The sequence below is a fragment of the Cetorhinus maximus genome, chromosome 1, assembly GCF_964194155.1.
Source record: "Cetorhinus maximus chromosome 1, sCetMax3.hap1.1, whole genome shotgun sequence".
In the NCBI taxonomy this organism is placed as follows: domain Eukaryota; kingdom Metazoa; phylum Chordata; class Chondrichthyes; order Lamniformes; family Cetorhinidae; genus Cetorhinus; species Cetorhinus maximus.
Genome location: NC_135879.1, coordinates 168,530,624 through 169,684,056, shown reverse-complemented (window position 1 = coordinate 169,684,056; position 1,153,433 = coordinate 168,530,624). Strand labels below are relative to the sequence as shown.

The 1,153,433-nt window shown below is 43.1% G+C and overlaps 11 protein-coding genes and 1 long non-coding RNA gene across 27 annotated transcripts in view; 5 read left to right on the top strand and 7 right to left on the bottom strand.

Annotated features, from left to right (window-relative positions):
* The first annotated feature begins 18,089 nt into the window (after positions 1 to 18,089).
* LOC144689932 (granzyme K-like) lies at positions 18,090 to 36,450 on the top strand. Its single transcript, XM_078557486.1, has 5 exons — positions 18,090 to 18,201; positions 25,596 to 25,758; positions 29,325 to 29,475; positions 33,307 to 33,570; positions 36,120 to 36,450. Exons 1-5 carry the CDS (start codon positions 18,105 to 18,107, stop codon positions 36,300 to 36,302), a joined length of 858 nt encoding a protein of 285 aa, XP_078413612.1. The 5' UTR covers positions 18,090 to 18,104; the 3' UTR covers positions 36,303 to 36,450.
* A 46,535-nt stretch (positions 36,451 to 82,985) lies between these two features.
* On the bottom strand, positions 82,986 to 157,221 carry LOC144669964 (cell division cycle protein 20 homolog). Its single transcript, XM_078532674.1, has 7 exons — positions 156,729 to 157,221; positions 134,564 to 134,686; positions 125,654 to 125,835; positions 116,506 to 116,600; positions 111,851 to 112,082; positions 85,424 to 85,549; positions 82,986 to 83,114 (listed from the first exon to the last, which is right to left on the bottom strand). Exons 1-7 carry the CDS (start codon positions 157,219 to 157,221, stop codon positions 82,986 to 82,988), a joined length of 1,380 nt encoding a protein of 459 aa, XP_078388800.1.
* A 2,908-nt stretch (positions 157,222 to 160,129) lies between these two features.
* On the top strand, positions 160,130 to 179,126 carry LOC144685363 (putative glutathione peroxidase 8). The gene is made up of 3 exons (XM_078549770.1): positions 160,130 to 160,391; positions 160,733 to 160,994; positions 177,700 to 179,126. The coding sequence occupies exons 1-3, from the start codon at positions 160,188 to 160,190 to the stop codon at positions 177,861 to 177,863; spliced, it is 630 nt and encodes a 209-aa protein (XP_078405896.1). The 5' UTR covers positions 160,130 to 160,187; the 3' UTR covers positions 177,864 to 179,126.
* A 142,685-nt stretch (positions 179,127 to 321,811) lies between these two features.
* mcidas (multiciliate differentiation and DNA synthesis associated cell cycle protein) lies at positions 321,812 to 332,567 on the bottom strand. Its single transcript, XM_078549736.1, has 5 exons — positions 332,397 to 332,567; positions 328,913 to 328,982; positions 327,089 to 327,318; positions 323,989 to 324,099; positions 321,812 to 322,494 (listed from the first exon to the last, which is right to left on the bottom strand). The coding sequence occupies exons 1-5, from the start codon at positions 332,448 to 332,450 to the stop codon at positions 322,030 to 322,032; spliced, it is 930 nt and encodes a 309-aa protein (XP_078405862.1). The 5' UTR covers positions 332,451 to 332,567; the 3' UTR covers positions 321,812 to 322,029.
* Positions 332,568 to 359,615: 27,048 nt separating this feature from the next.
* ccno (cyclin O) lies at positions 359,616 to 364,163 on the bottom strand. Its single transcript, XM_078557366.1, has 3 exons — positions 363,636 to 364,163; positions 362,916 to 363,101; positions 359,616 to 360,627 (listed from the first exon to the last, which is right to left on the bottom strand). The coding sequence occupies exons 1-3, from the start codon at positions 364,059 to 364,061 to the stop codon at positions 360,151 to 360,153; spliced, it is 1,089 nt and encodes a 362-aa protein (XP_078413492.1). The 5' UTR covers positions 364,062 to 364,163; the 3' UTR covers positions 359,616 to 360,150.
* Positions 364,164 to 398,715: 34,552 nt separating this feature from the next.
* Positions 398,716 to 409,135, bottom strand: LOC144685355 (uncharacterized). Its single transcript, XR_013577713.1, has 3 exons — positions 409,079 to 409,135; positions 399,255 to 399,309; positions 398,716 to 398,795 (listed from the first exon to the last, which is right to left on the bottom strand). It is a non-coding gene; the product is annotated as an uncharacterized LOC144685355 (long non-coding RNA).
* A 3,348-nt stretch (positions 409,136 to 412,483) lies between these two features.
* dhx29 (DEAH (Asp-Glu-Ala-His) box polypeptide 29) lies at positions 412,484 to 573,737 on the bottom strand. Its single transcript, XM_078549709.1, has 28 exons — positions 573,486 to 573,737; positions 563,879 to 563,958; positions 545,842 to 545,955; positions 544,695 to 544,824; positions 542,613 to 542,752; positions 535,069 to 535,218; positions 533,943 to 534,069; positions 531,642 to 531,803; positions 531,373 to 531,544; positions 501,718 to 501,841; positions 495,712 to 496,296; positions 493,587 to 493,730; positions 493,004 to 493,180; positions 491,025 to 491,165; positions 488,142 to 488,286; positions 480,948 to 481,068; positions 461,134 to 461,218; positions 460,417 to 460,505; positions 459,970 to 460,098; positions 446,998 to 447,073; positions 444,133 to 444,357; positions 442,130 to 442,266; positions 438,173 to 438,263; positions 437,578 to 437,901; positions 432,278 to 432,409; positions 425,133 to 425,229; positions 416,900 to 416,961; positions 412,484 to 412,612 (listed from the first exon to the last, which is right to left on the bottom strand). Exons 1-27 carry the CDS (start codon positions 573,649 to 573,651, stop codon positions 416,906 to 416,908), a joined length of 4,119 nt encoding a protein of 1,372 aa, XP_078405835.1. The 5' UTR covers positions 573,652 to 573,737; the 3' UTR covers positions 412,484 to 412,612; positions 416,900 to 416,905.
* A 4,984-nt stretch (positions 573,738 to 578,721) lies between these two features.
* On the top strand, positions 578,722 to 736,529 carry mtrex (Mtr4 exosome RNA helicase). 3 transcript variants are annotated; one of them, XM_078549716.1, is made up of 27 exons: positions 578,722 to 578,841; positions 594,252 to 594,392; positions 596,479 to 596,545; positions 599,723 to 599,785; positions 601,625 to 601,737; positions 607,928 to 608,102; positions 609,866 to 609,956; positions 612,623 to 612,747; positions 620,973 to 621,071; positions 623,404 to 623,506; positions 635,793 to 635,924; positions 657,038 to 657,117; positions 660,097 to 660,207; positions 661,592 to 661,693; positions 663,280 to 663,405; positions 671,629 to 671,779; positions 680,448 to 680,620; positions 681,349 to 681,417; positions 689,601 to 689,729; positions 692,189 to 692,299; positions 692,505 to 692,693; positions 695,695 to 695,858; positions 709,150 to 709,255; positions 718,196 to 718,252; positions 725,645 to 725,807; positions 734,561 to 734,665; positions 736,189 to 736,529. In XM_078549716.1, the coding sequence occupies exons 1-27, from the start codon at positions 578,744 to 578,746 to the stop codon at positions 736,239 to 736,241; spliced, it is 3,096 nt and encodes a 1,031-aa protein (XP_078405842.1). In that variant the 5' UTR covers positions 578,722 to 578,743; the 3' UTR covers positions 736,242 to 736,529. The 3 variants fall into 3 exon arrangements, with proteins under 3 accessions (XP_078405842.1, XP_078405852.1, XP_078405847.1); XM_078549726.1 differs by lacking the exon at positions 635,793 to 635,924; XM_078549721.1 differs by lacking the exon at positions 718,196 to 718,252.
* plpp1a (phospholipid phosphatase 1a) lies at positions 736,393 to 848,468 on the bottom strand. 3 transcript variants are annotated; one of them, XM_078549751.1, is made up of 6 exons: positions 847,832 to 848,468; positions 803,994 to 804,145; positions 794,267 to 794,547; positions 766,513 to 766,570; positions 742,651 to 742,827; positions 736,393 to 736,905 (listed from the first exon to the last, which is right to left on the bottom strand). In XM_078549751.1, exons 1-6 carry the CDS (start codon positions 847,887 to 847,889, stop codon positions 736,780 to 736,782), a joined length of 852 nt encoding a protein of 283 aa, XP_078405877.1. In that variant the 5' UTR covers positions 847,890 to 848,468; the 3' UTR covers positions 736,393 to 736,779. The 3 variants fall into 3 exon arrangements, with proteins under 3 accessions (XP_078405877.1, XP_078405871.1, XP_078405883.1); XM_078549745.1 differs by lacking the exon at positions 803,994 to 804,145 and adding an exon at positions 814,645 to 814,799 and having other exon boundaries at positions 847,832 to 848,451; XM_078549757.1 differs by lacking the exon at positions 847,832 to 848,468 and adding an exon at positions 814,645 to 814,783.
* Positions 848,469 to 859,136: 10,668 nt separating this feature from the next.
* slc38a9 (solute carrier family 38 member 9) lies at positions 859,137 to 942,689 on the bottom strand. 5 transcript variants are annotated; one of them, XM_078549684.1, is made up of 15 exons: positions 942,675 to 942,689; positions 911,768 to 911,935; positions 907,722 to 907,851; positions 905,041 to 905,162; positions 904,870 to 904,933; positions 904,614 to 904,707; positions 902,880 to 903,050; positions 902,442 to 902,501; positions 895,714 to 895,911; positions 891,774 to 891,881; positions 889,070 to 889,176; positions 884,694 to 884,807; positions 873,095 to 873,243; positions 866,824 to 866,913; positions 859,137 to 861,228 (listed from the first exon to the last, which is right to left on the bottom strand). In XM_078549684.1, the coding sequence occupies exons 2-15, from the start codon at positions 911,860 to 911,862 to the stop codon at positions 861,063 to 861,065; spliced, it is 1,668 nt and encodes a 555-aa protein (XP_078405810.1). In that variant the 5' UTR covers positions 911,863 to 911,935; positions 942,675 to 942,689; the 3' UTR covers positions 859,137 to 861,062. The 5 variants fall into 5 exon arrangements, with proteins under 5 accessions (XP_078405810.1, XP_078405807.1, XP_078405814.1 ...); XM_078549681.1 differs by lacking the exon at positions 942,675 to 942,689 and adding an exon at positions 916,185 to 916,205; XM_078549688.1 differs by lacking the exon at positions 942,675 to 942,689 and adding an exon at positions 908,600 to 908,780 and having other exon boundaries at positions 911,768 to 911,918.
* Positions 941,895 to 1,110,974, top strand: ddx4 (DEAD (Asp-Glu-Ala-Asp) box polypeptide 4). Of its 7 annotated transcripts, none has more exons than XM_078549653.1 (19): positions 941,895 to 942,057; positions 1,011,963 to 1,012,059; positions 1,012,156 to 1,012,210; positions 1,030,834 to 1,030,911; positions 1,037,112 to 1,037,231; positions 1,039,200 to 1,039,295; positions 1,041,253 to 1,041,318; positions 1,043,362 to 1,043,418; positions 1,048,555 to 1,048,593; positions 1,055,084 to 1,055,226; positions 1,060,133 to 1,060,285; positions 1,061,031 to 1,061,185; positions 1,066,690 to 1,066,819; positions 1,067,698 to 1,067,864; positions 1,074,424 to 1,074,569; positions 1,075,913 to 1,076,012; positions 1,087,636 to 1,087,906; positions 1,088,226 to 1,088,333; positions 1,110,641 to 1,110,974. In XM_078549653.1, exons 2-19 carry the CDS (start codon positions 1,011,991 to 1,011,993, stop codon positions 1,110,725 to 1,110,727), a joined length of 2,040 nt encoding a protein of 679 aa, XP_078405779.1. In that variant the 5' UTR covers positions 941,895 to 942,057; positions 1,011,963 to 1,011,990; the 3' UTR covers positions 1,110,728 to 1,110,974. The 7 variants fall into 7 exon arrangements, with proteins under 7 accessions (XP_078405779.1, XP_078405759.1, XP_078405794.1 ...); XM_078549633.1 differs by lacking the exon at positions 941,895 to 942,057 and adding an exon at positions 983,931 to 984,090; XM_078549641.1 differs by lacking the exon at positions 941,895 to 942,057 and adding an exon at positions 983,932 to 984,090 and having other exon boundaries at positions 1,037,127 to 1,037,231.
* Positions 1,110,975 to 1,130,730: 19,756 nt separating this feature from the next.
* Positions 1,130,731 to 1,153,433, top strand: part of LOC144685179 (interleukin-6 receptor subunit beta-like) — a 154,408-nt gene continuing 131,705 nt past the window's right edge. Inside the window, exon 1 of one of the 2 annotated variants that reach the window (XM_078549626.1) lies at positions 1,130,731 to 1,131,608. The gene's annotated coding sequence lies outside the window, so the exon portion shown is untranslated. The remainder of the gene's footprint in view (positions 1,131,609 to 1,153,433) is intronic. The other variant, XM_078549625.1, reaches the window with a different exon arrangement.

The window sequence follows — 1,153,433 nt, the reverse complement described above, 5'->3', positions numbered from 1 at the left end:
TGACTAACCACTTGGAATGAGCACCTATGATCAGTAGAAGCATGGTTCCAAGAAAAGGACCGATGAAATCTCTGTGCAATCTCACCCAGGGTCTACGAGGCCACTCCCATGGGTTTAATGGGGCTGCCACCAGCAACTTTTGTAGCTGTTGGCTTTGCACACAGTGTTTAACCACCTTCTCAATAGCGCCGTCCATTCCGGCCCCCAAAGATTCCCGGCCACCGACTTGAGACAGGACTGGATCACGATTCATTCAGTTTCTTATCTGCCTGGCACAGACTGGTGAGGGATCCAGGAAATTCATCACTAATCCGAGCTCTTGGGGCATTGGGACATTGCTCATTGTTCTCCGGTAAAGGAAGGTGACTGAGGGAATCGGCATCTGCCAAATGAATCCCTGGTCTATGCACAAAGGTGTCTTTATATGCCGCCTAAATTAGGGCCCATTTTTGAATTCATGCAGAAACTATGGGAGGGTTAGCCTTTTCCACACTAAACAGGCCCAAAAGTGGTTTATGGTCTGATACTATCGTGAAATGTCGCCCATGAAGGTATTGGTGGAGTTATTTTGCACCAAAAATAACCGACAGATCTTCCTTTTCGATCTGAGAATATCCTTTCTCAGCTGTGGTAAGTGTCCTGGTACACACAGCCTATCGGCCTCTCTTGTGAAATAGTATCACTCCCATTCCATAGGGGGACACATCGCAGGTTAGCACCAATTCCTTTGTCAGGTCGTAGTGCACTAACAAATTTGAAGAGTGCAGGAGCTGTTTTACTTTGATGAAGGTTTCTACTTGGGGTGACTTCCAAACCCAACGCTGGTTTTTCTTTAGCAGTGAATGTCGAGGGGCTGGAACCGTTGATAAACTTGGTAGAAATCAGCCGTAATAAGTTACCATCCCGAAAAATGATTTAAGTTCTGAGGTGTTCTTGGGTGCAGGTGCCTCTCTGATTGCCTTAACCTTCTCTTCAACAGGGTGTAGCCCTTGGGCATCTACCCGATGGCCCTAATAAATGACTTCATTTGCCTGCAAAGTGTATTTTTCCTTCTTTAGCTGTACTGCTTCTAAAAATCATTTCATGACTTCCTCTAGATTAGCCAAATGTTCCTTTTCCGAGATCCAGTTATTAGTACATCACCCAGGAAGACCACAACTTGAGGTAGTCCTTGTAGCAAGTTCTCCATTGTCCTCTGAAAAATGGCACAGGCTGAAGAAACACCAAAGGACAGGCGTGTGTATTGATATAACTCTTTGTGGGTATTTATGGTCACAAGTTCTCAGGAGACACCATCCACTTCCACTTAACTCATGTCAAGCTTTGTATACGTTGACCCTCCTGCTAGTTTGGCATAGAGGTCTTCAATCTTGAGAATGCGGTACCTGTCCAGTTCGGCTGCTCTGTTGACCGTTAGTTTATAGTTCCCACAGCTCCGGGCGGTCTGTTCTGCTTTTAGGACAGGGACTATGGGTGCTGCTCACTCTGAGAACTGAACCGCTTTTATGACACCCAGCCCCTCTAGCCAGTTGAACTCAGCGTCGACCTTCTGTCTCAGAACGTATAGTACCAGTTTTGCTTTCAAGAAGCGTGGAGTTGCTTCTGGGGCTACGTGGATCTTGACCTGTAGGCCTTTGATTTTTCCCAGTTTTTCCTTGAAGGCGGTGTCACTATTTTAGCAACTCTGGTAGTCCACCTGCTCGCAACTGGAAGATTTTGGACCGGTTTAATTTAATCTCTTTCAACCAATCAAGACCTAGAAGGCTTGGTTCTTCACCTTCTGCCACCATCACTGGTAGTTGTGTCATTTGGTGTCTATAATGAACAGTTACTCTGGTGATACCTTTTACTTGGATTTCCTCACCTGTGTACATTTTCAACTTGGCAGAACTTTATTCCAAATTTAATTGTTGAGCACCTTTATTTAAATATCTGAAAGTGTGTTCTCCTATTACAGTGGTAGAAGCACCTGTGTCTACTTCCATTTTTAAGGGTTTACCATTCACTTGCAATGTGACAGTAATTGGCTCTGTCTTCCCAACTTTCATGCTGAATAAGGAATAAATGTCAGAATTGATTGTTTCTGGTCTTTCACACGATTTACCTCATTGGACTTTGTTGCCTGGAAGCCTGTTTCAATCTCGCTTTTCAATGTTTCAATATGTATACACCTTTTTAAGTTGCCAAATGTTGGGAGTATTATTGTTTCCATGTCGATAAAAATTATTTTTCAAATTTGCTGCTAAACTGTTCCCTCTAAATTTTCGGTTAGAAGGGGCTATTTCCCGCTTTGCAGCAAAGTCCGGCTTTTCGCGCCATTTTTGGTTGACTGTTCCCGCCCAACTAGGAAAACAGCACCATTTTGTGCACCTTAGATCGCTTGAGAATCCAACGCTTTCTCTAACGCTTTCTTAAAATCAAGATCCACTTCAGCCAGCAATCTTCACTGAATAGCATCCTCTTGCATGCCACAGACCAAACGATCCCTGAGCATATCATTCAAGGCTTCACCGTAATCACAATATTCCATTAGTTGTTTTAATTTTGCCACATAGGTAACAATGGTCTCCCCCGGGGCACTATTCCCTGAATTGAACCTGAACCTCTGCATTGTGACGGAGGGCTTGGGTTGGAAACGTCCCTTAATGAGGTCCACTAATTCACTGAAGGTCTTCGAATCAGAGGCACTGGGGGTCATCAACCTTCAAATTAAACTGCAGGTCTTGCTCCCGCAAATACTCAGGAGAATTGCTCTCCTCTTTTTCTTCCCCGATGATTTTGTTGGCTTGAAAGTAGAACCCAAGACATTCTATATATTGAGGCCAGTGATCTCCGGCTGGTTCAAATGAATCAATTCTGCCATACTATGGCATCTCAGATGAGTATATCTTCCTTTCTTTTTAATTATCTTAGATACTCACAATTGCTGGGCAAGGGACAGCACTGGATCTGATTTATCCTCGTCGCCAGTTTGTTGCAGAGTTGATTTTCTAAGCAGCTTTTCTTGGTGGAAACATTGAACTTTATTTACAAAACAACAGCAGCAACTACATGTGTGCATCAAACTCTATGGGCAGAATTTTCTCGTCGGCATGCAGGGGTGGGCCCCGCACGCCAACCCATAAAATGACACATGGTGATGTCGGGCGTGTGTCCTGACGTCATCATGCGCCATCGCGATATTTCAGTGGGTGGGCGCACGATGATCTCTGATGCGCACTCGCCATTAATTAACGGGTCAGTTAAAGCCCTTGAGCCACTAATTGATTGCGATTTTTTGGGGCCCATGCGATATTCAGATCGTCGCACGGGTGCAACGGGCAGACGGGTAGGCCACATTTTTAAAAACCTCACCTACGGGCGGGATAAGAGGAGTGAGTGGGGTCGCGAGTGGTCTTTGGTTTACATTTAATGTTTAATCTTACTCCTACTTGCTTGTGTGAGCAGGGATACTTCAAATCCCTTCACAGCTGCTTGGGCAGGAATAACAGGCTTCAGGTCAGGACTCTGGAGTAAACATCATTCTTGGGGCCTTGCTGGTTTCAGGAAGCCTGCCCTTACCCTGGAAACAGGAGTTGTGCTTTCTACTGGAGGCACCTCCTCTGAGGAAGAAGGGAGGGACAGAAGGCAGAGGAGGCCGGGAATCTATATTCAGCCTCCAGGGGAACCACCTTTGGGAGGAGAGGTGCAGGCACAAGGGGCACAGGGCCAACAGGAAGTGCAAAGTGGAAGGGGCCGCAGAAGATGCCACTATCCTGCTGCCAGGTTTTACAGGCGGTGATGCAACTACCTCAATATGCCTGAGGTGCAGTGCCAAAGGATGCTCCATCTCTCAAGGGGGACAGTGACTTTCATTTGTCAGGTGATAGGCCCTGAGATCTGCACCAACGGTGTGGGTGGGCGGCCCATGCCAGTGGCGTTGAATGTCATGGCTGCCCTCAACTTCAATACCTCCAGCTTTTTCCAGGGGTCGGTGGGTGATATTTGTGGAGTGATGGTAGAGGGATGTTTCTGTGACTGGAAATCTGTTTGCAGTGGGCTTCTGCAGGGCTCAGTGCTGGGGCCCTTGCTGTTTGTGGTGTACATAAATGATTGGGACTTAAATGTAGCAGGTATGATCAAGAAGTTCACAGATGACACAAAAATTGCTAGCATGGTAAATAGTGAGGAGGATAGCAGTAAACTGCAGGAGGATATCAATTTACTGGTCAGATGGGCAGAGCAGTGACAAATGGAATTCAACCCGGATAAGTGTGAGGTAATGCACTTGGGGAGGGCTAACAAGGCAAGGGATTACACTCTGAATGGTAGGACCCTGGAAAATATCGAAGATCAGATGGACCTTGGTGTGCGTATCCACAAATCCCTGAAGGTAGCAGGGCAGGTAGATAAGGTGGTTAAGAAGGCATATGGGATACTTTCCTTTATTAGCTGAGGCAGTTCAAGAAGGCAGATCCCCACCACCTTCTCATGGGCAATTAGGGATGGGCAATAAAAATGCTGGCCTATCCAGCGACGCCCATTTCCCGTGAAAGAATTTTAAAAATGTCCAGTTCAATTCCAGTGTAAATCCAGGCCATATCCCCACCAGTCACTGCAAAAGGCATTAGGAGGCAAATTCTGCTTCATCAACTGATCAACTGTAGTGACAGTACCTCAGGCTGTCCTTCTACACACCCATCAGATTACACAAAAGCAGGTCTCTTTGGCACTGCAGGGCCTGGCCAGGAATTGTCATAGGTGAAGAAATCTAAACCTACTTAAAGGTTTATTTCCTAATTTCTTGTAATTTTCACAAACAGTTAATTGTGAAACGAGCGCCTCGTAAATTTCAAACACACAAAACTATCTATTGCAAACTCATGAAGTGGAAGCACAGCAGGGAGAAAAGGAGCAGCAGAGACCCCAGATAATAATGGCAAAGGAAGAGAGCACAGCGATAGCAGCAGTGGTCCGAGAGCACAATGTGAATAAAAGGGGCAGCAGAACTAGTGAATCCAAGCACAACAAAAAATATTCAAGGTGTGACCTTTTGGAACAGTTTGGAGGTGATTGGTTGGCACTACTATTTGGATTTGCTTTTTCATCTCTACATTAACTAAGAAATTTAGTTTGTAGTCTATTAAGTTTTGGTTTGGTAAGGTTTAAGTAGGATTAAGACTAAGGTAAGTAATAAATTTCTATTTCTGGTAAATTTAGATGGTAGTCCAAAAAATAGCTACATGGCAGGCCACCTCAGTCCCTTTGAAAGCACATCCTGTTTCGTGTGGGAACACCAGGACACTACTCCCAGACAATCACATATGCAAGAAGTGTCATCAGCTGATCGAGCTCCAGGTTTTGGAGCTTGAGCAGCTGATGGTATCATTGAAATGCATACACAAAGCTGAAAGATATGTGGATAGTATATTTCAGGAGAGCACCCTGCAGCTCAAGGGGGCAGGCAGAGAGCAAATGGGTGCCAGACAGACAAAGAGGGCTATGCAGGAACTGCAAAAGTCACCTGAGTACATCTCAGTCTCTAACTAATTGGTGAGGGTGCTGGGTCCCCTGGGGAGTGCAGCCAGGCCCAAGGCTACTACACCCTAGGGGTGAAATCGTCCCAGATTTGTAATAAGTGCAGTAGCGAGTGGGTAAAACATAATCTTACCCAATGGCCACAATGGCGGGTTTTCATGCCGTATCTTCCCAAACCCGCCGCATTAGTTATGCATTCGCCAGAAACACTCTGTTTAGAGCCTGCCCACCACGCTTTCACCTCGTCGCTTCATCATGCCGGGTGCTATATTTAAAGTCCAGTCATGTGCACACATCTCCATGCTTCCAGCCCATGACTACTGCAGTGAAGATGTCCACAAAAGGCAAAAAGAATCCAAGTTTAGCAATGCGTCACTGGAACGCCTTTTGGATGCCGTGGAGGCCCACCGCAATATCCTCTAACCCCGCTCTGGCTGCAGGATAGGCAGCGGAGTGACCAACCAGGCTTGGGAGGTAGTGGCAGTGGTGATCAGTGCCAATGTTGCACAGAAGAGGTTGGCCACCCAATGCAGAGAGAGGATGAATGATCTCATCCATGCAGCCAGGGTATGGCAACCATCTCATCACTCTAAACTCACTCACTCAAGCCCATCACACATTCACTGGCATCTCACCTGCTGCCAGCACAAGGGACATCAACACCCATTCTCACACACACACCCTCACATATCCATCTAGCGTCATCTCCTCTAGACATTGCCTCCTCAGCACTCACCATCTTGTGGCCACTTGCACAGGTCAACATGTTTTTTTTTATTCATTCATGGGATATGGGCATCGCTGGCTAGGCCAGTATTTATTGCCCATCTCTAATTGCCCTTGTTCAGAGGATATTTTAAGAGCCACCACATTGCTGTGGGTCCAGAGTCACATGTAGGCCAGACCAGTAAGGACGCCAGATTTCCTTCCCTAAAGGACATTAATGAACCAGATGGGTTTTTACAACAATCGACAATGGTTTCATGGTCATCATCTGACTTTTAATTCCAGATTTTTATTGAATTCAAATTCCACCATCTGCCATGGGTCCAGGTCCCCAATGCATTACGCTGGGTCTCTGGATTACTAGTCCAATTACAATACCACTATGACCCCATTACTCCCTGGGTTACATTGCTTCCTCCTTTGTCCTGCAGCCTTTTCCCTTACCTGGGCCACTTCTCCCCCTTCGCCAAGCAAGCCCTAGCCCTGCAGCCATTGAAAAGCCACCCCTGTATGGCTGATCTGGTAGGTAAAGACCTTGTTGTAAGCCCCCCTAAAAGTGATGTGGTGCTGTCTGTGAAGCCTGGCATTGATGTGTGCGAGTGCTGACCAAACCAACCTCGAAGTCCCGAGCGAAGTGCAGCTCGCCAGGTGCACGTCGCTTATGTGCTGTTGTGAAACACGTTGGCGTGTTTTCCTGCCGACGTGGGTGAATGATCCAGTGGTGGGGGACGATTCCAGCGGGGCCTAATAATGATTTGCTGATGTGTTGCAATGAGATCCCCAACATCCAATGGTGGAAGATCGCGAACTGCTTTTATGCCGTCGTGAAGCCAATCGCACTATATTGTCCACTCATGCCACCAAACACACCCCAACGCCGGCGGGCATGAAAAATTCCGGCCTAGGTAGTTCAGCCGGTCAAAGGCAGGTATGCTGAGGCGTGGCGGGAGGTGTTGAGGAGGTGTGCAGGACAGGAGTGTTGGAAGGTGTTGAGGAGGCTGTAAAGAAAGCAATAGCGATTCAATATTTAGGTGAATAGGTAGGTATATCTGCAGCTGCATAAGTAACTCCAGTATACCATGATGCCTCCCTGGTGCCGGGTATAGGATGCCAGTGAGTAGGTGCGGAACATTTTGTTTTGCGAGGACAGCGGTTCTTTGGATTATTAATTTGAGGTCTGTTTCACTGATAAAGACACTGATGAGACAGAGCAGCCAAGCCAGAGATCAAGGATAAGTATGATTCCAATCACCTTCGAGTGCATATCAACTGAACTGGTTTTAAAGTGGTTAAAGTTTGCCAGTTAATGACAGATATAACCAACCAGTTCGCAGATCAGGTCCAATACAAACATTTATTGAACAAATTGTATTAACAGACATCTCAGAATCACAGAATCACAGTGCAGAAGAGGCCCTTCCGCCCATCGAGTCTGTACCAACATGTGAGAAACACCTGACCAACCTACCTAATCCCATTTACCAACACTTGGCCCATAGGGGGACAGTTGCTCCCTATCCACCTTGTCCATGTCCCTCATAATTTTGTACACCTCGATCAGGTCGCCCCCTCAGTCTTCTCTGCTCCAACGAAAACAACTCAAGTCTATCTAACCTCTCTTCGTAACTTAAATGTTTCATCCCAGGCAACATCCTGGTGAATCTCCTCTGCACCCCCTCCAGTGCAATCGCAACATGGTTCGATGTTTAACAGGCTCAAAGCAAGATACATTTTAATTGAAATAAACTTCCCATAACAGAGGAATTTCCTTCCCTCAAATTGTATTGTAAAGTGCTCAACATGACGATGACATTCTTGGGAATATTTTACAGGCCTGTGCAAACACAGCCGAGTTTCTCAGTGATACTTTATCATACACGGAGCTCATGGGGTTGGATATCCAATCAGCTACTTGCAACTGTCAAAAGTGTCAAAAAGAACTGTCAAAAGCAACTGTCAAGCTGTCAAGGAATTTAAAGCTCCTGCCCTTTTAATCTTAGAAAAAATGACTGGCATGTTTAAAAAAAACATTGCTTGCTATTTCACTCTGTTGACATAAGCTTGAGGGTGACCATTACTAGATTAGTGACTTCGCAACCTTTATTATCATAGTGTGGTGCCTTCCATTTTACAATTTGATTGGCAGCTGCAATAGACACTTAGGACTTAATTTTATTTGATCTCAGCATGAGTCTTGATGTCTGCCCATGGTAGATGCTGGGTGATTTGGCATGGTAGGTGTAAGGGTAAAGGGTAATGGGTGGGAGTTGTGGGTTGGCATGAGTTGGCACTATATGGCATAGGGATTATAAAGGGTTGGGTACAGGGGCATAAGTTGTCATGGAGGATAAGAGGGGCATTGGAGTGTGTGGAGGGGTAAGGGGGTATGAAGGGTGAGGGCAGGAGGGCTGTTTTGTGTTTTATTGCCTTTTCTAAAATCTTGGACACAGTGCCCGAGTACAGAGGTAGGCATTCTGCCCAGTCCACTGCCGCACCCAGCAGCCTCTGACCTCGATCACAGGGTGGTGGACATGACTCCCAGAGAAACTCTCCACCCTGGAATGAAAATCCCCACTTCCTGGGCACTTTCTACTGGGTTTGTGGAGCCAGAAATGTCCCAATTCTGCTCTCTCAACCCAGGAGCAAAACCCCAGGCCATTGTAGTTAAAGAGGAGGAGCATGAAATATTGGATGGGATAAACATAATGAAGGAGGAAATATTAAGGGGTTTAGAAATTGGATAAATCACCAGACCTGTATAGAATATACCCCATGCTGCTAAGAGAAACAAGGGAAGAAATAGTGGAGACTCTGATCATTATTTTTCAATACTCTCTAGGTACAAGTGTACCGCTGCAGGACTGGAGGAATGCTAATGTTGGGCTGTTGTTTTAAAAAGGAGGAAGTGATAGCCAGAATAGTTACAGGCTAGTCAGCCTAGCCTTGGCGGTGGGAAAATTGTGGGAAACACTTCTGAGGGACTGTATAAATTGTCATTTAGAGAGTCATGGATTAATCAAGGACAGTGAGAGTGCGTTTGTTAAGGAAAAGTTATATCTGACTGACCTAAATAATTTTTTTGAGCAGGTTAACAAGGAAAGCCAATGAAGGTAGCCTGTTTGTAGTCCACATGAATTTTAGCAAGGTTCCTACATATGAGCTTACGGATTAGGAGCAGGAGTAGACCATTCAGCCCCTCGAGCCTGCTCCGCCAATAATCATGGCTGATCTGATTGTGGCTTCAACTCCACCTTCCACATACCCCCGATAACTTTTGACTCCTTTGTTAGTCAAAAATCTATCCCCCAACTTAAAATATTCATTGACCCTGCCTCCACCACTCTCTGGGGAAGACTCTTGACTCTCTGAGAGAAAATATATCTTCTCATTTGCGTCTTTAATGGGAGACCCTTTATTTTTAAACTGTGTCCCCTAGCTCTTCTTTCGTCCACAAGGGGAAACATCCTTTCAGCATCCACCCTGTCAAGTCCCCTCAGGATCTTTTGTTTCAAAAAGATCACCTCTCAATCTTTCAAGCTCCAATGGATACAGGCCCAGCCTGTACAACATTTCCCTGCAAGATAACGCACCTCCCCATCCCAGATATCAGTCAAGTGAACCTCCTCTAAACTGCTCCTAACACATTTATATCTTTTCTTAAATAAGGAGGCCAAAACTGTACACGGTACTCTAAACGTGGTCTCACCAACACCCTGTGCAACTTTGGCAAAACATCCCTAATTTTGTATTCCATTCCTCTGCAATAAACAACAACATTCCATTTTCCTTCCTAATCACTTACTGTATCTGCACACTAACTTTTCCTGATTCATGTACCAGGATACCCAGATCCCTCTGCACCTCAGAGTTCTGCAATCTCTCTCTATTTAAATAATGTGCTGTTTTTCTAATCTTCCTGCCAAAGTGGTCAAGAGCACATATTCTACATTGTACTTCATCTGCCATATCTTTGCCTACTCACTTAACCTATCCGTATCCCTTTGCAGGCTCCTCATGTCTTCTTTACAACTTACTTTCCTACCTACAGTATCTTTGTGTCATCAGCAAATTTAGCAATCATACATTCAGTCTCTTCATCTAAGCCATTGATATAAATTGTAAATAGTTGAGGCCCCAGCACTGATCCTTTGGCTCACCACTCATTACATCTTGCCAACCTGAAAAGACCCATTTATCCCTACCCTCTGCTCCCTATAAGCTAACCAATCCTCTATCCATGATAATATGTTACCCCCTACACCATTGTAAGATTTCAGAGTTTGGGGCCACAGATACCTAAATAGGCAGTCAACTAGTCATAAGTAACTTTAAGATGGTCTATTAAGTTAATCGAGAAACAACAGTTTAGATATGATGCATTAACTAATTCGACAGAAAAAAGTATACGACCCATGAAAGTTGTGGTTTACTAGTTCCAGACAGCAGACAACAGTTGGTGCAGAGTGTGTTGATCCCACCATCCTCCTCCTCCTCGTTCAACTTAAGAAGTTGGCTACCAACAAATACAGCAACCTCCCCAGCACCCCAGCAGTATACGATCCCGCAGCAGTATACGATCGCTCAGCAGTATACGACCCCACCAGAACCTCCCCAAATATACCCTTTCTGGGGAGCTGGTAATTTACCCAGTGTCAGTCACCTATTCAAACTATTCTGACCAATGGACACAGAATAGGTAGGGTGTCAGGGTGGCTACCACTCACAGCACCCCCTCCCTTCTCCGTCATCCTGCTTGAGATCAGCTTTTTGGGTTACATCATGTTGAGGCTCATTTTCTCATGCTTTCTGAACACTTGCATAATAAGGGGGTGCACAGGACACTATCTTAACAACTTAGGAATGTCAACATGGCAGTCTGAGCTAAGTGACCTTGTCTGTTTCTATGGGCTGTTTAAAAATTGTTGCCTTTTTTGAAAGCTTTTAGGGGGTGTTATATCATGCAGAAAATATCTGTTTATTCAAGGCCTCAATTTCCTACATCATGAGCTCTTATTTTACGTGGTAAGCTTTTATGTGGCACATTGTCAAATGCCTTCTGGAAATCTACAGATTCCCCTTTATCCATGTTGCTTGTTACTTCCTCAAAGAATTCCAATAAATTAGTCAAACATGATTTCCCATTCACAAAACCATGTTGGCTCTGCTTGATTGCACTGAGATTTTTAAGTGCCCCGCTATAACCTCCTTAATAATAAATTCCAACAATTTCCAAATGTCAGATTTTAAGCTAACTGGCCTGTAGTTTCCTGCTTCTGCCTCCTTCATTTCTTGAACAGAGGAGCCAGGAAAACAAGGAAATGGCTGAGACTTTGAACAAATATTTTTACCTGTCTTCATGGTAGAAGACACCAAAGGCATCCCAATAATAGTACAAAATCAAGGAGCAATAAAGAGGGTGAAATTTAAAACAATCACTATCACAAGAGAATAAGTACTGAGAAATCCAATGGGACTAAGGCTAACAAGTTCTCTGGAGTTGATGGCCTACATTGAAGGACCTTTAAAACAAGTGGCTGCAGAGATGGTGGATGTGTTGGTTGTAATCTTCCAAAATTCTGTAGATTCTGGAAAGGTCCCAAAGGGTTGGAAACCACAGATGTAACACAGATTCAGGAAAGGGGGAAGCAGAAAGCAGTTAACTATAAGTCAGTTAGCCTATCATTTGTCAATGAGACTGGAATCCATAAGGAAATAGTAGCGAGATATATAGAAAATCATAATTCAATCAAGCAGAGTCAAAATGGTTCTATGAATGGGAATCATGTTTCACAAATCTATTAGAGTTCTTTGAGGATGTAACAAGCAGGGTGGATTAAGGAAAACCAGTAGATGTAGGGTTTTTGGATTTCCAAAAGACATTCAATTAGGTGCCACATAAAATATTACTACACAAGATCAGAGCTCATGGTGTTGAGGGTAATATATATTAGTCTAGATAGAGGATTGGCTAATATGGAAGAGAGATGTGATAAATGTGAGGTTGCAATCTAACTAATGGAGTACCACAGGGTTCAGTTGAGGGCCTCAACCATTTACAATCTATATTAATGGCTTGAATAAAGGGGCTGAGTATGTTGAAGCCAAATTTGCTGACATTAAAAAGATAGCTGGGAAAGCAAATTGTGAGGAGGACACCATGAGTATCCAACTGGATATAGAGTGGTTGAGTGAGTGGACAATCTTTTAGTAGATGGTGTATAATGTGTGAAAATGTGATATTATCCACTTTAGCACAAAGAATAAAAAGCAGAATATTTTTTACGTGAAGAGCAACACCAAACGCTGCTGTACAGAGAGTTCCAAGGGTCTGTGTACATGAATCACAAAAAGTTAGCATGCGGGTACAGCAAGTCATTAGAAAGGTAATTGGATTGTTGGCCTTTATTGCAAGGGTGATGGAGTATATAAGTACAGAAGACTTTATACATTTGTACAGGATGTTGGTGACACCACACCTAGAGCACTGCATACAGTTTTGGTCTCTAGGTTTAGGAGAAATATACTTGCATTGGAGGCAGTTGTGAGAAGGTTCATTAGGTTGATTCCTGGGATGAAGGATTTGTCTTATGAGGAAAAGTTGAGTTGGTCTGGCCTTTATTCATTGGAGTTTAGAAGAATAAGAGGGGATTTCATTGAAATGAATAAAATTCTGTCAGGTCTGGACAGACTGGATGCAGGGATGATATTTCCTCTGGCTGGGGGGTCTGGAACAAGGGGTCACAATCTCAGGATATGGGTTAAGCCATTTAGGACTGAAATGAGGAGAAACTCCTTTACTCAGAAGATGATGAACTTGTGGAATTCTCTACCACAGAGGGCTGTGGAGGCCAAGTCACTGAATATATTTAAGAAGGAAATAGATAGGTTTCTAGAGTCGAAAGGCATCATGGGGTATGGGGAGAGACCGGGAGTATGGCATTGAGATGGAGGATTAACCATGATCATATTGGATGGTGGAGCAGGCTTGAAGAGCCAAATGGCCTACCCCTGCTTCTATTTCTAATGTTTTCTATGCTTCCATGTATTTTAAGTGCCGGAACCTGCAGGAATACAGACCAAGAGTTGGAAAGTGGGATTAGGTTGGATACCTCTTTTTCGGTTGAGACAGGCAACACAATGGGTTGAATGGCTCCATAGAAATCATAGAAATTTACAACATCAAAGCAGGCCACCTCATATTGTCTATCCCTAATTGCCCTTGAGAAGGTGGTGGTCAGGAACCTTCTTGAACCGCTGCAGTCCATGTGGTGTAGGTACACCCCCAGTGCTGTTAGGAAGGGAGTTCCAGGACTTTGATCCAGCGACAGTGAAGGAACCGCGATATATTTCCAAGTCAGGATGGTGAATGACTTGAAGGGGAACTGGCAGGTGGTGGTTTTCCCATATGCCTTCTGCCCTTGTTGTACTTGGTAGAAACTGAAGGTTTGGAAAGCGCTGTCGAAGAAACCTTGGTGAGTTGCTACAGTTCATCTTGTAGATGTTACACACTGCTGCCACTGTGGCATCAGTGGTGGAGGGAGTGAATGTTTGTGGACGTGATGCCAATCAAGTGGGCTGCTTTGTTCTGGATGGTGTCAAGCTTCTTGTGTGTTGTGGGAGCGGAACTCATCCAGGCAAGTGGAGAGTATTCCATCACACTCCTGACTTGTGCCTTGTAGCTGGTGAACTGGCTTTGGGGAGTCAGGAGGTGAGTTATTCGCCGCAGGATTCCTAGCCTCTGATCTGCTCTTGTAGCCATGATACTTATATGGCTAGTCCAGTTCAGTTTCTGGTCAATGGTAACCCCCAGGATGTTGATAGTCGGGGATTCAGTGATAGTAATGTTTTTAATGTCAAGGGAAGATGGTTAGGTTCTGTCTTGTTGGAGATGGTCATTGCCTGGTACTTGTGCGATGAAAATGTTACGAGCCACTTACCTACCCAAGCCTGAATGTTGTCCCATCTGGACAACCTGGACAGAGCTTCGATGTAAACAGGCACGGACTGCTTCATTACCTGATGAAGTGCAAACAGAACTGAACATGAAGGCCAGAATTTTCTGGCTCCGTTGGCGCGGGCATCATGGCGCCAGGGAGGGGTAGGGGGACAATATGATGAGAAGGCTAAAATTCGGTTTCATGCTGGCGTGTAAGCACAGCGGGATCATCATGGTGTCCGCCATGGCGGAATGCCAATCCCACTGGAGGCCAGCATGAACCCACTTTGCATCCCAATGGTGGAATGTAAAGCAAGGCCCGACCGGAATATCCATTATGCCATCGGGAAAACACGTCGGCCCAGAACATGTCTGGACAAGTGTGACGTGCAGAAGTTGAGACTTACCGTTAGGGCCTTGCTGAGGTCACGGACATCTGAGGAGCAGAAGATGATGGAGCCCGAAAGATAATGAACCCTGGAGGGACACCTGCATTGCATGCTGGGTGGATTCGCTTGGACACGGCTCTGCCATGAAGCAGCTCTTGGAAGGTGGGAGGTCTCCTCTGACGTCTGGGGTCTGCTTTGAGGCATCACGGTCTTGGCCATGGGCTGCGGTGAGGTGGGGGAGAGGAAGGTCCAGCTGTGAATGGGAGAGGGAGGTGTACCAGAGGGGGCGGGGGGTGAGGTTGGGAGGTGGAGGAGACAGTACGGGGAGGAGGGTGTAATGGGGGAAAGTGTGGAAAATGGGGAGGTAGGTGTAGGGAGGAGGAAGGTGTAAGGGAAGAAGTTTGGAGCGGGAAAGGACTTTGGGGGGAGGAAGGAGTTTTGGGGGAGAAAGGAGTTCGGAGTGGGGAAGGAATTCGGGGGGAGGAAGGAGTTTGGGTCGGGAAAGGAGTCCAGCGGGGGAGAGGAGTCTGGGGGGAGGGGGGAGTTTGCAGGGGGCAAGGAGTAAGAGTGCTGTGGGAGTAAGGGTGGAGGAGGGAGCAGGGGGATGATATCCAGGTGAACGTGCAAGGGAGGGCTCTGTGGAGTCAATGACTGCCTCCTGGGGAGCGAACTGAGGGCGGGCGTGGTAGGAGGGAATGGTGAGTATGAGAGAGGACAGAATGAGCAGGAAGGGTGTGAGCGTGAGGGTGCAATGGTAGCGGTAGAAGGGACGGTGGAGACTTGGAGGCAGACACGGACCCTGGGAGTGGGAAGGCAGAGGCCGGGGAGGTGGATGTGGATGGGGGTCGGATTCTCAGCAAGGTAAGGAACGTGGACGTTCAGCTGTACATCCTGGAAAGACAAGGGTCCTGGTTGGTAGGTGACAGTGGGGATGTGGAAGGTGATGCCGGAGGGTCAACAGTGATGGGGTAAAGGACATGGTTGACTGGGGGAGGGGAAAGGATTGGGGAGCTGAGCAGAAACGTGACGACTCAAATCAAGGAGAGGGGCCTCGTGTTGGATGGGCACAGGTGCTGCATGGGAGTGTGATCATTGGGTGGGCGGAGATGCAGCTCAGCTCAGATGGAGAACTGAAAGAGAACCCCAGCAGGCAGCATTGAAAATGCTCGGGACATTGGGGTGAAAGTGAGGAGGAAAGCTCCGCATGCGTGGGAGAGTGCTTGCATGAGGCTCTGAAAGGCCCTGATACGCACACACTTCTCCCTCCAGAATCACTTGTGGTCCGGCTGTGTGCAGCTGAACTGCTAGTGGTGGGGGGCGGGGTGGGGGATGCATGGGGAGGCCTCGCAAAGCCTGTAAATGAAGCTCAAATACATCATTACACATTATTCAATGTAAGTGAATATATTTTCAGATTATAATGTGACAAAATGTCTTCACCCATGCAACCACTTGTAATCATACATTCTTAACTTTTCTGGGCCTACTACTTCTTCTAGGTGCTGCTCTGACATCCACAGGAGGGGTGGAGACAGCCTGTGATGACTTCAGCGTAGGTCCTCTGGAGAGCTGAGGCCTGGAGGGCCCCGGTTTGCTTTGGCTGTCCTCCTGAGGGCCAGCTGCTCCCTCTGTGGTGACAGAGGATGAGGTTGAGGGGGTCACAGGCAAAGGGGACTCGGAGGGAGAGGACAGCCTCTGAGATTCCTGTGTGGATGGCCCGGTTCTGTCCAGCTGCGGTCCTCCTCCCTTTCGGTGCCTGAGGGCCCCGGCCTGACTCTTTGAAGGGAAGGAGCACCTGGACGGACGTCGACCCGCATGCCACTCTGTTGAGGGCTTCCAACAATTCTGCGTGATGTTCACCCGCCTTCTGCTGACTCTCCACGATGAGTTGGAAGGCTGAATCCAGAGGCTCGTCATCTGACTCGGACCTCCCAGGATGAAAAATCAGTAAGAACTGGGAAATAAGAGTACTGACCCAAACTGTTTCTCCCATTGGGCTCACAGACACCTCTTCCCCAGCAGTCCTCCGAGTGCCGGGGAGCTCAGCTGAACCTGCCTCCTCCTGCTGCAGACACGTGTCCATGTGAGTTATGTGTCTCTGCCCTGGTGGAGGGTGTGGGTAAGCACTGTGATGGATCTTCCAGGCTGCTTATTTCCAGCTCTTCAGTGGAGGAAGTGTCCTCTTGGCTGGTGGCAAGGACCCAGATGGAACTGAGGGACTGACTGGCTGAGGACATCAGTCACTTGGCAGAGCTCCCTGACAAGCAAAGTAGAGATAATTAATGCATAGCAGCAGAGTCAATAGCAGGAGAGAGAGCACTCACATTTGCACTGAGAGAGGATATAGGATCCTCAGTGGATTTTCACTGCAAACTTCACCATCGCCACAGGCACTTTCCACATCCTCAGCAGTCAGCGCGATGGCATGCTCCTCAAAGTATGTGAGGGGCCTAACGTGGGCCACTCCATCCCCAGTCTGGGACCTCTCCCTGCTGTTGTAAGCCAGCTTTTCCTGCATGAAAATAGGTGGAGAGAGTGTGAGCAAGACACATGGTACAGTGTGGAGTGTTTGTGTGGTGAGCAGAGACATGGACAGGATGAGGACATGAGCTCCAGAGGATATGAGCCTGATGGAGAGGTGAGGGTGTGTGTGAGAGTTAGTGGTGTTGTCCCTTGAGGTGTGGGGTCCCTGTGGATGTGTGATGGGTTTTTGAGTGTGTGAGTTGAGAGTGTTGAGGTGGTTGACTTGCCCTGGTGGATTGGATGAGATCACCCATGCTCTCCCTGCACTGGCTGGCTGACCTCCTCTGTGCTCCGGTGGTGCTGGCCGCTGCTGCAACTGCCTCCCAGGCCGGATTGGTGACTCTGGTGGACCTCTTGTGGCCAGAGGGGTGTTGGACAACATCGTGGCAGCTTTCCAATGTGTCCAGCAGGTGCCCCAGAGAGGCATCCTAAATTTTGGGGGGGCTGCCATCTTCTTTGTTTTCGGTCTATGTGCCACCTGGAACAGTCCAGGTCTGTAGACAGGGAGTAGGCTGCGCTCTGGTGTGCTTTGGATACGGTGCCTGGAGTGAGGAAGCGCTGGGGTCACAGCGTGGCGGGTAAATCCGAGCCCATCTGCCAGCAATCCAGTGTGTTCTCCGTGAATGCATAATTAATGAGGTGGAACACACCGGGAATGGGACGATATGGCGTGAAAAGCCACCATTGTGGCCGGCGGGAAGAACATCCTTTTTCCCGCCCACTCCCACACTTTGGGTAAATCTGGGATGATTCTGCCCTAAATTTTGCATATGTGTCATGAGAATGTTTCATTGAAAAAATCAAGTTCTGTATGAAATGATAAATTCTTTCAAGAACCCTCAGTGAAACACCAGTTTCCTCTTACTGATTCCTTAATATTGGTTACGATACTCTGGTCAGCTTTGGGCGTTGTCATGTGGCTTGAAGATTCATAATAGAAAGAATACATATAACTTCTTAGAGATGACATCAAAGGGAACAAACCACACCCCTTTGAGTTTATTATAAATTACATGAGAACTTCACTTGTAATCACAAGAGAAGCTACAATGAAATCATTGCAAAGTGCTCTGTTCATTTCTTTGATTGTGGTTTCCCTAACTCCAACCTGTAAGTAACAAAATAAGCAACTTTAATAATATTTAAATGGTAATGAGTATTTTTGAAGCGTTTTGCAATAATTAACTCTCAACATCTAAAAAATTAATATTTATTCCTTTCAATATTTATTACAATAGACATCTACTTCCCTTTTGATGTACTTTTATTTCTTAACATTTTAGGAAGCACAAAAATAGTTTTCTACCAAAGTAGCAAATCTAAGAATCTTACAGAAAAAAATATATTTTGCTATCAAACTACTTGATGACATTACATACCAGAACTAAGTTGTTGCTGTCTGTTTACCGATTGAGTTAAAATAGTAGATTTCACTCTCCTGGGGATAAATTTAACTTTGCATGATGGTGTAAAACAAGTGATGTGGAATTAGCAATACCTTACATCTCATCATATTACATATTCCATTGAACATTGACAATACGCCCAAATGCATTTTTAGACAGAAGCCTGAGCCCGGGAGCAGTGTCAGCTACCCCACCAGGCCAAATCTCCCGGAAAGTGGATCCAAGGGCAGGAAAGGCCCTGACAAGAACTTATTTTTCTTAGGTTTCATTGTGGAGCACTGAGGAGTGCCCACCTCCCCTATTCTGTTCACCTCCCATCGCTGTTCTCCACCCAGCCCCATATCACTTACCTATCAGTGACCATGCCCATGGGTCAACAGTGACTGAACAATCATTGGCTGCCCTTCTGCACCTACATACAGCTGGTTTTATTGCTGCCTACAGCTTGAGGTAGCTGTGTGTTGGAAAGAGAACAACAAAGGAAAAATAAACAACTAGGACTTTGCAACTGGCCTGTTCTCCAAACTCACAGTCTGACTCTATTTACCTGCCCAGTCTTCATACCGAATGTCATGTATTAGCTTCTCATTCTGAACTGAAACTAAATCACTCTGACTTGTGAGCACTGGGAATGAACATATTTGAATATGCTTTAAAGATTAACTTTTTGTACTTATTTACGGTATGTGGACATCATGGGCAAGGCCAGCATTTATTCCTTATTCCTAATTGCCCTTGAGTAGTGCTGGTGAGCTGGTTTCTTGGGCCGCAACATTCTGAGTGTCAATGATACTCCTACAGTGCCGTTATTTCATGTCAGGATATTGTGTGATATAATGGGGAACTTGGAGGTGATATTGTGATTTGTCGAAAGGACAGGCAAGAAGGAAAGGGTGGTGGAGTAGCTTTGTTAATATGAGATGGAATAAGTACAATAGCAAGAAAGGATCTTGGATTGGAAGATGTAGAATCCATATGGGTGGAGGTAAGAAAACAAGGGAAGAAGACACTGGTGGGAGTAATCTATAAGCTACCTGACAGTAGCTATACCGTAAGACAGAGAATAAATCAGGAGATAATGAGGGCATGTAAAAAAGGCAGAACATTAATCATGGATGACTTTAATCTTCATGTAGATTGAGAAAATCAAATTGGCAGATGTAGACATGAGCAAGAATTCATAGAGTGTATTTGGGATGGTTTCTTAGAACAATATGTTGTGAATCCAACCAGGGATTATGCTATTTTGGATCTGTTAATGCGCAATGAGGCAGGTTTAATAAATGATCTCAGAGTAAAGGATCTCCTAGGAAATGGTGACCATAATATGGTAGAATTTCGCATTTAGTTTGAGAGTGAGAAACTTGGGTCGGAAACAACTGTGTTAAACTTAAATAAGGGTTATAACAATGGAATGAGGGCAGAGTTGACTGGAGTGGACTAGGAGAGCAGTTTAACAGAAAAGACGGTTGATGAACAATGGCAGACGTTTAAGAAAATAGTTCATGACTCTCAACAAAGGTATATCCCAGTGAGGAAGAAGGATTCAAGGAAGGGGATAAACCAACCATGGTTAACCAAGGAAGTTAAGGACAGTGCCAAATTGAAAGAAAAAAAATACAATGTGGCAAAGATTAGTGGTAAGCCAGAGGATTGGGAAAGTTTTAAAAACCAACAAAAGATGACCAAAAAAATAATAAGAGGGAGAAAATAAACTTTGAGGGTAAACTAGCAAATAAGATAAAAATGGGCAGTAAGAGCTTCTTTAAATATATAAAAAGGAAGAGAGAGGCCAACGTGAACATAGGCCCCTTAGAGAATGAGGCTGGGGAAATAATAATGGGGAACCAGGAAATGGCAGAGGAGTTGAATAAATACTTTGCTTCAGTCTTCACGGTAGAAGATACTAATAGCATTCCGAAAATATGAAATAATCAAGGGGCAAAAGGCGGGGAGGAAATAAATACAATAACTATCACTAGAGAAAAAGTACTAGGGTAACTAATGGGGCTAAAGGCTGATATGTCCCCTGGACCTGATGGATTGCATCCTAGAATATTAAAGGAAGTAGCTACAGAGATAGTGGATGCACTGGTAGTAATCTTCCAAGAATCCTTAGGTCCTGGATAAGTCCCAGAGGATTGGAGAATGGCCAATGTGTAATCCTTATTCAAAAAGGGGGGGAGACAAAAAACAGATAACTATAGGCCAGTTAGCTTAACACCTGTCATTGGAAAAATGTTGGGGTCTATTATAAAGTGTGTAAGAGCAGAGTATTTAGAAATACATAATCTAATCAAGCAAAGTCAGCATGGTTTCATGAAGGGGAAATCATGCCTAACAAATTTATTAGAATTACTTGAGGAGGTAACAAGAAGGATAGATAAAGGGGAACCAATCGATGTAATATATTTGGATTTCCAAAAGGCGTTTGATAAGGTACCACACATAAGCCCACTTAATAAGATAAGATCCCATGGTGCTGGGAGTAGTACATTAGCATGAATAACTAATAGAAGACAGAGAGTTGGGACAAGGGGGGCATTTTCCGGATGGCAGCCTGTAACTAGTGGAATGCCACAGGGATCAATGCTGGGGCCTCAATTATTTACAATATATATTAACAACTTAGATGAAGGAAGTGAATGTACCATAGCCAAGATTGCAAATGACACAAAAATAGGTGGGAAGGCAAGTGGCGAGGATGACACAAGGAGCCTAAATAGGGATATAGACAAGTTATTGAGTGGGCAAAAACTTGGGAGATGGCATATAATGTGGAAAGGTGTGAGGTTATGCACTTTGGCAGGAATAATAGAGGAGCTGAATATTATTTTAATGGAGAAAGACTGCAGAAGGCTGCAGCACAGAGGGATTTGGATGTCCTTGTGCCTGAAAAAGCTAACATACAAATTCAACAAGTAATAGGGAAGGCAAATGAAATGTTGGCCTTTATTTCAAAGGGAATGGAATATAGAAATAGGGAAGTCTTGCTAAAACCATACAAGGCACTAGTTAGGCCACACCTAGAATACTGTGAACAGTTTTGGTCCCCTTATCTAAGAAAAGATATACTGGCATTGGAGGCAGTCCAGAGAAGGTTCACTAGATTGATCCCAGGTATGGAGGGATATTTTTTATGAGGAGAGGTTAAGTCGGTTGGGCCTGTACTCATTGGAGTTTAGAAGAATGAAAGGCAACCTTATTGAAACATATAAGATTCTTAGGGGGCTTGACAGGGTAGATGCTGACAGGTTGTTTCCCTTTATGGGAGAGTCTAGGACCAGAGGGCATAATCTCAGAGTAAGAGGGTGTCCTTTAAAAACAGAGATGAAGAGGAATTTCTTCTCTCAGAGGGCAGTGAATCTGTGGAATTCTTTACCACAGAGGGCTGTAGAGGCTGGGTCGTTAAGTATATTCAAGGCTGAGATAGACAGACTTTTAATCTGTAAGGGAATCAAGGGCTATGGGGAAAAGGCAGGAAAGTGGAGTTGAGGATTATCAGATCAGCCATGATCTCATTGAATGGCAGAGCAAACTCGATGGACTGAATGGCCTACTTCTGCTCCTACATCGTATAGTCTTATGGTCTTGATCCCATGCACCTGCTTCCCTTGTCCTTCTAGATGGTCCAGGTTGTGGGTTTGGGCAGTGCTGTCAAAGATGCCATTGCAAGTTACTACAGTGCATCTTGTAGCCAACTTGCACCAGAGTTGGAGGGAGTGAACGTTTATGGTGGTGGATTAAATGGGTTATTTGGGCAAGATGCTGTTAAGCTTCTCGGGTTTTCACGAAAGAATAATAATTTTCATAATATTATAGTGATTTATTGTAAAAATAGGTCAATAGTGGGGTTTGGATAGTTTTTGTCTGTGTGTGTGTGTGGGATGTAATTGAATTGGAGACAATTGGTCTGGAGGCTTTGATAAGCTAGGTTTAAAATGCTAAATATCTAAACATGGCTGAAGTCTTGGAAAGTAAGGTGAGGAGAATTTGCATTTTTAGATAAAGCAGGGTAGTTTGAATTTCAAAGAGATGGTAGATGGTACACCTAGCCAAAGAAGTTAGGCCAAGCAGTGTGTTTATTTTTGCCAAAGGTTACTGATAATACTAGCACCATGAAATGATTTATATTATGAGAAAGGTAAAATTCCAAAGACATATGGGAATAATGGGGTTTACATTAAAAGGGAGAAACATGTATAAAAGAGAATGAGGCTATGTGTCAAAAAAGGCATTGTGAGATCTACCAGAAGTGTGAAAAGACTCCAGCATTTGTGCATTAAGCCTGCTGTCTACAGAAACCAAAGCTGGGAAAAGCCACTTTGAATTCTACTGTCCAGGGTATTGTGTTAACTTGCTGGCATCTGTTTAAATGTTTTTTTTAATTTTTTTATGGTTGCCTTAACGGGGGTATAACTGGAAGCCAGGTTAATTAGGGGTTTTAGGAGTTATTATAATAGTAATTTGTAGACTTATGGATGTGCTTGAAATCTTTTCTTTTGTCATTAAAGGTTTAATTTAGTTTTCTAAAAATTCTCTAACATCTTGGTGGACTAATAATTTCTGAATTCAGGGCACACATCTCAAAATAAAATACAAATTGCAAAACCATTGTGACCATGTGATCAAGTTTCCCTCGTGGATTTGATCCACCTGGCACACATCATCTGCCACATTATGACATAGGTTATGACATAGTGTTGTTGGATTTGTACTCATCCAGGCGAGTGAAGAGTATTGCATCACACTCCTGTCTTACGCATTGTACATGGTCCAAAGGCTTCAGGGAGACAGGAGGTGAACCACTCACCCCAGCATATCGAGCCTTTCATGTGGGCTTGTAGCTGCAGTAATTATGTGGCTGGTCCAGTTCCATTTCTAGTCACTAATGATCCCCAGAATCACAGAATCACAGAAATTTAATGGCACAGAAGGAGGCCATTTGGCCCAATGTGTCTGCACCAGCTCTCCGAATGAACATTACGACCTGGTGCCATTGACCTGCCTTTTCCCCTGTACCTTTGCACATTGTTTCGATTCAAATAATCATCTAATTCCCTCTTGAATGCCTCGATTGAACATGCCTCCACCACACTTCCAGCCAGTGCATTCCAGACCCGAACCACTCGTGGTGTGAAAAAGTTTTTTCTCACGTCACATTTGCTTCTTTTGCAAATCACTTTAAATCTGTGCCCTCTCATTCTTGATCCTTTTATGAGCAGAAAAAACTCCTCCCTATCTACTCTGTCCAGCCCCCTCATGATTTTGACCATCTCTATCAAATCTCCTCTTAGCCTTCTTCTCTCCAAGGAGAACAGCCCCAATCTCTCCAATCTATCCTCATAGCTGAAATTTCTCATCCCTGGAACCATTCTTGTAAACCTCTTCTGCACTCTCTCCAATGTGTTCACATCCTTGTAGTGCCCAGAACTGTACACAATATTCCAGCTGAGGCCTAAAGAGTGTCTTACAGAAATTCAGAATAACCTCCCTGCTCTTGTGCTCTAAGCCCCTATTAATAAAGCCCAGGATACTATATGGTTTATTAACTGCTCGCTCCACCTGTTCTGCCACCTTCAATGATCTATGCACATATACACTCAAGTCTTTATGCTCCTGCACCACCTTCAAAATTTCACCCGTTATTTTATATTGTCTGTCCATGTTCTTCCTACCAAAATGCTTCAACTCACATTTCTCCGCATTGAACTTCATCTGCCACCTATCTGCCCACTCCACCAACTTGCCTATGTCCTCTCCTCACAGTTCACAACACTCCCAAGCTTCATATCATCTGCAAACTTTGAAATTGTCCCCTGCACACCAAGATCCAAAGCATTAATATATATCAGGAAAAGCAAGAGTCCCAATACCGACCCTTGGGGAACTCCACTACAAAACTTTCTTCAGCCTGAAAATATTCATTGACCATTACTCTCTGCTTCCTATTTTTCAGCCAATTTTGTATCCATGTTGCTACTGTCCCTTTTATTCCAAGAGCAATAACTTTTCTCACAAGTCTGTTGTGTGGCACTGTATCAAATGCCTTTTGAAAGACCATGTACACCACCATCAACAGTATTACCCTCATCAACCTTTTCTGCAACCTCTTCAAAAAACTCCAGCAAGCTAGTTAAACATGATTTCCCCTTAAGAAATCCATGCTGGCTCTTCCTTATCAACCCATATTTTTCCATGTGACTACTAATTCTATCCCGAATAATTGCTTCTAGAATCCTGCCCATCACTGAAGTTAAACTGACTGGTCCGTAATTGCTGGGCTTATCCTTACAACGTTTTTTGAACAAAGGTGTAATATTTGTAATGCTCCAATCCTCTGGCACCTCCCCTGAGTTGAGGGAAGACTGAAAGATTATGGCCAGTCCCCCTGCAGTTTCTACTCTCACTTCTTTCAATCTCCTTGGATGCATCTCATCCGGTCCCGGTGCCTTGTCAACTTTAAGTACCGACAATCTATTCGAAACTTCCTCCTTGTCAATTTTGAACTCAATTCTGTTGATGGCGGGGGTGGGGGGAGGGGTCAGTGATGGCAATGCTTTTGAATGTTAAGGGGGGCGTGGTTAGACTCTCTCTTTTTAAAGATGGTCATTGCCCAACACTTCTGTGATATGAATGTTATTTACCACTTAGCCCAAACCTGGATGTTGTCCAGGCCTTGCTGTGTGTGGGCACAGACTGCTTCATTATATAAACAATTGTAGTAGAACTGAAACTGCAATCATCACCGAACATCCCCAATTCTGAACCTACCTTGGAGGGAAGTCATTGATCAAGTAGTTAAAGATGGTTGGGCCAAGGACAGTACCCTGAGGAACTCCCACAGTGATGTTTTGGGTCTGAGATCACAACCACCTTTGGTATGACTGAAGCCAGCGGAGAATTTTACCCCTTACTCTCATTGACTTCAATCAGTGAAATAAGGCTTGATGTCAAGGTCAGTCACTCTCCCCTCACCTTCCTTGAACATATGATTCCTTCTATATTCACAGTTGTAAAGATGTACATACAATAATTCAGTACTCATTTAAACTCATAAAACAGTCTTTCAGTATCTTCTATATAATTTTAATACAGATAATGGCGTGGAAATTATCGGAGGCCACAAAGTTAAGCCCCATTCAAAACCTTATATGGCATCTTTCCAACTTTACTACAAGAGAACGAAGAGCTATGAACATAACTGTGGAGGGGCTCTGATCAGAAGTAGATGGATACTGACTGCAGCACACTGTGAATTGTAAGTTCTAGTGTGTACATGTGTATGTGAAACATTGCTATGATTATTAACTTTAGTTTATAAACTGCTGAGCTCCCATACCTAGGCAACATCAAATAATTGCTTTCAAACATTGACGTTACAACATTATTGTCATATTTCTTTAGGATATTCCTTGATATGATAACAAAAATTAAATCTAATTGTTTACTTTGATTGATGATTGTTAGATTACAAGAAAATCATAGGGTGGGATTTTCCAAACTCCCTGGTGGGTTTAATAGCGGTCGGGGGTGGACAATATGGAGGGAGCTGAAAAATTGGTTTCCTGCCAGCGTAAAATGAAGGCAGATCTTCTACTCCTGCCCACCATGGCGGGTCACCATTCCCACCAAAGGCCAGTGGGAAACTGAATTGTATCCCATTAATGGGATACTGACAAAGGCCTGACCAGAATCGCCACCCCCGGCAACCCCCCCAATCATCTGCATCGCCAGTAGGAAATCACTCCGATCCAGTTCACATCTGGACCAATGTGGCGTGTACATGTTGGCACTTACCTGAAGATGGCCTGGAGCAGCTTCTGGGATTTGGGGTTGAAGATGGAGGCCTCTGGCGACCAGAACCTAGAACAGCACATGCAGCAGTGGTGTCAATGAATATGTCCTTGGGGGCAAACTATTCAGAGCCTCATGGGGGAGATCTCGAGATGCTGCATGGGAGTTGGGTCATCGGAGTGGGCGGAGATTCAGGTCATCTGACCTGAACAACTGAAGGGGAAACCCAGCATATAGTACTTACAATGCTAGGGCCTTGGGACAGATGAGAGTGTGAACGCAAAAGCTCAACATGCGCGGGAGGCTTCTTACACATGGCTCACAAGGGCCTGGCATGACTCTGGGGGACGTAGGGTGTCCCTCAGAAGATGGTGGGGGCTGGGGCTTGGGGTGGGGCATGCACAGGCTTAAGGACTATCACAAATAGAAGACATCAGACATGATTAAAGTGCACGTGAACTTTATTAACAGAAGTGCGATAAGTTTAACAATGATAGTGTACCAGTGCAATTACATCTGAAATCACAACTTCTTCATTTTTTTTTTCCCTACTACTTCTCCTAGGTGCTGCCCTGACATCCCAAGCAGGGGTGGAGGCAGCCTTCTGACCAGTTTGCCCCGTTACCTTGGATGACCTTGGCAGGTGCCCTCTGGACACCCAAGGCCTGGAGGGCCCTAGCTTACTTTAGCTGTCCTGCTGTGGGGCAGATGCTCCCTCTGCAGTCACAGAGGATGAAGCTGAAGGGTCACAGACAAGGGGATGTGGACGGGCTGGACACCCTCAGAGAGTGCTGAGTGGAGGCCCCAGGGGTGTCCAACTGCCCCATCCATTTGGGTGCCCGAGGCTCCTCCCTGACTCCTCGAGGAGGAGGGGCACCTGGAGGGAGGTGGAGGTGCCCCAACTCCTCTCACGTAGCCACTGTGAAAGTTTACCCATGGCTACGATGGAGTGCAGGTCTGCGCACATCTCTGGCAGTGTCTGCTGGACCAGGGTCTCCAAGGAGTTCACCACCCTCCCCAAGGAGACCTCCATGCATGCACCACTTCATCAGAGTGTAGGCAGACAAACTCTTCCACCTTGCATGCCACTCTTTTGAGGGCCTCCACCACCTCTGCCTGATGATGCCGTGCCTCTTGCTGCCTCACCAGCTTCTTAAGGGCAACCGATTCCAGAAGCGCCTCATCCTACTCGGATGTGGCAGATGCCTGTTCCCCAGCAGTCCTCCGAGTGCTGCTGAGCTTGGCTGGGCCTGCACCCTCCTCCTGCAGACACATGTCCATGCAGTGACCACCAGAATGTGAGATCCTTCCTAAACTAGATCCGATACCCACCGAGCTGTGTGTCTCTGGGCTGGTGGAGGGTGCAGGTGACTGCTGTGACACTCCTACAGGTGCACTTCTTTCCTCTGTGGTATCTCCGAGAGTGAGTGTCCACATGAGCTCCAAAATGGAGGAACATGTGACCCTTAGGTTTCAACATGACATGCATGACTCCTTACTGGATGGAGGCCGTCCACTGACCTCTCCATCTCCCCAGGCTCTGTCCCGTTTGACCCCTGCCAATTGAGCTGCCCACTCCTCGAAGTATGTTCAGCTTTTGAGGTGTGGTCGACCCCCTCCCGTCTTCTCTCTTTCCCCCTCTCCTATTATGGGCTAACTTACCCTGCACAAAGAGAGAAGGTGAGGTTGAGAACAATTGGGTTTCAGCAATTTTTCTCATACTACCAGTCTTACAAATAACCCACTGGGTTGTTTGCCATGTGATTGATGCACTGCTGGTTGTCCACAAGGGTTTTGGGGCAGCTCCCTCCAGAGCAGTGAGAACATGCAGATAAAAGGAAAAGGCTCATCGAGGCATGTCATTAGCGGTGTTTGCTGGTGTCCTCATCACCTGATCCCCTTCATCCCCTCCCCCCACCCCTCCCAGACAGCATATGACATCTCTATGTGGAACGGACAGGGACCCACAGTGGCCTCTCCACCAGCAGACTAGATGGACTGCAGTGTGACTATGAGGCATCACCTTACCATGTTGCCACTGAGGCCCATGTCTCCTGTACCATTCAGTGAGGTGAGTGTGAGCAGTTGAGGGTTCACTTACCTTGGCGGAGCAGATGAGCTCATTCATCCACTTCCTCCACTGCAGGGACTGCAGGGCCATCCCTCAGTGAGCACTATAGGCACTGACTCCCCTGGAGACATCCTCCAATGCTGGGTTTGTTTCCCTGCTGAGCCTCCTCCTCCTATCCTCTGGATAGAGGACGTCCTTCCTGGTCTCCACTTCGTACAGCAGGATCCCCACGGAAGCATTGCCAAATTTGGGCACTGGAGCTCCCTGTCCCCTTGGGGCCATCTCCGCCCTGAAGGTTGGATCAGTTGATGTCTGGGCACCTGTTAAATACGGCCTCCATATTGAATGGCCTCCTTCTGTGCTGTAACAATTCTGTGATTCTGTGATCTCCATCTGTCTACGCTTTTCTTCACAAAATACTAAACCACAGCACTTATAGTAGAGATCAAAAGAAAAAAATGTCATTACAAGAAATTTGAAGTAAAAACAGAGAATTCTGGAAATGCACAACAGGTCAGTCAGCATCTGATAAAGAATTCCACTTAAATGCCAACTTTTTGGGTACTGACTGAGCTGCCATTTAATCCCAACAATTTGTGTTTTTATTTATATAATAATCTGCCTTACTGTGTGTTTGCACGAAATGTAGAAGCTTTTCTTACATGAGGGAGAAGTGTATAGAGGGATGCGGGAACAGAATGGGAAGAGGTCGAGTTGAAGCAAGTTCATTTGGAGTATTAACACCAGCGTAGGCCAGTTGAATTGAGTAGCCTTTTTCTGCATCGTAGATTCCTAAGAATGAAAACAATAATAAATAGTAAGGGTTGATTAATTTTTTTTTCAGCTTGATACTCTTACACTGTTTGAAAACCTTATTGTACTTATTCTTCTGAATTTTTGAAAATTGTCCTTTTTAATGAAAGCAAAGGATAATTATCTCTCTTTCTGATTAAATGCAGGAATGCTGTAAATCAACAACTTCGAGTAGTTCTTGGAGCACATTCTCTTTCACGGAATGAGAAGAGTCAACAAAAAATTGTGGTTGAGAAGCAACACCCCCATCCACAGTTTAACAGAAAAACTACAGAAAATGACATCATGCTACTCCAAGTATGAATTTTATTTCTTTCATTCTGGTTTGTTTGTAATATTTAAAACTATTAATTTAGAAAGACAGCGGTGTTTCATTTCACAGAACAGTAACAGCTTTACCTCTTCAATCTCTTTGAGGAGAATTAATGGAAAATACTTTGTGAGGTCCGCCAATATTTTTATTGGTTAAAGTGCTGTCAAAGATTGAGACTCATTGAGGCATGCAGAAGATTACAGTTCTTGCGATGCAGTTCTTCACATGGGAGTGTTGATAATGAGTATCAGCTAGCTGCTTGACCCCGAGGAGTTATCACAGTTGAGCCTCAACTTGTCTTCATCCTGATCCTGTTGGTTTTCAGCAATGGTCATTTGATAAGAATTAGGTGCCATTGTCTTTTACCAACATTTTCACATCAAGCCACAAGACCAACTCTGATTCAATGAGGAGTGTAGGGGAGCATTGCAGGAGCAGCCCCAGCCATACCTAAAAATGAGGTGCCAACTTGGTGAGGCTACAACACAGGGCTACATGTATTCGAAACAGTGGAAGCAGCATGAGATAGACAGCTAAACTGTCCCACAACCAACCAATCAGATCAAAGCACTGTATTCTTATCACGTTCAATCATCAATGATGGTGAATAATTAAACAACTAATGAGAAAATTGCCACATCTACAAACATCCCCATCATCATTGCTGGTAAAGTCCAGCACATAAGTGACAAGGCTGACATTTTGTAACCATCTTCAGCTAGAAGAGCTGAGTGAATGATTCATCTTGACCTCCTCCTGAGGTCATGAGCATCACAGATCCCAGTCTTCAGTCAATTTGGTTTACATCACGTGATTAAAAAATAGAAAATACAGAACATGCTAAGTACGGAAAAGGTTGAAGATTTGTGCTCCAGAACTAGCCACACCCCCAGTCAAACTTTTCCAGTACAGCTACAACACTGGCATCTAACTGACAAAGTTGGAAAATGCCCAGTTAAGTCCTGTCCTCAAAAAGTAGTCATGAGGCCATGAAGTCAATGCGGCACAGAAGGAGGCCATTATCCCATCGAGTAAATGCCAGTTCTCTAGAGAAATCCAATCAGTTGCAATGCCCCACTAGTTGTGACCTAACCTGAGCTTCAAAAACATTCAGCATAACCTCCATGCTTCTGTATTCAATACCCCTATTTATGAAACTGAAGATCCAATATGCTTTGTTAACTATTCTCTTACTATGTCCTGTCCCCTTCAAAGATCTATGCACATGCGCACCCAGGTCCCTCTGTACATTGACATTCTTTAAAATTGTGTAATTAAGTCTCTACTGACTCGAGCTCCCGATCCCTTCTGCCAACATACATTACCTCATATGTCTCTGTATCCAATTCCATCTGCCACTTGTCTGCGCATTCTGATAGCCTATCTATGTCCAGTTGCAGTTATTTGGTATCATCCTCACTGTCTACCAAATATCCAATTCCCGTATAATCAATAAATTTCGAAATTTTACTCTGTATTCCAATATCCAAGTCAAGATGGTGAGTGACTTGGAGGGGAATTTGCAGGTGGTGATATTCCTATCTATCTGCTGCCCTTGTCCTTCTAGGTGGTAGTGGTCATGGGTTTGGAAGGGGCTGTCTAAGGAATCTTGGTGAATTCAGTGCATCTTGTAGATGGTATACACTGGTGCTCCTGTGTGTCGGTGGTGGAGAAAGTGAATGTTTATGGTGGTGGATGCAGATACAATCAAGAGGGCTGCTTTATCCTGGATGGTGTCAAGCTTCTTGAGTGTTTTGGGAGCTGCACTCATTCATGCAAGTGTAGAGTATTCCATCACACTCCTGACTTGAAGCTTGTAGATGGCGGACAGGCTTTGGGGAGTCAGGAATGAGTTACTTACTGCAGAATTCCCAGTCTTTCATCTGCTTTTGCAGCCACAGTATTTATATGGCTGGTCCAGTTCAGTCCCTGGTCAATGGTAACCCCTAGGATTTCATCATATTCTCTATCTCCCTCCAAAAACAGTGTAAATGTTGATCTATCTTGCTAGTTATGCCATTTGAGGAAATTCCTTGCCAGTGTGAGCAAATAATCCTAACCAATTTATCTATTCTATCCCCATATTCCCTCATTCCCTTTTCCTTCATCTACCTATTCACCCTAATATTGAAGGTCAGAATAGTTTCTGTTTCAGCCACTAAAATTGGAAGTGAATTTCACAGCCTCACAACTCTCTATGTAAAGACGTTTCACCTGTTTTCACTTCAAAATCTTTTATATTTAGTCTTATTCTGGAGCCCCCAACTCTTGGAAAGATTCTGCTTCTGTAAAACTGTCTGATTCTTTCAAAATTCTAAATGCTTCTATCATGTTGTCCCATATTCTTTCTAACAAAAAGGTACCAATTTGTCAAGTCTTTCTTCACATTTGTAGTTCCTCATACCAGGAAGCATCCTAACTCTTATGCTGGGTTTTTGTATATCAGGGGAGATTCTGATTGTGATGTCATGGTAACATCATTAGAATAGTAATCCAGAGGCCCAGAATAATGCTAATGTGGTTTCAAGTCCCACCATGGCAGCTGGTGGAATTTAAATTCAATTAATAAAATATGTAATTGAAGGCTAATCTCAGTAATGGTGATAATGAAACTATTGTCGATTGTTGTGCAAACCTATCTGATTCACTAATGTCCTTTGGGGAAGGAAATCTGTCATCCTTAGCTGGTCTGGCCTATGTGTGACTCCTGATCCACAGTGATGTGGTTGACTCTTAACTGCCTTCTGAAATGGCCTGGTCATTTCAGGATCCAAGACAGTTTCTGGGCAATTAAGGATCGGCAAGAAAATTCCAGCCTTGCCAGTGACACCCAGATCTCATGAAAAGATTTAGAAAAGACACATGGTTCCTCTCCATATTGTATCTTCTCTGAAACCTCAATATACTTCCTGTGCCCATTACTGTACATGGTTCTCTAATTGAAGTCTTACAGCTCAGTAATACCCCTTGGGCTTTATTTTCTGTAACCCTTGTGATAAAATCTAGAATTCCATTATCTATTTTTACCTCTTGCTTTTATTTATTTTCACCACTTGATCAGCCCAGAGTGCTGTCTTTAATGTCTCATGAACCAAATCTTTTCACTCTTCCACAGAGCCACGCCTACTTGCATTCAAATAGAATTCCAGAAGTATTTTTTAAAACCAAAATGTATCACTTAACGCTTAACTAACATTGAATTCAATCAGCCACTTTTTACCCAAATCCCACATTCCTTTCAATGGTTTCGAAAAAGAATTGGAAAATGCTATCTATTCCAAACCACCATACATACACATTGCCAAAGGAGAGCCAATGATAGATATTAAAATGCATTGACATAGTTACCCACATGTGGATGAAAAGAGTAAATACATCACACATACAGATCAGGAAAACTCAAGTATAAAGTTCATTACTGCCAGCTGGGACAGTGGTTGTTAACCTATAAAAGCTTCAAGCACCCTTAGAAAAATAATCAACTGGGGATCCTGCTCCAGATTGGCCAGTGATTCCTGCTGTGCAGATGTTTGATGAGAATTGGGTTGGGCTGTGTTGTGGTACTCCACACAACAGCAATCACCATCACGGTCCATACATGATGAACAACATCTGGAGAGCCATAGCAGAGGGTGGTCAGTGCCTATAGAACCGTTGCCTGATCCAGGTCAGAGTATTCAGTCCAAGTGGGGAAGCATTTTCGAGGCAGGTTCCTTACAAGGAGAAAATTACAGTCCTCCTTTGGAATATATCAATACTGTAAGATCTTCATGTTTTGAGGAGCAAAATTATTAATTTATTCTAATTGACCACAGCTGTCCAATGATGCAAAGATCAACAAAGATGTGGAACTGCTCCCACTACCTCAAGATAAGCATGCAGATGTGGAACCCGGAACATGTTGTACAGTGGCAGGATGGGGAAGATCTAATTCTCCATCTGACACACTTCGAGAAGTGATGCTATATGTTACAGATCGCAAAACATGCAACAGTAAGGATTATTACAATCGTAAACCTGTCGTAACCGAGGACATGATCTGTGCTAGTGACAGCAAAGGTAGAGAAGATACGGCCCAGGTGAGTGTATTGTGTTAGCTGCGATCAGTGAAAGTAACCTTGAAACTTTTAGAATTTCTGTAAAAACCCATGGGTTCATTAACATATATTATTGAAGGAAACCTGTTGTCCTAACCTGGTCTAGCCTGTATGTGACTCCAATCTCACGTCACCAAGGTCGAATATTAACTGCCCCTGAAGTGACCTTGGAGCCACATCAAAATATCATCAAAATGCTTCAAGTAGGCAGGCCACCATACCACCTTCTCAGGGCAACTCGGCACGAGCAATGAAGAGCTGCTGGCTTCTGACTGGCTGACGGCTCTCGGTGTTTAGGATTTTCACTCACAGGGTCCTTGATCCTGGAGAGGTTCTCCCACTATCCAGTTATCTGCCCGACTGGTACTTAATTTGATGGGCCTTCCCGAAAAGAGGCTCTCTTCAGCTCTCCAACTGACAGATGAAACCTTCATAAATTACCACCCAATTTGTTCAATAGGTGCATGAAATCGGATTCAATAGAGGGTCTTTTAAGTAGAAGAAACATTTAAGATGTTCAGCCAATTTCTGTTAAAATAGTCATCTCAAATAAATGCATGACATATAAGAAATAAACGTCATGACTGCAAGAGACTGACGGACACTTGTCATATCATAGAATCATGGAAACTTTTAACACAAAAGGAGGCCATTTGACCTCTCATGTCTTTGAAAGAGCAATCGTACATTGTCCCACACCTCAGCTTTTTATCAGTAATCCTGTAGCTTCCTCATCCTCAAGTACCTGTCCACTCCCTTTTCAAATTATTTAGGGAATCAGCTTTCACCATCTTTCAGATGGAGTATTCTAGGTCCAACAACGCTGGATGAAATAAATTCTCCCCATCTCTTCTCTAGGTCCATTGCTAATGATTTTGATTCAATGACCTCTGGTTATTTCTTTGTATTCTTCATTAAACCCCTCATCATCTTAAAAATCTCTACTAGATCACCTCTTAACCTTCTCTCTTCCAAGAAGAACAATCCTAACCCCGGCAGCCTCTCCTCATAAATGAAATCTCTCATCCTTGTAACATCCTGGTAATTCCACCTCTGCACACCTTATAAGGTATTTACATTGTTGCTGAAGTGTGGTGTCATAACTGTCCAGCTAAGTCCTTACCAATGCCATATAATGGGCAGAAATTTTTGCTGAGCGGGCAGGCGCGCGCCTGACCCACTCGAGCGTAAAATAACGCGTGATAATGTCAGGTGAGCATCCCAGCATCATCCCGCACTCACGCAATATTTCAGTCGGAAGGTGCATGCTAAACTCGGAAACACAGCCGAGGGCAATTAAGAGGGCAATTAAGCCCATTAACGGCACAATAAGCAGAGATTTTTCACTGCCTGGCCAACGTTATGGTTGGCAGGTGGGCAAATCAATCAGGCAGCCTTAGCATTTATCAGGAAACTTCATCCACGGGCGGTATGAGGTTGCCATGATAAATTAAAATGTTAATTAAAAATAAAATAAAAATGTTTAAATCTCATTTCCAACATGTGCCTGCTCATGTGACAGAGTCACATGAGGGAACATGTTTACCTTATTTTTAAAATCTCTATTTGTAAAGTTATGATCTCTAACAAATAAAGCACCCAGGCTTACTATCAGACAGACTCCAGAACAGCTTCCTTGACTCACCCTTCATTTACCCTAAACTTAAACCTATGGTACCAAAGTATAATAACCTTATAAGCCAAAAGCTGTGGTACTAAAACATTTTTTATATTCTTTTATCGGGTGTGGTCGCTGCTAGCAAGAGCAGCATTTGTTGCCCATCCCGAATTGCACTTGAGGAGGTGGTGATAAGCCACCTTCTTGAAGAACTGCAGTCTATTCTGTAGCAGTTTGGTATAACTGAGTGGCTTACTTAGCCATTTCAGAGGGACAGTTAAGAGTCAACATTACTGTGGGTCTGGAGTGACATGTAGGCCAGAACAGGTAATGATGGTGGATTTCCTTTCCTAAAGACATTAGCAAACTAGGTGGGCCTTTATAACAAGTAACTCTAGTTTTACAGCACTAGGCTTATATTCCAGATTTTATTAATTGAATGTAAATTCCACCAGCTGCCATGGTGTGACTTGACGCATGTGCCCAGGGTATTAGCCTGGCCCGCTGGGTTACTGGTACAGCAACATTACAACGACACCACAAACTCCCCTCATAACATAAACCACACAATCATAACAATTTAACTACATTAGCAAAAGGAGGAATGGGCTGTTAGATTGTAAGGGCTGATTGTAGCAGCAACTTCAACAGTGGGGTTGGTTAACGACTGGATGATATATTTGATAGCAGGATATGAGAGGGATGATAGGATATGATATTTCCTGGACCGACCGGACTTTTTGCAATGGCATATTCCAGGCGTGTACATTCAGATCTTCTTGTAAGTCTTAACATGTGCATAAATATTGAGTACAGCTCAATTTGGCATGAATATATTACAAACTAAACAGGTTCAAAATTAGTCAATTCCTGTTGACATCACCTTTCCCTTCTTCAATTTTTCTTCTTCCAGGGTGATTCAGGTGGTCCTTTAATATGCAACGGTATTTACAAAGGGATTGTGTCATACGGCCCTAGTAATCCAACTGCCAAAAAGCCTGGGATTTACACGCTCATATCGAAGAAATACCTTGACTGGATTCAGAAAATAATTGGCGTCCAAACTTACAATACGACGACTGAAGGATTGTTCTGAGTGTTGTCTCACTGCCATTCTGTGTTGCTTTAATAACTTGCTGAATTGCTTTTCTCAGAGAAAGACCAGCATGCTTTTATCCATACCTTTAGTACATTGTGCAGCATTTATTACAAAATATAATAAAAACCTGAAATGTGAAATTCTCAATATGAAATTTGTCACATTTCATTAATTAAATCCTCAGTCAGGGTTATGTATTATGAAAGTGGGCTGAACTCTTCTTGCAAGTAAGTGTGATTCTGAAATGAAATTTCAGTGACAGGGCAGACTCACTTTGTATGGTATACTGCACTGCTGAGGATAGGAGATATTAGGTTTTTTTTTATTTATTTATCCTTTCATGGGATGTGAGCTGGCAAAGCCAGCATTTGTTGCCCATCCCTTATTGCCCTTGAAACAAGTGGCATTCCACACCATTTCAGAGGGCAGTTAAGAATCAACCATACTGCTCTGGGTCTGGAGTCACATGTGGGCCAGACAAGGTAAGGATGGCAATTTCCTTCCCTAAAGCACATGAGTGAATCAGATGGGTTTTTACAACAATTTATTTTATGGTTACCATAACTAGCTTTACAATTCCAGATTTATTGCTTAAATTTAAATTCCATCAGCTGCTATGGTGGGAAATGAACCTATGTTCCTAGATAAGTATTAACCCAGTGACATTACCACTGCACCACAGTCTCCCCTATTGAAGCAGCTTGTAAACTTTGAATTGAAGCTGTACCTTGCAACACCAGCAGGTTAATTACCATTTTTGGGAGTTAACAGTTCTTCAATAAATGTCCAGATTCTCAGTGCTGTGAGATCGAGTGGCTGCTCCCAGTCTAGCAATTCTCCCAGCTTTAACAGAGGTGTAACATTTTCATAATAGCTAGATGCTTTCTTAGGGTTGCTAATCCTCCCAGGTTGGGTGGAAGTCTCCGGGAATGCAGTGAGCAGCTCAGCAGATCTTTGTGCTTTCAACTTCCCATCGCAGCTGTGGGCCTCTCACTCTGTGGCCTCATCAGATGCCATGACCAGGGAGCCTTCAGCTCACTGACATCATCCTCCACCTACCCCCACCACTATCCCCACTACCACAGAGAGCAGGAAGAATTGGGAGGCCCAGCAATTTAAGGAATGGGCAGAATTGGGAGTCAAGACCAGAGTAAGACTGGGGAATAGGGGTGGAAGGAATGGGGAGTCAGTGAGAAAGTGAAGAATCAGGATCAGGTGATGGGGAGAGGGTGATAGGTGGCAGTGTGATGTGATCTCTGTAAAATTATAAAGGAAATGATTAACGTGGCACTGGTGTGATATGTCAATGACACATATCAGAAATTCAGCCGCACATTAACCTTGACGATCAACGCAGACACGCAATTTACCTCCTAATAGCACTGATTTTAATGATTTTAAGACCGAGCAGGTGAGAGGGTCCCTGGATTGTTTAGCAGTGGCCGAGATGACTTTTCACCACCAGCCCTCAAGTAAATAATGCTGAAGCCGCTCCCACCCAGAGTTGGTGGGAATGGTATCAAAGCTAGCAAGCAGGAGCAGGAACTGGGATGGAAGCTGACTCCACTAGAAACTCTTCAAAGCAGTCCCTGGTAAGGTGAGCCGGGGAGTGCGGGGTGGAGGGGGGCGTGCGGGGTGAAAGGGGGGAGTGAGGGGTGGAGGGGGGAGTGCAGGGTGGAGGGGGGGCGTGCGGGATGGAGGGGGGAGTGAGGGGTGGAGGGGGGAGTGCAGGGTGGAGGGGGGAGTACGGGGTGAAGTGTGGGAGTGTGGGGTGGAGGGGGAAAGCACTCATGCTTCCCTCGACCCACAAGAAAACTTACCAAAGCTTTATAAATTAAAAACTACCTGGACTTCTTCTGGCCTGTTGCTGTTTATATATATTTCTTCTGGCCTGATGCATCATTATACGCGTCGGCAAGCGGGCCCTGCCCCCTGCTCGCCAAAGGAAAAATTCTGCCCTGTATTTCAGTGTTAAAATTACATTAAGGCCTATGATATATCATTGAGGCTCTGCAAGCGGCAAGTCGTCTCCTTGCTCCCAGAAACTGAAATCATGGGGTGTTTTGAAATTTTCCTTGACCGAGCCTCAGCTTTTTAAGATAGAGAATTCCAGATTTCCATTGTCCTTTACGTGAAGAATAGCTTCCTGACATCACCACTGAAAGGCCTATCTCTAATAAGTTATGACCTCTTGTCTAGGCTCCCGCACCAGAGGAAATAGTTTCTCTCTATCTACCCTATCTAATTCTTTAATGATCTTACATACCTCAATTAGATCACCTCTACTCAAGGGAAGACAAGGCTAGTCTATGCAAAAGGACCTCATAATTTAACTTTTAACATTTTTAGGCATGTAATATTCTGGTGAATCTGCATTGCACCACTTAATCCAAAAACAATGGGTGGAATCTTCCATGTCGCTGGAATCACCATCAGGTTGCCACTCCACTCCTCTTACCCTAGACTGGAGCTGCGCCTGCCTTACCCAGCCCTCTGACCCAGGCCTACTGAGAAATGTGCAGCGCAGCTGTTCCTGGAATCCATTTGTACCAGTCGGAGGAAGTGAAGCCATGCCCCTTTTTTACAGCACTAGCTGCTGTAAACCAGTAAGTTTAAAGGTCACAGCCACTTTGACAGGAGAGAGGTTAGGAATCCTGCAGTGAGTAACTCACCTACTGATACCCAAAGACTGTCCGCCATTTTTTATTTATTCATTCACGGGATGTGGGCTTCGCTCGCTAGGCCAGCATTTATTGCCCATCCCTACTTTCCCTTGAGGTGGTGGTGGTGAGCTGCCTTCTTGAACCGTTGCAGTCCATGTGGTGTAGTTACACCCACAGTGCTGTTAGGAAAGGGGTTCCAGGATTTTGACCCAGCGACAGTGAAGGAACAATGATATATTTCCAAGTCAGGATGGTGAGTGGCTTGGAGGGGAACTTCCAGATCGTGGTGGTGTTCCTATCTATTTTCTGCCCTTGTACTTCTAGATGGTAGTGGTTGTGGAAGGTTCTGTTGAAGGAGCCTTGGTGAATTCCTACAAGGCGCATGTCAGGAATGTGATGGAATACTCTCCACTTGCCTGGATGAGTGCAGCTCCCACAATACTCAAGGAGCTTGACACCATCCAGGACAAAACAGCCGCTTGATTGGCACCCCATCCACAAACATTCACTCCCTCCACCACCGATGCACAGTAGCAGCAGTGTGTACATTTACAAGATGCCCTGCAGGAAGTCACCAAGCCTCTTAACACCTTCCAAGGCACCTTCCAAAGGCCTACAGCAAATAACCCAAACCAACAATGTCAGTGGAAAAGAAGTTAGAAATCGAGTGGGATCCAAAGGGACTGTTAACTAGATATCTAGGTGAAACGAATCAGAAACTCAGCAACAATGAGAGAGAAGGAGTGGAATCCTGATCACCCGACTGGGAAACAGTGAGCATGGTAGAAAAAAAGAAAAGAAACAAAAGGAAGGAAAGGCCGCTTTGTTAATAGCCAGGGTTTACTGAGATCTGAACAAAAGGTGCAGAAACACATCTGCTGTAGCTAACACTTACCCAGTACTCCCAACAGCCCCACAAAATGGGACCAAAGGCCCAGATGATCGGGATATAAACAGTGAGGTGTATAATTATGAAAAGGACAAAGAAGGAAAATATCTGCCTCCGTCATATGACGGTGCCGTTGGAATGGCACCAATTAAAGTAGCAGTTGGACCCAGACCCCTGGATGCCCAAGGCCAACCAGGACCAGTCCGACAAAGAACAACATATGTCCTGTTTCCCCGAGTGACAAAATCAACTTATTGGAAATGTAGACAAAACTGACCCCCCCCCACCACCACCAGAAGAATGAACTCTTTTGGGACAAATTGAGAGAAATGCAAATAACCCACCAATTACATAATCAGGACATAACCGGTCTAGTACCAGCTAAAATGTCTGAGACAAAATGGCAGGAACTAGGTGATGGCTTAAAGGACGGCACCTGGTGCGCGGCCATCACTCAGACCACCCAAGAGTCTCAGACAGGGTTTGATCATTTTAAAACAGCAGTGACTACCGCACTGGGACTGGTGCCAGTGAATTGGGGTATGAGAATGGGAGTAACACAGAATAAAGGGGAACCAGCACACGACTATGGGGAGAGAAAGTGGACATCCTATATAGTACAGTCAGGCGTACAAGACCCACCAAAGAACGATGCAGCATTCTTAAAAATGTTTAAAGATTGACTGAGCAAAGCACATCAGGATGTAATAGGGACAGGACTAGTCATGATGCAGGATTACGACTCCTTAGTTAGATGGGCTACGGACATGGACAATCAACAGAAGGTTAAACTAGCCACAGCAGAGTCAGTGGCAGCGATAGCAAAAACTGGAGGAAAAGGTGAGATTTGCTATAATTGCAACCGTCCAGGGCATAGGAACAATGAGTGCCCATACCCCGAAAAATGGCAATAGGAGAAAGTGTGGGAACTGTAACAAGACCGGCCATGAGGCCAAGGCCTGTTGGTCAACCCGGGGAGGCAAAGCAAGACAGGGCCCCAAACAACAATCGGTCCCTCCAACTGGACAAACATCCAGTATGGAGGTTATGAACAAAAACCAACTGATCAGGATAATCAAAACCCTGCGTCAGAAACAATAGGTAGCAGTGGGTATGTGAGAACCCTGAAGGGACAATCTTAGGAATAGATATACTGAGTGAACAAAACTTATTAATAGATGTTAAAGACAAGAGAGTAATATGGAGGGACCTAGGGGAAAAGATCCAAAGTCCAGGTGTGGCACAAATATCCAGTGCGAAACCCCTAAGCCGGAATTGGAGCAAAGACAGCAAGTGGGGACCACCGTGTGAGGCGATAGACGGGGTTTGGGCACAATCTAAACAAGACTGCAGACTGGTAAGGGCGGAACCGATTAAGATACCAGGGCCGGAAGACCGAGCCCATAGATAATACCCAATAAAACTAGAGGTAAGGGAAGCTATGCAGAATATAATGGCAAATCTAGTAGAGCAAGGGGTGTTGAGAGAAACCATTTCGACAACTAATTCCCCTATATGGCCTATAAGGAAACCAGACTGATCATATCGACTGACTGTCGACTATACTGCCCTTAATAAAGTAACCCCACGAGAACACCCCACAGTGGAGAGTCCTTCCACAATATTTAACAGATTAAAACCCAAACACAGAATGTTCACAGTCTTGGACGTTGCCAACAGGTTCTGGTCCATACCTTGGATGGCGAGTCACAAGAAAAATTCGCATTCACAGTGGAAGAGAAACAATGCACTTGGACCAGAGTCGCACAGGGATTCCATAACAGGCCGAATATATTCCACCGTGTAATGAGTCAAGCCCCGGAAGGACTGGATTTGGCAAAGTGCCAAAGTGCATGACTACAATATGTAGATGATATACTGACAGCCTCGGAGAATGAAAAGGGACACGGGGGCACTCTAATATGCACTTTGCAGGCCCTAAAGGAAGCAGGATTTAAAGTAAATCCAAAAAAGGCATAATTGGGACTACCACAAGTTAAATACCTGGGACATGAAATTCGTCAGGGTTGTAAGATAGTCCCCCAAGAAAGAAAAGCCACCATCAAAAACATGCCAAGACTGATAACCATCAGAGGAGTGAGGAACGTGTTAGGGCTATTTAATTACTGCAGAAACCTTATACCAGATTTCATGGCAACCATGGAGCCAATACAGCGAATAGTAAAGGGAGGAAGGCCGACAACAGGAAAGGTAGAGTGGGGACCAGGACAGGATAAGGCCTACATAGAGTTGAAGGCCGCCCTGATATCTGCCCCCGCCCTTAGATTGTCCAATATGTCCCGACCATTCCACGTTCATTACACTGTGGATGGAAAATTCTACAATGCAGAAATGTTACAGGGGTATGGCGGGGTCATGAGGCCAGTAGCTTATTATTCCACCCAGCAGTCCCCGGTAGCCCCACGTATCGCAAGATGCATAGCCGCATTAGACTGTGCAGCATGGGCAGTCCGAACCTGCAAGCCAATAACCATATCAGGACAGTGTTGCACACGCGACATACACTGGTAGAGCTGCTAAACACAGGGAAATTAAAATCTGTCTTCGACAGTGGAAGAGCTGCATGGGAAGCAGTCCTAATACCTAAAGATAGGCCAGTTCAGATAGTGAGGGATATTAGAGTAAAAGGCATATTAGCGGAAGGGGAGACACATGAGTGTCAGGCCACAATAGACAAAGAAGGACAAGAGACAGTCTCAGAAGAACTCCTGGGAAACCCTAACTACACCTTTTATGTGGACGGATCTCGACGTATATATATATACAGAGAACCACATACAGGTTGGGCAGTGGTAACAGGAAATGGTGAAGTGGTAGCCAAAGGGGGGCTGGAGGGAAGTGTCTCAGCCCAGGTGTCCGAGCTGGCTGTACTCACAGAAGCCTTGAAACTGGTACAAGGAAAAAGGGTTAACGCCTATACAGAGGGCCGATATGCTCTCGGGGCGGTACATGATCACATGATAGCTTAGAGTAGGAGAGGATACATCACCTCAGGAGGAGGACACATAAGGCACGAGAATGTGGTGAGAGGATTGGTGGAGGCAGCACAAGGGCCGGCAGAGGCAGCCGTGATTAAAATTAGAACCCACCAAAAGGGAGGAGCAGAGAGGATATATGCTAGCGGACGAGACAGCCAGACCAGCAGCTGAGAAAGAAACACCAGCTCCAGTTGCCGCTGCAGCAATGGGACCATGTGAAATAAATATTACAAATATACAGGATGAAGCTAGTGTGGAGGAGCAAGAACGATGAGCTAAGAAAGGAGCAGTTAGAGGAGAAGATGGGGTATGGAAGGAAGATTTGTGGGTAATATCCCCAGATTGTATCCAAACAAACCTACTAGAAATCTATCACAGTCCTGACCACAGTGGGTGCCAGGCAATGTATGATAGGCTAACAAAGGATTGGTGGTGGAACAGAATGGGGAGAGATGTATCCAAACACTGCCAGCGATGCATAACATGCAGACAGTACAACCCCGGAAAGCTAATCAAAGTTAAAATGGCCCACCAGTCAAGGCCTAAAGGCCCATGGGTAAACCTTCAAATGGATTTTACCGGGCCCCTGCCTAACAGTAGGGGCAAGAAATACTGCTTAGCAGTAATTGATCAATTTACCAGGTGGGAAGAGGCATTTCCCATCTGAGACTGCAGTCTAAATACTGGCATACGAAATAATTCCCCACTGGGGAAATTCGCTTACAGATAGACTCAGACCAAGGTACTCACTTTACAGGGAAGGTTATGAAGGAAGCCTGTAAATTGTTAGGAGGCCAACAGAGATTCCATGTCCCATATCACCCACAAAGCTCAGGTATGGTCGAGCGAATGAATAGAACTTTAAAAACTGCTCTGGCAAAAGCTATTGCAGAAACAGGACAAGGATGAGTAGATGTCCTCCCCTGTATACTCATGCGCCTACACGCAACACCCAACTGGACAACTGGACTGACCCCATTTGAGCTAATGAAGGGACATGCTATGTAACTACCAGAAGGAATATGGGCTGGTGCAGAGAAAGTAGAACCAGTAAGGGACCGTATTAGGAACTATGTACAACAATTAGATAACCAACTACATGTGTTGAGACAGGAGGTGAGAGTACAACAAGACATCCAAGATCAGGAAAGAAAGAATACGGGCAGTAATGAACCCAAGGCAGGGGAGAGAGTATATGTACGGGTGGCCCCCAAATGGGTAGGGTTCGCCCCGAGGTGGATAGGCCCGTACTAGGTGATGATGACCAGAGATACATGCGCTTGTGAGGATATGAAAGGAAAAGGGAGATGGAAACATTGATCGCAACTAAAACGTTTTACTGATCCACAGGACCAAGGAACCATGGACCCGGCACAACCAAAGAAGAAGCCGTGTAGCCTATCATGTGCGTCGGCTCTTTATCGAATACAGTTTTAGCTGATTTTGTTTTACAGAACTGACTAACCAACTGGTGACGGCCAGAGTTGTGCTTATCCCCAAATAGTATGGCCGCCATGAAAGCATTAATTTGGCGAGTCTGATGATCGGAACAATTCTCACAACAAGGGCAACAGAATGGGAAGAAATGGAATGCAGACCGAGATCCCCCAAAGGTGACTTTAAAACGGGTTTCACCTTGTCAACCAGTTACAAGTGTGAAAAGCAGGAGAAAGAGTGTTATACATGTAATGGTGCATGGGTAAGCTTGAGTCCAACACCATGTGGGCTGTGTAAACTGGCTAATGCTACCAGTATGATGAGATGCACACGAAAGCAGCACGTACGGGGCCAAGTAGCAGGGGGATATGCTTGGGCTGCGAGGACGGGGTTATAAGATGGACTAATGTATACCGTGTTACAACATCCACCCCTCGACAATAACGTGGGTACACACATCGTCAACCATGACTATACCAATGATTACATCAACGACGAGGACAACACCGTTATGGTACCCAGAATTGACTCTTGGCCCACTAAATGGACTGGTATTATTTATGGATTGTACCGGTATTGCTGAACCTAACAATGTTACAACGGCCTAGGTGTGGCGAATTTGACGGTATTAAGAAATTGTATGAAAGACTAGCAAAGGATATAATCAATAAGGCAGCCGATGCCACGGGTTCAACGAGGTTTAGAGGGCATGCTGCATTCCACCGCAGGGCAAAGAGAGGTTTAATCAATGATGTTTTGACAGGAGTAAATACAGGAATGTCCTTTGTGAATGCGTTAGACATACAAACTGTTCAGTCTAGTGGGGAATGGCTAAAGTGGGTACTACAGGGGTTAATGGAGAGAGGAAATCAAGCCGCCCAGACAAGAGTACGGTCAGGCACCTGGACAGTTACAGACTTGTTAAAGGGATAAGGGTAATAGAAAGTCATGCTGAGATTATTAACCAACTGAATGACAGAAACCTGGAACAGGCTGAAGCGAGAGAAAAGAGAGACCTATGACACGCTTGTAGCCAATGGCTAATAGGACAACTAAGACACAACAAGGCTCAGATCAAACAAGGTGAGGTGCCCAAATGGATCAACAGTCCCTATCTCCATGACCTTGCAAAGCAACCGGGTTTGGTGAATGCCTGCATTCTCAAAGGTATGACCAACGTCTACCCGGTGATGCAAGGCTGCACAGCAAGTACTAGCCCGATGGTGGGGGTGGTACTCATTATCCCCATGGTCAAATCAGGTGTTCAACCATATCCTCTGTGCCAAGTGGACAACATTAGCCTGATCCGAGGGGAAAACTATTTTAGGTATCACACAACGGACATCTATGCCATTCAGAAGAATTAGAGGAGTATCCCTGAGTGGGTCTCACCGGAAAGGCAGCGTAACCACATGGCCACATCCTGCAGGCCAGGGCACAAAGGATGAGCATGGTTATAACAGGACAAAAGGATGTATGCTGGAAGTATCCCACACCGATCATCACTATGCCCGCTCAGGGTACAGAGGCCAAGGGGGGATACTGTGTCACTACCACTGAAGTCGAATATCAATACACAGACCTTAGTGTAATATCACGATGCCAAATTTCTGCTTTAAACCCCAGGTCCCTGTTACTATTGGACAAACTAGACTGGTGTATATAAAATCGAGGGAGCTAGTTACTATAAAAGTTACAGATCAGATAGGCAAGGGCCTGGAACAACATGAAGACTCCATGGGGACGCCTATTCCCCACTTACCTGAACACTTACAAGAAATTAAGGAGACTTGAGGCAGAGTAGTGCAACGATACCATGTTTTGAAACATGGCCTAACGATTTTGAAGAAAGATATGGAAAAGGATCTAAGGGACAGAACTTAGTGGGACCAACTGTAGAACTGGAGAGTAAGTGTTGAAACCCACCCTTGGATCAGAATTATCTCCCACATCTTGGTAGTGTTACAGTTACTGTTAGCTATAGGTTGGGGAATCGCAGCCTGTGCAGCATGTAGGAAGAAACAGGCAAAGGAAAAAGCAAAGGCCTTGCTTAAGGAACAGCAAAACTTGTTGTTCGAGAACCAGTATCCAGGAGTATTGTAAGATATAGGATACATCCCAAGTCCTCCAAACTGTGTGCCTGATCACCACAACAGCGCAAAGGACCCGGGACATCATAGGATTAGGTTGGTTTACTTGGGCAGGGTGGCCAAGTACCAAAAGAGGGGCCTGAAGTAGGCCTTTCAATCTTTACAGCAATTATGGGGTTAAAATGGTTCCTGGATGCTAAACTTATAGAGTATCACAAACATCTCCTAAGGACATCTTGCTGGATGATTGGTGCTTAGCACCCACTTTGATCCAGCAAGCCTGTTCTGGACAGACCTGCTTAATGCTGATGTTATTTCCACAACTGAAACCAATGGATCCTACCAAGATGAGTTGTCCCTGGTTCCCAAGTTGATCTTTGTGTGGCGGATTTCTCTCCTTCCGTGACAGGGGTGAATGGATGTTGTCTGGGGCCATTTGGTTGTGACAATGGCCTCCTCCATTTCCTAATGAGATTACATGATGGTGGTTATCCTGTGTCATTGTTGTGATGTCCTAAATTCCAGTCCTTCTTAATGGTATCAGTTCTGTTGTAGATGGCACTGTGATTGTAATGCAATTAGAATAGTATTTAAACTGCTTGGAACTCTGTATTGTTAGAGAAGTCTCCTGGTTTACCATTTGAGATCGTCTCCCCACCGGTGTAAAAAATAAAGGCTGCTTGATGTTTGAACAAAAGGCCCCGTGTTGAGTGTTGCTTTAAAAAAGTCCACAACAACATTTCAATATTTACACATGTCATGAAATTACAAGTTCAGTCTTTCAGTTGGTTTCCTGATCCATGTGGAACGCCGCAGCTCCATGACTTCTGATTATTTGGCAGGAACTACATTCTCTGGAACTGTATTAACTTCGGTTACCTCATTAGGCACAGGCAGTCCAGTGTCCTCCACTCCGACAGAGACATTGGGCAGGCTTTCTTTGGTTGAGCAACTTCAGCAGGAACCACTGGTTCAGCAATGGTTACAGGTGGAACATCATTTTGTTGGGGTATCTCCTTTCTTCTTAAATGATCCACATGCTTACAGGTGATCCGGCCCTCCACTTCCATGTGGTACGGCAATGGTCCAGTCACAGAACTCACTTTACCAGGTAACCACTTCGGTCCTCCACCGAAATTCCCTATATATACTGCTTCTCCAACAGTAAATTGTTGCTCACAACTATGCAAATCATGAGTCGCTTTTGGTTCCCTTGACTTTTCTCCACCTTCCCCCCCCAAATTGGGAAGTAACAGGCTTAGTCTTGTTCAAAGACGGCGCCTCATCAGTAACTCAGCAGGTGACGTTCCTGTTGTAGTTTGGGGGGGTTGTGGAAGTGAAATAGGAAACAAGCAAGTTTAGTTTCCAACGATTCACCTGTTAACTTTTTCATTCCCGCCTTAAAAGTTTGTACTGCTCTTTCCGCCAGTCTATTAGGTGACGGATGGTACGGTGCAGTCTTCACGTGGTTGATACCATTCTGGCTGACAAGGCTTTGAAATTCAGCACTAGTTAATGCAGTGCCATTATCTAAGACGATTACTTCTGGCAATCCATGGATAGCAAAGCTTTGGCATAGTTTTTTCTATAGTAGCGCCTGACGTTGGCAACTTAACCTCATGAACATCTAACCACTTGGAATGAGCATCTATGATCAGTAGAACCATGGTTCCAAGAAAAGGACTGATGAAATCTCTGTGCAATCTCACCCAGGGTCTACCAGGCCACTCCCATGGGTGTAATGGGGCTGCCACCAGCAACTTTTGTAGCTGTTGGCATTGTACACAGTGTTTAACCACCTTCTCAATATCGCCGTCCATTCCCGGCCCCCAAAGATTCCCGGCCACTGACTCGAGACAGGACTGGATCACGATTCGTTCAGTTTCTTATCTGCCTGGCACAGACTGGTGAGAGACCCAGGAAATTCATCACTAATCCGAGCTCTTGGGGCATTGGGACATTGCTCATTGTTCTCTGGTAAAGGAAGGTGACTTAGGGCATCGGCATTTGCTATATGAATCCCTAGCCTATGCAAAAAGGTGTCTTTCTATGCCGCCTAATTAGGGCCCATCTTTGAATTCATGCAGAAGCTATGGGAGGGATAGCCTTTTCCACACTAAACAGGCCCAAAAGTGGTTTGTGGTCTGATAGTATCGTGAAATGTCGCCCATGAAGGTATTGGTGGAATTTTTTTTACACCAAAAATAATTGACAGATCTTCCTTTTTGATCTGAGAATATCCTTTTTCAGCTGTGGTAAGTGTCCTGGATACATAGCCTATTGGCCTCTCTGTACCATCATCCATCTTGTGAGATAGTATCACTCCCATTCCGTAGGGGGACACATCGCAGGTTAGCACTAATTCCTTTGTCAGGTCATAGTGCACTAACAAATTTGAAGAGTGCAGGAGCTGCTTTACTTTCATGAAGGTTTCTACTTGGGGTGACTTCCAAACCCAACGCTGGTTTTTCTTCAGCGTTGAATGTAGAGGGGCTAGAACCGTTGATAATTTACCATCTCTAAAAATGATTTAAGCTCTGAGGTGTTCTTGGGTGCAGGTGCCTCTCCGATTGCCTTAACCTTCTCTTCAACGGGGTGTAGCCCTTGGGCATCTACCTGATGGCCCAAATAAATGACTTCATTTGCCTACAAAGTGTATTTTTCCTTCTTTAGGTGTACTCCCGCTTCTAAAAATTGTTTCAGGACATCCTCCAGATTAGCCAAGTGTTCCTTTTCCGAGATCCAGTTATTAGTACACCGTCCAGGTAGACCACAACTTGAGGTAGTCCTTGTAGCAAGCTCTCCATTGTCCTCTGAAAAATGGCACAAGCCGAAGAAACACCAAAGGACAGGCGTGTGTATTGATATAACTCTTTGTGGATGTTTATGGTCACAAATTCTCAAGAGGCATCATCCACTTCCACTTGAGTCATGTCAAGCTTTCTATACATTGTCCCTCCTGCTAGTTTGGCATATAGGTCTTCAATCTTGGGAATGGGGTACCTGTCCAGTTCGGCTGCTTTGTTGACCGTTAGTTTATGGTTCCCACAGATCCGGGCGGTCTGGTCTGGTTTTAGGACAGAGACTATGGGGGCTGCCCACTCTGAGAACTGAACCGCTTTTATGACACCCAGACCCTCTAGCCAGTTCAACTCAGCGTCGACCTTCTGTCTCTGACGTATAGTACCGGTCTTGCTTTCAAGAAGTGTGGAGTTGCTTCTGGGGCTACGTAGATCTTGGCCTGTAGGCCTTTGATTTTTCCCAGTTTTTCCTTGAAGACAGTGTCATTTATTTTAGCAGTTCAGGCAGTCCTCCTGCTCACAATTGGAAGATTTCGGGCCAGTTTAATTTAATCTCTTTCAACCAATCATGACCTAGAAGGCTTGGTCCTTCACCTGCCACCATCACTGGTAGTTGTGTTGTTTGGTGCCTATAATGAACTCTGGTGATAACTTTTAGTTGGATTTCCTCACCTGTGTACATTTTCAACTTGGCAAAGCTTTCTTCCAAATTTAATTGTTGAGCACCTTTATTTAAATATCTGAAAGTGTGTTCTCCTATTACAGTGGTAGAAGCACCCGTGTCTACTTCCATTTTTAAGGGTTTACCATTCACTTGCAATGTGACAGTAATTGGCTCTGTCTTCCCAACTTTCATGCTGAATAAGGAATAAATGTCAGAATTGATTGTTTCTGGTCTTCCACACGATTTACCTTATTGGACTTTGTTGCCTGGAAGCCTGTTTCAATCTTGCTTTTCAATGTTTCAATATGTATACACCTTTTTAAATTGCCAATTGTTGGGAGTATTATTGCTTCCATGTGGATAAAAATTATTTTTCGAATTTGCTGCTAAACTATTCTAAATTTTCGGTTAGAAGGGGCTATTTCCCACTTTGCGGCAGAGTCCAGCTTTTCGCGGCATTTTTGGTTGACTGTTCCCGCCCAACTAGGAAAACGGCATCATTTTGTGCACCTTAGATCGCTCGAGAATCCACTGCTTTTTCTAACGCTTTCTTAAAATCAAGATCCACTTCAGCCAGCAATCTTCACTGAATAGAATCCTCTTGCATGCCACAGTCCAAATGATCTCTGAGCATGTCATTCATGGTTTCACCGAAATCACAATATCCCATTAGTTGTTTTAATTTCGCCACGTAGATAGCAATGGTCTCCCCTGGGGCTCTATTCCCTGAATTGAACCTGAACCTCTGCATTGTGACTGAGGGCTTGGGTTGGAAACGTCCCTTAACGAGGTCTACTAATTTAAAAGCAAAATACTGCAGATGCTGGAAATCTGAAACAAAAAAAAATTGCTGGAAAAACTCAGCAGGTCTGACAGCATCTGTGGAGAGGAAGACAGAGTTAACGTTTCGAGTCCATATGACTCTTCATCAGAACTAAAGAGAAATAGAAATGAGGTGAAATATAAGCTGCTTAAGGGCGGGTTGGACAGGTGGAAGCTGGATAGAAGGCCAGTGATAGGTGGAGGCAAAGGAGAGATTGCCAAAGATGCCATCGGCAAAAGGTCAAAGGGGTGTTGACGGTGGTGATACTGGCTAAAGGGTGTGCTAATGGTGACATTAAGAGTAGAAAGCAGGATGAGCAAGTGACAGATGGCCCTAGTGGGGGTGGGGTTGGGGAAGGGGATCGAAATAGGCTAAAATGTGGGGATAAAGCAATGTGGAAATAAATTGCAAAAATAATAATAGAAATAGGTGGGAAAAGAAAAATATATATATTTTTAAAATTTATATAATAATTATTAGAAAAAAAGGGGATAAAAAAGGGGTGAGGATGGAGGACAGAGTTCATGATCTGAAGTTGTTGAACTCAATATTCAGTCCGGAAGGCTGTAAAGTGCCTAATCAGAAGATGAGGTGCTGCTCCTCCAGTTTGCGTTGAGCTTCACTGGAACATTGCAGCAGGCCAAGGATGGACACGTGGGCATGAGAGCAGGGTGGTGTGTTGAAATGGCAAACGACAGGAAGGTCTGAGTCATGCTTGCGGACAGACTGAAGGTGTTCCTCAAAGCAGTCACCCAGTCTGCGTTTGGACTCTCCAATGTAGAGGAGACCGCATTGGGAGCAGCGACCACAGTAGATCAAATTGAGGGAAGTGCAAGTAAAGTGTTGCTTCACTTGAAAGGAGTGATTGGGTCCTTGGACAGTGAGGAGGGGGGAAGTAAAGGGGCAGGCGTTGCACCTTCTGCGGTTGCATGGGAAGGTGCCGTGGGAGGGGTTTGAAGTGTAAGGGGTGATGGAGGAGTGGACCAGGGTATCCCAGAGGGAACAGTCCCTACGGAATGCTGACAGGGGGGGCGGGGTGAAGGGAAGATGTGTTTGGTGGTGGCATCACGCTGGAGTTGGGGGAAATGGCGGAGGATGATCCTTTGAATGCAGAGGCTGGTGGGGTGATAAGTGAGGACAAGGGGACCCTATCATGGTTCTGGGAGTGAGAGGAAGTTGTGAGGGCAGATGCGCAGGAGATGGATCGGACACAGTTGAGGGCCCTGTCAACCACCATGGGTGGAAAACCTTGGTTAAGGAAGAAGGAAGACATGTCAAAGGAACTGTTTTTGAAAGTGGCATCATCGGAACAAATGCGACGGAGGCAAAGGAACTGAGAAAATGGGATGGAGTTCTTACAGGAAGCGGGGTGTGACGAGCTGTAGTCGAGGTAGCTGTGGGAGTTGGTAGGCTTGTAATAAACATTGGTGGATAGTCTATCATCAGAAATGGAAACAGAGAGGTCAAGAAAGGGAAGGGGAGTGTCAGTGATGGACCATGTGAAAGTGGTGGAGGGGTGGAAATTGGAAGCAAAATTAATAAATTTTTCCAGGTCCAGATGAGAGCATGAAGCAGCACCGAAGCAGTCATCGATATACCAGAGAAAGAGTTGTGGGAGGGGGCCTGAGTAGGACTGGAACAAGGAATGTTCCACACACCCCATAAAGAGACAGGCATAACTGGGGCCCATGCGGGTACCCATGGCCACAACTTTTATTTGGAGGAAGCAAGGCGAGTTTAAGGAGAAACTGTTCAGTGAGAGAACAAGTTCAGCCAGACAGAGGAGAGTGGGGGTGGATGGAGATTGTTCAGGCCTCTGTTCAAGGAAGAAGCGGAGAGCCCTCAGGCCATCCCGGTGGGGGATGGAGGTGTAGACGTCCAGTCCGTGGTGAAGAGGAGGCGGTTGGGGCCAGGGAACTGGAAATTGTTGATCTGATAAAGGGTGTCAGAGGAATCGCGGATGTAGGTGGGAAGAGACTGGACAAGGGGAGCAAGAATGTAGTCAAGATAGCAAGAAATGAGTTCCGTGGGGCAGGAACAGGCTGACACGATCGGTCTGCTGGGACAGTCCTGTTTGTGGATTTTGATTAGGAGGTAGAAGTGGGTTGTCCGAGGTTGGGAGACTATGAGGTTGGAAGTGGTGGAGGGAAGATCTCCAGAGGAGATAAGGTCAGTGACAGGCCTGGAAACAATGGCTTGATGTTCAGTGGTGGGGTCATGGTCCAGGGTGAAGTAGGAGGAAGTGTCTGAGAGTTGGCGCTCAGCCCCTGTGAGGTAGAGGTCAGTACACCAGACAACAACATCACCACCCTTGTCAGCAGGTTTGATAACAAAATCAGGGTTGGACCTGAGAGAACAGACTGCGGCAAGTTCAGAAAGATACAGGTTAGAGTGGGTGAGAGGAGCAGAGAAACACGAGGGATGGAACTTCAGTTGGAATCCACGTGGGGTAAGTCAGAGACGGAGACAGTCACTCAGGAAAGAAATATGGTTGTTAAAGCGAGTTTTAGTAAACACCTTGTCAAACACCAGGAGAGAAATGGAAAGCATTGAAGATGAACAGGGCAAAAGAGACAAGCAGAAATCCTGTCAGAGAGAAGAGCAGTACTTCTTCAAGGTAGGCATTCCTGGAAGAGAAGTGGCAGTCAATTAAACACTAAGATAAAAGCAAAATACTGCAGATGCTGGAAATCTGAAACAAAAACAAAAATTGCTGGAAAAACTCGGCAGGGCTGACAGCATCTGTGGAAAGGAAGACAGAGATAACGTTTCGAGTCCGGATGACTCTTCATCAGAACTAAAGAGAAATAGAAATGGGGTGAAGTATAAGCTGTTTAAGGGGTGGTTTAACAGGTGAAGCTGGATAGAGGGCCAGTGATAGGTGGAGGCAAAGGAAGGACTGCCAAAGATGTCATAAACAAAAGGTCAAAGGGATGTTGACGGTGGCGATATTAGCTAAAGGATGTGCCAGTGGTGACAGTAAGGGTAGAAAGCAGGATGAGCAAGTGACAGTTGGCCCTCGTGGTGGTGGGGTGGTGGGAGGGGAATCAAAATAGACTAAAAGGTGGAGATAAAACAATATGGAAATAAATTGTAAAAATAATTTACTACAAATTCTACTAATTCACTGAAGGCCTTCAAATCAGGGGCATTAGGGGTCATCAACCTTCAAATTAAACTGCAGGTCTTGCTCCCACAAATACTCAAGAGAATTGCTCTCTTCTTTTTCTTCTGCGATGATTTTGTTGGCTTGAAAGTAGATCGCAAGACGTTCTATCTATTGAGGCCAGTGATCTCTGGCTGGTTCAAAGGAATCAATTCTGCCATACTATGGCATCTCAGATGAGTATTGCTTCCTTTCTTTTTAATTATCTTAGATACTCACAATTGCTGGGCAAGGGACAGCATCGGATCTGATTTATCCTCGTCGCCAGTTTGTTGCAGAGTTGATTTTCTAAGCAATTTTTCTTGGTGGAAACATTAAACTTTATTTACAAGACAGCAGCAGCAACTATATGTGCGCATCAAACTCTATGGGCAGAATTTTCTCATCGGCGTGCAGGGGTGGGCCCCACACGCTTACGTGTAAATGACCCACAGTGACGTCGGGCATGCATCCTGATGTCACTGCACACTATCATGATATTTCGCTGGGCGGGTGCGCGATGTTCTCCGATGCGTGCCCATCATTAATTAACAGGCCAGTTAAGGCCCTTGAGACACCAATTGACGGCGATTTTTCGGGGCCCGTGCGATCTTCAGATCGTCGCACGGGTGCAACGGGCAGACGGGTAGGCCACATGTTTAAAAACCTCACCTACGGGCGGGATAAGAGGGGTCAGTGGGGCCACGAGTGGTCTTTGGTAGATATTTAATGGTTAAACTTACTGCTACTTGCCTGTGTGGGCAGGAAAACTTCAAATCCCTTCACAGCTGCTTGGACGGGATTAATAGGCTTCAGGTCAGGACTCTGGAGTAAACATAATTTTTGTGGCCTTGCTGGTTTCCGGAAACCTTCCCTTAGCCTGGGAATGGGAGTTGTGCTCTCCACTGGAGGCACCTCCTGCAAGGAGGAAGGGAGGGCCAGAAACGGGGAGGAAGCCAGGAGTCCACATTCAGCCTCCGGGGGAACCACCTTTGGGAGGAGAGGCGCAGGCACAAGGGACGCAGGGCCAACAGGAAGTCCAAGGCGGAAGGGGCCACAGAAGACGCCACTATCCTGCTACCAGGGTATACAGGTGGCGAAGCAGCTACCTCAATATGACTGAGGTGCAGTGCCGAAGGAGGCTCCGTTTCTCAAGGGAGACAGTCAACTATATCTATCAGATGATTGGCCCTGAGACCAGCTCTGACTGTATGGGTGGACACCCCATGCCAGTGGCGTTGAAGGTCATGGCTGCCCTCAACTTCTATGCCTCCAGCTCTTCCCTGGGGTCGGTGGATGATCTTTGCGGAGTCTCTCAGTCAGCTGTCCAAACTTGTGTCAAGCAGAAGTCAGACGCTTTATTCAGGCATGCATTGACTTTCATTCACTACCACTGGGACGAGGCCAGCCAGACACAGCGAGCCAGAGGCTTCGTGGCCATTGCTGGCTTCACCCACATCCAGGGTGCAATAGACTGTACACATGTGGCCATCAAGGCGCCAGCAGGTGAGCCGGGTGCTTTCATCAACAGGAAGGGCTTCCACTCCATGAACGTGCAGATAGTGTGTGATCACAGGATGCTGATTCTACAAGTCTGTGCAAGTTACCCAGGCAGCTCCCACGACGCCTACATCCTCAGACACTCACAGGTGCCGAGGCTCTTCAGTGCTCCAGCCCGGCTGGTTGGATGGCTGCTGGGTAACAAGGGCTCATGATGCCCCTCCACTATCCAAGAACAGAGGCTGAGCAGTGGTACAAGGGTTGTGGTAGGGAGAACCATCAGTCTTCTCAAGATGCGCTTTCGATGCCTGGGCCATTCAGGGGATGCACTCCATTACCCCTCAGATCGTGTGTCGCTGATAGTGGTTGCATGCTGTGCTCTTCACAATCTGGTGCTGGAAAGGTGGGGGGACACAGTGGAGGGAGAAGGTGTAGATGCAGATGCTCCAGCTGCACATGATGATTCCAGCAATGAATCCGAGGTTGAGCACGCACAGGAGAACACTGAGGAGATGGACACTGACCCGGGCATACTCCAGGGAGGCAGGGACACCTGGGAGGCTTTAATCCAATGACCTTAACCTAGCCCACCACTGATGGGCCTCCAACACACGCCAGGGCTGCAGGCTCCATGCTCGATACCTGAGATCAACATCTGCCTGGTTAGGAACATTAACTATGTGCCTTGTCAATAAAGCTCAATGACAAACAAGTCACTCATAACATCATGGGTTCCCGTACACCTGCAGAAGTTAGGAATCACCCTGGCCATCACCCCAGTTGCCACAGCCTCATTGGACCCCACAGTCACTGGCAGAGGGGTAGAGGAGCTGCTACCCTCATCTGGGGCGCCCTGAGAGGAGCCCGCAGAGACGACAGGCAGCTTGTGCACTGACATGAGGTCGCTAGGTCGCTTTGGACCTCCCTGCTCACATTGACGGACGGGCACCTAGCTGGGATACTTGGTGCCCAAACCAGCTCCCACACTGACACTAACCAGCCGAAGTCAATGCCACTGTGAGGACTTGCAGGTCCGAGCACAACCCCAGGCCCTGATTGTTCTCCTGGAGGAGCCTCTCTATGAGAGTCGCCACTCTCTCCATGGAGGAAGCATTGCGCTCGGCCATGAGGGCCAATGCATTGCTGATGCTCTGCATGGACTCCTCCATCATGGAGAGCATGCCACGCATTCCCTCATGCATCTCCACCAGATCCTCCCGCAGACCCTGCTGCACTTCCAGCATCTGCTGCCTCAGGGACAACTCCATAGACACATCATCAGCCACCGACTGAGCATGTTCCTGGTCCCCTGCAGTCTTCCAACTGCCGGCGCCCTGGGCACTCTCCTGTATCTGTCTGCAACTCAAGCGAGGGTGAAGTGCCCTCACCGCTCTACCCCAGGACACTAGCTGATGATCTAATCCCGACCAAGGTGCTATTATCTGCATTGGTGCCTGCCTGGCAGAGATTGTATGATGCTGGTGCTTGCAATTCTTCTGGGCCCTCAGGTGTTAGTGGTGGATCCTCTGCCTCCTCCTTCCAGCCCTGCTCCAGTGATGCTGAGAGGAAGAACAAGGACCATTTGATTAGTTCAAGTTGAGTCAATGTCAATGTGCACGCCTGTCCCCCAGATCAGTATGTGCTCATCCTTCCATTATCAATGGTCAACCCATGTTGGAAGCTTCAATCACTGAGCATTCAGCAGTGCCATGGTTGCTGGGACACACATGGTGACCTCAGTGCACGGCAATCTTACCTCCCCGTGGCACCCCAGCCTCACTGCCACTGGTGGACCTGGGTGCATGGCACCTCTCCAGCTCCAGAGCCTCCTGCTCATATCTGGTTATAATGGCCAACTGTGCCTGGCCTCTGCCAGTCCGCATCCACTCTGCATTATTGTGTGCAGTCTTCTCCTGAAAAGGAAAGAGGAGCATTGATGAGTCCAGCCTGTACCTGGATTCCCATCGCATCCTTGCCACCCCCCCCACCTGAGTTAGACATTGCAGGGCTCCAGTGCTTTGTAACCCCGCAGCTGCCGCACACTCACACCAAGCAGCCAGAGCTGACCCCCCTCGCCCACATGCTGCCTCCATCACATTTGCCACCACACAGTTTAACCTTGCAAAGCAGGGAGGCACAAGCACATGGAATGCCAAAGGCAGCAGATGGATTGGTGCCCCGCCACCTGGAAGCTCCCTTCCCAGTATGTCAGCAGCCTGACTTTGACATGTTTCGGAGTTCCAGCACTGTGCCCAGGTGCAGATCCTTGAGGTTGCCCTAAAACAGTACTCTGGGTGTCAGTCTGCATGCAGCAGGTGCAGAACCCAGCTCAGCACAACCCTCTCAGGGTGAACTAGGCATGGGCAATAAGTGCTCGCCCACCCAGCGAAGGCCACATGCTGTGAATGAGTCAATGCAGCAACTACATTCAGTTGGGGGTGGGGGGAAGCTTACCTGCTGTGTTAAGTGACCATTGCCAACATGGTGCTCACCCTTCCCGAGCACAAGAGTTCATTGAAACGCTTGAGGCACTGAACCACATTGTGCGAACTCACAATATCTGCCACCTACTCCCAGGCACGTTTGATCATGTGTTGGGGGGGCCTCCTCCTCCCATCCCTGGGAACGAGGACCTCCCGCCGCGCTGCAAGGACAGCACGGCACTCATCCAAAAACATAGAAACACAGAAACATAGAAAATAGGAGCAGGAGTAGGACATTCGGCCCTTCGAGCCTGCTCCGCCATTCATTATGATCATGGCTGATCATCCAACTCAATAGCCCGCTCCTGCTCTCTCCCCATATCCTGTGATCCCTTTGCCCCAAGAGCTATATCTAACTCCTTCTTGAAAACATACAAAGTTTGGTCTCAACTACTTTCTGTGGTAATGAATTCCACAGGCTCACCACTGTCTGGGTGAAGAAATTTCTCCTCATCTCAGTCCTAAATGGTCTACCCCGCATCCTCAGACTGTGACCCCGGGTTCTGGACTCCCCCACCGTTGGGAACATCCTTCCTGCATCTACCCTGTCTAGTCCTGTCAGAATTTTATAGGTTTCTATGAGATCCCCCCTCATTCTTCTGAACTCCAGCGAGGGGCACAGTGCCCTGCTGACCTGCCCTCCTGTCTGGCCTGCTCACCAGCAGCCTTCTGGGGAGCACTTCTGCTGGCCATGGTTCACAGCCTTTGCAAGGCTGCAGGAACGCTCTTTAAACAGGCCGCCGGGTCACCATTGGACCTGGTGGTCATTGCAGTCCCACTACTGCCAGTCAACTCCCGCTGTCCTCGGGAGCCGCGTTTCATGCTGGGTGGGCCTTAATTGGCCCACCCAGGTAAAATGGCGACGCGGAGCGGATCCTGGGCGGCGATCAGCTCCGCACCTGCCTGCGCCCGGTCCCAACCGGCCCACCCAATGGGGAGAAAATTTTCCCCTATAATTAAAGAAGAACTCTCTTCTTAGTGGTTCCCCGCACTGCTAACTCATTGGTTTACACAGATCACGTGATCTTACAACACAGGATTATTCTTAAAGGTACAGTCCTATGATTAGCAAAACTATAATTACTACACTGGGGTAGTCAGGTCAGGGCAGGGTGGGGAAGGTAGTCAGCAGTTGGGGGTAGTCAGGTGGTCGGGAGGGGTTGGGGGCAGTAAGCAGGTGGGGGGGTATTAGGCAATCAGGGGGTCTGGGGGGAAGTAGATGGGTTGGAGGTGTAGTGTGGTATCAGGGTAGTCGGGGGGGGAAGTTGGAAGGATGTCGGTGGTTAGGGGGGTAATAGGAGGGGGTGGGGGTAGTCAATGGGTGGGGGGTGAAGTCGCGGGGTGGAGGGGTAGTCAGGGGTCCATGTGAGGTGGGAGGTAGTTGAGGGGTCAGGGGATGGTCAGAGGGGTTGGTGTAGTTGGGGGGTGAAGCGATGTAGTCAGTGGGGTTAGTCAGAGGTCGTCAGGGGGTCCAGTCATCAGGGGGTCCAGTGGGGGATCCTGTGGAGTGAGGGATGGGGGAGTGCGTATGTTCAGTACCATAGCTACCCAGGAAACAGAAGTGGTTTTAATCCTTCCAACTTCTCCTGGATAACTGTTCTGCTAAGAGAGTCAGAACTATCTGAAGTGTCTGACTGAAATTAGAGTATCGGAGGGTTCCAGGCACAGGGTAATTGCCCATTGGAAGTTTGAATTTCCCAGGCAATTTTCATGCAGTCATTGGCTTGAGGACTTCCAAGGGGCCCTCAACACATCTCCTGGGGTAACTTCACATGTTAAATGATTATAAATTACAGGCACTGTTAAAGCTGAAATGTAGAATCATTGTTTGTAGAATAAATATGACATGTTTGGTATGCATATCACTGACCTTCTGTGCAATCTAAATGGCTGTTGCTGAAAGCTATGCGGCTAGAATAATGAGACCTTGCAGCTAAAAACAATTTTGTATCCAATTAACTGTTTGACCATATTAAGGTTCACTCAAATTTCAAAGTTTAGACATTATGACTGCATATTGGAGGTGAAAAATCTAAATTTTAAGAAGTTACACATTATGATTAAAACTGAACGCATATGAATCATATTTAGCTCTTGTAATCAAGATGAAAACAATAATTTATCTCTAGTGCTTGGTCCTCAGTGGGCCATTGAGAGTGCTATAACCTACTTATAGATATATAGGCTTCATCTGTGCTGAGGGCAGATTGTTAGGTGGGAAATGTGAACATGTAGTTAGAAAAATCTTAACAAAAGTAATGAATTTAAAAGCCCATTAAAAGCTGATAAGTTCATTGTTGAAAATTGTACCTCTTACCACATTTGTTGCAGGACTGACTCATGAAGCCCAGGTTTGGTGGGTTTCTTTATACCTCATATGTTTATCTATAGAAAGCATTGAAAACTACTTGCTACTTAACATCGTATGACAATTTAACCAAGTGATATTTCACAGAGCAAGAAACATTGCAAACAACTCTGCGGTTTTCCAACCAAAAGGATGACTCATTGTTCTTTCAGATGCTAACAGACATATTTACAGTATTTTCTGGTTCTAGTTAAAATTTCTTCTATCTGTGTTTTCTCTTAAAGTGCTGAAAAATATTTTGGGATGACTAAATAACTGCTGCTGGCTTAATTGGCAAAACATGCCATTAACTTGAGTTATTTAATGGAATATTTTTTAAATTGTGATTAAACAGGTTTTTAGTCACCCACTATATCCCAGCATCAACTCAATTACATTCCTGTGAAGCTCCCTGGGATGTGTTTTTATGTCAAAGGTTTTGCATAGTAGTTGTTGTTAATTAACATTACAGATGACGGTTTAGTTAGTTCCTTAAGCAAGTAAGCAACGCTTTAATGTTGTTAATTATTCATAGATGATACGAGATACAGAAGGAAACTACATTTTGTCAGCCTTTTGTCTGAAATTCACATTTGCAGACATACGCCACACACTTTACAAGTATTTTCAATATGGGCATTGAGTAAACTGATACATTTATGAAGGAACAGAACAAAGTGAAGGAAGAATACAGGAGAGAAGTAAAATGGTGCTTAAATGGAAAACCAGAGCTCACACTGTGCGCCACCAGCGTCCTTAACCAGAGCTGGTTAGAATATTAACATGAGACAATAGAAAGCAGCATAACAAAAGAAATTAAAGACATTTAAGACACACGGAGTAGAATTTTCTACCTGCGGGGTGGGCAGTGCGGGCGCGAGTGGACGCGGACCCGCCCATGATCGGGTCCCCACCACCATTTTACGCAGGTGGGCCAATTAAGGCCCGCCCAGCGTGAATTGCGGCTCCTGAGGACAGCGGGAGTGGGCGGGCAGCGGCGGGACTGCAATGATCACTGGGTCCAATGGCGACCTGGGGGCCTGTTTAAAAAAGCTGCTGCAGTCTTTCAAAGACTGCGTATCATGGCCAGTGGAAGGGCCCCCCAGAGCGCTGCTGGTGAGCAGGCCAGGCTGGAGGGTAGGGCAGGGGAGCACTGTGCCCCTCATTTTTCTGACAATTGCCTTGCTGCCCTCCTTGAGGAGGCGGCGCACCTGGATCCAGTGTCACAAGCGCTTCAACGACCTATTGCACTCGGGAAGGGTGAGGACAATGTTGGCATTGGTCACTTAACCCAGCAGTTAGTTGTTGATGCACACTCCAACAGTTGGCGCATACCTCCCATACCCCTCCCAAGTCTGAGTGGAGTTACTGCGTTGAATCATTGACGGCATGTATCCTTCGCTGAGTGGGCCAGCAGATATTGGCCGTGCCGAGGTCACCGCGAGAGGGTGGTGAAGAGATGGGTTCTGCCCCCACAGCATGTGGTACACTGAGACCCACATTACAGTTTTGGGGGCAACCTGGAGGAGCTGCACCTAGGCACAGCGCTGGAACTGGAAAACATATCCAAGTCAGGGTGCTGACATGCTGGGAGGGGAGCTTCAAGGCAGCGTGGCACCGATCAATCTGCTGTCCTCTGCGCTCCACATGCTTGTGCCTCCTTGCTATGGAAGGTTAGACCGTGTGGTGCCTAATGTGATGTAGGCAGCTTTTGGTCAAGGGGGTGGGGGGAGTGATGGGAGACAGACCTGGCATCTTTGTGTGAGTGTTCGGCAGCAGCAGGGTGAGAAGACACTGGAGCCCTGCAATGTCCCACTCTGGTTGGGGTGGGCCATCCACAAAGAGAATCCAGCACTAATCAATGCTCTTCTCTCCTTTTCAAGAGAAGAATGCACATAATGCCGCCGAGTGGGTGAGGACTGACAGAGGGCCGGCCCAGTTGTCGATTCTCAGCCGCTTCAAGCAGGAGGCTCTAGATTTGGAGAAGTGCCATGCGCCCAGGTCCACCAGTGTCGGTGAGGCCGGGGTGCCACAGGCAGGTATGTTTGCCCAGCACTGCGGTCACCATTGTTCTCCCAACAGCCATGGCAATGCTGAATGCTCAATGATTGAAGTTTGCAACATGGCTTGACCATTGCTTATGGAAGGATGAGCGCATAATGATCCGGGGGACAGGGATGCACAGTGACATTGTCTCCACGTTAACTGATCCAATGTCCTTGTTCTTCCTTTCAGCAACAGCGGATCATGGCCGGGAGGAGGAGCAGCAGGGGCCCCCTCTCACACCTGAGGGCTCTGAAGTCACAGACTCACTAGCGTCACACCATCTCAGCACAGATACTAGCACCTCGGTGGGAATTAGATCATCGGCTAGTGTCCCAGGGCACAGCAGTGAGGGCACTTCACAGTCACTGGAAGAGCTGGCAGAGACAGAGAGTGTCCATGGTTCAGCAGTTGGAGGACTGCAAGGAACCAGGCACATGCTCAGTCGGTACCTGATGTTGTGCCTCTGGAGTCATCCGCAACGCAGCAGGGGCAGGAAATGCGGCCGGGTGTGCGGGAGCATCTGTGGGAGATACATGAGGCTATGCTTGGCTTGGTCTCCATGGTGGAGGGGTCTACACGGAGCATCACCAATGCAATGAGCCACATGTCCATCTCGTGGAGAGACTCCTCCAGGAGATCCATGAGGGCTTCCTGGGGATGCGATCGGACCAGCAAACCCTCACATCGGCATTAACCTCAGCTGGTCATTGCCAGTGTGGGAAATGGTCTGGGCACCAGGTTTCCCAGTTTGGTGCCTATCCATCCATGGTGAGCAGGGAGGCCCGAAGCGACCTCACGTCGGCGCAGCAGCTGCCTGGCGCCTCTGCTTCTTTCAGGGCGCTCCGGATAAGAGCAGCAGCTCCTCCGCCCCTCTGCCAGTGACCGTTGCATCCGATGAGGCTGCAACAACTGGGGAAATAACAGCTGTGGAACTGCCCACTCCCTCCCAGGCGGGGCCAGCACAGGCTCCACGGGCCAGAGGACAACCGCCAAGGTCATCAAGGCCAACAGGACAGCAGAGTCAGCAGCAAAAACAAAAAGAAGACAATGTATGGCTCATATGACTCGACTCGAAACGTTAACTCTGTCTTCCACTCCACAGATGCTGTCAGACCTGCTGAATTTTTCCAGCTATTTTTTGTTTTTGTTTCAGATTTCCAGCATCCGCAGTATTTTGCTTTTAAATTAGCAGAGTCAGCAGGCTGGCTCAGATGCCACTCCCAGCGATGAGGCAGCACCAAGACGTAGCACCCAAAAACGTAAACATAAGGCACCTTAGGCACAACACGAGTTTATCACTGGTACTTTTGTGTTGGCCCAAGATGAGGTCTTTATGAGTTGGTGTGATTTTTAACACCTTTGTCATTTTGTTTTCTCAATTCCCTTTGGCTGTAATATTAAATTCAGATATGTCACCATGTCTGAGGGTGCCTCTTTTCTTCTGCAGGTGGATGGTTACCAATAATGTTATGAGTGATTTGTGGGACATTCAGCTTTATTAACAAGGACCTTAGTTAATGTTCCGATCCAGGCAGATTTTGCATTCAGATATCGAGTATGGAGCCTGCAGCCTAGGCTTGTCCTGGAGATCCATCTGTGTTGTGCTAGCTAAAGGTTTGTTGGATTAAAGCCTCTTGGGTGTCCCTGCCTCCCTGGAGTATGCCCGGGTCAGCGTCTACCCCCTCTGCATTTCCCTGTGTGTGCTCACCCTCAGAATCACTGCTGGACTCATCGTGTGCAGCTGCAGTCACTGCGTCGACGTCTTCATCATCCACTGTGTCCCCCTTTCCAGCGCAAGATTGTGGAGAGCGCAGCATGCAACCACTATCACCGACACACGATCTGGAGAGTACAGGAGTGCGTCCCCTGAACGGTCCAGGCATCGGAAGCGCATCTTGAGAAGACCGGTGGCTCTCTCCACCACAGCCCTTGTGGAGGCGTGGCTCCTATTGTACCGCTACTCAGCCACTGTTCTTGGACGGCGGAAAGGCGTCATGAGCCACCTTCTGAGGGGATAACCCAAGCCGGGCTGGAGCACTGAAGAGCCCCGGCACCTGTGAGTGTCTGAGGATGAAAGCGGATCTGAGGATGGGAGCTGCCTGGGTACCTTGCACAGACTTGTAGAATCTGCATCCTGTGGTCACACACTATCTGCACGTTCATGGAGTGGAATCCCTTCCTGTTGACGAAGGCACCGGGCTCACCTGCTGGCGCCTTGATGACCACATGTGTACAGTCTATTGCACCCTGGACACAGGGAAGCTAGCAATGGCTGCAAAGCCTCTGACTCGCTGTGTCTGGCTGGCCTCGTCCCAGCGGTAGTGGATGAAAGTCAATGCACGCCTGAACAGGGCATCTGTAACCTGCTTGACATAAGTGCGGACAGCTGATTGGGAGACACCGAGCCCTGGAAAGAGCCAGAGGCATAGAAGTTGAGGGCAGCTGTGACCTTTAGAGCCACTGGCATGGGGTGTCCACCCACACAGCTCACGGAGATCTCAGGCCCAATCATCTGACAGATATAGTTGACTGTCTCCCTTGAGAGACGGAGCCTCCTTTGGCACTGCACCTCAGACATATTGAGGTAGCTGCTTCGCCACCTGTATACCCTGGCAGCAGGATAGTGGCGTCTTCTGCGGCCCCTTGCACCTTGGACTACCTCGTGGTCCTGTACCCCTTGTGCCTGTGCCTGTCCTCCCAAAGGTGGCCTGGAAGCTGAATGTGCACTCCTGGCCTCCTCCCCCTTCTAGCCCTCCCTTCCTCCTCAGAGAAGGTGCCTCCAGTGGAGAGTTCAGCTCCCATTCCCAGGCTAAGGGAAGGCTTCCTGAAACCTGCAGGCCCAAAAAAGATTCCTCACTGCAGGCCTGAAGGTTCTGAGTCCAGTCCAAGCAGCTGGAATGCATTTTGAAGTATTGCAGATCACACAGGCAAGTATCAATAACTTTGAAAAATTAATATTTGACAGAGCACACTCGCGACCCCACTGAGCCCTTTTATCCCACCTGTGGATGAGGTTTATACAAATGTGTCCTACCCGCCTACCCATTGAGCCCGTGCGCCAACCTGAAGATCGCACAGGCCCTGAAAAATTGTCCTGGATTGACACCTCAAGTGGCCTGTTAATTAATGGCGGGCACGCATCAGATATCATGGCGCGCCCGCCCAACGAAATATTGCGATGGCGCACGGTGATGTCGGGACACTCGCCCGACATCTCTGCACGTCATTTTACGCATCGGCATGCAGGGCCCGCCCCCCCCACACGCCAACGGGAAAATTCTGCCCATGGAGAGCATGTGAATAGCCAGGGAAGCAGAGGTGGGGGAGAATGAAAACAGGAAAAGGTGGCAAAACAGAGCAAGTTCCAGCAGCTCAGGAATTTAAGCGCTCCAGGTAATATTTCCCCTGTGCCCGATTTTCCATCCTGAGAATGCCTTTCCTGGTCTGATCAGCTTAATAAGATGGCAATGCACAACCTTGATGCACCCAATTAGAATCACCTAATCTATCCTCCCCATGGTGGCCTGCTGCGAAAATCTTGTGGTACCAACAGGAAGCGAACAAAACGTAGTGCAATTGTTTGACAACACAAAACGGTTTCAGTGCTATGATTGTTTATCAACAATGCAAAGAGTGTAAAATACTGATCTTGCAGTGCACAGGAAAATCTGCATATCTTTTGAACACTTTTCAAGATCAGAAGTGTATATATTTTGTATGGCTGGGGAAACGATTATAGTTCAATGTCGAGGTTCACAGTGCATTCAGCAGCTTCACCTGACACAGTGTGAATGATCGTGGTGTCACCAGGAATGGATCTGCCAGAGCAGGAGTTCAGTATGTGGCTGACCGTCTGACTTGGATGGCCACACTCGCAAATTGAGCTGCTCCTCAGGTTCCACTTGTCCTCTGCCTGTGCAGTGCCCATTCTGGGCCCAAAGGTTGGTCCCAGACTAATCTTACACCATTGCTTCTGCAAATGCCTTGCATGGAATGTAGTTGCTTCTTCCATACACTTGTCATCACAGCCTGTCTGGTCTACATGGTGACGTCAGCATGTCATAAGAATAAATGGATTTTTTTTCTTCTTGCATTTTTAAAATTATTTTTTGAATTTATGAGCCCATAGCAACCAACAGAAGTTGATGATTTTTGACAAGCTCCCAAACCTATAACATCTCATCACTTGTGTGAAAAAAAAACTACAGAAGAAAGTTATAGAAGATGGCAAAGTAAGATGGTGCGTGCCAGATGAAGTTTGGTCCTGGCATCCTGCATCTCTTCCATGTCTTCCCTGCAGTACTCCTCAGTGAACCACATCATGAAGCCCTTTCAGCTTTACTGAAAGTGAAATGTAACCATTATCCCTGAGGAAACTCATCTTTCTCTAAATGTTGATATAATTTTAGGATCCTTCATTGCCTTCTTGTTCAAAATATTCTGGCTCCCATAGATAAGCTTTGTCTCCAACAATCTCTGAAGAATCTTATTTGGCTTTGAACTCTGTGTAACAGGCATAGCACAGTAAACAGAAAACATGTCTTTAGATTTCTTTAGCCACAGAATATATCATGTACCTTTGAGCATGCTCATATAATTCAAAATTCATACAGTAACTGAAATGTCCGAGGAATACTCTGGTACAAAATTTCAACACTCGGAGTCCAGATGCAATATTCAAGTGGTTCCTTTATTGTGCATGCGGGGAGTAAACACTGGACAATCCAGGTGCTTCTCCACTGAGGTTCAAATGAGCAGAGTTTATATATTTTTTACTATCAGTTACAACTTAATGGTATTAGTTAGACAAAGGCCACAGCACAATGACCCCCTGGTGGGCTGATAATTGAGTACTTGTACAGTAATTGCAGTGCAGAGACTAAGCATTGTCATTTGGAGATAGCAAAGAATGTATGTTTGTCCTATACAAATGTTTAACGGGGGGGCTGACTGGATGTGGTTCGAGGTTATCAGACGGTGTTAAATGGCCTTCCTCATTTCTTGATCGAGTCATCTCGTGTCCCCACCCGTGTGTCTCCCATTTCCTAATTGCAAATTTACAGCTGAGCCCTTTGTACAAGTTTTAGCTTTCATGTAAGGCTGTGATTGTCTGTGTATGCTTCAGCACCCTAGCTGCTGGTCCTGGCTGGCACTTTAAAATAAATCCAAATTTTCTGCCTCTTCAGTAATATTAAAAAAAGACATTGCTGGAAGCTTTAACAACCAAACAAATTTATTGAACAATATAAACAAAAAAATAAATAACATTAATCTGATGCATATTAATACATATCTGATAAATATTAATACATATACATTTTAGGTATTACATTATATTAGCTTCACAATAGGAAAAAGTGACAGTTTTAAAGCTCTGTGCTGAACTAACATCTTACAATTGTTATATTTATAACCCCACAAAGTATGGGCGCTGAAATCCATAGTCATCTGGGACACCCTGGTTATAAAGTGATCCGACAAGTTGGGAATTAGTCTGAGGCCCAGCCGTCATCATCATTCTAGGGTTCTTGCTTGGGACAGAGTCTCAGCCCACCCAAAAATGAGGCCAATGTTAGAAGGGGTGAGGCCAGAGGGGAGATTCCCAGACTGGACTTGTCACTAGCCTGCTGGCATCAGTGGGCTGGTGACCCAAGTGAATACAAGCATACTGGCCTGATGAACCACAGATGTGGAGCCGACATGAGGAGCCAGGCCTAGGATATATAAATCCTGGAAGATTTTTTAAATTGTTTGAAGATTTTCCAGGCCCATTTTTAAGGGCTTTTCTAGAAGGATCTCAGGAGCAGGATTCCCTGCTCCATTTTTCATCCTTCCTGTTCTGGTGGGCACCTCAGTTGTGCAATACGTGGCACAGGAGCCATAAGACATATTAAAATGAGGTGACTGTCCCCTGGCCCTGCATACTTTGGCAGACCAAAGGCTGGAGATTACAGCTGGCATACCCTTGTACTTCTACTGGGGTGTTGGATTCTGAATGCAAGAAGTTTTAAATGTTTTGGGGATAATTTTTCTCTTTAATAATTAGCTGTAAAATACATCTGGGTAAATTAGGCCCAGAGGATCACAGACCAAAAATGTACCCTGCCCAATTGTCTGTGTATTCATTTAAATAATCACTAAATCAGTTGGGCTATGTACTGTCATGCAATTCAATTTTCTAACTGATTTCCACAGAGTGTCGGCCATGACTCAGTTGGTAGCACACATGCCGCTGACTCATAAGGTTGACAGCTCAGGTTTCACTCCAGGGCTTGAGCACAAATATCAAGGCTGACACGCCATTACAGTACTGAGGGAGTGTTACATTGTTGGAGGTGCTGCCTTTTAGTTGAGCCGTTAAACCATTTGCTCAGGTGAATGTGAAAGATCCCTTGGCACTATTTTGAAGAGGAGCAGGAGAGTTGTCCCTGGTGAACATTTATCCCTCAATCAACGCCACAAAAAACAGATGCTTTGGTTGTTATCACATTGCTGTTTGTGGGAATTTGCTGAGCACAAATTATCTCCCAAGTTTCCTACTTACAACAGTGACTACACTTCAAAAAGAACTTCATTGACTGCAAAGCACTTTGAGGTAACCGGTGATTGTGAAAAGCACTATATAAATGCAAGTATTTCTTTCTTTTTAATGTGGTTCTCTAATCCTAATTATTAAAGAAAACTAGCCCCATTATTTATTTTCTGAATTAAAACAGCACTATCAAGCTAAAGCTAGACAGAATGCTTCAATTTTGTTATGGATGTGTCTAGTGAAAATGACCCATGCTCCAGTGCATCCTGCACGGCTGGCCCATCAGAGCATGTGAATGAAGTAATTTCTCCTCATCTCAGTCCTAAATGATCCTGAGACTGTGGCCCTGCCCAGTGGAAACAATCTCTCAGCATCTACCCTATCAAGCCCTTTCAGAATCTTGTAGGTTTCAATGAGATCTCCTCTCATTCTTCTAAACACCAGAGAATATAAACCCAATTTACTCAGCCTGTCATCATGGGACAACCCACTCTTTCCAGGGACCAATTTAGTGAACCTTCACTGTACCATCTCCAATGCAAGTATATCCTTCACACAGTATTTCAGATGTGGTCTCACCACAATTGTAGCGAGGCTTTGTTATTCCTGCACTCCAATCCCCTCACAATAAGGCAAATGGCATGTTGGCCTTTAATTGCTTGCTGTACCTGCATGTTAACTTTCTGTGTTCCTTGCATGAGTACACTCAAGTCTCTCTGAACATCTACATTTTCAAGCTTCACGCCTTTCAAAAAATATTCTTTCAAAGAAAAATGATAGCAGCTATTTTACGCCAAAGAAACAAGAATGATAGATTTCACAAGCAACATGTATTTTTGGAACAGTAGTGACTATTCTAGTACTTCAAAAAATTAGTTTATTATACGAACTAGTACCTTGTCTTTGGGGCTGGATTTTATGGGGGGTGGTGGTTGGGGCATATTGCTCATCCCCTTTTTAGAAAAGTTGTTCACAAACAATGATTGACTTCAATAAACATTGCCCTGCAGGCGGCCTTAAGCTGAGCGTGGGACTTCTACTCCTCAGGGGAAGGAAGTCCTGCCCTCGAGAGCTGCCGGCCAATCTGATAGGATGGCAGTCCAGTAATCCCAGCAGTGGCAGAAGCAGATAGTGGCCTCTCTGCTTGGACTACAAGGGAGTCCCCAAGATGTGTCATGGATGCTGGACTAAAGTAAGTCAGGGCTTTTTGGGTAGGGTGGGATCAGTATTGTGAATCCTCAGATTTGATAGTTTGTATTACAAAGTCTGTTTTGCGTCCAGCTTCTGTTCACTGGCAGTGAGACAGCTCCATAAACAAACTGTTTCATCAGCCGCTGCTGAAAACACAATGTTGCCATCAGGACTTAATGCCAGATGCAGAACTCTCCCTCTGTGACCTGCAAAGAGAGAATATGTAGTATGTTGCCATCTTTATTCCATGAGTGAGTTCTATAAATTAACCTAAATCACAGAATAGGGGACCACTTTGACTGCAGGTATGATGTGCTTGCATCCGCTCATGGACCTTTGTTCACTGACATCCAAATGACAATTAAAATAGCTCCCTTTGGCTTTCTTATGTTTTATAAGTTCTCAAGTAGTCCAAAGGATCATATGGTGTTACAACAGAAAATGCTGGAAATATACAGAACTTGCTTGTTAATATTTCAGGATTATACTCTTTATCAGTACTGAAAACCAGAAGATAGGCTTAACAGATTGAAAACAAGACAAACAAGGAAAAGGGAGAAGCAAAATGTCTTCTAACCAGAGGGAGTTACTAGGAAGAATGACCTTCCAACTGCACCGCCAAATGTGAGGCAATGTCAAAAAATTAATGGAAAGAGAGAAACTGCAAATAGTTAAGAGTTGAAGAAAAACAGGAGTTCCATACAAACAAAAAGAAAAGGCAAATGCAGTGGTCTGTAATGAAAACAGGAAGTGCTCGCAAAATATAATGGGCCTCCTAGTTCTAGGGAGAGGGGGAAACAGGCCTACATGCTCCTGTTTCCTTTCTACTTTTACAAAGCACAAAGGAAGACAGAGGCCTAGTGTCAATGCCACTGGATTAGTAACCTGCCGAGCAAGTTATAATGCTCAGGGGGCAGGGGTTCAAATCCTCCATATGGCAGCTGGTGGAATTTAAATATAAAAATTGAGAATTGAAAGCTAGCCTTAGTAATGGTGACCATGAAACTATCATCAATATTCATTAAAAACCCATGTGATTCACTAATATCCTTTAGGGAAGGAAATTTGCCAACCTTACTTAGCCTGCCCTGTATGTGACTCTGGGCCCACAGCATTGTTGTTGTCACTTAACAGCCATGCCTTCTGAAATGGCCTAGCAAGCCACACTTAGAGATGAGCAATAAATGCTGGCCTTGCCAGTGATTCCCACATCCTATCAAATATTAAACAAAAAAACTAAATGAAATGGCAGCTTATCATTTAATCATCAATTCTGAAGAAAAATTATGGGCAAAATGTTAACCTTTCTTCTCTCTTTACAAATGCTAACTGACCTGCTGTGTTTCCAGTATTTTATTATTTTATTTCAGATTTGCATGCTTTTGCTTTACTGTCACAAGAACACAAAAATAATTATACGGGCCTGCAGTAATAAAGGTGTGAAAGAAAAACACGGTGAAGTTATCATCTGATGGTAATCTCACATGTCATGCATAACTACAGTGCTTCAACTAACTTTGTGTTCAAAATTACATTCTGCAATTCGTTTTGCTGCCGAACTGAAATTATTTTGCATTGATGCATGGGCTAGAGGGTCTGGTAGGCAATTGGTGAAGAAGTGACTGGGAGGTGTAAAGGTGACAATCTGAAGAGCAGATGAGTTCGCAATCAGGAAGGAGATTACACATAGTGGGGTGGGTGCAACAAGTGGTGGCCAACAGAGGTTTGTGGAATTTCCTACATTGGTAAGCTTTTGTTTAAAACATACATTGTTGGTGGCAGCCTGGAATATCTTAAAGGCTGCTGGTTAGAACATATGTAAACTCAACTCTGCATCAACTACATCAGAGCAAGCCAATCTGATAATGGAGGCACCAATTTTGTGTTCATCCATATGCAAAAGGCCTAAGACTCGTTTCATGCACCTCTTTTGGTAATTATGTCAGCAAGGTGGCTGACACTCCTCTAGCACCATATTAGAGGTTTTGACACCTATTTTAAGGACCTGTAAAACAGATGTACCAAATTACCTAGCAAAAACTGCTAAACTACAGATGTCAGTGTTTTTAATGAATTTATGGGAGGTGGGTGTCGCTGGCTAGGCCAGCATTTATTGCCCATCCCTAATTGCTGCCTTCTTGAACTGTTGCACTCCATGTGGTGCAGGTACACCCACAGTACTGTTAGAAAGGGAGTTCCAGGATTTTGACACAGCGACAGTGAAGGGACGCCGATATATTTCCAAGTCAGGATGGTGAGTGACTTGGAGGGGAACTTCCAGGTGGTGGTGTTCCCATTGATCTGCTGTCCTTGTCCTTCTAGAAGGTAGCGTTCGTGGGTTTGAAAGATACTGCCTAAGGAGACTTGATGAGTTCCTGCAGCGCATCATGTAGATAGTACACACTGTGTGTCGGTGGTGGAGGGAGTGAATGTTTGTGGAAGGGGTGCCAATCAAGTAGGCTGCTTTGTCCTGGGTGGTGTCAAACTTCTTGAGTGTTGTTGGAGCTGCACTCATCCAGGCAAGTGGAGAGTATTCCGTCACACTCTTGACTTGAGCCTTGTGGATAGTGGACAGGCTTTGGGGAGTCAGGAGGTGAGTTATTCACCACAGGATTCCTAGCCTCTGAACTGCTCTTGTAGAAACAGTATTTATATAGCTCATCCAGTTCAGTTTCTGGTCCATGGCAAACCCCATGATGTTGACAGGAAAGGATTCAGCAATGGTAATGCCACTGAATGTCAAGGGGCAAAGGTTAGATTCTCTCTTGTTGAACATGGTCATTGCCTGACACTTGTGTGGCACAAATGTTACTTGCCACTTATCAGCCCAAGCCTGGATATTGTCCAGGTCTTGCTGCATTTGGACATGGGCTGCTTCAGTATCTGAGGAGTCGCAAATGGTGATGAACGTTGTGCAATCATCAACAAACATCCCCACTTCTGACCATATGATGGAATGAAGGCCATTAATGAAGCAGCTGAAGATGGTTGGGCCTTGGGCACTACCCTGAGGAACTCCTGCAATGATTTCCTGGAGCTGAGATGACTGACTTCCAACAACCACAGCCATCATCCTTTGTGCTAGGTATGATTCCAACCAGTGGAGAGTTTTCCCCCTGATTCCCATTGACTCCAGTTTTGATAGGGCTCCTTGATGCCACATCCAAATGCTATCTTGATGTCAAGGGCAGTCACTCTCACCTCACCTCTGGAGTTCCACTCTTTTGTCCATGTTTGAACCAAGGCTGTAATGAGGTCAGAAACTGAGTGACCCTGGCAGAACCCAAACTGGGCGTCAGTGAGCAAGTTATTGCTAAGCAAATGCCGCTTGATAGCGCTGTTGATGACCCCTTCCATCACTTTGCTGATGATCGAGAGTAGACTGATGGGGTGGTAATTGGCAGGGTTGGATTTGTCCTGTTTTTCGTGTACAGGACACACCTGAGCAATTTTCCACATTGCTGGGTAGGTGCCAGTGTTGTAGCTGTACTGGAACAGCTTGGCTAGGGACGCAGCAAGTTCTGGTGCACAAGTCTTCAGTACTATTGCCGAATGTTGTCAGGGCCCATAGCCTTTGCAGTATCCAGTGCCTTCAGCCGTTTCTTGATATCACGTGAAGTGAATCAAATTGGCTGAAGACTGGCATCTGTGATGCTGGGGACCTCTGGAGGAGAATGAGATGGATCATCCGCTCGTCACTTTTGGCTGAAGATTGTCGCAAATGCTTCAGCCTTATCTTTTGCACTGATGTGCTGGGTGCTCCATCATTGATAATGGGGATATTTGTGGAGCTTCCTCCTCCAGTGAGTTGTTTAATTGTCCACCACCATTCATGACTGAATGTGGCAGGACTGCAGAGGCTAGAACTGATCCGTTGGTTGTGGAACCGCTTAGCTGCATCTATCGCTTGCTGCTTATGCTGTTTGGCACACTAGCAGTCCTGTGTTTTAGCTTCACCAGGTTGACACCTCATTTTTAGGGATGCCTAGTGCTGCTCCTGGCATGCCCTCCTGCACTCTTCATTGAACCAGGGATTGACCCCCTGGCTTGGTGGTAGTGGTAGAGTGGGGGTATATGCCAGACCATGAGGTTACAGATTGTGGTTGAGTACAATTCTGCTGCTGCTAATGGTCCACAGTGCCTTGTGGATGCCCAGCCTTGAGTTGCTAGATCTGGTTGAAAACTATCCCATTTAACATGGTGGTAATGTCGCACAACACGATGGAGGTTATCCTCAATGTGAAGGCGGGATTTCACCTCCACAACAACTGTGTGGTGGTCACTCCTACCAATACTATCATGGGCAGATGCAAATGCAGCAGGCAGTTTCGAGAGGATGAGGTCAAACATGCTTTTCCCTCTTGTTGGTTCCCTCACCACCTGCCGCAGACCCAGCCTAGCAGCTATGTCCTTTAGGATTCTGCCTTATGTGACTTATGTATATATGTATAAACACCTGTGAATTGACTTAGAAACTTAAGTAAATGTAGCCAGTGTAAAATAAATCAATCGGTATAATTTTTGTCCATTATGTTAACAGTTACAGCCTTAATAAAATAACCCACAGCATTCAAAGAAAATGTCAATTTGCCATCTTTCCCAACGTTAACGGATCCTTTAAAAAATTCTAGAAGTCAGATTGTGATCCACATTTTTGCCAAAAACAAATCAGTTCTTCCTTGCACCATATCCTATCTGTGTACCAAATTTCACTGAAGTTCATCCAGTCGTTTTTGAATCATAGCGCCAGATTTTCACCTCCCGAAGCAGGTGTTGGGAAATTTCTCAGCTTGGCTGGTCACCTCAGGAAAAAGTGCAGCGTCAAACCCGATTGCTCTGGGGGAGCGGGTGCAGGATGGAATCGGACCCACCATTCTGGATACAGATCGGAGGTGGCCACAGATCGGGGGTGGCCACAGGAGTTGCCAGGTTCCGAGATGGGCTGTTTAAAAGGTCCACCTCGGTTCTCCAGGACTTTATCTCAGTTGTTAGCTTATGTCTTAAGCCCTCCAGCCTTCATCACTCACACATTTATCCCCCACTCACTCCCAATGCTATCTCCATGCCCCTATGCCAACTTATGCCAACTCATGCCTCCCACCCGCTGCCCAGGGTCCATCATACCCTCCATGCCAACCCATACACCCACTCGCCCCAATGGCCCCTTATATCTTATGCCAACTGGTGCCCCCCCACCCCCCACCACCACCCCCCCCACCCCACCCCCCCCACCATGGCTCTTCATATACCCCATGACAGCTCATAGCATTTCTATGCCCATTCACCCAATATACACTCTGTACAGAGCCAATTAACCCTATAATAACAATGGCATGTGTGGAAATGCTTAACAAAAACCACCATTTTTAATTCTCTTAAAGAAAAACTGCTGCTGCAAAAACCCTATAAGAGTGTCAATCAACCAGACTTTTAAAGTATGAATAACCAAAATTATAAACATTTGACACCTCTTTATTTGTGTAAATAAACATTGAGCCAGTGACAAAATAGATCAAAGAAGAAAAGGATTGTAAAGCTGTCAATCAAGCAATGTATTCCCTTCTGTGCACCTGTTTCAACAAAGTAAAGCCTTTATGGAAGTCTGGGCTCTTGGCCAAGCCTCATTATGCATGAATCATCTCAAATTTGTACTAAGTGCAGTAGCTGGCGGGAAAAAAGGCGCTTAATCCGCCGGCCGCAATGGCAACTTTTAGTGCCGTATCTTCCCATTCTCACCTCATTAATTATGCAGCCACAGGAAACTTGCTGGTGGGCAGCCTCCAATTTGCCCGCCATACCATTACCTCGCTGCTTCCTCACACAGGGCGCCATATCTAAACTGCAGCTATGCAACATTTCTCAATGCTTACAGCCCAGGTGAAGACGTAGCCCTGAAAGCAATTAAGAGCGCAGACACATCCCTGCGATGCCTTCTGGACACCGTGGAGGCCTGCTGCGATCTCCTCTACCCCCACTCTGGCTGCAGGACACCCATCAGCCTCACCACTCCGGCTTGGGAGGCATTGGCAGTGGTGGTCAATGCCAATGCTACACACAAGTGGTTGGCAATCCAATGTAGGAACAGATGAATGATCTCATCCATGCTGCCAGGATAAGGCAACCATCTCATCACTCTAAATCCACACACTCACCAAGCCATCACACATTCACTGGCGTCTCACTCACTGCCAGCTCAAGGGACATAATCACTCACTCACTCACAAAAATCATCACATCTCCATCTGGCCTCATCTCCTCTGGAGTCTACCTTCTTCAGCCCTCACCATCTTTAGGCCACTTGCACAGATCAACATGTGCCCCCACACACACCCTGGAATACCTTCCTTCCCCAGTACAGCTCTCGTCCTGCAGCCTCTTCCCTTGTCTGAGGCCACTTCTCCCAGTTCACCAAGCAAGCCCTAGCCCTGCAGCCAATAAAAATTCACCCTGCCTTACAGTTGGTCTGGTAGGTAGAGACCTGCCTGTGAGCCCCCCTAAATGTGATGTGGTGCTGCCTACGAAGCCTGGCGCTAATGACCTCAAATGCTGCTGAAGAAAGGTAGGCAAACAAACCTTGAAGTCCTGAGCAAAGTGCAGCCCGCCAGGTGCACGCTTATATAGTTGCGAAACATGTCAGCGTGCAATCACGTCAATGTGCCCAGGTGATCCAGCATGGCGGGGATGATTCTGGCGAGCAGAGCTTATAATTAGTTGCAAATGTATTAAAAAGATCTTCCCGATATCCAGTGGCAGGAAACGCGGCCCACTATTGACAGGGGGAGCAGACAATCGCAAACTGGTTTCACAATGGCGCAAAACTGATTTTTAGCCTTCTCACCATATTGTCCGCTCACGGTCGCCATGACGCCCAGTACCAACGGGGGACGAAAATTTTGGCCTATGTGTTTTTTAAGCTTTTTGAGCATTTATTGAGGCCAAGAGTCCATGTAAATTGTTGTTTATGGCATCAGGTTCTGAGAGAAAGCATGGCTGGGATTGAGAAACAACAGTGCATAGTGGCAACTTCTTTCCTGGAGCAGAATTCTGGCATGCCAGGAATGGAGGAGCCTGAAATTGGAGTCAACCTGTCTCTGCCAGGTTTTCTCCCCATGAAACCTGCCATGATATCTTTTGGAAGAATGTGGGGCTGGGGAGGGTTTTGACAAGGACATCATAGAAATCCATTGATTCTTTTATGGCCAGCGGTACTGGGAAGTATCGGTGTTAAGCTTCATGTCATTTGTTTTCTTATTTCATCAGTATGTCTATGACCTCCCCTAAATCTGTTAATATCTATCACATTATTACATTTCTGAGTTTTGTGTCATCTCCAAACTTTGAAATTGTGCCCTGTATCCCCAAGTCCTGGTCATTTTTGTATCCATACTGTCACTGCCCCTTTAGTCTTCAATTTGCTAACAAGCAAGTAGCTAAATCAGTGACATCGGATGACATGGGGAATTTAGCAAGTTACCTTATGCCGGGGATTAGCACAAATAGAGGTTATGGCTTCATCATTCAACTTTCATTTTATGATTGCCTACCTAGTAATCAAATAGCAGTGAGTAATCCAGATGAAGATGAATAGGTTTATTTTATCTTTCACAACAGAATTATAAAAGTAATCAAGTTTATTTTGCTCTCCTTATTATCTTCCCTTATGACAGTCCCGCTTTAATGATAATTGTGTGGTACAAAACAGGTTAATTAAAATGTTGCACTGGTTTCACAGTGTAGTCTGTATTGCAGGTAAAAGACACTGGGTCTGTGAAAGGTCAAAGTGTGATTAAAATATGCAGTGTTAGTTTTCTAAAACCTCTAAATGTTCTTCCTTTTAATATAAAACAGATTTTTTTAAACTGAGTTCCAGCAAGCTGCTCAGATTTAAAAAAAATGTTGGCTTCATAGAAGCATAGCTATCACCCAATTTATTCAGGTTTTGTGAAGCAATTTTATTTATCTTCCCTCAAAGAGCTTTATATTTTTGTAGATTTGTAAAGAAAATATGGCACCAGTGCTCAAATCAGCTGATCTCTACCATTAATACTGAATTAGCTCATTGAGTTTTTTTCTGGCAGTCCTGGTGACAGTTCTTGAGGTATTAATTGTGCATATATTAATAGTGCCAAATATTAATAGGGCTGTATATTAATAACACTAATATTTATAGTGCTGTATATTAATAATGCAGTAACCCATTCTGCTACAGCTACAGCTGATTGCACATGCAGCAATGGTAGATTTCCCTGGGAATGATGAGCCTGAATGTTTGCACAGGTGGAGAGACAAAAATGGCCACGGAGGCACGAGTCTGGAAGTCCCGCCCTGGAACCTGGCCCCCACCATTTTCGGGGGCAGGGAGGGTTCTAAATTGCATGTCCGTAGTTCACAAAGGCAACTGCTCTTGTTAAAATGCTGCTGCCTCAGTCAGGTCTGATGTTGCTATGGGATGTCCAAAACTTGACTTGTGTACTTTAGACCTGGTAGGAGAAGATCTAAACTTACTTGGAGAGGTAAGGTAACTTTTGGATATGGCGCCGAGCCACCTTTTGGAGAGGTAAGGTGCCCTTTGGGAGAGCTCAAGTGTCATTTGGGATGGTTAAAAGTAGACACAAACATGCATAAAAAGTGTCAAGAGAGCTGTCAAGAGAATTGTCAAAGGGAGCTGTCAAGCTGTCAAGAAATTGAAATCTCCTGCCCTTTAAATACTTTTAAAAATTGTGTGCAATGTTAAAAAAATCAGTGTTTGCTATTTCACTTTTCTTGTTGTCATAAGATTGAGGATTGCCATTATAGGGTTAGTGCTACATGACTGATTTCAAAACCTATTATTGTCACAGCCCATGACTGTCACACACCGATGACTGTCGGTTCACAGTTTGATTGACAGCTCCAAGTGCCTATAAGGGATTTGAAGTGGAATTGTGAATACAAATGCTTATTTTTAAAAGGAATTAAAGGAAGTCAAAAGTAGTAAATGGGTTTTCATAAATGAGAGTGTTTTTTGAAATTGTGAATTTATCAAAAGACACTTAGGAACTTTATTTAATCTCAGCACGGGTCCTGAGGTCTGCCCATGGTGGATACCGGGTGTGTTGGCATGGAGGGTGTAAGGCCAAAGGAGGGCATCAGTTGAAATGAGTTAGCACTAAGTTTGCATAGGAGCAGTTAAGGACTATTGGGCTGAGTTGGGGCATGGGTTGGGTTGGAGGGTATGAGGGATAATGGGGGTTGGTGGAGGGGCATGAGGTGGCATTGATTGGCATGGATGGGGGGCATGAAGAGTGTGTGAGGAGTGAGGCGTTGTGAGGGGTGAGGGCTAGAGGGCTGTTTTTTGTTTTATTCCTTTTTCTCATAGCTTCGACAAAGTGCCAGGGCACCAAGGCCGGCCTTTCACCCAGCCCACCTCTCCACCCACCAGCCTCCAAACTCTTTTAAGGGGCTACGGCCACAAATCTCATTTTCGCCCATCCCATCCCCACAGAATGAAATTCCAAACTTTTGGAGCACTTTCTCCCGAGTCTGATTTGCAGAGCTAGGAATTGTCCCGACTCTGCACTCCTGACCTGGAAGCGAAAATTCGGGCCTAGGTCCTCAGGGAAGAGAGGCAAAGGCTGGGGGGAATGGGAGAAAAAGTAGGGAAGTAATGAAAGACAAAGTGCTGGATTTTACCAGCCTTCTAGGGATGGGCTGGGAGACAGGGGGGTGCATAAAATTATAAGAGTGGGAGGGGGATGGAATGCCCATTCGCTACCTGCTGCCATGCCATTTTGCCAGTGATGTGGAAGGGGGCCAAGTGAGCCACCAACTACCCTGGCAACCTCCCAACAGGCCCTGGTGGGGTGGGGGGTGCCAGTCATGGCAATGGTTACCTCCCGTGGAAATGACCATCCCTGTAGGAACAGCACCACCTACCCCCTGCCAACTGCCCCCCTCCCTGCCCCCCACCACCCCTTTCCACAATCACTCCCTGAGAGACCCAGCCACTTCCACCCCTCCACCCCTAATACCATGGGGGAAGGCATCCTTCCATTGTTCATCTTGAAGGTACAGGCCAAGCAGTGACCACTGCTCAGGATGGCACTGAGACTTCTTAACTATCAGCCCTCTGGGTTTAGGAGGAGGGGAGGGAGGGGGGTGTGGGGGTTGTGGGGGTGGGGGTGTGGGGAGGTGGCACCCTTTAAAGGGACAGTAGCCCTGGCAGCAACCAATTAGTTGTATGATGCCTGTAAAATGCAGCCATGGGTCCTGCAAGTGGCCAAGTCAGGGTCGCCCCCAGTTTTCGGGCCCATCGTCAAGACCCAGCCATGAGAATTAAACTGCAACCTTTTTTTTAATCCAAGGCTCCATTTCAATATCGTCTGAACAAATGATGTTGTGTGATTTAAAAACAGAAAATGTTGGAAAAACTCAGCAGGTCTGGCAGCAGCTGTGGGGAGAGAAACAGAGATAACGTTTTGAGTCCACATGATGCTTCTTCGGAGTGGGGAGCATTGTGTGATTGGTGCATTTTTCAAATGAACTTTGACGAGGTCCCTCAGTTTAAATATTTTAAACATCTGTGGTGCAGCCGCTCACTATGTGGCAAATTGAGACAATTAATTGCCAAGTGAGGGCCATTTCCCACCCCACCATCATTTCACTCTTGTCAGGAGGGCCTGCTGCTACATGGAGAGGCCATCAAGTAAACCCTGATAGCCAACTGGGGGGGGTGAGTGGGGGGGGGCAACCCACCTTTACAGCCACTTCATGGCCCACGAAGAGACCCACAAGTGGTAACCCTGTGGTTAGGCCACCCACGGCAGAATATTCCACCCGCACCAAATACCAGGCCTCCCTGTGTGCCTCCAGCATGGTATGAAAAATACTTCGAGGGTGAGATATTAGTGGTCACTTCAGGGCCCTTCCCGGCGCCACTGGAATTCTAATGGGTAGTGGAGAATGAGCGCTTTGCCACCTGAGGAGGCTGGCCATTAAAGCCTGACAGCCTCCCTAAGAGGCCATACCCAGAGGCAAGAGTCATTCTTGCTGGAAGAACTGCCTACCCTCACTATCAGCCCCCTTCCAGCCTGCCAGGGCCTGCTTGATTGAATGGACCCCATTTTCACTCAGGCAAGGGCCCGCATTGTGTGACTTATGATTTTTTAGAGTAGATGTAAATGCTCGGAGACGGTGGGTAAGGTCTGTATAACTGGGGGAAGGCAGTGGTGTAGTAGTATTGTCAACAGATTAATATTCCAAAAACCTAGGGTAATGCTCTGGGGACCCAGGTTCGATTCCCACCATGGCAGATGGTGAAATTTTAATTCAATAAAAATCTGGAATTAGGAGTCTGATGATGCCCATGAAACCATTACCGATTGTCATAAAAACCCATCTGGTTCACTAATGTCCTTTAGTGAAGGAAATTTGTCATACTTAACTGGTCTGGCCGACATGGCCAGGCCCACAGCAATGTGCTTGATGCTTAAATTCCCTCTGAACAAGGGTAATTAGGGATGGGTAATGAATGCTGGCCTAGCCAGTGACGCCCACATCCCATGAACAAATATTTAAAAAAATGTCAAGTTATTTAAATCCCTGCCTTTTAAATTTAAAAAAAAATGTCTGTTTCTCTGAGTTGAAACAAATCAGTGTTTTCAGTTTCAATAGCTGTTTGTTAACATAACCCTAAGTGCTATCATTATAGTATTGTGACTGCTTGACTGCTTCCACAACCTGTCATTGTCACAGTGGGAGGCTGTAAATTCAGTTTGATTGACAGCTCCAAGAGATTATCAAGGGATTAGCTGTCTTTGATGTGGTGTTTTGAATATAATTTTTTATTTTTATAAGGGTTAAATACTTGAGAGGATTTAAATGTATTGAATGGGATTTTATCAATGAGAGTCCTTTTTTATATAGTGAAGTCTGTAGAACTTTATTTCATCTCAGCATGGCTCCTGAGGTCTGCCCATTGTGGATACTGTGTGGGTTAGCATGGAGGGTGTAAAGGCAAATTGTGGTGGGTGGGAGTAATGGGTGAGCATGAGTTGGTACTAAGTTGGCATAGGGGCTATAAGGGACCATGAGGATGAGTGGGGGGTCATGTGTTGGCATGGAGAGCGTGAGGGGCCATTGGCACTTGGTGCGGCCATGAGTAGGCATGGATGGAGGATGGAGAGTGGGTGAGGAGGTGTGAGGCAGCAGGGCTAGAGGGCCTGATATTCAACCACACAACTTGGATGAAGTCCCAGAGTACCAGAGCAGGTCTTTTTAACAGCCCACCTCAGCACTCAGCAAACCCCAGCACACACCCGCAAAACCACCACCGCCCTCCCGCCCCACCACCACCGGAGAAAGGATCCATTTTTCCCCAAGGCAGATATGGCGAGGCAGGAAATTTCCCGACTCAACACAACACAGGAGCGAAAATCCTGGGCATTTTTTGTTTAAACTATGCAGCATTGTCACAGGTCTTATCATAGCAATCTTTCACCAATTCTGTACAATAGGCAGTGGCTTTTCATGCCCAAAGTGACTGCAGGCTGAGTGAATATTGTCAATACTGTGGTAAATATTCTGAATTACAGTGTGATGAGAGGGATGGAGACAAGGTGAAGATTTCAACCCAGAAAAATTCCCCGGAAACTATTGGATCCGGCTCTATTTCCTGGTCCTTCTGCTGTGCTCCCACTGAAGTTATGGCTAAGTTACAGAAGCGGGGATCCCACCTGGAAAGGCCCAATCCTTTCAGAGTCCAAATATTTTAAGTTATAAAGATTGAAATACTCATGGTAAAGGAAATATAATTTAACATATTTGAAGACTTTTAATTGAACAAAAATAAAGGCTGTTATTTTCAGGTCCTCACCGAGTACATCAGAAAATTGTGACTGTCTGACTTATATTAATTTTAATGGATGGACAATTGTTTATAATTTTCCCAGCTCTTCTGCTAGCAAGACACTTTGCCATAAGCAAAGACTTGGAAAATCTAGCTTAATCACCCAATATACTGCTGAGAGGCCATAAAAATCTATCAGTGTGGTTCTTGATATATTTAGATTTTCATGCAAGCTATAAGATGGTCAAGTCATACCTTTCAGGTCAGCTGACTTCATAAGAGTTGGGTAATTCCAGACAGAGACTTGGTGTTTGGGAAAACCATGGCCAGTTACTAGCTCCTTGTATTGTGATAACCAGAGCAATGAACAAATCTGAAAAAACAAAAAATCAATTCGTATCAGCGTTGACTATTTTATAATTTCGATGTCAGCCTGAATGTTTCACCTTTCTTATCTGTCGATAGGGAACTTACAGCTGTGTGCATGACCTAGGCCAATTTTAAGGCCAAGGGGTCATTTGAAAACTGTAAGCAGTTTCTGCTGGACAGTCTGACTGAAAAGGAAACTAAATTTTGTTGGAGCCTTCACGCTGCCTGTGAAGCTTTTTCAAAACACTTTGCATCAACCTCAAAACAATCCACTACTTGGACAATAACCACACAGAAAATGCAGGGAAAAAGAAAAATATGCCTCTCCCCACTCTGTACTTCTGGCAATTCAGTCATTTCATAGATGTGTTGAGCCTTTACCTTCCCTTCTCTGAAAAAGTGACAGCTGTGTTGCTGCAACAAAGGGCTGAAGTGACTGATTGATTAGTGTTTGCTCAACTCACCCATCTGTCAGTAGCATTGGCTTGAAATCAAACTTCAGTATAAAAATTCAACGTGGTGATCACTTTAACCACAAGTCAGGCTATCTCTGCAATGGATGTTGTTTAACATGAAACTCCCAGAAATAGCACAACTTGGTAACTACCACCTTGCTGAATCATAGATACTGAAGTCAGATCTTATCCAATATGCCCAAGTTGTTGGGCCTGTGTCATATGATGTGATCATATGATGTTATTCTTTGATTTCAGCTGTCTGACATGATTATGTCCTTGTCTCTCCTAGCACTGCGTGAATTCCTCTTCATTTTCCAAATCCAATGCAGCCATTGGCAGGCCTAATGAAATGCCCACATTTAGCACTGCTTGCAAATGCAGGGGCAACTGGTGATAATAGGAATGCTGTTCTGGGAAGTGTGCACCAAAAGCGTGCCAAATCAAAAGAAACCAAACCATGGGAAAAACATGAATTAGCTCCAGTGTACCTGGATTGTTGTCAATACTTCAAAATGCATATCTCGCAAATGTAACAACCTAACCTCAGATGGTGATGTACCATTACCACAATGACTTCAGCTGTTCAGGGGGAGGCCCACATGACCTCAGGGCAACTAGGGTTGGGTATTAACTATGGCTTTGCCAATGTAGACCACATTCTGAACATTTTCAGAAGTTCTTCAACAAACAGTTTGATTTGGAAAAACAGGAGCAGAACTGCAAATCAACAAAGGAAATATGACATTGGATGATTTTTCAACAGTTTGCACAATTCTGTGGGGTTAGTAGGAAGGTGCTACATAGCACTGCCTCAAGAGCATTAAAAAATTTGTCCTGTGCGATTGCAAGTTCCACAGGGTCTGTACTGCTGGCAAGGGGTCATTCAAAGTTCCACACCATGGAACTTGAATTCGAAGACTATATGATGCCACAGCTTGACAGAAAATATTCCAGGTATTCATTAATATTGCCAGCACAATTTTGATTAATGATTACATTATTTAGTATTAAAATATAACTATTAGGAGAAGTGGAGCCAGGGATTGCTAAATAAATATTGCAATTAAACTTGTTATGTGGTTGCAAAATACCACCAGTTCATTTATGTACACACATAATACTCTGGTTGTAAGTAGGAACATTTTCAAAGACATTTTTCATACACATGATCAACCATTAAATGCATACACACAGTCATATATGTGCAAACCTCAAAACCTACCAAAGCTGACCAATACTCTCAAAAAGGCTCATGACTCAAAAGCAGCCATTTATGCTGGCCTGTGACATATGGAAGTACAGGGGGAAAATGTCCACGTGTATGAGGTCAGCAGCTGTTACAGCAATGGAAAAAGATTTGTGCCCACCATTGATCAGGAGAGGTATTTACACAAGACTTTCTGAGGTCAGCTCAATGAGGTAGCAATGACCATAAATTTTGTGTTAATGCCTGAATGCTTGAAAATTAGAGTGCAGCCTTAAAAAAGAGGGAGCAGTCTGCACCGCCTGAAAAACAGAATACTTCACTGCACACGCAGCAATCTTTAATGATACACCAGGACTCTATGTGCCAAGCAACCAGACAAGGCAGCAGGTCATGGTACCAAGCCAGAAGAGGCCAGAACATTTCTGACTACATTACATACAATGTAGAAAGTTCAAACTCTCTAGAGGAGATGCATTAAGGAGACACAGATTCCTGGCTGTCCATAAATAAAATTCTGCCATGTGATCTCGCTATTTCACATCAGAACAAAATCAATGAACAATACTTCAGATTCCCCTAATCGCAAAACATGATCACAAAGTTAAATGCAATACTATGTCCCTGTTGTACATTATCTTATTATCTCACTTGTGATTTTGTATCCACATCTCGAATACAGCTCCCACTCTTTGTGTCCCAAATACGCAAATGGCCATCTTTCATTCCTCCCCCAACAGCAAGTATTCCAGATTGCCAGGGGCACCAGTTCATGGCCTATTGAAAAGGAAATTCAATTATTGTTAATTAAAAGATTAATGTTTTTGCCCAACCACTAGCTTTTCCTGCAACTGAAAATACAAATATATCTACATTTATACTATCAGAATTATGCACTGGATCTTTGTGCCAGTAATCCATTTTAACCATGGATTAACTTGGCATCCAGTAGATAAAGCAATTTTCTAGAATGCTTTTCTGCCTATATGGACGGAATAGGAAATCATATCTTCAGTAGGGAGGTGTTATAGAGATTCGGTGGTGGGGTTTAAATATTATATGCATATTTTAGTTTATAATCCCCAATTTCCTCAGGTCTGATGTCACTCCCTACGATTTACCCCAGCAATGATTCCGTTTGTCAACATTAGAACCTTTGAATGGGGAAATGATAAACTATTTTACAGCAGCCGCCGGTCTCAGCACCTCTGGTGACTCATAAGATAAAGGCACAAGGTAGTGTTGTGAAAGCTACAGGAAAGTACAGCTCATAAAAGAAAAAAAGAATTGGAAACTTTAGTCTATTTTCACTTTCTTTCTATGTTGCATCTGCATCCTGCACCATCAAGGTCAAATCTTAGTTAACCATGTTCTAAGGAATATGATCCAGAAATTGCTGACGCTCTCTGACACTGGGCATGTAGCAATTGCTGCATGAGCTCAGAGATCTGCTGCTGCAGACTCAATTTTCTGACACTCAATGGTCAATGCAAACATGTCGTCATTGGATACACTGAGGACCCATGATAACCTACATATCTACGCACTTCATGAAGATACCTTGCCATTCATCTGTGTCTAACTTAAAAATGTTGATAATGTTTGCCTGACCTCCCACTAGCAACAAGCTCTCACAATAATCAAACCCCACTTATTCATTTCACGTAAGAATTAATTATAGACAAAACTCCTGTCCGACTGCACCTCAAGGCCAAACTCCTTCTAAGGCCAAACTCCACCTGAAACTGAATTACCACTCAGGCTAAACTTCACACACTCTCGGTCTTTTGCATATCACTAGCAGCTGAGATTTACTACTCAGTTCAAGTTCATACTTTGCTTAAACAATAGTCCAACTAAACCTACAAATATAAGAATCAGGAGCAGAAGTAGGCCAATCAGCCCCTCAACCCTGCTCCACCATTCAGTAAGGTCATGACTGATCTGATTGTAACCTGCAATCTGCATCCCACCGACCGCCGATAACCTATCACCCCCTTGCTTACCAAGAATCTATCCACCTCTGCCTTCAAAATATTCAAAGACTCTGCTTCCACCACCTTATCAGGAAAAGCTCCAAAGACTCACGACCCTGAGTGAAAAAATTTTGCCTCATCTCTGTTTTAAATGGGCGACCCCTTATTTTTAAATAGTAACCACTAGTTTAAGATTCTCCCACAAGAGGAAACATCCTCTCCACATCCACCCTGTCAAGACCCCACAGGATCTTATGTGTCTCAATGAAGTCACCCCTCACTCTTCTAAACTCCAGCAGATACAAGCCTAGTCTCTCTAACCTTTCCTCATAAGACAACCCACCCATTCCAGGTATTAGTCTGGTAAACCTTCTCTGAACTACTTCCAACGCATTTACATCCTTCCTTAAATAAGGTGACCAAGACTGTACACAGTACTTCATATGTGGTCTTACCAGCGCCCCGTACAACTGAAGCATAACCTCCTGACTTTTGTAATCAATTCCCTTCGTAATAAATGATAACATTCTATTAGCTTTCATAATTACTTGCTGTACCTGCTTACTAGCCTTTTATGATTCATGCACTAGGACACCCAGTTCCCTCTGCACCTCAGAGCTCTGCAATCTCCCACCATTTAGATAATATGCTTCTCCTTTATTCTTCCTGCCAAAATGGACAATTTCACATTTTCTCGCATTATACTCCATTTGCCAGATCTTTGCCCATTGACTTAACCTATCTATATCTTTTTGTAGCCTTTTTAAGCCCTCTTCACAAATTACTTTCCAACCTATCTTTGTGTCATCGGCAAATTTGGCAACCATCCCATCCATCCCTTCACCCAAGTCATCTATATAAATTGTAAACAGCTGAGGTCCCAGCACTGATTCCTGTGGCACACCACTCTTTACATCTTGCCAAGCTGAAAAAGACCCATTTATGTCTACTCTCTGCTTCCTATTAGCCAGCCAATCTTCTATCCATGCCAATATGTTACCCCCTATACCATGAGCCTTTGTTTTCTGCAACTCCATTTTCCTTCCTACCCTCTATACCCTTTGACTCCCTTGTCAATCAAGAATCTATCAAACTCAGCCTGGGGAAGCTTTCACCACTCTCTGGGGAGGAGAGTTCCACAGACTCATGAACTTCTGAGAGAAAATATTTTTCTGCATCTCCATCTTAAATGCTTGCTTGCTTTTGCTTATAAACTGTGTCCCCAAGTTCTAGTCTCTCCCACAAGGGGAAGCATCCTTTTAGCACCCACCCTGTCAAGTCCCCTCAGGATCTTATAAAATGGCCTCTCATTCTCCTAAACTCCAATGGATACAGGCTCAACCTGTACCTCATAGGATAACCTCCCCCACCCCAGAATCAGTACTCTGGATATGATCTCACCAATACCCTATACAACAGCAGCAAAACATCCCTACTTTTATATTCCATTCCCCTTGCAAGAAATGACAACACTGAATTTGCTTTCCTAATCACTTGTTGTACCTGCATACTAACTTTTTGTTATTAACGTACCAGGACGCACAGGTTCCTCTGTATCACAGACATCGACAATCTTTCCCCATTTAAGTAATATGCTGCTTTTTTATTTTTCCTACCAAATTGCATAATTTCACATTTTCCCACATTATGGGCGGAATTTTCCCAAAATTGCACTAAGTGCGGTAGCGGGCAGGTAAAATGGAGTCCTACCCACCAACGAAAATGGCAGGTTTTCAGGCTATATCTTCCCCAGCCCACCTCATTATTTATTCATTCCCAGAAAACACACGGTTTCCATGACGGGCGGGCTCTCATTCGCCCGCCCGCCATCACCCATTGCAACACATCGAGGTCAGCACTGGCAGGATGGCAGCCACCATAGAGACCTTGGTCCAGGATGTCACTCCTGCACTGCTGCGTGGGCTTAACTCCATCACTGATGCCACAGTTGGCCTCCAACAGTGTGTACGTGAGAGGGGTGCTGGGCAGCTCAATCTCACTCCAGCTACCCCTTCTGCTCACGGAGTCAGCCAGGGGCCCTAGGACACCCATAGCGAGGAGGGTCAGCAGGTGCACACTCCGGGGCCATCCACCCAGGTGACTCTGGGAGTGACCGGCCCATTCAAATCCCCTCTTCCTCTGACCTCCGCAGCTCCAGCTTCACAGGCTGAGAAGAATTCCACTGCCACACAGCAGGACCCCGAAAGCAGGCCAGGGCCCACCAAGTCTCGGTGCTCCAGAGGACACCCGTCAAAGTCATCACAGACAGGGCAGAGCAGTCAGCAGGCTGTATCCACCTCTGCTGTGGATGCCTGGGGAGCACCAAGACAGGGTTAGGAAAGTTAAGTAAAAGTAGTTGCACAGCCTGGGCATGGGTGTTGATCACTTGTATATACTGTTCACTATTGTCAATAAACTCCTAAGAATGTCTCCCTGCCTATGACTCATTGTTTTGATGAGCAGTGTTCTTGTCACTCAGATGTGAAACCTTTCTGCACAAGATAAAAGGCAGGTGTCTCAGTCCAGGGCCTCTTCCCTGTGCTTTGTGCAGCCTTCAGACCACAGTGATGGTCCAGCCTCACACTCCCTGGAAACATTACTGATGCCTGTATCTCGGCAGTGCTGGTCATTGCTGCCAGAATGTAGTGGGCAGGAACCACAGAGTTCTCTCATTCTCTCTGTGTGCTCTCAGCACCTTTAAGGTGGGGCTGGCCCCCATCACACCAGCATCTATGACCAGTGATGCTGTGCACCAGGTCCTGTGGGTTGAGATGCTGAAGGTGGATACAGCATCAGATGGGTCTAAAGTTTCATGGCTGCATCTCTGAGATGGCCCTGATCATGGAGTGCAAGCGAGCTGCCCTCAGCCAGACAGGAGCCAGACATTCTCAGAGGCTATGTGAAGATTTATGGAGTGTCCTCACTGCATGTTGTCAGCATCCTCCTGCGATTGAGTGACTATTAGGGCCTCCACTGCATCCTCATGACAGGGGCATTCTCACAGATGGTATTCACGCTGCCATAAGCCAAAGTGGAGTCAAACATTCACAGATTCAATGTGAGGATCTATGGGGGCACCTCACTGCGTGTCGTCATCATCCTCCACAAATCTGGCAGCTATGAGGGCCTCCTGAGTGCGCCTGCCTTGTCTAGCCAGTGCGAGAGCCTCATCCCCGTCATCGTCACCACCGAGGACCCCCTCACCCTCATCCCCGAGGACGTCCTCCTCATCAGAGGAGACGTGCAGCTCCTCCATCTCCTCCTCATCCAGCTCCTCTCCCCGTTGAAGCACCAGGTTTTAAAGGGCGCAGCAGATGATGACGATGTGTGACACCCTCTGTGGACTATATTGCAGGGCTCCACCAGACTGGTGCAGGCACCGGAACCACATCTTCAGCATCCCGATGGTCTGCTCCACCAAGTTGCGAGCTGCAGCATGAGCCCCATTATAGCGTCGCTCTGCTGCAGTCTGAGGCCGCCGCATGGGTGTCATCAGCCATGGCCTCTGCGGGTAGCCCTTGTCCCCAAGGAGCCAACCCTGCAGCCTCTGTGGACCCTGGAAGACTGCAGGGATCTGCGAGCGACTCATGGTGTAGGCATATGCACACTACCTGGAAACCGTGCGCACACTGCAGGATGCGTTTCTGGTGGTCGCATACCAGCTGCACGGTCAGTGAGTGGAAGCCCTTGCGGTTGATAAAGTCCACCAAGTGTAGAGATGGAGACCTGTGCGCCACATGAGTGCAGTCAATCGCACCAATCGTTAGATTGGTGTTGTTTTAAGTTTCTCCCTCCCTTTCATCTCGTGAAACACATTTATTTCTGGGATGTTATTTGTGAAGACAGGGGCAATATATCTGTTTAATTCATCTGCCAATTTCCTTATTTTCCATTACTTTTTATTCATTCATGGGATGTGGGTGTCACTGGCTAGGCCAGTATTTATTGCCCATCCCTAATTGCCCTTGTTCAGAGGGCATTTAAGAGCCAACCACATTGCTGTGGGTCTGGAGTGACATGTAGGCCAGACCAGGTAAGGACAGCAGATTTCCTTCCCTAAAGGGCATTAGTGAACCAGATGGGTTTTTACAACAAACAACAATGGTTTCATGGTCATTATCAAACTTTAATTCCAAATTTTTATTGAATTCAAATTTTACCGTCTACCATGGTGGGATTCAAACCCAGGTCCCCAGAGACCCTAGGTCTCTGGAATACTAGTTAGTGACAATGCCACTATACCACCGCCTCCCCAGACTCACTCTCTAGAGGACCAATGTTCATTTTACTTATTCTTTTCCTTTTTAAATGCCTGTAGAAACGCTTTCTATTTGTTTTCATATTTCTAGCTAGCTTTCTGTCAGACAATTTATCCCTCATTTTTTTTAGCCATTACTCACTGTTTTTTATATCCTGTCCAATTTTCTAACCTGCCAGTAACCTTTGCAGAATTGTATGCTTTTTCTTTCAATTTGATACTATCTTTAACTTCCTTAGTTAGCCACAGATGGCACATTCTTCCTCTCGAGTCTTTCTTTCTCACTGGAATGGATCTTTGCTGAGTGTTACGAAATATCTGCTTAAATCTCTGCTGACTTATCCCTTAACTTAATTTCCTAGTTCACTTTAGCCAGTTCTGTCATCATACCCTCATAATTGCCCTTATTTAAGTACAAAAACATTAATCTTAGACCCACTCTTCTCTCCCTCGAACTGAATGCAAAATTCAAAGATGTTATGATCACTGCTACCTAGGAGTGTCTTCACTGTGAGACCATTGATAAACCCTGTCTTGTTGCACATTACCAGATCTAGAACAATCTGCTCTCAGGTTGGCTCTAGCATGTACAGTTCTAAGAAATTGTGTCGAAAACACTCAATGGACTCATCTTCCAGGCTACCTTTGCCAATCTAATTAGTCCAATCTGTATGTAGCTTAAAATCACTCATGATTATAGAAACATAGAAACTAGGAGCAGGAGTAGGCCATTCGGCCATCGAGCTTCCTCCGCCATTCATTATGATCATGGCTGATCATCCAACTCAATAGCCTGCTCCCGCTTTCTCCCCATACGCTTCGATCCCTTTCACCCCAAGAGCTATATCTAACTCCTTCTTGAAAACATACAATGTTTTGGCCTCAACTACTTTCTGTGGTAGCAAATTCCACAGGTTCACCACCCTCTGGGTGAAGAAATTTCTCCTCATCTCAGTCCTAAATGGTCTACCCCATATCCGCAGACTGTGACCCCCTGGGTTTGGACTCCCCCACCATCGGGAACATCCTTCCTGCATCTACCCTATCTAGCCCTGTTAGAATTTTATAGGTTGCTATGAGATCCCCCCTCATTCTTCTGAACTCCAGCGAATATAATCCTAACCAACTCAATCTCTCCTCACATGTCAGACCCGCCATCCCAGGAATCAGTCTGGTAAACCTTTGTTGCACTCCCTCTATAGCAAGAACATCCTTCCTCAGATAAGGAGACCAAAACTGCACACAATATTCGGGTGTGGTCTCACCAAGGCCCTGTATAATTGCAGCAAGACATCCCTGCTCCTGTACTCAAATCTTCTGGCTATGAAGGCCAACATACCATTTGCCTTCTTTGCCGCCTGCTGCACCTGCATGCTTACCTTCAGCGACTGGTGTACGAGCACACCCAGGTCTCGTTGCACATTCCCCTCTCTCAATTTATAGCATTCAGATAATAATCTGCCTTCCTGTTTTTGCTACCAAAGTGGATAGCCTCACATTTATCCACTTTATACTGCATCAGCCATGCATTTGCCGACTCACTCAGCTTGTCCAAATCACACAGAAGCATCTCTGCATCATAGTTCACCCTCCCACCCAGCTTTGTGTCATCTGCAAATTTGGAGATATTACATTTAGTTCCCTCATCTAAATCATTAATATATATTGTGAATAGCTGGGGTCCCAGCACCGATCCCTACAGTACACCACTAGTCACTGCCTGCCATTCGGAAAAAGACCCGTTTATTCCTACTCTTTGTTTCTTGTCTGCCTATGTCTAAGAAACATAGAAAATAGGAGCAGAAATAGGTCATTCGCCCCTTCGGGCCTGCTGCACCATTCAATATGAGCATGGCTGACCCTCTATCTCAATGCCATTCACCCACTCTCTCCCAATGCCCCTTGAAACCTTTTGTATCTAGAAATCTATCTATTTCCTTCTTAAATATATTCAGTGACTTGGCCTCAACAGCCTTCTGTGATAGAGAATTCCACAGGTTCACCATCCTCCTAGTAAAGAAATTGTTCCTCATCTCAGTCCTGAATGGCCTTTCCCATATCCTCAGAGGGTGACCCCTTGTTCTAGACCCCCCCAGCCAGGGGAAATACCATTGCTGTATCCAGTCTGTCCAGCCCTATTTTCAATGAGATCCCCTCTCATTCTTCTAAACTTCAGTGAATACAGCCCTAGTCAACCCAATCTGGTTGACAATCAGACATCCCAGGAATCAGCCTAGTGAACCTTTGCTGCACTCCCTCTATGGCAAGCATATGCTTTCTTAGGTAAGGAGATCAAAACTGTGCACACACTCCAGGTGTTATCTCACCAAGGTCCTGTACAGCTGCAGTAAGACATCCTTGCTCCTGTACTCAAATCCCCTTGCAATGAAAGTCAACATAACATTTGCTTTCTTAACTGTTTGCCGCACCTGCATGCTTGCTTTCTGTGATTGGTGTACAAGGACGCCCAAGTCCATTCGTACATCAACATTTCCCAATCTATCACCATTTAAATAATGCTATGTCACTCTGGTTTTCCTATGAAGTGAATAACGTCACACTTATCCACTTTATACTGCATCTGCCATGTACTTGCGCACTCACTCAACTTGTCAAAATCATCATGAAGCCCTCTTTGCGTCCTCCTCACTGCTCACATTCCCACCTAGTTTTGTGTTGTCAGCAAACTTGGAAATATTACATTTGGTTCCCTCATCCAAATCATTGATATATTGTGACTAGCTCGGGCACAAGCGCTGATCCCTGCAGTACCGCAATGTTCACCACCTGCCACTCTGAAAAATACCCATTTATTCCTATTCTCTGTTTCCTGTCTGTTAACCAATTCTCAATCCATGCCAATATATTACCCCCAATCCCATGTGCTTTAATTAACACACTAACCTCTTATGTAAGACTTTACCAAAAGCTTTCTGAAAATCCAAATACACCACATCCACTGGTTCTCCTTTATCTATTCTACTAGTTACGTCCTCAAAAAAACTCCAGTAGGTTTGTCAAACATGATTTCCCTTTCATAAGTCCATACTGACTTTGTCTAATCCCATTGATATTTTCTAAGTGTCCTGTTACAGAACCATAGAACCATAGAAAAGTTACAGCACAGAAGGAGGCCATTCAGCCCATCTTGTCCATGCCAGCTCGAGGACACCCAGGTGCCCTTTCTAATCCCACCTTCCTAGAATTCTCCAACAAGGGAAACAATTTTAACCCGTCCACTCTATCTATTCCCCTCATAATTTTGTACACAACAATCGAGTCACCTCTCAGCCTTTATCACATCCTTTATAATAGACAAGCATTTTCCCCGCTACTGATGTTAGGCTAACCAGGCTCTAATTCCCTGTTTTTTTCCCTCCCTCCTTTTTTAAATAGCTGGTTACATTTACCACACACCAATCTGCCAGGGCTGTTCACGAATATACAGAATTTTGGAAGATGACAACCAACACATCCACTATTTCCATGGCCACCTCCTTTAGTACTCCGGTATGTAGATTATCAGGCCCTGGGGATTTATCTGCTTTCAGCCCCATTAATTTCTCCAGCACTATTTTTTTACTAATGCTAATTTCCTTCAATTGCCGTTTCTCACCAGACCCTTTGTTCCCTAGCATTACTGGGAAGTTGCTTGTGTCTTCTTCCGTGAAGACAGAATCAAAGTAGTTGTTTAATTGCTCTGCCATTTCCTTGTTCTCCATTATAAATTCTCCCCTTTCGGGCTGTAAGGGGCCTACTTTTGCCTTCACTAATCTTTTTCTTTTTACATACTTATGGAAACCTTCACAGCCTGCTTTTATGTTCCTTGTAAGTTTACTCTCATGCTGTATTTTCCCCTCTTAATCTCTTGATCCTCTTTACTGAACCCTAAACTGTTCATAATCCTCAAACTTGATACTTTTTCTAGCAATTTTATATGACTACTCTTTGGATCTAATACTATCCTTAATTTCTTTTGTTAACCATGGTTGGGCCACTTTTCCTGTTTTTTTTTGTACCAGAAAGGAATGTATAACTGTTGAAATGCATTCATTCGTTCCTTAAATATTAGCCATTGCCTATCCACCATCATGCCTTCTGATGAAGTTCCCCAATCTATCATAGCCAACTCAGCCCTAGGTCCTTCGTAGTTTCATTTGCTTAGATTTAGAACACTAGTTTTAGGTTGGGCTACTTCACTTTCCATCCTAATGAAGAATTCTATCATGTTATGGCCACTCTTCCCTAAAGGACCCTGCACAACAAGTTTATTATCTCCTCATTGCACAATACCAAATCTAGGATAGTTTGTTCACTAGTTGATTCCTCTAAAAACCATCTCATTCACACTCCAGGAATTCATCCATCACAGTATTATTGCTAATTTAGTTTGCCCAGTCTATATGTAGATTAAAGTCACCCATGATTACTGTAGCACCCTTGTTACAACCATCTCTAAGTCCCTGTTTAATGCTGTCCCCTTCCTTACCACTACTGTTTGGAGGCCTTTGGACAACTCCCACTAGTGTTTTCTGCCCCTTGTTGCTACTTAGCTCCAACCAGGCTGATTCTACATCTAGATTTTCTGAGCCAATGTCCTTTCTCACTATTGCACTGGTTTCATCCTTAACTAAGAATGTCATCCCACCTCGTTTTCCTTTTTCCCTGTCCTTCGTAAATTCAAATGCCCTTGGATATTCAGTTCCCAGCCTTGGTCACCCTGCAGCCATGTCTCAAATCGCAATCATATATGGCACACATTTATATCTATTTGTGCTGTTTATTCATCTACCTTATTGTGAATGCTCTGTGCATTCAGAGACAGTGCCTTTAGTTTTGTCTTTTTAACATTTTTACACATTTTTTTGTACTTTTCTACTTTTGCTTTCTACTTTTCTGTCTTTCATTTCTATCTTTGTTTCCCTCTTGGGTCTCCCTGCTCAGGTACCCAACCCCCTGCCACTCTAGGTTAAACTCTTCCCCACAGTACTAGCAAATGCTCCTGCGAGGATATTGGTCCTATTCCTGCTGGGGTGCAACCCATCCAGCTTGTACAGGTACCACATTCCCCAGAATCAGTCCCAATGCCTCAGAAATCTAATCCCTCCCTCCTACACCATCTTTCCAGCCACGCATTCTCTATTCCTGATCTCGCTGGCACGTGACACTGGGAGTAATCCTGAGATTAATACCTTTGAGGTCCTGCTTTTAATTTATTTCCTAGCTCCCTATATTTCTGTTTGCAGGATCTCATGCCACTTTTTACCTATGTCATTGGTACCAATATGGACCACAACTTCTGGCTGTCCATCCTCCCACTTCAGAATGTCCTGCAGCCACTCAGTGACACCCTTGACCCTGGCACCAAGAGGGCAATATACAATCCTGGTGTCATCTCTGCAGTTGCAGAAAGGTCTTTCTGTTCCCCTTGTGATAGAATTCCCCATCACTATTCCTCTCCCACTCTTTTTCCTCCCGCCCTGTGCAGCTGAGCCACTCATGGTGCTACGGACTTGGTTCTTGCTGCATTCCCCTGAGAAACTATCTCCCCCAGCAGTATACAAAACAGAAAATCTGCTAGAGAGGGAGATGTGCCCAGAACACTCCTGCACTACCTGCCTAGTGCTTTTACTCTGTCTGGTACTCACTCATTCCCTTTCTCCCTGGGCACTCTTTACATGCAATTCGACCACCTCACAGTACCTGCTATCCAAAAGCTTCTACAAAAATCTCTGCACAAACTCCCATTATTTCTTCCTGTATACTCCACCCTACAGTGTGGTTAGTGATTGGAAGCCTATAAAACATTCCCACAGGTGACTTCTGACTTTTACTATTTCTTATTTATACCCAAACTATTCTTATCTTGATCTTTGGAACTAAGATCATCTCTCTCTACTGTAATGTCATCCTTAATTAACAGAGCTACCCCTCCACCTTTTCCTTGCTTCCTGTCCTTCCAAAATGCCATGTACTCTTAAATATTCAGGTCCAAGCCTTTGTTATCTTGCAGCCATATCTCTGTAATAACTATCAGATCAGACATATTTATTTCTATTTGAGCTTGTCAATTTATCTGTTTTGTTACAAATTCTATGTGCATTCAGATACAGAGGCTTTAATTCTGTCTTTTTACTATTTTTGCAATCTCTGGTCTTATCTGCTGACACGCTCTTAATATTGTACACTCTATCCCTTCCTGCCACGTTCTGATTATCACTTCTCTATCAGAATGCTACCGAGAAAACTCTGCCGCAATGCTACCAGAGAATAGCTAATCTCACTCTCTGTAACCAATCGATTAAACTAAGCATATCAACCATCTATCATATCTATGTCCCCTGGTTCTAGAATTCTCCATCAAGGGAAACAATTTTATCCTGTCCACTCTATCTATTCCCCTCATAATTTTGTACACCTCAATCGAGTCACCTCTCAGCCTTTATCACATCCTTTATAATAGACAAGCATTTTCCCCGCTACTGATGTTAGGCTAACCAGGCTCTAATCCCCTGTCTTTTTCCCTCCCTCCTTTTTTAAATAGCTGGTTTATATTTGCCACACTCCAATCTGCCAGGGCTGTTCACGAATATACAGAATTTTGGAAGATGACAACCAACGCATCCACTATTTCCATGGCCACCTCCTTTAGTACTCCGGTATGTAGATTATCAGGCCCTGGGGATTTATCTGCTTTCAGCCCCATTAATTTCTCCAGCACTATTTTTTTACTAATGCTAATTTCCTTCAATTGCCGTTTCTCACCAGACCCTTTGTTCCCTAGCATTACTGGGAAGTTGCTTGTGTCTTCTTCCGTGAAGACAGAACTAAAGTAGTTGTTTAATTGCTCTGCCATTTCCTTGTTCTCCATTATAAATTCTCCCCTTTCGGGCTGTAAGGGGTCTACTTTTGCCTTCACTAATCTTTTTCTTTTTACATACTTATGGAAACCTTTACAGCCTGCTTTTATGTTCCTTGTAAGTTTACTCTCATGCTGTATTTTCCCCTCTTAATCTCTTGATCCTCTTTACTGAACCCTAAACTGTTCATAATCCTCAAACCTATTACTTTTTCTAGCAACTTTATATGACTACTCTTTGGATCTAATACTATCCTTAATTTCTTTTGTTAACCATGGTTGGGCCACTTTTCCTGTTGCCTTTTTTTGTGCCAGAAAGGAATGTATAACTGTTGAAATGCATTCATTCGTTCCTTAAATATTAGCCATTGCCTATCCACCATCATGCCTTCTGATGAAGTTCCCCAATCTATCATAGCCAACTCAGCCCTAAGTCCTTCGTAGTTTCATTTGCTTAGATTTAGAACACTAGTTTTAGGTTGGGCTACTTCACTTTCCATCCTAATGAAGAATTCTATCATGTTATGGCCACTCCTCCCTAAAGGACCCTGCACAACAAGTTTATTATCTCCTCATTGCACAAAACCAAATCTAGGATAGTTTGTTCACTAGTTGATTCCTCTAAAAACCATCTCATTCACACTCCAGGAATTCATCCATCACAGTATTATTGCTAATTTGGTTTGCCCAGTCTATATGTAGATTAAAGTCACCCACGATTACTGTAGCACCCTTGTTACATGCATCTCTAATTCCCTGTTTAATGCTGTCCCCTTCCTTACCACTACTGTTTAGAGGCCTTTGGACAACTCCCACTAGTGTTTTCTGCCCCTTCTTCTGCCCCTTAGCTCCAACCAGGCTGATTCTACATCTAGATTTTCTGAGCCAATGTCCTTTCTCACTATTGCACTGGTTTCATCCTTAACTAAGAATGTCATCCCATCTCCTTTTCCTTTTTCCCTGTCCTTCATAAATACAAATGCCCTTGGATATTCAGTTCCCAGCCTTGGTCACCCTGCAGCCATGTCTCAAATCGCAATCATATATGGTACCCATTTATATCTATTTGTGCTGTTTATTCAACTACCTTATTGTGAATGCTCTGTGCATTCAGAGACAGTGCTTTTAGATTTGTCTTTTTAACAATTTTACACATTTTTTTGTACTATGGTTGCTTTCTACTTTTCTGTCTTTCATTTCTATCTTTATTTCCCTCTTGAGTCTCCCTGCTCAGGTACCCATCCCCCTGCCACTCTAGGTTAAAGTCTTCTCCACAGTACTAGCAAATACTCCTGCGAGGATATTGGTCCTCTTCCTGCTGGGGTGCAACCCATCCAGCTTGTACAGGTACCACATTCCCCAGAATCGGTCCCAATACCTCAGAAATCTAATCCCTCCCTCCTACACCATCTCTCCAGCCACACATTCTTTATTCCTGATCTCGCTAGCACGTGACACTGGGAGTAATCCTGACATTACTACCTTTGAGGTCCTGCTTTTAATTTATTTCCTAGCTCCCTATATTCTGTTTGCAGGATCTCATGCCACTTTTTACCTATGTCATTGGTACCAATATGGACCACAACCTCTGGTTTTCCATCCTCCCACTTCAGAATGTCCTGCAGCCACTCAGTGACACCCTTGACCCTGGCACCAAGAGGGCAATATACAATCCTGGTGTCATCTCTGCAGTTGCAGAAAGGTCTTTCTGTTCCCCTTGTGATAGAATTCCCCATCACTATTCCTCTCCCACTCTTTTTCCTCCCGCCCTGTGCAGTTGAGCCACTCATGGTGCTACAGACTTGGTTCTTGCTGCATTCCCCTGAGAAACTATCTCCCCCAGCAGTATACAAAACAGAAAATCTGCTAGAGAGGGAGATGGACCCAGAAGACTCCTGCACTACCTGCCTAGTGCTTTTACTCTGTCTGGTAGTCACCCATTCCCTTTCTCCCTGGACACTCTTTACATGCAATTCGACCACCTCACAGTACCTGCTATCCAAAAGCTTCTACAAAAATTTCTGCACAAACTCCTATTATTTCTTCCTGTATACTCCACCCTACAGTGTGGTTAGTGATTGGGGGCCGATAAAACATTCCCACAGGTGACTTCTGACTTTTACTATTTCTTATTTATACCCAAACTATTCTTATCTTGATCTTTGGAACTAAGATCATCTCTCTCTACTGTAATGTCATCCTTAATTAGCAGAGCTACCCCTCCACCTTTTCCTTGCTTCCTGTCCTTCCAAAATGCCATGTACTCTTAAATATTCAGGTCCAAGCCTTTGTTATCTTGCAGCCATATCTCTGTAATAACTATCAGATCAGACATATTTATTTCTATTTGAGCTGTCAATTTATCTGTTTTGTTACAAATTCTATGTGCATTCAGATACAGAAGCTTTAATTCTGTCTTTTTACTATTTTTGCAATCTCTAGCCTTATCTGCTGACACGCTCTTAATATTGTACACTCTATCCCTTCCTGCCGCGTTCTGATTATCACTTCTCTATCAGAATGCTACCGAGAAAACTCTGCCACAATGCTACCGGAGAATAGCTAATCTCACTCTCTGTAACCAATCGATTAAACTAAGCATATCAACCAACAGTGAAGGCACCAACTAAATAGGTTTAAAAAGCTCTTGGTGTTGAAGTAACTTAATCAAAATTCAAATGCAATTAAAAGAAATAAATGAAAATGGACTTATTTGTTTTTGAATCACTCCCACTGAAAGGAAACCCATACTCCTTTGGCCTTTCACACCTCACTAGCTGTAGTACCAAAAAGATTTACAAGGTTTGAATCCTGATCTGTGCTGAGTTAAACTGGGACAATTGTGGGGATATTATTGGCCTCAGTGTTGCCGGTCTTTGGAAGGAGAAGAAATATTAGCCAAGAATCAATTCTTGACTCAAGAGCAAAGTGCTGTGGATGCTGGAAAGCTGAAATAAAAGCAGAAAATGCTGGAAATACTCAGCAGGCCTGGCAACATCGGTAGTGAGAGGATCATGTTTCAGATCCCTGACCCTTCATCATAAATGATTTCTGTCAACTCTTCTGACGAAGGCTCACTGACCTTAAATGGGCTGGATTTTCATCACCTGATGGGGGCAGCACCGAAGGCAGGCAGGCCCAGAACTTCCCGTTGGCACAGTCCCACTTCTGGGCCCTTTTTCAGGAGGCCAGGTTGAGGAGGGGATGACCACAAGTGGCAGATAGACACTTAAAGTGTTTAAGGGGCCAATTAAGGCAGGTGGGCCCCCTGAGGTGGCCGAAACGCAGCCAATGAAAGGAGTCCAAAATGTCAAAATCACGACCATGGGTTCAGAACGAAAAATTAAGTTAGTGGCGTGGCGGTGGTGGGTTAGGCCTCACTGTCCCATGGTGGGATCCTACTCATAGTACGTTTAATATGAGTATTCATAACATGCAAAACTTCTTGAAATTAAGTCCTACATTCAAGATTAAGTCAGCAGCACACAGGAATTTCATGGTAACTGGTTCACACTTGTTTAAAGGTGGTGTGCACCAGTCAGCTTTGTGCAGTTGTATCTCGGGTAAGCAATTGTTTTGGTTGAACTCTGTGGCACAAGAGAGGGGAGCAGGAGAATGGCAGCTTACATGGAGGGTCAGAACCAGCAAGTCAGGCGTGAGAAGGTGGGTGAGGAGTTTGGTTGGGGGTGGGGTTCATGGAGGAGAAGAAGAGGGCTCCGAGGGAGGACAGAGGGTGGGGTCAGGGCATGGAAGTGTGCAGTGGGAAGGGCCTGATGTTGAATGCGGGGGGCGGTGGGGGTTGGTGGGTGCAGTCAGTGAAGATAAATGAGGGGCTTAAAGGGCGGAGACAGTACTGTCCGCATGTGGGTCCTGTGGGCCTAACTCAGGGTGCTGGCTGGCAGAGGGAACAGCGGGAGTTTGATCCAGTTGGGGGGACAGATCCAGTCTGAGGTAGAGATATTCAAAGGTCTTACAGGGCGGGCCATGGGCTCTAACAAAAACTCGAAGGATGATGCAGGGAGGATACGACAAAGGAGGGTTCTCACCAGCCAATAACTGAAGCCGCAAGGCCAGCAGCAGGCAACACCATAGGGGAAGGATGGTCAGAAGGCAACCATCCAGGGAAGGCATCAGAGAAGAAGGTCACTGGTGCATCAGTGCATCTTCAGGACATGAGAAAACTAACTCCAGGTATCCGAGAGACTATGCCAGAGATGCCTGAGGATGCCTCGTGAAGCAGTCACCAAAATCTGCCAGATCCTGCAGCAAGGCCTGCAGCCACATGGATTTGGCAGCAACTCCATGCCTGTGGCCTTCAAAGTGACCACGATGCTCAAATTTTTCACTACCTCTCAGGGCTTTCAGGGCTCTATGGGCAACATGTGTGGTATTCCACACACAGGTGCAGGGGTGACCAATGCCCTCATCCGTCATACCAGTGGGTATATCAGGTTCACCACAGATGATGACAGCCGGGGGCCCAGGGCCCAGGGCAATGGGCTTTGCAGCCATTGCTAGTTTCCCTAGAGTGCAAGGGATAATTGACTGCACACATGTTGCCTTTAAAGCTCCCTGGGAATAGGCAGCAGCATAGGTGAACCGCTAAACCTCTAAACGTCCAACTGATCACTCATATATGTTGCAGAACTCACAGCTTCTTCAGCTTTTCGAAGCCCCAGCCCAGATTGACAGCTGGATCCTGGGTGACAAGGGTTATCCCCTCTAGACCTGGTTGATGACACCGGTGAAGTGCCCCCCACCTCCCCCCCACCACCCCCCACCCCCCACCCCCCAGCAGTGGAAGAAGGTTCCAATGCAGCCCACATCTTGACCAGAGCCATCGTCGAGCAGATCATCAGCATGTTAAAAATGTGCTTCCACTGCCTTGCCAAGTCAGAGGAGCTCTGCAGTACATACCACACAGAGCTTTCCGGATAGTTGTGGAATGTTGTGCACTGCCATATGACATGGCAAGCCCTTACATCAGGACAACAGGGAGGAACAACACTCCTACTCAAATGAGGATGAATATGATGAGCCCTAGGAAGAGGAATGTGCATGAGCCTCTAATGCATGCCTGAGACACAGAGACACAGGGATACCAGGAACAATCCCATCTACACGAGATACCCTCAAGTTTGAGGAATCTACACGACCATTCTCCCATGGTCGGGACAGGTTTGCCTACTTGGGTTATCTACCAACCCCTGCCAGCCTCCCTCCCAGGGGCTACCTCTGAACCTCCGTTCTCTACCACCTACAACAGCAAGGGGAGTGGACATGTATCACCCAGGAGGACAGATGTGCCAGTGGGCATACATAAAACAGCCTATAATGACCAAAATCTCAAAAGCTGCATTTACAGATCATTGACTTTATGTAAGGCAGTTCAGATGTCCTTGTGTAACGTAATCTCAGGCAATCTCCTTGACACTGCATATAAGGGAGTGTCTGCAGAGCCCCCACCTTCCTCTAAGTCCCATAGACTGATGGCAAACACACAACACCTTAGTCTCCTACACAATAAAGGAGACATCTGACATTCCCCTGCAGCCAATGTATGCCAACCATGAGACACGCCAGTACAATCAGGTCTCTGATTAAACAAGCGCCTAAAAAGGATAATGATGCATACATGAATAAAGTAGAAACAATATATTGGGCAATATTTGCATGTGAAAAGTGAAGTGAAAACACCCAAGCCACCTTTGTGCTCTCATAAATGTTTAAGTTTTCATTTCCTATCACCATGTCTCCATATGAACCCAACACCAGCAGCTGAGGTGGAAGCAGACTGCTGAGTGTGATGCCCTATTGCCTGTGATGACGTTGGCCTGCATCCTCTAGACATCTGAGGCCTCGAGAGCTCCCTCTTACTGGGGATGTCCCACACAGATGCAGGGGCAACCTCTTTGGATCGCTTCTCGGCCTTTTGGCTAAGATCAAGTGTTGCAGGGGCGACACCATGGTCCTGCCAAGGCAAGGTCGGGATGGAAGGGCGATAACCAATCGCAATCCAAATCCATACCGTGGGTTACCTATCACCGTCCGAGTCACGGTGAACCACAGCGAAGGAGGATCACCTATGGATCGGGGCTTCTTCACCAGGAGGATCCTGTTGAAGGCGTGCGGCTTCCAAGCTACGGAGATCTTCACCCTGCATGACTCCCGCAAAGGCGGTTATTTTGACGTGACGTTCAAGCGGGTGGCAGACTGCGTCCGGCTCCTGAGGGTGTTCGAGGAGAAGAGAGACCTGCCGGAGATGAAGATCCTGACGGCGGAGCCGCACTTTTCTCTGCCGTTGCAACGGGAACGTGAGGTGATGGTGCATGTGTACAACCCCTTCGTCCCTGTCGCCGACGTGGTCACCTTCCTCACCAGGTACTTCGATAAGGTGGGGAGCGGCACCGAGATTCGAGACGACTTGGGGATCTGGACAGGCAAACGCCTGTTTAAGGTCACGCTAAAGACCGATGGTAAGGGAGCCATTTTCCACCCTCCTTCCAGTTTCGCTATCGGGGGAAACCGTGGCTACCTGGTCTACGCTGGGCAACCCAAGCATTGTCGCTCATGCGGCAAGGCTGGTCATGTGGCGGCCAACTGCAGCGCCTCCCTCTGCAAGATCTGCAAACAGGAAGGGCACCAGACAAAAGACTGCAAACAGGCCAAGTGCTGCAACCTGTGTGGCGAGGCAAGTCACCTCTACAGGACCTGCCCCAAACGCTGCCGTACTTACGCACAGGCAGCCAAAGCCGACCAGGGGGAAGCAGAAGAAATGTTCCGTGTCACTCCAACCACCAAGGCCCCCAGGGAGCTCAACGGGACAAAGGAGGACACAGAGAGAGACAAGGTGGAGAAAGAGATCGAGGCAACAGAGAGCCAATCAACAGCACTACCCCCTGAACCTCCCAGTCCTCAGGACAGCGAATCAATGGAGGAGGAGGCAGCAGTGGAAAAGCAGCAGGGGGAGTAGCGGACGGTGAAGAACAAGAAAAGTAAGAGGGAGCGAAGAAGAAGCAAAGGCGTTTCCCAGAGAAGCGGCAAGAGGCGTCTCCCATCCGACACGGATGACAAGGGCAGTAGCTCTTCGGATGATGAAGTGCCAGAGCGGCACCGACAGAAGAGGCGGCAAAGCTCCAGGGCGTTGGAGGACGAGACACCCGAGCTCCAGAAAATTGGAGACAACAAGGAGACCAGCGCACCCCAACTTTGCCTGCAACCTGAGGAGGCCAGTGCACCACAGCCCCTGGAATCTGGGAGCAGTGAGGCAATCATCGCACCCCAGCTCCAGGAAGCCGGGAACAGCAACACCCCAGAGGGGGTGAGTTTTGGAGAAGCTTCTCCAGCAAAGGTCATCTCAAAACCCGCTCTCTACGTGAACCTCCAGATGCCACCGGAGCAGAACACGGCCAAGGAGATCTACCTCAGCCCATCCAAAGTGAAGGAATTTGAGCTCACTACGGGTATGAAGGAGCAGACTAAAGGTCTGGGACTCTCAGAGACAGTGGGTTTGGTAGGAGAATAAATGCTTTAAAATGGGTTTAAAGATTGTATCCATAAATGTGCGTAGCATTAAATCTACTACGCGATGTGTTGCGACCTTGGACTACCTAGCCAAGGTCAAAGCTGACCTGTTGTTTCTGCAGGAGTGTGCGATACCGCACCTCAGCTCCTACAGGCAATGGTCACGATGGTGGTCCCATGGGCCATCGATCTGGTCGGGCGGAAACGACTCTCGTTCCTCCGGCCTGGGTATTCTGCTGCGGGGAGGCAACTTCACCGTCTCCGAGGTCAAGGAGGTGGTGGGCGGGCGACTCCTCGTAGCAGACGTAATGTACAAGAACGCTCCACTCCGGTTAATTAACGTGTATGGCCCGGCACAAGGGGCTGAGCGGCTGGAGGTTTTTCAGCAGCTCCCACTGCTGCTGGCGACCTCCAGGCCGGTCATTCTGGGCGGGGACTTCAACTGCATCATCGATGCGGCTGGACGATCCGGCAGGGCCGGCAGCAGATTGGACGCTACGTCCAGATCCCTGATGGAAACAGTTAAGGATGCCAAGCTGCACGACGTCTTCAGCAACCCTGCAGATGGAGCGCAGCGTAGATACACCTGGTCGCGGCCAGACGGGTCCATTCGTTCCAGGATAGACTTCCTGTTTGTGTCCCGTGCATTCACAGTCAGATCCACCGAGGTCAAGCCGGTGTTCTTCTCTGACCACTGCCTCCTACTGGCGGACTGCCACTTGGAGAAGGACCTGAGGGTGGGCAGGGGGGCATGGAAGCTAAATGTGCAACTGCTGACCCCAGAGAACATTGAGGAGCTCAAGAGGGATTACAAAGGTTGGAGAACCGTGAAACCCCTCTTTGAGTCCCTGACACACTGGTGGGAAGCGATCAAGGGAAACATCAAGAGGTTTTTCATCCTCAAAGGCACCCAGAAAGCTAGAAAGGAACAGAGGGAAATGTCCCGACTCCAGAAAAACATGCAGAATCTGCTCCGGCTGCAGTCGATGGGGGTCGATGTCAAGGAGGAGCTCCAAGAGGTGAAGAGCCAGCAAGCCTCGCACTTTGCCTCGGAGGCCTCCAAGATCATCTTCCGTTCCAGAGTCCGCTCCGTGGAGCAGGATGAGACGTGCTCACGTTTCTTCTTCCAAAAGGTACACAGAGAGAGCTCTGTGATCAGCAGACTGAAGGAAGAAGACGGCTCAGTAAAGTCATCACGGTCCGACATTTTGAGGATCAGCAAATCCTTTTATGCCGGATTGTATGACGTGAAGCCCACGGACAGCACGGCCTCCCAGTCCTTCCTGTCCTCTATCACGGAGGTCTTAGACGACAGTACGCGGGAGAGCCTGGACAAACCGCTAACTCCTGATGAACTGACTAAGGCCCTTGAGTCCTTCGAGAAGAGTAAAACTCCCGGAAGCGACGGCTTGCCGGCGGAGTTGTATTCGGCTCTGTGGGACTTGATCAGCCCAGACCTGCTAGAAGTGTACGAGTGTATGCTCCTGGCCGGTAGTATGTCAGAATCCATGAGGAAAGGCATCATCACCCTCATCTACAAGCACAAGGGGGAAAGGGAGGAAATTAGAAATTGGCGACCCATTTCACTGTTGAATGTGGACTATAAGATTCTGTCCAAGGTCATCGCCAATCGGGTCAAATCCGCTCTGGAATTGGTGATTCACCCTGACCAGACCTGCACTGTGCCAGGCAGGAAGATCTCTGACAGCCTCGCGCTGCTCAGAGATACGATTGCCTATGTACAGGACAGGGGTGTGGATACCTGCCTCATCAGCTTGGATCAGGAGAAGGCCTTTGACAGAATATCGCACACCTACATGGTGGATGTGCTCTCCAAAATGGGGTTTGGGGAGGGAATTCGAAATTGGATCCAACTGCTCTACACTAACATCAGTAGCGCAGTCTCAATCAATGGGTGGGAAACAGATAGCTTTCCGATTAAATCTGGAGTCAGGCAGGGCTGTCCTCTCTCGCCTGTTCTTTTCGTGTGTTGCATAGAACCCTTTGCCGAGTCCATCAGGAAGGATCCGGGCATAAGAGGAGTGACGATCCCAGGCAGTGGAGGCACTCAGGTAAAAGCCTCCCTGTACATGGACGACGTCGCCGTCTTCTGCTCGGATCCGCTGTCGGTGCGCAGACTGATCCACATCTGCGACCAGTTCGAACTGGCCTTGGGAGCCAAGGTAAATCGTGGGAAGAGCGAGGCCATGTTCTTTGGGAACTGGGCTGACCGATCCTTTGTCCCCTTCACTGTCAGGGCTGACGGCCTGAAGGTGCTGGGGATATGGTTCGGAGGGACCGGGGCATGCGTTAGAAACTGGAAGGAGCGAGTGGCTATGATGAAAAGGAAACTGGGCATGTGGGAGCGACGCTCCCTCTCCATTGCGGGAAAGAACCTGGTCATCAGGTGTGAGGTACTCTCGCTGTTGCTGTACGTGGCACAGGTCTGGCCCATTCCAGACTCCTGCGCGACGGCGATCACTCGAGCCATCTTCCGCTTTATCTGGAGGTCGAAAATGGATCGTGTCCGCAGGGACGCGATGTACAAGCCTCTAGATAAAGGGGGAAAAAACGTGCCCAACATCGCCCTCATACTGATGGCCACCTTTGTGTGTGGCTGCATCAAGCGGTGCGTAGACCCTCAGTACGCAAACACCAAGTGTCACTACGTGCTGAGGTTCTACCTGTCCCCGGTGTTGCGAAGGATGGGTTTGGCCACGCTGCCGCGGAACGCTCCAAGTAGTTGGACCGTGCCGTACCACCTGTCCCTGGTGGAAAAATTTATGCAGAAAAACACCTTTGACCACAAGTCCATCAGGCAGTGGTCAGCACGTAACGTCCTAGAGGCCCTGAGGGAAAAGGAGAGGGTGGACCCTGTGGGATGGTTCCCCGAGCAGACTGTCAAAGTCATTTGGCAGAATGCCTCATCGCCAGAACTTTCCAACAAGCACCAAGACGTAGCTTGGCTGGTGGTGAGAAAGGCCCTCCCCGTCAGATCCTTCCTACACGCCAGGAGGCTCACCCCCTCTGCACGTTGCCCTCGAGGTGGCTGTGGTGGGGAAGAGACCGTTGTTCACCTCCTTGTGGATTGTGCCTTTGCAAAGAAAGTCTGGAGAGAGATGCAGTGGTTGCTGTCGAGGTTCATCCCGAGCAGTTCTGTGACACAGGACTCTGTGCTCTACGGGCTGTTCCCAGGGACACACACCGAGACAAACATCAACTGCAGCTGGAGGATCATCAACTCGGTGAAAGAGGCGCTTTGGTCTGCCCGAAACTTGTTGGTCTTCCAGCGCAAAGAGTTGTCCCCGACCGATTGTTGCGGACTGGCACAATCCAAAGTCCAGGACTACGTGCTGAGGGACGCACTAAAGCTTGGGGCAGCTGCCGCAAAGGCGCAATGGGGAAGGGTCGCTGTCTAAGACCTTTCTACCACAGCGCACCGAGAGACTGGGAACTGTTTAGAGCCCCTCAGGCTGTACAGATCAAAATGAAAGGCTGTAAATGATTGTAATATTGTTTGTACTGATGCACCTGGTGATACATTTTGTAAAAGTTTAACCTGGATTGTACCCTTGTAATGTTGTTTTTGAAATGGTTTGGAATGTGATTGAAGATATTTTATGAATAAAGTATATTTTTACAAAAAAAAAACCTCTTTGGTCATGCCTGCTGGAGGCTTTGGGGTCAATGGCAGAAGGGGTGAGAAGAGGCTGCTCACAATGGGAGCGTCCTAAGAGGAAGTCCCCTCCCGGGCAGCCAGCAAATGCTCCTCCTCCATCTCGGTGAACAATGGCACCTCCCTGTCTCACTGAGGAGAAGGGGCACCTAGAAGGAGGTCAAGGTGCCTCGTCCCCCTCTGGCCTAGCCACTGCTGTTATAGAGCACATGGATGGAGCCATGTCACTCCAGCCTCACTGTCTCTCTGTTCCCCAGCTATCTGGAGGGCATATTCCTCCATAGAAGTGAGGACTTTGAGACCAAGCACCGGTCTGCCCATCTTCACCCTTTCCTTTTGAATATGGGTCTCCTGGCCCTGCAGGAGAAGGTGGAGATTTTGTGACTTGACAAATGCCAACTGACCCCGTTGTCTATACACATCCCCATTACAAATACTGGACCATTGATGTGTTGCTTTTTATCCAATTGCTCACTTAAGCTAAACTGTCACATGCGTTGGCCTCAAGCGCCATGCAATCCTGAGGCTGATCAAACGTTCATCTGCCCAGCCTAGCTGCACACTTGCACAAGTACTTAGCCTGATGCCCACAGGAGAGATAATCCCATGCCACCTGGGCGGATTGAAGGAGGTCATTGACCCTTTTCTGGCACTGCACCTATGATCTTGGTTGGGCTCCATGATTGCTAACCTCTGCGATTTCTGTCCAGGCTGCCTTGGTCAGGCAGGAGGGTATCATGTTGCCATCGCTCAGGGAGAGCACCTCCTGCCATTCCCTGATGTCCTGGATGAGAAGCTGCAGGGAGGCATCACTGAGCCATGGGGCCTATCTTTGTCTATGCTCTGACATCTCGAGTTATACTTGTATACTTAGATATGACTGGTGGCCGGGGGTGGTGGGGTCCCAGGACGATAGATTTTAATGAAGGGGAGAGTGATAGGGGATAAATTTGAAGGGGGCTGAGGGTTATGGAGAGTTGCAAATACAGATTGACAAAACTGCAGACCAAATGGAGATGGGCATTGAACCTGTGGCCTTGATGCAGGACCTCCCTGCTTGTCCAGGCGGTTCTTTTATGGCCAACCCGGGCCTGCTGAACTGTCACCTGACAGAAGGATCCTCCATGGAAACTCGGCTCCACCACGCATTTACACGTGCTTTACCTGCCCACCGCCGCCCCTTTAAATATTTATATGAATCGCTTGGATGCCGGTTCCCAACACAAAAGCAGGAAGGGGTGCCCTCTTCCAGTTCCACCATCAGGAACAATACGCCACTAATTAAATTCTGCCCTAATTCTGTCTCCACATTTCCTGCTTTTATTTCAATTCTTGACTGCTGACCAGCGATCACAACTGAAAATGCATGTGTGTTAGAAAAGGGCAGCGATGGGATGGTTGAATCCCCATGGGTTCAACATCCTCCCAACACAATATCTGGGTCCACCCAAAAATAAATGGTCATTTGAGCAAGTTCCCTGAAGTAGCCCCTGTTAACCTGTATCCATTACTTTCGGGAGAGTAGGGGGAAGGGGAGAGAACTGTAAAAAAAAATTATAATTCTGTTATTGAAAAAGCTTGGGTTTTTGTGCAGCTTAACACTTCAGGATGCCAGTAGTACATTTATTCCTACAATTAGCTTGCATTAAAAGTCATATCGTCCATTAATTTAAATTCCGATCATTTGAAATTAGAGTTCTCTACTACAACTTAACTGAATGATCAATAAATAAAGAGAACAGCTAATGTGCCTTGGTATTTAACTTACTGGCCTGTAAAATCAGCTGGAGCTCTCCCAGTTTCCTGCTATATTTTTATGTGGGAGGCCAGTGGAACCCTCAAATATAACAACCATTTTCAGACATTTGTGCCATTTCTCTTAGGGTTCCGCAAGTCTCGCTGAAGTTATGGCAGGAGCTGTTGAGGACACCTGTGGAATTTTCAGGCCACTCTATTTAAAATAGCAGGAAAGGTCAAACGGACTACAGTTTACTCAAAACATTCAATGGAAAATTTAGCTTTGAGCAACCAACACACAACTGCTTCTTATAGATGAGGTTCTGTCACTTCTCAGTGTCTCAGAATTGGAGAACGTAAAAGCCGGACACAGGATATTTGACCCACCAAGTCTGCTCCAGTTTCTGAATGAGCTCCCCATACCTTTAATACTCATTTTTTCAAGAAACTATTTGATTCTCTTTTAAATAATCCTGCCCCCAAAATTGACAGTGTTGCCAGCCCCTCAACATATTTGAGAAGTAGGAAAGGTAAGAAGGAAATACTTGACTAGACATTTTCACAACTTTTTTGAGTAAATTTTGTGTTCATCAAGGTAAAGAATATTAAGTGAGAAACACCCTCCTGTTTGGGCATGTAGTTTTAAAATCAAGCATTATACAGTGATGTGCTGTGTAGATTATTTACAGAGTAAAGTTCACTTTCATCTTCCCCAACAACGTGCCTTTAGCCAACCCAAGAACTGTGATATTTTTCCATTATCATTTAGTAGCTTTTCTTGGAGCCTCTGTGAGTGAGGTTGCCTATTGTTGCAAAATGATGATCAGTAGCGCACTGCACGATCATCCCTACTAGGAATATAGACCGCTTACATATAACAAACAGGTAAACAAGTTGAGTGGATTTGATTCCAAGCCCCAGAACTAAAAAAAGCTCCAAATATACCACCCAACCACTTGAGAAAAATTTATACTAATTAAAGTTTTAAACTGATAGGCAGCATAAGACAGAAAACATGAAATACAATTCACAGTTAAGCAATATTCACCTTTACAGCTGATTGTTGATTATTAATGGTCATGTCTGGTTTACTGTTAACGTTGGCTCCTGGATCATTGAGCCAGATATTCAGTAAACCATCGTTGCCACCACTAGCAAGAAGCCTGCCATCTGGTGACCAGCTGAGGCTACATACTTGGGAGTTGTGACCACAGAGTGTTCCGACATGGTGTTGCGCAATTCTTACATCATGATGGTGAATAAGTCCAAATCGGGAACCACTGTAGAAAATAAATAGATGAAAATATATATGAAATGTTTTTATTCCTATATCTGCAAACTTCAGCAGTTATTTACGAAATGTGAAATCCCATTCCCAACATACCTCTGAAGAGGCATATGGACTTGAAACATTAACTCTGCTTCTCTCGCCACAGATGCTGCCAGAACTGCTGAGTTTTTCCAGCATTTACTGTTTTTATTTCAGATTTCCAGCATCCACAGTATTTTTCTTTTATTTATCTCAAAAATTGTTTCATATTTCAAATCAAAATGCATAATGTAAATGGTGCAAATTGATTTTGTTTACATTAGCTCACAGAAAGCCTTCAAGTTCTAAATTTAAAGCCAGAGTTTGAACCACAAATATTAAGATTCAGATTTAAATCCCCTCATTATCTGTTCACTCTGACAGACTCCATCCATCTGATGGAGAGCTCAATGTATTACATTTACAGCAAAGAAAGAGGCAATTTGGCTCCAGCAGTGCCTATGTTCCAACAAGCTTCATTCACATTACTTCAGTTCACCCTAACAACATATCTGACATGTTGCCGCCCATAACCTGCCCTGGTTTTGGTAAATAGAATGTAAATGGTTAATAGATGGGGATCGATTTTCAATTGACTCTTTAATTGGCGGATGGAAGGCTCACTCTATTGTATCATATCTACCTGAAGACAGGAGAAGGGGGAGGATGAAAATCATCCCTGTGAAGTAGAACTTTGGGTTGAAAAGGTGGGATGGTGGTACTGTCAGTGTGTTGGAAACCCTACATAATCTTGATTTCCACATTTAACCAGTATGCATTTGGGGGTGTGCAGGAAATCCCCGTAGCATAATTTGCAGAGTGGCAATTGAATGAAGGTTTAATAGCCAGTACATGGGTTTCCCAAGCTGTCTGATACTCATCTGTCAACAAGGCAAGAGCATAGCTGGAATTGACAGGCAGGAATACCTTTAAATAATGAGCTATGATTGCTGCTTCCTTGCCTAAGTGAAAGGCTTTTGCTCATGGGACATGTACTGCTTTGGAGATCATTTCTGCCACCTTGGACTGTTTTGATTTTGATCTGCACTTCCCTGCTGTCAGCCTTTGCTGCAGCATGTGAACAGCTTAAATAATTGTACTTTGGATCTCCTATGAGAAACAAGAGTAACATCAGTGACACCAACAACAGCATCAGCTCCCTTCTCCCCAGCCACTTCACAGGACAGAGGAGATGGACACAGAGCTTCAGCTCAAAGGAGGTAATTCTCTTAACTGGGTATGCAGGTGGAGGGGATCAGCTTTCTGAACATGACTGAGCACCAGTGTCTCAGGAGGTTCAGACTTTCTCAGTAGGTCATTGCTGACATCTGCAGCCTTGAGGAACAAGATCTTCTTCCAAAAGGGCCAGGTGGGCATGTGTTGTCAGTGGTCATCAAGGTCACCTCAGCCCTGAATTTCTTCACTTCCAGCTCCTTCCAGGGGTCTGCTGATGACATCTATAGGATTTCATAATCTGTTGCAAGTCTGCCAGGGCTGCCAATTATGTCCATTTTGTTACTGATGTGGTTAGTCAGAATGAGAAGGCCCTCAGATTTGCTGCAATGGCTGGATTCCTACAGGTACAAGGGGTCATCGACTGCACACATGTGGCAATCAAAGTGCTCTCAGATCCTCCTAGAGTATTTGGCAAAAGCGATCCCACTCCATTAATGTTCAGCTGGTCTGTGACCACTGGAAACTTTTCATGCATGGCTGTGCAAAATACTCTGAAAGTTTCCAAATTGCCATCATTGTGCACCAGTCAAATTTCCCACAGATCTTCACTCCTTCAAACAGAGAAGGTGGGTGGCTCCTTGGATCAGGATATGCCTGTGAGGATCCCTACAACTGATAAACAGGAAAGATACAGCTGGAGCCACGCAAGCACAGGAAGACTCATAGAGGATGTCATTAGCTTGTGGAAGATGTGATTCAGGTGCCTTGGCAGATAAGGGGGAACCTTTCACTCTGCACCAGTAAAGGTACCCCTCGTGGTAGTGGTCTGATGTGCCTTGCATAAAGTGCAGCAGAGAGGCCCAGAGTTTCAGGAGCAGGAAAGTGAAGATCACTCTGCATCTTTGGAGGAGGACATGGAGGAAGAGGAGGAGCATAGTAGGAGGAGGAGCCTGATGTGGCCAGTGACCTTGTAGTTGCTCACCCAGTTGCCAAAGATAGCTGCAACGGATTCATGCAGGCATAATTCAGCTAACCTGAGTCTGTTATAACATATGAGCACAGTGAGACTTGATGGGGAGAACCCACTGGATGCCCCCCTCAGAACACACTGCATTCCCACAGTCAAGAATCCCTCCATCTTATTGACATCTACTGCACATCTTCCACTCTGGTCATACTATTTTCCTCAAGGTTGATGGCTACTTGGCAGGTGAAAGGAAACAATGGAGATGACTGGAGATGGCATTGGAGATTTGAAATAAAGTTTATGGTCTGTTAACATTGACAATAAAATTGACACAGTGACAGACTAGCAAACACCCAAGTGATTTCCCTTTGGAAAGTGCAAATTCTTTCTCTTCCTTTTCCTATTAATCCCATATGGTGCTGCCCCTGTAGTTTCAGCAGAGCTAGAGGCAGGCTGCTCGTTCCCTACTCCCTCATTCTGATGGCTGAGATACCCATGGAAGACTAAGAATTATTGGCTCTTTGAGCTAGCAGAGATTTTCAGACAAAAACACCTGTATCTGATATGAAAAAAAGATGTAAGCATTTTAGGGTTTAACTATCAAAGGACCAACATCCTAATGCTCAATGAAGAGTCGTACGGACTCGAAACATTAACTCTGTGCTCCTCTCCACAGATGCTGTCAGACCTGCTGAGTTTTTCCAGCAATTTTTGTTTTTGTTTCAGATTACCGGCATCCGCAGTATTTTGCTATTATCCTAATGCTCAATTCGGTAGAGAACCCAGACTGATGCCACAGAGGCAAGGAGGGGATTGGAATGTAAATGAACCCTGACCTAATGAACCCTGACCTAATGAACCAGTATTTGAAACTATTATCCACAATGATCTAAGTCAAAAGCAATTTGTTATCTCACTTCCGTTAGAAGTTAGCATTCACAAGAGATAAGGTGAAAAACTGTGTTCTTGCATATAAACCATGGGTGGTTTATCACAATCAATGCAGCCACAGACCCAACTGGACAGGAAACCATACAACCTTTCACAGCCTGAGGCCTGGGTCTAACTCCCTGAATCTCTCAGTCAAACATAGCTTGTGTCTGGCAAGTGGCCCAATTGAGCGATCACTGATGGTAAGTGCTTAGTAGAGGGTGTTAGGATGATCAGAGGTGGGAGGGAGCCTGAGATCTGTGGAGGCTTCCTTGTAAGACCCAGAGGACTTTGCCATGCAAGCCTGCGGTTAATATCACCAGATGCCTATTTTGATATTTTCTCCCACACTGTCCCCTGCCCCCACCCCACCCCCACTAGGGCCATCTGTCATTTGCTCATCCTGCTTTCTACTCTTAATGTCACCATTAACACCTCCTTTAGCCAGTATCTCCACCATCAACACCCCTTCAACCTTTTGTCTATGACATCTTTTGCGATCACTCCTTTGCCTCCACCTATCACTGGCCTTCTATCTAGCTTCACCTGTCCCACCCCCCTAAACAATATATATTTCACCATATTTCTACTTCTCACTAGTTCTGAAGAAGAGTCATATGGACTTGGAACGTTAACTCTGGCTTTCTCTCCACAGATGCTGTCAGACCTGCTGAGTTTTTCCAGCAATTTTTGTTTTTGTTTCACCAAAGCCTGACCTGCATATTTAGAGCAAGGACCAACTGCCTTCCCATTTGCTTCACAATAGCAGATTAATATTGGGATCTGTGTGAAGTCAGCAGGGCAGTAGGTTGCTTGTCTGTCTGCCTGCCTGTCTGTTCAGTTAACTTTGCCTGATGTTATCAGAGTACATAAAGCACCCTGGGCTTGAAATTCATGATAATCTTTCCAATAATATGAAAATGATAGCGCAAATCAATAAGATTTGTACAAAACTACATGTGCACAGAAGGGGTGGAAAATTCTAATTACACTTTCCAAATTGGTTCAAGCAAACATAATATTTAACTTGCAAAGCAGTTTTTTACAAAATGGAGAAAAAGTCAAACTGAAAGTGTATTTTTATTACTTTAATTTAAATTTTAGTCCCAGTTTCTGTTTTTCCTCCCTGGAATTGTCAAACAGGAGACCTATTCAGTAGCTATGTGAATCTGAACAAAACTACGTTTAATCTAATACATGCAATAAAACCCCCAAAAATTCTAATAGTCAACTTCTACCTGCTTCGTAAAGTTAAGCTTGAAGCGTATGAATACATATAAGTTGAGATGGTGATTGTGCAGCCAGACTGCGAAAGACATACCTGCTAAGAATGTAGTCATTCCAGCTCAGAGCACCAACCATTGAGCTATGGCTATGCATATTACGTAATTTCTTCTTAGTCTCAACGTCCCACAACTTGAATTTAAAAAAAATGTGAAGAAAATTTATCCAATTTACCATGAGCTGACCTTTTGCATTCAAGATATACGATGACAATTATCAATTTTTTCACTTCTCCTCTTATTCCTCTTCTAGAAGGTGTGGCCTATAATTGCAGTATGGTTCCATGTATGCCAGCAGCATTCTTATATATCCACAGGTGTCCATTTGTTAAAAACTGTTACATATATACATATAAATATATATGGGTTAGCTGGTATAGGAACAAACTTTACAGGCCTCCATCACAACCTATCCATTAGTAGATTGAACAGAGAAAATCCAAGTTTTGTAAAAATAAATATTTGCACACATGGGGCCAAATCTAATCTGCGAGGCGTCGTTCCCAAAGGCAGAAGTGGAAGTTTGCGTCACCTCCTCTTGCATATCAAGAACCACCAGACACACACCTGCTGAGTTTTTCCAGGTAATTCTGTTTTTGTTTTGGATTTCCAGCATCCGCAGTAGCTTTTAGCTTTTTGTTTTTATCTTTGTGTTTAATTGACTGCCACCCCTCTTCAAGAAATGCCCTCTTTGAAGAAGTACGGTTCTGTCCTCCGACAGGATTTCCGACTGTCTCTTCTGCCCTGCTCACCTTCATTGCTTTCCATTTCTCTCCTGGTGTTTGACAAGGTGTTTAGTAAAACCCGCTTTCACAGCCATATCTCCTTTCTCAGTGACTGTCTCCGTCTCCGACTCACCCCACGTGGATTTCAACTGAAATTCCATCCCTCTTGTTTCGAACCCACCCAGGATTACAGGTATCTCCGGGACATAAAACGTTTCTCGGACTGCTGTTCCCGTCGCATTCTGAGATCCACACTCAGTGCCATGCGCTGCCATATGAACACACTCGACCTCTCCCTCCAGCAGCACCGCCGCACCCTTTTTCAAAGCTGCGCGTGCCCCCAGTTTCATTTTATTCTTCGCCTCATCCGTCGCCTCAACAAGAAACTTTTTCTCTTTCTCTCAAGTGCTAAGGAACGCAAGCTCCAACAACTCATCGACTCCAACACCCATCTGGGACCCTCCACCCCTCCTTGTCCCTCCGTCCTCACCCCATCTTCCAATCCCAGCCACAGCCGCGTATTCACTATACCCCCTGACCTTCCCCTCTACGATGCTGAACGTTCAGTGCTCAGCAAAGGACTTAGTTTCATACCCTTACGCCCTCATCTCAATGAATTTCGGGCTCGGCATGATGCTGAACTCTTCTTCCGCCGTCTTCGTCTCCGTGCTCACTTCTTTGGGCAGGAGTCCTCTCCCCGTTCAACGGATCCTTTTACCCACCTCCAATATTCTCCCTCCACTTGGACCCCTCCCTCTGGATTCTTGCCTTCTCTTGATCTTTTCATTGAGAACTGTCGGCGTGACATTAGCCGTCTCAATTTCTCTGCTCCTCTCACCCATTCTAATCTGTCTCTCTCTGAACTCACTGCACTCCGTTCTCTCAGGTCCAACCCCAACATTGTCATCAAACCCGCTGACAAGGGTGGTACTGTTGTTGTCTGGCGCATTGGCCTCTACCTCGCGGAGGCTGAGCGTCAACTCGCAGACATTTCCTCCTACCTCTCCCTGGACCATGACCCCACCACAGAACATCAAGCCATTGTTTCCAGGACTGTCACTGACCTCATCTCCTCTGGAGATCTTCCTCCCACAGCTTCCAACTTGATAGTCGCCCAACCTCGGACAGCCCGCTTCTACCTCCTACCCAAAATCCACAAACAGAACTGTCCTGGCAGACCGATCGTGTCAGCCTGTTCCTGCCCCACGGAACTCATTTCTCGTTATCTTGACTCCCTTCTCTCTCCCCTTGTCCAGTCCCTTCCCACCTACATCCGTGATTCCTCTGACACCTTACGTCACATCAACAATTTCCAGTTCCCTGGCCCCAACCGCTTCCTCTTCACCATGGACATCCAATCCCTCTACACCTCCATCCCCCACCAGGATGGTCTGAGGGCCCTTAGCTTCTTCCTTGAACAGAGGCCCCAACAATCCCCATCCACCACTACTCTCCTCCGTCTGGCTGAACTTGTTCTCACACTGAACAATTTCTCCTTTAACTCCTCTCACTTCCTCCAAATAAAAGGTGTGGCTATGGGTACCCGCATGGGCCCCAGCTATGCCTGTCTCTTTATGGGGTATGTGGAACATTCCTTGTTCCAGTCCTACTCCGGCCCCCTCCCACAACTCTTTCTCCGGTACATCGATGATTACTTCGGTGCTGCTTCATGCTCTCGTCGGGACCTGGAAAAATTTATTAATTTTGCTTCCAATCTCCACCCCTCCATCATCTTCACATGGTCCATCTCTGACACTTCTCTTCCCTTCCTTGACCTCTCTGTCTCAATTTCTGATGATAGACTGTCCACCAATATCCATTACAAGCCTACCGACTCCCACAGCTACCTCGACTACAGCTCCTCACACCCCGCTTCTTGTAAAGACTCCATCCCATTCTCTCAGTTCCTTCGCCTCCGTCGCATCTGTTCTGATGACGCTACCTTCAAAAACAGCTCCTCTGACATGTCCTCCTTCTTCCTTAACCGAGGTTTTCCATCCACGGTCGTTGACAGGGCCCTCAACCGTGTCCGGCCCATATCCCGCGCATCCTCCCTCACGCCTTCTCCTCCTTCCCAGAAACATGATAGGGTCCCCCTTGTCCTCACTTATCACCCCACCAGCCTCCGCATTCAAAGGACCATCCTCCACCATTTCCGCCAACTCCAGCATGATGCCACCACCAAACACATCTTCCCTTCACCCCCCCTGACGGCATTCCGTAGGGATCGTTCCCTCCGGGACACCCTGGTCCACTCCTCCATCACCCCCTACTCCTCAACCCCCACCTATGGCACCTCCCCATGCCCACGCAGAAGATGCAACACCTGCCCCTTCACTTCCTCTCTCCTCACCGTCCAAGGGCCCAAACACTCCTTTCAAGTGAAGCAGCATTTCACTTGCATTTCCCCTAACTTAGTCTACTGCATTCGTTGCTCCCAATGCGGTCTCCTCTACATTGGAGAGACCAAACGCAAACTGGGCGACCGTTTTGCGGAACACCTGTGGTCTGTCCGCAAGAAAGACCCAAACCTCCCTGTCGCTTGCCATTTTAACACTTCACCCTGTTCTCTTGCCCACATGTCTGTCCTTGGCTTGCTGCATTGTTCCAGTGAAGCCCAACGCAAACTGGAGGAACAGCACCTCATCTTCCGACTAGGCACTTTACAGCCTTCCGGGCTGAATATTGAATTCAACAACTTTAGATCTTAAACTCCCCCTCCCCCCATCCCCACCCCGTTTCTTCCCCCCCCCCTCCCCACCCCCCGCTTTTTTTTCAATAATTTATATAGATTCTTCTTTCCCCACCTATTTCCATTATTTTTAAATCTAAAACTAAAACCTTGTTAGCCTTTCCACCCCACCCCCACTAGAGCTGTACTTTGAATATCCTGTCCTCCATTCATAATTAGCACTTTTCTCAGACAAAACACCTCTTTGACCCTTATGTCTGTGACATCTTTTGATTATCTGCTCATCTCCACAATCACCACACCACACCCTCAATGTCTCTCTCTCCCCCCACCACCCACCCCACCCCACCACCTTAAACCAATTTATATTTCTCCCTTCTTCTAACTATGCTTCAGTTCTGCCGAAGGGCCATGAAGGCTCGAAACGTTAACTGATTTCTTCTCTGCCGATGCTGCCAGACCTGCTGAGTTTTTCCAGGTAATTCTGTTTTTGTGTTGTACACAATTTAATGTTAATTTTAAAGGGCAGTGGCAGCCACATGGGGCATATGCGATCATCTGCTGGGGGCAGGCAGAAAGTGGCTGATCCCACCATCAGGTGGGTACAGTCCTGGGCAGGCCAAAGAGAAGCCCCCAGGGCAAGCATGCAAGCTCTGGATGGTGTGAGTAGGTCAGTGGGGAGGCAAAACTTGCAGATTTGGAAGGACATTGTCTGGAAGCCAAGACTTCATCCCTCTTCACAGCTCTAAATTTTCCCATCATTCACCCTCTCATAATCATATATCATCTGCTGGGACACCCCATCACTCCCCCGACTCGGCAAAATGTCTGAGGCGAAGGAAAGAGCGGTGAACCCCAGGGTTTAATGATGCCTTCCTGCAGGTTTCCTTCTAGGCTGTCCAAGAACAATGGGAGGTGCTCTTCCCTAGTGATGTCAACAATAGACCCTTCCGTCTGACCATGGTGGCCCGGTTCGAGGTCACAGAGGAGGTGAGCAGCCATGAGGTCCAGTCAAGATCCTGTGTCCACTGCCACAAGCAGGTCAATGACCTCCTTTAATCTGCAAGGCTAAGTTGCACTGTGGTGTTGCATCAATGGGGCTCTCATGAATGCATCAAGCAACGTATCTGTGCGAGAGAAGAGAGAGGCCAGGCAGGTGAATGCCTGTGGAGCCTCAGTACCACATGATGCTTGATGCCAAACCATGCGACAGCCTAGCTTGAGAAAGAGAATGGGCATGATTTACAAGTGACGGGCCAGTAGGTGTCATGTAGATGCATGCAGGCAAGGGAGATAGGTCTCTCTTGGCCTGCCACTAAATCTCCATTTTGCCCTGAAGGAGAAGCAAACTCACAATGGCAGATAGGGGGCCAAGACTGGTAAAAAGTACAAGGTCTCACGATTCTGACCACAGGAAACAGGGCAGCCCCATCTCATCAGTATTGGTGAGGCTGGGGCGGCCACACAGCCTCCAGTCTGATGTCAAGACATGGGCACACAGGAGACGCACATGAGAGTGTGATGTGTTCATTGACTGCTGAACCTTAATGTGTTTTTTGCATTCTCCACTGCGGATCCTTGCAATCCAGAGCTGATGTCATAGGCAACACACGAAACAGACAGCTCCACCTATGAGGATGAAACCCAAGACCCAGAGAATACACCGCCACCTGCTTCTCCAGCACCCTCCGCCAGCACAGTGACACTCAGGCAGGTCGCGTGTATGTTTGGAGGAACATTTTGGCGAGCACATCACAGACAAATCCCAGCAACTGAAGAATGCTGTGAGAAAGGAAATCGTTGCATTAGAAGAAGTTCAGAGAAGGTTCACTCGACTCATGCCTGGGATGAGGGACTTTTCTTATGAAGAAAGGTTGAGCAGGTTGGACCTATACCACTGGGTTTTAGAAGAATGAGAGGTGATCTTATTGAAGCATATAAGATCCTGAGGGGACTTAATAAGGTAGATACCAGTAGGGTGTTTCCTCTTGTGAGGGAGACTAGAACTTGGGGACACAGTTTAAGAGTGAGAAGTCACCCTTTTAAGATTGAGATAAGAATTTTTTTTCCTCTCAGAGCATTGTCAGTGTGGAATTCTCTTCCCCAGAAAGTAGTGGAGGCTGGGTCATTGAATTTATTCAAAGCTGAGCTAGATAGATCTAATAGACAAGGGAGTTAGTGGTTGTGGGGAGCGGACAGGGAAGTGGAGTTGAGACCACAACCAGATCAGCCATGATCTTATTGAACAGCAGAATAGGCTTGAAGGGCTGAATGGCTTACTCCTGCTTCTAAGTCCTATGTTGTTATGTTTCTGACCAATGCAGAGGGCCAGGCCGCAAAGTCACAGGGCTTTGGTACCACCATTCAGTTCTCCTGAGTGCAGGGGTTGATTGACTGCATTCATGTTTGCTGGAAACATTGCAGGAAACAGCCAGCAATATACACCAATTGGAAGGGCTTCTACTCCTTTAATTTATAGCTGTTCTGTGACCACACACAACAGATTATGCAGATCTATGCTGTTTCCCAGGAAGCTCTCATGACTCCTATATCTTATGCCACCCTCAGCTCACAGAGCTCTTTGAGGACCCTGCCAAGTCGACCTGAGCAATCATGGAGCAGACATAGGGTTGCTGAAAATGCGCTTTTGCTGCCTTGACTGGTCAGGCGGAGCATTACAATATAACCCACAGAGCACATCCCTGATTATTGTAGTATGCCTTGTAAAGACATGGAAGAGCTGCACTCCAACTCAGATGAGGATGATGCTGAGCATTCTGAAGAAGAGGTCATGAATGTTAGGGCACTTTTCTAAGATGAGAGAGCCATAGAGAGACATGCCAGGGATGGCTGAGATAACTTGATTTTAACTTGTTTTACACAAATGTGAGGCACCTAAATGACCAGCATTCCATCACCTGTGACCATAGCCTGCTCAGGGTAGACGCCCACCTCTGCAAGTCACCCGCTGGAGCAAACTTCAAACCCCTATCCTCTACCTAGAAGGGTGGTAGTCAAGATGAGGTCAAGATGGACAAGAATCTAAAGAAAAGGTCATAGCAGTTGTTGTGACATCTGTCCAAGTGTGCAGAAGTTGTCCTCAGGAACAGTCTTCACTAGAGTTTGTGTATGATAAAGGTTCGCTTACCTTGCCCCTACCATGTGCAAGTCCTGCTCTTGCTCCTGTTCAGGCCCACCCCACCGCAAGAACTCACCATCTGCTTTACCTTTGCTGTTACTGACAGCTAGGTCTGTGAACATTCTCCTGTTCCCATTCCCCTATCCCCTTTTCCTCAATGTTCAACAATGACAAGCGCTCAACTATGAACCAAATGAGCCACCTCATCTGGTGCCTGCCACTTTTCACCAGTTGTAACTCAGGTGGCACAAGCTTCCCATTTGGCACTGACTCAACCTTGAAAGTATGACTTAATTTCGAAAGTATTCATGGAATGCAAATATATGGAAAATAGGTTCTGGTCATTGGACACTGTGAATCCTGACCCGCCACTGTTATGCTGCTGACTTAATTACAAACATACGAGTTAGGAGCAGGAATAGGCCACTCGGCCCATCAAGCCTGCTCCTCCCATTCAATAAGATCATGTCTGTAACCTCCCACTTACCCCAATAACCTTTCACCCCCTTGTTTATCAAGAATATATCTACCTCTGCCTTAAAACCATTCGAAGACTCTGCTTCCACTGCGTTTTGAGGAAGAGAGTTCCAAAGACTCACTACCCTCAGAGAAAAAAATTTCTTCCCATCTCTGTCTTAAATGGGTAACCCATTATTTTTAAACAGTGACCCCTAGTTCTAGATTCTCCCACAAGAGGAAACATCCTCTCCACATCCACCCCGTCAGGACCCCTTAGGATCTTAAAGGTTTCAATCAAGTCACCTTTTACTCTTCTAAACTCCAGTGGATACAAGCCTAACCTGTCCAACCTTTCCTCATAAAACAATCTGCCCATTCCTAGTATTAGTTTAGTAAACATTCTCTGAACTGCTTCTAATGCATTTACATTCTTCTTTAATCACCTGTGCTGTACAACTGAAGCATAACCTCCCTACTTTTGTATTCAATTCCCCTCACAATAAACAATAACATTCTATGAGCTTTCCTAATTACCTGCTGTACCTGCATACTAACCTTTTGTGATTCATGCACTAGGACACCCAGATCCCTCTGAATCTCAGAGCTTCTTTTTTATTCTTCCTGCCAAAATGGACAATTTCATATTTTCCCAAATTACACTCCATTTGCCAGATCTTTGCCCGCTCGCTTAACCTATCTATGTCCACTTGTAGCCTCCTTAAACTAAACCCGCAGTCAGGAAGCCAAGGGCGTGATTTTGAGGTCGCCGGGCTGGTGTGGCAGGCAGACCCGGGAGCGACTGGGAAACGGGCCGCTGCTCACGATCAGCCCCCAACCACGATTTCACGCTGGCTGGCCAATTAACAGCCAGCCAGCATGAAACACGCAATGAAAGGCTCAGCGCTGTGGGATGGGGGGGATGGGAGGACGGCGAGCGCTGAAGTCAGTGTGGGCGTGGGGGAGTGCGCAATGAAAGCTCCCTGAAGAGAGAGAGAGTTGCCTGAGGGAGCTGAAGAATTTTAAATCCTTAAGTAAAGATTTTAAAATCTTGGGAAAAAATTCCACCCATAAGAATCACTCACCTAAACATGTTGATGGTAAGAGTTCTGCCCAAACATTTTTATTTTTTAAAATTGATATTCGAAACCTCATTCCACCCTTGGATGCGGTTTTCCCAAAAATCCAAAGGCTGCCTGGCCGATTTGCCTGGCCACAAACCGTAATGTTGGACGGGCAGCGAAAAATAATTCATCAATTAATGGCCTTAATGGCCGACTCTTGCGCGACCGGAATATCGCACGGGTGCACGATTAAGTCGGGACGCTCGCCCGATGTCATCGTGCGCTATTTCACTCTCGGGCATGTCGAGGGCGTGCCCACACGCCAAGCGGAAAATCCTGCCCCAAGATTTTGGCTCCCGCCTGATTAAGTCAACCATGTTTCCTGCTTCTGGTGGCCCATTAAATTCTGACCATGGAGGCTGAATTTCTGTAAGCCACCAGCTGCACTCCTGTGATGCAAGTTGAAGGGAACAGGCCTGGTTAGGGTGGACTATCCAGTGCAACCCTGGGGTGGTTGGTATCCACTCAGAATCCATTGAAAATCTGCAAAGGGCCTGGTTTGAGGCAGCTTTCATCCATCCCAAAAATGGCTCCTGATGTCAGACAACCAGAGGTCAAACGGGGAGAATTCTCCCTCCAGGAATTTCTTCAGCCCAGGCCTCCATACCACTGAGTGGCCTTCACGTCAGAATGAAATAAATAGAGTCGACCTCTCCTGACTATGCAGAATTAGCTATCCATTGCAAAGGTGGTTCTGTTATCATTTATATGGTGGCAACACTTATTATTTGCCAAATAATAATGCAGCAATTTATTGCGACAGGCTGCTGCAGTGGTAGAAGTGGGGCCCACCTGAAGGTCCAGGTATGGGGCCTAACTTTGAACCCCTCCATAAAAAGCCAGCAGTTGTATTTCTATCAGTCCCCTTAGATATTGTACAATTACAATGTTACACATAATCATTCCTGTTAGCGTCTCTAGTTTATTTCTTCAAGCCAGAATTTATTACATGTGACATTAAAGTGTGTTAAAATTTTGATTAAAACAATGTTTCTATTTGGTCAGTCAAATCAAGTGAAAAGACAATAATTAATACCCTCTTACCTGCACATCAGCAGTGCTGGTTCCAATTGCAAGACTGTTTCTATCCTTAATCCAGGCAACTGATGAGATGTATCCTGATTTCACACCTATAGCCTCCTGCACCCCCTTCTCTGGGTGCCAAAGATACACTGCATTGGATAGAGCAATGGCTACCAGATTTGCAGCGCTCCAATCAACCAAGTTAAGATCTAAAAAATATAATGCAGAATGGTGTAACAAAAAAACCTACATTTTATATAGGGCCTTTACCATGGAAAATGTCCCAAGGTAGTGGACCTTAGGGGAGGTGATGGCATAGTGGTATTGTCACTGGACTGGTAATCCAGAGACCCAGGTTAATGCTATAGGGATTCAGGTTCAAATCCCATCATGGTAGATGGTGAAAATTGAATTTAATAAAAATCTGGAATTAAAAGTCTGGTGATGACCATGAAACTGTTGCTGATTGTTGTAAAAACCCATCTTGTTCACTAATATCCTTTAGGAAAGGAAATCTACTGTCCTTATCTGGTCTGGCAAACATGTGACTCCAGACCCACAGCAATGTGGTTGACTCTTTAAATGCCCTCTGAACAAGGGGAGGCAATAGGGATGGGCAATAAATGCTAGCCCAGGCAGCAATGCCCACATCCCATGAACGAATAAAAAGAAGTACGCAGAGGCTTGAGGAAAATGGGCACTGAGCCAAAGGAGGGATGACTAAAAGCTTCGTTGCAAGTAGAGTTTAAGGTGGTTCTTAAAGGAGCAGGCCAAGCTTGAGAGGCAGAAGGTTTGAAAGAGAAAGATTCCTCGAAAATGGGACCCAGGCAGCAGAAAGTATGGCTGTCTATGATAAGAGGCAAGAATCAAAGAAAGAATTTGGTGGGTGTTGTCAGGTTAAAGAAATTAAATAAATGAGGAGGGATGAGGCCATTGAGGGATTTAAACTCAAGAATCAGAATTTTATATTTAAGGAGATGGAAGTTGGACATAATGCGGTTTTCGATGAATAGGAATGATGGATGAGTGTGACGTATTTTAGGATAGGATATGTATAGTTCAGTTATGACTAAGAGGTCAGTCAGATGTATTTTTAGTTTTATAGACTGCTATATTCTCAGCAACTACTAGATTCTGAAATTTCACTGGGGTTCTCATGGTCTCCCACTGTTACTCCCGCAGATAACAGACAGAACTCCCAGCAAGACAAAAGAGACCCAGATTAGTGGGGTTAAGGGTCCCTTCCAGAGTTACAGTGGTAAACTTGGGGAACCCCATTGGAAATTCTGGGCCTCTGTCAGTTAATAAGGGGGATAATTTTCCGGTCAGCGAGCAGGGGCGGGGCCCGCTCGCCGAGGCATAAAATGAGGCGCGGTGACATCGGGCAGGCGTCCCGACGTCACCGCGTGTCATTTAGGTTTTCAGTTTGGCGGGCACACAGCCGAGTCAGCTGCGTGCCCACCAAACTGTCAAAGGCCTACTAAGGCCTGTTTAAAACTAATTAAGTCAATGAAATGAGCTGCCCGTCCAACCTTAAGGTTGGCGGGCAGGCGAAGAGCCCAGGTGGCCTTCACATCTTAGTTAGACCATCCAGAGGCTGGATGAGGTTTCATGAAGTGTTTATAAATTAAATAAATTTTTTAATTACTGTTCCTTGACACGTCCCAGCTCATGTGACACTGTCACACGAGGGGACATGTCTTAAAATATTTTCAATTCTTTATTGAAATTTTTGAACCTTAAACAAGTCCTCCTGAGGCACCTCTGTGCACGCGCGAAAGAGCACAAGCCCGGACTCAGGGAATCCCCTCCCGCCCGCACAGGGAGCACTCAGCACTTCCGGGCAAGTGTCACGCTGGGTGGGCCTTATTTGGCCCCCCCACGTAAAATGACGGCGGGCACCCGATCAGGAGCTCCTGCCCGGCCCCTCACAGCCCCCCCGACGGGGGGATAATTCAGCCCAAGGTGTCTGTAGTTAAAATAATGCCTATGAAGATCATTAATTAAAACCTGCCTAAATCCAGATCAATTCTTTTCACCGCTGTGTTCAAACATTCCATTATGTTAATTATAATAGGGTTTAGCACATATAAATGTCTCTAACAATCTTTTATCTTCAAGAAGGGAGATAAATCATGCTGTAGAAACTATCGAGGTATTTTTCTCTTGTCCATGACAGAGAAAAAAAACGACACACACATTCTCCTGTGGCTGAGGAAATCTCCTGAGGGACATGGGGAGGAATTTAATGTCCCTGATGGGTTTGACTGCACAAGGGCATTTAATCAGGCAGGAGGGTGGCAGGTGGGGACCCCACTGCCTTCCCGTCTCCACCCCGATTAAGTCCATGATGGGAAGGCATCATCCCACTTTTAGGGCCTGGAATTAACCCAGGGACATATGGCGGACTCACCATGCAGGGGACAAGGGGGCAAATATGTGCAAGGTTGTTTGTGGGCACAGAGAGTGGGGGGGGGGGTCCCTCATTCAAACACACTCAGTACCTTAACGAGGGACATGGCCGCAGGAAGCAGGGGGGTTGCTGAAAGCCACTCACCTGTCCATGCTGCTGACTGCCATCCGCCCTCTCTCCCACAACCCCAACCCCGTGACTTCCCTCACACCATCACTCGCCTGTGGCCTGAGATCCAGCAATGATCCTGGGCCTTGGGTAGGTGTAGTACTAGAAGCAGTCACCAGCTCCCCTGTGGCTGGCAGCTCTTGGCGGTCGGCGCTTTCACCTCCAGGGTCCTTGATCCTGGGGAAGAACCACTGCTGTCCACCATGGCACTTAACTCGGCAGGCCTTCCCTAGCCCAAGACCCCCATCCCAGCCATTAAATCCAGCTCGCAGTATGACTGTAAAGCCTCCAGGAGAAACTCTGACATAGTATTTGCTTCCAGATAAATCCATGAAAAACATCAAGAGCAACACCAGAAACCCTTCTTTGTATTCACTGACCTGACCAAAGCATTTGACTCAGTGAATTGCAAGCTCTCTGGATTGTGCTCCAGACATTTGGATGCCCAAGAGCCTTCATTACAACCCTGAAATTGCTTCATGGTAATACACCACAACTGTCTTGAGTGGGAGATCTGAAACAGATGCCTTCAAAATTTGGACTGAGGTCAACCAAGGCTGTGTGATAGTCCCCACACTATTTACAATCTACCTGACAGTGGTTATTCACCTCAAAGATCAACTGCCCTTTGGCAACATTATTAAATACTGTCTAGATGAAAATGAGGGGAGGTGGTGGCATCGTGGTACTGTCACTTGACAATACCACTCTGCCACCCGGGTTCAAATCCCACCATGGTAGATGGTGAAATTAAAAGTCTGGTGATGCCCGTGAAACCATTGCTGATTGTTGGAAAAACCATCTGGTTCACTAATGTCCATTAGGGAAGGAAATCTGCCATCCTTACCTGGTCTGGTCTACATGTGAATCCAGAGCCACAGCAGTATAGCTGACTCTTAAATGCCCTCTGAACAAGGGCAATTAGGAATGGGCAATAAATGCTGGCCTAGCCAGTGACACCCACATCTCATGAACAAATATTAAAAAAAGAATAATGAGCATCTCAGGACATTTGGAATGTATCCTTTGGTATATATTTGATCACAATTTTCTGTTATCACTTCTAATTCCATTTCTTCAAAGGCTTTCAGAGTGCTCTGTCATTACTTTATCTATGCCTGGAGCTTTTCCTGTACTCCTTAATTTCGAAGTATTTGTTACCTCTGATACCATAGGCCGGGATTTTCCATGCCCGCCAGCGTCAGGTGTGTTCGGTGGCGTGAGCAGACAATATGGTGAGAAGGCCAACAATCCATTTCACGACATCATGAAACCAGCTTATGATTGTCCTTTCCGCCGCCAATAGTGGGCCACGTTCTCCAACACCGGAAATTGGGAACCTCGTTGTAATACATCAGCATATCATTATAAGGCCAGCTCGCCAGACTCATTACCCCCGCTGAATAATCCTCCCAGGTCGGCGAGAAAACACACCGACGTGTTTCACAACAGCACATATAAGACGTGCACCTGGCGGGCTGCACTTCGCTCGGGACTTCAAGGTTTGTTTGCCTACTTTCCTTCGGTCAGCACTCACAATCATCAGTGCCAGGCTTCACAGACAGCGCCACATCACTTTTAGGGGGGCTCATGGGCAGGTCTCCACTTACCAGATCAGCCATATGTGGGTGGACTTTCAACAGCTGCAGGGCTAGGGCTTGCTTGGGAAGGGGGAGAAGTGGCCTCAGGCAAGGGAAGAGGCTGCAGGACAAGGGCTGTACTGGGGAAGGAGGGTATCCCAGGGTGTGTGGGGGTACATATTGACCTGTGCAAGGAGCCTCAAGATGGTGAGGGCTGAGGAGGCAGCCTCCAAAGGAGATGAGGCCAGATGGAGATGTGAGGGCATGTGTGTGACAGTGAAAAATCTGATGCTACATTCTATCCACTTTTCTGTAGGCCTCACAAACCTGGATAATAAATAATAAAATAGAGGCCTTTGAAATGTGGATGCTAAGATGTATGCTAAAAATTCCATATACAGACCATAAGAGCAATGAAGAGGTGCTTGAAATTGTAAGAGCAGAAAGAACTCTAAAAAGTGACATCCAGAAATGAAAATGTCAGTGTTTCAGCCATTTGGTCAGAGCTGAAAAGCTACAGAGCTCTTTTCTAGAGGGCAAAGTGGAGGGCAGCAGAAAGAGGGGTTGACCTAGACACGGTTGGGTGATGGGCATCACAGGGTGGTTGCAGAAGAACTACAGTGGATGTGTGAGGATGACACAAGATACACGCGTGACATATCACGACAGCAGATATCCAGGCAGGAGTAGCTACAAGCAGTGCAGCAGATGGAAAACTCTTTAACCTCAGCTGACTCTGTGCCAAAACTAAACTGACCACCATAGACATACATGATCTACAGTTTGTGGGTGACTGCAGTGTCGTTGCCCACTCTGCACCAAGTTTTCAAGTCACTCCCAGTCTCTTCAATTCAGCATACATGTCCTTGAATGTTGCCAAAACAAAACTCATATACCAACCCAAACCTGGTCAGCCAAATATTCCAACCCCTCATATATGTTGAAAGAGAGACTCTGAAAGTTGTTGAGCACTTCCCATACCTAGGCAGCCACCATTGATGATAAGATCCAACACTGGATCAGCTGCATTAGCTCAGTCTTCTACAGGCTACGGCAGTGAGTGTTTGACAACAAAGACATCCACAAGTCAACAAAGTCCTAGTGTACAGAGCAGTTGTCGTCACCACACTCCTGTACTGCAGTGAGATCTGGACTGTGTGTCAGCGACACATAAAAAGAGCACTAGAGAAATTTCATCAGCAATGCCTCTACCACATCCTCTAGATTCAATGGGTCAGCTGTCAAATGTTTGTGTTCTTCTGGAAGCCAGCTCGACAAGCATTCAGGCATAACTCCATAATGCCAGGTCTGAATTTCACAACTCTCAAAGGGCCAACATTCCAGGGGAGACAAAGAAAACTCTGAAGCTGTCCTTGAAGTGCAGCAGCATTACTATTAATGAGAGGAGCTTGCAACAATTGTTCAAAATGGTGACAATTTCATCAAGCTGCATCATGCTTTGAGTCACGATGTTTTAATGATGAGGCAGAACAGTAGCAGAGAAGGAAAGGAAAGAAAGCAAATCCTGCACTCTGGATGTCACTACCTTGTGAGACATCCTGCCCCATGTGCCCAAAGATCTTTGGGAGAATCAGCCTGTTCAGTCACATGAAGACCCAAGGCAGAAAATTAAAACCCTGAGTAGACGTCATCCTCAAATCGAGAGACAGCCGACAACAAGAGCAATTGGCTTCTTAGGCTAATTAGACTTCCTTTACAAATTTCCAATGGCTCCCTCCATGCCCCATTTTCCCTTCTGCCCTAGGTAAAGTGGGTAAAACAACTTTGCAATGAAAACCAAAGTATGAATGACAGTCCAAAATAGGATTCAAATTTTTATCTTCTGGTCAAGAACCAGACATTCTAATGTGACAATACCCAGCCAGTCAACATGTTAATCAAAAAATAAATAAATACACAGCCTGCAGTTTGACAGACAAACACTGAGAAGTTTGAGAGGACACTATAACTAAAACGTCTTATTGGGCAGAATTTAGCCCTTGATGGGCGGGTGGGCCCCACCGGCTCGGCGGCAGGCGGGTAGCCGAACTCCGCCGCCGAAACGGGCCCCGCTGCCATTTTGAGTGGGCGGGCCAATTAAGGCCCGCCCAGTGGGCTGCCCGACGGGAAGTGCTATGCGCTTACTGTGCAGTGGGGGGAGGGATTCCCCAACTGTCAAAGAGCGCACTGCTCCCTGAGGCAAAGTGTTGTCTCAGGGATATCACTGACAGTTCGATAAACTTAAAAAATAGAAAAATAAAAAAATTATTAACATGTCCCCCTCTTATGACAATGTCACACGAGATGGGACATGTTAATAAATATGACTAAAACTTTATTAAACTTCTTAAAAACTGACATGAAACCTCATCCCGCCAGTGGATGAGGTTTCATGTTTTTTCAGAAGCCCGCTGAGGCTCCTGGCCTGCCCACCAGCCTTAAGGTTGGACGGGCAGGGCCTTTAATTGCCTTAATTATCCTGTCAATGGCCTCAATTGGCCATTGACAGGTTGGCGGGCGGACAGCTGATTTCGCTGTGCCCCCGCCTTCCTGAATATTTAAAATGGGCGGGGAACCCCCGACGTCATCCCACATCATTTTTGTGTCGGCGAGCGGGCCCTGCCCCCAACTCACCGATGGAAAAATTCTGGCCATTGCCTTGGAATGTACGGCAGCCTGTTGCTCTTCCCTCTATGCCTTACAAAATAGATTGGAATACGCTCCATGCTCCAAGACTTCAAGGGTAGTGGAGACTTTGTGGTTGCTGGCAGTGATATCACAGCATAATGGCAGAAAAACCATCCCATCAAGGAGACTAAGTGAATAATTTTGTGATCAGGCAACAATTTCCTGCTTTAATTCTCTCTACAAGGCGAGAAAAGCTGCTGAAGAAATTGTAAACCACTTTTCTGAGCAAAAATTGGGCTTCAAAAACCTGTGGTATCTCCCTGCCCCCAATTACTATCTAACATAAGGAACACAATTAGCCACAAGACATGTCACTTCCAGAAAGGCAGCCTACAGAAATGTCATATACAGAATGCACTTAATGAACCTGTGGCAAGGCCTCCATGGGCAGCAAACGGTTTACCTCTCTGAAATGGTTGAAAGTAAGTTTGCTGAATCCTTTCTCAGATACACAGCTGTGAAAAATATTTTTCTAATCTCTTAAAAGCTGATATTTCAGACAAAGTTTGTGCATCAAAACTTGTGACAAAGTTTGTGTATCAACGCTTGTGAATTCAACCACTTCCTGGTTTGACAAGCCATGCAAGTAACCCACCGGGTTTAATTTCTAGAAGATTGAATTAAGTCAGGTGCAGTTCTGGTGGAAATGGCTGAATCAATGAGTTAGCAGCTTTTTGCCATATTATCATGTCATTTACATACATAATGAATTCTACTGGAATTTTAGGGCAGGTAGAAGATCTCAGGTCTTTCATCCAAATTTCAGCAACAATGCCAGAACGACACTCATTTTGCACCAATTAAATAGAAAATGTTAGATATAGATTATTTGCTGTTGTAAGGTTCCATGATCATTGGTTGCGTTTCAGTACATCATCTCACATTATTCTTGTGTGAGCCTTGGTGGTGACTGTTGTAAGAAGATTTGACAGACAGGACATCACAGATAAACTTGGTACCATTCTCACACAATGTTCCCACAAACTTATAGTTTTCTGCAATGGTGGTTGAATAGAAATCAGGCCTTGGCTGGTTTCTACTGATACTGGTACTAAGATTAGCTAACTAAACACAGGCTGGATATACAACCTGTGTCCTTTCCACTGAATTATTTGGAGTTCTAATAAAGGTTATTATTATTTATATATTATTAACTATTCAAATGTGTTTATAACTGCTCATGCCAAACATAGGGGCCAGTTAGCTCAGTTGACTAGAGTGTGGTGGAGAATAACACCAACAGCAAGGGTTCAATCCCCATACTGGTTGAAGTTGTTCTTGGGGCCTATCTCCTCACCCTGCCACATAGTGACAACATGGCATAAGCCATGTTAAGCAATCCTTGGTCTATGAGGACCTTAGCTAGAGAGAGGCACCAGGCATTCTTCAGGTCATTAGACATACATTTGGTTCTTGACAGCAGCAGAATTTATTTTGAATGTTTTTTGGAATAGCAGTCATTCCACTTTATTGAATTATCTATTTCGGTGAATCAAAACATTGTGAACTAACATCCCTTAAGAAAAGGATTTTACTTTGTGAACTATTTTACGATATTGTATTCAAATAACTGCAACAAAATTGAGTAAACCAGACACATTGTAATGCTTCTCTTTTGACACATATTTTGGATCAAATCCAATATTAACTGCTTCCTTGATGATATCTGAACCATTGTGTTGATAAAATTACCTATTTGTAGTCTTGAGATAGTACAACAATAGTCAGTAGTTAATTTTTGAAAATGTTGATACCTATATGCAAGTTCCTCAATAATATTATTATTGTATTCTCATTAATCTTTCCCAGTTAATATTGCTACTGGATCTGGCACTGTTCACAGTACTTTTCACAACAGCTAAGCTATAGAAGATTTGGTCCACTTTTTCAAGCATCTTTACACTTCCAGAAAGAAATGAACAAATCCCAGAGGGAATAATCTAGTCATTTTCTACTTTCAATGAAGCTTGGAATATGCAAAATACAACCTCAAAAATATATGATTCCTAAAACAATAACATTTATTTTAAACACAGAGAGAGCATCTAAAAATGTTTGTAAAGCCCAGAAATGAGCAAGAATACTTACAGTAATCATCCTTCATACCTGGTGCATCTAAGACTTTCACAGGGATCAGAGGTATACTTCGTTTGCTTTTTGTGCCTTCATGTTTACCATGAAGAAAAGCATCGCCTAGGTTGTTCTCGTATGCTGAGACAAAGAACAGGAATTTCAACATTATTGCAAGGACCTCACCACGCTGGAAGTGCGTGTGTGCATAGCACCTTCTTGTCCAGTCACTGGCCTGAAGAATGACCAGTTAGATAGTTAAAGGCAATCGATACCTATTTTAATGGATGATAAACTAACAACTAGAAATTCATCTTGGGTGGAAGCACAAAATGCGCAGTGTCAAATGGGCCACTTGTTATATGTCCCACCCAATATTCAATTCCAGGATATTGGGCAGGTGTACAACAGGTGGCCAATGTGATACCACTCAGTTTACACTATCGCCCAAGATGAATTTCTACTCTGTATACTCATATCAGCATTGGGAAGAATATTGAGTTCAAGATGCACACTGATTCAAAAATCAGGATCCTGAACATATCGTGGCTTTGAAAACCTTGTCACGGGCAATCATTGTGCTCATATGATATCATGCAGTTTGGTAAGACTTGTGAGAATCTAGCCCGAGTGGCAAAACTGAGCAGCCATTCATTCTGACTGGCCTCATTGGTTGAGAAGTACACATAGAACCCTGCCCTGGCGAACATGGCATTGACCTAATGCTGGAATTGACTCACACGATTGAATATCTATTATTATGACAGCATTACTCAGGGAATGTAACAATACATCTGCTTGACCTTTAAACTGAATATCATGGGGGCGGTGGGGGGGATGGTGTTGAACTGAAAAAACGAAATGGGATTGGTGGTTGGTTAAAAGGGTTGAAGCTGCCAAGATGTCTAGAAGCTGGCAGCAACCTGTCAACTTCCACCTTTAAGTTTAGCACGATCTGCTGTGCTTGCGAAACCACAGCAAGATAGGCGGATTGGCAGTTATAATGTGTGAAGTGCTTATTAAAAGCAATTTTAAGTCAGGATTTGAACTTTAACACTGGGTGTACAGGTTTTCCGGGTTTCGCGGAACTTTCCAGGAAATCAAGGTGAGAGTACAGCATGAGGGAGCTGAACAAGTGACGAGCAGTAAGTCCATGAAATACTGAGAACTCATATCTCCATCCTTGCCTGGGTTTGAAGGGCTTTTGCTCACAGGACTTGGTCTGAAAGTGTGCTTGCAGTGCTTTGGAGATCATTTCCAACATTGGAGTCTAGCGCATTTGAGCTACATTTTCCAGCTGTCAACCTTCAGTTCAGTATGGGAGCCGCTTCTGCAGCTTTACCTTGGACTTTAGATGTGAATCAAGATGAGCAGCAACAACAGCAGCAGCAGCAGAAACAACAATAATAGTAACAGCAGCTGGCCTTCTCCACAGCTACATGTTGACCATAAGGCCATAAGACCATAAGACATAGGAGCAGAAATTAGGCCATTCGGCCCATCGAGTCTGCTCCGTCATTCAATCATGGCTGATAAGTTTCTCAACCCCATTCTCCCACCTTCTCCCCGTAACCTTTGACCCCCTTACCAATCAAGAACCTATCTATCTCCCTCTTAAATACACTCAATGACCTGGCCTCCACAGCCTTCTGTGGCAATGAATTCCATAGATTCACCACTCTCTGGCTAAAGAAGTTTCTCCTCATCTCTGTTCTAAAAGGTCTTCCCTATACTCTGAGGCTGTGCCCTCGGGTCCTAGTCTCTCCTACTAATGGAAACATCTTCCCCACGTCCACTCTATCCAGGCCTTTCAGTATTCTGTAAGGTTCAATCAGATCCCCCCTCATCCTTCTAAACTCCATCAAGTATAGACCCAGAGTCCTCAAACGTTCCTCATATGTTAAGCCTTTCATTCCTGGGATCATTCTCGTGAACCTCCTCTGGACCCTCTCCAGGGTCAGAACATCCTTCCTGAGATACGGGGCCCAAAATTGCTCACAATATTCTAAATGTGGTCTGACCAGAGCATTATAGAGCCTCAGCAGCCCATCCCTGCTTTTATATTCTAGCCCTCTCAAAATAAATGCCAACATTGCATTTGCCTTCCTAACTCCCGACTCAACCTGCAAGTTAACCTTAAGAGAATCCTGGACTAGGACTCCCAAGTCCCTTTGCACTCCAGATTTCTGAATTCTCTCCCCATTTAGAAAATAGTCTATGCCTCTATTCTTCCTACCAAAGTGCATGACCTCGCACTTCCCCACGTTGTATTCCATCTGCCACTTCTTTGCCCATTCTCCTAACCTGTCCAAATCCTTCTGCAGCCTCCCTGCCTCCTCAATACTACCTGTCCCTCCACCTATCTTTGTATCATCTGCAAACTTAGCCAGGATGCCCTCAGTTCCTTCATCTAGATCATTAATGTATAAAGTGAAAAGTTGTGGTCCCAACACTGACCCCTGCGGAACTCCACTAGTCACTGGCTGCCATCCTGAGAAGGACCCCCTTACCCTCACTCTCTGCCTCCTGCCAGACAGTCAATCTTCTATCCATGCTAGTACCTTGCCTCTAACACCATGGGCTCTTATCTTACTGAGCAGCCTCCTGTGTGGCACCTTGTCAAAGGCCTTCTGGAAGTCCAAGTAGGTAACATCCATTGGCTCTCCTTTGTCTAACCTACTCATTACCTCCTCAAAGAATTCTAACAGATTTGTCAGGCATGACCTCCCCTTGATGAAACCATACTGACTTTGCCCTATTTTACCATGCACTTCCAAGTATTCTGAAATCTCATCCTTAATGACAGAACTGAGGCGATGGATACAGAGCTCCAACTCAAAGGAAGCAATACACCCAGCACAGGGTATACAAGCAAAGAGGATCAGTTTTCTCAATCTGACTGAGCAACAGTGCCTCAGGAGGCCCAGTCTTTCATGGAAAGCTGTTGCTGGCATCTGCAGCCTCCTGGAACAAGACCTCCTTCCAAGAGGGCGAGATGGACATGCATTGCCAATTCAATGTCTGCCAAGGCCACCACTTATGCCCATTTTGATATTGGTGAGGCCAGTCAGACCCAGAGTGGTCTTTTGCTGCAGTGGTCGTATTCCCACAGCTGCACGGCGCACGCTTTTGGGTTGGGACCCCAATGTCAGGGTCAAATGGGAGCCCAGAGTCCACACTGCATGGGAAACAGTTGCTCAGCAGTGATTTTCCCTGAATTGGCCAAATCGTGGCAAGAGGGTGCGCTTGCCATCCAATTAAGGACAGCGGGTAGACTCTCGAAGCTGGAGGGCCAAGAGGAGGCTCTGCTGCATGGAAGGAGCTGCAGCCTGCCAACGTAAGTAAGTCAAAGAGTCTGCACCTCTATCTTGAGAAAGTTTACTATTAAAAAATGGCCAGAGCTGCTGGGCCGCCATTGTGGAGGGGGGTGATGTGGGGAACCTCCACAGGGGACCTGCAGTCACAGCTGTGGCCAGGTGATCAGGGATGGCATAAAGCCTGCCTGAAGCAGTTGCACCCCCTCCCCCCACCCGCCACCCCCAGAGGCCACCTCCAGGCAGCTGACCTGTCCCTGATGTTACAGGGAACCAACAGGTTAGCTGGAAAACTCCAGTCAACCTCTGATAATTGATCTTAATTCGTCATAAACTTATCTTATTTAGCCACCCACTGTTTGTAGGAAAATTGCCCAGGGGCCGTATGGTGCCAACAAATGGCAGCCGGCCAGTGGTGCAAATTTATGCGCCTTCCTGCAGGCAAAACTTCTACCCAGGGAGTCAGTGCCCCATGTGTGCTGTTAATCCAGGTGCCCTCAGATCATCCTGGAATATTTATCAGTCAGATAGGATTCCATTCCAAATGACCACCAGAAGGTTTTCTTGTACATCTGTTCAAGGTCTCCTGGAAGCTGCCACAATTCCTTCAATCTGCTTCAGTAACATCTCTCACAGCTCTTTGTATCTCCAAACAGAGTGAGCCGATGGCTATTGGGAGACAAGGGCTACCCCCTGAGGATGTGGCTCATTGCACCTGTGAGGAGCCCTACCAAAGCTGCACAGGAAAGATGCAACCAGAGCCACATGGGCCTGAATTCTACCCTCGGGGTGTGCCCGCAGTCAGGTGTAAAACCCGCTGCCAGCCAAGTTCGTGCTGTGAACCCAATCTTACACTGGATGGCCGATTAAGGCCCGCCCAGCGTGAAACGCGACTGCCAGATGTGTTTTCCATGTGGGGCGGGAACATGTCGGACACCGGGTCCAATGGGCACTCGGTGCAGTGTTCAAAAATGGAACGGGCAGCTCCCTGAAGGCTGCCAGGGGTTGTGGGGGTGGCTGAGGGAGCTGTCTGGAACCTGTTCAAGGAACGTCCTGCTGTGCAGTCATGGCCTCAGCATGGTCACGGAAGGCAGGAGGGCAGGGGGTTGGGCACTCTGCCCCCCCATTTCTCAGGTGAGTGCCTGGGAATGCTGGTCGAGGAGGTCAGAGCCAGGTGGCACATCTTAATGCCAAGAGATGGCAAGAAAAGGCCATCCCACCCGGCCAAGAATGCCTGGATAGAGATCACCGCCCAGGCCAGTGGGCATGACGTGGTGCGCCGCACATGGCTTCAGTGCTGCCAAAGGTTCAATGATCTGCTGCTGTCAGCAAGGGTAAGTTCAATAATGGCATGGACCTGTGCGGAGAACTTTAGTCGGGTGCCCATTTCTCAGAACGTTCAGGGGTCTAAGAGTGTGTGTACCAACTGGCACTGAAGCCTGCCCTGCCAAGGCTGAGATGTCAGCACAACTGGGCTCAGGGAATTGCAGGGTGAGTTGTGCCACAGTGACATGGCCCACATGAAGACCGGGTTGGGGGGGGTGGGTGGGGGGGTTGGGGAAACTAGGAAAGGACCCTCAGGGTAACGGAGCAATAATGAGGCTATTTTTCCCTGTCAGGAGAAGAGCAGTCATGCTGCTGTGGAGCGCCACAGAGCGGCTGAGGAGTGGAAAATCTGTGCATCCTCATGAAGCACGAGAGCGATGTACTGGAGCTGGAATGCCACTGGCTGGCTCACTCCTCCAGTCGCGGTGAGGCAGGGGTCTCGGATGAAGGTAAGAGTGCAGGTGACAGGTGTGTGTGCAGTGGGTACTGGAAATATAACGGGCTCCTCTCATCAGAAACTGAACTGTCATAGCCAGAGAGCCCATTGAAGCTCCAATGCAGATGGCACCATGCAGCAGGTCTCCACTGTTTCCTCAGCCTGCCTAACATGCATGGTCAAATGCATTGATCTCTTGCCTTCCTCCCGCAGATGCGCCATCCGCAGGAGCCGCCGGTGACCCCGAGGACACCCCATTGAGTTCAGAGGAAGACATCACACCCACACCAGCATCACACCATCTCTCTAAACCAGGCACCAGCACAGATACTCACACATCTGTGGGTATTAGCTATTCGGCTCCGTGGGTAATGCACAGCAGTGAGGGCACATCACGCTCGCTTGAGGAGCTGGCAAAGGCAGAGAGGTCCCAGGGAGCCAACAGTGGGAGCACAGCTGGAGACCAGGACCATGCTGCGTCCGAGGCAGATGGAGTCGTCCATCCAGCGGCAATAAACGCTCTCCCAGCCAGCAAAGCCCACATCCCATGAAATGAATTTTTAAAAAACGAAGCTGGATGTTCAGCGGGATGCGCGGGGAGAACTGGTGAAGATCCATGAGGGTCTGTGTGCCATGGTCTCTGTTACGGAGGAGTCCACGCGGGGAATGAATTCTGCGTTGACCTTAACACCGAGCACACAGCATCCTCCATTGAGAGATTGGAGACTGTCATGGAGGGGCAACTTCAGGAGCAGACTCAGCAGTTCCTGGGGTTCAACTCGGACCTGCAAGACCTCACACAGATGGTGACCTCAGGAGCTCACTGCCAGTGTGAGATGGATGAGGCACCTAGTCTCCCTGCTAGGCTCCCATCCATCAATGATGAGCAGGGAGGTGCAAACGCACCTCACGCTGGCGCACGAGCTGCCTGTCGTCTCTATGGGCTTCTTTCAGGGAGCTCTGGACAAGGGCACCAGCTCCTTCGCCCCTCTGCCAGTGGCCACTGCATCTGATGATGCCGCGATGACTGAGGAGTGCCCAGCCAAGGGGCTGGATGCACCCTCCCAGGCCGAGTCTGCTCAGACTCCGGCGGTCAGAGGACGACTGCCAAGGTCATCAGAGCCACCAGGAGACCAGAATCAGCAGGCTGCCTCCAACGCCACTGTCAGTGAGAGGGGGGCACCAAGATGCAGCACCCGCAGACATAAGTTGAAGCCGCCTTGAGCACAACAGGGATGTGTCATGGGTGACATGTTTTGCATTAATTATTTTGACTCTTGTGTTATGGATGGACACTTTGTTGATTCTTTGTTCATGTGAAGTACCATAAACATTTATCTGTCTTAAAACATCCCTGGTGCCTCCATGAAGGTTCCTGTCCTCTGCCTCAAGGTCCTCACCCTGCACCTCCCAGGCTCTTCCTCTGAGCCATCACTTGAGTCACCCTCCGTGGCCTGTGGAGCTGCCTCGCTTTTCTCAGCCTCCAGTGGGTCCCTCCTTGCCAGAGCCAGGTTGTGCAGTGTGCAGCATGCGACGACAATGAGGGAGACATGCTCTGGAGAATGCTGCCCCTGACCGGTCCAGGCACCTGAAATGCATCTTCAACAGCCCACTGGTCCTCTCCACACCGCCCTTGTGGAGGCATGACCCCTGTCGTATCTCTTCTCAGCCTCGGTTCTTGGGTGACAGAGTGGGGTCATCAGCCACCTCTTCAAGGGACAGCCCTTGTCACCCAGAAGCCATCCATCCACTCGTTCTCACTCTGCCTGGCTCACCTCATCTGTCCGGAAGTGGGTGAACATGCGGACATGTCTAAAGATGGCATCAGTCACAACTGTTTGCAGCTGATTGAGAAACACCACACAGATCCCCCACTGAGCCCTGAAAAGATCCGGAGGCAGAGAAGCCTGAGGGCCACTGTGACCTTCAAAGCCACCGGCATGGGGTGCCAACCGATGCAGTTGGAGGTGAAATCCAGACCTATCATGTGACATATTGCTGTCATTGTGTCCTTGGAGAGGCAGAGTCTCCTGCAGCACCGGACCTCGGAGATCTGGAGGCAGTTGGAGCGCTGCCTGAACACTCTAGCCACTGGATAGTGGCAACTTTAACGTGGCCTCCCGCTTTGACCTCCCTGCTGGCCCTGCACCAACTGAGCCCCTCTTAAAGGCCTGTCCCTGGGACACTGTCCACGCCCACCTGGCCTCCACTCCCTCCTGCCCCTCTCTTCCTCTTCAAGGAGGTTCCACCAGTGGAATACACTATCCCCATTAGATGGGGTGCAGAGGTGCAGAGCCTTGAAAATGAAGGAGCTCCATGCTCCAATACTCAGGGGAACCTTCCAGGGAGGATGAGGACCTGAGATGCTGAAAGGCAGACTTGAGAATCAAATGAGATGCCAAGGAACTCTGGGACAACTCTGTACCCACACAGCAAAGGACTGGCAATGACAGAGAAAGTGCTGCTGCTCCAGAAGCCTTTTATCCCTCCCGTGGATGAGGAAATGGTTAAAATGTGAATTCCACCCACCTGTTTTGCCTGTGCGACGAGCTAAAAATCGCACGGGCAACATAAAATCTTGGTCAATAGGCTTTTTAATGGCCTTAATTGGCCCTTCAATTGTCAGCGGGCGCTGCTCCGACTCCCACGCACGCGCCCTCCGACCGCAATATTGCACAAGTGCGCAATGACATATTGACACATGCCCGACATCTTTTTGCACAATTTTAGGTGCGTTCAACTTGGGCGCTTGCCTGACCTTGAAAAATTCAGGCCATGAGAACAAAGGTGACCACTGAAAAGGCCATTTGATTGCTGAAAAAAGATTCAGGTGCCTGGACAAATCTGGAAGCTTCGTTCAGTATCCACCAGCAAGGTGGTGGTTCACTGTGCCTTACACAACACAGCACTGCAGAAAGGACTGGAGCCACAGAAGGAAGAATGTGCGGACCACTCTGCATCTATCAACAAGGGTGAGGAGAAGCCTCATGTGACTGGGATGCCTGCAGCCACTTACCTTGCTGCCAGAGAAACCTGTGACGGGCTCATCAGGCATGGTTCTGATAACCTGAGTATGTGAAGCTACATGGCACAACAATGCTGAAACATATGCTCCCACAACACAAATCCTTCTTAGAGTCAAAAATTCCTCCATCACATTTAGTCCCTTTGCTCAGTCTCCACTCCGGTCACACCATTCTCCTGAAGGTTAATGGATTACGGTTCATGGCACTGCACCTTGATTTCTCAGTTCGTGTAAAATTAAAGGCTACACACTTTAAAGTCTAGATTTTAAAACTTTAAACAATTTCTAATAATTTCTGAAACCTGTGAATGTTTACTCCATAATTTTCTTAGCCCATGTGCACGATATAGGAAGCATAAGTGCTTTTACATCTCAATAGGTTATCTCTTTAAATAGTTAAAACAACCAGAGAAAATTGACTTAAAAGAAATTGAATCTTGCTCACTGAAATTCAATGATCTGATAAAGCTTATCCCTTGTAATCTTCTGCAGTTTTGCAGAATAAAAATAATTTACTCAACTCTATCTTGTGGGAAATGGACTGATACAGATAATGAGGTTTCTAATCCTGCGGTCAACAGAGTCACTTGCCTCATGAAGTAGCTATGGCAATTAGAAGAAAAGCCCACAAGACTGAAACAAACCATACCACATAAATTATCTACAGTCTGCAAGAGGAAGTAGTGCATCTTGACCAATAGTCTTGAAGATCATGCGCAAGATTATATAGTTGTTATTTTCATTCTGTTGCTACTTTTTTCCATTCCACTCCTCTCCCCGACTGTGTACAGCTCCACCCAACCCCATGCAGCAATTATGACCAAAAGGAGCATGAAGCGCTAATCTAGAAAATTCATAAAAAGCAAAGACTAGCTTTAGCATTACAACATAATACTGAAAAACAACATCAAATAATGATTAAATGTCTATTCTAGGGGAATCGGACCTGTTCCTGGAACAAAGAAAACTATTCTGAAGGAACAGCCTTCACCTGCACTAAATGGCACTGAGGGCAACTGAAACAATGGGAGAGGATTTAAAATAATATGGCAGAAAGTGGAACGGTCTAGGTTTGAGAGTAGAGTGTGGGAGAAAGATTAATAAAGTTAGTGGGACAGAAACTATCGTTTTAGTTGAAAATATTATCCAAGGAGAAAGAAAAAGAAAGAGGTTGTGAGGTAGTGGAAGATAAACACATCCTTGTTGAATAGGTAAGAGATACAAAAAAAATTATCCAATAAAAATAGGAAAAAGAATATGAGATTAAGGACAGCCAAATGGGAATATAAAATTCCCTATGTTTGGGGAAGGTTCCGTTAGATTGAAAAATAGCAAATGTAACTCCTTTATTCAAAAAGAGAGGGAGACAGAAAGCAGAAAACTACAGGTCAGTTAGCTTAACATTTGTCATAAGGAAAATGTTAGAAGCTATTATTAAGGGTGTTATAACAGGGCACTTTGAAAATTTAAGGCAATCAGGCAGAGTCAACATGGTTTTGTATAAGGGAAATAAGAATGTCAAGAAAGAATAGGGCCCATTAAGGACAAAAGTGGCAATCTATGCGTGGAGCCGGAGAGCATAGGTGAGGTTTTAAATGATTATTTTTCATCTGTGTTCATTATGGAGAAGGATGATATAGGTATAGAAATCAGGGAGGGGGACTGTGAAATACTTGAACAAATTAGCATTGAAAGGGAGAAGATATTAGCGGTTTTAGTGGGCTTAAAAGTGGATAAATCCCGAGGTCCAGATGAGATGTATCCCAGGCTGCTATGTGAGGCAAGGGAGGAGATTGCAGGGGCTCTAACACTAATTTTCAAATCCTCTCTGGCCACAGGAGAGGTGCCAGAGGACTGGAGGACAGCAAATGTGGTACCATTATTCAAGAAGGATAGTAGGGACAAACCAGGTAATTACAGGCCAGTAAGTCTAACATCAGTGGCAGGGAAACTACTGGAAAAGTGCTGAGGGACGGGATTAATCTCCACTTGGAGAGGCAGGGATTAATCAGGGATAGTCAGCATGGCTTTGTCAGGGAGAGATCATGTCTAACAAATTTGATTGAATTTTTCGAGGAGGTGACTAGTTGTGTGGATGAGGGTAGTGCAGTTGGTGTAGTCTACATGGAATTCAGTCAGGCTTTTGACAAGGTCCCGCATGGGAGAATGGCCAAGAAGGTAAGAGCCCATGGGATCCAGGGCAATTTGGCAAATTGAATCCAAAATTGGTTTAGTAGCAGGAGGCAGAGGGTGATTGTCGAAGGTTGTTTTTGCAATTGGAAGCCTGTGACGAGTGGTATACCACAGGGATCGATGCTGGGACTTACTGTTTATAGTGTACATTAATGATTTAGACGTGAATATAGAAGATATGATCAGTAAGTTCGCAGATGACACAAAAATTGGTGGTGTTGTAAGTAGTGAGGAGGAAAGCTTTAGATTACAGGATGATATAGATAGGCTGGTAAGACGGGCAGAGCAGTGGCAAATGGAATTCAATCCTGAGAAGTTTGAGGTGATGCATTTTGGGAGGACTAACACGGCAAGGGAATACACAAAAAATGGTAGGACCCTAGGTAGTACAGAGGATCTGAGGGGCCTTGGTGTACATGTCCATAGATCCCTGAAGGCAGCAGCACAGGTAGATAAGGAGGTTAAGAAGGCATTTTTTTTTTATTCATTCACGGGATGTGGGCTTCGCTGGCTGGGTCAGCATTTATTGCCCATCCCACCCTTGAGAAGGTGGTGGTGAGCTACCTTCTTGAACCGCTGCAGTCCATGTGGTGTAAGTACACCCACCTGTGCTGTTAGGAAGAGGGTTCTAGGATTTTAACCCAGCGACAGTGAAGGAACAGCGATATATTTCCAAGTCAGAATGGCAAGTGACTTGGATGGGAACTTCCAGGTGGTGGTGTCCCCATCTATCTGCTGCCCTTGTCATTCTAGGTGGTAGTGGTCGTGGGTTTGGAAGGTGCTGTCTAAGGAGCCTTGGTGAATTCCTGCAGTGCATCTTGTAGATGGTACTCACTGCTGCTACTGTGTGTCGGTGGTGGAGGGAGTGAATGTTTGTGGATGTGGTGCCAATCAAGCAGGCTGCTTTGCCCTGGACAGTGTCAAGCTTCTTCAGCATTGTGGGACCTCCACTCATCCAGGCAAGTGGGGAGTATTCCATGACATTCCTGACTTGTGCCTTGTAGATGGTAGACAGGCTTTGGGGTGTCAGGAGGTGAGTTACTCGTCACACGATTCATAGCCTTTAATCTGTTCTTGTAGCCACAGTATTTATATAGCTAGTCCAGTTCAGTTTCTGGTCAATGGTAACACCCGGGATGTTGATCTTGGGGAATTCAGTGATGGTAATGCCATTGAACATCAAGGGACGATGGTTGGCTTCTCTCTTGTTGGAGATGGTCATTGCCTGACACTTGTGTCATATGAATGTTACATGCCACTTGTCAACCCAAGCCTGGATTTTGTCCAGGTCTTGCTGCATTTGGACATGGACTGCTTCAGTATCTGAGGAGTCGCAAATGGTGCTGAACATTGTGCAATCATCAGCGAACATCAACATTTCTGACCTTATGACAGAAGGAAGGTCATTGATGAAGCAGCTGAAGATGGTTGGGCCTAGCACACTACTCTGAGGAACTCCTGCAGTGATGTCCTAGAGCTGAGATGACTGACCTCCAACAACCACAACCATCTTCCTTTGTGCTAGGTATGACTCCAACCAGCAGAGAGTTTTTCCCCTGATTCCCATTGACTCCAGTTTTGCTAGGGCCCCTTGATGCCACACTCGGTCAAATGCTGCCTTGATGTCAAGGGCAGTCACTCTCATCTCACCTTGGGAGATCCACTCTTTTGTCCATGTTTGAACCAAGGCTGTAATGAGGTCAGGAGCTGAGTGGCCCTGGCAGAACCCAAACTGGGCATCAATGAGCAGGTTATTACTAAGCAAGTGCCGCTTGATAGCACTCTTGATGACCCCTTCCATTACTTTACTGATGATCGAGAGTAGACTGATGGGGCGGTAATTGGCCACGTTGGATTTGTCCTGCTTTTTGTGTACAGGGCATACCTGGGCAATTTTCCACATAGCAGGGTAGATGCCAGTGTTGTAGCTGTACTGGAACAGCTTGGCTAGGGTCACGGCAAGTTCTGGAGCACAAGTCTTCAGTACTATTGCCGGAATATTGTCAGGGCACATAGCCTTTGCAGTATCCAGTGCCTTCAGCCGTTTCTTGACATCACATGGAGTGAATCGAATTGGCTGAAGACTGGCATCTATGATGCTGGGGACCTCCAGAGGAGGCCAAGATGGATCATCCACTCAGCACTTCTGGCTGAAGATTGTAGAAAATACTTCAGCCTTATCTTTTGCACTGCTGTGCTGGGCTCAACCATCATTGAGGATGGGGATACTTGTGGAGCCACCTCCTCCAGTGAGTTGTTTAATTGTCCACCACCATTCACGATTGGATGTGGCAGGACTGCAGAGCTTAGATCTGATCCGTTGGCTGTGGGAGTGCTTAGCTCTGTCTATCACTTGCTGCTTATGCTGTTTGGCACACAAGTCATCTGTGCTATAGCTTCACCAGGTTGACACCTCATTTTTAGGTATTCCTGGTGCTGCTCCTGGCATGCCCTCCTGCACTCTTCATTGAACCAGGGTTGGTCCCCTGGCTTGATGGTAATGGTAGAGTGGGGGATAAGCCAGGCCGTGAGGTTACAGATTGTGTTCAAGTACAACTCTGCTGCTGCTGATGGCCCACAGCACCTCATGGATGCCCAGTCTTGAGTTGCTAGATCTGTTCAAAATCTATCACATTTAGCACGGTGGTAGTGCCATACAACATAATGGAGGGTATCCTGAATGTGAAGGCAGGAGTTCATCTCCACAATGACTGTGTGGTGGTCACTCCTACCGATACTGTCATGGACAGATGCATCTGTGGCAGGTAGATTGGTGAGGATGGGGTCAGGGATGTTTTTCCCTCTTGTTGGTTCCCTCAACACCTGCCGTAGACCCAGTCTAGCAGCTATGTCCTTTAGGACTCGGCCAGTTCGGTCAGTAGTGGTGCTACTGAGCCACTCTTGATGGTGGACAGTGAAGTCCCTCACCCAGAGTACATTCTGCGCCCTTGCCGCCCTCAGTGCTTCCTCCAAGTGGTGTTCAACATGGAGGAGAACTGATTCATCAGCTGAGGGAGGGCGGTATGTGGTAATCAGCAGGAGGTTTCCTTGCCCATGTTTGACCTGATGCCATGAGACTTCATGGGGTCCGGAGTCGGTGTTGAGGACTCCCAGGTCAACTCCTTCCCCCCCCTGCCACCGACTGTGTACCACAGTGCCGCAACCTCTGCTGGGTCTGCCCTGCCGGTGGGACAGGGCATAACCAGGGATGGTGATAGTGGTGTCTGGGACATTATCTGTAAGGTATGATTCCGTGAAGATGACTATGTCAGGCTGTTGCTTGACTAGTCTGTGAGACAGCTCTCCCACTTTCAGCACTAGCCCCCAGATGTTAGTAAGGAGGACTTTGCATGGTTGACTGGGCTGAGATTGCCGTTGTCATTTCCAGTGCCTGGGTCAATGCCGAGTGGTCCGTCCAGTTTCATTCCTTTTTTGTGTCTTTGTAGCAGTTTGTTACAACTGAGTGGTTTGCTAGGCCACTAGTCAACCACAGATTGGCCGGGTTGTTAACAGGGAGGTTGAGTGTCTTGGGCTACAGGAAGATATAGACGGGATGGTCAAATGGACAGATAAGTGGCAGATGAAATTTAACCCTGAAAAGTGTGAAGTGATACACTTTAGAAGGAGTAATTTGATAAGGAAGTCTTCAACGAACAGCATGACACTAGGAAGTTCTGAGGAACAAAGGGACCTTGGCATGTGTGTCCATAGATCTCTGAAGGCAGAGGGGCACCTTAGTGAGGTGGTGAAAAAGGCATACAGGACACTTGCCTTTATCAATCGAGGCATAGATTACAAAAGTAGGGAGGTCATGTTGGAGTTATATAGAACCTTGATGAGGCCACAGCTGGAGTATTGTGTGCAGTTCTGGTCGCCATATTATAGGAAGGATGTGATTGCACTGGAAGGGGTGCAGAGGAGATTCACCAGGATGTTGCCTGGGATGAAACATTTAAGTTATGAAGAGAGGTTGGATAGACTTGGGTTGTTTTCGTTGGAGCAGAGAAGACTGAGGGGCGACCTGATCGAGGTGTACAAGATTATGAGGAGCATGGACAGGATGGATAGGGAGCGGCTGTTCCCCTTAGTCGAAGGGTCAGTCACAAGGGGGCATGGTTCAAGGTGAGGGGCAGGAGGTTTAGAGGGGATGTGAGGAAACATTTTTTTCACCCAGAGGGTGATTGGAATCTGGAATGCACTACCTGAGGGGGTGGTAGAGGCAGGATCCCTCACAGCATTTAGGAAGTGCTTAGGTAAGCACTTGAAATGTCATAGCATACAGGGCTACAGGCCAAGTGCTGGAAAATGGGATTAGAATAGATAGGTGCTTGATGGCCAGCACGGACATGATGGGCCGAAGGGCCTGTTTCTGTGCTGTATAATTATATGATTCTAAATCATGTTTAACCAACTTACTGAAGTTTTTTGAAGGAGTCACACGTGCTGTGGAAAAAGGGGATAAAGGTGGATGTACTGTGCTTAGATTTCAAGAAGGCATTTGATAAGGAGCCACATCAAAGGTTGTTGTGGAAAGTAAAAGCTCATGGTGTAGGGGCTAACATATTGGCATGGAAAGAAGATTGGCTAGCTAACAAGAAACAGAGTAGCCATAAATGGATCTTTTTCTTGTTTGTGGGATGTAACGAGTGGTGTGCTATAGGGACCAGTGCTGGGGCCTCAACTTTTTAAAATTCATGTAAATGGCTTGGATGAGGTGACAGATGGTATGGTTGCTAAATTTGCTGATGACACAAAGATAGGTTGGAAATTAAATTATGAAGAGGACGTAAGGAGGCTACAAGGGGACATAGATAGATTAAGTGAGTGGGCAAAGACCTGGCAAATGGAGTATAATGTGGGCAAATAATGGCAGGAAGAAGGAAAAAGAAGCATGTTATTTAAATGATGAGAGATTGCAGAGCTCTGAGATTCAGAGGGATTTGGGTGCCTTAGTGCACGAATCACAAAAGGTTAGTAAGCAGGTACAGCAGGTAATTAGGAAAGCTAATAGAATGTTATCGTTTGTGAGGGGGATTGAAGTAGGGAGGTTAGCTTCAGTTGTACAGGGTACTGGTGAGACCACATCTGGAGAATTGTGTACAGTATTGGCCTCCATATTTAAGAAAATATGCAAATGTGTTAGAAGCAGTTCAGAGAAGGTTTACTACACTCATACCAGGAATGGGCAGGTTGTCTTATGAGGGAAGGTTGGACACATTAGGCTTGTATCCACTGGAGTTTAGAAGAGTTTGAGGTGGCTTGATTGAAACCTTTAAGATCCTGGGCAGTATTGACAGGGGGGATGTGCAGCAGACGTTTCCTCTTGTGGGAGAATCTAAAACTAGAACACAATTTATAAAAATGGGGTCGCTCATTTAAGACAGAGATGAGAAGAAATTTTTTCTCTCAGGGTTCATGGGTCTTTGGAACTCTCTTCCTCAAATGGCAGTGGAAGCAGAGTCTTTGAATATTTTTAAGGCAGAGCAAGATAGATTTTTGATTAAGAAGGGGGTGAAAGGTTATCGGGGGTAGGCAGCAGGTTATGATCAGATCAGCCATGATCTTATTGAATGGTGGAGCAGGCTTGAAAGGCCGAGTGGCCTACTCCTGCTCCTAGTTCATATGTTTGTCTGTATGTAGTGGATCATATAAAAGCAAATAATAAAAAAGCAAGAACTTGCATTTATATAGCATCTTCCATGACCGCCCCCCACTCCCCCCCTCCCCCCCCCCCCCCCCCCCACCCCCACTCTGCCCACCCCCCTCAAAGCACTTTACAACCTATTAAGTACTTTTGAAATGGAGTCACTGTTATACTGCAGGAAATGCAGCAGCCAATTTGTGCAGAGCAAGGAACCACAAAGAGCAAACACTTTTAAAGGCATTAAAAAAAAGGTGAAAGGTTAGTTAGAGGGTAGGACAATTTGGTGATAAATGAAGGAATTAAATTGTGGAGGATGAAGGCATGGCAGAGATATTAAATAAATTACATTATTTTTACAGATATGGATGGAAGTGTGAATATTGGTGTACAAGAAGACAATATGAAACTATTGTTAGAGTTAACTGTCGAAAAGGAATTGGCTCTGAAAAAATGAGCAGAAACCAGGGTGAATCAGTCATCGGGCCATGATGGAATAAGTCAGTTGAAAGGAGGCAGATGTAACAGCAGTGACTTTAGTCACAATTCATTCCTCATTAAACATGCAAATTATACCATGGGACTAGAAAACAGTTGATACAACATCCTTATTCAACGAGGGATGCAAAGATAAACCAGGTAACTATAGATAAGCAAACTTAATACAGCTATGGGTTCATTCTTAGAACCTATTATTCAACATCAAATTGGTGAGCATTTAGAAATGTATGGGTTATTTGAAGAAGTGGCTGAGGGCAATGCAGTAGAAGTAGTGTAAATTGGTTCTCAGAAGAACATAAGAACATAAGACATTCAATGAAGTTGTTAGCAAGAAGCTTGTTACAAAAATTCAGGCTTATGGTACAAGAAATATAACACCATGGTTGACAGAGAAAAAACAAACACATTCACAGAGCAGACTGTGTAGATTCTTCAGGGATAGACAGCACCATGTGCTGCTAACTGCCCTTTGAAGCAGCACTATGCAAATTAATTTTTTCACCAAAGAGTTAGGGTAAATCAATGACTCGCAGATTAGGACAGCAATGTGGTTGACTTTTAACTGTCTTCTTAAGTGGCCCAGTAAGGCATTCAGTGGCATTCAATAATTAAGGATGGGCAACAAATGCTGGTCTTGCCAGCAATGCCCCCATTGCTGTGGGCCTGGAGTTGAGACTGGTTAAAGACAGTAGATTTTCTTCCTTGAAGGATACTCACGAAGCAGATGCATTTCCACAACAATCCAGTAGTTACATGGGGTGGGATTTTCCAATCCTGCCTGCCACTGGAATCGTTGCAGGCAGGATGGCAGATTTGACAGACCAGCAAAAGATCCGTTGACTTCTAGCAGGAATTTCCGGTCCCCCAGCAGACGGGACCAGAAAATCCCGCCCATGGTCACTATTAATGACGCTAACTTTTGATCCAGATTTTTTTAATAGAATTTAAATTCTCCAGCAACATGGTGGGTATCAAACTCAGTCTCTGGATGCCTGCATCTTGTGAATTAATTGATAAAAACAAGAATAGTTCTTCATTTTAAAGCATAAATGATGTTGGAAACAAACAGATTAAATAATGGCATCAGCTTACCTTTACAAATTTTGCCACATTTTCTATTGATGTTCACAATTCTGGACTTGTTCAAGCTGCAAGACATCACTTTCTGGGATTCCTATTTAAAAATATGTTTTTTAAAAATGACAATGAACATTAGTTTTAGAAATAAAAACAGAAAATGTTATAAATATTCAGCAGGGCTGGCAGCATCTGTGGAGAGAGAAACAGAGCTAATGAGTCAAGTTTTCAAATGGCCACTGAGGCAGGGCAGGAGTTGGGTGGGCCCACAGTTTCCCGCCACCGGTTGGCATGCCAGTTTACTGGTTTGTTCCCACCTCCAGGCTACTTTTGAACATCCCGGTTTGGGGAGGGTAACCCATTGGGTATCCTTAAGAGCCTATTAGGTCCACGCTGTTGATGTCAACTGGAATTTTCCAGTCAGCAATCGGGCCCTCTACTGAGGCCAAATCTAGGCCGAGGGATGGAGGCAGCCTCCTGGCAGCTGACCAGAGGGCCGGTGCTCTGTCATTATCATCGAGTCCCCCGACAGCCTCAATACCACAGGGCTACAGCTGCAGCCGCGGCCTAGCCTTTGGAAGGGCTGCCCCTCCAAGGTAACAGCTTGGCAGTTGTGGCTTCTTTGTATGCTGAAGTTTTAAAAAAGTCTTCAGAAGGTGCCTCCATCCTGAGGTACTCTTTCTTTCACTTAGCTACACTGGCAGCTCCTACTCTGACAGTGGGACTGCCGATCTGTCTGTGCTGGAGGGCCTTCTATTGACCGTCTAGCCTTGGAGATCATCCTTCATCCCTAATTAGACGGGCTCCTGGAAGCGGCCAGTAAATTGGCCATCTCCTCAAAAATTGTCCCTCCATCTGCGGTTCTGGGTTTCCAATCTGGAATTCAGCTCAGTGATGGATTCAGAGCACTGGAATGAAAATTCAGCCCAACATTTTAAATCTTTCATAGGAACTAGTTTTAGTAGCACATGCTTGTAAATCATACCCAAGTGCCTAGAAATTGCCGGACACAGGCAACATGGGAACCGGATCATTTAGCTCCTCAAACCTCTTCCAGGAGATCATTGCTGATTCACAACTTTTGCCCCACATCCCTTAATTCCTCTGGTTACCAAAAACCTATCAATGTCAGATTTAAAATTAACAATTGATCTATCATCACTTGCTGTTTGCAGAACAGATTTCTACCACACTTTAATTGCACTCCTGAAAGGCCTAGCTCTAATTCCTAATCCCAAATTCCCCAGCTGTTGGAAATAGTTTCTCCCAATCTCCCCTATCTATTCCCCTTAATATATTGAAAACTTCAATCAAATCATCCTTAACCTTCGAAATTCCAGGGAATACAATTTTGGTTTGTATGACCTCTCCTCATAATTTAACCCTTGGAATCCAGGTAACATTCTGGTAAACCTACACTGCACCCTGGTCAGTATATCTTTCTAAGGTGTGATGCCCAGAACTTCTCACTGTACTCTAGGTGCGATCTAACCAGGGTTTTGCATTACCGTAGCACAACTTTTACCCACTTGAATTTTAGTCCTCAAGTTATAAAAGCCAGTAATCCATCAACCTTTTTGATTATTTTCTATACCCATTCGTGACATTTTAATGATCAATGTACCTGGATCCCCTAGTGTCTTTGAACCTCCAAAAGTCTAGCTTTTCACCATTTAGAAAGTGCCCTGTTTTATCTTTTTTATTTCCAAAAAGGATGACCTCACACTTGCCTATATTAGAATCCATTTACAGTTTTTGCCCATTTATTAATATCTCTGTAATAAAATCTCTTTTATGCTTCCATGATCTTTTTGCAATTTTATGCTTCTATTTAGCAACATGAGTATCATGCTAGCACCTGGTGTGATTGCATCAAATTCCTCTGCTATTTTAACAAAGATATCAATCTAGTTATTCAAGTTTTATTTGGAAAGAAAATTATGCAAGGCATAAATCGAGTATGCTGACCTCAGCCCTGTCATTCAAAGCTCTGCATCTAGATTGCTAGGTCATAAAATGTATTTCAAAACAAAATAATTTTTATTATGTACTTAAATCATTGTCAGTTTTATGAACTATTATGTAGTTTTTAAAACATATGGCTTGAATTAAAGCAAAGAAGATAGACATTTGCTAAAATAAGTCACATCATCAATATGGGTGTGTTACTTTGTAAGACACTCTATGTTGCCTACCTGTTTTGTTACAATGTAGCTATCTTCCTGATTGTTTAAAAAGTGGTTGGCAATGCTTCGGATTGATTGCTTCTCTTCAGGGAGGCATAACTTGGTAAAAGGTGTTGCAGATACTCTCTTCCTGTTTGCAGTCTCTGTCATTTTGGTCAACAATAAAAACAAAAATAGTTAACAAGCACAACTATGGACACAGTCACAAACTAAGACAGGGAGATAATCATTTCTGGTTTACTTTGAACAAATTAGTTTTAAAAAGCAAAATCTATGTCTATAGCTATTCTGTATGTTTATCTTTTTGTACAATAGTGACCTGAAAATAAGGCTAAGTGAAGACAGGGCAGTACAGTGAATTGTACGTTGGTATCCGCGATTTGGATTAAGTCCGGATAGGATAAATTAGATGAAAGTCCATTCTGTCTGATTCAATATGAACATGGGCTAACAGTCCAAACTGGCCTTGTTTTGGTGCTAACTTTGCAATCTGAGTGTACATTATAAAGTACAAGTTGATGTTGGGCCTAAGACACATTCATGTGGCAGAGTAAAGGGAACTTTATCATGTTATGTTAACCTGTGCATGCATGATGCTGAGTCTGGATGCCTGAGATAGGAATGTGTTCTTCTAGCATCCCTTGTATTAATAAGTATAAGCTTCAGTACATGCATTTCTTAAAGAAATGTTTAAAATAAATAATCCATACTTTAAATACTTGAACATTGTTTAACAGTGCTCTAAAGATAAAAAGAGCTGTAAATAATGACAAGTAAATGCAATTGTGCATATTGTTTGCCTTTAAAATATTGTTGTCTAAGAATGGACTCAAAAACAAAGTTCTAAACTGCATACACCTGGCACCATATACGGTTTCTTTAATTATGAGACAGCTTTAGGCAATGTCACAGTTTGATCAGTTATTTTATTATTTCCTTTAAAAAATGTTCATGATACAGTGATTAGTTTTCAGGTGCATTATTTATTTAAGAACAAATATAAGTGGAATAGGAAATAGCTGGGTCAGTTAGTTTTGCTGACTGTTATCTGAAAAGGAAGAATATACAGGGTTACAGGGAGAAGGCAAGAGAATGGCACTGAGTGAATTGCTCATTTGGAAAGCCGGTACAGACATGATGGGCCGAATGGCCTCCTTCTGTGCTGTAACAATTCTGTGACTGCTATGATGGCCATTGATGACCAAGGGTGGAAGTCCACTGGTCCTCAGTGCTGGATGTCCGATATGTAGATGGCAGATTACATCTAATCTGAAAAATTAATGACTAACTGGGTTAGTTCAAGTTTATATATTCCATACAGCAGGAAAATGTTGTTATATATGTTGTTATTGCACCACCTAGCTGCAGCTTTATAGTAAACATTTCACTAAAATTAGTTCTCTTTGGGATTATGGGATTATTTCATTCCGTAAGAATCTAAGTTTAATGTGTAACACATAGTGCAGAGAATGTTTCAAGGCACTGAGGAATAATATTGGAAACTGTGATTGTTAACCTAAGGTTTATTATTGCTTTAGACCACACTAAAGTTTGTTATTCTTTACAATCCCTACATGCCTTTGTTTTCTTGAGAGCTTTCCACTTTACTTGCTTTCTTAAAAGCAATAACGCCTTGTTATGACTCTTCAGGCATCCTCCAGAACCTTTTCGGTGTAGCAAGTATTCAAGCATTGAGCCATAACAATATTGGGAGACCATTAGGTCACATTTTTTTAATAGACATCTAAACTACCAGTAGGGGGCGGTGTTGGATAGCAAACAGCTAGGAAGCCCAAAGATGAAAACAATTACTGCAGCCCTGTGTGTAACAACAACTCATCTGAAATCAGCCAACTCACTGCAAACTCGGAACATAGACCTTTCAATTTTTTTTTTTCTCTTTGGTACATGTGGCTCTCATATAATTTCTAGTGATAAGTTACCTTAGTAATTAGGAAAAGAAAAAGTGTTGGGGAGAAACTGTGCAATTTAAATTGTTCGATCACAAGGCCATTCTGATTGGGCTGATCGGTCGAAAATGGGATGGGACCTGAATCCAGAGTTTCCACCCCATTCGTAAAGTTGCTGGTAATTGTGAACTAGGGACAGGTGCTGCTTCCTCAAACTTCAGCTATATTCAAGCAACACAAAAACAAAATACTGTGGATTCTGGAAATCCAAAATAAAAAGAAAAATGCTGGAAATAGTCAGGAGGTCATACACATCTATGGAGAGAAAAAGCGATAACCTCCTAGACATTATCCTGGGAATTCATTAGATGTACCTGTGTGGTCTGACATAGAGGAAATACATGCCAGATTTATAGTTTTTATTATATTAAAATATAAACAGATAAATTAGGAAACAATCCCTTCTGCAACACACAAAAATGTGTTCACTTTTATTGCTGTTTTACATTTCCTTTTAAAATATATATATATATATATTTATACACACACAGTTAAAGTATTACAGAGCACATACCTGGAGTCCCACAATGCCCTGGACATGTTGGCTGAAAGTCCACTTCCCTGTTTGTAGGGAGATTCAGTTTGGCTAAATTCTCCATATCTGTCTCTATCTCTGTTGCTTCCTTGAACCCAGGCCCAGTTTCTGCTCCTGGTCCTGTTACTGTCCTAGCAACAGTCACAGGTTCAGTTTCATTCTCTGCTCCTGCAGCACCAGTCCCACCCTCAGCTGATATCAATGTCCTTTCTTCTGCCTGTATCATTATCATTACTTCTACACCAGTCCCACATCCATCTTTTGCTGGTCTCTCTGTTGCTGTCACTGCCTTAGCCTTAGTTGCTGCACTTGTTAATGTCCCAGTTCTAGTTCTGCTTTCCGCCTCTATTACAGTCACCACTGGAGCTCCATTTGATGCAGCTGAACTTCTGCATTCTCTCCTGTGTAAATTCTGCCAACTTGCAACAATAGGACTGCTACTGGCAATCGGACTCGGCAGCTCCCATTTCATCCTGTTCCCTGTTGTATTAGTTTTGAATAAAGAAGTCGTCAGCTTTCCTCTTTCTGCCACCTGCAAATCAGTAGAGAGAAAGAGAGGGAATGTGTGTCAAAAGGAGATATAGGCAGTTCTGATTAACATGGAAAATTACAATATTGAGAGTCTTTAGGAAACATTTTGGGAGTTGCAAAAAGACAGCAGCGATGCACATTGTGACCTCTAACATAACCATAGGTCCTGATAAATACAACGTTAAAGGCACTGGAACAAAGAGCATAACGTTGACGTTGTGATTTCATTCCTTCTCTATTACACCATAGCACTTTTCATAACCTGGAACAGGAATCACATGTGCAGGGCCTTCCTGGAGCTTGAGGTCTGGGCAATTTTAATTTGCAAGCTTCATTTTAATCCTTCCTCACTCGCTCCCCTTTAAAACTAACAGGGTCAACATAGAGGATAGTGATGAGGGTGGGGAATCTCATGACTGCAGGGCATCACCAGCAACCCAAAACAACAGGCCCCAGCAAGATCAGTGCAGAAGACAGTGGGGGTGACAGGGGTGGGGGGCCGGGGAAGGAAGGGTGAGGGTGGTGGAGGTCCAGGATGATCACAGCCAATGGGGAGGAAAAATCCAGGACAAAGATGGCCTAAGGTTTCCTTGGAAATTCCTGCTCCTCCTGGCCCACAGGCAACCTTTCAAAAGACATCATTGATTAAAGTATTTCCCAGGGACTCTTCAGGCCTGCTCCTGCTTGCCATACAAATATGCCTGGTAAAGAATTTACCCAAATTGCTGAGATAAGCATCAGAACTGCCTACCTGTGAGGCACCAGCAGTTTAAAAATAAAGATATGCTTACTCGTTCAGTGTAGCTGCCCAACAAATGCAAGCTATACCCATGGCAAGTCATTCAATTTGGTGTAATTTTGACTTTGTGTGATAGTGTAAAGTGGTCGATATTGACTCATTTGTTATACAGCTCTCCCGATTTTCATTTCTATTGACTTCACTCAAAATGGAGATCAGGAGAAATGTATAAACACCAGCTGATTTGATCTTGCCCATTTTACATTACTGTCCAAAAGTCAAAATAACTCCAATCTTTAGTTCCCTTCAGCATTTCAGCGCAAAGGTATTTTGTTTAATTGCTCCTAGGGATGACAAAAATCCATACAGCTCACAACAAATCCTATACAAGAATCATGTAAAATAAAATGAGACAAACCCACCCAAATTGATTTCTAATAACCTGAATGGAGTAAGTGCATCTTCTTCAAGGCCCAAGGAGGCATCAATGTGATCATGAAGTGGTGGAAGTGCTTTGAGATTTGTCCAATACCACTCTATACACCACAGCAAAAGACTACCATTGCTGATGAAAAAATACAAATTCTACTTAGTCCACTATTATTTATTAACTAATTATATAAGTGTATCTATTGCAGTACATATGGTGAATGGTCTCAGAATTACAAAGGTATTTCACCTGTGGGCAAAGCTGGGAACGTTGAATTCTGTGCCTCATCGATTGCAACTGGACAGTACCTAACATTAAATGACAGGCTTAAACCGTACCCTTACTAATCCATTGGAGCTCCACTCCTTAATAAAAGACAATGCTGCTGCCTCCCAGAAGGCAGGGAGCTGAGCAAACAATATTGCAAAATAACCGGTGCAGTCCGAGTTCAAATAGCTATATTTTTTGAGGGAAGGGAAATGTTCGAAACAAATCTAAATCCGACAGAGTGCATCCTTGATTTTGTGAAGGTGGGCCTGCAGCCAAGTGCAAACGGAGGTGGCCTGTCAGAAATGTAACCGCCGCTCTCTGTAAATCATGATCAAATGTAGAAAGATGTACTGAAGGAGCAAACAAACGTATGCTCCCAAATTACAGCAGCTGATCATCCCAAACTTCCAAGATTTGGAACAGAATCAATTAAATGTAGATGAAAATGTTTTTTTTACTTGCTTCACGAGATGTGAGTATCATTGGCATGACTAACACATTTCCCTTGAGAAGGTAGTGGCGAGCTGCCTTCTTGAACTGTTGCAGTCCATGCGGTGTAGGTACACCCATAGTGCTGTTAGGGAGGGAGTTCCAGGATTTTGACCCAGCGACAGTGAAGGAATGGAGATATATTTCCAAGTCAGGATGGTGAGTGACTTGGAGGGGAACTTCCAGGTGGTGGGGTTCCCATCGATCTGCTGCCCTTGTTCTTCTGGGTAGTAGAGGTTGTGGGTTTGGAAGGTGCTGTCGAAGGATCCTTAGCAAGTTGCTGCAGCGCATCTTGTAGATGATACACACTGCTGCCACTCTGTGCCCATCATTGAGGGAGTGAACGTTTCAGATGGTGGATGGATTGTGGATCAAGTGGACTGTTTTGAGCTGGATGGTGTCAAGTTTCTTGTGTATTGTTAGAGCTGCATTTATCTGGACAAGTGGAGAATATCTCATCGCACTTGTGACTTAATTGTGTCTTGTAGACATGTAGACAGGCTTTGGGCAGTCATACTGATTTACTGGCTACAGCATTTCCAGCCTCTGATCAGATCTTGTAGCCACAGTGTTTACATGGCTGGTTCAATTCAGTTTCTGGGTCACCCCCAAGATATAGATACTGAGGGATTCAGCTCTTTTGTGTCAACATAAATGAAGCTATAAAATATCTAACAAATGGAATAAAGTGAAAGATTATCTTTAACTACACTGGATATTATTTTGATGAACTGTACAAATAGATAAGTCTCAGTCTGGATTTAGATTTAACTTGTCTTTTCCCCACATCCTGCGGGAACCGAAAAGGAAGACCCGGGGTGTGAGGCCAATGACATGACTTGGTGCACACTGGAACTGTAGCTGAATATCCCAATTTGCCATGTATGCTATCCCCTCCCCTCTCCTCTCCCAATCCCCTCCCCCCGGACAGTTGGATTTACAGTCCGCCCAGTTCCACTTCTCTTTCTTTCCCAGCACAATGGAGTCAGTGCCCGCTTTCACACTGAAATTCTGGACGCCTAAAGCCCGAATCTTTGCTGTCTTCACTTGCATGCTGCTCTCCCTGGCTGCGCTATGCGTCCTGCAGTTCAAACTGTTCAAACCCAAAAACAAAGACTTCTATTCTTTCCAGGTCCTGAGTTCCAAAGGGAAGCTCGTCTCCCTGGAAAAATACAGAGGCAAAGTGAGTTGCATCAGAAACTTGACTTCGTTGCATTTTAGAAGGAGTTTTTACACTTTAGTCGTTCTTTATAGAGTGGAGTGTGTAAATCTGTCAGCACTTGCTTTTATTTCATCACTGTCTGTTTAGTGTGTATGAATGTATTGTAGAAAGTAAATTAACGTCTGCATTTTCTTTCCAGTCACACCCATTACTTTGATAATAAGATTGATCTTTTGGTCGTGTTAAAATGCCCCTTTAGGATCTATTGCCCTGCATTGGCAGCAGCTATTGCTGTTAAAGTGTCGGTCGGCTTTTGCATCACCAGTGAGTGGATGTTTTGTTTTGTGCTCCGTCCCCTCCAGGCTTCTCTAGTTGTAAACGTGGCGAGTAACTGCGAGCACACAGACAAGAATTACCGGGCCCTGCAAGAGCTGCAGAGGGAGCTCGGGCCCATGCACTTCAACGTGCTGGCATTCCCCTGCAACCAGTTCGGAAAATCAGAGCCCGCCAGCAACTCCCATATCGACAGCTTCTCCAAAACCAGCTTCGGAGTCACTTTCCCCATTTTTGGCAAGATCAAAGTGTTAGGGAACGAGAGTGAGCCCGCATTTCGCTATCTCATAGGTAAGGCAACTTCAATCATACTAAAGCATGCCTTGTATGTCCACCAAAGAGTTTGGAATAAAACAATAATTTCCTTTGCCTACCTCTTCACAAGTTAAACGGTTTTTTTTTTTATTTCTGTCGTATTTATGGAAAAAGCAGTGCAAAACCAATGTACTGAACTTTAAAATCCATTTAACTGCCTGTCAGCTGTCTCTGCTGCTTCCCCTTTTTCACCAAGACAATCTCACCCAGGTCCCCTACAACTCTACTGCAAAACTCTCTTCAAATAATCAGAAAGGCTAATGGAATGTTGACCTTTATGTCCAGAGGACCAGAATACAAGGGAGTAGAAATTATACTTCAGCTATACAAAGCTCTGGTTAGACCACAACTGGAATACTGTGTTCAGTTCTGACTTTAGGAAGGATATCATGACCTTGGAGGGAGTGCAGTGTGACTCCAAGGGGTTAAATTACCAGGAAAGATTCCACAAACTAGGGTAGTTCTCACTAGAATTTAGATGTTAAGAAAGTTTTTTATTCCTTTATTCTTTCATAGGATGTGGGCATCAGTGTAAGGGCAACTTTTGTTGCCCATACCAATTGCCCTTGAACTGAGTGACTTGTTAGCCATTTCAGGGGGCAGCTAAGACCTACATTAATATGGGTCTGGAGTCACATGTAAGCCAGCCAAGATAAGGATTTTCTTTCCTCATGGACATGAGTGAACCAGATAGATTTTTGCAATGATCAATAATAGCTTTGTGATCACCATTACTGAGGCTGGTTTTATATTCCAGATTTATTAAGTGAGTTCTAGCTGCCAGAGTGAGATTTGAGCCCATGTCCCCAGAGCATTAGCCAGGGTCTCTAGATTATTAGTACAGTGACATTACCACTATGTCACCATCTCCCTTAATTTAACTGAAGTTTTCAAGGCGTTAAAGGGAACTGATAAAGTAGAGGGATAAGCCTCTGCAGGTAGGGGAGTTGAGGACTAGGTGACATAGTCACAGATAGACTCGATAGGCCTACTCCTGTTCCTATGTTCCTTTATTTTTCTCCAATCCTCCACCAATTCCAAGCTCTTCTCATCAATGAGACTTGTCTCCAGCTCCCTCTGCTTCATTTCTATTAAACCCCAGTGTACCTTCCTGGCTGCCATGCTAGCTGATGTAGTAAGACAATAGCAAAATACTGCAGGAAATGGAAATCTGAAATAAAAACAGAAAATGATGGAAAAACTCAGCAGGCCTGGCAGCATCTGTGGAGAGAGAAACAGAGTTAACTTCCTCAGCTCCTAAGAAAATTCATACAGACTCAAAACATTAACTCTGTTTCACTCCACAGATACTGCCAGACCTGCTGAGTTTTTCCGGCATTTTCTGTTTTTATTATAGCTGATGTAATAATTGGTTCCCTCCCTTCAGACAGTACCTCTCCATTTCAAAACTATTGTCGTTACAGTTCACTTCAAAAAACTAAGCTCAGCTCCCTCTTACTTCGCTAACTAGCATCCCTTTGCTAACCTCTTTTTTCCTATCCTAGGTCCTTAAACATGTTGTTGTCTCATAGATCTGTGTCCATCCCTCCTTGCTCGAATCTAGCCAGTCAGGTTTCCACTCCTCCCATAACATCAAACCAGCCCTAACTTAGGTTACAATTGGTACCCTTTATAACTGAGAAAAGTGCACCATGTCTCCTCATTTACCTTGGCCTTTGATACTGCCGATGACACCATCCTCCTCCAGCACCTTGCTGCTGAAGTTCAAGTTCATTTGACTACTGTCATTTATTTCTAGTCTTACTCTCCAGAGTCAGAGAATCTCTAAAAATGGCTTCAAATCTGATCCACACACAGTTACCACGAGAGATATTCAAAGATCCATCCTTGGGCCCCTTCTTTTGCTCATCTAAATACTTCCCTTTGGAGATATGATTGACAGACATGTCCACATTCACATTGATGACACCCAGTGCTACATCTTCAGTGCCAAATCTTTCCTTTGGCTTGTTGCCTATGTTCCTCATGCATATGAAGCTCCTTGGGATGTTTTTCCATGTTAAAGATGAGTTGTTAAAGGCCAGCACTGGCAGCCCTATCTTTAGCTATGTAGACCCTTAACTCTGGCATTCATTCCCTCAGCTTGTCCACCTCTGTATCTCTCTTCTCCTTAAAATCTACCTCTTTGGCCAAGTTTTTGGCTACCTGTTGTAATTACTTACTCTATGACCCAGTGTCAAATTTTGTGTGATAAAGCTTCTTTGAAGCACCTTAGGATGTTTTACTATATTAAAGGTGCTAAATAAATGCAAGTTCTTGTTGTTTTTCCTGGCCAATTTATTTTAAATGAGTTAACTCCTCTTAAAATAGTGGAACGAGGAATTTGGAACAAGCACATTTGATATTTATGCAAAAACATCGATGACAGAATTTTTTTATATTAATATTTTTAATGTAATCTGAGAAAAATGTGTCAGAAAATACCATGGTTTAATTTTAATTTGTGAGCTTCTGTATGATAAGGTACCTACTAGAATAACTGTAAACTACTAAATGTCATGTGCAAATGAAAGACCCCAGTGAACAATGTAGCTGTTGAAATAAATGGCACAATGAATTTTGATTTTTCTGTGTAATTACAACTCAGTCGATCAAACCTTTATCAGCAGCTTGATATTTTTACTGGTTAATCTGGTTGGAAAGACACATATAAGACAGATCTATGGGACAGCTAGATCTCTTCCATGATTAAAATAATTCCCATTATTCACACATCCGCATTATTTGATTCCAGAACAAAAATTAAATCAGTTAAAATAAATGCTTCATGTGACACTTTAATTTTGCACAACCTGAACATCATAAAGCCAAAGTAATCATAGAGGATAAGTATGGGTGGGCCATGATATATGATTCATATCCCACAGGTGAGCTGACCCAACTCAATAACAAGTTTCAGAGCAGACTATGGTGAGCATTATAAATGAAGGATACAATCATTTCCAACATAGCCTTCTCCGTTTATAACATGTGTCAGATGGGTCATTAAAAGGCTAAAAAAAAACCTTCAATGGAAAATAAGCTGATGTAATTTTAAGGGGGTTTTGCTAATGTCATTGTGTAACTATTTTTATTCCAAATTGTAATGTTATCTCCTTGAAATGCAAATTAAAATGCGCAGAGAACTAAGTGAGAGAACTAAGAATCAAGTGAACAAAACTTACAGGCCAACTTAGATGTCTGTGAAATCTCCAATGACTATCACTAAGCATTTTCTGCTTCCAGCTGTAAGCTTTTGCACATCAACTGTAGACAAGAAATCCCATGGAATAATCATAATTTATGCCAAACAGGGCTTTCAAGGCTGCAGTAATTTTTAAAAATTCATTTACAGGATGTGGGCATCACTAGCTAGGCCAGCATTTATTGCCCAAACCTAAGTGCCCTTGAGAAGGTGCTGGTGAGCTGCCTTCTTGAATCACTGTGTAGGTACACCCACAGTGCTGTTAGGATGGGAGTTCCAGGATTTTGACCCAATAACAGTGAAGGAATGGCAATATATTTCCAAGTCAGGATGGTGAGTGGCTTAGAGGGGAGCTTCCAGGTGGTGGTGTTCCCATCTATCTGCTGCCCTTGTCCATCTCGATGGTAGTGGTCATGCATTTGGAAGGTGTAGCCTAAGAAGCCCTGGTCAGTTCCTGAAGTGCATTTTGTAAATGATACACACTGCTGCCACTTGTCATCGGTGGTGGAGGGAGTTAACATTTGTGGATGGTGTGCCAATCAAGCGGTCTGCTTTGTCCTGGATGGTGTCAAGCTACTTGAGTGCTGTTGGAGCTGCACGCATCCTGGCAAGTGGGGAGTATTCTATCACACTCTTGACTTGTGCCTTGTAGATGGTGGACGGGCTTTGGGGAGTCAGGAGGTGAGTTACTCGCCGCAGGATTCCTATCCTCTGACCTGCGCTTGTGACCACAGTATTTATATGGATGGTCCAGTTCAGTTTCTGGTCAATGCTAACCCACAGGATGTTGATGGTGGAGGATTCAGTGATGGTAATGCCATTGAATGTCAAGGGATGAGTATTAGATTCTCTCTTGTTAGAGATGGTCATTACCTGGCACTTGTGTGGCATGAATGTTACTTGCCACTTCTCAGCCCATGTCTGAACATTATCCAGGTCTTGCTGCATTTGGACATGGACTGCTTCAGTATCTGAGGAGTCGTGAATGGGGCTGAACATTGTGCAATCATCAGCGAACATCCCCACTTCTGACCTTATGATGGAAGGAAGGTCATTGATGAAGCAGCTGAAGGTGGTTGGACGAAGGACACTACCCGGAGGAACTCCTGCAGTGATGTCCTGGAGCTGAGGTGACAGACCTCCAACAACCACAACCATCTTCCTTTGTGCTAAAGAAGACTCCAGCCAGTGGAGAGTTTTCCCCCTGATTCCCATTGACTCCAGTTTTGCTAGGGTTCCTTGATGCCACATTCGGTCAAATACTGCCTTGATGTCAAGGGCAGTCATTCTCACCTCACTTCGGGAGTTCAGCTCTTTTGTCCATGTTTGAACCAAGGCTGTAATGAGGTCAAGAGCTGAGCGATTCTGGCAGAATTGAGCATCAGTGAGCAGGTTATTACTAAGCAAGTGCCGCTTGATAGCACTCTTGATGACCCCTTCCATTACTTTACTGATGATCGAGAGTAGACTGAGGGGGCGGTAATTGGCCAGGTTGAATTTGTCCTGCTTTTTGTGTACAGGACATACCTGGGCAATTTTCCACATAGCCGGGTAGATGCCAGTGTTGTAGCTGTACTGGAACAGCTTGGTTAGGGGCACAGCAAATTCTGGAGCACAAGTCTTCAGTACTATTGCCAGAATATTGTCAGGGCCCATAATCATTGCAATGTCTAGTGCCTTCAGCCATTTCTTGATATCACATGGAGTGAATCGAATTGACTGAAGATTGGCAGCTGTGATGCTGGAGACCTTGGGGGAGGCCGAGATAATTCATCCACACCCGGATGAAGATTGTTGCAAATGCTTCAGCCTGATCTTTTGCACTGCTGTGCTGGACTCAACCATCATTGAGGATGGGAATATTTGTGGAGCTTCCTCCTCCAGTGAGTTGTTTAATTGTCTACCGCCATTCATGACTGGATGTGGCAGGACTGCAGAGCTTAGACCTGATCTGTTGGTTTTGGGATCACTTAGCTCTGGCTGTCATTTACTGCTTATGCTGTTTGGCACGCAAGTAGTCCTGTGTTGTAGCTTCAACAGGTTGACATCTCAATTTTAGGTATGCCTGGTGCTACTCCTGGCATTCCTACACTCTTCATTGAACCAGGGCTGATCCCTGGCTTGGCGGTAATGGTAGAGTGGGGGATATGTGGGCCATGAGGTTACACACTGTGTTCGAAAGTGCCTCATGGGTGCCCAGTGTTTAGTTGCTAGATCCGTTTGAAATCTATCCCATTTAGCATGGTGGTAGTGACACATAATACGATGGAAGGCATCCTCAATGTGAAGGTGGGACTTCATCTCCACAACGACAGTGCAGTGATCACTCCTACTGATATTCATGAACAGTATAGTACCTACAGCAGGCAGGTTGGTGAGGATGAGGTCAAGTATGTTTTTCCCTCTTGTTGGTTCCTTCACCAGCTGCCACAGACCCAGTCTAGCAGCTATGTCCTTTAGGACTTGGCCAGCTCAGTCAGTGGACATTGAAGTCCCCCACCCAGAGTATATTCTGTGCCCTTGCCACCCTCAATGCTTCCTCCAGGTAGTGTTCAACATGGAGGAACACTGATTCATTAGCTGAGGGAGGGTGGTACATGGTAATCAGCAGGAGGTTTACTTTCCCATGTTTGATCTGATGCCATGACCTCATGGAGTCTGGAGTTGATGTTGAGGACTCCCAGGGCAACTCCATCCCAACTGTATACCACTGTGCCGCCACCTCTGCTGGGTCTGTCCTGCCGGTGAGACAGGACATACCCAGGGATGGTGGTGTCTGGGACATTATCTGTAAGGTATGATTCCGTGAGGATGACTGTCAGGCTGTTAATTGATTAGCCTGTGAGACAGCTCTCTCAATGTTGGCACTAGCCCCCAGATGTTAGTAAGGAGGACCTTGCAGGGTCGACAGGGTTGAGCTTGCCATTGTCGTTTCCAGCATCTAATTCAATGTCAGTTTCATTCCTTATTGACTTTCTAGCAGTTTGATACAACTGAGAGGCTTGCTAGGCTATTTCAGAGGGCAGGAGTGGGTCCGGAGTCACATATAGGCCAGATCGGGTAAGGACGGCAGATCTCCTTCCCTAAAGGGTTTTAGTGAACCATTATGACAATTATTCATTTCATGAATAATTTCATGAATTATTTCATGGTCATCATTAGACTTTTAATTCCAGATTTTTATTGATTGAATTCACATTCCACCATCTGCCATAGTTGGATTCGAACCCAGGTCCCCAGCACATTACCCTGGGTCTTTGGATTACAGTATTTAATTAACTGGCTGGTCCAGTTCAGTTTCTGGCCATATAAATATGTGGAATAATCATACTGAAAAATACAGGATCAGAAATAACTACAGCCCATCTCCACTTCCTCAAATATTCTCCCTTAAATGTTTTACCCTATAATGTCTCAACTAACTCCTAGGCTAGACTGCCCCTTAACTTCACTGGCCTTTGTGCAAAACTATTACGCTTAAACCATGTATGCACCTTCTCTCTTCTAAGCTTAAGTCCATGTCCTCTAGTTCTAGAGTTTTGGATAATCTCAGAAATTTTATGAGGTTCAAATTATCTATTCCCTTAACAATACTTGACTTTTATCTCAGTTGAACTTTCTTTTCATCAGAATAACCATTTCCAGGATATTCCACCTCTATACATTGGGGTGTATTTTACAGGGGAGGCGGGACTGCTCGCCCCACCCGCCTGAAAGTAAAGTTGGCCAGAAGCCAAGTCCCTCTGTGCCAGCCCACCCTGCAGCCATAACACGCTGCAGACAGGCTAAATTGGTGAACAATGAGACTTGCATCCCTTACTTCCTCGAGAAAGTCCTACCCTCGGGACATGCTGGCAAATCCATCGCTCTCAGCAGTGCCGGAGACAGTAAGGCACTGCTGGGACTGCAGGAAGAAGGCCAAAAAGGAACATGGCTGCTCCAAGTAGGTAAGTTTGAGTTTTATGTCAGGGCCAAGGGAGGGGAAGAGTGGGGTTGAGCGGGGGCCCTGATGCGCACAGTGCACCCCCTAATATGGCGATCCCCATTCCTTCCCATCTTTGTTCATGCAGGCCTTTAACGGCCTGCCTACCTCTGCCCAATTGCCCATGCCAACTATGTTATGGCATGGGCAGTGTATTATTTAAGTCAATAGGCTTGTTACCAAGCCCAAATGACCCTTAATTATTTATTCACACACGGCAGGTGGGCTGCCAATTTCTGTGCTCACCCACCTAGCACATTATGGGGGTGAGTTCGGGGGTGGGCAGGCAGGTGGTAGGCTAGCCACCAGACATACTTCATGTGTCCCCACTGCCGAAAACAAATCGAGCCCATTACTTAAATTGCCTCAGCTGGTGGGTGTCAGTTTTGTTGCCATTTGTTGTACAGCCTCCAATGCCTGGATAATCTTGCTGTAGCGCAGCAGCAGAATTGTACACCGTACTTCAAATGTGGCTACACATGTTCGGCTTGAATTTATGTTTAATTCCTCTGGCTACACAAAATCAGACAACTGGCACACTACAGTACCAGTTCAGTTGGCTATAAATGTTGGGTCTCTTTGGTGCAGCCTTGGCAAACAGAGTGCAACTGAGTGCAGACTTGGGAGTTTGGTGAGAGAGTTCAGTGAAGTGTGGGGGGAAAGAGGTGTTTGTTTCCTTTTTCCATCTTTCTTACTCCATAGGAATTGGTTCTTGCTCTCCAACTGGGGAAGGGGTGAGTTAATATTAATCATTAATATTTGGTGAGTACCTGGTGAGTGGCTAAGGTCTGTTCTATTCCTACGGTTTAAAATAGTGTACAAATTGGTGGTAAAGTTAACAAAATACATAGTAAAGCAACATAAATAAATGAATAGTATAAGTAAGTAGTTATTTAAAACACATTAAGGATGGTAGGACAGGTGATGTGTCAAGGCTGCAGCAAGTGGGAGCTCCTGAATAACATTGTGATCCAGGAAAACACGTCTGCAGTAAGTGTTGCGATTTGAGGAAATTCAGCTCAGAGTCATTGAGCTGGAGGCTGAGCTGCAGACATTGCGACACATCAGGGAGGGGGTAAGTTACCTGGTTGCTTTGTACCAGGAGGCAGTCACACCACCTGCGATAGGGTCTCCTGATTTGGTCAGGGGCAGGAGAGTGAAACTGCAAGTGAGCCAGGTAAGGGGACCCAGAGGGCAAGTGAGCAGGAGTGTGAGCCTCTGCAATTGTCCAGTAGGTTTGAGGTTCTCTCAGCTTGTTTGGATGAGAGCGTGGGTTGCAGGGTGAATCAGCAAACAGACCATGGTACTGTATTACAGGAAGCCACTCAGGTGGGGTGAACAAAAGGAATGTAATGGTAGTAGGGGACAGTATAGTGAGGGGGATCGACTCTGTTCTCCGCAGCAAAGAGTGAAAATCTAGACAACTGTGTTGCTGCCTGGTGCCAGGGTTCGGGACATCTGCTCGGTCTGGCGAGGAACTTGCAGTGGGAGGGAGAGAATCTGGTTGTCGTGGACCATGTAGGTACCAACGACATTGATAGAACTAAGAAAGAAGATCAACATAAAGAGTATGAGGAGCTAGGTATTAAATTGAAAAGCAGAACCTCCGGTTTGTGGGGCACTGGCATCAGTACTAGGGAAAGCGGGGGCTGTACTGTTGGGGTGGTCTACAGCTGAACTGTGCTGGGACCAGGGTTCTTACGAATCACACAACTAGGGTTTTATTCTAAATATTGGGGGCAAGGAATCAAATGTGGAAAGAAGTGGTATATCAAAGAGTAGAGACAAGGTAAGAGAGGCGAATAGTAAAATGGGAAATGAGGGTTGGAGAATGGCACAAAATATCAAGATGTGATGTCACAAAGATTACAAAAAGACTAAACTAAAGGCTGTTTCTGAATGTGCGAAACATTCATAACAAAGTAAACAAATTGATAGCGCACATTGAAGTAAATAATATCTGATAGTCATTACGGAGAACTGGCCTCAAGATGACAAGGACTGGGGTCCTGAATATTGAGGAGTATCTGACCTTTAAGAAAAATAGGAAGCTAGGTAAAGATGGAGGTGTAGCATTATTAATCAAGGATGACATTTGTGCAATAGTTAGAGATGACCTTGGTTCAGCGGATCAGGATGTAGAATTGGTTTGGGTGGCGATAAGGAATAGTAGGGAAAAGAAGTGACTAGTGGGAATGGGCTGCAGGCCCCCTAACAGTAACCACAATATAGGACAAAATATACAAGCTGAAATATTGGGTGCTTGTGATAAAGGGACAGCAATAATCATGGGTGACTTTAATCTACATTTTAACTGGAAAAATCAGATTGACAGTAGTAGCCTGGATGAGGAGTTCATAGAATGCTTTTGAAATAGCCCCTTAGAGCAGCAAGTTCTGGAACCGACTAGAGAACAGGCTATATTAGACTTGATATTGTGTGATGTGACAGGAATATGGTTGAATTTTACATCCAGTTTGAAAGAGGGAAGAGTGAGTCTAAAGCTAGTAATTTAAACTTAAATAAGGGCAACTATGTGGGCATGAAAGCTGAGCTAGCTGAAGTGAACTGGGATACTAGGCTAGAGGATAGTTCAATAGAGAAACAGTGGCAGACATTTAAGAGGATATTCCAGAATTCTCAGAATAAGTACATTCTTACTATAAAAAAAATTCTAAAGGGAGGACCCACCATCTGTGGTTAACTAAAGAAGTTAAGGAAAGCATCAAACTTAAGGAAAGAGCATATAACTGCGCAAAGATGTGTGGCAGGTCAGATGATTGGTCAGAATATGACGAATGGCAGAGAGTGGCTAAAAGATTATGTAAATCAGAAGAAAGAAATTAGAGTATGAGAGGAAGCTCGCTAGAAATGTAAAAACAGATAGCAAGAGTTTCTACAGGTATCCAAACAGGAAAAGAGTAGGTAAACTGAGTGTTGGTCCTCTAGAGACTGAGAATGGAGAATTAATAGTAGGTATAAGGAAATGGTGGATGAAATGAACAAATATTTTGCTTCTGTCTCCACCATAGAGGATACGAAATACATTCCAGTAATAGCTGTAAATCAGGAGGTGGAAGGAAGAGAGGAACTTGGTGAAATTACAATCACTAGGGAAGCGGTGCTGAGCTGAGCAAACTGATGGAGCTGCGGGCTGACAAGTCTCCGGGTCCCGATGGATTACATCCTAGGATCTTAAAAGAAGTGGCTAATGAGATAGTTAATGCGTTGGTGTTAATTTTCCAAAATTCCTGAGATTCTGGAAAGATCCATCAGACTGGAAAGTAGCAAATATAAGCACTCTATTCAAGAAGGGAGGGAGGAAGAAAACTGGAAACTATAGGCCAGTTAGCTTGACATCTGTTGTGGGTGAAGGTATTCGAGTCGATCATTAAAGAGATTATAGCTGGGCGCTTAGAAAAACACACGGTAATCAGGTAGAGTCAGCATGGTTTTTTGAAAGAGAGGTCATGTTTAACCAAGCTATTAGAGTTCTTTGAAAGAGTAATGTGCTGTGGATAATGGAGACCCTGCAGACATACTGTACTTGGATTTTCAGGGGGCATTTGAAAAGTTGCCACATCAAAGATTATTGCAAAAAATAAAAGCTGCTAGTGTAGGGGGTAACATATTGGCATGGGTAGAAGATTGGCTGGCTGGCAGGAAACAAAGTATGCAAAATTGGGTCTTTGATTGGCAGGATGTGACCAGTGGGGTCCCACAGAGGTCTGCTCTGGGGCCTCAACTTTTTGCAATTTACAACAATTCTTAGATGAGGGATGTGAAGGCATGGTAACTAATTTTGCAGATGACACAAAGATAGATAAGAAAGTATGTTGTGAAGAAGACATGGGAGTTTGCAGATGGGTATAGATAAGTTGAGTGAGTGGGCAAAAATCTGGCAGATGGAGTAGAATGTTGGAAAAAGTAAAGTTGTTCACTTTGGCAGGAAGAATAAAAAAGCAAAGTATTACTTAAACAGAATGAATGCAGAATTCAGAGATGCAGAGGGATCTAGGTGTTCTCTTGCATGAGTCACAAAAAATTAGTATGCAGGTACAGCATGTAATCAAGGGGCAGAATTTCCCCCCCCCCATTGGGGGGATTGGGTCCGCGCCGCCATTTTACATGGGTGGACCAATTAAGGCCCGCCCAACGTGACGTGCGCCCGGAAGTGCAGAGTGCCCCCTGTGCGAGCAGAGGGGAGGGGGATTCCCTGTGTCGGTGTCTGCGCTCTTTCGCTCATTTGCGCAAAAGCGCGCAGAAATCTCCCTGATGAGGCATAGAGCTGCCTCAGGGAGATTAGTTTAAGTTCCCAAAATTTTAATAAAGAGAAGAAAAAATTTTAAGACATGTCCCCTCATGTGACAGTGTCACATGAGCTGGGACATGTCAATGAACTTTAATGAAAAAATTATTTAATTAATAAACCCTTCATGAAACCTCATCTCGCCCGTGGATAAGGTTCCATGAAAAATGCAAAGGCCGCCTGGGGGCCTGCCCACCAACCTTAAGGTTGGACAAGCAGCTCAGTTTATTAGTTTAATTGATATTTAACTGGATTTAACAGGCCTTTGACAGTTCGGCGGGCGTGCAACTGACTCAGCTGCGCGCCCGCCGAACTGAAAATCTAAATGACACACGGTGACGGGACACACGCCCGACATCACCCCGTGTCATTTTACACCTCAGCAAGCGGGCCCTGCCCCACCTCGCCGAGCCGAGAATTCTCCCCAAGAAATCTAATGGAATGCTACCCTTTATTACAAGAGAAATTGAACATCCAAGTAAGGATGAAGATGGTAGTAAGGATTTTCTGGATGAGTGCAGCTCCAACAACACTCAAGAAGCTTGACACCATCCAAGATAAAGAAGCCCGCTTGATTGGCAACCCTTCCACAAACATTCGTTCCCTCCACCACCGATGCACAGTAGCAGCAGTGTGTACCATCTACAAGATGCACTGCAGAAATTCACTAAGGCTTCTTAGGCAGCATCGTCCAAACCTACAACCACTACCATCTAGAAGGACAAGGACAGTAGATACACAGGAACACCACGACCGAGAAGTTCCCCTCCAAGCCACTCACCATCCTGACTTGGAAACATATCATTGTTCCTTCACTGTCGCTGGGTCAAAATCCTGAAACTCCCTCCCTAACAGCACTGTGGGTGTACCTACACCACAGGGACTGCAGTAGTTCAAGAAGGCAGCTCACCACCTTCTCAAGGGCAATTAGGAATGGGCAATAAATGCTGGCCAAGCCAGCGACGCCCACATCCCGTAAATTAATTTTTTTAAATGTTGTGCTTCTGTTATACACAGCATTGGTAAGACCACATCACTGAGTGGAGTTTTGGTCTCCTTATTTTTTTCTTCATTCATTCGCGGGATGTGGGCTTCACCAGGTTGACACCTCTTTTTTAGGTATGCCTGGTGCTGCTCCTGATATGCCCTCCTGAACTCCTCATTGAACCAGGGTTGACCCTCTGGCTTAACAAAAACAGAAACAGAAATACCTGGAAAAACTCAGCAGGCCTGGCAGCATCGGCGGAGAAGAGCACAGTTGACGTTTCGAGTCCTCATGACCCTTCAACAGAACTAAGTAAAAATAGGAAAGGGGTATCAGCTTACATTTCACCCCTCTCCTATTTTTACTTAGTTCTGTTGAAGGGTCATAAGGACTCGAAACGTCAACTGTGCTCTTCTCCGCCGATGCTGCCAGACCTGCTGAGTTTTTCCAGGTATTTCTGTTTCTGTTTTTGTTTTGGATTTCCAGCATCCGCAGTTTTTTGTTTTTATTTTTGACCCTCTGACTTGATGGTAATGGTAGAGTGGGGGATGTGCCAGGCCATGAGTTACAGATTGTGTTCCAGTACAATTCTGCTGCTGCTGATGGACCACATGAGGTCCCACAGCACCTCATGGATGCCCAGTTTTGAGTTGCTAGATCTGTTCGAGATCTATCCCATTTAGCACAGTGGCTGTGCCACACAACACAATGCGGAGTATCCTCAATGTGAAGGCAGGACTTCATCTCTACAACAACTGTGTGGTGGTCACTCCTACCGATACTGTAATGGACAGATGCATCTGCGGCAGCCAAATAGGTGAGGATGAGGTCGAGTATGTTTTTCCCTCTTGTTGGCTCGCTCACCATCTGCCACAGACCCAGACTAGCAGCTATGTCATTTAGGACTCAGCCAGTAATGGTGCTACTGAGCCACTCTTGGTGATAGACATTGAAGTCCGGAGTACATTCTGCACCCTTGCCATCCTCAGTGCTTCCTCCAAGTGGTTTTCAACATGGAGAAGCACTGATTCATCAGCTGAGGGAGGGTGGTACATGGTAATCAGGAGGTCTCCTTGCCTGTGTTTGACCTGATGCTGTGAGACTTCATGTGGTCCAGTGTCAATGTTCAGGACTCCCAGTGCAACTCCCTTCCGACTGTCCGCCACCTCTGCTGGGCCTGTCCTGCCGGTGGGACAGGACATACCCAGGGATGGCGATGATGGTGTCTGGGACATTATCTGTAAGGTATGATTCCATGAGGGTGACTTTGTCAGGCAATCTCTGAGACAGCACTTCCACTTTTGGCACTAGCCCCCATATGTTAGTAAGGAGGACTTTGCGGGGTCGACAGGGCTGAGTTTGCCATTGTCGTTTCCGGTGCCTGGGTAGTGGCTGGGTGGTGGTCCATCCAGTTTCATTCCTTTTTTTGTGACTTTGTAGCAGCTTGTTACAACTGAATGGCTTGCATAGACATTTCAGAGGGCATTTAAGAGTCAACCACGTTGCTGTGGGTCTGGAGTCACGTGTAGGCCAGACCAGGTTAAGGACAGTAGATTTCCTTCCCTAAAGACCATTAGTGAACCAGATGAATTTTTACAACAATCAACAGTGGTTTCAAACTTTTAATTCCCGATTTTTATTGAATTCAAATTCCACCATCTGCCATGGCGGAATTCGAACCTGGGTCTCCAGAGCATTACCCTGGGTCTCGGGGTTACTAGTCCAGCAACAATACCACTACGCCATCACCTCCCCTTTAAGGGCAGATGTACATGCGTTGGAGGCGGTTCAGAGGAGGTTTACTAGATTGATGCCTAGAATGAATGGGTTGTCTAATGAGGAATGTTTGGACAGGCTGGGTTTGTTTCCACTGGAGTTCAGAAGAGTGAGGGTTGATTTGATTGAAGTATATAAGATCCTGAATGGTCTTAATAAAGTGGATGTGGAAAGGACTTTTCCTCTTGTGGGTGAGTCCAGAACTAGGGGGCACAGTTTTAAAATTAGGGGTCATCCTTATAGGACAAGGAGGGAGGAAGGGATAAACCAGGGAACTACAGGCCAGTCAGTGTAATCTCAGCGGTGGGGAAACTATTGGAAGCAATTCTGAGGGACAGAATTAATCTACACTTGGAGAGGCAGGGATTAATCAAGGACAGTCAGCATGGTTTTGTTAAGGGGAGGTCATGTCTGACCAATTTGATTGAATTTTTCAAAGAGGTGACCTGGTGTCTAGATGAAGGCAATGCATTTGACGTAGTCTACTTGGACTTCAGCAAGGCTTTTGTTAAGGTCCCGCATGGGAGACTGATAACGAAGGTAAGAGCCCATGGGATCCAAGGCAATTTGGCAAATTGGATGCAGAATTGGCTGGGTGGCAGGAAGCAGAGGGTGATGGTCGAGGGGTGTTTTTATGACTGGGTGCCTGTGTCCAGTGGGGTTCCACAGGGACTGGTGTTGGGTCCCTTGCTGTTTGTGGTATATATAAACGATTTAGACTTGAATGTAGGAGGGTTGATCAGTAAGTTCACGGATGACACAAAAATTGGAGGAGTGGTAAATATTGAGGAAGATAGCCTTAGATTACAGGAGGATATAGACAGACTGGTCAGATGGGCTGATCAGTGGCAAATGGAATTTAATCTGGATAAGTGTGAGGTGATGCACTTGGGCAGGACAAACAAGGCACAGGAATACACGATGAACGGTAGGACCCTGGGAAGTACCGAGGATCAAAGGGACCTTGGTGTGCATGTCCACCGGTCCCTTAAGGTAGCAGGACAGGTCGATAAGGTGGTTAAGAAGGCATATGGGATACTTGCCTTTATTAGCCGAGGCATAGAATATAAGAGCAGGGAGGCTATGCTGAAACTGTATAAAATGCTGGTTAGGCCTCAGCTAGAGTATTGCATGCAGTTCTGGAATCTGCATTATTGGAAGGATGTGATTGCACTAGATGGAGTGCAGAGGAGATTTACCAGGCTGTTGCTTGGGCTGGAAAGTTTTAGTTATGAGGAGAGATTGGATAGACTGGGATTATTTTCCTTGGAGCAGAGGAGATTGAGGGGGGGACATGATTGAGGTGTATAAAATTATGAGGGGCATAGATAGGGTAGACAGGAAGGAAGTTTTCCCCTTGGTGGAGGGATCAATAACCAGGGGACATCGTTTTAAGGTAAGGGGCAGGAGGTTTAGAGGGGATCTGAAGAAGAATTTTTTCACCCAGAGGGTGGTGGGAATCTGGAACTCACTGCCTGAAAGGGTGGTAGAGGCAGAAACCCTCATAACATTTAAGAAGTATTTGGATGTTCACATGTGATGCCATGGCGTACAAGGTTATGACCCTAGTGCTGGAAAATAGGGCTAAAATAGTTAGGTACTTGTTTGACCAGCGCAGACTTGATGGGCCAAAGGGCCTTTTTCTATGCTGTAGACCTCTATGACAGCGATAAGGATTTTTTTTTCACTCAGAGGGTTTTGCGACTTTGGAGCTCTCTGCCTCAGAAGGCAGTGGAAATGGGGTCATGAATATCTTTAAGGCAGAGGCAGATAGATTCTTGTTAGGCAAGAGAATCAAAGATTATCGGGGTTAGATGGGAATGTAGAACTCAAAACACAGACAGTTCAGCTATGATCTTATTAAATGGCAGAGCAGTCTTGAGGGGCCAAATGGCCTACTTCTGCTCCTATTTCATATGTTGGTATGTTTAATGTTTGTTTCCATGAGCTCTCCACAAATGCTCACAGATCCTGCTGTTCTGTTGTGTTATGTAGCCTAGGACCATTTAGATTATATTCCCACTGTTTATTTCCCTTCCACAGTCTCATGAGCTTGTGTGTGTCCATAGCAGTTATCATTCTGCACTCATCAGCCTCTTTCCCAACCTACCCAGATCCCCCAGCTTCCTCTTTCCTATTTGAATAAATGCTCGTTCTTCCCAGTTTGGTGTCATCCATAAACTTAGCTTTGTTTCTTATCTCCTTCTTCAGATCATTTATATATACTGCAAGATGCAATGGCCACAGCATTACTCATTTTGGTTCGCTGTTAATGACCTCTTGCTATTTTGACACTAGTCAATTGCTTTTTCTGGTTTAGCCAATTGTAAGTTGATCTCAGAAGTTTGCCTCCTGACCTGTACCTTCATAGCCACAAAAACTAATTATATGCATTGCTTCTTTTGTTTAAAAAAAAAACTTTAGATACTACAAAGATGGAACCTCGATGGAACTTTTGGAAATACCTGGTTAACCCAAGGGGTCAGGTGACAAAAGTCTGGCGAACTGAAGATCCCATGGCAGCCATCAAACAAGAGGTGTCAGAATTAGTGGCAAATATCATATTGAAAAAAAGAGACGAATTTTGAAAAAGAACAGCTGTGTCTGGCAGCTACCTCTTGCTATGAATTTCAAAAAGAGTCATCAGACTTAAAGCTCACAGACCCTGTTGCTGTTTAACTTGGCAGTGAACTTCACTGAGATCCGAAATATCCAAATGCATGAAAGTATTGTGGGATCATATTGAATATTTAAATCTAAAATTATTTAGTCAGGTGATCAGCTTTTCATACAGTTCCAAATATTTATACATACTTTAGTTACAATGGGAATAAGTCATCATTTTACAGTGAGCTAAAAACCCATTGAAGTTCACATGACCTGCTTTGCTAAATATATATATGTCTCATAATACCTTTGAAAGATACCATTCCAGCATTGAGGTCATTGTGAACTGCTGTGGTAATCCTAAAGTCAATTTAAATTGTTTATAGGTGTAAAATAAGATAACCACTAAGAATGAACAGATTACCTTTTCCAATTGCAATTGATGTTCAATGCATTTACAATAGTATAAATCAGCTATGGTTTCAAATGAACACCTTTCAGGTCTCACATAAGTAAATGCATTGTATGCCTTTTGTTTAAAGGGACACTGGAGTGTTACATACATTGGCTCAGATCCTGCAACAGACAGATTAATGTCACAAACCCTAGATTACAAGTCACCATATTGGCTACTGGAAATCATTGCAGTGAAGCAGATGTGCTCCCTGCTCCAGAGGACACAGTTTATTTGGCACGATTACCTACATTTCTGGAAAAAAAAAGTTAATAGCAAACATTGGTTGATAATATGGCCATCAATGCATAAGTAAATGCATCATCATTTGCAATGCAGCATGGAAGTCATCTTTTTTTTGGATGACAATTCCCCTTAAATATCTAGATACACCAGTTAAGTAATAGTTGTTCACAGTTTTTGCACGTGTTACCATCACACCTGATCACTGGGTTTATGTTCCACACCACTGCAACATTAATTTTCAGATTGTACCTTCATATTTTAATTCATGCAATCTAATTCATTCATACCTCTGCACTATTACTGGTACAGTGCTAGTTTAATATCATATTTGTACACATTCCTGTGTGTGGTCCAATAATTTTTATTATTAGTTCCAAGACTGACAGTTTGTGTACCCAAAGAAAATCTTCAACTTAAGATCTGTTCCCTTCAGCACTTAAATAAATAAATACAGGCTAGGGATATTCCGATTCTGTAAAGTAAACCTTTGTAATGCACTCCTTATGTTATGACACTATCTCAAAGAGAGCACTTTTTTCACCGTAATTCTTGTATTGTCCTTTTTCCTATGTGATGCCAACGCTCAATAAGTCATTAGCTGTGTTGTATATTTGATAAAATAGCAACTAGGCAAGTGTGAAAAAATTAATGCACATTCCTAGTGTTCTGATGATTTTCATTAACTGCTGACATTCCTCACACTTGTGATTTATGATTTAAGGACCTCATGTTTGTAACAATTCAATTTGGATGAATGATTTATCAGTATCAAAGAAACAAAATTATTCCTAGAATGTGCTTCATATCACATGGTCTGAGGAGATTTTCTCATGATTGCAATTGAACCTGATTATTCTGTCAGCTGTGATACAAGTCGGGGTCAGTTAGCTCAGTTGGCTAAAAGGCTAGCATGAGGATCCAATTAATGCCAACAGCACGGGGTTTTATCCCCATTCTGTCTGACATAGACTCAGGGCCAACCTCCTCACTCTACCCATGGTTAAAAAATCATAGCACTCGGCCTTGTTTCAGCAAATAATTGCCAAGGTCTTGCCTTTGGGCAGAGATCGCAAGAAGAATGAACAACTGCAGCATCCCCAGGCTCTCAATGTAGCTAATGAAGCACTTTGAGCTTGCTGGGCAGTCACTATTTGGGAGGATTGGGGAAAGGCCAACACACTACTTGTGTCTATCTTGAGATGACAAGAGGTTTAGGAACCGCTCCCACCTACCACCACCCCGCCGCCATCACCATCCCTCTCCCCTCCCTCCCAGGAACTGCTCTATTATCTCCATGTCTATTTTATTCCTTTCCTCTTTCACTGTTACTCTGCAAATATCCCTTACATGTTACTTTGTTACTCCTGAATACTCTATCTGTTGCTCTTCCCTTAGTATGGTCCTTTCTTCTAATCTACACTCTCCCTGGTACTTTTCTGCATCTATTAATTTCTATCTCTGTTTCACTCTTCAATACTCTCCTCTGGACCCAAGCAATGAAAGATTGCAAGCAGAAGGATAGTCAGGGCTGCCACTGAAAGGATAGCTGCAAATAGAATAAGCGGTTGGAGCCAGCATTGGTGGACATTGAGCTTGAAGTCATCAGTTATGTGCTGGCCATTAATCTGCTACACATGCACGTGTATTGTTAACATTGACCCTGGATTACAGAGATGAGGATGGGTATAGTATAGCTTGCTTAACTGAGAGGGATGTGTTCAGGGTTGGGACTGTTAACTTTGATGGGAGCAAAAGGCCTCAGGATGGTGGAATGAGTAAGTTGGTCTATAAGGGTATGATTTTTCTTTGAATTTCAGGTAAATTACTGTGGTTAAGTTATGGACTTAATGCCATATTGAATTTTGAGAAATTAATTAATATGATGCGCTCTGTATTCAGAAGCTTTCACTGCTTCTGTTCAAAAACAACAAATGTGATTGACATTTCAGTACCCCAAATATTAACTGTGATGATATAAAAAATAGAAGAAGAACTCTGAAAGGTGACACATTTCCAGTTTATTAAATAAAAGGTCAAATATTTGATCTGAAGAAAAATCTCTCTGTGGCAGCCCTGTTGTGCAGGATTCTGTTTGGAGGAATGGTATTTTAATGCATATCACAATGTGACTCCTATCCTTGAGCTTTGTATAAAATATCTTCAAAAATCAATAAACATACTTTATTTTGAATGTTTGTTGTGTTTTGAGTAGTATCATTGGTGTGAGCTTGTATTGCACACTTATCAATACACTGTAGGAGATGTATACTAATATGCTCCAATTTCCATGAACAGAATTGATCCTGCGACTGTTGCAGTGTTATCAGATTGCCTGTCCAATATCAGGGTATCTGTAAGCCAGAGCTTCTTCCTTCTTGATAGTGGGAAGACCAAAGTCATCCTTTCCAGCTGAAACTCGTGCCCTAGTCCCTGATCTTACTCCTTACCAATGTCACTTAAACTCAGCCTAATAGTGTGCAACTCAGCATCCTACTCAGCCTTTATCTGAGCTTTTAATTCCATCTAGACTACCATCAACACAGCCTACTTCCACTTCACATACATCACCCAATTTCTTCCCTTCCTCAACCCTACTGTCACCGAAACCCTTGATCTACAGCTATGATTCATCTAGACTCAACTTTTCTGATACCTTCCTCATTGGCTTTCAGAGTTTAATCAAATAAAAAATTCATTTTATCAAACCTCCATTGCCCACATATTTTCCTCCTCCAAATCTCTTCACAGACTTTCTCATTCTGGAATCCTCAACCTCCAGCAGCACTTATATAGGACAATGGTGAGGCCACACCTGAGGACTAGAGCAGGCTGGAGGGGCTGAATGGCTTACTCCTGCTCCTTGTTCATATATTTCCATCTGTTTACCTAAGGAAAGACACACTTGCCTTAGAAGGAGTGCAATGAAGGTTCATTAGACTATTTCCTAAAATGAGCGGATTTATTGCCCATCCCTAGTTGCCCTTGAGAAGGTGGTGGTGAGCTACCTTCTTGAACCGCTGCAATCCATGTGGTGTAGGTACACCCACAGTGCTGATAGGGAGGGAGTTCCAGGATTTTGACCCAGCGACAGCGATGGAATGGCGATATATTTCCAAGTCAGGATGGTGTGTGACTCGGAGGGGAACTTCCAGGTGGCTGTGTTCCCATCTATTTTCTGCCCTTGTCCTTCTAAATGGTAGTGATCATGGGTTTGTTCGCCACCTGTCTAAGAAGGACCCTTGGTGTATTTCTGCAGTGCATCTTGTAGATGGCACACACTGCTGCTACTGTGCGTCGGTGGTGGAGGGAGTGAATGTTTGTGGATTGGGTGCCAAACAAGCGGGCTACTTTGTCCTGGACAGTGTCAAGCTTCTTGAGTGTTGTGGGAGCTGCATTCGTCCAGGCAAGTGGACAGTATTCCATCACACACCTGACTTGTGCTGTGTAGATGGTGGATAGGCTTTGGGGAGTCAGAAGGTGAGTTACTCGTCACAGGATTCCTAACCTCTGACTGCTCTTGTAGCCACAGTATTTATATGGCTAACCCAGTTCAGTTTTTTATCAATGGTAACCCCCAGGATGTTGATAGTGGTGGATTCAGTGATGGTAATGCCGTTGAACATCAAGGGGCGATGGTTGGATTCTCTCTTGTTGGAGATGGTCATTGCCTGACACTCATGTGACGCAAATGCTCCTTGCCACTTGTCAGCCCAAGCCTGGATATTTTCCAGGTCTTGCTGCATTTGGACATGGACTGCTTCAGTATCTGAGGAGTCGCAAATGGGGCTGAACATCCTGCAATTATCAGCAAACATCTCCACTTCTGACCTTATGATGGAAGGAAGGTCATTGATGAAGCAGCTGAAGATGGTTGGGCCGAGGACACTACCCTGAGGAACTCCTGCAGTGATGTCCTGGAGCTGAGATGACTGACCTCCAACAACCACAACCATCTTCCTTTGTGCTAGGTATGACTCCAACCAGCGGAAAGTTTTCTCCCTGATACCCATTGACTCCAGTTTTGCTTGGGCTCATTGATGCCACACTCAGTCAAATGCTGCCTTGATGTCAAGGGCAGTCACTTTCACCTCACCTTGGGAGTTCAGCTCTTTTGTTCATGTTTGAACCAAGGCGGTAACGAGGTCAGGAGCTGAGTGGCCCTGGCAGAACCTAAACTGGGCATCAGTGAGCAGGTTATTGCTAAGCAAGTGTCACTTGATAGCACTATTGATAACCCCTTCCATTACTTTACTAATGATGGAGAATAGGCTGATGGGGCAGTAATTGGCCAGGTTGGATTTGTCCTGCTTTTTTTTGCAGTATCCAGTGCCTTCAGCCGTTTCTTGATATCATGTGGAGTGAATCGAATTGGCTGAAGACTGGCATCTGTGATGCTGGGGACCTCCTGAGGAGGCCGAGATGGGTCATCCACTCGGCACTTCTGGCTGAAGATTGGTGCAAATGCTTCAGCCTTTTCTTTTGTACTGATGTGCTGGGCTCCCCCATCATTAAGGATGGGGATATTTGTGCAGCCTCCTCCTCCAGTGAGTTGTAAAAAACTATCCACCACCATTCACGACTGGATGAGGCAGGACTGCAGAGCTTAGATCTGACCTGTTGGTTGTGGGATCACTTACCCATGTCTATCACTTGCTGCTTATGCTGTTTGGCACGCAAGTAGTCCTGTGTTATAGCTTCACCAGGTTGACACCTCGTTTTTAGGTATGCCTGGTGCTGCTCCTGGCATGCCCTCCTGCACTCTTCATTGAACCAGGGTTAATCCCCTGGCTTGATGGTAATAGTAGAGTGGGGGATATGCCAGGCCATGAGGTTACAGATTGTGTTTGAGTACAATTCTTGTGCCATAAGGAGAGATTGAGTGGATTAGGTGTATATTCCCTGGAGTTTAGAAGAATGAGACATGATCTCATTGAAACATTTAAAATTTTTAAAGGTGCTTGGCAGGATAGGTGCTGAGGAAATGTTCCCCATGGCTGTGAGGTCTAAACCACAAGGTCACAGTCTCAGAATAAAGGTTGGCTATTTAGGACTGCGATTAGGAGAAGTTCCTTCACTAAAGAGTTGTGAATCTTTGGAATTCTATGTCAGAGGTGTGGATGCTGAGTCATTGAGTATATCCAAGAAGAGGTTAATAGATTTTGGGTACTGAAGGGAATTCAGGGATATAGGGATGCTGCTAGAAGATGGAGTTGAAGGTAGAAGATCAGTTGTAAGGCAGAGCAGGCTTAAAGGGCCAAATGGTCTACTCCTGCGTCTAATTTTTGCGTTCTTCCACATCCCATCCCTCACTCCCTGCTGTTCCAATTTTGATCTACTACAAACTCCTCTAACTCTGCTTTTCACCACTTTCCTTCTATCTGGCTCTGGTTTTATGCCCAACCAATTTCTATTGCTGACTGTTGTAGCACAGGTCTCCAGCACCTGGAATTCACATCAATGTTGAATTGTTTTAAGCCAGCAACAGGAAGGACACAGATACCACCTGATCTTTTTAATTGCTACTGGCCATACTAAGTCTAATAAATGCACTGCTCAACACAACAGTATATTTTGTGGTGACATCATCATGCAAAAACTTTGGGCAGAATTTTCAGGTCAGCATGCAGGCGTGCGCACAACCCGCTCGAGTGTAAAATAGCGCATGATGATGTCAGGCAAGTGTCCCAACGTCATTCCGCACTCACATGACATTTCAGTCGTGGGCACTCGCAAAAGTCGGAAGTGCACCCGACGACAATTAAGAGACCAATTAAGCCCATTAAAGATGTAATTGTCCCCAATTTTACATGGTCCATCCAACCTCACAGTTGGCGGATGGGCGAACGCATTTTTCATGAGACCTCATCCAAGGGCGGAATGAGGTTTCCGATATTAAATTAAAAAAAATAAAAATCCATGGACAAAATTGTTATCATGTATATGTTCAGGTGACTGTGATGCTTGGACATTTTTGTTCTGATTTTAAAATCTTTGTTTAACATTTTTGAAGTCTTCAGCTCCCAGAGGCAGCACTCTGCCTTCAAGAAGCTTTCATTCCGTGCTCGCCCGTGCCAGTGCTTAGGTCAGCGCCCACCCTCCTCCTGCCCCCACCCCAGCAGCCCTAAGCATTTCAACGGGCGCTTCACGCTGGCTGGCCATTAATTGGCCAGCCAGCGTGAAATCGCAGTCCGGGGGCTGATAGCAGTCGGTGGCCAATCGCAGTCAGCGGCCTGTTCCCCAGCCACTCCCGAACCCACCGATCATGCCCACCCACCGACCTGAAAATTCTACCCTTTGTTATTATCCTTGTAGTGCCATCTTGATTTAAGATCCCCTACTGCACCATGGAAGCACTGAACAATGTATTGTCAAACCAATCTAATAAAAGCAGTGTCCTTTTCTTTCAAAAAAAAAATTATACACATGCACACTTGGAGAATATAATGGTTAGCCTTGAGCATGTGAAGGGTATTGGGCCCCCACAATACAGCCAGCTTACAGTTGCCAATTAATTATGGGAAAGTGACTTAGCCTATTCATTGAGTCCCAGGGAGCAACGCAACAGCAGCTCATGGAACAGTTTGGGCCATTTTACATTGTTAAAGGTGCTATATAAGTTTAATTGTTCAGTTGTGAGGACATGAGCTGATGTGGCAGTGCATGTAGCTGCTGATTCTTGTTTTGCAGCCAGCTATCATTACACTGCCTAATCAATACACATACTCCTGTTTGCTCCTCATTCATTGTTCTCGATAAAGCCCCAATACATAAATGTTATTGTGAAAGTAGTTTGCTCTTTAGTGGATATCTGTCAGTTGTAGACATCTGCTGTGAGGCATCCAGCTGACCAGAGGCAAAGGGACTTTATACAAAAAACAGTGAATAAAAAAGCAGAAAAATTAGTTCTATAATAGTTACCAAACTCTTGACTGAAAATCTTCACTAAACTACTGAGCAATTTGTTTTGTTGTTTTGCTCTTAAATATTGATCTGCCATCAATACAGACTTGACTCCCCAGTCTCACTGAGTTGGAATTCCACTGCAATATTAGTAATGAACAGTTTAATCATTACTCCCTTACATATTATTTTAATTAAGCCACTACTCAATTTAAAATAAATGGCAAACTCTTTACTAAAGTAGTCAATAATAGAATTTCATGCTAACATGTTCACCAATATCACACAATGGAAATTAATTTTCAAATGTAGGTGCCTGGTAGAGTAAGTATGCACGGTAGGAGGGCAGCAGTAAGTTAACCGGTGTTATAGATAGATACAACCAGCTAACGTTACACTGCCTTACCACCATGCACAAAATGTTTAAAACATCACTTGTTCTTATGGTTTCCCCCTGTCTTGAAACAACAGAGGCACTGACCATGGGGCAGGTGGCAGGGTACTTAGCCGCTGCTGTCTAAACAATATGCAGCCAGCTAACTGCACACTGCCTGCCTGACTCAAGTATTTCAAGATAAATATTCAAGCTTAAAGATGCTTCAGAGATTTGTGTCAAAAATATTTTTTCACAATCATGTTCCTCTAAATAGGATAAAGGCTAATCTAGGACCAGATTAATAAATTTTATTTATGTTGATGGCAGGAGAGCAGATCAGTAGAATATCTCTCAGTCTAGATATGTATATGCATATACAATCCATTAGCTCATGTGTACGATCTCTGAAAGAATATATATGAAAGATTTCACAAAAATATCAACAGCATAAACCCGATTACTACTAACAAACATACAAAATAAAACAGCTCCAACCACAAGTAACGCAAGCTATATGAGGGGGCAAAAACACAGAGAAAAATGTTGTGGCAAATTTCAGGAAAAACTCTGAGAAATTCCTTCTCAACTTCTATGGCAATCAAGCAAGTTATCCATGGCACATCACCAGACATATGTAAAATACTCCCCAGGGCCTGAATTTTTTGGATAGCGGGGTCTCCCTTTCCGCCATCCAAAGAATTGACGGGGAATAGATCCCCGCCAACTCAGAGTGCCCCGCAGCCAATTCACGCTTAAATGAGCGGTGGCTGCAGGTGAGACTTTTGCCCCTCACTCGGGAGGGAGTCCTGCCTTAGAGAGTTGCCAGCCAATCAAGAGCTGCACTGGACTGAAAAGGAAGTACGCCAATTAGCTTGAGCCTAAGCCCCCTAAGACTGGAGGTCAAGGTAAGTTTAAGGGGTCACAAGGCGGGGAGAGTAAGGAAGGCCTGGTGGGGTGGGAGCACAAAGGAAGTGATCACAGTGTCGGGGGAATGGCTGGGGGAAGAGATGTCCAGCACACTGGACCTTAAGTGGGGGGCACCCACAGTCAGAAAGAGGCGCTATGCCCTCCCCACACTCACCCCCAACTTCCCACCCGAGATCTAGACCCGTTCCTTTATGGGCTTCCTCCACGCCAGGTAAATCTTCCCATCAGCCTAAAAATTGAGGTTGGGCAGCAAACAGCCCTTAAGTAGCCAATAATTGGCCACTTAAGGGCCTCAGTTGGTGCAAGGTTGGGCTTTCCGTCCGAGGCCTTACCCGCCCCAGCATAAAATCACACCGTGATTGGGGTGGGCAGGGAGCTGGAAGGAATCCCATTCCTTCAATTTCATGTTCCCCCTCTCCCCCGCCCACCCCAATGCCTAAAAGTCCAACAGTGGGGGAGCGTGAAATTCTGGCCCAGATATCTCCCAACTGTCTCAGGGGCATAGAGCTATATTTCCTACATTACGACAGTGACTACACTTTAAAAGTAATGCACTGGCTGTAAAGCATTTTGAGATGTCCAGTGGTCATGAAAAGTGCTATATAAAGGCAAATCTCTTTTCTTTTTTATGCCGGACCAAAATCAACCAATTCTATCCACTGGGCCAGCTCCTTTGCCGTAACTGTGCAATAGGAGATTGGCAAACTACCCACCACAACCATTCCCCATCCGTCTGTCTGGAGGAAAATGTGTAAAGTCTGCAACTGCTCGTTGATACCAGCTCTCCAGGGGTTCCCAAAACCCCACCTAGAGGTTAATGACAGGAGATCAGGACCACCTACCTGCAGAAATTCATGGCCCGTACATTGTCTCTTATTGTTAATGCTTCCCAATTTGATTGATGTAAATGTGTTTCAATTGATTTTCAGTGGCCAAAAATAAAATGGAATCTCAAATACATTGGGCACATTGTCAGTACAATCTATGATAGACAAACACTAACCACAACAAGCGCTTGCATAGGGTTTCCTTAGGTATACAGTTACTAGTGCTACTGCATTTGAGGGAAGAAAATCTGATCATAGAAGACTACTTCTCACAATCCAGGTTTTAGTTTGATGACTGGGGATAGGTTTTGATGGGATCTGTGGAGATGTCTATTAGTTGCATAGTACCCTCCAAGGAAGATAAGCATAGATTCAGGAGAGACAACTTGGGAAAGGATTGTAAAATTCAGTTTAAAAAAAGACTATTCCTAATGTAATTTCAGGACACAATAGGATCACAGGAGCACAGAATGGTTACAGCACAGAAGGAGGTCATTCAGCCCATTGTGTCTGAACTAGCTCTCCACAGGAGCAATTCAGCTAATGCCATTCCACTGCCTTTTCCCTATAGATGATAATTATGTGGGAAAGTCCGTTTTGTTAGAACATATAAAGAGCTGAGATGTTTCAGATGTGGCTCTGAAGTCATCAATAATATTAGAAAATTGAGGTTCTGAAACGTTGAGCTAGATTTTCATTGTGCAGTGGTACTGGGCGTGGAGGTAGCCTGTGCCAGCAAATTTCGTGCTACCGGTCTCTTGGCATAAACCGCTCTCCAGCCTATTTTGATCAGGGCTACTTTGGGGTTGTGACAATTACTTACCCACCAATAACAGATAGCCAGTCAGACCAACTAAAGTGACCCTTCACACACATAGCCTAGAACTTCCCCCTGCTAAAGCCAAATGATGGAGGCAGCCTCCCAGTGGCAGGCCGGGGCAGGGAGAAAGGATGCCTCGTTTAATATCGCCCCCACCTCCCCAATTCGCAGCCGCAATTGCCAGAGGGCCACAGCTGCGACCTCAAGTCATCCTGTGGAGGACTCCCCCTCCACAATGCTGACCTGGCAGCTGTGGGCAAATTTCATTTTTAAACATTGAACAGTCTTCAGAAGGCAACCTAGAGGCACCGCCTCGGTACCCCACCTACACCCACCTCTTCCAGTGAAGCAGCTGGCCGCCCAGACACTTGGGTGCTCTGCCTGGCCCTCCCAGTTGTGGAGCCTGCCCACCGTCCTTAATTGTACACGGCTTACTGAGACAGTCTCTTAACTGACCACCTCCTCCAACATCTCCCGCGGGGTCTCACTGCAGGCATTTCCAGGTTCCTGACCCACATTTCATCCTAATCTTGGGATTGGGACTCGGGAATTAAAATTCTGCCCGTTGATTGGTTTTACGGTGCAAAACTGTCCATAAGTAATTAGCATTCTCTCTTGTATTTTGTTCTGGCTTTTCTGTAAAGCAGTAATATAAAGCAGCCAATTGGAACTTACTTGCTATACCTCCACTGATGCCTCATTTTTGTGTTAGTGAATGAGGCCTTAATCAAATTGTTAGGTTCTAATTGGAGAGTGTATTTGAATTGCATTTGAAACTGGATGAAAGTACGGTGCAGTGGGTTAGAGCAGGACCCTTTCATATCACATGCCCAGTTTGAATACTGTTCAGGAAGTATGGTAGCCTTCTCTCATTGACAACAACTAGGTTTCTGCTATCACTTTTGTATCATGCCAGAAGTTGCAATCTTAGCTCTATTTTCACAGAAATGCAAATACAAATATGCATGTTCACTGCTTACTCACTCTGGGGTTAGTTAAAGAGCTCTTCATTAAATTTATGTATGGGGTGCTAGTCACTGGCTAACTAAGTTGGGAAAATGCATATCAGTGGGCTGATAGGGCAATAATGTGGAAAAAGTGGCCTCACTACCATTACTCCAATATACATTTGCCTATTCACACTACATTTGTGGCATTGGATTAGTGCAAAAAAAGGGATGATGCAAAAGTACAATGTAACAGCACCAAAAATGAACTGAGGCTGAGCAGTCTCAATTCAACTCCAGTAATATTGAGAGAAGAACTTCATTCAGAAAAGTCATAGCGTGGTACTTGACATTGATGATTTGAACCAGTAGATGTTCTACTGAAACTGGCTTTAAGGGACATTGTAAGGGAGTGCAGGAGAAGCATTGTCCTATATCTAAACCATATTATATCTATCTCCTTCCCCGTATCCCCGGCCCCAGTGCGTTTATGTTCACATAAAGTAGCACAAAGCGTTCCATTGCTCTTGATTGGCATTGCTCAGTGTGATAGGATTAAATTCACTGAAATTGAATTTGCTTGAATCCCTGGTTATAAGCAGGCTTATTATATATTGCAAGTTCCAAACCCTGTACTCAGCCTTTCTTAGACCTATAGCACTTTGGTACGATAATTCCTTTATTTGACTTTAAGTAATTATCTTGGAAACGAGTTTATGTGTTACATTAGGGCCAGAAGATCCTACTTCAAATCAAGTCCAGGTGGCACAATTTCAAAACTTCTATCATGCTGAACTGAAGTCAATAGATGGCCAATGAGACAAAATCTATTTGAGTTGTATTTTAGTCAAATTGCTATCTAAAGTCTCTGACTAATAATCTACCTAATTACATTTTAAACACAAAGGTGCAGCAAGTCAGTGTGTCTTTGAAGACCGCTGATGATGAAGTGCTCTCAGATGCAGCAGTGTGGAGTGTAGCTAGCAGCTGCTGACCTGTCAAACACAACAGCCAGCTAGCAGTACACTGCCTAACCGCCGCATCTTTCTTATCTTTCTTGCCTTTCCTTTCTTTCATTTTAAATCTGACACCATATGTCTTGTTCTTCTTTGGAAGTGGGTTAAGTGCTTCACAAATTTTGCATTTTTAGGCAAAATTTAACACAATACTTACAACATTCTAATTTTTTAAGCTGTTGGTTCATTAATATCATGCAGGCTTGTAATAAGCAGTTGATGGTATGTACTAGGGAATAATAACAAGGCATAATGTCTTTCACACCCTGAAAATTACACTTTGAGTAAAGCTGTAGTAGTTTCTAATTCTTAAAAGTGTCAAACTGAGATTTCCACCCTCAATCATTTGCATACATCTATGGTTAATATATATAAACTGCAGAGTTGGCAAAGGCAATTTAATTCAGTATTTGTTTCATTTGACCTTTTAATGGCAGGTTTAATTAAAGTATGAATGGCCTTGGGGCTCCATATAGTTGCTATATGATGATATCCATTTTCCACCCTCTATAAACTCAAACTCGTCCAAAACTCTGCTGCCTGTAGTCTAACTCATACCAAGTCCTGTTCACCCATCAATCCTGTGCTCGCTGATTTACATTGTCTCCTGTTCCTGCAATTTTAAAATTATCATCCTTATTTTCAAATCCCTTCATGGCCTCACCCCTCTCTATCTCTGTAAACCCCTCCAGCCTGACAACTCTGGCTGCATCCACATCCTCAATTTTAAAAGCTCCACCATGAGGGGCTATGTCTCCAGCTACCTGGGTCCTGAGTTTTGGAATTCAGTCCTCAATCCTCTCCACCTTTCTATCTCTCTCTTTCCTCCTTGTGAATTAGAAAATGGCTCAGCTTCACTTATAGTGTAAAATCCATGCTGTTAAAACCTAGCTTTTTCCCAAGCTTTGGTTACCTTGCCTAATTCTCCTTATGTGGCTCTGTCAACTTTTGCTTGGCAATGCACCTGGGAAGTGCCTTGTGCCGTTTTACCAATTAAAGACACCATATAAATGCAAGTTTTCATGTTGGTGTTGTTGAAGGATTAACAACTGTGATTCAATCCTTACAAGCTGATAGTGATGCTATGCAATTGATTATCTATATATTAGTGTGTGATCTTAATATGTTTCTATTGCCAACTTGATTAGCAATCATTTTATGCCCCAGTTCTGAAGATATGGATAAAACGTTTGGCATTCTAAAAGGTACCTTAAACAGTCGGTGTACATATTGCTGTGAACTCCACTTTGTTTCGTTGGCAAGTTTCTTCATTATTTTCTCCTGTAAAATTAAATAATGGTAATTTACACAAAACATGATGTTTTTTGTATTTTGTGCAGCCAAGAGCTCAAAATGGACAATGTTTTTTTTTCTCATTCAGTAACTTGTTTTTTTCTGCATTTTTAAACGAGGGTTATTTACTCACATACCGTAATAAATTAGATTTCTCACTCCAAGCTGTAAATGAATGTGAACGTCTAAAAAATAAACGGCCCTATTAACTGCAGTACGCTCTTTGTATCTACTTTGTTTTTCAATTACCATCGCTTACCCGAATTTTCACCCTCTCTTCCAGCCCAAACTCCGAGATATTCATTTCCCAGTCAGTACCATGTGTCAACTGAATACGGTTAACATTAAGTGACACTTACCCATTGCATCTCCTCTCCTGTCTTGGTTTTACGGGAAAAACATCTTTCTAATTCCCACTCCATTCTCCGACAGAGAAAGTTAACTAGGGTTAAAATAACTATATTAAAAGAGATTAAAAGAAATGCAATCCTTGCAATTTATCTCAAAAAGATCCTTTTTCTCTGTCTTTTTCTTTCCAGTATAGCCAAGTGCATTACTTTTACTGACTGATTATGCACTGAGCCCTGGATCAGTTCCTTCCCTGAATCTCTGCCTCTCCGCTTCTGTTTTTAAAGCTTTTTTGAGCGCCGGGGTGAGCGGGAAATACCCAGCCTCTCCCCTGATAGGTGGAAAGTGGGGAACGCCCCCACTGCTGTGACGTCGACCAAAGGGATTCCCTCACCGAAAGCCGCGTCCCTGGCTGTGGAAATGCGCCCTCATCGAACCGATGAGACAGTCACCGGCCCGCCACTGGCAACACAAGAATGGCGGGGCTTGGAAACAGAAATAATGGACAGGGACAGAGGGCAGTTTAAGGCGGGAAGAGGGGCGGAATGGGAGGACAATAGTATCAGATAATTTAAACAAAAAGCAATTTAAGACTGATTAACTGCATCAATATACTGAATATAGGAAGTATTTGTTTCAATAGTGATAAGTGAACCTCAAAATAGTTACCCAAACTTTTGGATCTTAAAAATCATACAGTTAATAGGTCCAATTGGATAATCTACCCTTACGCAAACAGAATATTGTCGTGCATCTCCCGCACAGATAACTCTATAATAGGTTTATCGTTATTTCGGAGGAAGAAGGTGCATTCATCAACCGTTTGAATTCATTTTTCACCATACTAACAGTTCAACTGTTAGATATAACACTTATAAAACTTCAGAGTGTGTTGCTCACAACAAGAAATCTGGTCTGAAGAAGAAAATAACTTTCTTCAGGGGCGGGAATGTGAGTGCAAGCGATAATTTAGAACATTCTGGATTGAATTTTGTTTCAAATTGTTCATTGCACGTTTAAAACTGAAAATAAGAAATGGACGTTAAGGAAAACAATTCTGTTAATTTTTCATGTAACGAATTCAAGCTATGGGCAATGTGACTTTACTGAACACCAACAATATGTTTTACTTCTACCAATAACGTGAAGTCCTGCGATTCAATGCTGCTTCCCCATTAAACGCACCTCTGTATTACTGCAATACAGATTCAGTTGACAGTATTGGATTGAATGAATTGTAAGATCACAGAAATTTTAGATAAATAATAATAGTTGCTCTGGACAAATTCGTGATTGATTTAAATGGAGATTGAAGATGAGCGCGAAGTTGAGTTCCAGGGGCGCCAGATTGTTAGTTCACCAGAGACCAACACCGCAGTGTGACCACAGCGGGAGCTGATCGGAGCAACAGGCGAAATATTGTAATACTGTTTGACACAAACTTGATTGTGTACTGTTTTTTGAAAGGCTAGCAGTAGCGTTTAATTCTTTGCTTAAGGAAACATATCACCCTCCTTTGTTTCAATTATTCCATTTCTTAATCACTGAGATAAGTTTCATCTTAATTCTTGACAGTCCGATTTTTGAGCCAGCCTATTACTGCCAGCGTTTGCCTTTGAACCCTCTGGCATTAAGATAAAAAGCCAAAAAGAAAAATGCAGGTTATAGACTTCTGAAATAAAAGCAGAAAATATGCATAAGAAATATATAGCGGAGCCATTTTATGACTTTGTGAATCTTGTGCTCACCAAGGACCGCGACTCGAGCGAATCAAGTCATATGTAACTTCCATAACGTTGCTTTCTGTTTTCAATCTTCCTAAAGTGCTAAATTGTGTGTGCGTCTTATTTTTCAGGGGAGATTGCTGTGCAGGTTCCCTTTAGAGCATTGTATGCAATATTGAGAACTTCTTTTTGGAAAGGACAATAGAGCCATCCAAAGACATTCAGTGTTGATTTACAACAACCATTTGTATTTATATGTCGCCTTTAACGTAATAAAACGTGGGGGAAATAATCAAACAAAGTATAATACCCAGGCACATAAGGAAATATTGGGGCAGATGACCAAATGCTTTGTCAAAGAGGTGGTGTATTTAAGGGGCGTCCCAAAAGAGGATGGAGAGATAGAGAGCTGCAGAGGTGTATGCAGGCACCCCCACAGTTTGAGGCTTTGGCAGCTGAGAGCAGAGCCACCAATGAGGGACCGATTAAAATAAGGGATGCTCATGAGGCCAGGATTTGAGGACCTGAGATATTTTGGAGAGGATTATTATGATTTGGAAAACTTGGAAAAATAGTGGAATGAAATTCCCATCGGAACTTTCAAAAGAAAACAGGACAAGTATCTGAAGAGAACTCATTTGTAGGGTTACAAGGGGAAAGGTTGGGACAACTGGTACAAAGAGCCAGCACAGGCCTTTTATGCTGTAAGATGATTCTAATATGAATGTAGAGATAAGAATGACCATTCAATCTGTCCAGTTTGCCACATTCCTCTGGTTCATTAAAACTGCGCTACAAGAGCACGTTAGAGGGTTGCCAGCCTCCTGAATTCTTAAAGTCTACCGTCTACAAGGCACAAGTCAGAATTGCGATGGAATAGTCTCCATTTGCTTGCATGACTGCAGCTCAAGAAGCTCAACACCATCCAAGGCAAAGTAGCTCATTAGATTGGCACCTCATCCACGCAGTGGGTGATGCACTCTGGCAATTCACCAGAGCTTGCTCCACAGCATTTCCCCAAATGGCAACCTTGACTGCATAGAAGGACAAGGGCAACAAGCTCATAGGAACACCATCACCTACAAGTTCCCCTCCAAATCACACACTATCCTGACTTGAAATGATGTCGCCATTCCTTCATCATCACGATGTGATGGTGGAACTCCCTACCTAACATTATTCTGGGAGTACCTTACCACATCCCTGTAGCATTTAAAGCAGGCAGCTCACCGCCAACTTCTCAAAGGCAACTAGGGATGGTCAATAAATGCCGGCCTTGGTAGTGACATTGTCATCCCTTGAATGAATGTAAAAAAATGAAAAATGCACAATTCTTATTTCAGTTATGGATTTGCTGTTAAAAATGGACGGCATTTTCCAGTCCTCATATTCATTATGCATTGTGCTTTCCTATCGATGGTCAGTTGAGCTTAAGTGTATTTGTATTTTATTTAACATTTACGGTAGCCTGCCCTTTAGTATTTTATTTAACATTTACGGTTGCCTGCCCTTTTAAAAAACGGAGTAACAAGGACACTAAGATAAAAATAAAATGCTGCGGTTGCTGGAAACCTGAAACAAAAACAGAAAATGCTGGAAAAACTCAGCAGGTCGAACAGCATCAGTGGGGAGATGCTGTTAGACCTGCTGAGTTTTCCCAGCATTTTCTGTTTTTGAACAAGGACACTAAACTGTTTTCTGAGTGCTACTATTCCACACAAAATGAATTTCAAAACCACGATTCTGTAGGTATAAGTGATGTGCTTTCTATACTAATTAGCACCATAAATTTGCATTTCTATATTAGCAATTCCTTTGCATTCTTTTGACAAACTTATAATGTTGCTCTTGGTCATTCTCGGGACACTTGAGGATCTGCAAGAAGGTACGAGGCGACCTGGTGGTCATGAGCTGCCCGTCTTGTTGGCGGACTTTCTGTATTTGCTGGTTTACGACCAATTTGTGTTGATGTACTGATAAAGCTGTGCACTAAGAATTACTATTTTCTCCCAAAATAGCACCATTTGGATAACTGCTGTTGTCTTTTAAAATTTCTTAGCATTTCCAAGGGGGTCCCCACACGTGTTAAATATGAAAATCATTGCTGTGAGAATTGGCGGCGTGAATGTATGAATACAAATAACATTTTCATATAGTGTTCTGCCTACCGGACAAAGTTTATTTTTTAAATGCAGCTGGTGCATGGTGGTCACATTGGAATAGGCAGAGAGTGGTCTGAATTCACAGCAAACAGGAGACCATTCAAATTGATATTCCTGGGAATACAGAGAAAAACACAGACCCGGTCAACATGACTGAAGGGAATTTAATCCAACGAAGTACAAATACGTGACTAGTAAAATTGCTTATTGCATCATGACACGGAATGAAAAATAGGAATTAAAGAGCTATTCAGAGTAAAATATTTGCAGATGTGTGCTGGGTCAATATATTTTTAAAGTCCAGTCGAACAGAATATTACTGGTACGTTCTCGGAAGGTCTCGGTTCAACCGTTGAAATATCAAAAAGCAAGTGGAAATCTGGCTGTTTGGAATAATGGTTCGGTCATTTACGGTTGTCACTTATTCCAACGTATTCAACCTCATATAATTTACCCAGAATTAAGTAAAACGAATTTTAAGTTTCATTTAATGTTCACTTGCTCCTAATCATTAAATAGTTTTGTAAACATAAATGATTTGGTGGTACCAGATATTATTCAAGTGGGATTTTTTTCTAGGAATTAAATAACAGTTTAAGATTGCTGTCTACAACTGAACAATAACTACTTTATCATGAAATGTCAAATACCTTTTATTGTTAAACCTAACAGCTGCAACTCCACCCAGCCCTGCATCCCTGACAGATCATTCTCGCTTGGTGGCACTGTGGTATTTCTAACTGAACAGCTCTGAGCCCTCAATTCACGAGAATAAGTGCCACAAAAGCCATTGATGTACCGTAATTCATCAATCTCAAAAGATCCCAAATTCTTCCCAATCCAGCATTCATTTGTTAAAAGATCTCCTGATAGTCACCTCTATTACTTTGCTTGCAAGTCTATTTCAAACCTTGGTCACTATTTGCACAAAGAAGAATTTCCTGATGTCACCTCTAAATTTACTGAATTTAACATAATATTTCGTATCTACCTATACACTGTCATAACAAACCTGTATACCTCTTTAAAATAATCCTTCAGATGCCTCCATCCCAGGTTAGAAAGCCAAGTTTTTGCCTGTCGTTCCTCATAAATTAGGCCTTTAACATTAGGCATGAGCTTGATTGTCTTGCTTGTTCTGGTCCAGATGTCTTCCAATTTGAAATGTTTGAGATAACAACTATAGTTTTCAACACTATTTTCAAACAGCTCAAACCTACAATGTTTCAGGGTCAACCTGAGGAATGAATAAGAAATCAGATGAAGAGTTATTTTAAATGAATATTCATTGGAAGACTTATTAGTGAGTGGGGTAAAGTATATGGATGCACCAAGGCTCAGTGTTTAGACCCTTACCCTTTCTAATTTACATTAATGAATTGGATTCCAAAACTCAATGCAAAGTAATCAGATTTGCTGATCAACCAAACAAACTTGACAAATTTTCATTGAGTGTTTGAACATCAACAAATCAAAATTCCATCTGTAATGGAAACAGATTTATCAATGATGAATTAAAAACAGAAAATGTCAGAAGTACTCAGCAGGTCAGGCAGCATCTGTGGAGAGAAACAGGCTTAACAATTCAGATCGATGACCATCACAACCTGAAACATTAATTCTGATTTTCTCCATGGATGCTGCCTGACCTGCTGAGTATTTGCAGCATTTTCTGTTTTTATTTCATATTTTCAGCATCCACAGTATTTTCCTTTTATGTTATCAATGGCTTGCTTGGATACTTAAACATGATGTTGGATTTCCACACATCAGATATTCAGATGACAAATAAAAATCAAAGGTATACAGTAATTATTATTTCTGTTAACAAAAGCTGCAACATTGTGCTTTTGGGTAAATTCATCTTGAAGTTTCTAGAAGTTGCAGAAATTAGAAAATGCTCCAAAAAGGAAATATATTGTATAGCTTTCATTGACTCATTGCAGTCCGCATTGGTTTGGATTTCATGCATGTCATTTCAATTCATGTATCCTTTAGTCCATGCAGGCAACAGTACAATGTTTTGAACATGTCTGAACTTAAACCTGTGTGCCCTAGTCCTGTACCATCAGCTAATGGGAACAACTTTTCTCCGTCTAGCTTATCCAAACCTCTCATAACTATGTACATCTCGATCAAATTTCCCATCAGTTTCATTTGCTCCTAAGGAAAACAACCCCAGCTCCTCCAACCCAACCTTGTAGCTAAAATCGCTCATCCCTGTAAGCATTCTGATGAATCTTCTTTACACTCTCTCAAAGACCTTCACATCCTTCCTAAAGTGTGGTTGCCAGAACAGGATGCAATACTCTAATTGTGGCCTAACTAGAGCTTAATCCAAGAGCAGCATAACTTCCCTGCTTTTCAACTCAGTACCTTGATTTATGAAGCCCATAATCCTATATGTTTTGCTAACAACTCTCAATATGTTGAGCTACCTTCAAAGATCTGTGTACATGAACACCCAGATCCCTCTGGCCATGCACACTCTTTGGAACTTAAGTCTATACTGTCTCTCCCTTCTGCCAAAATGCACCACTTTGCACTTTGTTAATAAATTCTATCTGACACTTGTCTGTCTATTCTGCTAGTCTATCTATGTCCTGTTGAAGTCAACTGGTACCATCCTCACTGACTGCCACATCTCCAAGTTTATCATCAACAATTTTGAAATTTTATTCTGTGTTCCAAGATTCAAGTCATATATATCAAAAACATAGTGGTTCCAGCATTGAACCTTGGAGAACACCACTGTCTACCATCCTTCAGTCAGCAAAACAACCATTTACCACCACTTGCTGTTTTCTGTTCTGAAGCCAATTTTTCATCCAAGCTGACATTGACCCACCTATTCCATGAGCCTCAATTTTGCTAACCAGCCTCTTACATGGTATCTTGGAAAACATGTTCCTAAAATACATATAGATAATATTCATTGCTTTCCTGTCATGAACCTTCTCTGTTACTTCATCAAAAAAAATCAATTAGCCAAGCAGAATCTGTGTTTTATTAATTCAAACCTCTCAAAGTACCAGTTGTTTTTTCCCCTGATTATTTCATCTAAAATTTATCCACCGCTGATGTTAGACTGACCCACCTGTAGTTACTAGGAATGTCCTTATACCCTTTCTTGAATCAAGGAGTCACATTTTCCTTGATCCAATCCTCTGACACCTTCCATCATAAGTAAAGTTACAAAAAGCCTTCCACTATCTCCACTCCGACTTCCTTGAGCAACCAGGGATGCAAGCCATCCAGACCAGGTAATGTATTCACTCTAAATATAGCCAGTCTTTCCAGTAAATGCTTTCTATCAATTTTTACCCTATCCATTACCTCTACCACCTCTGCTTCCAGCAATATCTTGTCAGCATCCTCTTCCTTAGCAAACATTGATATAAAGTATCCTCGCCTTCTCCTGTGCACCTTCTTAGGCATAAAATTGGGTGGCATGGCATGGGCCACTGTGCCCATTGCTTACCTGCCTCCACTGGAATTTTACCAGTGACTGTGTAGGTGACAGGTGGCCTGGTACCCTTGGACCAATTGAGGCCATTAAGTGGCCAATTAGCGGCCATATAAGGGCCTCCTCTCTCCGTCACTGGTATTTTACCTGTGGCTGGGGCTCCATGCCACATGGCCAAGCTGTCAAGTAAACCTCGGGGACTTCCTTCTGTTCAGGCACGCTGCAGCCAACAGAGGCCTCCTGCAGTGGTGATTGCCACCCCCACTATTGTTCCCCCCAGCACCTGAGCAAACAATCGTGGCCCCCAATCCTCTTGTCTGACTGGCTCCAGCAAAGCTGTCTCAGAGTATCTCAGTGTCCAGCCTTCAGTGACTATCCCCATGGGGAGGCTAACTGCAGTCCCAGCAGTGGCTTCTGCTTCCGGTGGCACTGTTGGGACAGGAGAACTACTGGCCAATTGATTGGCTGGCAGCTCTCGGAGGCAGTTCTTTGTCCCAGATGGGGGCAGGAGCCTTGACCTGTCTCAATTAACAGCCAGCCAGCCATAAACCCAGGTCAGGGCTTCGTGGCCTTGCAGAGGCAGGCTTCCCCATGATTGTTCAATTAGGGAGCATCCACGAAAAGCGCCAGCCAATTTTTTTGTTTTACTGTATTCCCTGTCTTCTTCGTCAACCAAGGAGACCTAGCTTTGGTTACATAGAAAATTATAATTATCTATGCTACAATGTTGAGTAAACTAAATAGAAAACATTGCATATAATTAGGATATTTATAACATAGTAATTATTTAGAACAGAAAAGAGTTCATCTAGTCCTTTTTAACTTATCCGCCACAAAGACTAGGACTCTGCTCCACAATTCTGATAATCTCTTTCTAAAATCACTACCCAAATTTCTAATTCCTTTGCATTGGTCATAGAGGTCTACAGCACAGAAAAAGGCCCTTCAGCCCATCAAGTCTGTGCCGGTCAGACAAGTACCTAACTATTCTAATCCCATTTTCCAGCACTAGGCCCATAGCCTTGTTTGTCATGGCATCACAAGTGCACATCCAAATACTTCTTAAATGTTATGAGGGTATGTGCCTCTACCACCCTTTCAGGCAGTGAGTTCCAGGTTCCCACCACCCTCTGGGTGAAAACATTCTACCTCACACCCTCTCTAAACCTCCTGCCCCTTATCTTAAATCTATGACCCCTGGTTATTGATCCCTCCGCCTAGGGGAAAACTTCCTTCCTGTCTACCCTATCTATGCCCCTCATAATTTTATACACCTCAATCATGTCCCTCCTCAAACTCCTTTGCTCCAGGGAAAATAACCCCAGTCTATCCAGTCTCGCCTCATAGCTAAAAGTTTGGACATACATAACTTAAATACCACTAACTGTATCTCATAATCAACAAATCCTACTCCCAGCAAAAGTACTTTGCTGGAACCAAATTCTCCATGTGTGTGCAAATTTCAAAGTTCCCTGTTAAGCACCCCACTCAATTGACTGGCAAAGCACAAGAGGCAACATGAGAAAAAGCTTGTTTATGCAATGAATGCTTAGGATTTAGAATCTCCTGCCTGAAAGGGTGGTGGAAACAGATTCAATAGTAGCTTTCAAAAGGGAGTTGGGTGAATATAAAGTAGAAAAAATTGCTCACATTTGGAAGGTGCTGTCGAAGGAGCATTGCTACAGTATATATCTTGTATATGGTACACACAGCTGCCACTGTGCGCCAGTGATAAAGGTAATGAATGTTTAAGGTGGTGGATGGGGTGCCGATGAAGCAGGCTGCTTTGTCCTGGATGGTGTCAAGCTTCTTGAGTGCTTTTGGAGACGCACTCATCCAGGCAAGTGGGGAGTATTCCATCACACTCCTGACTTGTGCCTTGTAGATGGTGGACAGACTTTGGGGAATCAGGAAACGAATTACTCACCTCAGAATTGCCAGCTTCTGACCTCCTCTTGTAGCCACAGTATTTAGGCCTAGTTAAGTTTCTGGTCAATGTTAACCTTCATGATGTTGATGATGAAGGATTCAGCTCTTTGCTGTCCCACAGCACTCCTGCTGGCCCCTGCTATCCTGTAATCACATCCTCTTCCCCACCTCCCCCTTCTCCACCCCATTCCATCCTGGGCTCACAGAAACATAGAAACACAGAAAATGTACAGCACAGATTCAGCCTATCGTGCCAGTGCCAGTCAAGAAACACCTATCTAGACTAATCCCAAGTTCCAGATCTTTGTCCATATCCCTGTAGGCTACGGCTCTTCAAGTGGACATCCAAGTACCCTTTGAAGATGATGAGGATTTCTGCCTCTACCGCCCTTTCAAGCAGCGGGTTCCAGACGTTCACCATCACCTGGGTGAGAAATATTCCCCTCAATTCCCCTCTAATCCTTTGGACAATCACTTTAAATCTATGCCACCTGGTTGTTGACCTCTCTGCTAAGGGAAAATAGGTCCTTCTATCCACTCTATCTAGGCCCCTCATTATCTTGGAAATCTCAATTAAACCCCCCCCCCTCATTATCCTCTGTTCCAAAGAAAATAACGCCCAACTATCCAATCGTTCCTCATAACTAAAATTCTCCAGTCCTGGCAATATCCTTGTAAATCTCCTTTGTACCCTCTCTAGTATAATCACATCCTTTCTGTAATGTGATGACCAGAATTGCACATAGGACACCAGCTGAGGCCTAGTTAATGTTTTCTACAGTTCTAGCTTTTCTCCCTGCTCTTATATTCTTTGCCTCGGCTATTAAAGGAAAATATTCTTTATGCCTTCTTAATCATCTTATCTACCTGTCCTACTACCTTCAGGGATTTGTGGACATGCACTCCAAAGTCCCCCTGTTCCCCTCATTTATCCTATCATTTATTGCATATTCCCTGCCTTGTTTGCCCTCCCTAAATGCTTTACCTCACACTTTTCCAGGTTGAATTCCATTTGTCACTTTTCTGCCCACTGACCAGTTTATTGATATCTTCCTGCAATCTATAGTTTTCTTCCTCACTATCAAACACACAACCAATTTTTATAACATCTGCAAACTGCTTAATCATGTCCCCTATATTTATATATATATATATATATATATATTTAAATATACATGTATGTATGTATGTATACATGCCACAAAAAGCATGAGATCAAGTACTGTGCCCTGCAAAACCCCACTGGAAACAGTCACAAAACACCCGTCTACCATTACTCTTTCCTTCTTGCCATTGAACCAATTTTGCCACCTTCCCATGGATCCTATGGGATCTTACTTTTCTGAAAGTCTGCCATGTAGGACCTTGTCAAAAGTGTTGCGAAAATACATGTAGATTACATCAAACGCACTACCCTCATCAACCCGCCTTGTTTCCTTCTCAAAAAAAGTCAATCAAGTTAGTCAGACCTAACTTTTCCTTAACAAATCTATGCTGATTGTCCTTGAGTAACCTGTGCCTTTCCAAACAATGGTTTATAGTGTCACTCAGAATTTTTTCCAACAACTTGCCCAGGTTGAGGTCAGGCTGTCTATAATTACTTGGTTTATCCCCACCTCCCTTTTTTAAACAATGTTACAACATCAGCAATCATTCGATCCTCTGGCATCACACCTGTAGCCAGAGAGCATCGGAAAATGATGGTCCATTCTTTCCTCCTTTGCTTTTCTTCTTAACTACAATATCTGCATCAACCCCTTTCTTTGAAGACAGACACAAAGACCGGGATTTTCTGGCCCTGTCATGGCAGGACCCGCCGCAACAGCGGCCCAGCTAAGAGTCCATTGACTTTCAGGGGACCGGACAATCCCAGCAGCAGGCGGGCCAAAAAACCCTGCTCAAAGTATTCATTAAGAACCATGTCCACATCTTCTGCCTTCATAAACTGTTCGCATTTTTGGTCTCCAATAAGCCTTAATCTTTCCTGAGTTAGCCTCTTACTCTTTATGGAGTCCATGCTTTATACCAGCAAGTATATGGATTTGCCTTGACTTTACTTGCCAATATCTTTTTGTGCCCTGTCTTTGCTTTCCTAATTTTCATTTTAGTTTCATCCCTACACTTCCGATACTCCCCTTGGCTTTCTGCAGCATTAAACTCTCAGTAACTAACATAAGCTTCCCTTTTTTGCCTTTTCTTACTCTGTTTGCTCTTTGAAATCCAAGTGGTTCTAGATTTGAAAACCCAACCCTATATCTTTCTAGAAATATATTTGTTCTGCACCCGCTCTAACTCCTCCTTGAATACCTCCCAATGCTCTGATTTATCTTCATGTAGGCAGTACCTTCATCCTGTTTGCCAAATCAAATCTCATCTCAGTAAAATTGACCTTCAACTAATTTAAAACTTTTATTCTTGGTCTATCTTTCTCCTTTACCATAACTATGCTAAATCTTATGGTCACTACCACCAAAATACTCTCTTGCCAGTGGGGCAAGAGGCCCAAATTGGATCAGACCATATGGGTGAGCCAGTGACAAACATTGCAACTGCAAAGGCAGCTATTATTAATATGAAGTCAAGGCCCAATTTTGGGCTAGCATTGAGCTTTGTGATTCAAGCATGTAATGGAATCATGGCATCAGTTATATGCCCAATAGCCAATCATCACAGATTTCTATCCCCGGGTCTCCTGTCTGCCCATGTTTACAATTTCTGTTCACTATTTTAAATAAGTACAATATTTTTTTTATTTGTTCATGGGATGTGGGTGTCACTGGTTGGGCCAACATTTATTGCCCATCTCTAATAAACAAGGCTTCCTCTTGTAACCACGAGTGAAGAGGGAAGAGCCTAGTGCCAAATCCCCATTTGCCTGACAGCAAGAAGGCCTTTCTCTGACAAGGCTTCGGGGTCCATGTCCTTCTGATCGAGGTCGACCTCAGATCAGACGTGCAACCCCTTGAATTTAAGCATATTACTAAGTGGAGGAAAACAAACTAATTTAAGCATTTATCCACAAGTAAATAAAGGAATGCTGTTTAAAAATTGTAATAACTATATTTTTTTGTTTAATGGCATGTATATTGATGTTATTTGTAAAAAGAACTCACCTATCAAACAATCCTCCACATAGTCAAACTCTGGGTTCAATGGCCAATGTAAACAGACTGTTCAGTGTCAATGGCATTTTCAAGCTTATAAACCAGAGGGGAGATGTAAATTGTCTGATTCAATGCAAATAAAGTTTGGTGATAACACAGTTAAAATCATCTACATTTTCAATGGAGTCAATATAGTCTATTGCATTAACTTTTTTAAATATTCTACATTTAATTAACCTTTCAATTATACAGAGTTCAATTGTTGCTTTTCCGTTGAAACTGTTGAAAATTAAATAGAAAACCAAACAACTTCAGGAAAAGGTAGTAAGAATGAATTATAGAACCTGATGGTGCTTCCCTTATACAGCAGATGCCACTGCCATATGGTACCTTATCCAGTACTGCCCTAAGTCTTAGTAATTACACTGTCTAATTCACATGCCAATTAACGATTTTATTTCTCTTCCAACAGATGTTTCTTACTTACAATACTAGCACTTTTTTAAATTGTCAAACACAATAGCAGACATCAGTTTTAGTCACTTAAATGTGAAACATGCAATATAAAATTGAATGGAACAACTGAGAATAACACTGAAAGGGAATACTAAATGGGCAACATTAGAATTGAGGTGTCTCACGTATTCCTGAAGCAATATAACACACGTAACCAGTTATCTTTTAAAATAATACATGGATGAGATTATATTAGATCACTACTGATACAACAACAATATTGTGAATGAATATCATTCTGTTGTGTCTCCCTTCTCTCCACCCATAGTACACTCACTTAAAAGTCATATTGCAAATATGTACGGTCTGCTTCCCATTCTGTCTTTATGACCCTGTCACACCCAGTAAAGATACCATATTCATAACTTTCAAGACATGGACTCTAACAAATGTAGGCTGTTTAAAAATTGACTTTAAATAGTGAACAATGTGTATCAAAGATGCCCACCTAAGCTCAGGTGACCTTCTGTGATTTGTGCACGAACAAAGAATTAACTCAAGTCTGAACATGCTTCTGGAAAGTTTACAAAATACAAATGGCCATGGGTGGAATGTCCTCCCTTGAAAAGACATGCAAAATGCGAAACCACTTGTGGAATTTACAGTCCCATTGTCAGGGTATGAACAGGAACTCAAAACCAATAGACCACCAGACTCAATGGGCAGAATTTTCTGCCTGTCAGGCGGATGGTACGGGACCGGGCGCGGGTGGGTGCGGACCCAGTCGGCACCCCCGAACAGGTCCGCTCCGCCATTTTACATGGGCGGGCCTTAATTGGCCCGCCCAGTGTGACATGTGCCTGGAAGCACTGAGTGCTCCCTGTGGGTGGGGGGGGGGTTGGGGGGTTGCCTGAATCCGGGAGTGCGTTCTTTCACGCATGCGCGCAAAATAGCACAGAAATCTGCCTGAGGCACAGAGCTGCCTCAGGGAGTTTAGGTGAAGTCCTGAAAATTTTAATAAAGAAAAAATAATTTAACACATGTCCCCTCATGTGAAAGTGACACATAAGATGGGATATGTCTATGAATGTTATTAAAAATTTTAATAAAACTTTAAATACATTCATGAAACCTCATCCTGCCCATGGATGAGGTTCCATGAAAACTGCAAAGGCCACCTGGGCTCTTTGCCTGCCCGCAAACCTTAAGGTTGGACGGGCAGCTCCATTAAGTGTTTTAATTGTTATTTAAATGGCCTTAATAGGCCTTTGACAGTTCGGCAGGCACGCAGCCAACTCAGGTGCACACCCAACGAACTGAAAATCTGAGTGATGCACGGTGACGTCAGGACGCATGCCCGACATCACCGCATGTCATTTTACGCGTCGGCGAGCAGGCCCCGCCCCCGCTCACCAACCCAAAAATTCAGGCCAATGTTTCCAAGCTTGATACTTAACAAAGAGAGCTGCAGAGAACCCAGTTTACTACAAGCAAGTGTGAACAGCCACCATTCAGCTTCCATTGTATAACAATGGCTTCTAACCTCAAATTATTTATGTGGACAATAGAAGTATTGATCATGTGGTCATATGATCAAAACTGAATTCAAATGATAAATTGTATTACTCCAAGAACCAGTGAGAGACAGATCAGTCTGGAAAACAACAGGACACAAGAGGGATGATTCCTCCAAGAAGAAGAATAGAACTGTGCGTGAACACCAGTCAACCCAGGCAGTAAGAAAGAGAGGGCTAACTTATCTTCACCCGCAAATGTTTGTCTTAAACTTGGCCCATCTTTGTCTGGAAACCCAGAGGCTTCCAACTTGCATTCACCCAAAGAACCATGAGAGAGAACCCAGCCAGGCCTGCAATGTGTGCATCTTAAAGGACTGAAATTCGAACATGTGATTTATTTCTTGTACTCTGCTAGTAATCTAAATGCAAGCTTTGTCTTTAGAATCAATCTTTACTTGTGTGTGTGTCTGTGTGAATGAGGATGTGATGTGTTTCATGATGTTTACGTTTTGGCACGCTGTGCGAAAAAACATCATCTTTTCTTCTGGTTGAACTAACCTGAAAGCCTGCTTCGTGTTTATTACAGAAAATGATGACACTCAACAGGTTTAAAATACTCCCTTTAAAATATCTTGCTACCGACAACTGAGAGGTGAGGAGAAAGGGGAAAAGTTATCCATCTCTCTCCCGTCCATAACAGGCCCCCCACACAGATCTACTTTATCTCTTTTACAGCTATCTCTATCTCTGATCCTCTCCATTTCTATGCCCCTCTATTTCTTTCTGTTATCTTTCACCCCCTCATTTTCATCTCACCCACACATTAGGGACCAATATAGCTTTTATTGTTGCTGAAAAACAATAGATTGTGAAGTGGCGGTCTATTTTACACCTCATCTGATTTTCTTCTTCATTGATTTCAGTATTTTGTCCAACAATATATGTGAAAGTGACTCCATAGTGAGCTGGAGCCAGATTCAGGACACTAACTACCAACAGCTGTGATCTGGGATATGAGGACCTTTCGTCTGAAAAGCAGGTAGTTGGGAGCTGAAAGTCAAGATAGGAGAATCCAAAACAATTATCAGGAGGGTTTGTAAATGGGCAGGTAAGCAACCCAACTGCCTGTTTATAGCAGGAGGTTTCTTAAAAATAGATCCCATGCCGGATGTACAGCCCCAATTGCAATTTTCAGGTATACATGGGCTGAGTGTTTACCACACATACTCTGCCCATTTGTGCCAGTTCTTGAGATGCTTAATCAGCTGGAAGTCAGTTGAAATTGGTTGTAGAAACTTTTTTTTAAATTGTACAGTCTGTTGAGCACATAGTGCCACCTGCCCCAACCCCAGCAACGCCCCCACCGCCTCTCCCTCAGAATCTCAATCTCCAGGCCTGACCAGGCAGCAGGCCCAGCTTCCATCAAATGATGAGCAGGAGAGCAGGGTGTCCACAGCAGCCGGCAGCATTAAAAAGGTGCCTAAACCAATAAACATTTTGGTTCTTCCAGTGTTGGCTTCAGGTGTCGCACAGACTTTATACCCATTCGGGAAAAAGTCTAAAACTATGAACCAAATGGTCAACAGAACCATAAAGGTTTGTTTCACAGGAGAAGGTCACTTGTCTGCTTCTCTGCTGGAATAACATCAAATTGATTCCACTGCACCACTCTCTCCCTGTAGCATTGACTCTTCCTCTCCTTAAATCCAATTTTTGTTTAAAAGAGAAATGGAGCTATATTGTTACGGGCTTCAGAACATTGAGGTCGAGACCAAATGGGGATCCCAAGCCCACATTTGCCAGTAGTGAGACTTGCTTGAGGAGGGTGGGAGGAGGGTCAGTGGGGGGAGTGCAAAGCAGTCCAATTCTCTTTGTAAACAAATATCTCCTACCCTCTCTCCCCATTCTCTTAATAATAATTTAAAATTGATAACGTTTCATCATTGACTCCCCAATCAGAGGAAATAGTCTTTTTTTTAACACACTTTGATAAAATTCTTCATAATTTAAAAAATAACCCTAAATTGTCTCTAATTTTCTCTGTTCCTGGAGATATAGTTCCAGTACATGAAGTCTCTCCTTATAAGTACAGTCTCTGATCTCTGGCATCATCCTGGTGTATCTACTCATTATGTTTTCCGTGGTTTTAATGCCCCTTCAATAATGGGGGCTACAGAGGCACACCAGGGGGAGAAATGTGTTGGTATAACATCACTTCTTGAAGTGACATGCAGACTTACGTCAATTCCAAGGGAGCAGGCAACATCAGCTACCTGCAATTCTTCAATTATATCAAAAATGCAGGGCTGCACAAAGAAATTTCTTTCCATATGTCATCTAATCGATATTTTGCACTAATTCAGCGTTACTTCTTTAGTCTTGAATTCGACAACTTAATTTATACAACCCATTTTTTACAGCTTTGTCTACCTCTGCTCATACTTGCAGGAATGTTGCTCTCATAACCGTAGTAGTATTATTAACCCAAACACAAAGCATAAAGACAATATTGCTAAAAATGATACAACTGATATTACTGTTATAACTGTAATCAAAGGAATCTTTTCCAAACTTTGACTTATTTCTGAGAGGATTTTAAATGAACTTTTCAGAATTCTGCAGCACCCATTGATACCAGATTTGTAATAGGACATTTGTTCTCAAATGTCATCCAATGGATTGTGTTACACATCCAAAGCAAAACCACTCAATCCCCAACCTTCTCATGTGTCATTCTGCACTTCATTGTGAAAAGCGTGGGGCACATGAGACAAGGCACTCCTCTTACACTGATAAATTTGGTACCAATTTTGTGATATCTTCCACTCTGCATCCCAAACTAGTTTCTTCTATCTGGCACCTGCTATGATTTGTTTAGCCACACCTCTAAAGCCACAGAGTTTACGTACTGAATGTAAATAATGTTATTTTTGGGAACAAAATAAAACGCAATTTCATATGAATTGAACTTCAAAACGGAATGCATTACACATTTTATATTTTACGCGTATTTGTTATAAATTGAATCAGCAAGTATTCAAATACAATGGTTGAGTCGGGAGGAAGTGTCAGAAACAATCCGTGTAGTCTACTCTGCAGATAAAATAAGTTAGTGCAAATGCGCACGCTTCAAAAAAATGTTTATATGTTTATAAATTTATGTTAATAAATGTTGATGTGTGTTTAACTTGGAAGGGATAATTGCAATGCAGTTTGTGTTCTTATGAGTTTTAACAGATACGCTCAACGATTTAATTATTTCGGGTAAACTTATTAAGAATGGAATTTGGTCCTTTATTAATATAATGCAGGCAAGAAGTTATACTTGGAGGAACGCTGCCTCCCCTTATATATTTTATTTAGTTGTTGGCTTGAGATCTGGACTACCTTTAATTAAAGTGCCACCCATGACCAAAAGGCCATATACACCCACTTTGCGGAAAAAAATTTCATTCCATCCATTGAATCGGGTTTAATTTTGTCAATTCAGCATTTATTTTCCTCCTTTTGTGTGTGTTTCTCCCTGTCAGAGTCCCTCGACCTCACTTTCTGTCCCTCTGTTCTCTCTTGCGGCACCGTCTCTTGTCGCGGAGGGCGGGCTGCCGCTGTGGCGGGCGGTTCCCCTAGAGACAGGCGGACTCTCCGCGCCCAATGCAGCTTTTGCGCTCCCGGGACCGGGAAAGCGAGCGGCGATCGAGCGCCATTGCTGCGTGCTTGGCGCTATCACAGCACCGCTCCAAACTGTCAGTCCTCCACCTAGTAACAAGCAACGCCTATCAGAGACAGAGAGAGAGAAACACAACAATACGGAAAAGAAAAATACCCGTTGTAAATTTGCTAAACAATCGCATTTTTGTGTGTAATTCGGTTACAGCTAACTTGGGTGTAGGCAACTGAGGTAAACAATTGGTTCAAGGTTCATTTTGCACTGGTCAAAGGTGTCGCAATAGCGTGGACTAGTAGTTAGATATCAGCCTCGAAGCACTTACAATGATAAGTGTTTATGATTATCGATCTACCAGTAAATGCCCTTTACTCCAACGAGATTTTTTGCTCTTTTCAGGGGAACTTAATTTTGGAGAATTCCCTTGTCAGATATGTGGAAATGAACCATTTTAATCTCCATACTTCAGTTGCATTGTTCATTATATTTGGACAGTGGTGGGTACAATTGCAGCTTTGCTTAACAACTCCCCCAAATTAAGTTTGGCACAACCAGTGCCAATGTTTATGCTCCACATTTAAATTCATTCATGGGATGTGGGTGTCACTGGCTAGGCCAACATTTATTGCCCTTGTTCAGAGGGCATTTTTAAGAGTCAAACATGTAGGCCAGACCAGGTGAGGACAGCAGCTTTCCTTCCCTAAAAGGCATTAGTGAACCAGATGGGTTTTCATGATAATCAGTAATAGTTTCATGGTACCCTTTATTCCTTTCTCTCTCATATGCTTGTCTAGATTCCCCTTAAATCATTAGGCTTTTATTTTGTTTATTGAATTCAAATTCAAATTCCACCATCTGCTGTGGTGGGATTTGAAATCAGATCCCCAGAGCATTACCCTGGGTCTCTGGATTATCAGCCCAGTGACAATACCACTATGCCATCACCTCCCCACTTGAGCCTCCTCCTATCTTTCCTTGTCTAAATCTGTCATCTTATCCTCTATTCCTTTCTCTCTCATATGCTTGTCTAGTTTCCCCTTAAATGCTTCTAAACTATTCGCTTCAACCTTTCTCTGTGGTAGCGAGTTTCTCCTGAATTCCCTATTGAATTGCTTGGTGACTATCTTGTATGGATGGCGTCTAGTTATTCTCTTCTCCACAAGATCCACTCTGTCAAAACCTTTCATAATGTTAAAGACCTCAATTAGGTCACCCCCTCAGCCTTAAGATAAAAGAGATCAAGCCTGTTAATTCTTTCCTCATATTTATATGCACGATTTTCTGGTACCATCTTTGTAAATCTTCTCCGCGCCCTCTCCAATGCCTCTGTATCCTTTTTATAATATGACGACCAGAACTGTTCTCAATACTCTTAAATACAGTCGACCTGAGGTTCAATTCAGGTTTAGAATAATTTCCCTATTTTTCAATTCTATCCCTCTAGAAATAAAGCTTAGTACTTCTTTTCATTTTTTGCTAGCCTGTGGCATAGCCTTTAGTGATTGGTATATTTGTACTCTGAGATCCTGTTGTTCCTACACCCCAGCTAGACTTGCACCATCCAAATAATAAGTGACTTTCCTATTCTTCCTACCAAAATGTGCTACCTCATATTTATCTGTGTTGAACTTCATTTGCTAATTATTTGCCCATTCTGCAAGTTTATTATGCCATTCTGTAATTGTTGCAGCCCTCCTCAGGATTGACTATTGGGTGTCATCTGTTAATTTAGAAATTGTGTTTCTGATTCCAAAGTCCAAATCATTAATATAAATTGTGAACAGCAGCAGTTCCCGTACTGATCCCTGTGGAACACCACTTCCCAACTTCTGCCATCTTGAGGGTGGAAATTAATGCATCCCTTGGAGGCGGACTGGGAGCCGGGGGCGGGGGGAGGGAATGCTGGAACAGAGCGGTATGGGGAGGAGACCCTGTAGGGTTCCCAATTTCCCCCAAATTAATTTTGGGGCAGAAAGGGTCGAGGACAGCCTTCCGTCTGGAAGCTAATTGGCAATTTAAAGGACATATCCCCCCACCATTGGTAGTGTACTAACAGCAGATAGGGCCCTTGAGGGTATGCCTATAACCTGATAGAGATGGGATTTCCTCCTTCTCTGACATCCTGTATGCAATGGAAGGAAAAGCTAGTGGTAAATGAGGAGCCTGGAGGAAGACATTCATCTGACCTTTACAATGACACCCCCTGCACCCACCCCCCTCCCCAAACCCAACCCCTTGCTGAGGCATCCCTGACTGGTGCCAGCAATCCCACCCAACTTACCTGAGGTCCAGGGCTGCAGTAACGATCTTCATCCTCTGGCCTACTGCAGTATCGACAGTGGTCACTGCTCCAGTGATGCTGCTGGCACTGGAGAACTGCCCATCTCTAATGGCTGGAAGCTCTCAGAGGCAGGACAACTGCCCCGTGCCAGAAAATGCAGTAGGAAATTGCTCCTGGTGGAGCTGGGAACTCTGATGGCAGCCAGCAAGCTGACTAATTGGAACCTAACCTGGACGGAACTCCTGGAAATAGCTGCAATGGAATTGCCATTGACTTTTCAGCCAATGAACGAGCTCACTGCCATGGCCATTAATTCTACCCTGAATGACTACCATTTACTTACGTTCTCTGCTTTCTGTCTTGAAGCCAGCTAGCAATCCATTTTACCACTTACCTCCTGACTCTGCATTTTTTGACCTTATTCATTAGTCCATTATGGGACACCTTATCAAAGGCCTTTTGAAAATCCAAATATATTACATCTACTGCATTGCTATTGCCTACTCTCTCTGTTACCTCCTCAAAAGAATCAAAGGTTAGACAAGCGAGATTTTTCCTTTTGAAATCCATGCTGACTAGTCATTATTAAATTCTTCTTTTCTAGCTGCTCTTCTATTTTCTCCTTTATTGCAGATTCCATTATTTCTCCTACCACCAATGTTAAGCTGATTGATCTATAATTTCCTAGGCGTGTTCTATCCCCTTTTTAAATGTAGGAATTAAGGAAAACAGCCCCAACTTTACCAATCTATCCAGATAGCTGAAGTGTCTCATCCCTGGGTCCACTCTTGTAAATATTTTCTGCATCCTCTCTAATACCTTCAGGTCCTTCCTAAATTGTGGTGCCCAGAATTGGACATAATACCCCTGCTGAGACTGAACCAGTGTTTTATAAAGTCCACCATAACTTTATTGCTTTTGTACTCTATGCCTCTGTTTATAGGGAAAGCTTAAGCAGGTTAGGCCTATACTTACTGGAGTTTAAAAGAATGCGATGTGATCTTATTGAAAGATATAAGATTCTGAGGGGGCTTGTCAGGGTAGATGCTGGAAGGATGTTTCCCCTCGAGGAGAAATCGAGAACTAGGGGGCAGTTTCAGAATAATGGGTCTCCCATTTAAGGAGATGAGGCGGAATTTCTTCTCCCAGAAAGCCATTAATATTTTGAATGCTTCACCCAAGAGAGCAGTTGAGACTGGGCTATTAAATATATTCAAGGCTTAGTTAGATTTTTGATCTACATGAGAATCAAGGGCTTGGAGGGTGAGGCAGAAAAGTGGATGAGGCCATGATCAGCCTTGATCTTATTGAATGGTGGAGCAGGCCTATCTCTTATGTTCTTATAAAGCCTACGCTTCTGAATATCTTATTAACCGCTTTCTCAATCTGCCTTGCCACATTTAACGAATTGTGCACTTGTACCCTTAAGTCCCTTTGCTCCTGTACCCTCATTAGAATTGTATCCTCTATTTTATATTGACTTTCTTTGTTCTTCCTATCAAAATATATCAAATCATACTTAACATTAAATATTCATCTGCCACGTGCCCATCCATTCCACAAGCCTGTGCATGTACTCTTGAAATCTATTTGTATCCTCTTCACAGTTCACAACATTTCTAATTTTTGTGTCATCTGCAAATTTTGAACTGGTGCCTTCACACCCAAATCTAGGTCTTTAATATAGATTAAGAAAAGCAGGGGTCCTAAAACTGACCCCTGTAGAAGCCCATTCCTCCAGCCCAAAAAATAACCATTCACCGCTTCTCTGTTTCTTGTCACTCAACCAACTTCGTGTCCATGTTGCCATTATTCCCTTTATTCCATGGGCTTTAACTTTGCTGACAAACTGTTATATAACACTTCATCAAACACCTTTTAGAAGTTCATGTACACCACATCAACCACATAAGCCTCACAGTCACCTCATCAAAGAACTCAAAGATAATAGTTAAAACATGATTTGCGCTGAAGTAATCTGTGGTAGCTTTCCTTAATTAATCTACGCTTGTGTAAGTGACTATTAATTTCTAAAAGCTTTTCCACCGCCGAGGTTAAAGTGACTAGCCTGTAGTTGCACGGCTTATCCTTACAGCCTTTTCTGAACAAGGGTGTAATATTTGCAAATCTTCTGTCCTCTGGCATTTTCCCTTTTCTGCTCTTATATCATTGTTAGAAAAGGTTAAGCCTTGTTCAATGCGGTGCAATTGGGTTTTAAAGGCCTTCTGATTAATAGCTATTGCTGAACAACCAATTTTTAAAATATTCTTTGATGGGGTGTGGGCATTGCTGACAAGGCCAGCATTTGTTGCGCTTCCCTAACTGCCTTTGAACTGAGTGGCTTGCTAGGCCATTTCAGAGAGCAGTTAAGAGTCAGCCACCTTGCTTCAGACCTGGAATCACATACAGGCTAGACTGTGTAAGGACAATATATTTCCTTCCCTAAAGGACAGTGGTGAACCAGAAGGTTTTTTTTACATCAATCAATGATGGTTTCATGGTCACCATTTCTGAGACTTTTTAATTGAATTTAAATTTCACTAGATACTATGGTGGGATTATGAACCCATATAAACCAGAGCATTAGCCTGGACCTCAGGATTAGTAATTCAGTGACATTATCACTATGCCACCATCTCCCCCTAATTTGACTTTGAAGAAATAATTTTATATTTATGGAATATTGTTACATGTCACCATTGTGATTAATTACTAGATTTTTTACTAGATTTTTAAAATAAATTAAAGCTTGTTCATGATATTTCAGCTTCTACCTTAACCCATGTGTATGTCCCTGTCTTTATTTCACTCTCGGCAAAATTTTTAAAGAGTGTTTTGATTATTTGTGCTTTTCATTTCCTGGCTGGCTGTCTGTAAGAACTCTTTAATGTGATCGACTGCTAAGGCAGCTTAATGACATCACTGCAGCTCCACTCTGGGAATCCTATTAAAGGTAACTGCAATCAATTACACATGAGAGAGGCACAGAGATCACTAGGTAATCTGTTTTTATACAAAGATTTGTTTTTCCCTGTTGTGTTTACCACAACATCCACTTGTTAAAAATAACATACTATTATGTTGTATTTACAGTACAGAAAATGATCAAATGTCAGCACATTCTAGAGCCAACCAGAGAGTAGGCTATACTAGACCTGGTATTGTGCAACGAGATAGGGTTAATTCATGACCTCACAGTGAAGGCGCCCCTAGGTAGCAGCCATTGTAATATGATTGAATTTTACATTCAAGGGTGAGGACAGTGGGTCCAAGAGTAGTATTTTAAAACTTAAATAAGAGCAATTATGAGGGCATGAAAGAGAGCTAGCTAAAGTGGACTGGCAAATTATATTAAGGGATATATTAATAGAAATGCAGTGGCAGACATTTAAAGGGATATTTCAGAATACAGAGAATAGATGCATTCCAACGAGAAAGAAAAATTCCAAGGGGAGGACCCACCATACGTAGTTAACTAAAAAAATTAAAGATAGTATCAAACTTAGAGAAAAAACATATAATTGTGCAAGGATGTGTGTCGGGTCAGAAGATTGGACAGAGATATAAAAACAGCAAAGAATGACTAAAAGATTAATGAGGGAAAAATTAGAGTACAAGAGAAAGCTAGCTAGAAATATAAAAACAGTAAGAGTTTCTAAAGATATTTTTAAAAGAATTAATGAAGTGAGTGTTGGTCCTGTAGAAAGTAAGTCTGGGGAATTAACAATGGAAGATAAAGAGAGGGCAGATGAATTGAACAGGTATCATGCATCAGCCTTCACTATAGAGGACACAAAAAACACCCCAGAAATACTGTAAGTCAGGGAATAGAAGAGAGGGAGGAACTAAAGAAAATTACAATCACCAGGGAAGTGGTACTGAGCAAATTGTTGGAGCTGCAGGTTGACAAGTCCCTGGATCCTGTTGGACTTCATCCTCAGGTCTTAAAAGAAGTGGCTAGTGTCATGACCATGGATCATAGCCCAGAATTACTTACGGACATATTGACCTGTTAAGTAGGACGTGTGTTTTTTTTAAAATAAGGACCTACAAGCAAAAGCTGGCTGAGACTAAAGTAGCCACTTGCAGGAAATTCCTATGTGCATTACTTGACCAACTAGTCCAGAGAGAATGGAATGACGCACCTAAAATGGTGTGACAAGGCCTGCTTCAGACAGAGGCATTTCAAAGGAAATGATACAATGCAAAAACTGAACTGTAATCCCCTGTGATTGCAGAGAAAATGAAAAATTATTACCATCCCAGCTGAAACCACCACCTGTTGAGTTATATTCCAGACTATGGACATGAACTGAGTTGAAAAGAAAACAGACCTGGGCGAAAGATATGTTTGGTTTTTCCCTTCCAGGAATACACAAGAAAAGGGGTTAAAAAGCCAACTGCAACCATAGTTCTTTGTGCTCGTTTTGGTGTTCTGTTCCGGTGCTAGTGTGTGCTGTGAAGGTTACAGCTGAAGAACATCAACTAGGCATCCTTGCACTTACAGGTAAAAAGTCCTTTCTCTCTGATTCCTGGAAGCAAGTCACAAATCCGCAAAGCCATAGTCAAAAAGGAAACAGGACAACTCCTTTCAGCTAACCTGCAGAACTAAGAATCTCCAAATCCATTGCTCAACTGCCAAAGTCAGCTCTAATGGAATCATCTAACTTAACGGCCGCAAAGTTTCACCATCTACTCCTCACGGACAAGCCAAAAGACTGATTCGTATACATTTTTTTTAACCTTTATTTTTGGACTCACTTCTCATTTCTAATCTGTGTATATGTGTGTTGCATTTTTCTTGTGTTTTAATAACTAATAAAGTCACCCCTTTTTTTGACTCAAGAAAGCCTGGTTTAATTGGCTCCTTTTAAAACATAAATACATTTGGACTGGGAAAAGATATCCATGAGGGAAGGGATCCTTTTTAAATTAACCTTTTTGCGACCAACCAAGAAGATTGAATAAAGAAGGGGAGTCAGTTCATCCCACCTCACCCAGGAGCATAACACTCGGGTGCCTCGTCCGAGATCATAACAAATTGGGGGACCTCGCCCAGAACAGGTTGTAACACTAGTGAGATACTTGATGTGTTGGTTTTAATTTTCCAAAATTCCCCAGATTCGGGGAAGATTCCATTAGATTGGAAAATCGTGAATGTAGCTCCTTTATTTAAAGTAGGAGGGGAGACAGAAAGCAGGAAACTACAGGCCAGTTAGCTTAACATCTGTCATAGGGAAAATGTTAGAATCTATTACTAAAGACATTGTAGCAGGGCACTTAGAAAATTCAAGGTACTCAGGCAGAATCAACATGGTTTTGTGAGAGGGAAATCATGTTTAACCAATTTATTGGAGTTCTTTGAAGAAATAACATGTTCTGTGGATAAAGGGGAACTGGTGGATGTACTGTACTTAGATTTCCAGAAGGGATTTGATAAGGTGACACATCAAAGGTTACTGCGGAAAATAAAAGCTCATGGTGTATGGTGTAACATATTGGCATGGATAGAAGATTGGCTAGCCAACAAGAAACAGAGAGTTGGCATAAGTGGGTCATTTTCTGGTTGGCAAGATGAAACAAGTGGTGTGCCACAGGGATCAATGCTGGGGCCTCAACCTTTTTGCAATTTATATAAATGACTTGGATGAAGGGACCAAAGGTATGGTTGCTAAATTTGCTGATGACAGAAAGATGGATAGGAAACTAAATTGTGAAGGGAACATAAGGAGGCTACAAAGGGATATAGATAGGCTAAGTGAATGGGCAAAGGTCAGGCAAATGGAGTATTATATGGGAAAAAGCGAAATTGTCCATTTTGGCAGGAAGATTAAAAAAGAAGCATATTATCTAAATGATGAGAGATTACAGAGCTCTGAGATGCAGAGGGATCTGGGTATCCTAGTGCATGAATCACAAAAGGTTAGTATGCAGGTACAGCAAGTGATTAATAATTAATAAAATGTTATCATTTTTGTGAAGGGAATTGAATATAAAAATAGGGAGCTTATGCATCAGGGCATTGGTGAGACCACATCTGGAGTACTGTATACAGTGTTGGTCTCCTTATTTAAGGAATAATGTAAATGCTTTGGAAGCTATTCAGACAAGGTTTACTAGACTAATACCTGGAATAGGTGGGTTGTCTTGCGAGGAAAGGTTGGACAGACTAGGCTTGTGTCCACTGGAGTTTAGAAGAGATTGAAACATATTGGATCCTGAGGGATCTTGACAGGGTGGATATGGAAGGGATGTTTCTTCTTGTGGGAGAATCTAAATCTAGGGGTCACTGTTTAAAAATAAGGGATCACCCATTTAAGACAGAGATTAGGAGAATTTTTTTCTGTCAGAGGGTTTTGAGTCTTTGGAACTCTTCCCGAAAAAGCAGTGGACGCAGTCATTGAATATTTTAAAGGCAGAGCTAGATAGATTATTGATTAGCAAGGGGTTGAAACGTTACTGGGGGTAGGTGGGAATGTGAAGTTAAGGTTACAATCAGATTAGTCATGATCTTTTTGGATGGCAGAGCAGCCTTGAGGGGCGGAATGGTCTAACCCTGCTCCTAATTCGTATGATTGTATGTTCATATTTGGTCCAACAGGTCCATGCCAGTATCTTTGATGCACACAAGCCTGCTCCCACCTTCCTTCATTTTCTAATGATCCATAGATCAATAATATTTTTTTAAAAGATTAATTTCCTAGCAACCAACAGAAATAGCTGAAGGACAAAATTTCACATTTTAAGCCTTTTACTGTAACAAACAAAATGAAATCAACATAAATCAAGTACTACTTAACTGGCAACTAACACATCGGACTATAAAAAGGATAATGGGGCATTAACTAACTAACAAATGCAATCCAGATACACATTACAACTCTTTTCACTGTGCACTGCACTTCTGACAGATATATAGCATTGCAAGATCCAGTCTCAGCATCCCAGCAGGCTCACTTCTCCCATCCATGCCAGGTCAAGTTTTCCAGTGTCCTTCGAAAATTGTCCCATTCAGTCTGAGTATTCCAGAAGCGACTTCCACCAGCAAGGCCCACCTTGGAGACTCCTTGCTCCTTAAAGCTCCATAAGTCTCATCTGTGCTTCTTTTTCATTTCGAACAGAGAACCGGCTCTCATTAGCATACTGCTTTGCTGCTAACACAAATACAGTTTTTCCTTGCTCTTCACAGCAGCTGCATTGTCTCTCTCTCTCTCTCTCCCCCACAGTTTTTGTGTCTCTGAAAAGCAGCAGTCCCTTTTCTGTATCAAGGTGTGAAAACTGCCATTTGATTTTCAATAGGTTTCAGTTTGGTTTCTTTATCTTGACAACCAGATCACACCGGCTTGTCTCTGGGCAGAAATTTAGTATGACCACCATCACTCCATCCAGAAAATTCGTTTCACCTTAAGTTAAGGAGACATTTTAAAACATGCATCTTGTGAAGTCCCACATTCATTACAATATAACCCATCAACATATCCTCCTTTTCTCCCTTGTGTGTTTATCTAGCTTTCTTTAAACACATCTATACTAATCACCTCATTCAATTACTCCTTGTGGTAGTGTGTTACACATTCTAACCATTCTCTACATAAAGCTCTTCTGAATTCTCTACTGGGTTCAATTGTGATTGTGTTGTTATCATTTTCAAAATTACAACATTTTACAGCTTTTTTTTCTTTTTTTTCAACAATTTCAATATGTTGTGCACCAGCCCAATGACTCCACCAAAACAAAACCTGCATTGTATAGATCTCCAAATTCTGTAGCATCTCTGTAAATAAATGCAAACCAGCCCAGCAGAGGGCAGTGGAAATCTATATTTAAATACTGCTTGGAAGAAGACCAAAAATAATGCTGAATTTCATTCGAATGGGCTTCTGGTAAGAAACCCGCTGCACCAAGTTAATTTCCTGTCTGGCTGAGGCATCAGAGGGAGATTGATTTTAATCGCTAGCCCTTACTTAATTGGCTCTTGTCCACCTCCCATCCGGAAACAAGTATGAAGAGAATGGTTCTTCCTTAACCGAGGTTTTCCACCCACGGTGGTTGACAGGGCCCTCAACCGTGTCCGGCCCATCTCCCATGCATCCGCCCTCACACCTTCTTCTCCCTCCCAGAACCATGATAGGGTTCCTCTTGTCCTCACTTATCACCCCAGCAGCCTCCGCATTCAAAGGATCATCCTCCTCCATTTCCGCCAACTCCAGCATGATGCCACCAGCAAACAAATCTTCCCTTCACCCCACCCGGTGGCATTCCTCAGGGATCGTTCCCTCCGGGACACCCTGGTCCACTCCTCCATCACCCCCTACACCTCAACCCCCTCCCACAGCACCTTCCCATGCAACCGCAGAAGGTGCAACACCTGCCCCTTTACTTCCCCTCTCCTCACTGTCCAAGGGCCCAAACACTCCTTTCAAGTGAAGTAGCATTTCACTTACACTTCCCTCAATTTAGTCTATTGCATTCGCTGCTCCCAATGCGGTCTCCTCTACATTGGAGAGACCAAACGCAGACTGGATGACCACTTTGCGGAACACCGTCAGTCTGTCCGCAAGCATGACCCAGACCTCCCTGTCACTTGCCATTTCAACACTCCACCCTGCTGTCATGCCCACATGTCCGTCCTTGGCCTGCTGCATTGTTCCAGTGAAGCTCAACGCAAACTGGAGGAACAGCACCTCATCTTCCAACTAGGCACTTTACAGCCTTCCGGACTGAATATTGAGTTCAACAATTTTAGATCATGAGCTCTCTCCTCCATCCCCACCCCCTTTCCGATCCCCCTTTTTCCCAATAATTTATATAGATTTTTCTTTTCCCACCTATTTCCATTATTTTTAAATGTATTTCTATCCATTGTTTTATCTCTACCTTTTAGCCTATTTCAATCCCTTCCCCCACCCCACCCTCACGAGGGCTATCTGTACCTTGCTCGTCCTGCTTTCTACCCTTAATGTCACCTATTATCACATTCCTTAGATAATATCACCACCTTCAACACCTCTTTGTCCTTTTGTCTATGACATCTTTTGGTTATCTCCACCTATCACTGGCCATCTATCCAGCTCTACCTGTCCCCCACCCCCCCACCCTTAAACCAGCTTATATTTCACATCTTTTCTATTTTTCCTTAGTTCTGTTGAAGAGTCATGCGGACTCGAAACGTTAACTGTGTTCCTCTCCGCAGATGCTGTCAGACCTGCTGAGTTTTTCCAGGTATTTTTGTTTTGTTTCGGATTTCTAGCATCCGCAGTTTTTTGCTTTTATCTGAAGAGAATGAGAAGTGGCTGCAGGTAGATGAAGATCAGGTGACTGAGGGCCACCTGCCTGCTTCCACGTGAATGGTGGGGAGGTGGTTTTAGGAGGATCCTGCAGGAGGGAAGTGTATCTAAATTCATGACAGGAGAAAGTATTAGATATATTTGAAGGGCCTTTTGTCTCTGCAGGATGGCTTCTACTTAGTGGAAAGGTCATGGTTTCTTCCAGGCAGATTAGGTTAAATGGACCCCTTTTACTTAATAAGTCTGTTTAAATAAAAAAACACAAGGTTTCATCAGACCTTCCTGATATTTCAGGGGTTAATGCTTCTACACAGGCTATTTCATCAGGAAATTGATGCACTGCACCAACCGTCTGGCAAATGCTGGTAGGAGTCAGAAACTGCCAGGGCTCGAATGTGTCAACCGCGGCTCAGTGCTAGCACTGTTGCCTCCGAGCCAGAAAGTTGTGGATTCTAGAGACTTGAGCACATAATCTAGGTTGACACTCCAGTGCAGTACTGAGGCTGACACTCCAGTGCAGTACTCACTGCTAATACCATCTTTGAGATGAGATGTTATATATACCAAGGCACCATCTACCCCTCAAATGGACATAAAAGATACAAACATACGAACATTTGAATTAGGAACAGGAGTAGGCCATTCAGCCCCTCTAGGATGCTCCGCCACTCAACAAGATCATTGCTTATCTGATTGTGGCCTCAACCCTACAGGACACCTACCCCAGATAACCTTTGACTCCATTGTTAGTCAAGAATCTACCTGCCTCTGCCTTAAAAATATTCAGTGACCCTGCCTCCACAGGTCTCTGGGGAAGGGGGTTCCAAAGATTCATGACTTTCTGAGGGAAAACTTTCTCCTCATCTCTGTGGGAGGCCCCTTATTTTTAAAATATGTCCCCTAGTTCTGGTCTTTGTCACAAGGGGAAACATTCTGCAACATCTACTTTGTCAAACGCACTCAGAATCTTGTATGTTTCAATAAGATCACCTCTCAACCTTCTAAACACAAATGGATACAGGCCAAATCTGTCCAAACTTTCCTTGTAAGCTAACATCCCCAGGTATCTCACTGAAAGATTTCACTGAACTACACAATGAAGAGCAGGGGAGCTCTCTCCAATGTCCTGTCAATGTTAATACACAACAACATCAATTATCTAGTAACCACCTCATTGCTGTTTATGCTGTGTGCAAATTGGCTGCCATGTTTCCTACATTACAGCAGCGATTACATTTCAAAAAGCACTTAATTGACTGTAACGTGCTCCGGGATGTCCTGAGATGGTAAAAGGGGCTGTGTATATTCATATAGTCTGGGAGTTCATGCTTGACCTTGGAAGGAATGGAGCCTCTGAAAGTCCTTTACAAAGCCAGTGACACAACCGAGGTGAGCTGAGGGCCTGGGCCGAGGATGGGGGCTTTGTAAACTGGGAGCTTCTGGCTTCCTTGGCCACATAGGTACTGGGCATATAAGACCAGCACACTAAGTGAGATGAGGTATACCAATTTCCCTTTCTTCAGGAGAGACCAAGACAACCGTGATTCTTTGCTCTTCAGGAGGATTCTACCTGCACAAACTGACCAACCTCCTCCTAGGTTTCCATGAACTTCAGCAGTCATTGGTAACGTTTTGCTGTGACCATGATCCCAGCTTTATTGCAGGAATCATGCCCTGCAGATGTTTTTTTTACAGTCCACTGTTAGCTGGTGTGACTTTTAACAGTGCACAGGTCTGATTTTTTAAATCTTTCTAATTTCGTTCTTTGTGTCACCCCTACTGAACACAGTAGCAAACAGTGACTGTGGTACCTCAGGTATGGGGCGTGGATACCTTGGTTAAGTGAAGTTAGCAAGTGAGTGTTGGCAGTCTATTGAATCATGGCAGTATCATAGCCAAACCCTGACTTTTGTGACATCTACACACTGGGCTTTTTACAGCAAGGCTTGCTGGATAGTGATCAGGACCAGGAATCATGGTTCATATTCCCCACTATTGCCCAGGGACAAGGAAGACAATTGTATTAGTTCAGTGCCATTCTGGCTAAAATCCACCCATATGAGGGATGAAATCTGGAATAAAAGCAAAATACTGCAGACAAGCCTCCCTGACATGTATGGTTCAATACCATAATGTATAGATCTTTTACTCACTGAGCCTAATGGCAAGCTTATGCTACACTATCATCCTTTGCACAAAATATGCCTCTTCAATTGTGATACATGCATATGTATCAATAAGTGTTTATGTTTTAAGCTATGTACTGATGGGGAGGTGATGGTGTAGTGGTATTGTTACTGGACTAATAATCCAGAGACCCAGGGTAATTCTCTGGGGACCCAGGTTTGAATCCTGCTATAGCAGATGGTGAAATTCAATTCAATAGAAATCTGGATTTAAAAGTCTAATGATGACCATGAAACGATTGTTGTAAAAACCCATCAGGTTCACTAATGTCCTTTAGGGAAGGAAATCTGCTGCCCTTACATAGTCTGGCCTGCATGTGACTCCAGACCCACAGCAATTTGGTTGACTCTTAATGCCCTCTGAGCAAGGGTGATTAGGGATGGGCAATAAATGCTGGCCTAGCCAGTGACACCCATGCCCCATGAATGAATTTTTAAAAAGTATGTTCCTGGTTTTGTTGGTGGTGAAACTATGTGGTTTATTTGCAGTAGATTTACCTAGAATTATTTAATTGTTCTGTTTTTGGAATTAAAAATTGCCAGTGCAATTTGATATTTTTATTGATTTATCTGTCAAGTGTGTTTATGTGTGTTAACAATGAGTGTACCCATTGGGCTGTGTTAAATTCATCAGATTAAATTTTGTTTGCAGAAAAAAGTTTTAGTCACTTATGCACTCCACAGTTGCACACACTGCCAGTTATCCAACCATGATAGCCACATCAGACAAACCGATTACAAGACACTCTCTGACACACTTTCATCTCTCTTGACTGACAAGATCGCAACCAAAAGCAGGAGGAGCTGACCGAAGGGGAAGCCGGCACACCTGCCTGCCCTAACTTCCATGAAGGAGATGCTGCTCACAATTATAGGGATGCCCATTCCTGTGGCCATGGCCAGCAGCAGCGCTGAAACCATGGAAGATGACAGTATCCTCATTCCTCCTTCTCACATCCCACTTCCATCCCTTTCACACTCTCTTCTGATTTACAAGCTGCAGATGGTGTAAACATGCACCTCTTGCTTTCATCACCCCCCAACCCACCCCCACCCCCATCGTCAGACCACAATCTTAGGCTTCTGCCCTTTTTCCTTTCAGATAACCAGGAGCTGCAACCTGAGCACGCAGTGAGGAAAGCCAAGAAGAGAGTGATGATGAAGACAAAGTACCATCACTCGATTTCACACTCGTAGCCACCAACTCAGGTACTGACACAGCATGTATCTTAGAGCATATATCAGAGCTAGGATCTGCATGTGGTGAGACACTAGGCACAAGTGGGCTGCAGCCAGGACAGCGGGGGCAAGGATAGCACAGGTGCCAGCTTGCTGGAGGAGAGTCACAGAATGGTTACAGCGCAGAAGGAAGCCATCCAGTTTGTCGTGTCTGTGTTGCCTCTCCAAAGGTGCAATTCATCTAATGCCATTCCCCTGCCTTCTCTCCATGACCCTGCACATTCTTCCTTTTCAAATAATCCAATTCCCTCTTTAATGCCTTGATTGAACCTGCCTCCGCCATAGTCTCAGGCAGCACATTCCACTACTCTCTGTTTCCTGTCAATAAGCCAATTCCGTACTGTTGTTACTGTTTCTTTTATTCCACAAGCTCTAACTTTGGTCACAAGTTTGTTGTGCGGCACTTTACCAAATGCCATCTGGAAGCCCATGTACAGCACAACAACAGCATTACCCTCATCAACCCTTGTAGGACTGAGGCCTGCAGCCACTAATTTTTGCGATTTTTGTACTTTTGCATTTTATTTCTGCTTTGTCCTTGATTTTAAGCCTATATTGAATATTTAAAGTTATTTTGTACTGAATCTTACTTTGTAGACATTGACCTAAACCTAGCTAACCTAGTGATTGTGCTTTCATTAATTAATGAGTAATACTCAATAGTGACATGTTTCCCCAAGACTTTGTTTTCCATATTGGCCATCTGGTGTTTGGCCTACATTTTTGTTTTCCCTTTCTAATCCGGACTACTAAAATAAAAGTTTTTTTTTTATTCAGAAGCCCTTTTACTTACTGCATTGGACTACAAGCCAGGACAATGAATGGCCTTGCATAGGGTGGTCAACTATAGTGTGGTCATCAGGAGATCAGTTTGATTGATGGACATACCACCTAATTGATGACAGTTGGGAAGACACCATCAAAAGATGCGTAAAGCAACATGGATTGTGAAGTCTGAAAAGCCTTGCAGAGCCTGTGAGGAGAATTGATAAGGACGTATTTTACCAGACCTTTTTTGAGAATGTCTGAACAAGGCCTCGAAAGGCTGGAACAGAGTCAGAATTTTGGCTTAAAGGGATACTATTTCCAGGATTTGCTGCTGCAGCTAGAGTGGAACAGTCAACCACTGGAGACTATGGGAGGAAGGGCCAGGAACAAAGTGACTGACCATAGTGTCCACCCGTTGTAAGGTTATTCAGAGACTTGGTAATGTATGTACAAAAGGAAAATTTACCAATTTAGGTTCCTGTCATGGAACAGACTAATTTGGGGTTATTGAGGATCTGTCATGAAAAGATTAACATTGTAATATAGTATATATCTTAATATAGTATGTATAGTATGTAAGTAGAGTTATCTTTCTTCTTTTCCTTTAATATATGAAGTGCTTTCTCCTTTAAATAAAGTTATCCTTCTTTTTTTTTACTTCTTTCTCTTTTTATATTATCAATTATAATTGTCATGTCATTATTATAATTATTATCATTATTCAATATTCAATAAAATTGTTGTATTAACACATTACTTGGCATTGTCACTCGTTCCTGTTACATCCAGAGTACGAACCTAAGTGAAACTCCAAAGGGACTCTCACACCCCTTACACCCTCTCTGTTGCTTCAATTCCAGAAAGTTAGTTAAGCATGATGTGCACTTAACAAATCCGTGCTGGCTTTCTCTAATTAACCTGCATTTGCCCAAGTAAGTATTAATTTTGTCTCAAATTATTGTTTCCAGAAGCCTTCCCACCACCGAAGTTAAATAACTGCTGGCAATCATCGGTGGCATCCATAGAGGTGGCAGTGACCTTAGGAAGCATTGATCAATCGCCTTGATAGCTGAATAGCATATTCAAATGCAGTCAAGTGCCCACCCACATTTTATTAGCAGGAAGTGCAGGTCAGCCTGAGAGGAAAGAGGTAGACAGGGATGATGGCATTGGGAGCTTTCCATCAGCACCCCCGACAGAGATACAAAAGTTGACTCCTGACTTGCCCTGCGCAGATGCAGGTGGGCAGTCTTTGGCTGGGCTCTCACAGTTTCCACAACCCAGAACATGCCAGTGCATCTAATGTGTCAGAAATTAGAAACAAGCAGCCTGTTTCATGCTCTTGTGCAGCCACACCACGTATAAATAAGAGAAAGAGGAGTTGAAACAGTCTTAGTGGTGCAAAGGGATTCACTTGGGTGCATCTTTTAATGTTAATGATAAATGATAAACTTTTATTTCAACGCTCCATGTCTCCTGAGAAGTGTCATGGTGTTGTTTATTTCCCATCCCACATGGAGAGGCATGAGGCTCTTGGGTGGCAATGCAAGATGGAGAATGTACTGTGATGGTGGCTCCTCACATCATTTAGCTTTGTTTCCAGGAAAGAGGTGATGTGTGCACCTACATTGTGAGCAACAGGCAAAGGATGGCACGAGTGCAGTGACGCACAAACTATCCTCATTTGAAGAGTGTCTGGATGAGGGCGTTGCAGACTTCTCTGGCATGCAGATCTATGGTAGGGTCTATCGTAGGCACTGCTGGGTGGTCATCTTTGGCTTTGCTCCTCCTCCTCATCCCTCCTCCCCCGCCTTCCTCCTCCCCATGTCAAGTTATATGTTTTGTGATGCCTTCCAAAAAAAGCCTTCCATCGCTAGGCTGGTTAGGATTGTGGTATCCTGCAGATTTCTGCGGCTGAGCCCTGGAAAGAGCCGAACACATTAAAGTTGAGGTCTACACTCACCTTGGCTGCCACAGGCAATGGATGGCCTGGCCCTACAGGCCTTAGACCTTACCCCATGAGAGTGCAGAGCTCAGTGACAACCTGACATGAGAGCCACAACCTTCGAAGGCACTGCTGCTCTAACAGGTCAAGGAACAGACCCTTGGCCTGTTAATCCTGTGCATAGCGTGGTGCCTTTTACTGGTTGCAGCCTTTCAATCATCCCCTCTGCTGCACCCAGATGCCTGTGTTTGTGTTGTATGCTGCAGCTGTTGCTCCAATGGTGGTTACTGCCACTGGCTCTATGAATGCTGGGCTACAGAATGCTGTAGTTCCATTCTACCTCAAAATACGTGGAATCCATGTCCCCATGTAAGGTCACAGGCTTAAAGATATTTAGACATCCAACCGTCTTCAATGAAATGGTACCAGTTCCTTTTACTGAAAACTATCCACAGTGTATTATGTTGCCCTCAAGGAGTTGCGCCCCTTAGCACTAGACTTTGACAACAGGTGTCCTATGGCGTGCCACTTTCCCCCTTTATATTGCTGACTTCATGTCGGCTGCAGCTCTCAATGATCTTCCGCTGTGCACTCGCCTTCTCTAATTTGCTGAGTTGTTGAAACAGTGTTTGACCCATTGGGAAAGGGCCATTGCAGGTGTAAAATTGTACTTTGCTGGCATTTTAATTGGCTGTGCATTTCACCCACGGTGGTTCCTGACTTCACTGACAAACCATCCCTGGGAAATCCGGAGGGAGGCAGGAAGATGTCAGAATACCGGCCCACGACCTTCTCAAGGGCAATTAGGGATGGGCAATGAATGCTGGCCTAGCCAGTCACAGCCATATGAATGAATACATATTTTAAAATGCATTTTTTGCAATTTTCCCATCCTGCCCACCCTGCTCCCACCTCCATCTGTCTGGAAGAATGCCACCTTATGTGATAGGGCACTCCAAGAACTGAAGTGAGGTCAGAGTACTGACATTTATCCTCGGATTCCTGGAAACATGGACTTATGGTGGGCGTAAGGAAGAAAAACCAGAATCTTCTCTATTGGGGTTAAAATATTACCAGTGCTTAAGAGCTTCGACAGTAGTCAACAATATCCTTTGTTCCTATCATGATCACCATTCTCAAGAATAGTCTCATTTTTTTATGCATGCATGCAATTTGGGCTTTGTTGGCAATGCCAGCTTTTATTACACATTCCTAATTGCTCTTGAGAAGGTGGTGGTGAGTCACTTCTTGGACCATAGCAGTCTGTGCGGTGAACAAACACCCACAGTGCTGTTGCAGAGGGATTTTCAGATTTTTACCCAGCTACAATGAAGGAATGGTGATATAGTTCCAGGTCAGATTAATGTGTTACTTGGAGGCAAACTTGCACCTACTGCCCTTGACCTTGGAGGTGGTTGAAGTTGTGGGTTTAGGAAGTGCTGTTGAAGAAGCCTTGGAAAATTGCTGTTGTGCATCTTGTAGATGCACAGCAGTCGTGATGCAGCAGCAATGGAAGGAGTGAAAGTGGTGGATAGGGTGCCAATCAAATGGGCTGCTTTGTTCTGGATGGTGTTGAGCTTCTTCAGCTTCTTGCCTAGAACTGCATCCATCTAGGCAAGTAAGGAGTATTTCATCACACTCCAACTTGTGTCTTATGGATGGCAGACAAACTTTGGGAAGTCAGTAGGTGATTTGCTCTCTACAGAATACCCAACCTCTGATCTACTATTGTAGCTACAGTATTTATGTGGCTAGTCTAGTTATGTTTCTGCTCAGTGGTGAGCCCCAGGAAGTAGGTAATACCGTTGATTGTCAAGGGGAGGTGGTTAGACTCTCTTTTGTTGGAGATGGTCATTGCCTGGCACTTTCATGGCACGAATGTTACTTGCCACTAACCCAAGCTTGAATGTCCTCCAGATCTTGCTGCAAGCAGGTATGGACTGCTTCACTATCTGCAAGTTGAAACTGGAACTGAACTCTGTGGAATCATCAGCGAACATCCCCACTTCTGACCTTATGATGGAGGGAAGGTCATTGATGAAGCAGCTGAAGATGGTTGGGCCTAAGACACTACCCTAAGGAATTCCTGCAGCGTTGTCCTGGGGCTGAAATGATTGGCCTCCAAAAACCACATACCTTTGTACTAGGTATGACGTCAGCCAGTACAGAGTTTTTTCCCTGGTTCCTATTGTTTATTCCTAGGGCTCCTTGATGCCACACTCAATCAAATGTGCCTTGATGCCAAGGGCAGTCACTCATCTCACTCTGGAATTCAGTTCTGTAAATTTATCCTTTCATGGGATGTGGGCGTCACTGGCAAGCCAAGCATTTGTTGCCCAGCCCTAATTTCCTTGAGCTGAGTGGTTTGCTCAGCCATTTGAGAGGGCAGTTAAGAGTTAACCACATTGCTGTACATGTAGACCAGACCAGGTAAGGACAGCAGATTTCCTTCCCTAAAGGGCATTAATGAACCAGAAGGTGTTTTTTTTACGAAAATCAGCAATGGTTTAATGGGGCAGGATTTTCAGCTCGGTGTGCGGGTGCGCGCCCAATACACCCGAGCATGAAATAGCACGCGATGACTTCAGGCGAGTGTCCTGACATCATTGCGGATTCGTGCAACATTTCGGACAGCGGATGCACACAAGTGTCAGCAGTGCACCCGCCAACAATTAAGAGGCCTATTAAGGCCCTTAAGCAACTCGTTAAGTAGGAAATTTTGCTGCCCATCCAACCTTACGGTTGGTGGGTGGGCGAATAGTCCAGGCGGTTTTTGCATTTTTAGCGGAACCTCATCCACAGGCGGGATGAGGTTTCCAACAATGAATGGAAAAAAAAATTTTAAACTCATTTTTAACATGTCTCTCTTCATGTGACTGAGTCACATGTGGGGATATGTTTATATTTTTTGTGAAATCTTCATTTTAAAAATTTTCAGCTCCCTGAGGCAGTTCTGTGCCTTCAGGGACCTTTCAGTGAGTGCACCCTTTCAATGCTCGCACTCCTCCCACCCCCACCCCGGCAGCACTGAGGATCTCAGCGTGTGTTTCACGCTGGCTGACCGTTAATTGGCCAGCCAGCATGAAATCGCGGTTGGAGCCTGATCATGGGTGCCGAACCATTTCGCGGCTGTTCCTGGGCTCACCTGTCGTGCCTGCCTGACAAGGGGAAAATCCTGCCCATGGTCACCATTACTGAGACTTTTCAATTCTGGATTATGAATTGAACTCAAATTCAACCAGCTGCCATGGTGGGATTTGAACCCTTGACCACAGAAAATTAGCCTGGGGCTCAGGATTATTAATCTAATTACTAGGCTATGCCACAGTCTCCGCCAAAAGTTCCTTTGTCCATGCTTAGACCCAGGCTGTAAAAAGGTCTGGAGTAAGTGGTCCTGGCAGAACCCAAACTGAGCATCACTGAGCAGATTCTTGGTTTAGCTCATGAGCTAAATCTTGGCATCATATTCCATACTGCACCAGAACTCCAAAATGACACAGAGTACTCAGGCTTTCTTGGAATAATATTTTGTTTAATCCATCCATAATTTCAAGGGTTTTCATTAGGCTGTGAGGAGATACCAAATCAGAAACTCTGAGAAGATCTAAATTGGACAAAGTTGTCCAAATATGATAAAATAAAGAGCATCCTCATAAATAGTGATGGTAAAGACATGAAAAGGAAGAAAACAGCCCAATGCCTGTGTGCAATAATATTTGAACTGTATTGATATTAGCTTCTGTGGCAGTATGTTAAGAAATACCTCATCTTCGTAGCTGAGGAAAACACAATAAAATTTTGAGTTTTTGAGGGGTTCATCAAATTGTAAGAATGCCTTCAAGGAATAGAAATATAGCAAGACAGTTTGCAGATCAACCGACCATTACTTAATTACAAATGTTAATCTAACATCCATTAAAACGATCATACATCAGCACAGTCCATTCAAAATATGTGGATAATCCCAATGTCAACATCTCCCACGGTATTTTCCATTTCAACAGTGCCCACATTTATGTGCACCACCTGTTATGCTCGTAGGTGGAGCTGTGATCGACCTGTATACATAAAAAATGTATAAAGTAACAGTAGATTAAAGCAGCCATGACTTTGAAAGTCCACAAGAGCCGCAGGCCAGAAGCCCCCCCGGCAGTGAGTTTCCCCGTGGCAGGGCCAACGAGTCATTGAAATCTCCGTTCACATTGGCGGGACCGGAAGATCCCGCCGGCATGAGGAGCTGGAAAATTCCGGCCACAGTGACTGCTTTTCACTATGGCGGGAATTTTACAGCCCCCGGGTAGAATGGCAGACAGGGTGTTTAAAATTGTGCACCACACCAGATGTACTATTCCAGCATCCTATCTGCACTTGTTGCAATTTTACCAGCAGCGGGGGAAATGTCAGGCAGCCCACTCACCCAATTAATGAACACTTCAGGGCCTTGACTGCCACTGCTGGGATTTTATCCACGTGGGGGCAGGGAGTTGTCACGTGTCCTGTCCGCAGTGTGAAACCTGGTGGACTGGTGCCTGGGCAAGTGTTGGGGGGGTTGCCTCTCCATTTTGGGACCCCTATGCCCATCGGAGGCACCTCCAAGCTATTTCACACCCTCCTTTTCCTTTTCCCCCCTGCCCTGTCCACACCAGCACCACACTCCCTCACCTCACTGCCAGCCTGACCCCAGCGAGACACCAGACTTATCTTAAAGTCCAGACTCCATCATAACTCGCTTCCCTCTGGGACTTGCTGCAGTCCCAGCATTGGCCACCTCTCCTGGTAGCACTACTGGGACAAGGGAGCTGCTGACCATTTGATTGGCCCACAGATCTCAAAGGCAGGACATCCTCCCAGATGATGGTGGATGTCTCACCCTGAGACAATGGCCTTTAAGTGGCTGTGGGGCAAGCTGGCCAAAACACCCAACTTTTACCCAGGTGTTGGGGAACCCACCCCCAGTGTAAAGTTCAATCTTATATTTTGCTCTTAGACCTACTTGAGCGCTAGAGACACCAGAGGCAGAGTTTTACTTCCACGAGCGGGTGCGCGCCCGACCCGAACAGGTGTAAAATTGCGTGGGATGACATCGGGCGAGCTTTTCGACGCCATCACGCACCCATGCGATATTACACTCGGCGAGCACGCGCAGCAATCGGAAACGCGTCCACTGACAATTAAGCAGGCAACCAAGCCCATTAACGGGGCAATTGTCAGTGATTTTTCATGGCCTGTCCAACCTTATGATTGGCAGACAGGCGAATAAGCCAGGCAGCCTTTACGTTTTTGATGAAACCTGATCCAAGGGTGGGTTGAAATCTCCGTTAAGAAATAAAATAAAACAAAATATCTCAGGACAGCAGTTTTATGAGGTATGCTTTCAGGTGCTTGACTGTGCTGCATGGACATTTTTTTTTTCAACTTTTTTGTGCTTTATTTTATTATTTGCAGATCTGCAGCTCCTTGAGGCAGCTGTCTGCCTTCAGGGAGTTCTCTCGAAGCGCTTACCCGCACCAGTGGTGATGTCGTTGCCCCCCCTCTTCCAGCCCCAACCCTGGCAGCGCTGAGCTTTTCAGCGCACATTTCACTCTGGCTGCCCGTTAATTGACCAGTCATCATGATATCGCGGTCGGGAGTCGATCGCTGTCCAGGGCCCATTTCCTGACCGCTCTCGGGCCCGTCGATCACTTGCGCCCAATGAGGGAAAAATTCAGCCCCAGTACCACTTGGCTGTATTGTGATTTTATAAATTTTCTTGGAACATTGTGTAAAAAGTTGGATACTGGATGTGCATCACACTGACATGGAGGTACTGCTGACCATCATGAAGTACCTGAAACAGATGGCAAGGACCATGGTGAAGTTCATTGCGATCCTATCTTTGAGAGTAATTAGGAATGGGCAACAAATGCTGGCCTTGCCAGCAATGCTCACATGCCATGAAAGAATTTTAAAAATGAGAATAATTCAACATAATACCGCCAACAGCTGATAAAAGTGGAAGTGTCATGAACACCTGCCTGCCCCATGACAGAAAGGCCTCAAGAACAATCAATGCATTCAGTGTGGATCCAATCCTAAAGATCTCCTTCAGGCTTTGAGCGACCACTTGGAAAGAGTGATGGCAAGCCCGTTTCCAAGGGCTTACAGACATCATTGCACAGACTCTGCAGGACCTGACTGATACAAGCAGGTCTGCCCTTCCCCTGATAAGTGGATATTCAGATCTATAAAAAGTGGTTTGCTTACATTTATGAAGCTATCCTCTCTCTTAAAAACAGTGCCTGTGACTTTTTCAGCCAGTCCCCTCAGATTCTTGTGCATGGCATTGTTGTGACATAGGACCATGCTGCCCATATGCAGTGATGATGCAACCTGCTGAGGAACCTACCCAGGACTCAGAAACCCTGAGATAAGGGCCAACTCAGTCCCAAGAGTCTCCAGGTACCACAGTGCAGCCAAACACCACTGGATAATCATTGTGATAAAAAGGTGCACTTTATGGTATAGCAGGGAATTGTCCTCCCAATCCTACCAGTAATCAATGGGAATGAAAATCAGACAACTTTGAGAACAGACAGGAGATCCGCTTTGCCAGTTTACTACCCAGGCAGTGAAGGTGAAAAATGACCTTGAGGCACATTCCCTCCCACCCCATTGTGATGAAGAACATTGGAAAAGTCGAGCAATTAGGCCTACCATCATCTCATTGGCCTGACCAGGATCCCACCCCTCCTGCTGCTATCCACACCTTCCCTCCATGCCAATTGCATTAGGGATGGAGTAGGATCTGGGGAATATTCCTTCTTTCCACTCTAGTCAATACCATTACAGTTGTCACCATGTAGTAGATGGCCATAGGCCCCAGGAATCATCAGAGTTCACCCAATACAAGGACAGGACATTATTGTAAACTCCACTCGATGCTGTTGTCCCCAAACACTTTACTGTTGAAAACTCCAATCTCAGCTTTAATTGGAGCTTTCAATCCAATCTTCAGCTCCACTTCTGGCCTGGACAGTCAGGTACCCTTGTGTGTCTTTTTGTGCTGTAGCAAGTGGGATTTTCCTCCCTATGCAATATAAGACTCCCTCTTGAAGGTGGAAATCCCTCTGGGAGCCTGCTGCAGATATATAATGAGTCTTAATGCAGGGAAATTGATCTAGGCTGGGGCAGATACAGAGTGAATGATGATAATCCTCCCTTGCTGGATCCATCCAAATTCTCCGCATGAATTCTGTCCTTTGATTTTGTGTTTGAGATGTTCTTTGGGGTTGGTTTGCAACAGGAGACAGAGAGATAGAAAATTGTTGGCACCTTTCGAGCACAAAATAGCAATGTGGCCTCAACATATGCCTAAACAAAGAGATCTGAGGCCGGCCCAACATTTAGGTATTTAAATCTGGTACACCTTACAGATCCTCTTGTTATATGCTGACAACAGGTCACTTAATGTTGATTCTAATATTAGCTTAATATTTTGTTAGATTCTTTGCATCAATCAGGGAGCAAGTCTTGGAGGGTTTTACCTTTTGAAGGTTTTATTTATTGATGTTTACCTCTCACATGAGAATTTTTTAAAATTCATTGGATGTGGGCATCACTGGCTAGGCCGGCATTTATTGCCCATCTCTATTTGCCCTTGTTCAGGGGGCATTTAAGAGTCAACCACATTGCTGTGGGTCTGGAGTCACATGCAGGCCAGACCAGCAGACTTCCTTCCCTAAAGGACATTAGTGAATCAGATGGGTTTTTACAACAATCGACAATGGTTTCATGGTTATCATTAGACTTTTAATTCCAGATTTTTTTTTTAAATCAATCCAACATCTGCTAGTGGTAGGGTTCAAACCCAGGTCCCCAGAGCACTACCCTGGGGATTACTAGCCCAGCAACAAGACCACTACACCATCGCCTTCCCTTTGCTTGGGAAAGCCCATGACAATTGACATTGTACGTAGCTTGTTGGAAGGAATGGATCTAACAAACTTCAGACAGAATCTATGGAATTAAGTATTTGTTTACGTTGTCAAACTCACCAGTGAAACATCTAATGATATTCCTTTTGTGCAGCGCACTCAGTGGGTTATTTATTTCCGACTACTTTTTACCGATATCCATATGTCAAAAGTTTATGATTATTCCAGTGTCATTATGCCTTATTTCAGGGGAAATTGGGTCAGGGCAGTTGATTCTTTATTTCTGACTGCTTTTTATAAATGTACACTGTAATGACTTGAGGTATCGGACAGGTTTCAACTAGAAACAGATTACTTTATTACAGGGAGCTTTTCAGATGCTACATACTTGAACCAGGTCCTCGATAAGAAACCCATCCCCAGATTACCCATGCTTAGGACTCATTGGTTGGAGCCTCCAAGATTAATCATGTGACCACAGATAGACAGTAGGAAAGGTCATACCTTCAATTACTACATACACGTTTCTCGCGCCACTTCAATTTTGTGCAGGTATCAGCTAAAGCAGTGATTTAGTCAGGTGATACCACATGCTATAATTCCCATCAGTTCCATCTCCATTACCTTAGGACTACAGCTTTAGCCATTTATGCCCATTGTCCAGGGGTTCTGCTGATTTCCTGCCAAATTCTCCCAGCAGGAGAACAGGATAAATCCAGAACTAACATAGTCACTTCTCTTCAACAGTAGACTTTTAATCTGTTAATCAATTTGTTTTAGCAGAGGCCACATGTGCTGAGGACTTTTATGTGCTTTGTTTTGCCATTGTCAAACTTCAATATAATGCAATCCTACCAACTTTCTCACTGTGTTCATATTGTACATAAATTGTACAGTTAGAACTTGCCATTCAATATGCTTCATGTGCCTATTTGTAAATCAAGTTAGCAGTGGTTCCAGTCTGCAAAACTTTGCTTGCATGGTAATATCCACCACTCAAAAATACTTTTGAAGAACAATGCACATCCATGTTAAGCAAATGGATGTGGGGTAATGGTTAGTCCTGGAAATGCATTTCTGCAAGGTTAGGATACAGAAAAAAGCACAGCTTCTGTGATGAAGAGGCAAGGGTTTACTTGTAGAAACAACTGTTACATCTGCAGGAAAAGACAATACTGAAAATCCCTGACTTGTATAATATCTGTCTCATGGTATTAAATACACACTAAGGAAGAATAAGCTTTCACTATGACCTTCAAGAGAAACATAATTTAAATATTTCATTGGAACATGTAGCTGAGGAGCATGACATTTGATTTGTAGTGGGGCACTGGTGGCTGACATTAGAAGCAAAAGTTTGAGGTAAGATGATGAGGGTTTCTAAAGGCTGGTTGTTCTATCTAGATAGTTATAATGTAAGGATACTGATGTCACATTCAGAGAGCTAGCTGAAATGGCAGTTCCAATTCCCTTGAATGGGTAGAATTTGCTTTGTCAAAACTTATATTTTATATATGAGGTAATTTAATGTAACAACGTCACCTAAATGTTTATTTTCTATTGCATTATTTTGTGCAAATTAGTTTTAATCTGTAAATTTAAATTACATCATAACATTAATACATCCTAAAGATATTATAATCAGTTTCTCTTGCAAAATGGTGAAGAAAAGTATAGCAAACTAAGGGCAAAATAAAAGAAACAATTATCAACCTGGTAAAATATGTTTATATTGTATGGAAACTGTAAAGTTTAGCCCTGTTTTCTAGGAGAAGGAGCAGACATTTCTTTCACCTAGGGATAAGGGGAAACATTTGTTATTCATTATCATTTGTACACAATAACAGTTTGAGCAGCTAATATAAATTTGTATATGTGTGGTACAAATATGTGTAAAGAAAGAAAGTTTTGCATTTTTATTATGCTTTTAAAGACTAGTGGGCATCCCAAAGTGTGTTTGTATCAATGAAGTACTTTTGAAGTGTAGTCACTGTTGTTAATGTAGGAAACATAGCAGCCAATTGGCGCACAGCAAGCTCCCACAATCAAAACTTTGGTAATGACTAGATGATTTGTTTTTAGTGTTGTTGATTGAGGGATAAATATTGATTAGGTCACAGGAGTTAATTTTCTTACTGTGTATTAATGTTTATGTGTACATCAACCTCCATATGTGCAGTTGACAGCATATTTGTGCAGAAACAGCAGGGCCATTTACAGCGAGAGAGTGAGAGAGAAACAGCAGAGTCATTTACAGTGAGACACAGTGAGAGAAACACCATGGCTATTTACAGCGAGATAGTGTGAGAAAAACAGCGTGGTCATTTACAGTGAGAGAGTGTGAGAGAAACAGGGTGGCCATTTACAGCAAGAGACTGTGAGAGAAATACTGTGGCCATTTACAGCAAGAGAATGTGAGAGAAACAGCGTGGTCATTTGCAGTAAGAGAGTGTGAGAGAAACAGCGTGGCCATTTACAGTGAGAGACTGTGAGAGAAATACTGTGGCCATTTACAGCAAGAGAGTGTGAGAGAAACAGCGTGGCCATTTGCAGTAAGAGAGTGTGAGAGAAACAGCGTGGCCATTTACAGCGAGAGTGTGAGAGAAACAGTGTGGCCATTTACAGTGAGAGAGTGTGAGAGAAACAGCGTGGTTATTTACAGCAAGAAAGTATGAGAGAAACAGCGTGGTTATTTACAGTGAGAGTGTTAGAGGAGCAGGGCCTTTAACAGTAAGAGAGTGAGAGAAGAAAAGAGTGTGAGAGGGAAAAGAGCGCAGAGGGCAGCTGATTGGTGAGTAGGATTGGTAAGTATTGTTAGTCTTTAAAGTAAGGTATTTAGTTTGTGTTTAGATATCTAGTCTTTTTTTCTCTTTTTCTTAAAGATAGTTTGTTAAGTATAAGATCGATACTGGTGTGTATAAAAAATAATTATAATGAAGTCTAAAAAGCGGGGATGCTAGAGTAATTAATTAATAAAATGAATAAAATAAGATAGCGAAGGCAGGATTTGAGATGTGTTGCTACTGCAGCATGTGGGATCAATGTAACAAAAAGGAGGGAGAAAAAAAACAGGTAACGATAGGCCAGTTAGTTTAACGTCTGTCACTGGGAAAATGTTGGAGTCTATTATAAAGGAAGTAATAGCAGACCATTTAGAAATACATAATTAAATCAAGCAGAGTCAACATGACTGCATGAAGGGGAAATTATGCCTAACAAATTTATTAGAATTCTTTGAGGAGGTAACAAGCAGGATAGATAAAGGGGGACCAGTAGACGTAATATATTTGGATTTCCAAAAGGTGTTTGATAAGGTACTACACATAAGGCTACTTAATAAGATAACAGCCCATGGTGTTGGGTTAGTATATTAGCATGGATAGAGGATTGGCTAACTAATAGAAGACAGAGAGTTGGGACAAGGGGGGCATTTTCAGGATGGCAACTTGTAACTAGTGGAGTGCCACAGGGATCAGCGCTGGGGCTTCAATTATTTACAATATATATTAATGACTTAGATGAGGGAAGTGAATGTACTATCACCAAATTTGCAGATGACACAAAAATAGGTCGGAAGGCAAGTGGTGAGGATGACGTAAGGAGTCTAAAGAGGGATATAGACAGGTTAAGTGAATGGGCAAAAACTTGGCAGATGAAATATAATGTGGGAAAATGTGAGGTTATAGAAGAATAGAGGAGCTGAATATTATTTAAATGGAGAAAGACTGCAAAAAGCTGCAGCACAGAGGGATTTGGAAGTCCTCGTGCATGAATCCCAAAAAGCTAACATACAAGTTCAACGGGTAATAAGGAAGACAAATGGAATGTTGGCCTTTATTTCAAAGGGAACGGAGGATAAAAATTGGGAAGTCTTGCTGAAACTATACAAGGCACTAGTTAAACCACACCTAGAATACTGTGAACAGTTTTGGTCCCCTTATCTAAGGAAAGATATACTGGCATTGGAGGCAGTCCAGAGAAGGTTCATTAGGTTGATCCTGGGTATGGAGGGATTTTCCTATGAGAGGTTGAGAGGTTAAGTAGGTTGTGTCTGTACTCATTGGAGTTTAGAAGAATGAGAGGTGACCTTATTGAAACATATAAGATTCTTAGGGGGCCTGACAGGGTAGATGCTGAGAGGTTGTTTCCTCTTCTGGGAGAGTCTAGGACCAGAGGGCATAATCTCAGAGTAAGGGGTTGCCCATTTAAGACAGAGAAGAGGAGAAATTTCTTCTCTCAGAGGGTAGTCAATCCGTGGAATTCTTCACTGTAGAGGGCCATAGAGGCTGAGTCGTTAAGTATATTCAAGGCTGAGATAGATGGATTTTTCATCAGTAAGGGAATGAAGGGTTATGGGGAGAGGCAGGAAAGTAGAGTTGAGGATTATCAGATCAGCCATGATCTCATTTTATAGCGGAGCAGACTCAATGGGTCAAATGGCCTACTTCTGTCCTACATCTTATGGTTATGGTCTTATGGAAAAAGCCAAGACATAGACAAGAGGATGAGTTCCAAACCATGTTCTCACCTCACTGTCCGTTGTAATTTCTTAATTATGTGGCGATGACTGCTCCAAGTCACCTCTCGCATTGCTCTCGGTGTTGAGTATACTTTCAATTTCCAGAGGTAGCGCATTTATTGCCCATCCCTAGATGCCTAGAGAAGGTGGTGGTAAGCTGCCTTCTTGAACCGCTGCAGTCCATGTGATGTAGGTACACCCACAGTGCTGTTAGGAAGGTAGTTCCAGGATATTGACCCAGCGAAAGTGAAGGAACAGCGGTACATTTCCAAATCAGGATGGTGAGAGACTAGGAGGGGAACTTCTAGGTGGTGGTTTTACCATCTATCCAAAGCCTTTGTCCTTCTAGATGGTAGCAGTCTTGGGCTTGGAAGATGCTGTTAAAGGAGCTTTGCTGACTTCCAGTAGTGCATCTTGTAAATGGTACACACAGCTGCCACTGCGCGTCAGTTGTGGAGAGAGTGAATGTTTGTGGATGTGGTGCCAATGAAGCAGGCTGCTTTGTCCTGGTTCGTATCAAGCTTCTTGAGTATTGTGGGACTTCCACTCATCCAGGCAAGTGGGGAGTATTCCATCACACTCCTGACTTGTGCCTTGTAGATGGTGGACAGGCTTTGGGGAGTCAGGAAGTGAGTTACTTGTCACACAATTCCTAGCCTCTGACCTGCTGTTGTAGCCACAGTGTTTATATGGCTGGTTCAGTTCAGTTTCTGGTCAATGGCAAACCCCAGGATGTTGATAATGGGGAATTCAGTGATGGTAATGCCATTGAACAACAAGGGGCAATGGTTGGGAGTAGATAAGTAGATGGAGTAGAGATTACAAGGAGGGGTGGGTACAGAGTGGTAATAAGCTGAGGGTGTGGTGATTGTGAGCTGTCAGAGACAAAATAAGTGCATGGGGGTTTGGGAATATTATGGAAGAGGTCTGGTTACAGCAGTTCTGAGCATGAGGAGCTACAATTGAAGAGGGCCTTCAGTTGCAGGGGGCAGATTGATCGCAAGTATGGAAGCAGGTTAGTTTGGGGTTCTAGAAAGAAACATTCCTGCTCCTTGTGTGGAGGAGGTGGTGTAGTGCTATTGTCACTGGACCAGCATTCCAGAGACCCAGGATAATGCCCTTAGGACCCAGATTCAAATCCCACCACATCAGATGGTGAAACTTGAATTTAAAAAAAATCTGGAATTAAAAAACTGATGATGACAAAAAAGCCATTGCCAATTGTCATAAAAACCGATTTGGTTCACTAATGTCCTTTAGGGAAGGAAATCTGCCATCCTTACCTGTTCTGACCTACATGTGACTCCATAGAGAGCAGCAGTAGGTCATTTGGCCCTTCAAGCCTGTTCCACCATTCAATATGATCATGCCAGATCCTCTATCTCAACACCATACTCCTATATCTCCCCATACCCTTTAGAGTCCAGAAATCTATTTCTGTCTTAAATATATTCAGTGACTTGGCCACCACAGCTTTCTGTGGTAGAGAATTCCACAGGTTCACCACCCTCTGAGTGAAGAAGTTCCTCCTCATCTCAGTCTTCATAATTATTAATCCTGAGTCTGTGACCCCTTGATCCAGTCCCCCAGTCAGAGGAAACATCATCCAAGCATCCAGCCTGTCCATCCCTGTCCGAATTTTATATGTTTCACATGTGGGTCCAGACCCACAGAATTTGGTTGACTCTTAAATGCCCTCTGAATAAGGGCAAATAGGGACTAGTAATAAATGGTGGCATGGCCAGTGATGCCCACATCCCATGAACAAATAGAAAAAACAAACAATGCTGGAAAGGCATTTACCTATTCCAATGCTCGCTGATGACTTGTGCCCTGAATGCCCATTCGGAACAAGAAATGCAACATAGCATGGATTGCTTATCATCTGCATGTGGTGACATTGGTCTCATCATTAGCACCAAAATGACTGAAGCCATGTACCAAACTGCACCACAAAAGCAGCATGTGAAGCTCTCTATCACTGTTAATGATGAAAGGCTTGAAGCAGTTAATAAATTTACCAACCTGGGCAGCACCCTGTCTAGAATAGTTCACATTGACAACAAAGTCAACATCAAAATAGCGAAAATCATCATTGCCTTTGGCAACCTATGTAAAACTATCTGCTACTGAAGAGCTGAAGAAGAATTCGTCTCTCAAAAAAAAGTGATGGTATACCAAGTAGTTGTCCTTTCTTATAAGCTTGTGAGGAATGAACAGTTTACTCCAGACATACAAATGAGCTACACCACTTTCAATTTCCTGAGTTTTTTGAAGAGGTAACAGAGAGGATTGATGAGGATAATGCTGTTGATGTGGTGTGCATTGACTTCCAAAAGGCATTTGATACAGTGCCACTCAATAGACTTGTGAGCAAAGTTATAGCTCATGGAATAAAAGGTACAGTAGCAACATGGATATAAAACTACCTGAGTGACAGGATTCAGAGAGTAGTGGTTAGTGGATGTTTTTCAGGCTGGAGGAAGGTTTGTAGTAGAGTTCCCCAGTGGTCACTGTTGGGATCCTTGCTTTTCCTGATATATATTAATAACCTAGACCTTGGTGTACATGGCATAATTTCAAAATTTGCGGATGATATGAAACTTGGAAACATTGTGAACTGTGAGGAGGATAGTGTAGAACTTGAAAATGACATAGACAAGTTGGTGGAATGTGCAGACAGGCGGCAGATGAAGATCAATGGGGAGAAATGTGAAGTGATTTATTTTGGTAGGAAGAACATGGAGCGACAATATAAAATAAAGGTTAGAGTTCTAAAGGGAGCGCAGAAACAGAGGGACCCCTTGGTGCATATGTGTATGTCATTGAAGCTGGCAGGAAAGGTTGAGAGAGTGGTTAATAAAGCATACAGTATCCTCTGCTTTATAGTGCAAGAAGGATATGTTGAACTTGTATAAGACACTAGTTCAGCCTCAGCTGGAATATTGCTCCCAGTTCTGGGGACTGCAGTTGAGGAAGGATGTGAATGCTTTGGAGAGTGCAGAAAAGATTCATGAAAATGATTCCAGGGATAAGGAACTTCAATTATGAAGATAGATTGGAGAAGTTGGGACTGTTTTGCTTGGCGAAGAGAAGGTTGAGAGGAGATTTGAGAGAGGTATTCAAGATCATAAGGGGTCTGAGCAGAGTAGATAGGGAGAAACAGTTCCCACTCATGAAGGGATCGAGAAAGAGAGGGCACAGTTTTAAATAATTGGCAAAAGAATGAAAAGTGATATGAGAAAAAGCTTTATCACATAGTGAGTGGTTAAAGTCTGAAATGCTTGCCTGAGATTGTGGTGGTGGTGGGTTCAATTGAAGCATTCAAAAGGGAATTAGGCTTTTTTTATTCATTCACGGGATGTGGGCTTCACTGGCTGGGCCAGCATTTATTGCCCATCCCTAGTTGCCCTTGAGAAGGTGGTGGTGAGCTGCCTTCTTAAACCGCTGCAGTCCATGTGGTATAGATACACCCACAGTGCTGTTAGGGAGGGAGTTCCTGGATTTTGACCCAGTGACAGTGAAGGAACAGCGATATATTTCCAAGTCAGGATGGTGAGTGACTTGGAGGGGAACTTCCAGGTGGTGGTGTTCCCATCTATCTGCTGCCCTTGTCCTTCTAGATGGTAGTGGCTGTGGGTTTGGAAGGTACTGTCTAAGGAGCCTTGGTGAAATCCTGTGTGCATCTTGTAGATGGGACACACTGCTGCTACTGTGCGTCGGTGGTGGAGGGAATGAATGTTTGTGGATGTGGTGCCAATCAAGCAGACTGCTTTGTCCTGGATTGTCAAGCTTCTTCAGTGTTGTGGGACCTCCACTCATCCATGCAAGTGGGGAGCATTCCATCACAGTCCTGACTTGTGCCTTGTAGATGGTGGACAGGCTTTGGGGAGTCAGGAGGTGGGTTACTCGTCGCATGATTGCTAGCCTCTGACCTGCTGTTGTAGCCACAGTATTTATATGGCTAGTCCAGTTCAGTTTCTGGTCAATGGTAACCCCCAGGATGTTGTTAGTGGGGGATTCAGTGATGGTAATGCCTTTGAACATCAAGGGGCGATGGTTGGATTCTCTCTTGTTGGAAATGGTCATTGCATGACACTTGTGTGGCGCAAATGTTACTTGCCACTTGTCAGCCCAAGCCTGGATATTGTCCAAGTCTTGCTGCATTTGGACATGTACTGTCTCAGTATCTGAGGAGTCGCGAATAGTGCTGAACATTGTGCAATTATCAGCAAACATCCCCACGTCTGACCTTATGATGGAAGGAGCATTATGATTGATGAAGCAGCTGAAGATGGTTGAGCTGAGGAACCACCCTGAGGAACTCCGGCAGTGACGTCCTGGAGCTGAGATGACTGACCTCCAACAACCACAACCATCTTCTTTTGTACTAGGCATGACTCCAACCAGCGGAGAGTTTTCCCCCGATTCCCATTGACTCCAGTTTTGCTATGGCTCCGTGATGCCACACTCGGTCAAATGTTGCCTTGATGTCAAGGGCAGTCATTCTCACCTCACCCCGGGCATTAAACTCTTTTGTACATGTTTGAACTAAGGCTGTAATGAGGTCAGAAGCTGAGTGGCCCTGGCGGAATCCAAACTGGGAGTCAGTGAGCAGGTTATTGGTAGGCAAGTGCCACTTGATAGCGCTGTTGATGACCCCTTTCATTACTTTACTGATGTTCGAGAGTAGACTGATGGGGCGGTAATCAGCCGGGTTGGATTTGTCCTGCTTTTTGTGTACATGACCTACCTGGGCAATTTTCCACATTCTGGGTAGATGCCAGCATTTTAGCTGTACTGGAATAGCTTGGCTAGGGGCACGGAAATTTCTGGAGCACAAGTCTTCAGTACCATTGCTGGAATGTTGTCAGAGCCCATAGCCGTTGCAGTATCCAGTGCTTTCAGCCATTTCTTGATATCACGTGGAGTGAATCAAATTGGCTGAAGACTGGCATCTGTGCTGCTGGAGACCTCTGGAGGAGGCCGAGATGGATCATGCACTCGGCACTTCTGGCTGAAGATTGTTGCGCATGCTTCAGCCTTATCTTTTGCACTGATGTCCTGGGCTACCTCCATCATTGAGGATGGGGATATTTGTGGAGCCTCCTCCCCCAGTGAGTTGTTTAATTGTCCACCACCATTCACGACCGGATGTGGCAGGGCTGCAGAGCTTAGATCTAATCTGTTGGTTGTGGGATTATTTAGCTCTTTCTATCACTTGCTGCTTATGACATGCAAGTAGTCCTGTTTTATAGCTTCAACAGATTGACACCTCATTTTTAGGTATGCCTGGTGCTGCTCCTGGTACGGCCTCTTGCACTCTTCATTAAGCCAGGGTTGATCCCCTGGCTTGATGGTAATGGTAGAGTGGGGGATATGCCAGGCCATGAGATTACAGATTGTGTTTGAGTACAATTCTGCTGCTGATGGCCCACAGTGCCTCATGGATGCCCAGTCTTGAGTTGCTACATCTGTTTGAAATCTATCCCATTTAGCACGGTGGTAGTTCCACACAACACGATGGAGGGTATCCTCAATGTGAAGCCGGAACTTCGCCTCCACAATGACTGTGCGGTGGTCACTCCTACCGATGCTGTCATAGATAGGTGCATCCGCGGCAGGCAGGTTGGTGTTGCCCAACCCAACTTTAGCCATGTCCCCCTTGAACCCCTGTCAGGCCTCTTGTGCATTTCAAATTATCATTGCTCCACCATTGGTGGCCGTGCCTTCAGTTGCCTAGGGAATTTCAAAACATGGAATTCCCTCCCTTTCACCTCTCTGCCTCTCTATCTCACTTTCATTCTATTAGACACTTCTTAAGACACTTCTGACCAAATTTTTGGTCATGTGATCTAATGGGGGAAATTTTACGGAGGCAACAGGGGGTCTCAGCCATGCTGTAGAGCTGGTAGAGACCCACGCTGCCTCCTTCGGGATGGACCAGTCAACTCGATGTTACAAGCCGATCAGGCACTGAGATGTCACCTGTGGGCCTTCCACAGGATCAGGACCCTGGGGGCTGGAAGTCCCTCCTGCCGAGAGCTGCTGGCCAGTTAGAGGCTGGCAGCTGCCTTGATAAGCAGGTGAGGGTGGCTGATTTTCTTCTCTAAAGGACATTAGTGCACCAGATGGGTTCTTATAATAATCCAATTTAGCAGAATTAAAATATAGTAGTGACTTCCCAGGCCAGCGGAGGCAGGCTCACTCCTGGCTTTCTAGCCCATTGTGTGGGGCCATCACTTCTGCGTTCAATCCGGCCATAATTTGTACCTCTATATATTCTATTCCTCTAGATACCAACATTCTCTTAGCCTTTGTTATTATTTTCTGTCCTTTGACTGGGAGGGGTGGGGAGAGAAGGAGGCCCATGGTTATAGTTTTGCCTCCCAACCTGATTCCAAAATTACCCAGGACAGATCCATTTTCAACTCACTGAAATTGGGCCTCCTCCAATTAAGTATCTTTACTCTAAGTTGCTCCATGTCCTTTTCCACCACTAATTCTAAACCTTATGACTATCACTGTTTCCTATATTTTCCCCTCCTGTCATTTGATCCACTTAATCCACTTCATTCCCCAGAATGAGATGAAAAATCCTCCTTCCACATTGAGCCAGAACCTCAAGAACTGAGCAAGAAAATTCTCCTCAACACACTTCAGAAACTCTTTCCCTTCACTGCCTTTCAGAACAGTTTGAGCTCTGATAAAGGGTAATCGATCTAAAAAGTTAATTGTTCCTCTCTCCATAGATGCTGCCAGACCTGCTGATATTTCCAGCATTTTCTGTTTTTATTTCAGATTTCAAGCTTCTGCAGTACTTTATTCTTGTACCAGAAACAAGGTACTGTCTGACTGGAAATGAGGAACTGCAGCTCCTGACCACAAACCATAAAAATGCACAACAGCGATTCAGGAAGGGATATATGGTGAGGTGCTAAGCAGAGATAAAATACCCCCTTACAATATGGGATAAAATTGAAAAATACACAGGGTTTGTAAAAGGTTCAGGGATACAGTGTAACATAGGAAAAATTATAGGAAAGTTAAAGTAAAATCAACTTTCAAAAATAGATTTGATTAACATTGTAATACATTACATTGAAGTATAGGGCATATGAAAGTTTAATATCCTTACTAAATATTATTTTTTTACTGAAACATTCTTAAAATATGGGTGCTTCCAAGATAATATAAAGATATAACTGTCTTCATATATAAATTGGAATTTTATTTGCTCATTTTTGTTCTAATAATTTGAACTATAAATATAACATTTTGAGTCACCTTTATGTGCGGCTTAAGATAGTACTTATCAATTCCAAGCCTGTAATAATACTCAATGTTTACTTGAAATGTGACTCTAGTTTATATGTTATCAAATCAGCTTGTACTTAATACCACACCAACATGCAAAACATCTAACAATAAAGAAAGATGTAAGTATACACATGATTAAGGCTTTGACTGTGACATGTGAGCCCAGAAAAGCAGTATATGATGCCCAACAGCATTCTTCACATGTCACAGGATTTTATAACAGAATTTACAGAAATCTAGTTAGCGCTCTTGCTGAATATGTCTTTGCAAGCTGCTATATAAAATAAAGCCTCTCTAAAATATTCATTCTGCCAACTTACAGTCGGGATTTTGTTTTAATAATACTAGGGTGAACTGTATAGAACACAATCTAGTTTACTGTAGTTAAGGACAATATTAATATCAGTACTGGTAAAAACCTAATTGATTACTTAGGGCAGAATTTTTCCGTCAGCAAGCTGGGGGCGGGGTCCGCTCGCCGATGCGAAAATGACGCAGGATGATGTCAGGCGGAGCCCCCGACGTCACCACGCCCCATTTAAATCTTCAGGAAGGCAGGGGCGCAGCAAAATCAGCTGTCTGCCCGCCGACCTGTCAATGGCCAATTGACGTCATTGACAGGGTAGTTAAAACAATTAAAAGCCCTGCCCGTCCAACCTTAATGTTGGTGGGCAGCCCAGGAGCCCCAGCGGGCTTCTGAAAAAACATGAAACCTCATCCACCGGTGGGATGAAGTTTCATGTTGGTTTTAAAAAACTTTAATAAAGTTTTTGTGATATTTATTAACATGTCCCATCTCGTGTGACATTGTCACATGAGGGGGACATGTTAATGATTTTTTAATTTTTCTATTTTTAAAGTTTCAAAAACTTTCAGCGACCTCCCTGAGGCAGCACCTAGCCTCAGGGAGGTGTGCGCTCTTTCGCACGCATCCACGAAAGAGCGCACTCTCGCATTTAGGGAATCCCTCCCGCCCCGCACAGGAAGCGCATAGCTTCCTGTCGGGCATCACGCTAGGCGGGCCTTAATTGGCCCACCCACTTAAAATGGCAGCGGGGCTCGTTTCAGCGGCGGGGATCAGCTCCCTGCCCGCCGCTGACTCGGTCGGGCCCGCCCGCCCACCAAGGGCAAAATTTTGCCCTTATTTGCAGATTGCAGAATTTAATTGTTACTATTCTATCATTTGAACTTGCATTACCTCGTGAATATAACTGTTGGCAATGGAGCATTTTCCTTTAACTTTAAATGATTGATGTGATTGTTACTATGATTACCGGCACAATCTTTACCATCAACTGTATAATACGGCACAATCAATCTGGAGTATTAAACCAGCAGGGTAATGAAGAACATTGCTGGGAGTTTGGAGTCTGACTCTCAGCTATTTGAGAGCACCTTCCCATGCAATTGCAGAAGGTACAACACCTGCCCCTTTACCTCCTACCTCCTCACCGTCCAAGGGCCCAAACATTCCTTTCAGGTGAAGCAGCGCTTCACTTGTACCTCCCTCTATTTAGTCTACTGCATTCGCTGCTCCCAATGATGCAATCTCCTCTACATTGGAGAGACCAAACGCAGACTGGGTGACCGCTTTGCAGAATGTCTTCGGTCTGTCCGCAAGCATGACTCAGGCCTTCCTGTCACTAGCCATTTCAACACACCACCCTGCTCTCATGCCCACATGTCCCTCAGCCTGCTGCAATGTTCTAGTGAAGCCCAACGCAAACTGGAGGAACAGCACCTCATCTTCCGATTAGGCACTTTACAGCCTTCTGGACTTAACATTGAGTTCAACACCTTCAGACCATGACCTCTCCCCTCCATCCTCACCCTTTTTTTATTCCCCCTTTTTTCAATATTCATTTTTTTTTTTATCTTTATTTTTTTATCCACTTATTTTTATTTTTATTTATTTTCATTTTTATTCATTGTTTTATCCCCACCCTTTATCCTATTTTTGATCTTTTTCCCACCACTGTCCCCTTCCCCCACCCCACCCCCATTAGGGCCATCTGCCACTTGTTCATCTTGTTCTTTCCATGGTGCTTACCCTTGTCCTGCTATTACCACATTCTGCTTTCTGACCTTCATGTCACCATCAGCACCTCCTTTAGCCAGCACCACCACCATTAACACCCCTTTGTCCTTTTGTTCATGACATACCTGTCAATCTCTCCTTTGCCTCCACCTATCGCTGGCCTTCTATCCAGCTTCACGTGTCCTACACCTCCTTAAACAGCATAAATTTCATCACATTTTTACTTCTCTTTAGCTCTGAAGAAGGGTCAGACAGATTCGAAACGTTAACTCTGCCTTTCTCTCCACAGATGCTGTTAGACCTGCTGAGTTTTTCCAGCATTTTCTGTTTCTGTTTCAGATTTCCAGTATCCGCAGTATTTTGCTTTTACTTCAACTCTTTGGGTCTGGAATCGTAAATCTATTAAGCTCTTTCTTCCTTGTACTGAGTCACATTTACAACACACAGCCAATCTTTCAAGTTAATAAATCATTGTGCTTAATTTACATTGCAATTTACTGGTAAACTATTATTAAAAGGGCAAAAAAATTCATTCAAATTTGTGTGAAATATTTCTCAATGCCTTAAAATCAATTGTTGTAACATTCCAAAAAATTCCTTGCTTTAGTGAGAGGGTAATCCAAAATCACCTGGAGTGAAGTGGCCGCTTAAACTGTATAAATAACATGTGGTAGGCCATTCCAGCTGTGGACTGTACAATTTGTGCATAAAACAGAGGGAGAAGATTCATACAACAATTTTTAAATGAGTGGCTAATGTGGACAGCATTCAGGCACAGAATGAAGTGCTCTGCATAGGGCCAGGAGCCAGAGGATAAAATTGGCAAGGGGAAGTGGAATCCAGGAAAAACTGTCTGACCTCAGATAAGTGCTACAGTGATCAATGAATGTGTCCAAGAATAAATTCAAGCTGCAATATGGGAAAGTAGGCCATTTATATACATATATCAGTGAAAATAAGAAATGTCAGAAATATTTACATAAATACATTTAACCCAAATTAATCCAGTAAGTTTTAGAACCACAAAAGGAAGCAATGAAAGTAATGAAGAACTCTGGACCAGGCCAAATGGAAAGATTGAAGACTAAATACTATTGTTCACATAAATATTAGGTAACGCCATGGTCAGCCAATTCTTGAGCAATCTGTAGGAAAAGCGCTTTATACTCAGGTACTTAGGACATTTTTGTAGTAATTATCAGACAAGTTGAGGTTGCACCTGAGAGAAGTCTGGCCAACAGTGAAGTCAAAAAGAAGGCCAAGATTAAAGTCTGTGCTAGAAAGAAGAAGGCAGGTAGAAAGAAGATACAGAATTACTAATAGGGCTTTAATTCCGGCAGCATACAAATATACTTTCGTACATAGGCCTGGCAATTAAATCTCAAACGCCAATGCCCTTAGTCATTTGCCTTTACAAGAAAATGATGAGCACGTCCCAGTTCCACAAGAACTTGTTTTACTGTTAAATTCCTTAGATTTCTCGCTGGTATGTACTCGACAGATCAGAGACTTGGCAAATCAGGACCCAGTCCTATCTCAAGTATGAGAACAAGTGCTACATGGTTGATCACAGGAGCCCATATTTGGTTAAATAAAACCGTACTTTAACAGAAGACATGAAATAACCAGCCAGGGTGGCATCTTATTGTGGGGAGCACGAGTGATAGTTCCTCCAAAGGGAAGGGAGCCACTTTTAATTGAACTACACAGTGCCCATCCAGGAATTTCCCGAATGAAGACCATAGCTATCTATGGTGGCCTGGGATGGATGGCGAAATACAGAGTTTAGTAAAGCACTGAGTGCAATGTCAGCAACTGCAGAAGTTGCCAGTGACAGTTCTGTTACACTTATGGGAGTGGCCAGGTAGAGCCTGGGTGCAGTTACACATTGATTACATTGAACTTTTCCTGGAAACAATGTTTCTGCTCGTTGTCGATGTCCATTCAAAATGGTTGGACATAGATGACGTGAAGTCACCAACGTCGGCGGCTACAATTGAGAAACTATGTCAGAGTTTTGCCATTCAAGGACTAGCCGAAGTAGTCATTTCTGATAATGATACGGCATTTAAGAGTGCTGAGTTTCAACAGTTTATCAGCCTCAACGGCATCACTCATGTGAAAACTGCACCATACCACCCTTCCTCAAACGGAATGGCCGAAAGGGCAGTTCAAACGTTCAAGGCAGGCATGAGAAAGCTAACTGGAAATTCCTTGGCAAACAAACTAGCACGCTTTCTTTTTCATTACAGGACTACTCCTCACACAACAACAGGTGTCACACCTGCGGAGTTATTGTTGAAACACCATCTCAGGACGAGATTGAGCTTAATAATGCTGAATTTAGAGGGGGAGTTGGAAAGGAGTCAGGGAAGCCAGAAAACTAGACATGACTGGCATAGTCGCGAGAGGAGATGGACATGGGAGAGCCGATATATGTGAAAAAATTTGGGGAAGAACCAAAGTGGTTACTGGGTAAAATAAGTGCGGTGACTGGACCTCCATCTCACCACATGGAGGTGGAAGGCCGGATCATCCATAAACATGTGGACCATTTACGGAAGAGAGAGACAAATCATCAAGATATGGTTCCACCAGTGATCACAACTGGGCCTGCGTTTCCTGGTGAGGATACTCAACCCAGGACTGACATGTTTGATGTTCCTGTAAGAGTTGAGGAAACAGAACTGCAAATGCCCACCGAGGTACCTGATATTCAGGCAACTCTGGAAAAAGAGGTTCCTGATAAAGAATCTGAAGTTGTGGAGCTGCGATGTTCCACACGCATCGGGAAACCACCTGAAAGACTGAACTTGTAAATTCCTTACCCAGTGTAAATATTACGTTGCCTTGAAAAATATGTACTTGTAAATGTTATATATATAGCTGAGCTAAAGGGGAAGGAATGTAGTAATTATGGTTTCATTTAGTGTGTAATGTACCTTTAGGAATAATACTTGTTAGGCAAGATCACATGATCTGTAGCAACCAATAGGGGAGTAGCACGGGCTACCTCAGCAGTCGGTATAGAGATAGAGTTGGGGTTGAATGCATGCGTGTAGCTACTGCTGAGTTTATTGTAAATAAACTTAATGTTTTCACCCAAGAAGTGCCTGCAGATCAACTCTATCATTAATTGGACAACTCGGCCACCCTACAACAATTTTCAGTCCACAATGTCCTGTCATTCAGTAAATATTGGGTTTCTCTTTTGAGAAGCACGTTGCTCACAACAAAGAGCATCAAGGACAAATGGATACTTCAGATGAATTTGGCCAGAATTTTACACCCACCACCCCCCTCCCTCCCACCACTAGGAGTGGGCTAGCAGGTGGGGGGGAGGTGGGGCATAAAATCAGGTGACATGGCAGGGGCTGATGCAATGCCTTTTGCCTACCTGCCTCCACTGGAATTTTACCAGTGATGGGGGGAGGTCCCATGCCACAAGGGGAAGCTGCCAGCTCTGCCATAACTACATCCACCCTGTCATTCTCTGTAAGAATTTTCTAAGTTTCAATGAGATCACCTCTCATTTTTTGAAGCCCTAGAGAATACATGCTCATTTTCCTCAATTTTTCTTCATAAAACAATCCCATTATCCCAGGAATCAGTCTGATGAACCTTCATTGCATTCCCTCTATGGCAAGTTTATCCTTCCTTAGATAAGGAGACCAAAGCTGTCCATATACTCCAGGTGCAGTCTCACCAAAGCTCTATACAATTGGAGCAAGACTCCTGTACTCAAATCACCTTGTGATGAAGGCCAAAATACCATTTGGCTTCCTAATTGCTTGCTACACCTGTATGCTAGCTTTGAGTTACTCATGAACAAGGACACCCAGGTCCCTTTGGACATCAACTCTTCCCAACCTATAACCATTTAAGAAATAGTCTGCCTTTCTGTTTTTTCTATCAAAGTGGATAACTTCACATTGATTCACATTATATTCCCCCTGCCATATTCTTACCCACTCATTTAGCCTGTCCACATCCCCTTGAAGCCTCCTTGCATCCTCCTCACAACTTATATCCTCACCTAGTTTTGTGTCATCAACAAACTATGAAATATTACATTTGATCCCCACATCCATAGTATTTATATAGATTGTGAACAGCTGTGGCCCCAGCACTGATCCTTGTGGTACTCCACTAGCCACAGCCTGCCATCCTGAGAATGACCCATTTATTTCTACTCTCTGTTTTCTGTCTGTTAACCAATTCTCAATCCATATCCGTATATTACCCCCTATCCCATGTACTCTAATTTTGATAACTAACCTCCTGTGTGGACCTTTTCAAAGGCTTTCTGAAAATCCAAGTGCACTACATCCACTGGTTCTCCATTGCCCCACCCCTTCTCACCAGCACATGCCCGACTGGCCCCGGTGAAACCAGCCCACTTACCTTGGTGTCCGGCCTCTAGACGCTTCCTTTGTGGAGAGATACGTGACAAGAAGGTGCCCCTAAAAGAGGAGCGGGTTAAGTAAAGAGAAAATATTGAGAAGTTTAAAGCAAAGGCAAGTGTATGAGAAGCGATAGTGAGTAGATTACTAAAAGAACTGGAGGAGGAACAGGAATGTCAGAAAAGGGATAAGAAGAGTTCAAAAAAGCAATGGAAAGATGGTACAAAAACAAAAATAGCTGGAAAAACTCAGCAGGTCTGACAGCATCTGTGGAGAGGAATACAGTTAATGATTCGAGTCCGTATGATTCTTCATCAGAACTAAAGAAATATAGAAATGTGGTGAAATATAAGCTGGTTGAGGGGACAGGTAGAGCTGGATAGAGGGCCAGTGATAGGTGGAGGCAAAGAAGAGATTGCCAAAGATGTCATAGACAAAAGGGCAAAGGGGTGTTGACGGTGGTGATATTAGCTAAGGAATGTGCTAATGGTGACATTTAGGGTAGAAAGCAGGACAAGCAAGTGACAGATAGCCCGAGTGGGGGTGGGGTGGGGGGAAGGGATCGAAATGGGCTTAAAGGTGGCGATAAAATGATAGATAAAAATAAATTTTAAAATAGGTGGGAAAAGAAAAATATATTTTAAAAATTATAAATTATTGGAAAAAGGGGGATCGGAAAGGGGGTGGGGATGGAAGGGAAAGTTCATGATCTGAAGTTGTGAACTCAATGTTAAGTCTGGAAGGCTGTAAAGTGCCTAGTCGGAAGATGAGGTGCTGTTCCTCCAGTTTGTGTTGAGTTTCACTGGAACATTGCAGCAGGCCAAGGACGGACATATGGGCTTGAGAGCAGGGTGGTGTGTTGAAATGGCAAGCGACAGGGAGGTCTGGGTCATGCTTGCAGACAGACTGGAGGTGTTCTGCAAAGCGGTCACCCAGTCTGCGTTTGGTCTCTCCAATGTAGAGGAAACCGCATTGGGAGCAGCGACTGCAGTAGACTAAATTGAGTGAAGTACAAGTGAAGTACTGCTTCACTTGAAAGGGGTGTTTGGGCCCTTGAAGGGTGAGGAGGGGGGAAGTGAAGGGGCAGGTGTTACACCTTCTGCGGTTGCATAGGAAGGTACTGTGGGAGAGGGTTGAGTTGTAGGGGGTGATGGAGGAGTGGACCAGGGTGTCCCAGAGGGAACAATCCCTGCGGAATGCCGCCGGGGGGGTGAAGGGAAGATGTGTTTGGTGGTGGCATCATCCTGGAGTTGGCGGAAATGGTGGAGGATGATCCTTTGAATGTGGAGGCTGGTGGGGTGATAAGTGAGGACAAGGGGGACCCTATCATGGTTCTGGGAGGGAGAGGAAGGAGTGAGGGCAGATGCGCAGGAGATGGGCCGGACACGGCTGAGGGCCCTGTCAACCACCGTGTGTGGAAAACCTCGGTTAAGGAAGAAGGAAGACATGTCAGAGGAACTGTTTTGGAAAGCGGCATCATCAGAACAGATACGACGGAGGCAAAGGAACTGAGGGAATAGGATGGAGTCCTTACAGGAAGCGGGGTGTGAGGTGTTGTAGTCGAGGTAGCTGTGGGAGTTGGTAGGCTTGTAATGAATATTGGTGGACAGTCTATCACCAGAAATTGAGACAGAGAGGTCAAGGAAGGGGAGGGAAGTGTCAGTGATGCACCATGTGAAAATGATGGAGGAGTGGAAAGATGGTGCCTTATATAACAGTACCTAGAGAGTCAGTTAGTGGATAAGAGTAGGGAAATTGAAGCCTGGAGAGAAGATGTGCACAACCAGAAGCAGCAAGTAGAAAAGGCAGAGAGAGATAATGTGGATGTGAAATCACCAATCAGAATATGAATTCAAGATTGAGAAGGAAACCCTAATGCCCCTCAGGGACAGGTTTGGTACCAACTGGTTAATGACATACCAGACAAGTTAAAAGGAAGAAAAGAAAAAGGTTAAAGAGGACCACAGCAAAAGTTAAAATTTTTGAGAAAGGAATAGACAATTGCAGTGTGTGTAGTTGGAAAGCCCCTATTGCAAATGAAAGACTTTTTTACAGTATACATGAGAGGCTGTGTGATTTGTGGAAGGTGTGATTCTTGTGTTTGCATGTCTGTTTTAAACATTATCTGTGTGTCAGCTTCACTGTTCTATGCACAGAATTATAAGCTGTTTAACCCTTTGTAGTCTTGTCTTATTTTGTTGTTTGTTCAATGCGTGTAAATATTTATAATATCGGTGAGATTTTAAATTGGTTCAAACTTTAAATTTTTCCTCGGGTTCAAGATCTGAGGATAGCACAAAAATTGGCACTTTGAGTTTATAACTCATTATAGGAATCCATATTTCTAGGCTGCATAGAAATATGAAAGTGTGAATTTGATTACTGAACGTGTCCATGTCAGTTTAAGATTGTGCATCCAGATTTGGAACTGGGACGAAAAAACAGCTTTTGACTAAAGTGAAATTGTGGATCTGTGGGAAGGAGAAATGTTCAGTGGAAAGTTAAAACATGAGAGTTGTAAGCATGTTTTAAAGGAATGTAAAATTTATGTGGGGATGTTGAAATGTTGAGCCCGAGTCAGTGTTCTTTCACCCCTTTTCATTATGTGCTTACACTCTCCCAGATAAAAGTGTTAAATATTTTGCATGACACAAACCGTGATCTTGAGAGTTTGAATTAGAATAGAGGGGGATAATGCTGATAATTTTAGGAATTGGGAACTGGTTTATGGGAAAGGGATAAATCAATCTATATTCTTAAGGGCAAAGTTAGAGCTCTTGGAATAAAAGGGACAATAGCAACATGGATATGAAATTGGCTGAGTGACAGGAAACAGAGAGGAGTGGTTAATGATTGTTCATCCGACTAGAGAAAGTTTTACAGGGGAACCCAGACCTTGGTGTACAGGGCACAACTTCAAAATCTGTGGATGTCACAAAATTTGAAAATGTATGAACTGTGAGGAGGATAGTGTTGAACTTCAGAAGGACATAGATAGGATGGTGGAATGAGCAGGCAAAGGCAGATGAAATATAACACAGGAAAATATGAAGTGATTCATTTTGGTAGGAAGAATGCAGAGACACAATATAAAATAAAGGGTTGTCAGGAAGATATAATAATTATCACAATGTTATTGGAATTTATTGTAAAATAGTTTAATAGAGGAATGTGTCTATGCGTGTGTGTGAGACTTAATTGGATTCAAGGAAGCTGGTCTGAAGGCTTTGATGTAAACATGGTAAATATGTGGAAAGTTTAGAACGTAAGATATAAAAGGACATTTACATTTTTAAATAAACCACATTAGATTGTTTTCAAAGGAGGGGTGAAATGTGTCACCTAGCCAGGTGAAGTTTAGAAACTGTGTTTATTTTTCCTAAAGATTACTGGTAAAATTTAGTGTTCTGAGAGATTTTTATTTTCAGGAAGGTAAAGTCCAAATACATAGTGAAACAATGGGTATTTGCATTCAAAGGGGAAAATATGTATAAAGGAGCAAAGACTGTGTGCAAGGGAAGGCAAGATTCAACAAGCGTGAAACACCTTCAACCTGTATGTAACAAATTGCTGCCAATAGGGACTGAAATTAAGAGAACTCACTTTGAATTTGACTGTTCAGGGTATCGTTTATTTTGCCTGGGTCTTTTAAAAATGTGTCTTACTGTTGCCTTTAAGTAAGTGTAACTGGGAGTCAGATTAAGGAGGGGATCTAGAAGATATCATAGTAGCAATTTGTAGATCTATGTATGTATTTAAAGTCATGTCTTCTATTAATAAATGTTCAATCTAGTTTTCTAAAAACCTATAAGACTTGGTGGCCTTACTACTTCTGAATTCAAGGAACACATCTTGACATTTATACAAACTGCAAAACACGTTGTGGCAGTTGTTTTAAGTTTCCCTTTGGAATTTGAACAACTCAGCATTTACCATCAGCTGCGCAGGGTACAATTTAAGGAAGGGTGCAGAGGGACCTTGGTGTATGTGTGCATAAATTATTGAAGATAACAGGACAGAGTGTGAGGACAGTTAATAAAGCATGTGACATCCTGAGCCTTATAAATAGTGTCATAGAGTACAAAAGCAAGGAGGCTATGTTAAACCTCTATAAACATTGGTTTGGCTTCAGCTGGAATATTGCATCCAGTTCTGAGCACTACAATTTAGAAAGGATGTGAAGGTATGGGAAAGGGTGCAGAAAAGCTTCAGAAGAATGATTCCAGGGATGAGGGATTTCAGTTATGCAGATAGATTGGGAAGACAAGGTTGAGAGGAGATTTGATAGAAGCTTACAAAATCATGAGGGATCTGGACAGAGCAAAAAGGGAGAAACTGTTCCCAATGGTAGAAGGATCAAGAACTAGAGAGCAGAGATTTAAGGTAATTGACAAAAGAAGCTTTGGTGGCATCAGGAAATACCTTCTAAGGCAACAAGTATTTAGGATCCAGAACGCACTGCCTGAGAATGTGGTGGAGGCAGATTCAATCGGGAGATTCAAAAATGAATTGGATCATTATCTGAAAAGAAAAATGTGCAGGGCTACAGTGAAAAGACGGAGGAGTGGCACTAGGTGAGTTGCTCTTGCAGAGCCAGTACAGATCAATTTAACTATCTTCAATTTAACTATCTCACTAACTGTATGTTGAAATCCCAACTTTCAAAATGGTTGTCGTTAAAGCGTCATGGGTCGCCTTGGTCTGTCACTCAGATGGCAGATCCAAAATGAAACAGTGAGCTGAGGCTGCAGACCAGGAGTGAGCATTCAGGCGAATAAACACCAGATGAATCCCACCCACCAGTATGCCCAAGGAAGTGTGTGTTGAAAATACAATCAGTTGCTGCTGCCGTCAACTCAGTCATCTGCACATTCATTTTTAATTGGTGCTTAACAAAGGGTCACTGAACAATGCAAAACCAGGAAGTTTCAATTAGAATATTGAATTCAATTTCAATTTAGGTGCAGAAAACAAAATAGTCCAAAAAATGGATTACGAGAGAGATATAAAAGACAGAAAGAAAAAGTCTTTAAAAACTATTTTTTTTAAAATTTTTTTAGATCTCCATCAATAATTAAACCCTGAAGGAATGAAACTGCACACATGAAAAGATAATTTTCAGTGTCAGCAAAGTTGGTTGGCAATGATTAAGCCTTAGCACACAGTATAAAGGATACATTGGAATGGACAAACCTTAGCCTTTTCTGGTACGTTTATTTCATATCTATGAGGTAAGTATAGGAACTTCCCACTGTTTAATGTATTTGAATAGTAAGTCAGACAATGAAACTCCGATTTCACATAGCTTGTGGACGATGAGGGCATCTTCCTCATTTCCTCGTTAACTGTGCAAGTGCAGTGGCCAGAAGTCCCTGAGCGATTTCCAGTTAATTAACAGTGAGCACAGGTTTTAAATAACGCTGTTATTTCTCCTGAAAATTTCGGCCCAATATCACCAACGTTATACTATCACACAGTTATCTGTCTGACCCGCTGTAACAACTGTCATACAAGGGAAATATACCCAACAGCCAAACGCAGCACAAAGAAAGAGGGCAGAATCTTCCCAGATTTGCACTAAGTGCGGTAGGGGAGGTTGAAAAGGTCATTTTACCCACAGGCCGCAATGATGGGTTTTCGCGCCATATCATCCCCTTCCCGGCGCGTCCTCCCTCATTAATAATGCATTCCCGGGAAACACGCCGGATAGCTGGCCAGGTGGCCTCTGATTCACCTGCCCCACCGTCATCTCAGGCCTTCACTAATCTGGGCGCCATATTTAAAGGGCTAGCACTCTCTAACGGATCGAGAGCTGCTGGAAAGTCATGGCTGCCGAAGGGAGGAAATATGCTGCCCCCAAATTTAGTGGTGCCTCCCTCAGGTGCCTACTGGATGCAGTGGAGGCCCGCTATGAAGCTCTTTACCCCCACTCTGGGTGAAGACCAGCAAGCAAGGCCACCAATCCAGCATGGGAGGTGGTGGCAGCGGTGGTCAGCACCAACACCCTGCAAAACAGGACAGCCACCCAGTGCCGCAAGGGAATGAATGATCTCTTCCATTCTGCCAGGGTAAGTCACTCTTCTCATCATTCTCAACTCTCACACTCACAAACCCATCACGCATCCTCACTGCCAGTTCAAGGAACATCACCATTCGTTCACACGCACACCTTCATCTGCCCCTGGATCGTGTCCTCATCCTGTCCATGGCACCACTCATCACCCACACATACTAGGCATCATTCTCATCTGACCTGATAGGCATCCTGCTTACACTCTCTCCATCTGTATTCATGCAGTACAAGCAGTACACACAACAAAAGGGTAAGGTCGTAGACTGGAGAAGGAATGCCCAACATCAAGGTCTTCATGGACTTTGAAAACAGAGCCATCCAGCTGGCTGGTGATGATCTGGACCATTCCTTTGCTGACGGTGAGGTCGGCGGTGCTCAACCAAGTGAGGATCCAGCAGTGCAACATCCATCAGACAACCATGCTGTGAGTGAGTTCCCCTGTTCCGCAGTCCCTTGCCATGCACTAATTATCTCTCCTTGCTTTCGCAGGCACATCTGGGAAGTAGCCAAGGGGGTCCATGAGCCAGATCCTCAACTCAAGCCCCAGAGACAACTCGGAAGAAGAATCTGATGACACCGTAATTGAAGACCTAACACAGTGTTCACCCACACCCTTCACCAGCGCAGAGGCGCGCACCTCGGTGGGACCTAGTTCGAGAGTAGCCTTGGGGTCACAATCTGGTGAGCACATCACACTGTCTGATCCACAGCTGGCGGAAGCAGAGACTTCCCAGGAGTCTGGCACTCAGAGGACTGCTGGAGGCCAGAAATCTGCTGAGTCCGAGTCAGATGAGGAGCCTCTGGACTCGGTCACACCTCAGTCGCTGGAGCTACAAAGGCAAGCTCAGGAACATCAGGAAGGGATGTCTGCTGCAATCCTCAGATTGCAAGGCACGATGAAGGAGTCTGTCCATCTTCAGTCTGAGATGATAGCGCTGGCATGCCAATGCACTGGGATCAAACAGGTAGGATGTCAGCTGCCATGGAGACCTTGGTCCAGAACATTGGTCCTGCACTGCTGCGCGGGATGAACTCCATCGCAGATGCCATAGTTGGCCTCCAACAGTGTCAGCATGAGAGGGGTGTGGGACAGCTCAATCCTACTCCAGCTTCCCCTTCTCCTCAAGGAGTCAGCCAGGGGCCCTTGGGCATCCACAGGGAGGAGGATCAGCAGGTGCACACCCCAGGGCCATCCACCCAGGTGCCTCCGGGAGTGTCCGGCCCATCCGAATCCCCTCTTCCTGTGACCCCAGCAGCTCCAGCTCCACAGGCCGAGGAGGGTGCCACTGCCACACAGCAGGACCCTGAAAGCAGGCCAAGGCCCTCCAGGTCTCGTAGCAGTCAGCAGGCTACCTCCACCTCCGCTGTGGATGTCCGGTGAGCACCAAGACCTAGCGACAGTGTAAGGAAGGTTAAGAAGATGTAATTGCACAGCCTGAGCATGGGTGTTAATCACCTGTACATAATGTTCATTATTGTAAGAATGGCTCCTTGCCTATGGCTCCTTGTTCTGATGAGCAGTGTTCGTGTCACTCAGACGTGAAACCTTGGTTCCTGCACAAGATAAAGGCAGATGTCTCAGTCCAGGGCCTCTTCCCTGTGCAGTGTGTAACCTTCAGACCAAACTGATGATCCAGCTCCAGCTTCCCTCTCACTGGACACATTACTGATGCCTGCACCTCGACGGTGCTTGTCATTGCTGCCAGAATGTAGTGGGCAGGCGTCACCGAGTTCGATCATTCTCTCTGTGCGCTCTCTGCACCTTTGAGGTGGGGCTGCCCCCCATCTCTTCAGCATCTGTGACCAGCGACAGTGTGTTTCTGAAGGTGACAGGTGCTGAAGGCGGACAAAGGATCAGGTGCGTTTAAAGTTTCACGGCTGCGTCTCCATGATATGACTCTGATCACAGAGCACAAGTGAGCTGCCCTCAGCCAGACAGCAGTCAGACATTCACAGACGCAATGTGAAGATGAGTGGAATGTCCTCACTGCATGTCGTCATCATCCTCCTGGAATCTAGTGACTATTAGGGTCTCCGCTGCGTCTCCATGGCATGAGCCTGAGCGGTGAGGGTATTTGCGCTGCCATCAGCCACACAGGAGTCAAACATTCTCAGATGCAGGGTGAGGATGTCAGGACTGTCCTCACTGCATCTCCTCATCACCCTCCTCAAATCTTGCGGCTGTGAGGGCCTCCTGAGCGTGCCTGCCTCATCAGGGCAGTGCGATGGCCTCATCGGCAGCGTCCCCTTAGACGTCCTCCTCATCAGAGGAGACGTGCAGCTCTTCCATCTCCTCCTCATCCAGGTCCTCCTTCCTTTTCGGTGCCAGGCTTGTGAGTGCGCAGCAAGTGACGATGATGCGCAACACCCCTGGGGGACTGCATTGCAGTGTTCCTCTGGATCTGCTGAGGCACTGGAACCTCATTTACAAAATGACTATCATTTGCTCCACCAAAGTCTGGTTCAGACATAAGCCTCGTTTTACCATCGCTCTGCTGCAGTCTGAGGCCACCGCACTGGTGTCATCAGCCACATCCTGTGTGGGTAGCCTTTATCCCGGAGGAGCCAACCCTGCAGCCTCTCTAGACCCTGGAAGATGTTGGGGATCTGAGACCTGCTAAAGATGTAGGAGTCATGGATGCTCCCTGGGAATCATGTGAAAACTTGTAGGATGCATTTGTAGTGGTCACAGGCCAGCTGAACATTCAGCAAGTGTAAGCCGTGCAGTTGCCTGCCTTAAAGTTTGTTATTAAAAGCTGGAGAATTCAACCACAGTACTATTGTTAACATCAGGGTGTATCATGATCCAGATAGATTGGTGTGAAAGTAAATGCAAACAAAATGAACAGTAGGTAAACACAAATTCTGTACAGAGTCTCATTTTGAATGTATTTTATCATTTTATATAAACACGAAGGCTGGGATTTTCCGTGCCTGCCAACGTCTGTGGTGTTCGGTAGCATGAGCAGACAATATGGCGAGAAGGCCAAAAATCAGTTTCATGACATTGTGAAACCAGTTTGCGATCGTCCGCTCAGCCCATCAACGGCGGGCTGCATTCCTCACCATCAGACGTTGGGAGCCCCATTGTAATACATCTGCATACCATTATAAGGCCAGCCTGCCAGACTTATCCTGCACCCCACCACCCCCCACCCCACCCAGCGGATCATCCACTAATGTCGGCAGGTAAACACGCTGACATGTTTCACAACAGCATATATAAGGCATGCACCTAGCAGCCTGCACTTGGCTCGGGACTTTAAGATTTGTTTACCTACCTTGCTTCAGTCAGCACTTGCAGTCATCAGCGCCAGGCTTCACAGACAGCACCACATCACTTTTTGAGGGTGCTCACTGGCAGGTCTCTCCTGCCAGATCAGCCGAATGTGGGTGGACTTTCAATGGCTGCAGGGCTAGGGCTTGTTTAGGGAAGGGGGAGAAGTGGCCTCAGGCAAGGGAAGAGGCTGCAGGACGAGGGTTGTACTGGGGAAAGAGGGTATCCCAGGGTGTGTGGGGGGCACATGTTGACTTATGAAAGTGATCTCAAGATGGTGAGGGCCGAGGAGGCAGCCTCCAGAGGAGATGAGGCCAGATGGACATGTGAGGTTGTGTGTGAGGGAGTGAGTGGTGATGTTCCTTGATCTGGCAGTGTGTGAGATACCAGTGAATGTGTGATGGGCTTGAGTGTGTGAGTTTAGAGTGATGAGATGGTTGCCATACCCTGCTGACATGGATGAGATCATTCATCCTCTATCTGCTTTGGATGGCTAACCTCTTGTGTGCAACATTGGCACTGATCCCCACTGCCATCGTCTACCAAGCCAGAGTGGTAACGTTGCTGCCCCTCCTGCAGCCAGAGTCGGGTGGAGGACATCACAGCGGTCCTTTACAGTGGGTGCTTGAGGGCTGCAGTCTTCTTGCCTTTCGGGGCCATGTTTTCTTTGCAGCAGTCCTGGGCTGGAAGCACTGAGCACGGCTGTACTTTAAATGTCGAGCCTGGCGTGATGAACCGGCGAATCGGAGCTGGCTCACCATGGAAAAGTCGTGTATCCCAGGAAAGCATAATTAATGTGGTGGGTTTGGGACGATACAGTGTGAAAAGCTGCCATTGCAGCCAGTGGGTAAAGCGTCATTTATCCCACCCGCGACCACACTTAGTGCAAATTACCCAAGTTATTGTGATTTAACAGATTTATTCTGAAGATGAGGTTAAGCAATATTCTAGCAATATTTTGTTACAGTGGTATATTTATACACAGCAAGCACGAAAGCATTATTTATTGCACACTAGAACACATTAAAATAGACCAACCCAATTTGTTTGCACATCTCATTATCTGGGGTCCTTATGTGGAAATAAAGTGATTCCATTCTTTTCGTCTTATTGGAACACCAGAGTTGCCCTTCACTCTGCAATTAGTGTTTGCAGTTTTGCTGTTAATGACAGTTCACCCGCTCAGTGTTAGCTCATCTCTTTCCATTACAGGTGGGGCTTCAGTCTAAAATTGCCTGATCCACACAATGAAGGACACCATTTTCCTGAATTGCACCCAAATTGCAATGACTTAAACCTGCTTGTAATTCTGGGTTTAGGGCATTTGCTTATATCAGCTGCTGCCTGAACATAGGCTGGGATACCATTTCCACCAGGGCCTTCCGGGTGCTGCAGTTAGAAGGCCTCCAGCACCAATTCCTGTACCTGTAAAGATAAAGTGATATATTAGTGAAGGGATTTACCTGGGGTCCTGATGATGTTGCTGCCTATTCATCATCTCCAATCCTTTGATCAAATAGAGGCTGAGTGTCAGGTCCAAGAAACACTTCCAAATTGGTAACAACAGGATGCTGATTCAATGTTAGGGGGGAAAGCAGGAGGGACAGAAACACCCCTTCCTGCTCCCCCCAACCCACCTCCCCCCACCCCCCACCCACCTCCCCCCACCCCCCACCCCTTAACAAGCAGTTTTTAGCCTGCAGCTATTTTACATGTAGGCACTGTGCCAGGTATCCTGCAGTAGAAGCATTGCAAATCCAGGGCCAATATTGAGTGGGCGGTGAGCTGGTAGGAACTTTTTTCCCATAACCTACCTGACGTTAAATGGGGTAAAAGTGAAGAGTTATAGAAAATTCATGCGGTGAAGCACACTACCACCTCACCACCTCAACTGGGATCTTTCTCCCCGCTACCCGACCAAGACACTGTAGGCCATTCCTTCCCCTGGCACTGCATGCAAACAATGGCACAGGCACTGTGTCAACACCAACAACAACAACACCTTGCATTTATATTGCACTTTTAATGTAGTAAAATATCCCAAGGGTCTCCAGTAGAATTCCCTCCAGCTGCCCTGTTAACCCTGCCGCTTCCACAGCCAACATTTGCAAGTGTTGGAAGGCCGCAGGTGGCAGTAGTAAAAGCCCAAGTTTCCCCATTGGAGAGAATGGACCTTATAGCTTCCTCTCCCTCCAAAGTGGGCCCAGCATTTACCTGCTAAGGTCTCAGCCTCCATCCAAGACCTTCATGGTGCCATGATCTAATCATCAAAACTTTTCTGCCTCTTTAAGTGCTGCAGATCACGCTGGCAGGCTCCCTCCTGTCAGCAGGTAACCCACTTGGAGCCTGTTGTGCTTATGGAATGAACTCCAAACCAGGAAAATGAACTGGGGTGGATCAGGTTGGCCAGGGAAATGTCCTGTTCTGCTGGAACTTTGCCAGAAAAAGCAGATTCCAGGGCCTGAAGTCATAGATTCCTGCCCATTTTTCCTGTGCTCAGCATTCCCTGGCAAGAAAGCACAGGAAAATCAGCCCTGAAGTCAACTGATACCAGTAATCTCCTTGGGGGAAATATAGGCACACTCATTGCCATTTGCACACTTTCTTCTCCCAGCCTTAACTACCAGCAAGAGGCAATTGTTTATTTTCTCCAATTTTCTCTTCTCCTATCCTGAAGTGTTGACTCACAGGGAGGTGCCAGTGTCCCTGTGCTAACTTACCTGAGTATTCCTTGCAGTGCAAAAGGCTTAGGCAGTGAAGGCATCTTTCAATGACTTCCAAAAAAAGTTAATTTGAAGCTAACCCGGTGGTACAATGCACAGGACTTTGGAGCTTGGGTCTGATATTTAACAGGATGATAGGAAGCATTTTCACACCCACCATTCCCCATCTGCTAAGATTTACCATGTTGCCTGTGCCACCGTAGATAAAGTTGTCGAGAAACCCCTAGTCCACATAGGGAGACTGACCTGAAGGAAAACTTCCCAGCTTAACTGTTGTTCATCTCCTATGGCCACAGATCTGAGGAGTTCTTGGCCAGAATTTTCACATCAGTGTGCATGACCGGGCCCCTAACGCCAACACATAAAATGATGCATGGTGACCCGGGCAAGTGTTCCGATGTCACAGCGCACAATTGCGATATTTCGGTGGGCGGGCACGCGATGATCTCCGTTGCACGTCAACCATTAATTAACGGGCAGCTTAAGGCCCTTGAGGCACCAGTTGATGCTGATTTTTCGGGGCCTGTGCGATCTTCAGGTTGTTGCATGGGTACAACAGGCAGGCGGGTAGGAGACATTTTTATGAACCTCATCCACAGGCGGGATAAGAGGGGTGAGCGGGGTCGCAAGTGATATTTGTTAGACATTTAATGCTTAAAGTTACTGCTACTTGCCTGTGTGAGCAGGAATACTTCAAAACTCTTCGCAGCTGCTTGGACAGGTGTCAGGTCAGGACTCTGGAGTAAACATCATCTCTGGGGCCTTGCTGGTTTCAGGAAGCTTTGCTTACCCTGGGAATGGGAGTTGTGCTCTCCACTGGAGGCACCTCCTCTGAGGAGGAAGGGAGGGCCAGAGGGGGAGGAGGCCAGGAGTCCATATTCAGCCCCCAGAGGAGCCACCTTTTGGAGGAGAGGCGCAGGCACAAGAGATGCAGGGCCAACAGGAAGTGCAAAGGGGAAGGGGCCGCAGAAGACGCTACTATCCTGCTGCCAGGGTTTACAGGCGGCGAAGCAGCTGCCTTAATATGTCTGCGGTGCAGTGCTGAAGGAAGCTCCGTCTCTCAAGGGAGACAGTGAACTCCATTTGTCAGATGATAGGCCCTGAGATCTGCGCCAACTGTGTGGGTGGGCATCCCATGCCAGTGGCACTGACGGTCATGGCTGTCCTCAACTTCCATGTCTCCGGCTCTTTCCAGGGGTCGGTGGGTGATCTTTGCGGAGTCTCCCTATCAGCTGTCCGCATTTGTGACAAGTAGGTTACAGACGCTCTGTTTAGCCGTGCATTGACTTTCATCCACTACCGCTGGGACCAGGCCAGCCAGACACAGCGAGCCAGAGGCTTCACAGTGATTGCTGGCTTCCCCTGCGTCCAGGGTGCAATCGACTGTACACATGTGGCCATCAAGACGCCAGTGGGTGAGCCCGGTGCCTTCGTTAACAGGAAGGGCTTCCACTCCATGAACGTGCAGATAGTGTGCGATCATAGGATGCTGGTTTTACAAGTCTGTGCAAGGTACCCAGGCAGCTCCCATGATGCCTACATCCTCAGATACTCCCGGGGCTCTTCAATGCTCCAGCCCAGTTTGATGGATGGCTGCTGGGTGACAAGGGCTATCCCCTCAGAAGGTGGCTCATGAAGCCTCTCCACCATCCAAGAACAGAAGCTGAGCAGTGGTAAAATAGGAGCCACAGCACCACAAGGGCTGTGATGGAGAGAACCATCGGTCTTCTCAAGATGCTCTTCCAATGCCTGGACTATTCAGGGGGCGCACTCCAGTACCCCCCAGATTGCTGACTGTGGTTGCATGCTGTGCTCTTCACAATCTGGCGCTGGAAAGGGGCGGCGCAGTGGAGGAAGAACACGTAGACGCAGATGCTCTGGCTGCACACTATGAGTCCAGTAGTGAGTCCGAGGATAAGCACGCACAGGAGAACGCTGAGGGGGCAGACGCTGACCTGGGCATCCTCCAGGGAGGCAGCAACACTCAGGAGGCTTTAATCCCTCCACAGCAAGCCCACCACAGATGGACCTCCAACACAAGCCAGGGCTGTAGGCTCCATACTTGATACCTGAGAGCAACATCTGCATGGTTAGGAACATTAACTATGTGCTTTATCAATAAAGCTCAATGATAAACAAGTCACTCATAACATCATGGGTACCCCTCCACCTGCAGAAATAAGGAATCACCCTGAGCCTTGTTCACATATCAAAATTTAATGAATTAACAAAATGAGGCAGAAAATAAAATGAATGCAAAGGTGTTATTCATGACGCCAACTTGTCATCAACTAATAGCAGGGCAACATAAAACCACCAGTGAAAAACCCGTGGTGTGCCTAATGTGCCTTAAGTTTACATTTCCAGGTGCTAAGTCTAGGTTCTCCCCCCTCGCTGGCACTGGCATCTGAGACAGCCTGCTGACTCTGCTGTCCTGTTGGCTTCGATGACCTTGGCAGATGTCCTCTGGCCCATGGAGCACTTGATGACCTCGCCTGGGAGCGGCCAGTTCCACAGCTGGCTTCTCCCCAGTCGCCACAGCCTCATCAGGTCCCATGGTCACTAGCAGAGGGCGGAGGGGCTGCTACCCTCATCCGGAACGCCCTGAGAGGAGAGACAACAGGCAGCTCCTGCGCCGACATGAGGTCGCTTCAGACCTCCCTGCTCACCATTGATGGATGGGCACTGAACTGGGATACTTGGTGCCCAATCCATCTCCCACACTAGCACTGACCAGCTGAGGTCAATGCCGCTGTGAGGGATGGCAGATCCAAGCGCAACCCCAGGAGGCCCTGACTGTTCTCCTGGAGGAGCCTCTCCACGAGAGCCGCCACTCTCTCCACGGAGGAAGCATGACGCTCGGCCATGAGGCTCATTGCATCGGTGATGTTCCTTGTGCCAGCACGGGCACCATGCCAAGCATTGCCTCATGCATCTCCACCAGATCCTCCCGCAGACCCTGCTGCACTTCCAGAATCTGCTGCCTCACGGACAACTCCAGAGGCAAATCATCAGCCACCGACTGAGCATGTACCTGGTCCCCTGCGGTCCTCCGACTGCACCATGGGCAATCTCTGTCTCTGCCTGCACCTCAAGCGAGTGTGATTTGCCCTCACCGCCATGCCCCAGGACACTAACCGATGATCTAATTCCCACCGAGGTGCTAGTATCTGCACTGGTGCCTGCCTGGCAGAGATGGTGTGACAGTGGTGATTCCATTGGTTCAGGGCCCTCAGGTGTGAGAGGTGGCCCCTCTGCCTCCTCCTCCCAGCCCTGCTCCAGTGATGCTGAGAGGAAGAACAAGGACATTTGGTTAGTTCAAGTTGAGGCAATGTCAATGTGCATGCCTGTCCCCCAGATCAGTATGTGCTCACCCTTCCATTATCAATGGTGAACCCATGTTGGAAGCTTCAATCACTGAGCATTCAGCAGTGCCATGGTTGCTGGGACACACATGGTGACCTCAGTGCACGGCAATCTTACCTCCCCGTGGCACCCCAGCCTCACCGCCACCGTTGGACCTGGGCACATGGCGCCTCTCCAGCTCCATCGCCTCCTGCTCATATCTGGTTATAATGGCCAACTGTGCCTGGCCTCTGCCAGTCCGCATCCACTCTGTGTTATTGTGTGCAGTCTTCTCCTGAAAAGCAGAGAGGAGCATTGATGAGTCCAGCCTGTACCTGGATTCCAATCGCATCCCTGCCACCCCCCCACACCTGAGTTAGACATTGCAGGGCTCCAGTGCTTTGTAACCCCGCAGCTGCCGCACACTCACACCAAGCAGCCAGAGCTGACCCCCCTCGCCCACATGCTGCCTCCATCACATTTGCCACCACACAGTTTAACCTTGCAAAGCAAGGAGGCACAAGCACATGGAATGCAAAGGGCAGCAGATGGATGGGTGCCCCGCCACCTGGAAGCTCCCTTCCCAGTATGTCAGCAGCCTGACTTTGACATGTTTCGGAGTTCCAACACTCTGCCTAGGTGCAGATCCTTGAGGTCGCCCCAAAACAGTACTCTGGGTGTCAGTCTGCATGCAGCGGGTGCAGAACCCAGCTCAGCACAACCCTCTCAGGGTGAACTAGGCATGGGCAATAAGTGCTGGCCCACCCAGCGAAGGCCACATGCTGTGAATGATTCAATGCTGTAACTACATTCAGTTGGGGGTGGGGGTCCGGGAGTGGGGGGAGCCTACCTGCTGTGTTAAATGCCTTCTGCCAACATGGTGCTCACCCATCCCGAATGCAGGAGGTTGTTGAAACGCTTGCAGCACTGGATCCAGGTGCATCGCACCACATCATGGGAGCTGACTATCTCTGCCACCTCCTCCCAGACACGTTTGGTCAGATGGGGGGGTCTCCTCCTCCCATCCCTAGGAACAAGGACCTCCCGCTATGCTGCCACCTCCTCCAGGAGCGCAGCTAGGCACTCATCAGGAAACCGAGGGGCACACTGTTCCGCTGCCCTACCCTCCAACCTGGTCTGCTCCACTGCCCTACCCTCCGGCCTGGCCTGCTCCACTGCCCTACCCTCCTTCCTGGCCTGCCCCGCTGCCCTACCCTCCAACCTGGCCTGCTCCACGGCCCTACCCTCCGGCCTGGCCTGCTCCGCTGTCCTAGCCTCCAACCTGGCCTGCCCCACTGCTCTACCCTCCAACCTGGCCTGCTCCGCTGCCCTACCCTCCAACCTGGCCTGCCCCGCTGCCCTACCCTCCGGCCTGGCCTGCCCCACTGCCCTACCCTCCGGCCTGGCCTGCCCCGCTGCCCTACCCTCCGGCCTGGCCTGCCCCACTGCCCTGCCCTCCGGCCTGGCCTGCTCCACTGCCCTACCCTCCAACCTGGCCTGCTCCGCTGCCCTACCCTCCGGCCTGGCCTGCTCCGCTGCCCTACCCTCCTTCCTGGCCTGCTCTCCAGCAGTGCTCTGGGGAGCCCTTCAGTCGGACATGATAAACAGCCTTTGGAAGGCTGCCTGCGCTCTATTTGAACAGGCCACCGGGTCACCATTGGACCCAGCGGTCATTGCACTCCCGCCACTGCCCGCCCACTCCTGCTGTCCTCAGGAGCCGCGATTCATGCTGGGCGGGCCTAAAATGGTGGCGCAGAGCCGATCACGGGCGGCCATCGGCTCCGCGCCCACTCCCGAACGGTCCACTCGATGAGGAGAAAATTCTCGCCCTTGACTTTGTGAGGTAGCGAGTTGAATTTGAAGTCAATGAAATAAAAGCTGAGCTGCCGACTCACTATCATCCGCATTACACTACCACCCAAGGTCAAGGCTGGGATTTTCCGTTCTGGGCCGTAATCCCGTGGCGGAGCAGGAACCAGGAGCGCTTTCCACCATGGAGGCCAGTGGGGATTCGCACCAAATCATGTGATGCTGGTCTAATTAATTATGCAGTCAGGTGTTTGCTGACATATTGCGCGACAGGGCGGGCTGGATGATGTGTGTCCCACCATCATATCCGGATGTCATATTTAAAAGGCACCCGGACATCAACTTCTCTGTCACTAACCCACCGTGGAAGGAGGAGATGGCCCGGTAATCCCAGGGAGCTCCAGCCTGCAAATTCAGTGATGCTTCCCTCGAAGTGCTGCTCAATGCAGTGGAGACCAGGAGGGGCGTCCTGCCCCCCGAGGATGGAAGGAGGAGGCCGAGCCATATGACCAACTCTGCATGGAAGGAAGTCACTGGGGTGGTCAGAGCCCGTGGCCTCCACTGGAGGACTGCCCTGTAGTGCAGAAACAGATGATTGACCTCATCCACACTGCCAGGGTAAGTGAACCCTCAACTGCTCACACTCACCTCACTGAATGGTAGAGGGGCCAAGGGCCTCAGTGGCAAGGGCACCATCTGTGCAGCCCTTGCATAAAAGCACTCCTCAGTGTTATAAGGTGATGCCTCATAGCCCCAGTGCAGTCCATCCAGTCTGCGGGTGGAGAGGCCACTGTGGTTCCACAGAGAGCTCAGATGCTGTGTGGGTGGCGGGGGTCGGGGGGAGGTCAGAGTCAGGTATTGAGGGCACCAGCAAGCACTGCTAATGACATGCTTCTGTGAGTCTTACCCTTCTTTCTACAGGGGCTCACCGCTCTGGAGAGTCCAGCCATAGAACCCTGGTGGACAACCTGCATCAATCACATGACACACAACCCAGTGGGTCATTTGTAAGACTGGAAGATTCCTGAAACCCAATTGCTCTCAACCCCCATCTTCTCTCTTAGCGCAGGAAAAGTTGAGGCACAACAGGAGAGGTGACGGGAGGCAGCCAGCCTGACCTGAGGAACCTTACTGTGTTCGAGGAGTGGGCAGTCGAGCTGGCAGGGGAGGAGCCGGACCGAGCCCGTGCAGATGGAGGGGTCGGCGGGCAGCCTGCATCCAATAAGGATCCATGCATAACGTGAACCTAAGAACCTAGAAGCCTAAGGGCCATGTGTTCCTCCCTGTTGCAGGCAGCTCATGCAGTCTCTCACTCTCTCCTCCATCACTTACAGGTGCCAGCAGGAAGGGGGAAGGCCAGAAGAGGAAGCCCTGTCCAGCAGTACCTCCAGCCCACAGAGGAACAAGGGCATTGGGGTGGATGAAGAAAGTGCACCTATAGAGCCGTCACAGCAGTCACCTGCACCCTCCACCAGCACAGAGACACACACCTCGGTGGGTAATGGATCTAGTTCAGGCAGGGTGTCACATAATGGTGGTCACCACACAGACACATGTCTGCAGCAAGAAGAGGCAGGGTCAGCCCAGCTCACTGGCACTCAGAGGATGCCCTGGGACCTCCACTTAGGACTCTCTGGTCCGGCCCTTCGTAATCCCCCTTGACTGTGACCCCTTCAGATTCATCCTCTGTGACCTCAGAGGGAGCAGCTGCCCCACAGCAGGACAGCCAAAGTAAGCTGGGGCCCTCCAGAGGACGCCCACCAAGGTTATTCAAGACAACAGGGCAAACTGATCAGCAGGTTGCCTTCACCTCTGCTGTGGATGTTGAGGGAGTACCTAGAAGAATTGGTAGGGAAAGCAAGATTAAGAAGGTATGATTTCACATGTGGTTGCACAGGTGCACTATGATTGTTAATGTTCTTACACTTTTGTAAATAGGCTACACTTGCAGTTCAATGAGGTCTGATGTGGTTTAATTGCGATTCGTAGCCCTTAAGCCTGTGGGCCCCCTCCCCCACCATCTTCAGGGGTACACCCCAGGCTGGGTCTATGTTCTCTAGAACCAGGCATGTGCCAGGAGGCCAGGATCTTTTCCAGGGCCTTTGTGAGCCAGCTGTAAGAAGCTTCCTGCACAAGCTGAGCCTTTACCTTTCACACAGCATCTGTTGAAAAGCCTCAGCATTGTCAGCACTACATACTGGGGTCCCCTTCAGGTGTCCAGTTGAGTCGACCTGCCACTCCGCCCACCCCCACTGACCCACCTCCCATGCAGCATCTCGAGATTTCCACCTCGAGGATCTGGATAGTTGCAAACAGCCAAGGTGCTTGTGACTTTTCAGGTTGATTCTAACACCTTCCAACCTCCCCCCATGAGCTACACGCTCCCCCCAACCCCCATAACCATTAACCCTCCTGGAGTGACCTTAGACCTTCCCCCCAGTGACCCTACAACCCTCCCCCATCACCCTGCAGGTAAATGTCCACGTCCTCTACCTTCCCAAGGATCCCATCCCTACGACAATATACATGCCCCCCTCATCCTGCCTATCCCCAGGATCTGGTTTTCCTTCTGTGTCCCTCCAACAACCCACAGCGTCCCTTCACTATCATCACAGGACCCCTCATCCTCCCAGCCTACTGGCTCCCATTGCTCCATTTAACCCTCACCATCCCTTCCTATCAACAATTTCCTCAGCATGCCACCCAGGGCTCATCAGTTAACAACATGGACCCCTCCACCCCCATGCCCATTCACACCTGCACACCCCCCGATGCCCATTCACAACTGCACACCCCCATGCCCATTCACACCTGCACACCCCTCATGCCCATTCACACCTGTACACCCCCCATGCCCATTCACACCTGCACACCCCCCCATGCCCATTCACACCTGCACACCCCTCATGCCCATTCACACCTGTACACCCCCCCATGCCCATTCACACCTGCACATCCCTCATGCCCATTCACACCTGCACATCCCTCATGCCCATTCACACCTGCACATCCCTCATGCCCATTCACACCTGTACACCCCCCCATGCCCATTCACACCTGCACACTCCCCCATGCCCATTCACACCTACACATCCCTCATGCCCATTCACACTTGTACACCCCCCATGCCCATTCACACCTGTACACCCCCCCATGCCCATTCACACCTGCACACAGCCCCATGCCTATTCACACCTACATACCCGCCCCATGCCCATTCACACCTGCACACCCCCATGCCCATTCACACCTGCACACCCCCATGCCTATTCACACCTACATACCCGCCCCATGCCCATTCACACCTGCACATCCCCCATGCCCATTCACACCTGCACACAGCCCCATGCCTATTCACACCTACATACCCGCCCCATGCCCATTCACACCTGCACACCCCCATGCCCATTCACACCTGCACACCCTCATTCCCATTCACACCTGCACACTCCCCCATGCCCATTCACACCTGCACACAGCCCCATGCCTATTCACACCTACATACCCGCCCCATGCCCATTCACACCTGCACACCCCCATGCCTATTCACACCTGCACACCCTCATTCCCATTCACACCTGCACACTCCCCCATGCCCATTCACACCTGCACACACCCCCATGCCTATTCACACCTACATACCCCCCCATGCCCATTCACACCTGCACACCCCCCATGCCCATTCACACCTGCACACCCCTCCCTGAAGAACAGTGATACGGCCTCGAAACGTTAACTTTGTTTTTCTCTCCACAGATGCTGTCAGACCTGCTGAGTTTTTCCAGCATTTTTTGTTTTAGTTTCAGATTTCCAGCATCCGCAGTATTTTGCCTTTATTTTATTAAAGCAGATTGAAGCTGGTCGTGTCTGCATCACCACTGAAAAGCCCCTTGAATTTAGACTCAATAATGCATTCTATCAAAGGTTAGAAGATCTGATGACAGATTATGTAAGTAAAAAAACTGTTGAAAGATTACAACCAAAGTAACAAAACAAGCCTGGCTGATTTTTCCTTTGCATTTTTAAATAGTTGTTCACTCATGTGTAAAAGCAAAAGATAAATGGTCACTAGCAAATATCACAACAAGTAGCTCAAACAAAACGGGACAGAGTTTCTGCTTTGAGTGCAATCGGTAAATTGCAGCCAAGGTGTGCTTCAAATTGCATTGGTTAGATTATACTTCAAGTTGTCATTAGAATTAATTTGCTTAATCACAAACATAAAGGGGAGTGGGGGGTCTGGGTGGGAACAGGTGCAGGCGGGGGCGCAGCTGATCGTCGTCCACGATCGGCTGTGCACCCCCATTTTACATGGGCGGGTCAATTAAGGCCTAGCCAGCATGACGCGCATCCAGAAGCGCTGAGCGCTCCCTGTGTGGTGGGGGGATGAAGCAGAGTCGGGGCCTGTGCTCTTTTGCGCATGTGCGTGAAAGAGCCCTGAAATCTCCCTGAGGCACAGAGCTGGGACATGTCTATGAATTTTATTAAAAATTTTTACTGAAGTGTGAAAACCTTCATGAAACCTCATCCCACCCGTGCATGATAAATGTGAAGGCCGCCTGGGCTCTTCACCTGCTCTTAAATCACTTTAATTAGTTTTTAATTGGCCTTAACAGGTCTTTGACAGTTCCGCAGGCACGCAGCCGATCAAAATGACGCACGGTGATGTCGGGATGCACGGCCGACATCACCGCGTGTCATTTAACATGTCGGTGAGCGGGGCCCACCACCACACGCCGACCCGAAGATTCTGGTCAAAATCTTCTATGGCCAGTGCAGTTGGGCAGTGTGATAGAATGCAAATGTTTCCTTCTTTTTTCTATAGAACGGTATTCGTTGATGCGTTTAAGAGTGGTAACCTGATGCAGTTTTATGAACATAGCTAAAAGTAGACTAATCACCTAAAATAAGCATTTTTAATATGTCCTGTCCCCCAACTGTGAGTAACCTATTTTAACAGCATTGAAAATTACTTAAAAGAACTATACTGGGCCATTAATAGTTTCATTGATGTTCTCTAGTCAGTTTCTCAGTAAATTAAATACTTTTGATATGAAAATACCTTTAAAATGTGCCTTCTAGTACCTGTGGACTTAAGAAAATAAATTTGAAGGGCCCTTCCTGAACGAGTAAATCGGTGGAATCTCATACTTTCAACCTGAGAGCATGACCGGATTTTTGAGTGTGACCTGACCTGAGTGAACTGAATCATGAACCAACCTAAAAGGTCACTGTTGCTGGGTCAAAATCCTGGAACTCCCTTCCTAACAGCACTGTGGTTGGACCCACACCACATGGACTGCAGCAGTTCAAGAAGGTAGCTCACCACCACCTTCTCAAGGGCAATTAGGGATGGGCAATAAATGCTGGCCCAGCCGCAAAGCCCACACCCTGTAAATGAGTAAATAAAAAAGAAAAGCAGAAGCGTAAGTGGTTTTGGGCATAGCTCACAAAACTATTTCACTAAGTCAGCCGATTTTGCCTGGTTATGCTGATATAATTAGCATAAACAAGCAGAAACTCAATGGGAATTGTTCTGTTGCTTAACTGCAGATTCTAGAACATTTCAATGTATTTTCTTTTAATGCATAAATAGGAGTCACAGGAAATACATATTTTTTAATTCAGCTGATTGTAAATAGAAATCAAAGGAAACTATTTTATTTAGGCATCCATCCAAATGCTTTAATAATAGCACAGGTGGCTTAGTGATTTTTCATTCCATTCAGGATTAGCTGAGGTTTCAATATGAAATGTGTGGCCATTTAAAATGTGGCATGGAATGTGCAACTGTGCCAAGAAACTCAAAGCATTCTCTTACAAGCAGCACGAGGTAAAGGAACATAATGGGCAGAATTTTCAGGTTGGTGTGCGGGCACACGCCCGATCCGCTCGAGCGGAAAATAGCATGTGATGAAGTTGGCAAGCGTCCCAACGCCATCCTGCGTTCGCACGATATTTTGGTCGGTGGGCGCACACAAAAATCAGAAGCGCGCCCGCTGACAATTAAGAGGACAATTAAGCCCATTAAAGTTCCAATTGTCCCCAATTTTTCAGGGTCCGTCAAACCTTACAGTTGGCGGACGGGCAAATCTGCCAGGTGGACTTTGCATTTTTGATGAAACCTCATCCAAGGGCAGGATGAGGCTTCCGTTATTAATTTAAAAAAATTAAAAATGCTTGGACAGAATTTTTCATCATGTATATGTTCAGATGACTGATTCTGATGCGTGGACATTTTTTCCTGGATTTTAAAATCTTTCTTTATTGGTTTGAAATTCTTCAGCTCCCTGAAGCAACTCTCTGCCTTCAGGGAGCTTTCATTGCGCGCTCCCCCCACCGCCCGCGCTTACATTAGCGTCTGCCCTCCTCCCGCCCCCACCTCGGGGGGCATTCCATGAGCATTTCAGCGCGCATTTCACATAGCCTGGCCATTAATTGGCCAGCCAGCGTGAAATAGCAGTCGAGGACCGATCGCAGCAGTCCATACCCTAGCCGTTCCCAGGCCCGCCAATCGCGCCCACACACCAACATAAAACTCCTGCCCAAAAAGAACTAAATGAATGTAAAATTCGAGAGAACAATATTTAAAAATTATAATGCAATTACTTTGAGTTCTAAGGGCTGCACCTCGTCAGAAGCCAATATTTCATTGTCCTCTCTCTGGTAGTCCCTTGAAATGAGGAGGACACTTGCTACGGAGTACATCCCATAGCATGAAACTGCACATGAAGTATTTTAATGTGGTGAAGCTGTTGTGCTGCAGCTACCACATGGTTTGCCTGAGCAGGAGACTCTCCCGCTATCACCGCCTGCCATATGCATTTTGGAAGGGTTTGCAGGTTGATAATCAACCTGTTATGGCCACATTATGACCACACCTTCCATGGCTATCGAGTCCCAAGCTTGCTCAGAGGTTTGCTACCACTGCAGCACAAGACCTTCACTGTCCTCTAAACTTACCACCGAAGTATTGGATTTATCAACAATGTAGGCCTTAACATGCCCTTACTCCATATAAGTGGCCAAGGTGGTTTATGTTACTGGACTAATAATGCAGTAAGTCTGAATTAATGATCTGACGACATGAGTTCAAATCTCACCACAGTGGCTGGGTAATTTAAAAATTCAATTAAATAAAATTGGTAATTTAAAAGCTAGGAGCAGAAATAATGTCCATGAAACTGCCAATTGTCATAAAAACCCATCTAGCTCACTAATGTCCTTTAAGGAAGGGAATCTGCTGTCCTTACCTGGTCTGTGCACATCAACCTGTTCTGTTTGGTTTCTTGACCTCACAATAGTACTCCTACATAGAACTTACCTCCAAGTTAAAATCCAGGTCAACATGTAAGCATACATCATCTGGGTGGCTGGCATTGGAAGTAAACTTGGCATTTCCTTCGGATGGCAGGTGATGACTAGTGGTGTACCGCAATGATCAATGCTTGAGCCCCACCTATTCACGATATATATAAATGACGTGGAAATATTGCATTTGGTTTCCTCATCCAAGTTTACTGATGACACAAAGCTGGGAGGGGTTGTGAATTGTAGGAGGATGCAAGGAGGCTTCAGGGCAATTTAGACAAGTTGTGTGTGTGGGCAAACACATGCAGTATAATGTGGATAAATATGAAGTTTAATGCTTCGGTGTGAAAAACGGAAAGGTAGAGTATTATTTAAATGATGATATATTGGGAAATGTGGATATACAAAGGGATCTGGGTGTCCTTGTACACCAGTCAATGAAAGTAAACAGGCAGGTGCAGCAAGCAATTAGGAAGGCAAATGGTATGTTGGCTTTCATTGCAAGAGGATTTGAGTTCAGAAGTAGGGATGTCTTACTGCAGTTATACAAGGCCTTGGTGAAACCACATCTGGAGTATTGGGTGCAGTTTTGGTCTCCCTACCTAAGAAAGGATATACTTGCCATAGCTGGAGTGCAGCAAAGGTTCACTAGGCTGATACCGGGGATGGCAGGACTGTCGTATGAGGAGAGATTGGTTCAACTGGGCCCATATTCACTAGAGTTTAGAAGAATGAGAGGGGATCTGATTGAAACGTACAAAGTTCTAACAGGGCTAGACAGACTAGATGCAGGGAGGATGTTTCACCTGGCTGGGGAGTCTAGAACCAGGGGCCACAGTCTCAGGTTATGGGGCAGGAAATTCAGGTCAGAGATGAGGAAAAATTTCTTCACTCAGAGGGTGGTCAACCTGTGGAATTCTCTACCACAGAAGGTGTGGAGACCGGGTCACTGAGTATATTCAAGAAAGAAATTGATAATTTTGTTGGATATTGGGGCATCAAGGGGTATGGAGAGAAAGTGGGAATATGGCGTTGAGATAGAGGATCAGCCATGATCATATCGAATGGCAGAGCAGGCTCGATGGGCTGAATAGCCTACCCTGCTCCTAGTTTCTAAGTTTGCCCCTTGCTACATCTAATTGGCCACAGGGCCAATGCATTGATAAGACGACACTATACTGTGCTCTTAACAGGATCAATCTTGTATACTTTGATGGTAAAGAGTTGGAATTTTATGCCTTCCCAGCCCCCAGTAGTGGACTGGCAGGTGGAGTTGCGACATAAATTGAGTGCATGGTGGCAGGATAGGTTGCTGCTGCCCGTACACTGGTGGCGTGGCTGTGGACTCAGCTTTTCAGCTGAAAGCTGGATGGAGAGATCCCAGCTGACATGAGATGTGCGATGTCAACCCAGACATGGAAGTCTGTGAAAGGACTTTCAAAAAAATCATGCTTCAGATGTACTTACACATTGGTTCATGATTTGTTGGAGCAGGCATCTCACAACATGATTTGTTTGTTAGATTTCTTTCCTCACACTTCGGCTCAAGCACATTGCTGGGTGTGCCAGTTGGTAACACCAAACAAGGGCAATGGAGCATCTGGGACTTTCAACAATGGGACCAACAGTCTCTCACCATAGCCAATGAAATTTAGGAGGAAATAAAGTGAATTTGAGTCAAATTTGATGCAGAATAAGGAACTAAAGGGAGGGAATGAAAAATTGAATTAGGAGGTAGAAAGAGTCAGAAAGAGAAATTAGACTTTTTAATTTTTATCTTTTCATTTTAAAAACTTTTAGGAACGATTTACAACCTGCAGTTTGAGATTCACCAGGATGTTGCCTGGGATGAAACATTTAAGTTATGGAGAGAGGTTGGATAGACTTGGGTTGTTTTCGTTGGAGCAGAGAAGACTGAGGGGCGACCTGATCGAGATGTACAAGACTATGAGGGGCATGGACAGGGTGGATAGGGAGCAGCTGTTCCCCTTAGTTGAAGAGTCAGTCACAAGGAGACATAAGTTCAAGGTGAGGGGCAGGAGGTTTAGGGGGGATGTGAGGAAAAACTTTTTTACCCAGAGGGTGGTGACGATCTGGAATGCACTGCCTGGGAGGGTGGTGGAGGCGGGTTGCCTCACATCCTTTAAAAAGTACCTGGATGAGCACTTGGCACGTCATAACATTCAAGACTATGGGCCAAGTGCTGGTAAATTGGATTAGGTAGGTAGGTCAGGTGTTTCTCACGTGTCGGTGCAGACTCGATGGGCCAAAGGGCCTCTTCTGCACTGTGTGATTCTGTGATTCTGTGATTCCACAGTATCAATTGTTCCCTATCCGAACCTTCAATGTTGAGTGAATTGCAGGAACATAAATCTTATAATTAAAAGGATCTTTATAGCGTTAAATACCAGGCATAACTTCCTTCAGTGAATCTAATTTATTCAAAATGAATTAGCAATCTCTTGAAAAATGCAGCACCCTTGAAACTCAGTTGGTGTGGGCGACAATTCTTGTGTGGCGACAGGTGGAAACGTACAAATTGTTTACCAATTTGTGGTGATTTGTAATTCATGGGGCATCTGTTCCTCTCCATAAACTTCTGCTTTTTTTACACATGATGCTCCTTAAGATCTACCTCTTTGACCAAGCTTTTGATCATCTGACCTCGAATCTCCTTATGTGGCTCGGTGTCATACTATGTTTCATATTGCTCCTGTGAAGCATCTTGGGATGTTTCATTACATTAGAGGTGCTATAAAACTATGGCTGGGATTTTCTGGTCTTGCCCACAGCGAAACCCATCGCGGGTGGGATGGAAAATTTGGCAAACCGGCAAGGAGCCCATTAACTTTCGGCAGAAATTCCCTGTCCCGGTTGTTGTTGTTGAATGTTTTCTTGTTTATTAACATCTTGCCTGCTGTAGGTGGTAGGTAAACCCCAGAATTTTTTGATTAATTATATTACTGTTGTTTCTCTGACAGTTCATAAGGTTGTGTGAATTATTTTGTAATTTTTGACTGAAAACAGCGTTCATAGTAGGCAGGTCTCCAGAACAATAAACAAATTAATCTTAACAAGGGCTTTGCCTACATGAAAAGAATATAAAGCTGGAGCTGCATTTTTAATGCTATATTTAAACAGCTGTTCACAGTTTCAGTAACTGTCAGTAAACTGTGTACATTGGATTTATACATTTAAATCAATGAATTTTACTTTCTAACGCTTCCAGGTTTCTTGGAACGGCTTTTACAAAATCCTTCAAAGTTTGGAGATTGTTCATGCAACCTATCAGCAAGGATCGATTTTCATTCTATTTCATTAATTGTTTGATGACTTAACGAACCTGTAGGGCTGATTTTCAGCTTGTCACTTGAGCTTAAAACTGACAATGACAATCCTCAATGGAAATGAAACTTGGCAGCTTCTATAATTGGCAGCTCATCAGCAACATTAGTTTTACACCTGGGCAGCAAGTTAAAAATCTACCCTTGCACCTTTTTCAGGTACAACCAAAACCGAGATCTGAGGGTTTTTTTTCAAAGTGTAATGCTTTTCTTATCCAGTGTGTTCCCAAAATGGCTTTTCTACTTTCTAGAGAACAGTCAATTCATACAGCCAACAGGAAGTATGTGAAAATGCATGATTGGATGAATTCTACTCTCGGCCTGGCCGGAAGCAGATGTAAAACCTGCTCCTGGCTGCGTTCGCACTGTGAACACAATCTTACGCTGGGTGGCCAATTAAGGCCCGCTCAGCGTGAAACACAACCACCAGATGTGTTTTCCATGCGCGGGGGTGGGAACATGCCGGGTGCCGGGTCCAATGGAGTCCCAGCGGGGTGTTCAAAAATGGAATGGGCAGCTCCCTGAAGGCTGCCAGGAGTTGTGGCTGAGGGAGCTGTCTGGAAGCTGTTCAAGGAGTATCCTGGTGTGCAGTCATGGCCTCAGCACCTGGTGGTCAGGGAAGGTGGGAGGGCAAGTCAGGTGGGCACTCCACCCCCCATTTCTCAGATAAGGGCCTGGGAATGCTGATCAAGGAGGTCAGTGCCAGGCGGCATATCTTAATGCCCAGGGACAGCAAGAGAAGGCCGTCCCACCTGACCAAGAAGGCCTGGAAAGAGGTTGCCGCCAGGTCAGTGGGCACGACGTGGTGCGCCGCACATGGCTTCAATGCCGTAAAAGGTTCAATGATCTGCTGCGGTCAGCAAGGGTAAGTTCAGTAATGGCATGGACCTGTGCGGAGAACTTTAGTCAGTGTCCATTGCTTGGAACGTTCAGGGGTCTAAGAGTGTGTATGCCAACTGCACTGAAGCCTGCCCTGCCAAGGCTGGGATGTCAGCACAGCTGGCCTCAATGCATTGCAGGGTGAGATGTGCCACAGTGACACAGCCCGCCTAATGCCCAGGTGGGAGGATGGGGGAGGGAAACCAGGAAAGGACCCTCAGAGAGACGGAGCAATAATGGGGCTATTTTGCCCTGTCAGGAGAAGAGCAGTCATGCTGCTGCGGAGCACCGCAGAGCGGCTGAGGAGTGGAAAATCTGTGCATCCTCATGAAGCACGAGAGCGATGTACTGGAGCTGGAATGCCACTGGCCGGCTCACTCCTCCATTCACGGTGAGGCGGGGGTCTCGGATGAAGGTAAGAGTGCAGGTGACAGGTGTGTGTGCCGTGGGTACTGGAAAAATAACGGGCTCCTCTCATCAGAAACTGAACTGTAGTAGCCAGAGAGCCCATTGAAGCTCCAATGCAGATGGCACCATGCAGCAGGTCTCCACTGTCTCCTCAACCCGCCTAACATGCATAGCGACTATGATGATTGAATGTGCTGATCTCTTGCCTTCCTACCACAGATGCGCCATCCGCAGGAGCCGCCGATGACCCCGAGGACCCCCCATTGAGTTCCGAGGAAGACATCACACCCGCAACAGCATCACACTGTCTCTCTAAACCAGGCACCAGCACAGATACTCACACGTCTGTGGGCATTAGCTATTCAGCTCTGTGGGTAATGCACAGCAGTGAGGGCACATCACGCTCGCATGAGGAGCTGCCGCAGGCAGAGAGGTTCCAGGGAGCTGACAGTGAGAGCACAGCTGGAGACCAGGACCATGCTGCATCCGAGGCAGATGATGAGCCTCTGGAGTCGTCCATCTGGTGGCAGATGCTGGATGTCCAGTGGGATGCGCGGGGAGAACTGGTGAAGATCCATGAGGGTCTGCGTGCCATGGTCTCCGTTACGGAGGAGTCCACGCGGGGAATGAATTCTGCGTTGACCTTAACACCGAGCGCACAGCCTCCTCCATTGAGAGATTGGAGACTGACATGGAGAGGCAGCTTCAGGAGCAGACTCAGGGGTTCCTGGGGTCACATTCGGACCTGCAAGACCTCACACAGACAGTGACCTCAGGAGTCTCCCTGCTAGGTCCCCGTCCATCAATGGTGAGCAGGGATGTGCAAACACAAGCTTCCTGTCGTCTCCATGGGCTTCTTTCAGGGAGCTCTGGACGAGGGCACCAGCTCCTTCGCCCCTCTGCCAGTGGCCACTGCATCTGATGATGCCGTAATGACTGAGGAGTGCCCAGCCAAGGGGCTGGATGCACCCTCCCAGGCGGAGCCTGCTCAGACTCTGGCGGTCAGAGGACAACTGCCAAGGTCATCAGGGCCACCAGGACAGCGGAGTCAGCAGGCTGCCTCCAATACCACTGTCAGTGAGACGGGGGCACCAAGATGCAGCACCCGCAGACATAAGTTGAAGGCACCTTGAGCACAGCAGGGGTGTGTCATGGGTGACGTTTCCTGCATTAATTATTTTGACTCTTGACTTAGGGATGGACACTTTGTTTGTTCTTTGCTTGTCCATGTGAAGTAACATAAACATTTATTTGACTTAAACGGGCTGAGTTGTCTGGATGGTAATGAATTGGTGCCAGATGCAGCGCAGGCTTGTAAAAGTGTGGTGTTGTGTGGTGCTGGTGTTCTGGGTTGGGTTCTCACTTATTGATTGTTGCAAACGAGACAGTGCCATTGGCTTGACAAGGCATCGATGCCTTGGATGCCCAGCTGAAGATTCGCTGGATCAAAGCATCCCTGGTGTCCCTGCCTCAATGAAGGTTCCTGTCCTCTGCCTCGAGGTCCTCACCCTGCACCTCTCCAGGGTCTTCCTCTGAGCCATCACTTGAGTCACCCTCTGTGGCCTGTGGAGCTGCCTCACTTTCCTCAGCCTCTAGTGGGTCCCTCCTTGCCAGAGCCAGGTTGTGCAGTGTGCAGCATGCGATGACTATGAGGGAGACCAGTCCAGGTATCTGAAGTGCATCTTCAGCAGCCCGATGGTCCTTTCCACTGCCACCCTTGTGGAGGCATGACCCCTGTTGTATCTCTGCTCGGTCTCAGCTCTTGGGTGACAGAGTGGGGTCATCAGCCAGCTCTTCAAGGGATGGCCCTTGTCACCCAGGAGCCATCCATCCACTCATGCAGGAGCCATGAACAGCCTTGGTACCTGTGAGTGCCGCAAGGCGTAAGCATAATGTGAGCTCCCAGGGTAACAGGCACAAACTTGGAGATCTGTGTCCTGTGGTCACAGACAATCTGAACATTCATTGAGTGGAACCCCGTATTGTTTACAAAAGCACCAGACTCACCTGCTGGTGCCCTGATGGCCATGTGAGTGCAATCTATTACACCCTGGGTATGGGGGACCCCAGCCATTGAAGTGAAGCCTCGTGCTCTCTCTGCCTGGCTCGCCTCCTCTGCCTGGAAGTAGATGAACATGTGGACATGTCTAAAGATAGCATCAGTCACCAGCTTGACACAACTGTGTGCAGCTGATGGAGAAACAGTGCACAGGTTCCCCACTGAGCCCTGAAAAGACCCAGAGGCAGAGAAGCCTGAGGGCCACTGTGACCTTCAAAACCACCGGCATTGGGTGTCCGCCCATGCATTTGGAGGTGATTTCTGGACCTGTCATGTGACATATTGCTGTCATTGTGTCCCTGGCGAGGCGGAGTCTCCTGCGGCACTGTGTCTCGGACATCTGGAGGTAGTTGGAGCGCTGCCTGAACACTCTATACACTTCATAGTGGCTTCTGCCCTTCTGTGCCTTCCTGCCTTGACCTCCCTGCTGGACCTGCACCAACTGAGCCCCTGCCTCTCCTCTTAAAGGTCAGTCCCTGGGACGCTACCCATGCCCACCTGGCCTCCTCTCCCTCCTGCCCCTCTCTTCCTCTTCAGAGGAGGCTGCACCAGCAGGATACACTATCCCAATTAGATGGGATGCAGAGGTGCAGAGCCTTGAAAATAAAGGAGCTCCGTGCTGCAATACTCAGAGGAACCTTCCAGGGAAGATGAGGATCTGAGATGCTGAAAGGCAGGTTTGACAATCAAACGAGATGCCAAGAAACTTTGGGACAGCTCTGTACCCACACAGCAAAGGACTGGCAATGACAGAGAAAGTGCTGCTGCTCCAGAGGCCTTTTATCCCTCCCGTGGATGAGGAAATGATAAAAATGTGAATTCCACCCACCTGTTTTGCCTGTGCGACAAGCTTAAAATCGCACGGGCAACATAAAATCGCGACCAATAGACTTTCTAATTATCTTAATTGGCCCTTTAATTGTCGGTAGGTGCTGCTCTGACTCCTGCACACGTCCGCCAACTTCAATGTTGCACATGTGCACGATAACGTTGGGACTAATGCCCAAAGCCTTTTTGCGCAATTTTACATGCGTTTGGGTCAGGCACGCGCCCTACCTCGGAATGCAAGATTTCAGGCGAATGAGTTTCAAAAGTTTCATGTTAATATTGTAAGGTTGAAGCTTGAATGGAAATGGATACAAGAAAAAATATCAACATGTTTGTGCACAAGTCTTCCCACAAAAAGCCGTGAGCTAAATGACCAGATAATTGGAATGAAATTGGCCTTTGGTGATAGTCCAAAATGACTGGTATAATAGCTATTTCACTTGGTGTGAGAGGTAAAATAGATAAACATGGGAACATAGAACTTAGGAACAGGAGTAACCCATTCAGTCCTTCAAGTCTGCTCCACTATTTAATAAGATCATGGCTGACCTGGTTGTGGTCTCAACTCCACTTTGCTGTCTACCCCACCCCACCCCATAACTCATGACTCCCTCGTCTACCAAAAATCTATCTAACTCTGCCCTGGATAAATTCAATGACCCAGACTCCACTGCTTTCTGGGAAAGTGAATTCTACAGACTAATGACCCTCTGAGAGAAAAATAATTCTCCTTTTCCTAAATTTCTTATCTAGTTTGTATTGTATAGAGTGAAACATTTGTTTTTTTTAATCGCTTTTAAGATCATTTCTTTATTTCCCATTTCTTGCTTCCTCCACACATCGTTGACTGAGCTTTTTTTAATTTAGGTTCAGAGTATGGGTGTCGCTAGCAAGGCCAGCGTTTATTGTCCATGCCTGGTTGCCCTTAAGAAGGTGGTAGTGGGTCTTCATCTTGATCCACCCTGATCTGTGTGGTGAGTGTACTGCCACAATGCTGTTAGGTAGGGAATTCCAGAACTTGGACCCAGTAACAATGAAGGATGCTGATGCATGTCAAATTCAAGATAGTTTGAGAACTGTGGGGGTGTTGGGTGGTGGTTCTTGGAGGTGGTGGTGTTCCCATGCAATTGCTGCTCACTCATCTAGGTGGTAGAGTTCAAAGATTTGTAAGATGCTGTTGAAGAAACCATGGTAGCTTACTGCAATGCATACTACAGATAGTACACACTGCAGCCACAGTGCACCAATGGTGGACGGGGTGCCCGTCAAGTGGGCTGCTTTGCCCTAAAATACACTTTGTTGTGAATATATGAGAATTTCAATGGCGATCTTAAACAAATCTTTACTTTTCTTGCAGTCTCCTCAATATCAGTGCTGACTCTTAATTACCTCCACAACTGAAGCTGGGTAAGATAACGTTTTGCCCGTTAGCCTGTTTGTCTGTAAATGATATACAAAAAAGCTAAGGGACAGATTTCAACAAAACTTTGTACTCAGAAAGTGTTGGGTTCAATTGTTCCTCCTTCGCTCAGTCTGAAAGCATGACCCAGACTTTCCTGTCATTTGCCATTTCAACACACCACCCTGCTCTCATGCCCACATGTCCATCCTTGGCCTGCTGCAATGTTCCAGTGAAGTCCAACACAAACTAGAGGAACAGCATCTCATCTTCCGATTAGGCACTTTACAGCCTTCCGGACTTAACATTGAGTTCAATAACTGCAGACCATGAACCCTCTCCCCCATCTTGACCTGTGATGCCAGGTACAAGGGCTGGATGTCCCAGTGATTGGCTGATCGAATCAAACAGCATATTCCTTTGATTGTTCATATTGGTCAGAGCACAGACAGTAGTCATCCAGCCTGTGTTTGCAAAAACTGACTGTTAGATGTGATTCCACATTGGGGCAGCACTTGCTGAACAATCCTGAGTGTGCTAATAGCGACATTGACACTGAATATAAGATAATCAGTCAAGCTCATAACATGACTCATTTACACTTGCTAGAAGCAACATAGGTTCATAATTCTCTGCAAACATGATGAATATGTTCAAACCTTGCATCTTTTTTTAATTAGCTGGAATTTTGGGGAGCTTATATTTCCCCATTTCTTTCTCCATGGTAATGTCTCAACCTATCAGAGATGATTTGCCAACCAATCAGCACCCTTTTCTCCTGTAGTGTAAATTGTTGTGACCATTTGAAACTTGGCATTCTTGCATTTGTCCTGATGAGTGCAAGATAAAAAGCCTCAGCAGCATGCCTCTCTTTTCTCAGCAATATTCAAGACCTCTACTAACAAAAGAATATATCATTGCTAATGCATTTTCAAAAACAAATGGAAAAAAAAGTTTGCCAAGTTGTGCCCCTTTAAATAATATCAGCTATTGAGTATATCACATTGAATTAATGAGTGTTCACTCACTAGTGAAAAATATTGGTTATCCATCTGTGCCACAGATGTGTAGGAGTTATCCAGCCAGCATCATTCAGAGGTTTATATTTTCCAGAAAATCATTATTCTCTTTCATGCATCTAAACAGCACTTATTTGCAGCCATAAATTTTCTAAAACAAACATGCCTGATTTTTGTATTTGAGCAATTTTTAACTAATCAGCTTAAAAAGTAACTGCTTAGAGAAAGCTTCAAAAAGCATCTTCAATTGGTTCGTTAGTCTGCGCTAGCCTCTATAGAATTATAATTTATGCAATCATACAGATGGTGATAGAAGTATTTTGGCAGAAGTATTTTGTTCAGCTGCAATTTTTGTTGGGTGACTGTTCAGGGCCATTCACAACTCCTTAGATACTGAAACAGGCCATGTCCAAATGCAGAAAGATCTGGACAATATCCAGGCTTGGGCTGACAAGTATTGTCCCTTGACATTCAATGGCTGAATTGCTGAATCCCCAACTATCAACGCCCTGGGGGTTACCATTGACCAGAAACTGAACTGAACTAGCCACAAAAATCCTGTGGCTACAGAAGCAGGTCTGAGGCTAGGAATCCTGTGGTGAGTAACTCACCCCTGACTCCCCAAAGCCTGTCCACAAGGCACAAGTCAGGAGTGTGATGGAATACTCTCCACTTGCCTGGATGAGGGCAGCTCCAACAACACTCAAGAAGCTTTACACCAACCAGGACAAAGCAGCCTGCTTGATTGGCACCCCTTCCACAAACATTCACTCCTTCCACCACCAACACACAGTAGCAGCAGTGTGTACCATCTACAAGATGCGCTACAGGAATTCACAAAGGCTCCTTCGACAGCACTTTCCAAACCCACGACCGGTACCATCTAGAAGGACAAGAGCAACAAATAGATGGGAACACCACCATCTGGAAGCTCCCCTCCAAGTCACTCACCATCCTAACTTGGAAACATATCACCGTTCCTTCACTGTCGCTAGATCAAAATCCAGGAACTCCCTTCCTAATAGCACTGTGGGTGTATCTACACCACATAGATTGCAGCAGTTCAAGAAGGCAGCTCACCACCACCTGCACAAGGGCAATTAGAGATGGGCAATAAATGCTGGCCCAGCCAGCGAAGCCCACACCCCATGAATAAATTTTTTTTAATTATTATTTTATCCAGAGTCAGTGTTGTTTATCGCTGCTGAAGAAATACTTAAAGAATTACAGGGGTTGAAATTGGTCTAAGCCAACAGCATGAAACAAACTCATAGCAACTTGGAAAGCTGAGTTTTCACCATGTCCATCCTCCTTTCCACTCAATTTCACAGAACGTTAGTTTAAACTCCTTTTGGACACTTGTTTCCCAAACCTCACTGTTTCATTTACTTGTCTGATATTAAAAATCTTGGCAATATTTTCCAAGTCAATGGAAAATAAAAACTGGCATGGTAAAACATCGCCTGCCATTTTGCTACATGCTGTCCCATGCTGCTGGCAGAGACCAATTTCACCTTCGACAAGTTTCCAACAAGCGATCATATTACTAGAAGAAAATGTCCTCATAGGGCATAATGGCAATAACAAAGCCTCCTTCATCCCCAATTCAGGCACTTTTTTTCACAAGTCCAACAACGCAGTGCTCCCTCAGCTTTGCACCAAAGTATCAGCCTGGGCTATCTGTTAAAATTATAGGAGGTCATTTTGACTTTGTGCAAGCTATTGGTAAAATGGGTGATAGCAAATTGGCAGCTTGTTTTACACCTTCCCTGATTTCTATTTCCTTGGACTTTTATTTCCATTGTCTTCAATGGGAGTAAAATCAAGAGAGATGTCACTACTAATTTTCTAACACCTTTTTCTCCTGAAATTAATGTTTTGTTGCGTGGTGGGGATTTAGATGGGGTTGCAGGATTGCCTAATCTTCCAAAGTATGCTGCTCAAGTCCGTGGTCTCTTTAACCATAACTGTTAATCTACAGCAAGAATTTACACATTTGGACCACCGCATGAGTTTGGAGCTTTTGTCTCTTCCAGCTCTCTCTTACCTTTCAGCCATGTGATCTGACATTATTATTACATCAGCATCATGTATGCTTCTGATATTAACTATTTATTCTACAATTAACATTGGATTTAATTGTGACTATCTTATATTTAGTATCTGTAGCCTAGCACACCCCCACAAGTAGAAAGATTTTCTCCATATCTACCCTATCAAACACTTTTGAATGCCTCCAATCAGATTTCTGCCTCACCATGGTATCGAAATGGCTCTGACCAAAGTCACCAAGGACACCCTAGGCGACTGTAACCATGGTAAACCATCCCTCCTCATTTTTCTTGACCTAATTTCAACTTTGAACTCAGTTGACCACACCATTCTATTCCAGCACCTCTCCACCAATGTCCAGCAGGGTGGACTGCACTTTCCTGGATTATATTCTTATCTGTCTAATCATAATCAGGGAATCATGCCCTTATCTTACTGCACCCGCACCATTACCTCTGGTGTTGCCCCAGGATCCATTCTTCATCGTCTCCTATTTCTCATGCATGCTGTCCCTCAGCAACATACTCCAAAGACACAGGGCCAGATTGTATTCTCCCTGCCAGCTATATTAACTTTCCCGCCACCTACCCACCCATTGATTGATCAGTCTGAAATTTTATGGAAGGTGAAGGAGGCATCAGGGGGCCAGTCCACCCATAGGCCTGTTGAGGCCCTTAAGTGGCCAATTAATGGCCACTTAAGAGCCTTATCCCATTCTGCCAGTGTTTTACCCATGGCGGGGGCCATACAGGTAGCCCAGCAGCTTTAGCTGCATGGGCTGGTGTCAGGTAAGAGCAGGACCAACTTTTTGAGTCCCATGGGCTGATCGGAGATACCCTCACTCAAGGTTATCCCTCCTTTAACCCTTACCTTAGCCAGCTGAAACTGACCCCGCCATCCCCCTTGTCAAGACCCATGACCCTGGACTTACCTGGACTCCACGATGTGATGGGACTGCATGTAGTCTCAACAGTGGCCACCACTCCCAACTGGTGCTGTTGCAACTTCAGAGATGCTTATCATCCAATTGGCCAGCAGCTCTCTAACAGGAGCAATAGTCTTGCCTTAAAGCAATTAACCCTACTCCCAACCTTAAATTGCTGCCGGGATCATGGGTGGGCTCCCTCTGACTTTTTAGTCCAGTGGGCGGGGACCAAGCGCCCCTTAAAATCCAGCCCCACAGAGTCAGTCCTCACTTGTACACTGGCAATACTCAATTCTAGCTCCGATGTTCACTTCTCTTGATATCTCCATTGTCTCTGAACTGTCAGGCTGTTTATCAAACTCCCATTACTGAATGAACAGAAATTTTCTCCAACTAAATTGCTCTGCTGAAACTCAGCTACTGCCAGAACAGTCTGTCCCAGCTGTTTGCCTGACATTAAGGGGGAGGAGTGAATGTGCAGATGTGCTGACATTCTGCGAGAGGCCAGCACACGCTATATCTATCAGGCCACTGCCACTCCCTTCAGGCTGGGTCTTATCATTTCCAGTAATCTGTGGGAGAGCAGATCGCAGAAGATGAACAAGCCTTTCAAAGCCCATTTCTACTTACTCCACACATCTGTCCAAGGTGGATGCTTGTGTCTCCATTCTGGAGCTCAGAGTCTGCATGGCAGTTGTTCAATCTTCCACAAAAGCTGCAAAGTGAGCTTGCATGGACCCCTACTCTGACGTCCTAGCTGTGGTGCCCCAGAGAATTCCAATTAAGGACAGCAGCCTGCCCCTAAGAGTTGTCCAACCTGAGGGTCAGCAACTGAGCCATGCCACTGATAGTGGTGGCCATTGCAGGGTCTGCACCTGCAGGATAAGGGGGGTGCCCCTTCATGGGCCATGGAGCACCTAAAAAGGAGGGCCAGCCCCCCACCCACCCCCTCAACGCCCCCCCATCCCACTGGAGCCATTGGGAGGGCAGCAGCGGGCCCTCCTGATGAAGGGAAAATGCCCGTGGTGGCAGGAAGTGGGCCTTAATTGACCTTTCCTGCTGCTGGCAAAGTGGCATGGTGGCAGGCAAAGGTTAAGCACTTCCAACACCTCCCTGTGCCAGCCTTCCTGCTGCCTAGTCCATCACCAATGTGCCCAGAATATTCCAGCCATGGTTTCCAAAACTTTCCAGCACTGCAAGTGACCTTGGCTTAAGTATGTGTCTGTTGTAGGATAATTAGTCGAGATTGATTTTTATGATTAGTCAACAACTCCATTGTATCTGTATCATGCAACTACCAGGATTGTAGAAGGCGAAACAGATGAATATTGTTTTTTACGCTTAGCAGTTTAAATGTTTTTTAAAAAGAAGTGAAGAGCATTGGTGCTTTTGTGAAGTAATGATCATCTTTCTACATCAAACATCTGGGATGATGCTGCTGCCCCGAACCTATTCAGATATCTCTGTCCTGACTTGCATGGAACTGGGCTTTGGAGGCTTCTGTGGACGTTTAAGATCAATAATTCCCTCTTGAGCCCTTGTTCCTCCATTAGGGCCCTGGAAGGATGCATCAGAATATGCAGCAGCTAGACCTTCAACTCTTGTCTGTGGGAAATGCTATCGCTTTAAGAGGCACATTTGCACTTTGAATGGAGTTGAGGAACGCGGCAGAAATGCCATGGGCCAATTTTACAGGTGATTGGGAAGGCAATACGCTTTTCAAATGTCAGTGAGGCCCAGGAGTTGAAATGGTCCTGCCCAACACTGACAGCTTCATGGAGGCCTACTGCGCTTCCAACCACCCCCACCCCAGGTTAAAAACCTACTATCCCTAGAAAAACAAGGGTAGTCTTTTTTGGGAAACCCACCACCTGCAAGTTCCTCTCAAAGTCACCCACATGAACTTAACCAACATTTATGACCTGAAAGTGATGCACATTATGGGTTTATGAGGCCATTCACTGCTTTTTACCGCTACAAAAGCAAAATACCGTGATTGCTGGAAATCTGAAATAAACAAGTCCGGCAACATGTGTGAAGAAAGGGAGAGATTTAACATCTGAGGTAAATGACCTTTCATCAGAACTGAGAAAAAGTCATCGACATGAAACATTGGGCAGAATCTTGTGCACTCGCTGGTGGCGAGCTTGGAGGAGGGAAGGGCGTATAATTCGGCAGAATGGTGGTATACCAAAACCCCGCCACCTTCCTGCCTTCACCAGAATTAAATCCTGGGAGTGAAGGCCCATGGTCGATCTTCCTGCCGCACCGCTTATTGAGGCCCTTAAGTAATTGGCCATTTAACGGCCTCATCCCCCTGCCACTGATTTCAGCCTAGTGGTGGGTGGGCCTGTCAGCATGCAACATGCAGAACAGGTAAAACTACAGTCAGCTTGTCACCTCCTGGGGCGACGGGCGGTGGGTGGTGGGGGTTGGGTGGTCCCTCGATCAAAGACACTCAGTGCCTGATCAAAGGTCTCAACATCGAGAAGGGAGAGTCCCGCTGAGAACCACCCCTGTGCCCTTGCTGCTGACCCCTCTACACCCTTCTTCCCACGACCCCCACTCTGCAAAACCCCCTCCCACATTACTTACCTGTGGCTTCATGATCCTGTGGCTCCTGCCATAGCCACCATCTCCCCCGTGGCGCTGATCAGCACAAGAGCTGCCGGCCTCTGATTGGCTGGCAGCTTTTGGCAGGTGAGATTTCTGCCCCCGGGTCTTGATTCTAAGGGAAGGCCTAGATTCTAGCGATGGCCTCGCCACTGCCTTGGCTTGGGTTTGACAGGTCTTCCCAGAAAGTGACAACACGGGTCTCTCACCAGCTGTCCAGCTGGCAGGCAAGGTCCCTGATGCCTCAACAAGATTCCACCTTTAAACTCCATTTGTCTCTCCACAGAGGCTGCCAGACCTGTGGAAAAAGCATACAAGATGAGCAGCTGGTTGGGCAGAATATGAAGAACGGCAGAGAATGACTAAAAAGTTTATCAGGAGAAAGAAATTAGAGAGTGAGAGGAAGCTAGCTAGAAAAGTAAAAATGGATAGCAAGAGGTTCTACAGGTACTTAAATAGGAAAAGAGTAAGTAAAGTGAGTGTTGGTCCTCTAGAGAGTGACAGTGGGGAGTTAATAATAGATAATGAGGAAATGGCGGAAGAAATAAACAAATATTTTGCTTCTGTGTTCACCAGAGAGGATACAAAAAACATTCCAGTAATAGCTGCAAATCAGGAGGTGAAAGGGAGAGAGGAACTTGGTGAAATTGAAATCACTAGGGGAGCGGTAGTGAGCAAACTGATGGAGCTGCGGGCTGGAAGTTTCCGGGTCCCGATGGATTACATCCTAGGGTCTTAAAAGAGGTGGCTAATGAGGTAGTCAATGCACTGGTGTTAATTTTCCAAAATTCGCTGGATTCTGGAAAGGTTCCATCAGGCTGGAAAGTAGCAAATTTAACCCCTCTATTCAAGAAGGGAGGAAGGTAGAAAACAGGAAACTATAGGCCTATATAACTATAGGACTATATTGACGTCTGTTGTGGGGAAGTTGTTAGAATCGATCATTAAAGAAGTTATAGCAGGCACTTAGAAGAGGTCAAGGCAATTGGAAAGAGTCAACATGGTTTTGTGAAAGGAAAATGATGTTTAACCAATTTATTGGAGTTTATTGAAGAAGTAACATGCTCAGTGGATAAAGGGAAGCATGTAGACGTACTATACTTGGATTTCCAGAAGGCATTTGATAAGGTGCCACATCAAAGATTATTACGGAAAATAAAAGCGCATGGTGTAGGGGGTAACATATTAACATGGATAGTAGATTGGCTGGCTGGCAGAAAGCAGAGAGTCTGCAGAAATGGGTCCTTATCGGATTGGCAGGATGCGATGAGTGGAGTCCCACCAGGGTCTGTGCTGGAGCCTCAACTCTTTACGATTTACATCAATGACTTAGATGAGGGGAGTGAAGACATGGTAGCTAAATTAGCAGATGACACAAAGATAGGTAGGAAAGTATGTTGTGAAGAAGACATGAGGAGGTTGCAGATGGATAAAGATAGGTTGAGTGAGTGGGCAAAGGTCTGACAAATGGAGTTTAATGTGGGAAAATGTGAAGTTGTTCACTTTGGTAGGAAGAACAAAAAATCAGAGTATTACTTAAATGGGGAAAGACAGCATAATTCTAAGTTGCAGAGGGATCTAGGTGTTCTAGTACATGAGTCACAAAAAGTTACTATGCAGGTACAGCATGTAATTAAGAAGGCTAATGGAATGCTATCCTTTATTATGAGAGGGATTGAACATAAAAGTAAGGATGTTATGCTTCAGTTATACAGGGCATTGGTGAGACCACATCTCAAATACTGTGTACAGTTTTGGTCTCCTTATTTAAGGAAGGATGTAAATGCATTGGAGACGGTTCAGAGGAGGTTTACTGGATTTATACCTGGAATGAGTGAGTTGTCTTATGAGGAAAGGTTGGACAGACTGGGCTTGTTTCCACTGGAGTTTAGAAGAGTGAGGGGTGATCTGATTGAAGCATACCAAGACCCTGAAGACAGAGGGTAGCAGTGGAAGGGTGCTTTTCTGAATGGAGAGCTATGACTAGTGGAGTTCCGCAGGGATCAGTGCTGGGACCTTTGCTGTTTGTAGTATACATAAATGATTTGGAGGAAAATGTAACTGGGCTAATTAGTAAGTTTGCAGATGACACTAAGGTTGGAGGAGTTGCAGATAGTGAAGAGGATTGTCAAAGGATACAACGGGATATAGATCGGTTGGAGACTTGGGCGGAGAAATGGCAGATGGAGTTTACTCCGGACAAATGCGAGGTAATGCATTTTGGAAGGTCTAATACAGGCAGGAATTATACAGTAAATGGCAGAACCCTTAAGTGCATTAACGGTCAGAGGGATCTGGGTGTACAGGTCCACAGGTCACTGAAAGTGGCAACACAGGTGGATAAGGTAGTCAGGAAGGCATATGGCATGCTTGCCTTCATCGGCAGGTGTATTGAGTATAAAAGCTGGGAAGTCAAGCTGCAGCTGTATAGACCCTTGATTAGGCCACACTTGGAATATTGCGTGCAATTCTGGTTGCCACATTACCAGAAGGATATGGAGGCGTTGGAGAGGGTGCAGAGGAGGTTTACCAAGATGCTGCCTGGTCTGGAGGTTATTAGCTATGAGGAGAGGTTGGGAAAACTCGGATTGTTCTCACTAGAGCGACGGAGATTGAGGGGTGACTTGATAGAAGTTTACACAATAATGAGTAGCATGGACAGAGTAGATAGTCAGAAGCTTTTTCCCAGGGTGGAAGAGTCAATTACTAGGGGACATAGATTTAAAGTGAGAGGAGAAAACTATAGAGGAGTTGTGCGGGGCAAGTTTTTTACGCAGAGGGTAGTGAGTGTCTGGAATTCGCTGCCAGAGGAGGTGGTGGAAACAGGTATGACAATGGTGTTTAAGAGGCAGCTTGACAAATACATGAATAGGATGGGAATAGAGGGATACGGACCCCGGAAGTGCAAAATGTTTTAGTTGACGGGCAATATGATCGGCGCAGGCTTGGAGAGCCGAAGGGCCTGTTCCTGTGCTGTACTTTTCTTTGTTTTTTGTTCTTTGTTCTTTGAACGGCCTTGACAAGGTGGATGTCGAAAGGATGTTTCCTCTTGTGGGTGAGTCCAGAACTAGGCAGCACTGTTTTAAAATTAGGGGTCGCCCTTTTAGGACAGAGATGAGGAGAATTTTTTTCTCTCAGAGGGTTGTGCGGCTTTGGAACTCTCTGCCTCAGAGGTGGTGGAAGCGGGGTCATTGAATATTTTTAAGGCAGAGGTAGATAGATTCTTATTAGGCAAGGGAATCAAAGGATATCAGGGTTAGATGGGAATGTGGAAATCGAAACACAAGAAAATCAGCCGTAATCTTATTGAATGACGGAGCAGGCTCAAGTGGCCGAATGGTCTACTCCTGTTCCTATTTGTAATGTTCTATGTTCCATTTGTCTCTCCACAGATGCTGCCAAACTTGTGGAGTGTTCCCAACATTTACTGTTTTCATTTCATTGTCTTTTTACTGTTGTGCCCAGCTTAAAAAAAGCTTCTGGCTGATAATGGCTTGAACCTTTCTCAGATATGTCTCCTATGGGACAGGTTTATCACATCCCATTGGCATATCAGCTGTGCTTAGATCTTATTGTGACATTACACATGATTGCAATAATCATTAATCTTACACTGTAATTCTCCTATTCATAATCCAATAATTACTTGGTCATTTAACCTATTCCCAGAACTATTTACTAATCTGTTCTTCACACTTAAGTGACCCGGCTGTTCCAGTATACTGTTACCACTGCCTTTCTCCCAGTGGGAGTATATCTCTCTCCCTCAGCTACTTTACCTCAGCGATCTCACCTGGTTCATGATATGGCAGGAGCTGCATGATCTAAAGCCGCCGTTTCCCTTTTTCCAGGAGTGCTCCTATCTTTCCCAGTTCTTCACCTTCTCACATCATTTAAAATTATTCTTGACTTCCAATTATCTTCCTTCCCTTTTTTTCATGCTGGGAGAAACTCTATTTTGAATCCCAAAATCAACCCTGTTAATCTTTTCATCCTAGCCCTTTAAACCCACCCTCCCCACATGTTTCAGTTCCCAAATGCCATAAATCTACTGTGAACAAAGATCCTTTATAATTCGTATTTTGGCAATTATTCCTTTATTACTCGTTGCAGAAGATTATTCCTCCATATTTTATTTCTTCTTTGATTTCAAGTATCCTCACTTTTGCCGACTTACCATTTTGTTTATTCATTGTGTGGCCTTCGACCTTATGTGGCTAGACGAATGGCAGCTATCAGATCATTAAAGTCCTGAGAGGCAGCAGCTTACATTGCAGCCCCCAGAGTCTGAAAGTTTGTACACAGGCCTCTGTTCATTCTGTCCTTAGCTGCTTTCAGGGCCATAGTCTGAGCTTCTGTCAAAGAGGAGACACCAATGGCTGGTTACTTCTTTAGGATAGAAGCTGCGGGAGATTGCAGTGAAGCTGCCATGTCCATTGATGCCTGCAATAAAATAACAGCTGCCCTCATGTTGCTAAAAATAAAGGCTATAGACTCCAGTCATAACTGTCAATTGCCACATATACTCAGAGACTGACTGCGCAGAATGCAAACAGGTTTCTTGCTTTTCAAAGAGTCTTCTTTCCATGATGCTGAGCCATGAACAATCTTTATCTTTGGCCTTCGCCAGGAAGGTAGCACATTCCTCCAGCTCCCTTATGCTCTGAAAATCAGTCAGAGTTATATTCTTGCTAACACTATCAAATTTTGCCTGTGTAAAACTACCCCAGCTGTTTCCTGGGAGTGAAAATGCAGTAATTAAATAATTTCCCTTTACTGTACCTTTCACAATATCCCAACACGCTTTATGATCAATAATGTACTTTCAAAGTGTAGTCACTTGTAATGTAGGAAATGTGCCAGCCAATTTGCTCACAGCCAGGACCCCAAGCAGCAATGTGATAATGCCCAGATAACCTGTTTTAGTGATGTTTAGTTGAAGGAAATATTGGCCTATACATTTGGAGAACTCGTTTAGTCTTCGTCGAAATAGTGCTATGGGATCTTTGACGTCTCATCTGTAAGATGCAATTCTATCAGAAAGATGAAAGTTTACTGCCCTGAAACATTAAGTGTTTCTCCCTCCACAGAGTCAACTGGACTTGATGAGTATCTCCAGCATTCTCTGTTTTTAATTCAGATTTTCAATATCTGCAATATTTTGTTTTTGCATTTGTGTTTAATACACTACCATTTCTTTTCCAGAATACCCTCCTTGAAGAAGCTCTGCTCTTCACTCCGACAGGATTTCCATTTGGACTGGGTGAGAGCATCACTGTAATATTACTGGACTAGAAATCCAGAGAGCAACAATAATACTCCAGAGACATGGGTCTGAATTTCACGCTTGGCGTGCGCGCCAAGTCGGCAGGAGCGGAAGTGGATGTGGAATCTGCTCCCGGCCGTGGTCGTATTGCAAACGCAATTTCGTGCTGGGTGTCCAATTGAGGTCTGACCAGCATGAAACGCGTCTTCTCAATGGTCAGGAAGGGCTGGGCGGGGCTGGGAGCCTGTCGAGTACCAGGTCCAATATCAACCCGGCAGGCATTTTAAAACGGCAGAGGCAGCTCCCTGAAGGCTGCCAGGAGAGAATCTTTGGGGTCTGTCCAGGAAACCATTTCGAACAATGACCTCACCAGCAGCTGGAGAAGTCAGGCAGGAGAGCAAGTCAGGTGGGCACTCGGCCCCCCATTTCTTGGACGAGAGCCTCGCAGTCCTTGTGGAGGAGGTCGGTGTCAGGTAGGACACTCTAGTACCTAGGGATGGCAGGAGGAGGTCACCTGACCAAAGAAGCCTGGGAGGAGGTGGCAGCCGAGGTCAGCAGCCACAACGTTGTGCGGTGCACATGGGTGCAGTGCTGCAAAAGGATAAACGACCTGCTGTGCTTGGCAAGGGTGAGTACCGAGTTGGCATGGATGAGTGTGGAGAAGTGTTCAGGGCTGGCCACCCCACCCCACACCCCACTGCGGAGCTCAGCGGTGTTAGAGCCTGAGTGCCAACTGTGACTGACACAGGCGCCAGCCAAGGGGGTGAGCCCCTGGCTGCTTGGCCTGAGTGCCTTGCGGGTCAAGGGCCACGACTCGGGTGTGCCCTGCAAGGGGGGTGTCCAGAGCTGGCGGGGGGGGTGGTTGCCAGGCTGTAATGGCACTGCAGGTAGAGGGTGAACAAATCAATGCTCCTTGGTTATTTCAGGAGAAAAGAACCCATAACACCAGCAAAAGGACTAAGATAGGCGGAGGCCCCCCAAACCTCCTCATTCTGATGAGGTGCGAAATGGATGCTTTGGAGCTGGAGAGTCGCCACCCACCTCGCTCAGCGGTCATGGAGAGACAGGGGGTCTCTGATGAAGGTAAGAGTGCAGTGCACAGAGGTGAGGGTGTCAGATTGTGCAAATATTCTTGTGTAGTCTCATCATTAACGCGAACCTCAAACCTGGAGACCCCATTGATCATTGAAAGACGATGGCACCATGATGCAGATCTCCATTGTCTCACCAGAGTGCCTGGTATGCACAGTGACAGTGTGATGACTTAAACTGATGACATGTTGTTGTTCTCCCCTTGAATCGCCAGCTCACCCACGAACGCAGGAGCCCGAAGAGCCACCCTTGATGCCAGAGGGACCACCTGGCTTTAGATGCACCTGCGTCACAACCGCTCTCTGCACCAAGCACCAGTTCAGGTACCAGCATCTCGGTGGGCATTAGATCGTTGGCTACAATGTTGGTACAGAGCAGTGAGGGAACTTCACACTCACTTGAAGAGGAGGCAGAGGCAGAGAGTGCACAGTGTGCTGCAGTCAGAGGATTGCTGGAGGCCAAGATGATGCTGATTCAAAGACAGATGATGAGCCTCTGGAGTCGCCCATTAGGCAGCAGATGCTGGATGTCCAGCAGGATGTGTGGGAGGATCTGGTGGAGATCCATGAGGGTCTGCATGCCATGGTCTCCGTGATGGAGGAGTCCATGCGGAGCATGAGCACTGTGTTGACCCTCATGGCCGGATGCACTGCCTCCTCAATGGAGAGAGTGGCGAATCTCGTGGAGGGTCAACTCCAGGAACAGAATAAGGGGTTCCTGGGGCTGCGCTCGGACCTGCAAACCCTCACGCAGGCATTGACCGCAGGAGGTCAGTGTCCGTGTGGGAGATGGATGAGGCCCAGTATCCCAGCTAGGTGTCCGTCCATCAATGACGAGTCCAGAGCGACCTCACACTGGCACACAAACTGCTTGTCGTCTCTGCAGGCTCCTCTCAGGGTGCTCTGGATGATGGCAGCAGCTCCTCTGCCCCTCTGCCAGTGATCCTGGCATCTGATGAGGCTGCGATGACTGGGGAAAGGCCAGCTGGACACTCCCTCCCAGGCGGAGCCAGCACAGGCTCCTCGGGCCAGAGGACAACCACCAAGATCATCAAGGCCAACAGGACAGCAGAGTCAGCAGGCGGTCTCCAATGCTGCTGTCAGTGAGGGGAGGGCACCAAAACGTAGCACTCGCAAACATGAGTTTAAGGCACCATGAGCAGAAGAGGGACAGTTCACAGGTCAGTTGAAAAAGAGCGCGGAGAGCGTGGGGGAGGTCATTTGAAAAAGAGCGCGGAGCTTGAAGTGAGGTCAGTTGAAAAAGAGCGCGGAGAGCGTGGGGGAGGACATTTGAAAAAGAGCGCGGAGCTTGAAGCTAAAAGGAGGGGAAGCTAAAGAGTGTGAGCGGCCAGTGTGTGAATTGCCCAGTGAAGGAGTGGAGCTTTGAGGCTTTGGCTCGAGAGGCTTCGGCGAGCAGAGGCTGAGGACGAACTTGCTCCCAGTGAGGTAGGGCCGGGTAAGTTCCTTTAAATAAATTAGGAGTAGGTAATGGAGGCAGCAGTTGGGGCAGTCGAGTGCTCCGAATGCAGCATGTGGGAAGTCTGGGACAGCACAATTGTCCCTGATGACTACACCTGCAAAAGGTGCATCCAGCTGCAGCTCCTGAGAAGCCGAGTTAGGGAACTGGAGCTGGAGCTGGATGAACTTCGGATCATATGGGAGGCAGAGGCAGTAATAGACAGGAGTTTCAGGGAGACAGTCACCCCTAAAAGTCAGGAGGCAGGCAGCTGGGTGAATGTCAGGAGAGGGAAGAGGAATAGACAGAAAGAGCAGAGCACCCCTGTGGCCATTCCCATCAACAATAGGTATACCATTTTGGATACTGTTGGTGGGGACGACCTACCAGGAACAAGTTGTAGTGGTCGCGTCTCTGGCACCGAGACTGGACCCTCAGCTCAGAAAGGAAGGAGGGAAAAGAGGAGAGCAGTAGTGATAGGGGATTCGATAGTTAGGGGGACAGATAGGAGGTTCTGTGGGAGAGATCGAGAATCCCGGATTGTCTGTTGCCTCCCTGGTGCCAGGGTCCGCGATATCTTGGATCGAGTTCTCAGTATTCTCAGGAGGGAGGGTGAGCAGCCAGATGTTGTGGTCCATGTAGGGACCAATGACGTGGATAGGAAGGAGGAGGAGGTCCTGCAAAGAGAGTTTAGGGAGTTAGGTGCAAAGTTGAAGGACAGGACCTCCAGGGTTGCGATCTCAGGAGTGCTACCCGTGCCACGTGCTAGTGAGGCTAGAAATAGGAGGATAATGCAGCTAAATACGTGGCTAAGGAGATGGTGCAGGAGGGAGGGCTTCATGTTTCTGGACAATTGGGCTCTGTTCCAGGGAAGGTGGGACCTGTTCCGACGGGACGGTTTGCACCTGAACTGGAGGGGGATTAACATCCTTGCGGGTAGGTTGGCTAGTGCTGCTCCGGGGGGTTTAAACTAGATTTGCAGGGGGAGGGGAACCAGAGTGTTAGAGCAGATAGTGAGGTGGAGGAGGATAAAGGTCAAGCGAGGAATGCATGTATAGACAGAAATCAAAGGTTTGTACGTGATAGAAATGTTCTCAGGTGCATCTATTTCAATGCAAGTAGTATTGTCGGAAAGGCAGATGAGCTTAGGGCATGGATTGGCACGTGGGATTACGACATTATTGCTTTTAGTGAGACTTGGTTGCAGGAGGGGCAGGACTGGCAGCTCAATGTTCCGGGGTTCCGTTGCTTCAGACGTGATAGAGGGGGAGGGATGAAAGGGGGAGGAGTGGCATTACTAGTCAGGCAAAATATCACAGCTGTGCGTAAGCAGGACAGCCCGGAGGGCTCGTCTACAGAGGCCATATGGGTGGAGCTGAGGAATGGGAAAGGTGTGACCACACTAATAGGGTTGTATTATAGACCGCCCAATAGTCAGAGAGAATTGGAGGAGCAAATCTGCAGAGAGATAGCAGACCGATGTAAGAAACAGAAAGTTGTGATAGTAGATTTTAACTTTCCACATATTGACTGGGACTCCCATACTGTAAAAGGGCTGGATGGCTTGGAGTTTGTCAAATGTGTTCAGGAAAGTTTTCTAAATCAATATATAGAGGTACCAACGAGCGAGGATGCAATACTTGATCTCCTATTAGGGAACCAGTCAGGTCAGGTGACAGAAGTATGTGTAGGCGAACATTTTGGGTCCAGTGACCACAATGTCATTAGTTTTAAGTTAATTATGGATAAGGATAGGTCTGGTCCTCGAGTTGCGATTCTAAATTGGAGAAAGGCCAATTTTGTGGAAATGAGAAAGGATCTAGGAAGAGTGGATTGGGATAAGTTATTTTCTGGCAAGGATGTGTTCAGTAAGTGGAAGGCATTCAAAGGCGAAATTTTAAGAGTGCAGAGTTTGCATGTTCCTGTTAGGATTAAAGGCAAAGTTAACAAACATAGGGAACCTTGGTTTTCAAGTGATATTGGTGATCTGGTTAAGAAGAAGAAAGAGGTGTATAGCAGGTATAGGCAACAAGGAGCAAATGAGGTACTTGTAGAGTATAGAAAATGTAAGAAAATACTAAAGAAGGAAATCAGGAAGGCAAAAAGAAGACATGAGGTTGCTTTGGCAGATAATGTGAAGGTAAACCCAAAGGGTTTCGACATGTATATTAAGAGTAAAAGGATAGTAAGGGACACAATTGGTCCCCTTGAAGATCAGAGTGGTCAGCTATGAGTGGAGCCTCACGAGATGGGGGAGATCTTAAACAGTTCTTTTGCATCAGTATTTACTCAGGAAGCTGGCATAGTGTATAAGGAAGGAAGGGAAACAAGCGGTAGTTTCATGGAACATATAGAGATTAAAGAGGAGGAGGTGCTTGCTGCCTTACAGCGAATAAAGGTAGACAAATCCCCCGGGCCTGACATGATATTCCCTCGGACCTTGAGGGAGACTAGTGTAGAAATTGCAGGGGCCCTGGCAGAAATATTTAAAATGTCCTTAGCTACGAGTGAGGTGCCGGAGGATTGGAGGGTAGCTTATGTTGTTCTGTTGTTAAAAAAAGGCTCCAAAAGTAAACCAGGTAATTACAGGCCACTGAGCCTGACGTCAGTAGTAGGTAAATTATTGGAAGGTGTTCTGAGAGATCGGATATACAATTATTTGGACAGCCAAGGGCTGATTAAGGATAGTTAGCATGGCTTTGTGCGTGATAGGTCGGGTTTAACGAACCTTGTAGAGTTTTTCGAGGAGGTTACCAAGAAAGTAGATGAAGGAAAGGCTGTGGATGTTGTCTACATGGCCTTTAGTAAGGCCTTTGACAAGGTCCCACATGGGAGGTTAGTTCAGAAGGTTCAGACACTTGGTATCCATGGAGAGGTTGTAAACTGGATTTGAAATTGGCTTTGTGGGAGAAGACAGAGAGTGGTAGTGGATGATTGCTTCTCAGACTGGAGGTCTGTGACTAGTGGTGTGCCTCAGGGATCTGTGCTGGGACCATTGTTGTTTGTTGTCTATATCAATGATTTGGATGATAATGTGGTAAATTGGATCAGCAAGTTTGCTGATGACACTAAGATTGGAGGCGTTGTGGACAGCGAGGAAGGCTTTCAAAGCTTGCAGAGAGATCTGGACCAACTGGAAAAATGGGCCAGAAAATGGCAGATGGAATTTAATGCAGATAAGTGTGAGGTGTTGCATTTTGGAAGGACAAACCAAGGTAGGACATACACAGTAAATGGTAGGGCACTGAGGAGTGCGGAGGAACAAAGGGATCTGGGAGTTCAGATACATAATTCCCTGAAAGTGGCATCACAGGTAGACAGGGTTGTAAAGAAAGCTTTTGGCATACTGGCCTTCATAAATCAAAGTATTGAGTATAGGAATTGGGATGTTATGGTGAGGTTGTATAAGACATTGGTGAGGCCAACTTTGGAGTATTGTGTGCAGTTCTGGTCGCCTAATTACAGGAAGGATATCAGTAAGATTTAGAGAGTGCAGAGAAGATTTACTAGGATGTTGCCGGGTCTTCAGGAGTTGAGTTACAGGGAAAGATTAAACAGGTTAGGACTTTATTCCTTGCAGCGTAGAAGAATGAGGGGAGATTTGATAGAAGTTTACAAAATTATGAGGGGTATAGACAGAGTAAATGTGAGTAGGCCCTTTCCACTTAGATTAGGAGAGATAAACATGAGAGGACATGGCTTTAGGGTGAAAGGGGAAAGGTTTAGGGGGAACATTAGGGGGAACTTCTTCACTCAGAGAGTGGTGAGAGTGTGGAACGAGCTACCATCTGACGTGGTAAATGCGGGCTCACTCTTAAGTTTTAAAAATAAATTGGATAGATACATGGATGGGAGAGGTCTGGAGGGTTATGGACAAGGTGCAGGTCAATGGGACTAGCGGAATAATATTTCGGCACAGACTAGAAGGGCCGAATGGCCTGTTTTCTGTGTTGTAGTGTTCTATGGTTCTAGGTGATCTTCTGTTCTGCCATGTTTTGTTAATATGTTTACTGGTGTGACCATTAACACCAGATATTATTCTGTTCATTTGATGTGACTGCCAACATGATATAAATGTTGCTTTTGTCTTAATGGCCTGAGTATGCTTCACTTGTTTTGTAGGCACAGGGCACGTCAGTATCTCATGCTAGACGTGAGTGGCTCTAAACTTTATTGCACAGGCACTGAGTGGACTTTGGGTTCAAAGGAAAAGAGTCACCTCAGACATCCAGGATGGAGGCAGCAGCCCTGGCGTGAGGTGGAAACAGATCTTTGGCAGCCTAGCTGAAGGGGCATTGGATCAAGGCGTCCCTGGTGTCTCTGCCTCCCTGGAGGTTACCGAGGTCTGCCTCCATACCCTCAGCATTCTCCTCACTGTGCTCATCTTCTGACTCACCACTGGATTCATCCTCTGTGGCCTGTGGAGCTGCATCAACATCTTCCTCCTCCAGTGGGTCCCCCCTTGCCAGAGCCAGATTGTGGAGAGCGCAGCATGCAACCACTATCAGTGACACCCACTCTGTAGTGTATTGTAGTGCTCCCCTTGAATGGACCAGGAATTGGAAGTGCATCTTCTGCAGACCTATGTTCCTCTCTATCACCGCCCTTGTGGAGGCATGACTCCTATTATAACACTGCTCTGCCACTGTTCTTGGGTGCTGGATAATGGATAATCCTTGTCACCCAGCAGCCATCCATCCAATCGAGCTGGAGCAGTGAACAGCCTTGGGACCTGTGAGAATCAGAGGATGTAAGCATCATGGGAGCTGCCTGGGTACCTTGCACAGACTTGTAGAATCTGCATCCTGTGATCACACACTATCTGCACGTTCATGGAGTGAAAGCCCTTCCTGTTGACAAAGGCACCGGGCTCACCTGCTGGCGCCTTGATGGCCACATGTATACAGTCAATTTCACCCTGGGCGCGGGGGAAGCCAGTAATGGCCGCAAACCCCCTGGCTCACCCAGCCAGGCTGGCCTCGTCTGCACGGAAATGAATAAATGTCATTACCCACCTGAACAGAGCTTCAGTCACCAGTTTGACGCAACTGTGGACAGCTGATTGGGAGACTCCACAAAGATCCTCCACTGACACCTGGAAAGAGCCGGAGGCATAGGAGTTGAGGGCCACTGTGACCTTCGGCGCCACAGGCATGGGGTGTCCACCCAGACAGTTGGGGCTGATCTCAGGCCTAATCATCTGACAAATGGAGGTCATGGTCTCCCTGAAGAAGCGGCGCCTCCTTTGGCATTGCACCTCGGACATATTGAGGTAGCTGCATTGCTGCCTATAAACCCTGGCAGGAGATGGTGGCATCTTCTGTGGCCCCTTCCGCCTTGGACTATCTGCTGCCCCTGCGCCCCTTGTGCCTGCGCCTCTCCTCCCACAGGTGGAAGCTGCATAGGGATGCCAGGCCTCCTCTCCCTTCTGCCCCTCTCTTACTTCTCAGATGGTGCCACAAGAGGAGAGCACAATCCCCTTTACCAGGGTAACAGAAGGCTGTCTGGTACCTGGAAGGACCACATGGTCAAAATCCTTCAGAGGCCTTGGAGGCAGCAAAATGAGTCCTGAAATGATGCCGAGAAATGCTAAGAATGAAACTCAGAGCTGAGATGAAGCTGTCAAGTTCAAATAAGCAGCCAGCAGCAAACTACCTCCTAAACATCTCATTAATAAATTTATCCCGCCTTTGGATGAGGCTTCATTATAAGTGGGCTGCCTGCCTGCCAGTTTTGCCCGTGCAACAAACGCGAAATCGCACAGGTAACATAAAATCGGGATCAAAACGTTAACTCTGTCTTTCTCTCCACAGATGCTGTCAGGCCTGCTGAGTTTTTCCAGCATTTTTTGTTTTTGTTTCAGATTTCCAGCATCCGCAGTATTTTGCCTTTATAAAATCGGGATCAATTGTCTTTTTAGATTGGCCCCTTTAATTGTTGGCAGGCGTAGCTCCGACACCCACGCGGGGCCGCTGACCTGAAGATTGCTGGTGTGCTGAATGACGTCGGGACGCTCACCCGACATCATCTTGAGCTACTTCACATCCCTTCGGGTCGTGTGCGCATCCGCCCGCCAGGCATGAAATCCTGGCCATGAGTTCAAATCCCACTGCGGCAGCTGGAGGAATTTAAATTCAATTTGTTAATAAATCTGGAATAGAATGCTAGTCTCATTGATAATGATCTTGAACTGCCATGTTGTTGTCCAGGTCTCAGCACTGGACAACTGATGCACTGAGCGATGCTGGCTTGGTAAATTCGCGGTTTGGTGTTCTCAGTCAGGTTGCTGGTTGTTCCACACTCTCTCTCTCAGCTTGGACACGGCAGCTGCAGCTTTTGTGATGTGTTTGTTGATTTCAGCATCAGTGACAGATTGCTAGTGATTGTGGAGCCGAGATAGGTGAAGCTATCAACACCCTCCAGCGTCACATTATCAATGCTGATAGATCCATAGATGGCACTGTGGCAACATGTGTCTTCCTGAAGCTGATGCTCAAACCTCGTCTTTACAGGTGTGAGAGACCCTGTCCATTTGCCACTGAAGGTGTTTCTCAGTGTGGAATGTTAGCATGGCAGCATGAGTTTAGAGCTACTCTCTGATGAGGATCTGGCGCACCTTTGTTTTGGATCTCAGGTGAGCAAAGCTGAACAGCTTTCCATCAGTTCTGGTATGTAAGTAGACACCCTCTGTGATTTTTTTTAATTCTTTAATGGGCTGTGGGCATCGCTGGAAACGCCAGCATTTGTTGCCCATCCTCAACTGCCCTTAAACTGAATGGCTTACTAGATCATTTCAGAGAGCTGTTGTAAGGATGGCAGATTTCCTTTTCTACAGTGAACCAGACAGGTTTTTACAACAATCAATGGAAGTTCCATGGTCACCATTATTGAGACCAGCTTTCAATTTCAGATTTTATTATTTGAATTTAAATTCCACAACGGCCATGGTGGAATTTGAACCTGCCTCCCCAGAGCATTAATCTGGGCCTCTGGATTACTAGTCCAGTGACATTACCACTATTCCACCATCATCCCTGGGGAGACATTCAGAAGGCATATGACAGCAACAGAGAGAGAAATATACCAAAGAATGTTGATGCCAGTGTCACTGCTGATCTCAGATGGTTCTGATGCTGCCCAGTCATAGCTGACCTTACCCATCATGTTGTCAATGAAAAGAGGAGATCACATTGGGCAGCTTTGGCGGGCAGCCAATTTTCTGCAGCAGCTTAAATAGACCATCTCTGCTTACATGGTCAAATGACTTGGTGAGATTGATGAAGGCAATAGATCGGGCAAAATTCCTTTGATGGTGGGGTTTCCTACCCTGCTGCCTGAGGAATTGGTGGGGAGCACTCGAAGGAGCGTAAATTGACTGGAGGTAGGACTTCCATCCATCACTCAGGCAGAAGTCCCACCTCCAAGAGCTGTTAGTCAATCTGATTGGCCAGCAGCTCTGTAGTCCGAGCAGTGCCAGCGGCAGCAGTGGCCAGGATTTGAACTTCACGCAGTCCCCAGATTCCAAGTCCAGGGCCAGGTAAGTGCAGGGGTCTTACAGCAAGGAAGGGAGAAGAGGCCCGATGGGGGTGGGGTGAGGGGGCTGGGGCTCTTGATAGAGAGGCTGGGAGGTGAGGGAGAACCTGCGAGGTGTCAGAACTTGGGAGGGGTGGGTGCCCAATATTAAAAGGGGGCCCTTGTGGCAACCCCCCGACTCACACCCGAGGCCCGAGCAGGGTGACCTGCCGGGTTTCGCCTTCCCCCCACCCTTGAACTCCTCCTGCAAGCCTCCAAATTGAGGCCAGGTGGGAAGCAGCCATTAAATGGCTAATTATTGGCCAGTTATGAGCCTCAGTTAGGGCAAGGGAATGCAGGCCACCCTAGGCCTTATCCGCCTCTGCAAAATTGCAGACAGATTGGAGCTGGGCAGTGGGGGGGTGGGGGCGGGGGGAGTGGTAGCAGGATGGCCACCCAGGGAGTTTTACAGGCTCTCCCCCTGCAAACCCATTGGCAGAGGATCGCAAAAATATGCCCATAGTTGACTCCTTTGTTCATGTCATTTCTCTTGCAGCTGCCAGACTGAGAAGATCATGGGCAGAATTTTTCCCTTGTCAGGCAGGTGTGCGCCCAACTCGAACGGGAGAAAAATAGTGCACGATGATGTCAGGCGAGCGTCCAGACGTCATCTTTTGCGCGATATTTTGGTCTGTGTGTGCGCGCGAGAGGTGGCAGCGCACGCGCCAACAATTAAGAGGCCTATTAAGGTCCTTAATCAATTAATTGAATTAAATTTTTCTCTGGCTGTCCAACCTTACGGCCTTTGCATTTTTTGCGAAACTTCATCCATGGACAGGATGAAATTTCGACCATTGATTTAAAAAAAACTTTTAAAACTCATTTTTAACATGGCCCTGCTCATGTGACGGAGTCACATGAAGGGACATGTTTTCCTTAATTTTAAAATCTTTATTTGTAAAGTGGGAAATCTTCAGCTCCCTGAGGAAGCCCAGGGAGATTTCACTAAGCGCACCCATGCGCATTAGCTGACTTCCGCGCTCGCCCTCCTCCCCCCCCACCCACCCAGCATTTCAGCGGCCGAGGCCCAATTGTGGGTGGCAGTCAGTTTTGCAGCCACTCCTGGGCCCACCCGCCGCGCCCAACCAACGAGGGGAAAATCCTCCCCCGTGTGTGATAATCTGATGTGCAATATAGCTTTAAGAAGAATGTTATTAACGAAGATCACATGATCTTAGTATCCAATAGCTGAGTAGCCTGGACTACCTCTGTGGTTAGTAGTCTGTCGTCAGTAGTTAGTAGTTGAGGTAGTGTAGAGACAGAGTTTGAAGTGTGAACACATGTTTAGTTGCTGCTGAGTGCCTTTGTAAATAAACATAGTGTTTCTACCTATGAAGTGTCTGCCACTCAACTCTATCATTAGTACCAAATCGGCCACCTCTTACAACAAGCACACGAATAGTGTCTAGGATTGAACAAACTGGCGATGAGGATTAAACAAGTAAACAGAAGAAAACAAGAGAAACAAAATTGACACTATTCCTCACACAGGAATTATAAGTCGAAGTTCCGTTCAAGTCATCGAAATAATCCCCTCACAGCATGCCGCAATTCGGAAGAATTGATCCTTTCGATTCAGCAATGGATGATTGGTTCCACTACATTGAGTGTCTCTCGTTCTTTTTCCAAGCAAATGAGATTACGAGGGAAGAGAAGAGAAGAAGTACATTCTTGATTCGAAGTTTGATGACACCCAATGCCCCAGACTGGAGAAATGTTGATGTATTAGTGGACCTGGTGAAGGGCCATTACCAATCAAAGCCCTCAGTAACGATGCAAAGTTTCAAGTTTAATTCAAGAATTAGAGCCTCGGGGGAGACTGTTGCAAGCTATGTGGCAAGTTTGAAGCAATTAACGGAGCATTGTGAGGTTGGTACATCCTTAAACGATATGCTTAAAGATCATTTAGAGTCAGGTGTGAATGAGGACACAATTCAGAAGCAATTGTTATCCGGAACAAGTTTGGATTTTAAGAAGGTGCTAGAGATTGCATTGGCAATGGAAAGTGTAGTTTGAGGTTCGAAAGCCATACAGGGCATGAAAAATGGTGCCGTCCTCCACATCGGGCAGGAAGCCCCAGCCAAAAAGGGCACGAAAATGCAAGACTCTGCCGAGGGGCAGGAAACAGCCCCGCTAGCAGGAAAATGAGAAAAATTGACTTAGCAGCGAAAACAAGGGGTAATATCAGTAGAGGTGGAAGCAAACAATTTTTCAACGATTAGCACTTTAAAAAAATAGAATGTTTTTATTGTCATAAAAACGGACACATAATGAGACAGTGTAAAGAAAGAGCCAAGTAGACTTTTAAACAAGAGAAAAAAACCAGTGAGATCTACAATGTAGAAGAGCCTGAAGCAACAGATTCAGATATTTATTTGTTGCAAAATTTGAAGGTTTGAAAAACAGAACCAGTCTATGTAACAGTGAAAGTGAATGGCAGCCCTGTTTGAATGGAAGTGGACACAGGAGTTTCCACTACAGTAATTGGGGAACACACCTCCAAATATCTGAATAATGGCGAGCATCAATTAAATTTAGAAGAAACAACTGCCCAATTAAAAACATACATGGGTGAGGGCATCCAAATCAAAGGCCTAAAAAGATTAACTGTTCATTATGGGAACCAATCGGTAAAGCTACTCTTGATAGTAGTAGCAGGTGAGGGGCCAAGCCTCCTAGGGCGAAACTGGCTGAAGGAGATAAAGTTGGAATGGGCTGAAATTTTCCAAAAGTACTACAAAAGTACACCACAGTCTTCAAGGATGAACTTGGGAATATCCAGGGGCTTCAGGCAAAAATTCATGTGGATCCAGAGGCAACTCCCTGATTCATGAAGGCCAGGCCAGTACCTTATGCAATAAGAGAAAAGATCGACACCGAACTGGACAGACTAGAAAAACTGGGCATTATACAACCTGTGCAGTCCTCAGAATGGACAGTACCCATAGTCCCTGTCCTTAAACCTGACCAGAGCATCCGTATTTGTGGAGACTACATATTGACGGTTAATAAAGTGGCTAAGCTGGACAGACACCCCATACCAAATATCGAAGACCTCTATGCCAAGCTGGCAGGTGGAACCGCGTAAATGAAGCTTGATATGAGAGATGAGATATGAGATATGATATTAGAGTTAGATAATGCCTCCCAGGAATTTGTCACAAAGGGTTGTACCAATATACTCAATTGCCTTTCATGTCTATTCAGCTTGTGCCATCTTCCAGAGAACAATGGAAAGCTTAATGCAGGGACTGACCCAGGTTGTAGTCTATTTAGATGATGTTTTGGTGACAAGATTCACTGAAAAAGAGCACATGGTAAACTTAGAAGAAGTCTTAAAATGTTTCTTGCAGGCTGGAGTACATTTAAAAAAAGAATAGTTCATGTTCCAAGTGAGGGAGGCAATCTATTTAAGTCACTGGGTAGATTCACAGGGCCTCCATTCTTTTGAGGAGAAATTGAGAGCCATAAGAGAGGCACCTGCACCAAAGAATGCCTCAGAGCTCAAATCATTCCTAGGAATGATCAACTATTATGGGCGGCTCTTACCAAATTTATCTACAGAACTGGCACACCTACATTATCTATTCAAAAAGAACCAATGTTGGCGTTGGGAGGCACCCCAGAAAGGAGCTTTCAAAAGGATCAAACAACTGTTGCACTCGTCCAACCTATTAGTACATTATGCCCAAAGAAAAGAATTGGTGTTGACATGTGATGCATCCCCCTATGGAGTGGGAGCGGTGTTTCCCATCAGATGGACGACGGCACAGAACAGCCTATTGGTTACGTATCAACAACGTTCACCAAAGCGGAAAAGGGATACTCGTAGATCTTGGCAGGACAGGGTCACCATGTCAGAGGCCCTGGGTTTTGCTAATTCCATCAGTATACGCTCACTGCTGAGCCAATGATATCTGTGCTGGCTCAGCCATGCCTATCAGATGGATAAAGCCATATACTCTGATGACAGTGACCACTGTCCACTGGCCACTGGAGCACAATATCCTGGGCGTCCATATCTCTGCTACAAGGACAACTGCAAGCGAGATATGAAGATGGCGGACATTGACACCGGGAGACAGTCGGTGATGGCTATGACCTCTGGAGGCTGACTATTTGGAAAGGCATTGGAAGAGGAGCTCAGATGGCTGAGAAAAGGGCCCATGGAACACAGAGACCAGTGAATCATGCACCTTCTCAGCACACTGTCTTCCTCTGTAGCAAATGCAGCCAAGACTGCTATGCCAGAGTGGGGCTTCTGAGCCACACTAGATGAAGCTTAACACAGGGTTGACCACCACAGTGCAAACCATTTCCTTATGAGACAAAGACAGCCAAACACTGGAAACTACCGGATTGTTGTAAAAACCCATCTAATCCGCCAATGTCCTTCAGGGGAAGAAAGATGCCATCCTTACCCAGTCTAGCCTATATGTGACTCCAAACCCACATCAATGTGTTTGACTCTTCACTCTCCTCTAAAGTGGCCTAGGAAACCATTCATTTATACTGAGAGTCAAACACATGGACTGCACCAGTCCAAGAAGGCAGTTCATCACCACTTTCTCAAGGGCAATTAAGGATGGGGAGAAATGCTGGCCTTGCCAGCGACACTCACACCCCAAAAACGAATAAATCAAAAAAATCAGGGACTCAGAGGTACTAAAGAGAAGTCTTGGACTGAATTTTCACTTCGGAAGCGGGAAACAGAAGCAGGCACTATTTCAACGCCTGAACCCTTCCCCTGGGGGTATCAATCACTCACTGAAATTTTGACTGCTGTGGTCCCTTGGTTGGCATGGGGACAGGTTCCCTGTCTAATTAAGGGCTGAGCAGCCTCTCAAAGCTGGAGGGCCAATCAAAGGCATTTCAGCTTGAGAAGAGCAGCCAGTTCCAGTAGAGGGTAAGTAAAAGTGTCAACTTGAAGACGCCCTCTCACCAAGATTTTTAAAAGCTTAATTAGAAAACAGAAAAAGCAGCTACATTGTCACTGTGGAAAGTGGTGGGGGCAGGGGGGTGGGGGTGTTGGTGGGGGAGGTGGGAGGGGCTCCCTCTACAGAGTGGCCTTTGGCTGCATCAGCACCCAGGCTGGCAAAGAGGGCCTGTCACCGGGTGTCCATCCCCAGACGGTTACACTGCTCCCATCATGCCGGAAAACTGGAGGCTCAATAGAAAGTTCCAGTCAGCCTCCTTTACCCCTAGTTAACAAAGCTCTTATGAGCCTAATTGACTATCTGCCTTATATCTGCGATCTACTGACCAAAAATGGCCAGTATGGGATTATGGGTTGGGAAACAGGCAGTCTGGCCTCACCAGTATTTTCGTGCCCCGTCCATCTGCGTTCCCAACCTCGGCAGGGCCTGAAAATTTAATCCCTTGTGTGTAATCTCTCTCCAATCTTCCATCCTGTTCTTGGGGTCAATGAAATAAGAAAGAATTTAATGAACCAGTCAAACCCACTCCTTCCACAAACCATGTACAATCTATCTTATAAATTCTTCTAATTTCATGCCCTGGTCCCAATAGTGATCAAGCAAAGCTTCAAAATAGTTAATTACCCCCTCATCCCTACTATTCAAACCAGCAGCACTTGGACCATATGCCTCTTAGAATATTTGATGATCTCGGTTAGCCCCACCCCCCATACCTGTCAACCTGGTTCACATGCTTGGGGAGGTGGTGGCATAGTGGTATTGTCACTATAGTGTCACTGGACTGGTATTCCAGAGATCCAGGGTAATGCTATGGAGTTCAAATGCCTGGGTTTGAATCCCACCATGGCAGATGGTGAAACTTGACTTCAATAAAAAAAAAATACGGAATTAAAAGTCTGATGATGACCATGAATCAATTGTCGTAAAAATCCATCTGGTTCACTAATGTCCTTTAGCGAAGGAAATCTGCCATTCCTTACCTGGACTGGCCTACATGTGACTCCAGACCCACAGCATTGTGGTTGAATTTTTAAAAGAACATATACTGCCATTCCTTCACTATCGTCAAGGAAAGATCCTGGAATTCCGTACCTAACACCACTGTTAGAGTACCAACCACAACAATGGCTTAAATTATTCAAGGAGCATGTCCACCACCACCATCTCAGGAGGCTGAACTAGTAATTGGGATTAAATGCAACTATACCTATTCTAATCATTTTTAAAAATATCCTAAGTCTTGTTTGAAACTCATTGCTGTCAAACATCTGTCCTTTCTTTTTGCTTTTATTGTCCAAATCAAAAAACAGGTGTACATCTGCATCATCTATTCCTCTCAATGTTTTAATGATCTTCTTTCCGGTATTCCCACAATATCACAAATCCTGAAGAACTTACAAAATGTCTGAAAGGTCAATGTTGGCAAAAGAAAACCTCGATACACATTAGTGGGAATAATTGGGATCATTCTAAGCATCCAGTCTTCAAATAAATCAACATGTTATGTCATGTTATGTCAGTGTCACATTCACTACTACTATATTTTTATTGTGCGATCATTGGACATGGGCATTGATGGCAGGGGCAGCGTTTATGTTGCATCCCTAATTGCCTTTGAGAAGGTGGTGATGAGCTGCCTTCTTGAACTGCTGCAGTCCATCAGGTGTAGGTGCAGCCACAGTACTGTTAGGCAGGGAGTTCTGGGATTTTAACCCAATATGTCAGGTATATGAAAGTGTCATTACAATCTCTGAGTGTACCTAGCCATCCAAACTTTCTTTCTGACAAAGAAATGAATGAAAAGCTAAGCAGTGACATTCACCAAATATCGCTTTCCAAATATAGTTTCTTTGCTACAAAAAGCAAATACAGTAACACAATTAATCACAGGCAGCAGCATTTAAACAGGTGTACAGTATAGAGGAGCATTGTGTGGTTTTTTAAGTAAATGCTGTTGAGTCAAAGTAAGTTACTGTCCATTTCTAGTTTACTACATTTGACTTTAGTTTCTCTTGTTCAAAAAAAATAAAGGCAAGTAACAAACTTTAACCCAGAATGAAACAGTGTTTAGAAATGATTCTAAGGCTATTAGGTTGTTAACACCTAAAACTACTCTTGATCGTTTATTATTGTACAAGGATGTGGCTACACGAAAAGCACAAAGAAATCCTCATTTATCTCCTGAAGATACTTTAACTATGTGCCATGCATATATTCATTTTCCGTAAGTTTTGTTTAATCTTTATGACATGACTGCAAACACGTAGAACCGATTCCTTGAAAACTCGCTAAATGCGTAACAAAACACAGCACACTATGAAACATATAGCATTCCAGAGCACCTCACGTGCTATTTACTATGAAATTAACTTCCTTTGAATCCCAGATAATTCTTGTAATTTTCTGTTAAAAATGTTTTAAACATCTTCATTGGCTGTACTGCACTTTGAGATGTCAGCTGGTTGTGAAAAGCACTTTTTAAATGCAAGTCTTTCTTCCTTTCTTTCCGTCTTTTCTTTTGATTACTCATATTTGGTGGACTGTGGGAATCAACAACATTTTGGATATTAACATAACGTTTTAAAATAGTGTGATGAACACACAAAATTTGACTAAATAAATGTCAAAAACCAACAAATATCCAATTTACAATGGGCTGTGAAATAATTAACCTTTCCAAAGTCTCAAAAGATTCTCCCCAAAATCTCCTCCAGCAAGACAGGAATTAGTAGTTCATACTTGTAGGTATTGAGTTTTCTATCAATCTACTTAACTTATAACTTATTTCATTCTTAAATTCAAAGTCCCAACTTGCAATTTGAGAGTAACAATGGCTAGATATAATTATGATCACAATGGTAGCTAATAGAAGTGTTGATGTACAATTAAAATAATTTTTCAGTTGACACCAACAGTCTTATATCATGTGTCCTCTATATGAGTAATACAGTAAAGTTAATCAGGCTATTGTATGCTACCCCTGATCCTTAGCATCCACATTACCGGCTGTCCAAATGTTGATAAGAACAGGTTTTGTCGCATGCTAACAGGTAAGCAAACAGATGTTACCATATTAGCCCTGACAGTGTCAGTTCAGTTGATAGCTCTCTCACCTCTGAATCTGAGCATTGTTGTTCAAGTCCAACTACAGATACTTGAGCACAAAATTTTAGACTGAGGCTTCAGTGCAATACTGAGGGATCACTGCATTGTCAGAAGTGCCATATTTTGGGGTGTTAAAACCAGGCTGACACTCAGTGGAGCTGCTGGTAGGTAAGTTTGACACTGACCTTTAGGGAGCTGAGACGAACAACGAAAGGAAGTTTTGGCTGCTGTTTTCCCAAATTCCTCCTTTCCGACCCAAAGTAAAGTACACAAAGGGCTTTTTGAAACCCAAATCCGGGCACCTGCCTCACTTGCACCATTTGAAATCCTTATGTATGAACATATAAATTAGTAGCAGAAGTAGGCCATTCCGTCCCTCGAGCCTGCTCCACCATTCAATAAGATCATGGCTAATCTGATTATAACCTCAACTTCACACACTGCCCACCCGCCACCCCCTCCCCCCACCCCAGCCCCCTAATAACCTTTGGCTCCCTTGTTAGCCAAGAATCTGTATACTGCTGCCTTAAAAATATTCGATGAACCTTCCTCCATCGCTCTGTGGGGAAGAGAGTTCCAAAGATTCAGACACTCTGAGAGAAAAAAATTCTCATCTCCATCTTAAATGGGAGACCCTTTATTTTTAAACTTGGTCCCCTGGTTCTAGTCTCTCTCACAAGGGGAAATGTCCTTTCAGGATCCACCCTGTCAAGTCCCGTCAGGATCTTATATGTTTCAGTAAAGTCATCGCCAATCTTCTAAACTCCATTGGACACAGGCCCAGCTTGTGCAACCTTTCCTGATAAGATAACCCCCCATTCCAGGTGGCAGTTGAATGAACATTCTTCTTAGGCATTCCCTCGGGGTTGAGGATGACTTGCTTCCAGTCCAGTTTGATAGGTTCTGAGATTGCTGATAAGTCTAGTGCATGATCTGCAGACTGCCACATGTGGGGCAGGTGGGTTTGAAATATTTGTGTTGGATCATTATCCTTTAGAGGTGAATGATGAAGACCAAATGTGAATGAAAACAAAATCAACATATAGACAACTGAAAGCAACACAATAATAAATGAAGTGGGAATGTGAAGGAACTATCATGGAAATTGTTAATATATGCTTTCCACACACCACTGCTGAGAATCACCAATATCAGGTTGTGTATAAATCATGATTTTGAGTAATTCATGTGATTTCGAGTAATTCAAAGTTGGAAAGGAAAGTAACTGGAAATTAAAATCCAGGATGATGAGATTAATACTTAGAAACACATGAAGATTAATTTCCCTCTACAAACAAATCATATTCTTAATGCCTTTTAACATTTACTCTCGTGAATTTTGGAATAGATATCTTGACAGAAGCTGAACAAATGAGCTGAAACTCTGTTGTGTCATACCAGTGACAAATCACTCAGTGAGTTTGATCAGACACACCCCTGTCTACCAGTTAATGAATACATTTACATTTGGTTTTTGACTCCAGTAAAGCAACAGTGAGATTTCACAAGAATCTGTTACACATTAATTACTAAAATCACACATCAGGTACTTCACCCCCAAGGACTCAACATATAGCATTTTCATGTTCTATTTATATTACTGTACTTATATTACTATATTACCACTTCACTTCCTGCAAACCTGGAATCGTGGGGTGGGCTCGGTAACAACATTGTTTTATTCAAAGGGTTATTTTGGACAGTGTGCTCACCATCATACAATCAGATAATTGCAGAGGAGGGAGATCAGTCAACCTTAATTCAATGAGCACCAGGTCAAAATGAAGATAAAAGCAAAATACTGCAGATGCTGGAAATCTGAAACAAATCTTAATCTTAAAGAGTCATGTGGACTCGAAATGTTAATTCCGTCTTTCTCTCCACAGATGCTGCTAGACCTGCTGAGATTTTCCAGCATTTTCTGTTTTTGTTCCAGGTCAAAATGAACACTGATTTCTTGGGGTAGTTACGTTTTACATTTACCAAATCCGATGTTGAGCTATTTGTGTTTTCCCAATTTAAGGCTGATTGAAGTTTTCTATTAAAGTAACTTCATCTTTTCATTTTTTTTTATCTCTACATAAAACAAATTGTCCTCCTTCTCAAGCTAACTTAATGGTCTGGAGCACTCCTGTTCCTCCTTCCCCACAAATTTAAAAGAGAAAGGTTTTGTGGTCCTTTTGTGCCATGGCATACTGGTGTCCCTTGAAGGACCATGGGGTTAGGCTGCTCAATGCCTGATACAAATTGGACGAGTGCTTGTGACACACATTCCACCCATTTATACTTCAGAATTGCAATTGAAGTCCTCCAGTGTCACAATATTCCAGTTTGTATAATTGAATAGTCTCTCGCATAAAAGAGTTTGCTGTGCGGTTGACCCATTTATTTACAGGCCTACCTAACAATTACATCTGGGAGGCCTGTATGTCAAAGTTACCCCATTCCCTCCACCCCCCAGCACCAGTGATTTCAAACTGACAAACACCCATTTTTCAAATGAGACACAGGTGTTCAGCAATTGAAAAATTGTCCACATTAACTTAACTATTCTCTGCACAGATGCTGACTGACCTGTTGAATGTTTCCAATATTTTTTGTTTTGATTACAAATTGCCAACAGCTACAGTTTTTTGTGCGTGATCTGTATTTGATTGGCATTCTTTTGGCGTAACTCATAACAATTTTCCAACAATTATAATTGCTCAGCAAACTATAAATTTGGGCAACTATGAATTGTGGCATTTGATAAAGTGCCACATCAAAGGTTATTGCAAAAAATAAAAGCTCATGGGGCAGGGGGTAACATATTGGCATGAATAGAAGGTTGGCTAGCTAAAAGGAAGCAGAGAGTTGGCATAAATGGGTCTTTTCCTGGTTGGTAGGATGTGATGAGTGGTGTGTCACAGGTGTCAGTGCTGGGACCTCAACTTTTTACAATTTATATAAGTGAAGGGACTGAAGGAATGGTTGCTAAATTTGCTGACGACACAAAGATAAGTAGGAAAGTAAATTGTGAAGAGGACATAAGGAGGTTACAAAGTGACATAGATAGGTTAAGTGAGTGGTCAAAGATTTGGCAAATGGAGTATAATGTGGGCAAATGTGAAATTGTTCATTTTGGCAGGAAGAATAAAAATGAAGCTTATTATCTAAATGGTGAGAGATTGCAGAGCTCTGAGATTCAGAGGGATCTGGGTGTCCTAGTGCATGAATCACAAAAGGCTAGTATGCAGGTACAGCAGGTAATTGGGAAAGCTAATAGAATGTTATCGTTTATTGTGAGGGGAATTGATCACAAGAGTAGGGAGATTATGCTTCAGTTATACAGGGCACAGGGCATTGGTGAGACCACATCTGGAGTATTGTGTACAGTATTGGTCTCCTTATTGAAAGAAAGATGTAAATGCATCAGAAGCAGTTCAGAGAAGGTTTACCAGACTAATACCAGGAGTGGGCAGGTTGCCTTATGAGGAAAGGCTGGACAGGTTAGGCTTGTATCTACTGGAATTTAAAAGAGTAAGAGGCGACTTAATTGAAACCTATAAGATCCTGAGGGGTCTTGACAAGGTGGATGAGGAGAGGGTGTTTCCTCTTGTGGGAGAATCTAGAACTAGGGGTCACTGTTTAAAAATAAGGGGTTGCTCATTTAAGACAGAGATTATGAGAATTTTTTTTCTCCCAGAGTGTTCTGAGTCTTTGGAATTCCCTTCCTCAAAAGGTGGTGGAAGCAGAGTCTTTGAATATTTTTAAGGCAGAGCTAGATAGAATCTTGATTTAAAAGGGGGTGAAAGGTTATCGGGGGTAGGCAGGACTGTGAGGTTGAGGTTACATTCAGATCAGCCATGATATTATTGAATGGGGGAGCAGGCACGGGGGGCCAAGTGGCCTACTCCTGCTTCTAATTCGTATGTGCGTACGTTCATGTGTTCATATGTAATTTTGGAGTTGTATTGATCGCCAATGCTGTATCTTTGTCTACTTGCACCAAGTCTTGTAATTTATTGTAAACTTTTATCATGTACAAATCGTGAGCTGTTTCTTCTGTATTCAAGTGTCCTAGATGACATGTACAGAAGTAAAAGAAAACAGACATGAATTTTCTCCTCAGAATAAATTGCACTGACAGTTTGTACTTCTTCTGTTGTTTGAGGTAGTTACACTGCAAATCTATATGTAGCCATTGTGTTGATAAGCAAACAAAATCCAACTATTCACAAAACAGCCATATACAGGAAATGACATTTTCTTTCTACGAGCTGTGTATTTTAAACCCTGAAGGATGTAGCTAGTTGATTGCTTCAGTGCATATATCATTTGCTATGAATAAAAATGAGACAATAAGCTAACATTTCCATTTGTTGCGTCATATTTTAATACAATATATACATACAAGGAAACCACATTTATATATAAGTTTGAAATATTTGTGACCTGAAATATAATGCTTGTTGGGGAAGATTACATTTTCTAAGTGCTGGCAGTGCAAAGGTGTTGCATGGAATTCTTTCATGTAAGGTATTTGCTAAAGTACAGTTAATGAAGTCTCCACTGGTCAGTGTAGTTAGCTGATCATCCCAATCAACTGGGAATCCATCGAAATTTGAAACCACCTTTGGGAGTCCTGGTGGTAAATGCATTACCCTGAGGAAAAGCTAATGTCCTTATTGTGCAGTGATCACGAATTGAAGTTTTGAAAGACACATCATTATCCAGCTCACTGGTTTCTAAACTGGCTGCATTGCAAGCCAAAGATGTTTGAAGCCCATTGAAACTTCCATACATGTTGATGGTTTCCTGGCTTTCATTATAACTGGTTTCTTCTGAGCAGTGGTTTGCTCTGAAATGTTTAGAGTCTTTGTCATTCAATGTTTGCAAGGCTACATTGCATTTTTCTGAGATGTCTCTTAAAATCTCATCCACTTTATCACAGTCCTGGTTGTCAAAGTATGTGCCCTCCACTCTTTGGCGCTTAGCTGAGGATTTCAAGGGAAAGGTCTCAGACATGGTGTCGCTGCCATTCTGGCATTCTTGCTTCATTAGCTTCTGGTAAAAGATAGAAGTAAAAATTCCTTAATGAGTTAGTTGCTTTAGGCATCTTGCTTACAGTTGCACCCTACCGTATATATGCGACGGATACTAAGACTTGACAGTTACAATGCTGTAGTTCATCAGTGAATTAAGGTGATCTTATAAACCTTTAGGGAAAAGCTTGTGGACCAATACCACTTGACCACCTGTGTTGTTGCTCATGGACACAAAGTCTGTAGGACATAATTAAGTCTTGAACAATAGTGAATTGGCAGCTGTTTTATGCCCGGGCAGATTTTCTTTCCATTGACTTGGAAAAGAAAGTAGCACAAATTATAAAACAGGTTGTTTCACCAGCACCACCCAAGTTTGACTTCAACCGCTGTGTCTCTGGTCCTCTCCATGCTCTTATTCTTTCTATCTTGCTCTTGTTATTTTTTATTGCTGCATAAATCAACTCAAGCTCAAGACATATTTCTCCTTTACAAACTGTGTATTGTTCTATATAATATATCGAAGTATGATGATGACCATTCTGGATATTTTAACTGGTGTTTGTCATAGCGAATGTGATGAATGATCGACTCCTGTTCCTGTACCACTTGATTAACCCAGAAGTGGGTGGGGGGAGGTGATGGTGTAGTGGTATTGATCAGTTTGCAGTTATACTATGGCCAAGCGTCCCAAATCAGTAATTGCCATGTCAATTTACAGCTGGAAGTACGTTGTTTACATTGCCTTGCTGCAATTCAGAATTTCAAGCTTGAGAGAAAGCTTTAGGCAAAAATGCTTACAAACATGTGCAGATGTCTACACTTGAATGGTAAATTTTAACATTTTTGAGTGCAGGACACTGTAGTTTCTGAGTAAGTGAAACGTCCAGAAACACTAATGATAAGCACTTTTTAAATCCAGTTTAACACCACTATGGTGTGGAGTCTGTACAATGTTAAAATGTAAGTGTGTGAGACTGCCTCTTCTAGCAAGATTCACAAATTCCATGGAGTCAGGTAAGAAAGAGAGTTATGGTGTTGCTTTTGGCAGCAATGTAGCAGTGGCTGCACACCTGCACTCTAAGGTTCCTCCTAAGTCACCAATAAAACATGTTTGAAGTCCTTCCCTAATCTGTAGTTACTTTGTACTTATGTTGCTTAAAAGAGCAAAGAATGATTTCTTGTGTTTACTTTCACCACTGGATCAATTGTTAGTTACAAATGCAGTGTAAAATGATTGGTAGCTGTGATCAGAGAGCTTTCTGAAGGCAGAGGTCAGGTTTTGATGTGCTAACTGTGCTGCTATGTTGTGAGAAAGAGTCTGACTAGTACAGAAGCCAGTACACATATCACACCCTAATCTCTAACTCAACAGGTTCCCAAAGTCTTAAACACAAGTGGGTCCTCAAATTTGTGGACTCCATCACTTCTTGACGCAGACATGTGCAAATATGCAAATAAATCATGCTCCTGTCATGAAAATGGGAATTACAGTGTAAGCATTTATAATACTTACATCAAGTATAGATGCCAAATGTTTTGCCTTACTGGCAAGTTCTTTCAATTGAACATTCCTTTCCTTCAGTGACACGATTTCATATTGTTTTCTCTTTAAAGTGACTTGCAGCTGCAATAGAAAACATGAATTAACCACAAAAGTGAACATTCTACATGATGAGAATATGATCCATCTCATTATGTTCGGAGATCAGAAATTTCAATTTCACTTTAAGTTTCTTTGACAATCATGATGCAAAGGTAGAATCATAGAATGTTGCAGCACATAAGGAATAAAAACAGAAATAGCTGGAAAAGCTCAGCAGGTCTGACAGCATCTGTGGAGAGGAAGACAGAGTTAACGTTTCGAGTCCGTATGACTCTTTTGCCCTGCAGCACATAAGGAGTCCATTTGGTCTTCTGCTCTATGTTGTTCTTCTAAAACAGCTTTCCCTTTAGTCTCATTCCCTTGCCTTTCTTTGTCTCTTATTTTTTTCAAATATTTATCCACTTCCATTTTAAAAACTATTTGGAATTCTGCTTCCGTCACTCTTTCTGACAGAGGATTCCATGTCTTAACAACTCTGTGTAGAAACAATTCAAACTTTCCCTGCATTTTTTTGGTGATGATCTTGAATTTAAGGTCTCTAGTTACCAACTCATCCTTGTAATAGAATTAGATTTTCCTGATTCACTTTAGAAATATCTCTCAGAATAGAAAGCCTGCAGATCCATAGAAGTTTAAGGCATAGAATGATACCCTCAGCTCATCATGTCTATAATGTCAAAGAGCCAGCTCTTTGTTTGAGCTATCCAAAATTAATCCCACAGCCTCACTATCACCCCATTGTCCTATATCTTCCTCTGCTTCAAATGTTAATCACTTTTCCCTTTAAAGATACAATGGTCACTACCTCTATATAAAGTTCTCCTGTTATCTGTCTTCACCGTCTTAGAAATAATTATAAGATTATGATCCCTTGTCAACCCCTCCCTAACCAGAAGAAATAGCCTTTACATATTCATTCTACCAAAACTTTTAATTTTAAAAAACTTCATTAGATTTCTTGTTACCTTCTTTACTTAAATTGATATAGACCCAGAATTTCAAGTCCCCTCTCATAACAATAGTTAGCCCACATCCTTTTTGTAAAACCAACCACAATATTCGAACTGTAGATTAACCAATGTTTTATACAAATTCAACGTTATTTCTTTACTCTTCTACTCCATGCCTATTTATAAAACCTAACCTTTGATGGCCTTTTTATAGCTTTATCTACCAGCACTTGTGCAGTTAGGGAATATTTGACCCCAAAATTTCCCCATTCATTCACAGTCTTCAGCATTTCCATTGAGTGTATAATCAATGTTTCTACCAAAATGTATTACCCCACACTCATCACTTAAAATGCAATTTAACAACTGTCTTCCATTCCACTAACAACTTTATGCATTCTTGATTTTTTTAACAGTGATCTTCAATGTTTGTCAAATACTACTCCTTTGTTATCAGTAAATTTCAGAATAGTGTTGACTATACCCATGTCTAAATGATATGTACATGTCAACAAATAATATGGACCCAACACTGACCAATTGGGTACATCAGTCCCAACTCTATTCCAGTCCCAGTAACACCCTTTTACACCAAAGGATTGTCTTCTGCTTATCAACCACTTTCTATCCTATTATATTCTTACTTATGCCAAACTTCTGAATGTTCTGAGACACTTATCAAATCACCCCTGAAAAAGTGTATACTACATCTACTGAATTCTCTTTTTCTAACTGATTACTCTTTAAAAAAACTCTATTAAACTGGACTGACAAATCTTGCTTTTAATGGATCCACGCTGAATATCATAGATTACCCCTTATATTTCTAAATGCTTCCTGATCAACTCAATCCAGATACTTTTCTGGCATCTGTTTTTAACATTCTTTGTTTTACCAAAAAGAATTTAGAGGGGTGACTTGATTGAAGTATATAAATTTGCATTATATAAGATCCTGAATGCTCATGACAAGGTGGACATGGAAAGGATGTTTCCTCTTGTTGGTGAGTCCAGAACTGGGAGCACTGTTTTAAAATTAAGGGGCACCCTTATAGGACAGAGAAGAGGAGAACTTTTTCTCTCAGAGGGTTATGCAATTTTGGAATTCTCTGCCTCAGAAGGCAGTGGAAATGGGGCCACTGAATATTTTTAAGGCAGAGGTAAATAGGTTCTTGTTAGGCATGAGAATCAAAGATTATCGGGGGTAGATGGGAATGTAGAACTCGAAATACAAACAGATAAGCCATGATCATATTCAATGATAGAGCAGGCCCGAGGGACCGAATGGCCTACTTCTTTGGTGTTTGTGTGTTTGCCATCACCTCGATTTCACTTCTCAAGTAAGCTGCTCAAAACTGGATTTAATATGTTTCTAAGTAGTTGAATGCGGTATGATCACCACATCAGGTTCACTCTGTACACTGGTGTTACTACCATTTAATGATCATCAGCAAAAGTTTAAAAAATGATGAATGGGCTTCAATATAACTCCAATTGAGTTCCTTTTGTAGATGAATATAAATAGACTACTGTTCATTTGTGTTCTGTTTTTAAAAAAAAACATAATTTTATTTAATGAACAGAGTTATAATTTGCGTTAATTCTGCAAGATCATATTTCACTCAAATATTTCCAGTAGAAAGAGAATACAGTCGTTGTTGCTCAACAAAGCTAGCCAGTCGTGCTAAATATGTGAAATTTGTATATACACAGATATTTAGCAAGGACCAGCTAGCTTTCATAATAAGCATGATCTTTTTTTAAATGATTCCTTCTCGAGATGTGGGCATTGCTGACAAGGCTTGCATTTATTACCCATCCCTAGTTGCCCTCAAGAAAGTGGCGATGGGCTTTCTTCTTGAACCTCTACTGATGTTATGGTCAGGAAGTTCCCATAATAGTGTGCATGAAATATATACATCCATTGGTTCTTTAACATTTCATACAAATGATCTGATAATTGCCCAGTATTTGTGAATCTGAGTTGCTATTGTACAGTCTTTTTGTTATTATGAGAAAATCTGGCATAGCAGGAGAACTATTTCTATATATTTTTCTTACATGTTCATTTTCCTCCAGAGCATCTCCTAGAGCTTTTTGATTTTCTTCTGCCACATCCTTCCAAAATTGCTCAGGCGACTGTGAGTTGTCTGCCTGCAGATTCATCTCCATCAGAGAATCGTGCACACCCGGGATTGAGGACGAAATGCATGCTTCGAGATCAGACACATAGTCAGAGAGTGGCAGTTCTACATCAGTCATGGACATGGGCTGCATCAAAGATGATGGGTCTGTGGACAATAGCAAAAGTAGCTGTAACATACAGGATGTTTGGATTGACAAACAGAGGCATAGAGCTTAAAAGCAAGGAAGTTCTGGTGAACTTTTAAAAGTCATTGGCTATATCTCAGCTGGAGGAAGTACTATGCTCATTTCTGGGCACCACACTTCTGAATGAATGTCAAGGGCTTTTTAATAACAAGAAAACCCAGGTTTGGAACAAGGGGGAAAAATCATGAGATGCTAAATTTTATCCACTTTCCTCTATTCCTCAGGAATCTGGACAATAAATAAAGATCTGTGGAAGAAAATAGAGACCTTTGAAATGTGGATGCTAAGACGTATACTAAAAATTCCATATACAGACCATAAGACCAATGAAGAGATGCTTGAAATTGCAAGAACAAAAAGTAGATTGGAGAAATTGTTTCCACTGCCAGATAGTCAGTAACACAGGTTTAACATAACTGACAAAAAACGCAGCGGGGAGATGTGGAGAATTTTTATACTCAGCCAGTGGTTATGATCTGGAATGTGGAAGTGGAAGCAGATTCAGTAGTAACTTTCAAAAGGGATTGGATATCTACTTAAAAAGGGGTAAATGCTGGATTCTGGGGCAAGAGCAGAGGACTGTGACCAATTGGATGACTATTTCAAAGAGCTGACACGGGCACGATGGGCCTAATGGCCTCCTTCAGTAATGCGCGATTCTATGAAAATATTGTTAAGAAAGATCGGTTACTTTTTGTGCCCGTTGTTTTCTAAACATACCGCTAGGGGCATTAAGGAGGTCCAGTGACGCTTGTGCTGGGGCTGAGGCGCCGGAACAAGAGGAAAATGTTTCTTTTCTGCTTGGCTTGGAAATTGACTGGGCAAACAGCACCATCCGGAAAAAAAAGCTTTGCGTCGATAAATGCACCGAAGTCGCTGTTAGTAATTGCGCATTGCATTTGTTGGTGGTTCCATGGCAGGAATTTGCCTGAAGTAGCAGACCACATGATGTCCCTCTACACACTTATTGCAGCTGAAATTGTGGACAATTGTGGCTTCACCCCAGTATCGGTCCAGTGGGCAGGTTGATAAACAATTCGCACCTAAAGTATTCGAAAGGTCTCCTTTGTTCTACAATAACTAATCGCAATAATGATTGTACCCTAATCAATGCCGAGAGTGCTCTGCGTTCCTCTCTAACTACAGGGTTTCGTGAAATGCTTTGAAAGGAATGTGTGTGATTGAGTAAGGTGCGTGTCGTTTGTGCTCCCGGATTATTTTAACAATAGTTTAAGTTTCTGCGTAGGAGTGTGCTAAGAAAGATCAAGGTTAATTGGAAATAGTTCTGTAATATTTTCAGAAACATCTCCTTTAAACGACTTTCATCACCTTAATGTTCTGACCTTTGGAAAGCTGACATAAAATGACCGCATTTAATGGATCAGCAAGTTCAGGCATGCTGTGGGTTTCTTTATGGAAACCGTGCCCATTGTTATATCTTTCATCAGTGTGTTCCTTTGTTTGCTATGGTAACGACTGATGAGGACATGGGAACAGCATTAATGTGAAATGACGATTCCGCTAAAACTGTACAATGACATTAAATGTACTTACCGCACATTATCATACCAACATCCTTGAAATCCTGCAGGTCAAACTCCGATGTTTCTTCCAATGATTGATTCTGAAAAAAAAATAATTCTTGGTAATGAAATCGCATCCCTCAAAAGATGATTACAGTTTACCCCCTGGTATCATTTAAGACAAGGGAGTTTTAAAGTGGTTTGTACGTTGTAAGGTATATGTAGTCAATGTTAATTAAATTGTTGTTTGTGTCAAATTCCTCCCCATGGTTTCCAGATCCCATCATAAATTCAGCCAGCCCTCTCTGCCACCTCCTCCAGGCTCGATTTACCCTTTAACAAAGACAAAAATTGCTGGAAAAACTCAGCAGTCTGCCAGCATCTATGGAGAGAAGGACAGTTTTTTTTTGTGGAAAAATAGACTTTATTCATAAAATATCTGAAAGAACATTACAAAACATTTCTAAATGACCATCACAAGAAGTGCAATCACATGGATCACGTGGCACTTCAATACAATCAATGAATATTACAGACATTTCAAATTATTACAGACAGTCAGACAGTGCAATGGTATTGGAGTTATCAACATACATCATGTTGCACTCTGAGGTGCTTCAATACAATTGTGATACATTTAGTGTGAGTTAACATTTCGAGTCCGTGTGACTCTTCTTCAGAACTAAAGAGAAGTAGAAATGTGGTGAAATATACACTGTTTATGGGGCATGGGATGGGTGAAGCCGGATAGAAGGCCAGTGATAGGTGGAGGCAAAGGAGAGATTGCAAAAGATGTCATAAACAAAAGGTTGAAGGGGTGTTGATGGTGGTGATACTGGCTAAAGGAGGTGCTAATGCTGACATTAAGAGTCGAAAGCAGGATGAGCAAGTGACAGGTGGCCCTAGTGGGGGTGAGGGGAGGGGACAGTGTGGGAGAAAAGATCGAACTAGGCTAAAAGGTAGGGTTAAAACAATGAATGTAAATAAATATTTTAAATAATAATAGAAATAGGTGGGAAAAAATATATATATACAAATTTAAAAATAAATATTGAAAAAAAGGGGATTAAAAAGGGGTGAGGATGGAGGAGAGAGTTCATGATCTGAAGTTGTTGAACTCAGTGTTAAATCCAGAAGGCTGTAAAGTGTTTAATCGGAAGATGAGGTGCTGTTCCTCCAGTTTGTGTTGAGCTTCACTGGAACATTGCAGCAGGCCAAGGACGGTCATATGGGCATGAAAGCAGGGTGGTGTGTTAAAATGGCAAGCGACAGGAAGGTCTGGGTCATGCTTGCAGACAGACCGAAGGTTTCCGCAAAGCAGTCACCCAGTCTGCGTTTGGTCTCTCCAATGTAGAGGAAACCACATTGGGAGCAGCGAATGCAGTAGATCAAATTGAGGGAAGTGAAAATGAAGTGCTTGAAAGGAGTATTTGGGCCCTTGGACGGTGAGGGCCACAGCTACCTCGACTACAACTCCTCAAACCCTGCTTCCTGTAAGGACTCCATCCCATTCTCTCAGTTCCTTCGCCTCCGTCGCATCTGTTCCGATGATGCCACTTTCCAAAACAGTGCTTGTGACATGTCTTCCTTCTTCCTTAACCGAGGTTTCCCACACACTGTGGTTAACGGGGCCCTCAACCGTGTCCGACCCATCGCCCGCACCTCTGCCCTCACATCCTCCTCTCTCTCCCAGAACCATGATAGGGTCCCCTTGTCCTCATTTTTCACCCCAGCAGCCTCCACATTCAAAGCATCATCCTCCGCCATTTCCAGCAAGATGCCACCACCAAACACATCTTCCCTTCACCGCCCACCCCCGCCCACCCACCCCCCCCGGCGGCATTCCATAGGGACCATTCCCTCCAGGACACCCTGGTCCACTCCTCCATCACCCCCAACACCTCAACCCCCTCCCATGGCACTTCCCATGCAATCATAGAAGGTGCAACACCTGCCCCTTTACTTCCCCTCTCCTCACCGTCCAAGGGCCCAAACACTCCTTTCAGGTGAAGCAGCGCTTCACTTGCACTTCCCTCAATTTGGTCCACTGCACTCGCAGCTCCCAATGCGGCCTCCTCTACATTGGAGAGACCAAACGCAGACTGGGTGACCACTTTGCGGAACACCTTTCCACAAGTATGACCCAGACCTTCCTATCACTTGCCATTTCAACATACCACCCTACTCTCATGCCCACATGTCCATCCTTGGCCTGCTGCAATGTTCCAGTGAAGCTCAACGCAAACTGGAGGAACAGCACCTCATCTTCCGATTAGGCACTTTACAGCCTTCCAGACTTAACACTGAGTTCAACAACTTCAGATTATGAACTCTCTCTTCCATCCTCACCCCTTTTTAATTCCATTTTTTCAATATTAATATTTTTAATTTTTATATATATATATTTTTCCCACCTATTTCTATTATTATTTTTTAAATTTATTTCCATTCATTGTTTTATCTCCACCTTTTAGCCTATTTCAATCTTTTTACCCGCACCATTCCCTCCCCCCACCCCACCCCCACTAGGGCCATCTGTCACTTGCTCATTCTGCTTTCTACTCTTAATGTCACCATTAGCACCTCCTTTAGCCAGTATCACCACCATCAACACCCCTTCGACCTTTTATTTATGACATCTTTTGCAATCTCTCCTTTGCCTCCACCTATCACTGGCCTTCTATCCAGCTTCACCTGTCCCACGCCCCATAAACAGTATATATTTCACCACATTTCTACTTCTCGTTCGTTCTGAAGAAGAGTCATACAGACTGGAAACATCTGCTTTTCTCTCCACAGATGCTGTCAGACCTGCTGAATTTTTCCAGCAATTTTTGTTCTTGTTTCAGATTTCCAGCATCCGCAGTATTTTGCTTTTATGATCTACCGTTTAATCTGGACTACCTCTATTCCACTGTCTGTGGCTCAACACTCTTAGCCTGACCCTCTGGAACTATCTCCTTAAACCTTCATACCATTCTCCCCATTTTCTAAAAGCAACTCCTTGAACCATGCCCCCTAACTCATAAGAATATAGGAAATAGGAACAGGAGTAGACCATTCGGCCCCTTTAGCCTGTTTCTCCATTCAATAAGCTCATGGCTGATCTTCCTGACTCATTGCCGCTGGCTTGCACGAAACACCATCGAATGTATGTTGTATCAAAATCCATACAATAATTTCTGCAAAAACTGGGCAAGTTTCTGTTGTGTGTATGTTTATGTGTTTGTATATAGGCTCAGGTGGCTAGCTTATGGTCCAGAACAGCGCGGGTTCGCTTCCCGTTGCGGCTGAGGTAGACTTGGGAGCTGCCTCCTCGCCCTAACCCCTGGAAGTGGAAAGCAATGACAGACCCCTACTGCCAGGATAAACCGCTCAGGTTGAAGCTTCAACAGACAACGAGCCATGATCCTGCCTCTGGGCAAAGCACACACACCATAACATAGGCGTAAAAACTTAAACGTATATTAAACAGAACCCTAAAATAAGTGAAAAAAATGCATAAACAAACATACCTGGAATTCAAATCCCCACTGAGGAAATTGCGTGTAACAGGTTTGAAGCGCCATTGGCAGAGATGCTGGTGATCGCTTATTTGTCTACAAAAGAGTCTGTTAGTGCTTGTAAATAGCACCAGCCCAAGGCAGACTGTCTGCTCTCTCTCTCTGCTCACGTAAACACAGCAGCAATGAGCCTGGGTGAAACAGCAATACTCCGAGCAGCAAAGATTAAACTGATCTGAGAGTGCTACAGTAATAAGGACCTGCAAATAGAACGAGTCAACCTCAAAGTGATCAGTTCCCTAGGGCTGTGTCCCACAGTGAGACTGAACTCGGTGTTGAGCAGTATCTATCTGTACACATATTGTTGATCAACAGTTTGAAGTGCTGCAGTGGTCTGGGTTGATGGCATTGGACTGCACGCGTTTCACCGACTGCCACTCGTCTCCACAGCAGCCACTGTATAGCCTGCTTCATCTCAATAGGCCGGCCACACGAGCCAACCACATTACACCTGGAGCCAGCAAATACCTTCACACCGAAGCAGTCAAAGATTAACCCGGCCTCTGTTCGTGAGGCTTGGCACTGATTCCAGGAGCATTTCAGCCACACCCCAGAGCCGTGTGTGCCCTGAAGCAAACTGTCTAAACAAGGAAGCGCCCGCACCGAGGGCGTACGGTCCAATTCATTCTGCCCAGAACTTCTAGTTGTTTTGTCAAATTTTGGTTAATTACATACTCTGTGAGAAGTTCAAATCCATTCAGTTTTTTCTTCCCCCGCGCACCCTGGAGCACGAGCTTTGGAACACGCCCTTGGTTATCACAGGGGCTGATGTACTTTCAGCCGGACACCATTTTCTGGTCGGCTTCAATCAAAGCGCGCTCAGTCCTCCTCCGAGTGTCACCTCTGCCTCCAATGTGTGTGCAGCTCCTCCCATGGATGGTGTTTTTAAAATTCACTCTGGGGATATGGGCATTGTTGGCAAAGCCGACCTTTAGTGTCCACCCCGAGTTGTCCTTAAGGTAGTGGTGGTGGGTCTTTTTTCTGGAACCTGTGAAGTGAAGGTACTCCACAGTTCTGGTAGTTAGGCTGCTGCAGGGATATTGACCCTTTGGGGATGTGTCCCAGAATGGATGGTGCCAAACTTGGAGCAGACCTTGGAGGTTATGGGCTTACCATCCACTCGCTGCCCATTGCCTCCTCTGGGTGGTGTAAGTCACACAACTTGGGGCAGTGCATCCAAACAATAGTATGCACTGCAGCCAGGCTACAGCTGCTAGTGGTGGGAGTGGTTCTATTGTCCTGGTCAATATTGAACTTTCTAATGAAAGGGGGTGCAGCCGAGCTGAGCTGAAAGCAAGCATGTCAGTGGTTGAGCCCACTTAACCTCAACTGCTCATTTTTAACATGGAAGCCAACCAGGAAGTTGGAAAATATTCTTGACTTGTGTTGAAATTTTTAAATAATCCCTGCAATATTCTGCACTCCTCTTCAGATGGGGCAAGCTCTTCTTTACAAAGACAGCCCTGTTCGAGTATCCATGCTTCAGGGTCAGTGTATACAATGACTGGGGACAGACATCAGGACTGCACCCATTCTATCCTCACCAGACATTCTCATCTGCCTTCTGGACTACAAGGGTCAAGCTGATGCTAATTGTAATGTTTTTGCCATCTAATGGAAAAGATTAGAGCATGAATAACATCAATCCTAATGGAGCGCCATCACCTTCAGTCTAATGGGTTAAGTGCACTAAATGATGTGAAACTGAGCTATACAGACACAGACGAACAGAGAAGTGAGAGGTGATGCATTTTGGGAGGGCTAACACGGCAAGGGAATACACAATGAATGGTAGGACCCTAGGAAGTACGGCGGATCAGAGGGACCTTAATGTACATGTCCATAGATCCCCGAAGGCAGCAGCACAGGTAGATAGGGTGGTTAAGAAGGCATATGGGATACTAGTCTTTATTAGCCAAGGCATAGAAGATAAGAGCAGGGAGGTTACGTTGGAGCTGTATAAAATGCTAGTTAGGCCACAGCTGGAGTACTGTGTGCAGTTCTGGTTGCCACAGTGTAGGAAGGATGTGATTGCACTGGAGATGGGTGCAGAGGAGATTCACCAGGATGTTGCCTGGGCTGGAGCGCTTCAGCTATGCAAAGATACTAGATAGGGTAGGGTTGTTTTCCTTGGAGCAGAGAAGGCTGAGGGGGAACCTGATTGAGGTGAAGATGCAGAAAATTTGGATTTATTTTAAAGTGCCAGCCAGGACCAGCAGCTAGGGTGTCAAAGCATACACAGACAATTACAGCCTTACATGAAAGCTAAAAACTTGTACAAAGGGCTCAGCTGTAAATTTACAATTAGGAAATGGGAGACACACATGGGCGGGGACACGGGATGACTCAATCAAGAAATGGGGAAGGCCATTTAACACCGTCTGATAGCCTCGAACCACATCCAGCCAGCCTTTTGTAAAGAACAAACAGACATTCTTTGCTATCTTCAAAAGGACAATGCCCAGTCTCTGCACTGCAATTACTGTACAAGAATACAATTATCAGTCCACCGGGGGGTCATTGTGCTGTGGCCTTTGTCTAACTATACCATTAAGTTGTAACTGATAGTAAAAAACATATAAACTCTGCTCATTTGAACCTCGGTGGAGAAGTGCTTGGGTTGTCCAGTGTTTGCTCCCTACATGTGTAATAAAGGAACCACTTGAATATTGCATCTGGACTCTGAGTGTTGAAATTTTGTACCAGAGTATTCCTCAGACATTTCAGAGGAATACAAAATTATGAGGGGCATAGATAAGATAGATAGGAAGAAATTTTTCCCCTTAGCAGAGGTGTCAATAACCATGGGGCATAGATTTCAGGTAAAGAGCAGGAGGTTTAGAGGGGATTTAAGGGAAAATATTTTTGCCCAGAGGGTGGTTGGAATCTGGAACACACTGCCTGAGAGGCTGATAGAGGCAGGAACCTTCACAACATTTAAGAAGTATTTAGATGAGCCCTTGAAACGCCATAGCATACAGGGCTACGGGCCAAGTGCTGGAAAATGGGCTTAGAATAGATAGGTGCTTGATGGCCAGCACAGACACGATGGGCCAAAAGGCCTGTTTCCGTGCTGTATAACTCTATGACTCTGATCTAGGCTAACTTGTACAATTTCAGCCTGGAATAACATTAGACACTACAAATGGCATCAATGTACTTTGGGTTAGTATAAAGAAAGAATCTAGGGTTCCTGTTACTGATTGATTCAGTGACCCTTACTGAAAACTTTGGGAAGTGAATGTCAAATGTGGATAGAATGCAGCTCACCCTTTCAATATGTTCTGTATTTTGGCCGTCACAATGGAATTAATTAGGCATATCATCGTTTAAGTTTTGTTATAACCACAGCAGATGTTAATTGCTGCACAAATCAAATCCCAGAAGGAAACTTGGTTTACGGGCCATACCCTTTTCTTTCTTGTGTTCTGAAAGCAAGAATAAAGTGTACTGATCTCAGCAGCAAGCAATCCAGTAACACTTCTGGGATTTTAAAAATTATAAGTAAAAGTTTTCTTAACAAGAATGAAAGAAAACCTAAACACACAAGATTACACTTACACATTTAAAATTAGTCTTATAAAACATTCCCCCAAAAAGACTCTCTACTTGGTCAGATGCACAAGTAAACACCCTATAGATGTTTAACTATAGAAATCCAGTAATGTTACCCAAGGCAAACTGCTGTAGCTTTAATAAAGGCATACCTCATGTCCTCTTAAACTCTCTCCCACTCTGCTGTAGAAATCCAAGGCTTTAGAACGAGATTGCTTTGTGTAACCCAAGGCTTTTCTGGATTGACTGGATGGCTAATTCAAACTGCATCTTCTCCCTGCCTAGACCTGCAGCTAGACCTAGCTTTCTACAGTAACTCTAAAATATCTTTTCCCCCCTTTAATCTCATGTTCCATTGTTCTCAGACCTCTTTGAAACTCAAATACTTCCAAATATAAAATCTTTCATGTTTCTATTTCATCTCTGTTTTTGCGTCAATAAAATGTAATATACCCTCTATTTACCTATGGAACTCCTGCAAGATGCAAACATGTTTCTTTTCACCTCTGATTTCCCTTTGATGTTCAGAAAAACTCTCAACTTATCTAAAAATGCAAATGATCGATCCAGCCTATTCACTTGTGCCGCAAACCTAACGCCTCTATCCTTTCATATCTCAAACCTCCCAGACAACCTGTCTTCTAGTAACCTTCCACAGCTTAATTAAATCATTTACACAAACACAGAGACACACAGTCTTCTTCACAGAATAACATAATTTCCCCAGAAATATTTTTTAAAATAACATCCATTATCACAGTTCACAGGTGAAGAGTCGGTGCTTGGTACAAATAATGGAAGTTAACTATCCCTGGTGGATATGTACTGATGGGAGTCACCCAATTCAGCAAAAGGAAAATGGAATAATCACTAAAGCAATATCCCTCTTGTTGTTGGGATTGAAATATTTTATTGCTATTATGCTTGGCCTCAGCTGTTTTGCTTTCTTGCAGATAGCTTCTTCCCCCTTTGATAACCCTTTCAATGTATTTTCTTAGATTCATCTCAATGAGCCCTTTCTGCTTTTCCCCTGTAGGATTTATAAAGATACTTTTCTTCTTTCTGTCACTACTAATTTGTTTTTTAAAATCCATTCATGATCACATTTGTTTAGTCCAAGCTTGTGTTTCACCTGCATGCTTGGCATTATACTTTTAAAGGTGTTCCACATGTTTTCTACTCAGGTGTTGTTGAACAACCTGCCCCAGTTTATTTGCTTTAGCTGTTCCCTCACTTCATTGAATTTAGCCTTTTAAAGTTTCGAGCACCTGGTCTTAGGTATTACTGACTCCCAAATCATGTTGAACTTTATTACTTTGTGGTTGTCCCTGTGTGCAGCCTTCTATGTCCTTGTTTGTGTCATTAATGGAAAGCATATCAAAATAGGTGATCCTTCTCAATTCACAGGATCAAGAAGCAGTCATGCATTACTTTATCAACTGTACCTCTTAGCCACTTGAGATCTTCCAGTTTATATTAGGTTGACTGAAGTCTTCCATTAAAATAACTGCTTTTAAAATTAGTGACAAATTTACTTATATATCTCAATAGGCTACTAACATTCTGCATTTTGATTTAGGATTTAACCACCAATAAATCAATAGAATCGTGAAGAGTCCTTTACAAGTTTCCAGCTCATAAAATTGAAATAGGCCATCCTAGTGAAAAATAATATGAATCCAAATAGAACTGGATTGTTTCGATTTGGGCCTCACAACATGGGTAATGCTCCTGGACCTACACAGGGTAAACCTCCAACCAATTGTCACAATAAATGTTGTTGAAAGTTATTAGAATGATACAATACCTACTTAACTTCCTCATTTTACATATTGCTTTCAGGTTTATTTGTTAATATTAGTAATAAGAAAGCAATAGAAATAGAATAGCAATGTTAAAAAATTTGAATCTTAAGTACCTCTCTGAGATATCCTACTTTATTTAACTGCATCATAGTCCTGAAACTTCCCAATTATATAATACTTTTGTCTCAATGGCGAACTAACATTTGACTGCAACTCTATATGGAAATAACGTAGTACCAGTTAGATTGTAGTGAAATTGTACACCAGTTAGTATAAAACACAAGATCTGAAACATAATGAAACAATTTGGCTCATTCTCTAAGAGTCCAGTTCCTGGATATTGTATCTTTAGCAACAGAGAGCTGGTTATTAAAACAAAAGTATTGACGCGTGGGTAATGGAGCGGTTCTGCTGTGATATCGGCATTTTTTTTGCAGATTGTTGTCATACTAAACTAACTTGATGATATCAAAGCAACCTTCTCCCTAACTACATTCTGTTGTGAAATATATGGCTGCTTCTAGATATAAGCTGACAGAGGATTAACAACACAATCAAGATGTTTTTAATGTTATCTGCAATCAGATGCATTTTTTTTACATTTGTTTTGAAAAAGCAGATAAACAACTAGTTATGTTTTTAAGGAGTTGGCCCTTTTGGAGTAAACAGAAGAATGTAGGGACAAAAGTTCATTTGTATGAGCCTGTTCTTCCCTTTCAGTTACATTATGGATGATCAGTATCGTAACTTCATTCGTCCACTTGTTTCCAAAACTCTTAATAACTTTGCCTCACAAAAACCCATCAATCTCAATTTTGAAATTTTCAATCGACATAGTCTCAACAGCTTTTTGGAAGTGAGAGCTCCAAATTTTCACGACCCTTTGTGTGAAGCGCTTGAATGCCTGACTGGCCTAGCTCTAATTTTAAGGTCATCGTCCTTTGTTTTGGACTTACATAAAAGGAAATAGTTTCTCTTTATCAACCCTATCAACTCCTTTAAGTGCCTTAAATACCTCAAATTAGATCTCATTCTTTTATTCTCACAGGACTACAAACCCAGTCTATGCAATCTGACCCCACAATTAAAACAAAATTGATAGTCCATCAGATATATACAATCAAATGGAATGATTAGAAAATTGAAAAGCTAATATGGTCTTACTGACTTTAATTAATACCTTGGAAGGAAATGTGAAGTGATTATATAAAGATTAATGGATAACTTTGAATGAAATCAAGCGGTATATAATTATCACCTGAACTTGAATATGACTCTTCCAACTCATCCATTTTTTTAGTATTTACATGCTTAGGAGTCAGTGAAAGTTTTCCTTTTCCTATCACTCTATCCTTTTCCTTGCTCAGTCTAATGACAAGTCTAATGGTGAGGCATCAACCATTAGGCTGCTCTGTAAATTTATATAGGATGCTGAAATGATGGATAATAAGTTAGGGGCCATATTTTAATACAAAGTATTTCCCCTTCACTAAAGTACTAAAATATATAACATTTTTATCTTATACCAAAGTTGGTTCTTAAGATTTAATACAATCAATATATACAATATTATGTAACTTAATGAAATGAGTTCTGATTAATATTAAGCTTCACATTCAGTTTGCCAATGGCATATGAGCCCCTTTGATTTTGAATTGCATCTTGATAATAATATTTTTGATGAATCGCTGTTATAGTGCCTGGCACATACCTTATCCTTGATGTTGATAATCAGCTTTATTAAAGTTCATCTACAATATGAAACCTCTACCATGCAATGGGATTAACTTGGGATCTTGACAGCAACAAGAAAAGCCAAAAGGGAATGTTATTTAGAAGTAACATTAAATTGTTCAGGATATAGCTTTCACTAACTTGAAAGCTTTAATTTGATCTCAGTTTCAATTGATGTTCCTAAATGGATGCCTGGCTCTTACTGCTGTAACTGAATTAAGGCATTCTGATTGCAAGTTGTAACTCACTGCCAGCAACTATGTCCTCCATAGATTATCACTGAGCATGTTATAGATACCATAAGTATAATTTGTATTTGTTTAGTTATTAGTTCTAATTAACTTATTTCCTCATAATGAGAGCAATGACAAGCATAGTGGGATCCTTCTCAACTGGTAATTTAGGCTGCTTCTCAAATCTCTTGAGATGGCAAAGCATGTAACCTTAAAAATCCTCTTTCAACAAGCATAAGGAACTCAATTAATGGAGTGTTTCACCTCAGAAGAGAACATGCTATAGTTGTCAAAAAGTTATGCTAAACATTTAGATCTGACACAATAATGTAAAAGAGTTATGTACTCATTTCCACTGCAAGAAGGAAAATAAACAGTTCAGTTTTTACTGATGAATTTGAAGTTACTAATGATAAGTTTGAATTTTGTTAAAAACATGAAATGTAACTTCTGAGGATTGTTTTTGTTATACAACTTATGCTTAATTTGTCTTATATTTTATATTGATACCTTTGTAAATGTTATTCCTGATACCCAGTGAAAGGATTTTCAAAAATAGGTTAAATGAAACAAAAAAAACCATAAATGCTGGACATCTCAAAAACAACCAGAGCATACTGGAGCTGCAAGTAGATCTGTCAGCAGATCTATATCCAAAACATTAATTTTCTCTTTAAATGCAGAAAAACCTGTTGTATAATTTCAACATTTACTGTTCTTATTTACATAGGAACATAGAAAATAGGGGCAGGAGTAGGCCATTCAGTCCCTCAAGCCTGATCCACCATTCAGTGAGATCATGGCTGATCTTATGCCTCAACACTATTTTCCCGCACTATCCCAATATCCCTTGATTTCTTTAATATCTCGAAATCAATCAATTTCTGTCTTGAATATACTCAATGACTGAGGCTCCGCAGCCCTCTGCAATATAGAATACCAAAGATTCACCACTCTCTGAGTGAAGAAACTCCTCCTCATCTCAGTACTAAATGGCCTACCTCTTACTCTGAGACTGTGCTCTCTGGTTCTAGACACCTCCAGCCAGGGGAAACATCCTTCCTGTATCTACCCTGTTCAGCCCTATAAGAATTTTGTATGATTCAATGAGATCGCCTAAATTCCAAAGAATACAGGCCCAGTCTCCTCAATCTCTCCTCATAGGATAATTCTACCATCCCAGGCAACAGTCTGGTGAACCTTTGTTGTACTCCTATGGCAAGTATATCCTTCCTCAGGTAAGGAGACTAAAACTGTACACAATACTCCATGTGAGGTCTCACTGAGGCTCTGTACAATTGCAGCAAGACAGCTTTACTCCTGTACTCAAATCGCCTTGCGAAGGCCACCATACCATTTGCCTTCCTAATTGCTTGCTGCACCTGCATGTTAGCTTTTAATGACTCATGAACAAGGACACAGGTCCCAATCTCTCACAATTTAAGAAATAATCTGCATTTCTGTTTTTCCCACCAAAGTGGATAACTTCACATTTTTCCACATTATATTCCATCTGCCATGTTTTTGTCCACTTACTTAGCCTGTCTAAATCCCTTGAAACCTCTTTGCATCCTCCTCACAACTCACATTCCTACTTAGTTTTGTATCATCAGCAAACTTGGAAACAGACATTTGTTCCTCACATCCAAATCATTGATAATAGATTATGGATAGAAGGGGCCCAAGCACTGGTCCTTGCGGTACCCTACTAGTCACAGCCTGTCAACCTGAGAATAACCTGTTTATTCTTACTCTCTGTTTACTGTCTGTTAACCATTCCTAAATCCTTGCCAGTATATTACCCCCAATCCCACAAGCTCTAAATTTGTTTACTGACCTCTTGTGTGAGACTTTAACGAAAGCCTTCTGAAAATCCAAATACACCACATCCACAGGTTCTCCATTCTGCTAGTTATATCCTCAAAAAAAACTCTAACAGGTTTGTCAAACATGATTTTCCTTTCATAAATCCATGTTGATTCTGTCCAATTCTTCCATTATTTTCTAAGTGTCCAATTATCACATCCATTATAATAGATTCTAGTATTTTCCCTATTACTGATACCAGCTTAACAAGTCTATAATTCCCTGTTTTCTCTCTCCCTCCTTTCTTAAGTAGTGAGATTACATTTGCTACCTTCCAAACTGCAGAAACTGTTCCAGAAAAAATTGAATTTTGAAAGATGGCCACCAAAGCATCCACGATCTCTACAGTCACCTCTTTCAACATTCTGCGAAATAGATCACCAGGTCCAGGAGATTTATCAACTTTCAGCCCCATTAATTTCTTTAGTGCTACTTTTTTACTAATACTAATTTCTTTCAGTTCCTCATTCTCGCTAGTCCCTTGGTCCTCTAGTATTTCTGGAAGGTTTGTTGTATCTTCCCCTGTGAAGGCAGACACTAAGGGCTGAATTTTCCATTCGTCGGGTGGGCGGAGCTGACCCAATCGCAGGTGGGTGCGGAGCCGATCGCCACCGCCGATCCAGGCTGTGTCGTCATTTTGTGCGGGCGGGCCAATTAAGGCCCGCCCAGCGCACTTCACACTCCCATGGAGAGCAGGATTTTTAAAATTGCGACGGGCATGTACAGACCGCCAGTTCCAATGGGGAACCAGGAGACTGTATAAATAAAGGCCAGGCAGCCTCCTGTAGGCTGATCACCATGGCCAGCTACAGGTGCAGGGGGTCTGCACAGCAGGTTCCAGTGGAGGGAAGGCCAGAGGAGGAGGGAAGGCCAGAGGAGGAGGGCAGGCTGCAGGGTAGCCCAGCAGGGGGCCAATGTGCCCCTTGCTTCCCTGATGCCTGCCTTGCTGCCCTTCTCAAGGAGGTGGCAGCACGGCAAGAGGTCCTGTTTCCCGAGGATGGGAGGAGGAGGGCCCCCCATGTCATGAATCAGGCCTGGCAGGAGGTGGCGGGGGTGGTCAGTTCCATGGATGCTCTCCGGTGATCATGAACCCAGTGCCGCAAGCGCTTCAATGATTTGCTGTGCTCTGGAAGGGTGAGTGCCATGTTGGCCTTGGCCATTTTACCCAGCAGGTAGACTTAGCCTTTGAGGCCCCCCCCTCCATATCTTAGTGTTGTTACTGCATTGAGCATTTGGCGCACGCTGGGTGGGCAAACAGGTAGTGACCATGCTTACATCAGCCTTAGTGGTTGAGGGGAAGATGGGTTCTCCCCACAGCATATGTTGGTGTTTGTCGCATTTGAGTAGCATGGGGGCAACCTGAAGGGGAGGCAGCTAGACACATACTCAGAACTCCAACACATATCATATTGATGGTGATGAGATGGTGGAAGGGGAGCCTCAAGGTGTTGTGGCCAAGAGCCATCTGCTGGCCTCAGTGCCGCACCTAGTTGCGCCTCCTTGCCATGGGCGCTAAGACCCGTGTGTTATTCAAAGTGATGGACGCCAAATGTGTCCAAGGTGGCCGTTGGGGGAGGGGGTTGGGAGCAGCCATACTATCTTCTGGGGACTGATCACCAGTAGTGTGGACAGGAGCCACTGGAGGCCTCAGCTGGGCCACTGTGGTTGGGGTGTGGCGTGCGCGTGCAGAGTACATGAGCGATCAGCCCCAATAAATGCTCTTCTCTGTTCTGCAGGCGAAAACTGCGTACAACATACAAGAGCGTTTACGCACTGGTGGTGGCCAGGCCATGCTGCACACACTGACCCACTTCGAAGAACAGGCCATGGAGCTAGAAAGGAGCCAAGCAGCCAGGTCGGCAGGTGTCAGCGAGGCTGGGGTGCAGTGGCCAGGTATTTGAGGCCCACAGTCCCATACACTCTGTCTCCCCACCATCCAATTGCTGCAATCGTTAATGCAGCAACACTGCTCATTCACATAATGATACAGTCAGACATGTGGGTCATACACAAAGGTCCCTCGGCCCCTTGAGGATATGCGTCTCTAGCACCTTCCAAAGTCACCTTATCCTATTTGTGACCACTATTCCCATGGCCTAACATGCCATGGCATCGTTGCTGCACGTCCAAAGACTTATTGCATCTTCGGAGGGTTTGTACCTCCACCACCCTTTCAGCCACTGCGTCCCACATTACTCTGTCCAAAAGGTCCTCAGCACCTCACCTGTCAACCTCATGGCACTCAACTTAAATAAATGCCATCACGTTAGTCATCCCTACACCAAGGGGAAATGTTGCCTTCTGTCCACCCGGTCTATGCCCCTCTTAACGGTATGAAGGTCAATAATGTGACCTGTCAATCTCCTGTGATCCACAGCAAATGTCACAAGTGTTTGCAATGTTTCCTCATCACTCCAACTCTCCAGGCCAGCATGCATGCTGGTCAGGAACCTCTGCACTCTCCCCACTCCAATGCCATGAAGCGCAGGTCACAACTGAGCGCAGAAGTGTAGCTGTGGCCTTGACAACGTTTTCTGCACTTGCAACACGACCTCCCTTTTCCTACATTCTATTCCTCAGCTAATAAAGGCAAGTCTGGCTTTTACCTTGTTAAACGCCTTATGTTCCTGTTCTGCTACCTTAACAGGTCTGCCCAGCAAGGTCCCTGTAATTGTTCTTACTTCCCACAGTCCTGCCATTTCTCCTGTATTCCCGTACCTTGTTTGTCTTGCCCAGGTGCATAACCTCACACTTATCCACACAACATTCCATGTGGCATTCCTTAGGCCATCTGACCAGCTGTTTGCGCATGTAATGTTTGGGCCTCCTCTTGACTATTTACCACCCCACCAATGTTCATCTCCTTAGGTTCTTGAAGTTTGAGAGCATTATGAGCCTGGGGAGGAAAGGGATGAATGGTGTTACTGACTGAAGGCTAACTGATCCACTGTCCTTGTTGTTAATTTCAGCATCACCACCGCAGGGCCGCCAGGAGGATATCCAGAGTCCCCCTTCCACACCTGAGGGGCGTCAATTGGCACAAACATCACATCCTTTCAGCAAGCCAGGCACAAGCGCAGTGACTACCACATTGGTGGGGAATATAACGTCGGCTAGTGTCCCGGGGCACAGTAGAGAGGGCACTTCGCAATCGCTAGAGGACATGGCACGGACAGAGAGTGCCGATGGTGCCAGCAGCCGGAGGACTGCAGGGGACCAGGCACATGCTGAGTCGGGCAGTGATGATGTGCCTCTGGAGATGTCCGCCATGTAGCAGCTGCAGGACAAGTGTCAGGGTGCATGAGGGTGTGCTTCACTTGGTCTCTGTGGTGGAGGAATCCAGGGAGAGTGTCAGTGATGGCATGAACCTCAGGGCAGAGCTTCAGGCTTCCTCCACTGAGAGATTGGCGACTCTCATAGAGAGGGGCTTCCAACGGATTGATCAGCATCTGATGGGGTTACGCTCAGACCTGCAAACCCTCACAGCGCTAATGGCCACAGTTGGCAATGTGGGAGATGTTCTGGGCACCAAGTGTTGCTGCTCGGTGCCCATCCATCTGCAGTGAGCAGGGAGGTCCAATGTGACCATACGTTGGCGCAGCAGCTGCCTGTCGTCGCTGCGAGCTCCTCTCAGGGAGCTCCGGATGAGGGGAGCAGCTCCTCCGCCCCTCTGCCAGTCAACGGTGCATCCGTTGAGGCTGCGACAACAGGGGAGGTGCCAGTTCTGGAACTCCCAGGTGGGGCCATCACAGGCTCCACAGGCCATAGGACGGCCACCAAGGTCATCGAGGCCAACAGGACAGCAGAATCAGCAGGCTGTCTCACAAGCCACTCCGAGTGATGGGGCGGCACCAAGATGTAGCACCCGCAAACGTAAGCATAAGGCACGTTAGGCATTCCACGGGTATGTCACTGGTGCTTTTCTGTTCCCTAGATTAGGGAATTTATTTTTGTCAACGTCGGAGCAACGTTTTGTCATGTTTTTGATGGCACCATCTGATGGATGGGAATAAAGTCCACATGTGTTACCATGGCTCCTTTGTGCTGCATTTGTATGTTTCACAGACATCTTATGAGTGTTTGAGTGGACATTGATGTTTCTGTGCTAAGCCCTTAGTTGCAGCTGATGAGGTGGAAGATTTAGCACTTAAGTGCCACGTATGGATGCGCCAAGCAATGCTGGTCCTGCAGATCCATGTGTGTGGAGCTAGCTGAAGGTTCGTTGGATTAAAGTGTCCCGGATGTCCCTGCCTCCTTGGTGTAATAGCGGGTCGACGTGCTGCCCCTCATCATCGCCCTGTGCTTCCTCATCCTCTGAACCACGGCTGGATTCATCATGTGCAGTCTCATCCACTGCGTCAAGGTCTTCATCGTCAACTGCATCCCCCCTTTCCAGCGCAAGATTGTGCAGAGCGCAGCATGCTACCACTATCACAGAGACGCCACCTGGGGGGTACTGGAGTGCGCCCTCTGAGCGGTCCAGGCGTCGGAAGTGCATCTTGAGAAGACCGATGGCTCTCTCCACCACAGCTCTTGTGGTGCCGAGGCTCCTATTGTAGCGCTCCTCAGCTTCTGTTCTTGGATGGCGGAGGGGCGTCATGAGCCACCTTCTGAGGGGATAGCCCTCGTCACCCACCAGCCAACCATCCAGCCAAGCCAAAGCACTGAAGAGCCCCGGCACCTGGAAGTGTCTGAGGATGTAGGCGTCGTGGGAACTGCCTGGGTACCTTGCACAGACTTGCAGAATCTGCATCCTGTGATCACACACTATCTGCACGTTCATGGAGTGGAAGCCCTTCCTGTTGACGAAGGCACCGGGCTCACCTGCTGGTGCCTTGATGGCCACATGTGTACAGTTTATTGCACCCTGGACATGGGGGAAGCCAGCAATGGCCGCGAAGCCTCTGGCTCACTGTATCTGACTTGCCTAGTCACAGTGGAAGTGGATGAAGGTCAATGCCCGTCTGAACAGAGCGTCTGTAACCTGCTTGACACAAGTGTGGACAGCTGATTGGGAGACACCGCAAAGATCACCCACCTACCCCTGGAAGGAGCCAGATGCATAGAAGTGGAGGGCAACTGTGAGCTTCAGAGCTGCACACAGTTAGGAGATATCTCAGGGCCAATCATCTGACAGATATAGTTGACTGTTTCCCTTGAGAGTCGGAGCCTCCTTCGGCACTGCACCTCAGTCATATTGAGGTAGCTGCTTCGCCACCTGTATACCCTGGCAGCAGGATAGTGGCGTCTTCTGCGGCCCCTTCCACCTTGGACAGCCTCTTGGCCCTGCGCCCCTTGTGCCTGCGCCTGGCCTCCCAAATGTGGCTCCCCTGCAGGCTGATTTCCAATCCTAGCCTCCTCCTTATTCTAGCCCTCCCTTCCTCCTCAGAGGAGCTGCCTCCAGTGGAGATGTCAGAACCCATTCCCAGGCTAAAGGGAGGCCTCCAGAAAGCTGCAGGCCCGATAAAGATTACTGTCTGCAGAGTGCTGAGCTGAATCTTCAAAGTACAGAGAAAGCTGCTGGAAATCGATCTGAACTGCTACCGATCACACAGGCAAGTTTAAAACACTTGCTGTAATAAATACTTCACATAAAACATTGACAACCCCACTGAGCCCACATATCCCGCTTGTGGATGAGTTTTGTTAAAAAGTCACGCACCCGCCTGCCCGTTGCACCCATGCGCCGAGCCGAAGATTGCACGGGTGCCTCAAAATCGGTGTTGATTGCCGAGTTAAGGGCCTTAACAAGCCCTTTAATTAATGGCGGGCGCACGTCGCACTTCATCGCGCACCTGCCCAGCTAAATATCGTGATGGCGCGTGGTGACGTAGGGACATTCGCCCGACATCAGCGCGTGCCATTTTAAGTGCTGACGTGCGGGGCCCGCCACCCGCAAGTCATCCAGAAAATTCTGCCCAAAGTATTTGTTTAGTTTCTCTACCATTTCCTTATTCCCTATTATAAATTCTCCTGACTCTGCCCGTAGTGGGCCCCCATTTTTCTTTCCTTTTTACAGACCTATAGAAGCTTTTACAGTCAGTTTTTATGTTTCTCACTAGTTTACTTTCATATTCTAATTTCTCTTTCTTTATCAGTTTCTTGGTCCTCTGCTGAATTCTAAAATGCTACCAATTCTCAGGCTTACTACTTTTTTGGCAACTTTATAAGCCTCTTCCTTTGATCTAATACAATCTTTAACTTCTCTTGTTAGCCATGGTTGGATCACTTTTCCAATGGTTTTTATGTCCCACAGGAATGTAAGTTTGTTGTAAACCATGTATTAATTCTTTAAATGCTAGCCATTACCTGTCTACTATCATACTTTTCAATGTAGTTTCCTGATCTACCCCAGCCAATTTTCCCCTCGTATCTTCAGTTTCCTTTGTTTAGACCCTACTCTTTGATTGAACTACATAATTTTCAAATTTAATATAAAATTCAACATATTATGGTCACTCTTCCCTAGAGGTTCCTTTACAATGAGATTATTAGTTATCTCTTTCTCCTTGCACAATACTAGATCGCTAATAGCCCATTTTCTAGTTGGTTCCTCAACATACTGTTCTAGAAAAACCATCTCTAATGCATTCCAGGAATTTGTCCTCCACAGCATTCATGCTAATTTTGTTTAACCAATCAATATGTAGATTGAAGACCCCATGATTACTGTATTACCCTTGTTACATGTGCTTCTAATTTCCTGTTTTATACCATGCCTTACATTACCACTACTGTTTGGTGGCCTATAATCAACTTGTACCAATGTTTGCTGTCCCTTGCTGTTTTTTAGTCCCAGCCAAAATGATTCTACATCTTGAGCTTCTGACCTAAGATCCCCTCTCACTAATATACTGACTTTGTCCTTTATTAACAGTGCTACCCACCTCTTTTTCCTTTTTGCCTTCCTTCCAAATGTCAAATACCCTGGAATATTCAGTCCCCGCCTTGGTCACCCCAGAGCAACATCTCCGTAATGGCAATTAGATCATACCTGTTTACTTCCATTTGACCTGTCAATTCATCTACCTTGTTGCGAATGATGTGTACATTCAGATAGAGTGCCATTAATTTTGTCTTTTTATTATTTTGCAATCTCTAGCCTTATCTGTTGGTGCACTCTTATGTTTTTATGCTCTGGCCCTTCCTGCCACAATCAGATTATCCCTTATTCCTACCTTGCTCTCTAGCCTTGTCCTGTCTCTTTAATTTATCACATCTTCTCACACTTGATCCCTCACCCCCACTATTTAATTTAAAGCCTCTATACCACTCTGGTTACACAACTCACTAGAACATTGTTCTGAGCAGAGTTCAGGTGAAGACCATCCCAATGGTACAGCTCCCACTATCCCCAGTACTGGTGCCAATGTCCCATGAATCAAAATCCATTTCTCTCACACCAACCTTTGAGCCACACATTCATTTCTCTAATCTTATTTACCCTCGTGCTCGTGGCTCAGGTAATAATTATTACCTTTGAGGTTTTGCTTTTTCATTTACCCCTAGCTGCTCATATTCTCTAAGCAGAACCTCTTTCCTAGTCCTACCTAGGTTGTTAGTACCTATGTAGATCACAACAACTGGATCCCCACCCCACCTCCACACCCACTGCAAATTCCTCTCCAGCCCTGATCAGATGTCCCAAACCCTGGCACCAAGCAGGCAAGACAGCTGCCTGTTCTCGCTCTCAGCTGCAGGGCACTATGTCTATCTCCCTTACTATACTGTCCCCTACTACACTACATTCCTATTAATACAACCCCACTTGAATGGCTTTTTGCACCACGGTGCCTTGGTCAGTTCATTCATTCACCCTGCAGTCCTTGCTTTTGTCCACATAGGCTGCAAGAACCTTGAACCTGAACTAAATGTTCAAGGGCATTTGATATTTAGGAAAGATAGGCAAAAAGGGAAAAAAGGTGGGGTAACGCTGTTAATAAAGAATGAGATCAGTGAGAGAGGATCTTAGATCAAAAGATCAAGATGTAGAATCAGTTTGGGTGGGGCTGCAAACAGCAACGGGAAGAAAACATTGGTAGGAATTGTTTATAGGCCACCAAATGGTAGTGGTAATGCAGGGCATGGTATAAATCCGGAAATTAGGGGTCCATGTAGCAAGGGTAATACAGTAATCGTGGGGGATTTCAATCACATACAGTTGCTAAATGACTTACTGGCACATGCACAGTGAAATGTGGCATAAATATGAGAATAATCATTCTGTATCTATTGTATCTTACAACAAAATTGTACTTCTATTCATTGTACCATAACTGGTTTTACTATCAACCTTTTCTTTTTGCAATTACTGGATCCCAGGAATCAAAAATTCAAAATCACAAAGCTACATTTAAATGTAATGGCCCTTTATCAAGCACTGTTCCTATTTATACTGTTCACCGTGCACGGAATGGATATTTCCCTGATGACTATCATTAGCTGAACAAATTACAGAATCACTGCATGGATTAAGCTGTTAAACAGTCCACTTAGAACGCAGTGACAATAAAACTTAACATACAGGGCTAATTTTCCTCTCCCATCACCACTAGGCAACAGTGAAGAACAGCGCCTCAGCAGTACACTACACCTATGAGAGACATAAAGAACCCAATGTTTTCTACCATAGGCACAGGTCCTCCCTTGGCAGGATCTTACACTGGGAATAAGTGGGAGGAAACAAGATTTTAGCTGCAGGCATGACAAGCCTGTAGTGGCATTCCTGGCCACTAGCCTTTCCACAGCTGCTGGACAGCAACAGCTAGAGGAGCTCTACATCCAAAACTTATGCTGTGGAGGAAAGCACCAGTAGAAAAAGATATCAGCAATGAGTTTCCATGTTTAGGTTGCCACTGCCCCCATCCACCACCCAGACCCTCAACAGCACTGTGTGAACACCCCAGAGACAGTTGCAGCAGAAGGCGAGGTATACCAGCTATGAACTCCACCTGCCACCTCATTTCATTACTAATGTTTGCACCTAATTCAAGTACACACCTATTCACTGCTCCTCAAGGTAATACTGGAAATCCCAGTACTGGTGGAGATAAAGACCTGGCATAAATGATTCCCTATCCCTTTTCATTTTCATTGTTTCTGGAGGATGAGTGATCCAAAGGAAATTCACCTCATAATGTTTAGGAATTTGAATTTTTCAGTTTTACTGTCCCATGTGCCTTGTGTGTTATGCACTATAGACCGATAATTTTCCTGTGACATATAGACAAAACTAGAAGATGAATGATAAGTCTTTTTGAACTCTGATGAGTGTTCAAATTATAATCTTCAAAATATTTGAGCTCTTACTATTGTACGTGGATTGGAATGAAGGACCTATGACTTGTCTGCTCAACTATCTTATGACAATTTAAGTTTAGATGTTATTTTCAAGCTGAGTGTAACATCAACATTAGATATAATGTAAAAAACAGCCTGCAATAGAAAGGAATTAGGCTAAAGTTCTCGAAACTAAATTTCATTTGGTTAAATTTATTAACCTACTTCATCACTTAACAGCTTTTCTAGATGGTGATCCTCAAAGCCAAACATTTCTAACTGACAAAAACAATAATTTCCATGAACGAGAATAAAGGCACTTATGCAGGAGGGTCGAAAGCACTTGATTTTGTTTTTTTTTGTCATGAATTCCATAATTTGAACATGCATAATTAAAGGTAATTAAATATTCTTTCTGAAATGAACATTGTAATCAAAACATATTTAGAAATGTGATTTCTCACAACATCTGTATAATCTGTAGAACAGAATTTTTTTTTTTCTAAATTTAAATAATATGATCTGAATAATTCAACAGAATAAAAGATGGAAGCAGTACCCAGTGGTCTGTGCACATACTTGAATGTGCATACACACAGAGAATAAAGCATTCACAAACACAGAATAAACCATTTACTCTCACACATACACAAACACACACAGGATAAATCAATCACTTACACAGAATAAGCCTACTGATGGGTGATTCAACATTTAGCAGAATTGATAGGTATTTCTGCGGCTGCAGATGTGAATCCAGAATTGCCTCCCTGGTGCCAGGGTTAAGGATGTTACTGAATGGTTGCAGAATACCCTGAGGGGGGAGGGTGAACAGTCATGGTCCACATTGGTACAAATTACAGGGATGTGGCCCTGCAGTCTGAATTTAGGGAGCTACATAGGGAATTAGCAGGCAGGACCTCAAAAGTAGTAATCTCCAGATTAAACCCAGTACCATAAGCAAGTGAGTATAGAAAGAGGAGGATAAAGCAGATGAAGGTGGGGCCGGAAAAATGGAGCAAGAACGAGGGCTTTAGATTTTTGGGACATTGGGACCAGCTCTGATGGAGATCAGACCTGTAGAGGCCGACTGGTTTTGTTCGGTGTAACCTATAGTCCACCAGCCAGTAGGAAGGATGTAGAGGAACAATTCTGCAAGGAAATTGCAGAGAGGTGCAAGAATTATAAAGTAGTTATAATGGGGGACTTTAATTATCCAAATATAGACTGAGATAGGTGTAGTGTAAAAGACAGTGAGGAGCAAGAGTTCCTAGACTATATACAAGAGATTTTTCTACAGCAGTATGTTTCCAGTCCAATGAGAAAGGAGGCGCTACTACACCTAGTTCTTGGGAATGAGGTGGGCCAAGTGGATCAAGTGTCAGCTGGAGAATATGTAGGGAAGAGTGATCATTGTATCATAAGGTTTAAGGCGACCATGGAAAAGGACAAAGAACAATACAGGGTAAGAATAATTTTGTTTTATTATTCATTCACGGGATGTGGGCTTCGCTGGCTGGGCCAGCATTTATTGCCCATCCCTACTTGCCCTTGAGAAGGTGGTGGTGAGCTGCCTTCTTGAACCGCTGCAGTCCATGTGGTGTAGGTTCACCCACAGTGCTGTTAGGAAGGGAGTTCCAGGATTTTGCAATATATTTCCAAGTCAGGATAGTGAGTGACTTGGAGGGGAATTTCCAGGTGGCGGTGTTCCCATGAGTCTGCTTGTCCTTCTAGATAGTAGTGGTCGTGGGTTTGGAAGGTGCTGTCAAAGGAGCCTTGGTGAATTTTTGCAGTGCATCTTGTAGATGGTACACACTGCTGCCACTGTGCGTCGGTGGTGGAGGGAGTGAATGTTTGTGGATGTAATGCCAAACAAGCAGGCTGCTTTGTCCTGGATGCTGTAAAGCTTCTTGAGTGCTGTGGGAGCTGCACTCATCCAGGCTAGTAGAGTATTCCATTACACTCCTGACTAGTGCATTGTAGATGGTGGACAGGCTTTGGGGAGTCAGGAGATGAGTTACTTGTCACACGATTCCTAGCCTCTGACCTGCTCTTGTAGCCGTAGTATTTATATGGCTAGTCCAATTCAGTTTCTGGTCAATGGTAACCCCCAGGATGTTGATAGTGGGGATTCAGTGATGGTAATGCCATTGAACATCAAAGGGCGATGGTTGGATTCTCCCTTGTTGGAGATGGTCATCACCTGGCACTTGTGTGGAGCGACTGTTACTTGCGCTTGTCAGCCCAAGTCTTCCTTAGACTCAGGGTTGGTGCCGAAGGACTTGAGAATTGTAGATGTTGCACCCTTGTTCAAAGAAGGGAGTAAAAATAAGTTCAGCAAATACAGGTCAGTCAGTTTGACTTCAATGGTGGGAAAACTTCTAGAAACAATATTTCGGGCCAAAATGAATAGCCACATGGACAAATTCAGGTTAATTAAGGAAAACCAGCATGGATTTGTTAGGGGAAAATCGTATTTGACTAAGATGCTGGAGTTTTTTGAAATGGTAACAGAGAGGGTTGATGAGAGCAATGCTGTTGATGTGGTGTGCATGGACTTCCAAAAGGCATTTGATACAGTGCCACATAACACACCTGTGAGAAAAGTTATAGCTGATAGAATAAAAGGGACAGTGGCAACATGGATACAAAATTGGCTGAGTGACAGGAAACAGGGAGTAGTGGTTAATGGATGTTTTTCAGGCTGGAGGAAGGTCTGCAGTGGAGTTCCCCAGGGGTCAGTGTTGAGACCCTTGCTTTTCCTGATATACATTAATGACCTATACCTTGGTGTACAAAGCACAATTTCAAAATTTGCAGATGAAATGAACCCTTGGAAGCATTGTGAACTGTGAGGAGGATAATCCAGAATTGGGGGAATGGGAGGTGAAGTCCAATGTGGAGAAATGTGAAGTGATTCATTTTGGTAGGAAGAGCACGGAGAGACAATATAAAATATTGTAACTCTAAAGAAGGTACAGAAGCAAAGGGACCTCTGTGTATATGTGCATAAATCATGGAAGGTGACAGGACAGGTTGAGAGAGTGGTTAATAAAGCGTACAGTATCCTAGACTTCATTAATAGGGACATAGAGTGCAAGAGCAAGAAGGTTATGTTGGAAATTGTATAAGTCACTAGTTCAGTTTCAATTGGAGTATTGCATCCAGTTCTGGCCACTGAACTTTAGGAAAGATGTGAAAGCATTGGAGAGAGTGCAGAAAGGATTCATGAGAATAGTTTGTAACTTCAGTTATGAAGATAGATTGGAGAAGTTCAGACTGTCTTCCTTGAAGAGAAGGTTGAGAGGAGATTTGATAGAGGTATTCAAAATCATGAGGGGTCTGGACAGAGTAGATAGGGAGAAACTGTTCCCACTCATGAAAGGATTGAGAACCAGAGAGCACAGATTTAATGTAATTGGCAAACATAGCAAAAGCAACATGAAGAAAAGCTTGCAGCGAGTGGCTAATGTTTGGAATACTGTGCCTGAGAGTGTGCTGGAGGCTGGTTCAATCAAGTGAATTAGACTGTTATCTGAAAAGGAAGTGTATGCAGGATTATGGGGAGAAGGTGGAAGAATGGCACTTGGTGAATTGCTCATTAGGAGAGCCAGTGCACACACGACGGGCCGAATAGCCGCCTTCTGCCCTGTAAAAATTCTGTGATTCTGTAAAGCTACTTACTCTCACACAAAGAATTAACAACTCAGTCATTCACACACTCAGTAGGTTTGCTATTTATTCACATACATTATTATACATACACATTCTCCTATTCATATACTCTCACTGCTTATACATACACTAACTGGCTCACACACTCATCCACACACTCATATACAATCTCATTCATGCATCTTCAACTATTTAGTGCACTCCCTTACACATACAACTTTTATTCATTCACTTATGCACACACACACTCACAATGCACTCTCTGATTAACACTCATCTACTCATTCAGACTTCCACATTCGTTCTCATTTTAGCTATTCAGACTCTCACTATCTCATTCATTCACAGAATCTCTCACACACACAATTACTGGTGCATTCGCCAACTCAAGTATTCCCATACACTCATTCGCTCTCAGACAGCAACATATTCTAAAAATAAAAACAAAAAGCTAAAAGCTAAAAGCACATATTCTCTCGCTCACTCACACACGATAAAGACGAATGAGAATAATCCAGCCGCGACACACACCTGCGGAGCGGGTTCATTTGAAGATTCCTGGTGTAGACCTGATGTGCAATCAGCCAAATCCTGCCATACCGTTTCATCTATAGTCACGAATGCTAAAAACAAAGCGGTCTGAGTTTTGAATAAAGATGACACGATGTACATATGTGTGTCCAAAGGATCGAATAAAACTGCTGCCTGTACCTGAGTCTGGTGTATTCACTGTTGCTTCGGAATAAATGGTCACCTGCGAGGTCGACCCGTGGACCTTGTGGTGATCTTTCTGCACATCGCAGGGGAATAGCTATTTAAAGAGAATAAAAAGCAGTATTTTTTATAAATATAATTTAAATATTAAAATATGTATATTGTTCAAATGCATCAATAATAAGCATTCAGAAGCGTACAAAGACGGAGAATTGAAATTAAAATATCAACTCTACATTAAATAGAAGAAATGTACTGATTGGAGAATTGTCCGTTTATAACTAACCTAAGATGATATTAAAACGGCAAGTTTTCCTAAAACAATTCCTATCACCATGCAGTAAGTTAATTGTTAATCGGGCAGTTTACTTATACAGAAATATAAAGTATAACTAATACCCCAACACTGACAACCAATTTGAAAAGAGAAATCGCACTTGACTCTCCGATGACTAAACTCTTCACTAAGGGACGATTTAAAGATTCGCTAAGTAGGGGTGTGTACCTTTTGATCAACTTTTGGTTGTTTTTTGCCAGAAGTGCGGATCGGCAACTCCACCATCCTGTTCGGGTAAATTTCTCCAAAGACTTTTCTTCCATTTTGCATTTCCACTGGCTTTTCAGTTAAAACAATATAAGAGAGATATATTTTCACTTCTATTTAGCATCAATGAATACGATTTTTTTTACTGTGTTATATACTCTGAAGGCTTATCAATTATGCTTGGTAAGTTGATCATTTATGTTTTAAATGACCTAAAGCTAACGAATAAAATGACTGTCGGTTGGAACGATGTTGGTCTTATAGCAGGAACATGCACCGTTATTTGCTTCACCCAATCAAACCCTTCCCATTCCGTCTCTACGGGACTAGCGTCCCTGGAGATGCTTAATTGTAGCAGAAAGGAGCAATTAATGTCCTCTCCAAACAGGCAGAGGGAGCGCCAGAGGTGGCGCCTTAAAGACAAGTCAATCTGTGCACGGCCAGAGCGCTACATTTAAACTGCCACAGCCTCCAGAGACCATTCGTTTCCTTAATCTGCTGTAATACTCCGCGTTGCGCCCTTTTCTCACCCATTGGCGCCACCTCAACTGTAATTTTACACAACTGGACAAATGTTCAGAAATGCAGCCCTTAACGAGGTCCGACGTTAAACCCAAGTCCCTTGTTACATGACAGCGCGAAAAGCGTTTGTACTTTCAGCCCCGAGAGATCGGATCATGGTGATCATCGTAAAGGGCAATTACCGAGCTTTGTCAGTCTGACAGAGTGATATTAGTGTGGACACTAAACAATCCCGCCATGAAAGTACTTCAGAACCTAATATATGTTGATTTAACACAGCCAAATGTTAACGCTTTCAAGACAGTGAATAGTACAAATGCGTATTATCGAGAAGTTATTAATTATTGCTATTAAACTGCATTATTATTTGGGAAAATGATATTTTTTCTTATTGTAATACGATTATGTTTACGGTGTGTCCTTTTAAGGAGTGGTGGATGTGAGATGGAAAAAGGGTTCTTTTAAAATAAAGTACTGGCTGTAATGTATGTAAATAAACACAAAAACACTTCGAATGATTTAAGATGCTGATTTAATGTTTTGCTGTGCAGGAGTCGGGCTGAGCCAACACGTGTACAAAATGAGGAACTGATTGAATGTCAATAACAACTTAGTAATGTACCTCGGGGGTAACTTTTATTTGTAAAGTTGTGTTTACATGAAGTCCATTAATATTAAATGATAAAGGTGAGAGAGAGCTTGTATTTCTGTGGGTTTCTATTTCCTTTGGAACGGATAATAATTATTAAAATTTGGAAGCAATCTCTTTTTTATTATTATTTCCTTTATATATGGAAATTATTGATCATTGGTATTTGAATGGGAAGTAAATGAGACTGAATCAGCCTGCTGCAATAAAGCCTTTCTTTAATCAGGTATCAACATGACAAGAGCAACAGGAGAGCTTTAGGAACAGGAGTAGGCCATTCAGCCCCTCCAGCCTTCCCCGATATTCAATTAGATCATGGCTGATTTGTGCTTCCATTCCATTAACACACCCTTACTCCATATCCCCTGATATTCTCACCGAACAAAAATTTAGCTCAGCCTTGAAAGCTCCAAATGTCCTAACATCCACACAATTTGGAGGCAGAGAGTTTCTAGTATCTTTATTTGTGAAAATGTGCTTCCTTGTTTTGCTCCTGAATTTAAATATTATGTTCTGATGAAGAGTCATACGGACTCGAAACGTTAACTGTATTCTTCTCCGCAGATGCTGTCAGACCTACTGAGTTTTTCCAGCTATTTTTATTTTTGTTTCTGATTTCCAGCATCCGCAGTATTTTGTTTAAATATTATGTCCATTAGTTCTTGATTCCCCGCCAGAAGAATTGGTTTAAAATCCTTTCAAATCCTTTTATCAAATCCTTTCTAACATTTTAAACACTTCGATCAGGCTATACCTTGATCTTGTATGCAGGTGAATATAAACCAAAAGCAAAATGCTGAAGATACTGAAAATTTAACATAAAAACAGGAAATGCTGTAAATTCTCAACCGTTGTGGCAGTATCTCCGGAGAGAGAGAGAGAAGCATAGTTAACGTTTCGGATCTTGAGCTTTTACCAGAACTAGGAGATTGAACATAAATAAATAGAAACCAAGTTTATGCAACCCGTCCTGGTAATTTAACCCCCTAAACCCCACTATCATTCTGCTAAACCCACTCTCAGTTCAGAGTTGGTTCTAACTCTGGCTTGTGGAAAGTTCAAGAATGGTCAATGGGACAAATACTGATTTTTTGTTTAAGGATACAGGGATAATGATTTTCATTCTGTTTGTCAGCAGCAAGGAAACTCTGGGAGAACTGCCAGATTTCCCAGAATGAAGTAGGTTCTATTTTAGCAGTTTGACTACATATCCTTAGTGAGGGAAATGAATTATTGGGAGGTGAAGAGCTTTAGGATATCCTTTGGATGAGATGGATAAATACAATTCATTTCTTTGCATCTATGCATGATTACTTTATGCCGGCTGTCTGTTTGCTATTTTTAAAAAATATTTTACAGTAGTTTATACTAATTACTTTCCATTTATTTGTGCTCCAGTCTAAAATAAACCTGTTTGGATTTATCAAACAACCATATTGTACAATGATTATAAATGATGTGGTATTACTAATATTGTGGTTGACAATTATGGAAAGGTTTAAATATGAATACATACAGGATGGTCTATATAGATCTTGTCCAGATTTCAATTTGTTTATCTATCATTGAAAAGCTGTTCCTTAGCTTGAGTTCTTCTCAGTTTAAATTCTATTTCTGAAAGGTGAAACTTAAAATAAGGACAAAAACTCAATGCTCTGAAGAAGTCATATGGACTCGAAATGGTAACTTTGTTTCACTCTTCACAGATGCTGCCAAGCCTGCTGAGTTTTTCCAGCATTTTCTGTTTTGATTTCAGATTTCCAGCATCCACAGTATTTGGCTTTTACAAAATTCCAATTACCTGATACGTCAGCAGGAAATAAGCAACCCAGTATGGGACTGAGCTATACAGGTGAGGAATGTCCAAGGTTCAATTTCTGAGTTTCCTGATCACAACTAGGCTGCAGTAGATGCATTATAATGCTCAGTATTAGCACTTAGACCCAGAGGTCATAGATTGGGTTCAAATTCCAATCCAACAAGTTGAGTACAAAATCGAGTTCTGGGAAAGAGCTGCACTGTTGGAGGTGTTGTCTTTCTGATGAGACTTTAAAACCAACGTGTTGCACAATTTTGAAGAGCAGGGGAGTTCTCCCTTGTGTCCTGGCCAATATGTATCCCACAACCAATATCACTTGCTCTTTGTGAGAACACGTGTACAGGTTGACTGCGTGTTTCCGACAGCAGTGACTACACTTACAATGGCCGCAAAGGGCTTTGGGACGTTGTGAAAGCTGTTTTATAAAGGCAAGGCATTACTTACATAGAATTGAGTGTAACATGAAGGAAACACAACACAATTTTTCCATTCGTGATTGTTATCTAGAAAATGGCAACTTTGGTCTGTACAGTGAATGCTCACAGCCTTCCCACTGACATGGTTCACATGTGAAAGATGACTACATAGGTGAGGTGCTAGAGGGCTCTTCAATGAACCAATGTCTTCAGAGGAGAAGGAGAAAGTCAGCAGGGAATGAATACTCGACGCAATCACATTTATGCAGCGTTAAGCACGCAATCAATTAAAGGATTGGATAAATGGACCGATTCATTTATTGACCCAGATTTAGTCATGAACACAGATGAGAACTGGAGGGATTTGTAAACAAGAAGCATTTATTAGTCATGAGAAGGAAACTGGGCTATCAAACTAAATAAATAATTAAATGCTTAGTGAAATAAATCCATAGTGCCTCGTGAATTCAACATCTTAAAATAAAATATAAAATACATACAGTCGCCATGTACACTATTTACAGGTTACAGTACTTTTTTGCCATAGTAAATGTCAGTGCATTTAGGTTGGATGTGGTTTCACTTGTTCTAAATTAAGTGGGTCAACTTCTAAATTGTTGTCATCAAGTTTCGGTTATTTCCTCCACCACCCCTGCATTTTAATGGCATATTTATCATTCCTATCTACATGCAGTAAACAATCTGACCTAACCACAGGTTCTCACCTAAACTAAAGCTATATTCCATAAATGTAAACTAACCACCACATCAATTTCCATGTATTTTCTATACCTGCATTTAACAATTTATTCGAATCGGATGCAATTTTATTCGGCTAACATTGATATAATGCTCTGTGGGAACAAACGTGACCGGGGTGTAACTGCGAAACATTTCATAATTCAGCGCTGAGCTCATTATCTGTCGGCCCAAAGAGCTGGAAGGGGGCCAGTGACTCTTCGTTCAAAGCCGCCAGCAACTTCAGTTTCGCTACACAGTCCTCCAACACGCAGGGCGAGTAATCGCTGAACTCTAGCTGGAATCCTTCCTTGGGATGTAACATACGATCGGCCAAGCTCAGGGCAGAGATGGCCAGCAAGGAGGGCGGGTAGCTGTTGAAGGAGTAATCGGCGAAGCTGAGCTCAGCAAGGCGCCTGGCTAGGCGTTCAGCGCTGACGGCCCGGCTGCGTGGCTGCTGATGCTCCACCCTCGTGTTGGTGAAATAGTCCAAAAAAAAGTCCACACTCGGTGCAGCCAGCTCGAAGTCGAGTTTGATTAGGATGATGCACTCCAGGTTCCGGAGCTGATCACCAGTAAAAGCATCACAGCAGAGGGAAAGCAGCTGTTTAATTTTGGGAGGGTGAACTTCAACCTGGGGAGATGGAATAAATAGAATCAGATGAAAAAAAGCAACATGTTGAGCTTCCGCCGTTATTTAGTCTTACTTCAGGATTTGAGCGCACGCTTCAGCAATTTTCTGAGGGAGTGCTGTAATTGTGATTCAGATGAGGCCTTAAACCCATGCCCTGTTTGCCAACCGGATGGATGTAAAAGATCCCATGGCACTCTCTGAAGCAGAACAGGAGAGGTTCCCCTGGCCGTCTGCTCAATATTCTTTCCTCAACCAATATTACAGAAATCAGACTAACTAGTCATCTATCTCACTGACTGTTTATGTGTCTGTTCTATGTCCGAACAAATAATCAATGATTATTATTGCAGATGATACAAAGATAGGTGGAGGGACAGGTAGTATTGAGGAGGCGGGGAGGCTGCAGAAGGATTTGGACAGGTTAGGAGAATGGGCAAAGAAGTGGCAGATGGAATACAACGTGGGGAAGTGTGAGGTCATGCACTTTGGTAGGAAGAATAGAGGCATAGACTATTTTCTAAATGGGGAGAGAATTCAGAAATCTGGAATGCAAAGGGACTTGGGAGTCCTGGTCCAGGATTCTCTTAAGGTTAACTTGCTGGTTGTGTCGGTAGTTAGGAAGGCAAATGCAATGTTGGCATTTATTTCGAGAGGACTAGAATATAAAAGCAGGAATGTGCTGCTGAGGCTTTATAAGGCTCTGGTCAGACCACATTTAGAATATTGTGAGCAATTTTGGGCCCCGTATCTCAGGAAGGATGTGCTGGCCCTGGAGAGGGTTCAGAGGAGGTTCAGGAGAATGATCCCAGGAATGAAAGGTTTAACATATGAGGAACGTTTGAGGACTCTGGGTCTATACTCGATGGAGTTTAGAAGGATGAGGGGGGATCTGATTGAAATTTACAGAATACTGAAAGGCCTGGATAGAGTGGACGTGGGGAAGATGTTTCCATTAGTAGGAGACACTAGGACCCGAGGGCACAGCCTCAGAGTAAAGGGAAGACCTTTTAGAACAGAGATGAGGAGAAACTTCTTTAGCCAGAGAGTGGTGAATCTATGGAATTCATTTTCACAGAAGGCTGTGGAGGCCAGGTCATTGAGTGTATTTAAGACCGAGATAGATAGGTTCTTGATTGGTAAGGGGATCAAAGGTTACGGGAAAAGGCGGAAGAATGGGGTTGAGAAATTTATCAGCCATGATTGAATGGTGGAGCAGACTCGATGGGCCGAATGGCCTAATTTCTGCTTCTATGTCTTATGGTCTTATGATTACATTTCAGAAGTAGAAAATTGGCGATGAAACTAGTTTGGTAATGAACACAAATTGGACATCTGGCTAGATATAGCAGACTATTAAAACGTTGTAGTCTCTACGCTCATTACAAATGCAGCTTCCTGCGGAGAACGCGGGATTATGGAATCACCCTTATAATGTTTCCTACAGATATGAAAGTTATTTCATGCGTTGTTAGTTTTCACTTAAGTATGGCGTGATCAGGTGACACTTCATGTCATCACTGTTCAGTTATGATTCAGTGATGTTTAATGAGGTATTCTATTGCCTTTCATGTTGTTGCCTAGTGCTAAGCTGTCGACAAAAAAAGTTCCAGGCTTCCCACAGTGTATCTGAAATAAAAACAGAAAATGCTGGAAAAACACTGCAGTACTTTGCTTCCCTCCCCACAATGTACGGCTCGGTGAGTAATGCTGCCGCACACCAATCAGGAAGGCCCTGGTTTGATGTCCTTGTTGGCAAGTTAGCTGATCTTAGCTGGGATGGTGCTATAGGGGCATTTTATCTTGTGTTAGAGAGGAGGTCACAGTATAAATTCCCATTCCGTATTCTAATCTAATGGCCTATCCGCAAGGTATCCATGGATGTCAAGTCACCACAACACTCAGCTCATTGGGAACATCCATCCTCGCCCTAGCCACCAATGTCTGTGCTCCGTGGCTAGGCTGGCACATGAAAACTTGCCCTCTGGGTGAACTACTGCTCTGCCCATGGAAATGTTCCCCACTATGAGTATGTTCAGGAGAGAAAGCTGGCGGAAATATCCCAGTTATTTGTGGGAAGCCTAAACCACCACGTTAGACTCAGATCTGTAAATGGAAGGAGCAGGTACTCCCATAGCTAAATCAGAATTGACACTTTAATATTGCTTATGACCAATATTCAGTCGATTTTAAGCTCCGTGAAATAAATGACGTGCATCTTTTATTCTGATTGATTTGACTTGCTGTTTTAAAGAGGGTTTCAGGAGCGGGCGCTGGAATAAGCCACTCACTTGTTTGCATGCAAGGAGAAGCGAAGTTACCCCAACAAGTTGGAAACAATCCGAAGCCACGGGGGTCGTTTGAAGGAAACGGTCCATGATGTTCACAGTGAGGCACATAGATTCAAAGGAGAAGTTAAAGTACCTGTGAACCGGGATCAGCCAGCTCACCAGTTTACATCGGTCTTCTGCAGTTACCTGTGAGGAGACAATAACATACAGAAATATACATCCGGAGCGACAGGTTTGTCATTAGATATTCATTCTAATATAATGGTGCCTCTTTCGTCTGTTGCAACTTGTCCCCTTAAACTGCGGAAACCTCTCAGTCCTCCGAGTACAGATTCCGTCCTTCCAAACTTCGGCTGTGGGGATAAAACACTTAAGGTGAGTGTACTTGTGGCTACCCTGCTAGTGATGGGAGCAAACTGTGCCAATGAATCAGGAATTTCATATGACGGATGTACTGGGGCAGTGTGGAAATGTTTGAATTACAAGTGACTGGATGTTAGTGCCAGCGATGGTAGCTGCACTCGTGTCCGCCTCTGTAAACAGTGTGGTCAGCTATTCCATTCAATATAAGGTAAGCAGGCCAATTGTAAAAGCAGCTTACAACACTTCTGATATAAACAGTATTTGCAGTAATTATATTGGGCCATAAGAAATTCTGCGCTAAGCGGTTGGTTTTAAGGGCTGTCGAAATACTTCCATCGATTTGATGTTATTTCTTACCTGCGGCTGACGTGCCAAGCAATTCCGGGGGTGAAATTTCTTCTCAGATCCTCGATTAAGATCGTAACATTTCTCCCCGTATTCTCTAAAAATGTGTAAGTCAAGCTGAGTAGTCAGCCCGCGGGAGGGCCAGCTGTTTCTAAGAGCGGGACTGGCACAGTCTGCATCTGAGAGGCTCGAACAAGGTGACAGGTCAACACAAATTCCGCTGTCACATCGGCTGGATGCTGGGCTCAGTTTTCTGTATCTTGGGCTCTTGGGTCTTTTAACCGGCGCTCTGACACCGGCGCAGCCAGGGATGGTTTCAGCCCTGTCTTCGGGAGTAACATCCTCACTCGCCGCGTCCCGACGCTTCCTTTTGGCGGGGCTGTACTGGCTCAGCAGCGGCTGCCGTGAAGGCTCTTCGCCCATAGCGCTGGCGACCATGGTTGCAGTGCCGGGGATCTGAAAGGCTCGGTTCTCATTCTGAATCCTACATCTGGCTCTGGGCAGCTGCAGCCTCGCGCGTTATTGGCCCGTCCGCCTGGAAAGTTGCCACGTTTTTTTTTTAATTTCACGTCACCCTGGCGCTGCAGGGTGGCAGTTTTCCCGGTCAAATGACCGCTCATCGTTCATTCCCCACCCATCCCCCCCTCCCTCCCTCTCGCCTTGGCTGGGGTGTAATATCCGCGGCACGCGCCCACCTGTTGCATGGCAACGGGCTGAGTTGTCAATTTCAGCTGGGCTGATCTGCCCAGCAGCAAAGCTCCCGCATGCCCCCGATTGGACCTGTAAGAATTCCGACAGTTTCTGCTGTAATCGAAGCACCAGAAACACTTAACAACCGGCACCTTGTTTCACAGACAAATGCAGACAAAATAATCGCGGGGTGACAACACCAGACAAAGTAATCAGGATGTAAACAATGATCAAATCGGTGCCTCTGTCAGCATGGGAGAGAGCGATAAGATCAAGCCAACTGTAACGGCGATCAAGTACCAACTGAACTTCACCCAGGGAAGCCGCGGAGACAGAAATGCACTGAATCTTCTAAACAAATGCTCCTGGTCATGCAAATGTCATGAGATTTTTAAAAAAATTTACACTGTCCAATATGTGGAAAGGATTGTCAGGGGGGAAAATCTGAGTAAGAACGAGCCTTTAAAGGTGTGTGAAAGTTTGAGGCTAGATTTTCTTCAGTGTATCACAACTTTAACTTTAACATAAAGATAAAAAACAAAAAACTGCGGATGCTGGAAATCCAAAACGAAAACAGAATTACCTGGAAAAACCCATAACTTTAACATCACGTCTTAAATAACATCGGATAAATAAATAAACCAGAAAAAGCATATTAAGACTAGCAATATTTTCAATGCCGAGGCCCAAATAGCAGATGCAGATTATTTCTGATTTTCAAATATCGCCGTACATTTAATCTCAATAACTCTGAAGGGACAATCCACACACTTTTCCAAGACAAAGCTCCCACCAACCTGGCCTGCTTCCTGTAAAGTCATTTTATTACCTGATGCTCATGCGAGGATATTTGCATTAAATAAAATGTTAATAGATGTTGAAGATTGTGCTTTGCATGATATTTGGTATTTGTTCTGAAATTCGTGATTTAGAAGGTATGATAATGAAATAAACACTGAGACAATGAGATAAACGCCTACTCTACACATTTATAAATACAATATAATGGGGTTCCAACCGCCTCTAAAGTATGCATTGTCCGTTTCGCGAGTCTATTGAAATTGGAGTTCTGTTGTGCTGACAGTTTCCACCATGCCATACTCAAATATATGGAATAAAAGAGGAGCGGGAGTTGCCGCGCTGAACTCGGCGAAGGAGGGCTCCCCTGGGGAGTGATGTCAGACGCCAGGCACTGAGAGTCGCAGTTTCTCTGTACAGTCAGGCTGCAATCCGAGCCGAGACACATTCCAAACAAACACATCAGGACCTCAGCAGTAGAGCGCTAACTACATACTGCACCATTAACGCTTCACCGAGTTTATGGGATTAACAGCCAGTCAGTGCAAAGGCAACCAGCACAAGCTGTTCTCTCGCTGAAACGGAAATGGTCGATCAAGTTTTTCCACCTTTCACTACAATTCCTATTTTCATGTAATTGATCTAATTTGCTACTTCGAGCGTTGATATAATTCGTTTTAACTTTTGTTTTGGTTTGGTTTTAAATAAAACGTCACCAATTTATACCTTGATGTTACAATATTGAAAGTTTAGGCCTATTCTACTTAAATGCCCTTTAATAATCCTCGTTTTACATCCAATAAACGTCAACTGCAAAAAATAAACGGGTACATTTAATCTTCAAGTGTCGTTATTGTGTAACTATAAAAGTGGCTTTTGTAGAATAATAGAAATTAGAGGAAAATGGACGCCTATAGCTGGCAGTGTTCTTGGAATAAAATAATTATTTGTCCAACAAAGAATAATTTGTAAAGACTTTTGAATGATTTTGATAAGTAATAAAGAAATCGCAGTTACATGCTGGTACATAAATGTGTGATAGAATATTTATTTAAATTGTGACATTTGAAAACCATAAAAATACATGGACCGATTTGTAATTTCAGACATTTTCTTGGGTATCAATCTTTCCAGTAGTTTCTGTTTATATTTCAGATTTCCAGTATCTGCAAGATTTTACCAGATGTGTCAGCTTTGGCTCAGGGACAGCTGCTCACCTAATTCAGACAGCTGTGGGTCAAAGCCCCACTTCAGAGATTTAGAATCCGAGAATGATACAGCACAGAAGAAGGACATTTGGTCCATTTTACCTGTGCTAGTTCATTGCTAAAACTATCAAATTAGTCCCACTGCTCTTACTTCTTACTTCTGTAACTTTTTTCCCCTTTTAAGTACTTATCCAATTTCTTTTTGAAAGTTACGATGTCTGCTTTCACCATCCTTTCAGCCATTGTATTCCAAATCACAACAACTCAATGTGTAAAAAAACATTCCTCATGTCTCCTCAGCTTTTTTGACAATCATCTTAAATTTGTGTCCTCTGGTTGCTGACCCTTCTGTTACTGGAAACAGTTTCTGACTCTCCTCTTAACCTTTTCAGCACCAAGAGCAACAACCCAAGCTTCTCCAGTCTTCCCACATCATCCCTGGTAATACTCAATGCCTCTCGAATGCCTTAACATCCTTCCTAAAGTGTGCCCAGGATTAAACACAATACTCCAGCTGAGGTCTAACCAGTGTTTTATAAAGGTTTAGCATATTTTCCTTGCTTTTGTATGCCATTAGTAACAGCATTCTCCACTTGTCCTGCCACCTTGAAAAATGTGTGCACTTATTCCTCTAGGCTCTATGTTCCTGCACAACATTTCAAATTGAACCACTTAGGTTATATTTTCTATCCTCATTTATCCTACCAAAATGTATTCTTCTCGGTGTTAAATTTCATTTGCTACATGTCAGCCCAATACACGAACACAACATGTGGGCTGAAAGTGCAATGCAATACTGACAGAGAGCCGTGCTGTCTGAGGTGCCATCATTTGTATGAGATATGAAACCCAATTCCTGGCTGCCTTTTAGGCAGACATACATCATTTCACACTACTATTTGAAGAAGATCAGGGGAATTCCCCTTGTTATCCTGGTCAATATTTATACCTAAAGCAGATTATCTGGTTATTCCTGTTTGTGGGGCTTTGCTTTGTGTTAATTGGCTACTGTGTTTCCTACATCACAACAGTGACTGCACTTCAAAAATATTTTGTTGGCTGGAAGTTTCCTACCATTGATCAGGAGTATCAACATCATCATATATTTCCATCTCCAGAATATTGCTCAACTTTGCTCTTACTTCAGTTTATCTGCTGTTGAAACCTCAATTCATACCTCGAGACTTACCTCTCGACTTAAGTATTCCACAGGCAGGATGAGGTTTCCAAAAGAAAATAAAAATAAGATCAACATTTTTTAATTTCATTTATAATATGAGGGAACATGTTTTATAACATTTTAAAAATCTTTCTTTCTAATTTTTAAAACTGCTCATCTCCTTGAGGCAGCTCTGTGCCTCAGGGAGATTTTCAAGCATGCATGCACAAGGTTCGTGCTCACCTCCCCCCCTCCCCCGCCAACACAGGCAGTGCTAAGTGCTGCCGCTTGCATTTCACACTGGGTGTGAAATTGCGGTCCGGCCCCTATCGCAGGCAGTCCCTATCCTCCCCTGCCGAGCCTGCCCAACAAGAGCAAAATTCTGCCCTATGTCTTCCTTGTACCAATTCCTGTTCAGCCATCTCCAATGTGTTTACTGATCTACATTGGCTGTCGGTTAATTTTAAAATTCTCATCCTCGTTTTCAATCCCTCAATGGCCTTTCCCCTCCCTGTCTCTGTAATCTTCTCCAGCTGAATAAACCCACTAAATCTCTGAACTACACCAGTTTTGGCCTCTTAAGCACTCCCTATTTTAACACTCTATCTTTGGCAAGCATCCCTTCAGCTGCCTAGAATTCCCTTCTTAATTCTCACATCTCTTTCCTCCTTTAAGATGCTTTTTAGGTTCTCTTTCCTCCTTTAAAGTACTTGTGTTCTTGTGTCAAAACCTACCTCTTTGAATGAGCCTTTGGTCATCTAGACCAATATCTCCTTGTGTGACTCGGTGTCAAATTTTGTTCCACAACACTCCTGTAAAGTACCTTGGGATGTTTTGTTACATTAAGGGCACTATGGAAATGCAAGTTGCTGTTGTTAAAGTACTGGAATGTCCTGGACTCATGAAAGGCATAATATAAATACAAAATCTTTCATTCAATGTATTTTCATTAATTCTGCCCCTCTATAATCCAGAAAATGCATTATTGGCTATTATCTGCTCTTGTCATAATTGTATTATCCAAGGATTAGTTGCAGCAATTTGTTTGCTGTATTTATAATAGTTTTGTGCTATCATGTCATTCTCTTTGGTGTGCCAGAATATTAAATACAGAAGTTTCCTTTTATAGCTTAAAGCAACTCAATAGGTCCAAGGCACAATTTGGTAAATACAAAGTGATGCACTGCAGAAATACAGTGAGCAAAGTCCATTATGGATTAGACATCTGTTTTAATGACGCCTCCTGAAGAAATTTAATAGTCTTTTCTTGCTTGAAATACCAAATCCTTGATAGTACACTGAAGAACAATTTCCCTTTTTTCTCCTTCCAACATGCACTTTTTATCGCTGAGATACTTACAAACTCAGCAAAGACTATTAGAAGCTCCTAGCCTTTCCCATTGTCCTGGAAATTTTCAATTACTGTCTTTCCCAAACAACGAGAAATAAAACCATAAAAAATGTGACTAATGTTATCCAAAGTACGCAGGAGATATAATGCTTGCTGGCTCTTCCTCATTTACATGTTGCCTTTTGGTTGCATCATCCACATTGATAGCAGCCTCCAGACTCTGGCTTCAGCCTACCTTTGCAATGGCATCCAGCTTTATTTCACCTCTCAAGCCCTTCAGTCCAACTTTAGCCTCCTGAGCAACCCCTCTGCCTTGCTGCCTACTATTTGTTGCAGAGCCTTTGACTGTTCTTGACCTACTTTTTATTATTCATTCACAGATGACATACGATGACAGCAATTCTCCTGGTAGGAGTAGCTACAAGCAGCAGCATGAATGTGGGCATTGCTGTCCAGGCCAGTATTTATTGCCCTGAGAAAGGTGCTGGCTAGAACCAGTGCTGTCCATGAAGTACACCCATGGTGCTATTAGGGACCAAAGTTCCAGGATTTTGACTCAGTGATGGTGAAGGAACAGCAATGTATTTACAAGTCAGGAGGGTGTGTAACTTAGAGGGGAACTTGCCAGTGGTGGTGTTCCCATGCATCTTCTGCCTTTGCTCTTCTGAATGGTAGAGTCACAAAGAGCCTGTCAAAGAAGCATTGGCGAGTTGCTGCAGTGCATTTTGTAGATCGTATTGCAGCCAAGGTGCTCATGTGGGGGATGGAGTATCAATCAAATGGACTGCTTTGTCCTTGCTGGTGTTGAGCTTCTTGAGTGTTGATGAAGCTGCACTCATCCAGGCAAATGGAGAGTATTCCATCAGACTCCTGGCTCTTGTCTTGCAGATTGTGGACAGGCTTTGGGGAGCCAGGAGGTGAGATACTTGTCACAGAATTCCCAGACCCTGACCTGCTCTTGCAGCCACAGTAATTATATGGCTGGCCTAGTTAAGCTCCTGGTCAATAGTGACCCCAGGATGTTGATGGTGGAGGATTCAGCGATGGCAATGCCATTGATTGTCAAGGGAAGGTGGTTAGATTCTTTCTTGTTGGAGATTCATTGCCTGGCACTTTTGTGGCACAAATGCTAATCGCCATTTATCAGCCCAAACCTGAATGTAGCCCAGGTCTTGCTGCAAGTGGGCACGGAATGCTTCAGTATCCGAGGAGTTGTAAATTGAACTGAAAATTGTACAATCACCAGTGAATATACCCATTTCTGACTTTATGATGGAAGTAAAGCAGCTGAAGATGGGTAAACCTAGGACACTACCCTGAGGAAAATCCTGCAGCAATGTCTTGAGGCTGAGATTATTGGTTTTGAATAACCACATCATCTTCCTTTGTGTTTGGTATTTCTCCAGCCAGTGGAGAGTTTTCCCTCTTACTCCCATTTACTTCAATTTTGCTAGGTTTCTTGATGTGACACTCAATCAAATGCTGCCTTGATGATGTCAAGGGCAGTCACTCTCACCTCACCTCTGGAATTCAGCTCTTTGGTCCATGTTTGGACCATGGCTGTAATGAGGCCTGGAGCCAAGTGGCCTGGACAGAATTCCATCTCTAAACTCTTTCATCTCTCTTCTTCTCTCCCCACCTTTAAGAAACAACTTGAAATCAATTTTTGATCAAGCTTTAAGTTCTCTCCCATAACTAACTCATGGTGACAGTGTGGTTTTTTTTTTAATCTTGTAAAAACCTCTGTAAAGCACTTAGGTCATTTTTCTGCACTAAATATATAAATGTCAGTTGTTTATACTAACAGCAGAAAAAATGAAAACAAATTTGAAACAGTAATGCGCATGGGTCTATACCTCTGTGAATACATGTGGTTTTTTTTAAAAGAAATGTCTCCATTTCTTACTCAGGCATTACTTAAGATAGGTAGAGGAGAAAGCACTGACAAAGCTGACCAAGGGAGGGCAATATCTGTCAGGAAAGTCAATAGTAAAACCCCTCACAACATCCATAACCTGAAAGCAGAAGTCAGTATGGTTGAATTACTCCCTTTAATTCATCATTTGCTTTGTACAAATGATAATCTCACAGTGATGATGCTGCAGTTAACTTAATCGAAAACAATGGATAGCAAGGAATGTTATGAAACTAATCTAACTGCAGGTTATAGCAATGGTTCAAAACTCAAAATTACATCAAAAATTGATTTCAAGTTGTTTCTTAAAGGTGGGAAGAGAAGAAGAGAGATGAAAGAGTTTAGCGATGGAATTCCGTCCGGACGACTCAGCTCCAGGCCTCATTACAGCCTTGGTCCAAACATGGAATTACTCAGAATTACAGAATTCTATTCTGAGTCGATGAATACTATTTATTTTGAATGTATTCCAGGCCTATTTAATTTCCATTCAAGTTTCAGGCAGTTATCGAGTATGTGATTATTATAAGCATGTTCATAAACATGTGCAGTGACCTATAAAGAAAATATTGCCTCAATGCAGCCAGATATCAATTCTACAAGTTTATTGTGAAAGTGTCTGCTGCTCTGTAGAAGATATTAGAAATCAATAATTCATACATTACATTACTTAATATTTAATAATCAAGCAGAAATGTTCAAATACATATAAAATTGGAAACCAACAAATCAAGTGGCATCCGTCCATCTCGGGAGATGATGGACTGTGCCCAATGTTTATATGTCACTTCTGAATTGGACATCGTCTGTTGTGGCTGTGGAGGCCGATTCATGAGTGGCAGTCCCTTCCGCAGCTGGCACAGATGAATAACGTTGGCTGGAGGTCGACTGATGTTTTTTCCTTCCAGCGGGCTCTCTTTTCCGCACAATCTGGTTATCTCTTTTGTCCTCTGCTTTTTCCACACCCTTTCTGACTGCTTGTCTCCAGAAACTCCAATCAGCAGCGAGGAGTCCCCATGCATCGACTTCTACCCAGGTCAACTTGAGGTCTCGCTTTTCTACGTCCTTGCATCACAAACATGGGTGACCTGCTGGTCTCATGCCGGTAGCAAGCTCGCCATAGAGCATTCCTTTGGGGAACTGGCCATCATCCATTTGGCTTACATGACCCAGCCAATGGCGACACCACTAACTTAAGAGTGCAAACGTGCTGACAATCCCTGCATGCTGGTGTACTTCCATGTTCGGCACTCCGTTCTGTCAGGAGATGCCCAAAATAGGCAGCAGAGGTGGAAGCTATTCAGCCACTGTTCTTGGCTTGCATAAATTGCTTACGCTTCGCTACTGTAAAGGAGGGTGCAGAGAACACAAGCCTGGTACACATGGAGATTTGCATTTTTGGTGAGTATGCTGTTGGTCCACACTCAACCTCTCTGCAGCCTTGACAATCCTGATGCTGATTTCAGCATCAATGGACAGGTTGCTGGTAATTTTTGATCCAAGGTATGTGAAGCTGTCGATGACCTCCAGAGTGAGGTTGTCAGTGTTGATGGAAGGTAGAGTCTCTACGCCCTGGCCCATAACTTTGGTCTTCCTGACACTGATTGTTAGTCCAAACTCCTTGCAGGCCTGGGAGAACCGATCTACAAGCTGCTGCAAGTGAGCTTCAGTATGGGATGCCAGTGCGGTGTCATCAGCAAACAGCCACTCATGGACACTTTGGTCTTGGCGAGTAACCTTGTTAAGTTGAACAGCTTTCGTCAGCTCTGGCATATAGGTAGGTACCTTCATCTGAGTCACTGAAAGTGTACAGTAGCAGCATGGAGAAAAATATACCAAAGAGTGTTGGTGCCAGAACGCAACCCTGCTTTAGCGCACTGCTGATCATGAAAGCATCGGATGCACTGATCCACTGTAGTTGACGGAACTGAGCATGTTCTCATGAAAAGAAGAAATTACACCCAGGAGTCCAGACAAGCAGCTTATTTTCTGCAGCAGTTTAAAGTGTCCAGCTGCTGACAGGATCAAAGGCCTTGGTGAGGCAATGAAGGTAATGTCAGCACTACTCACAGCAATTCTCCTGTAACTGCTGAAGTGAGAACACCATGGCCACTGTCGATCTGCCAGCTCTGAAGCCACAATGAGACTCAGGGTAGATGGGTGACACCAGGATTTGTAATTTGGTCAGAGCAATGCAAGCAAAGACCTTCCCCAAAATACTGAACAAGGAGATGCCTCAGTAATTGCTGCAGCTACTATGATCCCCTTTGTTTTTGTACAAGATTTGCAATATTGCAAATATCATACGTCTTGTGGCACAAATCTTTCCTTCGTGCAGACACAAAAGTTCACTGAGATGCTGCAGCAGTGTCTGTTTTCCACCTTTGATGGTTTCAGGTGGAATGCCATAGTTTCCTGGGGCTTTAAGACTGGTCATGGCTGGACTGGTCATTGACCTTTTTGAGCTCTACAATGATGGGCCCGTTGTTCAGCTCCTCCATAACAGGAAAATCTGGAAGGGCGCTGAGAGCTTCTACATTCTCCGTGCTGTAGAGTCCGTGGTAGTGCTTCACCCACCTTTCCATCTACTTGCTAGGTTCAATGATGATCACCCCTGCCTCTTCAAGGGGGATGAGTTGGTTGCTGCTGGGTCTATTGCTTTCCTGATTCCTTCATACATCTCTTTAGCATCCCCTGATCAGCAGAAGATCGCATGCTGCTGCAGAGTTTCACCAGTATTAATTGGCACAGTGTTGAGCAGTCTGTTGAGACTTGATTCTGGCAGCTCTGGGAGCATCTAGATTAATCAATTTAATCAACAATTAAGTAATAAGCATAGCATGTCACTAATGATGGATTAGTAAAGTATTTTTCATTGGAGCACAAGAGTCAACAATTAGGACCTGTGTTAATTTGTGTCTTCCACCACCTTGAATATATTTTTAAATATATATTTTCAAGATACGTATATCACTGGCTTCTTTTTGAACTGCTGTAGTTTGTGTGGTGAAGATCTTGTTATTCTTTGTTGTGGTTTGATAGACCTCTTCAGAAAGCAGTCAAGAATCAACTATGCTGGTGCTGATCTGGAGTGCAGGCCAGACTGTGTTAGTTCATAAGTTTCCTTCCATAGAGAATGTTAATGAATTAATTGGTGGTCTACAACAATGTGAAGCTTTGTACGATTACATGCCTTGAGATGATAATGGTGAGCTGCCTTTTTGAACTGCTGCTGCCTGTCATGGTGAAGGTACTTCCACAGTGCTGTAAGGTAGAAAGTTCCAGGATTTTGACCCAGCATCAATGATGAACAGTAATATGCTTCCAATTCAATGGTGTGACTTGGAGGGGAGCTTGGGGGGTGATAATGCTCCCATGCTCCTGCGGTGCTCCTTTTCGGTGGTAGAGGTCATGGGTTCGGAAGGTGCTGTCAAAGAAGTTTTGGTGAGTTGCTTGCAGTGCAGCTTTTAGATGGTGCTCATTGCAGCCTTGGTGCGCCTGCAGTGAAGGGGTGAATGTTTAAGATGGTGGGTGAAGCACCAATCAAGTGGACTGATTGTGTTGAGCTTTTTGAACATCATTGCAGCTGTACCCAACCAGGCAGTAGACCCAAACCCTAATCTGATAGCCATGGCATTTATGTGGTTGGCTCAGTTTAGTTTCTGTTAAACATAGAAAATAGGAGGAGGAGTAGGCCATTCAGCCCTTCGAGCCTGCTCTGCCATTCATCATGCTCATGGCTGATCATCCAATTCAATAGCCTGCTCCCGCTTTCTCCCCATATCCTTTGATCCCTTTCACTTCAAGAGCTACATCTAATTCCTTCTTGAAAACATACTACTTTCCTCAACTGACCTCAACTACTTTCTGTGGTAGCGAATTCCACAAGCCCACTACTCTCTGGGTGAAGAAATTTCTCCTCATCTCAGTCCTAAATGGTCCACTCCGTATCCTCAGACTGAACCCTGGTTCTGGATTCCCCCACCATCGGGAACATCCTTCCTGCATCCACCCTGTCTAGTCCTGTTAGAATTTTATAGGTTTCTGTGAGATCCCCCCTCATTCTTCTGAACTTCAGCGAATATAATCCTAACCAACTCAATCTCTCCTCATATGTCAGTCCTGCCATCCCAGGTATCAGTCTGGTAAACCTTCGCTGCACTCCCTCTATAGCAAGAACATCCTTCCTCAGATAAGGAGACCAAAACTGCACACAATATTCCAGGTGTGGCCTCACTAAGGCCCTGTATAATTGCAGCATGACATCCCTGTTCCTGTACTCTAATCCTCTGGCTATGAAGGCCAACATACCATTTGCCTTCTTTACCGCCTGCTGCATCTGCATGCTTGCCTTCAGCAACTGGTGTACGAGGACACCCTGGTCTCGTTGCACATTCTCCTCTCTCAATTTATAGCCATTCAGATAATAATCTGCCTTCCTGTTTTTGCTACCAAAATGGATAACCTCACATTTATCCACATTATACTGCATCTGCCATGCATTTGCCCATTCACTCAGCTTGTCAAAATCACACTGAAGCATCTCTGCATCTTCCGCACAGCTCACCCTCCCACCCAGCTTTGTGTCATCTACAAATTTGGAGATATTACATTTAGTTCCCTCATCTAAATCATTAATATATATTGTGAATAGCTGGGGCCCCAGCACAGATCCCTGTGGTACCCCACTAGTCACTGCCTGCCATAAAAAGACCCGTTTATTCCTACTCTTTGTTTCCTGTCTGCCAACTAGTTTTCTATCCAACTCAATACACTACCCCCAATCCCATGCGCTTTAATTTTACATGCTAATCTCTTGTCGAAAGCCTTCTGAAAGTCCAAATAAACCACATCCACTGGCTCCCCCTCATCAACTCTACCAGTTACATCCTTGAAATATTCCAGTAGATCTGTCAAGTATGATTTCCCTTTCATAAATCCATGCTGACTCTGTCCGATTCTGCCACTTTTTTCCAAGTGCTCAGCTATTAAATCTTTTATAACGGACTCTAGAATTTTCCCCACTACAGAAAGTAGTTGAGACCAAAACATTGTATGTTTTCAAGGAGTTAGATATAGCTCTTGGGGCGAAAGGGATCAAAGGGTATGGGGAGAAAGCAGGAGCAGGGTATTGAGTTGGATGATCAGCCATGATCATAATGAATGGCGGAGCAGGCTCGAAGCGCCGAATGGCCTACTCCTGCTCCTATTTTCTATGTTTCTAAGTGCTAAGGGGTGGCTGTTCATGCAAACAAGGAGCAGGAGAAGGCCATTCAGCCCCTTGAGCCTGCTTTGCCAATAAGTAGAATCATGGCTGATCTGATAGTAACCTGAAAACTGCATCTCACCTACTGCCAATAACCTATCATCCCCTTGCTTACCAAGAATCTATCCACCTCTGCCTTCAAAATATTCAAAGACTCTGCTTCCACCACCTTTTCAGGAAGAGCGTTTCAAAGCCTCACAACCCGGTGAGTGAAAAAATTTTGCCTCATCTGTTATAAATGGGCGACCCCTTATTTATAAACAGTGACCCCTAGTTCTAGATTCTTTCGCAACAGGAAACATCCTTTCCACATCCACCCTGTCAAGACCCCTTACGATCTTATATGTTTTAATCAAGTAGCTTCTTACTCTTCTAAACTCCAGTGGATACAAGCTTAGCCTGTCCAACCTTTCCTCTTAAGACAACCCACCCATTCCAGGAATTAGTCTGGTAAACCTTCTCTGAACTACTTCCAATGCATTTACATCCTTCCTTAAATAAGGTAACCAATACTGTACACAGTACTCCATATGTGGTCTCACTAGTTCCCTGAAGCATAACCTCCCTACTTTTGTATTCAATTCCCCTCACAATAAATGATAACATTCCATTAGCTTTCCTAATTACTTGCTATACTTGCATAATAGCTTTTTGTGATTCATGCTCTAGGACACTCAGGTCCCTCTGCACCTCAGAGCTCTGCAATCTCTCAGCATTTAGATAATATGGTTCTCTTTTATTCTTCCTGCCAAAATGGATAATTTCACATTTTCGCACATCATGCTCCATTTGCCAGATTTTTGTCCACTCACTTAACCTACCTAAATCTTTTTGTAGCTTCCTTATATCCTCTTCACAGCTTTCTTTCCTACCTATCTTTGTCTCATCAGCAAATTTGGCAACCATCTATTCATCCAAGTCATTTATATAAATTGTGAACAGTTGAGGTCCCAGCACTGATCCCTGTGGCACACCACTCGTTACATCTTGCCAACCTGAAAAATACCCATTTATGCCTATTCTCTGCTTCCTGTTAGCCAGCCAATCTTCTATCCATACCAATATGTTACCCCGCTATACCATGAGCTTTTATTTTCCGCAATAACCATTGATGTGGCACTTTATCAAATGCCTTCTGGAAATCTAAGTACAGAATATCCACCTATTCCCCTTTATCCACAGCACATGTTACTTTCTCAAAGAACTACAATAAGTTGGTTAAACATGATTTCCCTTTCACAAAACCATGTTGACTCTGCCTGATGACCTTGAGCTTATCCAAGTGCCCTCTATAAGTTCTTTAATAACAGCATCTAACATTTTCCTTATAACAGATGTTAAGCCAACTGGCCCACTTTCTGTCTCCTCACTTTATGAATAACAGAGTTACATTTGCTATCTTCCAATCTAGTAGGAACTTACCCAAATCTAGGGAGTTTTGGAAACTATCTCAATAGACACTTCTTTTAAGACCCTGGGAGGAAGAGCATCAGGACCCGGGCACTTGTCAACCTGCAGCTCCAACAATTTACTCAGTGCCACTTCTCTGGTGACTGTAATTTTCCTGACTGCCTTCCCAACTTCCATTTCCTGGTTTATAGTTGCTTTTGGGATGTTACTTGTATTCTCTATTGTGAAAACTGATGCAAAATACCTGCTCAATTCATCTGCCATCCCCTCATTTTCCATTATCAATTCCCCAGACTCACTTTCTATAGGACCAATGCGCACTGTGTTAACTCTTTAAATATTTACAAAAACTCCTACTATCTGTTTTTATATTTCTGGCTAGCTTTCTCCCATACTCTAATTTTCCCTCCTTATTAGTCTTTTAGTCGCTCTTTGCTATTCCTTATATTCTGTCCTATCTTCTGATCTGCCACCTGTCTTTGCTCAATTATATGCTTCTTCTTTAAGTTTGATACTATCTTTAACCTTTCTAGTTAATCACAGATGGTGCATCCATCCCTTGCACTTTTTCTTACTTGTTGGAATGTATTTATTCTGTGCATTCTGAAATATCCCCTAAAGTATTAGCTACTGCATCTCTATTGACCCTTAACCTAATTTGCCAATTCACATTAGCCAGCTCTGCTTTCATGCCCTCATAATTGCCCTTATTTAAGTTTAAAAACTTAGTCTCAGACCCACTCCTCTCTCCCTCAAACCGAATGTAAAATTTAATGATATTATGGTTGCTGCTACCTAGAGCCACCTTCACTATGAGATCATTAATTACTCCCACCTCATTGCACAATACCAAGTTTAGTATAGCCTGCTCTCTGGTTGGCTCCAGAACATGCTGTTCCAAGAAACTATCCCAAAAACATTCAATGTACTCCTCAGCTAGGTTATCTTTGCCCATCTGACTTTTCCAGTCTATATGTAAATTAAAATCTCCCATGATTATCACCATGCCTTTCTGACAAGCTCCAACTATTTCTTCCTTAATGCTCAACCCTACCATGTGGTTACTGTTAGGGGGCCTATACACAACTCCCACAAGTGACTTATTGCATTTACCATTTCTCATCTCTACCCAAACCGTTTCCACATCCTGATTTCCAGAATTTGGGTTATCCTTCTCTATTTTGCTAATAACATCATTAACAAACAGAACCACCCTCCTTTTCCTCACTTCCTGTCCTTCCTATATATCCTGCACCCTTCAATATTCAGGTCCCAATCCATATCCTCCTGCAACCATGTCTCTGTGATGGCTATCAAATCATAATTATTTATTTCTATGTGCACTCCAAGTTCATTTGTTTTGTTTCAAATGCTACGTGCATTCAGACACAGAGCTTTTAGTTTTATCCTTCTATTCTTTTTATAACTTCTAGTTTCATCTGTTGATTGACTGTTAAGATTTGCACACTCTATCCCTTCCTGTTATGGTCAGTTTTTCATTTCCCATAATAATACATTTTTCTTTTGCCTTGTCTCTGCTTTGATTTACCACATCTTCCCAAATTTGATCCCTTGCCCCCACTATTTAGTTTAAAACCCTCTCTAGTTCCCTAGTTATGTGGCTCGTAAGAACACCGGTCCCAGCACGGTCCAGGTGTAGACCGTCTCAACGGTACAGATCCCACTTTCCCCAGTACTGGTGCCAGTGCCCCACGCACTTGGACCCACTTCTCCCACACCAGTCCTTGAGCCACACCTTCATCTCCCTAATCTGATTTGCCCTATGACAATTTGTACCTAACTCAGGTATTAATACAGAGATTATGACCTTTGAGGTTCTACTTCTTAATTTGGTGCCTAGGTCCTCATACTGACTATGCAGAATCCCCTTCTTTGTCTTGCCTATGTCTTTAGTACCTACATGGACCACGACAACTGGGTCCTCCCCCTCCCACTGCAAGTTCCTCTCCAGCCCCAAGCATATGTCCCACATGCTGGCACCAGGCAAACAACACAGTCGTCTGGACACTCGCTCTTTGCTGCAGAGAATGGTGTCAATCCCTCTGACTATACTATCCTCTGCTACCACTACATCCCTTTTTGCTACCCCCACTTGAATGGATTCCTGTACCATGGTGCCATGGCCAGTTAGCTCATCCACCGTGCAACCCCCACTCTCATCCAAACAAGCTGAAAAATCTTCAGACCTGTTGGACAATAATAAAGGCTGAGGCTCCTGCCCTCTGAATCCCCTTACCTGCCTCACTTGCAGTCACACTCTCCTGTCCCTAACGACTGATCAAATCAGAGGACCCTGCCCTAAGAGCTGTGACTGTCTCCTGGTACCAAAAATCCAGATAAAGTATGTGCACTACCAGTTTTGAAGATTTTACATATTAAATTAAAACATTTATTAGTAAAATAAAAGAAAACTCAAATACACAAGATTACTGTTACACAGTTAAATTTAGTATTATAACATTTCCAAAAGATTTCTACCGAGCTAGACTTCCAAATAAACACCCTTTTCCAGGCAACAGTCCAAATGGGTTCTTAATCTATAAAACATCTGGTAATATTACCACAAGGCACCCACTGTTGCTATATGGGAGGTATTTCACAGCTTCTATCTCCCGCTCACTCAACAATGCAATTCCAAGGCTTTTAACAAAACCTTGCTCTCTGGAACAAGTAAACACCTCTCTGGGGTGGCTAGAGGCTGCTTTTCCCAAGTTTATCTTCACACAGCCCACCTTTCAAGATCTCACATGGCCACTCACCTGATACAGCTTTCAATCTCTCCTTAAATATTTTTTCTCCCCTTTTGATCTTTAAATCCATTGTTCCAAACTTTCTTCGAAAGTTACCTTTCCCAGAATATAAAAATTGTTCATGTTGTCATTCTGGCCAGCACTTTGAGGAAAAATAAACTTAATAACTTTGCCTTATTTATTTATGATTTTGCCAGTTGTAAAACTTCCTGTTACGCCTCTGCTGAAATCCAAATAGCTAACAATTCACTCCTCTCTTATCTCCTAATGCAAATTCCCGTTCACATTGTATCTACTGAGGTCTCATCTTATCTTGTCCATCACCATTTCAAAATGGCTGCTTTTACACCTAACCCCTTTGATGTTTTAAACTTTGCAGTCTGACTGTCTTCAGTTTAATTCAATTTGTCATACACAGACACACAAACAAACATACACACGCAGCCCCCACAACTGCTTTAGTATTTCCCATGGTAATATTAAAGAAAAAAATGATATTCCCTTTACACAATCCATGCTAATATGTTACCTCCTACACCATGAGCATTTATTTTCGCAATAACTTTTGATGTGCCACCTTACCAAATGCTTTCTGGAAATCCAAGTACAGCACCTCTACAGGCTCCCCTTTATCCACAGTGCATGTTACTCCTTCAAAGAACTCCACTAAATTGGTTAAACATGATTTCCCTTTCACAAAACCATGCTGATGCTTCCCGGTTACCTTGAGTTTCTCTAAGTGCCTAGCTATAACTTCCTTAATGACCGATTCTAACACCTTCCCCACAACAGATGTCAAGCTAACTGGCCTATAGTTTCCTGTTTTCTGCCTCCCTCCATTATGGAATCTTTCCAGAATCAAGTGAATTTTAATTTCCTGATTAATCTTAGTCATTCCTTGCCGTTCTTTATATTCTGTCCAATCATCTGACCTGCCACTCATCTTTGCGCGGTTATATGCTTTTTCCTTAAGTTTGATGCTTTCCTTAACTTCTTTAGTTAACCACAGATGGTGGGTCCTCCACTTAGATTCTGGCCTAAATCTTGCTTTTCTGCATTTTACTTCATGCATTAATTGCTGTTGCTGACTAGGACTTTTGAGTTGCCCAACCAGCCCCACTTCCCAACCCTCCCCTACCCAACACCCTGACCACCCCCCATACTTTTCTTCATAATTGCTATGGGGGATCCTAATATGCTGCATAATTGAGTTGAAGAGGAGCTTTTGAAGAGTCAGCAATGAAAGTGGCATGATTCCTAAATCATTTTGATCTCACACATCACTACTCTGGGACTTGCAATTGGATGTTTCAAAGGACATAGGATATCCATCTTTGCTGCATCCACATCATAGGATAGGCATAGACACATCATAACAAGAAGCTCTTTTGCTAGCAGGAATCACCTGCTGGACTGCACCGCACACTTGCATCAGGGAAGTGACAACAACAATGTTTACAAGGAAATATCAACTGGATACAATGCTCCTCCAGCCTTTCAACCCTCCTCAAATTCTAAGTTCTGCTGAGAGGGTGCTTAATCTGTGGAGCTCTCTTCCCCAGAGGGCAGTGAAGATTGGGTCATTGAATATATTCAAGAATGTGTTAGATAGATTTTTGTTTGGGGGGCAGACAGGAACGTGGAATTGAGGCCACAATCAGATCAGCCATGATCTTATCGAATAGCGGAGCAGGCTCGAGGACCGAATGTCCTACTCCTGTTCCTAATTCTTGTGTTCTTGCATTCTGACTTTGGCCCCTTGTGCATCATCCTCCCACTGGTGACTGTTTTCAGCTGCCTCAATCCCACATCCTGGAGCTCTCTCCAGACTCAGAAACTTTGCTGGTGTCAGCAGCAGGTCAAATCAGGTGGATGCAAATCCTTGAAACATTAACCCACATGCCAGTCAAAGAAAGCAGAGATGATATGCTGCATAAAAGGGAGTGGAAACCACTGACCGTACAAAACCAGATTCATCAAGTCAGACAAAAATTTTTAAAACTCTTCATCTCCTTGCAGAGTCTGATTGGAATGGAGATAAATGAATAGTATTACATTGCTACTTGTACAGAACTGCTATAATAGTACTTATCACAGTCCACTGGATATAATGGGGAGTAGAATAGAGTTTTTGTTCTCAACAGCAAGTGTTGTAGAGGGAAGTTCAAACACTCATCTGGTAAATGCCACTAAGCTACTATTACGACAACAAAATAGCTGCCCCTTTCTCTTCCAGTTTGAATCCAATGGAAAAACTTAAAAGTGGCTCTCTGCACATTCTTATTAGAATGCCAAAACATCTTAACTGAGAAAGTTGAAGCTGCTTTGAAATGCATTATATATGATTTCACAGTCAAGTATATTAAAAATAATACACCCTAAAACTGGACTGCAACTGAAAAAAAAAGCTGGAGGGTAAATGTGGTACTGGCAAAGTTTGCTGATTTCAGTATGTATATAACATAATCATCAAGCAACTCATTTTTCATTTGATTGTAATTTTAGCACCAATTTATCATCATACAACATGGCAATTTGCATGCCATTCTCACCTGTTCTCTGATTCTGACCCAAGTTTAACAACTATGTGTATTTGCTTTCTAGGCCATTTGCTTGACAGGTTAAGGGCAGGGTGCTTAAGCAGCTGAGCATGTGCTGCAGGGTTGGGGCACTGAAGTGAGTTCTGGGACAAGGAAAGCACATATGTGGAGAGGGTAAACGGAGTGCTGAGGGATCGTTTAAACTAGAATGGGGATAAGGAATGTCTAACGCTGGGACTTAGGAGAAAACAGGATTGTGAAACCATTGGAATAGAATCAGAAGATTTAACTGAAATAAATAGTGAAGATAAATTAGAGGAGAAAAGGAAACAAAGATGTCTTGAAGTGGTCAGAGAATAAACACTCACTGTAGAAGTCATAGGGCAGGATTTTCCAGTCCTAGTCAGGCCCCCTCCCACAACCCTTTTCTCAGTACATCGATGACTGTTTTGGTGCCGCTTCATGCTCTCATCTGGACCTGGAAAAATTAATTAATTTTGCTTCCAATTTCCACCCCTCCATCATTTTACATGGTCCATCTCCGACACTTCCTTTCCCTTCCTTGACCTCTGTTTCCATTTCTGGTGATTGACTGCCCACCAATATTCATTACAAGCCCACTGACTCCCACAGCTACCTCGACGACAGCTCCTCACATCCAGCTTCCTGTAAGGACTCCATCCTATTCTCTCAGTTCCTTCACCTCCGTCGCATCTGTTCCGATGATGCCACTTTCCAAAACGGCGATTCTGGCATGTCTTCCTTCTCCCTTAATCAAGGTTTCCCACCCACAGTGGTTGACAGGGCCCCCAACCGTGTCTGACCCATCTCCCGCACCTCTGCCCTCACACCTTCCTTTCCCTCTCAGAACCATGATAGGGTCTCGCTTGTCCTCAGTTTTTGCCCCATCAGCCTCTGCATTCAAAGCATTATCCTCTGCCATTTCCGCCAACTCCAGCATGATGCCACCCCAAATGCATCTTCCCCTCATCCCCCGGCGGCATTCTGCAGGGTCCGTTCCCTCCAGGTCACCCTGGTCCGCTTCTCCATCACCCCCAACACCTCATTCCCCTTCCCATGGCACCTACCCATGCATTTGCAGAAGGTGCAACACCTGCGTCTTTACCTCCTCCCTCCTCCCCGTACAAGGGCCCAAACACTCCTTTCAGGTGAAGCAGCGCTTCACTTGCACCTCCTTCAATTTGGTCTACTGCATTTGTTGCTCCCAATGTGGTCTCCTCTACATTGGGGAGACTACACGCAGACTGGTTAACCACTTTGCGGAACACCTTCACTCAGTCCTCAAGCATGACCCAGACCTTCCTGTCGTTTGCCATTTCAACACACCACTCTGCTCTCATGCCCATATGTGCATCCTTGGCCTGCTGCAATGTTCCAGTGAAGCTCAAAGCAAACTGGAGGAACAGCACCTCATCTTCCAATTAGGCACTTTACAGCCTTCCAGACTTAACATTGAGTTCAACAACTTCAGACCATGAACCCTCTCCTCTATTTTCACCCCCTTTTTTCAAAATTAATTTTTATTTTTTATTCACTTATTTTTATTTTTTAATTTTTAAAAATGTATTTTTTATTTTTATTCATTTATTCACTGTTGTATCCCCTTTATCCCCCCTTTTTATCTCATTCTCGATCCTTTTTTCCCCAACACCGCCCCCTCCCCCACCCCCAAAAGGGCCATCAGTTATTTGTTCATGTTGTTTTTTCAGTTTTTTCCCTGTTCTGCTATTATCACATTCTGCTCTCTTAGCTTTGCCACTCTCAGCACCTTTTATAGCCCGCACTACTATCATTAACACTCCCTTTGTCCTTTAATTCATGACATCTTTTGTCAATCTCTCCTTTGTTCCCACCTATCACTGGCCATCTATCCAGCTTCACCTGCTCCACCCCCCTTAAACAGTATAAATTTCATCACATTTCTACTTCTCTTTAGCTCTGAAGAGTCATACAGACTTGAAACGCCAACTCTGTTTCTCTCTCCATAGATGCTGTCAGACCTGCTGAGTTTTTCCAGCATTTTCTGTTTTTATTTCAGATTTTCAGCATCCGCCTTATTTTGCTTTTATCTTAGGATTTTACCCTCATTGGGCGGGCGTGGCAGATGGGCCCAGGAGTGGCTGCAAAACTGCCCGCCACCCACGATCGGGCCCTGACCGCAATTTCATGCTGGCGAGCCAATTAAGGCCCATCCAGTGTAAAACACAGCTCTGCGCTGGCTGGGAAGGGCTGTGGCGGGTGCAGGGCTTTTCAGCCCCGGGTCCAATGGCAACCCGGCAGCCAGTTTAAAAACACCCAGACAGTCCCAAAAAGGCTGCCAGGGAAGGACTTCTGTCAGCCATTCAAACGATGGACTCGAGTGCGACTGCAAACACCAGGCGGGAGGGCAGGTTGGGTGGGCGCTCAGCCGCCCGCTTTTCTGATGAGTGCCTCGCTGTCCTTGTGGAGGAGGTGGCTGCCAGGAGGGACACCTGCTGGTGAACCTAAAGATATGGGAAGAGGAGGCCACCGCACCTCACCAAAAGGGCATGGGAGGAGGTGGCAGCCCGGGTGAGCAGCCATGACGTGGTGTGGCGCATCTGGGTCCAGCACTGGAAGCACTTCAATGATGTGCTGTGCTCAGGAAGGGCGAGTATTGTGTTAGCATGGGTCAGTGTGCAGAAGCAATAAGGTCTGGCCATCCCCCCGTGGACCTCAGAGGGGTGCTAGAGTCTGAGTGCCAACTGTCAATAACACCGGAGCTGGCCAAGGGGGTCAGGCCCTGGCTCCTTGGACTGAGTGCCTTGGGGCTGGAGGGCCACAACTCGACTGTGCCCTGGGAGGTGTTCCTCAGCTGGGGTTGGCCAGGCTGCAGGTAGAGAGTGGACTAATCAATGCTCCTCTGTCCTTTCAGGAGAAGATGAGCCATAGCCAAGCCAAGAGGGCATGTACAGACAGAGGGCCGCCCACCCTGCTGTTGCTCACCAGGTATGAGCAGCACGCCCTAGAGCTGGAGAGCCAGCACGGTCCCCATGCAACCGGGCGTGGAGAGGCGGGGGTGCCAGATGAAGGTAAGAGCGCAGTGCACAGAGTTGAGGCTTTCGGATTGTGCAACCATTCTAGTGTAGACTCCTCATTGATGGGAGCCTCGAAACTGGAGTTCCCATTAATCATTGGAAGACGATGGCACTGTGATGCAGATCAGCATTGACTAACCAGGGTGCCTGGCATGCGCAGTGGCAGTGTGATGACTTTAACTAATGACATGTCCTTGTTCTCCCCTTTAGGTTCACCAGCAGGCGTCCAATCTGCAGACCCTGAAGAGCCATCCCTGACACTGGAGGACCACCGGGCGTCACTTTCACCTGCTTCACCCGCTCTCTGAACCAGGCACCAGCACAGATACCAGCACCTCAGTCAGCATTAGAGCAGTGGCTGGTATCTCGATGCACATTGGTGGGAGCACTTCACAGTTGCTTGAGGTGCAGGTAGAGGCAGAGAGTGCCCAGGGCGACAGCAGTCGGAGGCCTGCTGGGGACCAGGACAATGCTCAGTCAAAGGCTGATGATGAGCTAACGGAGTTGTCCATTAGGTGGCAGATGCTGGCTGTCCAGCGAGATGTGCGAAGGATCTGGCAGAGATCCATGACGGTCTGCATGCCATGGTCTCCCTGATGGAGGAGTCCATGCGGAGCGTGAGCACTGCGTTGACCATCATGGGTGAGCGCACTGCCTCCTCCATTGAGAGGGTGGCGACTCTCGTGGAGAGGCAGCTCCAGGGGTAGAATAAGGGGTTCCTGGGGTTGTGCTCAGACCCGCAAACCTTCACACAGGCACTGACCTCAGGTGGTCAGTGTCAGTGTGGGAAATGGATAAGGCACCCAGTATCCCAGCTAGGTGCCTATCCATCAATGGTGTGCAGGGAGGTCCAAAGGAACCTCACATTGGCGCACGAGCTGCCTGTTGTCTCTGCGGGTTCTTCTCATGGTGTTCCGGCAGCACCTTCCATTTCCTGATTTACAGCTGCTTCTGGGATGTCACTTGTATTCTCTATAGTGAAGACTGATGCAAAATATCTGCTCAATTCATCGCCATTTCCTTATTTTCCTTTATCAATTCTCCAGACTCACTTTCTATAGGACCAATGCTCACTTTGTTAACTCATTTCTTTTTAAAATATTTATAGAAACCCTTACTACCTGTTATTATATTACTAGCTAATTTTTTCCCATACTCTAATTTTCCCTCCTTATTAATCTTTTAGTCATCCTTTGCTGTTCCTTATATTCTGTCCAATCTTTTGGTCTTCCACCTATCTTTGCACAATGATATACTTTTTCTTTAAGTTTGATATTATCTTTAATCTTTCTAGTTATCCACAGATGGTGCGTCCATCCCCTGGACTTTTTCTTACTCGTTGGACTGTATCTATTCTGTGTATTCTGAAATATCCCCTTAAATATTAGCCACTGCATCTCTGTTAACCTATCCCTTAACCTAATTTATCAATTCACATTAGCCAGCTCTGCTTCCCCTGCCCGCCCCCGCACAGCCTCACCCAATGGCGGGGGGGGGGGGGGGGGGGGGGGGGGCGCGGCGGGGAGATAATTCCCTATGAGATCATTAATATAATCCTATCTCATTGCACAATACCAGGTCTAGTACAGCGTGCTCTCTGTTTGGCTCCAGAACATGCTGTTCTAAGAAACTGTCCTGGAAACATTTTATGAATTCCTCATCAATGCTACCTTTGCCCATCTGACTTTTCCAGTCTATATGTAGATTAAAATCTCCCATGATTATTGCTGTGCCTTTCTGACAAGCTCTCATTATTTCTTCCTTTATGCTCAATCCTACCATGTGGTTACTGTTAGGGGCCTATACATAACTCTCACAAGTGATTTCTTGCCTTTGCCTGGAAAGTAACCTTTTCACCAAGCATGTGCTAAGCAACAACCATCTCCAACAAGAGAGAATCTAACCATCTCCCCAAAACATTTAATAACATTATCATCGCTGAATCACCACCATAAACAGCCAGGGGGTTAACATTGAGAAGTACCTTAACTAAATCTGCCACATAAATACTGTATCTACAAGAACAGGTCAGAGGCTGGGAATTCTGCTGTCCACCACTTACAAGGCACAAGTCAGGGGTGTGATGGAATACATCCCATTTGCCTGGATAAGTGCAGCTGCAACAACATTCAAGAAGCTTGACACCATCCAGGACAAACCAACTTGATTGAATGGCACCCCACCTACCACCTTAAGCATTCACTTACTTCAGCACCACCAGACAGTAGCAGCAGTGTGTACCATCTACAAGATGCACTGCAGGAATTCACCAAGGCTCATTTGACAGCACCTTCCAAAACTGCGAGCCTCAACCACTTAGAAGAAAAAGGGTCACAGGCATATGGAACAGCCCCACCTGCAAGTTCCCTTCCAAGTCACTCAGCATCCTGACTTTTAAATATGATGCTGTCCCTTCACTTTTGCTGCATCAAAATCCTGGAACTCCCTCCCTTGCAGCACTCTAGTTGTACTTGCATCACCAGGACAGCAGTTCAAAGCGATGGCTCACCACTGCCCTCTCTAGGGTAATATGAAATGGGGAATAAATTCAGGCCTAGTCAGCGATGTCCACAAGCTGTGAACAAATATTTTAAATATGTATTTACCATTGTGTAATTGTCTGAGGTGTTGTAATGCCCGCAAATCAAAATACCGCTTCCAAGGTCATTTAATTCCAATAGCATAGAGATATCATTACCTTTAAAAGGCAGATATCATGTTTGTTTTAGATAAAGAAATGTGTAGAGACGATGCTGTAGTCATTTAAGACCACCCTTCACCAGTGTGTCTTTGTCTGGAACTTATCAGATAGATGATAGAGTTTGTTTTATGATGAATGAAAGCTAGAAGTTATGAAGCTATACGTAATCTGCAACAGGATTTAAAGAGGCATTGTCAGGGGTGTTTTCTGGCACTAAGGGCAGAATTTTCCGCTCCAGCCAGCAGCGGGACTGATGGCGGGCAGAGGCACAAAATTTGGAGTGATGGAAAAAGTCAGTTTCTTGCTGGCAGGAAGATAGTTTGGAATTTTGTTCTCCCGACTTCCATGGCAGGCTAAAGGCTTTCCCGCTGATCCATGTTGGAAACCATATTTGCATCCCTTTGCATCTCATGAATTCTCATTAAAAATGCAACTCACCTGAATTACATTCTCCCTCCAAGTTTAACTCACCAGTAGATAATTAGAATGGCCGTCTGTAGGTGGTGTGCACTTAGCGACCTTCGCTTTACCAGCAACTTTGAGCTTCTTTCGCCTACCTTTAACAGCAATGCTGCGAGGTCTAGGTGCTTGTCAGGAGCTGCACCAAGGCTGGTGCACGGGAAGCAACAGTGAGGAAGGGGAAGACAGAGGCATGACTGGGGACTGTGAAAGCGTGAGGGGAGCACGGGAGGGGAGGGGAAAGGCAGGGGCATCATTGTCGGGAGAGAGAGTGGAGCACGGGAGGAAAGAGGGGAACACAGACGCATGGCTGGGTGGGGCAGGGATTGGTGGCATTGTCAAAGATACAGAGGTTGGTAGTGTGAGACAATCCTGGGCCTGAGGCCACGCTGTCAGGGTTGATTCAGAAGACGGTCCTGGGGCTGAACGGGACTCTGCATGGCACTCATGTCTTGGCCCCAATCCTGGGAGGGGGAAGCTCTCTGGGCAGTGACAGTCAGGCACAGCATGGTGTCCAGGGTGTGGTCAGTCAGTTTCAGACGTTGGTCCTGGGGGCTGGAGAATTCATATTGGGCAGCAGATGGCACAGTCACCATCAGAAGAGGCATCTGCATCCTGGAAAGTGGGGGTTGGTAAGTCATGGGGGTGTATTAGATGGTCTCACGGTGGTGGTGGGGGGTCCCTGACAATAACAGTGCATGTGGCCTCAAGAAGGGGAGGGGTCAGGCTGACAAAAGGCATGGGGACATCTGCATTAAGTGGTTCGGTGGGGTAGGACAGGAATATCAACATCCATAACGAGTGGCTCCAGGGGGAACATGGTGAGGCAGGAGAGTGATCGGAGGAAGGAGAATGTGGATGTGGTGAGGTATGGAGGATGATAGGAGAACTTGGGGATAAGAGGGGAGGTTGAAACCGGTCACCCACACAAAACGCAGCACCATCATAATGAGCAACAGCTAGGAATAACGCACTTGAAAACTAACGGTTGAAAAAAAAGTTACCCAGGGAGGGGTCTGAGGGAAACAAAAACAGAAAATGCTCGAAAAACTCAGCAGGTTCAGCAGCATTTGTGGAGAGAGAAACAGAGTTAACGTTTTGAGTCTGTCTGAGGGGTCTGCGGTCTCTGTGGGATGAGTCAATGGCTGCAATTTTGGGCCAATTGAGGGGGCACCCTAATAATTATCAGCTCATAACATGCAGATCGTGACCCAGCTGAGATCTGTTAATGTGTCAAATGTCGATTGAAGGAGTTTGGCATCGTAACTCACGGAGCACATTCATGTGAGAATCCGTGAAGGCTTGGGGCACCATTTGATTTGCTCTGATTGCCCACACGTCTGTCATAGAGGCATGGAAAGAGGGAAGGGCACAGTGGCTGGTTTACAGTTAGTGGGGCCCTGTGCTCAGCTTCATTTTTGGCATTCCACCACCCAACTCCGGGACCCGAAGGCAAGAAAAGACACAAATTGTTCAGTGTTTCATTATAAAAACATGCCTGTATCATGGAGGGATGTTCTCACTGGGGATGTTGCATATATCCACTGTTGGGGATGGACTGGGACAAAGGGAGCAAACACTGTCCGGTCCTGCACAAAATAGTGTGAAGAACAAGAAAGGATGGAGAAAGGCATTTAAAAGACAAGAAATAATGAAACATGGAATTTCTTGGTTTCTGATGATTCAGCTTGAATTCAAGCCTTCATTCGTAGGAATGGAGAATTGTAAATGCAGGGTTAAATCGATGGGTATTCGCGTGTCTTACTATCACTTCCAATTTATCAAATGCTCTCCCTTTAAGTGTGATTGAAGATTTGAAAGTCCCACTGGGTTTCAGCCTTTCTTCACCCCAAGATGGAACAAGGTCGTTAACACATTTTAGGCGTCCCGCGCAGTTTGTTGTTTTTTTCTGCAGTGTTCAGAGAATTTGGTAGGGTTTTTTTTTGTATTCCAGGCCCCGGGATTCAGCTATTGCTAAAGGCAAAACACTGCCCGGCAGCCGCATCTCCTCCTCTGCTCTTCAACTCCAACTGCCTTACAGGCTGCAGCAAAAAGAAAGCGGACATTGCAGAATGCACTATGGAAGTTAATGAGAGCAAAGGAAACGGCCCTAAATTTACTCCATTTAAATCTGCACAGTTTATTCTTGAGAAACCAGCAAAATGCTTACATTTGTGGGAGTTTCTAAAAATATAAAATATTTAAAAAATAAAAAAAAAAATTGAATTAAATAAAAATACATATTGAAGCACCGGGACATTTGTCGAAATGCGGATGCAAGGTAAGCGCATTCAAATTTCAACAAATGTCCCGGTGCTTCAATTTGCATTTTTAGAAACTCCCACAAATGTAAACACTTTGCTGGTGTCTCAAGAGTAAACTGTGCAGATTTAAATGGAGTAAATTTGGGGCCGTTTCCTTTGCTCTCATTAACTTCCAAAGTGCATTCTCCAATGTTCGCTTTCTTTTTGCTGCAGCTGTAAGCATTAGATTTGAAAAATGATGTGCTGCCCACTGGATAAACGCACCACATTTACAACGATACTGTACCATCTAGACAGCGACACTCCAAACTGGACAGGCTCTGCTAGGAGCTGCAGTGAGGGTGCTACTTTTATCCTGTGCCTTTCCGTCCATGGAACGGAATTCATGTGAAAACCTGAAACATCAAATAGGTTTCAAATTTAGGCTGGCAAATGCCCTGATATTCCAAATGTATCTTGGCAAATATCAGCTCCACTGTGTGTTAAATGTGATATTTTAATCCGACCTACTGTTTTTGGGGGCCTCCTGTCGTTTGGGGGCATTGTGTGTTTCATTGTAAATCTGATCCTGGAAGGTGGATCAAACAAGGAAGGGGCCATGGCTGCTGCACATAAGCAACAAGCTCAAGACAAGGCTCCACATTATCGTTTGAATGGTCATAGTTTATAGGGCAGAAGTATTTAGGTGAGCACTTGAAATTCCATAGCACACCGGGCTAAGTGCTGGAAAATGGGATTAGAATAGATGGGTGGCATGGACATGATGGGCCGAATGGCCTGTTTCTGTGCTGTATATTTCTATGACTGTATGAGGGCACAATGCTTGCAGTCATGAAATTGGTGTAAAGCTGAGCTAGTGTCGAGGCTACAGGAAGCTGGCTGAGGTTAAGAGCGCATGGCTGTATTCACCCAGATTAAAGCCTCTTAGTGAATGCTCAGTCATGTCGGAGCGGTATGCTGAGCCACCTGTGAACTTTCAGGGTGTGCTTCAGCTGCAAGTGGTGGCCTGGGGATGCCATGTCTGGAATGAGGGCAGGCAAGGGCTTCACATTAACTTCCTGGCTTGGCGATGGAGGGAGAGCATTTCAGGGTTAGGTGCAATCATGTCTCTATTCTATTTGTCCACAGAGACAAGGAGGAGTGTAGAATGCAGGCTGCAGGAAACACTGCCTTCTTGTTAGGTTTGATGCGAGTGGGGAGAAGAAGGGCCTATTGTAGTTTGGCATAGCTCAGGGAAGACTGTCATCCTGAGGAACAAGAGCCAGTGGGGCCACAGGAAGACCCAGATGCTGACAAGGAGGGACCAAATCACAGAGACTTTGGCACAACCAAGGGTGTACAGAAGTCACTTCTCATTCATGGAGCTGAGCAAGAGGCTGTGTCGCAGACACCTTCACTTGTCAAGGGATGTGGTGGATAATATCTGCCACATTCTCCATGTGGATCCCACTCCGCATGGACTGGGAGGCCAACCAATGTCAATCGCACTGAAGGCAAATGCTGCACTCAACTTTTTTGCAAGTGGATCATTCCAGGGATCCACTGGTGACCTGTGTGGAATCTCAATCGTCCACTCAAATATATAAGGGAGGTGACCAATGCCCTTTTCAATAAAGCACACAATTTATGTGCAGTTCACCATGGATGAAGCAAGCCAAGGTTCACAGTGATCTCCAGTTTCCCACAGGTGCAGGGCGCCATCGGCTGCACACATGGTCCTTAAGAGTTCCCTGGCAGCAGTCATTAAAATTTATTAATAGAAAAGGATCCCACTCTCTGAACATGCAGTTGCATCATCTGCTTCCAGTGATCACAGATCATGTCTGTATGAGGTGCCCTGGGATTTCACACAACTCTGACATCCTGAGTCACTCACAGATGCCACAGATCTTCGAGGGCCATTAGCGCATTCAGGATTGGCTCTTCAGTGATAAGGGGTACACCCAAAAGACGTGGCTAATGACGCCCATTCGTCGTTCCTATTGTGCACCTGAGGAGAGGTACAATGTGGCACATTCTGCAACAAGATCCTCAATAGAGCAGACCATTGGCATGTTGAAGGTGCATTTCAGATGTTTGGACCACTCAGCCAGGGTGCTCCAGTACTCTCCACAGTGTGTCCTGCATCATCATGGTTTGCTGCGCCATACACAACCTGGCGCCGAAAGCTGGGGGGGGTGGGGGTATGGAGATGAGTTAGCTCATGGGGAGTTGGAGGTCCAGGTCTCCTTGGACAAGGATGTGGAATGGGATGAATTCAAAGATGTCGAGATTCAGACAGGGAGAGGCCATTGCCTCTCAGTGACAAGTTTTCAGGGTGAGTAAGGTTAAGACTAGCTGATACGAGTGCATTTCTCCTGTTTCTTCAATGTAGGGTAGACATTAAGACCTTCTTTGTCATTCTCAACATCTCAGTGAAGCTCATCCATCTCAGAATGAAGTCACATTCATGCATCACAATGGCTTCATCCTTAGAAGGCTAAGCACCCGAGGGAGCGTGTGGCTGTTCTATAATGGGATAATCACTCCACCAGAGCTCAATCTAAAGCAAGTAGACATGGTGAAGCCCTTTCAATCATTCTGCCAGTATTTCACTGGGCATGGCAGCCTTCCCGAGGCAGGAACGCTACTGCAAATATCAATGCACTCATGGCAGAATGCCTGGAGCATTGCAAGGCACCTCAAGAAGCAAAACCATCAGTCACTGATTATCTCTTGACTGTCTGAAGACAAATCTAAATCCAGACAGCGACATCTCACTAAATGCCACCTCTCATTCATGATTAATGGTCAGGCCTCATCCTGGTACTGAACCCCCAGGATGACATCACTCTTCAGGAAGTTGTGATCTGTCACTTACTGCCTGATGCCCTTACGAGTGAGAGAGTTTGGAGTGAGGAGAAGGCTCACTTATCCTGGTTGAGCAGGTCAGATCAGATCATTTATCCTTTTCTGGCACTGCAGGGCGGTCTTTTTTTGGGGTCCACAGGTGCTGACTTCTCTTTTCCCAGGCCAGCGTGCTCGTGTTTGTGTACCTCCCACACATGATGGACGGCTTGGAGGAGTCTCTCCAGGGACGTCTTGCTAAACCGTAGTGCAGATGGTCTTGTACTTTTGGTCAGCAGGCCAATTGAGGCATTCTTGTGGCCCACACCTGGACCACAGCGAGTGAATGTGTGTGTGGCTGCCATTTAAATATAGCGCCAGGACTTTCGATCCCATGAGGTAACAGCAGAGCGGATGAATCAATGCCCACCCTGCCAGAGATTCGACGAGCTCCTGATTGATGCATAAATAATAAGCTGAAAAGCAGAACTGGTGCGAGAACCTGCCCTGCCACCTAGCGGGAATCATGTGCGCCCACACACAGTCTCCAGAATGGAAAATTCCACCCTATATGCCAACAAAGCAAGATGATTTGCAATTTTCAAAAAGCACAGTATATATGAGGCATCCCAGTCTCTTAACTGAAAAATCTAAGTAAATCTGTGTAAAGTTGTGGTGTCATATTTCAGTGCAGAATAGGATGAATGAGAATGGGAGTTGGGAGCACTGCACTGACATGAAGAACACAGTGACTTAGACGTTCCCGAATTCCTGCCTACCAAAGTGCACCCCTGGCTTTGACCAGTGTTCTAACTTTGAAGTAATTGAAATATTGAAGGCAGGCTCACCTCTTCCGGAATGGAGTCTCATCAATTGGATGGCTAGTTTCCAGTTGTAGGGCAGAAGCCAACCGCAATGCTCCTTCCAAATGAGTCAGTTATTTTTATAAAATTAGTTTTTTTTCTCAGCACAGCAGGACATTTTATTTGGAGCTCTGAGAATGACTGCATACGGTTATGCTTTGCACAACTGTATGTTGACAAACTGATGTTTACTCTATATCTGGAAAATGTATAATAATTGATTGCTGCTAATTATTTAGATGAATAATTAATTTATGATTGCATATTCTAGGAAATCATAGTGTAAAAATGTTCACAATTGTTTTCATATTTGTAAATGAATTCTCCATCGAGTAGGTTTCATATTTTCAATGCAGCATGTGCCCAATTTTCTGACATATGCAAAGAAAAAATAGCTCGTGTCAACCACAACCACTCCCAGGTGACAAAGAACAGATACAGAATAAAGTTTCACTTGTTCTATATGAGCATCATATCTCAACCATAACTTCCAACAGTCCCCGCTACAATGTAAATTTTCAGTTTCCTACCTCGACCATCCTTATGGCTTCTGACTGCATCTGCCAGTTTTGTGGCGTGACTGTCTTCCCAGATACATTGCAAAGAATGTCAAAATTTACTTTGAGTACTTCAGACATGCAAATATAGATACCTAAAATGAGTCAGAGTAAACCAAAGATCTGAGTGGAGCTTGAATATGATGAATTAGTTCATCCAGCAGAACACACACACACTCATGCTGCACTGATTCTGTATTTGTAAGATCCAGCTGAAGTTGCTTTCGAGTATCTGGGTTACCTAAAATAAAAAAAGCGTGTTTGTGGATGGTGAAGTGCATTCCTGCCTTCAGGGAACCTTGTTGTTGTAGAGTACTTAATACATTATTCTCCTTTTGCTGCACCTTTTTTGTGGCTTTGAATGTTTATATCTGTTGCTTCTTTTGCAAAATCAGTGAGATGTGGTGAGAGTGACTGCCCTTGACATTAAGGCAGCATTTGACTGTGGCATCAAGGAGCCCTAGCAAAACTGGAGTCAATGGGAATCAGGGGGAAAACTCTCCACTGGTTGGAGTCATACCTAGCACAAAGGAAGAGTTGTGGTTGTTGGAGGTAAATCATCTCAGCTCCAGGACATCACTGCAGGAGTTCCTCAGGGTAGTGTCCTAGGCCCAAACATCTTCAGCTGCTTCATCAATGTCCTTCCTTCCATCATAAGGTCAGAAGTGGGGATGTTCGCTGATGATTGCACAATGTTCAGCGCCATTTGTGACTCTTCAGATACTGAAGCAGTCCATGTCCAAATGCAGCAAGACCTGGACAATATCCAGGCTTGGGTTGACAAGTGGCAAGTAACATTCACACGACACAAGTGCCAGGCAATGACCATCTCCAGCAAGAGAGAATCTAACCATCGCCCCATGACGTTCAATGGCATTACCATCACTGAATCCCCCACTATCAACATCCTGGGACCATTGATCAGGAACTGACTCCCCAAAGCCTGTCCACCACCTACAAGGCACAAGTCAGGAGTGTGATGGAATACTCTCCACTTGCTGGATGAGTGCAGCTCCCACAACACTGAAGAAGATTGCCACCATCCAGGACAAAGCAGCCTGCTTGATTGGCACCACATCCACAAACATTCACTCCCTCCACCACAGTAGCAGCAGTGTGTACCATCTACAAGATGCACTGCAGAAATTCAACAGGGCTCCTTAGACAGCACATTCCAAACCCACAGCTACTATCATCTAGAAGGACAAGGGCAGCAGATAGATGGGAACACCACCAGCTGGAAGTTCTTCTCCAAGTCACTCACCATCCTGACTTGGAAATATGTTGCCATTCCTTCACTGTCACTGGGGTAAAATCCTGGAACTCCCTCCCTAACAGCACTGTGGATGTACCTAAAAAAAAATGCCCAATCTCGTCTGATCTCGGAAGCTAAGCAGACTCAGGCCTGGTTAGTACTTGGATGAGAGACCGCCTGGGAATACCAGGTGCAGTAGGCTTACTCCAAAAGAGGTACACCACATGGACTACAGCATTCAAGGCAGCAGCTCACCACATCCTCAAGGGCAACTAGGAATGGGCAATAAATGCTGGCCCAGCCAGCGAAGCCCACATCCCGTGAATGAATAAAAAAGTCGGTAACCTTTGGTTCTTGACCCTTCTGCAAGTGGGAAGAGTTTCTTCCTGTTCACTCTTTCCAGGGCCCTCATAATTTTCAGCTCCTCAATTAAATCTCCTCTTAATCTTCTTGAGGAAAATTTGAATGAGTTCCCAAAGCCTGTGTACCTTTGGTGATGGCATTTGCCATTTTGGAGTTCTGATATACTGCAGAATAAATCTATTTTTTTGTCAATCTTGCCTTTTGCCACCATGTTTTCTTAGAATAATTATGTTAATAAAATTTCCAGTAAATGAAGTGCTATTTAGTGTCAGAAATGTTCCTAAATTTCAAACAATTGATTTTCAGGGATTCAAATTTAGAGTAAAGCTGACCTTTGCTCCTTGAAAGTTGTGTTGCATTCAGCTTGTGCTCATTGTCTGAAATGGATACGATACCTCTGTCAATAATTGCCAATTACAGCACTTAGGTTTCAACTGCACACAAGATCATGTTCTAGGTATATTTTGTCAGTTGATAACAGGTATGGAACTGCTTGAAAAAAAAATCTGTAGCTTTTTTCAAATGGTGATATTAATGTGTATTTTCTGGTGTATATATAGCACACATGGACTGATGAAGCTTGCTGCTATTTTTAATCAAAGGTAGAAAATTTTAGAAATACGTAAAAGGTCAATCTGTACCTGGAAGAGAAAGGGTTAACATTTGAGATCTGATACTTCATCAAACTAACACTCACTGCATAATCTGCTACTGAAGTACTGTACTTTAACTTGTTCAAAATTGTGGAACTCATTGATGCACTGTCTCTCTTTCTTCCAATGGCTGTCAAGCTTTGCAACACTGAATGACTGCTTCTCAAATACCAATTGTTTTCAGCTTTAGTAGAGTTTGGAGTTATTGCTCTTTACCTTGTTTTCTCATATAAAATTGGTTATATCCAAAGTGTTATTTTTTCAACAATGAGCATTTATGTAGAGCTTTCAATGTCCTTCATGGGAGCATTATTTTTTTTTAAAAATAAGCCACACAAAGAAGGCAGGAAACCAAAACCTACCTCTTTGACCAAAGTTTAAGGAGGGAAGAGAGGTAGACAGGCAGAGGTTTAGGGTGGGAATTGCAGAGTGTAGGGCCTTGCCAGCGGAAGGTACAGCCACCAATGGTGGAGCAATGGAAATTGGGGATTGGTAAGAAGTCTGAATTGGAGTAGTGATATCTCAGAGGGTTATAGGGTTGGAGGGGGTTACAGAAATACAAAATGGCAAGGTGGTGGAGAAATTTAAAACAAGGATTAGAACTTAAAACGGAGGCATTGCTTAATCGGGGTCAATGTAAAAATGCAAGCACAAGGGTGATAGATGGACTTGACGGGAGTTAAAATATGCGCAAAGTTTTGGATGAGCTTAAGTTTATGGAGGATGGAAGGTGGGAGGCTGCTCGGGGGTGTATTGGAATAGTAAAGCCTAGACGCAGCAAAGGCATGGATGTGCAGATGAGCTGAGGTGGGGTGTGGAATCAGATGACTCCACAATGGTGGAAGTAGGCAGTCTTCGTGATGGCATAGGTAAGTGACTGGAAGCTGAACTCAGGGTCAAATACGACATCAAGGTTGCGGACAGCCTGATTCAGCCTTGGACAGTTACTTGGGAGAAGAATGGAGTTGGAGCGGGGCAGTGAACAGTGTTTCTGGTAGTAACTAAAGATAATGGCTTCAATCTTCCCGATATTTAGTTGGAGGGTTCTGTGAATAAGAAAAGAGGTTTGATCAAAAATGAGGCTTATAGAATGGGGAAAATAATGCAAAAACTGAACATGAACATTTGAACTTGCATGTATATAACACACTGAACCAATTAATTACTTTTGCTTAAATAACAAGTGACTTCAAAGTCTGGTAATTTAGTACAGCAAGATCCCACAAACAGCAAATGAGATAGTTAACCATGCACTCTGCTTTGGTGATGTTGGTTGAGTGTTGAAAGTTAGTCAGCACGCCAGTAGCACATTCTCCTCATCTTTGAATAATGTCAAGGGATCTTTCATGCCCTTCAGTTTAATGTCCTGCCATCCTTATTTGTTTCAATTAATTACTTAATTATTTTATTCAATTACTTATTTTCTTTTATGTATTTTATTAATTTTACCACAAATTCCTGTACTATTTTAAACTTTAGGAATAGAACAGATCTTAACCACTCACCAGAAGTTCACCAAACAGCTAGTTTCTTCCCCTGTAGTAGAGCCAGAACAAATTCCTACAGGGTGAAAAAGTTAGAAAAAACAAGTGAGTACCTCCCCTCCTCACCAAACTCTAGCACTCCATTGAGGTCACACTCAGTGCCCTCTCACAGCTTTTCATCCTCACAGCTTATTTTCTACATAGCTTTTTATCGTCAGCAAACTTATTTACACAATGCTTCTTCATCTAATTAATTAATATAGATTATAAATAGTTGAGGCTCCAGCACTGATCCTTGCGGAACTCCACTAGTCAGAATCTGTCAACATGAAAATGCCACATTTATCCCTACTCTTTGCTTCCTGTCCATTAACCACTCCTCTATTTATGTTTATTACTCACAAATCCAAAGGTCATGATCTCTGGATTATTATCTGAGCCATGTGCAAATTGGTATAGGACAAATCAGGTTAAGGAGATGAATGTGTAGCTCAAAGCATGGTGTGGGAGAAGTGGGTTCTGGTTCGTGGGGCACTGGCACCAGTACTGGGGAAAGTGGGATCATTACTGTTGGGACAGTCTACACCTGAATTGTGCTAGGACCAATGTTCTTGCAAGGCGCATACCTAGGGAAGCAAAGAGGTCTTTAAACTAAGTAGTGGGGCAAGGGTATAAATTTGAGAAGATGTGGTAAATCGAAGAGTAGAGACAAGGCAAAAGAGAAAGGTATTATTACGGGAAATAAAAAACAGACCGTGACAGAAAGGGATAGAGAGTGCAAATCTAACAGTAAATCAACAGATGAGACTATGGGGTTATATAAAGAATAAAAGGATAAAATTAAAGGCTTTGTATCTGAATGCACGCAGCATTCAAAACAAGACAGATAAGCTGAGAGCGCACATAGAAATAAATAAATACGATTTGATAGCCATTACAGAGACATGGCTGCAGGAGAACATGGATTGGGACCTAATATTAAAGGGTCTCGGATATTTAGGAAGGACAGAAAGCGAGAAGGTGGAGAGGTGGCTCTGTTAGTTAATGATAGTATTAGCACAATAGAGAGGGATGACCTAAGTACAGAAAACCAGGAGCAGCATTTTTCCTCCTGTCTGAGGGGTGTGTGGGAGCCGGCAGGTTCCCAATCGGCGCCCCCGATCAGGGGCGCGCCACCATTTTACCTGGGTGGGCCAGTTAAGGCCCGCTCAGCGTGATGTGCGCTCCCTGTGCAGGTGGGGGGAGGGAGAAATTCCCTGAACCAGGAGGCAAAGTGCCGCCTCCGGGAGATCAGTTGAAATTATAAAACATTTTTAAAGGTTAGAAAAAAATTTCCTGACATGTCCCCTCATCTGACACCATCACATGAACTGGGATATGTCCATGACTTTTATTTAAAAATATTACGAAAATTTTAAATCCCTCATGAAACCTCATCCCGCCCGTGGATGAGGTTTCATGCTTTTTTGGAAGGCCGCCTGGGCTCTTCACCTGCTCGCCAACGTTAAGGTTGGGTGGGCATTAATCATTTCAATTACTTTTTTTTAATGGCCTTAATAAGCCGTTGACAGGTCGGCAGGTGCGCAGCCGAGTTGGCTGCGCGCCCGCCAAACTGAGAATCTAAAATGACGGGGGGAGATGTCGGGACGCACGCCTGATCTCACCCTACGTCATTTTATGCGTCGGCAAGTGGGCCCCGCCCCCGCTCACTGACCGGAAAAAGCTGCCCCAGGATTTGGAAACAGTTTGGGTAGAGATGAGAAATGGTAAAGGCAAGAAGTCACTTGTGGGAGTTGTGTACAGGCCCCCTAACAGTAACCACATGGTAGGATGGAGCATAAAGGAAGAAATAATGGGAGCTTGTCAGAAAGGCATGGCGATAATCATGGGAGATTTTAAGTCTACATATAGACTGGAAAAGTCAGATGGGCAAAGGTAGCCTAGGTGAGGAGTTCACAGAATGTTTCTGGGATAGTTTCTTAGAACAGCATACTCTGGAGCCAACCAGAGAGCAGCGCTATACTAGACCTGGTATTGAGCAACGAGATGGGGATATTTAATGACCTCAGAGTGAAGATGCGCCCAGGTAACAGCGACCATAATATGCTTGAATTTTACATTCAGTTTAAGGGAGAGAGGAGTGGGTCTGAGACTATGTTTTTAAACTTAAAAAAAGGGCAATTATGAAGGCATGGAAGCAGAGCTAGCTAATGTGAATAGGCAAATTAGGTTAAGGGATTGGTCAATAGAGATGCAGTGGCAAACATTTGAGGGGTTATTTCAGAATACACAGAGTAGATACATTCCAACAAGTAAGAAAAAGTGCAAGGGACAGACACACCATCTGTGCTTAATTAGAAAGGTTCAAGATAGCATCAAACTGAAAGGTACATAATTGTGCAAAGATAGGTGGAAGGCCAAAAGATTGGACAGAATAAAAGGAACAGCAAAGGATGACTAAAAGATCATTAAGGAGGGAAAAATTAGAGTACGAGAGAAAGCTAGACAGAAATATAAAAACAGATAGCATGGGTTTCTATAAATAATTGAAAAAGAAATGAGTTAACAAAGTGAACGTTGGTGCTGGAGAATTGATAATGGGAAACAAGGAAATGGCAGGTGAAGTGAACAGGTATTTTGCATCAGTCTTCAATATAGCGGATACAAGTAACATCCCAGAAGCTGCTATAAATCAGGAAATGGAAGGTAGGGATGAACTCAGGAAAATTACAATCACCAGAGAAGTGGTACTGAGTAAATTGTTGGAGCTGCCACATGGACCACAACAACTGGATCCTTCCCCTCCCACTCCAAGTTCTGCTTCAGCCCTGAGGAGATATCCAAAACCCTAGCACCGGGCAGCAACACAGCGTTTGGGACTTGCACTCAAAGCTGCAGAAAAATGTATCTACCCCCCTAACTATACTGCCCCCGACAACTACATTCCTTTTTACTCCCCTTACTTGAATGGCTTCCTCCACCATGGTGCCCTGATCAGTTTGCTCATCCTCCCTGCAGTTCCTGCTCTTGTTCCCCCCACATGTTGCAAGAACCTCAGTCCTTGCAATTGTCCTACAGGTTCAAGGTATCTCCATTGCTACTTTCTGGATCCTCATACCTTCCTCATCAACACCCTCCTGTTCCTGACCAGGAACCATATCTGAAGTACCTACCACAAGGAGTGTGACGGCCTCGTGGAACTAAGTGTCCAGGTAACTTTCCTCCTCCCTGATCTATTTCAGTGTCCGAAGCTTGGACTCCAAGTCATCAACTCAGAGCCGAAGTTCTTGGATCTAAAGACATTTACTGTAGATGTGGTTGTCATGGATCACACCGATATCCAGCAGCATCCACATGTTACAGCTGCAACACATCACCTGCCCTGTGATCTTTACTGTGTTTAATTTAAATAATTAGATTTCAAGTTTAGTGATCAACTGTTGTCATTTGTTCTACTAAGTAGTTTAGCTAGTTAAGCTATACATTTAACGCACTACTTATATTTCCCCAGTACCGATTTAAACTACTGCATTTAGAAGGATAAAATCTTAAAAACTCACAAAACAATCACCTACCTGCACACCTGACTAAAGCCTTGAACACTCACCAACCTCTGGAGGCTGAAAAAAATATAAAAAGCAGCACCTCCACCCCACCTTTGCACCAAAAACCTGTGAAATCGAAGCCTATCTGTCCTCTCAAGTAGACGTAGATCTCATGGCACTATTCCAAAGATCAAGGGAGTTATCTGTTGTGAACAAAAACAAAAATACCTGGAGAAACTCAGCAGGTCTGACAGCATCTGCTGCGAGGGATACCGTTAATGTTTCGAGTCCGAATGGCTCTTAATCAGAGCTAAGGAAAAATAGAAAAGAGATGAAATATAAGCTGGTTTGGTGGGGGGGACAGGTAGAGCTGGATAGAGGGCCAGTGATAGGTGGAGATTGCCAAAAGATATCATAGACAAAATGACAAAGAGGTGTTGACGGTGGTGATATTAGCTAAGAAATGTGCTAATGGGGACATTAAGGGTAGAAAGCAGGACGAGCAAGGGACAGATAGCCCCTAGTGGGGGTGGAGTGGGGTGGGGGGGGGGGAGGAATCGAAAATAGTTGGGAAAAGAAATATATATATAAATTATTGGAAAAAGGGGATCGTAAAGGGGGTGGGGATGGAGGAGAGAGTTCAAGATCTAAAGTTGTTGAACTCAATATTCAGTCCGGAAGGCTGTAAAGTACCTAGTCAGAAGATGAGATGCTGTTCCTCCAGTTTGCGTTGAGCTTCACTGATTCACTGTTGTGTCCTGGCCAATATTTATTCCTCAATCAACATCACAAAAACCAGTCTAGCAATCATCACACTGCTGTTGAGAGCTTGCTGTGTGCAAATTGGCTGTCAAGTTTCTACATTAGAACAGTGATTACACTACAAAAGCAATTAATTGACTGCAAAGTTCATGGCATGTCCTGTGGTCATGAAAGGCACAACATAAAAGCAAGTTTTTATTTTGGTTAAATGACAAGTTGCAACATTAATAATAATGGACTGCTTAGATTGTATGACAGTACTTTCTATGCAAATCTTAATGACCTGACGAGTTTCTAAAGTCATAGGGCAGGATTTTGCCCTTGGTGGGAGTGCTAGGTGGGGGGAGGTCAGGAAGCCGACCGCCTCCTGCAATTGTTACCACACCGTAATTTTACATGGGCGGGCCAATTAAGGCCTGTTCAGTGTGGAACGCAACTGACAGTGCTCAGCCTGTGCGGGCAAGGGGAGGAGGGCGAGCGGGCCTAGCATGAACTTGACGCTTGCGTGCGAAAGAGCGCTTCAATCTGCCTCAGGGAGATGAAGCGCTGTTTAAAAAAACTTACTGAACAGAAATGTCATATAACATGTCCCCTCAGCTGTCACACGAGCAGGGACATGGCTTTAATTCAAGTGTAAAATTTTTATTTTATTATTTGCTTTAGGAAACCTCATCCCGCCTGTGGATGATGCTTCCTAAAAAGTGCAAAGGCTGTTTGGCGTTTTTGCCTGCCCGCTAACTGTAAGGTTGGACGGGCAGCATAAATTTGAACTTAAGTACCTTTTTAATGGCCTTAATAGGCCTTTTAATTGTCGGCAGGCGCACTGCTGACTCAGGCGCCTGTCTTCCGAATGAAATATCACGGCACTACACGATGACGTCGGGACACTCGCTTGACGTCATCGCACATCATTTTATGCGCGGCCCGGTTGCGCACGCGTCCACCCGCCGAGCTCAATATTCTGCCATAATGTCAAAGTTGGTGCACGTTTTTTTCTAAAATATTCAAATATGAATTAGATATTTTGACAATTTGTTGCCAAATTTACAAAGAAACTGAGTCAGTTGGCAACTTTTCACATTATTTTGAAGATATGGGATATTTATTTGCGGGAACTACCAAGGTACAGTGGTGCATTAATATAATTATTCTCCAAACTCGTTTGATATTAGTTGTAAAATGAATAGTCAAATGTTTCCAAATGTGTGAAAAACTAAGATTTCTTCTGGAATTCCAGTGTTAATCTGCCACCTACTGTTATGAAATTAACAGTAACCCTATGCCATTCACCAGTACTGAACTATCTGAGGGCTTTGGTATTTGATGCACTCAAAATAATACATTAGGAACAGGTGTAAATAAAAACCATAGCAAACTAGGAGAGCACACTTAATGTGCTTTTCCATGACAAAATAGAAACATAGGGAAGATTACATGGGTATATTGGTACTGCTCAACATATATATTAAAAACAATGAGCAGTAATATTCCAATGATATTCAATTTGTAGGCAGCACTGTGAGGGTCATATTACGTTAACACATAAGTACAATGTGGTTTACTCATCCTATGATAGCCTATCTCAATAACCCTCTAAATCTGCCTTCCTTAAACTTGGGAGAATAAGTTTGAGTGCAGTAAATTGTAAATGAATGTAAATGAAGTAAAATGAAAATTTCAATAATATTAAATCTCCTGTGGTCCTCTCTATAAAATGAAAACAAAAGAGGAGAACATCTTTCTCAGGCAGTCCGATCCTGCAGAATGCCACCTCATTCAAATTCTGACTAACTGCAAAAAGGTTCCCGATAACACTTTGGATGAGTAGTGGCTCTCAAATCCACCAGCAAAGGCAGCAACAGCAAATAATATGCCAAAATTACCAAGATGGAATGCCCTCCTCACACAGAATTAGCATGTATGGATTCTGTGGTACTCCACTTTGAACCTCATGCAAAAGTGGCAATTGACCAGAAATCAAGCAATTAATCCTACGAGCTGGCAGTCTTGACAGACATAGTTGCTAGGTTGGGTCTGCAGCAGGTGGGGTGAGGCAACCAACAAGAGGGAAAAAAAAAATACTTGACCACATCCTCACCAATCTGCCTGTCTAAGATGCATCTGTCCATGACAGCATTGATAGGAATGATCACTGCACAGTACTTATGGAGACTAAGTCCCATCTTCACACAGAGGATATCTTCCATCGTGTTGTGTGACACTACCATTGTGTTAATTGGGGTAGATTTCAAAACAGATCTAACATCTCAAAACTGGGCATCCATGAGGCACTGTGGGCCATCAGCAACAACAGAATGGTATTCAACCATCATTTGTAACCTCATAGCCTGGCATATCCCCCACTCTACCATTATCATCAAGCCAGGGTATCGGCCTTGGTTCAATGAATAGCGTAAGACGGTATGCCAGGAACAGCACCAGGCATACCTAAAAATGAGACATTAAGCTGAAGCCACAACACAGGACGACTTGGATGCCAAACAACGGAAGCAGCACCAATGGATCAGATCTAAAGCTCTGCAGTCCTGCACATCCAATCGTGAACGGTGGTGGAAAATTAAACAACTAACCAGAGGAGACGATACCAATATCCCCATCCTCAATTACGGAGAACCCAGCATATCAGTGCCAAAAGTCAAGGTTGAAGCATTTGCAGCCATCTTCAGCCAGAATTGCTGAAGCCAAATGGATGACCATCTCTGTCTCCTTCTGATCCTGATGTCCCAGCATCACAGATGCCAGTCTTCAGCCTTAATAATGAAAGCAAAATACATGGATGCTGGTGGTCTGGAACAAAAACAAAGTGCTGGAAAAACTCAGCATCAGTGGAGGGAGAAATAGAGTTAACGTTTCAGTCCAGTGCGACTCTTCTTCAGAGTGTTCAGCCAATTTGATTCACTCCATGTGATATTAAGAAATGGCTAAAGGCATTGGATATGGCAAAGGCTATGGGCCCTGGCAACATATCCCAGCAATAGCACTGAAGACATGTGCCCCAGAACTAGCCACACACCTAGCCAAGCTGTTCCAGTACAGCTACAACACTGGCATCTAGCTGACAATGTGGAAAATTGCCCGGGGTTGCCCTGTCCATGAAAAGCAGGACAAATCCGACCGGGCCAATTGCCGCCTCATCAGTCTACTCTCGACCATCAGCAAAGTGATGGAAGGGATCATTGACAGTGCCATCCAGAGGCATTTACTCAGCAATAACCTGTTCACTGATGCTCAGTTTAAGTTCCGCCATGGCCATTCAACTTCTAACCTTGGTTCAAACATGGACAGAAGGAGCTGAACTCAACCCTGTCCATCATCTACAAGCTACAAGTTGAGAGTGTGATGGAATACTCTCCACTTGCCTGGGTAAGCGCAGCTCCAACACTCAAGAAGCTCGACACCATCCAGGGCAAAGGAGCCCACTTGATTGGCATTTTACCCACCACCTTAAACGTTCACTCCTTTCACCACCGCTGCAGTGCAGCAGTGTCTACCATCAACAAGATACACTGCAGCAACTCACCAAGGCTCCTTCAATAGCACCTTCCAAACCCACAACCTGTGACTTCAACCACCTAGAAGGAAAAGGGCAGCAAATGCATGGGTACACCACCACCTGCAAGTTCCCCTCCAAAAAACACACCATCTTGAATTAGACTTAGACAATATTTCTGTTCCTTCACTGTCACTGGGTCAAAATCCTGGAACTCCCTCCATAACACCACCATGAGTACGCTTGCACTACATGGAGTGTAGTGGTTCAAGAAGGCAGCTCACCACCACCTTCTCAAGGTTAATTAGGGATGGGCAACAAATGCTTGCCTAGCCAGCAATGCCCATATCCTGTGAACAAATTAAAAAAAACAAATTCTTGGCCTGGATGATTCACAGAAAAGACTCAACAATTTTCACTCTTTCAGATTGGAGCAGAACATGAGAAACAGCATAACATAAACTGGTGTATTTGGTTTTCATTTGCATCTCTTGTAGCACTTTGTGTTGGAGTTATACCTAGCACAAAGGGAGATGGTTGTGGTTGTTGGAGGCCAGTTATCTCAGCTCCAGGACATCACTGCAGGAGTTCCTCAGGGAAATGTCCTCAGCCCAACCATCTTCAGCTGCTTCATCAATGACCTTCCTTCCATCGTAAGGTCAGAAGTGGGGGTGTTCGTCAATGTTTGCACAATGTTCAGCACCATTTGCGACTCCTGAGATATTGAAGCGGTTCATGTCCAAATGCAGCAAGACCTGGACAATATCCAGGTTTGGGCTGACAAGCGGCAAGTAACATTTGCGCCTCACAACTGCCAGGCAATCACCATCTCCAACAAGAGAGAATCTAATCATCGCCCCTTGATGTTCAATGGCATTACCATCACTGAATCCCCCACTATCTACATCCTGGGGGTTACCGTTGACCAGAAACTGAACTGGATTAGCCATATAAATACTGTGGCTACAAGAGCAGGTCAGAGGCTAGGAATCCTGCAATGACAAACTCACCTCGTGACTCCCCAAAGCCTGTCCACCATTTACAAGGCACAAGTCAGGAGTGTGATGGAATACTCCGCACTTGCCTGGATGAGTGCAGGTCCCATGACATTGAAGAAGCTTGCCACCGTCCAGGACAATGCAGCCCGCTTGATTGGCACCACATCCACAAACATTCACTCCCTCCACCACCGACACACAGTAGCAGCAGTGTGTACCATCGACAAGATGCACTGCAGGAATTCACCAAGGCTCCTTTGACAGCACCTTCCAAACCCACAACCAACCATGTAGAAGGACAAAGGCAGGAGATAGGGAACACCACCGCCTGGAAATTCCCCTCCAAGTCACCCACCATCCTGATTTGGAAATATATCGCCATTTCTTCAGTCACTGGGGCAAAATCCTGGAACTGCCTAACAGCACTGTGGGTGTACCTACACCACATGGATTGCAGTGGTTCAAGAAGGCAGCTCACCACCACCTTCTCAAGAGCAACTAGGGATGGGCAATAAATGCTGGCCCAGCCAGCCAAGCCCACATCATGTGAACGAATATTTTTTTAAAAAAGCACCCCGGGTTTCTTATCATAGACAGCATTTATAAAGCATTGTGAGCTCAATTAAAATTAACACTTCAACAAAAGCCATGTCCAGGTCCCTTTGCAAAAAAATGTGACAGTAAAATCCCTCAGCAACCTTAGCTATTTGCATTAAACTTGAGCATACAATAGCGAAGTAGGTAAATTATTTCCAATAATGCATATGCTGAGATGTCTTTTCATGTTTGAACATAATATTCTCACCTAATTACCTCTTCTCCCATATTTTGCAAATTAAGTAGAAAAGTATAAGCAAAGAACTAGTCTAGAAATCAACCAAATCAAGATGACTAACCAAAATGAAGCTCTCCTATGCAGCAAAATCTAATGGCTGGCAGTGGAATGAGAGGGAATAAATAATGATCCAAAAGATGGTGTAACTTTGAATAAACTCTACATTTTTACAATAACCTTTACAAAAAATTTACCAACATTGGAATTGGCTATTGTTTTAGTTATGTTTGCCCAGTTTTTCTTCATGGCTCTGCATCATAGGAAAAGGGAACAAATTTCCCTTATAACCCTGATATAATTACAATTATTGAAAAGGCAGTTGAGAGGAAGAAAGTTTATTAAGAAATAAACTATAAAGGCATTGTACGATAATCTCAAAATTATTTTGTTTTTTAAAAGAGCAATTTCTAAAACAGATCTTACAAGTAGTACACAATTTTTAAGTGCCCTCGTGCTAATCAAAGTAGTGTGACATGACACCTCTTGCATGCAATCTCTACTTTTCTCTACATCAGTTTCTTATGCAGTCCTATGTTTAATTCTGGATTCATCTAGATTTTATCCAAAGTCCCTGTTATGCAAAACTTTATTGAGAATTTCTAAGTTAACTAAACCTTCATTGGCACATCCACCATATACAGGTACAGGATCTCAAAACCGGCAACCTTGGGACTGAGTCATTGCTGGGTTTCAGATCTTGCAGTTTTCAGGTCAGGCAGTTTGGGCTGAGTCAAGGGTCACTTGGACTACTCAAAACTCAGGAAAAGCCAGGCATGCAAAGCTGATAACTAGTAGTTGCGCCACTGCACCGATGCAGCATGTAGCCAAGCAAGCTGGTAAATTATTTTACTCATCTAATAATAAAGTCATTTGGTAGTACAGAACTACTGCTGAAAAAAGGAGTTTTTTGTTGAAGCTTTTCGTCTTGCTCTCATCAGGACAATTCGCAAGATAATGCCAATGTCAGAAAAATCATCAAATTTATACTGTATGAGAAGAGTGCTGATTTGTAGGCAAGTGGACTCTGATTGGTAGAGGCATTGGCATGGAGAATACACCAGTTGATGGTGACTGACAGTTAATCGCCAAGGGTTGTTTTAAATTTAAACCAGGCAGCTCGATTCTGATTGGTCAAGACATTGCCCTGGTGAATGAACCAGCGAATGGTTGTCACTTATTTTGTTTAGCTGAAACCGGTGAAATGTGTGTACATGCTCTTTCTGTCTGCAAAGAACAGGGCCCTGTATATTAATATATGTAGCTTCCAGTACGTGCAAATGCGCCACACTGCAAGTCCGACTGACAATCTTAATTTGATTGTCAGCGTAATTCTTAGCACACTGAGGATTATTTAGCAAATGTTGTCCAATCGCAGAATCACATCTAATGTTGGACACTGTTTCTGAGTTTTGCAAGCACGGGCTGGGTGGGTACTAGAACTAGGGATCACAGTTTAAAAATAAGGGGTCGCTTATTTAAGACAGATAAGGAGAAATTTTTTCCCCTCACAGGATTGAGTATCTTTGGAACGCTCTTCCTCAAAAGGCGGTAGAAGCAGAGTCTTTGAATATTTTTAAGGCAGAACTAGATAGATTCTTGATTAACAAGGGGGGTGAAAGATTATTGGGGGTAGGCAGGAATGTGGGGTTGAGGTTACATTCAGATCAGCCATGATCTTGTTGAATGGCGGAGCAGGCTCGAGGGACTGAGTGGCCTACTCCTGCTCCTAATTCTTTTGTTCGCATGGTCTATGCCTTTCCCGTTGCGAACAGTGGAAGGGAGAAGGCCAAATGGTTGAGCGAATTGTTACAACCAGTTTTGAGCAAGTTTTCCAGATATACGGTGAAAGGTTCCTTCACATTTGCAAAGACCATACAGGACTTGCATACCGACAGCAATGCTGTGTCCACATGCTCATCTGACATTGCTAGCCTATTCACCAATGTTCCATTTAAGGAAGCCAGATATTTGCGCTGCAGCACTATATCATGGCAATCTAGATCTGCGATCATTGCGTGAATCAGTATTCATCGAGTTTATGTACTGGGCAAGTTGTACAGTTGAGTTCACCTTTAATGACACCATGTATGCCCAAACAGATGGTGTTGCCATGGGATCCCCTCTAGGCCCAGCTCTCGCAAGCATCTTTGTTGGGATCCATGAGAAACGTGTCTTCAATGGAATGACACCTAACCTCTTACCCCTTGCACATTTCCGATATGTAGATGATATGTTTGCAATATTTAAATCTTCAGCTGCATGTAATAGTTTCCTTGCATGCCTTAATGAGCTCCATCCTGTGCTCAAATTTACCTTGGAAATGGCGCAGTGAAATGACCACCCTTTCCTTGATGTACCAGTTGAGAAATCTGCCACGCATTTCTCTACCACGGTCGACTGCAAGCCTACCTTCACTGGCCAAAACACATGTTGAGATTCTTAACAGTTCTACATGGTATAAGATTGGCCTTATCCACAACTATGTAAATAGGGTCTGAGCCATTTGCTCACCTTGCAAGCTCGATGCTGAAGTTGGGCACATCAAAGCCATTCTACGGAATAATGACTACTCTGATCAGATAATTTCACACTGTATATCGCGCAAACTTGAACGGGCCCAAGGCTGTCACTTTTGCTCCTAACAAGTGCCCAGTCTACCACAGATCACCCTGGAAGGGCAAGGTATCTCAAAAATTTGAGCAAAAGGTGAAGCTTGCTGTTTCACACTGCTATTATGTTGTAGCAATATGAGTGGTATTCACCATTAAGTGTGTTGCCATCAAGCCAAAAAGACATTCAGTCTATCACACAAATGAGTAATGTGGGATATGAATTTGTGCCAGTATGATGCTAGGTATGTAGGCCATACATCCCACAGACTGGAGAGTCATATCAAACATCATGTCCCTTCCGCTGTTTGCAACAAGGGAGGTACAGACAGTACCCAACCAGCCAGTGCTTGCAAAACTCAAAACAGTGTCCAACATTAGATCTGATTCCGCGACTGGACAACATTTGCTAAATAATCCTCAGTGTGCTAAGAATGACACTGACAACCAATTTAAGATTGTCAGTCGGGCTCGTAGTGTGGCACATTTGTATGTATTGGAAGCTACATATATTAATACAGTTTTCAGACAAAGAACATGTACACATATTGCTCCTGTTTCAGCTAAACAAAATAAGTGACAACCATTGGATGGTTCATTCCCCTGGGCAATGTCTTGACCAGAGTCAAGCAGCCTGGTTTAAATCTCCATAGCAACAACTCTACCAATCAGAATCCACTTGCCAACCAATCAGCACTCTCCGCTCATACAGTATAAAATTTGCTGTTTCTTCTGACAGTCATTTTCTTGTAAACTGTCCTGATGAATGCATTGAATAATAATTAAAATTTATGGAGGGCAGCTTTTGGATATCACTGGTTTTTGGAGAGCTGGGTTTGAGATGCTGTGCCTATACTTATCTGAAACATACACAAAACAAAGACATTAGTTTCAGGACAGCACATTTCCTTCTGGCTGTCTTTTGTTCTTCCACAGTTTTGCTCCAGGTTAGATTTCATTACGTTAGCTGTCACTTTTAGGCTAAGAGGCCTCATTCAGTTTTGTTGTCCTTTTTAAATATTTATCTGCTTCCAGTCCTGTGATACCTCATCAGTGATTGCCAATCCTTGCACAGTTATACCATCATATAAATGTCTTCATCTTTTTTTCTTCAGAACCCTAGGATAAATGCCAGGACATGCATTAGTCTTCAGTCCCCTTAGTTTATCAAGTTCCTTTGTTATGCTATTTCAATGAGTGTGGAATAAAAGCTGGAAAGCTAGTAATATCTTATGCTGTGCTTTATTCTTTTTATTGAATTTATACAAAATATTCAGTCAGAATTTCACCTTTTTTTATAACTTCAATGCCACTGTAACATGATAATTTCTTTTCTAGCTGCTGTCTTCCTGTTAGACATCAACAAAACCTGGAATTTAGATCAACTTTAATAGGCTGAAAGAAATTTCAGTTTTACCTTCAAAAATTATTTTTTTTACATCTTTCCCAAATCATTAAGTTAGAGAGAGTCGATAGGTTGTAAGTGATCTGTTGGAAGGAGGTTTGTTGCACCAAATGGCATTTTCTTACTTAGCATAAATTAGATGGAGATTACAGAACTTTGACAAGGTCGCTTGGCTCCCTTTCTCACGAAAACACCACCAATGTGGCACTTACATTATCAACAGTAATTGGTACTGCATTTTATTTGCATATTGCAGTTCTGTGCTATGAACACAGTCACAGAATCACAGTGCAGAAGAGGCCCTTCGGCCCATCGAGTCTGCACCGACACGTGAGAAACAGCTGACCTACCTACCTAATCCCATTTACCAGCACTTAGCCCATAGCCTTGAATGTTATGACGTGCCAAGTGCTCATCCAGGTACTTTTTAAAAGATGTGAGGCAACCCGCCTCCACAACCCTCCCAGGCAGGGCATTCCAGACCGTCACCACCCTCTGGGTAAAAAAGTCTTTCCTCACATCCCCCCTAAACCTCCTGCCCCTCACCTTAAATTTATGTCCCCTTATGACTGACCCTGCAACTAAGGGGAACAGCTGCTCCCTATCCACCCTGTCCATGCCCCTCAATCTTGTACACCTCGATCAGGTCGCCCCTCAGTTTTCTCTGCTCCAACAAAAACAACCCAAGTCTATCCAACCTCTCTTCATAACTTAAATGTTTCATCCCAGGCAACATCCTGGTGAATCTCCTCTGCACCCCCTCCAGTGCAATCACATCCTTCCTATAATGTGGCGACCAGAACTGCACAAAGTACTCCAGCTGTGGCCTCACCAAGGTTCTATACAACTCCAACATAATCTCCCTACTTTTGTAACCTATGTCTCGATTGATAAAGGCAAGTGTCCCGTATGCCTTTTTCACCACCCCACTAACATGCCTATCCGCCTTCAGAGATCTATGGACACACATGCCAAGGTCCCTTTGTTCCTCAGAACTTCCTAGTGTCAGGCCGTTCATTGAATACTTCCTTGTCAAATTACTCCTTCCAAAGTGTATCACTTCACACTTTTCAGGGTTAAATTCCATCTGCCGCTTATCTGCCCATTTAACCATCCCATCTATATCTTCCTGTAGCTCAAGACACCCAACCTCACTGTTGCCAATCTTTGTGTCATCCGCAAACTTACTAATCCTACCCCCCACATAGTCATTTATGTCGTCATACAAAATGACGAATAATAGGGGACCCAGTACAGATCCCTGTGGTACGCTGCTGGACACTGGCTTCGAGTCACTAAAGCAGCCTTCTGTCAGCACCCTGAATCTCCTACAACTAAGCCAATTTTGAATCCACCTTACCAAATTACCCTGTATCCCATGTGCATTTGCTGCCTTTATAAGTCTCCCATGTGGGACCTTGTCAAAGGCTTTGCTGAAATTCATATAAACTACAACTGCGCTACCCTCATCTACACACCTGGTCACCTCCTCAAAAAATCCAATCAAATTTGTTAGGCATGACCTCCTTCTGACAAAGCCATGCTGACTATCCCTAATCAAACTTTGCCTCGACAAGCAGAGATAGATTCTCTCCTTCAGAATTTTCTCCAATAGTTTCCCTACCACTGAAGTGAGACTCAATGGCCTGTAGTTCCCTGGCTTATCTCTACAACCCTTCTTAAATAGCGGAACCACATTAGCTGTTCTCCAGTCATCTGGCACCTCCCCCGTGGCCAGTGAGGAATTAAAAATTTGGGTCAGAGCCCCTGCAATCTCCTCCCTTGCTTCCCTCAGCAGTCTGGGACACAAATCATCCGGACCCGGAGATCTGTCCACTTTTAAGCCTGCCAACACCTCCAATACCTTGTCAATCCCTATATCAATTTGCTCAAGAACCTCGCAGTCTCTCTCCCCAAGTTGGATACCTTCATCCTCATTCTCTTGGGTCAACAGAACTAGATGTGATGCATCCAGGGATGTTGAGGGAAATAAGAATGGAAATGGTGGAGATATTGGCCATAATCTTCCTTAGATACAGGGGTGGTGCCAGAGGACTGGAAAATTCTAAATGCTGCTCAAAAGAAATGTAAGAATAAACCCAGCAACTACAGGTCAGTTTAACCTTGGTGATGGGAAAGCTTTTTAGAAACGATATTGAGACAAAATAATAGTTACTTGGACAAGCACAGATTAATTGGAGAAAGCCAGCATGGATTTGTTAGAGGCAAATCATGTTGAGAGTTTTTTTTATCCTCATCAACCATCTGTTACCTGATAATGTGGTTGATATGGTGTATGCCTTCCAAAAGGCATTTTATAAATTGCCACATAATAGTCTTGTCTGCAAAGTTGAAGCTCATGGAATAAAAGGGTCAGTGGCAACACAGATACGAAGTTGGCTGAGGGACAAATTGTTAAGTGAGGAGGACAGTGATAGGTTTCAAGAGGGCCTGAGCAGACCAGTGGATGGGCAAGCATGCGGCAGATGAATTTAACACAAAGAAATGTGAAGGTGCACATTTTATCAAGAACAACGATGAGAGGCAATATAAAATAAAAGGCACAATTCTAAAGGGGCCGCAGGAACAGTGAGACCTGTGCGTACATGCGCACAAAATCATTGAAGGTGGCAGGGCAGGTGGAGAGCATGGTTAAAAAGGTATTCAGGACTTTGGGCTTTATAAATAGTGGCATAGAGTGCAAAAGCAAGGAAATTTTGAAGAATATTTATAAAACTCTGGTTTGGCCTCAACTGGAATAGTGTGCCCAATTTTGGGCACCACACTTTAGACCAGATATGAAGGATTTAGATAGGGTGCAGAAAAGATTTACAAGAATGGTTCCAGGGATGAAGGACTTATGTGGATAGATTGGAGAAGCAGGGGTTGTTCTCCTTCGAAAAGGTTGAGAGGAGATTTATCAGAGATATTCAAAATCATGAGGGGCGTAGACAGAGTAGATAAGAGAGGAACTCTACCCATAGGCGAAAGGGTCAAGAATCAAAGGGCACTGATTTAAGGTGATTAACAAAAAAACTGTTATATGCAGTGAATGGCTAGGTCTGGAATGCACTGCCCGAGACTGTGGTGGAGATGGGTACACTCAGGGCTTTTAAAAGGGAGCTGAATGAGCACCTGAAGAGAAAACATTTGGAGGGCTATTGGAAAAGGGCATGAGAGTGGGACTAGCTGAGTTGTTTTTGCAGAGAGTTGGTGCAGACACAATGGGCCAAATAGTCTCCTTCTGTGCTGTAGTCATTCTGTGATAAAAATCCCACCAGAACTCTTCAATTTGAATGCTGCTTATGGTCTAACATTTTTTCAGCGGCAATGAATGAAAATGTGTCTACTATAAGAAATATTGCTAGAAGCAGAACAGGACTAGCATCAACCTAAAATCAAGTCAAAATACCGCAGTTGTTGGAGATCTGAAATAAAAACAGAAAGGGCTGGAAAAACCCAGCAGGTTTGGCAGCATCTGTGGAAAGAGAAACAGAGTAAATGTTTCAAGTCCAATATGACTCTTCTTAGGAACCCCAAAGAGGAGGCATATTGGACTAGAAAAGTTAACTCTGTTTCTCTCTCCACAGATGCTGCCAGACCTGAGTTTTTCCAGCACTTCCTGTTTTTATTTTATAAATAACTCTGGCCTGTGCTATACATGAACCAAGAATATTCAATGTTTGCACTAAGGAATATTGCAAAAATGTGTTACATCCTTGATCCTAATAAGTAAGTTAATTTTTAAATAAAAGATACACTACATCATTGGGATTGAAACCTGTCGACTTAGTAAATCAGTAATGAATAAAGCAACTAAAAAACTCAACAGCTTCACCAATGGCAGCAGTGCAACATTTATTAGCATCAAGCATTATATGGATTTTAAAATAACATCTGCAATGTTCAATGTAATCATTTAAACCTAGACTTTGTGAGTTAAATATATATTACTTTTTACCATCTGTACATAGATATAGCAAGGCATTAGGGAATCATACTTTATTTCAGTCAGCACGCTCAGTCTTGATCAGTTCCATAATTATCTGTATTATCTCGTCATCTGAAATGAAAAATAACAATTCCTTAACAAATGTATATTTTTTAAGTCATAGCCTTAACAAAATACATTTTGAAAAAGGTAACAACAAATTAACTTTCAAAATCATATTCATGAATTTTGAGGGGGGATTCTCTTGACGTCTTGGCTAATATTAAAGATGGCGATCGAGCCATTTAATTTCTGTTTGCAGAACACAAATTGGCTGCAAAATTTCCTATATTACAAGTGACAACACTTAAATCGGCTCTAAAGAGCTTTGGAATGCTCAGAAGTCACGTATGGTGCTATATAAATGCAAGCTTTTCTTTTTAACTTCACACATCATGCTTTTGCATGCACTTTCTGTAAACTTCCTAAAAACAATATCCAAGACCAACTTCCACAGACCATTCAAAAAGTGCACTGGACTGCTTTTTTTGGAATTCATCTACTGTGAGGGAGCTATTAGTCTGTGTATGTAATCTTGCTTTTGTATATCACACAGCTTTAAATTACTTTGCCTCATTACATTAGCATTTTTGATTATTTTTTGTAGCAATATGCTAGATCTTAGTTGTGTGTATGAGAACAACCAAATCTCTACTGCTCTGCAGCTCTTGGTTTCTCACCATTAATAAAATACTGGTATTTAAATTTATGTTTCTCAGGTCAAAATTCTCCACATTGTACTCTATTGGCCTTTGTTGTGTCAATTTATTTAATCTGTCTACATCCTTTGCAAATTCCCACTCCCTACCACCAACTTGCAGTGCCTCTGAACTGAGTATAATTTACAAACTTGGATATGTAATTCTCTATTCATCCAAGTTACTAATAAATATGCTGAAAGGTTGAGGCTCCAGTAATTTACAACTGGGGACATAAATACAAGATAGAATACCAAATATAATGGGAACAATTTACAGGCAGAAATTTAGAAATATAAGGAAACCGCCCGGTCAAACTTATATTGAGTTTCAGAGAGTAAAACAGAGTAATTTTGATCGGTGGATACGGGCAGTAAAAGTTAGAGACAACAAATGTAGCTCTTAGAGAAGTAATTCCTTTGGAAGAATTTAAAGATTCAATTCCTTCGGTAGTGAGAATTCATGTGGAGGAACATAGGGTTAAAACATCAAGGCAAGCAGCAGAGATAGCTGATGATGAGTTAGTTCATAGATCTAAACCTTTTTCTCATCACCCTTTTAAATCTGAGGTTAGAAAGTGGGAAGGTGAAAGGAAGGTAGGTAGTCAAGGAAGAGGAGGAGTAGTTGCAAATTCTCAGGAAGTTCTTTCTCAGGCCAGAAAGGAAGGTGCTGAGGGTAGGAGTGAGACTTGAAAACTAAGGTGTTTTCATTGTAATAAGGTGTGGCATACAAAGTCAATGTGTTGGAAGTTACAGGGAAAATCTTTTGCAGTAATTGGAACGCAGAAAAGTTCTGGAGATAAGAGTACTGTGGGTTCAGAGATCCAGGCATAGGAAAAATCAGTGGTTTAAGAACATATGAAATAGGAACAGAAGTAGGCTGGATAGATAGAGTGGATAAAAGGCACTTTTTCCATTAGTAAAGGGATCAATAACCAGGGGGCATAGATTTAAGAGAAGAGGTAGAAGGCTAAGAGGGGAGTTGAGGAGAAATTCTTTTACCCAAAGGGTGGTGAGAGTCTGGAACTCACTGCCTGAAAGGGCGGTTGAGTCAGAAACTCTCGTAACATTGAATAAGTATTTAGATATTCACTTGCGTTGCCATAGCCTCCAGGGCTTTGGGCTAAGTGCTGGAAAATGGGATTAGTGTAGTCAGATCTTTGTTGACCAGCGTGGACAAGATAGGCCAAATGGCCTCCTCCTGTGCTGTAAACATCTATGAGTCTAGGCTCTACGAGTCTAGACCATCCGGCCCCTCGAGCCTGCTCCGCCATTCAATAAGGTCATGGCTGATCTTGTGTTTCGATTTCCACATTCCCATCTACCCTCCCATAACTTCTAATTCACGTTATCGGGGGTAGATGGGCATAGGTAACATAGGAAGAATCAGTGATAGGTAAAGAAGTGGGAATGTGTTCACAGGTTACAGAAATATTTGAAGATTTTGTATGTGAAGGGGAAGTCTTTCCATGTGTACAGGGTGGAGCAGACAAAGATATTAAAATTTTAAGAGACACAGGTGCTAGTTGTAGTGGAACTCAAACCCTCTCTGATTCCGCAGCGACCACACGAGACTCAGGCTTCTTTAAACTGATTTTATTCAAGCATATGCAAGGGAGCTGCAGCCATTCCATAAAATGACGACACAGCTCCCCGATCGATTACATTTCATTACTTTTGTACTTTTTCTTATGTATTTGAATTCATTTGAATACATCAAATCAGTAACCGACATGCCGGTACCTGATTATCTCTATCCTATTGAGTACATAAACATGTGATTATGCTATCCAATCACTCTAAAGCATGTATACATAATTATATTATTCAATCAGAATCAAGGCACGTATACACGGACCTTGGTTTTGTAACGCAAGACTGTCTGTGTTTCATCAAAGCCCCCTCTTTGTCCATTGTTCATCTTCCCATATCTAAGCTAAAACCATTTGCCCCATCCCTATCTGTCAAAGAGCACACTTAATCTATTCTTGATGTCATGCTTTTCTTCTCTGGTCTAACTCTCAAGGCTGTGCAAGGTTCATTTGGCAATCTTCAACTGCCAATGTGCTTAGTAGCACTAGCTGCCTGGAGGTTTTAAGTATTTTCAGCAAATTCTCACTTATTCTCTTTCAATACATTTAATTCCTCCGAACACTTGTCAATCCTTAATGTTATGGGATAGTGATATTTGTTGTTCAGAAGGAGTATTGCAGGAAAAAGTGATAACAAGTGGGATTCATGGAGATGCTAAACCTATTGCATTATGGAAGTCAAATTTAACAAGTGGAACAGGTGAGGTGATTGTTTGAGTAGTGGAAAAATTGCCCATTGCAGAGATTCAATTTATTTTACGTAATGATATAGCTGGGTCACAGATGTTGGTGATGCCTACTGTAGTGGTGCATTCAACAGCGGTGTTGTGCAAAGAGTATACTGGATTGTTTCCAGATTGTGTAGCAACGAGATCACAAACTCTCAGGTTAAAACAGGAAGAGGAGGAAAAGATGCTGATATTCAATTAGCTGAAACTATCTTTGATAAGATTGTTCAGGGAGGGGGAATGAAGCTGAAGTGTTTAGTTCAGTTAAATTGATAGAGTTACAGCAGAAGGATCCATGAATAAAGCAGTTATATCAGACAGTTTACTCAGAAACAGATGCGGAATGTATTCCATAATGTTATTACCTTAAAGGTAGTGTGTTAATGAGAAAGTGGAGGCCATCTCATGTTTTCGCAGATGAAAAATGGATGGTAGTGCGTCAGGTAGTTATACCATGTGAGTTAGCTAAGGAACATTTAAAGATATCACAGCAGGTGATGAAGGCAAAGGCAGATAAGAGAGCCACAGCTCATAGTTTTGTTGCTGGGGAACGTGTTAGTTTTATTACCAGTACTGGTTGAACCATTAAAGGCAAGGTTTAGTGGGCCTTACAAGATTGATAAGAAACTGAGTGAAATAAATTATTAAATAAATACTCCAGATAGAAGAAAGCAGAGGGTGTGTCATGTAATTATGCTTCAAAAGTACTTTGACAGGAAGATGACCAAAAGGAGGTATTAGTGGTAGTAGATAAAGAGGAGGTAGAAGTGGAAGTTTCTGAAATAGATATTCCTTTAATCAAATTGGATAATGAGGGGGTGCTTAAAATTTTTAAATGTAACATTGAGTTACTTTCAAAGTGATTTGGAGAAGCTATTGCAGGCACACGAAGCTATTTGTAGGGAGGACAAATTTAGCTACACATGATGTAAATGTTGGTGATTCAGTTTCAATAAGGCAACATCCTTATAGATTAAATCCAGCAAAATTATCACAAGTACAGAAAGAAATCAAATTCATGCTTCAAAATGACATCATTGAGTCTAACTGCAGGAACTGGAGTTCGCCTACTGTGGTGGCACCGAAACCGGATGGAATATAAAGACTATGAACAGATTATCAAAAAGTGAATGCAGTGACAAAAGCGGAGTCATATCCTATTCCACAGTTGGAAGATTGCATTGAGAAAGTGGGACAATCAGAGTTTATCACAAAGATTGACTTGCTGAGAGGGTATTGGCAAGTACCGTTATCGGAGAGAGCAAAGGAGATATTGGCTTTTGTGATGCCAGATGAACTATATCAGTTTAAAGTTATGCCATTTGGTATGAAAATTGCACCAGCAACATTTCAAAGACTGACGAACAAAGTAATTGCAGATCTGAGCAATTGTGTTGTTTATATTGACAACTTGATGGTTTTCAGTCAAACATGGAAGGAGCATTTACAACATCTGAAAGAACTGTTTGATCGACTGCAAGAAGCTAATTTGGTGGTGAACCTAGCTAAAAATGAATTTGCAAAAGCGCAAGTTACATATCTAGGTCAAACCATTGGACATGGTAAGGTAGCTTTGAGAGGTGTGAAAGTCAAAGCCATCATGAATTTCCCCATGGTTACAACAAAAGGGAAGTTGAGATTTCTGGCATGAGTGGAGTTTACCAGAAGCTTGTACCAAATTTTAGCAATGTGGTTGCTCCCAAAATTCACTAAGTTCTGGCAAGGGCCCAGCAGATTGGAAAACCACAAATGCAATACCTCTATTCAAGAAAGGAGGGAGACAGAATGCAGGAAACCATACACCAGTTAGCCTAACAACTATCATTAGAAAAATGCTAGGATCCATTAAGGAAGTAGCAGCAGGACATTTAGAAAATCAATAAAATTTCAAGTGGAGTCAACATGTCTTTCAGAAAGGGAAATCATGTTTCACAAATTTATTAAAGTTCTTTGAGGATGTGACAAGCAGAGTGGATAAAGGGGAACAAGTAGATATAGTATATTTGGATTTTCAAAAGACAATCGATAGGGTGCCACATTAAAGGTTACTATACAAGATAAAAGCTCATGGTGTTGGGGACTATATATTAACATAGATAGAGGATTGGCTAAGAGTTGGGATAAATGAGTAATTTGCAGGTTGGCAAACTGAAATGAGTGGAGTGCCACAGGGAACAGTGCTGGGGCCTCAACTATTTATGATTTATATTAATGACCTGGATGAAGGGACCAACTGTATTGTAGTCAAATTTGCTGACAATGCAAAAATAGGTACCAACTCAAGTTGTTACGAGGATACAAAGAGTCTGCAGAGGGATATAGGTAGGTTAAGTGAGTGGGTAAGTATTTGGCAAATGGTATATAATGTGGGAAAATGTGACGCTGTCCACTTTAACGGGATGAATAAAAAAGCAGAATATTATTTAAATGAAGACTTCAGAATGCTGTGATTCAGAGGGATCTAATTTCAGTCACAAGAAGTTTGCATGCAGGTACAGCAAGTAATAAGGAAGGCAAATGGAATGTTGGCTTTTTTTGCAAGGGGGATGGAGTACCAAAGTGGGGAATTCTTGCTACAACTGTGCAGGGCACTGGTGAGATCACACCTGGAACAGTTTTTGGTAACTGGTAAAGGGAGAAAATTGGAAGAATTCCCCACTTTTCTTCAAATAGTTCATTATCATCCATCTTAAACCACTAGAAGAGGCAGTTTAATGTTCTGAAAAGCTGCATCTTCAACAATGCAGTGCACCAACACCTACAAGTACGCCTACAAGTTTTGGTCTCCTTACTTAAGGGGAGGATATGTTTGAATTGGAAGCAGTTCAGAGAAGGCTTACTAGGTCAATTCATGGGATGAAGGGGTTGTCTTATGAGGAAAGGCTGAGCATGTTGGGCCTATAGTCATTGGAGTTTACAAGAATTAAAGATGATGTATTGAAACAAGATTCTTAGGGGGGCTTGACTGAGTAGATGCTGAGAGAATGTTTGCCCTTATGGGGGAATTTAGAACTGGAGGGCAGAGTTTACAAATAAGGGGTCTTCCATTTAATCTTGAGATGAAGAGGAATTTCTTCTGGGTGCTTGGACTTAATTCTCTACCCCAGAGAGCAATGGAGGCCTGGTTATTTAATATATTCAAGGCCAAGTTAGACAGTTTTTTGATCTCAAGTGAGTCAAGGGTTATGGGTGGCAGACAAGAAAGTGACAAATCATCCATGATCTTATTGAATGGCTGGGTAGGCTCTTATCTGCTCAGTTCTGAGTGCCACACTTTAGGAAGGATGTGAACACATTGGAGAGAGTGGGAAAGAGGTTTACAAAAACGATTCCAGTGGTGAAAAACTTAAGCTGTTAAGATAGATTGGAGAAGTTGGGACGGTTCTCCTTCAGAGATGGCTAAGAGGAGATCTGAAAGAGGTTATCAAAATCACGAGGGTGCTGGACAGAGTAGATGGGGAGAAGCTGTTTCTGCTTGTAAAAGGATCGGGAACGAGAGGGCACAGATTTGAAGCCATTTGCCAAAGAAGCAAATGTGATGAGAAAAAAACCCTTTTCACACAGCGAGTGGTTCGGGTCTGGAATGCGCCACCTGGAAGTGTGATGGAAGTTCAATCGAGGCATTCAAGAGGGCGCTAGATGATTACTTAAATAGAAACAAGGTGCAGGGTTACAGGGAGAAGGCAGGAGAATGGCACTGAATTATAATGCTCATTCAGAGAGCCAGTGCAGACACAATGGGTTTCTTAAGATTTTACACCATTCTTTGAACTCTCTGATCTTCTTGACTCGATTCCAATTTGCATGTGGCTCAGGTAGTTATTATAGATGAATACCCTTGACATTCTTGAAGCTCTGCTTCTTATTTAGACCCCAGCTCTTCAAACTCGCCATAAAACCTCATTCCTCATCCTACCTTTGTTGTTGGCTCCCACATGGAGCACGACAAGTGGATCCTCTCCCAGTCCAAGGCCAGAATTTTACATGGATGTGGTGGCTCCACCCACTGGCCAGGAAGTTGGGAGCAAGCCTGCCTCTGCTGGCCCTGGAAGCCACGACTGAATCTTGCTCCGTTCATGCAATTAGTTCCCTGCAGTCATGGCTTCTGCTCCTCTGAGGTAGGATGTCCAACCTCCAAGAGCTGCCAGCCAATCAAAATCCCTTCAGGGCTCTGCCACTATCACTAATCTCCTCTAGCCCCACAACCCTCAGATATCTGCACTACTAATACTGGCCTCTTATGCGTCCTCAATTTTAATCACTCCACCTCTGGTGGTTGCACCTTCAATTGCCTAGGCCCTAAACTCTGGAATACCTTCCCTAAACCCCTCTGCTTGTTCAGCTCTCTTTCTTTCTTAAAACCACTCCTTAAAATTCCTCTTTTGACCAGGCTTTTGGTCATCTGACTTAATATAACTTTATGTAGCTCCTTGTCAAACTTGGTATTATAATGTTCTTGTGAAGCACCTTGGGGCGTTTTATTACTTTAAAGGTGCTTTAGAGGTTGTTTTTGAGTGAAAACCACAGAACTTCCTTCCAAAGAGAATTATGGTGACACATTCACCACATGGGCTGCAATAGTACAAGGCAAGGGCAGCTAGAGATGGGGAATAACATGCTGGTATTGCCAGCCACACATGTCCAGAGAATTAATCGTTAAAAAGGACTTATGAAAGAGGAACAAATGCTAATCCCAATGCGCATCACCAGCAATACCTGCAGTTCTTAGTGGTTCATATATGCTTCTTATTCATAAAGCTTCCACTCATTCAGTAAGTAAAGAGCCATTGTATCTTAAACAAAAACAAAATACTGCGCATGCTGGAAATTTGAAGGAAAAACACAATGCTGGAAATGCTCAGCGGGTCTGGCAGCATCTGTGGAGAAAGAAAAAAGTTAACGTTTCAGATCAATGGCCTGTTATTAGAAACGTAATAGGTTTTAAGCAAGTGAAAAGTAGGAGGCAGTAAGAGACTATTGTTATAATCATGATCTGGGGAATGTGTTATGCAGCGCAAATTAAAGCTAGATAAAAAACAGGAGTATGAGAAGGAATAGTTTAGAAGTTTGCCATCAGTGCCTAGATTCTCATCTATTCAGGATTGGAGGGCATTCACATCAGAAACAATGCCAACAAATAATCAACATTCAACATACAAACAGATGCACAATCTGCAGAAACAGGATTCATATCTTCTCTTAAACAAAACAATAAACTGAAATTACCTTCAATTGACATTTTTGGATCTTCAAGTTTCTTCAGCAGAACAGATTCAATTAAGGATCTCAGTTCCTTAAAAATGATTCCTGTCCTTACAGGAGCCTGCAAAATTAGAAATTTTTAACAATGAAATAATACTGAAAATTTCATTTAGTTATAAACATAGATTAAGTCTGGGACATTTCTACCCTAAGTGCAGTAGCGGGCAGGTAAAATGACGTTTTACCCACCGGCCGCGATGGCGGGTTTTCACACCGTATCATTGCGAACCTGCCACATTATTTATGCACTCCTGGGAAAAACGCCGTTTCCATGGTGGGCGGGCTCTTGTTTGCCTGCCCGCCAGCACCCTGCCGCTGCAGCACGTCGGGTGCCATATTTAAAGTCCTGCCACAAACACACATCTCAGTACTTCCAGACCACCAATGCTGCACAGAAGACATGGACCTGAAACTGAAGACGACTGCAGCACCCAGGTTCAGCGACACCTCCCTCCAGCCCTTTTTTGATGCCGTGGAGGCCCACCGGGATGCCATCTACCCCCACTCTGGCCGCAGGGCGGGCAGCAACAACACTAACCCGGCTTGGGATGTGGAGGCAGCGGTGGTCAGCACCAACACCCTTCAAAAGAGGGCAGCCACCCAGACCCGCAAGATGATAAATGAATCTCTCCTCCATTTCGCCAGGGTAAATCACTCTTCTCATCACTCTCAACTCGCACACTCAAACCCATCGCACATCCAAAGGGCCCTCACTCACTGCCGGTTCAAGGGACATTCGCTCAATCTCACTCACCGTCATTGTCCTCATCCCTTCCATGGGACCACTCACCACCTACACACGCCAGGCTTATTTATCATCTGGCCTGGCAGAATCCTGCTTACACTTCCTCCGTCTCTATTCATGCAGGAAAAGCTGGCACACATGAGGGCAAGGTCATAGACTGGTGGCGGTATGCCCAAAATCAAGGTCCTCACAGGCTTTGAAAACAGAGCCATCCAGCTGACTGGCGAGGGTCTGGACTGGTCCTGTACTGATGGTGGGGTCGGCGGTACTCTACCAAGTGAGGGTTCAGCAGTGCAACATCCATCAGACAACTATGTTGTGAGTGATATGTCCTGTTTCACATGCCACTGCCATGCACTAGTTACCTCTCCTTGCTTCCGCAGGCACATCTGCCAAACAGCCGATGGAGTCCATGACCCAGGGCCTCCAGTCAAGTCCCAAAGAAAGCTCTGAAGAGCAATCTGGAGGCACCCTCCCTGAAGTCTTCTCACAGCGCTCACCCACACTCTCCACCATCGCAGAGATACACACATTGGTGGGACCTAGCTTTAGAATAGGCCCGGGATCACAATCTGGATCACCGTCCGATCCACAGCAGGTGGAGGCAGGGACTTAGCAGGTTTGTGACACTTGGAGGACTGGAGGCCAGAGGTTTGCTGAGTCCGAGTCAGATGACAAGCCTCTGGACTCGGTCATGTCACAATTGCTGGAGCTTCAAAGGCAAGCTCGGGAACATCAGGAAGGGACACCCATTGCACTCCTCAGATTGCAAGCGCGATGGGGGAGGAGTCCGTATGCTTCCACTCTGAGTTGAAGGCGGCTGCATGCCAACGCAACAAGGTCAACACTGGTAGGATGGCTGCCGCCATGGAGGCCTTGGTCCAGGACTTCGCTCCTGTACTGCTGCGCGGGCTTAACTCCGTCACTGATGCTATAGTTGGCCTCCAACAGTATGTATGCAAGAGGGATGCCGGGCAGCTCTATCTCACTCCAGCTATCCTTGTTCCTCAACGAGTCAGCCTGGTGCCCCTGGGCACCCACAGGGAGGAGGATCAGCAGGTGCACACCCCGGACCCATCCATCCAGGTGACTCCGAGAGTGTCCAGCCCATCCGATTCTACTCTCCATGACCTCAGCAGCTCCAGCTCCACAGGTGGAGGAGGGTGCCACCTCCACACAGCAGGACCGCAAAAGAAGTCCAGGGCCCTCCAATCTTGGCCCTCCAGAGGACACCCGCTAAGGGTCATCACAGACAGGGTGTCGCAGTCAGCAGGCTGCCTCCACCTCCGCCGTGGATGTCCAAGGCGTAGCGGCAGGAAAAGGAAAGTTATGGGGAGTTAGTTGCACCGCCTGGGCACGGGTGTTAATCACTTGTACATACTGTTCACTATTGTCAATAAGCTCCCAAGAATGTCTCCCTGCCTATTACTCCTTGTTCTGATGAGCAATGTTCTTGTCACTCAGATGCGAAACTTTTCTGCACAAGATAAAGGCAGGTGTCTCAGTCCAGGGCCTCTTCCTTGTGCTCTTTGCAGCCTACAGACCAAAGTGATGGTCCAGTCTCACACTCCCTGGAATATGGAGACAATGAAAGCTTTAAGATAATAAATGATACAATTTTTTAGTGTAGCTTCCCTCCCAGTTCATGGAGAAAGCCCATTAATAGGCGTGTCCTTTTAGATGAAAGTGACATTTTCTGTTGCCTGCACCTCAGCAGTGTTTGTCATTGCTGCCAGAACGTAGTGGGCTGGAACAACAGAGTTCTCTCGTTCTCTTGGTGTGTTCTCAGCACCTTCGAGGAGGGGCTGGCCCCCATCTCTTCAACATCTGTGACCATTGATACTGTGCTCCTGAAGGGCTCAGGTGCTGAAGGTGGACAAAGGATCAGATGCTTCTGAAGTTTCATGGCTGCGTCTCTATGATATGACCCTGATCACAGAGCGCAAGCAATCTACTCTTGGCCAGACAGGAGTCAGACATTCTCAGAACCTATATGAAGATTTATGGAGCGTCTTCACTGCATGTCGTCATCATCCTCCTGCAATCAAGTGACTGTTAGGGCCTCCACTGCGTCTCCATGACAGGAGCACACAGAGTATTCACGCTGCCATAAGCTAGACTGGAGTCAAATGTTCACAGATGTGATGTGAGGATCTATGGGGTCATCTCAGGTGCACATCATCATCATCTTCCACAAATCTAACAGCTATGAGGGCCTCCCGAGCACACCTGCCTCATCTTGCCAGTGCAAGGGCCTCAACCCGTCAGTTACCTCCGAAGACTGCCTCACCCTCATCGGCATCCTCCTCATGGGAGGAGACCTCCAACTCCTCCATCTCCTCAGTCAGCTCATCTCCCTGTTGGAGCGCCAAGTTGTAAAGGGTGCAGCAGATGACAATGATGAGCGACATCCTCTGCAGACTGTATAGCAGGGCTCCACCAGACCGGTCCAGGCACTGGAAGCTCATCTTCAGCATCCCGATGGTCTGCTCCACCAAGTTGCGAGCTGCAGCATGAGCCCCACTATAGCGTTGCTTTGCTGCAGTCTGAGGCCACCGCATGGGTGTCATCAGCCACGGCCTCTGCGGGTAGCCCTGATCCCCGAGGAGTCATCCCTGCAGTTTTTGTGGGCCCTGGAAGACTCCAGGGATCTGTGACTGACTGAGGATGTAGGCGCCGTGCACACTCCCTGGAAACTGTGCGCACACCTGCAGGATGCATTTCTGGTAGTCGCACACCATCTGCACATTCAGCAAATAGAACCCTTTGCAGTTGATGTAGTACACAGTGTGTTGCGACGGAGATCTGAACGCCACGAGTGCGGTCGTTCGCACCCTGCACCTGTGGGAAACCCGAGACCTGAGCGAATCCAATCACTCTTGCATCCTGGCTGTCCTGGTCCTGGGCAAAATGCACAAAGTTGTATGCCCTCGCAAAGATGGCATCCATGACCTCATGGATGCATTTGTGGTTGCAGGCTTGAGAGATCCCGCAGAAGTCACCTGTGGAGCCCTAAAAGGAGCCACTGGCATAGAAATTGAGCACCGTGGTCATTTTCACGGCCACAGACAGTGGATGCCCTCCATGTCCCCGTGTTGCCAAATCCTGCAGTATCTGGCAGATGTAACCGACCAGTTCCCTACACATGCGCAGTTTTCAGTGACACTGGTTCTCGGTCATCTGCAAGAATAAAAGGCGGCGTCTATAGATGCTGGGTGTCGCTAGCACCGGCCTGCAATGGCTCATTGGGGCTCTTGGGCAGCGTGTGCAGAAGCCCAGCCGCCCCTTCTTCCTGAGGTTGTTGCTCCTGCCTCTGCGTAGCCAGGAACCTCAGTTGTGCTTTCCTCCATCGTCTTCTAGCTGTATGCCTGATAGCTTACAGAGCGTCTTCATCAGGCTCCATGATCCTAATGTTGTACTCCTGCAGGATGAGAGACATGAGGTTAGCATGGGTGTACTAAGAACCTGTCCTGGTTAATTGTGACGGTCCCTTATTGCTTCCCAGAGAGCGCTGGCCACCACTCTGGTGGCCTGAGATTAGTGCGCTGCATGGCTGCCCTGTTAGCTTAAACCATGGGGGAGGCTGGTCCAAACCAGGATGCTGACATTGCAAGGGGCTGAAAGTGCCTCCAGCAGTGACTGCTCCCTGGCCAGCTTTAGCGAGAAGTGCAGTCCCCCAACTATTCTGCAGTCTACTAAAATGCTCATGAATTTGCAGTCTGTGCTGGGTAGGGGGAAGCTCCTGAGCACTTGAGTGGGCAGATAAGCTGGGAGCCTGACCCAATCACATCAATGTGGCTGCACCTGGACTGTCTCAGTTTCAGAGGAATCGTCACTTTATACAGGTTTCCCTAATGCATGACCACTTCCTTCATCCACCTTATCCCCCATCCTGAATGCTTGTGCACTATATTCAATGGCAGGGCTGCCCTTGCCCCTCCCACCACCAGTCGTCTGAACGGCAAGGCTGCCCTTACCCCAACCCCTGAGGCTTGAAGTCCAACAGGCGGCCCTGGCGAGTGCTGCACAATGTTATTGTGTGCTTACCTCCAAGTTCCCCTCAAAGCACAGGCCGCCAAGTGCATGCCTTTTAAGTGTTGTTGTGAAACACATCAGCATGCCTTCCTCCCAATGTGGATGGATGATCCAGCGGGTCGTGTGTGTGTGTGTGTGTGGAGGGGGGGTTGGTGGTGGTGGTGAAGAGGAATGATTCCAGCAGGCTGGTCTGATAATGATATGCTGTTGTATTACAATGAGGCTCCCGACGTTCGATGGCAGGAAATGCAGCCCGCCATCGGCAGTTTGAGCAGACAATTGCGAACTAGTTTCCTGCCATCGTAAAACCGATCGCGCCATATTGCCTACTCACGCTACCGATCATGCCCGACGCCAGCGGGCATGGAAAATTCCATCCCTAGTGTCTACAAAAGTTTTGAATCTAGTCTCTAATTATAATTGTAACAACAACATCTGCTTGAATACTGTCTCATGTCACCAACTTCCCCACCATCCGCAGTGACTAGTTCATCACCCACGGAACTTCATGCAGAAAATCAAGGTCAAATGGAACAGTCTGGTCAAGAAATGTGAGAGGGTGGAGCATATTAAACCAAAGCTGTAATGTTGGGGAAAGGGAAGGGAGAGGCAAAGAGAGGAGAAGGAGAGAGGCAAAGGAACGGAATAAGGCAGGAGGGGAAGAGGATGGAGCAGGAGAAAGGCGAGGAGAGGCAAAGAGGCAGAAAGGAAGGAAGGCATATATAAGTAATAATTGGAGAACTGTACCTAAATAGGCAAAGATCAACACTGGTTGCACAAATGGCAAATTCAAAACAGTGAAATGTGAGGTAGCTCATTTTAGTGTGAAAAGCAAGGAACTATTTCTTGGCAGTTTAGGAACTAAAAGGGGTAGGGGAACAGAGACCTGGGAAAACAAACATATGAATCAGTACTAACAAAGAACAGGAATAAAGCACTGGGATTAATGTTTAGAGGAATAGAATGCAAAAGTAGGGAAGTGAAGTTATACTTAAATGAGATCTTGATTGGGCCTCACTTGGACGACTGTACACAAGTCTGGTTTCCATATGACTAAAAGAATTGCGAAGGTGGAATGGGAAAAGTTTGAGGTGAATATTGCAAATACATTTAAGACGAAGCTACATAAGCATGTGAGGGTGAAGGGAATATAGGACTATGCTGATAGAGTCAGATGAGAAAGGATGGAAGGTGGCTTGAGCATGCTTATATTATGTTCTGAATACAAATGGAAGCATGTACCTCATGGTAATTTCATCTAACTGTGGTTTGTGGATTTCAAACTGGTGTCATTAACCACAATTCAATAGCACATCCCCTGGTCACCAGAAGCCATCCACTTAGATTAGGTATTCCATTAAACAATGGTAGCACAGTTGACTACAAAAGATAAATGCATCTGAACAACTTTCAGGGTACATTTTCTCCACCTAGATGTTGTGTTGCTGATGGCCACATGAACCTGCACATCAACTGAATGGAAACAGAACATGCTGATTAGCAGCAGTGGGCCATTTGGCTCCTCTATTGATAAGATCGCGGCTGATCAGATTGTGGCCTCAGCTCCACTTTCTTGTCTCTCTCCTCTACCTTTTGACTCATATGTACATTCGTATGTACTTCTCAGTCCTGTAGGACTTGTCATCCTCTCCAATTCTGAGGGCAAGAGAAATTTCCAGGGAAATCCTCATCCTATCCTCACCATTAGGTGCTTAAGTATAAATTGGACTTTTTTTAATATAAATTCCACAAGGTGGAAGAAACAAAGTAAAATTGAAAAAATAAACAATGCAATAAAAGTGACATCTCACAGAGACTCACAAACTGACTAAACAACACTAGAACAGTACTGCATACAATTGCAAAAGGCTTAAGGGAAAATAATCTTATATTTGTGCAGGCCACTTTTTAAAAATTAAGGCAGCAAGGTAGTGGGGTGGGAGAGGTAGGACACGCTAGTATTCACGGCTTATGCCAAAGGCACGACTGCCAATGATGCAGCTAAGAAAATCAGGGGTGCACCACAAGCCAGAACTGGAGAACCACCGAGATCTCAAAGGATTGTAGGGCTGGAGGCGATTTTAGAGATAGGGCAGGGTGAGGCCACTGAAGGATTTGAAACCAAGAATGAGAATTTTAAAATCAAGGCACCAGGAGCCAATGGTGGTCAGTGAGCAAAGTTGTTGATGGGTGAATGGGATATGGTGAGAGTTAGGATATGCGCAGCAGTGTTTTAATTGAATTCAAGCTTATAGAATTATATTAGAAAGAGTGCTAAAAGTTGATTTTCCATGGAATTCAGCAAAGTACATTAAATAAACATTTTTACCTGGAAATGTATCCATCCATCAACTGTAAGTAATCTTTCACGGTGCATCACCTCTATATCACCACCAAACAGCAAGACTGGAAAAGGTGAAGTCAGAGTTGTCTCTCGCACATATACCTTGCCATATTTCACCTAATTTGACAAAAAGAAATGGATTAGTCCCATTATTAAATAGCTGTCAACAAGAGGATCTCTCTTCTAAAATCTAAAACTCAGCTCTTCAATAATTAAATGGCAACTTAAAGCAGACTGAGTGCCATTTACCCTGTAAACTTGTACTGTTTATAAAAATATTCCATTAGAGTTGTATGCTGTTCCACGATCATAACATATGACAGAAACATAAAATTACAAAGACATATTGATACATTAAGTGGATGGGCAAAACTGTAGCAAATGGATTTCAAAAAAGACAAATGTGAGGTGCCCAAAATATAGGACACGTATTCTCTTAATAGTGTAAAGCTAGAAACAGTGGAGATCCAAAGAGACTTTGTGGCACGGTGTGGGGCGGGGGGGGGGGGGGGGGGGCTGTGGTCCAGGTACGCAGATTATTAAAGTGACATGAATGGGTGCAGAAAATAATCAAAAAGGCTAATGGCCTTCAGATCCAGAGCTAGAAGTCATGCTTCAGCTACACAAAGCCCTATTTACAACACACCTGGTGGACTGTGAGCAGTTCTGGGTACCACATCTTAGGAAGGGAATGCGGGCCTTGGAGAGTGTACAGTATACATTTTCCAGAATGGTAATTTAACCCCTGTAATCCAGCTATAAAGAGGGATTATGCAGACTAGAGTTGGAATTTAAATGGCTAACTTGAACAAAGTTTTCAAGACATGAAGGGGAACAGATCGGGTCGATAGGGAGCATCTCAGTTGATTGGGGAATCTAAGATTGGGAGCATGGTGTAAAAATTAGAGACAGACCATTTAGGAGTGAAATTAGGAAACACTTTTACATTCAACAGGTGGCAGAATTTTGGAAAACTCTTGCAAAAACAGCAACTGATGCTAGATCAATTGTTAATTTTGAATCCGAGATTGCTAGATTGTCATCCAAATACATTAAGAGATGTTGGGCAAAGGTATATTTGGGTATAAAGGTATATGAAATCGATCATGCATAATCAACTGAATGACAAAGAGGCCTGAGGGGCTAGATAGGCTACTCCTGTTCTTGTGTCATCAGCAGGAAATTATAAAATTGTCAGTAAAATATTGCCAAAAAGTACATTTTTAAAAAGTGATAAAACTTAATGACAATAACCCATCTGCACAAGATCAAATTAAATGCTCCTACTGAGCAGTTCATTTCAATTACAAAGCAATACATATAATTGCTTTAGACATGGAACATATTAATTGTTCTGCTCCATTATAACTATCAACTGTCATGATTAGCAGTTTAAAAATACTCAGGATACGTCAACACTTACAGAAAAAATCCTTATCAGAACTTATGCACTGCATTGAATCATTGTACTACAGTAAAGAGTCAAAGGGGCTGAATTTCTAAAGATTCACCTGATTGTCTGCTGTACTTCAGAAGTGCTGTACAAGCTCCGGAAAAAAAGCTGAAATGCTCGATACACTTTGTTTCTGGAATTTTGACTATATTATTGCTAAATCTGCGTCTATTATCAGGCATTTAATGTATTGATACACAATAACACAAGTCGTATCTATGTGGTGCTACTCCTATGAAAAATTCTACCCAGAGCACTTTACTATAAAAGAGTGGTGGACATCAAGCAGGAAGGAAAGAATTGAGGAGAAGACATTGAAGCCATAATCAGAGATAGTTCAGTATTATTTCAATACTGAAACAGCTTCATATTTAGGGGGAGATGGTAGAATAGTGGTAATGTCACTGTACTAGAAATCCAGAGGCCCAGGCTAATGCTGTGGGGACATGGGTATCCCGTCATGGCAACTGATGGAATTTAAACTCAATAAATCTGGAATAGAAAGCTAATCTCAATAATGGTGACCATGAAGCTATCATCAACTGCCATTAAAAGCTCATCTGGTTCACTAATGCCCATTAGGGAAGGAAATCTGCCATCCTTACCTGGTTTGGCTTACATGTGACAACAGACTGACAGCACTGTGGTTGACTCTGAACTGTTCTCTAAAATGGCCTAGCAAGCTGCTAAGTTCAAGGGCAATTAAGGAAGGGCAACAAATGCTTGCCATGAAAGAATAAAAGGTAAAAACACATCAATATTAAACTGAGTGAGAGCAGGCAAGCCAGCACATATTGATGTTGGTCTCAAACCTGGATAAATGGGAAGGGTTAGCGACTGGAAGGGCACTAAGCTGTAAAATCACCTACCAAATCCAAACGATGGTTGATGTGAATGGAAATGGCACCCACGCGAGGTTGCACCCTGCAAGCAGCATGCAAGGTCCCTGCCCGAATGCTGTGAAGAATGAACGAAGGTTGCCATCTATTGACAAGGATGGCTAAAGAAGGAAGTCCAAAGGAGAGGTGAAAAGGTGAATCAACTTAAAATAGCAAGTCTAAATGTCAGTAGCCTGAGAAGGAGAAGCAGCGAAGTAACTGATGGCAAGAAAAGGAATACAAATCATGGTTTTCCAGGAAATAAAGTGGAAGAGCAGTAGAGCAAGAAAAATTGGCAGTGGATATAAACTTCACTACAATGGAAAGGATGGGAGAAGAAATGGTGTTGGAGTAGTAGCATACGAAAAAATGAAGGACAAGATGCTGGCAATGGACAGAAACAGTGACAGAATCAAAGTAAAGCTAAAAACTGGGGACAAACTGTGGGACATAGTCCATTGTTATACACCACAGAGCGGGTGTGGGTCAAAGGGGAAAAAAAGAATTCCAGGAACAGATGGGCAATGGATTTCAAACAATACCAAGCAGTGTCGGACCAGTGGCGGCAGGTAACCTAAATTTATATTTGGGGAGAGGACAAACAGCATACAAGGTTATCCATGCTGGACATGATTCTGGAGAAGCAAATGAAGAAGGAGCCAACATCCTGGAGTTTGCCACGTCATACCAACTAGTAATAATAAACAAGTGGTACCAAAAATACAAAAAACGTCTATAACCAACAACAGTGGTGGTAGAGACACACAGCTGGACTATGTCATGGTTAGAAGAGAACATGCAAAGGAAGATCTTCCCAAACAAAGCACTAATTACCCAACAGTGTTGACGGCAGAGCTGATTGCCAAGAAAACAAAACGATAGAAGACAAGAGACAGGACATGCAGTGGTGGAATCTCAAAGATCTACAAGTGAAGGAGGAATTCAGAGGGAGGAGAAGGTGTGAGGGCGGATGCGCGGGAGATGGGCCGGACACGGTTGAGGGTCCTGTCAACCACCGTGGGTGGAAAACCTCGGTTAAAGAAGGAGGACATGTCAGAGGAACTGTTTTTGAAAGTAGCATCATCAGAACAGATGCGACGGAGGCGAAGGAACTGAGAGAATGGGATGGAGTCCTTACAGGAAGCAGGGTGTGAGGAGCTGTAGTCGAGGTAGCTGTGGGAATCGGTAGGCTTGTAATGGATATTGGTGGACAGTCTATCACCAGAAATTGAGACGGAGAGGTCAAGGAAGGGAAGGGAAGTGTCAGAGATGGACCATGTGAAAATGATGGAGGGGTGGAAATTGGAAGCAAAATTAATAAATTTTTCCAGGTCCCGACGACCTACCCTAACCTTTCCCTGGCTACCCTCTTGCTTTTTACATATGTATAAAAGGCCTTGGGATTTTCCTTAATCCTGGTTGCCAGTGACTTTTCATGACCCCTTTCAGCCCTCCTGACTCCTTGCTTAAGTGTCTTCCTACTTTCTTTATATTCTCCACGGGCTTCATCTGTTCCCAGCCTTCTAGCCCTTACGAATGCTTCCCTTTTCTTTTTGACTAATCTCACAATATTCTTCGTTATCCAAGGTTCCTGAAACTTGCCATACTTATCCTTCATCCTAGCAGGAACATGCCGGTCCTGAATTCTTATCAACTGAGGTTTGAAAGCCCCCCACATGTCAGTTGTTGATTTGCCCTCAAACATCCGCCTCCAGTCTAGATTCCTCAGTTCCTGCCTAATATTGTTATAATTAGCCTTCCCCCAATTAAGCACCTTAACCCGAGGACTCCTGTTATCCTTATCCACAAGTACCTTGAAACTTACTGAATTATGGTCACTTTTCCCGAAATGCTCCCCTAGTGAAACTTCCACCACCTGGCCGGGCTCATTCCCTAATACCAGGTCCAGTATTGCTCCTTCCCTAGTTGGACTATCTACATATTGTCTCAGGAAGCCCTCCTGGGTGCACCTTACCCTATAACCTTGTGACTAAGGCAGCTGTGGCACAGCTGACACACTAATCAATAATTTATCGGAATGAATTATATTTTATTTGTTAGAAACTAAACAAAATACTAAGGTGAGAGAAATAAAGGCACAAAACAGCAAAATAACAGTTTTTCTAAAGAGCCTTGCAATGTTTGGCAGGAAAATCAGCACCTTCAGCTCGTGAGTGGGAATGAGGTTCAGTTTCATGAATTTAACCAGGTATCTGTGTGAGATGACTGCGGCACGACTTGAACCTTCAACCCTCTGATAACATCACGATTTATACTGAAGTCAAATGCCTCATCCATTAGGCCATACAACTAACCACTTAATGCATCAGGCATTTCACTTCACGCCTTGATGATGTGTAATGACATCATCCACGCAGGCATAAATCGATACTGACCGTTTTCCATCTGGATACTATGGAATGAGGTCAGCGATCATCCCGCGTATGCAAGGATCACTGTGTATGCACAGAGTGATCTCGGTTGCCATCTGTAATGTCAGTGGCCATCTCAGCAGCAGTGGCAACACAGTTTCATGAATAACAGCTGCTAGGGGGATTAACAAAAGATGTGGAAAATGTGCGTATGATCAAGGCTGCAGGTAGTACAGCCTTAGTGAAAGGGAATTAAATCAATGAGAGATGGGCCAATACATTAACTCTCTTATCAATGAAAAGAGAACAGTCCTAGCTGCTGCAAATCAATGACTGACAGCCAGCATCAATCTGGAAGAATTTAGAACAGTACTGAAAGGATTGAAAAACAGCAAAGTAGTGGGACTCGGTGAGATGTCAGCAGAAGGGAACACGAAACGTTAGCCGGAGGAGATAAGGCAGTGAGATGACTACCATCACTAACAAAATCCTGGTGGCAACCTGGAGAGAGACACATAAGAGCTAGTCATCCTTAAAAGCTCACAACAAACATAGACACAAATATTTTTATTAATGATTTACCTTCTCCTTGTATAAAAGCCAGCCATTGGTCTGCAGATCCCTGTTGACAGATGAAGGATGCAGTTGTGCTTTACCTTGTGCAGTTTCTACAGAACAAATCACCTTGTCAGTGATGTCCACTGATGGAGTGTAAATAATCTTCCCAATATTGTCATACAGTCCTGCTGTTAGTACAGCTTTAAGAAGGGGGAACTCCTTTTCTAAGCTCCTTTTAGGGTGTTCAGCCCAGGGCTCTTTACTGCAACTTTGATGCTTAGTTCCTCTGGTTCTTGGTGACACAAAACCTGCTGTTTCCATCAGCTTGATGAGTTCTTGTTTGATATCCTGCAAGTTTATTTTTGATGAAACATATCATAAGCCATCATTCAAGTGGTTATACATTACAATTACAATTTCACCAATAAAATTCAGATAGAAACATGTCCTTCAAATAAAAGCCAAATTAAAAAAAATCAAAATTAGCATTCACTCTATAAATTTCCAATCCTTTGTCAACACGAGAAACCTTCAAGATCTGGAAGGATACCAAATAACAACATGAAAGCCTTGAATGAAAGCCACAAATTAAGCATTTAATTAAAAAAAAAACACAAACCTCCATTGTTAGAAGTGCAGTCCTACTCAGGAAATGTTTCTTACAGTAAGTCATTTCAGCACGATATCCATCACATCTTATATTCTTCCATCTTAAGATGCAAACACATATTTAAATTTAGGTACAAAAATATAAAGCTAAATTAAAAGAATCTAATGCACATACTTCAAGCTCTAAAATTCAAAACATTCCTTTTCTATGTTTAATGAATAATGGACTGCACACTGACAGACTAGTTGTAACATTTGTGCCACAACACAGGGGGAAGCACTTTTGCACATGTGCAGATGCAACTACAGTGAGAGGAGTTGGTGTTGCATCCACTGCATGCACAAACCTAAAAGTGTGCCTGAAAATAAAAGGCCAGGATAGCAAAGCCATGATAGATTAAGTGGGGAAAATGCCAATAAGAAAAAGCAGTGCCAGCAACAATAATTGGTTCCCTAGGTGCTAAATCCAGATGCCTTCCAAGGAATGTGTCAGCTTCAACGTTTCATTCTGCAACGAACCATATTTGCCAAAGAGCAATGCCCAAACTATCTCGCCCAAAAGTTTCTCACTCAGTTCAGAGTACAATTCATTTTCATCTTAAATAGAATATCAAATAAAATTACCCAATGTGGAACTCAAAATCAAGATACTGAGATTAAGAGTACCATGAACTACTCTCTTAATATTATTCATTCACGAGGTGTGGACTTCGCAGGTTGGACCAGCAATTTTTGCCCATCCCAGCCTTGGTGAATCCTGTAATGCGTCTTGTAGATGGTACACACTGCTGTCACCGTGCATCGGTGGTTAAGGGAGTGAATGTTTGTGGATATAGTGCCAATCAACTGGGCTGCTTTGTCCTGGATGGTGCCAAGCTTCTTCAGTGTTGTTGGAGCTGCATTCATCTGGGCAAGTGGGGAGTATTCCATCAAAATCCTGGCCTGTGCCTTGTAGATGCTGTACAGGCTTTACGGAGTCAGGTGGTGAGTTACTCGTTGCAGGATTCCTAGCCTCTGACCAGCTCTTGTAGCCACAGTATTTATTTGCCTAGTCCAGTTCAGTTTCTGATCAATGGTAACCCCCAGGATGTTGATAATAGGGGATTCAGTGATGGTAATGCCATTCAACAGCAAGGAGCGATGGTTGGATTTTCTCCTGTTGGAGATGGTCATTGCCTGACACTTGTGTGGTGCGAATGTTGCCACTTGTCAGCCCAAGCCTAGACATTGTCCTGGTCTTGCTGCATTTGGACATGGACTGCTTCAGTGTCTAAGGAGTCGCAAATGGTGCTGAACATTGTGCAATCATCAGCAAACATCCCCACTTCTGACCTTATGGTGGAGGGAATGTCATTGATGAAGCAGCTGAAGATGGTTAGGCCGAAGACACTACCCTGAGGAACTCCTGCAGCGATGTCCTGGAGCTGAGGTCACTGACCTCCAACAACCACAACCATCTTCCTTTGTGCTAGATATCACTTGAACCAGTGGAGAGATTTCCCCCAATTCCCATTGACTCCAGTTTTGCTAGGGCTCCTTTGGTGCCACACTCGGTCAAATGTAGCCTTGATATCAAGGGCAGGCACTCTCACCTCACCTCGGGAGTTCAGCTCTTTTGTCCATGGCTGTAATGAGGTCAGGAGCTGAGTGGCCCTGGCAGAACCCAAACTGGGTGTCAGTGAGCAGGTTTTTGCTAAGTGCCGCTTGATTGCACTGTTGATGACCCCTTCCATTACTTTACTGATGATCGAGAGTAGACTGATGGGGCAGTACTTGGCTGGGGTTGGATTTGTCCTGCTTTTTGTGAACAGGACACACTTGGGCAATTTTAAACATAGCCAGGTAGATGCAAGTGTTGTAGCTGCACTGGAACAGCTTGGCTAGGGCCGAGGCAAGTTCTGGAGCACAAGTCTTAAGTATTATTGCTGGAATATTGTCAGGGACCATAGCCTTTGCAGCATCCAGTGCTTTCAGCCGTTTCTTGATATCATGTGGAGTGAATCGAATTGGCTGAAGACTGGCATCTATGATGCTGAGGTCCTCCGGAGGAGACAGAGATGGGTCATCCACTTGGCCCTTCATGCTGAAGACTGGAGCAAATGCTTCAGCCTTATCTTTTGCACTGATGTGCTGAGCTCCTCTATCATTGAGGAGAGGGATATTTGTGGAGCCTCCTTCTCCAGTGAGTTGTTTAATTGTCCACTACCATTCATGGCTGGATGTGGCAGGACTGCAGAGCTTAGATCTGATCCGTTGGTTGTGGGATCAATAGCCCTGCCTATCACTTGCTGCTTATGCTGTTTGGCATGCAAGTAGTCCTGTGTTGTAGCTTCACCAGGTTGACACCTCATTTTTAGGTGTGCCTGGTGCTGCTCCTGCACTCTGCATTGAACCGGGGTTGATCCCCAGACTTGATGGTAATGGTAGAGTGGGGGATATGCCGGGCCATGAGGTTAGATCATAGTTGAGTACAATTCTGCTGCTGCTGCTGATGGCCCACAGCACCTCATGGATGTCCAGTCTTGATTTGCTCAATCTGTTCGAAATCTATCCCATTTAGCACAGTTGTAGTGCCACACAAAATGATGGAGGGTACTCTCCATGTGAAGGTGGGACTTCACCTCAGTAACGACTGTGCGGTGGTCACAGCTACCAATATTGTCATGGACAGATGCATCTGCGGCAGGCAGGTTGGTGAGGTTGAGGTCAAGTATGTTTTTCTCTCTTTGTTGGTTCCCTCAGCACCTGCCGCAGACTGGGTCTGGCAGCTGTGTCCTTTAGGACTTGGCCAGCTCCATCAGTAGTGGTGCTTCCGAGCCACTCCTGGTGATGGACATTGAAGTCCCCCACCAGAGTACGTTCTGCAACCTTGCTACCCTCAGTGCTTCCTCCAAGTGGTGTTCAACATGGAGGAGCACTGATTCATCAGCTGAGGGAGAGTGGTACGTGGTAATCAGCAGGAGGTCTCCTTGCCTAGTTTGACCTGATGCCATGAGACTTCATGGGGTCCGGAGTCGATGTTGAGGATTCCCAGGGCAACTCCCTCCCGACTGTATACCACTGTGCGCCATCTCTGCTGGTGGTTCAGGGCATACCCAGGGATGGTGACGGTGATGTCTGAGATATTGTCTGTCAGATATGATTCCGTGAAGATGAATATGTCAGGCTGTTGCTTGACTAGTCTATGAGACAGCTCTCCCAATTTTGGTACTAGCTCCCAGATGTTAGTAAGAAGGACTTTGCAGGGACGACAGGGCTTGAGACTGCCATTGTCGTTTCTAGTGCTAGATCGATGCCGGGTGGTTCGTCTGGTTGCACTCTTTTTTTGAGGCTTTGTAGCAGTTTGATACGACTGAGTGGTTTGCTAGGCCATTTCAGAGGGCATTTAACAGTCAACCACATTTCTGTGGGTCTGGAGTCACATGTAGGCCAGGCCAGGCAAGGACAATGAGTTTCTTTCCCTAAAGGGCATTAATGAACCAGATGAGTTTTTACAACAATCGACATGGTCATCATTAGACTTTCCATTCCAGATTTTTATTGAATTCAAACTCCACCATCTGCCATGGCGGGATTTGAACCTGGGTCCCCAGTGCATTACCGTGTGTCTCTGGATTACTAGTCCAGTGACAATATCACTACGCCACTGCCTCCCCATCACGCTGTACAAGAACTTGCTCCACAAAAACTTGACAACTTCACAACTCTGCCTGAAACCTTACAAGTGGTTGCCCCCCCAACACTGGTCTGAGCAAGAAGCTTTTGGACTAGGTCGTTTAGGCACAGTTTTGTGGTCTTCAGAGTTTTTAAAGCAACTTTTTAAAACTTCACCAAAGCTCCTGCTACCCACCAAGCAGAAAGGCGTCAGGAACAGTTGCACATGTGCTGGAGGCCGCAGTGCTTTGTGTACACAACCATTCCTGATGCCTTTCTGGTCAGAGGCAGGAGTTTCAGTGTTGTAACATACCCTAAATATGCATTGTAAACAGTGAGATGATCTGAATTAGCCAATGCCAAAGCTGCTTTTGCAAGGTTAGCTTCTTCTTTTCCATTTATTGGAGTAACAAAGGGAGATTTCTCAGTCATGGCTGCAGCAATAGTTGCCTGGAAAAAAAGTATAATTTTGTAAGCCTTATTTGATCTACATTGTAAATAGTTTCAGTAAGCAGAACAAGATCACACAACAAGCATGGGTGATGGGGAACCTTCCATACTGTCAGTGCCCGTCAAAAAAGTATGTTGCCCATGACTTCCAATGCTGCTATACTAATTTACATCAACATAGTGCCTGTGACATGGCCATTCACAGAGGCTCACGAGAGAATGAATGGATGTCAAGACAAAAGAGGTTTGGAGGAGTGACCAAAAACAGGGTCAAAGATATTGACTTTAAGGATCTTAAAGGAGGAAAGAAAGATGGAAAGATGCTATCAGTCCACAAGTATGACCTTCCTGTCGCTTGCCATTTCAACACACCATCTTGCCCTCATGTCTGTCCTTGGCCTGCTGCAATGTTTCAGCGAAGCCCAATGCAAACGGGGGGAACAGCACCTCATCTCCGATTAAGCACTTGACAGCTTTCCGGACATAACGTTGGAGCTCAACAACCTCAGACCGTTCACTCGCTTCTCCATCTTTACACCTTCTTTAATGCACTCTTTAAATTTCTATTTATTCATTTTTAAAAAAATTAATTCACCCACACACACGTTTTTATCTCCTTTTTTTTATCCTTTTCCCCCAATGCCCCACCTCCACCCCCATTTCTCCTTTTCTATGTTGTGCTTTCAGAGCGCTGACCCTTGTTCGGCTATTAACACATTCTGCTACCTTACCTTTATGCCACTATCAGCACCTTCTTTAGTCTTCAACACTACCATTAACACTCCCTTTGTCTTGTGTCCATGACATCTTTGTCAATCTCTCCTGAGTTCGCACCTATCCCTGACCTTCTATTTTGCTCCACCTCCTCTTAAACAGTATAAAGTCCATCATATTTCTACTTCCCTTTAGCGCTGAAGAGTCATACGGACTTGAAACATTAACTCTGTTTCTCTCTCCACAGATGCTGCCAGGCCTGCTGAGTTTTTCCAGCATTTTCTGTTTTTATTATGGAACCTTTAAAATGGATGAGACTTGGGGCCTGAAAGCATAACCACCATTTAGGTCAAAGGAAGGGTAGGGCTGCACCACAGGTTGAAGGAACAGAAAGTTTGGTGAGAGGTAAAAGGGCTTTAGGGCCAGAGGAGGTGATACAAATAATAATGGATAAGGCCATTAATACAAGGATGGGAATTTTAAATCTCGGGGCTTGGTGGACCAGGAATCAACAGCAGTCAATGTAAACGAGAGGTGAATGAAGCTTGGCACAGCATAAGAAATGGGGAGCAGCGTTGAGGATGAGTTGAAGTTTATGGAAGGTTTAGGAACAGAGGTACAGTACAAAGTAATAATGCCTAGAGGTGACAGATGCATGGTTAAGGGTTTCAGCAATAGATGGGCTAAGGTAGTGTTGGAGGCAGATGGCGTTACACAAGCAGAAGTACGCACTTGCTTTGTGATGAAGATAATACAGAACAAGCTGTCAAAGCGTTGAAAAGTCTGATTTGGCATGAGACAACAGCTAAGGAGTGGCATAAATTTGTTGTGAAGGTTTTTTGCATTTGTATTTTGTAGCAGAGGTTGAAGACAACTGATTCAGTTTTCCCAATTTTTAAATGAAGGAACTTATGTTTCATGTTTGACTGCCTCACTGATAAGCAACCTAACAGCATATAGAGACAGTGATGAGCAAGATTCCCCACCGCCAACAGTGTTAGAAAATTGACCAGATGATCAAATCCAACATAAAAAAAATTGGACAAATTACTTGAGATAATTTGTCTTAATATTTATTATGATTCTCATAGGTTTTTAAAATGTAAAACTGAATTTGGTTTAAAATCTTAATTTATTCCTCAATCCACTTACCACAGGTTCCAAACAGCCAAAAATGGCACCAAAAATCAACATTTTCCCAATTTTCACATTTACTGGAAGCGTAGCAAGATGTTGACCTAATGGAGTCAACTTAGCTTCGCTGATTTCACAGGCTCCTATTTTCTTCAGCAGGTTCATAGCATTACTAATGACCTGGAGTTGTGGTGGATCTAAAGCTCTGGCAAGAAAATCTTCTGGAGGCCCATGATTGCATTTCTAAAAATAAATAAGAAATGGTTTAGTAAGATCGCAATCTGTAAGAAAGTTATGTACGAAATTATAAAACTAATGCATGCCAACAAGTGATGCTAGCTATTTGTCATTTATTGTAAAAAGGTTGATGAGTTACAGGCGCAGATTGCTATATGGAAATATGATGTTGTGGCTGCAACAGAGACTGGGCTCAAAGAAGGGCAAGACTGGGTGCTAAATATCCCTGGATACAAGATGCTCAATAAAGATAGGAAAGGAAGAAAAGGAGCTGGGGTGGCAGTATAATTAAGGAGGGCATTGCAGTGCTGGAGAAAGAGGATGCCCCAAAGGGATCAAGGGCACAATCTATTACACTAGAGCAAAGGAACAAAAAAGGTGCCATTACATTGCTCAGTGTCGTCTATAGGCCACCAACGAGTGGGAAGGATGTAGAGGAACAAATTGGCAAGGAAATCAGAGTACTTATAATGGGGAACTTTGATTTATTCAAATATACAGCAGTGTAAAGGGCAGAGAAGGGCAAGAGTTCCTAGAGTGCTTTCAGGAAAATTTTCTACAGCAGTATGTTTCCAGTCCAATGAGGAAGAAAACACTGCTAGACCTGGTTCTTGGAAATGAGGTAGGCCAAATAGATCAAGTGTCAGCAAGAGAAACTTTTGTTTTACTCATTCATGGGATGTGGGCATTGCTGGCTTGGCCAGCATTTATTGCCCATCACTAACTGCCCTGAGAAAGTGCTGGTGAGCTGCCTTCTTGAAACGCTGCAGGCCCTGTGGCGTAGGTATACCTACAGTGCTGTAGGGAGAGAGATCCAGGATTTTGACCCAGCAACAGCGAATTCAGGATGGTGAATGGCTTGGAGGGGAACTTGCAGGTGGAGGTATTCCCATGTGTCTGTTGCCCTTATCCTTCTAGTTGGTAGTGGTCATGGATTTGGAAGCTGCTCTCAAAGGAGGCTTGGTGAGTTCCTGCAGTGTATCTTGTAGATGGTACACACTGCTGCCACTGTGCGTCAGTGGTGGAGGGAGTGAACATTTGTGGATGGGGTGCCGATCAAACAGGCTGTTTTGTCCTAGATGGGGTGAAGCTTCTTGAGTGTTGTTGAAGCTGCACGCACCCAGGCAAGTGGAGGGTATTCCATCACACTCCTGACTTGTGTCTTGTAGATGGTGGACAGGCTTTGGGGAGTCAGGTGGTGAGTTATTCACTGCAGGGTTCCTAGCCTTTGACCTGTTCTTGCAGCCATAGTATTTATATGGCTAGTGCAGTGCAGTTTCTGGTCAATGGTAACCCCCAGGATGCTGATCGCAAGGGATTCAGCAATGGTAATGCCATTGAATGTCAAGGGGTGATGGTTAGATTCTCTCTTGTTGGAGATGATCATTTCCTGGCACTTGTGTGGCGTGAATGTTGCTTGCCACTTGTCAGCCCAAGCCTAGATATTGTCCACGTCTTGCTGCATTTGGACATAGGCTGCTTCAATATCTGAGGAGTCACAAATGGCGCTGAACATTGTGCAATCAGCAGCGAACGTCCCCACTTCTGACCTTATGATAGAGGGAAGGTCATTGGTGAAGCAGTTGAAGATGGTTGGGCCAAGAACATTGCCCTGAGGAAGCTCTGGAACTAAGATGATTTACTGCCAATAACTGCAGCCATCTTCCTTTGTGTCAGGTATGACTCCAACTAGTGGAAATTTTTCCCTCTGATTCTCATTGACTCCAGGTATGGGGTGACCTTACTTGTACTTCACCCTGCCATTTGCTTTTTCATGGGCTACTTGTGAAGTTTTGAGCGCAAATTCACCTGCTGCCCTCGTGTATTTTGAACCCTGGTTTATGGTAGACATTGCCACCACTGTGTGTTGGTTTTGGAGGGAGTGAATTTTTAAGGTGGTGGATGTGGTGTCGATCAGGCACGCGGCTTTGTCCTGGATGCTGTTGACATTCTTGGGTGTTGTTGGAGCCGCACTCTTCCAGGCAATTGGAAAGGACTCCTGACATCAGACTCCTGACTTGTGCCTTGTAGATGGTGGACAGGCATTGGGAGTCGAGAGGCGAGTTGCTCGCTACAGAATTCCCAGCCTCCAACCTGCTCTTGTAGCCATTGTACTTACATGGCTAGTCCAGTTCAGTTTCTGGTCAATACCTTCATCACACAACTGCAGTGGTCAAAGATAGCTCACCACTATCTTGTCAAGGGAAATAGGAATGGGCAATAAATGCTGGCTTTGTAAGCAATGCCCACATCATGAATGAATCGTGCGAGTTTTGTTGTAGGGCTAGGTTAGTGCAATGGGCGATAGGCTTAGAAAGAGAAAGAAAAAAAATGCTTCTTAGCATGATTAGGATCCCACAAACATTATTACATACAACTGAACTTGTTCTCCAACATCTAATGAGATTCTCTTCCCAACTTGGCTTTAATTCAATCAACTAAGGAGAGACATGCACACTTCCTGTCATCATTGACACCACCCAAGCAACTACTGCTCCTTAAAGCTCTAGAATTTAAACAGATTATTCAAACTTTCTTTACATGTACATGCTTTAAATCTATTACAGGCAGTGATACACTGGCTGCAAAGCAAAGAATCCGCTCAGCAATTATTAAAACTTTTAATTATGTATAAGAAATTATTACCATGATATGAAGGCAAAGTTCTTCCAGCGGCACTCGTAAGATTTCTGGGACAGAGTAATCTATGAAACTGTCGTACCTAGAGAAATAAAGCAACCTATATTATTCCTTAAAAATATGGTTCCAGACATAAAATTAAAACAGCTTCATTAATAAGTGTATGTGCATACAGGAAACACTAAGACTAATCCCAAATATTAAAAATATTTTCAAAGCACATAAAAGGCTTTCAAATGGACTGCAAATAAAAGCACATAAATATCTTGAAAGCAAAAATACAAATTGGTTTCAATAAATTACAAACAAATTACTGCTGACTGAATAATACCCACAGTTCTAATGAAAGGTCACAACCCGAATCATTAACTTTGTTTCTCTCTCCACAGATGCTGCTAGACTTGCTGAGTATTTCCAGCATTTTCTATTTGTATTTCAGATTTCCAACATCTGCAGCATTTTGCTCTTGCCTCAGCATATCTAATCTTTCCTCACAGCTAAAATTCTCCATTCCTGGCAAAAATCTCTTAAATCTGCTCCGTACCTTTTCTGGTGCGATCAACTCCTCATACTGAGGTGACTAGAACTACTAGCTAACTAAGCTTTAGCCTAACTAGTGCTTTATAGAATTCTAGCATAATCTCCCCATTCTTATATTCTATGCCTCAGCTAATGGAGGAAAATATCCCCTATGCCTGCTTAATCACCTTACCTACCTGTACTGCTAACTTCAAGGATCCATGGATACTCACTCCAAAGTCCTTCTGCTCTTCTACTCTTTTCAGTATATTGCTTTACTGTGTATTTCCTCGCATGGATTGCCCTCCCCAAATGCATTACCTCACACTTCTCTGGATTGAATTCAATTTGCCACTTGTCTTTCCAGCTGAGCAGTCCTGTAGTCTACAACTTTCATCCTCACTGTCAACCATACAGCCAATTTTATGGATCTTTTCCAAACTTATTAATAATGTCCCCTCTATTTAAATCTTCATCACTGATAACATAAAAAAATCATTTTTGGATCCAACTTCTCACTTTGTCTTGGATCCCTAGGCTTTTAATTTTTCTAAGCAGTCAACCATGTGGACCTCATTTAAAAGCCATGTTGAAATCCACATAGATGACATCAAGCGCACTTACCCTTATCAGCCCTCCTTGCTAGCACAAAAAATACAATCAAGTTAATAATACTTTATTAACAAAACCATGCTGATTGCCCTCGATTAATCCATGCCTTTCCAAATGAAGGCTTATGCCTCTCCTCAATGATTTTTCAATTATTTTCCCACCACTAAGTTTAGGCTATCTAGAAGGACAACAGCAGCAAATGCATGGGAACACCATCACCTGCAAGTTCCCCTCCAAGCCACACACCATCCTGACTTGGAACTGTATCAGCGTTCCTCACTTCCCTTCCTAACAGCACTGTGGGTATACCTATGCTGGATTGCCTGCAGCGGTTCACGGCAGCAGCTAATCAAGGGAAGTTATCCCTTGCCTCCTGGTTACATTATCACACTGCTATTTGTGGGGCCCTGCTGTGCTCAAATGGCTCAATGTTTTCTACATTACAACAACAACACTTCAAATGCACTCCATTGCCTGTGAAGTGCTTTGAGACATGCTGAGGTTTTGAAAGGCTCTATATAAATTCAAGCCTTTGTTTTTTTCTTTTGTGAAGACAAGACACAAAGTATCCATCGAGGACCCTGCCCAAATCTTCCGCCTCCAAACACAATTTAGCTTTTTAATCTCCAATAGGCCTACTCTTTCCTTAGTTTCCGCTTGCTCTTATCATTAGAAAAGATCTTTCATTTGCCTTGATCTTATTTGTCAATATCCTTTCATGCTCTCTCTTTGCTTCACCAACTTACTCTTTAATTTCTCCCCTGCAATTTCTGTACTCTTCTAGGTTTTCTGCATTACTGAACTCTCAGTAACTGACAGAAGCTGACTGTTTTGTCTCATCTTACCCTGTATATTCTTCATTAGAATAACTCATTCTTTAATGACACAATTTTACCTGAAGGCATACAACCCATTTTTGAGAGAGAAACAGAACCAACATTGGAATTTATGAATGGTAACAAAAGCAAGACTGCCAACTTGCTGTTTTTAAGCTTTCAAGTTGGGGAAAAAGCACAACACAAGAGGTCATAAATAAATACTTATAATGGTAGTTATCAACACATTTAATGGGAGAAACTGTGTGGTGCAGTGAGTCCGACAGAATTTTCTGGCACCTGGGTTAAAAACCAATCCATATTGATTTAGGGTACAATAGCACAGTGGTTATCTTACTGGGTTAGAAATGCAGAGGCTTAGCTGGTGATGGGAGTTTAAACCCCACCACGGCAGTTAAAGAATTAAAAAAATACAAGTGGAGCTGTAGCTCATTGGTATAGTGTTACCATCTAATATATAGAGGAATGGCAGGACTGCGCCGACCTCTGGAGTGCACACCTTATTCCATGCGGAAACTGTAAGGCATTTCATGACTCTAGATAATCATACGTGGAGGAAGTGTCAAGCCCAAGTTCCAGCTGTCAGGACTTGAACAACAGCTGACATCACTCTGGCGCATCTGTGAGAGTGCAAGCTTTGTGAATCGCACATTTGTTGGGTGACCACATCTATAACTTAACAGTATGCAGGGAGAGGGGAAATGGGTGACCACCAGGCACTCAAGTAGTAGTAGGCAGGTAGTACAGGGGTCCCCTGAGTGTATCCCACTCCCCAACCAGGATTCAGGTCTGATGAAAGTGATAGTTCATCTGGGGAATGCAGCCAGAGCCAAGCCCATGGCATCACAGCTGCTCAGCTCGACAGGGGTGCACAAAGACGACGAACAGCAATAGTCATAGCAGTTTCCATAGTTAGGGAAACAGGCAGGAGTTTCTATGGTCGCTTATGTGAATCCATGTTGCCTCTCTAGTGCAAGGCCAAGGATGTTACTGAATAGCTGCGAAGGACCTTGAGGGGAGAAGGGTGAACAGCCAGCGGTTGTGGTCCACATTGGTACCAATGACATAGGTAGAAAGAGACATGCCATCCTGCAGTCAGAGTTTAGGGAACAAGGTAGGAGATTAGCAAGCAGAACCTCAAAAATAATCTCCACATGACTCCTGGTACACCCACAAGCAAGTTTAGAAATAGGATACAGAAGATGATTGCATGGCTGGAGAGATGGTGCAGGAGGGAGGGGTTTAGATTCTTGGAGCATTGGGATCAGGTCTGGGGATGTTGGGACCTGTACAGGCCAGATGGGTTGCACCCAAATAGAGAGCCAGGACAAACTGCCTTGATTTGCTAGGGCTACTGGAGAGGTTTGAAACTGACTTGGCAGCGGTGTGGGAACCAGTAGGCAATACTACTGAGGAACACCAAGGTGCAAAGAATATTGGGAGAGACATTTTGCACTAGAGTAGAAAATAGCATAGCATTAAGCGTGCTCAGCATAAGAGGGAAAGTAATGAAGCTTGAATTAGGGCTACAGTGAATGTCTTTGAATGCGTGGAGTATAGTAAATAAGATTGGCTTGTTGCAGAAGCAGGTAGCCACACGGAAACAAGATGTTGTGATCATAACCTGGATCTGGCTCAAAGAAGGGCAGGACTGGGCATTAAATATTCCTGGATACAAGGTGTTCAGGAAAGATAGGAAAGGGTCGGGGGTGGGTACAGGAGGGCAGTATTGATTAAAAACATTGTAGTGCTGGAGAGAGAGGATGTCCCAGATGGGTCAAGGACAGAATCTATTTAGCAAGAGCTAAGGAACAAAAACATGCAATTACATTGCTCAGTGTAGTCTATAGGCTGCCAAGTAATGGGAAAGATGCAGAGGAACAAATTTGCAAGGAGAATTATAAAGTTGCTATAAATGGGGGACTTTCATTTATCCAAATATAGCCTGTGATATTAGTAGTGTAAAGGGTAGAGAGGGGTAAGAGAGTTTCTAGTGTGTTCATGAGAATTTTCTACAACAGTATGTTTCCAGTCCAATGAGAGAGCAGGTATTGCTAGACCTGGTTTTTGGGAATGAGGTGGGCCAAGTAGAACAAGTGTCAGCAGGGGAACATTTAAGGTGCAGTGATCACTGTAACAAAGTTTAGGTTAGCTATGGAAAAGGACAAAGAATCATCCAGAGTAAAAATAATTAACTGGGGGAAAACCAACTTCAATGAGCTAAGAATGGTTAATCAGTAGAAAGAAATTAGAGTGCGAGAGGAAGCTAGCTAGAAATGTAAAAACGGATAGCAAGTGTTTCTACAGGTATTTAAAAAGGAATAGAGTAAGTAAAGTGAATGTTGCTCCTCTAGAGAGCGCGTCAGTGAGGAGTTAATAGTAGATAATAAGGAAATGGCGGAACAAATATTTTGCTTGTGTGTTCACTATAGAGGATACAAAAAATATTCCAGGAATAGCTGCAAATCAGGAGGTGACCAGGAGAAAGGAACTTGGTGAAATTGAAATCACTAGGAAAATGGTACTGAGCAAATTGATGGAGCTGCAGGCTGGCAAGTCTCCAGGTCCTGATGGACTAAGTCCTAGGGTCTTAAAAGAGGTGGCTGATGAGCTGGTGTTAATTTTTCAAAATTCGCTAGATTCTGGAAATGTTCCATCAGATTGGAAAATAGCAAATACAACCCCTCTATTCGAGGGAGGGAGGCAGGAAATAGGAAACTATAGGCCAGTTAGCTTGACATCTGCCTTGGGGAAGTTATTAGAATTGATCATTAAGGAGGTTATAGCTGGGCACTTAGAAGAGCTCAAGGCAATCGGGGAGAGTCAGCATTGTTTTGTGAAAGGAAAATGTAACATGCGCGGTGGATAAACAGGAGCCTGGAGGCGTACTGTACTTGGATTTCCAGAAGGCATTTGATAAGGTGCCACATCAAAGATTATTATGGAAAATAAAAGTGCATGGTATAGGGGGTAACATATTAGCATGGATAGAAGATTGGCTGGCTGGCAGAAAGCAGAGAGTCTGCATAAATGGGTCTTCTTCAGATTGGCAGGATGTGACGAGTGGAATCCACAGGGGTCTGCACTGGGGCCTCAGCTTTTTACGATTTACATCAATGACTTAGATGAGGGAAGTGAAAACATAGTAGCTAAATTTGGAGATGACACAAAGATAGGTAGGAAAGTATGTTGTGAAGAAGGCATGAGGAGGTTGCAGATGGATACAGATAGGCTCAGTGAGTAGGCAATGATCTGGCAAATGGAGTTTAATTTGAGAAAATATGAAGTTGTTCACTTTGGCAGGAAGAACAAAAAATGCAGAGTATTACTTAAATGAAGAATGGCTGCATAATTCGGAGGTGCAGAGGGATCTAGGTGTTCTAGCACATGAATCACAAAGTTAGGCTGCAGGTACAGCAAGTAATTAAGGCAGCTAATGGAATGCTATCTTTTATTACGAGAGAGATTGAACATAAAAGGATGTTATACTTCAGTTATACAGCGCATTAGTGAGACCACACCTCGAATAGTGTGCGCAGTTTTGGTCTCCTTATTTAAGGAAGGATGTAAATGCATTGGAGGCTGCTCAAGGGGGTTTACTAGATTGATACCTGGAATGAGTGGGTTGCCTTATGAGGAAAGGTTGGACAGACTGGGCTCGTTTCCACTGGAGTTTAGAAGGGTGAGGGGTGGTCTGATTTAAGTATACAAGTTCCTGAATGGCCTTGACAAGGTGAACATCGAAAGGATGTTTCCTCTTGTAGGCGAGTCCAGAACTAGGGGGCACTGATTTAAAATTAGGGGTCACCCTTTTAGGACAGAGATCAGGAGAAATTTTTTCTGAGGGTTGTGCGATTTTGGAACTCTCTGCCACAGGTGGTGGTGGAGGCGGAGTCATTGAATATTTTTAAGGCAGAGGTGGATTGATTCCCTTGCCTAACGAGAATCTAAGGTTATCGAGGTTAGGTGGGAATGTGGAAATCGAAACACGAGAAAATCAGCCATGATCTTATTGAATGGCGGAGCAGGCTCGAGGGGCCAAATGGTCTACTCCTGTTCCTATTTCTTATGTTGTTATGGATCTAGCCCAGACAAATTGGAATCAAAGATTAGCAGGCAAAACCATAGCCAAACAATGGACTGTCATTAAAGAGCAAACAAATCCAGAGCTCCCTGGGTGATGAAAGAGATGCAGAAGATGAAGCAGCAGAAAAAGTGTGCTTATGACAGATGTCAGGTGGGTAATACAATGGTAAACCAGGCCAAATATAGATAGCTGAGAGCAATTGAAAAAGCAAACAAGTGAAGCAAAGACAGAATATGAGAAGTGGCTGGCAGCTAACTTAAAAGGGAATCCAAAAGTCTTCCATAGACATATCAATAGTTAAAGGGTGATAAGAGGAGTGGGACTGATTAGGGAAATAAAAAGGGGATTTAGTGTGGAGGCACAGGACATGGTTAAGGTATTAAATAAATACTTGACATCTGGCTTTACCAAGTGGTTTAAAATTGCTAAGGGTATATTGGATAGGCTGTTAGTACTTAAAAGTTGATAAGACACCAGGATTGAATGAAATGCACCCAGGCACACTGAGGGGAGTGACAGCAGAAATTGCAGAGGCACGAGCCATAATTCTCCATTCTTCCTTAAATTCAGGGATGGTGCCAGAGGACTGGAGAATTGCAAATGTTACATCCTTGTTCAAAAAAGGATGTAAAGATAAGCACAGTAACTACAGGCCAGTCAGTTTGGGGAAGCCTTTAGAAATGATAATTCAGGACAAAATTAAGAGTAACTTGGGCAAATGTGGGTTAATTAAGGAAAGTCAGCATGGATTTGCTAAGGGCAAATCATGCTCAACTAGCCTTCTTGAGTCTTTTGATAAGGTAACAGAGGGTTGATGAGGGTAATGCGGTTGATGTGGTGTACATGGATTTCCAAAAGGCATTTGCTAAAGTGCTGTACAACAAATTTGTTTGCAAAGTTAGAGCTCATGGAATAAAAGGGATAGAAACAACATGGATATGAAATTGGCTGACTGACGGGAAACAGAGTAATGGGGAACGGTTGTTCTCCGGACCGGAGGAACGTTTAAAGTGGAGTTCCCCAGGGATCATTGTTAGGACTCCTGCTCTTCCTGATATATATTAATGTCCTAGACCATGATGTACAGGCATAATTTCAAAATATGCAGATGGTACATAACTTGGGAAGTATTGTCAACAGTCAGGAAGGCAGCGTAGAATTTCAAAAGGACATGGACAAACTGGTGGGGTGGGCAAACAAGAGGCAGATGAAATTTAATACAGAGAAGTGTGAAGTGATTAATTTTACTAGAAAGAACACAGAGACACAATACAAAATAAAGGGTACAATTCTAAAAGTGGTACAGAAGCAGAGGGACCTGAGGATTTACTTGCATAAATCATAGAAGGTGGCAGGGCAGGTTAAGAGAGCAGTTAATAAAGCATACAGCATCCTGGGCTTTGTCAATAGGGGCATAGAATACAAAAGGTCAAATGAGGCTTTCAAAAGGGAATTGAATGATTACCTGAAAAGGAAAAATTTGCAGAAGTATAGAAAAAGGCAGGGGAGTGGTACTAGGTGAATTGCTCCTTTAGAGGGCCAGTACAGACATGTCAGGAAGATGGCCTCCTTCTATGCCATAACCATTCTATGAGTGATATCACAGGACAACGGGTAACAGGTGGGTGAGAATCAAGGGTTACTTTCTCTAAACTAGGGCAGTGCGTTAATCTAGAAAGGGTGGCTAATGTAACCAGTTAAAAAAATTAATACAACTGCAAATAACCTTTGAATAATTGGACAAAAGGGGAGGCCCAAGAGCAGAGCAGCACTGAGTCTGGATCAAATGGGAAGGGAAAAAAATCACCAAGTGACATCACAGGCCAAGAAGTCATGTGGGGAAGTCTACTGGTAAGCTTTTATATTAATATAAATTAATCAACTATAAAGAAAGACAGGAACAACTCATTACTATAAAAACTAAAGCTAAGTTGTTAACTTATCATGCGTTACAATCAGTATTCAAGTAATGAACCAAATTGAGGGGATAACATTTAAATTAAATAAGGGAATAGTAAAGGGTTCTAACTTGTTCAATGATTTAAAATCTGAGGTATATAAATCTTAAGAGTTAAGTAAAACATTTAAAATTAACTCCCCATAAAATAAAGTGAGCTTGGTACAGGGCAATCAGCTGATTGGTGAGTAGCTGATGAATCTTTGTTAAGTCTCAAGTTTCCTTCTGTTAAGTTAGTAAATAGTTGAATAAATATAGGCAGGGTAGGGCAACTTAGTCCTGTGAAATGCGCATCCTGTTCCATGTGGGAGCTCCAGCACACTTCGCATGACCTGGAGCAACTTGAGCTCCGGGCTTCAGAGCTTGATGGCAGCAGGTGTCACTGTGGTGTGTTTGTGAGGTTGCATTTTTCATCGATAGAACTTGCTCGATGTGGTCACCTCGCAACTTCAGGATGTGCAAACAGAGAGGAAATGGGTGACTATCAGGGAGACAAGGAGGACAAGTAGGTAGTGCAACCGGTATTCAATACTGACTACTGGCGAAAGAGATGATTCCTCAGGGGAGTATAGTCAGAGCCAAGTCCAAGTGCTTCCCACCACGGCTGGCTCAGCACTACAGGGGAGCCAGGAGGAAGATTGGGAAAGCAATAGTGAATGGGGATTCTATAGTTATGGGGACAGGTGCCATTTCTGCAGCCACAGACGTGAATCCAGGATGGTATGTTGTCTCCTTGGTCCAGGGTCAAGGATGTCACTGGGCAGCTGAGGAGCACTTAAAGGGTACCCCTGGGTGTACAGCCAATGCTTGTGTTGGTCCATATTGGTACCAATGACATAGGAAAAAGGGATGAGGTCCTGGCAGCAGATTTTAGAGAGCCAAGAAAGAAATTAGCAAGCAGGATGCCAGAGGTCGTAATTTCTCCATAGGCCGAGTATAGCAATAGGAGAATGCATTCTGGAGAGATGATGCAGGAGGAAGGGCTTTAAATTCTTGGAAGACTGGGACTGGTTGGGGGGGAAGATAGGACCTGTACAGACAAAACAGTTTGCACCTGTACAGAGCCAGTACCAATGTCTTTGCAGGGTGGTTTCCTCATATCAGCAGGGAGCGTTAAAAACTAGTTTGGCAGGGGGGTGGGAACCAGGAGCTAACATTACAGAAGAAAACCAAGACGCACAAAGAATTGTGCAACACAGGCAGCCAACCATATTAAGAAATAGTCAAGGATTAGGTGGGGGTCAGAGTAACAGGAAATGCAATAAGGTCTCAATTAGGCTTAAAATGCAAGAATGTGTTGTTACAAATATGTATATTATAGCATTTTTTTTTAGTGATTTTAATTGTTAAATGTAGGAGGTACAAGAAAGCTTGGTCTGGATAACTTATCAAACAGGCCTAGAGTTGCATATCAAGGGAAAGTCTCAATGTGTTGCTGTGATAGTGGTGAGAAGTCTTCACATCTAGGATTATCGTGGCTTCTCTGAATAACCCTTGAGACAGGCTTTCTGTAGGCATCTCAGAAGGTGGTTTGAATGCTGTAAACCAGGAGGTTTAAATTATTCATGCAATTTCCCCAGATCAAAGGAAAGTTTGAAGGCACCTGGTAAACAAAGGATGGTTTGAAAGATAAAAGCAAAATGCTGCGGATGCTGGAAATCTGAAATAAAAACAGAAAATGCTGGAAAAACTCGGACCTCTGAAGAAGAGTCATACGGACTCGAAACATTAACTCTGTTTCTCTCTTGGTAGATGCTGTCAGACCTGCTGAGTTTTTCCAGAAATTTGTTTTTTATATTGATGGTTTGAAAGTGTGCATATACTTTTCAGGTCAAAGGATAAAAGTTAAACATAGCTAATCTGCATTTCTGTCTGGGTACAGGCCATGTGTCATGGGCCGGGGGGAGTTGGGGGGGTGAAATGTGATTAGGGAGTTTTTTTTGCTTTCATGTGTCTCTACTGTTTTCACAGTCTGTTCGGCAGTCAACCTGGGAGCAGCTTGCAGAAGGCAGATGGATCTGCTGCCAGCCAGAACAAGGAGCACAGGGCCATCAGAAACCAAGGGTGTTTCTGATTTGGAGTCAGTACGCAAGGATGCAAATGAGGCCTATGCTCAGGCTAGGGAAATCCAAACTGGAGTATTTAAGTAGGGCTAGAGGGTGAGGGGGGAAATTGTAGTACAGTGATAGTGTCACTGGACTTGCAAAAAAAAGAGGCCCAGGCTAAAGCTCTGGGGACATGGATTCAAATCTCACCAAGGTAGCTAGTGGAATTTAATATACAGTAAACGGCAGAACCCTTAAGCGCATTGACGGGCAGAGGGATCTGGGCGTACAGGTCCACAGGTCACTGAAAGAGGCAACGCAGGTGGATAAGGTAGTCAGGACGGCATATGGCAAGCTTGCCTTCATTGGCAGGGGTATTGAGTATAAAAGCTGGGAAGTCATGCTGCAGCTGTATAGAACCTTGGTTAGGCCACACTTGGAATACTGCATGCAAGTCTGGTCGCCACATTACCAGAAGGATATGGAGGCATTGGAGAGGGTGCAGAGGAGGTTTACCAGGGTGCTGCCTGGTCTGGAGGTTATTAGCTATGAGGAGAGGTTGGAGAAACTCGGATTGTTCTCGCTAGAGCGACAGAGATTGAGGGGTGACTTGACAGAAGTTTACAAAATTATGAGTGGCATGGACAGAGTAGATAGTCAGAAGCTTTTTCCCAGGGTGGAAGAGTCAATTACTAGGGGACATAGATTTAAGGTGAGAGGAGAAAACTTTAGAGGAGATGTGCGGGGCAAGTTTTTTTACGCAGAGGGTAGCGAGTGTCTGGAATTTGCTGCCAGAGGAGGTGGTGGAAGCAGGTACGATAGTGGTGTTTAAGAGGCAGCTTGACAAATACATGAATAGGATGGGAATAGAGGGATACGGACACCAGAAGTGCAAAATGTTTTAGTTGACGGGCAATATGATCGGTGCAGGCTTGGAGGGCCGAAGGGCCTGTTCCTGTGCTGTACTTTACTTTGTTCTTTGATTCACCTAGCCAGGTGCACGTGGGAGAATCCCCAAGGAACCCCTCACCTCAGAAGACAATCATAACAATGTGAACGCACGGAATGTGGCAAATAAAGTTGTTGAGCTAGAGCAGCATTGGAGCATGATGGTGTGGCAATAATAGGAACCTGGCTCAAAAGGCGGCAAGGCTACGTACAAAATATTCATGGATACGAGGTGTTTGGGAAAGATAGGGAAGAAAAGAAAGGAGGGATGGCAGGATTGATTAAGAATAATATTAGTGCTGAAGAGAGAGGGTGCCCTAGAGGGGTCAAGGACAGAATCTTTTTGGTTAGAGCTCAGAAACAATAGAGGGGCCATGCTGGGTGTATTCTATAGACCTTTAACTATTGAGAAAGATATGGAGGAGCAGATTTGCAAAGAATTACAGTGAGGTGCAAAAACAACAGAATTGCTATCATGGGGGGGGGTGGGGTGGTCTTTAATTATCGTAATATGACTGGGATAGTAACACTATAAAGGGCAGAGAGGGAGAAGAGTTTCTAAAGTGTTAGTGAAGTTGAAGCCCATGGAATAAAAAGGACAGTGGCTGCATGGATACAAAGTTGGCTGAGTGACATAAAACAAAGTAGCAGTGAACAGTTGACTTAGAGACTTGAGTGCGCAGAAAACAATTTTAAAAGCAGATGACACAAAATTTGGAAACATTGTGAACTGTGAGGAAGGTAGTGCTAATGGAACAAGTGGATACATGGCAGATGAAATTTAATGCAGACAAGTGTGAAGTGATACATTTTGGGAGGAAGACCAAGGAAAAACAGCATAAAATAAAAGGATATAATTCTAGAGCAGAGGGACCCAAGGATATATATGCATAAATCGTTGAAGGAGGCAGGGCAAAAAGTAGTTAATATGGCGTATGGGTTCCTGGGCCTTATAAAAAAAGGCATAGAGTACAAAAGAATGAACCTTTATAAAACATTGGTTTGGCCTCAAATGGTTCAGTGCATCCAATTCTGGGCAACACACTTTAGGAAGGACGTGAAGACATTACAGAGGGTGCAGAGTGGATTCACAACAATGGTTCCAGTAATGAAACTTCGGTTATTTGGATAGAGTGGTGAAGCTGGAGCTGTTCTCTTTCCAAAGAAAGGTGAGGAGCATTGATAGAGGTGTTCAAAATCATAAGGGGTTTGGACAGAGTATATAGGGAGAAGCTGCTCCAGTTAGTAGAAGCAAAGGACAAAGATTTAAGGTGATTAGCAAAAGAACCAGAGACGATATAAGGAAAAACTATTTTATGCAGTGAGTGGTTAGGATCTGGAATGCACTGCCTAGTAGTTAGAGTATCTGAAGAGAAAAGATTTTCAGGGCTACTGGGAAAAGGCAGCAGGGTGGGATAAGCTGAGAAGCTTGTGCAGAGTTGACATGGACACGACAGGCCAAATGGCCTGCTGTGCTTCTTTCATTCCATGATCCCATATTTTATAGAAAAGTATGATTTTGAAATCACAAAAATTTATAAAATAGTTTGTAATATATAAGAATCGTGAAAATATGCTATATTTTGTACAGAACCAACTTGTAAAACCACCATCCCGGCCTCAAAGCCAAGCCCCCATTTCTGAAGTCTGTCCCAGGAACACCTCTAACTACCCAAGTGTCTAGTTATAAGAAGCCAAGCTTATCCCTTCCTTGTTTGAATTCCAGCTTCTCATCCTCCTTTTGTTCCCTGGCCCTACGTCTTCCTCCCCTTCCCAATGAATACTTTGGTCCAACGCTCCATTTCACACACAGCAGATCAACTTGCCCTGGAGCAACACTATAGGAGACATGCTAGGTTGTTAAAACTACAAACTTCAGAAAGTAACCAAATAATTTCTCACTACTAAAATTTTAGATAAAAAAGTACTTCACCATTTGAGACATGAGTTATGTTAGAGATTTTGAGTATTCACCTTTCTTGTGTATACAAACGAAAACAGAATCCCTCTCTGACACGCCCAGCTCGACCCTGCCGCTGAAGAGCATTAGCTTTGCTGATAAAGGTCTCCACCAATGAGCTCATTTGGCTACTTTCATGGTACCTACAAACATTTAAAATACATATACATTTATACAAGCAGGTAGTCATTTTAAAAGATTTGAAAGATATTCAGTACTCGGATAATTTAATATTGATGTCATTCAGTTGCATATGTTATGTAATGCAGAACAGATTACTATTTCATACTTCAGCCTTTTATCTGATGACTAAAATGAGAATTGCTCATAATTATATTGATTTGTAATACTGACAGATTTTAAACATAATTAATAACTTTTATTGAACTACCAAATCTGAAAGGCACTTCTAACTTAGCCTCTAGTTAAAAGGTTGACAAATAACCAGGTTGTAAACAAACCTGTTTTCTTTAGTCTTTCCAGAATCAATGACGAAAACTACATCAGGTATTGTGATACCTGTTTCTGCAATGTTCGTTGCCAGAACGATCTGTAAAGGAATAAACAATTAAGTCAACAGCTATGAAGGATTTAATTACCTATCCCACTTTGAGTTTCAACTTATACCACCTTTCTGCAGCAATGAGTTCAGTAAATAGAAACTTGACAATAAAATACTGCATGATTTGCTGAAAGTTGTACACCTTTTCAAACACAGAACTAATACTGTGACCATTCGTGTCCATATGTCAACACCCTGGGGGTTACCAATGACCAAAAACTTAGCTCGATCATATAAAAACTGTGGCTGCAAGAGCAGGTCAGAGTTTAGGAGTTGTGCAGCAAATAAATCATCACCTTTTTACGCATGGTTACCATCTGAAGAGGGCAGTGGAGACAGATTCGATTTTAGCTTTCAAAAGAAATTGGATAGTTTTCTGGAGAGAAAAAAAGGTGCTGGGCTATGGGGTATTGAGAGTGGGCCCAGCTGAGAAGCCAAATAACTCCTCTGTGCTTTAAGCATTCTAAGATTCTATGGCGCATTTGCAGTCATTAATAATCATTAAAACTTTGATATGCTGTTACTCTTTATGCCACTTCAGTTCTGAAGACTGGAGGAACCAGGGCTCTGTCACTGGGATAAAATGTTAAGAAGGATCTGATAAAATAAGTCTTACCTTCCTGACCCCTTGAGGTGGAACTGTGAAAGCTGCAGCTTGATCTTGTGATGAAAGGATGGAGTGCAAAGCAATCACTCTGTATCTATAGATTTAGCAACATGAAAACAAATTTTGAATAAAGATGTAATTTAAAAAGAAAGTCAGATGGCTACTCTGCTCAGGCTATCAAGCTCATCCAAGAGATAATAAAGCTCACACGTAGCAAGACTTGGACAGCAACTTGCTAAGTAGCAACATTCACACCACAAGAGAGCCAGACAATGACCATTTCCGACAAGAGAAAGTCTAACTACCACTTCTGGGATTATCATCGCAAAATACTGGGCGTCATCATTGGCCAGACACTTAACTGAGCCAGCCACAAAAATACTGTGGCTACAAGAGCAGGTTAGAAGCTGAATATTTCACCTTCTGACTCCCCAATGCCTGTCCACAAGCACAAATAAAGAGTCTGACAGAATACTCTTGTCTGCTCCAGCAACATGGTATGATATAGTCGGGATTACAGAGACATGGCTGCAGGGTGAACAGGGATGGGAACTGAATATCCAGGGGTATTCAGTATTTAGGAAGGACAGACAAAAAGAAAAGGCGGTGGAGCTGCATTGCTGGATTAAGAGGAAACTGACGCAATAGTGAGGAAAGATATTAGCTCTGACGATGTGGAATCTGTATGGGCAGAGCTGAGAAACACTAAGGGGCAAAAAACGTTAGTGGGGGTTGAATATAGACCCCCAAACTGTAGTGGTGATGTTGGGAATGGCATTAAACAGGAAATTAGAGACGCATGCAATAAAAGGAACATCTGTAATTATGGGTGACTTTAATATGCATATAGATTGGGCAAATCAAATTAGTAACAATACCACAGAGGAGGAATTCCTGGAGTGTAGATGGGATGTTTTTCTGGACCAATATGTTGAGGAGCCAACGAGAGAACAGGCCACCCTAGACTGGGTATTGTGTAATGAGAAAGGAATAATTGGCAATCTAGTTGTGCGAGGCCCCTTGGGGAAGGGCGACCATAATATGATAGAATTCTTCATCAAGATGGAGAGTGACGTAGTTGATTCTGAGACTTGGGTCCTGAATCTTAATAAAGGAAACTACGATGGTATGAGGCGCGAGTTGGCTATGGTGGATTGGGAAACATTACTTAAAGGGATGACGGTGGATAGGCAATGGCAAACATTCAAAGGGCGCAAGGGTGAACTGCAACAATTGTTTATTCCTGTCTGGCGCAAAAGTAAAACAGGAAAGGTGGCCAAACCATGGCTTACAAGGGAAATTAGAGATAGTATTAGATGCAAGGAAGAGGCATACAAAGTGGCCAGAAAAAACAACAGGCCTGAGGATTGGGAGCAGTTTAGAATTCAGCAAAGGAGGACCAAGGGATTGATTAAGAAGGGGAAAATAGAGTACGAGAGTAAGCAAGCAGGGAACATTAAAACTGACTGTAAAAGTTTCTATAGGTATGTGAAGAGAAAAAGATTGAAGACAAATGTAGGTCCCTTACAGTCAGAAACAGGTGAATTTATAATGGGGAACAAAGAAATGGCTGACCGACTAAATACATACTTTGGTTCTGTCTTCACAAAGGAGGACACAAATAACATACCAGAAATGTTGGGGAACACAGGGTTTAGTGAGAGGGAGGAACTGAAAGAAATCAGTATTAGTAGGGAAACGGTGTTGGGGAAATTGATGGGATTGAAGGCCGATAAATCCCCAGGGCCTGATAATCTACATCCCAGAGTGCTTAAGGAAGTGGCCCTAGAAATGGTGGATGTATTGGTGGTCATCTTCTGAGATTCTATAGATTCTGGAACAGTTCCTACAGATTGGAGGGTAGCTAATTAAACCCCGCTATTTAAAAAGGGAGGTAGAGAGAAAACAGGGAATTATAGACCAGTCAGCCTGACGTCGGTAGTGGGGAAAATTCTAGAGTCCATTATAAAAGATTTAATAGCTGAGCACTTGGAAAAAAGTGGCAGAATCGGACAGAGGCAGCGTGGATTTATGAAAGGGAAATCATGCTTGACAAATGTATTGGAATTTTTCCGAGGATGTAACTAGTAGAGTTGATGAGGGGGAGACAGTGGATGTGGTTTATTTGGACTTTCAGAAGGCTTGCGACAAAGTCCCACATAAGAGATTGGCGTGTAAAATTAAAGCGCATGGGATTGGGGGTAGTGTACTGAGATGGACAGAAAACTGGTTGGCAGACAGGAAACAAAGAGTAGGAGTAAATGGGTCTTTTTCCAAATGGCAGGCAGTGACTAGTGGGGTACCACAGGGATCGGTGCTGGGACCCCAGTTATTCACAATATATATTAATGATTTAGATGAGAGAATTAAATGTAATATCTCCAAATTTGCAGATGACACAAAGCTGGGTGGGAGGGTGAGCTGTGAGGAGGATGCAGAGATGCTTCACTGTGATTTGGACAAGCTGAGTGAGTCGGCAAATGCATGGCAGATGCAGTATAATGTGGATAAATGTGAGGTTACCCATTTTGGTAGCAAAGACAGGAAGGCAGATTATCTGAATGGTTCTAAATTGAGAGAGGGGAATGTGCTACGAGACCTGGGTGTCCTTGTACACCAGTCGCTGAAGGTAAGCATGCAGATGCAGCAGGCGGTAAAGAAGGCAAATGGTATGTTGGCCTTCATAGCCAGAGGATTAGAGTACAGGAACAGGGATATCTTGCTGCAATTGTACAGGGCCTTGGTGAGACCACACCTGGAATATTGTGTGCAGTTTTGGTCTCCTTATCTGAGGAAGGATGTACTTGCTATAGAGGGAGTGCAGTGAAGGTTTACCAGACTGATTCCTGGGATGGCAGAGCTGACATATGAGGAGAGATTGAGTCGATTAGGATTATATTCATTGAGAGTTCAGAAGAATGAGGGGGGATCTCATAGGAACCTATAAAATTCTAACAGGGCTAGACAGGGTAGATGCAGGAAGGATGTTTCCAATGGTGGGCGAGTCCAGAACCAGGGGTCACAGTCTGAGAATATGGGGTAGACCATTTAGGACTGAGATGAGGAGAAATTTCTTCACCCAGAGAGTGGTGAGCCTGTGGAATTCGCTACCACAGAAAGTAGTTGAGACCAAAACATTGTATGCTTTCAAGGAGGAGTTAGATATAGCTCATAATGAATGGCGGAGCAGGCTCGAAGGGCCAAATGGCCCACTCCTGCTCCTAGTTTCTATGTTTCTATGCCAAAACCGTCGAGGACAAGGCAGCCATTTGACTGGTATCTTGATCAATCACGTCAAGCATTCACTCCCTCCATTACTGGTGCACTATGGCTGCCGTGTGTGCCATCTACAAGGTGTACTGTAATAACTTGTCAAGGCTTCTTTGACAGTACCACGCAAACACCCAGCCTCTACCACTTGGAGGATCTAGGAAGTAGGCACAAGAGAACAAAACACCTGCAAGGTCTCTCCAAACCATGCACTATCCTGTCTTGAAAATATATTGCTATTCCTTCATTATCACTGGATTAGAAGTTCTGGATCTCCCAATCTAACAGCACAGTGGGTGCACCAGCAGTTCAATGCAATGGCTCAACACCACCTTCTCAAGGGCAATTTGGGATGGGCATTAAATGCTGGTCTTTCCAGTGACACACACATCCCATGAATGAAAAAGAAAAACAGCAGAGATAATTTTCTTCACAGACACGCTTTACCCTCTACACTACAACACACTCATTCCACCTTTCCCCATGCTTCCCCGATCAATATTACAGCACACTCAATTCCGTGGCCCCAGCAAGTTAAATATATCATTTAAAAAGTATTGAGGTGTTAGGTCAACTTGTGAACAAGAAGCATACGCTGATTTGTGAGAGAGTGTCCAGAAACTGATCACAAGATGTTGTCTATGAAGTTGAGAAATCAAAGGCCAGTTGTCAGTATAGGTTGAAAAATTTTAATAACAGACAATAAACAGAACTGACTTAGTATAGGGAAACCTAGAAAATTTGGACTGACAGTAGATATAGCCAGCCAACATAGCTAAGCAATTAAAGAAATTTGCTTCACAGATGTGAAAATATAAACAGAACATCAGGATATAAATCATTAACACAACCTCTAAGTATAATACACTGGTCAGAACTCATGCAATTTTGGGCACCATGCCAATGATAAAGACGATATAGATCTTGGACTCAGTGGTAGAATACTCGCCTGTCAAACGGTTGTAGATTTAATCCCCTCTCCAGTGGACTGAGTGCACAATTTAGGCAGGACTCCATTACTGAGGGAGTGCTGCACTATGGGAGGTCCCATCTATCCCCCAGGGGATAAAAGATTCCATAGCAGTATGCAAAGAGAGAAGTTCTCACAGTATGCTGAATAAAGAGTGCAGAGAGAGAGATGAGAACAATTAAAGAGCACGGAGAGAGAGATCGAGATACCATTAAAGAGCACGGAGAGACGAGAATTCATTAAAGAACGCGAGGGGGCGAGAGCGTGGCGAGACTTCATAAAGAGGCGCGAGAGGGTAAAGAGCACAGAGAGCAGTTGATTGGCGAGGAGGATTGGTGAGTATTTCGAGTCTTTAAAGTAAAAGTAATGTCTTTATTTTGTGTTTAGGTCTCTAGTTTTTTTTTTCTTAAAAATAGCTTAAGTACAAGATTGATACTGGTGTAAAAAAAATTCCAATTAATTGTAAAGAGCAGGGATACAAGAGTAATTAATTAATCATTTGAATAAAATATGATAATGATAGCAGGACAGGTGATGTGATCCAGAGTGAACACATCTATAATAAGTGTTTGTAGGTCGAGGAACTTTGGGTCAGAGTTAAGGAGCTGGAGTCTGAGTTGCAGCCATTGCGCCAAATCAGGGAGGGGAACGTTACCTGGACTCTTTGCGTCAGGAAACAGGTCACACCCCTCGAATTCAGTAATTCAAATTTTGTCTTTGATCAATGACAGGAGGGTGTGACTGCAGATGAGACAGGTATGGGGACCCAGAGGGTAGCGTTCGAGGAGCCTCAGCCCCTGCAATTGTCCAACAGTTATGAGGTTCTTGCAAGCTGTGTGGATGAGAGCAGGGACTGCAGGGAGGATGAGCGCGCTGACCACGGCACCGTGGAACAGGGAGCCATTCAAGTGGGGTGGAGGAAATAGGAATGTAGTAGTGGTAGCAGACAGTATAATTAGGGGGATAGATATTGTTCTCTGCAGCCGTGAGCATGAGTCCTGGAGGTTGTGTTGCCTGCCCGGTGCCAGGGTTAAGGGCATCTCCTCAGGAATGGAGAGGAACTTGGAGTGAGGGGGGAAGGATCCAGTTGTCATCATCCACATTGGTACCAATGACACTGATGGGACTAGAAAGGAGGTTCTGCTGAAAGAATTTGAACAGTTAGGAGCTAAATTAAAAAGCAGAACCTCCAAGGTAATAATCTTAGGACTACCTGAGCCATGGGCAAACTGGCACAGGATAAAAAAAGTCAAGGGTTTAAATGCGTGGCTCAAAGATTGGTGTGGGAAAAATGGGTTTCAGTTCGTGGGACACTGGCACTAGTACTGGGGTAGAAGGGTGCTATTCCAGTGGGACGGGCTTCACTGGAACCATGCTAGGACCGGTGTCCTGACAAATCAAATTAATAGGGCTGGAGAGAGGGCTTTAGACCAAATAGAGGGGAGAAGGATTCTGGAGAGGGGATACGTAGGGTTACAAAGCAGAAGGATATGGCAGCATTGCAGGGCAGCCACTGAGGTAATGATACCCAGAGTGTGACAGGTAGAGAGTACAGACACGAGAGGGAGGGAGAGAGAGAGAGAGAGCGTGAGAGCACACACGAGAGGGAGAGAGAGAGAGCGCACACGCGAGAGGGAGAGAGAGCGCACACGCGAGAGGGAGAGAGCGAGCGAGCGTACACGCGAGAGGGAGAGAGAGAGCGCACACGCGAGAGGGAGAGAGAGAGAGAGCGCACACGCGAGAGGGAGAGAGAGAGGGCGCACACGGGAGAGAGAGAGAGCGAGAGAGAGAGAGAGAGCGCGCACACGTGAGAGGGAGAGAGAGAGGGGGGAGAGAGAGCGAGAGAGCGCACACGCGAGAGGGAGAGAGCGAGAGAGCGCACACGCGAGAGAGAGAGCGCACACGCGAGAGGGAGAGAGACAGCGCACACGTGAGAGGGAGAGAGAGAGTGCACACGCGAGAGGGAGAGAGAGAGAGAGAGCGCACACGCGAGAGGGAGAGAGCGCACACTGAGAGGGAGAGAGAGAGAGCACACACGCGAGAGGGAGAGAGAGAGAGCACACATGCGAGAGGGAGAGAGAGAGAGCACACACGCGAGAGGGAGAGAGAGAGAGTGAGAGAGCGCACACGCGAGAGGGAGAGAGAGCACACACGCGAGAGGGAGAGAGAGAGAGAGAGAGCACACACGCGAGAGGGAGAGAGAGAGAGAGGGAGAGAGGGTGCACACGCGCGCGAGAGAGAGGGCGCACGCGCGCGCGAGAGACGGGGCGCACGCACACGCGAGCGAGCGAGAATAAGAAACAGCAGCAAAAAGGGTTAAAGGGGGAAAAAATGGCAAAAAAGCTAAATTAATGGACGTAGTATTCGGAACAAAATAAATGAATTAACGGCACAAATAGAGGTTAACAGTGTGATCTTATAGCCATTACGGAGATACGGTTACAAGGAGGTCAAAGCTGGGAACTAAATAGTCGGGGTATGTGACTTTTCCAAAGGACAGGCAGGAAGGAAAGGGTGGTGGGGTAGCTTTGTTAGTACGAGATGGAATAGGTATTAAAGCAAGAAATTATCTTGGATCAGAAGATGTAGAATCCAAATGGGTGGAGGTAAGAAATAACAAGGGGAAGACAACACTGATGGTAGTAATCTATAGGCCCTGTGACAGTAACTATTCTGTAGGACAGAGAATAAATCAAGAGATAATGAGTGCATGTAAAAAAGACAGTACATTAATCACGGGTGATTTTAATCTTCATCTAGATTGGGAAAATCAAACGGGCAGAGGTAGCCACAAGCAAGAATTCACAGATTGTATTCGGGACAGTTTCCTAGAACAATATGTTGTGGATCCAACCAGGAATCAGGCTATTTTGGATCTGGTAATGTGTAATGAGGCAGGTTTAATGAATGATCTCAGAGTAAAAGATCCCCTAGGAAACAGTGACCATAACATGGTAGAATTTAGTATTCAGTTTGAGAGTGAGAAACTTGGATTGGAAACAACTGTGTTAAACTTAAATAAGGGTAATTACAAGGAATGAGGGCAGAGTTGGCTGCAGTGAACTGAGAAAGGAGTTTAGCAGAAAAGATGGTTGATGAACAATGATTTATTTAAGAAAATAATTCATGACTCACAACAAAGATATATATGAGGAAGGATTCTAGAAGGAGATAAACCAACCATGGTTAACCAAGGAAGTTAAGATTAGTACCAAATTGAAAGAAAAAACATACAATATGGCAAATAGTGGTAAGCCAGAAGATTGAGAAAGTTTTAAAAACCAATAAAAAATAACCAAAAAAATATATAAAGAGGGAGAAAATAAACTTTGAGGGTAAACAAGCAAGTAATATAAAAACGGACAGTAAGAGCTTCTTTAAATGTATAAAAAGGAAGAGAGGCGCCAAAGTGAACATAGGCCCCTTATAGAATGAGGCTGGGAAATAATAGTGGGGAACCAGGAAATGGCAGAGGAGCTGAATAAATACTTTGCATCAGTCTTCACAGTAGAAGACACTGACTGCATTCCAAAAATACTAAATAATCAAGGGGCAAAAGGGAGGTTGGGGGTCGGCGGAAATAAATACAATAAATATCAGTACAGAAAAACTACTAGGGAAAGTAATGTGGCTAAAGGTCTATAAGTCTCCTGGACCTGATGGGTTGCATCCTAGGATATTAAAGGAAGTAGCTGCAGAGATAGTGGATGCACTGGTAGTAATTTTCCAAGAATCCTTGGATTCTGGAAAAGTCCCAGAGGATTGGAAAATTGCCAATGTAACACCCTTATTCAAAAAGGGAGACGACAAAAAACAGGTAACTCTCGGCCAGTTAGCTTAACATCCGTCATTGGGAAAATGTTAGAATCTATTATAAAGGTTTTAATAGCGGAGCATTTAGAAATACATAATATAATCAAGCAGAGTCCGCATGGCTTCACGAAGGGGAAATCATGCCCAACAAATTTATTAAAATTCTTTGAGGTAATAACGAGCAAGGGGAACCAGTAGATGTAATATATTTGGATTTCCAAAAGGCGTTCGATAAAGGTACCACACATAAGGCTATTTAATAAGATAAGAGCCCATGGTATTGAGGGTAGTATATTAGCACGGATAGAGGATTAGCTAACTAATGGAAGACAGAGAGTTGGGATAAGGGGGTCATTTTCAGAATGGCAACTTGTAACTAGTCGAGTGCCACCAGGGTCAGTGCTGGAGCCACAATTATTTACATTATATATTAATGACTTGGATGAAGGAAGTGAATACACTATCGCCAAATTTGCGGATGGCACAAAAATAGGTGGGAAGGCAAGTGGTGAGGATGACACAAAGAATCTATAGAGGGATATAGGCAGGTTAAGTGAGTGGGCCAAAACTTGGCAAATGGAATATAATGTCGGACAATGTGAGGTTATGCATTTTATCAGGAAGAATAGAGGAGCTGAATATTATTTAAATGGAGAAAGACTGCAGAAAGCTACAGCACAAAAGGGATTGGGGGGTCATTGTGCATGAATTTCAAAAAGCTAACAAGAATGAGAGGCGACCTTATTGAAAAGTATAAGATTCTTATGGAGCTTGATAGGGTAGATGCTGAGAGGTTGATTCCCCTTGTGAGAGTGTCTAGGACCAGAGGGCATAATCTCAGAGTAAGGGGTCGGCCATTTAAGCCAGAGATGAGGAGGAATTTCTTTTCCGAGGGTAGTGAATCTGTGGAATTCTTTAAAGCAGAGGGCTGCGGAGGCTGGGTCATTAAGCATATTTAAGGCTGAGATAAACAAATTTTTAATCAGTAAGGGAATCAAGGGTTATGGGGAAAAGGCAGGAAAATAGAGCTGAAGATTATCAGATCAGCCATGATCTCACTGAATGGCAGAGCAGACTCGATGGGACAAATGGCCTACTTCTGCTCCGACATCTTATGGTGCTGGTCAATAATTATCTTCCAATCAACTCCATTTAAAAAAGACATTATCTGGTCACTGTGCTCAAACTGGTTGTCATATTTTCCTACATTACAATTATGACGACACTTGGAAAGTATTTAAATTTGCTGTGAAGCACTCTGATGCATGCTAAGGACACGAAAGGCACAATATACACACAAGTTCTTTCTTTCTTCTCTAACAGACAACTGAAACCACACACTTTTCAAAAAACACAAGACAGAAGTACACAGATATTCTAATGAAGACACTGTGGTTAGTCACATTGCACATTATGCACACCGAGGTAGTTGGCATGCTAAGGAATTAAGTTGAAGAGACGCATGTGTTTTGGCTGTGTTAAGGGGACTGTGCGCCTTAAGACTCACGTAAACATGACATGAACTTACATGGAATCATCGGGGGGGGGGGGGGGGGGGGGGGTTGTAAGCTTATGGTCCCCCTTTGACTTTCCCCGAGGGGTGATAGGACTGTGTCCCATATACGCGGGTTACATTGGTTTCCAGAAATGATTTTCCAATCCCTATTTCCCACAATTCCTACATATGTCTCATTTATGTTTGCTGAGAGAAGGCAGACAAAATCATCCAGCTAACAATGACAGCTGCGCTTATCTATGCATGCAGGAAGAGAAAAAATCAGTGCTTAATGGATAAGTCAGGTATAAGTTCAGGTTTGCAATGATTGTGGTGCCAATCAATGGACAAATGTGTGTCCATAATGGGTCAATAGGAAGCAGAGCCAGGGCATCTGCAGCATTGCACTCCTCTCCCTCAGCTCCTCCATTATTCTTGCCTGGGGAGGAATTTGTACACAATAATGGGACGTGGCAAAGAACAAAATATGCTGGAAATACTCAGCAGGTCTGACAGCATCTGTGGAGAGGTAAAGCAGTTAGTTTCACATCAAGGATCTTTCTTCAGAACTGCAATGTGGTATATGTTTGGTCCATAATTTTGATCTGACCATTGCACATTCTGCTGCAGGCAACATTCACAAGGGTTTGTATCTATGCCACTCCACATTCTTCCCATGTCACCTGTAATTTTAGATCTTGCTCCCCAGGTTTCTTGAAGATTGTGTTTTTCTTGATCACGAAACAAACATGGTGAAAATATACTTGTGGGAATTTGTATTCATCTTATAGTCAGAAAATTAGAGGTTCAATCCTTGGATACACAATCTAGGCAGACACTTCAATACAGTATTAAGTTTACATTGTTTTAGATGGTGTCTTTCAGCTGACATGTCAAACCCAAAGCCCTGTCTGTTTATTTAGATGGTCAAAGATCTCATAGCATTGTTTGAAGAGCAGAAAATTGTCCCAGTGTCCTGACCAACATTCCTTCAACGTCACCAAAGATAGAGTATCTGGTTATTCATTTTATATGCTCATTGGTGCATAGTTATGTGCAAATTGGCTGCTCCTTTAACCTAAACTTCAAAAGTAATCTACTGGTTGTATAATGCTCTGGGACTCCCAAAGATGTTAAAGGTATAACATAATTCCAAGCTCTAGCTTTTTAAGGAATTTCGGATTGGAAAAAGGTATTCTCAAGTAAATGCAAGCCTCAGTCCAAGCAGGAAATAGGGCAATTACCAGATGTTTCTGGGTCTTTGTCAAGCTTTTCATGACATCTTTGAAGTGCCAGCTATGCGGGAGGAAATGGGAAGCCTTGATCTGTGTTCAGCCAGGGTTATGGGACAAGCCCAAATCCAAACCATAACTCCCTGAAGTGTGACTGCCCAATAGTGTCCGACATATCAAAGACTGAGCCCTCCATTCTTGCTTGATTCAGAGATTTTGAGAGTTTACTGCCTGACCACAGAAGCCTGGATAAGAGTGCTGAGTCTTAAAGCAGCTGCACTAGTATTTTGCCTAGTACAAACTGAAACCAGTCAAAGAGGCAGGGAATTACTGAGAGATCTTCTCAAGACCATTATGGAACAGGTTGTGCTGTGTTATCTTATATGCTGAACAGGAAAAACAGGCAGTTTTGTAGAGTTTAGAATTGCTGCTAGATATTAAAAGAGGGATCACAACCACAGAAATGCACAAGTCTTGTGGATATTTTATGTTCTGATCAAGAAACATGCCGTTACTTTTGGAGGCGTTTATCTTGCATTCGCAACTGAATTTTTCGTGCAGGTTTCTGGACGACTAATCCAGTAGCATAACCCTCTACACTACCATCCACTTTGCAGCCCCCGTATATGTTATGAAACTCAAATTTACCTTAATGTTGACCGCAGAGGTCAGGAACTCCAAGTCCCAACAAACCTTGGGACTTTCTGTGCATACTCAGACTGGGAATAGGCTGCACATGTGCAATTCAGCAGATCTGCATCTTTAAGCTGTTCAGGCCAGGGCAGGCCCAGTGTGCCTGTGCATAGAGAGTGAGAGAGAAAGGAAAAATGGTGCAAAAACCCAGGTCAGGTGACCGGGAGCAAAGTGCCATGAAAGACTATTGTCCCAGGCAGAGGACAGGGAGATACCCTAGAAGGAAGCCCCAGATAGGAGACAGAGACCAGGGACAGAAACAGATCCCATTTAAGGAAAGAGAGGAGCAGAGAAACAGGCTCAACTGGAAAAGGGCTGCATGGGGCAGACTTCAAGTGAAGGAGCTTGGTGACTCTGTACTGCAGGCTATTGGGGCAAATGTACCCCTTTGGAGCAGTAGCATTCTGCTCAGCGCAGCTGAAGATCTGAAGTTGTGCCTGTAATTTGGTGTTTGAACGTATACTCAGGGGTCCAGCATAATAGAATCTGAGGAGCCAACACTGAAACCTATGAGATCACTGATGCCGTCCGGGTCTGATAATTGAAGAGGGCTCAGGAGGAGCCCTGAAGATCCAAGGACACAACGGAAGGTTCCAGGGAACAAAATCTCAGGAGACAAGACTGAAAGCCTGCCAGGTGGGCTGTCGAGTTGGAGGGACCTTTGGGAGAGTTCCAAGATTAGAACTTGGAAGATGAAGACTGAATCCCTCTTGAGAGGCAGTTTCAGCAAGATTGGTTGATTCAGTGTTACTCACGTCTGGGTGGGTTGTTGAGAAATCCATGGACTCTGTCTTGGCACATCTGCCATTTATTGTTCAGTGTCCAACCACAGTTTGCCTGTTAATTCATATGTGCCTCATAGTAGTTCAATGTTAGAATATAAGATAGATATTGTAAATTGTTATATCTTTCTGACCTTCTGTAGCAAAGTTTATTTTTATTTATTCAAAACCCATGGAACCTTCTGGCTTTGTTCCATTAGCAATTGTCTTAAATCTCAAACTTTATCTACTTTATTGGTCCCTAGGTGAACCTTACCAATGACTTGGGAGTATGGCCAAGGATCATAACACATATCAACTCCAATCTAAAGACTGCCTGTTTCACCTTCATAATATTTCCTGCCTTAGCCAATAATTCTGCTGTAACCTTCATCCATGCATTTGTTGGTTCAGCCTTGAATAATCCAACACACACTCTTGGCTAGTCTCATATCCATTACACACTGTAGCCTTAAGCTCATTCAAACCTTTGCTGCCCATATTCTATTCCTCATTATGTCTTTCTAACCTACATCGACTCCAGTGCCTCGAATTTAAAATCATCTGTGTGTCTGTTTCTTCACTGACTCAGTCTTCATTACCTCCAATCTCCTTTGGATAATAGTTTTCTCTCCATCCCTCTAACGCTGGTTTCCTGCACCACCCCTCTCCCTTGGTCCCACAATTAACAGCTATATATTCAGCTGCCTAAGCCAAACAATATGGAATTTTCTTCATGGACCCCTTGATCTTTCCAAAGTTTTAAGACTGCTTAAAAACTGCCTCATTTATCAAATTTTTGATCGACCCATCTAATAACCCTGGTTATGTTGAATTTATTTTTGTGATTACACTTGTGAAAGTTATGGAACGTCTAGTGCAAAGAAAGTAGAAACCTTGTAAGTTTGATGGGGAATACATGGGCTTGAAACTACTTATACACAGAATCTTGGCTTGGGAGTCTCTAGGTAATCTGTGTTCTGCCAATCAACCTAAAATGTACATGCACACAGTTGCTGTTCAAATGCAGTCCAGGCATATGGGTGGGACTAGATAATGGCCCACTCCACTTGCCGGTTGCATCAACAGAACCTACAAGATCATTGAAAGATGGTGTAAATGGAAACTTAATCAAATACAGTTAAGAAAAAAGATACAACACAACCCATATACAACCAGGGTGGCAGACCAAGAGGCACAACTGGTCAACTCTACACCTAGTATTTCCTTTTATGGCAGATGTTTCTTGGCATATTCTCCTCTTTCCTGGCAAGGTGGGTGACTACTCAGAAAGCAAACATCAGCCCTATGTTTGGTCATTGTGAGTGTGAGGTGAAGTATCCCACAGTCCTTGTAGGGTTGTATTGCTCTTTCTCAATCACTAGCACCATGAAGCTGCAATGGATGTTTCCTGGACAGAGGGAGGAGCAATGTTTTTACTTTTTGGCAAGATGCAAGCTACTTGAATTGCTCGCAGTGGGGTTGGGGGGTGGTGGCATGGTGGGAGGGGAGAGAAGGTTAGAGACCCACAGGGTAAATTTTCCTGTACTTGACTTCGTTTGTTCAAGAATTGAATATTCACATGACAAAGGCCTAACGTGTTGTGCAGCTGTGCAAATGGGGGCTCAAGTTTTGTCAAGTCTATCATGTTGTCCACATTGAAAGCTCTCCTGGACAAACACTGGTCTGTTTTCCTTCAGGGCGCAAAAGATACTGAACATATTAATGCAGTAGCCCTGGTTATCAGTTATCTTTGAGGTGATTTCCCAGACTGTCTTTAATTTTAGTGGGTTTTTGGTCATAGAGGGGTGCTTGACTCCTGCTTCACTTATGGGCGGAATGGTTAATGCAGAGAGGGATATTGCTATTGAACCATCTTGTATATCATCACTCCAGGGGATATTTCAGGGGGCAATGTTGTGTGAGGTATTTTTAGACTCTCAATTATAAGACTCTGATATTTCTCTCCACTGTACCTGGTGCTATGGGAAGAAAATGAGTGTAGAAACATAATGTCACATCTAAGCTTCCTTTACACTATCCTCGACTTCAAGACATGGGAAGAACCTGGGCTACACAACTGCACAGGCCCAGAGCATCCATGGAAATGAGACATGAGAAAGAAATCCACTCTTGCCTCAATTTCCTCAATCACCTGGTGACGCTGCGTGATATCTCCACTTTCTAACTGCCTCCCACACTTAACAGTGCAAACAACTGATCGAAACAGTTCATATATGAAGCTGGTTTCACTGTTGAGTTTTCATCTATTGTTAATTATACAAAACAAAGATGGAACTGCTAAGGAACTTACTTTAAGTAACAGAACGAAGCCTGCAGTTGTCAATCATCATGGGTGACAGCTAACATGGAGCTTCCTGCATTTTTCTCAATACTGTTATGATCCCAGCTGATGTCTTGACTGGACAAGTCAGATTCCAGAGTGTAACCTGGCTTGATAGATCCTAACTTTTGTTTTATCAGAAACCATGGAGATAAGTTACTGAACAAAATCATAGGAGTCTGCTGATGAACTTCTAATACAAAGAATAAAGTATTTACTTAAACAAGAAAAATGAACTATGTTACACCAGGCAAAAAGGTTGGAAAGATTTCAACACAAACACAAGATGACGATTCAAATTCCCACTATTCCTTTATCCTAGCAATATCTTCACAGGCACATAAACCAGTGCAGTGTTACACAAAGGCACGCTTAGGACTAGCACAGTTTATTCCAGTGAATTCCTGAGCATTCACTTGATGTTTCTCACCCAACTTGTATCTTTCCCCCTAGACACCAAAAACTGCACTCTAAACTCACTGTTTCAACTGCAGAGAAAACAATTGAGTTCACTAAATTCAATCTTCCACTAGCACCTCTGCTAAACTGATCACTTTACCGAGCCCTATAACTGATTATTCAGTTAACTACGTTTTTTCTTTACTCATTCATGGGATGTGGGCTTCGCTGGCTGGGCCAGCATTTATTGCCCATCCCAAGTTGCCCTTGAGAAGGTGGTGGTTGTGATCTGCCTTCTTGAACTGCTACAGTCCATGTGGTGTAGGTACACCCACAATGCTGTTAGAAAGGGAGTTCCAGGACTTTGACCCAGCAACATTGAAGGAACAGCGATATATTTCAGGATGGTGAGTGACTTGGAGGGGAACTTCCAGGTGGTGGTGTTCCCATCTATCTGCTGCCCTCGTCCTTCTAGATGGTAGTGGGTCATGGGTTTGGAAGGTGCTGTTGAAGGGGCCTTGGTGAATTCCTGCAATGCATCTTGTAGATGGTACACACTGCAGCTACTGTGTATCAGTGGTGGAGGGAATGAATGTTTGTGGATGCGGTGCCAATCATGCTGACTGCTTTGTCCTGGATGGTGTCAAGCTTGAGTGTTGTTGGAGCTGCACTCATCCAGGCAAGTGGGGAGTATTCCATCATTCCCCTGACTTGTGCCTTGTAGATGATCGACAGGCTTGGGGAGTCAGGAGGTGCGTTACCCATCGCACAATTCCTAGCCTCTAACCTGCTCTTGTAGAGACAGTATTTATATGGCTAGTCCAGTTCAGTTTCTGGTCAATACTAACCCCCAGGATGTTGATTGCGGTAGATTCAGTGATGGTAATGCCATTGAACATCAAGGGGCGATGGCTGGATTCTCTTGTTCGAGGTGGTCATTGCCTGGCACTTGTGATGCGATTGTTACTTGCCACTTCTCAGCCCAAGCCTGGATATTGTCCAGCCGTTGCTGCATTTGGACATGGACTGCTTAAGTATCTGAGGAGTCGCGAATGGTGAACATCGTGCAATCATCAGCAAACATCCCCATTTCTGACCTTATGATGGAAGGAAGGTCATTGATGAAGCAGCTAAAAATGGTTGGGCCGAGGACACTACCCTGAGGAACCCCTGCAGTGATGTCCTGGAGCTGAGATGACTGACCTCCAAAAACCACAACCATCTTCCTTTGTGCTTGGTATGACTCCAAACAGCGGAGAGTTTTCCGCCAGATTCCCATCGACTCCAGTTTTGCAAGGGCTCCTTGATGCCACACTCTGTCAAATGCGACCTTGGTGTCAAGGGCAGTCACTCTCACCTCACAAATTCAGCTCTTTTGTCCATGTTTGAACCAATGCTGTATCGAGGTCTGGAGCTGAGCGGCTCAAACTGGGCGTCAGTGAGCAGGTTATTGCTAAGCAATTGCTGTTGATGACCCTTTCCATGACTTTACTGATGGAGAGTAGACTGATGGGGCAGTAATTGGCAGGGTCAGATTTGTCCTGCTTTTTGTGTACAAGACATACCTGGGTGATTTTCCACATAGCCGGGTAGATGACCGTGTTGTAGCTGTACTGGAACAACTTGGCTAGGGGTGTAGCAAGTTCTGGAGCACAAGCCTTGAGTACCATTGCCGGAATATTGTCAGGGCCCATAGCCTTTGCTGTATCCAGTGCCTTCAGCTGTTTCTTGATATCTCGTGGAGTGAATCGAATTGGCTGAAGGTTGACATCTGTGATGCCGAGGCCTCTGGAGGAGGCTGCGATGGATCATCCACTCAGCACTTCTGGCTGAAAATTGTAGCAAATGCTTCAGCCTTTTCTTCCAATAGCCTTGAGCTTTTCATCTCAGTGAACTTAAAATCCCCATCTTCTCTCTCTAACACACTGAACACTCCACAATAAAACACAGGTGCGACCAAAGCACATTTCCATAGAGTTAACAACCCACCCAGACGTTTGTCACATTGTGAGCCAACCAATCTCACAAACTTTGTCTTTCTCACAAGGGTTTCCAATCTCCACATTTGAAGAATTCTCACCTTGGAATTCTCTCTAAAAGCAGCCCCGCTCGGGTGGTTTCAACAATGGCCGACCTCGGAGGGTTTTAATCTCACCTTCCAAGATTCCTTGCCCCTGGATTTACAACTACACTCAAGCATCACCTTCCAAGCACAATTTCAGATCTTCGGCCGTGCCAAGCTGAACACCACTGCTTCAAAGGGATACCTTTGCCCCAGTGGCCTGCGGCATGCAGTCACCTTCTCTCAAGCCCAGCTTCACTCCAAGTTGACTCACTGCAGCTCTTTCTTTAATTCTGAACATATTCCTCTGCTCCTTTCTTTTAGCTCAACTTAATTGGACCTCTTCCTATCCTGTGTTCATCCCTTACCTGGGATCACCTTTTGGGACCTCTCCCAGTCCCCCTCCCGGGTCCTTCTCTCTGGGACACCTACTTGGTAATGGTGCTCCGGTTCATGTCATCTGACCTGCTTTTCACACCCTTTGCCCTTCCCTGCTTCTGTGGAGGTGCACAGGACCGGTTCCCAGCCTGAAGGTAAAATTAACAAACTGCGCATGTGCAGCCATTTCCCAGCTGACACATGCACAGAAGACCCAAGGCTCATCAGGAACTGGAGTTCCCGACCTCTGACTTCAGATTAAGCTAAGTATTTCAGTTTCATCACAATATATATGACGTGAGCAGCTGATTGAAGCTAGAACCACAGAAAGGTCAGAACGGGAAATGGCCGCACATGCGCCATTTAACTTTACCTTCAGACCAGGAACCGGTCCTGCGTAGAAGCAAGGAAGGACAAACGGTGCGAAAAGCAAGTCAAATGACATGTACCGGAGCGCCTTTACCATGTCCCGCTCCCCGGGAGGAGGGGGACAAAGGAGAGGTCCCAAAAAGTAGTCCCAGGTAAAGGAAGGAGACAGGGGACAGGAAGAGGTCCAGTTAAGTTAAGCTAAAAGAAAGGAGCAGAGAAATAGGCTCAGAATTAAAGAAAGAGCTGCAGTGAGTGACTCTTAACTGCACAATGAAGTGGCCTACAAGGCACTCAGCTGTATCAGGCTGCAGTTTAAGGAGGCCTGCCAACGCATCATAGCAACTTGGGATGGGTAATAAATGCCAGCCTAGTCATTAAGGTCCACATCCTCAGAGTTAAGATTTTATTTTTAAAAAATCAGTATACTGAGCATGCCACAGAAGACTACACCCCGCCCAACCCAGTTGCTAAATTCTCAATTCTTTACAAAAGCCACTTGCATGAGAAACAGTAGGTCTGGAATGTTCACCGGATTTAGTTATCTAAGGTCTGAATCAGAGGAACAACTCAGTTTAAATATCTTACTAACAGGCATCAATTTGTGTTATCTGTCTTTAGAGAACAGGCAATCACAGATAGCATGAGGCACTGGCATTCTTCAAACCATAGGCTGAGCAGTACAACTCTATGAAATAGGAATACAGGTGTCCCCCATTTAAAGTGCACTCTCACAGCGCATTTGCATTTTAGCACTTTGTTAATTATGGAACCCTGAATAGTGCTACCTTCATTTTCGTTTTAGTGTGGTTACTGCGCATGCACCAACAACCACGTGCTCAGTCTGGTTTTTTAAATACACACTGCTGTTTCACTTGCCAACTGTCCCGACCCCCTTAGTCCCTCTGTTCACCATCACTCCCCTCACACACTCACTTGCTCCCTTCACCAACTCCCCCGCTCTCTATGCCACTCCCCTATCCAGATTCTCCTACTCCCTCCCTCTCGCTCTCCAGACATGCTCACTGCTTCACTCTCATGACCTCCTCACTCCCTTCCACTCACCACTTCTCTCTCCCAACCACCTTACTCTCTCCCACTCACCACCTAGTTCTCCCGATCCCCTCAGTCCCTCCCATTCACTGCCCTTCTCAGAGAGCTTGGGAGAGGGGCAGCAAGGGGGTTGCGATAGGTGATGCAGCAAAAGAAAAGGAGCGAGCCGGATGGAGTGAGGGGTGGAAGTGGGAAGCAGCAAGGGTAAGTGAGGGAGAGAGAGGCGGGAGGCAGGAGGCAGGAAGCAGCGAACAGGAGATAAAGTTAGTGAGGGTAGTAAGTTAGTAAGAGGAATATAAGCCAGTTGAGTTTAAGGCAGCCAATAGTTCTTTAATGTAAAAATTACAGGTCAAGATTGTTGCTGTTACTATATGCTTTCTTCTGGGAAAGTGATTTGCATTTAGCACATTTTTGTTTAGCATACTGTTATTTTTTGAGACGCATTGGGAGTGCTAAACGAGGGAGAGCTGTACATTGCCCCATTCTTGTTACCACACCATAGACATGCATTATATTCCACTGAACAATGATTCCATCGGTTGGAGATTCAGAGTTTTTGCTGCAACTGCTCATCTCCTTGTAACACAGTCAAGGTAGGCACTAAGATGTACAAACTTGTTTCATGTATTCTGCCTCTGGACAACATAATCCTGCGGTACCCTATTCAGCTATGTGGCAGAAATCTGCCTTCAGCACAACAGAAGGACCTATGTAGGGCTAGTTGCAATGTGTCAGTCACCTAGATATTTTAGATACACGTTCACGGCCCACCCTTCCTCATCTAAGTGGCTTTGGGAAAGAGATGTAGGTTGAATAGCTGGTGAAATAAGCCTTACATACAGCACTATAATTGGACATGTAGAACACCAAGATGGTTAGTACTTAACAATTCTTGTGTAAGTATTTCTTAGAGTGCTAATCATCAAACTAAACTTTAAAATAATCAGGCAATTCAAATATTTGTCACAAATTGAGAAAAAATTGTACCTTTTCCTGTCTCGGAACCTTTTGTCTGTCGTTAGAAGATCATGAAGTTGTTGAATATAAGCCAGACCTGGTAAGAATACTAACACTGCACCATGAACTTCTCTGAACGGGGCACTTTTTTCTAAAAAGAAATGAAATTCATCAACTCAAACAAATCATTATATTACAATACATTGAAAGTTCTGGCCAACATCAAGGTTTGCATGCCAAATTTATTCTCTGCTGTCACCTCCAACATCCACACACATCACCACCCCCCTCCTCTAGATGCTGTTTCTCAACATCACCACCTGCAGGCAAGTGGTCAGCTTTCACATGTACAATGATGTCACTCAGCTATACTTAGCCATCACGCCTCTCAATCACATCCATTGTGTTAGGCTGCATAGCCAAAATCAAATTTTAGCCAAGTCACATCTTCCTAGTCAACATCCAAAAGGCCAAAGCCATTTTATTCAACGTCCACCACTATCTTCACTTCCTTGTCACTGTTTTCATCTCATTCACTGTCTCGTACTGAAGGAGACTATGCATAACCTGGGCATTCTGTTCGACCACGGATTAAACTTTAAACTCTACCCATCACCAAACTAATTCCACCTCTAACATCTACTAATCACTATCCACACCTTAACCCCACAGACACTGAAACCATTGTACTTGCCTTAGTCAGCTCTACACTTGGTTACTCTTAATGCTTTTCTTCTTGGTTTCAAGTGATCCTTAAACCTCAACATATCCAAAAATCAGCTACCCTGATTCTGTCCCTGATAGGTTAGATGGACCATAAAACATAGGAACAGAAATTAGGCCATTCGGCCCATCGAGTCTGCTCCACCATTCAATCATGGCTGATAAGTTTCTCAACCCCATTCTCCTGCCTTCTCCCCTTTGATCCCCTTACCAATCAAGAATCTATCTATCTCAGTCTTAAATACACTCAATGACCTGGCCTCCACAGCCTTCTGTGGCAATGAATTCCATAGATTCACCAATCTCTGGCTAAAGAAGTTTCTCCTCATCTCTGTTCTAAAAGGTCTTCCCTTTACTCTGAGGCTGTGCCCTCGGGTCCTAGTCTCTCCGACTAATGGAAACATCTTCCCCACGTCCACTCTATCCAGGCCTTTCAGTATGCTGTAAGTGTCAATCAGATCCCCCCTCATCCTTCTAAACTCCATCAAGTATAGACCCAGAGTCCTCAAACGTTCCTCATATGTTAAGCCTTTCATTCCTGGGATCATTCTCGTGAACCTCCTCTGGACCCTCTCCAGGGCCAGCACATCCTTCCTGAGATACGGGGCCCAAAATTGCTCACAATATTCTAAATATGGTCTGACCAGAGCCTTATAAAGCCTCAGCAGCACATCCCTGCTTTTATATTCTAGTCCTCTCGAAATAAATGCCAACATTGCATTTGCCTTCCTAACTACCAACTCAACCTGCAAGTTAACCTTAAGAGAATCCTGGACTAGGACTCCCAAGTCCCTTTGCACTCCAGATTTCTGAATTCTCTCCCCATTTAGAAAATAGTCTATGCCTCTATTCTTCCTACCAAAGTGCATGACCTCACACTTCCCCACGTTGTATTCCATCTGCCACTTCTTTGTCCATTCTCCTAACCTGTCCAAATCCTTCTGCAGCCTCCCCACCTCCTCAATACTACCTGTCCCTCCACCTATCTTTGTATCATCTGCAAACTTAGCCAGGATGCCCTCAGTTCCTTCATCTAGATCATTAATGTATAAAGTGAAAAGTTGTGGTCCCAACACTGACCCCTGCGGAACTCCACTAGTCACCGGCCGCCACCCTGAGAAGGACCCCCTTATCCCCACTCTCTGCCCCGTCAGACAGCCAATCTTCTATCCATGCTAGTACCTTGCCTCTAACACCATGGGCTCTTATCTTACTGAGCAGCCTCCTGTGCGCCACCTTGTCAAAGGCCTTCTGAAAGTCCAAGTAGTTAACATCCATTGGCTCTCCTTTGTCTAACCTACTCGTTACCACCTCAAAGAATTCTAACAGATTTGTCAGGCACTTGGTATTTTTCTCTCCACTTTCATGTGTTCATATGTGGTTACAAGCAAGCAACCCAAGTGTGGCATAGTAAGTATAGATACTTCAGTACCACAATCAGGTTAATAGCATGCATTTCAGCCTCCTCAGAAACTCAATCATGCCATATGTATAGATATGCCTTAGTATGCATTCCATGTGTGTCTGTTGAGATTTATCATGCTGTCCAAACCCATCCACTTGTTTTCCACAAACCCTTACAGCACAAGAATCATGAAAAATTGAACAAAAACAAAAATACCTGGAAAAACTCAGCAGGTCTGACAGCATCTGCGGAGAGGGATACAGTTGACGTTTCGAGTCCGTATGACCCTTCATCAGAACTAAGGCATATAGAAATGAGATGAAACGTAAGCTGGTAGAAAGGGGTGGGACAGGAGAGCTCGATAGGGGGCCAGTGATAGGTGGAGGCCAAGAAGAGACTGCCAAAGATGTCATAGACAAAAGGACAAAGGGGTGGTGACGGTGGTGATATTATCTAAAGGATGTGCTAGTGGGGACATTAAGGGAAGCAAGCTAGTGGCAGATGGCCCTAGTGCGGGTGGGGTGCGGGGAAGGGATCGAAATGGGCTAAAAAGGTGGAGGTGAAACAATAGATCAAATTAAATTTAAAAATAGGAGGGAAAAGAAAAAATATATATAGTTGTAAAAAAAATTATAAATTATTGGAAAAGGGGGGATCGGAAACGGGGTGGGGATGGAGGAGAGAGTTCATGATCTGAAAATTGTTGAACTCAATATTAAGTCCAGAAGGCTGTAGAGTGCCTAGTCGGAAGATGAGGTGCTGTTCCTCCAGTTTGCGTTGAGCTTCACTGGAACATTGCAGCAGGCTGAGCGTCAACTCGCAGACACTTCCTCCTACCTCCCACTGGACCATGACCCCACCACTGAGCATCAAGCCATTGTTTCCAGGACTGTCACTGACCTCATCTCCTATGGAGATCTTCCCTCCACAGCTTCCAACCTAAGTCTCCCAACCACGGACGGCCCGTTTCTACCTCCTACCCAAAATCCACAAACAGGACTGTCCCGGCAGACCGATCGTGTCAGCCTGTTCCTGCTCCACCGAACTCATTTCTTGCTATCTTGATTCCATTCTCTCTCCCCATGTCCAGTCTCTTCCCACTTACATCCGCGATTCCTCTCATGCCCTACATCATATCAACAATTTCCAGCCTCCAGGCCCCAACCACCTCCTCTTCACCATGGACGTCCAATCCCTCTACACCTCCATCCCCCACCGGGATGGTCTGAGGGCTCTCCGCTTCTTCCTCGAACAGAGGCCCGAACAATCCCCATCCACCAATACCCTCCTCCGTCTGGCTGAACTTGTTCTCTCACTGAACAATTTCACTGGAACATTGCAGCAGGCCAAGGACGGACATGTGGGCATGAGAGCAGGGTGGTGTGTTGAAATGGCAAGCGACAGGGTGGTCTGGGTCATGCTTGCGGACAGACCGAAGGTGTTCTGCAAAGCAGTCACCCAGTCTGCGTTTGGTCTCCAATGTAGAGGAGACCGCATTGCGAGCAGCGAATGCAGTAGACTAAATTGAGGGAAGTGCAAGTGAAGTGCTGCTTCACTTGAAAGAAGTGTTTGGGCCTTTGGATGGTGAGGAGGGGGGAAATAATGGGGCAGGTGTTACATCTTCTCCGGTTGCATGGGAAGGTGCCTTGGGAGGGGGTTGAGGTGTACGGGGTGATGGAGGAGTGGACCAGGGTGTCCCAGAGGGAACGATCCCTGCAGAAAGCCGCCGGGGGGATGAAGGGAAGATGCATTTGGTAGTGGCATCATGCTGGAGTTGGCGGAGGATGATCCTTTGAACGCGGAGGCTGGTGGGGTGATAAGTGAGGACAAGGGGGACCCTATCATGGTTCTGGGAGGGAGAGGAAGGTGTGAGGGCGGATGCGCGGGAGATGGGCCGGACACAGTTGAGGGCCCTGTCAACCACCGTGGGTGGAAAACCTCGGTTAAGGAAGGAAGACAGACATGTCAGAGGAACTGTTTTGGAAAGTGGCATCATCAGAACAGATGCGACGGAGGCGAAGGAACTGAGAGAATGGGATGGAGTCCTTACAGGAAGCGGGGTGTGAGAAGCTGTAGTCGAGGTAGCTGTGGGAGTCGGTAGGCTTGTAATGAATATTGGTGGACAGTCTATCACCAGAAATTGAGACTAAGAGGTCAAGGAAGAGAAGTGTCAGTGATGGACTACGTGAAAATGATGTAGGGGTGGAAATTGGAAGCCAAATTAATAAATTTTTCCAGATCCAGACGAGAGCATGAAGCAGCACCAAAGCAGTCATCGATGTACCGGAGAAAGAGTTCTTGGAGGGGGCCTGAGTAGGACTGGAATAAGGAATGTTCCACATACCCCAAAAAGAGACAGGCATAACTGGGGCCCATGTGGGTACCCATAGCCACACCTTTTATTTGGAGCAAGTGAGACGAGTTTAAGGAGAAATTGTTTAGTGAGAGAACAAGTTCAGGCAGATGGAGGAGAGTAGTGTTGGATGGGGATTGTTCGGGCCTCTGTTCGAGGAAGAAGCGGAGAGCCATCAGACCATCCCGGTGGGGGATGGAGGTGTAGAGGGATTGGACGTCCATGGTGAAGAGGAGGCGGTTGGGGCCAGGAAGCTGGAAATTGTTGATATGATGTAGGGCGTGAAAGGAATCGCGGATGTAGGTGGGAAGAGACTGGATATGGGGAATGAGAATGGAGTCAAGATAGCAAGAAATGAGTTCTGTGGGGCAGGAACAGGCTGACACGATCGGTCTGCCGGGACAGTCCTGTTTGTGGATTTTGGGTAGGAGGTAGAAACGGGCCGTACGAGGTTGGGAGACTATGAGGTTGGAAGCTGTGGAGGGAAGATCTCCAGAGAAGATGAGGTCAGTGATAGTCCTGGAAACAATGGTTTGATGTTCAGTGGTGGGGTCATGGTCCAGGGGTAGGTAGGAGGAAGTGTCTGCGAGTTGTCGCTCAGCCTGCTGCAATGTTCCAGTGAAGCTCAACGTAAACTGGAAGAACAGCACCTCATCTTCCGACTAGGCACGCTACAGCCTTCCGGACTTAATATTGAGTTCAGCAATTTCAGATCATAAGCTCTCTCCCCCATCCCCACCCCCTTTCTGATCCCCCCTTTTCCAATAATTTATTATTTTTTTTTACAACTATATATATTTTTTTCTTTTCCCTCCTATTTTTAAATTTATTTTGATCTATTGTTTCATCTCCATCTTTTAGCCCATTTCGATCCCTTCCCCCCACCCCATCTGCACTAGGGCCATCTGCCACTAGCTTGCTTCCCTTAATGTCCCCACTAGCACATCCTTTAGATAATATCACCACCGTCACCACCCCTTTGTCCTTTTGTCTATGACATCTTTGGCAGTCTCTTCTTGGCCTCCACCTATCACTAGCCCCCTGTCGAGCTCTCCTGTCCCACCCCCTTCTACCAGCTTACGTTTCATCTCATTTCTATATGCCTTAGTTCTGATGAAGGGTCATATGGACTCGAAACGTCAACTGTATCCCTCTCCGCAGATGCTGTCAGACCTGCTGAGTTTTTCCAGGTATTTTTGTTTTTGTTTAGATTTCCAGCATCCGCAGTATTTTGCTTTTATAATCATGAAAAATACTTAATTATCACCATCTATACTTAACCATGCAACTTTTAATCACATTCATGTAACAGTTTGAGATTTTTGTTGAATGAAACTTGGGTAAATGCAGGTTAATTATAGAGAGCAAGCATGGATTTGTTAAGGGCAAATTGTTTCAGCTAAATTGCTTGAGTTTCTTGATGGTGTAACAGAGGGGGCTAATGAGGATATTGCAGCTGATGTGGTGTACAGACTTGCAAAAGGCAGAGTAATGGTTAATAGTTGTGTTTTGACCTGCAGGAAGGTTTATAGTGCAATTCTCCACGGATCGATGTTGGGACCCCTGCTCTTCCTGCACATATTAATGACCTAGGCCTTGGTGTACAGGGTGCAACTTCAAAATTTGCAGATGATACAAAACTTGGATGAACCATGAGGAAGATAGTTTAGAATTCAAAGGGTCATAGACAGGTTGGCAGAATGGGCACACAAGTGGCAGATTAAATTTAATGCAGATGTGAAGTGAGTCATTTTGGTAGAAAGATCACGGAGGGACAACATAAGAAAGAGTACAATTCTAAAGGGGGTTCAGGAGCAGAGTGACCTGGATGTATAGATTCTTGAATCATTGAAGGTGGCAGGGCAAGTTGAGAGCATGGTTAAAGCAAACAGCATCCTAGGCTTTATAAAAAAGGATGGATAGTACAAAAGCAAGCAAATATAAAACATTGATTCGGCTCATCCAGTTCTGGGCACCACACTTTAGGAAGGATATTAAGGCATTAGAGAGAGTGCAGAAAGGATTCACGAAAAAAGGTTCCAGGAATGAGGAACTTGAGTTACGTAGATAGATTGGAGAGGTTGGAGCTATCTTTCTTGGAGAAAAGAAGATTGAGAGGAGATTTGATAGAAGTATACAAAACCATGAGGGGTCTCAACAAACTGTTCCCCATTAGTAGAAGGATCGAGAACAAGAGTGCACAGGTTTAAGGTATATGGCAAGAGAAGCAATAAAATCTTTTCCACAAAGTGAGTGGTTAGGATCTGGAGTGCACTGGTTGAGATTGTGGTGGAGGCAGGTTCAATTGAGGCAGTCGAGAGAATTGGATCATCATCTGAAAAGGAAGAATGTGAAGGGCTACAGGGAGAAGGCGGATGAGTGGTAGTAGGTGAATCATTTCTTCACAGAGTCAGCTCAGGGACAATGGGCCGTATGCCCTTCTTCTGTCCTGTAACCATTCTATGATTCTAGGAATAATTTAAGATGTTACCATTATAGCACTTCAGAAGTGACCATAACATGTAAATGTTTTCATTTGTGTACTTTTTTTTTTGAAAAACCAAAATTCCTTAGTTTTCAGTAAATATTCAGAGATTTCAAAAAGTGTGACTATTGGAAATCAAATAAAAACAGAAATGTTGAAAACACACACTTCATTAGTAAGCATTTGTAAAGAGAAACAAGTTCATTGTGCAGGTGTAACTTTAGTTGGGTCACTACAGGAATTTTCTTTTTCACCTACCCAAGAAATTAATGAGCTCCAAGATGAGATCCACATTTATTTTAGTTGGATGCATGTACTGAATAGCATGACAAGTACGACTACTGTACTTTTCAAGGTCAAGTACCAAATTATGCTCAGGTCTTGTCCCTTTAACAAAATATTCCTGAAATAGATATGAACAGTGACCAGTTAGAGAGCAGATATGACCTTTGAAGAGGGAAAGAGAGGTAACAAGAGATTTCAACAGTCAAAACTTTGAAAATTGAAATTTTACAATGTCTCAAACAACTATTTCCAACACAAGGTTATTGTCATGCCCAGTAAAAGTATGGCCTACTCATAACTTTGGAAACATGAATTGTAATCAGTGTGGAATCTTCTGGAACTGGCTTTTCTTTCAAAAATCAACATTAAAAGGCTGCAAAAGATGGCCAAGAGTTACCTGACTTGATCTGTGGATTCAAACTACTACACTCTCAAAAGAACACATTCCAGACTAAGAATTGTCATTACTCATCTCCTGAAACCATCCAAAAGGTGTTTTCTGACTTGAATGGGTCATTGTGAAACTAAGACTGTGATTGTCTTAAACCCCCCAGGGTAAATGTGTGCAAATAGCCCAGGCTATGGATAATCCACTGAAGCACAACACCATATTCTCTGTGAGAAGTCGCATGGTAAGGCAGCCAGTTGGTCTCCCTTTTAATCTTAAGGGCTGTCTCTGCAAGACACAACAACTTCAGAAACACAGAGAGGCAGCAACATCTACGCCTTATGACCTGGAGAATGCAACATTGCAAGGTCGCTAAGCCTGTTCTTTTTAAAGTCCACCAATACAGAAAACTGACTTCATAATAACAAGACAAGTAACAAACGTTATGACCTGCAGAAAGTCCATCTCTTTGAAAGAATCCTGTATTGTCTCTGGTATTCAACTTCGACTATTGAATTCATCTAGCTACACTTCAGGAGTGAAAAACCTCTTCTTCACCAGGCCTGGCCTGCACTGTGTGTTTTCTAAGAGCCAACCACGTGAATTAGGAACTATTCTTTTGTTTATAACTTATAAAAGTGCACTATTCTCTTTAACTGTATTTTTCTCAAACATATGTTTGTGAGGTGAGTGAGTGACAGTGTTAGCTTTTCAAGGTGAATACGTGAAAATATAATTCTCTATTCAAATCCATTTTCAAATCCATGAAGTTTGCTGCTGGTTATTCAAATTAGCCACACACACAAAGGTTAAAAAAAACACCTCTTCCTTTTCAAAACACACACTGATTATGGACAGTAGGTGAAGGGGAGGCAATGTCATGGTGGTATTGTCGCTGCGCTAGTAATCCATAGGCCCAGGGTAACGCCAAATCCCGCCACGGCAGATGGTGGAATTTGAATTCAATAAAAATCTGGGATTAAAAACGTCTGATGATGACCATGAAACCATTGTCCATTGTTGTAAAAACCCACCTGGGTTCACTAATGTCCTCTGGGAAGGAAATCTGCCGTCCTTATCTGGTCTGGCCTACATGTGACTCCAGATCCACAGCAATGTGGTTGACTCTCAAATGGCCTCTGAACAAGAGCAATTAGGGATGGTCAATAAATGCTGGCCTAGCCAGCGTCACCCATATCCCATGAATGAACAAAAAAAAAATACAGGGGTTTTTCCTCTCTGTAACAAGATGCGCATGAAGATTTTTGTTTTTGCATTATCAAATAAAATACAGACATCTTAACATAACAAATCATGGTTCTACAGCTCAGTAGATTCAACTTGCACAAGTTAATTATATTTGTCATATGTGGCTGGATTTAACTGAATTTTGTAGGTCTGTTCTCAAGAATGCAAGTGTCCAAAGCTTCCCATTACTCATTCAGTTCAAACCACCCTGTCCAGAAGGATACCAGAACCAAATCAGAGAATTTTATCCCTAGCAATAGACTAAATCTTTTACTTCCCACTGCAAAATCAAGCTGGCTCATTAACAGCATCTTAGAATACAAAGTGCAGTATAAGATCTAACTTAACAGACTTTGTTTTCTCTTCTGTCACCAGGCATGTCACCTTGATGTCAACTCAATCCTAAAAGGGATCCTAATTATTTTCCTCCTCCCTCAAAAACATGATACTTAACAGCTGGCCATTAGTCAACTAGAATACAGACATATTCTAACATATAAGATTCTGAAGGGTCTTGACAGGGTGGATGTGGAAAGTATGTTTCCTCTTATGGGAGAATCTAGAACTAGGGGTTACTGTTTAAAAATAAGGGGTTGTCCATTTAAGACAGATGAGGAGAATTTTTTTCTCTGAGAGTTTAGAGTCTTTGGAACTATCATCCTCAAAAAGTGGTAGAAGCAGAGAGTCTTTGAATATTTTTAAGGCAGAACTAGGTAGGTTCTTGACATGCAAGGGGGTGAAAAGTTACCATGGGTATGCTGGAATGTGGAGTTGTGGTTAAAAATCAGATGAGCCATGAATTGAATGGCTGAGCAGGCTCTAGGGGCCGAGTAGCCTACTCCTGCTCCTAATTCATATGTTCATATAAATGTCCCTATAAGAATTCATTCTAAATATAAATCTGTTAATTTAGATGAAATTGTAATTAATTTTGTCTGAATAGTGACTGTCAACAAAGCGAAGGAAACTGAGAAAACTTCCTGCTTGCAATGTGAACTTATCTAGCCAATTCTACCAACTGGTATAAATTCCAGTTGAACTGTTATTTATACTATCCAGCTGTATGACTCAATTTCACCCATGGTCATGTCACTGGTTTAAAACAGCTAAAATAAAAAAGACCTCCTGTTCTGCAACGTCTATAAATATATGATATAGAATACTGCTTCAATTACATTTAATACTATATGCATTTAGGTCACAAACCACTTCTAAACAACCTGATGCTGAAAGGTTCTTCCTCCTTTGCCAGTGACAGACAGATTGACTTCTTCCTCCTCCTCCAAAAATTGTTGACAATATTCAGAATCCTTTTCCAATATGTAGCCAGTCTCTTCTACCACATCTTCCAAATGAAAAACCTACATATAATTAGGAGGGAATTTAAAAGGCACACAGTTGATCTACATCTTGAAACTAAAGTTAAATAGTATGTGCAATAGTTCAGAAAATGAAACAGAGAAAGTCCACAACGTAATTAATACCAAAAACAAACCATTGCTAAAAATGTGGAATAATTGGTGTGTCAGGTTACACAAATGTGCATGTATGCAAATCTTTAAATAAATAAGGCATAAAATAGCTTATAGTATACAAGTATTTTTTAAATACTGGAGAGATTTTAGTAGTTAAGTGTAAAACTGATCTGATGTAAATGTCAGAGTAAATGACATAATTCTTGCTATGTTGTTTGATAGGATATGTATGATAGACATAACTTAGATAACATTGTTATTATTCAATGGCACCCTAATTTTCAAAGATGGACACCAACATGTGATGTTTAAAATTGAACTCGATGCAATTAAAATAATTCATTAGAAAGCAGTTGAAATAAACAATTTGATAGGAAAACTACATGATCTGAGTGTAGTCAATGACGTTGAAAAAAGATATGCAGGTGTCACAAAGGACTGGCAAGGTACAAGACTAGCAAAACCATGATAACAGTCGTTGCAGTGTGTGTCCGAGAACATAAGGGCTCCTATCAGGATCGGCTAGAAGTGAAAACGAATTACTGACTGTTCCTGTTTATTTCCCTTGAGGTATTGTCTGGTCATGCTTTTAATAACATTCCCATTCAGATGATTACAATGGTGTTGATTAAAGTTCAGTTCATTTTATGTTTTCTATGGTGTCTTGAAAGGTTTCTGTCATATAAATCTAAAGCTTTTATCATAAATTTTGAGGTAAATTTATGGGAGTTAGTTTTTAAAAAATGGAGAGTCTATGCAAGCATTAAACAGGTAATGCATATTCTCCTGGGAAAGTTAGCACAAACTTTGCATGTGCAATAAAGTTTGGTTGTTCAAATTTTTACCCCTCATCATGAATGTTACATGGCAATCTACTTCGTGCATAAAAAAATGGCAAAAATTAGGAGTAATTTTCAGCAGTCCTACATGATAAGTTCACAAATTTTTAGCATCTATGAGATGCATGTTACATGTACAAGCTGATGTTTGAATTTGGAGATATTTAAGAGATGGTGATGCAGATGTTTATAAAATACGCGATAAAAGAAAGCCGTTTGAAAGACAAAGCATAATGATTCCCAGTTAATGAATAGGGAGGTAATTGAAATCTCCATAATTGGAGGAATGCGTGAGATTCTATTTAGGAAAGCTTGATCATACAATTCATGTTACAGTTCCAAAGGACATTCTATCAGAATTGAGGGCTTTTAGAAAAAATGATTATTGTATGCTTAAGGTCACTGGAGAACACCAAGTGATGACAGTTACATAACGTAGGCCGTTTGTTACAAGGCAGTTTTTGCCAAGAAAAACAAACATCTTTTTGCTTTTTCCTGTTATGATCAGATTATGGAAGAATTTTATAAAGCTCTTGCCCACTTGTTTTAAAGAATTTTAATTTTAATCTTCTTTATCACAATATTCTTCACCAGTATTGTGAAAATACTCATGAAAGTGAAACATTATGTTCCCATTATAATAAAAACAGAAAATGCTGGAAAAACTCAGCAGGTCTGGCAGCATCTGGCAGAGAGAAACAGAGTTAACGTTTTGAGTCCGTATGACTCTTCTTCAGCATACGGACTCGAAACGTTAACTCTGTTTCTCTCTCCATGGATGCTGCCAGACCTGCTGAGCTTTTCCAGCATTTTCTGTTTTTACTTCAGATTTCCAGCATCCACAGTATTTTGCTTTTATCTTATGCTCTCATTCTTTGTTCTCACCTCTACTGGATAAATTCTCCCAGGGATATTGATAACGGGACAGTGTCCAAAGTACTTTGCAAACTTATCACTGTCCACAGTTGCACTCATCAAAACTAGGTTTAGATTGGGACGCTTTTGCATTAACTCCTTCAAGATGATTAACAGAAAATCTGACTGCACACTCCTCTCGTGAACCTGCAACATAAAGGGACAATCAGGAAACGGGTTTTTAAAACAGGTTAAAGCAAATAATTTTCATCTAAGACTTATACTTGAAGCATACATGGCAATATTTTGCAGCAATGAAAAACCAAAAATTAATGGATGAACAGGGAATTCTTCTAAATTATTAATTGATTCCTTAGCTTAAAACACCAATCCTATTTTGAAAAGTTAATGAATTAGGCATGTTGCAAGTGCATATCCCCAGCATTTCAAGTGGATAAAACCACCATGTGGTCTAGGACTGTACCAAGTTCTATCCTTTAGTTACAACGCTTGGAATTCAGGATTTGCACCTAACCTACACTGAAACTGCTCCAATCATCAGAGCATAGTGCATTTTATTACACAGGAATAAAGTACAGCAAAGTTTACTTACCTCATCCACAATGACATGAGACACGCTGGTAAGAAGCGCATCTTGCTGCAGTTTCCGCAGGAGGACACCAGTGGTACAATATAAAAGCCTGGATGATTCTCCAACTTTTGTTTCCAGTCTGATTTGATAACCACAAAGAGAATTCTGCAAATTGAGGCATTAACCCAAATTACAAAAGCATGCTTCTTCGTAAGAATACGGTTTTCAAGATACAAGTAACTCAAAGCACAAATCTAGCCCAGAAATTATAAAATGTTGTGTATGCTAATACCAAGTCCTCTCAAGAAATTGACAATTTGCCTATCATGAATCCTACTCAATTGATACTCTTTTGCAGGAAGCAACCAACCTGGGTAAAACTCGGAAATCTGTCATCGAGTCTTTCAAAAACAGTTGAGCAAAACAAAATATTCAACTTAACCAGGCTGTACATTTTAAGTACAGAAAAAAAATCCAAATGGTAACTTTCTTTCAGGTTACAAGCATGTATTTAAAGGATTGCTGATCTCAATACAAGCACTGCGACCTTCTTGGAAAGCAGATTTTGTACCTTTGTCACAAGACGGAAGTCTGAAAAAATAACGATTCAAAGAGTCGGCTGGATTATTTTCTGTGATTACACCATCGACAAAGTGGCAAGAAGAATTTTTTTTTAAAAACAAACTCAAATATAGAACCCGATCAGTATGGCAACATAAAACAAGAATGGAGGTCATTTGACAAAATTCTGACTGTGACAAATGGGAGATTTAATATATTAAAATTTGAGATTTAATTGGCTTCAATCAGTAAATTCAAAGTAGCCCATATGAGCTCTCTTTTTAGTATTTTAACCGTATCCTCTGGAGCTACAATTCCTAACTTGCTGCCATCTATGAATTTAAAAACCTAGGAGATTATAAAGCGAGGTCTCAAACACTTACCTCTAGGAACAACTACTGAAAACCCAGCCTCTTCTATTTTGTTCACGGTCCCTGCATTACTCCTCCTTTCCCTTCAGTCAGTTACAAATCCACATCCATGTTTTACCTTTGAAACCCACTGACAATTTATAAAAAGGAGCCCCAACATGAAGCAATTTATGAAAGCATCTTTGGAACTTGAGGTACATGGCATATCATTTTCCTCGGCAATATGAGATATCACGCTCTTTAAAAGAAGTGATGACCAAAAATGTTGTCCTCTGGAAGCTGGCCTGTCAAATTTTGTATGTTTACTCTTCTATTCCTTTGTTTCAGATTGCTGACTTCATTTACTATTTCTTTTCAGGTTTTGTTGAGCCCAGGAAACTACTTATGAATGACGGTAAAACATTTAGTAGGATTTTAACAATCAGCCAATAATTCAGTAGACAAAGCCATAATGGGAAAATAAAGTGTGTAAGCCAATTGAAAGTCAGCTGGATTTCATGCCAACACCAACTGAAAAGTGTAGTTAAAGTCTATTGAATTGATAACACTTTAGACTAATTTATAAGCAAATAAACTGGCGTAGAAAGAAGAAAGTGGAGGATTTTAATTACAGGTACACATTTGTGTAATAAAACTGGAGAAGGTTTATTTGTATAGATGTACGATTTTTAAAATATTTGGACTTATTTAATTCTATATTATAATCCTGTATCAATTTATATTCCTCTAAGTAAATTTCCTTTGAGTTTGCTATCGAAAGAATCTAGTCTTACCTTGTGGGTTTAAGTCTTGTTCAAACCTTAATCACTGGTGAATTGGGTTGATTCCAATTAGGAACCCAACCAACAATTCTTTTGAGCTTTCACTCTTGTTCCTTCTGAACTCCAAATACTCCCTTACACATTCCTGCATTGAAGTCAAAACCCATGGTAGTCTTCTGTACTCACTCATGCTTTACCAGCAGCAATTGTGAAACTCCTAACCTACGTTAGCCTTCTTTCCTCCTATCATCTTAAGCCCAAACATGTCAGCACTTAAATCACTACTTGAATTTGTCTCATCATCTTTATCATTTTCTGCTTTGTTAATGCAGACACCAAGGACCTTAACCTTGGTTTCTCAATTAAAATAAAAAAATACAGCTCCAAAATTAGGGGTTAGGACCATTTTTTTCAAAATGACCCACTTCGCCTCTGAAATAGGTTATCTCTTACTTTTCCTCCAGGACCTTCTTCACAACCAAGTTCCTCACAAACCCTGGTTGCCAGGCTCGCTGCTGAAATCCTTCGAGGTTGGGTACAAATAATATTGCATTTTGTAGTCTCACTCGATAGTAAATCTTCCAAAAGGAATTGAGGAATTTGAGTACTCTTCCCGCTGCCTGTTTCACCTGCTACAACCACGACCCGATGCCTTCTCAGAGTTTCAAGTATTTGCACTCTGTGTTGAAAGACAGGTAACAGTTGCCTGTCTTTCAAAAGCTTATGAAATTTGACAGAACTCTGCAAGTTTTTTAAAATAATCTTTGCTGAGTCCAAATTATCTGCTCTCTCCTTATCAATAGATAGGTTTCTGAAGTCATCCTCAGTTATTAAATTCTCCCAGGAGTCTTCTGCATCATCTGCTGTTGATGAAATACAAGTGGATGGTTTTTGTTTTAGTGTGTTTAACAGTCTGGTGATGAATTGTTCTCGTGGTTTATTCCTTTCTATCTGCCTTTTTTCAGTTTTCTTCTTCTCAGCTTCACTCCAATCAATCCACACTTCCCTATATGTAGGTGGGAGCAACTGATGTATTGCCTGAAATTTTTGAAAAAGAAAAAGGGCTAAAATCTGATGCATAGAAGTTCGAAGTAGTCATTCTGCATGGTTAAGAATATACTTATCTCATTCAAACACCAAGGACAAAAAAGTGTTCTTTTTAAAACTTCACAATTCATAGCTTCTGACATGTTTGCTATTTTGCTATTCCCTTAATCAGACAAAATATGATGAAATAGGTAGACAACTGACCACACAGTTGTGAATACAGGGGCAAAAAGCTCAAAAAAATATTTGAACACCAGTGTGAAGGAGAGGACAGGTACTTCCACAAAATCAGAGGGAAAGTAACCTCACACTGATTTTGTGCTTTTCAATGGTGGCTGGTTACAAAACAACATGAACAGTCAGAGAAAATTACCATCTTACTCGAGCAGAAGCCCAGTGTCGTGAGAAAAGTTACAGTAAGAAGACAGACAATACCTCAACAAAACAAAATTTAAGACAAATGGCCTGAACATCCCAAACTGGTAAGAAAAAATAGCTAATGTACTTACTCCTGGCAAGTGCTCAATGAGCCTGGTTGTACGTGATCATCTGGCATTTGAACGTGTCCATTAGAAGCAGTCCATGTCCAAATCCAAATGCAGCATGGCCTGGACAATATCCAGGCTTTGGCTGATAAGTGGCAAGTAACATTCAAGCCACACAACTGCCAGGCAATCACCATCTCCAACAAGAGAGAATCTAATCACTGCCCTTTGACATTCAATGGCATTACCATTACTGAATCCCCTATTATCAACATCTGGGAGGTACATTGACCACAAACTGAACTGGATTAGCCGTATAAATACTGTGGCTGTAAGAGCAGGTCAGAGGTTCAGAATCCTGCAGTAACTCACCCCAAAGCCTGTCTACCACCTACAAGGCACAAGTCAGGAGTGTGATGGAATATGCTCCACTTGACTGGATAAGTGCAGCTCCAACAACACTCAAGAAGCTGGACACCATCCAAGACAAAGCAGCCTGCTTGATTAGCACCCCATCCACAAACATTCACTCCCTCCACCACAGTGGCAACAGTGTGTCCCATCTGCAAGATGCACTGCAGTAATTCACCAAGGCTCCTTAGATAGCACCTTCCAAAACCATGACCACTACCATCTAGGACAAGGGCAGCAGACACATGGGAACACCAGCACCTGGAAGTTCCCCTCCAAGCCACTCACCATCCTGACTTGGAAATATCGCTGCTGCTTCACCGTCACTGGGTCAAAATCCTGGAACTCCCTCCCTAACAGCACTGTGGGAGTACCTACATCACAAAGACTGCAGCGGTTCAAGGAGCCAGCTCACCAACACCTTCTCAACGGCAATTAGGGACGGGCAATAAATGCTGGCCTAGCCAGCAACACCCACATCTCATGAATTTTTTTTTTTTAAATCAATTCTGCAGTGCTTCGTATACGACACTTCCAAAACTGAAGCAGCCCATGCCAGCTAACACAAGGGCCTGAACAACATACAGCATGGAATAACATGAACAAGTAATACTTGGTAATGACCATTCCAATAAGACCCAAATGCTTCCTGCTGACGTGCAAAGGAACCACAAATCAATGAACTCCCCATGATCAACATTCTGGGAGTCACCATTGACCAGAAGCTTGACTGGACCAGCCTTATCAGCATTATAATTACAAGAGATATGCAATACTTCTCAGACATCAACAAGCTTCATTTCAGGAGTATGAACAAGTATTCACCACTCACCTAGCTGAATGAAGCGGCAATAATACTAAAAAAAAAACGACATCTTCCAGGGCAGAGCAGTGCTGTTATGTGGAGAGACTAGTCAAGTTGGGTTTGTCCTCCTTAGAACAGAGAAGATTAAGGGGAAATTGAACAGAGGCATTCAAACTTATAAGAGTAGACAAGGAGAAACTATCTATTGGTAGTGGGTCAGTAAGCAAAGGACACGGATTTAAAATAACTGGCAAAGGAACAAGGAGAAATGAGGGGTATTTTATTTGCGCAGTGAATGACATGTTCTAAAATGTACTGCCTGAAAGGATGATGGAAACAGATTTAATCCATGCCTTTCTAACAGCAGTATACCTACACCAGACGGCCTACAGCAGTTCAAGAAGGTGGCTCACTACCACCTTCTCAAGGGCAAATAGGAAATGGCAACAAACGATGACCTAGCCAGCGACACTCACATTCCATGAAAGAATTTTTTTTTAAATCTACAGAACTGGGAAACTAATCAACCTATGTCACCTTCAATCAAAAGCCAAAATGACTACAACTTCTGAGCTTCAGTCTGCAGATGACACTTTTGTGCGTGCTCACTCAGAAACTGAGCTCCAGGTCATTGTCAACTTTTACTTTGAAGCATATAGAGAAAAATTAGCCTTTCACTAAATGCACAGAAAACTAAGGGTCCTCTTCTAACCTAATCCCACACCACATCACCTTCCTGCATCGATTATCAACAGCAAGAACCTGGAAAACGTGGATCATTTTCTGTATCTCGTGATCCCCCTCTTGATGAAGGCTGACAGCTCAGCCTTTGGCCAACTGAGGAAGAAGACTATTTGAGGGCTGGGATCTCAAACCAGAGACTAAGGTCATGGTTTACTGGGCAGCAATGATTCTCGCTCTCCTATATGCTTCATAGACTTGGACAACCTACAACAGGCACCTCAAAGCATGAAAGTACCACCAAAGTACCACCTTCACACAATCTTATAAACTCGGTGGCAAGAACAGCGATCCAACAGCAGTGTCCTCTCTCAAGCCAACATATCCAGCATCGAGGCACTAATCACTGAAAACCAACTCTGCTGGATGGGACTTGTCGTTTGTATGCCTCATACCAGACTCCCGAAGCAACCGTTCTACTTGGAGTTGGTTATGGCAGGAGACTCCCAGGATGACAGTGGAAATCCTTTAGGGATATCCTCAAAGTATCCCCAAACAATTCAAACATTCCCGCCGACTCATGGGAGTCCCTGGCTTGCGACCAACCAACCAAAATGGAGAATGTTCATTCGGGAAGGCACCAAACACAGTCTGCAGCAAACAGGGGTGAAGTTGAGGCATTGGAGAGAGCACACAAACCTCCAAACCTCTCACCTGCCCAATAAGTGGCAGAGTCTGCAGATCACGCATTGGGCTTATCAGCCATCTCAGAACGCATCAAACCAGATTGGAAGCAAGTCATCCTCAATCCCGAGGGACTGTCTAAGAAGAAGAAGGTAGAATAAAAGCAAAATACTGTGGATGCTGATATAAAAACAGCAAGTGCTAGAAACTGGCAGCATCTGTGGATAGAAAAAGTGTGTTAATGCTTCAAGTCCAATATGACTCTTCTTCGGAAAAAGGTGGGAGCAGATTTAATAACTTTCAAAAAGGGATCGTATAAATACTTGGAAAGGGAAAAAAATTGCAAGGCTACGGGGAAAGAGCAAGGAGTCAAACTAAATGGATAGTTGTTACACAGAACCAGCACAGAAACATTGGGACAAATGGCCTCCTACCATGCGGTAGGCTTCTACAATTCAACGTCAATGAATTTCACCTGCGTGCTACCCTCCAAGTCACATACCAATCTTGACTTGGAGGTACAGCATCATTCCATCATAGTTAGTCAGTCAAAATTCTAGAATTCTGCGGATAACATCATTTTAAATACATGAAAGACAGCAGAAGTTCAAGGTGGCCAGAAACCCATTTTTAAAAAAAGAACAATTAGTCATGGGCAATAAATGCTGCTTGCTTAGAGACACCCATATCCCAGGAGCAGTATTTTTCAACTTTGGCCTCAATACACCCTTCAAACAGCCTTTCGTTACACATGACAAATTATCATATGAATTGAGGCAATGGTGGTTATTAACCCCTAACTACGTTACCAAAAAAAGTGATAATTCTTGCCACACAATTGCATGTCATTTTTCTTTTTAAAAACAGCTTTTTGGCACAGCAAATTTATGTATTAAATGACTGCACCATGAGTGATACAATTAAGACCAATATCACATCTCTATATGCATTTTGAAAAGAGCAAAAAGGGCTGGGTGGAAAGGGAAACCCAAGAATACAAGTAAAATGATACTGTCCATTCATTGCCAACAGTACTTTGTTTATGCAGCCGGGCTGTGATCTGGACTGCTCTGTACCTATGTGCTTACACATAGACAGAGTTCTGCCCTGCCACTAAGTTTCAAATATATCAAGAACATTGGCAGGGTTTCCCCACTAACACAGTATATCTTAATTTGCATACTAAGAGCTGACTTAAATTTATGTAGGTTCCAAAGCACCCTTTGAGTAATTTGTAAACGTGTCTGAACACTGGCCAGCATGTATTCTCAAATCCAAGCAGTACAAGATGCCCTCCTTCAGGGAGATCTCTCAATGCTCCCTCCAGGGATACACTGCAATTTTCATGTCATTACACAGCACTCCAATAAAGAGTTTGGGTGGGGGGAGGGGAGCAGGAAGGCAATTCTAATTACTATTATTTTAACAGGATTAAATGTTTTGTTTTCTCACTTAAACAAATGGAACAAGGCCAGCAAGCTGAAATTATCTCAAAAAGGAAATCAAACAACCTTTACAATTTCCATTGATTTTTCTAAGATTTAATAATTGCCACCGCTTGCAAGCAATCAAGGAAGCGCAAAAAACATGGTCAAAGCAATATATGTTTACTGAAGCATTCCAAAGTTAGTTCAATACTGTCAGGATTGGTATTTCCTCAAATTAATATTTGTTCACATGAGGCAATACAAGTTCAATTATTTTTCCTCAAAAAATATAAGGAAATGAAGCAATAGAATTTAAGAATCTTCTTTTTAAAAAAATACTTGAACAGGAAAGAACATTATAAAGTCCAATCATGATTTTGTGCACTTCAACTGTATTTTTGATTACAATTTTTTCTTCTTCTTACTCTTTCTCCTTTCCTTAAAATGTTATCTTCTGGTGATGTTTTGTTCCACAAGATACTGGGCACTCTTCAGTACTTCACATTAGTGTCCACTCATCTAGATCATACCTGTTAGGCTACTTAGTCATTTAGGAATGACAGTGGGCAGCACAGCTAAGTCAGGTTCTAACTTCACTTAACATCCACACATGTAAGTACATTTTTTAAACTTATTCGCCACACAGCAATCAAAAGGAGGAACTCTGTCTCTGGTTGTCTCCTACTTCCTTGCCCAGAGGTGCTCAGACTATCAATGCTCCTCGAGGAAATCTAGGTGAGTGGGCACTAAGGTGAAGTGCTGAAGAATGCCCAGCACCTGTGGAACCATATATCACCAGAAGATAATATTTTGAAGAGAATCTTTCCATTCCTCCAGGCATGGAAGAAAAAATATGCAGGCTTCTCAATGCATTAACTGGCAAATGCATAATTAATAGATGTTTAATGTTTCACCTTACCTGTCCTCTGACTAAATGCCACAGGGCCAATGTAGATGCGAGATGTTGGGCCTGCATGGAATCTTCCGTGAGAATTGTGGGACATACTTCCAGGATTCCATCCTTCTGCCTATTTATTTTTACACTGAATAAAATAAAGGCAATATTTAGTGGCAGGTTTATGCCAATGTTTAGTGGTGGAAAACATCTGCATTTTGACTGCTAGCTCAGCACTTTCACCAATTGAAATTCCTTCCCTTAGACTATTCTTGGGAAAGGGCACATCATAACTTAGCCAATAGACATACCAACCTTGATTTTTTACTCTAAATAACAACTAAATCTCCCCATATAAATATTACTGAATAAATAATGCTAAGTCATCATATGTAAAGGCAAGGAAATTCTGTTAGGAAATATTGCAGCTTTCTCCACTAAACAAAAAGTTACAATGATTAATGAAATTACAAAGCAAAAATCACATCAGCATCTGATAACATAAAAAAGGTCAATATGTTGGATGGAAATGCTTCATTTGAACCAATACCATACTGAACAATATCAAAAGGGGAGCAGAGAAATATCTGCACAAGTCCATTATAAAAGATTTAATAGCTGAGCACGTGGAAAACAGTGGCAGAATCAGACAGAGTCAGCACGGATTTATGAAAGGGAAATCATGCTTGATAAATCTAATGGAATTTTTTGAGGATGTAACTGGTAGAGTTGATGAGGGGGAGCCAGTGGGTGTGGTTCATTTGGACTTTCAGAAGGCTTTCGGCAAAGTCCCACATAAGAGATTGGCGTGTAAAATTAAAGCGCATGGGATTGGGGGTAGTGTATTGAGATGGATAGAAAACTGGTTGGCAGACAGGAAACAAAGAGTAGGAATAAACAGGTCTTTTTCCAAATGGCAGGCAGTGACTAGTGGGGTACCACAGGGATCGGTGCTGGAACCCCAGTTATTCACAATATATATTAATGATTTAGATGAGGGAATTAAATGTAATATCTCCAAATTTGCAGATGACACAAAGCTGGGTGGGAGGGTGAGCTGTGAGGAGGATGCAGAGATGCTTCAGTGTGATTTGAACAAGCTGAGTGAGTGGGCAAATGCATGGCAGATGCAGTATAATGTGGATAAATGTGAGGTTATCCATTTTGGTAGCAAAAACAGGAAGGCAGATTATTATCTGAATGTCTATAAATTGAGAGAGGAGAATGTGCAACGAGACCTGGGTGTCCTCGTACACCAGTCGCTGAAGGTAAGTATGCAGGTGCAGCAGGCAGTAAAGAAGGCAAATGGTATGTTGGCCTTCATAGCCAGAGGATTAGAGAACAGAAACAGGGATGTCTTGCTGCAATTGTACAAGGCCTTGGTGAGACCACACCTGGAATATTGTGTGCAGTTTTGGTCTCCTTATCTGAGGAAGGGTGTTCTTGCTATAGAGGGAGTACAGCGAAGGTTTACTCGACTGATTCCTGGGATGGCGGGACTGACATATGAGAAAAGATTGAGACAATTAGGATTATATTAGCTGGAGTTCAGAAGAATGACGGGGGATCTCATAGAAACCTATAAAATTCTAACAGGACTAGACAGGGTAGATGCAGGAAGGATGTTCCCGATGGTGGGGCGAGTCCAGAACCAGGGTCACAGTCTGACGATATGGGGTAGACCATTTAGGACTGAGATGAGGAGAAATTTCTTCACCCAGAGAGTGGTGAGCCTGTGGAATTCGTTACCACAGAAAGTAGTTGAGGCTAAAACATTGTGTTTTCAAGAAGGAGCTGGATATAGGTCTTGGGGAAAAAGGGATCAAAGGATATGGGGAGAAAGTGGGAGCAGGCTACGGAGTTAGATGATCGGCCATGATCATGATGAATGGCGGAGCAGGCTCAAAGGGCCAAATGGCCTACTCCTGCTGCTATTTTCTATGTTTTTATGTTTAATGGCAATGCAGGTGCAGGGTGGGCTAATCAATGCTCCTCTCTCCTTTCAAGAATAGGCAGCCCACAATAATGCAGAGAGGCTGCAGACTGGCGGAGGGCCGCCCCACCTTCTAATCCTGACCAGATACAAGCATGAGGCACTGGAACTGGAGAGGCATCACACGCCTAGGTCAACCGACAGCGGTACGGTTGGGGTGTCACAGGGAGGTAAGATGCAGTGAACTGTTCTCAGAATGTCTGTTATTGCAACCATTCCACTGTTGTCTGCATATTGATTTTAGCCTCCAACATGGAATCCCCATTGATAATGGAAAGACGAGGGCACCCTGATCCAGGTGCCAGGCATGCACATCAACAGTGTAACCACTTCAACTAAACATGTCCTTATTCTTCCATTCAGGCTCACCAGAACATCCTCAACCTCAGAAGCCTGAAAGAACACCGCTCACCCGAGGGCACGGATGATCTGAATGCACCAGCGTCACACCCTCTCAGCCAGGCAGGCACCAGCGCAGATACTAGCACCTCGGTGGAAATAAGATCATCGGCTAGTATCTCTGTGCACAGCGGTGAAGGCACCTCATACTCACTTGAGGTGCAGGTGGAGGCAGAGAGTGCCTAGGGCACTGGCAGTCGGAGGACTGCTGGGGACCAGGAACATGCTCCTAATGATGTGCCTCTGGAGTCGTCTCTGAGGCAGCAGATAGTGGGAGTCCAGCAGGGTGTGCGGGAGGATCTGACGCAGATACATGAGGGAATGCGTGCCATGGTCTCCGTGATGGAGGAGTCCATGTGGAACATGAGCAATGCAATGACCCTCATGGTCGAACGCACTGTCTCCTCCATGGATAGAGAGGCGACTCTCATGGAGAGGCTCCTCTAGAAGCTCAATCAGGGCTTCCTGGGGATGCACTCGGACCAGCAAGCCCTCACACCGACAATGACCGCTGGTGGTCATTGTCAGTGTGGGAGGTAGATTGGGCACCCAGTATCCCAGCTGGGTGACCATCCATCAATGGTGAGGAGGGAGGTCCAAAGCGACCTGACATTGGCGCATGAGCTGCCTGGCGTCTCTGCGGGCTCCTCTTAGGGCGCTCTGGATGAGGGCAGCAGTTCCCCCACCCCTCTGCCAGTGACTGTGGCATCCGATGAGGCTACGGCAACTGGGGAGATGCCAGCCATGCCTGGCCGCTGCCACCCAGGCAGGGCCAGCACAGGCTCCACGGCCCAGAAGGCTCCCACCAAGGTCATCAAGGCCAACAGGTCAGCAGAGTGCAACAGGGGGAAAAGCACCTAGATGTAGCACCCGCAAACACAAATATAAATCACTTTAGGCACAACAGGGGCTTATCACTGGTGTTCTTTCTTTGCCCCACTTATAAGTTATTTTTAAGTTGCTGTGATGTTGAACACCTTTACATTTAATTTATGTATGCCAGGCTCCAAAGCAATAAGTGTGTTTGTTCTCAACAAGCCTCTGGGTGCTTCATTAGTTCTGCAAGTGAAGGAGAGCCCATGATGTTATGAGTGACTTGTCTGTCATTGAGTTTTATTGAAATGGCACATAGTGCAAGTTGTTGACCAAGCAAATGTTCCTGTCAGTTATCAAGTATGGAGCCTGTAGTCCTGGCATGTGGTAGTGGTTCATCTTTGGTAGGCTAGCTGAATGAGCCTTGGATCAAAGCCTGCCAGGTGTGCCTGCCTCCCTGGAGGTACCCAGGTCAATGTTTATCCCCTCAGCGTTCTCCTGAGCGTGCTCCTCCTCAGATTCATTACTGGACTCATCGTCTGCTGCCAGAGCAGCTGCGTCAACATCATCTTCCTCCACTGCGTCCCCCCCTTTCCAGTGCCAGATTGTGGAGAGCGCAGCATGCAACCAATATCAGTGACACACAATCTGGAGGGGGGTGCGGTATTGCAATGCGCCCCCTGAACGGTCAAGGAATCGGAAGCGCGTCTTGAGAAGACTGATGGTTCTCTCTACCACTGCCTCTGTGGAGGCATGGCTCCTATTGTACCGCTGCTCAGCCTCTGTCCTTGGATGGCGGAGAGGCGTCATAGGCCACCTTTTGAGGGGATAGCTCTTGTTGCCCAGTAGCCATCCATCCAGCCAGGCTGGAGTACTGAAGAGCCTCAGCACCTGGAAGTGTCTGAGGATGTAAACTGCCTGGGTACCTTGCACAGGCTCGCAGAATCTGCATCCTATGATCACACACTATCTGCACATTCATGGAGTGGAATCCCTTCCTGTTGACGAAGGGTCCCGGCTCACCTGTTGGCGCCTTGATGGCTATATGTGTGCAGTCTACTGCATCCTGGATGCAAGGGAACCCAGCAATTGCAGCAAAGTCTCTGGTTCACTCTGCCTAGCTGGCCTCATCCATGCGGTAGTGAATGAAAGTCAATGAATGCCTGAACAGAGCGAATGTCACCAACTTGACAACTGTGGACAGCTGATTGGGAGATTCCACAAAGATCACCCATTGACCCCGGAAAGAGCCGGAGGCATAAAAGTTGAGGGCCACCGTGACCTTCAGCGCCACTGGCATGGGGTGTCCACCCACACAGTTAGAGTTGATGTCAGGGCCAATCATCTGATAGATGGAGGTCACCGTTTCCCTTGAGAGGCAGAGCCTCCTTCGGCATTGCACCTCAGGCATATTGAGGTAGCTGCATCACAGCCTGTAAACCCTGGCAGCAGGATAGTGGCGTCTTCTGTGCCCCTTTACGCCTTGGGTTACCTGCTGGCCCTGTGCCCCTTGTACCTGCACCTGTCCTCCCACAGGTGGCTCCCCTGGAGGCTGAATAGGGACACCTGGCCTCCTCCCCCTTCTGGCCCTCTCTTCCTCCTCAGGAGGAGGTGCCTCCAGTGGAGACCACAATCCACATTCCAAGGGTAAGGGAAGGCTGTCTGATACTTGGAAAGCCCCAAGTGTTGTGACTCCTCCGGAGTCCTGAACTGAAGCCTGTTATTTCTGTCAAAGCAGCTCTGAAGCGAAATGAAGTTGCCCAGTTCACACAAGCAAGCAGCAGTAAGTAATAATCTAAAGTTTTAACAACTCGCATTAGCGAGCCCGCTCACCCCTCTTTTCCCGCCTCTGGATGAGGTTTTTGAAAATGTGGCCTACCCGCCTGCCCACTTCAGGGCATTACACAGGCGGAAAAACGCACAGGCTGCGCAAAACGGAAATCAATTGCTGCCTCAAGGGCCATAACTGGCCCGTTAATTAATGGCAGGCACGCCTCCGTACTCATAGCGCGCCCACCTTCCGAAATATCACGATGGCGCATGGTGATGTCGGGACACACGCCCAACGTCACCATGCGCCATTTTACGCGCATGTGTGTCGAGCCCGCCGTAAAATGTAAAATCCTGGCCCTAGGATGTGAAATGTGCTGGAAAGATTAAATGTCCAACATTAAAGAGGCAAAAGAAGGACAAAACAGTCAAAAGAGCTCCAAACTGAAAGGCAGATAGAAGAAACAAGCAGAGAAATAAGAGAAAAGGCCAAGGGAGAGAAATTAAGGTTTGGTGCTGCTTTAGAGTGCTGCAGAGTGCCAAGGAGTAAAAGAGCTGTTCCTAAAGTTTACATTAAATTTGGTTGGACCAGTGTAGAAGGCCAAATGTTCCAGTGGAAAAGAGAAAATAAGTGGAAATAACAAGCAGAGACACGGAAGGGTCACATAACAGATAGATCATAAATGTTAGCCAAAGTTGGCAATTAGACCGCTATTGTGGAGGGAGTGACCGGCAGCAGCAAGCACTCGGATCCAGATTAGAGAAGGTACATGTAAACCACTCCTAAATGGACCCTCAATAATTGTATGGCAAGAAATATAAGGCCAAACCAAGCAGGGGCAGGAAATGTATCACCTGCTCTAACTCCTCCCCGCCACCCAGGATCCCGAACATCCCTTCCAGATGAAACATGCAATTTACTTATATCTCTTTCAATTGAGCATCAATATCAGGGGGTGGGGGGCAGCTATCATTAAACTTAATCGGATGAGCCATATAAACACTATGGGTACAAGAGGAGGTCAGACTGGGAATTCTGCAGTGAATAATTCACCTTGACTTTCCAAAGCCTGTGCGCCATCTACAAAGCACAAATCAGAAGTGTGATGGAATATTCTCCACTTGTCAGGATGAGTGCAGCTCCAGCAACACTCTACTTGACACCATCTAAGACAAAGCAGATTATTTGGGCAGCACCCCATCCACCACCTTAAACATTCATTCATTCACTCCAACATTGGTGCACAGTGGCAGCAGTTTTTACCATATACAAGATGCACTGCTCAACTCACCAAGGCTCCTTTCAAACCCACGACCTCTACCTCCTTGAAGAAAGACTGCAGCCGCATTAGAACACCACCTCCTGCAAGGTCCGTTCCATTATATCACTGTTCCTTCACTGTCACAGAAAAAAATTCCTGGAGCTCCCTTCCTAACAGCACTATGCGTGTACCTACGCCAAATGGACTCCAGCAGTTCAAGGTGGCTGCTCAGCACCGCCTTTTCAATAGCAATTAGGAATCAGTAACAAGTGCTGGCCTTGCCAGAGTTGCCCACATCCCATGAAAGAATAAATACAAGTACAGAGGCAGGGCAAGTGAGAGGGGAGGAAAAAACAACAGGGAAGGTCCACGATAACGTGTAAGGCAGGAGAGAATAAATGACAAATGAGAGTTTACCGTCACCAGATGGACTTCAGTACCTCACTGTCACCTTCAAGGACAATTAGGAATGGGCAACAAAAGCTGGTCTTGCCAGCAACACTCGCGTGTCATGAAATAAAAAAAGTATGCTGTATTTGGTGCTCATGATATGATCTCTGCTACATTGGGGAGATCTAATACAGATGAGTGATCAGTTTGCAGAACATGAATGTTCAGCCTGCAAGCGTGATTCCAAGGTTCTGGTCACCTGTCATTTTATTTCTCTACCCCAATCCCACTTTGACTTCTTTACAGCCTTCATTACTTGTCATGGAGTTCAACAAATTCAAACTGGCTGCATTTGCTGCCAATTCCGCACATGCGCAGCCGCCATCTTTATAGGGGCAACATGTAGCAGGGCACATCACTGGCCCTGGAATTGGAAATACTACAGTGCTGGCAACAGCAAGTTAACACTTAACAATACCCTCCATGCACAACTCACCTGAAAGCTCAGAGGGCTGAAAAGAGCAAGTAGCAAATGGGACCCACTCCGCCATCTCATCTTCACCCATAAATCCCAATTAAAATGACATCACGTTGGTGTCTTTTTTAGAAACTTAGCAAAAAGTGCAATGAGAAGAAATGGCTTGGGGGGTGAAGAAGAGAGAGAAAGCAGGAGAAACAGAGACAGAGAGGCTGAGGAAGTGATCAATTGCTTGAAATTTCAGACAAGCCATTTAATTAGTTCAGAGGGATGGTCCAACTGGTTGCATTTTTTTTTTGCAGTATAAATCATTTTGGGGCTACATAGGCAATGAAATAATTATTAATTTTGAAGACTGCCGAAAAGAAGCCATCACCATTCGAGAATGGATTTGTTTCTCCTGCAAATGACACCATTGGATTCTGTGCACACGCTGACAAGTCTGCATGTGCGCAAGCGCTGTCAATAGCCACCCTGCATTGGCAAGAGTTAGTGTTTCAAATTATAACCACTGCTTCCATTTTTCAGACAGTAGCTGTTAATGATGACTGATGTTTATGCCTCCTCTAGCCCCACCTTTTGTTTCTCTGCCAGATTAATTCCTGGGATGGAGGGATTGTTTTACAAGGATTAAATAGACAGAGTCTTTATTCTCTGAAGATTAAAAGAATGAGGTGATATCATTTAAACATACAATATCTCATGGGGCTCGACAGGGTAGACACGGTCTCAAAATAAGGGACAAGCCACTTAAGACTGAAATGCGCATGAATTTCTTCACTCAGCAGGTGGTGAATCTTTGGAATTCTCTGTCCCAGAGGACTATGGAGGATCAGTCGCTGAGGATGTTCAAGATGGAGATGGATAGATTTTTATATATTAAGAACATCAAGGGATATAGAGATCAGCCATGATCTCATTAAATGGCAGAACAGGCTCGAAGGGCTGAATAGCCTACTCCTGCTCCTATTTCTTATGTTCTTAAAATGTACAATTACCATCCCCTTTTTCCTCTGCATCATTAACCCTTTGTCATTTAATCTCTCCTACCTTACACCCTATTAGAGACATTCTCTTTTGTGCTTTCATGGGATGTGGGTGCCTCTGGCAAGGCCAGTATTTGTTGCACATCCCTAATTGCCCTCGGAAAGATGGTGAGTTGCCTTCTTGCTGCAGCCCATCTGGTATAGGTGCACTCAGTGTTGTGAGGAAGGAAGTTCCAGGATTTTGATCCAGCAACATTGAAAGAATGGTGATATAATTCCAAGTAAAAATGGTGTGTGGCTTGGAAGAGATCTTGCATGTGGCGGTGTTCCAATGCGTCTGCTGCCTTTGTCTTTTGTAGTGGGTTTGGAAGGTGCTGTCGAAGGGACCTTGGTGAGTTGCTGCAATGCATCTTGTAGATGGTACACACTGCTGCCACTGTGTAGTTGTGGAGAGAGTGAATATTGAAGATGTTGGGATGGGATGCCAATCAAGCTTTGCCCTGAACAATGTTGAGTTTCTTGAGTGTTGTTGGAGCTGCGCTCATCCAGGCAAATAGAGAGTATTCCATCACACTCCTGACGTGCCTTGTAGAGTCAGGAGGTGAGATACTCACTGCAGAATGCCCAGCTCTGCAGTATTTATTTAGCTGCCCCAGTTAAGTTTCTGGCAATGGTAACTCCCAGGATGTTGATAATGGGGGATTCAGCAATGGTAATGCCATTGAATGTTAAGAAGAGATGATTAGATTCTCTCTTGTTGGAGATGGTCATTGCCCAGCACTTGTGTGGCACGAATATTACTTGCCATTTGTCAGCCCAAGCGTGAATGTTGTCCAGGTCTTGCTGCATTTGGACACAGACTGCTTCAGTATCTGAGGAATTGCAAACGGTGCTGAACGCCATGCAATCACATTCCCAGTTCTGACCTTATGACAGAGGGAAGGTCGTTGATGAAGCAGCTGAATATGGTTGGGTCTAGGACACTGCCCTGAGGAACCCGAAACAATGTTACAGGACTGAAATGATCGACCTCAGACAACCACAACCATCTTCCCTTGTGCTAGGCATGACTCCAACCAGTGCAGAGTCTTCCCCGATTCCAATTAATTTCAGTTTTGTTAGGCTCCTGGACGCCACACTTGGACAAATTATGTCAAGGGACATAATTGAGTCACTCTCACCTCACTATGGAGTTCAGTTATTTTGTCCATGTTTGGACTAAGACTGTAATGAGGTCTGGAGCTGAGTGACCCTGGCTGAACACAAAGTGTTACTCCTGAGCCATGGCTGATACCCTCTGGTATTCACGGTGCTCTGTCCCCTGTGGTATCCACACTCTCCATCACAGTGACATCTGCCTGACATGTTTGGCTCTGATGGCAATCTTGCTTCCTTCACAATTGTGCACCACTATGTTGGTGACCGCTGCTAGTACTTAGACTCCTGCTCCAGAGCCCGATGTTTACACGGTGCCACATGTAAAACTGTTACTGGAGTGGCTTTGTCACCACCTCCTGCTCCTGTCTACCAGGCCACATGGGCAGATGCTGCGAGACATTTCTGAACAGTGCATTTCTGAAAACCACCCCCCCATCTAAATGGAAGGACGTGCGAGCTGGTCTCCGGCAATGATTACAGATGCAAGTGCCTGTATGGCTGGGCAGCTAAAGAGTAAGCAGCCCCTGACTGGGGAACTGAAGCGTGTGCGCATGTGGCGAGGGCATGATCAGACCCATTTGCACTGCCTTCAAGGGCAATCATCTTGGTCTAACAAATGTTGGCCATTTGACTGAGGGTGAACAGCATCTGCAATACTAAATCAACACTTCCCAAAGAGGAGGAGGAGGAGGAGAAGAGAAAAAATCATTATACAATGACACAGTGCAGGTGGGTGTTTTGGCCCAACATTGCAACACTTTGAAAGAGCTTTCAAAATTAATCCCACACCTCCTTCCTTTTGCCCCATTGACCAGAAAACATATCCTTTTCAAGTATTTATCCAATTCCATTTTGAAAGTTACCACTGAGTCTACTTCCACCGCCCTTACAAATCACAGCAACTCGCCAAGTGAAAAACTCTCACCTCCCTCCAGGTCTTTTGCTAATCATCTGAAATCTGTTCTCTGGTTATTGACCCTTCCACAAGTCGAAACATTTTCTTCCAATTTATTCTGTCAAAGCCCTTCATAATTGTAAGCTAATGTTTTCAAATCTCACTGTAACTTTGTCTACACAAAAGGGGTGGAATTTAATGCCCTCCCTCGTAGTGAGGTGGTGGAAGAGGCTACGTGTAATAGGGCAGATGGGTTCCACCATTCCGACTAAGTCTGTGACGTAAAGGCCTGTGGATGGCCTTACCGCTCTGCCGCCAATTGAGGCCCTTAAATAGCCAGTTAATGGTATTAACCCAGCAGCAGACAGGGGGCTCGCCATGTGGGGGCGTGTGATGAGCAAACCCTGGCGTGACTGCTTGTGGGTTAGGGGTGGGGTGCTTGTTCAAAGGCACTTCTGTCTGTTTTCAGGACCTGGCATCAGGAAGGGGATCCCGCTGAGAGCCATTCCTCCTCCCCCCATTGCTGCCAACTTTCCCCTCAACAACCCTCACCCTGTGACGCCCCACTCCTACCATCACTCTCCTGTACTTGGGTCCCTCCTCAATCCAAAGCTTCAGGTTTGTCATACCAGCAGCAGCCATCACTTCACAAGTGGCACTACTGTGTGCAGAAGAGATACCAGCCTCTGACTGGCCAGCACCTCAGTGGGCAGGGCTTCTACCCACAAGGTCCTTGAACCTGGTGTTTCGGAATGGGGGTTGGGGTGGTCAGGGGAGGCCCGCCAGTGGCCTGTCAAGTGCCTAAGTGGCACTTAATTCTGTGGACCTTCCCTAAAGAGTGGCTGTGGGGCTCCTGCCAACCCTCCAGCCAGGGTGCTAGACCCCCATCACTTCCATTGAATCCAGTCAATGACCTTGCCTTAGGAAGATAGGAAATAGGGGTAGGCCGCCATTCATTCCCTTGAGCCTGATCCCATTTGCCTGCACTATCACCATATCCCTTGATGTTTTTAATATCTAAGAATATATCAATCTCTGTTTTGAATACACTCAATGACTAAGCCTCCACAGCCCTCTGGGGTCTTAGTCCTATAGGCCTATGTCTTATTCTGATGCTGTGCCTCCTGGGTCCAGCCACCCCCAGCCAGGGGAAAACATCCTTCCTGCATCTACTCCATGATCCCTCTAAGAATTTTGTATGCGTCAATGAGATTGCCTCTCATTCTTATAAACTACATTTTTATCCAAACTGTCTGCAGATCTCTCTCTCTCATCTCCACTGTCTGTACTTTTTTTTAAAAAAAGATTTCTTTGCTGCATTTCACTCTGGCTGTCAACCTACCACAGCTACTGACTTCCTTCCTGACCAGAATCCTCTGACCTCTATTTTCAACCTTCCTTTTCCAACCTGGATTCAACCTCTGGGCTTGAGTCACCAATTCCAGGTAGACGAGGTAGCATTGGCCACTGGAGATTATTTCTGATCGCCGATTCTCTATCCTAAAGATGTTCTTGCTTTGTATAGCTCTCTCTTGTGCCTATGTAATTTAAGGTTTTTTTCTCAAGCCATAGGCATACATTAGCCACTACCCTGGATTCAAAAATCCCACGCATCCAGCTCTTTTCACAACTGATTTTGCATTTGTCCATTCAATCCAGCCCAACGCATTTTTCTTTGAGCAATATGCCCTCCCTCCAATCCAACCAACTGTAGGGTTGCCACCTGAGTCAAAATCACAGCCTCCCTCTAATATACCTAGAGCACCTGTCACGACTTGTCACTGACTCTCCCACAGCAGCAATCTGACATATTTCATTTCCTGCTCTTGGTCTCAAATCCCCCCAGTTCAGTCCCCAACACCCTTTAATTTCCCATTACCCTTCTCCCCAGATCGATGAACAGACTATCTAATCCTGGTCAATCAAGTATGTCTACACCGAACACTAATAATATGACTCCTCAGCTAAACATAACACTGTAGCATTTATCATTCATGGGACAGTGCAAAAAGGTGTAGATTAAATTTCGGATGAAGCCACGAGAAACACTTAAAAAGAATGGAAGATGCAGAGCTAAATCTCCCCGCACCATGGTGGGAGGGACAGGATTGTGGTTGCGGGAGGTGTGTGGAATAAGAGGGGGATATCAGATAATTGTGCCAGGACTCCTCCCTACCGCATTCCTGCCATCAGGAGTGGGATGGAAAGTGAGTCAGCTAGCCGCTCCATGGGGGGCAAGCATCTAATTTGCATAGTTAGTGCCTCAAATGAGGTGATTTTGCAGCTTCTCTGCCATTTTGCTGCCGGAGTGGCCCCCATCACGTGAAGAGGCTGCCAAAGTAATGGAGGTGGCCTCCTTATGGCAGGCCGAAGAGCCATCGGAACCAGAGGCTCCAATGCAACCAAGGGGAGACTAAATTAATAAAAGGCCATGATTATGATCCAGTGGAGGAGCTTCCCCTCCACCCCAAATAACCTAGCATTCTATATTCCAGCTATTTAATTACTGATGTGCAGACCAGTGAGTCCGCTTTCATGTTAAGTGCCCTCGCAGTCACCTGCCTGCATCAGTTGCACCCACCTCTACCCATGGAGCTGGTGAGGCTCTAGAGCTGCCAGCACATAAAAGCCCACCATCGAGCTTAGAGATGGCCAATTAAGAGGCGGTGTCCCAGAAGATTCCTGAGCCGAACTTGCTGCAGTCACGTGCAAACTCATGATTCCAATTCAGTCTCGACGTTGGGATTCCAAAGCTTGTGGGAGCATTCTGCCCACTACTAATAAATATCCAACTCATTGTGACAGCTCTGTCAATTTGAACTCAACAGGGACTGCAATCGAATTGGGCTGGTTGATTTATTTGGGCAGAGGAAATGTTTAATCAGTTTGACCAAAAGCTGATTCTGGAGCCAGTTTTTATTTTTAAAAAGTCATTTTTTGGGTTTTAGGCAGCTTGTGTTCGAAGGAAAGCTGTGAAGGCCTCAGAAGAAGCCGTGAGGTATGAAAACCAGAAAGGTGGTAATGAGAGGTCTTATTTAAATCCAGGTGAAGCACTGAAGTAGAACAGAGATAAGTTGCAACCAATGAACCATAAATTGGATCGTAACTACTGCCTTTAAAAATTTACTTTACTGTGGAAGATAGCGGTTTTATGAATGAAATCCAGCCTCGACTCACCTCGTGTTAACCTTGAGAGAGACTGAAGTCCATATGCAAAGAGGAAAGGATTTGCTCCAGGTCACAAGGAGGCGCCATTGATACATTCCTGAATTATCCTCACATTCACGCAAATACGGGCACTGAGTCAACTGTATTTTTTTTAAATGCTTAAACAAGCAATTGACACCACTGAATCAAGAAGATATTTGTAATAGCAACAGTTTTTCTTGTAACAAATTTGTAGCAGTTGCACACAATCATCTAGATAGGACCGGACCAAGATTATAAATAAATAGTGACCTGTTAATCACCATTCCTCTTTTACATTCCCAATAACCCATGTTTTTTTGATAAGAGTCACAAATTTAATTAATTTCAAGCGATTTATCTACCATGCTTATCAGATTTCTTTCCTGATACACATCAGTATTTCTTTTTTTATTCATTCATGCGATGTGGGTGTCACTGGCTAGGTCAGCATTTATTGCCCATTCCTAAGTGCCCTGGAGAAGGTGGTAGCAAGATGCCTTCTCGAACCGCTGCAGTCCATGTGGTGTAGGTACACCCACAGTGCTGTTAGGGAGTTCCAGGGTTTTGATCCAGCGACAGTGAAGGAACAGCGATATACTTCCAAGTCAGGATGTTTAGTGGCTTGGAGGGGAACTTCCAGGTGGTGGTGCTCCCATGTATCTGCTGCCCTTGTCCTTCTAGGTAATAACGGTCATGGGTTTGGAAAGTGCTGTCAAAGGAGCCTTGGCGAGTTGCTGAAGTGTATCTTGTAATTGGAACGCACTGGTGCCACTGGGCGTCAGTGTTGTAGGGAGTGAGTGCTTGTGGATGGAGTGCCAATCAAATGGGATGCTTTGTCTGGCTGGTGCCAAGCTTCTTGAACGCTGTTGGAGTTGCACTCATCCAGGCAAGTGGAGGGTATTCCATTACATACTTGACTTGTGCCTTGTAGATGGTGGATAGGCTTTGGGGAGTCAGGAAGTGAGTTACTTGTCGCATGATTCCTAACCTCTGACCTACTCTTGTAGCCACAGTATTTATATGGCTAGTCCAGTTCAGTTTTGGTCAACGGTAACCCCCAGGATGTGGATAGTGGGTATTCAGTGATGGTAATGCCATTGAAATGTCAAGCAATAGTTAGATCCTCTTGTTAGCAATAGTCATTGCCTGCAACTTGTGTGGCACGAATGTGACTTGCCACTCGTCAGCCCAAGCCTGGCTATTATCATTTGTACTTGGACTGCTTCAGTATCTGAACAGTCATGAATGATAATTGTGCAGTCATCAGCAAACATCCCCACTGCTGACCTTACGATGGAAGGAAGGGCATTGACAAAGCAGCTGAGCTTAGGATGCCACCTTGAGGAACTCCTGCAGTAATGCTCTGGGACTGAGGTGATTGACCTCCAACAACCACGACCATCTTCTGCTAGGCTAGTAATGGCTCCAAGCAATGGAATCACACCAAGCATTTTTTACATTAAACCTATAATCCTTCTGTTTATTTTGTTTTCCTCAGTGCATGATTTTATACTTATTTACATTAAGCAGCATGTGCCACTTGTTGGTCCATTCCTCAACTTTCCCTGCAGTTTGTCCACATCTTTGGCATTAACCACCCTTGCTATTCTGTCATCTTGATCATTCAAGGGCTTGAAGAGGACTTGCCCCAGCAGCAAGCATACTAATTTTCTTAATTATTTTTCAATGATAGACCACATAAAATAGCGAATGCAACTTCTTTATTGAAAATGGGAGGGAGACAGATAGCAGCAAATTATAGGCCAGTTAGCTTAACATCTGTCATAGGTAAACTGCTAGAATTAATTAAAGACGTTATAGCAGGGCACTTAGAAAAATTCAAGCTAATCAGGCAGATTCAACATGGGTTTTGTTAAAGGGGAATCATCTTAAGCAATTTATTGGAGTTCTTTGAAGAAGTAATGTGTGTTACAGATAAAGGGTGGATGTATTTAGATTTCCAGAAGGCATTTGATAAGGTGCCACATCAAAGGTTATTGCAGAAAATAAAAGCTCATGGTGTAAGGGGTAACATGTTGGCAATGATAAAAGATTAGCTAGCTAACAGGAAACAGTAGGCATAAATTGGTCATTTTCTGGTTGGCAAGGTGTCACAAGTGCAGAACCCCAGAGATCATTGCAGAACCACAGGGGCCAGTACGGAGGCCTCAACTTCTTAAAATTTATGTAGTTGACTTTGATGAAGGTATGATTGCTAAATTTTATGATACAATAATGAATAGGAAATTAAATTGTGAAGAGAACATAAGGAGGCTACAAAGGGACATAGATAGGTTAAATGAGTGGTCAAAGATCTGGCAAATGAAAATGTGAAATTGTCCATTTTGGCAAGCAGATTAAAAAAGCATATAATCTAAATGGCGAGACTGCAGAGCTCTGAGATGCAGAGGAATCTGGGTGTCCTGATGCATGAATCACAAAAGGCTAGTATGCAGGTACTGCGAGTAACTGGGAAAGCTGATAGAATGTCATCACTTATTGCGAGGGGAATCGAAGACATAAGTAGGGAGATTATGCTTCAGTTATACAGAGCACTAGTGAGACCGCATCTGGATACTGTGTATGGCATTGGCCTTATTTAAGGAAGGATGTAAATGCATTAGAAGGTCAGAAAAAGTTTACTGAACTAATACTAGGAATTGGCAGGTTGTCTTATGAGTAAAGGTTGGACAGACTAGGCTTGTCCCCGCTGGAGCTTAAAACAGGAAGAGGCGGCATGATTGAAACATATTAGATCCCAAGGAGTCTTGACAGGGTGGATGTGGAGAGGATGTTTCTACTTTTGGGAGAATCGAGAATTAGGGGTCACTGTTTAAAAATAATGGATCACCCATTTAAGACAGATGAAGAGAATTTTTTCTCTGAGGGTCGTGGGTCTTTGGAACTCTCTTCCTCAAAAGGTGGTAGAAGCAGTGTCTTTGAATATTTTTATGGCAGAGGTAGATAGATTCTTGATAAGTAAGTGGATGAAAGGTTACCAGGGATAGGCAGGAATGTGGAGTTAAGGTTACAATCAGATCAGCCATGAGTGGTGGAGCAGGCTCAAGGGGAGGAGTGGTCTACTTTTGCTCCTAATTTATATGTTCATGGGCTGAATTTCCCTCACCCCGTTGGGGGTGAAGTTGAAGGCCGGGCGTGCACAGGCACGCTTCCAATCGGCGCCCCCCACATGGGTGGGCCAATTAAGGCCTGGCCAGCATGATGTCCGCGCAGAAGCGCTATGTGCTCCCTGTGCGGGCGGGGGGGGAGCCCCAAAAGCGAAAGAGCGCACTCATCTCCCTGAGGCTAAGTGCAGCCTCAGGGAGATCGGCTCTAAATGTTAAAAACCTAAAAATAGAAAAATAAAATTTTCCTAACATGTCCCCTCATGTGACATTGTCATCTGAGTTGGGACATGTCCATAATTTTTACAAAAACTTTATTCAAATTTTTAAAAACCTACATGAAACCTCATCCCGCCCATGGATGATGTTTCATGTTTTTTCTAATTCGCACCGGGCCTCCTGGCCTGCCCGCCAGCCTTAAGGTTGGATGGGCAGGTCCTTTAATTACTTAATTGACTGTCAATGGTTTCAATTGGCCATTGACAGGTCGGTGGGCACGCAGCTGATTTCGCTGCGCCCCCGCCTTCCTGAAAATTTAAATGGGGCGGGGTGACGCCGGGAGTGCCGCCCGATGTCACCGCACATCATTTTACGTGTCGACCTTAACTGCATCCATATTTTAACAAAGAATTATATTAAATTGCTCTAACATGAGATCCCATTTTATCACTTAATCTATATCTCCCTAAATATTCCATCAACAGGTCCTTGAAAACTCATTCTAGAATTTCCACTTGTGGAGACAAATAAGGGCATTACATTTGCTACTCTACAGCATTCAACTATGTCTTATGTCAACATGGTTAAATGCTTTCCTGCTCACCTAGTGCCCCTCTGTTGCCAAAAAACCCCATCCTGACCTAGGCATGTACTTCAACTGCCATCCAATATTTCACTTCTCACTATCATCTACCCTTCCCTTCTTGAGATCCTTGAACATTAAGTATTGACAGTATAGAAAGAAGCCACTTGGCCAATCAGGTTCATACAGCACTTATGCACCACTCGAGTCTCTTCCCACCCCTCTTTGATTATTCCTTTATCCACAATGTGCTCATCTAATTTTCCCTCGAATGCATCACTTAATTTGCCTCAATTATTCCCTGCAGTACAGAGTTCCACAATGTAACCACTCTCTGGAAAATAATTTTCTTCTGAATTCCCTCTGAAAATATTAGTTTATGAACTTATATTTATGGCCCCTAATTCTGGTCTCCCCTGCAAGTGAACACATCTTCTCTATATTTACCCTTTCAAATTCTTTCATAATCTTCAAGAGCTCCAACAGGTCACCCTGCCTTACTGTTTTCTGGAAAAAAAGAGCCCCAAGCCTTTCAATCTTTCCCAATGGGCAGAATCTTTGGTATTGTTCTGGAAAATGTTTTCCATAGCTTCCCCAGTGTTAGTCCAACCTTTTCACAATCTGGAGGTGAGAACAACCGTTCAATGTTCCAAATCTAATCTATCCAGAGTTCTGGACAAGTTTAATATTATTCCTCTGCTTCAACATTCTGGCTGACTAGAAACAAACCTCATTGCTGTGTTTACCATTCAAGAGCCTTATTGATCTGTGTATCTGTATCCTCTTTTCCCCTACCCCATTTAATTGTGGCCTCTTCATTCTTTTTACCAAAATATGCCATCTCACACTTAGCTATATATTTTCATTTGCCAATCATATGCCTATTCTGCCAGTTCATTATTATTTTCCAGTATATTATTGCAGTCATAGAAACATAGGAAATGGGAGTAGGCTATTTGGCTCGTCAAGCCTGCTCCACCATTCAAACAGATCATGACTGATCATCTACCTCAATGCCATTTTTCCCCCACAATCCTCTTAGTCCTTGATGTCATTCATGTCCAAAAATTTATCAATTTCTGTCTTGAACATGCTCAATGATTGAGCTTCCACAGCTCTCTCGGGTAGAGAATTCCCAAGATTCACCACCCTCTGAGTGAAGAAGTTCCTCCTCATCTCAGTCTTAAACGGCCTGCCCCTTATTCTGAGACCGTGTCCCCTGGCTCTAGACTCACCAGTCAGGGGTAACATCCCACCCACATCTGCCCTGTCACGCCGTGTAAGAATTTTATAAGTTTCAATGTGATCACCTCTCATTCTTCGAAACTCTAGAGAACACAGGCCTGTTTCCTCAATCTTTCCCCATAAGAAAATCCTGCCATCCGAGGGATTAGTCTAGCGAATCTCTGTTGCTGTCCTTCTATGGCAGGTATATCCTTCCTTAGACAAGGAGACCAAAACTGTACATAATACTCCAGGTGTGTTCTCACAAAGGCTCTATACAATTGCAGCAAGACATCTTTGTTCCTGTACTCAAAGCCCCTTGTGATGAAGGCCAACATACCATTTGCCTTTCCAATTATTTTTACACCTGCATGCTAACTTTTCGTGACTCATGAACAAGGACACCCAGGTCCCTCTGGACATCAACACCTCTCACCATTTAAGAAATACTCTGCCTTTCCGTTTTTTTCGACCAAAGTGGATAACTTCACACTTATTCACATTACATTCCATCTGCCATGTTCTTGTCCACTCACTTAACCTGTCCAAATCCACTTGAAGCCTCCTTGCATCCTTCTCAGCCCACATCCCTACCTAGTTTTGTGTCATCAGCAGATCTGTAAATATGACATTTGATCCCCACATCCAAATCATTTATATAGATTGTGAACAGCTGTGGCCCCAGCACTGATCCTTGTGGTGCCCCACTAGTAACAACCTGCCAGCCTGAGAATTACCCTTTTCTTCTGCACTCTGTTTTCTATTAACCAATTCTCAATCTGTAGCAGTATATTACACCCAATCCCATGTGCTTTAATTTTATTTACTAACCTCCTGTGTCCTTACGAAAAACCTTCTGAAAATCCAAGTATACTACATCTACTGGTTCTCCTTTATCTATAATAAAAGTTACACTCTCAAAAAACTCCAACAGGTTTGTCAAACATGACTTCCTTTGCTTGGGTCCCTGTGAATAGAAATCCAGAAATTCAGCCTTTTGCCATTTTTAAAAAAGTGGACTTTCTGCTGAACCATAAAAGATGGCTGCGACCAGTCACATGAGCTACAAGAGCAAAAGAATTATTTTCAGCCTGTGGAATCTCGCACCTCATTGTACAGGCCCTTTGTAATCAATGACAGCAGAGGAATTACAGATGAACTGGATCCCCAACCTGAACTATCAAAAAAGAGAGAGATTGAAACTCATTATATCAGAAGAGATGCTAACTTGTCTCTCTCCTAAAGGCAGAATAATAGAATACTAGCCAAAGGCACAGAAACTGTTTGTTAAGCTACAATTAACCATTAATGGGCCATGTCAAGTGACCCAAGCCTCTAGCTTTTAGACAGTTTTAACATTACATCTTTGGCCTCACAGGCAGTATGCTGTTTGACATTCAATAGGTGAACCCCGCAAGCGGCATTTGGCTGAGTATGGCATCAAGGAGCTCTTGCAAAACTGGAGTCAATGGGAATCAGGGGAAAAACTCTACACTAGTTCGTGTCATACCTAGCACAAAGGAAGATGGTTGTGGTTGTCGGAGGTCAGTGATCTCAGTTCCAGGACATCATTGCAAGGGTTCCTCAGGGTAGTGTCCTCGGCCCAACCATCTTCAGCTGCTTCATCGATGACCTTCCTTCCATCATAAGGTTAGAAGTGGGTTTGTTGATGAGTGCACAATGTTCAGCACCATTTGAGACTCCTCGGATACTGAAGCAGTCAATATCCAAATGCAGCAAAACCTGGACAATATCCAGGCTTGGGCTGACAAGTGGCAAGTAACATTCACGCCACACAAGTGCCAGGCAATCACCATCTCCAACAAGAGAGAATCCAACCATCACCCCATGACATTCAATGGCATTACCATCACTGAATCCGCCACTAACAACATCCTGGAGGTTACCATTGGCCAGAAACTGAACTGGACTAGCCATACAAATACAGTGGCTACAAGAGCAGGTCAGAGGCTAGGAATCATGCGATGAATAACTCACCTCCTGATTCCCAAAGCCTTCCACCATCTACAAGGCACAAGTCAGGAGGGTGATGGAGTACTCCTCAATTGCCTGGATGAGTGCAGCTCCCACAACACTCAAGAAGCTTGACACCAGCCAGGACAAAGCAGCCCACTTGATTGGCACCACATCCACAAACATTCACTCCCTCCACCACCGACACACAGTAGCAGCAGTGTACACCATCTACAAGATGCACTGCAGGAATTCACCAAAGCTCCTTCGACAGCACCTTCCAAAACCTTGACCACTACCATATAGAAGAACAAGGACAGCAGATAGATGGGAACATCACCACCTGGAAGTTCCCCTCCAAGTCACTCACCATCCTGACTTGGAAATATCACCATTCCTTCACTGTTGCTGGGTCAAAATCCTGGACCTCCCTTCTTAACAGCACTATGGGTGTACCTACACCACATGGACTGCAGCAGTTCAAGGCAGCAGCTCACCACCACTTTCTCAAGGGCAACTTGGAAAGGGCAATTAATACTAGCCCAGCCAGGGAAGTCCACGTCCCATGAATGAATAATGAAAAAAAAAACTCCAGGCAAAACAACAGCCTACTCCTCGAAGTCTGTCTCCGCTGGAAAATTTCCTACCATCACCTGCTGAACTAACCCAGTCTGTGTGTGTACCTACTTCATCTGTGGTATCAGTACCAACTGTCAAGTGAACTTGACGACTCCAGTCTTCAGCCAGCTGAACTGTAGCTCCTATGTCAAAGAATTCCTCATTGGATTTGGACACTGGAAATCACGTGAACTAATATTAATTTCTGAGATTCTTGTACTGTAACTATCCATTGTTGTAAAGCTCTTTTTTATCCCTCCTCACTGTCTGTATAGTGCAGTGGGAAGTTGCAAACACTCCTTCAGGTTTTTGAATGTGAAATAAACTAATCTGAGTTAATCATAACGCAAGTTTGCTGTGGGTTATTAGTAAACTAGATTACAGAGGGTTTGGGAAAACATGTCACCGCATACTTTAAAAATAATACAAAACACTTTCTACTTACCAAAAGGTGGTGAGAGGAAATAAGTGCAGTTTGCCTGTTTCTCTCCTGTCCCTAACACTATCCATAGATCCATGTTGACTCTGCTCATTCATATCATTATTTTCAAAGTGTCCACTTATCACATTCCTTATAACAGACTAACATTTTCACTACTATTGATGTCAAACTAACAAGCCTGTCATTCTCAGTTTTCTCTCTCCCTCTCTTCCTAAATAGTGGGCTACATTTGCTACTTTCCAGTCTACAGGAGCCTTTCCAGAATCTATTGAATTTTGAAAGATTACCACCAATGCATCCACTCCCTCTGCAGTCACACCCTTGAATACTCTGGGATGTAGATTATCAGGCACAGGGGATTTATCAACCTTCAATGCAATTAATTTTTCAAGTACTACCTCTTGAATTTCTTTCCATTCCTTATTTTCACTTGATTGAAACCTTTAAGATCCTGAGGGGTCTTGACAGGGTGGATGTGGAGAGGATGTTTCCTCTTGTGGGAGAATCTAGAACTAGGGGTCACTGTTTAAAAATAAGGGGTCGCTCATTTAAGACAGATGAGGAGAATTTTTTCCTAAGGGTAGCAAGCCTTTGGAGCACTCTTCCTCCAAAGGTGGTGGAAGCAGAGTCTTTGAATATTTTTAAGGCAGAAGTGGATAGATTCTTGATTAACATGGGGGTGAAAGGTTATTGGAGGTAGGCAGGAATGTGGGGTTGAGGTTACATTCAGATCAGCCATGATCTCATTGAACAGCAGAGCAGGCTCGAGGGGCGGAGTGGCCAACTCCTGTTCCTAATTCGTATGCTCCTTGGATCCCTAGTCTTTGAGAGATTTTCTGCATCTTCCTCTAAGACGACAGACAAATTATAGTTTAGTTTCTCTACCATTTCCCTAATCTCCATCATAAATTACCCTGTCTCTACCTGTAATGGGCCCACATTTGTCCTTGCTAATCTTTTCCTTTTCACATGCCTAAAGAAACCTTTACAGTCTGCCTTTATGCACTAGCTTGCATTCATATTCTCTTTACCTTTTTTAAAAAAAAATCTGTTTCTTGGTCATCCTTTGCTGGATTCTAAATTGCTCCCAATCACTGGGCTTACTACTTTTTCTGGCAACCTTACAAGCCATTTCCTTTGATCTAATGCATTTTTAACTTCCTTTGGTTAGCCACGGTTGATTCACCTTTCCTTTTGGGTTTTTGTGTCTTAGAGGAATGTATATTTGTTGTAGACTATGTAATACTTCTTTAAATACTAGCCATTGTTTGTCCACCATCAAATCTAAGTGCATTTTCCCAATCCATCATCGCCAACTTGCCCCTCATACCTTCATAATTTCCTTTATTCAGATTTAAGACCATAGTTTCAGAATGAATTATATCACTTCCAAACTTGACATAAAACTCTAAAACATATTATGGCCACTATTTCCTAATGGCTCCTTTAGAGCAAGGTTATTAATCGGCCCTTTCTCATTAGTTAATACTAAATCTAAAATAGCCCGATTCCTAGCTGATTCCTCAACGTAATGCTCCAGAAACCCATCTCGCACACACTCGAAGAATTCATCCTCCAAAGCATGGGTGCTAATTAGGTTTACCCAGTCTATATGTAAATTGAAATCACCTGTCATTACTGTATTACCCATGTTACATGCAGCTCTAATTTCCTGATTTATACATGCCCAACATTACCACTACAGTTTGGTGGCCTGTAAACAACTCCCACCAATGTTTGCTGCCCCTTGCTGTTTCTCAGCTCCACCCAATCCACCCAAACTGATTTGACATCTTGATCCTTTGATCTAAGTTCCTCTCTCATTAATGTACTGATCTCGTCCTGTATTAACAGTGCTACTCTACCTCCTTTACCCCTTCGTCCATCCTTCCTAAATGATGAATATTCTCAAAACTCAATATTCAGTGCCGAGTCACAGTCACCCTGTAACCACGTCTCCGGAATGGCAATTAAATCATACCCATTCACTTCTGTGTGTGCCTTCAAATCATCTACCTTATTGCAAATGCTGCATGCATCCAGATAGAATGCCCTTAAATTTGTCTTTTTAAAATATTATTCTGCATTTAATCCTATTTGATGCTTGCCTTCATTTCGTATAGTTTCTAATTTGGCTTATTACTTTTCTACTTCCTATTAGCAGTTTTGCTTCCTTCCAACCCAAGCTCCCTCTCAGGTTCCCATTCCCCTTGCCAATTTACTTTAAACCCTCCCTAAAAGCACTAGCGAATCTCCATGCAAGAATGTTAGCCCCGGTCCTGCTAAGGTGCAACCTGTCCAATTTGCACAGGTCCCACTTGCCCCAGAACCAGTCCCAATGCCTTCAAAATCTGATGCCTTTCTTACACAAATTCTCCAGCCACGTGTTCAATTGCTCAATCCTCCTATCCCAATACTCACAAGCACATGGTACTGGGAGTAATCTGGAGATTACTGCTTTTGAAGTCCTACTTTTTTTATTTCTTTCCTAACTCCCTAAAATCTGCTTTCAGGACCTCAACCCTCTTCCTACCAATGTAGACCACTATCTCTGGCCATTCACCCCCTTCCCAAAGAACGTCCTGCAGCCGTTGTGACATCCTTGACCCTGGCACCAGCGAGACAACATACCAACCTGGAGTCATTTCTACAGCCACAGGAACGCTTGCCTGTTCCCCAAACTAACGAATCCCCTATTACAATTGCCCTTCCACTCTTCTTTCTCCCTTCCAATGCAGCTGAGTCACCCAAGATGCCACAGACTTGGCTCTTGCTGCATTCCTCTGAGGAACCATTGCTTTCACTAGTATCCAAAATGGAATACCAGTTAGTGAGCGAGACCGACTCAAGCGACTCACGCATTCCCTGCCTGGTTCTCTTAGACTGCCTGGCGGTCACCCATTCCCTCTCTATCTACACACTCCTAATCTGCGGTATGACCATCTCCCTAAACACGCTATCCACGCGGTTCCCTGCCTCACAGACGCACCACAGTGACTCCAGCCGCTACTAGAGTTCCGAAACCCAGAACTCAAGCTCTTGCAGCTGTTGACACTTCTTGCAAACGCATTTTCTAGGGCACATGGTGACCACGACTTCCCACATTCCAATCATCAAGCTGCCCTGCCATACCTTAACTTTACAAGCTATTTGTTATAAGTAGAATAACTTACCAGTTACTCACCAATCAGCCTCTTCCAATTGCAATGCAGTAAGAACCAAATACTGGAGGGTGAAAACCTTCCTCATTCAAACTCCTAGCTTCTCACTCAGTTCAAGCCGCACTGTTCCTGCTCTGTATTAACTATATTCAGCCAACTTGGTGTCAATCGACAATGTTGAAATTATACATCAGATTTGAGTCCAAGTCATTTACATACATGGTGAACAACAGTGGTACCAGCATGGATCCTTGTGAAACAGCATTTCTCACCATTTGTCAATTTCAGTAACTAATTTTAACCCCCTATTCTGTTTTTTGTTTTGTAGTCAGTTTGCTATACATTCTTCTACCTTCCCCTGACTCCATATGTTCGGATCTTGATCTGAAGTCTACTATGCAGTACCTTATCAAAAGCTTTTTGGAAATCCAAATATATTACTTTTACTACATTCCACTTATTTTAACTTGTTACTTCATTTAAAAAAAATCAATATGGTTCGTTAAGCATGACCTTCCTTTTTGGAATCTGTGCTGACAGCTCTATAATACACTGTAACCTCTCCAGTCCAGAAATCTGAAATCCAGAAACACCAGCAGTCCCAATTTTTTTTCAGCTGAGGGGTCGTTGAGATTGCTTTTGGGGGTCACAATCTTCCCCTCCTCCAAGGTTGCAATGATGCCTGTGGTGACGACCCAGTCCGGAGGTTCAGCAAGGGCTGCCGGTGAGCCCAAAGGGTTCTTTAACCTCAGGAAACAATTAGATCTGAATACTGTACTGGTCTGGGATGTTGTGTGCTGATTTGGTGCAGGCAAAGATAACTCAGTGATTGGCTCATTTGTCTGGGCTGTGTGGGAAAAGCCATGTGTTCATGCGGTTGAGCTGGGAAGGCAAATGGCAGCTTCAAACTTTGCTCATCTGCCTGCCATACAAGCTCCTTGCTGTGGGCTGGCAACACTGTCTCATAGGCACTGGAAGCTAAGCCAAAAGTGGGGGAAGAGGGGCTGATTACAGAATATATGGGGAGACAAACTGATTGTGCGCATGCTTGAGTGCATGCGTATGCAGCAAAAAAGAGAGAGAGAGAGAGAGAGAGAGAGAGAGAGAGGGGGGGGGAGGAGGAAGAGAAAGAGAGAGAGAAAAAGAGAGAGAGAGAGAGAGAGAGAGGCTGGTTACTGTGTGTGTGGGGGTGGAAGGGGAGAGGGCCAATTATAGGAGCATAGGACTTAGGAGCAGGAGGAGGTCATTCAGCCCTTCAAGCCTGACCTGCTATTCAATTAGATTGTGGCTGATCTGATTGCGGTCTCAAATCCACTTTGCCGTCTGCCCCCCACAGCCCTCAGGTGCGTCTGTGCCTGTGTGGTAAAATTGGGTCACAATGGAAAATAGTTTGGGAAGCAGAGAGTACAGATTATTTAACAATTTGAGATAACTGCAGCTGTCTTCAACTGTACGCTATGAATGCATTGGGGTTTACAAGCCTTAAAGAATATAAAGAAGTGTATTGCTTAACTGCTGACAATGCTCAATTTTATTCTGGACCCCTATGCATTGGTGCATCAGCCCAAGTGTTCAAACAAATTGATTTGAAAATGTGTACTTGTGTAGCTTTACACCACTTATGGCATGTTTTATGTCTCAGGTACGTACTCATATCCGGTTAGGCATTCTAACATTATTCTATAATCCAGAAAATTCTGAAATCTAGAAATGCCTTGGTTCCAAGCATTCTGGACTGGAGAGGTTATTGTGTATTTTCATTTTCTAGATGCTTTACTATTACATCTTTGATTAGGGTTCCGTTCTTTAACCTACCATCACCATTCGCAGACAATTAAACAATTAACTGCAGGAAGAGGATTCAAATATATCCCCATCCTGAATGAAGGGGGAGGCCAGCGTATCAGAGCAAAAGAGGACACTGAAGCATCTGCAACCATCTTCAGCCAGTAGTGCTGGGTGGCTGATCCATCTCAGCCTCCTCCTGAGGTCCCCGGCATCACAGATGTCAGTCTTCAGCCAATTCGAATTATTCCACGCGATATCAAGAAACGGCTGAACACTGCAAAGTCTATGATCCCTGACAATATTCCAGCAATAGCACTGCAGACTTATGCTCCAGAATGAGCTGCATCCCCAGCCAAGCTCTTCCAGTACAGCTACAATATTAGCATCTACTCAGCAATGAGGAAAACTGCCCAACTAAGTTTAGTGCACAAACAAAACCAGGAAAAATCCAATTTGGCCAGTTGTAACCCCAGTCTACTCTCGTTCATCAGCAAAGGTGTCGTCAGTGCTATCATGCAGCTCTGACTCAGCAACAGCCGACTCACTGACTCAATTTGGGTGCCACCAGTGCCACTCAGTTCCTCACCTCATTACGGCCTTGGTCCAAACAAAAAAGCTGAACTCCAGGGGCAGGGCACTTGACATCAAGGCAGCATACATCCAAGTGTGGTAAAGAGCCCTATCAAAGCTGAAGTCAATGGGAGTTAGGGAGAAAACTCTCCACTAGGTGGGAGTCATACCTAGCACAAAGGAAGATGGTTGTCGTTGTTGGAAGTCAATCATCTCAGTCCCAGGAGTTCCTCAGGGTAGTGCCCTCGGCCCATTTTCAGCTGCTTCAATGACCTGTCTGCCATCAAAAGGTCCAAGTAGGGAAGTTTGCTGATGATTGCAATGTTCAGCACCATTCACGACTCCTCCGATACTGAAGCAGCCCATGTCCAAATGCAGCAAGACCTGGGCTGACAAGTGGCAAGTAACATTCACGCCACACAAGTGCTGAGCAATGACCATCTCTAACAAGAGAATCTAACCATCTCATTTGTCCTTCAATGGCATTACCATCACCAAATCCCCCATATCAACATCCTTGGTGTTACTAATAACTAGAAACTGAAATGGACCAGCCATATAACTATTATGGCTACAAGAGCAGTTCAGGGACTGGGAATTCTGCAGCAAGTAACTCACTTCCTGATTCCCCAAAGCCTGCCCACCATTTATATAGCACAAGTCAGAAGTGTGATGCTGCACTCTCCATTTGTCTGGATGACTGTATTTCCAATTTATTCAAGGACAAAGCAGCCCACGTGACTGGCACCCTGCCTCACCCCCCATCCACCACTGGTGCACTGTGGTAGCAGTGTGTACCATCTACACTGCAGCAATTCAACAAGGCTCCTTCGACAGCATCTTCCAAATCTGTTACCTCTACTGCTTTTAAGGAGGGTTATAGGACAAGGACTGCAGATGCATGGAACACCACCACCTCCAAGGCCCCATTCCAATCCACCATCCTGACTTGGAACTATACTGCCTTTCCTTCATTGTCACCAAGTCAAAATCCTGAACTCCTTTCCTAACAGCACTGTGGGTGCACCTATACCACATAGACCAAAACTGTTCAAGGTGGCAGTTCAAGGGCAATTAGGGAAACGCAACAAATACTGGCCTACTCAGCTATGTCCACATCCTGTGACATAATGAAAAAAAAGGGGGGTCAGATTTAGGTTTGGTGCAAAAGGAAACAGGAGCTCCTGGAGGCAACATGCGAGCTAGCTAATACAGCATAAAACCAGGAAAGTTGCATGAATAGCTCAGAGGTGCCAAAGAGTTCTTGTGGAAGTGGTCAAATCATGAACAAGGGTGTTATTGGTTGGTCAGTTGAAAAGGAACTCTGGAGAGGACCATTGTGACCCAAGGGAGAAAAGGGTTCATAGAAGTCTTCCTTGCTGATGACAATCGCACCAACCAAACTCAGGGGTGAAAGCCATTGTCAGATAGGACTCCTGGCCTACCCTACATGAATAAATAAGTGTATTGTGAAACTGTGTAGCCACATAAAGCCGTACATGCTGAAGGCAAATGCTTGCACTTGTTTAAGACATATCTTTGTTGATCGAAGATTTCAAGTGAAATTTTCCTTTTTATTTGTAGTATCATTTGCCCATTAGTTCATGTCTAATTTGCTTTAGTTCCGATTCATGTTTTAAGTAAAAGTTACTGTGAAATTGCGTTGCTAATTTCTTTGTTTGGGTGTTTTGGTTCAAGGCTCCCCCACATCATAACACATAAAAAAAAATCAACGCCCATGATCATCACAACCCCTTTAATGCACCGCTTCCTCCAGCATGCTGAATACAGATTGGAACCTCAAGTTATCATTTCGGCCATCTTGTATCAAAAATCCCACTTCCTAAATAAACTGTACCCATCCATTAATAGCTACAGTCTTAAAGTCTAAAGTTAGACTTCATAAAGTTAAAAATCTGAAATGCAGAAACTTGATAAACCATAAAAACTTTACAAAAATTACCAACACTTGCTTAAAAAGCTGGAACTATGCTCTGACTATCTAATTAAGACAGTTTGCTGCAAAAATACTTAAGGCTGTTAAAGTTAAGAACACTCCCAGATTTGACACTGTTGTTCAGAACAGCAAATTAATTTGAAGAAAAAGTAAATTCTTCCTAAATGGAGCTGACCACATGAAAATAGAAGAATAAACATTTGTAAATAAAGACAATGGTAAACCTTTCTGACAATAAGGGACCTGTTAACAAACTTCCATTTCACAACTGAAATAAAAGGTCAGATCAATCAAATAGAGGCCTTTCTTTAACTTCATAACCTGGTATTATTCCTAGAAAATTCTTTACAAGAAGTCATTCCCATCTTCAAAATAGATATTGGGAAAAGGGAAGGAGACAAACACACAAGTAAAAAAAACATCTTAAACTTGAAGAAAAAATGGTTAGCCAAAAAGAGAGAAAAATTAAGGAGCAGATAATAAGAGTGGAAATGGCTGTTTAAGTAAAACTATTCTTGATATATGAATAGATCACAATTATTTTTCAACAAAAGCCATGAATTAAAACCAACAAAAATTGATTGGCTGAGAGCAATGCAAGTTCCCTTAAATCTTCATCATTCTAAAGGCTAAAATGTCAATATGTTTCTGAATTTTGACAAAAGATATAACAAAAGACACAAACCTACACTTCCAGAATTTACCCACAGAAATTTTACGATAGTTCGGAGCTGGACTTGTGGGAAGGTTTTTCCGGCACCAATCAATCAGAAACTGCTTGGGAGATTTTCCTGTCCAACTTCGTGAAGTATAGTCAAAGTTCCGTACATCCTTTGGCTCATTTTTCGCTATAATAGCTACAAGATCAGAAAGTTAAAAAAAAACAGTATTGTGCGAAAAAAAGGCTAAAAATGTATTATATAATCACAGGTGTTATATTGTTCAGTTACTTACTTTCCTCTTTTAATTTTGTTGCAGATTCTTCCAGCAAAGTTAAGTTAAGGGCAGCTTCATGCTTATCATCATTAAGTCTGGCAGAGCTTTTGTCATTCTTCTTTAGATCTACCATCTTTATTGAAGGATCAAAAGCAGGATGTTTCTCCAACTGTTTAATCTCTACACCAAAAGTTAAAAATTTAAAATACAGACAATTTTATCCAAAGTACACAGCTTAAGGACACTTTAATAAATCCAGAAGTTCATTCATTTTCATGCTAATGCAAGACAAATGGAAAACTGCCAAACTCCAGCCAGGACAGTAATTCATAGAATTTGGCCTCATAAAAAACAAAATTTCGCAGGAACAATTCAGCAAAGTGCAATGTGCTTTGATGTTATTGCATCACTTATTTATGTCAAACTTTTTGATCAGTCTTGTTGCTCTTTTCTGTAACGTAATCTTACGGCATACAACCAAAATTAAACATGCCATTCTAATAAATATATATGCAAAATTTTAATATCACAACATTTTTAATATCTTAATTCCTTCCATACTGCAAAAGCAACATGTCAACAATTTCACTGAGGCTCTTTCTAAACCTACACTAATTCAACTTCACTTAATATAAACTTACATCCCATATTTTTTCAACCCAAAGTATCATTGGGTTGGAATCGGTATCTTGTGCCATGACCCATTAGTTATGATTTTTTTCTGTAACCTACAACTCAAAAATTTTTTGCACTGTTACTTGCTGCAATTGCGAGCTAATAACGGTGTGGCAAGGGCAACAGGGCATTTGGGAGCTAGGTGAACAGAAGGAAATCGCCTTAACCAAATGATAATTAAAGATTGAGAAACAGGAACAGTGGAGAAAAAAAAGTGGATAAATTGAAGTCAAATCAGATGCAAAAGGAGGCAATGAACAATTGGATTATAAGCAAGAGAAAAAAAAGAGACAAAGGAAAAGAAATAAAAAATGCCATTTTAAAAAATCTACAACAACATTTTACCACTTGAAGGAATGAGACTCCACAAATTATACTGTAGCATTTCTAAGCCAAAGAGGTTGATTGGCACAAGATTGACAATTATTGCTTCAATAAAAAAGGTGCTCGTGTTGTTAACTGCCAGACAATTATTAGTAAAGATTTAATGGGCAAATACCTGCACGCCAATCCAGTAAATGCTTAAAAATATCAGGGAGACTAAGGGCAAGACGCTGGTTGTCAAAAGCAAACAGCACTGCTGAGCAAATCAACCAGCAAATTCAGGAACTTTAGTTCTGATGAAGAGTCATTCGGACTCAAAACGTTAACTCTGTCTTCCTCTCCACAGATGCTGTCAGACCTGCTGAATTTTTCCAGCTATTTTTGTTTCAGATTTCCAGCATCCGCAGTGTTTTGCTTTTAGCAAATTCAGGAGGTTGGCAACTCATGCCTTATCTCTTAATCCGCTAAACCTGTTGCTCAATTTTCTCGTTAGTAACAATCCATGCTGTTAACGTGTTATATTTTTAGCAGGATTCAGTCCATTAACTCTTCTGCTATAGAAAGCTGGTGCTATGAACAATCCCATCAATTGTTGACATATGCACAAGGACAGTATTCCAAGAACATTATTAATATCTGCAGCCCAATAGCAATTGTAATCTCTAATGTTTGAAACAATGACTGTTAGATTTGTTATTGCTTAACTTAATATAGACACCAAAATTCCTAAATCACATTTTCCCTGTTGTTTGAATAATGCCATAGAATCTTTAACACCCACTGAATCAGCAGAGAGCCTTGTTTTTAAAAAAAAACAAACACCTCTATTATTGAAATCAAATAAATTGCATTTTAGAGGAGAGATATGCACAACTGTTCTACAGAATGCTTTCCTCCAGAGCTTCACATTTCAGAAATATTTTTTGACCAGTTTGGTTTCACAGCTAACCTGTGGCCAGATTATTTGTCAGAACAGGTTTAGTAAATTATTTATAATATTTCACAACTTTAAAATGTATTCCAGATTTCCATAATTTGCAACTGTGATTGTAATTAAATTTGCATAATCACAAGTATCATCTAATCTCAATTGCTAGTCCTCATCCTGTGAAATCTTATGATTTAACTTCTACAATGTCAAGATGTACATAATCTTCAACGCAAGGATCAGAAGTGATCAGAAAGCCATTTTTTGTCGGACATTATCCTGATTCTCACCCTTCCAGCACATGATTACTTTAATGGCATAACAATTAACCTTTGAAATTACTTTGATCAAAACTCTAGAACATCAGTTAAACAGAGGAACAATGTCCTTACCCTGTTGCAGTATCTTAATTCTATCACCTGCTTCTCTGTGAGCATGTTTGTTATTGCTCTGTTTAAAGGACAGAGCCCGCTCTTTGGTATCAAGTAATTTTGCTGTCAGTTCCAAGTAAAGATCGTTCTGTTGAATAAAAAAATGAAATTCACTTGAATTGCCATCAAAAGATCTTAAGCTTGTTGGCACCGCAATACTTCGTGTTAAACATATGCAATTATAGAGAGTTAGGAAATTATATTAAGAAAGAAGAAAAAGCATAAGGTCCACCTCTTCCAACTAACCAGAAGACTACTTCTCTGAAATTTCTCTTTTCCTGAGGGAGGTGAAACCACAGGAAAATTAACTCACTTAACTATTCTGTTACTTGATTTCAGACAGCACCCTATTAGGTCCCTTACAAATCACGGTCAAGGCTCCTGGGCTAGATAGACTAAGGAAAAGCTGCTTATTAAGGCATTATCAAACTTAATTATGATGTTTCCTGTGGTCAAATAGCCTGCTGACATTCACTTCACACGATACCATTATTGATATGAACTTGAGATACTTGAGGGCACTTGCCATTGACAGAACTGTAACCCATCAAGGGGTCTTTCAATATCTTCAAGGAGGAAGAAAATTATGAGAAAGAAGAAATAGAGGCAATTCCAAGATCCATCACCTGAAGATACTTACAAGGCAACTGCCTTATGTTTAACATTACAATCTACTATACAACTCAAATAAATTGCAATTTGGAAGAGATATTCATAATCTTAGAATACAGAAATATGCATTGAGAAAATATTTTTGACCAATTTGTTGTGATAGCTAATCAATGACCAGGCTAGTTGCAAGAACTAAACAAAATCTCTTATAGTTTGGTACATCATTCTAAACAGTTCACCAAATGTTTGATTTACTTTTTTCTGCTTTAAAGTGTACCTCAGATTTTGCCAGTTTGCAAATGCCATTGTAATTTAAAGTTGCTTGTAATAGCTCAACTTGCAGTACTACAGAAGAATGAGGAAATCAGACAACGTGTAAAGACTTCCATTTTCCAGTCAAATGAAGTTATTTTTCAGACATAAATACATTCCAAATTTGCTTCTTCAGCGAGGTCAAAATTACTTTTATACTCACTGGATCAAAATGTTCTTCCTTTTCAGAAGCCGCCTCAGGTATTTCATTACCCTGATCGCCATTGTCATCGTCACCGCTATTATTTGCTTTTTCAGCATATTGCAAAATCCATTCCTTCATGCTAACTTGTGTGCTTTGATTTTCGGCTGCCTATGAACAAGAGAATATCGCATTCAAGTTCCTTACCATTCACTTCAAAAATGTCAACCTTTTGTCTTTTACAAAATAATTAAGGAATCAGATATTTGTCTCTTACAGTACAAACACTGGAACTGAGAGAATATGACCATAAAAAACAGTTGAATGGTGACCTGATATCAGTATTTCAAATTATGAAACACTTAGATAGATTAGACAGCATGTTTCCACTTATAGGGAAGAGCAACCCTAGAGGTAAACAGCATAACATTCACCAAGAATGCAAATAGAGAATGCAGAGGAATTTCTTCACCAATAAAGAGTAGCGAGAATGCAGAACACACTACCACAAGGAGCAAACAAGAGCATCAATTGTTGCTAGGTCAGTTTATGAAGGAGAAGGGGATAGAAGATTTAGTTGACATTTAGATGAGGAAATAAAGGAGGAAACTTGAGCGGAGCATAAACTCCAGCACACACTGATTGGGCTGAATAGTCCATTCCTGTGTAGTATAGTTTACAAATAGTTCCATACTTAATTTAGCTAATAATTTATTTTTATTTAAAAAGCTAGATTCACACATTTAAGACAGCAAAATGCATAACAATTAAAAGCTGCACTTTCAGCAGTTATTTATTATTGATTATTTATTACTGATTTTTTTTAAGTATCTGTCACATCTTCAGAAAAACAGGCTGTTTGAAAAATTGCAATTGCCTAATAGGATGGGGCGGTTATTGGCTGGATTGGATTAATCTTGTATTTTGCATTCACAAAATACCTGGGCATATTTTACACATTGCCCTGTAGAAGAGGGTGGATCAGCGAGTGGTGCGGCTAGTTTTGGAGCACAAGTTTTCAGCACTACAGTAAGATGTTGTTGGGGCTCACATCCTTTGTTGTATCGGTCCTTGATCCTGCGTGAAGTGAACTAAAATGTCTGAAGGCTAGCAGTGATGGTGGGGACCTTTGGTGAAGACTAAGACAGATAATCCACTTAGCACTGGTGGAAGATAGCTGCAAACGCTTCAGCACTGTCTTTTGCACTGATATGCGAGGTGCAACCACCACTGAAGAGGATGTTCATGGAATTTCCTCCTCCCATCAGCTGTTTAATTGTCCACGATTCATGACTGCATATGGCAAGATGGCAGAGCTTTAATCTAATGCACTGATTGTGAGATTGCTTAGGTCTGTTTACAGCACACTGCTTGCATTTTTGAGCACACATGCAGATCTGTGCAGTAACTTCATCAGGTTGGCACATATTTTTAGCTATGACAAGTGCTGCACCTCTACAATCCTCATTGAACCAGGATTGATCCCCTGGTGATGGCAGAGAGTGAGAGAGATGCCAGGCCATGAGGTTATGAATTATGGTTGAATAAATTCTGCTGCTGTTGATGGCCCACAGCACCTCATGGATGCCCAGTTTTGAGCTGCTAGATCTATTCTTAATGTATCCCATTTAGCACAGTGCCAAACAACACCATAGACTCAGAGGGTTTCCTCTGTGTGACGACAGGACTTAGTCTCCACAGGAACTTGAGGTGGTCATTTCTACCAATATGATCATAGATGGAAATATCTGAAAAAGGTAGATTGCTGATGACAAGGTTAAGTGGATTTTTCCTTCAAATTCCTTCTCTCCAAATGATGCAGGCCGATGCTGGATGATGTGTCCTTCAGGATGCAGCCAGCTTGATCATTAGTGGTGCTACCAAGCCACTCTTGGCGATGCAAGCATTGAGATCCCCATCCCAGAATACATTGTGCCCTTACCACCCCCTCAGTGCTGTTTCAAGTGCAACAACCTTTGACCCAGAAGCAGTACAATGAAGAAAATTTGTTATTTTTTAAAGGTCTGCGGAATCTGCAATTGTGTTTTTTCAAGAATGTTTGAAAAGGATTTCAGAATTTGCATCAATTTTAAAGGGATCAACTGCAATTTTCTTGGATAAGTAGTAATACTGGTCCATGTGATATGGCGAATCTTGACCTGGAAACAGTCCCAGCAGAAAGCGAAGAAAGAAGCTACCATTGCTAAAAGGTGGATTTCTTCACTCTGTGGGCCTCCATTACCGTTAAAAATGCAGTTGCAGAAAATACAGTTTACAAAATTCTCTTCTGAATCATTCTTACAACTTACATAATATTTTTCATCAGGACAAAATGTAGTTTAGGTCCCAGTGTCATGGGTCTGCAACCCCCACCCACCTAAATGCTTCTCAATGCTGGTGGCAGCACTACAGCACTATACTGAACTGCCACCAGCACCCAACAGTACTACCCCACCTTTCAAAACTTCTAAGCAAATTGAAATAGTACACACTGCAGATACAAGACACTCGTGGTGGAAAAAGCAGCTTTCCCTGCAGCAGCTCGTGCAGCTCTACTTGACCTCACATCTTTTGCACATACTTCCCCTCACAACCATCTCCCCAATTCCCCTGAATCCAAAAGCCACCCCTGATGAATGCTGCCCTTCTACTTCCAAAACCTGGGATCCTTTCCCAATGCTCAGATGTCAAAACCACCAATATCTCCAAATGCCAGGACCGCACCCCTTCGTACTCTCAAAATTCCAAGACTGCTCCCCCAATTGTCCCAGAAAAATCTTAGGCCCCCTCTGTCAATGATTCCAGAACCCTTTTCCCTATAACCCAGTAGCCAGACCCAAAACCTCGCTTTCTAATGCTTCCAGAATCCAGGACTCCCTCAAGTAGTTCCAGGCCACAACCCCTTTCCCAATGTTACGAGATCAGACGGTTATTCCCAATACTGCCCTTAGTAACACTAGTTGGCACAATGCCCATCTTCTTACTAAACCTCTGACCCACCATGAGCAATGCAACAACAGATCTGCTAGAATGAATAGCTTAAGAGTTAAAAACGTTGAAGACTTGACAAACTGGCTAAGCTAACCCACTGGTTAACTTACAGAGCAGCACTTTCTTGCACCAATTTTGCCCCTCGCACAAAACCTCTAATTATGGACTATCGATCATGCATTTATCTTTGTCAGGTCATTTGTGATTGTTGCCCGAGACCAAATGTAATGCTGTGAAAACAATTTTATTGCCAAAACAAGCACTTTTGCCAAAAGATTAACAACTCTCAACTTTCCAAGCAACACTTGTTTTGTCTGACCGCACCATTTGCCATGCATCGAAGAAGGTTTCTAGATAACCCACTCAATGATGCTCAATCTGGGTTCCACCAGAGCCACTCAGCTCCTGACTTCATTACAGCCTCGGTACAAACGTGGTGAGGCGAGAGTGACTGCCTTAACCGAGCATGGTATCAAGGAGCCCCAGCAAAACTGGAGTCAGCAGGAATAGGGGGAAAAAGATCTCTCCTGTTTGGAGCCATACCTAGCACAAAGGAAGATGGTTGTGACTGTTTGAGTTCAATCACCACAGTTCTGGGGCATCATTACAGAAATTCCTTTAGGTAGTGTCCTGGCCCAATCATCTTCAGATGTTTCATCAATGACCTTCCCTCCATCATAAAGGTCAGAAGTGGGGATGTTCGCTGATGACTGCACAACGTTCAGCACCATGTTCAGCACCATTCGCGATTCCTCAGATACTGAAGCAGTCCGTGCCCATATGCAGCAAGACATGGGCAACAATCAGGCTTGGTATGATAAGTGGCAAGTAATATTCACACCACACAAGTGCCTGGCAATGACCATCTCCAACAAGAGAGAATCTAACCATCTCTCTTGGAGATAGGAACCTTTCCAGGATGAGGAATTTTGAAAGATTATGACCAACGCCTCCGCTATCTCTGCAGCCACTTATTTTAAGACACTAGATGCAGGCCATTAGGTCCAAGGGACTTGTCAGCCTTTAGGTCTAATAGTCTTCCTATCAAAAAGGATCTCACAGGGATAAATCTTTGCTGAGAGTTATTAAATATCTCCTTAAAGTCTGCCACTGCATCTCTCCAATCCTACCTTTTAACCAGCTCTGCCTTCATACCCTTATAGTTACCTTTATTTAGATTTAAAAACACGCCTCTTCCCTTCAAACTGATCATGTTATGATCACTGTCGCCGAGAGGCTCCTTTACCATGAAGTTCTGAAGTAATCCTGTCTCATTGCACATTGCCAGGTCTAGAACAGCCTGCACCCTGGTTGGCTCAAGAACGTTTTGTTCTAAGAAACTGTCCCAAATACACTATGAAGTAGTTTTCCAGGCTATCCTTGCCAATCTACACAAAGGTTAAAATTGCCAATGATTGTTGCGGTAACTTTCTTACATGCCCCATTTATTTCTTCCTGTATGCTCTGTTCCACAGTGTAACTACTGTTAGGAAGTCTATAAACTACTCCCACAATTGACCTTTTACCTTTCAGGTCTCTTCGCTACTCAAACCAATTCTACATATTGCTCTTGCAAGCTTGGGCCATCGCTCACTACTGTACTAATGACATCCTTAATTGACAGAACTACCCCACCATCTTTTCGCAGCTTCCTGTCCTTCTGAAACTTCAAGTACCCTTGAATGTTTAGGTCCCATTCGACACCACATGGACTGCAGTGGTTCAAGAAGGCAGGTCACCACCACAAAGGCAATTAGAGATGGGCAATAAATGTTAGCCTAGCCAGTGACACCCACATCCCAATGAATTTAAAAAAAATCATCCCAGCCTTGGTCACCTTGCAACCATTTCTCTGTAATGGCTTTCAGATCATACATATTTATTTCTTTCTGTGCTAACAAATCATCCGTTTTGTTATGAATGCTATGCGCATGACTTTTTTTTAAACCATTTTTGCAATTTCTGGTCTTATCTGCTGAAGCAATCTTAAGTTTGTAAAATCTGTCTCTTCCTGTCACTCTGGTTATCATTACCCAAATTGCTACCCTACTCAATTACCTTGCTGTTTCCCTTTGATTTACCACATCTCCTCTCACATGATCTCCTCTACCACCCTCGTGCCTCTCCAGCCAAGCAATGTCCCAAATCCTGGCACTGGGCAAGCAATACAGCCCTCTGGACTTCCGCTCTTGACTGCAGAGAACTGTTTCTTTCCCCCCTGACTATACTAACCCCAACAACCACTACATTCCTATTCACTCCCCCAATTTGAATGCCTTCTGATACCTTGATGCCATGGTCAGTTCACTCATCCATACAAGCTGCAAGGAGCTTGAACCTGTTGGACAATTGCAAGGGCTGAGGTTCCTCCAATCCTACCTTCTTTATCCCCTTACCTACCTCGCTCACAGTCACACCCTCCTGTCCCTGACCATGGACCAAATCAGATGACTATTTCTGAAGGGGCCTGACTATCTTCTGCAGTGAAGTGTCCAGGTAACTTTCCCCCTCTCTGATGCATCGCAGTGTCAGTAGCTTGGCCTCCAGCTCTGTCTCTGAGCTGAAGCCTGCAGACACTTACTGCAGATGTGGTTGCCTTGGATCACACTGGTGTTCTTCAGCACTTACATACTTCAGGTGCAACACATCACCTGCCCTGCCATCTTTGTGCATTTATTAAATTATAATTAATAAAATCTATAAATCCTAATAAGCTTTACTATTGCTAGTAAACCTTAAAACTAATTAAAAACCTTACCATTACTAATAAATTTCCCAAGTTTTGAAAAGTGAATGAGAAAAATGCTCGCCAACCACTTACCTGTTTCCCTGTGAGGTCACACTCGGATTTTTTCAGAATGCAGGCAGTCCATTGGACTGGCCTCACTCTCTCACTCCACTTCTGAACTGTGGGTCTGCCCAATACTCCTAATTCTCCTCTAATTCTTCTACCAATTACTTTACATCCATGCCCATGGCTTTTTAGCTCCCCTTTCACATAACAGCTCCATCTTATCCACTCTATTTTTTCTCTTCATAATTTTATGCACCCCAATTAAATCTCCCCTCAGCATCCTGTGTTCCCAACAATGATAAACCCATCCCATCCGATCTTTCTCAGATAAAATTCTCTTTTCCTGGCAACATGCTCAATCTCCTCTGAACCTTCTATAGTGCAATCATATTCTTCTGTGATGCAGTGACCAAAACTCATGGGGCACAGGCCAAACATATCAATTGTGGCAAGTATCACAAGTAATGTAAGCTATTAAACACTGGCAACATGCTTCAGTAGCAGTTTAATAAAGCTGAGATTGTTCAAGAGATGGACAGATCAAGCCACCAAAGGTGCATGACAGACCACCTACATATGAGCTTTGAATACTGTATCTGTGCCCCAAAAATTAAGCAACTCTTTCAACATCTAACAAATGTCATGTAAGTATCATAAGTTTCATAATGTTTTTCTGGTTTATTGTGAAGCAGGTTTATGGGGGTAAGTATAGTTGTGTCAATGTGTGATTCAATTACATTTTGTAGTCAAACAGAGTGCAAGCTTTAAATCAAAAGCAGCTAGGTGCTTGACAGACTAATGAGTAAACATGGATGCTGGCTTAGCATGTAAAGTATGAAGGGAATTAGCATCTTTTTTAGATAAATGAAGGGCTATTTGGATTTCAAAAGGATTTTAGTCTGTTTACAACTCGTCGGATAAGCAAGGCTAAGGAATGTGTTTATTTTTCCCCAAAGGTTACTGACAATATTGGCAACATGAAAGTTTTTATATTATGAGGAAGATACAGTTTCAAAGGCATATGGAACAATAGAATTTACATATTAAAAAGAGAGAAACATATATAAAGGAGAACGAAAGGTTGTGTCAGAAGGCCATGTAAGATCTAACAGGAGTGTGTGAAATAGCCTCAATGAAGCCTCCAGCATTTGTGCTCGAGTCTGCTGTCGCACAAAACTGGAGTTGAGGAAAAGCCATTTGGAATTCCACTGTCCAAGGTAGCGTGTTAACTTGAGTTTGTGTTAAATCTAAAATCTATTTCGGACCGTTGCCTTAAAGGGAGTATAACTGGGAATCAGATTAATTAGGAATTTTAGGAGTTATTATAGCAGTTGTAGTCTTATGTATGTGTTTGACATCTTTTATTTTGTTAATAAATATTTTAATTTTTTTTAAAAAAATCTCTAAAGGTCTTGGTGGACTTATTACTTCTGAATTTAGCGCACATAATAAATACAAATTGCAAAACCATTATGATAATGCAACCAAGCTTCCCTTGTGGGTTTGGTGCACCTGGTACACATCTGCCACATCATAACAATAAACACACACAGACACCACACATTAAATTCAGCAGTGATGAATTGGCCCTTTTCTTTTTCAAAAACAGAGGAAAATAGCAGCATACTGAATTAATAGTGCATTAAGATCACATCCATGAAGTAAGAACCGAGGTGCTGGGTTAGGGAGGGAAGGGAGATAAAGGCAGTGCGTCATCATCAGGCAAATCTCCATTCATTTTGCTAAAAACATTAAACCAACAAAAGATTCATATTCTCACCTTGGCCTGGGGCTTCTGATCACTCCTTTGACCCTCAGATACTTCATGTTTTGTTGCAGCTTTTATAGGCATCTGAAACTTGGGCTTCGTCTTAATCTCTTCTTGCTGCATTTTCTGACTAAATCCATCAGGTAACGTGTCTTGAATAAAAGTTACATGTCATTCTAAATTAATATCATCCCAATTCAATTAGAAATTATTCCAATTTAAATTATTGTAATGAATAACTGACAAGCACACATGATGCGTCACGGCATTAGGATATTAGGATTACATTCACAATTCCCTGCATACATAGCTCCTGAATGTAACTTGTCCAAAGGGACCTGTTGAACACAGACTCTATTCTTCTCCATAAGATCTTCTTTGCCTCCGGATATCCAGTTAAGTCTAGCAGAGTCTAGAAGTAGATTGCTCATCTACTGTTTTGACATAGCAGAAGACAGCTGGTCACAAGGGCGGTTGTAGGTCACAAGGGCATTTGTACAAAGTTGCAACCTCAGTGAATAGAAAGCACACATAATAAATAAAACAAAATATGGAATGAAACAGCCTAATTAGGGAATTTAACAGAATAATCACTTTGTTCAGTTCAATTTTAATTATAACCAAGGCCATTGTAATTGTATTGCTTAGACAAGATTGTGTGTGATTTGGAGGGGAAATTGTAGGTGCTGGTGTACCCATGCATCTGCTGCCCTTGTCCTTCTAGGTGGTACAGGTCACGGGTTTGGAAGATCTGAAGAAGCCTTGGTGAGTTGCTGCAGTGCATCTTGTGTATAGCACACACTAACTGTGCACCTGTGATGGAGAGTGTGAACATCTAAGGCGGTGGATGGGTGCTGATCAAGCAATCTGCTTTGTTCTGGATGGTGTTGAGCTAAAGTGTTGTTGCATGGGCTCACCAAGGCAAGTGAAGAGTCTTCCATCATATTCCTGACTTGTGCCTTGGAGATGGCAGACAAGCTTTGGGGAGTCCGGTAGTGAGCTGTTCACTACAGACTTCCCACCTCTGACCTGCTCTTGTAGCCACAATATTTATATGGTTGGTCCAATTAAGTTTCTGACCAATGGTAATCCTCAAAAGGTGCTGTTGGTCGGGGATTCACAGAGAGTAATGCTGTTAAAAGTCATGGAGAGATGCTTGCATTCATTGCTTTTTAATGGTATCTCAAAATGAATCAAACTTTCAAAAAATTTCAACCAATTTGCCTGCACCTCCCTGATGTACAAAGTTATATTATAAAATACTTGGGACTCCAATAATCACCAAATAACACTGGGAAATGCAAACTGAGTCACAACAATTGGACTATCCAAACAAGAGAAGCACTACATTATAGTAATTTGCCTTTCCTAAACTTCCAGTGCCTAACTAACCTTTTAACAATCTTTTACTGTTAGCCATTCTTTGCCTACAGTTTGTACAATGACAATTCCCACTATATCTAAGCACTACATGTTTTAACTGACCACCCTTTCACCATAAAGACAATGCAGAGGCACTGTAACCCCAAAGTATTTAAACAATGCGCCATTACCTTCACTACCACCAATTTCATTATTGACAACTTACATTTTATAAAATACCGCCTACTTTCCAATAGATTAGTTGTTTTAGTTAAGTAAAATATTTTCCAACTTGAGCCAATTACAAAATATTTGACTAGAATTTTGATCATGATTATGTGTGACAGCAAAGGTGACATTGTAAAGGTTAAGTTATGGTTAAGGAAATGGACCTTAGATGCATTTTCGTAAAAGACTATATTAGCAGATTTTATAAAGTGGTGCTTATTGCAAGTCAGATGATAGACTGTTATATAAGGAAAATATATTTTGGAATACAAAAGCAAAATACAGTGAATGTTTGAAATCTGAAATCAAAACAAAATGCTGGAAATAACGAGGTGGTCAGGTAGCATCTGTGGAAGGAAGCATTGTAGATCAATGACTTTTCACTAGGATTGAAGAGGGAACATTAATTTCTGGAAGCGAAAATGGCAAGTACTATTCATTCTTACCTATTCAGAGAAAAATCCACAACAAATGCTACAACAAATTTCTGTTCAAACAACTTACCATCAGGAAGATTTAAACACAACCAGTCCAAAGCAGAATGAAGGTCCCCACCATAAATGACAGTATTTTTCATGGCTTCTTCAATGTCCTCTGCACGAAAGGAAAATCCTTGCAAAGCTGTGTACAGGTCCTGCACAAGTAACAGTCAGTTAGTAAGTCCACTTAAACTTAGAACTATTCCATACCATTGCAAACAGCATGAAAATCAAATCTTACAATTAAATTGAACTTTTCATAATCTTGTGGTAATATTTAGAAATAAGTGTCAGAATTGAAAGGGACACCACGATTAAAAGATTAGATATTGTAAACTACAGAAGCAAACTTAGACTCTATGGGTCAAACTTCCTGTGAATCCCAAGAATGTTTTGCTGCCTTAAGCAAAGTTATTCCTTGCATAACCATCAGTAGACGACTAAAAGCCTGAATCTTCTGTTTTTGTAACAAACTTCCCACTTCCCTGCAATACTTACATCACCCATTTCCCACACAATGCAGTCATATTTGTCATTTTCCCCAAAGCACCAAACGTCAATATGCCATAAATACTCAACAAGTGTTTATAAACAGCACTTGACAATTAAATAAACCTGCAATTTGCTTTTGTGTCTTTCAATAACAAATCTTCTATGCTGCAAAAGTCTGTCTCAAGTTTCATCACAGCTTTCTTTAATTCAACAAACAATAACGTGACATCATGCCTGCAGTTGCCTGAAAGCTCTCAAGAAATTTTTTAAAAGTATGCCACTGGAAAAACGTAGGTTTGACCTTTTTCACTTTAACTCATACTGCCTTATAGTAATCATTTATATATTTTTTCCTATTGCTACTGATTTGACATCATCATAAGCTAGCAAACATAAGTGCATTAGTGTTCCCAGGAAGAAGAGGGGAATGTCATTGCTGGGACAGCTATCGCAAAGTTACAAATAAATTTCAAATTCAATGGCCTGCAACTTTGCTGCACTAAGTGCAGGAAAATCCCCTCATGTTTACAGAACATATCATTGCAGCTATTCACACATGCGATCATACATATTTATAGACATCTAGATAGGAAATAATTTACTTTGTATTAACTGCAAGCACAAACCAGACTCCCTGAAGCTCCTGAAATTCTACCAAGTGATGAGCAAAATGGCATTACCTGCAACTTTTTAGCTGTGAGCCTTCCAGAAATGGTTCCTGATTTGCTATGTTGCGTTTTGAATTGGTTGATCAACCTTATAATTTTTTGTTCCAGTTCAGGCTTAATGATCACCTTTAAGAAATAATTAATGTTAATTTTAGTCGTACTTCATTTACTAAGTGTTAACACATCAACAGGTGCATTTATGTGCCTCAAGAATATCTGTATTTCTTCCCCAGATTTGATATTGTTCCTTACAACATTCAAAGCACTTTTTAGCTGGTCTCCATAATTAAAAGGTGACCAGTACTATGTCAATGTGACAAGATATTATTTGGCACTGAACAATAAGTATATGAGAACACAACCTCACTATGAATGTCTGATAGCGTCATGCTGCAAACACAATATCTATACTTTCTGGAACAAATGTAAGTGCTTTACAGCAGGCTAATCATCTGTATTTTGACAGCAATTCTCCAGTGTGAGGAAATAAGGTAGCAGGGTATAGTCTGTTCTTTCACAACTAAGAAGTAGGACCTCAAAAGCTAGTAATTGCCAGATTACTCCCCGTGTCACACACTAGCATGTAAAGAATAGGAGCTTAGAGCAGATAAAAGCATGGCAAGAGGGTGCAGGGAGAAGGGCTTTAGATTCCTGGAACATTAGGAAGGCTTCTGAAGGGGATGGAACCTGCACAAACTGGGCATGTTATACCACAATAGGGCTGGGACCAATAACCTTTAGGGGCAGGTTGCAAGTTCTGTGGGAGAAACTTTAAACTAATTTTGCAGGGGTATGGGAACCAGGATATAGCATTAGAAAGGAGAAACAAGGTGTGCCAAGCTTTGGGAAAGACAGATAGCACTAAACTAAGAACTAGGGCAGGATATTACAAGGGGTCAGACTAAGAGGGAGTACACCAAGACCTAATTCAGTGTATACCGTGCATGCATGTAAAAGCACAAAAGCATGGTAAATATGGTTGGTGAACTGTAGCCATAAACAGAAACATGGCAATGTGATGTTGTGGTGATAACAGAGATTGAAGTCAATAAAAGGGCAGGACTAGGTACAAAATATTCCTGGAAATAACATGTTTAGAAGAGATAGGGAGGGGAAGGGAAGACCAGCGGATATAAAAAGTGGTGACCAAGCAGAACGAGACCAGCAACAGAAACACAAGAGACCAGTGGGTATAAAAGCAGCAGCAGAGCAAGGCCAACAGGTATAAAGAGCTAAACAGTTCAGAGCAGAGCGGTTGCATTCAATAGAAGAAAGAAAAAATCCAAGTATATCAGAGGAAAGCAGCTTAAGTGATGGGTTGGTATTTCTCTTTCTCTCTCTCTAAACTTAGGGCTTTGCTTCAGCTAGGTGGTGAGCAATTAAAAGTTTAATTGGACTAAGCATATCAGTATTTGTGCAAAACAGGCCTAGAGACAAAGTTAAAAACAAAAAGCTAAAAGCTACTACGGATGCTGGAAATCCAAAACAAAAACAGAATTACCTGGAAAAACTCAGCAGGTCTGGCAGCATCGGTGGAGAAGAAATCAGTTAACGTTTCGAGCCTTCACGGCCCTTCGGCAGAACTGAAGCATAGTTAGGAGAGGGGTGAAATATCACCCTCTCCTAACTATGCTTCAGTTCTGCCGAAGGGCCGTGAAGGCTCGAAACGTTAACTGATTTCTTCTCCACCGATGCTGCCAGACCTGCTGAGTTTTTCCAGGTAATTCTGTTTTTGTTTTAGAGACAAAGTACTAGTTTAAAAAAAAACTTATAACCAGATTGTAAAGGAGGATATAGAGGCTATTTATTTTAGATTTGTTCACAATTAGTACACCAATACCTCATTTTAAAGCTGATCAGTTCCTGAAAAACTACTAAATAAAGCAAAGCTATTTACATCAAAGAAGCATTCCCAATCCAAGACTTCCAGCCCCAATACCACACAAGGTTTAGTATTCACAGAAAACAATAAGATTTTGAGGGGAATTGATAGGGTGGATACCAGGAGAATGTCACCTCTTATGGAACAGACCAGAACTAGGAAAGAGTTTTTTTTTTTAAAAAGAGTAAGAGGTCTCTCAAGACAGATATGGGGAAATGTTTTCTCTCAGAGGGTTGTTAGTCTATGGAACTATTTTCCCCAGAAAGCAGTAGAGGCTTGGTCATTGAATTAATTCAAGGCTGAGTTAGATAGATTTTTGATAGACAAGGGAGCCAACGGTTATGTTCTGAGTAGCAGACAGCAAAGTAGAGTAGAGATCAGCCATGATCTTATTGAATGACAGAGCAGGTTTGAAAGGTTGAATGGTCTCCTCCAATGCTCCTGTAGCAGCTGATGGCTCTTTTAAACTTCTTTCTAAAGAAGGATCGTTATCTTCGAAGATTTTTAATGCTCCCTGAATTAGCCTGATAGCTTCTGATATGTGTTACAATGCTTATGACGCTTCTTCCTCGTATTAATTTTCCTCTGTTAGAGCTCACTTCTGCTCAAATTGCATCAGTTCCTTACTGGTTAATGCTTCACTGTGGGGCTCCAGCACTTCTCAATGCTAACTTGGTCCATTTCAGAAAATCCTACCTTGTTGGCCATAGCTATGCCTTGGCAAATGGATTCAAGTTGCTCATCACAGAAACAGTTGTGAACGGCTTCAGGGAAGATCTTCTGCCATACACTATATAGTTGACTGTTTTATCTCCTCCCCAACATTTGCCTCATTATTAATGGCCTAAACGATGTTGTAGCCACGTCCACATCATCAGCCTTCCTTCAATAATCTCCTGATGACTTATGCAAAACTCCCACATAGATGCCCCTTGAGCCTCCTCCATCTCCTCCCCAACATTTGCCTCATTGTTAATGGCCTAAACGATGTTGTAGCCACATCCATACCATCAGCTTTCCTTCAATAATCTCCTGATGATTTATGCAAAACTCTCACATAGATGCCCCTTGAGCCTCCTCCATCATTTGATAAGAACATCCTTCTTAATCTCATACCCTTAGATTCTTGGCTAACAGGAGAGTCAAACTCTATACTCAATGACCCTGACTCCACAGCTCTCTGGTAAAGAGAATTCCACAGGCTTGCTGCCCTCAAAAAAAAAAAAATTCTCATCTCAGTCTTAAATGGGAGTGCCCTTATTTTAAAACTGTGTCCACTAGTTCTAGTCTCCCCCACAAGGGGAAACATCTTCTCAGAATCCAGTCAAATCCTTTCAGGCCCTTATATGTTTCAATAAGCTCACCTCTCTTCTAAACTGCAATCGATTTAGGCCAACATATCCAACTTGGCGATTAACACCTTGATCCCTGGTTTGGTTCAAGAATGTGGTGCTCTTAGGGATGTACTCCACACGGACATGTTTGCAGAGGCCGTCCAGGTTTGAAAGATGTCCTGGGGCATCATCCAGAAGTAGCAAAGCTTTAGAAGTGATGTTCTGAGCACAATATTCCTTTACCCAGCTGGGCAAAAATGCTCTGAAATCCACTTGGGGGAAAAGAAACTGCCACCCAAGCCTTCTTATTTGTCCTCCAAATCACACAAAGGTGTGCCTTGCTGTAACCCTTCATTGCTTGTGGATTTTGAGTGGTACACGAGCAGAGACTTTACCTTAAAGTTACCTTCTGCATTGCCACCCAGCAAAGTCAACTGATCTTCAGCTGGCTTGAATCCTGGTGCTCATGTGGGCTATGGCTTCTCTTGACTCTATCAGCCCACTTAACGCTTGCATTACAACTTGATAATAATAGAACACTCACTTACTTGTTGCTTCAGGTCATTAAACAAGCTCAGCCTTTTCTTGGATAGTCATGTGATAACATACATGTTCCTTTGGTTCTAGTTCTCGATCCAAACACTCAATAATCATTCCAGACTTTCTAACATGCTGCACTAACTTCAGGTAATCTTTGCCGTACTTAGAGGAATTGCACTTTGGCCACTAACCATTATCTATGTTCTTCTTGATGGTGCACAGTCCTTAACAGAAGGCCAAGTGAACTTGCAATGGCAGTTGCCTTCTTACCATAGCCATCACCCGATAGTGCTTCTACTTTCTGTTCCGAAGCGATGGTATGCCTCTTCTTTTGGCGGTAGAGGAGCCCTTGCCATACAATGGTCATTTACTAGCCATCTTGCACTCACATTTTATAGGGTAAAATAACAAAGTAAAGAAACACCAGACAAAAGCACTATGGACAGAATGAATAGGGAATCCGATGCATTTTCCAACTGCGCAGCTGATCATTTGCATGTATGTAGCGTGTCGTGCACGTTGAATAGTGGCTTCACAAAATTTCCATTGGCATGCACAGATATTAAACTTGCCAGTTGCATCCCTTCTTGAACTCCCAGGGACATAGGCAGTTAACTGCCTGTTTAGGCACTTTCACGAGCTACCCAGCAACATGCACAGTTAGTTGCCAGGGGTGTGCCTTCTCCACAAGCCCTTGCACATGTACACAGCATCCCTAATGTAGTTGCATGCCTTTTCGAGCCTGGACATACGCACATAGTTTTTAATGTACTTGCAGACCTTCTCAACCACTGGACATTCGCTGAATGTTGTGCCCACAATACAGATATTTTTGGCAAAGTATGTTATAACAGAACTAGCTGCACGCAAAACAATTAAACTGACGGTAATTTTCCAGCTACATGATAATGAAACTACATTATGCATGACTACTTAAAGCAGGGTATAGCTGGATAAGCACTAAAAAACTAAAGCCAATTAGATAACTTCTGTGTTTAAATAAATCAGATCATATAAAATCTAAATGGAAGTGGATAAAACTGAAGTCATCCAAATTTTTCAAATTAAGGTTTTTTAGATAATAGTTAAGTAAAAACATATCAGTTAACCTCCCTACAAAGTGGCATAAGAGTGGCAGCTGATTAGTGAGTAGCTGGTGAGACTTATTTTTTAAGTAGCAAGTTTGATAGTCTAATAAATAGGGGTATGCAGGGCAGTTCAGACCCATTGAGTGCACATCTTGTTCCATTTGGGAACTCCAGGACACTGACCCAGATAACCACAAGTTTAGGAAGTGTTGTCAGCTGCAGCAACTTAAATTCTCTCTGAAACCCAGAGCTTAACAATCGCCCCTTGACGTTCAATGGAAATACCATCACTGAATCCCCCACTAACAACATCCTGGGGGGTTATCATTGACCAGAAACTGAACTAGACTAGCCATATAAATACTGTGGCTACAAGAGCAGGTCAGAGGCTAGGAATCATGCGACGAGTAACGCACCTCCTGACTCCCCAAAGCCTGTCCACCATCTACAAGGCACAAGTCAAGAATGTGATGGAATAGTCACCACTTGCCTGGATGAGTGCAGCTCCCACAACACTCAAGAAGCTTGACACCATCCAGGACAAAGCAGCCTGCTTGGTTGGCACCACATCCACAAACATTCACTCCTTCCCAATGCGCTATTGGGGACAGTTTGAACTAACTTGGCAGGAGTGTGGGAACCAGAAAGCAATATTAGTGAGGGAAACCAAGGTGCAGAGAGAATTGGGAGACACAAATAACACTTAAGTAGGAAATAGTAAGGTATTAAGTGGAATCAAAGTGAAAGGGAAAGTAATAAGTCTAAATTAGGTTTACTATGCATAAATGTGAATGCGCGGAGTGTGGTAAATAAGATTGGTGAGCTACGGGTAATCATGTGAGAATATGAAATTATGGCAATAATGGGGACCTAGATCAAAAAAGGACAGGGCTCGGTTCCACATATTCCGAGATACAAGGTGCTCAGGAAAGATCATTAAGAGGGGTAGCAAGTATTGATTAAGGAAAACATTACAGTGCTGGAGAGACAGGATGTCCTAGAGAGATCAAGGACAGAATCTATTTGGTTAGAGCCAAGAAACAAGAAGGGGATCATTACATTGCAGGAGCTATAGAATACTGTTAACGTGGGACTTAATTATCCTACTACAAACTGGGATAGTAGTTTATTGAGCAGAAAAAAGGATAAGGTTTCTGAAGTGTGCTCATGAGAATTTTCTTGACCTTACATTTCCCGCCCAGGAAAAAGGCATGGCTGGATGCAGTTTTGTGGTATGCACATCAATTGTCAGTACAAGCACCGTTAGAGAATAGGGATAATCATATCATAAGGATTAGATTAGCCATGGAAAAGGACAAGGAGCAATCTGGAGCAAGAAAACGGCATTAGTGGAAGCCAATTTCACTGGGTTGAGAACAGGTCTGTCCTGGGTAAATTGAAATCAAAGGTTGTCAAGCAAAAAAATGCAATGAAACAATGGGTTGCCATTAAAAAGATGGTTCCTGTACAGTTGAGGTACATTCCCATGAGGGGTACCATAGTCAGAGCTCCTTGAATGATTAAAGAAACAGAGCAAGGTCAACCAGGCTAAGGCTGAATACAGTAGCTATATTGATAATTCAATTGAGAACCAGGCTGAATATAGAAAGTTTGGTGGGGGGTGGTGGTGGTGGTGGAGAAATAAGTGAAAAAGGGGTCAAAAGACAAAGAGAGAGAATACAAAGAAAATGGCAACATAAAAAGGGAATAAAAAAATCTTCTACAGGAATATAAACAGTAAAAGGACAAGAGGAGTGGTGGGGTTGATTAGGGATATAAAAGGAGATCTACACATGGAGTTGGAGGGCATGGCTAAGTGCCAAATGAGTACTTTGCATCGGTCTTTACCAATGGAAGATGCTGCCAAAGTCATAATCGAAGAGGAAGCAATTGAGAAACTGGATGAACTAAAGATTGATAAAGAGGAGGTATTGTTAGAAAAGAGAGATAAGTTATATTTGTATTTGTGGGTGTTAGGAATGGGCTTTAGCTTTAATGTTTATGTTTAATTTGTATTTCTGTATCTGCGTGTTAAAAGGTCAAATTGAGTTTTAAATTCTCTTTAAAAGGTGCCTGCATTTCTGAGTTTTACGACTCTAAGCTAATTAAAACAAACACAAGAGTAGAGACACTGGGCTGTTGCCTAGCAACAGGGGTCCAGAGAGCCAGGTCCCTCCCACAGCCACACAGAAAGAAACTAGAAACAAGAGTTTTGATTTGGAAGCTGTTCAAGTTCAGTTGGTTTTGAAAGTAGCTGCCAGGAGACACTGGAACAAAGGTGACAGATTGCAAGTCCCAAACTAAAGAAAAGACCCCAAAATCCATTGGGAGTGGAACAGGAGAAAGTTCCAAGCAGACCTTCTAGTCAAAGGGAAGGGGAGTTACCTGGAAAAGGTCCTTTTCCTGAGTGAAGTTAAGAGTGAGGAGCAAAGAGAAAAGCTCCAAGCTTCAGGCTTAAAAAGACAAAAGCTGCAGAAAGCAGATTTAAAGCAAGAACAAATTACAAAAGGCAAGAAGGTCCAAAGAGACAGCTGAAGGTCTGTAACTCTTATGGGCATGTGAAGCAGTGGTGTACTGTTGACAAATGAGTCGCTGAGAATGTGTGCGTGGGATACAGCTTGAATGCATGTGGTGACCCAGGGGAGAGGAATATCAGAAGGAGAGTTTGAAACCCTGGAGATGAACCCTTTCAGAAGGCATGGGAGCAAGCATCTGTTCGGGAGAAGATTCAGAAGCGGGTTCTTAGAAGGTGAAGATTGGAAACCCTCATGTGAAGGACAGAGTTCAGTCAGACCTGTTGGCTCATGTTGGGACAAGCCCCTTTGTGGGGGTGGAGGGGGAGGAGTTGATGAGAGATCCATAGCATCTGATTGAGATGACATTGTCACTTGGTTTCGGAGTGTGTGTCTGACCGCAGAGTGCCTATCGGTTTACATGGACTGTGTACCTGTGAACATTAAAGTATAAGATAGGATAACACAAGTTACAAAACCTCAGAAAAAAGTATAGTTGTGGGTGAAGGAGTATTGAAATATAGTTCATCTTTTCTTGTTTAATAAATGTTTTATTCTTTTGTTAAAAGTTCATCAGCTGACTCCGATGGCTGCTCAGTGACCACTCTCCACATATCTAAACAAACAACTTAAAATTTAGGATCTATCAAGCTGGGCTCCAGGTCTGCACTGGAGTGCTGTTTCTGGCTGCAGTAGAGATCTTCAGTTGGAGTTAGGTGACTGAGGGAGTTTAAGGGTTAAATTCTATCTAAAGTCTAGTCTTTCTTTAATTTAGCAATTAACTAAAAGTTGCTGAAACAAAAACAGAAAATGCTGGAAAAACTCAGCAGGTCTAACAGCATCTGTGGAGAGGAAAATAAACAGTTAATGTTTCGAGTCCTTTTTTTAAAAAGTCTCTTTTATCTCCACAGATGCTGTTAGACCTGCTAAATTTTCCCAACATTTTCTGTTTTCGTTTCAGATTTTCAGCAACTGCAGTATTTTGCTTTTAGTTAAAAGTTGCTGTTAGGGTTGGAAGGTGAGTTTTAGTCCAGCGTTAAAACAGGGCTCACAGGCTCAGCTTGCAGCTGCAACTAGCTAAATCAGGTTTTCAGAGACTAGATTCAGAGAGTATAAAAGTGGGCCATCTTATTATGCTGACTTTGTCTGCACTGGAGTGCTGTGCTTGGCTATAGCAGACAGCTTCAGTTGGAGTTTGGTGACTGAGGGAGCTCAGTGAGAAGGGAGGAGGTGCTCTTTTCTTTATCTACCTTTGCTCAGAAAGAAGAGCAGTGGCCTTGGCAAGTAGGAACTGGTGATTAAAAATATTACACTTTTCTAATTTAAAATTCCTAAACTTGAATTTAACTGTGAAGTGCCAGGAAAAAAGGGAAATTTCAGGGCCAATATAATAAAGTAATATAAATAATCCAAAGTTGAATAAAGTTAATGTAAGGGAAGTAGAATTAAGACATGGCAGGGCAGCTCAGTCAAGTGGAATGCATGTCCTGTAATATGTGCAAAGTCATGGACATTACCAGTGTCCTAGCTGACCACATGCACAGGCAGTGCTGTCAGCTGCAGAGACTTGAGCTCCGGGTTTGAGAGCTTGAGCAGCGGTTGAAGTCATTGTGGTGCATCCGTGAGGCCGAGAGCTACATGGATAGCACAGAGTTGGTCACACCGCAGCTTAAAGGCCTGGGAGACAAAGGGAATGGGTGATCACCAGGCAGTCCAAGAGAAGTAGACAGGTAGTGGAGGAGTCCCCTGGGGTCCTGCTCACAAATAAGTTTTCCGTTTTGGAAGCTGGTGAGGGCGCTGGTTCATCAGAGGAGTCTGAGTCAGCGCCAAGTTTGCGGCACCACGAGCAGCTTGGCTGTACAGGAAGCAGAAAGAAGTAAGGAAAAGCTATAGTGATAGGGGATTCATTGGTTAGGAGAACAGACCGGCGTTTCTGTGGCTGTGGCTGTGGACGTGACTCCAAGATGGCATGTTGCCTCCCTGGTGCCAGGGTCAAGGATGTCACAGAGCAGCTGCAGGATATTCTTCTGGGGGAGCATGATTAGCCAGAGGTCGTGGTCCACAGTGGTACCAATGACCTAGGTAGGAATGGGGATGTGGTCCTGCAATCAGAATTTAGGGAGCTAGGTAGAAACTTAGCAAGCAGGACCTCAAATGTAGTAACCTCCAGATTACTCCCAGTGCCACGTGCCAGTGAGTACAGAAATAGGAGGACAAGGCAGATGAACAAACCGGACGGGCACCCAGGCAGAGCTGGGACCAGCATCCTTGCGGGGGCTTTTGCTAGTTCTGTTGAGGAGTATTTAAACTAGTGTGGCAGGGGGATGGGATCCCAGGAGTAGGAACAGATAGGTCAGATTCAGATCAGAAAAATGGAGGTAGAACATTAGCTAGGGACGTTGTGATAGACATGGAGTTACAGGAGAAGCAAAGTTTAAAAAGTGCCCAGCAAGGGAAATTGACGGGGTTAAACTGTTTATACTTCAATGCAAGGAGTATTACAAACAAGGTAGATGAGTTACGGGCACAGATAGACACATGGCAGCAGGATGTCATTGCTATAACAGAGACCTGGCTAAAGGAGGGACAAAACTGGCAGCTAAATATCCCTTATTATAGAGTCTTCATACACGATAGAGTAGGAGATAAAAAAGGAGGCGGGTAGCACTAATGGTTAAAGAATCAATTCCAGTTGTGAGAAGGGATGATATACTAAATGGGTCAACAAACAAGGATTTATGGATTGAGCTTAGAATAAAAAAGGGGCAGTCACACCACTAAGAGTATACTACAGACCCCCAAATAGTGAAAAGGGAGACAGAAGAATAAATATGTAGGCAAATTTCTGCTTGTAAGAACAAGAGGGCAATAATAGTAGGAGGCTTTAACTACCCAAATATCAACTGGGATTGAAACAATATAAGGGGCACGGAGGGAGAAAAATTCATGCAGTGTGTCCAGGAAAATTTTTTCAACCAATTAGTGACAAACCCAACGAGAGGAGATGCCATTCTAGACCTAGTCTTGGGGAACGAAGAAGGGTAAGTGGGTGAAGTGACAGTTGGCGACCATATCGGGGACAGTGATCACATTTCAGTTAGATTTAGCATTACCATGGAAAAGGACAGAGATAAGGCAGGAGTAAAAGTCTTGAACTGGGGGAAGGCAAATTTTGCAGAAATAAGGGATTTGGCTGAGGTGGACTGGACAGCACTGCTGGGGCATAAAACAGTGGAAAACCACTGGGAAGCACTAAAAAGCGGGATCCTAATTGTACAAAGTTGACATGTCCCCTACAAAAATAAGAGTGGCACTGCCAAATCTAGACCTCCCTGGTTGTCTAGAGGAATACAGGGGAAGACCAAACAGGAAAAAAAAGCGTACGATAGGCACAAGGAACTAAGCACTGCAGATAGCCTAGACGAATATCGGAAGTGCAGGGATGAAGTAAAAATGGAATTAAGGAAATCAAAGAGAGGGCATGAAAAAAGATTAGCAAGTAAAGTTAAAGATAACCCAAAGATGTTTTACCAATGCATTAATGCTAAAAGGTTAGTTAAGAAAAAAGTGGGACCTATCAGAGATGAAGATGGAAACTTGTATGTAGATGCAGAGGCTGTGGGAAGGGTTTTGAATGAATATTTTGTCTACATGTTTACAAAGGAAAGGGAGGACGTAGATATAGTAGGCCAGGAGGAACACTGCGAGATATTGGACGGGATAGTCATAGAGAGGAAGTACTCGAAGGGTTGAAATCCTTGCAGGTTGATAAGTCACCAGGGCCAGGTGGATTGTTTCCGAGGCTGCTGAAGGAAGTCAGGGAGGAGATAGCAGATGCTCTGAGGATGATTTTCCAATCTTCACTAGATACGGGGGAGGTACCGGAGGACTGCAGAAATACTAACGTAGTTCCATTGTTTAAAAAGGGATCAAAGGAAATGCCAAACAATTATAGGCCAGTTAGTCTTACATCGGTGGTGAGCAAATTAGTAGAATCAATCCTGAGAGATAGGATTAACTGTCATGTGGAAAGGCATGAACTAGTCAGGGATGGTCAGCATGGATTTGTTAAAGGAGGGTCTTGCCTCACAAATTTGATTGAATTCTTTGAGGAAGTGACAAGAAGGGTTGATGAAGGTAGTGTAATGGATGTTGTGTACATGGATTTTAGCAAGGCATTTGACAAGGTCCCACATGGCAGATTGGTCAGGAAAGTAAAAGCCTATGGGATTCAGGGTAATGTGGCAAACTGGATAAAAGGTTGGCTTTGTAACAGGAAACAAAGGGTAAAGGTCGATGGATGCCCTTGCGAATGGAAAGCTGTCTCAAGTGGTGTTTCACAGGGCTCGGTGTTGGGACTTTTGCTGTTTGTGTTATATATTAACGATTTGGACGTGAACGTAGGGGGCACGATTGGGAAATTTGCAGATGACACAAAGGTTGGCCGAGTAGTGGATAGTGTAGTGGATAGCCATAATCTCCAAAACGATATAGATGGGTTGATGGAGTGGGCGGTAAAGTGGCAGATGGATTTTAACATAGAGAAGCGTGAGGTCATACATTTAGGGAGGTCAAACAGTTACAGGGATTACAAAATAAATGGGAATATACTAAGAGGGGTAGATGAAGTGAGAGATCTTGATGTACAAGTACACAGGTCCATGAAGACAGCAGTTCAAGTAGACAGGGTTGTAAAGGCGGCATATGGAATGCTGTCCTTAATTGACAGAGGTATAGAATATAAAAGTAAGGATATAATGTTGGAATTGTATAAAACACTGGTAAGGCCACAACTAGAATATTGTGCGCAGTTCTGGTCACCACATTACAGGAAGGACGTAATAGCTCTGGAGAGAGTGCAGAGGAGGTTTACAAGAATGTTGCCAGGGTTAGAAAAGTGTAGCTATGAGGAGAGATTGGATAGGTTGGGGTTATTTTCCTTAGAACAAAGAAGGCTGCGAGGTGACTTGATTGAGGTGTACAAAATTATGAGGGGAATAGATAGAGTGGACAGGATAAAATTGTTTCCCTTGATGGAGAATTCTAGAACCAGGGGGCATAGATTCAAAATAAGTGGCAGAAGGTGTAGGGGGGACATGAGGAAGAACTTTTTTTACACAGAGAGTAGTGGGCGTCTGGAATTCGCTGCCCAAGTTGGTGGTAGAGGCAGAAACTTTAAACTCTTTAAAAAGTACCTGGATCTGCACCTTAAGTGCTGTAAGCTGCAGGGCTATGGGCCGGGCACAGGAAGGTGGGATTAGAAAGGGCACCTGGATGTCCTTGGGCTGGCATGGACAAGATGGGCCAAATGGCCTCCTTCTGTGCCGTAACCTTTCTATGGTTCTACGGTTCTATGGAATGCGTGGCTGGAAAGATGATGCAGGAGAGAGGGCTTTAGATTCATGGGACACTGGGACTGGCTCTGGGGAAGATGGCACCTGTACATGCTGGACAGGTTGCACCTGAACAGAGCTGGGACTGAGTTCCTTATGGGGCGTTTTGCTAGTGCTGTTGGGAGGGCCTTACACTAAACTCAGTAGGGGCTTGGGAACCAACAAAAAATATTAAGAGGGGAATACTAGGGTGCACAAAATACTGGGAGACACAGATAGCACTAGTATAGAGAATAGTAAGTTAATAGGTAAAGTCGGAGTAAGGGAGAAAGTAACAAAATTTAAATCAGAGTTACTATGTATCTATGTTCATGCATGGAGCAGAGTAATAAAATTGGGGAGTAACAGGTGCAGATTGCCATGTGGAAAAATGATGTTGTGGCAAGAACAGAGACCTGGCTCAAGAAAGGGGAGAACTGGGTGTCCCAGAGGGTTCAAGGACAGAATCAATTTGACTAGAGCGAAGGAACAAAAAGGGTGCAATTACATTGCTCGATGTAGTCTATAGACCGCCAAATACTGAGAAGGACTTAGAAGAACAAATCTGCAGGGAAATTACAAAGAGATGCAGGCATTATAAAGTAGTTATAATGGGCGAATTTGATTATCCGAATGTTGACTGGGACACTGGTAATGTAAAGGGCAGAGAGGGGCAAAAAGTTCCTAAACTGCATTCAGGAGAATTTTCTACAGCAGTGTGCGTCCAATCCAACAAGAAATGATGCACTATTGGACCTGGTTCTTGGAAATGAGGTGGGCCAAGTGGACCAAGTGTCAGTGGGGAGCATTTAGGATACAGTGATCATTGTTTTGTACGTTTTAGGATGATAGAAAAGGACGACAGGCAAATTGAGAACCAAAAGGAATACAGGAGGTCCAGAGTGGAGGTGAAAATGCATATTAGAGAAGCTAAGAAGGATTATGAGAAAAGACTGGCAGCCAACATAAAGGGGAATCCCAAAGTCTTCTATAGGCATCTAAATAGTAAAAAGGTGGTGAAAGGAGGAATAAGGCCGATTAGAGACCAAAAAGGGAATTCACACATGGATGAAGGGGCCATGGCTGAAGTATCAAATTAATACTTTGTATCTGTCTTTACCAAGGAGGTAGATGCTACCCAGGCCATGGTGACAGACAAGGAAGCTCTGTCACTAGAAGGGTTCAAAATTGATAAGGAGGAAGTGTTGAATAGACTATCAATAGTTAAAGTTGACAAGGCACCGGGACCGGACGGGGTGCTTTCAAGGATATTGAAGGAAATGAGAGTAGAAATTGCATGGGCACTGGCCATAATTTTTCGGTCTTCCCTAGACTCGGTGCTGCCAGTGGACTGGAGTATTGCAAACATTACACCCTTGTTCAAAAAAGGTTGGAAGGACAAGCACAGCAATTCCAGACCAGTCAGTTTAACTTCAGTGGTGGGCAAGATTCTAGAAACAATTATTCGGGATAGAATTAGTCATAGAAAAATATGGGTTGATAAGGAAGAGCAAGCATGGATTTCTAAAGGGGAAATTGTGCTGGAGTTTTTTGAAGAGGTAATAGAAAAGGTCGATGAGGATAATGCTGTTGATGTGGTGTACATGAACTTTGAAAAGGCATTTGACACAGTACCACACAACCAACTTGTGAGAAAAGTTATTGCTCATGGAATAAAAGGGACAGTAGCAATGTGGATACAAAACTGGCTGAAAAATAGGAAGCAGAGAGTAATGGTCAATGGATATTTTTCGGGCTGGAGAAGGGTTTTTAGTGGAGTTCCCAAGGGCTCGATATTGGGACCCTTGCTGTTCCTCATATCTTGGTGTGCAGGGGACAATTTCAAAGTTTGCAGGTGATATGAAGCTTGGGAGTGTTGTGAACTGTGAGGAGAGGACATAGGCAAGTTGGTGGAGTGGGTAGATAGGTGTCAGATGAAGTTCAATGCGGAGAAGTGTGAGGTGGTGCATTTTGGTAGGAAGAACATGGACAGACAATATAAAAAAGGGTGAAATTTTGATGGGGGTGCAGGAGCAGAAAGACTTGGGTGTATATGTGCATAGATCATTGAAGATGGCAGGACTGGTGGAGAGAGCAGTTAATAAAGTTAATAGGGGCATAGAGTACAAAAGCAAGGAGGTTATGCTGAATTTATACAAGACACTGGTTAGACCTCAGCTGGAATATTGTGCACAGTTCTGGGCACCATATTATAGGGAGGTTGTGAACACATTGGAGAGCGTGCAGAAGAGGCTTACAAGAATGGTTCCAGGGACGAGAAACTTCAGCCATGAGGATAGATTGGAAAGGTTGAGGCTGTTCTCCTTGGAGAGAAGGCAGCTAAGAGGAGATTTGATAGAGATGTTCAAAATCATGAGTGGGCTGGACGGTATATAGGGAGGAGCTGTTCCCACTCGTAAAAGGATCGAGAATGAGAGAGCACAGATTTAAAGTGATTTGCGAAAGAAGCAAATGAGATGCAAGATAAACTTTTTCACACGAGTGGTTTGGGTCTGGAATGCAGTCCCTGGAAGTGCGGTGGGGGCAGGCTCAATCGAGGCATTCAAGAGGGCATTAGATCATTATTTGAATAGAAACAATGTGCAAGGGTACAAGGAAAAGGCAGGGTAATGGCACTATGTCATAATGCTCATTTGGAGAGCCAGTGCAGACATGATGGGCCGAATGGCCTCCCTCTATGCCATTAAGATTCTGTTCCACTCTGGGATCAGGCTTGTCCGGGGTAAGCTTAGCTGGGATCATAACAGTATTAGAAAGGCTGGCTGTACTTCAAGTTGGGAAGTAACCAGGACTGGGTGGGATGTACTGGAGCATGCCAAGGGTGGAATGATTAATGGTGAAAATTGCATCATCTTCCAATCCTCCTTAGATACAGGGGTGATACCAGAGGACTGGCAAATTGCAAATGCTACATCTCTGTTCAGAAATAGGTCTATGAATAAACCTAGCAAATGCAGGCCAATCAATTTAACTTCACTGGTGAGAAAGGATTTGTCCTTGATTACCGTTTTTCAAATTAACAGTCACTTGGGCAATTGTGAATTAATTAAGGAAAGCCGCCATGGATTTGTTAAAAACAAATCACACTGAGCTAACTTGAGTTTTTTGATGAAGTTAAACAGAGGATTCGAGAGGATAATGCAGTTGATATGGTGTACGTGGACTTCCAAAAGGCTTTGATAAAGTGCCATATCCTAGGTTTGCCAGCAAACGTAAAGCCCATGGAATAAAAGAGACAGTGACAGGAAACAAGGGTAGCAATGAATATTTGTTTTTCAGGACTGGAGGATGTTATTAATTGGGGTTTCCTAGGGGCTGGTACGAGGACAACTGCTTTTCTTGACATGTGTTATTGACTTACACTTGGGTATACAGGGCATAATTTCAGAATTTGCAGATGACACAAAACTTGTGAGCACTCAGTGAGGAGATAGTTAGGACATAAAACAGGCTGGTGGAATGGACGGACATGTGGCAGATAACGTTTAATGCAGAGAAGTGTGAAGTAATTCATTTTGATAGGAAGGACAAAGAAAAATGATTTTAACTTTAAAGGATACAATTCTAAAGAGGGTGCAGGAGCAGAGACCTGTGGGTATATGTGCACAAATCATTAAAGGTAGCAGGGCAGGTGGGGAAAATGGTTAAAAAGGCATTGTCAGGCTTTAGAAATACAGACATAGAAGTTATGATGAACCTTACAAAATACTGGTTCTGCCTCAACTGGAACATGTTTCCAATTCTGGGCAATGCACCTTAGGAAGGATGGGAAGCTTTCACAGTGCAGAAGAGATTTATAAGCATGGTTCCAGGCAAGAGGCACTTGAGTTATGTGGATGGATTGGAGTCACTGGGGTTGGTCTCCTTAGAGCAGGATGAAAGGAGATTTGATAGAGATGTTCAAAATGAGACGACCAGACAGAGTAGATAGAGAGGAAATTATGCCCACTGGTGGAAGGGCCAAAAGCCAGAGTGCACCAATTTAAGGTGAATGGCAAAGAACCAAAAGCGACAGGAGGAAAATTTGTTTTTATACAGCAGGTGCTTAGGATCTGGAATGCACGACCTGAGAGGGTGTGGAGGCAGATTCAAATCAGGGCTTTCAAAAGGGATTTGGATAAGCTACTGAAGAGAAAAAAACTGCAATCCTGCAGGGAAACGATGAGGAAGTGGGATGAGCTAAACTGTGTTTGCAGACAGCCAGCATGGACTCAACAAGATGAATAGCCTGCTTCTGCACAATACTAGGGAGATGGTGGCATAGTGGTAGTCACTAGACTACTTAAACAGAGATCCAGGCTGATGCGGAGGTCATATGCATTTCAATTATATAATGATCCAATAATAATATATTAATTCAATTAATAAATTTGATCAATTCACAAATGTAATTGAAAGCTAGTCTCAATAATGGTGACCATGAAATTATCAATTTTTGTAAAGCACTAATATCCTTTAGGAAAGTAAATCTGCTGTCCTTACCTGGTCTGGCCTACATGGGACCCTAGACCCACAGTGAATTACTCTTAACTGCCCTCTGAAATGTACCAAATCTAAATGTACCAAACCGCTACAGAAGAGACTACAATGGTTCAAGAAACAGCTTACCACCACCACCTTCAAGGGCAATTAGGAATGGGCGGCACATGCTAGCCTTGCCAGCGATACCCACATCCCATGAAAAAAAAAATTATTCTTCTATGATTCAGACCTAAACTGGAATGTAGACTATTCATGCAAGGACTTATTTTTCTTTCTGCTGGAAAGATTGGCTATCAATAGGTTCTTTATGAAAGCAAGTTCACAGCATGGACGTTTCCATAATTTTTCTCTAAATTAGTCTCAGAGACCAGTAAGATACAGTTGGCGTGACAAACATAAAAATCACCAATGTATAATAGGGTTGGAAGACATGTTTAGAGAATGCGTTCCAAGTTAAAGCTTAGGTTAGATGGGATATCGACGTCGACACAAAATACAGCAAGTTCTATGGCATGGAAATGCATTCATTTCCAGATACGTAGTCTAAATTGTTAACAAATACAGCTGCAAAACTGAGATTAACTACTTCCCCAGCAAAGAACAGCAAATCAGATCTTGCAGAGCAACAAGTGGGCATGATGGAACTACACGGATATACACCTGGATGTTTCCTGTCCATTTTAGTCATCAGGTTTTCATATTTTAAGGGAAAAAAAAATAAAGGAATTTTGAAGTACAAACCACTTGATATGAACAGAAGCACTGCAAATAAATTTTTTTTCAAAAATCTTGCAAATACATCACAGCATATGATCACCTTAAGAATGGATCTATCCAAATTTCCAGTAGTACTCAGTTCATTTGTGGAGGATGCGCCAAAGCTATATGTCTTTGGACCTAAAAAGTATAGAAAACTAAATTAGTTGAAATCTGAAAATATGGTCCAGTGGCCCAATACAGTATCATGAGCAGTTAATGTAATGTAGAGCAGCGTTCCACCAGAGATAAAATTGCAGAAAACAGTACATCTAGTACACATTTCTTGTCTGTCACATTAATTTACAGTCACGCTTTTCAAGGGTAAATTTTAAAAATGAAGGAATTTATCAAGAATACAAAATACTGGGATCAATGTTTGCAGCTTCTCAATTAATGTTGAATAAACTCATCCAATATATGATCAGTTAGGCTTTCAATCTTAAAGAGACATATATATTGATATTTTAGCAGCAGAGTAATGATTCTATCACACAGTATAAAGTTCCTGTTCTCATAAAAGAACACATGCACCAATTTACCACGTAGTGTCATAGAAGCTTTGAGGGTTTCATATATTTAAAGAGTTCCCAACATATGTTTCAATGTGTGCTATCAGTATATGAGAAGAAATCTTAAAATTGAGCTAAGATAGAACCTGAAGCTATCCAGCACATGCTAACCCTCAAAACTTCATGACCAGAAAGTGAGCAATCTCAATTTATGGTTACTTATTCCAATTACATCTGACCTTGAGTCAGCCCATCTTAAACACAGTCCCACCCAAGCAGCAGAACAAGTATGAATTAAATGATATGCTACTTGTGTCATCATTGCAAAGCAACGCATCAGCCAATTTATGGTGGATTTAGAATTCCAAAACTCAGGATGTCACAAAACACTTCACAGCCAATGAAGTACTCTTGAAATGTACCCTCCAAACCCCACGACTTCCACCTCCTAGAAGGGCCATGTCAGCAGATGTATGGGAACACCACCACCTGCAAGCTTCCCTCCAAGCCGTACACCATTGTGTCTAAAAGGAGAAGATGGTGGTGTAGTAGTAATGTCACTGGACTAGCAATCCAGAGTGTGAGGTTGATGTTCACCAACTGGTGGAACTTAAATTCAATTAATAAATCTAAAATTAAAAGCTAGTCCCAGGAATGGTGACCAAGGAATTACCACAGATTGTCACAAAAACCCACCTGGTACATGTCCTTTAGAGTAGAAAATCTACCATCCTTACTACAGCAATGTGGTTGATTGCATCACTGCATATGACTACCTTATTTCCAGTGGTATTCAGTTCATTTCAAATGGCAGAGCAAACCACTCATTTTTACCAAACCACTACAGAAAAGTCAAAAAGGAACAAAACCGGACAGAGCACCTGGCATCAGCTGAGGCATTGGAATATCCATGCCTACACAACAAAATACCTAGCCCTCTTGACCTTGCAAAGTCCAAACATCTAGTCAACTGATAGCCTAACATCGCCATAATCACCGAATTATACCTTACGACCAATGTCCCAGCCACCACCATCTCCATCCCTGCAGCTGGGACAGAGTTGTTATAAAGATTGCAGCACAATGGTATACAAGAAACCTTAGATTCTGGAAAAGTCCCAGAAGATTGGAAAACTGCCAATGTAACACCCTTATTCAAAAAGGGAGGGAGACAAAAAACAGATAATTATAGGCCAGTTGCTTAACATCTGTCATTGGGGAAATGTTGGAGTCTATTATAAAAGATGTAATAGCAGAGCATTTAGAAATACATAATATAACCAAGCAGAGTCAGCATTGCTTCATGAAGGGGAAATCAAGCCTAACAAATCTATTAGAATTATTTAAGGTTACAAGCAGGATAAATAAAGGGAAACCAGTAGATGTAATATATTTGGATTTCCAAAAGGCATTCAACAAGGTACCACACATAAGGCCACTTGATAAGAGCCCATGGTGTTGGGGGTAGTATATTAGCATAGATAAAGGATTGGCTAACTAATAAGAGGCGGAGAGTTGAGATAAGGGGGGAATTTTCAGGATGGCAACCTGGAACTAGAGTGCCACAGGGATCAGTGCTGGGGCCACAATTATTTACAATATATATTAATTACTTGATGAGGGAAGAGAAAGTACTATCGCTAAGTTTACAGATGACAAAAATAGGTGGGAAGGCAAGCAGTGAGGATGACACAGAATCTACAGAGGGATATAGACAGGTTAAGTGGGTGGGCAAAAACTTGGCAGATGGAATATAATGTGGGAAAATGTGAGGTTATGCATTTTGGCAGGAAGAATAGAGGAGCTGAATATTAATTAAATGGAGAAAGACTGCAGAAAACTACAGCACAGAGGGATTTGGGAGTCCCAAAAAGCTAACATACAAGTAGAATAGGTTGTCATGGAGATATTAATGTACATAATGTTATTGGAAATTATTTTAAATAGGCTTGTAGTAAGGTTGGTGTCTCTGGATATGTCTGTGTGTGTCTTAATTGGATTAAAGTTAGCTAACCTAGGTGCTTTGATGTATAGTTTTGAGATGTTAACAGTAAGGTAAAAGGGCACATTTTCATTTTAGTTGAATAAACCATTCAAAGACTGGCGGTGAAATCTTGCACCTAGCTAGAAGACTCCAAGCAATAGGTTTATATTACTAATAAAATTGGTACTAAGAAAGAGGTTTTATTGTTAGAAGAGGAGGAGTTTAAAGGGCCTGGTGATACAATGAGAATTTACATTCAAAAGAAAGGCTAGGTATATACAGAAGAGTTTTTTGTGTGACAGAGGTAAGCCACCTATAAGCCTGCAAGCATCTGCAAAGGAACCAAATTGAAAGGGAGCTCATTTTGAATTCAAAAGATAAAATGTGCTTTGTTTGGTGTCTGTTTAAAGTATCTGGGTTATGGTTGCCTTGGGACATTTTAGGAGTGATGAGTTTGGGGATTTGTTTAATAGTTATGGTAGTAATTTGTAGATCTGTATGTGTTTAATACCTTGTAAAATTAATAAATGTTTAATTTAATTTTTAAAAAAGCCTCTGGAGGCTTGGTGGTTTCATTTTTGAATTCAGAGTTGCATCTCAAACATACCAATTGAAAATATAGGTTATGACAGTTGTTTAAAGTTTCCCTCTGGGATTTTAAATAACTCAGCCTTTACCAGCTGCTGTGTCATTAGGTAATAGGGAAGGCAAATGGAATGTTGGCCTTCATTTCAAAGGGAATGGAGTATTAAAAATAGGGCAGTCTTGCTAAAACTATACGAGGCACTAGTTAGACCACACCTAGAATACTGTGAACAGTTTTGGTCCTCTTATCGAAGAAAAGATATATTGGCATTGGAGGAAGTCGAGAGAAGGTTCACTAGGTTGATCCCAGGTGTGGAAGGATTTTCTTATGAAGAGACTTTGAGTAGGTTAGGCCTGTGCTCATTGGAGTTTAGAAGAATGAGAGGTGACCTTACTAAAACATATAAGATTCTTAGGGGGCTTGACAGGGTAGATGCTGAGAGGTTGTTTCCCCTTGTGCGAGGGTCTAGGACCAGAGGGCATAATCTTAGAGTAAGGGGTTGCCCATTTAAGACAGAGATGAGGAGGAATTTCTTCTGAGGGTAGTAAATCTGTGGAATTCTTTACCACAGAGGACTGTCGAGGCCGGGTCGTTAAGTATATTCGAGGCTGAGGTAGACAAATTTTTATTCAGCAAGGGAATCAAGGGTTGTGGGGAAAAGGCAGGAAAGTGGAGTTCATTCAGATCAGCCATGATCTCATTGATTGGCAGAGCAGACTCGACGGGCCGAATGGTCTACTTCTGCTCCTATGTCTTACGGTCAATCATGAAGGGGTTGCCCTGTGAGTCCACAATATTGACTCAGGACCCCACAAGGTCTCATGGTGGCAGCTCAATCACGGGCAAGGAACCAACCTGATTACCAGCTACTACCATCCTCAGCTTATGAAATCAGTACACCTCCATGTTGACCCCGCTTAAAAGAAACGCCAAGGGTGGCCAGGGCACAGAATACATTCTGGCTGGGAGACTTCAATGTCCATCATCAAGAATGGCTTCGTAGTACCACGAAAGACCGAGCTGGCCAAATCTGAAGAACCTGGCTGCTAGACTGGGTCAGCAGCAGATGCTGAGGGAACCAAGAGGGAAAAACCTACTTGACCTCATCCTCAGCAATCTACTTATCATAGATGTTTCTATCCATGACAGTATTGGTCAGAGTGATCACTGTACAGTCTTTGTGGGAGCAAAGTCCTGTATTCAGAATGAGGATACCCTCCATTGTGTTGTGTGGCGCTATCACTGTGCTAAATGGGGTAGCTTTCAAACAGATCTAGCAACTCAAAACTGAGGCGCTGTGGGCCATAAGCAGCAACACAATTGAATACAATCACAATCTATAACCTCAGGGCCCAGCATATTCATCACTCTACCATTAACATCAAGATGGGGGATCAATCCTGGTTCAATGAAGACTGCAGAGGAAGGCATACCTAAAAATAAGGTGTCAACCTGGTGAAGCAAAACACGACTACTTGTGGGCTAAACAGAAGCAGCATCTGATAGACAGAGCTAGATGATGCCACAACCAATGGATCAGATCCAAGTTCTGCAGTCCTGCCACATCCAGTCGTGAATAGTGGCAGACAATTAAACAACTAGCATACAACAAAATTAGGAGTCGGCCACTCAGTCCTTCAAGCCTGCTCTGCCATTCAATAAGATCATGGCTGATCTAATTGCAACCTCAACCCCACATTCCTGCCTACCTCCAATAACCTTTCACCCCCTTGTTAATCAAGAATCTATCTATCTAGCTCTGCCTTGAAAATATTCAAAGACTCTGCTTCCACCACCTTTTGAGGAAGACTTCAAGACTCACTGCCTAGATTTCTCATCTGTCTTAAATGAGCGACACCTTGTTTTTAAACAGTAACTGGAGGAGGAAGCTCCACAAGTGTTCCCATCCTCAATGATGGGCGAGCCCTGCACATCAGTGCAAAAGACAAGGCTGAAGCATTTGTGACCATCTTCAGCCAGAAGTGGCGAATGGATCATCCATCACCGCCTCTTTCCAAGAGAGATGCCGGTCATCAGCAAATTTTATTTATTTCATATGATACAAAGGCTGAAGGCACTGGATGCTGCAAAGGCTGCTTGCCCTGACAACATTCAAGGTGCAGTACTGAAGGCTTATGCTCCAGAATGAGCCACACACCTAGCAAAGCTGTTTGAGCAAAGCTAAAACAAGGGCATCCATGCAGCAATGTGAAAAATTGCCCAGGTCTGTCCCATCCACAAAAAGCATGACAAATCCAACTCAGTGAATTACCGCCACATCAGTCCACTCTTGATCATCAGCAAAGTGGCAGGTGTCGACAGTGCTATCAAGCGGCACTCACACAGCATTAACCTGCTCAGTGACCTTCAGTTTGAGTTCCATCAGGGCCACTCAGTTCCTTACCTCTTTATAGCCTTGATCTGCCTTGAGGGACAAGAGCAACAGATTAATGGGAACACCGCCACCTGCAAGTTCCACTCCAAGCCACACACCACCCTGAACTGTAACTATATTGCCGTTCCTTCACTGCTGCTGGGTCAAAATTGTGGACCTCCCTCCCCAAAACCTCAATCAGCAAGCTTGTGTTGAGGATAATGCTTTCCTGCAGATAGCTGGGTGGAAGTGAGATGTGAGATGTCTGTGTTGACTATGGGCTCGCAGATGGCTAGAACCCCTAATCTTAGCCTTACAGGCTCTTCCAGAGAGAGCACATTCGTTGCCAGCCAGCATTGGTGGTGGTGGATTGTTGGTTTGAGCAGCTGCCCTCAGTTCTTTCTGACAGCTCTTGTTAATTGTAAGGTCTTGACACATTTTTGATGAAGAATAGGCACTTGGGTCAAGATTCAGCATCTGCTTCCCATGTGATAATGTTCACAGAACAGACCTTCATGGAGACTTCAAAGTTGCCTTTGAAACATTTCCTTTGGCTCCCATGTAAACTCCATGGCATAGATCTGAGTAGAGCACCCGTTTGTACAGCCAAATTGGGCATTCTTACCGGGTCCCATCCATCTCAGTTGATGTGAGATTATCATAGCCTCAATACTTGGCATATATGCACCTTGAAGGATTTGTTCTTTGTCCTCCGAGTGATTCACAAGGTCCTTCTAAGAGTGTATTCGTGTTGCTCTGGGAGCTTGATATGGTGTCTATAAGTTGTCCAAACTTCAGCATGGTAGACAAGTGTCGGGAAAACTACTGCCCAACAGACTTTGAGTTTCATGTCATGAGATAATAGATTCTCAAACTTGAGTACATAATTTACCATAGGCTGAGCTATTCTGTGGTCCACCTCTTCATCAATTTCAGCTTTGTGCGATAGCTTCCAGGACACTATGACAGCACTGTTGTAGCAGTTCTGAGGTGGCTCAGCAATACCCTTCTCAGGCAAACGGCAATAAAAGCTGCCCTTGCCAGGACCCACAGGGTGTATGGCAGTAACTCACAAGGCGACTGAAACAGTACCTCCCATTCTTGTCCCCATCCCCTCATCATCTCCATCCCCATCGCGAAGAGCAACATTAGAACATAAGAAATAGGTGGAGTAGGCCATTCGGCCCCATAAGCCTGCCCTGCCGTTCAATAGGATCATGGCTGATTTGCCCCAGACCTCAACTCCTCTTCTGTGCCAGCTCCTCATAGCCCTCAACTCCTCAATATTTCAAAAACCTTTACCTCCTCTTTAAATACTTAAGTGATCTAGCCCCCACAACTCTGGGGGTAGAGAATTCCAGACATGCACTGCCCCCAGAGAAGAAATTCCTTTGCATCTCAGTTTTAAATGAATGCCCCCTTATTCTGTAACTAGTGGAAACATTATCTCAACATCTACCCTGTTAAGCCCCCTCAGCATCTTGTATGTATCAATAAGATCAACCGATCAATCTTCTAAACTCTAATGAATAAAAGCCTAACCTGTTTAGCTGTTCTCGATAAGTCAACCCCTTCATCCCAGGAATCAGTCCAGTGAGTCTCTTTTTGAACTGCCTCCAATGCCAGTATATCTTTTCTTAAATACAGGGACCAAAACTACACAGTACTCCAGGTGCAGCCTCACCAACACCCTGTACAGCTATAAAAGACTTCCCTATTTTTAAACTCCATCCCCCTAGCAATACAGGCCAAAATTCCATTTACCTTCTTAATTATTGCTGCAATTGCATGCTAACTTTGTGTTTCATGCACAAGAACACCCAGATCCCTCTGTGCTGCACTTTTTTGAGTCTTTTTCCATTTAAATAATTGTCTGCCTTTTAATTCTTCCTACCAAAGTGCATGACCTCACACTTTCCTATATTAAACTCCATCTGCCAAGTTTTTGCCTACTCACTCAACCCATCGATATCCCCTTGCAGATTCCTTATGTCTTCATCACAACATGCATTCCCACCTATTTTTGTATTGTCATCAAATATGGATACATTAGACTCTGCCCCCTCCTCTAAGTCATTAATACAGATAGCAAATAATTGAGGCCCTAGGACTGATCCTTGTGGCACTCCACTAATTACGTCTTTCCAACCTAAAAAAGACCCATTAATCCCGACTCTGTCTTGCGTGTGTTAACAAATCCTCAATCCATGCTAATACATTACCCCCAATACCGTGAGCTCCTATCTTGTGCAATAACCTTTTGTGGCATCTTATTGAGTGCCTTCTGGAAATCCAAGTACAATACATCTACCGGTTCCCCTTTATCAACTGTTTGTTACATCCTCAAAGAATTCTAGCAAATTTGTCAAACATGATTTCCCTTTCACAAAACCATATTGACTCTGCTTGAATGTGTTAAGCTTTTCCAAATGTCCTATTTTTTCCTTACTAATGGACTCCAGCATTTCCCCAACGACAGATGTTAGGCTGACAGGCCTATAGTTTCCTGCTTTTTGTCTCCCTCCCTTCTTGAACAGGGGCGTCACATTAACGGTTTTCCAATCCGCTGGGACCCTCCCGGAATCCAGTGAGTTCTGGAATATTTTGACAATGCCTCCACTATCTCTGCAGCCACTTCCTTTAAAATCCTTGGATGCAGGCCATCAGGTCCTGGCAACTTGTCTACCTTTAACCCCAATAGTTGGTCAAATACTTAAGTATTTAGAAATACACTTGCGATGCCATGGCATACAAGGCAATGGGCCTAGTGCTGGAAAATGGGATTAGAATAGTTAGGTACTTGTTTGATCAGCACAGACTTGCTAGGCCAAAGGGCCTTTTTCTGTGCTGTAGACCTCTATGACTCTGTCCCTCGTGATAGAGACTGTTACAAACTCTTTCCTCCCATTAGCTCCTTGCTTGTCTGATATCTTTGGGATGTTTATAGTGTCCCCCAATGTGAAGACCGATGCAAAATATTGGTTTCAATTATCTGCCATTTCCTTGTTCCCTGTTATCAATTCTCCAGTCACATCCTCCAAGGGTCCCATGCTCACTTTAGCCACTCTCTCTTTCTATATACCTGTAAAAGCTCTTGATGTTTGTTTTTCTATTTCTTGCCAATTTACTTTCATAGTAAATTTTCTCCCTCCATTAGCTTTTTAGTCACCTGCTACTGGTTCCTAAAAAGATTCACAATCCTCTGGCCAACCACTAGTTTTCACCGCTTCATATGCCTTAGTTTTTGATTGGATACTTTCCTTGACCACCTTTGTTAACCAGGGGTGGTACATCCTTCTCATCAAGTCCTTCTTTTTGACCAGGATAAATTTTTGCTGAACTTTATGAAATATTTGCTTAAATGTCTGCCACTGCTTATCCACTGACCTTCCCCTTAGTCTATTTTCCCAGCCCACTTTAGACAACTCTTTCTTCATACCTCTGTAATTGCCCTTATTTAAGTTGCGGACATTGGTTTGAGACCAGAGTTGCTCACCCTCAAACTGAATTTGAAATTCTACCACGTTGTGATCACTAATCTCTACAGTGTCCTTAACTATGATATCTCTTATCAATCCCACCTCATTACACATTACTAGATCTAAAATAGCCTGTTCCCAGGTTGGTTCTGCAATGTATTGCTCCAAGAAACAAACCCTGATGCACTCCACAAATTCATCTTCCATGTTACCCCGGCCAATCTGATTTGTCCAGTCAATATGCAGTTTAAAATTACCCATGACAATTATAGCGTCCTTCCACAACGCCATTATTTCCCAAATTATACTTTACCCTACAACGAGGCAACTCTTCAGAGGCCTATGGATGACTCCCACCCGTGACTTCTTCCCCTTGCTATTCCTTATTTCCACCCAAACTGATTCTGCAACATTATCAACATACAGCATCATCTCCGAGTCAAACTCCCCATTGCACATAAATGGCCCTTCTTCATCATCACTGGGTCAACATCCTGGACCGAGCAAACCCACCACCACCCACCCTACCCCTTTCCACAACCACACGAGGGGCAGAAGGTCAATCAGGAAACTTCTCGGTTGATGCAGCCCCGCTCACCACCGGAGTGAAAACTATAGCGCCGAGTGTGAAAGCTGTGCACCGAGTGCAGGGCCAGGGGCAATGGACAAGTCCATTAGAGAATGCACCGGCACTGGAACAGGAGAGAAATTCAGCTCCGCTCCCGTACAGCACCTTCTTTGGCTTTAACTTCCTTCGTGCTCGGTTTAGCAGTCGTTGGCCGCGGGATCTGATTTTGTCTATCAGCCGCAGGCTCGGCTCCGCCAGGGTGCTGGATCCGGGACGCCGCCGCGGCCAGCACCACCGCCTCATTTCGCTTCTTCTTCTTCTTTCCCCCCATTGAATCTCCCACGAGACACTGGAGACCGTTTATCACAGCCGCTCGCGCTCTCGGGTGGAATGGAACTGGTTAAAATACAGTACGCATGCGTTAATACCTGAACCCGGCGATCTGCAGGAAATGACATCAAAGACAATGGGACCATTGGTAAACGCGCAGAATTCCCCGGAAGTGTCGGCCTGATTGGCTGGTGTGTATTATAGATATCGTATTGGGTAGAATTCATAGCACAGGTAAAGACACTCGGCTCAACTAGTCTGTGTCACTGCGTATGGTCTGCAAGAGCCTACTTCCATTCTCCTTGGTCTCACCTAGTAGCATGATCTTGTATTAAGACCATAAAACGTAGGAGCAGAAGTAGGCCATTCGGTCCATCGAGTCTGCTCCACCATTCAATGAGATCATGGCTGATCTGATAATTCTCAACTCCACTTTCCTGCCTTTTCCCCATAGCCCTTTATTCCCTTACTGATTAAAAATCTGTCTATCTCAGCCTTGAATATACTTAATGACCCAGCCTCTACAGCCCTGTGCAGTAAAGATTCACTAAGCTCTGAGAAAAGAAATTCCTCCTCATCTCTGTTTTAAATGGGCGGCCGCTTACTCTGAGGTTATGCCCTCTGGTCCTAGACTCTCACACAAGGGAAAACAACCTCTCAACATCTACCCTGTCAAGACCCCTAAGAATCTTGTTTCAATTAGGTCACCTCTCATTCTTCTAAACTCCAATGAGTGCAGGCCCAATCTATTCGACCTGCCATCATAAGAACATCCTCCATCCCTGGGATCAACCCAGTGAACCTTCTATGGACTGCCTCCAATGCCAGTATATCTTTTCATAGATAAGAGGACCAAAACTGTTCACAGTATGCTCGGTGTGGTCTAACTAGTGCCTTGTATAGTTTTAGCAAGAGTTCCCCATTTTTATACTCCATTCCCTTTGAAATGAAGGCCAACATTCCATTTGCCTTCCCTATTACCTTGTTATGACACAGCAGTTGGTAAAGATTGAGTTATTTAAAATCCCAGAGGGAAACTTTAAACAACTGTCATAACCTATTTTTTTAATTGGTATGTTTGAGATGCCACTCTGAATTACATTTCCTATTACCTGCTGAACTGGTATGTCAGCTTTTTGGGATTCATGAATGAGCACCCCCAAATCCCTCTGTGCTGTAGCTTTCTGCAGTCTTTCTCCATTTAAATAATATTCAACTCCTCTATTCTTCCTGCCAAAATGCATAACCTCACATTTTCCAACATATTTCATCTGCCAAGTTTTTGCCCACTTACTTAACCTGTTTATATCCCTCTGTAGAATCCTTGTGTCATTCTCACCACTTGGCTTCCAACCTATTTTTGTGCCGTCCGCAAACTTGGCAACAGTACATTCACTTCCCTCAACTAAGTAATGAATATATAGTAAATAATTGCGGCCCCAGCACTGATCCCTGTGGCACTGCACTAGTTACAGGTTGCTGTCCTGAAAATGCTCCCCTTATCCCAACTCTCTACTATTAGTTAGACAATCCGCTATCCATGCTAATATACTACTCCCAACACCATGGGCTCTTATTACGTAGCATCATGTGTGGTACCTTATCGAACGCTTTTGGAAATCCAAATATATTACATCTACTGGTTCCCCATTATCTATCCTGCTTGTTACCTCCTCAAATAATTCTAATAGATTTGTCAGGCATGATTTCCCCTTCATGAAGCAATGCTGACTCTGCTTGATTATATTATGCATGCCTAAATGCTCTGCTATTACATCTTTTATAATAGACTCCAACATTTCCCCAATGACAGATGTTAAGCTAACTGGCCTAAAATTACCTGTTTTTTTGTCTCCCTCCTTTTTTGAATAAGGGCGTGATATTGGCAGTTTCCAATCTTCTGGGACTTTTCCAGAATCTAAGGATTCTTGGAAGATTACTACCAGTGCATCCAATATTTGTGCAGCTACTCCCTTTAATATCCTAGGATGCAACCCATCAGGTCCAGGGAACTTAGCAGCCTTTAGCCCCATTAGTTTTCCTTGCACTTTTTCTCTCGCGATAATTATTGTATTTATTTCCTCCACCCCTTTTGCCCCCTTGATTATTCAGTATTTTTGGAATGCTGTTAGCTTCTTTTACTGTGAAGACTGATGCAAAGTATTTATTCAACTCCTCTGCCATTTTCCTGGTTCCCCATTAATATTTCCCCAGCCGCATTCTCTAATGATTGACTTTGGCCTCTCTCTTCCTTTTTATATATTTAAAGATGCTCTTACTGTCCACTTTTATATTACTTGCTAGTTTACCCTCAAAGTTTATTTTCTCCCTCTTTTTTTTGGTTATCTTTTGTTGGTTTTTAAAACTCTACCAATCCTCTGGCTTACCACTAATCTTTGCCACCTTTTATGTTTTTTCTTTCAGTTTGATACTATCCTTAACTTCCTTGGTTAACCATGGTTGGTTTATCCCCTTCCTAGAATTTTTGTTGTGAGTCATGATCTATTTTCTTAAACATCTGCCATTGTTCATCAACCATCTTTTCTGCTAAACTCCTTTCCCAGTCGACTCCAGCCAACTCTGCCCTCATTTCTCTGTAATTACCCTTATTTAAGTTTAGCACAGCTGTTTCCAACCCATGTTTCTCACTCTTAAACTGAGTGCTAAATTCTACCATGTTATGGTCATTGTTTCCGAAGGGATCTTTTACTCTGAGATCATTTATTAAACCTGTCTCATTACACAGATCCAAAATAGCCTGATCCCTCGTTGGCACCACAACATATTGTTCTAGAAAACTGTCCCGAATACACTCTATAGATTCTTGCTTGTGTCTACCTCTGGCATTTTGATTTTCCCAATCCACATGAAGATTAAAATCACCCATGATTAATGTACTGCTTTCATACATGCCCACATTATCTTTTGATTTATTCTCTGTCCTACAGTATAGCTACTGTTGGGGGGCCTATAGACTACTCCCACCATTGTCTTCTTCCCCTTGTTATTTCTTACCTCCACCCATTTGGATTCCACATATTCTGATCCAAGATCATTTCTTGCTATCATACTTATTCCATCTTGTATTAACAAAGCTACCCCACCACCCTTTCCTTCCTGCCTGTCCTTTTGAAAAGTCACATACCCCTGAATATTTAGTTCCCAGCCTTGATCTCCTTGTAACCACATCTCCGTAATGGCTATAAGATCAGACCCATCAACCCCTATTTATGCTATTAATTCATTTATTTTGTTTTGAATACTATGTGTATTTAAGTAAGGTGCCATTAATTTTGCCTTTTCACCATTTTTTTCTGCATTTGACTCTATTTGCTGCTTTTTTTTAATGTTTATAAACTCTGTCCCTCCTGTCACACTCTAGATATCAATACCTAAATAGCTGCCCTGAAATGCCTCCATATCCTTTTGCTTTGTAAGCCTACATATCCCCTCTCTAGAACCCTCACCCCGCACCCTGGTGTTTAGTTTAAAGCCCCCTCTACAGCCCTATTTGATTCGCCAGGACACTGGTCCCAGCATGGTTCAAGAGAAGCTTGTCCCATCAGAACAGCTCCCTTCTACCCCAGTACTGATGCCAGTGCCCCATGAACTGAAACCCACTCCTCCCACACCAATCTTTGAGCTATGCATTTAACTCCTTGACTTTATTTACTCTATGCCAGTTTGCCTGTGGCTTAGATGGTAATCCTGAGATTATTACCTTGGAAGTTCTGCTTTTTCATTTTGCTCCCAACTGTTCAAATTCTTTCAGCAGAACCTCCTTTCTAATCCTATCAATGTCGTTGATACCAATGTGGACGACAACAACTGGATCCCTCCCCTCCCACTCCAATTTCCTCTCCAGCTCTGAGGAGATATCCTTAACACAGCCTTCGGGACTCACGCTCATAGCTGCAGAGAACAGTATCTATCCCCCTAATTATATTGTCCCTTACCATTACTACATTCTTACTACCTCCCCCCACTTGAATGGCTCCCTGGACCACGGTGCCGAGGCCAGTTTGCTCATCCTCCCTGCAGTCCCTGCTCTCATCCACACATCTTGCAAGAACCTCGTAGCTGTTGGACAGTTGCAGGGGCCGAGTATCCTTGGACAGAACCCCCTGGGTCCCCATACCTGCTTCACCTGCAGTCACACTCTCCTGTCCCTGGTCACAGACCAAGTTTGAATGACCCAATCTGAGGGGTGTGACCGCCTCCTGAAGCAAAGCGTCCAGGTAACTCCCCCCAATCCTTGACGTGACGCAATGTCTGCAGCTCAGACCGCAGCTCCTTAATTTGGATCTGCAGTTCCTCATTCGGCATACTCAATATTCAGGAACTCCAACACTCAAGGAATATTTCATTACTGATCTTCACCTCCATGTGAAATTGATGCATTTCAAGGCTCAGAATTGCATTTTCAGCTAGGAAAGAAATGAGGGAATTCATGTTGATTTTTTAAAATAAGAAAACCACAAACAACCTTCAGCAGACTTCCAAGATGATCAAACAGTCCATCTTGAATTCACATAAATAATTAACTCTTGAAGGTACCTTCAACAGAGTTTAATTTAGTAGATGGTCATAATATTATGTGTCTGAAGTTTTGTTTCTCGAACCTTGTCAATGACCTAACATCAGAAATAAGTGGGTAATTTTTTTTATCTTTACTACATGGGCAGCAGTCTGGCAGAGTGGGTCAACTGACTGTAATATAGAACCTGTCTGATTTTAATTACTTTTATTTCAATGCATTAAAAAGTGTACATGTTCTCTGGCGATTCACTCAGTCAGATTACCGGGTTTAGCAGGAGAGGGAAAAGAAGATCGGCAAGAGTGAGCACAGAATGCGAATTAATTTCAACTGTGGAATATGGACCACAACAAATTACATTGAATGAGAGTAATTTTCAATGAACTGCATTTAGTAGATTTGAGAGGAAGTGAATCCGTCCTTGAAATCCGGCGCACTCGGCATTTGAAGTGACCGAGTGCACCAGCAGTCGAAATGCGCTGCTTTGCTGCCGCTCACTTTGACTGTTTGTGGCCACCGGAGATTGACGCTTGGCATTGTGGGTCACAGGGTAAAGATGGCGGACGCGTTCGGTGATGATCTGTTCAGCGTGTTCGAGGAAGAATCGTCCAAAAAGGCCAAAGGAGGAGATGGTGGCGGCTGTGGGAAAGCAGGGTGAGGAAGACTGGTGTCAATGTTAAAGCAAACCCGAGGGAATTGGTGATGACCACTCCCCCGTCCCCCCAAACCCAGAGCGCGCGGTCGGAGGCGGCTCCTGCTGCTCTCGGGGTGATGATGAGAGAGTCACAGGGAAGAGCCAGGGCCATTCCTACCCCCTGGACAGCAATCCAGTCAGTCCCATTCCTTAGCTCTATCACTGGAGCCCTGTGGAGGTGTATTTCCCGCAAGTGTCTATCCCCCAATTTCCTTTTTCGAACCATTTTGATGGCCCAGAGGGTCCTCTATAGAGTGTGGAAGCAGAGGAGATTTACCAGAATGGCTCAGGGATGAGGGAATTCAGCAACAGGTTTAGTTTGGAGAAGCTTGGATTGTTGTTCCTTGGAGCAAAGGAGATAGAGGAGAGATTTGATAGAGGTGTTCCTGATTATGGCAGGTTTCGATAAGGTAGACAAGGGAAAACTGTTCCCATTAGCTGATGAGAGAAAGACTATGATGTGAAGTTCCATGTGTTAGCGCAGAAAACACTTGTCAGTTTCTATGTTATACTAAACAGTAATGTGAGGAAAGATGTTTGTTGCATGCAGCGAATGGTTAGGATTTGGAATGTGCTTCGTGAGATTGTGGTGCAGAAAGATTCAATTCTGACTTTCCAAAAGGATTTGGGTAAGTTCCTGGAAGGAAATAAATTTCTGGGCTATGGGGGTAGAGCTTTTTGAGAGAGCTGGCATGGGTTAAACGGGCTGAATGGCCTCCTCTGCTGAAACTTCTGTAATTCTAAAATTAGTCAAAACAGAAGAGGTGGGGTGGAACACTTTTGGCCACCATTCATCAGTACTTGGTGGTCAAACCATACCTGGCCCTGTACTTTCCCACCTCCACACATGTGCACCTTTCTGGAAGGAAGACTCTGATTATTTTATTCCTTTCCCAAGCCCACAATCAGTAAAACAAATCTTAATACCCTGACTGCCACCTGTTTCACATGACTTAACAAGGTTAGATTCTGTGCATTTTTTTGCTCTCTACTATTTTACCCCTGTATCATGTGATGTATTTATCTCATTGACCCATGAGGAGTACTGTTAGAATTAATGATGCATTTTAGTAAGCGACACATTAACACGATTTATACAACATCCTTAATGTGGAAGTAATTCCAAGGTGATTCACAGGAGTGAAAGAAAATTAATATCGCAGGTGGTGGTATTGTCCTTGGATGAGTAATCCAGAGACCCAGAGTAATGCTCTGGGGACCTGGGTTCAAATCCTGCCACGGCAGATGGTGGAATTAGAATTCAATAAAAATCTGGAATTAAAGTCTAATGATGATGATAATGATGTTGATTGTTATAAAAACCCATCTGGTTCGCTAATGTCATTTAGGAAAGGAAATCTGTTGTCCTTACCTGGCCTACGTGTGACTCCAGATCCACAGCAATGTGGTTGGCTCTTAAATGTCAGCCGAAATGGCTGAACAAGCCACTCAGTTGTATCAAACCGCTACAAAGTCACAAAAAAGCAATGAAACCAGACAGACCACCACCTAGGCACCAGAAACGACAACGGCAAACTCAGCCCTGTCGACCCTGCAGAACCCTCCTTACTGGGGGCTGGTGCCAAAATTGGGAGAGCTGTCTCAGACTATTCAAGCAACAGCCTGACATAGTCATCCTCACGGAGTCATATTGTACAGATGATGTCCCACCAGCAGGACAGACCCAGCAGAAGTGGTGGCACAGTGGTATACAGTCAGGAGGGAGTTGCCCTGGGAGTCCTCAACATCGACTCTGGACCCCATGAGGTCTCATGGCATCAGGCCAAACATGGGCAAGGAAACCTCCTGCTGATTACCGCGTACCGCCCTCCCTCAGCTAATGAATCAGTGCTCCTCCATGTTGATCTCCACTTGGAGGAAGCACTGAGGGTGGAAAAGGTGCATAATGTACTCTGGGTACTCGGTCACACCACTACTGACCGAGCTGGCCGAGTACTAAGGAGATATCTGCGAGACTGGGTCTGTGGCAGGCGGTAAGGGAGCCAACAAGAGGGAAAAACATACTTGACCTCATTCTCACCAACCTACCTGCCTCAGATGCAATTGTCCATGACAACATCGGTAGGAGTGACCACCGCACAGTTGTTGTGGAGAGGAAGTCCCACCTTCACGTTGACGGTACCCGCCACCGTGTTGTGTGGCACTACCATCATGCTAAATGGGATAGATTTCGAACAGGTCTAGCAATTCAAGACTAGCCATCTATGAGGCGCTGTGGGCCATCAGCAGCAGCAGAATTGCACTCGAACACAATCTGTAACCTCGTGGCCCGGCATACCCCCCACTCTACCATTACCATCAAGCCAGGGGATCAACCTGGTTCAATGACGTGTGCCAGGAGCAGCACCAGGTATACCTAAAAATGAGGTGTCAACCTGGTGAAGCTATAACAGCTACTTGCGTGCCAAACAGCCCAAGCAGCAAGTGATAGACAGAGCTAAATGATCCCACAACCAATGGATCAGATCTAAGCTCTGCAGTCTTGCCACATCCAGTCATGAATGGTGGCGGACAATTCAACAACTCACTGGAGGAGGAGGCTCCACAAATATCCCCATCCTCAATGAAGAGGGAGCCCAGCACATCAGTGCAAAAGATAAAGCTACAATTTTCAGCCAGAAGTGCCGAGTGGGTGATCCATCTCTGCCTCCTCCGGAGGTCCCCAGCATCACAGATGCCAGTCTCCAACCAATTTGATTTACTCCACGTGATATCAAGAAATGGATGGAGGCACTGGATAGTGTAAAGGCTATGGGCCTTGGCAATAGTACTGAAGACTTGTGCACCAGAACTTGCCTTGTCCCTCGCCAAGCTGTTCCAGTACAGCTACAACACCAGCATCTACCTGGTTATGTGGAAAATTGCCCAGTTATGTCCTGTGTACACAAAGCAGGACAAATCCAACCCAATCAATAATCGCCCCATCAGCCTACTTTCGATCATCAGTAAAGTAATGGTAGGGGTTATCAACATTGCTATCAAGCGGCACTTGCTTAGCAATAACCTGCTCACTGATGCCCAGTTTGGATTCCGCCAGGGCCACTCAGCTCCGAACCTCATTATAGCCTTGGTTCAAACATGGACAAAAGACCTGAACTCCTGAGGTGAGATGAGAGCAACTGCCCTTGACATCAAGGCCGCATCTGACCGAGTGTGGCATCAAGGAGCCTAAGCAAAACTGGAGTCAATGGGAATTGGGGAAAACTCTCTGTTGGTTGGAGTCATACCTAGCACAAAGGAAGATAGTTGTGGCTGTTGGAGGTCAGTCACCTCAGCTGCAGGATATCACTGCAGGCGTCCCTCAGGGCAGTGTCCTCAGCCCAACAGTCTTCAGCTGCTCCATCAATGACCTTCCTTCCCTCAGAAGGTCAGAAGTGGGGATGTTCGCTGATGATTGCACAATGTTCAGTGCCATTCGCGACTCCTCAGATACTGAAGCAGTCCATTTCCATATGCAGCAAGACCTGGACCAGGCTTGGGCTGACAAGTGGCAAGTAACATTCGTGCCACACAAGTGCCAGGCAATGACCATCTCCAACAAGGGAGAATCTAACCATTGTCCCTTGGCATCCAATGACATTACCATCACTGCATCCCCCACTTTCAACATCCTCGGGTTACCGTTGACAGAAACTGAACTGGACTAGCCATACAAATATTGTGGCTACAAGAGCAGGTCAGAGGCTAGGAATCATGCAACGAGTAACTCACCACCTGATTCCCAAAGCCTGTCCACCATCTACAAGGCACAAATCAGGACTGTGATGGAATACTCCCTACTTGTCTGGATGAGTGCAGCTCCAACAACACTCAAGAAGCTTGACACTGTCCAGGACAAAGCAGTCCCCTTGATTGGCACCACATCCACAAACATTCACTCCCTCCACCACTGACACACTGTAGCAGCAGTCTACCATCTACAAGATGCACTGCGGGAATTCACTCACCAAGGCTCCTTGGACAGCACCTTCCAAACCCACGACCACTACCATCTAGAAGGACAAGGGCAGCAGATAGATGGGAACATCACCACCTGGAAGTTCCCCTCCAAACCACTCACCATATTGACTTGGAACTATGTTGCCGTTCCTTCACTGTTGCAGAGTTAAAATCCTGGAACTCCCTTCCTAACTGCACTGTGGGTGTACCTTTACCACATGGTCTGCAGTGGTTTCAGAAAGCAGTTCACCATCACCTTCTAAAGGGCAACTAGGGATGAGTAATAAATGCTGGCCCAGCCAGCGAAGCCCATGTCCCATGAATGAATTTTAAAAAGAGGATAGAGAGACTGAAGACTATTTAGTGGGAAATTCAAAGTGGAGGCACTATGCAGGGATGAAAAGAGAACTAACTGCTGGTTATCATTGTGTAGATAATAGTGCAACCAAGTGAGGATGGTCCCATGGAGCTGGACAGCAAGCAGAGGCGAGATGTTGTAGGAGTTCAGTATGGTCAAATATATTGAAGGCTGTGGAGAGGTGGATGAGAAGAGATCATGCATATAAAGACATTTATGACATTACAATTGTTGTGATGTTGTAGGAGTGGCAGGAAGCTGATAAGGGGAAATCACCCAGTTTTGGAAGAGATGGGTACATCTGGGATGGGATATAGTCTAGAATCTTCAAGAGAAATTAGATTGCATTCGAGGGTTGATTTCCTTTTGATGGGATGATGACGGCGGTTTTGAAAGGGTAATTGAAAGTGCCCAAGGCAATGGAACTGTTTATAGTAGCAAGCATGAGGGCCGGGAAGGAAAGCCATGTTTCACTAGAATAGAGTTATGGAAGCAAAAGGATGCATCTCCTTAAATTAAGTTTGGAGATAGCATGCGACAGGATTATGGCGATGTAGTGAATCCTTAGCTGAGGGAAAGAGGAGAACCTCAAGCAATTTGTTACAATTCCTGTAGAGGCCGATAACTTTTAAAAAGATATTTTGAATTCCCAGTGACTGACTTAAAGGAATTGCACAAGATTTCAAGTTTTAAGACTTTTATTGTAACTACAAAACTGTAAGCAAAATTGGCTAAACATTACGTAGTCGGAAATTAATAGCTAAATCACAGAACCACGGAAAAGATAACTTATTAATGTTTGATCATTACCCATGAACCCACACCACATACGAATACATTGCAGCATGCTCTTCACAGGATTACAGTCATTATAGGAAACAGTCCATGGTTATTTCCAGCTTCAAATAGGTTCATTTCCCCCTGCTTTGTTGAGGCGTAACATTGAGTGAGCATTTTTCAGAGAATTTCCAAACTGAGTACCAGCAGTAAGGTCCACTCGGGTGACTGGCTGTCTGTCTCTCTCTCTCTCCCTCTGTCTCTCTCCCTCTGTCTCTCTCCCTCTGTCTCTCTCTCTCTCTCCCTCTGTCCGTCTCTCTGTTTGCTTGTCTCTCTGTTTGCTTGTCTCTCTCTGTCTAACATCTCAGAGATCGAGAGTCATCCCAGTTGCTCCTGCCTTTGTTTTCAGGTGTGAGCATTTTGTACCTTGCTCCCAGCAAGCCTCAACATTTTGAAGAAGTTTTACAGCTTTTTCACGTCCAATGTTAGAAAAATTTGGATTTAGTTTGATCTGATTAACTTTGTCAAGAACAACATTGTTATCACCATTTGCACAGTCTTTGAACCACCCTGTTCAGGCTCTAACTCCTGAGCCCTATTCTTTTCCATGGCTGCAGATTTTTTAATGTCCAAATCTGTAAAGAAAGCCTCAGCCAGGCACATAGCTGTATTGTCTTTCCCTTGTTTAAATGCAGGATTACTTTTATTTTTATATTTGTTCCCATGATTTAAACTTTCATTGTTTTTCTGAAGGAGGTGTAGTTTTAACACTGCCTCTTGAGTTATTTTAAGAAACTCATTAAGGTCATGTCGAAGATCAGTCAAAAAATCCTGTTATTCTCTGTTTTAGTCAGTTCACAAATTCTTTTAAATTATTTTTGTTTTTTTGCCTTCCCACACAGCACAATCTTTTTTCAATTCTTCTCTTGCAAAAGGAATTGCTGCTTCATTCTGAATTTTTAATTTATCTTCAAGAACAGGAATCCTTCCTTGCTGCTCTATGGCATCAGTATTAATTACAGAGCAGTCATTTGTTTTTAAAGCATTGCTTTTCTTTGTTCCATCATCAGCTTTGAGTTATCTGCTTTGACACCTGTTGCTTAGGTCCTGTCAGCAGGTTCAATTCGGACAGCTTTGATCTGTTGATGAAGGTTGACACCTTCGGTCTGTCCGCAAGCATGACCCAGTCCTCCCTGCCGCTTGCCATTTCAACACACCACCCTGCTCTCATGCCCACATGTCCATCCTTGGCTTGCTGCATTGTTCCAATGAAGCTCAACGCAAACTGGAGGAACAGCACCTCATCTTCCGACTAGGCACTTTACATTCTTCCGGACTGAATATTGAGTTCAACAATTTTAGATCATGAACTCTCTCCTCCATCCCCACCCCCTTTCCGATTCCCCCCCTTTTTTTCAATATCCCACCTATTTCCATTATTTTTAAATGTATTTCCATCCATTGTTTTATCTCTGCCTTTTAGCCTATTTCGATTCCTTCACCCCACCCCACCCCCACTAGGGCTATCTGTACCTTGCTTGTCCTGCTTTCTACCCTTAATTAGCACATTCCTTAGATAATATCATCACCTTCAACACCTCTTTGTCCTTTTGTCTGTGACAACTTTTGGTTATCTCCACCTATCACTGGCCCTCTATCCAGCTCTACCTGTCCCACCCCCTCCTTAAACCAGCTTATATTTCACCTCTCTTCTATTTATACTTAATTCTGTTGAAGAGTCATACAGACTCGAAACGTTAACTGTGTTCCTCTCCGCAGATGCTGCCAGACTTGCTGAGTTTTTCCAGGTATTTTTATTTTAGCTTTGATCTGTTTCCGGATGCTCTTAACTCTTTGTTGTCAGCCTGATGTTCTATTGTCTCTTTAAACTCAGAAATCTGAACTTTTGACACTTTGGATGTACCTTTAGTTGACATAGATCTTTAGTTGATACAGTAATTTCTATAGAAGGCTTACAGATAGTCCTGGAATTCTATGCATCATTTGATTTCTCTTGTACGTTTTCAATTTCAACAGTTTCACTCATCTGACATTCCTGGAGGCTGCAGTACTTCTCTCCAGTGAGGTTATTTCCTTGTACAAGAACACAAGAAATAAGAGCAGGAGTAGACCATATGACCCGTCAAGCTTGCTCTGCCATTCAATACAATCATGGCTGATCTTGAGCTCCAACTCCACTTTCCCGACTGCTCCCTATATCCCTTTATTCCTTGCAAGACCAAAAACCTGTCTATCCCACCCATAAACTTATTCAACAATGGAGCATCCACAACCCTCTAGGATAGAGAATTCCAAAAATTCACAACCCTTGGAGTGAAGTAATTTCTCCTCATCTCAGCCTAAAATGATTGGCCCCTTATCCTGAGTCTGTGCCCTGTGTTTTAGATTCCCCGATCAGCGAAAATAATCTCTGAGCATCCAACCTATCAAACCCTTTCAGAATCATGTATGTTTCAATGAGATTGCCTCTCATTATGCTAAACTCCAAAGAATATAAGCCCAATTTACTCAGCCTCTCATCAACGGACAACCCTGTTATCCCCAGGACCAATTCAGTGAACCTTTGCTGTACTGCCTCCGAAGCAAGTATATCCTTCCTTAAACATGGAGACCAAAACTGCACACAGTATTCCAGATGTGAGCTCACTAAAACCCTGTACAATGTAGCAAGACCTCTCTTTCCTATGCTCCAATACCCTAGCAATAAAGGCCAACATGCCATTTTGCCTTCCTAGTTGCTTGCTGCACCTGCATGCTAACTTTCTGCGTTCCTTGTACAAGCACAACCAAGTCTTTGTGAACATCAGTATTTACAAGTTCCTCGCCTTTTAAAAATATTTTGATTTTCTATTCTTATGATCAAAGTGAATAACTTCACACCTCCCCACATTATCCTCCATCTGCTATCTTGTTACCCACTCACTTAACCAGTTTATATCTCTTAGCAGCCTCTCTGTGTCCCCTCCACAGCTTACCTTTCCACCTAGCTTTGTATCTTCAACAAACTTAGATACGTTAGTGACTTAGATGAAGAATCAGAAAGTAATATAGATCGTAAATAGCTTAGGCCCCAGCACTGATCCTTGCATCACTCCCATTTTCACTGCATGCCAACTTGAAAAATTCCCATATATACCCAATCTCTGCTTTCTATCTGTTAACCAATCCTCTATCCATGCTAATATATTACCCCCAACTCCATGAGCCTTTATCTTGCCTGTTAACCTTTTGTGTGGCACCTTATAAAAATACCCTTTGGAAATCTAGGTGGACTACATCTATTGGTCCTCCTTTATCTAGCCTACTATTTACATTTTCAAAATACTGTAATAAATTTGGCAAACAGGATTTCCTTTTAGTAAAACCATGTTGACCTGTTTTAATTATGCTATGCTTTTCTAAATGTATTGTTAAGACTTCCTTAATAAATAGTCATATGGTAGTACAGAACTTGAGTATTGCTGAAAAAAGAGACGATGCTAAGCTTTTCGTCTTGCACTCATCAATAATACCAATATAAGGGGGAAAACAAAAATTTATACTGGATGTGAAGAGAGTGCTGATTGGCTGGCAAGTGGACTCTGATTGGTAGAGGCGTTGTCATGGAGAATGCACCAGTGATGGTGACTGAGAGTGAACTGCCAAGCATTGTTTGAAATTTAAACCAGGCAGCTTGACACTAATTGGTCAAGGCATTGCCCTGAGGAATGAGTCAGCGAATGGCTGTCATGTAATTTGTTTAGCTGAAACAGATGCAATGCATGTACATCTTTTGTCAGCCTGCAAAGATCAGGGCCCTGTGTATTAATATATGTAGCTTCCAGTGCATGCACATGTGCCACACTGCGAGCCCAACTGTCAATCTTAAATTGGTTGCCAGCGTAATTCTTAGCACACTATGGATTATTTAGCAAATGTTGTCCAATCGCAGAATCACATCTAATGTTGAACACTGTGTTTTGAGTTTTGCAAGCACCGGCTGGTTGGGTATGGTCTGTACCCTGCCCGTTGTGAACAGCGGCTGGGACATGCTGTTTGATATGATCTGCCAGTCTTTAGGACATACAGCCTACATACCTAGCATCACACTGGCACTGAAATTATATACTGCATTACTCATTTGTGTGATAGGCAAAACACCTTTTTGGCTTGACGGCAACATTGTGTTAGTGGCGAATACCTCTCGTGTTGCTACTGCATAATAGCAGTGTGAAACAGCTAGCTTCACCTGTTGCTCAAATTTTTGAGATACCTTGCCCTTCCAGGGTAATCTAAGACTGCGCACTTTCCACTGCTGAAAGTGACGACCCTAGGCTCGTTCATGAGTTTGTGCACTATACAGCGCGAAGTGATCTGATTAGGGTAGCCATTATCCTGCAGGAGGCCTTTTATGTGCCCTATTTCAGCATCAAGCTTGCATGAGGAGCAAATGGCTCAGGCCCTATTTACAAGGTTGCCGATAAGACCAATCTTATAGTGTGTGGAACTGTAAGAATCCCAACACATATATTGACCAGTGAGGGTAGGCTTGGGGTAGACTGTGGTAGAGAATCCACTGGCAAATTTCTCAACTAGTACATCAAGGAAGGGGAGTTCTTTTGACTGCTCCATTTCATAGATGTATTTGAGCGCAGGATGGAGCCCATTGAGACATGTAAAGAAATTATTACATACAGCTCTGGATTTAAATATAGCAAACGTATCATCCACATAATGGAAATATGTGACGGGTATCGAGTTTAGGTGTCATTACATCGATGGAATGCTGCCTGGTTTAAATTTCAAACATTGCTTGGCAGTTAAGTGTCAGTCACCATCAGTGCTGTATTCTCCATGGCAATGCCACTTGCCAACCAATCAGCGCTCTCTTCACATACAGGATAAATTGTTGTTTTCCCCCTTATTAGTATTCTTGCGAGTGTCCTGATGAGTTCAAGACGAAAAGCTTAGACACCTCTCTTTTTTCAGCAATACTTCCTTCATAATAGATTTCAGCCTTTTCCCAACAACTGATGCTAGGTTAACTGGCCTGTAGTTCCCTGTTTCTCTCTCCCTCTTTTAAAGTTGTGCAACGTTTGCCAACTTCCAATCTGTTGGATCATTCCTGAATCTAAGGAACTTTGGAAAGTCATAACCAGTGCATCCACTGTCTCTACAGCTCCCTCTTGTAGAACCCTAGGGTTTAGGCCATCAGGTCCCAGGGATTTGTCAGATTTTAGCCACTTATGTTCCTCCAATACTTTTTCTTTTCTCATATTAATTTCTTTAATTTCCTCGCTCTTTTTAGCCCCTAGATTGCCCTCTAGTTCTGGTATGAAACTTGTGTCGTCTTGTGTGAAGACAGATACAAAATATTTATTCAATACCTCTGCCACTTTCTCATCCGCATGATAATTTCTCCTGTCTTTGCTAAGGAACCAACATTTACTTTTGCTATTCAAATTCTAATCCTTCGATCAATTACTTGAAATCTATGCCCCTTGATATAGTCCTCTCTTCTAAGGAAAATAGGTCCTTCCTATCCACTCGATCTAGTTCCCTCATAATTTTATACACCTAGATTAAATCTCCCCTTGGCTTCCTCTGTACCAACCCAATCTTCCCTCATAGCTAAAATTCTTCAGTCCTGGTAGCATCCTCGTAAATCTCCTCTGTGCTCTCTCGAGTTTGATCACAACTTCCTGTAATGAGGTGACTAGAACTGTATCCACTCCTCCATCTGTGACCTAACTAGTATTGAATGCAGTTGTTGCATAATTCCCCTGCTTTTATATTCTATGCCATGGCTAATAAATAAAAATATCTATATGCCTTCTTACCTGCCTTATCTACCCGAGGTGCTACCTTCAGGGACCTGCAGATCTGCATTCCAAGGCCCCTCTATTCCTCTGCACTTTTCAGTAACCTGTCATCTATTACGCATTCCCTTGCCTTGTTTGCCTCTCCCAAATGCATTACCTCAATTACCTGTATTGAATTCCATTTGCCACTATTCCACCCATCTAGTCGTCCATTGCTATCTTCCTGCAGTCTACAGCTTTCTTCCTTAGAAAATCTATCATTATTCTTTCGTCCCTTCCACTAAGCCAATTATAGATCCAACTTGCCACTTTCCCTTGGACCCCACAATCTTTTCTGACCTATTGTCAAAAGCTTTACTGAAACCTATGTAGCCTATATCAAACTCACTACCCTGATTGACCCTCCTTGTTGCCTCCTCTAACAAAATTTAATTGAGTTAGTCACATACAACCTCCCTGAAAAAATCCATGCTGATTGCCCTTGATTTATCTGTGCCTTTCTAAGTGACATTTAATACTGGCGCTCAGAAGTTTTTCCAATAATGGCTGAGGTGAGGCTCAGTTACCTGCAATTACTCCCTTTTTCAATAATGGTACAATAGTAGCAGCTCTCTTGTCCTCCGGCACTACACCTTTAGCCAGAGAGGATGGGAAAATGATGGTCAGAGTCTCCACTATTTCCTTCCTTGCTTCTTTGAACAGCCTGGGATATATTTCATCCAGGCACAGCGATTTATCTGCTTTCAATGTTGCTGAAGCCCTGAATATTTCCTCTCTCGTTATGTTTATTCCATTCAATATGTTGCTCCTCCTAAACTACAATGTCTGCATCATCCCCCTCTTTTGTGACACAAGAGGCAAAGTGTTCACCAAGAACCATGCCCACGTTTTCCACCCCCACACACAGGTTACGTTTTTGGTCTCTAATCGGCTTCACTCTTCCTTAGCTATTCTCTTGCTCTTTATGTATTTATGAAACATCTTTGGTTTCCCGTTGATTTTATTTGCCAATAGTTTTCCTGCCCTCTCTTTGCCTTGCTGATTTCATTTCTAATTTAATTCCTGTGCTTCCTACATATGCACCTGTGACATTACTTTTTATTCCAAGTGCCTACAGCAAGAAAACAGGTGTAAAACTAGGATATTTGCAATTTTTGTTGATTTTGGTTGGGACGGAGTTATGATGAATCTTGCACAGTTTTAGCCAAGGTAATGATGGAGTAACACAAAAGGCCCAAGCACAGCATGAATAATGGCCTCATTCACTTGCACATGATTTGCTAGGACTTTTATGGTGTAAGTCAAGCCCAGTTTCCTAGATGCACCGCCTGAATAGCAAATTTCCACGAAATGTTGTGCCTTTGTTTGACTCCTGCCTAGCCGAACTTCAGTTTTCTTGATTAAGAGGAAGCTCTTTGCAATATGGGATGCACATATGTCCAGAGCTGCTTCCCACAGGGTAGAAATTTAAATATTTAAGGAACCATGAAAAGCAAATCTCAGCTTGTGACAATTAAATTAAACACCTGGTAGGTTTACAACATGTCAAGGATCTCTCTTGAGCACTTTGCAAACCAGATGTGTTGCTGCACTAGATTTTCACTCCTTGTGGTGTGGAAACTAAGTGGTGTGTGACTGCCCTTGCGCAGCGAGTCACCCTGCTTTGCTTCAGTGTCAAGACAGGCCCTTCTTTCTGATGAACATTGTTGGATTAACTTTGGTGCAAAACAATAATTGCTTTTTGTGTTTGCCTTCTGCTGACAAAATTTGCATAGTGTTTTCTGTAATGCATTGAGAAATAGTAAGATTTAACTGGGTTCAGCTGCTTTTTTGTACTTCTCTTTATTTTGTAACAAGACTTTGCATTAAAGTGTCACATGTATTGTGAAGGTTCTGCTCCGTGGACCTTTTTTATGGGACAAGCATCAAGTATGGTGATTTCTTTCCTTGTCTCGAGATTACAGAATCAGTGAATTGTTACGGTGCAGAAAGAAGCCATTTGGCCCATCGTGTCTGCACCAGCTCTCCAAATGAGCATTATGACTCAATGCCATTCTCCTACCTTTTTCTCGTAACCCTGCACATTGTTTCTATCCAATTAATCATCTAATGCTACGATTGAACCTGCCTCCGCCACAGTTCGAGGCAGTGCATTCCAGACCCGAACCACTCGCTGAGTGAACAAGTTTTTTCTCACACCGCATTTGCTTCTCTTGCAAATCATTTTAAATCTGTGCCCTCTCGTTCTTGATCCTTTCATGAGTGAGAACAGCTTCTCCCTATCTACTCTGTCCAGCCTCCTCATGGCTTTCAACACCTCTATCAAATCTTCTCTTGGTTTCTCCTCTCCAAGTAGAACAGTCCCAATTTCTCCAATCTATCTTCATAACTGAAGTTTCCCATCTCTGGAACTATTTTTGTAAACCTCTTCTGCACTCTCTCCAGTGTGTTTTCACCTTTCCTAAAGTGTGATGCCCAGAACTATACACAGTACTCCAGCTGAGGTCTAACTCGTGCCCAATACAAGTTCAGCATAACCTCCTTGCTCTTGTACTCTATGCACCTGCTAATAAAGCCTAGGATACTGTATGCTTTATTAATTGTACTCTCCACCTGCCCTGCCACCTTTAATGACTTATACACATATACACCCAGGTCCCCCTGCTCCTGCAAAAAAAAAACCCTTTAGAGCTGTACCCCTTATTTTATATTGTCTTTCCAAGTTCTTCCTACACTTCTCTGCATTGAACTTCATCTGCCACCTATCTGTCCACTCCACCAACTTGTCTATGCCCTTTTGAAGCTCTGCACTGTGCTCCTCACAGTTTACAATGCTTCCAAGTTTTGTATCATTTGCACACTTTGAAATTGTCCCCTGTACACCAAGATCTAGATCATTAATATATATCAGCAAAAGCAAAGGACACTTTTATTCCATGAGCTATAACTTTTCTCAAGTCTGTTGTGCGGCACTGTATCAAATGCCTTTTGGAAGTCCATGTATATCACATCAACAGCACTACTGTCATTAACCCTCTCTGTCCCCTCTTCAAAAAACTCCCAAGCTAGTTAAACATGATTTTCCCATAAGGAATCCATGCTGGCTCTTGCTAATCAACCCACATTTTTCCATGTGACTATTAAATTTTTTTATTCATTTATGTGGGTGTCACTGGCCAGGCCAGCATTTATTGCCCATCCCTAATTGTCCTTGAGAAGGTGATGGTGAGCTGCCTTCTTGAACCACTGCAGTCCATGTGGTGTAGGTACACCTACAGTGCTGTTAGGGAGGGAGTTCCATAATTTTGACTCATTGTCAGTGAAGGAACGGCAATATATTTCCAAGTAAAAATGGTGAGTGGCTTGGAGGGGAACTTCCAGGCGGTGGTGTTCCCATATATCTGCTGCCCTTATCCTTCTAGACAGTAGCTGTCGTTGGTTTGGAAGATGCTGCCTAAGAAGCCTTGGTGAGTTCCTGCAGTGCATCTTGTGGATGGCACACACTGCTGCCACTGTTCGTTGGTGGTGGATGGAGTGAATGTTTGTGGATGTGGTGCCAATGAAGCGGGCTGAAATGTCCTGAATGCTGTTGAGCTTCTTGAGTGTTGTGGGAGCTGCACTTGTCCAGGCAAGTGGAAAGTATTCCATCACATTCCTGACTTGTGCCTTGTAGGTGGTGGACAGGCTTTGGGAAGTCAGAAGGTGAATTACTCGCCGTAGGATTCTTCGCCTCTGACCTGCTCTTGTAGCCACAGATTCATATGGCTGGTCCGGTTCAGTTTCTGGTCAATGCTAACCCCCAGGATGTTGATAGTGGGTGATTCAGTGATAGTATTGCCATTGAATGTCATGGGGTGATGGTTAGATTCTCTCTTGTAATTGTTTCTAGGAGCTTCCCGAACACTGAAGTTAAAACTGATTGGTCTGTAATTGCTGGGCTTATCCTTGCAACTTTTTTTGAGTGAGGGCGCAATGTTTGCAATTTTCCAGCCCCTTGAGTCTATGGAAGATGGAAAGATTATGGCCAGTGCCCCTGCAATTTCCACTCCTCTTCCTTCGATATCCTTGGATGCATCTCATCTGGCCCTGGTGTTTGTCAACTTTAAGTACCAACAGTTTATCCATTCCCTCTTCCTTATCAATTTTGAACCCTACTAGTGACAGAGTTTCCTCCTCTGTCACCATAGACCATAATATCTGCTTCCTTGATAAAGACCGATGTAAAGTCTCAGCTATACCCCCTGCCTCCATGTGTAAGTCCCTTTTTAGTCCCTAGATTAATGGAATTCCTTTTGCTCTTTACAAATACTTCTAATCAAAATGGTTTATATCCATCAAGGAAATTATACTGTCAACTTTTTGAGAACTCGGTGTGTATCACTTAAAGATTGCCAAGATTAAAACCAAATTATTTTTAAAATGTTGGTGACATTTTTTAATTTGCCTTCTGTAGGAAGACCATTGCTGGAGTTACTCAAGGAGCTAATGCAATTTCATCAGTGAAGAGCAAGCGTGAAGTAGAGCCTGATAATCCAGATGATGTATTGTTTGGAAAAAAGCCCAAACTTGAAGCTGTGTCCACCGAAGAAATTAAGTAATAATTTCTTTAAAAATCGTAACATGAAACAAAACAACTACATTGAATATAGTTAACATTCAAAGCAAAATATTAGGAACATGTAACGTACACTTGTTATTTTAATTAGTCTGTAATTGTTAAACTTGGTGAATTTGATTTGCTTTCCTGTGAAAACTGAAACATCATGATCCCATGATTGGTTGCTAACCATTTACTTTCAGACAGTCAGCTTTTCCTAAATCCTAGAAATGTCCTAGATCTTGGAGTCGTAATGGAGGGGGACCAGGTGGAATTTTTTGACTGGCAAGGCCAGCATTTGTTGCCCATCCCATAAACTCTTGAACTGAGTGGCTTGCTAGGCCATTTAAGTGTCAGTCACATTGCTGTGGATCTGGAGTCACAGTCACATATAGGCCAGACCAAGTAAGGATGGCAGATTTCCTTCCTTAAAGCATATTAGTGAAGGTTTTTACGACAATCTATGATTGTTTCACGGTCACTGTTACTGAGACTAGCTTTATATTCCAGGTTTATTAACTGAATTCCAGTTCCACCAACTACCACGGTGGGATTTGAACCCATGTCCCCAGAGCATTAGCCTGAGCCTCTGGACTACAAGTCAAGCGACATTACCACAAAACCACCGTCTCCCTGGAATGATCTCCAGTGTAATGCTTGCTTCCATGTATTTTTTATTTGTTTTTGACTAACTGCCATCCACATGGCTCATGTGTGAGAGTGCAGGATGAGTTTCCACTCCAATCTCTGTGCTGCATTTCTGAGAATAATGTTTGCATGTGTAAATACATGAACATGAACATGGCAAAATGCTGCGTTCAACAGCACTCTGCTCATGGCTACTCGTATTGTGCCAGATTGAATAATGCCATTTCCATGACTGTTTGTCAGAATACCCGTTCAGCATTGGCCTTGTCATGGCGGAACTGAGGAATGCTATCCCTGAAAGCCAGCAGAAACATGCAAAGTTATCAGAATAGATCTCATGATTTCTTCATATGGAGGAGGTTGTATCTATTGATACTGAAGACACTTGCAATGAATTTATCAATCATTTTGGGGTGAGTTTTTGTTTTGAACATTTCTGTAGATTTTTCAGGTCTTAAAAATTTACAGAAATGTTTAAAACCATAAACTTATCCCAGAGTTCTGATGAAACCATTGATGGCATTTTGGCACAACTGTATTCCTTATGTGAAGAAAACTTGACAATTTTAACTGTATTGCTGCTTTTTTTGAGGCTGCTTGCTTCAGCTTCAGAAGGTATCGGGGTAGCATTGCACCGGTTGTCTGACATACAAATCCAGAAAAATGTGAATGGACAGCCGGTGAAAAAAAGCTTGAACGCTTCTTTATGGTGTTTGTATTTTTTTTTAAATCAGTGGAGACTGAAGAGATTTTTACCCCCCACCCCATCCTCCTTCTGCACAGCAGAAAATATAGAAATAGATATGACGTTGAGAGCCAATGATGAAAATTAGCACCTTTGCAATAACACTTGTTTTCCATTTCAACTCAGTGGGTAAGATTCTGCATAAAACTTAATATCACGTCCTAAGTCAAGAACAGATGTATACATACATACCATCTTATATCATCTTGGCACTTGATCAAAATAATCATAAGCTAAGTGCAAAACAATTCTTTTTTCATTGGATGTGTATTTGTTGGAGAGGTGCATTCAGTTTCTAAAAATTAAGCATAGGAACTTAAGTGTATCTGCTAACCCCCAGTCATTATCATAGGGCTAAGGAAACAGTTTATTGGCTATACTTACTCCATTGTGTTCAATGATAATCTGCTGCCACAACATATGTGATATTTTAGCATACACATAAAAGAGCTGAGTCTTTGTGCATTCTGGGACATAGTCAAGGCCAGAAAGTCTGTTTTCACATGAACAGAGCTCAAGAGATGTTGGTTGCCTACTGCAAAAGCTTATAATTAGGAATTATGAAGGTACAAACACTGTAATAAATCAACAAATATCTTGTTTTTAAAGTTGATTTGATTGATTCACCATGAGTGCTTTGGTGTTGAATTTTCATGTTATGGCATGCCTGTTAATTTTATGGTAACTTAGTCTTGCAGACTTGATGCCCAAAGTGAAGGTGGAACAAGTTGATACAGTAGAAGGATGTAACCATGAGGTAAGTGCCTTAAAAATAATTGCTTTCTTCTTTCTTCTCAACTTTCACTATTGATAAAATTAACTTTATAAAACACTCAGTGTAAATATAAAATATTTGTGAAATTCACTTGTGGCCATCTTTTTTTGGTTTGTTCATGGCATGTGGGTGTCACTGGCGAGGCCAGCATTTATTGCCCATTCCTAATTGCCCTTGAGAAGATGGTGGTGTGCTGCCTTCGTGAATCACTGCAGTCCATGTGTTGTAGAAATACCCACAGTGCTGTTAGGAAAGGAGTGCCAGGATTTTGACCCAGCGACAGTGAAGGAACGGCGATATAGTTTCAAGTCAGGATGGTGTGTGACTTGGAGGGGAACTTGAAGGTGGTGGTGTTCCTGTGCAGCTCCTGCCCTGGCCTTCTAGGGCTTTACTGTATACGCTTTACTAAAAGAATAATTGCTAAGTTACATATTGTGCACTTTTGTTTTCCCACCCCCTTCTTAATGCTAAACACCAACTCCCAAGACTCTATAGTCACCCGTCAATTGATCACTGGGAGAAGTTGAGTTATAGTTCAAACATGGACAAAAGAGCTGAACTCTAGAGTTGAGGTGAGAGTGACTGACTTTGACATCGAGGCAGCATTTGACCGAATGTGGCATCAAGGCGCCTCAGTGAAACGAGTCAAGGGGAATTGGGGGCAAAACTCTCCACTGGTTGGAGTCATACCTAGCACAAAGGCAGATGGTTGAGGTTGTTGGAGGTCAATCATCTCAGTTCCAAGACATCACTGCAGGAGTTCTTCAGGGTAGTGCCCTTGGCCCAACCACCTTCAGCTGCTTCATAAATGCCCTTCCTTCCATCTACAAGATGAACTGCAGGAATTCACCAAACTCCTTCGATAGCACCTTCCAAACCCACAACCATGACCATCTAGAAGGACAAGGGCATCAAATAAGGTAGAACACCACCACCTGGAAGTTCCCCTCCAAGCCACTCACCATCCTGAATTCGAAATTTATCGCTGTTCCTTCACTGTCGCTGGGTCAAAATCCTGGAACTCCCTCCCTAACAGCACTGTGGGCTTATATACACCACATGGACTGCAGCGGCTCAAGAAGTTAGCTCACCACCACCTTCTCAAGGGCAACTAAGGATGGGCAATAAATGCTGGCCTAGCCATCGATGCCCACATCTCCTAAATGAATTTAAAAATTGTTGCTTCACTCACTTTCCACCCTCGTCTAGAATATAATTTAAGGCAGATGTATATTGCAGGCCTAGTTAGATACTTGAACATGATTAGTGCATTGAGCTTGTTTTGAACTTGCGTTGAGATACCAAGTTATATTATGTAAATAATTAAATTTCCAAATGCATTTTGCATGTCAAGTTCTAAATTTTTACATCTCTTTGTTAGAGCTTGACTTTCTGTACTTGTCACTGATACATCTGGAGAAAAGATGCTGATATTAATATGTGCTGTTAACTTAAGGAACCAACTAGTATAGTTGGTGTTAACAATCAACAGCAACAACTTTCATTTATATGACACCATTTAGAGAGAAAAATGTCCCATGGCACTTCACAGAGTCATAATCAGACAAAAATGAATGCCAGGCCAAATAAGGAACTATTCTGGGGATAACTAAAATCTTAGTCAACAGATTGTGTTTCAGTAGCATCTTTAAAAGAGGAGAGTGAGACACAGGGGTCCCAGGACAGAATTTGAAAGAATTTTGTTGCTTCCACTGTTGGGTTACAGAAGTCAAAAGACCACAGTCATTGGAATGGATAGATTGAGAAGGACGTGTTTGGCTGGAGGAGGTTACAGAAATAGGGAGTAGCAAAACCATGAATGAAGTTGAAAGCAAGAATGAGAATTTTAAGTTTGAGGTGTTGGGAGATTGGGAGACTGAGAGCCGTTAATGGCAGCTTTAATGGGAGAAGCACTTCTTTATGTGAAGAAACTGTGGTATTTTTCATGGTGCTACTGCCTTTCGTAGAGCGGCTGTTCTCAGCTTGATCGTGTCAGGACAACATTGCATCAGTTTTCTGACACATCTGCAAAGAGGAGTAAATATAATCCAGCATGATGTGAGGGCTGTATTTTGGTGAGAAACTTAAGGTGGGAGGGTAATAAGAATGATAATTTTAAACGAGAGATGAAGGGTGTGGAACAAGATGAGATACTCAAAAGAGAAGATGCCAGAGGAATTGGGTGGAGTGGTGGGGACAGACCAGAGTGAGATTTGATACTGAGGTGTCACACCTCCACCAATACAATTTGGGTGGGATAGATGATGGAAAGTATGGTGGGGAGCAGGGGCTTCAGTAAGTAAGTCAACTGTGAGTTTGAGTTTCTGTCAAAACCGTGGTCCATGCAAACATACAAAGTAAAGCTGTGTTTGCCTTGTGAAAGAGAGCACTGTGGGGGCATGGATGTTGAACTAACAAAGGTTGATTCAGGGGTCCAGTGGAGGTGAGTAGGGATCTCGATGCTAGTCACACACCAGGGATCTGCTATATGAGCAGAGAAACAAGGTGCAGTAGAAGTGAAACCCAAGGACTGACAGTGGTTGAGCCAGACACAGTTAAAGATAAATTCATGAAACTTATGTGGATTAGGGGACAGCAGTAAGAGTTTGGAGAGCCAGTCGGACTCATGGTGACTAAGGAATTGTGAAAAGTGAGTGGAGTCAGGAGGCGCAGGAAACAACAAAACAAAGGTCATTCAGCAATGGAGCAGGATGGAAATCAGCAAGAGTAGTGAAGTGAAAAATTCCCAGCAGAGAAGCAGAATAGTAAGGACGCAGGAGTAATCCATAATCATTGGCATTTGAGAACTATATGTTTTTTGGTTCCTTAATCGTAGAAAGAATACTGTTACTTTGGAGAGTACTATATGTTAAAATATTACTCCTTCATAAATGTTGGACACCATAACTTCTCCCTTACTGTACTTGTATCTTATGTCCTGGTGAATTTGGTAATATGCCACTAAATCAAACAAGATGGGCAGACTTTTTCATCCTGTCTCACTTCTAATTTTTAAAACATTTTTCCTTCAGTTTTCAGATGTTTTTAATCATGTGCACTGTTGCTGTTGTTTCCTTCATGTGAACTTTGAAGTGAGCTTTGATAATTCTATTTTGGAGTTGTGGCAAATGAATTAACCATTAATTTGCCTAATTTCAGGTGGCCATTCCGATGTGCGATGAATATCAGCAACTAAAACCTCGTGTCGGAAAAGCAGCAAAGGTAGAATAGAGATGGGGATTTGTGCTACTGTCTATGGAAGCCATTTTGCCACTTTCATAAGCTGTCTTGACGTTGATGTAACAAGGGTTTAGCTCACTGTGAAATTCTTTATCTGTGCCATCAATGTGTTAACTCAGCCTCCAGCATTGGCTTGGTTACAGGCATATACTTTCGTATCAAAGTTAGACTTCTTCCTCTGGTCAGATGGTTGGGTCAAATTTTAAAGCTCTCTTTTCCATGGGCGTAGCTGAGACCAGTTTAATCAAGTTTCTGGCTTTAATTTTCTGTTCTGGGCTCTCTCAAGCACACCCCAAAAGCTTAGTGCTTTGTGGAGTTATTGGAGTGACATTGTCAAAGATAGAACCTTATATTCATTTTAACAGTTAAGAAAAAGAAATAATGTCTGGCACCAAATAAGAAGACATAATTATAGCACAATCACAACATAATTAAAAACACTGGTCATGGCATTCTAATGGCATTACACCTGTGGAAGGTGCTGTGAGCATATCATTTCACGGTTTAACTTTGTGACTTATTAATCAACTGAACTTAAAGTCCTTTATGTCAATTCCAACTACAATACTGAAAATTGGCCACAGGATGGTGCTATAACAGCATATTTGCTGGAGCACAACGGGCATTTTGCTAAAGCTACATTCACTGTACTCTTCCTGGGCCCCTCAGAAATCCATGTTTCCTGACACCCCCACACCCTGGATATTGGATTCCACATTTATCAACGTTTTTAAAGAGCAGTCACTGTTGTGGTGCTTCATTTGCTGGGAAGCAGTTTGAGACAACCTGGGGATAGGAAAGACATTAAATAAATGCAGATTGCTTCCCAATTTAAAAAGCTACCTTGGTGTGCACTTCCTGTCTACAACGTTTGTCTTCTAGTATCATGTTTTTGTCACACTTTTTGCATCAACATTTTCTCATAAATTCCTGCAAAAGTACATTTAAAAAGAAAATTGCTAATGTAAGTTAGTCACCATTATTGCACAGTCGGGTACCTCTGGAGGAAGTCTTGCCTCTGATTCTCTCAACTGTTGGATCTTCTGAAAGAGATTTCTCCAAGCAAATAAATTTGCTTCATGTTCAAATTTGGCATTTTCTGCTTTTACTTTTAATATTTTGTTTGATCTATCTTCAGAAGAATTTGGCCCACCCCTCCCCTCCCCTCCCCTCCCCACAGTTCTAACATTATAATGACCAACTTTAATGCCCCATTGTGCTACCACTAGTCAGCCATGGTCCTGTTTTCAGCCATCACTGTTCATCAGGTCAGCTGTAGGTCCACTCTTTGTTGCTACTGCACTGATCCATTTATTTTATTCATTCATGGGATGTGGGCATCAGTGGTAAGGCCAGTATTTGTTGCCCATCCCAAATTACCTTGAACTAAGTAGCTTGCTAGATCATTTCAGAGGAATCAACCAGATTCCTGTGGATCATGAGTTACACGTAGGCCAAGCCAGGTAAGGACAGCAGAATCCTACCCTAAGGGACATTAGTGAACCGGATAGTTTTTTACGGCAATTGATAGTTTCATGGTTGCCATTACTGAGGCTAGCTTTATATTCCAGATCTTTTTTAAATTGAATTCAAATTCCACCAGCTGCCATGGTGGGATTTGAGCCCATGTCCCTAGAGCATTAGCCTGGATTACTAATGTCAATACCACTAGGCCATCATCCCTGTTTGCTATTTATCATATAAAATTGATCTACGGTATTATGTAAAAATCAAGAATGAATGTATGACATTGATTTATATTGGAAAACAACTAGTAAAATGTTATCATTACTGCTTCTGAGTAAGTCGTCTTAATTACAGGAATATCCTTTTATTCTTGATGCTTTTCAAAGAGAGGCCATTGCTTGCATTGATAACAACCAATCTGTACTGGTGTCTGCACATACATCAGCTGGCAAAACAGTTTGTGCTGAGTAAGTACTCATTATGATTTGTTTTAACTTGCTTGAATGTTTCTGTTAAGGAAGTGAGGAATCCTCATTTCTTATTTATTCCTATTTCTCATCTATATGATTCCCCTCGCAATAACATCTGAAAGCACAGCTTTAGTTTTAACATGTATGCCACGACACCCAACTCTATCTCACCCCCAACTCTCTCAACTCTGCCACTGTTGCTAAATTATCAAATTGCTTAATCAACATGAGTACTGCATGAGCAGAAATTTCCTTCTCTTAAATATTGGGAAGGCTGAAGCCATTATTTTTGGTCCCTGTTCAAAACTCCATTCCATAGCTACAGATTTCATTCCCCTCCTGTCAACAGTCAGAGGTGAAACCAGACTGTTCCCAACTTTGGTTTCATGTAACAGCACTGTGGGTGTTCCTACAACACATGGAGTGCAGCAGATCAAAAAGGCAGCATCCCACCACCTTCTCGAGGGTAGTTTGGGATGGGCAATAAATGCTGGCTTAGCCAGCGATGCCCTCTTATAATGGTTAAGCTAAGAGGAGATATTAAACAAACCTTGGTTGTATTCTCTGGAATTTGGAAGGTTAAGGAGTGATTTGATTTTTCTATATCTCTTATCAAAATGGACGCTCTAGTTGAATTGAGCATTGCACAGTCTCATTACAAAATATGGTATAAAGCCAAAATGTTTATATTTCCACTCACAATGAAGTTGTTGTAAGCCCCTTGCTCGTTCACCATCTTTTTCAGTTTTGCTGTTATGACCGTAAATATTGCAGATGATGTGGGCTTTGTAAGCACTCTCTTCTGAAATACAGGCTTGCTGAGCCTAAGGCAGCTGCAAATCTTCAGATACTCGCTCCAAGAAGCAAAGGCATAATGTTACATAAACACACAAGAAATTGTAGGAATAAGCCACCATTCAATAAGATCATGGCTGATCTTTGACCTCAATTCTATTTTCCTGCCCAATCCCTGTATCCCTTGAATCCCAAAATCTATTGTTGTCTGCCTTGAACATTTTCAGTGACTGAGCATTCATTGCCCTCTTAGCGTGGAGAATTGAAGAAATTTCTCCTCAACTCAGTCTTAGTTGATTGTCCCCTTGTCCTTGGACTAGTCCCTCCAGTCGACATTGGTTCCAAGCAAAATTAAAGAGGACATTACTGGTTTGACTGAATAAATCATACCAGGCATTGCGTATAATGGGCCAATCATATTCACTGAAGGTGCCCGTTATAAATGGTGCCAATTATATAAGTAACTTTTGCAACAGCTTGTGATAATTTACATTAGAACATAATATACTGGCAAAATAAGGAATAGAGACAGGATTACATTTGGCCCTTTAAGCCTGCACCATCATAGTTGATCTCCCTCAATTCCACCTTCCTGCACCACCTCCATATTCCTTTGCATCCAAAGATCTATCAGTCTCTAACTTGAATATACCCAACAACTGAACATCCACATCTCTCTGGGATAAAGAATTCCAAAGATCTACAACCCTCTGAGAAAAGTTCTCCTTATATCAGTCCTAAGTGGCTGGCTTCTTATTCTGAGAGGTTGACCTGTGGAAGTATGATGTTGTGGCTATAACAGACACCTGGCTTAAAGAAGGGCAGGACTGGGTGTTAAATATCCCTCGATACAAACTGTTCAGGAAATAAAGCAAAGGGACTAAAGGGGGAGGGGTGGCAGCATTGATTAAGGAGATCATTGGAGTGCTCGAGAGAGAGGATGTCCCAGACACTTTGAGGACAGAATCAATTTGGCTCGAGCTAAGGAACGAAAAAGGGTGCAATTACATTGCTCAGTGTTGTCTATAGGTCACCAACAAGTGGGAAGGATGTAGAAGAGCAAATTTGCAAGGAAATTATAGACAGGTGCAAAAATTAAAGGGCAATTATAATAGAGGACTTGAATTATCCAAATATATAGTATAGTAGTAGGATGTAGCAGTAGTAGGAAAGGGCAGTGAGGGGCAAGAGTTCCTAGAGTGTGTTCAGAAAATTTTCTACAACAGTGTTTCCAGTCCATTGAGAAAGGAGGCCCTGCTACACCTGGTTCTTGGGAATGAGGTGGGCCAAGCGGATCGAGTGTCAGTAGGAGAACATTTAAGGGTCAGTGATCATTGTACCATAAGGTTTAGGCTGGCAATGGAAAAGGACAAAGAACAATCCATAGCAAGAATAATTAACTGGGGGAAAGCCAAATTCAATGGGCCAAGAGTGAATCTGGACCAAATAAATTGGAGTCAAAGCTTGGCAGGAAAAATGGTAGCTGAACAATGGACAATCTTCAGACAAGAGGTATTTTGTGCACAGTCAAGATATATCCCTTCAAAAGGGAAAGATGGGGTAAACAAAGCCAGAGCTCCCTGGATGACAAAAAACTTAGAAATTAAGATAAAGGAAAAAGTGTGCTTATGACAGATGTCAAGTAGAAAATACAGTTGAAAACCAGGTTGAATATAGAACGTTCAGAGTTAAAGTGGAAAAGCAAATAAGAAGTAAAGAGGGAGTATGAAAAAACACTGGCAGCCTACATAAAAGGAAATCGTAAAGTCTTCTATAAACATATAAATAGCAAAAGGGTGGTAAAAGATTAGGACCGATTATGGACCAATAAGGGGTCTTACGCATGTAGGCAGAGCCAAAGCTGATGTATTAAACAAATGCTTTGCATCTTTCTTTACCAAAGAAGAAGATGCTACCCAGGCCATGGTGAAATAAAGTAGTTCAGACACTAGAAGGGTTTAAAATTGATGAGGTGGTAATTTTGGATAGGCTGTCTGTACTTAGCGAATAAGGCACCAGGACCGGATGAGATGCATCCAAGTATAGTAAGTGATGTGAGAGTGGAAATTTTGGAGGCACTGGTCTTAATTTTTCCTCTTCCTTAGATTCAGGGATAGTACCAGAGGATTGGAGAATTGCAAACATTACACGCTTGTTCAAAAAAGGGTGTCATGATATGCCCTGCAACTCCAGGGCAGTCAGTTTAACTTCAGCGGTGGGGAAGCTTGTAGAAACAATAATTCAGGACAAAATTAACAATCAGAAGGTGTTTGATACAGTGCCACACAACCGACTTGTGAGCAAAGTTACAGCTCGTGGAATATAAGTGACTAGAGCAGCGTGGATATGGAATTGGATGAGTGACAGGAAACAAAGGATTGTGGTTAAAGCATGTTTTGGGCTGGAGGATGCTTTTTAGTGGAGTTCCCCAGGGATCAGTGTTGGGACCCTTTCTTTTCCATATTAATAACCTAGATTTTGATATACAGGGTACAATTTCAAAATTTGTGGATGATATAAAACTTGGAAGCATTGTGAATTGTGAGGAGGATAATATAGAACTTCAAAAGGACAGGTTGATGGAATGGGAGGACAAGTGGCAGGTGAAGTTCAATGTGGAGAAATGCGAAGTCATTCATTTTGGTAGGAAGAGCATGGAGAGACAATGTAAAATAAAGAGTATAACTCTAAAGGGGGTACAGAAGCAAAGGGACCTGGGTTTATATGTGCATAAGTCATAAAAGTGGCAGGTTGAGAGAATGGTTAATAAAGCATACAGTGTCCTGGACCTTATTAACAGCAGCATTGAGCATAAGAACAAGGAGGTTATGTTGAACTTGTATTAAACACTGGTTCAGCCTCAGCTGGAGTAATCCTTCCAGTTTTGGGCACCGCACTTCAGGCAGGAGAGAGTGCTGAAAAGATTTATGAGAATAGTTCCAGAGATGAGGAACTTCAGTAATGAAGATAGTTTGGAGAAGTTAGGAAATGTTTTCCTTGGAGAAAAGAAAGCTGAGAGGAGATTTGATAGACGTATTCAAAATCATGAGGAGTCTGCACAGACTAGATAGTGAGAAACTGTTCCCACTGATGAAAGGATCGAGAACGAGAGGGCACAGATTTAAGGTAATTGGCAAAAGCAGCATGAAGAATCTTTTCATGCAGCGGGTTGTTTAGGTCTGGAATGCACTGCTTGAGAGTATGGCAGAGGCAGATTCAACTTTAGCATTAAAAAGGACATTAGACTATCGCCTGAAGAGGGAGAATGTGCAGGGTCCAGGGGAGAAGGTGAGGGGAATGGCACTAAGTGAATTGCTCATTCGGAGAGCTGCTTGGGACATGATGGGCCAAATGACCACCTTATGTGCTGTAATAGTTCTGTGAATCTGAGACCTCCTAGTTCTAGATTCCTCAGTCAAGAGAAACAACCTTACTGCAGCTACCTTATCAAGCCCCTTAAAAATTTTATGTTTCAAGGAGACCGCCCCTCATTTTTTCCAAACTTCAGGGAATATGGCTCCAGTTCAATGAATCTCTTCCCAGGATGATATCCTCCTCCCACAAATCAATCTGGTGAATTTTTGTTGCACTCTCTGCAGGGCTTTTCTATCCTTCCTTGGGTAATGAGACCAAACTGTACACAGTACTTCAGGTGCTTTCACCAAGGCCCTGTACAATTGCACTAAGTTTGTAGTAAATGCAAACACACCAATTACCTACCTAATTGCCTGCTATACCTGCATGTTAACTTTATATGATTTTTTTTCATTGTCAGTCCTGTTCATTTTCTAGAAATATAGGAATAGGCCACTTAGCCCCTTCCACTTGTTCTGCCATTCAATGATATTACAGCTGATTTGTGACCTAACTTCATATATCTCCCATTGCTCTGGTCACTTCATACCTTTAGCAAATAAAAATCTATCAATCCAGCATCAATTGTCATTTCTGAAGGAGAATTCCAAAATTCTTCCACCCTTTGCATGAAGAAATCTTTCCTAAATTCATTCCTGAAAGGTCTGGCTCTAATATTTAGTCTATGGCCCTTAGTCTAGACTCGCCAATGAGCAGAAATTGTTCCTCACAATCTACCAAATCTGTGCTCCTTAATATCTCTCAAGCTTCAGTCAAATCACTCCTTAGCCTTTTAAATTTCAGAGAATATAGCCAAGGATTGTTTAATCTCGCCTCACAGTTTAACCCTTAGAGTCTACACTATACTCCTGCCAAGGCTAAATCTCCTTCTTAAGGTGTGATACCCAGAGCTACTTGCAATATTCTAGATGTGGCCTAATCAGTGCTTTGTATTGCTGAAGCATGACTTCTATGCCTTTGTATTCAGCTCCTTTGGATGTAAAGGCCAGCATTCCATTAGCCTTTTTCATTATTTTCTGCACCTGTCCATGAAATTTTAATAACCTGTGTATCTGGGCCCCTAAGTCACTGGACTCCAGTGTTTCTAGCTTTTCACCATTTAGAAAGTTCCCTGTTGTGGACTTTTAGATCTAAAGTGGATGACCTCACATTTGCCTACATTAAAATCTTTTTGCCACAATTTTGCTCATTTATTTAACCTGTCAATATTTCTTTGTAATTTGATGCATCCATTTACCTGCTTACAATATTACCTATCTTTCTGTTACCGGCAAATTTTGGATATGTGACATTTTATCCCATCTTTAAGTCATTAATCAATAAAGTGAGTAGTTGAGGCCCCAAGGTAATTCCTTACAGGACACCACTAGTCATACCCTGTCAATTAGAGTTCCTGCCTGTTTCCCTTACTCAGCCAGTTTCCAAACCAGGTAAGCAATTTATGTTCAGTTCCAGGAGCTGCAACTTTAACCAACAGTCTCTTCTGAGGGCCTTTATGAAATGCCTTTTGTAAGTCCATATAATAACATTGTCCATATAATAACATTTATAGATGTCCCTCTATCCAGTACTTTAATCATCTCTTCAAAAATTTCAATCCGATTCATCAAGTGTCTAGCTTTTTCTGATCAGTTGAAATTTTTCAGATCTCCTTTCATTTATTGTGTGACGCTTAAAGGATTGTGTGGGATTGATGAAACTCCCTTTGTGTTAAAGCTGCCCTTATTTTAAAAAATTATTTAAAAAAAATAAAAGCACAAAAAATGAAAATAAGTAACAGATTCATCAGCATTTTCATATTGCAAGTGAAGATGAATGGTCAAAACATTTGTATTTCCGATGTTTATCTGTTTGCTTTGGATTTAGTTTTCTTATTCTCTAATTTTGTTTTTAAAAAACACTTTCTACAATAACTGTATTTTTCTTTGTTTCCCTTTCTATCAGTGTGAAAGGCAGCGGAGGTTCTCATTTGCGTGTTTTAAAAATAATCTTAAAATGAAACTTTTTTGCTCCTTAGGTATGCAATAGCCCTGGCTTTACGTGATAAGCAAAGGGTTATCTTTACGAGTCCTATCAAAGCGTTGAGCAATCAGAAGTATCGTGAGATGTATGAAGAATTCCAGGATGTAGGACTGATGACAGGCGATGTCACTATCAATCCAACAGCCTCTTGTCTGGTCATGACAACTGAGGTAAAGTTGATCTGTACATTGACATTTATTCCTGCTTACTTGCCTTGTGTTATAGAAAGATAATGATGTGAATTTTGCAGACAGCGACAAATGCTTATAGATGCCCACGGACATTCAGCGGACTTTTGTGTGGTAACATAAGGATTTAGAGAGCGTTTCGGTGCTGATAGGTTCACTGTTATTGCTGCAAAACCCCGGCCAATCACATTTGGGTTCTGAACTAAATGAAGATTTAACCTATAAGTCCATTAATTTATGATTTATGATCCTAATCCAGCAGTTAGCAACTCTGCTGACTAATAACAATAGTTAATATCTGGGCTTTTTGGTTTGAAAATGGAACTGATAAATGTCAGTAAAACTATCCTAATTAGTTTTCTGTTTCAGCAGAAAATCCATCCAACATCATCAAACATGTTACACTGATTAAATTAAATTTGCTAGTCAGCTTAGATTTTGATGACATGGCCCTGACTACTAAGATGAGAACTAATTCCCATGGTTTCGAGCATAGTGAGTTCCTAATCTCAATTGTGTTATTGTGTGAAGGTTCTCAATTGATAAAAGAAAATTGGATGCTCTTCATAACTGGCTGCAGAGTAGCATTTTGTTTAATAATACAGGTTCCTGCATTTGACACTGCAAATCTGATTTTTTTTCCCCAGCTTTTTTGCCTTAAGTTGACTTCAGATGGGCCTAGTATGAGCCCTGTTAACGACCAGGTTAGCAGGGGTGAGCTGATTCCTCCCTTTGCCCCACTCCTGAGTTGGTTATAAAAGAGTGTGAATTTAAAAGGAGGGTGTTATTGCCAGTTTAACATATATTCAGCTGTGTATAACTCATTGCAAAAAATAAGCCAGCCAGGTTCCTTAAGTTAACAAGTCAAGAGTTAATTTTATTGTTGCAACTCACTCAGGTAAAGATGCAGAAATTTTAACAAAAGGTTTCAAATGTCCAACTACCCACTAATGTAAAAACAACACACACAATCCTCGCCCCCACCCCCACCCCTAAGCATGCAAAAAACTAAAGCTCTGCAAAATATTAGATATTAAAAACTTGGCCAAGTAATAAGTGAAGTCAGAAAAAAAAAATATTCCCTGAGTGTCCAGATGCTTGTTCACAGCTGAAGGATCCCAGTCCACAGTAGCTGCTGGTTCTTGGGGTTTCTCACTGGAGACAGCGGTGTTGATTTGGAATTATCCTTTAAGAACTCTCGGCTTGCAGTAATGAGGTCTTGTGGTGGGTTTTTCAAATCACAAACAGCTCAGCTTTGATGAGAGAGGTTTCAGAAGAGAGAGAGATGGGGTAAGGCTGTTGTCCCTGTGGCAGTCTCTCTCTGACTATCCAAAATTCTAGTATCCTCTAACACCCAAGAGCTGGGTCGCGTGACCTCTTTCTGAGAGCTCCATAGCCTTTGTCTCCATAAAAGTAGGCTGTGCTTTGCAAATGCAACATAGTAGCTGTTGTAAGCCAGTGTCCTTTGCTTAGGAAAAGTGTTCTTTCCAAATACGTTCAATGCATATGTATGCCCAACTGATAAAATTATAAATTAATATTTTATATAACACACCTTCAGAGAAACCTTCACAATAATAATCATTATTTCTCTTTGTTCAATGCCCAATTCAGTTTACTGTTGACTAGATTGAAGAAGATTTCTAATTGTTAAAAACGGTCAGAAGTTTAATGTGCTCATTAATGTCCCAAAGTATATTGTATTTCTTGTAATTTAAACCTCATGTTTGAATTTTTTAAAACAGATTTTAAGGAGTATGCTGTACAGAGGATCAGAGGTAATGAGAGAAGTAGCCTGGGTTATCTTTGATGAAATCCATTATATGAGAGATGCAGGTAAGTAAACACTTGATTAGGAAAATGCAGTGATAGTGGGGAGGCACTCTGCAAAGTGAGGCTAAATTGAAAAGCAGGATCACAAAAGTAATACTCAATGGATTACTACCTCAGCTATGAGCATATTGGCATGGGATAAATAAGATCAAAGAGTTGAATGCAAAGATTGGTGTGAGAGAAACGGGTTTTGATTCATTGGCCACTGGCAGCAGTACTGATAAGAGGAAGCTGTACTGTTGGGACAGCCTTCACTTGAACTGTGTCCTGGAAAATCATTAAACTAGGGCTGTAGAGAGGGCTTTAAACTAAATCGTCAGAGGAAATGTTCATGTGCTGGGTAGCGATATGGAGAATGATAACCCGAGTGTGACAAGAAGAACAGAGCACACAAAGATAAGAATGTACCAGCAAATAGGGTCAGAGTATGAAAAATGGTAAAACAACACAATTCAATGCTCTTTATCTGAATACATGCAATATTCATAACAAGATAGATGAATTGATAGCACAAATTGAAATAAATGGGTAAGACATGATAGCCATTACAGAGACATAGTTGCAAGGTGACTAAGATTGGGAGCTGAATATTCATTTGGACATTTGGAAAGATGGAAAGAAAGGAAAAGGTGGTGGGGTAGCTCTGTTAATAAAGGATGAGAACAGTACAGTAGTGAGAAATGATTGTGGCTGGGAAGATCAAGATGTAGAATCAGTTTCAGTGGAGATGAGAAATTGCAAGGGAAAGAACTCACTGTTGGGAATAGTTTAAAGGTCCCGTAACAGTAGCTACACTGGAGCACCGAGTATAAATTCATAAATAATGGGGTCTTGTAAGAAAGCACTGCAATAGTCGAGGGCAATTTGAATCTTGATATAGATTGGGCAAATCAAATTGATAAAGGTAGTCTTAAGGATGAGTTCACAGTGTGTATTTGGGTCAGTTTCTTAGAACAATATATTCTGGAACCAAGCAGGGAACAGGCTGTTTTCGACCTGGTAATATATAATGAGATAGAGTTGATTAATGAACTCATAGCAAAGCATCCTGTAGGCAAGAGTTATCATCTTGTGATACAATTTCATATTCAGTTTGAGGGTGAGAAACTAGGGTCTGAAATACGTGCCTTAAACATGAATAAAGGCATCTGCAAAGTTAGAAGATAATGTTCGCTACAGTGGACTGGGAAAATAGGTTAAAAGGCAAGGTGGTGGAGAAGCAATGGCAGACATTTAAGGAGATTTTTCTTACTTTTCAACAAAAATATATTCTTTTCAGAAAGAAAGGCTCTACAAGAAGGATGCATCATCTATGGCTAACTTAGGGAGTTAAGGCTGGTATGAAATTGAGAGCTAAGATATGCAATGTTGCAAAGATTAGTGGTAGACCAGAAGATTGGCAAAAGTTTGAAAACCAGCAAAGGATGATGAAAAAAATGAGAGAAATTAGAATATAAAGTCATCCAGCAATATTACCAGAAGCACCCACTGGACAATGGATTTCCAAAAGCTTTTAACACAGCTTTGGTTACTGGAACAGCAAATTTCTGCAGGGTGGCTAGAGGCTTTTCTCCAAGACTGTTTCACGCAGTCACCTTTCAAGATCTCACACGGCCACACCTCACGCCGACTTCCATCCTTCTTTAACTACATTTTATCCCTTTTGATTTCTAAATCTCATTGTTGCCACTTGTCTTTAGAAGTTACTTTTCCCAGAATATAGTAATCTTTCACATTCTCATTATGGCTAGCACTTTTGGGAAAAATCAATGTAGTAACCTTGCCTTATTTATCATGCCAGTTGTAAAAACTTTACCATGTTCCTTTGAAAATCAAACACCTTATCTAATTTATGTAAAAATGCAAATTTAATTTGCACATCTGTTGACCTCACACGAGCTATACTCATCTCCATCTCAGATGCTTGTTTTACACCTCACTTCTTTGATAACGTAAATCTTACAGCCTAACTGTCTCCAGTTTAATTAACTTAGCCACACACACATAAGCCTGCTTTAAAATGTCCCACAATAATATTAGGAAAAATTTGATAGTTTCTTGACATGATAACAAAATTAGATTGATGTTAACTTCCTTCTACCATCTATCTCTCTCCTCTCTCTCTTTGCACTCTCCCTCTCTCTCACACACGCGCACACACACACACAAAGATTGATGAACCTGTACTGAAAGAGATTAACAAGGAAATAAAAAGAGCAGATATAATTTTGTGCTGCTCTTGGACATCTCATAGTGTTCTAAATGATTAGCCTGCAAGTAAGTGTCTTTCTGAAGATGAGAAATGTGTGGTGAGTTTAAAAAAAACATATTTCCGTGCCGATGAAATTGCAACAGATTGAAGCTTTCTGAACATATATCTGTTTGGATTAGCAGTTTGGATCTTTGTCCTTGGTTTTATTACCAAAAACATGCAAGGTTTAAAGTACACTACTTAGCACATGGAAGTTTAGTACAGGCAGATATTTTTCAGTTAGCATTTACAAGAGAGGGGAAAATTTTGGATCTGTATGAAGATTCCATTAATGAAGGGCTATTTTGCTGGTGAGCCAGTTCTTAGATTCTGCTTCATTGTGACAAGATGCTAGACTATGCACTATTTAACAATTTTCTTGGAAACGTAAGTTAAATTTATTACGTTTTATTTTCAGAGCGAGGTGTTGTTTGGGAGGAAACAATTATTCTTCTCCCAGACAATGTTCACTATGTGTTCCTTTCTGCAACTATCCCCAATGCACGCCAGTTTGCCGAATGGATATGCCACCTTCACAAGCAGGTAATTATGTATAATTTTGTATCTTTTAGTGCAATAATGCTGAGGGAGAAACTGGAGTGTTCTTGACATTAACTTGGACCCCTTGAAAATGGAAGCCTCTTGACAGTTGAAGAAGGAAGTTTATTGGTTAGAAAGTCGGAAACTGTAGGATGAAAGAGAATATACTCAGGTGGGAAATGACAAGTGATGTACTGGGGTTTCAAAGCCAGACTTCAGTTGAAGTACTATATTTGGTTACAGATGTCACACCTCAGTAAGGATATATTGGCTTTGCAGTGGGCGCTGTGCTAATTCATCAGAATGACACTGGGCCTTAAAGGGTTAAGCTATGAAGACCGATTGCATAAACTTGACTTTTTGATCCAATTAAGGTCTTCAAAATAATAAAGGGATTCAGAGGGCTAATACTGAGAAGCTTGCCGCACGAGGAATCCAATACAAGGGGCATACTCTTAAAATTAGAGCCAAGCCATTCAGGATTGAAATTCAGAAGAATTTTTGCACATTAACTATGTTTGATATCTGAAATTATCTCCCCCTGAAAAGTGGATGCTGTCTCTCAATTAATATTTTCAAGACTCAGATTAGTTGAGCTTTATATTATGTAAGGTTACCCAGGAATGTGAACCAAAGGCAGGTAAATGGAATTGAGGTACAAATTAGCATTGATCTAATCAAATGATGGAATAGACGCTGGGTTGAATTGACTATTTCTGGTCCTATGTACCCATCAATCTATACTAAATAACTATGCTTGCCAATATACAGGTTACTAAAACAACTAGAACTCAACGAAGGACTGAAACCTGAATTTTGCGTTTAAAAACACTTGTATATATTCTTAATTTTGAATGGAACATGCAGCTTAAGTTGTAGTTTGGAAGGTCCTGCTGGGGGGGCATTGAAGACAGTAGGAAACGACTACATTTCCTGGCTCTACAGCATTATTGGAGGCAACACGAGCCCCCCTACACTTTCTGTTGCTCATTTCCCAAGACTTAGTGAGGATGCAGCAGGTCGACAATACTAGACGAACTGTTCACCTTGCCATTCTTCAGCTTGTCTGTCATCCTGAGTCCCAATCTGTTGAACCCCAAGTCCTTGTTTAAGTCCATGCAACCCATAGCTGGTTCTGGCTCTCTTATCAAATTCTTCCAGGCTTTCAGAAGCAGAACTGGGGTGATTTGTTTCATATTCTGGGAGACTTGGCACCTTTAAGTGCAGGATACCATGAGCTCGATTAAACTGTTCTTAGCTCCATTTCTTGGCTGTATTCTGCCCAAGACTTCTGATTCTTCTAACACTTAATTTTCAGTCTTCCCAAGTTCCACTTGACAAACAGATTGTCTAAATTCTATACCTGACTCATAGTAAGGCACCCTCCCCTATCATCCCTGTCTCACCAACTCGAGTCCTTCTGGTAATGGTGTTTCCACTATTGTGTTTGGTCAGGAACTCCACGATATCAACCCAGTGACAGTGCAGTAACCATGCTATATGTCCAAAGTCAGGATGCTGAGTGACTTCAGATTATGGTATTCCCATTTTGCTGCTCTTCTCCTTCAATAGTAACAACAACATGTATTTATTTGAAGCCTTCAGCATAGTAAAATGCCTCAAGCGGTAGAGGCCATGGGATGGAGGTGCTGTTGAAGTAACCATGGTGAGTTGCTGGGCTGCACCTTGGAGATTGTATAGTACAGATGGCAGCCAAAGTTGGTGGTGGGAGGTGGAGACTTCACCTGGAGACAGGGGTATCAGTTAAATGAACTGTTTGGATAGTGTCAAACTTCTTGAAGAGTTGTTGCAGTTTTTTTTAATTCATTCATGGGATGTGGGCATTGCTGGCTAGGCCTGCATTTATTGTCCATCCCTAACTGCCCTTGAGAAGGTCATGATGGGATGCATTCTTGAACCGCTGCAGTCCATATGGTATATGTACACTCACAGTACTAATAGGGAGGGAGTTCCAGGATTTTGACCCAGCGACAGTGAAGGAATGGCGATATATTTCCAAGTCAGGATGGTGAACGGCTTGGAGGGGAACTTCCAGGTGGTGGTGTTCCCATGTATCTGCTGCCCTCGTCTTTCTAGATGGTAGTGGTCATGGGTTTTAAAGGTGCTATAAGAGGCTTGTTGAGTTCTTGCAGTGCATCTTGTAGATGGTACACACTGCTGCCACTGTGCGTTGGTGGTAGAAGGAGTGAATTTTTGTGGATGGGGTGCGAATCAAGCAGGCTGCTTTGTCCTCCATGGTATCAAGCTTCTTGAGTGTTGTTGGAGCTGCATTCATCCAGGCAAGTGGAGAATGTTCCATCACACTCCTGACTTGTGCGTTGTAGATGGTGGACAGGCTTTGGGAGTCAGGAGGTGAGTTACTCGCCGCAGGATTCCTAGCCTCTGACCTGGTCTTGTCGCCACAGTATTTACATGGCTAGTCCAGTGCAGTTTCTGGTCAGTGGTAACCCCCAGGATGTCACATTTGTCCTGGTGTGTAATGGATCTTCTTTCACACTTTTGACTTTATATGGGAGAGGCCTTGAGACGACCCAGCCATTGCCCTGTTCTTACAGCAGTGATGTTTCTCTGATTGGTCTGGTTCAGTGGGTTAGTGATGACTCAACCATGTTGATGGGGCCTTTGGAAGTGCCATGCCATTGAAGACAAAGGGGCTGTTGCTGAACTTTGTCTTGTTTGGGGGAATCATTTTCTGGCACATAGGTGACATTCATGTTATGTTTGCCATTTGTCTGCCCAAGCCTAGATATTACAGGCTGTTGTAGGCTGGCATGAGCTGCTGCTTTATTGAAAGAGTTGTCGATGGAGTTCAACACTGGAATCATTAACGAACAGCCCCTTTCCTGCCTTTGTGATAGAGGGCAGGTCATGGATCAGAAGATAGTTGGATGTAAGATGCCTCCCTGAGGAATTAACTTATAGACAATGACCCAGACACCATCACCATCCCTGGGTATTTCTTATCCCAGTGACAATACAGACCCACCAGTGGTGGTGGCACAGTGGTATAATGTCAGGAGAGAGCTGCCCTGGGAGGCCTAAGCATCAAGTCTGAGCCCCATGAAGTCTCATGGCATCAGGTCAGACATAGGCAAGGAAACCTCCTGCTGGTTACCACCTACCATCCACCCCTCATTAGAACATAAGAAATAGGATAGGGAGTAGGCCATTCGGCCCTTCAAGCCTGCCCCACCACTCAATAAGATCATGGCTGATCTGCCCGAGGCCTCAACTCCTCTTTTGTGCCAGCTCCTCATAGCCCTCAACTCCCTGATATTTAAAAAATCTTTCCATATCCTCTGTAAATACTTACAGTGATCTAAACTCCACAACTCTCTCAGGTAGAGAATACCAGACATTCCCTACCCTCTGAGAGAAGTAATTCCTTCGCATCTCAGTTTTAAATGAGCGTCCCCTTATTCTATAACCATGTCCTCTATAGTTCCAGAATCCTCCACTCACGGAAACATCTTCTCAAGATCTACCCTGTCAAGCCCCCTCAGAATCTTGTACGTTTCACTAAGATCACCCCCATTCTTCTAAACTCTAATGAATAAAGGCCTAACCTGTTTAGCTGTTCTTGATATGTCAACGCCTCCATCCCAGGAATCAACCTAGTAAACCTCTTTTGAACTGCCTCCAATGCCAGTATGTCCTTTCTAAAATACAGGGACCAAAACTGTACACAGTACTCGAGGTGCAGCCTCACCACCACCCTGTACAGTTGTAACAAGACTTCCCTATTTTTAAACTCCAACCACCTCGTAATACAGGCCAAAATTCCAATTGCCTTCTTAATTACTTGCTGCAACTGCATGCTAACTTTTTGTGTTTCATGCACAATGGCACCCAGATCCCCCTGTGCTATACTTTTTTGGAGAGTCTCTCCATTTAAATAATAGTCTGCCTTTTGATTCTTCCAACCACATTGCATGATCTCACACTTCCCTCAGCTGATGAATCAGTACTCCTCTATGTTGAGCACCACTTGGAGGAAGCACTGAGGATGGCAAGGGTGCAGAATGTACTCTGGGTGAGAGACTTCAGTATCTATCACCAAGATACTTGGTAGCGCCATGCTGGTGCTTACTAAACTGGCTGAGTCCGAAAGGGCATTGCTGCTAGACTGGATCTTCGGCAGATGGTGAAGGAACCAACCAAGAGGGAAAAACCTACTTGAACTCATCCTCATCAATCTACCTGTTGCTGATCCTTTTGTCCATGATAATATTAGTAGGAGTGACCACCGCACAGTCCTTGTGGAAATGAAGTCTCCTCTTAACATCGAGGATACCCTCCATCGTGTTGTGTGGAATTATCACCGTGCTAGATGGGATAGATTACAAATAGATCTAGTAACTCAAATTGGGCATCCATGAGGCGCTGTGGGCCATCTGCGGCCGCATAATTGTATACAACCACAATCTATGGCCTCATGGCCCGGCATATCCCCAACTCTACCATTACCATCAAACCGGGGAATCAACCCTGGTTCAATGAAGAATGTAGGAGGTCATGCCAGGAGCAGCACCAGGCATGCCTCAAAATGGGATGTCAGCCTGGTGAAGGTACAACACTTGCATGCCAAACAATGGAAACAGCATGCGATAGAACTAAGCGATCCCACAACCAACGGATCGGATCTAAGATCTGCAATCCTGTCACAACCGGTCGTGAATTGTAGTGGGCAATTAAAAAATTAACTGTAGGAGGAGGCTCCACATACACCATCCTCAAGGATGAGGGAGCCCAGCACAACAGTGCAAAAGACAAGGTTGAAACATTTGTGTCCATCTTCAGCCAGAGGTGCTGAGTGAATCATCCATCTCGGCCTCCTCCTACGGTATACAATTATGCGGCTGCAGTTGCCAGTCTTCAGCAAATTTTATTTACTCCACATGATGCCAAGCAATGGCTGAAGACATTGTACACTGCAAAAGCAATGGGTCCTGACAACATACCATGTGCAGTACTGAAGATTTGTACTCCAGAACTAGCCGTGCCCCTAACCAAGCTGTTCTAGTACAGCTACAACACTGGCATCTTCCCAGCTATTTGGAAAATTGCCCAGGTATGTCCTGTCCACAAAAAGCAGGACAAATCTAATGAGGCCAATTACCACCCCATTCAGTCTAGTCTCGATCACCAACAATGTGATGGAAAGTGTTGCTGACAGTGCTATTAAGCAACACTTATTCAGCAATAACCTGCTCACAGATGCTAAGTTCGGGTTCTGCCAGGGCCATTAATCTCTTGACCTCCTTGGTCCAAACAGGGACAAAAGAGCTAAACTCAAAAGACGAGGTGATTGGCAGGGTAAACACTTTGTTTCTCCTGGCTGGGGAATCTAGAACATGTGGACACAGGCTCAGGATAAGGGGGCAATCATTTAGGACTGAGATGAGCAGAAATTCTTACCTAAAGTGTTGTGAATCTTTGCGATTCTCTACCCCAAAGGGTTGAGGATGCTCCATCTGAATATCTTCATGGTTGAGATAGATCTTTGGTGTCTTGGGGAATCAAGGATATGGCACGGCTGATGGTAAATGCTGAGCTGCCCAAATCCAAGACGGAAACTTGGAAACAGCTGCGAAAATGGCTTTTGCAATTTGTATAGTATGAGGAGAGGTTCTGAAATCAGGAAATGATGTCTCTGAGTACTTGTGATGATTTTATATTAAAGTAAACATTTATTAAAAGAATAAAGTAAAAAAAACAATTACACTTAAACACAAGAATGGCTTTAAACAGTAAACAGTAATTTAAAACAGTTCCACAAGATCTTAACTACCCTCAGAGCTAACCTTCCCCTTTTCTGTTCAGCAACTATCCTTATAGATTCTAAAATGTGTAGAATTCTAGAAACTTTTACCACATAGTGCCTTTTCCTTGTTGTGACCTCTGAGGCTGACAGCACCTCGTTCTCCCAGCCTGGCCTTGTTCACACTGTCTTCTGGGAGTTCTGCCCAGCTACCCTGCAGTCTCCTGGGAGATCTAACCAGCTACCCTGCTGTCTTCTTTAAATGCATTCCTTCCCTTTGATCTCTGTATTGTCTTAACCAGTCTCTTCAGAAATGCTTTCTTCCCAGAATTGATTAAACTCATTCCTTATCCTTAACAAACTTACCCTACCTTTACCTTACTTACACCTTTTACAACCTGCATAAATCCCCCTTTGAACTAAAACAACTCTGTTCAAAAACAGTCCTGTTATTGCTTTGTGCAAAACTCTGATTGAAGTTCCTCTCAGTTCATTAACATATCATAACCTCTTCTGATTATTGGTTTTAGACTTGTGCAGTCACTCTGACTCTTACTCCAATTACCCTAACTGCCTGTCCTCCAGTACATAAGAAAAGTGACAGTGATATTAGCAGATGAAAAATATTACAATTTCTTGTTTTGTTGACAATGGGGAGCAAACGTGAAAGTGGAGTTGAAGCCAAAGATCAGCCACAGTCTTATTGAATGGCACAGCAGGCTCAATGAGCCATATGGTCTACTCCAGCTGCTTTTTCTTACGTTCTTAACTCTTCACGCTGTGGCTTCTTTCGCATTCTCCCTCTTCTCTCAGCCTTCAGTTGCAGTACATTCAATTGTTCTGTTCCCACACTCTTGAGCCCTTTGTTTAAAGCCCTCTTCCTTGCCATCCCTCTCTCCTTCAAAAGGTCCTTTAAAAGCTATTTGTTTGATCATGCTGTCAGTCACATCCCGTATGTATTTTCCCAACATTGCATTTTTGCCCCTGATATGTGCAATAAGCTATTTTATCATGATACATCAAGCCAACAGCACAAAAACAGGCCATTTGGCTCAGCTATACCAGTGTTCATGCTCCACACCAACCTCCTCCCACCCCTCTTCACCTAACCCCAACAATATACTCTAGCACACTTTATGCTACCAGATTTTCTGTTTGTCTTTTGATTAATCCAAACAGGAATACCGGTATGTACTAAAAGTTTAAGGATCACAGTCTGAAGGCATTAACCTGTATAACGCTCAATTCTGAAATGAGTTTTCCATGGATTCAATGCCTTGGAGTGATTACCACGAATGGCCTTTTGATAAATTCAAGTGGGAGAAACTGGCAGAGTTGTTTTTAGCTCCGCTTCTCTCAAGGATTCAGTCAGGCGATGAAGAATGTGAGCTTAGAGGCAAGATTAAGAACTGGGATCAATTTCATCATCTTGGAAGGAGGCAATTTAATCACCTTAGTGAAATGCCTGATCTTGGTTCAGGGTTTTGCAGTGGAAATGTGAATTTTATTTAATCGTGTACTGTAACACAACTTACTTATTTTCGTTAATCCAAAAACGTGAATACTTTTGTACCCCTGATTCCACTAGCTTATTTCTAATGTTCCCTTATTCTCATACTTATCTGAATCTTTTCAAAACTTATAGTTACATTGCTTTCTCGAGCATAAGCAGCATGATTACATTTAGTGATGCTTTGTACACTCAAATTCCTATTTTGGTTATTTCCTGATCGTTAATAATGTTATTGTTTGTGTTTATGGAAGTACAAGCCTTTTCTCCCATTAAATGTAGTTTAAAATAGTAGACAGATTTGTTTTTTTTCAACTGGTTTCAGAATTGACAGGTCCAATAGAATCTGACAGTATTCTGCACACTAGGTGGCATCTTAGTTCACAAACCAATAACTGATCAAGATTCCTTTTCCCAGCTCGTTTCATCACAATTTCTCAATGTTAAAACCATGCTCTCTGACAGGAAGAAAATTAAAACATTTGGCATACTTCTAATAGAATAGCCCTGTCCTTCTGGCTCTAGAACTCAAGAAGATTTCAAGTAGGCATGCTTTCCCTCATCTCCTAACAAAATAGGATTCTAATTGGGAGCTGGATTTGCACCTTCTTTTAATTTTATCATAAAATTACGCAGAAATGACACAAAATAGGTCATTTGGTTCAAAACAGCCTATTAGTTTTTATCCTGTATCCATATATTCCCATAGATTCAACCATCTATGTAATCTATTAAATTTTGCATTTCTGAAATTGTAAGCTTAAAAAAAGTCTTCAATATTTTAGCAGTTTAAGTTGTGTGCAATATTGTTGCAATATTGAATGTTGTTAAAATGTATGACTTATAAACTAGTTGCTGTATTTGAGGTGTATATTTGTGGTTAAATCCACATTTTGTAATTTATATTCAGCTTCTTAATCATAATTTTTGTTTTAGCCGTGCCACGTGATCTATACCGACTACAGACCGACGCCGCTGCAGCATTATATTTTTCCAGCAGGCGGTGATGGATTGCACCTAGTAGTCGATGAAAATGTAAGTGAGGCAGAACTTTGAAATGCACTACATAGATTAATTAAATTTTGTTTGTATACTTTGTACCATGAATATTTAAATTCACAATATTAGATGGGTTATTTTTGCCAGAAAAGTGGCTAACCAAGTGAAACTTCTGGGTGCTGGCCACCCTATTGACTCCAAGTCTGCTTGATAAAAGTTGCAGATGTGCCTGTGAATGCCTGAGCAGCCGTCTGCCTGTTTCCAGGGCAAAGGGAGAGACTATTGGAATTTATAAATCAAGTCCCACACCAGATGTAGGATCTTGGTTGCGATTTTCAGCCATGTGGGTGGAGTATCCTTAGATGGATCACAGGAGACCGTGCAAAAAAATAGGTGATAAGATGCATTTTAATTTTTCTAAGGTCATTGAACCTCAACTGTCGTTCCATGCAAGGCCTTCTTTGCCTACCCCCACCCTCACCCCCTTACCAGCTGTCCCAGTTAAATGAGGCCCAAATTTATTAATAGCTTGGGCTTCGTGATGCTGACAGCAGGTAAATAGCATGCCACTCTGACAACTTCATGCTTGTTTCAAGCAGAAGTCCAAAATTACTCCCATGGGGTAACATAGTTAATTGACTCCTGTGTAAACAAACTTGGAATGTTGCTTGACCATTTGCTCATTTTTTAAACATGAACAATTAATTAGAGATTTTGTGATGCTTCACAATTCGCCTGCCAATTGTTTTGAAATCAGGCCTACGGTAGGAACTAGCTGTCCTTGCTTCGTGTAATAAATCGGTATGTTTGAGTCAGCCCTGCTTTTTCTCAAATTTTAATTTATTTTCAAATATCCAATACTAGAAATATTGTCACAATCTGTTTTTTAATTAATGTTCAGGCACAGGCAACTAGATATTAAATCAAATATGAGATGATTGTGAAATTTTAAAGAAAGATTTAACAGTGATACCCAATTTATTCCAGTACCATTTACAGGTTGTGGCCAGTTGGCTTTAACACTTAGTTTTAAACATTTTACTGGTACTTGTAATTTAGGCATTTTGCTGTGCATTTCTTTTGAAAAATATTGTGTTCCCAATTTTACCTTGAGTAGATAACCAGTTAAAGATTGGTCAGAAATATTAATTTTAAAGGATAAAAATGATAACCGCACGAGTTGGAAACTTAGTTGGAAATAACTGGAATCTTGTTGCAGCTGATAGCTTAGAATGGGCAAAAAAATGTTGTGTCCCAGCTTGACAGAGGGAGCTCTGTTGGTTCACTGACCATTCCTTTGCATCAGAATTCCATTTTCCACAATTTATTCACTCATTCTAATTGTAAGTTTAATCAAATCAGCAAAAATGATTGTAGACAACAGCTCAAAGCTACCTTTGTAGTACCTGCAGAGATGACTACAATTTTTCTGTTTTGATTCAATTCCACTTGGTCCTTGAAGTGTTTTTTTTACCCAAGTCATCAATTAACAAAAAGAAGCAAATGGAACTAGAAATGTTCGAGTGACTTACATAAATAAAATAATAAACCTGCTCTGCAATCTGATACTGCTGGAGTAATGGTAGGTTTACATTTTAGAATGCTTAAGAGTGAAAATGTGACTGCAGCACTGAAACTTCATGCACTGCTTCTGGCAATGCAGATATTGCCTGGCATTCTGTCTTTTATACTGATTTGTTCAAATGCTAATATCGCTATAAAGTGTTGTCCAAGCATGTATGTTCTCCAAGCGTGTATGTTCCCAGAGTTAAATTAATCATGCAACTGTTTACATTATAGCTGTCTCTTGCTGCTCAAGGCATTCCACCTTAATAAATATGTAGAGATTTCATCCACCCCCACCCCTGTCTTACATGGTGTTTAAGAGGTGTGTTAACTCATTTCGGAAAAATACATTTTCAAGGCCATTGAAAGCGGGAAACGAGGCAGAGATGGCTAGTTGTCAGAACTACTGAAGTAAATTATATCCAGAAGACAATGACAGCTTAACTTCAATTTCCCCTTAAAGTAAATTAGAATAGGGACTATTTCTAAAATAGGTACAGAGATTCATGGAAATACACAAACAGATCAGTCAGCATCTGTAAAGAGATAAGTGAGGAAATTCATGTTTTTGGTGTTTAATCTTCATCAGAGGTGGAGCAGCTTAATTTTCATTTGCTGGTTTGATCCCAAAGCGTACAAATTTAGATGTGCAAAATGACTTTGACCTTGGAAATTGGAAAATAATTTCTAGTATGACAAATGCAGAAAGATGATAGTACTTCCCTCCAACTTTATAGCCACTCTTGATTCTAATAAGTATTTACTTTGCAGAAAAATGCATCTTTGTTTTTGTATATCAAAGGGAGATTTTAGAGAAGATAACTTCAACACAGCCATGCAGGTACTGAGAGATGCTGGTGATCTTGCAAAGGGTGATCCAAAAGGGCGGAAAGGAGGAACAAAAGGTACTGAAAAAGTGATGTGTTTGTTTGCGGCAGGGTGCCTGATCATGCAATGAAATGCTGGCTAAAAATTTAGGCGTTGTATCTTCATTAAGGTATTGTTTTAGCCGTTCTCCTGTTATTTCCCTGCACCATTTTTGCTGTAGCTTGAAATCTTGTTTCTATTTAATTTGCATCTTCTCTGATTTGTGATCCATATTTGAAGTGTTTTCTCTCCCTCCTTAGCTTATTTCAGGGATGAGAAATTTCTGCCCTTTGGCAGAATTCCAACTTTTTGATTATGGAATTTGAAATGTTTTTCCGACCTCTGCCTTGCACTCCCCATAGTCCTTTGCTGGATTATGTACATGCGAAGTGAAGCAAGTTCATGTCCTGTTGTTAGTATGGGCTTCATCCTGTATTGCATGCACTAGCTGCATTGAATGCTGAAATATTGAAATGCTGAGGTCACTTTGGTGATTTTATACAAACGTTTTGGCCCACTGTCTTGATGGTAATACAAGGTAAACAAAGGAAATCTAATGTTTTTACTGACTTAAAATCTAATAATTATGCCCATTTGAAGTTGCCTGGAACATAACAAACATGCGAACAAGGAGCAGGAGTGTGCCACTCAACCCCTCGAGCCTGCTCCGCCATTTAATAAGATCATGGCTGATCTGATAGTGACCTGAAATCTGCACCCAACCTACCACCGATAACCTATCACCCCTTGCTTACCTCTCCCTTAAAAACATTTAAAGACTCTGCTTCCACCACTTTTTCGGAGAGAGAGTTCCAAAGACACTCAACCCTCTAAGAGAAGAAAATTCGCCTCACCTCTGTTTTAAATGGGCGACCCCTTATTTTTAAACAGTGATCCCCAGTTCTAGATTTTTTCACGAGAGGAAACATCCTCTCCACATCCACCCTGTCAAGACGCCTCAGGATCTTCTATGTTTCAATCAAGTCACCTCTTACTCTTCTAAACTCCAGTGGATACAAGCGCAGTCTGTCCAACCTTTCCTCATAAGACAACCCACCCATTCCAGGTATTAGTCTGGTAAACCCTCTCTGAACTGCTTCTAACACATTTACATCCATCCTTAAATAAGGTGACCAATACTGTACACAGTTCTCCAAATATGATCTCACTAGTGCCCAGTACAACTAAAGCATAACCTCCATACTTTAGTATTCAATTCGCCTCATAAAAAATGATAACATTCCATTAGCTTTTCTAATTACTTGCTGTACCTGCATGCTAGCCTTTTGTGATTCATGCATGAGGACACCCAGCTCCCTTTGCACCTCAGAGCTCTGCAATCTCTCACCATTTAGATAATATGCTTCTCTTTTATTCTTCCTGCCAAAATGGACAATTTCACATTTTCCCACATTATACTCCATTTGCCAGATCTTTGCCCACTCAATTAACTTATCCAAATCTGTTTGTAGCCTCCTTCTGTCCTCTTCATAACTTACTTTCCTACCTATCTTTGTGTATCAGCAGATTTGGCAACCATCCCTTCATGCAAGTCATTTATATTGTAATAAGTTGAGGTCCCAGCACTGATCCCTGCGGCACATCACTCATTACATCCTGCCAACCCGAAAAAGACCCATTTATGTCTACTCTCTGCTTCCTGTTAGTCAGCCAATCTTCTATCGTACGTTACCCCCACACCATGAGCTTTGATTTTCCGCAATAACCTTTGATGTGGCACTTTATCAAATGCCGACTGGAAATCTAAATACAGTGCATCCACCTGTTCCCTTGTATCCACAGCACATGTTACTTCCCCAAAGAACTCCAATAAGTTGGTTAAACATGATTTCCCATTCACAAAAACATGTTGACTTTGCCTGATGACCTTGAGCTTATCCAAGTGCCCTGCTATAACTTCTTTAATAATAGCTTCTAACATTTTCCATACGTCAGGTGTTAAGCTAACTGGCCCGAGTTTCCTGCTTTCTGTCTCCCTCCCTTTTTGAATAATGCCGTTACATTTGCTATCCTCCAGTCTAATGGAGCCTTCCCCCAATCTAGGGAGTTTTAAAATTAAAACCAATGCATCAACTATCTCACCAGACAATTATTTTAAGACCCTAGCATGAAGTCCATCAGGACCCAGGCTCTTGTCAGCTCGCAGCTTCAACAATTTATTCAGTACCAATTCTCTGGTGACTGTAATTTTCCTGACCCCCTCCCTCACTTCCATTTCCTGGTTTATAGCTGCTTCTGGGATGTTACTTGTATCCTCTATAGTGAAAACTGATGCAAAATACCTGTTCAATTCATCTGCCCTCTCCTTGTTTTCCATTATCAATTCTTCAGACTCACTTTCTATAGGACCAATGCTCACTTTGTTAACTCGTTTCTTTTTTAAAATATTTATAAAAACTCTTACTATCTGTTTTTATATTTCTGGCTAGCTTTCCCTCATACTCTAATTTTTCCCTTCTTATTAGTCTTTTAGTCATTCTTTGCTTTTCCTTATATTCTGTCCAATCTTTTCAACTGCCACCTGTCTTTGCTCAATTATATGCTTTTTTTCAAGTTTGATACTGTCTTTAACCTTTCTAGTTAACCATAGATGGTGTATCTGTCCCTTCGATATTTTCTTACTCGTGGGAATGTATCTATTCTATACATTCTGAAATACCCCTGAAATATTAGCCATTGCATCTCTTTTGGCCTATCCCTTAACCTAATTTGCCAATTCAGTTTAGCCAGCTCAGCTTTCATACCCTCATAATTGCCCTTATTTAAGTTTAAAAACTTAGTCACAGACCCACTCTTCTCTCCCTCAAACTGAATGTAAAGTTCAGTATTATGTCGCTGCTACCTAGGGGCGCCTTCACTATGAGAGCATTAATTACTCCCATCTCATTGCACATTACCAGGTCTAGTATAGCCTGCTCTCTGGTTGGCCCCAGAACATCCTGTTCTAAGAAACTATCCCAAAAACGTTCAATGTACTCCTCACCAAGACCATCTTTACCCCTCTGACTTTTCCAGTCTATATGTAAATTAAAATCTCCCATGATTATCGCCGTGCCTTTCTGACAAGCTCCAATTATTTCTTCCTTTATGCTCAAACCTACCATGTGGTTACTGTTAGGGGGCCTGTACACAACTCCCACAAGTGACTTCTTGCCTTTACCATTTCTCATCTCTACCCAAACTGTTTCCATACCCTGGCTTCCTGTACTTAAATTATCCCCATCAGTTGTACTAATACCATCATTAACTAATAGAGCCACCCCTCCACCTTTTCCTCGCTTCCTGTCACAGAATCACAGAATTGTTTCGGTGTAGAAGCAGGCCATTCGGCCCATCGTGTCTGCACAGGTTCTCTGAACATTTTAACTTAATGCCAATCTCCTGCTTTTTTTCCCCGTTAACTTGCATGTTGTTTCTATTTAAATAATCAACCAATGCCCTCTTGAATGCCTCAATTGAACCTGCCTCCACCACACTTCCAGGCAGTGCATTCCAAACCCTAACTACTTGCTGTTTGAAGAGGTTTTTTTCTCACCTGTCCTTCCGAAATATCCTGTACCCTTCAGTATTCAGGTCCCAATCCCTGTCCTCCTGCAGCCATGCCTCCGTAATGGCTATCAAATCGTAATTATTTATTTCTATATGCGCATTTGCATTTCACAGCATATCATTAAAAAGTGAGATCATTTTCTGTCCTCTCGGGCTGTGGTGACTTTGCCGCTTTGCACTACAATGTCCATTATTCCTTGCCACAAAAAAATGTCAGATCTTTTTGTCTTCACTCACTCTCATCCCTGTTATTTGGGAAGAAATAATTGCACCAATTGCTGTTGGGTGAATTGAGGTTTTCTCAAGTGGACATTTCCATAAAATCATACAGCTTTGAAGCATGCAAGAATATCATTTGCCTCATTGCACTTGCGCTGTCTTCTTGAAAGATCTTACTACTTAACATCATTCTTTTTTTACCCCAATAATCTTTACAATTAAATTATTTTTCCAATATTTATCAAACTCTTTCTTTAAAAGCTATTTTCTACTCTGCTTTCAGTGATAATTGCACTGGGGTATCCCCTTAACCAGCTGCATTAAAAAAAACTCTAATGTGACTTTCAGCGACTATCTCGATTTTAAAAATAAGTCATTGACCAGTGAGAATATTTTTTTTCCCCCCATTTGCATTATCAAACGTCTCACAATTTTCTGCACCTGTATCAGATCTTTTCACAATTGCTATTTGAATCAATACAGCCCCAGTTTCTCTAATCATTCCTCTAAACGCAAGACAAACGTGCTCTTATCTCGGTGTGAGTAGAATGTGCATGTAATGATGTACTGGTATAATCCAGCAAAAGCATTCACTATTCAGTAAAACTTAGATTTTGTAGTGGAACATTTAAATGTAAGACCAGTAGAGATAACATAATCCAAGTTTATAGATCTCAGAAATGAACGTTGCTGAATTTCAGTGAAAAGTGGTGCATCAATTGTCTCTTCATTTCCATTTTACTATGAGGAGAGACAGAATATTACTGAATAATGTATAATTGTTTCAAAAAATACAATTCTTGCACTTAGATTGCTGAAATGCCCATGCATGTTTACAAGTCTCCTAATTATAGATATTTGTTATGATTGTTGGCAGCAGTCTGGCATTTGTGTGCCACTGATTGCTTCTGAATCCTGTACTATTTATTTGTGAAATTGATAGTCAGTGAAGGTTTGTTTGTATTATTTGATTTATATTTTTAACAGGGCCTCTAATAACTGCTGAGAAAATCAAGAATAAAACTAATTGTTTAGAAAAACAGACGTTACATGATGAGCGAAGTGTTCATTTGCTTGAACTCCATTTCACTATTTTTGAAATTGACTAATATTTGATGAGGTGTATTCAAAGATGACCAATGAGCTTCTTGCCCATGCTAAAAAAACGGTGCCTTCTTCATTATACAGTGCTAACCATTTAGATCATCTTCACTTTTCATGAACCATTGAGCAAATATTGCTAATCATTTACAACCTTGGTTCAAACATGGACAAAAGAGCTGAACCCCCGAGGAAGGTGCGAGTGATTTGACACCAGGGCAGCATTTGACTAAGTGTGGCATCAAGGACTCCGAGCAAATCTGGAGTCAATGGGAACCAGGGGGAAAACTTCACTGGTTGGAGTCCATACCTAGCACAAAGGACGATGGTTTTGGTTGTTGGAGGTCAGTCATCTCAGCTCCAGGACATCACTGCAGGAGTTCTTCAGGGTAGTGTCCTCGGCCCAACCATCTTCAGCTGCTTCATCAATGACCTTCCTTCCATCATAAGGTCAGAAGTGGGGATGTTCACTGATGATTGCACAATGGTTCAGCACCATTCGTGACTTCTCACATACTGAAGCAGTCCCTGTCCAAATGCAGCAAGGCCTGGACAACATCCAGCTTGACAAGTGGCAAGTAATATTCGTGCCACACAAGTGCCAGGCAATGACCATCTCCAACAAAAGAGAATCTAACCATCGCCCCTTGACATTCAATGGCATTGCCATCACTGAATACTCCACTATAAACATCCTAGGGATTACCATTGACCAAAAACTGAACTGGACTAGCCATATGAATACGGTGGCTGAAAGAGCAGGTCGGAGGCTAGGAATCCTGTGACAAGTAACTGACCTCCTGACTACCCAAAGCCTGTCCACCATCTACAAGGCACAAGTCAGGATGAGTACAGCTCCCACAACATTCGAGAAGCTCAACACCGTCCAGGACAAAGCAGCCCGCTTAATTGGCATCACATCCACAAACATTCACTCCCTCCACCCCGACACACAGTAACACCAGTGTGCACCTTCCACAAGATGCACTGCAGGAATCACCAAGGTTCCTTAGCCAGCACCTTCCAAATCCACAACCACTACCACCTAAAAGGACAAGGGCAGCAGATAGATGGGAACACCACCACCTGGAAATCCCCCTCCAAGTTACTCACCATCCTGACTTGGAAATATATCATCGTTCCTTCACTGCCTCTGGGTCAAAACCCTGGAACTCCCTTCCTAACAGCACTGTGGGTGTACCTACACCACATGGACTGCAACTGTTCAAGAAGGCAGCTCACCGCTGCCTTCTCAAGGGCAGCTAGAGATTGGCAATAAATGCTGGCCCAGCCACTGAAGCCGTGAATTAATAAAAAATAAATTTGTCATCACCATAGGTGTCAATTACAAAGGCGCTAGCTATTTTGAGCCATTCAGTACATAGCAACTTTTTAAAGGCCAATTTTTAAAAAATGTGCCTGCATTCAATTAGTATTTTCTTTGCACTGTAAGTGAGCAAATATTAGAATCACATAGTAGCGAGTAGAACGAACACATTGTAGCAGAGTTTGAACTGATATCATGTTAAACATATCAGCAGATGGAAGCTGCCTAAAGTTTCCACTGTATCCCTTGGTTGTTAACAGCTCAAACAACTGCTTGAAGCTGCCTGAGGTCTTCACATTGTTAACTACTGGAGACAGTTGGAAAGGAGACTTTGGGAAGTTTAAGTCAGATTTATATGGGATCGGTAGGGAAAATCCTAGACCTATCAGGGATGTGGTAACAGAGCACCTGGAAAATCACCGTGCTCTTTGGCAAAGTCAGCATGGTTTTGTGAAAAGGAAATTGTGTTTCCAACAAATTTATTAGACATTTCTGAGGATGTAGCTGGCAGGGTGGATAAGGGAGATGTATATTTAGCCTTTCAGAAGGCAGTCAGTAAGGTGTCAGTCAAGAGGTTGTTGCACAAGGTTAGGGTTCATAGTATTGAGCATGATATGTTCGCATAGTTTGAGAATCCATTAGAGGACACAAAACAGAGAGTAGGAATAATGGGTCACTTTTTGGGTACCAGGGTATAACCAGTGAAGTGCTGCAGGAATCAGTGCTTGAGCCTCAGATATTTACAATCTATATCAATGAGTAGGATGAGGGAACCAAGTGTAAGATGTCTATGATTTTTGACTATACAAAGCTGGGTGGGGGCGTTATTTGTGAAGAGGATGCAAAAAGACTGCAAAGGGATACATAGACTGTTTAAATGATTGGACATGAAGGTGGCAGATGGAATTTAATGGGAAGGAAATGTGAAATTATCCATTTTAGTAAGAAGCTGATTAATGTTGGCATTCTGGGCAATTTAGGTGCCTGTGTACTGAAATCACAAAATTAACATGCAGGTGCAACCAACACTAAGAAAGGCAAATAGTATGTTAGTGTTTAATGCAAAGGAATTGGAGGGTAAGAGTTAAGAAATCTTGCTACAGTTATATACAGCTTTGGTGAGAGAACACCTAGAGTATTGCATACGGTCTTGGTCATCTTACCTGAGGAGGGATACACTGCCGTAGAGGGAGTGCAGTGAAGCTCCTGGGATAAAACGTTGATCCCATGAATAGGCCTATATTCTCTGTAGTTCAGAAGAATGAGAGGGGAATTGCATCGAAATGTATAAAATTCTTAGAGTGCTTAACTGCACAGATGCTGTTTCCCCTGACTGGAGAATCTAATATTAGGGGGGTCATAGTCTCAGGATGAGGTGTCAACCATTGATGACTGAGATGAGAATTTTTTTCTTGCAGAGGGCCGTAAATCTTTGGAATTCTCTATTCCAGGGGACTGTAGATGATCAGTTGTTGAGTATATTCAAGACCAAGAATTATGAATTTTTGGACATTAAGGGATCAATCAACGGATTTGGGGATAGCGTGGGAAAATGAAGTTTATTTAAGTTTAATTATGATCTTGTTGGATGGTGGAGCAGTACAACCTTCTCCTATTATGTTCTTAGTTCAATCTCTGCAGTGTCTTGTTTCAATTCAGATGGGTTTACTGGCTCCAAATATAGTAGGGAAATAATGTTAAGCATAATTGTGCCTACTATGTGCAGTTGGGACTGTATTACAAAATTCATTAGGCATTTGAAATATTTCAAGGCTTCGGTAATGCTACATAAATGCAGACATTTAAGGAAAACACTGCCTTGATAAGTTTCTGGTATTTAAAAAAAATCTGATTCTTTTAATGCTATCATATAGTAAACATTTTGACAAAGTAAATGCGGTCTTGTGATTTGTGTGGAACAAAATTCCTTACATGAGGAATTCCTTACATCCTTGATCCCAGCTGTCAAATACTTTGGTCAGAATGCAATGTTCTCTTTCCTGTTGCAAATGCTTTGCACCCCATGACCCCAAAGGGTGTAAAGATAAGTCCAGCAACTACAGGCCAGTCAGTTTAACTTTGCTGGTGAGGAAGCTTCTTGAAACAGAAATTTGCAGCAAAATTAATACTTACTTGGGCAAATGTGAGTTAATTAAGGAAAGCCAGCATAGATATGCTAAGGGAAAATCATGTTCAACTAACCTGGTGGAGTTTTTTGAAATGGTAACAGAGAGCGTTGATGAGGGCAATGCTGTTGGTGTGGTGTATATGGACTTCCAAAGGCATTTGATACAGTGTCGCACAAAAGACTTTTGAACAAAGTTATAGCTCATGGAATAAAAGGGACAGTAGCAACATGGATATCAAATTGGCTGAGTAACAGAAAACAGAGTAGTGGTTAACGGATGTTTTTAGGACTGGAGGAATGTTTGCAGTGGAGTTCCCCAGGCGTCGGTGTTGGGACCCTTGTTTTTCCTGATATACATTAATGATCTAGACCTTGGAGCATACGACACAATTTCAGAATTTGTGGATGATATGAAACTTGGAAGCATTGTGAACTATGAGGAGCATAGTGTAGAATTTCAAAAGGACAGACAATGGTGGAATGGGCAGACAAGTGGAGTGACAGATGAAATTCAATGCAGAGAAATGTTCATTCTGATTGGAAGGGCATAGAGAGACAATATAAAATAAAAGGTACAATTCTAAGGAGGGTGCATGAGCAAAGGGACCTGGGTATATATGTGCATAAGTCATTGAAGGTGGCAGGACAGATTGAGAGAGTGGTTAATAAAGCATACAGTATCCTAGGCTTTATTAATAGGGTCATAGAGTACAAAAGCAGGGAGGTTACATTAAACTTGTATGAAACAGTGATTCGGCCTTAATTGAAGTATTGTATCCAGTTCTGGGCACCACACTTTAGAAAAGAAATGAAGGCATTGGAGAGAGTGTAGAAAAGATTCACAAGAATGGTTCCAAGGATGAGGAACTACGGTTCTGCAGTTAGATTGGAGAAGTTGGGACTGTCCTCCTTGGAGAGGAGAAGACTGAGAGGAGATTTGATAGAGGTGTTCAAACTCATGAAGGGTCTAGACAGAGTAGATGGGGATAAACTATTCCCATTGGTGAAAGGATGGAAGATGAGAGGAGGCAGATTTAAGGTACAAAACAAGCTTGACCAACCTTTTCACTTTGGGGGCCACATTTCCATTTTTTCTCACTCCAAGAGGCTGATGAGCAAATTTCAGAAAGAAGGTTTGGCACGACATCAAGATGAATTTCAAAGAAAGTTGAGCTATGAAGAAAAGCAACTCACTGAGCAAAAATAAAGCAATGTCAAAGCAATAAATTGATAAGTTTTTTTTAAAAAACAGTAATTAATAAAAATCGCTATTCGAGTGTGTTGGGGGTCAGAATGTGTGTATCCAGCTTATTCCATACTCGGTGTGTTCAGTCACTCACCCTCACCCACTATGTGAGTGGGTGTGAGTATGTGTTGGTGTGTCGTGGTGAGTGAGAAAACTGAAACTGGTAGTGAACCAGACATACACTTGTGTACTCTCACTCTTTTTCTTTTTCTCTTTCTCTCTCTCACACTCACTCTCTCTGCCTCTCTCTCACACACACTTTCTCCCTCTCACACACACACATGCACATAAAAACAAGTCAGCCTCTCCCCGCCCCCCCGGACCCCACAGCCAGCGTCCCACCCCAAGGCGCTGCAGCCAGCGTCTCTCTCTCTCTGTTTCTCTCCGCCCTCCCGAAAGCCTGTTTCTCCCCAGCACACTCACTGCCTCCAGTGTTCATTGCTCCTCCATTCATAGACTTTCTCTCTCCCACATTTGCTGATAAGCTCACTACTGAGCCCAGCAGTAAATGCAGGAGAGGAACGGCCTGTGATTGGAGGAGCAGTTCCTTTCAGAATCTCCCAGTCCACTTACCATCTTAGCGGCATTTTGAGAACTGTCTCTGCGGGCCAGGATGGAAGGGCTTTGCGGATAATGGGTTCGACAAGCCTGGTACAAAAGAAGCAATGGAGACATGAGGAACTTTTAAGTGCAGTGAGCGGTTTGGATCTGGAAGCACTACCTGAGAGTGTGGTGGAGGCAGGTTCAATCGAGGCAGTTAAGAGGGAATTTGATTATTATCTGAAAAGGAAGAATATGTAGGATTATGGAGAGAAGGTGGGGGAGTGCCATTAGGTGAATTGCTCATTCAGAGAGCTGGCACAGACATGATTTACTCCTGTGCTGTAATTATTCTGTGATGTCCAAATTAAACTTACGAATAAACACCAAAACATTAGCCTAAGAAGTTAATTACTTGATGGTGCAAAATTGGAAACATTTTGCATTATGCATCTGATATTAGTAACCAGCACTCCTATGCTGGACACAGTATAAACCATCTGAAAAATAAACTGAGCCTTAAATCTAACTCCAATTGCAGGACAAAATTTTCTCTGCTGAAATAAATTAAGAATAGAAATGATAGGAGTAAGCCCTACGACCCCTTAGACTCTGCTCCACCATTTGTAAAATAATGGTTGATCCTTGACCTCAGCTCCACTTATCCATTTGATCCCCATATCCCTCAATTCTCTTCAGAGTCCAAAAATCTATCAGTCTTAGCCTGAAATGTATTTAATGATTAAGCATCCACAGCTCTCTGAGCTGGAGAATTCTAAAGATTCGCAACCCTCTTGGTGAAGAAATTTCTCCTCCTCATCTCAGTCCGAAATAGATGTCCTCTTATCCTGAAACTTCCCCTATTTCTAGACTCTCCAGCCAGGGAAACAGCCTCTCAGCATTTACCCTGTCAAGCCCTCTTAGAATCTTAACTGTTTCATGGGATCACTTCTCATCCTTCTAAACTCCAGAGAGTAAAGGCCAATTCTACTCAATCTCTTCTCATAGAACTATCCCTTCATCCCAGGAATCAGTGTGGTGAACTTTCATTGTACCCCCTCTAAGTTAACTATATCCTTTCTGAGGTATGGTGCCCAAAACAGTGCATAGTATCTCACTAAAGCCCGCCACAATTGCACCAAGACGTTCTTACGCTAGTGCTGCAACCTCTTGCAAAAAAGGCAATCTACCATTTGCCTTCCTAATTGCTTGCTGTACCTACATGTTAACTTTGTGTTTCTTATACAAGGATACCCATGTCTCCCTGAACACCAATACTCAATAGTTTCTCACCATTTAGTAAATATTCAGTTTTTCTATTCTTCCTAACAAAGTGACTAATTTCACATTTCCCCACATTATATTACATTTGAGTCATCTCAATTTAGTTCTGAGTTGGTGTGGCCCAACATCAGAAAGCTGTTCCTGCTAAATTGGCAATCTTGCTTGGGAAGGCTCGAGAGAGAAATGGGAAAATGATTCACTGATGCAAAAGGGTTTTTTTGAGGCTGCTGCAGACTTGCATTGTTTGAACTTTACCCTGCATTAAAGCATGCCACACCTGACCTGGGGATCTCCAGTACTTGGCACTAACATCCTTCACCTTGATCAGAAAATTCAGAGGAGAAAACAAAAAAAGTAATTGATGGAATGGTAGTCACAATGACCAAATCAGCTTGTAAAGACCTCTGATAAGCTTGCCAAATTGGGAATATTTTTTCATATATTTGCCAGAACATGTCTTTCAAATTAATTTCTATGTTTGAAGCCAATATTCCTCAGATTCAAGAGTTACATTTGCAAGAGTAGTTGCTAAAAGTCCTTGTGCTAAGTCAGTGTCATTTCTATCAATGAATTAGAATCTCCTGAGTTAGAGCCAGTCATAAAATGTGTTTGTAGGTGCAAGTGAAGGGAAGGTTTAATCAAGCAATCATTTTAAATGCGGTGAGCTTTTTTTATAGCCGAATGCCATGTCTAAGTTGCTGCAGAGGAAATTTCATTCTCCAATAATAACATTTTGTTTCCTGGAATAAGGTTTATGATTTGTATAGGGAAAATGTTGGATTACGTGTTTTGTTCTGAATTCATGAGCTGTAACTGTAACATTATTTATATTGTATGACTTATTTTAGTGCATTGAACTTTTATTTAACTACATTGATGCATGTAAAATGCTGTTATTCTGACTTGTAGGACCATCAAACGTATTCAAAATTGTAAAGATGATCATGGAAAGGAATTTTCAACCTGTTATCATCTTCAGCTTCAGCAAAAAAGACTGTGAAGCATATGCTCTGCAGATGTCCAAACTGGACTTCAATACAGGTAGGAGTACTTGCAAGATTAAACATCTTAATTCCACAGTAATGCTAAACATCATTCAAAGAAATGGTGTAAGAGAGAAAATTTTCATCCATTTTTCTCATTTAATGGAGCCGACTGGCATATTGTTAAATGTAACATTTATTTCACAAAGCTGACTGAATAACTTGTGAGCAGCATGAGTCCACGTGCAGTTCCTACTTGAAGGTATCCTTTTACTAATGAATCTCCAATGGCCTCATGGTCAGCTGGAAGCATTTTATTTAGTTGTTGTTCGAACAGACTCAACGTTAACAGCAATACTAGACCAAGTAGGAATAGCAAGTGTTTTTGTCGTTTTAGTTTCTTAGATTTGCTGTTATGTCTTCTTGTTCCCAGAGGTTTGAAATATTCACACTTTGACTCAAAATGCTGGAGCTTCATCAAGTGTTATTTTTTACAGCTCTCTTCACTTGCACATCTTTCTCTCCGTCCATTGTGCTTTCTTTTGTTGCTGTTTCACTGCATCAACCTTGCTATCAATTATTTAACTGAAGGCTATTGTTTGGGTAGTAAATGTCTTCATCTGTCTACTTATGGCTTCGTGTGCTCTAGCAGTTTCTATAACCTATGATATTGTGAGCTTGTCCTTTCCAATCAAATCTTTTTGTACTTCAGGGTGTGCAGAACCCCATGTAATATTAGATGGAAAGAAGGAGCTTATAATATTGCAAATATAGCAGCAACTCTGTGGATTAGGAGTGTTTTAGAAACCAGCAGAGGGCAACCAAAAAAATCCTAAAAGGGAAAAAAAAAAATTTGAGAGTAAATTAGCCAGGATGTAAAATCAGACTGCAGGAGCTTTTATAAATATATAAAAAGAAAAGTGGGTAAAATAAACGTTGGCCCCATAGATGTAGTGACAGGAGAAGTTACCATGGTGAACGAGGAAATAGCAGAGGCATTGAACAAATATTTTGTGTTTGTCTTCACAGTAGAAGACACAAATTATGTACCAGAACTAAAGGGTAACCTAGGGGCTAATAAGAGTGAGGAACTTAAAGTAATTAGTATCAGCAGACAAAGTATTGGAAAAACCTAAGGGGCTAAAAACCAAAAATTCCAGACAATTGATCTGAGTGTTCTAAAAGAGGTAGCTGCAGACATAGTTGATACATTGATTATAATTTTCCAAAATTCCCCAGATTCTAGAATGGTTCTGGTGGATTGGAAATTAGAAGATGTAACACTGCTATTCAAGAAAGGAGGGAGAGAGAAAGCAGAAACTATAGGCCAATTAGCCTGACATAGTTATTGGGAAAATGCTGGAATCTATTATTAAGGAAGTCTTAACAATGCATTTGAAAATCACAGTATGATCAGGCAGAGTCAGCATGTTTTTACGAAAGGGAAATCATGTTTGACCAATGCATTGAGTTTTTTAATGATGTAACTGGTAGGACAGATAGAGCCAGTCGATGTCATATACTTGGATTTCCAAAAGGCATTTGATAATGTGCACACAAAAGGCTAATATGCAAGATAAAGATGCATGGAGTTGGAGGTAATGTATTTGCATGGATAGTGGATTTGTTAACAGACAGGAAGCAAAGTGTAGGGTTAAATGGGACATTTTCAAGTTGGCAGACTGTGACTGGCGGAGTGCTGCAAAGATCGGTGCTGTGACCTCAGCTATTTACAGTCTATGTTAATGATTGAGATGAAGAGACGGAGTAGTGCATCCACTCGTTGCTGATAATGCACAGCCAAGTGGGATTGTAAGCGTGAGGAGATCCCAAAAAGGCTGCAAAGTAAACAGGTTAACTGAATGGTCAACAATTTGGTAGATGGAGTAATTGGAGGAAGTTTGAAGTTACCACTTTGATAGTAAGTAGTAAGAACAGACAAGCAGAATGTTTTTTTGATGGGTATGAAATTTCAAAATGATCAAACACACTTGGGTTCATGCGCCCAAGGAAACAAAGTTAGCATGTACATACAGAAAGCCATCATGAAGGTAAATGGCATGTTGGTCTTTATTGCATGAGGATTGGAGTACAAGAATAAGTTTGACCTGCTACAATTGTACAATTGGTGAGAGCACACCTGAAGCACGATGTAGAATTTTGGTCTACATTTTTAAGGAAGGATAAATGTTCATTGGAGGTAGTATAGCGAAGGTTCACTGGATTAGTTCCTGGGATGAGAGAGTCTCTTATGATGAAAGGCTGAGTAAATTGGGCCATACTATTGGAGTTTAGAAGAATGATCACATTGAAACATTCAGGATTCTGCAGGGGCTTGAGAGGATAGACACTGAGAGGTTGATTCTCCTGGCTGAGGAATCTAGTACATGGAGGCACAGTATAGGGGGGTGGGAGTGATCATTTAGAACTGAAATGAGGAAAAACTTCTTTACTTGAAGGGTTGTGAATCTTTGGAATTCTCTACTTCAGAGGGTTGTGAATACTCCATCATTGAATATAAATACAGTTTGAAGAGACATTGTTGGACTCTGGGAATCGAGGGATCTGGGGAGTGGACAAGAAAGTAGAGTTTAGGTGCAAGTTCAGCCATGATTGTATTGAATGGCAGAGCAGGCTCGAGGGGCAGAATGGTCTACTCTTAAGTTTTTATGTTTTCATGTTTGATCGGCACCCCATCCATTAGTTTAAATGTCTACTCTCTCCACTGTCATTGCACCGTGGTAGTAGCATATCTTGACTACAGGATGCACTGCAGCAACTCATCATGGCTTCTTCGGCAGCACCGCGCAAACCCGCAACCTCTATCACCCAGAGCACCAAGTCTCTGAGTCCTGCTCCAAGACGCACCACTCTGATTTGGACGTATGTTGCAGTTTTACTTCCATTGTTGCTGGTTTAAAACCCTGGATCTTGCTGTGTTAACAAATTTGTGGGGGCACTTTCACCATCTGGACTGCAATAGTTCAGGAAGGTACCTTCTTGAGGGCAACTAGATATGCCAATAAATACTGGTCTTGCCATCGTCAACATCTGGAAGAATAAATGTAGATAAATACAGTATGAAAAAAGAATTTTATTTTTGCCTTTCAGTCAATACTGAGTGTCACTAATCAAGTTGGTGTTTGCTCAATCTAATTGGATTGGAATTTTTAAGAACAGGAAGATATCATTGCAAACAACTAGTCAAATTAATTTTTATGTAGATCAGCTCCACTTAATTGACAATCAGCAGATTCACCAATTCTTCCTTTCTCAAGAAATGCATGCAATTGATTCTTAAATTTACACTTTCAACTTCAATGGTCTTTCCTGTTAACTTAATCCAAAACATTGTTGCCTTTTGAGTGAAAAGTTCCACCTCTTATTGTGAATTTCTTAAGTTTTAACTTGTACTGCCTGGCATTTGAATCTTTTTCTGTCAATTATCCTGGATTACCTTTTCTTTGCCAACTTGAAAATTTGGCCAACTCATAGCCTCCAATTTTCCGGAGAAATTTAGCCAAATTCCTGAAATTTGCTTCATAACTTATTCTTACCAGCTTCCCAAAAATTAAGTTGTTCCTTATTTCCACGAGGTTTGCCTGCAGTTCATGAGATAGGTATTGCATTGCTTCCTCTAGATAAATTTTAAAATGTAGTTATTTAAAAGTAAAAATCCATTGAACGCTGGTAAAATATTTTCGGTATCGATACTAATGTCATAGTGACAACAAAATATGACTTGAAGAACAATCCAATTTTTACGGAGGCACTTGGGAGTGGAAAGACAGCGTGAAACTAGCTGAAGACTGCATGATTTGTGGCATATGTTCAAGGTCAGGTACATATACAAGTACACAGAGCTATGAAGATTTTTAAGTTTTATTTGCTCATGGGAGCTAGCACGATGGTATTTTTTGCCCTTAGGGCATTAAGAGTTGACCTGTGTAGATTGCGGTTCTTTGGAGTAACCAGGCAGGTTCTATTGCCTGAATCAGTCGGGTTTTTAATTGCAGTTCTCAATTTTCTGGTGTTAGCCCATTAATTAGCCGATTTATTGAACTAATCTTAACTTATTTTGATAGAATTGGAAATCATGACCTCTAGGTTGTTAATTCAGTGCTGTATCTGCTACACTGCCGTACCAGTTCGGAATATGAGATTTTATAACTGTAAATATGATGTGCCTTTCCTAGTACCTGTTAATAAATATGCATTTTCAGGTATTCTAGTTGACGGGGGAAGAAACTGGAGACCTTGCAAGGTGTTGCTTTTTAAGTTGTGGGAGAGAAAAGATTATGTGACGGTGTGTCAGTAATAGCAATAAAAACATCTGACTGCATTTGCTTTGAACCATTGCATGTGGTATTTGAAAAAATCCTTGATTGTACACTTCTATACTTTATAGCATTTCGGCTTTCTTTTTAGACAGATGAGTGAACTTGACTGTATTTAGCCAAGTAAGTTTTTAACTTAAACATATTTATGCATGTTTGCTTGGACTGTAAATTGCATTTTCTGTTACACCTATATCTCTTAATAAATTTTCAATTATTTATTATTCCAAAATGCTTGGTGGCCTCACAAATTTTGCAGCTGTGAGCAATCCAGTTTTGTGGTTGATGTGTAATACTTTGTTATGTGCATATGTACATGCGAGCCTAATCTCCCTTTGCTCCTTTAGACCATTGTGTAAGGGTGCTGCCAGATCAAGACTATGCAGCATATTTTTAATACAATAAATATTCATTTTGTTTTCTGCCAGTACCAATGATCCAACATTGTTTTCTTCCTTTTAACAGTTCTGCTGATATAAGTAATATAAAATATTTAAGTGCCAAGTAATTTAAATAACTTGAATTCCATGATTAGTTTCTTGAAACAAGCAGTATCCATATGGTTCCCTTAATGCTGCTGGGAGTTAGGTCATCTGTTGAAATCTTTATTCTAGTAATTCAGGGAGATGAACCTAAAACTGCAAGTGCATGTTGGGGAGTTATAGCCATGGTGGAACCATCTGTGGGTTTAGCAGTGTAATGAATCACCTTTGCTTCATTGGAGTTGCTGAGCCATTGTGATTATAATGTTTTCTGGGGGAGGAGGGAAGAGACAACGCTGTATCAGCAACTTGAACTGTAATGTCACATCTGATTTGCCACCAAAAATATTCATCCTATACTTCCCTATGTCCTCCTTTTCCTATAAACTGAAAATATCTATGTTCAAACAACCTTCTGCCATACTATGAGGAAATAGAAATACAAAGAAAATACTTAATATTGAGACTTTTATTGTTAGAACAATGCAGCTAACTGGGCACTTCAACAAAAATGTTTAAGCCAATAAAAGGATTGCACAGAGTAAATAGAAGTAGGCTGTTTCTAGCAGTTGAGGACTCGAGAATGAGAAGTCATAGATACAATAGTAAGTGTAAAAGGTTTAGAATTGAGTTGAACAATTATAGGTCTATGGAATTCACTTCCAGGCTTAGTAGTTGATGCATCAAATACGTCAACATTTAATATTCGATTGGATAGATAGATGAAGCGATATAGAAATAGATGTGTAAATGTGATTTGGTTTATTTGCTTGCAGAATGGGTAAACACTGACACTGGTGGAAGAGGTGGCCTGTTTGCATATTTTGGCTTCTGTGTAGATGCTTTGCTGAACAAATGGGTGGTAATTTGTACCTGTGTGCCTTTTGGCTGAATTTGCCTATTTAGCTAGGTCATTCGAATGGGGGAAGAGGAATTCACAGCTGAACAAAAATAAGTTTTGATCTAGGTAGTGGGATGGTCCATAAGCTATTCTAGTTGTAAATGAGCGGGTTACGTTTTGACCAGGAAAAGGCCTGTGTTTATGAGAGACAAATAAAAAATGGAGAGTTAACTTAAAAAAAATAGATTCTCTGTACTCATGAAAGTGTTGACAAGAAGCATAAAACTTTAAAAATGGCTAGTTGCAATAAGGGGGACACAGAGGAAAGATTTCACAGTGTTGATTTATATTTCAACTGTAACAATATTCTAGTATTGAGAGTTGCGCAACCTACAGAGAAATATTTCAGTGACTTCTCCAGTGGCTAATAAAATTTAACCAGTGAGTAGCTGAGCCATATTGGAAAGAACTTGTATATAGCACCTGACCTGTCTTGACATAGCTACCTTCAGCAAACCTGGTGGCACAGCATTACACTTGGCCTCAGCACACTAGACAGGGCGTGAAAAAAAAGTGTTCCTCCTGCTACTCGTGGCAATATAATTGCTGCTGGGGGTGCATATATATAGACATCCAGTGGCATACGAACACAAGAATTTGGAGCAGGAGGAGGCATTTCGGCCTCTCGAGCCTGTTCTGCAATTCGATAAGATCATGGCTGATCTGATCATGGACTCAAATCCACTTTTCTGCGTGCTCCCCCTAACCCTTGAATCCCTTGTCAATCAAAAATCTAGCTTGATGTATCTAGCCTTCAATATATTCAATGATCCACTTTCCACTGCTGTCTGGGGAAGAGAATTCCAAAGATTAAGGACCCTCTGAGAGAAAATATTTTTCCTCATCTCCGAGTTAAATGGGAGCCCCCTAATTTTTAAACTATGCCCCCAGGTTATAGACTCCCCACAAGGGGAAACATCTTCTCAGCACCCATCCTGTCACGTGCCCTCAGGATCTTCTAACTTGTAATAAGATCACCTCTCATTCTTCTAAACTCCAATGGGTATAGGCCCAACCTGCTCAACCTTTCCTCATAAGATGGCCTGTTAGGGGGAAATTAAAAATGCTAAAAGAGAATACAGTAAGAATTTACTGAAAAACCCCTAAAATCTCCAGGCAGCCATTGATGCTAAACTTTTTAATAGTTGAGGAAAACCAGATGGACATTGCACAGCCTTGAGAACCAGGCTGGAGATAAAGTATGACACAAATTAGATTAAGTGTGCTTCTCTGTCAGACAAGGGAAGGGACAAAATGGTTTTAGCTTAGTTATAGGAAGATGAACAATGGACAAAGATGAAACACAAACAGCCTTGAGTTGCAAGAATCAAGGTTCATGTATGCATGCCTTAATCCTGATTGGATAGTATCATTATGTATACATGCTTTAGAATAATTGGATAGTAAAATCACATGTTTGTGTACCCAATAGGATAGAGATAATATGGAGCCGGTGTGTCAGTTACCAATTGGATGTATTCAAATGTTCTCAAATGTGTTATGATAAGGAAAGGTACAAAAGTAGTGAAATGTAATCAATCAGGCAGCTGGGTCTTCATTCTTAGGAATGATTGCGGCCCCCTTGCATATGCTTGAATAAGTTAACTGGTTAGTTAAAAGGAAGCCTGAGTCTCGTGTGGTCGTTGTGGGATCGGAGAGTATAACATCTCCCCTTCAGACCCCTTCATCCCAGGAGTCAGTCTTGTGAACCTTCTCTGAACTACTTCTAATGCAGTTATATCCTTCCTTAAGTAAGGAGACCAAAACTGTACACAGTACTTCAAGTAGGGCCTAACTAAGGCCCTGTACAACTCTAGCAAGACTTTCCTACTTTTATACTCCATTCCACTTGCAATAAATGCCAACATTCCATTTGCCTTCTTAATCAGTTGTTGTAACTGCATGCTAACTTTTTGTGATTCATGTACCAGGTTACCCAATTCCCTCTGTACCATAGAGTTGTGCAACCGCTCTCCATTCAAATAATATAATGCTTTTCTATTCTTCCTGCCAAAGTGGACAAGTTCACATTTTCCCACATTACACTTTGTCCGCCAATTTTTTCCCCACTCACTTAATCCATCTACATCTCTTTGCAGACTTTTTGTCCTTTCGACTACTTACTTGCGCACCTATCAGTATTTAGCTACTATAAATTTGGTCCTTTCATTGAATGACTAGGCTTGGCTCTCATATTCTATCAAGGATAAGTTGTTTCTTGATAGTAAATGTTATGGCTTACACATGAAGAATAGCCATTTGGGTGAAGCATCAGAGGTCTCCTGGTACCCGTGGAGCCATACCCAAACAACAGTTCTTTGGTTTTAGAAAAGAAGTGAAAAATGGCAGACAAATTGCTCAGAAATAAAATTCGTTACAAGTATGATTAGTTTTGATGTCATAATGGCTGAAAACACCTGCAACTAAAATTGCATGTCAAAATTAGTAATATGAAGAGTACAGAACTTAAATTTCCAAGAGAAAAAAATAGCACTATAATTTATAGAGATACTTTTTTTTTACCCTTTTATTGAGAAAACAAATGAAGTTACAGTGCACTGTATACTGAAAAGTGAATACAAATTGTCTTGAGAGCCATTGGATGAGCAGAGGGGAAGATTCAACCTGCTGACTTACATCTAGTGTTCCCTGCTGGGACTGCATATCTCTGTGATTTTAGTGAGGAACTATAGGGATTTGGTTGCCAAATAGCTTACTCTGTTCAGTTCACCATGAATGATAATTGGGAGCCACATTTCAATGTGGTTGGCATCACGTGAGAGGTAAATTAGAAATGAAAAAGTGAGTGGCTGTTTGGGGTGATTTCAAAGCAGTTACCTTGACCAGTTGTTGTGTTGGCATGCATTTGGAATCTGACTTAAAATTGTTGTCTGATATCAATGACATTGCCGCACAATGGATCTGGTGAAGGCAGTTTTGTTTAACTTGAGGTTTTTCTTTTTAATTGAGCTTCTATGGCAATACCCTTTAGGTTACTCCACATACTGAGAGGACTAGATCACTCAACCCCATGAGCCGATTCCACCATCCAGTTAGAGCGTAGTTGACCTTTAACTCAACTCCATTCACACTGGTTTGCTCCATATCCCTTGATAACCTTACTGAACTTCCACAGTCTCTTGTGGGCTGAGTTCCTGATTTCCAGTACCCTCTGTGGAAAAAAATACTTCCGGGCTTCACCCCTAAATGGATAAGTTATATTTTTAGATTATGGCTTCTTTTCCCGTGTTCCTTCGCCAGAGGAAATTGGTTCTTTGTATCTACTCTTATCAAATCCTCCAATCACTTTAAACACCTTGATCATACTTCTCCTCAACCATCTATACTAAAGGGAATACAAGCTAAGTTTAAGCAACCTGCCCTCGAAATTTAAACCTTTAAGCTTTGGCATCAATCTGATGAATTTATGTTGTATCCCTTCCAGGGCCATTATATCTTTCAAAATACTGCAGATGCTGGAAATCTGAAATAAAAATGGGAAATGCTGGGAATACTTAGCAGTTCAGACAGTGTCTGTGGAGAGAAACAGTTGATGTTTCAGGTCATGATGACTGTTCATATGTCCAGCATTTTTTGTGCTTTTTTTGTTTCTGTATCTTTCCTGATGTTTGGTACACAAAACTGAATTCAGTGTTTCACGTAGGGCCTGATAAAAGCTTTATATAATTAAAGCATTACTTGCTCACTTTTGAATTCCAATTCCCTTCAGATAAAGGCCAACAGTTAATTTTTTTTTGTACCTGTGTACTAGCTTTTACTGATATGTGTACGTGGACAACTAAATCCCACAACTATTGTCTCTTTCCATTAAGAAAATGTTCCAGTTCTCTCTTTGCGATCCAAGGTGGATAATTTCATAGTTTACCATATTCAAATCTATTGACCATTGTGTTGTACTTGTCTGTCTTTGTAACTTTCTTCTCCCATGCACGTTTAGTGTCACCTACAGACTTGGTATATAACTAAAGTGTCAGCCATGGATCAGTGGTAGCTTTCCCATGTCTGAGTCAAAGGTTGTTGGTCAAGTCCCACTCCAGGAACCTGAGCTCAAAATCTAGACTGACACTCCAGTGCAGTACTTAAGGAACTGCTGTACTGTTTCGAGTATTTTGGATGTGATGTTAAAGGTAGTCATAAAAGATCCCATGATCTGATTTCAAAGAAGAGTTGGGAAGTGCTGTGTGGTGTCGTGGCTGTTATCGATCCCTTAACCAATCTCATTGCAACAGTCTATCTGGTTATTATCACTTTGCTATTTGTGGGACCTTGTATGCAAATTGTCTGTAGGACAATTACAACGTTGACAGTGCACTCCATTGGCTGCAGAGCACATTGGGGGATGCCCAGAGGTCATGAAAGGTAATTTGAATATGCATGTATGTAGTCGCTGCATGGTGACGTCCATACCAAAGTATTAAGCTTTGCTGTAAATTTTCTAATTTACTGAGAATAATCAACAGTTTGTTTTCACTGTGAAAATTACATCCTGCTAAAACATAATTTTATCAGTACACATTCATTTCCTGATTTTATATTAATGAAATTTGAATTCTGATTCATCTGTAGTATCACACTATTTCACGCTGCCCCAAAGCATTAACTAAAGGCGCAGTTGTTTAAAATGATTGTCCTTTCATTATTTTTCGATAGCAAAGTCACCTCCAATGCCTTTTTAAAATATTGAGTTAGTCCTTCTGATTTTCAATATCTGTGCTGTCACATATAGCACATGGCACAACTGTGGCATATGTTGAGCATGTGATTTTAAAATTAGAATCATACAGTACTTATGGTTCTATTTATCCCATCATGCCTGTGCTGGCTATTTGAAAAGCTGTCCAATTAGTGCCACTCTCCTGCTCTTTCCCCCAAAGACATACAAATGTTCCTTTTCAAGTTTGCCTTTTGAAAGTTACAATTGAAGTGTTTCCACTACCCTTTTAGGCAGTACATTCCAAATTATAACAGTTCACTGAGAAATAAGAATTTTCTCCTCTTGTTCTTTTGCGAGTTATCTTAAATCTATAAACTCTAATTACCAATCTTCCTGCCAGTGGAAACAATTTCTTACTATCTACTCCATTAAAACCCTTCATAATTTTGAGCACCAATATTCCATTTCCCTTGGACCTTTCTTGTTTTAAAGAGGACAATCCCAGCTTCTCTGGTCTCTCCACACAAATGAAATTCCTCATCCCTGAGACCATTCGAGTGAATCGCCTCTGCGCCCTAAGGTCTTCAATAGCTTTACAACATACTTTGCACTAACTCAATTTCATGATTACCACAGTGATTTTTAGGTTAGATTGGATGCACTGCATTGCATGAAATATAAATGCCACAGCAGCACTTGTTTCACCTGAGCTTTTCCAAATTACTTTGTATTGATTTTGGGAAATTTACTTATTCTTGTTAAAATCAGTTCTATTTGCAATGCAACATTATGTAATCATTGAAAACAAAGGTGTCATTTTTCCATACTGTGGTCCAACCAGATAACCTGTCTTTTTAAGTGGCTGTTTCCATTAGTTTTTGTTTAATATCTTAAGAACTAACACCATGACAGTTTCTCAATGCTAGTTCTCCCAGGCAGTTACTAATCTACCTTAGAATTAAGCACACAATTAAAATTGGATTCAAATTCATTATGTACTGACTGTGGTCTGTTAATAATGAAATTCATTCACAAAGTGAACCCTGTAGAGTCACTTTTAGTGCCTTATATGTTAATGAATTGAACTTTCTTGGTTGCCAAGTGCCTGGATAATATCTCCTCTATGGTCATTATGTTGACTTTGGATTTGAAGGTTAAGAGAGCAGTCAAGCAGACCATGTTTCTTGGAAGTATCTGGCAAGGAATAAACATCACTCACTCAATTTCTGGAAAATTGAGTAGGTTCACAGACATAAGGTGTTTCATGCATTTGAGTTACCCGCAGTCTATCTTTCTAAACTGACAACTTTTGTCTCCTTACGGGGATAATTTGCTTTAATTCTTGGCATGTAATGGATGAGTTTATTTTTCCAGGCAAGACAGGATTATATAGTACGTTTCTTTGTTTATTGATTTCTTCTGAACAGAAAGAGGATGCAATGCTTCTTGCATTGCCCTATATTCTGCTGAGAAATGTAGCACCTACAAAATCTCAGGAAAAGAATGGTGGAAAAATTGCTCTCTGAATTATATAGAACAAAATTGTAAATCACTTCTTTATAATTGAGGAGATGATTCGGTTAAATGTAGCATGTAGAGGAAATCTCCCCATGTTAGCTAAATTTTGTGGTTAGAAGTTTTGGTGCTACATTATTTGTGCCTTAACACTTTCCTGCAGCAATATTTTTATTTCCAAGTTTTTGAAAACTATAGTTACTTATCTGTGGAAGTGCTTGATACAAGTTAAACTGCAGATAACACCACATGATGAAAAGTTGAATAAGTTTAGGATGACAGCTGACGTTTACATTTTTACCTCATGAATTGGAATGTATATATCTCTACTACTGTGTGTAGTCATGCTCAGTTAAATATTTGTCATAATGCTAACTCAGATTGGGGCTAATGGGTCTAGTTTATGTACCTAATCATCAGAAATGGCCATTCTTTGACGCACCTTTTAGAACCTCTTTTTCATCTATCATGTGTCAGGTACAGGAAATTTGGTCTGTACATATGCTTACAAACTGTGATAACCCAGCTAAAATGGATTCTACTTGCGATGTAAAATGCCTGGTGAGATCTATTAACTGCATTACAGCCTTGAAGCCTTTATTTTATGTTTATATTATATTATGTATTTTAGATTATGAACTGAGTAAGAGTTTGTCACCAGGCATTGGAATCTTTTGCTGTGGGTGCCTAAGTGTTGGCAGCTATGACTTGAAAGAGTTTATATGTATGTCCTCATTAGTATTCCAAGAGATCATAATTATTTTAGAGTCTAATCATGGTGAAATATTGGAACCACTTTCATTTATATCCTTTTGTGAACTCAGGACACTTCATAACACTTTACAGCCAATTAAGTACTTTTTTGAACTAGTCACCGCTGTAACTTAGAGAAATCTGGTAACCAATCAGTGAACTGCAAGGCCTCATTAACAGCGAGGATGTAATGACCAAATCTTGTTGCAGTGATGTTCACTAAGGGACAAATATTGGCCAGCACGCTCTTCTTTGAAATAGTTTACCCATAAGGGCTAAGGAGGCCTTAGTCTCGCACATCATCCAAAATGTCTCACCTCTGACAGTGGAGCATTCCCTCAATACTGTAGTGAGTAGTCAGACTATATTATGTGCTCGTCTCTGGAGTGGGACTTGTAATCACAGTCTTCTGACACAGAAGCACAAACTGTACCATTGATCCATGGCTTAGAATCTGCTGCTGCATGTCAAAATAATATTGTTGTTTTGATCTTCAAGGAAACTAAGTGATTTATACTCTAGTTGAAGGTCATTGTAAGAGTAGGTATAAGGCACACAAAGCCCCTCTCACTTGAAAGAAAAGTGAGTGAAGGCTATCCAATGTCACCCATTCATCTATGTCATTGTAAGCATGAGACTTTTGATGCAGGCTGAAAAAATTGTAGGAATTATTTGCAACCTGCTTGGCAATCTGATGTCTCTCATTTGCTAAACTGAATAATGGACTGATCAGTGGGATTAACTAATTAACTAATGCATTGTTATGGCTGGTCCAGATCAAGAGTGGATATTGAAAAATACAAGTAGTGTCTGTCTGAATTGTTAGCTTAGTATGATACATAAGGGTTCCAACAGAACTGTAGCTTTATTTCTTTGGTGAGAAGTGCAAATCTCTGCAGTATCAATGAAGATCAAACGCAAATTAAGCTTGTGGAGTATCAGATTTATGTCGTAATTTCTCTTTCCTGATGCAAAGCTCCTCAGCAAAAAGTGGAAGAGCTTTTTGGCCCATATTTGAGGTCCAGGACCAAGACAATAAGATGAACTTCTGGCAATAAAATAAATGCAATTGCAGACAGAGAGGACCTACAGCTGACATCAATCTTCACTTACACTAACTTGGAGGAGGAATGAGTTTCACATTGGACAAGACGGTTTCCAAAGCTTCGTGCATCGAGTTCTGAATTAAGCACTTGGTGATGAGTAAACCAGTCACCCTGTATGAGACTTGGGCATCCAAGAATATGGAAACGTATCAAGCTGGCTGGCAGATCGCAGATTGTGCTGTGTTGAAAATGCTGAAGGCACAGGTGTGTCATGTATCCGATGAGGACATTCTAAGGCTTGGAGTAACAGGTGAATGAACATATTATCTGAAAACCAAGTATGCAGGCATGGGCTTGCATATGTAAATTGTAAAGAGAAAGAAGATTGCTGTTGCAGCTCCACAACTCCGACTGGATGAAACAAAATTCCATGAGGTGTGAATGCATGTTCCTTTTATGGTTAGGAAGGTGATAATAATACACTTCAATGCTTTGAGTCTATATGGAGGTCAACTTGAATTGTTGACCAACTTGGCAATGGGAGGTTTGAACCATCTTGATCATCCATGGCAGTAATCTGGTACTAAATCAGGCAGGATGATATTAGTCCAGGATGCTGCTAACAGTTCACCAGTCAGATATGCTGATTTATGGGACTGAAGATAGTATTTGGTGTGAAAGTTATTCTTTCCACTTGGCTCTCGATGATGTTTTGAACCAATGTCCTAACATTTGGGATGGTCCAAGCCAAAGGAGCAATGGGAAGCTTGTGCACCCTAGGGACTAGGGGCAAGGGGATATAATTCCGATTTCTTAAATTCTGTGCAGATGGGGGAGGGGTATATTCACTGCAAAGCAGGCATATGGGAACACGGCTTACATGTTTAGTAGTTTAGTATGAAAAGGTGAGCTCGATGGGATTTGGATTTTAGATCCCCACAAGTTAAAACACAGAGGAATTAAAGGTGTAACAAGTTAACTTTGAATTGTGCTGTTTCTTGAAGGCCTAGTAGATTTCTGTAGGCTGTTCATAATTGATATGCTTCCCAATTTCATATGAGATACCCTACCTGAGTAATATGGTAAGAAACTTTGACAATCCAAGATGTTGAGAGTGCAACTGGCTATTGTATTTAATGAACATAGTAGCTGTACTTTAAATAGATATAATACATGTATATATAAATATTTATTGTATATTTATATAGTTAAAATAAATGATAGTAATTTGCCTTCATGTTAAATATCCAGCAATTAAATTTGCATTAAAAGGAAACGCTCTTAATATTTCCAAGCTGTGGTTTTATTTTTTCAGTTAAGGTGTCTACTTAATTTATTCTGACAGTGATTCATTATTGGTGTTTCCATAAAGTTTAAACAGAACTTTTTTTAGTACTTACATTTGAGACATACCATATAACTGGTAAAGTCAAGAAAATGTGTCTAACCCACTTTATCCTAAGCAATTTCAAATAGATTGATTTCCGTTTTTGATAGACTGCATTACATTTCAAAAGAAGTTCTTGTTGGTTTTGCATAATTTACAGAAAACATTTGTGTTATTTGACTATTAAGTACTTCAGAACCAGCATTTATCAAATTTTCCTGTGAAATATATTAGTATTAAATTATTGAATTAACATTGGTCAATATATGAATCATGATTTTGATTCAGTTGTAAAGGCTGGCACTTGTGTGAAATATGTGTCGGAAAACAGCTAAACTATTTGATTCAGGTATGAAGTTTCTGAATTCCCTCTACTCTGTTGAGGGTTTGGTGTATGTTTTTTTTAAATAAATCCTAATGCGTTTTCAAAGAAAACAGGAAATAAAGACTTTAAGCACTGGTTTTCCAAAGGCCCAAATAAATATGCATTGCACCTGAGGAAGGGGCTTCTTTGGCTTTAGAAGGATGTATTTGTGGCTTTATATGCATGTTAGTATGATACATGTTTAGTGACTTTTACAGTTTTTCCCATGCATTTATAAGGTTGTCTAGCATTTCGAAATAGAAGATTTTTTTAACAAAATTATATGACCATTGATCTGCAAAAATATGTTGTTTTGTCTTGGAGGTAATATTGAATTGCAAGACCAAACTGAGATATCCAGTACAACAATGCCACCAATGTGCTTTTTTTAATGCAGCAGAATGGTGCAGGTTTAACATGCTTCCCAATTTCATTCTTGTTATTTCTTTCCATTCCCCCCATTATGAGTCAATTTTGGAATGTCTTGTTGAAAACTTCAGGGAGATCCTGCTTTTAATTGTAAATAACAATAAGAAAGCAGTATTATCTGTATCTGAGACAATAGAGCCCATACAAAGAAAGTAAGCTTCCACAAGCAACATGAGGTAACTCATCAGTTAATCTGTTTCGGTGGTGTAGGTCACAGCAATCAGCAATTTCTATCAGCAAAACCTATGGTTTGAAATTTGTAACTTTATACATGTTAATAGAGGTAGTGTGCCTGCTTCTCTTTCTATGTGATATTTCACCCTGCCAATCGTGTATGATGCTGCTCATCTTTTTGTATTGAGAGATGGATCAGGCAGTACAATTCATATTTTAGATTATGTTCTGGTTAAAACTAGTAACCATTTTTAATTATAAAAATTATAATTACAGTAAAGTTAAAAATTAGAACATGAATCTAGAGCTGCAAGTATTTATCAAATTTACAGAGACCGAACAAAGTTCCAAGAGTTTAATTATCTTTAAAATGTATTTCTCTCAAATTTTGTTACCATGAGACTTCCGTAGACATTTTACGAAGCTGTTTTGTGTGGGCAAAATGATCCCGTCTCAGCTATGAGGCCACCGATCATCTTAGATACCAGTGAAAAGATCTGATAAAACAGTGGAACTCTGTATTTATTAAATTATTCCTTTTGGGCTCCAGGACAGAATATAACTCTCAGTACTAAAATGGTTCTTCCCTATCCGGCAAGTAATTATGTCTGTAATCAATTCTGCAACTCCAGTTGAAGCACGTGAACAGAGCAGCTCCTTTATTGTGCGTTGGCTTTTCTTATTTTTGTTACTTCTTTGGTAGCAAAATAACTTGATTCTATGATCAATCTCAATATGTCTAAAAATTGTCTGCAAGTTTCACATTTTGGAAAAAATTGTTTTGAAAACTTATGGCACAGAAGGAGATCATTTTAAAGATATTTAGGAATGAACGGCACTGTGGGGAATCAGCTGGCTCCTCACAAAGCCGATAATTATTGTAAGAAAACAGCTTACTATTTTAGTTTCTAAGACTTTATTTGAAGCACTGAAAGAGATTTTCAGTTTCAAACAATGACGGTAATTTGCTTTCATCACAAGGTGATTGTTCCTGATTTTAGAATTTTTTCAGTGACAGTAGTTGTGAACTACTGTCCCATCTCCAACTTCCCTTTACTCTAAAGCCCTTGAATGTATGTTGGAATCATACCTAGCACAAAAGACGATGGTTGGAGGTCAGTCATCTCAGTCCCGGGACATCGCTGTAGGAGTTCCTCAGGGTAGTGTCCCAGGCCCAACTATTTTCATCTGCTTCATCATTGACCTCCCCTCCATCATAAGGTCAGAAGTGGAATGTTTACTGATGATTGCACAATGTTCAGCACCATTCGCGACTCCTCACACACTGAAGCAGTCCGTGCCCATATGCAGCAAGACCTGGACAATATTCAGGCTTGGGCTGATGAGTGGCAAGAAACATTCGTCCCACACAAATGCCAGGCAATGACCATCTCCAACAAGAGAGAATCCAGCCATCTCCCTTTGATATTCAATGGCACGCCGTTGCTGAATCCCCCATTATCAACATCTTGGGGGTTAGCATTGACCAGAAACTGAACTGGATCAGCCATATAAATACTTGGCTACAAGAGCAGGGTAGAGACTGGGAATTATGCAGAAAGTAACTCACCTCCTGACTTCCCAAAGCTTGTCTGCCATCTACAAGGCACAAGTCAGGAGCATGATGAAATACTCTCCACTTGCCTGGATGAGTGCAGTTCCAACAACACTCAAGAAGCTCAACATCATTCAGGACAAAGCAGCCCACTTGATTGGCACCTTCAACATTCACTTCCTCCACCACCGATGCACAGTGGCAGCAGTGTGTACCGTCTTCAAGATGCACTGCAGGAACTCACCAATGCTCCTTCGACATCACCTTCCAAACCTTTGACCTCTACCACACAGAAGAACAAGGGCAGCTGATACCTGGGAACACCACCACCTCCAAGTTCTCTTCCAAGTCACACACTATCCTGACTTGAATTATATCACCATTCCTTCACTGTCACTGGGTCAAAATCCTGTAAATCCCTTCCCAACAGCACTGTCGATTGCAATGGTTCAAGAAGGCAGCACATTACCACCTTCTCAACGGCAATTAGAGATGGGCAATAATTGCTGACCTAGCCAGCAATGCCCACATTCCATGAATAAATAAAAAAAAATATGGTCACCTCTCAAATCAGTATCCATCTTTTAAAGAATATTGACCCTAAAAGACTGACTCAGTTCAATTATTGGAGAAACAATTATGGCTTTTTCAATGCAATATGTCAAATAACAAATCTCCATCGAGAAGCTTTTGATTTAATGATGTCACAATAAGTGGCTCTTTCATTTGGGGCTGGCCTCAGAGGCCAGGAAGAAATCATTGGCCCTCCCTCTAGCACTTCCAATGTCTTTGTGTTGCAGAGCCCCCAGAAACTTGAAAACAGGATTCAAAACTGTAGGCAGGGAAATTTTCCGAGAGTATTCCTTGCACTTTAGTGAAGCTTCCTCACAAATACTGTCAATAAAAAAGCCATGATTGAACCTTTTTGGGCAGGAAAATTGGGTTCAATTTTGTTATTTTCCCCCCAAACCTGACTAAACCAGAATTATGGAATGGTTTTAGAGGCTCACATTTTGAGCTAACTGGAATTCACATGTAATATACACAAACTTGAACTTTGTACAGTTTCTCTCCATTAAGAAAAAGAGAAGTTAATTAAAAGTTGGGGCCCATTAGTATGATGGAAGTAGTGTGGTTTGTAAATTAAAAGATTTTCACAGTCATATTCAACACCTTGCAGTGTTACAGAATATCAAGCAGTTCCCTTGGCAGGAAGATGACGTACTCGTCAAGTAACAGGTCAAGTTACCCAAAGATGGTTTTCATTGTAACCTCCAGAACAAATAGCTGCTAAAATTTTGTTTGAAATAACAGATTAATTGTTTGGGAATTTTTGTCACTGAATATTTCTGTACCCTCCTTCCACCAACCTTGCCTGCATGTGGTGGTTGAAAAAGTTTGCTATAATGCTCATAGCCGTCGAGTCATAGAGTTTTACAGCACGGAAAGAGGTCCTTTGGCCCATCGTGTTTGCGCCGATCATCAAGCCCCTGTCTTCTCTAATCCCATTTTCCCGCACTTGGCCCATAGCCTTGTATGCTATGGTGTTTCAAGTGTTCATCTAAATACTTCTTAAATGTTGTGAGGGTTCCTGCCTCTACCACCCTTTCCAGATACCCCCCACCCTCTGGGTGAAGCATTTTTTCCTCAAATCCCCTCTAAACCTCCTGCCCTCTGGTTATTGACCCCTCCACTTAAAGGGATAAGTTTCTTCCTGTCTACCCTATCTATGCCTCTCATAATTTTGTACACCTCAATCAGGTTTCCCCTCAGCCTTCTCTGCTCTTAAGGAAAACAACCCCAGCCTATCTATTCTCTCTTCATAGCTGAAAAGTTCCAGCCCAGGCAACACCCTGGTGAATCTCCTCTGCACCCTTTCTGGTGCAATCACATCCTCCCTATAGTGTGGCGACCAGAACTGCACACAGATGTGGCCTAACCAACATTTTATACAGCTCCATCATAACCTCTCTGCTCTTGTACTCAGTGCCTCGGCTAGTAAAGGCAAGTATCCCAAATGCCTTCTTAACCACCTTATCTACCTGTTCTGCTGCCTTCAAGGAGCTATGGACATACACACCAAGGTTCCCTGATCCTCTGTACTTCCTAGGGTCCTACCATTTATCGTGTACTCCCTTGTCTTGTTAGTCCTCCCACAATGCATCACTTCACACTTCTCAGAATTAAATTCTATTTGCCACTGTTCTGCCCATCTGACCAACCCATCTATATTGTCCTGTAGTCTAAGGCTTCCTCCTCGCTCTTTCCCACACCACCAATTTTTGTGTCATCTGCGAACTTACTAATCATACTTCCTACATTTGTGCCTAGATCATTAATGTACACTACAAACAGCAAGGGACCCTGCAATATATCACTGGACACAGGCTTCCAGTCACAAAAACAACCTTCGACCATCACCCTCTGCCTCCTGCCACTTAGCTAATTTTGGATCCAAATTGCCCTGGACCCCATGGGCTCTTAGCTTCTTGACCAGTCTCCCATGCAAGACCTTGTCAAAAGCATGTAACTCATTATTGGCTAGGGAAAACTTGCTTTCCTCCTTGTTTGTTCAACTTCCACATTCAATTAGGAATTGCTGTCACCCAGCATGGGAGAAAGTCATCTGGCACTTGGACCACTTGGTGTGCTGGATGTTAAGACAATTTTCTACTATTTTTCTGTGCCCTACCTCAAGCTGGGGCCTGCCATCCTGTTCTTTTTTGTCCCACTGTGAAGTTGACAAAATACAAAAGTTCAAAATTACTAGATACAGGTTGTTGCTTTCTCTCTTCTAATCAGTAAAAATGTAGTCATTGTTCAGGTGTTACTTTTTCAGTTTGTTTGCAAGGTTTTAAATACATGGAGAACCATTTCATCAAAGCTGTTTGTTCAGTTTCTCACATTTCAATTTTAGTTTTTGTCCTGTATCATTATCATCATGGATCAGCTTTAGCCCCCATGGCAAATGGATAATTCTCAAATTTGGCTTGAATGCCCTGAGTCCGTTCTAGTGACAAGACACTCCATTTTTTCCAGGCTCCTCAGAATTGAAAGCTTGCACCAAAGATGGCATAAGAGACTCTGATATTGGAAGGAATTCCCAACCAGTAGTTGGGAACACTATTTACCTTGTCACAGCGAGACCTGAGACAGTTTAATAGATATGTGAACAGGCAGCATTTGCAAGTTTGTTGACATTACAAGAAGTGCACCTCCATGCTTTACTGAATTTGTGTACATTAATATCGCAGTTATATAGGTTTGATAAAGTGTAAGTGAAATAACACCAAACGTTAGTTGATATGTATGAGCTAGTAATTTTCATTTGCCCTCGTATATTAGACTGTATGCTCTACTCCTGCTCCCATTTCTTATGTTCTTATTAAGCAAGATGAAAAATAAAAATGAAAGGTAAAATTCGAAGAACTTTCCTTTAATGTTTAGTTTTATTATGAGAAATTGCTTTTTTTATAAATGGTTAGAAATACTTCTGTGCTATAGAATTGCAAAAAGCAAATTTTAAGCCATCAAAATATTTCTCTCCCCTCAGATGATGAAAAAAAACTGGTGGAAGAAGTATTCAACAATGCTATCGACTGCTTGTCTGATGAAGATAAAAAACTTCCTCAGGTGAGTGTTTTGGTACCAAATCTGGTACCTTGTTCAAGCAAATCCAAGTAGTAAGTCAAATTTATCCTCTCAATAACTTTATCAGGAGTACTGCAAGGAATATTAAAAATTAATATGCGTCTTGTTCTAGCTATGCTGATTAAAATGATGTTACAATGCTACTATTACATGAGCAAGTCAATATTAAATTATGCCACACACATCTGGTTATCTGTTTCATGTGAAACTTGGAGAGTCACTGGATAGCCTATTTGTGAATCCTTGATCATTGAGTTTTGGATAAAATAGAAACACTCACTATATGCAACTTTCCCATGTTTGTTGACATATTTAGCTTAGGTAAATTCTTCAACCCAAGTTGGAATATTGGACTCTGTATTTGTAGCTGAATGGGTGAGTTGATTTGCATTGTGTTAAGCGTCTGAGGATTGTTGTTGTTGAAGTTGATAGAGTGAAACAAAAGGCATTGATTTTCTACACTCATTTATGGTGCCTTCTGCCAAATTGAGTACGGTTTCCCCAATTCCTAAGCCCAGGTCATTTGTGGCTTTAACACCCATCTCTTCATAACGCCACTCATTCACCTTTCCTGCCTGAGAAACCTTTACCCATGGCTTTTGCTTTCTATCCCCAACCCTTTCTGTCTCTGTATTGGTACATTGCCCTCAATTCAATGAGCCATTCTCTGCCATTCATTTCTTATTGTGGTATATTGAATGTAGGGAGTTGGCAAGAACAGCTAAGATAGATGCGTAAGGAGGGAGGGATGAGGAAAGTAATCTCTCGATAGGAGTGGGGAAAGCTACCTTAGTTAGATGGTGGAATTGTGAAGTATTTTGGAGAGGAGGTTGGATAAGTTCTTCAACAAGAACTTGCATTTATATCATGCCTTTCAAGATAGAAAAATGTCCTGAAGTATTTTGCATAGGTGTATGGGAAATAGGCACAAAGGTGTAAAATGGCAACAAGGTGGCTTTTCAAGCCTTCAAAAATGAGATGTTGATGGGCTGGTAAGAGAAGTTTTAGGTAGGGAACTCTGAGGAATGGAACTTGGCTGGCTAAAGGCAAGTCCGGCAGTGCTGAGTTCTCAAGGGCAGACAAATGTGCAAGAAGCCAGAGTCAGAGGAATGAAAAGTAATTGGTGGAGGATGGTTGTAGCACAGGAGGAGGTTATGGAGGTAGGGAGTGATGAGGCCATAAAGAATTCAAGCACAAAAATGAGAATTTTAAGTTTGAAGCACTGGGAGGAAATCCAGAAATTATCTTCAGGACACCCTGCTCCTCCATAGGGTGTGCTGTTGCAGTCCTTGCCAATAGACTTAGCATTGAAATCACTAATGTCGCGAACTTCGTAATTCCCCACTAGTTCAGTACTAAAAATGGCTGAACAAGTTAGGACTGGTACACTTAGGAGTAAGCAGCTTCTAAATGTCTTAATAAGTGATAATTACTGCTGAACAACAAATGGCACTCAAAACTTAAAATCAAATTAAATTTACAATTGTGAAGTCTCATTTCCTCAGAAGGAAATTAATATTGCAGCCTAAAAAATAAAATTAGCATTTCTTTTTGCTACTTCCATTTGTCTCCTCTATCTTTTTCCTTTAATCCTGTCTGTATTTCCCAATGTTTATTTAGCTTTCTCTACATGATTCTGTACATGATTCTCCACATGATTTAAATGTAGATTAAACCTTGTGCTTTTTACTTCCTGGTTTGGACTCTATCGCATTGAGGGTATTGGAATCTGGTCAAATAATCTTGCTTGCTCTGTTCAAAGATGCCATCAATCCTCTGTCGTGAACACTGCATTGAAACAGACATGCTCTCAAAAAGGTCATACAGACTTGAAACGTTAACTCTGTTTCCCACTCCACAGATGGTGCTAGATCTGCTGAGTTTTCCTAGCATTTTCTGTTTTTATTACGCATTCGTGGATACTGGAAATCTGAAATAAAAATGAAAATGTTGAAAATATTCAGCAGGTGAGGCATTTTGGTCTGTCACAGATCGAAAATGTTATCCCTGTTTCTCTTTCCGTACATGCTGCCTGACCCGTTGAGCACTTTCAGCAGTTGTTGTTTTTATTACAGCAGATTAGTGGAATTCCCCACTGTGCACAATGAATTTCATTGAATTAGGGGCAGAAACAGAAATAGTTGAAGACAGAAAGAAAAAGCCAAGAGTAAAGGTTTCTGAGACAAGAAAGTTGAGTGAATGAACAATGAAAACTCTTCTTTCACCACTGAGAGCAAAATCTAGGCCAAGATCTTTCTCTCAGTCACTGCCTTAAGCCTCGCTTAGATTGTTAAAATTAGTTTTATAGCTGAGGAATTATAAGCAAGCTGCTAAATGCAGATCAATAAGAACCAGCCTATCATTTAGTTTAGATACTTTTTTGTGCAGCGTGAGAGAATACAACTGCATGTGAAAACCTCGTAACACAAAAATTTAGGGCATGCTCTACATTGCAATTTTTCAGAAAACAATAAGATGAGACCAGTTGCTACATGCTTTTCATTCACAATCATGTTCCATCTTACTTTCATTATTTTGATCACAATATCCTCCCAGCAGACTTGGTGCTTGAAAAAGCAGCTGATACACTGGCTGAGAGTGAGTTGAGTACTTTGTGCTTGTAGTATACAGCGGAGACTTTATAATTCATATTAAGTACGGTGAATTTGAATTAATTGTAGAAATTGAGTGGTGCTGGAGTACCAATTGCAGATTTTATCATCATGCTTAACAGGCAAGCATAGCTTTCATGTGAAGAATGGTCACTTAGGCTGAGGTGGCAGAAGGCTGCCAAATGCCCTTGGTAAGTGTAAGCTAGTATTAGTTGCTGCCTACATGAAATGCGAACAAGAGAGCAGTGAACATATTCTGCAATTACTAATCCATACCCTTTATCACTAAATCCCAATGTGTGCATTTTTGAAATGCTATTTATTGCCATTTTAATTCCTATGTAACCAGGTTGAACATGTTTTGCCTCTTTTAAAAAGAGGAATTGGAATCCACCATGGAGGTTTGCTTCCTATACTGAAAGAAACCATTGAGATTCTTTTCTCTGAAGGACTTCTGAAGGTAAAGTTTGTCTTTTCTAAAAATATTTTGCAATTGACTTATAGAGTGCTTTACACAACATATAGGTCAGTGTGTTAAGGAACCAGTAGAGCCGATACGAATAAGATGAAAGGCAGTTGGAAAGAATGTGGAGTTGAGGCCACAATCAGATCAGCCATGATCTTATTGAATGGCGGAGCAGGTTGTAGGGGCAGAATAGCCTACTCCTGCTCCTAATTCGTACATGCATATGTCCATATGGATGGGTGGGACTTGATTTTGAGTAGATGCAAGCAGTAGAGATAAATTGAAGTTGTGTGGGGATGGCAGTGAGTGAGGAAACTGTGCAGATGTGGATGAGCATTCAGTGTTGTAGGAGAGGTTGGGCTGGAAGTGACTAATATCTGGAATGTGGAAATGGGCAGTCTTGGTGAAGGTCTGGATATCGGATTTGAAATTATACTTAAGCTTCAGCAAAATATTGAGGTTAGAGCCATTGGCTTCAGCCTGAGTGAATATTATAAGGGTGAGTAGAATAACTGGCTAGAATGCAGTTTCTGATAAACAGCTAACGGGGTCGTGTTTCCCTTGCTGCCCCTATTTAGAGGATGTTCTGGCTCATCTACAACTTAAACATATTGGATAAGCAGTTGAACAGCACTGTTCAAAGAACAAGTAGATACAATCATAATATTAGAGCAGGGTCATCCAGGAACATAATCAGAAAGCATTTTTTCATTCGGAGGATAATGAAAATTTGTTTCCCTCAAAAGACTTCGAATGTTCGGTCAGTTGAAAGTTTCAAGACTGAGATTGACAGTTTTATCAGGTATGGATATCAAAGGATATGGATCAAAGATGGATGAATGGAGTTGAGGTACAGATCAGTCGTGATCTAATTAAATGGCAGAGCAGCCTCAAGGGGCTGAATGGTACACCACTATTCCTATGTCTTGATGTTTATACTTAGCAATTTTTGTTTAAGTTCAAATAGGTATCTTTAAAAGTTATAGCATTTGTTTCAGAAAACAATCCTTGAATTTAGTTTCCTTCCTGGTTTCTTGGATTTCACCTGGTGCACTTAAAGATTCCCAGTGTGTATTTTAACTTCAAAAAGAAGTAAATTCTTGGAATATCGCTGGAAAAACCAGCATTTATTGCACATCTTTTGTTGACTTGAAGATGGTGGTTGGCCATCACCTTGAACCAATGGTCCATGTGGTGCAGGTGATGTAATTTTTGTAATGGATTGGTAGAACCAGGTGAATAGATACTTAATACCCCAGCCTTCAATTCTAGGTAATAAGGATTGATGGTTTCTACTGAATATTTTAAACTCTCAAGTTAAAAGATTTATACTTGTGCACAAGTTTGATTCAGTTTAATGGTGCTTTTCTTTTTCTAGGCGTTGTTTGCAACAGAGACATTTGCTATGGGCATCAACATGCCAGCAAGGACAGTTCTGTTCACCAGTGCACGCAAATTTGATGGGAAAGATTTCCGTTGGGTATAGAGAAGTTACCTTTTTTCAGTTTTTTTATATTGTTCACAGCACTTGCTATGCTAGTTAATTTTTAAAAATCTGTTAAGTACATTGTCATAATGGTGAGAATGAATTGTACTGAGTAAGCAAAGTTATTTTGAAGGCCAGCTTTGTACATCACTCTTTCTTGGAAGTGGTTTTGTAGTGGTTAAATTTGTTGTATGGCATGTTTCAAGTACACAAATTTTGATATTTGGGTATCTCACTGTAACCAATAGGGGGAAAGAATCAGCAGATTTTCTCACATTTTTGTCTCAGGACTCCTGTGATTTTTCAGATCTCTGCTCCCATTGCTTCCTCCACATGCTTTTGTCCTTCATATTTCTGTAACATCTGATTTATTATTTTACCTAATAATCTTCTGTTGATTCATTCCTCATCTGCTGTCTGATTTTTCCAGCCTTAATAAAATGCCCATTTAGTTTTCAGTCTTCACTAAAGACTTCAATAAAGGCTGAACAGTCCAGATTTGCATTTTCTGTTTAAAATTGCTGCCTAAGAAACTTGTATTTCCAGCAATTTCTGTTTTTATTCCTCCAGTTTTCTGTGACTGAATAAGTCCAAATCAGTTTTTATTACATGAGATTCTGAGATTTTTCTCAATATTTTGGGGAATCGCATCCCGTCATTCCATCTGCTCGTAGTTGAGGCCACCGTATTAGGGTAGTTGGAAAGTCAGAATGTTCTAATACATAGAATTTTCCAGAACTTTGTTTTACAGCTCATTTCCTTGATTTTGTGCTTTTATTTTTCTGAAAATCACAGGCTTTGTTCATTAGAGATGGGCCTCTGTACTCCTCTCTATGTGCTATAAACTGATGCTAGTGCATGAATAGGTGTCCAGTTGATTTTGTGCTTCCTTTGCTCCTTGGCTGTTTAGGTAATTGACATGCACTAAGGCGGCATGTGACCCAGATCAGTTCCACTGATTTTCTGGAAACCAGAAACTTGGGTAGGCCTGAATACCAGTACAGAGACGCTGAATTCAAAAGCCATTTTCTGGTTGAGCACATTGAGTAGCTGGTACATTTGAATAAGTCCAAATTTGTTTTTATAATGCAAGATTCAGATTTTTTTTTATCAGCATTTTGGGAAATCACGTTCTGTGATTGTATCTGCTTGTAATTTGGCGACTACTACTGGTGTATATGTATCACATTGATCTCGTCCATTTTTTTGCTCCCTCAATAAATATATAATTGTTAATTGATGCATAGAATTGCTGCATTAGAAGCTAATGAGACAATGAAGTAGCCTTACCTGCATCATTGGCAGTTTCATTTATTTATTAAAGTGCAATACAATTTATTCTCCAGTTTTCTTCTCGTAAGTTGCAAATGTTACATGCATAACTCAATATTTCAATTGGTAAATGATTCTGATGACGTTGTAGTTTACTTAAGTTACATTTGATTCAAGTATGTTTTATTTATCCATTTCTACTTAGTCAAATTAATGTTGTTCAAATATTGATTCATATTGCAGCAGTGGTATACTTTCAAAAACATTGTCCAAAATGTTAATGCAATCTATTTTCCTTTTCCTAATAGATTTCTTCAGGGGAATACATTCAGATGTCCGGTCGAGCTGGCAGGCGTGGCATGGACGAAAGAGGAATTGTTATTCTTATGGTGGATGAAAAGATGAGTCCAACAGTTGGAAAACAGCTTCTAAAGGTAATAGATTTGGTGTAATTTTTTTCCCTTGTATCGTTTTTGCTTGAAATTTATATCAGATTAAACATGGTATCATTCTTAGTTGAAGGGTTAATCATTATCAGAATAAAGACACCAAGCCCCCAGCTGTCTATACTAGTTTTATCAACGTGTTTTAAAATATCTTCCCAACTTTGTGGTTTTAACTCCCTGCATTGTGGTGTTGATTAATATATGGATGAAGCATATTTATGAAAAGTACACCTCCAAATAACGCTAATGTTATAACTTGAGGCGTATGTGTTGTGGCAGCTGGTTTACTTCTCATAAACTGCCTAACCCCATTCTTGAATCACAGTGTGAATGATCAATATTTTTAATTAAAGTTGTAAGAAATAGCTTAAATTGTAATTTTCAGACATTGCTATTGACTTCAGTGACCTTGCGAGACCAGACAGTTTCGGATGTTAAAAGTGGAGTTGTAGGTGCGTTGGGCTACAGTCTTTTTTCCAGGTTTGCGGGGAAATGTGGGTGGAGAGTGGTAATCAGAAGTAATCATTGCTATTAAGGAGGGAGTTCCAGGATTTTTACCCAACAACAGTGAAGGAACGGCGATATAGTTCCAAGTCAGGATGGCAGTGACTTGAAGGAGAACTTGCAGGTGGCGGTGTTCCCGTGTGTCTGCTGCCCTTGTCCATCAAGGTGGTCGAGGTCATGGGTTTGGAAGGTGTTGTGCAGGTCATCTTGTAGCACAGCTGATGGTAAATGCTGAGCTGCTCAAATCCCAAAGAGAAACTTGAAACAACTGCCACAATTGTTTTGCAATTTGTATATATTTCGAAATGCTTGCCTTGAATTCAGTAGTAATAAGACCACCGAGTCTTATAGGTTTCTTACAAAACTAAATTAAAACTTTATTAATAGAAGAAATGACTTTAAGTACATACAAAGATCTACAAATTACTATTATGATAACTTCAAATCCCCGAGTTAATTTAACCCCCAGTTATACTTCCGTTAATGCAGCAGTAAGACACACAGATTTTGAAAGATCCAGACAAAGAAACACACACCCTGAACAGTTGAATTCAAAGTGAGTTTTCCCCAGCTTTGGTTCCTTGTAGACAGCAGCTTGAGGCTTAGATGCTAGAGGCTTTTCACACTTGTGTTAGACCTTAGAATTCCTGCCCTTACACACAGCCTTCTCTCCTTTATACATATTTTCCCCTTTGAATGCAAATTCCCCTTATTTCACCATGTCTTTGGACTTTACCTCTTGAATAATAAAAAATCTATCACAGTACCAATTTTTTAGGTGAAGGTAGATAGATTCTTGATGAACAAAGGGAGGAAAGGTTATCGGGGGTAGGCAGATTTGTGGACGAGGTTACAATTAGATCAGCCATGTTCTTATTGAATGGTGGAACAACCTCGAGGGGCTGAGAGGCCTACTCCTGCTCCTAATTCGTATGTTTGTAAAAACCTCCAAGAACTCTATTCCTCCAAATTAGTCCTCTTGTGCATTCCCGATTTCCTTTGTCACACCTTTGGTATTATGCATTCAGCTGCCAAGGCCCTGAATTCTAGACTTTCCTCCCTAAACCTCTCTATATCTCATTCCTCTTAGTAACCAAGTTTTTGGCTGTCTGTCCTAATATCTATTCACATTACTTGGGGCGAATTTTCGTCTGGGTGCAGAGGCGTGTTTCAGTGCGCGAATGGCCACACTTCGCATTTTTTTGGAGGAAGTCTGATTTTCCCCCACATCATTCTGCTGAATATGGGGCAGTTTTTCACAGTTAACTGCTGTTCCTTGAAATAAACCATCCCTGAAATAGTGTGAACATTTCTGGAACATCTTTGTCATTGCATAAAAACTCATGATTGTGTCAGTCCTTGAGCAACACTGTTTTGGCTTTGACGTGAAAAATTGAAATGAATATCTTTGTCACACAGTTTGGGAGAACGGCTTGTATACTTGCCAAAATGTCGTCCCTGCTGCATTGCATAAGCACTGCTCTATTTGTGACTGGGTGAACCTAAAGAATAATTCATCAGAACATAAGGAGAAGCAAAGATAAGGCTGAAGCATTTGCAACAATCTTCAGCCAGAAGTGCCGAGTGGATGATTCATCTCAGTCTCCACCTGAGGTCCCTAGCATAACACATGTCAGTCTTCAGCCAAGCCAATTCAATTCAATTCACTCCACATGATATCAAGAAACGGCTGAATGCACTGGATACTGAAAAGGCTAGGGGACCTGACAATATTCTGGTAATAGTACTGAAGACTTGTACTCCATAACTAGTCAGTACAGCTACGACTCTGGCATCTACCCAGCAATGTGGAAAATTGCCCAGGTATGTCCTGTACACAAAAAGCAGGAAAATCCAACCCAGCCAATTACGCCCCATCAGTCTACTCTCGATCATCAGTAAAGTGATAGAAGGGGTCATCAACAGGGCTATCAAGCGGCATTTGCCTGGGCCCAACCATCTTCAGCTGCTTCATCAATGACCTTCCTTCCCTCATAAGGTTAGAAGAGGGGATGTTTGCTGATGATTGCACAATGTTCAGCATCATTTGCGACTCCTCAGATACTGAAGCAGCCCATGTCCAAATGCAGCAAGACCTGGACAATACCAGGCTTGGGCTGACAAGTGGCAAGTAATGTTCACAAAGGCAGTGATGATCTCCAACAAAAAGAATCTAATCATTGCCCTTTGACATTCAATGGCATTGGCATCGTTGAATCCCCCAATATCAACATCCTGGGGTTACCATTGATCAGAAACTGCACTGTATTAGTCATTTAATACTGCGGCTAGAAGAGCAGGTCAGAGGCTAGGAATCCTGCGGCGAGTAACTTAGCTCCTGACTCCCCAAAGGTTGTCCACCATCTACAAGGCACAAGTCAGGAATGTGATGGAGTATTCTCCACTTGCCTGGGTGAGTGTAGCTCCAAAACACTCAAGAAGCTTGACACCATCCAGGACAAAGCAGCCCATTTGATTGGCACCTCATCCACAAACATTCATTACCTTCACCACCGACGCACAATAGCAGTAGTGTGTACCATCTGCACAATACACTGCAGAAACTCACCAAGGCTCCTTAGACAGCATCTTCCAAACCCACGACCGCTACCATCTAGAAGGACAAGGGCAGCAGACACACGGGAACACCAATATGAACATACAAAATAGAAGCAGAAGTAGGCGATTTGGCCCTTTGTGCCTGCTCCACCATTCAACAAGATCATGGCTGATCTGTTTGTGTTTCAAATTCCACATTCCCATCTACTCCGATAACCTTAGATCCTTATTAGACAAGGGAATCAATCTAGCTCCACCTTAAACGTATTCAATGACCCCGCCTCCACTACCTTGTGAAGCAGTGTCCCAAAATCATGCAACCCTCAGAGAAAAAAAAATCTCCTCATCTCTGTCCTCAAAGGCCAACCCCTAGTTTTATAGCAGTGCCCTATAGTTCTGGACTCACTCACAAGAGGAAACATCCTTTCCACGTCCACCCTGTCAATATATTTCAGGATCTTCTATACTTCAATCAAGTCATCCTTCACTCTTCTGAACTTCAGTGGAAACAAGCCCCGTCTGTCTAACCTTTCCTCATAAGATAACACTTTCATTCCAGGTATCAATCTAGTAAACCTCGTCTGAACAGCCCCCAACGCATTTACATCCTTCCTTAAATAAGGAGACCAAAACTGCACACAACATTCGAGATGTGGTCTCACCAATGCCCTGCATAACTGAAGCATAACATCCTTACTTTTATGTTTAGTTCCTCTCGTGATGAAGGATAGCATTCCATTAGCCTTCTTCATTACTTGCTGTACCTGCATCCAAACTTTTTGTGACTCATGCACTGTGTGACTCATCCTCTGTGCCACAAAATTCTGCAGCTGTTCTCCATTTAAGTGATACTCTGCTTTTTTATTCTTCCTGCCAAAGTGAAAAACTTCACATTTTCCCTCATTATACTCCATCTGCTAGATTTTTGCCCACTCATTCAAGCTATCAATCTGTATCTGTCTGCAAACTCCTTATGTCCGCTTCACAACATACTTTCAAACCTATCTTTGTGTCATCTGCAAATTTAGCTACCATGCCTTCACTCCCCTCATCTAAGTCATTGGTATAAATTGTAAAAAGTGAGACCCCAGCACAGACCCCTGTGGGCCTTCACTCGTCACATACTGCCAATCAGAAAAAGATCCATTTACGTGTACTCTCTGTTCTCTGCCAGCCAGCCAATTTTATATCCATGCCAACATGTTACCACCTACACCGTGAGCTTTTATTTTCCGCAATAACCTTTGATGTGGCACCTTATCAAATGCCTTCTGGAAATCTAAATACAGTACATCCCCTTTATCCGTAGCACATGTTACTTCCTCAAAGAACTCCAATAAATTGGTTAAATATGATTTTCCTTTCACAAAACCATGCTGACTCTTTCCGATTTACCTTGAGCTTCTCGCAGTGCCCAGTACAACCTCCTTCATGATTGATTCTAACACCTTTCCCACAGCAGATGTCAAGCTAACTGGCCTAAAGCTTCGTGTTTTCTGCCTCTTTCCCTTCTTGAATAGAGGGGTTATATTTGCTACTTTCCAGTGTGATGGAACCTTTCTAGAATCTAGTGAGTTTTGGAAAATGAACACCAACTCATTTACTACCTCATTAGCCACCTCTTTTAAGACCCTAGGGTGCAGTTCATCAGGACCCAGAGACTTGTCAGCCCGCAGTTCCATCAGTTTGCTCAGTACCGCTCCCCTAGTGATTGTAATTTCACCAAGCTCCCCTCTCCCTTCCACCTGCCAATTTACAGCTATTACTTAAATGTTTTTTGTATGCTGTACCGTGAAGACAGAAGCAAAATATTTCTGAAGAGCAATCTGAAGAAGTTCTGAAGAAGAGTCATACGGATTCGAAACGTTAACTCTGTCTTTCTCTCCGCAGATGCCGTCAGACCTGCTGAGTTTTTCGAGCAATTTTTGCTTTTGTTTCAAATTTCCAGCATCCACAGTATTTTGCTTTTATATTTTGTTGAAGCAAAATATTTGTTCATTTAATCTGTTTTTTCCTATTATCGACTATTAATTCCCTATTGTCACTTTCTAAAGGATCAACCCTCACTTTACCTACTCTTTTCCTGCTTAAATACCTGTAGAAACGCTTGCTATCTGTTTTTACGTTTCTAGCTAACTTCCTCTCATACTCTAATTTCTTTCTACTGATTAAACTTTTAGTCATTCTCTGCTGTTCTTTGTATCCTGACCAATCATCTGACCTGCCACTCATCTTTGCGTGGTTTTTCCTATGCTTTTTCCTTAAGTTTGATGCTTTCCTTAACAACATCAGTTAACCACAGATGATGGGTCCTCCCCTTAGAATTTTTCTTTATAGTAGGAATGTAGAATTATGTATTCTGAAATATCCCCTTAGATGTCTGCCACTGACCTGTCCTCAGCTTAATATCCCAGTTCACTTCAGCTAGCTCAGCTTTCATGCCCACATAGTTGCCCTCAATTAAGTTTAAAATACTAGTCTTAGACCACTTTTCTCCCTTTCAAACTAGATCTAAAATTGAGTTATATCGTGGTCGCTGCTACCACTCTGAGGTCATTAATTAATCCTGTGGCGTTACACAATACCAAGTCTAATATAAGCTGCTCTCTGGTTGGTTCCAGAATGTGCTGCTCTACTAACTATCTCGAAAGCATTCAGTGAACTCCTCATGCATGCTACTACTGCCAATCTAATTCTTCCAGTTGAGATATAGATTAAAATCATCCATGATTATTGCCATCCCTTTATAGCAAGCACCCAATATTTCTTCTTGTACACTTTGTCCTATATTGTGGCTACTGTGAGCCTGTAGACCACTCCCACTAGTGACTTCTTTCCCCTACTTTTCCTCATCTCCACTCAAACCGACTGTACATCCTGATCCTGCTGAACCAAGGTCATATCTCGTCATTGCACCAATGCCATGCTTGATCAACAGAGCTACCTCTCCACCTTTACCTAACTTCCTATTCTTCTTGAATGTCATATATCCCTTAATATTCAGGACCCAATCCTTGTCATCCTGCAGCCATGTCTCCGTAATGTCTATCAGATTGATTTATTTATTTCAATGTGTGCTATCAATTCATTTACTTTGTTATGAATGCCACATGAATTCAGATACAGAGCCTTTAGTTTTGTCTTTTTGCTATCTTTTTATCATCTAGTCTTGACTACTGGTACATTCTTTGGTTTTATCTTTATTTCCCTTCCTGCTATTCTATGATTCTCATTTCCCATATTGCCAGTATGTTCTCCTGCCTGAATCTACCCCTTGATTTGCCGCATCTACCCAAGCTTGATCCCTCTCGACCCCCTCGTTTAGTTTAAAGGCCTCTCTACTTCCCTAGAGAACCTTTGTCCCAGCGCGGTTCAGGCATAGACTGTCTCAACGGTACAGTCCCCACTTTCCCCAGTACTGGTGCCAGTGCCCCATGAACCAGAACCCACTTCTCCCACACCAGTGTTTGGGCCATGTATTCATCTCCCTAATCTTAATTGACCTATGCCAATTTACACGTGGCTCAGGTAACAATCCAGAGATTTACCTTTGAGGTTCTGCTTCTTAATTTGGTACCTAGCTTCTCATACTGACTAAGCAGAACCTCTTTCCTCGTCCTGTCCATGTCGTTGTTGCCTATATGGACAATGACAACTGGATCCTCCCCCTCCCCCTGTACGTTCCTCTCCAGCCCTGAGCAGATGTCCCGAACCCTGGCACTGGGCAGGCAACAAAGCCTTCTGGACTCTTGCTCTCAGCTGCAGCAGACAGTGTCAACCCCCCACTATATTTTCCCATACTATCACTACATTCCTCTTTGCTCCCCCCGCTTGAATGACTGCCTGTACCATGGTGCTATGGCCAGCCTGCTCATCCACCTCGCAGACCTTACTTTCGTTCACGCAGGTGGTGGAGCACCTCAAACCTTTTCGACAGTTGTAAAGTCTGAGGCTCCCTGACTACTGCCTGCTCAGTCCCATTACCTGCCTAACTCACAGTCACACCCTCCTGTCCCTTACTGCTGACCAAAACAGATGACCCTATTATAACAGGCATGACCGTCTTCTGGAATAAAGGCCAGGATTTTACGGCACCTCCCACCCAACGTGTTATTACGGTCCCGCCGAACTGAATGGAGATCTAAATAGCTTGCTGCATCCGCCGGTGGGGCATGCCATAGCGGGGCCGTAAAATCCTGGCCAAAGTGTCCAGGTATTTCTCCCCCTCCCTTACATTGTGCAGTGTCTGCAGTTCGGCTTCCAGACCAATAATCCTGATCCAAAATTTCTGTAGCTGCTTACTCTTCTTGTAGACATGTTTATCTAGGTCGCCTTGGTGTCCAAAAGCATCCACATTCCGCAGCTGCAACATAACACCTGTCCTGCCATTTTTACTTAGGTTATTTGGTCAACTTAATTTAATTACTCACTGAATTCACTTAGAAAAATTCCTATGTATACCACACCTTTATCCCCCGTGCACCATATTCCCACGTGAACCTAATTCGCTCAGTTTCCTTCACAGTCTGGCTTTGCCTGCCTCCTTGTATGCCTTTTGCTGACCATCTGGAAGTTCGCCTCCAAGCCACTCACCATCCTGACTTGGAAATATATCGTCCTTCCTTCGTTGTTGCTGGGTCAAAATCCTGGAACTGTCTCCCTAACATCACTGTGGGTGTACCGACACTACATGGACTGCAACGGTTCAAGAAGGCAGCTCACCACCACCCTCTTGGGGGCAATTCGCCAGTGATGCCTGCATCCCATGAATGAATTTTTGAAAAATCAGAAGCAAAGACCTTGCTACTTGGTTCTTGAAGTACAAAGCCTCTGTCTCCTTGGAGGACTACAGCTATGACGAGAATTTAACTGACAAAGTTCCCCTGTGCAGCAGTGCCTGCATGATTAATGCTCTTTTCTGGGGTGGCAAGGTTACCAGATTTAAGTTGTACAATTATATTTTTCTCAAAGAATTGATCAGATAGGGATGAGGCAAACATCTTTTGTTTTATTGGTTACACTATCTTTTGTAGGCAAATCACTTTACGACATTTGGTGTCATCAGATTATTGAGAATAGAAAACTGAAAATGAAACTCAAAATGATTTTTATTTTCATGTTTCAGCAATTTGGTTTTTCATTTTCCAGGGTTCAGCTGACCCCCTTAACAGTGCATTTCATCTGACCTATAACATGGTTTTGAACCTTCTTCGTGTTGAAGAGATCAATCCTGAATACATGTTGGAAAAATCCTTCTACCAATTCCAGAATTACAAGGCAATCCCAGGAGTGGTGGAAAGTGAGTAAAATTATTTTCCCTAAGTTTCACAGTTTAATAACTTGGCCTGGAGCTTATGATTTTCATAATGCTGTGAATTAGAATGTACTCATTACAGGCACAATATTTCCATTCTTCTAATTTGCTAAGGCCATCACAGATTTCATCTTGTGGCTGGTGAAATCAGTATAACCAATATCTAATGCATGTATTTTCAATGATGGTGGAATTCAGTTGCAATAGATTTTTGCCAAGTCATGTAATCATTAAAACTAAAGCCAACAATCCCAGTTGGGTGAAACAGCTTGATGTGCCATTCGGTTTAAGGTACTCAGAATTGCTGTTTTGAGGCTGGTCCCAGCCCTTAATGCTTTCTACAAGATCCATGATCTCTGGCTGCTCACCCTCTCATTCCCATACCAGTTATATTTGTTCCCACATCCTGAACATTGACACCTGGGAATCAACATAGTATTCTGTATTCAGGATCATGTACACAAAATAAGCTATCTAGTTATCTGCCCTCTGTATTTCAGTATTCCCCATTCCCAGTGCGCCCCCCACCGCCCTTTACAATTGCCATTCACCTATTCTTTGTACCTGTAGTGTTTAATAATTCATGGGTATACACTTACTCCTTAGAGTTCTGTGGTTGCTCATGCTTACTTTCCTCTTTGCCACCCTTTTTGCTCACTATAACAGGTGCACTTATTAGACCAGTTCTGCAGATGATTCCCTGTCTACCCTTACCTATTGCATCCTGCCCTGTCTGCCAACTGTCCCACTCTCGTTAACTGCGAGCAAACTTGCATATGTTCCAGAAAACCACCTCCCTCCTAAATTTTATCCCTCAAGGTGTGTAATTGAAGAACTGGATGTTTGAATGTGGCATCTCATTATTTTGTTTCTACAATGTTTGCAAAGCTTTGGAGACCAATTATCCATAGGAATTCACTAAAATATATTCTCTGAAGCTATGTTTATGCCCCTTTTCTCCCACATTGCATAAATATGCTGGAGAACACTCAGCAAGTCAGGCAGCATCTGTGGCAAGAGAATCCAAGTTAACATTTCAAGTTGAAAACCTTGTCAGAACTGGAGGATAATGGAGATTAACAATATTAAAAGCTGTCAGATGATTACTTTGTAACATTTAGCCTCTTTGGGCAGCTATGTCCTGACTGGAAATGTGAACATTTTTGTTTTATTTACTTTTACTTAAAAGTCTCTTACTTTCAGACATGCAGTATGAAATTATTGAGATATCACTTTATAAATTTACACCTACACCACATGTTGCAAGGTGTGGAACTCCAATCAGTGAAATTTGACTCTACTGAAGCAGGCTGTATGGAGTAACTTTAACTGGGCCAACTTTTGAGAAATATTGTCAGCTTTGTGGCCTAGTCAGAAGGTTCTCCATTAAATAAGGTTAATGTTGTTGCCTGGATTCTTTTTCCATGACAGCAGAATCATATGCCTGGAAAATTGAAGCACTAAAATATAACGTGTATTTTTTGGCCTATTATATCTGTAGAATTCTCTTTAGTTAATTGCCACCCATTGCCCATAAAATAACAGGAAATCAGAGAAGACGATAAGACTTTCTCCATCTTCCCCACCCCCCAAGAGCAATGAATTGGTGGAATATGCATCACTTATACATCGAAGGAAAGCTATTGGGAACAACAGTCAAAGCCTGCTCTGTGCAGTTTCCACTTCTGGTGCAGTTCAAACAGTATTGGAGACCCAGGTTTTTTGGGCTTACACTTGCAATTGGACATAAAGCTGCAATTCCCTCCTTTTAGCCACAAACTGTCAATCTTCATTATCCCAAAAGAAATTTCTGCCAAACTTTCCCTTGGGAAACTTAAGTTCCATTAAGTCCCTCACAACATTTAAGAAGTATTTAAATGAGCACTTGAAACACCATAGCATACAGGGCTACGGGCCAAGCGCTGGAAAATGGGATTAGAATAGACAGGTGCTTGATGGCCGGCGTGGACACGATGAACCGAAAGGCCTGTTTTTGTGTTGTATAACTCTATGACTCTATGTAGATCAGGCTGTATTTGTTCTGTGGAAAGAAAATTTCCCTACCTTTTTTAAGTTTTTTCCTGTACTCTCTGCCATTAAGTAACACCAATTATTTTAGAATGAAATTACAAACGTGCGTCAAATAGTGAGCAATTTCTTACTGCATATCTTATAAAATAGATGAGATGCTTTCTCCTGTTGCAAATAGTGCCTTGTATCCAGTCTCCCCTGTTGCAAATGGTGCCATGTACCCAAAACTCAAAGAAACATGCCTTAAATCTGTCGGTTTGCCATTTCCATTTTCCACACTCACTCTCTTTGTGATTCTTGAATCTGCTAATTAGTGCCAAATTATGACTAGCATGTGTGTAAATTCACATCCATTAAGATCTGGCTGGAGGTTGCACCAGTTCAGTTAATTTATTATCAATACATTGGTATATCCTATCTGTTTAGGTAGGATTTACACCAAACCATTGAAGAGAATAGAAGTGTAGTGATGGCCACCTCTCTTGACATTTATCCGATATTGTCATTGGTGTGCTTAATTTTCCAGTCAACCAATCCTACTGTATTTGCAAGGTAGTTTTGACGAACCTTTACATAAAAAGAACACTAGTTTGAACTCAACTGGAGTATTGTGTCCAGTTCTGGGCACCACACTTCAGGGATAATGTGAAGATATTAGAGAGGGTGCAGATAAGGTTTAGAAACATGTTTCCAGAGATGAGGGACTTCAGTTACGCAGATTGATTGGAGAAGCTGAAGTTGTTCTCCTTAGAGCAGAGAAGATTGAGGGGAGATTTGATGGAACTGTTCAAAATCATGACGGGTCTAGACAGAGTAGGTAGGGAGAAAGTGTTCCCATTGGCAGAACAGTCAAAAACCAGAAGATACAGATTTGAAGTGATGAACAAAAGAACCAAGGGTGACATGAGAAACTTTTTTTATGGAGCAATTGTATATGACCTGGAATGCAGTGCGTGAAAGGGTGAGTGGAGGCAGATTCAATCCTGGCTTTCAAAAGGGAATTGTAAAAGCATTGAAGGGAAAGAGTTTGCAGGGATAAGGGTAAAGGGGTGGAGAGTGGAACTAGCATGAACTTGATGGACTGAATTGTCCCCTTTCATGTTGTAATCATTCTATAATTCAATACCATATATATAGTGGTTACACACACTATTCCTGCAAAATTCCTCTGACCATTTTTTTGTTGAAAGAACTAATGGGAGGAGATCAGCTTTAGAATGGGACTAGATGAAAACTGGCCTTTTAGCCCATCTACTCAGTGTTTGTGTTTGCCTTCCATGTCACCAACCAGTGCTTAATACATATAGTCAAACTGTTTCCATATCTCTAATCCCTTTTCTTTCACCTATCTAATTTAATCCTGAAAGTTGACAAGTAGACATCAGCAACCTGACTATAGCTTAAAATTATCATTTTGGTATTTAGCACGATGTTAACTCACAGGAACCTGAAAGAAATAACAACAGCATCTTATATTTATGTTGCACTTTTAATGTAATTAAACATCCCAAAGTGCTTCATAGGAGCATTGTAAAACAAAATATGACATGGAACCATGCAAGGAGATATTGGGTCAGATGATCAAAAGCTTGGTCAAAGTGATGAGTTTTAACGAGTGTCTTAAAGTACGAAAGCAGGGTGGAGAGGTGAAGGGAGTGATTTTTAGAGCTAAGGGCGTAGGCCACTGAAGGCATGGCCACGAGCGATGGAGCAGTTACAATCAGAGATGCTCAGAGGCCAGAATTGTATCTGCCCAAATATCTTTGAGGGTTGTGGGGCTGGGGAAGATTACAAAAGCAAGGATGGCAAGGCCATGGAAGGATTTTGAAACAAGGATGGGAATTTTAACATTGAGTGATTGCTTAACTGGGAATCAATGTAGGTCAGTGAGGACGGGTAGATAGGTGAAGGGGACTTGGTTCGTGTTAAGATAGGGGCAGAAGAATTTTGGATGACCCCAAGTTTACGGAGGGCAGAATGTGGGATTCCAGCCAGGGTGCATTTGAATAGTCAAACCTAGAGGGAACAAGGAGTGACTGAGGGTTTCAGTAACAGGTGAGCTGAGGCAGGATCAAAGTTGTGCAATGTTGCAGTGGTGGCGGAGATAGGCAAAAATGAAAAACAATCCATAGAATTAGTTTCTGCTTAAAAGCTACCGAGGAAAATTGCACTTTTTTTTGTTTTTCATCCATCATTTATCATAAACCTGACTGGATAACGGCAGGAATAATGTCACTAAGGAATTTTGAAGATATCATGCTGGGTAACATCGTTTACTCACTCTTCTATTGCACAAGTTCATCTCTCATCCTTGTTGGTTTGTTCTTTTCACCATTTCCAGTTCAAAAGTTTTACATTTGACCTTGATCAATTAGGCCAAATGTTTGCTAAATTGTATTCAGTTTGTTTAGGTTTACATAAGTAGTCAGACATTTCCTAATTTAATTGTACAAAATTAATTAAATGTGAAAAGAACCTGATTTCAGCTCTAAGAAAAATAATTTATTTAACTCCTAGATTAAAGAATGTGATACCCGCAACTCACCCATTGCATTTCTTTAAGTAAGCAATTGATAAAGTGCTGTAAGATTTCAATTTAAGCCAGAATTAAGCATAATTGGGCATTTTCTGGAATATTAGCTCTCGTTCTCTCTTTCTACACTCCTATTTTTGTGGGTAAGCTGCAGTTTATATTAAAAATAATAAAATTTACAAACTACCTAGTTCTGAGGTTGTTTATTGTTTATATTGTAATACTCTTCAAGTATGTTTTTTTTAATTAAAAAATGTTAGGTAAACCTATTTGTATGATGACTGTATAAATGGCAAATATAGCCTTCTGACATTTTAATGTATTTATAATGCCACAATCTGTTTTTCAGTCAATGTTGATGTTTTATGGCTGTCACTTATACATTATGGTAATGTATTTTGATTTGAGTTTGAACCCCTGTGGGTAGGTTCACTAACCTTGTCATAAATATCCCAGCAGGCATCTATAAAGGATCAGGCAGAATAAGTGACGTACTGAATCTGCTCAGTACAGTAATTGTGTGCAGATTTGAGGAAACTAGTTTTTAAAAAATCTTGAATAATTTATTGCGTACATTAACATTGTATCTCTGGACTAAAGCAGTGAGCAAGAACAAGCCAAGCTAATGTCTGAAATGAAACCCCAAGGACCAAAAACAAAAGTTCACGGCAAAGTGCTACCTGGGGAGCATGACGTAATCATTATTGATAAATTATGAAATAATAAAAAGCAGAAAGCAAGCACTTTGTCTGGATTCTCTTGCTAAAGTTGATTCTTCAAAGCGTGAGCTGAGAATAAATTAATGCAAAGCTGATTTAAGCATTAAATTGTTTTTTCTATTAAAACACATTTCATGAACAATAAAAAGCACATTTGATCATTTCTTGCAGCAAAACCTCGAGTTCATTCTGAGGCATTACCTATGTAATTTTTTTTATTCGTTCTTTGGATGTGCTGGCAAGGTTGGCATTTATTGCCCATCTCCTGTTGCATTAAGAAGGTGGCAGTGTGTTCTTTGAACTGTTGCAGTCCATTTAGTTATTCTTCATGGTAGTTAGGTTCTTCAGGTAAAGAAGTTGATATTGGCTTTATAGTTAATCAGCCTATAGAATTCATGCAACAGTGGTAGCATCAATTCAGATTTTTTCACATTTTTTGTACTGCAAGCAACCACCCCAATTAAACTGTTGAGGTATCTGAAATCAGAAATTTACCTGCCTTAATTACATTTATGTCCTGCTATACACTGTTATGCTACTTCCTCATAAGGAGTTTTCAGAAGCTGTTGACTGAACAGGGCATGATATAACTCAAGAATGGAACTCAAAGATTTTGATTGGAAGGTATGAAGGCATCTATCCCAATCCTTTGTCTTTCTCCTGGATGTTAACATCAGTTGAGTGCAATTCTTTGGCTGAATGGAACTTTGGTCAACAGAGTCTCACGATCATGCAGGACAAATCCATGCAGTTTCCTATCATAGTTTGGAACTTGGCATGCAATGGAAGAGTTTGTTTGCTCATGTGCAAGAATTTCTTTAGGGTTAGGTTGACTCTAAGATGGTGCGCTTGACAACGGGAGATTGTACTGAGGCAATCCACTAAACTCCCAGGTCTCTTGACCTAGAAAGTCCTGCGTACCAGTTTAAGACAAGGCCAGTCAGCCTGGGTCATGGTTGAGGGTTGGAGGAGTATGCCTGTCATAGGAAGTGGGATTCTTTCCCTTTAGCTTTATACAAGCTGCAATTGTGTACCCTAGCAGAAGCTAGGAGGAACATGAGAGTAATTAAGTATAGGAGAAGAAACTTCTTGTTGATAAATATCTTGCGCATCCAAAATTCCAGCTGGTGCCTTTTGGGCCTCTGCTAATGCAACTTCCTGCATTTCACTTTATGCAGACTCATGTGGGGTAAATTCTGGGGGTAGCATGTGGGTGTAATCAATTTAATTGCCACAGCTCTCTGTAGTTTGCTTCAGCAATTCATTTGGTACACGGGGTCAATGTGTTTCCTCATCTTCCTGATTTGAACATTTTGGTTCAAACCCAGCCTTATGTTTGAGATGAGCAACTCTCTGCCACCTGCAATTGTGCTTTGTGAAATGAATTTGGGAAATCCTATACAAATCCCCGCAGAAATTTGCGTTCATTTTGTCAATCTAATGCTGACCATAAAGGTGATGTGAGAAACTATTGTTCAAAATAGTGCAGTGCTCATTTGAGAATTAAATCATGCCCATGATCTAACTTGCACCAAGTCCCAATCACCTATCATTCCTTTGTTCACTGACCTTGGTTGGCTCCTGGCTTAGCAACGCCTCAATTTTAAAATTCTTCATCTTAATTTTGAATCCCTCCATGGCCTCAGCCGTCCCTATCTCTGTAATCTCCTCCAGCCCCACAATATCTACGTTCCTCTAACTCTGGCCTCTTGCGCATCCCCAGTTTTAATTGCTTCACCATTGGCAGCCATCGACTGCCAAGGCTTTGTGCTCTTGAATTCCCTGCCTAAACCTCTCTGGCTCTCTACCTCTCTTACTTCCTTGGACACAAACGTTAAACCTACCTCTTTGACCAAGCTTTTGATCATCTGCCCTAACACATCTTTGTGGCTTGATGTCAAGTTTTGTTTAATAATGAGGAAGAGTCTGAAGAAGAGTCATATGGACTCGAAACATTAGCTCTGTCTTTCTCTCCACAGATGCTGTCAGACCTGCTGAGATTTTCCGGCGCTTTTTTTGTTTTTGTTTGTTTAATAATGCTCCTCTGAAGTGCCTTGGAATTTTTATTATATCAAAGGCACTATAAACATTCAAAGTTTTCATTAATGATGGATGGCGAGAATTATTCTGATGACCTGAAACATTTAGTCTGTTTCTCTCTCCAAAGATGCTGTCAGACCTCTTGAATATTTCCAGCATTTTCTGTCTTAATCCATCCCCTCCACCATTGGTGCACTGCAGTTGCACTTCTACATTTCCAAAATTCCTAAAAACCCAGATCTCCTTTTCTAGATAACAAATCCTCTCTTTTAGTGTAGGCAATGCCACAGAAGATCCACCTCCTTATAAAATGCTGCAGTCTTTGTTCTGAGATGAATGCCATATGGTGCTCACCTGTGTCCATTGTATATATTACATCTATTCAGTTCATTGCTTCATTATTAATGAATGCTTATTAATGGAGAGTGTTCAGTTCCATTCACAACCCCTCAGATAATGAAGCAGTCTGCCGCATGCAGCAAGACTTGGATAACATTCAAGCTTTGGCTGAGAAGTGGCAAGTAACATTTGTGTCACACAAGTGCCAGGCAATGACCATTTCCAACAAGAGAAAATCTAACCACGTCCCCATGACATTCAATGGCATACCATTGCCATCAACATCCTGGGGATGCGAGGAGGAGAGGTGGGGGTGGGGGGTCACCATTAACCAGAAACTTAACTGGACTAGCCATTGAAATACTATGGTAACAGAAGCAAGTCAGAAGCTGGAAAATTTGTGGCACATCACTCACATATTGACTCCCCAAAGCCTTATCCCCATCTACAAGAGAGTGATGGAATGCTCCTCACTTGCTTGGATGAGAGCAGTCTAACAAAAGTCAAGAAGTTAAACACCACCAAGGACAAAGCTGTTTGCCTCATTGGTAACCTATCCACGTCCTTAAACGTTCACTCCCTCCATGGTGTGCCATCTACAAGATGTGCTGCAGCAACTTGTCAAGGCTTCTTCTACAGCATCTTCCAACGCGTAACCTCTGCCACATAGAAGAACAAAGTCAGCAGGTGTAAAAGAGCACCACTCCACCTGCAATTTCCCCTCCAAGTCACACAGCATCCTGACTTGGAACTATATTGATGTTCCTTCTTGTCAGTGGGTCAAAATCCTAGGACTCCCTCCTAAACAGCACTGTGGGTGTACCTAAACCATATAGACTTGCAGTGGTTTAAGAAGGCAACTCACCATCACTTTCTCAAGGGCAATTTGGGACGGACAATAAATGCTGGCCTTGTTAGCGATCCCACAAACAAAAAAAAATATGTAAATATAGCTCACCTTGTGTAATTCATTATTTTATGTGTCTTACAGAGGTCAAGATATTGGAAGGGCAGTACAATGAAATTGAAATTCCCAATGAAGAAAGTGTTGTTACTTACTACAAAATAAGGCAGCAACTGGCTAAACTGGGTAAAGAAATTGAGGAATATATACACAAACCAAAATACTGCTTACCATTTCTTCAGCCAGGCAGGCTTGTTAAGGTATGCTTACGTCGTTATCATTTGTTTCTCCTGAGGCATGCTGTACATTTATGATCATGTTTACATTGCTTTGAATTTCAGCAGGGGACACTCAAGCAACTCACAACACACATGAAGGCCAAGAACCAAGCAGCCTTTTCAACTTTTGTTGCTTCCTTCCACCATTATTCTATTCAATGCTGCTCATAGTTAAACCTCTTTCAACTTTGTTTTGTGTTTTGTTGTTTAACCAGTATGAATTAAGACTTACATGCAGTGTAAACAGCACAGACTAGTTGGGCCGAATGGCCATTTTCTTTGTTGTAGATTGGATATAATTTGTGTAAAATAAAAAATAACATGTCAAGATTGCTCCATTGATGGGATATGGGCGTCATGGGCATGACCAGCATTTAATGCCCTTCCCTATTTGCAGTTCAGAAGATGATGGAGAACTGCATTCTAGAACCACTGCAGTTTATGCTGAAGGTACTGCCACATTCTGTCAGATAGGGAGTTCTAGGATTTTGACTGAATAACAGTGAAGACATTTATGAAGGAAATATTTCCAAGTCATTATGGTGTTTTGTCTTGGAGAGAAACTTGGAGATGGTGGTGTTGCCATGCACCTTGCTGTCATGGTAGAGTTCATGGATTTGGGAGGTGCTGTCCTTAATCTTTGCTATATAATATGAACTACCTAGAAAAACAGAATTTTAGGTAATCTGTAATAATCTTTTATCTTTCAGGTGAAAAATGATGACGATGACTTTGGTTGGGGAGTTGTCATAAATTTCAATAAGAAATCTAACATTAAGGTAAACAGTTGGGTTAATAAAGTATATAAAAATTTAATCTTTAAAGAAGGATAGTGTACTTGCTGAACATAATGTTTATTGGAACACTTGTTTAAGCATTGTATTGCTTAATGCAAGATATAAAACAATCTGACTGATAAAAGCTTGTGGTTATCAATAATGTGAAATACTTAGCAACTTACCACCAACTTCTCGAGGCTAATTAAGAATGGGCAATAAAGATGCTGGCCTCGCCAGCAACGCCCACGTTCCATGAAAGGATAAAAATAAAAAGTCCCATATGCTTAAAGCTGAGGGAGAAAGGTTGGTGCTCACCTGTTTGACTGGCAAGATGTATCTTTCCCTCTCTCTCATCTCTTTCTTTCTACAAGAGTTCCCCTGGTGTTCTGACCAACATTTATCCCTCAGCCGACACCACTAAAACAGCTCATCTGGTCAGGTATCTGTTATTAGGGTTTTGCTTTGTGCAAATCAACTACTGCATTCATTAGGTTAGCACAGTGGCTAGAATTCAGAAGTATTTAATTGGCTGCAAAATGTTTTGGGACATTCATGAGTGAGTGAAAGGTACAATATAACAGAGTTTATTATTTAATTTGTTTGTTCACTGCCTCAGAATCTGATGGGAAAGCAGTGTGCAGTGGAATGCCTAATGGAGTGTACTTTGCTTTGTACCATTTAGCTGGTGACCCATAGCTGCTTCTTAATTAGGGTTCAGTTGAATGTAGGTATAGAGCACCGACAGACTACCCCTCAAATTAATACCAGATTGTTTAAATTTGGCCAACACCCAAAGCAAAGATTTGGCAGATCTATTTTGGCATCTTTGGTTTGGGCTTTTCTCCTCATACAATGATGCAATTTCCCCCTGTGTGTGATGGGAAAGGTGAAAATATTAGACCGCCTTCATTCTTCAAATGATATCACACACACACTGATTTATACTCTGTGGTAATTGTTGTTTTGTGGTTGAGGAGTTTTGAATAAGCTTACTTTTAGGATCGTGTACTCAGATAGCATGTTCTACTCTCTTGGCTCAGGCTCTCTCTCCCTCCTTCCTAAGTGTTCTTCCCAGGCTCCTGCCAAATGTAGACTCTGTAGTAAGCAGCAAGCACACCAATCTCACTGGAATCTATATGTGTATACCTGTTTTAAACATTATTGAAAAGCTCATTCTATGCAGCAGTTTCATATTAAGAGTAATATATAGCAATTTAATTTAGATGGGAGCTCTGTGATCATTAATTCATTTAAAAAGGGGTTTTTCAACCAAAAATATTTTGAGAAGCATTGAGCTGGATCACCTCTAACCATGGCAGTCTTCCCATAACTACACCATTATACCAGAAGTGGGACAAAGATTTATCCTTGGTCTCTTCCTCTTCCACAATAATATGCTGCCTCTTGATAACATCATTCACTGCTTCCACTTGTACAGCTGTACTCTCCACCACTTATGTTGACTTTCCAATGTTGGATTACTTGAGTGAGATTTGCTTGTTCATGATTTGCAAATTCCTCCAACTAAACAGGAAGGCTAAAGACATCTTCAGCTCCTACAACCACCTCCCTGGCCACTTCTTCAGACTATTTACACCATAACTATTTTATTTGAACTCAAGCTGAGTTTCTGACTTCATATCCTCCCCATCACAAATTTTTGGCTCCTTCCACATCAGCAACTTGATCTGCATCTGCCTTATCTCAACCCATCTGCCACTGAAACTCATTCATGCCTTTGTCAACTTCAGTCTTGACTGTTCTAATACTCTTCTGGCTGACTGTCCATACCACCCTCTGCAAATGTTTACTCATCTAAAACTTTGCTGGCCCTGTCCTATTTCACTTCGAGTCCTGGTTACAAATAACCTTTATCGTTGCTGGTCCACATTGGTTCTCAATCCTCCGGTGCCTCAAATTTAATTTTTAATTTTAATTCAAATTTTTAATTTTTGTGATTAACTCCCTCCACTGTCTCAAGGTTCCCAATCTTACTCATTTACTTCAGTCCTACATGCCACCTACATCCCCAAATGTCTATTCCTCCGATGCTGGCTTCATCTGCATGTCTCCTTCTTTTGCACTGTTGATGGCTGTACCTATGGCCACCTGGGTCCAACACCTGGAATTTTGTCTGCTATCTTGTGGTTTCCTTGGAGACTCCTGAAGACCCATTACTTTAACCAAGCTTTTGAATACCCCTATTATAATATCCTTTTTATCTTGGTGTTCATCTTTTCCTTATGCATATCATCACCCTGAGATATTTTAAAGCATCAGTCAGATAATGCAAATGTTCATTTGTACCTTTAATAAGAACTAGTATTCCAAAGATTCTGAGGCTTTATATGGGGTTTAAGTAGGAGTTTACTTGAGGTGGGGATGTTCCTGATGGCATAAAAACAGAAAATGCTGGAAAAACTCAGCAGACCTGCTAGCATCTGTGGACAGAGAAACAGAGTTAACGTTTCGAGTCCATATGACTCTTCCTTGAGTAGCAAGCCAGCAATGCTATGCAATATATATTTCAAACTGGAAACCAGGAATTAAGTTTATTAAAGCAAACAAGACAAAACAACATATTCCACTGGACTGCTGAACCGCACTTCACACAAGATCTCTGCTCAAAATAGCAAAGTGAAATGTATTAAAGCTGTTGTGGATCTCAGAAACATTCCTTTTGGTTGAATCAGTAAAACAGCAAATGTATCAACTTTGGAGAATTTGAATTCAGAAGCTTAACAGAGGCAGCCATTAGGACAAGAGTGTAACAGGATACTTTGCCGAAAATGTGCAGTTACAACAACGTTTAAAACTTGGCACCATTCAGGAAAGAGCAGTTTGCTTGATTGGTTCTTGTGCCAGTGAATTCAGTACCCTTTTCACCAATGGTGCATTGTGACTCAGTACATATGTACAGGCTGCTCATCAGCAACTCACTCTCCGTGAGCTTTAGCAGAAGAGCAGTTATATCGCTTAAACACCATCACCTCCAAGCTGCATAGCTTCTTGATTTGGGCATATGTCATTTTTCCTTTATCGTTGCTGGATCACTATTGGAATTCCCTACCTAAGGCCTCCTCCTGATGTCCCCACCATCACAGATGCCAGTTTTCAGCCAATTCGATTCACTTTATGTGATCATAAGGAATGGCTGAAGGTACTGGAAACTGCAAAGGCTACGGGCCCTGACAACATTCTGGCAATAGTACTCAAGACCTGTGCTCCAGAACTACCCATGCTCCTAACTTAGCTGTTCCAGTACAGATTCATCACCGTCAATATGGAAAATTGCCCAGGTATGTCTTGCCCACAAAAAGCAGGACAAATCCAACCTGGCTAATTGCTGCCCCATCAGCCTACTCTCCATCATCAGAAAAGTGATGGAATGTATTGTCGACAGTGCTATCAAGCAGCACTTACTGAACAATAACCTGCTCACCGATGCTCATTTTGGGTTCTGCCAGGGCCACTCAGCTCCTGACCTCATATAATACAGCCTTTGTCCAAACATGGACAAAAGGGCAGAACTCAAGAGGTGAGGTGAGAGTGACTGCTCTTGACACCAAGGCAGCATTTGACCAGCATTTGACCAAGTGCAGTCCTAGCAAACCTGAAGTCTGTGGGAAGCAGTAGAAAAACTCTGCTCTGTTTGAAGTCATACCTCACACAAAGGAAGATGATTGTAGTTGTTGCAGGTCAGTCATCTTAGTCCCGAGACATTGCTGCAGGAGATCCTTAGGGTAGCGTCCTAAGCCCAACCATCTTCAGCTGCTCTATCAATGACCTGTCCATCATAAGGTCAGAAATGGGATGTTCACTGATGATTGCACAACGTTCAGCACCATTCGCAACTTCAGATACTGAAACAGTCTGTGTCCATATGCAGCATGACCTGGAAAACATTCAGGCTTGGGCTGATAAGTGGCAAGTAACATTCACGCCACACAAGTACAAGGCAATGACCATCTCCAACAAGAGAGAATCCAACCATCTCCCCATGACATTGAATGGCATTACCTGCGCTGAATCCCCCACTATCAACATTCTGGAGATTACCATTGCTCAGATACTGAACTGGACCAGAGGCTCGGAATTCTGCGACGAACAATCACCCCCTGACAAGTTCTGCCCACCATCTCCAAGGCACAAATCAGGAATATAATGGAATATGCTTCACTTGCCTGGATGAGTGCAGCTCCAACAACACTCAAGAAGCTCGACACCATCCAGGACAAAGTAACCCACTTGATCAACACCCCATCCATCATCTTAAACGTTCACTCCCTCCACTACCAACATGGTGGCAGCAGTGTGCACCATCTACAAGATGCACTACAGCAACTCACTAAGCCTCCTTCAACAGCACCTTCCAAACCCATGACCTCTATCACTGAGAAGAACAAGGGCCGTAGATGCATGGAAACACCACCCCCTGCCAGTTTCCCTCCAAGCCACACACCACCCTGACTTGGAAATATATCGCAGTTCCTTCACTGTTGCAGGGTCAAAATCTTGGAACTCCCTTCCTAACAGCACTGTGGGTGCACCTACATCATATGGATGGCAGTGGTTCAAGAAGGCACCACCACCTTCTCATGGGCAATTAGGGATGGGCAATAAATGCTGGCCTAACCAGCAATGCCCACATTCCATGGGAAAAAAAATTCTGTATGAGTACCATCTGCACAAGGACTGCAGCAATTCAAGAAGGCAGCCCACCACTGCTGCTTTAAGGCAACTGGGGATAGACAACAAATGACAGTTTTTCCAGCAACATCCACATCCTGAGAAATTTTAACTAAAAGCATCTCTGCAAGGTTTTCCTTAAGACCAAACTGCTATGGAGCTCTTCGTTAACTATCACCTGTACAGCAGTACAACAAGAAGGAAATTTCATAACTAGGAAAATGGTTTTAGTATGTATTTCTTTATTAAGTGAGCTCTAAGCTTGGAGCTGAGGATCAGCATCCAGGCTGAAATGCCTCAACAGCAATTTTTCAACCTCTGATGAGTCAACAATCCAAATGATTACCCCTGTGTGCGCGTTTGTGTTGTGTGTGCACGAGCATGTATGTCGGCCTGTTTTTAAACAGTTGTACCTTTCTGACCAAAGAACAAATGAACAATAGTTACTTATTAGCTCTTTAAGTCCTAACTGATTAATTGCCAGATGAAAACACCTAGCTAGTTAGTTGCAGATGGCTTTATCTCCAGTATGATAAAATTATAAGGCAAAAATCCTCCACCTCCAAACCTTGTTCATAGCCAGTCTATTTTTTCAACTGTAATTACAGACCTTAGAGAAGAAAGAAAACTCAGTGTCAAATTATTTATTTAGTTATGTTCATAGTAGGAAATCTGGGCTAGATAACAGAAAGCAGTGAATAACATATTTCTTGCCTGTTGAAGAACAACTTCTTCCTGAATTCATTAATCAGTGACAACTATTTGATGAGTAGCCACATATGTTTCCTTTTTTTAGTTATGATAGTTGTTTTAAGTAAAGGCTGTATAATCTGAAATGCAGCATCTAATGAATAGCTCTGTTCTACAACAAAAACAAAAATACCTGGAAAAACTCAGCAGGTCTGACAGCATCTGCGGAGAGGAACACAGTTTGAGTCCGTATGACACTTCAACAGAACTAAGGAAAAATAGAAGAGAGGTGAAATATAAGCTGGTTTAAGGGGGGGTGGGACAGGTAGAGCTGGATAGAGGGCCAGTGATGGGTGGAGATAACCAAAAGATGTCATAGACAAAAGGACAAAGAGGTGTTGAAGCTGGTGATATTATCTAAGGAATGTGATAATAAAGGTACAGTTAGCCCTAGTGGGGGTGGGATGGGGGGGAAGGGATCGAAATAGGCTAAAAGGCAGAGATAAAACAATGGATGGAAATACATTTAAAAATAATGGAAATAGATGGGAAAAGAAAAATATATATAAATTATTGGGAAAAGGGGGGATCGGAAAGGGGGTGGGAATGGAGGAGAGAGTTCATGATCTAAAATTGTTGAACTCAATATTCAATCCGGAAGGCTGTAAAGTGCCTAGTCGGAAGATGAGATGCTGTTCCTCCAGTTTGCGTTGAGCTTCACTGGAACAATGCAGCAGGCCAAGGACGGACATGTGGGCATGATAGCAGGGTGGAGTGTTGAAATGGCAAGCGACAGGGAGGTCTGGGTCATGCTTGCGGACAGACCAAAGGTGTTCCACTCTGTTTTCTGTTCTCTTTTTTTTCAACAAACTACTAGACACATTTATGCTCACCCCAAGGTTTAAAAAGTGCTCTTTCATGTGAACAACTGGTACTTCCACCATCAGTGCCTCATATCCATAGCTTATATGACTAAGAGGTTAGAGAACCTATGCTTGTTACAACTGCCTCAAACTTTTCTATTCTCTAGGCAAGCTGGATCAATTAAAAGTTGTTATCACTAACTTAACACACCAATCCAGCATGGGCAAATAAAGCACTTTAAGCAATGAAGGATGCCACTCAACCCTAATCAGATATTGTATTCCGTGAAAGAGGTCACCACTGATAGTGGTGATATGAGTGAATTATGGGTGGCAACTGCAGGCATGACAATATCCCACTGTACAATGGCAAATATTAGATGCTGACCTGAGATGCTTACCATCTAATTGGATTAAGTTAGTTGATTTATCAGCTGCAAAAAGACAGAAGAACCACTTGGAAACAAAAGATTTTATTCACTACACTACAGACCACAAGTTCGTTGTGACAGAAAATATTGTTGTGCCTGGGGTATTTTCACATTATTGGTGCCTCAGATTCCTTGTCACAGATTTTCATGGAAAGTGCAATTGGCAAAAACAGTTGTAATTCTTGTCTTCCGCTTACCATAATGCTGTACATATTAAATAAATGTGAATACGCATACTGAGCATATTCCTGTAAAAATGGCGTTGAGTGTTCAAATACATCCCATTCAATTTGTTCTTACAAAGAAAATGTTAGTGACTACTCAAATATAAATTGTTAAGAGAACCAAATTGGGCTGTCACCCTCTTCCAGAATTCCCAGAACGGTACAAAACTGTGCTATGCTTTCCTGTTTTTTTTGTTATGATCAGTGAACGCAGACAGATGCTAATTATTGCAGATTATTAAATCATTGTTTGTTGTGTCCTGTGCTTAATCATGCTGGATTACAGTTCTTTGGACACACTGTATCTCTTCCATTACATGACTTAAATAATCTGGTTTCATATATGAGCCCCAAAGTATGAGTGGGGACAGCTGAATGAAGGAAATTATCAGGGCTAAGCCAAATCTTATCTTTACTGGATGTCCACTTAGATGCATTTTTCAGCAGGAATTTTTGGTGATATGGAGCAGGAACCATGCCTTAGATTCCCTCCCAAGCCCAGGGTTACTGATGCTGATGTTATGCTGGCCAACCCCGACAAACTTTGCAGATGAATACTGGAACTGTTTGATCTGTATGCTGCCGTTGTCAATTTAATCCTCGAGTCACTTGACTTGTTAAGTTTCATAATATCTTAACTCCTTTTCCACTTTTGCTAACAGATTTCCAAAATAGGTTCTCTGAACAAAATGAAAGAGTAACTATCTTTCCTGCTTTAATATGCAAAACATAACATAACCAAGCTTAAAATACATCTGCCTACTTAATACAGAGCATTGATTTATTCTAGATCTTTTTGAATATCTGATCACAGATTAGATGTCATCAGCAATTACCTTAGATTAAATAAATACATTCCCCTATGTTAATTTATAAATTATATACAGAATACAGAACACAAAACAGATTCCACTATATCACAGTAATCAGTGTTCTAAATTGGACCTTTTTTCTTTTATCCCTACTTATTGCTAAACTTTCTTCAGATCTAGGTAGCTACTTTATCATTAATTCTACAAATCCTGATGTACAACTTTATTAAATATACAAATGTTTTGTGATATTAATTTAATAGTAAAGTCATAAAATTTCACAAGTAAACATTTAAGTTTACAAACCATTGTGTTGCATGTCTCTTTTAAAAAGACTTGGAAGTTTCATTCATGTGTTTAGTTTCTCTATGATTTACAGGCTACCAATAATAGAAAATATGCACAAATATTAAAAATATACTGAAAGAAATTAGAACTCTGGTCATAGTTTTTAATCCTTGTTCATATTCACAGCCTAACACTGGGGAGCTGGATCCCTTGTATGTGGTGGAAGTTTTGTTGCATTGCAGTAAAGACAGTGTGAAGCTTGCAGCATCAGGAGCAGCTAAACCAGCAAAACCAGGGGACAAAGGAGAAATGCAGGTTTGTGGATTGCAGTTGATCTCAATTCAGTTGAAAACAACATTAATACAGCCATTTAATTGGTAGAGATTAGTTCTGGCGCAAGTCCAAATCCTAAACCCTGACCACTGAAAATTTTAACCCCAATTGATTGCACACTTTTAGCAACATATTGTGTTAAATATGTCTAGATATGTGGATGCTCATGGTAGGATGATACTGTCAGTTGTGCATCAGTATCAAGATTTTTTAAGTGCACGCCCTTGAAAAGTCAGAAGGTTTTCATACCAAGGAGCCTTTCTCTATTCAGTTTGAGTTCAGAGATTGTACTGTAACTCCATTCTTAGGTTAATTAATTCTTATTCCTGGTATTACAGTCAAAAACACGATAGTGGCATAATTTGTTTAATTTAGTATTAGCATAATGACTAGATAAAATGACAAATAATATATATATTTCATTGCTTTGATTTGATCTGAACATTTTTGACATGTGAAAAAAATGTTATAAAAACAATTATATTTAATCTGATATCAACTCTCCCTGCTGTGATTATCCATAAGACCATAAGACATAGGAGCAGAAATTAGGCCAATCGGCCCATCGAGTCTGCTCCGCCATTCAATCATGGCTGATAAGTTTATCAACCCCATTCTCCTGCTTTCTCCCCGTAACCTTTGATCCCCTTACCAATCAAGAACCTATCTATCTCGGTCTTAAATATAATATCAGGCCAATCAGTATAGCCCCAGGACATGGCTGCAAGAGCTCCTCAAGGAAGCATCTTCCATCCAACCACCAGTGGCCTGTGCTGCATCTAGAAATTAGGAATGGGGCGATTCACTGACGATTTCACCATGATCAGCGCCATTTTACCACACGTTTACTATTGATGCGCTTATAGCTTACTTCGGGATTTCCTTTTATGTTAGCTGCCGGTCTTTTTTCATAATCGTTCTTTGCTTTTCATATTTGCTTTCTCCCATCTTGCACTGATTCCTTCTCTGGCTTTCGTGCAATTTTTTTAAACTTGTCTTTGATGTTTTATTATGCTTTCTCCATCTCTGTCTTTATACTGGTCACATTTTCCCTCTTTCATCTGTCTTCTGTGTCTCATGCTATATATGTCTCGCAGACATGTTGCTTTACCCATTTATTCAATGTGTACCTTTTTGGGGTAATCTTAGTGTCCGACCAGTGATCCATTTCTTCAAGTTCATTCTTAAGAAACTCCAAACCAAGCTCTGGAGAAATCCATGTTAAGGAATTTATCTGTATTCCCAACATGGAATGCGCTTGCTCTTGCCCAAGAGGGAGACATCCCATTTAGTTAAGCCCAAAGAATGTAGGTGCATACCAGCAAGTGCCAACTTTAGGAACCTACAAATATACGCATTAGCGTATAAAATCAATTATGGTAAATAAAACGGTGTTGGGCACCCTTCCCACTTTCACCCCTCCCCACTCCCCCACGTATATAGTTACACATAAAGATATGGTCAGATGTTTTTTTCTTTTGTTAGTTTTTAATCTAATTAGTATTTTTTTAATGTTACTAATGCATCTTCAGACGCTTGGACACCTGAGTTTTTGGACATCACTTTATGCATGAAGCAGCAAAAAAAATGCACAAATCATTAATTGGCAGACTATGTGAGAGGAACATATGAATTAGGAGCAGGACCACTCGGCCCTTCAAGCTTGCTCCGCCATTCAATAAGAACAGGGCTGACCTGATTGTATCTTCTGCGTACCCCTGATAACCTATCACCCCCTTGCTTATCAAGATTCTATCTACCTCAGCCTTAAAAATATTCAAAGACTCTGCTTCTACTGCCTTTTGAGGAAGGGAGTTCCAAAGACTCACTAGCCTCTGAGAGAGAAAAAGTCTCCTCATCTCTGTTTTAAATGGGCAATGCCTTATTTTTAAACAGTGGCCCCTAGTTCCAGATTTTCCAGCAAGAGGAAATATCCTCTCCACATCCATCCTGTCAACACCCCTCAGGATCTTAACGGTTTCAATCAAGTCGCCGCTTACTCTTCTAAACTCCAGTGGATAAAAGCCTAACTGGTCCAACCTATCCTCATAAAACAATCCACCACCGCCCCTCCCCCATTCCTGGTATTAGTCTAGTACTTTCCAATACTTAATAACACTTTCCAAATTTCTATGCATGTTAAATCTATGCTTATCAGTGCCCTAAGTTTGCATGATTAAATTGTCATAAAACAATTACCCCCTTGCCTGATTTTATCCCACATCATCCATTTTTGTCTGATCCTGCAGTGAGTTTTTCTGTGTGTTCTGTTCCATAGATGAGTGGGTGCGTAGATTAGGCAGGATATTCATAACTTTTTCCATATACTTTATATCCTTTGAGCTAATTCATCAAATGCCAATAGATTGAGCACATTTTTGTATTCTGTGAATTTGGCAATAATATAGTGCTGTTTTGTTCATTTCTTCTTTATTCAACAGGTTGTTCCCATCCTACTTCATTTAATAACATCCATCAGTAGTGTGCGTCTATATATTCCAAAAGATCTGAGACCAATAGACAATAGGCAAAGTGTTTTGAAATCGATACAGGTAAATTATTTTATATAGATGTATTCTTGTACCAGCCCCATTCCCAGCTATCTCAGTTTCTTATTTAAAGCACATTAAACCTGAAATGATTGCAATGCGTTTTTGAGAAAATGGGTCGAAGATTTAAAAAAATTCTACATGAAATGTATTTTCAAAGCTTTATAGCCCTGTCACTGTATATTCCTAACATATCTGTGTGTTTTAGGAAGTACAGAAGAGATTTCCTGATGGTGTACCTTTACTGGATCCAATTGATGATATGGGAATCAAGGATCAGGGACTGAAGAAAGTAATCCAGAAAATTGAGGCTTTTGAGCACAGAATGTATTCACATTCTATGCACAATGACTCAAATTTGGAAACTGTCTACAGGCTTTGTGAGAGGAAAGCACAGGTAAGTGACCTACATTGAGTGATACATTGTTTATGAGGAAACTAAATTATTTTCATCAAGGCTGCAAAATGGTGTTTATGGGTACCTTTACAGTACCTATAAACTTTTGGCATCCTAATGCATGTTAAGGAAGCATTGAAGTATGAGTTGATTTGCGTCCATATGATCCTTTTGGCAATACCTTGTGTTCACAAAAATTATTTTATCTCTTATTAAAACTGGCTAAAGATAAATGTAGCCAAAAATAACAGTTGAGAACCGTTGGCTATAGATGGGTCTGAAGAACAAATGACAATTTACATCAAAGAAAAATATATTATAAACAAAAGCAGAATACTACAGATGCTGATAATGTGGAATAAAAACAGAAAATGCTAAAAGCACTTAATTTTTTTTAAAAAGAGATAGAAAAAATATAAGGAGCTATAGTCCAATTAGGTTACTATTGGTATTAGGAAAGATAATGAAATCTGAATAAAAATGCAAGAAGGAAATATCTAGAAACTGAAAATATAGTGAAGAGTAGTCAGCGCACATTTCAAAAGGCAAGGTCATGCTTGACCAATCTGATTGATTTTTTTTTAAGAAGTAAAAGTATACATGGATAATACAGTCGGTTTAATATATTTGGATATTCTAAAGACCTTTGATAAAATATTGTGCAGCAGATTCATGAATAAGGTCAGGGCATGTAGAATTAGGTAAAAGCAAAATACTGCGGATGCTGGAAATCTAAAACAAAAACAAAAATTGCTGGAAAACTCAGCAGGCCTGACAGCATCTGTGGAGAGAAAGACAGAGCTTACGTTTCGAGTCCTTATGACTCTACTTCAGAACTAAAGAGAAGTAAAAATGTGGTGAAATATATACTGTTTAAGAGGGGGTGGGACAGGTGAAGCTGGATAGAAGGCCAGTGATAGGTGGAGGCAAAGGAAAGATTGCAGAAGATGTCATAAACAAAAGGTTGTAGGGGTGTTGATGGTGGTGATACTGGCTAAAGGAGGTGCTAATGGTGACATTAAGAGTAGAAAGCAGGATGAGCAAGTGACAGATGGCCCTAGTGGAGGTGGGGTGTGGGGAGGGGACGGTATGGGAGAAAAGATCAAAATAGGTTAAAAGATGGGGTTAAAACAATGAATGGAAATACATTTTTAAAATAATAATAGAAATAGGTGGAAAAAATATATATATATAAATTAAAAAATAAATATTTGAAAAAAGGGGATCAAAAAGGTGTGAGGATGGAGGAGAGAGTTCATGATCTGAAGTTGTTGAGCTCAATGTTAAGTCCGGAAGGCAGTAAAGTGCCTAATCGGAAGATGAGGTGCTGTTCCTCCAGTTTGCGTTGAGCTTCACTGGAATGTTGCAGCAGGCCAAAGATGGACATGTAGAATTAGGGGCCAGTTAGCAGAATGAATAGCAAGTTGGCTACAAAACAGAAACAATAATAGGATTAAGGGCAACTGCTCAGACTGGCAAAGGCATTACGTGCTGTTCCACAGGGATCTTACTGGAACCACTGTTGTTCAGAATTTTCATGAACAATTTGGAATCAAAAGTACATTTTCTAAATTTGTGGATAACACCAAATTGTGGGGTGCAGTTAATACAAAGGAAGATTGTGACAAAATGCATGAAGCTATTAATAAACTTGCAGAATGGGCATTTAATTTGCAAATGAATTCCAATATACTAAGTGTGAAAATGTGCATTTTGGTAGTAGAAGTAAGGAGGCCACATACTGCTTGGATAATGAGAGTTTAAATGGGGTAGAGGGGCAAACGAATCTTGGTACATATACACAAATCATTAAAAGTCATGACATAGATTAACCCGACCATAGGAAAAAGCAAATCAAGATTTGCGGGTTTATTTCAAAAAGGGTAGAATTGAAAAACAGGGAAGTCATGTTGAACTACTATGGAACCTTGGTTAGACAACCTTTGAGGTACTCCTCATAGCCTGGTGTCTGTATTATATAGAGACAATGGTGAAGAAACAAAAAAGGTTCCATGTATGATATCAAAACAAAGAAGGTATGACTGTCAGGAAGGACTGAACAGGCTGGTCTCTTTAAGGCTGAGGGGTGATCTAATAGAGGTCTTTAAAATGGAGTTCGATAGAGTAAACATAGAAAAGATGTTTTCCATCAAAAACCAGGGGCTAGATAACACGATCATCAGTTGTAATTCATTAGGGAATTCAGGAGAAATTTCTTTAACGAAAGGGTGGTAAGCGTGTGGAATTTGCTGTCACAAGGAGTAGCTGAGCTAAATAGTATAGATGCAGTTAAGTGGGAGCTAAATAAACACTGGAGAGAGAAGAACAGAAAAGTATGCTGACATGGTTAGATCAAGAGTGGGAAGAGGCTCGTGTGAAGCATAAATATCACATAGATTAATGGGCCGAATTGCCTGTTTTTGTGGTCTAGATTTGCTGAAACTCGATGATGTAACACTCACTCAACAAGTGAAGCACCATCTGTGAAGTGCAAGACAGTGTTAATGGTTCAGGTCAATGACCTGCAAACAGGGTCTCATTGCCTTTCATCCGCTGCACTCCTGGGAGCCTCCCTATTTTGCCACATCCCCCATGCTTCACTTCTTATCTGCTATTCTGCTATGATCATTAAATAACCATCCTCTGGACCTATCTCTTGTTTCTGTACTTCACTCATTATTACTTCATTTTGCCTTGCACCATCATCACTTCTGTAATTTAATCACTCCTGCCCTGCACCTACCACTTAGTTCTTTTTCCCTTCCTGTTTTTTTCCTGGCTTTCCACTTGCTTAAAAGTTGTTCACCTGCAACATCTTCGAGTTTTGATGAAAAGCCTTTGACATGAAATGTAAACAAAAAGTGAAAAACTTGACTGAACTTTGAGCCAAAGCGTTGATACCCTCTAGATAATTGCTTTGAGATTTGTACCACCTGGTCGATTATGCCACCTATTAAACTTTAATTGCATGTATTAAATATTCATATCTTTCTATATATAGATTGCTGGAGATATCAAAGCAGCGAAGCGAGAGCTGAAGAAAGCACGAACAGTTTTGCAGATGGATGAACTGAAATGCCGTAAACGAGTCATCAGGCGATTAGGCTTTGCCACTTCGTCTGATGTCATTGAAATGAAAGGACGAGTTGCTTGTGAAATAAGCAGGTCAGGCATCAAGAAAGCTAGCAATACCAGTTTATATTATCTACACTTTCTGAAAACACTTGGATATTTCACTTTGAATTACATTATTTCCCCCTATCCTAATTAATGCCATAATTTCTAATCTCCATTGTAAGCATGCTTCATTTCTGGGCAAACTTCAAAACTTCAGTTGCAAATGTGGCCCAATGCAACACAAATGTTTAGTTCTTCTTTATGTTGCATTTATACTACAATTTTAGCATAAGTGCACAGCAGGTTTACTTTCAGGTTACAGTGGTAAGGCTTTCATCCCTCACCTTAGCTTGTTTCCTCTTCTGATTGGCATCCACTCTTTTGTCATCTAGACTCTTGGTAGTACAGAACTTGTGGTTATGACACAGCTGATGGTAAATGCTGAGTTGTTCAAATCCCAAAGGGAAACTTGAAACAACTGCCACAACTTGTTTTGTAATTTGTATAAATTTCGAGATGCGTGCCCTGAATTCAGCAGTAAAAAGACCACCAAGTCTTATAGGCTTTTACAAAACTAAATTAAACATTCATTAACAGCAGAAATGACTTGAAATACATGCATAGATCTACAAATTACTACTATGATAACTTCTAAATCCCCTACTTAATCTGACTCCCAGTTACACTTTCGTTAAGGCAACAGTAAGACACATGTTTTTAAAACCCAGGCAAAGTAAACGATACCTTGAATGAGTTCTCTTAACTTCAGTCCCGGAAGGCGCAGGTGCTGAAGGCTTTTCACACGTTTTGAATCTTAGACTGCCTTCCCTTACGCACAACCTTTGCTCCTTTATACATATTTTCCCCCTTGAATGCAAATTCCCATTATTTCACTATGTCTTTGGACTTTATCTTTCTGATAATAAAAATCTCTCTCAGCACTAAGTTTTACCAGTAATCTTTGGGAAAAATAAATACATACTTGCTAAACTTCACCTTGCTAAGTGACACATTCCCTCTTTTTAAAACAATCTAGTCTGGTTTATTTAAAAATGTAAATGTCCCCTTGACACCTATGTTTCTAAACTTCCCATGTTTACCTAATTAACATTTCAAACCTAACTTTTCTAACATTAAAACACCCAGACTAGCCGCCTCTAATTCAATTAAGTCTCTCTCACACACATGCCACACAGTGAGCCCGATACGTTTTTGTGTGTACTGGAAGCTGACAACCAATTTAAGATTGTCAGTTGGGCTCACAGTGTGACGCACTTGCCTGTACTGGGCGCTACGTATATTAATACATAGGGCCCTGTTCTTTGCAGACAGAAAGAACATGCACACACATTGCGTCTGTTTCAGCTAAACAAAATAAGTGACAGCTATTCACTGACTCATTCCTCAGGGCAATGGCTTGACCAATCAGGGTGAAGCTGCCTGGTTTAAATTTCAAACAATGCTTGGCAGCTAACTGTCGGTCACCATCACTGGTGCATTCTCCAATGCAAATGCCTCTACCAATTAGAATCCACTTGCCAAACAATTAGCACTCTCTTCTCATACAGTATAAATTGTTGTTTTCCCCTTGCATTGGTATTCTTGCGAAGTGTCTTGATGGGTGCAAGACAAAAAGCTCCAACATGTCTATTTTTTTCAGGCAACTCTTTTGTCACCCTTAATGCAAAATGCTCTGAGGTAGAGTTATAAAATTTAATAGTGGAGAAGGAATTCATTTGTCTCATCATGCCTGTGTCAGCTCTGATACAATTATCTACTTTGTTCCATTCCCCTTGTTTCCCATACCCTTTCTTTTTAAAAAAAAAGGCATTTACCCACTTCCCGCTGAAAAACTTTATGGACTCTATTTGAACAGTTGTTTTTGTAGAGTGCTTCATATTCTAAAAAAAACTATGGCTAAAAGTTTGTTCTCCTAAATTCTCATTCTTAATATAAATTTATGCCAATTATTAACTCATTGGCAAGTGAAAATTGTTATTCCTCATTTACCTTGTCAAAGCCCCTCATTTAAGTGTTTTTGATCACTAAATCTCTTAACTTTCTCTGTTATAATATCTCAGTTCCTCCTCATAATTAAATTCTGTCGCCCTGATATCATGTTGTAACTATATTCTGCATGACCATATCTGATTTCTTAAAACGAGGTCCCGAAACATTGGAAGAATAGGTGACCCTTGCGCCTCTTCTGCCGTTCTACTGGATCATGTCTGATCTGTACCTCAATACCATTTCCCCAGCTTTGATTCATATCCTTTGATGTCCTCATCTAACAACAATAAGTTGACCTCAGTCTTATAAGTTTCAGATGAGCCTGCATGAGTTCTATTCCAGATTATCACAACCTTTTGTGCTGCAAAAGCGCTTTCTGATTTCACAATTAAACAGCCTGTTCTAATTTTTAAGATTGTATCTCTTGTATAGTTTTTCTGTATTATTCTGAAAACAGATTATCTGGTCATTGTCACATGGGACCTTACTGTATGCAAATTGACAACCACATACTCTACATTATAACAGTGACTACATTTCAAAAGTACTTAATTGGCTAAAGAGTGCTTTGGGACATCCTGAGGACATGAAAGGCACCATATAAATTTCTTTTTTTTTCTTCAACCATATGAACTCATAAGCCAAGTCTATATAGACTGTCCTTGCAGCCTTTTAAGCCCTGATATCATTTTGGTGAATCTACCCTGTACCCTCTACTAGGCCAGTATATTTCCTTGATATGTGGTGCTCCACACTGAACACAGCTCTTCAGGTGGAGTCTGACTTCCATCAGCCTTTAACACTGTCTTTGACTCTGCCTCAGCCCACCCCAATGTTACTTCCAGACTTAGCTATTCCAGTGCTCTCCTGGCCATTCTCCCATCTGCAACTTTCATAAACTTGAATTCATCCAAAGTTTTGCTGCCCATGTCCTAACTTGCACTAAATACGGTTTACCCATCACTCCTGTGCCCACTGACCCATATTGGTTCCAAGTCTGGAAAACAGTTTGATTTTAAAATTCTTATCCTTATTTTCAAAACCCCTTCATGGCCTCACCCCTCCCTATCTCTGTAATCTTTTTCAGCACTACAAGGCGGTGTCTGAACTCTATGCTCCTTTAATTCTGACCTCTTGTGCACCCACAATTTTAATTGCTCCATGATTGGCAGCTGTTCTTTCTGCTGCCTTGATCCTAAGTTCTGGAACTTCCTCCTAAACTTCTATGCATCTCTAGCTCTTCTCCTTTAAGACACTCCTTAAGACCAACCTCTTTGACCAAACTTGCCCGAAGATTGCCTTATGTGAATCTATCAGATTTTGTTTGATAATGACCCTGTAAAGCATTCTCCTCCCACATTACAGGCACAATATAAATACTAGCTGTTGTTCATTTTGAGCAAGGCACAGTAGAAGTGAAGCATAATTTCCTAACTTTGAAATTTCAACTCTTTTGAGATGCCTTTTGAACATGTTTGGAACCTGTGCACTAAGAATTAGTGATTTGTGTCCCTGGCTTCCCAAATTTCTTTGCTCCTCAGCAGTTCCTTGTCACATGCCATTAAGAAGATATGCTGATTTGTCTTCCCTGGATTGAAAGTGGATGACTTCACACTTCCCCATATTGAACTTCATCTGTCATAGTTTTGCCCACTCAATCTGTCTATTTTCTCTTGTAACATCCTGCTTCTATGTACACAACTTTGTGTACACAATTACTGGTCTTCCTGTCTCAGTGTCATATCTAAACTTGGGTATCTAGCGTATTAGAGTATTCTTCATCCAGGTCACTAATTTGCAGTGAAATGCTGAGGCTCCCAGCAGAGATCCCTGAGAAAAACTGCTCGTGACAGTGCACAGATCAGAGCTCCCAGTTTATCCTTCTCTGTTTCCTACTTCCAACTAATCACCAACCTATGTCTTAAGGTGGAACCATATCAAATGCCTTCTGGAAATCCATTTAGATACCATGTCTGTGACCGCCTCCAAAAACAAAGTTCAACTAGATTAGCTTGACATGTCCTAACCTTCACAAATTTATCTTGACCCAGAAAATAAGGAATTAGAATCATTATGGGTAGAACTAAGGAAAAAAAAGGACAAACACTGGTAGTGCTGGTTTATAGGCCTGTTAACAGTCATTACAATGTTACAGTATAAATCAGGAAGCTGGAAGACCATGTAATAAAGGCAATGCAATAATGTTGGGTGACTTTAATCTTCACATTGACTGGGCAAACCACATTGACAAAAGTAGTTTGGAGGACAAGTTCATTGCAGTTTTCTAGAACAATATGTTAAGGAATCGACCAGGGCACAGGCTATTTAAGATCCAGGATTGTACCATGTTAATTAGTAATCTTAGAGAATCCTCTAGGAAAGAGTGATCATTTTATGATACATTTCTCATTGAGAGTGATGTGGTTTAGTGCAAAACCCGGGTTTTAAATTTAAACAAAGCCAATTACATAGGTATGGGGGCGATTTGCTAAGGTAGATTGGAATATTAGGTTAAAAGATATGCCAGTAGATGAAGAAGGGCGACCATTTAAATAAATAATTGATCATTCTCAACGAATATGTATTCCCTTGAGGAATAAAACCTCCATGGGAAAATGGCCCAGCTATTGCTTATATAGTTAAGGATTGTATTCATCTAAAAGAAGCTTACAATATTGCCAAAAAGAGTAGTAAACCTGAAGAATGGGAAGGTTTTCAAAATCAGCAAAGGATCACCAAGAGTTTGATAGCAAGAGAAATAAGAATATAAGAGCAAACCAAGAAATATAAAAATAGATTGTATGAGTTTCTGGAAGTGTAAAAATGAAAAGATTAGCAAAGTAAACATAGGCCCTTTGGAGACCGTGACAGGAGAAATTATAATGGGAAATAAGGAAATGGTGGAGAAATTAAACAAATATTGTGTGTCTGTCTTCACAGTAACAGGCACAGAAAACATACTAGAAATTGTGGAGAACTAAAGTCAAATGAGATTGATGAGACTAAAAGCCACCAAATCCCCTGGACCTGATAACTTATGCCATAATGTTTTAAAAGAAGTTATGGATTGGTTTTGATTTTTCAGAATTCTGGACCTAATGGACTGGAAGGTAGCAAATAAAGCTCTAAGGAAGGAGGGTGAGAGGAAACAGGCCAAATGCCAGATTATGTAATTAGGGACATGGTAACAAGTACTTGGAAGGTTGTGAAGATGATTAGGCAGAGTCAGCCTAGTATTATGAAAATGAAATGGTGCTTGACAAATCTATTAGAGATTTTGAGGGTACAGCTAGTAGGGTAGGTAAGGAGGAACAGTATAAGGATATAATACATTTGGATTTTCAAAAGGCATTCAATAAGCAACACACAAGCTTGTTAGACAAGTTTGAGACTCACAGTATTGGTGGGGGTAATATATTAGCATGGATTGAAAATTAAGGACAGAAGTGAAAAAAGTGGAAGTCACCGTAGTCCCAGAGGACTATAGCCTGCTCTCTTTTTATAGAGAGATAACTGGTGGTGAGTTTAACCTGAGGGCTACCACACCTTAGGCGAGGGGTGAGGTTGAGAAGGCCTCATGAGGCTGGATGACCTTAGCCAGTGCGGGAATTGAACCCGTGTTGTTGGCGTCACTCTGCATCACAAACCAGGCCATCGAGCCAACTGAGCTAACTGATCCCCTGAAGGACAGAAACACAGTAGGAACAAGCAGGTCTTTTCTCCACTGAGCTACATCTACCACCTTGTTTGGTAGGTTTTAACTATGGACTGCCTCAAAGATCGGTGTTTGGGCTTGGCTGTTTACTATTTATGTCAGTAACTTAGTTGAAAAAAACCTGGTGTATCATATCCATGTTTGCTGCTGATACAAAGCTAGATGGGAAAGTAAACTGTGAGGTAAAAACACAAAAGCTGGAAAGGTTATATCTAAGTTATATGAGTGAGCAAGAAGGTGGCAGATGTAGGATAATGTTGGAGAAATGTGCAAGTATCCACTTTGGTTGGAAAAGTATAAAAGCAGAATTTTTATTGAAAAGGTGAGAAACTATTAAGTGTCAGCTGTGGTTCAGTGGGGAAACACTTTTGCTCCAGAGTTGTAAGGTCTAGGCTAACACTCCAGGGCAGTGCTGAACATGTGCTACACCATCAGAGATGTTGTTTTTCAGTTGAGATGTTAAACGAAGGCTGGGCCTGCTCTCTCAAGTGGGGTAAAAGATCCCATAGCATTAGTTTGAAAAAGAACAGGATAGTTATCCCTGGGGGTCCTGCCCAATATTTATCACTCAATCAGCATCACAGTAAAACAGATTGCCTGGTCGTTGCCACATTGTTGTTGGTGGGAGTTTACTGTATGCAAATTAGCTGCTGCATGCCACATTATATCAGTGATGACACTTCATGAAGTTCAAAAGTGTAAAGCATTTTGGGGCATCTGGTCGTTGTAAAAGGTGCAATATAAATACAAATCTTTTCTTAAATGTTGGTCTTCAGAGGCATTGGGGGTTTCTTGTACATGAATCACAGAAAGTTAACATGTTTAAAGCAAACAATCAGGAAAGCAAATCCTATGTGGATCTTTATTGCAAAGGAATTGGAGTATTTAAGATTTATTGTAACCATGTGGGGTTTTGTTGAGACCACAATTGGAGTGCTATGTACTGTTTTGGTCACCTTACCTAAGATGTCCTTGCTTTAGAGGGGCCGCAACAAAGCTTCACTGGACTGATTCCTGGGATGAGAGGGCTATCCTGGTAGTAAAGATCGAGTAAAATGTGCCTATATTCTCCAGAATATAGAAGGATAAGATGCTATCTCATTGAAATGTATCAAATTCTTAAAAGGACTTGCCGAGGAAGCTGCTAAGAGGCCATTTACCCTCGCTGGAGAAATTCCAGTACTGGGGGGTGTCATAGTATCAGGATAAGAGTTGGTCATTTAGGACTGCAATGAGGAGAGGCTTCTTCATCCAGCTCTGAATCTTTGGTATTATCTACCCTAGAGGGCTGAGGACATTCAGCAATTGACTATATTCTAGACTGATATCAATAGATTCTTGGGCGCTAAGGGAATCTCGAAATCCAGGGATAGAGCAGGAAAGTGGAGTTGCAGTAGGAGATCAGCAGTGATCTTATTGAATGGTGGAGCAAACTCGAGGGGCTGAGTGGCCTACTCCTGCTCCTAGTTTGTATGTTCGCATATAACCCCAGCTTCTCTGATCTATCCACATATATGAAGTCCCTCTTTCCTGGAACCATTCTGTCAATCTTTTCTGCACCCTCTCTAAAGCCATTACATCTTGCCTAAATTGCAATGTTCAGAATTGGACACAATACTCCAGTTAAGGCCAAGCTTCACCATAGCCTTCTTGCTTTTGCACACTCTGCCTCTGTTTATAAAACCCAGGATTCCATATGTCTTTCCAGCCATTTTCTCAACCTGCCCTGCCACGTTCAATGATTTGTGCCCATATACCCACGTTCCATCTGTTCCTACACCACCTTTAGAATTGTACTCTTTATTTTATATTGCCTCTCCTCATTCTTGCTAGCACTTTACTCTTCATCTGCCACATGTTTGCCCATTCCATTAGCCATTCTGTGTCCTCTTGAAGTCCATCACTATCCTCCTCACAGTTTGCAGTAATTTCAGGTTTTGTGTCATCTGAAATTGTGCCCTGAACACCCAACTCTAGGTCATTAATATCAAGAAAAGCACTGGTCTTGGTATCAACCCTTGGGGAACCCCACTGTATACCTTCCTCCAGCCCAAAAAAAAAAGCCACTATCCCGCTTCCTGTCACTCAGCCAACTTCGCATCCATGCTGCCACTATCCCTTTTATTCCATGGGCTTCAACTTTGCTGGAAAACTGGTTATGTGGCACTTTATCAAATGTCTTTTGGAAGCCCATGTGCACCACATGAACCACATCAACCCTCTCCACTGACTCAACAAAAATGCCAATCAAGCTAGTTAAACATGATTTGTCTTTAACAAATTAATGCAAGCTTTCCTTAATTTGTCAGCACCTGCTCAGGTTACTTTGTCCTGCATTTACATTTCTGAAATCATTCCCACCACCAAGGTTAAACTGACTGGCCTGTGCTTGCTGAGCTTATCGTCACACCTTTTTTGAACAAAGGTGTAACATTTGCAAATCTCCAGTCCTCTTGCACCACCCCTGTATCTAAGGAGGCTTGGAAAATTATGATCAGTGCCCCTGCAAGTTTTTAAAAAAATATTCTTTCACAGGATGTGGGTGTTGCTGGCTAGGCCAGAATTTGTTGCCCAGCCTGAATTGCCCTTGAGAAGGTGGTCGTGGCATTCTTGAATCACTGCACCCGTACTCCCCTCAGCATCCTCAGATGCATCCCATCTGATCCTGGTCACTTATCATGTTTGAGTATAGCCAGCATTTCTGATAACACATCTTCATCAATTTTTAGCCCATCCAGTATCTCAATTGCCTCCTTTTTCACTATGACTTCAGTAGCATCTCCTTCCCTGGTAAGGACAGATGCAAAGTACTTACTTAGTACCCCAGCCATGCCCTCTCCCTCCATATGTAGATCTCCTTTTGGTCCCTCATGGCACCACCCTTCTTTATAGAATGGAATCATAAAATGTTGTGCCCTTGCCAGCTCTCTGCAAAAGCAACACAACTAGTCCCACTCCCCCACTTTACCCCGTGGCCCTGGAGATGTTTTCTCTTTGGTAACTATCTAATGCCCTTTTGAAAGCCACACTGAATCTGCTTCCACCACATTTTCAGGCAGAGCATTCAACATCCTAACCACTCACCACATAAATTTTTTTCCTCATTTTGCCTTTGGTTTTTTTGCCATTCACCTTAAATTGGTGGCCTCTAGTTCTCGACTCTTCCACCAATGGGTACATTTTCTCTTATCCACTCTGTTCAGACCCCTCATGATTTTGAACACCTCTATCAAATCTTCTCTCAACCAGTCTCAGCTTCTCCAATCTATCCACATAATTGGTTCCAGGGTTGAGGGACTTCATTCTCATGAATTTTTTCTGCACAGACTCTACTGCCTTCACATCATTTCTAAAGTGTAGTGGCCAGAATTGGACACAGTACTCGAATTGTGGCCGAACCAGTGCTTTATAAAGGTTCACCATAACTCCCTGCTTCTGTACTCAAATGCCTCTATTTATAAAGCGCAGGATCCTTTTGGCCTTTTTAAAAACTTTCTCAACTGTCCTCCCAGCTTCAACAATTTGTGCATATATACCCTGAGACCCTCTGTTCCTACATCCCCTTTAAAATTGTATCCTTTATTTCATATTGTCTCTTATTATCACCAGGTGAGAAGGGGTGAACTGACTCCCCTCTATTCAACCTCCTCAATTGGTCACAACAAAGATTTGTTTCTTTTTCACAAGGATATGCGTTTTCCAAATCAGAATGCGTTTAACTATTTAAGCTGTGAGCAATAAGGAGCCAATCAAACAAGGTTTTCTTGAGTTAAAGAAAGAGCAAATTTAATAACCACTAAACCTGAGAAAAAATAACAAAAATGCGATGTCACGCATTCAGCCCTCATGCAGTCATTTGGGCGTGCGCGCGCAAGCACATGCACACACACACACACACACACTCCATAAATAAGAGGAGTTAGAGTCCAATAAAAAAAGGTAAAAAAATTTACGGTTAAGTGTCCTTTGATTGTCCGTGAGGTATAGATTTTAAACGTTGCGGATGATTTAGGTTGGCTGGTTTCCTGGATGTGGTCAGATGTAGAAGATGTTGCAATTACGTGATCTCAGTTTGCTGGTAGGTTTTTGGTAGAGTTGGCTTCTTGAACTGGGTGACACATTTATTTCAAAAGAGAGGGAGGTAGAGAGAGCAGCCCTCAGCCTGTTTCCTAATACTTTCTTGACACTGCCTGTGTCACATGCAATCTCTCTTTAATGGTTGGGCACCCTTGCCTCAAAACACTTCACCCATTGTATATTTCCAATGTTATGATATAGCAGGTGGTAATTGCCAGGCTGACCAAATTCCAAAGGGAAACTTGGCCAAGCTATCTCAACGATTTGCAATTTACAGTTTTATTACAAGAAGGTATGTGCACTGAAGTCAGAAGTAAAGAGTCCACTACCACTTTCAGAGACTTTAAAGATTAAATTAAAACACTTATTAACAAAAGAAAACTTAAACACACAAGATTACAGTTACACGGTTAAATTTAGTCTTATGACATTTCCCAAAAGATTTCGACTTAGCTCGACTCCCAAATAAACACCCTTTTCCAGGCAATAGTGCAAATTGATTCTTAACCTATAAAACATCCAAGGCACCCACTGTTGCTATAAGGGAGGTATTTCACAGCTGCTCTCTTTCTCTCACTGGACGATGGAAATTCCAAGGCTTTTAACAAAACCTTGATTTCTGGAATAAGCAAATACTTCTCTGGGCTAGAGGCTGCTTTTCACAAGTCTGTCTTCGCACAACCCACCTTTCAGGATCTCATACGGTCACTCCTCTCATACAGCTTTCAATCTTTCCTTAAATATATTTTCTCCCCTTTTGATCTTTAAATCCATTGTTATAAACATTGTTTGGAAGTTACCTTTCCCAGAATATAAAAATCTTTCATGTTGTCATAATGGCCAGCACTTTTGGGAAAAATAAACTTAATAACTTTGCCTCATTATTTATAATTTTTGACAGTTGTAAAACTTCCGGTCATGTCTCTTTTAAATTCAAACAGCTGACACTTCACTCCCCACTTATCTCCCAATGCAAACTCCCATTCATGTTTTATCTACTAGGATCTCACCTTAGCTTGCCCGTCTCCATTTCAAAATGCCTGCTTTTACACCTAACCTCTTTGATGATTTAAACCTTGCAGCTTGTCTTCAGTTTAATTAGTCATACACACACAACACACGCACACACTTGACAATTTATTCTTATAACATTTTCCAAAAGATTTCTACTTAGCTAGACTCCCAAATAAACATGTTTGCCAGGCAACAGTCCAAATAGATTCTTAATCTATAAAACATCCAATAATATTATTGCAAGGCACGCACACACACTACCCTTGACATCAAGGCCACATTTGACCGAGTGTGGCATCAAGGAGCCCTAGCAAAACTGGTATCGGGGGGAAAACTCTCCACTGGTTGGAGTCATACCTAGCAGAAAGGAAGATGGTTGTGGTTGTTGGACATTAATCATCTCAGCTCCAAGACATCACTGCAGGAGTTTCTCAGGGTAGTGTCCTCAGCCCAACCATTTTCAGCAGCTTCATCAATGACCTCCCTTCCATCCTAAGGTCAGAAGTGGAGATGTTCGCTGATGATTCCATGATGCTCAGCACCATTCGCGACTCCTCAGATACTAAAGCAGTCAATGTCCAAATGCAGCAAGACCAAGACAATATCCAGACTTGGGCTGACAAATGGCAAGTAACATTCGCGCCATACAAGTGCCAGGCAATGACCATCTCCAACAAGAGAGAATCTAACCATCACCCCTTGGCGATCAATGGCATTATTATCACTGAATCCCTCAATATCAGCATCCTGGGGGTTACCATTGACCAGAAACTGAACTGGACTAGCCATATAAATACTGTGGCTGCAAAAGCAGGTCGAAGGCTAGGAATCCTGTGACGTATAACTCATCTCCAGCCTCCCCAAAGTCTGTCCACCATCTACAAAGCACAAGTCGGGAGTGTGATGGAATACTCCCCACCTTCCTGGTGAGTGCAGCTCCCACAACATTCAAGAAGCTTGACACCGCCAGGACAAAGCAGCCTGCTTGATTGACACCACATCCACAAACATTCACTCCCTCCACCACCAACGCACAGTAGCAGCAGTATGTACCATCTACAAGATGCACTGCAAGAATTCACCAAGGTTCCTTCGACAGGACCTTCTAAACCCACGACCACTACCATCTAGAAGAATAAGGGCAGCAGTTAGATGGGAACATCAGTACCTGGAAGTTCCCCTCCAAGTTACTCACCATTCTGACTTGAAAATATATCGATGTTCTTTCACTGTCACTGGGTCAAAATCCTGGAACACCCTTCCTAAAAGCACTGTGGGTGTACCTGCACCCCATGGACTACAGTGATTCAAGAAGGCAGCTCACCACCTTTGAAGGGCAACAAGGGATGGGCAATAAATGGCCCAGCCTGCGAAGCCCACATCCCATGAATGAATAAAAAAACACAGGCCCCACAAGCCTGCTTTAGTATCCCACAATAATATTAGGAAAAAAATGAAATGTTCTTTGCACCAAGAAGTTTTGGGTAGGTCTGTCTGCAGCAGCCATCGTTTCAATATCCAGTACTTTGCATTCTTAACGTCTCTTCCTTCGACAGTTACGAATTTCAATGGGTGTCTGGATTACAGGCAATGTCTCTCTCTTCACACACCTCTGAGGATGATTTGTTTGTTTCTCACCTTCACCTTGGGAAGTGGCCTTGCATTTTTTACTAGTTTGCTCTGTCTCAGTTCAAATTGCAAAATTTCCAGTCAGTTGAAAGTTGAAACATCACATTTTCAAAAATAAAAGGGTAATGCCTCGTGACACGCTTCACATTTTTCCTACCAAAATGGATCGCCTTGTACTTTTCTGCATTAAATTTCATCTGCCATGTATCTTTTTACTATTGAAACGCCTGTGAAAGACTTTTGGACTCCCTTTCATGTCAGTTGCTAGTCACTTCTCACACACTCTTTGCTTCTCTTATTTCATTTTCCCTCTGAACTTTCTACATTTAGTCTCACTTGTATTATCAACCTGACATCTGTCATGTGCACCCTTTTCTGCTCCATCTTACTTTCTGTCTCTTCTGTCATCCGGAGAGCTCTGGCTTTGGTTGCCCTTCCTTTCCCCCTTGTAGGAATGCATCTTGGCTGTAATTGAACCTTCTCCTTTTTGATTCCAGTTTACCTTGGACTAATCCGTTCTCTTACCACCACCTCCCATTAAGTTCTTTATTTAAGTATGTTCTTATGCTGACTCCCTTTGACCAGCTCATACTTGTTCAAATGCTCAGCCATTCTTGATACAATAGACCATCCAATGATTTGTATTGGATCTATGATCCATACTTTTGGATTCTGGTACCCCTATTTATAAAATCTTAGATGTTGCATGTTTTATTTGACAGCTATATTAACTTGTTGTCCAATTTTTAGACATGCCGTCCTACACAAGATGAGCGCTATATATTCAATTTGTTTTATGCAATGCAATTGTGTAGTAGTAAAGCATGAATTATAACAAATGACCATCAGTGTTTTCTGTGATTGGTATAACCAGATCATTCGTTTCTCTTGTAGTGCGGATGAACTTCTTCTGACAGAAATGATGTTTAATGGGATCTTCAATGATTTGGCAGCTGAGCAGGCTACAGCTTTACTTAGCTGTTTCGTATTTCAAGAGAAGGTAAAGACACTTACTCACCCTTCTCCATTAAGAAAAATGCACTGTAAACTGAATCTGCTGATGTAATCGTCAGATGTATGAACATTTTGGCACATTTTAAATTTTTTTCTGCGTATACAAACTAAATCTTGACTTCAAATTTAGAAGGTTTTTTTGTATCTGAAAATATCAACAGTTTGAGTTTTTTTTTCACATGTATTTCCATTTCTTTCCTGGCCCTTGATGGTAACTATTTTGGCCCTGGTTGAATAAGCTCAGTAATTTGTCCATCATAGTAGCATCTACAGGTTATGTAACTGTGAGCGAGGGGATAAGAGAACAGCTTAATTTATTCCTCTCCATACACAGGCACTTTACAGGAACTGGGTCCTTCCATTACTCCTGTTGCTCTGGTTTACCTAGTGTTTGTGGGAGCTTATTGTGCAGAAACTGACTTCCTTGTTTCCTGCATTGCAATACTGACTTTACTTTAAAATTACTTCATTGGCTGTAAAGCGCTTTTCAAAGTGAGAGACAACTAAATGCAAGTCTTTTTTTTGCAAGCTGAGATCCACTTAGCTCAACAATGATCGTGGATCAGTCTCGAATCCTTCCAAGTCTGTTAGATCAGTTGCACACCAGGGAATATACATTCCAACTCAGCCATTGGGGGAATTGACGTGTTTCTAAAATGTGGACAGTTCAGCAAAACTTGGTAATATTGTCTCTTGGGAAAAATAAAATGAGTACTACCAGTCTAACACCTAGGATTAACTTAAAAAACCAAGAGGAATACAGAAGGTTCAGATGGGAGATGAAAAAGCATATTAGAGAAGCAAAGAGGGATTATGAGAAAACACTGGCAGCCAACATAAAATGGAATCCCAAAGTCTTCTATAGGCATATAAATTGTAAAAGGAGGAGTAGGGCCAATTAGGAACCAAAAAGGGAATTTACACATGGACGAAGGGGCCATGGCTGAGGTATTAAATGAATACTTTGCATCTGTCGTTACCAAGGAAGCAGATTCTAACAAGGTCATGGCGGCAGACGAGGGCACTCTGTCACTAGAATGGTTCAGAATTGATAAGGAGTTGAATAGACTGTCGGTACTTAAAGTTGACAAGGCACTGGAACTGGACGACATACATCCAAGGATATTGAAGGAAGTGAGAGTAGAAATTGCAGGGGCATTGGCCCTAATTTTTCAGTCTTCCCTAGACTCAGGAGGTGCGAGAGGACCGGAGAATTGCAAACATTACGCCCTTGTTCAAAGAATGTTGTAAGGATAAGCCCAGCAATTACAGACTAGTCAGTTTACCTTCTGTGGTGGGAAAGATTCTGGAAACGATTATTCGGGATAGAATTAGTAGTCACGGAAAAATATGGGTGAATAAAGAAGAGCCAGCACAGATTTCTAAAGGAGAAATTGTGTTTAATTAACTTGCTGGAGTTTTTTGAAGAGGTAACAGAAAAGGTTGATGAGGGTAACACTGTTGATTGGTGGTGTACATGGTCTTTCAAAAAGCACTTTTTTCTTTTTTTATTATTCGTTCATGGGATGTGGGCGTCACTGGCTAGGCCAGTATTTATTGCCCATCCCTAATTGTCCTTGTTCAAAGGGCATTTAAGAGTCAACCACATTATTGCGGATCTGGATTCACATGTAGGCCAGACAAGGTAAGGAGAGCAGATTGCCTTCCCTAAATGACATTAATTTGATACAGTGCCACACAACAGACTTGTGAGAAGAGTTATTGCTCATGGAATAAAAGGGACATTAGCAACGTGGATATAAAATTGGCTGAAAATTAGGAAGCAGAGACGAATGGTTATTTTTTGGGCTGGATGAAGGTTTGTAGAGGAGTTCCCCGGGGTCGGTATTGGGACCTTTCTTTTTCCTGATATAGATTAATGCTCTAGATCTTGGTGTGCAGGAGACAGTTTCAAAGTTTGCATATGATACAAAGCTTGGGAGTGTTGTAAACTCTGAGGACGACAGTGTAGAACTTCAGAAGGACATAGACAAGCTGGTGGAGCGGGCAGATAGGTGGCAGATGAAGTTCAATGCAGAGAATTGTGAGGTGATGCATTTTGGTAGGAAGAACATGGACAGAATATAAAATAAGGGGTGAAATTTTGAAGGGGATGCAGGAGCAGAAAGACTTGGATGTATATGTACATCATTGAAGGTGGCAGGACAGGTGGACAGAGCAGTTAATAAAGCATATAGTATCCTGGGATTTATTAATTGGGACATAGAGTACAAGAGCAAGGAGGTTATGCTGAATTTATATAAGACACTCGTTGGACCTCAGCTGGTGTATTGTGTACAATTCTGGGTGCCACATTACAGGAAGGATGTGAACACAGAGAGACTGCAGAAGAGATTTACAAGAATGGTTCTAGGGATGAGAAACTTCAGTTAAGATAGATTGGAGAGATTGGGACTGTTCTTAGAGAGAAGAAGGCTAAGAGGAGATTTTATAGAGATGTTCAAAATCACGAGGGGGCCGGACAGAGTAGATAGGGAGAAGCTGTTCCCGCTCGTAAAAGGATCAAGAATGAGAGGGCACAGATTTAAAGTGATTTGCAAAAGAAGCAAATGTGATGTGAGAGAAAACCTTTTCACACGAGTTGTTCGGGCCTGGAATGCACTGACTGGAAGTGTGGTGGAGGCAGGTTCAATCAAGGCATTCAAGAGGGCATTAAATGATTATTTGAATAGAAACAAGGTTCAGGAGTACGGGAAAAGGCAGGGAAATAGCACTAGGTCATAATGCTCATTTGGAGAGCCGGTGCAGACATGATGCGTCGAATGGCTTCCTTCTGTGCTGTTAACATTCTGTGATTCTGTGAACTAAAATAAATCTTTTCATGGTCCAACTTTATAGAATAGTATAAATACATTTCTGGAAATTTTTATGAAGTCTGATGTAAATGTAGCTTTCTATCTAAGATTCTGTGGTTACCAGCTTAACTATGAACTAGGAGATGATACTTGTACTAATGTTGTGAAACTTGGACAGTGTTAAGCTGATTGTTGATTCAGCTAGTGTTACTGCTTGAATTAACCAGCACTCGAATAGCCAGTACAGTTTACATCTAAACTATAAATTTGTAGAATGATCACAATACATTCCTGTGTGTCAGTGGCAGCTTTCCGTAATACGATGGTTTGAGCCTTGATGGTTGGCACTTGTGTTAAACATCGCCTGATATGGCTCAGGAGCCCCACTCTGGCATGGCATTCTCTGTTGCATTTGCTGCAGAGGAAGGAAGTGGCTTGAGAAGGTGCACGATTCACAGGCCTCTGTCTTCTCTGGACCCTGTTCTTGGCCAGCTGAGCTCATCATTTCTGTTCACCACTTTCAATTCCCTTCCAAAACTTCAGCCTCCAAAGGCCATGGCTGTCACCAACTTTCTCCCAGTTGTCAATGCCCACAATCTTCTTACCTTGCCTGCAGGTGTCCTTATAATGGTGTTATGGACACCCAGGAAGTTGGGACCCAGTGACCAGTTTACAGTACAGAAAATCTTTGGGCATATGGCTGTCATCTATACAATGAGTATGAAGAGTGGCAGCAAAGTCATGGCGGGAGGGGGTTATTTCTTGGAGCAAAATATACTGCTGTGAAACAGTATATATTGGTGTGAAACCTTTTGTAACCAACAGAGAGGGCAGACTGGGCCTCTGTTTCAATTCTGATCTGAAACTCTCATATTGCACTGAAGTTTCAGCCTCGACGCAAACTTGATATGCCAAATGGCCTCCTTCCATGCTGTACTATCCTTGATTATCTGCTCAGCTGTCTGAGTGGATTATGAATTCACAGCCTTTCTGACTTGGGAGTATACTACCAACATAATCATCGTGTTCAGGAACTCAGCCTCGGTTAGGAAGAATGGAAAGGCTAAATAGTAAATACTTTGAAAACTACTGACATTGTGAGGTGGCCAAATTCAAGCTGTTAGAATTGACTCCAATCCTATATGAGTGGATTTCCAGCAGTCTAATGTAATACTTGATGCAAATAGCCCATGTCCTGCCCTGGAATAAATAATCTCTTAAAGTTCAGAATGTAATAAACACCATTCCCCTGCCTCACATCTTGCAAATTTATGCTTTTTTCATAGGTTTGGCAGAGAAGGGCATTTATAAAGCAATGAATTCATGGTGCTTAGACCAGAGAAGGGCTTTCATAACATAGATATAGCTTGAATTCAAGGTCATATGTCTTGTATTTCTGTACTTCTAGGCATATTCTACAGAAATCTACCTTTATTTGGATGCACCACACCACAAGATTAATAGCAGGAGATTTGTTTGCACACCATTTACAGCATTTTTGGTCAGTTATTGATCTAGCCTGTATTGACAACAGTTACCTACTCCCAGAATCAACAAAAGCAGTCTCCCCCCCCCAATAGTTTCTATATTAAAATCGTAGATTTTTTTTTGAATTACATCAATTGAGGAAAAGGTGTATTGTAGACTAGTACTTTCCACACTTGTCCTGTGCACAAGGAATACTGAAATCTAACATTCAGCAATGTGAAACTCTTATTAATTTATCTCCATCCCAACATACTTTGACACCATAGGGACAGCATGTAGTAATGATTCTGATTACCTATTTTGCCAAGGACATCACAGTTTTTGAATGAGCAAAGCCTAATTTCACATTATTCATCAAATAACTTCCAGTTGACTGCCTATTAAGTTATTATAAGCCTGGAAAAATAGTATTGTAAAAGCCAAATATTGCCAATGTTGGAAATCTGAAAGAAAAACAGAAAATGTTAGAAATACTCAACAAATCAGGCACTATCGGTGGAGAGAGAAATAGACTTAATATTTCAGGTTGGTGACTTTTCGTCAGAACTGGAAAAAGTTAGAGACCTACTAGATTTTAAGCATAGAAGCAAGGAAAGGGGGAGGCAAGGAAAGAACAAAGACGTCTTTGATGGGGTGGAAGGCAGGGGAGATTAAATGATAAAGGGGTGATAGTGAAAGGAAAAAGTGTGTGGTAATGGGATAAGTAAAGAAACTCCGGAGAGGAGTCTAGAGGAGCTGGAAATGACTATAGCAGAATCATAACCAACACCTACAGTCCAAAAGATTCTAACAGTTGGTTGTGATCTGAAATTGTTGAACTCAATGCTGAGTTTAGAATGTCATAATGTCCATGTGACAATCATAATATTCTTTCATCTCCCATTGCTTGATGTTTATTTAGAGGCTATAAGTTTATTCACCAATGTATTAATCCTTTCTTGACTTATGAAGGTAGCCTAAAGGATCCTCATTGTAGACATTTGCCCAATCTGATTTTGGTGCATCACAACTTTTGTGGCATTTTTATGATTTCTGCAATGGAAAGCAGCCTTGTTGATTTTCTTGATTTTACTTAGGAAAGTTAGTTAATTGCAAGAATAACTGACAGGATAGGTTGGTCCATAGGTTTAATTCTAAGTTGCTCCTAACATCTGTGGAGTAATTTTGTGATGAGAGAATTCTCCATACCTCATGATTGTGAATTTTGCTATGATGCACCCTGATTGAAAATCAGGCCAAAGTTGGTTCCTTCACAGATTTTGGCTTTTCTAATTTGAGCCAGTTTCAGGTGCCATGAGGTGCATTGCTGAACTGTATGAGTTACAAGGTTATTGACTTGATTCCCAGTGGAGGGTAATCTATCCGATAATAGTTGTGCTGTCTGCATTCCAGAACCATGTAGTTTCCAAATTCCCAATTGCTCCCAATGTCAAACTACTGACTACTGCTGAGAAAGAGTATGTTTCAACATTGGTTGAGCACAGCTCAGGCTCATCCATGCTGGCTTGCAATTTTTTTCAAGTCGTCTGCTTTCATGCACAGCCCAGCCTTGCATGTGAAGAATGACCACTCAGGTAAGATATCATAGGAATGTCGGTACATGTAGACCCATACCCCAGCTGAGAGCAAAGGAGAAAATTCAAAGAAAAACTGTTCTATGGAACTTTCAATGACTAGTATTATGTACTAATTTTTAACAACTTTGCCATTGATTTCTACATTAAGACATTATTATACCTAGAAGTTATATTTTATGGCATAAGTCCTCTCTTTAGTTTGGCTGGTTTTACAGACAGAAATCCCTTTATAGTTCTAGGTTCCTGCATGCAGAAAATCCTACGGTGTTAAATTTTCAACATGTTTTCTTTTACGTAGTTCTGGATAACTTCATACGGTTTCACTTCTTTCATTAATCAAATGAATAAATTCTGTTATGATTTTTGTGTTCTTTAACACAGTTTGATTACATTTTATTCGTGATTTACTTTTCAGTCTACAAAACTATACAAACAAAGTGCTCAACAGTCTAATGCAACTTCCTCTTGCCTGTCTGGTTTGAGGTTTCTGCCATCTGTCTGTTATTGAGCATTGTCAATGGTTTGTATTCCCAATACCAAATTTTATAAAATACAGATTAAGGCCTAAAATGCATGGCAATAAATGCAAATTGTGTTCTAATTTTGATGGCTTTATAGATTCAATGGTGATGCAATATTTCCTTTGCTGACCATTTCTTCTGTAATTTCGCTTAAGTTTTTCTTGTCAAATTTGACCATCTTTTTCCTCATGAAATTTCCTATCTCTCAATTACTGATACACTTTTCACACCTAAGATCATCTGTTTCTGTAGTTACTCCAATGCAGATAAACTGCAATGTATAGTTTGTTTATCAGATTGCATCACTCAGGATATTGGAGTACCGACAGTAAATATGATCTGCTCATGATGTAGTTTCTAAGTAGTTTTTAATATCTTAGGTAAAGAAATTCCAGGGAGTGGGCACTCTGTTTTGCGTCCCGATATCATCGCGCTGAGTTATGTTTCAATCGGCGCACGCAGGCCGGAATCAGCTGCGTGCCCACCGATATGTAAGCGGCCTATTAAAGCGGTTAAGGAACCAATTAAGGCAATTGTAAACGCTGCCTGTCCAATTTTACAGTTGGCGGACAGACGAGAAGGCCATGCGACCTTCGTGTTTTTTTAGGAAACCTCATCCATGAGTGGGATGCGGTTTCCTAAAGCTTTTATTAATTAAATTTTAAAATGTTCATAAATAAACACATGTCACAAACACATGACACATCTCATATGACACAGTCACATGAGGGGACATGTTTTAATAAATTTCTCAATCATTTATTTAATTTTTTCAACATCGATTCAATCTACCTGAGGCAGCTGTGTGGCCCCAACTCTCCCTCCTCCCCCGGCCCGCACAGGTAGCGCTATCGCTCACGTATTACGCTAGGCAGGCCTTAATTGACCCGCCCGTGTAAAATGGCAGCGTGGAGCCAATCGCGGGCAGCAATTGGCTCCATGACCACCCCTGCCTGCCCCTGCTGAGCCCGCCCACCCGCCGCCCGAAAACTTCAGGCCATAGTTCTGAAGAAGCGTCATAATGGACTCGAAACATTGACTCTGTTTCTCTCTCCACTGATGCTACTAGACTGGCTGAGTTTTTCCAGCACATTCTGTTCTTATTTCAGATACAGAGCCTTTAGTTCTGTCTTTTTACTATTTTTGCAAACTGTGGCCTTATCTGCTGGTGCACTCTTAAGTTTGTACACTGTCCCTTCCCGCACATTCGGGTTATCATTACCCATGTTGCTATCCTGTGCTATTGCCTTGTCCTTTCCCTTTAATTTACCACATCTCTGCTCACATGATCCCTCCCCCCGCAGCCCAAAACCATTTAGTTTACAGCCCTCTCTACTGCCCTAATTACACGACTCACCAGGACACCGGCCCCAGCATAGTTCAAGTGAAATCCGTTCCATCGGTGTAGCTACCACTTTCCTCAGTTCAAGTGAAGTACCCCATGAATTGAAACCCTTTTCTCCCACCCCAATCTTTGAGCCATGCATTTAACTCTCTAATCTTATTTACCTTACGCCAATTTGCTCATGGCTCAGGTAGTATTCTTGGGATTATTACCTTTGTGGCTCTGCTTTTTAATTTTGCCCCTAATTGTTCATAATCCCTAAGCAGGACCTCTATCCTAGTCTTATCTATATCATTGATACCCACATGGACCACAACCACTGGATTTTTCCCCTCCAACAGCAAGTTCCTCTCCAGCCCGATCAGATGTCCCAAACCTTGGCCAGGCAGGCAACATAGCCTTCTGGATTCGCTCTCAGCTGCAGAGACCTGTGTCTACCCTCCTGACTATACTGTTCCCTACTACAATTTCATTCCTAGTTATTCGTTCATCCACTCTGCAGACCCCACTCTCATTTATTCAAGGTGCAAGAACCTTAAACCTGTAGATAATTGGAAGGGCTGTGGCTCCTTCACCTGTACCTTCTTGATCACTTTACCTTCCTCACTTGTAGTCACACCCCCTTTTCCTGACCACCAGAAGACCCTGTCCTCAAGGGTGTGACTGCCTTCTGGAACAAAGTGCCCCAGTAACTTTCTCCATCCCTGATGCATTGCAGAAATGTATCGCAGAAATGTAACAACTTTGTTTATTTTTGCTAACCTAATACAATCATACAAAATTACAACCCTGATCCAAAAGCTGGACTTTGGAACCCCAGCTGAAATAGCCTGACCGCTAAATGCATTTAAAATGTTTTACTTCACTCTGTTTTTCCTGTTGTCTTTTGCAGAAATGTCTGTTCTCAGTACCATTCTTTTATTAATGTATAAATCCTCAATCTGAACCCCAAGATCTGTTTGAATCAGCAATTTCAGCCATGTGCATATAATTGGGAATGTTTGTTTAAATTTTGTATCTGGCCCATTGGGGTCTGTGGTATGCATCTAAGTGATCCAACAAGACTAAAAATTGGGAGATTCCCACTGCTGTGTGGCGCTAAATCTCTGAATCATCTATTTAATGCACAATAATTATTGAGTGAGACCGTAATTTGAATGTGTGTATTTTAATTTATAGGCAAATGAAATGCCCAAACTGACAGAACAACTAGCAGGCCCGTTACGACAAATGCAGGTAAGGCATTTCTTAATAGCTAGTTATCACTGAAACTGTTCTTCTGTTTGGATGTACTTATTCAGACACTTTGGGTACTGTTCATACACTTGTACAAATCATGAATAGCTATTTATTTTTATTGTTGTATTTCTACTTAAAGTGACAAATAATCCATAGTTTTGTAGCTATTTTTCTGTTACAATGCCTTTTGGGATCAGTTTTGATCATATTTTTGTGCACAGAATCCCTCCACAGACCCCTCGCCCCCATCCATCCTCCCACCAACAAAAACTTTGGTAACTAATTTTACAATGTGTTCAAAACTAGCTGTACTTTTCTGCAGAGACGTTTTTTCAATTTTCCCAAGATTTCTTCAGTACTGCTTTCAAAGCAAGTTCTGTAAACTAAAATAACATTACGTTTGTGCCACACAAGTGCCAGTCAATGGCCATCTCCAACAAGAGAGAATCGAACCATCTCCCCTTTATGTTCAATGGCATTATCATTGCTGAATCTCCCCACTATAAACATCCTGGGGGTTACCATTGGCCAGAAACTGACTGGACCAGCCATATGAATACTGTGGCTACAAGAGCAGGTCAGAGTCAGGAGTGTGATAGAATACTCTCCACTTGCCTGGATGTGTGCGTCTGCAATAACATTGATGAAGCTCGAAACCATCCAGCCCATTTGATTGGCACCCCATCCACCACCTTCAACGTCCTCTCCCTCCACCACCGATGCACAATGGGAGGAGTGTGTATATACAAGATGCACCAAGGCTTCTTTGACAGCACCTACCTAACCTACAACCTCTACCACCTATAAAGACAAAGGCAGTAGACACTTGAAAACATTGCCGTCAGCAAGTTCCCTTCCAAGTCACTCACTACTCTGACTTGGAATGACATCACTGTTGCTTCATTGCCACTGGATCAAACTCGTGATTCCCTTCTAACAGCACTTTGGGTTGTATCTGCACCAGATACAGCGGTTCAAAAAGGTGGCTCACCACCACCTTCTCAAGCGCAATTACAGCTGGGCAATAAATTTTGGCCTAGCCATTGACGCCCACATCGCATGAAAGAATATTAAAATAACTGCAAGTTTCCAAAACAACATATGTTTGTTACATTAAAGTTGCTATGTAAGTATCTCGAGACCCTTTACAGGAGCATTATAAAATGAGTTATGATACTGAGCCACATAGATATTAGGTTAGATGACCAAAAGCTTGGTTTTCAGTCCCATCATAAAGGAGGAAAGCAGGTACAGAAGGCTTAGAGGTTTGGGGAGAGAATTCCAGGGCCTAATCAAGGCATGGCCACCAGTGGTGGAGTGATTAAAATCGGGGATGCGCAAGAGGCCAGAATTAGGTGTGAACACATTTTGGAGGGTTGTGAGGGTGGAGAAGATTACAGAGCTAGGAAGAGGTGAGGCCATGGATAGATTTGAAAACAAAAATGAGAATTTTAAAATCATTGCTTGAATGGAGGCTAATGTAAGTTAGCGAGCATAGGAGTGATAGGTGAACGGGATTTGGTGCAAGTTAAGACATGGACAGCAGAGCTTTCAATGTCCTCAAGTTTATGGAAAGAAGAATATGGGAGACCAGCCAGGAATGCATTGGAATAGTCAAGTCCAGAGGTAACAAAGTGAGAGTTTCAGCAGCAAATGAACTGAGACAGGAGCAAAGTGGGGTGATGCTATGGCGGTGAAAATAGGCAGTCTTAGTGATGGCGCAAATATCTGGTCGGAAACTTATCTCGGGGTCAATATTGACACCAAGTTTGCAAACAGCCTGGCTTAATCTCAGACTGTTGCTAGCAAGAGGGATGAAGTTGGTAGCTAGGAAACATAGTTTGGAGCAGGGATCGAAAGCAATGGTTTCAGCCTTCCCAATATTTAATTGTTACTTACTGCTTCTGTCAAGGTCTCACATGACAAACTGGTTAAAAGAATAAAAGCTCATGGGACCCAGGGGAATGTGGCAAGCTGGATACAAAATTGGCTCAGTGGCAGGAAACAAAGGATAGTTGTTAATGGATGTTTTTGTGACTCGAAAGCTGTTTCCAGTGATGTTCCGCAAGGCTCAGTACTAGGTCCCCTGCTTTCTGTGGTATAAATGATTTGGACGTAAATGTAGGGGGTATGATCAAAAAGTTTGAAGACAACACAAAAATTGACCACATGGTAGATGTTGAGGAGGATTGCTGTATACTGCAGGAAAATATCAATGGACTGGTCTGATGGGCAGAAAAATGGCAAATGGAATTCAACCCAGATAAGTGTGAAGCGATGCATTTGGGGAGGTCAAACAAGGCAAAGGATTACACAAAAAATGGAAGGTGTGGAGGAAGTGAGAAACCTTGGAGTGAAGGTAACAGGACAGGATGATAAGGTGGTTAAGAAGGCATATGGAATCCTTTCATTTATTGTGTAATAATGTAGTGCTTTTTTTATTTGTCCATGAGATATGGGCATTGCTAGCTAAACCAGCATTCATTGCCCATCCCTAATTGCCCTTGTTCAAAGGGCATTTAAGAGTCAACCACATTGCTGTGAGACAGAAGTCACATGTAGGCCAGAACATGTAAGCACGGCAGAGAAGTCAATTACCAAGGGACACAGATTTAAGTTGATTGCTAGACAGATTAGAGGGGATAATAGGAAAGACCTTTTCACCAGAGGGTGTGGTAGGTGTTTGGAATTCGCTGCCCAGATTGGTGGTTGAGGCTGAAACCCTCAACTAATTTAAAAGGTACCTGGATCTACTCCTGAAATGCTGTAACCTGCAAGGCTATGGTTGCTGGAAGGTAGGATTAGAATGGGTGGCTAGTTGTTTTCAGCTGGCACAGACACGATGGGCAGAATGGCTTCTTTCTGTGCCCTAACTTTTCTATGGCTCTTTTAGCTAAGGCATAGAATATAAGAGCAGGGAGTTTACACTGGAACTATATAAAAGATTAGTTAGGCCACAACTTGAGCACTGTGTGCAGTCCTGGTCACCTCATTATAGAAAGGATGTAGAGGAGATTTACAAGGATGTTGCCAGGGCTGGAACATTGCAGCTATGAGGAAAGAATGGATAGGCTGGGATTGTTCTCCAAGGAACAGTGGAGGCTGAGGGGAGATTTGATTGAGATGCACAAAATTGTGAGGGGCCTGGATAGACTGAATGGGAGGGGCCTGTTTATTTTAGTGAAAAGGTCAGTATCAAGTGGGCATAGTTGTAAAGTAATTGGTAGAAAGATTATAGGGAAACTGAGGAAAAGAAAATTCACCCAGAGTGTTATGGGGGTCTGGAACTCACTGCCTGAAAGGGTAGTAGAGGCAGAAATCCTCAACTCATTTAAAAGGTGTCTGGAAATGCTGGAAAGTGGGGTCAGGCTCGGTGGGGGTCAGGCTGGGTGACTCGTTTGTCGGCCGGGACAGACAGAATGGGCCAAGTGGCCTCTTTATGTGCCGTAAACCTTCTATGATTCTGTTAGGTGCCACTTTCACTGCTCTGTTCAGGATATTGAAGCAAATAATTCAGATTGTTTGGGGTGGCTACCAGCTTGTAATTTACCTTTTTTTTCTCTACAGGTGCAACTACCTTAGCCTTAGAGTTAAGGGTGAGCAAAATAAAACTAACACAGACGTGGTGGTTTAATTTTTGGTAGATCAGTTGTGAGGAAATTATAGACAGAAGAGGTTTTCATTTGCTATCTTAATCAGTAAAGAAGTGATTTGAACTTAAGTGGCCTAAGGTTTTACCTGAACCTGATAGAGAAACAACCCTGATTCTCTCTCCACAGATGCTGCCAGACCTGCTGAGTTTTTCCAGGATTTTCTGTTTTTACTTCAGATTTCCAGCGTCCACAGTATTTTGCTTTTATTATACAGAAGTATTCCATACAGTTGCCATATGCAAAGTTAAATATCTAAATTTAATTATAATCTAATCTAATTTTTTGATATTTAAATATAGTTAATTTAAGCAAAATTCAATAGCTAAGTTCTGTAGAAGATATTGGACTCTGTTTTACTCTCCACAGATACTGCCAGCCCTGTTGAGTTTTTTCATTTTATTTTTATTTCAATAGTTTCAAACTTGCTTCCTGAGTTTCATTTTGGTTAAAGGTAAACGTAAACACTATAAGTCAAGAAAATTGGAAAAACAAGTCAAGATATGCCATACAAAGACTTTAGGAAGACTTTCACGATCTGACATTAAATATTATCTGAATAATATTGATTCTAATGTATATTGTGTTTTATTGTCTTGGTATTTTATTCCACTTTCTTACAGGCTGCATAAGCCATTAAATGACATAGAAATTACAATGCAGAAACAAGCCTTTGAGCCCAACCAATCCATGTTGGTGTTTATCTCCACACAGGCAGCCATACAAATTTTATGGGCCATCCTTTTTCTAAGTAGCCTCTTTATTTCAGTTTCCTTCAGTCGTCTAATCTCCTCTTAAATATTATGTGGTTTCAGCTTCAGTCACTATTCCATATATCATACTACAGCCTCTCGATTCTCTTGTCTCAGGAAGAAAGTTTCTGCTGCCCTTTTAAATCTGTTGCAATTAATCATATAACTATATTGTTTCATTCTAGAGCCCACATTCTGTTCCAACCCATGGCACTATTTGAAGAAAAGCAGTTTTTCCCAATAGCTTTGCCAACATTTATCCTCCAATCAGCACCACAAACAGTTTAACTGGTAATTTATTTCACTGCTATCATGAGACCTTGCGGTGCATTAATTGGCTGCTGCATTTCCCCTCTCTACTGCAATGATTACACCTGAAAAGCCATTCAGTGCCTGTGAAGTGATTTGAGATGGGTTGGCGTCTATACTATACAAATACATCTTTCTACTTTTTCTTTGTACCTCTTAATCATTTTAAATAGTTCTATTAGATCAACCCATAATCTGCTTTGTTCTTACAAAGTCAGCATCAATTTTTCAAGCCTTTCTTTGTATATGTATTTGTTCATACCTCGCAGTGTGTTAATACCCTTCTGATTACCTCAACACCCTTTCTGCAGTGTGAAGCTCAAAATTGCACAGTACCCCAGCTGTGGTCTTACTAGGATTTTACATAGATTTACTATTAGATCTCAACTACTTTTTTCCATGAAACTCAATATTCTGAGAGCTTTTTTAAGGCGCGATTCACTTGTGGTGTTATTTTAATGTCTTGTGAATCTGAACATCCAGATCCCTCGGCTCTTTATTTCACTTGGCATTCCCATTCAAATCATATACATTACTCTTTTTAAAACAAAATGTACCACCTCACACTTGCATTGAATTCTAACTGCTCATTTTTGCTCATTCCACCATCTTATCAATATTTTCTCGCAGCTTTCTTTAGTCCTTAAAATGATTTACTGTGCCTCCTATTTTTGTATCATGTGCAGGGTTGAACACTACTCCTGTGCCCTATATCCAAATGACAGTGAACTGAAAGAGTCTCTAGCCGGTAATCTGTGATTCTGCTACCCATTTCCAAAAGTTACAGTTATAACATGCATTATGTAGCACCTTTAACATAGTGAAACATTCCAAGATGTTTCACAGGAGCTTTATCAAACAATATTTGACACCAAACCATATGAAGCTTAAAATAGGTGACCAAAAGCTTGGTCAAAGAGATAGAGTTTAGAGTGAATCCTAAAGAAAGTTAGAGGGGCGGATAAGTTTAAGAAGGAAATTCCAGAGCTTGGGGCCTAGAAGGCACAGCCAGCAATGGTGGAGCAATTAACCACGCTAAAATTAAGCACCCTTGATTTTTTCCTTCTAAACAGTTTAGGATCTAATTTGTTACCAATTTTCTCCCTAACTCTATACCCCTTAGTTTATTACAAGAGTTTCTACTTTTATATTTTGATCATAAAGTCCATGTTTTCCACATCCACTGCATTTTCTCTTATCCATCAATCTGTCACCTCCTTAAAGATCTCTTTTCAGGATTGACTGAAATTTTTGTTGATTCAATTTCATTTTTAACTAAAGTTTTCAGAATTTTACCACAGATATTAAACTAAACTAGCAAGTAATTACCTGTGTTGGCTCTGTCTCCCCTTTTGAAAATAAATATTACATTGGCTCCTCTTCAGTCCCAGTAGAATCCTGAAATATTTCTTCCCTGATTTTCCAAAGTATCTTCAGATATATCTTGTTAAGACCCCACACTTTGTCCCTTTATCCTCCTTTAGCTTAACTACATTTCTGAATATTTTATTTTTTATTATATCACCACAATTTTACATTTTTTGCAATATCCTCTTCTGTGAACACTGAAGCAAAGCTTTCATTGATTTCAGCATATTCTCTACAAACTCACTATCTTCTCTAAGACACCCACCTGCGAATTGACAATTTTCTTGTTGATATATTTATGGATTACATTATTATTTTATATATTTTTGAGATTCTCTCCTCATACTACCTTTATGGTTTTCTTATCCGTTTTTTAATCTCCTTCCTTATTTTCCCATGTTCTCTCATTATTTTCATCATACTCTTTGGCCCGTTATGTTGCCGGTGGTTTTAGCTTGTTTTTACAGCATTTTGAAACATTAAATGATTTTCTTTTTTCATAGATATTCTGCTTTGCAATCTCCCAGTATTGATCTACAGTACTTCCTGTGTGCCAATATCTCTTTCCACCTCATCTCACACAGGTTTTTCCCCCTCTTTCAAAAATCTGCCTTAAATGGATCTGGTGCTCTGCTTTTTGTGCTAAGTTTTTTTCCATTTTATTTGAATTTTAAACCATATAAGAATAGAAGAAACAGGAATAGGCTATTCAGCCATGTCAGCCTGTTCTGCCATTCAAGAAGATGGCTGATCTTCTACCTCAACTCCACCTTCCCACACTATACCCATATCCCTTAGTACCCCAAAATCTATTGATTTCTGTCTTGAATATGCTCAACGACTTGAGTGTCCACAGACCCCTGGGGTTAAGGGCTTGAATTTATATTCTGTGCACCACATTTAAAAAAAATTTTTTTTTAAAAATCCTATATTTACTCCTCAATCAACACCAAAAAAAAGACCATCTGGCCACTTATCCCATCATTACCTGTGGGAGCCTGCCACCCACAAATCAGGGTCAGTATTATTGTCACTATTTGTGACATTCTCAGTCACATTTATCTCACCTACCTGACCATGTTATACGTGAGTAGATCTAGCAATAACTCTCCCTTTATAAGCAGGCAAAAACATTGCTTGAGAAAGGTGTCATCAATGCAGTTAGCAGTATAATTTGAACATTAATAAATACCAACATCTCTTAAGCACAGAGAAGACAAATCCCTTGTGAAACTATATGCCTATTCTGTGATTGCAAAAACCTGAATTGAAATTAACCTCAGGTAATGTTTTCCCGTGTCTGATTTCAGGAATGTGCTAGGAGAATAGCCAAAGTTTCAGCAGAAGCCAAACTGGAGGTCGATGAGGAAATGTACCTGGACTCATTTCGTCCCCACTTAATGGACGTTGTATTTACATGGGCAAATGGAGCCACTTTTGCTCAGATCTGCAAAATGACAGAGGTTTTTGAGGGTAATAAATATTTTTATGAATATTTTTTTGAATATAACAATGTTCTTGGTAGCATACTTTTTTCCTGCAGCTATTTTGATTTAGAATTTGAAAAAAAAAAGTTTGCCTTTATCTATGCGAAGCCACAAGCTTATTTACAGGTATCAAGGCAATATCACAGATTGATGCTTTCAAGTAGTTTTACATCTACAGTTTGTACTTCATCCATTAATAGCTATCCCAATATCATTTTAGATGCACTAACTGCTAAAACCTCGTTTAATAACTTTAATAAATAACATTTGGAGCTTTAAACCTGTATGCATAGACTTTTATTTCCATATAACATACTCCTGACATAATAAATAATCGTTTGGTAGTACAGAGCTTGAGTATCAATGAAAAAAGACATATGTCAAACCTTTTTGTCTTGCACTCTTCAGGACATTTGTAAGAATACCAAATGTAAAGGGGACAACAATTTATACTTCATGAGAAGAGAATGTATTTGGTATTCTTGGAAATACCCTGATGAGTACAAGATGAAAAGCTTTGACGAGTCTTTTTTCAGCGATAATTATAATACTTTTCAGTTGTAGTTGTAGAATTATTTCACTTACAGTGAAGCTGGGAGAAAATGATCTCTTAATAACCTTCATGTAAAAAATAGAGAACAAAGTTGATTTGAAATGCCAGAGGAATGGGTTGGAAGTGGAAAGAACAACCTGTTCTTTGCATGTGACCATAAACAATATCTGGGCCCTCGTAAAATTGTCATTAAGAGTGAAAAGAAAGATTAGGAGAAATTTCTTGACAAACCATGCAATGCTTTTCTATAGGGAGTAATTAAGGCAGGGACTTGCATATTTTAAGGGAACAGTGGATACATTTTTGAAGTCAAGGAATGTAAATATCTTTAGGGACAATATGTAGTTAGTTTACAGATTGTTGTCATAGCAGGGTATCATAGGCACAATGGGCTGGTGCTTTCTTTTATGCTGTGCAGTGCTATGATTAATTGTTCTAGTTTGATTATGCAGTATGTTTAGTTCATTCTTCCTCTTATTATCACTTTGATAGTTTCTCTGTGCATGGCCTTTGGTTGTTACGTGTTAAAGTAGGATAATTAAACCAAATGACATTAGCTGATTTTGGAATTTATCTTCTAATATCTTTCAAGCCCGTTTTGAGAATTAAATTTGTGAGCAAAAACTATGAATTCCAATAAATTGAATACAAAAATATTTTGGTCTCCATGGTTTATAGTCCCTGGCCAAGAGCATTGACAGCTGACCTGTTCTTATCAGTATCAGCCAAATGGCAAGAGGTATAATTAGCCCTTAGTGGATCCATGTTGAATTTTTTTTTCTTCCCTGAATCAAAACCTGTTACTTTCCTTAGCTACAGTTTCAAAGAGAGTACTAAGGCAAGGAAATTGAATGGAAAAGCCCCTCAAAATCATAATAGGTTCTGTAAATTTTTTTTGCATAAACATTTTCAAATACATTATTATAAATAAAGATGCTTCCATAATATTCATTTTTAACATACTTTGAAAACCCCTTTTTTTCACCCCCAGCTCCTTATATAAGTTTGGCTGTGTCTCCTGTTTCTCAGACATCCTTCGTGTTATTGCTCTGGCAGCCACCAGGGGCACACCTGACAACAACTGTCCTTAGGATTCCCCCTGTGGAGAGCTGCCTGCCTTCCTTGCATCCATTAATTACTCTCAGCAGCAACTAAAATTTGGAATTAAACATACCTTCCTCCATTCTGGTGCTACACTGCACTGTGTCACAGCTTTGTCCTCCATAACATTCAACCTTTATGTTTATTTTAATATGAATTTCACAGCTGCATGTGTTAATCTAGATGTATTGTTCATTCCAAATTTCAATTTTATGTAGTCCAGATCAGCTTTATATGGCTGGTGATTTCTGTTAATTCAGCCGCTTTCAGTATGTGTATGCATAGTTAATTTTCCATGTTATGTTTCACGATGGAGATAGAGCTCGGATAAAACTTGGTACTTTCACTTGACTGTTGCCAATGCCAGGCTTTTATAAAGAGACTACCCAAAACCTTAAAACCTAAGAGTAGAAGCTGGCAAAAATTTGTTTAGAGCTTTTAAGTTCAAGAGATACATGTGATCAAAAAGGACCTACAGTCTAACATTTGCCTGCTCCCACTGGCCTCATCAATCATCTCAAAGCAATGTGGCCGCCCTTAAATGTTTTGATGCAAACATCCAAGATAATGAGTCGGGTTACTAATATCACAGTAGTCTTGCACTTCAGCAATGTCAGCACTTTACTGGTGAGACAATAGGGAACTAGCGTTGCTTTTTGTTTTTAAGATGTGAGCATGGAAGGCCTGAATCTTTTTCTCTCGGGTATCCTATCCTGAATAAACTAGGTAGATATTTTTGTATTTACTATTTCCTGTTAAAGATTGCTCTCATATCAGCTCACAGTCAGTGAACTTGATATAGTGACAGTGAACCCATTGTACCTGACAAGAATGCGAATGCGTATATTTAAATTCCTAAAGGTAGATTGCCTCACTATAACCATAGAAGAACACACAAATGTTTTACACTGCTTTGTTCAGAGATTCAGATTTAACTGGAGATGGTGGACAATTTGTTTATATCTCTATGTAAAGAAAGTTCATGTTGAGCATTTGATTTCTCAGCAAGGAACATTGATTTCTCTCAAACTTTCACCTCCTCACTCTTTATGTAGAGATGCTTCCATTATGTTCCAAAGCAGTAAAATAATTTAGCCCCTTCTAATCACACAGGGCTGTAATAAAATCCTATTCCCAAAATAACTGCAGCTGAGAAAACCATTCATCCCATCTCAGTATTTCCATTCATAACAGACCTATACTTCCCCCATTGTTGCACCTAATTGTTTCTTTAATGATTCCAGAATTTTCACCTTTCAACATTCTGACCAGAAGTCCAATCTATGTATTGTTCATTCTTTGTGTGAAAAAGATTTTAACGTTACCTTTTACTACTTTAACCTGTCTCCTGTTCCCACTGTATAATTTGAAGTGGTATTGCATGATTTATCTATTTCATGCAAGAAATTATGTCTACCTCTATAAGATAACCTTTAAGATGCCTCTGTTTCAGCCTGAAAAACGCAAGGTTCTCAGATCTTTTCTCATAACTCAGACCCCTAATACAACGTTCAGCCTCCAGGCTCTTGTCAATAATCAGAACTGGGTATAGTACTCGAGGTGTGTGTAACCAGAGCACACTTGATCATAGGAAACTGTGATTTATATTACAATGTTTTGGCCATGGAATTTAATGTCCTACTGGCATTGTTGATTGCTCTGCATAATCTGGAGTATTGAGTCAAGTAAAACTCTTATGTTTCTTTCAATTTAAATTCTCAGCTATTTCACCATCAGTCTGGAATATTTGTGTCGCCTATTTTTCATTTTCATGTGTAATATTTTACCCTTGTCTGTATTAAATTTCACCTGCTATTGTTTGACCCACTCATTTTAGTTAGCTGATTCTTCAGTTTTACAGCTGGCACCTTTTGATTCCACTGTACTTCCTAATTTGGTATAATTGGCAAGTTGAACCAATTTCCTTTGAGTTTCAGATTCCAAGTCATTGATGTAAATTAGAAACAGTAGATATCAATATTGCACCCCTCCACCCACCCACTCACATTAACTTATTTTGCAAATGAGGTATGATTGGAAGCTAGTTGCATTCTAGATTTTTAAGCATTGAAGTTGGAAGTTTTGCTAACAGCAACAACTTGCATTTGTATAGAGCCTTTAACATAGTAAAACATCTCAAAATACTTTACAGGAGAAGTTAAGGTTGTAAATGATGCTTTACTAACCTGCACTTAAATGCTTGGATTAATGGTACATTTGCAGTGAGGAGTTTGTACTGGTAACATGTAATTAAAGATTAAAATGAAACCTGATCTGTGCCAAAGTGCAGCGTGGCTCTGCTTTTGGAATGTGTAGCAACTTTAGTTGCCTTGGGTTTCTGCCCTGTTATGATTCATTCCAGATGGGTTTGGGGCTTCTTGGAACCATTTGGATTCATGGATATAAATTCATTTGCAAGAATGCCAGCTTATTTGCAGGAGTTCTGGCAGCATTGTAGACCAACAAACAAAGAAAATAGTTTATTTCACTGCGTAAGTTTATCATGCAAAAATAAAAATTCTTCCAATAACAGCCCAGTTAATGCTGAAAGTAAATGTGCTACATTTTTTGTTAGGTTTTCAAATCCCTGTATGTACAAATGATGCACAGCCTTCTCAAAATGCAACTATATTTGCACATGATGGTGAAGTCCAAATCTGAGGTTTGTGCCTTGTGGATTACACTTCCCTGAGCAACCACCATGTCTTTTTAATGACACATAAGCTTTATTCAGCAATGCACATTGCTGCAACATACATTAAATAAAGCTAACATCAGCCACATTGCAAACATGATGTCATGACACTGGGCTTGTCACTTTGTATTACTCCACATTTAAACAATGCATCCAAAATGAATATATAATGGGGTGTGTTTAAACTTGTAAATCATTAAGTTTTTGCTGTAAGTAGAATGCATGTTGTACATGAAAGTATTGGCTTGTGGTAAGTTATTCATTCAGGTTACCATTGACTTCCATTCATGCCATATTTGCCATTCATTTGGTAAAACCCTGACATATGTCCTTTTAAATTTATCCAAGTAACATTCTTGTAGTGAGAAGGGGAATGCTAAATACAACTGAGTCAACTTTTATTACAAAAACCCATCTTGTATGTAAAGTTAATACCACAAATATACTGAATTCTGCTTTACATTACATGACTTTTCATTGGGACTGAATTCTCAACAGGAAATCTGAATGTTTAAATCTCTCCCTGCCACCAAAAGACAGGCATTAACTTCTTGCGACAAACCCACTGTACAAGTAGAACAAAAACTAATTGCTGGGACTTCCTATAGTTCTTGATTGAAGTTTTAAAGCCATCATTGAAAGGAAAAGACAAATTTATGCAATATCACTTGCTTTCACCCTGTCTCCCCCTCTGCTGCCAAAATCCTAATCAACACCTGTCACACTTCATAACTGACTTCCAAATTTCTCCTTCCTGCCCTCACCACTTCTCCCATTCACAAACTACAAATGATCCAGAATGCCAGGCATGTGCACTTGTACTGAGACCCACACCCCTGCCATCTACATTTTTACCAAGCTCTCATTGGCTTTCTGTGTCCCAGGGTCAACTTTTAAGTTTCTTTTCCTCGCATTCAAATCATTTCATGGCTTCAGCCCTTGCATTATACTCCAGCCCTATGGCCATGTTTGTTATTTCTGGGCCTCCAACACCAGCCCGCTGCTCATTTTCTATTTCATTATGGGTGACTGTTCTTTCTGGACCCTGAACACCCTTCTCTCAGCATCGCTATCATTCCACTTTCCACCTTGTCTTCAAAACTTTACTCAAGAACCTTTTAGATCATGTTCCCCTGTTCAACTTTGCTACTTCATCACCTCCCCCTTGATAATTACCCAGGTGTAAAGGTATTTCTGTACTTTTTTAAAATTCATTCACGGGATGTGGGCTTCGCTGGCTGGGTCAGCATTTATTGCCCATCCCTAGCTGCCCTTGAGAAGGTGGTGGTGGTGAGCTGCCTTCTTGAACCGCTGCTGACCATGTGGTGTAGGTACACCCACAGTGCTGTTAGGAAGGGAGTTCCAGGATCTTGACCCAGCGACAGTAAAGGAATGGCAATATATTTCCAAGTCAGGATGGTGAGTGACTTGGAGGGGAACTTCCAGGTGGTGGTGTTCGCATGTATCTGCTGCCCTTGTCCTTCTAGGTGGTAGTGGCCATGGGCTTGGAAGGTGCTGTCTAAGGAGCCTTGGTGAATTCCTGCAGTGCATCTTGTAGATGGTGCACACTGCTGCTATAGTGCATCGGTGGTGGAGGGAGTGAATATTTGTGGATGTGGTGCCAATCAAGTGGGCTGCTTTGTCCTGGACGGTGTCCAGCTTCCTCAATCTTGTAGGAGCTGCACTCATCCAGGCAAGTGGGAAATATTCTATCACACTCCTGACTTGTGCCTTGTAGATGGTGAACAGGCTTTGGGGACTCAGGAGGTCAGTTTCTCCTCTCAGGATTCCTAGCCTGTGACCTGCTCTTGTACCCACAGTATTTATCTGGCTAGTCCAGTTCAGTTTCTGGTCAAAGGTAACCCCCAGGATGTTCATAGTGGGGGATTCAGTGATGGTAATGCCATTGAACATCAAGAGCGATGGTTGGATTCTCTCTTGTTGGAGCTGGTCATTGCCTGACACTTGTGTGGCATGAATGTTACTTGACACATGTCAGCCCAAGCCTGGATATTGTCCAGGTCTTGCTGCATTTGGACATGGGCTGCTTCAGTATCTGAGGAGTCACAAATGGTGCTGAACATTGTGCAATCACCAGTGAACATCCCAACTTCTGGCCTTATGATGGAAGGAAGGTCATTGATGAAGCAGCCGAAGATGGTGGGGCCTAGGACACTACCCTGAGGAACTCCTGCAGTGAAGTCCTGGAGCTGAGATGACTGACCTCCAACAACCAAACCATCTTCCTTTGTGCTAGGTATGACTCGAACCGGCAGAGAGTTTTCCCCCTGATTCCCATTGACTCCAGTTTTCCTAGGGCTCCTTGAGGCTGCCTTGATGTCAAGGTCAGTCACACACATCCTCAGTTCAGCTGTTTTGTCCAAGCTTGAACCAAGGCTGTAATGAGGTCAGGAGCTGAGTGACCCTGGCGGAACCCAAACTGGGCAACAGTGAGCAGGTTATTGCTAAGCAAGTGCCGCATTATAGCACTGTTGATGACCCCTTACATTACTGATGATGGAGAGTAGACTGATTGGCCGGGTTGGATTTGTCCTGCTTTTTGTATACAGGACATACCTGGGCAATTTTCCACATACCTGGGTAGATGCCAGTGTTATAGCTGTACTGGAATAGCTTGGGTAGGGGCACAGCAATTTCTGAAGCACAAGTCTTAGTACTATTGCCGGAATATTGTCAGGGCCCATAACCTTTGCAGTATCCCGTGCCTTCAGCCATTTCTTGATATCACGTGGAGTCAATTGAATTGGCTGAAGATTGGCACCTGTGATGCTGGGGGTCTCCGGAAGAGGCCGAGATAGTTCATCCACTCGGCACTTCTGGCTGAAGATTGTTGTGAATGCTTCAGCCTTATCTTTTGCACTGCTGTGTTGGGTTCCTCCATCATTGAGGATGGGGATATTTGTAGAGCCTCCTCCTCCAGTGAGTTGTTTAATTGTCCACCACCATTCACGGCAGGTTTTGGCAGGACTGCAGAGCTTAGGTCTGAACCGTTGATTGTGGAATCACTTAGCTCTATCACTTGCTGTTTATGCTGTTTGGCACACAAGTAGTTCCGTGTTATAGCTTCACCAGGTTGACACCTCATTTTTACGTATGCCTGGTGCTGCTGCTGGCATGCCCTCCTGCACTCTTCATTGAACCAGTGTTGACCCCCCTGGCCTGATGGTAATGGTAGAGTGGGGGATATGCCAGGCCATGAGGTTACAGATTGTGTTCGAGTACAAATCTGCTGCTGTTTATGGCCCACTGCACCTCATGGATACCCAGTCTTGATTTGCTAGAACTGTTTGAAATCTATCCCATTTAGCACAGTGGTAGTACCACACACCATGATTGAGGGTATCCTCAATGTGAAGGCGGGCTTCGTCTCCATAATGACTTTGCAGTGGTCATGCCTACCGATACTGTCATGGACAGATGCAACTGCGGCAGGCAGGTTGGTGAGGATGAGGTCAAGTGTGTTTTTCCCTCTTGTTGTTTCCCTCACAACCTGCCACAGACCCAGTCTAGCAGCTATCTCCTTTAGGACTCGGCCAGCTCAGTCAGTAGTGGTGCTACCGAGCCACCCTTGGTGATTGATATTGAAGTCCCCACCCAGAGTAAATTCTGCACCCTTGCCACCCTCAATGCTTCCTCCAAGTGATGTTCAAAATGGAGTCATCAGCTGAGGGAGGGTGGTACGTGCAGGAGTATCAGCAGGAGGTTTCCTTGCCCATGTTTGACCTGATGACATGAGACTTCATGGGGTCCGGAGTACAATAATAAGTGCTATAAAACTAAGTTTTTGTTCTTATCTAGGATTCAAATAGCATCTGTCCATAATTAACATCACTGAAGTGACAGATTTGAAAGGATGGGTCTCCATTATGTAGCAAATTTTGAGACTTTTGTTTTAATGATAAAATGTATTGATGATATTTTCAGTTGCACATAGTGGATAGGGAGAGAACAGACCTTGAACAGAAACAAAAAACAATTCTGGTGCTTTCCTTTTAATATGTAAACTTGAAAATTATGGAACTGCCAGTCAAAATTCTGCACCCCAGTATGTGTTGCTAGAATCCTCATGCACCATTACACAGACCAACATTATATTATTTATCCTTTTGATACATACACCAACTTTTTTGTAAAACTGAACTACTTGCTTGGCAATATTTTATAAGGATGTTTTGCACCAGCTTGTTATATGGAGCAAAATCGTGAAATTAAAGTTGATTAAAGAACACCAGGCTAACACTTGAGACAATGGGTTGCTTCATTGAAGCTTACAAAAATTTTAATGAAATTAATACAGCCTATATTTGCTGGATAAAGTCATTTTTCTGTCAACGTAACACATGAATCATTTTATTGAATTTTAAAACAGGGAGCATAATTCGTTGCATGAGACGATTGGAAGAACTCCTTCGACAGATGTGTCAAGCAGCAAAGGCTATAGGAAACACAGAACTGGAAAACAAATTCGCAGAAGGTTTGTGTTTAAATAACTATTAGTTAGGAGGGCCATATTGCCAAGCTTTAAATAAGTTTTTTTTGTTTGCAATCATATTTTGTAGTCATGTTATTCTCATTGAAAAATATCTTGTCATATTCATGGTTATTACATTTACCTTTTCTGTCAAATGGGTGGTAGTTCAAAGGAAAAGTTATCCCACTCCTGAGGTTCAGCTTATTGACATGATTTCACATATAATTTTTTGGGCAGATCTAAAGAACAGATGAGAGGAAAGTTCAATCCAAAATAAATTTAATGGGATGTAGGGAATATCACAATAGGGGACAAAAATTCTGATAGCTTTTGAAAAGTGTTAAAAGACATCTCAACCATTAGCAGCTATGCTAATGGCAAGGTTGAAGGAGCAAAGGACTAAGAGACAGATCAACATGAAAAAAATAAAACCCAAGGTGCTGGCCTCAATCTGTAGGTAAGTGGAAAAAGTAGTCCATCACCTAACTCTTGATTGCTGAAGTCAAGGTACTGCTGTGTGAAGTGGTGGGAAAGAGCTCTACCATCGCCATAAATTAACAATGCAGTGTGCCTGTGTGGAAATTGAACCAAGGTTCAGACCATGGCTGATCATTACTGCTACTGAATGTGTCAGCCTTATGTTGAACATGCAGAGTTGGACCTTGAAAAGACATGCATGATAGTTGGCAAATTGGAATGCCAGACCCTGCAGAAATACATTTGGCTGCACCAAAAAAGGCAAGAGTCAGAATACCCTGGATTCATCTAGTAGTTTAACAGCAGTAAGTGTCATAAGGCTAATGAAACTTCGCTGTTGTGGTGCAAGAGTCAACATTTTATTAATATATCTATTGAAAATGAACATTTGTATTTATTCATAGACCATTATATGAACTTTATGGGAATTAATATTAAATCAAAAATAAGATAAAATTCCAGAGTTTATTCTCAGTGTGTGTGGTAACTGATCTTTGCAATTGGGATGCCAAGGTCGGTTTTGTCAGAATTCTTGAGCTGAGGGTAAAGTGTACCAGTGAACCTCACGCATGCTGGAAAGATATTCTGCAAGGGCAGGCCCTTGGGATGGTGATGAGGTCCTCCCAGAGCTAAATTGCTTGACACTCACTGCTTCGTCTGACACAGTATGAATGCTATTTGGCCAAGGGACCAATGGCTGCCATATCAGCACCCATGGATTCATGACCTGGCACAAGTTAGGACTTACAGAAGGAAACAGGATATCATTCAGAGGAGAGAAGTAAGTTGCTAGTTCTGAGCCAAGGCAAGAAATGAGATGCTCCATTACAGGGAAAAACTGTTTTCTATTGCTTGATCTTGCATACTTCCCAGTTTGAACCAACAAAGCAGTTGAAAGTTTTGTTAAGGTCTATATCGTTATCTGTTGGTTGGCATCAGCAGCAAAGCAAATAAATGTGAATATAAAAAAGCAACTGCTGAGAACTCGGTAATTCTTTTCAAATCAGAAAGCTGCTTCTTTCTAATATAGGATTATCTTTTATTTTCAGGCATTACCAAGATCAAAAGAGATATTGTATTTGCTGCAAGTCTTTACTTATAATTTTGAAGAAGCACCACAAATGCTATCTACTTTCAAGCTGAAATCAACCAATCAGCGAGAGTTGTGAAATATCCAACAACATTGAAGCAGAAGATTTTCATGGAGAGATTTCTTTAATAAAGGAATAAACAGTCAACAGACGAGCATTGGCAGATTTTGTGTAAATTTTTTATTTTCCATCGAAATTGTGTGTAGTGGAACTCAAGTACCATCAAAGCAAGTTTCCAACAGCTGAAACTGTACATAAGCTTCATGTTATTTTAATAAACATTTTACATTTTGCACTAATCTAACCGCTTCTCATCATTTTTAATGATAACAGTTTTTATAAGAAGGTACAAATAAAAGAATTGAAATTATAAACAAAATTGAATTGTATGTAAGCACATTTAATATAACAAAGTGGATTCTGAGGGTATAGCAGCAGGTGCTTATTCATATAGGCGGTTATCAACTTGAGTAGGTATTTATCATGAAACTATGTTTTGACAGTAATACAATCAGACAGATTTACATTCGCTGATGCCCATGACGATCTTTATTGCTGACGATTTCTGCCATAATGGTTTCCATGTGTCTCATGTAGAGTTGTATGTGAATTTTCCTCATCTTTTGCTGATATTCTGGGCACTCTCACTTTGAAAAAGTCTGATACAAACATCACCTGATTTTAAAAAAGGATGTATTAGACTAATATTTGCAACCAGCTTGCACAGGGGACAGGGAGAAGCAGGCAATTGGGGTGGTTGTGAATAAATTGCCTTTCGATTCTCTTTATGCATTTTACCCAAACAAACAGATTATTGTTGTAATCTAGTGGTATCTCTAGGCAGGAGATTGTAATACATTTTTTCAAACCTTACATTTTGGGGGGGAAAAGCATTAAAAGATTAAAATTCAATACTAGTCGCACTGAAGTTAATTTTCCAGAAAAGCACCTGGAGAATTAAACTATTTTAAATAGCTTGTCTGTGGTTCCTTGACATCATTTCAATTGGTCTGAATTTATTCCACGTCACAAGGTTAGTAAACATTGTGGTTCATCCTCCGCCATTGTCCAGCTCAGTGGGACTGTCGTCACTTGGCTCCACTCTCACTTGTCAAACCATAGCAAAGCATCTCCAGCAATGGTTTTTCTTCTAAGCCCTGCACCGTTAGTTTTAGAGTGGCCCAAGGATATAAATGGCACTCAATGGCAATATCAACCAAAGACATGGAGTTAGTTTGTTCAAGTATGCTGATGACACCCAGCTCTCTCACCACCTATCAATCCTCTGTTGTCAGATTGTTTGTTCAGCTTCCAATCTTAGATGAACTGCAATTTTCTCCAGTTAAAAATAAGGAAAACCAAAACCATTGGACTGGATTTTGCAGTCAGCAGTGAACAAATGCCACCAACCATTTACCACTTTCCCACTGACTGTGGGATTTTGTACTGGAACTTGCTGAGATTAGCAACCTGGCTTGCAAATCATTCGGATCAGGTGATATTCACTCTTACGCATAGCCAGCCCTTCCAGTACATCCTGCCTATCAATTTTTACCCCATCCATTACCTAGCTTTTTGGCACAGCACCCTCTTATGGGGAAAGCAACAATCACTAACCAATCAGATTGTAGAATTAATATTGAGCAGAGTTCCAAAGCAGAAGATATAAGTTTGAATGTTCGAATCATGTATAGAAAGCAAAATAAAGAGGGAAAGCAGGATGGGACTAAGGGAGTCGTAGACGAAAAGAAAAAAGTCTTTAAATATTTACATTTTAATAAATGAATAAGATAACACGTAGAAGTTAATTTTCAGTGTCAGATAAGACTTTAAGGATGTTAAAAATTTGATTACATTGGAATAAGCAGGGCAAAACTTTTCCTTGCAAGTATCATGTTTGTATCGCAACTTCACTCTGTTCTATTTGTTTCGATGCCGAGTCTCTTGGACATTCTGTTGTAGTGAATCTTTCTTTTTTGAAGATTCAGGGCAACTCTGCCAGCAATTTCCAGGGCTTCATGTTTAACAGTGTGTGAGCATATGCTGGAAGTTACTGTCCGATTTACACTTTGATAACAGTGAGCACTGTTAGTCTCACTATTATTTCTATAGCAAAATAGAGAGAATGAGAATAGAATGACAATTAGCATAAAAGGGATGCCAAAAATCTTCTGGCATGTAAATAGTAAGGGGCTGGTAAGAGGCAGGGTGGACCTTGCTCTACCACTCTAAGCACTTTGTCCAAGGTGAAAATACTTAATGAGTACTTTGTGTCAATGTTTACTAAGGAAGGAGATGCTGACAAACTATAGTTAGAAGAGGCAATTTGTGGGCAAAAATTGATGGGATGTACTGGTAGGTGTGGCTATGTCGCCTTGTCCGACTTATAAGCCATGTTGCTAAGCGAAGTGGGGGTAAAGGTAGCAGAATGGCTTCCCATAATCTTTCAATGTTCCCTAGATACAAGAGAGATGGCAGAGGACTGAAAAGTGGCAAACATGATGCCACATTGCATCCAGTTCTGGTCACCACAATTTAAGAGTGAGGAGGGTGCAGAGGAGATTTACAAAATGGTTCCAAGGAAAGGGATTTTAGCTACAAGGTTAGGCTAGAGAAACTAGTGTTGTTCTCTTTAGAGAAAAGGAGATTGAGGGGAGATTTAATGGAGCATAGACTCGATAGACTGAATGGCCTTTCTGTGCCACAATTACTCTCAGGTCACATCCATTGCCCTGATGCGCGCTACAAACTTAGTACCCTTGCGACCAATTCCATACCCGCCACCAGCCATTTCCTCAGGTTGAACTTTGGCACCCCATTCTACTTTGTGCTGGAGCCTGTCAAGCCTTTCCCTGCCACTTAATATGGTCACGACTGATCTTCAGCCTCAACCCTGCTTTCCTGCCCACTACCTATATCGCCTGATTCCATGAGACCAAAAATCTAGACATTTTAAATATATTCAGTAATGAATCATCCACAACTCTCTGGGGTAGACAATTCCAAAGGTTCATAACCCTTTACGTGAAGAAGTTTCTCCATCTGAGTCATAAAGGATCGGGGCCTTATCCTGATACTGTGCCCCCTTGTTCTTGTTTCCCCAGCCAGGAAACAACCTCCTCAGTGTTTGCCCTCTCAAGCTTTTTCATAACCTTTTATGTTTTGATGAGATCACCTCTCGTCCTTCTAAACATCCAGAGAGTATAGGCCCAATTTACTCAGGCTCTCAACATTGGATAACCTCATCCCAGGAACCAAGCTAGTGAACATTTGCTGTGCCACCTCCAAACAAGTATATCTTTCCTTAGATACAGAGACCAGAACTGCGCCCGACCTGCTCGAGCATGAAATGACACGCGCTGACGTCGGCCAAGTGTCCCGACGTCAACACTCACTCGCGCGATAGTGCAGTCGGCAGGCGTGCACCGGAGCCAGCTGTGCGTCCGCCGACAATTAAAAGACTTGTTAAGGCCATTAAATAATCAATTAACCTAAATTTTTCGCTGCCTGTCCAACCTAACGGTTGGTGGGCAGGCAAAAAGGCCAAGCGGCCTTTGCATTTTTTTGTAAACCTCATCCACAGGCAGGGTGAGGTTTCCAAAAGCAAATAAAAATAAAAGTTTAACAATTGAATTAATAACATGTCCTTGCTCATGTGAGTGACATGAGGGGACATATTTCATTACATTTTTATTTTCTTTCTTAAAAAAGCTTAATCTCCCTGAGGCACAGAGATTATGAAGCACTCAGCCCGCTCGCCCTCCTCTTCCCCGCCCACTGCCCCACACAGGCAGCGCTCAGTGGTCCGGTGCCAACTGCAGGTGGCAGTCAGCTTCCCAAACACCAGCCCCCCCACCCCCGAGCCCGCCTGCCAAGGATAAAATTCTGCCCCAAGTGTGGTCTGACCAAAGCCCCGTATAATTGTAGCAAGACTTCCTATTCCTTGTACTTCAATCCCCTTGCAATATAGGCCAACGTGCCATTGCCTTCCTACTGAAGCTGCATACTAACAATGTCCCTTGTTAGGATACCCAAGTCCGTCTGAACATCAACATTTATAAGTTTCATGCCTTTTAAAAAATATTCTGCTTTTCTGTTCTTACTATCAAAATGAATTAGATTTAAGGTGATTGGTAGAAGGATTAGAGGCAACATGAGGAGAAACATTTTCACCCAGAGTGTGGTGGGCATCTGGAATTCACTGCCTAAGCTGGTGGTTGAGGCTGAAATGCTCAACTCAATTTAAAGGTACCTGGATCTGCATCTAAGCTGCTGTAACCTGCAAGGCCATGGACCATGTGCTGGAAAATGGGATTAAAATGAGCGGCTAGTTTCTTTTTTCTCTTTTTGGCAGGCGCAGACACGATGGGCTGAATGGCCTCTTTCTGTACCATAACTTTTCTATGGTTCTATGAATAATCTCATACCTTCCCAAATTATGTTCCATCTGTCTCCTTGTTGCCTACATTGCTTTGCAGCCTCTATGTGTCCTCCTTACTGCTTGCATTCCCACCTAGCTTTGTAAAGCCAACTTAGATTACTCTCTGTCTCTTTATCTAAGTCATTAATATAAATGGTAAATAGCTGAGGCCCCAGCACTGATCCTTGCAACTTAGCCTGCGAACTTGAAAATGCCCTATTTGTATCCCTACTCTGCCCCCCCATATCCTCTCCATCACAAATACCACCTCTCCAAATTACTCACCTCCTCACCTACCTCAGCTCATCTGCTACTGAGATGCTCAAACATGCCTTTGCCACCTCCAGATTCAAATATTCCATTTCTCTCCTGGCAGGCTCTGCCATCCTGAACTTCAGCTTATCGACAACTCTGCACCAAGTCCTGTTAATCATCATCCCTGTCCTTCTTCACCTACACTGGTTCCCAATCTTCCCCTGGGTCATTTTTTCTACATTAGAAGCACTATTTAATGCAAGTTGTTGTTGACCCACCATATTTAGCATAGCCAGCCAGGGAAGGCAGAATAAAACTACATCCAAAAATTCTACCTAAAATTGTCTGAATTTGATCTCTTGCAGGAAATTGGTACCTTGTTAGTTGCCAGGATTTTGGTAAAGAGTACCAGTGTGTGTAACCCAATGCTTCATGCCACAGTCTTCTATTGTTATGCAAAAACTTAAAGAGTTAATGTCGCTGAGTTAATGCTTAGGCAGGGATTAAGTGATTTGTCATAATTTTCCTGTTCTCTGATACACAATCCTATTTTTTATGGTTAAAACAATGAGCAATGAGAAGTTTTATTTTTATCATATGTAAACGGTAATTTCACTATATGTCTGTTCATTTATATGGTAAATTAATTTTCCAGTTAACTTACAAAAGGTCTGAGTTAGCATGTGGGATCTTTCAATTTTTATTTGCTTGTTTTAGAATTTTTCCAGTTTTGGCTGCTCTACCTGCATTGAAAGAAACCAGGGCAATGAAGGGATGCTATTGTGAGAAACCTGGTGATCACGAGTTCCATTTTCTGAAAATGCAGAGCTGAAGGAATAATTTAATTGAGATATTTGAAATAATTTAGAGTTAGCAACATCAGTAGAGAGTTACTCTTCCTTCTAATGCTGTATCCAGACTAATGAGACTTGATTTTAGATTTTGAGTTAAGCTGCTGAAAGTTGAATCCAGGAAAAAAAAAATCTTCATACAAATGGTGGTGAGAATGTGGAAGACACAGGCCCACACCATATTCACTTGAGGTGTTTAAGAGGGAGAGGGATACTTAGTTGAGAAGCAAATGTATATGGGGATATTTAGAATAGTCGAGTGTCATTATGGCACAGAGGAGGCCATTTGGCGTTTTGAGTTCATGCCGACTCTCTGTAATCAGTAAGTTCCATTCCCCCACTCTATCCCTACAGCCCTACAAGCTATTTCCCTCAAGTGCTCATCCATAGTCAGGAAAACACATTGGAGCTGTCTTAGCAAACAGAAATGTTGAGTAGGCTCAAGAGACTGATTGTCCTTTATAGTTGTGTGTAAGTTGTAGCATTTCGATAAACAGTTGAATGTAAGGCAATAATATTTGTTTAAGCAAAGCAGTATTGTGTTAGCATTGTGAATTAACGTACCTGATAATGATCACTTATGCTTTGTGATTGAAACCAAGCTGAAACTTACAAATTCATAATGCAAATTTTTCAAGCTAAAAATTTGATTTTTCTGTAAGTTACCTATTCACTTGAATGGTAATTATATAACAAATAAGTTCACTAGTTGAAATGAAGGGTTATCAAACTGAAACATTATCACTTTCTCTCTTCATAGATGCCACCTGACCTGTTGAGTACTTCCAGCATTTTCTGTTTTTATTTCAAATTTCCTGCTCCTGCAGTATTTTGCTTTAGCGATAAATGGTCAATGATGACAGTGCAATAAATGAAGAATTTGTTTCTACTTACAACTAGTATGGCGGCAACAGCTCCCTCGATGAGTCCAGTCAATACATCACTCCAATGGTGTTTGTAATCAGACACACGTGAAAGACCCACATAAACTGAACATGCAATTAAGGCAAACTGAATTGTTGGACGCAGCAGTCTGGACCAATCACCCACCATTCGTGCCTGTAGGTAAAGCTGATCAAAAATGCAAATTCATGTTAAAGTCATGATGTGTTTTTTTGGGTATTTAACAGTATGAACTTGTTTTTTGACAACAGAAACCATTCTTTTTCGGTAAAGGAAAAATGGTTAATTGTTCACCCAAATGATCTTTCTCGTGTTCCAAAGTGTGTGCTGAAGTTCAGTTTGAAATTCTACATTTCTACTCATCATAAATTTGATTTTTTTCTTAAGCATTACTACTTTTATCATGGTTCTTAAATTACTGTTCTCATCAGTGAAAATAAAAGACCTTCGGGAAAAATCCATTTGTTTTAAAGCCAAACCAAGCAATGCATAGGATTAAAACTTGCAAAATCATTGTGCAACTCAGTTGATTTTTCACTGATGAATTAAATTTCATGATTCATGTGTGAGTCCTAGATTATGCACATATTTAAAAGCAACACAAAGATACTGTTGGGGCATCTTGTGCATACACTTAGTGAAAATGTGAAAAATCTCACCATTATGTAATTTATCTATGGGGTTTCCAGTGATTTTTTTTGTCTTTCTCTCCTTCACCCACCCATGTATTTTTCCCCTTCTCTCTTAGAAGCTCATACTGCAGGGTATTGTTTCTTGGGTACCAGAAACTTTATAACACCTTGTAATTCTTCACGGATAGCAAGCTATTTGGTCATAGAGTCATCACAATCAAAACCAATTCCATCTTCAACCAATGTCCACGCACATGCCTTCATCAACAACAGGTGCTAACCCTAATTTTTTTCACCCAATCTGCATAGGCTTGGCATTAAACCAGGAGTTTTTCTGGTCTTTATGCCTCTGTTACACACTAGACAGGACATCCACCCACTAAGCAATCCAAAGAAACCTTTTTAGTTAATGAGCGTTCATTCAGGGCACATCACAACAAAGCTGTAGTTAGTGTGTAAACTGGAATCTCACTCGCAGTTTGATTATGATTATACTGAAATATTGGAAATGGAAACTCTTTGTACAACGCTTATACACCAAACCATAATGTAAACACAATTTTCTGCAGTTCATGTTCAAAACTGCGCATTACTAAAATGTCTTTGTCATAACTGCAAACCAAACAGGGAAGTTAAGCAATTCATTCTCCACTGATGTAGGGAAATCTGAATGTTTCCTCTTAAATAAACTCTATGATTCAAGAACTCTGGCAGTTCTTAAATGTGGTTTCTCTACAACAGTGATTCACAATATTGGATAGAGGAATTTCCATCTGAATGAACTAAGATGAAATTTCTAACTTTTAAAACTAAGTTTGAATTTCTTTCAAATCACTGCTGTTTTCTGAATATCAGTTAGTTCTCTGAAAAATAATTTTTATTAAGTTTTGTTTTTGCAAAGTTATGCTTGCTTTACATAAAGCACACTTTCAGGAAAAAGCAAAGTTAATCTGTAGCTGAACAATAGGCTACCATCAAAAAAGAATTGGTTCAGGCACAGTCAAGGTATATCCCATCGAAAGGGAAAGATGGGGCAAACTAAGTCCAGAGATGCCTGGATGAAAAAGGAGATTGAAAGTAAGATAAAGAAAAAGTGTGCTTATGACAGGTGTCAGGTAGAGAGTACAATTGAGAACCAAGAGGAATACAGAAGGCTCAGAGGGGAGGTGAAAAAGCACATTAGAGAAGCGAAGAGGAATTATTAGATAAGACTGGCAGCCAACATAAAGAGGAATCCCAAAATCTTCTATAGGCATATAAATAGTAAAAGGGTGGTAAAAGCAGGAGTAGGGCCGATTAGGGATCTAAAAGGGGTCATGGCTGAGGTATTAAATGAATACTTTGCATCTGTCTTTACCAAGGAGGTAGATGCTACCCAGGTCATGGTGACAAACAAGGAAACTGTCATTAGAAGGGTTCAAAATTGATAAGGAGGAGGTATTGGATAGACTGTCAGTACTTAAAGTTGACAAGACACTGGGACCAGACGAGATGCATCCAAGGATATTGAAGGAAGTGAGAGTAGAAATTGCAGGGGCACTGGCCATAATGTTTCATCCTTCCCTAGGCTCGGGGGTGCTTGTGGACTGGAGAATGCAAACATTACACCCTTGTTCAAAAAAGGTTGTAAGGATAAGCCCAGCAATTACAGACCAGTCAGTTTAAGTTCAGTGGTGGACAAGATTCTAGAAACAATTATTCGGGATAGAATTCATAGTCACATGGAAAAATAAGGAAGAGCCAGCATGGATTTCTAAAGGGGAAATCATGTTTAACTAACTTGCTGGAGTTTTTTGAAGAGGTAACAGAAAAGGTTGATGAGGGTAATGCTGTTGATGTGGTGTACATGGACTTTGAAAAGGCATTTGATACAGTGCCACACAACTGACTTGTGAGAAAAGTTATTGCTCTTGGAATAAAAGGGGCAGTAGCAATGTGGATACAAAATTGGCTGAAAAATAAAAAGCAGAGAGTAATGGTCAATGGATGTTTTTCCAGCTGGAGGAAGGTTTGTAATGGAGTACCCCAGGGATCCTTGCTTTTCCTAATACATATTAATGATCTCGATCTTGGTGTGCAGGAGGCAATTTCAAAGTTTACTGATGATACAAAGCTTGGGAGTGTTGTGAACTGCGAGGAGGATGGTGTGGAACTTCAAGAGGACATAGTCAAGCTGGTGGACTGGGCAGATAGGTAGCAGATGAAGTTCCAAGTGGAGAAGTGTGAGGTGATGCATTTTGGTAGGAAGAACATGGACAGACAATATAAAATAAGGGATAGAATTTTGAAGGAGGTGCAGGAGCACAAAGACTTGGGTGTAAATGTGCATAGATCATTGAAGTTGGCAGGACAGGTGGAGAGAGCAATTAATAATGCATATAGTATCCTGGGATTTATTAACAGGGGCATAGAGTACAAGAGCAGGGAGGCTATGCTGAATTTATATAAGACCCTCGTTAGACCTCAGCTGGAGTATTGTGTACAGTTCTGGGCGCCACATTACAGGAAGGATGTGAACACGTTGGAGAGAGTGCAGAAGAAGTTTACAAGAATGGTCCCAGGGATGAGAAGCTTCAGCTATGAGGATAGATTGGAGAAGTTGGGACTGTTTTCCTTGGAGAGGAGAAGGCTGAGAGGAGACTTGATAGAAGTCTTCAAAATCATGAGGGGGGCTGGACAGAGTAGGTAGGGAGAAGCTGTTCCCACTCCTAAGAGGATCAAGAACGAGAGGACACAGATTTAAAGTGATTTGCAAAAGAAGCAAATGTGACTTGAGAAAAAACCTTTTCACACAACAAGTGGTTTGGGTCTGGAATGCACTGCCTGGAAGTGTGGTGGAGGCAGGTTCAATCAAGGCATTCATGATTATTTGAATAGAAACAAGGTGCAGGGGTACAGGAAAAAGGCAGGGCAATGGCACTAGGTCATAATGCTCAGTGGAGAGCCAGTGCAGACACGATAGGCTGAATGGCCTCCTTCCGTGCCGTTACGATTCTTTGATTCTGTGTACCATCCAAAAGATTCAAAGTCTTCTTCAACAGAATCTTACATAACCACGGTCTCTATCACCCAGAAGCACATGGGTAACAGGCATACGGAAGCACAACCACATCCTGACTATTGCCGTTCCTTCAGTGTTGCTGGGCCAAAATCCTGGAACTCCCTCCCTGACAGCATTGTGTACCTACACCACATGGACTGTAGTGATTCAAGAAGGCCATTGCCACTTTTTCAAGGGCAATTAGGGATGGGCATTGCCAGCAATGCCCACATCCCATTTATTGATTTAAAAAATTGCTGTGACCTTTTTGTCCTGAAGCTCAGCAACAAATTATGTTTGAATAACACCAAGTGACATTCCACAGACATGACACAAGATGGCTCCCTAGTAGCCAAGTATTTTAAATAAACTGACTAATCAACGTAACTTTGCTTATCTTTTTTTAAAAATGTTCCTGAATTTACAATGCACAAATTGGAAAAAACTGTAATTTCGGGCATGAGAGCAAAACATAATTGTTTGAATTTAATAAAATTTGGATACAATTTTAAGTGGTTTAGAAAGTGCAATTCAATATGTAACATAGCTAAGTTGGAGGAAAGCATCCTGCCAGCAACAAGTGCTTATTTTTCTGTAAAATTTCTTCAACATAATAAAACATACCACAGTGCTTCACAGAGTGCTAACTAACTCTTTCACCATGTCTTTGATAACCTCTCTTAACCTAATCTTTTTCCCATCACTGTTCAGTATCTGGTTAGTATTATTTTATTATTCATTCATGGGATGTAGGAGTCACTGGTTAGGCCAGCATTTACTGCCCATCTTTCTCAATTTATTGCTCATTGTTCTGAACAGTAATGGGAAAAGGATTATGTTAAGAGAAGTTATCAAAGACATGGTGAAAATGGGGATGGTGTTTGAAGGAAGGAGATTATAGCAAAATGAAGGTACTCCAGAGTATGGGTTGAAGATTTCTGAATGGAGCAATTGGTGGGGGGCACTCAGTGGCAGCAAAAGTGCAGAAGACACATGCTGGCACATAGGGTTGGAAGTGGTTGTAATTGTAGGGAAGGGCGGGGCTATGAAGGAATTAGCAGATGAGGAAAAGGATTCCTTTTGAATTTAATTTGTTGAAGCATGGGTGAGCACGGATGATAGAGCAGCTTGTTTGTGTGCAGGTTAGAATATGGGAAGCACTGTTTTGGGCAAGTTGTAATTTAGGTATAGTGGAACTTGTGAGGCAGGTAAGAGAGCGCTGGAATAATTGTACCTGGTGGTGACAAATATGTCAACAAGAGTTTTAGCAGAAATGGAAGTGAGGCATGGGTAGAGGCAGATGGAGAGTTGTAGATAATTCAATTGAGAAAACTTCTTTAAGAGTTTCAAGATTAAAACTACTTGCACTAGCTTGCTCACAAACTAAATGAAGATTTCACAAACCATTGCACATAATACTAATTAATTGGGGTGGGTTTCAAAACTCAACTACTACATTGCAAAACTATTACTGGCTCTATAATATAGTGGACCTGAAAATTAAACCAAGCAAAGTATTTCCAGTTGCATTAGGAGATCAAATAAGAATTTGAATTGTCCTTCGAAGAATCCAATATGTTAGTGCAATGGAACTGAAACATATACATGAAGAAGAAGATATGATTTCACCTTGTTAGGTGCACTTTATTATTATAAAATTACACGAAAATGTTTAAAATGTATATTTATAAAAGCTAAATTTGTCTCAACAATATCTTAATATGCTTTTTATTCCATCTTCATTTAATACCTCTTCTATTGGATCATGGTAAAAGTTCAGGCAATCCACAAGATTCAGCTTAATGTATACTTGCAGTGGAATACCATAATAATATGAAGCTATTAAAACCACACTTCAACAAGCTTTATAAGTGATTTTGAATTGTCAAGTTGCAGAATAGATTTTTCTTTCCCCACAAGATATTAAGAAAACTAGAACAGGGGCCTGAAGAAATTCAATCTTTTGGAACCTACAGTAATTTTTTTTTATTCATTCATGGGATTTGGGCTTCGCTGGCTGGGCCAGCATTTATTGCCCATCCCTAGTTGCCTTTGAGAAGGTGGTGGTGAGCTGCCTTCTTTAACCTCTGCAGTCCATGTGGTGTAGGTATACCCACAGTGCTTTTAGAGAGGGAGCTCCAGGATTTTGACCCAGCTACAGTGAAGGAACAGCGATATATTTCCAAATCAGGATGGTGAGTGACTTGGAGGGGAACTTCCAGGTGATGGGGTTCCCAACTATCTGGTGCCTTTGTCCTTCTAGGTGATAGTGGTCATGGGTTTGGAAGGTGCAGTCCAAGGAGCCTTGGTGAATTCCTGCAATGGTACACACTGCTGCTACTGTGCATCAGTGGTGGAGGGAGTGAATGTTTGTGGATGTGGTGCCAATCAAGTGGATTGCTTTGTCCTGGACGGTATCCAGCTTCTTGAGTGTTGTGGGAGCCGCACTCATCCAGGCAAGTGGGGAGTATTCCATCACACTCCTGACTTGTGCCTTGTAGATGGTGGACAGGCTTTGGGGAGTCAGGAGGTGAGTTACTCGTCGCACGATTCCTAGCCTGCTGTTGTAGCCACAGTATTCATATGGCTAGTCCAGTTCAATTTCTGGTCAATGGTAACCCCCCCCCGGGCACTGATAGTGGGGGATTCAGCTATGGTAATGCCATTGAACATCAAGGGACGATGGTTGGATTCTCTCTTGTTGGAGATGGTCATTGCCTGGCACTTGTGTGGCGCAAATGTTACTTTCCACTTGTCAGCCCAAGCCTGGATATTGTCCAGGTCTTGCTGCATTTGGACATGGACTGCTTCAGTATCTGAGGAGTCACGAATGGTGCAATCATCAGCGAACATCCCCACTTCTGACCTTATGATGGAAGGAAGGTCATTGATGAAGCAGCTGAAGAGGGTTGGGCCGAGGACACTAGTAATTCACAAATTCAAATTGCATAACCTTGCAGTATATTAGAACAATTAATATTCAATGCTGGAGAAATATTATTTAAATAAACCAAAATGACAGGGTATTTCTGGCAGATTATAGTGGTTCCTTTTTTCCCAACTAGTTACCCATTGGGGTTACTACCCTACCATCGGGAAAGCAGTGGTTTAACTTATTGAGAAGGAGGCTAATTCATTTGGAGACAGAAGAGCATGACTAACTCTCAGGCGACACAGCTGCTTTTCAAATTAGTTAGTTAACCAAGGACTATTATTTTCCCAGGGAGTTTGAAAGCAATTTTAACACCTATACCATTGCTCAGCTGAAATCAGCTTTTTTTTTCATTCATGGGTGGTGGGCATAAGTGGCTAGGCCAGAATTTGTTGCCCATCCATAATTACCCTTGAGAAGGTAATGATGAGCTATTTTCTTGAAGCGCTGAGTCCATGTGGTGTAGGTAGACCCACAGTGCTGTTAGAGGGGAGTTCCAGGATTTTGACACAGAGACAGTGAGTATTCCATGAACCAAGGAATGTATCTTATCTCTACAACTTATCTACCAATTGCCTTAAACAGCTAATATTTTAGGGAGTTGTAGATAGATCCTTGCAAGTGATAAAGCCCTCTATCAGATAGAGAAAGGTTTAAGATTGTGAATGGACTATTAACATTGTCCTTGCAGACAGGCAGATTTAAACTAGTGCAACAGGAGTGGCAAACAGAACAGGCCCAGAAAAGAGAAGCATACAGTGGCAGGGGTAGAAAAGTGATGACATAGGACAGTGACAGAGGTAGAAAAGTGATGACATAGGACAATGACAGAGGTAGAAAAGTGATGACATAGGACAATGACAGAGGTAGAAATGTGATGACATAGGACTGTGACAGAGGTAGAAAAGTGATGACATAGGACAATGACAGAGGTAGAAATGTGATGACATAGGACAGTGACAGAGGTTGATATGTGATGACATAGGACAGTGACAGAGGTAGAAAAGCGATGACATAGGACAGTGACAGAGGTTGATATGTGATGACATAGGACAGTGACAGAGGTTGATATGTGATGACATAGGACAATGACAGAGGTAGAAATGTGATGACATAGGACAGGGTCTAGTATATAGTGATTCAAGTGTAGACACTGATATAGAAGATCAAGATGTTGGAGCATAAGGATTTTTGTACACGGGAAAACACTGACAATAAATAAACACATTAGTCTGAGGCAAAAAGCAAAAAACTGCAGATGCAAGAATTCTGATGAAAGGTTAACTCATCTTTTCCTTCCACAGATGCTGATTGACTTAACGTTTCCAGCATTTCTGTTTTTGTTTTTCATCAATCTAGGGAGTAGGGAAAATATGGAAATCACTGCTAGCAAGAAAGAAAGACTGATAAAATAGTGCCGAGATCTAGCTCAACATTAATATGGATTGGACAAATGTACATGGATACAGATAATTTCCAGAGGAAGAAAAAACATGAGAAACCTTTTATTTGAAAAAGAACTTTCATATAAGACCCAACAGGAATGGGCATATCTGATCTGTGGATCTAAACCCTGTGGAAAGGCGTGAGGAAGGAAATTAGTTATAGACTTCTGCTGTAGTTCACCAGTTCAGGAGGGAGGACTGGACCTGAACTCAATGGTCAAATAAGAGAAGCGTACACAGGAAAAAGTGCAATGGATATGGGCAGCTTCAATTTACCAGTAGGAAACTGGGAAAAAATTATATTAAATGGAGTTTTCAGATGAAGCATTCACAGATAGGCAAATAATATAACAGAAAAGACAACGTCAAGATGGATTAGATGCAAGAGTGCATCGAAGTAACTAGTGAAATTGGTAATGTGTTTGCCGCTGTCTTTAAGGGACCATTCAAAGTGAAAGTAGCCTGTGGATTGGAAGACGAATCATTCAGAACACTACAAATCAATGAGCCTAATGTTGGTTGTGATAACTTATTAGAAGGCATTATGAAGAAGGGGTAACAAAATACAATAGATATGGTGTGGGAGTCAACATGGATTCATGGGAGGAAGGTCTTTCCTAACAAATATGCTAGAGTTCTTTAAAGAAATGGCAGATTTTGTTGGTAAGACAAATTTTCTGAATGTTACATATTTATATTTCAGCAAGGCTTTTGATACCATGCCAAACAAGTAGTAAGTCCACTGGCAGAAAGACATGGAAACAAAGGCAAGATTTAGTTAAAAATAAGCTATACCAGAGAAAGTAATGGCTGGTAGTGAATGAAGCTTAGTCAACATGACAAGGGGTCATCAGATGTGTGTTGCAGGGATCAGAGCTATGGGTATTTCTGTTTTAACATTATAAATTATTAGAGCTGGGGATCAGAAAAAAATATCCTCTGTTTGGAGAGGACACACATTGGTGGGGCTTTGAACTCTCGGGAAGAGATAATGCGACCTTCATTGGTTAGGAAGGTGGGGTGATGAGTGGAAAATAGTATTTAATGTGGAAACATGCCAGGTACTGAGGCTAGGGAAGGGAAATAATAGGTGGGAATATAGGATAATTATCTCTAGACTACATGCTACAACATGAGAGAGATGTGAACATTGATAGATAACTCACTGAAACAAGCATAGTACAGTAATGGATCTTGGGATATGTAGCCACATGAATGGAGCACAAACTCCAGTGGGTACAATGAGTGTACAAGGTACTGGTGAGCACTGTTTCTGTTTACAGTACTGCATTGAGGACATCCAAGCATTGTTAGCAGTGGAGAAAACAGCAACTAAACTTATACCTACTTTAAACCGTTCCAACAACAAGGAGAGCCTTAGATTATTTAGTCTGGAGAAGAAAATGTTCAAAAATGGCTCAAATTCAAGATTCTGAAGGGAATAGGTAAAAGATGACCAAACATGGTACAACCAGGGGAAACAGAGCAAGTTCAATGAAGGGGTTATTTTTTGCAAAGAACTTTCAGCACAGAAATGCACTATTTGACCGAATGCTCTGGACTTGTGTTTATTTTTCATACATAATTTTGGATACCCCCATATATGGAAGCATCTACTTTCATTTTACCTGAGCAAATCCCTTCATTAAATTAAAAAGCCTCAATCAGGCCATCCCAGCCCCAGGGTCTTCAGTCTTTCCTGGCAATTATAACCTCTCAGTTCTGGTTTCACCTTAGTAAATCCTTTTTACAACATCTCCAGTATCTCTGTACCTTTTTGTCATATGGTGGCCAGAACTATACGAAGTACTGCAAGTGTGGTCTACACAAGTTTAACACAACTTCCCTGCTTTTTGATTCAGGTTTGATATAGATTTAAGGTGAGAGGAGAAAACTATAGAGGAGATGTGCGGGGCAAGTTTTTTTATGCAGAGGGTAGTGAGTGTCTGGAATTCGCTGCCAGAGGAGGTGGTGGAAGCAGGTACGATAGTGGTATTTAAGAGGCAGCTTGACAAATACATGAATAGGATGGGAATAGAGGGATACGGACCCTGGAAGTGCAAAATGTCTTAGTTGACGGGCAATATGATCGGCGCAGGCTTGGAGGGCCGAAGGGCCTGTTCCTATGCTGTACTTTCTTTGTTCTTTGTTCAACTACATTATACTGAAGGTTGTGAGTGGCTTGGAGGGGAACTTGCAGGTGTTGGTGTTCCCATGCATCTGCTGCCCTTGTTCCTCTAGGTGGTAGAGTTGCGGGTTTGGAAGGTGCTGTCGAAGGAGCCTCAGTGAGTTGCTGCAATGCATCTTGTAGCTGGTATACATGCTGCCACTGTGTGTCAGTGGTGGATGGGGTACCAGTTAAATGGGCTGCTTTGTCCTGCACGGTGTCAAGCTTCTTGAGTGTTGTTGGAGCTGCATTCATCAAGACAATTTGAGAGTATTCCATCACACTCTTGACTTCTGCCTTGTAGATGGTGGACAGACTTTGGGAAGTCAGAAGTGAGTTACTCACTGCAGAATTCCCAGCCTCTGACCTGCTCTTGTAGCCACAGTATTTATGTGGCTGGTCCAGTTCAGTTTCTGGTAACCCCCAGTATGTTGATAGTGGGGGATTCAGTGATGATAGTGCCATTGAATATCAAGAAAAGATGGTTAGATTCTCTCTTGTTGGAGATGGTCATAGCCTGACACTTGTATGGCATGAATGTTACTTCCCACTTAACAGCCCAAGCCTGAATATTGTCCAGGGGCTGAATTTTACGCCAGTGGGGTTTTACGGTCCCGCCGTAGTCAATGGAGTTTAGAATGCCTCACCTCATTTTATGGCCCCGTCCCCACCCCAAGAGGGCAGTAAAATTCCAGCCCAGGTCTTGCTGCATATGGACATGGACAGTTTCAGTGTCTGAGGAGTCGCGAATGGTGCTGAACATTGTGCAATCATCAGCGAGCATCCCCACTTCTGTCCTTACGTTGGAGGAAAGGTAATTGATGAAGCAGCTGAAGATAGTAGATACTGAGTGTCAGTAGGCAGGTTATTGCTGAGTAAGTGCCGCTTAATATCACTGTTGATGACCCCTTCCATCACTTTGCTGATGATTGAGAGTAGACTGATGGGGCGGTAATTGGCTGGATAGGATTTGTTCTGCTTTTGGTGGACAATGTAAAAAATGTAAAAAAACTTTGGAAGAAGAATATTCAATAGATTTGGGTGTGGACTCAAAGGTATTTGTATCTGATGCTGAGTTTCCCTTCACCTGGTTTCAAATGTTTGAGTTTCATAATTACTGCTGCCAATTCCACTAATAAACTGATGTCTCGTTGTTGATTTATTTGTAGGTGTTGGGCTGGAGAAGCATAATTACAGCAAGTATAGACACGTCTCCGAGTCATAACAGGCTGCAATGGTTAATGATGACATCAAATGATACATCATTTGGTGATTTGTTCATATTTTTGCCATCTGCTCCCCATGTGATTCATTAATACATAATTAAATCTTAACCAACAACATTCTGATTCTCTGTCAGCTTATCTAGGCAACAAACGTGTATTTTTAAAAGCATCAACAGATATTTATAAGTAACAGTTGTTATGATTGGGGTGGGGTTGGATTCTATATGATGAGCTAAGATGCTAATTATCATCATCTGCATTTATCTTGAGTTCATTTCAACCTTTGCATTTGCAGGATGCTGTAAGTGATATAACAAACATATCTTTTTACAAACTATCTTTTTACAAACTATCTAAGATGCTATTTAAAGATTGCCCTTTGGTACAGTTCAAGTTTCCTGAATGTAGGATAGCTATAAAGTGTATTGATGTGATTTAAACAGGGTAGAACTTCCACAATAAGATTGATGACAGTAATTAATGGTGAAGTAAAATATTTTAGAACTTTAGCAACTAAGCTGAGGCATTCTGGTTTCAATTATCAGTTTTGTTCCCTCTTTTTGAGAGATACAAGCCTTTCTGGAAGGCCTAGAAATTATGTAATGCCTGAATCAGGAGGCTACCTCAGACAGGCAATCAAGAGGAGGTGAGCAGTGGTCAGAAGTGCTCATTGCAGCTCCACAAAAAAGCAAGTAAACAAAATCTTACCATTCGGGTAGCAGTCTCCAACATATCCTTTCACGAACTGCTTAAGACCCTCTCCTTAAAAACTAATCCTTGATTTTTTTTGTCCTTGCAAACTACTATCTCCAACCTACTTTTTCTTTTCAAAATCCTTAAGTGTCTTATCATTTCCCGAAACGATTCCATTTTCCCAGAATTTCATGTTTGAATCCATCCAACCAGGTTTCTGCCCCACTATGGTATGCTCTTATCAAAGTCACAAATGGCATCCTATGTGACTGTGACAAAGATAAACTTTCCCTCTACATCCTTCTCAACTTGTCTGCAGCCTTTGACATGGTTTACCACACTATCCTTCTCCAATGCCTCTCCACTATCATTCAGCTGGGTGGGGCTGCTCTCACATGGTACCATTCTTATCTATCTAATCATAGCCAGAGAGTCAATTGCAATGGCTTCTCTTCTTGTTCCTGCACTGTTACCTCTGTTGTCCTCTGAGAATCAATCCTTGGCCCCTCCTATTTCCCATTTACATGCTGTCCTTTGGCAACTTCATCCAAAGGCACAGTATTAGTTTTCACATGTAGGCAATGACACCCAGCTTTACCTCACCACCACTTCTCTCGACTCCTCCACTGTTGCAAAACTATCAGACTGCTTATCCGACATCCAGTCCTTGATGAGCAGAAATTTCCTCCAATTAAATACTGGGAAGACTGAAGTCATTGTTTTTGATCCCCACTCCAAACCCCATTCCCTAACTACTGACCCCATCTGTCTGCCTGGCAAAAGTCTGGGATTAAAACAGTCTGTTTGCAACCTTGATGGCACATCTGATCCTGAGATGAGCTGCTGACCTCATATACGTACCACCTCTAAGACTGCCTTTTTCCACCTCCATAACATCGCTTGTCTTTACCCCATCTCAGCTCATTTGCTGCTAAAACCCTCACCCATGCCCTCGATACCTCTAGGTTTGACTACTCACACACAAGCCTGGCTGGTCTTCCACATTCTATTCTCCATAAACTTGAGGTCATCCAAAATGCTGTTGCTCTTGTCTTAACTCGCAGCAAGACCTGTTCCCCTATCACCTCTGTGCTGACCGACCTACATTGGCTCCTGGTCAAGCAACATTTTGATTTCAAAACTCTCATCCTTATTTTCAAATCCCTCCATGGCCTTGCCCCTCCCTATCCCTGTAATTGCCTCCAGCCTCACGGCCCTTTGAGGTATCTACACTCCTCTAATCGTGGCCTCTTGTGCATTCCTAATCATAATTGCTCCACAATTGGTGGCCATGCCTTCCGTTGCCTAGGCCCTAAGCTATGGAATTTCCTCCCTACACCTCTCGGCCTCTCTACTCACTTTCCTTCTTTGAGACAGTTCTTAAAACTAATCGGTTTGACCAAGCTTTTGGTTATCTGACCTAATTTCTTATCTCTTTTTATGGGCTTGTTTTATAAAGCTCCTGTGAAATGCCTTGTAACGTTTCATTATGGTTAAAGGTGCTATATAAATATAAGCTGTTGTTGTTGCTGGTTTGACTGTTAAGGGTCTTAATAAGTCGACCACGGCACACACAGCATGTTATGTTCAGTAGCAATCCACTCACCAAGGCTCCTTAAGCAGCACCTTCCAAACCCATGACCACTATCATCTAGAAGGATAAGGGCAGCAGATACATGGGAATACCACCACTCAGAAGTTCCCCTCCAAGTCACTCACCATCCTGACTTCGAAATATATCATTGTTCCTTCACTGTCGCTGGATCAAAATCCTGGAACTCCCTCCCTAACAGCACTGTGAGTGTACCTACAGCACATGGACTGCAGCAGTTCAAGAAGGCAGCTCACCACATCTTCTCAAGGGCAATTAGATATGGGCAATAAATGCTGGCCTAGCTAACAATGCCCACATCCTGTAAATGAATTTTTAAAATTTCAAAAAGTGGCCTGAAACAACCATTGACACCCGATTTTCACAAAGGTTTCCTTTGGTTCCAATTATAGAAAGTTGGAACCTTTGGTTCAATTATAGAAAAACAGCGCAGTAGACAATGAGGGGAAATCGCCCATCTTGTTTAGTGATAAATCCCAAGTGTTAAAAAAGCTTAGGAAATCTGTCACTTTTTAGGGGCATAGATTTTGGTTTTAACTGGGAGGTGAGTTTTATATGGAATGGGATACTGTTGAGCGATAGGGAAAGCTGGATGAACAGGTTTTTCAAATGCCCTGCCAACTTTAATCGAAAGGTTCCTTTAAGTGGGGTTTCAGACAACACAGGAAGCTTGATTGAGGCTGGAGGCCTTTCATGGTCAAAGCCTAAGATGGCTGACAGATGAGAGAGGTCATGGGGGATGGAGTGGAGGGCAGAATCCAGTGGGAGGATGGGGGTACATAGGAGTTCCAATCGTAGAAGAAGGAGATGGTGTTCCGGGCGTGGGACGCAGTTTATTAGATAGCTTGTTGGGCCTGGAAGAAACACTTGTGCTTCTTCTGGCCTACAAGCAGTGCAGCAAGAGGTACTTATTTAATGGGTTCAGCCCTTCTCGCTACCTTTAAGCTGCCGAGTTTGCTGAGGCCTGGGAAACTCGGCTGCCTACGGTCAATAATAAAATGACTGGTAAAATGCAGGCACACAGCCTCGTGATATTTAAAATGACCATGCATCCACTGCCTGAGTGTGGATTGGTTGACTGACACTTGCTCCCCTCAACCCCAACCCCCGCATTAAAATCAGAAGTTTGGTTTCTGTTCCAGATTCTTTGCATTGTAGCTTCTGACATGCCCTGATCCCACCTGTTTTGGGGAGCTGTGATTCAGGCATAGAGGTTTTGTATTTTCTAAAGAGGGTCAGACTCCATGAGACAGAGTTTGTTTAAAATTTAGTAAAGTATTTTTAAATTGCCGACGAGTTAAATTTAAGGCCTATTGTGCTTGTGTCCCTTTCTTGATTTATACTGGAGCAGGGGATAAAAATGTTTGATTTTTGTTGATGCTCTAAAATTTGAGGCTTTTTTGTTTGTGTTCATTCTCAGGCCCATTCTTCCCCACAAGCAACACCATTGCCTGCTGAACATCTGGTTCCAAGAGTTGGTTCTGGTAATTAGCTTATACTTACACTGAGATTTAACAGCATGACTATGGCTTGAACAAATCTGATTATACTCATCTCTCTGAATGCTCTTAAGATTTTTTTTGCTGACGATGAAACTATAACGTCTGGAGGAGTTGATTTCCATCTAGCCAGCATTCAACAATGTTGATTAGTCACATCTGTGTCTTCCAAACACTTGTAGAGTCAAAGTTTAGTCAAATGGCATTTGCTATTGTATACTAAGTTTGTGTCGGAGTATATAACAAAACATCCATTGGAAAATGTGCTGTGCCTTTACATTCCTTCTGAGATTCTACTAACAACAGGGGGAAATGAATATCAATGGAGCTGAAATCACACCCTTGTTTAGCCTTTGTATGTGACTGTATGACACTTGCTCCACTCACCAAGGCTCCTTTGACAGCGCCTTCCAAACCCACAATCACTACCATCTAGAAGGACCAGGGCAGCAGATAGATGGGAACACCACCACCTGGAAGTTCCCCTCCAAGTCACTCACCATCCTGACTTGGAAATAAATCGCCATTCCTTTACTGTTGCTGGATCAAAATCCTGGAACTCCCTTCCTAACAGCACTGTGGGTGTACCTACACCATGTGGACTGCAGAGGTTCAAGAAGGCAGCTCACCACCACCTTCTCAAGGGCAACAAGGGATGGACAATAAATGCTGGCCTGGGCAACGAAGCCCAAATCCCGTGAATTAATTTTAAAAAGTTATACTGCTAAAATTAAACAGGAAGTGTGTGAAGATGCAAAATGGCTAATATTATTTATAAATGGCAATTTCTCCTAGGCCAGTTAAGTGTCTGTTCAAAAGCAGCTCATCCGATAGTTCAGATAGTAAACAAGCCACCTGGTGTGAAGCCGAGACATATAGAGCAGGGAGCTGCTCTGACTGTGTTATTACCTAATCTCAGCTATTCTTCAATCTGTCTCAGTTACACTGGAGTAGGTTAAGTAAAATAAAATCACAGGATTCCTATTGTGTGGGTGTCAGATGAGGACAGGATTGGGAATTGCTTTGATGTCCTCCACAATTAACGAATCTAGTCCCAAGTGAAGAATTACCACTCAGACAAGACACCGAAAGCAGGGGTAAAGAATGCAAAAATTACAGGAGAGGTCAAATTATATTAGATAACAAACGCTTTTTCTGTGTTTAGTCAACATTAGTCTCTGTAAATTTGATAAACCACGATTTCTCTCACACTCCAAATTAAAACCAGAAAATTACTAGATTTGCTGCTATCTGGGTCACTGGCGAAATGCTGCATTGTACAGCTGTAGAGTCACCACAAAGAGTTGTGATCCATTTCATTGACATGTTCACAGATTCCTTGTACTATTTTTACACCACCACTGCAGAACTAAAATTGTTTAGTGATTGAGTCAATCATGGTTTGTTAATATTGTCCATTTAAGCCATAAAAACTAAATGAATAAAACATATTTAGAGGTAATGCAGTGAAATGGTTAACTAAAATGATGAAATAAATAAAACCATTACAAATCCATTTTAAAACAATGCTAGATGTTCACTTGGAATAAGAACAAGATTGGGCTACCCCAAGGCTGCATCTCCATGCATGGTTCAAAATTTGCTAACCAGCACTGTCATGGCTTACATATTAAGAATTGGGCACTTGGGCAAATTGCAGGAGAGCTGCTGTTAACTATAGAACTAAACCCTAGCACGAGTCACTGCCTTCAAGAACCCAGGGGAGAAAACTGGAAAATAAATGGTCAAGCTATATGATGATTAAAATTGAAATAAACTTAACCACAGTGGTAATACTAGTTTGCCAGTTTAGAACCAAGTACCTATACTCTTACAATCACAATCTCACACACTTGAGGATGTTGTTTGCAATTGGTATGTCAGGAAATTCTTAACTCCACTACCTATGCATTAAATGCAGCAGCCCTTCGTTTCCAAATTGCTAAGCAAATGGTCCATTGTTAAACATTCTTTATGAGTAACGCTGATGTTAATTTGCTGTCACCTGGTGATTAGTCAACACTAATGGGTTGTACTGAACTTCAAAAGAAAAAACATGAACTGAGTGGGGATTTCCAGCTGACTCACTGCAAGGACCAGTGCAGATTCTCCACTTTACTTATTCTCATATGCAGCTTTCAATAACTACACGCTATGATGAGAATTAAACAATATAGGACAGTCACAAAGGAAACTAGAGTCCGTATGACTCTACTCCAAGCATAGAGCACCATTCAAAAAGACATTTAAATCCTAGTCCACGTGAACTAGGTCACTTGATAAAGCATTAGGAATAAGCTACTTTGGGTGAGCGAGGATATGTCCTGTACTTTAAAAGTACAAAATCTCCCCTCAGCTGCTCGCTATTTCATTAAAGCAACAAAGGAAGTGTGATGCAGCCATAGCTAAATGGGGAAGCTTTGGTTTAGATTGTCACTAAGGGAGTGAGTTGATGGGATAGGAATAATATCTTCATCAACAGTGGTTGAGGTATGGAATGCTTTATCAAATTGAATGCTTGATAAACATACCCGTTGCACCTTTTATTAGAAATATTTAAAGAAGAGTGTTGTTACAATTCAATAGAGTTGATTTTTGGATTGGTCTAGCAAAGGGCTGGATCAGACATTATGGGCCAAATAGTTTCTTCTTGTGCAGTAAACTTCTTTGGTTTTCAACTGAGTGTTATTTTTAGCACTTCCTTTACAGCTTAACCTTTGAGTGTTCACAAAACCCAAGTTCTACCCAGTTAATTCCCTCAATTGACATCCTCTTTTGATAGGAGTGAGCTTGCACGGTGTCCTTCCAGTGCCGGCAATGCTGCCTCTATTCAGGTTGTACAATGCCACTTCCTCCCTGTTCCTTTCCTTATTTAGTGGGACCTGTTTTCCATTGAGAGCAACTACCTTGAAAACTTGATATTTTAAAAAAATATTCCAGGAAATTGAAGCCATCCAAAAAAAATGCATTGAAGAGAAAGCAACGTACCAAATCAGAAAGACCAAAAATTGCACCTTTACTGTTACTTTCAGAGAACATACAACTTTTAAGAACATAAGTTGTGAAAACCAAAATGTTATTTTGGAATTCTGTGTTTTACAGCTGAGCATAAGACATAGTGGTTAGAAAATGTGGGGGAAGAGAAGTCAGGATAGACACTGAATGGTTGTTTCCCTTGGCTGGATAATCTTTCCAGAACATAGGGGCTACAGTTTCAGGATAAGGGGTCGATCATTTAGGACTAAAATAAAGAGAAATTTCTTCACTCAGAAGGTTGTGAAACTTTGCAAACCTCCATCTCTGAGGATTGTGGATGTTCTATCATATATATATTCAAAGCTGAGATAGATAGATTTTTGGTCTCTTAGGAAATCAAGGGATATAGGGAGAGAACGGGAAAGTGGAGTTGAGAAGATCAGCCCTGAATGAATGGTGGTGCAAGCTCGAGGAGCTGTAGGCGCTACTTCTACTCTATTATCTTATTAAGCTGCATCTTAATTAGAATTTTTTGTACCCTTTAATAACTTCTATGTATTCCAGTATGACAGTCTTCTGAGCCTCCAGTATTAGAAACTCTCCTCTAATATTATTAAATACCAAAGTTACTATATATTATAATAGCATTATTGTTTATTTCATTCTGAATTCCACTGTCCTTTCCCTCTGCTTATTTTACCAGTGATCTCAGCCAATCATTATCTGCTATCTCCCATTTCTTGCACTCTACACTCATCAAGTTCACATGCACTCAGTGCTCAAGCTATCCAGCCTTCTTAAAATCAAATGGCTGATTATGATTCCTCCAATTCATCAGACAACAACTTAAACTTATACAGTCCCTTTTACGTAATGAAAGTTGCAAAACACAAGAGCCTGCAGGGCACTGAGCAGAAGTTAGGGAAGGTGTTTGAAGAAACAGTCAAAAGAATTTGATTTCAGAGAGCTTTTGAAAGTGGTGAACTGAATAAATAGGGCCATAGAGAGGGCTTTAAACTAAATAGAGGAGGGGGGGAGAGTTCTGAAAAGGGGATACGTAGGCTTACAAAGCAAAAGGGTATGGCAGCATTGCAGGGCAGCTATTTAGGTATTGATATGCAGAGTGTGACAGGAAGGGACAGAGTGTACAAACATAAACAAACAGCAGCAAATAGGGTCAAAGGGGGAAAAATGGTAAAAAGGCAAAATGAATGGCTCTTCACTTAAATGCACATAGTATTCAGAACAAAAGAAATGAATTAACGGCACAAATAGAGGTTAATGGGTATGACCTTTTAGCCATTACTGAGGCATTGTTACAAGGTCAAAGCTGGGAACTAAATATTCAGGGGTATGTGACTTTTTGAAAGGACAGGCAGGAAGGAAAGGGAGTTGGGGTAGCTTTGTTAATATGAGATGGAATAAGCACAATAGCAAGAAATGATATTGGGTCGGGAGATGTAGAATCCATATGGGTTGAGGTAAGAAATAACAAGGGGAAGAAGACACTGGTGGGAGTAATCTATAGGCCTCCTAATAGTAGCTATACTGTTCGACAGAGTATAAATCAGGCGACAATGAGGGCATGTAAAAAAGGGAGTACATTATTCATGGGTGACTTTAATCATCATGTAGATTTGGAAAATTAAATTGGCAGAGGTAACCACGAGCAAGAATTCATAGAGTGTATTCAGGACAGTTTCTTTGAATAATATGTTGTGGATCCAACCAGGGATCAGGCTATTTTGGATCTGGTATTTTGACAGCATCTGCGGAGAGGGATACAGTTGACGTTTTGAGTTCGTATGACCCACTCTGATGAAGGGTAATACGGACTCGAAACATCAACTGTACTCCTCTCCGGAGATGCTGTCAGACCTGCTGAGTTTTTCCAGGTATTTTTGTTTTTGTTCTAGTTTGGACAGTGTTCCTCAATTTATTCCTTTGAAGTTATCATCCTACAAGGTGTGCGGCCACCATCCTACATGTTACTCCTCCTATGACTCCAGTGTGCTGCAATGAACGCTCATTGAAGTCTCCTGTTCTAAGTTATTCTTTCCAAGGACCTTAAAACTGTAGAATTCTTTCCCTATCTTGCTCTCCTCCAACCATTTTCAAAATTTCAAAACCTAAACTTAGTATTGGCTAATCACTATTTCCTGATTTTTATTGTCTTATTTATCATTATTTGTATTCTGAGTGGTGTTCTGCATTATGGGCAGTATGCTTTTACCTTGCTAAAATAGACAAACTTAAAACCATGACACCATAATAATTAGTAATCATAAAAATAAATTAAGAAGCATGATGAGTAATATCAGTGTTAATTTTATCACAAAACGACTTTCAATCATTACAAACAATTGGTCCAAAGCAGTTGCTTTCTGTTCAGTCGAATAATCCTTAGATTGGAAATCCAGAAGATTGAAAAACTGCCAGTATAACATCCTTATTCAAAAAGGGAAGGAGACAAAAAAAGAGCTAACTATAGGCCAGTTAGCTTAATATCCGTCATTGAGAAAATGTTAGAGTCTATTATAAGGATGTAATAGCAGAGCATTCAGAAATACATAATATAATCAAGCAGCGTCAGCGTGACTTCATGAAGGGGGAATCATGCCTAACAAATTTATTAGAATTCTTTGAGGAGGTAACAAGCAGAATAGATAAAGGGAAACCAGTAGATGTAATATATTTGATTTCCAAAAGTGTTCGATATGTGACCTCACATAAGGCTGCTTAATAAGATAAGAGCCCATGCTGTTGAGGGTAGTATATTAGCATGGATAGAGGATTGGCTAACTAATAAAAGACAGAGAGCTAGGATAAGAGGGGTATTTTCAGGATGGCAAGCTGTAACTAGTGGAGTGCCACAGGAATCAGTGCTGGGGCCACAATTATTTACAATATATGTTAATGACTTAGATGAGGGAAATGAATGTACTATCACCAAGTTTGTGGATGACATAAAAATAGGTAGGGAGGCAAGTGGTGAGGATGACACAAAGAGTCTACAGAGGGATATAGACAGGTTAAGTGAGTGGGTAAAACTTGGCAGATGAAATATAATGTGGGAAAATGTGAGGTTATGCACTTCGGCAGGAAGAATAGAGGAGCTGAATATTATTTAATTGGAGAAAGACTACAGAAAGCTGCAGCACAGAGGGATTTGGGAGTCCTCATGCATGAATCCCAAAAAGCTAACATACAAGTTCAACGGGTATTAGGGAAGGCAAATGGAATGTTGGCCTTTATTTCAAAGGGATGGAGTATAAAAATAGGGAAGGCTTGCTAAAACTATACAAGGCACTAATTAGACCACACCTAGAATACTGTGAACAGTTTTGGTCCCCTTATCTAAGAAAAGATATATTGGCATTGGAGGCAGTCCAGAGAAGGTTCACCAGTTAGATCCTGGATATGGAGGGATTTTCTTCTGAGAAGAGGTTGAGTAGGTTGGGCCTGTACTCATTGGAGTTTAGAAGAATGAGAGGCGACCTTATTGAAACATATAAGATTCTTAGGGGTTAAGCAGGATGCTACGGTTGTGACACCTAAGTGAGTCAGAAGAGGTGTGGAATTGACGCCTCTAATGCAAACTGTCTTACTGACATTGATCAGGAGATGTTTTTAACGCATTAAAACTCAAAAGGCAGCCAGGCACCATAGTGACAGTCATGCAGTCAAACAGCATAAAGAGTAGTAACGTTGACATTGTTATTTCATGTCTCATACTGTCTACTAAAACTATAAATTGCCTACAATGCTAAATCTGGCCCCAAGAATTTCAGCTTTCTCTTTGCATTGAGATTTCCTCTTGCCCTCAAAAACTCTTAACTTTTTTTAAAGCTCAAAGATGCCAACATTGTTCCCATGTTTTGAAAGTCCTATCGCCTCTCATACACCTTAACAGGATACAAGAAAAATACCTACCTTACAGGCAAACCCTCTCTCACTTTTTACCTCTGAGCCACAATTTCTCTCTCTCACAAATGTTCCCAACTGCTTATTTTACCAATACTAGTTTGGACAGTAAGATAAAAGCAAAATACTATGGATGCTGGAAATCTAGAACAAACAATTGGTCCAAAGCAGTTGCTTTCTGTTCAGTCGAATAATGCTTCCTAAACTTTTTCCAGTGTGATCCCATTTTAACACCTCAGACTTGTGTGACCCTAAAGTGAAAATTTGGGAGTACAACAGTTGTTGAATAGGGTTTCAGACAGGTGCTTGTGCGGTCATTACTGTTCGGAGCACTTGAAGCAGCTAAATACCCATGATAACCTCAACTAAAATTTCACACAACTCTCTATAATTCTTTGCTGCATAAAATCTTGAAATCCCATTTCTGCATGTATGGACATTTGATACACATAACTGCAAATTACATGCAGAATCAGATTATATAATAGTCACAACAAAAGGGTTTTAGTCATACACAAAAGCAAATATCTGTGTGACATAGAGTCATAAAGGATTTTTGTTCCCTACAAAAATATTATGGCTCATAAAACTTTTAGTAAGCATGAATATATAGTTATTAAAACTGAGTATTTATACCTCTAATTTAGACTGATTTGCACAAGCTGAATTGGCTGTTGCAATGACAGAAGAGGTAGCAAGCTTGTTATATCTATCTTTATACTCAGGATGAGGGTTTGTGTTGGTTTGGCATTGTCTAATGAATTGGGGAAGTTGATGAAAAGGCAGGATTCCTAAAAAAAAGAACAGCTACCTTTTCACAGGCTGTTTTTGCAGCAGCAATCAGGCCTCAGACAGCAATCCATTAGGCCACACCCAGCAATAGAATAAAACCACAAGAATTTAAAGGGGTCTTGCAGCTGTCAGAAATCAGTCCCAGCTCCACAGCAGCCATTGCTGCTTCAAAGCTCGTGACCCCAAAATCTTATCTGAGAAGCTCTGCAGTAGCATAAGGAGTGATAACAATTTTGTTGCAGAGACCAGTGTATTACTTGCTTTCTTTCTGTTTCAATAACTGCACTGTTAAACTGTTACTAGCAATTTGTGTTTTGATATAATGATGCAATATTATCAAGATGCCACTAAACATCTCATTGACATAGGGCAGAAAAAGAAAGATTTGGAAATAACTGTAAATGTTGCAAGTCTGACCAAAGCTCCAAAATTGAGCTTGAGAAATGCAAGGAAGAACATGGTCCCAATCTGAGGCCACCAACCTTGTGGTGAATTAAAACATTTTAAATTCCCCTGTTGCTAAAGGTTGACCACTTTTTCCTGCACAGTATGTGGATCTTGGAAGAGGTTTCCTTGTGTCTACAGTGTCCCGGATACCTTTAAAAATGTCAAAAGATTATGAAAATATGTCCAATTGAGCAGACAACCAGCTAAATTAATCAGACAGTATCTATTTAATATGACAGATTCCAATCACAATTAATAGTTCTTGTCTCCTCCCTTTCTCCACTTTTCAGTTTTATCACAGTTGCAAACAAAACCCTCCCCCACACTTATATTCAGCTGCATGGAGCCATCTGCAAATTAAATATCATCTCAACTCTCGCAAATTTGAAGGCACTGCTCATGAGGCAAACAGCTAGATAATGTGCTGCAAATATGTGTCCATGCCAATAAAAATGCAAAAATACTTACTGCGAGGAACATCATGCAGTACATGGAAAAGGATGAATGGCCAGAGAAAAAGGACAACCTAGGGGGATGAACAATGCAATGTTATTACGATCCTCACCAAAATGCCACTTCCAGGAACAAAAATGGATCTTTCTGATACGTAAAATCAGCCAATGTTGTGACAAGCATCTTTCAATATTTGAAAATATACATAATGAAAATTGTAAAAATACTTTAGGTTAACTTTAGAAAACTTTAGAAAACTTTAAAGTTGACAGGTATTATACTTGTGTTTTTTCAAGAAATAATTATATTGACTATCACAAGAGTCAATGGAATTTCTTTAATGCCAATTTTGTTTTCAGTGAGTGGGCTATATTTCAATGTTATCACACTGTCCCAAGTTAACCAATTTAAAAGCTTCTGTTCAGTTAATCCAACACAATCAATCATTATCAAACACCATTTTTCCAGAGTAAGTTTCATATGGTTTCTGTAAACATTAACTACATTCAAAGCACCTTGAATATATTACAATAACTGACACATCAGGCAGAATTCTCAAGCAATAATCTCTGCTGAAACGGTGGACTTGAGTGGATCAGGAACCAGAAGGAATCCGCAACAGCCTTTGCTGGGGCTCTTTAACTGTCATGGCACTACATTCCACTTCCGGTTTCCCCAACCAATTTGACAGGGTGGGTGGGATGACGCACCAAATTGGTCAAAGAGATGATTTTAATCTAGGGGAGACTGGCTGGGCTCAACAAGACATAAATCCCTGAGGCTGCAGCAACCACAGGAATGGAGAGGGGACCTGGGAAGGTTCCTATGTCTCTCACTCTCTGGAGATCCTGCTAAGGGATGAGTGACTGCATTGAGGTGATCTTTCCCAAGAATGGGAGGAAGAAGCCAACTCCTCAAACTAAGCAAGCGTGCAGGGAAGAGGGCAAAGAAGTGGCCAAGGAAGTCAGCAGCAGGAGTGTGGTCCCTCCAACCTGCACCAAGAGGACTCAGGACCTGGGGAGGGTGGAAAAGTTGAGTCCCATAACACTTGCTGGTACCATGCCCCACGTTCTTGACTTTCCCAGCATTCTCCTGCACTGCACACATTGCAGCTGAACTCATTCTTTTCTCTCCAGTCACCTCCTCACACCCCACTGGACAGTCAACACTCCTACTCACATCTTTGTGTCATCTCACACTCATACCTCACAGTCATCCACTGCAAATGTTGCCCTTCTATCCACACAAGCCATTTCTAACAGTCATATTTCTCTGTTTTCTCTCATTGCATGAGAAGAGAACACACAACTTTGGGGAGAGGCAAAGACCTGGGGGGAGGTGGGACTTGGCCCTCCAGTGATAGCCACCTTGCCGGCCACTAGCAATGTCTGCTTACCTGGTCCACGAGGAAGCAGCTCTTGTTCAAGAAGGCTGCAGGTGTCAGAAATGACCAGGCGTGAAAGCCTGAGCCTCATGAGGCACAAATGCTCACACAAGAGCTGATCCTCTGCTAGGAGACCCCCTTTTTGTAGGTCTCACCTCTTTGGAGATGGATCCCTGTATCCATCCCCTATGCTTGTGTTTGAGGAGAGGACAGCTGCTGTTGGTGTTGCTCCTGCTGTTGTCATAGGCATTATTGGTATTGATCATAGAGTCACAGAGTTTTACAGCACGGAAAGAGGCCCTTCAGCCCATCGTATCCGCACCGGTCATCAAGCCACTATCTACTCTAATCCCATTTTCCAACACTTGGCCTGTAGCCCTGTATGCTAAGGCGTCTCATGTGTTCATCTGAATACTTCTTAAATATTGTGAGGGTTCCCACCTCTACCACCCTTACCAGATACCCCCCACCCTCTAGGTGAAAACATTTTTCCTCAAATCCCCTCCAAATCTACTGCCCCTTACCTTAAATCAATGCCCCCTGGTTACTGACCCCTCTACTAAGGGGAAAAGTTTCTTCCTATCTACCCTAACTATGCCCCTCATAATTTTGCACACCTCAATCAGGTCCCCCCCTCAGCCTTCTTTGCACTAAGGAAAACAACCCAGCCTATCTAGTCTATCTTCATAGCTGAAACTTTCTAGCCCAGGCAGCGTCCTGGTGAATCTCCTCTGCACCCTCTCTAGTGCAATCAAATCCTTCCTATATTGTGGCGACCAGAACTGCACACAGAAGTCCAGATATGGACTAACTAAAGCTTTCTATAGCTCCATCATAACCTTCCTGCTCTTGTATTCAATGCCTTGACTAATAAAGGCAAGTACTCCATATGCCTGCTTAACCACCTTATCTACCCATCCTGCTGCCTTCAAGGATCTCTGGACATGCACACCAAGGTCTCTCTGATCCTCTGTACTTCCTAGGGTCCTACCATTCATCGTGTACTCCCTTGCCTTGTTAATCCTCCCAAAATGCATCACTTCACACTTTTCAGGATTAAATTCCATTTGCCACTGTTTTGCCCATCTGACCAGCCCATCTATATCATCCTGTAGTCTAAGGCTTTCCTCCTCGTTATTTACCACACCACCAATTTTCCTGTCATCTGCGAACTTACTGATCATACCTCCTACATTCATGTCTAAATCATTAATGTACACTACAAACAGCAAGGGTCCCAGCACTGAACCCTACGGTATGCCACTGGACGCAGGCTTCCAGTCACATAAACAACTTTCGACCATCAGCCTCTGCCTCCTGCTACTAAGCCAATTTTGGATCCAATTTGCCAAATTGCCCTGGATCCTATGGAATTACCTTCTTGACCAGTCTCCCATGCGAGACCTTGTCAAAATCCTTACTGAAGTCCATGTAGACTACATCAACTGTATTACCCTCACCTACACACCTAGTCACCTCCTTGAAAAATTCAATCAAATGTGTTAGACATGATCTCCCCCTGACAAAGCTATGCTGACTATCTTTGATTAACCCTTGCCTCTCCAAGTGGAGATTAATTCTGTCCCTCAGAATTTTTTCCAAAAGTTTCCCTACCACTGATAGACTCACAGGCCTATAATTCCCTAGTTTATCCCAACCACCCTTCTCGAATAATGGTATCACATTAGCTGTCCTCCAGTCCTCTGGCACCTCTCCTGTGGCCAGAGACAATTTGAAAATTAATGTCAGGGCCCCTGTAATCTCCTCCCTTGCCTCCCATAGCAGTCTGGGATACTTCTCATCTGGGCCTGGGGATTTATCCACTTTTAAACCCACTAAAACTGCTAATACCTCAACCCTTTCAATGCTAATTTGTTCAAGCATATCACAGTGCCCTTCCCTTATTTCTATATCTACATCGTCCTTCTCTATAGTGAATACAGATGCAAAGTACTCATTTAAAACCTCATCTACATCTTCCAATTCCTCACACAGGTTGCCACTTTGGTCCTGAATGGGCCCTACTCTTTCCCTGGTTATCCTCTTGCCCCTAATATACTTATAAAACACCTTTGGATTTTCCTTTATTTTACCTGCCAGTGTTTTCTCATGCCCCCTCTTTGCTCTCCTAATTTCTTTTTTAAGAAACCCTCTGAACTTTCTGTACCGCTCTAGGGCTTCTGCTGTTTTGAGCCCTCAGCATCTACCAATGCTTCCCTTTTTTACCTTATCCAATCCTGGATATTCCTCAACATCCAGGGTTCTCTGGACTTGTTGGTTCCACCCCTCACCTTTACGGGAACATGTTAGCCCTGCACTCTCACTATTTCCTTTTTGAATAACTCCCACTGCTCTGATATAGATTTTCCTGCAAGTAGCTGCTCCCAGTCCACTTTGGCCAGATCCTGTCTTATCATATTAAAATCGGCCTTCCCCCAATTCAGTATCTTTATTTTTGGTCCATCTTTGTGCTTTTCCCCAACTACCTTAAATCTTATTGAGTTATGGTCACTATCACTGAAATGCTCCCCCACTGACACTTCTACCACTTGCCCGGTTTCGTCCCCTAAAACTAACTCTTGTAAGACTTTCTACGTGCTGCCTTATAAAGCTCTCCTGGATACATTTTAAGAATTCTGCCCCTCTAAGCCTTTCACCTTTTGTTTATCCCAGTTAATATTGGGGAAGTTGAAATCCTCTACTATTATTTTTACACTTCTCTGTGATTTGCCTACATATCTGGCCTTCTATCTCTCCCTGATTGTTTGGGGGTCTATAGTACACTCCCAGAAATGTGATTGCTCCCTTTTTGTTTTTAAGTTCTACCCATATGGCCTCATTTGAGTGTTGCTGCTCCTCTTTTCATCAGAGCTTCAAGGTAGACCTGCACAAGGTACTCCCATGCCATGGTGGAGGCTTCCAAGAAGTTGCAAATCACTGAAAGCATGCTCTGAGAAGGAGTGCTGTAAGCACTGGCCTCTCACCTGGGCATGGCTGCAGCTCTTCAATTTCACTGATTAAAACCTCCCCAACCTGTCAATTTCACTAAAGAAGCAATCCCCACTGTGCACTTGTTTGGCTGATGCTGGCAAGTTGCTGACAACTCAGGAACTCAGGAAGTAGGAAATGACTGTTAAAGCCAGGAAGGATGTTTTAAAAAGCAGTTAATGACCTATTTTAATATTTTAATTACTACCTGACAACGCCAAGGAGGCAACCTGCTCTCCTGCAACTCAGTCCAGCTGATATCAGGCAGAACGTGAGAGGAGGCTTCAAGAGTGCATAACTGACAGGATTTCTGGGCTGGACTGGGACATCTCCTGGACAGCTTCCTTATAGGGTAGGCAGGAGATTATGGAAGGGGTCGTAAGCAAAATAACCAACCGTGCCACACCCCAGTCAGAACCTGAGATGGAATTTAAACTTGGCAGGACCAGTCCCCATTCTTTTCATCCATGAGAATTTAAGGCTCCATGTTTTTCCCTGCACCACCTCTCGGTTCTCTTGTAAGCAGATACTCATTCTGCAAAGAAAGCCAAAGGACAATACCTCTGAATTTTCCACTGTTTACTCATGAATTACTCATTTTTGGGTATAATATTCCTCACTTATCAAAAGTTATCCCTTACATAGCTATGAATCTAGAGCAGCAACTCACAAAGGGTGGCCAGGTTGTAGATCCTTATAGTAGGTCATCCTTCTGAACAGCAATTACTTTGGGACAATTGTCCATGGTATGTAGAGGATAATAACAAGGGGCAGGGTACTTGCCTTTACCAAAATATTTCCCATTTTGAATGATTATCCTCCACATACCCAATTTCCATTCCAACACTATCAATTGAAGCTGAGTTCATGTGTTTGGTTTGTTGGCTGTGGAGTTTTGCCAATTGTAGGTTTGGGAGGTTTGCCACCACTCTCCGGTCCCCACTCCTCTACAGCTACCTTACTGGCAGGGAGAACATGGCAGCAAATTCAGTTGTGAGACTTCTTTAATGAGATGAAGTCAGAACAAGTTTATTAAGTTTCATGTAAACTATAGCAATAAACTCAAGTAGTGATTTATGGTCTAACGTGGGCTGTATACTCTTTATATTATTGCAGCATTTGGTCTTCGGTCTTGAGCTTCTCATTCTCTCTCTCATATATTAGGTTTTCATTCCTCTCCTCCACATGGCTTTGAATGGTCTAGTTACTTTTATTCTGGCTGTTATCCAATTAAAGCTTCCCTATCCCCAATCTCTCTTCATCCCTGAGCATGTTTTCTATGACCAACAAGCAACAGATCATATGGCTGTTGCTAACCTTACATAGTTACATAGTGCCTTTCGTGTTCACCAATGTATCTCAGGCTTTTAATCCTGTAGTCTCTTATCTTGAACAGAGAGGCCTCTGCATTCCTGCCTTTATCTTATACAGGCAATTTTAAAGGCAATCTTCCAGGACTTTTGCTTCCAGCTGCAATAAGCTTTTAAAACTTGACATCATCTCCCAGAATCCCTCTACCTTGGCAACATTCTATACTGTGCCCTATTTCAAAGATTTCCCACTCTACTGTTCTACAAAAAGGATATCTAATAAGGTTAAATGTTAATAATCTTATGAATAATCTAATAATCATACATACTCCCTGCTTTGAGGGGAAGATATCCTAATTGAGCCCCCTCTGACTAACTTTTGCGCAAAGCCGTAAGTTTTAAGCTACATGTCTTCTGACTTACTTGTTGCACAAGACGTTTCAGATACCTAAGCAAGCAAATTCCTACCACTAATATCACTGCCTGGGGCAGCATCATAAACATTATCATATCTCGCCCAAAAAAAATCAGGAGAAACAGAAGGCAACATCTAAAGCCAAGACTAGATGGAACAACAGCATGAAACCGAGACACGTCCCCAGACTAGGACTACCTCCCAATCCCTCCCGTCTAAATGCAACAATGCCACTGAGACTGATGAATACATTCACTTAACTCCACTAGGTGTATGAGTAAAGATAGTATATCGTACCTAAATTTGGTGGCATATTAGTGTAACTCCTTTAACTTATCCTCTGCAGCAAGATTTGCTTGCTCATGTGAATTAGCAGCATTCTATCAGAGACAATTTCTAATTAAATGCTCGCAAATAAACTTGAGAAGGAAATATCCCTAATTATTGTTAACAGGTATATAGATTGGCTGTGCTACCCGCATGTCACCTCACTTAATAATATCCCTTATCTTTTTGCAGGAGTGCTGCTAATTCTAATTTATTAGCATATACAGGGTAAGTACATGCAATTAAAATGACAGATCATGCACGGACTTAAAAGTCTCTCCAGCTCTCTCTTTACCTGTATCCAATTTTGGATAGTTTTTAAAATTCCTTCTTGGGACGTGGGGGTCGCTGGCAAGGCCAGCATTTGTTGCTCATCCATAATTGCCCTTGAGAAGGAAACGGTGAGCCACTTTCTTAAACCGATGCAGTCCATTGCTGTAAGTACACCCACAGTGCTATTAGGAAGGGATTTACAGGATTTTGACCCAACAACAGGGGAGGAACAGCGATATAATTCCAAGTCAGGATGGTATGTGGCTTGGAGGGGAGCCTCCATGTGGCGATGTTCCCATGTGCCTACTGCCCTTGTCCTTCCAGGTGGTCGAGGCGGTGGGTTTAGAAAGTGCTGTCGAAGGTTGCTGCAGTGCATCTTGGAGATGGTACACACTGCTGCCACGGTGCATTGGTGGTGGAGGGAGTGAATGTTTAGATTGCCAGATAGGGTGCTGATCAAGCAGGGTGCTTTATCCTGGATGGTGTAAAGCTTCTTGAGTTTTGCTGGAGCCACATTCATTCAGGCAAGTGGAGTGTATTCCATCACACTCCTGCCTTGTAGATGATGGACAGGCTTTGGGGAGTCAGGAGGTGAATTGCTGACTTTTGAATTCCCAGCCTACTGCCTAGCTCTTGTAGCCATAGTGTGTATAAGGCTGATCCAGTTCAGTTTATGGTCAATTGTAATGTCTGGATGTTGATATTAGGGGAATTCACTGAATGACAAGGGTCAATGGTTAGATTTTCTCTTGTTGGAGATGATCATTGCCTGGCACTTGTGTGGTGCAAATGTCACTTGCCACTTATCAGCTCAAGCCTGAATGCTGTTTGATCTTGCTGTGGTATCAGTATCTGAGGAGCCGCAAATGGTGCTGAACATTGTGCAGTCATACGAACATACCCACTTCTGACCTTATGATGGAGGGAAGGTCATTGATGAAGCAGCTGAAGATGATTGAGCCCAGGACACTACCCTGGGGAATTCCTGCAGTGATGTCCTGGAACTGAGGTGATTGGCTTCCAACAACCACAAATGTCTTCCTTTGTGCTAGGTATGGCTCCAACCAGTGAAGAGTTTCCCCTGGGTTCCATTTATTTAAATGTAGTTGAGGGCTCCTTGATGCTACACATGGTTAAATGCTGCTTTGATGTCAAGGGCAGTCACTCTCACTTCACCTCTTGAGTTCAGCTCTTTTGTCTATATTTGGACCAACACTGCAATGAGATCAGGAGCTGAGTGGCCCTGGAAAAACCCAAACTGAGAATCAATGAGCAGACGATTGCTCTGTAAGTGCCACTTGATAACACTATTGACAAAAACTTCCATCACTTGCTGATGTTAGAGAGGAGGCTGATGGGGTAGTAATTAGTTGGATTGGATTTGTCCTGCTCTTTGTGGCCAGGACATACCTGGTCAATTTTCCACATCGGCAGGTGGATGCCAATGTTCTGGCCATACTGGAACAGCTTGGTTAAGGGCACAGCTAGTTCTGGAGCACAAGACTTCGGTATTATTGTGATGTTACCAGGGCACATAGCCTTTGCAGTATCCAGTAACTACAGCCGTTTCTTGATACCACGTGGAGTGAATCAAATTAGCTAAAGACTGACATCTACGATGCTGGGGACCTCAGGAAGAGGCCAAGATGGATCATCCATTTAGCACTTCTGGCTGAAGTTCTTTGCAAATGCTTCAGCCTTATCTTTTGCACAGATGTGCTGGGCTCCCCCATTTTTGAGGATGGGGATATTGGTGTAGTCTCCTCCTTCAGTTAGCTGTTTAATTGTCCACCACCATTCACGGTTGGATGTGGCAGGGCTGCAAAGCTCCAACTTGATCCATTGGTTTTGGGATTGCTTAGCTCTGTCTATCACATGCTGTTTCTGCTGTTTAGCATGCAAGGAGTCCTGTGTTGTAGTTTCACCAAGCTGACACATCATATTTAGGTATGCCTGGTGCTGCTTCTAGCATGCCTTCCTTCATTGAACCAGAGTTGATCTCTTGGCTTGATGATAATAGTAGAGTGAGGGATATGCCGGGCGATGGGGTTACAGATTTAGGTTGAATACACTTATGCTGCTGCTGATGGCCCAGAGCATATCATGCATGTTCAAATATGTTTTCTAAGTGGTTCACAAGCATTTCTGCTTCAGCTAAATGGCGTATTTGCTCATGGTCTTCTTCCACCACCTTTGAGGACAGTCCTTTCCTCTGAAGTTATTCACTCTAAGCATAGCCAGCTTTTTCAGTGCACCCTGCCTATCAATTTTCAGTTAGTGTGTGAAGTAAGCAGGGAGCAGTAAGGGGAAGACAGTGTTGCAGTGATAATATCACTAGATTAATAATCCAGAGTCTCAGGTAATGCCTTGGGGACATGGATTCAAATCTCCCCACAGCAGCTGGTGGAATTTTAATTTAATTAATAAAAATCTGGAATCGAAAGCTGTTTTCAAAACTACTAATACCCTTTAGAGAAGGAATCTGCCATCCTTACCTTGTCTGGCCTACATGTGAGACAGCAATGTGGTTGACTCTTAACTGCTGTCTGAAATAGCCTAGCATTCAGTTGTACCAAACTACTCCAGAAAAGCCAAAAAGGAATAAAACTGGATAGACCGTCTGGCATTGACTGGAAACAACAAAGCCAAACCCAGCCCCGTCGATCTAACAACTGGGTCATGCGCCAAAATTGGTTGTAAGGTATGATTCTGTGAGTATGACTATGACAGCCAATTTTGGCACAGATTTTGTTTGTAAGGTATGCAAGAGCCTGACATAGTCATACGTTTTAAAAATTCATTCATGGGATGTGGGCATCGCTGGCTGGGCCAACATTTATTGCCCATCCCTAATTGCCCAGGAGAAGGTGGTGGTGAGTTGCCTTCTTGAACCGCTGCAGTCCATGTGGTGTAGGTACACACACAGTGCTGTTAGAGAGGAAGTTCAAGGATTTTGACCCAGCGACAGTGAAGGAACGGTGATATAGTTCCAAGTCAAGATGGTGGGTGGCTTGGAGGGGAACTTCAAGGTGATGGTGTTTCCATGTGTCTGCTGCCCTTGTCCTTCTAGATGGTAGTGGTGGTGGGTTTGGAAGGAGCTGTCTAAGGAGCCTTGGGTGGCGGTGGCATAGTGGTATTGTCACTGGACTATTAATCCAGAGACCCAGGGTAATGCTCTGGGGGCTTGGGTTAGAATCCCACCACGGCAGATGGTGAAATTTGATTTCAATAAAAATCTGGAATTAAAAGTCTAATGATGACTATGAATCCATTGTTGTTTGTCATAAAAACCCATCTGGTTCACTAAAAGGAATGGAACCGGATGGACCACCTGGCAATGACAACGGCAAACCCAGCCCTGTTGACCCTGCAAAGTTCTCCTTACTAACATCTGGGGGCTAGTGCCAAAATTGGGAGCGCTGTCTCACAGACTAGTCAAGCAGCAGCCTGACAGGAAATATATCTTACAGATAATGTCCCAGACACCACCATCATCATCCCTGGGTATGTCTTGTCCTACTGGCAGGACAGACCCAGCAGTGGTGGTGGCACAGTGGTATACAGTCGAGAGATGCCCTGGGAGTCCTCAACATCGACTCTGGATCTCATGACATTTTATGACATCAGATCAAACATGGGCAAGGAAACCTCCTGCTGATTACAATGTACTACACCCCCCCACCCGCCCCCCACCCTGCCCCCCGCCCCCGCTGATGAATCAGTACTCCTCCATGTTGAAAACCACTTGGAGGAAGCACTCAGCATTGCAAGGGCACAGAATGTACTCCTTGTGAGTGACTTGAATGTCCATCACCAAGAGTGGCTCCATTGCATCACAACTAGCTGAGTCCCAAAGGACATAGCATCTCCTATTGGAAATAGTGGAAGGACTTGCTACAATCTGCGGTTGGTGGCGAGGGAACCAACAAGAGGGAAAAACATACTTGACCTCATCCTCACCAACTTGTCTGCCACAGATGCATCTGTCCATGACAGTATCAATTGGAGTGACAACCGCACACTCCTTGTGGAGACCACGCTCCATCTTCACTTTGAGGATATCTGTCATCGTGTTGTGTGGCACTAACACCGTGCTAAATGGGATAGATTTCGAACAGATCTAGCAACTCAAGATTGGACAACCATGAGGCGCCGTGGGCCATCAGCAGCAGCAAAACTGTACTCAAGCACAATCTGTAACCTCAAGGTCCAGCATATCCCCCACTCTAGCATTACCACCAAACCAGATTATCAACCCTGGTTCATTGAAGAATCAGGAGGGCATGCCTGGAGCAGCTCCAGGAATGCCTAAAAATGAGGTGTCAAACTGGTGAAGTTATAACACAGGACTACTTACATGCCAAACCACATAGCTATAAGTGATAGAGCTAAGCGATTCCACAACCAACAGATCAGACCTAAGCTCTGCAGTCCTGCCACGACCGCTCATGAATGGTGGTGGACAATTAAATAACTCACACAAATATCCCCATCCTCAATGATGGGGCAGCCAAGAACCTCAGTGAAAAAGATAAGGCTGAAGCATTCGCAACAATCTTCAGCCAGAAGTGCCAAGTGGATGATCCATCTCGGCCTCCTCCGGAGGTCCCCAGCATCACAGATGCCAGTCTTCAGCCAATTTGATTCATTCCATTTGATATCAAGAAATGACTGAAGGCACTGCATAGTGCAAAGGCTATGCCTGACAATATTCTGGCAATAGTGCTGAAGACTTGTGCTCCAGAACTTGCTGCGCCTCTAGCCAACATGTTCCAGTACAGCTACAACACTGGCATCTACCCAGTAATGTGGAAAATTGCCCAGCTACGTCCTCACAGAATCATGCCTTACAGCCAATGCCGCAGACGCCACCATCACCATCCCTGGGCATGTCCTGTCCCCCTGCAGAACAGACCCAGCAGAGGCAGCACACTGCTAAACAGTTGGGATGGAGTTGCCATGGGAGTCCTCAACATTGGCTTCATAACCCATGAAGTCTCATGGTATCAGATCAAATACGGGCAAGGAAACCTCCTACTGATTACCACCAACCGTCCTCCACCAGCTGATGAATCAGTGCTCCTCCAAGTTGAACAGCACTTGCAGGAAGTACTGAGGATGGCAAGGGCGTAGAATGTACTTGGGGTTGGGGACTTCAATATTGCTAATAATGGCTCAGTAGCACCAGTACTGACTGAGCAGGGCACATCCTGAAAGACATATCTGCCAGACAGGGGCTACGATAGTTGGTGAGGAAACCAACAAGGGGTGGAAAGCCCTCTAGGCTTGGTCCTCACCAATCTACATTCACAGATCCATCTGTCCATGACATAGTTAAGAGTGACCATTGCACAGTCCTTGTGAAGATGAGCATACTACCATCGCGCTAAGTTCAGAACAGTCCAACAGCTCAAAACTGGGCATTCATGGTTCAAATGGCTTGCATCCCAGATTGGAGATAGTGAAAAGACTTGCCATAATCTTCCGATCTCTTCCAGATACAGGGGAGATGTCAGAGGATTGGAGAGTGGCAGATGTGACACCCTTATTGAAGAAACAATGTACAGATATTCCTAGCAACTACAGGCCAGTTAGTTTAACATCAGTGGTGGGTAAAGTTTCAGAAACAATAATCAGGAAAAAATTAAAAGGCATTTGGAGATGCTTCATTTAATTAAGGAGAGTAAGCATAGATTTGTAAAAGGCAGATCATGCTTGACTAATCAAACTGAAATGTTTAATGAAATAATAGAGAAGGTTGGTGAAGGCAATTCAGTGGATGGTGTCTATAATGATTTTTTAAGAAAATGTTTGACAAAGTATCACATAAAAGGTTGGTGAACAAAATTGAGGCTCATGGAGTGGGAGATTCTGTGTCAGCTCGGGTAAAAAAAAAATTGTCCTAAGGACAGAAAACAGCGAATGATGGTGAATGGTTGTTTTTCAGACAGGAGGACAATAGACACTGCTGTTCAACAAGGGTCAGTGCTAGAACCATTGCCTTTTTGATCCGTATTTCAATGACTTGGATACTGGAATGCAGAGTAAAATTTCAAAATTTGCCGATGATAGCAGGCTTGGAGGATTGACAAACAATAAAGATGGAAAAAATCAACTGCAACGGGACATAGACAGACTCGCAGAATGGCAGATGGAATTTAATAGAGAGAAGTTTGAGATGATGCATTTCGGCAGAAGGGATAGGAAGAGGAAATATAGAATTAATGGCACAGTTCTAAAGAGTGTGCAGGGATAGAGGAGCTTAGCGTTCATGTGATCTTTGAAGATGGTAGGTCATAGTGAGAGAGTAGTTAGCAAAGTAAATGTGATCTTGGGCTTCATAAATAAAAGTGTTAAGTACAATGCAGGGAGGTTATGCTGAACTTTATAAAGCTCTGTACGGCCATAATTTCTGGTCACCACACTTTAGGAAGCTTCTTTTTGGGACTGCAGGACTGTCCTATGAAGAGAGATTGGGGAAATTTAACCTGTATTCTCTAGAGTTCCGAAGAATGAGAGGTGATCTCATTGAAACCTACAAAACACTTAAAGGGATAGACGCAGGTAAGATGTTTCCCCTGGTTGAGGAGTCTAGAACCAGGGAATACAATTTCAAAATAAGGGGGAAGCCACTTAGAACTAAGATGAGGAGAAATTTTTTTACTCAGAGGGCTGTGAATCTTTGGAATTCTCTACCCCAGAGGGCTGTGGAAGCTCAGTCATTGAGTATGTTTGAGGTAGAGATTGACAGATTTCTAAATGCCAGTAACATAAAGGGCTATGGGGGCAGTGTGGGAAAAAGGCATTGAAGTGGATGGTCAGTTATGATAATATTGAATGGCAGAGCAGGCTTGATGGGCTGAATGGCCTACTCCTGCTCCTATGTTCTTGGGAAGGTCCTAGAAAAGGTGCAGAGGAGATTTATCATAATAGTTCAGGGATGAGGGAATTTAGCTACATGGTCAGGTTAGAGAAGCTGGGGTTGTTCTCCTTTGAGCAGAAGAGATTGAGGGAGATTTGATAGAGGTGTACAAGATTAGTGGCGTAGTGGTAATCCTGCGCCCAGGCTAATGCTCTGGGGACAATGGTTCAAATCCCACTATATCAGCCAGTGGAATTTAAATTTAATTAATAAATCTGGAATTGAAAGCTAGTCTCAGTAATAGTGACCATGAAACTATCATTGATTGTCATTAAAAAATGCTTTTTAGGGAAGGAAATCTGCCATCCTTACCTTACCTGGTCTGGCCTACATGTGATTCCAGCCCACAGCAATGTGGTTAACTTTGAAATGGCCTAGCAAGACACTCAGTTCAAGGGGGATTAGGGATGGGCAACAAATGCTGGCCTTGCCAGTGATGCCTATATCCCATGAAAGAATTTTTTAAAATTATGGCAGGTTTAGATACGGTAGACAAAGAAAAACTATTTCCATTAGCTGATGATACAGGGACTAGAGGACACAGATTTAAGGTTTTGGACAAGAATGCAGGGGGGAATATAAGGAAGAACTTTTTTATGCAGTGAGTGGTAATGATCTGGAATTCACTGCCCACAAGAGTAATGGAAGAAGAGGTAATCAATATTTTCAAAAGGAAATTGGATAGGCATTTGAAGGGAGGGGGGGATCTTTCAGGGCTACAGGTGATAGAGTGGGGGAACAGAACTGACTAGATTACTCTATAGAGAGCTGGCATGGACTTGATGGGCCAAATGGCCCCCTTCTATAACTTCATGACTATGAGATCTGATTGTTGAAATACTGGAGATTGTAAGAACAAGTACAGATTGAACAATCAGGAATAAGTCACATTCCATTTTTATTACATGGAATTTAAGATTTTTACCGGCATCTTAGGGGATCAAATTCTGTAAGTTTGACCTTAAAGGATCAACCTTTCCATGGGACACAACATTTCTCCATGCTGGGGACAGTAACAGGGATTTTTGTGTAGATCTATGTTTTGTGTGATTGCATAAAATTGGTGATAGCAAGTTGGCAGTTCATTTTACATCTGTCCTGATTTTTATTTCCATTATAGTTCACCATTCAATACCACCATATCACTGTCTATAGTGGACAGTAAGCCATGGCTGAATAGTGGAGATATAAAGATGACTGCATATCATAGTTACTACTCACAACCTTTAGGGATCAGGGAATATTTATACAGATTTTCCAAAAAATGTTCATAATATCACTGGATATTGTGAGTGTGATGTGTTAATTTGATGATTTGCTGCCTAGGACTTAAGAGCATCTTTGAAGCGAATTTTTGTAATGAGCAAGTTGGCAGAAGTTAAATGCTTCCTTCATTAAAGTCCTTCCACAAAAAAGTACACTCTCATGGCAATTAGAAATGTGGGTGTTGGTAAAATGCTGTGAATTTAATACAGGCCAATAATTTTGAGTTTACGTGTCCTCTAACAGTAATTACACTGTAGGACAGAGTATTCAGGAAGAAATACTAAGGGTTTGTAAGAAAGGTGCTGGAATAATCATGGGTGATTTTAATCTTCATATAGATTGGACATATCAGATCGGTAAATGTAGGTTGAAGGAGGAATTCATAGTGTATTTGGGATAATTTCTTAGAGCAGTATGTTCTAGTGCCAACCAGGGAGCAGGCTATTTTAGACCTGCTAATGTGCATGGAGACTGAATTAATTAATGACCTTATAGTAAAGGATTCTTTAAGCAACAGTGATCACAACATGATAGAATTTCATATTCAGTTTGAGGGTGAGAAGTGTGGGTCTAACACAAGTGTCTTAAATAAATGCAATTACAAGGGGATAAGGACAGAGTTGGCTAAAGTGAAGTGGGAAAATGGGTTAAAAGTCATTAGAGAAGCAGTGGCAGACATTTAAGGAGATATTTGATAACTCTCAGCAAAGATATATTCCATTGTGAAAGAAAGACGCTACCAAAAGGATGTACTACCTGTGACTAACCTAGGAAGTTAAGGATAGTGTCAAATTGAAAGGAAATGCATACAATACTGTGAAGATTAGTGGTAGTTAAGAAGATTGGACAGATTTAGAAACTAGCAAAGAATGACTAAAAAAAGTGAGAAATTAGAGTATGAGAGAAAGCTAGCTAGAAATATAAAAACACATAATAAGAGTTTCTACGAGTATTTAAAAAGGAAAAGAGTATCTAAAGTGAGTGTTGGCCCCTTAAAGATTGAGACTGAGGAATTAATAAAGGGAAACAAGGAAATAGCAGAAGCGATTAATAGGTATTAAGTGTCTACCTTCATTGTAGAAGACACGAAAAATCGCAAGAATACTTAAAAATCAAGAGGTAAAGGGAGGAACTTAAAACAATCACAATCACTAGGGAAACAGTACTGGGAAAACTATTAGAACTAAAGGTTGACATGTGCCTAGGCCTGATGGCTTGCATCCTAGAGTATTAAAAGAAGTGGCTGCAAAGATAGTAGATGCATTTGCTGTGATCTTCCAAAACACCCTAGATTCTGGAAAGGTCCCAGCAGACTGGAAAATCACAAATGTAACACCTTTATTCAAGAAAGGAGGGAGACAGAAAGCAGGAAACTATAGGCCAGTTAGCCTAACAATAGTCATAAGGAAATGCTAGAATGCATTATTAAGGAAGTAATAATAGGACATTTAGAAAATCATAATGCAATCAGGCAGAGTCAACATGTTTTGTGAATGGGAAATTGTGTTTGACTATTAGAGTTCTTTCGGGAAGTAACAAGCAAGGTGGATGAAAGGGAACCTGTAGATGTGGTATACTTGGATTTCCAAAAGACATTTGATAAGGTGCCACATCAAAGGCTACTACACAAAGTAAGAGTGCATGGTGTAGAGTAACATATCAGCATGGACAGAGGACTGATTAGTTAAGAGGAAGCAGAGAGTATGGATAAATGGGCTTTTTCGGGTTGGCAGGCTGTTACTAGCAGAGTGTCACAGGGATCAGTGCTGGGGCCTCAACTATTTACAATCTATATCACTGACTTGGATGAAGGGACCAAATGTATTTGAGCTAAATTAGCTGATGACACAAAAATGGGTAGGAAATTAAGTTGTCAAGAGCACATAAAAAGTCTTCAAAGGGATATAGATAGGTTAAGTGAGTGGACAAAATTTGGCAGATGGCGTATAATGTGGGAAAAAGTGAACTTTTCACTTTGGCAGGAAGAATAGAAAAGCAGCATATTATTTAAATTGAGAGAAATAGAAGAAATCTATGGTACAGAGGGAATTAGGTGATCTGGTACATGAATCACAAAAAGTTAGCATGCACTTACAGCATGTGATTAAGAAAGTAAATGGAATGTTGATGTTTATTGCAAGAACAATGGAATATAAAAGTAGGAAAGTCTTGCTACAGTTGTACAGGGCCTTAGTTAGACCTCATCTGGAGTACTGTGTACAGTAATGGGGCAGAATTTTGTCATCGGCGAGAGGGGATGGGGCCTGCTCACCGACGCGTAAAATGACGCAGGATGATATCGGGTGGAACCCCCAACATCATCCTGCCCCATTTAAATTTTCAGGAAGGTGGGGGTGCAGCAAAATCAGCTGCAGGCCCGCCGACCTGTCAATGGCCAATTGAGACCATTGACAGGATCATTTAAACAATTAAAGGACCTGCCCGTCCAACCTTAAGGTTAGCGGGCAGGCCAGGTGCCCCAGTGGCAAATAGAGAAAACATAAAACCTCATCCAGTGGCAGGATGAGGTTTCATGCAGGATTTTAAACATTTTAATAAAGTTAATCTGTTAATTATGAACATATCCCATCTCATGTGACATCACATGAGGGGGACATGTTAGGGAATTTTTTTTTCTATTTTTAATATTTTTGCACGTGGAAGCGATCTCCCTGAGGCAGCACTTAGCCTCAGGAAGATGTGTGTTCTTTTGTGCGCATGCGCACAAAGGAGCGCACTCTCGCTTTTGTGGAATCCCCCCCGCCCGCACAGGAAGCGCATAGCACTTCCTGCCGGATGACATGCTGGGCGGGCCTTAATTGGCCCGCCCACGTAAAATGGCGGCGCGGCCCGCTTCGCTGGCAGGGATCGGCTCCCCACCCGCCGGATTGGGTCAGGCCTGCCCACCCGACAGGCAGAAAATTCTGCCCCATAGTCTCCTTACTTAAGAAAGAATATAATTGCATTAGAAATAGTTCAGAGGAGGTTCATGCAACTGATTTCTGGGATGAAGGATTTATCTTATGAGGAAAAGTCGAGCAGTTTGGGCCTATATCCATTGGAGTTTAGAAGAATGAGAGGTGATCTTATCACAACCTGGTAGGTTCCTGAGGGACTTGATAGGGTGGGTGCTGAGAAGGCATCCCCCTTTGTGGGGGAGTCTACAATTAGGAGACAGGCCTGAAATTTCCTTCTGTCGGGTCTGCGCCGCTATTTTATATGGGCGGGCCAAAATTAAGGCCCGCCCATCATGACGCGCACCCGGAAGCACTGAGCGCTCCCTGTGCGGGCGGGCGGGGGATTGCCTGAGTAGTTCCCTGCGCTCTTTTGCGCATGCAGTTGAAAGAGCGCAGAGATCGGTGCCTCAGGGAGATTTGTTAAAGTTATGGAAAATTTGAATAAAGGTGGGAAAAAGATTTAAGGATATGTCATTTAGCCCCTCGAGCCTGCTCTGCCATTCGATAAGATTATGGCGATCTGATTATGGCCTCAACTCCACTTTCCTATCTGCTCCCCACAACCCTTGACTTCCATGTCAATCAAAAATCTATCTAACTAGTCTTGAATATATTCAAAGACCCGCTCTCTACTGCTCTCTGGGGAAGAAAATTCCAAAGACTAACAACCCTCTGAGAGAAAAAAAATCTCCTCATCTCAGAATTACATGGGAGCCCCCTAATTGTGAAACTGTCACATGAGCTGGGACATGTCCATTATTTAATTCAAAAATTTTTATTTAATAATAAACCCTTCATGAAACCTCATCCCGCCCATGGATGAGGTTTCATGAAAAATGTGAAGGCCACCTGGGCTCTTCGCCTGCCCGCCAACCTTAAGGTTGGACGGGCAGCTCAGTTAATTACTTTTTAACAGGCCTTTGACAGTTCAGCAGGCGTGCAGCTAACTTGGCTGTGTGCCCGCTGAACTGAATGACGTGCGGTGACGTCAGGATGCCCGCCCGACGTCACAGTGCATCATTTTACTCGTCGGCGAGTGGACCCCGCCCCCCCCCGCCACTCACTGACGGGAAAATGCTGCCCATAGTTTAAAAATTAGGGGGCTCCCATGTAATTCTGAGATGAGGAGATTTTTTTTTTCTCTCAGAGGGTTGTTAGTCTTTGGAATTCTCTTCCCCAGAGAGCAGTAGACAGCGGGTCATTGAATGTATTCAAGACTTAGTTAGATAGATTTTTGATTGACATGGAAGTCAAGGGTTGTGGGGAGCAGATAGGAAAGTGGAGTTGAGGCCATAATCAGATCGCCATAATCTTATCGAATGGCAGAGCAGGCTCAAGGGGCTAAATGGCCTACTCCTGCTCCTAATTCTTGTGTTCTTATGTACATAATATTATAAATGCTGCTTGTGCTGGTGGTACAAAATGTGACTCATCTCTGACAGAAAGTTACTGCCAGTGACTACAGCCAGAGTATTTATGGCTTCCAGTAGGCATTTCTTGATAAAAGGAAAATGTCTGGCATCCTTTCACCTTTTTATTGAAGCTGAGGGTTGTACTATTAATGTAAGACCAGCTAGGAACGGCTCCTGTCACAGCAGAACATTTTTTTAAAAAGAACCTTTTCAAACCAGTCATATAAATCAAACTGTTGTTCGAGAAAAGACAGGAATCCAGTTATCCATTTCCAAACACATTGGAATTGAAAATGTACTTTAGAAATTTCAACAGAAAAAAAATCAAAGCACAAAGATATCAGGATGGCGCAAGTCCTTTGGCTGAAGCTGATGAAAAGTTTGTCTTATTTGCATATTATTAATTGTGATTATGAGCTCCATGTGGTGTTAGTGAAAGTTGTAGCTTTGCTCTTAATTGCATTATATACTTTAAAAATTCCTTCTCCAAGCATAGAGCTCTGCAGAGTTGGAGTGCAATTTCGAAATTTGTAAGCAGGCGTCTATGTATCCATCAGGATTTTCCATCTATTGGTTCTGTGCTGGGGAGCAAATTCATAACAGAAAATTCATAACATCCACAGGTTAAGGTATTCACATTGGATTCTCACTAACAATAGCGCTGGTGTCAGATTGAGTGAAATGGTTGTGTGTGGTAGTTTTAGAGAGAAACCAAAGTGCCTCAAAATGAGTACAGTATCCAATTAGATGTGCATCCCCAACAGCCCTGTGGCGGCCTCCATTTGTGTGGTAACACAGTGCACCATGCGTGCTATTGTTCAGCTTATCCCTGTTCAGTCAACTCCTAATCTCAATTTCAGCTGTTCAGGGATTACGCAAGCAACCTTTCAAAGGTGCAAGGAATAAGGAAAAATCACATTGGGCAGAATTTTTAGCTCGGCGTGCAGGCATGCGCCCAACCCATTCGAGCCTGAAATAGCACTTGATGACATCGGGCAAGCATCCCAATGTCATCCCGCGTGATATTTCACTCAGCGGGCACACGCAAAAGTTTGAAGCGTGCCCGCTGACAATTAAGAGGGCAGTTAAGCCCATTAAAGTTCCAATTGACTCTGATTTTTCGTGGTCCATCCAACCTTATGGACTTTGCACTTTTGATGAAACCTTACCTAAGGCCGAGATAAAGTTTCTGTTATTAATTTTAAAACAATAAAAATGCTTAGACAGAATTTTCATGTATATGTTCAGGTGACTGATTCTGATATGTGGACATTTTTTTCTGCATGTTAAAATCTTTATTCATTGCTTTTAAATTCTTCAGGGAGCTTTCTGCCTTCAGGGAGCTTTCATTCCATGCTCCCCCAGGTCTGCGCTTAGGTCAGTGCCCGAACTCCTCCCACCCCCACCCTGGCAGCGCTGAGCATTTCAGCATGCCTTTCATGCTGGCAGCTGTTAATTAGCCAGCCAGTGTGAAATCGCGGTCAGCAGTCCGTTCCTCAGCCGCTCCCAGCCCCGGCGATTGCGCGCGCCTGCCAAACTAAAAATTCTGCCCAGTGTTTCTAATTCACCTCCCAGTTGCCAATTGCGAAAAGAACTGGCAAAGATAGGCAATGAAAGGAGAAAACGAAAAAAATCACCAAAGCAAATAACTTCTTTTAAGCTACTGAAACACAAAACTGATAAAGATGCAACTTTCCACCCAGTCTTCCAGTCATTATTTCTATTGATCTACTTTCCATCTGCAGATGCACCAAGAGATTCTACAGTCAGTTCAAATTTAATGTCCAGATTGTATGGAAATATAGCCTTTGCTTTCTAAACTTTTATTCTGCTATTTGGCAAAGGTTGATAAAAGTGTAACTCTACGCAGCGTTTGACTTCAGCAGAAAAGCATGCAGCTTACTTTGACTCTTCAAAGGTCACAAGATGAGTTGGCAAGTCTTTACTGAATAAGTACACAGCTTTCTGGCCGAACTATATTAAGCCACAGCCAGAGACTATATGGTAGCTGGCTGCAGGAGTCTGCCTTGCATATTGCAATGAATATAGATACCCGCTAAGGGATTAAGGTATCATTAGTCATCTGCTATTTATTTTCAAAGGCAAACGCCAATAAATCAGGAAACACAATGTCTGAAACTCTTACATCATAGGTTCCATTGAAAACAAAAGACCTAGCTTTCCATTTCTAGTGGGAAAACATTTTCCTTAAGAGTATAATTAATTAATACGGCATTAATAATTAATATTGCATTTTAAAATGTTACTGAATAGGTTTCTTCCTTGTGTCAAGAGTTTTGTTTTCTTTATTAGAGTAACAAAGAGACCTGCCATAAGCAGTTATTTCTCAACATTTTGCAACAAGGCAGTGATATTTTGATATCCAGGGATGCCTGACACTCCAATTCATCGGTCCTAAGTAGAATAATATGAACTACTTTCTTTTCTGACAAGAGAATTTCATTGACGCAAGACTATGCCAGCATTCATGATGATAGTGAATGTTCTCCAGCACTGTTATTAGAGAATTAGGGATTTTAGTAGAGCAAATACTTAATGTGGGTAAATTTCAATTTTGGTGGGAGCAGATTGGCCATCTGGTAAACACTGCCTAATTTTCCTTTACATTGATAAAAATTCTTCATTATTAACTTTTTTTTGGAGAAAGGACTCCTCAGATAAATAGCTCATGATGTAAAATGTCAAGCCTGATATTAATTAATATCAAATATTAATCAATAATTTGTCTGATATTAGCAGCTCCAAGTGCTAGCCAAATAAGACTTTTCTGTGGAACATGATTCAAAGTGTTTTTACCATCATGTGCTCTTTCTTGTTAGTGTTAAATGGAGTTTTAAGCCTGACAAGATTTTCCCATGGAGTAGGATTAATATCAATTCTATGCCAGCATGCAGTCCATTGTAAACTGTGGGGCTTAAGGCTAGGAAGCCTTTTTTCCCATGAGTTTAAAATGAGAATTATGGCTAACAGCTATCCAAACAGATGTTAGTTGCTGAGAGAGTAAGGATATTTGCATTGCAGACTTCAACCTAATCAAAATGAAATCTATCGAGGTTTACACTCCCCTACAACCTGTAAAATGTCAAACAAATTAGATAGAGACAAATTCTCACTGCTGTTCCAATTATGCTCTTCTAACTCTGGCTATTCACTGAATTCCTTAATTCTATTAGTATTAACGATTAAGCTTTGTGGAGAGCAGATTTTGTAATTACATCAAATCCCTGATTCCTACAGTAAAAGCACAGCTATTGTTTGATTATAATGTTCAGAATCAGCATTGTATAAGATTCTATTTTATTTTAATTCAAAATCTCCAACCATTCGCTCCTGAAAGCTTAGGCTGAGGTAAATCCCACATTTTCTGACCACCTGCCTCAACCAAGTGGCCATTCCTCACCACTACTGCCAAAATTGGACCCTGTCCTAGCCCAACATTTACACATCACAATTCCAGCAAGAAATGATCAGGAACAGGACCCTGAGCAATTTTCTCTTTATTAAACCAGGGATGCTGAGATTAACCGTAGCACTGTACCAAGACCATTAGCAAACGTTTGCTAGTTTAACTCTGGAGGGGTTACAGTAGCAAGCCAACTCACAACTTCTGATGCTGACCATGGGCCCCCACGAAGACATGATTGCTAAAGGCAATTCCCTCCAGGAATCGCATCAACAAATAAGCTCCTGCTGCAGGAGCTGATCAGCAGTTATTACCAGCCTACAGGCATCACATGCAATTGCTTTTCCAGACTTTAATGGGGCTATTTTATGAAGCTGCACTCCCAGTTTTGAGCTTTTCCTATGAAGAGCACATATTCGGAGACTGGGAACAGAGGTTGGCAGGCCCTTCTGCCCATTGAGACTAATCCTGCTGATCCTGTTGATATCTGTGTCTGAGCTCAAGATATGCACTCTCAGCAGGCAAAGCCTCAGAGCAGGAAATTCCCAACATTCATCAAATATTTGGGGGCTAAGGATTATATAATATTCTAGTTTGGTATTGTAAACACCAACTGAAGATAAATATGGAGTGGTTGTTCTCATTGGATCTTGAGCCCAGGATATTAGGATAGCATGAAAAAGTTAGCAAAGTACTGGGTCTCAGGATCCTGATGCACATGAAAAGCACTATGAGAAATGGGGATAATACAATTTGCCAAGTGATCCATCAGACCTTCAGGGTTGAAAACAAGACTCTTTAAATGTGCTTTAGAAATAAATGAATATGATACATTAACCATACAGAGGTGTGGTTACAAGGCTGGGACCTGAATATTCAAATGCCAAATTGACCTTTCAGATGAACAGGAAAAAAGGAAAAGGGGATGGGGAAGCTCTATTAATAAAGGATGAGATCTACAGTGGTGAGAATTGATCTTGGTCCAGAGGACCAAGATGTAGAATCAGTTTGGGTGGAGATAAGAAATAGCATAGGGAGGCAGTCACTGGTCATAGTAATTCATAGGCACCCTAGATGTAGCTACACTGTAGGATTGAATATAAATCAAGAAATATAGATATAGATTGTACAAATCAAATTGGCAAAGATAGCCTGGAGAATGAGTTCATCAGTAGTAAGGAAAATTCTAGAATCTATTCTAAAGGATGTGATAAATGGATACTTAGATGATAATAATCTGATTGGGCATAGTCAACATGAATTTATGAATGGGAAATCATGTTTGACAAATCTTTGGAGAATTTTGAGGATGTTATGAACAGAACTGATAAAGGGGAGTCAGTGGACGTAGTATTCTTGGATTTTCAGACGGCTTTTGATAAAGTCCCCCACAGGAGGTTGGTTAGCAAAATTAAAGCACATGGGATAGGAGGTAATATACTGGCATGGATTAAGAGGTGGTTAATAGGCAGAAAACAAAGAGTAGGAATAAATGGGTCATTCTCACATTGGTAGGCTGTGACTATTGGGGTACCACAAGGATCAGTACTTGGACCCCAACTGTTTACAATATACATCAATGATTTGGATGTGGGGACCAACTGTAATATTTCCAATTTGTGGATGACACAAAGCTAGGTGGGAATATGTGTTGTGAGGAAGATGCAAAGTTGCTTCAAGGGGATTTGGACAGACTTGGTGAGTGAACAAGAACATGGCAGATGGAATATAATGAGGAAAAATGTGAGGTTATCCACTTTGGTGAGAGAAACAGATGTACAGACTATTTCTTAAATGGTTAGAGATTAGGAAGTATAGACATACAAAGGGACCTCGGTGTCCTCGTCAACAAGTCACTGAAAGCTAACCTGCAGGTGCAGCAAGCAATTAGAAAGGCTAATGGTATGTTAGCTTTTATCACAGGATGATTTGAGTACAGAAGTAGCAAAGTCTTGCTTCAATTGTATAGAACCTTGGTTAGACTGCACCGAGAGTATTGTTTGCAGTTTTGGTCCCCTTACCTTAGGAAGGATATTATTACAATAGAAGAAGTGCAACGAAGGTTCACCAGACTTGTTCCTGGGATGGCGGAATTGTCCTATGAAGAGAGATTGGGGAAACTGGGCCTGTATTCAGTTTTGAAGAATGAAAGGTGATCTCATTGAAACCTACAAAATAGTTAAAGGGATAGATAGGGTAGATGCAGGTAAGAGGTTTCCCTGGTTGGGGAGTCTAGAACCAGGGGACACAATTTCAAAATAAGGGGAAGCCGCTTAGGACTGAGATGAGGAGAATTTATTTACTCAGACGGCTGTGAATCTGTGGAAATCTCTACCCCAGAGGGCTGTGGAAGCTCAGTCATTGAGTGTGTTTAAAGCAGAGACTGACAGATTTCTATATACCAATGACATGAAGGGATATGGGGACAGTGTTGGAAAAACGTATTGAAGTGGATGATCTGGCATGATCATATTGAATGGCGGAGCAGGCTCAATGGGCTGAATGGCCTACTCATGCTCCTACATTCCTATGTATTTGGGACAGTTTCTTAGAACAATACATTCTGGAACCAGGGGCAGAATTTTCTCTTCAGCGTGCGGGGCCTGCCCCCGCACGCTGACACGTAAAATGACACGCGGTGACATCGGGCGTGCATCCTGATGTCACCACGTGTCATTCCGATCTTTCGTTCGGTGGGCGTGTGCCGGAGTCAGCTGCGCGCCCGCCGAACTGTCAAAGGCCTGTTAAGGCCATTTAGGAACCAATTTAGGCAATTGACAGGGCTGCCCGTCCAACCTTAAGGTTAGCAGGCAGATGACGAGCCCAAGTGGCCTTCGTGTTTTGCATGAAACCTCATCCACGGGCGGGATGAGGTTTCATGAAGGTTTTGTTAAATAAATAAAAATTTCTTTGACAATTCATAAACATGTCCCAGCTCATGTGACACTGTCACATGAGGGGACATATCTGAATAATTTTATTCTTTCTTTTTTTCAACCTATAAAACTGAACTTAATATTCCTGAGGCAATTCCGTGCCTCGGGGAGATTTCTGCGCTCTTTCGCACGCATGCCTCCCTCCCTTTTTGAATAAGGGTGTTACATTGACAGCTTTCCAATCCTCTGGGACTTTCCCACAATATAAGGATTCTTGGAAGATTACTACCAGTGCATCCACTAGCTCTGTAGCTACTTCCTTTAATATCCTAAGATGCAACCCTTCAGGTCCAGTGGACTTATTGGCCTTTAGCCCCGTTAGTTTCCCTAGTACTTTTTCTCTACTGATAGTTATTGTATTTATTTCCTCCCCTTCTTTTGCCCCTTGATTATTTTATATTGGAATGCTATTAGTGACTTCTACAGTGAAGACTGAAGCAAAGCATTTATTCAACTTCTCTGCCATTTCCTGGTTCCGCATTATTATTTCCCCACCTCATTCTGTAAGGGGCCTATGTTCACTTTTTATTGGTTTTTAAAACTTTCCTAATCCTCTGGTTTACCACTAATCTTTGCCACATTGTATGTCTTTTCTTTCGATTTGATATTATCCTTAACTTCCTTGGTTAACCATGGTTAGTTTATCCCCTTTCTTGAATCCTTCTTCCTCACTGGGATATATCTGTTGTGAGTCATGAACTATTTTCTTAAAACGTCTGCCATTGTTCATCAACTGTCTTCTCTGCTAAACTCCTTTCCCAGTCCACTCCAGCCAACTCTGCCCTCATTCCTTTGTAACTACCCTTATTTTAGTTTAGCACAGTTGTTTCCGACCCAAGTTTCTCAGTCTCAAACTAAATGCTAAATTCTACCATGTTATGGTCACTGTTTCTTAGGGGATCTTTTACTTCTGAGATCATTTATTAAACCTGCCTCATTACACATTATCAGATCCAAAATAACCTGATCCCTGGTTGGATCCACAACATATCGTTCTAGGAATCTGTCCTGAATACACTCCATGAATTCTTGCTCATGGCTACCTCTGCCAATTTAATTTTCCCAATCTACATGAAGATTAAAGTCACCGACAATTAATGTGCTGCCTTTTTTACATGCCCTCAATATGTCCTGATTTATTCTCTGTCCTACAGTATAGCTACTGTTCAAGGGCCTATAGACTACTCCCACCAGTGTCTTTTTTCCCTTGTTATTTCTTACCCAAAATCCTTTCTTGTTATTGTACTTATTCCATCTCATACTAACAAAGCTACCCCGCCACCCTTTCCTTCCTGCCTGTCCTTTTGAAAAGTCACATACCCCTGAATATTTAGTTCCCAGCTTTGATCACCTTGCAACTACGTCTCCGTAATGGCTATAAGATCATACCCATTAACCTTTATTTGTACCTTTAATTCATTTACTTTGTTCTGAATACTATGTGCATTTGAGTAAAGAGCCATTAATTTTGCCTTTTTATCATTTTTTCCCCCTTTGACCCTATTTGCTGCTTTTTTTTTATGTTTGTACACTCTGTCCCTTCCTGTCACACTCTGGGTTTCATTACTTAATTAGCTGTCCTGCAAGGCTGCCACATCCTTTTGCTTTGTCAGCCTACGTATCCCCTTTCCAGAACCCTCCCCCACTCTATTTAGTTTAAAGTCCTCTCTATCCACCCTGTCAAGCCCCCTCAAGATCTTATATGTTTCAATCAAGTGGCCTCTTACTCTTCTAAACTCCAGCGGATACAAGCCTAGCCTGTCCAGCCTTTCCTCATAAGACAACCCGTCCATTCCAGGTATTAGTCTGGAAGCCTTGTCTGAACTGCTTCCAAAGCTTTCATTTACCCTAATATCTCCTAATCTCACGAAACATTAACTCTGTTTCTCTTTCCACAGATGCTGCCAGATCCGCTGAGTTTTCCCAGCATTTTGTTTTTATTTCTAATAACGTCTTATGTAGTTCGGTGTCAAATTTTGATTTATAATGCTCCTATGTGTATCTTGCAACATTTTATTAAGTTATAAGACACAATAATACATTGTTGTTGTTCTCTATGGTATAAGAAGTTGAAGACATAATGAGCAGCAGATTAAAAGTTCTGTCCTATGGTTGGAATGTTGTACAATTCATATACAGCTAATCTTAGACTTACCGTGCTTCCGTCATCATTCTTTGGTCACCAAGACATGTGAACTCATCTATGTACCCTGAAGTGCAGTCGATTTTCGTCCAATCGGGTTTGCAAATATTGAGAAAGTGGGGCCGAAGGCGACCAATTGAATACTTGGCAATGTCCGTCAGGGACTGGCTCGCAGCAGCCCCAAACAGAAATGCACCAATTCCCTTGTATACAGTGGCTATATAGGAATTTCTAATAAAGGAGTTTGAGTACAAATGGTTCCAATGAACTGAAACTAACTCTCCTATGATTATCTGCAACAGAGAAAAATCAGGCATCAGTTGTGCACAGGAAATAATGAATACAAGAAATTCACAAAACATGCACATTGCCATTCACAAGCAGCTCAGCAAAGGTAATCACAGGGAAAAGAAGCAACAGCAAAAACAAATCACATTTTCATTGGGTTCTATGGCTTGAGTTCTTATGAATCATATTTTGGAATTTGGTGATTGCCTCACTAAAAAATCAGACAAGCTTTGAGTGGTGCTCATGTGTACGATGTTCCTTCCTTAATAAGCCACAATTTTTAAACTATGTAACTTATAACTGCAACAGTTAATGTCGCTCACTGGTTGAGAAACAAGCAATTGGTATGCAGCATTTAACCTACTGTTCTTAGGTCAGTGTAACAACCCATGATCAACATATATATCACAGCTAAAACTGCTGAAGCTGAAGGAGGAGTAGCTGAATCATTCATAGTATTTATTTTTCATAAAGTTTGGCTTAACCGCATAGGTTTGATATTCCATGGTTCTGTTGAAAACATGAAGCTTCGTGGTACAGAAGCACAGGTCATAAAATCAGCACACAGCCCAGCGCATGGTGTAGAAAACTGCAGACTTACTGCAGACTGCTCCCAGCTATGGCAATGATGGTTACCACAGCATTACTCTATGCTACCAAATCTCTCCAAGTCATTGAAGTCACCCACTGCAAAATCAGTTCAGCGGAAATGTGCGTCAAATAAATAAGAGGTATCGGGGCTGAATCTACTGGACTTTGAAATTTTTTGACAGTCAGGAGCATTTTTGAGTCCCAAACTGCGAATGAGCAGCAGCAGCCCGCCTCCCAGGAAACTTTTACAAGAGGTGCCCAATTAAGGGACCATCTTCAGAATCACTGCCCAATTCGGAATGGTGAAAAGATTGGGGAGGCGGGAGGGTAATTGAGTGTGTGAAACTGCAAGGCCAGCAGGCAACCTTCACTGTGTATGCAGAGTGTTACTGGAGTGCAGGGGATGCAAGAGGACTGGACAAAATAGAGGAGTGAAACGGCTGGAGGCAATGGCTATCATTTCCTCATCAACAAGCACTATCTCTTACTGCAGTCTCCAGGAAACTGAAAGGAGATTGCAAGTGTCTACCTGCAGAAGACCTCAGGCTTGCCAATTTGCACCCTAAGGTGGTAGATTTGAATTATTTGTCTCGGTACTCTGAGACCTCCTGCTCTGTACACACTTCTTCTTACCTGATGAGCTGCAGACACAGCAAGTGACTTGTGCAATGACAGAAAAACTTCACTTACACTGGAAAATTACTGTTAATTGGTTGCTGATGAGCCTTAGCTGGCTTCTTGCAGCTACTGAGCAGGTTGCCATCATAGCACTGAAACTGCATCCGGGAAAAGACCAAGGAGACAGGAACACATTGAGGAACTGGCACGACCACTTTCTTCACGATTTTCTGAGTGCCCCAACCTCCAACGTGCCTCTGAGACCCTGGGGAAACTTGCCCCATAATGTTCATAACAGGAACAATTTATTAGTTGTCCTTCTGAAGTGAGGCATCAATTGGACGAGGCAAAGAACATTCACCAAGTGACACGATTCCCAGAGACCGAAACATGGTAGATAGAATCCCGATGGACATCATAGCTTTTCGCATCAAACCCTTGGCCCACATGAGCAGGAAGGGCTTTCATTCCATTAATGATTCAATAGCATCTGATCATCATGAGGGTCTTGACCCAATGGCAAGTCCCACCTATCTGCACGATCTTCCCGGAGGCGGCTAATTTAGAGGCCTCCTCTGTGAACCCTATCCAACTAAGGGCAAGTTCCTGAGGCTGAAGGCTCAATCAGAGTGCCTGTACCTTTGAAAGACGGCAGCTCCACTGGCACAGGTCGGTGCCGCTCAAACAGCAAGGAGAGCGCAAGGCACCTTAACACAGGGATGACGTGCATCAATTTTAAAAATAATGAGGGTTGAAGCTGGTAGGCCCCTCGGAGTGGAGGAAAAAGCTTCTTAGAGGAATCATTTCGGCTGCGAGTGCAGTCTTTCTTGCCCACAACCCAGTCACTGGGGCACAAACTCTCCGGCTCTGATCCCCCCTCCCCAATGGTCTGCCATCCAGGGTTGCTGGACTCAGCACTGTTGGAGGCCACTCAGATGCCAGGAAGATCCTGGTGGCATCCTTCCTTTCCCCTTTATAGACTCTTAATTGCTAATTATTGGCTAACCGCTGCTGCCAGGTAGGTAGCCACTTCTGTTGTTGACCCGCCCCTGGTGGGAGCACACTGAGGCGGGAATGCATTGGCCTGCCAACCTGATGACCTGAACTTCAAGTTGGCCAACTTCAAACACGCCTGCTGGGACTGGGAAGGCCCGCCCAGAGACTCCAAAATTTGGACCACTTCTACAGCTCAGTAAAGGAAACCAAAAATAGAAAATGCAGGAAACACTCAGAACCTGAGGAATAGGCTTAAAGTTTCAGGTCAACAACCTTACATCAGAACAATTTAATGCTGCTGCAAGTTGCAATATCAAGGGAAGTAGGCAAAGCAGAGGTCCAAGGTCTACAAGAAGTAGAACATGAGGGGGAGGAGACAGATGTGAAACCATAGGATTGCTGCAGTAGGCAGTCACTGATATCCATTTACAGTAATAGCAAATACAGCCCCGAACTAATCTGGCACAAAGGTAAAGTAGCATAAATTGGCCCTACAACAGTTGAAGGTACCTCAGGATCCAGCACTACTTCAATTACTTGAGGGGGCTTGGTGATTTAGACAATGGGGAATCTGCCTCTCTCTCTCCCCCCTTCTCCTGCTGTGCCCTGGGTATTGATCACTAACTACCTATGATTTCTGTGAGAACAGATTGCAGGGTATCACTGAGAAGTATAAAGCCCACCATCAAGACTTCTTTTGAACCAATCCTCCAGCTTGGCAAATCTAGCAATGACAGACTCCTGCAAGTTGGAACTTAACAACTCGATAACCACAGTATGGGTATGGTAATTATGATGTTATGATGTTTGCTAGCAGCCAAGTAGTTGTGAATTCAAATTTTACTGCAACAAGCTGTGAAATTGAGATCAATAAATCTGATAATTTATGGGCTCAGACCAGAAGAAAGCTGCTGCTTCACTGATATTCTGAGCTGCAGTATGTGGTTAACTCTTAACGCCCTCTGAATTAACCTAGCCAGGTGTAAAACAAAGCCAACATAAAACATGAAACATTGAACCAAGCCCTGTTTGACAGTGATAAGAAACTGGTGTTACTTGATAACGTAGGATGGCCTTGAAATGGGTACAGTGTATTATTACAATGTCACACCCTATCATATAACAAGTACATTGCAGCTTTCCTTGAGAACAGAGAAAAAAATGTGACAACACAGGAACTCCATATCTTCCTGATCTGACACATATTAAGATACATTGTTCAAAGGTCTGTTAATACATGTTACACTGGAATTACATAAAGGTGCCAAGTCAATGGTGCAGAAAGCGTGTTTAGAAAACCAGTTTTTGTTTAATGAGGCTGAAAAGCCATGCTCGGTTACTCAACAAGCTAATCCAGTAAGTGCCTGAGCCACATCTGGAAGGAGGGTTCAGAGTTCAAACCTGCTGAGTTAGGTGGTCTCAGATAGGGCAGAAGTATAGGAGTTGCAGTTGGCTTCGGTTCCCCTGTTCCAGGGACAGTCATCCATGCCTTCCCTTTCTGATCATTATCCAGGAAGTTGCCTGTGAACTAACCACCACCCAGCTTCCTCCCTCCCTCACCCCACTGTCAAATAAACTGCTAATAGCCATTTTAAGAATCATAAATGAATGGTGCCACTAAGTACCAGAAAGTGACTGACACCTGAAGAATGAAACACCAGCAATGGAATCAATGCCCTTTTCCTATTCATTCATGAGCTGTGGGCGTCACTGGCTAGGCCAGCATTTATTGCCCATCCCTAATTGTTCTTGAGAGGTGGTGGTGAGCTGCCTTTTTGAACCATTGCAGTCCATGTGGTGTAGGTACACGTCCGGTGCTGTTAGGAAGGGAGTTCCAGGATTTTGACACAGCAACAGTGAGGGAACAATGATATAGTTCCAAGTCAGGATGGTCTGTGGTTTGGAGGGTAGCTTGCAAGTGGTGGTGTTCCCATGTGTCTGATGCCCTTGTCCTTCAAGGTGGTAGAGGTCACGGGTTCGGAAGGTGCTGACGAAGGAGCCTTGGTGAGCTGCTGCAGTTCATCATGTAAATGGTACACACTGCTGCCAGTGTGAGTCAGTGTAAGGAACATATCTTTTTATTTCTGTTGGACTGTTGTAAAGAACATATCTTTTTATTTTCTGTTGGACTATGGATTAAAATTACAATGGCTGCAATTTGAAAGACATGTCCACTGGAACAGGGTGAAAGATATATATACAATGTTGCAGTCCTGGAACAGAGTGTGCCATGAAAGACAGGATGGTGCCAGAAAGGAGTCCTGGGCCAAGGGTGCTGCCTGACAATAGCATTTTAATTGGCTCCTAACCAGGTGACTGGGTTTTGTGTGAGGGAAGTGCAGCTGAATAGCTCCTAGCCCGAAAGGGACAAGACCTAAAACCTCTTTCTCCTGTGTGTAGAAGATTCCAATAATTCCCCAATAATAGATAGCTGGCTTTTTTCCCTCACATCTCTATAACCTGCTCTCTTGCTGAGGAAGCCCTCTGTAAAAAGGAAAAGGGGAAAACCACTGTTAAGAGGCATTGAAAAGCAAGTGCTCAACCAGTGAACTAAATACTGGAGGTGCTGGAAGATCACCTTGTATCATCAAAAAGAACTGAAAGGAATTTGGAAGACATCAATCGAAATCAACCCATCGAATCCTGTACTCCGGATTGGTGCTGTTGAACTGTTTTATCCCAGCCTTAAAATCCATGTTTTGTGTGTCTTATATGTCTTGCATGTGTGTATAGGGATTTAAGAAGGGGCAGAGTTTAAATTATGGAGTTAGAAATTAGCAGTTCATATTTCTTCCTTTTGCCACTGGTTAACGACAGTTGTTCAATAAACAGTTATTTACTTAATAAGTTTACAAACCTGGTGTTAACCCAAATTAAGCAGCTAGGTAAAATTGTGGCAATTTGGTGGTTTGGTCAGACTTCACATTTGTCACGGCTCAGGGAACAGTGTGGCATGATATTACAGCGCACTACCCTCAGTGAGTCGTGACAGTCGGTGGTGGAGGGAGTGGATGCTGAAGGTGGCGGAAGGGGTGCCACTCAAGCGGGCTGTTTTGTCCTAGATGGTGTCAAGTTTATTGAGTGTTGTTGGAGCTGCACTCAACACTCATCCAAGAAGTGGAGAAAATTCCATCACACTCCTTACTTGTAGGTGTTGGTCAGGATTTGGGGGGTCAGAAGGCGAGTTACTTGTTGTAGAATTCCCAACCTCTGACCTGTTCTTGTAGCCACAGTAATTATATGGCTGCTCCAGTTCAGTTTCTAGCCAATGGTAACTCCAGGATATTGATAGAGGGTGATCCAGCAATGGTAAAGCAATTGAATGTCATGGGGAGATGGTTAGATTCTCTCTTCTTGAAAATGGTCACTGTCTGGCACTAGTGTAGAGTGAATGTTACTTGCCACTCATCAGCCCAACACCGAATGTTGTCCAACTTTTGCTGCATATGGACACGCACTGCTTCAGTACCTGAGGAGTTGCGAATGGTGCTGAACAATGTGCAATCATCAGCAACATCCCCATTTCTGACCTTATGATGGAGGGAAGGTCATTGATGAAGCAGCTAAAGATGGTTGGGCCTAGGACACTACCCTAAGGAATTCCTGCAGCGATGTCCCAGGGTTGAGATGATTGACGTCCAACAAGCACAACCATCTTCTTTTGTGCTAGGTATGACTCCAACCAGTGGAGTTTTCCCCCTGATTCCCACTGACTCCAGTTTTGCTAGGGCCCCTTGATGCCAAGGGCAGTCACTCTCATCTCACCTCTGGAGTTCAGCTCTTTTGTCTGTGTTTGGTCCAAGGCTGTGATGTGGTCAGGAGCTGAGTGGCCCTGGCGGAACTCAAACTGAGCATCAGTGAGCAGGTAATTGCTGTGTAAGTGCCGCTTGATAGCACTGTTGATGACCCCTTCCATCACTTTGCTGATGGTTGAGAGTAGAATAATGGATGGTAATTGGCTGGGTTGGATTTGTCCTGCTTTTTTGTGGACAGGGCATACCTGGGCATTTTTCCACACTGCCGGGTAGATGCCAGTGTTGTATCTGTACAGGAACAGCTTGGCTAGGGGCACGGCTAGTTCTAGGTCTTCAGTACTAATGCTGAAAAGTTGTCGGGGCCATAGCCTTTGTATTATCCAGTGCTTCCAGCCATTTCTTGACATTACACGGAGTGAGTCGAATTGGCTGAAGACTGACATCTGTGATGCTGGGGACCTCAGGATGAGGTTGGGATGGATCATCCACTTGGCACTTCTGGCTGAAGATTGTAGCAAATGCTTCAGCCTTATCTTTTGCACTGATGTGCTGGGCTCCCCCATTATTCAGGATGGGGATATTGGTGGAGTCTCCTCCTCCAGTGAGTTGTTTAATTCATTCATTCAAGACTGAATGTAGCATGCCTACAGAGCTTAGATCTGATCCATTGGTTGTGGGATCACTTAGCCCTGTCTATTACTTGCTGCATCCACTGTTTGGCATGCAAGTAGTTCTGTGTTATAGCTTCACCAGGTTGACACCTCATTTTTAGGTATGCCTGAAGCTGCTCCTGGCACACCCTCCTGGACTCTTTACTGAATCGGGGTTGATCCCCAGCTTGATGATAATGGTAGAGTGGGGGATATGCTGGGCCATGAGGTTACAGATTGTGGTTGTATACAATTCCGCTGCTGCTGATGGCCCAGAGCATCTCATGGATGCCCAATTTTTGAGTTGCTATATCTGTTTGAAATTTATCCCATTTAGCACGGTGGTAGTGCCACACAACATGATGGAGGATATCCTCAGTGTGAAGGCAGAACATCATCTCTACAAGGACCGGGCGGTGGTGACTCCTACCAATACTGTAATGAACAAATGCATCTGCTGCAAGTAGATTGTGAGGGTGAGGTCAGGTAGGTTTTCTCCTCTTGTTGATTCACTCACCACCTGCCGCAGACCCAGTCTAGCAGTTATGAACATTAGGACTAGGCCACCTTGGTCAGTAGTTATGCTACCGAACCACTGTGATTCATCAGCTGAGGTGGGGGGAGGGAGGGGGTGTAATAGGTGGTAATCTTTAGGAGAGAACGGAAAGCGATACTACTGGACAAGAAGAAAAAGTTAGGCTGGATGTCATTTTCTTCCCAATGATGTCACACTGATGTGCATATGCATAATTATAGCTCTCGCTAGAGAAATTCCATCAGCAATGCCTCGGCTGCATCCTCTGGATTCAATGGGAAAGCCTTTGAACAAACGCTAGTGTCCGTCTTGAAGCCAGCTTCACAAGTATTCAGGAAAAACTCTTGCAAAATCAATCACAATGGTTTGGACACTGTGTCCGAATGCCCAAAAAGCATCTTCCCCGCCAGGTTCTGTTTTCTCCACTCTCAAATGGCCAACGTTCCAGGGGAGGACAAAGAAAACACTTCAAATACACTCTAAAGCTCTCCTTGAAGTGCAGCAGCATTGACATCAATGACCGGGAGAAGCTTGCTACCAATCATTCAAAATGGTGACAACTTATCCATCAAGCTGTATAATGCTTTGAGTCACAATGTCTTAATGATGAGGCAAAGGCAGAGAAGGAAAGAAGAGGAAGCAAATCATGCATTCCAGATCCCACCGCCCAATGGGATGTCCTGCCACACTTGCCCAAAGATCTGCGAGTTGAGAATCAGCCTGTTCAGTCACATAGCAGAAACACATGACCCAAGTAGACTTCATCCTCAAATTAAGGGACAGCTGACAGTAACAAACAAATTAAAAATGCTTTGACAGTAAAGTTCTTTTTCCTGAAGATGATACTCCTTTAAGAGGTACAAGCTACACCCAGGAGTTGATATTAAAGCAATACAGCAAAGCTAAAGTAATTATCCTAGAAATTGCAATGAAGTCAGAATGATGGCAGAACATTGGCAGGAGCTCTGCCCACCTTTAGTAGCACCCTGATGTCAGCCTAGGTCCGGGGGTCAGGACCATTTATGTATTTAAGATGACCTGGGGCTATTTATAATGCCAATGTGATGAGTGTTTCAGTTGGCCTGTGGTCCAAAGATATTGGAAAATATTTTAAATATTTACCTTTGCCAAAGGATGGGACATGGTGGCGTAGTGGTAATGTCACTGGACTAGCAATCTAAAGGCCCAGCTAATGCTCTGGGGACATGGGTTCAAATTCCACCTGTGGTAGCTAGTGGAATTTAAATTCAATTATGTATCAAAAAATCTGGAATTGAAAGCCAGTCTCAGTAATGGTGACCATGAAACCATGATTAATTGTAAGAACCTATTTCACTAATGCCCTTTAAGAGAAGGAGATCTGAGGCCTACATGTGACTCCAGACCCACAGCAATCTGGTTCACTCTCAAGGGCAGGTGGGCAATAAATGCTGTGATGCCCACATCCCATATTTTAAACAATTGGTTACTTAAAGTTACCCCCATCAAGTAACCTATAAAACACACCCAATATCACTTTCAACAGAATATGTTAGAAATGCTGTCAAGGGCGGGAACTAATGAACAACTAGCTGACCATCCAAATTTTCTTCTTCACCTGCTGATTTATCAATATAACCAGACACGAAAATCAGGGACAGTCATACGGACTTGAAACATTAACTCTGTTTCTCTCTCCACAGATGCTGTCAGACCTGCTGAGTTTTCCAGCATTTTCTGTTTTTATTTCAGATTTCCAGCACCCGCAGTATTTTGCTTTTAAGAAAATCAGGGACATGGTTTTAATTTTAAAAATACTCCTTCCATATTCTTTATCTCCAGAAGGCAATGACAGCTACCAGGACAAAGTCAGCAATCTAGTACCTCAATATTTTTTTATGTAAGCCGAAATAATGACTGTCAATAGGCGATTCCATCAATGTGGCATCTTAGCTGAATCCTATTAAGACCTCATCTGACATCCGCAGTTAGATTTTCCCCCAGGAATGACTGGATAGTGATTAGGTGGGAACCGTGACTGGGCAATATGGCCAACTGCAACACCCAAACTGCCACCCCAGCTAAGAACAGTTCACTCAGCACTGACTAGGTGATGAACCTGGGCTAACTTCATTGAATGGCTGAGTATCAAGCTGGAATGTCTATTTACCCACTAATCCACTGAGGCAGCTACCAAAGTAAAGTCAAAAAGGCCTTAGTTTTCCATGGTGCAACTGATGCATAGGCCAGATCGTGAGCAACATAATTTGCAACAGCAGACGAAAGCAACAGAGTGAATTGTATGGAGTAAAAATGAGTTGACTTACTACCAGTAGAACAAATGGAGTAAATATGCCAGCTAATAATTGGTAGGGGATGGTGTCCTCTTTGTATGGGTACTTGATAGTTTCATCATTACAGTAAAATCCTCGTCTGAATGGTGAATGCATCGGTGTAAGAATTGCAAAGGGCAATCCAGCTAGCAAAAGCAATGAGAAACCAGACTGTCAGTATAATCAGATACCATATAAGCTGCTCGATGATCCATGTCCAAATGTTACCTGACTTAATTATTTGGCTAGCACCAGGCTATTAGGTATAGATTTAAAACAACAGAAAATATAAAGGCAGATGATGTGACACTTGATGGTACACTAAAATGCTATGTCATGTGATCACAGCAAATGGGCATCCAAGGGTGATTCCCCACTTGATGGGCACATTATCATTATTGCTAAATGAAACTGGCCACATAGAAGATGGAAAAATCACCAGAGGGGTCTATTGTTCTGTGCATCCTGCTAACCAGGTCAGCTGAGCTGCAGTGCACCTGCCTGCCATTTTTTGGACGCAGAATGGTTTGTGATGAGGAGGGAACAAGAGGAAGGAAAAAAGTCACCATTTTCAAAAGACCAGCTAAGAAAGAAACAAACCTAGAATCAAAAAAAAATTGATTAGACAAACAATCAATACACAGCACCACTGAACATTTGAATTCAGATCATGTTAACAGTCCACTGTTAAACTTGAACTTCATTTTTAGTGGAGCTACAACTGCCCAAGTTTCAAACAATGAAAGGTCGCTAAGAATGCTAAAACAATTGTGATTAAACTATATATTTCTATCCAGTTTTCTCCCTTGATTCAAACTGGGGACAGTCTTTGTCCTCCATGGTCATGTAATATGCTGCTGCTCTCACACAGGGAATGGCCAATTAGGTTATGTACTAAAGGGTTACCAGCACCTGCAGAACTGTACTGTCATGAACAGAAAAACTTGACAGGGCAGGGGAAAGCGATGTTATAACAGTGATATTGAACCACGATTTTTGGTTAAACTTTGGATATTCTTGTGAATTTCATGAAGTAGTGCTGCTGTCAGTGGGATTTATGTAGTGGGAGTCCGTTAAAATGGAGATATGATCAATTGCGTACGGCACCTGAGGTACATGTCCAAATTCCCGATGGGCACTCTGCCACACAAAGCTCTGCGCCAGGAGTTCCTAATCATGGAACTGAGCCTCATTATAGTATCATAAAAAAGGACAGAATTAACCAGGTTTCCATATATACCTTCTGAACCTTGAATTGGAAATGATATCTGGGATGATAGCCTGACAGTGCTAATAATTATATAGGCTATATATGCAGCAGAATGTTGTGCAAATCATTTCTTTTTAAACCAAATGCATGTATTATTTCTGCATTGTGTAAACAGTAAACAGTATAGCAATAAAATAAAACTAACTTCATTTATCAGTTTTCTAATCCAAAATGGTTTTTTGTAACAAAGCTGAAGAAATAATAAGTAGCAACTACCAAATGATAAGAAATATATGCAAAATGTTTGTGCAATTTACTGATACAGAAAATCCTGGAATTATTCTCCAGAGATTAAATTTTGAAACAAGATTTTCTGCAGACAAACTATAAGTGAAATCAGATTTTACTACTGCTGCCAGGATCCACCATCATTCTCCTGTGGGCCTGTATGATCAGCATTTTAGCTTATCTTGACTGTAGTTTTCAGCATGGAACATTGAAAACATCAGGAAGGGACATTAAAGGAAAGTTTTCTTGTTTCTCTTCACCTCGTCCATTGCCTCACCATTGTAGGTAAGGCAGAAATAATTGTGCTTATGAGGTAGCAGTTTGTCCTAAAAACTGCAGTTTGGCAGAACTCAAGGCAGTTACTGGCTTCCAATTCCCCCAACAAGCATCACAGTTCATCCAGCACCAGAACGCTGAAAAAAAGGAGATTGTTCTACACCTGCCTATTATTCTTCCTGCACTGCCTTTGGTGGAACCAGGGCCAAGGCATCCCTTCACACCTAGGTCTCATGGTGAAGACAGCATTTATCAAATTTTAATGAAACAAGATTTCCGTGGATTAGAAGTAGCTTTGAGTTACAGTGACCCAAGCTTCTCTGTCAGAACTTCAAATAATCAACAAGAATTAAAGTTTGCATACTGTAGACAAATCATGGCTTTTAAAATTGCACATTCTTTTTGGATTGTCTGTTATGTAATTTCTCTTATTTCACAAAAAGCATATTTGTTTCTTTTTATTTATGATAGGGTAGCAACAAGCACCACAGAGTTTAAACATTATCCTGTGACTGAGGGTAGTTCGACCATTGCCAAAATGACAACCATGTTAATTATCTCATGAGGCAGCAGCTGTCGGTAATGAGCAGAGATTGGAAATGCCTATACTCCAATGGACCTAGTTAACACCCAGCTATTTCCTAATGAAATTAATAGCTATTCCATAAAAAAGCTGTCACAAACTCATTTATTCAAAGTAATGTAAATTTATACAGTTTCACAGTTCTCATTAATGTTAACACAGCAGCATTCAAGAAATTGAAGGAAAGGTTGGCAAATGATTATTGCCAAAGGTTAAGCTAGGAACAAGTGGGTTATATTGGGTGCACTTTTGCACATCTCAAACATATTTCAAGATGTTTTATGGAAGGAGCGATGCAGAGGCAGAAAATGGGCAAAAATGAAGAGAAGGGAAGACAAAACAACATTGTTTGGAACTCACAAATTCAATGAGGGTTGTAAAACTTTCACACCAATCTTCAGTAAAATTACAAAACTTCAGCAGCACAAAGTAACTACAAAAATATTTGTGGAAAAGTCACAAAACTCCCAGTATTGACTCCAGGTTAATTCAGATTGCTAATCTAACCAAGCAATAAAAAAAAACACAAGATGTTGATGATCTAATATGAAACCACAGCAAAGTTATATAGAGGTCTGTATCAGTAAGAAAGATTTTTTGATGTGCCTGTGGAACAGGATGAAGTACAGAGCAAATGGAGTTAAGGGGTGGCATTATCAGACTTCAAAGTACACATTTCCACAGTTTATTGATAAAATAGCTCTTTGATGCCTTTATTGGGTAAGTGTCCACAGTGTGAATAAATCAATTGAAAATGGCAAAATCTTCTGTTTAATGGATGATCTGTGCTGAGTTAGTTTATCTCAGCCACTTAGGCAATTGGTACTATAAATGGCCTCAATATCTTTGCCTAAACAATTTCTTGCCCTGATTGCTGAAATTCCAATAAAGGGTTTTATATGGTCTCCTTATTTAAAGAAGGATATAAATGCGTTGGAAACAGTTCAGAGAAGATTTACAAAACTAATACTCGGATTGGGTAGGTTGTCATATGAAGAAAGGTTGGACAGGCTAGGCTTGAGTCCACTGGAGTTTAGATGAATAAGAGGTGACTTGGCTGAAATATATATATAAAGTTCCTGAGGGGTCTTGACAGGGTCGATGTGGAGAGGATGTTTCCTCTTGTGGGAGAATCTGGTGCAAGGGACAACTGTTTAAAAATAAGGGATCGCCCATTTAGGACAGAGAAGAGGAGCATTTTTTTTCTCTCTGAGGTTGACAGTCTTTGGAACTCTTCCTCAAAAGATGGCGGAAGCAGAGTCTTTGAATATTTTTAAGGCAGAGGTAGATAGGTTCTTGATAAGCAAGGGGGTGAAAGTCTATTGGGGGTAAGTGGGAATGGGGAGTTTAGGTTCCAATCAGATCAGCCATGATCTTATTGAATGGCGGAGCAGGCTCGAAGGGCCCAGTGTCCTACCTTCAAATGTTTGTGTAATATCTAAAATGAGTGTGTTCTTTTTAAATTCCCACTTCTACACACTTTGCATCTCCAGCTTAAATAAGTGAGAAACAAGTTTTCAAATCATTATCCAGAAACTTCTGTTAAAGAGTATATTTTAGGAGAGGATAACATAGAATTCAGTTATACTGTTCATCATTGTTGGGTTTTGTTCTGACACCGCCTGTGCTCACACCTGTGTATGACTCCTTCGTTAAATTATTCAAAGGGTTGGTTACAGCTGTGGAATATACCTTTGCATAAATTCAGGGTAAGAGAGAAGAACAGGAGGAATGAATTTATATTTGGAAACAACAATAATTTGCATTTATATATCATCTTTAACACAGTAAAACATCCCAAGACGCTGTTTTATCAAGCAAAGTAATCAAATGCTTTCCTTCTGAAGATTGAAAGATGCATTTATAATGACAATGAAGATAACACTAATGAATTTTATATTTTAAATTTAGTGATTAAAGTAGAGCTCAAAAATCAAGCAATTTTCAACTCAAGTGGGAGTGGAAGACTGATGGTATTGGATCAATATTCCATGTAGTACTATCTGAAACATGTTGTGATGTGATTGAGAGCCATCCAAAGGAACTGCAAGGATAACAATTAGACAGGCATTCATGGCTCACGGGGATATCATTGGGAGGTCTGATGGTATTGTTGTCACAGGGAAGAGGAACCTCCATTCTGATCTACAAAGTGCTACCTTTCCACAGACATTGGTTTGTGGGTTAAGATAAGGGCAGGAGGCCCAGACATCTGTTAGGTACACTAACAGATGTTAGTTCCGTTCTGCCGAAGGGCCATGAAGGCTCGAAACGTTAACTGATTTCTTCTCCACCGATGCTGCCAGACCTGCTGAGTTTTTCCAGGTAATTCTGTTTTTGTTAGGTACACTGACTTGCTTGGCAGTGTTCCGCCTCAGGAAAGTTTAAGTGTTAGCAGGAGAAAGAAACCCCAAGCAAGACCTTTGAAAAGACTAATACCCTTTGTTTGAATATGAGTGGGCCATTAAATGTGCTTCCACCTGCAGATCCATCCCAGGTCTTGCCTCCTCACCACCCCAATTTATCATTCCTCTTTTACTTGCATCTTGCATTTTGTTGTTTCCCCTAGGATGCCTCACTTGAGTTTCTCGTTACATGTTCCACTGAGTTTCCTGGAGTCCTTTCCATGAAAGGGGATGGACCATACAAAGGTGTTTACTTATAAATGTCATGCATGTTATTAGGGCCAACACAGAATATCACTGCAGGGGATTAGACTGGAGGAAGTTGACAGTGAAAAAGATCTTGGTGTTATTATGCATAGATCACTAAATCTTCATGACCATTATATGGAAATCGTAGCTAAAGCTATCAAAGTATTGGGCTATACTAACTGAACCACTTAGTATAATTCAAAGGACACCATTTGACACTGGGCAGGTCACTGGTCAGACTGCATTTACAGTAAAAACAGAAAATGCTGGAAAAACACAGCAGGTCTGACAGCATCTGTGGAGAGAGAAACAAAATTAATGTTTTGAGTCTGTATGACCCTTCTTCAGAGCTAAATAGAAGTAGAAATGTGATGAAATTTATATTAAGGGGGTTGGAGCAGGTGAAGCTGGATAGAAGGAAAAGTTAGAAGTGGGTAACTATACAAGTGACCAACCCGACACCCCGCTGGTCCTCCCGACTACACGCCCTGCCCCCCAACTAGCCCCCCACCTCCCGACTATCCTCCCAAACTGCCGACTACATGCCAGTCCCCAGACTACCCTCCTAACCATCTGACTGCCCCCTACCCGTGGACTACAGCCCGCCCTCCGATCCCTTGACTATGCCCTCCACCACAACTAACCCCGACCCCTCAACTAACCTCCCAACCCCTGAGAACCAACTAACTACCGCCCCATTCCCCAGCTACACCCCACGCCCACAACTTTCCTCCCAACGCCCCCCCAACTACGCCCCCCAACCCCTGACTATCCTCCCAAACACCAGGGGAAGAATTTTCCCCCCCTTGGGGGAGAAGTTCAGGAGCGGGCGCGCCTCCGATCGGCGCCCCCAATCGGGGGCACACCACCATTTTACGTGGGCGGGCCAATTAAGGCCCGACCAGTGTGACGTCCGCCAGGAAGCATTCTGCGCTCCATGTGCTAAGCCGGGAGTGTGCTCTTTCACGCATGCACACGAAAGAGTGCACTCATTTCCCTGAGGCTAAGTGCTGTCAAATTTAAAAGTGGTACATGTAGAGAAATGAAATTTCCCTGACATGTCCCCTCATGTGACACTGTCACATGAGTTGGGACATGTCCATCACTAAGTAAACTTTTATTGCATTTTTAAAAACCTACATGAAACCGCATCCCGCCCGTGGATGAGGTTTTATGCTTTTTCTGAAGCCCGCCAGGGCTCCCGGCCTGCCCGCCTACCTTAAGGTTGGACGGGCAGGTCCATTAACTAGTCTAATTACTTTTTAAATGGCCTCAATTGGCCGTTGACAGGTCAGCGGGCGCACAGCTGATTCATCTGTGCCCCCGCCGACCTGAAAATTTATATGACGCAGGGTGACGTCAGGAGTTCCGCCTGACGTCATCCCATGTTATTTTATGTGTCAGCAAGCGGGCCCCGCCCCCTGCTCACCAACCTCAATATCCTGCCCCTGGTCTATTCCCCCGCCTCTGACTACCCTCCATTCCCTGATTACACCCCACTCTCAACTACCCCATCACCCCCGACTGACCAACCAAACATCCCCAACCCATCCTATTCCTCCAACTCATCCTACACGCATCCCAGCCAATCCTACCCCCGACCCATCCTAACCCCACCCCCAACCCATCTTATTCCCACGATCCATCCTATTCCCTGACCCATTCTACCCCCACCCCAACCCCAACCCATCCTATTCCCCCGACCCATCCTACATCCATCCAGGCCCATCCTACACCCAACCCAGCTCATCCTATCCCCCGACCCATCCTACCTCCACCCAACCCATCCTATTCCCCGATCCATCCTATCCCATTCTACCCTCCCCCACCATCCTGCCCACTGACCATACTCACTTACTTTCTCCCCGACTTCTGAAATTGGTTGGGACCTATAACCTTGCCTGGTTTACGGCAGCTAGTTCTGCAAATAGGGGGCATGGCTTCACTTCCCCTGATGCTGCTGCCCTGTACAGAGGAATCCCAGGTGCCGGTACTGCACATTTCCTAGCAGGCCCGAGTTGTAAGGTTAGGTGAGAAATGTGCAGCTCCCAGCTAAGGTAAGTAAAAAGGAGTGGAGAGGCAATCCGACTGTGATTGCCACTGCACAGAGGTTCTGGCCCCATGTTCCTAAAGTTAACTTGTAAACAATGGAATTGCTACTCTACGATTTCTCCGTAGCTAAATCCATCCACCCAGGAAACCCGGATTATGACAAAGCATTAAACCCACTCTACTTCTGACCTCCAGCACCGACAGAATTACTCACATAATGAGCTCTACCACATATTGTTCTGCTAAATGCACTCCATCATGATGAGACAATTACTATTTTATTTTCTCTTTGAAATATAATGGCCAAAAATTGTACAAAAAGGATGAACATAACTGCTGATCATGGAGATGACCAATATGTATGTCAATTATTTTGGAAATGCAATATCAGAACCACTAAGCAGTTTAAGTTGTCATTTTTCACTCTACTAACTAGTTTACGTTACAACTCATACAGATCAGCTTCAAAGAAACCCCTGATAGAGGAAGCCATGAAACAAGCCATGTTGTTCAATATTCTCTCATCCCTTTTTGATGCGCATTTTTAATTTCTGCAAAGAGGACGGTATCTTTGTCAGTAAGAAGTCTTCTAAGTTGTCAGATCTGAAGTTGGAATGCTACTGGATGAAAGGGTTACCCATGGCAACTTAAAACTGATACAATAACACAGTTTCCAGAAGAGAATTTTATGGCAGCAATAAAACCAAGACACTGCAATCTATCATACAGTGACATTAAAGTCACTACGTAGCAGGCACAGAATTCACAGATGACTTCATTTTGTTATCCCATATTTTAGCCACAGCACTAATGGAATTGCCCAAACAAGAAATCAGAAGGTAGAAAGATTAATCATAGTCCCCTGGCTGAAAGCAATGTTTCCAGCACCTCACTGGGAACTCCAAAGGAAAAGTTATTTTTTCCTCCAACAGCAAAACAATAAAGTGTTAATCAGTTCACCAAGTTTTTCTTGACCAATTGCTAATAAATTACCATAAACTAGGACATGCACTGCACAATATTTTCAGTGGCAAGTGAATTGGGTCAAACTAATTTCCATCACCATGGACAAACGCAGTGAAAGTAGCATTAATTTGGGCGGGGTTGTGAGTTATAACTATTAAATCCACAGTGCCCATTTAAATTAATGTGAAATAGTTTTTTTAAAGGAGTGAATCGTGATTGCACTGCAGCATGACTAAGCCTGCAAGAAATCTGCAGTACCTGTGTATGCGGTGAGGCAAGAGTAATTCTCTGAGCACTGAACATTTGACCAACAATGCATATAATACCTACATTAAAAATAAACTTCTACATGTAACACTGATTACTCTAAAAATACAATGATGTTAATCCACAAAACAATTCTTAACTCATGGAGTTCAGGAATAAACTGAAAACACTTTCTTTTCGTCTTCCTTTAGCTGAAATGCAGCTGCAGTTTCCAAAGTATAAATGGAAGTCATCTGCTGTACTGTGAGCACCACTCAATATGTCTGTGCATCCTGTCTGAACATTAGCTGAAACTATTCTATTAATCATATAGTCAATAAAGATACTGCTGGATTACACGGTTTATAATGTTATTCATGTTGCTAGTCTCTCAATCTCAAAGCTGCTCAACACCACCAAGCTGCCCTCAATGCAGTGTATCAGTTTGACAGTGAGCTGCATCCTGTGGGCCCAGGTGAGGAGAGCCCTTGTATCCTCAGTTTTATTGTAGTTCAGGACTTCATTATCTCCCCAGTTACCATGACTTTTCATTCAACCAGGATGGCATGCTGACTTCTCAACAACTGCAGTCAACGCCACTCCATAACAGGCTGGCAGTGTTGCCTCTCTGCCCAATCTTTGACTCAATCAGCATTTCACCCCTCAGGTTTGGAATGCTCCAGCACCACATATGGTTCTGACAGAAAAGTGGCAAAGATGGAGCAACAAAGAGAAATCAGTGGAAGCCGAGGTATAAACTTGTGACTCTTGAGTTGATCAGCACTGTTCAAGTGCTGGAACTGGTGCAACCCTGCTCCTTCTCAGTGGCTTTTTAAGAATCACATAATCTTCAGCGCAAGGATCTTGCAGGTTCAACTCGAAAGTTGATCCTGTCCAAGACTAGTTGACATACATGGAAAAGTACAAAATAGCTGAAAGAATCAGACATAGCAACGTTGATTGGCTGCAGTAATAATTTAGTTGAATAAAAATAATAGGCCGGAGCAAGCCAGTGCCTGAATGTGCAGCTGTTGACATTTCCAAAAGATTAAAGCATTCATAGCCAAAATAGAAGTCAGTAGCTAGGCGCATGCAGTTGCAAACAGACAAAATCCTATTTTTAAAATAAGCATCTTATTTTAATTAAGACATTAGCTATTGCCTGACCCTCAAAACCACTAGTCACATTACATATACCATAAAGGTTTATAGCACAGATGAAAGCCATCGACCCAGTGTGTCTGTGCTCACTCTTTCTTAATGCAATCCGCAGGCTAACTTAGAAAGTTGATGCGCTGGTTTTAATTTTCCAAAGTTCCCTAGATTCGGGGAAGGTTCAATTAGATTGGAAAATAACAAATATAACTCCTTTATTCAAAAAGGGAGACAAATAGCAGGAAACTATAGGCCAGTTAGCTCAACATCTATCAGGGAAAATGTTAGAAGCTATTATTAATGATGTTATAGCAGGGCACTTAGAAAAGGTCAAGGCAATCAGCCAGAGTCAACATGGTTTTGTAAAAAGGAAATCATGTTTAACCAATTTATTGGAGTTCTTTGAAGGAGTCACATGTGCTATGGGTAAAGGGGAACCGGTGGATGTACTACACTTAGATTTCCAGAAGATATTTGATAAAGTGCCACATCAAAGGTTATTGCAGAAAATAAAAGCTTATGGTGTAGGGTGTAACATATTGGCATAGATAGAAGATTGGCTAGCTAACGGTTAGCAGAGATTTGCATAAATGGGTCTTTTTCTGGTTGGCAGGATGTGATGAATGGTGTGCCACAGGGATCAGTGCTGGGGCCTCAACTTTTTACAATTTATATAAGTGACTTGGATGAAGGAATGGTTGTTAAATGTGCTGACGACACAAAGGTAGGTAGGAAACTAAATTGTGAAGAGGATGTAAGGAGGCTACAAAGTGACATAGATAGGTTAAGTGAGCGGGCAAAGATCTGGCAAATGGAGTATAATGTGGGCAAATGTGAAATCGTTCATTTTCGCAGGAAGAATAAAAAAGCTTATTATCTAAATGATGAGAGATTGCAGAGCTCTGAGATTTAGAGGGATCTGGGTGTCCTAGTGTATGAATCACAAAAGGTTAGTATGCAGGTACAGCAGGTATTTAGGAAAGCTAATAGAATGTTATCATTTATTGTGAGGGGAATTGATTACAAGAGTAGGGAGGTTACATCTGGAGTATTGTGTACAGTACTGGTCTCTCCTTATTTAAAGAAAGATGTAAATGCGTTAGTTCAGAGGTTTACAAGACTAATACCAGGAATGGGCAGATTGTCCTAATGAGGAAAGGCTGGACAAGTTAGGCTTGTATCCACTGGAATTTAGAAGAATAAGAGGTGACTTACAGCTGATATAGGCAGTGAAAGCCCAACTGTATACAGCACAGTGGAAGTGATGGTACTGTTCTTGAAAGGGAACTTGATGGTTTCATCATCACAATAAAAACCTCTTTCATACGGTTTTATTTTGAACAAATTTAGAACGCCCAATGGCATACCAGCTGTAAGGAAGGAAAAAAGAGCTTTTAAGTGCACCTTAAACTACTTTACAATAGCAGATAACATTTATGAATCTTGATTCCAAAATATTCAAAGTACAAAACAACCCACTTGTCAGATGTGCATGCAGTGGCCTGGGGTGGGGTGTCATGCTTTCCAGTTTTCCGCCCATCCTGTGGGGAAGTGCCTCCCATCCATTCAGCAACAGTCTGAGACAAATGGCTCGGATCAGCCATTTAGAATTGATGACAGCTCGTGGGCACGAACACATGTCAAACCATACCATTGGATGTCCATGATCCCCAATCTTTGAGATTTATAGCTCTTCCTTCAGTGTTGACATTATTTAGTAATTATACCTAATCTTTGTTTAAAATTTATGTGGCTAAGTGCAGACCACATAACTGCAGAAAGCAAACTCAGTGATGTGCCTGTACACAAGAAATGCCATAGCTTTGTTTCACAAAACCACTGCTATGGCATTTATAGGCTCATATTAGGGCCAATATTTTTATCTGTTAATTTCACCAAATAAATACCGTAACTAACAAGTCTTTAGTCATAGACTGAAGAAGTGATTTGAGATTCCTATAGATTATCTGGAAATACTGTGTAATATCATTCTGCTGAACGACAGTTTTGCTATCTGTTTCATTTTGGAGAAGGTGACTAGTTGGGCATCTCCCAATCAGATTGGGGCAAAATTTATGCATTGTACAATGTTTTGTTATGCTGATATCTTCCTAGTTGGGAGTATAATGGTTATTTCCCCCCAATATGTTCTCCTGTAAACTGAAGTCATACTAAGAAACTTTGCTCATCTTGGGCATAATTTCTCCACAATGAGCCATGTATTGAGTACATAACATCTCTGGACTTGGATAAAGTTAGCAGTTTCAAAATACATTGATCTTTTTATCTTTATCTTATCAGAAATTTTCATTCAAAAAGTAGTGATATTTTTCTTTGCTATTTAATAAACCTTATAAGACTATTCATTTCCCCTTGCAATTTTTTCCTTTCCCCTTCTCTCTTAAAAGCATTGCCTCTTAGATGGGTTATGGAGCCATAGGTGCCAGTCACCTTCTGGTTCCTTACAAAGTTTGCAGAATTAACATGTGAACTTTGACAATGAGTCAGTTATTTGGCTATGGAGGGAATTCAGAGCCTGATCTAGTCCACAACCAACAGGACTCTCTAGATAGCAATCAGGGGCAGGATCCCGAGACAACCTTCCCCCTCATCAACCAGAGGATCCAAGGCCAATCATAGTGCTTGAAAAGTCATCTCTGTTTCTGATTATGGGTTGCACGGTTTAAAGTGTTACATTACAGATCTAATAGTCCAACCCACTGATTTATTCAATGCCACAATACAGAACACTAATGTTAGCAGTTTTAATGTTAATGTTCCAGTTCAAAAAAAAGCTCATTATATTTAAAAGTCCAGGAAGTCTTAACTAATGTAATTTTGAAGGAAATAGTAACAGTATTTTAGCAGTGAGTAAACAGAACATCAAAGACAGTCAATAAATACACCACTCCTACATGGGTCTAAGTTCATCATAGTATGATTACTGCTCAGATCTGCTCATTTAGATGACCAAGCTCTGAGCCAATTTTGCTTATGGAACAGTGAGTTTCTTTTCTCCCCTCTTCTCCCAAAGATATCTTATAATGAAGTACATGTCTATAGGCACTGGGCACCATCCAGCACCACATTCAATTGTAATTTCTTTTGCATTGAGCAGGATGACAACCGCAACAACACATCAACGATGTAATACTAACCTGCCTCACGGTATTCTATTCCTCACCAATTTATCTAGGCTGCCAAATCCAATCCTACCCTTACCCAATGACCACATAGGAGCTGCTGTCAGCAGGATTCACTGAACAGATGATTTTCCTTTCTTTCTCCCTAAACCTGTGACATTCCTACCATCACTCTGGACAGGTGAGAGGTTTAATCTAGAAACTTCTTGGTGTGAATAGCTCAGTGCACTTCCACACAGAGAGGGCAACCTTAACTTTGGATAATAGCGGGCAGTGGCAGCTATTGAATCAGCCGTATTTTAATCATCTCTCCTGAATTCCACTGAATACAATAGAAATGGAAACTCAGGTGAAATATGTAACAAGTGACTGATTCAATATGTGTTTTATACTATTATCCAAGGACAAAATGACCTCACAGACTTCATGACAGCCTGAGCAGTGTCTATTTAAAGGGAAGTTGCATTCATTTTATTTTCAATAGTGTGTTTTCAGTTTACTTTTTCAATGGTTCTTTAACATGTATTCTACGAGGGGAAGGAGGTCATATCATTGCTACCTCTTGCGTGTGATATTCCACTCTGTGCAGTGTGACCATATATACTTTCCAAATTGGGGAAAGCTCAACTTTTTACAACAGTGTAAAATGGATGTTAGTGAGCAGCCACCCATTTTCATTTCCACTGATGTCAACCAGCAGAGATGCAAAACCAGCTGCTGTCTTGCTATCACCTGTTTTAAACTATCATTCAAAGTCAAGGTCTACCTGTCTCTAAACAGCAATCCCAGTTTCAAAGTGAACATATATGAACACAAACGCATAATGCTGGAAATACACTGGTCTGTCAACATTGGCAAAAAGAAAACATAGGTTTGCATTGTGCTATAGAGCATCTGAAACAACTTGTCTCATCTCTCTGCTGATGCTGGTGGCGCTGTTGTGTATTTCTATCACCTGGTTTTAATTTGGGTTACCAGCAATTTGGAGCTTTTTTCTTCATCCGCATTTGGACTGCCAAAACCTATGGAACCTTCTTACTCAGGAGAGGAGCAGAAAAGGGCAACAAAAACTAAGAAATTAAAACTAAGTACATATCCCCCATGTCCCCACCCCCATCCACTCCACATCATCTCTTTTATGCTCTTTTCAGGTTCTTTTCTAAATATGTCTATCCAGTTTTAGGTTAGTGGTATCTAGGACCTCCTGTTTTTACATTTAGGCCTGAATAAACAACTTCCATAAACATGCTTTGCTCCACTTACATACAGGGTAAATACACAAAACCAGCTCTCTGCATTGACATCAATAAATCAACTCACTTAACCCGATAATTATAGATCCCTAGTTTGTGTTGTACTCATTTATAATGTAAAAGGGCCTTATTTATTTCATTAACTTTAAGCCTACTCCCAGGTGGCTGATCACCTCCCTCAGGCTAGTTTGCCTTTTCTCTCCAATTCTAGCTACTAATAGGAGAAGCTTTCACCTTATAAGGCATCATTGCATAACACTAAAATTGATTCCAGATTAGATATTTTAGCCACTTTATCTGCTTAGTAGCCAACATATGTCCAATTATCTTATTAAAGGAGACATATCTGGCAGTTTGTGCTCACCTTGAACCTATTTATTGACACACAAGTGGTAAAGTCAAAGTGCTGAGTACATGCAATGGTGACCCCTCTGTGGGCTAATACTCGGAATGTACTGGATAAAGAAGGAAGGCCCTCCTTAAGGGAAGTTACACTTGAACTAAATCTCTGTACATCAGACCAGCAGCTCAGCAGAACTGACAAGGGGTTTTATTCATGAGTAACATATTAAATGTAAAATAGAAACACATTCAAGACTGATTTTCCTTTAAAGTAAAAGATTAACATGGGGGAGGAGGTTCAATAGAAAACTCTTCCAAATAATTATTTTTATAAATCTCTTAACTTGTAAGAGAAATTGCAAAAATTAATTCCCATGCTGGCTGCAGACTTCTGGAGCCTTGTTACTCTATCCCCTGCCCATACCTTTTCCTTTAATGTCTAACATCACAAAAGGATGGAAGGGGTGTTTATTGGTGTTGGTGTTGTTCTGATTATAAACTATACCTACAGGGGCCTAAAACAGATATCAAAGCTTGTAGAAAGCTTGCAGATATTAAAGCTTGTAAAAGCTTTTGCTTTTATTTTATTTTATTAAAGCTTGTATTTCTTTTATTAAACCATGCAATCTTCTCTCATTCTAAAGTACTATCCAAAATAATGCTTACTTGAAAATAAATCCTCCAATTCAGTTTAATTACTAAGTTGCACAGCAACATAATCACAATGTTCTTTACATTTGGATTGAATGGGCAACTTGACTTGGACTGCAGGCTACTGTTAGACTCCAGTCTAACAGTAATAGATCCGCCCACATGAATGATCGGCAACTCTCAGAAGTAAACAAAAACAGATCACTTTACACATCTGAAGGCAGAATTAATTCCAAGTTATGATTTATTTTTGTAAATACTTTAATGTTAAATGAGGAAAATTGTGATGTTTGTAAAAATTTAAAGGGAGAGTGCAATAAGAGGCTAAAAGTTAAATACGCCCAACCGTGGCTGGTTACAGTATAACAGGACTTTTGATATACAGGCTTGGTAGTGATTTCTTATATTAAAAAAACTATAGGTTATTCCATGCATCAAGAAATCCAAAGACAGCACCTGAACAAACACTTTTGAGCTGAGTGGGGCAGTGACCTGAACCACTGACTGCTTCAGCAATTTCAATGTTTCACATCTGGCTTCTGAGTTTGATTGGCTCCAGCCATCTAGGTCAAACTGCCTTGACAATTCAAACATGGGTGGATTTACTCAACCTTTCAGGATGGGCAAAGACATAATCCTTTCACCTCTCACGGCTATGTAAAGGTCATTTGGAAAGTGAAATTAGTTTGAACAGTTCTAAAAAGGCATGCATCCACAGCAGAAACACATTCTCACATTGATTCATTAAAATATAAAACATCACTCTATCCTTAAAGCAAATAAAGCTTCAGTTCAGACTAATGTGTGCCAGAGTAGTGAGGTAGAAAAATTGTTATGAGTTGCACCCATTTTGCAGGATTGATCCCAGTTCTGCAATTAGTCACTAATGAATCAGGCAGACATCACTTCCTCAGAACTGTTCGGCGATCAATGCCATGCCAACACTGGACAAATTTAAAGCATTTTTTTTTTAATCCTGTGGATAGATTCATTAAATATTGATAACTTATTTAGAACTAATGATGTGGGCAATAACAGGTTAGTTTTGGACATAGATACATAATATAGCACAATTTAAAAAGTATTACAAAGCGTCATTGCAACAAGAGGCTGAGATCACATAGGGCTGAATCTTACCTAAGTCAGGCAGGCTGAGCAGGAGCAGAGCCAATCGCTGCCCGCAATCAGTTGTGCGCTGCCATTTTACGTGGGTGGGCCAATTAAAGCTCGCCAAGAGTAATGTGCGTTGCATAGCGCTCAGCGCTACCTGTGTGGGTGGGGGGGGGGGGGGGGGGTGTAGGAGGGAGAGTTGGGGCCAGCACTCTTTCGCGCACAGCAATCTCCCTGAGGCACAGAGCTGCCTCAGGGAGATTAAGTTGATAAAAAAATGTTGGTATAAACAAAGTAAAAAATGATTTAAACATGTCCCCTTGTCACATGAGTTGGGGCATTTGTGAGTGTTGCAAAATTTATTAAATTATTTTATGAATCCTTCAGGAAACCTCATCCAGCCCATGGATGAGGTTTCCTGAAAAACGGGAAGGCCGCTTGGGCTCTTCGCCTGCCCCCCACCTTAAGGTTGGACGGGCAGCATTGTTAATAAGCTTAATTACTTTTTAATTGGCCTTAATAGGTCGTTGACAGTTCGGCGGGCGTGCAGCAGCCTCCCACGTACACCCACCGAATGAAAGGTCGAAATGACGCGTGATGACGTCAGGACACATGCCCGTCGTCATCTCGTGTCATTTTACGCATCGGTGTGCCGGGCCCGCCCCCACACGCCGACGGCAATATTCTGACCATAGTATCCATTAGAGCAAAGTTTAACAGCTTATTACCATCACTTCAGCTTGAGTTGTTGCCTTGGAGCACACTTTTTATTCTTTTCTCCTCCAACACTCCCTACATATTTCTCCCTTTATTTCTCATCTGTTGAAGTCAGTGACCCATGCCAATTAATGCAAACCTTCTCATATATCTTTTAAAAAAAAATTTCTTCACCTGTAAAACCGAATAAATCAACTTTGTAGGACAGTCCATTATGAGGCTTCTTCACGCCCTATCCTGTGCTCAACCAACAACTACACATTGGCACTTTACCAAACATTACTGCATAGCTATCAGGAGCAGGGGCCTTGGCTGATTTTCCCCTCCTGATGTACATATGCTGAAGAAAACTGCAGTGCCCCAACTCTTTATCACTGCTGAAACTGTCTAACAAACTCTCTCAGGATCTTCCTGCTCTGCATGACTAGTAGAAAGAAAGACCTGCATTTATATAGCACTATTCATGACCACCGAATTTCTCAAAGCACTTTACAGCCAATGAAGGACTTTTGAAATGTAGTCACTGTCGTAATGTAGAAAGCGTAGCAGCCAATTTGCACACAGCAAACTCCCACAAACAGCAATATGATAATAACCAGATAATCTGTTTTTGTGATGTTGATTCAGGGGTAAATATTGGCTGGGACACTAGAGATTACTTTACACATCTCCCCTGCTCTTCTTGAAAATAGTGCCATGGGACCTTTTACATTCACCCAAGCTAGCAAATGGGGCCTTGGCCTTCACCCCCCCGGCGGCATTCCGTAGGGATCATTCCCTCCGGGACACCCTGGTCCACTCCTCCATCACCCCCTACTCCTCAACCCCCACTTATGGCACCTCCCCATGCCCACGCAGAAGATGCAACACCTGCCCCTTCACTTCCTCTCTCCTCACCGTCCAAGAGCCCAAACACTCCTTTCAAGTGAAGCAGCATTTCACTTGCATTTCCCCTAACTTAGTCTACTGCATTCGTTGCTCCCAATGCGGTCTCCTCTACATTGGAGAGACCAAACGTAAACTGGGCGACCGCTTTGCAGAACACCTGCGGTCTGTCCGCAAGAAAGACCCAAACCTCCCTGTCGCTTGCCATTTTAACACTCCACCCTGCTCTCTTGCCCACATGTCTGTCCTTGGCTTGCTGCATTGTTCCAGTGAAGCCCAACGCAAACTGGAGGAACAGCAACTCATCTTCCGACTAGGCACTTTACAGCCTTCCGGACTGAATATTGAATTCAACAACTTTAGATCTTGAACTCCCTCCTCCATCCCCGCCCGCTTTCTGTTTCTTCCCCCCTCCCTTTTGTTTTTTCCAATAATTTATGTAGATTTTTCTTTTCCCACATATTTCCATTATTTTTAAGTCTATACCTGTAATGCCCTGTCAGTCTTTCCACCCCACCCCCACTAGAGCTGTACCTTGAGTGTCCTGCCATCCATTCTTCATTAGCACATTCTCTTAGATAATATCACCACCTTTAACACCTCTTTGTTCCTTTGTCTGTAACATCTTTTGATTATCTGCTCCTATCACTGCTTGCTTGTCCCTACAACCACCCCCCAACCCCCCAACTTCTCTCCACCACCCCCCCTCCCCAACCCCCCCACCCCCCCCCAACCACCACCACCTTAAACCAGCTTATATTTCACCCTTCTCCTGATATTGCTCAGCTCTGTTGAAGGGTCATGAGGACTCAGAACATCAACTCTTTTCTTCTCCGCCAATGCTGCCAGACCTGCTGAGTTTTTCCAGGTAATTCTGAAAGATCAGACATGGTTTTTGTCAGGACAGAGATGTCACAGACATAACGAATTGTCCGTACATCGATTAATACCACATTCTCAAATTACGCTGAAAACAGCAGAACTTTCATTTTGTTTTGATGCTTCTGAAAGCAGTGATAATTGGGTATAGAAGATAAAACCTGGTTATTACTGACAGAATAAGCTCAGACTGAGGGATTTTCTTTTCCTTCATTTCAACTTTTATCTCCTTCCTAATTCCCAATCTGGCAAGTTCTTGCTAACCTCCATGTTGCATTTTGCCCTTTTTTGGAAGAAGTTATTTATTATTTCTCTGTATTTTATTTTATTTCCCTTCTGAACCCACCTACAGTACATTAAAATAAATAGTCTGAACAACAGGAGAAAATATTCATCAATGCAACGAAAATGTGAAGTAAAGGTCTGGAGAGATAGAATAAAAGTAACAGGTGGCTGATGCATTAAGGGTTCATTTTGATTGGAAACTAATGCAAGAGCACTTCAAAGCTTAACTTTATTAACCTTTTTTTCAGGAGCTTACTAGCTTCCAACTTAGCCATGAAAATGCTGTAACAGCATAATATCCAATGTGCTTATATGCTTGGTGACCTCCAGACTCAATTGTACCAACGTTCTTCTGCCTGGCCTCATATCTTCTACCCTCCGTAAATATCAGCACATCCAAAATGCTACTGATCGTAACCTAACCCATTCCAAGCTCCACCAAAATGCCAACAGTACATGTCTAGCACAGGCTAGTCTCCACCCATAGGGATGAAAGAATAGGAAATCAATCATCAGGATATCCCAGCCCAACAGAGCCCAGTGACCTATGGGTGGCCATTTATGGATCAGTACAAGCAAACATCTGTGTTTTTGGCCTGGATATGCTGAGGAGCCTTTTTTCCTTTCTTCTTCTGATGCGTTACACAAGTAATCATATTTCACATACAATCTCAGAGACCAACTACTGGCAAACTCCATGACCCTGTGGGGAAACACTGTTGACCTTGATCTTGTTCTCATCGAACAGCTATAAGCATCCATTTTCTAGCAGAGGTCACCAGATAGTAATTGAGTGCATGAAATTTGGCTGATTTGACCCCTCACTAGCCAAAAAGGGATATATATTTGGTTTGGGACAAGGATGAAGAAAATAACTATACCACAATGAAAGATTGCATCATTTAAAAGGCTGGTGAGGGGTTAAACATAATTTTATCTGCCTTTTGTGTGAAAGCTCTGAAACAACTAAAGAGGATATGAGAACCTGAAGAGATTTATTGTTATTTCAATACGAATCAGAAAATAATGATCAAATTTCTTCCTGTATCACTTTGCAAACATGCTACAACTATAAGCAGAAATGAAATTTTACATTTGAGTTGCTAAGCAAGTGCAATCCTCCACTGTAAAATTTATTTCAACATTTCTTTGCATAACTCTTAAATATATGTAATCAAACTGATAAAAAATACCGGCCTGTTCCTGTGGATAACTACAAGTGGCATATGAAAAGCATATTGTTCAGGAAGTTCTTACGTCGAGACACAGATAGGACACTAAACTGGGCAACTTACATTCTCAACCTTATTACAGATTGCATAAATTGCTCTCCATAAAACAATTTTTCAATCCGTGTTGGCTCCCAACGCTTTGAATTTGTCTAATTCATAGTGGCAGGTGGAATTCAAAGTATAAGGTAGCAATGGAGAAACAACTTTACTCCTATCGCTGGAGGTGTCTCATGTTTTTGGTTCCTTCTACAATTGAATATTCTGATGAGACTAGCCATCTAGGCTTGAGTGAGCTACCAGGAAATGGTGAGTTCCTGTAATGTGATATTGCACCTTCAAAAGAGTTGGGGAAAATGGGAAATTCATTGAATACAAAAACTGCACTGTAAACAACACTTGAGAGATAGTTTGTAAAGGAAAAATGCTTAATTGTATGCTTGCATTATGTGTTTATAATAAACATGCGGGATTAAGAAGTTATTATTAAGCTTATGGTGAAGCATTTCTATTTTTAAACTTGTCTTTAATAAAAGTTGCAGAATTTAAGAGCTAATTCTCAGAGTGAATGCAATCTGACTGCTTTGAAAGAAGTGGTTCCACACCTGTAAGAAAACATTAAGTAGGGCATAGCAAAATTCATGTCAGCAAAAAATATTTAACACACATGGATGTGTGCAAGGAAAACTAAATCTTTTTCTGTGGAAGCATGGCACATGTTGGATAGTGAGGTGTAAAGTCAAAATAAAAATGGACACAAAACAACCCGTATTGTGCAACATCACCAAAGGCAAAAATGGGTTAACTAGAGAAAACTGTGGCCCATGGATCCCACAGAATTAGGGAAGGAGGCAGAAATCTACAATGGTATATACTGTACAAATGTTCAACCAAATTATTTGCAGAACACATACTTTTTCTGGGGCATTGTCCTGAATCACTGATTCTGCTTGTGATCAGCTTACGTGTACATGTGGCGTATTGAAATCTTAAGGCCAAAATTCCCCACAGAACACAAGATCCTTTGATTGGGCAACAGGGTTATTAGTGTGCCCATTGTTACAATTAGGCATGTGTAGAACTGTATTCACTGCCATTGGTTTTAGTGTAGTTCAATTAAGAGAACTTTGTCCAACATGATTTGGAGGAACAAAAACAGAATTACCTGGAAAAACTCAGCAGGTCTGGCAGCATCGGCGGAGAAGAAATCAGTTAACGTTTCGAGCCTTCATGGCCCTTCGGCAGAAGTTCTGCCGAAGGGCCATGAAGGCTCGAAACATTAACTGATTTCTTCTCCGCCGATGCTGCCAGACCTGCTGAGTTTTTCCAGGTAATTCTGTTTTTGTTTTGGATTTCCAGCATCCGCAGTAGCTTTTAGCTTTTTGTTTTTATGATTTGGAGAAAGTTATTTTTGATAACTTGCACTTTGCAGAGGTGAATGACCTGAGCTAAGCTGACTTAAATTGACACTGTCTGTATCCCTTCCAATCTTCATAAGCCCTTCCTCGTATCAATATTGCCACTCTGCCTCCTTTCTTAGCTTTTCAATATCTCTTCTATCTCCTTTTGTCATGTCTATATCCTATTCTTGTCTAGTTTGCAGTCAGATGTCTGTTAATGCTATTAAGTCTAGATCTTCCTATGAAATAATTTCTTCCGGGTTCCTCACTTCCCATACTCTGAACATACCGGAGCAACTCACCAAGGCTCCTATGACAGCACCTTCCAAACCTGTGACCTCTACCACCTTGAAGGACAAGGGCAGCAGATGCATGGGAACACCACCACCTGCAAGGTCCCCTCCAAGCCACTGACTTGGAGCTATATTGCTGTTCCTCCAATGTTGCTGGATCAAGATCCTGGAACTCCCTTCCTAACTGCACTATTGGTGTACCTACACCACGTGGACTGCAGCCGTTCAAAAAGGCACCCCACCACCACCTTCTCAAAAGCAATTAGAGATGGGCAATAAATGCTGGCCTAGCCAGCAATGCCCACATCCCATGAAAGAAAGAAAAATCCATGTACTAACTTTTTTTTAGATACACTACTCCCTTTCCCATCATTTTTATTTTGTCTAAGCTACACTGCCTTTACTTCAATCTTTTCTTTGTTTATAACTAATGGATTTAATTTTATTTGATTTCTCTGTGTTATGTTCAGGAGGGGGTTTAATTTAAACAGCACTAATTTCTCCTCTCGCCACCCATCCAGAAACAGAAAGGTGTTTTTGATTTGCTTCCCTCTTTATAAGCGGTGGCATATTTCCCAACCTCTCAGCTTTAGTGTGACCCAATTTTCTATTAATAACCCCACAGCAAACTCAAGATAGGATGAACTCAAAGGGTTAGTTTATTTACACACACTTGCCTGGATGAGTGCAGCTCCCACAACACTCAAGAAGCTTGACACTATCCAGGACAAAGCAGCCCGCTTGATTGGCACCACAACCACAAACATTCACTCCCTCCACCACCGACGCACAGTAACAGCAGTGTGTATCATCTACAAGATGCACTGTAGGAATTCACCAAGGTTCCTTAGACAGCACCTTCCAAACCCACGACCAATACCATCTAGAAGGACAAGGGCGGCTAATAGATGGGAATACCATCACCTGGAAGTTCCCCTCCAAGTCACTCACCATCCTGACTTGGAAATATATCGCCATTTCTTCACCGTCACTGGGTCAAAATCCTGGGACCCCCTTCCTAACAGCACTGTGGGTGTACCTACACCACATGGACTGCAGCAGTTCAAGAAGGCAACTCACCCCCACCTTCTCAAGGGCAACTACAGATGGGCAACAAATGCTGGCCTAGCCAGCGAAGCCCACATCCTGTGAATGAATTTTTAAAAATACTCAAATTTGCAACGTTGCCTCCTTTGCATTCATACATAAAAAGAGAGGGATTGAGAAAAGAAAGATTTACAGTGAAGAGACCACAGAGAAAAGGAATTGTGGGTTCCATAGTCCAGAATCAATGTCCAAAGAGCTATTCCTTCATGGAGGTCGTGAGCTGAAAAGATGATGGAAAATTCACTTTTCCAGTGGTGTGGACTTCACATCATGTGATAGGCAAGCTGAGATGATTCAATCAGTCTCATAGGCAATGGTATAGCAGAAGCAGTGTAGATGGGGCCAGGTGTCCAAACTGCTCTTTGTCTGCTAGTCAGATGATAAAAAAAGCAGACTAAGACTTTGCAGTTCAGCAAGGCAATATTACTGGTTTCACAAGCCAGAGGCCCATGTCTCATGATTCCCACCTCTCCGCACTGTCTTTGACAAAAGACGTGTATCTCTCATCTAGGTCCCAGAGATTGTTAAACGTCTCAACCATTAAGAATTGAAAGGAAGGTTACAGGCCCTTTGTCTTAGCAAGCGAGCGGACTCCTGTTGACCACCCCAGGTTATGAAATGAGATGGCCTTTGTACAGCTCTCTTTGAATTTGGTCTGTGCAGCCCACAGGGGTCATTCGTGGATCTTCAGGGATAACAATGTATGAGTTTCCCTGATACTGCCTGGTAGCTTCTTTTGTTCGGGGCCACAGACAGACATAGATTCAGCCATTTTAGGACATTGTCCAGTTTGAAATTTTTAGAGATAGCATGAGCACATCTTTATATATAATTTATAAAAAATAAGCTACAGGGTGAGATCTTAGCTTTTCATATCTGTCTTCTCATCCAATGTCAGAGGTTGCATAACAGTACTTGTTGGGCCTTTGGCAGGAAGCTGACTGATGACAACACTGGAGGCATTGGACACAATAGTGAGCACCTCTCCTTTGTTTCTGGCCCCAGTCACTGTACATTTCTTGTTTTCCATATGAGCATTGTGTTTGAAAATCAAACAGTAGCAATATAGAGAAAAAAACCAGACAGAAGATGCAATTTTTTTTAATGCAGTGCATTCTTATGATATGGAATGCACTGTCTGAAAGGCTTTGGAAGCAGATTCGACAGCCTTCAATACAGAATTGGACATATACCTGAAATTGGGAGCTAATCCGTTTCACTGAAACAGGACAGCTAACCATCTATTACTCACATGGGCACTGGTGGGCTGCCAATTGTAATGCAGGCATTGCCAGTAAAAGTTGATTTTCTTTTTTCCGTCAGAATTATAATGCAGGAAGAGGGCAAGAGCTGTTTACAAGGTTATGGTGAAAGAGCAGTGGAACTAATTGGATAGCTCTTTCAAAGAGCCAGCACAGGCATGATGAGCCGAATCATCTCCTTCCAATAGAATCTGATGATTCTATTAAAAGGGAAAACAGAGAAAGGGAAATTAGAAACAAGAAACAAAAATATGTTACAGAGAGTGTGAAATCAATTGAGAGAAGGGGAAAGAAAGGTGGAAAGGCTGTATTAGAAGGTGAGAGATGGGCAGAGTGTCAGACCACCAAAGAGAATGTGTTTTAATATATGTATATTGATGAAAAGTTGGACAGGAACAGTTAGTTTATTTTGATATGTTACAGGCATTTGCTGACTCAGATTAAGGAAAGAAATACAGTTTGCTTTTATGATTTGTTTAAGCTTTTTATGTGATATGATGTAATGAATAATTAGAGGAATTTTGTCGAGAAAATGGAATTAAGTGTCAATCTTGCCAAGTGCTTTCTAGAAACCGTCAAAATTATTTGGGAGCTGTTATTAATGACCTGGGGTAGAGAAGGAGGTGAGTTTGCTCTCCCCTATCAGTTTTCCAAATAACTGTGTATATTACAGGTCACTCTGCTCTCTGCTGTTTATTGAGATCATTAAGTACCCACGTAACATCCGCTGCCACAGCCAACTCTGCTTGGGTCTGGCCATCTGCTCCTGATTAACTTGCTGTTTAACATTTTTCCACCATATTTAGGCACAAATCTCTCCATGCACAGAAAGGCCAGACTTGCACAATAACGCATGCCAATGAACGATGAGCTGTGCAAATCCAGGTTGGATATGCTGTTTATGAACTTCTAAAGAAAGATGTATCTGTGCAGAGCAATGCCCTGTAGAGACAAGAGTTGCAGGCAGCTCCTGGACAACAGTTCCTATCCTCTCTCTGCATTATAATTCTGGTGAAAAAGAGAAAATTACTGGTATCACATATATTGCAACTGGCAGCACACCAGGGTCCAATTGAGCAAAATATGGCTACCTGTGGGCCGTTGGTTCAGTTAAACAGCATTTACTCCCAATTCAGAGTAAACATGCTTATTATGTTTGCAAAGATTGTACTGCCACCATGAACATAACTTGCCATTTTCACCTAAACAGAAGCCACACACTAGGTAGCACTCAAGACCCTTAAACAATTAAGAAAAGTATATGTCAGAGAGGTTTTAAGACAGTATGGTCTGTTTTTGCATTTGGAGCTTAAGTGTCCAAACAATAACTCAATATTTTAAACTTAGGAAAGGATACTGAAAGAGACAATCCATTAGTAAACTTAAGATAAAAACAAAATACTGTGGATGCTGGAAATCGGAAACAAAAACAAAAATTGTTGGAAAAACTCAGCAGGCCTGACAGCATCTGTGGAGAGAAGGACAGGGTTAATGTTTCGAGTCCAGATGACTCTTCTTCAGAACTAAAGAGAAGTAGAAATGTGGTGAAATATATACTGTATAAGGGGGTGGGACAGATGAAGCTGGATAGAAGGCCAGTGATAGGTGGAGGCAAAGGAGGGATTGCAAAAGATGTCATAAACAAAAGGTGGAAGGGGTGTTGATGATGGTGCTACTGGCGAAAGGAGGTGCTAATGGTGACATTAAGAGTAGAAAGCAGGATGAGCCAGTGACAGATTGCCCTAGTGGGGTGTGGTGGGGGGAGGAGACGGTGTGGGAGCAAGGATCAAGATAGGCTAAAAGGTGAGAATAAAACAATGAATGGAAATAAATTTTTTTTTTAAATAATAAATAGGTGGGAAAAAAATGTCTATATAAAAATTTAAAAATAAATATTTGAAAAAAAAGGGATCAAAAAGGGGTGAGGATGGAGGTGAGAGTTCATGATCTGAAGTTGTTGAATTCAATGTTTGCATTGAGCTTCACTGGAACATTGCAGCAGGCCAAGGATGGACATGTGGGCATGAGAGCAGGATGGTGTGTTGAAATGGCAAGCGGCAGGAAGGTCTGGGTCATGCTTGCGGACAGACCGAAGGTGTTCCGCAAAGCGGTCACCCAGTCTGCATTTGGTCTCTCCAATGCAGAGGAGACCACATTGGGAGCAGTGAATGCAGTAGACCAAATTGAAGGAAGTGCAAGTGAAGCGCTGCTTCACTTGAAAAGAGTGTTTAGTAAACTTGTTTTGCAGAGCCACCCATTTTAGCTAATCACTGATTCTGGAACCTCTTGGTGTACCAGGCTGATGACATTTGGATCTCATCCACGTTCTTGAAAAATTGGGCAAGTTAGGGTATAAGCACTAAAGTTGACCTTTGCTACAGTAACTACAAAATAAAATAGGTAAGTTGGTCAATGCCATGTTTGCACCCAATTTTGCACATTCCAAATTCAACTCAGTTGCAATACGGGACTAGAGACAATGAAGACAGAGGAAAAGTGAAGGGGTTTACTAATAAGTAAAGTGAACTGCAAATATTGATAAATGGGAGTGTGGGGGCAATGGGCAACAGAAAGTGCAGAAATAGCCACCATCTAAAGAGGGAAAAGAAAGGTGAAACCCTTCATAAGAACTCAGATTTTTCTTTCTGCATGCTGAGAAACATATTATGTATTTCCAGCATTTGCTATTTTTATACGTCACAAAGTGCTTGCCAGGCATCACAAGTGAGGGATCAGTGTCAGAGCTGCTTTGGCAAAACCCTCAGAGGAGTTACCAACTTTTCTCGGAACTAGGAATGGTATTCAACCTTGGAAACGCCTAATCAAGGAAGAAAATAATCTCAGGTGAGCCTTGCTCTCTCCAGAAATTGGGGGAAAAAAAATCTAATCTCAGTAAAAAATCTACCAGCTCTAAGTGATACGGAAAGAAATCTAACAGTTCATAGAATCTTACAGCACAGAAGATGGCCATCCAGCCCATTGCGCGTAAGTGGCTCTTTGAAAGACTTATTCAACTGGCCCCACTCATAGCCCTATAAATATTTCCTTTTCAAGTATATAGCTAATTCTCTTTTGAAAATTACCGTTGAATCTGCTTTCACCACCTTTTTAGGCAGTGCATTCCAGATCATCATTAACTTGCTGCAGAAATATTTTTTTCCTCACCTCTCCCCTGTTTCTTTTGCTAATTATCTTGTATTTTTGTCCTCTGGTTATCAACCCTCCCACCAGTGAATACCATTTCTCCCTATCTGCTATTTCAAAACATTTTCTTAAAATTTGAATATTTCTATTATATCCCCCATTAGCCTCTCTTTGAGAACACTCCCAGATTCTCTAGTCTCTTTGCATTACTGAAGTCCCTCATCCCAGGTACGATTCCAGTAAATTTTCTCTGCACCCTCTCTAAGGTCTTTACATTTTTCCCAAAATTTGGTGCCCGAGTTTAACACAATACTCTACAGCAGAAGCCAACCAGTGATTTATAAAGGTTTACTTTAACTTTCTTGCTTTTATATTATATGCCTCAACTTATAAAGCCAGGGATTCTATATGCCTGGTTTTTAATATAAATAGCTTTATTGACGGGTCCTGTCACCTTTGAAGATTTGTGTAGATGAACCCCCCAGGTCTCTTAATTCCTGAAAACCATTTAAAATTGTGCAATTTAGTTTATATTGCCTCTACTCAAACTTCCCTCCAAAGTGCATCACTTCACAGTTCTAAGCATTACATTTCATTTGCCATATGTCTGTCCATTTCACCAGTCTATATTCTACTGTAGCCTGCTACTATCCTCCTCACTGTTAACTATATTCCCAAACTTCCACCTTTTATGCAAACTTTGAAAGTTTATCTTTTAGACCCAAGTTCCGGTCATTAACGTAGATGAAAGAGAGCAGTAGCCCTAATCCCAACCGCTGGGGGATACCATTGTATACTTTATTCTAGTCTGATACACAGCTGCTCTCAGCTTTGTGGCTCGTAGCTAATTTGGTATCCATACTGTCCCTTTAATCCTGTGGGCTTCAATTTTGTTGAGCAACTAGGGACTGTGGTTTTAAGATATGCCATTGAGGAAACATTAAACATAACATGAAATATTTGGGAAATGTGTGTTTACTGAACCAAAGTGTAAGGATGTCCTGTCTGCTCCCAAAGCACATTAGTAGCAATACACTGCATATTTAAAGAAAATCTGCACTGCTTCCCAGCCGTATCGCCAACATCTTGTCTTCCTTCAGGTCTGATAAGGACCCATACTCATCAACCACAAACAGTCAAATAAAACATGAATCTGAATGTAAATGTTATTTTTTCAGTACTGTTTAGACTGAAAAAGCAAACAACACATTATTCTCTTTTTCTTCAAGTCTCTGCTAACCATGTTTCATTTTTGAGTATTGCTGAAAAAAGAGACATCTAAGCTTTTCATCTTGCATTCATCAGGTTAGTCACAAGAATACCAATATAAGGGGGATAACAACAATTTATACCGTATGTGAAGAGAGTGCTAATTGGTTGGCAATGCAGAATACACCACTGATGGTGACTGACAGTTAACTGCCAAGCATTGTTTGAAATTTAAACCAGGCAGCTTGACCCTGTTTGGTCAAGGCATTGCCCTGAGGAATGAGTCAGCGAATGGCTGTCACTTATTTTGTTTAGCTGAACATCTGTCCATGTTCAGCACCCATCAAATGTTAAAATGAATGGATTTTAGTATGCCTTTTACATCAAAATATGACTTTTCTTTCAATAAATGTGGGTATCTCCACTGGCTCAGTTGGTAAATTGGACCAACTAGATTGCTCTACAAAGAGCCGGCATGGAATTGATGGGCTGAATGGCCTCTTTCTGTGCAGTAATTATTTTATGGGCTGGATTTAATGGGGCGCTGTGGTCCCCGGCCCTTCAGCTAAAAGGTCAGAGGGAAACCTGCCCTTGCTCCAGGCAGCCATCTTGCTGCCTCAGAGAGTTGCCGGTCAATCAGAGGCTGGCAGCTCTCCAGTACTGGCAGCACCACCGGGAGAAGAGACCAACGCCTTTGCTGCAGTAAGACCTGCAAGAAGGTATGCCGAGCTCTGACCAGAGGTAAGCCTGGGGGGGGTCTCGGCAAGGCCAGACTGGCAGGCCCTGGTGGGGGATCAAAAGGTCAGGGAACCAGGGTGGTGGGAAGGCCTGCGGGGACCCTCCAATGGGGCCAGGGGACCCGTTAAAGAGTCATCTCCCTTTCCCACCACCAATCCATGCAGGAAAGCTGCCGGGTTGCACACTCCCGCCACCAGTTAAATACTAACAATGGCGAGATAAGAACCTTAAGTGGGTATTAAATGGCCACTTCAGGGGCTCAAAAAGCCTATGGGCAGATAAGTCACTTGACAACGCCACCACCCCCACCCTTCCCAGCACTGGTAAAATTGCAGCGAGTGCAGGGGTGTGCAGGGATGTGGTGGGCACAAAACCCACTGGATTTTATGTGCCCCTTGCCTTCAAAACCACCAACGGGGGAGTGTTAAATCCAGCCCTATGACTCTATAGTTTTAAGTCTTCCTTTACGTATGTTCCAGGCTTTCCTCAGACCTGATTGTTTATGATGATTTTCATTTGTTTGACAAAGATTTTTACCTTCAGGCATAGGTGATTGAGATTTTCGGGATATTTGGTATAAGTTGCCAACAGTAGGATTGGGGTAAATTTTGATATAAACTTAGATAGAATTTGCCAGTTACATTGTTACAAGAACCTTTGGGCTAGTGTATTATTCCAATGCCAACTAATTCATATTGCACCACAAAGTGAGGTTCTTAAGTATCTTGCGGTTATCAGCTACATCCATCACAATCTGATTAAGTTCTTATCTGAAAAATGTAGCCGAAAGTGGGACATTTAGAATTAAATTATCGAATTTAGAATTATTTTGTGATTAACACTTACAGAACTCAGCTCTAAGAACACTAACATTGATCTCCAGCCTCATGTCCATCCCTTTCATGCTTCAAATATGTTTGACCAAATGTAGTGCTGTGCTACCATACGTAATGGCCACTTGGCCCCAGACACTTGTGGTACCCTGCCATAAGACACCATTGCCAGAAAAAAAAGGGGAAGAAAAATGGTGACAGTTGTTTTACTTCAGAAAGCAGTGAAGCATAGTACTGGATCTTAATCTTTACATGCTTTACGAGCTTTTATTTACAGAGATGCACATTACAAACATACATCTCCTAATCCAACAACCACAGTTTAGTCTGTTCCTTTTCATAGGAATACAAGTAAATCCTTAGTTAATACCCATCAGCTGAGCATAATTACAATACTATATAATTAACAACAGTTCTACCTTCACATGTCTTACGTATGTTAAATATAATGGTGCAACAAACAAGGCCTTTTATTGGCATAAAATTATGTTAAAACTAATGCAGCATTATTTTGAATACTATAATAAGTTGTTGGAGCTAAACACAGGTGAATGTTGCGACAGACAGGCAGAAAGGAAAAGGAGGTGGCGTGGCCACCTAGGTTAAGGATCCCAGGTTAAGGATGAAATCAGTATGATAGTAAGAGAGGATATTGGTTCAGAAAATCTAGACGTAAAATCAATCTTGGTGGAGCTAAGGGAGGCAGAAAACATTAGTGGGAGTTGTCTACAGCCCTGCAAGCAGTGGTGGTAAGGTAGGGAAGGCATTAAACAGGAAATTAGAGATGCATGTAACAAGGGTGCTAAGTAATCATGAGTGACTTTAATCTACATATAGATGGGCAAAACAAATTAGCAATAATACTGTGGCAGATGAATTCCTGGAGCGTGTACGAGATGGGTTTCTTTTAGACCAATATGTCAAGGAACCGACCAGATAACAGGCTATCCTAGATTTGGTATTGTGCAAGAGATGGGTTTAATTGATAATCTTGTTGTGCAGGGTCCTTTAGGGAACAGTGACCATAACATGATAGAATTCTTCATTAGGATGGAAAGTGAAGTAATCTGATCTGAATCTAGGGTCCTAAATCTTAAAGGAAACTACAAAGGTATGAGGCGTGAGTTTGCTTAGATTGGGGAACTTCATTAAAAGGCATGATGGTGGATAGACAATGACTAATATTTAAGGAACAAATGTATGCATTGCAGCAGTTGTATATTCCTTTCTGGCGCAAAAACACAATAAGAAAAGGGGCCCAACCATGGCTAACAAAATAAATTAAGGATCGTATTAGATCCAAAGAGGAGTCATATAAAGTTGCTACTTTTTCTAGCAAGCCTGAGGATTGGGAGCATTTTAGGGTTCAGCAAAGGAGGGCCAAGAGATTGATTAAGAGGGGAAAAATAGAGTATGAGAGTAAACTTGCAAGGAACATAAAAGTGGACTGTAAAAGCTTCTATAAGTATGTAAAACGAAAAAGGTTAGTGAAGACAAATGTAGGTCCCTCATAGTCTGAAACGGGAGAATTTATAATAGAGAACGAGGAAATGACAGAGAAATTGAGCAACTACTTTAGTTCTGTCCTCACAGAAGTAGACACAAATAACTTCCGAGAACTAAGGGTCTAGCGAGAAAGAGGAATTGAAGGAAATTAGTCTTAATAAAACAAAAGTGCTGGAGAAATTAATGGAACTTAAAGCCAATAAATCCCCAGGGCCCGATAATCTACATCCCAGTGTACTAAAGGAGTTGGCCATGGAAATAGTGGATGCGTTGGTTGTCATCTTCCAAAATTCTATAGATTCTGCAACAGTCCCGGCAGATTGGAGGGTGGCAAATGTAACCCCGCCATTTAAAAAGGGAGAGATGGAGAAAACAGCGAATTACAGACCGGTTAGCCTAACATCAGTAGTAGGGAAAATGCTAGAGTCTATTATAAAGTGTTATGATCCCCAGCTGAGGTTACCCCTGGACAGGCCTGATCCCAGGGTGGAACCCAGCTTGGTAGATCCTAACTTTTATTTGTTTGTTTAGATACATGCAGAGGGGCTACTAAACAGAGTCACCAGAGTCAGCTGACAAACTTATAACAAAAGCATAAAACATTTATTAAATAAGAAAAGATGAGCTATATTACAGTACTCCTTCACCCACATCTATACCTTTACAGATATATACAATTTGTAAGGATAACATAAGATACAAAAGCTATCTTATAATCTAATGTTCACAGTAGGTACACAGTCCATGTACCAATAGGCAACCCGTGGTCAGACACACCACACTCTGAAACCAAGTGACAGATGCCAACCCAGACAGATGCTTTGGATTTCTCTAAAATACACTCCCCAAATGCTTGTTACACCATGAGCCAACCAGTCTCACTGAACTCTGTCTTTTACACGAGGGTTTTCAACCGCCACTTTTCAAGAACTCTCCTTGGAATCTTCTCCCAAACTGATGCTTTCTCTCAGACGCCTTCCGCAAGGGTTCACCTCCATGGTATCGAACTTTCCTTCTGATGTTCATCTTCCCTGTGTCACCACATGCCTCAAGCTGTCTTCCACGCACTCACTCTCACCGACTCATCCGTCAACAGGGCACCACTGCTTCACATGTCCGTAGCAAAGAGCTACAGAACTTCAGTTGTCTCTTTGGACCTTCTGGCTTCCACAAGCCTTTATATCGCTTTGACTCTGCTTCCTGCAGCTTGGAGCTTTCAGCTTGGAGCTTTAAGTCTTTCTCTGCCCTCTTAACTTCACTTAACAGGACCTTTTCCAGGTTCCTGTCCATCCTTTGACTAGAAGGTCTGCTTAGGGATTTTCTTCTTTAGCTTGGGACTGGCTATCTGTCTCCTTTGCTCCGGTCTCACCCTGGCCACTACTTTCAACCAACTTTAGCTTGGAACTGGCTAGCTGCCCCTTCTGGGTTGCTTCTGCTTGGCAGCTGTCTTCAAAACCAACTGAACTCAAACAGCTTCCAAATCAAACTGCTGTTTCTAGTTCCTTCTGTGTGCATGTCTGTGGGAGGGGCCTGCCTCTCTAGACCCTGTTGCCAGGCAACAGCCCAGTTTTTCTACCCGTGTTGGCTTAACTTCTCTTACATCGTAAACTCTCATTAGAAATGCAAGCACCTTTTAAAATGAAAGTTTGCTGACAACACAAAACTTGGTGAGAATGTGAGCGATGAGGAGGGTGTTAAGAGGCTTAAAGGCGATTTAGACAGGTTGAGTGAGTGGGCAAATACATGGCAGATGCAGTATTACATGGATAAGTGTGATGTGATCCACTTTGGTAGGAAAAACAGAATGGTCTTAGTCAAATGGTGATTGATTGGGAAATATTGATGTACAAAAAGGAACCTGGGTGTCCTTGTACACTAGTCACTGAAATAAAGCATGCAGGTGCAGCAAGCAGTTAAGAAGGCAAATGGTATGTTGGCCTTCATTGCGAGAGGACTTGGGTACAGGAGCAAGGATGTCTTACTGCAGCTGTACAGGGCCTTGGTGAGACCACACCTGGTGTATTGTGTGCAGTTTTGGTCTCCTTACCGAAGAAAGGATATACTTGCCATAGAGGGAATGCAGCAAAGGTTCACCAGACTGATTCCTGGGATGGCAGGATTGTCGTATGAGGAGAGATTGGGCTGATTAGGCCTGTACTGACTGGAGTTTAAAAGAATGAGAGGAGATCTCATTGAAACGTATAAAATTCTGACAGGGCTGGACAGATTGGATGAAGGGATGACATTTCCTCTGGTTGGGGGTTCTAGAACAAGGAGTCACGGTCTCAGGATACAGGGTAGGCCATTTAGGATTGAGACGAGGAGAAACCTCTTCACTCAGAGGGTGGTGAACCTATGGAATTCTCTACCACAGAAGGCTGTGGAGCCAAAACACTGAATATATTTAAGAAGGAAATAGATAGATTTCTGGACAGTAAAGGCATCAAGGGTTATGGGGAGAGCGTGGGACTTTGGTGTTGAGATAGAGGATCAGCCATGATCATATTGAATGGCGGAGCAGGCTCGGAGGACCAAATGACCTACCCCTGCCCCTATTTTCTATGACTGATAAGGGGCAGTCAGAAAGTTCTCTATAGAAAACACATGATGCTTCACATTCCAATATAAAATACACAATCGACAGGTACAACAGGTAAATAGCTAACTCTGAAGATAAGGATGAAGACTGTTAGAAGAACAATCAGAATGCTAACCATGGCACCTTGGAGCAGCATGGAGTATAAGGAACAAGTTGAATGAGTTGCTGTACAAATTCAACTTAGAGGGTATGACATGATAGCCATTAATGAGTCATGGCTGCAAGACCATGGAAGGACTGGAAAGTGAATATACCAGGTTATAAGGTCTACTGGAAGGATTGGGAAACTGGCAGAGGGAGAGGAGTCCTTCTCCCTCTGGGGAGAGTGAGAGGAGCACCTTTAGTGCTTAATGGTGAAACCACTTCAATGATAAGCGAGGATATAACAAGGTAAACACGCAGTGGGGATTTTATGGATAGGAGTAAGAAATGGAAAAGAATTTAAGATTGCAGTGGGAGTCTCCAATCTCTGTCTCTGGGAATGGGCTATTGACTGATATCCACTGCACATCCAATGATTCCCACAGCTACCCCAAATACACTTCCTTAAACCCCGCTTCCTGTAAGGACTCCATTCTACTTTCCCAGTTTCTCAGTCTCCATTGCATCTGTTCTGATGATGCAGCCATCATACCAATACTTCTGATATGTCTTCCTTTATCCTCAAGCGACAATTCTCCCTCATCTTGGTCAACAGGGCCCTCGACCCTATCCATCCCACTTCCTGCCCTTCTGCTCTCAGCCTTTCCCCTCCCTCCCAAAACCATAATAGGATTTCCCTTGCCTTTAACTTCCACCCCTCCAGCCTGTTTTCAATGCATCATCTTCCACTATTTCCACCACCTCCAGCAGGATGCCACAAGCAGACATACCTTCCCCTCCCCTTTCAGCATTCCAAAAGGACTGCACGCTCTCCGACACCCTGGTGCACTCCTCAATCATTCCCAACACCTACCCTCGTCCCATGGGACTTTTCTGTGCAAGTGCAGCAGATGCAACAGCTGCCCTTTTAACTCCTCTCTTCTCGCCTCTAGAAAGCCACAGACATTCCTTTCAGGTGAAACAGTGATTTACTTATACTTCTTCCAATTTAATATACTGTATTCGCTTCTCACAATGTGGTCTGCTCTACATCAGGGAGACTAGGTGAAGATTGGGTGACTGGGCGGAGCTCCATCAAGCCCACAAGCGTAACACCAAGCTTCCAGTAGGCTGTCATTTTAATTCTCCACCTTGCTCTCATGCTGACCTCTCTGTCTTTGGTTGCCTGCAGTGTTCCAATGAAGCTTAATATATACAGGAGGAATAGCAACTCTTCTTTTAGTTAGGCACTTTGTAGCCTTTCAGACTCAACATTGAGTTCAAAATTTTAGACTGCAATCTCTGCCCCATTTTATTTAGTTTTCCTTTGGAGGTTTTGGCTTAACTCTTCTTTTGCTCTTATTTTTGCTTCCTGCCTGTGGCTGTTTATGATTCTGCCATTCATATCTCTTCTAGACACATCTTTTGTTTCGTTACTTGTCCCATTATCACTCCCTTTGGCCCTGCATCATCAACCTTTTTTATTCTTTTGTGGGATGTGGGCATCGCTGGCCAGGCCAACATTTGTTGCCCATCTGTAATTTCCTTTGAGAAGATCTTCTTGAATCACTGTAGTCTATCTAGTGTAGGTACACCCAAGGTGGTGTTTGGAAGGAAGTCTAGGTTATTGACCCAGTGATAGTGAAAATATTTCCAGGTCATCCTGGTGTGTGGCTTGGAAGGGAATGTGCAGGTGGTGGTGCTGCCTTTGCCTTTCCAGGCGGTGGTGGTCAGGGGTTTGGAAGGTGCTGTTGAAGGGGACCCTGGCGAGTTGCTGTAGTGCATCTTATAGATGGTACATACTGCTGCTACTGTATACCAATTGAGGAGGACGGGGTGCTGATCAAACAGGATGCTTTGCTCTGGTTGGTATCAAGTTTCTCAAGTATTGTTGGAGCTAGACTCATCTACGCAAATGGAGAATCTCCTATTGTTAATTCTCCCCTTTCCTCCATCCACTCAGACCTTCCCGTGTGTTCTTTTCTCACTCTCCCTCCTTCACTTAAAATTTACATTTCTAATTTTTCCTAAGTTTGGTGAAAGGTCTTCTCTCTCAACAGATGCTGTCTGACCTGCTATTTCTGATTTTATTTCAAATTTCCATCACCTATAGAATTTTGTTTTTATGTTATGTGTAGGCCCCATGGTGGTAACTATGAAGTGGCAGAATGTATAAATGCAGAGATTAGACAAACATGTAGTAAAGACAGAGTGGTTCTAATGGGGGACTCTTAACTTCTATGTAGGTTGGTGTGAATTATTGACTTGGTTAGGAAATTGGCTGAGTGGCAGGTGACAGAGGGTAGAGATAATGTGCAGGTACCCATATTGGCAGGATATGACTACTGGTGTAGCATAGGAATTTGTGTTGAGGCCACAAATATTCACTGTACTTGTTAACAAATTAGATTACCGGATAAAGAGGCATATATGCTAGTTTGCTGATGACATAAATATAGTTAACGTTGTAAGCAGTGCGGATGGAAGCATAAAATTATAAAGAGATATTCCAAATTAAGTGAATAAGCAAAACTGTGGCAAATGGAGTCCAATGTAGGCAAATTTAGGGTGTCCAGTTTGGACCTAAAATGGATAGATCAAAATGAATTGCAAAAAGCTAGAAACGGTGAGAACCAACCATACTCAACCAGCCCGTGCTTGCAAAACTCAGAACATAATATCTAACATTAGATGTGATTCTGCGATTGAACAGCACTTGCTGAATAATCCCAAGTGTGCTAAGAATTAGACTAACAATTAATTTAAGATTCTCGGTTGGGCCTGCAATATGGCTTGCTTATACTTGCTAGAAGTTACATATATTCATACCCATGGACCTGTCCTCTGCAGGAAAAAGGATCATGTCCAAGCATTACACTTTTTTAAATTAAACAAAATTATGGGGACAATATTTCACTGATGCATCCTCCATGGCAACACCTTGATCAATCAGAATCAGCACCCTTTTCTCATGCAGTATCAATTGTTGCTCCCTTTGAAATTTGGTATTCTTGCATTTGTCCTGATGAATGCAAGGCAAAAAGCTTTGACAACATGTCTCATTATGCAGCAATACTCAAATATTGAGTCTTCATTTTTGTCAGTCTGGCAAAAGGTCAATTTTATTTTCTACAGAACTGAACTGAATCTAAAGTTTGTTGGCTGTGACAGTTACAGCTCATTAAATATTTTGTCAGAGTACAAGTGGAAGATATGCCTGGCCAGTTTCACCCAAAAGTCTTTGCTGCTTTCTTTATAGAACAAAAAGTTCCAAGGCCATCAGAACTGATTTATGGACAATGCTCCCCGTCAAGAGCCCTGGAAGGTTGGTTGACTTACAATGTACAAATGGAAATACACTGCGGACTTCTGTCACAATTCCACAAAAAAAGTACATTGATCATAAAGGAAGAAGGAAACCTCATTTCCACTATTTTTGTCCACTATTTAAGCTATTCTTACAGTAAAAGAAATGTGTGGACAGTGTGGCGGATCCAGTCCTGGTTAAATATATCTGCTGTGGGAGCAAATTGCTATGCTATCGACTACAACAATTGTAGAATCAACATCTACAATTAGTGCAGCAGGGCGTCTCCAGAACAGACATGAATCCTATTTCATGGCAATAGTGACATTTAATATGTTTCCCTAAATGTTGTGCATCACTGTGTTAACACATTGGGCTGGGTGACTATCTGGTTAAGATGAGGGTCCAGAATTATAACAATAAGTACGAACAAATGACTGAATGTTATGTAGAACATGTTGAACCTTGCACTGTTCGATTTATTCTGCTTTGAAATCAACCAGTCACATTAGAAGGTCCGACAGGTATTTTGGAGTTTAGCATAATTTTCTTTTCAAGAAACAATTTTGCCGAACCTACAGTTATAATGGGTTGTCCTAATTAAAAAGTGGAATGGTTTTTTTGTGGTAAATAACATATCTGATGGGCTAAATAACATTTTCTGTATAAATATATAGCAAGAACATTTTTTAAGCAATGAGTGGGAATGGGTGGGCACCAGCCATCAAGAAGAAACAGACACTTAGTGCAGAAGCCCCTGAGTGCATCTTATTCTCCAACCAGTATTCAGTTTTAGATACTGATGAGAGTGATCGTTCATTTGGGGAGTGCAGTCAGATCCAAGACCATGGCACCAAGGAGGCACAAAGAAGACTGGAAGAGCAAGAGTGATAGGATATTCAATAGTCAGGGAAATACATAGACTTTTCTGCAGCCACAGACGTGAATCTAGGATGGTATGTTGCCTCACTGGATATCATGGTCATCCAGGTCATGGATGTCACTGAACGGCTGCAGAGCACTCTGAGTGGGGAGGGTGAAGAGCTAGCAGTCGTGGTCCACGTTGGTATCAATAATATAGGCAGAAAAAGGGATGTAGTCCTGCAGTCTAAATTCAGGGAGCTAGGTAGGAGCTTAGTAAGCAGGACTTCAAAACAGTGATTTCTGGATTACTTCCAGCTCCATGTGTAAGTGAGTATAGAAATAGGAGGATAAAGCCGATGAATGCATGGCTGGAAAGATGGTGCAGGAGGGAGAGCTGTAGATTTCTGGCTCTGCGGGAGATGAACCTATACAGATCAGGCAGAGCCGGGACCGTTTTCTTTGTTAATGCTATTGGGAAGGACTTAAACTAACTTGGGGAACGGGGAAATAATATCAGCATGGAATACTATGGTGCACAGAATACTCGGAGAGACACAGTACTACAGCAGGAAATAGTAAGGTATGAGGTGAGTTCAGAGTAAGGGAGAAAGTGATAAAGTCTAAATTAGGGTTACTGTGCATGTATGTGAGTGTAGTAAACAAGATTGATGAGTTACAGGTGCAGATTGCCATTTGGAAATATGATGTTGCAGCTATAACAGCGACATGGCTCAAAGGGCAGGACTGGATATTAAACATTCCTGGATACATGGTGTTCAGGTTAAGACAGGAAAAGAAGGAAAGGGGAATAGGGTGATGGTATTGATTTAGGAAAGCATCAGAGAGGAGAGGGAGGGTGTCCCAGAGGAATCAGGGACAGAATCTATTTAGTTAGAGCTAAGGAACAAAAATGGTGCAATTACGTTGCTCAGCCACAAACTAATGGGAAGGATGTAGAAAATTTGCAAGGAAATTACAGAAAGATGCAAGAATTATAGAGCCAATATAAAGGGAGGAATTTAATTACCCAAATATAACCTAGCGTAGTAGTAGTGTAAAGGGCAGAGAGGGGCAAGAGTTTTAAAATTGTGTTCAGGAGAATTTTCTATAGCAATATGTTTTGAGTCCAATGAGAAAGGAGGTCCTGCTACACCTGGTTCTTGGGAATGAAGTGGGTCAAGTGGATCGAGTGTCAGCAAGGGAGCATTTAGGGGCCAGTGACCATTGTATCATAAGGTTTAGGTTGGTTATGGAAAAGGACAATGAACAATCCAGAGCAAGAATAATTAACTGGGGAAAAGCCAACTTCAATGGGGTAAGAATGATTCCAATTTATCTGCCGCAGATCCAAAGGTTGGCAGACAAAATGGTAACTGAATAATAGGCTGCTTTTAAAGAGGAGATAGTTTAGCCACAGTCAAGGTGTATTCCCATGAAGGGAACAGGTAGGGCAAATAAATCCAGAACTCCCTAGATGATGAAAGAGACAGAGATTAAGATGAAGGAGAAAAAGTACTTACGACAAAAGGTGGATAATACAACTGAGAATCAGGCTGAATATAGAAATTTCAGTGGGGAAGTGAAAAAGCAAATAAGAAAAGCAAAGCAAAGAGAGTATGAAAAAAGGCTGTATGAAAAAAGGCTGGTAACTAACTTTAAAAGAAAATCCAAAAGTCTACTGTAGGTATATAAATAGTAAAAGGTTTGGAAGAGGTTGAGTGAGGTCAAATAAGGACCAAAAAGGAGATTTGCACATGGAAGCAGGGGGCATGGCTGAGGTATTAAATTAATATTTTGCATCTATCTTTACCAAGGAAGATGTTGAACAGATTATGGTGAAAGGACAAGGTAATTCAGACACTTGAAGTGTTTAAAATTGATAAGGTGGTGGTAGTGGATAGGCTGTACTTAAAGCTGATAAGGAATCAGGACCAGATGAGATGCATCCAACGAAACAACGAGAAGTGACAGTGGAAAGTGCAGAGGCACTGACCATAGTTTTTCAGTCTTCCTTAAACTCAGGGGTGGTGCCAGAGGACTGGAGAATTGCAACCTTGTTCAAAAGGGTGTAAAGATAAACCCAGCAACTATAGGCCAACAGAGAGGGTTGATGAGGGTAGGGTAAAGCTAAACCCAGCAACTATAGGCCAACAGAGAGGGTTGATGAGGGTAGGGTAAAGCTGCTGATGTGGTGTACATGGACTTCCAAAAGACATTTGATACAGTGCCACATAACAGAATTGTAAGCAAAGTTATAACTTTTGGTGGAATAAAGGGGACATGAATATGATATTGGCTAAGTGACAAAAAACAGTAGAGGTCAGGAGCTGAGTGACCATGCTGCAACCCAAATTGAGCATCAGTGTGCTGGTTATTCCTGAGTAAGTGCCATTTAATAACACTGCCAACAATCCCTTACATCAATTTGCTGATGATTGAGAGTAGGCTGATGGGGCAGTAATTGGCCAGGTTGGATTTGTGCTGCTTTTTGTGGACAGGACATACCTAGGTAATTTTCCAGATTGCCAGTTAGATGCCAGTGTTGTAGCTGTATTGGAACGACCTGATGAACCATCTTCTCAAGGTCTTATCACCTAGCTATTCACTCCATCACATAACTCTCCAACTCTCTGGTGGTGTGGATCTCACATCCAATTTTGAGCTGTTCCTTTCAATTTCATATTTGCGGATGATAGCACTGGAAGCATTGTGAACAGTGAGGAGGATAATGTTGAACTTCAAAAGGACATAGACAGGTTGGTGAAATGAGCAGACAAGTGGCAGATGAAGTTCAATGTAGAGAAGTGTGAAGTGATACATTTTGGTAGGGAGAACATAAAATAAATTGTACAATTCTAAAGGAGGTGCAAGATCAGAGGGACATGGATCTATATGTGCCTAGGTCAATGAAGGTGGCAGGACAGGTTGAGAATTAGGTTAATAAAGCACACAGCATCCTAGGTTTTATTAATAGGGGCATAGAGTACAATAGCAAGAAGGTTAGTTTAAACTTGTAAAGAACATTTTTTCGGCCTTAACTGGAGTTTCATGTCCAGTTCTGGGTGCCACGTGTTAGGAAAAGTGTGAAGGCATTAGAGAGCGCGTAGAAAAGATTCACAGGACTGGTTGAGGAACTTCAGTTACATAGATAGATTGGAGAAGTTAGGACTGTTTTCCTTGGAAAAGAGAAGGTTAAGAGCTGTGAGACATCTGGAGGTCATGAAAAGCGCTACGTAAATGCCAATCTTTTTTATTCTTCAAATGACTTTGTCCGAACCAACTTTAACTTTGTCATTATATCTATTATGTCATACCTTTGACAGAAGTATTCAAAATCATCAGGGATCAGGATAGATGGAAAGGGAAAAACTGTTCCCCTTGCTGGAAGGATCAAGAGGGCACAGATTTAAGGTAAATGGCAAAAGAAACAATGGAGACATGAGGAAAAACTTTTTCCACACAGCCAGAGGTCGGGATTTGGAATGTCCTACCCGAGAGTGTAGTGGTGGCAATTCAATCGAGGCGTTTAAGAAAGAATTGGATTATTGTCTGAAAAGGAAGCATGTGCAACGCTACAGGGAGAAGGCCAGGGAGTGGCACTCGGTAAATTGCTCCTTCGGAGATTTGACGCAGACACAACAGGCCAAATGGCCTTCCTTTGTGCTGTTACCGTTCTGTGATTCTGAGTGGTCAGGAACTCGTAGTTTACGAGGGTGATGGAAATGGAGACGATCAATGATCTTAAAAGAAAATTAGATGAGCACTTGAGGGAAATAAATTCCAGGTGTAGGGCTATGGGGATTGAGCGGGTAGAATGGGACTGACTGGTTTGCTCCATGGAGAGATGGCATGGACTTGATGGGCCTAATGACCTCCTTTTGCACCATAATGACTATGACTTGTGGAAGAATTGGCATCCAGTTGATGCATTCTGCAATGAGAAAGCTGCAATCAGTCAATATGTCAGGATCACAGGTGAATCAATGTCCTACTACTCTAGCAGAGTGAATTATATGCACCATTTTACAATCTGCATTTAAACTTGAGCCGATGAGTCATACCAGGATACACAAGATTCAAACACTTTTTAGCTAATAATTTTTAACTTAATTGCTGTAATTTTGGACCTTATTAACACATCCTGCCCAATATTTATCTGTTAATCAACATCACACAAAACAAATTATCTGGTCATTATCATATTGCTGTTTGTGATCATTCTGGGAACTTGCTGTGCCCAAATTAGCTGTGCATTTCCTACAACAGTAGCTGAAAACACTTCAAAAGTTACAGCTGTAAAGAGCTGCGAGACGTCTGGTGGTCGTGAAAAGCGCTGCGTAAATGCCAGTCCTTTTTTATTCTTCAAATGACTTTGTCTGAACCAACTTTAGCGTTGTAATTATATCCATTATGTCATTACCGTCCTAGAAATAACAGGTAAAATGAAAACAGCTCTTCCGGGCCCATTTCCAAGATCTTGAGCAAGTGTTAAAATAATAGTTACCAGAAATAAAAGTTGAGTATATTACCAGGTTTGAAGAGGCGACCGAATAAAGAACGCAGAACTTCTTTCAAGTAACTGAAAATGTTACCGTATGTGAAGTTCAGTCTGACTTGATGTAAACCTTTCTTTGCCGTTGAAAGAGCAAAGCCCACTGAATTGTTTACGAACTGGTAACTGTATCCAAAATTGTTCACGAACTGGTAACTGTATCCAAAATTGTTCGACAGGGATTAAGAAGTCATTAATATTACTACACTGATGACTGCTTTAGCTCAATGTCAATAATCTATGTCTAAAATATGAATTACATTTGTTCCTTGCTTAGTAATATTTATCTTAGCAAATCACAATTGAAGTCCACCGTTTCTCTGACTAGGTCAGCTAAATATTTAAAATCCAATTTGGGGCAATTAAATAATTATTAATTTAATTGTCCTTCTTTTGTAGTCCGTACAGAATTTAATTATTTTTTGCAGTGAACCGTTTTATCAATTCGTGTCCTTTCTTTTGACACTGAAAGTTTTGCCCTGTAGCTGCGAAGGGAGAAAGGCAAAGGGACTAACTGGAGAGAGAAAAAAGAAAAATCTGCTCTAGTCAACAATTTAGGCTGCCAAGGGCTGACACTGAGTAAGTGACTGACTGCGGAGACCGCCTGGATCACATTAACAGACCGGTTCCCTTTGTGAGGGTGGCAGCAAATACTTACCTGCCAGCAATAGTTTACCGTCTGTTAAAATAATAATATTTTATTCCTGCAGAGAAATTGAGTGCCAGAACAAGCTCGTACTGTTTCGTGTTTACCTCTTTAATCAGAATCTGAACACTTCACAGGTCACATCCATCCTTCACCTCGTCTCCTTTTACCATCGCGCGCGTTCATTGAGAGTTGAGAAGCAAAACATGGCAGGAGTAACCGAGATCAGTGAAAATACACAGCGCAAGTTCATTATTAAAAAAATCATGTGCAATCGCATTCAAATGGACAAACATATAAACAAAAAGCTGGATGCAGGGAAACCAATATACACATAATATATATAAATATTTGTATATAAACTTACCCAGTATAATGCATATTATATCCAAACAAACATAGGGGATTCTCTGCCTGTCAAACATCTTCCTCCCGGTGTTCTCGTATGTTGAAGAGGTGATGGTGGATGTTTCCTGTGCAGCCAGTTCTGCAAGTAGTCGAAGTTTGCTTGGTTTTGTCTGCGGCACGATCTCGCTTCGGGGTGTGTGTATGTATGTGTGTGGGAGGGGAAAGGGAGTGTGGTTTAAAAGGACGCCTGGCAGCAGCCCGCACAATGTGTGATCTGCTGGAGAATGAGAGTGAAGACTAATGGCCGACACAGGCTATCTCTGCTGCCCAGCTGAAGGAGGAGATCCAAGCTTTGATGTGCAGATGTGATTGTTGTCGATGTCCTACTTCACACCACCGACAGACAACGGGGCAAACACACCTGCCCCTGTCCCCGCCCCTTCAAAAAAAAAATCAAAGCCTCGTCTCCTCTCCCGCTCGGCCCCGATTCCCCGTCCCCCCCCCCCCCCCGCAGGGCTGATCGGGCTCGCGCTAGCTGGCGAGGTTCACAACCCGGTCTCTGGCGGCGGCAGCAGTATCGTCACAATGGGAACAGTGAGAGGCTGAAAAACCCTACAGCAGAACCGCCGGACCAACCCCACTCTGTCCCCGGGGCCGCCCAAACAAAAGGCTGCTTCGCCAAACCAACGCCTATCAAAAACGTCAGCAGCGCCAACCCCGGCAGTACAAGTCCAGGCTGTCCAGCTGCAGGAAATAGAAAAGGTTTGGGAGGAGTGCCAATCCATTCCTGGCCTCAATGGAAAAACCAATACAGTGACGTGAGGCTAATGAATCCATCATATATTTGTACCATAAATGACTTTTTAGATTGTACAGATACGTGAGTACAAAGCAAATGTATTTTGCAATCGAGCCTCAACATTGCAGAATCTTGACCTTATTACAGTCCTCCCAAACGCAAATGGAAATATCCGACCAAACTAAGGTAGCCACACTGATGCCTGATGTTACAGCCTTCTGGATATAAATGCAATGACGTGGATCACGCCCTTGTTTACATTAAGCAATGCCTTGTAGCGAAACAAACTCTATGTCATCGTTTGCAATACTTGTACATCATAAAATAGTATATTATAGAATATGCAGAATCCGAATAGTACAAAAAATCCGTAACGTTGAGGCTTGTTGATTGATAAGTCAAGTGACAAGCAGCATTTGTACCGCATTCGTGCTAGGGAATGATCATTTCCAACAATAAGAACCCAAGAACTTGCTATTGACATTCATCACGGAATCCAGCACCATCAACATCCAGATAATAAAACAAAAAACTACTGCGGATGCTGGAAATCCAAAACAAAAATCGAATTACCTGGAAAAACTCAGCAGGTCTGGCAGCATCGGTGGAGAAGAAAAGAGTCGACGTTTCGAGTCCACACGACCCTGTTCTGTTGAAGGGTCGTGTGGACCCGAAACGTCGACTCTTTTCTTCTCCACCGATGCTGCCAGACCTGCTGAGTTTTTCCAGGTAATTCGATTTTTGTTTTACCATCAACATCCTGCCATTCAGCACCCTGTCAGTGTGACTCTTGTGGTAGCACTCTGCCTCTTGAGTCACAGAGTTTTGGGTTTAAGTCCAACTCTAAGGGCAGAATCATCCCAGATTTACACTAAATGCAGTAGCGGGCAGGAAAAAGAACATTTTACCCACCGCTGCATTGGTGGCTTTTCACACTGTATTGTCCCAGTTATGCCTCATTAATCATGCATTCCCAGGAAAAACACCATTTCAATGGCAGGCAGGCTCTTGTTTGCCCACCTCGTCACTTCCTCATGCCGGGCACCATATTTAAAGTGCAGCTGCGTGCACCCCTCTCAGTGCTTCCAGGCCAGGACTGCTGCACAGAAGACAATGCCCCGAAAGGCAAGAAGACTCCAACCACTTCAGTAATGCACCCTGGAAAGCTTCTTGGACATTGTGGAGGTCTGCTATGATGTCCTGCCCCCGCTTTAACCACAGGAGGTCCAGCAATCTCACCACTCTGGCATGATAGGCGATGGCAGTGGTGAACAGTGCTAATGCTGCACAGAAGAAGTTGCAGAAAGAGGATGAATGATCTCATCCGTGCTGCCAGGGTAAGGCAACCATCTCATCACTCTAAACTCTCAAACTCAAGCCCATCACATTCACTGGCATTTCACTGCCAGCTCAAGGGACATCACCACATCTCCATCTGGCCTCATCTGCTCCAGAGACTGCCCCCTCAGCCCTCACCATCTTGAGGCCACTTGCACAGATCAACATGTGGCCCCACACACACCCTGGACACCCACCTTCCCCAGTACAGCCCTCACCCTGCAGCCTGTTCCCTTGCCTGAGGCTACTTCTCTCCTTTCCCAAGCAAGCTTTAGCCCTGCAGCCTTTGAAAAGCCATACCCGCCTTACAGCTGGTCTGGTAGGTACCTGCCTGTGAGCCTCCCTATAAGTGATGTGGTGCTATCTGCAAAGTCTGGCACTGATGATCACAAGTGTTGCCTGAAGTAAGGTAGGCAAACAAACCTCGAAGTCCCAAGCGAAGTGAAGCTTGCCAGGTGCACGTCGCTTATGTACAATTATGAAACACGTCGGTGTGAATGCTCAGATGATACAGCATGTGGAGATGATTCCAGCAAGCTGGGATTATAATGATATGCAGGCATATTACAATAACGTTCCTAACATCCGAAAATGTGGCCCGCCGTTAACAGGCAGAGTGGACGATTGCAAGCTGGTTTCACAACGTCATGAAACTGAGGAGGAGAGTTAACCTGGCTAATATTTATTCTTCATTCAACATTGCAAAAACAAGTGAGCCAGTCATTAACACATTGCAGCTTGTGGCAGATTGCTGTGCACAAATTGGCTGCCATGTTTCCTACATTACAACAGTGACTACACTTCAAAAGTGTAGGGGAAGGGGAAGGCAGTGGTATAGTGATATTGTCACTGGACTTGTATTCCAGATACCCAGGGTAATGCCCAAGGGAATTGGGCTCAAATCCCCCCACAGCAGATGGCAAAATTTGAATTCAATAAAAACAAATCTGGAATTAAAAGTCTGGCGATGACCATGAAACCATTGTTGATTGTTGTAAAAATCCCTCTAGTTGACTAAATCTGCCATTCTTACGTGGTCTACATATGATTCCAGACCCACAGCAATGTGGTTGACTCTTATCCCTGAACAAGGGATGGGCAATAAATGCTGGCCTAGCCAGCAACTCACATCCCATGAATTAATAATGAAAAAAGTACTTAATTGGCATAAGGTGCTTCGAGACATCCAGAGGTCATGAAAAGTGCTATATATATTTTTTTCCTTTTGAGAAACTCAACTGGACCAACCACACAAAATGCCATGGCTACTGGAATAGGTGAGACACAGAGGATGAGAACAGATGTTCTAAACACAAAGAGGAACTAAGAAAAAAAACTGAAATTTGTATAGCACCTCATCATGTCTTCAGTATTTCCCAAACTCCTTCCCAAAATGGATAATTTTGAAATGTAGTCACTGTTCTTTAGAGCAAGCTAATCCCATGCAGTAAGATCCAGCTACAACAAATAAATGCATGACCTGAAACTAAATTTATGATTATGATACAGCAGATGGTAAATGCTGAGCTGTTCAAATCCCAGAGGGAAACTTGAAACATCTGTCATAACCCAATTTTTGCTATTTGTATGTTTGAGATACAGGCTTTGAATTCAGTTATAAGACCACTGAGTCTCGAGAAGTTTTTATAAAACTAAATTAAATATTTATTCATTTAAAAAATGTAAGCATAAACATATGTCACAGAATAGTTATGGTACAGAGGGAGGCCATTCGGCTCATCGTGTCTGCACTGGCTCTCTGAGCATTTTAAACTTAGTGCCAATCTCCTGCCTCTTCCCCGTAACCCTTCACATCGTTTCTATTTAAGTAATCATCCAATGCCTCAGTTGAACCTGCCTTCACCACACTCCCAGGCAGTGTATTCCAAACCCCAACAAGGTGCCACATAGGAGGCTGCTCAGTAAGATAAGAGCCCATGGCGTTAGAGGCAAGGTATTCGCATGGAAAGAAGATTGGCTGTCTGGCAGGAGGCAGAGAGTGGGGATAAGGGGGTCCTTCTCAGGATGGCGGCCGGTGACTAGTGGAGTTCCGCAGGGGTCAGTGTTGGGACCACAACTTTTCACTTTATACATTAATGATCTAGATGAAGGAACTGAGGGCATCCTGGCTAAGTTCGCAGACGATACAAAGATAGGTGGAGGGACAGGTAGTATTGAGGAGGCAGGGAGGCTGCAGAAGGATTTGGACAGGTTAGGAGAACTGGCAAAGAAGTGGCAGATGGAATACAACATGGGGAAGTGTGAGGTCATGCACTTTGGTAGGAAGAATAGAGGCATGGACTATTTTCTAAATGGGGAGAGAATTCAGAAATCTGGAGTGCAAAGGGACTTGGGAGTCCTAATTCAGGATTCTCTTAAGGTTAACTTGCAGGTTGAGTCGGTAGTTAGGAAGGCAAATGCAATGTTGGCATTTATTTCGAGAGGACTAGAATATAAAAGCAGGGATGTGCTGCTGAGGCTTTATAAGGCTCTGGTCAGACCATATTTAGAATATTGAGAGCAATTTTGGGTCCCGTATCTCAGGAAGGATGTGCTGGCCCTGGAGAGGGTCCAGAGGAGGTTCACGAGAATGATCCCAGGAATGAAAGGCTTAACATATGAGGAACGTTTGAGGACTCTGGGTCTATACTCGATGGAGTTTAGAAGGATGAGGGGGGATCTGATTGAAACTTACAGAATACTGAAAGGCCTCGATAGAGTGGACGTGGGGAAGATGTTTCCATTAGTAGGAGAGACTAGGATCTGAGGGCACAGCCTCAGAGTAAAGGGAAGACCTTTTAGAACAGAGATGAGGAGAAACTTCTTTAGTCAGAGAGTGGTGAATCTATGGAATTCATTGTCACAGAAGGCTGTGGAGGCCAGGTCATTGAGTGTATTTAAGACCGAGATAGATAGGTTCTTGATTGGTAAGGGGATCAAAGGTTACGGGGAGAAGGCGGGAGAATGGGGTTGAGAAACTTATCAGCCATGATTGAATGGCGGAGCAGACTCGATGGGCCGATTGGCCTAATTTCTGCTCCTACGTCTTATGGTCTAACTACTCATTGTATGAACAAGTTTTTTCTCACCTCACATTTGCTTCATAATTTTGAAAACTTCTATTAAGTCTGCCCTAAGCCTTCTCCTCTCCAAGGAAATCTTCCCTCAGAACTGAAGTGTCTCATCCCTGGAACTATTCTCATAAACCCCCTCTGCACTGTCTCCAATGTGTTCACATCCTTCCTATAGTGCGGCACCCAGAGCTGTATAGAATACTCCAGCTGAGGTCCAACCAGTGTCTTGTATAAGTTTGTCATAATCTCCCTGCTCTTGTACTCTATGCCCCTATTAATGAAGCCTAGAATACTGTATGCTTTAGAAACAGCTCTCTACCTGTCCTGACACTTTTAATGACTTATGTACATATATGCCCAGGTTTCTCTGCCCCTGCACACCCTTTAGAATAGTATCCTTTATTTTATTTTGTCTTTCCATGTTCTTTGTACCAAAGTGTATCACCTCTCACTTCTCAGCATTGAACTTCATCTGCCACCTATCTGACCACTCCACCTATGTGTCAATTTCCTTTTGAAGTTCGACACTGTCCTCCTCGGTTAATAATTCTCCCAAGTTTTGTGTCACCTGCAAACTTTGAAATTGTCCCCTGTACACCAAGATCTAGATCACTACATCAACGGCCTTTCCCTCATCAAAAATCTCTTACTTCTTCAAAAAACTCCAGCAAGTTAGTTAGACACTATATTCCTTTATCAAATCTATGCTGACTCTTCCGAATCAATCCACAATTTTCCATCTGACTATTAATTCCATCCCGAATAATTGTTTCTAGAAGTTTCCCCACTACTGAAGTTAAACTAACTGGCCTGTAATTGCAGGGCAGATCTTTACAACCTTTTTTGAACAAGGGCGTAATGTTTGCAAACATTATGCCCTCGTTCAAAAAAGGTTGTTTCCAGCACCTCCCCTGAATCCAGGGAACATTGAAAGATTATTACCAGTGCCTCTGCAATTTCCACTCACTTCCTTCAATATTCTTGGATGCATCTCATCTGGTCCCGGTGCCTTATTGACTTTAAGTACCGACAGTTTACGCAAGACCTTATCAATTTTAAACCCTTCTATTGACTAAGTTTCCATCTCTGTCACCATGGCCTGGGCAGCATCTACCTCACAGGTAAAGACAGATGCAAAGTATTCAACACCTCAGCCATGCCTCTTGCCTCTGTGCATATCCCTTTTTGGACCTTAATCGGCCCTACTCCTCCTTTTACCACCCAGTAAGTCATCCAGGAAGCTCTGGATTTGTTTGTCCTACCCTTCCCATTTGAGGGAACATACCTTGACTATGCCCAAACCATCTCCTCTTTGAAGGTAGCCCATTGTTCAGCTATTGTTTTTCCCAGCAACCTTTGGTTCCAGTCTATCCGGTCCAGCTCCGTTCTTGACCCATTGAAGTCCGCTCTCTGCCAGTTGATTATTCTTACTCTGGATTGACCAATGTCTATAAATCACTACTATAACTTCTAAAAAAAAAAAATCCCCTAATTAATCTGACTCCCAGTTACACCTCTGTTAAGGCAACAAGTAAAACACATATTTAAACAGACCCCTGGCCAAGCACACCTGGACAGTCACATTCAAAATGAGTTTCTTTCAGCTCTGGGTCCTTGCAGACAGTGGCTTGAGGTTTACAGTCTGGAGGCGTCAGATCTTAGAATCCCTCCCCTTTTACCAACAGCCTTCTCTTCCTTTATACATATTTTCCTCTTTGAATGCAAATTCTCATTGTATCACTAGGTTTTCTGAACTTTACCTCTTCTAACAATAAAACCCTTTCATAGCACCAATTTTATCAGTAAGCTTTGGAAAAAATAAACATTGTTTGACTTCTTCTGGCTAGGTGCAATATTTCACCCATTCTTCTGAATGGTTTACTTTAAAAATGCAAACTGCCCCCTTTACACATCACCAACTTCCCTGTATTTACCTAATTAACATTTCAAACCTTCTCTTTTATACATCAAAGCCTCTAGACCAGCTGGCTTTAATCCAATTAAGACACACACAGACAGACACCACTAGAACTTATTTTAAAATTATTTCCAATGACATTATAGACATTATTGTATCTCCTTGACATTTACAAAAAGGAAGTAATAGCACCCATAGGAAAGAATAACCATAACAGGATTCAAAATGAGCAGCAAGGAACCCAATAATTTTAAAAGGGCTATACAGTAAAATGAGGGAACTAAAGCAAACAGTTTGGATTAAGTTATTTGACTGCACTTTTTTTTAAAAATGTTCGTGGGAGGAGGGCATTGCTCACAAAGCTAGCATTCATTGCCCATCCTTCATTGCCCTTGAGAAGGCAGTGGTGAGCCACTGCAATGTGTGTGGCATAAGTAAACAAACAATGATGTTAAATGGGAAGTTCTGAGATTTTGATCCGGTGACAGAAATGTGTCACTCTTTCAAAGTCAGGATGGTGTGCGACTAGGAGGGAAACTTGCTGGTTGTTGTATTTTCTTTACTTCTAGATGGTAGAGGGTGTGAGTTTGGAAGTTTCTGAAGGAGTCTTCACAAGTTGTAGTGTATCTTGTAGATGGTACACACTGCAGCCACATGGTAGCAGAGGAAGTCAATATTTAAGGTGGTGAATGGAGTGCAGATCAAGCAGGTTGCTTTGGCCTGAATGGTGTCAAGCCTCTTGGATGTTGCTGGAGCTTCACTCTTTCAGGCAAGTGGAGAATATTGCATCACATTTCTGACTTGTGCCTTGTAGATGGTGGAAAGGCTTTAGGGAGTTAGGAGGAAAGTTACTCACCACAGCATTCCCAGCCTCTGACCTGCTCATGTAGCCACAATGTGTCCGTGGCTGGTCCAGTTAAGTTTCTGGTCAATGGTGAATTCAGCTATATCAATGCCATTGAAGGTCAAGTAGCTAGATTCTCTCTTGCTGAAGATGATCATTGCCTGGCACAAAATGTTAGCGTGTAAAATTAAAACACATGGGATTGCAGGTAGTGTATTGAGATGGATAGAAAACTGGTGGGCAGACAGGAAACAGAGTAGGAATAAATGGGTCTTTTTCCGACTGGCAGGCAGTGACTAGTGGGGTACCGCAGGGATTGGTGCTGGGACCCCAGCTATTCACAATATATATTAATGACTTAGATGAGGGAGCTAAATATATTTCCAAATTTGCAGATGACACAAAGCTGGATGTGAGGGTGAGCTGCGAGGAGGATGCAGAGATGCTTCAGGGTGATTTGGACAAACCGAGTGAGTGGGCAAATGCATGGCAGATGCAATATAAAAGGGATAAATGTGAGATTATCCATTTTGATAGCAAAAATAGGAAGGCAGATTATCTGAACAGCTATAAATTGAGAGGGGGGAATGTGCAATGAGACCTGGGTGTCCTCGTACACCAGTCGCTGAAGGTAAGCACGCAGGTGCAGCAGGCGGTAAAGGAGGCAAATGGTATGTTGGCCTTCACAGTCAGAGGATTCGGGTACAGGAGATGTCTTGCTGCAATTATACAGGGCCTTGGTGAGACCACACCTGGAATAGTGTGTGCAGTTTTGGTCTCCTTCGGAGGAAGGATGTTGTTGCTATAGAAGGAGTGCAGCGAAGGTTTACCAGACTGATTCCTGGGATGGCGGGACTGACTTATGAGGAGAGATTGAGTCAGTTAGGATTATATTCGCTGGAGTTCAGAAGAACGAGGGGGGATCTCATAGAAACTTACAAAATTCTAACAGGACTAGACAGGGTAGATGCAGGAAGGATGTTCCCGATGGTGGGGGAGTCCAGAACCAGGGGTCACAGTCTGAGGATACAGGGTAGGACTGAGACGAGGAGAACTTTCTTCACCCAGAAAGAGAATGGTGAGCGTGTGGAATTTGCTACCACAGAAAGTAGTTGAGGCCAAAACATTGTATGTTTTCAAGAAGGAGTTAGATATAGCTCTTGGGGGCGAAAGGGATCAAAGGATATGGGGAGAAAGCAGGAGCAGGCTATTGAGTTGGATGATCAGCCATGATCATAATGAATGGTGGAGCAGGCTCGAAGGGCCGAATGGCCCACTCCTCCTATTTTCTATGTTTCTATGTTTCTTGCTGCTTGGAGAAAGAATGAACGAAGAAAGGTCATCAATGAAGCAGCTGAAGGCAGTTGGGCCCAAGACACTAATCTGAGGAACTCCTGCTGCAATATCTTGGAGCGGAGGGGATTAGCTCCAACATCAAACAATCATCTTCCTTTGTACTTGGTAGGACTCCAACCAGTGAAGAGCTTTCACCCTACGCTCCCTTGACTTTGGGTGGGGGGAGGTGGTATTGGAGAGGATGAGGTTGTGAGGGGAGAAGGGAGTATGGGGCGGGGGGGGGGGGGAAAGAGGGAGGGGAGGGAGGGAGAGGGGTGGAAAGAGAAAGAGGAGAGAGCCTGGAGTGGGGTGGGGCCTGGAGGGGGGATACCATGGCTACCAGAGTAGGTCAAAGGCTGAGCATTCTGTAGTGAGTAACTCACCTGACTCCCCAAAATCTGTCTACCATTTTCAAGGCACAAATCAAGAAGGTGATGGAATACTCTCCAATTGCCTGGATGTGTGCTGCTGCTCCAACAACACACAAGATGCTCAATGGAAACCAAGACAATGCAACCCACTTGATTGGCATTTCATCCAGTGCTGGTGGACAGTAACAGCAGCATGTACCATCTACAAGACGCACTGCAGCAACTCATCAAGCCTCCTTTAATAGTACCTTCCAAACCTGCCACCTCTTCCACCTAGAAGGATAACAGATGCAAGACAACACCCACTGCTTGCAAGATTCCCCCCCACTCCCCTCCACAAGCAGCAAACCTTTCTGGTTTGCAAACTATAATTGCTATTCTTTTACTGTCACTGGGTCAAAAACCTGGAACTCTCTTCCTAACAGCACTTTAGGTACACCCACATGACAGTGGCTCAAGAATGCAGCCCACCACCACCTACAAGGGCAATTAGGGATGGGCAACATGGTCTTGTAACTGACGCTCATCCCATAAATGACTAAATAAAAGCTCACCTCCTCCAGAATAACTAGGGGTGGGCAATAACAACTAACCATGCCAATGATGTTCACATCCAGTAAATGAGCAAAAAGAACATTTAAAAATGGAAAGGTAGCAAAAAAAATGTACAAAGCTAACTGACTCAAAGGCTGATTTTACAACCATGTAAAATTCAGACGGTACTTTTTAAAAATAAAAATGAATGTTGCAAACCAACACCCTGATTGTTACATGTATCACTGAACAGAGGACATGTAATTATTCGAAGGATTTCACCATGATGTCTAAACATTAAGTGCTTACACTCTCTTCTGTGAAATGGTACTCCTAGCTGTCAATTATTTAATTGTGCAATGGAGTCAGGGCGGAGCACAGAAAACCCATACTAAGGTTTACTTGCTCTTGGTACCCAGAATCAAAAAGATCTTCTTAATACACCAGAAGCAGGAAAAGGATTCCTAAAAGTCTTGGGTTTGTTCGCTTCTTTACACACTCTTTTCCCTTTGGGGAACAGTAGGGAAGCATTGGCAGGCTGATTGTCAACTCCTTTCTTAGCCAAGTCCTGGAGCGGGACTGGAACCGAAGTTTCTGGCTCAAAGGCAGGGGCATCACTTACAGAGCTACAAGACCTCCTAAAAGTCTTGGGTGACATGTTCAAATATCTCCATATCTCCGCATTATATCAGATTGTGCAATGTAGTGTAATGCACATGACATGTTCCAGAAACAAAATCAGCTCATGTCACTATAATCAGAATACTATATTGGTTTATCTTTCTTGACTGCTTTGCAATATTGGGATACATTAACAACAATCATTCTACATTTTTGCCAAATTCAAAGTAATTTTAGAACAAAAATATAAGATAACTGGCTATTGGTGAAAAGAATGGCAAGAAAATATATATCCAAGCCTACTGTTATTAATTCAGTTCAACAATCATTTGCAACTTGGGTCAAGGTGGTGTTCTAACCAATATCCAGGTAAAAGAATATTCATATATAGATCAATATCAGAAATGAAAGTTAGCTACAACATTATTCCAGTCATTTTGGTTGAGGTATTAAGTCTTCAGATATTCTAAAATGCACCTTGAAAACCATGTTTAAATATGCTATGTTTTATTGATGGAACATGTACCATTCAAATGAGCAGATTAACATAATCATCAAGTATAGATTTATAATGAATTCACAGACTCAAGTGCACTGCACCAGAGGAAAAAGACAAAAATAAAACACAATTGACATGGTAAAAAGCCTCGTGGAAAACAGCAAAGTACATGGTACCTGTTAAACTGGTACAGAATACTTTAATGGGCATCACAATGTCATGCAAACCGTCCAGTTTACCACAGAAATCAAATATTCCCAGTAAAATTTCTGAAGTTGAACCTATCCATTGGTTTAACTTAGCTGTGATAAAGTATTAATAGTACGCCATATTTTATTCAAGAAAAGCAATAGGTAATGAAACTGTAACAAAATGTTGGGTACTTGACCTATAGTTGTATCTCTCCTGGTTTCCCCAACCACACAGTGTAGTTAAACTACTCCTAGGCCTGCTCCCAAGAGCTGTACGAGCATTGCCAAGAACCCAGCAACACATCACTTCCCCATAGTGACGCAGATGAGGAATTCAGTGGAGAAAACAATATGTCCCACCATTTTCATGGTGCTACATTACAATATGATTACTATTTCAAAAAAAAGAGACCCCACACACACTGCATCAATAACACAACTGCTTCCTTTGTATTTTCTTTTGCTGTACTTTCAGTCTACAGTTGTAATCAGTCTGTTAATTTGAAAGTTTTACCAATAAAACAACATAAACTGAATTCTTTATGCCTCAGTTCTAAATGTTTTGATGCCAGTAACTGGCATTATCAGCTAAAGTACAAACTCATCAATAAACAAACATCTAGCTTGTACAGCTTGTTCCTCAATCTTTTTAGACTTATGCGACTTGGCATGGCATGTCAATTAAGAGTTCTTTTTAAACAATATGTCAACTTCATTACGTCATAATGCAGAATAGTACATTGTGTCCAAGTTTGCTGAACTGTTCAAATTGCTGAAAATTCAGTTAAGCATGACAATTTGAAAATATGTTTTAACATTTACATACAGGCGTCATGTAAGCAAAAAGGTAGCATGTTCCAGGTCTACTGGGGTATCTAAATATTAGTCTGCCAACACTTGCGCACAAATAAGTGGGAAAAATCTAGCGTTATAAAATTGAGCACAAGTGGGGGGTTCCACCCACACTAATGCAGACCTTGAAAATTATCATTTAGATCAGTCTATTGAAGTGGCTTGTAAGTGGGTTTGCGTGCCCACACATTAGAACCAGTTGTTGCTGGAACCTTTTCATTCTTATGTATTTGCATATCAGACTATTTTAAACCAATAGACCAAATTTCCTCAAACCAGCCCAGCCAAATGCATCTTAGAGGATTTCTTCTCTATACCATATTGTAAACAGCCACATGTAGAGACAAGGGTAACTGATCCAATGGAACATTGCAGAAACGTTTCCCCTGTCTGCCACATGTAGTCTCCCAAATTTAATGGCTTGCAGAAAGAAAAATAATCTGGCTTTAACAAATATAGAAATGGTATCCCATTAGATTAGCACTTAAAAGTAGCCTTGACAAGATGTGTTTGTAGCTTTATATCTTGTATATTATTTGGATTGTTTGTATTAAAAGTATTCAAGAGAACCCAATTTTAACCCATGATGAAAAACACAAGAGGTGCAATTTACTAACTGGTTTTATTGTGCAAATAAATGAAAGAGCAACCACAATATTTGGCCTCTATTTTATACCAATCATTTACAGGGGAATTGAGCAGCTTATAAAAATGGGAGAAATATCTAGCTCCTGGGTGCAAGTGCTGATTAACAATTGATCACCACACTTAAGACAGCAAGTGTTAGCATATATGAGAACAGTACATATAATTTACAGTTCTTCTCGTAGAACAGAATGTAATTCAGTTGATTTGGTATTTCTTTTTGCCAGTCTCATATCAAGAACTGTGCAATGAGATTGGCCACGCCAAGCACTAGGAGAAAACTATGGAAGATTGCAGATGGCCAACTCAGCTGTCCTCTGCGATGGAGTGATATCATGTGAATAAGGGATGGATAAACAAATACAAAGGCAAGACCGCAAGTTGCTCCTGAATACCTGCGTTAAAAGAAAAATACAGAATGATACACAAAAATATAATCTCTCCAGATTTTTTTTGTCTTGCACTCCACCAGGAGTTATACGTTGCAGAAATGGCTATCACAGCCATCTTCCCAAAGTGAAATCAAGCAAAGGTCAGTGCACCTGATTATGGGTAGGAGGACAAATACTCCCTCGCCAGAGGACTAGAGGGCCAACCTTAACATTATCCAGTTTAAGTCTCAAGTAGCCCTGGAATTTCAAACTGGGTAATTATTTAGCTGTGAAGCGAAACATCTTTTGTATTCCATTTGCACAGGCACTTTTTGATGAGAGATTTTGATAAATGTTGGTTCTTTGTTAAATCAAGCTGGTAGTGCAATGTAGGTCATAACCTGCCTGCATTACAAAAGCAGAAAGTTAGAATTTATTAATTCAATGAGTTTTAAAATAAACACAATCTCTCCTCATGCCCCCTTTAAGCTCATCTTGTCCGTGAGATCCATCGCTCGTTCCCTCTATCCTAGTCCTACACAATTGCCGATTACTCACTTTCCCCTTCTGGCCCCCATTTTGCTAATATTGTAAATTCTTTTCTCTTTTCAGGTGTTGTCCCTCTCCACTTTAAATCTGCCATCTCTCTCCACAAAAACAACTGACCCTGCCATGCTAGCAAACTACCAACCCATCTACAACCCATCCTTCCTCCACAAAGTCTTTAAACACGTTGTCACCTCCCAAGTCTGTTCCCATCTTTCCCAGAACTTCATGCTTTAATTCTTCCAATCAAGTTTCTGCCCTTGCCACAGTACAAACAGCTCTTATCAATATCACAATCACATAGGATGTCATTTGTGACTAAGGTAAACTTTCTCATTCTTGTCGACCTGTCTGCAGCCTTTGACACAGTGGGCCCACTTCATCCTCCTTCAGCACCTCCCTACTATCCAACTGGTTGGGACTGTTCCCACCAGATTCCATTTTTACTGTCTCATCACTTGCAATGGTTTCTCTTTCTGCTCCTGCACTTTATCTCTGGAGCCCCCCCAAGGATCTATCCTTAGTCCCCTCTTATCACTCATTTACATTCTGCCCCTCAGTGACATCATCTGAAGACAGTGTTAGTTTTCACACATATGCTGATGACAACCAGCTCTACCTCACCACTACCTCCCCAGACGACTCCACTGTTGCCAAATTATCAGACTGCTTATCAGACATCCATGGCTGGATGAGCAGAAATTTTCTCCAATTAAATATTGGGAAGGCTGAAGCCATTCTTTTCGGTCTCCATTCCAAACTCTGTTCCCTAGCTACTGACTCCATCCTTTGCCCTGGCAACAGTCTGCGATTAAGCCAGTCTGCTTGCAACTTTGGTGTCACATTTGATCCCAAAATGAGCTTCTGGCCTTATATGAGCCAAAAAGTAAGACTGCCTTTTTCCACCTCCATAACATTGCCCGATTTTGTCCGTCTCAGCTCATCTGCTGCTGAAATCCTCATTCCAACCTTTGTTAGCTCTAGACTCAACTATTCCAATGCACTCCTGTCTGGTCCCCCACATTCTACCCTCCATAAACTGGAGGTCATCCAAAATTCTGCTGCTCGTGTCTTAACTCGCAGAAAGTCCCGTTTCCCCCATCAACCTGGTGCTTGCTGACCTACATTGGTTTCTGGTCAAGAAACATCTTGATTTTAAAATTCTCATCCTGGTTTTCAAATCATAGCCTCACTTCTCCCCATCTCCGTAATCTCCTTCAGCCCCATTAACCTCAGTTATCTGTGCTCCTCAAATTCTGGCCTCTCTGCATCTCCACTTTCAATTGCTCCACCATTGCTGGCCACGATAGGCCCAACGTCTAGAACACCTCACTGCCTCCAAGTGACTTAACTCCTTTAAGACGCTCCTTAAAACCTCTCTCTTTGACCAAACTTTTGGGCACCTTATCTAATTGCTCCTTATGTGGCTCGGTGTCATACTTCATTTCAGAACACTCCTGTGAAGTGCCTTGGGACATTTCATTATGTTAAAAGGCACTATATAAATACAATTGTCTTTTTTTTATACAAAGAAAATGGTCAGGTTTGAAGTTGGGAAGGGACAGAATCATGAACAATGATATTTCTACATTAAAAATAGATCATGGGAATGTTTTGCTCAGTGATTGAAACCTAACAAAATATTCATTACATCTGTTTATTGTTCTATAGAACTATAACATTGTGTTTATGGAATCTGAACATTTAAATTTTAAATGAAGAATTAAGAGCATGTCATGAAGAGATTAATTTCCAATATTAGACATTTTTTTAAAAATAGAGTTTAGTGGTGTCTGTACATGTGTGTCTTAATTGGATTAAAGCCAGCTGGTCTGGGTGCTTTGCTGTATGGTAAGAAGTACGTTTGAAATGCTAATTAGATAAACATGGGGAAGTTCAGAAACATGGGTGTTAAGGGTGTACATTTGCATTTGCTGAATAAAGCATTTAAGAGTGGGAGTAAAATCTTACACCTAGCTGGGAGACACCAAGCAATATGTTTATATTACTAATAAAATTAGTGGGATGAAAGTATTGTCAGGAGTTGTAATGTTACAAGCCTGGTGATACAATGAAAAATTTACATTCAAAGGAAAAGCTAGGTATAAACAGAAAAAATAGTGTGTGTGTGTGTGTGTGTGTGTGTGTGTGTAAGGCAGAGGCATTTAAGATCTAACTAGCCTGTACGTCTCCAAAATGAGGTTCCTTGAAGACACAGTTGAATTCGTACGGTCAAATGTGCTTTGCCTGGAGTCTTTTTAAATTTGAGTTTTACTGTTACCTTAACAAAGGTGTAACTGAGAGTCAGATTAATTAGGGGATTTTTATAGTAGGGGATTATTATAGTAGTAAATTGTGTTTATATTTGCATGTGTTTACAATTTTTCTTGTATTGAAATGTTTAATTTAGTTTTATAAAAAACCGAGACTGCGGTCTTATTACTACTGAATTCAAAGCCTGCATCTTGAAACATACAAATTGCAAAAATGGATTATGACAATTGTTTCAAGTTTTCCTCTGGGATTTAAGCAGCTCAGTCTTTACCATTGGCTGTGTCATAATAATCACCCTAGTACTTAAGTCAATGAGAAAACATGGGTTTTCAATTTTATAGATGTGATTTTAAGGACAGGTATCAAGCAAATAATATTCATCTTTAAGAATTGGAGCAGTTAAACAATTCATTTCTGTACATGAGCCAATGATTTATCTTTATACTGAGTCATGGTCTGCCTTCAATGAGTAACCACTGGAACACCGACTCATCACTGAATCGTTATAACTGGAATGCATTCACATATTTGTCAGGACTCTGAAGGATTGGAATTTAATTGTGATGGCATCAGGTTGACAATAGTACATCAGCTAAATGATCGGAAATATGAAAAGGTATTTCCTTAGCTTAAAATATGTAGTAATTTTTTTAAAGCAACGCTTGAAAAATAGTACTCCACATTATGGCCCTGAAACTGGGGTCCACGAAGCTGCAGAACAATTCAGCAGCAGCCAGAAGAGGGTTTGGTGCCAGCGGAGGACAGCTGCCACATGTGCAGTGCAGAATGGTTTGGCTGTCTCACCTCAAGAGGAGTGTGTGTGCATGAACCAGCTCTGGGAGCTAGTCCAATATCACCAGGTAGACCTGCAGTTATCAACGTGCTGAATGTCATGTTTTTATAATGATATAAAAGTACCAAAGGACTGTGCAAACACGTTGTGGGTTCATTTATTGGGATGAGGCACATGGGAACATTTATAGAGGCACAAAGCTTGAAGACAGAGTTACAAGTGTGCAAAAACAAACTAAAGCTGGATTGCAAGGCACCCTTCCTTTCTAATGATGTCAGGTTGCAATCCCTTAAAGGCAAATTACACCAATGCTCCTCTTGCTCGACTTCTTTGACTCCATTTCTGCTGATAGCCTGTCTAATATTCATTATAAGCCCACCGACTCCCACAGCGATCTTGACTACACTTCCTCACACCTCGCCACCTGGAAGAACTCCATTTCATTCTCCCAATTTCTGTTACATCTGTTCTGATGATACGGCCTTCCACAACGGCATTTCTCACATGCCTTCCTTTCTCCTTACCCAAGGATTCCCCCTCTGCGGTCAACAAGGCAACCCATTTCCTGCACTTCTGCTCTCAACTCTTCACCTCCCTCCCAGAGTGTTCCCCTTGTCCTTACTTTTCACCCCACCAGCCTCCACATTCAAAGTATTCCCCACCATTTTCACCACCAAGCACATCTTCCCCTTCCCTGTCAGCATTCCAAATGGCCCGTTCCCTCCATAACACTCTGGTCCATTCCTCTATCACAACTAACACCTTGTCCACTTCCCTTGCAATTCCTGGAGGTCCAACCTCCCTTTTGACCACCTTGCTCCTTGCCATTCAAGGCCCCAAAATCCCTTTTGCAGGTGAAAGAATGATTTGTACTCCTTTCAATTTAGTCTACTGTATTCGCTACTCACAATGCAGTCTCCTCTCCATTGGGGGGACCAAACGCAGACTGGGTGACCCTTTTGTGGAACACCTCTACTCCATCTGCAAGTTTCACATTTCCTGTCATTTGCCATTTTAATTCACCACCTTGCTCTTATGCTCACATCTGTCTTCAGCCTGCTGCAATGTTCCAGTGAAGCTCCATGCATGCAAGCTTGAGGAACTGCACCTCACCTTTTGATTCGGCATTTTACAGCCTTCTGGATTCAACATGGAGTTCAACAATTTCAAACCATGAACTCTGTCTCCCATTTTGATTCTGTTTTTTGCTATGTATCAGTCTGTACCTTGTTTTCATGTTTTTGCTTTCAGACAGAACTGTTCATTATTCTACCATTAACACTCACTTTGGACCAATGCTTTGTTTCTTATGACCATTATCATTCCCTTTGCCTTTTGGTCCATGGCATCTTCATTATTTAATCTCTCCTGCCCCCTACCCTATCCCAGACCTTCCCTTTTGTTCTTCCTCCCCTCCCCACTTTCAACAACATAAAACCCATCATATTTCCATCTCCCTTCAGTTCTGAAGAAGTCATATTCAACTCAAAACATTAACTCTGTTTCTCTCTCCTTAGATGCTGCTGGACCTGAGTTTTTCCAGAGCACTTTGTTTTATGCCAGGTAAGTTCAGCCTTGTCAAGAGGGGAACTTTAAAAATAATATTTAAGTGCTACATACCATGCCTGAGAAGTAGGCACAGCCCCCCATCTCACTGATATTTGCAAGAAAGTCCATGATTTCCTAAAAGCATTATTAAAACACTCTACATGCAGTAGAGGTTCCCAAGTACCATATAGCATTAAAATTTAGGAGAGGGGTTGCAGGAGTCCATGATTCGTAATCCCATTTACTCTTCTTAGACAGGTTCGGTGGTACTTTTAGGCTTTTAATATATCTGTTAGTAGATGTTGATAAAATGTTTCCCCTACAATTATTTCTTAATTTTTGTTTTTGAGATGGTTTTGGGATGACTGCTCTACATCACTTTAAAGTTTCAATAGTTCTGTTGAACTTTTGATATAATACAATTTAATTTAAAATACTGAAAATGGCTCCACAAATACCTTATGATGGCTCCTATATTGGGATAGAACTTTGCGACAAGGACTCCACAACACACAACCACAACGTTTAGGATGAACACGTGAGCAAAACTGTTAAAGGGGGGGAGAAAAAGAAAAAAAAAAAAATCAGTAAAACAACTGGAGACTAGATATAAAAAAATGTAATTGTAGAGGTATAGTGGTGGTAACAGTGCTGGTTATCTGAGCTTCACTGGGTAGCTGTCAGTTCAAAGCTGGATCAGTAGGTTCCAGATTATGATGATACAGGGCAGCAAAGAATCTAGCAGAACAAAGACCCATCTCACTGCACTGAGCTATGGCTCCAGGTGGTTGGGCCACTGTGGGACTGCGTCACCTGACAACCATGGGAAACATCAGACATCACCTCCACTCTCCCAACTGACATAGAAGACAAGTTGGAGGATGTCAGGTTGCAGTTAAAACCTGGTAGTACTCTTCACATTGAGCAAATGGAGTGAAACTGCTGCCACCAAAACAAAAAGATTACTTTTTGGTTTCGAGGATATTTTGACAGAAGTTATAGAAATCCATGCATTTTTACTTCTGGTAGCTATTAGTGGTATTCAATGATTTTTATTTTTCCTCTACTTCTGCTGTGGAGTCATATTTAATTTCATTACCGCTTCTTTTCCTGCCTTTCTTCATTTAAACCTTCCTAATTTTGAAACTGCTATGACTTTGGCTTCCCCTCCCCAAAACCTCCTTTTTAATACTTGCTCTAGTTCTACCATGCCCTCAGGTCAGGAGCCCATCAATCTTGGTTAAACATAACCACCGACAGCACAATGCATCCGCGTGACTAAGAGTTTCACGAATAGTATGTTTCTGGATTTGGTCACCCCACAGCTTAACAATGTGCAGTCAGAGAGGGAATTGGTAACTGCTAGACAGTCAAGCAGGACCAGGCAGGCAATACAGGAGTCTCCTGAGTGCACCTCACTATCCAACTGGTATTCAATTCTGTATTCTGGCAAGGGTGATGGTTCCTCTGGAGAGTGCAGCTAGAGCAAGTCAAAGGCACCCAGGATGGCACAACTGTGTAGCATCTGGTGGGGCAGATGTAAAGGAGGAAGATTGGGAAAGAAAGTGATAGGAGATTCTATAGTTGGGAGGGGAAACTTTGGGGTATATGCAGCCACTGACATGATTCCAGGATGGTATGCTGCCTCTCTGGCACCAGAATCAAGGAGGTCACCGAGCAGCTGCAGAGCACTCTGGTGAGGTGACGGGTGAATAGCCAGTGGCTGTGGTCCATATCAGTATCAACAACATAGATAGAAAGAGGAATAAGATCCTGCATGGAATTTAGGGAGCAAGAGAGAACAGCAAGCAGAGCCAAAATCTCTGGATTACTCCCAGTGCAATGTGTTGGTGAACACAGAAATAGGAGGATAGAGCAGATAAGTGTGTGACTGGGGCGATGGTGCTTTAGATTCCTGGCACATTGGGACCAGTTCCAGGAGGTGGGACCTATATAGGCAGGATGGGTTGTACCCTAAAAGCCAGGACTAATATCCTTGGCTGGGTGGTTTGCTAGTGCAGCTGGGGGGAAGCTCTTTAAACTAACTGGGCAGGGGGATGGGAACCAGGATATAGGCATTAGAAAAAAGGTGCACAAAAGGATTGAGACACACATCCTTCATCTGATCAGGTCACAGACCAGAGTTTTTCCAGCATTTTTGGTTTTTATTTCAGGTTTCCAGTATCCACAGTATTTTGTTTTTCTATCAGAAGTTATGGTGTACCTTTATAAAACTTGAGTATTGCTGAAAAAAAAAATTTTGTCAAAGCTTTTGGTCTTGCATTCATCAGGACAATTGCAAGAAAATACCAATGTCAGGGGAACCAACAACTTTATACTGTATGGGAAGAGAGTGCTGATTGGTAGAGGCGTTGCCATGGAGACTGCACCAGTTAATGGTGACTGGTAGTTAACTGCCAAGCATTGTTTGAAATTTAAACCAGGCAGCTTGACTCTGATTGGTCAGGACATTGCCCTGGGAAATGAACCGAATGGTTATCGCTTATTTTGCTTAACTAAAACAGACGCAATGTGTACACATGTTCTTTCTGTCTGCAAAGAATAGAGCCCTGTGTATTAATATACGTGGCTTCCAGTACATGCAAATGCGCCATACTATGAGTCCAACTGAATCTTAAATTGGCTGTCAGCGTAATTTTTAGCACACTGAGGATTATTTCACAAATGTTGTCCAATTGCGGAATCACATCTAATGCTGGATACTGTTTTGAGTTTTGCAAGCACAGGCTGGTTGGGTGTGGTCTGTACCTTCTGCTGTTGGCAACGGGCAAGGGACATACTGTTAGAAACAACCCGCCAGTCTTTGCGGCATACAGAATACATACCTAGCATCACACTGGCACTGAAATTCATATACCGCATTACTCATTTTGTGATAGAACATCTTTTTGGTTTGACGGCAGTATCCTGTTAGTGGCGAATACCACTTGTGTTGCTACTGCAGAGTAGTGGAGTGAAACACCTGTTGCTCAAATTTTGAGATACCTTGCCCTTCCAGGGTAACCTGAGGTAGATTGGGCACTTTTCAGGACAGAAGGTGACAGTATTAGGCTCATTCATGAGTGTGCGCAATATGCAACGTGAAATGATCTGATCAGGGTAGCCGTTATCCCGCAGGATGTCTTTGATGCGCCCTATTTCGGCATCAAGCTTGCATGGTGAGTAAATGGCTTGGGCCCTCTGAGGCTGCCAATATGGTCAATTTTATAGCGTGTGCAACTGTAAGAATCCCAACGCGCGACCAGTGAAGGTAGGCTTGCGGTAGACTATGGTAGAGAGCCCTATGGCAGATTTCTTAACTCAAGGGAACGTCAAGGGAAGGGAGTTCATTTGACTGCTCCATTTCAAAGGTGAATTTGAGCACAGGATGGAACCAATTAAGACAAGCAAGGAAATTATTACATGCTGCTATGATGTAAATATAGCAAACATATCATCCACATATTGGAAATATGCAGGAGGTAGGGGGTTAGGCGTCATTCCATCAAAGACACATTTCTCATGGAACCCAACAAAGATGTCATGCATATTGCAGGATTCCGTATGATCTGTCTGATTTTCACATGCAACGCGAATGTCTTACAGCGTTGCAAGGCCTTAAGATCATCCCAAAATACACATCAGTAAACCTGACAAAAGGACAGGAATAGACATCCTTAACAAGTGTGACTATATCAACAAAATGCACGCCATTCTTAATGGGACCAAATTCGTATCCATTGGACCAGCCGCTCAACATGACCAGATAGCCTTTCTTGAAAGCAAGCTAAAAAATGCTTGCTAGACTTGTGTAAGAGCGATGAGCTGACATGCGATATATATGACAAGATTCGTCCTCACGACTTGCTGCTTCCATGTATTTATGGGCTGCCCAAGACACACAAAAGTGATGCCCCTTTACACCCCATCTTATCTATGACTGGTTCAGCACAGCATGAATTGACCAAATGGTTGGGTGAATTTTTACAACCAGTTTTGAACAAGTTTTCCAGCTCCATGGTGAAGGATTTCTTCACATTTCCGAAGAGCCATATTGGATTTGTATATCGATAGTAAAGCTGTGTCCATGTGCTCATCTGACATTGCTAGCCTATTCACTAATGTTCCACTTAAGGAAGCCATAGATATTTGCACTGCAACACCAAATCATTGCAATCTAGACCTGCCACCATTGTGGGAATCAGTGTGCATTGAACTTATGAACTCAGCAACTCACACAATTCACCTTTAAATGACACCATGTATGCCCAAATAGATTGTATTGCCATGGGATCCCCTCTAGGCCTAGCTCTCGCAAACATCTTTGTTGGGTTCCATGAGGAATGTGTCTTTGATGGAATGACACCTAACCTCCTGCACTTTGCATACTTCCGATATGTGGATGATACGTTTGCTATATTTAAATCCGAGCAGCATGTAATTTCCTTGCTTATCTTAATTGGTTCCATCCTGTGCTCAAATTCACCTTTAAAATGGACTAGTCAAATGAACTCCCTTCCCTTGACGTACGAGTTAAGGAATCTGCCATGGGGCTCTCTACCATAGTCTACCGCAAGCCAGTGGTCAATACACTGGTACTTACAGATTCTTACAGTTCCATGCATTATAAAATTGGCCTTATCAGCAACCTCGTAAATGGGGCCCAAACCATTTGCTCACCAAACAAGCTTGATGCCGAAATAGGGCGCAAAGACATTTCGTGGGGGAATGGCTACCCTGATCAGACCATTTCACACTGTATTTTGCGCAAACTCATACACGGGCCCAAGGCCGTCACTTTTGGCCCCGAAAAGTGCCCAGTCTACTTCAGCTTATACTGGAAGGGCGAGGTATCTTGAAAATTTGAGCAACAGGTGAATCTGTTTCACACTGCTGCTATGTATTAGCAACATGAGTGGTATTTGTCACAAACAGGATGCTGCCAAACTAAAAAGACGTTCTGCCTAGCAAACAAATGAGTAATGTGGCGTATGAGCTTCAGTGTCAGTGTGATGCTAGGTATGTAGGCTGTACGTTCCAAAGACTGGCAGATTGTATCAAGCAGCGTGTCCCGTCTGCTGTTTGCAACAGGCAAGGTACAGACCGTACCCAACCAGCCTGTGGTTGCAAAACTCAAAACAGAATGTCCAATATTAGATGTAATTCCGTAATTTGACAACATTTGCTAAATAACCCTCAATGTGCTTAAAATTACACTGACAGCCAATTTACAATTATCAGCCAGGCTCTCAGTGTGGTGTGTTTGCATGTACTGGAAGTTACATATATTAATACAGAGCGTCCTGTTCTTTGCAGAATGAAAGAACATGTACACACATTGCGCCTGTTTCAGCTAAACAAAATAAGCGATAGCCATTTGCTGGTTCATTTCTCAGGGCAATACCTTGACCAGAGTCAAGCTGCCTGGTTTAAATCTCAAACAGTGCTTGGCAGTTAGCTGTCAGTCACCATTAACTGGTACATTCTCCATGGCAACGCCTCTACCAGAGTTCACTTGCCAACCAATCAGCACTCTATTCTTACACAGTATAAGGTTGTATTTTTTGGTATTCTTGCGATTGTCCTGACGAGTGCATGACAAAAAGCTTTGACAAAATGTCTTTTCCAGCAATATCAAGTTCTGTACTACGAAGCGACTTTATAAAACTCTGATTCGGCCTCAAATGGGGTATTCAGATCACCACACTTTTGGAAAGACTTGAAGGCTTTAGAAGGGGTGCAGAAAAGATTTACGAGAAAGGTTCCAGGGATGAGGGATTTCAGCTATGTGGATAAATTGGAGATGGTGTTGTTCTCCTTAGAGAAAGTTGGGAGGAGATTTAACATAGGTAATCAAAATCAGGAGAGGTCTAAACAGAGCAAATAGAGGAAACTTCCCATTGGGGAGGGTTGAGATCAATGGACACCGATTTGAGGTGAATGGCAGAAGAACCAAAAGGTGACAGGTGGTGACGGTCTGGAATGCGCTGCCTGAGGATGGTGGAGGTGGGATGCCTCACATTCTTTAAAAAGTACCTGGATGAGCACTTGGCACGTCATAACATTCAAGGCTATGGGCCAAGTGCTGGTAGATGGGATTAGGTAGGTAGGTCAGCTGTTTCTCACGTGTCAGTGCAGACTCGATGGGTCGAAGGGCCTCTTCTGCACTGTGAGATTCTGTGATTCTGTGACAAGAAGAAAAGCTGTTTTATGCAGCAAGTGGTTAGGATGTGGAATGCACTAACTGAGAGGCTGGTAGAGGCAGGTTCAGTTGTGGTTTTCAAAAATGTGAATTGTTTAAGCACCTGAACAGAAAAAAATGGGGGGTGTACAGGGAAAGGGTCAGGGAGTGGGACTGAGTCGCTTCTGCAGAGAGCCAGCACAAACACAACAAGATGAATGGGCTCCTTTTGTGCCGTTACCATTCTATGATTCGAGGTTATCCACATGATTGGAGTAGGAAGCCTTACATTGTTGTGGCACCGAACCAGGGGAAAAAAAATACCAGGTGCACAGCAAACACACAGCAACTCGTTTCCCAATGCTCCCGCCAGATTGAAGTTTACGATGTAATACTTGAAACAAAAGACCTTGCTATTATCTAATTAGGTGACAGCCAACTTTCAGAATCAGTCTTGCAACAACTAACTTGGAAAATTTCTGCATTGCATAAACTGGCTGGTGAAATTGTTTAAGTAGTTGGAAAGAAAATACTGAATTACATCACACCTGGGATACACGTTTCCAAACAACTGGCTCAGTAGTTGCACTCGAAGCAAGTAGCACAGTAGTGGATAAACAGTTGTCATTTGAAACAGCAAGAAGACTCTGGAAACGAAGGCCAAGATATCACTGCTTGGCAGGTTGTCCAGAAAGTTCTGGAAAAGAGATTAACAAATTGTTACAGAAATGAAGAGAAGCCAACTAAGGCATGGTGGAGGCAAACTTGTTCTTAACAGCAGTGTCTCATTAACGTATTATAAGGCTATCTCCTGCCCAGCACTGTGAAGATAGTTTCAGGCAGCAATCAGGAGTGGGGGTGGAAGCTAGGACTCCCACTTTGTGAGGGCTGAAGTACGTACTCCAGCACTTTGCCACTTACTAGATTCTGCACAAGGTAAAACTAAACATTAATTAACTGTCCCAAAGTTCATTCCTACAGAACACCGTACTTGAAAAAAAAAATTGCCAATCTGCCCACTACAGACCAAGAAAGATTTTAAACTAGAGAGAAGGTGCAATGGCCCTGATTTTAATTTGCACTGTTTGTTGGAATCCAGGCCCTGGGTGCAGGAGCAGCAATTAAATTAGATCAGTCACTTAGCCCCTCTGATTCCACTGTCATTTCACAATCTTAACCTGCCGTTTTGAGCACCTGAGCCTGCAAGAAGGAAGCTTTAAATACATAGATCAAGTGTGATGGAGTCATTGGCACCCAATCCGCAAGTGTACTCTGTCAAAGGTCCGAGTGGGGGTGGGGGGGGAGCAAGGACAGTTTCCACAAAGTCTGTTGTGAGGCAGATCGTAGACCAGGCGAGATCCAGCAGGTAGGGTCAATAAATTTAATTTTGTTTTCTTCACCTCCCTCCATTTCCAATCGCCTCCCTGAAAATTGTTGCTGGAGCCAGTAACCCTTAACTGTCCACAATTATTGTTGGAAGGACCTGGGATTAACATTCATCAAAAAACAGGTATGAAGAGTGTTGCTGGAAAAAGAGAGACATGTCGAAGCTTTTTATCTTGGACTCATCAATAAGAGCTTCTTTAAATATATAAAAAGGAAGAGGCGTCAAAGTGAACATAGGTCCCTTACAGAATGAGGTTGGGGAAATAATGGGGAACCAGGAAATGACAGAGGAGTTGAATAAATACTTTACATCAGTCTTCTTGGTAGAAGACACTAATTGCATTCCAAAAAATACTAAATAATCAAGGGCAAAAGTGTGTGTGTGTGTTTGTGTGTGTGGCTGCGGGGGGGGGGGGAAGAAAAAGAGAGGAAGGAAATAAATATAATAACTATCACCAGAGAAAAAGGACTAAGGAAACTAATGGGGCTAAAGGCCGTTAAGTCCCCTGGGCCTGATGGGTTGCATCCTAGGATATTAAAGGAAGTAGCTACACAGATAGTGGATGCACTGGTAGTAATCTTCCAAGAGTCCTTAGATTATGGAAAAGTCCCAGAGGATTTGAAATCTGCCAATGTAACACCCTTATTCAAAAAAAGTAGGGAGACAAAAAAACAGGTAACTGTTGGCAGTTAGCTTAACATCCATCATTGGGAAAATATTAGAGTCCATTATAAAGATGTAATAGCAGAGCATTTAGAAATACATAATATAATCAAGCAGAGTCACAAGGCTTCATGAAGGGGAAATCATGCCTGACAAATTTATTAGAGTTCTTTGAGGTAACAAGCAGGATAGATATTTGGATTTCCAAAAGGCATTCGATAAGGTACCACACATAAGGCTACTTAATAAGCTAACAGCCCATGGTGTTGGGGGTAGTATATTAGCCTGGATAGAGGATTGGCTAACTAATAGAAGGCAGAGTTGGGATAAAGGGGGCATTTTCAGGATGGCAACCTGTAACTAATGGAGTGCCACAGGGTTCAGTGCTGGGGCCACAATTATTTACAATATATAATGACTTAGATGAGGGAAATTAATGTACTAAGTTTACGGATGACACAAAAATAGGTGGGTGGGCAGGTGAGGATGACACATATTCTACAGAGGGATATAGACAGGTTAAGTGAGTGGGCATAAACTTTGCAGATGGAATATAATGTAGGAAAATGTGAGGTTATGCATTTTGGCAGGAAGAATAGAGGAGCTGAATATTATTTAAATGGAGAAAGACCACAGAAAGCTGCAGCAAAGAGGGATTTGGAGATCCTCATGCATGAATCTCAAAATGCCAGCATACAAGTTCAGCAGGTAATAGAGAAGGCAAATGGAATGTTGGCCTTTATTTCAAAGGGAATGGAGTATAAAAATAAGGAAGTCTTGCTAAAACTATACAAGGCACTAGTTAGACCACACCTAGAATACTGTGAACAGTTTTGGTCCTCTTATCTAAGGAAAGATATACTGGCATTGGAGGCAGTCCACAGAAGGTTCACTTGGTTGATCCTGGGTATGGAGGGATTTTCTTATGAGGAGAGGTTGAGTAGTTTAGGCCTGTACTCATTGGAGTTTAGAAGAATTAGGCGACCTTATTGAAACATAAGATTCTTAGGGGGCTTGACAGGATAGATGCCGAGAGGTTGTTTCCCCTTGTGGAAGAGTCCAGGGCCAGAGGGCATTATCTCAGAGTAAGGGGTCACCCATTTAAAACCGAGATGAGGAGGAATTTCTTCTGAGTTGTTCAATCTGTGGACTTCTTTACCGCAGAGGACTGTAGAGGCTGGGTCATTAAGTATATTCAAGGCTGAGATACAGATTTTTAAATCAACAAAGGTTATGGGGAAAAGGCAACAAAGTGGAGTTGAGGATTATCAGATCAGCCATAATCTCATTGAATGGCGGAGCAGACTCAAAGGGCCGAATGACCTACTTGTGCTCCTACATCTCATGGCAGCTCCATTCAAAAGACAAGTTATCTGTGGTTGTATGGAACTAAACTATTTCTTGTCCTTATGGATCTCTGTTCACTGTCTCTCATTTGTATTAATAAATGCTAACTTGGCTCATTGAGGTCCAAATCAGGAGATTGTGGATTCAAGATAGGACTTGAGCACACAAGAGGTCGACATTTGTGCAATACTGAGTGCTGCAATGTCAGAGGAGTCATCCTTTGGATGCAATGTTCAAGACAGCAGCCAACCAGCTTGGGAAAGCAAGCAATGCTATGATTATGTGCCAAGGGTTAAATACCTGTAAAATTAAAAGAATCAAATATCAGCTGGTTAGAAATGGACAAGAACCGAGGGAGAACTAGAGGCTTTTTTTTCTTCATGTTGCAAACATCTCTACTGAATTTGTTTAACCTGTTCAAATTCAGGCAAATTTAGACTGTAGTCACACAATGTCAGCTTGCTGCCACAGAATCTCAATTTGCTGCCTTGATATCTCTGGATACCAGTGTTCAATGGGGTTTGCAGCGTGTCATGGCAGTTTAGCAATTGGTCCTGCAACACATTGCTAGGATTGAAGCACAGCCCCTGGGAATTTACAGTGGCTCCATGAAGCACAAATCTGCTGTTTTCTCTCAGTACCACTGCAGATGCAGAGGTGGCGGGGACGGAAAGCAGAGACCAGAGGTAAGAGTTTCTGAGACAGGAAAGATGAGTGGCCAAATGGCGAAAGGTGTTCTTTCACTGCTGAGTGCAAAATCCAGGCCAAGATCTTGCTCTCAACCTCTGCCTCAACCCTCGCTTAGAATGTTACAGTTAGCATTATAGCTGAGGAATTATAAGCAAGCTGCTAAATACAAGTCAGTAAGAACTGGCCTTATCATTTATATACTTTTTTTTCATGCAGTGAGAGAGCATGCAACAACATGGGAGGCAGTTCTGAAAACCTCATGATACAAAAATTTAGGGCATGCTCCAGGTTGTAAACCTTCAGAATACAAGACGGGGCCAGTTGCTACATGATTTTCATTCACAATCATGTTCCATTTTACATTCGTTATTTTGATCACAACATCCTCCTGGCAGACTTGGTGTTTGAGGAAGCAGCTGATACACTGGCTGCGAGTCTTTGAGTTGAGTGCTTTGTGTTTGTAGTATCCAGTGGAGATTTTATAATTCATATTAAGTAACATGATCTTGAATTAATTGTAGAAATAGAGTGGTCCTAAAATACCAATTGCAGATTGTATCATCATGCTTAGCAGGCAGGCATAACTTTCACATGAACTTAGGCTGAGGTGCAGAAAGCTGCCAAATGCCCTTGGTAATTGTAAGCTGGCATGAGTTGCTGCCTTCATGAAATGGGGAACAAGAGAGCAGTGGACATTTTCTGCAATTACAAATCCATACACTTTATCGCTAAATCCCAATGCATGCATTTTTGAAACGCTATTTATTGACATTTTAATTCCTATGTAACTAGGTTGAACATGTATTGCCCCTTTTAAAAAGGGGAATTGGAATCCAACATGGAGATGTGCTTCCTATACTGAAAGGAACGATAGATTCTTTTCTCTGAAGGATTTCTGAAGGTGAAGTTTGTCTTCTCTAAATGCATTTTGCAATTGATTTATAGAGTGCCTTGTACAACACAGGTCGGTGTGTTAAGGAATCAGTACAGCTGGTACGAATAAGGTGAAAAGGGGGAAGGAAAGAATGAATGGAGTTGAGGCCACAATCAGATCAGCTATGATCTTATTGAGTGGCAGAGCAGCATTACAGCATTCATCCACCCACCACTAGCACTGTGCTAGTGTCCTTGTTGTTACTAGTGCCAGCCCAGACAGTTACAGCAGATATGCAAAGTAGGAGAACTAGAGGCTTTTTTCCCTTCATGCTGCAGGCATCTCTACTAAATTTGTTTAACCTGTTCAATTGAGACAAATTTAGACTGTAGTCAGACAATGTCAGCTTTACAGGCATTTTACCCTTTGAACATAGTCATAGCATTGCTGGCTTTCCCAGGCTGGTTGGCTAATGTCTTGAACATTACATCCAAAGAATGACTCCTCTGACATTGCAGCACTCAGTATTGCACAAATGTCAACCTCTTGTGTGCTCAAGTCCTGTCTTGAATCCACAATTTTCTGATTTAGACCTCAATGAGCCAAGCCCAGACAGCCTTCACCCATCCAGAGGTGGTTTAGTCTGAAGCCAGGCCTTCCGGGGGCAGAGCTCCTGAAGGCCATCTGCATTTTCCCTCAAAGTCAGCAGCCTTCCACCAGCCTTGCTGCAGCCACTGCGGTAGCATTGCTTGCCCTACAGCTTCTACACAATGGCACAAGTATTACAAGTATTAAAGGAATGCACAAGTGTGATTAGTTGACTTTTGTATGCAATATGACATGGTTTGATTTATAAATTTGGTTTTGAATGTTTATTTTGTGGTGGTCAGTAACAGCAAAGATCAGGTATGGGACAGCAGTTGAATGGGGAATTGGGGTTGTTTACACTCATATTGCAGTTGAATGAGTAGATCAGAGACACCCTGACCAGAAAGGGGACTCTGTTGGTTGCCTCCTCTTCTGATCACCAAAAGCTAGTGGCAAGGACTCTCTTCATATATGAGTTTGCGCAGAATGCAACAAGCCACCACAATCTCACGAATTTGCGTGTCACAATCTCAAAACCCACTCTAATGCAGAGCAGTCCAGGTAGCAAAAGAGTAGTTTAAGTATTCCAAAGGGCTACTCTATTGCATTTTGTGTGGCAGCACAGCTGTTGTTATATACATGCAACTTACATGACTTTCTGCTGAGAGCCTTCTCCCCTATCTTCCAGCAACTCATCCTTCCCCATATTATTAATTTTCCCTACAAAGAAATAGGCCAAGGGGAATGCAATCTACTGCACCCATCTAGGAGGACATGCAGAATCCTTTAAGGTAGGACAAAGTCTTTCAGCACTAGCCACACCATTTGCTGTAGACTTCAGCAACTTCAAACAACTCAGGAAACCACTAAACAGTCCTACAATTGCAGCAAGAGCCAGTTAATCAATTACTCACTAAGTTGGAAGTAATTCATCATCCCTTTAAATAGTGTAGGAGCGTACATCTTTTACATGTTAAATTGTGCAAGGTTATGAGGGGGTGTTAGCTGATGGGTTGAACTCCAAAATGGCAACACTGGCACCAAATCAGCATTCTACACTTGATCTCACTATTTACCTACTCTGCATATTTCTGGTGGATAAAAGCAAAATACTGTATGTGGAGATCTGGAATAAAAACAAAGTGCCCCCAAAACTCAGCAGGTCTGGCAGCATCAGTGGAGAGAGAAACAGTTATCGTTGAGTCCAACATAACTCTTCAGATCTGGAGAAGAACGTGCTGGGTTTTATGCTGTTGAAAAAGCAGGGAGGGGCAGGTGGAGCAAAAGAGAAGGTCAGGAATAGGTTAGAGGGTGGAAGGGATTAAATGACAAAGATATCATTGAACAAAAGGTAAAGGGAGTGGTACTGGTGGCATTCCAGAAACAAAGCATTGATTCAGAATAGATATGAATAGCAGAATAAAGGCCAGCACTGTCTGAAAGCAGCAACATGAGAACGAGGTACAGACTGGCACTTGGGAGGGGTGGGGAGAATTCAAAATGGATGACAGAGTTCATGGTAACCCAGAAGGCTGTAAAGTTGAAAGATGAGTTGCTGTTCCTCCAGCTTGCTTTGGGCTTCACAGGAACATTGTGGCAGGCCAGGAAAGAAATGCGAGCACGAGAGCAAGATGGTGAATTGAAGTGGACCAGACCCTCGCATGCTTGTGGACTGAGTGAGGGTATTCCTCAAAGCGGTCACCCAGTGTGAATTTGATCTCCCCAGTGTAGAGATCACATTGTGAGCAGCGAATACAGTAGACTAAATTGAAAGATATACAAGTGAATTGCTGACAGTTAAGAGGGAGGAGGTAAAGGGGGCAGGTGTTACAGCTCCTACAATTGCTTGGGAAGGTAATGAGGGTGGTAGAGGAGTGGACTAGAGCATTGCGGAGGGAATGGTCTCTTTGGAATTCTGACAGGGGAGGGGTGTGGAAGACGTGATTGGTGGTGGCACCATGCATTGAGTTGGCAGAAATGGCAGGGGATAATCCTTTGAATATGGAGGTGGGTAGGTTGGAAAGCGAGGACAAGGGGAATCCTATCTTTGTTATGAGAGGGAGGGAAAGGGGTGAAGGCACAAGTGCAGGAAATGGGTCAGACACAGTTGAAGGCCCCGTCAACCACAGTGGGGGTGGGTTCAGACAGGATCCCTGGCTGCGGAACAAGACAGACATGTGGGATAAGCTGCTGTGAAAGGGTAAGCGTCATCAGAACAAATGCGGGGATGAAAAACTGGGAGAATAGAATGGTCTCCTTACAAGTAGCAAGGTGTAAATCGAGGGAGCTGTGAGAGTCAGTGGGCTTTTAATGAATATTACAGACAGACAATTATCCCCATAAATGGAGACAGAGAAGTCAAGGAAGGGAAAGGAAATGGAAGATATAAAAAAGGAGAGATGGGTGGAAAGTGGAAGCAAAAATTGATGAATTTTTCCAGTGCCGGACAAGAGCATGAAGCAGCACTAGTACACAGTCATTGATATATTGGAACAAGTGCTGGGGGAGGGGCCAGAGTAATATTGGAATGAGGAACGTGCCACATATCCCACAACAAGACAGGCATAACTCAGGCCCATGTGGCTACCCATAGTCATGCCTTTTATTTGGAGAAAGAAAGACAAGTTGAACGAGAAATTGTTGAATGATAGAACAAGTTCAGCCAGGTGGAGAGTAGTGATGGATGGGGATTGTTCAGGCCTCCATTCAAGGAAGAAGTGGAAGGTCCTCAGGCCATCCTGGTGGAGGGTGGAAGCGTAGAGGGATTGGATGTCCACGGTGAAGAGTAGCTATTAGGGCCAGGAAGTGGAAATTGTTGAAATAACATAGGGCATCAGATGTACCACAAATGTAGGTAGGAAGAGACCAGATAAGGGGAGAAAAAAAGTTAAGATAAGAAGAAATGAGTTCAGTGGGGCAGGAACAGACTGAAACAATGGGTCTACCAGGAAAGTCCAGTATGTGGATTTTGGGAAGGAGGTAGAAGCGGGCAGTATGGGATTGGAGGACCATGAGGTTGGAGGCTGTGGAGGGAATATCTCCAGAGATGACGAGGTCAGTGATAGTCTTGGAAACAATGGCATGATGTTCGACGGACGACTCACAGTCCAGGGAGAGGTAAGAAGTGTCAGAGTTGGGTGCTCAGCCTCTGTAAGGTAGGTGGTCAATGCGGCAGACAACAGTACCACCCGTGTCAGCTGGTTTGATAAAGTTGTTTTTTCAGTCATGGGATGTGGGCCTCACTGCCTGGGCCAGCATTGATTGCTCATCCCTAGTTGCCCTCGAGGTGGTGGTGATGAGCTGACTTCTTGAACCGCTCCAGTCCATGTGGTACAGGTACATCTATAGTGCTGTCAGGGAGGGAGTTCCAGGATTTTGACCCAGCGACAGTGAAGGAACGGCGATATATTTCCAAGTCAGGATGGCGTGTGGCTTGCAGGGCCACCCTCCAGGCGTTCCCATGTATCTGCTGCCCTTGTCCTTCTAGGTGGTCGCGGTTGGTGATTTGAAAGGTGCTGTCTAAGCAGCCTTGGTGAGTCCCTGCAGTGCATCTTGTAGATGATATGCACTGCTGCCACTGTGTGGTGGGGGGAGGGAGTGAATATTTGTGGTTGGAGTGGTAATCAAATGGGCTGCTTTGTCCTGGATGATGTCAAGCTTCTAGAGTGCTGTTGGAGCTGCACTCGTCCAGGCAAGTGGGAAGTATTCCATCACACTCCTGACTTTGCCTTGCAGATGGTGGGCAGACTTTGGGGAGTCAGCAGGTGGGTTACCAGTCGCACGAATCCTAGTCTCTGACCTGCTCTTGTAGCCACAGTATTTATATGGCTAGTCCAGTTCAGTTTCTGGTCAATAGTGACCCCCAGGATGCTAATAGTGGGGGATTCAGCAATGGTAATGCCACTGAATATTGAGGGGTGATGGCTGGATTCTCTCTTGTAGGCGATAGTCATTGCCTGGTACTTGTGTGGCACGATATTACTTGCCACTTGTCAGCCCAAGTCTGGGTTATTGTCCAGGCCTTGCATTTGAACATGGACTGCCTCAGTATGAGTTGAAAATGGTGAACATTATGCTATCAGCAGCAAACATCCCCACTTCTGACCTTATTGTGGAAGGACATTGATGAAACAGCTGAAGATGGTTGAGTCAAGGACGCTATCCTGAGCTGCTTGCACCGTTTGGCACACAAGTAGTCCTGAGTTGTAGCTCATTGACCCCTCATTTTTTAGATATGCCTGGGGCTGCTCCTGGCATGCCCCGCTGCACACTTCAATGAACCAGAGTTGATCTCTTGGCTTGGTGGTAATGGTAGAATAGGGAATTTGCCAGGCCATGAGGTTACAAATTGTGGTCAAGTACAATTCTGCAGCTGCTGATGGACCACAGCGCCTCATGGATGCCCCGTCTTGAGTTGCTAGATCCGTTAGAAATCTATCCCATTTAGCACGGCGGTAATGTCACACAACACAATGCAGGATATCCTCAATGCAAAGGTGGGATATTGTCTTCACAATGACTGTGCGGTGGTCACTCCTACCGATACTGCCATGGACAGATGCATCTGCAACAGGCAGATTGGCAAGGATGAGGTCAAGTTTGTTTTTTCCTCTTGTTGGTTTCCCTTGCCATCCGCCACAGGCCCAGTCTAGCAGCTATGTCCTTTAAGATTCCATCAGCTCAGTCAGTCATTGCGCTAAGGAACCGCTCTTGGTGATGGACATTGAAGTCCCCCAACCAGGGTACATTATGCACCCGTGCCACCCTCAGTGCTTCCTCCAAGCAGAGTTCAACATGGGAAGAGCACTGATTCATCAGCTGAGGGTGGGGGGGACCAATACATGGTAATCAGCAGGAGGTTTCCTTGCCCATGTTTGACCTGATGCCATGAGACTTCATGGGGTTCAGAGTCAATGTTGAGGATTCCCAGGGCAACTCTTTCCTGACCGTGTAACTGTGCCACCACCTCTGCTGGGTTTGCGCTGCTGGTGGGACAGGACATACCCAGGGATTGAGATAGTGGTGTCTGGGGCATTATCTGTAAGTTATGATTCCAGAATATGATATATCTCTAGCTCTTACTTGCCTAGTTTGTGACACAGCTCTCCCAATAACAGCACAAACCCCCAGATGCTAGTTAGGGGGACTTTACAGGCTAGACAGGGCTGAGTTTGCTGTTGTTGTTTCCAGTGCCTAAGTCGATGCCAGGTTCTGTCTGGTTTCATTCCTTATAAACTTCAGTGGTTTGATACAACCGAGTGGCATGCTAGGCCATTTCAGAGCCAACCACATTGCTGTGGGCTTGGAATGACCTGCAGGCCAGGCAGTTTTCCTTCCCTAAAGGTAGATTAGCGAACCAGGTGGGTTTTTACAATTGACAATGGTTTCATTTTCATCATTTCAATTCCAGATTTTTATTGGAGGGAGAATACTGGAGGTGGATCTGTTGAGCGAAGGGAGGACTCCTGAACAAAGAAGTGAGCATGGAGGCAAAGGTGATGGAAGAAGAGTTCAACATTGTGCCGAGCCCAAAATTCAGTGAGGTGAGAGGTAAGGGAATAAAACCAAGTCTTTTGCTGAGCACAGATCATTCAGCATCAGAGACTATAGTGAATACACGGCAAGAGCTGGGATGGAGTCAGAGGGAAGGGAAGGTTCCGGAGGGGCGCCAGCACCAATAAGTTGTTGGAGCTTTCATTTCTTAACGCCTGAAAGGGGAAAAATTTGTTTTGGCATCAGATGAGACGAAGAATGAAATTAAACCGGAACCAGGACAGCTTTGAGATACGGTGAGTCGGTGCTCCTTGAAATGTGTTTTAAGGACCAATGGTTTGGTTTTTTAATACTATTATCACTCTCTTTGCCTTTTGTTCCATGACATCTTAGTCATTTAATCCTCCCCTGTCCTCTAACCTATCCCTGACCTTCTCTATTGCTCCACCTACCCCTCCCCACTTTTTCAACAGCATAAAGCCCATCACATTCTTACCTCCCTTCAGTTACAAAGAGGCATATTGGACTCTAAACGTGAACTTTGTTTCTCTCTCCACAGATGATGCCAGACCTGCTGAGTTTTTCCAGCATTTTGGTTTACTTCTGATGGATGTTCCTTCTGTGTGCTCTCTAATGCCCTCACATAAATGGTGTTGGACACAGCTAGTGTGCACCTCACAGTTGCTTTTGGAAACAAAAGCCTCTTTGGTACCTAAAAACTAGGCACTACACATCTGAATTTCATGCCTTGCCAAAAAGTTTGATGTATTTATGATTTCTCATTAGGAGTACTAACGAGTAATCATTCTCTTCTTACTTGAACACCAGCTACAAGTGATCACATTCAATAACACATCTGACAATCTTCTGTTACGGAGGAACATTATGTACATATACATCATCTTCCACGTCAACCCCTGGAAAAATTCAAGTCACTTACAATAGTACTTTCAAACTTGCAAGTGCCTCATCTTTGGTTATACATTTGCCACAATAACTGGAATTTGCTCAGTCACTCCCTCTCCTCCTATGCTTGTTGTCCTTACCTCCAGAAAAATTTTAAATTAATTTTTTTTCTCCGCTAAGGCACTTCAGAATTACATACCGGCTCAATACAGTCTTTGGATAGCTCTGGGGAAGGAAATGCAGCAAACGTCATCACTGCAACATACAAATAGGTTAATCCCACGAGTAGATAGGCAATGGAGAGATCTCGAACCTGAAGAGGAAAGAAAATAAGTCTATATAGAGACATAGGACCAAGAAAGAAAACCAACTTCTGTCCAAGTCAGCTTGGGTTAATTAAAAGCATACCACTTGTGAAAATAACAAAAGGAATGCATTCCATTTTATTTTTTAATTCAGTGATTGCAATATCATAGAACCTGCTCTATTACCTCTTCCAATCTTTCGAATAAATCTTTATTGAAAGGTCACCATCATCATGGAAGAAAAAGTTTTTGCTCCCTGAAAATATTTAAGTTTTGGATTATTACAAATTTGTCCATAGGGGTGGAACTCCAGTTTCAAGTGGGCTGACTTGGAATCTCCATAGAAGTTTTCACTGGACATTCCAAAAGATGCTTTATGATATTGCAGGCTGCACATTGATTTTTAGAACACATGTAGCCACGGACCATTGCAATAGACTAGTAATGCATTAAACTCTGTATAACCAAAACAAAATTCCATACTTCTTGCGACTGAACCTAAACAGAATACATTCCACCAAACAATGCTTTAGCAAACTTTAGCCTGCTGCTCGGAAGATCATGAGATGAAAAGCAGTTCTACTAGGCTACCTTAAGAGGGCACAATAAATATGTGACATAGTGCACCAATGCATGGATTGTATAAATATGACATAACAAAGATGACCCCAAGTCAGTTGTCTAGGCACAAGAATAGGATTTTACTTTATTGCCATTTACCATTTCCAGTGGTGGCTGGTTTAGGACCAAAAATGTTTCTGTCTAACGCATGCCTAACTTGTGATATTTCACTTCACTGGCAAGAAAATGGCCCATAATATGTGCACCTAAAACAAATTTAAAAGACACCATCCTAAAGGTGTTCTCTTCAATAGAATGTTTCAGCGAGATTGATCATAAAAATGCTTCTGATCTTTTGACAAGCTTTAGCAAGGCAAAAACCTCAAGTAGATGCTCTATTTTTTTTCAACACTGATTGCAAAGACTGAAAGTCTAATCTAAGAAGTGCTGACTGGCATGCGAGAATGGTGGTGAGCCTTTGTCATGTCATTTGCTCTGACTTGCTACTTTCTTCTCCTTATACTGCCTTACTAACACTACCAGTCAGCTGTGTTGTTATGCGATTTAAATGGTAATTTTATTTATACTTTCATGATATAATGTTAGACAGCAAGTGACAAGTAATTTCACAAAAAAATTTCCTAAGGAAACTTCTCAAATAGAACATTTGGAATGGACTCAATTTGGATAATGACTACACAAATGTTTACATTCCTAGTTTTGGAAAGTGGACATCTGGCAACACAATGATTGACCTTCCTTAACTCGCAAGCATGTCGAAATAAGGTTCAACATCATTGGTATCCAGATGCCCTTTAGTTTTCCTCAGGTAACTTGAAGGAAATGCTTTTTTTTCCTGAAGGCACTATATAATGCATAGTATATTTATTTAAGCTACTAATTTAGTGATTGTAATAAACTGCACTTTTCAGGTATATTAGTCATATTTTAAGGGCAAATGCTACAATTACATCCAGATTTGCATCAAAACTGAAAATCAGCAGCTTTGGTTACTATATGTTAGGTTAAACCATGTAGATTTGCTTTTTTTTTTATATATAAAAGTGCAAGGTTAAAAATGAGCCCAAGATTCAGAAAATTGGTATGGAAAATGTTCCAGAGAGCAGTAATGTAGTATGTTGGATTTTGGGCATCAGGAGGAAACGTTGGGATCTGGTAGGAGCCAGAGTGCCTGGAAATATAGGGAAGAGAGCTTCAGGCCCTGGAGTGTCGTGTGATGGGGGTGTGGCAGTACTGAGCAAGGGGGACAGCAACCTGGTGTTTAGGAGAACTGGAAGACAGCACCACCGGAGGAAGGATTGATACAGAAGAGAAGAGGCAAAGGAGTGAGAATGGAGTATATGGAGATTTACTATACAGATGGAGAAAATGGAAAGAAAGAAAATTCAAGAAAGAGATGAGTAAGCACCAAGAAATTATTATAGCATAACAAAATCTTTTAGTACGAGTGAGAGCATATGAATATGCAATTCCATATATTCCGCATTTGTATAAACAAAATAGTTATCTAAAGAACTGTGAGCATCGAGAGAAGTGTGATCAGAACACAGGAGCCACTGTAACTCTTGCCACTGACTGGAAAGACAATAGGAACAGTTGCGCACGCATATTAAGTCCACAGTGTGGCCGCCGGCACATGTGCTACTATTCCCGATGACTTCCAATCAGCGACAGGATGGAATTTTTGCTTCATTTTTAGACAGTTTAATTAAAAAAGGCATAGCAAGTGGACTGACACCATGCCTCACACCCATTCTACTCAGTCTGAAAAGGCACCCAGGGGCAACAACTGCAGCTACAGAGGGGTTAATGCCCCACACAGAACACCACAATCCGTAATAAATCAAATCATTTTGTTTATTTTCATGCAATATATGAGCAAATTATATCGAATTCTATTTCTCCCCCAGCATGTTAAAGCTTTGTGCGGAGTCCTCATACAGCCTGGGTAGCTCAGTTGGTAGATAATGAGGCTCTTAACCCCAGTGTCATAGTTTCAAATGCTGCATGAGGAAATACTTTTAAATATTTTAATCAAAATATCTTTATTGATTTTTTACAAAAAAACATTACAATCAACTCTCCAAAGTCTGAATTCATTGGAAGTTCGAAATCTCATTTATTGAAATTTCCAGATTATATATCTTCATCACTTACTGAATCATCAGGAGCATATTTTAGAGAGATACAGTTGCCAAATAAGTTGCTAAAGTAGATAAAGTACTTGCAATTTGTTAAGGACTACACAGATCTAAAAATGGGTAACTTGAACTTTGTTAGCATGTATTTGTTTTGATGCAGCCAACTGACACTCTGGCACTGTGCATGCACAGAAAGTGTTCCCCCTAGTGTTGTGGCACAAATAAACACAGTTGTGTCTTGCAGACTTTAGCTTTAGACCAATTGGAACCAAACCAATTTCAAAAAAACACAAGATGGCACATGTGTGCCATCTAATGTCAACCTTGTAATCTGCACCATTACAAACACACTTGGGAGAGGACCAGCAGCAACTCAAAAGTTTAGGAAGTTTGTACTGCTGGCTCCTGATCTATAGGTCATGTACTCTTGGTAGAAAACCCAAAAGCAAAATATCTGCAATTCCTCGGATTGGCCACTGAAAGACTCTTCAAGATCCAAGTAAAAGCTGTCAAAGTGATAGCAGCATGGTCTGTAAAGTGACCAAGTCACCAAGACTCCCTTCAGAATGGGGAACAGGTTTGGTGGGGGAGGGGGGGCCGGAGAAGTGGGTAAGACTTCTGAGCCCATCAACAGGTAGCAGTGGAAAAAGCAACCAGCTTTGAATATAAAATGGGGTGACCCTTCAAATAACTGGGTCAGTTTACATCTAAAATTTTATGAAGCCTAACCAGCTGAAAACTTAAACTTCAAAAGCAAACAGTTCATATTAAATGATTCCGGTGTACCTTTAATTTTTTTTAAAATGTTTTATTTGGCCCTTCTATTAACATTTGATAGCATTGTTAACAATACCAGGAGTGGTTAACAGCAATCTTTAATGGCCTGTCATTACTAGGAGCCTGAAACAACTTGCCTTGCGGACTCTTGATAAAAGAAAAATCAATAAATTAAACAAAAATTAATGGGAGGGCATGACAGTCCCTAGTGGGGCACTGCAACTAAAGCAAAACATAAGATATCATTTCGGAGGTGGGGAGGGTGATGATGATGCACCCCAGAAAAGTAGCTGCATATATGGGTGAACCTTATGACCAAGAAAGCTCACTTTTGGACTGTGCTTTATCACCCCAATGACTGGCGGGGATACTAACGAGGATACCGAATAATTGAATTTTTTGAGAGCTTTCCCAATTAAGATGTGCCTGTAATGGAATAGATCCAGAGGTTTCTCCTCAAAGGAAGGAATGACAAACTGAAGCAAGAGGTCATGTTTTCATTCTCATCAGCTCACTGGAAATGGGTAAAAGCTTAAAGTAAGGTCTTACCTTTTTATTTTGGTCAGGGATGGTACATAACGGGAAGATAAATTCTATATAACAAGCAATTCAGGCGACAGTTTACATAACCAGAGAGCCAAGTTAAATTCTATATGACAAGCAATTCAGGCCACAGTTTATGAAACCAGAGAGCCAACTTAAATACTATTACACCATGAATGTTACGTGGCAGATAAGCTAATGAGTCTTTTCCTCTGGTTATAACTTACATTATTTTCTTGGTGTTGGTTGTTCCTCAACAGGGTGATGACACAATTATGAATGAAGAAAGCAAGTGCAAGAACTCCAGTCATATGTGGAAAAGATAACCTAAACTCTGGAAAAGAAAAAAAAAACAGAACCTCACTGGCTACGTAAACAGCATCCAATGAGTTTGCTTGAGCTTTTAATTTACTTTGAACACACATGTTCTTGCATTTTATACATAAAACGAGACCTGGCATAGTTTATAATATTTTACCAGAGGAAATTTCTGTTCATCCAATGCTGGATGCACAAGTAATGCTACAAATAAGATGCAGTGGATAACACAGGAACAAGGGAGCAGGAGTAGGCCAGTGTTGCAGGCTGATTGGCGCCATGATCTGGCCTAATCTGCATATTTCACACAGACGGTCACTGTGTGCGTCTAAATGCCCTCTTTGCATCCAATGTGACTCGCATCTGATGTGTGCACATGCCTCACGGGGGTGATTTTGGACCCATAAGGGCCCTTGCAGCACTCCAAAAAGGCCATTACAGATCCAAATTTTGTGCCCTCAGACTTTGGCTTATGATTCTAGGGTTTAACAACATAGTGGAAAGATTTTTCAGCAATAACTAGTTCAAATTTTTTAAAATATTGGCCAGTTTTCCTAACATGCCCGTCTGTTTGTCACGTTCTGTGTTTTTCCTTTTGACTGTTCTTTCTTAATGAATCTTTTCGAATGATCATAAATTCTTTTCTTGTATATGTAGGTTTGTTTGAGAGTCCTTCCTGAGTAGCTGACTGGCTCATGTGCCTACTAGACCACGAGCTGGGGTTGTTGGCAGTGTAGATGCAACTGGTCTATAGAGTTGCACGAGTGGGCGGAACCTCTCGCCCTGACAGAGGTGGGCAAGAAATCAATGCCAGCCAGACGACGCAGATGGAGATCTGCTGGGTAAAGCACTGACCTCAACCCATGTACTGACTACAGCTGAGTGCCAAGCACATAGAAACCACTAAGGAGCCCAGAATATGCAAGAGGGAAAAATGGTGAATTAACAGTAGCCTAATGGCACTTGTGGGAATAAATCCAGATGTTGAAACTAATGATGCCGATATTTAAAGCAGCGAAGAAAAGGGTACAGCAATGTAATTAACTATTGGAAAAGAAACTGAATGAAGAAATACTGCATTTCAGTATTTAAGTGGCTGCAGTAGAAGCATTTATTTTTCTGCTACAAAGCTGGCTTACATCATCTTATGCCACATCTGGACCCTCTGCACAATTCCATTCAACTGTTAGTTACCAACTATCCAATGATTAAAAATTATTAAAATTCCTACAAGTTGGGTAAAGTATGTTTAGTGTATATCAATTTTTAAAAAATATTGAGGCATCACATATGCCAAGTTTTGAGTCGGTTTAGAAACATACAGCTGCTTGTGGGATAAGTTACTTACAATTTTCTGATGAAAGCTGGGGTAAATTCCTCAGAAAATTTTCCTGCATCTGTCGCAAACTCAAATTTTATGGTCATACCATACCAGAATTACACTGCACCCCATCCACTTAACATGGGGCCATCATTTACAATCTGACTAAACTGATTTAGGCCTAACAAAATTCCACAAAGTCATGATAATTACAGATGAGGTAGACCAAGTTTCATATTAAGCAAAACAAAAACAATGTTTCATTCTATAGCCAATTTTTATACTGAAAAAAAAAACACTTGTTTCATGGGGGCCATGGAATTTTTAACAGGTGGTGGGGAGAAGGAAGGGCCCTCAGAAGCAAAAGGGTTGAGAATTCCTGACCCAGTGTTTCATGCTATCCCCATATCCCTGTTCGTGATATGCAAAGGTGCAATACATTGTGGGCACAAGTAGTTACAATTTCTCTCCTGTGAAGGTGGTGGCAGGATGGAATAGAAAAGATGCAAAAGGAGGAGAAGGCTGTGGATTCAGAACAGAGTTAAATATTAAGTAAAACTGTGGTAAATTCAAAACAATCTCTGCAATATCTTGTATTTGCCTGCAAGCAAAAGATTGCAATGCAGATGGAATGATATGAAGGAGCTAGCACAGGTGTGATGGGATAAATGGCCTCTTTCTATCCGGTGTTATTGTAGGATTTCAGGAGCTCCAATGGGCGGGATAGACCTTCCCAGGAGTTAAGTTTACAAGACCACAAGGATATTTGTTGACTCATCATCTACAAACATTCGGAATCCAGAATAAACATTGCAAATACTATACTGAATTATATTATAAAGTTCATTGAATTCAAATCCTCTCTAGTTGTGTTGAAACTGTTGGACTGCACTTCAGCCCTACAATTAGATTGCTTCTGGCGTCAGAGGAAAAGCTACAATGCCAAAGCTCCTCACAAGGGATCTTATAAACAGGGTACACAGATACTTGAGACAATATAATTAACCCACAAGGACACTTTCAGATATGTAACAAAGGGTTGTGAAGGAAAAGTTTAGGGCAGACAAAGTTTTTTTCTATCCGAGAAGAATAATATCAAATGGGCTAAAAAGTCTTATTAAAAATCTGAACCCATTTTGCAATTAGAAGTAATCAACTCAAAAGGCAAGTTTCTCAACTGGTCCATTTCATATTGATTCTCTTTTAATTTGAATGGTTTGATATGTCATTCCATACACGAGGCATAGTAATAGCAATAATAAAATGGAATGTGCAATTATTCAAAACATTACCTGCTACAAAATTGCTTGCAGATTCAAACCAGTGAAACTCCAAGTGAAATCCTTGTCTCCCTGCCTTCAGTGTTACCAGTATAATTAAATAGAAGACTGAAATTGTGCCTGCAAACAAAAATTTTAAAAATTCTAAAATGAAAGACATTTAGATACACAGGTAAATGATAAATTATAAATGAACTTTAAAAAGGATCCTCTATGCCTCCTAATGGTTAAAAGGAGGAAGTGGCTATGTACCAGTGTGATTGCAAACTATAGTTCCTAGCTGTATCCGTTCAATGAATCTCAGTCAACAAGACCGTCGGTGCAGTTTATAATTTTGAACCTCGGTTTGAAACTTGGGATGAGAGGTGAAGAAGAAAGGGAAGGCTCCTGATTATGTTGAAAGAGATGTGTGTGAATGTCAGGCGAGAAAAGGATTGGTTTCAGCAATGGTGCTGCCCCTCACTACCCATCCAAGAAAGAAGTGTACGTATGACAGACGTCAGGTAGAAAATAAATGGAGGGGCCAGAGGGGAAGTGAAGAAACTAATAAGAAAAACAAGGAGGGAGCATGAAAAGAGGCTGGCAGCGAACATAAAAAGGAAATCCTAAGGCCTCTATAAGCATGTAAATAATAAAAGGGTGGTAAAAGGAAGGGTAGGGCTAATTAGGGACTATTAAAGGGGACTTTCATGTGGAGGCTGGAGAAAAAGTGGAGGTTTGAATGAATACTTTGCATCTGTCTTTACAAACGAAGGGCATGCTACCCAGGCCAAGGTGAGAGGGGAGATAACTGGCACTAGAAGAACTTACAATTGAGGGGAAAGGTGGTGTTGGAAAAGCTGTCTTTACTTAAAATAAATAAGGTACCAGGGTCAGATGAGATGGATCCAAGGGTACTGAGGGAAGTGAGAGTGGAAATTGCAGAGGCACCAGTGATAATCTTCCAGCCTTCCTTAGACACAGGGGAGGTGCCTGAGGACTGTCAAACTGCGACTGTTACACCCTTGTCCAGAAATGGGTGCAAGAATAAAGCTGGCACCTACAGGTCAGTCAGTCTGACTTCAGTGGTAGGGAAATTATGGTATGGGATAAAAATCAATAATCACTTAGACAAGTGCAGGATAATTAACGAAAGCCAGCAGGAATTCTTCATGGGAAAATCATGCTCAACTAACTTTTTTAAGGAGGTAAATAAAGGAAATGCTGTTGATGTGGTATATCTGGATTTTCGAAAGGCATCTGAAACAGTGCCACACAGACTTGAGCAAAATTCTAGCTCATGGAATAAAAGGGAAAGTAGGCACTAGGATAAGAAATTGGCTGAGTGACAGGCAACAGTAGTGATAAATGGTTGTTTTTCAGATTGGACGAAGGTTGGTAGGAGTTCCTCAGGGATCGGTGTTGGGACCTTTGCTCTTCCTGATATATTAATGACCTAGACTGTGGTGTGCAGGGCATGATTTTAAAATTTACAGATGATATGAAGATTGGGAATGTTGTCAACTGTGATGGGTATAGTCTTGAACTTCAAAAGGACAGACATGTTGGTGGATTGGGCAGACAAGTGGCAGATGAAGTTCAATATTGAGAAATGTGAGGTGATTCGTTTAAAGATATGGTGAGACAGTATGAAATAAATGGAGAGCCTCTAAAGGGGGTGGAGGAACAGAAGGACCTCGGTGTATTTGTACATAGGTCATTGAAGGTGGCAGGGCATGTGAGAGTGCAGTTAAAGCAGCATATAGTATCTTAGGCTTTATTGATAGGGACATTGAGTGTAAGATTAAGGAAGTCATGTTGAACTTGTATAAGGTACTACTTAGGCCTCATCTGCAATACTGTGTCCAGTTCTAGGTGCCATACTTGAGGAAAGATGTGAAGGCATTGGAGAGAGTACAGAGGAGATTCACAAGAATGATTCCTGGGACGAAGAACTGTAGCTATGAGGATATATTGGAGAGGTTGGGACCGTTTTCCTTGGAGAAAAGGCGGCTGAGGGGAGGCTTGATAGAGATATTCAAGATCCTGAGGGGTATGGACAGGGTAAATAGTGAGAAACTGTTCCCACTCAAGAGAACATCATGAACTAGAGGGCACAGATTGAAAATAATTGGAAAAAGGAGTTAGTGCAATGTAAGGAAATTTTTTTTCCACTTAGAGGGCTGTTGGAATCTGGAATGAACATCCTGAAAGGGTGGCGGAGGCAGGTTCGGTTGAGGTATTCAAAAGGGAATTGGATTGCTACCTGAAAAGACAGAATGTGCAAGGTTATGGGGTAAGGCAGGGGAGTGGGACTAGGTGGAATGCTCTTTGAGAGCCAGTGCAGGCTCAATAGGCTGAATGGCCTTCTCCTTTACTGTAAAGATATTGTGATATCTGGGCTCACATGAAGATCGATCATTTAAGTGAGGTACTGGAGAGCTGTGATCTCTTGTGAAACTATCTTGGGATGTGGGAAGATGCACAAAGGAGAGGGGTTGGAGGGGCAAAAATGGGAGAGCAGCAATATTTAAAGAAGAACACAAAACAGCATGTTTTGAATCATAAGCAGCAAGATCATGACGTAATTGTTAATAGATCATTTCTCAATCTGCATACGGAGAATCAACAGCTGAACTGAAGCCAAGTAAATTATCAAAGGTCATTATTGGAACAGTAGCATTCAAACAGGAACAGCCACTTATTTTCCCAAATAAAACATGTAGGGGATATGGTAATATTGGTATAAGAGGCACCATCTTCAAAGTTAAGCTGGCACTACATGCCTAATGATTGTTTCTGCCCATTGAAAAAAAAATGTTTCCTGCACCTCTGGCTCAATAGAGGCTAAACGCTGAACAGAATTCCAGTCCACAATGAATAGATAAACTTTCTAATGAATAGATCCATTTTCTATCCACCGACTTGTGCACGGCACCTGGCTAATTCGACCAAAATATCTTAGACAGAAATATTTGCCTGCAGCTGGTGGCCTAGCAGTCTTTTGTTATATGTTATAATTCCAGCCTCAACAAATATTCAAATTTGTCTATAATCATTGAATGTCATCATTACGTAGGCTGCTCAATGGGAGTGTTGCAAGGCAAATGCATGCCTTACTCTGGTTGAGTAATCACACAAGAGATCAACAGCAACTATAAAGCCAACCATTATCTAGAAGACAGCACGTCTTTCACCAACTGCCCCTGTGCCACCATAATCAAAAAAGTTAATCACTAAATCCAAATCTGATATAACCAAAAACAAAATTGAACCAACGCTTCAGCAAATGCCAAATTCAGATTTGCCATTGCAAAACCAGAAGCAGAGTCAAATACATGAAACATTTGTGACAGTAGTTTATCAGGCAGCAATTTAACAGTGAGATTATGAAGGAGATCAAATCAATCTTAATATTCCCAATACATCAAAACTGATTTGAAGGCAACTCAACTAAAGTCAAATAAAATCTTTATGTACCTCCTTTACCAGTACTGAAGGTTAGAAGTAGCAATTCATTCTCTTCCCAGAAAATGTTCTACCACCTCTACTTGCCATTCAAGCATTTTTTGAAAAAAATGCTGTAAATGCTCCAATAACCATAATTTCTTAAATATATGATATTCAGTAACAGTTCTTTCCAATACCATCTTAAGTAATCAGTGCATGTAAAAATAAATTAATCAGAAAATCATATATCCAGTTTGTGCCATGAACAAACTCCAAAAGCACCACAAGAAGCTGCAGAATATATTCTGCGCAGTCATCAAACAGCCAATCCAAGTAAATCCCAGGCAAAGCGATAAAAAACCTTCAAAGTTTAATGGTGATTTTCCAAATTCTTGGATACACTGGGACAAACAGTTTATTTGCTAAACAAGTAGATTAAAAAAAAATGTACTCTGGTTCTTCAATTAATGTCCTTATTCTCAGCCAGTTTCTAAAATTGCATCAGCACGAGTGGAATACTTACCTAGATTATTGAACCGTGCAAAGAATGAAGCAGACTTGAAGTTAAGGAGAGGCAACAACAGGAAAATCAGATACAAGGGAACAGTATTGGTTTTATTCCACCACTCCTGAAACTCATGCACGCCTGTGTCATTGCTTATGATGAAGGGCATGTCTGTGCTATTCTTGTGGTGAACTCCAGGTGGATTTGGACAAATAACTGAAAATAAAAAGAATGAATCAAAATCACAATTTCTATAAATAATTGCAACAACCCTCAAATAAAAGGAATTGAAAATAAATCAGACCTGGCATCACATTCCAGTTAGCAGAACATACTGATTGGGGGCTTATTTGAAATGTTTGAGTTAGCTTCTGTAATGCATTTGTGGCACAAGAATGAGCATCTGCACTCACTGGGAATGAGTGAGACAGGTCATGCAGCTATAGGGAAAAAATAGCATCAGGTTCATGTCTACGCTCTAATTTGGTCTCAGCCTCAGGTTTCAGAGATTTAATTAACATCATGCAACTCAAATACTTCTATGCATTGAATGTGAAGCAAAAACACCATATGTTCTTCTACAATTCTTCTACGGCCATCTTTCAAATTTTATCAAATTGCTTATAGCAACAGTTACATTCGTGGTAGCATTTTTTTTTTATATTCACTCAACATTTCTCTCAAGTTGAGAACTTCAGGTCACTTGTCAACAAGGCTGCACACGCCAAAGCTCAAAGCTTTCATTTGCCTGTTCAATGTCTGGCTAAATGCAGTAAGTGCATAGATACAAAGAAAAACTCATCACAATATTCCAGCATAATAGACACCCTTAAGTCGCTTCCTTGACTTTGCAAGGTGAAACAGCCAACTGACCAGGACTTGGGCAATTGACATACTTATTAAAAAGTAAACAGGCAACTGAACAGTATTAAATATCAACAATAGGTTTAGAGTAAATAAACTTTGTTATGACCATAAGACGTAGGAGCAGAAGTAGGCCATTTGGCCCATCGAGTCTGCTCCACCATTCAATGAGGTCATGGCTTATTTGACAATCCTCAACTCCACTTTCCTGCCTTTCCCCCAAAATCCTCGATTCCCTTACTGATTAAAAATCTCTCTCTCTCAGCCTTGAATATACTTAATGACCCAGTCTCTACAGCCCTCTGTGGTAAAGAATTCCACAGATTCACTATCTGAAAGAAAATCCTCCCCATTTCTGTCTTAAATGGGTGATCCCTAACTCTGCGCCCTCTGGTCCTAGACTCTCCCACGAGGGGAAACAACCTCTCAGCATCTACCCTGTCAAGCCCCCTAAGAATCTTATATGTTTCAATAAGGTCGCCTCTCATTCTTCTAAACTCCAATGAGTACAGGCTCAGCCTACTCAACCTCCCATCACAAGAAAATCCGGCTTCCTTAGGGCTAACAAAAATGCCTTCCCCATGCTAACACTCACTGTAATTTGAATGGGACCAAGCAGCAGAACTTAATTGGTGGCAGGTGACCAAGCCCTTCCTCCATCTATGATGATCATTAATGTTGACAGAAGTATGACTCAGGTGTATGACTCAAAATTCTTTGCAGAAATACCAGAACAAAATACTTTCAAACTTAAAGAGCTGCCAAACATATTTTAGAAATAGGTTTGTATTTGAATGAAATGGGTTGCCAACCATCTGAGAACAAACTATCACCTAACTTCTGCTGAAACTATTGCCAGTTAGCAACCGTATTCTAACGCAATGGATCCTGCAATCAGGTATGCAGTTCCAATTTATATTTGTTTTTCTCAGCTATCGACATCATTCAAATCTTCTGACTCTAGATATAATGTGTATCAATTATGTGTTATATTACTTAGGTGAATCTTAATTTAAATCCTATAGTGTACCCAAGTAAATGCTGTGCAAATACACAATTAAGCAAAAAGGCTTATTGATTAAAACCAGTGATCCTGATCCCCTGCAATGACACCCTGCAGGTGATGCTGAAAGGATGTTTCCCCTTGTGGGAGAGACTAGAACTAGGGGACACAGGATTTTTTCTCTGAGCATTAAGAGTCTGTGGAACTCACTTCCCCAGAGTGGAAGAGGCAGGGTTATTGAATATTTTTATGGCTGAATGAGACTGACTCCCACATTAATCAAGAATCTGTTATTGGGGGTAGGCAGAATGTGGAACTGAGGCCACAATCAGATCAGCCATGAACTTATTGAATGGCAAAGCAGACTCGAGGGGCTGAATGGCCTACTCCTGCTCCTAATTCATATGTTTTTATGATACAGAGTAGGTTGGCCAGGAGCATATTTGAGCAATCTAACCTGGAGACAAAGGTGTGGATGGGGGAATCTGCAGATAAGCTGAGGCAGGGCCGAGTCTGGCGAAGTGAGCAGTTTTAGTGATTTGTGCTTGGGGGCGTATTTGAGATGAGTTTCCAAGGTTGCCAATGGGTCTGTGTAAGCCTCAGACAATTGCTAGGGAGAGGGATGAAGTCTACGGCTAGGGGAACTGAGTTTATGGTGGGGACATAATACGATGCCTTTGGGTTTCTCAAAATTTACATATTTAGAGGAAATTTGTGCTCATCCAGTACTGGATGTCAGATGAGCAGTTGCCATGGAGCCGTTGAGAGAAGTGCTAGTGAGGTAAACTTGAAAAATAGGAGGTGGTCATTCAGCCCTTCGAGCCTGCTCCGCCATTCAATAGAATCATGGCTGATCCTCTACCTCAACACCATACTCCCATTCTCTTCCCATACCTCTTGATGCCTTTAGAGTCTAGAAATCTATTTCCTTCTTAAATATATTCAATAGCTTGGCCTCCACAGCCATCTGTGGTAGAGAATTCCACAGATTCACCACCCAGTGAGTGAGGAAATTTCTCACCTCAGTTCTAAATGGTCTACCCCATATCCTGAGACTGTGACCTCTTGTTCTACACCCCCGAGCCAGAGGAAACATCATCCCTGCATCCAGTCTGTCCAACCCTGTCAAAATTTTATGCATTTCAATGAGATCCCCTCTCATTCTTCTAAACTCCAGTGAATAAAGGCATAGTCGGCCTAATCCTCATATGACAATCCTGCCATCCCACGAATCAGTCTGATGAACCTTCTCTGCACTCTTTCTATGGCAAGTATATCCTTTCTTAGATAAGGAGACCAAAACTGTGCACAATACTTCAGGTGTGGTCTCACCAAGGCCCTGTACAGCTGCAATAGACATCCTTGCTCATGTACTCAAGTCCCCTCGCAATGAAGGCCAAAGTACGATTTGCCTTCTTAGCAAGCATGCGGGTGCAGCAAGCAGTTTTCAGTGATTGGTGTACAAGGACACCCAAGTCCTTCGTACATCAACATTTTCCAAACTATCCCTATTTAGATATACTGGTCTCACATATCGCTAGCAATGCTGGGTCCATGTGCTCATTTGACATTGTTAGCCTATTCACCAAAGTTCCACTTAAGGAAGCCATAGATATTTGCACCGCAGCTCTATATCATGGCAACCTAGACCTACCACCATTGCATGAATTAGTATTCATTGAGCTTATGAACTCAGTAACTCACACAGTTGAGTTCAGCTTTAATGACATCATGTATGCCCAAATAGATTGTGTTGCCATGGGATCCCAGCTAGGTCCAGCTCTCGCAAACGTCTTTGTTGGGTTCCATGAGAATCGTGTCTTCGATGGAACGACACCTAACCGCCTTCTTCTTGCATATTTCCAATATGCTATATTTAAATCTGTAGCAACATGCAATAATTTCCTTGCTCGTCCTAATGGGCTCCATCCTGCGTTCGAATTCACCTTTGAAATGGAGCATTCAAATGAACTCACTTCCTTTGATGTACTAGTTAAGAAATCTGCCAGGGGGTTCTCTACCACTGTCTACCGCAAGCCACCCTTCACTGGTCAATACACACGTTAGGATTCTTACAGATAAGATTGGCCTTATCGGCAACCTTATAAATCGGGCCCCAAGCCATCTGTTTGCCATGCAAGCTTGAACATGAAATAGGCCGCAAAGACATCCTGCGGGATAGTGGCTACCCTGCTCAGATCATTTCGCACTGTATATCACGCAAACTCATGAACGGGCCCCAAGGCCATCACTTTCTGCCCTGAAAAGTGGCCAGTCTACCTCAGATTACCCTGGAAGGGTAAGGTATGTCAAAAATTTGAGCAACAGATGAAGCTAGCTGTTTCGCGCTGCTACCATGCAGCAGCAACACAAGTGGTATTCGCCAGTAACTGGATGCTGCCATCAAGCCAAAATGACGTCCTGCCTATCACACAAATGAGTAATGTGGTATATGAATTTCAGTGCCAGTGCGATGCTAGGTATATAGGCCACACATTCCAAAAATTGGCAGATCGTATCAAACAGCGTGTCCCAGCTGGCGTTCAGAACTAGCAAGGTACAGACCGTACCCAACTAGTCTGTGCTTGCAAAGTTCAAAAACAGCGTCCAACGTTAGATGTGATTCTGCAATTAGACAGCATTTGCTAAATAATCCTCAGTATGCTAAGGATTACGCTGACAACCAATTTAAGATAGTCAGTCAGCCTCGCACTATGTCGTATTTACATGTACTGGAAGCTACAGAAAGAACATGTACATACATTGGGCCTGATTCAGCTAAACAAAATAAGTGACAGCTAGTCGTTGGTTCATTCCCCAGGACAATGTCTTGACCAGAATCAAGCTGCCTGGTTTAAATTTCAAACAATGCTTGGCAGTTAATTATCAGTCACCATCAACTGGTACATTCTCCATGACAACACCTCTACCAGAGTCCACCTGCCAACCAATCAACACGGTCTTCTCATATGTTGGTGTCTTCTTACAAGTTGCCCTGATGAGTGCAAGACAAAACTTCCACAAAAATTGTCTCTCTTTTCCGCAATGCTCAAATTCTGAATTACCAAACAACAAATGGACCCTTTGCCTCCTACTCCAAGCTCCTCTCCAGCCATGGGAGGTCCTTAATCTTGGCACCTGACAGGCAACAGTGCCTTTGGGATCAATTGAAGTTTTCAAAAGGAATTGGATCATTATCTGAAAAGGGAAAACTTGCAGGGCTATGGGGGAAAGGCAGGGGAATGGCACTAGGTAAAATTCTCTTTCAGAGAGCCAGCACAGGCATCAACAGGCCGAACAGGTTCGGGATTCACGCTCAGAAAACAGTATCGATCCCCCAACTATACTGCCCCCTACTACAATTATCTTCCTTTTTAGTCCTTCCACTTGAATGGCCCTCTGTACCAGAGTGCTGTGGTCAGTTTGCTCATCCTCCCTGCAGTCCCTTGTTTCAACCACACAAGCTGCAAGAACCTCAAACATATTGGGCAATTGCAAGGGCTGAAGTTCCTCCATTGTTACCTACTGGATCCCCATACCTGCTTCTCTCATGGTCACATCCACCTGTCCCAGACATGGATCAAATCTGAAGTACCTAGCCTCAGGGGTGTGACTGCCTCCCAGAATAAAGTGTCTGGGTAACTTTCCCCCTCCCCAAGGCATCGCAATGTCTGAAGCTTGGACTGCAGCTCAACGTGGAGCCAAAATTTCCTCAAGCTCCAGACAGTTACTGCAGATGTGGGTAGATGCTGAGAGGATGTTTCCACTCAGTGGAGCATCTAGAACTAGAGGGCACAGTTAAAAATAAGGGGTCTCCTATTTAAGATGGGCATAAGGAGGAATTTCTTCTTTCCGAAATCTTTGGAATTCTCTTCCAGAGAAGAATGGATGCTGAGTAATTGAATATATTCACGGTTGAGTTATACAGATTTTTAGTCAGCAAGGGAATTAAGGGTTATTGGCAGGGTGGGGTGGGGCGCGAAAGCAGGAAAGTGGAGTTAAAGCCACAATCAGATCAGCCCTGATCTTATTGAATGACAGAGCAGGTTCGATGAGCTGAATAACCCACTCCTCCTTTTGTCTCTTCTGATCTTATGAGAAAATGTTAAAGTACTTGGCTGGGTGGTAGAGCTCGAGGGTTTTACAGAGAGAAATGGACAAAGGTGAGATGCTCAAAGCAGGATGAAGTGCCAGAGCAGTAGGCAGGGCAGATCAAAGTGTAGTTTGTTCATAAGAGCCACATCACCACTGCGATGGACTGGGTGGGGCAATCGGTTGAAGGTAAAGCCAGACAGGGAGGCTTCAGTGAGGGGAAGATGTCATCACCCGTCAGCCAGATTTGCATTAAGACAATGATGTCAATGCAATCACGAGTGAACAGACATTCTGGAGGGAGACGCTGAGAGAGATGATGATAGCTGATCCACTAGCAGAGCCCACAGGGTTGGCACTAGGATGCATAGGTTGGACATCAAATGAGTTTGGCAAGATTAACCCTCAGCAGGTTCAACAAAGAGTAGAATGGCCAGTTGCAGTTGTTGCTTGTTAAGTAGGCAACAGGGTGCCTTGGACGATATCCAGTGAGGTATAGAGAGAAGCTAGTTTAACTATGAGAAGGAAAGACTAGGATGCCAGAAGAGTTGTAAGGCCAAGGAGTGCCAAAAGATTGGGGGTAGGGATTTGAGAGGGTTGAGGACCAAGATGGGAGAAATTGTAGCAGGCATGACAACAGGGGGGCACATCTATGATGGGTAAAAATAAATGGAAATAGAATGATGGGCTTAATTCTGGATATGTAGGCAATGAACAATGCATACATTTTGTGGCAAAGTTTACATTTAAATTTTATACTAGACAACTCTCAAATTGGCGGTCCTACCTTTAATACTCCCATTCGTACTTAAAACATGGTCCGTTTCTGTGACATTATGAACATAATCTGGAAAACAAAATAATGGGACATGGTAGGTGAGATTAAACAAGCTTAAAAATCTAAATTATACACATAGCCCTATGACTGTTTTGTGTAACTAGTTTCTGGAATATTGAAATCCCCTTTGGGTGATATCACTTCTTACATGCAAAACACCTGAAGCATAGATTGTGATTGATTTTTTTTGCTAATATAAGATACCGTTCACAGTAATTTGGTAAAATTAGAGACCTCGAGATTTCAACGTGTAGGAATTGATCTCATCATTATCATCTTGAATGCAGTAATTGAAAAGGTTTAAGTGTTAAACATAAACTGCAGAGATCCAGGTTACACTGACGAAAGTCCAAACTGGTAGAAGTAAATAGTTTTTTAAAAACTTACTATAAATAAATCTCCCTGTGTTGAAGAGGAAATTGGACATCAGGACCCAGTAAACAATCATGGCTCCAAACAGAGAAATGAGAGAGAAAAGAAGACTGGACCACTGGCCAAACGAACCAAAATAGTATTTACAGACATCAGGAAACTCCCAGTTTGACGTATCAACATGGTCTTTGAGAAAGAAAACAAACAAATTTTAGAAAACAATTAAGCAAATAGAGGGCCAATAATCAAAATCTAATAAACTTCAATTCACTGACAAGCTCCGATGTTAGCTTACTGGTTAAAGATGTCACTTGATGCAACACTGGGTGATGCAGGCCACAAAATCCCAAGGATGGGTTACCATCAGCATTAAGGATTTAAACTCACCTAGCCTCAAGGGCAATTAGGGGTGGGCAATAAATACAGGCCTAGCCAGCAATGCACACATCCCGTGAATGAATTAAAAAAAAGACCATAGCACTTGTGAGAAATTGTACAGTTTGCACTTTCCCATTAGCAGAAAACAGCCAAACCGCAAGGAGGATGGAAGCAAGCACAACAGGCCAAGCCTCCTTGGCAGCACCTTCCATAACTGTGACCTCCACCACCTAGAAGGACATATGGGGAACACCACCACCTGCAAGTTCCCCTCCAAGCCACTCAGCATTCTGACTTGGAACTATATTGCTGTGTCTTCACTGTCGCAGGGTCAAAATCCTGGAACTCCCTCTCTAACAGCACTGTGGGTGTATTTACACTACATGGACAGCAGCAGTTCAAGGTGGCAGATCACCACCACCTTCTCAAGGACAATTAGGGATGGGCAACAAATGCTGGCCTTGCCAGCCATAATCAAATCCCATGAATGAAGAAAGAAAAGTAGGTACAAATAAACTGAGGTTTTGTGAGGTAAAGTCATTTGGAAGTAATTTACTGAATGGACATTCTTCCCATCTACTCATGTTCATGTATACTTAAGTGGTTGCCAAATAACCCAGCTTTCCAGCTATTTAACTTTTCTCATTAAGTAAAAAAGCAGTTGAAAGTGACTTGAAACACTCTTCCTTTAAGCAAAATCCAAAGGGTCAAAATGGAAGTTTACATTCACTATTCTCTGAACTGTGTGTAAAAAAACAACAAAAAGTGCTGAGCAAATTGGCTGACATAATTTAGTTTCAAAACTATGTTCATTTCAATATATTCTCATTTTCCTTTGGGAACTTAAGTGGCAAGGCTTTTATAGTGACAAATTGCATGTATGCTCCCTATAAAAATTATTTTGGGAATTAAGGTTTCTAGATGGAGCTGAAACTATCCTACAGATTTCAAACTGGTACAAGTTTCCAATACTGAAGCACAGGGGTCAAAATTCATTTTGCAAGACAAAGTGTTTTCACAATCCCACTAAAAGCTGTTTTATAACAGGTTAGAACTAGTTTTGATTACAAATGCATTAAAACACACATTACTATTAGTACTATTAATTATTTAAAATTAATTATCCCCCCACCCCAGGTATCTTCCATCCTTTTACAAGCTTTTCAACTGAAATATTCTGAAAAATTGATGTTTCCTTGGACAAATTAAACATGATAATATTACACAATGTACAAGTTACCACTACACAATAAACAGTTCGATTAAATTCTACTACAAATCACTTGCAAGATACATTTCTCGGAAATCATTGCAAATAGTTCAATTACGGCATTAAATGGGACAAATTTATTACAAAATAATAATACGCACCTACTGTCTGTCGAGATTTGAGCACCCGGTAACAACAGTACAGCATCAGCACACTCATTAAAATGAGCAAGATAATCCCTAAAGTAAACCCTGCCTAATCGGGAAAGGAAAAAAGGTTTCAGTTTTTGAAGAAGCCATAACTTTTAATAAAACATTGCATTTAATTAAACTGACTTATGAAGTTGCAGAAAAAAATGCAGCACCACACTATTAACTTATTGATAAAAATCATGGAATTGCATAAGAAACTTCTAACCTCCTTTAGTGCCCATGGAAGGCTCAATATGGATGTACCCATCATGGTATTCCAGATGGAAAATCTGGAAAGAAATAAGATTCAGTATCATTTGGATCACGAACATGGGAGCTATTATATCCTTTCCTTATACATTGAAGATTACTGAGGAAAACGTAAACCTATACATACATAGTGACTATGCTGGGATTCTTTCCAAAGCCATCGATGCTATTTTCAAATTGGAGAGCACTTCCTAGAGGACTGTAAACATAAATTTTCTCTTCAGCAGGAATGACGTGATCAGGTAGCACCTGTAAAAATATTAATGAATCATAGCAAATTATAGACAAACTTACTTCCATATTTTAAAAACTTCTTTCATAACAAATCAGTCACAACATGGCATGTTCTCTGTACTCAATGCCACCTGCGCTGTCTGAACATCCAATTCCAAGCTTCAACAAATTTTTTAATCCAATGGCCTCCCAATCTATAACCTCCTCTAAACAGCAACTCCTCCAAAACTCCACTCCCACACCAAGTCCACTTATCCATCACACCTGCATTAGCTCCTGGTCCCTCAATGCCTCAAATTTTAAATCATCCCAGGACCTAGGATCTCCCATCTCTTAACATATTCCCTTCCCCCAAAACTCTATTCCTATGACTTTGGTCTCTTGTGCATTCACTCACTCTTTGCCCCATCACTGGCGGCCACAATTTAAGCCACACTAACCCATGTTTGTGAATTTATTCCTGACACCCCTCCTCTTCTGCATCTCCCTCCCCTTCTTTAAGAGCATCCTGAAAACCCACCTTTAAGACCAACTTCTCCCAATTTCCCTTTTTGACCAGGCACCAAATTTCCTTATGCCTCTATAGTGCTTAGAGTGCTTTTTTACGTTAACGCTACTATGCAAGTGCAAGGTTCTATAGGATGAAATCAAACATGTAGACTGTAATTGCAGAAATCCATTGTACTGTATCCCTATGCTTTTTCTAGTTCTCTCTTGTTAATGACTGACAGCAATCTTGCTTCTGTCTGTCCTGTAAGCTTTCAATGTTGCCTGCACTCAAGGAATTGAACTTGACACGAGGCAGGTGTGCTGACAAATTGATCTAACAGGCTTAGCTTCAGATTGTTAGGAGTGTTGGGTCTTGGAGAATACATCAAATAAGGTGACAAGAGGTAGAGGTACCAATAAAAATTTCAACTTAGCTTATGAAACTTCAGCAGCTATTGGAAAGACATTTTCACTCTATGGAGCAGCTACTTGGCACCTTTTTTTACACAACTGCCTTGCATCAAGTATCTCCAAAAAGTTATAATGCCATAGTGGAGAGGACAGCTGCTACAAGCCATCTTCATTGCAAAGCAAACCTCTCTCCAGGCAGTTACCATTTGTATTAGGGGCAACAATCAATCTCCACCTGCAACAAAATAAGAGGAGGGGGCAGCTAAATTACTTGAAAATATACTACACCCTGCATAAATGCCAGAAACTCAGCATCACCAAACAACAGCTGAAGGAGTTGTATCCATGCTGTTACACACCCTCTGGCGCTACCTTCATCACCAACCACAAAGTTTACAAGAGATAAGAGTGGTTTCATTGAATCAATGTGTAGTTCTTCCCAGTTAACATCAAAATCTATAACTCAATTGTGACACAGCAGATCATTAATCCATCTCACAAACAAGTGCTAAAACACAGTAAAGATATGAGCCAGATATCTGTAAAAATACCAGAGTATCAACTACCTTCACTAGTTACCAAAGACTTCACGTCCAGTCCTCTGCCCCAACTACACACTCTTATATGCCTTAAAAAAGGATAGATATTACTTGGTTATTTCAGTTATTAATCAGCAATCAGTTGGCTATCTACAGCACCATATGAGGGGAATGATTATAGCAATGGCTCAAATTGTTAAGGTCAAGTTTGTGCTTGAGTAGTGGTCCTGTTTTCCAAGTAATGCATTGTGGGGATGTTAATGTAGGTTACACGATGTTATAACCTTGTATAGCATCTGTAAGGCTCTAAGTTATTTCATCTAAAAAGCCTTTTCTAATTGTGTCAACTGAAACATATAAAGCAAGCCAGTAATGGGTGGTACAAGAATAGCCAAGTAAGGGTGCTGCAAATGACCTACTTCATGCTAGAGGTGGTGGTGGGCATGGGGAAAGCAAGGTTCTCATTCCTTCTTCCCAATTTTCTCCTCCCTCAATCTTTAAAGGCAGTAGTACCTAGTTTGCATTCAGCTTCATATTTACCAGTCATTTTCTGACACCTCACAAAGTAGCCATCATTCATGTGAGTCTTTACAGCAAGTGTTGACAGAACAATCCACCCTTATCCTGTTCCTTACTCATCCAACATCTACGCATCTACACACTTCACAAACAGGACAGTCATCCTGGGGCACCGAGGCACTTGCAATGAGTGTACTGCTGCTTCTAAGGCCAATAAACTCACCAAACCACAGATCAACTGGAAATCTTCCTGTATGAGTTACCAATCAACTGGATGACTCATCAAATCATCAGGGGAGCCAAGGTTCCAATTCCTAAATTATCTAATAATTACTGCAAGGTGTACAAAAATGGGCCTAGCTTAGCTATGATGAATAAAGCATAACCAGCACACATGGAACTTGATCAAACAGTCCACTGTGACAATGCCATCACTTTAAAAGAACTGTCTGTATTAGGCAACTTAAGGCAAGATCATCATCACGAAGTGGAATGAGACTAGGGTGGAAATATAAAGAGATGGAACAAAAGGGGTGGGGGGGGGGGGGGCGGGGGGATGTAAAGAGAAGGGACAAAGAAATAAGCTTTGTAAAATTAAAAAAACAAGCAATACTACCAAGGTCTTGTGTGTAGTGGTCAACTTGCTGTAGTACTGAACACGGCTGTTCATTGCTGAAGCTTCTTCTGTCACCTGCTCCTTTGGGTCTATGTTTCCATGGAGGCTTCTGGGCGGCACATAGAAAGGTCTAAATGCAAGATTTAAAAGTACATCTTATTAAATGTACAGAACCAGTTATTTACAAATAACAATTTTAGACTTCGATTCATTCATGAGAATGGGGATGTCACTGGCAAAGTGCCCTTGTGGTAGCAGCGGTGAGCTAGCTTCTTGGCTTCTACAATCGGTGTGGTGAGGAGAGGGAGTTCCAGGAACAATGAAGGAATGGCAATCTACTACCACGTCAGGTGAGAGACTTGGAGGGGAACTTGGAGGGCAGCTGTGGTGTTCCCATGCACCAGCTGCTCTTGCCCTGTTAAGCGACAGCAGTCTCGGATTTCAAAGGAGTTGTTAAAGTAGTGTTGGCAAGTTGCCATATTGGATCTTGTAGCTGATGCACTATAACCACTGCTCACTGCTGCTGAAGACAAAGAATGTTTAAGGTGGTGGAAGGAGTGCCAATAAAGCTCAGATTGCTTACTTGGGGAGTTGAGAATGGAACTGAACACTGGAACAGTCACTGTTAAACAATCTTATAAACATTATAACTATGTTTTCGGACTGTCTTCAATTTAAGGTAAAAATGAAGGGGATCATGTGACCTGTTCTGAAATCTGCCGGACAGTGAGCCTGAGCGGTTTGACTGCTGAAGCTTAAAGGAAGGCCTAGATTATTTTACTGGGGAGAAACATGCAAGTTATTCACATGTTCACACAATGGTGAACACAGCTATGCTGCCTGTGTACAGAGTCCCCAAGTCGCAGGCAAGTGCTAACCTCATGATTATCCATACTTCAATGCTGTATTCCACTAGAGGTGAAAGACCAATTCTGTGAAGAGCTTGATGCTGCTAGCAGTAGAATCCCCAAGTCAGAACAGCTTTACCTGCTGGGGGACTTCAACACAAGACTGGGCATGGGCCACGAGGCATGACTCTCCTGCCTCAGACATCAGAGCCTGGGAAAGATAAACGAGAATGGACAGAGACTGCTTGAGGTTTACTGCAATCATGAGCTTTGTATAACACTTTCTTTCAGAGCAAATCATGTCACAATGTGTCCTGCAGACATTCAAGATCAGGGTATTGGCACCAGCTGAACCGGATTATCACCAGATGTGACTCTCTGAACAGCACAGCTCTGACCAGGATAGTGTGCATCAGGGTTAGGATGCAACCTTTTCAAAGCAGAAATGTTGTCCTTATATCAACATCAGCCATACTGCCGACCCAATGAAAACCAACAGTTCAGCAACTTGATTGAACAGGGACTCTGGCATTCCCACACAGGGCACAGAAGCAAAAATGAAACATACTCCAACCATCTACAATAACGCACTTTCAACGTATGGGAGGCAACAGCAAAAAAATGCTGACTTGTTCGAGGCTAACATCACTGTGATGGAATATCTAATTGAAACCAAGTGATATATGCTCATTAATTACAAGAGATCTGAGTGAGAAGACTCTGGATGCACCAAGAGCCTTTTGAAGTATAATCCAACAGAGTCCTAGGCAGTACGTCAATGGCTGATTACAACTCTGCCAGAATCCCTGCACCAAAGGACATCTGGATAATGTTTAAGACATGAATGAAGGGATTAAAACAGCAAGGTGCATCAGCAAAGAAAACAGCTGAAAATAAAGGGAGGGGAAGTCATTACCGACTCCTATAAACAATTGGAGAGACGGGTGGAACAATACTTTTAAGTTGTACTCCAGGGAGAACACCATCACCGAGGATGCTCTAGGCATGGTAGAAAGCCAGTCTGTCATTGCAGAGCTAGATATTAAATCCACAGTGGAAAAGTTTAATAGCAAAGCTATTGACTCGCTTGTCATGGACAAAGCTCCAAGTTCATACCACCTGAACTCATCAAGCTTGGGAAACAAGACACTCCAGCATCTGCATGAACTTCAGTCTCTGCTGGAGGGAGGGGGCAGTGCCCTCAGATATTAGTGATGCAAAGGTTGTGACCCTGTACAAGAACAAGGGTGACTGTAGTGACTGAAACAGCTATGGAGGCATTACTCTGCTGAGCATCATGGGAAAGGTTTCTGCCCACAAGAACAAGGGTGACTGTAGTGATTGAAACAGCTATGGAGGCATTACTCTGCTGAGCATCATGGGAAAGGTTTCTGCCCACATTGCCCTAGTCAGGCTGCAGATCCTGGCTGAACACACATCCATCCTGAATCCCAGTGTCATTTTGGAACTGGAAAATACAATGGACATTATCTTCTCAGTCGGGGAGTTGCAAGAGAAATGCCATGAACAAACGAAATCCAAAAATTGCCTTCACTGCTTGCTTGATCCCAGTTTGTACTGGATTCAACCATATGAGCAGAGGTGATCTATTTAAGCGGATGCAGAAAATTGGCTGCCCGCCAAAGCTGCCCAATGTGATCTCCTCTTTCCATGACAACATGATGGGCAGTGAGGTCAAGCAGGGTTGTGTTCTAGCATTGACACTCTTCGGCATATTCTTGTCTTTGCTGTTGTCATATGCCTTCAGGTCCTCTATGGACGGTGTCTATTTACATGCCAGAACTGACACCGGAGATCCAAGACAAATGTGCACCAAATCCTCATTAGAGAGCTGCTCTATGTGACAATGCCACACTAGCACCCCATACGGAGGAACACCTTCAGCAGCAAATAGACATCCTCTCTAATGCCATCTCATGATGGTTTGTCCATCAGCACCAGGAAGACAAATGTCATGGTGGTATGGCAACATCCTGCACCATCTATCAGCATCGACAATGGAGGTTGTTGACAGCTTCGCATATCACGGCTCCACGATCACGAGCAATCTGTGATTTGATGCTGAAATCAACATACACATTGTAGAAGCTGCAGCTGTTATGTTCAAGCTGAGTAAGAATGTGGAACAACAGCAACCTGACCGAGAACACCAAACTGTGACTCTACCAAGCCTGCATTCTCAGTGCACTCCTCTACAGTGGTGAGATCTGAACAACATAGGCTAAGCCTTCACTGTCTCAGATGTATCCTCAGTATCTCTTGCCAGGACAAGGTCACCAACTCAGAGGTCCTGAAGTTTGCTTATTACATCAGCAAACATTCTTTGCCAAGTTAACGACATCTGCGCTGGCCCAGCCATGTTGAGATGGATGATGGCTGTATACCTCAAGGCCTTCTATACAGTGAACTGGCCACTGGGTCATGACCTCCTGGGCGTCCATACCTCGTCTGCACCTGCTACTGGGATATGAAGATTGCGGACACTGACAACAGGAAGACAACTGCTAACATCCATGACTTCTGGAAGCTTAGCAGTCAGAAGGGCATTGGACGAGGCGAACAGAAATGGGAAGCTCAGCTGGCTGAAGGAGACTGGTCAGCATCTTGGAAGAATCACGAAATAAACTGCTTGCTTGATCCCAGTTTGTACTGGATTCAACTGAGGCAGTAATTGGGAGAACAAGTATATTAAGCAGGAAAACATTGGCAAAGTTTCTATTCATGATTGCTATCCTGCTACTGGGTGGTATGATTGGACAAGGGCAGAACTGTCCTCCAATAGTGATGTTTTCTACAGTTGAATAGCTCACAAAACCGTTCACATGAATGGCCATTTTGAGGTGCCAGACATCACCAGCACCCGTGGATGAATGTTGCAGCAAGGAGTCTAAAGGAAAAAAAAATAAAATCTGCTACCAGCATCTTCATTCTAGCAATTTTTGCAACTATGAATATGTATTATACATATTTCCAAATGTTACCTTCCTCCAAAGAGATGAAAAGAGTAAACACATTACTGACAATGTATTTAGCTATACATTTACACATTTGAAGAAATCAAACACACCCAAGTTACCATCTGCAGTTTCTTAAAAAAAAAGTGCTGTTTTGTTTTGATAAGTAGAATATTTAACACTGTTGGTCTGCTAATGGTGAATACTATTCCTTAAATCTTACCTTCTTGAATTTAATTCTGGCTTGCTTGTTTGTTCAAGATATGTTGATTTATCTTCAACCACAGGAGTCAACAACGGCTGCATGTCATCTGCCATATTTCAGTCTATTTGGCTCTGAGGCCCAATTGCTTTGTTTTCATTGGTTACTGTTCTTTGGAGCCTGTATCATCTAGGCATACATGTACAAAAGGTAGTTAATAAAAAAGATATTCAAAAGAAACTGTTGCCATTATGGCTAGCAGAAGCACACCAAACACAAGTTAGGAATGAAAAGGTGTAAAGATCCCACCTCCAGTATATCAAATCTCCTAAACATGGCAACAAATTTGAACGCAAAAGGTTTTACCACTATTTCCTCAATTGGTAAACTATTTAAACAAGACTATTGTCATCAAACCAACTCTCTTCCATTTTCCTCACTGTAATACTGCACCTCACCTCTGGCAAATTACCCAAATGCATGGAGATATTTGACAGACAGCAATCTGTTCAACCCACATCACCTTCAAACCAAAAGCAAAACCACTCCAACCTCAGTCATAGAGCTTCAGTATGCAGATGACACTTGTGCGTTCACTCAAAATGAGCTCCAGGTCACTGTCGACTTTACCTCCAAAAGCATACGAGAACGGATTTTACCAAATACCCGAAGAACTAAGGTTCTCTTCCAACCAGCTCATGGCAAAACACCTCCCCATCAATTAAGATCAATGGATCAATGGTAAGATCCTGGAAAAAATGGACCATTTTCTGTATCTTGGGAGTCCTCTCTTGATGAAGGTAGACACCACTCATCTTTACCTCCAATGTGCCAACACAACTTTCGGCCAACTGAGGAAAAGGAGTACACGAGGGCCAGGATCTCAAACCTGAGACTAAGGTCGTGGTTTACCAGGCAGCAGTGATCCCTGCACTCCTACATGTTTCGTGTTGTACATGACATACAACAGGCACCTCAAAACACTGGCAAAGCCTTCACAAGCTGGTCCAAACCTAATGGCAAGAAAGGCAGCCAACAGCAGCATTCTCTGAAGTCAACTTGCGAGGCATTGAGGCGCTAATCACTCAAAACCAGCTCTGCTGTGCAAGACATGTCGTTTCTCGGCCCGAAATCAGGCTCCACATGCAACTGTTTTACTTGGAACTCAGTCATAGCAGGAGACTCCTAGGACAACGGAAAGATTTAAGGGATTCTTTGAGAACATCCTAGAGGTAAGCGGAATGGCCGTCGTGTCACGTAGGGAGTCGTGGACACTTCTCGTCACCCATTCAAGCCCATGTGGAGCAAGTGTCACTGGCTGCACAAGCTTGAGCTCCACGTTTCAGAGCTTGAGCAGCAGCTGTAGTCACTGAGGTGACTCCGTGAGGCAGAGAACTACGTGGATAGCACGCTCAAAGAGGTGGTCACACCGCAAGTTAGGGGCAAGCAGGTGGATAAAGAATGGGTGACCGCCAGGCATTCCAAGAGAAACAGGCAGGCACTGCAGGAGTCCCCAGAGGTCCCTCTCACTAACCAGTTTTCTATTCTGGATATCGGTGAGGGCGATGGATCCTTAGAGGAGTGCAAGAGCCAAGCCCGTGGCACCACGGGTGGTCCAGCTGTATGGGAGGAGATGAAAAAGAATGGAAGGGCAGTACTGATAGGGGATTCTTTAGTTAGGGGAACAGACAGGCATTTCTGCGGCCGTCAACGTGACTCCAGGGTGGTTTGTTGCCTCCCTGGTGCTAGGGTCAAGGATGTCACAGAACAGCTGCAGGACATTCTTGTGGAGGAGGACAGACAGTCAAGAGGTCGTGATTCACACTGGTACTAATGACATAGGTAGGAAGTGGAATGTGGGCCTGCAATTGGAATTTAGGAGCTAGGTAGAAAATTAGCAAGCAGGACCTCAAAATAGAAATCTCCTGATTACACCCAGTGTCATGTACAAGTGAGTGCAGAAATAGAAAGATAAGACAGATGAACGCATGGCTGGGAAGATGCAGCAGGAGGGAGGGCTTTAGGTTCCTGGGACTAGTTCTGGGGGAGATGGCACCTGTACAAGCTAGACAGGTTGCATCTGAACAGAGCCGGGCTGCGTTCCTTGCTGGTTATTTTGCTAGTGCTATTGGGGAGGGTTTAAACTAACTCAGCAGGGTTGTGGGATCCAGGAGAGAATATTCGAAAGTAATACCAGGGTGCACAGAATGCTGGGAGAGGCAGATAGCACTAAAATAGAGAATAGTAAGTTAATAGATGGAGTCGGAGTGAGGGAGCAAGTAATGAAGTCTAAATCAGAGTTACACTGCATGTATGTGGATGCACGGAGTATAGTTAATAAAATTGGGGAGTTACAGTCACAGGTTGCCTTGTGGATTTTGATGTTATGGCGATAACAGAGACCTGGCTTAAGGGCGGGCAGGTCTGGGTGTTAAATATTCTTGGTTACAAGGTGGTGTTCAGAAGAGATAGGAAAGGGAAAAGAGGAGGGGTGGCATTTTTGGTTAAGGAGAGTATGGCAGTACTGGAGAAAGAGGGCGTGTCAGAGGATTCAAGGACAAAAGAATCGATTTGGCTGGAGCTAAGGAATAAATAGGATGCAATTACATTGCTTGGTGTAATATACAAACCACCAGCTAGTGGGAAGGATACAGAGGAACAAATCTGTAAGAAAATTACAGAGAGGTGTAAACATTGTAGAGTAGTTCTAATGGGGGACTTTAATTACCCATGTATAGACTGGGATAGTGGTATGTAATGGGCAGAGGGGGCCAAGCGTTCCTAGATTGTGTTCAAGAGAATTTCCTACAGCAGTATGTGCCCAGTCCAACAAGAAAGGAGGCACTGCTTAGCCTGATTCTTAGGAATGAGGTAGGCCAAGTGGATCAAGTGACAGTGGGGAACATTTAGGGGACAGTGATCATTGTATCATAAGCTTTAGGATGACAGTGGAAAGTGATATTGGTCAATTGAGAGTAAGAATAATCAACTGGCAGAGAGTGTGTTTCAATGGGGCAAGAACGGAGCTGGGCCGGATAGACTGGAACCAAAGGTTGGCTGGAAAAACAGTAGCTGAACAATGGGCTACCTTCAAAGAGGAAATGGTTTGGGCACAGTCAAGGCATGTTCCCTCAAAAAAGGGAAAGGTAGAACACATATCCACAGCTCCCTGGATGACAAAGGAGATGGAAATTAAATTAAAGAAGGAAAAGTGTACTTACAACAGGTGTCATGTAGCAAATACAACTGTGAACCAAGCTGAATACAGAAGGTTCAGAAGGGATGTGAAAAAGCAAATACAAGGAGCAGAGAGAGATTATGAGTAAAGGACTGGCAGCTAACAAAGGGAAATCCCAAAGTATTCTATACGCACACCAATAGTAAAAGGGTGGTAAGAGGAGGAGTAGGGCAGATTAGGGACTAAAAAAGGGATTTACACAGAGGCAAGAGGCATGGTTGAGGTGTTAAATGAATACTTTGCATCCGTCTTTACCTACGAGGCAGATGCTGACCAGGCCATGACGACAGAGGAGGAAACTTAGTCACCAGAAGGGTTTAAAATTGATAGGGGTGGGGGGGTCATACAGCACAGAAACAGGCCCTTCAGCCCATTGTGTCCGTGCCAGCCATCAAGCACCTATGTATTCTAATCCCATTTCCCAGCACTTGGGCCACAGCCCTATATGCTATGGCATTTCAAGTGCTCATCTAAATACTTCTTAAATGTTGCGAGGTATTGGATAAGCTGTTGGTACTTAAAGTTGATAAGGCAGTGGGACCAGATAAGATGCATCCAAGAACATTGAAGGAAGTGAGCGTGCAGGAAATTGCAGAGGCACTGACAATAATCTTTCAACGCTCCCTGGATTCAGGGGAGGTGCCGGAGGACTGGAGAATTGCAAACATTACACCCTATTTCAAAAAAGAGGATAAAGACCTGCCTTGCAATTACAGACCAATCAGTTTATGCCGTGATTTCACTATGGGGCAGGTCGAGGAGGCAAGCCTCAGGTCTACCTCAGCCAAAATGGGGATCAAGCCCCGTGCTGTTGGCGTTAATATGATCCACATTAACCGTTTAGCCAACTTGGCTAAATTTTTTTAAAATATATTTTAGTGAGGTACTTTCAGTTTCTATATTATGAAGCTAAAATTTTTTTCAATAAATTTTCTTTGATTTCCTTCCCCTTTGCATTAAATTAACTTACGCCAACTGCCATCCACCAATCACCATTTTTCTTGAAGTTACATTTGCTCCTGGCCCAACACCACGATTTTAAAATTCTCATCTTCATGTTTAAATCTCTGCATAATTGCACACCAGCACGTCTCTAACTTTCTGCAGCCCTACAACCCTCTGAAAACTCTTCATGGGGCCTCCAGCCCCAAGCTGATTTCATGATGATTTTGAATGACTAAATTTCATACTCATAATTACCTTGAGAAAACTGCTGCCACCACCTCTGGTAAATGAGGACCAGTGGCAGCTCTGGCCATTTCGCACAAATGTTTTGACAGCACAAGCTGCCGTATTCCACTTTGAAAACAGCAAATTAAGAGGATAATCTAGCAAGGAAAAAGGTTCCAGCATAAACATGTTCATGACAACTTCTATGCAATCAAAACAACAGTTGTTAAGCTCCTCTCTCATTTAGGAAGAAAGAGCTTATTTCATAGTGATTGATCAAGAGCGGATTTGTGGGGGTGGGGGGCAGGGGGTGGGATGCTGAGTAGAAATCCTAGTGCCAATGATCTGTCTAACGCACTGCACCTTCACCACAAGACAAGACAATAATTAATTCAAGTTACAATTGGTCATAACTGCAATAACAGACTTTTTACATATTGCAATCTATAGTATCTCATTGTCAACCAGGTGTTGCAACCAGCGTTAGCTACCTGAGTTATTCCAATCTGAAAAAAAATGAAGAATTACATTCACTTTAATCAAATGTAATTATTGGCATCCAAATTATCTCAGCACTCAAACCTGGAACACATCTGCACGCATCTAAAAGCTTGACAGTGTAACTCTACTCACCCCTTCAACTTGCTGCAAAATTAACAGGATCAAGGTACAATAATCGATGTAGCATGTGAACCTATTGTGATCATTACTGGACCAGGTGTCATCAAGATAATCAGGTCAGCTGCAAGCAAGTAAAGCATACAACTTTAGATTTCCCACAAGAATCTGTTTTCAAAATTCAACCCAGATAACTTCTATTTACATAGGTGTTTTAATGTAATAAAACATCCCAAGGCATTTCACGGGGTCACCAAATAACAAAATATGACACTCAGCCAACTAACAATGCATTTGAGCAGATGACCAAAAACTTGGTAAACAAGGTAAGTGTTGTGGAGTGTCTTAAAGGAGGAAAGTGAGGTAGAGGTGTGGAGTGGTTAGGAAGCAAATTCCAGAGCTTGGGACCAAGCAGCTGAAGGCATAACCACCAATGATGGAGCACTTAAATCAGGAATGCTCAAGAGGCCAATTAAAGATAAGAGCAGGACAACACCTCTGGTTGTAAAGGCACATGATTGTTCTTAAGAACTAGAATCTTGAGAAAGGCCAATGTAAACTTGATGGGCCAATTAAACATCTATGCTGTACTATTGTATAATTCTAACTAATTTTTTTGAAGCAAATTCTTAAATGGATTTGAGGGCTATTTGGAGCAAAGGAGCAGTGGCTAAGGCACTTGATCATAAAACAGGTTTGGGATCAATAAAATTAGACAGGCTTGCAGGGTTTAATGGCCTTTCCCCACTCTTAAAAAAAATATTTTGTCAACTTTTATAGCAACTTTAATACAGAAAACAAAGGCGGTTTGTAGCTGGGCACAGGAATTAATGCCAAGTCACAAAGAGAGAGGCGAGGAGATTGGTTGGAAAGCTTATATTTGCAAGAGGGTGTAAATATAGGTAAAGAGATCAAGGAGAGCCCCAGAAAGCAAAACTGATGCAAATGAGTGGAAGGCCAGAACTTGAAGCATTCTAGAGGTTAGAGGGCTGGATGAACTGAGAGATACACTGTGGCAAGACCATAGAGAGTTTAAAGACAAGGGCAAGGATTTTAAATTTAATGCATTGATGTATAGGGGGCACTGAAGAGCAGAGTTGACATTGGAAATGTGCAAGTAAGACAGTGGGGATGGGACAAAAGCAGAGCTTTGATAAGTTAGAGCTTATGAAGGGAGGGAATGGTGAAGACGACAATGGAATTGATCTATCTGAAAGTAACAAAAAAGTATGTATGGATATTTCAGCAACAGGGAAATTTCAGATGTGGGCATAACGGGCAAGTTGCAAAAATGAAAAGGAGATTTGATGATAGCTTTAAACCCCATATCCAAACTAATTAAAATCAACATTATGAACAGGCAAGTTCATTCTGAAGGAATAGCTGCAGAGGGGGATGGAATCAAAGGGACAAGAAAACCACATGGCAGGGTCCAAAGGCAATGGCTTCAGTTTTCTTCATATTGGAGATACACAAGAATTAGGAGTAGGCCATTTGGCTCCTCGAGCCTGCTTAACCATTCGATAAGTCATGGCTGATCAGATCGTAGCCTCAACTCCACTTTCCTGTCTGCCTCCATAACCCTCGACTCCCTCATTGATCAAAAATCTAACTCAGCTGTGATTATATTCAATGACCCAGTCTGTCTGGGGAAGAGAATTCCAGAGGCTAATAACCCTCAGAAAAAAATTCTCCTCATCTCCATCTTAAATGGAGACTTCTTATTCTTAAACTGTACCCCCTAATTTTAGTCACCCCCACAAGGGAAATCATCCTTTCAGCATCCACCCTGTCAAATCCCTTCAGGATCTTACATGTTGCAATATCATCTCTCATTCTTCAAAACGCCAATGAGTATAGGCCCAACCTGCTTAGCCTTTCATCCCAGGAATCAGTCAAGTGAACCTTCTCTGAACAGCTTCTAATGCAATTATATCTTTCTTACACAAGGAGACCAAAACTGTACACTGTAATCCAAATGTGGTCTTACTAAGGCCCTGGACAGCTGCAGCACTTTCCTATATACTTGACTCCCCTTGAAATAAACGCCAACATTCCATTTACCTTCCTAATCACTTCCTGTACCCACATAATAACTTTGTGATTCATGTACCAGGACATCCAAATCCCTTTGTACTGCAGAGTGCTGCAGTCCCTCTCCAGTTAAATAATACACTGCTTTTCTATTCTTGTCAAAGTAGACAAGTTCATATTTTCCCACTTAATTATCCATCTGCTAAATTTTCACCAATTCTCTTAACCTTAGGACAGGAAAGAACTTTTCCCCTTGGTGGAGGGATCAATAACCAGGGGGCATAGATTTAAGGTAAGGGGCAGGAGGTTTAGAGGGGGTGTGAGGAAAAACTTTTTCACCCAGAGGGTGGTGGGAATCAAACTCACTGCCTGAAAGGGTGATAGAGGCAGAAACCCTCATAACATTTAAGAAGTATTTGGATGTGCACTTGCGATGCCATAGCATACAAGGATATGGGCCTAGTGCTGGAAAATGGGATTAGAATAGTTAGGTACATGTTTGACCGGCGCAGGCTCGATGGGCCGAAGGGTCTTTTTCTGTGCTGTCAACCTCTATGACTCTATAACCTATCTAAATCCCCTCAGACACCTTATGTCCTCTTGACCACTTACTTTCCTACCTTTATGTCAGCCAATTTAGCTACAATACGTTTGATCCCTTCACCCAAGTAGAGGGCCCAGCACTGATCCCTGTGGCACTCCACTAGTTACAGCTTGCCAACCTTAAAATGATTCATCTACTCTTACTCTGCTTCCTGTTAGCTAACCAATTATTTATGCTAATATATTACTCCCTCCACCACAAGCTCTTATTTTGTGTAGAAAACTTTGATGTGGCACTTTATCAAATGCTTTTTGAAAATCTAAGTGCACCACATTTACAAGTTCCCCTTTATCCACCTAGCTTATAACTTCCCCAAAGAACTCTAATAAATTAGTCAAACAACTTCCCTTTCACAAAACCACTTGATTGTACTATGATTTTCTAAATGTCCTATTACCTCCTTAATAATGGATTCTGGCACTTTCCTTTGACAGATGTCAGACTAACTGGCCTATAGTTTCCTTTCTGTCTTTTTCCTTTCTTGGATAGAGGAGCAACATTCACTATTTTCCCTTCTGATGGGACCTATCCAGAATTTAGGGAATTTTGGAAGATCACAAAGAAAGCATCTGCTATCTCAGCAGCCACTTCTTTTAAGACCCTAGGATGCAAACCATCAGGTCTAGGGGACTTGTCAGTCTTTAGTTCTATTAATTTCCCCAGTGATTGTTATTGTTTTAAGTTCCTCCCTCCTTTTTACCGCTTGATTTTGTATTCTTGAGGCGACTTTTGTGTTTTATACAGTGAAGACAAATGCAAGATACCTGTACCTCCACCATTTCCTTTCCCATTATTAATTTGCCAGTCTCACCCTCTGAGAGAGCAGTGGTCACTTTAGTTACTCTTTTTCTTTTCAAATACCTGTGGAAACCCTTAATATCTGATTTTACATTTCTAGCTAGTTTTCTCTTACTCTAATTTCTCCCTCACTTTAAACTCGTTTGTTGCTGGTTTTCTAAACTCTGTCTACTCTTCTAACCTACCACTTATCTTCACTATATTTTGCACCTTTTCTTCTAATTTAATACTCTACTTAACTTTTAGGTAGCCACAGATGGTACTTCTTTCTCAGTGTGTCTTTCTTTCTCAATGGAATATATCTTTTATCAATTTTTCAATTATCTCTTTAAATGCCTGCCATTGCTTTCCTACTGTGACCTTATAACCTAGTTTCCCAGTTCACTTTAGCCAACTTCATCCTCAAAAAAGTTCAATTACAAAGGGTAAGACATTAGTCTTAGTCCCACACTTCTCACTCTCAAACTGTATGTGAAATTCTATCATGTTATGATCACTGTTGCCTAGAGGCTCATTAATTAATCCTGTCTCATTGCACATTAGCAGGTCAAATAGCCTACTCCCAGGTTGGCACTAGAACATACTGCTGAGAAATTGTCCTAATACACACTATGAACTCATGCTTCAGGCTACCTTTGCCAACCTGATTCATCTAACCGATACGAAGATTAAAATTACCCATGATGATTGAGTACTTTTCCTACAAGCCCCCATTATTTCTTCCTCTATAATCTGTCCTACAGTGTGACTACTGCTAGGGGGCCCATAAACTACTCCCACAAGTGGCTTCTTACCATTGCTATTTCTGATCTCTACCCAAACTGATGATTCTTCTAGATCTTCTGAGCTAACGTCACCTCTCACTCTGTATTAATGTTATTCTTAATTATTAGAGCTGCTCCACCACCTCTTCCTAGCTTCCCGTCCTTCCAAAATGTCAAATGCCCCTGAATATTTAGGTCCCAGCCTTGGTCACCATGCAACCACACTTCTGAAAGGGGTCAGGTCATACATACATACTTCTATCCATGTTATCAATTTATTCGTTTGATATGAATGCTGTGCACAGATACAGAACATTTACTTCTGTCTTTTTACCATTCTTGCAAACTCCGGCCTTATTTGCTTAATCATAGAAAGTTTCTGGCACAGAAAGAGGGCACTTGGCCCATTGTGTCTGCGTCGGCCCAAAAAATCGAGTTGCCCACTCTAGCCACCTGTTTGTGGCTTAATCTTGTTTATAAGCTCTGGTCATCATTACCCATTATTGCTACCCTGCTCTGCCTTGTCCTTTCTCTAACTTTCCAAAACTCCCCTCACATGAACCTTCTCCCCTACTATTTCATTTAAAGCCCTCTCTACCGCCCCAGTTATACAACTGGGCTGAACACTGGTCCCAGCAGAGTTCATGTGAAGGCCATTCCCATGGTACAGCTCCCACGATCCTATGTACTGGTACCAGTGCCTCATGAATCAAAACCCATGTCTCCCACTTCAATCTTTGAGCCAGACATTCAACACATTCTTATTTACCCTATGCAAATTCGCTCATGGCTCAGGTAGTAATCCAGAGATTACTACCTTTGGGCTTCTGCTTTTTAATTTAGCTCCTAGCTGTTCATAATCCCCAAGCAGAACCTCTTTCCTAGTCCTATGTTGTTGGTACCCATATGGACCACGACGTATGGATCCCCCCCATCCCATTACATGTTCCTCTCAAGCCCCAAGCAGATACCCTGAACCCAGACACCGGGTAGGCAACACAGCCTCCTGGGCTCTCACTCTCAGCTGCAGAGAACTGTGTCTATTCCCCCTGACTGCACTGTCCCCTACTGTGACTACATTCCTATTTAATCCCTCCACATGAATGGCTTCCTATACCATGGTCAGTTCACACATCCACCAGGCACCCCAGCTCTCGGCCATACAGGCTGCAAGAACCTTGAACCTGTTGGACAATTGCTAGGGCTGAGCTCCTCCATTTCTACCTTCCTGATCCCAATACCTGCCTCTCGCACAGTCACACCCTCCTGTTCCTGACCACAGACCAAATCAGAAGAAATTAGTCTAGAACAGGTAACATACCCGATGGATTGCAGTGTCCAAAGCTTAGCCTCCAGCTCATTAAATCTGAGCCTGAATTCCTCAAGCCACGGACACTGACTGCAGATGTGGTTGTCGTGGATCTCACTGGTATCCACCAGCTGCCACATACTACAACTGCAATATGTTAGCTGCCCTGCCATCCTTACTATGCTTTATTTTCTTTATTAAATTTTAATTAATGTCTCTAATCCTGCTTAAGATTACATTCTTATTTCAATTAATGTTATGCTTACCTGGATTGAAATTCCCTGGTTTAGGTAAGAGAAAGAGAAAATACTCACCAACCAATCTTGTCCTGTTATGTCACACTTCAATTTTCTTTTGAATGCTCTGAACCCAAAGACTCACCCACCCCACACCCAGGTCCTTAAACAGAACTATAGAAAACCAGAACCATAATGCAGAAACAGGCCATTCAACCCAACATGTCTGTGCTGGCCATAAAGAGAAAAAAAAAACTAGCCGCTTATTTTAATCCCACTTTCCAGCACCCGGTCCATAGCATTACAGATTACAGCACTTCAGATGCAGATCCAGGTGCTTTTTAAATGAGTTGAGCATTTCAGCCTCAATCACCAGCTTAGGCAGTGAATTCCAGACACCCACCACCCCCTGGGTGAAAGAGTTTTTCCTCATGTCCCCTGTAATCCTTCTACCAATCACCTTAAATCTACGCCCCCTGGTAATTGACCCCTAAACTAGGGGAAACAAGTCTTTCCTGTCTACCCTATCTAGGCCCCTCAATTTTGTCACCCGCCTCAAGGTTACCTTCTATTTCTGGTATGCAACTTGTCTCTTCTACAGCTGGAGAAATTCCCACAAGAACTGGAGAAATTCCCACAAGAACCAAATTCCCAACTTAGCACTCTGTCTACGTCACAATCAGGCATCATCTCTCTATGCAGCTCCTTACTCCAGGATGGCTGTGGTCATCCAGAGTCTCTTTTAAAAAGTAATAGACTGATCGTGTGGAGGCAATCAATGGGTTGAACAAAACGTTGGAGTTAGAGACTTGAGAGAGAACATTAAAAGTGGTGTTTAAACATGTGCTTGCCAGGATGCAACATATGGAAAAGGGACCAAAGATAGATCTTGAGGACGCCAAAGGGAGCAATATAGAGGAGGGAAGAGGCATCATTGCTGGAGGAGATGTGTCAGCAGCATTAGGATGTATGGAAATAGAACTGTGCATGGGCTGTTCCACAAAGCTAGCTGTTGAGAGGTGTCCTCTGAAAAGTTTAAAAGGTAATTTGATTGAAGTTTATAAAATAAATGAAGGGACTAGATTGTGGTAGACCAGTTACTTCAGCTGAAAACGTTAGAGAAGCAGGGAGAAGATAGGGAAAGAACAAGCAACATGCTTACAAAATATGTGAGGGCAGGGTAGAGCTGAAGGATCTGTTGAAGAGTCACACGGACCCGAAACGTTAACTGTGTTCCTCTCCGCAGATGCTGCCAGACCCGCTGAGTTTTTCCGGGTATTTTTATTTTTATTTTTGTTTTGGATTTCCAGCATCAGCAGTTTTTTGCTTTTATCTTAGAGCTGAAGGATGTTTGGCCATTCTGTTTTGAGAGAGTAATGGGCATGTGGCATAGGTTATCGGCTTATGCTGATGTTGTATTCCTTCATAGAGTCATAACGGTGCAGGAGGCCATTCTGTCCATCAAATCCATGCCAGATCTCTAAAGAGCAGCTTAATTAGTCCCATTTCACCACTTTCTCCCCGTAGCCCTTAAAGTTTATTTCCTTCAAGTTCCCATCCAATTTCCTTTTGAAATCACTTAGTCTCCGCTTCCACCCTCATAGGCATTAAGTTCCAGGTCATTACCACTTGCTACATAAAAAAGTTCTTCCTCACATCCCCCCGCAACTCTTGCCCAAAACCTTAAATCTGTGACCTGCCACCCTTGCACCATCAGTTGAGGGGAGCAGCTTTTCTTTGTATACCTTATCTAAACCTGTCATAATCTTGTACAGCAGTATATCAAATCTACCCAGGTTGGTTTTCCTTGGGTTGAGGGGAGATTTGATTATCAAATGATAGCTGGACCTGACTCTGGCTGGGGTGATGGGTACCTCGGATGTAGGTATCCAGTAATATAAATCAAGCCCAATGTGCTCTTTTGGACTAGTTTTGATCTCCCCACCCCCACACCTCCCCAATTGGCCTTCTGTAATCTCTGAGAAGAGACAAGAAACATCTTATTTATTCATTCATGGGATGGGGTGAAGCTGGCAAGACCAGCATTTATTGCCCATCTCTACTTGCCCTTGAGAACCAAATGGCTTGCTAGGCCATTTCAGACGGCATTTAAGACTCAACAACATTGCTGTGGGTCTGGAGTCACATGTAGGCTTGACCAGATAAGGACAGCATATTTCCTTCCCTCAAGGGCATTAAAGACCCATCTGGTGCACTACAACAATCAACAATGGTTGCATGGTTATCATTAAGCTCAATAAAAAAATCTGGAATTAAAAAAAAGTGTAAATTCCACCAGCTGCCATTCGAACCTAGGTCCCCAGAGCATTACCCTGGGTCTCTGGATTACTATCCAATGACAATACCACTACATCACTACCTTCCCTTTGTAATGCATAAGAGAATTCAACAATGTGGGCAGGTTAGTTGGACCAGAAGGTCTTTCCCGGTCTGTCACTTGTGTGTTCAGACAAATGCCACTTGCTTTTGTTATTGCTGCTTCATACGCTAATAGGCTATCTATTTTATAAACCGCTAAGCTGTGGCTCAGTCCATAGCACCCTCGCCTTTGAATCAGAAGGTTGTGGGTTCATGTCCCACTCCCGGAAACCAAGAACTGTGATTGTACTCAAAAGAGTTGCAATCTGTGACTGTTGATAACTCGAAAAATTTTATAAACCGCTAACTCCTGATGAACTGACTAAGGCCCTCGAGTCCTTCGAGAAGAGTAAAACCCCCGGAAGCGACGGCTTGCCGGCGGAGTTGTATTCGGCTCTGTGGGACTTGATCGGCCCAGACCTGCTAGAAGTGTACGAGAGTATGCTCCTGGCCGGCAGCATGTCAGAATCCATGAGGAAAGGCATCATCACCCTCATCTACAAGCACAAGGGGGAAAGGGAGGAAATTAGAAATTGGCGACCCATTTCACTGTTGAATGTGGACTATAAGATTCTGTCCAAGGTCATCGCCAACCGGGTCAAATCCGCTCTGGAATTGGTAATTCACCCTGACCAGACCTGCTCTGTGCCAGGCAGGAAGATCTCTGACAGCCTGGCGCTGCTCAGGGATACGATTGCCTATGTACAGGACAGGGGTGTGGACACCTGCCTCATCAGCTTGGATCAGGAGAAGGCCTTTGACAGAATATCGCACACCTACATGGGGGATGTGCTCTCCAAAATGGGGTTTGGGGAGGGAATTCGAAATTGGATCCAACTGCTCTACACTAACATCAGTAGCGCAGTCTCAATCAATGGGTGGGAAACAGATAGCTTTCCGATTAAATCTGGAGTCAGGCAGGGCTGCCCTCTCTCGCCTGTCCTTTTCGTGTGCTGCATAGAACCCTTTGCCGAGTCCATCAGGAAGGATCCGGGCATAAGAGGAGTGACGATCCCAGGCAGTGGAGGCACTCAGGTAAAAGCCTCCCTGTACATGGACGACGTCGCCGTCTTCTGCTCGGATCCGCTGTCGGTGCGCAGACTGATGCACGTCTGCGACCAGTTCGAACTGGCCTCGGGAGCCAAGGTAAATCGTGGGAAGAGCGAGGCCATGTTCTTTGGGAACTGGGCTGACCGATCCTTTGTCCCCTTCACTGTCAGGGCTGACGGCCTGAAGGTGCTGGGGATATGGTTCGGAGGGACCGGGGCATGCGTTAGAAACTGGAAGGAGCGAGTGGCTATGGTGAAAAGGAAACTGGGCATGTGGGAGCGACGCTCCCTCTCCATTGCGGGTAAGAACCTGGTCATCAGGTGTGAGGTACTCTCGCTGTTGCTGTACGTGGCGCAGGTCTGGCCCATTCCACACTCCTGCGCGATGGCGATCACTCGAGCCATCTTCCGCTTTATCTGGAGGTCGAAAATGGATCGTGTCTGCAGGGACGCGATGTACAAGCCTCTAGATAAAGGGGGAAAAAACGTGCCCAACATCGCCCTCATACTGATGGCCACCTTTGTGTGTGGCTGCATCAAGCGGTGCGTAGACCCTCAGTACGCAAACACCAAGTGTCACTACGTGCTGAGGTTCTACCTGTCCCCGGTGTTGCGAAGGATGGGTCTGGCCACGCTGCCACGGAACGCTCCAAGTAGTTGGACCGTGCCGTACCACCTGTCCCTGGTGGAAAAATTTATGCAGAAAAACACCTTTGACCACAAGTCCATCAGGCAGTGGTCAGCACGTAACGTCCTAGAGGCCCTGAGGGAAAAGGAGAGGGTGGACCCTGTGGGATGGTTCCCCGAGCAGACTGTCAAAGTCATTTGGCAGAATGCCTCATCGCCAGAACTTTCCAACAAGCACCAAGACGTAGCTTGGCTGGTGGTGAGAAAGGCCCTCCCCGTCAGATCCTTCCTACACGCCAGGAGTCTCACCCCCTCTGCACGTTGCCCTCGAGGTGGCTGTGGTGGGGAAGAGACCGTTGTTCACCTCCTTGTGGATTGTGCCTTTGCAAAGAAAGTCTGGAGAGAGATGCAGTGGTTGCTGTCGAGGTTCATCCCGAGCAGTTCTGTGACACAGGACTCTGTGCTCTACGGGCTGTTCCCAGGGACACACACCGAGACAAACATCGACTGCAGCTGGAGGATCATCAACTCGGTGAAAGACGCGCTTTGGTCTGCCCGAAACTTGTTGGTCTTCCAGCACAAAGAGTTGTCCCCGACCGATTGTTGCGGACTGGCACAATCCAAAGTCCAGGACTACGTGCTGAGGGACGCACTAAAGCTTGGGGCAGCTGCCGCAAAGGCGCAATGGGGAAGGGTCGCTGTCTAAGACCTTTCTACCACAGCGCACCGAGAGACTGGGAACTGTTTAGAGCCCCTCGGGCTGTACAGATCAAAATGAAAGGCTGTAAATGATTGTAATATTGTTTGTACTGATGCACCTGGTGATACATTTTGTAAAAGTTTAACCTGGATTGTACCCTTGTAATGTTGTTTTTGAAATGGTTTTGAATGTGATTGAAGATTTTTATGAATAAAGTATATTTTTACAAAAAAAAAAAAAATTTTATAAATGGAAATTTCTGTTTTGCCATCTGTTATGCATTATGAACTATAAAGTCTTGATGCACATTTGAATATTCTTACATTAAATTGAGCCTTGCAAGTTTTTAGTGGTGTTGCAGCCATCAAGAAGATTTTTTTAAAAATTCATTTACAGGATGTGGGTGCAACTGGCTAAGTCAGCATTTATCATACCTAATTGTCCTCAAGAAGGTGGCAGCGAGCTGCCTTCTTGAACTGCTGCAGTCCATGTGGTGTAGGTACACCCACAGTGTGGTTAGGGAGGGAGCTACAGGATTTTGACCCAGTGACAGTGAAGGAACGGAGATATATTTCCAAGTCAGGATGGTGATTTACTCCAGATGGTGGTGTCCCCATCTATCTGCTGCCCTTGTCCTTCTAGATGGTAGTGGTTGTGGGTTTGGAAGGTGCTGCCTAAGAAGCCTTGGTGAATTCCTGCTGTGCATCTTGCAGATGGTACGCATTGTTGCTGCTCTTCAGAGGTGGAGGGAGTGAAATTTTGTGGAATGGGTGCCAATCAAGCGGGCTGCTTTGTCCTGGATGGTGTCAAGCTTGGAGCTACAGTCATCCAGGCAGATGAGTATTCCATCACACTCCTGACTGGTGCCTTGCAGATGGTGGACAGGCTTTGGGAAGTCAGGAAGTGAGTTACTCACCACAGGATTCCTAGCCTCTGACCTGCTCTTATAGCCACAGTATTAATATGGCTAGCCCAGTTCAGTTTCTGCTCAATGGTAACCTCCCAGGATGTTGAAAATGGGGGATTCAGTAATGGTAATTCAACAAGGACTGATGGTTAGATTCTCTCTTGTTGGAGATGGTCATTGCCCTGCACTTGAGGCACAAATGTTACTTACCACCTGTCAGCCCAAGCCTGGATATTGTCCAGGTCTTGCTGCATTTGGACATGGGCTGCTTCAGTATCCGAGTCGTCACAAATGGTGCTGAACACTGCAATTATCAGCAAATATCCCCACTTCTGGCCTTAAGATGGAAGGAAGATTATTGATAAAGCAGCTGAAGATAGAGTAGACTAATGGGGCGGTAATTGGCTGGGTTAGATTTCTCCTGCTTTGTGTGTACAGGACATTTCCCACATTTACAGGTAGATGCCAGTGTTGTAGCTGTACTGGAACAGCTTGGCTAGGGGCGCGGCAAGGTCTAGAGCACAAGTCTTCAGTGCTATTGCCAGAAGAGTCAGGGCCCATGGCCTTTGCAGTATCCAGTGCCTTCAGCCATTTCTTGATATCATGTGGAGTGAATCGAATTGGCTGAAGACTGGCATCTGTGATGCTGGGGACCTCCGGAGGAGGCAGAGATGGGTCATCCACTCGGCACTTCTGGTCGAAGACTGTTGCGAATGCTTCAGCCTTATCATTTGCACTGATGTGCTGGGCTCCTCCATCATTGAGGATGGGGATATTTGTGGAACCTCCTCCTCCAGTGAGTGTTTAACTACATAACCATAATTACATAACCATATTTATATAGCACACTAACTTGGTAAAACATTTCAACGCACTTCACAGGAGCTTTATCAAACAAAATTTGACACCGAACATTAGGCCAGATGACTAAAAGCTTAGACAAAGTAATAAGTTTTAAGGAACATCTTAAAGGAAGAAAGACGGATCGAGAGGAGGGGAGGTTTAGGGAGGAAATTCCTGAGTTTAAGTGCGCAGCAGCTGAAGGCACGCTGTCCGTGGTTGAGCAATTAAAATTGGGATTGCACAAGAGGCCAGAATTAGAGGAGCACTGATATATTGGAGGCTTGTAGACTGGGGGAAAGTAGAGATAAAGGAGGGACAAGGCCATGGAGAGATTTGAAAACAAGGGTGAGACTTTTAAAATTGAGGCATTGCTCAAAGGGGATCCAATGTAGAAGCACAGGGGTGATGGGTGAATAAAGATACATCCCCAAGTACCAGAGACAACAGGACAACTTCATTGCTCTTAAAAAAAAGTATCTTTGATGTTTAAATCTCCTGAAGTGTGCGCCCACATACTTAAGAACAACTGAAAACTGGGGCTTCTTTATAAAAGGTATGTACAAAACCATAAAAGAACGTTGCATTCCATCTGCTCAAAGAATTAAAAACAGAAGACGGTGGCAATATTCAGGTAGCATACACTAGTTAGTCAATGCCTGAAAAGCTCACCAGGTGAGCAAAATCTACACGTTGGTGTTCTGTATATAAAATGGAGATATCTGAGGTAAAACAAATTTAAAGCAGATTAAAAACCCTAGTCCAGCAGATTACATCCCTGCATACTAAACTAAGTCAGGGAAGAAATAGCAGAGGCATTCATATCTATATAAAAACTGGATGGAAAAGTGAACAGTTCCAGAGGGCAGGCAGAAAGCTAATGTTAATCCTGTATTTAAAAAAAAGAACAAAACTAGAAAACCATAAATCAATTAGCTTGTCAGTGGGAGGAAAGTTACTGAAACAAATGTAATAGAAAAACATCTAGGATCCAAAGAATATGATAAATAATAGCAACATTTCAAATGGAAAGATCATGCAGGGTACCGTGAGCTTAGGCAGTAGGTTCAATCGTATGCCCACACATACGGCCATCTTCTGAATCATTGCATATGCCAGGGGCCAGAAGCCAAATGTAATACTTTGTATGGATCAGAGAAGACTCAGATATTTGGGCGCTCCATTATGTTCTTATTTTTCAGAAGGCATTTGATAAGGTGCCACATAAAAGGTTATTGCACAAGATAGGAGCTCACAGTATTGGGGGTAATGTATTAGCATGAATTGAGGATTGGTCAGCACACAGAAGACAGTCGGGATTATTGGGTCTTTTTCAGGTTGGAAAGATGTAACTAGTGGAGTGCTACAAGGATCAATCCTAGGGCCTCAATTATTTACTATCTATACTGATGACTTGGAGGAGGGAACAGAGTCTAATGTATCCAAATTTACTGACTATACAAAAATAGGCATGTTGTGATGAGGACATAAGGAATCTGCGAGGGGATATAGACAGGTTGAGTGAGTGGGCAAAAACTTGGCAGATGGAGTTAATGTAGGAAAGTATGTGAGGTTATGCACTTTGGTAGGAAGAATCAAAAGGCAGACTATTATTTAAATGGAGAGAAACTCAAAAAAAGTGCAGCACAGAGGGATCTGGGTGTTCTTGTGCATGAAACACAGTTAGCATGCAGGTGCAGCAAATAATTAAGGCAAATAGAATTCTGGCCTGTATTGCTATGGGGTTTGGAGTTTAAAAATAGGGAAGTCTTGTTACAACTGTACAGGGTGTGATGAGGCTACACCTGGAGTACTACGTACAGTTTTGGTCCCCGTATTTAAGAAAGGATGCACTGGCATTGGAGGTGGTTCAAAAGAGATTCACTAGGCTGATTCCTAGGATGAAGGTGTTGACTTATCAAGAAAGGCTAAACAGGTTAGGCCTTTATTCATTAGAGTTTAGACAATTGAGGGGTGATCTTATTGAAACGTACAAGATTCTAAAGGGGCTTGATAGGGTAGGTGTTGAGAAGGAATCTCGAACTAGGGAGGGCATAGTTACAGAATAAGGGAACACTCATTTAAAACTGAGATGTGAAGGAATTTCTTCTCGGAGTAGTGAATGTCTGGAATTCTCTACCCCAGAGAGCTGTGGAGGCTAGGTCACAAAGTATTTAGGGAGGAGGGAGAGATTTTTGAAATATTGGGGAGTTAAGGGTTATGGAGGAGCTGGCACAAAAGAAGAGTTGAGGCCTAGGGCAGATCAGCCATGATCTAATTGAATGGCAGGCAGGCTTGAGGGGCCAAATGGCCTACTCCTGCTCCTATTTCTTATATTGTTATACATTGGAACAATTAACTCAAACACAACTGGCTACTGAACAATGCATTCAATTGCAATATACCACCCTAAATTGTCAAAATAGTAATATTTATATTGCTTAAAATTTCATCTCAATTATCCAATCATTGTAAATCAATGGTTCAGACAGAGTTTCTTCAGCACATCTGAATTTTGACTAAATTCAGGACTCAATTTATTCCACAACAAAACCAAAGCAGGCTGTACATGTCTTAGTTGGCACCCGTCTGTAGATTTATCAAATTACTATCTCCTGCCAACGCAAGATGGTCGCCAATACCTGTCAGCACATACGCAGAATCCAATGACGTAATTTGCAGGAGACACAAATCCACCCTCAACCGGTGACAGCTTCTTTTCGGAATTTATAATGACCAAAGCAACAAATCATTTTGATTTATGTTACAATTTATAGGAACTATTTCAAGATTTGAAGATCATTTATGGTAAGACTTGGAAATACCTGCTTATACATTTGTATTCCACATGTGTTGTTCATATCAATGCAGGATAGGCTCTTTGTGTAGCTGTCACACGCAACACATTTGCCTCCCTGATTTATTTCGTTTGTGATCAATTTCATTTAGAACCAGGCTCCAGAATATGTACAAACATGGATGTCAGTGCAGGAATAACTTACATAATGTTATATCACGGAAGGTGGTATTTGCCAGGCTGATCCAAAGAGAAACTTGGCTATGCTATCACAACAAATACAAATGGAAAATCGTTACGAAAAGGTTTGTGTACTTAAGTCAAAAGTAGTGAGTCTACTACCACCTTTAGAGACTCGAAAGGTTAAATTAAAACATTAACAGAAGAAAAGTTATACACAAGGTTAGTTATATAGTTAAACTTAGTTTTATAACAGCTCCCAGAAATATTTCTACTGAAGTAGACTAACGACTCCAAACGCCTTTCAGGCAACAGTCCAAATAAGATTCTTAATCTATAATACATCCAGCAATATTACCAGAAACACCTCCCTTACAGCAATAGTGGGAATTTCACAACTTCTTTCTCCCTCTTACTCGACAATGGAACTCCAAAGGCTTTTAACAAAAAGCTTGGTTACTGAACAGCAAACTTCTCCAGGGTGGGTGGAGGCCTTTCCCACAAGTCTGTTTCACACAGTCAGCTTTCAAGATCTCACACGGCCATCCCCCACGAAGCTTTCCATCTTTCTTTAAATAAAGCGTTTCTCTCTTCACAGATTTGTTTGTGAGCTTTCCGTTCCTCCTAATCATCCACAGCTGCCAGTGTTTGGCTCTGGGGTAGGTAATATAGTAATATTACCTCTCTCTGGAAAGTGTAACTTCATTTCTCTGAACTGCACTGAGTTTGTCAGCCAGTGTTCAAGTCTCTGGAGTGGGACTTGGACAAGGGTGCCTTAACTCACTGAGGCAAGGAAAACACTTCAAATTTTATCGTAAAAGATTTATTCCATAGTTTAAAAGGAATGGATAGAGGGGTGAGGGTTTTTTTTTTTTAAAAGCTTGCAAAGCAGTGCCACTGAGGTCTGTACTGAAATCAGTCTGGGCAAAGTAAAAAATCATTTTGATGTTAAAACCTGTAGGAACTATTTCAAGATTTGAAAATAATTTATGGTAAGACTTGAAAAAACCTGCTTATACGTATGTACTCTACATTTTTTATTCATTCATGGGATGTGGGTTTCGCTTGCTGGGCCAGCATTTATTGCCGATCCCCAATTGCCCTTGAGAAGGTGGTGTGAGCTGCCTTCTTAAACTGCTGCAGTCTGTGTGGTGTAGTTGCTAGTGTTGTTAGGAAGGGAGTTCCAGGATTTTGACCCAGCGACAGTGAAGGAACGGCAATATATTTCCAAGTCGGGATGGTGAGTGACTTGGAGGGGAGCTTCCAGGTGGTGGTGTTCCCATCTATCTGCTACCCTTGTTCTTCTAGATGGTAGTGGTCGTGGGTTTAGAAGGTGCTAAGGAGCCTTGGTAAATTCCTGCAGTGTATCTTGCAGACGGTACACATTGCTGCTACTGTGCATCAGTGGTGGAGGGAGTGAATATTTGCGGATGTAGCGCCAATCAAGTATGCTGCTTTGTCCTGGATGGTGTCAAGCTTTGAGTGCTGTTGGAGCTGCACTCATCCAGGCAAGTGGGGAGTATTCCATCACACTCCAGACTCATACCTTGTAGATGGTGAACAGGCTTTGGGGAGGCAGGAAGTGGGTTACTCATTGCATGATTCAGAGCTTCTGATCTGCTCTTGTAACCAGTAGTATTTATATCGCTAGTCCAGTTCAGTTTCTAGTCAATGGTAGCCCCCAGGTTGTTGATCGTGCAGGATTCAGTGATGGTAATGCCATTGAACGTCAAGGGGTGATGGTTGGATTCTCTCTTGTTGGAGATGGTCATTGCCTGACATGTGTGTGGTGCGAATATTATTTGCCACTTGCCAGCTCAAGCCTGCATATTGTCCAGGTCTTGCTGTATTTGGACATGGACTGCTTTAGTATCGGAGGACTCACGAATGGTGCTGAACACTGCAATGTGCAATCATCAGTGAACATCCCCACTTCTGACCTTTATGATGGAAGGAAGGTCATTGATGAAGCAGCTGAAGATGGTTGGGCCGAGGACACTACCCTGAAGAACTCCTGTGGTGATGTCCTGGAGCCGAGATGACTGACCTCCAACAACTATCTTCCTTCGTGCGAGATATGACTCCAACCAGCGGAGAGTTTTCCCCAATTCCCATTGACTCCAGGTTTGCTAGGGCCCCTTGATACCACACTCGGTCAAGTGCGGCCTTGAAGTCAAGGGCAGTCACTCTCACAAGTTCAGCTCTTTTGCCTACGTTTGAACCAAGGCTGTAAAGAGGTCAGGAGCTGAGTGACCCTGGCGGAACCCAAACTGGGCATCAGTGAGCAGATTATTGCAAAGCAAGTGCCGCTTGATAGCATTGTTGATGACCCCTTCCATTACTTTACTGATGATCGCGAGTAGACCGATGGGGCAGTAATTGGCCAGGTTGGATGTGTCTTTTTTGTGTATAGGGCATATCTGGGCAATTTCCCACATTGCCAGTAGATGCCAGTGTTATAACTACACTGGAACAGCCTGGCTAGGGACGTGGGAAGTTCTGGAGCACAAGTCTTCAGTGCTATTGCCAGAATATCGTCAGGGCCCATAGCCTTTGCACTATCCCATTCCTTCAGCCGTTTCTTGATATCATGCGGAGTGAATCGAATTGGCTGAAGACTGGCTGTGATGTTGGGGACCTCCGAAGGAGGTAGAGATGGATCATTCACTTGGCACTTCTGGCTGAAGTAGCAAATGATTCAGCCTTACTTTTGCACTGATGTGCTGGGCTCCTCCATCATTGAGGATAGGGATATTTGTGGACCTGCCTCGTCTAATGAGATAATTGTCCACCACCATTCACAACTGGATGTGGCAGGGCTGCAGAGCTTAAATCAGATCCGTTGGTTGTGGGATCGCTTGCTGCTTGGCACGCAAGTAGTCTTGTGTTCACCAGGTTGATACCTCATTTTTAGAAATGCCTGCTGCTGTTCCTGGCATGCCCTCTTGCACTCTTCATTGAACCACAGTTGATCCCCTGGCTTGATGGTAATGACAGAGTGGGGAAAATGCCAGAATGTGTTCGAGTACAATTCTGCTGCTGCTGATGGCCCACAGTGCCTCATGGATGCCGAGTCTTGAGTTGCTAGATCTGTTCAAAATCTATCCCATTTAGCACAGTGGTAGTGCCACACAACACAATGGAGGGCATTCTCAATGTGAAGGCAGGACTTCATCTCCACAATGACTGTGCGGTGGTCACTCCTACTGATACTGTCATGGGCAGATGCATCTGCGCGAGGCAGGTTGGTGAGGATGAGGTCAAGTATGTTTTTCCCTCTTGATTCCCTCACCACCTGCTGCAGACCCAGTCTAGCAGCTGTGCCATTTAGGGTTCCACCAGCTTGGTCAGTAGTGGTGCTACCAAGCCACTCTTGGTGTTGGACCACCCAGACCACATTGTGCCCTTGCCACCCTCAGTGCTTCCAAGTGGTGTTCAACATGGAGGAGCACTGATTCATCAGCTGAGGGAGGGCAGTACATGGTAATCAGCAGGAGGTTTCCTTGCCCATGTCTGACCTGATGCCATGAGACTTCATGGGGTCCAGAGTCAAAGTTGAGGATTCCCAGGGCAACTCCCTCCTGACTGTATAGCACTGTGCCACCGCCTGTGCTGAACCTGTCCTGCCAGTGGGACAGGACATACCCCAGGATGGTGATGGTGGTGCCTGGAGCATTATCTGCATGGTATGATTCCGTGAGGATGACTATGTCAGACTGTTGCTTGACTAGTCTGTGAGACAACTCTCCCAATTTTGGCACGAGCCCCCAGATTTTGTAAGGAGGACTTTGCAGGGTTGACAGGGCTGAGATTGCCATTGTCGTTGCTGGTGCCTAGTTCGATGGCATGTGGTCCGTCCAGTTTCATTCCTTTTTCATTTCCTGTGCGTTGTTCATATCAATGCAGGGCAGGCTCTTTTTTCAGCTGTTACATGCAACATATTTGGCGCCCTGATTTATTTCATTTGCCATCAATTTCAGTTAAAACCAGGCTTTAATGCTTAAGAATTGGACACAAGGAAAATCATATCGAAAGTAACTAATAGCAAGTTGGGGGATAGGGCTGGTGAGGTAGCATTTGGAATAAAGAAAGTGAAAGCAAGTGTACCTATTAAAGATGAGAGTGTAAGAATGAAACAAAGTGTGAGCTTGGTACAGGTGCATGAAATCGCAGAAGAGTGAGTGAGGTGGGGGCTGGGTTTTATACATGGGAGAGCACGGAGAGTGGCGAGAGTACATTCTGAAAAGGTGAGAGAGTGGAGAGGGGTCTGGGTTTTATACACAGGACAGCGAATACAAAAGGGAGGGAGATGAATTTGTACAAACCATTGATTAGACTGCAGCTGAAATAGCATGTGCTATTCTGGACACCCCATTGTAGGGAGGATATTAGAGCCATAGGACTGGAATAGTGAAGGTTCACTGGAATGAGCCAAACATGGAAGATTATAATGATGGAGAAAGGCCTGAAAAATTAGATTCTTTTCATCCGACCAGAGGAAGGGGCAGAAGCAGGGAATGTGAAAACTGAAGTTTTCAAAATTAGAGAAATTAAATTTTGAGAAGTTCAATAGCAAGAGGTTGTTTCAGTAACTAGGGACACATTGAGGATTATCACTAATTAGTCAATCAATAACTAGGGACACAGATTGAGGATTCATAATGAGGTAATTCGATATTTAGATAATAATAAAATTATGTTGAATTTGCCTGATTGCGTGAAAGGGAAATCATGTTTGGCAAATTTTAGATTTATATTATAAATTAAATTTATAAAGACACAGAAAAGATTCACAAGAACGGTACCAGGGATAAGGAACTTCAGCTGCCTAATAAGGAGAAATTGGGACTTTTCTCATTAAAGAGAAGGTTGAGAGGAGATTTGGTAGAGATATCCAAAATAATGTGGGGGCTAGTCAGAGTAGATAGGGAGAAACTGTTCCCATTGGTGCAATGATCAAGAACCAAAGGATGCCAATTTAAGGTGATTGGTAAAAGAAACAACGGTGACATGAGAAAAAACGTTTTAGTGCAGTGAATGGTTAGGATCCAGAAGGCACTGACTGCGAGTCTGATGGAGGCATTTTCAATCATTGCTTTGGAAAGGAAATTGGATCGTTATCTGAAGAAAAAAAAATTACAGGCCTACTGGAATGAGGTGAGGTGATGTCCTGAGGTAACTTTTTCTTGCTGAGAACCAGCATAGACTCCATGGGCCAAATGGCCGCCTCCTGTGCTGTAAACATTCTATGATATGTTCTCCCTTTTGATTTGTAAATCTCATTGTCTCAACCTTACTTTGGAAGTTACTTTTCCAAGAATATAAAAATCTTTCATGTTGTCATTGTGGTCAGCACTTCCGGGAAATACAAACTTAACATTGCCTTAGTTATCTTTCCAGTTGTAGACATCTCATCATGTCCCTTTGAAAGTCAAACAACCCCTCAACTTATCTAAAAATGCAAATTCCATTCACACTGTGTCTGCTGTGATTTCATCCCATTTTACCCATCTCCATTTCAAATGCTTGTTTGACACCTAATGCCTTTTGATGACTCAAACCTTGCAGTCTGACTACCTGCAGTTTAATTAAACTAAGCACACACACAAACATAGATACACACAGTCCCCATAAGCCTGTTTCAGTATCCCACAGTATTAGGCAAAATATGATATTGCCTTTACAAAAAGAACATAAATAGGAGTAGGCCACTTGGCCCCTCGACCCTGCTTCGCCAGTCAGTCAGTCAGTAAGATCATGGCTTTCATTCCATTTTCCTGTCTGCCCCACATAACCCTTGACACTGAAGAGGCAATTCAGGATGCATCATGGGATTACCCAGGCTTGGCCAAGTTGCAGATACAAGTTAAAAAGAGTTTGCAGTTAAAAAAACTAGCATGAATAGTTTCTGGGCCTGGCCAGAAGGTCATAACTCGCCTATGGGTCAGTCCATGATAAAGATAAAGGAATGTGACCTTTGAGTCAGGATAAAATAAGATGAAGTTATACTGTAATAAACTGATAGCTTGACCTCAGGGTCAGAATATACAGACGACTAGGTACAGCAGCAAAATATCAGGTTTGATAAGCAAAGTTTGTGTTTTGGAATGAACTGTGAACATTGTTCAACAAAAGGTCAAGTCATTCTGTGATTGTTTTACAAATGCCTCCGGGACTGCAGAGGTGACGAACAGATCATTCCCTGTTTATCTTATAAACTCATTTGTAATTAAGGACGTAACAGTTAGACTTACAAGATAAGAACACTGAGAGTTAATGATGAGTTATCCCAAAGATGGTACATATAAATCACAGAAACTGTGCAACTTTGAATTGCCTTTTTGAGCATTCTGAAAGAGCATTTCCCATGTGTGCACACTTGTACTAAATAAAGAACTACTGCTGAATATACCTACAATCAACTCTGTGTCAAGTGTTTTTAGATACTCCATAACAACTCCCTTTTAGATCAAAATTCTATCTAACTCAGCCTTGAATATATTCAATGATCCTGCCTCCACTGCTGTCTGGGGTGGAGAATTCCAAAGATTCATCTCACACAGAACAAATTCCTCCTCATCTCTATATTAGATGGGAACCTCCATTTTTAAGCTGTGTCCCCTAGCTCTAGATTCCCCCATGAGGGGAACATTCTCTCAGCATCTATCCTGCCAAGCCCCTTCAGAATTTTGTTTCAATAAGATCACCTCTCTAAACTCCAACTGAATGAAAGCCCAACCTTTCCTCATAAGACAACCCCTCTTTATCTTAGGAATCAACCTCGTGAACCTTCTCTGAACTACTTCCAATGCAATTATTTCCCTCCTTAAATAAGAGCAGCAAAACTGTACACATACAAAGTATGATCTCACCAATGCCATGTAGCAAGACATCCCTACTTTTATACTCCATTCCTCTTGCAATAAAGGCCAACATTCCATTTGCCTTCCTAATTACTTGCTGTACCTGCATACTAACTTTTTGTGATTGACATACAAGAGAGCCCCAGGTCCCTCTACCACAGCATTCCACAGTTTCTCCATTTAGATAATATTCTGCTTTTCTTCCCGTCATGGTGGATAGTGTCACATATTCCCATGTTATACTCCATCTACCAATTTTTTGCCCACTCAACCTATCTACATCCCTTTCCAGACTGAGTGTCCACCTCACAACCTGCTTTCCCACCTGTTTTTTATATCAGCAGCAAATTTGGCTACATTACATTCAGTCCTTCATCCAAATCAATAACACAGATTATAAATTGTTGAGACCCCAGCACTGATCCTTGTGGCACCTGACTAGTTTCAGGTTGGTAAACGATCCATTTATTTCAACTCTGTTGCCTGTTAGTCAGCCAATCATCTATCCATGTTAATAAGCTACCCCCAACACCATGAGCTCTTACCTGTGCAGCAATCTTTTATGTGGCACATCAAATGCCTTTTGGAAATCCAAACATACATCTAATGATTATCCTTTACCCACACTGCTTGTTACATCCTCAAAGAACTCAAATTTGTGAAACACCGTTTTCCTTTCATAAAATCATGACAAATCTCTGATTGTATTATGATTTTCTAAATGCCCTGCAAGTACTTCTGTAACAATGGATTCTAGCATTTTCCCAATGATAGATGTTAAGCTAATTGGCCAGTAGTTTCCTGTTTTTTGTCTCTCTCCTTTCTTGAATAGAGGTTTTACACTTGTGGTTTTTCCAATCTGCTGGGACTCTTCCAGAATCTAGGAAATTTTGGAAGATAACAACCAATGCATCTACCATCTTTGCAGCTACTTCCTTTAAGACCCTGGGATACAGGAAACTGGTCCAGTGGACTTGTCAGCCTTTAGCCCCAACAGTTTTCCTAGTACTTTTTGACAGTTAGTTCCTCCCTCCCTTTTGTCCCTTGACTTTATACCATTCTTGGGATGCTTTGAGTCTTTCACTGTGACAAAGAATGCAAAATACTTGTTCAAATTCTCTACCATTTCCTTGTTTCCCCATTATTAATTCTCCAATCTCATCCTCTAAAAGCTCAACACTTACTTCAGCTACTCTCTTCCTTTACAATTGTAGAAACTTTTGGAATCTTGGCAGCATATTAAGCCTTTTCTTTCAATTTGATACCATCCTTGATTTCCTCTGTTAGCCACAGATGGGGTATCCTTTTCCTAGAGTCTTTCTTTCTCACTGGAAGGTTTGTATATGTATATAATGGAAGTGAAATTTGAAGTCAGTGCTACTCAAGCTCTTTTCAACAGACTTCCAGAACTCCTTGCTCTTTTTCCCCCTCCCTCAACCCAGGGTTTTTAAACACAACCTTATGCTTCCAACTGCCAGCAGTGACCACCAAAGATGTGGTTTAAAAGCTGGAACTAACTTCATTTGTTCAGTGATCACAACTAGCTACTATGGCATCTGGACTAATCCAATCAGTATTTTAAAAATTTTAAAAAGTCTTCTCCCTCTGATTTTCTGCATTTTTTACCATTAGCTATTAATGATTTCAATGAAATTTCAAACAATTCAAGCCACAATCCTATCATTTACAACCTACCTTTTCCAGAACAGTCCAATTGCAAGAGTACAAAATTAACATGTCAAAACTTCTCAAGTTCAATCTCCAGGACAGACCATAAGACATAGAAGTAGACCATTCAGCCCATCGAGTCTGCTCCACCATTCAATGAGATCATGGCTGATCTGATAATCTTCAACTCCACTGTCCTGCCTTTTCCCCAAAACCCTTGATTCCCTTACTGATTAAAAACCGTCTATCTCCACCTTGAATATACTTACCGAACCAGTCTCTACAGCCCTCTGCAGTAAAGAATTCCACAGATTAACAACCCCCAGAGAAAAAATTCCTTATCTGTTTTAAATGGGTGACCCCTTACAATGAGATTATGCCCTCTGTTCCAAGACTCTTCCACAAAGGGAAACAACCTCTCAGCATCTACCCTGTCAAGCCCCCTAAGAATCTTATATGTTTCAATAAGGTTACCACTCATTCTTCTAAACTCCAATGAGTACAGGCCTAAACTACTCAACCTCTCCTCAAGAAAATCACTCCATACCCAGGATCAACCTAGTGAACCTTCTCTGGACTGCCTTCAATGCCAGTATACCTTTTCTTAGATAAGGGGACCAAAACTGTCCACAGTATTCTAGGTGTGATCTAACTAGTGCCTTGTATAGCTTTAGCAAGACTTCCCTATTTTATATACTCCATTCCCTTTGAAATAAAGACCAACATCCCATTTGCCTTTCTCATTACCTGCTGAACTTGTATGCTAGTATTTTAGGATTCATGCATGAGGAACCCCAAATCCCTCTTTGCTGCAGCTTTCTTCAGTCTTCCTCCATTTAAGTAATATTCAGCTCCTCTATTCTTCCTGCCAAAGTGCATAACCTCACATTTTCCCACATTACATTCCATCTGCCAAGCTTTTGCCCACTCACTTAACCTGTTTATATCCCTCTGTAGACTGTCATCCTCACCACTTCCCTTCCCACCTATTTTTTGTATCATCCGCAAACTTGGCGATAATACATTCAGTTTTCTCATCCAACTCATTAATAGATATTGTAAATAATTGTTACAGGTTGTCATCCTAATGCCCCCCTTATCCCAACTCTGTCTATTAGTTCCAAATTATAGTTACGATTACTGGCTTGTGTAGAAACTGCTACTTTGGAACCACTACAAAGCAGAAACAGTGTAACTCAAGTTTGTGTGTATAGCAGGACATCAAATGGACACACATTAGGATGTCAGACTAAGAAAAGCAACGCCCAGCAAGTTATATTTAGATGTACTAACAGTTCCGTATTCAAAGGTTTCTTCCTTAAAAGTTCAGCCGGGCGCACACAAATCTAAGAGTCATCCTTAACCCAACGATCATACTTTTGTACACACTCTAGATCAGAAGCCAACTGTGGAATTGATTTCAAATTCAAGAAACCAAAGAAAGATTGTGTAAATGTGCTCTTTGCGACTACTGAACGCACAAGACCGAACCAATTGTACAGCGATATAAACAGCACAACTTCTAAACAGGTACGGGAAAGCCTATCTTGACCTCTTAGCTTGGGGGGCGGGCGGGGGTGTGGTTAACGTTTTTTCTGCTGTATCCGCATAAATCTCAATTCCAATAAACTTTAAATGTAAGGTCTGGTTTACTTTGCCTATTATAATGCCAAAGTGTCACCTATCGCCAGTGGCAATGAGCTTCTTCAAAAGTCACCGGGAATAGGGGAGGGAGAAAGGAAAACTGATCAAAAACAAATTTAATCCTGTCTGGTCCTATAACTAAAGTGGTCGCTAGAACGTGATTCGGGTGGGTGTCCGTCTGATTTTACTCCGGCTATCTTAGTGACACAGAACCCAAATGCACTAGGATGAGGAAGGTGAACTTGCTCATCATGTTGCCAAATGAAAATCGCTACTTGAGAAAGCAAAAGTTTCTGTATTACTGAAGCAAGAAATGTTTCTGTCTGCTCCAGAGACTGACCTACTCCCTCCCCTACCTCACACTTGGTTTCAATGGGATTTGCAGTATTGCTATTTCTCTAAATGATTAAGACTTAAGCAGTAGCTATTATTAAGCAGTAGCTATGTCCCCCCCCCCCCACCCACCCAAAATGCAGCTGAAAGCAGCAGGTGCCCAGCCTCACCTGGTTCCAGGTTCCAACCCCGGCAAGCGCGGGTCCAGCCCGACCACCCTCTCCGTCTGCGCAGGCGCGGCCCAATGCCCCAGCCGACGTCAGTAGAACTACTATTCCCAGAAGGCTGTTCTGCCTAGACAGTTAGCAACAAATTGTCGCTTAAAAGTGTTGCAGTCGGGTCAACTTTACCTTTAACAAAAATAAAAAAAATAGCCGTTTTTCCGCCTGTTAGCATTTTGCTGCCTTCCCGGTAAAAGTTTCCAGTGAAGCCGGCTCCCGGCAGGATCCTCAAGGTCACGTGCGAGAGAGAGACCGGTTCCTTTACGGTCCCTGCCGAGGCATCACGTGGTGTCTGTCTAGGCTGAGCTCAGTGTGAATCATAGAATGGGTTACCTCTTATGTTGTAACCATTCTATGATTCACAGAGCTCAGGCCAGACAGACACCACGTGATGCCTCGGCAGGTACCGTAAAGGAACCGGTCTCTCTCTCTTGCACGTGACCTTGAGGCGCCTGAATTTTGCCCACGCTTGCTCTCTGCAAGAGCAACTCAGCTCGTTCCCCTCTCTGCCTTTTCTCATAGTGTATTATTTTTCTCTTCAGATAATTATCCAATTACATATTTTGAAAACTGATTGAATCTGCCTCCACCAAACACTGTGGCAGTGCATTGCTTATCCAAACAGCTCGCTGCCTAAAAAAGCTCCTTCTCATCGCCATTGGTTCTGTTGGCTTATCAACCCTTCTGCCAATAGTGAACACTTGCTCTTCACCTCCTCTGTCCAGACCACTCATCATTTTCAACACCTTTATCAAATCTCCTATCAATTTTCTCTTCTATAAAAAGAATAGCCCCAATTTCACCAATCTATCCATGTAACTAAAGTCCCTGGAACCATCAACTTCAACAACTCATCGACACCAACACCCATTCAGGACCCTCCACCCCTGCCCGTCCCTCTGTCCCCATCCCGTCTTCCAATCCCAGCCCCGGCCGTGTATTCACCATACCCCCTGACCTTCCCCTCTCTGATGCTGAACGTTCAATGCTCAGCGAAGGACTCAGTTTCATACCCTTACGCCTTCATCTCAATGAATTTCGGGCTCGGCACAATGCTGAACACTTCTTCCGCCACCTTCGTCTCTGTGCTCACTTCTTTGGGCAGGAGTCCTCTCCCTGTTCAATGGATCCTTTTACCCGCCTCCAATATTCTCCCTCCACCTGGACCCCTCCCTCTGGATTCTTACCTTCTCTTGATCTTTTCATTGAGAACTGTCGGCGTGACATCAGTCATCTCAATTTCTTTGCTCCTCTCACCCACTCTAACCTGTCTCTCTCTGAACTTGCTGCACTCCATTCTCTCAGGTCCAACCTTGACATTGTCATCAAACCTGCTGACAAGGGTGGTGCTGCTGTTGTCTGGCGCACTGACCTCTACCTCGCAGAGGCTGAGCATCAACTCGCAGACACTTCCTCCTACCACCCCCTGGACCATGACCCCACCACTAACCATCAAGCCATTGTTTCCAGGACTGTCACTGACCTCATCTCCTCTGGAGATCTTCCTTCCACAGCTTCCAACCTCATAGTCTTCCAACCTCAGACGGCCCGCTTCTACCTCTTACCCAAAATCCACAAACAGGTCTGTCCCAGCAGACCGATCGTGTCAGCCTGTTCCTGCCACGTGGAACTCATTTCTTGCTATCTTGACTCCATTCTCTCTCCCCTTGTCCAGTCCCTTCCCACCTACATCCGCGATTCCTCTGACACCCTACATCATATCAACAATTTCCAGTTCCCTGGCCCCAATCGCCTCCTCTTCACCATGGACGTCCAATCCCTCTACACCTCCATCCCCCACCGGGATGGTCTGAGGGCTCTCCGCTTCTTCCTCGAACAGAGGCCCGAACAATCCCCATCCACCACTACTCTTCTCGATCCGGCTGAGCTTGTTCTCTCACTGAACAATTTCTCCTTAAACTCCTCCAACTTCCTCCAAATAAAAGGTGTGGCTATGGGTACCCGCATGGGCCCCAGTTATGCCTGCCTCTTTATGGGGTATGTGGAACATTCCTTGTTCCAGTCCTACTACGGCCTCCTCCCACAACTCTTTCTCCGGTACATCGATGACTACTTCAGTGCTATTTCATGCTCTCGTCTGGACCTGGCAAAATTTATTAATTTTGCTGCCAATTTCCACCCCTCCATCATTTTCACATGGTCCATCTCTGACACTTCCCTTCCCTTCTTTGACCTCTCTGTCTCAATTTCTGGTGATAGACTGTCCACCAATGTTCATTACAAGCCTACCGACTCCCACAGTTACCTTGACTACAGCTCCTCACACCCCGCTTCCTGTAAGGACTCCATCTCATTCTCTCAGTTCCTTTGCCTCCATCGCATCTGTTCTGATGATGCCACTTTCAAAAGCAGTTCCTCTGACATGTCTTCCCTCTTCCTTAACCGAGGTTTTCCACCCACGGTGGTTGACAGGGCCCTCAACCGTGTCCGGCCCATCTCATGCGCATCTGCCCTCACACCTTCTCCTCCCTCCCAGAACCAAAATAGGGTCCCCCTTGTCCTCACTTATCACCCCACCAGCCTCCGCATTCAAAGGATCATCCTCCGCCATTTCCGCCAACTCCAGCATGATGCCACCACCAAATACATCTTCCATTCACCCCCCCGGCGGCATTCCGCAGGGTTTGTCGTCTCCGGGACACCCTGGTCCACTCCTCCATCACCCCCTACACCTCAACACCCTCCCACGGCACCTTCCCATGCAACTGCAGAAGGTGCAACACCTGTCCCTTTACTTCCCCCCTCCTCACCATCCAAGGGCCCAAACACTCCTTTCAAGTGAAGCAGCATTTCACTTGCACTTCCCTCAATTTAGTCTACTGCATTCACTGCTCCCAATGAAGTTTCCTCTACATTGGAGAGACCAAACGCAGAATGGGTGACCGCTTTGCAGAACACCTTCAGTCTGTCCGCAAGCATGACCCAGACCTCCCCGTCACTTGCCATTTCGACACTCCACCCTGCTGTCATGCCCACATGTCTGTCCTTGGCCTGCTGCAATGTTCCAGTGAAGCTCAACGCAAACTGGAGGAACAGCACCTCATCTTCCGACTAGGCACTTTACAGCCTTCCGGACTGAATATTGAGTTCAACAACTTTAGATCATGAACTCTCTCCTCCATCCCCACCCCCTTTCTGATCCCCCTTTTTTCCAATAATTTATATAGATTTTTCTTTTCCCACCTATTTCCATTATTTTTAAATGTATTTCCATCCATTGTTTTATCTCTACCTTCTAGCCTATTTCGATCCCTTCGCCCCACCCCACCCCCACTAGGGCTATCTGTACCTTGCTCGTCCTGCTTTCTACCCTTAATGTCACCTATTAGCACATTTCTTAGCTAATATCACCACCGTCACCACCTCTTTGTCCTTTTGTCTATGACATCTTTTGACAATCTCCACCTATCACTGGCCCTCTATCCAGCTCTACTAGTCCCACCCCCCCCTTAAACCAGCTTATATTTCACCTCTCTTCTATTTTTCCTTAGTTCTGTTGAAGAGTCATACGGACTCGAAACGTTAACTGTATTCCTCTCCGCAGATGCTGTCAGACCTGCTGAGTTTTTCCAGGTATTTTTATTTTTGTTTTTGTCCCTGGAACCATTCTTGTCAATCTTTTTCTCTACTCTAATGCCTTCATGTCCTTCCTAAAGTGTGGTGCCAATATTCCAGTACAGGCCAACACGGAGATTTATAAAGCTTCGTCATAACTTCCTTGCTTTTGCACAGTATGTCCATCTTCTGCTGCTTCATCAATGGCCTTCCGTCCATCATAAGGTCAGAAGCGGGGATGTTCACTGATGATTGTACAATGTTCAGTACCATTTGCCACTCCTCAAATACTGAAGCAGCCCATGACCATATGCAGCAAGACCTGGACAACATTTAGTCTTGGACTGGTAAGTGGCAAGCAACATTTGCGCCACACAAATGCCAGACAATGACCATTTCCAACAAGAGTGAATCTAACCATCTCCCCTTGATATTCAATGGCATTATCATCACTGAATCCCCCACTTTCACCACCTTGGAGGTTACCATTGACCCAAACCTGAACTGGACTAGCCATATAAATACTCTGACTACAAGAGCAGGTCAGAGGCTGGAAATTCTGCGGCGACTAGCTCACCTCCTTACTACCCAAAGCCTGTCCACCATCTACAAGGCACAAGTCAGGAGTGTGATCGAATACTCTGGGATGGGTGCAGCTCGAACAACACTCAAGAAGCTCAACACCATCCAGAACAAAGCAGTCCACTTGATTGGCACCCCGTCCACAACCTTAAACATTCACTCCCTCTACCATCAGTGCACAGTGGCAGCATGTGTACCATCTACAAGATGCACTGCAGCAACTCACCAAGGCTCCGTTGACAGCACTTTCCAAACCTCTGCCACCTAGAAGGACAATTAGGGGCAGCAGATACATGGGAACAGCATCACTTGCAAGTTCCACTACAAGCCACACATGATCCTGACTTGGAACTATATGACTGTTGCTGGGTCAAAATCCTGGAATTCTCTTCCTAACAGCAGTGTGTGTGTACCTACACTACATGGACTGCAGTGGTTCAAGAGAGTGGCTCACCACCACCTTTTCAAGGGCAATTAGGGATGGTCAATAAATGCTGGCCTTGCCAGCGTCCCCCGCATCCTACAAAAGAATAATAATAAAAAATGCTTCTATTTATAAAACCCCGAACCCTGTATAGCTTTTAACCACTTTCTCAACCTCTCCCTGACTCATATAACAATTTGTGCAAATATACCTCCAGCTCTCTGCTCCTGCACCCCTTTTAGAATTGTGCTCTTGAGGCAAAAACAAAAAGGGAGGAAATTAGAACAATTACTATCACTGGAGAAAATGTAGCAAGAATATTAATGGGGCTTAAAAGGTTGACAAGTTCCCTGGACCTGATGGCCTGTATCCCAGTGTCTTAAAAGAAGTGGGTGCAGAAAAAGTGGATGCATTGTTTGTAATCTTCCAAAATTCGCTCGATTCTGGAAAGGCGCCAAAGGGAAATAGTGTTTGACAAATTTATTCATGTTCTTTGAGGATGTAATAAGCAGAGTGGACAAAGGAAAATCAGTAGATGTAGTGTATTTCAATTTCCAAAAGACATTTGATAAGGTGCTACATAAAAGGTTACCACACAAGTTAAGAGCTCATGGTGTTGGGGTAATTTTTTAGCATGGATAGAGGATTGGCAATTTGTTAGGAAACAGAGAGTTGGGATAAGAGTGCCATTTCAGGTTGGCAAACTGTGACTAGTGTGGTTGACTCTTAAATGCCCTCTGAACAAGGGCAATGAGGGATGGGCAATAAATGCTGGCCTAGCCAGTGAATCCCACATCCCATGAACGAATTTAAAAAAATAACAGAGATCAGTGCTGGGGCCTCATATGTTTACAATCTATATTAATAACTTGGATGAATGGACCAACTTTATTGTAGCCAAATTTGCTGAGGATACAAAGATAGTCGGAAAATTAAGTTGTGAGGAGAATAGAGTCTGCAAAGGGATGTAGATAGGTTACAATACGTTCGGGGGCCGGGGTGGCGGGGGTGGGGGGGGGGGGGGGTTGTTGGTGGGGGCAGGGCAGTGGGCGGACAGGGGCAGAGATGGTTACATAATGGAAATGTCACTGGACTAGTAATCCGGAGACCCAAGGTAATCCTCTGGGAGCATGAGATCAAATCCCACCACAGCAGCTGGTGGAATTTAAATTTAATCAATAAAATCTGGAACTGAAAGCTAGTCTCAATAATGGTGACCATGAAACTATCATCGATTGTTGTAAAAACCAATCTGGTTCACGAATGTGCCATCCTTACCTGGTCTGGCCTACATGTGACTCCAGACCAACAGCAATGTGGTTGACTCTTAACTATCTTCTGAAATGGCCGAGCAAACCATTCAGTTCAAGGGAAATTAGGGATGGGCAACAAATGCTGGCTTTGCCAGCGATACCCACATCCCAAAAAATTGACAGGTGGAATATAATGCTGGAAAATCTGAGATTGTCTGGTGTGTGGGAAGAGTAGAATTGCGGTACTATTAGAACGTAAGAACATAAGAAATAGGAGCAGGTGTAGGCCACTCAGCCCCTCAAGCCTGCCCCGCCATTCAATAAGATCGTGGCTGTTAAAAACAAAAAGCTAAAAGCTACTGCGCATGCTGGAAATCCAAAACAAAAACAGAATTACCTGGAAAAACTCAGCAGGTCTGGCAGCATCGGTGGAGAAGAAATCAGTTAACGTTTCGAGTCTTCACGACCCTTCGGCAGATCATGGCTGATCTGGCCCAGACCTCAACTCCTCCTTCGTGCCAGCTCCTCATAGCCCTCAGCTCCCCAATATTTCAAAAATCTATCTACCTCCTCTAAACACTTTCAGTGGCCTAGTCTCCACAACTCTCTGGGATAGAGAATTCCAGGCATTCACTACCCTCTGAGAGAAGAAATTGCTTCGCATCTCAGTTTTAAATGAGTGTCCCCTTATTCTGTAACTATGTCCCCTAGTTCCAGATTCCCTCACTAGTGGAAACATCTTCTCAACATCTACCTTGTCAAGCCCCCTTAGAATCTTGTACGTTTCAATAAGATCACCCCTCATTCATCTAAGCTCTAATGAATAAAGGCCGAACCTGTTTAGCCGTTCTTGATAAGTCAACCCTTTCATCCCAGGAATCAGCCTAGTGAATCTCTTTTGAACAGCCTCCAATGCCAGTACATCCTTTCTTAAATATGGGGACCAAAACTGTACATAGTATTCCAGGTGCGCCTCACCTGTACACTTGCAACAAAACTTCCCTATTTTTAAACTTCAACCCCTTAGCAAAACAGACCAAAATTCCATTTGCCTACATTTCCTACATTAAACTTGGAGGGGAACATGGAGGTGGTGGTATTCCCATCTATCTGCTGCCCTTGTCCTTCTAGGTGGTAGTTGTTGTGGGTTTGAAAGGTGCTGTCAAAGGAGCCTTGGTGAATTCCTGCAGTGCATCTTGTAGATGGTACACACTGCCAAGCTTTTGCCCACTCACTCAACCTGTCTATATCCCCTTGTAGATTCCTTAATTCCTCATCACAACATGCCCTTGCATCTATTTTTGTATCATCAGCAAATTTGGATACATTAGACTCTGCCCTCTCCTCCAAGTCATTAGTATAGACAGTAAATAATTAAGGCCCTAGGATTGATCCTTGCAGCACTCCACTAGTTACGTCTTTCCAACCTGAAAAAGACTCATTAATCCTGACTCTGTCTTCTGTGTGTTGACCAACTCTCAATCCATGCTAATATATTACCCCCAATACCGTGAGCTCCTATCTTGTGCAATAACCTTTTATGTGGCACCTTTTTTTTTGTTCATTCACGGGATGTGGGCTTCGCTTGCTGGGCCAGCATTTATTGCCCATCCGTAGCTGCCCTTGAGAAGGTGGTGGTGAGCTGCCTTCTTGAACCGCTGCAGTCCATGCGGTGTACGGAAACCCACAGTGCTGTTGTGAAGGGAGTTCCAGGATTTGACCCAGTGACAGTGAAAGAACGGTGATATATTTCCAAGTCAGGATGGTGAGTGACTTGGAGGGGAGCTTCCAGCTGGTGGTATTCCCATCTATCTGCTGCCCTTGTCCTTCTAGGTGGTAGTAGTTGTGGGTTTGAAAGGTGCTGTCAAAGGAGCCTCGGTGAATTCCTGCAGTGCATCTTGTAGATGGTACACACTGCTGCTATTGTGAGTTGGTGGTGGAGGGAGTGAATGTTTGTGGATGTGGTGCCAATCAAGTGGACTGCTTTGTCCTGGAGTTTAGAAGAATGAGAGGTAATCTAATTGTATCATATAAGGTTCTAAGGGACTTGACAGAGTAGATATTTGCAAGAGAGAATGTTTCCTTTTGTGGGGAAATCTAGAACTAGGGGCACGGTTTCAAAATAAGGGGTTTCCCACTTTAGATAGAAAGAAAAGAGGAATTTCTTCTCTCTAGCTAGAAAGCAGTAGAAGCTGGGCCATTGAATATATTCAAGGCTGAGTTCAGCAGATTTTTGATTGACAAGGAAGTCAAGTGTTATGGGGGACAGGCAGGGAAGTGGAGTTAAGGCCGCAGTCAGATCAGCTATGATCTTATTGAATGACAGAGCAGGCTTGAGAGGCCAAAGGCCTACTCCTGCTCCTATTCCTTATGCTTTTACCCCTCAAGAAATATATATAAAACAGATAATTTGGTTTTTAAACTCATTGCTGTTTGTAGGGTCTTGCTGCAATAGATCAGCCAAAATGTGTTTCCCTAACAACGACTACATTTGAAGAGTACTTCATTGGTTATGAAATGTTTTAGGATATCCTGAGGTTATGAAAGGCATTATAGAACTTTAAATACTTACTCACCATAGTTCATGAATGAAAATTGGTCAGCTGGAGGAGAAAGTGGCTGGCTCCAGGCATTTGTGGAAACTTACCCTGGTGTAAACCAACAATAATAACCTGTACAATATCTTTAACAATAACCAGAACTTGCATTTATATAGCACCATTAGCTTAGTAAAACTAAAATTCTTCACAGGAGTGTTACCAGCCAAAAGTTGATACCAAGCTACTTAGGACTGGTGACCAAAGGATTGGTCAAAGGGATAGGATTGAACCTTAAAGGAGGAGATATTTTTAAAAAACTGATTACCAATTTAAGAAATGGCGAGACAGTTAGGGAGGCACAAAATAAAACATTCTAAGTTGCTTCATTTAGGAGCCAATATATTCAACAGTGCTGAAAAGAGAGTCATGCTGCTGTAGCTTTTCGTCTTGCACTCATCAGGACAAACACAAGAATACCAAAATTTCAAACAATCACAACAATTTTTACGACTGGAGAAAAGGGTGCTGATTAGTTGGCAAGTTGACTCTAGTTGGTTGTGACATTGTCATGGAGAAAGCAATGGGGAACTATAGGCTCCCAAAGCTCCCACATAATTCAAAAAGAAGCAAGTGTGACGTGAGAAAAAACTTTTTCACACAACAAATGTGTCAGGTCTGCAATGCACTGCCTGGAAGTGTGGTGGAGGCAGGTTCAATCGAGGCATTCAAGAGGATATTAGATGATTATTTGAGTAGAAACCATGTGCAAGGGTACATGGAAAAGGCAGGGCAATGGCACTAGGTCATAATGCTCATTTGGAGAGCCAGTGCAGACATGATGGGCCGAATGGCCTCCTGTGCCGTTAAGATTCTGTGATTTTGTGAAAAGGTGCAAGACTTGAATATACCCCTTTTGTTCGCAGAGAACATATCCCTGCGTATGAATGTATGTCGCTCCCAGCAAGCGTAAATAAACTACGTTACAAGCTCGACTAATTATCTTAAATTGGTTTTGAGTGTAGCCTTTAGCACTCTCAGGATTGTTCAGCAAGTGTTGTCCAATCTCAGAATCACATCTAAAAGTAGAAATGTTGTTTTGGGTTTTGCAAGCATGGGTTGGTTGAGTACAGTTGGTACTCTGTCTAATACGAACAACCGAAGGAACATGCTGTTTGATTCAATCAGCCAATCACTGGGATGAATGCCAGGTATCGCCTGGCATCACAATGGCACTGAAAATCATTCCAATGTAGCTCCTGAAACAAATATCTGTTGTACTCTATAGCCAACTTCTCTCTGTCCCCTAAATGTTCATAACTTTGATCTTAAGTAAAACCTTTCATGAAGAATTTGTCAAATGCCTTCTGGAAATCGAGAGGCACCACTTCCTAAGGGCTCTCACTTCCTCAAGGAACTCAGGCAGGGTCTTCCCTCTCTGAATCCATTTTGACTGTAATTTACATCAACACACAGCCATGAGATCCAAATTTACCTTGTCAAGAGTAAAGGCTGGAAACTACAACTCTGAGTATGCCTCAGGAGTTTCTACCATGCATGGGCTGGGAGTGGGCGACCCATGCATGATCCAGCATTTTTGTAGCTCTTTGAGCCGAGGATGGGCCCAGTGCATCTGTGCAAAAAGAAGATGGCGTGAAAACCCCATTCATGTGACTGGGAGTGGTGTGCCATAAATCTGAAGAGAGTCCCAGGCAGGGGACAGGAAGAGGTCCCAAAAGGGAGTCTCAGAAAGGGGACATGAAGATGGGACAGGAAGAGGTCCCTGTTAGGAAGTAAAAGGAGCAGAGAAAGAGGCTCCATGCAGAAAAAGGGTTGCAGTTCACAGACTTTAAGTGGTGAGGGCTCAGGAGAAGCACTGGCAATCGAATGAGGCAGCAGAAGGCTGGTGAATCCGTGCTGTGAGCCGTTGGAGCAGTAGTGTTCTGCTCAGCAAGGCCAATGAGCTGAAGTTGTGCTTGTGATTTGGTGCTGGAGTAAAGACTCAGGAATTCAGGGGAACAGAGTCTTGGGAGACAAGATTGAAACTCTGCAAGGTGGTTGCTGAGGCCGTCTGAGCTGAAGGGACTTTTGGAGCGAATTCCAAGTCAGGATGTTCGAAGCTGAAGACTGTCCCTTGTGAGAGAGACAGAGCTTCAACGAGATTGGTTTACTCACAATGTTTACTGCCGTTTGAGTGGGTTGTTGAGAAATCTGCAGAATCTGTCTTGGTGGCTTCTGCCATTTATTGTGCAGTGTGGTGTGTTAGACCACTGTTTGCCTGTTAATACACATGTACCTCATATTAACCCTGAATGTCAGGGTATAAGAAAGATATTGTAAATTGTTTTATCTTTCTGACCTTGTATAGTAAAGTTTATTTTTATTTGTTCAAAGCCCATGTGGCTTTATTTTCTTAACAAGTGTCTTGAATCTCAAGCTTTGTCTACTTTAAATAAAAAAATATTGGTCCCTAACTGGATTGTACCAAAAACTTGGTGGTCTGGTCCAGGATCATAGCAATACATATGAAAGCTGGACTCATACCTATGAATACACTTTGTAAGGGGAAGCATGTGAACAAGGAAAATGAAGGCCTATGAATGGAACCTTAAGAGTCTAGAGGTGACCATGACAGGGTGATGACTTTATACATAAACACTGTGGGAGAGGTGCAGCAAAGAAAATAAATTTACGAAGATCTATTTACGGACTTTAGCATGGAAGGAGAGGCTTTGGTTGTGATATTTTGAGCAAGTAGCCTACCAATGCATGCTGTTTAGGCTGGTTTGATGCTACAGCCAGTCTCTATCCAGTGGCCAAAGCATTTGAACCTAAACTAGTCAAAGGGGAAGGGAATATGTAAAAGGTGGCAGCCAAATTTTCACTGTTCACTTAGAAAATTGCCTTCAGCAACAAATCAGTGATTTTAGACCATGTGGTATCAGATTCAAAGCAAATCTGATGGCTAATTACCAGTCACGGTAGATCAATTATAATCAGTTGACCCTCCATTACTGCCATTAGAGATGCAAAAACCATGGAGGATTGCACTAAAAGGTTCCATTCCAAAGCCATACATTTGAACAAAGCTTGCAATTTAAAACAGCTTGAATGTTAAAAAATATCTAGCTCGATCATTTAACAAATGTTCCATCAACGTTCTTTCCCACATGCACACACAGAAAAACTCAGTATTTATGTGAGCAAACATAACTTCAAAACACAGAACAGCAAAGAAAATCCTGAAGAATTTATAAATTCTTCAGATAAGACTCGAATCAGCAAAAAAATGCACAAACCTGAACCACAGAAATGTTGTCAGACCAGCAAATACGATGTGTACATAATTCTAAAGAACAACAGAGAACCAAAACCAAATTATTTTGAACAATTTTGCTTGAATATTTTGTGTTATTGTAAGAAAAATTCTCTGCTACATATCACGCTGTTGTATTCCACTGTCCTGACTTTTACACTGGCACTTGTTTAGGTTATATTCTGTGAGGCAGATTTTCCCAGCAGTTAGTACACAAGTTCCAATATTCCCAGTTGCAGGATCATAGAGCTAGATTTATATGTAACCACAGGGGAAGCTCACTGACTACAGTGCCCCAATCAAAGTTGAACCGAATAAGCTCAAAGTATAGAAGCAGTTTCAGCCTCTGGCAATTACCCCCTACAGAACCCTAACAATCACACAATGCTACATAGTCAGATATCAATTATACATCACCTCCACTTCACTCGCTTCCTCCAAATAAAAAGTATATGTATGAGTACTCTCATGGTCCCAGTTAAGTCTGCTATTTATGTAGCATATGTGGAATATTAACTATTCCAGTCAGGCCCCCCTCTCATTTATTTTTCTGGTACATTGATGATTGTATTGGTGCCATCCCCTGCTCTCACCATGAACTGGAAAATTTCATTGACTTTGTTTCCAATTCCCACCCAACTCTCAACTTCAGCTGGTCCATCTCTGGCTCTTCCCTTCCCTTCCTCAACTTCCGTCTCCATTTCTGGAGCTGGGCTATCAACTAATAATCTCTACAAACCCACAGACTCCCATAGGTATCTCAACTACTCTTCCCCACACCCTGCTTCCTTTAAGGATTCCATTCCATTCTCCCAGTTTCTCCAGCTTGGTCACATCTATTCCGATGAACAGAACTTGCCACGCCCCTAGCCAAACTGTTCCAGTACAGCTACAACACAGTCATCTGCCTGGCTATGTGGAAAATTGCCCAAGTATGTTCTGGACAAATCCAACCCGGCCAATTACCGCCCCATCAGTCTACTCTCCATCATCAGTAAAGTAATGGAAGGGGTCTTCAACAGTGCTATCAAGCGGCACTTGCTTAGCAATAACCTGCTCATTGATGCCCAGTTTGGGTTCTGTCAGGGCCACTCATCTCCTGACCTCCCTGCAGCCTTAGTCCAAATACGGATAAAACAGCTGAACTCAGGGGGTGAGGTGAGTGACTGCCCTTGACATCAAGGCCATATTTGACTGAGTGTGGCATCAAGGAGCCCTAACAAAACTGGAGTCAATGGGAATCAGGGGAAACCTCTCCACTGGTTGGAGTCATACCTAAAACAAAGGAAGATGGTTGTGGCTCCTGAATATCAATAATCCCAGTTCCAGGACACCATTGCAGAAGTCCCTCAGAGTAGTGTCCTAGGCCCAACCATCTTCAGCAACTTCATCAATGACCATTCTTGCATCATAAGGTCAGAAGTGTGGATGTTCCCTGATGATTGCACGACGTATAGCACCATTCATGACTCCTCAGAGACTGAAGCAGTCTGTGCCACTATGCAGCAAGACCTGGACAACACTCAGGCTTAGGCTGAAAAAGGGAAATGTAACATTCGCACCACAAAAGTGCCAGGCAATGACCATCTCCAATAAGAGAGTATCTAACCATCTCCCCTTGATATTCAATGGCATTGCCATGCTGAATCCCTCACCATCAATATCCTGGGTGTTACCATTGACCAGAAACTGAACTAGGCCAACCATATTTATACCGTGGCTACAAGAGCAGGTCAGAGGCTGGGAATTCTGCAGGTAGTAACTCACCTCCTGACTCCCCAAACCTGTCCACAAGTCAGGAGTGTAATGGAATACTCTCCACTTGCCTGAATGAGTACAGCTCCATCAACACTCAAGAAGCTCAGCACCATCCAGGACAAAAGCAAAATACTGCGGATGCTGGAAATCTGAAACAAAAACAGAAAATTCTGGAAAAACTCAGCAGGTCTAACAGTATCTGTGGAGAAAAAAAAACAGAGTAAATGTTTCGAGTCCGTATGACTCTTCTTCAGAGCTAAAGAGAAGTAAAAATGAGATTATTAATTTATACTCTTTAAAGGGGGTGGAGCAGGTGAAGCTGGATAGAAGGCCAGATTTAGGTGGGGGCAAAGGAGAGATTGTCAAAGATCTCATGAACAAAAGGACAAAGGGGTGTTAATGGTGGTGGTGCTGGCTAAAGGATGTGCTGATGATGCCATTAATGTCAGAAAGCAGAATGTGATAATAGCAGGACAAGGATAAGCACTCTAGAAAGAACAACATGAACAAGAGGCAGATGGCACTTGTGGGGGCGGGGTGGGGGGAGGGGATAGTGGTGGGAAAAAAGATTGAAAATAAGATAAAAAGTGGGGATAAAACAATGAATAGAAATGAAAATAAATAAAAATAAGTGGATAAAAAATAAAAATGAAAAGGAATATAGAAAAAGTTGGATTAAAAAAGAGGTGAGGCTAGAGGAGTGAGTTCATCGTCTGAAGTTGTTGAACTCAATGTTAAGTCCAGAAGGCTGTAAAGTGCCTAATCGGAAGATGAGGTGCTGTTCCTCCAGTTTGCGTTGAGCTTCACTGGAACATTGCAGCAGGCCAAGGATGGACATGTGGGCATGAGAGCAGGGTGGTATGTTGAAATGGTAAGCGACAGAAAAGGTCATGGTTGCGGACAGACTGAAGGTGTTTTGCAAAGCGGTCACCCAGTCTGTGTTTGGTCTCTCCAATGTAGAGGAGACCACATTGGGAGCAGCGAATGCAGTAGACCAAATTGAAGGAGGTGCAAGTGAAGCGCTGCTTCACCTGAAAGGAGTTTTTGGGTCCTTGGACAGTGAGGAGGGAGGAGGTAAAGGGTCAGGTGTTGCACCTTCTGCGATTGCATGGGAAGGTGCTGTGGGAGGGGATTGAGATGTAGGAGTGGACCAGGGTGTCCCGGAGGGAACGGTCCCTATGGAATGCCGACAAGGGGGGTGAAGGGAAGATGTGTTTGGTGGTGGCATCATGCTGGAGTTGGTGGAAATGGTGGAGGATGATCCTTTGAATGCGGAGGCTGGTGGGGTGAAAAGTGAGGCCATGATTCTGGGAGGGAGAGGAAGGTGTGAGGGCAGAGGCATAGGAGATGGGTCAGACAGTTGAGGGCCCTGTCAACCACAGTGGGTGGGAAACCTTGGTTAAGGAAGAAGGAAGTCATGTCAGAAGTGCTGTTTTGGAAAGTGGCTTAATTGGAACAGATGCGACAGAGGCGAAGGAAATGAAAGAATGGGATGGGATCCTTACAGGAAGCAGGGTGTGAGGAGCTGTAGTTGAGGTAGCTGTGGGAGTCGGTGGGCTTGTAATGAATATTGGTGGACAGTCTATCACCAGAAATTGAGACAGAGGTCAAGGAAGGAAAGTGAAGTGTCGGAGATGCATGTGAAGGTGATGGAGGGGTGGAAATTGGAAGCAAAATTGATAAATTTTTCCAGGTCCAGACAAGAGCATGAAGCAGCACTGAAACAGTCATCGATGTACCGAAAAAAGAGTTGTGGGACGGGGCCTGAGTAGGACTGGAATAAGGAATGTTCCACATACCTCATAAAGAAACAGGCATAACTGGGGCCCATGCGGATACCCATAGCCACACCTTTTATTTATAAAGCAGTCCACTTGATCTGCACTCCATCCACCAACTCCAACATCCACTCACTCTACCACCAATGCACAGCGACAGCAGTGTGTACCACCTAGAATTGTAGATTCTACAAAATGCACTGCAGCAACTCACCAGGTCTCCTTCAATTGCACCTTCTGAACCTGCAAACTCTACCACCTCAAAGGACAAGGCCAACAGATGCATGAGAACACAGCAGGGGACTCCCTTTCTTCCACAGAGACCCTCACCACATTCATGTTCGTAACACCAGATTCACAGGTGTATGGCTTGAACAGAATGACCAGAGAGACAAGTTTCTTCCGATAATTCACGTTTGCTTTATTGAATTACCTGCAGCCCTCAGAGAAGGGCTGCACTCAGCAATCATGAAATACAGTTACAATTACAGTTTTGTTACCAGGAACCCTGTCATGTTAGAGGCTAACCCCAAACCCCCAGTTCCTAACTTAATACTTAATCTTTCTATCCTAGCTTAATATTTACAATCACTCCTCGGCTGGTTTTCTGAAGGCCTTGTAGGTCACTTGGTGGAGATGACCAGACCCTACCAACTTCCTTGACTGCCTACAGAAACAGTGGGGTCCTACGATTTCTGTTCCGAAATATACCATTTCAGCTGCTGGCCTGGCTAACTGCTTTCCCAAATTTGGCAATACTCCAAACCTTTAGTTCTGATTGGCAACTTATGATTTCATCCTTGATATTCCCCTTTTTTAAAAAAGGAAGGGTTTCTGTGAAAGACATAAGTCGTCTGCTGGTAATTGGCCTCGAGAATGCCAGTCTTTAACACCTCTGATCCTTGTATTTACACCACATTGGAGCTGATCTCCTTCCATTATCTGAGTCTTGAGGTCATCAGGCATTTATCTCTTCCCCCATTGTAGGTGTGGGATACATATCTTTATTATGCTTTACTTCTCAATTGAGCTATGTGATTGCCTGCTCCCATCAAAATTTGTAACTCCAGCAGAAGCTCAAACAAGGAGCTAATCCATTGTTGTCTTCAACAACACCACCTGAGTTCCCCTCCAAGCCACACACCATCCTGACTTGGAACTATATCGTCATTCCTTCATTGTCACTGGGTCAAAATCCTGGAACTCCCTCCCTAACTATGGGTGTACCTACACCACATGGGCTGCAGTGGTTCAAAAAGGCAGCTCACCACCACCTTCTCAAGGGCAATTAGGGATGGGCAATAAAATGCTGACCTAGCCAGTGATGCCTACATCCTGTGAACGAGTATTAAAAAAAAATCACTGCTCATGATGTGGCCTGCTCCACATTGGGGGGGACCAAATGCGAACTGGATGGTTGCTTTGCAGAATACCTCTGTTCAGTCCACAAGCACGATTCCGAGCTTCCAGAATTCTCCACCTTGTTCCTATGCTGACCTTTCTCTATGTGGCCTGCTTTGGTGTTCCAGTGAAGGTCAACACAAGCTCAAAGAACATTACCTCAACATTTGACTTGGCACTCTACAGCCTTCTGGACTTAACATTGAGTTCAACAACTTTAGATCATAACCCCTGCCTGTGTCTTGTCTATGTTTTTTCCCTTTTTTTGTTTTGCTGGGTTGGTCTTTATCTTGTTTCTTTCTTCATCCCTTCATGTTGCTTTCAGATATCTTTTATTTATCAATTCATGCCCCATTTGGACACAAGCTTTGTTTCTTTACTGTACTCATTACCACTCTTTGGCTGTTGCATCATGAAATCTTTTGTTATCTAATCTATCCAGACCTCTGTCATGATAATAGCTGGATTTGTTTGTGGGCTCCTGTATTAGATATGATCCGATCCTCTGTACTAGATATGGGATCATCTGACCTGGGGGTTGAATGTCAGATAGCATATGTTGGAACCTGTCTTGACAGAATTCAGTTACTGCAAATATGTGTTCATGTTAGGAAAATGTGTTATCAATAAAGTTAGCTCAGCTACAATGTTGATGGCCTGTATGCACCATTGAAATAAAAAACAAGACATGGTGTCAGAAGTAAACTAAACGCAACAATGGAGGTTCTGAAACCACTCAGTTTGGAGGGCAATCTCGCTGAATACTGGAGGAGGTTCCTCACAGTGACAGGCAGTGATAAAAAAGACCCTCAGGTACAGTCTTTCTTCACATAGCAGGGGAAGGAGTCCTAGAAGTCTATAACACATTTACATTTAAAAGTGATGAGAAACGAAATGACTTGAAAGAAAAGTCGAAGCCTACTGCAGCCCTAAGAAAAACATCACATATGAAAGATACCGATTTTTTATGTGCACGCAAGGCAGTGCCAACATTAGTCAGTGTGTAACTGAGCTGAGAAAACGTGCTAAATCATGTTAATTTGGATAGCTTGAAGAATCACTCATCTGAGATAGAATAACTTGTGGGATCACAAATGACTCTCTGAGAGAACGGCTTTTGAGAGAAGTTGATCTCACGCTGGAGAAAGCAATAAATATCTGGAGAGCAGCAGAGACAATGATATGCCAGATTAAACAGATGGCAGAAGATGTTAAGCTTCACATGGTCAAGCAGTTAGATGCAGTTAAGCAGAAATAGCCCTGAGAAAGAACAAATAGACAGCCTGAATGTAAAACAGCTATTAAAACATTTAAATTCAGCCGATGCGGAACAGAGCATTTACCACGTAGTTGTCCAGCCTACGGAAAGCAGTGTAAGAACTGTAAAAAACTAAATCACTTTGCTAAGATGTGTAAATTGAAGTAAGCGCGCACAATTGACACAGACACTGAAACTGAACTTCTAAAGTTCCAACAAATTCCAAAGAAAATGAATGGAAGGTTGATTTTAAAATTGCCAATGTAATGGTGAATTTCAAACTTGACACAGGTGCACAAGCAAGTGTCATTCCCATAAGCCTGTATTGTAAGATAAGCAAAGAAAAACAGCTAATTAAAACAAAAGTGAAGCTGTCCACTTGTACAGGCGAAAAAATTTGCTGTAAAAAGCAAGTGCACACTTAAAGTGAACTACAAAAACCAGTCTCAAGCACTTCCATTCATAGTGGTGAAAATTGATGCAAAGCCCATTCTTGGAATCAAAGCTTGTGAAAATCTGAAGCTAATCAAGAGACAAATGATTGTCACCACTGATGACATCCTGACCAAGTATAAAGATATGTTCCAGGGAAATGGCTGCCTAAAAGGAGAACACACCATCAAGATTGACAAAACTGTGACACCCAAAATACATCTGCCCAGGAAAATACCGGTAATGCTGAGAGATCGACTGAAAGGAGAGTTGGACAAAATGGAGAAACTTCACATCATCGAGAAAATTAAAGAACCAACAAAATGGGTTAATCCAATTGTAATTGTAGAAAAATCAGATGGGAATCTGTGAGTCTGCCTGGATCCCAGAGACCTAAACCAGGTATTACAAAGAGAGCATTACCAGCTGCCGTCAGTAGAAGAGATCACGTGTAAAATAGCCAATGCTGAATACTATAATACTATTCAGTCTTGGATGTGAGTTCAGGTTTCTGGCAGGTCGAGCTGGATGAACACAGCTTCTATTGGGTACCTTCAACACACCATTCGGGCGATACAGGTTTTTATGCTTACCTTTTGGTATTAATTCAGCTCCACCAGGAGGTGTTCCACGGGTCAATGAAGCAGCTGTTTGAAGGGTTAGAGAGCGTAGAAACCTATATCAACGATGTGCTGGCCTGGGAAGCCTCATGAGAAGAACACAGCCACAGGCTGAGGCAGGTGCTGGCCAGAGCTAGAGAAAACAATCTTGTTGAAGAAGAGAAAGTGCAAAATAGGTCTTCATGAAATCAAGCACTCGGGACATGTGTTAACATGTGTCCATTTTTGGGAATGGTGACCTATCTTGGGAAATTCATTTCGAACATGTCAGACCTGACAGCACCTCTCAGAGAACTTCTACAAAATGTTGTGGAATGGCACTGGGAACAAAGTCACCAGAAAGCTTTGGCCAGCCTGAAGAGAACACTAACACTGGCACCAGTGTTAAAGTACTACGATGTCAGTCAGCCGGTCAAGATCTCAGTGGACGCTTCAAAGACTGGCCTGGGAGCTGTCCTTTTGCAAAATGAGGCACCAGTGGCATACGCTTCAAAGGCAATGACTGAAGCACAGCAGTGGTATGCTTAAATAAAGAAAGAAATGCTAGCAATTGTGTTTGGCAGTTGTCTATGGCAAAGACATGTGGGTAGAGTCTGATCATAAGCCTTGGAAACTATACTTAAAAAGCCCCTGAACTTTGCACCACCAAGAGTCCAAAGATTACTAATGCGTTTGCAGAAGTACCAGATCAGAGTTAAATACAAACCAGGCAAGGAAATGTACATCGCAGACACTCTGTCACGTGCATACCTACCCATTACGGAGGAAGAGGACAAAGAAACGGAAGCACAGGTTCACATGCTGAGAAAGAACTTAACTGTGGCTGTAACTGAAATGGACGAGATCAGGGAAGTAACCAAGAATGACACCACCCTGAGAAAACTGCAGTGGATTGTGCAAACTGGCTGGCCCACACATTGGAGCAGAGCCCCTTCGGCTGTACAAGAGTACTGGAACTTTCATGAGGAGCTTCACATAGCAGAAGGAATACTTTTGAGGGGAGAAAAGATCATAATTCCTACAACATTGAGGAAAGAAATGCTGCAGCGCATACATGCAAGTCACTTCGGGATAGAAACAGGTAGGAGAAGAGCCTGAGATGTAATGGATTGGCCTGGAATGGGAGCACAAATTGGGGGAATGGTGAATATGTGTGCAGATTGCCAAAAGTACAGTAAGTCGCAACAATAAGAACCACTTCAACCACGTTCTATTTCAGAGAGGCCCTGGCAAAAAATTGGAGTGGACTTGTTCACATTTGACAACAGTGAGTACCTGCTAGCAGTACAGTATTACTCAAGGTTTCTATGAGTCTGTGCTGCTGAGAAATGATAGTAAGAGCACCACTGTAATAAATCATTTAAAAGCAATTTTTGCTCGCCATGGCATACCTGAAGCGCTCATCTCAGATAATGGTCCACAATTCTCAGACACTGAGTTTCGCAAATATTCACAGGATTGGGAGTTTTGCCACGCCAAGTCAAATCCCAAATATCCACAATCCAACGGAATGGTGGAACATACCATAAAACACCTGTTGAAGAAGGCAAAGGCGGACAGAAGAGACCCCTACCTGGTTCCGCTGGATTTCAGGAATACTCCATTAGAGGTCATCAGATCATCTCCAGCACAGCTCCTGATGGGGAGAAGACTAAGAACTAAACTTCCAACTGCACGCCACCTGTTAGTTCCACAGCCAGTGAGCTACGTGGTGCAGGACCTGCTCAAACTGAGGCAGCAGAAGCAGAAACAATACTTTGATCGAGGCCCGACCTCTGCCTGACCTGAACACGGGAGAGACTGTGAGGATTCAGCATGAAGGGATCATGAATCCTGCTGTTGTCACATGAATCACAGGAAAATCAAGGTCTTACATAGAGCAGACTCCAAACGACAACATTACAGCAGAAACTGGAAATGCTTACGGAAGACAAATGAAACACAACCCTGCTCTGAACCAGAAAGCCAGAATGCACCAGTGAAGCAACAGATAACCAGACAAAACCTGAGAGTCCTGAAAACTATCGAAGGGGTGATAGTGACACAGAGCTGGAGAAGGCCCCTTGTCCTTCAAAATCACCTCTGTCACCATTCGGAACATCCAGTGGAAGAATTTTGAAAAAAAAACAGATACAGAGACGAGTAAAAGACAAAACAGACTGATCAAAACGGAGTGAAAAAGAATAGATAAGAGACTTTGCGTACTTGAGTTGTACAAATTTTTTTTAAAAAGGGAAATGTCATGACAATAGCCGATTGTGGTTGTGGACTCCTGTATTAGATACTATATGTTACTCTGTACACGATATGGGGTCACCTGACCTGGGAGTTGAAGGTCAGGTAGTACATGTTGGAACCAGTCTTGATAGAATTCAGTTTCTGCAGATATGTGCTCATATTAGGAAAATGTGTATCAATAAAGTTAGGTCAGCTACAATGTTGATGGCCTGTGTGCATCATTGAAACAAAAAACAAGACAACTTCTACCCTATCACAGACCTTCTCCTTTGTTCTTCATGCTCTCCCCCCCAACTACTAGCTTAAAAACTCTTAACATTTTCATCTTTCTTTAGTTCTGATGAAAGGCCATCAACCTGAAATGTTTCCCTCCACGGGTGCTATCTGACCTGTTAAGTTTTTCCAGCTCTTTTGGTTCTTATTTCAGATTTCCAGTATCTGTAGTATTTTGCTTTTGTATCAATTGTAGATTCCCTACTGTTTTTACTACTACTGTCTACAGCATGATTGAACCTGCACATGCACAAATCCTTTCCCCCATTGTGACATGATAAGTCGTTTTGTAAATACAAATATTTATTTTGTGCAGATCCAACACCATGCCCATATGCAACAAGACCTGTACAACATTCAGGCTTGGGCTGATAAGTAGCAAGTAACATTCATGCCACATAAGTGCCAGGCAATGACCATCTCCAACAAAAGATAATCCAACCATCTCCACATGACATTCAATGGCATTACTACCACTGAAGCCCCCATTATCAACATCCGTGGTAACATTGACAAGAGCAGCTCAGGGGCTGGGAATTCTGCAGAGAGTAACTCACCTCTCGGCTCTCCAAAGCCCGCCCACCAACTACAAGGCACAAGTCAGGAGTGTGATGGAATACTCTCCATTTGCCTGGATGAGTGCAGCTGCATCAACAGTCAGGCAGGTTGACATAACTTGCATACATATGACCATATGAATTAGGAGCAGGAGTAGGCCACTCAGCCCCACGAGCCTGCTCCGCCATTCATTAAGATCAGGGCTGTTTGGATTGTAACCTCAACCCCACATTGCTGCCTACCCCCAATAACCTTTCACCCCCTAGCTCTGCCTTAAAAATATTCAAAGACTCTACTTCCACCGCCTTTGGGGAAGAGAGTTCCAAAGACTCACAACCCTCCAACAGAAAAAATGTCTCCTCAACTCTGTCTAAAATGAGCGAGTTCTTATTTTTAAACCATGACCCCTGGTTCTAGATTCTCTCACAAGAGGAAACATCCTCTCCACATCTACCCTGTCAAGACCCCTCAGGATCTTAAAGGTTTCACTAAAGTCACCTCTTACTCTTCTAAATTCCAATGGACACAATCCTAACCTGTCCAGCCTTTCCTCATAAGACAACCTGTCCATGATTGGTATTAGTCTAGTATTAGTCTATTAGTCTAGACATCATTCAAGACAAAGCAGCCCGCTTGATTGGCACCCCATCCACCACCTCCATAGAACCATAGAAAAGTTACAGCACAGAAGGAGGCCATTCGGCCCATCTTGCCCATGCCAGCCCAAGTACACCCAGGTGCCCTTTCTAGTCCCACCTTCCTGCACCCGGCCCAAAGCCCTGCAGCTTACAGCACTTTAGGTGCAGATCCAGATACTTTTTAAAAGATTTTAAAGTTTCTGCCTCTACCACCAACCTGGGCAGCGAATTCCAGACGCCCACTACCCTCTGCGTAAAAAAGTTCTTCCACATGTCCCCCCTACACCTTCTGCCACTTATCTTGAATCTACGTCCCCTGGTTCTAGAATTCTCCATCAAGGGAAACAATTTTATCCTGTCCACTCTATTTATTCCCCTCATAATTTTGTACACTTCAATCAAGTCACCTCTCAGCCTTCTTTGTTCCAGGTAAAATAACCCCAACCTATCCAATCTATCCTCGTAGCCACACTTTTCTAACCCTGGCAACATTCTTGTAAACCTCCTCTGCACTCTCTCCAGAGCTATTACGTGCTTCCTGTAATGTGGTGACCAGAACTGCACACAATCTCCAGTTGTGGCCTCATCAGTGTTTTATACAATTCCAACATTATATCCATACTTTTATATTCTATACCTCTGCCAATGAAGGAGAGCATTCCATATGCCTTCTTTACCACCTTGTCTACTTGAACTGCTGCTTTCATGGACCTGTGTACTTGTACGCCAAGATCTCTTACTTCATCTACCCATCTTAGTATATTCCCATTTATTTTGTAATCCCTGTAACTGTTTGACCTCCCTAAATGTATGACCTCACACTTCTCTATGTTAAAATCCATCTGCCACTTTACCGCCCACTCCATCAACCCATCTATATCGTTTTGGAGATTATGGCTATCCTCTACACTATCCACTACTCGGCCAATCTTTGTGCCATCTGCAAATTTCCCAATCGTGCCCCCCACGTTCACGTTCAAATTGCTAATATATAACACAGACAGCAAGGGTCCCAACACCGAGCCCTGTGGAACACCAATTGAGACAACTTTCCATTTGCAAGGGCATCCATCGACTATTACCCTTTGTTTCCTGTTACAAAGCCAACCTTTTATCCAGTTTGCCACATTACCCTGAATCCCATGGGCTTTTACTTTCCTGACCAATTTGCCATGTGGGACCTTGTCAAATGCCTTGCTAAAATCCATGTACACAACATCCACTGCACTACCTTCATCAACCCTTCTTGTCACTTCCTCAAAGAATTCAATCAAATTTGTGAGGCAAGACCTTCCTTTAACAAATCCATGCTGACCAGCCCTGACTAGTCCATGCCTTTCCACATGACAGTTAATCCTATCTCTCAGGATTGATTCTACTAATTTGCTCACCACCGATGTAAGACTAACTGGCCTATAATTGTTTGGCATTTCCTTTGATCCCTATTTAAACAATGGAACTAGTTTGCATTTCTCCAGTCCTCCGGTACCATCCCTGTATCTAGTGAAGATTGGAAAATCATCCTCAGAGCATCTGCTATCTCCTCCCTGACTTCCTTCAGCAGCCTCGGAAACAATCCATCTGGCCCTGGTGACTTATCGACTTTCAAGGCTTTCAAACCTTTGAGTACTTCCTCTCTCTTTATGAGTATCCCATCCAATATCTCGCAGTGTTCCTCCTGGACTACTATATCTACATCCTCCCTTTCCTTTGTAAACACGGAGACAAAATATTCATTCAAAACCCTTCCCACAGCCTCTGCACCTACACACAAGTTCCCATCTTCATCTCTGATAGGACCTACTTTTTCCTTAACTAACCTTTTAGCATTAATGTATTGGTAAAACATCTTTGGGCTATCTTTAACTTTTCTTGCTAATCTTTTTTCATGCCCTCTCTTTGATTTCCTTATTTCCTTTTTTACTTCGCCCCTGCACTTCCTATATTCGTCTAGGCTATGCAGTGCTTAGTTCTTTGTGCCTTTCGAACGCTTTCTTTTTCTGTTTGATCTTCCCCTGTATTCCTCTAGACAACCAGGGAGGTCGAGATTTGGCAGTACCGCTCTTATATTTGTAGGGGACATGTCTATTTTGTACAATTAGGATCTCGCTTTTTAGTGCTTCCCACTGGTTTTCCACTGTTTTGTCTTCCAACATTGCTGTCCAGTCCACCTCAGCCAAGTCCCTTCTCATTTCTGCAAAATTTGCCTTCCCCCAGTTCAAGACTTTTACTCTTGCCTTATCTCTGTCCTTTTCCATGGTAAAGCTAAATCTAAATGAATTGTGATCACTGTCCCTGATATGGTCACCAATTGTCACTTCACCCACTTACCCTTCTTCGTTCCCCAAGACTAGGTCTAGAATTGCATCTTCAACACCTGCTCCCTCTGCCACCAGCAAACAGTGTCAGTAGTGTATACCATCTACAAGATGCATTGCAGCAACTCACCAAGGGCTCCTTCGACAGCACCTTCCAAATCCGCGACCTCTATCACATAGAAGGAGTGCAGCAGGTGTATTGCAAAACCGCCACCTGCAAGTTCCCCTCCAAGCCACACAACATCCTGACTTGGAGCTATATTGCCATTCCTTTACTGTCGCTGGATCAAAATCCTCGAACTCCCTCCCTAACAGCACTGTGGGTGTACCTTCACCACATGGACTGCAGCGGCTCAAGAAGGCAACTCACCCACACCTTCTCAAGGGCAATTTGGGATGGGCAATAAAAATGCTGGTCTTGCCAGCGATGCCCACGTCCCATGAAAGAATAAAAAAAAACAATTTTCTCAGGCTTTCTATGCTGATTTACATCAATTTACATTCTGGCATATGCTAATGATAAAATCTAGGCATAAATTAACATTTGCAAAATGGCTGCACGAATGGATGTAATTTTGGGCATAACTTTCCACTTACACTCACAAAGGAAATTCCACTGCATAGTGTACATCCAATGAAATGTAGAAGTGTCAAGGGTCTCTTTGATTATGATTAATTCAAAAGTTTGAACAGTACAGGAACTGTTGCCTCAATATTTCATATTTAACTGCCTGGGAGCGGAACGTAACCTAAATGGGGTATTGCCTGGTTGAACTTCAGTAACTGCAGTGTTACCTTAGAAAATAAAATCACCTCAACACTCTTTCTCACCATATTTTTCAAATGCAATACCTTGGGTGAAAACCTCCTTTATTATGTATTGTGCCCCGACTGGCATTTGACTTGTATTCTAGTTGGACATTGAAGTTGTTTGTTTGTGTTACTATATTCATTGCTGATTGTGCTGACTGGCTAAAGGTGCTTTGGTCTCATGCAGCTGACTGCAATAAAGTAAATTTGCTAAGGGCATATCCTGGTAAATTTACTTTGAACTTTCACAGGAACTGTATGAAAGTGCCTTAAAGCCTTATTGGCTTGATAAGGTGCTGGGGCTGATAGCTACTAATGTGTGGGACTCATGCAGATAAATGCAAAGAGCCCTTTCAAACCTGAGAATGTTAGCTTTGGGGAGTTAGGGTTGTAAGAAATTGGAGCAGGTGTGCATGCAGTCCCTCAAGCCTGCTCCAACATTCAACATGATCACGGCAGATCTTCTACCTCAACTCCATTCTCCGACCCACTCCTTATATCTGTTGAATTCCTGAGAGACTAAAAATCTATCTCAGCCGGAAAAATATTCCACGATACAGCATCCACACTCTCTAGGTTAAACAATTCCAAAGATTCACAATTCTTTGAGTGAAGAAATTCTCCTTGTCTCAGACCTAAATGGTCGACCCCTTATCCTGAGATTGTGCCCCTGTATTCTAGATTCTCCAGCCAGAGGAAACAGCCTCTCACCAATGTATAAATGGTTAAGTCCCTTCAGAATCTTGTATGGTTCAATGAGATTGTCTCTCATTCTTCTAAACGGAAGGGAGTATATAGGCCCAATTTACTCAGCCTCTCGTCACAAGACAACTCTCCTATCCCAAGAACCAATCTAATGAACCTTAGCTATCTCACCTCCAACACAAGTATATCTTTCCTTATGAGACCAAACTGTGCACACTACAGGTATGGTCTCACCAAAGCTCTGTACAAATAGTTTGTGTCTGTCTTCACAGTGGAAGACTCAAGTTACATACCAGAAGTAGATGGGTAACAAATGGGTTAATAAGTGTGTGGAACTAAAGGTTGTTAACATCAGTTGTTAAGTGTTAAGGAAAATTAAGGAACTAAAAGCTAACAAATCCTCAGGGGTCACCTGCTGATGGCCTACATCCTAGGGTTCTAAAAAGGGAGCTGCAGAGATAGTGGATGCACTGATTGTGATTTTCCAAAATATGGCACCAAGTGTTGCGAATCTTTTGGTTTAGCCTCAGGCATTTGCTGGGGAGAGGGTTGGAATCGATGATGAGGGTATGTACTTTATGGTGGAGACTGAAGACAATGGCTTAAGTCTTCCCAGTACTTAATTTGAGGAAATTTCTGCTCATCCAGTACTGAGAGGATAGATAGGGCATTGCCTTAGTGTCTCAAGCAAAAGACAGCATTTCTGACAGTGCAGCACTCCCTCAATACCACCTACTGGAGTGTCAGCACACGTATTCTGCTCAAACCTTTGAAACCCTTAACTTTTTGACTTTGAGATCTACTTTCCTGTAGCAGAATGAATTATTCATGGAAAGTCTATGGATTGATATTTCCTTTCAAAGAAAAACTAAAGGTGATTCGATCCCAAAATTTGTTACTTGCCCACTGTGATTCAGTGGACATCACTTTCATCTTCAGGTCACTAAAAATAAATTAATTATCACATTGCTGTTTGAGGGACCTTGAAGTGCACAGATTGGCTGCCTTGTTTTCCTACATTAGAGTTCAAAAGTATTGAAACAGAAAAAGCTGCAAACACTCAACAGGCCAGGCACCACCTGTGGAGACAGAAACTGAGCTAAAGTTTCAGGTCATTAATGTTTCATTAGAATGTTTACTCTTTTTCTTTTTCCATACTTGCTGCCTGTGACCTGCTGAATATTCTCAGCATTTTCTGTTTGTATTTCAGATTTCCAGCATCTGCAGTATTTTGCTTTTGCAGCAAAATTACTTCACTGGCTGTAACGGGACATCCTGAGTTTGTGAAATGCACCATATAAATGCAACTTCTTTTATTTAACGTTATGGAAAATGCTTCTTATCTCCGTGTTACAAAACAGAAGGAAAAATCAATGTTGAACTTTATATATACTTATCAGGTCTATTCAGACACTGAATTCACATTAGTAACAATTTCTGTAAAAAAATGTCTTCCAACCTCCATTTCCAAATTTACAGTGCTTTGAGAAACATTAGGCTGAATTTTAACTGTGGCTTCTGTGTGGGCAGAAGTTAGAAAACCAGAAACTGTCAGTGCAGGAAGGTGGCAGGAACCTGCCGACATCTGCCTTTAACTCGAGTGCATCTTTTTCCGTGGGACAGGTGAATTGGATGCTTACTCGATAAATTAGAAATCCATCGGTATCTCCCCACATAAGTTCAACTCTGGCTGACATTATTTTATTCGTTTGTGGGATGTGGGCACTGTTGGCTAGGCCAGCATTCATTGCCCATCCCTAATTGCCCTTGTTCAGGGGGCATTGTGGTTCTGGAGTCACATGTAGGCAGACCAGGTAAGGACAGCAGATTTTCTTCCCTAAAGGGCATTAGTGAACCAGACAGGCTTTTACAACAATCAGCAATGGTTTGCTGGTCATCATTAGACTTTGAATTCCAAATTCTTTATTATTGAATTCAAATTTCACCATCTGCCGTGGTGGGATTTGAACCTGGGTCCCCAGAGCTTTACCCTGGGCCTCTGAAATACTAGTCCGTGACAATACTCCATGTCACCACCTCCCCATGCATAGAGAATGATTTCCTTTATTGGATGGGATATAGAATACAAAAGCAGGGATGTAATGCTCAACTCATTTAAATGGTACCTGGATATGCACCTGAAGTGCTGTAACCTGCAAGGCTATGGACCAGGTGCTGGAAAGTGGGATTAAAAATGAGCGTCTGGCTTCTTTTTTCTCTTTTTATGGCCAGCGCAGACATGATGGGCTAAATGGCCTCCTTCTGCATCATTAGTTTTCCATGGTTCTGTGGTTAAATGGCACTTGAGTGGAGCTTCAACCTGGATTCTATCTTTAACTCTGAACACACATTTTTCCTGGTCTTCTTGGAACTCACCAAGTTGAACAAGGTGAGAGGACAGCAAGGTAGAAAGAAGGCTGAACAATCGACAGGCAAGAATGCCTTTAAATGTTGTGGTTTGATAGCATGCTTCCTTGCATAAGTCAAAGGCTTTTGCTTACAGGACTTATACTGATCACCACTTCAGAGGTGAAGTCCAATACTGTGGATGTAATTTCTGCTACCTTGGGTTTTTTTTTTGCCTTTGATTTGCACTTCCCTGTTGTCAGCTTTCACTGCAGCATGCAAGCAGTTTTTGCAGCAATACTTGGACCTCTGATGAGGAACAAGAAAAGTAGCACCAATGAATTTAGCAACAGTACCAGCAACATTCTCTTCAACTACCTGCCAGGGTGGTGGGCCCTGGTGCTTCTCCTGCTTATCACCTTATCACCCTGGTTAACCCCTCAATATGCAAACTGGGTGTCAGAATTCCCTGCATAAAAAATTTGCAGTAGCTTTAAAGTACTTTTGTGAGGTTGTGAAAGGCATCCTATAAGCCAATTGGCAGGCAAAGTGAAACAGGGCCACACCATAGAGCGAGGAGGTCGGGAAGGGCCAGGGCCAACATCAAGGGAGGAGGTCGGGAAGCTTGGCCAAGGAGCACATATTGCGGGCACTCATGAGGCAGGATTGCCTTATGCAGGATGTGGGGGTGAACTAATGCAGAGGCACTAAACACTTTATCTTGTGCTTCAGCCAGATTTTACGAAAGCACCTGCTGCCAAGACACCAGACAGAAACAGGACAGTCCACTCGACAAGCAGGAAAGGAGGGACTGGGGAAGCTAGCACATCCTACTCGGCCAATAGTTGCTTTTGTACAGAACAAGAGTAATCAATGGACAAGTAGCCTGCCAATCAGGAAGGTCTATGCCTCAGACTGGCTCTTTGGACACTGTCAGAACAAATTTTTATGGCACTGTCCAAAGCAACCAAACTGGCACATAGACCATTTTGACAGGCTGCTCGACCAATGATTGCTGTTGTTCTAGCATGCTCCCCTTAGAGCATGGGCCGTAATGTTTTACACCTTGTGCACCCCCCCTCTCCCAGGCCCTGCCTGCCACTCCACAGGACAGAGAGGATGAGTTCTGCAGAACTCCAGCTCGCAGAAGGCAATACTGCCAGCACCCCCACCCCACCAGATAGGGTATACAGACAGAGAATTAGCTTCCTAAACATGACTGTGCAACAGTGGTTCAGGCGGCTTCCACTTTCACGTCATGTGGTTGCTGACACCTACAGTCTCTCGGAAAAAGACCTTGAGTCCTGCCAAGTGGACCAAGTGGTGCATTACAATTGGTGGTCAAGGTCACCACAGCCCTGAATTTGCTTCTGACTCCTTCCAGGAATCTACAGAAGATATTTGTAGAACTTCACAGTCTGCTGCCCACAAGTGCATCTTCCAGGTGACCAGTGCCATTTTCGCTAGTGTCAGCAGTTATGTGCACTGCCACTGATGAGGACAGTCAGAATGAGAGGTCCTCAGATTTGCTGCACTGGTTGGATTCCCACAGGTGCACATGTGGCAATCGGCACCCTGATCATCCAGAACTAATCATCAACTGAAAGAGATTCCACTCCATTAATGTTCAACAGTGTGCAATCACCGAGAGATCCCATGCATATCTTTCCAAGGCACTCAAGGAGCTGCCCTGGTACCTTCATCCTGTGGCATCAAGTCTCCCACAGATATTTGCCAATAGATCTCCAAATAGATTGGGTAGATGGCTCCTTCAAGAAAAGGGACACCCTTTAAGGATGTGGTTGATGACACCTGTGAGGGCTCCCGAATGATGCACAGGACAGGCAAAGGAACTGTAATAGGGCAAACCATCAGGATACTGAAAATGTAATTCAGATGCCTGGACAGATCTGGAGCGTCCTCTCAGTATGAACCAGCAAGGGTTTCCAGAATGACAGTGGCCTGCTGTGTCTTGTATGACACAGTGCAGAAGACAGGGCTGGGGCTGCAGGAGGAGGATGACCAGGAGCAATCAGAGGCAGAGGGGCCTGATGTAGTGAGAGCACAGGCAACCACTCACTTAGCTCCCTCCTTTCTTGAATGCCTCGTGGACTGTTCTGTTTCTGCTGGGCATCATGATGGCAGTTGTTTTTTTAGTTTAGAGATGTCTGGGATGGACTAATTCAAGCTTGTTTCAGCTAATCTGAAGCACTGCAGCCACCTGGTACACCAATTCTGAACCCATTGTGTGCCCCCATAGCCTTCAACACACAGCAGTCTCACAATCAACAATCCATTCCTCTCACAGATATCCATTACTCTTGTCGTACCATTTTGCTCAAGGCTGAAGGCTAGTTGTTAGGCAGCAAGCAACAATATGCAGCATGAGACAATGGAGCTTTGAAACAAAATTAATGGTTAATAAATAATTAGTAGAAATGTTGCAATTTAACATTGTTGGAAACACCCAAGTGAAGATACTTTTGCAACTACGAAACCTTTCTCTTCCTTTTCCTATTACTTATTTATATGATGCAATTGCTGCTACTTCAGCAGAGTTAGAGGCAGGCTGTCTGTTTCCCACTTATGACTGCTACGACGCTCTTGGTTGATGTCCTCTAGGTTTTGAAGCCAGTGACAGCCCCACCAAAGACTGTCCCACCTGCAGGTGCAGACTCGGACACCGGGAAAAGAGGCAGCAAGTGGTGCACTGAGCCCACAGAGATTACAGGCAGCCCGTATGCCAACGTGAGGTCGCTATGGTCCTCCCTGCTCACCATTGATGAACGGGCATCAAGCTGGGATACTGGAAGCCTCATCTATCTCTGACACTGGCACTGACCCCCTGAGGTCATTGCCTGTGTGAGGGTTTGCAGGTCCGAGCGCAACCCCAGGAACCCCTGTTCCTGGAGCTGCCTCTCCATGAGAATTGCCACTTTCTCAATGGAGGAGGCAGTGCGCTCAGCCATGAGGGTCAACGCAGTACTCATGCTCCATATGGACTCCTCCACAACGGAGAGCATGGCATGCAGACCCTCATGGATCTCCGCCAGATCCTCCCGCACTTCCCACTGGACATCCAGCATCTGTTGCCTAATGGACGACTCCAGAGGCTCATCATCAGCCTTCGACTAAGCATTATCCTGGTCCCCAACACTCCTCCAATTGCCGGCACCCTGGGCATTCTCTGCCTCCGTCTGCACCTCAAGTGAGTGTGAAGTGCCCTCACCAATGTGCACCAAGAAACTAACCGCCAAACTAATGCCCAGCAAGGTGCTGGTATCTGCACTGGTGCCTGTTTCAGAGAGTGGGTGTGACACAGCTGACAGTGACGCCTGGTGGTCCTCTGGCATCAGGGGTGGCCCTTCGGGGTCTACGAATGGGACGCCTGCTGGTGAACCTTAAAGGGAGAAGAAAGACATGTCATTAGTTAAAGTCATCACACTGTCACTGAGCATGCCAGGCACCCTGGTGAGACAATGGAGATCTGCATCATGGTGCCATTGTCTTCCAATAATCAATGGGGACTCCAGGTTTCAGGCTCCCATCAATGAGGAGACTACACTAGAATGGTTGCACAATCCAAGAGTCTCACCTCTGTGCACTGTGCTCTTACCTTCGTCTGGCACCCCTGCCTCTCTGCGGGGAGGGTGCCGGCTCTCGAGCTCAACGGCGTCCTGCTTGAATTGGGAGAGCAGCAGCAGGTTGGGTGGGCCTCTGCCTGTACGTGACCTCTCTGATTGGATATGGCTGAAAGAACAGATAAGCATTGATTAGTCCACTCTCTACCTGCAGCACCATTGTATTCTGGCCAACCCCAGCTGAGGAATACCTCGCAGGGTATATTGGAGTTGTGGCCTTTGAGCCACAAGGCAACCAGTCCAAGCAGCCAGGGCTCACCCCCTTGGCCAGCTCCGGTGTCATTGACACTCAGACTCTAGCAGCTCTGAGGTCCATGGTGGGGGGGGATGGACACACCTTAACACTTCTGCACACTGAGCCATGTCAACACAGTACTCACCCTTCCTGGGCGCAGCAGGTCATTGAAGTGCTTCAGGTACTGCACCCATGTGTGCCGCACCACATCATGGCTGCTCACCCGGGCTGCCACCTCCTCCCATGCCCTCTAGGTGAGTTGCGATGGCCTCCTCCTCCCATCTCTGGGGGCAAGGGTGTTCCTCCTGGGAGCCACCTCCTTCAGGAGGATGACGAGACACTCATTGGAAAAGCGGGGGGCCGAGTGCCCACCCAACTTGCCCTCCCATCTGGCGTTTGCTGCTGCACTCGAATGCATGGTCCAAACTGCAGCCAGATGTCTTTCCCTGTCAGCCTTTCTGTGCCTGTCTGGGACTTCTTTCTGCTAGCTGTCGTTTCGCCATTGGACCCGGCAGCCACCAGGCCACCGCCCCTGCTCGGCCCTTCCTGGCCAATGACGAGCTGCGTTTCACCCTGGGTGGGCCAGCATGAAATCGTGGTTGGGGACTGATTGCGGGTGGCGGTCACTTTCGTGGCTGCTCCTGGGCCTGCCCGGTGTGCTCACCCACCGTGCCCACCCGATGAAGGCAAAATTCAGCCCTAGGCCATAAAGTCTTAAGTAGAGATATTGGATGATGATTGCACAATGTTCAGCAACATTCGTGACTCCTCAGATACTGAAGCAGTCCATGTCAATATGCAGTAAGAATGGACAATTTTCAGGCTTTTATTTTATTTGTTCATGGAATGTGGGCATCGCTGGCTAGGCCAGCATTTATTGCCCATCCCTAATTGCTCTTGAGAAGAAGCATTCTTGAACTGCTGCAGTCCATGTGGTGTAGGTGCACCCAAAGTGATGTTAGGGAGGGAGTTCCAGGATTTTGACCAGCGACAGGGAATGAATGGTGGTATATTTCCATATTAGAGTGGTGAAAGGCTTGGAGGGAACTTGCAGGTGGTTTGTTGCCGTGCATTTGGTGCCCTTGTCCTTTTAGGTGGTAGTGGTCGTGGGTTTGGAAGGTGTTGTCGAAGGAGCCTTGGTAAGTTTCTCCAGTAGATAGTACGCACTGCTGCCATTGTGCATCAGTGGCGGAGGGATTGAATGTTTAAGGTGGTGGATGGGGTGCAATCAAGTGGGCTGCTTTGTCCTGGATGGTGCCGAGCTTCTTGAGTGCTGTGGGAGCTGCACTCATCAAGGCAAGTGAAGCATATTCCAACACATTCCTGACTTGTACCTTGTAGATGGTGGACAGGCTTTGTGGAGTCAGAAGATGAGTTATGCTACGTAGAATTCCCAGTCGCTGACCTGCTCTTGTAGCCACAGTATTTATATGGCGAGTCCAGATCAGTTGCTGGTCAATGGAATGGGGGATTCTGCAATGGTAATGACATTGAATATAAAGGGGAGATGGTTAGATCCTCTCTTGTTGGAGATGTTCTTTGCCTGGAACTTGTGTGACATGAATGTTACTTGCCACTTATCAGCCTAAGCCTGAATGTTGTCCAGCTCTCGTTGCATATGGACATGGACTGCTTCAGTATCTGAGGAGTCGTGAATGTTGCTGAACATTGTGCAATCATCAGTGAACATCCCCACTTCTGACCTTAGGATGGAGGGCTGATAAACCCACTACCACATCGCCTAGAAACACAAGGGCAGCAGATGCATGGGAATATCACCACCTGCAAGTTCCCTTCCAAGCTACACACCATCCTGACTTGGAGCTATATCTCTGTTCCTTCACTGTTGTTGGGTCAAAATCCTGGAACTCTTTCCCAACACAATGTGGGTGTACCTACACCACATGGACTGCAATGGTTCAAGAAGGCAGCTCACCACCACCTTCTCAAAGGCAATTAGGAATGGGAAATAAATGCTGGCCTAGCCAGTGACACCCATGTCCCTTGACCGAATGAAAAGAAACGCAAAGGCCTGAAACACCATGGTGTTCATGGTGAGGACAGAATCCTCCAACGTCTTTCCAATAATACACAGTGCCTCTTGAAATGCTGACAGAAAGTCAGACATCTTTTGTAGTTGTTCCATAATTGTCCTCTTCACCAATGACATCTGAGGTTCAGTATCTGCACCCAGCTGAGTCCTGCACTCTCTGACAAGGACTTCTCTCCACTACTGTACCTGTCTCCGTCATCTGCTCCTGCTCACTTGTGATGTGTGTTATACTATCTGACAACTCAACCACCTGTCTTGAGGTGCGTGAATCTGAGCTGGTGGGAGTGCTCATGAGTCTTGTGATAGTCTATCCTCAGAGTGAGTGACATTCTTAGAGTGAAAGACTTTCTCTAGTGGTAGCTGCTCAGGGGCACTTTTGGGATCGGTTAGTAATGAAAGATATGAATTAGAATTGACAGGGTGAGAGGTTCTAAGCTATCATTTTTCAGCGGATGGTGACATAAAGTCTACAAAAGTGAGGGTTGTGTGCCATGTGGCTGTGTTATATTTAACACTGTCACCAGGTAGCCAGGAAATCCTCATCCCCCCATCACCAATGGCCAGCCATCCCATGACAATTTATCCCCAGTGCCTCTGTTGCTGTCAGGGAGGCTACGAGTCACATCCCTGTTCTCTGCCTCTCCCTGGTGTTCTGTGTTCTTGTCTCCTGCAAGAAAAAAGAGACCTTTAAGTGTGAGCTGTGGGATGTTTTGAGAGGATAGAAGGACAACATTGTGAAGACAAACTATGAGGGATGGGTGTAACTTTGCATGAAAGTGACAGTGATGCCTAGTCAAATGAGAATCTGAGGAAGTGGCTCAAGAAAGAGGGATGGGTTCAGTTGCAAGGTGTGCTGGTTTGAGGAGTGATGTTTAGGAGAATCACAGTATCAGAGAATGGCTACAGCACTGAAGGAGGCCATTTGGCCCATTGTGCCTGTGCTGGCCCTCTAAAGGAGCAATTTTACCAGTTCCACTCCCTTGACTTTTCCCTGTAGCCCTGCAAAGTTTTGCTTTTCGGATAATGTTCCAATTTCTTTTTGAAAGCCTGAATTGACCCTGTCTCCACCACATCCCCAGGCAGTATATTGCAGATCCTAACCACTTGCTGCATGAAAAGTTTCTCCTCATGTCGCCAATGCTTCTTTCACCAATTACCTTAATTAAATCTGTGCCCTCTGGTTCTCGATCCTTCCACCAATGGAAACAATTTCTCCCTATCTATTCTGTCCAGAAGCCTTCATGATTTTGAATCTCCTCTCCATCCTCTCTTCTCCAAGGAGAACAGTCCCAACTTCTCCAATCTTTCTAGGTAACTGAAGTTCCTTTTTCCTGGAACCATTCTTGTGAATTTTTTCTGCACCCTCTCTAATGCCTTCACATCCTTCCTAAAGTGTGGTGACCAGAACTGGACATAGTACTTCAGTTGATGCCAAGCCAGTGTTTTATACAGGTTTAACATAACTTCCTTGCTTTTGTACTCATTACACCTATTGATAAAGCCCAAGATGCCGTATGCTTTATTAACTGCTCTCTCAGCCTGTCCTGCCACATTCAATGATTTACATACATTATACACCCAGGTCCAACTGCTGTCAACCTTTCCTGCTTTAGAATTGTACCCTTTTTTTAATATTGTCTCTCCATGCTCTTTCTACCAAAATGAATCACTTCACACTTTTCTGCATTCAATGTCATCTGCTACTTGTCTATTCATTCCACCAACCTGTCTATTTCCTTCTGAAATTCTACACTATCCTCCTCATTGTTCACAATACTTCCAAACTTTGTATCATCCACAAATTTTGAAATAGTGCCCTGCACACCAAGGTCTAGGTCATTGATATATCAATAAGAGCAGGGGTGCTAACAATGACCCCTGGGGAATTCTGTTATAAACCTTCCTCTAGCCCAAAAAACAACTGTTCACCATTATTTTTTGTTTCCTGTCACTTAGCCAATTTCATATCCATGTTGCTACTGCCCTTTTATTCCATAAGCTCTAACTTTGTTGTGTGGCACTTTATCAAATACCCTTTGGAAGTCCATGTACACCACATGAACAACTATACCCTTATATCCTCTCTATTACCTCATCAAAAAGCTCAGGCAAGTTAGTTAAACACAATTTGCCTTTAACAAATCCACGCTGGCTTTACTTAATTAACCCGCATTTGCCCAAGTGACTATTAATTTTGTTCTGAATTATCCTCCTCACTATTCAGGTTAAACTGACTGGCCTGTAATTGCTGGGCTTATCTTTACACCCTTTTGAACGAGGTTGCAGTTCTCCAGTCCCCTGGCATCGCCCCTAAACCTAAGGAAGACTGGAAAATTATGGCCTGTGAAGGCAAGGGATGGCAGGGTGAAGGGGTTTGTACTTGAATGTGGCATGCTAATTCACATTTCCTGCCCTCCTTAGTTCATTAAACCTCCACTGGAACTGTATTGAGAAGCAAGGTACCACACCCTTGCTGCTGCTGTCCTCTTTCAGTTCCAGCCATGCCTGCTTGGTCTCCTTAGCTCCCTTCTCCCTCCCATCCATAGGGGGCAGAACCTTCCTGCAGGCTCTTACAGCCCACAGCATGATGTCCAGGGGCACATCTCAGAACTGTGGTGCAACCTTCCCACATTTACCTACCATTTGTCCAGTGGCTAGTTCAGTTCTGGCACTTCTAGAATGACTCCATGAAGACCCACACAGGGTTCCTTTAAATAGTGGAGCTGAAACAGGGTTATGCGGAGAGGGCGGGGAATGTGAATTGCTCATTTGGTGCAGACATGATGGGCTGAATGGCCTCCTTCTGTGCTGTTACAATGAATGTAACTCTGTGAAACATTTCCAGCATCTGCAGTATTTCCCGATTAAGCAACACCTTGATTTTAAAATTCTCATCTGTGTTTTCAAATTTCCTCCATGGCCCTCCCCACTGCCCCCCACAACTTTGTAATTTCCTCCAGCCCCACAACCCTCTAAGATACCTGCACTCTTCTAATTTTGGCCTCTTGACTCATACCCTGTGTCAGATAACATTGTATTCACCCATCACTCCTGTCCCAAGGATCACCTTCGTCTCTCTTCCTACTAATATATTGAATTCAAAATCGTTCTCCTCATTTAAAAATGCCTCCAAGACCTTGCTGCAGCTTACTGCTCCAGCCCAACGTTGCCATCTGTGGCCTTTAATTAACTTTGACCTGCTGTGCATCCCTCCCTTCCATCTGCTCTGTGAACTTCTCTCTCAAGTGCTAAACCTTCACACCTTTTCTCCTGCCTTTAAAACTCTCACCAAAATCTTAACTTTTCAAAGATGCTCTCTTCACCCTTCTACTGCTGCTCAGGGACAATTTCTCCTCTGTATAGTGCCTTGGTCTGTAATATTTTCTATCTTACATGTATTATATAAATGCAAGTTTATGCTTGTACAAATTCATCACAACATGAACTTCAATCTAGAAGTGACTAATTTATTTTGATACAGATTTGTTAATGCAGAAACAAAGACAGGTCAAATTTAGGGCCATTTAAAAGACAGAATTCTTGTAGTATCATAAAACCCTGTGTTTAAGGTGCAATAAATTCATCAACAAAGAAACAGCCTCACCTCACCCTACAATAAAACTCAAAATGGTCCTTGTGTGGTAAATTCCTCTCACCACATTTGTAGAATGTTAGATTTCTCCTGCATATAACTCCCTCACAATCGAAACACTTAGATTGTTGTAATAATGTGGAAAGGTGAAACATTGACCTGCAAATGAATCAATGCTGAGATGCGCAAACTTAGACATGAAACTTGGTACATTAAAGTTGTAACACTCATATTTAAATAAAAATGTGATTTCTATACAATAAAGCCCTTTACCCATTGATCTCTAATCTTATGAGACCAGCGGTGGCAGAATCAGGTCCTTAAGTGGGCATCAGTTGGGGCAAGAGGGCTGTCCATGATCTTCCTCCCCCAGACTGAATGGGGGCACAGGCAGGAAGGTGATGGGGTCTCCACCCGCCACAATCCCACCTGATTAAATGCCCCCCTGCCACCAAACTCAACTCCAGGGAGGGCATTGAATTCCACCCAATATTACCCAGTTCTACTGGGACGATCGTTGACATATGGACACTAATTTCTCTGCCTCAACATGAAACTTCCTATACCAGTTTATACTTTGCACTATCTTGTTCAAATTCTTTTTTATAAAAGCAGAATAAAAATACATGTTCTGAAGAAGAGTCATATTTGACTTGAAATGTTAACTCTGTTTCTCTCTCTACAGATGCTACCAGACCTGCTGAATTTTTCCAGAACTTTGTTTTTATCTTAAATTATTTTTGGTCAAGCTGTTGTGGGAGATTAATGGCTTGCTAGATCTAATTAAGGACTTCACCCTCCTACTGTATTTGAAGCCTCTTGGTCTGACTATTGTGGGAGACTGATAGCTGCTAATTGTGGGTGATTGATATTGTGGGTCATGAGGACTCAAAACGTCAACTCTTTTCTTCTCCGCCGATGCTGCCACACCTGCTGAGTTTTTCCAGGTAATTCTGTTTTTGTTGTGGGTGATTGATAGTTGGCTAGATCTAACCAAGGACTTTTTTATTCGTAATATGGTTGTCTGGCAAATGTGAGAGACTGATACGTGTTGCATTCATCATGGGCTTCTTGCCCTGTGGAAAAGCATGTTTGGTCATTTAGCCTTTTAACAAACTAAAATATCTAAATTAGCACCTATAGGAGTTCCAAGCTTTATTTTACAGCAACAAAAACAAAAATACCTGGAAAAACTCAGCAGGTCTGACAGCATCTGCAGAGAGGAATACAGTTAGCGTTTCGAGTCCGTATGACTCTTCACCAGAACTAAGGAAAAATAGAAAAGAAGTGAAATATAAACTGGTTTAAGGTGGGGTGGGACAGGTAGTGCTGGGTAGAGGGCCAGTGATAGGTGGAGATTGCCAAAAGATGTCATAGACAAAAGGACAAAGAGGTGTTGAAGGTGGTGATATTAGCTAAGAAATGTGCTAATGGTGACATTAAGGATAGAAAGCAGGACGAGCAAGGTACAGATAGCCCTAGTGGGGGTGGGGTGGGGAGAAGGGATCGAAATAGGCTAAAAGGTAGAGATAAAACAATGGATGGAAATACATTTAAAAATAATGGGAATAGGTGGGAAAAGAAAAATATATATAAATTATTGGAAAAAGGGGGATCGGAAAGGGGGTGGAGATGGAGGAGAGAGTTCATGATCTACCCATCATTTTGTAAAATTGCCCGTATTGTAGCTGTGTTGGAACATTGCAGCAGGCAGCGGTCACCCAGTCTGCGTTTGGTCTCTCCAATGTAGAGGAAATCGCATTGGGAGCAGTGAATGCAGTAGACTAAATGGAGGGAAGTGCAAGTGAAATGCGGTTTCCTTTACATTGGAGAGACCAAACGCAGACTGGGTGACCGTTTTGCGGAACACCTTCGGTCTGTCCGCAAGCATGACCCAGGCCTCCCTGTCGCTTGCCATTTCAACACACCACCCTGCTCTTAAACCCATGTCCGTCCTTGGCCTGCTGCAATGTTCCAGTGAAGCTCAACGCAAACTGGAGGAACAGCACCTCATCTTCCGACTAGGCACTTTACAGCCTTCCGGACTTAACATTGAGTTCAACAACTTCAGATCATGAACTCTCTCCTCCATCCCCACCTCCTTTCCGATCCCCCTTTTTCCAATAATTTATATATAGTTTTCTTTTCCCACCTATTCCCACTTGTTAAAAATGTATTTCCATCCATTGTTTTATCTCTGCCTTTTAGCCTATTTCGATCCCTTCCCCCCACCTTACCCCCACTAGGGCTATCTGTACCTTGCTCGTCCTGCTTTCTACCCTTAATGTCACCATTAGCACATCTCTTAGCTAATATCACCACCGTCAACACCTCTTTGTCCCTTTGTCTGTGACATCTTTTGGCAATCTCCACCTATCACTGGCCCTCTATCCAGCTCTACCTATCCCACCACCCCCGCCTTAAACCAGCTTATATTTCACTTCTTTCCTATTTTTCCTTAGTTCTGGTGAAGAGTCATACGGACTCGAAACGCTAACTGTATTCCTCTCCGCAGATGCTGTCAGAACTGCTGAGTTTTTCCAGGTATTTTTGTTTTTGTTTTGGATTTCCAGCATCTGCAGTTTTTTGCTTTTACTTTACAGCACTTTGACATGTCCTGAGGTTGTGAAAGGCATCATATAAATGCAAGTTCTTTCTATAACAATCATGTAGCTTAAATGTTGTAATCTATGTAAGCTGTTTAAATAACGTCATGTACCAATAAATACCCAAATTGGTACGGTAATAACTAGCTACTTATATTTCCAGAGCCTTAGAATATTTTGTCAAAGAATAATAAGACTTTTGGGTTTAATTCTTATAATGTTGTAATACCATTAGGGGGCCATCTAGTGTTAAGAATATGCAAATACCACTGTCAGGGAAACAGTCGATTCGCCAGCAAAAAAAGACTGCTCCTTTTAGGTAAATATTGAGGTGAAGAACTTATGCTTTGCCTTAGGGGGCCTGGAGAGTTTAGGACCCAGCGGAAATATGTGGTTTGTTTTCAGTCTGTACTTAAGGTGAGAATATCCAGGCAGTGCCTGTATTGATTGGCTGTTTATAAGAGGGGAAAATTGTGGTTTCAAACTGTGTTGTACAGGTTAGCGAAGAGAAGGTAAGTTATGGACCTGGTCGTTTTGTGCGGATATTATTGAGAAGTTGTTAGAAGCAATAATAATTTCTTTGTTCTCTTTCACGAAATACTTGATCCTGCCTGTTTTGCAGATTTTTTTACTCTTTTCCAGGAGGTTACTTGATTGATCTCGTGTTGCTGTTTGGGAGTGTTTTCTACGGCTGTGTTTTTTGTGTGTGAAATGCTTACATGAAATCGTTAAATTGGACAATTGACTTAGTTTAAACTTTACCCCTCCGGCATTTTTGCTTTTTATGTTACAGCTTGGTCATGTAACTAGGTACGCCAGCGTTCAGACTAGTTGCCTAAAGTTAATGCCATTTTTAAAACAACTTTGCATCAATTTGGAGATCACCATTACCATTGAGTGAAAGAGTATTAAGACAGAATACTACTTTTAATTATTTAAGAAAAGTCGATGCAATTTTGTTTTGCGTTCTCAAGTTTCCCCTTTTCATGATTTTTGGAAGGAAGGAGGGTTTCGACCCCACTCAAAGGGTTAAATTCGCTGGCTGCAATCCATCCCGGGGGGTGGGGGAGGATAGGGTGCTCTAGTGGTTGCAGCTGAGCCGGAGCAGCCCGCGCGGGCGCGGGGCCGGGGCCGGGCCCGGGAGGTGGGGGGAATGTCGCAGTCGACGCAGCCCTGGACGACGTTTCTGCGTCACAATTGGCACGCAGCCGTGCGTCAGGCGCTCCGCGTCTGGCGTCACGTGTCCTCGCTGGAGGGGCCACGTGAGGTTGGAAAACGCGCCAAAAGGAGGCGAGGAGGAAGAGGCTGCCAAAAAAAAATACCCTCAGTAAGTAAAATGCCCCGTTCCCGAGGAGGGACAGTACAGTCACCAAGCCCAATGTCTTAAATACCCGGGCTTGGGGCAGAGGGAAGGGTCACCGTGAAGCTGCACATGGGCACCTCTTACCTTCTCCCGATTGGGATAAAGATGTCAGTTAATGCCTGGGACAGGCCCTCGTGTTTGCCAGCAGCAGGAAAGAGCTTGAGGCCCTAAATACACATTTGTGTTCAGAGACTGTCGAATGTCTGAAATAATGTAAGGATTTTACCGCAGCCGTAGTTCTAAAGGTGGATGGGGTATGGAGAATGTCCACCAGCCACCGTCTGTCCAGAGGTTTGCAATTCGGATAAAACCCAGTTTCCTCTGGGCATTGCCACTGCACTAGCGAGTGTGGAAATAGGGAGGTTAGAGAAGATGAATGGGGAGCTGGTGCAGGGGGGGGAGGGCTTCAAATTCGTGCGACTTTAAGACTGATTTCTGGGGCGCTGGGACCTCTACAGGCTGGTGAGTTGCGCCTGAACAGAGATGGGGCTAATGTCCTTGTGGGTTGGTTTTTTGGTGCTATTGGGGAAGGTTTAAACTAACTTGGTGAAGGACCAGGAGGTAACATGACAGGGGAAACAAGGGAGAGACAGATGGCACATGTAAGAAATTGTAAAGTCAACTTTGCATGTTTATATGAATGTGTAGAGTATGGTAAATAAGATTGATGAACTGTAGATGCAAACAGCCATGTGAGAATATGATTCTTTAGAGACCTGGCTCACAAAGAGCAGGATTGGATACTAAGTATTCTCGTGGACACAACGGTTTCAGGTAGAAGGGAAGATGTGAGGCAGCAGTGATTAAAGATGGAATTATAGTGCTGGCAAAAGAGAGGATATCCTAGAGAGGTAAAGTACATAGTCTGTTTGGTTCAAGGTAAGAAGCGATAGCGGTACCATTACACTATTGGGTGTATTCTCTAGGCCTCCAACTAGTGGGAAAGATGTAGAGGAACAAACTTGCAAGGAAATTAGAGGTGCAAACACTGATGCACTTGTGGGATCTTGAATTATCCAGATGTAGACTGGGATAGTAATAGTGCAAAAGGCAGAGTGGGGATAATAATAGTGTAAAAGGCAGAGTGGGGGAAGAGTTTATGATATGTTCGGGAGAATTTTCTGGAGCATTATGTTTCTGGCCCAGTGAGGAAGTGGTCTACCTTTCGTGTTTTCCCCCCCTAAACCAGCTTATATTTCACCTCTTTTTTTATTTTTACTTAGTTCTGTTGAAGAGTCATACGGACTCGAAACGTTAACTTTGTTCCTCTCCGCAGGTGCTGCTAGACCTGCTAAGTTTTTCGGTATTTTTGTTTTTGTTTTGGATTTCCAGCATCCGCAGTTTTTTGCTTTTATTTAAGGAAGTGGGCATTGCTGGATCTGATTTTGGGGAATGAAGTTGTTCAAGTGTCAATAGGGCAACGTTTTGGAGATAGTGATCATAGTTTGCAAGACTTAGGTTAGCGATAGAAAAAGAGAAGGAGCATTTGGAGTAAAAAGTAATTAGGAGAGGACTACTTTTAATGGAGCGAAGCTGGATCTGGCCCAGTTTAAAATTTTTAAAAATTCATTCTTGGGAAGTGGGCTTAGCTGGCTGGGCCAGCATTTATTGCCCATCCCTAGTTGCCCTTGAGAAGGTGGTGGTGAGCTGCCGCCTTGAACCGCTGCAATCCATGTGATGTAGGTACACCCACAGTGACGTTAGGAAGGGAGTTCCAGGATTTTGACCCAGCGACAGTGAAGGAACGATGATATATTTCCAAGTCATGATGGTGAGTGCCTGGGAGGGGAACTTCTAGGTGGTGGTGTTCCCATCAATCTGCTGCCCATGTCCTACTAGGTGGTAGTGGTCGTGGGTTTGGAAGGTGCTGTCGAAGGAGCCTTGGTGAATTCCTGCAGTGCATCTTGTAGATGGTACACACTGCTGCCACTGTGCATCACTGGTGGAATGGGTGAATGTTTGTGGATGTGGTGCCAATCAAGTGGACTGCTTTGTCCTGGATGGTGTCAAGCTTCTTGAGTGTCGTGGGAGCTGCACTTATCCAGACAAGTGGGGAGTATTCCATCACACTCCTGATTTGTGCCTTGTAGATATGGCGGACAGGCTTTGGCGAGTCAGGAGGTGAGTTACTTGTTGCACGATTCCTAGCCCCTGACCTGCTCTTGCAGCCACAGTATTTATATGGCTAGTCCAGTTCAGTTTCTGGTCAATGGCGACCCCCAGGATGTTGATAGTGGGGTATTCAGTGATGGTAATGTCATTGAACATCAAGGGGCGATGGTTGGATTCTCTCTTGTTGGAGATGATCATTGCTTGACACTTGTGTGGCATGAATGTTACTTGCCACTTGTCAGCCCAAGCCTGGATATTGTCCAGGTCTTGCTGAACTTGGACATGGAGTGCTTCAGTACCTGAGGAGTCACGAATGGTACTGGACATTGTGCAATCATCAGTGAACATCCCCACTTCTGACCTCATGATGGAAGGAAGGCCATTGATGAAGCAGCTGAAGATGGTTGGGCTGAGGACACTACCCTGAGGAACTCCTGCAGTCATGTCCTGGATGACTGACTTCCCAACAACCACAGCCATCTTCCTTTGTACTAGCTATGATTCCAACCAGCAAAGAGTTTTCCTCCTGATTCCCACTGACTCCAGTTTTGCTAGGGCTCTTTGATGCCACACTCTGTCGAATGCAGCCTTGATGTCAAGGGCAGTCACTCTCGCCTCACCTCAGGAGTTCAGCTCTTTTGTCCATGTTTGAACCAAGGCTGTAATGAGGTCAGAAGCACAGTGACCCTGGCGGAACCCAAACTGAGTGTTAGTAAGCAGGTTGTTGGTAAGCAAGTGCCGCTTGATAGCATGTTGATGACCCCTTGCATCACTTTACTGATGATGGAGAAGTAGACTGATGAGGTGGTAATTGGTCGGGCTAGATTGGTCCTGTTTTTTTGTGTGCAGGACATACCTAGGCATCTACCCATCATTTTGAAAAATTGCCCGTATTGTAGCTGTGTTGGAACAGCTTTGGCAAGGGGTGCAGCAAGTTCTGGAGCACAAGTCTTCAGTACTATTGCTGGAATATTGTCAGGGCCCATAGCCTTTGTGCTATCCAGTGCCTTCAGCCGTTTCTTGATATGATGTGGAGTGAATTGAATTGGCATCTGTGATGTTGGGGACCTCTGGAGGAGGCCGAGATGGATCATCTACTCGGCAGTTCTGGTTGAAGATTGTAGCAAATGCTTCAGCCTTATCTTTTGCATTGATGTGCTGGGCTCCTCCATCATTGAGAATGGAGATATTTGTAGACCTTCCTCCTCCAGTGCATTGTTTAATTGTGCACCAGCATTCAACTGGATGTGGCAGGACTGCAGAACTTGGATCTGATCCTATCGTTGTGGAATCGCTCAGCTCTCTGTCGTATGCTGTTTGGCATGCAAGTAGTCCTTTGTTGAAGCCTCACCAGGCTGACACCTCATTTTTAGGTATGCACAGTGCTGCTTCTGGCATGCCCTCCTGCACTCATCATTGAACCAGGGTTGACCCCCTGGCTTATTGGTAATGGTAGAGTGGAGGATTTGCTGGGCCATGAGGTTGCAGATTGTGGTTGAGTACAATTCTGTTGCTGCTGAAGGCCCACGGCACCTCATGGATGCCCAGAACTAGATCCTTTTGAAATCTATCCGATTTAGCACAGTGGTAGTGCCACACAACATGATGGAGGGTATTCTCAATGTGAAGACAGGACTTCGTCTCCACAATGACTGTGCGGTGGTCACTCCTACCGATGCTGTCATGGGCAGATGCATCTGCAGCAGGCAGGTTGGTGAGGATGAGATGAAGTATGGTTTTTCTCTTGGTTCCTTCACCATCTGCCACAGACAGGAGGTGGTGGCGTAGTGCTATTGCCACTGGACTCATATTCCAGAGACCCAGGGTAATACTCTGGGGATCTGGGTTCAAGTCCCACCACGGCAGATAGTGAAATTTGAACTCAATAAAAATCTGGAATTAAAAGTCTGACCACAAAACCATTGTCGATTGTTGTGTAAATCCATCTGGTTCACTTATATCTTTTAGGGAAGGAAATCTACCGTCCTTAGCTGGTCTGACCTACGTGTGACTCCAGACCCACAGCAATGTGGTTGACTCTTAAATGCCCTCTGATTAGGAATGGGTAATAAATGCTAGCCTGGCCAGCGACGCCCACATCCCATGAACGAATAAAAAAAGTTCTTTATAGCTCGGTCTGTGGTATTGCTACCGAGCGACTCTTGCTGATGGACATTGAAGTGCCCCACGCAGAATATGTTCTATGCCCTTGCCACCCTCAGTGTTTCCTCCAAGTGGTGGGCAACATTGAGTACTGATTCATCAGCTGGTGGTGGGGGTGGGGTAGCGTAATCAGGAGATTTCTTTGCTCATGGTTGACCTGATGCCATGAGACTTCGTGGGGTCCGGAGTTGATGTTGAGGATTGTATGCCACTGTGCTGCCAACTCTGCTTGGCCTACCCAGAAATGGTGATGGTGGTATCTGGGTAATGACCTGTAAGGTATGATTCCATGAGTATTGGTTGACAGATGTTAGCAAGGAGAGCTTTGCAGGATTGACAGGGCTGAGTTTGCCATTGTCGTTTCTGGTGCCGAGGTCAATGCCGGGTGGTCCATCAGATTTCATTCCTTTTTCTTTTGCGACTTTGTAGTGGTTTGACACAACTGAGTGGCTTGCCAGGCCATTTCAAAGGGCCAGCCACATTGCTGCAGATCTGGAGTCACATGTCGGCCAGACCAGGTGAAGACGGCAGATATCCTTCCTTAAAAGAATGGTTTTTGTGGCTGTCATTTGACTTTTAATTCCAGATTTTTATTGGATTCAAATTCCACCATCTGCTGTGGTGGGACTCAAACCCAGGTCCCTTGAGCATTACTCTGGGTCTCTGGATTACCAGTCCAGTGAGAGTGCCTCTATGCCACTGCCTCCCACAGATCTAGACCTCTGTGTGCTAGATACAATTTCAAAATTTGCAGATGACACAAAACTGGGAAGTATTGTGAACTGTGAGGAGGATAGTGATAGACTTCAAAAGGGCATAGACTGGTGGAATGGGCAGACAGTTGGCAGCTGAAACTTAACGCAGAGAAACATGAAGTGATTTGTCTTGGTAGGAAGAATGATGAGAGGGAATATAAAATTCTACGTGGTGTGCAGGAGCAGAGGGACGTGGGGGTATATGTGCATAAATCATTGAAGGTGGCAACGCAGGTTGAGGAAGCAATTAATAAAATGTACAGAGGCCTGGGCTCTTTGAATCAAGGCAGATAGCTTAAAAGTAAGAAAGCGATGGTGAACCTTGATAAAATAGTGGTTTGGCCTCAGTTAGAATATAGTGCCCAGTTTTGGGCACCACACTTCAGGAAGGATGTGAAGGCATCACAGGGGTTGCAGAGAAGATTTATGAATGGTTTCAGGGATGAGGGAGTTCAATTACGAGGAGAGAGTGGAGAAGCTGGTGCTCTTCTCCCTGGAGAAGGGAAGATTTAAGAGGAGGTTTGACAGAGGTGCTCAAAATCATGAGGGATCTGGACAGAGGAGAATAAGACTGTTTCCATTAACGTAAGGGTCGAGAACCAGAGGATACTGATTTAAGGTAAATGGCAAAATGAGGAGCAAGTTTTGCACGGTGGGTGGTAATGATCTGCCTTGAATTTAGTGGAGGCAGATTCAATCATGGCTTTCAAAGGGGAATTGGATAATTATTGGAAGAGAAAATGATTTGCTGGCTAGAGGGGAAAAGGCGAAGGAATGTGAGTTTCTGTTCCAGATAACTAGCACAGATATGATGGACTGAATGGTGGCCTCCTGTGCTGTAACTGTTCCACGACTTGGAGTAGGCCATTTGGCCCATCAAGCTTGCTCCACCGTTCAATAAGATCAAGGCTGATCTGATTGTGGCCTCAACTCCACTTTCTTGCCTGCTCTCGATAACCCTTGTCTCCCTTGTCAATGAAAAAGGTGTCTAACGCAACCTTGAAAATATTCCACGATCCAGCCTCCACTGCTCTCTGGAAGAGAATTCCAAAGACTAATGACCCTATGCTCCTCGTCTGTCTTGAATGGGAGACCGCTTATTTTTAAACTGTATCCTTAGCTCTAGATTCCTCGAGGGGAAGCATCCTCTTGGTATCTAGCACGTCAGGCCCCCTTGGAATTCTGTATATTTCATTTAAGATCACCTCTTATTCTTCTGAAGTCCAATGACTAGGCCTCATCTGATCAATTTTTCCTCAAAAGATAACACTTTTGATTACAGGAATCAGCTTTGTGAACCTTCTCTGAACTACTTCCAATGCAAGTATATCCCCCCTCAAATGAGGAGACAAAACTGCATGCAGTACTCAAGGTGTGGTCTCAGCAATGTCCTGTACAGTTGGAGCAAGACTTCCCTACTTTTTATACTCCATCCCCCTTGCAATAGAGGCCAACATTCCATTTCCCGCCTTAATTACCTGCTGTGCCTACATGCTAACATTGTGATTCATGCACAAGGACACCCAGATTCCTTAGAACTGCAGTATTCTGCAGTCTCTACCTTTTAAATACTTTGGCAGGAAGAATAGGAAAGCAGATTGTCAACCTCACATTCCCACATATTCCATCTGCCAAATTTGTCCCACTCATTTAATCTATCAAAATCTCTTTGCAGACCCTTTGTTTCCTCCTCACAACTTACTTTCCTGCTCATCTTTTGTATAATCAGCAAATTTGGTTACAATCATCCAAGCCATTAATATGGATAGCAAATAGTTGAGGCTGCAGCACTTCACTAGTTAGTTTGCCAACCTGAAAATAAGCCATTTATCCTGACTGTTTCCTGTTGGCCATTGCTCTTTCGATGCTGATATATTGCCCTGAATGCCATGAGGTCTTATCTTGCGTCGTAACCTTTTATTTGGTACCTTATCAAATGCTTTTTGTATTTCACTACATCCTATGGTATCTGTTATACACCCTGCTTGTTACATCCTCAAAAAAAAATTGTCAAACATGATTTCCCTTTCACAAAACTGTGACTATGATTGTGTTGTGATTTTCTAAGTGTCCCGCTATGACCTCTTTAATAATGGATTCTATTATTTTCCCAGTGATAGATGTTAGACTAACTGGCCTATATTTTTTTGCTTTCTGTCTCTCTCCTTTCTACATGTTACATTTTTTCCAATCCACTGTGACCTTTCCAGAATGTGTGGCGTTTTGGAAGATTACAACAGGTGCATCCAATATCTCTGCAGCCACTTCCTTTAAGACCCTAGAATGGAGGCCATCAGGTCCAGGGAACTTGTCAGCTTTAAGCCCCATTAGTTTTCCTAGTACTTCTTGTCTAATGATGGTGACTGTTTTTAAGCTCCTCCCTCCCTTTGCCCAGCTTTTCTACTATTCTTGGGTGCTCTCTGCTATTTCCCATTATTTATTCCTCTGTCTCATGCTCTGAGACTAAGGTTCACTTTGGCTACTCTTTTTTTTATATACTGTAGAAGCTTTTACTGTCTATTTTTATATTTCTTCCTACTTTTCTCTCATATTCCCAATTTCTTCCTCTTTGTTTTGAGTCATCCTTTGCTGGTTTCTATAATTTTCTCATCTTCTGGCCGATCACTAATCTTTGCAACATTGTATACGTTTTCTTCCAGTTTGATACATTCCTTAACTTCCATAGTTAGCCATGAGGGTGCCTCCATCTCAGTCTATATCGTACACTTTTTGCTGTCATTTATTTTGTAATGGAAGCTAGAGTTTAGTAAACTAGTGCGGTCTGTGTGTTGACAGCTGATGGGTTCTGATTGAGCTTTGTCTGATTTGGAGCAAATTTGTAAAGTAGGATGTGCAAGTTTTAGAAAAGGTGGAATTTGCTGATCAACTAGTCATTTTAATATCTTGAACTGAGTGACTTGGCTGGTGTCCAGCTTTTAAAATGTTGTCGTTTACATAACCAAGGCTGGGCCTTTGACCAAACTTGTCCCTTTGTGTATGATTATCGAGTATAGGAACTCCCATTCCTTTGGTCACCCTTTTTTTAAATGACCCAGAGTGAATGCTGTTAACCTGATTAGTTTGTCACTTGGCCAATTAGCTAGAGATCATTCTCCATTTACAAATTTTAAAAAAATTGTTAACTAGGAAGGCCGCATTTATTGCTTAACCCTAATTATATCATATTACATACTGGTGGTTATGCTTTGCACAAGCCTTTTCCACCTGATTTAATATAACTCCCTCGCACTCTCCTATGCCTTTCTCCTGCATGTGTTTATCTGGCTTCACAAAAGCATTTGTGCTAGTCACCTCTACTAGCCCTTGTGATACAAAGTTCCACATTCTGCTTCTGCTTTAGTTGTATTGGCATCATAGATTAATAGCTAGTATTCCACCAACATTTATAACTAGCTGAACCAGCTGCTGAAATAATGGCCCTGATAATGGGAACTTTTTTTACATGGAAATAATGGAAAGATGGGTCTTGAAGGTTTCAACTGATGGATGTGACTATTTCCTCTGGCAGCTTGTTCCATTGTGGGATTGCCCTTGGGAAGAAAGATAATTGGAAACAAATGTTCTTTGTAGTTTGTGTGGGTGTGGATGACTACCTTGTGTATGTTCTAACCACTCTCTGGATAGGGGGTAGCCTAATGCCTACCATACCCCATCTACCCCATCAAACCTATTCATAATCTTAATGACCTCTGTCAGGTCACTTCTCAGTCTCTTTCCTAGAGAAGAGAGCCTCAGCCTGTTCGGTCTTTCCTGATGGCTACAAGCTCTCAATTTTGGTGTCATCCTTGTAAATCTTTCTTACAATTTCTCCATTGCCTCTCTATCCTTTTTAAAATTTGGAGAACAGAACTATTCATGTAAGAACTACCCCAATGTTGTTGACCAAGATTCTATACAGAATTTTATGCTTTTCAATTCTATGCCTTTAGAAATGAGCCTCTGCTTTTAAAAAAAAAATTGCTTTGTTAACCTGTCACCTTTAGTAATTTGTGTAACTTTTTTATTCATTCATGGGATGTGGGCATTGCTGGCCAGCATTTATCGCCCATCTCTAATTGGCCTTTGAGAAGATGGTGGTGAGCCGCCGACTTGAACTGCTGCAGTCCATCTGGTGCAGGTACACCCACAGTGTTTGGGAGGGAGTTCCAGGATTTTGGCCCAGTGACAGTGAAAGAATGGCAATATATTTCCAAGGCAGATGGTGTGTGGCTTGGAGGGGATCTTCCTTCTGCTCCTCTACTTCACTTTCCTCGGAGTTTGTGACCTCTTTCATATTCCAACAAAAATGCACCACCTATTCTATATTAATTCATTTGCCAATTACATTCATTCTGCAAGTTTACTTATGTCTTGTGTTTGTTGCAATCTTCCTTAGTAGTAATAATATACCCAATTTTGTCATCTGCAAATGTTTCTGATTTCTCAGGACCAAATCGGATTGTCTAATTGATTTAGACAATCATGGTAGTCCCAGCACTGTTCCTGGTGGAACATCATTCCCAACTCGCTTTGTTTGTTGTGGCCTGAGTAACCTTTAACTTATTCTATTCTGTTTTATGACCAACTTGCGATCCATTCTGCTACTTGGCTTCTCACTCCACATGCTCTGACCTTTAGACTGTGGCACTTTACTGATTGGCTGCCCTGAGAAGGCAGTGCTGGGTTACCTTTTTAATCTGTGGCTGTCCCTGTTGTGATAGAAACATAGAAAATAGGAACAGGAGTTGGCCATTCGGTCTATTGAGCCTGCTCCGCCATTCATTATGATCATGGCTGATCAACCAACTCATTGCCTGTTCCTGCTTTCTTCCCATACCCTTTGATCCCTTTGCCCCAAGAGCTATATCTAACTGCTTCTCGATAACATACAATGTTTTGGCCTCAACTACTTTCTGTGGTAGCGAATTCCACAGGCTCACCACTCTCTGGGTGAAGAAATTTCTCCTCATCTCAGTCCTAAATGGTTCACCTCGTATCCTCACGGTGACCACTGGTTCTGGACTCCCCCACCATCGGGAACATCCTTCCTGCATCCACCCTGTCTAGTCCTGTTAGAATTTTATAGGTTTCTGTGAGATCACCCCTCATTCTTCTGAACTCCAGCAAATATAATCCTAACCGACTTAATCTCTCCTCATATGTCAGTCCAGCCATCCCAGGAATCAGTCTGGTAAACCTTCACTGCATTCCCTCTATAGCAAGAACATCCTTCCTCAGATAAGGAGACCAAAACTGCACACAATATTCCAGGTGTGGTCTCACCAAGGCCCTGTACAATTGCAACAAGACGTCCCTGCTCTGTACTCGAATCCTCTGGCTATGAAGCCCAACATACCACTTGCCGCCTTTACCGCCTGCTACATCTGCATGCTCACCTTCAGCGACTGGTGTACAAGGACACCCAGGTTTCGTTGCACATTCCCCTCTCTCAATTTATAGCCATTCAGATAATCTGCCTTCCTGTTTTTGCTACCAAAGTGAATAACCTCACATTCATCCACACTATACTGCATCTGCCATGCATTTGCCCACTCACTCAGCTTGTCCAAATCACCCTGAAGCATCTCTGCATCCCCATCACAGCTCACCCTCCCACCCAGCTTTGTGTCATCTGCAAATTTGGAGATATTACAATTAGTTCCCTCATCTAAATCATTAATATATATTGTGAATAACTGGGGTCCCAGCACCGATCCCTGTGGTACCCTACTAGTCACTGCCTGCCATTCGGAAATAGACTTGTTTATTCCTACTCTTTGTTTCCTGTCTGCCAACCAGTTTTCTATCCATCTCAATACACTACCCCCCAATCCCATATGCTTTAATTTTACACGCTAATCTCTTTTATGTGGGACTTTGTCGAAAGCCTTTTGAAAGTCCAAATAAACAACATCCACTGGCTCTCCCTCATTAATTCTACTAGTTACCTCCTTGAAAAATTCCAGTAAATGTGTCGAGCATTATTTCCCTTTTGTAAATCCATGCTGACTCTGTCCAATTCTGCCACTGTTTTCCAAGTGCTCAGCTATTAAATCTTTTATAATGGACTCTAGAATTTTCCCCACTCCTGACGTCAGGCTGACTGGTCTATAATTCCCTGTTTTCTCTCTACCTCCCTTTTTAAATAGTGGGGTTATATCAGCTACCCTCTAATCTGTAGGAACTGTTCCAGAGTCTATAGGATCTCAGAAGATGACCACCAATGCATCCACTATTTCTAGGGCCACTTCCTTAAGTACTCTGGGATGTAGATTATCAGACCCTGGGGATTTATTGGTTTCAATCCCATCAATTTCCCCAACACCATTTCCCTACTAATACTGATTTCTTTCAGTTCCTCCCTCTCTCTAATCCCTGTGTTCCCCAACATTTCTGGTATGTTATTTGTGTCCTCCTTTGTGAAGACAGAACCAAAGTATGTATTTAGTTGGTCAGCCATTTCTTTGTTCCCCAATTTAAATTCCCCTGTTTCTGACATTTGTCTTCACTGATCTTTTTCTGTTCACATACCTATGAAAACTTTTACAGTCAGTTTTTATGTTCCCCGCAAGCTTACTCTCGTATTCTATTTTACCCATCTTAATCAATCCCTTGGTCCTACTTTGCTGAATTCTAAAGTGCTCCCAATCCTCAGGTCTGTTGTTTTTTCTGGCCAATTTGTAAGCCTCTTCCTTGGATCTAATGCTATCTCTAATTTCCCTTGTAAGCCATGATTTGGCCACCTTTCTTGTTTCACTTTTGTGCCAGACAAGAATAATCAATTGTTGCAGTTCACCCATGTGCTCTTTGAATGTTTGCCATTGCCCATCTTCTGTCATCCCTTTGAGTAACGTTTCCCAATCCATCATAGTCAACTTGCGCCTCATACCATCGTAGTTTCCTTTATTAAGATTCAGGACCCTAGCCTCAGAATCAACTATCGATGTCACTCTCCATCTTGATGAAGAATTCTATCATATTATGGCCGCTCATCCCCAAGGGGCTTTGCACAACTAGATTGCCAAATATTCCTTTCTCATTACACAATACCCAGTCTAGGATGGCTTGTTCTCTGGTTGGTGCCTCAATGTATTGGTCCAGAAAACTATCCCATAAACACTCCAGGAATTCCTCCTCCTACGGTATTGTTACTGATTTGATTTGCCCAATCTACATGCAGATTAAAGTCACCCATGATTACAGATGTTCCTTTATTGCATGTGTCTCTAATTTCCTGTTTAATGCCATTTCCAACATCACCACTACAGTTTGGGCGTCCAGTTATATCCACACTAACGTTTTTTGTCCCTTCATGTTTCTCAGCTCTACCCATACAGATTCCACATCGTCGGAGCTAATATCCTTCCTCACTATTGCGTTAATTTCCTCTTTCCTAACCAGCAGTGCAACTCCACCGCCTTTTCCTTTTTGTCTGTCCTTCCTAAATACTGAATAGCCCTGGATGTTCAGTTCCCATCCCTGGTCACCTTGCAGCCACGTCTCCGTAATCCTGACTATATACCTGTTTACATCTATGTGCGTGGTTAGTTCATCCACCTTATTGTGAATGCTCCTCGCATTAAGGCACAAAGCCTTAAAGCTTGTCTTTTTAACATTACTTGTCCTGTTCCCATATTTTTCACTGAGGCCCTGTTTGATTCTTGCCCTTGATTTCTCTGCCTATCACTTTTCTTATTCCCCTTTCTGTACTTTGTTCTTGTCCTTGATTCCCCCTCCTCTGACTCAGAATCACACAGTACAGAAGAGGCCCTTCGGCCCATTGAGCCTGCACCGGCATGAGAAACACCTGACCTAGCTTCCTAATCCCATTTACCAGCACTTAGCCCATAGCCGTGCATAGGTTCCTATCCCCCTGCCATTTTAGTTTAAACCCTCCCCAACCACTGTAGCAAATACTCCCTCTAGGACAACAGTCCCAGTCCTGCCCAGGTGTAACCAGCTTGTACTGGTCCCACCTCCTCCAGAACCAGCCCCAACGTCCCAGGAATCTGAAACCCTCCCCCTCACACCATCTCTTCAGCCATGTATTCATGTGATATATCCTGCCATTTCTCCTCTGACTAGCACGTGGCATTGGTCGTAATCCTGAGATCACTACCTTTTGAGATCCTACTTCTCAACTTACTTCCTAACTCCCTATATTCTGCTTTTAGGACTTCATCCCTTTTTTTACCTGTGTCGTTTGTATCAATGTGTACCACGACCACTGGCTGTTCACCCTCCCCCTTCAGAATGTCCTTAGCGGCTCTGAGACACACTTGACTCTAGCACCAGGGAGGCAACATACCATCCTGGAGTCTCGTTTGCGGCCACAGAAACGCCTATCTATTCCCCTTACAATTGAATCCCCTATAACTATTGCATTCCCACACTTTTTACTCCCCTCCTGTGCAGCAGAGCCAACCGTGGTGCAACGAATTTGGCTGTTGCTGCTTCCCCTGAGAGGCCATTCCCCTCAACAGTATCCAGCATGGTATATCTGTTTTGCAGGGGAATAGCCACAGGAGATTCCTGTACTGCCTGCCTAGTCCTTTTGCTCTGCCTGGTGGTCACCCATTCCCTTCCTGCCTGTGGACTCTTAGCCTGCAGTGTGACCACCTCTCTATATGTGGTATCCACTATACTCTCTGCCTCGCGGATGCTCCACAGTGTCCCCAGCCGCCGCTCCAGCTCCGAACCCCGGGCTTCCAGGAGCTGCAGCTGGAGACACTTCCCGCACACATGCTGGCCCCAGGCACTGGAAATGTTCCCGGCTTCCCACATAGAGCAGGAGGAGCACACCATGGCTCTGAGCTCTCCTGCCATGACTTACCCCTTTAAATTAAATTAAACCTTTTGGAAGATACTTAATATCAAATAATATCAATTACTCTAGGGCCCTTCTTCCCTGCTCCTAGTTGTTACAGAATATAGCCCTTACAAACGATAAGCCACAAAATAAGGCGATAAAAGTAGTAAAAACTTAGCCGACTGTACTCACGGTACTCAATGGATCTTCCTCAGTCACCAAACTCCAACTTAAGCACTCTACTGCAGTCCAAAGCAGTGTTCCAGTGCAGGCAAAGTCAGCAGTGTAAGATGGCCTGTTTTTATACTTTCTGAACCTAGCCTCTGAAAACCTGTTTAAGCCAGTTAACTAGTTGTAGCTGCAAGCAGAGCCTGTATAAACTCTGTTTTAAAGCTGGCCTAAAACTCACCACCTTCCAACCCAAACAGCAACTTATAGTTAACTACTAAATTAAAGAAAGACTAGACTTTAGATAGAAATTAACTCTTGGGGAATTCCCTCAGTCACCAAACTCCAACTTAAGCACTCTACTGCAGCCCAAAGCAGCACTCCAGTGCAGACTCCAGTGATGATGTCAGTGACGCTGGGTAGGGAATTTGACCATTGTGATCCAAATGAAGGAAAGGCGACTATATGTCCAAGTTAAGATGATATGACTTTGAAGTTATGGTCCAAAGATATTGTTGCCCTTGGTGGCGATTGAGTAGGCTGCTTTGTACTGGTTGGTGTCCAGCTTTTTTCACATACCAAGTGTGTCGTGAGTATTCCATTAAGCTTCTGACTGGAGCATTGTGGATGATTGAGAAGCACTGAAAGGTCAGGAGACAAGTTACTCATTGGAGATACCCAGCCTTTCCCCATCTCATGTAGCCATGTTGATAATGGTTGACCCAGTTAAGCTTCTGGCTAGTGGTGATTCTCGGGTGGTTGGTGGGGGGAGGGAGGGTGCCGTGGTGTTGCTGTGCTAAGCAGTGATGCCATTCAAGATCACGGAGACATGGTTGGATTACCTTATTCAGGCCTGTCATTGCTCCACGTGAGTGGAGCAAATATTACCCAGCATGGATAGAGTACTGCATAGGGTATCACTGAGTTTAGTTTTGGGGCCACTACTGTTTTTAATTTACATAACTAACAATCCAGAATGGGAGGCAAATTTTTAAACTTGGCAGATGAAAGCACACTAGGAAGAGCAATGGATTTGGAGGCTGCACAAATTATATGTATTAGTAAACCATCAGTGGTTGGTTAAGTTTAACACACAGTGCAAAGTACTGCTTTTTGAAAAGAGATGGTTAACCTCTGTGTGTTGAATGTAACCAAAAGAGGCCTACCTCAATATTGGTAGATTCCACGCTCAACATGTTATATAATATGGCAGGTGGTAATTGCCAGGCTGACCAAATCCCAGAGGGAAACTTAGCCAAGCTATCACAACGAATTGCAATTTGTATTTTTATTACGAGAAGATATGTGTACTGGAGTCAGAAGTAAAGATTCCACTACCACTTGTAGAGATTTTAAGTGTTAAATTAAAACATTTATTAACAAAAGAAAATTTAAACACACAAGATTACAGTTAGACAGTTAAATTCAGTGTTGCTATATTTCCCAAAAGATTCCTACTGAGCCAGACTCCACAACTAAATGCCCTTTTCCAGGCAACAGTCCCCATAGATTCTTACCCAATATATTTTTAAAAATCCAGCAATATTATCCCAAGGTACCCAATGTTGCTATAGTGGAGGTGTTTCGCAGGGTCTTTTCACTTCCTCTCACTTAACAATGGAAATGCAAAGCTTGTAACAAAACCTTTCTTTCTAGAACAAACACTTCTCTGGGGTGGCTGGAGGCTGCTTACTTCAAGGTCTGTCCTCGTACAGCACACTCTTCAGATATCACATGGCCACACCACCCATAACAGCTTTCAGTCTTTCCTTAAATATGTTTTGTCTCTTTCATCTTTAAACCATTGTTCTTAACTTTCTTTGGAAGTTACATTTCCCAGAATATAATAATCTTTCATGTTGTCTTTATGGCCACTACTTTTGGGAAAAATAAAATTAATAACTTTGCTTTATTTATTCATGATCCCTGCCAAACTTCCTGTTATTTCTTTGAAATTTAACTCCTCATTTATCTCCTAATGCAAATTCCTATTCATGCTGTATTTACTTGTACCCCATTTTAGCTTGTTCATCTCCACTTCAAAATGCCTGCTTATATACCTAACCCTTTGATTTTAACCTAGCAGTCTGACTGTCTTCAGTTTAGTTAAATTAATCACGTGCACACACAGCTCCCATAAGCCTGCTCCATAGTATCCCACAGTAATATTGGAAAAAAGATATTTTCTTTACACATATTAAATGCAGAGCATCAATCAAAGCCAACATAATGCTGAGGTACATAGCCAGAAAAGTAAAATACAAGTCGGAGTAAGTCATAACCAAACTGCAAAGTGCACTGGTCAGAATGCACCTAGAGTCCCGAGTTCATTTCTGGTCATGATAACCAAACACAAGGTGTAATGCGGAGAGAGCCATAAGACTGATTCTTGCGTGAGGAAAGGTATTGTTTTGGGCTTTTGACAATGAAAGGGGATCTGGTAAACTTTTGACGTCTACCTTGTCAAGGCTGTTCAGGATCTTGTATACTTCAATCAAGTCACCCTTCAGTCTTCTAAACTCCAGTGCAAACAAGCCCAGTCTGTCTAACCTTTCCTCATAAGACAACCCACTCAAACAGGCATCAATCTAGTAAACTTCCTTTGAACTGCCTCCAATGCATTTAAATCCGTTAAATAAGACGACCAAAACTGCACATAGTAGTCGAGGTGTGGTCTCACCAATGTCCTGTATTATTGACGCATCACATCCTTACTTTTGTGTTCAGTCCCTCTCATAATAAAAGATAGCATACCATTAGCCGCCTTAATTACTTGCTGTACCTGCATACTAACTTTGTGACTCATGTACTAGAATACCTAGATTCCTCTGCACCTCAGAATTATGCAACCGTTCTCCATTTGAGTAATACCATTTTTTGTTCTTCCTGCCAAAGTGAACAACTTCACATTTTCCCACATTAAACTCCATTTGTCAGATCTTTGCCCACTCACTCAACCTATCTATCCATCTGCAACCTCCATTTCCATTTCACAACATACCCTCCCACCTATCTTTGTGTCATCTGCAAATTTAGCTACCATGTCTTCACTCCCCTCATCTAAGTCATTGATGTAAATTGTAAAAAGTTGAGGCCCTTGACAGACCCCTGTGGGACTCCACTCGTCGCACCCTGCCATCCTGCCAATCAGGAAAAGGCCCATTTATGCATACCCACTGCTTTGTGCAAGCCAGCCAATCTTCTATCCATGCTAATATGTTGCCCCCTACACCATTGCCAGATCTTTGCCCACTGTTTTATGTAATAACCTTTGTGGTTCCTTATCAAATGTTTTCTGGAAATCCAAGTACAGTATGTCTACAGGCTCCCCTTTATCCACTCTGCATGTTATCCCTTCAAAACACTCGAATAATTTGGTTAAACATGATTTTCATTTCACAAAACCATGTTGACTCTTCCCTATTGCCTTGAGCTCTTCTAAGTGCTCAGCTATAACCTCAATGATTGATTCTCATAACTTCCCCATGACAAATGTCACACTAACTGGACTATAGTTTCCTGTTTTCTGCCTCCCTTCTTTAAAAGAGGGGTTATATTTGCTACTTTCCAATTTGATGGAACCTTTCCAGAATCTAGTGAATTTTGGAAAATTAACACCAGCGCATTGACTACCTCAATAGCCACCTCTTTTTAACACCCTAGGATGTAGTCCATCGAGACCAGGAGACTTGCCAGCCCACAGCTCCATCAGTTTGCTCAGTACCGTTTCCCTCGTGATTTCAGTTTCACCAAGTTCCCTCCTCCCTTCCACCTCCTGATTTGCAGCTATTACTGGAATGTTTTTTGTATCCTCTGTAGGTGAGCACAGAAGCAAAATATTTGTTAATTTCTTCTGCCATTTCCATATCTACTATTAACTCCCCACTGTCACTCTCTCGAGGACCAACACTCACTTTACTTCTCTTTTTTAAATATCTGTAGAAACTTTTGCTATCCGTTTTTACATTTCTAGTTAGCTTCCTCTCGTAGTCTAATTTCTTTCTCCTGATTTAACCTTTTAGCCGTTCTCTGCCGTTCTTTATGTTCTGTCCAATCATCTGTCTTGCCACTCATCTTTGCGGAGTTGTATGCTTTTTCCTTAACTTCTTTAGTTAACCATGGATAGTGGGTCCTCCCCTTAGAATTTTTCTTTATAGTAGGAATGTACTTATTCGGAATACTCTGAAATATCCCCTTAAATGTCTGCCACTGCTTCTCTATTGATCTATCCTCTAGCCTAGTTTCCCAGTTCACTTCAGCTAGCTCAACTTGCATCTCTACATAGTTGGCCCTTATTTAAGTTTAAGATACTAATCTTAGACCCACTCTTCTCCCTTTCAATCTGGATGTAAAATTCAATCATATTGTGGTCGCTGCTACCTAGGGGTGCCTTTACTCTGAGGTCACTAATTAATCCTGTCACGTTACACAATACCAAGTCTAGTATAACCTGTTCTCTGGTTGGTTCCAGAACATGCTACTCTAAGAAACTATCTTGAAAGCATTCTAAGAACTCCTCATCCAGGCTGCTACTGCCAATCTGATTTTTACAGCTTGTGTAGGTTAAAATCACCCATGATTATGGCTGTCCCTTTATCACAAGCATACAATATTTTCTCTTGAATTCTTTGGCTACTGTTAGGGGGCCTGTAAACCACTCCCACTAATGACTTAATTCCCCTATTTTTCCTCATCTCCACCCAAACTGATTCTACAACCTGATTCTCTGAAGCTAGGTCATCTCTAACTATTACACCAATCCCCTCTTTGATTAACAGTGCTATCCCTCAACTTTCTACCTAGCTTCCTATTTTTCTTGAATGCCATGTACCCCATAATATTAAGGAGCCAATCTTTGTCATCCTGCAGCCACGTGTCCGTAATTGCTCTCAGATCATATTTATTTACTTCAATGTGGGCCATCAATTCATTTACTTTATGAATGCTACGTGCATTCAGATAGAGAGCCTTCAGTGTTGTCTTTGTTTCCTTTGAAACATCTAGTTTTGACAGTTGATGTATTATTGGGTATTTTTCTTTGCCCCTTCCTGCCATTCTCTGACCCTCATTTCTCATAATATTTTGCTCGCCTGTCTTAACTCTACACCTTGAATTTCTACCTCTACCCTTGATCCCTCACCCTTCTTGTTTAGTTTAAAACTCTCTCTACTTCCCTAGTTATGCGATTTGTGAGGGCACTCGTCCAGCACGGTTCAGATGTAAACCATCCCAACAGTTCCCACTTTCCCCAGTACTGATGCCAGTGCCCCACAAACCAGAACCTACTTCTCCCACACCAGTCTTTGAGCCACACATGTGTGTCTCTAATCTTATTTGCTCTATGCCAATTTGCATGTGGCTCATGTACTAATCCAGAGATTATTACCTTTGAGGTTCTGCTTCTTAATTCGGTACCTAGCACCTCATGCTGACTTTGCAGAACCTCTTCCCTAGTTCTACTTACATCATTGGTGCCTACATGGACCATGACAGCTAGATCCTCCCCTTCGAACTGCAAGTTCCTCTCCAGCCCTGAGCAGATGTCCTGAACCCTGGCACTGGGCAGGTGACATAGCCACCTGGACTCTTGCTCTTTGCTGCAGAGAACAGTGTAAATCCCCCTGACTGTATTATCTTCTCCTACTACTACATTCCTTTTTGCTCCCCCCTGCCCAATGAACACAATGCCATGTGAACACTGTACCAAAGTGCCATGGCCAGCCAGCCAGCTCATCCTTCTAGCAGACTTCGCTTTCACCCATACAGGCTGTGAGCACCTCAAACTGCCAACTGCAAAGTCTGAGGCTCTTCCACTACTGTCTGCTCAGTCCCATTGCCTGCCTCACTGACTGTCACATCCTCCTGACCAAAGCAGATGACCCTATTCTAATGCGGACGCTGTGCAACACAAGGGAGGGGGAGAAATACCTGGATACTTTGTTCCAGAAGACTGCCCCTTCTGGAACAAAGTACCCAGGTGTTTCTCCCCCTCCTTTACGTTGCATAGTGTCTGCATTTTGGCTTCGAGATTAATAATCCTACTCTGGAATTCCTCAAGCTGCTTACACTTCCTATAGACGTGTTTGTCATGGATTACCTTGGTGTCCAAAAGCTCCCATGTCTCATAACTACAACATAATGCCTGTCCTGCCATTCTAACTTATGTTATTTAATTTACTTTAATTACTTTCTTCCTGTGTATGCTACAATTTACTGTTTATGGAATGCTAGTATCACTGACAACTAAAGTTTATATGCTTCTTAACTACAAGGTATGTGTTTTAGATGTTTGTTTAAATTACTTCATTGCTTTTTTATCTTTATTATTTTACTCTAATTTTTAAGTTTTCAAATTTTGGTTTATTATTTTGAAGTTTTAGTTCTTAGGTCTACTAGAACTTGCCTGTCCTCAGCTGGTCTCTGACACACTGTCCCTTAGACTGAGCACTTACTAGTTGTGTGTCCACCCCCCACCCCGCCTCACAGCAGTTGGAATGGTGTGCTTCCCAGCTCCCGACTGTCTCCCGCAGGCCTGCTCTGCTCTGACTCTCAGCAAGGTACCAATTGTCGTTGTGATACTGGATTAGTAATCCCAGAAACAATGAGGTCAGATCTCATCATGATAGTTGGGGAATTTAAATTAATTTACTCAAATCTGGAATAGTATTAATAATAGTGACCACAAAACTACCAGACTGTCATTTAAAAAAAAAAAATCATCTGCATTTAAGAGTGGGGCATTGAGGAGCTTTTGTAAAATTGAAGTCGACGTGGATTTGTGGGGTTGGGGAAAATTCCACTGGCTCAGGTTATCCAGCACAAAGGAAGAGATATTACTGATGGAGTTTTGTAGGACGGTATCCTAGGCTGCTTCATCAATTATTTATTTTTTCCCTCTTACATGAGGTCAGAAGTAGGAAGTTTGCTGATTGCAACTCCTCAGGTATTGAGGTAGCCTGTGCCTGCATGCAGCAAGATTTGGACTAAGCGGAAAGCAAGTAACATTCGTGCTACACAAGTGCTAGGCAATATGGGAGCAAGTCCTACAATTTAGACCCATCATCAATAAAGGATATATTTCCAAGTCAGGATGATAATTCTGTGGCTTTACCATCCTTCCCCCTTTAATCAATGTGCCGACAGTCACCATTGACCAGAAACCTAATTAGACCAGCCGCATATATACTGTGGCTACAAGAACTAGCCAGAGGCTGGGTATTCTGCAGTGACTTGCCTCGTACCCCTCCCAAAACCTGTCCACTGTTAACAAGATGCAAATAAGCAGTGTTCCCACTTGGATGAGCACAGCTCCAACAACACCCAAGAAGCTCTACCTCATCCAGGACTTAAGCAGCCTGTTTGATTGACACCCTGGCTACCACCTTAAACATCCACTCCTTCACTGGCACATTGCAGTGCATCTTGAAGATGGCACATGCAGCAACTTGGCAAGGCTTCTCCAACAACGTCTCCCAAACCCGTGACCTTGCCATCTAGAAGGCGAAGGGCAGCAGGGCACCCCTCAAAGTCACTCATCCTGACTTGGAAATATATCTTTTATTGTTGGTCGATCAAAATTTTGGAACTTCCTCCCCACAATATTGTGGAAGCACCTTCAGAACTTGAACTGCAGCAGTTGAAGAAGGTGACTCATCAACACCGACTTGAAGGTATTGGGTATGGGCAATAAATGTGGGCGTTGCCAGCGATGTCCACTTCCTGTGAATGAATTTTTTTTAAAAAAGAGGGAAGGAAAGATTGGGTTGTGGGGGGAGGAAGGAAGAGTAAGATTTAAAATTTGGTATTTTAAAAATCTTCGCAAATAAGTTACCAGCAGTAGAAATGATACTCCACAGTTTCAATTGTTCAGTTTCTGGACCAGAGTGGTTGGTCATTAAGTTACTTATACAGGTAATTACCAAACTCTGCTTTCTGTGGTGAGTTTTACGGACGATTGTACAAACCCTGCAAGTTTTTAAAAATAACGGAGCTTGGAAATGATACCACTTGTGTGAAAAGGCAGAACAGTTTAAATCTACCAGCAGGTTTTGGAGATTCACAACCTTTAGCTTATCTCTTAAGACCATAAGACATAGGAGCAGAAATTAGGCCATTCGGCCCATCGATTCTGCTCAGCCATTCAATCATGGCTGATAAGTTTCTCAACCCCATTCTCCCTGTAACCTTTGATCCCCTTACCAATCAAGAACCTATCTATCTCGGTCTTAAATACACTCAATGACCTGGCCTCCACAGCCTTCTGTGGCGGCAATGAATTTCATAGATTCACCACTCTCTGGCTAAAGAAGTTTTTCCTCATCTCTGTTCTAAAAGGTCTTCCCTTTACTCTGAGGCTGTGCCCTCGGGTCCTAGTGTCTCCTACTAATGGAAACATCTTCCCCACGTCCACTCCATCCAGGCCTTTCAGTATGCTGTAAGTGTTAATCAGATCCCCTCTCATCCTTCTAAACTCCATCGAGTATAGACTCAGAGTCCTCAAACGTTCCTCATGTGTTAAGCCTTTCATTCCTGGGATCATTCTCGTGAACCTCCTCTGGACCCTCTCCAGGGCCAGCACGTCCTTTCTGAGATACGGGGCCCAAAATTACTCAGAATATTCTAAATATGGTCTGACCTGAGCCTTATAAAGCCTCAGCAGCACATCCCTGCTTTTATATCCTAGTCCTCTCGAAATAAATGCCAACATTGCATTTGCCTTCCTAACTACTGACTCAACCTGCAAGTTAACCTTAAGAGAATCCTGGACTAGGACTCCCAAGTTCCTTTGCACTCCAGATTTCTGAATTCTCTCCCTATTTAGAAAATAGTCTATGCCTCTATTCTTCCTACCAAAGTGCATGACCTCACACTTCCCCACGTTGTATTCCATCTGCCATTTCTTTGCCCATTCTCCTAACCTGTCTAAATCCTTCTGCAGCCTCCCCGCCTCCTCAATACTACCTGTCCCTCCAACTATCTTTGTATCATCTGTAAACTTAGTCAGAATGCCCTCAGTTCCTTCATCAAGATCATTAATGTATAAAGTGAAAAGTTGTGGTCCCAACACTGACCCCTGTGGAACTCCACTAGTCACTGGCCGCCATCCTGAGAAGGACCCCCTTATCCCCATTCTCTGCCTCCTGCCAGACAGCCCATCTTCTATCCATGCTAGTACCTTGCCTCTAACACCATGGGCTCTTATCTTACTGAGCAGCCTCCTGTGCGGCACCTTGTCAAAGGCCTTCTAGAAGTCTAAGTAGATAACATTCTTTGGCTCTCCTTTGTCTAACCTATTCGTTACCTCCTCAAAGAATTCTAACAGATTTGTCAGGCATGACCTCCCCTTGATGAAACCATGCTGACTTTGCCCTGATTTTACCATGCACTTCCATGTATTCTGAAATCTCATCCTTAATAACGGACTCTAAAATCTTACCAACGACCGAGGTCAAGCTAATCGGCCTGTAATTTCCCGTCTTTTGCCTCACTCCCTTCTTAAACAGGGGGGTTACATTAGCGATTTTCCAGTCCTCTGGGACCCTCCCTGACTCGAGTGATTCCTGAAAGATCACCACTAACGCTTCCACTATCTCTTCAGCTATCTCCTTCAGAACTCTGGGGTATAATCCATCTGGTCCCGGTGATTTATCCACCTTCAGACCTTTCAGTTTTTCCTAGCACCTTCTCCTTGGTAATGGCCACCATACTTACCTCTGCCCCCCGACTCTCTTGAACTTTGGGGATGTCACTCGTGCCTTCCACTGTGAAGACTGACGCAAAGTACCTATTCAGTTCCTCCGCCATTTCTTTGTTCCCCACTACTACTTCTCTAGCGTCATTTTCCAGCGGCCCAATGTCCACTTTTGCCTCTCTCTTACCCTTTTATATATATCTAAAAAAAAAACTCTTGCTATCTTCTTTTCTATTACTGGCTAGTTTACCCTCATATTTAATCTTCTCCCTCCTTATTTCTTTTTTAGTTGCCCTCTGTTGGTCTTTTTGTAGGCTTCCCAATCCCCTGGTTTCCCACTGCTCTTCGCCACATTGTATGCTTTCTCTTTAGCTTTTATGCCGTCCCTGACTTCCCTTGTTAGCCATGGTTGCCTTGTCCTCCCTTTAGTATGCTGCTTCTTCCTAGGGATGAATTTTTGCTGTGTCTCCCAAATTACTCCCAGAAACTCCTGCCATTGCTGTTCCACTGTCTTTCCTGCTAGGCTCATCTCCCAGTCAGTTCTGGCCAGCTCCTCCCTCATGCCTCTGTAGTTGCCTTTATTCAACTGTAATACCGTTACATCTGATTCCAGCTTTTTCCTCTCAAATTGCAGGGTAAATTCTAAATTCTTAAACCCCTGGGTTTGCTGTCTGATTTGGAGAGAGACCTGTATTTATATAGCACCTTTTCATGACCTTGGAAAATCTCAATTTACTTTCAATGAAGTACTTTTGAGTCTGTAGTTACTGTAATATAGGAAACGTGGCAGCCAGTATGCACATAGCAAGCTCCCACAAGTAGCAATGAGATAATGACTAGATATCATCTGTTTTTGTGACGATTAAAGGATAAATATTGGTTGAGACTATGGCAATAACTCCCCTGCTCTCGTCTTCAGTGTAGTGTCATGGGATCTCTGATATCCGCTTGGAAAGGGCAGATGGAGCCTCTGCTTAATGTTTCATCTGAAAGATGGCACCGCTAACAGCATACCCTCGAGTGTCGGCTACGTTTTTGTGCTCAATTCTAAGTCCCTGGAGTGGGATTTGAACCCATAACTTTCTGACAGAGTGAGTGCTATCAACTGAACCATGACTGATACAATTATTAGTATTTTGTCAGTAACAGTGTTTCAAACGAGATCTTGCCCAGTACCTTTGCATGCTGTCAAGTACACCTCCAATCACTGGAGATTTCATTTGACTTCAGATTTGCTGGATGCTTATTGGTGCCATTCTCTGCATATTGCCTTGATATCCTGGGCAGCTAGTTCTACCTGTTGTAATATTTACTTCGTGTCTATTTGTGGATTAAGAATGTGTTGAGGTGTAGAGCTGAGTCACACTGTCAAAGCCTGAGCAGCCATCAGTGATTTAGACAACCACTTATTGATGACTGTTTCCATTGCTGATTGGAAACAAAACCTGTTTGAAGTAATTGGCCAGTTTAGATTTATCCTGTTTTCCCTGTGGACAGGATATGTCTGACTTTAAGCTTTTGTTTGCTGTGGTTATAGTTACATTGCAACAACTTGGCATTCCGCCTCGTTTGGATGTGCAACAGGAATGTTGGCAGGGCCCTGATTACTTGCAGTGTCCAATGCACACTGCTTAATATACTGTGGAATAGGGGGTGCTCAATCTATTTGCTTCGGAGGATCTCCCTCTGTTTTTGTTTTAAATCCATGATTCCTTTTTTTCTATCAATTAGTTATATAATTGAGCATATATTTTTGCCTTACTTCATGTTAAACTTGTTGCTGATGCTGAGTGGCTGCTGTCATGTGGCTTGACAAAAATACAGCATATCCGTGCATATCTCCATATTATATGCACCCAAACTCCAGGCTCATTTCCCATCCAAAGTGGTGCGTTTCATTTATAATAAAAGGTGAATTTTATCTGGAACTCAGGCCCATGGACTCTCTAGCTCCATTGGGCAGCTTGATGGGTTGCTGGCACCATGCTTGGATCTGTTCTGATCAAGCAGCAGTCAACTGTGTAAAGAGGGAAAGGTGAAGTCAGCCAAACATTAGCCACCATTCTTTGGTTAAGTCTAGGCTCATTACACCACAAAACAGACACTGACCTGTTGCTGCACCTGCCCGATTTTAAAGTGGGCAGGAGAGCAGCCGGTCTGTTGGGGAAAAGAACCCACTGCCGGTTGCCACTACTGATCTGGGGGAGGTGAGGGAATGGGGTCTCCTCTCCTCCAACAACAGTGGCTCCACTTCTTCTCTTCGTCATGTTGTGCTTCTCCTTATTTTGGGACTGTGCAATTTCTTAAAGTGTGCTCCCTGTGCATTCCAGGAATAGGCCTATAGAATTTTTATTGTATATCTGGATTTTTAACCAGCTTTTATTCTTGAAACATCCTTATTTGGTGAACCCTTGGAACTTTCTTGTGGATAGCTAGGAGTTGTGGACCTCTTGTTGAGAGCCCTCGCAATGGAGCGAACTGAATTGGCAGTTGCACCTCAGAACCAATTGAGCCAAATTCCACCAATCATTGATTTTACTTCTTTCTTCCACTATGACCGCTTTCCCCAAAGCGTTGGGGTACTCTTCAAAACAAATTTATAATTTAGCTTCTTGTAGTTACCAATAAAGATGTCTTAGTCTATAGTTAAGAGTATTATGCATGATTGACAGGCATTTCTTTATAGGAACCATATTGAAGCAATGTGTGTGTGTGTATAGTGAAGGCTCAGTAAAATCAAACTAATGAGTTTATGGTTGCACAGACTTAAGAGCAATGTCTTTTGCCTGAAACATAAAATGAAATAAGAGCACTTGACAGAGCTTAGAAATAGTAAATTTGGTGCCAAAGCATGTCCAAAATATTGTCACCAATTTGTGTTTAGACTAAGATCATAACCTGCGTGTTTTTTTTAAGCTTGTACATTGTAATAAACGGGTACAGACTTGGGATTATCATTGGAAGCATGATAGGGTAGAAGAAGATTATTAGAATTTGCAATGCTTTACTACAAATATCCATTGAGGTCAAGGCTATTATTTAAGAGGGTTTGGCTATTAATTTGGAAAGACAATATATGAGGGGACTGATGGGAATGAGATTGAAATAACTGACTTCAGTTGAAGTATAACTTCATTTACAAGGTACAAATGGCCATCTGAACTGTTAAGTTCTTTGAGAGAGACAGAATAAATTTACTTATTTTGCAGTTCTTTGTTTGGATCATAGTTGTGTGGATAAGTCGAACTACCTCAAAATGACAGAAGACTGGGATGCAGAACTGGGAACGGAACCTGTAGCCATTATTCCATCATTCAATGATATGGTTGGTATTTTGCTGTTTCAAAGTGTCTGTTGATTTCTGAATTTGGATTTCCTTTGTTAGTAAATATTGATGGCTGTGTATTGTTTTAAATTTTAGGCTGGCCTAATGAATGAGGATGTCATCAATGGCAATCAGCCTTTTGACTTGAAAGGTAAGCATCTCGTATGTTGAAACGTTTTTGGTATAAAAAGAATCTTAGTCAATTTAGTTTAATACTTCAGAACTTCTGCCATAAGGAAGTTGCTTTAAAGGCAAGTTCACTAAAATGCAATTTCAGGTTGATGATTTATAGATCGTAATTCTATGATAAAGGACAAGTTGTGACTAAGTGTGTGTGGATAGTTCCAGCCAGGAGATACTCGATTAAAATTTATTAGAAAAACTTTCATTTCTCATTGGTTTTTCAGCTATCCGTTATCTCCAACTGGGTAGCTTTTTACCAATGGTGTATTCTCTAGATTGCCTTTATGCCTGTCCTGGATTGCTTCAGTGGGTTCAGTTTTCTGTAGACCTTTTGAAGATTTGTTCCTGCTGGTGCTCATGATGTTTGGAACTCTACCTAGCTGCTATCTGCTTGCTGCCATGGCTGCTGATTCTGTTCCGTGCCACTTAACCATCAAAATTCCCAGTGCCTCTTGCTGCACTGGTCCCTCAACAGTTCTGCTGCTCTTGCTACCACAATTGTGTGTTCCTTGTCTTCTTACAGATGTTCATCGGATTGAAACCATCATCTGCACTAATCCTGAATTTACAGTTTCACCCCATTGACTCCCTGGCTTCACTAAATGTGACCCTTGCATTTCAATCCCATTGCTTCTCTGCTGTTAAACTTGATCCACTGGTGTACACTAACACAGGCCAATACACACTTTGGCTGGACCCCTAGATTAACTACTTTTTGTCTCGTGGTTGTTTTCACTTCTTGGCTCACTGATTCCAATAGACAACCTCCAGCAGCAGCCTAGTGATACTCTGACCCTGTAACACCCCTGGGCAGATTTCCTTTCCACAACTGCCTCCGAATTGGGCTCCAGTTAATGGGTGTACCAAGCCAACTAGAAGTTGATTTCATCCTACCAGAGGGCTTCAGACTTAAATTTTGGGCTGTTGCATATTGTCTGCTACCCGTTCTGTTTATGATCAGATTTTAATAGAACAGTACAGCACAGAAGCAGTGCATTGAGTCTGGGCTGGCCTTTTTGTTTTTGAAGAGCATTCTAATTAGTCCCACTTGCCTGCTATTTTCCAAATATCCTACAAATATTTAGATTATTATAGAATCTGCACCATCAACCTACGAGGCAGAGCATCCCAAATCCTAATTACTTGTGCCAAAGCTTTTTTTTTCCACATTGCCTCTGGTTCTTTTGCCATTCCTGTTTAAATCAGGGTCTTCTGGTTATTAACACTTTTTTTGCCATTGGAAGCACGTTTTTCTTTAATCATTCTACCTAAACACTTGATTTTCAAGCATCTCTATCAAATTTTCTCTTTTAGCCTCCTCTGCTTGAATGAGAACAACTTCAACTGCTCCTGTATAGCCAAGTAAATGTAATTACACAGGTGTGAAAGCTTTCTTGTAAAACTCTTCCGTACACTCTCCAAAGCCTTATTCTTTCCTGATTTGTGGTGTCTAGAATTGGGTACAGCACTGCAGCTGGATCTGAACTAGTTTTATGTCCGTTTTAACCTTTGCCATGTCCAGGTAACCTGAATTCCCCATGTATCTGTACATTTTGGCTACCCAGTTAAACATTCAAAATTGAAGGCATCATTACCACCATTACTCCATACTCATGCCATCAATTCTATCCCCCTCCTTTCTACTGTCTCTGCTTTCATGGTATGTGGGTGCTGCTGGCAAGGCCATCATTTGTTGCCCCTAATTGCCCTTGAACTAAGTGACTCGCTGGGGGCGTTTCAGAGTCAGTCATATTGCTGTGGGTCTGGAGTCTCATATAGATCAGACTAGGTAAGGATGGGTTTTTACAATCAATGAGACTAGCTTTATATCCCATATTTTATTAATTTAACTCCAATTCCGCCAGCTGCCATGGTGGGATTTGAACCCTGTCCCTGGGGCATTAGCCTTGGCCTCTTAATTACTAGTGCAAGAATATTATCACTCTGCCACCATTTCCCCCCCGTTTGCTTCCATTTGTTTGTAACCCCTGTCCTAGCCAGCTCGATCCAACACTGTATCCTCTCCACCTCGAAGAATGTTTGCTTCCACTTTTGTAATGGATACAGTGGTGTAGTGGTAATATCATTTGGGCGAGTAATCGGGATACCCAGGTTAATGCTCAGAGAACACTGGTTCAAACCCCATCACGGCAGCTGGTGTAATTTTAAGTTTGTTTAATAAATTCAGTTTGGTTTTCTTGGGTTGTGAGCAAGGCCAGCATTTGTTGCCCATCCCTTGCCAGTGCAACACCTGTCCTTTTACCTCCCCCCTTCACAGTCCAAGGGCTCAAGCACTCCTTTCAGGTGAAGCAGCGCTTCACTTGCACCTCCTTCAATTTGGTCTACTGCAGTCGCTGCTCCCAAAACATTCTCCTCTGCATTGCAAACGCAGACTGGGTAACAGCTTTGTGCTAGGCTTGCAGGCTATGTGGTGTAGGTACACCCACCATGCTGTTAGGAAGGGAGTTACAGGATTTTGACCCGGTGACAGTGAGGGAACAGCGATGTATTTCCAAGTCAGGATGATGTGTGGCTTGGAGGGGAATTTGCAGGTAGTGGTGTTCCCATGCATCTGCTAGCCTTGTCCTTATAGATGTTAGAGGTCATAAGTTTAGATGGTGCTGTCGAAGGAGTCTTGGTGAGTCGCTACAGTGCATCTTGTAAATGGGGTACACATAGCTTCGATTCTGTGTCAGTGATAGAGGGAGTAAATGTTTATGTTGATGGATGGACTGCTTTGTCCTGGATGGTGTCAAGCTTCTTGAGTGTTGTTGGATCTGCACTCATGCTGTCCATTCGCCTGGATTCCATTGCACTCCTGACTTGTTCCTTGTAGGTGGTGGATGGGCTTTGGGAGTTAGGAGGTGAGTTAATTCCCAGCCTCTGACCTGCTGCAGTAATTATATGGCTGGTCCAGTTCAGTTTCTGGTCAGTAGTAACTCCCAGGATTTGTTCGTGAGGGTATTCCGATAAATCTGGAATTGATAGCTATTCTCAGTAATGGTGACAACTATCATTGATTGTTGTAAAAACCTATCTTGAGTAATGCTCATTGGGACACTTCAAGAATACCAACATAAGGGGAAAGAACAATTTATACTGCATATGAAGAGCGTGCTGACTGGTAGGCAAGTGGACCAAGCTATTTGCTCACCATACAAACTTGATGCTGTGTAAAGAACATATCCTTTTTATTTTTCTCTATTTCTGTTGGACTGTGGATTTAAAACTACAGTGGCTGTAGATTGAAAGACAGGTCTACTGGACCAGGATGAGAGATGTATGCAATGTAGCAGTCCAGGAACAGAGTGTGCCACAAAAGGCAGGATGGTGCCGGAAAGGAGCCCTGGACCAAGGGAGCTGCCTGACAACAGCAATTTAATCCTGACCAGGGTTTGTGTGGTAGCAGTGCAGTAGAAAGCTCCTGGCCTGCAAGGAGAAAACACCTAAAATCTCTTTTCCTCATACCTCTATAACCTGCTGTCTCTCTGAGGAAACCCCTATAAAAAGGAAAAGGGGAAAACCATTATTGGAGACATTGAAAAGCAAGTGCTCAACCAGTGAACTGAATACTGAAAGTGCTGGAAGACCACCTCGTGTCATCAACAAAGAACTGAAAGGAACTTGGAATACAACGATCAAAATTAACCCATCGAATCCTGTACTCGGATTGGTGCTATTGAACTGTTTTATCCCACCCTTAAAATCCATGTTGCGTGTGTCGCATGGATTTAAGAAGGGGGTAGAGTTTAGGTTATAGTGTTAGAAGTTAGTAGTTCACATTTCTTTCTTTCGTCACTGGTTAACGACAGTTTGTTCAATAAATAATTATTTACTGAATAAGTTTACAAACCTGGTGCTCATATTCTGTTAACCTAAATTAAACCGGTCGGTAGAATTGGGGCAATCTGGTGGTTTGGTCAAATTTTTCACATTTGTCACGGCTTGGGGAACAGTGGGACTTGATATTACAGTGCATTATCCCCAGTGAGTCGTGACAGCTGAAATAGGGTGCATCAAAGACATCCTGCGAGATGATGTCTACCTTGATCAGATCATTTCATGCTGTACATCGTGCAAGCTTATGAATGGGCCCAAGCCCATCACTTTTGGCCCTGGAAAGTGCCCAATCTACCTCAAGATTACCCTGGAAGGGCAAGGTATCTCAAAAATTTGAGCAACAAGTGAACTAACTGTTTCACACTGCTACCATGCAGCAGCAACACGAGTGGTATTTGCCAGTAACTGGATGTTGCTGTCAAGCCAAAAAGATGTTAAGCCTATCTCTCAAATGAATAATGTGGTATATGAATGTCAGTGCCAGTGTGATGCTAGATACGTAGGCCGTACATCCCAAAGACTTGGCGGATTGTATCAAACAGCATGTCCCAGCCACTGTTTGCAACAGGCAAGGTACAGACCGTACTCAACCAGCCCGTGTTTGCAAAACTCACAACAGTGTCCAACATTAGATGTGATTCCGCAATTGGACAACATTTGCTAAATAATCCTCAGTCTGCTTAGAATTATGCTGACAACCAATTTAAGATTTAGTTGGGCTCACAGTGTGGCACATTTGCGTGTACTGGAATCTACACATTTAATATACGGCCCTGTTGTCTGCAAACAGAACATGTACGTAGATTGCACCTGTTTCAGCTAAACAAAATAAGTGACAGCTGTTCACTGACTCATTGGTCAAGGTATTGCCCTGAGGAATCGGGATCAGGCTGCTCGGTTTAAATTTCAAACAATGCTTGGCAGTTAGCTATCAGTCAGCATCAGTGATGCATTCTCCATGGCAGCGCCTCTACCAATCAGAGTCCACTTGCCAAACAATCAGCACTGTTGCCTTATGCAGTATAAATTGTTGTTTTCCCCTTTATATTGGTATTCTATGAAGTGTCCTGATGAGTGCAAGAAAAACGCTTCAACAGGTCTTTTTTTTTCAGCAATACTCAAGTTCTCTACTACCAAACGACTATTTGAAAAACCTGTCTGATTCGCTAATGTCCTTTTAGGGAAGGAAACCTGTCATCCTTATCTGGTCTGATCTGTATGTCATTTCAGATCCAGAGCAACGTGGTTGACTCTTAACTGTCCTCTGAAAATGACCTAGCAAGAAAAGCTGAACCTGACGGACTGCAGTGGTTCAAAATGGTGGTTCACCACCACCTTTGAGCACAATTAGGGATGAGCAATACATGTTAGCCATATCTGCAAAGCCCACTTCCCATGAAAGAAAATAATTGCCTGTCTCAGCCCATCTCTGCTGCCGAAACCCTTTTTTAGTTTCCTTTTTTTTTTCATTTCCAGATTGAACAATTACATGTGCCCTCATCTCCTTCTCGCCTTTTTCTCTTTTCCCTCCCTCCCTCCTCCCCCACCCAAGTATTACCTAGTGCTGTTATAATTTAATGATGCATCCAACCGTTTTGTCTTAAGTTGACATTTGGAAGGGATTATTAAACCAGTTGGGTCCTATCCTTAAGATGAAAGCAACTTACTGCAGAAGCTGGAAATCTGAAATAAAAACTTGCTTGCAGGCTAAGCATGCAGCCAAGCATGTCTGGGTCATGCTTGTAGACCTTCCTGTTGCTTGCCATTTCAACACACCATCCTGCTGTCATGCCCACATGTCTGTCCTCGGCCTGCTGCAATGTTCCAGTGCAAATTGGAGGAACAGCACCTCATCTTCTGATTAGCCACTTTACAACCTTCCAGACTTAACATTGAGTTCAACAACTTCAGACCATGAGCACTCTCCTCTATCTTCACCCCTTTTTATAATCCTTTTTTAAAATTTATTTTTATTTTTTATCTACTTCATTTTTATTTTTATTTGTATTCATTGTTTTATCCCCTTTTTAAATCCCTTTCTCTATCCTTTTTACCCCCACCCCATCTCCAAAGGGCCATCTGTTACTTGTTCCATGTTGTTCTTTCAGAGTGCTGACCCTTGTTCTGCCATTAAAACATTCTGTTTTCTTACCTTTATGCCACTATCAGCACCTCCTTTAGCCCTTACAACTACCATAAACACTCCCTTTGTCTTTATGTCCGTGACATCTTTGTCAGCCTCACCTATCACTGGCCGCCTATCCAGCTTCACCTGCTCCAACCCCCTTAAAACAGTATAAATGTTTTCACAATTCTACTCTTTAGCTCTGTAGAAGGGTCGTACAGACTCAAAAACGTTAACTCTGTTGCTCTCTCCACAGATGCTGTCAGACCTGAGTTTTTCCAGCATTTTCTGTTTTTATTTGAGTCCTATCCTTGCCTGATATCCTTTCATGTGAATTTTCCTGCCAAATCGCTGGGTAGCGTCAGCCTTGGAAGTTTTTTGTGTTTCTCTTCCTTTGCCTCTTTCCCCCCCCCCCCCCCCCCCCCCCCCCTTACCTATTTGTTTGTCTTCATTGTCCTCAACTAATTGTCACACCCTGCTGATGCTTTAGCATTGAATTTGATAACTTGCTTGTCCATATCTCAGTATTTCATGCATAACACATTTAGAGATATTGATGCTGGATTTGTTCACATATGGTCTCTTTACTCAACAGTAAAATTGATTTGAGTTGTTTAAGATTTTTTTTTGCTTACTTTTTCAAGAATGTTTTGGTGCACCCACTGATCTTGTTCTGGTGTAACAAGTGATACACAAATACCTAGAAAATATCCCCTAATGTCAATGCCTCTGGTTTTACCTCAAAAGTTTTTTTTAAAGTTGGAAGGCTTAGAAAGCAGCATGTGAATAAAAATTTTGCCAGAGTGAGAATGATTTAAGTGCAAAATTATAAAATTCACTTCAATTATTTTTTTTAAGAAGTATACAATTCATTTGGGTGGCATGGATTTCTTGAGGGCAATCAGCATGAATTTTAGGCAAAGTAGTGTTTGACTGACTTGAATTTTGAGGAGGTAATGAGGGTCAATGGGGTCATGTGTTTCATTTAGTCTGTGTGAATTTTAACCAGGCTTTTGATAAGACCCCACGTTGGCAGATAGAAGCTCACAGGACCCAAGAGCAAGTGGAAAGTTGGATTCAAATTGGCTCGCTGGTTGAAACAAAACATTTATGGCTGATGGATGTTTTGGTGGCTGGAAGGCTGTTTGCAGTGTGGTTCTGCAGGCCTCTACTGGATGCTTTGCTGCTTATGGAATATACCAATGATTTAGATTTAAATGTAGGGGCATGGTTCAGAAGTTTTCAGATGATACAAAAATTTGGCTGTGTGGTTGATATTGTCAAAAGTCTAATGGTGTATGTAGATTTAGTGGATGTAGAATACAATGGATGGTAATCAGGGTTTAATGGTTATCCAGATTGGGGACCCAGAGTGATTAACAAAGGTGAGCCAGGTCTTGATTTCTCTCCTCCTACCCCCCCCCCCCCAACCGCCACCACCACCACTGGGGTACTGGATATATGATGTAGAAATCCTTAAATTGATTCTCCAATTTTTTTCTCCTCACCTTTTCACTTCTAAGCTCAATGTAAAATAATCTCAACACTTCCATTGCATACATATCTTGCTGGATTGTGAATAAGATAATATAACTAAGAAGAACTTTGCTCTTCCTTGACATACCTGATATGGGATTTCAGATCAGCAGTATTCTGTTTCTGATGCTTAGTTTAACGGAATTAACTCCCCTGATTTTGGCAGTGCAGGATACTACTTAGTCTAAAGAGGTTTTAAGATTTTGTTGTCAAATGCATACATATCAGCATCTGATGAGGGTTATGTTGGTGGGCTTGGAGTGGTTCTTGAAAGGATGTCATTCAGGATTCCATACTGTGGAATACATTTTGCTATACTTGGAGGGTTGGAAGTTGAAAAAACAACATAACTGCACAAGATTCAGTGATATCATGAAACTTAGTTTGATAGTCACCCATGTGGTGGATCATGTTTTTTATAATCTATCTAATCAGTGCACTTAAGATGGATCTTAAAGCAACCTTTTTATTTGGTAACAATGAATTTTTTTTGAGAAGTGTTAACCCTGTCATGTGTTTCTGCTTAAAGGCCATGTATATATTGAATTGTCATTTCAACATGTATATATTGCATCCAATTGCTAACTGATATGATTTGAGATATCCTGCAATATTTTATTTGACATGACACTTCTGTGATGTCATTAATGTGCTGAGATCCTTCAATGCATTGTACCCATAATGATCTAGAAGCAGAATTTCAACATAAGTATTTATTTTCATCTGTTTTTAGTTCTGTAGCAGAAACTGCACCCATTTTTAACCCATAGCAAAGATATAAAATTCTAATACGAGATTATATTTTAAATCTATATTTCACTGAAGGGTTTAATACTTTTGAAGAAATTCCACAAATAATATATATTTAGGACTTGACTGCCTCTAATGGAGTCCTTTTTTTCCATTTTTCCCTGCTGGTTGATGCTATGTTAGGAAATGGATCTGTGATGTGTATGTGAGAGCTTCCTTGCAGGGACTGCTGGTGTGTTAGAGAGCCATCATGAGGATTTTTGAAGGTGAGGGCGTTTTGACTAATAGGTGTGCAGCCAAACCTAAAACTGTGACACATTTCTAAAAGTGGTTGTTGGGTAACATTCGGGAGCACCATTCAATTTTCCTATCGCTTAATGTGTGAGCATTTGAGGATTATTTTAAAATGTTCATCTTTGTTTTCATATCTCAACCTACCCTTGTATTCTCACTCACCTCACTCCCTCTGCCCCTCATTTAAAGGAGCATCTTAACATTTAGCGCTTTGGCTGTGCCTTTGATCCAGTATTAATGTCAGCAGGTGGTTTGATGTGAAATTTTGTTAATTACTCCTGTGAACCACCTTTGGGTGTTTTGCTATGTTAAAGGCACTACATAAGTTATTCCTAGGATAAATCACTTGGATGACAGATGCATGGTTTTTACCCTGCAGAGCAGAAACACTTGAGTTCAGATACATCAGTGTTCAGGCTAGCTGCAGATGTGGCTACAGCAACACTGTTTTAACCGCATACTGCATTTCCACTACGTTTAGTGGGAAATGCATTGTATACACTTGTACTTTAACACACACCTGCCACCATTCAGTAACTGAGGAAATGAAGCACTTGATATGCTCTCACACTCGGCTTTCCTCTTAGATTTTTACAACACAGAACTACACATGCACATTGTACTTGAATGAGTATTGAGACTATGTGATGTCATTTTAAAAAAAAAATTATTGATCAGAAAACGACTTGGGCAAAGATGCACATTTCATTGGAATGGGGAGGACACGATGATGAAGCTTTTTAACTTTTTGTTAAAATTTACGAATCCCTGGTTTAATAAGTAAGGGCACAAGTGTCCAAAACCAAAGGAGCAATAATAAATCTTTGTAGTTATTTGTTAGGCAACATTTAGATTTATTCTGCCAATTTGTGAGCCTTGCTTTAGGAAGGGTGCACCCAGCTGATACTAGGCTGAGGGCTGTTCGTTCGGAGAGACTGGAGAAGTTGGAGCCCCTTCCTCAGAACAAGGTGAAAGTGCTCAAAATTTGAGGATTTTTTAATTAAGTAAATAGAGATTTGCAGAATGGGTGTTTAATTGGAAAATTGGTTTCAATATGAAAAGTACTTTCACGGTACCGGTATACAATGTGGCAAAGAAGATCATAATTCTCACAAATAGGCAAGAGTTTTGCTTTATTTCTTCAGCAATTTCACTAACCGGAAATGGCAAAAATATATTTTTCATGGCAAGTTTACAAAAACTGCCTTGTTACATAACGCAAGGTGTGCTACATTCATCCAGTGACCTTGCAGGCAAATAAATAATCATTTTTTCTAAAAGCCCTCTATGCTGATAAGTATAGCCTTTAGAACTGTCATGTGAATTGCATGATCCACCTTTCTTTCATAGATGTTCATTTAACACCAGATTCTAAAAAATGACACCATGTTACTCCAGTGATGGAGCCATCAGTTTACGAGCGTACGAAATAGGAGCAGAACTAGGCCATGACTGATCTGTTTGTGTTTAGATTTCCACATTCCCATCTAACCCCGATAACCTTTAGATTCTTGTTAGGCAATCTACCTCTGCCTTAAAAATATTCAGTGACCCTGCTTCCACTGCCTTCTGAGGCAAAGTGTTCCAGTCGCACAACCCTCAGAAAAAAAATCTTCTTTGTTCTAAAAGAGCAACCCCTAACTTTAAAACAGTGTCCCTAGTTCTAGGCTCATCCACAAGAGGAAACATCCTTTCCAAATCTACTTTGTCAAGGCCATTCAGGATCTTTATATATTTCAACAAGTCATCCCTCACTCTCTTCTAAATTCCAGTGGAAACGAGCCCACCCTGTCCAACCTTTCCTCATAAGACAACCCCCTCATTCCAAGTACCAATCTAGTAAACCTCCTCTGAACCGCTCTAATGCATTTATGTCCTTCGTTAAATAAGGAGACCAAAACTGCACATTGTATTGGAGATGCGGTCTCGCCAATGCCCAGTCTAACTGAAGCATAACTTCCATACTTTTATGCTCATTTCCTCTCGTAATAAAGGACAGCATTCCATTTGCTGCCTTGATTACATGCTGTACTTGCATAATAACTTTTTGTGATCCATGCACAAGAACACACATCCCTCTGCACCTTGGAATTCTGCAGTTGTTCTCCATTTAAGTAATGTTCTGCTTTTCTATTTTTCCTGCCAAAGTGAACAACTTACCCTTTTTTTCCCCACATAATACTCCATCTGCCAGAATTTTTGCCCACTCGCTCAATATATCTATATCCATCTGCAAACTCCTTATGACTTCATAACATACTTTCCTACCTATATTTGTATCATCTGAAAATTTAGCTACCATGCCTTCACTTCTCTCATCTAAATCATTGATATAAATTGTAAAAAGTTGAGGCCGCAGCACAGACCCCTGTGGGACTGCACTAGTCACATCCTGCCAATCAACAACCCATTTATGCATACGCTGGCTGGCAGAAACTCTCTTCTATGCACGTTAAGATGTTATCCCCCCCACCATGAGCTTTTATTTTTTGTAATAACCTTTGATGTGGCACCTTATCAAATGCCTTCTGGAAATCCAAGTACAACATGCCTATCAACTATCTACTGCACATCTTACTCCTTCAAAGAGCTCTAATACATTTGGTTAAACATTTCCCTTTCCTAAAAGCTTGCTGACTCTTCCCAATTACCTTGAGTTTTTCTAAGTGCCCAGCTATAACCTCCTTCGTAATTGATTCTAACACCTTCCCCACAACAGATGTCAAGCTAACTGACCGATAGTTTCCTGCTTTCTGCCTCCCTCCCTTCTTGAATAGAGGAGTTATATTTGCTACTTTCCAGTCTGATGGAACCTTTCCAGAATCTAGGGAATTTTGGAAAATTGTCAATGCATCTGACATCAGCTTATCGACACATCATTCTATTCCTTTCTTGTTCTTATGCTTATCTGGATTACCCTTAAATGCATCTTTTCTATTTGCCTGAACTGCCTCTGCTGCAGGATGCTCCACATTGTTTCCACTCTTTTTGGGTAAAGAAATTTCTCCCTAATTTCCTATTTATTAGTGACCTCCAGCTTTGAAATCCCTACAAGTGCAAATGTTTTCTTTATGTCCAAGTTATAATTAGCTTAAAGGCATCCATCAGGTCACTCCTCAGCCTTCTCATTTCCATGAAGGACTTCGCCTGCTCCATCTTAGAAACATAAAAACTAGGAGCAGGAGTAGGCCATTTGGCCCTTCGAGCCTGCTCTGTCATTCATTATGATCATGGCTGATCGTCCAATTCAGTAGCCTGCTCCCGCTTTCTCCCCATACCCTTTGATCCCTTTCGCCCCAAGAGCTATATCTAACTCATTGAAAGCATACAATGTTTTGGTCTCAACTACTTTCTGTGGTAACGAATTCCACAGACTCACCACTCTCTGTGAAGAAATTTCTCCTCATCTCAGTCCTAAATGGTCTACCCCATATCCTCAGACAGTGACCCTTGGTTCTGGACTCCCCCACCATCGGGAACATCCTTCCTGCATCTACCCTGTCTAGTCCTGTTAGAATTTTATAGGTTTCTATGAGATCCCCCCCTCATTCTTCTGAACTCCAGCGAATATAATCCTAATCGACTCAATATCTCCTCATATGTCAGTCCCGCCAACCCAGGAATCAGTCGGGTAAACCTTCGCTGCACTCCATCTATAGCAAGTACATCCTTCCTCAGATAAGGAGATCAAAACTTCACACACTATTCCAGGTGTGGTCTCACCAAGGCCCTGTACAATTGCAGCAAGACATCCCTGTTCCTGTACTTGAATCCTCTGGCTATGAAGGCCAACATACCATTTGCCTTCTTTACCACCTGCTGCACCTGCATGCTTACCTTCAGCGACTGGTGTACAAGGATACCCAGGTCTCGTAGCACATTCCCCTCTCTCAATTTATAGCCGTTCAGATAATCTGCCTTTCTGTTTTTGCTATCAAAGTGAATAACCTCACATTTATCCACATTATACTGCATCTGCCATGCGTTTGCCCACTCACTCAGCTTGTCCAAATCACACTGAAGCATCTCTGTATCCACCTCACAGCTCACCCTCCCACCCAGCTTTGTGTCACCTGCAAATTTGGAGATATTACATTCTTATGTTCATATGAGAAATCAGAACGTTCACATTCATGACTGCACATTCGTGGTGTGCACCTGGCGTGATAGACTTATTCTGTGATTAACGGTGAGTTACTCCTGCATTGTCCTCTTTGGGGAGCATCTGTAAATGACAGCTGATGTTTGGGATCAAGTGGTGGCAGTGCAAGTTGCGTGGAGGAAGACCGAGGAAGGGTGGAGCAGCGGCTGGACATAGGTGGAAGGGACAATGCAGACTGTCTGGGTGCCCTTTAAATATGGCGCGCGGAACTTCGACCTCAACTTTCTGTGTTCCTCCCCCGTGAGAATTGGCAAGGTCCTCATGGATACATATGTAATGAGCTGAGTTGTGCAGGATTGCACGTGGTCAGCTGTCCCATCCCACCGTGGGAATCACTCCCACTTCCATGCCTGCCAAACTTAAACTCCAGAATGGAAGATTCCAGCCATGGAAACTGTTAGTGTCAGCAGAGGCATCAACATAGTGAGTGCCCTTGTTTGTGTTCAGGGAGCTGACCACTCTATCCATGCTGAACAGAGTGCTCTCTCTATGCTCAGTGTAAATCCCCGATACAAATTGGAGCTGGACTTCTTCGTTCTCTGAATCATTGTTCATGGAGCAACTGTGCTCCATAAACTTAGATAATTTTTAAAGATACAGTAACTTGTCAATTCCAGATTTTATTAATTGAATTTAAATTTCACCAGCTGCCGTGGTGACATTTGAACCAGTGTTCCCAGAGCATTAGCCTGGGCATTTGGATTACTCGTCCAGGGTTACAGGGATAAGGCAGGGAAGTGGGACTAGGTAGAATGCTTTTTTAGAGAGCCAATGCAGTCTTGATGGGCTGAATGGTCTCCTGCAGTGTAAAGATTTCATTGAAAAGGGAAGAGTTGTGCATAATTTTTTTCAAATTTTTAAAACCAGAATAACCCTGGTTATATAAAACTTTTTTTTCAGGTAGCAATCCAATTCCCTTTTGAATGCCTCCTCCATCCTCTCAGGAAGTTCGGCCCAGACTCCAATCGCCCTCTGGGTGAAAAAACATTTCCTTACGATCACTTTTATTCCTTTTGCCAATTATTTTGAACCCATGCCTTCTAGTTCTTGATGTTTTCTTGAGTGGGAACAGCTTCTCCATTTTACCGTCTGTACCCTCAGGATCTTGAATACCTCTATCAAGACTCCTCTCAGCCACCTTTTCTCCAAGGAAAACAACCCCAACCTCTTCAATCTATTCTCCATATAGCTTCAATTCTTCATCCTGGGAATCATTCCTGCGAACCTCCTCTGAACTCTCTCCAATGCCTTCACATCCCTTCTCAAATATGGTGCACAGAACTGGACGCAGTACTCCAGATGAGGCCTAAATAGTGTATTAAACAAGTCCAACATGATTACTCTTGTACTTAATGTCCCTATTAATAAAGCCTAAAACTACTATATGTTTTATTAGCTACTATCTCAACCATGCTCTGCCACCTTCAATTACTTGTATACATATATACCAAGGTCCTCTGTTCCTGCACCTCCTTTAGAGGCTCTCCCTTTATTTTATATTTTCTCTCTCTATTCTTCCTGCCAAAATGAGTCACCTCACATTTCTCTGCATTGAACTTCATCTACCACTTGTTTGCCCAACCCACCAACGTGTCCTTTTGAAGTTCAAGACTACCCTCTTCATATCATCTTGTATTGTTTAATAAAGGTTTTATGCTTTTGTTAAAAGTTCGTTGGCTGACTCCAGTGACTCTGTTCAGTAGCCCTTCTCCACATATCTAAAGAAACAAATCCAAACATAAAACTCTAGGATCAGGCTTGTCTGGTGTAGCCTCAGCTGGGATAACAGAGTGCCTTCAGGAAAGTGAGATGGAGGACAGGTTTAGGGAAGGAATTCCAGAGCTGAGGGCCCAGGCAGCTGAAGGCACAGTCACCAATGTTGGAGGGATTGAAATTGGCGATCCTCAAGAACCAGTATTAGCAGAGTGCAGGTATCTGAGGGTTGGGGAAGATGAATGGATTTTTGAAAACCAGGATAAGGATTTTAAAACTAGAGGTGTTGCTCAACTGGAAGCAAAGGTAGCTCAGTGCATGCAGGGTGATTGGGATTTGATGTGAGTTGGGACATGGGTTGAATGAGTTCAAGTTTATGGAGGGTAGAACATGGTAGGTTGGCCAGGGTGGAATTGGAATAGTCACATCTAAAGGTGACTAAAAGGCATGAGTGGGGGTTTCAGTAGCAGATCAGCTGAGTCAAATGATCCTATGAGGGCAAAAACAGGTGGGTGAGGTAATGGTATTAATATCATCCCTGGGTCAAACATGACACCAAAGTTTGGAATGGTTTGAGGCTGAATCAGACAGTTGTCGGGCCGAGGGATGGAATTGGTGGCTTGGGATCGGAGTTGCTGGCAGGGACTGAAGACAATGGCTTCAGTCTTCCCATTATTTAATTGGAGGAAATTTCTGCTCATCTAGCTGTGGATGTCTGATAAGCAGTCTAACAATTTAAAGACAGTGGAGTAGCTGAGATAGGTGGTGTGTTGGGCTGCATGTTGTTGAGCTGCATGTTGTTGAGCTGCATGTTGTTGAGCTGCATGCAGGAACTGATATGTTTTCGGCAGATTACACAGAAGGGCACTCTGTGGATGAGAAATGGGAGCGAACCACAGATTTTTGGGGGATCAGTGGTAATTCTGTGGGAATTTAAAGAGAAGCTATCACTGGTGACTTGTGACAACAACTGGATAGGTAAGAATGGAACCAGGCAGTGCTGCCCCACCCAGCTGTATGTAATGGAGAGGCAGAGGAGAATGATGTGATCAACTGTCAAAGGCAGCAGACAAACTGAGAGGGGCAAGAAGGGATATTTGTCACAGTCACAGCAATAACTGTGGTCTTGTTATAGATTTTAGGTTTGATACTTCTCATCTTGAAGACCGAGTTTGCCTTTTAATGTTTCTGCTGAAAAAACCCTGATGTTATCAATTTTTTTTAAAAAGGTTTTGCTTTTCATCAGCTTGGACTTCGCAAAATCACTTGTGCCAGTGTTGTGCTTTTTGGAGTCACAATTGTAATGTAGGAAACGTGACAGCCAATTTGTGCAGAGTAATGTCCAGATAATCCTCTGATTTTGGTTGAGGGATAAGTAGTGACTAAGGCACTGGGGATAGCTCCCTTGCTCTTCAAAATAGCGTCATGACTCTTTCTGTACATGTGAGAGAGCAGATGAAACGTCGGTTTAATTTCTCATCCTAAAGATGGCACTTCAGACTTCGTAATAATGAAAGAATACTGTACTAATGTCAGCCTGTATTTTTGTGCTCTATTTTCTGGAATTGGACTTTTGACTCCGAGGAATGTGTACTACCAACTGAGCCACTGCTACGCTTTGGACTTCACTGGAATAAAAGAAGTCCAGTTTGGACAGTACATTTAAAGAACTGTTTATTAGGTAACTGGAAATTGTAACCAGAGAGTAATTATCTAATTGAACTACGTTTCTAGTTTCTTTTTTTTTCCTCTGTTAACTTCATGGTTTGTTAAATCAGGCATCTTACTGGATTAGTATTAAAATGTCAATTTTATGTCACTAGGGGTCCCTCTTACTTTACAAACACATGGATGTGCTTAATATTACAGAGAAGGAAGTATACCTGGAGACAGGCCAAAGGAAATATTTTTATTTCAAACAATATGTATTGATCAGTTTACAAAGCATCCTGCTGCCAATCTAGCTATGCTAATCTCCCTCTTGTAAGTGTGGATGTTCAAAGAGATTTGAGTGTTCTTGTACAAGGAATGCAAAAAGTTAACATACAGGTACAGCAAGCAATTAGGAAGGCAAATGGCACGTTGGCCTTTATTGCAAGGTGATTGGAGTACAGGAACAAAAGTCTTGCTAGAGTTGTACAGGATTTTGGTGAGATCTGATCTGGAGTACTCTGTGTAGCCTTGGTTTCCATATTTAAGAAAATATATACTTGTGGAGGTGGTACAGCGAAGGTTCACTAAATTGCTCTGTGGGATGAGGGGGCTGTCCTATCATGAGAGGTTGAACAAATTGGGCCTATTTCTCTGGTGTTCAGAAGAAAGAGGCAACCTCGTAGAAACGTACAAGATCCTGAAGGAGCTTGATAGGGTAGATGCTGAGATTGTTTTGAGATAATGGGCTGATCATTAAGGACTGAGATGAGAAGCTACTTCACTCAAATGGCTGTGAATCTTTGGAATTCTCTTCCCCAAAGGGTTGTGGATGCCCCATCGTTTGAATACATTTCAAACTGGGATAGACAGAATTTTGGCATCTCAGAATTGAGGGATTTGGGGAATGGGCAGGGAAGTGGTGTTGAAGCCCAAGATCAGCCATGATTATATTGCATAGCGGAGCAGGCTCGAAGGGCCATATGGTCCACTCCTGCTCTTGTTTCTTGTGTTTGCTGTAAAGCAGGGGATTGTTAGTTGAGATCAATTGCAGTGCCCCTGAGTGAGCTGGAATATAACCTGAAAGCTGACTGCTTTGTATGACTTGTAACTTGCTAAATAAATTTAAGCTACCAGGTAATGTTTAATAACTCATTACCTTACATGGTTGCTGTCAAATAGTTTCAAGTTGAAAGAAAAGGCGTACAATGCTGCAAAGGTTAGTGATAGGCCAGAAGATGGGGAAAATTTTAGAAAGCAGCAAAGGATGTCTAAAAATATAGGAGACATTAGATTGAGAGTAAAATAACAAATATGTAAGCAGTCAGTTAGAGCTTCTACAAGTATAGAAAAAGGAAGAGAGTAGCTAAAGTAAACATTGGTTCCTTGGATGATAAGACTGAAGAAATAAGGAAAAGGCAGAGAATTTAAACAAATATTTTCTTTGTCCTTGTGGTAAAAGACACAAAAAAAATCCCAAAAAAGTGAAGAAAGAACTTAAAACAATCACTGACACTAGAGGAAAAAGAATGAGGAAACCTAATGGGATTAAAGGCTGATTAAGTCCCTTGGACCGGATGGCCTGCCTCTTGGGTCACAAAAGTAATGGATGCGCTACTTGTAATCTCAAACTCCCCAGATTCTGGAAAGGTCCCAGCAGATTGAAAACTGTAAGTGTTGGTAAGGTGCAGTTGCTCATGTTTGCATGAAAATTATGCTGTATATAATTGATTTTGATTTTTGAGTAGACGTGTAATACATTGATTGTAGTCTTTTCAGATAGGTGCAATTGTTGATCATTTAATTTGGATGCTGCTTAGAAAGGAAGCAATTTTATGAAAATGTAGTTGGCAGAAGTTTTTAAGTTTGGAAGACTTTGTGGAACTGAGACACCCAAAGATGTCACTTTAGACAACTGGTACCCAATGTTTATTGTGATGTCTTTTACTGAGGGGTGTTGCCTCAACTAGAGTTAGAAAAAGGGATTGTCTGCTGAGCACAAACCTAGTTTTACAATTCCAGTGAATTTGTATGTTTGTTTATATTAAAACTTTTGATTTTTTTTTCTGCAGCTGAGATAGCATGATGTCCCTCTGTCCTGTCCCCTGAGTTGCATAATCCCAGAAGCTGACTGCTGTGTGGAGCGGCATCAGCTGGAAGCCAGTTGTTTGCTCTGTATGGCAAGAAAATGGGTTGCTTTTTAGCATCATGCCAGCAACATTAGGAACAGACTGCCTATCCACTTGGAATTGGGAAATGATGAAAAGGAGAGAACATAATTAGTTGTGTGCAGGGCTGTTAAAGATGGTGTTTGGAATTGCTCTTCATTTGACTTGCCCAATTATTTGTCCCTGTTGCTTGAAAGTCAAGAATAATTTCTGTTTATTTAGTTAGGAGAAATCATTCCTTTGTGTTTCAGCTTCTGCATTTGCCCCACTGAAAATCAGTCTTGGCATAGGTGAACTTTGACTTTTTCTCCTTTTCTGAAAGGAGCATTAATGGCCTTTTCTTTAAATTTAAGGATCTCGGGATGGAAATGATTTTGACACGAGCAATAACTATTTATTTGGCCAAAGTGGTGGATTTGGCAAGCAGCAAGGTGAGTTTCTATTTCTATATCCTGTGAATTTGGCTGCTTCAACATTTTGTTTCTATCTGAAATCAAAACTGCCAGACTTTGTTAGAATGTCAAGGAAAACTTAATTTCCTTTGTGAGTACCTGTCACTGTTCTAACTCTGGCCACCAAAGTACTGCTCCAGTGACAGGAGAATTCTGAATGCATTCTTTGATGACACACCTATTTTGCAAATCTCCAGTGATCGGTTTGTTGCAGACATTTAGCATAGAATGAACATAAGATTGGTGACTATCATGTAAATTTGAGAGTGTTGATAATATAAAAGAATGGCCTCATCAGCCACCTCTTAAATAAGGCCTGAGCCATTTGCTCACTGTGCAAGTTTGATGCTGAAATAGGGTGCATTAAAAAAATTTGTTTTCTGTTCATGGGATGGTGGCGTCGCTGGATAGGCCAGCATTTATTGCCCATCCCTAATTACCCTTGAGAATTGAGTGGCTTGCTAGGCCATTTCAGAGAGCATTTAGAGTGACCCACATTGCTGTGGGTCTGGAGTCACATGTAGGTCAGACCAGGTAAGGATGGCAGATTTCCTCCCGTAAAGGACATTAGTGAACCAGATGGATTTTTACAACAATCGACAATGGTTTCATGGTAATCATTAGACTTTTAATTCCAGATGTGTTTTTTTGTTGAATTCAAATTTCACCATCTGCCGTGATGGGATTCGAACCTGGATCCCCAGAGCATTACCCTGGGTCTCTAAATCATTTTCCCAATGACAATACCGCTATGCAACCGCCTCCCCCATCTTGTGGGATAATGGTGACCCTGATCAGATCATTGCTTGCTGTATATCGCACAAACTCATGGGCCTAAGGCCACCACTTGGAGTCCTAAAAAGTGTCCAGTTTACCTGTGATTATCCTGGAAGGGTAAGGTGTGTCAAGCAACAGGTTAAGGTGGCCGTTTCACATTCCTACTATGCAGTAGCAACACAAGTGGTACTCTTCACTAACAGGATGCTATCAAAAGATGTGGTATATGAGTTTCAGTGGTGGTGAAATGCCAGGTATGTAGGCCATATGTCCCAACACCTGGCAGATCATATCAAACAGCATGACTCCTTCAGCTGTTCCCAACAGGTAAAGTACAGACCACAACAACCAGCCTGTGCTTGCAAAACTCAAAACATGGAATCACACCTAATATTGGACACTGTTTGGACAACGTTTGCTAAACAATCGTGATTTGTGCTAAGAATGACACAAACCAATTTAAGATTCAGTCAGGCTCGCAGTGTGGCTCACTTACACATGCTAGGAGCCACATATATTCTCACACAGGGCCCTGTCCTTTGCAGACAGAAGGAGCATGTCCAGGCATTGTGCATTTTTAACTAAACAAAAGCTTGGGGGCAGCCATTCCCCATGACAATGTCTTGACCAATCAGAATTGACCTGTCTGGTTTAAACTTTAACTAAAGCTTGGCAGTTAAGTGTTCCCTTGGTGCATTCTCCATGGCAATAGCTCTACCAATCAGAGTCCACTTGCCAACCAATCAGCACACTCTGCTCATGCAGTTTAAATTGTTCCCTTTACTATTGGTATTCTTGTGAACTGTCCTGATGAATGCAAGACGAAAAGCTTTAACAGCATGTTTCTTTTTTCAGCAATAGCCTGTACTACCAAACGAAAATTTGGAAATATTATTTAATTCCTCCCAGACTCCATGTTGACTAATTGGAGCATTTGCAATTGACTGGGTAACTAGGTCAAAGGAATGTAATAGATGGCACTGTGTATTGATTTTCAGAGATTTTGACAATGTATTGCATGAGAGGCTTACCAGAATAAGTCAGTCAAATGTGGTTTGGGGGACATGTAGCAGCATTTGTTGAGAGTTGGTTGATTGACAGGGAAGAGTTGGTGTAAATATGCACTACTTGGATTGGCAGAAGGCTAGTAGTGGTGTACCTTAAAGATCAGTGCAGACTCCACTCTTTCTTTACATAAATAAATTGGATTTGGGAGCACACTTGGGTGTGATATTTATATGTTCGGAAAATAGTGATAAGGTCTGTAAAAGATCTCAATGTGTGAAAAAACACAATACTGTTCATGCTGGATATCTGAATAAAAACAGCAAATATTGGAAACATTCAGCTAGGTCAGACAGCAGTTGCGGAGAGAGAAATCGATTTTGGTGTTTTAGATCATTGACCTTCTCACAAAACTGGAAGAAGTTAGATTTAACAGATGTGGATCAGGGAAAAAAGGAGGTCTGTGATGGGCAGGGGACAGTAATGACAAAAGGGATAATGGTACAAGGCAAATAGGGAATGATAATGAAGAAATAAAGTTGGGTCCAGAGAAGGTGTGAATATTAACTGTGAAACCATTACCAGCACCTACTACCCCAGAAAATGGGAATGGATATGTTTCCAATGAAGCTCAACACATGCCCAAGGAATCACTTTTGATTAGGCACTTCAAACCTAGCCTTGATTGAGTTCAATAATTTCCAGTCATAACTACTAAAATTTTCTTGGCTGGTAGGTGCTGGTAATGGTTTTGCTTGGGTATCCCAGTATAAAACATGAAAACTATGCTTCTCTTTCCTGGAGAACCACATAAGTGGGAAGTGTTGTCAGCTGAAAGATCTCGAATTCTTGGGGTTTGGAAATTGAGCAGCAGCTGCAGTCACTGGGCAGCATCTGTGAGGCTGAGGGCTGTGTGCATAGCACATTTCTGGATGTGGTTACTCTGCAGCTTGAGGGTGTGCAGGCAGTGAAGAAATGGTTGACTGCCAGGCAGCCAAGGAGGACTGAGCAGGTAGTGCAGGAGTTCCTTGCGTGTATCTCGCTCTCCAACCAGTATTCGGTTCTGAATAGTAGAGTTATGGTTCCTCTGGGGAGCACAGCCAGCTTTTTCACCACCTCACTAAGGTGCCCCTCCGCCTTCAGAGATCTATGGACACACACGCCAAGGTCCCTTTGTTCCTCAGAACTTCCTAGTGCCGTGCCATTCATTGAATACTTCCTTGTCAAATTACTCCTTCCAAAGTGTATCACATCACACTTTTCAGGGTTAAATTCCATCTGCCACTTATCTGCCCATTTGACCATCCCGTCTATATCTTCCTGTGGCCCAAGACACTCAACCTCACTGTTAACCACCCGGCCAATCTTTGTGTCATCTGCAAACTTACTAATCCTACCCCCCACATAGTCATTTATGTCGTTTATATAAATGACAAATAATAGGGGACCGAGCACAGATCCCTGTGGTACGCCACTGGACACTGGCTTCCAGTCACTAAAGCATCCTTCTGTCATCACCCTCTGCCTCCTACAACTAAGCCAATTTTGAATCGACCATTTCCTAGAATCCTTCTTCCTTACTGGGATCACAAACTATTTTCTTAAATGTCTGATATCTTTCATCAACTGTCTTTCCTGCTAAACTCCTTTCCCAGTCCACTCCGGCCAACTCTGCCCTCATTCCATTGTTATAACCCTTATTTGAGTTTAGCACAGTTGTTTCCAACCCAAGTTGCTCCCATTGATGAAAAAGTGAGAACCAAAGGACACCAATTTTTATGTTGATTAGCAAATGAACAAACAGGAACAGGAGGAAAAACTTTCTTACACAGCGAATGGTTATAACATGGAATGTACTGCCTGAGAGTGTGGTAGAGACAGAATTAATCATGATTTACATAAGGGAACTGGATAAGCACCTGAAGAGAGAATTTACAAGGCTATGGGGAAAGGGTGGGAATGTGGGGCTAGCAGAGTTGCTCTTGCAGAGAGCCAACATGGACACCATGGGCCAAATGGTGGCCTTCTGTACAAAAACCATTCTATGATAAGCGTTCAGTGTAGTTTCACCAGAACGATGTCTGAGATGGTAAATTAGCTTGGCCCAGATTTTTGCACCGGGTCGGGAGCGCAGAGTCGGGACGTTACCCAACTCCGCAAACCTGACTCGGGTGACCCAGAAGTTGGGATTCTCATTCCAGGGGAGTGGGACGGATTAGAAGTTGGCTTGCTTGCGCCTGGAATGAGTGCGGAGGCTGCTGGAGGTGGGCAAGCCAGGAGGCTTGCCTCTGTGCACTGACACTGTGTGAAATATTGAATAAAAAACAAAAGCAGCCTCATACCCTCAATGCCAACCTATGCCCCTGTACCTATAGCAAACAATTTTCCTTAACACTCTAGACATTGTTTCAAAAGTTTAAAGGGCAGGTGTTTTAAAAGTCTTGACAGCTGCTCTTGGCAGGCTCTCTTTGATGGTTCTGAAACTGATTTTGACAAATCTGTTGACAGTTCCAATGAGCTGGGCACTAATGAGCTATGCACTTTTTATGCACACTTATGCCTAAAGGGCACCTTGCCTCTCCCAAAGGTGTCCCAGGACCATATCCAAAGGGGTAGCTTACCTTTCCTATCAAAACAAATCCACAGTTCAGATCAGCTCTTACTTGGTCTAATATGCACACATTGGGTTTCACACTCCTGGCCTACCAAAATCCCACTTCACTGATTTAAATGGCTAGCTGCCCCTGTAAGCTGTGCATGCAAGAATCCCGGCCTGAATCCAATCTCGCCTGGGCAAAAATGGGAACTGCTGTGTTCGGGGATGGGACTTCCGATTTCTGGCTTCCTCTCCTTTCGCCACAACTGAGAGCCTCTGCTGTGGTGAAAATCCAGGCCTACGTTTTAAGGAGAAACCTGAGATGCTGAGACTCCTTTCACTGGAGCAGAGGAGTCTCGGAGTGTTTAAGGGAGATTTGTCAAATAGAAGGCTTCAGTTGTCATACAGGGAACAATATCCCCTCTATTTGGGAGTTAGTGATGAGGAGCCATATTTAAATTTGCTGTGGAGGGAATGAGAAATTTCTTTCCAGCTGTGTTATTGCATCATGGAATGCTTTTCTGTAGCAATTATTTTTTAAGGAACAATTAGACAATTATTTGAAGCAGAGAAAGATGCACAATTTTGGGGAGGGAGCAGGAATTGTATTAGTTTTGGATTGTTTTAGAAGGAACGGCATAGAAAATAGACCAATAGCCCCCTGTGGTGTAGGTTTCCATGGTTGTAAAGGGAATTCTGTTGCTGTAATGTTTTCATGAGTTTCTGGAGCCAATGCCAACATCTCTACATTGAATCAGCTGATCTCAACCTGTAGGAAAACCTTGCTGCTGATCACTATCAAGCAACTCTTGCTTGAGAAATGTCTCTGTAGATTGAGAGTAGGGTTGTGTTTGGCTGAGACCTCCTTCACTCTTGACTGGTTCACAAATGCTGGGTGTCATGATTTGATGGTGAAGTACTGAAGCTTGGGTGAAATCCCAGAAGTCTGAGCACCAACTGTTTCAGAACAAAGTAATTTGGGAAGGGATTCATCCTTTTCTTCATGAAATTAGCTACTAGGGATGTGTAAAGGATTGCAATGCAATGCGTCACCCCGTTGGCTGTGATTTGTAGTTGCTACGAATGGAGTATTAATGCTGATGCCTCAACAATCTGCACATCTTGTGTAGTAGAAAGTAACTCAAGATTTGTTTGAGCTCAGCTGCCAGTAAGACTGGAACTGATCATCTGGTATCCTTGCAAATCTGGAAAGTAAACTCTAGTCTTGCTCCTGGCTCTGTTGGGAGCTGCACGCTAATGCACATTTATAATTTCATCTTGGTGTGTTACTCTCAGGCAGATTGTGGATATTGGTCGGCATTCTGTCATTTTGTTGCTGCTTTCATATTGGCCTTGTTTTGATTTGGGATACCAAAATTTGGTATTGATGGTCATCAAGAATCCAAGCTAAAATATAGCAATATAAAAGTAGCCCATGACTCAATATCTCCAAACAAAGGTACTGCAAGATTAGCTCTTTGAAACTTTTGCAAAACCAAATATTACAGTTGGTATTCTGAAATTTGTGTTGAGATGGGAAGGGGCCCTTAAATGGCTGCATAATGAAATACTTGATCATGTGACTGGAAGGGGGAAATATGTTCTCCTTTAAGGAAATAATTTTTTTGTTACAGTAATTACTTTCTTTCCACTGGGCCAATATTGCTGTTACATTTCATAACTTTTTTGTCATAATGACTTTGTTTTACTCTGCCCTCAGAAATTTAAATGCTAGATTTAGGTTTTAATAGTATTTAACAGTGCTTTGCTCATCTTTCTTTGTAACATTACTTTAATGCAGTTCCCTGGTTTGCAGAAACGGCCACTATGAACGAAAACGAATTTGACGGCAGAGGTGGAAGAAGATGTGGGTTCGGCAGAGGTGATCGTGCTGGATTTCCAAGAGTTAGTGCACAGAATGGTAAGAGTTGGGGGAAATGTTCACTTGTAGCCTTTCGGTACCATTTCCCATCCCAGCGGATTGCACAAAGTTGCAGGATTTTCAGGTGACACCAAATTCGGGGTTGGGTGGGGTGTTGGCATAGTTAATGAAGGGGAGGAGTGTGATCAAGTACAGGAAGACATTAGTAAACTAGCTGCATGTGTGTATGATAAACGAACTTTGGTATAGATAACTGAGGTAGGGCATTTTGGTAGAAAGGTCACTCACCCCTTGGAAAATAAATAACTAAATGGGGTAGAGGAATAATTTTTTTCCATTCATTTATGGGATGTGGGTGTCGCTGGCTAGGCCAGATTTTTTTGCTCACCCCTAATTGCCCTTGAGAAGGTTGTGGTGAGCTGCCTTCTTGAACTGTTGCAGCCCCTGTGATGTAGGTACACCCACAGTGCTGTTAGGGAGGGAGTTTCAGGATTTTGACCTGGCAACAGTGAAGGAACAGCAGATGGTGAGTGGATTGAAGGGGAACTTGCAGGTGGTGGTGTTGTTCCTGTGTGTTTGCTGCCCTTGTCCTTCTGGATGGTAGCGGTCGTGGGTTTGGAAGGTGCTGTCTAACGTGCCTTGGTGAGTTCCTGCAGTGCATCTTGTACATGGTGTACACTGTTGCCAATGTGTGTTTGTGGTGTTGGAGGGAGTGAATGTTTGTTGAAGGGGTGCCAATCAAGTGGGCTGTTTTGACCTAGATGGTGTCAAGCTTCTCGAGTGGTGTTGGCGCTGCGCTCGTCCAGGCAAGTGGGGAGTATTTCATCACACTCCTGACTTGTGTGTTGTAGATGATGGACAGGGTTTGGGGAGTCACGAGGTGAGTTACTTGTCACAGGATTCCAGGCCTCTGATCTCTTGTAGCCACTGTATTTATGTGGCTAGTCCAGTTCAGCTTCTGGTCAATAACGATTTGGATGAGTAGGTACAGAAATAATTTTGGATAGTGATACAGGTTAATAAAGCAAGTTTTTAAAAAAAGAAAAAGTAAGTAAAATGAGTCACTGGGTTTATTTAGAGAGGGATAGATTGCAAAACAGAAGTTATGCTAAACCCTTGTAGAACCTTGGTTAGACCATCCTCAGAATATTGTGAACAGTTCTGATCTCTATTATAAAAAGGATATGGAAGCACTATCGGGTGCAAAAAGGATTTACTAGAATGACCTAGCTTTATCGAACTGAGCTTCTACCTAACGGGCTGGGTGCCTTAAGAAAAGGCTGAGGAGTGACCTGATGAGACATCTTCCGAATTTATGAAAGGGTTTAACTGGGGAGATATAGAGAAGGCGTTTCACTTATGGCAAGGCCAGAACTAAGGGCATAAATACAATAGGGAATTCAAGACAGAATTCTTTATCTGGAGACTGGTGAGAATATGGAATGTACCACCACAAGGAGCAGTTGAGGTGAATAGTGTGGATACATTTTAAGAGAAAACTAGATGACGGTTGAAGAGAAGAAAGGAATAAAAGGGTGTGTTAATGAGGTTAGGTGAAGTGTGGGTGGGAGGCTCATTGGAACATAAACACTGAAATAGACCTCTTGGGTCAAATGGTCTTTTTTGGGCTGCAAACACTTTGTAATACACTGTGGGTCAACCTTTGTGTACAAATTTATTACCTTTTTTCCTCCTGGATTATATCCCACATTTAGAAAACATTAAATGCGATTTGCTTTTGCACTTCCACTTTCAAGAAATTATGTATTTGAACCCTAGGTGTCTTTGTTTATTCACATCATCTTCTATTTTCTTTTTACTCCACCTCTCTGCCATTCTACCTGATAACCTTTCTCTGTCGAAAAGCATTATTTTCCCTGTTTGCCTTTTGAGTCAGTAGAATATTTTGAAAGTGTTTTATTTTCCAAAGTTAAAATCCTATATAGAACCAAATGTTAAAGATAATTTAAAGTCAGATCTCCCAAATGTGAACTTTCTTTTCTCAAGTTGCTGCAAAAGCAAGTGGAGATGCTCCTTTTGGTAGAGGTAGCCCTGTGGGCAGAGGTGGCCCTGGTGGAAGAGGAGGATTTTGTGGTCAATCAGGTGAGAGTATTTTAAACTTTACGTTTTATATGTTCCGAAATAAAGATTTTCATTATGGTTAACTGGGTGCTTGATGTCCACACACTTAAATTGTCATCATCATGTTTTCAACCTCCAATTCAAGACAGAGAAATCCACAACTATCAGACAGGATTCTGTTGCCCAGTGCACACTCCTTACTCCCTAAATCCAGGCAGTTTTGACACCTAGTTCAAGTATTCAATGACTAAATCTGCCTTGGAAAATTGGTTTACACGTTGAAGCTTCATTGGCAAAATATGTCATTTTCAACGAGACTTTCATATTAAAACCGAGTCGAATATATTCTGTTTTGCAGTGGATAGATTTTCAGTGTTAAGGGCTTCCCCCAATGGCTTAGTTGGTAAATGCATTGTCCATTCTGGAACTGAGTCATGATGAGAATTTCTGCATTAGCTATTCGTCAGTGCAGTGCATCATTGATTGCCTTCTCTGGCGTAACTTCTGATTGTTGAGATGCTGCAGTTCACCTCTGGTTTTGGGGCAAGTTTCCTGTTCCTCATTTGTCCACTGTCTCTGCCTGAAAAGTGTGTGTGAAGGCATTTGGGTGAGGAAGCTGTGGGCTGTGATGTCTGTTATTTTGTAGCATGTGGATGCAGTCTTTTGTATGAAGGCTGATAATATCTGAGGTGCCAAGGATTCTCCATATCTCAGGAACAGTATTCCATGCACAGGTCATTGTCCTTTTCTAGAAGAGGGATATAGTGGACCCTGTTTTGTGAACGAATTGCTTGTAGAATTACATCAGTTCTATATGACTATGTGTAGCTTCATGATGGTAAATTTTATAAATCTGATCTGGGTGCTAGTTTTGATCCCTGGACTGTATGATTTAACATGACAGTGTATTTACCATTGTGAAAGAAAGAACTTGCATTCACGTAGCACTTTTCACAACTGTAGGATATCCTGAAGTCATTTAAATACATGTGTTATTGCCTGTTGCTGAGTTTCCCCACATTACACAAATTTGTGCTCTGTAAGGCCCCACCATCATTAATAAGATAAATGCATGGATAATTTTTTTAATGCATGTTGTTTGAGGGATAAATATTGGGAGAACTCACTGATCTTTCGATTAGTGTAATGGATTTTTTTACGCTCACTTGAGGGACAAGGTGCAGTTTCGGTTTAACACCTTATCTGAAAGATAACCCCTCTTAACAGTGCAGCACTCCCTTGGTATTGCACAAGAGTGTTGCCCTAGATTATGTTCATGTCACAGGATTGGGGTTTGAACCCATGACCTACTGACGCAGGCAAAAGTGGCACACTGAGCAAAGGCTAATGACAAAAAGTTAAATCTTGGGCAAGGTGGTACTAATAAATGAGTTCCTGCTCCTGTTACTATCCAGTAATATCTACCAGAAAATAAGCATGACAACACTCGGGATTGCATGTTATCTTTTCCTCTCTCTTCTCCGTCTGTGCACCCACCCCCACTGCACTGCCAGCACAGTCCAATAGCTTGCTGGCAAATGTGATTGCTCCTGGAAATTATTTAGATTGCTCATTGGACCCCAGTCCTCAGTTTGAATCTGGATCTTGACAAAGGGAGAAATAAAACCAGGAATGATGTGGTTTAGAGGAAAGAAGTGCACATGTTTTAGTGTTTTACTTAACTATTGGGGTGCACACAAGCACCCCTGTCTCTTTCCTTCGTTCCCACAAGAAGGAAACCCTCAATAGCAATTGGAAGTAAGAACCTGTTACCTCCCTGCCTTGATCAGGAGAATTGAAGTGAAATGGGAAGTCTCAACAGACATCAGGTAGTCCTGCACTGACATGGAGGCAAACCTGGGATATCCTGCATTTGCATTGATTAGTGTTACTGTTGTTATTGTTTTAAGCCACTACTGTATTGGAGATTTGTTACATTTCATTGTAAACTAATCATTCTTTTGTGTTTTTTTTTTAGGCGATAGTGGCGGATTTGGTCTTAGTCGTGGAAGAGCAGGCTTTCGGTCTGTACTTGCAACAAGAGGTGAGATGTTGAGCATCTTTATTGTTTGTGGCCTGATCACATTTCCCTCCCTCTTCCTCAGCCCAGTGTTTTATGCCCTACTTCATAATTGTGAGCAATTAGCTCCAAGAGCTTGGATTGAATTTTGTAAAACAGGGTGAGTGCACATGGAACCATGTTGGGCTGCCTACGAACTTTCTCTCTTTTCCCCCACTCCATTCCCCTTGTAGGTCGGTCTTTATGGGTAAATACTCATACCTGATCTGGGCTGATTTTGCTAATTGCAGCTGATCAGTGAAGTACTACAGTTGGCCTTTGTTCTTGGGTTGGACTGGATGCAAAATCAACTGGATGTCAGATTATGTTGGTGGAAGCAGAGTCTTTGAATGTTATTGAGGCAGAGCTGGATAGATTCTTAAGTAAGGCAGGGGTTGTGTGAAAGGTTAATGGGAGTAGGTGAGAATGTGGAGGTGAGGTTACAATCGGATCAGCCATGATCTTATTGAATTGCAGAGCAGGCTTGAGGAGCCAAGTCCCCCTAATTAGTATGTTCGTATGATGATCAGCCCAACAAAAGCAGCATCTGATCAAATGGCAAGTCTTGCATGGAGACCATTTGGGCAAGGGACTGAAATACGACACCAACTCTGAACTGTACTCCAGAATGAACTGCCACCTGATGGGAGAAATGAAGAATATGAAGCTTGCTAAACAAATGACAGATGTTAAACACCCCCTGTGGCAATATATTGACATAGCAGTGTGCTGTGCTGCCATTTTTAGTCAAAGCTTTAATTAGTTTGAAATACACGTGCCTGTTTATTTGCAATTTGCTTAGTTGCAGTTCAATTTTAACAACCATTTCTGAAGCTCTGTTTTCCCCATTCTTTCTCTTCACCCCTCCCCCTCCCCCCAATACTACCATTTACACTTTATTTATTGCAATCCCTGCATATATGCAGGTGTTGTTGCCCAAAATCCCACTTTAATGCTACTTGTCATCTTTTTGAATCTGAGGTTGTCACTTCTATTTGGTGGTTAACTTGTCTAAGAATTGGTTTGATCTGGCTTCCACCTGTTGGTGTGGGTGAGGAAGTCCATTTTGCTGATGGCTCAACAAAACAAGCGTATGATTTGTCGATGTGTAAGCAAGTGGCTGTTTTAACAGTTTGAAGAAATTGAGAATTCGAAAGCCAGTCTCAAGCGTGGCAGGGCATTCCTGGATCCCTGATTTCTAGAATTCTGAAAATAAAAACTGATTTCTCGCAGGGCTTTGAAAGAAATGAGAAGTGGGATAAGAAAGCAAAAGTAAGATGGCTAATATTGATGAAGTAAAAACAAAAAATGCTGGAAAAATCCAGCAGGTCTGACGGCATCTGTGGATAGAAAGACAGAGTTAATGTTTCGAGTCTGTAAGACTCTTCTTCAGAGCTGAAGGGAAGTAGAAATTGGAGAAATATTTACTGTTTAAGGGGGGCGGAACAGGTGAAGCTGGATAGAAAGCCAGCAATAGGTGGAGGCAAAGGAGAGATTGTGAAAGTTGTCATAAATGAAAGGTCAAAGGGTTGTTAATAGTGGTGGTGCTGGCTAAAGGAGGTGCTAATGGTGACATTAAGAGTGAAAAGCAGAATGTGATAATGGAAGACTGGTCTTATTCAGGATGAGAAAATTGCACAAGGAGATGATGCAAATTATGGATGATGCCAGCTACTATGATGTGGCCCCAGTCTTTCACATGTGAGGGTTAAATTTTGTACCATCTAACACCACTTCTGTCACCTAGACCCTGCACTGAGATGTTGTTCATCGCCTGAAGCAATGCTATAAAAGGCAATTCCTATGTAAGATTACTAAAATAAAACACTGCAGATGCGCGAAATCTATAACAACAAAGTGCTGGCAATACTCAGCACATCAGGCAGCATCTGTGGAGAAAGAGATGACGTTGCAGGTTGATGATGACACTTCAAAGGTTCTGGTTATGGTTTACAGTTAAATTATTTTAATACTGTATTTACCTAGTTTCAGTATTTGAAATTCATCCTTTGAAATTTTCAATTGCAGGTGGTTACCGAGGTAGAAATGAAGAGCCCTTTTCTGGATCTACTTCTAGATTGACAGGTGACATGTTCATTTAGAAGCATAGACTTTTACAGCACAGAAGGTGGCCAATAGGTCTATATCTTTGGCTCTGTTGTAGAGCTGGCTAAAACTAATCTCACTGACTCAATTTCTCCCCTAGCCTCATGCTTTCCTCTGTTACAAATATTTACCCTGTTTTCTTTGAAATCATGGCCGCAGCCTAGAGCAGAACGTTCCATGTTCCAGTAACACAGCTTCCCAGTTACTCTTACAAAAATCAATGATTTCAAAGAGGCTTCAAAATTTCCTTTTTTTATTTTGTTTGCTCACTAGGAAATGGGAAAGAATCACAGTTAACATAGAAAATAGGAGCAGGAGTAGGCCATTTGGTCCTTCGAGCCTGCTCCGCCATTCATTATGATTATGGCTGAGCATCCAACTCAGTAGCCTGCTCCCACTTTCTCCCCATACCCTTTGATCCCTTTTGCCCCAAGAGCTATATCTAACTCCTTCTTGAAAGCATACAATGTTTTGGCCTCAACTACTTTCTGTGGTAGTGAATTCCACAGGCCACTCCACTCTCCCTGGGTGAAGTAATTTCTCCTCATCTCAGTCCTAAATGGTCTACCCTGTGTTCTCAGACTGTGCCCCCTGGTTCTGGATGCCCCCACCATCAGGAACACCCTTCCTGCATCTACCCTGCCTAGTCCTGTTAGAATTTTATAGGTTTCTATGAGATCCCCCCCCCACTCATTCCTCTGAACTCCAGCAAATATAATCCTAATCGACTCAATCTCTCCTCGTATGTCAGTTCCGCCATCCCAGGAATCAGTCTGGTAAACCTTCGCTGCACTCCCTCTATAGCAAGAACATCCTTCCTCAGATAAGGAGACCAAAACTGCACACAATATTCCAGGTGTGGTCTCACCAAGACCCTGTATAATTGTAGCAAGACATTCCTGCTCCTGTACTCGAATCCTCTGGCTATGAAGGCCAACATACCATTTGCCTTCTTTACCGCCTGCTGCACCTGCATGCTTACCTTCAGTGATTGGTGTACAAGGACACCTAGATCTCGTTGGACATTGCCTGCTCTCAATTTATAGCCATTCAGATAATAATCTGCCTTCCTGTTTTTACTACCAAAGTGGATAACCCCTCATTTATCCACATTATACTGCATCTGCCATGCATTTGCCCACTCACTCAGCTTGTCCAAATTACACTGAAGCATCTCTGCATAATAATCTCAGCTCACCCTCCCAACCCAGCTTTGTGTCATCTGCAAATTTGGAGATATTACATTTAGTTCCCTCATCCAAATCATTAATATATATTGTGAATAGCTGGGATCCCAGCACCGATCCCTGCGGTACCCCACTAGTCACTGCCTGCCATTCGGAAAAAGACCCGTTTATTCCTACTCTGTTTCCTATCTGCCAACCAGTTTTCTATCCATCTCAATACACTACCCCTAATCCCATACGCTTTAATTTTACACACTAATCCCTTATGTAGGACTTTGTTGAAAGCCTTCTGAAAGTCCAAACAAACCACGTCCACTGGCTCCCCCTCATCAACTCTACTAGCTACATTCTCGAAAAATTCCAGCGGATTTGTCAAGCATGATTTCCCTTTCGTAAATCCACGCTGACTCTGTTCGAATCTGCCACTGTTTTCCAAGTGCTCAGCTATTAAATCTTTTATAATGGACTCTAGAATTTTCCCCACTCCTGACGTCAGGCTGACAGGTCTATAATTCCCTGTTTTCTCTCTACCTCCCTTTTTTAAATAGTGGGGTTACATTACCCTCCAATCTGTAGGAACTGTTTCAAAGTCTATAGGATCTCAGAAGATGACCACCAATGCATCCACTATTTCTAGGGCCACTTCCTTAAGTACTCTGGGATGTAGATTATCAGGCCCTGGGGATTTATCGGCCTTCAATCCCATCAATTTCTCCAACACCATTTCCCAACTAATACTGATTTCTTTCAGTTCCTCCCTCTCACTAAACCCTGTGTTCCCCAATGTTTCCGGTATGTTATTTGTGTCCTCCTTTGTGAAGACAGAACCAAAGTATGTATTTAGTTGGTCAGCCATTTCTTTGTTCCCCATTATAAATTCCCCTGTTTCTGGCTGTAAGGGACCTACATTTGTCTTCACCAATCTTTTTCTCTTCACATACCTATAGAAACTTTTACAATCAGTTTTTATGTTCTCCGCAAGCTTACTCTCGTACTCTAATTTCCCCTTCTTAATCAATCCCTTGGTCCTCCTTTGCTGAATTCTAAAGTGCTCCCAATCCTCAGGTCTGTTGTTTTTTCTGGCCACTTTGTATGCCTCTTCCTTGGATCTAATGCTATCTCTAATTTCCCTTGTAAGCCATGGTTTGGCCACCTTTCCTATTTTACTTTTGTGCTAGACAAGAATAAACAATTGTTGCACTTCACCCATATGCTCTTTGAATGTTTGCCATTGCCTATCCACCATCATCCCTTTAAGTAACATTTCCCAGTCCATCATAGCCAACTCGTGCCTCATGCCATTGCAGTTTCCTTTTATTAAGGTTTAGGACGCTAGTCTCAGAATCAACTACGTCACTCTTCATCTTGATGAAGAATTCTATCATATTATGGTCGCTCATCCCCAAGGGGCCTCGCACAACTAGATTGCCAATTATTCCTTTCTCACTACACAATACCCAGTCTAGGATGGCCTGCTCTCTAGTTGGTTAAAATATTTTAGCTATGCAAAAGTGTTAAGGCTAAGTGTTTGGGGAAACATTAATTTCTATTGAATTAGTTAACTTAAGGAGTGATTTGTGTTATAACATCCCTTCTTCCCTTGTTTTTTTTCTCTTGTCATCCTCCTCCTCCACCTCCCCCCCCCCCCCTTCTCTCTTTATTTATTTTGTGGTATGTGGGTGTCGCTGACTAGGCCAGCATTTATTGCCCATCCCTAATTGCCTTTGAAAGTGGTGGTGAGCTGCCTTCAACCACTGCAGTCTATGGTGTAGGTACACCCATATTGCTGTTGCGGGGGGAGTTCCAGGATTTTGACCCAGTGACGTTAAAGGAATGACAATATCGTTCCAAGTCAGGATGGTGGGTGACTCGGAGGGGAACTTGCAGGTGCTGGTGTTCCCACGTGTCCACTGCCCTTGTCCTTCTGGGTGGTAGCGGTCGTGTGTTTGGAAGGTGCTGTCTAATGAGCCTTGGTGAGTTTCTGCTGTGCATATTGTAGATGGTACACACTGCTGCTACTGTTGGTTCCTGGTGGAGGGAGTGAATGATTTTGTTTGGAAGGGGTGCCAATCAAGTGGACTGCTTTGTCCTGGATGGTGTTAAGTTCCTTGAGTGTTGTTGGAGCTGCATTCATCCAGGCAAATGGAGAGTATTCCATCACACTCCTGATTTGTCCCTTGTAGATGATGAACAGGCTTTGCAGAGCCCAGAGGTGAATTACTTGTCACAAGATTCCTAGCCTCTGACCTGCTCTTGTAGCCACAATATTTATGTGGTTAGTCCAGTTCAGTTTCGGTCAATCGTAACCCCCAGGATGTTAGTGGGGAATTAAGTGATGGTAATGCTGTTGAATGTCAAAGGGCGATGGTTAGATTCTCTCTTGTTAGAGGCACTCATTGCCTGTCACTTGTGTGGCGTGAATATTACTTGCCACTTGTCAATCCAAGCCTGGACATTGCCCAGGTCTTGCTGCATTACGACATGGACTGCTTCAGCATCTGAGGAGTCGCAAATGGTGCTGAACATTGTGCAATCATCTGTGAACACCCCTGCTTCTGACCTTATGATGGAAGGAAGGTCATTGACGAAGCAGCTGAAGCTGGTTGTCCTCGAGCTGAGATGACTGACCTCCAACAACCACAACCATCTTCCTTTGTACTAGGTGTGACTCCAACCAGCGGAAAGTTTTCCCTTGATTCCCATTGACTTCAGTTTTGCTAGGGCTCCTTGATGCCACACTCAGTCAAATGCGGTCTTGATGTCAAGGGCAGTTACTCTCCACCTCACCCTGGGAGTTCAGCTCTTTTGTCCATGTTTCAACCAGGGCTGTAATGAGGTCAGGAGCTGAGTGGCCCTGGTGGAACCAAAACTGTGCGTCAGTGAGCAGGTTATTGCTAAGCAAGTGCCACTTGATAGCACTGTTGATGACCCCTTCCGTCACTTTACTGATGATGGAAAGTTGACTGATGGGGCAGTAATTTGCTGGGTTGGATTTGTCCTGCTTTTTGTTTACAGGATGCACATGGGCAATTGTCCACACAGCTGGGTAGATGCCAATGTTGTAGCTGTACTGGGACAGCCTGGCTAGGGGTGCGGCAAGTTCTGGAGCACAAGTCTTCAGTATTATTGCAGGAATATTGTCAGTGCCCATAGCCTTTGCAGTATCCAGTGCCTTTAGCCATTTCTTGATATCACGTGGAGTGAATCGAATTGGCTGAAAACTGGCGTCTGTGATGCTGGTGACCTCCGGAGGAGGCCGAGATGGCTCACCCACTTGGCACTTCTGGCTGAAGATTGTTGCAAATATTTCAGCCTTATCTTTTGCACTGATGTGCTGGGCTCCATCATTGAGGATGGGGATATTTGTGGAGCCTCATCCAGTGAGTCGATTAATTGCCACCACAATTCAGGACTGAATGCTGCAGAACTGCAAAGTTTGGATCTGATCCATGGAACCTTTATAGTACAGAAGGAGCCCATCGTGCCTGTGCTGACCAAAAAAGAAAAAAGAAACTGGCCACTCACTTTAATCCCACTTTCCAGCATCTGGTCCATAGCCTTGCAGGTTACAGCACTTCAGATGCAGTTTTAGTTACCTTTTCAATTTAAATGAGTTTAGTGTTTCAGCCTCCACCACTAACTTAGGCAGTGAATTCCAGCTACCCACCACCCTCTGGGTGAAAAAATATTTCCTCCATGTCCCCTCTAATCCTTCTACAAATCACCTTAAGTCTATGCAGCCTGGTAATTGACTCCTTAGCTAGGGGAAATAAGTCCTTCCTGCCTAGCCTATTTCGGCCTCTCCATAATTTTGTACAGCTGATCCGTTGGTTGTGGAGTCACCTTAGCACTGCCTATCACCCCCTCCCCCCACTCTCAAATCCTCTCTCAACCACAGTTAATATAAGTTGTATGTTTTTTTTTTAAGGTCGTTGGAATTCTAGTGATGAAGGTGACAAAAACCAAGGTAAGAGTCAAGCTTTCAAAGGGAACTTGTATTCAAGCTGTGTTTTATTTAGGTTGACTTTTTTTAAAGTAGAGTTCATTTTCCTTGCTTGCATGTTCATGTTTTCATTTTGGCACATTTGGTGTAACATTTACTGCATTTTACCCACAATAGGATAGTGCCGCTCGAGATTGCTTCTCCTGCTGCAAAGTGCAGAACGCCTTCATGTTGATCCATTACTCAACAGACAGAATTTATTTTTGTGGCGTGGAACTTTAATGCCGAAATTGTGGCAAACTATTTGATCCTGCAGGGACAGTTGAATAATATTCAGTATTTTGTGCTAGTGCCAAATGCAACTGGTAAATGATAAAAGTTGTTCTGTCTGTGACTAATGTGATTTTAGTACAGTGGGGATCAGGAGGCTTCTCTTTTAAAACCTGGATCTAAGGGAGAATAGGTTTAAAAAAAAACTATCTCCCAAATTCTGGTCCTTATTGTGCTCCGATGCGTTAGAAGCAAGTTTCCTTTTTCTTTTGTAATCCAAATCGATGCTGATACTGTGGAAATGGTATGTTTTTGATATCTTGAATCAATATGCATATAGATCCTAGGGATATACTTAAAATATCAACGGTGTTTTGTAAGTAACCAGTTACTGATACCCATACTTGATTCAGAATACTTTCTAACAGTTGACATGCAAAGATGCTAAAGGGTTGCATTTATATAGCTCCTTATCACATCTGAGAGGTTAATGTAGAATTAGTTATTTTGAAGTACATTGTTAGTTAAGTAAAGACTGCAAGATCATGCAAAAAACTGAGTAATGTGTACCCAGTTAACTTGTTCCTGGCAGTTATAATTGTGGGAGGAAAGTGGTCCAGGACCCTTTTTTTTTTCACAAATTGTACCATAGGCAATTTATGTGAAGATGGAATCTCCCCAGTTCATTCTTTGAACTAGGGCTACTGGCATTGGGCTTCAACCAACCCACTTGCGAAGTAGGAACCTTTTGGAAGTGACCATTTTTCATATCTGCCTATATGGGGTTGGGAGAACTCATCTAGGCAAATGGGGAGTATTCCATCACACTCCTGACTCATGCCTTCTAGATGGTGGACAGGCTTTGGGGAGCAGGAGGTGAGTTACTCGTTGCACGATTCCTAGCCTCTGACCTGCTCTTATAGCCACAGTATTTATATAGCTGGTCCAGTTCAGTTTATGGTCAATGGTAACCTCCCAGGATGTTGATAGTGGGGGATTCAGTGATGGTAATGCCATTGAACATCAAGGGCCGATGTTTGGATTCTCTCTTGTTGGAGATGGTCATTGCTGACACTTGTGTGACATGAATGTTACTTGCTACTTGGCAGCCCAAGCCAGGATATTGTCCAGGTCTTGCTGCAATTGGACTCCTCAGTTTGAGGAGTCGCAAATGGTACTGAACATTGTGCAATCATCAGTGAACATACCCGCTTCTGACCTTATAATGGAAGGAAGGTTATTGAAGCAGCTGAAGATGGTCGGGCTGAGGACACTACCCTGAGGAACTCATGCAGTGATGTCCTGGAACTGAGATGATTGATATCAAACAATCACAACCACCTTCCTTTGTGCTAGGTATGACTCCAATCAGCGGAGAATTTTCCACCTGATTCTCATTGACTCCAGTTTTGTTAGGGCTCCTTGATGTCACACTCCGTCAGATGCGGCCTTGACGTCAAGGGCAGTCACTCTCTCCTCATCTTGGGAGTTCAGCTCTTTTGTCCAAGTTTGAACCAAAGATGTAATTAGGTCAGGAGCTGAGTGGCCCTAGCGGAATCCAAACTGGGCGTTAGTGAGCAGGTTATTGCTAAGCAAGTACCACTTGATATCACTGTTGATGACTCCTCCCATTGCTTTACTGATGATCGAAAGTAGGCTGAGGGGTGGTAATTGGCCATGTTGAATTTGTCCTTTTTGTGTACAGGACATACCTAGGCAATTTTCCACATAGCTGGTGGTGTAGCCGTACTGGAGCAGCTTGGCTAGGGGCAAGTTCTGGAGCACAAGTCTTCAGTACTATTGCCGGAATATTGTCAGTGCCCATAACCTTTTGTACTATCCAGTGCCTTTAACCATTTCTTGATATCGCGTGGAGTGAATCAAATTGGCTGAAGACTGGCATCTGTGATGCTGGGGACCCCCCGGAGGAGGTCAAGATGGATCCTCTACTTGGCACACCTGGCTGAAGATTGTAGCAAATGCTTCCACCTCTTTTGCACTGATATGCTGGGCTCCTCCATCATTGAGGATGTGGATATTTGTGGAGCCTCCTCCTCCAGTGAGTTGTAAAAAACTATCCACCACCATTCACGACTGGTTGAGGCAGGACTGCAGAGCTTGGGTCTGATCTGCTGGTTGTGGGATTGCTTAGCTCTGTCTATCATTTGCTGCTTATGCTGTTTGGCACACAAGTAGTCCTATGATAGGTTCACCAGGTTAACACCTCATTTTTAGGTATGTCTGCTGCTGGTCCTGGCATGCCCTCCTGTACTTTTCATTGAACCAGGGTTGATCCCCTGGCTTGATGGTAATCGTAGAATGGGTGATATGCCAGGCTATGAGGTTGCAGATTGTGTTCGAGTGCAACTCTGCTGCTACCGATGGCCCACAGCGCCTCATGGATGCCTAACGTTGAGTTGCAAGATCTGTTCGAAATCGATCTCATTTAGCACGGTGGTAGTGCCCCACAACACGATGGAGGGTGCTCTCAATGTGAAGGTGAGACTTAGTCTCCACAACGACAGTATCGGTAGGAGTGACCACCGCACAGTCATGGACAGATGCAGGCAGGTTGGTGAGGATGAGGTCAAGTACGTTTTTCCCTCTTGGTTCCCTCACCACCTGTGCAGACCCAGTCTAGCAGCTATGTCCTTTAGGGCTCAGTCAGTAATGGCGCTGCCAAGCCACTCTTGGTGATGGGCATTGAAGAACCCACCAAGAGTACATTCTGCACCCTTGCCACCCTCAATGCTTCCTCTGAAGTGATGTTCAACATGGAGGAGCACTGATTGATTAGCTGATGGAGGGTGGTACATGGTAATCAAGGAGGTTCCCTTGCCCATGTTTGACCTGATGCCATGAGACTTTTGGGGTCCGGAGTCAATGTTGAGGACTCCCAGGGCAACTCCCTCCTGACTGTATACCACTGTGCAGCCACCTCTGCTGGGTCCGTCCTGCCGGTGGGACAGGATGTACCCAGAATTGGTGGTGGTGGTGTCTGGGACATTATCTTAAGGTATGATTCTGTGAGGATGACTGTCAGGCTGTTGATTGACTAGTCTGAGAGACCGCTCTCCCAATTTCGGCACTAGCCCCCAGATGTTAGTAAGGAGGACTTTGCAGGGTTGACAGGGCCTTGCCCTTGTTGATGCCTGGTAGTCCATCTGGTTCCATTCCTTTTTTTTGTGACTTTTTCGTGGTTTTTTACAACTGTGCCATTGAGGGCCATTTTAGAGGGCATTTAAGAGTCATCCACATTGCTGGAGTCGTATATAGGCCAGATCAGGTGGCTATGGGGAGGGGAGTCAGAAGGTGAGTTATTTGCCTCAGAATTCCCAGCTTCTTGCCTACTATTGTGGCCACCGTATTTGTTTGGCTGGTCCAGTTCTGTTACTGGTCAATGGTAATACCCAGGATCCTGATAATGGGGATTCAGTGATGGTAGTGCCATTTAATGTTGTGTGGTGGGAATATTACTTGCCACTTATGAGCCCAAACCTGAATGCTACCCATGCCTTGCTGCATATTGGCATGGACTACTTCAGTGAGGAGTCACAAATAGCACTAACATTGTGCAATCATCAGCAAACATCCCCACTTGACCTTTTGGTGGAGGGAAGCTCATTGATGAAGTAGCTGAAAATGATTGGGCCTAGGACACTACCCTGATGAACTGTTGCAGTGATGTCTTGGGACTTCTGATAATTTCCAAATTCTAACCACACTCTGGCTAAAGAAGGTTATTACCTGTCTTTTATTGATAGTTCTGATATACCCCCGCAGGTGAAAATGCCTCTATGCATATTCTGTTGAACCCTTTCTAATCTTGAAGACCTCCGTCAGGTCACCCCTCAGTCTTTCTGGAGAAAAGACCCCCAGCCTGTCAATATTTCCTGATAGGTGTAAGTGCTCAGTTCTGGTATCATCCTACTAGCTCTCTTTCTTGGAACTTCTCTAGTACCTTTTTATCCTTTTTGTTACAAAATGGAGACCAAAACCACAGGCAGTACAAATGTGTTCTAACCAAGGTTCCACACAAGCTAACACAACTCTTCTGCTGTTCAATTCTATACCTGTAGAAATTAACCACAACACTTGGCTTTTAGGTGTGTATTTTTTTTGTCCGCTCTCGCTCCCGCCCTCACTCTCCTCCCGCCCCCCACCCACCAGTTCCCTCTGCTGCTCCTACCCCATTCAGGCATGTACGGAGGCGGGAAGGAAATTTTAACCTTAGGAAATGTTTGGATCAAGTGGGAAGTTAGTATTTTTAAAAATGAGTCATGACTGCAACATAACCATTGGTAGATATTTGTCACGATCGAATGGGGATGGCTACCAGGACTTCCCCTTTTTTCCCCACTCCTCGATTGATCAACTCTTGACTCCTCAAAGCCTGTCTGACCACAACCTACAAAGCAGAAGTGAGGAGTGTGATGAAAAACTCTCCCGTTTCCTGGATGACTGCAGCTCTAACAACACTCAAGAAGCTTGACACCATTCAGGATCAAGTAACTCTTTCAATTGGCACTTCATTTTCCAGCACTAAACATTCACTCGCTTCATCAGCAGAGCACTATTGCTTCATGTGCACCATGTACAAGATGCATTGTAGCAACCCTCAAAGGCTTTTTTGACTACTTCACCCCCGTGCGCCCCACATTCCCCAATCTATGACCGTGACCATCTAGAAAGACAAGGGCAGGAGGTGCCATAGATCACCTGCAAGTTCCACTCTAAGCCACACACCATCCTGATTTTTGGAACTATATTGCCATTCCATTGTTGCCACTGGGTCAAAATCCTGCAACTTCCTACCCAACAACACCATGGAAGTACCTTCACCACAGTAAATTCAAGAAGGCAGCACACCATCACCACCTCCGTGAGCAGCTGGGGATGGGCTCGTGACACCCATCTCCCAAGAGTGAATAAAAAAGAAGCTAATTTGGTGTCATCAGCAAATTTTGAAATAGCACACTTGATTCCTGAATTGTTGAAGTAAATGGTGAACCACATAGTTTCAATACTTCTGGAACAATGATTTTTGCTTTTTGGCACTCTGAGTAGCTACCTTAAACTTTTACACTCTCTTTTCTGTTTTTAGCTAACTTAGCTAAACTAGGGATCAGAAAGGCTTCTGGTCTACATTCCATACCGTATTGTAGATTTTTCTCGTTTGTCTGTCGAGGAAGATCAAGGTTCTTCTTAGATGTATTACCACAAGTGTGCAGTCTCCAGAGAGCATACCTACTGCCTCAACTGAGACCTAACTATCTGGACAGACTTGGGCTCAGGTTGGTGGTAGGTTAGCCAATCTAGGAGGCCATTTTTGGACAACTCACTCAACAATCTTCCTTCAATTTTGACTGATGGCACAATATGTGGAAGAATTGGAACATGCCAAATGGATTCTGCACAGAGGACCCCACAGTACAATCTGAAAGATTAAACCTTCCATGCAAACATTGGGCAACCGTCAACCACCTCTGAACTGGTCATGGTAGATGTTGCCACCTTCTCCACAAACGGAAGGCTAAAGCAGCCCCATCATGCAACTGCAGAGCTCCTAATCAGACTGTGGACAGCAATGAACACTACTTTTCAAAATAAGCCTGCAGACAGCCTACCAGCTGTGCATGTTGTTATGCTGGAAATTTTGGCTTGAATATCTGGCTTGGCAAACGGCCAGTTTCAATATCTGCACATATGAAGGATGACGATTGCCTGCTGTACATTTTCAGTTTTCTTTAAATTTCATGTTGCTAATATTTATCTTGATGCCTTAATATATGGAGCCAGGCCTGCCTAAGTATTATTAAATGGCATTTGCTTTTCAAATATTAAGTCATATACACAGCTCATTCCTGTTCAACTTGTTTTTTAATGTGGGAGGGGAGGAGGAAGAATCTCTTATTCAGGCCCCATTTCCATCGTCAGCTGTGAAGGCAGCAGACAGGCTCCTGTTCCTTTCAGATAGAATGCAAGAAGATTATGGCAACTTGCCTTTCCCTTTTCTGCACTCCTCCTGATAACTGTTTAGGGAAAGTTGCTGTTCTAATAAGCACTCAGCGCTTCACTTTGCTATATTGATGTCTCTAAATAGTTTTTATTATGCATAAGTATTTAGTTTTTAAAGACCATATCCAAAAGAAAAAGACTCTCTGCCTAAGTAGCATTCCACTCTTGCTTATAATCGATGTTGAGACTTCAATTGTATAAATCTAATTCATGTATCTCTTCAAAGGCCCCAAAGTGACTTATGTTCCACCACCACCACCTGAAGATGAAAATGCCATCTTTGCTCGTTATCAGACTGGTATTAACTTCGATAAATATGATGAAATTCTTGTGGATGTTTCTGGATTCAATGTTCCGCCTGCAATACTGGTTGGTATTTGAAATCTTATTGAATTCTATGAATTACGGGGGCGAATATGCTACATTTGCAAATTGTGCAAACATTACCCTGATAAATGATGCTGTTCCTCCATTAGGAAGTTCGATTTTTCTACAAGAAGCCTAGACCCAAAGGTTCTGTCATTTCAAATGTTTATAAACTTGAACTTTGTGTTACAGTTTTTCCAATTTTTATCAGGGATTGTGTTCAAGCTGGGCAGTGAGTTTGTGTGTATATATGCAAAATGTTTGTATATGCAAGAAATAAATATTTTGCTTTTGTGCCGTGCTGTAGTCCTCTGGTATCTCTTGCAATGCGCAAGTCTGGATGGTGAGTGCTGCAGGCTTTTTAGATTATGACAGGTTTTGCAGCTGAGTCTGAACAAGTTCTCGTCTGTGAACTTACATATGAACATAGGAATTAGGAGCCCCTTGAGCCTGCTGCACCAGCACACTCACTATCTAGACTTTGATAAGGTCATGGCTAATGTGATCTTCAACTCCACATTTCTGTCTAACGGTTGACTCCTTTGTTAGTCGAGAATCTGTCTACCACTGCCTTAAAAATATTCATTGACCCTGCCTCCACTGCTCTCTGGGGAAGAGTTAGTGAGAAAAAATTGTTGTCTTATCTTCTAAAATGGGAGACCCCTTATTTTAAAACTATGTCCCCTGGTTCTAGTCTCTCCCACACGGGGAAACACCCTTTCAGCAACCCTGTCAAGTCTGCTCAGAATCTTGCATTTTTCAATAAGATCATCTCTCAATTTTCGAAACTCCAATGGACACGAGCACAACCTCTCCGGCCGTTTCTTGGAAGATAACCTCCCCCCCCCGCCCCATCCCAGGTATTAGTTGAGCGAACCATCTTTGAACTTCTTACACACTTGTATTCTTCCTTTTTAAGGAGACCAAAACTGTACATAGTACTCTAGATGGAGCCTCACCAATACCCTGTACAAAAACAGCAAGACATCCCTACTTTTATTGCAGGGGGAATGGAATATAAGTGGCAACATTTCATTTGCCTTCCTAATCACTTGCTGCACCTGCATACTAAGTTTTTTTTTCCCTGATTCATGTACCAGGACACCCAGATCTTTTTGTACTGCAGGATTCTGCAGTCTCTGCCTCTCTCTCTCTCTCTCTCTCTCTCTCTCACTCGCGTGCCTCGCTTTCTCTCGCTCGCGCCCGCCTCGATCACTCGCCCGCCCACCCCTCTCCCCCGTCCGCCTGCCCCTCTCCCTCTCCCCCGCCCGCCTGCCCCTCTCCCTCTCTCCCGCCCGCCTGCCCCTCTCCCTCTCCCCCGCCCGCCTGCCCCTCTCCCCCGCCCGCCTGCCCCTCTCCCTCTCCCCCGCCCGCCCCACTCCCCCGCCCGCCCCTCTCCCCCGCCCGCCCGCCCCCTCTCCCCCGCCCGCCCGCCCCCTCTCCCCCGCCCGCCCGCCCCCTCTCCCCCGCCCGCCCGCCCCCTCTCCCCCGCCCGCCCGCCCCCTCTCCCCCGCCCGCCCGCCCCCTCTCCCCCGCCCGCTCTCCCCCGCCCGCCCGCCCCCTCTCCCCCGCCCCCCCGCCCGCCCCCTCTCCCCCGCCCCCCCGCCCGCCCCCTCTCCCCCGCCCCCTCTCCCCCGCCCGCCCGCCCCCTCTCCCCCGCCCGCCCGCCCCCTCTCCCCCGCCCGCCCCCTCTCCCCCGCCCGCCCCCTCTCCCCCGCCCGCCCCCTCTCCCCCGCCCGCCCCCTCTCCCCCGCCCGCCCCCTCTCCCCCGCCCGCCCCCTCTCCCCCGCCCGCCCCCTCTCCCCCGCCCGCCCCCTCTCCCCCGCCCGCCCCCTCTCCCCCGCCCGCCCCCTCTCCCCCGCCCGCCCCCTCTCCCCCGCCCGCCCCCTCTCCCCCGCCCGCCCCCTCTCCCCCGCCCGCCCCCTCTCCCCCGCCCGCCCCCTCTCCCCCGCCCGCCCCCTCTCCCCCGCCCGCCCCCTCTCCCCCGCCCGCCCCCTCTCCCCCGCCCGCCCCCTCTCCCCCGCCCGCCCCCTCTCCCCCGCCCGCCCCCTCTCCCCCGCCCGCCCCCTCTCCCCCGCCCGCCCCCTCTCCCCCGCCCGCCCCCTCTCCCCCGCCCGCCCCCTCTCCCCCGCCCGCCCCCTCTCCCCCGCCCGCCCCCTCTCCCCCGCCCGCCCCCTCTCCCCCGCCCGCCCCCTCTCCCCCGCCCGCCCCCTCTCCCCCGCCCGCCCCCTCTCCCCCGCCCGCCCCCTCTCCCCCGCCCGCCCCCTCTCCCCCGCCCGCCCCCTCTCCCCCGCCCGCCCCCTCTCCCCCGCCCGCCCCCTCTCCCCCGCCCGCCCCCTCTCCCCCGCCCGCCCCCTCTCCCCCGCCCGCCCCCTCTCCCCCGCCCGCCCCCTCTCCCCCGCCCGCCCCCTCTCCCCCGCCCGCCCCCTCTCCCCCGCCCGCCCCCTCTCCCCCGCCCGCCCCCTCTCCCCCGCCCGCCCCCTCTCCCCCGCCCGCCCCCTCTCCCCCGCCCGCCCCCTCTCCCCCGCCCGCCCCCTCTCCCCCGCCCGCCCCCTCTCCCCCGCCCGCCCCCTCTCCCTCTCCCTCCCCCTCTCCCCCGCCCGCCCCTCTCCCTCTCCCTCTCCCTCTCCCCCGCCCGCCCACCCCTCTCCCTCTCCCTTTCCCCCTCCGCCCCTCTCCCTCTCCCCCGCCCGCCCCTCTCCCTCTCCCTTTCCCCCTCCGCCCCTCTCCCTCTCCCCCGCCCGCCCCTCTCCCTCTCCCCCGCCCGCCCCTCTCCCCCGCCCGCCCCTCTCCCTCTCGCCCAAATGTTTGTCCACTCACTTGAGATTATGTCCTCTTCACAACTTACTTTCCTACCTATCTTTGTGTCATCAGCAATTTTAGCAACAATACATTTGACCCCTTCATTCAAGTCGTGTTCAGACATCTGCAATTTTAGCAGGAGTAACTAGAAAGCATGTAGGAGCAGCAACCATTGCCTTTTTTATCCTTCCTAAATTGAGTGCTAAGATCATTTGTTTCCAGATTCCTGCCTTAACTGATACCTCTGTGCCGACTGGGAACTGAATCTGGCCCTTCAGATGTTTCTGGCTTGGTATGATACTAAATGGTGCTTTTAACCACTGAGCCATTGAAGAAGCTTGGGCAACAGCTTTTGTATGTAGAAGATGGGATGGGAGACAGCAGAAACGTGGAGTATAATCCCTTAAGATTTCGCAATACAGTGTATGTGATATGTGATCTCTTACAAAGCGAATTATCCATGTGTACATGAATTAAGCTTGAGGTTCGGTTTTTAAGACGTTTTTGACTAGAAAATGCCATCAACAAAGAGAATTTTTCTTCTTGAGAGTGGGCAGTATCTATCATCCCTGTCCCTTATCATTCAAAGATGAGTATGTCCTCTTTTGGCTCATGCCTCTGGGTATCCTCTGCACCCAAACCACCAGGAAAACCAGTACAAAATATGGAAAATAGATTACAGGCTCCCAGGTGGCTTGATCGATCACAAACTTCCCGCGGTTATTGGAAAGGTTAACCTTTAGCAATAACATCAGGTGAAGTTAAACTTGCAGAAATTGAGATTTCTTTGGGAAAATACAGATACTCAAGACTGTCACAATCACAACATTGTGAAAATGACAGCAGGCCTACTTAAAAGGGAACCTGTGGTAATTTTTGAGAAAATTAGATAGAAACAAGAAGAAAAAGTACTCCTCAGAGCAAGATAGGAAAGTAAAAATCAAGACAACTACTTGGATTTATATAGCACCTTTTTAATATAGTCAACAATCCCAAGGCACTTCACAGGAACATTATTTAATAGAATTTAACTCAGCCATTAGATGAGGTCACGTGACCAAAAGTATGATTGAAGAGTGAGATTTTAAGGAGTGTCTTAAAGGAGAAGGGAGGGAATGGGTTACAAGTGGAGTGACAGTTGCAGGAAGGCAAATTTATTTATTTTTGTTCAGGGGCAGTGTTACAGTAGATCAAATAGGTTTGTATGTAAATCCTCACTTGGTCTTCCATAAAAGAACTGAGAAAGATGAGAATTGGGTGATCAGGTGGGGGAAGAAAACCCAGTGCATATAATTTGATGTTGTTAATTTAAGGAACAGTTGTGCATGTGTTTCCCCATCCTGTCAATTATTACCTAGACAGCATAAAGTTCATTCTAAGGAAGACCATACTGGAAGTACACTATTTATTTCTTCTTGCATGTCACATTATAACCCAAATTATAATTTACCCTGAACACTGTTTTGATTGTACAATGTTCATGGGGACAAAAGTGAAATCTTTCCTTTCCATCCCTACACATGTTAAAGAGGAATTTGGGAATACCATAATGTTACTTTGATGCTAACATGGAAGTCAAAATAAGATCTTAATTTTGGTTGGATTGAAACTGAAGCTGAATCGGGTTGATGTTGTCTGGTGTAGGCTGCTTAGGTTGCTCAAGGGTTTTGGTGTCTTGTGCTGAAATCTCTGCATTGGTTCAGCCGCAGTGGTTGGGTTAATGAGGGTGGAGAAAGGAGAAATGATAAGCACAGGTGGAAGCAACTAATGAATGCAAGAAAATATATGCTTTTTTTAATTATTAAAGCCCACCTCTCTGGCCTTGAACAGTATTTTAATGTATAAAACCAGGCTTCTCTTTACATTTTTTTTTGTGTGACCATATTTAAAAGCTCTTTCCGTTTTTAAAAAGTCGGCCTTCCTTGCCCCACAAAAAAATAAGTATTTGGAAACCATAGATCAAAAATTTGTTTCCTTTTTTATATTTGTATTCAGAAGTTTCTTAATTGCTGCCTAAAGCCCCCACTTTAGAATGGAGCTCAAAAAAATTCTCAAGCAATCAAACTGTTTTAGACTATTACTAAAGCTTGTCATTTTTTTCTTCTAGTCATTTGACGAAGCTCACCTGTGTGAAACTTTGAACAAGAATGTAAATAAGGCAGGATATCTGAAACCTACACCAGTTCAGAAACATGGAATTCCAATTGTGCTTTCTGGACGGGACTTGATGGCTTGTGCCCAAACTGGCTCTGGAAAAACAGTGAGTGGTAGAAACAGTAAAACTGTATGAAACCAGTTGACTCAATCCATCTTACTGTCAACCCTTAATGTGTTGGTAATGATGCTATAAATTGCTTGCTTGTAATTACATTTACATTTTGGCATCCTTGTATTAGGAAAGAGTGAAATAGCCAACAGTCCTAGTCCTGATCTTTATTTCTGATGCATGTTATCTATGCTAGTGCATAAACAATAGCTTCCTGGGCAGTGATTGCTACCATATGATCAGTGCCTTGTTTTTGTGTGTGGCCTGTGCATTTCAATGTGCAGTAACTTTTAAAATTTCTTTAGCACCTGTGTTCACTTATAAACAGGGTAACTTGCAGACAGCTGACATGGTACCTGCCAGATTACTTTGCACCTGCATACTGTGCACTTCAGGGGAATGTTGTCTGTGATGTATCTTACTTTTAAGGCAGCAACATAAATTAACAGAGAAAGCTTGTAGTGTTTTTTTTAAATTGCTAATCATCTTGTCTCATTCTCTGTCCTAATGACAGTTCTCTGATTACCTTTATTCAATTCACTCTTTTTCCATGTATGATCCCATGGTAAATGTCCTTGCTTGATGCATGTTCACTGTCAAGTCAGAGTTACTGGATTATAAGAACCTGAGCTATTTCCTCCCCCTACTTCACCTGAGATGCTGAGGCATGTTGTCGCCCTTTTATGCGGTAGTTACGATCAATCAGTGACTATATATTTTTTGTACGTAATTGTCACAGGCTGCGTTCCTGTTGCCAATAATAGAAATGCTACTGAGGGGGAATGCAGCATCAAGTCGATTTAAGGAACTGCAAGAACCGGAAGTAGTCATTGTAGCTCCAACACGCGAACTGATCAATCAGATATATCTGGAAGCTAGGAAATTTTCTTATGGGTAAGTAAATAAAACAGAAATTTGTACAAGGACTTGGATTTCTGAAAAAAATACACAAATGTTGAGTGACTATTTCTAAACAGGAGATTAAAATTTTAGGTGTACATCTTTTTCATTAGAACTGAGCACTAAAAAGATAAACAAGAATGTTAACATCATTGGAGAATGAGAACAAGGGAGAGGGGGAAGCAAAACTATGTACTAATCATAGAGGAAGCCAGTAGGTGCAATGATTTTAAGATGGCAACACCTCTCAAAAACCCAAATCGCCGTCCAGAAGGCTGTTAGTGTATGGGGACACTTCCGAAAATCTCTCTGTTCTGGCTTGGGCATGTATCACCATTCTTTCATTGTCACTGGTTAATAATTCTGGAACTCCCAACCTAACAGCATTTTGGGACACTTGCACCACACTGACTTCAGTGGTCCATGTAGGCATGCTACTGCCTCATTGGCATCTAGTAGTGGACAGCAGGTCCAGGCCTTATCAGTGCCACATCTCAAGAATGAATGTTTTAAAAGAGGATTGCCTATGTGTTAATGGAACGATACAAAAAGAACATGGGGCTGGTCAGCTCTGTTGGCTGGATGGCTCGAGTGTGATTCAGAATAACGGCAATAGTGTGGGTTCAGTTCGCGTTCTGGCTGAGGTAGACTTAGGACCTCCACACCCTCCCTGACAGTGGAACACAATGGGTAGAATTTTCCCAAATTTCCACTAAATGCAGTAGTGGGTAGGCAAAATGGCATCCTACCTGGCAATGGCAGGTTTTCACGCTGTATCGCCCCAAACCCCCCTCATTATTTTGCATTCCCGGGAAACACGGCGTTTCCATGGCAGGTGGGCTCTCATTCGCCCTCCTGCCATCACTCTACCGTTTGCAGCATGCCAGCCGCCATGTTTAAAAGGCAACTGCCAGCACACCGCTCATCACTACCAGCTCACCACCGTTGCCTGGGAGACATGGCCAGCAAAGGGAAAAAGACCACAGGCCCCCCCCCCCCCCCCCCCCGGTTTAATGATGGGTCCCTTGAGTGACTGCTGGACTCTGTGGAGGTCCACCGGGATGTCCTCTACCCTGCTCTGGCTGTAGGATGGGCAGCAACGTGACCAGTCCGGCTTGGGAGGCAGTGGCGGTCAGCACCGACGCCCTTCAGAAGAGGACAGCCGCAAGAGGATGAATGATCACCTCTGTTCTGCCAGGGTAAGCCACTATTTTCATCACACTCGACTCCCACACTCTCGAACCGAGCACACATCCACAGGGCCCTCGCTCACTTCCACTTCAATGGACGTCACCATTAACACTTTCACATACACCTCCATTGTCCTCATCCCGTTTATGGGACAATTCACCACCCGCACAGGCCAGGCACATTTATCATCTGGCCTGGCAGGCGTCCTGTTTATGCTTTCTCCATCTCTATCCATGCAGGACAAGCTGGCACAGAGCAAGAGAGAGAGCGGAATGCCCGAAATCAAGGTCTTTGTGGATTTTGAAAACACAGCAATCCAGCTGGCTGCCAATGACCGGGACCGGTCCAGTGCTGACGGTGAGGTTGGCACTGCTCTACCAAGTGAGAATTCAGCAGTGCAACATCCATCTGACAACCATGCCGTGGGTGTTGTGCCCTCTTTCACAGGCCACTGGCATGCACTAATTATCTCTACTTGTTTTTGCAGGCACATCTGCCAAGCAGCAGACAGAGTCCATGACCCAAAGCCTTCCCAAAGGGGAATCTGATGGCACCCTCCTCCAAGTTCCTTCAAAGCACTTGCCCACACCCTCCACCAGCGCAGAGACACACCTTGATGGGACCTAGCTTTAGAATAGACACGGGATCACAACCTGGTGAGCACATTGCACTGTCTGATTCACAGCAGGTGGAGGCAAGGACTTCCAGGTCCCTGGCATTCGGAGGACTGCTGGTAGCCAGAAGTTTGCTGAGTCTGAGTCAAATGACGAGCCTTTGGACTCTGTCATGTCACAGTTGCTGGAGCTGCAAAGGCAAGCTCGGGAACACCAGGAAGGGATGTCTGCTGCACTCCTCAGGTTGCAAGGCACGATAGAGGAGTCCATCTGCCTTCAGGCTGAGGTGATAGCACTGGCATGCCAATGCACCGAGGTCAACACTGGTAGGAAGGCGGCTGCCATGGAGACCTTGGTCCAGGACGTCACTCCTGCATTGCTGTGTGGGCTCAACTCCATCACTGACTCCAAAGTTGGCCTACAACAGTGTGTATGTGAGAGGGGTGCGGGGCAGCTCGGTCTCACTGCAGCTACCCCTTCCCCTCAAGGAGTCAGCCAGGACCCATGGGCACCCGTAGGGAGGAGGATCAGCAGGTGCACACTCTGGACCCATCTACACAGGTGACTTCAGGAGTGACTGGCACATCCAACTCCATTCTCCCTGTGACCTTAGTTCCAGATTCACAGGCTGAGGAGGGTGCTACTGCCACACAACAGGATCCTGAAAGTAGTCCGGGGCCCTCCAAGTATTGGCCCTCCAGAGGATGCCTGCCAAAATCATCATAGACAGGGCTTTGCAAGCTGTCTCCACCTCCTGCTGTGGATGTCCAGGGAGCACCAAGACGTAGCGGCAGGGTTAGGAAAGATAAGAATTAGTTGCACAGCCTGTGCATGGGTGTTATTTGCTTGTACACAGTGTACGTTATTGTTAATACTGTTCATTATTGTCAATAAACTCCCAAGAATGTCTCCCTGCCTTTTTCTCCCTATTCTAATGAGTAATGTTCTTGTCACTCAGATGTGAAACCTTTCTGCACAAGATAAAAACAGGTGCCTCAGTCTAGGGCCTCTTCCCTGTGCTCTCTGCAGCCTTCACTCTACAGTGATGGTCCAGCTACACACTCCCTAGAAACATTACTATTGCCTGCACCTCGGTGGTGCTTATTATTGCTGCCAGAATGTAGCAGGCAGGCGCCACAGAGTTCTCTATTCTCTCGATGTGCTCACAGCACCTTTTTTAAGGAGGGGCATCTGTGACCACTGAAGGACTTAGGTGCTGAAGGTGGACAAAGCATCAGCTGTTTCTAAAGTTTCTTGGCTGCATCTTGCATTCTATGATCAGGGTCGTATCATAAAGCGAGCTGCCATTGGCCAGACAGGAGTCAGGAATTTTCAGAGGCTATATGAAGATTTATGGAGTGTCATTGTCATGCTCCTGCAATCGAGCAACTATTAGGGCCTCCACTGCATCTCCATGACAGGAGCATTCTCTGAGGGTATGACTGGAGTCAAACTTTCACGAATGCACTCTGAGGATCTATGGAGTCACCTCACTGCATGACATCATAATCCTCCACAGATCTAGCAGCTATGAGGGCCTCCCAAGCGCACCTGCCTCATCTAGCCATTGTGAGGGCCCCAACCCCATCACTGTGGCCTCTGAGGACCTCCTCACCCTCACCCCATCGGTGTCCTCCTCATTGGAGGAGACGTGCAGCTCCTCCATCCCCTCCTCAGCCAGCTTGTCTCTCAGTTGGAGCACCAGATTGTGAAGGGCGCAGCACATGAGGACGGTGTGTGACACCCTCTGCGGACCCTATTGCAGGGCTCCACCAGACTGATCCAGGCACCGGAACCTCATTTTCAGATGGCCTGCTCCAACAAGTTGCGAGCTGCAGCATGAGCCTCATTACACCGTCGCTCTGCTGTAACCTGAGGCCGCCACATGGGTGTCATCAGCCACGGCCTCTATGGGTAGCCCTTGTCCCCAAGGAGTCAGCGCTGCAGTTTTTGTGGACCCTGGAAGACTCCAGGGACCTGTGACCAACTGAGGATGTAGGCATCGTGCACACTCCCTGGAAACCATGTGCACACCTGCAGGATGCATTTATGGTGGTCGCATACCAGCTGCACATTGAGAGTGGAATCCCTTGTGATTGATGTAGTCCACCGTGTGAAGCGACAGAGACCTGAGTGATGGGTGTAATTGATCTGTGGGAATCCCGAGATCTGGGCGATCCAATGGCCCTTGCATCCTGGCTGTCCCGGTCCTGTGTGAAATGGTCCTGGGTGTGTGCCCTTGAAGATGGCACCTGTGACCTCGTGGATGCATTTGTGGGTGGTGGCTTTTGATATCCCACAGAGGTCACATGTGGAGCCCTGAAAGGAGCCACTGACATAGAAATTGAGCGCCACAGTCACTTTCATAGCCACTGGCAGTGGATGCCCTCCATGTCTCCTTGGCACCAAGTCCTGCAGTAAGTGGCAGATGTGAGTGACCAGGCACCTCCAGTCGCTCTCTCCTCCACCATCTTTGCTCTCTGTAGGCCATCAGGCATACAGCTAGGTCACCAGGCTCCATGCTTCATGGTCCTCCTGCAGCATGAAAGAGAGAGAGATGTGGTTATCATGGCTGTACTTAGCACCTTTTCTGGCCCTGTGTGACCGCCCCTTATCATTTCCTGGAGAGTGCTGGCCGCCCCTCAGATGGCCAGAGATGAGTGCGCTGCATGGCTGCCCTGCCAGCCTGCGACATGGGGGAGACTGCACCTAACCAGGAGCTGAGATTGCAAGGGGATGTGAGTGCCTTCAGCAGTGACTGTTACATGGCCAGCGTTGGCAAGGAGATTGTGCAACGTGTGCAGCTCCGTGGCCCAGTAAAGCGGTCGCGGACTCGCAGTCTGTGCTCAAGGTAGGTGGGTGGGTGGGGGGTGGAGCGCGTAAGGCCTGGAGCGATTGGTGTCACTTTGGTGCCTCCGCATTGCTTGCATGAGTGGGCAGGCTAGGAGCCCGACCCCAATTATATCACTGCGGCTGTGCATGAATTGTCTCAGTTGCAGAGAAATGGTCAATTTATACAGGTGTCCCTACTGCGTGGCCACTTCCCTCGCCTACCCTGCCCTGCACCTTGATTTCTCGTGTGTGGGATCCAAAGCCAGGGGAACAGTTGCTCCTCCTCCCACCCACACACACCCCTCCCCGCCCCCCCAGACAAAGTCGTCTCTGGTGTGGGATGAAACAATGAGCCAAGCCTTTGGGCAGAGCAGAACGAATGAATAAAAACATGTAGATTGTGGAAGGTGGGAAAGGCCTACAGGGGTGGGGGGGGCGGGGGGGAAGAAAGAGATTGGGGGTGTGTGTGGGCCGAGAAGAACAGCCAATACAATGTAGTAGTTTTTAGACAACTAAAGCCTGAAAGATGAGGGAAGTAGGCTAACCCCATGAACCAGACCCTGCATTCTTCTGAAGGGTGTTGACCCTATTCTTGAAGCCTGTATTGAGCATTGTTGGAAGAGGCCTGGTTGGAAATGGGAGAGGAAATTCAAGTGGCGAGCTGAAGGAAGGCCAAGGTCACGTTTACAAAGCAGGTCAATAATGAATGTGTCCTGAGGCTTTGTTCTTTAGCAAGAGCAAATTTATCTCAATCTGAGAAATTTGCTTTGTAAAATTTCTCGTTGGTGTGGAGTTAAAGTCGCCTAACATTTCACCTACATAAGTTAATTTTATGTATCCTGTGTTTTTTCAATGTTGCAGAACTGTCGTGAGACCTGTTGTGGTCTATGGGGGAACGAGTACAGGCCATCAAATTCGTCAAGTTTTACAAGGCTGTAATATATTATGTGGCACCCCTGGAAGACTTTTGGATATTATCTCTAAAGGAAAAGTAAGCTGTTGGTCATTGCGTCTTAAAAAGTATTAGAGATTTGTTGTTAAGCCTGTTGGCAAAACCTTAAGCCATTTGTAATCAACTGGGCTGAACATCTTGAGACTGAGGTTAATTATGGATTGTGTATTTAATGGGTAATATTATTTCCTGTGTTAACGAAAACTAGAACCTTCACCCTTAATAGGTTTTTCTAACCTACCACTATGCTGAGGGAAGGAAGAATGTATGTTTTTTAAAAAAAAATACAGAAGATGCTGGAAATCCTCATCGGGTCTGGAGAGAGAGAAACAGAGTTGACATTTCGGGTCCTCTCTTCACAGATGCTGCCAGACCTGATGAAGATTTCCAGCATTTTCTGCTTTCTTTTTGTATTTCCAGCATCTGCAGTATTTTTTGCTTTTGGTAAGTGTGTTGCCTGATGGGCTGCAAGCAGACAAAAGTCGTCCTGTGTTATGCAGAAGAGTGCTGGTAGGCTGTTGAATGTGGGACCAGTACATCTTTTCTTCATAACATGAGAAAATGGGGATAAATTTTTGTCCACCATTTGGGCAGTAATGTGACGAAACAATGCTCTTTATTGAACCTGTCATTTGTTATTCAGTTTGTTGATGAACTGAGAATCGGGCAGGATTTATAAAGGGCAGGCCGTCTGATTTATTTATTTATTTTTGCGAGATTACCACCCAGGCTCTAAATATGAACATGTGTTCCAAAATCTTTCCAATTAAAGGTCATTGGTTAACAGTGACTGACATTCCTCTCTCCACCTGTGGCCCATACAGTTTAATGGCAGCTCATTTTTTTGAGATCAGTATTTCAATTCAAACTCTTCATCTATTCTACTGTCAAAATGTATCACCTTTCGTGATTTCTAGGTTGGCCTTGGTAAGGTGCAGTACTTGGTATTAGATGAAGCAGACCGTATGTTGGATATGGGATTTGAACCTGACATGCGAAAACTAGTCAACTCCTTTGATTTGCCACCTAAACAAAACCGCCAGACTTTGATGTTCAGTGCTACCTTTCCTGAAGAGATTCAAAGGTAAATTAAAACACCAAGTATGTTTAGAAACATTTAATTTTGAAGGTTTGTTCATGCTTAAGATCTATACTGAACTGTCACAGTTAGGATAAAATGGTCTTGAGCAAATTAGCAGTATGGAATTTGTTTACTCCTCCAAAATGCAGTTGGCTTTTGTATCATCTTGGTTTTAGCAGTGGTCCCCTTAACCCACAAACCTGAGATCAGAAGCCAGCTGTTGTCCATTATGTTCCCAGCCTAACTCAGTATAATTGTAGTTATCTATCTGCTGTCTCCAAAACTAGAGGGAAGATCCAGACTACATTTGAACCAAGCCCCGACTATTTAATTTTTTCAGTCACAAAATAAAGCCATTTCAACTCTAAGGATAAACATTGGCCATCGTTATTCTAACTTTCGAAAATGACTGGCTATGATTTGTATGTATCCAGTAACTATTAAGAATACGTCCTGTGTTATGCAGAAGAGTGCTGGTAAGCTGTTGAAATGTGGGGCCATTAAATCTTTGTCATAACATGGAAATATGGGGATAGATTTTTGTGTGACCTACAGTTTACTTTTGAACATAGTAGACAACTATTCAAACCGTTGCAAATCTGTAGCAACTGTGTGTGGGTTCTTTTTGAGCTGAGTTTGCATAATAAATTCAATTAAGTTGAATTGAATATTTGGAAATATAAAGCCCAGATTACTTCTCAGATTGTAATATCTAAAGAAAATGATGAATATGATGTTTGGTAATGTTAACCTGAAATGTAGCCAATCATGACCATTAATTTTTCAAACTAATTTTATATAATGTTAATTGTAGGTGCGTGTGTTACTCGCTCACCCATTAAATAAATTTAGATGCAAAATTAGGAAAAATATTTTTAAACAGTGAGTGGTTATGATCTGGAATGCACTACCTGAAAATGTGATGGCAGTGGATTTGGTCGTAACTTTCAAAAGGGAATTGCGTATATAACTAAAGGAAATTTTAAAGGGCTATGGGGAAAGAACAAGGGAATGGAACTACTTGGATATCTCTTTCAAAGAGCCAGCACAGATACAGTGGGCCAAATAGCTGCCTCCTATTCTGTATGATTGTATGATTTGAAATAGTCTGATGATCTGCTTTTGAGGGACAGGATAGATCCAGAAGCTTAAAGTAATTTATGGAAAGGTTTTCTGTTTCTTATTAAGAAACTTAAATATATAACTGGATCAGTGAGAGTAATCAAGAATATAAGGTGCTGATCCTCACTTTGTGATTCATTAACAAGGACAGCCAAGTCCCTCTATACCACAGCATTCTGCGGTGTCTCTCTCCATTTAAATAATAATCTGATTTGCTATTCTTCCAGCCAAAGTGGACAACCTCACATATTTCCAAAGAGTACTCCCATATGCTTTTTTTTTTTGCCCATTCCATTAACCCATCTCTATCCATTTCCGAAAAGTCATATTGAACTCAAAACGTTAACTCTTTTTCTGTCTCCAGAGATGCTGGCAAGACCTACTAAGTCTATCCAGTGTTTTGTTTTTATTTCAGCTTTCCAGCATCTGCAGTATTGCTTTTGTCTGAACCTGTAGCTTTGAGACAACAAGACAAGCTGACCTGACTGAAGCTGCTGGGACTGTATTTTGAGCTTGTGTTGATTTAAATTTGATCATTAACATTTCCTCAGTGCTAAAGCCAAACTTTTAAATTATTGCTGGATTGTGTTCTGCAATGTAAGTGAAAAGCAGCAAAGCTTGAAATACCTAATAACATCCTATTGATTTTTCTATGTTAGAAGAAATGATCTAATTTATTGAGGGGCTGTTATGCAGAGTGTTTTAATTGTAAACTTCTAATGCAACATGTTATTAGTAATTTAAAAGAAGGAATTCTTGCAAGGGAGACTTGTATTCAATCATGTTTTTTGTAGGAAAACATTGGCTCAAAAAATGCTTTTCTTTTGATTGGCTCTTAGAGAAATGATGAGTTCAGGTGCTTATTTTTTTAAACAACAAAATGATAAGATGGATCTCTCTTTTGGGTTTTTAAACTGGAAAGCTTCTCAAAGCTTCCCTGGTCACACCCATAAGGGTAACTCATCCACTAAATTTTCTGCCCAACAATTAGGTAAACATTGGTTAGTCACAGGATTGGATAGTAAGAGATCTAGTTTAACACCATGTATATTCCTACAGCCCACCTTTATTTATATAGCACAATAAAGGCAGCACATACATTTTAAATATAACCTAAAACACAAGTCTGTTTACTGTTTTTAAAAAATAAATTCTCTGTCCAAGTTCCCTAATTATGCTGGTAGTGTGAAACTTTGAAATACAACATTTTTTGACTGCTGATTGCAATTCGCCTTGTTGACTTTGAGAACTGGCCTCGAGCTTCCATTATAATCCTGAAAGAGGAAGCTTCATTCTTGTCCCCTCTTGGCTAGTCGGCCACACAGGGCATTAGTGAATCAAAATCAATAACCTTTTTTATTGAAAGGTTTACGTTTGGCCAGTACTGAAAAGTCGATTCTCATACTTTGGTCTTTGATGTGTAACCAGGTACCTTCTGAACACCCTGGGGATTCTGAAACAGAGGGTGCACCTCCATGTATTTTTCAAGTAACCATTGACCAGTGTCGAGAAGCATAGACAGCATGTCGGTTGCTCATATTTTTGCCGTTAACATATTGCCCTGTGGTGGTTAGTTCCTAGTCAGATCTGTTGTGTGGGAAATATAAAATTGACACCTCTTTGAGGCTTTTCTCAGATAAGTCCTCTGTCCTGAGCTAATGCCTTTCTGCCAGCGACGTGCTTTGCATGTCCTTGTTAACCCTTTGCATATTGTTTCTAGATGTAGAAAATATGCCAATAGCTGAATATGTACAAAAATACTTTTCTTCGTCACGAAATTTAGCTGTTTGATGCACCAGAATATACAAGGAAGCTTTCTCCCAAATGCCAATTATATACTTGGAAACAGGGCTTTAGATATGCTGGATGGGCAGTGAACCACTACTTGTTAAGAGCACCCATGCCCTGAGGCTATGATTATCTCTTAAACTTGATAGATTATTCAGAGCTCTTTTCATTTTGGATTATACAGCAGAGGTTTTTCTCATCTTTCTTTCAGTTTCAGTGGAATCTAAATTGACAGTTGGGCTCTGCATTGAATATGAATGTTAACATGAACATGTAGAAACACATTGAAGTTTACAAAATACAATGTGTCCTTCCAACTTTTGGACCTTCATCTAGCATGGAAGAATCCTTATACTTCAGTTGATGAAATGGGAGAGGGATAGACATTGAAGATTGAACCTGGGACCATCTGGTCCAAATGGTTCAGTGAAACACCTGAGGATAGATTTCTCCATGGGCTTCTCAACCTTGGCAGAAGATTGGGAGCATCCCGTGGAAGTTGCTGCTGCTGTTTACCACTCAGCCATTGCTGGAATATTGCTGAATGCATTTGTTAGGAACTAGAGGTAGTTTAAGTTATATTTGTTGGTGTTAGGAATGAGTTTTAGTTTTTGAGTTTAATTTGTGTTTCTGTATTGGTGTTAAGAAAGGGGGGAACTTGAGCTTTGGTTTCACTTTAAAAGATGTCTGCATTCTAATAAGGTTTTATGACACTTGAAGTGGAGTTAAAACAAACAAGATGGAAAAAAATGTGCTGTTACCTAGCAACAGGGGCCCAGAGAGAGGGACCCACAGAGACAGAGAAAAACAGGTAAGTAGTTTCAGTTCAGTTGGAGCCAGGAGAGGCTGGACACAGCAGAGGGAACTGCAGAGCGAGCAGATTTCCCAAAAGAACCAAAGGGTCCCAAAGCCAAGGAGTGAGACAGAAGGGAGTGATCCCAAGAAGACCTTCTAGTTGAAGAACAGGAGCCTGGAAAAGGTCCTGTTAAGTGAAGTTGAGATGAAGGAGCAGAGGCAGGCTGCAAGCTTAGAGAAAGCTGCAGGATGCAGACTTAAAGCAAAATAGGCTTGCGAGAAGCCAGAAGATCCAAGGAGACAGCCATGGGCCTGTAACTATTTTTTAAAAATATGGGCATGTGAAGCAGTGGTGTTCTGTTGGCGTGCTGAGTATCTGAGAGAGAGAGAGAGAGAGTGCATGGAAGGCAAAGCTTAAATGCACGTGACGATCCAGGGGAGTGGAACAATGGAAGGAGAGTTTGAAAACCTGGAGGTGGACCCTTGTGGAAGGTGTCCAAGAGAAAGCGTTGTTTGGGAGAAGATTTCAAAGTGGGTTCTTTGAGAGTGGAGATTAGAAACCCTCGTGAAAGACTGAGTTCAGTGAGACTGGTTGGCTCACGGTATGGCAAGCGCCTGTGTCGGGGGTGGGAGGGTTGATGAGGGATCCATAGCATCTGTTTGGGGTGGCATCTGTCACTTAGTTTGAGTGTGGTATCTGACCACAGGTTGCCTATTGGTTTACATGGACTGTATACTTTGAATGTGAGAGTATAAGATAGTTTTTGTAACTTGTTAGCCTTATAAATCTGTATATATCTGTAAAGGTATAGTTGTGGGTGAAGGAGTATTGTATTTCATTTTTCTTGTTTAATAAATGTTTTATTCTTTTAATCTTTTGTTAAAAGGTCATCAGCTGACTCTTGTGACTCAGCTGAGTAGCCGTCCTCTACGTTTCTGAACAAAAAATAAGTTGGGATCTATCAAGCCGGGACCCACCCTGGGGAACTGGCTTGTCCAGTAGTAACATCAGCTGGGATCATAACACATTTCTAAAAAAAAAAAAATTTGTTCATGGGATGAGAGTGTTCTTGGCAAGGCCTGATCATATCCTATCATTATTTGCCTTCCTGGAAACTAATGCCATGAGTCTTTGAAAACCATTTAGATGGAAACATTCTGCCTTTCATCGTTACTTCTAATTTTGTAATTTTAAAATTTTGTCTTTTAGCTTTTGATTTAATTTCTCTGCAGTGAGCAATTACCTGCACATAATGTTCAGTTTTGTCATATCGAACAAATGCAGCTTTCTTGACCTTATTTAATTTCTGAAGTTTGGAATTATGCTTTGTGTACTCTCTCCAGAGCAGTAATTTCCTTCTAATTGTATGACAAAACTGCATGAATTATTGCAGTGGTTTAGTTAATAGCTGTCTTGTCTCTTGAGTCTGAATATTATAGGAATTTCCACTCCAGGCTTTTAACGTACCATCAATGCTAATGCTGTGGTGCATAGTACAGTGTTTCTTTAGATTCTGAGGTTATAATCTCACTTGATTTGTGCAATGTCCTTTTGACAATTTAACTTTTAAATTATACTTGTTTGGTGGCTTCATTTTTATTTACTAATGCCCAGATTTTATTTTGATCATGACGAGTTCAGAAACAAATTTGAGTCGTGGGAATGTGAGAACTGGTGTAAGCTATTCGACCCCTTGACTGGCTACAATTGTTGGTTTGATTTGGTAGTTAAAGGATCGGGACTAATGCACTTTATTCCCAAAGATGTAAAACAAAAATTAGGTTGATTTATCAGGCTGAGAGATGATGAAGCTATTTGTTTTGGGTTACTGACATTTTGTTATAGCACTTTTTAGCCAGAGTGTATGGTATTGCTTAACTGGTGGGACTCTTGAGTATCTGGAAGTTACATAACCAACCTAATCCGTATTCGCTATAATGGCAGACATTGAAATTTGAGTTTCTTTCTGCATGAACAGTGTTTCATTTGAGGGCATCAGTTGTTTGGAATACTGCCAAGACCTGCTATGTGACTCTTAGTACTTAACTGATTAAGTGAACCATTGACTTAGCTGAAACAAAAATGCCTGTTTAGCAATGGTAAAGAGAAAAGTGATTTATTGATCTAATCTTAGTCTTTTTCAAGCCTGATTTTGAGATATCTGCAAATGTTTGCCCCTCAGTTTGAGAGATTTGAAGCTGCTAGCACTATTGTATGTATTGAGATAAACTGGTTTTTTGTTCATTATTCTTTAGGCTGTTTCGTGCATATGTTCATGTTTTGGTTCATGAGCATGGATGTACCTGTGAAAACAATTCTGAACAAGGAGCAATGAAAAGTACCTAGAATGTCTGAATTGTAGCAGATTGATCATAGTCATACAGCATCAGTCCATAGAGTTGGTGTTGGCTCTTTGAAAGTGCTATCTAATTAGTCCCAGTCTTTTTCCACAACGATGCACATTTGTATATCCAATTCCTTTTGGAGTCAAGCCTGTTTTCATCAACCTTTTCAGTTCTTCAAATATCAGTTTACATATTTAAAAAAAAAACCTCATCTCCACTCTTGTTCTTATGCAAATTATCCTAAATTTGTGTCCTCCCGTTACCAGCTGATGTGAACAACTTATTTAAACTATCAAAACCCATTAAAATTTTGAACATTGTATATTTTCCATTGACTTTTTCTGCTCTTAAGGAGAGCTGCTGTAGTCTCTCCATTCTTATTGTTTGGATTTATCTTCTGTGGCTCAAAGAACAAAAACTGAGTTTTGAACTAAGTTATTTGGTTGTAAGTATTGAAGCTCAAACTGGTCTAAACGCTTAAGTTTCATGTTGCTTGGTTTTGTTTTAAAAGGCTGGCTGCAGACTTCATGAAGAGTGACTATTTGTTTCTCGCTGTTGGTCAAGTGGGAGGAGCATGTGGTGATGTACAGCAGTCCATACTGCAAGTTGACCAGTATTCGAAAAGGAACAAATTGGTTGAAATTCTCACCAACATAGGTGAGAATGATATTACTTAGTGCAAGGAAAAATAAGTTTTCATGTGCATGTGTGTGTGTGTATTTATTATAAAATTGTCATTTGATCAGCCAGAAATGCATAACGAATTTACTAAAATAATCCTACACTTGATTAAACGGTGTGCAGTACTAGAGGGTGCCTGTGGAGCCATATCCCTGCGAAGAATTGACTTGTTCAAGAAGAAAAAGTAGAAATTTGATAGGTGGCAAGAGTGCCTAATTCTTTGCAATACTACAGTAAGACTCTGTATCCAGAAAAATAGTCCGGAGCAGCTGCATTGGTATCCAAGTTAAAGGAATACTAGAAGCAGAAATACAGAAAGTGAGCAAGAAAACTAATGAGTATTTGTTTTACAGAGAGGACCTACGCCAGTTTAAAATTTGTTTTTTTTTGGAAAACTGCATTTGAACTGAATATTATTTGATGAGCAGATTTTCTTTGATTTTGCTTCCTGAACCCAATTTAATTTTGAAGTTCAAACTTTCAAAAATGCACTTAAGGGTTGTTTTATTTTTATTTCTCTCACTCTAATCATGATTAGATTAGATAATGTATTGTAAATCAAGTTGCCATAATACACTTAGGCCTGAATATAATGCTTCCCCTATCATTGAGCTTTGGGGGCAGCTAGTTAAATGCAGCAGCCGGCCTGTCCACTCCTGCCCCATTATACCAGTGTCAGGCACCCCACCCACCCACTCGTGGGCCATATGAGGCCCTTAAGTGGGCAATTAATGACCACTTAAGGGCCTTAAACTGCCACCAGGATTTTAAACAATGGTGGGAGAGGCCCACATCAAGTGGGCTGGCAGTGGAAAAGGGGGGAAAATCCTCCTTTTAATAGCCTTCTTCCCATGTGTAAGGCTTTACATATTCCTTTTTTTTTCCCTCCTTCCCCTGCAATTGTTCCCCACAATGGCGTTTCAAACCCCAGCCCTACAACTCCCTCACCGGGGGTTGGCACTCTGCAAGACACCCAACCATGACCATATGATCCAGCTTTGTGGACTGGAGAACTTCCAGCCAATCAAGAGTTTGGAAGCTCAGAGGTGGGACTTCCTGATCCAGAAGGCCGGACGTCCTGCCTCTAGCCTATTAAGTTAAATGGCTGTACAGCAGCTGGCATTTCCCTCAGCGGGCTACCCCGAACATTTTAGCCGATGGCAGCAGGGAATCCGACGCCTTGTATAATTAGACACTGAACTGCTTTGTTTGACAGCAAAGGGTAATTGGGATTGTCACCAGATGTTAGTACAGAAACGGTTTCTGGCACCTGTTGGTATGTAAAAGAATGGTTTCTTAATTTAAGCAGTGTTTTACAGGTATTGAACGGACTATGGTTTTTGTTGATACCAAACGAAAGGCTGATTTTCTTGCTACTTTCCTTTGTCAAGAAAAATTCCCTACAACAAGTATTCACGGGTAAGATCTTGTTAATTGCTTCTCTCGAATTTATTTATTGCTGAAACAGAAACAAAAATTGCTGGAAAAACTCAGCAGGTCTGACAGCATCTGTGGAAAGGAAGACAGAGTTAACGTTTCGAGTCAGTATGACTCTTCATCAGAACCATCAGAGTCATACGGACTCGAAACGTTAACTCTGTCTTCCTTTCCACAGATGCTGTCAGACCTGCTGAGTTTTTCCAGCAATTTTTGTTTGTTTCAGATTTCTAGCATCTGCAGTATTTTGCTTTTATTTATTGCTGACTTCCTTCCATAATTCTGGCTGCCTTCCATAATTCTGGCTATCTTTGACTGGCAGCACTGCTGGGTATGTTCTTCTTCTAGCATTATACTATGCTTTGGTTCAGCTGCTGAAATGAATGGAAAAAAAATGTGTTGCATATGGAACATCAGTAAACTTCAATGCAAATAATGACTCCTTTACGACACACTTGCATCAATAATCCAACAAGCCTGAAAAATATTCATATTTATTGCATGGCAAAGTAATCTAGCTGAAAACCTGATCACGTAAGACTTGGTGATAACAATCAGAAGTCCTCCTTGCTGGAGGAGGAGTGAAGTTGTATTTTAAGATACCTGGTTGGTCGCCTCATTATTTTTGTTAGGCGCCTGTTTTTGTGCAATACCTTTAAGATTCCGTGCAAAGAAATTTTAAAGGAGGTTACTTTTAAGTGGCATGCACAGTACCTTTGGGGTTGCTGTGCATGCACACATTGGTGCCGTCTGTATCTCTTAATGAAAGTCACCGCCAGTGTTGAAAAGAGAAGAAAGAATTGAGAAATAGTTGGCTGAATTCACTGTTGTTCCTTCTCTTTTCACTCCCTCTTGACCCATGACAGTGGTCAAAATTAAGACATTTTGACTAAATTTTATACACAACCTAGGATAATGTTTCTACTAAAGCTTTTGGATTTTTTTGTGAATTTTAACAAAATGCTTTTTATTTTTTAATCTTAAGCTAGAATGTCATGTTTTTAAATATAGCCCATTATGTAATGACCATCTAGATGGCACCAACCTGCCTGCAGTATTTTATTGCCCAAGTCCGTAGCGAACATGTCTGGGCACGTTTTTCTTATGTGACTGTGGGAGAGGGAGTCAGAGATTTTTGTTTTTTTAACTATTAAATATTTGCGATCGTTTACTATCTCAGCATATATAAATGCCTTCCAATAGAACAAAATGTCCCAAGGTATTACATCAGTGTTATCCATCAAAATTTGACACTGAACCACAGCAGGGGCTACCAGGGCAGATGGTCAAAAATGTGGTAAAAGTGGTAGATTTTATGAAATATCTTAAAGGAGAGGGGAGAGGTAAAGAGGCAGAGAGACTTAGGGAGGGAAATCCAGAATTGGGGTAAGTTAGCTGAAAGCACAACCATCAGTAGTGGGGTGATTTTAAAATTGGATAATGGGTAAATAGGATTTGATGCATTTTAAGATGCAGGCAACAGAGGTTTGGATGACCAAGTTTATGCAGGGTGGAAATGGGACGCTGGCCAGGAGAGCATGGACTAGTCAAGTCGAGAGATAAAGAGATGGATGATGACTTCAGCAGCAGATGAGCTGAGGCATGGAAGTAGGCAGCTTGTTGATAGTGGATATGTGGTCAGAAGCTCATCTTGGGTGTCAAAACACAACGCTAAGGAAATGACTGGTTTGGCTCAGCGTCAGACGTTTGCCAAGGACAGGGATGGGACTGGAATTTGTAGCATGGACTGTTTCTTCCCTATATAGTTAAATTATTTTGCTTAATTTTAGCTAACATGGCTCAGCTATTCACAAGCATGCATGTATAATGATATAGAACATCATAATCCATTATTTGTTGAGTTAGGGCAGCATCTTGGTAGAAGTAATTAAGCTCTAGCTTTGTTTGATTGCTGAGAAACATGTTATTATATCTATTTAGAACAAAAGTTCACCCCTCATTCTTAAACTCCAATGACTATAGACCTAATCTGCTCATAAGATAAACTTTTCATCCCAGGAGTTAACCTAGTGAGCCTCCTTTGACCTGCCTCCAATGCAAGCCTATCTGTCTAAGGGGACCACAACTGTACACAGTGCTCTAGGTACAGACTCGCCAATGCCCTGGTACAGTTGTAAGACTTCCCTACTTTTTTTACTCCATCCTCATTGCAACAAAGGTTAACATTCCATATGGCGCCTTAATTACATGCTGTACTTGCATACTGAATTTTTTGTGATTAATGTACAAGGACAGCCAGGTCCCTCTGTATCGAAGCATTCTGCAGTGTCTCTCCCCATTCAAATAATATTCTGCTTTTTATTCTCCCTGCCAAAGTGGGCAACCTCAACATTTTCCCACATAATACCCCATCTGTCAATTTTTTTTGCCCACTCGATTTAACCCATCTCTGTCCAGTTCTGAAGAAGAGCCCTCTTGGACTCAACGTTAACTCTTTTCTGTCTCTACAGATGCTGCCAGACCCGCTTAGATTTTTCACCACTTGGCAGATGCTGGAGATCTGAAATAAAAACAATATTTTGCATTTATTAACCCATCTCTATCCCTTTTGCAAACTTTGTATCTCTCCTCACAACTTGCTTTCCTACTGATCTTTGTATCATCAGCAAATTTGGCAACAGTGCAGTCAGCCTCTTCATCCAAGTCATTAATATAGATTGTAAATAGTTCAGGCCCCAACACTGATCCCTGTGGCACCCCACTAGTTAGTTTGCCAACCAGAACATGACTCATTTATCTTGACTGATTCCTGTTAGTAAACCAATCCTCTGTCCATGCTAATGAGTCATCCCCAACATAATGAGTCCTTATCTTGTAGTGACCATTTTATGTGGCACTATATCGAATGCCTTTTGGAAATCCAAGTACATTCCATCTATTGGTAACCCTTTGTAAATAGGAACATTTACAAAGCTGGGTCAAAATCCTGGAACTCCATTCCTAACAGCACTGTGGGTGTACCCACACCACATGGGCTGCAGTGGTTCAAGAAGGCAGCTCACCACCACCTTCTGAAGGGCAACTAGGGATGGGCAATAAATGCTGGCCCAGCCAGTGAAGCCCACACCCTGTGAATGAATAAAAAAAAGGAACAGGAGAAGGCCATTCAGCCCATCAGCCTGCTCCGCTATGCAATACGATCATGGCTGACCGAACACTTCTATGCCTTTTACCCACACTATCCCCATAACCCTTTACATTATTGTTAATCAGAAATCTATCAATCACTACCTTAAACATACTCAATGACTGAGCTTCCACAGCCCTCTGGGGTAGAGAATTCCAAAGATTCACAACCCTCTGAGTAAAGAAATTTCTCCTCCTCTCGGTGCTAAGTGGCTTCCTCCTTATTTTGAAATTGTCTCCTGCTCTAGACTCCCAAACCAGGGGAAACACCTTACCTGCATCTACTTTGTCTATTCCTTTAAGCATTTTGTAGGTTTCAATGATATCACCTCTCATTCTTTGAAACTTGAGAGAATACAAGCCCAGTTTCCCCAATCTCTCTTCATAAAACAGTCCTGCCATACTTGGAACAAGTCTGGTGAACCTTCGTTGCACTCCCTCTGTGGCGATAATATCCTTTCCTGAGGTAAGGGGGACCAAAACTGCACACACTAAGCAGGTACGGTCTAACCAAGCTTCTATGCAATTGAAGCAAGACATGACTGCCCCCGTACACAAACCCTGACAAAGGTTAACATTCCATTAGCCTTCCTAATAGCCTGCTGCATGTTAGCTTTCAGTGACTTGTGGACAAGGACACCCAGGTCCCTTTGTACATTTTTTTTTATTCATTCACAGTGAACTTCACTGGCTGGGCCAGCATTTATTGCCCATCCCTAGTTGCCCTTGAGGAGATGGTGGTGAGCTACCTTCTTGAACCTCTGCAGTCCATGTGGTGTAGATACACCCACAGTGCTGTTAGGGAGAGTGTTCCAGGATTTTGACCCAGTGACAGTGGAGGAACGACAATATAGTTCCAAGTCAACCTCCAGGTGGTGGTGTTCCCATCTATCTGCTGCCCTTGTCCTTCTACATGGTAGTGGTCGTGGGTTTTGAAGGTGCTGTCGAAGGAGTATTGGTGAATTCCTGCAGTGCATCTTGTAGATGGTACACACTGCTGCTACTGTGCGTTGGTGGTGGAGGGAGTGAATGTTTGTGGATGTGGTGCCAATCAAGTGGGCTGCTTTGTCCTGGATGGTGTCAAGTTTCTTCAGCGTTGTGGGAGCTGCACTCATCCAGGCAGATGGGGAGTATTCCATCACACTCCTGACTTGTGCCTTGTAGATGGTCGACAGGCTTTGGGGAGTTAGGAGGTGGGTTACTTGTCACACGATTCCTAGCCTCTGACCTACTCTTGTAGCCATAGTATGTGGCTAGTCCAGTTCAGTTTCTGATCAATGGTAACCCCCAGGATGCTGATAATGGGCGATTCAGTGATGGTAATGCCATTGAACATCAAGGGATGATGGTTGGATTCTCTCTTGTTGGAGATTATCATTGCCTGACACTTGTGTGGCGCAAACGTTACTAGCCACTTGTCAGCCCAAGCCAGGTCTTGCTGCATTTGGACATGGATTGCTTCAGTATCTGAGGAGTCATAAATGGTGCTGAACATCGTGCAATCATTTGCGAACATCCCCACTTCTGACCTTTATGATGGAAGGAAGGTCTTTGATGAAGCAGCTGAAGATGGTTAAGCTGAGGACACTACCCTGAGGAACTTCTGCAGTGATGCTCTGGAGCTGAGATGACTGACCTCCAACAACCACAACCATCTTTCTTTGTGTTAGGTTTGACTACAACCAGTGGAGAGTTTTCCCACTGTTTCCCATTGACTCCAGTTTTGCTAGGGCTCCTTGATGCCACACTCTGTCAAATGTGGCCTTGAGGTCAAGGGCAGTCACTCTCCACCTCACCTCAGGAGTTTAGCTCTTTTGTCCATGTTTGAACCAAGGCTGTAATGAAGACAGGAGCTGAGTGGCCCAGGCAGAACCCAAACTCGGTGTCAATGAGCAGGTTATTGCCAAGCAAGTGCCGCTTGATAGCACTGTTGATGACCCCTTCCATTACTTTACTGATGATGGAGAGTAGACTGATGGGGTGGTCATTGGATGGGTTGGAATTGTTCTGTTTTTGGTGTACAGGACATACCTAGGTAATTTTCCACGTAGCTGGGTAGATGCCAGTGTTGTAACTGTACTGGAGCAGCTTGGCTAGGGGCACAGCAAGTTCTGGAGCACAAGTCTTCAGTACTATTGCTGGAATATTGTCAGGGCCCATAGCCTTTGCAGCATCCAGTGCCTTCAGCCATTTCTTGATATCATGTGGAGTGAATTAAATTGGCTGAATACTGGCATCTATGATGCTGGGGACCTCTGGAGGATGCTGAGATGGATCATCCACTCGGCACTTCTGGCAGAAGATTGTAGCAAATGCTTCAGCATTCTCTTATGCACCGATGTGCTGAGCTCCTCTATTTGTGGAGCCGCCTCCTCCAGTGAGTTGTTTAATTGCCCACCACCATTCACAGCTGGATGTGGCAGGACTGCAGAGCTTAGATCTGATCCGTTGGATGTGGGATCGTTTAGCTATGTCTATCACTTGCTGCTTATGCTGCTTGGCATGCAAGTAATCCTGTGTTATAGCTTCACTAGGTTGACACCTAATTATTAGGTATGCCCAGTGCTGCTCCTGGCATGGCCTCCTGCACTTTTCATTGAACCAGGGTTGATCCCCTAGTTTGATGGTAATGGTAGAGTGGGGGAATATGCCGGGCCATGAGGTTACAGATTGTGTTCAAATACAATTCTGCTGCCGATGGCCCACAGCGCCTCATGGATGCCCCGTCTTGAGTCGCTAGATCTGTTCAAAATCATGTGTCACACAACACGATGGAGGGTATACTCAATCTGAAGGTGGGATGTCACCTCTACAATGACTGCATGGTGGTCACTCCTACCGATACTGTCATGGACAGATGCATCTGCGGCAGGCAGGTTGATGAGGGTGAGGTCATGTATGTCTTTCTCTCTTGGTTCCCTCACCACTTGCCGCAGACCCAGTCTAGCAGCTATGTCATTTAGGACTCGAGCTCAGTCAGTGGTGGCGCTACCGAGCCACCCTGGTGATTGAACTCTCCCGCCCAGAGTACATTCTGCGCCCTTGCCATCCTCAGTGGTGTTCAACATGGACATCAGTTGAGAAAGGGAGGTTTCCTTTCCCATGTTTGACCTGATGCCATGAGACTTCATGGGGTCCAGAGTCGATGTTGAGGACTCCTTGGCCTTTCCTGCCGGTGGGGCAGGACATAGCCAGAGATGATAATGGTGGTGTCTGGGAATTTATCTGCAAGATATGATTCCGTGAGGATGACTGTTAGACTGTCGCTTGATTAGTCTGTGAGACAGCTCTCCCAATTTTGGCACTAGCCCCAGATGTTAGTAAAGAGGACTTAGCAGGGCTGACAGGGCTGAGATTGCCATTGTCGTTTCCAGTGCCTGTTTCATTTCGATGCCAGTTTTTGTGACTTTGTAGGGGTTAGTTAGTAGCTGAGTGGCTTGCTAGGCCATTTCAGAGTCAACTGCTGTGGGTCTGGAGTCATGTGGGTAAGGACCAGATGGGTTTTTACAACAATCAACAATGTTTTCATGGTCATCATCAGACTTTTAATTCCAGATTTTTATTGAATTCAAATTCCACCATCTGTCGTGGCGGGATTTGAACCCAGGCCTCCACAGCATTACCCTGGGTCTCTGGATTATTAGTTTGGTGACAATACCACTGCTGTACATGCTCCATATAGTTGTAGCTCGGTGAAGTTTCTTATCAACACATATAGTGTAAGTCAGTGTTTTTGTTGAATTTTAATGTTTAAGCCGAAGAGCAGCACCAGTCGGCCCATTTTGGTTATTTTTTCTCTCCCCCCCCCCCCCCCTTTCTGGGGGAAAAAAGGAGTCATGCTGTCTATTTTCTGACAGACTACCATTTCACCTTCTAAAGCTGCTCTAGCGACTGTTATTTGCAGAAGTGCCTTCTTGTGTCTTGAAGCAGCTATATGTAATCCTTTGTTGTTGGCTGTTACTTGGGGAAGGGGGTGGGGTAAGAATTATTTTTGACTAAGCTCGGTGTGAATCACTTGTGACCACAACTTTATGGTCTAATATGAGTTGATGAAACATGTTGCCAAACCAGTTTCTGATTCACCCTTACCAAGAGATTTGAGACTTTCAGGGGTAAGCATATGACTTGAAAATGTCATAATCCCAAATTTATGCATGCTAAATTACAATTTTACAACCTTCATGATAACAAAAAAGCTGCCCCAGAGTAACCAGTTTATAATTTTGAGAACTGCTGAAAAAAGGGACGTCAAAGCTTTTCACCTTGCACTCATTGGGACCCTTCAAGAATACCTATATAAGGGGAAACCAACAATTTATACTGTAAGAGAAGAGAATGCTAATTGGCTGGCAAGTGGACTCTGGTAGAGGTGTTGCAATGGAGAATGCATCAGTTGATGGTGATTGACAGTTAACTATCAAGTATTGTTGGAAATTTAAAACTAGGTAGCTTGATCCTGAGTGGTCAAGACATTGCGCTGAGGAAGAATCAGGGAATGGCTGTTTAAGTGATTTGTTTAACTGAAGCAGGTGCAATGTGTGTATACACATAGAAAATATGAGTAGGTTATTCAGCCTGTTGAGCCTGCTTTCCATTCAGTATGATACTCTATCTCTACGCCATACTCCTGCTCTCTCCTCGTACCCTTTGACACCTTTAGAGTCTAGAAATTATCTGTTTCCTCCTTAAATATATTCCGTGAAGGCTGTGATAGAAAATTCCACAGGTTCACCGTCCTCTGAGTGAAGAGGTTTCTCCTCATCTCTCTCCTAAATGGTCTACCCCGTATCCTGAGACTTTTTTTCATCCATGTGGATGTCGCTGGCTAGGCCAGCATTTATTGCTCATCCCTAATTGCCCTTGTTCAGGGAGTATTTAAGAGTCAACCACATTGCTGTGGGCATGGAATCACATGGAGGCCAGACCAGGTAAGGATGGCAGATTTCCTTCCCTAAAGGACATTCGTGAATCCAGATGGGTTTTTACAACAATAGACAATGGTTTCATGGTCATCAGTGGACTTTTAATTCTAGATTTTTATTGAATTCAAATTTCACCATCTTCCGTGGCAGGATTCGAACCTGGGTCCCCAGAGCATTACCCTGGGTCTCTGGAGTACTAATCCAGTGACAACACTGTGTCATCGTCTCCCCCTGTGACCCCTCGTTCTAGACTCCCCAGCCAGAGGAAGCATCTTCCCTGCATCCAGTCTGTCCAGCTCTGTCGGAATTGTGTGTGTCTCAATGAGATCCCCTCTCATTCTTCTAAACTCCAGTGAATAAAGGCATAGTCGGCCCATTCTCTCCTCGTTTGACAGCCCTGTCATCCCAGGAATCTGTCTGATGAACCTTTATTGCACTCCCTCTCTGGCAATGTGTATCATTTCTTAGGTAAGATCATCAAAACTGCACACACTATTCCAGGTGTATTCTTACCAAGGCCCTGTACAATTGCAATAAGACATCCTTGTTCTTGTACTCAAGTCGTCTTGCAATGAAGGCCAACATACCATTTGCTGCTTTAACTGCTTGCTGTACCTGCATGCTTGGCTTCAGTGATTGATTGATGTACAAGTGCCTTTGTACATCAACGTTTCCCAATCTATCACCATTTAAATAATACTCTGCCATTCTTTTTTTCCTACCGAAGTAGATAAGTTCACACTGTATCTGCCATGTATTTGCCCACTCGCTCAACCTGTCTAAATTGCCTTGAAGCCTCTTAACATCCTCCTCACCATTCATTCCCATCAAGTTTTGTGTAGTCAACAAACTTGGAAATATTGCATTTGGTTCCCTCATCCAAATCATTGATAGATATTGTGAATAGCTGGGGCCCAGGCACTGATACCTGCGGTACTCCACTAGTCACCGCATGCCACTCCGAGAAAGACCCATTTATTTCTACTGTTTCCTGAATGCTAACCAATTCTCAATCCATGACAATATATTACCCCCAGCGCCATGTGCTTTAATTTTGCACACTAATGTCTTACGTGGGACTTTATCAAAAGCTTTCTGAAAATCCAAATACACTGGTTTTCCCTCATCTATTCTGCTTGTTACATCCTGATAAAAAAACTTCAGTAAGTTTGTCAAACATGATTTCCCTTTCACAAATCCATGTTAACTTTGTCTAGTCCCGTTGATATTTTCTAAGTGTCCTGTTATCACATCCTTTTCTAATAGATTCTAGCATTTTCCTTTCTACTGATGTTAGGCTAACCAGTCTGTAATTCGCTGTTTTCTCTCTCCTTCCTTTTTTTTTAAATAGTGGGGTTATATTTGCCGCACTCCAATCTGCTACGACAGCTCCAGAATCTACAGAATTTTGGCAGATGACAGCCAACACATCCACTGTTTCCATCCTTTAGTACCATGGCATGTAGATTATCGGGCCCTGGGGATTTATCAGCTTTCGGTCCCATTAATTTCTCCATGTTTTTTTAGTAATACTTATTTTCTTCAATTTCTCCTTCTCACTAGACCCATTGTTCCCTAGTATTTCTGGGAAGTTATTTGTGTCTTCCCCCATGAAGACAGAACTAAGTAGTTGTTTAATTGCTCTGCCATTTCTTTGTTCTCTATTATAAATTCTCCTGTTTTGGACTCGTAAGGGACCTATATTTGTCTTCGCTAATCCTTTCCCTCTAACAAGTTAGAAGCTTTTATAGCCTGCTTTTATGTCCCTTGCAAGTTTACTCTCATATTCTATTTTTCCCCTCTTAATCAACCTCTTGATCCTCCTTTGCTGAATTCTAAACTGCTTCCAATCCTCAAGCTTGCTACTTTTTCTAGCAACTTTTATATGACTCATCGTTGGAGCTAATACTGTTTTTAATTTCTTTTGTTAGCCATGGTTGGGTTGCTTTTCCTGTTGTGTTTTTGAGCCAGATAAGAATATATAACTCTTGCAATGCCTACATTTGTTCTTTAAATATTAGCCATTGCCATTCCACCACTATGCCTTTTAATGAAGCTCCCCAATCTATTTTAGCCAACACGCACCTCATATAGCTTCGCAGTTTCCTTTGTTTAGATTTAAGACCATAGTTTCAGATAGGACTATCTATCATGTTATGGTCACCGTTCCCTAAAGGACCCTGCACAACAAAATTATTAATTAAATCCTTCTCCGTGCACAATACCAAATCTAGGATAGCCTGTTCCCTAGTTGGTTCCTCAATGTACCTGTCTAAAAAAACACCTTGCGCACACTCCAGGAATTCATCCGCCACAGTTTTAACACTAATTTGGTTTGACCAGTCTATATGTAGATTAAAGTCACCCGTGGTTACTGGAGCACCCTTGTTACATGCATCTCTAATTTCCCATTTAATGCCATCCCCTACCTTACCACTACTGTTTGGAGGCCTATAGATCACTCCCACTATTGTTTTCTGCCCCTTGTTGCTTCTTGGCTCCATCCAGACTGATTCTACACCTAGGTTTTCTAAGCCTATATCCTCTCTGTCTTGCACTGGTTTCATTCTTAACTAACAATGCCACCTCACCCCCTTTTTTGCCTGCCCTTCTTAAATATAGAGTACCCTTGGATTTTCAGTTCCCAGCCTTGGTCACCCTGCAGCCATGTCTCCATAATCACAATCATTTTGCACCTGGTTTATATCTATTTGCATTGTTAATTTGTCTACCTTATTGAGAATGCTTTGTGCATTCAGACACAGTGCCTTTAGACTTTGTCTTTTAACATTTTTAAGCTTTTTTTTGTACTATGGCCCTAATTGCTGCTCGCCCAGACAACTACCAGTTTATAATTCTTGAAATAGATGAGATAATGTAAAATTAACACAGCAAAGAGGTCATATCTCTTTTAATATCAAATTGCCTTTCATGAGAATTTTGACACAGATGATGAAGGTTTAACATTTAAAACCTTTCCAGTTACTTATCACTTGGCGAATGAAAAGGTTTTGTGTGAGCAATGAAGCTAAGTTCACTCATTTGGACGAAAGCAAAAGACTGCAGATATTGGAAACCTGAATAAGAATAGAAAATGCTGGAAATACTTAGCAGGTTTGGCAGCATCTGTGGAGGAAGACAGAGTTAACGTTTTGGGTCGATGATATCTATATTAATGACCTTGGGATGAAGGGACTGCTCATCATGGCTGATCTCCTACCTCAGCCTCCTTTTCTTATGTGACCCGTCTATTCCCATAGTATCCAAAAATAGAGCTTGTTGCATGTGTGGTATGGGGATTGGGTGTGGTGGGGAAAGAGTGACTGGATAGGACCTTTCAAAACAATGTGAAGCTGCTTTGTTTGACTGATGGCACTTGGATGTGGTAAAACAATTCCGGAATTGCTGCACTTTCATTGAGCCATTACCAGTTTGCGTAAGTAGGATGCATTGTACAAACAAATGTGTGATTCTTGCTGTGCATAAACAAGGATTTTGCAAAACTCAAGTTTTTTTTTTATTGTTCTGTTTGGCAGTGATCGAGAGCAAAGGGAACGAGAGATTGCACTTGGTGATTTCCGTACAGGGAAGTGTCCTGTTTTGGTGGCCACAGCAGTAGCAGCTCGAGGGCTGGACATTGAGCATGTACAGCATGTTATTAACTTTGATTTGCCTTCTACCATTGATGAATATGTTCATCGCATTGGACGTACAGGCCGCTGTGGGAATGTTGGCAAAGCAATATCATTCTTTGATTCAAATACGGATTTGCCAATAGCACGTGCTCTTCTAAAGGTTCTTTCTGATGTAAGTACTGCAGAAGTATCATTTGACACTTTTATGGAAAGTAACATCACACAGCTCAAGTAACTCGATTGTCCATAAACCTTCCCAAGTCCATTTGTTGTGGATCCCACATTGTTCAGAATTAGAATAGGTTAACCCATTGAACTCTCGTTTTGAGTTGGGTATTTAATGGTATTCCCTTTTTTCAGTTTATCATTGAAAACGGGCTGCATTAGGATGTGAAAAATTGAAGGAAGCAAGAAAATAGAAGTTTGTTGATGAATCCGTTTCTAGCATGAGTTTTCAGTTTTTAGTATTTACATTGAAACTATTTCTATAGGCGCAGCAGGAAGTTCCTATATGGCTAGAAGAATTTGCTTATGCTGCTCATGGGACCAGTTACCATAATCCACTTGGAAAGGTGTTTGCTTCGGTAGATACTCGCAAGGTTAGTTTGATGTACTTGTCTTTTAGTCACCTGTGAACTGAAGTTGAATACTTTTTTTTTAAACCTGGTGAAAGTTTTATGGCAAAAGATCTAATTCTTACTACGCTTTTTGGGACTCTTCCCAAGCATTTTGGAACAGAGAACAAAAGCTTTGACATCATTTTAAATGTGCGAAGTCCAATTGTCTTTGCTGATACTTGGCTACTGACCTGACCTTTAAACTAAAGCCCATGGTGTAACTTTTGAAAGTCTAATGTCCTGTTTGCGCTATGTCTTCCCCTAGCGCAGCTTGTGCTACTGAACACTGAGATGGTGGGTGTTTTCTGTTGTGCCAGTGGTCATGGGAGGAAGTGCAGCTGAAATTTTTTTTGGCTGATGAAACTAAAAGAAGGTATATTTTACTGGAGTAGAATGGAGATCTGCACGCCATCGTCTCTACTCTTATGTGATTGTTCTTGGCTAATTCTAACCACTTTTCTTGCAGCTGAATGATTTTTATTCCTGCTGGAGCAGAAACAGGGTATCTTAGTCAACCTGACTCTGTGGTGTGAAGTGGATGTTGCGTCTTTGTGACATTAAAGGAAATGTACTATTCACAGATTTCATGAATGATCAACTCGAACGGTCTTTTAAAAAAATTTTAATTTCTCAGTTTATTATTTTTGTTTGCTATTGCAATTGATAAATGCTTTCCTCTTAATGGCTATATTTTTTAAAAAATCCATTTCCTATCCAATTAGGAATAAATAATTCAACCCCTTGGCCTTTTTTTCCTGAATTCTCACCCTTGTTTTCAACCCCCCCCACCCCCTCCCCTCCCCTCCCCTCCCCATGGTTCCCCTGTCCCTATCTTTAACCTCCTGTACCCTACAACTCTGACATCTGTGGGATGACCATGCTTTCGGCTGCCAAGCTCTGGAATTCCCTTCCTAAACACCACCTCCTCGCTCTCCTACTTTGACATGCTCCTTTAAAACCTACTGCATCTGCCCTAATATCTCCTTATGGACGGCAATGCTCTTGTGAAGTACCTTTGGGCGTTTTACCATATTAAAGGCGCTACATAATTATGTGTCTGTTCAGTTAGATTGTTGTTCATCTGAACCTCCACTCTATTTGGTTTCTTTCCTCTATCCCCTGACACCTTTTTACCTAACAAATCTAATGATTTCCTGTCTTGAAGATTTCATTTGACTCTGTATACAGAGCCTTTTTGGGAGCAAGTTCCACCTTGGTAGGAATTGATGAATAATGCTAATTTTTGAGACATGATTAGTCTCATAACTGTCCCTTCCTTGATGTATAAAGGATCATTTTCAGCCTATCTATATTCTAGAGTTGTCCATTATGATGAGAAGTTTGTTTTGTTTCCGTTGATTGCATCCCTTTGTAATCTAAAATACTGCACTGATTTTTAACTGTTAACGCAAAATCAGGGCTTTCCCTTTTATTCAAAAAGCCACAAACTTGGAGAGCTTCCAGGGTTCAACTGAATTTTACAAGCAGCGGCCTTCCTTTTCATCAGTCAACTATAGTTTTTCTATATTCCTGGTTTTATTTAGTATTGTGAGCCAATGTTTTATTATATCCCCTTCAAGTTTTAGTTTTAATCACTCAATCCACAGAATTATTCTTTTTGACTTGTGGGAATACATCTATTTTGTTTTTTTTTATCTGTTTTGCATCCAAAGTGAGATTTGCTGATGATGGATTGTCCTGTTTGCCAACTTTTATGCCCAGTTAACTTGCGTCCTATCCCTTATTTGCATTTTTCTAGTTCAGCTCCCTTGGGGAAAATTTTCCTTTTTCTATTTTTACACTGAACCTAACTGTATTCTGGTCACTTTCGCAATTGTTCTCTTAGTCATTAGTGATTTGACTTGTTTCATTTCCCAGAACCAAACGAAGCCATTCTTGCCTTGTTGAACTAAAACCACGCTAATCTAGGGAAGCTGTCTCAAAAAGCATTCCCCACTTTGACCACACATTACTGACGTTTACCTTGGCTTAGTTAAATCACCTAATCTTTTTGCTCTTGCTCTCACGAAACTCTAAAGTATGACTCTTAAATCTCCCCATCTCTGTTTCTGCTGTCTGATTTCTATAATGCTCACCGAACTGTAATTCCCTTCCTGCCCCTTTTTACTGTATTGTATATCTTCTGTCTTAATTCAACCCCCTCATGGTCTTTGCAGTGCTGTGGTAATTTTTAAAATTATTAATGGCATCCCTCCCTTTTAATATTTTGTCCTGCAAATGTTTTTGGGGTTATTTAATTTGGATGGGTTTGGGAGCTTTAGCCTTATTTGCATTTAAGCAATTGTATGTCACATCTGCTGACATTGGTGCTTCACACACTCTCCAATTTTGTTTGAATGTTGTGTGCATTTATGCATACCACTCGATCCGGACTCCAATTCCTTTGGATGGCCCTTCCCCGTTTTTCTTTCTTTATCTTTTTGACATATCTTCCATAGCAATGTTTTTAATCTCATTACCTGTGCCGCACTTTCTGTTCTCTGTAGTATTTTACTACTTCAACTAAGTTGGCTGCTCCTGTTGTTTTTTTTTGTTTATTTTTGTCCTGCTGCCAGGCCCAGGCTGCCATGGGATAAAGGTGAACTTCCCTACTTCCTTCCCAACAGCCCCCCCCTCCCCACCCACACACACAGGCATGCATGCAAAAACTTTGAGAATTGAGGTCCTTTCCCAGACATGTTATAACCATCCATTACAAATTCCTTGGCAGGTTATCAGAGTGGTAGTCATTTGATATTGATGAAATTTCCTTCTGTTCTTGATTATCCATGATAGTTAAGTTTCATTGAGAATCTGGTCAGCAGGCCAGTGGTGCTGCTCCCAGTACAGGATGTTTGGCTGGTCACACATAAGGGTGGTATTTTATCAATTCAATAAGGCAGGTAATGAGATTATTCATAGTTCACTTGCTTTTTTTTGTAATGTTTATTAACTTATATTATTTTTATAGGATCATTCAATTGTGGGAGGTGGGAGATGTTGGCATGGTTTAAATGAATATCTTTTGCAAAGTTAGACACAAAGTAATGCAGACATTCTAACTGGGTGTGAAATATTGGATGGGATAACTATAGTAAGAAGTATTAAGGGGTTTTAGCATCTTTGAAAGTGGAGAAATCGCCATGCCAGGATGAAATGTATTCCAGGCTGCAAAGAGAAATGAGGAAGAACATAGTGGGGGCTCTGTCATTTTCCAATTCTCTCTGGCTACAGGCATGGTGCTGGAGGATTGATAATGTTGTGCCATTGTTTAAAAAGGGGGGAAAGGGATGGGCAGAATAATTACAGGCCTGTCAGCCTAACCTCAATAGTGGGCAAATTATTATTGGAAAAATATTTGAGGACAGTATAAATTGTTCTTTAGAGGCATGGATTAATCAAGGACAGTAAGTGTGTATTTGTTAAGGAAGTAGAGTCTGACTAACTTGATTGAAATTTGAGGAGGTAATGCGGAGAATCAATAAGGGTATCATGTTTGTGGTCTGCATAGGTTTTAGCAAAGATTTTGACAAGGTTCCACTTAGCAGACTGGAAAATTTAAAAAACCGTGGGATACAAAGAAAAGTGGTAAAATTGATTGTGGGGAACCTTGGAATGTATGTCCACAGATCCCTGAAGGTAGCAGATAAAATAAAGTAATTAAGAATGTGTACAAAGGCATATGGGATACTTAGTTTCCTTTATTGAGAATTAGAATATAAGAATAGGGAGGTTATGCTAGAACATGATAATACACTAGCTAGGCCACAGCAAGAGGGCTGCTTATAGTTCTGGTCACTGCATTACAGGAAAGGTGATTACTGTAGCGAGCCTATGGGGAAGATTCAGTTGGATGTTCACCAGGTCTCGAGAATTCCAGTTGAGGGAAGGTTGTATAGGCTGGAATTGTTTTCTTTGGAACGGAGGAGGCTGAGGGGAGATTTAATTAAAATGTATGAGGAACTGAGATATAGTGGACAGGAAAGACTTAGCAGAGAGGTCAATAACCAGGGGTCATGTATTTAAAGTAATTGGCAGCAGAATTAGAAGGGAGTTGAGAATTTTTTTTCACCTAGCCTAAAGGGATGTTAGAGGCAGAAATCCTCATTGCATTAAAAAAAATATACTGGTACTTCAAGTACTGTAACCTACAGGGCTACAAACCAAGAGTTGGAAATTGGGATTTGGCTTGCGAACTCTTTCTTGGTGTTATGACACACCAGTTGGTAAAGGCTGAGTTGTTTGAATCCCAGAGGGAAACTTGAAAAACTGTCATAACCTATGTTTTCAATTGATATGTTTGAGATACAGCTCTGAATTCAGGAATAAGACCACCGAGCCCCACGAGGGTTTTTATATAAAACCAAATTAAACATTTATTAGTTTAATAACAAAATAAACATATACACATGTCTACAAATTACTACCACAATAACTTTTTAAACAAATCCCCAAATTAATCACTCCCAGGTAAATCTCCATCAAGGCAACAATAACCCATAGACTTTAAACAGGCACCAGGCAAAGCACATTTGACCGTACGAATTCAAAATGAGATTCCTTGCAATTTGGTTCCTTTGCAGACGCAGTTGTAGGCTTACAGGCTGGTTAGATCTTAAATGCATCTGATTTACACAAACTCCTGTCTGTTTATGCCTAACTTTTCCTTTGAATGTAAATTTTCCATGGTAAACATCACACCTAACAACATTTTCATCCACTAATTTTATTAATATAAGCACACTGCTTGGTGTCTCCCAGCTAGGTGCAAGATTTTACTCCCACTCTTGAATGGTTTATTCAACAAATGCAAATTCACACTTGAACTTCCTTACCTTTATCTAAATAACATCTCAAAACCACTCTGCATCAAAGCATCCAGACTAGCTGGCTTTAATCCAATTAAGACACACAGACCCTCTTTTAAAAAATAATTTCCAATCACATTATAGACATTAATCTCTTCATGACACTGTCTTGCCACAGTAGTTACAGGGCTTCGGTGAGACCATAGCTGGAATACTGTGTGCAGTTTGGTCTCTATATTTTAGGAAGGATATACTTGCTTTGGAGGCGATACAGTGAAAGTTCACTAGATTGGTCCCTGGACTGAGAGTTGTCCTGATATTGAGAGGCTGAGTAAATTTGATCTATACTCTGGAGTTTAGAAGAATGAAGAAATGAGGTAATTCAAGGTAGGATATGAAACCATGTACCCAGATTATCAGCCTGGACCTCCTAAATTACTAATCCAGTGACATTGCCATTACGCCACCATCTCCCTGTTAAATGGTCTACTCCTCCTATTTCTTGTGTTCTTTTGTTTGGCTGGTATAGATTCCCTGGCTGAATGGCCTCCTTATGTGCTTAAAAAAAACATTTTTTGTTTCCATGATGAAATGAGGTCTCCCCTGCCACCCACCCCACCTCACCCCCTTTCACCTTCAGCTGCTGGTGTTGGATAATCTAAAACCATAGAGGAGCCATCTTGTAATGGAATTGACTTGAATAAACTTAACGCCATACTACACAAAGCTATGCTTGCAGATGCTAATGCTCATGCTTTATTATTCCTGTGTAGGTGTACTGTAAAGGAGGGAGGGAGCTGTCTGATTTATACAAGAGTCCTCCAATGCAAAAACAAACTGTTTGAAGATCCTTAGTTATGTAAATGTTCATGATGTGTTTTATCCTTTGGTAAGGTTCATACTCCCCAGTTTTGCTGGTTCTTGATATCCAAAAAGAGTTCATGTTGGGGCAGCCTTAAGAAAGATGAAAGAGGGAAAAAGGAAATGATAGACCGGTCAGCCTAACACCTGTTGTCAGGAAATTGCTAGTCTACAATTAGTGACTGAACAGCTTTAAAAATCCATGCTGGCTCCCTAAAGAGCTGAAAAATTTCAAGGGTATGTATTGCCTGGCGAACCTGATTTAAATTTGAGGTTCGTAATTGGCAGGGAGATGCCTGTGGATGTTGTTTATATGGACTCCCAGAAGGCATTTGGTAAAGTCCCTCATAAGAAAGTGATGGCTAAAATTGAAGCTCATGGGATTGGAGGCAAATCATTCACCTGGCTAGGAAATTGGTTGGGTCACAGGAGGTAGACAAGGGATAATGGGCAGGTACTGTAACTGACAAAGTCACTAGTGGTGAGGTATCAACTATTGTATTAATTAGCGACTTAAATGATGGCATAGAAAACCACATCCAAATTTGTCAATGGCACAAAGAAGATGGGTGGCATCGTAAACAGTCTAGATTAAAGTATGACCAAATAATATTGGTAGGTTTAAATGGGCAAGACTGTGGCAAATGGATTTTGATGTAGATGAATGTAAGGACCTAAAATAGATAGAACAGGGCGCTTTCTAAATGAAAAGCCATAAATAGTGGAGTCCAAAGAGACTTGGGAGTCCAGGTACATGGATCATTAAAATGTCATGAATAGATATTGAAAATAATCAAAAAGGCTAATGGAATGCTGGCCTTTACATCCACAGCAATAGAATACAAGGGTGTAGAAGTTATGCTTCAACTGAACAAAGCCCTGGTTAGACCACACCTGGAATATTGTGAGCATTCTGGATACTGCATCTTGGGAAGGTGTGGGGAGAATTCCCATACCCCTCCCTGGGTTACACGTCCCTGGCATGCAGCCGTTTCAATCCTCCTTTTTTTCATTCTAAAATTACAAGATGAGACGCTGACACCAGAATTTGGTTGCAAACCCATTTCCAGTGCTCTTTTTAATGAGTAAAAATACAATAGACAAAATTTACTTGCAATGTCCAGGTATGCTCACTATCACCCACCTTCCATTGGTCAAGTGGGTTCTGCATAGCCGGTGACCAGTCAAACTCCTCAACCTGTGTCTGTCTGCAGATCAGCTGTCTTCTCTCTTCTTCCCCTGGGGTCTGACACTCTGGTGCTCTTCTTCCCTGATTTAAAGCTGAGGTTTTCATACCCTTCTTTGCTGCTGGGTTCCTTTCTTCATGCAGGCAGGATTTCAAGTGGCCACTGTGATCTAATCAGTTGGTGAGTGACCTCACCCATTGTGGCCACATTTACTGTGATCTAATTAATTCAGCAATTTATGCCCTGGCCTTTGTTGATTATTTATTCTAATAGGGCACAGTAATGGGTGTGAAACCGTACAAATATCAGTATTTGATAATGCTAAATGGTATAGCAATGCCATTTAGTTCTGGGGTCAAAGTTCCTTCTGCAGTTTGCTGAGGCCCGCTAAATTGTCCCCAGGTCAATTAACTCTTACAGTCCTCCCTTTAATATCTTTTCTCTCGCAGGGAGGGAGATACAATCTCCGGTCTCTTCGCCTGTCCTTCTGCTGATCATTTGAGTGATTAGTGAGCATACCTTTCCACTTAAAATTAAACAATTTACTTTTCCCCCTTCCTTTTGCAAAACTTTTACTTGTTTATGCAGTTTAGCTTTGGCAATCATATGTATAAAGTGACATTGTAATATTTATACATATACAACTATAATTGACTGACCAATATATGTGGAATTATCCTGATCCATGGTGGAACTCATAATAATGCTAATATAAAACAAAAACAGAAATACCTGGAAAAACTCAGCAGGTCTGGCAGCATCGGCGGAGAAGAGCAAAGTTGACATTTCGAGTCCTCATGACCCTTTAACAGAACTAAGTAGAAATAGGAAAGGGGTGAAATATAAGCTGGTTTAAGAGAGGGGGGGTGGTGGTTGATGGGTCAAGCAAGCAGTGATAGGAGGAGATAACCAAAAGATGTCACAGACAAAAGAACAAAGAGGTGTTGAAGGTGGTGATATTATCTAAAAGAATGTGCTAATTAAGAGTGGAGAGCAGGACTAGCAAGGTAGCACTAGTGGGGGTGGCGTGAAATAAACGATGGGTGGAATACATTTAAAAATAATGGAAATAGGTGGGAAAAGAAAAATCTGTATAAATTATTGGAAAAAACAAAAGGGAGGGGGAAGAAACGGAAAGGGGGTGGGGATAGAGGAGGGAGTTCAAGATCTAAAGTTGTTGAACTCAATATTCAGTCCGGAAGGCTGTAAAGTGCCTAGTCGGAAGATGAGGTGCTGTGCCTCCAGTTTGCGTTGAGCTTCACTGGAACAATGCAGCAAGCCAAGGACAGACATGTGGGCAAGAGCAGGGTGGAGTGTTAAAATGGCAAGCGACAGGGAGGTCTGGGTAATGCTTGCGGACAGACCGAAGGTGTTCTGCAAAGCGGTCACCCAGTCTGCGTTTGGTCTCTCCAGTGTAGAGGAAACTGCATTGGGAGCAACGAATGCAATAGACTAAGTTGGGGGAAATGCAAGTGAAATGCTGCTTCACTTGAAAGGAGTGTTTGGGCCCTTGGACGGTGAGGAGAGAGGAAGTGAAGGGGCAGGTGTTGCATATTTTGCGTTTGCATGGGGAGGTGCCGTAGGTGGGGGTTGAGGAGTAGGGGGTGATGGAGTGGACCAGGGTGTCACGGAGGGAACGATCCCTACGGAATGCTGCCGGGGGGGTGAAGGGAAGATGTGTTTGGTGGTGGCATCATGCTGGAGTTGGCGGAAATGGTGGAGGATGATCCTTTGAATGAGGAGGCTGGTGGGGTGATAAGTGAGGACAAGGGGGACCCTATCATGTTTCTGGGAGGGAGGAGAAGGCGTGAGGGTGGATGCGCAGGAGATGGGCCGGACACGGTTGAGGGCCCTGTCAACTACTGTGGGTGGAAAACCTCGGTTAAGGAAGAAAGAAGACATGTCAGAGGAACTGTTTTTGAAGGTAGCATCATCAGAACAGATGCGACGGAGGTGAAGGAACTGAAAGAATGGGGTGGAGTCCTTACAGGAAGCGGGGTGTGAGAAGCTGTAGTCGAGGTAGCTGTGGGAGTCTGTAGGCTTGTAATGGATATTGGTGGACAGTCTATCACCAAAAATTGAGACAGAGAGGTCAAGGAAGGGTCAGAGATGGACCATGTGAAAATGATGGAGGGATGGAGATTGGAAGCAAAATTAATAAAATTTTTCCAGGTCCCGACGAGAGCCTGAAGCAACACCGAAGTAATCATCGATGTACCGGAGAAAGAGTTGTGGGAGGGGGCTGGAGTAGGACTGGAACAAGGAATAATGCTGTTGTGATGTTTTAAAACTGTCCATCAAATCAGTATAATGCTCAGGTAATAAAGGTATGTTATAACCAAATCCCAGTACATAACTTCACAGTTCCAATTCTGAGATTGGACTATTTACAGTAATATTAATGGGCAAGTGGAGTCCACTGACAAACTGAGTGAAGACTTGGAGTTTGGTGAGAGGGGAGTTTTAAGTGTTAATTTTGCTCTCAAAATCTAATCTACTCTAATTAGCAGCAACTGGAAAATGCTGTGTAAGCGGGCTAAGTTCTCTTCCTTGCAGTTTAGACAGGGTAAACTCACTCTCAGCTGTAGGAGCTGAGTAGTTAATTAGCTAACTGGTTGAATCTGGTTACTGTAGCCCGTTCAGTTTACTATAAATTCAGGGCTCTTTCGTGCAGCTTTGGCAAATGGAGTGCAGCTGATAAACTGAGTGTGGACTTGGAGTTTGGTGAGAGGGGTGTTCAGGGAAGTGGGGGGAGAGGAAGGAGTTATTCGTTCCCCCTTTCAATCTTTCTGACCACATAGAAATTGGTTCTTGCTCTACTACAGGGAAATGAGCGAGCTGTTTGGTGAGTATCTGGTAAGTGGGTAAGTTCTATTCTATCCCTAAGGTTTAAACTAGTACACAAATTGGTGGGAAAGTTAATCAGATATATAAGAAAGTAACATTAAATAAATGATATATTTAAGTAATGATTTAAAACACTTTAAGAATGGCAGGACTGGTGATGTGTCAAGGCTGCAGCATGTGGGATCTCCTGGATGACCTTGTGATCCATGGCAAACACGTCTGCAGTAAGTGTTTGTGACTTGAGGAACTTCGGCTCAGTTATTGAGCTGGAGGCTGAGCTGCAGACTCTGACACATCAGGGAGGGGGAAAGTTACCTGGATGTTTTATACCAGGAGGCAGTCACACCATTTGGGATAGGGTCTTCTGATTTGGTCAGTGGCCAGGGACAGGAGGGTGTGACTGAGTGAGGCAGGTAAGGTGACCCAGAGGCAGGAGTGTGAGCCTCTACAATTGTCCAACAGGTTTGAGGTTCTAGATTAGAGTGGACCATGACACTGGTACAGGAAGCCATCCAAATGTGGGCAGCAAAAAGGAATGTAGTGGTAGTCAGGGACAGTATAGTAAGGGGGATTGACACTTCTCTGAAACAAAGAGCAAGAGTCCAGACTGCTTTGTTGCCTGCCTGGTGCCAGGGTTCAGGACACCTGCTCAGGGTTGGAGAGGAACTTGCAGTTGGAGGGGAAGGATCTAGTGGTCATGGTCCATGTAGGTACCAATGACATAGGCAGGATGAGGAAGGAGGCTCTACATAGTCAGTATGACAAGCTAGGCACCAAATTAAGAAGCAGAACCTCAAAGGTAATTTCAGGATTATTACCTGAGCCACGTGCAAATTGGCAAAGGACAAATCAGATTAGAAAAATTAATGTATGGCTCAAAGACTGGTGTGGGAGAAGTGGGTTCCAGTGAACATACAAACAAGGAGTGGGAGTCGGCCGTTCAACCCCTCGAGCCTGCTCCACCATTTAACGATCGTGGCTGATCTGATAGTAACCTGAAATCTGCATCCCCACACCCCGATAACATATCTCCCCCATGCTTACCAAGCATCTATTCACTGCTGCCTTAAAAATATTCAGACCCTGCTTCCACCACCTTTTCAGCAAGAGAGTTCCAAAGACACTCAAACCTCTGAGTGAAAAAAATTTGCCTCACCTCTGTTTTAAATGGGTGACCCCTTATTTTTGAGCAGTGACCCCCTAGTTCTAGATTCTTCCACAAGAAGAAACATCCTCTCCACATCCACCCTTTCAAGACCCCCTCAGGTTTCAGTCAAGTCGCCTCTTACTCTTCTAAACTCCAGCAGATACAAGCCTAGTCTGTCCAACCTTTCCTCATAAGACAACTCACCCATTCCAGGTATTAATCTGGTAAACCTTCTCTGTTTGTGGGGCACTGGCACCAGTAATGGGGAAAATGGATCTGTACCATTGGGATGGTCTACACCTGAACTGTGCTGCGGCTGGTGTCCTCGTGAGCTGCCTAACTAGGGAAGTAGAGAGGGTTTTAAATTGAATAGTGGGGGCAAGGGATCAAATTTGGGAAGATGTGAAAGCCAAAGAGTAGAGACAAGGCAAGAGGGACAGGTGTTAATATGGGAAATGATAAACAGACTCTGACGAGAAGGGACAGAGTGCAATTTTGAGTAAATCAGCTGATGAGGCTGGACGCTACAAAAATAACAAATAATAAAAGGACCAAACTAAAGTCTCTATCTAAACACACGTAACATTGGAACAAAGCTGATGATCTGATAGCGCAAATAGATATAAATAAGTACGGCCTGATAGCCGCTACAGGATGACATGGATTGGGTCCTGAATATTGAAGGGTGCATGACATTTAGGAAGGACAGGAAGTTAGGAAAAGGTGGAGAGGTGGCTCTGTTACTTAACGATGGTATTAGCACAATAGAGAGGGATAACCTAAGTTCAGGAAACCAAGATGTAGAAGTGGTTTGGATTGAGATGAGGAATGATAAAGGCAAGAAGTCATTTATGGGAGTGGTGCACAGGCTTCCTAATTGTAACTACACAGTAGGGCAAGAGTATAAAAGAAGAGAAAATGGGAGCTTGCCAGAAAGGTACAGCAATAATCATAGGGGATTTTAATCTACATATAGACTGGAAAAATCAGATGGGCAAAAGCCGTCTAGATGAATTCATGGAATGTTTTCGGGATAGTTTCTTAGAATAGCATGTTCTGGAGCCAACCAGAGAGCAGCCTATGCTAGACCTGGTATTGTGCAATGAGAGAGGATTAAATGATAACCTCCTAGTGAAGGCACACCAAGGTAGCAGTGATCATAATTTGATTGAATTTTGCATTCATTTTGTGGGAGAAACGAGTGTGTCAAAGACTGGCATTTTAAACTTTAAAGGTAATTATGAGGGCGTGAAAGCAGAGCTAACTAAAGTGAACTGGTAAATTAAGTTAAGGGATATGTCAATAGAAGTTCAGTGGCAGACATTTAAAGGGATGTTTCAGAATACACAGAATACATACATTCTAATGAGAGAGAAATTCCAATGGTAGGACCCACCATCCGTGGTTAACTAAAAAAGTTAAAGACTGGATCAAATTTAAAAAGTATATAATTTCGCAAAGACGGGTGGCAGGTCAGAAGATTGGAAAGAATATAAAGGACAGCAAAGAATGCCTAAAAGATTAATAAGGAGGGAAAAACTAGAGTATGAGAGAAAGCTAGCTAGTAAAATAAAATAAAGTTAGATAGTAAGAGTTTCTATAGATATTTAAATAAGAAAAGTTAAAGTAAGTGTGGGCCCTATAAGAGTACGTCTGGGGAATTGATAATGGAAAGTAGGGAGATGGTGGATGAATTAAACAAGTATTTTGCTTTGGTCGTCACTATGGAGGACACGAGTAACATCCCGGAAATAGATGTAAATTAGGAAATGGAAGGGAGAGAGGAACTCTGGAAAATTACAATCACAAAGGAAGTGGTATTGAGCAAATTGGGGTTACGGGCTGAGAAATCTCCAGGTATGGATGGACTTCATCCTACGGCCTTGAAAGACGTGGCTAGTGAGATAGTTGATACACTGGTTTTAATTTTCCAAAATTCCCTAGATTTGGGGAAGGTTCCATTAGATTGGAAAATAGCAAATATTTATTCGAAAAGGGAGGGAGACTATAGGCCAGTCAGCCTAAAATCTGTCATGGAAAATGTTAGAAGCTATTATTAAAGATGTTGTAGCAGTGTACTTAGAAAAATTCAAGGCAATCATGCAGAGTCAACATGGTTTTGTAAAAGGGAAATCATGTTTAACCAATTTATTGGAGTTCTTTGAAGAAGTCACATGCGCTGTACATAAAGGGGAACCAGTGGATGTACTGTACTTTGTCACAACCTATTGGGGATAGTGTGCTGTAATATCAAGCCCCACTGTTCCCCGAGCCGTGACAAATGTGAAAAAATTTGATCAAACCACCAGATTGTCTAATTTAGGTTAACAGAATACAAGCACCAGGTTTGTAAACTTATTAAGTAAATAATTGTTTATTGAACAAATGTCATTAACCAGTGGCAAAAGAGAGAAATATGAACTGCTAATTTCTAACTCTATAACGTAAACTCTACCCCTTAAATCCCTATATACACACCTACAAGACAAATGGATTTTGAGGGTGGGATAAAGGAATTCAATAGCACCAATTCCAGAGTACGGGATTCAGTGGCTTGATTTTGATCGATGGCTTCCAAATTCCTTTCAGTTCTTGTTGATGACACGAGGTGGTCTTTCAGTATTCAGTTCACTGGTTGAGTACTTGCCTTTCAATGTCTCGAACAGTGAAAGGGGTTTCCAGAGAGAAAGCAGGTTATAGAGATATGAAGAGAAAAAGCCAACTATCCATTATTGTGGAATTACTGGAATCTTCCGCACACAGGAGAAAGAGGTTTTAGGTCTTGTTCCTTTCAGGCTAGGAGCTGTTCAGCTGCACTGCTGTTCACAAAAACCCTGGTCACCTGGTCAGCAGTCAATTAAAATGCTGTTGTCAGGCAGCTGCCTTGGTCCAGGACTCCTTTCCAGCACCATCCTGTCTTTCATAGCACACTCTGTTCCAGGAATAATATATATATAAATCTCTCTCATCCTGTTCTAGTGGACATGTCTTTCAACCTGCAGCCATTGTAATTCTAATCCACAGTCCAACAGAAAGGAGAATATATGATCCTTACAACTTAGATTTCCAGAAGGCATTTGATAAAGTGCGACATCAAAGGTTATTGCAGAAAATAAGAGCTCATGGTGTAGGGGGTAACATATTGAAATATAGAAACTAGGAGCAGGAATAGGCCATTCGGCCCTTTGAGCCTGCTCCGCCATTCATTATGATCATGGCTGATCATCCAACTCAATAGCCTGCTCCTGCTTTCTCCCTGTACCCTTTGATCCTTTCACCCCAAGAGCTATATCTAACTCCTTGAAAGCATACAATGCTTTGGTCTCAACTACTTTCTGTGGTAACGAATTCCACAGACTCACCACTCTCTGGGTGAAGAAATTTCTCCTTGTCTCAGTCCTAAATGGTCTACCCTATATCCTCAGACTGTGACCCCTAGTTCTGGACTCCCCCACCATCAGGAACATCCTTCCTGCATCTACCCTGTCTAGTCCTGTTAGAATTTTATAGGTTCCTATGAGGTCCACCCTCATTCTTCTGAACTCCAGCGAATATAATCCTAATCAACTCAATCTCTCCTCACATGTCAATCCCGTCATCCCAGGAATCAGTCGGGTAAACCTTCGCTGCACTCCCTCTATAGCAATTACACCCTCCTCAGATAAGGAGACCAAAACTGCACACAATATTCCAGGTGTGGTCTCACCAAGGCCCTGTGCAATTGCAGCAAGACATCCCTGTTCCTGTACTCGAACCCTCTGGCTATGAAGGCCAACATACCATTTGCCGCCTTTACCGCCTGCTGCACCTGCATGCTTACCTTCAGCGACTGGTATACAAGGACACCCAGGTCTCGTTGCACATTCCCCTTTCTCAATTTATTGGCATGGATAGAAGATTGGCTTGCTAATAGGAAGCAGAGAGTTGGCATAAATGGGTCTTTTTCTGGTTGGCAGCATGTGACAAGTGGTGTCCCACAGGGATCAGTGCTGGGGCCTCAACTTCTTACAATTTATATAAAGGTGACTTGGATGAAGGGACCGAAGGAATGGCTGCTAAATGTGCTGACGGCACAAAGATAGGTCGGAAAGTAAATTGTGAAGAGGATGTAAGGAGGCTACAAAGTGACATAGATAGGTTAAGTGAGTGGGCAAAGATTTGGCAAATGGAGTATAATGTGGGAAAATGTGAAATTCATTTTGGCAGGAAGAATAAAAAAGAAGCTTACCTAAATGGTGAGAGATTGCAGAGCTCTGAGATTCAGAGGAACCTGGGTGTCCTAGTGCATACATCACAAAAGGTTAGTATGCAGGTACAGCAGGTAATTAGGAAAGCTAATAGAATGTTATCAATTATTGTGAGGGGAATTGATTACAAAAGTAGGGCGGTTGTGCTTCAGTTGTACTGGTCTCCTTATTTAAAGAAAGATGTAAATGCATTAGAAGCATTTCAGAGAAGTTTTACTGGACTAATACCAGGAATGGATAGGTTGTCTGACGAGAGGGCTGGACAGATTAGGCTTGTATCCACTGGAGTTTAGAAGAGTAAGAGGTGACTTAATTGAAACCTATAAGATCCTGAGGGGTCTTGACGGGGTGGATGTGGAGAGGATGTTTCCTTTTGTGGGAGAATCTCAAACTAGGGGTATCTGTTTAAAAATTATTGGTTTGCTCATCTAAGATAGAGATGAGAATTTTTCCTGAGGGTTGAGAGTCTTTGGAACTCTTCCTCAACAGGCGGTGGAAGCAGTGTTTGAATATTTTTAAGGCAGAGCTAGATCGATTCTTGATTTAACAAAGGGGTGAAAGGTTATCGGGGGTAGGCAGGAATGTGGGGTTGAGGTTACGTTCCGATCAACCATGATCTTATTGAATGGCGGAATGGGCTCGAGGGGCTGAGTGTGCTGGTCCTGCCCCTGCTCCTAACTTGTATGTTCGTATTTAGTTTCATGGTAATGTAATGGAGTGACAACCGTAGGCCCAATTTGCATGCACTACATTGGGAATGTGTACAGAAGGTTGGGTTATTAATGGCACAAATGTTTTCCCATTTTACTTAAACTCCATATCCTGAGTGGTTAAACATTAGGTGCCGTTTCCAAGATATGAGGTCTGTGACCTCACATGGTTATCAGGGATAACTTCCAATAAGTAATTCATAGGTACTGTACCATTTAATGCACATGACCCTGTGGTGTTGGATCAAGGTGGAACATGCCTTCTCGTGCCTGATGACACCCCTCTATACTGGTGGTCATAATTTCCCCCTTTATCTCCACTGCATAATTCTCTGTGTAGATATTTCATAAAATACTCCTTGTTTTTAATCATGCCTCTTTTTTCCAATTGGTACAAGCCGAGGGGTACGTGCTGTTCCAGGCATCCTTAACACGATTCCCAAAATCTCAATTCGTATCTTCCCACACATTATGGGAATGGGGTAAGCTTCTGTGGTGGCTTGCAACTGGCATGGGTTCAGCCCCTGATCACAGGAACTCAAGGCTATCAAATTATCATTTATCCACTCAAGAACATCCTTTAACTGCTGAAAGTTTTCCCACGCATTCCCTGCTCAACCAACAACCACACATCACATGTCCATCATGTTGTGCTGCTTCAGCAGAAGGATTTTTATCTTCTGTGTTCCTGATTAATTATCTGTGACATCTTTTCCAATTTTTGAACTACTTCCTGTGTTTGGATGGTTATTATCTGATTCTCCCTTAACCCATCTGTTTCAATTGTAATGGTCTGCTTAAAATATTTCAATGAGCCTAATTTAAGGTCACTAAATTGTACTTGTAGCTGGACATTATCAAAGCTGTTAATTATCCAAGTGCCTGTATTTAAAGCAGTGGCTGCATCAGTTATTACACCTTGTTTTCTCCTGTCATGTTCCATGGTGCTCTCATTTCCTTACTTTCCCCAATGCTCAGAGAATTGCATTAATACTTGCTGCAATAATTTCTCATACAGTTGTTCAGTTTGGGGTTTACACATTGCAGGCAAATGTAATCTGGTAAGGTTCAGCATTACCAGTATCACTTCATAATATGCCCCATAATATAATTGTTTTCTGGTGGGGCATTACTAACCTGTTAGGTATTCCAGGAATTTGCTTTGGACATTCAGTTTTTCTTCTGTAACTGAAGGCTTTGGAGGAGGTTGTTTTCCCTTAACTCTTGGTTCAATTCCCTTCAAGCTCCCAGGCAGCCTGGCTGTTATACATGAGTCACCTGAACTGCCCCAATTAATACAAATCCCTTCACTATCCTGCACCATTGTTTCAAGGTTATGGCAGCAGTGTTAGTACATGAGGGATTGCTTCCCTTAATACACAATTATATCCCTTCCTTTTCCTTCCACCACTTTTGTCCAACAAAATTTATTCTATTCTGCTCTTGTGTTGCTGGTATTCCTCACTGTCTCCCAAGGGGAAGTATAATTCTCTTTTTCCGCAACTTCCTTCTTCAGCCAGATATGATGACCAATATCTTCAGTGCTGTTGGAGCATGGAATACACACACCCTTCCCCTCCTCTACATTGAATGGGGTGGCTACTATGGTAATATTGATATCACAGCTCGCACATCTGAGAATATTGGTTGGTTTTGACTACTACTGCCCAACCATCCCTGCCAGACACCCTGATGTACTTATGGTGGACCCATTACCCATCAAAGATTTTCCTGATTGGTTTACTTTCGGCAGACTGTGGCTGTTGCAGAGATATACTTTAGACTCTTTGGTATCTCTCCATGTTGCCTGAGCAACTAATACATTACTGAATAGCCCAATCATCCAGAGTGGCTTCATCCTTCCATCTTGATTGTTCCTGCAAGAGAAAACATACATGGCTCTGTGAGGCTTCCTATCACAGGTCGAGTAATTAATTTTCAAGGCATTTTTTTCTTTCTTTAGTCAACTGCGTGGGTGAGGGAGTGGTGTTAGGACCTGCTCTTTTCCACACAGCAATACCCATTGGTGTATTCCTTGGTGGTCATCCCGGAGGTGGTGGTGGGATATAAGGCGCTTTTGTCTTCGACTCCTGACGTCGTCATCACCGTCTTCCCAGACACAAGGCATCGCCCATTCCAATTCACAATAGTGTCCAGTGGTACTCTCCATTTTGGTTTGTTTCAATTGTCTATCCTTCTGGTTCAGTTTACATTGATCAATGTGGAACCATTTTACCTTTTCCATCTGCACAGCATGCACCATAGTGCCTGCCTTGTCAGGTGTAGGGGCCTCGATACAATGGTTCAAACATACCCACCGGGGCATAGCTCCTCACCATTACTTGGTCTCCCACATACCTTGAATTTGCACTTCTTTTGATGGGCGTCCCCTCGCAGCTCCTGCAGTCGTTCCTTTAATGTTCTGCTCATTCTTTCCACAATCCCAGAGGATTGAGGATGATGGGCCACATGCCATTTCCCCATAATTCTTAAAAATGTTCAAGTTGTTTGCAAGATTTGCCCCGTGAAGTGGGATCCCTGATCTGATTCCATTATGTCTGTTAATCCCCATCTTGAGAATATCGCCTTTAAAGTTCTTGCTGTAAACAGTTTTTTAAAAAATTCATTTATGGGATATACGTGTCACTGGCTAGGCCAGCATTTATTGTCCATCCTTAATTGACCTTGAAGCTGGTGGTGAGCTGCTTTCTTGAACCGCTACATTCATGTGGTGTAGGTACACCACTGTGTTGTTAGGAGGGAGTTCCAGGATTTTGACCCAGTAATAGTGAAGGAACAGCAAAATATTTCCATGTATTGGTGTTCCCATGTGTCTGCTGCCCTTGTCCTTCTAAATGGTAGTGGTAGTGACTCAAAAAGGTTCCAAGGATCTCCTTCCGCTGCTCCTTTCGTGAGTTCATTTTTTTTTGTGACCTTCCCACCGGCCTTCACTCTTAGTGTGCTCTGACCTTGTGACTGACCTTGTGGATGTAGTACTCTTAATTAGTCCCTTCAGTTACCCCTAGTATAGCTTGTAACAGGGTTGCTAACGTCGGAGGCTTACCATTTGCTGAGGTAAATCCCCGCCTGGCCCAAATTGCCAGATATTCAGTGCAGGAATTACAGGTAAATGTGGAATCTGAACATATGGTGTATGACACTGGAAACTCTTAAGGGGTGAGTACATACGCTATGGCTGCCATTTAAGCCTGGTGAGCACTCGTACTGTTGGGCAATTTTACTTTCTTCTGTGTTCCTCTTTTGGGATACCAACTTCCACATCTGGCCTTGACCCCCCTCCCTGTTCTATGTAACCAGATCCATCTACGTAGATGTCTCTCTCCTCGAGGTGTACTCCAGCCCGAAACCCATGTCCAAATGCAGCAAGACCTGGACAATATCCAGGCTTGAGCTAACAAGTGGCAAGTAACATTCGCGTCACACAAGTGTCAGGCAAAGACCATCTCCAAGAGAGAATCCAACCATCGCTCCTTGATGTTCAATGGCATTACCACCGCTGAATCCCCCACTATCAACATCCTGGGAGTTACCATTGACCGGAAACTGAACTGGACCAGCGATATAAATACTGTGGCTACAAGACCAGGTCAGAGGCTAGAAATCGTGCGACGAGTAACTCACCTCCTGACTCCCCAAGCCTGTCTCCACCATCTACAAGGCACAAGTCAGGAGTGTGATGGAATACTCCCCACTTGCCTGGATGACTGCAGCTCCCACAACACGCGAGAAGCTTGACACCATCCAGGACAAAGCAGCCCGCTTGATTGGCACCACATCCACAAACATTCACTTCCTCCACCACCGACGCACAGTAGCAGCAGTGTGTACCATCTACAAGATGCACTGCAGGAATTCACCAATGCTCCTTTGACAGCACCTTCAAAACCCACTACCATGTAGAAGGACAAGGGCAGCAGATAGATGGGAATGCCAGCACCTGGAAGTTCCCCTCCAAGTCACTCACCATCCTGACTTGGAAATATATTGCTGTTCCTTCACTGTTGCTGGGTAAAAATCCTGGAACTCCCTAACAGCACTCTGGGTGTACCCACACCACATGGACTGCAGTGGTTCAAGAAGGCAGCTCACCACCACCTTCTCGAGGGCAACTAGGGATGGGTAATAAACGCTGGCCCAGTCAGCAAAGCCCTCATCCCGTGAATGAAGTTTTTTTTAAAAAAAACACCTGTAGTCTCCCATACACCTTCCTCTGTACAAGTGTGAGGACTTCTTGAGTACAGGAGACTGGCTGATTGCTTTGGTTTGCTCAACCGTTCTATTTTCAGCGACATTTGATTCAACAATAAAGCCCGCCTGGCTATTCTAGCATTATTTATGGTGCTGTCCTGAATTCTTCCCTCTAGTAACAGTCTTACTGGTGTGTGACAGGTGAGCAAAGTCGCTGATTGCCCACTGATTAAATATTTCAAAATGCTTCACCGCCCAAAAGGTAGCCAGCAGATGGAGTTTGCATATAGAATACCCCCTTCTCTACCAGAGACGTATGCTACTGGTCTCCATTTATGGCGCCTTTCTTGAGTTAGTACTGGACTTAGACTTATATTGCTAGCTGCCACCTCCAATTGAAGGGGGATCTTCGGGTCAACAATTTCCAACGTGGGGGCTGCTTGCAATCTCTGTTTAATTTCCTCAAAGGCCTGATGCTGTTCTTCGCCACCCCACCCCCGCCATTCCCAATTGACCCCTTTCCTTAATAGAGCTAACAGGGGCTGTGTAATTACTGCATAGTCTTTGATAAACTCCCTATAATACCCTGTCAATCCCAGAAAGGATCTTAGACCATGTGCATCCTCTGGCACTGGTAAATTCTGCACATCCTTGCGCTTAGCTTCATCTGTCCCTCGTTCCCCTAGTGACAAGGTCAATCCTAAAAACTGTACTGTGGTATGTCCTATTTGAGCCTTTCTCGGGTTCACTTTTAACCAGCTTCTTTAAGGATCTCTAGCAGTTCCCCCAATAGTTGTTCATGCTCCTTTTCCTCCTTTGTGTACAACAGGAGGTCATCCACATACTGTGTCAATTGTTCAGGCTGGCTAAACCCTTGCAGGGCTTTTGTCATATGCTGGTGGAATATGGTGGGATTATTGTGGAGCCCTGGCACTAAACACGTCCGTGTGTACTGCTGTTCCTTAAAAGTGAATGCAGATTTGTACTGGTCCTCTTCCTTTACTGGCACTAACCAAAATCTATTGGAGATGTCCAGGACTAAATATCTTAGCTGAGGCTGGAATCTGAACCAACAGTTGTGCTGCTGCTGCTACTGTGGGTGAACAAGGGGGTATATGTTTGCTAAATACCCGTTAGTCAACTGTCAACCGCCATGAGCCGTTGTGTTTCCTGACTGGCCAAATAGGCGAGTTTACATGAGTGGCCAAGGCTCTCGGAACTCCTTGGTCCAGCAAGGAATTTACCTTGTTTCAATACCTTGTTCTGCTTCCCTGCCGTTTTATTAAATAAATAATAAATAGATCTTAATAAGGAGCCACTGAAGAATATAATGGGAGTTTAATGAGTTTCTAGGGATAGGCCATCGACCAATATTCAGGATAAGCCCACTGTCGTCTACCTTGACTACACTTACTCAAAGCCTCTTCCTGTATGGACTCTTCTCCCTGTTTCTCAGTCTTTGTCGCACCCTGTTCAGATGCTTTCAATATGTTTTTATTTCCTCCAATTTAGGATTCCCCGCCTTTGTGGTTGACATGGTCTTGGAGCTTGTTCGTTCTGTTTCACACAATTCTGCCTGCACACCTTCCCCTCCCTCCCAAAATCATGGTAGGACTCCCAGCAGCCAACCCCTCTTCCCCTGTCCCATATTCAGTGATGCAACCCCCAAACACACCCCTCCCCTCTTAGCATTCTGAAGGGACCATTCCCTTCACAACACCCAGGTCTGCTCCTTGGTGTTCCCCAACACCCCCTCCCTTTCCATGCGAGTGCAGTAATAATTGCTTATTAAATTTTTTTGTGATTTTTAAAAGTTAATCTGAGAAAATAATGCAAGTGATTGAGAACCTATGGAAGTAACAAGGCAATATTGTTGATTATTTTGGTGCGGTTCTTTCTGGGTGTTTTTTTTTCTTCAGAAAGTTAGGATGTGACTTTTGTGGAACAACCTGTCTTAATTTGTAGGTTCTTTCAACTGATCTTAAAAATCAGTTGGATTTAATGTGAAATGATTGTTTTGTTAAATTTCCTAAAACTGGAATTTCTGCATTTCACTAAGTGTATTCAATTTTTTAATTATACTTGTAGAAATGCAGACACTTCACAGGAGCAAGTTATTTTGAATGGCAACTTGCAGAATGCTGTGTGTTTTATTAAATAATATTATTTGGAATAGTTCCTACTATTTTTTTAATATACAAATATCTGAACTACAAACCACTGAATGATCTCCTTTTCTCCTCTTCCCACTTTTTTTTTTGTTGTTGTTGTAGGGCTTGGGTGTAAACAGGAACTTCAGTGGCTACGAAACAAATATACCAGTGACATATGGAGGAAACGACGAAGATACCTGGGACTAACTCCAATACCTAATTTGCTTAGAACTCTAAATCAATGTCCTCTAAAGATTACTAGTATTAGTAATTTGAAGAAAGTTTTCATTGTTGACTTGTTTTGTAGGGAACTTATTTCTAAGATTGTAAGTGTTTACATTCAGTTGTGCACATTTTTGCTTTAATATTTAAGTTGTATCACAGTGGTCAGATATTGCAATGCCTTTTTTGGTTATCTGTATAACTTGGGAAATAAAGTGCAAGATAGGGTTAATGTTGTTTAGTGATTTGCAAAGCCCATTATGTCTCATTATTTTTGAATGTGGTCTTTAATTTGAAGGGGAAGCCATACCACCTCCATACACTGTTTACATAGGATTATCGCCAGTTAAGTGTACATTACCATTAACAACAGCTTGCATTTATTTAATATAAAACTAATCCGAAGGTGCTTAACAAGGACGTTATTGAACAGCATGAAAGGCGCACGAAAGCCAGCCAGTCAGCATGAAACGCTCAGTGCTGCCGAGGTGCGAGCAGGCTGAGCGCAAGCGCTCAAGTGTGCGCATGCGCAAGGGTGCACAAAACCAAGTCAAATAAGCAGATATTAGGACAAGTGAGTGAAACGTTGGGCACAGAGATAGCTCTTAGGGAGCATCTTAAAGGAGAGTAGGGAGAGAATGCTAGAGCCTAGGGTCTATGCAGCTGAAGGCATGGCCACCAATAGTCGAGCCCTTATGTTGGAGTTGGAGGAAGCAAGACTGAGGCTTTGGGTTTGATACTGATTTTCTGGTGTGCACTAGTTGGAGTCATACCTAGCACAAAGGAAGATGGTTGTGATTGTTGGAGGTCAGTCATCTCAGCTCCATGACATCGCTGCAGGAGTTCCTCAGGGTAGTGTCTTCAGCCCAACCATCTTCAGCTGCTTCATGAATGACCTTCCTTCCATCATAAGGTCAGGAGTGGGGATGTTCATTGCTGATTGCACAATGTTTAGCACCATTCTTGACTCCTCAGATACTGAAGCAGTCCATGCCCAAATGCAGCAAGACCTGGATGATATCCAAGCTTGGCTGACAGTGGCAAGTAACATTGATGCCATAGAAGTGTCAGGCAATAACCATCTCCAACAAGAGAGAATCCAACCATTGCCCCTTAATGTGCAATGGCATTACTATCACTGAATCCCCCACTAGCAACATCCTGGGGGTTACCATTGACCGGAAACTGAACTAGACTAGCCATATAAATACCTGTGGCTACAAGAGCAGGTCAGAGGCTAGGAATCGTGCGACGAGTAACCTACCTCCTGACTCCCCAAAGCCTGTCGACCATCTACAAGGCACAAGTCAGGAGTGTGATGGAATGCGCCCCACTTGCCTGGATGAGTGCAGCTCTCACAGCACTCAAGAAGCTTGACACTGTCCAGGACAAAGCAGCCCGTTTGATTGGCACCACATCCACAACATTCACTCCCTCCACCACTGTTGCACAGTGGCAGCAGTGTGTATCATCTACAAGATACACTGCAGGAGTTCACCAAGGCTCCTTTGACTGCTACCGTCTAGAAGGACAAGGGCAGCAGATAGATGGGAACACCACCACCTGGAAGTTCCCGTCCAAATCGCTCACCATCCTGACTTGGAAATATGTCACTGTTCCTTCACTCGCTGGGTCAAAATCCATGAACTCCCTTCCGAACTGCACTGTGGGTGTACCTGCACCACATGGACTGCAGTGGTTCAAGAAGGCAGCTCACCACCACCACCTCGATCGAAGGCAACTAGGTATGGGTAATAAATGTTGGCCCAGCGAGCGAAGCCCGCATCTCATGAATGAATAATAAAATGTAAATGAGCCAATCCTGAGTTTGCTAAAAGCTACACTAACAAGATAATCAGTTAAATTCATAATGTGGCTCTTTTACACTTGCTCGAAGTAGCATATATTCATATGCAGGGATCCATTCTCTGCAAACAAAGGAATATGTTCAAATCATGCACCTTTTTTGAACCACCCAGGAGTCTGGGGAGCTATAGCTTCGCATTGTTTTCTCATGGCAACACCTCAGCCAATCAGATGACTTACCAATCAACCGGCACCCTTTCTACTGTGGTAAAAAATGTTATCATTGTTTTAAATTTGGCATTTTTTCATTTGTCTTGAGTGCAAGATGAATTGTTTCGGCAACGTATTTCTTCAGCAATATTCAACTTCAGTTATATTGAGAGTTGGGATTGCTCTCTTTGAGTGGAGAAGGCTAAGGTAACTTTTTAATCAAGGTGAAAATAGAGGGTTTTTATAGGATGACACTTAACTGCAGGAAGAAGGGTTGGTAGAGAATCATAGAATTGGTACAGCACAGGAGGAAGCCATTGAGCCCATGTAGGCTTCCTGCATAAGCAATTTAGCTAGTCCCACTAACCTGCCCTTTCTCTGTAGCCCAGAAAATTATTTTCTCTAAGTGCTTCTCCAATTCCCTTTTGAAAGCTATTATTGAATCCACCTCCTCTAGCCTTTCAGGTAGTGCATTCTAAATAGCAACCACTTGCAATGTAAAATTTTCCCTCATCGCATTTGATTCTTTTGCCAATCACTTTAACCAGAGGGCACGGATTCTAGCAGCGAAATTTTTATCATGCAACAAGTTGTTAAGATCTAGAAGCAAATTCAATATTCATTTTCAAAAAGGAATTGGTTTGTGCTTGATTGAAAAGGATAATTTTTTTATGGGGAAGAAACAAGAGAGTATTACTACTGGATAGCTCTTTCAAAGTTCCCGCACAGGCACAGCATGCTGATTGGCAGCCGTCTGTGCTGTGTGATTGTATGATGCATCCTGGCCCAAGAGTGAATTATTAAAATCAGCTGCAATAATTTTATTATTCTCAGTCACTGCCCTGATCTAGCTACAGATTCTCTTCCGTTTCACACCTATCTTGGATCTGTAAATCAACCCTGTTAACTTTTTTTCACTTTTAATTTCTAGCTATGTACTCTCAGAATATTGTTTATGTATGTCAGCGCTCTCTACAACTACATGTATTCCCTCCTCCGCCAATATTGCTGTTACTCTTCATAGTAATTTATGGCACAGGAGGCGGCCATATGAGCCATCGAGACTATGTTCTCCATGGAGCAAAAAGTCCCATTCCTCTGCTCTGTCCCCATATCCCTGCAAGTTTAGTTCCTTCAAGTGCCCATCCAGTGTCTTTTTAATTATAAACAAAAACAAAAATACCTAGAAAAACTCAGCAGATCTAACAGCATCTGCGAAGAGGAATACAGTTAATGTTTCGAGTCCGAATGACTCCATCAGAACTAAGGAAAAATAGAAAAGAGGTAAAATATAAACTGGTTTAAGGCGGGGGGGGGGGGCGCGGTGGGACAGGTAGAGCTGGATAGAGGGCCAGTGATAGGTGGAGATTGTCAAAAGATGTCAAAGACAAAAAGGACAAAGAGGTGTTGACGGTGGTGATATTAGCTAAGAAATGTGCTAATGGTGACATTAAGGGTAGAAAGCAGGACAAAAGGTACAGATAGCCCTAGTGAGGGTGGGGTGGGGGGAAGGGATCGAAATAGGCTAAAAGGTAGAGAGAAAACAATGGATGGAAATACATTTAAAAATAATGGAAATAGGCGGGAAAAGAAAAATATATATAAATTATTGGAAAAAAGGGGGATCAGAAAGGGGGTGGGGATGGAGGAGAGAGTTCATGATCTAAAGTTGTTGAACTCAATATTCAGTCCGGGAGGCTGTAAAGTGCCTAGTCGGAAGATGAGGTGCTGTTCCTCCAGTTTGCGTTGAGCTTCACTGGAACAATGCAGCAGGCCAAGGACGGGCATGAGAGCAGGGTGGAGTGTTGAAATGGCAAGCGACAGGGAGGTCTGGGTCATGCTTGCGGACTTTTATCTTTTTAATTATTGATTGTCTCTGCTTCCACTATCCTTGTGGGCAGCAAGCTTCTGGACATTACCACTTGCTGTTTAAACAAAAAATCTCTCTCCCATTACTCCACATCTCTTTCTCAAAATCTTAAATCTATGTCCTTGTTCTGTCATCTCATGGAAACCATTTTTCCTTGTCTACCTTATCCAAACCTGCCAATCTTTTAGACCTCTATCAAAACTCCCCTCAATCTCCTTTGCTTCAAGGAGAACAACCTCAGATTCTTCAGCCTAATCTTGTACTACAATCACCATTCCTGCAACCAGTCTGATAAATCTCATCCTTTCAAGGATACACACATTTTCCTTCTATGATTTGATAGCAGTGATTATCGACATGAAGGGAACCACAGTTTCAAAGCATACTGGTTGTAGTTTTGAAGCTCTTCTTATCTACTATCTCCTCAAAAAAAAATCTAACCCATTGTGTTCATTCTATAGTTCTTCTCAGTTTCCAGTCAAGAGCTCTAGTGCTATTAAATCAATATCTTCCTATAATAAAATGGTGGGAAATAATCTGGAGTGATTAGCAGCAATCAGCATTGCATAACATGCGTGTAATTTTTTGCTCTTTTTCCCTTCCTTGATCCTACCTTTATTTCTCTAGCTTCTGCTTGTTAATGGTCCGCTATATTTCCCCCCTCTATTCCACATATTGTATGCTGTCTTTTTTGCAAAGTTTTTATTTGTATACTAATCACTTTTCCCTACTTGCTCTTTCTCATTGCTTTATTTTCCCTGTATTGCCCATTTTAGATCAGAAGATTCTTAAGTTCATTGTTTATATTTCTGTCAGTACGTTAGCTTGCTTCCTATTCAGGCACAGCCTAACCTTGCAGAGGACCTCCTACCTTCCCAGAACAGATGCTAATGCCCTATACCTTTCTTGCATACCCTTTTACCCATGTGTTGAGTTCCCTAATTATCTCATCCTCTATTTTAAAGAATGTAAGAAATAGGAGCAGGGGAGGTGATGGCATAGAGGTGGAATTTGAATTCAATAAAAATTTGGAATTAAAAGTCATCATTAGACCATTGTCCGTTGCTGAAGAAAACCATCTGGTTCACTAATGTCTTTTGAGAAGGAAATCTTCTGTCCTTGCCTGGTCTGGCCTATATGTGACTCCAGACCTACACCAATGCGGTTGATCCTTAAATGCTGAACTGGCCTAGCAAGCCACTTGGTTGTAGCAAACCGCTACAAAGCCTCAAAAAAGGAATGAAACCGGACAGATGATCCAGCATCGGCCTAGGAATCGGAAACAACAATGGCAAACTCAGCCCTGCTGACCCTGCAAACTCCTCTTTACTAACATTTGGGGGTTTGTGCTAAAATTGGGAGAGTTTTCTCACAGATGAGTCAAGCCTGACGTAGTCAACCTCACGGAATCATACCTTACAGATAATGTCCCAGTCATCATCCTCAGATAATGTCCCATCACCATCGATGGATATGTCCTGTCCCAGCGGCAGGTTAGACCCAGCAGAGGTGACAGCACAGTGGTATACAGTTGGGATGGAGTTGCCCTGGGAATCCTCAACATCGACTCTTGACCTCATGAAGTCTCATGGCATCAGGTCAAACATGGGCAAGGAAACTTCCTGCTGATTACCATGTACCGCCCCCCCTCAGCTGATGAATCAGTGTTCCTCCATTTGGAGGAAGCACTGAGGATGGCAAGGGCGCAGAATATACTTTGGCTGGGGGACTTCAATGTCCATCAGCAAGGGTGGCTGAGTACTAAAGGACATAGCTGTAAGACTGCTAGGCTGTGAGGGAACCAACAAGAGGGAAAAACATACTTGACCTTATCCTTACCAACCTGCCTGCTGCAAATGCATCTGTTGTGACAGTATCACTGGGAGTGACCACTGCACAGTCATTGTGGAGATAAAGTCCCGCCTTCACATTGAGGATACTCTCCATCGTGTTTGGCACTACCACCGTGCTAAATGGGATAGATTTTGAACAGATGTTGCAACTCAAGACTGGGCATCCATGAGGGGCTATGGGCCGTCAGCAGCAGAATTGTACTCAAACACAATCTGTAAGCTCATGGTTTGGCATATCCCCCATTCTACCATTACCATCAAGCCACCGTGGCTCAATGAAGAGTGCAGGAACAGCAGCAGGCATACCTAAAAATGAGGTGTCAACCTGGCGAAGCTATAACAGGACTACTTGCATGCCAAACAGCATAAGCAGCAAGTGATCGATAGAGCTAAGCAGTCCTATATCCAATCCATAACCAACAGATCAGATCTAAGCTCTGCAGACCTGCCACATCCAGTCGTGAATGGTGGTGGACAACTAACAACTCACTGGGGGAGGGTTCACCAATATCCCTATCCTCAATGATGGGGGAGCCCAGCACATCAGTGCAAAAGATAAGGTTGAAGTATTCACAACAATCTTCAGCCAGAATTGCCGAGTAGCTGATTCAGCTTGGCCTCCTCCAGAGATCCTCAGCTTCACAGATGCCAGTGTTCAGCCAATTTGATTCACTCTACATGATATCAAGAAATGGCTGAAGGCACTGGATACTGCAAAGGCAAGGGGCCCTGACAATATTCCGGCAATAGTACTGAAGACTTGTGCTCTAGAACTTGCCGCGCCCCTAGCCAATCTGTTCCAGTATGGCTACAACAATGGCATCTACCCGTTCTTCCCCACCAAGCCTGCCCGACGAGGGCAAAATCCTGGCCCCTGAGAATTCAAAAATCTGTCTATCCCAGAATTAAATGCATTCAACAATGGAGCATTCGCAACCCTCTGGAGTAGACAATTCCAAAGATTCATAACCCTTTGAATGAAGTAATTTCTCCTCATCTCAGTCCTAAGTGATCAGCCCCTCATCTTGAGACTGTGCTTCCATGTTTTAGATTCCCCAATCAAGGGAAACAGTCTCTCAGCGTCCACCCTATCAAGCCCCTTCACAATTTTATAGATTTCAGTGAGATCGTGCCTCATTCTTCTGAGCTGCAGGGAATGTAAGCCCAATTTACTTAGCCTTTCATCATACAACAACCCCCCACATCCCAGATACCAATTTAGTGAACCTTTGTTGTACTATCTCCAATGCAAGTATATCCTTTCTTAAATGTGGAGACCAAAACTGCACACAGCATTCTCGATGCGGTCTCACCAAAACCCTGCACAACTGTAGCAAGATTTCTTTATTCTTGTACCCCAATCCCCTTGCAATAAAGGCCAACGTGACATGTGCCTTCCTAATTAATTGCTGCGCCTGCATGCTAACTTTGTGTTCCTTGTACAAGCACGCCCAAGTCTCTGAACATAAACACTTATAAGTTTCTCACCTTTTAAAAAATATTCTGCATTTTTATCCTTACAACTAAAGTGAATAACTTCACACTTCCCTGTATTATTACTCCATCTGCTATCTTGTTGCCCACACACCTAACCTGTCTATATCTCTTTGCAGCCCCGCTGTGTTCTCCCCACAGCTTACCTTTCCACCTAGGTTGGTATCATAGGCAAACTTAGGTACATGACTGTCTCTTCATCTAAGTCATTAATATAGATTGTAAATAGCTGAGGCCCCAGCACTGAGAACTCCACTATTCACTGCCTGCCAACTTGAAAAAGCACTGTTTATAGCCACTCTGTTTTCTATCTATTAATAATCCTCTATCCATGCTAATATATTATCCCCAACCCCATGAGCTCTTATCTTGCCTTTTAACTTTTTGTGCAGCACCTTATCAAATGCCTTTTGGAATTCCAGGTATACTAGATATACTGGTTTCCCTTTATCTGCCCTACTAGTTACATCCTCAAATAAATTCATTAAATTTGTCAAACAAGATTTCCCTTTAGTAAAACTATGTTGACTTGTTTAATCATAATATACTTATCTAATCATAATGGATTCCAGCATTTTCCTAACAACTGATGTTAGGTGAACTGGCCTGTAGTTCACTGTATTCTCTCCCTCCTTTCTTGAAAAGCAGTATAACATTTGCCAACTTCCAATCTCGTGGGACCACTCCTGAATCTAAGGAATTTTGGAAAATCATAGCTAGCACATCCACTATCTTTGTAGCTATGTCTTTCAGAACCCTAAAATGTAGGCCATCAGATCCCAGGGATTTGTTGGATTTTGGTCCCTCCAGTTTCTCCAGTGCTTAATCTCTGCTGATACTAATATTAATATATTCCTAATTTCCTCACTTTTTATCCTAGTTATCTAGCATGTGACGTGCTTTCTAATTTTTAAAACTATTACAAGACTTCAGGTCTTTTCCTTCAATGTTGTTGGCTATCATGTAGATCACAATGACTGACTGCTCTCTGACCTCTTCCATAATTTCTTTAAGTGTTTTCAAAAGACACCTTACGCTAGCCATGGGGAAGGAACTAAATATTCAGCACTCTCCGCTGCAGTGGGAGATAGTCTCCACTCCTCCCACTCTTAAGTCTCCAGCTACTGTGCTACATACGAACATACAAAATAGGAGCAGAAGTAGGCCATTCAGCCCCTCAAGCCTGCTCCGCCATTTAATAAGATCATGGCTGATTTGTTTGTGTTTTAGATTCCATATTCCCCTAATAACCTTTGATTCCCTTGCCTAACAAGAATCTAGCTACCTCCACCTTAAAAATAATATTCAATAACCCTGCCTCCACCGCCTTCTGAGGCAGAGTGTTGTGAAGTCGTATGACCCTCTAAGAGAAAAAAAAATCCTCCTCATCTCTGCCCTAAAATGGCGACCCCTTAGTTCTGGATTCACCCATAAGAGGAAACATCCTTTCCATGTCCAGCTTGTCAAGACTGTTCAGGATCTTATATACTTCAATCAAGTCAACCGTCAATCTTCTAAACTCCAGTGGAAACAAGCCCAGCCTGTCAAGCCTTTCTTCATAAGAGAACTCACTCATTCCAGGTATCAATCTAGTAAACCTCCTCTGAACTGCCTCCAACGCATTTACATCCTTCCTTAATAAGGAGACCAAAATTGCACACAGTATTTGAGAAGTGGTCTCACCAATGCCCTGTATAACTGAAGGTTAACATCCTTTTATGTTCAATTCCTCTCGCAATAAAGGATAGCATTCCATTAGCCTTCTTAATTACTTGTATCTGCATACTTTTTGTGACTCATACACTCAAATGCCTAGATCCCTCTGAACCTCAGAATTCTGCAGTCATTCTCCATTTAAGTAACACTCTGCTTTTTTATTCTTCCTGCCAAAGTGAACAACTTCACATTTTCCTACATTATACTCCATCTTCCAGATTTTTGCCCACTCATTCAACCTATCTATATCTGTCTTTAACCTCCTTATGTCCTCTTCACAACATACCTTCCTACCTATCTTTGTGTCATCTGCAAATTTAGCTACCATGCCTTCACTTCCCTCATCTAGGTCATTGAAATAATTTGAAAAAAGTTGAGGCCCCAACACAGACCCCTGCAGGACTCCACTCATTGCATCCTGCCAATCAGAAAAAGACCCATTAATGCATACTGTCTGTTTTCTGCCAGCCAGCCAAACTTCTATCCATGCTAATATGTTACCCCCTATATCATGAGCTTTTATTTTCGCAACAACCTTTGATGTGGCACATTATCAAATGCCATCTGGAAATCCAAGTACAGCACATCTACAGACTCCCCTTTGTCCACAGCACATGTTACTTCTTCAAAGAACTCCAATAAATTGGCTAAGCGTAATTTCCCTTTCACAAAACCATGCTGACTCTTCCCGATTACCTTAAGTTTTTCTAAGTGCCCAGCTACAACCTCCTTAAGGCTAAACTGTTTTTAACAGTGTTTCTAGCTGAATTACTACACTTTTCCCCCAGCTTGAGCTAGTTCAAGTGTTTTGGTGTCTGTGTAATTGATTTGATTTTCCTGCCAAGGGTCCTCATCCTTACCACAGTACTTCAAACTTTTTTGCGAGGCTAATTTTTTTCTGGGAATCGTTATCTCATCCTGTTCCCCGTCACTTTCCTGATCTATAGATAGTTACTGCTCTTTTACCACTGCCTGCTTTCTACCTCAGCATTTTGACAACACTCCAAAAAACCCTCCCCCTTTCTATGGTGTCAAAATTTTAATCAACTGGATCTCAAGTTCTGAAAGCTTGAGCTCAATTAATTTCATTTAGAGAAATTTTCCACAGCTATGTCATAGTTAACATCTGCTATCCAAAACCCCTACATCCTGAAGGAACTGCATGTCACTCCCTTCTTGTGCTGGCTTATCATAAATGCTATGTTCGTTTTAAGTTTTACTAATAATTTCAATTAAATTACTTCATTCCACCATTTCCCCTCTGCTCCTAATTCCCAAAATTCCTATTTTTTAAGGCCTGTTTTCACTGTACTCATCATTGCTCATTGTATTTATTCTTGCTACTACTTTCTTATACTCTTAATCAAACTAGGTCACAAACTGAATCCAGTGGGGGCTATATTATGGCCTGTTTTGGGGGGCAAAACTGACAGTATGCTTCCAGGAGTGCCTGAGCTGAGAGGCTTGAGGACCATTTTAATCAGTTTTCAGTTTTTTCTCAAGATTTTACAATTGCTATTGAAATTATCCACAGATTCATCCAACAGAGGGCGCTGGTGAAAAGTGACTGAAGCATTCTGGGAGAAGTCAGCGCAGTCACCACGACTCAGGAGGGAATCGAGGAGAAGGACTCTTGCGCTCAACATTTGAAAAAGAGCGCGGATCTTGAAGGCAGGTCAGTTGACAAAGAGCGCGGAGATTGAAAATAAAAGGAGGGGAAGCTGAAGAGGAGCGGCCAGTGTGTGAGTGGCCCAGTGAAGGAGTGGAGCTTTGAGGCTTTGGCTCGAGAGGCTTCGGCGAGCAGAGGCTGAGGACGAGCTTGCTCCCAGTGGGGCAGGGCCAGGTAAAGTCCTTTAAGTAAATTAGGAGTAGGTAATGGAGGCAGCAGTTGGGGCAGTCGAGTGCTCCGAATGCAGCATGTGGGAAGTCATGGACAGCACAATTGTCCCTGATGACTACACCTGCAAAAGGTGCATCCAGCTGCAGCTCCTGAGAAGCCGAGTTAGGGAACTGGAGCTGGAGCTGGATGAACTTCGGATCATACGGGAGGCAGAGGCAGTAATAGACAGGAGTTTCAGGGAGACAGCCACCCCTAAAAGTCAGGAGGCAGGCAGCTGGGTGAATGTCAGGAGAGGGAAGGGGAATAGACAGAAAGAGCAGAGCACCCCTGTGGCCGTTCCCATCAACAATAGGTATACCGTTTTGGATACTGTTGGTGGGGACGACCTACCAGGGACAAGTTGTAGTGGTCGCGTCTCTGGCACTGAGGCTGGACCCTCAGCTCAGAAAGGAGGGAGAGAAAAGAGGAGAGCAGTAGTGATAGGGGATTCGATAGTTAGGGGGACAGATAGGAGGTTCTGTGGGAGAGATCGAGAATCCCGGATAGTCTGTTGCCTCCCTGGTGTCAGGGTCCGCGATATCTCGGATCAAGTTCTCAGTATTCTCAGGAGGGAGGGTGAGCAGCCAGATGTCGTGGTCCATGTAGGGACCAATGACGTGGATAGGAAGGAGGAGGAGGTCCTGCAAAGAGAGTTTAGGGAGTTAGGTGCTAAGTTGAAGGACAGGACCTCCAGGGTTGCGATCTCAGGAGTGCTACCCGTGCCACATGCTAGTGAGTCTAGAAATAGGAAGATAATGCAGCTAAATACGTGGCTAAGGAGATGGCGCAGGAGGGAGGGCTTCATGTTTCTTGACAATTGGGCTCTGTTCCAGGGAAGGTGGGACCTGTTCCGACGGGACGGTTTGCACCTGAACTGGAGGGGGATTAACATCCTTGCGGGTAGGTTTGCTAGTGCTGCTCCGGGGCGTTTAAACTAGATTTGCAGGGGGAGGCGAACCAGAGTGTTAGAGCAGATAGTGAGGTGGAGGAGGATAAAGGTCAAGCGAGGAATGCATGTATAGACAGAAATCAAGGCTCCGTACGTGATAGAAATGCTCTCAGGTGCATCTATTTCAATGCAAGGAGTATTGTCAGAAAGGCAGATGAGCTTAGGGCGTGGATTGGCACATGGGATTACGACATTATTGCTATTAGTGAGACTTGGTTGCAGGTGGGGCAGGACTGGCAGCTCAATGTTCCGGGGTTCCGTTGTTTCAGATGTGATAGAGGGGGAGGGATGAAAGGGGGAGGAGTGGCATTACTAGTCAGGCAAAATATCACAGCTGTGCGTAAGCAGGACAGCCCGGAGGGCTCATCTACCGAGGTCATATGGGTGGAGCTGAGGAATGGGAAAGGTGTGACCACACTAATAGGGTTGTATTATAGACCGCCCAATAGTCAGAGAGAATTGGAGGAGCAAATCTGTAGAGAGATAGCAGACCAATGTAAGAAACAGAAAGTTGTGATAGTAGGAGATTTTAACTTTCCACATATTGACTGAGACTTCCATACTGTAAAAGGGCTGGATGGCTTGGAGTTTGTCAAATGTGTTCAGGAAAGTTTTCTAAATCAATATATAGAGGTACCAATGAGAGAGGATGCAATACTTGATCTCCTATTAGGGAACCAGACAGGTCAGGTGACAGAAGTATGTGTAGGCGAACATTTTGGGTCCAGTGACCACAATGTCATTAGTTTTAAGCTAATTATTGGTAAGAATAGGTCTGGTCCTCGAGTTGAGATTCTAAATTGGAGAAAGGCCAATTTTGTGGAAATGAGAAAGGATCTAGGAAGAGTAGATTGGCATAAGTTGTTTTCTGGCAAGGATGTGTTCAGTAAGTGGAAGGCATTCAAAGGCGAAATTTTGAGAGTGCAGAGTTTGCATGTTCCTGTCAGGATTAAAGGCAAAGTTAACAGGCATAGGGAACCTTGGTTTTCAAGGGATATTGGCGATCTGGTTAAGAAGAAGAGAGAGGTGTATAGCAGGTATAGGCAACAAGAAACAAATGAGGTACTTGTAGAGTATAGAAAATGTAAGAAAATACTGAAAAAGGAAATCAGGAAGGCAAAAAGAAGACATGAGGTTGCTTTGGCAGATAATGTGAAGGTAAACCCGAAGGGTTTCTACAAGTATATTAAGAGTAAAAGGATTGTAAGGGACACAATTGGTCCTCTTGAAGATCAGAGTGGTCGTCTATGTGTGGAGCCTCACGAGATGGGGGAGATCTTAAACAGTTTTTTTGCATCAGTATTTACTCAGGAAACTGGCATAGTGTATAAGGAAGGAAGGGAAACAAGCAGTAGTTTCATGGAACATATAGAGATTAAAGAGAAGGAGGTGCTTGCTGCCTTACAGCGAATAAAGGTAGATAAATCCCCCAGGCCTGACATGATATTCCCTCGGACCTTGAGGGAGACTAGTGTAGAAATTGTAGGGGCCCTGGCAGAAATATTTAAAATGTCCTTAGCCACGGGTGAGGTGCTGGAGGATTGGAGGGTAGCTCATGTTGTTCCGTTGTTTAAAAAAGGCTCCAAAAGTAAACCAGGTAATTACAGGCCAGTGAGCCTTACGTCAGTAGTAGGTAAATTATTGGAAGATGTTCTGAGAGATTGGATATATAATTATTTGGACAGCCAAGGGCTGATTAAGGATAGTCAGCATGGCTTTGTGCGTGGTAGGTCGTGTTTAACGAACCTTGTAGAGTTTTTCGAGGAGGTTACCAAGAAAGTAGATGAAGGAAAGGCTGTGGATGTTGTCTACATGGCCTTTAGTAAGGCCTTTGACAAGGTCCCACATGGGAGGTTAGTTCAGAAGGTTCAGACACTTGGTATCCATGGAGAGGTTGTAAACTGGATTCGAAATTGGCTGTGTGGGAGAAGACAGAGAGTGGTAGTGGATGATTGCTTCTCAGACTGGAGGTCTGTGACTAGTGGTGTGCCTCAGGGATCTGTACTGGGACCATTGTTGTTTGTTGTCTATATCAATGATTTGGATGATAATGTGGTGAATTGGATCAGCAAGTTTGCTGATGACACTAAGATTGGAGGCATTGTGGACAGCGAGGAAGGCTTTCAAAGCTTGCAGAGAGATCTGGACCAACTGGAAAAATGGGCCAGAAAATGGCAGATGGAATTTAATGCGGAAAAGTGTGAGGTGTTACATTTTGGAAGGTCAAACCAAGGTAGGACATACACAGTAAATGGTGGGGCACTGAGGAGTGCGGAGGAACAAAGGGATCTGGGAGTTCAGATACATAATTCCCTGAAAGTGGCGTCACAGGTAGACAAGGTTGTAAAGAAAGCTTTTGGCATACTAGCCTTCATAAATCAAAGTATTGAGTATAGGAGTTGGGATGTTATGGTGAGGTTGTATAAGACATTGGTGAGGCCAACTTTGGAGTATTGTGTGCAGTTCTGGTTGCCTAACTACAGGAAGGATATCAGTAAGATTGAGAGAGTGCAGAGAAGATTTACTAGGATGTTGCCGGGTCTTAAGGAGTTGAGTTACAGGGAAAGATTAATCAGGTTAGGACTTTATTCCTTGGAGCGTAGAAGAATGAGGGGAGATATGATAGAAGTTTACAAAATTATGAGGGGTATAGACAGAGTAAATGCGAGTAGGCTCTTTCCGCTTAGATTAGGAGAAATAAACACGAGAGAACATGGCTTTATGGTGAAAGGGGAAAGGTTTAGGGGGAACATTAGGGGGAACTTCTTCACTCAGAGAGTGGTGAGAGTGTGGAACGAGCTACCATCTGACGTGGTAAATGCGGGCTCACTCTTAAGCTTTAAGAATAAATTAGATAGATACTTGGATGGGAGAGGTCTGGAGGGTTATGGACTAGGTGCAGGTCAATGGGACTAGCGGAATAATATTTCGGCACAGACTAGAAGGGCTGAATGGTCTGTTTTCTGTGCTGTAGTGTTCTATGGTTCTATGGATTTCTTCTAGAATTACTTTTATGCTGCTCTGATTTATGGTGTTGCTGCCTTCAGCTGAGTTCAATACCTATATCTGTTCTGATAAAATACAATTGTTTTTTTACCCAAATGGATTCTGCTAAGCAGAGCAACAAAGGAGTGATGCTAGCAACAGAGGTCAGGAGCGGCCAACCCAAAATCTAAGTCATGCTGGGTGTTCACAACAGTTGAAGCCTGCCATGGTGTGATTCAAACCCAGGTCCCCTGACAGATAATGTCCCAGAATCCACCATCATCATCCCTGGGTTTGTCCTGCCCTACTGGCAGGACAGACCCAGCAGAGATGGCAGCACAATGGTATACAGTCGGGAGGGAGTTGCTCAAGGAGTCCTCAACATTGATTGCGGATCCCATGAAGTCTCATGGCATCAGGTGAAACATGGGCAAGGAAACGTCCTGCTGATTACCACGTACCACCTTCCCTCAGCTGATGAATCAGTGTTCTCCATGTTAAACATCATTTGGAGGAAGCACTGAGGGTGGCAAGGGTGCAGAATGTACACTGGGTGGGAAACTTAAATGTCCATCACCAAGAGTAGCTTCGTAGAACCACTACTGACTGAGCTGGCCGAGTATAAAATACACAGCTGCTAGACTGGGTCTGTGGCAGGTGGTGAGGGAACCAACAAGAGGGAAAAACACAATTAACCTCATCCTCACCAACCTGCCTGCCGCAGATGCATCTGTCCATGACAGTACTGATAGGAGTGACCACCGCACAGTCATTGTGGAGACGAAGTCCCGCCTTCACATTGAGGATACCCTCCATCGTGTTGTATGGCACTACCACCGTGCTAAATGGGATAGATTTTGAACAGATTTAGCAACTCAAGACTGGGCATCCATGAGACGCTGTGGGCCATCAGCAGAATTGTACTCGAACACAATCTGTAACCTCACGGCCCGGCATATCCCCCACTCTAGCATTACCATCAAGCCATGGGATCAACCATGCTTCAATGAAGAGTGCAGGAGGACATGCCAGGAGCATAACCGGGCAAATGTAAAAATGAGGTGAAGCCAAAACACAGGACTACTTGCGTGCCAAACAGCATAAGCAGCAAGTGATAGAGCTAAGCGATCCCACAACCAACTGATCAATCTAAGCTCTGTAGTCCTGCCACATCCAGTTGCGAATGGTGGTGGACAATTAAACAACTCACTGAAGGAGGAGGCTCTACAAATATCCCCATTCTCAATGATGGGGGAGCCCAGCACATCAGTGCAAAAGATAAGGCTGAAGCATTTGCTACAATCTTCAGCCAGAAGTGCCGAGTGGATGATCCATCTTGGCCTCCTCCGGAGGCCCCCAGCATCATAGATGCCAGTCTGAAGGCACTGGATGCTGCAAAGGCTATGGACCCTGATAATATTCTGGCAATAGTACTGAAGACTTCTGGTCCAGAACTTGCCGCACCCCTAGCCAAGCTGTTACAGTACAGCTACAACACTGGCATTTACCCGGCTATGTGGAAAATTGCCCAGGTACGTTCTGTACACAAAAAGCAGGACAAATCCTACCCAGCCAATGACCGCCCCATCAGTCAACTCTCCATCATCAGTAAAGTAATGGAAGGGATCATCAACACTGCTATCAAGCGGCACTTGCTTAGCAATAACCTGCTCACTGATGCCCAGTTTGGGTTCCATTCAGGGCCACTCAGATCCTGACGTCATTATAGCCTTGTTTCAAACATGGATAAAAGAGCTGAACTCCCAAGCTAAGGTCAGAATGAATGCCCTTGACATTAGGGCAGCATTTGACCGAGTGTGACATCAAGGGGCCCTAGCAAAACTGGAGTCAGTGGGTATCAGGGAGAAAACTCTCCACTGGTTGGAGTCATATCTAGCACAAAGGAAGATGGTTGTGGTTGTTGGAGGTCAGTCATCTCAGCTCCAGGACATCACTGCAGGAGTTCCTCAGGGTAGTGTCCTAGGCCCAACCATCTTCAGCTGCTTCATCAATGACCTTCCTTCCATCATAAGGTCAAAATGGGGATTTTCGCTGATGATTGCACAATGTTCAGCACCATTCACGACTCCTCGGATACTGAAGCAGTCCATGCCCAAATGCAGCAAGACCTGGACAATATCCAGGCTTGGGCTGACAAGTGGCAAGTAACATTCGCGCCACACAAGTGTCAGGTAATGACCATCTCCAACAAGAGAGAATCCAGCCATCGCTCCTTGATGTTCAATGGCATTACCATCACTGAATCCCCCACTAGCAACATCCTGGGGGTTACTATTGACCAGAAACTGAACTGGACTAGCCAAATAAATACCTGTGGCTACAAGAGCAGGTCAGAGGCTAGGAATCGTGCGTTGAGTGCCCCTCCTGCTCCCCAAAGCCTGTCGACCATCTACAAGGCACAAGTCAGGAGTGTGGTGGAATACTCCTCACTTGCCTAGATGAGTGCAACTCCTACAACATTGAAGAAGCTGGACACCATCCAAGACAAAGTAGTCTGCTTGATTGGCACCACATCCACAAACATTCACTCCCTCCACCATCGACGCACAGTAGCAGCAGTGTGTGCCATCTACAAGATGCACTGCAGGAATTCACCAAGGCTCCTTAGACAGCACCTTCCAAACCCACGACTACGACCACCCAGAAGCACAAGGGCAGCAGATAGATGGGAACACCAGCACCTGGAGGTTCCCCTCCAAGTGGCTCACCATCCTGACTTGGAAATATATCGCCATTCCTTCACTGTCGCTGGGTCAAAATCCTGGAATTCCCTTCCTAACAGCACTGTGGGTGTACCTACACCACATGGACTACAGTGGTTCAAGAAGGCAGGTCACCACCATCTTCTCAAGGGCAATTAGGGATGGGTAATAAATGCTGGCCCAGCCAGCGAAGCCCACATCCCATGAATGAATAAAAAAAATTAACCTATATCTTGCAACTAATACATAATTCTGATTGCTAATTAGCATAGATCAAATTACATTCACGATAATGGTTCTGGGGCTGAGGAATTTCAGTTAGCCAGATAGATTAGAGAAGCTGGGGCTGGTCTCCTTGGAGAAGAGAAGATTAAGAGGAGATTTGATAGAGGTGCTTAAAATCATGAGGGGTCTTGTTAAAATTGATAGAAATTGTTAATGTTGGCAGAAGGCTAGAGAACAAGAGGACACCGATTTATGGGATTGGCAAAAGATGCAATGGTGACATGAGTAAACCTTTTTATGCAGTGAGTGGTTAGGATCTGGAATGCACTTCCTGAGAGTGCGCAGGAGCCAGATTCAATAAGGGCTTTCAAAAGAAAATTGGATCACTTTCTGAAGAGAAAAGATTTGCAGAGCTACAGGGAAAAGGCAGGGGAGTGGCACAAGGTGAGCTGTTCTTGCAGAATCAGCATGGACATGATGGGCTGAATGGCCTCCTGCTATGCTGTAACCATTCTATCATACATGGCTACTAATGAATGGGTGAATTGGGCGTTATGACATTTAGTTACTTGATAACTGTATGGGGAAGGCTTGATGAGCCAACTGGTCTTCTGTCCATCAGTTTTAACAATGACAGCAACTATGTGTGTGAATATACATACGAACATAGGTACGAGCATACGAATTAGGAGCAGGAGTATCCACTCAGCCCCTTAAGCCTGCTCTGCCATTCAATAAAACCATGGCTGATCTGATTGTAACCCCCACTCCACATTCCTGCCTATCCCCGATAACCTTTCACCCCCATGTTAATCAAGAATCTATCTAGCTCTGCCTTTAAAGTATTCAAAGACTCTGCTTCCACTGCCTTTTGAGGAAGAGAGTTTCAAAGAAAACTCTTGAGAGAAAAAAATTCTTCTCATCTCTGTTTTAAATGAGCAACCCTTAATTTTTCAACCATGACCCCTAGTTTTAGATTCTCTCACAAGAGGAAACATCCTCTCCACATCCACTCTGTCAAGACGCCTCAGGATCTTAAAGGTTTTGATCAAGTTATCTCTTTTCTGAACTGCAATCTATACAAGTATAACCCGTCCAACCTTTTCACATAAGACAACCCACCCATTCCTGGTCTAGTAAAATTCTATGAACTGCTTCCAATGCATTTACATCCTTCCTTAAATAAGGAGACCAATACTCAGCACTCCAGATGTCTCACCAATGCCCTGTCCAACTGAAGCATAACCTCCCTACTTTTGTAATCAATTCCCCTCACAATAAATGATAACATTCTATGAGCTTTCCTGATTACTTGCCGTACCTGCAAATTAACCTTTTGTGATTCATGCACTAGGAGCACTTTTAACATAAAATATACCAAAATACTTCACACAAACATAATCAGCCAAAAATTGACACATAGCTAAAAACAATATTAAGATAGGTGACTAAAATCTTCATCAGAGAAGTGGATTTTAAGGAGTGTTCTAAAGGTGGAGAGAGACATGGCCACTCACGATGGGACAAAAGTAATGAGGGGTTCACAAGAGGCCAAAGTTGGAGAAACACTATGTTGTGGGAGGGTTGTCATTCCAGAGCACGTTATGGAGTTAGGGATGATAATTTTATATTATGTGACATGTTGAGTCACTGAGCATAGCTGACTTGCTGCATGATAGTATATGGGCAGCAAAACTTTTGATGAGCTGAAGTTTATAGAGCATGAAGGATGGGCAGCCAGCTGTGAGAGCTTGAAATAGTCAAGCCTGGACCTGACAAAGACATTCATGTTCATACCAGCTGCTCATGATGAACTGTCATTGTATTTGTACAGTTGTTTTCATGTGAGAGGAATAGACAGAATTGAGATCTATGGAAAGTGAAAGCGAGAGAATGGAGACATATGGAGAGGGGAAGACAAGAATTCAGATCTCAAAGATAGCAGGGAAAGTAGAGTTGTGACCCATTGTGGGAGACAGGAAGAGACAAGTTCCGCACGTGGAGAGTGGGAAAGTCAAAAGGAGGGAGAAATTTAGAGATACAAGCAAAATACTGGGGATGCTGGAAATCTGAAACAAAAACAGAAAATGTTGGGAAAACTCAGCAGGTCTAACAGCATCTGTGGAGAGAAAAACAGAGTTAACGTTTCGAGTCCGTATGACCCTTCTTCAGAGGTTCAGTCAAGGTAACGAAGAAGCTCAGTCGAATTGGGGAAGCTTCCTGCAAAGAGAACGCAGAGAGAAAAGTTCAGATGAAGAGATAGAAGCCCAGGCACGCGGGGAAATGCAGAACTGCAGGAAGAGAAGTTCAGGCGAAGCAAAAGCGATAGAAGTTCAGACACGAGGGGAGATAGTCACACTGAGAAATAGAGAAGTTCAGACACTTGGGGAGATTGGACAAGAAAGAAAGAAAATCACAGGGACTGAAGCAGAGATTACGAGAAAAGTTCAGCTGGGCTCGGAATTACATTTGGCAACGGATGAAGAGAAAAGCCAATCGTAGGCACAGGAATAGTGAGAGGAAAAGCACTTTTGGGGTTAGAGAGAGGAAAATCTCAGTTGCACATTGAAACACAATTGCTTCTGGCCATTTACTGTGAACGGCTTTACGCTTGAGTCCTTGAGAACAAGCTTGCAAAACATAAAAATTAAAGCGTTTATCTTCGGAGGTTTAGGGTTTTGCTCTAACAAAGGGTATGCTCATTGCTAACACCCGAACTGAACGTGCCATAACCTTGGGTTGGTTTGGTTTTGGAGGACTGCACTATTTCCATCATCAGTCCATTTTCCCGAAGGGATTTTCTTCAAATCGCTTTCATTCTGCATTCAGTGAGCGTCAATTTATTCACTCTGTCATCTCAAGTCAATGAGTTTCCGGAGCTGAAAATCTGCTATAAATTATAGGAAGCGGGATGTGGAAAGATGTACTGCCTTGAGAACTGAGCATTGGTGGTTCCGATCTCAGGCGGAATTTCCCCACATGATTTGAGCCAAGTCATTTCCCTTATGTTCCTACAAGAGTTAAGACTGTTATCTTTGACACTTAAGTTTGTGTTTCCGTAATCGGTCCACGTCCTCATTAGCCATGCTTTGTTCATATTTTCTGCGAAACCGTTTTTCAATCGTCCGAGTCGTCCTTGTTCGTGTTGCTACTTATGTAAGTGAGCGATTTTTTTTTTCAAAGATGCCGAAAGTATTGTACTCGTACTTTGCAAGTCAACTCGATTTTGGATCATTGCTTATCTAGTAATTTGCAGCTCTAATAATGTAATGCCTTCATATCCAGTCTATATTAGTCAGTTGTGAAGTATCCTGAATTAGCCGTTGTTGCACTGTGCTGTCCTGCTCAGGTTATATGGATTTAGAGTGAGGAAATGTTCGCCTTGTGACAATTTTAGGGATGCTGTGATTGGAATGGCAAGCTGTGCAGTTAAATCAGCAGTTTCCAATTACACAATTTCAGTAAGCTGCATTATCATTCACTAATATGAAGTGCAGAAAGTTCAATGCTACATTTAATATATATCAACACTCCGTGATTATTAATTCTCTGAATGTACACGTGTTACTTTTTGGGGGGTTCTACTCCAGATGTTTTTCTTGAATTTGGCCTCTTGGGCTATTTGTATAAATGAACTCTCAATCCTTACAAACCCGAGTGCGCCTTTAACTGTCTAATATGTGGGAAATTTGCAGTGAACCCATGAGTGGAGCAGAAATGGCTTGCGCCTACATTAGATGTATTAAGTGTGTAATGTGATTGATTGTCCTTCCTTAGAAAACAGTGGAATAAACACTTTATTCGGCCACTGCGTAGAGAAAGATTTGCATTTATATGGTGCCTTACATGATTTCAGGACGTCCCAAAGTGCTTTACAGCCAATTGAGTACCTGTGAAATGTAGTAGCTGTTTTCAATGAAAGAAATGCTAATTTGTGCACAGCAGGCCCCACAAACAGCTATGAAATAAATTATATTGGCCAGGAAATTAGGACAACTTTTATGTTCTGCTTTGAAATAGTGCTGTGGGATCCTTTACATCCAGCTGAAAGGGCAGATGGGGCCTGGGTTAAACATTATCTGATATCACCTGAGACAGTGCAGCACTCCCTCAGTACTGCACTCGAATGTCATCTTAGTCAAATCTGTGGAGATGTTCTAACCCAGAGGTGGGAGAGGTAGCCAAGCTGAGACATTAAACTGTCAAAAAGCAGATGAACAAATGAACAGCAGCAATGGCAATCTGTGTGTGGATTAAGAACATAAGAAATAGGAACATGAGTAGGCCAATTAGCCCTTTGAGCCCGCTCTGCCATTCAATGAGATCATGGCTGATCTACTACTTCAACACCGTTTAAAGTTAAATCAGCAGTTCACAGTTACAGTTTTCATGTTTATCTCACCTTTATTGGAAGATAGAAGATAGCAGGGGAAGGGGTTGCGCTAAACTTCAATGTAAACTGGACCATGCACAGATACCTTAATAATGACCTGAAGTGGTATTTCACATGACCTTTTACAGAATCCCTGTGGGCCCTTCTTTATCTTTCTATTGGCTTCAGATGGACCATGGAATTTGATATATAGAAATTGAGATATACAACATGACAAAAAACATTTTAATGTGTACCTCGTAAACTCAAATAAAGATGCTAATTCAACATATATTGAAACAAAAATTACTGACCTTCTAGTGAAGGCACCCCTAAGTAGCAATGATCATAATATGCTTAAATTTTACATTCATATTGAGGGAGAAACAAGTGTGTCCAAGACTAGTATTTTAAACTTAAATAAAGGTAATTACGAGGGCATGAAAACAGAGTTAGTTAAAGTGAACTGGCAAATGAAGTTAAGGGATATGTAAATAGAAGTTCAGTGGCAGGCATTTAAAGGAGTATTTCAGAATACATAGAATAGATGCATTCCAATGAGAAAGAAAAATTCCAAGGGGACGATCCACCATCCATGGCTAACTAAAAAAGTTAAAGACAGTGTCAAACTTAAAGCATATAATTATGCAAAGATGGGTGGCAGGTCAGAAGATTGGAAAGAATATAAAAAACAGCAAAGAATGACAAAAAGATTAATAAGGAGGGAAAAATTAGAGTATGAGAGAACGCTAGCTAGTAACATAAAGATGGATAGTAAGAGTTTCGATGGAGATTTAAATAAGAAAAGAATTAACAAAGTGAGCATTGGTCCTATAGAGAGTGCATCTGGAGAATTGATAATGGAAAGTAGGGAGATGGCGGATGAATTAAACAGGTATTTTGCTTCGGTCTTCACTATGGAGGACACAAGTAACACCCCCGAAATAGCTGTAAATCAGGAAATGGAAGGGAGGGAGGATCTTGGGAAAATTACAATCACCAGGAAAGTGGTCTTGAGCAAATTGTTGGGGCTGTGCGCTGACAAATCCCCAGGTCCAGATGGACTCCACCCTAAGATCTTGAAAAAGATGGCTAGCGAGATAGTTGATGCACTGGCTATAATTTTCAAAATTCCCTAGCTTCGGGGAATGTTCCATTAGATTGGAAAATAGCAAATGTAACTCTTTTATTCAAAATGGGAGGGAGACAGAAAGCAGGAAACCATAGGCCAGTTAGCCTAATATCTGTCATAGGGAAAATGTTAGAAGCTATAATTAAAGATGTTATAGCTGGGCACTTAGAAAAATTCAAGGCAATCAGGCAGAGTCAACATGGTTTTGTAAAAGGGAAATCATGCTTAACCAATTTATTGGAATTCTTTGAAGGAGTCACATATGCTGTGGATAATGGGGAACCGGTGGATGTACTATACTTAGATTTCCAGAAGGCGTTTGATAAAGTGCCACATCAAAGGTTATTGCAGAAAATAAAAGCTCATGATGTAGGGGGTAACATGGATGGAAGATTGGCTAGCTAACAGGAAGCAGAGAGTTGGCATAAATGTGTCTTTTTCAGATTGGCAGTATGTGATGAGTGATGTGCCACAGGGATCAGTGCTGGGGCCTCAACTTTTTACAATTTATATAAATGACTTGGATGAAGGGACCGAAGGAATGGTTGCTAAATGTACTGACAACACAAAGTAAGGTAGGAAAGTAAATTGTGAAGAGGACGTAAGGAGGCTACAAAGTGACATAGATAGGTTAAGTGAATGGGCAAATGGAGTATAATGTGGGAAAATGTGAAATTGTTCATTTTGGCAGGAAGAATAACAAAGAAGTTTATTATGTAAATAATGAGATATTGCAGAGGGATCTGGGTGTCCTAGTGTATGAATCACAAAAATTTAGTATGCAGGTACAGCAGGTAATTAGTTATCAGTTATTGTGAGGGGAATTGATTACAAAAGTAGGGAGTTATGCTTCAGTTATACAGGGCATTAGTGAGACCACATCTGGAGTATTGTGTACAATACTGGTCTCCTTATTTAAAGAGAGATGTAAATGCATTAGAAGCAGTTCAGAGAAAGTTTACCAGACTAATAACAGGAATGGACGGGTTGTCCTATGAGGAAAGGCTGGACAGGCTAGGCTTGTATCCATTGGCATTTAGAAGAGTAAGAGGCAACTTAATTGAAACCTTTAAGACCCTGAGGGGTCTTGGCAGGAAGATGTGGAGAGGATGTTTCCTCTCGTGGGAGAATCTAGAACTAGGGGTCACTGTTTAAAAATAAGGGGTCGCTCATTTAAGGTAGAGATAAGGAAAAATTGTGAGTCTTTGGAACTCTCTTCCTCAAAAGGCAGTGGAAGCAGAGTCTTTGAATATTTTTAAGGCAGAGCTAGATAGATTCTTGATTAACAAGGGGGTGAAAAGTTATTGGGTAGACAGGAATGTGGGTCTAAGGTTACATTCAGACCAGTCATGACCTTATTGAATGGCAGAGCAGGCTTGAGGGGCTGAGTGGCCTACTCCTGCTCCTAATTCGTATGTTCATATGCTTGCATTTAAACTGAATCCCTTGCCATTCCCTTATATATCTATTGTAAGCATAGGCGTGGTTTTCATCCCTATTTTCAGCCAAGTGTGTTCTTCCAGCACAAGGAAAATTGGAGTATAGAACTTATCCTATTCCCGCTTGCCATCTTGGTGGAATCCTTGAAATGAACGGCTTCATTACCTGCTTTCAGCATGTGGGTTTCTTAGTAGCTCATGTGAAGTGGAGTCCTATGATGTCAATGTATAAGGTCTATTTTAGTTGTAGTGTGTATTAAATTAGTCCATTTTTTGAGCAAACTTGACTTTTAACCTAATTTGTGCTGTAACAGATAAAAAAACATGATATATTTGTTCAAGCTAGCCTCGGAAAACAGTTAACATTTCAAATGACAAAATCATGTTTAGGCAGTGTCCGGAAATAGTAATGACACAATTGATTTCATAATATGTATATTGTATCTAAAATCTTAGTCAATAAAGTACAGACTGTCCATTATATATAGAACTCCAAGTATATATGAGTAAAAATCTAAGAAACAGAAGTACAGTGGAAATATGTAATTTCCCACACCCACAACTAAAAAGTTGTGTTTTTAAAATCAGTACTCATTTTTAGCATATTTTTTTCTTTATGTAAAAGTACAGAAGAGAAGAAAAATCTGTAAAACAACAAAACAGAGCCCAAGCCGAATATTTATTTTTAAATTCCCCCTACCATATGCTATACCATAAGCAATCCAATTCCCGTTTGAATACCTCGATCGATCCTGTCTCTATCACCCTTTCAGGAAGTTTTTTTCGAGACTCCAACCAGCCCCTGGGTGAAAATATTTTTCCTCATCACAGTTACTCCCTTTGCCAATTATTTTGAATCTTGGCCCTTTAGTTCTTGATGTTCTCTTGAGTGGAAACAGTTTCTCACTATTTACCCTGTTCATGCCCCTCAGGATCTTAAATATCTCTATCAAGTTTCCTCTCAGCCTTCTTTTCTCCAAGAAAAACAGTCCCAACCTCTCCAATCTATTCTCACAGCTACAGTTCTTCATTCTGGGAATCATTCTTGTGAATCACCTCTGTACTCTCTCCAATGCCTTCACATCCTTCCTCAAGTATGGCACCCAGAACTGGACGCAGTACTCCAGATGAGGTCTAACTAGTGTATTATACAAATTCAACACAGTCACTGAACCATTTATATCTTCTTGTAATACCTTCAGAATAATGAATCATTTTGAACGTTTTTCTGCTTTAACAAGGAATGAGTTCAAGAAAAAGGGACTTGATGCTGACCTGTGAAGTACTTACTAGCCAAACTGCCTCAGTTACATTGTCTAAATTAGATTTCTATACATCCATCATTTTGTTTAGGCAAATTAGAGTACATTATCCTCAGCTTCTTGCATTTGCTTCTTGTGTGAAAGAATGCCTTTTTAACCTATTTCCATATTTAACATATTTCCACTGTACTCCTGTTTCTTAGATTTTTACTCATATATACTTGGAGTTCTATATATAAAGGACAGTTTGTACTTTATAAACTAAGATTTTAGATACAATATACATATTATGAAATCAATTGTGTTATTACTATTTCCGGGCACTACCTAAACATGATTTGTCATTTGAAATGTTAACTGTTTTCCGAGGCTATCTTGAACAAATATATCATGTTTTTTATCTGTTACTGCATAAATTAGGTTAAAAGTCAAGTTTGCTCAAAAAATGGACTAATTTAATTGGCTTCTTGGGTTTTATTAAAGTGAATTAGTGTAGTACAAAATAAGATTTTCCACAAACATCTGAAATGATGAACTTCTAACATGTTTATCTTATGCTGAAAAGTTGCACTAAAGTACAGTTAAAAGCCAAGCAACTTTCCAACAGCCAACTGAGTGCACAAGATTATTGGAAAGAATGTTAGGGAGAAATAGATGCAACTTAGCAAAGTGCCCTAAAGGTATCAAAACTTTGGGAAAAAGTAGAATTTGACATAGGACTGACAGATGACTGTTTTATTAAAATGATTACAATAATGCTAGTGCTGTCAGGGAGAGCTTAAACTAGATTGGCAGGGGGATGGGAACCTGAACAGGGAGACAGAGGAGGGGGAAACAAGAATAGAAGCGAAAGACAGAAAAGTAAGAAGCAAACGTGAAAGGCAGAAAAAGCAAGGGCGAGAAACAAATGAGATCACAGCGCAAAATAAAGCTAAGATGACTAACAAGGTTAAAAAGACAAGTCTAAAAGCATTGTATCTTAATGCGCGGAGCATTTGCAATAAGGTAGATGAATTAACAGTGCAAATAGATATAAACGGTTATGATATAGTTGCAATTACGAAGACATGGCTGGCTGACCAACGATGGGAACTGAACATCCAGGGGTATTCAATGTTTAGGAAGGACAGACAAATAGGGAAAGGAGGTGAGGTAGCATTGTCAATAAAGGAGGAAATCAATGCAACAGCGAGGAAGGATATTGGCTCGGAAAATCATGATGTGGAATCTGTTTGGGTGGAGATAAGAAACACCAAGGGGCAGAAAACTTTGGCGGGGGTTGTCTATAGGCACCCAAACAGTAATGGAGATGTAAGGGAAGGCATTAAATAGAAATTAGAGATGCATGCAATAAGGGTACAAATGGGTGACTTTAATCTACATATAGATTGCACAACCCAAACTAGCAATAATACTGTGGAGGAAGATTTCCAGGAGTGTGTACATGATGGTTTTTTAGACCAATATGTTGAGGAACCAACTAGAGGGCAGCTATCCTAGACTGGGTATTATGCAATGAGGAAGGATTAATTAACAATATTATTCCCCTTGGAGAAGAGCGACCATAAAATGATAGAATTGTCCATTGAAGAAGTTGAATCCGAAATTAGGTCCCTGAATCTAAATAAAGGGAATTACAAGGGTATGAGGCGCAAGTTGGCAATGATGGATTGGGGAACCTTACTTAAAGGATTGATATTGGATAGGCAATGGCTAATATTTAAGGAACGTATGTATGAATTACAACAATTATTTATTCCTGTCTGGCACAAAAATAAAACAGGACAGGTGGCTCAACGATGGATTACAAAAGAAATTAAGGATAGTATTAGATCCAAAAAGGAGACATATAAAATTGCTAGAAAAAGCCGCAAGCCTGAAGATTGGGACCAGTTTAGAATTCAGCAAAAGTGGACAAAAAGATTGATCAAGAGGGGAAAATGGAGTATGAGAGTAAACTTGCAGGGAACATAAAAACTGACTGTAAAAACTTCTATAAATATGTGAAGAGAAGAAGATTAGCAAAAACAAATGTAGGTCCCTTACAGTCAGAAACAGGGGAAATTAAAATGAGGAACAAAGAAATTGCAGAAGAATTGAACACATATTTTGGTTCTGCCTTCACAAAAGAGGACACAAAAGATTTCCCAGAAATGTTAGGGAACCAAGGGCCTAGTGAGAGGGAGGAATTGAAAAAAATTAGTATTAGTAAAAAAATGGTGCTAGAGAAATTAATGAGGTTAAAGGCTGAAAAGTCCCCAGGGCCTGATAATATACATCCCAGAGAACTAAAGGAAGTGGCCCTCGAAATATTGGATGCATTGGTGGTCATCTTCCAAAATTCTATAGACTCTGGAGCAGTTCCTACAGATTGGAGGGTGGCAAATGTAACCCCACTATTTGAAGGAGAGAAAAAACAGAGAATTACAGACCAGTTAGCCTAACATCAGTAGTGGGGAAAATGCTAGAACCTATTATAAAAGATGTGGTAACAGAACACTTGGAAAGCATTAACGGGATTAGACAAAGTCAGAATGGGTTTATAAATCATGCTTAACTAATCTACTGGAGTTTTTTGAGGATGTAACTAGTAGAATAGATAAGGGAGAACCAGTGGATGTGGTGTATTTGGATTTCAAGAAGACTTTTGATAACGTCCCACATAAGAGGCTAGTGGGCAAAATTAAAGTATATGGGATTGGGGGCAATATACTGGCATGGATTGAGAATTGGTTGACAGACTGGAAATAGAGAGTGGGAATAAATGGGTCTTTTTCCGGATGGCAGGCGGTGACACTATACCACAGGGATCAGTCCTTGGGCCCCAGCTATTCAAGAAATATACAAATGACTTGGATGAGGAAACCAAATGTAATATTTCCAAGTTTGCTGACAACACAAAACTGGGTGGGTTGTGAGCTGTGAGAAGGATGCGAGGAGGCTTCAGGGTGATTTAGACAAGTTGTGTGTCTGGGCAAACACATGGCAGATGCAGGATAACATGGATAAATGCGAAGTTATACACTTCGGTGTGAAAAACAGAAAGGCAAGTATTATTTAAATGGTGATATATTGGGAAATGTGGATGTACAAAGGGATCTGGGTGTCCTTGTACACCAGTCAATGAAAGTAAACAGGCAGGTGCAGAAAGCAATTAGGAAGGCAAATGGTAAGTAGGCCTTCATTGCAAGAGGATTTGAGTTCAGTTATATGGGGCCTCGGTGAGACCACACCTGGAGTATTGGGTGCAGTTTTGGTCTCCCTACCTAAGAAAGGATATACTTGCCATAGAGGGAGTGCAGTGAAGGTTCACTAGGCTGATACCGGGGCTGGCAGGACTGTCATATGAGGAGAGATTGGTTCGACTGGGCCTGTATTCACCAGAGCTTAGAAGAATGAGAGGAGATCTGATTGAAACGTATAAAATTCTAACAGGGCTAGACAGACTAGACGCAGGGAGGATGTTTCCCCTGGTTGGGGAGTCTAGAACCAGGGGCCACAGTCTCAGGTTACCGGCAGGCCATTTAGGACTGAGGTGAGGAAATATTTCTTCACTCAGAGGGTGGGTCAACCTGTGGAATTCTCTACCACAAAAGGCTGTGGAAGCTGGGTTACTGAGTATAATCAAGAAAGTAATTGATAATGTTTTGGATATTAGGGGCGTCAAGGGGTATGGAGAGAAAGCGGGAATATGGCGTATATGATGGAGGATCAGCCATGATCACATTGAATGGTGGAGCAGGCTCGAAGGGCTGAATGGCCTACTCCTGCTTCTAGTTTCTATGTTTCTATAATGGACAATGGTAGAGATGGAAGCAATAAGACATTGCAAAACTAACACAGCATTTGCATTGTTTGTGAAATTTTGTTTGTTACCAGCCTGTTGCTCACCTCTTCAGTGAGAACAAGCTGCAAAACTACTTTCTAATGGGTGAAATTGTTTATTCAGTCTTCTGGCATTTTACTTGACTAAAGTTTCCATTTTATGGTATTTTTAAGAATATAAAGTTATATTTTATGAAACTTATACATTCAATTGTACATTCATACATATCTTAATGAAGCTATTATATATAAATCGGTATGTTCATTATTTTAAGAAGCCATTGATCGATTAAGGGAGCAATCACATTGGTCTGAACTTTATGCTCCTCCACCGGTGGGTTTGAAGGTGGGGGAAAGCGTGAAATTGAAGGGATGGGATTCCCTCTGGGTTCCCACCCATCCCAACTACACAGCGATTTTACCCTGGGACGGGCAAGACTTCGGATGGGAAGCCCATCCTTGCACCAATTGAGGCCTTTAAATGACCAATTAATAGACACTTAAGGGCCGTTTCCAGTCCAGCCTCAATTTCTAGGGCAGTGGAAAGATTGAACCTCCGTGGGGGAAGCCTGAAATGCACCAAAATTATCAAAGTTACATCTCGGACTGGAAGGGTAGTAGGGGTTGGGGGGGAGGTGGAGAGCGCCTCCATTAGAAGCCCTCTTCTGAAGTTGGGCATCCCCCACTGACCTTAAGGTCCAGTGGACTCCAGACCTCCTTCCTCCCCGGCCTCTCCCCTGAGACCCAATTGGCCACCTCGTGCGCTCCTAGGCCTTCCCTACCCTCCCCGTCCTGGGACTCCCTGAGCTTACTCGGGTCTCCTGTTCCCGGACTTAGTTTTCTACATCTTCTTGAACTTCCTTTTCTATCCACTGCAACACTGGTCGGCAGCTCTCTAAGCAGCACTTCCTCCTGGGTGAGGGATGGAAGTCCCGCCTGCAGCCAATTGGAGCTCATTGTAATTCAGGATATAGATTTTTATGAGATTGTATAAAGTAGCAGTGAATGGTTGTTTTTCAGAGTGGAGAATGGTATATATTGAGGTTTCTCAGGGTCGTTATTAGGACCACTGCTTTTCTTGATATATACTAATGACCTAGACTTGGGTGTGCAGGGCACAATTTTAAAATTTACTGATGAGCTATGAGGAGAATAGTGATAAACTTCAAGATGACATAAACAGGTTGGTGGAATAGGTGGATGTGTGGCAGAGGAAATTTAGTGCAGAAAAATGTGAAGTGATACATTTTGAGAGGAAGAACAAGGATAGGCAATATAAAAATAAAGGATACAATTCTAAAGGGGCTGCAAGAGCAGAGGGACCTGGGGGTAAATATGCACAAATTGCCACAAAGATGGCAGGGGTATTTGAGAAAGCAGTTAATAAGGTATAAGATACCCTGAGTTTTATAAATTTGGGCATAGAGTACAAAAGCAAGAAAATTATGATGATCCTTTACAAAACACTCCTTAACTGATGTATTGTGTTGTCCAATCCTAGGCACCACACTTTGGGAAGGAGGTGGAGGCATTCAAGAGGGTGAAGAAGAGATTTTTGAGAATGGTTCTGTGGATGAGAGACTTTAGTTACGTGGTTAGATTGGTGAAATTGGGGCTGTTCTTAGGAAACAGAAGGTTGAGATATTTGATAGCGGTGCTCAAAATCATGAGAGGTTAGGAGTTACATCACCGAGTAGATAGGGAGGAAGGGTCGAGTACCAGAGGACACAGATATAAGGTGATTGGCAAAAGAACCAGAGGTGACGTGAGGAAAAGCTTTTTCACACAGCACAGGTAAAGGTGGAGGAATGCGAGTTGTCATGTGTTTCAGAGAGCCGGTGTGGGCATGATGGGCCAAATGGCCTCCCTCTGTGCTGTAATCATTCTATGATTCTATAATAATGCACATTTCCGTACATAGCTTTTGGAATCACTGTATATCCTGATTGCACGATACATTGGTCCAATTATAGTGGTGCATCACCTTAACCAAACACCAAGGCCAGAATTTTGTGTCTTGCAGGCAGGCATGCGCACGACCCAAACGGACATGAAATAGCGCAAGATGACGTCGGGCAAGTGTCCCAACATCATCCCACACGCGAGCAATCTTTAGGTCAGCGGGCACACGCTGGCATCAGAGCCACACCTGCCAACAATTAAAAGGCCACGTAAGGCTGCCAAAAAGGCAATTGATCCCGATTTTATGTTGCCCGTGCAAATTTGCGCTCATCACACGGGCAGGCGGGCAGCCCACTTTTAACGAAACCTCATCCAAGGGCGGGATAAAACAGGTCAGCAGCATTGCCAGTGAGAGGAGTTTAGGAGATAGTTTGCTGCTGGTTGCTTATTTGAACTTGACAGTGTCATTTTTGTTCTGAGCTTCAGACTTAGCATTTCCAGGCTTCATTTCAAGACTTATCGGTGTCTACAACGCCCCTGGAGGATTTTGACTGCATGGACCAGCCTCCTGGTAACGGGGACTATGTCCTCCGCTGGTGGCACCTCCTCTGAAGAGGAAGAGAGGGGCAGAAGGGAGAGGAGGCCAGATGTCCCTGTGCAGCTTCCAGGGGAGCGACCTGTAGGAGGAGAGGTGTAGGCACAATGGGTGGAGGGCCAGCAGGAAGTCCAAGGCAGAAGGAGCTGCAGAAGATGCCACTATTCTGCTGCCAGGGTTTACAGGCAGTGATGCAGCTACCTCAATATGTCTGAGGTGCAATGCCCAAGGAGACTCTGCCTCTCCAGGGAGGCCGTGACCTCCATTTGTCAGATGATTCGGCCCAAGATCACCAACAGTGTGGGTGGACACCCCATGCCAGTGGCTCTGAAGGTCACAGTGGCCCTCAACTTCGATGCCTCCGGCTCTTTCCAGGGGTCAGTGGGGGATCTTTGTGGAGTCAGCTGTCCACAGTTGTGTCAAGCTGGTGACTGATGCTCTGTTCAGGTGGGTAATGACATTTATTCATTTCCGTACAGACAAGACCAGCCAGGCTGAGCGAGCCAGAGGGTCTGTAGCGATTGCTGGGTTCCTCCAAGTCCAGGGTGCAATCAATTGCACACATGTGGCCATCAAGGCGCCAGCGGGTCAGCCGGGTGCCTTCGTCAACAGGGAGGGCTTCCACTTGATGAACATCCAGATAGTTTGTGACCACAAGACACAAATTCTGCAAGTCTGTGCAAGGTACCCTGGAGCTGCCATGATGTTTACATCCTCAACCACTCATGGGTGCCGAGGCTCTTCAGTGCTTCAGCCCGACTGGATGGATGGCTGCTGGGTGACAAGGGCTATCCGCTGAAAAGGTAGCTTATGCTGCCTCTCCGCCACCTAAGAACAGAGGCAGAGCAGCGTTATAATGGAGTCATACCTCCACAAGGGCAGTGATAGAGAGAACCATAGGTCTTCTGAAAATGTGCTTCCGAAGCCTGGACCATTCAGGGGAAGAACTGCAATACGCTACAGAGCGGGTGTCACTGATAGTGGTTGCATGCTGTACTCTCCATGATCTCGCTCTGGCAAGGAGGGACCCACTGGAGGAAGAGGGTCTTGAGGCAGCTCCACAGAACCCAGATGATGAATCCAGTGGTGAGTCAGAAGAGGAGCACAGTGAGGAGAGTGCTGAGGGCGTGGAGGCAGCCCTCTGGATCCTTCAGAGAGGCAGGGACACCTTGATCCAACACTCCTTCTGTTAGGTTGCCAAAGGTCTACTTCCACCTCATGCCAGGGCTGCCGCCTCCATCCCGGATGTCTGAGATGACCCTTTCCTTTGAACCCAAAGTCCAGGCAGTGCCTGTGCAATAAAGTTTAGAGCCACTCACATCCAGCATGAGATACTGATGTGCCCTGTGCCTACAAAACAAGTGAAGTATACTCAGGCCATTAAGACAAAAGCAAAATTTATATCATGGTGACACTCAGAATTAAATGAACATGACTATACCTGATGTTAATGATCACACTAGTAAACATATTAACAAAACATGGCAGAACAGAAGATCATCCGTGAACAGTCCCTTTTCTGCTCATGGTGCCTTAAACTTATGTTTGTGAGTGCTATGTCTTGGTGCCCTCCCCTCACTGACAGCGACATTGGAGACAGCCTGCTGACTCTGCTATCTTGTTGGCCTTGATTACCTTGGTGGTCGTCCTCTGGCCAGTGGAGCCTGTGCTGGCCCCGCCTGGGAGGGAGCAGCCAGTGCCATGGCTGGCATCTCCCCAGTCATTGCAGCCTCATCAGATGCCATGGTCACTGGCAGAGGGGCGGAGGAGCTGCTGCCGTCATCCAGAGCACCCTGAGAGCCTGCAGAGACGACAAGCAGCTTGTGTGCCAACGTGAGGTCGCTCTGGACCTCCCTGCTCGCCATTGACGGACAGGCACCTAGCTGGGATACTGGGTGCCTCATCCATCTCCCACACTGGCACTGACCCCCTGAGGTCAATGCCTGTGTGAGGGCTTGCAGGTACGAGCGCAACCCCAGGTACCTCTGATTCTGTCCCTGGAGCTGCCGCTCCATGAGAGTCGCCACTCTCTCCATGGAGGAGGCAGTGCGCTCGGCCATGAGGGTCAATGCAGTGCTCATGCTCCATATGGACTCCTCCACAACAGAGACCATGGCATGCATTCCCTCTCTGCCAGATCTCCCCGCACATCCCACTGGACATCCAGCATCTGCTGCCTAATGGATGACACCAGAGGCTCATCATCTACCTTCAAATCAGCATCATCCTGGCCTCCAGCAGTCCTCCGACTGCTGGTGTCTGGGGCTCTATCTGCCTCCACCTGCTTCTCAAGCAAGTGTGAAGTGCCCTCACCACTGTGCACTGACATTCTAGCTGATGGTCTAATGCCCACTGAAGTTCTGGTATCTGTGCTAGTGCTTGGTGCAGAGTAGGGGTGTGACGCAGGTGCGTCTAAAGCCCAGCGGTCCTCAGGGTGGCTCTTCAGGCTCCTGCATTTGTGGGTGAGCTGGCTATTCTAGGGGAGAACAACGACATGTCACTAGTTAAAGTCATCACACTGTCACTGTGCATGCCAGGCACCCTGGTGAGACAATGGAGATCTGCATCATGGTGCCATGGTCTTTCAGGTTTGAGGCTCCCATTAATGATGAGGCTACACAAGAATGTTTGCACAATCCGACACCCTCACCTCTGTGCGCTGCATTCTTACCTTCATTAGAGACCCCCTGTCTCTCCACGACCACTGAATGAGGTGGGTGACGACTCTCCAGCTCCATGGCATCCATTTCGCACCTCATCAGAATGAGGAGGTTTGGGGGGCCTCCACCTATCTTAGTCCTTTCGTTGGTGTTATGGCTTCTCTTCTGAAATGACCAAGGAGCATTGATTTGTCCACTCTCTACCTGCAGCGCCATTGTAGCCAGGCAACCCCCCCGCCACCCACCCACCCCCGCCCCCAGGAAACCTTGCAGGGCACATCCGAGTCTTGGCCCTCGACCCACAAGTCACTCAGACCAAGCAACCAGGGGCTCACCCCCTTGGCTAGCGCCTGTGTCAGTCACAGTTGGCACTCAGGCTCTAACACCGCTGAGCTCCGCAGGGGGGTGTGGGGTGGGGTGGCCAGCCCTGAACACTTCTCCACATTCATCCACGCCAACTCGGTACTCACCCTTGCCAAGCACAGCAGATCATTGAACCTTTTGCAGCACTGCACCCATGTGCACTGCACAACGTCGTGGCTGCTGACCTTGGCTGCCACCTCCTCCCAGGCTTTTTTGGTCAGGTGCAGTGCCTCCTCCTGCCCTTCCTGGGTAGTAGAGTGCCCAGCCTGATACTGACCTCCCCCACAAGGACCAAGAGGCACTCATCCAAGAAACGCAGGGGGTCAAGTGCCCGCCTGACGCCTCCAGCCGTTGGTGAGGTCATTGTTCGAAAGAAATGGTTTCCTGGACAGACTCTAAAGATTCTCTCTTGGCAGCCTTCAGGGAGCTGCCTCTGCCATTTTAAAATGCCTGCCGGGTCGACATTGGACCTGGCACTCAACAGGCTCCCACCCCCGCCCAGCCCTTCCTGACCATTGAGAAGATGCGTTTCATGCTGGATGGACCTTAATTAGCGTGAGATGTCATTAGTTAAAGTCACTGTGCATGCCAGGCACCCTGGTGAGACAATGGGGATCTGCATCATGGTGCCATTGCCTTTCAATGATCAATGGGGTCTCCAGGTTTGAGGCTCCCATTAATGATGAGATTACACAAGAATGTTTGCACAATCCGACACTCTCACCTCTGTACACTGCACTCTTACTTCCATCAGAGACCCCAGCCTCTCCACGACCGCTGAACGAGGTGGGTGGCAGCTCTCCAGCTCCACGGCATCTATTTGCAACACAACCGTGGCTGGGAGTGGATTCCACATCCGCTTCCGCTCCCGCTGACTTGGCGTGCACGTCAAGCATGAAATTCAGGCCCAAGTGCTCCTTGAGAGGGAAAACCTGTATAAAGTTTGTTTGGTCTGCATGAAACAGTCCAAGGATGATTTCATCTGGTTTAAAGCTAAGAGATTGCTTTTCTATAATCCTCATTGAGGAATGATACAGGTTTATATGATTAGCGCAATAATAATCGTGGGGCCTTTACTCTTCTCATGTGTTAAAATAATTATGTCTACAATGATAGCATCTTAATGGGTCTTTATCTTCAATACATGGTGTAGAAGTTTCAGTAATAGAGAAATGAACTCTGGTAATAGGGCTTTGAAGAACTCAGCAGAAAAGCCATCAAATTCTGAGGCTTTCTCAGTTGGATTGTTCCCAGCATTCAACTACTGCACTTGGAGGAAGGTGGTAGTTGGAATATTCCAGTTCAAGCTAATGTTTCAGTGAAACATGACTAGAGGTATGTTGGGAGTAGTGGGGGCTGTGTTTGATCATGTCCAGCAATCCGAGCAATTTATTTTGTTGCTGTAAATTGATTCTAAGCTGTGAATGAATCTTGCATGACAATCAAAATCCATAAAGTAAACTTCATGTTCTCACAAGTCTTCCCAGTAGCAAATCTAGTATTTATTTTGGGATTGGTATCAGCTACATGACAGCATGTATCAGGAACAATTGGGAACAGCATGGTATTTTAATAACCTCCATATTATATGTTCACTGGCACTTTAGAATAGTTCAGTCAATTCTGTTCCAGTATTCAACACAAAGTTGGCAGAGATCAGGAGACCACCAGATGGTTCTTTACATTGTAAATCATTGTTCCGCTTTCAGCGCTGCTCCATGTCCGCTCCGCTCCTCACATATAGTGGCTGCACTCAGCTCCTGCCTCCCAGCTTGCACCAAGTCCGCCTCCTGATGCTGCTTATTTGCTTGCTCCAGACCACTCTTGCATTAAAGGAGTGAAATTAAAAATGAATAATACATTAAAGATCTACAGATAAAAGTAGGCAAACTGATTTCCTTGATATGCCCTAGTTATTTTGAAAAGTCCTCTCTTCATGAAGTCTCTGAATCTTACTCTTTAGATTACTTTGTGGATCCCTGGGATGTCTCCATGGACCCCCAAAGGATACTTTGAAAATCATCACACGAGAAAACACTGGCATAGACTTCATGGATCAAATGCCTATTTCTAGGCAGTAACATCCTTTGGTTCTTGTGTAGGATAATGTAAATAATGTATTGAATGGCACAGTTGAATGCCTGGCTGCAGGCATGTTGCACTCCTCACCTAAACTGAAATCCTAGCATCAGGGCACAAGCGTAAATTGGGCAGGTACCTGCGACTTTTGTGGTGCACTTGGTGCCAGCTCAATAAAGGGGAGGTACCTGATTGCAGAGCCATGCAGCAGCTGTGCAACGCCAGGTGTGTTGGCCGAAGATTTTTCAAACTGTTAAAAAGTGGCAGATTTCCAATAGACTGGTTACCTTCTAACAACTCATCTAGCCTTTCCAAACTGCTATGGATCACATTTCCACTATTGTCCTCATGGTGATGATGGTGTACATAGCAATAGCGGGGAACTGGCAGGAATTTCAGCAAGTTGCATAGAATGTAGAACGCAAAAACGGCTATTTGGCTCAACTGATCCATGACAAGGTTTATCCTCCCCACAAATCTCCTCCCATCCCTCTTCGTCACACCCCATTACCATAACCTCTTATTCCTTTCTTCCTCATGTGCTTATCTGCTAGATAAACAAATTACATCATCCCATCATTCCGACTTCTTTTACTGATGCTCAGTTGTAGGGTGGGTTGACACATGAAACTCAGATCCTTCCATTTGGTAGGAAAACCGACAGATGTCAGAAAGGGTAAATAACCAGTGGAATCAAGTCCTGTCCCAATTTCTCTTTTTGCATGGCCCCATACTTCCAAACATGGTGTAATTACTCTCACAGAGCTGTGGGTTTTTGGGACCCCATGCAGCATGCTGAGAAAGATGGACAGATATTTAATGATGCTGTTGTGGACCCTAATTTGAAAATCTATGGCCCTGATAGAAAGACCTTTCAATTTTAAAGCGCTTTGCACTTCCTCAGAGAGTCTCAATGTGCTTTACAGCAAATGAAGTACTTTTGAAGTGCAGTAACTGTTGTAATGTAGAGAAACACAGCAGGCAGTTTGTGCACAGTAAGGTCCCACAAACAACAATGTGATAATGATCAGATGGCCTGTTTTATTAGTGATATTAGTTGAAGGATGAATGTTGGCTAGGACACCAAGAGAAGTTCAAAATAGTGTGATGGGATCTTTTACGCCCACCTGAGAAGGCAAACAGGGCCTCAGTTTAACATCTCACCCAAAAGGTAGCAGCTCTGATTGTATAGTACATCTTCAGTACTGCCCTATAGGATGTCTTGTAGTGCAGTGGTAGCATCTCAACTTCTGGGGTCAAGTCCCTTTTAGAGCTTGTTGGCCATGGAAGGAGTGTTCATGGCACAGTTCAATCAGCCCACGAATCCTTCCACAATTCCTGAAATGGAAAAAAGTGTGTGAAGACATGCTAAAGAAAAAAGTATTGCACTGGATTGTCAGCCTTGATTTTGTGTTCATGGCCATATGGCACTTAAACCAACAGCCATCTAACTCAGAGATGAGAACGATTTAACCTCAGTTGAGGGATGAATGTTGGCCAGGAGAGAAGTTCAAAATAGTGTGATGAGATCTTTTTCGTCCATCTGAGAAGGCAAACAGGGCCTCAGTTTAACATCTCATCCTAAAGGTAGCTCTGATAGTATAGCACATCTTCAGTACTGCACTATAGGATGTCTTGTGGTGCATCCTACCACTTGTTGGAATATGTGACTGTAAACAAGATTCAGAGGATGGAATCTTCTCACTTTAGAAAAAAATAAAAACAGAAAATGCTCGAAGTATGCAGCAGGTCTGGCAGAATCCGTGGACAAAGAAACAGAGTGAACTTTTCAGTTCAGTGACCTTTCATCAGAACTGGGAGAAGTTAGAAATGAGTTGGTTTTAAAGAAGTGAAAGTGGTGGGTGGAGGGGGGGTGTGGTGGTCAGGTGGTAGGAGGGAGAATGTGAAGAAAAACAAAAGGGAAGGTCAGTGACAGGGTGGAAGGAAGGAGAGATTAAATGACAAAAGGTTTCATGGCACAAGGCCAAAGGGCATGATAATGGGACAAATAAAGAAATAAAATATGTGTCTAGAGGAGGTGTGAATGACCATAAGACCATAAGACATAGGAGCAGAAATTAAGCCATTCGTCCCATCGAACGGCTCCGCCATTCAATCATGGCTGATAAGTTTCTCAACCCCATTCTCCCGCCTTCTCCCTGTAACCTTTGATCCCCTTACCAATCAAGAACCTATCTATCTCGGTCTTAAATACACTCAATGACTTGGCCTCCACAGCCATCTGTGGCAATGAATTCCATAGATTCACCACTCTCTGGCTAAAGAATTTTCTCCTCATCTCTGTTTTAAAAGGTCTTCCCTTTACTCTGAGGCTGTGCCCTCGGGTCCTAGTCTCTCCTACTAATGGAAACATCTTCCCCACGTCCACTCTATCCAGGCCTTTCAGTATTCTGTAAGTTTCAATCAGATTCCCCCTCATCCTTCTAAACTCCATCGAGTATAGACCCAGAGTCCTCAAACGCTCCTCATATGTTAAGCCTTTCATTCCTGGGATCATTCTCGTGAACCTCCTCTGGACCCTCTCCAGGACCAGCACATCCTTCCTGAGATACGGGGCCCAAAATTGCCCAAATTGCCCAAAATGGCAGGGTCCTATATAGTTGATGCCTGAAAGCAAAGGAAAACAAGAGAACAAGGGTGAAAAAATGAAACAAAGCAAATCAGTGGTGAAAGGAGTGAATGTTTGAGGTGATGGATGTGGTGCCAACCAAGTGGGCTGCTGTGTCCTGGATGGTGTCAAGCTTTTTGAGTGTTGTGGGAGCTGTACTCATCCAGGCAAGCGGGGAGTATTCCATCACACTCCTAACTTGTGCCTTGTAGATGGTGGACTGGCTTGGGTGAGTCAGGAGGTGAGCTATTTGCCACACCATATCAAATGACTTCTGGAAATCCAAGTATTCTACTTCTACTGGTTCCCTTTAAAAGTCTTAAAAATGTACTAAGAAAATCATGATGTGACCAGACAAAGTCAATATGGTTTTAAGAGAAGGAGATATATAGTTGGATCCTCAAAAATCTCTGAAGTTTGTCAAACACGATTTCCTTTTCATAAAACCGTATTGACTTTGTGTGATTGCTCTATGATTTTCTAAGTACATTTTTAAGACTTCCTTAATAATAGATTCTAGTATTTTTCGTGATGACCGATGTCAGGCTAATTGACCTGTAATTTCCTGTTTTCTCCCTCCCTCCTTTCTCGAATGGCAGTGTTACATTTGTTAACTTCATTGGGTGCTGAGATTAATTGCAGCACCTCTACTGTTAGCTTGGCTGAGTTTGTAGCACTCTTACCTCTGACTCAGAAGATTATGGGGTTCAAGTCCCACTCCAGAGACTTGAGCACAAAATCTAGGCTGACACTCCAGTGCAGTACTGAGGCAGTGCTGCACTGTTGGAGCTGCGGTCTTTTGGATAAGAAGTTAAATCAAAACCTGGTCTACCTTCTCAGATAGATGTGAAATCCCACTGCACTATTTTGAAGAAGAGCAAGGGAGCCCTCCTGGTCTCCTGGCCAATGCTCTTCCCTCAACCAATGCCCCTATAACAGATTATCTGGTCATTGTCAGGTTGCTGTTTAAGGGATCTTGCAATACACATCTTAGCTGTCATGTTTCATACGTTATAACAGTAAGTATGATTCAAAAAGTACTTAATTGGATGTAAAATGCTTTGGGCTGTCCTATGGTTGTGCAAGCTGCGATATAAATATAAGTCTTACTTTTTCTTAGTTTTAGCCTTTACTTGCAGTGATGAGGGAGTGCTGCATTGCTAATTTAGGGGAGGTGATGGCATAGTGGTATTGTCCTAGGGTAATGCTCTGGGGACCAGGGCTCAAATGGCAGATGGTGGAATTTGAATTCAATAAAAATCTGGAATTAAAAGTCTAACGATGACCATGGAACCATTGTCAACTGTAAAAACTCATCTGGTTCACTAATGTCCTTTAGGGAAGGAAATGACCTGGTCTGGTCTACATGTGACTCCAGACCCACAGCAATGTGGTTGACTCTTACACGCCATCTGAAATGGCCTAGCAAGCCACTCAGTTGTAAAAAACTGCTAGATAGTCACAAAAAAGGAATGAACCCAGACTGGCTACCTGGCATCGACCTAGGCACCAGAAATGACAAAAGCAATCTCAGCCCTGTCGACTCTGCAAAGTCCTTCTTACTAACCACTGGGGGCTAGTGCCAAAATTGGGAGAGCTGTCTTGCAGACTAGTTAAGCAATAGCTTGAGATGGCATAGCAACAGCTTGAGATGACATAGTCATCCTCATGGAATCATACCTTACAGATAATGTCCCAGACACCACCATCACCATTCCTGGGTATGTCCTGTCCCACCAACAGGACAGGCTCAGCAGAGGTGGCAGCACAGTCGTATACAGTCAGGAGGGAGTAGCCCTGGGAGTCCTCAACATTGAATCTGGACCCCATGAAGTCTCATGGCATCAGGTCAAACTTGGGCAAGGAAACATCCTGCTCATTACCATGTACCGCCCTTCCCCAGTTGATGAATCAGTGCTCCTCCATGTTGAACATCACTTGGAGGAAGCACTGATGGTGGTAAGGGTGCAGAATGTACTCTGGGTGAGGGACTTCAATGCCCATCACCAAGAGTGGCTCGGTAGCACCACTACTGACCAAGCTGGCCAAGTCCTAAAAGACATAGCTGCTAGACTGGGTCTGTGGCAGGTGGTGAGGGAACCAACAAGAGGGAAAAGCATACTTGACCTCATCCTCACCAACCTGCCTGCCACAGATACATCTGTCCATGACAGTATCGGTAGGAGTGACCACTGCACAGTCATTGTGGAAACGAAGTCCTGCCTTCACATTGAGGATACCCTCCATCGTCTTGTGTGGCACTACCACTGTGCTAAACGGGATAGATTTTGAACAGAGCTAGCAACTCAAGATGGGGCATCCATGAGGCACTGTGGACCATCAGCAGCAGCAGAATTGTACTCAAACACAATCTGTAACCTCATGGCCTCGTATATCCCCCACTCTACCATTACCATCAAGCCAGGGGATCAACCTTGCTTCAATGATGAGTGCAGGAGGGCATGCCAGGAGCAGCACCAGGCATACCTAAAAATGATGTGTCAACCTGGTGAAGCTATAACACAGAACTACTTGCGTGCCAAACAGCAAAAACAGCTAGTGATAGACAGGGCTAAGCGATCCCACAATAAACAGATCATATCTAAGCTCTGCAGTCCTGCCACATCCAGTCGTGAATGGTGGTGGACAATTAAACAACTCACTGGAGGAGAAGGCTCCACAAATATCTCCATCCTCAATGATGGAGGGGCCCAGCACATCAG

Bases quoted from the DNA above. Each gene is read 5' to 3' on its own strand.
- ddx4 (XM_078549633.1), top strand. From the start codon at position 984,062: ATGTGGTTTGTTTTCAGTCTGTACTTAAG. The intron at 984,091-1,011,962 runs GTGAGAATATCC...TTTGGATCATAG, and splicing joins GTTTTCAGTCTGTACTTAAG to TTGTGTGGATAAGTCGAACT. The intron at 1,039,296-1,041,252 runs GTGAGAGTATTT...TTTTTTTTTTAG, and splicing joins AGGATTTTGTGGTCAATCAG to GCGATAGTGGCGGATTTGGT.
- mcidas (XM_078549736.1), bottom strand. From the start codon at position 332,450: ATGGCGCTTCAAACCTGTTACACGCAATTTCCTCAGTGGGGATTTGAA. The intron at 327,319-328,912 runs GTAAGTACATTT...TATTGTCCACAG, and splicing joins TGTTGGTATGATAATGTGCG to ACCCATCATCTTTGATGCAG. The intron at 324,100-327,088 runs GTAAGAAAAATA...TTTCTATTGCAG, and splicing joins CTCTGGAGGAAAATGAACAT to CTGCAAGTCACTTTAAAGAG.
- LOC144685363 (XM_078549770.1), top strand. From the start codon at position 160,188: ATGGAGTCAGTGCCCGCTTTCACACTGAAATTCTGGACGCCTAAAGCC. The intron at 160,392-160,732 runs GTGAGTTGCATC...CGTCCCCTCCAG, and splicing joins TGGAAAAATACAGAGGCAAA to GCTTCTCTAGTTGTAAACGT. The intron at 160,995-177,699 runs GTAAGGCAACTT...AAAAAACTTTAG, and splicing joins CGCATTTCGCTATCTCATAG to ATACTACAAAGATGGAACCT.
- plpp1a (XM_078549745.1), bottom strand. From the start codon at position 847,889: ATGTTTGACAGGCAGAGAATCCCCTATGTTTGTTTGGATATAATATGC. The intron at 814,800-847,831 runs GTAAGTTTATAT...CCTTCCTTACAG, and splicing joins TATAATATGCATTATACTGG to CTGGTATGCCATTGGGCGTT. The intron at 794,548-814,644 runs GTAAGTCACCTC...TCTCTGTTGCAG, and splicing joins TTTCACTGCCTATATCAGCT to ATAATCATAGGAGAGTTAGT.
- ccno (XM_078557366.1), bottom strand. From the start codon at position 364,061: ATGGTCGCCAGCGCTATGGGCGAAGAGCCTTCACGGCAGCCGCTGCTG. The intron at 363,102-363,635 runs GTAAGAAATAAC...GTCTCCTCACAG, and splicing joins GCTTGGCACGTCAGCCGCAG to GTAACTGCAGAAGACCGATG. The intron at 360,628-362,915 runs GTGAGTGGCTTA...CCATCTCCCCAG, and splicing joins TTCTCCTTGCATGCAAACAA to GTTGAAGTTCACCCTCCCAA.
- mtrex (XM_078549716.1), top strand. From the start codon at position 578,744: ATGGCGGACGCGTTCGGTGATGATCTGTTCAGCGTGTTCGAGGAAGAA. The intron at 681,418-689,600 runs GTAAACAGTTGG...TCATATTCACAG, and splicing joins ATAAGAAATCTAACATTAAG to CCTAACACTGGGGAGCTGGA. The intron at 709,256-718,195 runs GTAAAGACACTT...TTTAATTTATAG, and splicing joins GTTTCGTATTTCAAGAGAAG to GCAAATGAAATGCCCAAACT.
- dhx29 (XM_078549709.1), bottom strand. From the start codon at position 573,651: ATGGGGGGAAAGAAGAAGAAGAAGCGAAATGAGGCGGTGGTGCTGGCC. The intron at 531,804-533,942 runs GTAAGGACATTG...CTTTTGGTGTAG, and splicing joins AATTAAGATACTGCAACAGG to AGATTAAACAGTTGGAGAAA. The intron at 461,219-480,947 runs GTACAATTTTTT...CTAAATCTATAG, and splicing joins AGGTTCCGAGACAGGAAAAG to ATACAGAGTGATTGCTTTGC.
- slc38a9 (XM_078549684.1), bottom strand. From the start codon at position 911,862: ATGGCAGATGACATGCAGCCGTTGTTGACTCCTGTGGTTGAAGATAAA. The intron at 895,912-902,441 runs GTAGGACCGCCA...TTTTATTTTCAG, and splicing joins TACGAATGGGAGTATTAAAG to TTATTTGTCCAAATCCACCT. The intron at 884,808-889,069 runs GTAAGTTATAAC...TTTCCTCTTCAG, and splicing joins ACCAACACCAAGAAAATAAT to GTTCGAGATCTCTCCATTGC.
- LOC144689932 (XM_078557486.1), top strand. From the start codon at position 18,105: ATGAGAACTTCACTTGTAATCACAAGAGAAGCTACAATGAAATCATTG. The intron at 18,202-25,595 runs GTAAGTAACAAA...ATTTTAATACAG, and splicing joins GGTTTCCCTAACTCCAACCT to ATAATGGCGTGGAAATTATC. The intron at 33,571-36,119 runs GTGAGTGTATTG...TTCTTCTTCCAG, and splicing joins GTAGAGAAGATACGGCCCAG to GGTGATTCAGGTGGTCCTTT.
- LOC144669964 (XM_078532674.1), bottom strand. From the start codon at position 157,221: ATGAAATGGGAGCTGCCGAGTCCGATTGCCAGTAGCAGTCCTATTGTT. The intron at 125,836-134,563 runs GTAAGTATTCTT...TATATTTTTTAG, and splicing joins AGGTATGAAGGATGATTACT to ATCTTAACTTGGTTGATTGG. The intron at 83,115-85,423 runs GTGAGATAATAA...TTGTTTTTTCAG, and splicing joins ATGTGGATACAAAATCACAA to ATTTGTTCATTGCTCTGGTT.